This window comes from Camelus bactrianus, chromosome 1 (genome assembly GCF_048773025.1).
Source record: "Camelus bactrianus isolate YW-2024 breed Bactrian camel chromosome 1, ASM4877302v1, whole genome shotgun sequence".
Classification (NCBI taxonomy): domain Eukaryota; kingdom Metazoa; phylum Chordata; class Mammalia; order Artiodactyla; family Camelidae; genus Camelus; species Camelus bactrianus.
The window spans coordinates 78973467-79991347 of record NC_133539.1 but is presented as its reverse complement, the minus strand read 5'-3'; the positions used below and the strand labels follow the sequence as shown (position 1 = coordinate 79991347).

The following is a 1017881-nucleotide window of genomic DNA, read 5'->3' as shown; positions in this document are numbered from 1 at the left end:
CGTTCAGAACTGACTTGAAAGCATAAGAGCATGACCTTCACCTTCTCATTAAATGTGAAGCCATATATTTATCTTGAGTCCTACTGTATTAATATCTTTGTAGCAATGGTATCAATGTTGTACTGTTTGAAGATGAGGCACTTTCCTAAATCACTGATGTTCAAAAATATAACCAACACTCTTTTGATTCAAAGGTTTCTGAATACTATTTTTGCTTCTAGATTAGTTTCAAAATACAAAATACGTTAAGACCAAATAATTATGTAGTATATTTTGTTCCCATTTTTAAGACTCTTTCACCTATCATATTCTATCCTGGAAACAACTCTGTAGGATAAATAGGAATAACGAACACATTTTTCAAAGAAACTAAGAAATAGAGGGGTTAAGTTGCTTATCCCAATTGGCTTTTGGTCATTAACAGAACCTGGATTCCTGTTTCCTCCCTGGGACTTCCACTCACTAACTGTTAGCTTGGGGTACTTCCTCTAAAGCATGCTGTTCTTTAGGATGGCTAATAGGAGACTTACCTCAGAACACAAAGAGAAGAGAAAATGCAAGAAAGAAGGGCTGAGTATGATAATAAGATAACGAAATGAAAGCTAACACTATTCTTTCTTCTCTTTCATTTTTCTACCACAGGGACAGTGCCTGAGTCAAGATAATAAAGTCTTGGGAAGTTTCTCAAAACTTACAATTTTGTGGATGTTGTTGATTATTTTCATTTGTTTGCTTGCAAGACAGGTTTGCCCTAGAAAAACTTTTAAAGACTGTGAAATTTGACCCAGTAATACTTAAGGAAAGTAAAGGAAGAAACAAAACTGTACATGAGTCTAACCTTTGAGGCACTTTCTTCCTCCTACCATTGTATATTTGTGTCATCAGAAAAGGTTTAGGTCAAATGTGGACATAAAAAATCTACTATGCTGACCTATATTATCTCATAAGAAAGATCGAATTCCAGTAATTCCAATAACAGCTATCTTGGATGTTAATTTGCAAAAGTTGAATACCAGAAAAATATTTCCCTAGTGATTTATACTGGTGTATTAGAGTTGTATGTCTATTGGGGGGGGGAACAATACCTCAAAGATTAAAAATGTTTCCAGTTTATGTTATGCTCAGTATTGAAGAAGATAGTCATGACTGGTTATCTTAAGACCCATCAGCACAGCTTTACTTCAGGCAAGACCCTGTTTCCTTTTCCTCTCTTGGATTCATGGTTGGCATCCAATATATCGCTTGGATCACTAAGGTGGCTACTTAGAGTAGTGAGGGAAAAACTGTCTTGACGATCACTCTATCTTATTGTTGCTCTTATGCCACATATGATTTGGTTTGAGTAAAAGTCAGCTTCAGTCTTTGAATTACAATCTCCAGTGGATGGACACTCAAGATATACATCTACACCAATAGGTTTCTTTCAGTAGCAGAGATGCAGAAATGGAATTAGCATAACTTCAACACCCAACATGTATAGTTGAAATTTTGAGTAAAGTGTATGTACCACAGTGGCTAAGTTCCAGATAAAACTTGACTCTTATGAATACTATAGAAATTATATTTATGTCCTCTTTGTCCAATACTATCTGTGAAGCAAAAGAGACGTGAAGCTCTTGAAACTTGTTCAAAGCTCAAAATATCTGATTTTAAGGATCTCTGATTCATATTTGTTCTTACTGTCAACTTCAAAAATATAAACAGGAAATGTGGGTAAGCTGTTTCAAAATTTTCATGGTATCCCCCCTAGATAATTTTTCTAAACTCTCTCTCTGCTTCAAGCACCAGAGGCTAAAACGTGTCAGAATATCTGTAGTTGGTTGTAGTTAGTATCATTCTTAATGTCTACAGCAGCATTACGTCTCTCTTCTGTATTTCTTTTCATATCTCTGGAACACGTAAACTTATCTTCACAACCACTAATTTTGGGACTCTCCCTCACTCCCTCTACTCCGCCCTTTCTCTGCCTATTTTCCCTTCACATTCCCCTACTTCAGTCTTCCTGCCAGTTGTCTGTACCCCCCATCCCAACAGCACACATTTTTCTTTTCAAGAAAGAAAATTTTATTGCTTTTCAGAAACAAGCTTCTGACTGTTTTTTCATTAGCTCTTAAAGCTCTCTGTAGAAATTGTAATTTTGTTCTTCAGTGAAGTTCTTTTTCATAAGAAACAATAATAGAGGGTGAAAAGGTGTACCTGGTGTATAGAGCAATCAGAGGGAAAATATTTGTAAGCAGATGTTTCGTTTTCAAACATCTGGAAGAGCAATTATTCTAAATTTGTCTAAGAAACAGGTAATTCAGGTCCCCTCAGAAAAACCAGAATAAATATTCTGTCTAAAAGTGGCCTAAATGTATAGGCAGAAAAAGCATGGCCAAACCCAACCAATATTTTTTCATGTTGGTTCCAAAGCAGGTGACTTCAGCTTCAGTTTTAGAGCCTGTTCTTAATAAAAAATTCTTGCGTGTCTACAGAAGAGTTATGAAACTGCTCACTTACAGCTTTTAAAAAAAATTATACAACTGCATTTAAATAATACGGAATTTAAGGCCTTTCACCAGCTCGCCCAATGTGTGTTTCCAGACTTATTTAGCACTCCTTCTGTAAACTGCTCTGAAGTCAAGCTGAACCTCTTGTTACTTCCAAAAGATAACTTATTTTCAGTCTGTCTGCTAAGAATTCTCTGTCTTCCTGTTTTCCACCCCATTCTACCTGGCCAGCCCTCGCCAGAGGTTATCCATCTCTCCCTCCTTGGAGCACTGACGGCATTTATAGTCCTTATTTTCTACATTGCAGTTATGCATGAATGACTTATTTTTTCCAATAAGCTTCCTGAAAGCAGAAATATGCTCTACTTATCTTGACATTAGTTCAGTGCTTTGCAGAGTCGACATTCAATAGATGCCGATCAATATGGATACTGTGAATCAAAGGCTAATTTAAACAATTTAAGAGAAACAAAATTGGATTTTTCTAAAGGTATGGCTTTTTTAACTTTGTGAGAGTTGTTTCTGAGGTGTTTTGCTAGATTTTGTTTGGTTTTGTTTTAAATTTGGTCCTGGGTAAAGTACATTTTCTTCTTTGATAGTTCAAGTGAATCATCTACCAACTAGATTTAAACTATCAACCTCTTCAGTTTTTTTTAGTAGTCAAGTTGATTAACATGACATTAGTCAGTGTTCCTGAGGTGCTGAGTTACACTTTAATCATTACTTCAATAAAAATACATTCAGAGAAAACTATTAGACAGTCATTATGTATGACAAAGAGGTATTCACTGATAACATTCTGTAAAAATGCCCAATCTTTAATTTAGAAGACTGTGAAATTGATTTCCTCGTAGAGGCATGCCTTAAAAAAAAAGATCTCCAGCAAATATTGATATAAAACATTAGAACAATCTTGAAGGTTTTATAACAAATGCAGGTAATAGAAACAAAAAGAGGTTAATGTTCAATCATTTCCACAGGGGCAGCCTTTTAAAATTTATTCAGTAGATCTTCAACACACTTATTTTTTTCTGCAAGCATTTTTTATCAAGCATTCTCTTTTATGTGGGAGATTCTGTTGCTTTGTAGATACAATCAGTGGTTTGCATGTCTATTAGTATGACACATTTTTATTAGCATTTTGATGGAAATAGGCAGCTCAAACATGGACAATTCAGAAAAAGAGAATCCTTCAAAATTTGCTCTCTGAAACTTTCAACATCACAGTTGCTATGGTTTTCTTTCTTAAAAAAAAAAAAAGAAAGAAAGAAAAGGATCTAATTTTAACTTGCTGTTAAATGTAACCAGAGAGACATTATGAGGAAAAACATCTTACTTGTTAGTCCATGAGTGCACCTTGATATTTTTGAAAACACACTACAAAATATTTCTTCAATCGAATAATCATTTATTGAACACCTGCCACAAGAAATGTACTGTGTTATGTGTTATAAAGAAAACTAAGGATGACCAAGATAGGGTTCTTGGCATTTTAGAGCTTATAGCTGGGGGTAAGGGTGTGGGGTGGGGAGAGGGATGTATAGATAAATAGCTTTGTACAGAGAAGACATTCTCTTACAAGATAGTGAACTGCTGGAGAGGCAGAAATGCTTTGCAGTCCTTTTTCTATACTGATGGCTAGTTCCTTCAGAGCCTGGAACGTAATGGGCCCTCAGTACACGTTTGTTATTCAAATGAGTGTATGGCTGTGTTGAGGACTATGGTAGGAATAATGAACATGCTTCTGTGGGGACATGGGATTGATGCAGTTTCAAGAGATCTACTTTTTAGAAGAGGCAGAATGAGAGGTGTCCCTATATAAGCAGTTTTTCTTCTCTTTTATCCAAGTATCCATAAGGAATATTTCACCATTATCAGAAGGGAGAATGAATTAGGCTCACAATGCTTATTAAATACAAAATAAAACATACTGTGAAGTATTATATGAATAATAATAAAAGCCAACAGTTACCCCCAGTGTGCAAAGTTATCTCACTGGATTATTCCATTTGTCTCTCACAACAACTCTTTTGCATAAATATTATTACCCTTATTTTACTCATGAGGAAACAAAGAGATTAAACAACTCAAGGGGTCACCATGAGAATTTTACCAGACCTAAGACTTGAACTTGAGACATTCACTGTCAAACTGTGTACTTTTTGGACCATAGGATAATAAATTCCTCTGCACTGCACTGCCATCGATTGGGATTTCTATTTTCCCTTCCTTCAAAAAACATTTTTTAAATTTAATAACTAGGTATTCAACTTTACGGCTGTTTTATTGGGTGGGACTCCTTTTTAAATGTTAACAAAATTAATTGGCAATTTATGGTTAACAAGTTTATGGATTAAATTTGTTCAGAAAGACATTATATTTTAGGTGTTTTTTTTTTTTTATAAGATCTTTAGTTGCAAGTGTAAGGATGATCCTTACATTTCAGAAGTCTAAATTCAAAAGAAATAATGTGTATATAAAACTTCCACATGAGCGGATTCCAGGTATTTCAAACTTGAAATTGCCAAACCATCTACTGATCACTAAGTCACTAAATGGGAATAATGGCATCAAAGCAACTGTACTTCTTTGTGCCTGGTACAATGTGAACATCTGCTACAGTGCATCGGAGAGCACGTTAGAAAGGTGCCTACAACGTGGTATTGCATAGTGGAAAGAGCGTTTAGTTTGGAGTTGCAAGAAATAAGAATGATTGGATACATGAGAATCATGTGAGAATCAAATGAGATAATTTATGTAACAGCACATAAATTAATAGAGGTGAGGTCAGTCACACAAGCAGCCTCCTTGTACATGCCTCCACTCTTTCAAAGCCGAGATCCTTTTGTCTAGATCCCACATCTCCATCCTCTCATCCACTATGCTCCTGCAGTTGTCATATTTCCTTTGCACCTCTTCCTCACCTGATTAATCCTGTTAATGCACACACAGATCTAGCAACCTTTTAAGAAAAACAAGCAAGTAAGCTCCCTTGCCTCCACATTGCCTTCCTGCTGCTCTCCCGTACTGCTGCTCCCCTCCCATGCAAAATGACTGGAAATAATTTTTCTATTCTTTGTCTCCAATTTTTCATTGCATATTCTCTTCCCATTCACTCTTCAGGCTTCAGTCCCTCCTGTTCCATGAAGACTGCTCTAACAAAGATCAGCAGTGACTGTCATGTTGCCACCCCTAGGCTCTCATCTGCCAGACCTGTAGGCAGCATTCTTCACAAGTGATGCTCTCGTTAGTGGAACATTATCTTCTCACCTTCTATGGCATCGTGCTCTTCTTATTTTCCTATTATTTCATTGGCCATTCATTCTCCATCTGCCTCTTCTGTTACACCCAACAGCTGGAGCCACTTCTTTCTCCACCTATATTCTCAGGTTAGGTGATCTTGTCCAGTCCTATAGCTTCAAACACTGTCATGTGCTCTTCACTCCCAGTGTTACAACGCCAGCCCTTATAATACACCCAGAAATTCACAATTGTATACCCCAGTGTCTATGACATCTCTGCTTGGATTACCTAATATGCATCTTAAAATGAACAAGCTCAAAACAGGTCTCTTAAACCTCATCTTATCCTAAATTGCCCATCTCTCAGTCTTCTCCATTCCAGTTGGCCAGGCTAGAACTTTACAAATTATCTTTGGTTCCTTTCTTTTTCTTAATTTCATCCTCCAATCCATCATGAGATCCTACTGACTTTTTCTTTCAAAGGTCTACCTCTTCCTATATCCATAGTGATATCCTCCAGGCCCATGATCTCCTGCCCAGATTATTGCAATTGTTTTCTCACACACAGCAGCCCGAGTCATCCTTTTAAATGAAAATCAGATCCTCCCATGTTCTTGCTTAAAACCTTTAAATGGCTGCCCATAGAACGTAGAATAGAACACAAATCCCTTATGCCTCTGCCCCCTCTGAAAGTTCATCATGTCTTGCCTTCTTTGTCTATTATGTTCCGGCCACCTGGCTTTGATTCTGTTCTGCTAATTTAACAAGTTCGTTCCCGCTTGGGAGCCTTTGCACCAGTTGGCTTAGAATGTTCTCTCTACTGTCTTTCTCACGGTATTCGGCTCATAGCTTAACATGTCTGTTCCTAAGGAAACTTTCTCCTATAATTTAAAGTAACTATCCTCAGTCATGTATCTATTTAAAGTCTATTTGAAACCATACCGCTCATCACAGATAAATTTACATATATGTATTTCATTTGTATCTACCTTTCTCTACCAGAATATAAACTCACTGAGAGAATGAACCATGTATGCCTAATTCACTGTGTTATATCCAGAATGGGCTTGACATACAGTAACTACACAATAATATTTGTTGACTGGACATTTTGGTTGAAAGTTACCTAAATATAAGCTAGCTTTTGCAAGTTGACTTCCCTGCAGAAAACTTCTCCAGATTCTATGGCATCCTTATTCTTTATTTCTTTTTTTTTTTTTCTGTTTTTATTCTTTGCTACTCTAAGTCGACAATATTTATGATGCACCTACCCTGCTCTGTTTTATTTTAGTCTTTGTTAGGGAGTAAATTATTTCTCTGATTCTTTGTTGACATAAAGTGTGGCTCATTCAGAACCAAAAGGGTCAGAAAAATCAGAATTTGGGGGAGAAGTGATAATGATACAGCTTGGTATCTTTACAAGTGTGGTCCATGAGGATACAATGGTACTTCTGTAAAATCCAATCTAATTTGATTGTAAAAAAAATAACTCATGTGGTGTTGGGGGGGAGTATGAGGATAGGGCAAATCGTGTTTCTGTGTACTTCAGAGACCTTTGACTACATTTCTTCTTGAAACATACATGCAATCAGCTTGCCAAATTCATTGGCATCCTGAGAGAAAGTTCTGCATCTTTGCAAACATTGCTTTGTCCTTCTGTAAAGGTAATCCAAGTCTCTGTTTACTTAAGAGGCAGGGACTATGCAGCTGTGTAAAGAAAAAAAAATTTCCCTCTAACTTTGGCCAACTCTTCAATTCTGTTGATATAGTCTTTACTTATTAGACTTTAATATTTTATTTCTTAAATTATAACTCAGAATTGTAGAAGGGCAGAGATGGAGAAGTTTCCCAATAAACTCTAATCTAATCTTCTCAGTTTGCTGATGAAGAAATGGAGTCTCCTGCAGGTGAAATGACCTGCTCATGGTCACACAACACATCAGTGCTTTCAGCCACATCTTGCAGCTTTCCGAATTCTTGCTCTCTCACTCCACTGCCTCCACCATAATGCACAAGGTAAATGGTTATCACAATTGCAATTTCCAAATGAAGAAACATATATTGAGCAGTCTTTAGTGCTTTATTTGCAGAAAGTCATACAATTAATGAACGGTAACCATGAAGATTTCTTATTCTTTGACTTACCCTTTAAATTCTTAAGTGTTCTCAAAAATGTTTTAAAGTTATGTCTTTAAACTCAGAGGTGGGAAATGAATCCTTAAAACAAACCAATGAACTTTTTTTGGCAATAATTTAAAAAATGCAGACCAGTTGTAAGAATATCGAAAATTTTCAATTGCCCTTTACCCATATTTACCAATTTTAAACATTTCCCCCACATTTCTAATTCTCTCCCTAATGTATGTAGTGGAGACAGGTAATAGAGAGGCACACACACATACACATATACATACATTTATATTATTTATTCTTTTCGGAGTCATTTGTCAGCATGTTGCATGCATCATATCTCATCACCTTTTATTACTTCAGTGCACATTTGTTAAGCTCAAGGATATTTCACTTATGTAACACAAAACAGTTATCAAATCTAGGGATGTTAACATTGATACAACACTATTGCCTAATCTACAGTTCCTATTCCAATTTTGTCAGTTGTCTTGATAAGATCCTTTTAGTACTTTTTCCCTCCAGTATAAGATCCAGTCCAGGATAATGTGTTGCATACAGTTGTGACGTCTACTTAGGCTGTTTTACTCTGAAACAGTTCCTCTGGCTTTCTTTGTTTTCCAAGGTGTTGGCTTTTTGAAGAGTATGAGCCAGCTCTTCTGTAGACTCTACCTTGATTTGGTGGGTAATGATACTTCCACAGCTTCGACTCAGGTTAAGCAGCCCTGGTCAGAATACTATAAAATGACGTTGCCTCTTTCTCAGGGTATCACATTCAGAGGCGCACAATGTCATCTGTCTTTCTTTGGTGATGCCAATTTTAATCACCTGGTCAAGCTGTTATCCAGTTTCTCTAGAGAAGGATTTCCCTGATGCACTTTATCAGCAGTCTATGGGGAGACACTTAGAACTTTGAGACCATGCAATTATTCTGCTCCTTATCAAACTTCCCTCTTCGATTTAGCATCCACTGGTGATTCTTGCTTGTACCAGTCTTAGCTATGATGACTGCAAAATGGTGATTTTTTCCCTTTACAATTCACGGGATATTAGAATGCTCAGATGGAGGGTTGGTCACTCCTAAAGTATCTGATACAATCACGTTTAGTCTGTCTTTTTCTGCAGTACTTTGTGGTTTTTGACACTGTGTGTTCCCCCCCCCCCTTTTTTTTAAAGGAAAACCTATACTTTCAAGAAACACAAATTAAGTGAAAGCATACTAAAAAATTTAAATAATAGACATTGCATTATTTTAAAACCGGCATTTTTAAGTATGAAAAATGAATTTTTAGCAATAGAGAGGAATCACAGGGCACATCTACTTCAATTTCTTCATTTTAGAGAGGAGGGCGAGAGAGGACATAGCCCTATTTAGTGGTAACAGCACATATGAAGCTGGTGTAAAGGCTCTAGGTTCCATCATACCCACATTACTTTAAATGTAATCAGAACCAACTTGTTAAAAACATAGTGTCCTCATTAGCTGAAAGCAAAAATTCATAGCATGAAGTGGGCAAATAAGGGTGGATTATACAGTAGTGATATTAATAAATCTACCTTAAGAATTCATCAGTTCATTCAGTCATTCATTCACTGACTGACTATGCAGTGACTCTGTGTCATAACCTGTGTCTGCACTGGCATGCAGTGTTGACCCAGATATCACGTCTGCTCTCAAGGAGTTCACGGTTTGATGGGCGATCCTACGCTAGTACGCATAATGCTCTTCTGAAGGCTCTGAGGTTCCAGGCCCAACAAATTTTGGTTCACTATATATAGGAATGATCATAGAAATCTTCATATTTAATAAGCAGGAGGGCTGTATTAGAAACACAAGAGGTCCAAAGCATTAAAATGGTTACAGTGTATTATATGCACCACCTCCTGACTCTTCCACTCCAACTCCCTAAAACAATACCAAACTATAAAATAGATTTTTTAAAGTTCAACAAGTTTCAGCTATTATGATAATTACCTTTTTGGAAATATTAAATGCTAGATTTTTCCGGAAAATTTTTTTTTGGTAATGCTACTTTGCTGGTGCCCTGAGAGGTCCAAGGTCACTCTACTCCAGGGGAGTCTGACAGAAGTGGTTGCCTGACCATGCTGACACCGAGCCAGTGCATTTGTATACTTTATTTTGCTGCGGTAAAACTGGTACCTGGGCTGGCACCGATGAAACAGTCTGACAGGAAGACAGGCTGCATTAGCTACTGATGCTTAAGGAACACTTTAAGGTCTATATGCTCACCTTCTCAAAAAAAGAAGTTTATAAGAATGTATTATTATTAGACATTCATTCATCCATTTAGTATACAAACACTGGTTGAATTCCTACTGGGTGAAAATGCTGGGTTCTTTCCGGGGGGATTATAAGGATGAATTAAATGGATAGTGCTTCCCAGGAGCCTGGGAGTAAAAGCTCAGAGCTGCTATCCGTCTTTCCTGGGAGGGTGTTCCAAGCTCAAGAACTGAAGTAGCATAATAGACAGGACGTGTGTTTTGGACTTGAAGAGATATGAGTTCAAATCATAACTCTGATTCTTCTTTGCTAAGGAGCTTTCAGTAAGTTAATTTACTTGGACAAATCTCGGTTTTCTCATCCAGTTCATTTCTCATAGGGATGATTGAAGGATTAACAAAAAAAAAAACATTTGTTAGAAACAAATGCATCATCTGGCATACAATAAATTCTCTACAAAGGGTAGCTGTTGTGATGGTAAATATATGATATATACTATGTCATGAACAAGTTATAAACATAACACCTATACATAAAGCATACTAATAGCATTTAATAATTGGTGCTTTGCTTTACATTGTGAAACTTTGTTTATATGCACATGCATGCTCACACGCACAATCATTTTTCTTCTCAAATGTCAACAAATTGGCAACTAAAATTTGCATAAAAATTGAATCTCAGGATATTTGTTCCCTGAGGATTTTGTGTCCTGGAGAACAACTGGCAAAATAGGAGAGCACCCATTGCAAGCAAGGATAGCTGATTCACTTTCCGCTGTTATCACGCATAACCAGTCAAGTAGTGCACAATCCATACAATGGGTGCACCATGGATGATGCATGAACAATTGATATTCATCGCTCTTACCTCACAGGTAGAACCTAAGGCACAAACATGAGAGTGCTCCTAGATTCTTTTTCCCTGAGGCTCACCTGGATATTTATTTTCACCTAAGATCATTATAAATCTCTAAAGTATGTTTTCGGGTGGGGTAGAAACAGGTAGAGGGTGAACATACACATCCCCTAATCTCCAAACATATTGTATAATAGAGTTACCACCGTTGCCATTTTATTATTTTCTAGTATGTTTACAATACATTTTAACTTAATAATTCCTAAGCTGTCTTTTCTTTTAGACGTTGAAGGAAAAGGGTCATTTTTAAGAAACTGTTGGATAAGATTTTTTGTATTATTTGGCTAAGGATTAATGGCACAATGTTGTATGCGCTTACCATGGAACCTGGCAGAGAAGAGAAAGAGAGAGAGGGAGTTAAAAAGAGGCTGAGAGAAAGGATTAGGAGATAAACAATTTATCTTTCTGTGCTTGCCAAGCCATTTTACATCATAAACATCTGAGCCAAAAGTAGGGTTTACCTGATTTTTTACAAGTGTTTTAGTTTGATAATTTACTAAAGATAGTGTAATTATGAAGTACTTTCAAATGGAACTATGTAGATCTTGTGTATACTTGCTTATGTTTTTTTTTCTCACCAATGACTCATATTTAATTTGACTTCATTGCCCCCTTCTTGAAGCCACTGGGCCCAGTTTGTACACCTGTGAGCTATTGTTGGCTGCTGCCCTCCTTCCCAGTGAAATGTGCAAAGCAATAAGCATCATGTATCCTCTCGTCATCCCTCCAATATCCCTCTGCCTCTGGCTCAGGTTGCTCAAAGCACAGATTCTCTCTTACCCCCATCCCCAGTTTTGAAACACATAGCCTCATGCCAAGGCATAGCCAGCTTCCCTCTACTTTCCTCTGGGATGTAAGTGGGTAAGGGGGCAAAGAGAGCACCCCCACCCCTGACCCCGGGTCTCTCCTCCCATCCATGCTACACTGCCCCTTCTCCCTCCATCAAAAATAAAATCAGTAAAGAAAAATAATAATTTAACTTTTACTTCTATAGTTTTTGTACTATTATTTGAAGACTTCTTCTGAATCTTTTTCTAGTATAACTAATGATACTTGTTTTACAGAAATGTGTTTGTCTGTGGGAGAAATTAATTTTGGAATTAAGATAGAGGAGATATCAAAATAGTTTTGAAACATATTTTTTATTTTTTCAATCAGATTTCAATTACCTTTAATGAAGATTTACAGGTTTACAGAGTTGAAAAATATGTAAAACTGATTGTGTAATCACCCACTAATATTTTCCCAGTTGATCTCAGAAAAAGAGAACCATGAAATCAAAGAATTTCTTGGAGAAAAAAAAAGTTTTGATGCATATCAAACTTTAAAACAAAGCCATACTTTTAAAATTACTATTTTGAGAATTTGAACCTGCCAAAATATATCATTCAAACAATTCAGTTACACGTTAGCTTCTGCTTATGGATGGAGTAGAATAGTTTATAGCAGATCAGAATTTCTGTTGCAAACAAGCAGAAAAGCACGATTAAATGCCAAATCATCAGTTTGAGTGTCTTGGAGGGCTAGAAGCCAATGAGAAATGGATAAGGTATAACTTCTTCATGGAAGTGAGCTGACTTTCACAGCCATAGTTATCCTGGGGACATTTGCCAATTCAGTGTGGGGAAAGGGCTGAGAATCTTAGCATTGCATTGAGGGAGAAGCACCTCTGGGTGATGGAGAAACCAGTAGTTTTGAGTAGGTATCTGGGGGGCCCAAGCACAGAGATATTTACTATTCAGAAAAAAAAATGCCAGTTGGGGGCTCCATGGGGTAGGATGCTAAAGACTCAAGTAGAAAGCCTATGAAAAACAATACAAAGTTTTGGCAGTCTTGTGAGACCCCCAGGAGGAATGGCCTTAAAGAAGCATCAGACTTTCAGCTGAAAACTCTTGTGAACCAGAGTGAACTAGAGGTAATCTCTTTCCAGGGCTGCAACCCAGCCTCAACATGGAACAGTCCCCGGTTAAATTAAGATGAACTATTGTGTTGTCTGCCTAGGGAAGGAAAGGATGGATACATTATAGAGGAAGGTACATCATCTGGATCTTCTACAATCTTCTCTGTACAATATTCATCATTTAATAAAAATTATTAAGTATGCCTCAAACCACGCCAAGATAGCACAATCAAAATTGAAAGAAAAAGTAGACAATAAAAACACACTCATAGGTGATCGAGATATAGGATTTAACTAAGGAATTTAAAATATCTCTAATGTATTCAAGGAAATAGAGGGAGAGATGATAAAGAATTTTACCAGAGTAATGGATTCTGTAAAAAAGGATAAAATGAAAATTCTAGGAGTGAGATATATGCTATCTGAAATTAACTCATAAAGTGGATTAAACAACAGATTTAGATGTAGCAGAAGACAAGATTAGTAAACTCAAGAAAGTCAGTAGAAAATATCCTAACTTAAGCAGAGGAGTGAAATAATGGATAATACATGAAAGAACTTTAGAGATCTGCGGAGCACAGAGAAAAGTCCTAACTGAAGTATAGTTGGAACTCTGTAAGCACAGAGTGAGACTAAAGCACAACCAAGAAAGAACTGTGGTGAGGAGTGAGGAAAAATAGTGAAATATGTGAATATACATATAAAATGAATATTGACTGTGAGTTGACTGTTTAAGACAGTAACAGAAGTATGTCTACCAAGTTTAAAATGCATGTAGAGTTAAAAAGAATGGCAACAATGGTATAAAACATGAGAGAGGGTAAGTGGAGTTAAAGTATTCTAATTTTAGAACTAAAATTATTAGAAATTTGATAAAAATAATTATTTGTATTAAATTATAATAAGTCAAGGATTCATCTAATTTCTAGGGTAAAAGTGAGGAATGGTAAGTGAGCATTTAACAACTTAATATAGGGAAAATGAAATATTTATATTAATTCAAAAAAGGCAAGAAATGAAAGAAAAAGGATCAAATAAAAAACAGGTAGCAATATGGCAGATATATACCAAAATATATCAGTAATCATTTTAGATTCAAAAGTACTAAATATTCCAATTAAGAATCTAAGATTATCATACTCAAAGAAACACAAACCCCAACTATATTCTGTTTATGAGAGATACAACTTAAATACTAGGACACAGAAAAGTTGGAAATAAAACTAGGCAGAAAGAAACAGCATGCAAACATCAACCATGAGAAAGGGAGGGCTCTACTTCTATCAGACAGTGTAGACTTTATGGCAAGAAGCTTTCTAGCCATTAAGAAGGTGTGTCAGTTAGTAATTTTTTGTCTCAGCTCCCACAGTATCTGGCGACCTGTAATTATGGAACCAAGTTCTGTAGACTCCATTTCTGTTTTCTAGCCAGCTGGAGTGCCCTGCCCATAGAGGGTACTGGAGAAACACCACAGGCTGTAAGAGGAGGAAGGGATTTTTCCTCTTGGTAGCAGGTGGATAGGTTTGTAGGGATCCAGGCAGTTTTGTAGGGGTCCAGGCAGCGTTTATCTCTGCAGTGGCTGCCCTCATTGTTCAGTGCAGATGTCCTTTGGCAGTTTCTTTATTATCCCAGCTTTGCTGCTCTTCCAGGTCCAAGGCAAGTGAATACAACATTAGTCACCATCTGCTGGCAGTGAGTTCCAGGGATCACCATGCCTTCTCAGAGGTCTGAATCCTAACCTGGAAGGATCTCCTCTAAGGTTCCAGATTCCTTTCTTGTTCATTTTCTCTCAGCCCTAAGGGGCAGAGCTTGCTAGCTGCAGGCTTTAACTCTACAATCCTTAGATTATACTCTTTCTACTCTTTTTAGTAGTCAACCACTTTTTAATCCAGTTAACAATTCTTTGTAGTAAATCTGTTGAATGTAGTTTCTGATCTCCGACTATACCTCAACTGACACAAAAGGATATTTCATAATAAAAAGGGGACTATACAAGGAGAAGACAGCACAATTCTAAATCTGTATTCAGTCAGTAATGGCATTAAAGTACATAAAGCAAAAATTTACAGAAATAAAAGAAATTGACAAATCCTCAATCACAGTGGGAAGTTTAACATACCTCTCTCAATAGCTGATGGAATTTCAGACTCCCCCGTCCCCTTCCCCAGCCAAAAAAGAAAAAAAAAGGAAGAAGACGAATAAACAAAAAAAGAAAAGATAGGAAAAAACCTTTAAGGATATAGAAGCTCTGACCAACACAAGTAACAAATTTGATCTATTAATACATGTAGAATCCTGCACCAAAGAACATCAGAACATACGTTCTTTCTCAAGTGCACTTGGAAGCTTTACCCAGTTTGACCATGATTCAATCATAAGTCAAGCCACATTAAGTTTCACATTTTATATGGAAATACAAAAGGCCAGGAATAGCCAAATTAAACAGGAAGCAGAACAAAGCTGAAGGACTTAATAAGCCAGATAGTGAGAATTATTATAAAGCAATAATAAATAAGCAATATGGCTTTGAATCAAGGGTGAACAATGAGACCTCTTGAACAGAATGAAAAATCCAGAATAGACCCACTCATAAATGGTCAATTATGACAAGAGTGACCCTACCATGGAATGGGGGAAATTATGGTCTTTTTAATAAATGGTGCTTGACTAAGTCAAATGGAAAAACCCAAATTTGTCTCCTACCTTATGTGACACAAAAATAAATTCCAAATGCACTGCAATACTAAATGTAAAAAAATAACATTTCAAGTTTTTAGAAGAAAACATAAAATATTTTCATGACTTTGGAGTTGGCAAAGATTTCTTAGTCAGGACATAAAAACTAAGAAATTGGATTATAAGTAATAATTCTTGTTCATCAAAATCCACCTTGAGGAAAATGAAAAAGCCATTCAGGGAATGGGAAAAATATTTGTAACACATACTTGACATGAAGTCATATCCAAAATATATAAAGGACTTTCTTAAATCAATATGAAAAAGGCAGATAATCCAGTAGAGAAATAGGCCCAAAATTTTAGTAGACATGTCACTGGAAAAATCTCCAAATGGCCAGTAAACTTATGAAAAAGTTATTAGCTTCATTAGTCATCAAGGGAGTGCAAATTGAATTGCCAGGTTAATACAACCACAAATCCACCAGAATTACTAAAATTAAAAAGAGAAACAATATCAAGTGTTGACAGATATATGGCGTAGCTGGAACTCTTACATACTGCTGATAGGGATGCAAATTGATACAACCACTTTGGAAAACTATTTGGCAGCGTCTACTTCCTCCCACGCTATATCTAGACAAATTTTCCCCTATACACTCAGCACAAATGCATATATGTGCTCAACACAATATATGGGCAAGAATATTCTCATCCGGGCTATTCATAAAGATAAAACATTGAAAACATTCCAAATGTCCATCAATCGTAGAAAAGATAAACCAATTGTGTAATATTTATACAATGGAAAAATGTTACAGAGCAGTGGGAATAAGTGAACTGCAAGCAACCACATGGAAGAATATCACAAAACGTTAAGTAAAAAAGTCAGATTCAATAGAATGCATACTGTATGATTTACTTCAATAAAGGTCAAAGGTAGGCAAAACTGATTTGTGGTGTTACACGTCAGAAGAGTGGTTACTCTTGAGAGTAGTATATAGTGGTTACTCTCGGGTAGTGACTGAAATGCACCGAAAGAGTTCCTGGCTTTTTGGTACCACCATATCTTAACCTGAGAGCCAGTCACACAAGTGTGTTCTCTTGATTAAAAAAAACATTGAGCTGTACATTTACAATTTATGTATTCTAAATATACGTTATATATTGATAAAAGGTCTACATTAAGGAAATCACCAGTCAGGACAGTTTGAAGTTTCCCAGTTTTTGAACTTTGAGTTTACCTAAGGTAAACTTTCCCAAACACATGCCCTCTTGCTTCCCCACCTGCGATCTCTCTGTTGCGTGAAAATACAAGTGATGAGGCAGGGAAAGAATCTGACAGTAAGGCAGAAGGTGTTTTTCTACAAAACTCTCCAGGAAGGCAAAACCACACAAGACAAATGAAATGCAGTTCATACGAGTGGCTTGGAAATGATCAGACTGTGTGTACGGTGGGTAGTGTGAGATTCTCTGCCTGTGTTTTCAGAGGCCCTAAAGAACCTGAACAAGCTGCAATGGACATGCAGAAATTATTGGCTGTCGTTACCATAATTTTTAAAAGTTCAGTTATGGTAAGGGGAAAAAAACCCTTCTAGGGTTGCTCTTTTATGACCCAATCTCACTGCAACTGTTTGATACGTTAATTGGTCGATATGATGACCTGATGGCCAGATCAGTGACCCAGGATCAAGTGTCCTTCGGTCAGCACTCAAACCTGGGGAAAGGTGAAAAGAAGGATGTATTGGTAGAAGTCAAGGAGAACCAGAGAAGGCATTGACACAAGGCCCCTTCCCATTCTGGTTGCCGTGAGGATGAGTAGGCTTCCCCTGTCCTCTGCCGTGGGAAGGAGAAAGAAAAGGGTAACTGCTGGAGTTGGAGAGATAGACATGAGAGAATCAAGCTTCAGTTTTATTAAATACTTACCCAAAGAAGCTATTTAAAATCATTACTGAGTTGTCTCTGATTGGTAAATATGAACAGTCCCTCTCTGCATTCCCACTTTCCAGCTTTAGAAGAAGTGAAGACTTAAGAGCTCACTCAATGAATTATGCTACCAGATTTTAAGGACTAGGATTTTTCTCTGCCCTCACTTTACATCTATACCAGCATAGGGCAGCATCTCCTGGTATGAACATCCCGGGAGTGAAGCAGTGTTATCAAGCTTGGAGGAAGAGAAGAATCAGGCTCCTTTGTCAAACTCCACCTCCCTCCCCCCATAACTCATCTCTGTCCCATTATTCTTGTGAGCATATTGTTGATATGAAAGATCTGGAAGAATGAAAAAATATTGAGAATTAGGGAGGTGGAGAGATAAGTGGAAAACAGAGGTAGTCACCTGCTATTGGGAGATAAGACAAAGCCAGATGACCAGTTTAATGTGGGTACTGGCTGAGCAAATTCTTTGACAACAGACAGAATAACATGAAGGTCCGTGGAAGGCAGAATTTCTAGGAGGAAAATGGGAAGAAATGGCAACTGCGTGAGAAGCTTCTATGAACTGCAGATCATACTTCCTTTTCTGTATTCATGGAATTGGCCAATGAATGTTTGAGCCACATCTGAATGGATTCTATTCATAGTCAGCTCGAAATGTTTGAATTAATAGATGTTATGATTTTAAAAGCATATCAAGTCTTGTTCCTCAGTCTGGTAATGACTCATGTTTACCATCATGTTCTTGTCACCATTAACTACATTAGTGAATATCAACGATGAGGAAATTAACTGCGGTCTGAACTTTTGAGAGTCTTTAGTTGAGCCTTGCCCCCAATATCTAAGGAGATTAGATGCCTTCTATGTGTTTCTCCTCTATTATCCTCATTATCCAAGTAGGATCCCATGGACTCCCGACCGACACACACACACACAAAGACACACACAGACACACACACAGATACCCCTCCCTACATTAGACTAGATACATTTGGGAATATATGCTGAGGGCTGACTGTGGAGGCCATGGGACTATTGCAATCGGTTGTTTTTTTTTTTTTTTTTCTACGATTTAAACCTGGGTTTCCAAATGTCTCTTGAACAGATTTGTGAAGTGGTTATTATGTCATAGTTTTGCTCCTTATACCTTCACGTTAACAAATTAGAGCTGATTTCTAACAAGATAAATGCACACTTTTCTTGGAAGGGGGTGACAATACAATGTCTTCTCAGACTATAACTTAGGTGATCTTTAAAGACAGCACTGAGTTCTTCTGCTTGAGTCATGCTGGCTAATAGGAATTTAAGTGATAACTGGTAGGCGTGCATTGAAGCATTCATGCATGTGAAATCAGATGAACACCCAGAATTGGAATTTCCTAAGGAAAGTTATTCTAGCAGAGTAACACGGGCCCGAGTTGAGTGCCAAGAACTTTTAAACTAACATGTGGAACTATCATCCTAATAAGTAACAACTAAAGGTGCCTGAAGAAAAGCAAGACCAGTATTTTCAAATCTGTATTTTCAAACACATTTTAAAAACAGCAGCTCCAACAGAAGTATATCCAAGTCTCTTTCTCTGTTAAAAGGAATTTAATTTTACTGTCTTAATTTTGATTCCATGTAATAATGCTTACTCTTGAAAGGCACACCTACAGATTATTTAAGTAAATCTTAAGTAAGTAAATCTTATTTACTGTAACAAATTGTATTTACTTATTAATAAGATTTAATTAATTTACAAATAATTTAATTACTTTTTTCATGTATTTATTTATTTCAATTTAATAAATCTTATTTAAGTAAATAGCCAGATAGAACAAGTAATTCATCTATGAAAATAATTGAAACCAAGAGCTCTGATTTCTACTGGTAATTTCTATTTGTATTTAGTGATCATAATACTAGTCTTCCTGGAATATTTCCTTTTAAATGATCTACTTAAAACCGTATCAGTTTTCTACTTATCATTCAGTTCTAGATTGTAATGTGACTTCAGCTTTAGCATCTACTTATTAAAGTTAAAGGGACACATTCTAATGCTTATCCTGTGTCAGATCAGCTCTGTTACCTTTCAAAGTTGCCTAAAATCTGTGAAATATTAGTGGTTCAAATGCATGAATCACTAACATTTCATAATAGACATACTTAGGAGTATACAGATGTATATATAACATTATATAAATACATAAGTAAATCTACCCCTTAAGGCTTTCTAAAATGTAGAGATAAAACTGAATCTTTGCACACTTATTTTGCAGCCATTTTTCCCATCACATGGTGAATTTGGAATGATGTTAATATCAGTCGTGGCCATTGTGTTCTATTTTCTTACTTACAAAATGAGGTTATGATAATATTTCCCTCATGTAGTTGTTGAGAAGAATAATAGAAGAAAGTTGCCTGGTAATTGTAAGTGCTTGAAAAATGTCAACTATTATACTATTATTGTAATTTTTTATTATTGTTATTATTGCTCAGCGATTTTTAAAAATTAGACAATCAGGAAAATGTTCTTTCTAGTGGACCCCTCACTCATACTCATTCATCATGTATATTTTGAAATTTAGCCAGAGCTATGATAAGTTATGGTCTCTACTTCACTGATCTTTAAACTAGACTGTTGTAATATTTTATTTTATTAACATCCCTGAAAAAATTCAACAAGGTTCTTCACGGGTGCAAAATGTTACAACTTGAATGTTACCTTTCAGGAAGATGACAGTATATTTTACACCAGTTGAGAGACAGTAATCTGGACTCCCTGGTGTAAAAGGATTCAAATACCCTTGAGCATACGGTATTTGTGTGGCTTTCGTTACAATAGCCTACCATTGTTTGGATACCTGTTCTCCTAGTGTCACACAAAAGGAAAAAAAAAAAACAAAAGAAATTTCAGTCAAATTCTACAGAGATGTGGCTTTAGTCATTGTCTGTCTTAATTAGAAAAAATTCTCCTGCAGGTGGGTTTATGCCTGGGGATTATTTTAAGGTCTTATATATCATGATGATCATTCATGTTCATTTGTTGTTTTGTAAGTTGTAAAAGTTGTAATTAATTTCCAGTGTACTGGTTTCACTGCTCAGAATATGAACTTTATGAATTTAGGGCAGACTCTGTTACAAGTAGTTATTTTCCATTCTGAACTGTGACAAAGAAAAAAAAGAAGGTATTTTTCCTGAATAGCCTCTAAAATCATTTCTCTTTGGAAATATCTTTGAAAATGACCAGATTGAAAGCTTTAGCTATTTGGTTATAATAACACTGAAGAGTAACAGATTGAACAGGGTTGGACAGGTACTTCAATGAAAAGTCCACTTTGGGAACAAAAAACATCACATTTCTATCTTGATTATGTGCTTGTATTACACACCATGACAACTCACCAGTTTAGGTTGGTTCTATACACTTGAAAAAGAGGCATAAAAATTAAAACCTCTCTGAAATCCTATATTACGCAGTCTTGCCTCTGGTTGTATCCCTTTCTGTCAAATCAGAATCAATATTTCATTCCTTATTCAAATGAAGACAATGAAGAAAAATGTGTGCAGAGTTAGGGTTGAAGGATTCTGGCCTATCTCTTGCTTCCAGTGCATCCTTTTTTTCTCTTCTCTTTCTCTTTCTTATTATTTTCCCAGTATTTTTCCAATATTTTTTTTCCTAAAAATTTTCTTCCATTTGGAGGGAAACAGTCCATCCAGCCTGCAATAATAACTAAAAGAAAGCATCTTTACAGCATCCAAGGTCTTACTGGTGAAAATGAAAAGATCCAGAGCCCTTTGATATGTGTAACAACATTATTAGCACACTACATTTAATCATAAGGATTAAACAACAATATTTATCATTACAAATAACGTTTTTATGCATTTATTTCAAGCTAGTGGCTTACTAAAAATGGGAAATATTTTGTTGTTGTTCCAAACTCAGAGACTCTTACTGATACCTATAAAAATTTTATAGACAAACAATGTGAAAAGCAAATTTTAAACAAGCTTGACAGCTATTTTTCATTGCTCGTGCTGAATCTCCTTTGAATGGCAGGCTTCTTGTACAAGACATTCATTCATTCAACCGTTCATTCACTCATTCGTACATCAGACATCTCAGAGCACACATCTTATGCCAGGTAGGATGTTAGAGTACCCAGATGAAGACTTGGTCTGTGTCTTAGAGAGAGCTCAGATGGACTTTCTACCTAAAACCATTCTCAGTTACACTGGACATCTTCAGGCCTCAGCAATATTATGAGGTACAGACACAGCGATACCATGAGTTAGGGAGACACAGCCTACATAGCAAATGATAAATACAATCTGGCCTCTGCAATAGTGATCACCTTTTGCTTGACACAAGGTAGTGTCCTCATAGTATAGACTTTATTAAGGAATACAAGTTAGAACAAAACAAAAATTCAAAGTCTGTTACTCGGAAACCGAATAGGATCTTGGCCTTTCCTTTGTCATCAGAGTGGGGATGGGATAGTGTGTGCTGCGTGAGGGACAGGGAACCAATTTGGTACTCCTTGGCTTCCAACTGCCTGCAGGAAGTGATTTCTTGGCTACTTATTAGGGTTAACTATAGGCAACGTTCCTTGTTCCTCGGGCGAGAAGGAAGAAAGGAACTCCTGTCTTCCCCAACTTTCTCGAGCTTCCTCCTGAAGGCCAGCCCCCTTCCTTCTCACCCAGACAGGGAAGTTGGAAAGATGTAACTGAGCAGACATGAATCGCCTCCTACCTGCGCAGTTGTGGCTCAGCCCGGAGGGGGCAGGGCGAAGCTTTGGACTTCTCCGAGCTGCCGCATCTGACCACGCCCAGATCCAAACGTCCCAGTCCGAGGCCACTTTGGTCTCTGTGCTCGCGGGGACGCCCAGATTTGAAACGTTACTGTCCACGTGACTGCGCCCCGCCCCTTCGCGCGCGGCCCCACCTACGAGCCCTGCCTGGGACACCTACCTGCAAGGCACCTGAGGGTTTTTTTTTTCAATCGTAAAAAATGTTTATATTTTTTCTTTAGGATTCTAAAAGTAATATGATCATTAAAAATATTTGGGAAAATGCAAAAAGATGTACATAAAGTAAAAATTACCTGTAGTCTTATATGAAACACTAGGACCTTTTAAATGTATATCTTTGCAATCTCTTTACCATGAATAGATAAAAAAAAATATATCGTGCTTCCTCTCTACTTCTTTCACACACACACACACACACACACACACACACACACACACACACACAAGGACACAGGTAGGGTATCCATAAATACAGTTTATAAGGTTTTTCAAGCTTTTCTTTTTTAAAGAAAAATACTTAATTTTTTTACTCTGAAATATACATATGTATGAGTTAAAGTTCTATTGTGTATATGAAAAAGTAAATATATTTTTTAAAAAGTAGTCATGTACCTTCCACACATTTTAGTAGAACATTATCAATACATTTGAAGGAACCTAGGTACCCCTAAGGACTGAAGCTTTCTCTTCAGCACTATTATGGATTGTACAACAAAAGCCCCCTTGCTTTTCTTTATAGTTTAGCGAATGATGAATGTATCTTTTTTAAAAAAAATATCATACATGTACAGAAAAGTGATTCCCCAACTACAAGTGTGTTCAGTAAATTATTATAAAGTGAACTGGCTAGGGTAACTGCCACCCAAATAAAAGAATTAAAGCATTCTTGGCACGTCAGAAGACGCTCCTAATCACTATGCCTTTTCTACTCCCCACAGGTAATGACCATCTTGGCTTCTAACACCATAGTTTAGTTTTGCCTGTTTTTGAACTTTATAAAACTAATCTAGTCATTGTTTTACTGCTCTATTCTGCCATTGATTATAGTTATCTTTTATAAAGTACACTCAGCATGATGACTATGTAAATTGCAAGTCTACGTTTGGCCCTCTTTACTCAACACTGTCTAGAGTCATTTTGCATGCCATTTGACATTGTACTAAACGAAAAATTAGTTTTGCATTATGTTCTAGTGAATGGATGTACCATGATTTAATTGGAGGTATAGTTTTTATTAGGGGGGACAGTTTCTCCTAAGCATATGTATTCACTTCCATGTCTTTTTGTGTACACCTCTGAGCTATTTCTGTAAAGTTATTCCTGTAAATGGAATTCCTATGTCAAAGAGCACTAACTTTTTAATGGTCTGGTGTCCTGCTGTCATTTTGCTTTACTAAAAAATGATGCCAATTTATAGTCCTGCTAGTGGTATGTGATGGTGTCTCATTTCAACTTCCCCAAGGTTAATTTTTTTATCTGTTAATTTGATAGCTGAGAAATATTTTCTCCTTGATGTTATATATGTCTCCTACATTTGCACTCCTTTGATTATAGGTGAGGTTGATTATACATGTTTATTACTAGCTTATGCATTTATTTATACAGTTTTATATATGGTTTATTCATACATTTCCCCCCTAGTCTCCTCAAATTTTGACACAGATCTCTCAAGCCTGTTGTGCTTGAGTCCCTTAGGTTAACATTAATGAATTGTGGTCCTTAAGTCAATGATTGGGCTAACTCTCAGAAATATGACAGAAATTCCTTCAGAGTTCTTTAATATCTGTTGAATCCCCTGCCCCCCCCCCAGATGGCCAGATTGTGATGAATAATTTCAATTTCACTATCTCACTGCAGTAACTAAGTGAGGTAAATAAGGTTTCACTACTGTCACATTATAGCTGAAGAAAATGAGGCTAAGTCCATACGTGACTTGTTCAGGTTGCTGAATGGGCCTTTGAACTTGTATCTTCCCACTTAGATCTTTACTTTTGACAGTCTTGAGCTGAAAATTCTTCCTCTGTCATCACAGATCAAGTAGTTGAGTTTCTGTTATGTGTGGTATCTGTGTATTTGATACTCAGGGAAAGAGTTTACAAAGGAGTAAGTAGTTGCTATAGAATGCAAACCACATGAGATTGCCTCTTATACCCCATAATTACAGGGAGATGTGCCATCAAGGAATGATGCCACCATACATGGCCACGCAGGCTGCACATGGCACAGCTCCAGAGGCACCATCCACATCCATTATGACTTGAATGGCATCCCTTGGAATTCTGCAGAGCCACACCTGCATCACTGTACGCAGCAACTTCTCAATATTTGTCTAATATTTATAATCACAAGTGTTTTTCAAGCACAGATCAGTGTAAACTAGAAATAGAATAAGTGATGTTGGATTAGACATTTCATTCTGAAATTTGCTTTTAGTTATCAAAACAATTGATATGAAAATTTGATGTATCAAGGGTCATTTATTGTTCTGGAAAACATAAAATCATACTAAGGGCAAACATTTAAACAAAGGTTATCACTGTAGAAATATAGTTAAAACACTCTCTGTGGGTGTGTATAAAGTCTTCTTATGCGTCAAAAGAGAGTAGGACATGTTCCTACAAATACCAGGCAAACACAATACAGATTCTGTAACAGCAGTTACCTGGTGAGCTGGTGAATAGGAGGGTACTCATATGGGTAAAAGTGACCATGCCCTTGGCAATGAGCCTTTTACAGTGGAAGCCATCTTAGAGACCATCTTGTCTTGTGATTACCCACTGCGGTTACTTGATCTAAGTCGCTGAGCATGAAGTTAGGAGGAAGGATTGGAAACTGCAGACGGCCCTAACTGAAGCCACCATTTGAGGCTCTCTTATGTTGCTGAAGATAGGAGTCAGGATCCAGGCTTCATGGTATTTTGCTTTTGGTTAACCTGCTTGGCCCTCACTCCACCTGAATTGTTAAATATACCACATGGTTTAATATTTTATACCCCTCAGTCAATAGTTATTAAGTAAATTCTTTTCACGGGAACAGTGTATCATAGTCCTAGAAAGAACACTGGATTCAGACCAGAAGATTGGACTTGAGCTTTTCCACTAGCAAATCCTCTGAGTTTCCTCCTTTGTAGTATTTCGGCTTTAAGTTAATTGATTGATAACTAAGATAATTTTTCTGTTCTAAAACTATGTATATAATTTTAAAAGGAAGATTTTCTTGAATTGTGATATAAGAATGAATTTTTAAAAAGAAACATCAAGAAGGTTTTCACATGAGCTCAAAGTAGGAAAGCCAACACACACACACACACACACAAGTATACCATATATTTATTTTTGGTATTATCCCTAGTCATTCTTTTATGTTTCCTGTATAAAATGACCATTATGTTTGCAATAGTAAATAAAATAACTTCTTATCAAAACAAAGAGATAGATGCTCTCCCTTGTACTTACTAGGCAATTTATAATCAGAGTTGTTTTTAAAATTCTTTATCAGAATTGCCAAAACTTTTGGTACAGAAAATCCATGAAATGTATTTCTTTCCTGTTCTTTGGAGTAGGCTTAGCCAGTTACCTCCTGCTTAAGTGTAAGAGCAATTTTCTACTTGTCCATGCAAACACAGATTATATAAGGTTTGTCCTTGTCTTGAAGTTGCAGGAAAAGCAAATTGACCGACAGTTTTGATATTATTGAATAAATTTAGGGGCTACCTCTGGGGATGCAGGTTGATACCTTGTTATTCCATCTGGGGCCTTTACTGCTGTGTGGGTGTCCTGTGGACCCTCTGAAGGCAGCTTTGCAAATTCCAGGTACAGCTCTGCTTGTCAAATAGCTATTAGTTTCTGTTTGGAAGTGGGTGAAGTTTACCTTTACATCCTTCTTGTCTTCTGGGATCTCTGTCCCACTTCCTGCCCCAGCTCTAGCAACATCATTGGGATTATCACGACTAAGGTTTAGAAATAGTACTCTTTAGAGCAGCAAACACAAGATTTCAATTATTTTAAAAAGAAAATTCAGGGGACAAACAAAATAAAAATAAAAGTGTACATGTTTACAGAGCATTGCTTTCTAAATATATTTAAGAGTCACATGTTCTCTTTTCTCTGCTTCAACATAATTGAGATAAATGTCTTAGATTTCTATTCTGAATTAGATTTGGATAGGTAGGGCTTCTATATCTGGGGAAATTATACCAGGCTCCTCTTTCCAATTCCACTTCTGAATCTGTCTCTTCTGCTTCAATGAGCACATCCTCTGGCCCCAGGCCATCTTCTTTGAAGGCATCCTGGGTCTGTCGGTCCTATACTGCCCCCGTTATGTCTCCTCTGCTGGGTTTTAGAGAGCAGGCAGTGCTGTGCTTGCAAACTGGCTCTCAGGAGAACAAACAAACAAACACTGGTTAGTAGCGTTTGTCCATTTCCATGTATAAATATTCCTGCCATGGCCACTTTCAAGCTACCAACATGAGGCCATCGCACATGGCATTGGGGAGAGAGCTACACAGCTGGCTCCCGGAAGCCGGCCAGACCTGGCTCCAGCACACCGTATACGTCTGTCTCTACAAACACCGTCTGAGTTTCAGTCCCACATGTCTCTATGGCTTTTGCCCCTGATCCATTTCTCTCTGTCTTTCTTTAATTGTTATGAATTACATTTATCAGTAGACAGGATCTTCTTTTGGCTTGGCTGGTTAGTTCCAAGCCATTTTCTTTGCGTGGTCCACATAGTCACAGGGTCGCTCTGATTATGCGTGCCGCTTTTCTCTTGTTCCTGTCTACACCACATCACTCCAGCACCAGCACAGTGTAAACCTGTCATTCCTTCTTGTTCCAAGGCACATGGCTCCCTGCTAAATTCCTGATTAAGGAAAGCTGCCTGTTTTCAGCTCACTGGCAGGACAGACAGCCAACAGGTTCTGAGCTTCATGTGTGATGAAGCCTTTCTCTGCTCGGATGATTATTTCCATTGATTTCTTTGATGACTGCATCCTTCAGGAGCCTGGGGGCAAAGGAGTGTGATATTGAGAATCATATGGCTGAGATATTACAATATTAAAAGTATATTAGACCTCAGGAGAACATAACAGATGTCATAGAGATGGATGTTTTATCTGTGGGGGAGTGGAGTGAGAGTTCATGGGAAAAAATAGGCCCACACTTAGCCCCCACAAAGGCATGTGTCTTCAAGCATAAATGTGTTGAGTGCATTCAGATGTACATGTATCATTTTATGCTGGTTGTTTTCTGATGTGCCTTTACATTGATAAGTACCACCTGCCCCACAGCAGCCATCACTGATCTATAAGGGCCCTTGTACAGGCCCGAGGAGAGACCGTCAGGGTCTGCAGGTGCTTCTCTGCTTCCGAGGACGTGTGGACACCTCTAGCTGCTGACCCTCTTTTCTGTGTCCTCTTTCTGCACCTTCAAACCCTTACCCCTGCTATAGCCATTGGTTACCTTAGCGTTATATTGCATACGGTCCAATTAAGTGGATATTGATGTGACCTCTAGACTTTCTGAGAGAGAATTAATAACCATCTCCCACCCAGCCAAGCTTAGCTATCTTTGTTAGTGACATCCTGAAGAAAATGACTGCTTTTGTTTTGTTTTGTTTTTTCTTTTAAACTGTCTGAGACTTTTAGAATACAAGGCTTGTTGCTAACAACAATAACAACAACAACAACAAAACTGGGACCCTTTCCAGCTCTTCTATCTCATTACTGTGTGTGTCTGTTCAAACCACTGAACACTGAATCTCTGTTTCCTCAATGGAAAATGAGGAGGCTGGGCTTGGACTTGGTCCTGTATAGCTAAGCCCTCTCCTGCCTTACTTTTTTTTTTTTTTCAACTGAAGTATAGTCAGTTTATAGTGTGTCAATTCCTGCCTTATCTTTGAATTGTAATTTTCATGATGAGGCTGTTTAGGTGAGGAGATGAAATGGTGGTAAGGCTGGGTGGGATGTGGCTGGCTGGGAAATAGGAGTGGTTTTTTGAGATGATCTCTTCTTGGCTTCAGCCCTCACAGCTAGGATTACCAGATTTAGCAAATAAAATTAGAGGATGCCCAGTAAAATTTGAATTTTATCGATTAATGAATATTTTAGTATAAATATATTACAAATATTGCATGGGACATTACACTTAAAATTATTCATTGTTTATCTGAAATTCAAATTTAACTTTGTGTCCTATATTTTGTCTGGCAGCTCCATATAACAGTAAATAACAACTTCTTCTGTCTCAACAAGTTAACCTGGAAAAGTAGGGCGTTGTAGCAAAAGATAGAACATTAGTTGATGAAAACAGAATCCAGGTAGTTGTTTGATACATATGCAGCATGGGGTGGGAAAGGTGTCATTTTTTTTTCTTTTTTTGCCCAGGTTGTAATACCACTTCTATTAAAAAAGAAAAAAAAAAAAGCTATGTGACATTTTAGTACTGACATAAGAAGTTACCAGGCTAATCTCTGAATAGACTTAAAGACTCTACATGGAGTTATAGGTAGGAGAGGTCTGTGACTGGAAGAAGAGAGAGATGAAAGAAAAGCTATTAGACTTTTTACCGAAAGCAGAAAATACTAAAATCGTGTCTGGCTTAGGAATTGAGTTAAGTAACTTTGTAGTCTGTATATTGAAATGGAGAAAGAAAATTTAGAAGAATTTTGAAGTTTTAGTAAGTGTTAAATAAGGGTAACATTTAATTAACATGCTATGTCAGTATTTTTTCAGTCTTTTAGCTGCTTGCAAAAAATGAGGGTCATGCATTTGTGCAGAAGATTGTTGTATTGCTCTCTTTTATTAACCTATTGTTTAGTTAGTATCTGGAGTCTGTGAACTAGATGGCATGAGACACACGTTAGTATGTTGTGACTGCTGACGTTTTTCTCTTCAGCCCACTGGTTGGTAGGCCTTAATACTGATGGCAAACAAGAGACGCCCAGCTCCTGACCTCCCTGAGTTCAGTGGTCTTAAACCACTTCTAGGTTTCGTATAGACTCTGTCTGCCTCTCATGCTGAGAGATTATCCTATGTTTCGATTCTCTGTTTTAAAATGGATTTACTTATACATCTAAGTGGGACACACATTTTGCCTTCTCTTCCACATTTCTTTGGGAAATTTATCACGTATAAGGTATGTACAGCAGATGTCTGTTGTGAGGTGTCTTAATTTTTCATTCATTCAAAACTGTTTACATAGCAGTTATTCCAGCCTTGCCACAATGGTAGTTGGAGAAAAAAATGATTTAACAGAAAATCATGATGCAGTATACATGTTAATAAAGGACTCTAGCACAGGGTACTGAGGGGTCACTGCAACTAACCTATGGCAGGGAGTGAAGGAGAAAGTGACAACCTCCAAAGAAACACTGGGGAAATAGGAGGAGGAATTACACAGAGGAAGAGGGCAGGCTGAGTGGGGAGATACAGGCATTCTAGACAGAGGTATGGAGATGTGCAAAGACGTGAGAGGAAAGAGAACATGACATTGGCAGGGCATTTCAAGGAGTTCAGATTGATTGGAATATGTTGGGGGACATGGTGGGCTGGTTCGCAGGCGGTAAAAGAATTTACAAAAGACAAAGGATGAGTATAGGAGAGCGTTTCTTAGGTTACGCTGCCGTGGACAATAGCAGGCCACACAGAGAGGTGCCTGGGTGAGCCCTGAGGGTCAGTTGTTGAGGTCTTTTATGGGGAAGGGGTTGGTGAACACATGGGTTGGGAGCTGTGTGTGTGTGCACAAGTCTTTGACTAGAGGTTGGTGAGGTAAGAAGTTGTGGGTCCATGAGGGGAAAGTAGGGTTTATGACATAAGGTGGGCTGAAACAAACCAGCCTGGGCTATTGTGACATTAGGCATTACCTGGGGCTGTTAGTTTGTTAGAGCAAACACGCCTAGTAAACAATGTACTTTATCTTTTGAGGGATCGCAGGCAGACATCTGAGAGCCCAGGAATGGGAGTCACTGGACTTTGAAGGATGCGAGTTGGCCCCACAGGATAGTGCGTGAAGGAGCCAGCAATGACAAGGGATGAGGTGCAGGGTTGATAAGGGACCAGACTGTGATGGTCTTGCTGTCATGCTCAGGTTTGAAATTCCCAAGGATTATGGAAAAGGGATTGGAGAATTTAAAAAGGAAACCTGTGTTTTAAAACCGTCCCTCTGGCTGCAGTGTGCAGTATGTAGGAAGGACCACACAGGAGGCGGAGACGAGCTGGAAGCTGTAACAGTGATCTAGAGGAGGGTTTCCTTAGGTGCCCTCTCTCCCAGTCTCAAATTGGCAATTTCAAACATCCTCCCTCTTCTCACACCTCCTACCGCATCTCCTGATTTGTCATTCTCAACGCAAGACCTCTCCTCTCATTCAAAGAGAGATTTTAGATCTTTCTTGCTGAGCCTTCCCTCCTCTGACGGCTGGCTGGCCCCAGCTGTGTCCTGGACCCCAGATGCCTGGCCTCCGCAGAGAACTTGTGCTTCCCCTCGGTTCTCTCCCTCCTGCTTTTGCAGCATCCCTCTCCTGCTGACAGCTCCTTCCCACCAGCACTAACCCGGCATGATGAGGGTGTGAGTTTGGCAAGCTGCAGTGGGCTTGGGAAGAACGGACAGAGTCAAGGTATATTGAGAAGGAAGAATTACACAGATTTTGTGTTTAAAGTGAAATGATGTTAGAAAAAACTTTTCTGTATATAGCACTCTTAATTTGTACACACATACATACACAGTATATACATACATATGTTTCTGTCTTAAAAAACTGGGAAAGTTTAAGGTATCATTTACTAAGCCAGAGAAATTCAGAGAGCCAGGAGAAGGTGGACGGGTTTTCAGCAGGCCTGCTGAGTGTATGTGATGAGCTATATACTCTGACCATATGCATTTTAAGACTCTCCTGCATGTCCCTTTGGAGATATCTAGCGAGCACGTGTGTCTGTGCGTCTGAGTTTCAGCAGAGAAGGCTGGGCTGTATGTAATTCTGGAAGTTATCAGCAAAGAAATGGCAAATGAGTCCATGGAAGGGGCTTATCAGGGGAACATATTTAACATAAGAAGAGAAGTAGGCTGAGTGAGGGTGGAGCCTTGATACCTGCCTCAAAGGGATAGGCAGAATATTGACTGGAGGACAAGAAACAGCATGGAACACTGGAGGGGGAAAATCAGGATAGTGTAGTGTCATACAAGATGCAAAAAGGAAGCATTTTAGGAAAGAAAGACAATTAAAAAGTATCATATAGACCCAAAAGATCAAGCAAGAGTAGGGTTAAGGGCCATTTATTGAATTGGTAAGAAGAGATCATTGGTGGCTTGGCAGGGGCAGTTTTGGCAGTTTGGCGATGGAGTGAGATGTAAGGAATTGGGAAGAATGTGGGAGGAGAGTAAGTGAAAGTAATAGTATAAGAAAGGTCAAGAAAGTTTATTTTAACATGGATAGGTCTTGGGAGGATTAGTGCTGGTGGGAAGGAGCTGTAAGCAAAGAAGGATGTTGCAGAAGCAGTGAGGAGAGGGCAGATTCTCTGAGAATGTCAGACACCTGGGTTCCAGGACACTTGGTGTGGCCGGCCAGGCTTGGGAGGAGGGACAGCTCAGCCATAAGGAGGATCTAAAAGCTCTCTCTCTCTCTCTGAATAGGAAGAAAAGTCTTGTGTAGAGAACGACATCAGGAGATTTGGTAGGAGGTGTGAGGAGAGGGAGGATGTTTGAAATTGCCAGTGTGGGGCTGGGAGAGAGGGTGACCAGGGAAACACGGAAGGTTTGCCAGGCAGTTGTGAGTGCCCAGTGGATGTGGAAGCCATAAATTGGAATTGGAATCGATCTGAGCCATTGTGTGATTTTCTCCATCAGAGCGCAGAAGCACTCAAGTAGAGGCTGAGGAAGCAGGCAGTGAAATTTATTTAAGGATGGGGTGCGCCAGACAGTGTGACAAATGGCAAAAGTCTCCTCGCCAGAGAGGCAGAACTGAGGAACATGGAGACAAGAAGCTTCACATCTTCAAGTGAAGAGCTGAGGACTGAAGGACATAGAGAAGAATTTCACATCTTCAAATTAAATGCCCACATAGGAAGAATAGTACAGAAGTCTTAGTTGGAGTGTGTAATTGTTCTTATTAAATAATGCATTCTAAGTGGTGTTCAGAAAAATAACTAGAGACTCGACAGGTATTTAAATCTAGCCGCATCCCCAGGACAGGTTACTCAGATTGTGACAGGCTGCTTTTTATTGTTTCACTTGGGTTTTCTGCATATTGCAAGAAAAGTTGCTTTTCATACATTTAGAATATCTTAGGACAATAAATTAAATACATACCTTTGCAATCATTCAATCTATAAATGTAAATCTGGCTGAACCATATTTTAATTCAAATTGCTATTTAATACCACTTGGAACCCCAGCTTTAAAGATGGATGCTGTTCATATCACGTAACTTTGTTTCATAAATACCTTAGTGGTTCCAGTGTTGAACTCCATTAAGGTCAGTTAGAGCCCTACAAATACAGATACGTGCCCAGAAATTATCTTTACGCTGTTTCTAAAAACAAAATAGAAAGTAAATGAAGGATGTGTGCTAGTGGTTGGTGTCTTATTCTGTCAGTAGGGCTGCAGAAAGTTTTACTTTCTCCCCAAGCTCTTGTTTTGCTGTGATGTGTCTTCTGTTCCACATGGTCCACTATCTGCATCATAGCAGCGAATTTTCTGGGATATGCAAAAAGGGGACACTGTCTTTCGGAGCCCACGATTAACTGCTACCAGGAGAGAGGAAGATCTTACCTGCTCCGATAAGCCTTCCTCCCTCTATGCTGTACTACAGGGGTATGTATTTACGGATATGGGACTTCTTCTCCTCTTGGTTAAGTACGGTAAAGGAAGAAGGGGAAAGAAGGGGAGAGGCATTTATATTTCCACTGTAGCAGCAGATGTGCGTGAGAAATAACGAAGAGGGTGAAACATGGGAAATGGAGGAGCCATGAAATCAAATTTGGTCTATTTTACAGTTTTGACTAGAGCCAGCTTCTATCCTTCCATGCATTAGTAACAAAAATGTAAAATCTTGGGGGCCAAACATGACTTCATATTTATGTAAGCTTTGGAGTTTACAAAGGATTTTCTATTGGGCTGCGTGGTAACCTGAATTACAGAGGAAGACCTTACAGCTCAGACTCAGTGACTTACCCAGGTCTCATAGGGCAGTACAGGCATTTGAACTCAAATTTTTTGATCTTAGAACTTACACTCTGTTCTACATGACAACAGTAGTTTAAAATAAAACTTTAAAATAAATGCCTATTCAAGCAGTCCAACTGTAGCAAAAATTATAAATGTTAACTTCATTTAATTCTCCCTTCTCCCTTTCATTTCTTCTTTCTGCTCTCTATATTTGAAGCTTCTCTATCCTGAGATTAATAACATTTTTGCAAGTTCTGACTTTATATTAAGAGAAGGAAAGAGAGAGAGAAAGAGAGAGAGAAGGAACTCTTCTGTGAAACACTTAGAAATTCGTAAGAAAACTTTTTCAGTTACGCAGAGGTTTTTGATTTTTATTTTAAATAAATGTTTTCTAGGGTGTAAAAACCCTTGTTTTATTGTTAGGCTTGCCATGAGTCATTGTCTGCCCTTCGGCACCTCACTTAACACATTGTAACCTAGTAAGGTTTTCCTTTTTTCGAAACTAGATTGTGTTTGCAAAGAGAACACTTTAGTTTTCCTCGTTGTGCTGCTCCTCTGTTTTCTTAAAGTACTCGAGATCCTGGGTGTCCTGCTGTGACTTGTTCAAGCATAATTTGTAACAGACATAAGATTGAAAGTTCTCTGGACTTAGTGTGAAGATCTCTCCAGAAGGCACCTTTAAACTTGGAGTATGGCTAACCTGTCATCTTCCTGTCTATTGCCTTGTGTTAGGGCATCTTATAGCAAGGCAACATGGAACCCATCCACTGCCCATGCTCCTGTGAGGCCGTGACACTGGCTTTCTGTGCCACAAAGAGGACTTGACTGCCAACATTTTAACCTGATCTTTGCTGCATGAGTGGGGATAGGATTGCATTTTGGTTTTCATTTTTAAGGTTGGTTAATCATTTAGAACCCTCCTGCGGCTTTTTTCCTTCGCATGTTCCACGTCCTTTATGACTGGCCCCCTTGTTTTTCCCTTCACACCTTTAGAGGTGTCTGCACTTTGAAAACTTGGCACTCAGAGTTGTGAAAACTAAGATCATGAGGGTTGATCATTAAATTGGATTTTCCTAAGACTTCTTTTTAATTTCATGTAACCTGTAAAACCCAGTCAGCACTGATATTTAGTCATTATTGATTTGAATTTATGTTTTCGTTTTGATACCAACTTTCCATACATTTCAGTACCCAATACAAAATTTTATTTTGTTGGAATGCTGAAAAGACTCATTAATACATTGGGTAGGTAGACCTCAGATGGTTGTAGGTACAAAGTAGATTTAAAAGTGAAAGTTTTCATTTCTTTCTATGTAAGTCAATGTTTCAGATTTTTTGGGGGGGTGAAATCTATATGCTTGGTACACTTTGAATGATATAAGTGTTCTGGAAAACCAACTGCTGCTTTTGAGGTACTAATAATCTAGCTGATGAAACATTATATATTTTACTGATGAAATAGAAAAGATTCATGGAGGGCAATTCAGTTGAGTGACACAGTAACAAGAACTCAAGGAAAAGTGTATCTATAATAGTGGTAAATGATTTGTATAAATACCAAATTTATTCCCTTAAAAATTACGTGTTTTTGTCATCAGGGTAGGCAGCTTATAAAAAGGCCCCCTTCTGCCTTTTAAGCCTTGTGTAACCTCCTCCCTTTGAGTGTGGGCCAAATTTAATGACTCTCTTCCAGTGAGTAGAGTATGACCTAAGTGATGGGACACAGCTTCTGAAGTTAGGTTTGAAGAGACTGTGGCTCCCATCTCATCTCTCCGATTTGCTCTGAGGGAAGCCAGCTGTCAGGGTGTGAAAAAGCCCATGAGGCAAGGGACCGATGACCTTGGCCAACAGCCAGCGAAGAACTCAGTGAGTGAGTGAGCTTGGAAGCCTGTCCTCCTCCTGTCCAGCCTTGAAATGACTGAAGCGCCAGCCATGCCTTGACAGCAGCCTTGTGAGAGAGCCTGAGCCCGAGACACCCAGCTAAATCGTGCTGGGATTCTTGACCCACAGAAACTATCAGCTAAGAAATGTGTATTGTTTTTAGCCACCCAGTTTTGGGGTAAGTTGTTACACAGTGATAGATTTCTAATAAATCATTATAGAATTACTTATTCTTCTACCTCTACTAATACAGCTGACTGAATACTAGAAAGACCCTCCCACTATAACACAAGAAAATTTAAGCTAAAATAGACACTTTTTAATTTATTACTTGAATTGCTAAATTGCTAAAATCCCAGAAAATAAGAGATACTTCCAAGGATGAAGTAAACTAAAAGCTGTGCATGGAAATCTTACCCTAAGATAAATATTGACTTGTTTCTGGGAATAGGAGACCAAGACTGGGCTTCACTGCAAGGCAGGAGGCCAGAAGAGATCCTTAAACGGGGGCTCCTGAGGCTTCAGGGCAACAGTGCCCCTGAGAAGTTTATGCAATTCAGGCTTTTGGGATTATCCCTCCCAAAAGTTAGACTGAAAAATATGAACTCACAATTAAAATAAAATCAATAACAAACAAAAGGCAGCAAGCAACTTGATGTGGAAGGAACATCCAGATACAGATCTCCAAGGACTTTAGTGACTGAAATGATCAGATGAAGCATACAAGTTAAACGTTTATGGAATTTGTAAAGAAATAAAAGATGGAATATAAAGTGAGTGAACAATAAGTAATCATTAAAAACCTGCAGTTGTTCTTAAAAAAGAATGAAAAAGAAATTTTAAAATGTAATCATTGAAATTAAAAATTAAAAAAAGAATTTTAAAATGATTGAGGTTATACAATGAAAATAAAATAGCTCCTTTTCTCTCTTTTCTTACCTAATTGTAGAAAGAATAGACTCTATCTGTTGATTCCCCAGCATTAGTATGGAGACTCGAGTTCACGTAGTCTGCACTTTCTTGTCTCCCTTTGCTCCGTTCCCATATTTCTGCTAGTCATGGTTTTCCTTTCAGGTCTCATTAAATTTAAAGATTCATTTACCTTAGTAAGCCTTTATTATCTGTCAGTGTTAGATAGAATTGCTTGCATTTTCAGGATGTAAACTGAGGGATTTTGTGCCTTTACACATTTCTTCATCTTTTCTTGTTCCCTCCAATTCTCAATTGCCTATTACTACATCTTTATATTTTTGCTGTCAAGGGTATTATTATTTACCTTCTGTTCTGTTACTGTATACCAGTCTTCCTTACTGTGCTCATAGATGAGATCTAAAAATAGAAGCAATGGCCAACATACAGAAAATCAAAATTATGTAAATAGTCACCATAAAACAAAAGTGAAATTGAACCTTTTAAAAGATGGTGTGCTCCTACTTCACAAAACCTGTGTTGCTCAAAAAGAAGCATAGCTAACAGAAATGGGTGGCTGAGGGAGAGGGACAGTGGGAGGGTGCATGTAACTACTTTATAATTACTGTATTTTGTTCATTTGAAAATGAACTTTTTGTTTTTAACATTTGAACACCTCTAAGTTTGGGATGCACCTTATAATCGTTTTTGGCCAGGCAGTGGTGAGTGATCTAGCAGTATTGTCTGCCCATGTGAAAACTTGACCACAGCTGCTCATAGTATCATTTCAATTGAATGATTCACATTGTTGGTACTACATACATTGAGTTTAACTGCCATCTAAAATATTATCGGGAAGACTAAACTACGATTCAGCAATAATACCAAGAGTTATTGTGTACATAGAAAGATGGGAGACAGAGTAGTGGATATGTGCTGAAATGTGTGTATAAATAAATCTTGAAGAATTAATACAATAGGTATAAAATAAAAATTCTAAATAATAAGAAAGCATTGTGGCATAGTTTAATATAATTGGAAATTTTCTTAGGGGTTGTAAGGTAGTAGTACCTCTACTAATCATCTGATTTATAACTTTTTAAAATCCATGAAATATGATATTAAAGTGTATAAGATCTTTCAGTAAAATCTTTCCGCTTCCTTCTTTTAATATTTGTTAGAGGGAATTACTTTCTTCTTGATTTTTGTACAGAACCTTCGAACAGTCTGATCTAATTTGCTTTGCAGGCTTCGATGGCAGAAACAGCAGCTGTTCCACCCCTCCAGTCCCCATCTGTATTACCCCTTTCTAAAGTTACAGTAGTTTTAGCTACTGTTACTGAACACATTTACAGTCTCCCTTGCAGCTATGACAGCGTAACTAGGTTCCGCACACGTGATGCAACAGAAGTTATATATGTAATTTCTGGCTTGTGCATCTAGAATACAAAGAACTTCCTCCCCTTCTCTCCTTACCTTCTTCTTGCTCCCCTTCCTCCCTGAGGCTGGAGTGAGGATATGGTGGGGAGCCATCTTTGACAATGAATCCAAGGATAAAAACATAAGGATGCAAAATAAGATTAAAAAAAAAAAAAGCCATAACACCCCTGAATCATCCTAAAAGGATTGGACCACCTTTGCTTATCAATATATGAGAAAAAATAAAATTTTATTTTATTTAAATCAACATATTAAAAAAAAAAACAGTAAGATTGCTATGTTAGCATGAGGTAGGTTCACAAAAGTTTGGAGGATTCACATTAAGGAACAGATGAGATATACTGAAATCTAACTTCACCTTTTTAAAAATTTTTTCTAGAGAGAGTTACTGAAGATTAATTCCAAAATTATATTACCTGGTACATATTATTGAACTCTAATTTGGGGTATTAGGAAATAATTGTACAAAAATCATAATTCCATATGTGGCTATAGAGACCCAAGAATCATGGGGCAAGAGAAAAGCAGATAGGCACCTGTATTAATTAAGTGCTAGATGTTGTAATAGATATACCCTGAAAACTCAGAAACTTTATAATTGTTCAATTTCTTGCTCATATCAAAATAAATTGTATGCCAGTGGGCTAAGGATTCTCTCTTCTAAGTCCTCTTCGTTGTTTCTGTTCAGCAGGGAAAAAGAAAAAGGAGTGAGGATCACACATGAAAAATTCTGATGGAAATGACACTCATCACTTCTGCTCTTATTATCTTGATCAGAACTCAGAAAAATGATGTTATCAGTCGGAGTCCATCCAAATGGAAAGAAACTATTTTAAGGATCTAAAATAAAGAATTTGTTACAAGAAATTTAATACAGAAAGTTACACAGCATCCGAGAAGCCAAACAGACAATAAGGTACCACAGGGGTTAGCAACAGCAGAAAGCTGTTACCTCCTTTCTTTGGAGGAGGCAGTATTACCAGAATCTAGGTCATGTTACACATTGGAAGCTGAAGTCTTGGTGGGGCTGTCTGGTGGGAGCTGGAGCCATGCATGTCTTTCCCTTCTTCCCATGTTCGAATATTCCTCCAGTATCTCTTATTTTCCAAATTCAGCTTGAAGCCACTACTGCAAGCCTGGGAAAGACAGGCTACAGGATCAGTGCCTTGCAATGCAGAGCTGATAAGAGAAAGGGGAAGGATCTGGGAAAAAATAAGTCACAGATGGACACTTTGGCCTGACTTTACTACAAGGAGACTAGAAAATATAGTCCATGTATCCAGAGGAGAATACTGATGTTGATAAGCCAGGAAAACTCAAATTAAAAGGAGAGATTGGGGACCTCTAAAGTCAGTTGGTGAATCCTATTAGGTACCAAATCACCATTGATAATTTCTATAAACCAGCTTTTTTTGGGTATATATATATATATATATATATTTTTATTGAAGTATAGTCAGTTTACAATATTGTGTCAATTTCTGGTGTACAGCATAAAGCTTCAGTCATACACGAACATACATATATTTGTTTTCATATTCCTTTTCATCATAGATTACTACAAGGTATTGAACATAGTTCCCTGTGCTACACAGTATGAACTTGTTGTTTATCTATTTTATACATATTAGTATCTGCAAATCTCGAACTCCCGATTTATCCCTTCCCACCACCTTCCCCTCCTGGCCATCACAAGTTTGTTTTCTGTATCTGCGAATCTGTTTCTGTTTTGTTAGTAAGTTTGTTTGTTTGTTTTTTTAGATTCCACATGTAAGTGATATCATATGATATTTTTCTTTCTTGTTCTGGCTTACTTCACTTAGAATGACAATCTCCAGGTCCAATCCATGTTGCTGAAAATGGCATTATTTTATTTTTTATGGCAGAGTAGTATTCCACTGTGTAAGTACACCACAATTTCTTTATCCAGTCATCTGTTGATGGACATTTAGGTTGTTTCCATGTCTTGGCTATTCTAAATAGTGCTGCTGTGAACATTGGGTTGCATGTATCTTTTTGAATTAAGATTCCCTCTGGATATATGCCCAGCAGTGGGATTGCTGGATCATATGGTAAGTCTATTTTTAGTCATTTTTTTAAAACTTTTTTTATTGAGTTATAGTCATTTTACAATGTTGTGTCAAATTCCACTGTAGAGCACAATTTTTCAGTTATACATGAACATACATATATTCATTGTCACCTTTTTTTTTTGCTGTGAGCTACCACAAGATCTTGTATATATTTCCCTGTGCTATACAGTATAATCTTGTTTATCTATTCTACATATGCCTGTCAGTATCTACAAATTTTGAACTCCCAGTCTATCCCTTCCCCTCTGTCTTGGCAACCACAAGTTTGTATTCTATGTCTATGAGTCTGTTTCCGCTTTGTATTTATATTCTTTTTTTTTAGATTCCACATTTGAGCATATTTTTAGTCTTTTGAGGAATCTCCATACTGTTTTCTATAACAGCTGCACCAAACTGCTTTCCCACCAGCAGTGTAGGAGGGCTCCCTCTTCTCCACAGCCTCTCCAGCATTTATTGTTTGTGGACTTTTGAATGATGGCCATTCTGACTGGTGTGAGGTGAAACCTCATTGTAGTTTTGATTTGTATTTCTCTGACAAAATTAGTGATATTGAGCATTTTTTCATGTGCCTATTGGCCATTTGTATGTCTTCATTAGAGAATTGCTTGTTTAGGTCTTCTGCCCATTTTTGGATTGGGTTGTTTGTTTTTTTCTTATTAAGTTGTATGAGCATTTATATATTCTGGAAATTAAGCCCTTGTCAGTCTCATCTTTTGCAAATATTTTCTCCCATTCTATAGGTGTCTTTTTGTTTTGCTTATGGTTTTCTTTGCTGTGCAAAAGCTTATGAATTTAGTTAAGTCCCATTTGTTTATTTTTGCTTTTATTTCTATTGCCTGGATAGGCTGCCCTAGGAGAACATTGCTATGAGGAGGCAATGGAGTAATGATAGTCTCTTCAGCAAATGATGTTGGGATAATTGGACAGCTGCATGTAAATTAGTGAAGTTAGAATACTCCCTCACACTATACACAAAAATAAACTCGAAATGTCTTAAAGACTTAAACATAAGACACAACACTATAAACCTCTTAGAAGAAAGCATAGGCAACATATTATCTGACATATTATTTGACATAAATCTTAATATATGACTTAGTTTGCTAAAATTAGAGTTTAATGTTTCGTACATTTTAAATAAATTTGACACATTTTTACTGTATTTTTAATAAGCTTAGTAATTTTGCAGAAAATACTGGTCTATCAAAATAAAAAGGTATATTTGATTTGAATTGATTGTGTTAAGATGCAATCTGTAGTGAGAGCATCAGGAGAAGTCCAGAAATATTCATTTCTCTAATCTTAGTATATTTCAATGTCTTAAGTTTTGGATTCTATGGCCAAAATCTCATTGGTTGTTTATTTTCACCTAACAAAAACTTCTGTTAATATTTGTTAGAGAACCTAAGAAGGGGAATGTCTTAAATCTCTTGCCTGGATGTCCATTGCAACAATTTAAAAAAATATACAGATGGCAGATATATTCTTCCTTCTCTGACTCTGTATCACCCTCATTTGACTTTTCCACCTTGTTTACACAACCACTGCATTTTTATTTAACAATTGTTGGCATCAGTAACTGATCTGCAATAAGAGCTAGTTTCTAGTTGAGAAGGCCAGAGTACTATTATAATCTAGTAAATTGGTCACCTTGGAGACAAAGGAATTTTAGTTTCAAAATGGCAAGGAATTAGATTAGACATGATTCATCAGCTACACAAATAATAATTTTTGTTTCAAAAGTCGGGTTTTCTGTATCAGCAGTACATAATAACATTGTGAATTTGGGGTAGACATATTAGAAGGTCTACTCCAAGGGAGAAGCAGTGCTTAAGAAGTAATTATTAAAAAAAACAAAATTCTTTGATATTGTTAACAAGGATATTTGTTTTGATTTGATTTGATTACAGCTATTGGAAATCTCAGTATCATGTATCATTTTAGGAAACTTGCATGTCTTCTTCTGGTTAGCTAGACGTAGGCAAGTAAAAACACTTTTTGAAAATAATAATGTATCACCCTGCACTTTCAGCCTGTTTTACCAAATGCACTCAGAAAGCATAGCAAATAGTAATTCATTTTAACTCACATGATCTCTGTGTCATTTGAAGCTAGAAGATGCCATGATGGTTTTAGTACTGCACTCCCGACTCCTTGATTTAAATCATAAATATTACTCTCCTCATTTTATAGCTATAGAATCTGGACCAAGCAAGGTCATACTAATGGAAATTCAGAACAAGGATGGCAGATAATTTCACCTCACTATAATGGTAGTGGCTGTCAAAAGTGCTGCGGTGAGAAAAATTCTGTGGCCACACCTGGCTCAGCAGGATGGAGTATGGTAATTAATACTGGTGTTTTCCATAAGCATGGAAAGAAAAGAGATTTGCCATTCCTGTTTCAATAGCTGAGATATCTAAATTTCTATTCTAAATGGAAAATAAGATTAAGTTGGAACAGATTTTCAGTGGGTAGTACTACAAAGTATTGAAATTAGTCAAGAAATTATATATTGAATGTGAATTCAACAGAGTTCTTTCCACTTTTCCAGCTGGGTGTAATGACTTTTCCTTCTTTCCTCACTGCTTCACAAATGATTCTTTCAAAGATTAAATGTGAGAAGGGATAATTTACCATCTATGACGGAGTGTCTGTATGCCTGTTGGTAGGGCCAGTGAAAAATGTATTGGATTGACGCTTTGTGTATTTTCTCCTTTTGATTTCTGAATTATGAAAGAGAGAAATCAACAGATATTGATGCACAAATAATTGTTTGGATGTTTTGCAAAGAGTCATAAAATATATGATGAAAAAGGAAATGGACATAATGGAAACAGTGGAAGTTGAAATTTTGAATGCTGGCAAATACGTGGTTTTAAAACCTTCTGAGAACTAGAATTATCTTTTACCCCATTGTCTCAGTATAGGACCAATACGTCCTAATTTTAGGCTAATGCCCTTTCTGAGCATTTACTGAACACATAATGTGTTTCAGCCACTAGGAATGATAGGACATTCACAAATTCCATATGACTACTGCTCCTATTTTTAATTTTATTATAGTACTGGACATATGAATATGAAAAAGTTGGGGTTTAAGCAAACAGCAAAGACAGTTTTAGAATATTCTAATTGAAAGCTTTTTATTCAGTGGTCATGTTAATCTCTTTCTTCTATAAGAATTATAGTTTCCTATTAATAATAGTAATCTTCCAGAGAAATAATTTATTCATTTATTTTTCTTTTTCCTACAGTGGTATAATTATTATACAATCAAATGCACATATCTTAATTGTTTGCCTCAGTTACCTTGACAATTGGGTTCACCACTGTAACCAACACTGAAAACAAGATACAGAACATTCTCATCACACATAAATTTCCACACATATTTTTCCAGTCAACTCTATCCCCATCTTCCTTTTGCTGATCAGTAATTTTCTGATTTTATTGCCTATAGTTAGTTTTGCTTTCTGGTACTTTTTATAAATGCAAATATTCAATGTGTGTTCTTTTATTTCTGTCTTTTTTTGCCCAATATAGTGGTTTTAAGGTTCATCCATGCTGTTTTATGTATCAGTAGTATATTATTTTTTATTTCTCAGTAGTAATTCGTTATATGGCTATACCAGTGTTTATTCATTCTCTTGTTAGTTTGTTTCCAGTTTTGGGCTATTATAAACAAGGTGGCTGTCAAAATTCTTACAGAAATATTTTGGTTCTCATATATTTTTATTTTTCTTAGCTAATACTTAAGAGTGAAATTTCTGAATCGTAGCTTATATATATTATAAAAAGTGCAAAGCAGTCCCCAATATAGTGGTATCATTTATGTACTGATTAACAAAGAATGACAGTTCCAGTTACTCTCTATATTTGGAAACATTTAATGATGCTGTGGGTTTTTTTGTTTTTTTTTTTGTTTTGTAATTTATTTTGTTTTGGCTTTAGTTTAGCCTCTGTAGAAGCTATAAAATGGCATCCTGTTGTGGTTTTGAGTGCTTCTGCAAGGATTTATTGACCATGTATTTATTTCACTTTAAAAATATATGTTCAGGCCTTCATTTAAAACCTTGAGTTGCTCATCTTTTTGTTGACTTTCCTTTTCTCATTGCATTGGTCTTGCACCCCAGCACCTTCTAGATGTTATTTCCTTTTCTTCTAGCCTCAGTTTCTGCTGAGAAGTCAGCTGTTATTCATATTACTATTCTACTCTGAGTAATGTGTCTGAGATATGTGAACAAAAAGTACTGCAAACCATATCAGTAAACGAAGAATGCTGACACCATCAAGTCATCAGCCACTGCCGCCACCACCCCCGCCCCCCACCGTGAAGACAAGCCTGCAGCCCAGCCCCTGCAGCCACTCACAATGGTGCACCCTGAGGGGACTCAGAATAAGAAAGCACAGGATACTGGCCCTAGATAGCTAAGTGCTTGTCAAAGGAGTGAATTCAGTGAGCCCAAATGTTTGCTTCCTCCCACACATAGAAAAGTGCTAAATTCTTCAACTTGAGATGCCTGGTTTTCTTTAGATAACAAGTAATCTCTTATTGTTTGAACTACCTGGTCTTTGTTGTAAAGCCCCTATATATCCTACCTCCTCCCCTACCTCTTCGGAGCAGTCCCTCAGAGCCATCTGAGAGGCTGTCATCCTGGCTTGAGTCCTCCCACCAAATAAAACATAACTCTCAACTTTTAGGCTGCGCATTTATTTCAGTCGACAGATACTACAATTTATAATAAGAAACATATATTTGGTCTTCATCCTCATTCCTGGCACAGAGCTCCTAAAACTAAACTCTTGGAATTTTCTAAGAACAAGAGGGATAAAGGTCTCTTTTGTTATTTATAACAAACCCCTTTCAGCCACCCTGGAGTTATGCTAATAAGGTGACCACTGGAAAGCCCCTAGGGATGGGGAGTGGCTGCCAGGGGAACTAACCGTGTGATTAGTGGGTTGGAACTTTCAGCCCCTCCTCACACCTCCAGACCTCCGGGGAGAGGAGAGGAGTTGGAGATTGACTCAATAACCGGTAGCCAATGACTTAATCAATTATGCCTATGCAATAAGGCTTCTATTAAAACCCAAAAGATAGAGTTTGGAGAGCTTCCAGATTGGTGAGTACATGGAAGCGGTGGGAGGGTGATGTGCCCAGAGAAGGCATGGAAACTCCACACCCTTTCTTCATACCTTGCCCTGAGCATCTCTTCCATCTGGCTGTTCCTGAATTATGTCCTTTTATAATTAACTGGTAATGTAGTTAGTGAGGGGGTTTTGAGAATGTGTGGTTTTTGGCCAGTTGGTCAAAAGCATAGGTGATTTCACCTGGACATGAGATTGGCATCTGAAGGGGGGTGGGGGTGCAGTCTTGCAGGACTGAGACCTTACCCAGAGGGATCTTATGATACTACAGGCAGACAGTGTCAGAACTGAATTGAATTGTATGACACCCAGCTCATGTCACAGAATTGCTTGATGTGAGAAACGACTCTCGCCTTTGGTCACCAGAGATGTTCTGAAAGTATAGTATGAGAGGAGAGGAGAAACACAGCTGTATTTCCTGCCTTCACTGTGCCTTTGTTCTCTAGATGCTTTAAGACATGCTCTTTTTTCTGTGGTTTTCAAAGATAAATTTGATTATGATGTGCCTAGAGTATTGTTTTGGTTTTTGGTATTTATCCTGCTTACAATTCACTGAGTCACTTCAATCTATAGTTTGGTTTTTTCATCAGTTTTGAAAAACTAAGAGCCATATCTCTTCTAGTAGTTTGTCTGCCCCATTCTTTCTTTTCTTTTCTTTTCTTTTTTGGCAGTTCAGTTACAGATGTATTATGCTGTTTGATATTATCCCTCATATGTTAGATTTCTGGGTTTTTTTAAACTTTATTTTTACTTTTTTTTCCTCGTTATATTGGTTAGGAAGCTTTTTATTGATCTGCCTTCAATACTGTTAACTGCCTTCTGTGTCCAGTTTGCTGTTAAATCCTTTTTTAAATAATACTTTTGACATAACATTTCTGTTTAGATGTATTATGTTTTTGCTGAAACTTGCCATTTCTCCATGCTTGTTTATCTACCATTTTAACTATATTCTTTAAACTTTTAAAAAAAAACTGTGGTCATTTTAAATTCCCTGTTTGATCATTCCAACATTGGAGATGTCTCTGGATCTAATTCTATTCACTATTTCCTCTCTTATCTGTTGTTCATACATTTTGTTTCTGTGTTGTTTTAGAATTTTTCATTGTTTACCAGACATTTTATGTAAAAGAGGAGAAGGAACCGAAGTAAATAATATTTAACTCTAGAAAGTGGCACACTTTAAAATCAGGCTACTAGAGCAGGGACTGAGTCAACATGATGTAGTTAAACTGGGTTTGGCTTTATCTCAACGTTAGTTTAATTTTGTTTCCCACTGTCTTCAAAAGTTTTGAAGATGGAATCACAACTTTCCCTCTGCTAGCCTTGGGATCTGAGGACTGCCAACTGCAAAGATCTGCCTGTGTGTCAAAGCTGAGCTCCCACCTGTTGGAACCGTGGGACATCTCTGCCTAGTTTACAACCTGGTTGCCAGGTTGTTAGGTCTTTGGAGAGTTACCTCTTGTTTTCAGTCCTGCCCCCTGATTTCTGAACCTTTTGGAGATGTTTTTAGACCTGTTATTCCTCTCTCAGCCTTTGGAGGGCTATGGCTCTAAACCCCGTTAAGATGCAGAACACCTCAGGGAGGTTCCTCTTTAACTTTGCTAATTGAAAGCTAAATTGTAATTTTGTGTGTTTGTGTGTGTGTGTGTGTGGTGTGGTGTGTGTGTGTGTGTGTGTGTGTGTGTGTTTCCCTCAGCTCTCTGACCTCTCTCACCTTCCTTAGATAATAAATTTCTCCCTGCTTCTTTCCCCACCTCTGAGGGAGATTTACACCACTCAGGAGTGCCCTTGCACACCTCACCAGGGCCGTCTCTTAGTTCCCAGTCTTTGATACCGCTCCCCGCTGCTTTTCGTATATGGCTCCCTACGCTTGAGCAAGAATTAGCAGATAGGTGCAGATAGGTCTGTGGGTGGGGATCTAATCTAATTCTAATCTGTAGTGCCAGCTTACATGTAACTGTTAACAATTCTTTAAATCTGTATCCAATTTCTACTTATCCCCTCCCAAACAACACCCCAGGTCCCTCTTCCTCAGCAGCCATGGGTCTCTTCTCCATGAAGAACTTGGCCCTTTCTGGATATTAGTTTGTTTAAGTTTCATTGTGTCCTCAACTCGTCAGTGAATTTAAAAACTATGATTATTGTAGCTTATCTGACTTTTTGTTTTTATTATTGTTGGGGTAGGAGAATAGTCTCTTGTAACTCTTTTATCTGACTGGAAAAGAAAGTCTGTTTATTATGTTATTATTACTATCATTTTTATTATTATTAACTTGAAACATCCTCATTATGCATAGAATCTCTGGTATAGGTACAAGTAAGACGAGTAACAGAGTCAAACAATTATAACCCCCATTCTTCCCAGAAAATGCTTACAGGAAATTAGATGTTTTTGTTCTCTTCTGAGTTTAGCAAATTTTGTGGTACTTAAAACATGAGGGAATTCTGGAGCAGGGCATCGCAATGACTCATGCTGTCCTTCTGGTTTCTTGAAATTCACATTTGGAAACATTTAGCAGAAATATTTTGGTGCTCTGAACTGGTGATGGTGTATAGAGGACCCTAATTGTCACTGACTCATTTCACAAAAGATTTTTCCCTCTGGATTCTGTTTCCTACTTCTCTAACTTCCAAGAAATATTTTTGATAATTAAGGAAGACCTGTAATTTCATGTATTGCTCTTCTTTTACTTTACAAATTAAGACATACTCCATATTCATGGCTACAATTTTTTTCAGACATTGCATAATATAATTATGCTATTAATCTTTTTATTTCCAAACTTCATATATTTACTTATTTTAGTCTTTCCTTATACATCAGTGCCTTTATCTGTTTTAAGTGTTTTTACTTTTACTTGAATACAATCCAGATTTTTTATATAAAATTTCTGGTGCACTTATCCAGACATACCCAAACATAGTCATGTACGTGTGTGTGTGTGTATGCATTTATATTAATATATAGAAAATACTAATATACATGCACTCATTTTAACAAAATTTCTGTAATCAACATAAGGCTTTTCATGTTACATTCATATGATCTAGACTCTGAAATAGAATAGACAGTTTTGTAACTTGTTTCTCCCCTTTAATATCTATGTAGTTTTAAATATACAGATACTGATAGCTCATTTTTTTTTCTGTTGTGGGAATTGTCATATTTATAACTTCAATAGATCATCATGGCAATTTGATCAGGCACCTCGCCCTGATTGAATTCTGCCTGGACAAGGATTAAGTAGCAATTTGACACACGTTTGTTTTCCTTTGGTGAATATAAATCTCCCATTCTTGGAATGGAGAATGGGTATCTTTTTTTTTTTTTTTTAACTTATTTTTAAGCATTTGTTTGCAAAATCTTCGGAGTAATTTCCATTCCTAAAATCTCTGTTACTGGTTTTGTATTGATGAGTTTTCTTGGTATAGTGGAAAATAAAATTGCATAGAAGCAATGATGATCAGCTTTCCTTTTTTTATATAATAAATATACTTTAGTCTGATTGTCCCGTGTTGGATGAGACCCAGTGAACACTCTGCTCCACAGCTAATTTACTCTTCTGGGTTAGCTAATTATGGATGGGGTTTGAAATATTACATAGCATTGCCAAACAAATTGGACAAAAGTAAATCATATATGGAATTCCTGATTAGGTTAACTTGAAACAACACAGAAGGACTTTTCCAAGCTTTTGGAATTGCCTGCTTCTTCAATGATGCTCCTTTAACACTGAAAATAACCTATGACCCCTAAACTCTTGATCTGGACAATTAGGGTCACCTTCTTGGGGTCAGCAAGTTAGATATTCCTTATAGCACAAACGTACCCAAAAATACAAAACAAACAAAAAACAAAATTAAAAAAGGATACCTCTGTCACTTGAGATCTGGCACTCGGCACTGTACAACATGGCCTACAGTCCTAAACATCTATTCTTGTGGCCAACTCTATTCAGGCCCCAGGGAATGTCTCCATGTCTGTAGTCTTTTGTCCTAGAAATCATAGGAGACAGCCTCCAAGTGTGGTGAAGGTTTGAGGATTATGCCTTCATGAACATCGAAAATTGACACTTTTATAGTACAGGAAGAATTTGAGAGGCAGAAGTGCTTCATTGGCAGAAAAGACACATCAATTAACTTGTCAAATGCATCTTCCAGATAGCATGACTGCAATAGATTTTGCAGTATAATGAGGTATTGTTTCTCAGTAGTATTGAGAGTCTTTTATTTCGCTTATTTTCCTGTTCTAATTCATGGTTCTGGATGTACTAATGAAATAGTATGAAATTTACAACAGTTGCATATGACTGAGGAATTTTTACGACAAAAAAATCATTGATATTTTCTCTGAAGCTCACAAATATGTAAATTTAGAGGCAATTTAGGTGAAGTATGACACTAGATTTTTACATTGGTGACAAGATAGACATTGAATGCAATAATTGAAATAATTTGAAAATAATTACATTAATTTATTCAAGTCATTTTATCAATAGAACACAAATTCTGTTAAATTACGATCACAATGGTCAAAATCAGTATTTCTGTTGAAGTGAAATCAAGGAAAATATAATTTATATAATAAACAAGTTAATGCATATCTGTAAGTTATTATACATCTAAACAGCTATGGAGTAGTAATAGTCATCTTTTGATTATTTTTTCAACTTCAGTTATATAAAAACCGTAGCTGTATATGTATTTTTCAGGTTGTTATATAAAGATATATTTGTGAAGGCAGGAGAATAAAAATAATATACCCAATAATTTATTAGCTTGATATATAGTTTTATATTATTATTTAGTGGTTAAATATTTAGTATAAAATTTTAAATATTTAATTATGATGTATGAATCTCATTTGGCCTTTGATCCTATAAATGTTAGGGATAGAATGACCCTTAGTCCAAAAATAATTGAGTGTAGGCCAGTTATTATATATTAAAAATTATAATTGATTTCTGTAGGTATTGTAATAGCATTATGCAATTAAATGTCTATATTTTGTAGATATATTTACAGAATTACTTAACAGTTGAAACATATAATGTCAGAAATTTGCTTTAAAATATGACCCAAAATCATTGTAATTTTCCTTGTTTTTTTTTATCTTAATGGAATTCTGTTTGAAAAGAAAAGGAGTAGGCGTATGCTCCATTTGTAGAGTTTGGCAAAAAAAAAAAAAACAACTCTATTGCATTTGCTCAAGAATTTTATTTCCATCTTTACCTCCAAATATATTTTGAATGTCTTGAAAAAACTCCCGGTAGCCTTAGAGAACAGGCGTTAAAACTGTATGTTTTAAAATGAGCCTGACATGGGTTTCAAGTCTACATTTTTACAAGCTTCTTGATTTGTAGGTAAGTTGTTTATCCATCCTAAGTCTCAATTTCCTCATTTGAGAAATGTCAGTAATACTACTTATACTGATCTCATACATAGCATCATAGTGAGAATTAAACAAAATAATGTATTTTGCTTACTACAGTGCTTATACAGAACAAGCATGCAAGATGATAGACAGCATTAGTCAGCATTAGTTTGGGGGTATGAAAAGACTAGATATGAAAATGGTTATTTTTCTTCATTTATGGAAATAGATTATTGGTAATGTTTATAAAGCATTGATTTTTTTTCCCCAGGCACTCAGTTAATTGTAGCTTTAGTTAAAAGTGCATCATTCTTTCTTTTTAGCCTGTTTCTGAAAGGAAAGTGAGTGTTTCTAGTTTGGACGTGGTGAAACTCAGAAATACTGGAGTTGTCAAATTGGGTTTGTGGTTGAGTAGACATCATTGTCTGGTTGAACTGGGGTGGTTGGTAGTGGGAGAAGAAGGCTGAGGTTGGATGGGAAGAGAAGGAAAGAGAGATGAATAAGAGAAGGAATTAAAGAACTAAAGAAAGAAATACTGGTGCCTGTCACTTAAAAATGGCAGACAATACACTATTAAAATAACAGATGTCTTCAAACTACATAATGTGAGTCATTTTTAGTATTAGGACTACATACAAAAGAAATATATATATATATATATATATATATATATATATATATATATATATATATATGTATATATTTACATATATGAAAGCGGAAATTCAGAGAAAATAAGAAAACAGATGTAAAAATTAACAGCCATATCTTTGCTGCTCATCACCTGGAATCAGGGTGGCTGGGAATTTCCCGCAAGTACCACTTAGAGCCAGAGATTGTAGATTTCTGTATATATTCAACAAGTCAACTGATTAACATACTAATTGGTAAGTCAGTAGCTTATATGACTTCTGTCATATGACATAAAATTAACTGAACAAAAACCTGCTCCACATACTCTTAGAAAAATTACACATGGGGTTAAGCTCCTTGTTTTGGATGTCCACTAAGTGACAGTCCTAGACTTCCTACATGTAACACCTCTCCTCAGTTACTGTTAGGGGCTCCCGAGCTCTGGGATGACTAGAATAATATTCAGATAGCTTCTAGGTAGTATAATTTTAATATCATGTGGGCCATGTCCTCTTGGTCTTTCTGACCTAAAATCTTGGAGTAATTTTCAGCACCATTTTCTCAACCTTACATACCAATACGTATAAGATCCTTGCATTACATCCATTTCTTCTCTGCAGTTACTCAGGAAAACAGTAACTTCTTTATTCTCATGCTCACAGTCTTCTCCAGTTCTGAATTCCATTTCAAATAGGAGAAGCAGGAAATGCTACCAAGACAAGAAAGCAAAGTAGTGTATGTTACTCCGCAGACCAGATGCCTGTGAAAGAGGATGAATTCTGTGGCAAGAGTCTGCTGTATATTCTCTGAGGGTGAGGGTACCAGAGACAGAGTTGAAATCTTGTTTGAAGCTAAGCATCTACAGCAGGTTTGCAAATTCAGAAGTAGGAGAGGATGAGTCCTAGGTAAGTAATAAGTAGCTCTTCCCTCTGGGAACAGGAGCTGCCAAGAGACAATTCCCATACTATTTATAGGGAGAAATAAGTCAGGGGACCTAGAGAATTACTCCTGAGGCCCATTTGAGCATGATGGCATCTGTCCCAGTGATCTATATGATCTATAGCTTGTGTGCTATGATGTATTTTTGCTTTGGAAGACCATTGGCTGTGTGTATTGCAAGTGCAAAATGCATCTCCATGCTGGAGGAAAAGGGGAAAGGAAACCTTTGTGAATGCTCTTTTTTTGAAAGGGTGACTTGTGCTTAGGCAGGTTGGAAGAAGGAAGCCAGATAGGCATGGGAACAGAGAAAATCAATGACAGGAGGTTTGTGAATAGAAGCTTGTAACTCCAAGTAAAAAGTGAAAAAGGAAACAGTAACAACGATAAACTGCACACACAGGAAACCTACCCACGATGGAATTTTCAGTCCAGTTAAGAGGATTTTCTTGTTGATGTGTGTGGGGACTGCTTGAAGAAACCGTATCCTCTTCTCATCGATACACAGGAGAATCATGGGCTCCACCAAATGGGAAAAATATTGCTAATAACCCGGGAGGAAAAGACTTAACATGACAGCCATCCCGGGATGGGTTAAGAGGCAGCTGCCGGTGGGCTTGCCATGGCTGTGAAGTCGGCTTTTCATTCCATGTCTAGCACAGGGAAAACCAGAATAAGTGGGGCACAGTTGCTTCCTTCTTGGCATCAGTTCTCAAAACTGCCCACCCCCCATGGCAGACACATAAAAATTCTAATCAGATCCTTCCAGAATTCTAGCTCGCAAATTTCTCCAGTTTCACCTTCCTTTCATAGTCTTTAAAATTTTTCATTCATCAGATAATATTTCGTCAATTCTTGATTCATCAGTTCCTGACCCGCTTAGATGAAGAGATTGATCCCCACCATTTAACTTTATTATGTTTGGATTAAGTCACCCTGCTTCAGATGGTAGACTGTGTACTCATATGAGGGGATGCTTCCGGTAACTGCTTCTTGATTCCCTGGCTGCCAGAAGGGACACAAGGTCCTGAAATTTGGACAGAGTCCTGTTCCCTAGGACATTGCTGGTGGGACCTATAGTTCCATTCAGCTTGCTGTCATCTGACTTCAAGGTGATAGAAGTAAAAACAAAAACCTACTATAAGTAAGTGCGATTACAGAGGTGCAAGCTAAGGGGTGTGGGAACCCAGTGGGTGGAGCAGACGACTGTAGCTTTATTGCCTCTGAAAAATATCTCACCATTTCCAGTGGGTAAGATGAGGAAAAAGTGGGTAAGAAGTTAGGTACTTTTCTCATCTAGTTGGACAGCTATCCCCAGAGTAACTAATCTTGTTGATCAATGAAGTGAATGATGGAGAGAATTCCTGAATCACAGCACTTAATACCAAGCAGACGAAAACAAAAACAAGTGGTGACAATGACAAGGACTAACACTTAGGACAATGACAGCAGGGGCAGCTACCACTTAACCTGAGAGTTGAACTGTACTGGGGCTTTGCAAAGATTATCACAGTTAATTCTCTCAAGACTCTGTGAGTTAGGCCGTTATTCTTATGTAATAGATTCAGGAAGGGAAGGGAACTTGCCCAGATTTGCACAGCTAGTACAAAATAGCCAAGATTTCACCCCAAGTAGGTTCACTTGGGGGGCCCCTTTATTTGTGTTAACTCATTTTATTCTCACAGCAATACAGTGAGCTAGATTTTGTCCTCATCTCCCTTTTACAAATAAGAAAATATTTTTAGGCAGAAAAATAGGTTGCTCTAGCTCCATACTTTGGCTCACTACTAGAACACACAGTTCATTCTTATATACAGGTAAACTCTTGGTCCAATCTAATAGTAAAAGCTTGGTTGGAATAGAAACTAAGGCTTGAAAAAACACATATGATTTATTATTTTGTGGATCAGAAAAGAGAAGACCTGGGTTATAGTTCTATTTTATCATTTATTAGCTATATGCCCTTGGGCAAGTATGTTAAACTCTCTGTACTTCAGTTTCATTATCTATAAAGTATGGAAAATAATACCAGCCTCCATACCTCATAAAGCTTTGGAGGGAGAAAATGAGCCAACGTATGTGAAATTGATTTGAAAGTATGAGTATTATGCAAATCTGTGCTTTTTTATTTTATCATTTTGAAAAGGCAACTGGTAAAAAAAATAGTAATCTGAAAATGGTGCAATAGAAAGTGTTATGCTATGCTTACATGAATTAAAATAATTCAGACACATGATTTTAAAGATCAAGGAGATAGAAGTTTGCCTTTGCAATGAAAATGAAAATGAAACACATTTAAAAGCCAAAACTAATAAGATAACATTCGGGCCTGAGAATAGCTGTCCCCTTAAAATTCCTAGGGCTTTTTACTCCTTCAATTAAAGAAAAGAAAGAAAATGAGTCTTGGTAAACAAGACAACCTGTGGGTAGCCAAAGCACAAAGGAACCCCTCATCAGACAAGTACTCAAGTGTATGTTTTAGAGTGTATTCTTTTGACTCTCTGAAGTGAGCGTAAATCTATTTATTTATGGAAGTGCAAACCCACTTACCAATACTATCATCCAGATATAGTATTTCTAAAAGAGAAACAATTACAGTCAATAAAGTAAAGTTTGTGTCTTCCTCAGGATCAAAGAAAATACAATAAAAGAGAAGTTAATTGAAAACTAATTTAATTCCAGTAGTAAATTAAAAAAAATACAGTTTGAAGTAAAATTTGAATTCTGATTGTGTGGTTTCTTTTCCTTTTAAAACCTGGGGGGGTCTTTCTCCTAGGTTTAAATAATTATATTCCCAAATTATTGGGGGAAAAAAATCAACTTTTCTTTTTTCATTTGCTTTATTCTTTGTCCCTACTGCAGAGAATGACCATGGCTTAATTCTTAGAATTTACTGAAGATCATCTTTTGAGTATTTTTGTCTTTAGAGTTTTTTTAAATTAGGCCCTTCACTCCTATAAAGTAAAGACATTTCCAATATTGGATAGCAAAGAGAAGGTCTGTTGTATTCATAGCTAAAACTAAGGAATCAGAAATCTATGTAAAATTGATTACTTGTGTCATCTTTTGAAGCTGTGACCCAAATGGGTCAATCACAGAGTAATTGCTCCTTCAAAAATGTATAGTCTAAATAAGAATGTCATTGTTTCTTCATTTCTCTAGAAGAATATCAGGAAGGAGCCATGTTTCACAGAAAAACTTATAAAAATCCTAGGTTGCCTCCTATTCTCTAAAACCCTACGTCTCTAAGTTCTTACCTCATAGTGCTTTAAAAAGGAATAAGTAAGCTTTAATGAACTGGCTCATTGTAAGCACCTAATAAACATTCACTAGTTGTAATATTAGCTGAGAGGATATTCTGCTCATTCATGACTTTCTGTCCCTTCCATTTCTCTCCATCCCCCACCCCTAAACACAGACTTCTCCTCTTGACTCCTCTGCAGCCAGCTTGCCCTCATCTTCCACCTTCACCATCACAGCTCACGGTTCCTCTTTCACAGCCACTGTATTTCTTTCCACGGTCTACCAGCAGAGTTATAACCTTCCTATGTTTTGACCTTTCCTTCAATTCTGCAATGCTGAAATCCAAAAAACTGACATGGCAACAGCAGAAACTCCTTTAAAGGGATGGGGAAGACCAAGAACTGAGCAGGCGAAGCCAGGACCCTTTGGCAGACCCAGAAGTCACATAAGGATTGATGAAAACTATAATAGAAAAAACATGATTCACCAGGTTGAATGAAGATGAGTTTCTGTGGCTCTAGTGAGGGTTGAGTTTTCACACTCTGGTATGTGGTCTCTGTAGATAGAAAAGTGACTTTGGATATAGACAGAGGAATAATTATACTCAAAATATAATAATATATTTAAACATAATTATACGTAAAATTATACTTATACTCAAAATATTCCAAAACATTATTTTTTGTTTTTTCACAAGAGGAGCAACAGTATGTAATGGTTAAGAGCCCAGACGAGCCAAACTGCCTGGGTGTGAATCCTGCCATTACCATGAACTAGCTGTGCCTAATTTCCCACCTGTAAAATGGATATGAGAATAATACCTAGCTCGTGGCATTATTATGAAGATTAAATGAGTTAATATTTGTACAGCTGGAACAGTGTTTAACCCATAGTAAGCACTGTATAATATTTTCTTAATTAAATAAAAATCAATCACAAATATATTTGTTGTAAACCTTATTATAATATGTTACAGGCTTATTCCAAATTTATTGTTTTAAACCTAATATCTCAAATATTGGAAACTTTTAGAAGATTTCTTATATTAAAACTTACTATAATTTATTAGAAGAAACTAGTTCTCTATTTTACCCATGCATATAAAATTAAATATTCATGTATATGAAGTAGATGTATCTCTGCATGTACCTTTAAATGATAGTTTTAGTGAAATAAAGTTATGAACAATTTGTCAAAGTAGACACGCTCCCGACAGATTTAAGATAAAAGGTTTTGCACGGAAAGGCAGCATTTATAACTTCAGTGTCAATTTGATTATGGATTTGTTTTGATTCGTTCCTTAATGGTTAAAGTTAAATAGCATTATGAAAGCATGATGACTAAGAATGGACGCTGGGAAAGGAAATTGCTGTGGGATTAAAACTTAATGAAAAGTAGACTTGAACTGGATCCTTAATGGTAACTTTCTAAAACACTGTTAATCTGTCAGCATGGGGGTAGGAGTCTTAGTATTTGCATGCACCTTTACAGGATTCAGGGTCTATATTTTCCACTAAGAAAAAAGACTCTTCCATTAAACAAATCAGAGAAATTGCTGTGACTTCAACAAAAAATATTATTGAGCACATGGAAAATTTCTAAGGCCTATAAGAAAAATTACACACTGTCCCCTTCCTTATTAGGGAGATAAGGCATAAACGTGAGCTAAGCAATTCAGGAAAGGTTAACCTGACGTCTTAAAATAGGAGTCCTAACTGACAAATAAAGACTGATACAAGAAAATGAAAAGTACCTGGAGGTGAAGAAAGGAGGGCTAACTGATGTGGCTGAAGTGGTGTGAAATTCAACCCTTTACAGAGAAAGTGGAATTCAGCAGGTTCTTGAAAGATGGAAACAATTTGAGTTTTCAGAGAAGAAAATTCATGGAGAATAAAATGGGGCAAGTTCTGCTTAAGTAACTACTTTGGTTAAATAAGTAGAAAGACTAGAAAGAAGTCTTCTAGATCTTTTTCAACCAAAGAAAGTGTCCAGGTACACTGAGTTGAGCTGAGGTTTCTCATGGTAGAGCTCTGGAAGTACTGGTATGATCTGTGACGTTGAAGCATGGAATCAAGGGGCATCTGCAAAAACAACACCAAGGACAAAAACAAATGGAAATCAAAGTAGGCAGCCCAGACAACTGTATGTGAAGTACAGGGACTGCCTATAAGGAGAACAGGATGAAAGGAACACATTTAGGTGTGCACATAATAAATAGATGTTGGGGAATTCTCCAGAAGTGCTCCTCTGTGGAGTCAGAGATGCCTGAACAGAGACCTGTGGCCTCATCCATGGTTGGTGATAGAGCTGTGAAGGATACCATGCAGGTTCCGACACAAGTTGGAATGCTAGTTCGGGATCGAAAAATGATCAGAAATCATGAATTTTGGGATAGGCATAAATTTTATTCTGGAGGCAATAATGACCTCCTGGAGGTTTGGGTAGAACTAACTGATGTGAGGAAATAATCAGTTTAAGAGGACCACTTAGGAGGTTATTCGTGTATCCCATGGTAAGGGGTGATAGGCTGTGAACCAGAAAATTACAAATGGGAATGGAAAGAATGCATGCAAGATAAGAATGAACACAATTGAGAAAGAATGTTAAGATTCAATGATTGTTTGGCTTCCAAGAGTGAGATCAAGAAAAAGAAATGAGTCACACATAATCCTCAGGATTTGAGACTAGGTAACCAGGGGGATCTTTTGGGGCTGCTGCTGATGGAGAGGGAAGGTGAAGATTACATGGCTTTCAGTTGAATGGTGTTGAAAATAAACTCTAAGATAAAATTGTTTACTGAATTTAATTAATGAGGAATTCATAGCTAACTCTGTTTCTTAGGCTTTGCTGTTTTAAAAAGGTAAAAGTTCCATATCAATAACTTGATTCTGAGTTCATTTTGATTAGCCTCTGGGTCTCATGGTATTTTTCTTGCAAGCTGACAGACAGTATTTGGTATTTGACTTAGTGTTAATGAGTTAAGCTTGACTCTAAGGGTCTTGATTTGTTTTTTTGGGGATAGATTTATTTTAGTTTTGGTCATCTTAGAGCTAGTTTCGAGGATGAAAATGATCTCATTGAAGCCAAAGTTCACTCTACCACTGAAATTTCTTTAAATTACAGACCAGTCAAGTGAACGTGTTACAGAGTTAGAAGAGACACTAGGAAAGGACACAGCAAGGCAGTGGCCAATGAGGTGGGAGATAGGAGAAGAACAAATGTAATAAGATTGGAGAACAGTGTCTCTGAAACTTTGATGTGTGTATGAGTCACCTGAGGAGGGATTTTGTTAAAAGGCGGGCTTTGATTCAGTAGTTCTAAGGCGAGAGCCAACACTCTGCATTTCTAACATGCTCCTAGAAGATGCTGACGTTACTGATCCCTGGACCACATTTTGAGCAGCAAGACACTAGAAATCGAAAAAGAATTTTTAAACAAAAGAAGGTTTCTGTGCTGCATGCTTTCGGTTTGCCTTTTCAGATCCACTCTCCACCCTTCTCCACCCGGCCCTGTGCCCCAGGAGGCAGACCTTTATAGAGTGTAACCCTGGACTTCTTTGCCTTGGTTTCCTGTTGGTTTGGGTTAGTAAGAGGAATTGGCTAAAACCGGAAGGAAGGATGTGAGTGAGATCTCGGTATGTACGATTAGTTTTGCAGGACATTTGAGGTACTAAAATCACCACACTGTGTAAAATCATGCAATTAAAAACCATAGGGTTATGGGAAAATGGGATTGAGACAGAGCATCAAAATCTTTGTGAATCACACACTCACACATACCCACACAGAAAGATGAGAACCTAATAAAAACTGTAGCACAGTTTTACACCTGTTAAATGATTAAAAATACACATACGTATTACAATAAATACGGCACCTTGCCTTGGAAAGGACCTGCAGTTTGATTGTAGAAGGGGGCACTGGAAAAGATGCAAAATTTGTTGACATAAAGTGGCGGAAGGTGGATTATCTGAAATGGGAAGGAAAGTTGTAACACTAGCTGTGAATGGACGTGGCTTAGAACACATATGGTGAACTGAGGTAGCTGGTAGATATTTGAAGGGTGTGCTGTGTGCTTTTGTGTACTCTTATTCAGCATGGTTCACCTGTGCAGTTTTCTCTTTTTACTTCTCACAGATGAAAGTGTGCATAAGCGCACATCAGATTCAGTTATGCTCAAATTGTTCCCTAATATGTCAATCACATTGGAACAAATTTGCGTTTTCAAAATAAGAGTTTTGCTGCAAGTTGCTGCAGATCGCCTGTAGTTCTGTTTAGAGATGTGGCTCTTGTAGGCATCCTGTTACAGCTACAGACATTCCTTCTGGGTTCTGGTAGCCACCATTCACCTTCCCACTGCTGAGAAAGGGTGGTAACAGCTCCTTGTTATTTCTAACCCTGGGTGATTTCACCACTGACTGTTAGTTTTACTTAACCTTGCTCCAGTCTTTGTAAATAGCCCCTTCAATGCCTGCCCATCAATTACCTATGCTGTGTGAGTTTGCCGTACGTGTCCTTCCGGTCCTGGACAATGTTCAAGTGTGATTAGTGATGTGAAGAGGTAAAGCGGATGAAGGGTTTGTGGAGGACTTTGGATTTAACTTTTATTGGGGTCCACCATCAGATATTTTAATGAAGTGGTTCTGCACACAGCAGCCAGAGACATACTCTAAAATATGTCAGATCAAGTCATTTCCTTTCTCAAAACCTTACGATGGTTTTCCTATGCTCTTAAGAGTAAAAACCATGGTCCTTTCAATGGCTTGTAAGACCCGGTGTGGCCTGGTTTCCTGCTACATCTCCGAATTCATTACTCTCCAGTATCGAGTCTCCGTTTTGCTCTCTGTTCCAGAGAGGCAGGCCTCCTTGTGGTTCTGGGGCACAGCAAGCAGGCAGGCTTTTCAGTAATGTAGGCAGGTGTTTGTGGGGGCATCTTAACTCAAGGCACTTGAAGGCTGTTTTCTGGATTAGGAGTACAATTTGTAATAGTGAATGAGTTTTCTAAATATGAAGGCTTTTCTGGCTGGGTCAGACAATTCATTCATCTGCTGGAAAGCTAAGTGATATTGTTCAAATTAAAATGTTCTCAGATTATGCAGATATGACTGATAAAAAGGGAGGGCTACAGAACTACCGCAGGCTCTTGGAACTCATTCGAGAAGCCCGCTGCTTGACCCATGTCAGGGTCTTACCATTCGGGAAGCTGGTCACCTAGTCATGGCCTGGAAGCATTTCAGGTTCTGCTTTACCTTTCATTTGGATTCAATTATACATCATTTTTGAGTGAAAACCTGTGTGAGTCTTCCTGCCCAACGGCCCCAGCCAGGCACCATGGCAATACAATGCCACACTTTGTTTCGTTAAAATCAGAGATCTCCTTTTGTGGTTAAGGTTCATCCCTAACAAGTTCTGAAACACAACAGTTCTCCCTCATGGTTGTATAGCTCCATCCAGCTTTGCCTGCAGCCAGAACACAGTCAGAATCTTGTCTACTCTTCAAGGTTCATTTATATTTTGATGGAAAATGTTCTATTTTACATTCTTATAACCACGACCAGCATCATAAACTCTTAAATGATATAAGGCAGACAAATGAGGGGGCTTCTTCTAATACAAGAAATTACATTTCATAATTTGCAAGTTTAAAGACTGCCTTATTTTCCTCCCAACATTCTTAGCTTTAGTTAGAATAGATGAATTCTCCAGGGTTGGAGTTTCCATATGTTTATACAAAAGAAAGCCAAGGGATCTGTTTTCTTATATTCCTATCTGAGACTAATTTTTATTGAACTTTCAGATGAGTTTAAGATGAATGTTATTAAATTGAAGTCACTGAATTGGCTATAAGACAGCTGTCCTTTGATTAGGATGCGCTTGATTATATGAAATATTTAAATTACGATTCTGTTTCACTGTTCTTAATTGAATGGCTCAAAACAAAGATGAAAGTAAAACTTTAATATATATACCCAGAACAGTTTTTGTGAATGGCAGTTATATAAATTCTTACAGGGCATTAGTAGAATAATGACATCTAAATAACCACAGTACTCATTCAATCTGTCTTTCATTTATTCGATGTTTATAGACCATTGATTATGTGGAAATACTATAGTAAAACAGCAGAGAAGAGTGGAGTTTTGTACTGTTTCATGTTTTTATATTGAAGGACACATAAGCCTTAAGACTGATAAATGATAGACTCTGGGCAACTAAATTACAGTTTTTACTTCCTTGTAATGAAAAGCTTCCTGATACAGATGTTCAAAGATAAATTGTATTCTCCATTTGTTTACAGTAAATTCATTTATGTCTCACTGACTAGAAGCCAGACACGAGGGTCAGGAATCTCACAGTTCTTCTGTGTTCCTCCAATGTCCAACTGAAGTATAAGTCAGGGAGTGGAAACGAATGTGTTGAGTCAGGTAAAGTAATTCACGTAATCATATGGCTGTTTAGTCACTCGAAATGATAAAACATCTGCAAAACTGAATCTATGCTTCTGTAGATGTTTTAGTTACTCTTTGTATATACTCTTACATTGAAAGAAGCCTTTTTTTATAATCATGTAAATACTAAGTATAGATTGAATTTTAATTACTATTATCAAGTTTTTGCAACAGTTTGACTTGGGGAAATCTTCATCAGGAATTATTTATCTTCAGATGTTGTGTTTTCACTTTCAGAAAAGTCAGATGCCCGGGAAAGACACTAGGGGAAAACTCTTCAAAATAGAGAAGGCAAACAAAAAACAATGTTAAAAAAAAAACAACCCAGTGACAATATTATTAGACAGTTACACTGTAAAATAACATGACAGCCTTTGTACAGTTTGACCAGATAGAAGATGTGTGACATGGAGTGAAATAATTTAGTGTCTTCATGACAGCTGGCTTACAGTGAGGCTGATGAACAGAAAGGTGCATTCCGAGGAAGGCACTGATAGTACCAGCATTAAGTGAAGATCAACAGAGATTCATTTTCCCGGCCAATTTTCTGTTCTTGTGTAGAAACAGAAAACACACAGTGATGGGTGCAACATCTGTCGATTGTTTTTAATGTGCCAGGCTAGAATGGGCTTTTCAGTCTGAGAAACAGGGTTAAAAAAAGAAGTCGGGAGAAAAATGTGGCCCAAAATTAGGAAAGAAAATATTTATGTAAGGAAATCTTTACAAGAAATACTGTAAATTCCTGACTGCAAATAGGTTGACAGGCAGCCTGATGGCATGGCTGAGGGAGAGAGACAAGAGATCCTGGGTTTTCATTTCTTCATACAGTGACAATTAAATGCAGCAGCAATTTGGTACAGTTGGGCTTTCGGGAAGACATAATTTTTGTCACACATGTTTCGTCTGCTTGCTGATTTATGGGGAGACAATGGCATTGAAGGAAAGGAGGATAACAGCTATCTGTCTGGGATGAGGAAGAACTTATATAATGTGGCAATTGTAGGGAGGCGGCAGGAAGCTGACAGAGGGTGGTGACTTCTCATTCTCAAAAGTCAGGGAGGATTTAACATCAAATAGGAGGCTCACCGTAGAGAAATAGGAGCACAGAACATGGATGATGTGATTATAAGAAGCCCAGTGAGGATGCCAAGTGACACAATTTCAGGGCCAAGCTGAGTATAAATGTATATATTAGCCTAGAAATTAATCAAATCTATTCGTTCAATGTTGAATACAGATTATTACCAACAGATAATACCTTGCCTTCCTGTCTAATTTTGTTGGTTAAGACTGACACATAATTAGTTGGGTATATATGCCATTTAACTACTCATCAACTAGTGTCCTTTTACACAGTCGAATGCTGTTGACAGAATCTGGTCCAGTTTCAGGGACAGGTCAGTGAAGAGAACTAGGGTGAATGTGAAGGATAAGCTCCTTGTCAAAGGAATGACCTGTATCTATAGGAAGTGAGGCTAGAAAAAGGATGACTTCTTTATTTCTTGGCCTTTGGAGTCCCTCTTTCCCTTTGGAATAACCCACTACATTCATTATAGACCCTTAAAAGTTCAGTTATAAACAATTATAAAACAGTGGTTTCTCTACAGTCTGCGTCTTGATGTTGCATTTGTCAGGAACTCCAGAGATTTTGAAAGGAAATTTGTCTTATTTCTACGAGTGCCACAGTTTCAGCAGGCACGCTAATTCTGCATTTCAAGTGAAATGTTCTCTGGAAAAAAATAATTTGAAAATATTTTAAGGAGAAAAGAGTAACAGTTTTTAAAAAGCTGCTAGTAATACAAAGAGAAATAGAAGTATATCAGCAATGAAAGGCTTTATTTCACATGTTACTGGCCATGCATAAGCTAAATAACATAATGATAAGGTACATGTAAAAATCAGTGCCCTGAAAACACTGCCTTTTCTCATGCATGTGGATTATTTATAAAAATTACAAAATTAACCCAAGTAAAGTTCCATAACCCACACAGACTAGTTGCCATGGTAAAAACAAAGGAAGTTTCAAAGAGCAAATAATACACATCCATTCACCCTCCATAGCCCCCAGTTCTTAAGACTAAGTAGTGTTAAAAGGATATTCTATGAAATCTTAAAATATATCAAAAAAGAAAAATAATGGTGATCATCTCCATACATTCTGAAATGTATTAGATAACATTTGATATCTAAAATAAGAATCAATGCACACTTCTATAATATGATAAAATATGAACATCTTAACACTGTGATTAGATAGTAATAGATGAATAATTCCACAGTATGTTAAAATTGAAATAGATGAGACTTTCATAGTTGTGGCATAATGTGTTAACCCAAAGCCAGCATCATGCGTTAGCACTACAAGCAGAAACAAGATAAGGATATCAGATACCATTTTTATAATTTTACATTGTTATAGATGTAGTAGCCAATGCTATCAGACAAGAGGTCAAAACAAGAGATACATGTAGAATGTAAAAGGATCATTGCGATCAAAGTGCATGTTTACCTAGAAAACCTAAAAGGATCAATTGAAAAACTATGACAAATGAGAATTTAGTAGTTGATTATATATAAATTTCATAGACTGAAATCAATAAAGTTCAACTATATCACTAAAACTAGTTAGAAACTAGTTAGAAAATCTAATAGAAGAAGCAGTCCATTTACAGAAGCTACACAATGATTACATACCTACAATTAAATAAACCTACACACACATTGGACAGAAGAAGATAAACGAGCAGATTCCTAATCTTAATGGCTCATTTTAACACACACTTTTCTGACAATGAGTGCCTTAGCAGGCAAAAACAATTATTGAGGATATTAAAAATTTAAACAATGTAGGTAATGAGCTGATTTGATGACGAGAACCTGGCATTCATAGAAAATGCTAACTCATTTCCAGTACAAAAGGAACATTTACCAAATCTGAGCAAGCAATAGAACCCAAAATAAGTATCTGCAAAATCATTATAATATAGTTCTTATTTCATAACCTCAAAGCAATGAATTTTGAAATTGGAGAAAAAAGCAAACTAGATTCCTTATATTTGGAATCTGAAACAAACAAAACCTCTCCACCCTTTCTAAGAAATTCATAGTTCAGAAAATAAATAATAATACGAATTTTGAAATAATTCTAATTGAATGACAAAGGAAAATAAAAATTTGTAAAATAACCTAAAGATTTTACATTTAAATTCATATGTTAAAAAAGACAAAGAAATGTAATATTCAGCTTACAGGCTTAGAAAATGAAAAATCATGAGGACCCAAACTGGTAGAAGGCAAGAGATTTAAAAAAAAAAAAAGAGTTAATAAAGTAGACGACAAGGAGACAATGGGAGGTTTTACAAAACCAAATCAGAAAAGACTTGCAATAAAATAAGCAAACAATCTAATAAAATTGATCAAAGAAAAAAAAAACCCAAAGAGCAAAATTAAACATACTAGAAATGGAAAAAGAGACACAACCACAGATTTTAAAAATCTACAGTGACAAAGCAAATTTTTGAAATGGGTAATTTTCAGAATAAAGGTAAATTAACAAAACTGATCATAAAGAAAGAGAAAAATCTAGTACATCTGTAGCCATTAAAGAACTTGAATTAATAGTTTAAAATACAGTCAGTTCTCATTATTCACAGTAGATATGTTCTATAAAGTCACTGTAAACACTGAAATAGGAAACATGAACCATTGTTCTTAGGGGAAAATACAAGGTTAGATTCCTGCAAGCTTCTGGTCACAACATTTGCATCAAGTAATAAATACATAGTCTTGTTTTATGTGTTTTATGTGTGTTTTTTTATAAAGATACCATGTGTAATATACACTGTTGATTCATTAACACTGAACTTATGGCCAGCAGCATTATAACATGCCTGAACAAAGCTTATCTAACACATGTACTTCTTTTAAGGTACATCACTCCTTCTGTGACTTAGGAATGTTAGACAGCACTTAGCACTACACTTGTGGGCTATTTTAAACAGTGAAATCACCACCTAAAAGTACAAAAATGTGGCACTAAATAGACCCAAAAAGGACACTTGTTTACAATATGAGACTTGGAATAAGAAGGCAGAGTGTCATCTGGTTTGACTTCAGGTTGAAACATTCACACTGAGTGACTGAGATTTTCCAAAATTCTGTACATGTCTATGACAACTGTAAAAAAGAGCTGTCAGTATCCAGTTTGAAGTTACAGTACATTTTAGTGATTAGACAAATTCAAAGATAACAGAATCCTCTAACAATGAGGATTGGCTGTCCATTCAAATAATTACAAAGCCCAATTTTTCTTTATAGGAAGATTTTATGGAACTTTCAAGAAATTGATAATCCCTATCTTATGCAAACTATTTGAGAGAAAAGAAAAATGGAAAAGCTTTCCACCTTATTTATAGACTTGATAACAAAACTAGATAGGGAAGAAAAATTATCTGACAATTCACTTAATAACATTAAATTCAAATAAAATATTAGCAAACTCAACTAGAATACTATTCAAGTAACCAGATAGATATGAAAAAGTAGTTTGACAGTAGGAAACAGTAAAATAGTTCACATTGTTAACAGATTACAGAGAAGAACCCAACGATCATCTCAATAAAGGCAGAAATAAACAAAAGGATGGCATAAAACTCAACACCATTTTGTCATTAAAAAATAAAAGAAAACTGCCTTTTATTGCCATAGATCAGTGCTTCTCAAACTTTAGCGCACATCCAAATTATATAGAGGCCTTACTAAAATACAGATTGCTCTGCCCCACTCCCAGCATTTCTGATTCAGTAGATCCCTGGAGTGGGGTCAGAGAATCTCCATTTCTATCAAGTTCCCACATGATGCCGACATTGCTGGTCCAGACAACACCTTGAGAACCACTGCCAAAGAGGATGTAGGTGCAGTACAATCACTGTCCTGATTTTTCAAGAACAATTAGAAATATGAACTTTTATATGAAATATCCAATTTCTTAAAGTGCTAAACACTCTAGATCAATCATATTTTAGGGCAATATCTGATGTGCGTATAGTCTTTAAAAATCTAAGATGGATGTTTTATGGTTTGTAATTTTCCTGCCCATTGATGTCTGCCTTAGTTTATTATAAAGAAGTTTTCCAGAATTATTCTGCCCTTCCTACTTAATCATCAGCTGCATTATGGTCATCAATTTGGTATATGTATCCTTGGTCCCATATCAATGATTCTAGTAGGTTTCCAACACATAAATTGGACCATGCACTATTTTTACATAACTTGCTTTTTTTTCTTCCTTTAAAACAGAACAGGTAATGGTTTTAAACAGGAAAAAATAAGGTTCTTGTGAGATAGATTTTTGCTCAAAGGAGTTAATGCTTCATTTTTAGTCAGAGAAGCAAATAGTACAAATTAGAAGTGGAAAATAACTGAGCATTTAACTAGAATTTTCAATTATTTATGTGAGAAGTTGTGAGCTAGCTTACAAACATGTTAAAATGAGGAAGCTTGATCAGTTCATTAATAATCTTTTTTTCTAAAATTCAGTATACACACATTTTATTGCATGTTCATTACTCCTCGTATCTTTCCATTTTAGACTTGTCCCTGGTATCCAGGAGTAGCATTTAGCATCATATATTTAAGTAGGATAACCCAAGAGAAAACATAAAAGCTTTTTGATCTTAGGCAACACATTAGTTGATTTTTATATAATTATTTTTGTTCTAAAGATATTTGTCATCAATGATAACATTTGATAACATTTTATAATGCTTAAATTAATAATTAAAAGGAAACAATGGTACTTGTAAATCTGTGTCAATTTTTTCACAAATTCAAAATAAGTATTTTACTTTCAGTTTCGTATTTTATTTTTATTTTAAAAGGAGAGAGTACATTTTACTGTACCATTAAGTGATTGATGATTGGCAGAGGATGCCCCCCTCTGTACTTCAGCTTGGGAATGGGGTTAAGTTTATGAACGCACAAAGGACCAGGGGACACACTAGACTGGCTCCAAAATGAGCTTTATGTTGATGAAAACTTTTCCTAAAATGCAGAAATCTTAAAGGATATGATAATATATTTTATTTCTTTATAATACATTATTTTTCCTGTCAATGTGAATAAACCATGAATTCTCAAATTTTTGGTCGTTTCAAGAAAAAGTTGGTTATTGGTCTAAATTGGGGGTGATCTTTTTCACTACTAGGTGCTGAAGAAAAGTATTTTTGATGAAATAAGAATTCATTCTATCCATGAAGAGAAAAATTGAAAGCAGGGGTGAAAAATGGGTTGGATAATACAAGTTACAGTGAAAAGATTTCATTCATTTCCCTTAGCTTTTTTTAAAAATAGGTTTTCAAAATTCAAAGGAAAAAGAGGAATAGATTTTGCATTTTCTATGTAGAATCAATCATTTGCCTCCTCAAAAGATTTACTTTGGTCTCTAGTATTTAAAGTAAATCGTATTGATTCTATGGATCACTGAAAATTCTCAACTGCCATTTCGACTTGTTGTACTTGGGTGGACTTCTTTATTCAAGAAATGCTTTTTAAGTGACTTACATCCATGACTTTAAATCCATTTTTCTCAATTCTCCTTGAAGTTCAGTTTTTATTTTATTTTCCTTCCACCTCCGAGCAAATCTATGCCTTAGTCCCATGTTCTCTTTGTATTCCCTCATTTCTAGGTTTACTGGGAGTTCTTTTTGATATCTTTTGAATTTTCTGCATCACATCAGTTTCATTCTGACAGATGCAGCCTCTAAAATAGGCTGTGTGATGCACTCAAACCTAAAATAAACCATTATTTGAGGGTTAGGTGCGTCATACCTGCAAATAACCTCATTTATCTAGAGAAATGTATTTAATGCTTATTGTATAAATACCAGTGTTTCCACGTGCTGTATAATACCATCTGTCACTTCTTTTCATACAATACATAATTCAATGTATCCCTTATTCTATTTTCTGAGACGCAGAGTTCTTGCAGACAGCTCTACGTACTGTGACAAGAATCCAGGTGTATTATGAAAATTATATCAATGTTATCCAAGACAAAATTTTAATGCATGTTAAATCAAGTGCTTTCTCTGTTGCTAAGATATGCATCAAGGTAAGCTTATGTCATTGGCATCTCTCACAACTTCATGTAAAGTATATTTTAAACACAATGTTCTGGAAAGTAGAAAAGTAACCGCTGTTTCCGTCAGAGGAATCAGTTTGTCTCTGATTATGTCATAGGGGGCGCCTCTGCTAGAGCAGCAGAAGAAAGAAAAACAAAAACATAAAATGGGAACATGTTACTGGGAAATGGGCATGTTATCTCATACCTGCTTGAAATGTAAGAAGATCTTAATAAGACTTATATTCACAGGAATGTTGATCTACAATATATATCACAAAAAGGTTAGATTCACACATGTTGAGTGAACACTAGGTTCCAGACATGAGGCTAGGCTGAGGACTCTGAAACAGACCAGATCCCAGGTGCTCAGGCTCTAGTGGGGAGACTGACACACATAGAGGATGGTTACACAGCGCCAGGGCTCTTGGCTCAATGGAGGAGAGCCTGGGGACCGTGGAGCTGCTGAAAGAGGTGTCTCATTCAGCTGCTAGAAAGAAGGAGGTGCCAGGGAAAGCTTTCCAAGGGAGGTTTTACCTGAGCTTCAATTTGAAGAATGAGTAGGAGTTAATTGTTTAGGTTGTTTTTAGATCATGTATCATCTACACCATTTTAGGAAATAGAAATTCTGAAATTATCTTGTCATGCACAATTCAGTAGGTTGGATCGAAGAAGACAGTTCATACATCTTCTCTTTTGCACCTTCTTACATATGCACACGCACACAAAATTTTTTTATGTGTAGCTTTACTATCAGATATATTGCTTTACAGTTAGAACTGTATGATATATGTGTATGTGTGAGAGTTCATTATAGGAATTACACATTAGATCGTCACTTTAATGTAGCTAAAATTTACCTTCTAAAGCATAATTGCATATTTCTCTTTATACTGACTTTCTCTCTAAACATAAAGAATATGTGTTCTTAATCATTATGCAGAAACACACAATTCTATTGGCTGTGGCCTGCATTTCTTTTGGACGTATTATCTCATTGCTGTGGTAAATTCTTTAATTCAAAATTCCCAAAGATGAAATTAAGGAAATGAACGCATGCTTCCTTCATGGTGGTCCCTTTAATGGGAGGAATAACTTTACATTCCAGTTTGAACACTTTCCATTCCACAGCATTGGGGAGAGGATACTAGATAGCCTAACACAAGTATGTTTTTGTCAACATATTTGCACAATGTGCATGTTGCTGTAAACCAGGTTGGTCTTACATGGAACGGGTGGTACTTTTGGCTATGAATTCAATTTTATTATGGATAGAGGAAAGTATTTTGAGAGATGCTTTCAATCAATATGGTACAGAAACCTAGAGAACGTACCCCTTTGATAAGCTGTTTGGTTGTCTTCTTCAGAGAGGAGCCTCTGGCAGGTTAGTAAGAACAGGCAAAGATTCAAGAATAGTGAATAACATTTTCCCCTATTTATTCCTAAAAGGCTTTTTATTGATTCTTCTATCTTCTAAGCTCTAACAAGGGCAACGTAATTGCTGTAGGACATAATGTTCAATACATTTTGTTCCTTATCTGTTAGATACTTTCATGGTATTTTATTTTGCTTACTTATTTATGATACACCTCACACTTACAAAAAATACAAAAATAATACACCATTCTCCCTTGTATCTACTATGCAGCTTAATAAAGAAAGCATAACAGATACTAATGAAGCTGTTTTATGTATGGCTTCATGATTTCATTGTGTGAGATCAAGCCTAGAAGTGACCACAATCTTAAATTTATAGTTTTACCTTCTGTATGTTTATAATTTTGCCAAATAAGTGTGTAATGTTAAATAATATACATGATCACTTTGCATATTTTTGTATCATATTCTGTATATATCGTGGCAACTTATTTCTTTTATTCAACATTATGTTGTTGATATTTTTCCCATAGGTGACTCTCCTCCATTCATTTTCATTGCTGTATAATATTCCATCGTATGACTTTACCACAATTATTTGGCCATTCTTATGTTGATAGACTTAGATTGTTTTAAAGTATTTGTCTTGTATACAAAGCTACTACGAATGGTTTTGCACTTATCTCCTTGTGTGTAACATTTTTCTAGGTCATATGATATAACAGTGAAACTATGTGCTTTTAAAGCTATAAAATATTAGCAAATTGACCTCCAAACTCTCTTTTACCAATTTGCTCTTCCACCAGCAGTTTGCAAGAACTCTAGATTTAAAGAAAAGTGTATCTCTTTCCACCCAAAATACATGCCTTTTATTCATTGTAAACTGATGTTCATGATGTGAACTGATATCCTTTTCATTTTTCTGAGCTTGAGGGGAACATTCAGTTTTTCAACCCAAAGTGGATATTCGTTATAGAATTTTATAGATGCTCATTATCAGGTTGATGAAACTACTTTCTAATCTTAGTTTCTGAGACTTTATGAAACTGTTTGTTTGCTTATGAGTCACAATTTCTTACTTTCTGGCCTTTCTGGAGTTTTTGTTTGTTTGTTTGTTTTAATTGGCTACTAAACATTGTGATTTTATGTCGCTGTGTGGTTAGATTTTGTTATCTTTTAAAAACTGTTGTGCTTTTTCTGGAAGACAGTTTGATTATTATGGATCAGTTTGATACTTTTGAGGCTTGTTTTTAAAATTTGATAGTGTAGATATCGACTAGTCTTTAGTCTAGGGATAAATTGCTCTCCCTGACTGTCGAGAGACTCCCTCTGCTGTGTGAGCTTTGGGAATTAATCAGTTTACATCACCCTGGTCATTATTGCCTGACCTCAAGGAGTTTTGTTGTATGTTTAGTGTTTAACAACAGACTCAAAGGGATTCCTATACAGATTTCTGAATTTCTTTTTATCAATAGTTTATCTTTGGAACTCCACTTTGCAACTTTTGCTACCTTTGCAACTTCAGTCATTGAACTGGAATATTTTTCTCTTCAATTGGTGATATTTTTCTTCACAGCTTTGTAATTTTCCTCATATATGTTATTTATGCATTTTGTTAGATTTATACCTGAAATATTTCATTTTCGGGGATGCTAATGTACATGGTATTGTGTTTTTAATTTTAAATTCCAATTGTTCATTACTGGTATATAGGCAAGTGATTGACTTTCGTATATTCATCTTGTGTCCTGCAGCCTTACTATAATTATTCATTAATTCCAGGAAGTTTTTGTTGTTGTTGTTGATTCTTTCGGATTTTCTACATAGACAGTCATGGTCATCTGCAAATACATGCTTACTTCTTTCTTCTTAATCTATACATCTTTTATTTTTCTTTCTTATCTTATTGCACTAGCTAGGTTTTCCAGTATGATATTCAAAAATAATAATGAGAGGAGGTATCCTTGCCTTGTTCCTAATCTTAAAGGGAAAACTTCAAGTTCTTCACTATTAAATATAATTTTAGCTGTATGCTTTTTGTAGGTATTTTTGATCAAGTTTGGAAAGTTCCCCTCTATGACTATATTATTGAGAGTTATTGTTACATTTAAGAATCACATTTTATTATTGCTGGAGTATGGAAATTTTATTGAGTTTTGTATACTAACTTTCCATCCAGTATTCTTGCTTAATTCTCCTTGTTAATTGTAATAATTTGCCTGTATACCCCTTCGGTGTTTTTCAGTGATAATTACAGTTTTCATTTTTCTCTCCCAAATCTCATAGATTTTAGCTCTTGTTCTTGTCAGTCTGGACTGACAAGAATAGTCAGCGTGCTGCTAAATAGAAGCAGTAATGGAGGCATCTTTGTCTTGATCTTAATTTTTAAAGGTAATGTTTCTAGAATTTCAACATTAATTATGGAAATCATTGCAGGTTTCTGTCAGATAATCTGGATCTGCCATGGATGTGTTCATTTGTAAGGTGACAGAAAATGTGACAAGAATCGAGTATCTCAAACACAAGAAGTTATCTTTTCTCATACAGAAATAAGCCTCAATGTAGACCTTTTTCTCATGCTTTCAAAATGCCTACTGCAAGTTCAGCTACCTGGGCCAGAACTCTTAGGGCAGATTGAGAAAGTGAGCATTAAGCTTTCCAGCTCATGTAATATCCAGCATTGTTAAAGAAACTGGAATTGTGTATTAGACTAGCCAAGGCTATTGTGTCTGTATAATTCATGTTATTTGGGTTAAGAAAATTCTCTTCTATTTCTGATTTGATAAGTTTTTTATTTTAAATCATAAATTGGAGCTGATTTAACAGAATGTGTTTTTTTTGCATGTGCAAAAATTATGCTATTTGCCCTTTAATCTATTAAGGTGTTATATTTTAGTATTATATATCATTCCTATACTTCTAAGATATAACCAACTTGTTCATTATTTATTTTTTAAATACATAGCAGATTTCAATTTGCAGAGACAAATTTTTAGGAGAGGTTTTTTTTTTTTTTTTGTATATTAGTAATAGGCTATGATCAAGCCTACTGTGGACCCAGTAATGTGATAAAAACACAAAGCATTAATGGCACAAAATTATGGTCAGTTTATTCTAAAATTAATTGCTTTATATATTAGTAGATAGATCCTTGAATGATAATACTGACCCCTCTCCTTTTTCTAAGCATAAATGGAAGAAAATTGGTAACTTAGGCTTCTTTGATGTGGTGGGTTTCTCATCCTGCCCTCTCTTCATTGAAAACAAAACTTAGGAAGCATGTCTCTGAGAAACTAGGCAAGAATTAGGAAGCTGTATCCACTTTCTCTCTTGCATCTTTATCTCACATATTTTGTGTTTCACTTGTTTACTGGTTCAACAGGAAACTGAAATGAAGGTCACCATGTATTAGATTTTAGTCATTCTTGGAAGTCTTTAAACTGAAATCAAGCCTTTTTGTTCTAGCCTCACACTGTATTAAAAGTGAAATTGGCCTATAATTGTTTTTTTCCTATACTGCTCTTTTCTGATTTTGATTCAAACTTATATTAATCTTACAAAATTACTTGATTGTTTTTCTTTTCTTTCTTTTTTTATGTTTTTGTGTTTGTGTGGGTTGACAGTAGATTTTTAATTCAGTGATTTAATTTATTTAATGATCATAGGTGTTTTTAGATTTTTTTCTCTTTCTTCTTAAGTTACTTTTAGTGAGTTTTATCTTCCTAGAAGATTGTTTGGACTGAGTTTTCAAATTTATTGGCTTAAATTTAGTTATAGTGTTATTTTATTTGTATGCCTCTGCTATAATTCTACCTACATATTCCTTATCGATCCTAACATTTTTTATATGAGTCTTCACAAGTGTTTTCTTGATCAATCCTGACAGATACTTGCTCTTTTGTCTTTTCAAGAGCCAGTGTTTTTTTGGTTTATTGATTCTTCTATTGTATCTTTTATTCCTTTAAGTTTTGTCTTCTTTCTTCATTATTTTCTTCCTTCTATATTCTTTGGATTTATTTATCTTTTTCTAGCTTCACAAGGTGGAAGCTATGATGATCATTGATTTACTGCCTCTGAGTTTCAAATTGATGCTTTTTTGTTTTTAAAGGCACTTAGCCTTATAAATATTTCTCTTTTGCTTGCTGGAAAGATCTTAAGGGACATTCCTGCTTCCTAAGTGGCTTGCTCATCAGATTCCTGGAGAATGTGTTTTTGTTTTTTGTTTTTTTGTTTTTTGCACTGTTTAGTCTGCACAGAATCTCTAGTGCTAGATGCCTATAAGGATCAGCTTTCTCCAGCATTTGCGTCTTCTGTGCTTTCTGTAGATCTTGGGTAGCAAAAGCATAGCTAGGAGCCCTTAACAGCAGAGGCTGGTGCCTCAGCCAAGATCCCTGCTCCTCAAGCAAGATCCCTCCCTTCAGTCCTACTGACACCATGCTAGAGGCCTCAGCGGGCCTGCCATTCATGGAACTGCTGCCCAACTTCATCCCTAGCAGCTGGCCCAGAACTACGCAGGCCCATGCTGCTCACAAGAAGAGCACTAAATTCCTGCACAGGGAGGCTTCTCCAGCTCCTGGTTCCAGTGGCAGTGGCAGCGGTGCCCTTTCTTCCACACCCACCAACCACCTCCGCTTCACCACATACCAGTCTCCCAGTGCCTGTCAGCCCACCTTGCTTGTGTCCTGGAGGTTTATTTCTTCCACCCAGCCTGATGTGATAGCAGCACTCCGTTTCTTATGTCCCAACTCCAGCTGCCACCTGCTCATCATCAGCCTCAATTTGTCTGTGTTCCAAAAGGTTGTTCCTTCTTATGTGGACCAGCTCTGGCTCAGCACTGTGGCAGACTTCTTTGTTATCTAATTGGCTGCAACCACATCTTCTTCAACAAGGTTTGAACCACGCTTTGAAATTTGTCCTTCCTTGGACACTCTCCTTTTATGCATAGGATTGATTCCTTTTATGCTTCTCTTTCTATCTGTATCATAACTCTCCAATTACAAGAAATAATTCTTTATCACATGATATTAAATGGCATTAGACTTCCTCATGTTCCTTTCTCCTGATTGGACCCACGTTATACAGATACCAACTAAATTTTAGCATGTTTTCTAAGAAAAATATGTAAAGCTATTAATTCCTCTCTAATAGTGAATTTTTGCATGTGATAGGACTCTTCTGCTGTAAGATTTTCTGTAATAAGAATTAGCTCATATGTGATTGCTAAATAAGAGAATGATGACAGCATAATGCATATGGTGCCTTTTTCATGCATTTGAAAAAAAGCCAACATGTTAATGGTTTTAGTCTTATCAAAAGTAATAGCAGTAAAACAGAAAGTATACTAAAATAGAAAGTGTACTACTGTTGCTGAATGCTACTAGCTCTGGGTGAATATGGTGCTGTAAATGGTACCTATTTTCAAGTGTTTTTTCCTTTTGGTTTAGTTAAATCATGTGCTTCCTCTTGAAATTGCTTATTGTATGATTTTTTCCTCATCTTTATGTGTTGCCCCCTTGCTATAATTCATCTCCCTCAATGCATTCTTCTTATGCTCAATGTATCCCCTTCTTATGCTTACCCATTAAAAAATGAAGTTTTATATTTACTATAGCTTTTATTTAAAACAAAACATGTCTTTTAAACTATGCTATTTATTATTTTATTAGGATTGTTATTCTTTTTATCGGCTTTCTAATTACAAAGTGCATACATTTTAGGTTTTTCACTTCTAGACCTATCTTCTGACAGGTTCTGTTATTTTTAGTGGGTGATTTTGCAGAAATCAAGGTTTTGTAGGAGATAGCTATATCATATTACACACAGAAATCTGTTTCTCAAATATTTCCTAATTTCCTTTGTAATTCATATTTTGATATGTGAGTAATTTAAAAACACGTTATTTAATTTCAAATGTATGGAAACTTTTATTTTAGTTTTCTTTTTCTTACTGGTTTCTAACTTAACTGCACTTCGGTTAGAGAATATGGTATGAATAGTACAAATCTGTTAAATTTATTGAGCATTGCTTAGTGACCTAATGCATTGGATGATTTTTATAACTGTCTTCTGTGTTCTTGTATATTCTCTAATTGCTGGATTAAAAGTTCTACATGTCAAGTGCTAGAGACTGAATTTTGTCCCTCTAAAATTTATATTTTGAAGCCCTAACTCCCAATGTGACTGTATTTGGAGATATAGTTCTTAGGGCTAATTAAGATTAAGTGATGCCATAAGGGTAGGGCCCTAATCCTATAGGACTAGTGGCCTTATATGAAGAGAAGGAGAGCTCTATCTCTCCACGTGTGCACAAAGATGCAGTCATGTGAGCACATAGTGAGATGCTGGCCATCTACAGGCCAAGAAAAGAGGTCTCAGAATGAAACCTTCCTGCTGGCACCTTGATCTTAAACTTCCCAGTCTCCAGAACTGTGAGAAATAAATTTCTATTGTTTAAGCCACCCCGTCTGTGGTATTATGTTATGCCAACTTGAGCAGACTAATATATCAAGCTTCTTAGTTTTTCGTATCTCTCTTGTCTCTTTTTTTCTTGAGCTCTCAGTTACCAAAAAAACAAAACAAACAAACAAAAAAACCCCCAAAAAACTGTGTCAAACTTTTACACATTATTGTGGACATATTTTCTATAAAATTCTATCATTTTGTTTTAATAGTTTTGAGAAATACTATTAAATGCATATGTATTTTGAATTGTAAGAGATTCCTGGTGAAATACATCTTTTAAAATTATGAAGTAAGTATCTATATTCATGAAAACTATTTTGATCTCAGAATCTGTTTTGTGTAAACATTTATAAAGCTACACTAGCTTACTTTTGACTAGTAATTTCCTTGTATATAATTTTCAACAGTTTAATTGCCACCTATTTGCCATTAAGTTTTACATGCACATCTTGTAGGCAATTTAAAAAAATCTGTTCTTGCAGTTTCTGCACATAAGATCAATCCTCGTATATTTTGGGTTTTCCATTTAGCCTTTTTCTGTAAGTTATTCTTCTTTCCTCTCTGCAATTAGATATTTCTAGTTTGTTTTGTTTTCATTTCACTTTCCTCCTTGTACAGGTTTTGAAATTTATATACCTTTTTTATAGTCTTTTAGTAACTGGCTTTAAAATTTTAACACGCATGCATATGATAATTAACAAAATCTAAGGTTAATCAGCATCTCTGTTTATCTCTAAAACCTTATAAAGATCATAAAATAATTTATTTCTGATTTCTCTTCCTGTCTTCCATGTGACCGTTAACCATTTTTCAGTTCCATCTTGGTTCATAACCCTTAAATTAATTATTGTTAATATTGTGGATTCAGTCAAGTTTTTGTGTGTTTATTCATCTTTACCAATTTCTTTCTCATTTTTTAATGTAGTTTCAGTCCTTGATTCAGTTTATTTCTTTCTTAAGTATATTGTCTAGATGTTCCATTTTTGAGCATCTATTGCTGCTACATTTTCTCAAGAATTTTTTCTTTTTCGATCTGAAAAATCCTTATTTTATAATTGTTTGCAAGGCAGTTTCATCAGATAAAAAATTCTAGGTTGATAATATTTTCCCTTAATACTTTCAAGATATTAATCACTTATTTTTTATTTTGTTTTGTTTTTGAATTTGTTTTTGATCCACACATCATTCTTTGTAGGCTTTGTCTTTTAAAAACAGCTAATAGGATCTTCTCTTTCTCTTTGGTATCTGGATGCTTATAAATAATAATCTGTATTTATTTTTACTTACGTTAGTGAAGTATTTTTTGAATAAATGATTTATAACATTTACTATTTCTGGAATAGTGGAGCTCCTTATTTCTTCTATTTTTACCTCTTATCCATTCCCTCTATTCTTCTTCTTTAATATCAGTTAGATGTATGTATATTGGACCTTCTTATTCTGTTTTCTAGATCTCTTACTTTGTTTATTTTTTTCATCCCTTTACTTTTTCTGCTACCTTCTGGTTAACATCCACAGAGCTGCCTTCCAGCCTATTATTTATCTATTCACTTGTTTTTGTTCTTCTGTTTACCTGCTATTTGGGTTTTTATGTTTAATGACAATATTTTTCATTACTGAAATTTTTATTTTGTAGTTTTCTTCAAATATGCTACATATTATTTTTAATGGTATTGTGCTCTTTTGTAATCTTTCCACAACAGTTTTCATTCTTTTTAAATGTACCTACAGTATCTTCTAAACCTGAAAATTCCATTATTTTATATTCTTAGAGGCCTCTTTCAACTGTTTTTCAGTCTGTGAATTGGTTTGTTTCCTCTATGTAATTTCAATAATAGGTTCATATTTGGTGAGACATTATCTATGATAATCCTCTGAGACTTGTTCCAAGGTGTATCTCTTCAGAAATAATATGTATTTTTTCAGGTGCAATTGATTTCTGTCAACATGAAACTTCTTTATGTTATGAAGTTATCTGGATCATGTAAGTAGTCAAAATCAGACCTATACAAGAGGAAACAATCTTTTTCATCTCATGAAGATAGAGAAGGGTTTTTTTTTTTTTCTTTTGATACCCTTGTTGATTTTTCTCCTAGTTCACTCTTTTATAGCCTTTGAAGATTTAAACTCTATGATGGGGCATCAGTTCCAATAACCCAACTTATGTGGATCCCATGTCGTATCTCCTGTCTCTGTGAGACTTTTAAACCAAACCCCCTTGGTTATTGAAATAGACTAACATGCCACTCTGGTTTTCAGCCTCATAATCTCCCCTACCCCCAGTTTTTTTGTTTTTAACTCTTTGAATTCCATTACTTTCTTGTTTGCTCAGTTATGAATTTAAAAGATGCTTGTTATCTTAAGACCAACATTTCTAGACATTTTGCATCAGAAGATCTTTCAGGTTGTTTAGTCCACTATATTGTTTAAGTCAAAGTCCACTATTATTTTTTAAAGGCTTCCACAACAAATTCCCTTTGAAACATGGATTATTTTATCACATTTATTGGAAAGAGATAAAAAAGAACTAATATTTATCGAGTAGCTAAATGTGACAGGCACAGAAGGTGTGCTTCAATTGATATTTTTTCTAAGTTTAAATAACTGACATCTTGTGTCTTTAATAATTAATTATAGTCAGTAAATTTAAAAGAAAAAAAGAGAACCTGTAATTCAGGAGAGTTTCTAGAATATAAAGGGCAATCTTGCTCTATATTTCAGGGACCCTATAAAATAGATAGTGAGTGGAGAAGAGAATATTGAAGACAGCGTTAATTTGTTTCTCAAATAACCTTTAAGATAACCTTATTTGCCACTGGGGCTCAGTTCTCTCCATTTCTTGGAACAGTTTAGCTTTGTTTTTGTTCCCACATCGACTTAATTCTCTGACATGCTTTTTCATTATTGTCACAGAATGGCTGCTGTACTGCCATTGCTTACATTTTTTTCATAACTTTGTGCCTGTTGGAAAATAATCCAAGTCTCTTTAAGTAGTTTTCACTAAAGTCCTGAGATTTGTTGGCTTCACTAGGGTTACATTCTTACCTAATCATAAACATTAAGCAAATGTAATGTCCTGAGTGAATTATAACTAAGTCAGGTGTTTGAACCAGTGAATGGGGGCCGACTTAACTCCATCAGGAGAATATAGACTGAGAGTGACAGAGATTAAAATATAGAAAGTTTTTTGGTATCTAAAAATAATATATTTCCATTGCCTACCTGACCAATTTCCTGTTCCATATTTACTATACTTATCCATCTGTCTTAGTTATGCTCTCAAAATGTTCATGTCTATATTAAATATCCTCACTTTGTCCAAAACAGGAGGCAACTGAAGTCTCATCTAATGATATGTTCAGATCTCTGTGTAATATATAAGTTTTCCAAGTCAATTCTAATTTTAGATCCTCATGATTTTCTAATATCGGTAATTGGTAAATGTATTTATTCTCCAAGTACTATACGTAAAATGATGGAAAAATGAATATAATTACTGCAATAAAAGTGGTAATGAAAAAAAAAAACACAGGCTCATCTCAGATAATGATATAATAGACAGTATCCTTCTAGGAAGGAGTAACAAGGAATCACTGCCCTAGAAAGGATTGAGTTGCTGAATCAGCTAGTTTGGTTCATTGTAAGGACCTTCCCCATCCAGGGTCATCTATGACAACATTGGGGGCAGTTACTGGAGAGCATGTTCTAAGTGGAGAGAGACTTTAACTAGAACTTTAAGAACCATCTTGTAAAGTTTCTGGTACTTCATCTTAGTAGTTCATATGGTTCTTTCCTTTTATTAGACTCTAAACTCTTTGGGGGGCAAGGATACATTTTATCCACATTTTATCTTCAACATGAAGCATTATGATGAGTATAAAATAATGACTTAATGTTTGCTGAAAAAAATAAGTGAATGAATGAATAGAACTAAAAAGTGAATAACAGAGCTAGAAGGGCTCTTAGGAGATGACCTTGTCTTGCTGTATTTTCAGGAAAATAAATGTCTGAGGAAATAGGAGATAAAAATAATGATTTATTTTATGTAATATTAAGTTTGACATGTTTTTGTTTCACATAAAATTAAATTTTCTTCTGGGATAACTATGTTTAATAAATAGCAAGGCCTTACAGAAGAGTCCAAATAAAATTTGTCTTACGTAATAATCTTGAAGATTTCGAATTACTTTTAGGAAATACATTACTTTTTATTTCCAAGTCAATAAAATATCTGATATTATATAAAGATTTAATCATCCACACCTCAATGGGGCTACTATAGAGTTAGCTGGTGTTTTTGAAATTGCCTTTTCCTTGGTTGTAAAGAAATATCTGCAAAGCAATTTCCCATTCATAAGTCTTATATATATACATATGTTATATATGTGTGTGTGTATATCTATATGTATATATTGCTAATTTATTCCTTATTCTTTCCACAGAGGTCATAACAAGTTGAATAAGATTGTCATCTTCATCATTACTTTGATAACTCCTTGTCTGATAGTGGAGGCTGGATGTTAACATGTATTGCCTTTTTGGATGTTGCCACTTTAATCTGATCCTCACTGGGCTTGTTAACAATTACAAAACCCACTGAGATGTCAGTAATATTCTGGAAATTTTTTCTAGTCTTTTGTGTAGATAGTTTTATTATATTTATTACTTTTTGGCTTACTTATTGTCTTTGAAACAAACTTTATTCTAAATCAGTGTTTCCCAAACTTCGGTCATTTATGAACTACTTTTATGATTTTTGCAAAGTGTTGGAAACCACTAATTTTTAGTATTTTTTCTTGAAACCAATTCAAATTTTTACTTACATTTTTACTTACATTTAAGGAATACAAAATTTTACTTATATTTGAGGAATCTTTATCCTATCACTAAAATATAAAAGAAATATGTTTTTCATAGATAGCTTACTGTAACAACAAATTACACAGAAGCAAACAAAAATCATTAAATTCTAGCTAAGTATCATTGTCTGCTAAAGTATGGGAGCTTAAGATAAAATTCTCATGAAAAAATAAAGATTAGCTCAAATTAGAGCGATATTAAATAAATGTTAGCCTTAAACTGAGATTTCTTTCACATTATTAGGTTGAAAGAAAAGGAAGTGAGGTTCCTGCTATCTGAATTAATACTATTTTTACTATGTCCTTTTATCACATATCATGTCCAATGTTACCTAAAACCATGTCTCTACCACCAGTATAGTTTCTGTTCCTCAATTTTGGGAACTACCATTCTAAGAATTCTCCTCAGATATATCACACACAGTTTTAAATTGTGCAGTATGTGTGTGTATGTTGTGTGTGTGTATAAGATGGGTGTGTGCAAGGGAATATGAAATATCAAAAGCTTATAGTTTACATATCCTTACAGAAATAGATGAATACCTTCAAATAAAGTTTTATGTATACTATATTTTGCATAAACATTTTCTTCAACTTTTAAACTTAACTCATTGGTTTTCATTTAAGTAACTGTTTAGTCCCAAATCAGGAGAAATTAAGACTTACCCATTTTTAATAGAGAGGAAAAATGAAAGTTCATTCTGGGATTTTTGTTTTATCGATTTTTGCTCTTGGGTCCCTCTTTTTTTCCTCCCTCTCTTCTCCTGCCCAAGCCCTAATATGTTCCCTACTCAACAGCCCAAATGATCTTTTATGAATCAGGTAGAAATCTGGCTCTGCTGTATAACCTTTTGTGGTTTCCCATGCAGCTGAGAATAAAATTCTGAGTACATGCTTCAGCCTGAAGACCTTCCTTGCCCTGGCCCCTGCTCACCTCCTAGGGTGCTAATCATCCCAGCTCACCAAGTGGAGCCACTCTGGTCTTATTTCTGTTTTCAAAGACTTTTCCTGCTTTAGATCTTTTCCACTTGCTGTTTTGTTTTTTTTTTTTTTTAGTGGAATTCTCTTCCCCTGGGGCTTCAGCGGCTGCTTCTTTTTCTTCCTTAAGTCTCAGGTTAAATGTCTTTCAGACTGTTCCTGTACACCCTTTATAAGTGGATTGTCCTTCATGTAGTATTTTCTGTTTCCTTCTTATGCTTAGCATTTTGGATTCTGTAGCTGTCTCTTTCCTTGTTTATTTTCTTCTTCCATACTAGACACTAAGCTCTATGAAGGCGGAGCTTATGGGTTGGTTTCAGTTGCCATGGCATACGCTGTCCCAATACCATTTTTGGTATATAGAAGCACTAAACATACATTGAGTGAATTAATTCTCTTCAAAGACTTGTTTTATTTGTTTGGTAGCCTACGCTGATAATAATCTCCCTCTTCAATAATTACTTTGTTAACAAAGGAGTGTGTGCTGTGTTCAGTATTCAGAGAGTGAACAGTTGAATAAACAGCTTCCCTTAGTTTGTAATAGTGCTTAAAACTAATTGTAGTGGCTGAGCATAAGGGGCAGCGTAAGCATCAAAGATACATGGCTTTGCAGCTTCAAAGGCAAGGGAGCACTACCACTTTAAATCTTCTTCTAATGATCTCTTTATAATTATGAATCCCTAAGAAGAAATTCTACTGCTTTCTGTGTTTGAAAATCTGCTTAACTATGCTTAATTCTTTTGCTTTGGCTTATCTCCAGACTCTGAAACTTTCTTTGCCTAACTAGAATTGCATTTGGACTATGGAGGAAACAGTTATTGTTATACATTTATAGGTGTGAACACCAGCTGCTTGTGGAAATTTGAATTCATTAAACATATGAGTTCATAAAAAACAATCAAAGAAAACTCTGAGTTCGTGGATTTATACCTGAACCTGAATTTTACTACTGATTTACTGTGGCAAATATAAGCAATTGGTCAAATTTTTGATGTGTCTGTTACTTCATTAATAAAATAAATATATTTATTCACTCTTATCCAATTTCCACAGGGACCTTACCTAACACCTTTGGAAAATAACTGCAAATACTCATAATGAATATTTTTGTAGGACACACACAAATGCACGCATGCACACATTTTTTCATTTTATACCTGTAATTGTGCCAGATACTGCTGGTTGACCACTAACAATGTGTTCATCATGCCCGACTGTGGAGTTGTTGCTGGGTAATGGCTGCCCCTTAAAGGACTATTTCTCAGCCTCTTTCCCTTCCATCCCTGTGACCAATAAATTGTGTGCACCTCCAGGCTGAGAGAGGTAAGCATGAAATATGTGATCCTCAGTGTTCTGTTCTGTGGAGCCAAACAATGAAATCTTGGGTCCTTGAATAGCAGCTAGTAGATGGGCTGCCCAAAGAGCCACACACCAGGAGCATCAGATTTGGACTTCACAGGAGTGAGAAATAAACTTTCATTTTGTTGTGTCACTGAGAGTCAGGGTTGGTCTATTACAATATTTACCCTAATAAATACAATATAAATGTATTATATATATTCTATAAGCATATGTATCTGTATATAATATATACTATATACATTCTGTAAGTATATATATGAAATATATATAGTGTATATATATTCTATATAGTGTGTGTGTGTATATATATACATAAATAAAATGTATGCATACAGTATTACAGAGCTAGTTAAACTCTCATTTCACGAATGAGGGGCCTGAGGAAAAAGAAACTTTGAAGAGCATTGAGCAAACACTCAGGTTACAGAATGCATTTGGTAGCAGCTAAACTAAAGCCAATGCTTCATCCATTATAGTAGGATTCAACCAACTTTGACCTTCAGTTCAAATCAGGCCCATTTCCTGTTTCTTTATAAGTAAGTTTCATTAGAACTCAGTCACACTTACTCATTCACATATTGTCTAAGGCTGCTTTCTCAGTACAATGGCAGAATTGGGTAGTTGTAACAAAGGCCATACGATCTGTAACTGTAAAATATTTACTGTATGGCCTCTTTGCAGAAAAAGTTGGCTAATCTGTGCATTGTACGACTCTCCAGCTGACCCGTTAAGGTAACTCTCGATATAGCATGTGATAAAAAAAAAAAATAGGCTGTAAATTTTATACCCCTCCCATACTTGTGGGAACATAGGAAGATCCTTTAACATCACTTCATGCTTCTTCTCTTTATTTCCTTTCTCTATTTACTTGAAGAACCATCCTAGCTCTTAATGATTATTGGGAAAGAGGTGGATCCAGCTTCTCCTCCTGCTTCTGGTATGATCTAAGGGAAACTTCAAGGAGGCAGGACTTCAGAGTGAAGTGAAAGAATAAGACTTGCTTCCCCATTTCTCCTGCTTCCCCACCCCAGTGCTGAGCCTGGGGACCTGCCGATTAGTGCATTTCCTCAGGCTTTACCTCAAGGTTATCTGGTCAAATGGCCAAGGAAGCAAGGAACCTGGTACTTCTATTAAACTCGGAAGAACTTTTTCTTAGTCTTTTCTGTCTTCGGAGATTCCCTGTTTTCTACAGAGGTGTTTCTTAACGTTTTTCACACGTTGTCACTCAGGACATATGTCCCATGTTGGCATTGATGAAATAGATTGTTGGCACTGTTCAGTTCCCAATTTTCATACATGTGATCCCATTACTTTCTTTCCCACTTTACAAAAATACATCAGACTGCAGGAAAAAGACATTTATTAGAGGACTAACCTTAAATTCATTATAATTTATTTTTAAAAAGTATATAGAAACAGTGATAATTTAATGTCATTCATCATAACTATTTGTTCCATCACTCATAGCTGATTCTGATAAACAAGCTTGCTCTGACACCATGTGTGAAAAGGACTGAGTCTGTATGAAAAGGCAAATACTGAGAAGCTCATAATAGGACTTTGTTTTTGTGTTGTACTTTCAATAAAAATTGATTTGAGTGGACAAAACTTAAAGAAAACAAAACATCTTGGAAAATCCTTTTGAGTTTATTGTAGGAAAAGTCAAATAGGAGAAAAGATTCAAAACCATACTACTGTGTTTCTCAGTGTTCTTGAGGGGGAACAAATTGGAGTCAGAATCCAAAGGCAGTGTTAAGAGCAGTGGCACAGCTTAACCCATCATTGGGGCTGTTTAGAGAAAAAACAAAAAAGATTTGTGGCAAATGGCAATCGGGGTGCTTCCAAGACACCGTAACACCATTAGGCCTCTGTCCTTAGTTAGCAGTGGTCCCTTCCAACTTTTCTTCCTCAACTTCCGCTCCCATAATTCCTGCATCAGCTTAACCTGATAGAGTCTCCGTTCTAACCGCCAGATGGAGCTGGAAGGAAAACTTCTATCCCGCTGCAACAAACATGAGGTGTGTTCCTGGCATTTCTTGAAAAATCAGTATCTGTAGTTTCCAGAGAATTCTTGTTACACATACTTCATAAAATTTGTTCTATAATTCTAGTATATTGTGGATTAAATATATTTCTCTAGTTGAGCTGAGAATGTATCACCTTGGAAGTCACTGTGAGGCTGACAAAATGCATTCAAATAATCACCTACAAAACGTGTTTTAGAACACAACTTAATGGCAAGTTGGAGATTGGTGTACCTTTTGGTTTCATAATAGAAAGTTTGGTTTACGGAGTGGTTAAGACTGGGTGGGTGAGTCTTGGATGCCACCCAAGTTGTATTTATTTAGTGACATAATGACACCTATGATAACAAAAGCCGTTTATAAGTAATTTTGTTTACAATTCAGCTCTGTGGCCTAAGTTATGGCATAAGTGAGGAAAACATTCTCTTTTATCAGTCGTACTATGAATAGGAAAATTTAGAAACATACCTACATCAAAGCAAAACTCATAATTATAAAGCTAGTTGTCTCTGCAGTATCTTTTTCTACTTTATTTTCAGAATGTTTTTCTTAGGTTCATCAAAGACAGCTGAAATTATATGCTGTTACTTATGGTATGATACTGACATTAAATCACTCTTTACTTTTTATCTTTATTTTGACAATTAGTTTTAAGTGTTTGCCACGTGATGACTTTTGCAATTTAAGTGAATAAGTCACATTGAGCTTATTTCATTTGACTCACTTATGATGAAAATGTTAATAGCTTTTTCAGATAGTAGAAAATAAATAAAATTGTATGTTATTATAAAAGAATTCCTAAGTGAATAGTGAAACAAGAGGACAGTTTTAGAAATCTTTATAATGTGATGTGGTGACTAACATACTATTTTTTTTCTTCTTTTTATGTCTGGCTTCAGCCAATATATATCATTTTTATAAGTATTAAATTCACCTTTTTTTTTAAATACATGAAGTTTAGTTCTGGGTAAATAATATTGTCCTTTCCCTTGATATATAATTGCATTTCCTTCAATAATGCAACTTGGTAGAATGCATAGTAAAGGGAGTCAAAGAACTTTTTGGATTAATACAAAGATTATTTCTTTCAGATATCCTTGCTTTTACTATCTGGAAAGTCTCCTCCTTCTCTTTTTCTGTTTTTTTTTTTTTTTTTTTAATTTGATAATATATCCCTCCTATTTCATAGGAATGAATATTTCTCCAGTTTTTCAAGGCCAGTCTTACGATATTTACCTTTTCTTTAATTGAGCAAGGATATAACTTTAAATTTCATTAAAATTTAGCCTAACATTTGAGCAAGCAGTTTTACTTACTAGAAAACTCAATTTGGCCAGTTTGGAGTAATATAGTCATTTCTACATTAATGCTTATCCATCCCCAGATGACAAGACATAAATCTGACTGAATATTTATATAAAAAGGCTGTTTGTCCTGTGATTAGTTCTCTGTTGACATGAGCTGGTAATTAATTCATTGTCTGTTCTCTGGTGCTTTCCCTGTCAACTCTGTCCCTGAGCCCCACCTCATCTGCCACCAGAGGTGGGTTAACATGAGGCTAATAAAATCTCTCACTTCTCAGGCCTGTCTAAGGTTCTGAAGGAGTCCTAGTAATATACTGAATGGTCAAATACTTTTATATGATTTGGAAAAATAAGATAGTCTAACTGCAATCACTGAAGACCACTGTTTCTTTCCATACTGACTTTTCCTCCATCACATCATCCCAGTGTCTGAGTGGCACTGGAGTAGTAGCCAGTGGCATTTTGGAATCAGTTAAGGAGAAGTTGAATTGGGATGCACTTAGTTTGGGTTTAGTTGAATTTGTTTATGTGCTTTCTGTCATTTGGGGTTATTATTATTTCTACCCGTCCTGGTGTAGGAATTGGTTCAGGTCATATTACCACTAAACACTTATCACTGTGGCAATGAATTGCAGAGCCAGACACTGCATCAGGATATGAATGTGCTCTAAAGCACCAGAAATACGTAGGAAATAAAGGAAGAAAAAAAAACTTAGAATTTGATTATAATGTGTCTTGGTGTGATTTTCTGTATTTATCCTTCAATGAACTTCTTGAATATTAATTTGGTGCTTTTCATCAAATGTCGAAATATTTAAGTCACTATTTCTTTAAACATATTTTCTGCCTTATTTTCTTTATTGCATATTTGTTAGATCACTTGATACTGTCCCATAGACTGAGGCTCCATTTTTTTAGCCTTTTTTCCCCTTCAATTTCTACTTAAGTTTGAATTATTTTATTACCTTATTAACAAGTTAACTGATATTTGCTTCTGCATTGTCTAATATGCTATTTCACCCCTCTAGTAAATTTTTCATTTGAGGTATATTCAGCCTTAAAAGTTTCATTTGTTTCTCTTTTATAGGTTGTTTCTTTCATAATCATGTCTGCTTTCCTTTTAATCCTTGACCATATTTATAAAAATTTTTTTGAAGTCATCATCTGCTAGTTCCACCATCTTTGTCATTTCTAGGTCTGTTTCTGTTGATTCATTTTTCTCCTGCTTTTGGATCATACTATCCTGCTTCTTCACGTGTCTAGGAAATGTGTGTTGGATCCTGGATATTGTGAATGTTGGATTATTGACTATCTGGGTTTGGGCTTTTAAAATTTTTTTTCCTGTAAAAAAGTTAAAAAGATTTCAAAAGATTGAAATATTTGTAAGTGAGAGGGTGAACTGAACAGACTTATAAAAAGATTACTCAGGTATGGGTGAGAAATGAGAGGCATGGGGAGTAGTGACAAGCTACTATGATAGTTCAGTTGAGAGTTCTGACATTTAATAAAGGCAGTGGCAGCAGGGATGGAGAGAAGGGGCAGCACTGGGAGATGCCTGAGAGAGAGACTCATGTCTCTGTTCTCTTTTCCATGACTTATTCTTGAACCAGTTTGAACTTTTTGCTATTTCCCAGGCATAACCTAAATGTTCTCACCTCTGTGCTTTGACATTTTTTTCTCTCAGCCTGGAATCTTACTTATCCTTTAAGATTCAGTTCAGATGCCAGATCCTCTTTGAAGTTCTCTCTCCTCTTCCCACTTTCCTAATTGGTATCCTTCTAATGCCAAATACATAGTAACCTCTCAGTGTATAGTGTTGATGGTGGAAGGTGACCTTGGATATTAGTCTCTTGCATAATTTTCTATGAGCCTGATAACAAGGATTTTGGGTGTGGGGAAGAGACTGTGACCTTAGGCATAAACTTTTCTTAAGCAAAGAGGGCACTGCCTATAGGAAGCCCAGCAGCATCCCCTGATTCTTAGAGTCCAGTTACTTCTGCCCCTGTCCTTGGCCCTGTTCATTGTTTTGGAACCAGAACAAATTCACCTGTGATTATGGGTAGAGGACAAATGCTCTTATAGCATTTCGTTTCTGCTACATAGAGATATAGAAAGAGAACTTGAACATAGAAAGAACTGGCTTTACATCCTGTTTTTTTCACTTACTAACTGTTTTACCATGGGAAAAATGTTTGCATTTTATGGTCCCAGTTTTGTCATTTGCAAAATAGTGATAGCATATTCCATTTAATTTATTTTTTGGCATTATTAATTAGGAATATATATCTTAATATCTAAATTCATACCATGCTTCATAGAAATTCAGCGAAAGTTAATTTTCTTCTTGTTTTTCCACTGTTTACCTTTACCGACACATGATTCAGACCACAACATCATCTTGGTAGACTTCTATTTTGTAGGTTACACTGTGTGTTCACATACAGTGTCCTAATTGATCTTCTTACCAATATAATCAGGTTAGCTGAGGAGGTAGAGAGAATATCAATCAAAATGGACACTAGACACACACACACACACACACACTCAAGTTTAGACATAATGGTGTATGCTTATTGAATATTATCCAATATTTATGGTAAAGAAACTAGGGTCCCCAAAATTCAACTTACTCACCAAAGCTGTATGTTACCTCTCTCTGACACCCTTTCCTCTCTTTTGCCTGGCTAACTAATTCCTCTTTGTCCTTTAAGACTCAGTCACATGTCAGTTTCCTCCTTTCCTGTCACCTCCACCCTTGCCAGTCTGGGTTAGGTGTCCCTCTCCTGGGCTCCCATTCTTCCTGTATAGCTCTTTCATAGTCCTGATCACACTGTTATAATTAACTGTCTATTTATCTTCACCACACTATATACTCCTTAAGGACAAAGAACATTACTTATTCATGATCTTACTGCACAGTGTTTTTTATGCAATATGTTAAAATCTATCTGTTGAATGAAAAAATAAAAGTGACTGGGAAATTGAGAAGATTTTTTAGGAGCGTATGTGAGAAAATCTAGGGATTACTTAAATTAGACGGAAAGAACCGGTATCCATTGATTTTCGTTTGTGGGGAAAGGGGAATAAAGGCAAAGACTACTGTTTCATTTTTGATACTAGGGATAATGTCAATTCTTTACAGTACCGCTAGGCTGTTTTGTTTTGGGGTTTTGTTTGTTTATTTATTTACTTACCTGCTTGTTTACTTTCTGATTGATTGATGGTACCTTGGTGCTGGTATAAGATCCTTATACACAGAGTACCTCATGCTGCAATAGACATTGTGAGCTTTGGAGAATAATACAAGTCACAAAAGGACAGGGTGAAAGTTATGCTTGAAAAGGGGAAGAGTTAAACTCATGCTTTTGCTTTGTGATGATGTTTGACAAGAGTGAATCATAGTGACAATAAGATTGACTTATTCTTCCCAATCCAGTGCCAGGAAGGTAGCATTCCTCCTTTTCCCCAAGAAACTCCGCTTCAGAGTGGATAAGAAGGAAGGTGCTCTTTTGTAAGGATATGGGTGACTTTGATATCTAATCTGAATCTGAGTAGGAAGAAGGAAGATAGTAGAAGCTTAAATTCAAATCCAAAGAGCCTCCTTTTCTTTCTTTCTTTCTTTTTTCTTTTTCCCTGATTCTCCACAGACTCTTCTACAGGGAGAGCTGTCTGCTCCGTGGAGAAATTTCTTACCTAAATAATCCGGAGTCCCTCCTCTTGTGGCTGCGTTACGTTGTTGAGAATCGCTGTGGACAACATTTACATCCTGCCAGGAGGCTGCCCTCGGCACCCACCCTAGGACAGCTTTGAATTCACCCACACTTTATAATAAATAGAACATTTGCCCACAGATTTCACTTTGCTCTAGTGTCTTAATGATCATCCCCTAGTGCCTCTGATAGACTTAAACATAATAGAAACCAATTTTGACTCTAATTCAATGTTCTCTGTAGGAGAGGATGACTGAAGTTTAATTACAATTCTTTTATACCAAATGTGTGTGCATTCTCCAGCATTTGATGTGATTCCTCCAAAATTTCCATCTCAAAATCAGCCCATCAGTAGAAAAGTCACATGCAGCCCAGTTAATTATAATGGAATGTGATGGTGTGGGGCTCTATTCCAAACAGAACACCATGGCATTTACAAAAACAAGCTTCTGAAAAACTAATAAGCCAAGGGCTTTTGTGCTATTTCAAATGTTTTTGTTTTATTTTGTTTTTTCCTCCTTATGTAAATATATTGAAAAGGGACTAATAAAAATGTTGGTTATACAGTCTTCTTTCATCTATGCAGGCCGTTTCATCGTTCCTAATCTTCCCTCTCTCCTATGTATAGCTTGGGATAAAACTCATAGTTCCTCTGAGACCCAAAAGTTGAAAACATATTGTAGCACATGGTGGATTTAAAGCATGTCCACTGTTACTTTTGAAGAATAAATTTTCCCCAATATAATTTACTTTTGGAAGAGCACATATGATGGACTATATATTGAAGGCAATAACCAGGTTTTATGTTTATTTTGTGTCTCCTAAATCACAGACCTGAATGAGAGATGCTAGACAGTAAATTATATATTTCATGAATTAAATTGATATTTTTGGATTACTCTGTGTGTTTCATATACACGTATGTGGAATGAGATGGACTGGGTTTGTATTCCCCAAACAACACAACACAGAGTATATAACACAGAAGGCAGTGGAGGTACTGATCTGAATGGTCACTATCAAAAACGTCCTTGGCAACTTCCAAAAGTGTTACAAGTATAGAAACATCCCTGGTGGAAAACTCGTGAAATGGACAAAATCTTTATTTGCTGGAACTGATCTGGTACAGGGAGGATACATACATTTGAGAATATTGTGACAAGCCCCTTGGAGCTGAAGGTCAGATCCCAAGCAGTGTGCTTGAATGACAATAGATTATCAGTAAACTGCCTCTGAAGAAGATGGATCTGGTTAACCAAGGAACTTTTATTTTGCTGAATGATAGTAGAAGAATTTTTCATCGAAACTGAATTTTCCAGGAAAATAAAGGGGAGACTAACCACTAACAAGGCACTCTTTCTGCTCCATCCTTTTCTGTCACAGTGCTATCTTACTTCCAAGTGAATGCCATGCCAAATGAACACTTAAAGCATCCCAGTTTGATAGGATACCAGAGTTTTCTTCTGCCTGAGAGGCTCCCATGTGTCAGTGTACCTAGCCAGTGTGTGTGTAAGAGGTTAGCCTGACTAAGAACTTTGGTTCTAGTTGTAGAAGTAGACACAGAAGCAGATTGTTTCTCCTTTGAATGAGTTTTCTAATAAGGGATCCATAACTTACTATATAGCACAGGGAACTGTATTCAATATCTTGTAATAACCTATAATGGAAAAAATATGAAAAAGAATACATATATGTATATATATGTAACTGAATCACTTTGCTGTACACCTGAAACATTGTAAATCAACTATACTTCAATTTAAAAACCATGTTGGAGAGGTCTGTTCATGGCAGTGTAGATGAGCTGGTCAAATTATATTTTGTAAGTAGGCTCATGACCTTGTACTAATAAAGTAAAATCCAAAATGTGCACTAAGGTTGAATTTTTTTCAAGATTTTACTTTGTGAATTTTTATGCATTTATTAACTTCATAAACTAAAATTATGATAAAAAATCTTAACTGTAGTAAAGGTATAGCAGTGTATTTGTATAGTCCTTTACATTTTGTAGATAATATATATTATATACATATATATGTACAGTAAGAGTCATTTATTACATAAAATTTAAAATGGTACAAACATGATTTTTAAAAAATGTAATGCATTCTAGCAGAAATACATATCTAATTTTGGCCCTAGTTATACAAGGTACTGTAATTTTTTTCAGTAAAAGAGCCATAATTAAATTTAATCTTCTAATCACTATATAGGGAAATAATATATTACTCAAATTAAATGGAATTAGTTGGTTATATTAATGTTATTATGGTAAATGTAAATAGAAATATGTAGATGCATTCTGTTGTACTTTAAATACTTTTTCAGAATGTTCACACTTAGTTTACAGTTTGAACTTTTGCAGTTAATAAAGTAATAAAAATTATATGCAAATTGTTTCACCTTTCCCCCTATTTATAGGGAAGCACAATTGCTTAAGCAATAACTTTGAGGAAGAATATCAAGAAGCATCTTATGTAATTAGTATTTGGCTTTACAGTTTTCCTTATTTGTCTCCTTTGCCTCATTCCCATGTGAGATGAAGGAAAGGATTTCCTTTGAAGAGCATGTGGACATGAGAGCCTGGATGGCTTGTGAGACTAAACTGGGTCCCCCAGTGCTTCACCCCTTGACCTGTCAACTCCATCACTAGAGATTAGTTCCTTTGGGCTTTGAAGATTTAACCAATAAGAGAAAATTATTGAAATGCAAATTTTCCTAGGAGAAGTAACATCTTAAAATGTAGTCCGCTGATGTTTTCTTAGCAATTAGAAGAAATGAGGCACAGGATTAACTTTATCTGTTTATTGAAATTAGTAAAGGAGTTTATTAGATTATGCTGCCATGGACAATGGCATGCCACACAGGTGAGAGGTGCCTGTGTGGGCCAGCATTCACTTTAGAGGTGAAAGGGGAGAACAATAGAAAAAAGAAGTTAGGGGAGCACCAAAGATAAAATATTATACCTAAACTTTACGTAAAGCCATCCATCTTATTTTAAAAGTTTTAGACTTTCCAAATATGGGGAAATAGCAAACTACAAAGGCTAATATATAACTGTGTACATGATGGGACATGGTCCAGGTCCCAGACTGCAGCTAGGTGATATGCACGTCGGATAGATCTGAATAGCACTAGAATGGCTTTATAATTAAACTGATATTGAAACTACAGCCCACAGAAGGGCCTGAACATAACCTGATTAATTGCCTACCAAAATTAATACATCAGCCTTCCTTATATTTGTCAAGATTTAAACAACATAGGGTCAAACTAAATGTTCATAATGTCCAGAATAGTATACAAAGTTACCCAGCCTTTAAAGAATCAGAAATACCTTGGATTACATGAGGAAAGACAGTTAACAGATATCAACTCTAACATGACACAGATACTGAAATAATTTAAGATGTTAAAGTGCCTATTATCAAAATGCTGCAGCAAGCAACTGTGAATACTCTTGAAGGAAGTGGAAAGGTGGAAATCTCAAAAAATAAATTGAAGGTATAGGTAACAAAAAAGTCCTATAACTGTTCAAACAATTAGATTAATGGTTTAAATCCTTCCAAAAAAGAAGTCTCCAGGCCCAAGTCGTTTCACTAGTAAATTCTGTCTGTGACCTAATTGTGGTGGTGGCTTCACAAATCCATGCCAGTGTTCAAGTTCACAAATCTACACATGTTTAAAAACTTACAGAAATGAATATAGTAGCTTCTACACATATTAGAAATTTATTTCTCTAATTTCTTTGCAGGGCATGTAAGCATCTTGTCTTCAGGTTATCCATGGATCCAAATTCTCTCTTCTTGATCTATAGGTCGCTACGACTTTGGAGTGTGGTCATTTTCTGCTAGTCAGGTTTTGGAGACTGAGGATTTGCTTTAGGACTTATTTAAAAATACAAAAGTTTATAAGCTTTTGTAGGACAGACTGTGGTTTCTATGAAAGCGGAATCCCTTTTCTTCTGGTAAGTTCCGTATGAATACTCAAACCAAAGATTTAATCTAGACACTGAATTTTAAGTCTTCCAATCTTCATTCACTTAGTGATCTTGGTGGTCAGCTCAGCTAATCTCCCTTTGACTCTTTCTAATGGTAGTAGTGAAAAACAAAAAAACCAAACCAAACAATAATAACAGTGACAACAAAACATACTTAAGTAAGAAGACAATACCCTTAATCTGATGTTTGGAACTGAGCTGAGTCAAACTGTTTGGCTAACAATTACAATCATCTCCTGCTATTTCAGGTTCAAAAGCAGTTGGTTTTCCCAACTCAGTGAGGCACCAAGCTATTGTCACCGACTTTCCAGCCTACAATGTCTATCTTCTTGGTGTTTATTCCCCAACTAGTTAGCCAATGCTATATATTTCTAGGTTTTATTACAACAGCAACCTGGTTCTAGCCACCGATTTCCGTATTAGTTAGAATACGAGCTAAGCTGCTAGAAGCGACCAGAAATACACTGGCACAATCAAGGTAAAGGTCACTTCCCTAAGTCCAGAAGACAGCTCTCTGCTCATGAGATCCATCTAGGAATTCAGATTTCTTCTTGCTGACTATATCTTTATTCCCTAGTTTGTTGTCTTTGTGTGCATTATTAAAGGTGGATCACCATTACCAAGCCCTTGCACTGCAAGACAGAGAAAGAGTAGAGGGGAAGCCACTCCCTTTTAAAGGATAACACCTAAAAGTGGCAAAAATAAACTCTCGCTTCCCATTCCTTGGTCAAAACATAACATATTTACACCTAACTCTAAGGAAGCTGGTGCACATATTCTCTAGTTAGGTGTTTGCATGTCAGCTATATATGGAGCTTCTAGTGCTGAAGAGAAGAGGAGACAGTTTATATTAGGAGACAGAAGCCTCTGCCAAAGTCCTTTTCTGATTCTTGCATTTCTCTTTACTTGATTGCACTAGGAAGGAAACTGTAAAATCTCAGAAAAGAGTGGCTGCATCTAAGATAGGTTGCCAGGACCAAGGGTTCACAGAGATTCCGGTACCCCGAGCATGGCAAGGGAGCAGCAGAGCCAGAGGACATCAATGCACTGGTCTGGCTTGGACTTTGCGCATTTAACAGCAGACTGTATAGAGTGAATTATGGAGGGCTCTGAGTATAAGACCCTGAAACCCTAGCATGACTAAGATGGGAGTAAATGCGTCAAATGACTGATACTGAAACCCAGCTTGGGTGATGTAATCAAGTCAGGTTGATATAAAGTGAAGGAACAATTACAGGTTTTCTTTCAACTCAGACTTCTTGCATTTCGGTTGCAAATGAATACTCTACAAGGGTCAAGGTTTTTTCTGGGAGGTTGATTATATTGTGCAAATGCTTACATTTGAACACAATGTTCTTGTCAAACGTGCTGTATCCTCTGTGGGTAAATGTGGCTGAAAAGTTGACTTTTGGGCTAACTTTTCTTTGAGTGCTAAAAGAAAAATAATTATGTAAAAGAAAGAAAGAAAGAAATAGCTTCCTTTCAACTGCTAAAATTTTTGCCCTTAGAGAAATGCTAAAAGTTCTGCTCAGTCATCAGCTATCCCTATACTGAATGTTAGATACATGAGTTATAATTCTCTTATTCTATGTCCTGCTTAATTTATTTTACCAAGATTTTCTCTCCATCTCCCTCTCTATATATATCTCTTTTTTAAAAATTTCCTCTTGTATTCACTGTAAAAGATTTTGTAGTCCTAAGGCTCATAAGCTCAGTGGGTTTAGGATGAACCCTGCTTTCTTGGATCATGACGTCCTTCTCAGCCTATCTTAGCCCTGCTCCTGAACCTCTTACTTTTAAGCTTTGATGACTGATAATGTTGCATATGTTCAAAATGTGTTCAGCTCTGGGGAGCTAGGCCTAAGAGGGAGATTCATTTTATAGAAAAATGATGCTGATAGTTTACCGCCTTGAATACAGTAGACCCTTGTAAACATTTGCTGACTGCATAATGGTAGCTACATATGTATATATGAGATTGATTGACAGTTATTTTATATTTCTGGCTTTAATAGTAAGTGCTAACTGAAGGCTTACTGGTACAGGCCCAATTCTATTAATAAGTATTTTGCATTCTTTCATTTATTTAACCTTCAAAACAATCAAATGTAATTGGTCTTATCATTTTCCCCACATTCCTGATGAAGCAGAGAGAGATTAAATAATTAACCTCAGGTCACAAGTGGCAGAGCTGGGATTCAATCTAGGCAGTCTGGCTTCAGACCTTGTATATTTAACCATGAACACATCCATGAAACTCTAGAAACATAAAATCTATACTCTTTTAAGAAAGAAAGAAAGAATTCTACCATATGATATTGTCCAGTGCATTCTCCCATGTCAGTCAAATATTTCAAGATACATTCTATAGGGTGGCATTTGTTAAATAACCACTCTTGCTATAGACTGTTAAGTGTATGTGTTTGTAATGAGGAACATTTGAGGAACTGACTTCTGTGGGGAATCTTTAATCCTTTTGGAAAATCTTTTGTTAAGAGGCCTCTATTTAGTGATAGATTTTGTAATTTGCATGAAGCAGATTTACAAAACAAATCGGTTTAATTTTTTCAGGTGTGAAAACTCTCTGGGAATTGGTAGCTTTTCCTTGATGGAGCAAGTATCTTGATCACAGAGACTAACATCTCAAATAACGTCTCTGCTTTCACAATCAGGGGACTTTATTTTGTAAAGCCAATAAGATGTAATTACATCAGAGGTATTACTGAAAAACAGCAACAACAAAATTAATTTATGTTGCAGAGGGCTATGGAGAATTTCACACTCATGTGTATTAACACACAGAACTTTAAACAGAAATATGAAACAATTCTAAAAGTTGAATACCACCAAAACCTTACAGTATGATGATGAGCAATAGTTCAGCACATATTTTAACAAAACCACAAAGAAAACAATTCACTTTTGACTTTATCATGAATCATTGCAGCTTATCTCCAGATACTGTAGGGGACCTTATGGGATGCATTTAAATTATACATTAGTTTCCTCTTGCTGTTGTAACAGATTATCACAAACTTAGTGGCAACAACAAAATTTGTTGTATAGTTCTGAAAGTCAGAAGTCTCACTTGGACTATAGTCAAGGTATCAGCAGGGCTCATTCCTACGGGAGTTTCTATGGGAATCCATTTCTTCCTTCTTCCAGCTCTTAGAAGCTGCTGGCGTTCTCTGACTTATGGCCCCATCACTCCAACCTCTGCTTTAATCACCTTGCCTTCTTTTACTTTGAGCCTCTCACCCGCCTCTATAAGGACGCTTGTGATTATACTGGGAACACTAGGATAATCCAGATAACCTCTTCATCTCAAGATCTTTAGTTAATCACATCTGCAATATTTGTTCTACTATATAAAGTAACATATTCACAGGTTCAGGGGATTAGAATGTTGACATCTTTGCCAGGCCTTTATTTAGCGTAACACAAATCCTAACTGATTTTTTGTATTTTATTTCACTCCATCCAAACCTTTTCAGTTCTTCATTTTTACCTATTGAATAGTGTTATTGTAAGCAATATAAAAAAGACTTTCTTGAAATGTAAATTAATGACTTAGTTAAATCAGTCCACCCATTTGTTGCATAGTTACTATGGCCCAGTAGGTTTAATAGGCTTCCTGCACTTCTCTGTCTTGTCCTTGTAACTATTTTCTATAGCCAAGAATTGGATGAATAGACCCCTTTTAAAATTTTAAAGTGGTAGAAAATACTTCTCTTTAATTGTTTGGCATCCATCTGTCCTTTCTTAGAGACCTCATGTTTATACATTAATTTTAACAAGATTGCGTCGTTAAAATATCTTGAATGCATGTAAGAAAGTAATATCTTTAAAAGCTCCCAAAGAGAGAAATTATAGCAGAGTTTCAAAGCTAGATAAAAAGTAAACAAAAAATCCAGTCCGACTAATACATGGCCCAAATGACCAAATGGTGGGAAGCCACAGGATGATTGCAGACCTGAGGAGCCAGTCAAGGAAGGGCAAATGACCAAGGCATCGTGACTTAATTCTTCAGTGTTGGGATGAGAGTGACTCTAGGCTCACGTGGCCATCTATATGTCCATTAATGAAACCTTAAGGTACAACTTTTTTTTTTTTCTGCCATAAAACTACGCAGGAAAAGAACAAGTAGTTTTGTTTATTCACAGCAGAACATCCTATGACAATGAGTAATGCTTTACAAAGGGACACTGTGGTACAGAATGGGAGCAGAAAACCTGGTTTTTACCTTGTCAGAAAGAAATTTCTACAAAAATAAAGGGTTTGGCTGTTTTTACATAACTCCAGGTACTGAAGGTGTTTTGATTTGTTTTGGAAGGTGATGATAGTGTTGTGAATTCTAAGGGCTCTTTCTGGGAAGAACAAAAGGATGTGCATATAATTACCAAGGACGTGGGAGAAAAAGGATGCTTGGTAAATTAGTGAGTCCTTTGAGTCCTACTTTCTAACCATTGGCCTGAGAAATGAACAGTTGTAAGAGAGGTTGGGAAAGAGTATGATTTTACTGATATTGATCAAATGTTGAGATGAGGTCTGAAATTATTGCATAATGCACACAATTCTGTGCTGTGTACTTGATGTTTGAACACATAATAGACACCTTCAGTGAAGAGTCCAAGTTTTGATTAAATGAATAACATCTTGGTACTCCCTCATATGTTTTCTCATTATACTTAAAAAATTCAGTCAAAAAGCATTTGTTGAGTGCTTATCATGTGTCAGACACTTTGCCATGCCCCAAGTCGACAAAAACAAACACCTGACTCTCTGGGGCTTGTAGTCCATTAGAGAAAGACAGACATATAAATAAATAAGTACGGTTCTGTGTTAAGAGGTTGCGTTGAAGTTGCATCATAGAATTTCTCCCCTTCTTCAGTACCTTTCTGATTTCATATAAACTCTACTTTAGATTTAGATGCTGAAAAGATTATTGATGTTTTAACAATTTCCTGACACCTCTTTTCCCTACCCCGAATATGTGAAAACCTTGTTTTAGGATTTTAAAAGCAAAGGGAGATATTTCAGTGGATAAATAATAGGACCTGATTCACATTTTAGAATTATTATTCTGGCAGAAATGAGATGATGTCCATGTATTATGGAAATGATATTGGGGCACAAAGCAGGAGATTATTGCACAAGAACACGAGGGCCTGAAATGGAGAAGCCATTTCAGAAATATTTGCTGAACGAATGGATAGACGGAAGAGATCCTAAACTGGGGACAACAGGAAAGGAGCATATTCAGCTACAAGACTGAGTGGTGTATCAAAGAGGCAGGCTACAACGCACACACACTGGATGTTGAGAGGAAGGCAAAGGAGAGAATCTGGGTAATACCTAGGTTTCTGTCTAGGGCCACAGAGCATCATGGTGATGTCTTTTTTTTTTTTTTTTTTTTAAGATCGGTAAATGGAGACGGAAGAGAAGGAAAGGTGATATGTTTTGTTCTGGATAAATTGTTTTTGAGATGAGCAAGGGATATCTGGGTAGAGATGCTCAGTAGGCTTATGAAGAGAATGGAAGAAGCCATCTAGACTGAACAGAAATATCTAGGACTCACCAGAATTGGTGGGGCGGCATGGTAATTGAAGCCAGTTATAGGGAAGGAAATTGCTCAGGGAAAATGTGTAGCAAGAAAAGGAGGAAAGAATACCAAGGAACACCAATTTTAAGGAAAATCAGAGAATGATGATGCAACAAAAGAGACTGAGAAGTCATCATCATCCAGGCAGCATATTCTGTTCCACCCTTTATCCAGTGTGTATTTGTGTACGTGTCTTTTGGAGCTAAGTCCTTTAAGAAAGGGAATCATTTTGTATTTTATTCCAAAAATCTGAAATAGGGCAAATAATAGATGATAAATAAATGTTGCCTCAGGAAATACACGCTTTCATTAGAATGTATATTTTTCATAACTTTATGTAAGTTCTTTCCCTATGTGTTTGGTGGATGTTCATGTTCATAACTTTACTAAAGTTATCCATTTTTGTGTAGCACTTCATTAATAGTAATTATTACCCTTACATAACTGTGCCCAGAGAAACATTAGCCTACCATGGCTGAATTTTAGGAACATTGGCCCAAACAGTAGGGGCAAATAACTTGAGACAGCATGCAGACAATACCAATAATGCTCGCAGATTTTTGCCTGCTTTTGTAAATCACCAGGAAGCCAAGGTATCTCAACAACAACAACTTGACTACAGATGTAAAATTCTCCCTCAGAGAATAGGGAAAAAAAAACCACTTGTCTTCTATAAAGTTACTTATCATTCTGCACCACTCTTATAAATTAATTTGCAGTTGAAGTAATAGCATTTCTACATATGTATTTTGCATTAATGCAAATCTAGATCTAATATTCAGGAAAATCATTTCACATTGTTAATATTATTTCTAGCTATAGCCTGCCTGGCTGACATGATGTGCCTACAAGGGTGATTTCAGAAGCACTTGAAAAGCCCTCTGCCCCCTCAAATGCAGTCGTCATCTGCTCTCTGACTCCCCTGATTTCCTTATCTTATAAAATGGTTATTAGATTTAAGGATGACAACCCAAACACCCATTATAGGGAGGGCATAAGTGACTTAATTCTTCAATGACAAGTTAGGAGTAAATGGAAAATTAGGAAAATAGGACAACTTTACGTTTGAGCATTGTTTTTGGAAGAAATTGTTAGTTTTGTAGCATAATTAACCCATGTCAGTTACAGGAAAATATATTCATTTGATCAATTGTTATAGCCCTTCGCTACTAATTCTCTTAAATCTTAAAAAAAAGAAGTCCTGGCCATTAAATTGTAAGCTTTTCGAGGGTAGAAACTGCCTCTTAATCACCTTTATATTCTGCCCTTGTCACTAGCAGCTAACAGGGACTAGTGTAGAGAAGAAAAAGAGGGAGGTAGATAAATATATATGTCACCACCATGATGGATGTGTTCCAGAGTAGGAAAGGGTAAAGATGGAGCAATCAGGGAACACCAAGAATAAATGACCTACAAAAATATGTGATAACATGAAACAATATGCTTAAGAAAAATAAAAAGGAAGTTTCCTTCCTTTGAGAGATTGTGTCCGGGATTCTTCTGGGGGACGAGGTCCTGGTTACAGGGAGGATGTTACCTCCACAAGGCACAGGAGAGCCAGACAATGAAAGGAGAAGCCCCAGGAGGCCCTTAACCTGATGCTGAATTTATGCATGCTGTTTTAGGCCACAATAACATCTCTTTGGTGTCTTGGCTTTAGAGGAAATTAATAGAACTAGAAGTACATTTGACATTTTCATTACTCAAGGAAATTAATCCATTATGGCAATTAGTGTACTCTTTTGCAAACTAAAGCCTAAATACCAACTGAAGGAAATTATAAAGATAAATAATTTTAGGGAACATTGTGAGGTCTTTTCACAAAGAAAACTGATTTAATAAAAAATAATTTTTAAATTTTATTTTACTATTAAAAAAAAAAAACTTTCCAAAAACTGGAAAGAGAACATTTGAACAAGGCCAGGGTTTGATCTCATCAAAAACTGATTGTATACACCCAAGTTTCACCAAATCTTTTAAAACCACTGTCATTTTTAAAAAAATTTTTTTATTGAGTTATAGTCATTTTACAATGTTGTGTCAAATTCCAGTGTAGAGCACAATTTTTCAGTTATACATGAACATACATTCATTGTCACATTCTCTTTCACTGTTAGCCACTACAAGATCCTGTATATATTTCCCTGTGCTACACAGTACAATCTAGTTTATCTATTCTACAATTTGAAATCCCAGTCTGTCCCTTCCCACTCCCTGTCCCCCTGGCAACCACAAGTTTGTATTCTATGTCTATGAGTTGTTTCTGTTTTATATTTATGTTTATTTATTTATTTTTTTTAGATTCTGCATATGAGCGATCTCATATGGTATTTTTCTTTCTCTTTCTGGCTTACTTCACTTAGAATGACATTCTCCAGGAGCATCCATGTTGCTGCAAATGGCGTTATGTTGTCAGTTTTTATGGCTGAGTAGTATTCCATTGTATAAATATACCACCACTTCTTTATCCAGTCATCCGCTGATGGACATTTAGGCTGTTTCCATGTCTTGGCTATTGTAAATAATGCTGCTATGAACATTGGGGTGCAGGTGTCATCCTGAAGTAGGGTTCCTTCTGGATATAAGCCCAGGAGCAGGATTCCTGGGCCCTATGCTAAGTCTATTCCTAGTCTTTTGAGGAATCTCCATACTGTTTTCCACAGTGGCTGCACCAAACTACATTCCCACGAGCAGTGTAGGAGGGTTCCCTTTTCTCCACAGCCTCTCCAGCATTTGTCATTTGTGAATTTTTAAATGATGGCCATTCTGACTGGTGTGAGGTGATACCTCATTGTAGTTTTGATTTACATTTCTCTGATAATTAGCGATACTGAGCATTTTTTCATGTGTCTATTGATCATTTGTATGTCTGGAGAATGGCTTGTTTAGGTCTTCTGCCCACTTTTGGATTGGGTTGTTTGTTTTTTTCTTATTAAATCATATGAGCTGCTTATATATTCTGGAGATCACGTCTTTGTCGGTTTCATTTGCAAAGATTTTCTCCCATTCCGTAGGTTGTCGTTTTGTTTTACTTACAGTTTCCTTTGCTGTGCAGAAGCTTGTAAGTTTAATTAGGTCCCATTTATTTATTCTTGCTTTTATTTCTATTGCTTGGATAGACTGCCCTAGGAGAAAATTTTTGAGATGTATGTCAGATAATGTTTTGGCTATATTTTCTTCTAGGAGATTTGTTGTATCTTGTCTTATGTTTAAGTCTTTGATCCATTTTCAGTGAAACCACTGTCATTTTTTGCACAGCAGATGTGGATAACAGAAGAGTATGCTTTCCAACTGATAAATAAGCTATCTTAATAAACATCAAGCCATACATATAAAGTAGTGTTTCAAATACATAAAATAGAATTAATGAAGAAATATAGGTAAGGTAGCATTTCATTTGAAGACAAAAATCCAAAAGACTAATATTAAAATGTGAATGTGATTTTATGTCAAGGTATGTGAGTTGTAAAGTAATGCATGTTACAAAATTTATCTTCTTGAAGTTTCACATATTGTATACTTAACATTGGAGTCATCAGTAGGTGGCAATGTATTTGTTTACTATGTACAGATATGGGTTGAAGGGGCAGATGGCAATATTGAATGTAAATATGCAGTGGAGATATAAAAGGCTTTTCTTATACTAATTCAACTTGTTATAAGCAAAATATTAGGATACAGTTATGTAAATTTTAAATTTGCATATTGGAAACAAATAGCAAATGGAACATTTCTCCCCTAGCATAAGGCTATGCTTAAAACATTAACATTTAAATTGCTTGAATTTTAATAATGTCTCTAAACAATGTGTTTTCTGGCATTTATTCAGGAACTGAGTAACATACTAAAACTTCTTTGGACAAAAGCTTTCTGGGAACTCTCTTTTGCCTGTTGTACCTACACTTTCTGAAGGCTGTGGGATAAAGGATCGAAGAATATGTTGAAATTAAGCACTGAATATTAGCACAACCTAATTTCTTTTTTTTCATTTTTCTTTTTTTAGTATATATATATATATATATATTTTTTTTTTTAATTGAAGTATAAACAGTTTAAAATGTTGTGGCAATTTCTGGTGTGCAGCATAATGCTTCAGTCATACACAAGCATACATATATTCCTTTTCATTCCCTTTTTCACCATAAGTTACTATAAGATATTTAATATAGTTCCCTGTGCTATGCAGTATGAATTTGTTGTTTATCTATTTTATACGTATTAGCTAGTATGTGCAAATCTCGAACTCCCAATTTATCCCTTCCCACCACATTTCTCCCCTGGTAACCGTAAGTCTGTTTTCTATATCTGTGAGGCTGATTCTATTTTGTAAATAAGTTTGTCTTTTTTTTTCTTTTTTTTTTTTTTTAAATTACACGCGGGGAATTTTTTTTGTGCTTTCTGGCTTACTTCACTTAGAGTGACAATCTCTAGGTCCATCCATGTTGCTGCAAATGGCATTATTTTATTCTTTTTTATGACTGAGTAGTATTCCATTGTATAAATACACCACAACTTCTTTATCCAGTCATCTGTCGATGGACATTTAGGTTGTTTCCATGTCTTGGCTATTGTAAATAGTGCTGCTATGAACATTGAGGTGCATGTATCTTTTTGAATTAAGGTTCCCTTTGGATATATGCCCAGCAGTGAGATTGCTGAATCATATGGTAAGTCTATCTTTAGTCTTTTGAGGAATCTCCATACTGTTTTCCATAAAGGCTGCACCAAACTACATTCCTACCAATAGAGTAGGAGGGTTCCCTTTTCTCCACACCCTCTCCAGCATTTACTGTTTGTGGACTTTTGTGTGATGGCCATTCTGACTGTGTGAGGTGATGCCTCATTATAGTTTTGATTTGTATTTCTCTGACAATTAGTGATATTGAGCATTTTTTCATGTGCCTGTTGGCCATTTGTATGTCTTCATTAGAGAATTGCTTGTTTAGGTCTTCTGCCCATTTTTGGATTGGGTTGTTTGTTTTTTGTTATTAAATCATATGAGCTGTTTATATATTCTGGAAATTAAGCCTTTATCAGTCTCATCTTATGCAAGTATTTTCTCCCATTCTGTAGATTTTTTGTTTTGCTTATGGTTTCCTTTGCTGTGAAAAAGCTTATAAATTTAATTACATCCCGTTTGTTTATTTTTGCTTTTATTTCTATTGCCTGAGTAGACTGCCCTAGGAGAACATTGCTGCAATTTATGTCAGATAATGTTTTGCCTATGTTTTTTCTTCTAAGAAGTTTATAGTGTCTTCTCTTATGTTTAAATCTTTAAGCCATTTTGAGTTAATTTTTGTGTATGATGTGAAGGTGTATTCTAATTTCATTGATTTACATGCAGCTGTCCAGTTTTCCCAATGCCATTTGTTCAAGAGACTATCTTTTCTCTGTTGTATGTTCTTGCCTCCTTTGTCAAAGATTAACTGACCATAGTTTATGGGTTTATTTCTGGGCTCTCTGTTCTGTTCCATTGATCCATATGTTTTTGTACTAACACCATGCTATTTTGATTACTGTAGCTTTGTAGTATTGTCTGAAGTCTGGGAGTGTTATTCCTCCAGCTTGATTCTTTTTCTTCACTATTGCTTTGGCAATTTGGGGTCTTTTGTGATTCCATATAAATTTTAGGATTAGTTGTTCTAGTTCTGTGAAAAATGCCCTAGGTAGTTTGATAGGGATTGCATTAAATCTATAGATTGCTTTGGGTTGTATGGCCATTTTAACAATATTGATTCTTCCAATCCAAGAACATGGAATATCTTTCCATTTCTTTAAGCTGTGTTTAATTTCCTTTGTCAATGTTTTGTAGTTCTCCATGTATAAGTCTTTCGCTTCTTTGGTCAGATTTATTCCTACATATTTTATTTTTTTGAATGCAATTTTAAAGAGGATTGTTTCTTTACTTTCCTTTTCTGATATTTCATTGTTGGTGTAAAGAAATGCCACTGATTTCTAGCACACTCTAATTTCTTAACTCTTTATTGGATATGCTACACAAATAGAAATGTATACATATAAGTATAGGGTTTAATAAATGTTCACAAACTTAATAAACTGTCAAAGTATACACAGACTAAGCAATAGAAAATTACCAGCACTTTAAAACCTCTCCATGCTTCTCTCTGGCCACTACGCCCCCTGCACCATCACCACCTCCCTCAGGGTAATCTCTATCCTGATTTCTAACAGCATAGTTTAGGTTTTTTTGTTTGTTTGTTTTTATACTCTATATAGAGTTAGCATGTATTCTTTTGTGTTCATCTTCATTTGCTTAACATTATGTTTGTGAGAATCATCCATATTATTATTTCTAATTGTTCACCATTCATTCTTATTGTTAAGCAGTATTCCTCTGTGTGAATATATCATAATTTAGTCAACTATTGATGATCTTTTGTGTAGTTTCCAGTTTAAAGGAGTGATGAACAGTATTATGAATATTCTAAAACACATCCTTTGGTGAACATGTGTATGCATTTGCTCAGTATACACTCTGGAGTGAAATTGCTGGGTCATAGCTTATGTCTCTAGCTTTAGTATAATAGGTACTACCCAAATGCTTTCCACAGTGGTTGTACCCTAGCTAGATTTTTATTTGACCACTAACAAACATGGGCTCTTTCGATTTACTACATTCCTGATTCAACCTGAAACCATAGGTAAACCCCCAATTATTTCAGAGCAAATTCCTTGAGACAGTTCTTTCAGACCAAAGTAAAGTCCTATAGAATAAAGAAATTATTTAATCTACTTTATGTACCTCTGAATGTATGATTCTTGCCTCCTTAGTTTGTTGATGTTTCTTGTCTAAAAAGATGGATTGGATATAACATGTCTGGGGAAATGATGATCACAGCTACTCATAGTGTATGTTACATTTTCTCTGCACTTTTCACAGGGATCTCAGGTATTATTATCCTCATTGTATATGCGAGGAAACTGCATCTCAGAAAGGTTAAGTGACTGCCCAAGCTAGGACAGCTAGTGAGGGGCAGTGCAGGGATCCAACCTAAGTCTTTCTTTATTCCTAAGCCCAGATCTTCCTCTCTGCCAAGTGCATCTCACGGCACTATGCCGCCTAGTGAATCCTTTTCATGTTGCCTGTTTAATACTGGCCCCTCCTGCACACAGAGGGAGTCAAATGTGAACCTCATTGTGGGTTGACCCTTCCATATTAATTCAGAGTAGCTGCTTCCTGATAGATTGTTTCCCATTGACTTTTATCATTAAAGCATATGCAGTATGCAAAATAATTTGAAATGTTATGCAATCTTTTCTCCATATTAATACATATGTAGGGATGTGGTATTCCTGACACAGAAACAGAAACAAAGCTGTTTTGTGTTGTTCTTTGCATTTCTAGTAGGAGTCATAATTTCATATTTGCAAGTATTACAAGTAGAAATGCTAATCTTATGTCTTCATGTGCTCTTTCTTTTTGAAGATATAAGCAAAGGCAGTTGCTATTTGTGACCATGACTCAAAAGGCTGTTTTTCCTTCCTTAATATATTAAGGCTGCATATTGGTTTACAACTCGAGTCACTAATCATTCTATTTCTCCCCTTACAGTTTCATCATTTTGCTCAAAATGTACCATTTCATGAACACTTACCATATTCCAAGCTGCCTGTGCATTTTAAATGTTCCTACTACAAACTGGCTCCACTTCATTTCATCATACAGCTACTGTCTGAATGTCCATTCTTTGCACTCATCAAACTTCTGGAATTTGTTGAAGCAAATAGCATTAGTAGAACTCCAATATCAATACTCTGTCTTCATTCCATGACCTCCAAGTTGGTGATTCTCTCTTGCTATTTAGTGCTAATTATGACTTTAAATTATGTTGGTGAGATGTTCAAGGAATTAGATGTGATTAATATAAAAGATCCAAATCTCTCTTGGACATAAGGTAGATTACACAATATCTTCATTCTACACGTCTTTACTTTGGTCTGAAATAGTTTCTTTTACATTTTCATTTTGACCATAATTAAGAAATTATGCTGAATGGGCCACATTTGCTCTAAGAATGAATAGAATTAAATTACTGTGCTGCCATTCTCCCCGAAGAACAAATCTTTGCCCTTGAAAATGTATCCATTGAGTATCATAATGTTTTGTCCTTGGCCCTGTGCAAGTCACTGTTGTCACCAATGGTTGGACGAAGAGATGAGAGGAATGATTATTAAAGTTTTAGGACACTAGGAAGTATTATAAATTCAGTAAATTAAGATTAAAATTTAAAATTATTCCAGGGGGCTAGAATTCTTCACCAAAACAAGTGGAATAAAATTTAAAATAGAAATGGGGAGAATTATGCATTTCTTAAAGGCTAACTTTGTATGTAAAAGATGTGGGCACTTGCGCAAAAGAAATTCCTATAAAAATTTGGAGGATTTAGTTCACTTGGAATTAAGTTTTAACCAACAATATGATGCCAGTACAATTTGTCTCAATTTTATTTACTATTATCATGTATTACTATGTATCTAGCATTTTAGTTTTACGTGTTACCTGCAGAAGATAAATAAAAGCATTTCAAATGGTAAATCCTGGTATCTTGCTTAAAATTATGAGCATACCACATAGAAGTAATTAACTGAAGATATTTCTTTAAGGAGTTCAAGTAATGTATTCTAGGAACATTCCTTTCTGGGCATCTAATGAATATAAGAGTAAGATAAAGAACCATGAGTATACACTAATTCTTTCTTTGACTATGCCCTCTTAAATTCCATTTGTCCCAGGCATGATTTTAGCAGTCTTAGTTTGTGTCAGCATTTTGGGCACATCTGATTTACCAATTGTTTATATTGTTGAATAAACATTCCTAACAACCTATCTCTATAACATCTGTCTCCATGGTAGGTAAATACATTTATCCGTGGCACATTGGAGAGACTCATTTGACTTTCGCTGGGTCCACCCTTGGTCATGAATGCTGTAGAAGTGACTTGTAATCTTGGATCTCAGATTATACCTCATGAGCCCTTCATTCTCAGAAAGGACAAATTTTGAAGTTTTGGTCCATTTCTGAACACAATTAAATGTAAATTACTTAAGCTCCACCTAATGGCAGTAATAGTTTCCTGATTTCCATTTACATATGTTGATCCAACAAAACATAAATTGAGTCTGTTCACAGATCCAGTGGTATATTTGAGCACTTGAGTGAAAGGGTTTTGTGATGATTATTAAATGTGAAAAAAAGTGAATTCTTAGTATGAGAAACTTAATATTCAGTAAATGTTCTAAGGCATGTCTTGTACTCTTATACAAGGGAATGGGATTTTTCTATGCATCTTAAGAACAGTATGAGGATGTCCCTTAGGGTCCAGGAAGTTTGAACCATCTTTGGACAATTTCTAAGACGCTTTCACAAAGCGACCAAAATTTATTCAGAATTGATTTTCTGCAGTGTAGCATGGACATCTAGGAGCAGTAAGGCTGGAAATAAATTTTTATTGAAGTATATTGCTCTTGATATTTTAAAATTGCATGTGGAAACTGTGTCCCCCTTCTGGGATATATAGGTAAGAAGAATCACAGTTCCTATCTCTTTGGAATCTAAAATGGGTTTCCATAAAGGAGTAGTGAGTGAAAATTAGAGACCATGTAGCCTGAGAGGCTGCAGGTTAGGGATTAAATCCACCTTCGCTCAGGAAACCAGGACAAGCAATAGATAGATGCTGAAGGTGGTGCATGTGCAATTAGACGGAGCCAGGACGGTTTGAGTTGGGGAGCTATGAGAACAGAAGCAGTTCATGAGCTCCTGCACACATGTGGGTATAGGACATTTAAAAAGACTGAGAGCATAGTATTCTTCTGTGAGCAGTTTTCTTTCTCTTCCTATATGAGCTGCAGATTCAAAAAAAATCTTTATATTTCTTGAAAATACTGCCTCATGCCTACTCTAAATTTTAAATTTTGTTCGCTGTTATTTTTTCCTACTTCAAATTCAAATCTTTAAGTTCCTCTTTAAATAAATCTCAGATTAAAAAAAATAAATCTCAGATAAGAAAACAAGGACATTTTTAGTCAGGTAAATTTATACCTATGTTTTAGACTTCTTTCACATTGGAAAAAAATCTGCCTGCAAAATTTACACTATTGAAATTTTTTGGAGTTACGTGTTGAATGGATGCTTTTTCACAGGTACTCAACACTCCTCATTATAAAAACAAATAGTTTTTACTTTCTCTTCACTAATTGTATATTTGGGCGTCCTGCAATCAAGCTCCTTAGGCCTGGAAGGGACATTAAACATTACATAGCTCATTTGCTCTTTTATTACTGAATCGCCAGCCTTTCTGCTAAATGTCTGTGTGGTCTGAATCGATACTTCAGTAAATGGGAACATATTACCTTTTGAGGTGGTCTATTCTTTCTCTGGAGACTCTCACTTATTAGGCAGTTCTTATTATTGAACAAAGTCTCTCTCTGACAAAATTGGGGGCCCAGAATAAAACAACTATGCTTTCTCTTTCTTTCTCTCCAACTGTTTGCATGTTGCCTTCGTGACTCCTATACCTTACCTGTCAAGTCTTTTCTTCTTCATGTCCTTCTGGCATCTACACATCTTTCAGCTGAGTATTGTTTTGAATTCTTTCACCATCTTTGTCACTCTTGTTGATGCATATTATGTCAAGTGTGGCATCTGTGCCTGATCACAATTGTCCTGAACAAAATAGAAAGGAACTGGCACTTTGCTGATTCTATTAGAATAGGCTGAAATACTATTAGACTTCTTGGTGGCCATATTCACTGCTGCCGCTCACTGTGCTTGCTGTATATTACTTACAGTTCCTAAGGCTCAGCTCTTTCCTCTGCTTATTAGGGGCTCAAGCAAAAATCTGTCACAAACTGCTATTCGACACGCAATTTGTAACTATCAAATAATATTTCCTTTCATACACTTCCTTTTGTAAGTTATTGTGTCTGTCTGTAAGTTTGGCGGCACAGAAAAAATAATTCATTTTGTTATTATTTTTTCATTTTTATTCCTCAGATTTTGATTCTCTATAGTGGGCTAGAAACCGTTTTCTAAAAAGCTAAAATGAGGTCAGTGAAATACAAAGAGCTATGTATTTGAAAGGGTACCTTTAGCTAGGTATATATGCCAAGTTTGAACTAAAATTATAGCTTCTTTGACATTTCTATCAAGTGAAAATTTGGGGGAGCCTTAATTCTTATACTTTCTGTGCTTTAGTTTAAGGCTTATAGTAAGATAGTCCTAAAAATAGTGACTATTATGGGGTAAGTGTAACTTTTCAAGTTATATAGTGCTAGCTCTCTCTTGTTCTGGGTCCTAATTAGGTGAGGTATGACATTTTTTAAAATTTGTTTACTTTTGCTATTTCTATAATTAAAGAGCTTGTATTCAAATTCTATACACTTTCTCTTTTATCTGTGCTATTATTTTTATAAGCCCCGAACTAAGGATGATTCTATCACGCACATATATGCTGATTTGGTCTTAATAGGTACAACCAAAATAAAGTTAATATTTTTAAAGTCAGTGGAACAATCAAGTGAAAGGAATTACTTTTGGTGATAATGATCCTTCCAATATTTGTCAGGTAGCTTTAACAACTGAATTTATCTAAAACATTGCCTATATTGGCTCAGAAATACAAGAGGCATTAAACGTACATCAGATACCATGTTCTTGCTCTGGTCCACTGGAATTGATAGCAGCTGGCAGAAATATAGCACATATCAGTCATTAGTGTGAAGGCCAGGTCTGAGAAAAGACTCGGTAAAGAACATGTGTTTACAGAGAACAGTGAGAAATTACAAATAATAGCCAAATGCAAGGGCAGTTTTCTACTAAACTTGACCCTTAAACAACATGGGTTTGAACTGCCTGGGTGCACTTACACACAGATCTTTTTCAGTGGTAAATACTACGGAACTACAGGATCCTGGTTGGTTGACTTTGCAGATGTGGAACCACTGAGACAGAGGAACTGTGAATACGGAGGAACTGTGGATACAGACGGTTGACTCTAAGTTATACAAGAATTTTCGACTCCAGGGAGGGTCAGTACCCCAAGGGGTCAACTATATATGTACCATACACATATCATTCCTTAAAGTCATATGTAGGTAATAAAGAGCACCACTATCAATCCTGAAGTACGTATCTATATTCCTATGGATAAAACACCTAGGAGACATCTCTGAGATACCCAATTTTGTGCTATACTGACATATTTTCTCTTAAACCAGTGATTGACTCATTTAACCAGTGTGCCTTTTTCCAATCCTAAATAAGTCCTTTGACAACTCAAAACATACTTAAATTAGTTTGGAAAATAAGAGGGTAAATATAATCATAATATATGAGCATTCTAACCTTAATGTATACTGTTCTAGTCTGTTAATAACAACTAATGACAACATTCATCATCTGAATGAACAAAATATTGATTGCTTTGTTTTGACAATACAGGTACAAATATTACATCATACATGAATTAAATTTAGACAGAATCAACTATGGTGACTCAGAAAAGGAGAGAGAGAAAGGGATTTAAATAGTGTCAGGACCTGATATTTCACTCAATGAGTGTAAGTTCCGAGGACTGACTCCACTGTAGTTCAAAGGTAGTTTGTATTTAAGTAATGCAGTGTATAAATACATAATTTTCAAGATTCTGTTAATGCATTTTTCTTTTTTGTTGTTGTAGAAAGAAAGAAGGCACTTTACTAGTATCTCATACTTAAATAGCACTATGTGCTAAACACTGTTTCTTATATGTATATGTATGTATGTGGTTCCAAAAATATGATGAATTAAGTGTTATTACTAGCACCCATTTTCAAGATGAAAAACCTGAGGTACAAAAGGATAAGTGTCTTGCCAAAGGCCATAGTATTTATGTAAAAATTGACCACAACTCTAATATATTCCCTCTTAACTACTATACTTATTCAGTACACAAGTACATTCACATGTACATATTTACTATACAGCTGGGGTCTTGGCTTTCTAAAATTTATGTATTTTAGAGGATTTATATGGTCATCTTACTTTGTGTTGCCATAACCGAATACCATAGACTGGGGGTCTTAAACAACAGAAATTTACTTCCTCACATGTATGGAGCCCGGGAAATCAGAGATCAATGTGCCAGCATGATTGGTTTCTTGTAAGGACCTTCTTCCTGGCTTATGGGTGACTACCTTCTTCCTGTGTCCTCAGATGGTGGAGAGAGAGAGAAGTCCTCTGGTGTCTCTTCTTATAAGAATACTAAACCCATCATGAGAGCTCCACCCTCATGATCTCATCTAAACCTAATTATCTCCCAAAGGCCTCCTTTCCAAATACCATCACACTGGAGGTTAGGACTTCAACATCTGAATTTTTGGAGAACACTGTTCTGTTCATAGCAATGGTAGATTGTAAACTTCTGAGTTCATGAACCATGTTTTGTTGATCTTCACATCCCCACGATATGGACTTAATTATATTTCAAAAATTGGCCTTGTTAACAGTTTTGGATAATCCCTGTCAAACCTTGAGGTCATCTACAATCATTTCCTATTTTTTTAATCTATGAAAAAAGTACCAGAATTAGCTTGAGTGGCTCTACCATGTGAGGTCTTAACCTCATAGTTCAGTATATCAGCGTCTGTACCAAACAATGAATAGAAAAGAAGTAAGGGGAAGCAAATGGTGCAACTGCAGTATCTCTTAAGGAATATTCCCGAAAGCTCTCACAAGCTGCTCCTCTTTGCATTCTCATCTCATCACATCTTGTCTCATCACATTAGCCAAACATAGTCACAGTGCTACAACTAATAGCAAAGGAGACTGGGAAATGTGATCGTGATTCAGAGTGGCCATGTGCCCAGCTAAAACTTCTATTAATATGGACAAAGGGAGGAAATGGATATTGGGGGACAAGTGGGAGACTGCAACATGTCATTCCTGTGCTTCATACATACAGACAAATACAGGAAAAGAACGTGGTTATATGCATACTGTGAATTATAAAATAATATTTTTTTTTCTCATTGGACATTGCAAAGCTTCTCACTTTCAAAAAAGAGGCTGGTTGAAATTTACTAAGTACTTTAAAGCAATACTTGAAGAGATAATAATCGTATTTAGAAAGAAACTCTTCCCTTTGTTTAATTTTAGGAACTGATTCCCAATTCCTGTTTTAGGTTTCAAGAATTCTAGGGAGCATCTGTGTGGCAGTGGTTGAGACCATTCTTTGAGAATTTAACATTATTTGGTCCCCCAAAGCACCAAGCATATTGTAAATTTCAAGTGGCAGAGGAAGGTAGAGAGAGAGAGTTCCTTCAAGTTAGGAATGAATAAGAAACCAGAATATTTAATTCACTTATTCATCCATTCAAGGTCATCTTACTGAGTGACAACCTCTTGTTCTCTAGTTTAAAACCATTTATGTCTATGGTGTAGGTCATAGAAGCAACAGAGGGAATCTGAGATGAGTCACTTCAACATTTGAATATGTACACTGCCTGATATAACTGAGTTGTAAAGACAATGGTAACACTTTGACAGTGTGTATTTTTAAAAGCATCTTTTTTACAAAAGTCTCAAAGCACTTTACATTTGAAACATTGAAAGCTCTAAAGAAAAAAGTTAGAAATCTGAAACAGTGGGAAGCATAAATCAATTTGGGAGTAATTACTTTAATTATTTCTAATAAAATCATTTTGTACCAAGTGAAAATAGTCTTAAGTTTTAAACATTCACTGAGGATTAAGAGTGGCAGGCTCAAGCCTTTATCTTCCTATAAAAAAAGAGCCCTATTATTCTATATTGAGTTAATAGACTTCTGTAGGTTTTTTTTGAGATAAAGTAAAGTATATAATTACTTAGAATAATCAAGAGGGACAGCCAAATCCATTTTTCTTAAGTGCAGTCACATTGCAATAATCGGAAACTGAAAATATGAATGACAAATTCCTTCCAATGGTCATAAATTTTGCATATGGTTCCAACCCAATATTTCTCTCCCTGATGTAATAATGTCTACTTTCACTTATTTGAAATTATTCTTAGACTCGCAGTGGTTAAGAACACAGATTCTGGAGCCAATGTCAAATCCCAGCTCAAAAATTATTAAGCTATGTCACCTTGGGTAATTTGCTAAACTTTCTGTCTGTGCCTCAATTTCCATCTCTATAAAATGGGAATGATAACAGTACCTATCTTATTGTGTTGTTGTCAGGATGAGATAAATTAGTATATTTAAAATATATAGAACAATGTCTGTCACATAATTAGTGTTATTTGAGTTTAGCTGGTATTATTAGGTTCCTTCCAGCTCTAATATTTTGATTCTATTATCTCTATAATCTTCTTTATATGGAAGTACAAGCTATTAATAGATGCTTTGTGTTTTAGTGCATTTTATAAACATTGACATCGTGTTGCAAATGATGTAACAGCTTATGATTTGTGATAGTTGTCTTAATAGAGCACCTTCTGAAAAGAGTGCTGCTTAACTAGAAAGCCTATTTTGGGATTGCAAGAGTCAGGTAGGATCCACAAGTGCAAGTATCTGTAACAAATACATCATTTTTCCCCCAACTTTAAATATATATGCGTGTGTGCGTATATACATACATGATGCTCAGTGATGTGTAGATAGAAATTTATAATTCCTCCTCAATGTAGAACTGGTGAAAATCTTTAGTCTGGAAGGAGGGCAGAAGAAATCTCTCTCTTTGAGGACAGCCCCAATACATCTATCTGTCAGAGATTTTCTTCTCTTTGTGGGTAGTTCAGGTTTTCATTAAAATTTTGTATTGCTGCCTAAGGCATTCTTGTGCAGGTGTAAGCTGGGTATCTGTGTACTTGTAGCGAAACATTTAATCCTATATGCAAAAAACTTTTCAGCCACTCAGTCTGACATTGTTGAATATTAAAAATTTAAGGCAGAGACTTATTAATCTTTTTTCTGTTATTCTAGGTATTTCTGTGTTTAGGAAGGTTATCTTTTCCCTCAGGTGTCCTTTGAAATATTGGATGAAATCTGTTTTTTCCTTGGTTAGGATACCTGACTACAGAATATGGTAGTTCTCAGTTTTGATTATGAACCATGCAAGTGTATCACCTATTCAAAAATTTTAATCAATAATTTAAAAATACAAAAAGAGATTAAAAGATATTTTCTAAATGAAGGACTTTGTCTTAATATGTAAGGCAGTTTTAATATAAAAATTAAATGAAGTGTTAATGAAAGTCTTCCCACCAGAGTTTTATTTTTAAATATTTTATTCTCATTTTCCCTGTAGTCCACACTACCATCAGTATATTCCCAAATTTAAAATTTTTAAATTCCATTGTATATGATAAACTTTTCTTCACTTTTATGTACATACTGTCATAAATCAACTGGGTGCTTAGGGTACAGGGTGGAAGCTTAACTTGATCTTCCATTCAGTGGTAGTAAAACTTGAAGGGTGCCAAATTCCCTCACAGTGAAAAATGGATCCCTATGAGGCTGACACAATGTCTGAAAATCTCACCATTAACATTGCTCCTTGAGGGCTTTGTGGAGACAAGCATTTTAATTAGGTTAAGGCATTATATTTCCTGGGTAAATCATTTGCTACCCAAACACAATAGCATGCATTTTTCCATCTTCTTAAAACTTATTAACACACAGCAGAACCCTGAGGAAATGACATGAGACAGAAAAGTGTACGTCTCAGAGAAATAAAGAGGTAGAGAAAGGTCAGATTCATGAGAGTCGCCAGGTCCCAGTGGGCGTTTCTAGACCAAAGGGAGGAAGCACCATGAGATTTCAAGAATCTATTGTAGTTTCTCCTAAGCTCTTTACCATATTATTTGAGTTAGAACTTTTTGTTTGTTTTCCATTTTTGTTTTTTGTTTTGTTGGTCTTAATAACTGACTAAGATAAGAGCCAGCCACATTTGATGTGACCTTTTATTGTCTCTGTGCTGGTTAGCCATGACCTCAAATTGAAATTCTACCTTAGTACTGCTGCAAAAATTTGCTTTTGCTACGCATTTCTGAAAGTTACTGTGGACTATTTACTTAAAAAAACACAAAAACAAAAAAAATACAGTTGGGCAAGATGGTAATGACACAGCAATACATGAAACTCTGAAGATGAATGATAAATCAATTTTTTTTTAATGACTATTAAAACGATACACTCTCACTTTTGGCTAGCTTAGCCATTACGTATCCTAAAAATCCCCCATTTAAAACAAATAAAATAAAGTAAAACCATCAAAAATGTAAGAACTCAAGAAATTAAAGTACAAACAAAAACAAAACACACAAAAACTGCAAAATGGCTGAAATCCAGAGGATTAACTTGATCCTGGAGTTGCAAAAGTCCTGGGGGACTTTTTTAACCTCTGAAATAAGAGATTTGCATTTTATCAACTATGCAGAAATAGGAAACAAGCCCTTGGTTCCATGTAATTTGAGAATTGGGACTGAGCTCTTTATTTAAAGTGAAATTTTTAATGAGTTTCATCCTCCGTAAAGAGTAGACTAGTAAAATCTAACTTACCAACAAAGTAAGAAGACACGGAAACTTCTCTATCTTGCCTTGGGATCTAAGTGGAAAAAGAAAGTTTATCTTGAGAAATGGTGCTTGAAGGCCAACTCTCATGCAGGTTTGGGTTTCAACATTATAGTATTTACATAATACATGTAATACTCTGGCACAGAAAACTCGATGCTGAGAAATTAACAGGAAAGGTACCACACTGGCATTTGGGGTCACTGAGCAGAATAAAATAGGAATTCTTTCTGGAGGAATCACATCAGACTCAATGGGTTTTATCTCATGAATGTAAGATTGGTTGAATTTTGAAAAATCATTCAAGATAATTCACTATATTGAGAAAATTGCATGATCATATCAATTGACAAAGAGATGTCATTTAACAAAATCCAACATCTCTTCATGATGGACACTCTTGGAAAATTAGGAATGGAAAGACACATGATAAACCTCATAAAAAGCATGTACAGAAAAGCTAAAGCTAACAAAATACTTAATGATTTGCATATTTTACTGCCATTGAAATGGACATTTTAAATATTTTTTGTGTATTGGTTTTATTTCTTTAGTAAGTTTTTAATTGAAATACATTTGACATAATGTGTAAAATTAAGATGTATAACATGTTGACTTGATACATTTATATGTTGTAATATGATTGCTGTTATAGTGATAGCATCTCCATCACATCACATAATTATGTTTTTGTGATGGGAATAATTGAGATCTAGTCTCTTAGCAAGTTTGATGATTATAATACAATATCGTTACCTATATTCACTGTAATGTACATTAAATCTCCATGACTTGTCTATTAGTTGCAAGTTTGTGCCCTTAAATATTTTCTCACCTATACCCTCCCCTCCCAACTGCTGGTAAATATAATTTTACTTTTTGTTTTTATGAGTTTGGCTTTTTTAATTTTTAATTTTTATAATTTTTGAGGGGAAGGCAATTTGGCTTATTTATTTATCTATTTTATTTGTTTAATGGAGGTACCAGGGATTGAACCCAGGACCTCTTGAATGCTAGCATGCTAAGCATGTGCTCTATCACTAAGCTATACCCTCCCTCCTCAAGTATGTCTTTTTTAGATTCCATATATAAATGATATCATACAGTGTTTATCTTTCTCTGTCTGATTTAACCTCTCAACATAATGCTCTCAAGTTCTATCCATGGTGTTGCAAATAACAAAATTTCCTCCTTTCTCATGGCTGAATACTATTCCATTGTACGCATATACCATAACATCTTTATCCATTCATCTGCTGACAGGCACTTAGATTGTTTCCATATCTTGGCTATTGTGAATAATGCTGCAGTAAACATGGGAGTCCATATATCTCTTCAATATCTTATTTTCATTTCCTTTGGGTATATATCTAGAAGTGGAATTGATGGATCCTGTGGAAGTTCTACTTTTAATTGTTAAGAAACCTCCATATTGTTTCCATAGTGACTGAACCAGTTTAAATTCCTACCAACAGTGTAGAAGGGTTCCCTATTCTCCACATCTTAGCCAATACTTGTTATCTATTGTCTTCTTGATGGTGGGCAAAGAAACTAAATAGATGCTTTCCATCCAAATGACTAACAGGTACATGAAAAAATGTTCAATATCATTAATCATCAGGGAAATGGATATTAATATGACAATGAGATATCACCTCACACCTATTAGAATGGCTATCAGTGTAAGTTGTTTATTCATAATTTTTCATCCCCTTTTCAATTGGGAATTCCCATTTTTATTGCTTGATAAGAACCCCTTGTATTTATTTATTTACTGTTATATTTTGGAGTAACTGTTATAAGTTTATACATGTCTTCTTTATTATAAATCTTTTCCTCAGTATCTACTTTGCTTTTCAATATTTGCTTTTAGAAGTTTTAGCTGCTAAACTGTAGGTTTTTTAAATCTGTATGGCATTGATCTTTTCTTTATTTCACTTTCTTTTATTTTATCTTTAGAAAAATTGTTTCTCTCATAGAGTGTTTAGGTATTCAATGATTATTTATTCTACAGAGTGGGGAGAGTTAAATCGTATACATTTATATAATACACATAATTTAATATATAATAAATATACATATAAACATATATATTACATATATACATATGATACCTATATTATATATATATATATATTAATTGCTACTCAAGGAAGGAGAAAGAACAAAAGCTTTTGCTCTCTCCCCGTGGTCTTTGTATCTCTTTCTCATATATATATATATATATATATATATATATATATATATATATATATATATATGAGACATATATATTTCCTTCTAAGTGAAAGAGATTTTTACATTGAACTTCAGAATAAATTGAAACTTTTATAATGAGCATTTCTCAAAGAGATAAAATTATATATATATATATGTGTATATATATAATTCACACACTTACAGGTATATACATGTACATACACACAAACATAGGTTCTAACATTATTTTGATTTCAACATCATTTATTTACTGAATAAAAGCACTTTTCATTTATTTGAAATGCTATCTTTATTATTTTGTTTTTCTACAATATATGATCTTTTGAGTATTTTTTGTTCTTTAGATATTTATATACTTAAAGAACATTTAAAGCATCTTCCATATTGAATATACTTAGAAAGACATATGAAAATGAAGCATCATTTAAAGAATATAGAAGAAAGAATGAGAAAAATTATTGTGCCAGAAAACTTGGGCAAAGTTATAGTTGTAGTTTAGTAGAAAAGCTAGATATTCAGATTAGGGCAGGAAAGAAAAAGTGTGGAGTTATATACTTCTCATAGTAAACATAAAAGATAATGTTAATTGAGTGTTCAGTATATGCAAGAGATTGTAAAGACATTACATGTACTATCTCATTGAATTCTAAAAAAAATCCCAGGATCTCCTTTTCACAAATGAGGAAACGGAGACTTAAAAATTTAATTTCCCTTGTCAGAAAAAGTTGGGACTAAGCCTCGATTCCAAATCTGTCTGATTCCCAAGCTATCATCTTTACTGCTGTGCTATACTACTTTTGTTAGATTAAAGAAAACATAAAAGTTTATCTAGTGAGACAAATACTCTCCTGTCCCTAAATCCTAGGTGAAATTTATTGTGTGGATGTTGACTAACAATGATGGATAATGTCTTCAACACATGTTTTACAGAAAATAGAGTAACATTTTGAAAATGGCCATTTCTTGTATCAGCTTTTGATAACAGCTCAGTTCATAACATTGAGTTATAACTTAGTGCAGGCATTTCTATGGACAACAAGGCTGAGACAGCTCAGATATGTTGCTATCTACGATCAGCTTTGTTCAGGAATGTATTTGTCTTAACGCCCATCATAGGGAGGGCCATAGAGAATCAGAAGAGGGGGCTTAATTTTTTCTAAATTACAGGCAAATGGCAGATTCTATTAGAGATGAAAATAAGTCATGCAGAAAAGTCAATGTGAGTTAGCAGTTACCTGTCCTCAAGATAACCAAGATAGTTCCCTAAAGTAAGAATAGAATTGAGAACTGAAGCTGGATTGATTATTTGTCCTCTGCATGTGAAATTTTAAGAGCCATGTGGAGTTAAATTCAGTGGCAAGTCAAAAAATGCCAAGATTGAAGGGCTTCAGAAGCCTGATTTCACCTCTGTAACTGAGCACTCAGGAAGTGCTAGGCATAGAACATATGTTAAATAAATATTTATGCAATAAATAAATGAATAATAACATGAAAGAAGGAATGCGTGATTTCCCAAGTACGTACTTTTTAAAAAAGAACTATGTGTGTATCTTCCCAGTCACTTTTGGGATCATATTTAAAACTTTGACAATATATGAAGATTTGATTTTGATTTAATTTTTGTTAATAACTTTCATTGACAGGAGTTTTTTTCTTCATTTAATAATGTAAATTACATACAGGCACTGTAGTAAATTGTTCTTTGTAAATCATTTCAATAAATCTTCATCAAAACCATTGTTATTTAGATACTATATTTTCCTTTTGCAGATGAAAAAAATTAAGGCTCGGAGAGGTTAAGCATCTTGTCCAAGGTGACACAGCTATGAGCAGCTAGAATTTTTGCCCTATCTTCCCAAGTCTATGCTCCATATGATTCTGTAAAACAAATATGGACCAATATTTTCTCCATTTTATGTCTTTGAGAAATGCTCATTATAAAAATTTAAAATTATCCTAAAGTTTAAAGTAAATCTCTTTCACTTAGTGGGATACATGTATATTTGAGTGAGAGAGAAAGAGATACCAAGGCCAAGGGGAGAGAGCAAGAGATTTCCTTTTGTCCTTTCTCCTCTTCCCTTGAGTAGGAGCTGACTAGCACAGCTCAGAAGACTACATGAACTGAGCTACTTATAGTTTTTAAGGAGTAAATCATACGGCCGAGTAAAAAGGCGTTGCTGTATATATGTGTGATCTCTGATAACAAATGAGCACTCAACCCTACCCAGCATTCTATATTTCTGTATTATGCTCACTCTCTATTCTCAGAAATGTCTCTTTTATTTTTCTCATTTTTCTGATTTGTTCAATCTCTACTCAGGTACCAAGCTATTACTGCCCCCCAGATAAGCTCACATTTTATAGAGGATACAAAGTGATTAGATCCACCACCAAATCTACCAGTGAACTTGGATCTGCTTCCATATTAGTTTTGTTGGGATTTCATGAAGGATGAGCAGGACATTATGGCTTCCTGATTTTAAAATTAGCGAAAACATTTTTGTGGGTCCCTAAAACCATTTGTGAGCCCCTAAAACTGTTCCTACCGTGCTAACGAGTAAGTAGGTGCTGAGAAAGAACCTGTCTCACTATCAAACACTAATCCTTCTTAATGCACTGGATTGCATATCCTCCCACCTGCTCAAAGAGCTTTCTATTTTGGTTCCCTCTTCTCATTATATTAACCATTTTTAAAAATATTAGAATTTTTTGCACCCCACTCCCACTTAAATACTGGATTTTTGCCACCAGTATGAAAACAAATTTTAATGTCTTCTAGTTTCAAAGAACAAATAGAACATTTATTCATTATTTTCCACCTTTTGCTAACCTCTGTCTCTACTCTCATCTAAAGATAAACTTCTCTCACTTCTGTCTTTCTTTGAGATTAATCAAACATTTTTATAATAATTGTTTTCTTCTATTAATTTATAGTAATGCATTGTTCTTTTAATTGTTATCCAAGGGAGTTACACTGCCTGTATAAAGTTGAGTAGAAATGGTGAGAGCAGGCATCCTTGCCTTTTCCACAATCCTAGGGAAAAAGCATTCAATTTTTCACCTTTACAAGTGATGTTAGCTGTAGAATTTTTGGTATATTCCTAGTTTGCTGGGGGGTTTTTTAATAAGAAATTTATGTTACTAGAGCTGATCGAAGAATTCAGCAAGGTAGCAGGTTACAAGATTAACGTTCAAAAATCAGTTGCATTTCTTTACACTAATGATGAATCAACAGAAAAAGAAAGTAGAGAAACAATCCCATTTAAAATAACACCCAAAGTAATAAAATATCTGGGAATAAATCTAACCAAGGAGGTGAAAGAATTATACACAGAAAATTATAAACCACTGATGAAGGAAATTAAAGAAGACTTTAAAAAATGGAAAGATATCCCATGCTCTTGGATTGGAAGACTCAATATTGTTAAAATGGTCACACTGCCCAAGGCAATCTACAGATTTAATGCAATCCCTATCCAATTACCCAGGACATATTTCACAGAACTAGAACAAATCATAATAAAATTTATATGGAACCATCAAAGACCTAGAATTGCCAAAGCATTACTGAAGAGAAAGAAAGAGGCTGGAGGAATAACTCTCCCAGACTTCAGACAATACTATAGAGCTACAGTCATCAAGACAGCATAGTATTGGTACCAAAACAGACATATAGACCGATGGAACAGAATAGAGAGCCCAGAAATGAACCCACAAACTTCTGGTCAACTAATCTTCGACAAAGGAGGCAAGAATATATGATGGAATAAAGACAGTCTCTTCAACAAATGGTGTTGGGAAAACTGGACAGCAGCATGTAAAGCAATGAAGCTAGAACACTCCCTTACACCATACACAAAAATCAACTCAAAATGGATTAAAGACTTAAACATAAGACAAGATACAATAAACCTCCTAGAGGAAAACATAGGCAAAACATTATCTGACATACATTTCAAAAATTTTCTCCTAGAAGAAATAAAAGCAAGAATAAACAAATGGGACCTAATGAAACTTACAAGCTTCCGCACAGCTAAGGAAACCATAAAGTAAAACAAAAAGACAACCTACAGAATGGGAAAAAATTTTTGCAGATGAAACTGACAAAGGCTTGATCTCCAGAATATATAAGCAGCTCATACGACTCAATAAGAAGAAAATAAGCAACCCGATCCAAAAATGGGCAGAAGACCTAAACAAGCAATTCTCCAAGAAAGACATACAAATGATCAATAGGCACATGAAAAAATGCTCAATATCACTAATTATCAGAGAAATGCAAATCAAAACTACAATGAGTTATCACCTCACACCAGTCAGAATGGCCATAATTCAAAAGTCCACAAATGACAAATGCTGGAGAGGCTATGGAGAAAAGGGAACCCTCCTACACTGCTCGTGGGAATGCAGTTTGGTACAGCCACTGTGGAAAACAGTATGGAGATTCCTCAAAAGACTAGGAATAGACTTACCATATGACCCAGGAATCCCACTCCTGGGCTTATATCCAGAAGGAACCCTACTTCAGGATGACACCTGCACCCCAATGTTCATAGCAGCATTATTTACAGTAGCCAAGACATGGAAACAGCCTAAATGTCCATCAACAGATGACTGGATAAAGAAGAGGTGGTATATTTATACAATGGAATACTACTCAGCCATAAAAACTGACAACATAACACCATTTGCAGCAACATGGATGCTCCTGGAGAATGTCATTCTAAGTGAAGTAAGCCAGAAAGAGAAAGAAAAATACCATGTGAGATCGCTCATATGTGGAATCTAAAACAAAACAAAACAAAAACAAGGCATAAATACAGAACAGAAAATAGACTCATAGACATAGAATACAGACTTGTGGTTGCCAAGGGGGTGGGGGGTGGGAAGAGATAGACTGGGATTTCAAAATTGTAGAATACATAAACAAGATTATACTGTATAGCGCAGGGAAATATATACAAGATCTTATGGTAGCTCACAGAGAAAGGAATGTGACAATGAATATATATATGTTCATGTATAACTGAAAAATTGTGCTCTACACTGAAATTTGACACATTGTAAAACGATTATAAATCAATAAAAAATGTTAAAAAAATTTATGTTGAATTTTGTTTTTTGCTTTTTCCACAGTTATTGAGATTATTAAATAGTTTTCTTCTTTAGACTTTTGATATGATGAATTGCATTGACTGATTTTCTCCCATTTTTTATTGTGGTAAAATACACATAACATAAAATTTACAATCTTTAGTTTTAAATGTACACTTAAGTGGCATTAATTACATTCATATCATTGTGAAACCATCACGACAATCCAGCTCCAGAACCCTTTTAATCTTCTAAGACTGAAACTCTATATCCATCTGACAGTAACTTCATTCCCCCTTCTCCCCACCCCTGGAAAGTACCACTGTACTTTCTGTACCTTTGATTTTGACTGTTTTAAGTACGTCATATAAATGAAATCCTATAATATTTATCTTTTTATGATTGGCTTATTTCACTTAGTCTAATATCCTTAAGGCTAATCCATGTTGTAGTACAGTGAAGACTTTTTTTTAAGGCTGAATAGATTCCATTGCATGTATGTGTGTGTGTATCACATTTTGCTTATCCATTCATCCATAGACACGAGTTGCTTCCACATTTTAGCTATTACTTCCACATTTTAGCTATTATGAATAGTACTGCTATGAGTATGGGTGTACAAATATCTCTTTGAGACCCTGCTTTCAATTCTTTTGTGAATATACCCAAAAGTACAATTGTTGGTTCCTATGGTAATTCTGTTTTTTGGAACAACTCCATATTATTTTTCGCAATGGCTGCATCGCTTTACCTTCCCATTAACAGTGCACAAGTGTTCCAATTTCTCCAGATCCTCACTGAAACTTACCATTTTCTGTTGATAGCAGCCATCCTAATGGATATGAGATGGTATCTCATTTTAGTTTTGGTTTGCATTTCCTTAATGATTAGTGATGTTGGGTATCTTTTTATGTGTTTAATGGCCATTTAAATATCTTCTTTGGAGAAATGTCTATGCAAATCCTTTGCCATTTAAAAATTTTCCTTTGCTTTTCTTATTCAAAATTGTTTGGGCTATTCTATGTCATATGTGTTTTTTAAACATTAGGATTAACTTGTTGATCTTTAGGGAAAAAAACCCTGAAATTTCATTGGCATTCCTTTAAATCTATACATCACTTTGGGGAGAATCCATATATTAACATTACTGAGACTTATAATTCATGGAAAGCACGGTATTTCACCATCTACTTAGATCTCTTTAATTTCTCTCAGGAATTTATTGCACATATCTTGTTAAGTATAATCCTAAATATTTCATATTGATGGGACTTACTGTTTTACTTATGTGTCACAATTTCTTGCTTCTTGACCTTGCTAGTTATTTTTGATTGGCTGCTGTATATTGCAATTTTATGCGCTTGGATTTTGTAACCTTTCTTTAAAGATTGTTGTACTTTTTTCCTGGGAGACAGTTTCATTATCATGGATAAGTTTGATCTTTTTGAGATTTGTTTTAAAGTTTGACAGGGTAGATATTGACCACTCTTTACTCTAGGAATGGTTCAGTTCCACCCCTCAGGTATGGCTCTCTGGGGTCTCTACTGACTTACCATCAGGGACTGCCCTCTCCGGTTGGTCAAGCTGAATGACTCCCCTCCCTGTGTGAGCCTTGGGACTTCTGCAGTTTAAAGCACCTTGATCATTTTTTTTTTCCTGGCCTTAAGGAATTTTGCTTTGTGCATGTACGGGTTAACTTTAGCAACAGATTCAAGGGAAAGACTATGCTTCAGATTCCTGAAGCTTTTCTTTTGAAAAAAAAAAATTTTTTTTTTCCTCTGAAACTTTGCCTTTCAGCTTCAAGTTACCATACATTCCCTGAACTGATTTTTTTTTCTTCAGTCAGTGAGATCACCATGCCCTGTTTACGATTATCTCGAACTACCATAGTCCTAATCGTGCATCCAGAAGGACAGCCAGAACACTTGGAGGGCTCACTTCTGTCATTTCCCTTTTTTGAGGGGTCACAGTATATTTCTGTATATATATACTGTATATCTCCCAGTATCTGAAAGAAGATGTTTGATGTATTTTGTCGAGTTTTCTAGTTGTTTCTAGGAAGTTAAGTACAGATTCGGCAACTTCATCATGGCTGGAAGCAATCTTGTTATACTTTTAAAAATAGACCTTTTAATAGAGCAGTTTTAGGTTCACAGCAAAACTCATGAATTGAGAGATTTCCCATATACTCCCTGCCCCAACACATGTATAACCTCCTCCATTATCAACATCCCCCACGATTTGTTACAACTTAAATAACCCACATTAACAATCATTATCCCCCAAAGCCCATAGGTTACAGTAGGGTTTGCTCTTGGTGTCACACACTGTATGAGTTTGGACAAATACGTAATGCCATGTTGGTGTTAGTGATCCAGATTTAGGCTATTTTAATAGGTGTGTGATGGTATCTCACTGTTGTTTTAATTTGCATTTCCTTGATGACAAATGATGTAGCTAGAACATCTCTTCATATGCTTATTTGCCACTTTTATATCTTCTTTGGTGAGGTGTCTGTCAAGGTCTTTGGCCCGGTTTATAAAATTGAGTTGTTTGTTTTCTTATTGTTGAGTTTTAAGAGTTCTTTATATATTTTGGATGGCAGTCCTTTATCAGATAGGCCTTTTGCAAGTATGGGTATTCCCCACTTTTTCAAAATTTTCTTTCCACCACTTCACTTTCATGAAAGGCTGACATTATCACCTGTTTTCCCTCACTGAAAGAAATCTGAAGAGAATTTTTGTTTTCACACAGAAAGCAATACTAACATTCAGCAGTTGTTTTGTAGCAAGCCATTTTGAAGCAGCACGTACACGAGGAGTGACAGTAGTACTGCCAGCCTTCTTCCCCAGGAACTACAGTCAGCATCAAACCCCCATAGCTTTGAACCGTGTCTGCAAGCATCTCTGTTTTATCTTGGTTTGTTTTGTGCATCCCTTAGCAAGATGTGCCCTGAGGTAATTGCTTCTTTGCTTCATGTCATTGTAGGAATGCTTTACTTTTGGATAGCCGGGGAAGCTTGTGTTTTCTCCCAGTTAGTGGCTTGCCTTTTCATTTTCTTGACATTGTCTTTAGCAGAGCAGAGGTTTTTAATTGCAAAAAAGGCCAGCTTCTTTCATGGATCCTGACTTTGGTGTTGAATCTAAAAAGTCATTGCCATACCCCAGGTCATGTAGATTTTCTCCTAGGTCATCTTCTAGGAGTTTTATAGTTTTTCATTTTACACTTAGGTTTATGATCCATTTTGAGTTAATTTTTGTGAAGGGTATAATGTCTGTGTTTAGATTCATTTTTTTACATGTGGATGTCCAATTGTCCCATCAGCATTTGTTGAAAAGACTGTCATTGCTCCATTGTGTTGCCTTTGCTCCTGTGTCAAAGATCAGTTGACTATATTTATGTGGGTCTATTTCTGGGGTCTCTTTTCTTTTCCATTGACCTATTTGTCTATTATTTTGCCAATACCACATTGTTGATTACTGTAGCTTTATAATAAGTTTTAAAGTTGTGTAGTGTCAGTCCTCCAACTCTGTTTCTCTCCTTCAATATTATATTGGCTATTCTAGATCTTTTCCCTCTTCATATAAATTTTAGAATCTGGTTGTTGATATCCACAAAATGACTTGCTGAAATTTTTATTGCATGAATCCTTATATCTAGTAGGGGAGAATTGATATTTGACAACATTTAGTTTCTCTATCTGTAAACATAAAATGTCTCTCCAGTTACTAAGTTCTTTATTATCTTTCATCAGAGTTTTGTAGTTTTTCTTACATAGATCTTGTACATATTTTATTAGATTTATGCTTAAGTATTTCCATTTTGAGAGATGCTAGTGTAAATGGTATTTTGTTTTTAATTTTATATTTAACTTGTTCATTGCTGGCATATAGGAAAATGATTGACTTTTCTGTATTAACTTTGTATCCTGAAACCTTACCATAATAGTTTATTAGTTTCTAGTTTATTACTTTGAGAAGGTCTTTGTTTGTTTGTTTGTTTGTTTATTCATTTGGATTTTGTGGATAGACAGTCATGTCTTCTGTGAACAGAGTTTTATGTCTTCCTTCTCAATCTGTATACCTTTTATTTTGTTTACTTGTCTTATTGCATTAGCTAAAACTTCCAGTATGATGTTTAAAAAGAGTGGTGAGAGAGACATCCTTGGCTTGTAATTTTTCTATGCTTTTAAGACTCACAGAAGTTGACAAAAATACGAGTGGGTAAAGGCTAAAATTCTGGAGTTCCTTTTTCCCTTACGTACTTCTGTGCCATAATAAATATTTCAAATACTTTGATCTGCTGTATTTTTTACTTACATTAAACTTACCAATATATAGGGCATGCTGTAAATATTGCTATAATGTTTAGAAATTGGAAATTCAGGCAGTGAATAGGTATTCAGCAATCTATAAAGAAAAGGCCTATTGCTAAAAAGACTCTTTTATATCTCTTTTGGTATATTGATCCTCTTTAGGGATTAGATCCTACTCTGTCAGTACACAGATTGACTTTTCAAGTCATTAAAGTAAAAGAAAAATTGTCAAGTGTTCATTAAAAATTACATTCAGAAAAAAAATTGCATTTGGAATCTCCTCATTGTACAGCACTATTTATATATGCCAAGTCCTCACATGCCCTTGCATTGTAAATTTTTCTAAAAAGAAAAAAAAAAAAACAACACATAAATCCACTTTGACTCCATCTACTTACTCTAAACAAAAATTCCCCAAACAATACTGCCCCAGGCATCAATGTATAAAAATGAAGCTATATTGTACTGAAAGAGAGGGATCTGCAGTTTGAGATTTTTTTTAATTGGTGAGTAAATTTTTTATAAACTCCATAAACACCTCATCCAGTGCCACTAATTGTTATTTTAACATAATGATACAAGCCAAATAAGTAGATTATTTCATTTATTGACTACACAGCATATCTGAAAATTTTGTTTTTCGTATTCATAGGTGTCAAGATGATATAATTTGCTATTTTCCACAAAAGTAAAAAAATAAAAATAAAGCATGGTGATTATATTATATACTGTATTATATACTTGAAAGTAACTAAAAGAGTAAATCTTAAATATTCTCACCACAAAAAAAGTGGTAATTATGTAAGGTGATGGAGGTATTAACTAATGCTATTATGGTAATCATTTTGTGATATGTGTGTATCACCTCTACACATACACTTTAAATTTATACAGTGTTATACAATAAATGTGGGAAAAAGTCAGCCAAATACTTAATGTCTTTTTTTTCACCCTTTCTTTGCTTTATACCTCTGGATGTCTCAGGACAAAGGCTATAATAAGAACATTCATAATTCATGTGATTAAGTCTTGGGTAACTTCCAATGACAAGTACTTTCAGTGGTCGAAAATTACAAAAGTGAGTTATAGCATTAAAAATCTCTAAATGAATTGATAGAGGAATATTATTAGCAGCAGATATAAAAATACTTCATAATTTACCCATTAACTGAAAGTAAAATGGCTTTTTAAAATCACTCAGACATTGTGTTTCATCACAAACATTTTAAAATCACTATATTCTAGAGTCATAATTTTTCACATTAATAATATTTCAAGAAGCAGTTCCCTGTGGTAAATATATGAGATGTGGTATATCTAATCCTTATGTTTAATGCATTTTAATGAATCTACATTTGTCTATTTCATTTTATTTCTTTCTTAATGGTCATTTGGTTTCCAAGCATATGTTAATTGGATGTCATTAATTTTAAATGTTGAAAAAGAAAACATCCCTAATCTAACCTTCTCTACCTAGTACCTGAAAAAAAGACTAATTTAAATTTTGTGAATAAGGCATATTTATTAGAATTCTTGAAATGGAATTTGATATATTCATTTGGACTGATATTTTTCTAGCCATATCTTTCTTTTTTCAATTCAGTCATTAATTTGATTATTGGCTTTATGGGATCATATTATTCCTTTATACTACTCTGATTGCTTAAGTATTTGTAGCCACATTAAGCTTCTTTCCCAGTGTTTTAATATAAGAATCTTTTTTCTATACCAATCTGATTAGCTGCTCATTTTAACTTTTATGAAATTGTTGTCATGGTATTGTCTATGTAGCATACACTCTAACTTTCTTGGTTTTCCCTTTTTGTTTTCTTTCATTAAAATTTCACCTTAGCAGTGAAGCCTCTTGATGCTAGTTTAGGTTAATAATAATGTCCAACTTTACTGAATCTTCTAACCCAATAAGCCAGTGCTACTTTTCATTAAGAAAACTTCTTTGCTGGCTTATCTGCAAGCCTTAATCAACCACAGGAATTCAAACATATTGCTTGTTGTTAAGATAATACTCTTTTGGCATCTTATGTTAAATATGGGTATAAAATTTTCTTCATTATTTAATACTGGGAAGAAATTTGATAAGCTCCTTATGTTTTCTCTGTTGACTAAAACTGAGCATTTCAACTTTTTCATATCTAAAAAACCTTCCTTGATCAAAATCTTATATGAAACCCTAATATTTGAAAGAAACAAAATTTTAAATTGTTCTGCCTGAAACAGGGATGGTTGCTCTCATTTCAATCTCCTTACCTCTTTCTAAAAGGAATCCAGAGAGAGAGAGAGAGAGAGAATGGGTATGTGTGTTGGCTTCTCTTTGAATAACTATGATGTAGACACAGCTTGTCTGTGTATATATGGAATCACCAATGACCAGCATATTTATGAACATGAATATGTTGTTAATTAAAAAGAACAGTATGGTATGAGGCTGTGCATGCACACAAAAAGCCATCTGCCAGTCTTCCGTTTAGCTCTGTAGCACTAGGCAAATTATGTGTCCTCTCTCTTCCTTGGTTTTCTTACCTATAAAATATGGCTAATAATAGTAACAATCTCATAGAATTGTTGGGAGATTTAAATGAATTATTACATGTAAAGACACAAACTAGAGCCTGGCAGATCTACAAAATTTCTACAAATACTAATTATTATTTTTCTCTCTGCCTTTGCTGTACTTTAATTTCTAATCTTTCTACATTAATATGCATAACTTACATGATATAAAATTAAATGAAATATGAGAAACGCTGAGAGAGTATGTAGAACAAGTAAAAATACTTCCTAAAAATGTAAAAGTTCCTATATTTTTACTAAACCTTAAATGTTATGTTTACAAAATGTTGTGGCTACTATGATATCTTTACAAGAGACTGAAAATTGGGGTTGTTGTTCATGACTCTGAACTAAGAGACTTGTTGCTTTAGATTAACAACCTGATTTTTGATATGAGTTTTAGAAGGTGTTAAGGGTTCTGCTCAGGTGCCCCTGGGTTTGGAGCAGGAAATCAAGAGAGGATGAGTGACTGGGGTCCAAGACACTCCTGCCCTTTTTGAACTTGGGCAACTTCAATTTTATCCATTTTATATAGTAGACTTCTAGAAAAATACTTAAAAACAAGTGTAATGAATCAAGTAGAAAATGTCCCACAAATATTTGAAGCCCATCAACCCAATGAAGATGACTCATTGAACAATGAGAAATAAATGTGCAATGAGCAGAAGAGACTTTTCTTAGAATGAACACTACTTGTCAATTTTATGAGAATGATTAATGAAACCTTTTTAAAAATAAGATCAGATACCATGATGACCTAAGATCCATTAATTATCATAGAAAACTTTTTAATTTTACAGTGATTCTCATCAGTTTTCTGAGTCTATAAACAAAATTTTTTAGTGGATCATCCCTCATACTCTTAGAACTTTGAAATACAAAAAACCCTGAAGTATGCCAGTGCCGGTTTTCACAAAGCAAGTTAATTTTAAAAGAACCTGTAGAATTTGTTGTCCCCAAAGGAGAGGCTTTTCCAGACACGACTCACTGAAACTCATTTGCCAGCTCAAGTTGGAGTCTCAGAGCCTCTTTGTAATGCTGAGATTGTAAACCAGATGCCTCCAATCCAGATCAATTCCAGGAAATGCTGGCCCAGCTTACCCTCAAAAAAAAAAAAAAATGCTCAGAACTTTTTGGATTCCACTCATCTACTCATGGTGAGTTAAAATTAGAAGGAAAGAGAGCTTTCTTTAGAAATCATTCAGTGTTTCTCAAAAATCTCGTGATATCACATGTTTATTTACCCAGGAAAATATGAAGAATTAAAAGTGGATTTACAGAGGTGGTGATTTTGCAGGGTGTCTGATTTCACCTGGAGGCCTTGATAAGTGGCAGGTGCTTTATCATGAAGACTAACAGGCATGTTGCAGAAACTGTGTGTTTTCTCCTGGTATCACATACACTTCTGAGGATACAGCCTGCAAGCTTGTCTCCTCAAATCAGAATGATGGAATTTTCTAAGTGGCAGATAAATAGCCCTTTCTGTCTTTCAAATAATCAATGCAAAAGCAAACCATGGAGAGAAAGGCTCAGATGGAAGTTTTAGGGTCTGTGCATAGAGAAATGCCAACATGGGTAAGTAATGACATTAACAGAAGCAACAGTAGCATGAGCAGAGAGTTCAGGAGAATTAGACAAGAGCAGAACAGTCCAACAGCACAGAGAACAAAAAGGAAGAAAAGTGGAAAGAGAAGGAAACCTAGTAAGAAACAGTTTGCACTAGAAATTCTTGTCTACTTAAAGATGAAGTAACTTGCAGAAGTCTCCCTCTATAAGTTTGCTGCAAACACAATGCTATAAGAGGAGATGGGTAATTTAGTTAGCAAGATCTGTGGCAATGTTAGGCTTAAGACAAGAGTTTGGCCCTCAAAGAGAACAAATAGATGAAGACCAAGGCCTAGCAGTCCCCAGACCAGAAAACTGTTTCCATCTCTCTAGGGTAGAAGGAATGATAGCTAAAAATGGACTCAGTATTGTACAGTTGTCTTTATCTATATCCTTAATGAAATGAACTACATTTGATTTAACTGTTTCATTTGATTACAATTTATCCATACTTCAGCGACTGAGGAATTCTTAAATCACTTATTTTTATCTAGGCCCTTATTTAAGAGTACTAAAGTAAGTGTTTTTAACAGTGCTGTCAAATAGCTGCTAATAACATTTCTATTTATCATAGAAACACATAAATACAGTTGGGTCCAAGTTCTTCCGTATGCTCTGGCATATTGACTATTACATTTTCTAGATGTGACTTCTACCCTATTCTATAGAAGTGACTGGAACATTTTATGTAGACTTTCTTTATCGGTGTCTGGTTCATACTAGACACTCAATAAATGTTTGTTGATAGAATGAAAGACTGATTCTTCTTCAGCCACCTGCAAATTTTCCATATTACATATTAAAAACTGTTGCTTAAGGGATCACCAAAAGATTACCAAATTTAATTAAATGTAGTGATTATGTTTTCCTTCTTGACTGGAGTTTTCTAGTCCAGAAATTTAAACTGGTTTACTCCTGTATGAATTAAATAAACTAAAAAAAAATTATTCTTGCATTTTTATAAATTCAACCTGTATCAAAAATTCACTTTGATTGAATTGACTAGCCCAAGCCAGCCAAAGCTAAGATATGCTTGCTTTAAGAAAATTAAAATGTGGTAAAAATAGCATAATTGATTGTAACTGTAGGCATAGCTGATAGCCACAGGTTTAAGGTCTAAACTCAAATTTACAAATGGTTTAGAAAAAAAGTGGGAAAATCATTTGTTATGTTTTTTAAAGCACTGTAAGTCATGGGATGTTGCCACACCTATCAGTTTATTAGAGAATAATGATCCTGTCACTGTGCTAGCTGTCCAGATAACCTCTGGTAAACATAGCTTCCTATGGTCTGGGGGCCAAGTTGATATAATCATTTCAAAATGTCAATAAAGTTGTATTTCTTAAAGGTAAGCATAAACAAGGCACTCACAAGCCAGGTAGTGCCTTCAATCCAGCCAACTCAATGAGGGAATCTTGCATCTCATTCAGCTGCACCCACAGCAGGTAATTTGCAATCAAAAGTCCTGCCACTTCACCACCAGCACAGCGCTCTTACCTTTCCCCCCGACATATTATTCCATTCTGAAATATCTATATTTATTGGCTCCTCTATTCCTGGACAGAGAACTTCCCTTACAACATGCATTATCACACAAGAACAGGTGTCAGTCAGCAACCACATTGTCAAACTTCCCCCAGTTCCCCATCATGACCCTCTTATGACTCACCCTTCTCAAATATCAGTATCTTACAGATGGAAATGTCTATACTTTGCATGAAGCCAGGGCCTGGCACTGGTGCCTTTGTTAATGCTTTTCCCAGCTTTCAGCACGCATAGCTATTTTAATTAGGGGCACAAATTTAGATGCAGCAAGCTCAGTGCAAAATCGAAACTATCTGGCAGTGTCGCAGCTTTTCCTGCCTAGTGCATTCTCCGCATGGCTCTAAACTGAGCTGGAGGTCTCCATATCCTAGCATGTTGATATTCTATCATTACGTAACATATTGGTATTTTATGATAGCATTAATTCAAGGATAATTCAAATCACATTGTTATGTTTAATTATGACTGGAAGCTCATGAATGCGCTTATAATTTTGTATTAAATAACAAATTAACTCCAGCATATAATATAAATGTAATAGGTTATGCAAGTAATATCATGTCTCCAGTATTAAATTGTCATTGCCAATTTGCTGTGATTTTTATCAAACAATCAGTTGCGGATCATTCCACTAATAGATCTTGGTTTTGAGATTAGTGTTATGGGAAATAGGAAAAATGATTAATATATGAACTCTCTCATCAGGGAACTTACAATCTAGTGGGCAGATGTATCTAATAAACTAACAAAATACAAACATTTAAGAGAGAGACCAAAAAATGGGCATGAGAAGAAGAAATTGTATCTGCCATAAGGTTTCAAGTGTCAGTGACTCAAAGAATTAAGTATTAACAAAAACGGACATGTCAAGAGAAGCTGCTCATTTGGTGGGAGAGGAGGAGAGGACGAGTTTGGTACTGACCATATTAAACATCCAGTGTGAATGATGCATCAAGGTGGAGATATCTAGCTAAAAAACCAGTTATGTTTTTATGAATCAAAAAGTGGCAAAGTTTGAATTGTGCTTTGAAGCAATAGTTATCAAATTTTTTGGCCTCAGAACCCCTTTGACTCTCAAAATTTGTTGAGATCACCAAAGAGGATGCTTCTGTGTATATGAGTTACGTCCATCAATAATTTACGTTAGAAGTTAAAACCAAGAAATTTTAGAAATCAGTATTAAATAATTTAAAACAATAATGAAGTCTTATATATCACCATATTTAATATATTTTATGAAAAAATTAACCACATTTCCAAAAAGTAATTGGTGAGTGGAGAGGTATTGTTTTAATTTTTTGAAAATATCTTTAATGTATGGCTTAATAAAAGAGAGTTGGATTCTCATATCTGCTTCTGCATTCAATCTGTTGGGATATCACACGTTATGTAGATCCTGGAAAACTCCACTATAAATTCGTGAGAAAATGAATGGAAAAAAAGGCAAATAATGCCAAATTATTATGAAAATAGTCTGATCTTGATCAGAAACATTCTTTGTATGACTTGAGTCCTTCAAATATGTTTATGCCTTTTTTATTGCTCAGAATATAGGATGTTTTTGTAAAATTTTCCTATGTACTTGAAAGGAATGTATATTCTGCTGATTTGTGTGAAATTCTCTATAAATGCTAATTAGGTCAACATGGTTGATAGTATTGCTCAAATCTTCTATATCCTTACTGATTTTCTGTGTAATTATTCTATCAATTGTCATGAGAGTGTTGTTGAAATATCTGACTGTAATTGTGGATTTGTGTCTTTTTCCATGCAATTCTATCAGTTTTTGCCATGTACATTTGGAAGCTCTATTATGAAGTGTGTAAGCATTCAGATTTGTTAAGTCTTCTTGAAGAATTTAACCCTTTATCATTATGAAATGACCATTTCCCCTTGCTCTTCTTTGCTTTGGTATTATTATAACCACTCCAGGCTTTTTTAAAAATTAGTGTTAGCAGGGTATATTTTATTTCTATTTTTAAAATTGTAACCTACTTTTCTCATATTTAAAGTGTGTTTCTTGTTGGCAACATATAGTGGGGAATTGCTTTATATTCAAACTGACAATCTCTCTCTTTTATTTGGAGTTATTTAGACCACTTGTCTTGAATGCTGTTAGGTTTGACTGATGCTGTTAGGCTTAAATGTATCATTTGCTATTAGTGTTCTCTTTGTCCCATCTCTTCTTCATCCCCTTTGTCTTCATTTTCCTTTGATAGATTAACTCTATATTCTTATGACTCTATTTTATCTCCTTTGTTGGATTATTAACTATAATTCTTTGTTTTGCATGTGTTAATGGTCATTTTAAGGTTTACAGGATATACGGTTTAATCCATCACAGTATCCCTTCAAGTGACATTATACCACTTATTTTACAGTATTACAATCTTACAGTAGTAGACTTCCATTTCGTCCCCCCGATCTTTATGTAGCTAGCACATATTTGGTTTTACAGATGTTGTAAACCATCCACTACATTATTGTTTTTGTTAAAACAATTTTATTTTAAAGGATTTATGCAAAGTAACATATTTTACATATTTATCCATGTTACCTCTATCAGTGCTTCTCATTCCTTTGTGTGGATCCAGATTCCCACCCGGTATCAGTTTCCTTTATCTCAACACTGCCCTTAGTATTTCCTGCAGTATGAGTCCGCTGGTGATGAAATCTTCAGTTTTAGTAGACCTGAAAAAGCTATTATTCCTTCATTTTTTTCACTGTTTATAAAATTCTAGGCTAATTCTAATATATTTCTTTCCTCTGTAATTTTCTTGCTTTCATTGAGTCCAGCCAGAAATCTGCTGTCTTACTTACCATTTGTTATTCTATACATAATGTGTTATTTTTCTGACTACTTAAGAAATTTTCTTTTTATCACTGGTATTGATTATGATATGCTTTGGTGTAGTTTTCTTCATATTACTTGTTGACATTTGTTGAGATTCCTGTATCTGTGAGTTTTTTTATTTCATTTATATATGAAAAAAGTTAGGTCATTTAAAAAATATGTATTTGTGCTTCTCCCCCCACTTTTCTTCAGGGACTCCAATTACAGTTAAGTAAGTAATTTGAAGTCCTATGACTTAGTTATGCTCCAGTAATTTCTTAAATACTCTTTTCTTTCTCTGTTTTATTTTGGATGGATTCTATTACTTTGTCTTCAGGTTCACTTAATTTTTCTTCTGCAATGTCTAATGTGCCATTGATCCTATAGAGTGTATTTTTAACTTCAGACATTGTGGTTTTCATCTTTAAAAGTTCAATTTAAATTTCCTTTATCTCTTCTATGTCTCTACTTAACATGTTCGATCTTTCCAATAGGTTTGCAAACTTATAGAATATAGTTAAAATAACTATTTAAATATCCTGATCTGCTAATTATTATAATAGTGTCAGATGTGGCTTGGTTTTGTTTAATTTTTCTTCTTTCTGAGTTATATTTTCCTGCTATTCTGCATGACTAATAACTTTTTATTAGATGTCAGATACAGTGATGTTTACCTTGTTGGTCCCTGGATATTTTTATATTACTCTAAATATTCTTTTTCTCCCATTTATTGAGATGTACTTGATGTATAATATTGTATAAATTTATGGTGTACAATGTGATGATTTGAAATGTTTATCACATTATGGTTAGTTAACACAACCTTCATGTCACATTTTGTTGTTTTTGTTATGATAAGAATATTAAAGCTTTACTCTCTCAGCAACTTCCTGGTATGTAATAGAGTATTTTTAACTATAGTCACCACACTGTACATTAGATCCCCAGAACTTATTCATTGTATAACTGAAAGTTTGTATCCTTTGGCCAACATCTCCCCAACGTCAGTTCTGCTCTCTGTTTTTATGTATTTGATTGACTTTTTTTTTTTAGATCCCACATATAAGTGATTCCATGCAGACTTTCTTTGTCTGGCTTATTTTACTTAGCACAATGCCTTCTAGGTCCATTCATGTTATACATATTATATCACATTTTCTTTATCCAGTCATCTGTCAATGGACACTTAGGTTATTTCCCAGTCTTGGCTATTGTGAATAATGCTGAAATGAATGGAGTGCAGATACCTCTTCAAGATAGTTTTTCCACTTCCTTCAGGTATATACCCAGAAGTGGAATTGTCAGATCATATGATAGTTCTATTTTTAATATTTTGAAGAACCTCCATAATGTTTTTCACAGTTGCTGTACCAATCTACATTCCCATCAGGAGTGCACCAAGGCTTTCTTTTCTCCACGTCCTGGGCAGTATTTGTTATCTCTTGTCTTTTTCATAGTAGCCATTCTAACAGGCATGAGGTGATATCTTAGTGTGGTTTTGATTTACCTTTCGCTGATGATTAGGGATGTTGAGCACATTTTGTATATTTATTGGCCATTTGTATGTGTTCTTTGAAAAAAATATGTCTATTCAAGTCATCTGCTCATTTTTTTAATTGGATTTTTTTGGCCATTGAGTTGTATGTGTTTCTTATATATTATAGATAATAACTCCTTATCAGATATATCATCTGTCAATATTTTCCCTCATCCCATAGATTGCCTTTTATTTTGTTGTTTCTTTTGCTATACAAAGGCTTTTTAGTTTGATGTGGTACCATTTGTTGACTTTTGCTTTTGTTGCTTGTGCTTTTGATGTTATGTCCAAAATATCATTGCAAAGATGATATTAAGGAGCTTTTTCCTTAAGTTTTCTGCTAGGAGTTTTATACTTTTAGGTCTTACATTACGTTTTTAATCCATTTCAAGTTACTTTTCGTAAATGGTATAAGATATGGATTTAATTTAATTCTTCTGCACATGTAGATACCCAGTTTTCCCGACACCATTTATTAAAGAGACTATCTTTCCGCCTTAGGACTCTTGGCTCCCTTGTCAAATATTAATTGACCACATATGTGTGGTTTTTCTTCTGGGCTCTCAATTTTGCTCCTTTTGTCTATGTGCCTGTTTTTATAGTATCATACTGTTTTTATTAAAGTAACTTTAAATAGAGTTTGAAATCAGGAGGTGTGATGCCTCCAGCTTTGTTGTTTCTCAAGATTGCTTTGGCATTGAGGTGTATTTTGTAGTTCCATACGAATTTTAGAATTTTTTTTTCTATTTCTGTGAAAAATGCCATTGGAATTTTGATAGAGGTCGCATTGAATCTATAGACAGCTTTGAGTAGTATGGCTATTTTAACAACATTAATTCTTTGGATCTTTAATCCAAAAAACTTTCCATTTTTATTTGTATTCTTTTCAGTTTCTAAATATCTTGATTTTTTTAATGTAATTAAGTTATTTGGAAATTGTTTGATCTTTTTGGGTCTTGCTTTTAAGATTTATTAGGCAGGACTGAGACTGTGCTCAGACTAGAGCTATTTTCTGTTACTGAGACAACGCTGTTCTGAGTACTCCATGCAGTGTCCCGTGAATCATGAGTTCAGTGTGGCTATTGGAACAACCACTACTTCCAGTCCTATGTGGCTGTTGGGCATTGTTACTTTTAAATCTTTTGAGTGTGCCTTCCTTAGTCCTGGTAATTTCCTCATTCATGCACTGATTAATACTCTGCTAAATACTTGCTGGGGATTCTTTGAAAATCTCTGGGGTTCTCTGTTTGTGTAACTCTTTCCTCTCTGGTAGTTTTCCCCAGTAACACTAGCTGTATAATGTCTCCCCAGACTCTCAACTCTATCTCCTCAACTCAGGGAGCCCAAGAGTGTCACTCAGTTCCCTTTCCCAAGGCAACAGTCTGAATATTGCCCCCAAACAGTAAACTGGAACAATTGTCGTGCCCATATTTTTGGGTTTGTTTGGTTTTGTCACCTTGTCGAGGATTACTGTCCTTCATTGCCAGATACCCATTGTCCTGAAAAGTATTGTTTCATATATTGTTTCATTTTACTTTTTATTGTCCTCTGACTTCCCTTTTAACTTAAAGGTAGCTACTCTGAGGTACAAAACGTTTTGGTAGGAAAGCAGCACCCTGAACCCCACTTTTGCTAGCAGCACCATAGAACTTTCTGTAGCAAGACACTCAGCTGGTCTCTTGCTATGCTGCCCCTTTCAATTGCTGCCCCCACTTCTGGTACCAATTATTGTATTGGATAGAAGCCAGGGGCTACAACAGACACTATTTTAGTTTGTTTAAGGAAAAACTGGTTTATTACCAGGTGGTTATGGATATAGTTGAGGCAGCTAGAAAAACAGACTCCAGGGAGCTTCCAGCAACAATTCTTAGGCCGTAGAGTAATATCATTTCTATGTGAGTAGAAAAGCAACTTCTACTGCTGCAAGGAAATACCAAATCTGGAAGTGCTAACTACAGAACCAAACTGCCTTTGCCATAATCCGCCTCAGCAAAACGAATTCCTCATGTCCTCTGTCTTCCGCCCCGCTCATTTCTGGGTCCAACTCATAGGGTCGTTTATTTAATTGAGAGGTGTTTTGACATCACGATTAAGAGCAAGAAACTTAAAGCCAAACTGTCTGGTTTTAAATTCCACCTTCACTATATCGTACCTATCTGTGCCTCAGTCCTGTTATCTGTAAAACAGAGAAAAAATTAGTGCCTATCCCCTCAGATTGTTGTGAGACTAAATATTAAATGCTTAGAACATTTCTGGCACACACACACTCACACACAGATGTTAGACAAGTGTTAGGAATTATTTTATTACTGTTAGCAGCAGCATCAAGGGAGTCTAGCTTAGATCCACAGATAGGATGTCAGACTATCTATCCAGTCCACAGTTTTGGGACTCACAGTTCTAAGTATAAGAACATTATATTCATTGCTGTTAAGCTAGGTTTGATATGAATATAGATATTTATTTCAGTATATTTGGTTTCTGAAACTCAGATAAATTTCTGAAACTAAATCACTGTGCACCTAAACTAGAGTGAATTAACCAAACGATGTCACCATGTGGAGACCTATTCTCTAGGTGGCATTTTCCATATCTTATTTTGTACCTTCCTTTAACCATAATTGTACCTAGGTTTCATAGTAGTAATAAAATAGGATATGGCTGAGAAGAATAGGGACATGAGAGGGACTGTAACCCTGAGTACAAAAAGCAAACTTAGGAGAGGTGAGAAAGTAGGAAAAAAGGACAATAAATCTATATGGTTTTAAACTGTCCAATTGGTGACAGTTTAATAGTGGAAACTAACAAAGAATGTTGATTGCTGTCGTATTATACAAGATGCAATGGGAACAGAGAAGAAATACATTTAACTTTCTGAGGGAGTCAGGGTTAAGTCAACACAAAAGTGACTCTTAAGCAAGGAAGTCATTGGTTTTGAGGATATTAAGAATCTACAGGGTCAAGAAGATACATCATTAATGCTGAATTTATTGAAAAACATATTAAGATAAAAGAAACTTTTTTAAGCAGGAAAAATAAAACAGAAATCAAAGAACATTATAAGGGGCAATAGAATAAATGTCACAGGCAGTGCAGAAATAATTGCTAAAGCAAATAATTATGGTGATTCAAAGAGTATACATGTATAAATGTTATAAATGGTTTGGACTTCTGTTGCATCATTACAGTGATATAATGACAGGCAAGGTGAAACCTAAATAATTAAAAGAAGAACCAGACTAAAGCAATGAATACAGCTTTAGAGCAGAAAAAAAATACTTTAGATATTTTTCTTTTTATGCTTGTCAATTGACCCAAGCTCATTTTATGACAATAACATAAAGCTATTTTTCTTAACCAGCTGCTAAACAACTTTTTCCCCCTTTTTTACACACAAGAAATAGTGAGGATCAGCAGACCTGATAAAAAAAGAATACCAAGATGAGGAATAAACTTAAAGATTGTTCTTAAATCACACAAGATGTGTTTAATCAAACTAAAGGTGTTTTTCTCCTTCTGGGAAGAGTATCATAAATGATGCAAATGAGTGAATTAACATATCTATTCTAGCATAAATAACTGCATAGTGACTTGTGAGGAATGACAAAAAAGAAAAATTTTTTTTACAATAATTATAAACACTAAAATAATTTGAAGATTTATAACATGATAAAGCTTAAAGTAAGGAAAATGGTTCTTTCTCTTTTTCCTTCCGTTGGAATTGAAAGTTTCTTTTCTCAAAGAGCACAGAATTTCAAAGCTGAAGTAGTGTTCACATTGGAGCTAGAATTGGTCAAGGAAGTAGCTATTGGGAACTTCATTATACTTCTGTATACCATAAACTTTCTCATAACACAGCTGTTTCATATTTCTAAATTATCAAGTTAGGTCCCACTCATTATCTACCCTCTACTGCATTTCTTTGAATTCTTACTTATTGTACATAATGACAAGATTTGTTTGTCTTTGCAGTTTTTCTTTTTTACTCTGATGGGCACTTTTATTCATAAAGAGGGGTTATCTCCTACCCACTGTTCTTTATTTCTCCACGTGTCTTCCTTCTCTCTAACACAAATGTTTCACCTTCTCCATGGTTCCCTGCTCTCAAATCACTTCTATCTACATGATTTCTAACATCATCTTGCTTTTCTCAACTTTACTTGAAACATCAACAAGTTGTCATCTTTGAGGTATGATTTATGTAAAATAGTATGGTCAGATTGATGAATTGTATAAACCTGTGCAACTACAACTCCAGAAAAGACAGAGATAATTACACCCCAGGAGCTTCCCTCATGCCCCTTTCTAGCCAGTTTACCACCTTCAAGAGGTAATCAAGTGTCCTAATAATGTGCATTAGTTATGCCTGTTCTTAGCTTTCATGTAAATAAAATCAAATAGCGTATACTCTTTTGTGTCTATATTCTTTCACTAGCTATGGTATTTTTGAGATTTATCCCTATTGTTGAAATTACTGATACTTTGTTTATATTTATTTTTGAAGAGTATTTTATTTTGTGAATATATCGCACTTTGTTTATCTGTATACCTCTTAATGGATATTTGGGTTGTTTCTAGTTTAAGGTATTACCGTTGAAATTGCTATCAATATTTTTATATAAGTCTTAATATATATATATGTATATATATGTGTGTGTGTGTTATGTGTGTGTGTGTGTGTATATATATACACACACATGCATTTTTTTATCTTGGGTGAGTCGAGTTGCTGGATCATAGGGTAGATTTATGTTTAACTTCATGGGAAAATTCCAAACAGTGTTCAAAAGCAGTTGTGTCATTTTACACTCATACCATTAAAAAAATGAGATACAGCCGCTCTATAAATTTGCCAACATTTGTATTATCATTATATTATCATTATTTTTTATAATCTTAGCCATCCTACTGGGTGTAACATGATGTTTCATTATATTTTTAACTTGCATTTTCTTCAAGGTTAAGGATGTAAATACCTTTTCATGTGCCTGTTGACCATTCTGTACCTTTGTGATGAATGTTAAAGTCCTTTGACCATTTTTAATAATCTTTTTTATTTTTGACTTGTAACTTTTGATATTTTCCGGATATAAGTTCTTTCTCTGATATGTATTTTGCAAATGTATTTTTCTTATGTGTAGATTGACTATTCTTTTAACAGTATCTTTTCCCCTACAGCTTTATTGAGGTATAGTTGACAAAATTATAAGATATTTCAGTATATAGCAGAATGATTTGATATACACATACATTGTGAAAAGATTCTTAGTGGTACATTTTGATGTTCAAAATTTTTAATTTTAATAAATTAAAAATTATCAATCCTTTTCTTTTATAGTTTATCAAATTCATGTTTTGTTTTAAAAATCTTTGCCTAGAGAATGATGTCAGAAAGATGGCAGAACATGAGGTCCCCAGCTCATATCCCCCAAAGAAACAATATTTTGGCAGTCTTTCACAGACAAAAATGCCTTATGGCAGCTTTGGGATCCAAGTAGGAGGTTGTAAAACTCTGATGGAGCCCAAGAACAAAAAGGGCCACTTTGGGAAGGCAGGCCGATGCCCGTCTTGAAATAGCTCAGTTTCCCTGTAGACTCAGCTATAGCACTGTTTGGCCTTGGTTCTGACACCATCTGCCAAGTGACAAGGAAGGAACCTATTCATGCCTTGGGCAGTGGGCCTACCAACCTTATTCCTGGCCATGGACCCTGAAGTGGCCTGTGATCCAGCTCCAGGCCAGTACAGGAAGTGGCCTGAAGTGGCCTGTGATTCAGCACAGGCCAGCATTACCCTGACACAAAAGTCGGATAAGGCTACTACAAGAAAACTGTAGACCAATATTTCTGATGAATATAGGTGCAAAAATCCTCAACAAAATGTTAGGAAACCAAATTCAACAGTACATTACAAGGATTATACCATGATCAAGTGGAAGATATCCTTGAGAAACAAAGATGTTTTAACATATGCAAATCAATAAATATGATGCACCACATTAACAGAATAAAGGATAAAAATCATATGATAATCTCAAAAGATGCAGAAAAAAAGCATTTAAGAAAATTTAATATCCTTAAAAAAGAAAAAGAAAATTTAACATCCTTTTATGATAAAAATTCTCAACAAATTAGGTATTCAAGGAAAGTGCTTCAACATATAAAGGCCATGTATGACAAGTCAATTGCTAACATCATACTCAATAGTGCTAAAAGTTTTTCCCCTAAGATCAGAAACAATACACAGTATCACTCTTACCACTATGTTAAATATAGTTCTGTAGGTCCTGGCCAGAGAAATTAGGCAAGAAAAAGAAATAAAATTCGTCCAGATTGGAAAGGAAGATATAAAACTGTTACTATTTTCAGATAACATGATCTTGCATGTAGAAAACTCTAAAGATCCCACCAAGAAACTATTAAAACTATTAAGTAAATTCAGTAAAGTTGTAGGATACAAAATTAACATATAAAAGTCAGTTGCATTTCTATACATTAACAACAAACTATGAAAAAGAAAGCAGAAAAATAATTCCACTTATAATCACATAGACAAGTATAATCAAAAAGAATAAAACAGGAGTAAATTTAATCAAGGAGGTGAAAGATCTCTGCACTGGAATGTACGAGACACTGATGAGAGCAACTGATGAAGACACAAATAGATAAAAAGATATCCTGTGTCCATGGATTGGGAGAATTGATACTGTTAACGTATCTGTAATACCCCATAAAAACCTGCAGATTCAGTGAAGTCCCTATCAAAATTCTGAATTTCACAGAAATAGAAAAAATTCTAATTTTTATGTGAAATCACAAAAAAACCTCAAATAGCTAAAGCAGTCTTGAGTAAGAAGAACAAAGCTGGAGGCACCACACTTCCTGATTTCAAATTACATTACATTAATAATAATGTATTGTGTATTTGAAATATCTGAACAGGGTAGATTCTAAGTATTCTCACCATGAAAAAAAAAAGTAACTATGTGAGGTGATGGATGTTTAATTAGCTTGAATATAGTAATTATTTCACAATATATATGTATATCAAATCATGTTATTCTACATCTTAAACTTAAACCATTTTTATTTCTCAATTATACCTCAATAAAGGTAGAGAAGAAAGAATATATAAGCATAATTGTGTTTATGAGCATAAACCTTAAGCATTACTGCAAACAACTGGAAATTCCATGTGACAAATTTAGTGTTTTATGCATTTCCACAAAAATATTGAAACAAGTCCCAAATTTTATGCATCTTTATAAAACATGACATGAGTGAAAATAATCATTCATACTTAAAAAAAGAAATCTTTACCTACTCCAAGTTCTTGACGATATTGTCCTATGATTTTTATTACAATCTTTATGGTAATCTTTTATATTAGGTCTGTGATTCACCTCAAAAATTTTACATGTAGAATGAAATAGGGATTGAAGTTTATTTCACTTTTCATAGCAATCTCCAATTATTCAAGCATCATTTGTTAAAACAAGACAAAACTCTCTTTTTATAACTGAAAAAAATTTATACCTAGGCAAAATCCAATTTACCATATATGTGTGTGGATTTTACATATATTTTCTGGGCTCTCTATTCTATTAAGTTAACCTTTAGTCTATCTTTACAACAATTTCACACTGTCATACTTACTGTAGCTCTATAAAATGTTTCAATATCAAGATTTGTAAATCTTCCAGAATTTTAATTCTTTATATGATCATTTGGGTTTCTGTATGAATTTCAGAGTGAGTTTGTCAATTTATACAATAAAATTTACTTTTGCATCTTGACATTATATTTGGCAACATACATAATTTTGCTTATTAACTCTACTTGTGTTTTATTTAAAGGAGGGGTTCTATCAGGTTTTCTACATATGGACAACTTTGTTTTCTGTGAATAACAATATTTTTACTTCTAATTTCGTAATAATTACATCACTTACTTATTTTTCTTGCCTTGTTGCAATGCCTAGGATTGCTAATAAGTGCTCAATAGAAATAATATGAAAAAATACTTCCTTTAGTTTTAATTTAGGAAGAAAAAAATTAGTCTTTCAGCATTAAATATAATGCCAGCTAGAAGATTTTGGAGAGGTCCTTCATCAGCCTGACAAATTTTCCTTTTATCTCTAGTTTACTGAGTGTTTTTCTCATGAATGCAGATTGTATTTTGTCAAATGCTTTTTGACTATTTATTGAGACAGTCATATTATTTCCATTATGCTTTTAATGGGATGAATTATATTGATTAATTTTGATGATTAAACCAACCTTTCATTCTGGGATACAACCTTCTTTGTTATGTGGTATTAATTTTCTTCTACACATAATGGATCTTTTTCCCATAGGAATCTTTAAGATTTTCTTTTTACTAATGGTTTTTGGAAGTTATGATGTGTCCTGGTGCACTTTTTTTCATGTTTCTTATGGTTGGGATTTAAGATTTTTGAATTTGTGGTTATCAAGTTTCATGAAATATGGAAAAAATTCCAGCCATTATTTTTTCAAATATTTTGTTTTGTCTTTTACTTTGATGACTTCAGTTACTCATATAATAGGCCACTTGAAGTTGTCACACAGCTTACTGATGCTCTGGTCATTTTTGTTCATTTTTTTCCAGTATTTTTTTAATCCTCTGTTTGTTTTGGATTTTTCTATTGTTGTTTGTTAAGTTCAGCAGCCCTTTCACTATTAGTGTCTAATTTATTTTTAATACTATCTAGTACATTTTTCATCTCAGGCATTATATTTTTTTATCTATGTCAGTTTGTGTGTATATACATACATCTTTTTTGTTCCATATTTGTACCTTACATGACTAGTCTTTTCTACATTCTTGAAAATATGGAAGGTTAGTATAAGAATTCTATTTTAATATTCTTTTCTAATATTTTTATTATCAGGATCCTTTCATGGTCTGTTTCTGTTGCTTGACTATTTTTTATATTGTAGGCTGCATTTTCTTGCTTGGCAGACATTGTGGATTTTACCTTTTTGAGTACCTGATACTTTTGTATTTCTGTAAGTAATCTTGAGTTTTGTTTTGTTTTTCCCCTGTGAGTAGTTAAATTATTAGGATATGGTTTGATCTTTGCTTTTAAGTTTTGTTAGATGAGACCAAAAGAGCCTTTGTTTAAAGTTCGTTTTGTCCCACTACTAAATAAATACCATTTTGAGTACTTTACTTAGTGTCCCCTGAATTCTGAGGCTTTTTACTGTCTGACGGGAACACAAACTATCCCTGGTCTTTGTTAACACCAAAGGTTGTTTGTTCTGCGTGTTCCTTTCTGTGGTTTTTCTTACTCCAAGTGTTAGATAATTTTTTCACACACACTTGCTGATCAACACTTAGTTAAAGACTCCATGGGAACCCTCTGTAGATACCTAGAACTCTCTCACTCTGTGCAGCTCTCTTCCCTAGCTGACCCCTTGGCCTTCCTTATTTGCCACTTACATCTCCTCAACACAGAAAGATCTCCACTTCCTGCACTGCAAGCTGGAAACCCTCTCCTGGCAGTAAACTGGGAGATTTCAGCCTTCCTCTTGTTTGTGTTTTCTCTCTCAGGGTTCATGGTCCTGAATCGCCTGGTGTCCAATAACTGATACTGCATTTTAAAAATATATTAGTATAATTCACTAGTTTTTCTTAGGAGGGAGTTAAATATAATATGTTACTTCATTTTGGCCAGAAGTATAATTTCTCCTGCTTCTTTTTGATCTCCTTCTGGTGCTTTCCATTAGCTGAACTCAAGCCAAAATCACTGGACAAGAGAGCCAGTGGATATATCGAGGTTGGTCTTGTGGAATATATAGCAGGGTGGAGAAGGTCAGAGAGAGGATCTGAAGGGTCAAATAGAGGCTATCCAGCATAAATTACCAATGTGATTTTCATCTTAGCCACTTAAAAAAAGTTACTCTTAGAAATAAACTGGACTAGGTTCTTTGGCCTCATTCTCTATGCTAAGCATCCAGAGGCTCTGCAACGTATGATAAACTCAGCCATTCTGCAACTTCATAGCTCTGAAAATATATGTGTCTTGATTTACACACATTTTATTCCAATACATAATTTTGAATATATAGTCATTTTGGCTATTTGCTCATGCATATGATTTAAAACAGAGGGGAAGTTTTATAATTTCAAAAGTTAAGAGCTCAGTCTCTTATTTTTATTTAGTGGTTTCTCAATATTTAGACTCAAATTCAATATATGTACTCAATATACCCAAATGACAATAGTGGATATGATTTATTAAGGAATGCCTTTGTGCAAGGTACACAGTATACTGTTTACGGGTAATTTTCTTTTCAATCCTCGTAATACCATTATATGGTAATTATTATTTTAGTAATAATTTCTAGATGAGAAAACTGAATTTAAATTGAGTAAGAATATTCACAAGGATCGCGTAACAAGTAAGTAGTAGTGCTTGGATTCAAGCTCTGGGCTTTCTGACTCTAAAACCTGCTTTCTTGTTGTGTCTTTCTGCCTTGATAAAAGAACAAGAAACAAGTAACACAAGTTCAAAGACTACTGTCATTGTTAGAATCCAGGGGAAAAATGAAAAGAAAATTATTCACATTTTCAATTCCAATATGAAGGTTAACCCAAGTGTCCCTTTAGGCAACTTGCCCAGACTCTACTGTTTCTTCTCCATAACTGCTTCTTTCACTCATTTGGCATCTCTCTCATATTGAATGATGAGTCCACTTTCAACATTTTTCTGTTAGCAAAAGACAGAAAGAAAAAGAGAGTATTGAGTTTCAATCCTTTTATTTAGTTACAGTTATTGAACTATTTTCAGGAATAAAGGCTGCAAAAGTGTACTCAAAAAAGGGTTGCTTGGCATTTCAAAATAGTACCGTCTATGTAAAGACAAGAGCATGCTATTTACAAATGTTCCTTAAGACAAATGCATATGATGTTTCAAGGATTCTTTTCATCTTAAAACTGAAATGCTTAAATCTGTTTTCTATCTACTACTATGTTAAAAGTAACAACAACAAAAAAAAAAGTGTGAATCCAGCTTTGACCCATTGTGTTTTGCACAAATGGATAGAAGCCAGCTCCTTCTGTATTAACGTTATATGGCCTTACTGACCTATTTACTGGTGCACAATATTTTCTGTCTATCTGCAGGGAAGAATCTGTAGAGAGCATGTGTGTGTGTGTGTGTGCACGCACTTAAAGCTGAACTCAGAGGGAAATAACAGGGTAGATGTTGAACTGTAGGAAAAAGAGAAAACAGCTTCTTTTTTGGATCTGTCTTCCCAGGGCAAGGAGAGGGACAGAGGCCTTTCATTGTCTTTACAGTAAAGTCCCTAACAGTTATCATCTGCAACTGACATGAAAATAAATGTCTCAAACAAGTCATAGGACCTGATGCCAGCAAATAGACACATAGATGTCATATATTAATGAATTCTTTCTCACAAGAGATGTTCCAGAAGTGAGGCCATTTGGGGGATATATTGATCGTATTATGCCAAAGTAGAGTTTTGATGGACTGCTCAGAGATCCTTTAAAACTGTTATTTTATTATCTTAAGAGTTGTATGGGCTAATAATTCCATCTATATTACTGTGAGTTTGTGATGCTGAAAGAAATTTCTGTCACTAAGGCAACAGTGTAAGTACATAGCATATTTCTGGCCTTTCCATTGCAATTCATAAAGGAAACAAAAATTTATAATTGTGGTATTTAACAATCATAACATTCAACAATTCATCTTGTAGATTAGAAAACAGAGACTCAGAGGAGTGAATTAACTTATTAAAAATCCCAAACTATCTAGTCATAGATGTGATAATTAAACCATGGGGATTTAATCCAGTGCTCTGTCTTCTACATACTAGAAGATAGTTTGTAGTGACAGTATGCAAGAAAGGATTACAAAGTTTACTACTTCTTAGAACATCACTATGTTACATTAGCTATTAATATTGTATATTACTGTATATTGTATACATTTTATTGCTCCATCGATATAATGCTAAACTGACAACTTCTTCCCAGATGTTGTATGAATGTTGCTTCATATTTGTAATTTTGAAATGATCATATGAAAGGTACTCCATATATTTCTATTTTATACATCACGAAAGAGATGAAACAGATAATTTTCAAAAACAAAGAATGGGCTTACAGGAAACTTATTTATCTGGACATTTAATAATAGATTGTTCTAGCCCTAATAGAGTATGAAAAATATACACCCATAATTTAGTTGAATTATTATCTGGTTGCCTCTAAACACTCAGCATCAATAGGTGGTTTCACATGTTTTTGGCTGTAGTATTGGTTACCTGAAACAGGTCTTCCTGATAATTCATGATGATCCTGCAGCTGACAGTCAGCTGAGAGGCCCTCTGCTCCTAGGAGTTCTACATATTGTCTCAAAGCCCTCAACTCAAGTCCATGACCACTGTAAGTCCATAGGTCTCCCCAAGCTTTCTTCAGATTCGCAGAGAGTTCACATTTTCATGATCTCCTCTATCACCCAGCCTTCTGCTTCCACATGCTACTCTCTCCACACACTACACTCTCTTACAAAGTGCAACTCCCTTGCCAATTTCCACCCACAACCACAACAATGATCTATAATATCCACTCCTTACAGTACATTCATGAAACTGACATGATACAGCAGTTTCCTGATGTGCTGAAGAACTTGAGTAATGGGAAAGGGAGAAGTGGTCTCTGCCTATCATGCAGTGAACACTTCAAAGATTGAAATTAGACATCTCTTCTCTGTAGTCCTGTGGGTTCTTCTCCTGGCTCCCTCCCATGTAGCGCTTCTGTCCTTCCCAGGTTCCTTTTTTTATTGTCCCCATTTCCTCCTCATTTTACTTTTTTATTATCTCTCTGAAGGAGAAAAATAATCTTTCCTAGTCCCAAAGACGTTCCATCCTTTGCTTTGAAGTCTTTGGAACACCCTTTAGTTCTCCTACACCAGGGAGTTACGGTATCTTTTTTTGTGTTTTCTAACCTACACAAAGGCAGTCTTCTCCCTAGGAGTTCTAGGGTATGTTTAAAGATAATCATTTATTTGTCACTTTTCTAGTTCCAAAGTAAATGCAGGGAGGCTACAAGGGGGATAGTAACCTGGAATCAGCTTATGAAAGACCTCAAAATTAACAGGAGACTATCCTGGAGCAAATCATGAGCCTCTAGGTCTAAGAGAGAAGAGATAAAGAAGGGTTTACAAATGTCCATTTGCCCCTTTGAATGTTATTCAAAATATAATTTTATTGAGGCTGTTGTGTTTAATAATTTTAACTTAAATGACCATAATAATAAAAGTTGTTACTCTTAAAAGAAAAAGAGCATTTTTATAGTTGCTAAGTTATTTTATATGCATCATTTCACTTGAGTTTCACAGAAACCTTCTAAGACGAATGGGTGAAGAAATATTATTAATTCAGTTTCTCAGAAGCCAAGAGAGTAAGTGATTTTGTACATAAATGGGATTTCAATGTTAGCCCTTCCACATTTAGCTTCTCAACTTTTCAACATCTAAGGCCACTACTTCCTAAATGGTGACCTCCCTCCTGTCCTGAATTTCTCTAATTCAATCTCTCTTTGCAACCAGAAAGATACTTTAAAAATCCAGGTTTGCTGACCTTATATTCTTTATTGAATTTCCTTAATGCCTTCTCATTGCCTGTAAGGTTAAACTCTTAATTTGGCGTATACGGCCTTGCACGCTCCATCTCTGAGTCGCTCTTCATCCTCCCCCCACTTTTCTTAGCATGATAGGCCATGTAAAGCTTTTGTGATTCCTCAGTTATACCACACTTTCCTTGAAGGGCCTTTTTACAAGTTCTCTCTCCCTAGAAAGTGTTCACCTACTAATCTCCTACCTCTTTCTACTAACTTCCTCACCTTTGAAGCTGGGTTAGGTATAGCAAACTATACTTCATCATGGCATCAGACACACTGTAATAAAACTACTTTTTTGTTCATCTTTTTCTGCTGATAAGCTAAGTGTTTTGAGAACTGTGACCATATTGCTTAAAAATGCATATCGAATGAATTAAATCAGTTGTCAGCAAATGACCCCTGTGGGCTAGATCTAGTCCACAAGCTAAAAAGTTTTTAAATTTTAAAGGCTAGAGGTGCGGGGCAAGGAAGAAGGAGGAGGAGGCAGTTATACATGGGCCTTGAAGATTAAAAAAATCAGCTATCTCTTTACAAAAAAAGTTTGTCAAAATTTAAAAACAAATGAATAAATGAAGATATTTTAATTTCGAATCTTGACCCTTGCAACAAACCAGTGTCCTCCTCAAACATCTTCCAAATATCCCTAAAATCTTTTTATGATTATAAGGAAAAAGTCACCACGCCTGCTATATGCACATTCTAAATGTCAGTTCCTGTCATTGATTAATAGCAATAATAAAAACCTCTGATGTGTATTGCCAGGTAACGGGGACTGCTAGTGGCATTAACCAGCTTCATGAGACTGATTCAAAAGAGGTACCTTAAATCTGCCAAAAGTATGATGAGTTTGGCAGACTACACAAAAAGTAGAAGAAAACTGTTTTTGAGAGCAAAATCAACCTGGTAATTTTGACTCTCTTAGGCTTTGTTTCCCAAAATATTTTATACATCAATTGAGAGCCCATATGTGAAAGACAAGAAACAAAGCTTTCATTTTAGTTGGTGGCATAGACTCTGCTGTTTTTACAAGAAGAGTGTGGTCTAGGTAGTTTTCAAAGGAGGAAAAAGATTTTTTTAAATTCTGCTGCTTCTTAATATGTTTTCAAAGTTGTTATTTAAATAGCTGGCATTGTTAGGGTCTATTATGCATTCAACCATGTGCAGTTGTATGTATTTTGTCCTTAGCAACCATACTTTCTTTCTTGTCTGCATCAAAATGAAGATATTTACCCAAGGGTTTTCACTTTATAATTTTTCTCTTTATTTTGCAAGTTTGCTGCATGGTTGCTGATCCCCAAAAATGTTAATTTACAGATAGGGTGATTAAATAAAATGGACTTCTATTGGTAACTGATAACTCAATTTTGAAAACATACTGGCCCTAGTTCTTTTTGCAAAATCATGTAAAGATAATTTAGTGTACATAGGCCTTTCATAACAAAGTTTTATTAGACATTGGACAATACATTATGAAAGTTTTAAATTTTTCTTTATGGTATTTATAAATTTACTTACATGAGTAATGTCATGGGAAAACTATAGCTTGACAATTTTATAATGCAATTACTAAAAATGTATCTTTTTGTTCACTGGGTTACTTGTTGACAGTCTATAAACTTTAGCGTATGATTTATTCTCTGCCAAGCAAGAGTATGACCATTTAAACTGAAGGACAGCTACCCAGTCAAATCTAGGCTGTCGGGATAGTGGGCAGGGTGAGGTATTTGAGCCGATTAAATAGATTAAATAGACTGTGCTGAAAAACCTATTGTTACTACTTATTTTACTTTACTTATTTGCTTATTTTAATTACCACTTTTTATAGTAGGGATGATTAAAATATTGATTGCCTATATATAGTCAACTAATAAGAGAAATGAAATCGGAATTCCTGAGTTTGTTTACTTGTTTAAATGCTCAGTTAATCTCTATATTAACTGGCATGTTAGTCTAGCCTCAAGCCAGGGTCAGCTTCCCTTACAGGTCCTTAACTGAAAACGTCTCAGAAAATGCAGAATCTATTACTGGATTAGTTCAGAGAGCATAAATCATAGATTTATCATTCAGTAATTAGGTGCAGATAGGGCTTGGAATATTTTAACTGACTTTTTAAAAATAATTCTCATTCATTTACTAAGCTGTATAGCATTTTTAATTGCCTAATACATGCAGGATATTTCAAGATAAATAAAACCTGTGTCTTCTCTCAAGAGGCGAAACGTTTAATTGGGGAGAGAAACCTGTAAATACTACCATTGCAAACAGTGTTAGAATAAAGTGTGAAAAATAGTCTGTGAAAATGCAGACCAGGCAGGAACTAAGTCTATCTAATGGATTCCTTATTAGGTTCATATTGGCAAATCACCAAATAACTGTGAGAAAAGGATAGAGAAGAAACATGTTTGAACTTTAAAAAAAACCCCATAATTTTCCAAAGAGAAGAACATTGAGATATTCTAAATATTCCCTTTTTGTTGTATTGTTTTGCACCTACCCAGGTAATTAAATTAAGGGCAAGAAAGATCTGGCAGATGTTGGTATCATAAATTCAACTTATAACTTAAGTTCCTTTGATAAAATGTATTATAGACATGTTTGTTTAGTAATTTATTATTAGGATATAGTGAGTAGTTGTTAATGATTTAGAGCTTTGTGTGAATGAAGTAACTAGTAATAATAATGCTAATCTTATCTAGTTTAATTGAGCTTTATGTTAAACTTTCTGCTGAGTGTTTTACATCTATTTTTTCCTCAATAAATCCTTTCAACAGCATGATGAGTTGTATACTATTATTCTCACTATTTTATAGATGATGAGACTAAAGCATAGTGATGTTAACTTCAAGAGCAGATGAGCAAAGTACTGGTAGATGACAGAGCTGGAATGTAAACCCACGGTTGACTGACTCAAAGATGTGCTTTTACCTACTGTATTTTACAGACGTAAAGGCAAAATAAAGCTCAACATCCTTACATCTGACAAATCAATAACAAAAGGCACAGGTTCAGGTTAATATACCACGACGTGGGCAGAGTCACTCATATATGTTTCTATGGAAATAAAGTTTAAGGTCTTTTGTGTTTTCCCTGAGATTTTTGACTGGCTGAATCCCAGTTGTATGATTTTGCTCTATTTACATACTCATTTGGAACTTGTGTGGAATCAGGAAGTTGAAATTTTATGATACAGTGAGGATGCATTATTTAAGATAAACCAAGAATGGAGATTGAATGACAATAATTAAATGGTAAATATAAAATATTTGTTTGTAGGTTAGATTATATGATGTAAAGTCAAAGATGCTAGCTTATAAATAGTTTTCCCTGCTTCTTAGAAAAATTTGTATATGCTTTGTTGCCAAGAGTCACAAACATGGGTGAATTTTGAAGTTTAACATTCCTTTTTTCATTTCACACATGTCCCTTGAACTACTTTTATGGGACCGTATGTCCTTAGCATCTTGCCTAGTCCCTTATGAACTTTGATTTTAGTATTGCCCTGTGTAGCCCATTATGTCAATGTGATCACTTCAGTATTCCCATTTTTCCTGGACTGCCTGGGGCTCCTCAAGACTCAGAAACCTATTTTACATTTTCACCAAGCCAACATATAATTTATAGTAACTGTGTTAGTTTCCTATTGCTGCAATAACAAACCACCAGACATTTGGTGGCTTAAAAAACTACAAATTTGTTATCTTGAATTTCTGGAGATGAGAAATTTTAAATGGATCTTATGTGGTCAAAATTAAGTTGTCAGAAGAGATGCATTCCTTCTGCAGGCACTAGGGGAGAATTATTGGCTTCTCAGCTTCTAAAGGCTGCCTGCATTCCTTGGCTCATGGCTGCATCACTCCAACTTCTGTTTTATTGTCATATCTGCTTCTCTGATTCCTGCCTGCCTCTTTCCTGTATAAGGACCCTTGTAATTATATTGGACCCATCTGGATAATCCAGGATAATCTCTTCATGCCAAGATCCTTAGTTACATCTGCATAGCCTCATGTAAACTAGCACATTCTGGGGATGGTGATACAGACATCCTTGGAAGGACAATTATCCTATCACTGTATCCTTTTATTTGGGACCATGTGTCTGAAACTGTGTGACAAAGTTTGTAAGAAAATCACTTTTGCAATCTGCAAAATACAAGCAACATTCTTTTCAATTATAATCGGCTCCAAATAATCACCCCAGTTCTGTCTGATTCTTTCTGTTCTCTTTCTTCCTTGTTTCAAATGTTTGGAGTAAAGTAACTGAATACGAGAATACAAGTAACTTTACATAGTAAATTCATTTTTTTCTGTCTTCAGTGATTTTTTTAAATTTTTATCTTTTTAATTTTTTACATGCAATTTATTTATTTTTAATTGAAGTTCAGTCAGTTACAATGTGTCAATTTCTGGTGTACAGCACAATGTCCCAGCCATGCATATATATACATATATTCATTTTCATATTCTTATTAGTGATTTTTTTAATTCACTAATGAATACTGCTTCACAGCCATCATAGCCTAAAAGAGGATGTACCATGACTTGGTTCCAAATTACATGTCCTTGTTACATGTGTCTCAGGAATTACTCCGACATCACGTGCCAATAAATATCATGCAACAATTGCAGGACTGAAGTTTCACCTTGCTTTCTCCATACCTTTTAAAACCTAGTGAAGTCTTGAGCAAGAAATCCATCTGTTCTTGAGCATGACCTTTGAGTGGTCATTTTGGTTCTTCCAAACAACCATCTCAGAGGTTTGTACTGAAGCTGGTGTTTACTGAAGTTCTTAGATCTGTTCAGTTCCTGACCAGAGGTAACTTCAGTCCTTCACCAGATGGTTAATAAAAGAAGATGAATGGGTTCTGTACCCTTGATGAATTCTGCATTATGAAACAGAACTTGAGCTGGAAGATTTCTAGAGTAGGAGTTATCAGAGTAATAAAACCTATGGTGTGGAACAGAGTGCAACTTAAGAAATGACCTGTCCCTTCTCTTTATGCTTCCTGCCTCTTCAAAAATACATTTCTGTGCAGAAAATACAAAACAAAGAGAGCTTGCTTTGGGTTCCTTGGTGCTGCAACATTTGTGTCACTTAAAAGTTTGTACAATGTCACTTCGTTAATCCCTATTTTTATTTTGGTAAGGAATCATTGACATGTAAAAGCCATTTTATTATTTATAAAAACAAGAAATTTTTTATTCTTAAAAAAGAAAGAAATACAGCTTGAAGTAAGTGTATATGTGCTAAATGGAAAAGCTTTAGCATGGACAGGGTCAGCAGGCAAGTGGCCTCATAGGATTGGATGGTATGGGCCAACTGACTAAAGTCCTGAGTGTGTTTGTGTGTTTGTTACTCTTGTAAGTCCACAAACTAAACAGTATCAGTGCACTCAGGGAAGATGATTAACCTCTCAAACAAGGAATTAATAACTAAATTCTGGACACTAATGAGCAAATCACTAAAGATGTTCTTTGGCGTGATCAGAATGTCTGTAATCCCTTTCCACATCGCTCCCCTATCCCGTTATCAAGAGGACCACCAAAGACGTACAGGAACTTATTGTGGGTTACATATTACTCATTTAACTCTCAACATAAGCTTATGAGGCAGAAGGTATTATCCTCATTTTACAGTTAGGGAAAATGAGACATATAGATGTTAAGTAATTTGCATAATTTATGGCTAGGAAATGGAAGAACCAGGAGTTGAACCCACTTTGGTTCTAAAGTTGACACTTATAACTTCTATGCTGTATTGAAGCATCTTTGGAAGAAATTGATTGGAAAATGCTTTCTTTGTATAGGTTATTAGTGAATAAACTGTAATGAACTATTTCAGGGAGACATGTCTCCCCCAGTTATGCATTATTTAAACAGTGTTAACTTTCAGAGGGAACTTTATTTCCCTGTGTCTTATTTCTTGTACCTCCAGATATGCCTTGAGTAAGAAGGAGAATAACAAAGTTGTGAAACAAGTGTTGTAGACAGAAAACAGAGAGATGTCAGTGTGGTTTTAAAGCCGTATCAATAGACACATGCAAATTAATGAATATCTCTTCTCTCTCATTCCAATATAGCTTAAAGCAAAATGCCTCCAAGGGATGGAGGTGATAGCATATATTGATAAGAACATATTTAATTTTCCTCATCTCAGGATGTGTCTGAAAGGTCTCTCCATGCCATCCAGCTCTAAAAATGGGTATGATTCCATAAAGAACCCTTCCATTTCCTTGTATATATAAAGTTTTTGTCTTAATTGCAGAGTTAATATTATTTCCCATTGTAGCTATTAGCATTCATCTCTATGTACAATTTGCGTATCACAGTAAAGCGTGGCTATCTGGAGAGCAGGCATCTAAAACCTCAGGCTTTGGTCCAGATCTGAAGACAACTGGAGAAAACATGCACGCACAGTATCAGCTCCACCCGTTTCTTTTTTATCATGGAGCTCTGTTTCCTGTAGACACTTGAAATAAACAAATGAACAAGGCTGTATGAAATAAAGACCAAAGGTTATAGCCCCACATTGTAACTGATTGGCTCTTCAAGAGGAAAAAAAAGAAAAAAGTCTAGATAAAATGAGATTGTGTGTGTATGTGCGAGAAAGAGTAGCACGCAAAGGGAAACAAACAGATAAGAAGGGAGAAAAGGAGGAAGAGAGCAATGGAAACTAATAACATCTTTTCTCTTACTGGTGATGGGGAAAATGAGGGTGAGGAGGGGGTGGGTCAGTAATTAATTCAGGGAATCTTAATTAAAAACAATATAATAAGGCCAAGGGTGCAAGCTGATCCTAAAAAATCTGCAGTAGAAAAGGTCTAGATGCTGAAGATGAGTGACGGATTAGAAAAAAATGCTTCATCTCCAAGGCTCAGAGGTCAAGATCAAAATCAGTGTGGATACCGGTCTTGGAACCAGAAAGCAAGGTAGCACAGAGGCCAACCAAGTTCTGAGGCAAAGAAAAGAGAAGTTCTGTGTGATAGTTGTAACTCAGCAGCCTTGGGGGTTTGCTTTTGGGTCAGCAGGTGGTTTCTGCAATGGAGGATAAGTAAGTTTTAAAGAGTCAGTGATGAGTTTACCTGCAGCCACAGTGGTGATTATACACTAACAGAGTGTAATGTTTCCAGATAGTTAAGCAGTGGTGAGCAGAGGTACAATCAAAAGGCAATATGATGGAATGCTTCCTAAATCAGAAGTTTCTGTTTCTTAACAGTATAGCATGTTACTTTGTGTGTGTGTTTTAACTACATTCATGAATCTGCACTGCAAACCTTCTGACATCATTGACACTTTTAATACAAGTTGCCTTGAAGATGCTCTCTCTCCATTAAATTGTTGAAACCACCTGTTATGTGTACCACTGACCCAGTGAAGGATGGGATCACTCTTCATTGAAGGGTTCAGTATCTATGGCTTAAGACCACTGCCCTGTTAGTCGTGAAGGGCCACAAGACCTGTCTGACTTTCCACCAGCGACCCCAGGTCATGTCATTAACGATGTTAAATCCCATGGTCAATCATTATACAACTTTCTTGTATACATGCTTCATTCCATTGTATTCTCTCTATCATCCCAAAATAAAACCCCTGGTTAAATGTAACTCTGCCAACGCCATACGTGTCTCTGTACAATTGAATGTGGTTGAAAAAAAAATACATAGCTACACAGTGTTAAATTCATGGCTACAATCTCAAGTAAGCCCTTAATACCACATCATAATACTATTACACTTCCCTAATTTAATTGCTCACTCTTTCTCACTTTCCCACTCTTCCAAAATGAGAGTCATCGAAATCCTCGCTACTCCAAGCATGAGCCGTGCGCCCACGGCTTCCTCACCTGAGAGCACGTTAGAGATGTAAAATCTCAGGCCTCATGCCAGACTTACTGAATCTGATTCTGCATTTAAATAAGATCTCCAGGTCATTCGTATGCACGCTGAAGTTTGAGAGGCACCGATCTTCTGACCTCCCTCTTCCTCACCATGCTCTAACCACCCCGGTTTCTGGCTGTTCCTAAAACATAACCAGCCGTACTCCTGCTTTAGTGTCTTTGCACTGGCTCTTCCCTCTGCCTGGAATGCTCTTCTCCTCGAGTATCCACATGGCTAATCCCATCATCTCCTTCAATTTCTGTTCAGGTATCACTGTCTCATTAAGTCCCATCCTGACCACCCTACATCATTTTAACTCTGCTTGTCATGCGTGACCACCCCTTATGTGCTCTACATCTTTCATTTCCGTTGCACTCATCACTCTCTAACGTGCTATGTTATGTTCTTATTTGTTATGTATAGCTACTTACAACTTTTTTTTTTCTGTTTTACCCCTCCCTCTCGAATATAAACACCATAGGAGAAGTATTCCTTGCCTGTTTAGTTCATCAGTACATTCCAGTCACCTAGATTGGAATAAATATTTGCTGAATAAGTAAAGAGAAGACAATGTGAGGAAAAAAAAAAAAAACTGCCTGGATTTAAGCCCCAGCCTTTAGGCTTTTGGTTGGGGCTACAGCTGAATTTGGTTGGGATGAAGTTTCCTCAATTGTACAAGGGACTAAGAGAGCAAAATCACCACTCCCAACTCTGCTGTTTTTCTCTAGTACAAGTGTCTTTTATTTACCTTTCTTCCTGCAGAAAGCTACAACATGTGTGTCCTTCTGCTCTGACTTAATTTTTCTTTCATTTCCTCCTTTTCCTGAGTCCCTAGAACTCCATAATCAAAACACTCCTTTTATGTTCTGAAACTTTTCAGAATATTCCCTCAACTTTCTTTTCCTCGCTGAAAGTTGGCTGCCCTCTGAAGACAACACGTATTCCACAGAACTCTCACTTGGAAGACATCTCTACTTTCATAACCTTGCTAACCTCAGGTGCTGCTGGTGTCTTCTTTGCTCCCATTAGTTGCTTTCAGACTATTGTTTCTTTTCCTGCCAAACTCCCTGCTTCTGGGCAATCTTCCCTTCCCTCCCCTGCATTGTTATTAACCTCCTGATCATTCCTTCTCATGATTTAATGACTGTGGCAAGGTTCACCATGCAAGTCTAGGCAAAGACTTCAGAGCTCTGGTCTCCACAACCTCCCAATCCTCGGTGGTATTCTCCGTCTCTCCGTCTCAGCCACCCAACTTCCACGGTCACAGGCTTGATTTGTTGTTTTCCCAGATTGTTCCATGGGTGACATCACTAATTCAAACATCTCAGTCTTGGATGATAACTTCCTAACTTCAAATTATCTGTTCATCTACCTCCATTACAAGCTTTCAGGACTTACTAGGATTTCCGGACAGTGGCTCTCTCTACATTCTTCCTGCCAGTCATCTTCTGCTGCCAACTCCATCTGTACCCAGTGTAGAGTCCGTGGTCCATAATCTTAATCACCCTTTTGCCAAAACCCTCCCTTTTGCCACTTACCTGGACACTGCAAACCTGAATGAACCCAATGAAACAGCTTCTTTTCTAGTTTTTTTAATCCTGCTTGTAAAAACCATGCAATTAAGTTTTTTCCTCACTCTGAATTCATCATGAACCAATTCCTCAGTACTGCCTGGGAATTCTATTCTGTTTTATAGTTAGATCACTTGCCATTCCCTGCAACAATTATTTCAATTCTTTGAATACTTCTTCCCTCCCATCTACCTACAACTTGACGCTGCCTCCTAATTCATCTTGAAAAAAGAAGAAACAAGTTTGGCTTTCTCAGGAAGGCTCCTGTGACTCCCTGAGCAGCGTTCTTTTCCCCCGGCCCTGCCTCAGATGAGGTTACTACTGCTATTTTATGATTTCACACCACGCTTTCTTCTCTTTCTCTCTTTCTATACGTATAATTTGTTTTAAAATTGTGTAATTTTTCTTATATCAATGTTCCGTACTAAGTTCTATGAGCTCTAGAATCTAGTAGCATATTTGGCACATATGGTGGGCACTCAGTGAATAAATGGATGATGACCATTCTACAGTTTACTTTAGTTACAATAATTGTCATTCTTTTGTGTAACAGCACCACATGCTCTGTGTACATTACTTCCCAGTAAGCCTAACAGATAGACATTATTGTTCCTGTGTTACGAAGGAGTCAGGTTCTGCAAAGTTAAGCCATGTGTGCACATATGCATGGCAGTGTAGGTATGCACAGAGCCATCTGCTTCTCAAGATATTGTCTTGAAGGCCTTCAGTCTGTCAGACTTGAGCATGTGGAAATAAGAGATTTCCTTCCTTGAAAAACTTATGATCTAGTAGAATAGTCCCTACAATATTATGGTAACATATAGGATAACAACTAAGACACAATTAAAGAAAGCTTGTTAAGGTAGCACACACATGGATGACCCTGTCCAGTGCACTGGACCATGGGGGAATCCTGTTGTGGATGAAGACGCTATGTCTTCAGTAACACACTAAGCCATGAGACATTCTGGGAAGCCTCCCTAGGCTTCATAAAATGCTCTGTTAAGTTAGGTGTCTTGGAGGATTAATTCTGCATCAGCAATTACAAAGGAAAAATAAAGAGCAGACGCAAAAAGATTGTACTAAGTTTGAAACCAAAAAGCAGAAAAACGAAACAAGGGAACAAAATCTGTACCCACTTTTAAAATAATAGTTGTAAAAAACTAATGGCAGGGAGGCGTGGCAGGGAGGCGTGGCAGGGAGGAAGAGCAGGCCTGCCCTTGGAGTCAGACAGAGCTGGTCCCAGTCCCAGTCCTCCAACTTCCTCATCGCATGACTCCTTTAGGATTTCTAAGCTCGCTGTCGAAAAATGGCAACAATAACAGATGCTTTAACAGTAGTACCAACCTCGTAGCGTCGTTGTGAGGATGAAATGATATGTGAACATGTGCTTTGCTTAGCAGGCACTTAATAAATGGGAGCTGCCATTATTAATCACTGAAATGTGCATCTGCCTAACGCAGGTGCTCTTCGTCTAGCTCTAGCTCTCTCGCTCGCTATCAGAAGCGTTTGGAAAGCTTCAGCTCTGAAGATTCTGAGTCAGCGCAGGTCTGGGTGGGGAACAGGCACTCGCATTTTTTAAAAACCTCTACAGTTGATGCTGAGGCCCGGCCTAGTTAAGGTTCCTACTGCAGCCTTCATGTGCTCAGTGATTTCCAGCTTTATGCATAAGGAGCCTCTGTTGAGCTCCTTGGAGGTACAGAATTCCAGGCCCCACTCCACAGCACTTGTGACCTGTGGATCTGGAGTGGGACCTAGGAAATGATATGATATCTCCCGTCCCAGCAGAACTCTCTGTCACTGGTTCTCTGTGAGTGAATTTGAAGGTCTGGCCCAGACTCACTGGAGGGGAGAACCTTTTTATGAGCACATGTTGACTAAACCATGTATTATTTGAAAGTTTACTTTAGTGATTTCAACAGACACAACTCAGAAAGTCAGATTTTGCTCTTCCATATCATCCAGAAGAGTATGGCTCTTAGATTTTGATTTTTTTGTTCTCACAGAAGTCATTTGTCAGTAGCCCACAGACAGTGACCACAAACAGCTGAGCAGTACAACCTGGGACTGGGGCTGGAAACAATATCAGGCATTGCAGTCAGGCAACCGAGATTTCATGTTTTCAGTGCACAGAGGGCGCCTTGGTGAGGCAGGACTCAACCCAGAAGCTCCTGTAAGCTTTTATTGAGCAGAAATGGACCGAACTGCCCTCTTTCTGCCAGAAAGCTTAATAAGCTGTCCTCTTACAGCTGCGGCAGAGTTCAGAGGGGCCCAGAAACAGTCAGCAGGTAGAGAGCAGGGAGCGTAGAGAGCAGGGAGCGTGCAGAGCAGAAAGGCCGTTCCCAGGCAGTAAGTGGCTGTGGCTGGCACTTTTCAGATACTTTTGGAAGAAGAGCAAATCTTCTTAAATCCCAGACTTGCGCAGACAATGGAGTAGCTACAGGTTACAGAAATACCACTGACAAGAGTCTGCATGTAAGGCAGCTCTATGCAGGGAGTGTGAGAATTTTCTGCTACATACTAAAATTAATAACCTCTGCTCTGATCTAATACAGGACTACACGGTGTGGGAAGCCGAAGAGGTCAGCAGGTGGCAGCACTAGGTGATGAAGAGAAGCCAAGTGGCCTGAGACAGAAATAGTTCCCTTGGCCCGCCTGGCAAAGGGTTTCAAGACCTGCAGGCATTTTGAACTTCTTCTCAATAGGAGGGAGGCACTGGGGAGGTAATCACTGGTGCCTGAACTTCCACTCAAAGTCAGATTTAGGGAGAGTCTGGAGAAAAGTGGGGCCTGCTGTCATGTCAGCAGTAGGTTAACACTCTTTTCAGAGAGTGATCAGGGCTTTGGCAGTTCAGGAATGCACTTTTCTTGAAACACTCAACACATTTTGAAACAATGAGGAATATTCGATTTTCATATTCATCACAGAACACATAAAGTTGGATAAGTATGTAGGCTGATAAGGAAGGATGTGATCCCTGTGTCATTGACATTAAAATTTTTGATAATTTAAAAAACAATAATGGTGGTAAAAGCCCAAGGGGTTATATGACAGCTATGAAGAAGGTGATTGTCTGAAGAGGAGGAACAATATCACTCGACAAAATCTGCATGGCCTTTTATTTGATAGCTAAATTTAAGTTATACTGTCCAGGAAATCATTCAGCTTTATGCATTATTATATCTTTATTTCAAAAAAAAAAAGAGCAAAAGCTCTAAAATACGACATTAGAGGAGGAAAAACCTGGTGTGCTGTCAGGCTTGTATCTGGCACCACGTGCAGGGCAGTGCAGAGTAGAATAGAGGGTTCTTTTTCTGTTTGTTTGTTTCCTGTTATGTCCCAGCTGCAGTGGGTCTTCTTCAGCTGTGCTCTGGGGGTGATGGTTTGCTGCCCTTCCTCCAGTGACTGAAGGCTTTTGCCTGCCCCCCCCCCCCCCCGATCTAGGGCCTGGGAGGGGCTTCCTGCTTTTCCTGGGGAAAGACCCTTTTCCTCCAGGCCTGCACTGATGAGAGAGGTTTTCTCCAGTCACCAGTCCTGCCAGTGATCGTTCTCATTAGGACCCACTGGTGGTGCTTAGAGAAGAGTCTGTAAGTGGATGTGGATTCCCCTTGTGTCTCTGGCTCCTAGGAATTCTGTTATCTAAAAAAAATTGCCTTTTAGCTGAAGTCTTCTACGTGCTTCTGTGCACCTGGCATCCATCTCTTCCTCTGCTCACACTTGAGCCCATAGGTGAGGTATGTTCATGCCCTGTCTCTGCTTGCAGGGACCTGTCTTTCCTTGGACTTGAGGCTACTTGGTAGGCCTGCAAATGTAGCTTCTTGATGAGTTCAAGAGAAGCTATGATTTTGCAGTTTATCAGGCTTTTTGTTGTTGTTGTTCTTAATGTAGGAGCAACAGCCTTTCTATATTTCGACATCCTAAGCAGAAGCAGCAGGCTCTGTAACTTCTCTAAAATTTAATATTTACTATCTTCTTTTCCTGCTATGTTTTGAGTGAAGTCCTCAGTACTATTACTGAATTTATCTATTCTGGAGCTGTTTCATTTTTTAGTTATTTTTAGCAATTATAACTTTCTTCCCAGACTACTTATTTTTCATATTTTTCTGTTCTTGAATTATATCTGTGTGTTTTTGACTCTTAGTTTTTATTTTTTCACGGGTATCATTTCTTCCTCTGTCTCACTGACAATATAAAATATACATATTTTAAAGTGATTTTTAGATGGCTCTGTTATTTTCAATTCACTGAGAGTGAATTTGTGTCTCGGAGTGTAATTTTTTATTTGTTTCTTTAAAAATGTATTATTTTTAAAATTGTTATAATTTTTAATTATTATTTTTTATTGGGGATTAAATCTAGGACCTCATGCATGCTAAGCATGCATTCTACCACTGAGCTATATGCACCTTCTAATTTTTGTTAATAGATTTTCTCAGCAATAATTTTTCACTTGTGCTTTAGAATGCTAATTTGTGACCTTTTTTGAGTAGTTGATTTCACTCTCTGTATGCCCATCCCCTCTCTCTAGCAATTTTATTGTCTCTCTCTATCCCTGGATCCCAGGTACAGAGTAAGATCTTGTTTTTATAACATGGAGCTACCGTGTTATCTCGTGTATCTCGTCTCCAAGCCAGTGGGTGGTCTGACCCATGTCCAGCTTGCAGAGCTACCTCTTACCCTGCCCACAGTAGCAGACCTGGGTAGGGGTCATCATTTTTATCACTCCTTATCCCTGAAGCCACAACAGAGCATGGCTCTGGTCATATACAGACATACACATGAGCATATGTGTATATGTGTGCTGTTTTAAATATTGACTGGTCATTTCAAACCTTCAATACCCCCTTTATATTACACACTTACACACATAATTTATAGATGGCCTTGAATCTTATGTCACTAAACAAATAGAAACTATCAGGCAGAATCTCCTTCAGCTTCCCAACAAATCTACCAGTAAACTTATATCTGTGTTTATCTCCTTGTTAGAAGGGCAGTGTCCTTTCTCTTAGCTTTAATTTCTAGGCCCTTTTACATTCTCAGGAACCTTATCAATCTTCCTTCTCTCTGTTATCATTAATTTGACCTTCTCTACTAACTTCTTTTCATCAATATTTCACAATTAATCTCCCAAATAATAAAAACTGAAAAAAACTACCACCTCCTCTGACCCAATTTCCCTGTTCAGCTACAAATCTACTTCTATCTGTCTTTCTCTTTACAGTCAAACTTCTTGAGTGAATTTTGCATCACTGCTGTTTTCATTTCCTCTTCTCTCCCTTGTAAACACATGGCCGTCTGGCTTCTACTCTGAGTGTTCCACAGGAATTTTCACTGAGGCCACCCATGTGCCTGCTGGACACTTTCCAGTTCTCATTCTGGTCCTTCTTACGAGTATTTGATACTTTTTCCTCAGTCTTCCCAGATCCTTTTTTTTAACCTAAACCCTAAAATTCTGCTGTTTCTTTGATTCTACGTCCTGGCTTCTCCCTGTTCTCAGACTGCCCCTCATCATCCGCCCCAGTAACAGACACAGCTTCAGTGACCATGCGTGGACTGACGATCCTGTACATCTATCCACGTTCCTCTCACGTCAGATCCATAATCAAATGCCTGCTTGGTTTTTCTGCTTGAATGTCGCAGGCACTTAAAATTCAACATATACAAATAAAAAGAATTATTTTTCTTCCCCAAGCTGCTATTTCTTCAGAAATCTCTGTCTTAGTAAATGCTACAATCAGCTGCTCTTTTCCTCAAGCAGGAAATCTGGAAAGAATCTTGAATGCTCCCCCCCCCCCCACTGTCTTCTCCATACCCTGCTAATTCTATCTCCTGAATACCTTTCATAGTTTTCTACTTACATCCATTTCCACTGCTGCCACCCTAGTGTGTACCATCATGCTCCTCTGAAGTGTGAGAACACCACTGAATGACTACAGTAACCTCTTCATTGTTTTTCTTTCTAACATATTTATTTTTCACTCATTTTTGTATTCACAGATGTTTGTGAAGTATTTACATGTACAAGATAACCCATGGGCCAGGCACTCTGATAAATATTTTCAGAAAGAAAAAACTTTATAAAACATTTTTCAAATTGGGTAAACGAGAAAGGCATAAAAATCACAATGAGTCAAATAATGACACTTGAAATAAGGATACTATAGATCAGGTGCCAGGGAAGTTCAGAAGAAAAACTGCTACTTCCATCTTGGGGGAAAAGGGAGATGATTTCATAGAAGAGGGGATATTTGAGCTGAACTCTACTGTTTTGGTCTCAAGAGTGTTGGGGGAAAGATAAAGGAAAGGGAGTCATGGAAAGGAAGGAAGAAAGGAGAAAACAGTGAAGTAAGGAAAACCAGAGGGTGCAGGGATGGACATCATAGAATCTGGCTACCAGACAAGGTGCTTGAAGAGGTTTAGTGGAAGATGAGCTGAGAAATACTTAACATAATTGATGGGGGTGCATTGTTTCCACATTCTCTACCCCTCTATACGTTGTATTTTGTTAGGAACTTACAGAGACTGAGAGGGCTATGTATGAAATTCCTAACAAACTGAAAGAGGAAGGAGACCCCCTGGCCGCTGCCAAAATGAGGTATGGCCCAGAATGATGAAATGACCTTTCAGTACACATTACTCATCACGTCTAACAACTTGAGAGTCACATTTTGCCTGGTTCCTCCCTCCGTATGTGATCTTTACAGGAGAAAATTTCTATTAGGAGATCCTTCTAGGCTTCACGTTACCTTGGGACAAGTATCTGCCACCTTCCAGTGATCAAAATATTTTAGTCACATCTCTTAAGTGGCTGCTACATAAATAAACAGGAATCATAGCATATGGGAATATGGGTTTACAGCTTCCTCTTCATAATTATATCGTAATTACTGAGTTCTTCTAATACATTTGCCATCGTGAGAGCACTAGAATAAATATGAAACTGTTACTTTAAGCTTGCAGTCTGGTTCATGAATTTAGAAATTGTAATTATTATTTTAGGTATCAAATACAGTAGTTTTATTTCTCTGAAACAGAAAACGAGAAAGAAATGTGAGAGGGCAATTATCTCCAACCCAAATCCTAAGATACTTAAAATCATCTCTTGTTTCCTTTGCATTAAATATTTGTATTGATTTCCTAATACTGTAAGGGACACATAACACCTCTATTTTTATATAAATGACTGGAAGAACACTTTTATACTTTCAGCTGAAGTAGATTATTAAGAAAGAGGCACTTGATGTTGTACGAGAAACTATTTTGTTACTTTAATGTAGTCCATAAATTATAATTGAGCATATTTAAAACAAAACACAGTTATAAACAGTAAAATCCATTCTGAACTAATCTTTGCCATTTTAAATTTATGGCAGTCATGGAAAGAAAGGCATTTTCCTATAACATATCTTGTTTGTTTTTTTCCTAAATCTATTTAAGAATTTTTTTTTTCCTTAAAAGAGTGACTTTAAAACCCCATTTATTTTTTTGAATCTCATTCTTCTCATCTTTTCTGGACCTAAATCTTACAACTACCCAATTTTTTCTTAGAGAGTTTAGTATATCTCATTTCATATTTCTCTTTTTGAAACAAGCTCAGTTCTCCAAATTAAAAAACAAACAAACAAACAAAAAAATGGAAAGAAAACTTTTCTTGACTCCACTACTTTTTAGAGTTAAAAACCTAATCTCTCTTCCTTTATAGATGATCTAAATTTTATTTGCTTTTTTTTCCATTTACATCAGTTTACTCATTTGTTCATCCATTCATTCAAAACAAATAAATGTGCTGAATTTCAGTCACTTTTAAGAGCCCAAATACTTTCTTCTTCACAAAAATCTTTTCTGAAGTCCATTCTCTCCTCCCCTCTGATGTCTCTGATCCTTTCCTTCTCTGAATTCCCATTACTCTTTTTAATTCACTTGTGTTATTTTGTATCACACTTTGGTTATTTGTATGTTTTCTTTAACCTTCTAATTAAAAGCTCTGAGGGTAGTGACTCTGCCCTGTGTATGTTTTTGTCTCCTGAATGTCTAATGAATTACTTAGACAAGTCCCTCCAATGAACGTTCATTAAGCAGTTAATATATGCAATGCTTTAGCTTCTAAAATGTATATTTCATCAGAAAGAATTAGAGAAGGGCCTCAAAGTAGCATAAACAAATTGAACAAAGACTCAGAGATGGGAAAGCATGAAATGTGGTTTTGCGATATCTACTTCTATGCACTTCTGCTGGGTAGGAGGAACTGGGAAGGAACTAATGGGGGAAAAAATTGGGAGCAGCATGTGGTAAACTGTTATTATGGCTATAATCTAAGTCTTCCGAGAAAGCTTTTTCACCTGTCCTGGTAACCATCCCAGACCTTTCCTACATTGGCCTCCATTGTATGTGTAAGTCTTGGTGGGTTCCCTCACCTGGTGTAGGGGTAGATTGTGTGACCCGGACTTGGTATAGTAAGTTAATTTCATCTCTAGTCACAGAAAAAAGCATGTGATTCAAGCAAACTAAAGTCCTATCCTGCCCCAGATATGAAGAGTCTGCCTGCAAAAAAGCTGAAGCAAGCCAAAGGATGAAAAAAGGGAAAGAGAAAAACCTGATGACCTCAGTTAAGTCTTGAATACAGTCATGTGAGAGCTCATGCACTCTGAACCTCTCAGTTATGTAACCCAGTATACTGCAGTTTTGCTTTTCAGGAATTTGCTTATTTTTACTTAATTGGACTTGAATTAAGTCTCTGTCAGTTGCATGCTCAGGGGAGTGGATGATGTTGATAGTAAATCTGTGTTTTTACTCTAAAGAGGGAATATCATTGAAGATTTTGAGAAAAGTATCAAGTAATCAAAATTATATCAGCTTTCTATCCGTCCATTCTCTGATTAGTCTTCTTAACTCCACTGGTCTTCCCCTATTTCTTCTATTCAAACCTTTTGCCACAAAACGGTTGCTAGATTCAGTGGCTCTTTCTCAGTGTTTATTTTCCTTGATTTCATTATAGTATGTGATGATACTGATAATTTATTCTTTCAATGTAAACTATGGCTAAAAAGAATGGACTTTGTGCTGGATTTTAGCTTGAATCCAGTTTTAGTGTGTTTTAGTTGTGTGATCTTGAACAATTCACATGAACATGGGGCTTCAGTTTCCTCATCTATAAAATGGGGTTAGTAAACCCACCTGATAATTTAGTTGTGAGGATTAAGAAAGATAATAAGTGAGAGTGACTGAAATAGAGTAAATATTCTATGTATGGTAGCTATATGGTATAAAAGGCAAAGAGTATAATTTCTCCCAATGGAAAAATACTGACAGTATTTTGAGTGAATTCTTTTATTTCTTGTTTTTACATTTTGTGCAGTATTTTAATTTTTTAATTAATGAATAATATTCCCAAGAACTAGTTTCTTTCTTTTGAATGTTTCAGATGCATCCTTTCCTTTCCATTCCAATTGCTACCATGTAAAGTGTGACCTGATCACCTGGACAGATTTCTTAGCCCATATTTCTTCCTCTTCTAGCCTTCCATGCATTCTGCTGTTAGATTAGTCCTTCTAAAGCATGGATTATTTTTTCATAAATAAGAACTTGTACTTTTTTTCCTAGTGAAAATTTCACTAAGTACAAATTCTTTTGCTTCATTTCCAAAACCTTCCATAAGACTTCACATTAGCTTTTCAACTGCATACTATTTATTTTTACATAGCTCTATTAGGGTATAATTTACATACAATACATTTCATCTATTATAAGCGTAGAGTTTGATGACTATTAATCATCAAACTGACACAATGGCAATTGTATACAGGTTTAGAACCACAACTACGATGAAGATACAGACCAGTTCCACTGGTCTCAAAAGTTCCTTCATGACCCTTTGCCATTGATTGACAACTCAATCCTGGTCGTAGGCAACCACCCATGTTCGTTCTATTACTACAGTTACGCATATCCTAGAATTTCATGTCAGTGGAGTCGTGCAGCCGGCAGTCTGTTGTGTTGCACTTCTTTCACTTAGCAGAATGGTTTTGCGGTTTGTTTTGTTGTTGTTTTTGTTGCCTTTGTTGCTGAGTAGTAGCCCAAAGTATGGATATAACACAATTTGTTCATCCATTCACCAGTTAATGAACATTTAATGAATATGTTTCCAGAGTCAGGCCATTATGAAAACCTGTTACTCAGAAACTTTGCATACAAATCTTTGCATAGAACTGTATATTCATCTCTTGTGGTAAATACTCATGAGTAGAATTGCAGATCCTAGCATGTCTATTTGTATTGTTATAAGAAAGCCCTAAACCATTTTCCCAAGTGTATGCACCATCTTACATGACAATCAGTAATATATGGGAGTCCCAGCTACTGTCTAGTCTTTAAATATTTTGGGTTTTCCTGCCACATTGACTGCTCCTCGTTCCAGGTTACCAGCTGCAAAAATGAGAACTCATTCTGCACAACTTTCCTTCTCTGTATGTGGATTCCCTACAAGAATCTGCTTGCTTCTCTTTACTATAAAGTCCCATTATGTAACTGCTTTTTTGTATTATGTCCAAGAGTTTATAAATATTACCTTCAGGAAAGTCAATCTAATAAGATCTTACATAGCCATTACCAAAAGCCAGTTCTTCATATTTCTTAAAAATACTAGTGTCAATTTAGAAGATAAATTTATTCAGGACATTAACTCTGTATCCTTTCCTCCACATATTTAAGTCAAATTGTCTCTATAAGATGCGCTAGAAACTCAGTCCTCAATTGACCTTTCTCCAGCTGCAGCTTTGATTGCCTCTCTTTCTCTCTGTGTCTCTGTCTCTGTCTCTCTTTCTCCTCTATGCTTATTGAGGTTTTGGGCAATTCTTGACATCAGATATACTAACTTCTTTTAATTGACAACACAGAACACCTGAACTTTACACATTTGCCAGTGATTTCCAGCTCAAGTGGTTTTTTCCTAAATTCATATTAAATACAAACTTGAACCAACTTATATTTGAAAGCCATTTCCTCATATCTGTTCATTCCTTTTATGTTCAGGAGGATAATTCAGTGTGTAAGTTAATTGAATTTGAAATCAGGGGACATAGTTTCGAATTTAAACTGTTAGGCCAAAGATCTAGTAACTTTACCCCTGAATCTTAGTTTTTCCATCGACGAGACAGGTATACTAAAAATTCCTCTGTCATAAAAATGTGATTGTCCGTACCATTTATCTAGTTGCTCCTGGTCAAAAATAAAAAAATCTTTTAAATTTTTTCTCATGTTCCAATGCTCATCAGTTTCCAAGTTTTTCTTGTGTAACACACTGCTTTTAATTAGTTTCTTCTTTCGTTGTTACTGCGTAAAGCAGACACCTCACCTCTTTTGGGTACTGTTGCAATAATTTCACAACTGGTTCCCCTGCCTTTGGTCTTATCTCTTTTTCCAAATCCATTCCCCATGCTGCTACAGACAGACTTTTCTAAAAGGTATATATGATCACACTACTTTGCTGAATGCCCTCCACTGTCCCTGCCTGAAGGTCAGGTCCAAACTTCATTTTCTGACACACAAGTCTTTTCATTATCTGACCCTGCTTACATACAACCTCAGTTTTTGTTTGTTTGTTTTTGTTTTTTGCTGCTCCTCTATGTGCCTTCCATGCTCCAGCTAAACTGAACTGCTTGCCTGCAGTAACACATTTTGCACCCTTGTGAGCTCATGCCTTTACACATGTTGCTCCTCTGCTCGGAATGTCCTTCCTTTGAAAGTCCTTTTATATCGTGTGTGAAGGCATCATGTTGTCTAGGGATGATCCTACTCAGAGAACTGTAAGTGGGAAGGGACCACATCTCATCTCTTTTGATCCTTCAGTAACGAAATAAGAGGTACAGATAGGCACTCAAAAGATTGGTGAGTGAGAATTCATTTATTGAATAATATAAAGCAGTCTTGACTTACTTAAGAACCAACTACATGGTATATTATAAATGCGATTTTAGGTTTTTATAACTGCTTTTATAAATTTCAAATTTTTTAACAACAACAAAATAATTTTAGAACCTGAGAAAAAGAACCTTACCTACATACACTGTTTAAAATAGTAAAATTCTGGCAAATGAGCAAATGTGAAATCTAAGTTATATGTAGTAAAATATTTTTGGCTCCCAAAGGAACAGAGATCTTTGGAAGTATGGTATCTCTGCTTTGTGAACACGTTTGAGGCTAATAATGCCCATCCTAAACATTATCTCAAAAAAGCAGGGACCTATGTCCTTTTATTATGGCTTAAAGTATTTTCAGTAAGACATACATTTAAAATATATAACTTTCAAGAATACCTGAACACATTCCTATGCTTTTATGTTCAATTCTTGGCTGACGTCAGAGATAGTCTGTAATCATGCCCCCAAAACTGCTGTTAGTGAATCAAGTTGACTGCATTCATTTCATTTGTTCATTCAGCTATTGGCAGACCACCACAATGAGTTAGGCATACTTTTAGGTGCTTGTCTTACAGCAGTAAACAAAACAGACTAAATACCTGATTTCATGGTACTTACCTTCTGGTGAGGAGAAACAAAATAATAAACAATATAATCAGGTTATAATAAGTATTCTGAAGCAAATATAAGAAGTTAAGAAGACAGAATAAATAAGGACAAAAATACTATTTTAGATAGTGGAATAAATGAAGACATCTCTTCAAAGTGACATCTGAGTGAAGACCTCATATGAATAAGGGAGGGGGTCATAGAGCCATTAGGTGGAAGAAAGGCTGGGAAGAGGGGATATTGACTGGAAAGTTCCCTGGGTGAGAGATCGTTTGGTATCCTGTGAACATGCTGAGAGAGACAAGCAATCCAGATGTAATGGTAACACAAGATAGACTGTGCAGTTGCATTATGGGGGGTGCACATTAGTTACATTGAGAGTAAATAAGGGAAAATAATTTCTGACTTAGAGGATCTTTGAGGTAATATTTTTGTAAGTAGGTAGGGATGGTGATTTGGATAGTACAAGAGAAGGAATCATTAGAATTGTCTTTGGAGACCAGCAAGTTATATCTTTTGGAAGACATGTAGAGATTAGAAAGAGAAATAATGGGTCAGAAAGCTGAATAAAGATGTGTAGGATTAAGAGTATGCTAGATTTGGATCTCGGGATAAGATGTTTGTATTTTACTTCATAGAAGATTCAGGTTCAGCATTTTCAAGAATGGTTCTATTTGGTAAAGGCTAGATAAAAAGATGGATTTGACCATGCTATGTGGACTGTTTGGGATGGAGAGGAGGTTTGTGGATACACTAGAGTTGGTGACCAGGTGGACTGTGGCCAAATGGGTACTATACACTATCAGACTATGCTGGTAATTCTAAAAGTCTGGATCTGTCTTTTCTGTATTAATAATATTTTGTCTGTGTTATAATAAAACACTGCCGGAAAACTGAGCAGGTGGTCTACCTTGTAATGTCACAACTTGACAGATTTTGAGGCTCTATCTTTTCTTTCAGAGTTGAAATGTGAATTCTCATTACCCCTATAAACTGTTTGTCAGTATATTATTTATATTTAACCCATTTTAAATTAAATACATACGATTTATGAGAAAGGTTGCAGTAAAATTTCATCTAAACATAATATTTTAGTAATACTTTGTCTTCCCAAGCCCCTTGAAAAAGAAAAAAAAAAAAAAAAAAAAAGAAGTCATGCTAACCTCTTGCTGTGAGTCTTTGGGCTTTTCCAAAAAGATGCGCAATACTCTTGCTTTTTCTTTACTTTAGCCAAGTAAAGGATAAAATGTTTAGGACATGCCATTTATTTTTCTTTATATATAAAATTACTGGGGGGAAAATCTTCCCACTTAATGCCTTTCTGGACTGAAAGCAAACTGAGCCTAAATACTACTGTATTGAGGTATCTGAAAATGCAATATGGTAGTCACCCTCAAGTTTAAATTCTTTTTCCAATATTTTCATTTTTATTTCTGAGAAAAGAAATTTTACCATCACAACAATTAAGTAGTGTGCGTACACTTATGAAGTTGATTCCACCACTCCTCTGGTGATTTTTCCGCTTCTCCCACCCAATAGATTGGCTCTTTTGAACCAATATTTTGAGAAAATGCTAATACTTTACATATGGGTTATTTTAAGATCTCCTTCCAAAGCTACAGATGAGCAGATGTGTTTGGGCAAATTTCACAAGGTTTTTATTTGTAATTGACTTTACAAAGCGTTCTAGTATTTATTCCAAATAGTATCTAACATGGTAAAAGGCCATAAACTCTAGGATGGTTAATGTCACAACCTGGAAGAACATACGAATCTGCGATGTAAATTGAATCCAATTTCCTACATTTTATTGATGCCTCCATCACCTATTCGTGGGTTTAATGTTTTCTTTTCTACCTTATCTACATTTAATATGATCTCTTACACTAAAATTAGGTAATAGAAAACAGATACAGCGTTATAAGGAAAAGAGAAGGCAGGGAGGGCCTAGGAATTCACTAATCACTAATGATTTTCCTGTTATAGTTACCATATATACAACCAAATTTCATGATGTTTTTAACACTAAGCCCAAATGTCACTATATATATGGATGTTTGAATCAGAAGAGGAAACACATAACATTGATACTAAAAATAGAGTGAACCCTGAAAAATTACTTACTCATGTGCCAGATGCTTTACACACATTATTTTGGATAATCCTCACAGCATTCCTCCAAAGTAGGTACTAGTATTATCTGCATTTTGCAGAGGTGGAATTTGAGGTTTAGGGAGATTAGGTAACATGCGCCAGGCAATGACATATTAAGTGCAGATCCAGGATTCAAACCAGGCAGTCAGATTCCAGAGTCTTATCTCTTAATTTCATACCAACAAAAGAAGAAGAAGAAGGAGAAGAAGGAGAAGAGGAGAAGAAGAAGAAGGAGAAGGAGAAGAAAAGCAAAATTTCTTGCCTTTTAACTGCTTGTGGGATCAAATGATATGGTATGGGTTTATTTCCCTCAGGAGGTTTGATTGGGAAAGTGGAGAAAAATTGGCAAGAGGACTTGGTTCATTTGCCTGTATTTACAGATTGTTATAAATGCTGTTTATGTGACAATTCTATTGTGTTAAAATACTTGGGCTTTTTGTGAGACTAACATAAAAATGAGAAAATAGTGCCCAGCTGACAAAGTATAGCTGTGAAAAGAATAATGAAAAAAATGCAATAGAAGTTATTTTAAATTAATCTCATACTATAAATACTAAATATTAAAAATGAAAGAAGTTCAGTCATTACTTTTAGAATTGATACTAACCTCAGCAAATGCATTTAGAATATGGCACCCACAGCCTTGGGAAACAAGAGAGTATACAAAAGTTTACATTCTGTAAATCACAGTGGACAACTTTATCAGATCATCCTTATTCCTTTTTTAAGTTTGGTTCTGCAGTTGTTACAATGATATCCTCAATCAGGTTACCTTAACTATGTAGTCCCATGAACGTTGAAAGGATTCAGATAGGTACTTTCAATTATATTGGAATAGATATTTATTTCTCATCTTTCCTAGGAAATTCCAGAGAACTCTCCAGATTCCAGAGGCCTTTCACAGGATTTAGGATTTAGACAAACAGGACATGGTAGACCTGTCACCAAGAATCAGATTCCTGTTTTAGTTGAATGAAATTTCACTTTCCTGGGAGCAATATTGAAATCTAATATGTCTTCAACACATTACCTAAAGGTTACTTAAAAAAAGAGAGAGAGAGAGAAAATGGCAAAATACACTAAATTCTAAAACTAATGTCAGGAAAATGTACTGGATTCCTTTTAAATAGAAGGAATGATATGCCATCTTTAAGATTATTTTTAGAAATCAGATCGCATATTCTGGAACTTTAGCTTTCTTCTTATTATTAATTAATTAATGAGTGACACTTCAGGGCAATTGCATTCTAAGTGTTGGTTATTTTAAGGTTCCTTTCTTTGACATGAATTTTACAGATTAAAGCATACATGTGAATGAGAAATATGAAGCAAGCTCTTAAATGAGTAAAAACACTTTGAGATCAAGTGTCACTGATTTTTCCTAGCAATTTCCTACTTGTGAATTTTATTATTATTATCATTACATGTTGCAATCAATTAATTCAATAGTTCTGTTGGCAGGGTCCTGTCCCCCAACTCACTTGCATTTAAAACCTACACAGAGAAGCTGGTAAGAGGTGGGTAGGTGTAAACAATGTGGTATAGTGAGTCACAACCATTACAAAAGCCAACACTGATTAGCTATGATGAATTTTTAAAGATCACCTATCCAGCAGCAGATGTGGGTGCAGCCAGCAGGAAGAGGCCAGAGGGGCGATGCATTTATACTGCTCCCACATTCAAGACTACAACCGACACTTCAATTCAGAGCTTACTCTGCCTCTAGCTGGTGGAAACAGGAAACAGGGGCGAGTTTGGTGGCAAGGGGTCTATCAAGGGGGAAGAAAAACTGAAGAGGCACAGTAGAAGGCTGTAGCCTCCAACTCCTCACTCTCAGTCACCAAGATGAAAACGCCTGCAAGGGGAGCACAATGACGCCGAGAACAGAGAAACTCATTGCGTCCGAGGCCTCATGGCTCAGCGGCCGTGCGGGTTCACTCACACTCTCCTCAGAGTGGTTTGGTGAACGTCACACGTGACGCCCGGGGCCCTTAACCCCTCCTGCCGCCGCGGGCGCTGCGGGCGCTGCGGGAGAAGGATGCTTGGTCCGGCGGGAGGAGGGTGGGAGGAGGGCGGAACTTGTAAAGGGAGGGACCAACATCAACATCACGTCTGCCACCGCTGGATCCGCGTCCCCGAAGCCCACCCCTACTGCACTTCTCTGGCCCGGAGGAGGGGGCTTGCCTGAGAAGGAATGCTGTGCAATAAACCCTGCGAAGAGAGGGTGGCAAGGGAGGCAATCGTGCCTCTGAGGGGGCAGGATAGGGTCGGGTGGATGAATCTAGCTTGATTCAGACTCCTGCAGCCGGCAATGCCACGGAGAGACGTGGGAGAGGGAGAGGAGATTGTGCTGTGTGTGTGCGCGCGTGTGTGCGCGTGTGTGTGCGCGTGTCTACAGGTAGCAGCGGCGGCGGCGGCGGGGACCGGAGCAGGGGACGTATCTACAGCCACCTCCCCGCCTGTGATTTTCGGAGGCGATTGCTCACTTAGCTGACGGATCTGTACCTTCGGGAGCTCTCATCCTCTCCATTTCCACGCATCTTAGGCGTCTTCCAGTTTCAAGTGTGTGTTTGGGGTATTTTATTTTTTAATTTTTTTCCTTCTCCCTCTGTATCTTCTCGGGAATTCTGCATATTGAAGCAGGTGGCTCCTGGCATGAAATCTTTGGATACATTTGGCTTGCCAAGTTTTTCTTTTCCTGTCCCCTCCCGCTTTCAAAGGCATCTGTGGCGCTTTTCTTTTTTGGATTTATATGCAGAAAACGCATATATGTTTATATTCCTACCGCGTAATATATAAATACATATACGCTTGCCCAAGCGCTTGGTTTTCGTCTCTCTTCCCAACAAAGCGGAATGTTTTGGAGTCGATGGATAATGAGAACAGTATTAACATTCTTTTAAACCTGTTTTTTAAAAAGGGGAGGGAGAGTGAAGAATTGTTTAACATTCGGCCATCGTTTGGCTGCACACTAAGCATCACGAAATATTTATGGTTGCAGATCAGGTGCAAACGGGGCTTAGAGAGAAAGGTAAGGGAGCTTCCTGCGTCCGCCGAGCTCCGGCGTTTTTCTTAATCCCGGGGATTGCCGAGAATTTCCTATTCCCTGCCTCTCCCTCTTCTTCCCCACCTTCCACCCACCCTGCCCTGCTCTCTCCTCCTTACGCTTAACCCTTTTCCAATTCCGTTGGGTTGAGGCGGAGGGAGGGGGTTGCTGGAGGTGTAATCGTCTGTTAGAGTTTAAATGCTTCTCCGTCTCTCTCTCACTCACTCACTCTGGCCACCCCCCCCATCCAGCCGAGTAACTGAGTTTCCCAATACCCTTCTAGCTATTTTAGGATGCCCATTTTGTCTTTTTTGAAAAAGAAAGCTACCTAGATGGCTGCTTTAAACATTTCTTGGTACCAACCCCTCACCTCTATCCTTTGACAAAAATAAAAGCAATAAAAAATAATGAACTTTAATGAACTGGTTGATTTCTTTAGCACTGGGGTTCATGGAACCTCCTAAACAGTTATTTTCATTTAAAAACCAGCCGATACTTCAGGAGGACTCCACAGTCGAGGAAATTCAGCTTCCGTTTCTGCATACTGCCAATTCATTTACTTGGAGGGTCATTTGCCAGAGTTGAGCGAGATGAAACTGAGCCTAGTCTAGGAAAAACTACACGACACTTAATTCCTTTTTAAATCCACCCTTTACACCATGACCAAACCCTGTTTAACTCCCTGTTCAGGGGACGCGTTTTCAGACTCGACCTTTTGGGGAGAGGTGGGAACTTGCCCTTATTTTCCCTTCTCTCCTCTCAGCCTCCTCCCGCCCCCGCTCCCCAGCTCTCGCCCTGGCAGTTTGTAAATTGCCCGTTTTGCCCACCCCCTCCTGGTGGGTGTTCTCGGCTCTTCTCCGCTCCTGCCCCCTCCGTCCTCTCTTCATTGGCGCTTTCGGAGCAGACGCATCTTCCCTTTCCCTGGGCTCCCTCTCCCGCCGGTCCCCCGCCTCCCGCCGCCTCCCGCTCCCCCCTGCGCTCCCCACCTGCCGCGGCCCGCCTCGCCCCTCCTCCCCGCCTCCCACGGCGCCGTGACCCTTCCGGCCCGAGTCCGAGTCTGCGGGCGGTGGGCGTCGTGTCTGCGCGCCGACGACCCGGCGGACCACGCCGTGCGCGCAGCGCGGGTGTGAGGCGAGACCGCGGGGGGAGGCGAGCCGGAGTCGGGCTGAGAGGCCGGGAGAGCTTGTCCGAGCCGGAGAGACCGGGAGAGAAGGGAGAAAGCGAGTGTGAGGCGCGCACGCCGCCCGGGCTCGGGCCGACGAGTGCAGTCGCCTCCGACGCCTTAGAGCGGCGCCCCAGTCACTGCAGCTTTTCACCCTAGAGCGGTGCCCAGGGACCACAGAGAGCCGGAGCCAAGAAGTCGGCAGAGAGGTACCAAAGCCATAAGGAAAAGATTACGAGAGCGCGGGGAGGGTTTCCTGGCGAAATACGGAGGCTGAGCAGATGGAGAAACAATGCCGCCTCCACGAGAAACCCTTGCCTGAGGCCGGGGCGGAGCGCTGGGGAGCTGCCTTCAGCCTCCTGCTCTGCCCAGGCCCCCCGGCTAGTTCCGGGACTGGTTCCGCCTCGTAGTTTGACAGGGATAATAAAGTTGCTCTTTCCCACAACATTTCCAGCGGAGTGGTTTTCAGGTCTGCGTGGTTCGACTCGAGATGTCCCTCTGTAGATCCCTCGCGATGAGCAGCTAATAGATTATGCATCATGGGGCAGTCAACTCCCTTGGGCAGAGAAGCTAGTCCAAACATTTCAGACGTCTCCGTTGGCTCCTTACGGTCCAGCGCAATGCTTTGTGAGTAGCAATGAAAAGCCGCCTGCAGTGAATATAAAATTATCTGTGTTGAGATTTTAAATTAGAAATGGTTTATTCCAGAAGAGGTTGTTGGAGTGTTATAGAGATGAGGGAAATTACGTGTCTAATATTTGACTCATTTGTGATTACCCTGAATCACTAGCAGTTGGCCTCCACAGAGATACTATACTATTTCTTTTTTCATTTCCAGGACCATGGTGATACACGTAGGACTTAGGAAGCATGAGATCAGATAGCTAACCCTGTATATTCCTCTGCCTTTTTATGGGTACTTAATATACTCATTTTTCTTCTTCTTATATTGAAACTACAGTAGACTATTTTCGCTTAAGTAAATTATCATGCTGTACATGAAAATTACAGTCATAATGCATTTCTCAAAAATTAATTATGCTTCATTATAAATAGGATCAAAGATATAAAAACATTACTAAAGGAAGGTATGGGTACATGTATTTGAGTGTAAAATGTAAAAAATGTCTGGGCATTTCAATCAGCCATTGCAAACTAGCAGAACACCAGCTCTTTGAAATGAGCTCAGAAGCAAGGGCCACCATGCACATACTTAAAATATTAAATGTTAAATACAAAAACATTAAGTTTATTGTGCCCTTGGCAGAGAATGAATCTGTCTACCTTCTCTGCCCAGTGATTGAGTGATTCACAGGGAAAGTGGAAGTTAATCATTACTGAGGCCTTGGTTTGATTAAAAAAAGTAACTGTTTTCTGTAAGCCTGCTGGTTCTATAGTCCTCTTAACATAAGCAGAAACTGAGGGAGTCAGTCTTTCAGCTGACGGTGCCAGAGTTCCTGCAGCGTGGGCTTGAGAAAAGCCCTCTTAAGCAACTCTCCTTTCCATAGTCTCCCTCCTTCCACCCCACGGTACTTTCTGTCAGTCTTTTCTTTCATTCCCTAAGTGGGGGTTAATTTTGTGAAATTTTCTTTTTATATTTAGGCATAAAATGTTTTCAAATATAAATGTCTGAATTGTTTTGAAGTTGAAGGTGGAATATAGACTCACAGAAGGTAGGCTGAGAACTCCTTTTGCTGTAGGTAGTGTTTGAAGTCTTGATGATTCTTAGCATGGTTGGCTGACTTCCCTGATTCTCTAAATTCTCTTCCAACCCTGAAATTCTCATATTTTATTCTACTTTTATTATTTCCATATGGTTATCCAGGGGCAGGATCTATATCTTCTTTCTGATTTCCTTAAATTAGCTACAATTTTTATAGGCTAATTAAGTAGCTATAACTAGAGAATACAGATATAATCTAAGCTTCAGTGTTATTGACAACTTTTTAAGGGGCAATATTGATATAGTAGGTATAATTGATAAAGACCTCTGGGTTTCCATGTGTTGAAATAAACTATTTCTAATATTTTTTTTTAGCAAAGTGAAGTAATGGTTTATTTCTAGAATTTTTTTTTAATTTTTACACAAAGGAATTATTTTATGAATTATCTAACAAATACTAACATAGTTTTTGTAAGTAAAACACAATTGGAATTAACAGTTAACAATGGAAACTGTGACAGTTCAACAGCACACTTTTACCTTATTTTAAAGTATTTTGAAGTGAAGTTTGATGTTTGTTTCCAGCCTATTAGATTAGATTGTAAATAGAAAGATATGATTCCTCAGTTATAGTTTATTTGTAAATGGACTCACGCAAGTCCAGTTACCAAACTTCTTATTTTTTTCTGAAACAGAGGTCTGGTCTTGCAGATCTCTTGTTAATCATGGTCAACGGCTCCTTACAGCTTGGATGCTAATGTCCAGAACTCTGAGGACTTCCAACTCTTTTTACAATTTACTCCCCAACTTACATTTTTAGATTAAAACGCCTTCCACCTGGAACTCCTCCTCACTTTACTCTTCATTCCATTCACGAGACTTTTCCTTATCATTTTCCTTAATACTGCACTGTATTTTAGGCTTCTGTGCTTTGCTTATACTAGTCTTCATAGATTACTTTCCAACTCCCCCAACCTCCCAACACATATACCCCCAACTATAGGATGGGAAAACCTGTTGTTTCCTTGGAGTGGTCTTTCCTCCATCACCCTGCTTTCTTCCTGTATCCGTACTTTGAGCTCCCACGCATGTCATTCATACTAGGAGTAGTCCACCTTTCACACTTGCTGATGGTTGGCTCCCTTGCTGGAGAGTAAGGTCCCAGAGGTCAAAAACCATACCTAATTTATCATTTCATTCAGAATGCTTAGCCCCATGCCTGAACATAAAATAGACAAGTGAATAATAAATGTGTATTTAGAAATACTTTTGGCTATGAGGCAACAGAAAACCTGGCTCACAGCTGAATAAGCAAAAGAGTGGATTATCTCACATAATAAGAAAATCAGGAGAAGACAGTTACTTAAACATTTAAACAAGGGATCAGGCTTCGTCTGTCATCTTGGTGCTTTCCTTCTTGTGGTCGTAAGACCACTGCTCTGCTTCTGCCATCTTGCCTGCTTTCTAGGCCCAAAGGAGGGGGCAGAAAAAGAGAACAAAGGGTACTCTCGCTCAGGATTTCTCACCTTTGGCACTGCTGTCATTTGGGGCTCATAAGGCTTTGTCTTTGTTGTGAGGGGAGTATCTTGTACATCGTAGGATGTTCAGCAACGTCCCTGGCCTCTTCTCACTAGATGGCAGTAGCACACCCCACCCACTCACCCACACAGCTATGACAACCAAGACTATCTCCAGACGTTGCCAAATGTCCCTTAGAGGTAAAATCATCTTGGGCTGAGAACATGAGAATGATTACTCTAGAGTCTGAAGGAAGGAAATTCCCTGTTTCCTCCTTCCCTTTTGCTTTGCAGTGGTGGTGAGGATCTGTTTGGTTTTTGCTGAATAAACAGGAGAGGGCTCTTTATGAGATTAAGAAAAAGAAAAGGAAGGAGAGGAAAGGGCCAGATAAGCCTTCTCCTTGAGCATTTTGTCTTTTTTTTTTTTTTTTTTTTTTTGTGATGTGGACATTCTCCCCGTAGACTTCCATACTTGATAGAATTGTGTCAATTCGCCACTTCTATGTATCTGAGAGGTTGGAAAATGTGTTTTTCGTGTGGCATACCGCTACCTTGGAGAAAATCAGAAATCTGTGAAAAAGGTGGGTAAATGGATTTGGGCTTGGAAACTAAAAGTGTTTGCCACTTTTACAGAATAAATAGATGTGTAAAATTTACCCAAATACTTCAGAAAGGAGAAAAAGTAAAGAAAAAGTGAATAGCTATGTCGAGGGTAGATGTATTTTTTTCACATGCTGAATATTGATAAAATAACTATGATAATACTGTGATTTTATTTTTTCTCTGGATGATAGTTTACTTGGAAGATAACTGGGCAGAATGAAGGCATCTTGCTCATCTTTTTTTTTTTTTTCGGTCAGAGAGCACCCCATCTCCTCCAGTCTATTGAATAAAGCAATAAAGTTTTCTATTCATACTTATAAATTAGGTAGTGGTCAGTCATGTGAGAACTGTTGTCAAAGGAAATAAAGATGCAGATCTTTTGTTTTAATACTCCTTCCTAATGCTTATATAAAGAAAGCACATGCCCATGATGGCATTTGGTAAAATAATGGTTTCTTGTGCAGGTGTGTTAGCATGGATTATAGTAGCTTTCAGTTAGGTTTACCTCAGCATGGTAAAAATAAAAGTACTATTGGACACCATCTTAAGGAAGAATTCTGCCTTACAGAGATACATCAATATTGCTGTGATGACCAATGATCTTATCTGATTGATTACAATTTTTTCTATGCGTTTGTTGAGTGCCAATTTTTGCTCAGGTCTGTGTTGAATATAGAAATATGAAATATGGTGTCTGTTGTGAAACCTTTGTGTGCAAGCAACAGAAAAACCAATTAACAATCTAAATATTAAAGACTTCCATTATCTCTCAGAACAAAGATTCTGAAGGTCTACTGGTCCACAGTTGGCTAACTCAGCAGTTCAGGGATGTCAGGGATCTGGGACTGCTTTGCTGTAATCCTCTTGGCTCTTCATTTTGGAAACAAGATAAACAACATGACTTACCACAGAGCTAAACACCACCCCTTCAGACAGTTCCACCCAAAGCAAAAAGAAGAGAGGAAGTCTTCTCATGGAAATGTCTCTTTTAATAAAAAAGGACATTTTTTCCGCAGATGCTATCAGCAGACTTCCCTTTATGCCTGGTTGACTAAAACTATGACACATTCCACTCCTAAACTAATCACTTGCAAAGAGATAATACATTGCATGACTGGTTTTGATCAATCATGGTCCTTCCCCTGGGGCTGGGGGAGAGGTCTGCTTTCCCTGTGGACATGCAGTGTCACACTTAAACCAAATCAGAGCTCTTGTTAACTGACAGGAAGGAGGCAATAGCTGTAACCTAGGGTACCTAATAGAGTGTGCCATAGACATCATGCCATTTCCACCTCAAAGTTCTTATCATATGGAATGTCTGCATTAGAAGTAAATGCACATAGAAACACACACAAGAATCAAATGGTCTTAGGATCTGTGGATATAAACTGTATACATGTCAGGCTGTGTGCTTCTGATGTAGAATAATTGCTTTCATGATGTTTCTGAGGTTTTTTTTTTTTTTTTTTTTTTAAAACAAGGAAAGCTTTCTTTTCTTTTTCTTTTCTTTTCTTTTTTGGTCTGATATTATGGAAGCTCAAGGCCAGTTTTGTGTTCAGTTGAAAAGGGGTCCTTACTCATCTCCTTTTACTTTGCCTCATTATTTGAACCCATTTTTAAACTTAAACTCTACTTCAAGATTTGATTGTATTTGAGCTTTTTAGCATAAGCTACTTCAAATTATTTTTGGAAGGAGGAAGAATATATATGTACATGTATACATACCTGTACAAAAACTGAATACTGTCATATATCACTCAATAAATTTTTTTTTCTTGGATAAATATATGTTGAAGAATTAGATAGTATTGTGTGAAATAAACTCTGAATTATGCTCCCATCAACATGTGCAGTAGGATTTCAGAGAAAAGAGGTGCCAGTGATGCCTGAATCATTTTGTTGGAGATACACGTCGTAGTTTGCAGACAGGTGGGAAACTAAGTCAGGGCAGGTGGAGAAAGTATAGCTGAAGTCGTTATGTATATTTTGCTCTATGATCAGATAACAGTTGTTTTTCAACTTTTTTACTCTCTATCCTTTGAATTTCAATAACCACACTTCTACCCTGTAAGTTTCTTCCCGATTTAAAGGGGCAATTAAGCATTAACACCAAAGTCATAATGTAAAAGAACCTTGAACTCGAAAAGAATGGATTTGATTTCTCTCTTTGTTTCAAAGCAGATTGTCTGATGGACATTGGCAGCCTTCTCGGTTTAGCTCCAGCATTTCAAGATGTCTGTTGAGTCTCGTCTCCCCGTCGCCAGTGCTCTATTTTCAGGCTCCAAGCCTGAAGCAGTTTGCACCACAGCAGCCTCCCCTGGCCTGGGCTCCTTGCCTCCAGGGGAACTGATGTTTGAATCAAACTTGAAACAATAATTAGTAACTCCCTCTGTGTTTGGGGTCAGAAACAGATGCATCTCCTTTTTGTTTTAAGAAGGCATATTTGAAAGTGGAAACATAGTGAAATTGGGTTTTAAATAGTCCACATTGTAGTGAGCACGTTTGTATCAAGTAAAGACCACCAGGGCAGTATGTGTTCTAGGCATCTACCTGACCTCATCTCCACTGGGCCTGGCAGTATCTTGTACTTCAGCATATCCACTGTGAAATAATTATTGTTCACAATATTGACCCTAAGGTACTACAAGTTCCTGAAGCTTCTCTTAGGGGATACAAAGTTTAATTATATTAAATATTTTAAAGTATTTCATTTAAACTAAGGAACCACTGATTATGGGGCACATAGTTATTTTTCGTATGCCTTAGAGAAAGGGAACACCCCAATTAAATTGTTAAGTGATGCTTTTCAACCACTTAGCACTTTATACTTTAATAAAGAACAATTTAGACTTAAGTAGATGTAGATTTTTCTAATACGTTAATCTTGTGCATGTATAAAAAGTACAGCATTAATAAACACATTGGTTTAAGAATTCAAAAAAATTTGTTCTATTCAGATTTTCACTCTTTTGAATCATTTTTTTTTATTCAGATCCATAATCATATCCATGTTTTTCCTGACAACAGTCTGTGTGTGTTGGTGATGTACCTTTCTTAAGAGTACTTCATGATTGTCTTTAGAATTTCGTTCTAAGCAATTGATATCTTCTGAAAGGTTGGATGCTGGTGTTTTGTTGATCTTACTAGAATGTGACAATGGAAGATTTTCAGACACCAACAAGATCTTATATTCTTCCTTCCTTAAATTGCCCTGAAATGTCAGGAGTGGTGGTTGTCTGGTCATGGCGAGAGAAATACAACCAATTTTCACAAAGTCAATAGCAACCATGCCTCCGCTTCTGCTTGGCTATAAGGAATTGTAAAATGCATCCTGATTTCATAGATGTTATAGGTTGGGAAAAAATGTATCAGAGTCAATGAAATATGGCAACTATAATGATACATAGGTCCTCATTTTTAAAGAAGCTAATGAAATAATGGTAATCAATTAGCCAAACTATTTAATCTCTAAGCTTTGGGATAAGAGAGAATACTACATATTTCTTAGAGAGTATCATTAGAATCTGATTCTACCCTTTTTTAATTCTCTACTTACTCTCTCAGTTTGCAATAAATAAAATGTTGCTAGTCTTCTAGATGGGTAATGATAGGATGAAAAAAGCACAAGAGTAGGAATCAAGAGACCTATGTTTGTGAGCAGACTTCTAATCATTATCTGTGTCACTTCCTGTAATTCACTTCATCTCTCTGGGTCTTGATTTCAGTGTTTAAAATGTATAGCTGGACAAATTGAAATTAAATGTGTCTTTTGGCTCTCAGAACTGTTTTGGGTAAAGATAATAATAAAGAATGTTCAAAATATAAGCTGATATTATACAGATACATAGTGATAGAGATATGTTACTCTAAACTGGTAAACTTTAAGATATATAATATGTATTATATAGCTTTAAGATTTTATAGGTTTTGGGAGGTTTACAAATACATAATCTTATTGGTTCTTTAAAACAGTTGTGAGCAATGCAGAGATTCAAAAGAATAGAGTTAGGATTGAGGACCCTTCTCCTCAAACATACTGGAATGGAAAGATTACCGAATAAATTAAAGCCAAATAAAGGATGTAGAAGTGGGAAGAGGCAAGGAGAAAGTGCGTTTTCCATCAAGAACAAAGAAAACTTCCATGAGGAATTAACTATCACCATATATAAATGTTCTACTTAAAACAAGAGTCATCAGTAAAAAGTAAGAGAAAATTGGCAGGTAAAAATGAAGTTTCTTTCTTTCTTTCTTTCTTTTTCCTTTTTTTTTTTTTATCACTCCTCAACCATATACCACTCATTTGAAAAGAGATGAGAATAGGAAGAAGAGGAGTCTCAGGTTGGATCACTTAGATACTACTATTTGTGGATGTATCTTGACAGTTCTTACTGTGCAATTCCACAGACAACAGTGTTTCCTCTCTGTATTGTATTTGAAAATTGCCACTGCTCTCTAGTGTCCAGAAAGCTGGGCACTTACTTTCTGATGAATAACAAGCTCTACAGAGGTGCGCCCTCTCCTTTCTCTCATTGGTGCTGTGGTCACCACACAGAAAACATGATGCTACCTCTTACCTACTGATTTTGCTGTAAAAGTGGGTAGATTTATACAGCATGAGGAAACCTTTCTTTATTAGTTTTTTTGGCTAGATATCCTCTTTTAATACAATTAGAGTATGGAAATATGTAAGATAGAGATATAATATTGCTGCAGGTTAGTAGATTTTTATTGAATAATTAACTAAATTATTTTAATCCTCTACTTAGGTCCCTTTGTCCATAAGAAAAAAATTCGAGATGCCAGTATTGAAGGTGGAGAGTATTATTTACTGGCTCAGAGTCTTAGATCATAAAATAGGGTGTTGAGATTATATTTACATTACAGTCACCTTTTTAATGACTAAAAGGGAGAAACAGCATAGTTTTTGACTCCAGATGATCTATAAAAAATAATAATTCATTTTTAAAGCTTTCAATAAGTATCCAATGGTATTTCCAGCTGAAGGCCATAATGGGTTTTTCAGACAGTTATAGACCAGCCTCCTCAGATTTCAAGTGACAAAACTGAGGCTGAGGTAAGAAATGGCTTGTTCAATATATACAATGATAGAGGTTGGGCTGGAACATCTCAATCCACATGTGACACTTTCATGCATCAGTTTTACATACAGGGCAGTATACATGTATTACATTACGTACATATATATATGTAATACATATGCCAGCATCATGTATGATGTATATCTGTGATTAAAGAATTATTATTTTAGAAGTACAGGCAATAATTGCCAGAAGATAGAAGGAAGAGAGCTTTAGGAAGGTTCAGTGAAGAAAGTGTTACTTGAAGGAGATTGGGGTATGAATAAACAGAGAAGAGGGAGGAAAGCATTGCTTGAACAAAAGCAATACAAATTAAGACTAGGACATATTACAGAGGGAACTGTTCAATCTAGACTTTTTCAAAAGAAAAAAGGCAAAAGCAAAACCAAAAAAACACCAACCCACACTGAGAAATATTGTGGGAAAGAAAAAAAAGATACTCATTGAAAAAATACGTCTCATTCTATGTACAGTAGTTTGGCTTAGGATCACTGCAGATCAGAAATGCCAATTATATATTTATCCGGAGATAAACAGGTCCGTGGGAAAAACTTTCATATTACTCAGAAGAATAATTTCTTATTACTACCAGGTACTACCAATAATTACTCATTTCTACCAGAAAACAAATTCATTTATTTAAAATGGAAATACAATTTTCTGAGCACATGGTAATGCATATAACTGATTGATACCAAATAAATTTGAAATCATTTGATTGTATGTCATCAAATGAGATTCTTATCATAGCCTGCCCAGATGTTGGTTTCTAACCTGGGTACCTCTCCCCAGGAAGTACTAGAAACACTTTGCCTCCCCAAAAGTACCTTCTTTCCCATGCTTCCTTTCAGTATAATACTCCAGTCAGTCCTTTCAGCTCTGCTGATTACGGGACACTTACTGAAAATGTCCCGTTTGTCTAAGGGAGAGAGTCTCTGGTTGGTAGTAATCTGTCTTTTAACACCTAGCAGTCATCTTCATCATCACTTAAAAAATTGTAACATTTCTAAGGTCTAAGAGGTGCAATTTCAAGTGAGAAATATTCCTCTGTTTCCACTAAATTGCACATGAAATCAACATGTCCCTCCTGACTTTCCTGGAATCCACTCTGTAAAAACAGCAGCTCATTTGGGGAACCGGTGGTTAGAATAACCAGCACCCAGGGAACAGGGAAGGAATCAGTCAGAAGAGCGTGAGCATGTTTTCTGTAGAACTCCATAAACATGGTCATAATTTCTCACGAATCAGTGCATTACGACTCTGCCAGTCTGAAACACACTGGGAATAGTCCTGGTATTCAGCTCAGAATGTCATTCCCTTACCAGTCTTCTCTACAACTCCAAAGAAGCATGAGGCTTCACAGAACTGTCTCTCCTCATGGGGTTCTGTCTGTAGCATGCAAACCTGTAAAGAACAAGAGAGTGAAGTGATGCTGGTGTAGGGCAGAAAGAAGGCCCAGTCACTGGAATGAAGGATATCTGTATCAGGGAGATGTAGAGAATATAAAGAGCGTCTTTAAGTTTGCATTATCCTTTAAATCTCCTGCTCCACCCAAGCTTGCAAAACTGTAATATGTGTGTGTGTCTCTTATCTCCCTATCTGCCTGTCTGATTTAATTGAAAATTGTAGATGAATGCCTGATATCAGAAAGTATAAGAAACAAGTACTTTTCTTAGAAAGATTATTCATATTCCATATAATCGTTTGATGAGAAAGAAGGGAGACACTAGGAAATGTGTTCCTGGCCTCCAGGATTGCTGGATTAACACAAAATTAATTGTGTATTTTAACAAGAAATTAATCCAGCATCCATCTGTCTGTCTATATATGTTTTTCTTCTCCTCAGGAAGGTTATTTCTCCCTCACCATACCCATGACCCATGGCTCCTGACCCCTGTGACCTCTTCCATGGTTCCCTGTCTGTATCTAAAACCAAAACCCAAATTAAAGTTTTCCATTGTACCATGGGACTGTTGCAAAACCTCCTAACTATGAACTAGTACAGATATGTTTGCCTGAATTCCCCTTACCCGCTGCCGTATGTGATACTGGCTAAAATGGAGAAAATAAAAAATAGACAGATATTGATGAGGAAGCCCAGGAAGATCAGTTTAAACCAAGACCATGGCCAGTGAGATGAAGCCACTGTGTTCCTGCCAGGTGCTTACCAGGAGAATGATTTAGGGCGCTCGAGAGAGGCCAAGAGGCAATACTTCGAGAGGGTGGGGGTGTTGAGGAGCTGGGGCATGGGAAGGAGGCTGAAAAAATGGACAAGACTGAGGAAAATAAACTTATTCTGCCTCACTCTTTAGCCACAAAGTGATTCTGTTGCTAAGATTGTACTAAAATGTGTGATTCTGTGTTGTCTTCAACCTTTCTTTGATTTAATGTGTATGTCCAGAAGGGTTGATATTGTCAAATTCATATGGCTGTTGTGGGATTAAATGAAATTATATAGCACATTTGACTGGTACATTAAAAAAAAAAAAGTCCCAAAGTGTTCTTATTACCATGATAACCCTCTACAAGTACACACAACCACATTCTCTGCTGACTCAATAATAGCCATTTTGTCACACTTTTTTTTATGTAGTAGGTCAGGTGCAATGCTGGGCACAGTGAAGAAGGCAAAGAGAAGTCAGATCCTGTCTCAGAGACCTTGGGGGTCTTTCTTTTTGCCCCGGAGCCTTTGAAATGAAACTGCAGAGTGTTCTACATCATTGTTTTGGCTAAGGCAAGGAAGATAGGGCTGTTTTTATTTTACAAGCACATGGAAGAAAGGATAAGCCATTTAGAATTGGTGAAATTGGCAGCTTTAAAAGAATTCAGGGACTCTATCAGCATTAGAATGTGAAAACATTTGAGTCATAGGCTTGCTAGGGAGTGAGTGTTTAATAGGCGCCTTTGTAAGATCTCCAAACTAAGCTATATCATTTTCTATACATGCTTAAATCTCTTAATTACAAAGCAACTTTAATTATACATAAAGTATGCCTCTTCAATCATGTTTTAATCACACATGAAAAAAAATTAAATTTATCCCAAAGTTATTTTCTGCGTTTCAGTTCTGATTTTTAAACTCTGGCATATTCTGTACCAAAAAATTGCATTAAGCTAATGTTTATGCTTGCACATAATCCCACACTTTCAAGGCAACACTTAAAATATTCAGAAGAGCTTCACAAGAGGGAGTAGTTTAATTCTGTTGTTGACTCAGAGCCATTGTTCTTCACAGTTACAGCTCCGCTGGCATAGGCTACATATGGTCACTTGTTTCCTCAGTGTACAGAGTGATAATGCATTCACATTCGGGCTGGTGGTGGAAGCTATCTATGCTGTGCTTTAGAGAAACATATCAAGGAGGATGTGCTACCTCTTGGAGAGAAAGGAGAGCGAGATCAACACCGGCGAGCCCGCAGATTGCAGGTTGCTTTAGACTCATCACTGTGGCTTAACACTGTGGGGCCTGACCTAGGAGCCTAGATTTCAAGCATTGGCTGTCTGTGGGTAGGAATTCTGTTGAGAGAGCAGTTGTTGGAGACAACTCTGGATCTCAGCCATGGAAGGAGATTTTGCCAGCTTCCTCCCTGCTGCCATTCAAAGATGCTCTTCTGGAGTCTTCAGTTGCCTCTTGCAACAGACTATTTATGACTCCCGTGTTTGCTCTGATTACTACTGTGGAGGCCACAGATCAAAGTGGAGTCCAGGGCTGGAGACCAATGGCTGAGTGGAGGTCCATTAGATGTACTTCAGTAGTTTTTTGGGACATGAGCATTTTTAGCAACAAGAATGGGGGACTCTGTCCGGAGTTTAGTGAACATGAATTTTTTTTTTTTTTAAACCTTTTGCAGTTCCCTTTGGTGTATATGAAGTGAAAGAAAAAAGGCAAAGGAAGAAATTGTGTCTATTCCCTTATCATAAGAGATACCACCCTTCATCTAATTTTACTCCAAGTGGAATTGTGTCCTGAGACATTCCTAATAATGCAGGCCTTCGGGGCTATGGCTTACCTTTCCCAGCAGCTAATCTGGTTTACATCCATGGCTGTGAATGAAAAGACAAATACTAGTAGCAGCACCAGAGGGAGCCACTTACACAGTTTTGTCTCAAGCATCAACAAAGCTGACACTAAGGCTTGAAATGCAGACATATTAAGATTTTATTGTATTTTCTAAAAAAGACTGGCAGAAAAGTTGATGATATGTAAAATCTGTTAGCAGCAATTCCAAATTATGGGACTAGTAGCAAACACTTCATTTCTCCCACTTGAAATATTTGCCAATGGTAATTGCCTGGCTGCGGTCCAGAAAGTAAATCATATTTCAAAATGTTAAATTGTATTTGGAGCAAGAGGTGTTCTCTCTGATCCTGCCATTGTCCCCTTGCAGAAAACTATTAGCAAGTTTGTATGTTTGAAACTTACTCCAGTTTACTGTTTTTGTAATGTAAATGATGCTACCAAAAATAAAGATGAAGAATAAAAGTCTAGATGCACATGCCAGTGCTCAAAGGCATCCCCACACCCTCTTTCTCTCTCTCTGTCACACACACACACTCAAACACACACAAACACATGCACACATGTATTTGCGCTAGTGATTTTGTTGCAGAACAGTAGGAACAGTGTTGCTTTGAGGACATCAGGTAAGCTTGTCTTTGAGTGTCATGGTGGGGAAGAGAAGATCAGTACACGGAAAGAAAAACAGAAGCCACGTAACTTTATTAGCACACTGACCTTTTTTATGAAGAAATAGTCAAATGCATACAGTCTTGAGGATAGTGTCTTAAATACCACTCTGACAAAATATTTCAGGAAAATGTATTGATTCCAACTGTCTGCTCTTGGAGGGGAGTTTTCTAGGTCTTCTGTTGTTCTATCTTTGCCAATTCTATCCCAATTCATAAAAACATTGGGAAGGGAGAATTGCTTCAGTTCTTTCAACAAAAGGACTTTATTCTTAATACTCCTCAGATCCCCCTTCTCAGCCCCTCCCCCAGCTTTGACAGCATCAGGTAAATCTCATTATACACAGTCACAAGAAAGAATGATTCTATCAAACAAAGTGACCTCCACTGGCTCATGTAATGGCACTTTCTTGACCTGATTACAATAAAGTCGGCAGCGCATAATGCTGGCGATGAGTGCTTTCTTAGGTTCCTTTCCAGGTAACAGTCATTCTCTTCAAGACAGTACTTGATTGTTTGTGGTTAGTGCTACAGACTGAAAAGGGAAAATGAGAGTGAAGGTTAGTTGCACTCGACTCCCTGGCAGTACTTACCCTTTGTTCTCTGTAGTGGACTTTCATTCTCTTCCTGCATTGCCGCCCTAGCCAAACTGCCCTCCTGATAAATTGCTCGTATTTAGTCTATTTGTGAGGGAAGTGGTTGGGGGAGGGTAGTTGGCGGCATTTAATATGAACTGATCAAATATTCTTCTGCCTGTGGGACTTTAGTTGTACAAATTTGCCTCTGCTACAAAGAAGCTTGTTTTGTTTATTTTTTGGTTGTTTTATCTACCTATCTATCCATCCATGCATCTGTCTATGTCATATTTCATTTTTAAAATAGTACTTCCCAGATTTGAAAGAGAGACCATTACTGAAGAAAGGGTCTACAGAAATTTTGGAACTGTCAGAAGTCTGGCCGGTATCCATTAGTACTTCCTCAAGGAGCCTTGGCCCCCAGACGTCTAGAGAAGTTCTGGGCTGAGGCCTTGGGTCAGGTGGGAAGCCCTGGATCTAAAGCTATCAGATGAGCTGCTCACTCCATGGACAAGAAGGTAGAAAGAGATCTCTTCTCCCTGGGGAGAGGATGAGGGAGAAAGCCGCGGTGGCAGGAGGCCATCGAAGGCAGGGTGTTTGGTGTGAGCTTTACACAGAGAGGGTGCTGCAGAGTGCCTCAGTGGCATTTTTGTACTCAGGTTCCACTGGGATATATCAGAACAGGAAGCCCAGAGAAAGGGGCATGTAGGACCTGAAATGGCCGTCCTCACACCTTGTTGTCCCTGAGCTGTGTCAGGCAGCACTGTGGTAGCTGTACCACTGGCTTAAGAGAAAGGGAGAGGAGTGCCTGAGTATTGATTTCAGTGTGAGAAAGCATGATGTTTATTATATAGTCCTTGTCCCATTCTCTCCGGGCTGCTGTCACAGAAATACCATAGACTGGGTAGGTCAAACAACAGAAAAGTTTTTCCCATACTTCTGGAGACTGGGAAGGCCAAGAACAAGGCACCAGAAGATTCGGTGTCTGGTAAGGGCTTCCTGGTTCATAGACAGCTGTCTCGTGGGGTCTTTTAACTAATTTCATTCCTGCGGGCTCCACTCTCATGACCTAATCACCTCTCAGAGGTTCCATCTCTAGATATCATCACTTTGGTGATTAGGTTTCAACATATGCATTTGGGAGGGACACAAACATTCAGTCTGTAAGTAGACTCTTGTCAATAGCATGCAAAAAACTGGGCAAGGTCAGAGGGCAGGGTGAGTAGAAGACCCAGTCCCTGCTCAGAAATGATTAAATGGTTGTATTTGAATTAGACTGGAGAAGGAGCAATCTTCAGGCAGCTAGGATACCAAAGGACTTAAGGGATCAGCGTTTTTGTTTTTTGTTTTTGCTTTTCTTTTAATCTTCCCAACATTACAGTTATACTTTGTTTAGACGAGGGCACACGGAGGCTTTGGTTTGTCACCTCAGAGGGAAATCAGGAGCTTTAGATAAAAAATTAGAACGACATTGTGTATTGTATTCTCCATGGTTATTTCTATCTTCCCCTATTTGTTTCCCTCTGTGATTAGCAGTTAAGCTCTTGAAAGGAAAAGGAGCTGCACACTTATGTCTTTGGGGAGAGCAAGGAAGGGGGATTTGGGGAGCAGTGTCTCACTTTGAAGTCAGATATGTTGGAGCAGGACCACAAGGGGTGGAGTGAGTGATGTTGAGAAGGCTGAAAATGTAGGGTCTAAAAAAGATAAACGGTAGGAAATAGGAAATCCGACTTGGGAAAGGATTCTGGGAATTAACGGTGGAGAGGCCCTAAGACATCCACATATGAAAAGCTCCATCAAAAAAGTCCACCTGGAACCCCTAAACAAATACACTGAAATAACTCACAGTGAGATGCAGGAGACAAGGGGGACTGAAGGAGGAAACTGCAAAGTGAACAGGACTTTTTCTTGGTCTTTGGTTCAGTGTTTATCAAAGTCAGAATACTTGGAGCATCTTGGAAATCACATTGGTTCTTCAAGCTAATTGTGGTTAAAGGGTGATTTCAAATACTTAGATTTACCATTCCTTCAAATAATTATAGTAACTCAATGGTGTATAGTTAAATTCTGGACCTTCAAGTAATGCTTTCAGCAGAACCTCTTGTCAGGTGCAAAATAGGCAAATTTACTGCTCCCTAGTACATAGGGATTTCTATTTAAATCTAAGGAGATAGCAGGGGTTGGGAGGGGGCAATAATTTAAGGCAATTGACAGGCATTATATCTCTTTCTCTGATCCTTATTTAATTTATTTTTTTAGTCCTTGACAAGTAGTTTAACAGGATGAGGACAAGTTTTGCTTGTTCCTAGAAGCAGTAGGATGAAAAAGAGCTTGATGCAGTGGGCAGTGCACTGGACTTAAAGTTGGATGATAGACATATGTAAGTTCTAACTTTGGTGGGAAGCTGCTTAACCTGGCTGAGTCTCAATGTTTTTACCCATCAAATGGAAAAGACGCCATATCCTTGCCTGTTTTACAGAATAGTTGTAAGGATCACATGAGTCAAGATCTGAAAAGGCATTTTATACACTATTAAGCTCTATATGAATATAGGATACTGTTGAGTATAGCAGAGCAGAAGGCAGCATCCTTTAGTGGAGTCAGGCAGTGGAGTGATTCAAAGCAGAGGCCTCATGGTCAGAGAAATTCACACATTTCAGCTCTACCATCAAGTTACTTAGCCTCCTTATGCCTCAGTTTCACTATTTATAGAGAAAGATAAGGATAGCTCTAGCTTTGGAGCATTTCAAGGTGAAAGAATGTATGTAAAGCACTTGGTGCGGAGCCTGACAAATAAGGGGGCATAACTAAAATAAATATTAGCTGTTACTAGGTGTGACTACTGTGGTTGGCTCTGCTGAGTTTATTTATCCTGGAAATGATAAACCTATGAACTTCACAGAAAGAGATCTTGAAGCCCAAGCATTATGTTTCTGTGTAACACTCACATCAGTTTATATGGTTATGTAGTTTGAAGTATCAAAGGGCTTAAATCTGTATATATTACGGCTAATGATGTACAGGAGGTACGTTTTTTTTTTCACTTGGGGAATTTGGTGACCCAGAATTTAGTGTTGTATTATTGGGATCGATCCATCCGTCCGTCCGTCCATCCGTCCATCCATCTACCCACCCGTCTACCTGGCTTTGTGGGCTGCTGTATCCTTCAGCCGTCGTCTGTTGTGTCACATCATCATCAAGAGGGTGAATGAACATCAGGATGAACGGACAGACTTGTTTGGCCACAATGAAGGGATCCTGAGAACACCCCTTCCCCGTCCTATGGCCCCATTGTTTACTAGAGCTGTGAGGCTGCAAAATCCAGTGGTTCACACATGTTTACACAAGAGAAGGGCAGAGGTGTTTATTTCTTCTCTTTGTTTCTATTTTTCTGTTCTTTGCTATTATCCACCTTTATTTTTCTTTTCTTTCCTTTTCCACCCTTGACTTGGTCCTGTCTACATTCCTCCCATCCTCTTTTTTTTTCTTTATCAATAGCATAGATAATTTTCTTTCAACAACCATTATAAATATTATTTATATATTTTGAATATTTTATAATCTTTTGTCAAGTTGTCAGTTTTTTTTTTCTTACGGTTGCTTATGACTGACAGGTTTGCAAACAAATGCTTAGAGGTATAATGAATGCAGAACATTTTTTACCCTTATCTTTTTGCCCCACCTAATTTCTAGCCTCTGCAGTTCTTCCCCAAAGCTTATGTCGTGGAGCAATAGCTATAGTTAGCGCTATAGCAAGGTACTTCCTTGCTGCCTGAGAGCACAAGGGCATAAAATAGGTTCTTGAAAAGTTCTGGAATTTGGGGATGCACTGCGTTAGTGATAATTTGATTTCTGCTTGGCTTCCCATTCTTATTTTGTTGTTTATCAGTTGGATACCTGCAATGGAGACCTGCCTTGTTAAGGGATACTTTGACAGAGGATGGGCCTCTCAGCCTTATCTGAGACACTGAGGTCCTGCTCCCTTCTCTCAGCACTCCCTCACTCACGCTAACTCTTTGTCTGTATTGTGGCACGTGCTTCTGATTTCCCCATCATCATGTCTGCCCTAACATTGTACGTTTTATTGCCCCTGCTTCCCTTCCTGCCCCGCTCCACGCCCGAGGCTGCACTCTCTAATAGCATTCTGTGCTATTGCAGCCCATTACCATCTGTCTCCCTCACTTTGTCTAGACTCCAAGAAAGGGAAGTGCTGTGGTCAGAATGCTTGCGTCTTCGCAAAATTCATATGTTGAACTCCCAGTGCCCAGTGTGATGGTATTAGATAGCGGGGTATTTGGGAGGTGACTGTCACGAAGGTGGAGCCCTCACGACTGGTATTAGTGCCTTTATGAAAGAGGCCCCGAAGAGCTCCCTTGCCACTTTTGCCTTGTGAGGATACAAGGAGAAGTCTGTGACCTAGAAGAGGGCCCTTACTGAACCAATCTGGCACTCTGAGCTCAGACTTCCAACCTTCAGGCTATGAGAAATTTCCGTCAATAAACAACCTGTTCTGTGATACTTTGTTACAGCAGTCTGAATGAGTAAGACAGGAGGGCATGTGGCGTTTAGCACAGTATTCCTAATATCAAGCAGATTGAGAGCTTAGTCTTTTGGGTTCTCGTGTAAGTTTGAAAAATTGGTGGACCACTCTGATGCCTCTCCCAGTGGCTGGTTGCCATGCTACTCGAAGACTTCTTCCCAACCTGCTGGTAGGTTTGCATAGACAGGATAGTAAATGTTGTCAGTGATGCCGTGACAGAGAGGGGCACCTGAATTCAGTCTCTAAAGAAGAATAGGAGTTTACCAGTTATGGAGGTTTGAAGTAGGTCTTAAAGTATTCAAAGGCATGATACTTTTTTACCTGTCGGTAGTATGGTATGACAGTCCTCTTTAAAAAAAAAAAATTCCCAGTGATCTGTGTCATTTGGCTCCAAAAACTTTTGCTGATTCCAGTGCTCACTCTGAATTGCACGAGTGAGCTTTAGAATCAGATAGAAGTGGTTTCTAATCCACTCTCTGTTTCTGGCCATTCCATGATCCCAGTTAACTAACCTCTTTGAGCATCAATTTGTTGCTAAGTGCCCGATATGTTGATGTAGGATGAGCTCAATAATGGTTCATTTCCTTTCATTCTTAGCTCAGCTTTTTTTGGACAGATACTGACGTGCTTTCCCAGAAAGTTTGTAATACCTTTCACCAGCAGCTTGATAAGCTAAATATTTCCAGTGACTTCAACCCTGTATCTTTATTCTCATTGTCTAAGCTTTTGTAGAGACTTTTTTTCATGATTCAGATATTGAAACATTAATTTCCATGTCATGGGCATACATCTCTATTGAGGATCTTTTGTAAATAACTTTTCTGATTTGTCTTTGCATTTATCCTTCATGCCACTATTTTTTTTCTACCATTTTTCATACTTGATCATTTTCCTTTTGCTGATTTTATTTCTCTTGTCATGTATTCTTATTTTCTGGGAGTAATATAACATGAAGAAATTAGACATCAAGATGGAAATCTCTGGAAAAATGGCTGATTAAAAATTCAGTGGAAGATGAACATAGTTTCACATATGAGTCAGACTGGTTAAGCCATGGCATGATTTTATGAAAATTCCATTGCAACTGAACAAACAGATGTTTATGAAATTTGTGGTAATCAATCTAGAGATATTTAAACTAAAGGTAAAACCCTCTTTAGTGAGAGATGAAGTGTGACTAGATAGAATTCATAGTGAAAATCGACTAGAATCAAAGTTAGATTGATTTGTTCATTCGGCCAAAGATATTTATGATGCTCGGCTCAGTTCTAGGATCTTGGGCTACAGTAGTGAACTAAACAAAAGGAAATCCCTGAGGTCAGAGAGCTCACAGCCAACTTTAGGGGAAACAGACTATACACAAAATGAATGTTATTTATATAGTGTGTTCAAAGATGGTAAATGCCTTGGAGAGAAAATATGTGGGGAATTTTGAGTAGGGAAGGTAGCATTTCAGTTCAGAATCAGATGGTCAGAGTAAGTCTCTCTAAGAAGGTGATAGCTGGAAAAGACTAGAAGGAAGAGCTCTTTGGGTGGAGAGAGTAGTCTGTGCAAAATTCCGACAGTGACAGTGTTAGGTAGTTAAGTAAGTGGGGGCACTGGGCAGGTAGGCAGAGGAGCGGGAGGATGGTCTGGAAGATGGCTTTATGCCCACCTCCAGCATAAAGGGGCTTTACGTCCTCTAAATGAGTGTCAGCAAGAAACTTGTTAGAACCTGATAGCTGCATCTGTGCAGCAGTGAGAAGGACCTCACAAGAAGGACCTAACTGACTATGACCCAGGGCTCATTGCATTGTGGTTTAATCCCCGCCCCGCCCCCCGGCCAACCGCAGCCATGGGTTTTTCTGTATGCATCATGGGTTAAGGACATGTGCAAAGAAGACAAACATGATTAGGCATTCCAGGGGCAAGAGCTGTCCATCAATCAAAAGACCAGCTTTGAGCAAGAGTATAAGAGGAAGGGACAAATAAAGACCGCCACTTTCCCTCCCTTGGATCAGCCTGCCTCCCGTTGTTGGAGGTGTACTTTTCCTTTCCTAAATAAATCCTTTTGTATCTTTCACTGCACAACACACCGTCTCCCATCTGAATTCTTATCTTTTGGGTAAGACAAGAACTGAGGTCTTTTTCCTTCCGCTTTTGGGATAACAACAGTATGCGTGGTATGAAGGTCAAGGAAGCAATTAAGGCAGGAGTTGCCAAAGGGGAGTAAGAGAGAAGAGGTGGGAGATGGAGTCACGGAAGTAAGGGGAGTTGTGCAGGTTGGGCCTTACCAGCCGCTGAAAGGACTTTGCCTTTTACTCTGATTAAGATGAGTTTATTGAAGGGTTGTGATCAGAAGAGTGATGTAATCTGACAATTTAAAGGGATAGCTCTGTTTGTTGGGTTGATGATAAAGTATAGGGAAAGCAAGTGGTTAAGCTGGGAGACCAGTTACAACAGTACTGCAGTAATCTAGGAAAACAGTGATACTGTCTTTTACTAGAATGGTGATATAGAGGTGGTTTAAAAAAATGGCTGGATTCTGGGAATTCTTTGAAAACAGAGCCTGCAGAATTTGTTTGTGGATTGAAAGTAGTTTCTGAGAGAAGAGTTGAGTCCAGGATAACTCTATAAAGTTTTTGGCATGAGAAAATGGAACGATGAAATTGCCATCAACTGTGGTGGAGAAGTCTGAGGGTGGAGAAGGTTTTAAGAAGTGAATGTCAAGAGTTCAATTTTGGACATACTGAATTTGAGTAATCTTTTAGGGATCCAAGTAGAGGTGTCTTTTAGACTGCTGGACAAAAGAATCCGGAGTCCAGTAAGAGGTTCAGGCTTGATACATCTCTCTGTCTCTGTCCCTGTCCCTTCTCTGTCCTTGTCTCTATCTTTGACTCTACTTCTACCTCTATTTCTATCTCTTTCTCTCTCTCTCTATGTATCTATATAATCTACCTATGTCCATATATATTTGGGAGTTATTGGCATACAGATGATATTTAAGCCATGAGACTGGATTAGATCACCAAATGAGTAAGCAGAGATAAATGCCCAAGATATGCATTCCATCTCCCCCCATTCATGAACTATAAAACTTTAGACAGGACTCTTATCCCTCTGAGTCTCTTTTTTCATCTGTAAAATGGAAATAACAGTATTTTCTTCATGGCATAGGAGGATTAAATAAGATTGTTTGTGTAAATACATAACACCTCACTGGGTTGATTTCATTCTGTTCAGTGATAACCCAACCTTCAGAGATGGCATTGAAGGGCCAAATGAAAAACAGGGCGTCAAGGAGCAGCATGATTTTTTTTTTTTCTTTAACTCACATTTCTTTTGATTTCCCAGTTTCTAAATGACTGATTCAGTTCAGAAAATAGTGTCTTTGATCACAAAGCAGACCCCTGTCAAGTACAATCTTGAGACTTTGCCCAGTAAATCCATGCAAAAATTTACATGCCAAACGACGTGTTGATTCCTTACTTGGATGTCATTCCAAAACATGTAGGAATCAAGATTGAAAATGAGAGATAGGGAGATAAACTTGGAAATAAAAATTGTATTCTTTCGAATTCAGTATGATTAAATTGATGCTGGCATGGTTCAAGCATAATTACATCACTTTAAAATAGATAGTTGAAGTGAATCTAATGTATAAGAAAACCCAAGTGTTTATTTTGAAGTCTACAGATACGTTTTTGGAATTTCTTATATGATAAATCCTTTTGTTACCATGGATTGAACTGTAGCATTTCACCTGTATGTTTTAACTGAAATCCAATAATACCAATACATACTTTTCCAATTTTAAAGTTAAAACTTTTCATAAACACAAACTGGTGGCCTTGAGAATCTATTATTTGGAATTAGTACTTTGTGTTATTTGTTTGTTTATAGAAAATGATCTACCTTTTTGTATTAGGTATTGTATTTGGACATATTCTTCCATGTCACAGGGTGTCCCTTGTGTCTGCACAAATTGCATTTGTATGTCATTGATGTAATTGTATTTAAAAATCCTGTTTAAAATTTTAAGTCCAAGAAAATTTGTAGCAGTAGAAAATAAGTTAAAAGAATTTTTCTGATTTTTTTTAGAAAAATGGTATTTTTCCATTTTAAGACTGTAGAATTAGACAATCATTTAAAAGTTTACTAATTAAAATTATTTAAAATAGTTCTTGATATGACACTTCAACTCCATTCTCCAAATAATCTATTTACATTTAAAATGAATGTTTTCCTATTTTACTTAATTATTTGAATCAAGTATAAGCACTTCTAATTAAATGGAACATTCTCTTTATAAAATTAATAATTCATATTCTGTCACTATGTGGATTTAAATTCTTTCTCAGAAAATATGTTTCAAATACCAGTGCTAAATATTTGAGGTTGCTTGGTTTTATGTCCGACACTACACAGATATGTAAAAAATTTATAACATTGCTTGCAACAATGATTTACAATTTTAAAGATAGGATGTCAGATCTCTATCAGTTATACAATTCTGTAACTTAATAGCAGATATTGTATAAAGATATGAATAGAATGCACAACATGAAAAATTAAATTAACTATATTCTTTAGAAATTTATTTCTTCTTTAAAACTTTTTTATAAATTTTCTGCCTCCTTATTAACTCTCTAGTTAAGTTTTCCTCACAACTTTTTATAGCTTTTGTTATTTTTATTAAATAAGAAACACATGCTCATTTTATATTAGAAAAGAAATAGTGCAGATAGAAAGTAAAACTATAGAATTCTACCATCCTGAGATAACTTTTTTAAAAAATCTGTTTCTGTCGTAAGACTCCCCTCTTTTTTTTTTTTTTTTTCTCTTTTTTTTTTTTTCCTAGCAAGGAAGAGGTAATTAGGCTTATTTATTTGCTTTTTGATAGAGGTACTGGGGATTGAACCCAGGACCTTGTGCATGCTAAGCACACACTCTGCCACTGAGCTATAGCCTCCCTCTCCCCCGAGGTGACTTCTTGTACCCATTCAATTTCTCTGTCTTTTACTCTTTAATTCTCTGCTTCTGAGAATTAAAGAGTATAGATACTATACATACGTGAGCACACACAGACACACACAGAGTTTTAAATACAAAAATGACCCATTAATACTCTGTCATACATTTACTTCTTGTATTTATATGTGAAATATTAGGTGACATGATTATTAGTTCGTTATTTAATGGCATAATGTATAACACCTAATTACTTGATTCTTTTCATTGTTTCTATTCTTTTTGTTTTTCCTTTTATCAACAACAAGCATGACGTATGCATCGTACAGTTGTTTGATTATTTCCTTAGGGTAAATTCTTGGTGGGGAATTTTTTGGAATTTTTTGGTTTTCACTCTTTTTAATATATATTCCCAACGTGCTCTCCCTAGTGGTGGTGGCCATATATAATCCCTCTGGCAAAGGTTTAGTGTGCCCTCTTTAATAGTGGACATTACATCCTTTTTGGCATTTGCCAATCCAATAGATGTGATCTTCTTTCTCGTTGCCTAAATTGGAAAAATCAACCACTAATTATTTAAACACCTTAAAATATACTTTTTAGCTGAATGAATTCCATCTTTGAGATTTATCACTTTTTCGAATCTGTTTTCCTTTTATTCTGTTGATGGAAATATTCATCGCCTTTATGGTTTCTTTCTTTGACATCAAGCTTAGATTCTGTGACACAAAATTATATACATATTAACGTATATATTCTTTGGATACTTTTATGATTTGAGTTTTTACAATTAAATTTTTACTTCATATAGAGCTTGCTTTTTTGTGAAGTATGAGATAAGGATCTAAATAGCAGTATTGAAGAGCCCATCTTTCTGTACTAATTTGAAATATGTTTTTTATTATGTACAAAGTACTTACATGTATATACATCTTCTGAACTTTTTCTTCAGTTTTAGTGATCTGTTTATTTGGAAAAATGCTACATTGTCTTAATTTATTGTATATTTCTAATACATTTATAATATTAAATAATACAAGCCCTGTCTCTTAGTCCTCTTCTTTTTAAAATATTTTCTTTATATCTCGTCCAGTCTTTCTTCCAAATGAATTGTAGCATCTTTGTTAGGTTAAAAATAACATTAATAGAATTTTATTAATCAAATAAATTTTAAATAATCTTTATATTATTGAATTTTCAGAATCGGAAACCCAGTCTACCATTAACTCTTTCAAATTATTTTTTATACACTTTTTACTTTTAAACAAGCTTAAACTTACAGAAAAATTGCAAGCAGAGAACAAACCCCTATTTTTCTCCTCAGCCATTAGAAAGTAAGTTGCCCATTTCCCCTTGAAATACATTAGTGTGCATTTCCTAAGAATAAGGACATTCTTCTTCCTAATCACAATACAGCCATCAAAGTCAGGAAATTAACAGTGATAAATTACTTCATCTAATTCTCAGACCCTGTTAGTTTTTGTCAAGTGTTCCAATAATGTTCTTTATAACAAAAGATCCCGTTTAGAGTCATGTTTTGTATTTAGTTGCCATGTCTCTTTAGCCTCATTCAGTCTGATACAGTTTCTCAATCTTTCTTTGACTTCATAACCTTGACACTTTTAAGGATTATAGGGCAGTGGTTTGGTAGTCAGTTAGTTTGATGTTTCCTCATGATTAGCTTTAGGGCATGCATCTTTGGGTGGAATATTACAGAAATAATCCTATGTTCTTCTTCTTCATTGCATCCTCTCAGGTGGCACTTGATTAAAGTGATATCTGCCAGTCTTCCTCTCTGTAAAGTTATGTTTTCCTCCTTTGTAATGAATAATTGTTTTGAAGGAGATGTCTTAACGTTACATAAATATCCTGTTCCCAGCTAACTTTTAATTAATTGACCAACTAATTTTTATTATGATGCACTCATATTTAATTTTATTTAATGGGTGATGGTAAGTTACTCTCATATTTTTTCTTTTTATGCTCAAATTTCCCCATATTTGACCAGTGGGAGCACTTCAGGGTGGATCTTGTGGCCTTTTGGCTTACCTCTGTCTTGCTTGAACCAATAATAAATACCTTAGTTTCTAGCACAGTAAGATGTTCCAGGCTCATATTGTGGTTTCCCTTGTCCGGCCCTGAAACCAGGCATTTCCCTAAGGTGTACTATTTCCTTTTTGTTGTTGTTGTTATTTACACTTCATTTAGTTTCTCTAGGGAAAATAGTAGTTTTGGGCCAGTAGGGAGTCAATATATGTTTTTAGTCAGGCTACTTTTCTTATCAAATCTAGCAAATAGATATAATATACAAAATCTTTATCATATATGATATAAATAAATGATCTCATCTTCATGGCATCCTTAGTGACAATTTTCATTAAATCATTATCTGTACACATTTTTGTTCCCGTTTTGGTAATTAATTTTCTTCTGCATGAATTTTTGGAAATAAAATAGACTTTTATTTTTAGAGCAGTTTTGGGTTCAATACAAAATTGAATGGAAGGTACAGAGACTTCCCATATACCCCTTACCCCCACAGACATATAGTCTCTCTCAGTATAGCCACCTCACCAGAGTGGTAAGTTTGTTAAAATCAAGGAACCTACGATGACAAATTACTGTTCCCTAAAGTCCATATTTACATTAGGATTAATTCTGGGGGTTGTACATTCTACAGGTTTTGACAAATGTGTAATGAGACATATTTACCATTGTAGTGCCATACAGACTAGTTTTACTGCCCTAAAAATCCTCTGTGCACTGCCTGTTTATCCCTCCCTGTCTGCTAACTTGTGACAGACACTGGTCTTTTTACTGTCTCCATAGTTTTGCCTTTTCCAGAATGTCATATAGTTGAAATCATACAGTATGTAGCATTTTCAGAATGGCTTTTTTCACTTAGTAATATGCATTTAAGATTTCCCTATGTTTTGATGACTCATTTCTTTTTAGTGCTGAATAACATTTCATTATCTAAATGTGGCACAGTTTATTTATCTGTTCTTCTACTGAGGGGCATCTTGGTTGCTTCCAAGTTTTGGCAAGTATGAATAAAGCTGCTATAAACATCTGTGTGCAGGTTTTTGTGTGAACATAAGTTTTCAACTTCTTTGGATCAATACCAAGGAGCGTGATTGCTGGATAGAATGGTAAGAGTATGTTTAGTTTTGTAAGAAGCTGCCAAACTGTCTTCCAGAGTGGCTGTATCATTTTGCATTCCCATCAGCAATGAATGAGAGTTCCTGTTGGTCTGCATCCTCAGTAGCATTTAGTGTTGTCAGTGTTCTGATTGTGGCCACTCTAATAGGTGCGTCATGGTATCCCATTGTTGTTTTAATTTATATTTCCCTGATGACATATGATACAGAACATCTCTTCATGAGTTTATTTTCCCTGCGTTCGTCTTCTTTGGTGAGGTGTCTGTTAAGGTCTTTGGCCTATTTTTAAATTAGGTGGTTTGTTTTCTTATTGTTGAGTTTTAAGGGTTCTTTGTATATTTTGGGTCACAGTCCTTTATCAGATGTATATTTTGTAAATATTTTCTCTCAGTCTGTACCTGGTCTTCTCATTGTCTTTTACAGTCTTTCACAGAGCAGATGTTTTTTAATGTTAATGACGTCCAGCTTGTCAGTTATTTCTTTTCATGGATCACACTTCTGGTGTTGCATCTAAAAAGTCATTACTATACCCGAAGTCATCCAGATATTCTCTTACGTTATCTTCTAGGAGTGAGTTTCTTTTGAGAGGAAAATAATATTTAAAAGTCAAGATCTGGGTGCCAGGTATTACTATTGGAGTGTCACCCCCTCCGGAAGCCTCTTTGTAGACTGAGCTGAGGAATATGTATTCACAAACATTTACATACTGTATCTTTCTACCTATGTAAAACAATGAATTTACATTAATACTTCAAATTCTAATCAAACACCATGGAATTCATTCTGGCCTTGTTCCTCTGCATATTTGCAAATTTCTTATCTATTAGTGAGGAACACAGCTTCCAATTCTTAAGATATTACTCATTTGATCAGTTCTCCTGAATGAAACCAACTGCCCGTCACTGCCACTGCTCCTTCTTCTGCACCAACGCCCTCCTCATCCCACTTGGGTTCTGACAGTCCTTGTTGGTCTGCTCTCTGCAGACCCTCCTCATCTCCTCTGGGCACTAACAGCCTGTGTCTGGGCTTGCCCCTCTGTGGATGCTCTCCTCATCCTGCGAACGCTCTGACTCCCCACACTGGGTTGCCTCCTGTGTGAAACCCCTCCTCAACCTGCTAGGGTCTGACACCTTGCTCTGGGCTGTCGGGGATCCATGGCCTTGCTTTACCCAATTACTCTGATTTAATTGTTTAGTAAGGAAAAAATAAGCAGAGGGAAGATAACCAGTTTTTTTATGTCCCTCAGTAAAATTTATGCTTTGTTGTTAGTTTTTTTTGTTAGATTCCTAGCCATCTTATATTTTTGTTTGTATTGTGAACACTTTTTTCTATTTTCGTGTAATTTTTTGTATATAGGAAAGTTTTATTTATATGCTGAGTGTTTATAACCAATCATATTCTTAAGCTCTTCTATATAGATTTAATCATTTTCAATTTGGGAATCATAATTTTATCTTCAAATAGTGATCTTTTTGCTCTTTCCTCATATGTGTTTAATCGGACTTTTCCTAGACCGTAAATTTCTTATCATTTTATGCATAATAGAAGTTTTCTTAAATAGATAGAAGTTCTTTGCAGTTGGAAAACTCTTAGCTTAGGTTGTGTAATTTGTATTTGTAGAAAAAAAGTTATTTAAATGGAAGTGTCCACAAAATTTATTGCTTTAGTATTAAGATAGATTTCTAATTTATATTCTGATTAACATATTAACAGATATACAATTACTAAGAGTGAGGGCCTTTTAAATATATTTAAGAATCAGATATTTAAGCTTAGATTTTTTTTTCCTCTCAGACTGTAGAGGTAGAAAATCCATGATTACACAGAATTCTAGAATCTACTAAATCCAAAATCCTTAAACAGAAGGTGGGGGTCAGGTGGGATGGGGAATTGATGAATTAAAACTATTTATTATGATTGACTCAGACAATTTTAGACTTACTTGAATTACTCAAAATATTCTTTCCTCAAGTTTCCATTAATTTCGTAAAACCGTCCACAAGTATCAAAAGCACAGCAGAGTCGAGTCTGATTTTCATAGTCTTGTTCTGATATAAATACACGAGCTCTTTGCAGCAGTAGTTTCCAGGTTTTAACATGCATATGAATTACCTGTGTTGGGGCTAGGGATTTGCATTTTAATCAAACAGTCCAGCTGACTGCAGGTCCGTGGGCCTCACCTAAGAAACACGGATTTAGAGTGAGACAGTGTTTAAATAAATGTTTCAACGAGTACACTTTTGTTCCAAGTAGAGACAAACAGAAGTTTTTTTTTTTCCAATGAGGATATCAAAACTCACAGAACAGAGGGTATTGTGCAGTTGGAGTCCATTGCTCTCTTCTTTCAGAGTAGTCTGTTGATGTTCATCATCTCTCTGGGACTAAGAGCTAACTAAGTTCCTTGTATGTTCCAATCCTTTTTTTTAGATTTTTAGAAAAATGACACAACATGAAATAGTCTAAAAGGAGTTGCAAAGCGACTCTAGTCTTTAGTTATTTATCCAGTTTTCAGTGTTTCAGAAGCTTTCTTCCAGCCAAGAGTTAAGTTCAGAATTATCTGTGAATAGCTACAAAGTATTGGCTATTGCTTGAAATTTCCTAAGTATAGCCTATGTTTTGAGGGTAATTACTTGGTCATTTAGTCTAATGTAAAACTGAAAAGGTGGTCTGACTTTCGCCCAACAATTTAAAATATGTTAGTGTTCAGTACTGTGTAACTAATGCTCTACTTTCTCTGTTGGTCCCTTTGCTTTCTGTCACTTCTGAGGGCCAGAGCTGTGAAGCTTAAGGCCACTCAGGTTCCAAATTTGAGACAAATCCCCCAGGGCTCACTGGAGTGGCAGTAAGTTCTCACAGTTTGATTTCCTTTCAACCACTGAAGTGTTAGAAAAGCAGCAACAAAGGCTCCCACGGATAACAGCAGTTTCGTTTCCTGACTGTCCACCATAGTGATGACTTACCTCTCTTATTCCATTGATTTTTTTGTTGTTGTTGAATAATTTTAATACTTTTCTTCATATAATACATGGTATGGTTTTCACAAACAGGCACAATCCTTTAACTGTGGTTTGAGTCTAGCCACTTTTTCTCACATTTCCTCCTTTTATCCCCATCATCTGCAGTAGAAAAGTTGATTTTATTTTTAAAGATTTCTTTACCCTTTTAAGCTGTTATTTTCACTTTAAATGTATGGTGTTTTATGTTATAAAGTTAGATCCTCTTTTAATAGTATAGATATGAATAAAAAAACCCCTCTTGTTCACTGGAACATTATTTTGTGATATTTAAGCATCAGTTCAATAAAAGAAAGTCATTTGTAGGGAAAAATGTAGTATAGTTTATGCCATGCATTTGGTCAAGAAAGAAGGCTAACATTTTTAATGAGGGAGGGATATTACAAAGGGGAAATAATAGCCTTCGGGTCAGACAAAAACCCTAGTACCCAGCTGCTCTGCTTTTTTGTAACTCTATTCCAAAACAGACTAACTTACAATGACAAGGACAAACTCAAACAACGTATGATCTCCATTACTAGCAGCATTGTTCTTATTTCTGAATAAGATTAAAACTCCCTTTTAAATCAACTTATGAAATACTAGGTACTTTCTAAACAAAAAGAAATTATTATTATATAGCCTTTGCTAAGAAATTAAGAAATCAGTTTTAAATGACTGACATTAAAAGCAAAGCAATTTGTCATTATCACCATTCAGAGACATTAATAAAGAAACATCTAGAGTATATTTCCCAATATTCAAATTATTTCAGAGTCTTTAGAAACAAACAAAAAACTGCTACTCATCACGTATTTTCTATTTGGTCTGGTTAATGGCTCATTCTTTGGCAAGTAATGCATGGCACACCTAGGAGTTCTGGAACATATTTTAATAACTCTGAATTTCCTACCACTCGCTCATTTCCTACCATCTCTCATAATTTGGGGACCCCATGCAATAGGGAAGCCAAATGGGGAAGACTCTATTTGTGCTGAAGAGAGTTGATTTCTTGGCATGGTTTAACTACACATCCTCTTAGTGCTATAATATATCTACTGGTGATTATCCTTCTGTGACCCTACCCCACCCAGATCTGTCCTGCCCGTCTCTGTCCTGTTCTATTTCCTGGGAGGATGCCCTTGACCTCTTTGAGCTGCATTTAGCCAGGCTCCCTGGACAGCTAGGTTCCTGTTTAAATGCAAGATTCAAGTCAATGGCAAGAGAATAGAGGGCAGTAGGAGAGAAAGTTTGGGTTATTTTTTCCCCAGTCTTTCCCTCTTTGGGCCATGATTTCTAGCATCCTTCCATGACTACACCAAGTTTCTTTTTTCCACCCTCTAGCTCTAACTGTACTCCAGTGACACTATGTATTCCTCTTGCTCCATTTCAGGAAGTGACTTCTTCAGTTGCTATTCTCTGGGTGCTGCAACATTCCTTTTTGGTTCCTTCTACCCTGTCCACACCTCTATAAGCTGTCCTTTATTAAAATCCTCTGAGTTCGATTCTGATTCCTGCATGATCCACATAGCATGTACCAGAAATATGATGCAGTGTATGACACATTTGGTGGTCAAAATTCCATTCTTGGATATAGAAGTAAGGTGGGAAACCTAAGGAAGAATCTCAGAATATAATCTACCTAGAAAGTGCTTATGTTTGAAATAGCTTGACTCTTGCCCCCTACTGCTCCTCAGCACCTGCTTTCTCGGAGACTACCACCAGGTCCTCAGCTCCTGGAGTTACCCACCCCCAACCCCCACTGCCACAGCCCCTCCTGTGGCAGTAACTGCTGCTTTCACCTTCACTGCTGCTGCCAGGACCCACTGCCTACTGTGATCAGAAGTCTTTCCAGGTGGGATGAAGGAAGATTAGGCTTTTTCTGGAACACTGGTAAAACACAGTTGAAGCTGTAATGAAACATGCTTTAGACGTTATCTAGCACCCTTTTGTGCAGCCACTGCACTGCCGTCTGTTGAATCTTGGTGGATATGATGTGGTTTCTGATCCCAGTTGTGCTCTTGGTACTAGGCTGGTAGTTGGTTTTCCCTAGTCTGATCTGACTTTTTATTTGGCTTTTTGGAATTATTCTTTTCTCATTTGTCTACTCATTTTTGATTCTCTTTAAATCCTAACCTGCAGACCATGCTACCCTCTTTGTCTCCTCTATTGCTGTTCCTACCACCATCACTCTTGGTGTAGCCTCTGGGGATGCCTTTACTTTTACCGCCACCAATCCCTGCCCTTCACGTTCCCCTCCACAACCCACCACACACACTTGTGCCGTCATGCTGCTGCTCCTTGGTCCTCCATCGTTGCTCTTCTTGAGTCTGCCTTTGCTACTGTCGGTCACCCTTCAGCTACTGCCACGATTATCTCCACCACCAACTCTTTCTTACACCAACTTTCAATTTAACAGTCTGTTTCCTTCTGCATGGCAGCCCTTAAAGTGACCTCCCAGATACCTAGTTCCCAGAGATTATGGGGTTTTGTATTTTAAATTTTGTTTTTAACACTGCAGACAGTACAAAAAGAGGTTACTTCTCAAGGATTCATTAGCCTGGGATTTATAGCAAGTGCTCAAGAATATATTTTTCTCTTAAGGAAACAGGAATACACCTTTGATCACCTGATTATTTTGACATAAGTTTAATTTTTACAGTGTGTTTTTTTCCCTTCCTTTGGAATCTGTTTCCAGACCAAAACCCTGTTCATTTGACAGTGGAGAAAACCTTATATCCTGGATGCATGAATGTTTTGTACGTTAAAGTTTCAATAATAGAAATTCAATTTCCTGGTTAAAACAGGAGCAGAATTTAAATAAGATGATGAAAAACTGAATCACATACATATTAGCTTTCCTATTAAAATAATATAAAGAAAAAATGGCAGAAATGAAGGCGATAACCAAAAGAAAGAGACCTGCCAACTTTCTTCAGAAAAATTTCCCTAGGTTCTGGGCTATACCACTAGTGTTGGGATTACACATACAGTGTGCAGCCTTCCCTATGCAGTGTATAATATAGCACTTAAAAAAATTAACATGATGTTGTGAAATGAACATGATCCTGGTATCTGTTAATACTTAGGAATCACTGAGAAAAGTTTTTGCTTACTTTTATAATTTCATTTTCAAAGTTTAGGGTTACCATTTTTAAGAAAGCCATGGACAAACTGTAGACGATTTAGGGAACATTAAAAATGACTCAGGAGTTTTAAAATGGGACCTCTGAAGAAGGCTTAAAGGAATTAGAATTATTCAGTAGAGAGAAAGATGAAGGTACCATTGCCTTTGGTGGATTAATGGGCACTGAATGTTCCTTTTTCTTCCTTGAATGTAAGAAGAGGGAACAGTGATATATGTTAGTAAGAAAAGTGAAAAAACAGTTTCTATGTGGACATTTTTAGAATTCTCTTTTCTGAAGTTCTTCAAAAATAGACTTATCGGAAAAAATTTCCAGCATTTCCCAAATTACATTCAGTAGAGACCCTTTTTTTTTTAAAGAAACTCATTTTTCTAAGATTTTCTTGATCAATGATGCTCAGGAAATGTTGCATATCCCATTCTCTTGTTGGAGGTGAGTGATACACGTTAGCTCTGAGAAGTCCTGGAAAGAAAGGAGCTTGTTGGAGTCGAATACTTAGGCAACAATGTTTATTTGCACAAGGAAAAAGAAATTCCCCCATAACACACGTTACATTATTTAGTTTTCTCTTTAACACCTGTTTAGGAAGCATTTAAATAAAGCCTGTAGAATGAATTTCCAGACCTGCTGAGGCTCACTGTTGGCTGTTAAGATTATATTAAGAAATGGTTAAGAACATGTGGAATTTAATAGAAAGGATGGATGGGAGTTAAATAAGAAATAAGTAGGAAACTATACAAAGGAATTACTGGAGGTTTAGTAAATGCTTTATTCTTCTATTCCCATGAAATACGTGTACCAGGATGGAGAACACAAGGAAAAATGTGCTGGTTCCACATATTTGGAGAAGCTCAGGTTTATTTTATACTGTTAAAAGCATTCTCCATGCAACTGCAAAATAATGCATATGACGTGTATGTTAAATTTATTAAGCCACCACGAGGCCCTGATGTAAATGCCTGGATGCCTTCTGCATTAATATAATTTTAGTATTTTGAAATAAACCTATTTTTATTATAGAAAATTTTACTGTAAAAAGTTGAGGTGTGTATTAGCCCTTTCAACTTCAAAATCATGACACTTGCATTTAAATTATGTAAAAATATGTATAAATAGCAATTAGCTTAAAATCGGAGGAAAGAAAGTGTCCTTATAGGTTGGAAAAATGCCAACAACATTTAGGAGCTAATTCTGTCACCTAGTTTCCTTCTTGCAGTGATTTATGTTGAGTACATTGTCAATTTGCTCTTGATTTTAAAATCATTAAATATTGAAAACTGTAATGCTACAAAGAACTAGAAAGGATTTTTCAAAGTATGAAGAGTATTGAGTTACTATAGTTGTATTTAAAATGGGTTGAATGGTTATTTTTCCCCTTTGAAATACTAATTTTATTTTTCATCTAATTCTTTCCAATTATTTTCATTCTAGGATTAGCTTGGTTTAGTCCCTACTTTTAACAAAGGATATCCATATACAAGGATCACATTTCCCTTGTATCCATCTAAAAATAATGTGTAACAAGCAAAGTGTGTAGTATTCTCCAGGGAAGGAGAGACTCCTACAGACTAATTTTTGTAACTTTGCTTTTTACGCCATAAATGACTGTATACAGATGTCTGTGTTAAAGGGTTTAAATTTCATGAGAGTTTTCTTGTATATGTTCAGTAATTAATGAATCTTTACATTAGACTTGAAACAACTGTAGAATATATTTTCATGATTATATTAAAACTTAAATTACATTCTTTTTGAAATGTACTTGATTTATTAAAGTTTTAGAAGATTTCATGACAAGCACTATGAGAGACAATGAGACCTAGGGTTCTTGAATTTAAGAATATTAATAACCTATCTCTTTTTAGTAGTAGTTATAAATCTTTTAAAATTTATACTCTGCCTGATTTTATATATGTGTGTGTGTATATATGCATATACGCTTAATTAAGCCAGCAACCTTCAGTATTAGCAAAATATAATTTTATAACTCTGTATAACCAGTTTAGAGGAAAGACAGAGTGGTTTGAAGCTAGTTGGTGTAATAAAGCATTTACATCACTAATCCTTCTAGGGGATGCAGTTAGTTATGTATTTTAAAGGGGAAACACAAAATTTTAAATTGAATGTCCTGTTTTTATTTTTTCCCTTTGATAACATGTATTCATAAAAGGATAAATTGAAGCTTTTGTGATTAAATTATTGTTTTTTTAAAAAAATGTACCTTACTTCCAATACTGTTTTACACAACTGTACCAATTTCGATTTCTATTGCCTTCAGATTGTTCTAATGAGAAGGGAGAAAGGAGTAAATGACATATGTTTCTATTTGCAGTATCGGTGAGATTTGGCCTCGAGCCTCTGTAGATCACCTGGTTGACTACATAGAAACCCCTGGGTATATGCTGCCCCATAGCAAATCTTTTAAATTTACTTTAAGACTTAGACTTTGAATATCTAATTCTCAACTTATAGCAATATGGACTTTTCTGACAGTTTGTGAATTTCCATTGCTTTAGGAGGAAAAAATTGTAAACACTAATGTTAAGCTGGGAATTTTTTCTAGAGAACAATTTCATTGTATTTTCTCAGTAAAAAGACTTTTATCCAATTAATCCTGTAACCATTAAGTACTGAAAATTGTAATGCTATAAAAACACCAGAAGGGATCAAATTCCTTCAAGGTAACACACTTTTGTTATAGATCATTTACATCTACTCGTACTTACTCATTGACAGCATGTCACTCTGTAAATGTTGACTTACTTAACTGACAGTGAACATACTTTCGTGGCTAATCAGCTGTAAACGATTGAATTGACACTTTGATATTTATATGCTCGTAATTTTTGTTCCACTTTATTTTTGATGATACTGATATATAATTTTAACTTGAAAAAAATCTGCAAAAAATACAGTTTGAAAAACGTAGCCCATACTGGGCATCTTTTAACAGATCTTGGCAACATTACTAGAATACCATACAAAAATTATAGATATTCAAAATTACAGGCCTGTTCATAAAACTCTGACTTAAAACATCTTTTCAGAAAGTTCAGTGTCTGCTTTTTTAAGGTTATTATGAAATCTCTTTCATATTTGATAGTATGTTGTATGCCTAGGTACAACCATTGATAGGTTTCTATGGCTACCTCTCTGTGTAGCAGAAGGAGAGCAGGTAATGCTGCTCATCAGAATGGATAGACTCTAATACCCGTAAAATGGAAGATAAAACTTAGGCTTCTGCTTGAATCAAATGAGCCACTGATGTAATTTCATGCAAGTTCAGGATACATTTATTCCACCTGTATTTTTGCCATTCTCTTCTTCCAGTCTTGACACGGTACCTTTTGCATAGTTGACTGATGATCTAGGTATTAACAACTGTTACTTTATGTACAAATGTGTAGATTTTGATCTTTAAAAACTGCCCGCCCCTGACTCTTTTCATTATATAAAAATAAAATCAAAACCCAGAAATATTTCTTCTTTATTTTACTTTCTTCAACTTAGTTGCCTTGAAGAAAACAGGTAATGATCAAAAAGGTTAATATTTGAAAATGCCCTGATCATATTGGTTTATTTTTTATGATATCTTATAAAATCTTCAAAGGCTAGATATTCACAACCATAGGCTTCAGGATCATACTGAGATAATGAATTTATTTACATACATGTGTATATTATATTTTATAGTTTATTAAAAATTTTTAAATGTTTGGTTTTGTGTTTTGTTCCACTGCTTCAGAAACGCAAATTATAAGGAAATATGTAAAGAAAACTTACTCATGTGAAGAACCATCATGGTTTTCTGTTAATCAGCGCCTTTTCTTTTATTTGATATTATAGTAGAATGATCTGTTCCATATGTATAGCATTTCCAGGTTAATTAAAGCTTAGTTCCCAGGCTCAAAACAACATTTCAGGGAAGACATCCATGTTTCAAATTACAAAAGCAAAACCTGAGACTTGGAGAGATTAGGTATTTTGCCCGTGATCACACAGCTTGTAAATGGCTGAACTGACTCCAGTTTTGAGCTTGTTGCCTTCCCCATGCAGTGAGCTCAGTTGTTACCCTCCGCAGTAATACACTGACGCTTTCAGATCCCGCTGAGGTATGTTGGACAGTTTTCTTATACACTAAATGGCTTCAGATTGCTAAGCCTTTGGAACCATTGTGCTTTTTGTAGATCAGCAGCCTTCTTCTCCATCCTTGGTTGATTCCGCTGGGGTCTGTTTTCTTTGTGTTTGCACCAGGGCAGCTGAGCACTGTTGAAGGAGATCAGAAAACAGAGGAATTTGGGGCCACTTTAAATTCACAGTGACCAACCTTAGCTGAGCTCTCAGCACAGCCTTAGCAATTCTGTGGCCCTTCTCTGGTCTCCTGCTCTGTGCAATGAGGATTTCAGAGCTTTTCCACCTTAAGCAGACATTTGATCTATCCCTCCTCTCTCTTACTGTGAATAGATGACCCCTCTTTCTGCTTTACAAAGAAAATAAAAGCTATCAGATATAAATTCCTGTCAACTTTCTTGCCAGCATTCACATTCAAATTTTCTTACTGCTGCATTAAAATGAAACTCATATTTTTGTTGAAAACTTACAATATATAAACTTTATTCTATGCATTGTGTGTGTAGATATGAACAAGCTAAACTAGTCTCCTGGTCTCATGGAGTTATCATTCTATAGTAGAGACAGAGAGAAGACTCCTATATAAATTAAATGTAAATCACAATTAAAAAGTGGTAAGTTCTAGGAAAACAATAGAGGAGGTATGGGAGAAGGCAGCACTTACTAGAGTGGCAAGGAAAGGTGCTTCTTGGGAAGCAGTATAGCGTGGTGGTTAAGAATATAGACTGAGATCCAAATTCCACCACTTACTGGCTGGGAAACCTTGAGCAAGTTACTTAAACTCTGTTCCTCAATTTCCTCATTTGTAAAGTTGGAGCCTTAACAAGACCTTTATAATAAGGTTATTGTGAAGATTAAATATATGCAATGAGTTTAGAATAGTGCCTGGATTATAGGAACTGTTCAATGATCACAGCTATTGGAGCTGTCAAAGATCAATTAGCACTCAAAAGAGTTCAACTGAGGAGAGTTTAATGAAGTAGGTATTTATAGAGGCATGGACGTAGCTAAGGGAACTAGCAGGATATGGCATATCACCCAGGTGGGAAGCCATTATTCCCTTTAAGCCCAAAGGGACAAAGAGAAGGAATGATGTTATTTACCAGAGCTTGTAGGAAGGAGCAGTAACTATGGTAGAAATTTCCCCCTAACAAGAGCTGACATGATGGAGAAGCTCAGCCACTGTTTGAAGAGTGGCTTGAAAAGAAAATGGTAATATCCTGATCTCTCTCTTCCTACTCTTCAGTCTCCCGGCAATGTTCACTATCAGGGCATCCACCTAGAATTCAGGGACAAGAGAGTTTAGATGCGCCATCATTGGAGGTCATCCTTATAAGACACAGAGCAAGGGAGAGAAGGGTCGAGAATAATTTGGGGAAGACAGTAGACAATCAGCTGTCATCATCATTGTCATCATCATTGCCATCATTATTATTATTTTGCCATTTTAAAATCGACAAATTTTATTTTTTAAAGAAATAATTCAGGTTTTACTTTTCAACTTTTTAAATTAGAAAATCTGCAAAAAATGTATAGAAAGTGCCTATAATCTTCAAACCCAGTTAAATTTATGCCATTTAAAAATTGTCATATTTTGTTATTTGTTTTATTTTTATGATTTGATATGCATATACATTGGGATATCATTGTCATTGTCATAAACTATATTTGAGCTGAGAAGTCAAGCTGTTCAGAGATCAGGAGAAATAGTACCAGAAAGAGAGAGAAGTAGGCGTCAGTGCTCTGAAGTAGGCTTGCTGCATTGGTTGTGCAGATTTTGGAGAGGCTGGTATTCACGGAGGCTATGTTCACAAAGTGGAGGGATGAGTGTGGTTTGAATAAAATAAATGAGGGAGAGACACAACTGAAGAGACAGACAGGGCCAGGTTATCTAGGTTCTTATAAGTCATGTGAAGGAGTTTGAATTCTATTTTAAATGTAATAGGAAGGCCCTGAGATTTTAAATGATGAAGTGGCTTGATCTGGTCTATATTGATAAAAGACAACTTTGTGGTATTTTATTTTATTTTTTTTTTAATTGAAGTATAGTCAGTTTACAATGTTGTGCCAGTTTTCTGGTGTATAGAGTAATATTTCAGTCATACATATATGTATCTTCCTTTTCATATTCTTTTTCATTATAGGTTACCTACAAGATATTGAATATAGTTCCCTGTGCTATACAGTATGAACTTGTTGTTTGTCTGTTTTATATATAGTAGTTCGTATCTGCAAATCTCGCACTCCCAATTTATCCCCTCCCACCCTCTTCCCCCACTGGTAACCGTAAGTTTGTTTTCTATATCTGTGATTCTGTTTCTGTTTTATAAATAAATTCATTTGTGTCTTTTTTTAATATTCCACATATAGGTGATATCATATGGTAGTTTTCCTTCTCTTTCAGGCTTACTTCACTTAGAATGACAACCTCCAGTTCCATCCATGTTGCAGCAAATGACATTATCTTATTTTTTATGTCTGAGTAGTATATATACATATATATATATATACACACACACACACATACACCACAACTTCTTTATCCAGTTATCTGTCGATGGACATTTAGGTTGTTTCCATGTCTTGGCTATTGTAAATAGTGCTGCTGTGAACATTGGGGTGCATGTATCTTTTTAGGTTAGAATTCCCTCCAGATATATTCTATGCATTGTGTGTGTAGTGAGTGGGATTGTGAGTGGGATTGCTGGATCATATGAAGTCTATTTTTAATCTTTTGAGGAATCTCCATACTTTTTTCCATAACAGCTGCACCAAACTGCATTCCTACCAGCAGTGTAGGAGGGCTCCCTCTTCTCCACACCCTCTCCAGCATTTATCGTTCGTGGACTTTTGAATGATGGCCATTCTGACTGGTGTGAGGTGATGACCTCATTATAGTTTTGATTTACATTTCTCTGATAATTAGCAATATTGAGCATTTATCATGTGCCTATTGGCCATTTGTATGTCTTCATTGGAGAATTGTTTGTTTAGGTCTTATCATTTTTAGATTGTGTTGTTTTGTTTTTGTTTATTGTTGTTGTTATTAATTTGTGTGAGCTGTTTATATATTCTGGAAATTAAGCCTTTGTCAGTTGCATCATTTGCAGATATTTTCTCCCATTCCGTAGGTTGTCATTTGTTTTGTTTATAGGTTCCTTTGCTGTGCAAAAGCTTATAAGTTTAATTGGATCCCATTTGTTTATTTTTGCTTTTTTTTCTATTGCCTGGGTAGACTGCCCTAGGAGAATATTGCTAAGATTTATCAGAGAATATTTTGCCTATGTTTTCTTCCAGGAGGTTTATAGTGTCTTGTCTTTTCTGTTTAAGTCTTGAAGCCATTCTGAGTTTATTTCTGCATATGTTGTAAGAGTGTTCTAACTTCGCTGATTTACATGCAGCCGTCCAGCTTTCCCAAACACCACTTGCTGAAGAGACTGGATAAAAGACAACTTTGAATGCTACCTGGAGACTGAATTGTGGGCAGGCAGACCTAGTGGTAGGAAAGTTGTCACAGCGGTCTTGTGAGAGATGATGGTGGCTTGAACTAATGTGGAAGTAATGAGAGATATGTGGACTGAATCCGGTTACATGGGAAGTAAAGCCAATAAGGCTTTATGATTGATTGAATATGGGAAGAGTTGGGGATGATGAAAAAAGAGGAATCAAGGATGATTCCAGGTCTTTGGCTTAAGCAACTAAGTAGATGAGATTGGCATTTACCAAGAATGAAAGCCTGGAAATAGAAGAACTGTCTGTATTTTTCATTCGTGTTTGGGCAGCTGGGGAATGGCAAGAGTGGAGGGAGTGAAATGTGGGAATTGCAGAATCAAAATAGATGTCTCGGAGGCAAACAAGTAGACATACTATATTAGGGAGATAGTCTAGCAGTCAGTGGTGAATGAAGACCTGAAATATACATTTAAAAGTCATCATCGTATGGATGGTACTTAAAGCTGTGAAAAGTACAGTTAAAGAAGAGGACTAAGGATTGAGCCCCTGGCTCTGCCTCATATTGAGAAATCTAAAAAAGGTACAGACAGCATAGGAGAGTGAGAATAAGCTGACAGTGAAGTAGGAGGGAGACCAGGAATGTTTATGACATGAATGTCCAAAAAAGAAAATGTTTTAGGAAAGGAGTGATATCCGGTGTCCCGTGGAGCTGTACATACCATCTCCTTTCAGTTTCAGGAAGCTTTTGCTAAAGTTGATTCTTTTTTCCTCTGTATCATTTGTCTTCTCCTTTGTGTTCGATCCTTCCAATTATCCCTTAAGCATGTTCAGATCTTTTGTCTCTTAAAAACAATAAGCAAACAGAACCAAAAAACACATATCTCTCCCCAAACTCCAGATCCAGCAACTTCACCACGCCTCAGTATTTCAGTCATTTCTAAGAGCAGTCTAAACTCTCTCTTTCCAATTCTTTATCACCCAGACAGTTCTTAATCCACTTAAACTGAGTTGTGATTCTTTTGGAAGTGAGTTGCTAGATGCCCAGCTAAAAGTGACTTAAAAATGAGGATTTATGTTTCTGTGTCAGGAGATTTCTAACCATGTTTAGACATTTTTATGCATGTTTAATTCAACAAACAGTGTTGATGCTCTAGGGTCTTGTCATTCCCCTCATGGTTACAAGGCAGCTAGCTGCAGCAGTTGTAAGGAAGTGTCCTCACATAGGACATGTTTTTATCTATCTCAATGTTTCACATTTCATGGAAGAAAAACCTTTCGAGAAGCCACCAGCAGAGGTCACTTAGATTTCACTGGCCAATACTGGAATACATTTTCTGGCTACAAGGGAGGCATCTTTAGCCTCAGTGGTGGGAGACAGAAAGAAGAGGCAATGACCACTGGGTGGGCAGCAGAATGCTCTCTGCCACATTACTTCAGTGTTGCTTCCAACAGATCCTTCTCCAAAAGAGTTTTCACATTGATTAGTGATAGCAGCTCCATTGTGGTTTTTGGTTTTTACTTCATGTGGTCTCCCTCCTTTTTGGAAAAAAAAAAAAAAAAACCAAGCAAAAAGCTTCTTCCTTTGAATTCACAAACATCATGCTCTTCTATATTTCTTTCTCATTTGTCTGCGTCTTCTCAGTGGCTTCCCATTGTTCTTAGGATAAACCCAAATGCCTACCCTAGCCTACCAGTTCATGTGTGTTTTATGGCTAGATTCCCCTGCTATTCTAACTCTGCCAGAGAGCACACCGCCCGATGGTATCTGCCCTTCAGCTGCACAGATCTCCTTTCAGACACTTGAACCGTGACCCTGTGCCTTAGGGCTTTCCTACATGCTGTTCAGGCTTTTCCCCTGGAGTTCTCCCAATCCCTTTATCTAGTTTATGCCTGTCTGTCTTCCAATTTCAGTTCAAAAGTCACTTCATCAGGGAAGTATTTCCTGATTCCCTCCACCTGACCTGCCTTGTGCTGCCCTCCACTTTCAGTCTTACAGTTTCCTATACTTTTCCTTTGTTGCACTCATCAGTTTCTATATTGATTAGATTACCAACGAATGTCTATTAGACTAAACTCATCTTATTGCGGTTATCTGTTTTGTTCAACATCTTATTCTTAATGAGGTAAGCTCATTGCTTACCTCAGTTAAAATACAGTTGTTTAATTGGTGGATAGATGGATTTTAACGTGTCTTGTCAATTAGCTACACTCACAATTCTGATTTTCTGTTTCCACTTTGCTGGGGATTGAACACATTCCCAAGTCCTTTCAGGTGAGTGTGTGTGTACACGCATGTGGGTGTGTGAATATCATAGCAAACAGGCTTGACAAGAATGACTAACAATTCCCGTGTAACCAATGCACAAACTCTGTGACATTTCTTTGGTTACTCAGAAGCCTTACATGCTAATTTTCTGGTTCTTAAGTTTGTTAAGGTATGCAGAGATTGAAAAAGAGGTGGCATCCAGATAAATGAGATATTATTTCATTTCTTGTTGAAAATAAGATCATGAGAAATTATGGCAAACTTTTCTGTGCTCACATTATTTCCTAATAACTGAAATAATCTGAAGAAATTAATATCTGATTGCACTTATAGAAAAAAATTAAAACTATTACCATAACTTTATTTATGATAATTATATCCTATAATGTTAAGCCATAAACAGACCTGTTCCAAGAGAGTCCTTATAATAGGTTTGAGTGAGAGGTAAGTCTTAAATAATTTGGAGTTAAACACTGTAATAGCACTTTTTGTAAGAGTATCATATACAGATCTTTAGCTTATTTAAAAAAGAAATTATAATCAGGGACCTTATTTATAAAGTTGTTATCCAGGGTTATTGGGAATTTTTTAGCTTTTATTTAAAATAAAAATATTATATGAGATGCAATTATTTTTCTAGCATATGTGGATGAAAACTGGCAATGCCAAATTATATTTTGTAATGAGAATTCTTAGATATATACCCTACATAGCAATTTTAAAAATCAATATTTATTGATTAACATATTAACACCTATTTAGAGAGCTACGAACGTAGGCTAGACACTGTGGTAATAAGAGTTGATGGCAAATTTCAGAGGTGGAATATGTAATTTTCTAAATCATGTAGGAGTTTTTATGTGTCCCTTTGGACTTACAATAGTGTAACTAGGTATTCTTAGTTATTTGTAAAATACTTCTAGAGTAGCTGAAAGCAGGCCAAAAGATAGAAAGAAACAGTATTAAATTTAAAAAGCCAACATGTTTCATAACCAAGACAACCAGCATGGCTTCCAGAAAATTGTAAACCTTGACTATTTTTTTTTCCCCCAAATACTGGCACTCTTTCCTCCTGTAATAGTTCAACTAGCTACGATTCAACTATTAAAATGTTGGATGTTGTGACTCAAATATTACCTCAGAGCTCAAGAACTCAAGGTATGTTTTATTGATCTTTCTTGGGAACTAGTAAGGATAGAAATACCAGTCAGTAGAGTTCAGCAATTGATTGGTTTCTTTGCATTTGTACTGTTTGCCAGAAGTTAGATGTAGTCTATATTGCGGAATTTCTGTTTCCCTGGCCCAGACAAAAGTTGGATCTACAAAGGATAAAGACATTTTAATTTGGTTATAATCAGTTTTTTGGTGTCTATATGACAAGAAAAGAGAGGTTTTTAGGAATAAATTGTCTTTGGGAATAGGCCTTGGTCCCAGGTGACTCTGATGTTCCCACAATGTAAGAAACCATCTAGGAATTATCTTTCCAGACCTAAAGCACAGTTCTGTCCATTGTGCAATCTTACTCAGTTGGGTTTGAAAGGGACTTAGGCTGTTTCCGCAGAGACATCTAGATAGTATCAAACATGAGGACAATCAGAGAGAAAGACAGGAGTATGAAGAGACAGGAATTTACTCTAGAAATAATTGAGTGCCAGAGAGGTCCATTACAAGCAAGTCAGATACATCTCCCAGTCAACTCCAAGCAATTAAAACCTATATGAGCTTTGATGTAAGGAAATCAATCAAACAGATTGAACTGTCTATGCATGGCTGAAATCCTTGATTCTGAATTAAAAGGGTGGTAAAGTACCAAATTCAGTTAGAGCTTTTAGTAGCACTTGGGGAATTTTATACACTAGCCAGCCATATGGTTACCCAGTCCTCTTGGGAAAATAGAGACTCCTGAGTACACTTGTTCTTCTCACCTCATTTATTTCTATTTTTATTTTTGAGCTTTTGCATTCGTTGGGCATTGCACTGAGTTTTACATGGACCACATCATTTAATTCTCAAATGCTCAAGATTCTATTATCCTGACCATTATGTAGATGTGCAAACTGAGGCTCTGTTAGAAAAGTTACTAGAAGGTCACTTCTAAATTCGTATTGCCAAGTCCCTCTTCCTGCCTCTACTGCTTCCTCCCCTATTTTTTGTCTTTCCATAGCCAGTCTCCAGCTTAGATAATTATGTCTTCAGGGTGACTTTAACCTTTAGCCCTGTTACTGAACTCCCAGATTAAGGCAACAGCCTTCTACTGCTCTCTATACTGTCATTTTCTTTCTGTTTCAAATTATTTTGTGTGCAGTGGTTATTATTCACCATTTTAATACCTTCCTATACTTCAGTGATTGCCATTTATTATTTTTTCCTTTCCAGATTTTTTTAGGAGTTGATGACTTAGTATTTCCAAGCAAATTCAAGAAAATATGTTTTTTTTTCTCCTGTGGTTTATTTTAACTCCAACAATAGGTCTTCTAACTAGCTATTCTAATAAAAATCCAAAATCCATCTTTTCTCAGCTTCCTGCATCCATACATCTACCATCATCCCTCACGTCTTCTGTGAAGACTGTTTATAACTCTGGCGATGCCAAATTGTTTTAGATAAGACAGGCACAATCTCCACCTTGTTTGATCTCTCTGGGATATTTTCTTTGCTCAATTCTAGCTCTGTGCAGAAACCTGTTGTTCTCAAACTATGGGCTCAAGATCCTTGAGGAGTGCTAAAATTTCTGCAAGTGATCTGTGTCTCCCTATGTACCTCCAAGCATCGATATTAACTATTCCAAGTAATTAAAACTCCCCTTTCACTTTTAAGAATCATCTTGTTCGAAAACATCAGTGGAACATTATTCATCCAAAACAGTTTGAAAACAAATCAATACAGAATATAAATCCAAGTATACTTATTACCAGTTGCATTCAGAAGTTTTCACATCCCATGTTTCCTCCACCCTTCCACCCCTCCAATTTATCTCCATTTCTTAGTTCTCTTCAGTACAGATCTATGACTCCTACTGGCCTGTTCCCCTCACGGTATTTTACATTGGGTACATTCAGTTACACATTTCAGCTTTCACCACAGGTGTTAACATTGCCTAGCATGTTTCTTTGTAGCTTTTCTGCCTCTTAGTGTTCATTTATTATTGTTGTTGTTATTATTATTACCATTGTCATCTTCATCATCATTGAATTGACTTAATGACTCACTTCCTTCAAGAAACTATGTTGACTAACTTCAGGCAAGCTGTTTTCAAAGTGCAATCTGAGAATCCCTCAAAGTTCCTGATATCCTTTCAACTGCATATGTGTGTGTGGACAGGTGTTCTTCTAATACATCAAGCAAAACAACATATCCCAACAAATTGAATGCAGAAGCAGATGTGACAACCTAGCTGTCTTATGATAACTCCTGCATTAGAAACTTGCAAAAGTGTAAACTAATGCCACGATTCACTTCTCACTGAACAGTTTTAATTTCGACAATATTTTACTTTCATAAAATATACATTGTTAACATTGATACGTAATGCATTCATTATTGTTTTTGAAACAAGAAGCAGTAAATATATATTTTGCGTTTTTTCAAAATTTAATTTATATTATGGTAAATATCCATAGGTTTATATTAAATATACAAAAACTCTTTGGAGTACTTCATAATTTTTAAGAGTCTAAAAAAGTCCAGAAGACCCGAAATTTGAGAACTGTTGTTTGGGCATTAAGAGATAAGGGACAGGGGGGCAGGGTATAGCTCAAGTGTTAGAGCACATGCATAGCATGTTTGAAGTCCTGGGTTCAATCCCCAGTACCTCTTCTAAAAACAAACAAGCAAACAAACCTAAGTACCTTCCCCCACCAAATAAATAAATAAAACATATGCATAAAGAAAATGTTAAAAATTTAAAAAGATAAGGGACATTTTTTATTATTACTTATGAAGCTTATACTCTCTAGCTTCATAAATAATAATAAATATCATTTACTGAACTTCTACTATAGAGAGGCATGTTCTGTACATTATCTCTAATCCACATAAGAACTTTGTAAATTAACTTTCTTATTCCAGTCTTACAGATTGTAAACTGAAGTTTAGAGAAACTAAGGAATCCTCCAGATTCTTCCAGAAATTAAGTGGTAGAGTCAGACGACAGCTTGACCCCAAATCCCTAGTATTTCTCACCGCCTAACACTATCTTTCATAAATGCGTATTAGTCCTGAAACCACCTCCCATGGCATGAATTAAAATTCTATACAGAAGGAGTTAAGGACCAAAATGATTATTGTATAGATGTCGACATTATTCAGAAGACCTTGATGACAAAGGTTAATCTTCAAATAATACGTTAATCTTTACAACTTTTTTTAAAAATTATTTTGAATTCTGGGTTGCCTTCTTAGACAGTGGGATACTGGTTTTACAAATCAATACGTTTCAAAGAATGAACACACTTCATTCAGCTTTTCCTAAGGTAAGCTTCTGAAGCTCAATTCTGTATTAATTCACCTGTAGATGCTTAACTTGATCTGGAAACACTTCATAATTCCATTTCCTGATAATATACTTAGTTGTTTCTCTGCAGAGGAATTAAAAATTTCAAAGCTATCAGTGCACAATTAAGCTTTGTTCAATTAAGTGGCCTGCTGCCATGCTTGCAGGGTGCAGTGTCCTGCAACTCAGAGAACTGAAACAGCATCACAGAGGATGCTGACTTTTGTAGACTGAGCCAACCTTGAAGACTAAATGCTGAAGGAAAAAAAATGAATAATTGGTTTTACTCACTCCTGAGAACTTGGAGGAAGGAGCACTGCAGGAAAACTAACTCATCTTGTAGGAACCTTACAGAAACTTTGTGTCGGGAAAGATCCTAGTAAATGAGATGTACCAGGGCATCAGGGAAAAGAGAAAGAGCCCAACCTAGCATACAGAAACACAGGATAGTACATTTAGTTTTAGTCCAATTTGATGTGAAGGCTAGACTTTCAAATGGAAATGCCGAAGTAGGCAGTTAGAAATCTCTGACTGAGCTTAGGGAAGGAACAAGGGGGGATTTATAAAAGTGAATGTTTTATAAATGTTTTAGAGGTGAGAAATGAAACCATACTTCTTTAGAGTGGAAATCACAAAGAAATAAGCCTAAAGAGATGACTGCTAAACATTGTACAAATCCCATGTTAGACTAAAAGATGAAGAAAAGGACAAGGTAAAAATGACCAAAGTAAAATATGGTAGAACATGCAGTTACAATATACAAGTGCCTTAAAGTTCTAGTGATAAAGAATTTTCAGGAAAGAATATGCCATCAACACTATAAAATGTTGTAGAGGAGGTGGAATTAAGAGAGGAAAAGAATATTGTGTTTGTTAATGAGAAAGTCATTTGGGGCTTGTGAATTGTTGGTGTGAAAGCTAGAACTTGTGTCAGTAAACATGAGACTAGAAATAAGATAACAGAGTGTAGGGGGCATAGCTCAGTGATAGAACGCGTGCTCAGTGCGCACCAGGTCGTGGGTTCAATTCCCAGTGCCTCCATTAAGGGGGAAAATTAAGATAATAGTTTAAGGAAGTAATGGAAGATAACAGTTACAAATAAGGAGATGAAAATAAATAGACAAATTAATTTTTATTGAAGTATATTTGGTTTGTGATATTGTGTTAATTACAGGTGTACAGCAGAGTATACAGCAAAGTGATATAGCAACCTTCATCTCTAGGTTGTCTGATAAACATATTTTCCGATTCTTTTCCATTATAGGTTATTACAAGATACTGAATGCGGTTCCCTGTGCTATACAGTAAATCCTTGTTTTTTTAATCTATTTTATATATGGTAATGTGTATCTGTGAATCCCATACTCCTAATTTACCCCTCCTCTTCTCTTCCTCTTTGGTAATCATAAATTTGTTTTCTATGTCTGTGAGTCTTTTTCTGCTTTATAAATAAGTTCATTTGTACTATTTTTAAAATTTTACATGTAAGTGATATTGCATAGTATTTGTCTTTGCCTGACTTACTTCGCTTAGTATGATCATCTCTAGGTCCATCCATGTTGCTGCAAATGGCAATATTTCATTCTTTGTCATGGCTGAATAGTAGTCCGTGCACATGTTTGTTATCCATTTATTAGTTGATGGACACTTGGGTTGCTTCAATATCTTGACAGTTGTGAGTATTGTTGCTAGGAACATTGGGGTGCATGTATTTTTCCAAATTAATGTTTTCATCTTCTTCAGATATATACCCAGCAGTGGAATTGCTAGGCCATATGGTAGCTCTATTTTTAGTGTTTGAAAAGCCTAAATACTGTTTTCTATAGCGGCTGCACCAGTTTACATTTCCACCAACAGTTTGGGAGGATTTCCTTTTCTTCACACCCTCTCCAGCATTTATTATTTGTAGACTTTTTGATGATGGTTATTCTGACCAGTGTTAGGTGATACTGCATTGTGGTTTGATTTGCATTTCTCTAATAATTAGTGATATTGAGCATGTTTTCGTCTGCCTGATGGTCATCTGCATGTCTTCTTTGGAGAAGTATCTGTTTAGGCCTTCTGCCCATTTTTTTGATTGGATTGTTTGTTTTCATGATATTGAGTTGTATGAACTGTCTGTATATTTTAAAAATTAAGCTCTTGTCAGTAGCATCGTTTGCAAATATTTTCTTCCATTCTGTAGATTGTCTTTTTCTTTTGTTTATAATTTCCTTTGCTGTGCAAAAGCTTCTAAGTTTGATTAGGTTCTATTTGTTTATTTTTGCTTTTATTTCTTTTTCCTTGGGACACTGACCTAAGAAAATATTGCCATGGTTTATATCAGGTAATGTTTTGCCTATGTTCTCATCTAGGAGTTTTATGATTAGACAAGGTTTTGTCCTGTCTAGACACCTGGGCGACTTAAGAGAAAAATTTCTTCATCTCTAGGTTGTCTGATAAACACATAAAACACATACTCTCTGAGCGCCTATGGTATATAGGCACTCTTCTAGGTGCTTGGAATACACCAGTGAATGTTTTAACACCAAATCTCTACGCTGTGAAGCTAGATATTTTTTTTGACTACTTAACAATCTCCTGGCCCTGGGCTAATTAAGCACCGTTACAAGAACCATAATGTTGTGTATACGCAGTGGTGTGCTGGTAAACTGGCTCACTGGGAAAAAAAAAAGATAAAAAAAAAAAAGCCCTGATGTAATATTTAAGGGCTTTCTAGGTATAAATATTACATGAGGGCCAGTTTCTAACTACAACATGATACCACTGACATGAGTTGGAAAAGATGTGCAGAATGGCCTCCTATAAACCAGTACAGCCTGCTCCAGCATGGTGGTGGCATGTATTGCTTTGTGTTCTTGGTATGTTAACATACCTCTGCCTTTACTTGATTCATCTGTACAATTTAGAAAATATTTTGCAGTTATTATGCAGAGGGAGTTTATCATTGAATAGTTTTGGTGGAACCAAATCCAGGAGACGTGCAAGCTATCAAAAAAAGCACCATAAGTTATAGATCTTTATATGTGAAAACAATTTTAAATTTAGATGTGAAAAACAACAGACAATTAAAAAATAAACTCACAGATGGTAGACAACTTTTCGAAATACTGTAATAACACCTCACTTATCTAATATCATCAGGGAATGAGCTGTTTCACATAAGTGAATTTTCCTATTAAATAGAACTTACAGATTTAAGCCCTAGCACTTTTTAATTTTAAACAAGTTTATGGGGAAACTTCAAAAATGGATTAGAAAATTCTTTGCCTTCTGTATTTTAATAACATATGCTGTGGATTCAAAAATAATGTATGATCATTATGTAACATTTTAAAATAGAGACATATAGAGGATAAAATAAAAATCTATTTCTAATCCCATCACCTAGGGATAATTAATATTAACATGTTGGTTTATTTCCTTTCCATCTTCTTAGTTGCATTCATATTTTAACAAGTTGAAATATTTTGTATCTAGCATATGTCACATAAATTTATTTGTAAGCATTTTACCACATTCTTAACTATTCTTGGAATGCATGATCTTTAAGAGGTACATAATATTTCATCAAACAGATATACTAAAATTACTTAAAATATATACATACTGTTAGTAATTTAGGTTGTTTTAATTTTTTCATAATTATAGTGTGCTGCAGTGGAAAATTTTATATATCTCTGTGTACATCTTTGACATTCCTAATAGTAACTCCTGGAAGTAGATTAATGGGTCAAAAGATAAAGTTACTGTTTTATAGACTTTCAGTGAAATTTGTCAAATTTTGGTAAAATTTGGTTAAACCTTGACTTCAGAAAAATTACAAAAATTATTACTCCCACAAGAAGTGTATGAGAGTACCCATCCCTTTGTGTTCTTGTTGTATGCAAGTATTGTCATTTTTGCCATTGTTTTCCAACCACATGCTGCGTGTCATGATGACTCAGACTCACCATCGTTCATGTAAGTGCAATAAATGAGATAATGGCAGGGATAGCACCCAGTATATTCCCTGGATCACAACCACTGTTTAGTAAACAGCGACATAGGTCACAGCTGTGAGTTCACACAACAAAGACTGGTTTCTCATTCACCTTTCAGTAGGGGTCAGTGAGGAGTCTGAGCCATATGGTCATTCAGAGATCCAGGCTTCTTCCATCTATTGACTCCACCATCACTTAGGGTGTCAGAATCCTCCTTTTTCTTTAATTTTTCTAGCTTTATTGGGGTATATTGCCACCTAATGTTGTGTAAGTTTAAGGTGTACAGCATGATGATTTGATACACATATATATTGCACAGTGATAACCATAATAAGGTTAGTTAACACTTTTTTCACCTCACATAATTAGTGTGTGTATGGTGATAAAATTTAAAATTTACTCTCTTAGCAACTTTCAAGAATACAATATAGTATTGTTAACTATAGTTACTGTACTATGTAGTGCACCTATAGTGAGAGAGTTCAATCAATGCAGTTTCATTTATGGTTGAAAAAACTGGAAATAAAACTTGTTTTAAATAAATAACTAAAACTTATCCACTGCAACTGAATTAAAAGTTTGTGTGTAATAGGGAAATACACTATGTATTCTGGAACTTAGGAACTGACCTGATCTGGTGTATGACTAGGGTATGGTACAGAGAGCTACCTCTGGTTCCATAGCTACTGGATGTGTAGTCTTCATCTGGAAGATGTTTTATAGTATCTGTACTATCTCCATTAAGGTTGTTACGCTTAGGTGAGATCAAGTATTTAGAAGAAATAAAAATGTTACCAAAACTTAAAGCAATACTACTATATTAAAGAATATGCTGTTTATACTTTTGTAAAGCATTTAATTTTAATCATATAATTTTCTGATGGTTTGGATATATTTTACACAGAATTACAATAAGTTATTCTTGACATTACAGTAAATAACAAACCTTTAAAATAGTTACTGAAACCTCTCTCCAGAGAAAGCAACTTTGTCAATTTCCAACTAGGCATTTGACCATGGTTAGGCCACTGAAACATAGCACTAGCCTCCCGTGTTGTTAATTAGCTCTCCGACTCCCACTTACAGTGATGGTTGCCTCCTCGTCTCTCATGGCCCCTGGGAAAGCAGTCCCATTGCATAGGCTCTTGTATATTTAGTTGGCTGATCGATATCTCTGTCATTTCAAAATTCTCCTTGGCTTGTAGCACTTGTATTTGTAACCTTCAGAGATTCAAGAGAATATTCCTAGGGTAGCTGGATTGAAACTGGGATTTGGGGAATGTCTGTAAAGCAGAATTAAGTCCTCAAACTGTTGGCATATATGTGTGTGTGTGTGTGTGTGTATAAATATATATATTTTTAAAGTTAAAAAAAATCCAGTGGCATTTAGTACATTTACAATGTTGCACAACCACCACCTCTATCTAGTTCCAAAACATTGTCATTACTCTAAAGTAAAATCCCTTACCTATGAAACAATTTCTCCCCATTCCCCTCCCCCTCAGGCCCTGGCAACCACCATTCTGATTTCTGTGCTTTTAAAAACTTTTATTTAGAAATAATTTCAAATTTATGAAAAGTTGCAAAATAAAAGTACAAAGGACAACTCTATATGCTTTATCCAGATTCACCTGCTGTTAACATTTTACCCCGTTTGCCTCTCTCTTTATGTATGATTATTATAATTATATATTAATTATAGATATAGATATAATTATATATTAATTATATATATTTACTTATAGATATAGTAATTATAGATATATTTACTAAGTATATAGATATATTTACTTATATATAATTGTATCTATGTATATAGATGTAATTATTTTCTGAACCATTTTGAGGGTGACCCTCAGACACCTGTGTGGTCTGGCAACTTTAGAACTGACTTGCCCTCTTCCATAAGCTACCAGGGCTGCATCTAAAGCACAGACATGGCTGTGTATCTCATATGCTCAAAACCCAATGAGAACTCCTTTTTCTGCTATAATCTGCAGACCGCTTTGTAGGGCATTTAGTGTACTCCACACTCTGCCTTCAACCTACTGACCACCTCTTTTGCCACTATTTCCTTATCTTTCATCAGATCCACCCATACTGAATGCTTCTGATTGCCTGTGTCTGGGAATTTCTACTTTCAGATACATCCATCTCTTTATCTCCTTGCCAAATTTATCGGTGGCTCAGCTTAAATGCATATTTTGTTATGGCTTCTCTGACCTCTTTCCCCACCCTCACCCCTGACACACATAGCACTTATGGCATAGGGACTAAGAGCATGGATTTCTTTGGTTGATTCCTGGCTCTGTCACTTTTTAGCCATGTGATTTTGGTAAATTTCCTTGTCTTTTCTCCTGCTGTTTACCTGTTAAAGTGATAATAATAGTACCCACCTCCTAAAGCTGTTAATAGAATTAAATGAGATCATGTTCCTAAGTACCTAAAACAGTATGGAAAATAGTAAGCAGTCAGTAACACGTTAACTACGGTATTTTGCAGAGCACAACTCAGCATATGTTGATTAGTTGTTTATATATCAGTCTCCCATGGAAGATTATGAACTTCATAATGGTTAAATCTTTTGTTTATTCATCTTCATACCTCCAACCCAGCCTTCAGTAGACTTTGGTGATAAATACTGCCGATTTGACAGGTATTGCCCTTCTTCAGACAGAGCAGATTACAAGAAGCATCTTGAAGTGACACAACCTAACACACAGGTGAAGTCTGCGTTGGGGAGTCTTTAGCTCACAACTGCTTTTGTAATCTGTAATGAGCAAATAAGACTTCTATTTTTTTTCTAGGAAAAAAAAAACCAAACAAGTGAAAGAATAAGCTCATCTCCAGGAAAAAAAAAATAAATAAAAGCCCTTGTCATTTCAGCAACTTACTGAAGGAAGACATTACACTTTGGGATACTTCTGTTGGTCCAGCTCAACCTCAAGGCAATAAAGGCAATTTCTGGGAAATGACTCTCATGTAGTGCAGGTGGCAGAAATGTGAAGGAGACAGACTACAAAGAAACACATCTGTTAAAACTTCACAGTAAGACAATAGTACTTCAGAATCAATTACTAAGGTCACAGTTTATCATAGATGTATTAACTAGTGCTGCTGTGACAGGCTGCTGTGACAAACTAGGTGGCTTAAACAACAGGAATTTATTGTTTCACAGTCCCAGAAGTCTGAAATCAAGGTGTCAGCAGGATTGATTCCTTCAGGGAGCTGTGAGGAAGAATCATGCTTCTCATCCAGTTTCTCGTGTTTTGCTGACAATCTTTGGTGTTCCTAGGCTTATAAATGCATCACCCCTATCTCTGTCTTCATGTTCACATGGCATTTTCCTTGTGTGAGTGTCTGTGTTTAAAACTCCCCCGTTTATAAGGACACAAGTCATATTGGATTAGAAGCCCAACCTACTCTAACATGACTTCATCTTAATTATGTCTGCAAAGACCCTATTTCCAATTGAGGTCATGTTATGAGATATTGGGGGTTAGGACTTCAAAATATAAATTTTGGAGGGGCATCATCAACCCATAACAGAAAATTTTAGAGAATGTGTTTAAAATTTATTAAAGGCAGAATTTCAGTGTACATGATTTTGTACTACTGTATGGCATTGTTTTTGATGCTGCTTTTTAAGTGCTAAGAGTAAACACATTGAATGTTTTTCAACTTGTGTCTGTGCACTGGAGAATTTCCTGTCTAAATAGATAGGTTTATGATTGCTTACAGATCATGAACCTGAACTTTGCTGAAGCAGGCAGGTTTGCAAATTTTAGCAGTATTGACATTCCAAGAAAGAAAGTAATGAATTCCAGCTTTCAGAAATTCACATCTGATTATTAATGCAGAAATGTTTGAGGTTAATATAAAACTCACGAGAAGTAAAATATTTAGAAGAACCATAGAGGTATCATAGAATTTAGTGACTTGAGGAACATGCAGTCCTTCTCTTAATAAAATATAATTATATCTGAAATAAAGAACACTGTTTTCTCAGTCCCTAAACACAGAGATTGAATGCTGGTTACATTACAATATAAGATAAATTTGAAAATGCTTAGCTTCTTAGTGTGCCCAGTGGTAGTATCTCTAAAAATTTGACCATAAACCTTAAAATTGTCTCTTTTTTTTCTTCTTCCTTTTTCCCCCCTTTTTTTTCCAACAAAGAAAAAAAAAAACAACTCCCCTATCTTCTCTATTATTTTACCCTTATTTGTAATGTCTTAGGAATGATTTTATTGTTTTACCTCCTTAAATCTTGACCTATTTGGAAAGTGTATATGTGAACCATACAGGACATTATGTTCCTTGCCTAGAAAGGATATTTCAAGAGTAAAACTTGTGGTTAGGAATTATTAACCAGGTAAAATAGAGACTAGCTTCATTTAGCAAATTGTATTTGAGTTAACCTTGAGGAACTCCCAGTATCTAGTGTTGTACCTTGGATAGAAGTTATTTATTAATATTGCCAATCCCTTTGGACTTACTAAAATTATCCTCTTCTCAGTATTTTGACTAAAAATTAATATTTTGCTGTTTTATTGTTATCAGTAAAGGAATAGTCTTACCTGGAATGTGAACATATAAAAAAGTGTCGCAAGGACACAGGTTCTTAGAGGATTTAATTGCTGTGCCTGCAGTATCTTGTTCTTAGCATTTTTTTCGATGATCAACTTTAAAAAACCTGTTATTTACACAGTGTTAGGATATTTTTGTTCAACTCTAGAGTTTCTGACTCAGATAATACTGTGAGTTGTTTTTATCTGTCCTCTCAGGAATCTTTTGGCTTGGTGGGTCTCTCATCATGAATAATTAAACCGTGTTGGGTTGTAAATTCCATCAAGAACATAGTATCTCAGAGATCAGTATTTATTTCACGAAAGACAGATATACCGAGGAAGTAAATCTCCCAATTCTGTATAAAGCTTATTTTCAAGTGTGTGGTCTGAGAAATTTTTCATGTAATGAGACATCAAAACCCCTGATATCCACAGAGTCAGCACACAACAGAAATCCATGAATGATCTATTATCCTTCTTTATATTACGACCTGTGAAACCTTTAAAAGCTGTCTCTATGTTTGTGAATTTAAGCTATTACAAAGTAAAAGAAATACGGAAAAGCTGTACTGATGATTACTGCAAATTGAGAATCTGTACTGTCCCAGCAAGAGTACCTGGGCTTCCTAGAATAATGAAACAAAACTTCAAGGAAGACATTGTTTTCTTTGTTCATTTTGAATATTGGCTACTGGATTAAAAGCAGAGATGAATCCCCTGCTGTGGAAATTGAGCTTTGGAATTCTATAAATGCTGATTTGCAGAAAAGATGTTTAGAATGAATTCAACTTTCTCTGCGTTGACCTTCGAGTATAGACCTTGAATTCCAGAAGGACAAAAATTACAAAGAGGAAGCTTTAGTGAAATAATTGCCACTTAAGGAGTCTGAACCTTGAGTACTGCTGCACTCGGATAGGGACACAACAAGGTCTCTTCCAGAAAACTCTCTCGCTCACCCCTCCCCTTCAGTTTCCCCACTTTCAATGGTCTGTTTGTAAATTGGAGTGTTATATAATAAAATACTGGATTTCTTACTGTGTTGGGCAGTAATCCTTAGTCTGCTTTAATGTTAGCATTCCCTTTTCAGTCCCCAAAGAAATATTCTTAAATCAGCTTCTCAGCATCTTTTTACCGGTCAAGGGGACGCGCCTGCTGTGTGCGCAACAGCTGCCGTGATACTGGCAGGCTGATCACACAGCGCTCCCTTTAAGGAGGTGCAGAACTCTGAGGGTTAAGAATGGTGGTCTCTGTGGTAGTCTGGCTCAGGGCTGCCTCTCCGTTATACAGTTTCTTCTAGTAGCAGCAGAAAGGGCGCCACTGGTAGCCTCAAACCTAGAACAAAGTAAAGAAAGTGAAATGTACTGTGAACCTCGGCCAGGTCTCTAGTGAAGTTTAGAGTCCTGTGTATATTTTTTTCTCCTCCTCCTCTATCACTTTCTTTCTTTGAAGTTTAGTTGTCTTCTTCGGAAGTCTTAAAACCACCCTCAGCTAGTATGAGATGGAATCTTTAGTACTTGATGAACGAATTACCTTTCTTCACTTGAAAACAAACAAAATAGACCTGGATCACTAGCTGATTGAATGAACTGTTTCTGGAATTTGTACGTAGGAAATATGCCATATATCCTGTGGAATGTTGCATCATCCTAAAAAATTTATTCCAATTTATTCCTTAAAAAAATCTGTATATCCATAGATACAGATATGTTCATATAGATATAGACATAGGTGATACATATACATGCATACGTATATATATATAAATGCCTGCACGTAAAAATGTACAGCATTTGAATGACATGTTCTAAGTTATTTGTAAGAACAAGAAAAACATGAGAACATCTTACACATATTTTAGAAGTTATTCTGACATAGTTTGATGTATATATGTATATGTATATGCAACCAAGGAAAAACAACCAAAGAAAATTGGGACATCAGTGTGTGTGTGTGTATGTATATATATGTATGTATATAAAGTTGAATTCATTATAAACATCTTTTCTGCAAATCAGCATTTATAGAACTTCAAAGCTTATTTTCCACAGTGGGGAATCCATCCCTACTTTTAACCCAGTGGCCAATTTCAAAATGAATAGAGAAAGATATGTACACACACACACACACACACACACACACACACACACATACATATATACCGATTGTCCCAATTTTCCTTGATTGCTTTAAAGATAAAATATACATAGTATTTATTGTATGACCTCATGAAATGGCAGAAGTTATGCAGAACAAGTTAATGTCTTTTCTGTTATTTTTATATTATATGTAATCTAAAAATAGTTTTCACAGTATCTTAAGTACAGAATCAAACTTACTAAAATAAAGTTATACCCTGGCTAATAGATTTTCCAAAAATGAATAGAAAATAATGATACTTTTGAAAACTAAGTAATTTAGACTTTCAAGTCACACCTCTGTAATTACTGAAATTTGTGAAAAATGCAATATAGTTGCAAAAGTTATATTATTGCAATAACTTTGTTAGTGTAGTCAATGCTATTTATATATGTAAGAAGTTACATGTGCATAATGCTTTAAACTCTTTCTTAAATAAATTGTTCAGTTTTCTGATTAATAAATAGCCTTGTATGAGATAACCATAATCTCTGTGTGTACATATGTATTTATTACTTAGCATCTGCTTACTCAACTCTCTTACCTGCCTTTAAATATGCAGAGCTGTTTATCATTATTTTTATTGCCAAATTTCAAAAAAAGTTAGGAATTAGAAGCAACTGATCAAAAGCAGAACATCTCATATTATATGCTATTTTTTGCTTACAAGTTTGACTGCATATTAAAATAAACTTTTGGCGAGTGAGTACTACATCTTATCCATCATTGAATCCCCATATCTTTACATGATGATTGATAGATAGTGAGGATTTAACAAATAGTCGTAGAATGCATTAATGAATGATTGATTTACTTAATGAACAACAATTATTGCTGATCATTCTTCAAATGTATGTTTCATCTTTTCTGACTAAGCACATTACTCTGAGCAAGACTTATAAAATTTGAAAGTGATGTAAATGCCTTAATCTTTGCATTTGGAACAGTTTCTAAAAGAGACCAACTGCTCAGTGTTGTTAGAAATCAGTTAATTGGGTCCATTTATTAACTAAACAAGCACTGTGCTTTAAAAGAATTGATGTCCAGTCCAGCTAATGGTATGAAAGGAAGGAAGGGAGTCATTTTCTTCTCTGAGAAATTAGTGAAGTCGGCACGGTGTTATGATATTTTATGACTGTAGTTCTCTGCCTCCAGTGTCTCATAAATATTGATTACTTGAGAGTAGAGTGAGATAAGTTGGAGAATTACCTAAGGAGAAGGCCAAGAAGAGAACAAAAACCCCATGTGGCCGGAAGACATAATTCAACTCAGAAGCAAGCTGATGTCTCCCTTTGACCATCAGAGCGCAGCCTGAGCAGGGACTTTGTCCTCTAGAGATGGTAGTAAGGCTGCAAGTTGAAGATAGGTTTCCAGGAAGGTATTAGGAAAAAGTCAGTATTTTATAATAAGCTACATAAAAATGGTTTTTACTCTTTCAAACTGTATGTGGAAGAAAGGTTTGGATAAGCTTAATATTGTAGCTTTTAGGAGTTAAAACAATCATGTCAGATAACCACATACATAATTATAAATCTATTTATCAACTCTTTGAAAATTGCTCTAAAAATTTGTGGGGTGTTTCTGGTATATGTGAGCCTGTTTGACATTGGATTGGGAGTTCCAGGAGGAATAAACAGACCAGGTAGGTCCCTAGAGGCGTGAGAATGTAGGAAGCAATTAGGGAACTGTGTAAGTAGCTGGCATAGGTTGTGAAGACGGAACTGATGCAGTAAGAAGGGCCTGAAGACTAAAGGTCCTTGTGTGCTAAAATAAAGAATTGGTGCCTTATTCATCATCAAAGTGGAGTGAAAAATTAGAGTTGTGTTTTAAAGAGTCATTCTGATGTCTTAGTGGAGGGTGAGTGGATGGGGTTTTACCACAGATAAAGAGACTATAATAGAATATTTCAGTATGCTGGAAGGGGTAGAAAATTTGTTTATTTGCATATAGAGGGTAGCACTTATTATAAGTATTGATTATGGATTGATTATGAGTTGGAAAAAGAGGTAGGAACTAAGGTGTTCCTTGAATCTACTCTAGGAACCTGATATTGACTAATGAAAGAGGGAAAGCAAAGAGAATGGAAGCATGGAAGCCAAAGAAAAGTAAGTTTCAAGAGGTTACTAATCAATGTCGTGTGTTGGAGATAGGAGAGTGAACATTGGATTTGGAGAGCAGTATGTAATTTTTAACTGTTGCATATTGCTTTTCAACAGAGTAAAAGGGGTTAAAACCAGTTGAGGAAGTGGATGAAACAAGTATAGACAGTTCTGTCAAGAAGCTTACTTGTGAAGGAAGGTAGAAAGAAAAGGTCAAGAGAGCAGGGTATGCCGTGAAAGATGTTTGTGTTTATTTGCAATGGAAAAAATACTTCATAGAAGGGCATGATTTGAAGACACAGAAGATGAAGGCTGTGATGGAATGATATGGTGAAGCAAACTTCCTAAGGTCATGGAGGGAAACCTTGGATAAGAGTGAGGATGAAGGAAGTAAGAAAATAAAGGAGAGAGGCAGAGAGGAAAGGGAAGTGGGAGGAGGTGGAATTGATACACATTTTAAAATACCAGCTCCAAATACCACAACTGAAAAAGGGGATTTATTGGCTCTCACACTTGTGTGGTTCAAGGTAGGAACTGGCTTCATAGAGCTAGATCCAGAGATCCAAGTCATTGCAGCTGTGACAGGCATGGTCCTTCATGGTGCTGGCTTGGTTCTGTGCACAGGCTTTCACTGTGTCATTTGCTTGGTGGTCTCTGAGAGGTCCCGATTGCACTCTTCCCATTTTAGCAAACTCAAGGAAAAGACTCTTCTACTCCCAATGTTGGTGTATCAACCCAACCCATAGAGAAGTTCTCTGCTTGACCTTTCCTAGCCATGTGCCTGCCTCAGATCACAGATAAAAGTGGGAGTGGAGAAGATGGCTGGCAGCCCAGCCAAGACCACAGGGGATGGGAACGCAATGGGGGAGGAGCTATCAAAATCGACTGGGACAGGGGAGAAATACCACCTGTCCTCAGCAAAGAAAAAAATTGATATGATTTGAGAAAGGTCTTAAGACTGAGGGAGTAAACACACAATCATATTTATTTTAATTATTTTTGTGAAGTAGAAAGAAAGGTTATGAAAATGAAAAGGACTGGAATCAAGTAGGAGACTTGCAGACAGTGATGGATATTTGCAACTGTCATTGGGAGAACTGGAAAGGAATCTGACCAGGATATGTAAAGTGATGGACAAATTATAGAGTATTTTTTATATGAGACAGTTGAAAAGCTACTAGATTTGGTTCAGAGGGATTGGAGTGCTGTTACATATTGTTTGTATGAATTTAGGCAACTCTTTTTCTCTCACCCTCTAGTATTTTCTTTTTTCCATTTGTACAAATGAAACGTGCAAAGCATGTGAATCCCAGGGCTGGCCACATCTAGATATTGCATTATAGATTTGCATACTCAGAATCAGATAAATGACATTAAAGCGATATAGGAGACAATGCATGACTTGCTTCTTGGAAAAGAAATGAATAGTGGGTTTCCATTTGAAATTAATATCTAACTTTCACTGAACAGAAAATGTAAAATAAACCAAAGTTCACTTTCCCTTCTACAGTTTTGAGATATTTTAAAAATGAACCTGTTATATTGGTGATACTCTGCACACATACACTCAGATTTGAATACACCAATGGAGAATATAAGAATAATAGGCCCAAGATGTTACCTGTGGGGACTGGATAGATACTAAGACAGATTTATGGCAGTTACTTTCCGTGTCTCATTACATAATTACCCAATCAAGGACATCAACAGGATTTTAGTCTGATTAAATTGGTAGTAAATGTAGTAAATTTTCTAATTTATCAATAGGAAGTCTCTGGATAATTTGGCTAGGTGATAGTTCTTGCTTTTTAATTATTCCACTTAATTAGTCAATCACTTATCTAGGTCTCTAAGCTCTTTCGATAAATGTCACTTGAATTTAGTAACTGTAGTCTTTGAAACTACCTAGACTGTGGACAAACTCCTAACTGTTTAGTTCATTTTAGTTCATTTGTTAATCACAAGAGAAGTAAAATAAGAGCAGTTGGGTATTAAGTAATTAGTGTTTCATGAGCACAAGCTTGCGTGTGTGTGTGTATGTACACACAAGCCCTTATATTGTATTTATTGTATCAAGTACTCTTCTAAGTACTTCACGTATATGAACTCATTGAAATCTTCACAGTCATACCTTGAGATAGATATTAGTGTTACTATTATTAGTCTAGTGGTAGTATTCTGATGTTTCAGGTGAAATTGAGGCATAGAAGGCTGATGTTCAAACCAAGACACTCTTGCTCTAAAACACATGCTCCCAATGATACAATAATTATGCTCTAAATATTTCCTATTTTAGAGAGGCTTTATGTACAAAATTTACTTTTTCCAGAATTGATAAAATGCAGTAGTGATTCGTAACAACTAAAGAAATATTTGTAGTAACTGCTGTTTTAAAAATAACATCAATTTTTTTCCAACTACAACGTAATATGAATCATCATGGAAAACTTAAAAAAGAAGCTAAATGTTACACATAAACTGTCATGCAGAGCTACTAACTGTTACCAGTGTGGTCTGTTTTGTTCTTAGTAAGATATTCATTTTTTTTATTTTACAAAATTTGGATCAAATTTTAAATAAATTTTTATTTTTTGCCTATTTTGTTTAACATTTGATGAGGACTATGTGTATTCTTGAATTCCTACATATTCTTCTAATTAACTATGTTTTTGGATATAACATTTTCATATGGCTGTAGCATGATATATTAAGTAAGTCTTCTGTTGTTGGATACTTTGTGGATCCAGGTATTTTATTATCTTCAATAATAACGTGATGATCATTGTTTTGCATTTTGAAAAAAATTTAAAAGTACCTACTTTGATGTTGAATTTGCTCAGCTAAAATATATGAAGATTTTTAAAGCTCTTGGAAAGACACTCCCAAATTGCTCTCCAGGAACATTATTATGCCAGTTTACGTTCTCACCAGCAGAGTGTGAAAGTACAGATCTTATGACACCCTAATTAGCATGAATATTTTCATTTAAAAAATTTTGGTGCTTTGATAAGTGACAAAATTACATTTCATTGATACTTTAATTTTCACCTCTGACATTAATAAGATGAAACACTTTTATGTTTGTTAGTTTTTTTAATTTCCTTTATGAGTTGTTAATGTCTTTTATTGTTTATCTGTTTCTTATTAAACTACACATAGTGATTCCAGACCGTCTCCACTCTCCCTAAATTGTCATCAGTCTTCCAGTTTTGTCTGTGGTAACATTTGATGATGTTTTCCTTGTACGTAATCAAATCAAGTAGCCCTTTAAATGTTATTTTCAATCTGATGGCACATATAGAAACGTCTTCCTCACTCACAGATTATTCTAATCTGTATACATTTCTAGTGCTTTAATGTTTTCATTTTTTACAATTAAATTTAATATACTTCAATTTCTCTTTTATATAGGGTGTGAGGAGAATCTCACATTTCTTTCCAAAGTACTTTTGAAATTATTGATTTTCACACAATATAAATGTTTTGATGTACTTGCTTTTGTTTTTGGTTTGTTTTTTTTTCCCCCAGATGGAACTATCTATCTCTTTTGGTTTTGGTAATCTTTTATTTCCTAACCACATCCTCATCAAAATTTTTCTGGATATTTGTATAGGTTTTCCTTTCTAAGTAAATTATAGGAATATTTTTCTATTATTTCCTCAAAATATTACATAGGAATTTCAATTTTTAAAAATTGTTAAATCCTTTGGTATTTTGAATGAGCAATGTTGATTTTAATGTTTCTCTTGGAGGTTATTTTAGGTAGAGTGGTCAGGAAAGGTCACCCTTTTCTTCCTCTCTTCCCCCCATCCCTTTTCTCTGGGAGTATTGCCAAGTCTGTCAGATAGATGATCCCTATGGGGAGGGCTTAGCTGAGAGCCTTTCCAGGGAACCAGAGAATGAGGGGTTGTGGGTGACCATGGAGAATAGAGTGAGATCAAAGAACTCAAAGTCATTGAAAATCTGTTTTGCTCTACAGAGTAAATCCTCAGGTCAAGGCTTCACTCTTTGACCCTGAGGAGAAGCCACATTAGGAGGAAACATCTGATCGGGGCCCATGAACGTATGACACAAAATCACATCTTTTATTTTCACTATTATATAACTGGATTTTAGCTTTTGTTTAATGAGTGATACTCATAGTACACATCACAGATGTTTTCAGTGGCAGCTCTCATCAGTGTTTTTGTGCCACTTACAGCTAGAGATATCTCAAATATTCTATTTATTATTATTTTGAAATTACAGTAACTACTAGCCTTATAGCTATCATATTTAATGCTTTATTTTTTTAAAAGCACACATAGTACTATATCATAAATTTTAAAAACATTTTGATGGTTGAATTTCAATTTAATTTCTTTTGTTTGTAATGCTATATTTTATTTGCTGTGTTCATTGATTTTTTTGATGAGACTTACAGGTTTCAGCAGACTATGAAAGGGGTTCATGGCACACAAAAAGCTAGGAACATTAGATCGTGATTATCAGTCTAGAGGTTTGGGGAAAAGAAGTTGTGGATAAAAGACTTCATAAGGCATGTTAGTTCCCCTTCTGTTTTTCATCCTTCTGCATACACAGTGCTCTGTAGCACCCTGAGGTACTTCTTGGATACTGAAGTAGAACTCTGAGTCACTGCAGCTCTTAGAACAGGCATTATTCGGCTCAAGGCAATGGCAGGAGGGAAGCAAGAGTATAATTCTAATTGTTGTTTACTACTTTATTCTGGCTGTCTCCTGCTTAAGATGCATACCTGAGCAAAGCAGTTCTCTTCACTTTTGGAGCTTCTGTTTTCTCAGTTTCTTTTCACGTAATCAGCTTTCACCTGGTTTATTCTATTACAACTAATTTGTGTATTTCATTAATTTGTGTTCAAATATAATTTCTTTCCTTTGAATGATTTCAAATTAATATTTTTTTAAAATTCTAATATTTTAAATTAGAAGTTTAGTCTGTTCTCTTTTAAACTTTGTTTTCTAATATATGCATTTAATCTTATGACTGTTCCTTCAAGTACTGCTGTAGGGGTATCCCAGAAGACATATGTAGTGTTCTCTATCATTTCAGAGCTATATTACCTTACTAATTACCTTTATGATATCATTTTTGATCCATGAATTATTTAAAAGTATATTTATAAATTTTCAAGCCATGATATGGGGATTTGGGTTTAAATTTTTGTTATTTTGTTCTATTTTGTTAAAATGTGGTTTGTGTATCTTTCCTTTGGTGTTTGTTAAGATGTGTGATCAGTTTTTATAGATGTTCTGTGTGTGTTTGAGATAATATTAATTCACTAATTGTTCTGGCTAGCGTCTTGTACTTACTCATCAGGTATTATTTTCTGTCTTTTCTAAGTCCTTCATATCCTACTGTTGTTTTGTTGCCTGTCAAATATTAAGATATCTATGTTAAAATTGCCAAGTTAATTTTTTTTGTTGATTTCTCTGTAGAATTCACTCAAGATTTTTAATGTATTTTATAGCAATATTACTGGGAAGATACAGGTGAAATATTATTATGTCTTCCTAGTGAATTGTTCTGTTTATCACTAGGTAATTAGTCATTTTACCTCTAATATTTCTTTTTGTCACAAAATGTATTTTCTCTGAAGTCCATATAATTACACTAATTTTCCTTTCTGAGTATCTGCCTAATTTCTTCTTTTTCATTATTTTCTTTTATACTTCCTCTCTTACTATGTTTTAGTTGTTTCTTTTTAAACAGTATGCAGCTGTCATTTTTAATACATTTAAAAGTTTATGTCTTATCTAAACTGATGAGTTTATTTCACGTATACTCATTGTGGTTATGAAACATTTTAATTTCTTCTTTTTCATCTTATTATGTGCTTCATAAATACTAGTTTTTTGTTTTATTTTGTTACTTTTTGGGGGTGCTTTTTGTCTTTGTTTTTTGCTTTTGATTCTTCTTTCCTATCTTCTGTTTGATGAATTTTCTTTGTTCTATTTTGTGTTTTATATTCTATTTCTATTTTTCAGTATTCTATTTTTATATAAAATACATAAATAATAACAATATAGTATACATATAAATTTTAAATGTTTTTACCTGACAAAATAGTGCTTAACGTTAAACAATTAATTTTAATCACTACCAGCTCACCATTTTATGGATTATTGTTTCAACCTTTTTTAGGATTTCAACTTGTTTGGGTACTTGTATGCTTCTTATGAGTCAATAAAGCAATATTTGAATGCAGAAAGGAATGAAAGTTATAAATGATAGCATTTTGTTACCTCGGAATTTTCTGTAGATTTGGATGTTTTATAGCTAAGGTTAAAATTAGTGTGCATATATATGGTTCATGTTTCTATTAAAATTATTAAATTTTAAAGAAATTAGTGTGTAGTAATGAATCAGTCATAATTACATAATAAGAAACATAATTGTCAAGGGAAGATATTTTTAAACATATTGGATCAAATTCATTGCAGTACAGTTGGCCCTTCATGTCTGTGGGTTCTGCATCTTTGGATTCAACCAACCTTGGATCAAAAGCACATGAAAAAAAATTCCAGAAAGATCCAAAAAGCAAAACTTGAATTTACTGTGTGCTGGCAACTATTTATATAGCATTTATATTACACTGGACATCATAAGTAATCGAGAGATGATTTCAAGTATGCTGGAGGATTTGTGTGAGTTATATGCAAATACTATGCCATTTTATGTAAGGGACCTGAGCATCCTTGGATTGTGGTCTAGGGAGGTGGCTGAGGAGGATGGTCCTGGAAGCAATTCCCTGTGGATAACAAGAGAGGATTGTAATTCACTGCATCAGAGGGCTGATAGAAAAGTAGAATAGATGGAAGAACATCAAAGGATAAAGGAACCAGTAACCTTTGATTTATTTGCACTGAATTATTAAAGAACATGATAGGTGAATAAATTGGTTTTAAGGCATTGAGCAACTAGGCATCAAGAATGCTATCTCTCTGAATTTGCAGTTGGTAGTAAAATGCACAGACTTTAAAAAAAAATATACTTACTCTTCTCATTTTTAAATTCTGGAGAGGCAGATAAATTACCTGAGAAGGTGATATCAACTCAAAGTAGTAAAATATTTGAACAATATGAATGTAAACTATAGAGTACTATGCATAATCCTTCCATATTTCTTAGGAATTTTTAAATCATATTTCTCTGTCACTTCTTATACAGTCTTATGGTATGTTTTATAAAAATATCGTAGTAAAACATACAAATTCTTCTTATCTGAAAATTTAATTTTGCTAGTGCAACCATCTACTTTGGGCTGAAAATTTGGAATACTGATGTTCTAACAAGGCAGTTAAGAGTGTCTCCCTAAGAGTCCTGGTAGAAAGAACTTTCTGGCTCTTTGAGCCTCTTCTGCAGCTGCAGGTCATTGTCAGCAGTCCCTGAGACATCTTATTATATATCAATAAATATTTCTCAAGTAGTAAAAAAAATAGAGCTCCACTTACTGAGTTTATATTATGCCATACTCTCTGCTAAAGTTTTACATATAGTAAATTTCATTTATTCCTCAATATATGCCTATGGGGTATTATCAACCTCATTTTGCAAATGAAGAAATTGAAGTTCAGCAACATTAAATATCATGCCCCAGGTCACACAGCTGTTGAGTCACTTGTCTGAGAATTCAATCCAGGCATGTTTATGAGGTATGAACCACACTCTCTGCCTTCTGGACATGTGCCATATTTTGCCTAGGTACTGAAGGAATTCATTTTTACATGCTCCCTGGTCCAAAGCATATAAAATGGCTTCATTTCAGCATCTGATAACAGACTACAAGTTGTGTTTATCTGTTAAAACTGCTAATACAAATGGGGAGCAGTTATCAGCAACTTCAGTGTGTACTCTTTGTCTGTTGCAAATACATATGGAGTGGATGATGTCTGTGAGTTAATATATGTAAGTCATAATATAATAACTAACATTTTAAAGTATTTGCCTTCTGCTAGGCCAAATTATAAGTGCTCTCCATGCATAAACTCTTTTAATGCTTACAACAACTATATGAAAATGGTACTCTCATTACACATATTTTATAAATGAGGAGAATGAGGCACAGTGAGGTTAATTATTTTGTCCAAATCCACTCAAACAGTAAGTGGAAACCTGATATTCATGCTTAGTCAGGGAAGCACAAGAATTTAGATCAACCACTACTCTATAAAGCAAATACTCATAGAAAAAAGATTTAACACATGTGTAACGAATGATTTATTTGAGATATATATATATAATTTCCTCGGGTTTATGTTCTTACTTTTAAACTTTTTGAGAGTTTCTGAAGATTTATAAAACTTGAAAGAAAATTACAGTTAACTTCCACATAGTCACTGCCCCATATTCAACAATTACTGCATTTTGCCTTATCGAAATGACTAATCTGTAAAATGTTCTGCAATCCAGACTTGTCTATTTGGCTTTATTTTTCTTTTAACTTGTTTTTCCAGTTTCTTTATGTCTTTGCCAATATTTAGTGTTGCTAGTTTGTGTGTGTGTGTATTTGGTATTCTGTTGTTGATTTGTTTAGTTTTAACCGTTCTACTCACTGTAGAGTTATAGTGGTATCTTATTATTATGATTTTAATTGTCTCCTGACTGAAGATGTTGAACAGTTTTTTACGTGCTAATTGGCCATTTGTAAATCTTCTTAATGAAGTGTTTTTTTTTTCAGATATTTTACTCATTTGTTTTATTTGTTGTCTTTTTATTATTGAATTATAAATATTCTCTCATATATCCCAGATAATACTAGTTCTCAGCCAGATTTATGTTTTACAAATATTTTTCTGAGTTTATTGCTTTCCTGTTCATTTTCTTAATAGTCTTTTTTTCTTTATGGAGCAGAACTTTTTGATTTGATGAAATTATACACACACACAGTTTTTTCTCTTTGGTTTGCTTCCTATGGCCTCCCTAAGAAATTGTGACTGCCCTCCAGTCATGCAAACCAGACATTCTGTGTGTTTCTCCAACAGCCTTTTATTTTAGATTTATGTTTAAATGCTTAATCTGAATTATTTTTATGTCTGATACGAGATAGGGGCTGAAAGTCTTTTTTCCCCCTTTTGAATATCCACTTATTCCAGCACCATTTGCTGAAAAAACTTCCTGCTATCATTTGATTGCTTTTGCATATTTGTCAAATATCACATGATTAAATAAGAGGGAATTTGTTTCTGAGCTTGTTATTTTGTTTCATTGATCTATTTGTCAATTTTTATCCCAGTACCATTTAATCTTGATTACTGGAGCATTATACTAACACTTGAAATCAGATAGCATGAATCCTCTAATGTTATTATTCTTTATTAAATTGCTTTTAATGTTCTGGACATTTCCATATAAGTTTTATAAGCAGCTTGACAGTTGTTTTGTCTGTTCAAAGTCCTTTGTGTATCCGTATACATTTTACAATCTGCTTGTCAATTTTTACAAAAGAAAAGCTGCAGAGATTTTATTAATGATGGTACTGAATCTTTAGATTAATTTGAGAAGATGGGTATCTTTCAATTCATGAACATGGAATATTGCACCATTTAGTTAGAACTTATTTAATTTCTGTTCACAATCTTTTGTTGTTTTTATCATCTTGCATACATCTTCCACATTTTTTGCTTAGTTTATCCCTTAGTGTTTCATATAGTGATGCTATCATAAATAGACTTGCTTTTCATTTTAATATCCAGTTAGTTATTGGTCTGTATAACTTTTTATATTAACCATGTTTTGTGCTAGTTTTAAAAAAATCACCTTCCAGTCTAATAGCTTTTTGATAGGTTCTTTATGGGTTTCTGTGCAGATGATCATGTTATCCACAAATAATATGTTTTTACTTCTTCATTTCTCATATGTCTGGTTGTATTTTTTTTTCTTGCCTTAATTCACTGACCAAAACTTTCAGCACAAACTTGCTTAATGATAAAAGCAGATTATTCTTGATTTGTTTCCAATCTTAAGGGAAAGCATTCAGTTTTTCACAATTAAATAGGTTATTAGCCATATATGTGCGCGCGCGCGCGCGCGCACGTGTGTGTGTGTGTGTGTGTGTGTGTGTGTGTGTATATTTAAGAAGCTTAATCAAGTATGTTTACTGTTTTTACATACGGGTGTTTGGAGGTATGAGTTACTTGCCCTTGTTTGGCTAGTTGACTGTGCCAGAGCTATCAGTTACATTCATTTTCATACTATTTCTCAGAAATCTAAGAGATGTCCCAGGAAGATTTCAGTACACATTTGCTTTTCATCTTGTTTTGAGCTTTTTTGTTTTGAGCTTATTTTGACTTTTTTTTTTTTCATAATAGATGTTCTTTATCAGTTTTAGGAAATTCCCCCTTATTACTAATTTACTGAGACTTTTTTTTAATCATAAAAGAGCATTTTTCTGAATTTTTAAAAAATAGCTATTGAAAAAATGGTATTGTCTTCCTTTTGTAGTCACCATAGTTAGTATGACTGATTGTGCCCTGACTTTCAGTTATTAAACCAACCTTGCATTCCCCAGATAAGCCCTACTTGGTAAAGATGTATCATCATTTTTATATATTGCTGATTTCAATTAATATTTCGCTAAGGATTTTGTGTGTCCAGGTTCATAAGGGATATTAGTCTGTAGATTTTTTTTTTCTTAGAAGGCCTGTTTTTGGTTTTGATATCCCAGTAAAGTTCACTTCGTAAGTTGTCGTTTTCTCTTACTTCCTATTTTCTGAAAGTGCTTTTGGAGGGTTGGTATTATTTCTTCTGTAATTGTTTAGTAGAATTCATGGGTGACAGACATCTGGGACTGGACTTTTATTTATGGGGCTGTTTCTCAATTCAGTTTCAGTTTATTCTTGAGTGGCTTTTATAGATTGTGTCTTTCAAGGAATTTGTCTATTTTATCTAAGTTGTCAACTGTATTGGCATAAAGTTGTTTGTATTATTTATATGAGCATAAATTCATATTATTACCCTTAATGTCTATGACACCTAAGTGATATTCCTTCTAAGTGATATTTCTCATTATTGTTAATTTGTGTTTTCCCTTTCTATTCCCTGATCATACTGGTTATGTGTTTATTGATTGTTTTGAAGTTTTCAAAGAACCAGCTCTATTGCTCTATTTCTTTACCATTTCCTATTTCACAGACTTCTGCTCTTACCTTTATGATTTCCTTCCTTCTACTTACTTTCAGTTCAATTTCTTCTTTTAATTGTTTCCATTTTCTTAAGATGGACTTTTAGATACTTGGTTTAAAACCTTTCTTCTTTTCTTATAAAGGCATTCGATGCTGTAGACTTCTCTCAAAGCACTGCTTTATCTGTTTTTTCCCCCACACATTTTGTATGTTACTTTATCATTCAGTTAAAAATATTTTCTAATGTCCTGTGTGATTTTGTCTTTGACTATAGATTCTTAGAAGTATGTTATTTAATTTCCAAATATTTGTAGTCTTAAAAATCTTACTGTTATGATTTCTAATTCAGTTTTGTTCTGTCAGACCACATTTTTTTTGCATGAGTTCAATGTTTTTTAAAGCATTGTGATCTCAACTTCTAAGGATTTTGTGCTACCAATTATACTTGGATTTTTATATCTTTATGCTTTTTCTTATGCTTCTTTGGGATTCTAGTCCCTCTTCATCACTCAACTTTGAGAATAGAAGCCATGTCTTCATCATCCTATATTCACCAGTCAGTCCTTTACTGAGTACCTGTGTTGTATATTTATTGTTCTGAGAATCTAGAATGCAAAGATGTAGTTCCTGTCTTTGATTATGTAGAATATATACTCTTTCATCTCTCATCTTTACCACTCTCATCAGTCCCTAACTTAACACCTTGTAATAAAAAGATGTATTACTGAACTGAATAGCCACCAATTATGTAGTCTATAATTATATGTACCATCATTTGAACTTTTTTGTTATACTGCATATTCTTTTTAAAGCTGTAGTAAGTGATCACTTAAGCAAAATTTAAGCTTTAGACTAAACTTCCAATTTCTATTGAAATCATAACATTTTATTAATTTTCTTTTCTTATTTAGCCCATAATCATCATTACCTGCAGTCCATCAGTAGTTTTCTTAACCTGGTGATTGAGATAGTTGTAAAATATCTCGGTAATTTCTTATCTATAGTGATGTTCAAAGTTCTTAAAAAATTGGAACCAATAGTGATAGATACTAAATTAAAAATATTTTTAACCAAACATGAGAAAATATGAGGTACATTGAAATCATGAGCAGTGGAGATACTGACTATGTGGATTCTTCTATAAGGGGCACATTAATATTTAGCCTTTCTGATGTTAGCTCATCACAATTGACAGAGATGCTTTGGTTGTGAGTTTGGAATATAAATATAAATGTGGCTGATAGAAAGAATAAAATATTTTTCTTAGTGAGAATACATAAAACTAGATTGGTATAGCTAGTTAATATTTAATCACATGTTCAAACAGAACACATAAAGTAAGATTTAAAGAAATATGACTTGTTGTTTTAACTAGATTTTTAAACTCTTTATTAATTACTAAATCCTTTCTTAATCTCACTCTGAGGTTTTGAAGCCTTTTGTTATTCTACCAGAAGCTTTTTCAGCTGTTCTCAATTCTGTTCTTTAAAATATTTTTAGTAAAGTGTACCAATTACTTCTAAAATGGCAGGAAAAGAAAGTTATGCAGTGGTGTGAGGGTACTGTTCTCCATGAATTATTGTGAATGCGTTTTCTCCAGATGAAGGACTTTTGTTTTCTGATTTTGTCATTATTTCTTCAGAAAGCTTATTTATGTCTTCTCCTAAACGTCTATAGATATCCAGTAAACCAGCAGTATCAACTCACAAGTATTAGACACTTCTTTCTATGAAAATCTTGGGATGAAGATTATTCACATATACATATATACCTTTTTCATATCATAATTTTTAATGTACAGTTAAGTAAAACATAACATGTCTACCAGCATGCTTGTGAATTCCAGTTTTCTTAAACCCTATCCCAAAACTGAGTAGGATTATTCCTTTAAATAGCTTTGTTTTCAGAGGCCTTCTCTAACTCCCCAGTGTTGATTTACCCCCCTTATTACTAGCTCCCATCTCACCCTAGGCTTATATTTACCTAATCACAACACTCAGCACTCAACACTTAGTAGTATCATTTAACCAGTTGTCTCTGTTGCTTGCTGTACTGTGAGTTTCATGAAGGCCTGACTCAGGTTCTTGGTTACTACAACACCAAATACAAAGCTGGTACATGGTAGACACTAAAGAAAATACCTGTGGATTTCAGTGATAATCTAATGTGTGTACCTTCTAAGCCGCCATCCTCCAGGCTTGTTTAGCTCTTCCAGTAAGACAGTTCAGAGTTATGAACAGGAAATCATAAGGCTGAAAGCTTAGCTGTCAGACTTTCACAGACTTCTAGTAATAATTATTTTCTAAGAACTTAGAAAATATTAAAAATAAGCAAACAAGCAAAAATAAAATCCAAAGTCCAAAATTGGAGGGGACTTTTCCTACCTACTTTTCTCGCTTAGCAATTTTCCTTTATCATGCCACAAGTTCTGTTTATAGTTCCCACTATAATTACTGATTTTGAGTGACAGATTTTGTCCAGTTTTGAGAGATGGAGGGAAAAATTTGGAATGAATGACAATTTAAAATGTATTACTATTTTTTATATTCAGTACATGTACAACAATCCTCATTAGTGTAAAGAATAAATACAGTTTATAACATTTTTATCAGAAGAAGGTTGGCTTCTCCCTGGCTTGTTAGTTAAATGGTGAACAATCACTTAAAGAATATTGGTTGGAAGGATTCCAAATGGTTTGCGTACCCAGGGCACCTACACACCTTAGTGCAGGCACGCCCCTCTAATAATAGGACAGCGTGTCTCACTACCCACAGGTTTCAAGTTCATGGCAAATCCCAAAATTGTATCCTCTCACTCGTTCTTGATTTAATAACACCTGTCATGACCTAGACTTTGAGGTTTCTAGACACTTAATGACTTTGTATTTTAACTCACACTGTAATAATTTTTCCACAAATATTTTTGCAAATTTAAACATTTCAAGTGGTAAGCAGTTCATTTTGACAGCAATCAAACACTGTTATCAAGAATGGATTTCTATTCTTAAATGTTCAGAAGTGATTATTAATTTTTTTGGCCATAAACATTAACTCTAGTTCTTGGCAATTTTCCTAGAGACTTGAGAAGAGAGGATCTTACGTCTCAAAATTTCTGAAGTATATAAATAAATCTCCAGGTCTAAAGGAGTAATTTCAATGAAATGTGATACCTTTACTCGTCTGTGAACTCTGAGATGACACAAATTAAGTTGATTTGAGGTTTGTGCCTAGTCAGGTCATGTATTTGATAAATGCTTCCAGAGGATGTGAACTACTACTCTGATGTTGCCACAGTTCTTAGTTTTTCACAAGAGGACTGTATGCTTTCCCAGCTAACGCTTTCTTCGTATGCCCACATGTGTTTCAAGTTCATTTGTGTGTGTGTTTGTTTTACCAAATATTTAAATTTACTCTTTATATTGAAAAATATGTGTAGGGTTTGGGGAATTTTTTCTATGAAATCAGTCACTTGCAGGAGAGGTATTAATATTTTGGTGCAGCATATAAATACTGAGTATAGAACAACTGGGGAAGAGAAATAGCAAATGGCACACATCACTGAATTTAAATCGACATCCTCTCCCCTGGCAGTACTTCTAAGTTCCTGTATGACCTTCGCAAAGGGGCTTCAAGTTAAAACACTTAGAGGAAGCAGTGATCAGGTTGGCAACAGAAGCTAAAAATGTACCTCTGTGTCTTAGAGCCTACTTATATCTGAATTGCTCTTTGTTGTAGTTATATAAACTACAAGAGACTTGTATATGAATTATACTCTATTTATTAATTATATGTGATTTTATAGATCTTTTATAATTTATGAAGTCTTATTGTGTATAGTGTCTCTTTTTTCTGTACAGTTAACGTGCAAGAAGATATGGATGTTTGTGTATATACATTTTGCGTGTATATATATATATAATTATATGTGCATATTGTATTTATAAAATTAACCCTATTTACAAATGAGAGAATTGACACTTAAAGATGTCAAATGACTAACCTGAAGCCTCACAGCTCTTAAGGCCCGTACGCACAACTTGAATACTTAAAATCTTGGTTAAAGCCTACTTAAGTAATACATAAGTACTAAGCAATTTGGCAACAGATAGAATAAATCCATTAGCAAATATTTGCTAAGTGCCTACTGTGTGCAAATTAGTGCAGGAACCTCATTTTCTCATTGCTCAGTGGCACTTTCTAAACTCCTTGGCTATTAGATGGTTGCATTTTCCATCATTATAAAGGCATGACCCTCTCCTGGGCTTCAAGCCAAACACTGAACAGCATGAGATAATGTGCAAAGACTTATTCCTGTCATCTGATAATTTATAAAAGCAAAATTGTCCATGAGAAAGATTTCTATAAATATGCTTTATATAAAACCATGTGTAAAAGCTTTTACCTTTTGAATGAAGCCGTTTGTTTTCACTTATATTTTAAGGTTGTTGATCAGTTTGGCCTACTAAGCTGTTACAGAACCAGACATTCCTAGTGCCTGCCGTTCTCCCTGGGAATGTTTGTCACTTTGTAGGAACCACATTATCTTTTGGAGGCCACCTGGGGATAGTTTTTTTATTAATTTGTTGGTTTACCAGTCTCTAATTATCCTGAAATACTTAATGCTGATTCCAAAGGTGCTACAGAGAACAGCACTGTAGGTCTGATACTTGGTAATTTTCACTTGATGATATCTTTCATGGGAAATTCTGAATGTATATCTAGAAGGGAGCCCTGGCTGGAATTCTTTCTCCTTCACTTATTATTCTCAATGAAGACATTCTGTTTCCTTTGCTCACCGAGGAGGAGAAATAACACACAAGAGTTACTGGCAGCAAAATAGGAAAACAGCAACATCAGAAATATGATAATTAGGTGGCCTCTAATGATGCATATGTCATAAACTGCCAGTTAATCTTGATTATAAGAAGTGAGGTCAACTTCAGTTACCAACAATTCCTCTTCTAGATGATCTTGACAACCATCAGTGGTCAGTGCAGTTTCCAACTTGGCTTCTGTTTCATTGGACCACTATGGGCACACCTTTTTACTTCACTTCAGAATTCTTATCTGGAGACTACAGGGAATGTTGTTTCTAGTTACTGTGTAGAATCCACATATTTGCTTATTTATACATAATACAGAACATATGTATAAAGCATTTGGTGAATTCATGAAGAAACATGTGGAATATATGCCAAGATCTTAAACTGATAGCTCGTAAGTGTGCTTCAGCATTTCCAGAAACAGTCAGTGTTTTGATTTCCTTTACATCAGGTTTATTTCAAACTTTTTTTTTTCATCAGCTTCCATAATTGAAAATACAGCCTAAAAAGACAAAAATGTAGTTTGCAAAGTGCATATCTTGTGGTTCAAATGTTCTGATGGTATGAGGATCCTTGAAATCTGTTGACTTCGCATTCATTCTCCACGCCACTCTGCTGCCATGCGCAGCCCAAGGTTAAAAAAGACCTGTTTATGTCCAAGTTTCCATGTCTTGTTTTCTCATGCACTCTTCAAACCACTCCAATTCAGCTTCACATCAACTGTGCACCAAAATAGATTTTATCAGACATTTTCTTTCAGTCCTCTTGACTGTTGATCTCTCAGCAGCATTTGACCTCACTGGCTACTTCTTCTTTTCCTTATCTTTTTCTCCTTTTCACTCTCATTTCTTCTTTCAGAATTCCCTGCAGGCTTATCCTCTTTTTTTTTTTTTTTTAACATTTTTTATTGATTTATAATCATTTTACAATGTTGTGTCAAATTCCAGTGTTCAGCACAATTTTTCAGTTATTCATGGACATATACACACTCATTGTCTACATTTTTTTCTCTGTGAGTTATCATAACATTTTGTGTATATTTCCCTGTGCTATACAGTGTAGTCTATTCTACAATTTTGAAATCCCAGTCTATCCCTTCCCACCCTCCACCCCCCTGGTAACCACAAGTCTGTATTCTCTGTCTGTGAGTCTATTTCTGTCCTTTATTTACGCTTTGTTTTTGTTTGTTTGTTTGTTTTTGTTTTTGTTTTTTAGATTCCACATATGAGCCATCTCATATGGTATTTTTCTTTCTCTTTCTGGCTTACTTCACTTAGAATGACATTCTCCAGGAGCATCCATGTTGCTGCAAATGGCATTATATTGTCGGTTTTTATGGCTGAGTAGTATTCCATTGTATAAATATACCACCTCTTCTTTATCCAGTCACCTGTTGATGGACATTTAGGCTGTTTCCATGTTTCGGCTATTGTAAATAGTGCTGCTATGAACATTGGGGTGCAGGTGTCATCCTGAAGGTAGGGTTCCTTCTGGATACAAGCCCAGGAGTGGGATTCCTGGGTCATATGGTAAGTCTATTCCTAGTCTTTTGAGGAATCTCCACACTGTTTTCCATAGTGGCTGCACCAAACTGCATTCCCACCAGCAGTGTAGGAGGGTTCCCCTTTCTCCACAGCCTCTCCAGCATTTGTCATTTGTGGATTTTTGAATAACAGCCATTCTGACTGGTGTGAGGTGATACCTCATTGTAGTTTTGATTTGCATTTCTCTGATAATTAGTGATATTGAGCATTTTTTCATGTGCTTTTTGATCATTTGTATGTCTTCCTTGGAGAATGGCTTGTTTAGGTCTTCTGCCCATTTTTGGATTAGGTTGTTTGTTTTTTTCTTATTGAGTCGTATGAGCTGCTTATATATTCTGGAGATCAAGCCTTTGTCGGTTTCACTTGCAAACATTTTCTCCCATTCCGTAGGTTTTCTTCTTGTTTTATTTCTGGTTTCCTTAGCTGTGCAGAAGCTTGTAAGTTTCATTAGGTCCCATTTGTTTATTCTTGCTTTTATTTCTTCTAGGAGAAAATTTTTGAAATGTATGTCAGATAATGTTTTGCCTATGATTTCCTCTAGGAGGTTTATTGTATCTTGTCTTGTGTTTAAGTCTTTAATCCATTTTGAGTTGATTTTTGTATATGGTGTAAGGGAGTGTTCTAGCTTCATTGTTTTACATGCTGCTGTCCAGTTTTCCCAACACCATTTGCTGAAGAGATTGTCTTTATTCCAATGTATATTCTTGCCTCCTTTGTCAAAGATGAGTTGACCAAAAGTTTGTGGGTTCATTTCTGGGCTCTCTATTCTGTTCCATCGGTCTATATGTCTGTTTTGGTACCAATACCATGCTGTCTTGATGACTGTAGCTCTATAGTATTGTCTGAAGTCTGGGAGAGTTATTCCACCAGCCTCTTTCTTTCTCTTCAGTAATGCTTTGGCAATTCTAGGTCTTTGATGGCTCCATATGAATTTTATTATGATTTTTTCTAGTTCTGTGAAATATGTCCTGGGTAATTGGATAGGGATTGCATTAAATCTGTAGATTGCCTTGGGCAGTGTGACCATTTTAACAATATTGATTCTTCCAATCCAAGAGCATGGAATATCTTTCCATTTTTTAAAGTCTTCTTTAATTTCCTTCATCAATGGTTTATAGTTTTCTGTGTATAATTCTTTCACCTCCTTGGTTAGATTTATTCCCAGATATTGTCCTCTTAAACATGACTATTTAGTGTCAGAGTTTCTCAAGGCCAATAACTCCTGGATGTAAATGGGCAAGACCCCAATTCTAAGCAGCAGGCCCTATCTCATAGATGTCTCAAGTTTAACAAGTCTGTAACTAAATAAAATATACCTTTCTTCTCCAACACACACACACAGATACACACACACACACACACACACACACACACTTCATAGCCAGTCTTCTTGTATTCTGTGTCTCAGTAACTGGTATCCCTCTTCACGTGTTGCTTGAATCAGAAAACAGGAAATTTTGCTGGGCATCTATCTCTTTTTCATCCCCTTTATCTAGTTATAAATTTTAATTTCCAAATCCTCCTTTCATTTGTCTACTTCTAGTTCCCACCGTTGTAACCTGAGTTTGAGTTTCTTTCATTTCTTGCCTGGGTTAGGACCTGCAGTGGCAGATTCTTGCTGAGCTCCCTGCATTAATCTAGCCACTGCATTGCGAGCAAAGTGAACTTTCAGACACACAGACCTATCATGTCACCACCTTACTTAAAACTCTATGTTGTTTTAATGTAATGTAACTTAAATGTATCATATTATTCTTAGGACAATGACCAGGTGTTTAATATATCCCATGATGCCCTACAGGATATAGTCCTTGCTACCTCTCCAGATTTATTCTGTGCCATTCTCCTCCTAAGTGCCTTTCAATGTACCAAGCTCCTTTTTGTCCTTTTGGGCATATTTCATTCCCTCCGACTTGAAAGCTCTCTGCACCCATTCAACCCTATTTCATCTCCCTTCACTCAGTAAATAACTACATGTTCTTTAAAGCTCAGTGAAAATGTTATTTCCTCAGGAGCGTTCCCTGACCAGTCAGGATCCTCTTGTTATACAATTTCCTTGGCTATCTGCTTCTTTCTGTTTTTGAATCTAGCACAATTATTAAATAATGGCTTAATTAACTACTTGTTTGAAGTTTTTCTCACCTGCTCTAATATATGCTCCGTGGAATAAAGAACTTTATTTATATTGTTCACTGCTGCCAAAATAGTACCTTGCCATGAAAGTAGTTTCATATATATGTACTTAATGAATGATCAAACAAACAAGTGACATTTTAAATGATAATAACTGATACTAGGTATTTCTAAAGCCACTGGCACATAGTAGGCACTTAATAAGTGTTTATAAATAAATCCATGAATGTAATTTTTAAAAGATACCATATTTTGCTTAGAGAATACTCTTGATAAAATAACTGTACCTTTTATTATCACAGTGATGTTTGTTATCTTTTGCTTTGGCAAAGGAACTTTTCTATCTTAAAAGTGTACTTCTCAGAGGAAAAATGTAGAATGTTTGAATGTCAACATATTGAAGCTGATAGTTACCATTTTATATCTAGGAGGTTTGAATTGAGGATGAATAAAATTTTCTGCAGCTCTTAGGTTTAACTGTTTTTGTCATTATATTATTCCAGAGTTTTTATTGAACCCCCAAGAGTTCCTAGACAAATTCAGTATCCTCTGTGGAATTGTAGCATTTCCTTTAATTATGAATTTAAGCAGTACACACACTAGTACTAACTCCAATTGTGACTTCATTACCTATAGAAATTAGAAGCTTTTCATATATTATAGTTGTTGCAGACATCTCAAATATCATTTTAAGAATCTCTACTTTGAAATTGTGGTAGTTACATTTTGTTACTTAATGTGCTAATAGACACATAAAATGCTGTATTATAAATTTGATTTATTTAGAATTTTTATGACTGTGTATTGGTTCCTTTGAAATTTGATGGGTTTTTAAAATCAATTTTAAAACATTATTCTGGGAAAAGGACTTTAGGTTTTACCAGATTGCCAAGAGTTCCATATCACAAAAACGGTAAAGAATTCCTGCATTATACTATTTTTTTTTAGTTGTGCCATTCATTGAACTTCTTGTTCATTCAGAAAAATTTTTAGGGAGGAGAAGACTGTAGTCTTCGAAAGAATGATCACATGAGAAGAAATGGCCATGTCTTACATTCAAATTCGATTTTAAAACCTTGGTTTTTCAAACTGTTTTGTAAATTCCTTGCTTTAAATACTCAATATGTTTTTTCCGTCCCTATCCTGTTTTGTGCTCAAGCTCTCCTCATTTCAGGTTGAAACTGAGGTTTTGAAGTAGAGTTGGGTCCCTAAACACTTGCTACTTCCCACCTCTCTGCAGGGAAGTAATTCTTCTGGACTAAATTTTTCTCTTGCACTGTAGGGAATAAATACATGTTTGCTGAGGATGAGAAAGAATTAACCTTAGGCTCAGTCTATTCCGGGCCACATAAATCTGTGGTTATGAATGAAAAGAATTTGCAAGAAGCATTCTTATTATTTTGTCACACTGAGGGTGGAGGAATTGGTCGAGGAATTTTCATGGTTGGCAAACGGTAATCAGATACATCCAATTAAAACGAAAAAATGAGAGCACAAGTGCCCTTCTCTTTTTAATTAGATTTTGTTGTTGTTTGAACCGATTCTCTATTTCTTGTGATCATCACTAACCCCCTGATAAGAGATAATGCATTTGAGTTCTGTGATTGCTATTGAAAATATAGTCCCATCCAGTATTTCCACCCTGCTATAATGGCTTTAAACACCCTAGCAATTAACTGTCTGTTTGAGTGAATTTTCTAGGTAGTTGCTGATTATTTTACTAAATATAGAAATTTTGTTTCATATTATTTTTTGATGAAATTATTTCTAAATGCCTTGCTTTCTTAAAGTGTGTGTGTATACACATAAAATACACATCTACACATACATATTTCTTGTCTGCATTGTAAAAATGATTAATTGTGACAATAAAAAGTACATCCTGTTAATTACAGTCCACTTTCCTGACCCTTTCAGTTTACCAGTAATGAGAACAAGTGTTGGTATCCAGAAGGACATTGGCTTTGAAGCAAGATGTGTAGACTTAATTCCTGGCTCTTCTGTTCAACAAGCAGTTTTGTGACCACGGGCAATTTTTTTAGCCACAGCTCAGTTTACTCAACTGTAGAAAGAGGGCGCTAATACTACCTCATTAAATGAATGAAGCAGTAGATGTACATTGACAGGTATGTATCTGGTACCTAATAAATGGCAGTGACAGAATTAGTGTGTTGTAAAATTCTGTCTTCAGGACAGCAGAATACTTTGTGCTTGTTCCTATATGAAAGATCTATTCTGTGTTCTTTTGTCTACTTTTAGTGGCCAGCATATCACTGCTGAAAGTGTACCTTGTAGCTCCTTCCTTATTTTTGCCTTAATTTTTTTCTTCCTCTCTTTGTAATTTTGGCTTATAATCTTTAGTGTTCTGATTAGCAGTTCTTTTATTTTATAGACATTGTTAGCCAGGGCACTTGCTTTTTCTATTTGATCGATGAAGTACTGAATTATATGGTGAAGCATGTGATTTTTCTTTTTTTCTCACAGATCCTGTTGTCTTTTGGATGATTTTATGTTGTTCTGAGGCTTTTTTTTTTTTTTTTCCTGTTTGGTCTCTTTTGAGATTATGGGAACTACTACGAATAAACAAATGTAATCTGGGTCTGCTTTGCTGTGTAATCCTCAGTACCCTCCAGGCTCTGACAGTCCTACATCTAGGGGGCGTCACTGCTCTTACTTTCCCTCCATTCCTGTGGGTGCTAGAGCTCTCAGACATCTGTCCGTCTCCTGAGTTGTACAACCTAATGTTCTTGTCCTGCTCTTTAAAAGAGAAGTCTGCAACTCTTCAGTTTCCTCCCCCAGGAATATAGTTCTCCAGTCATATCAAACTCTCCTCTCCAAGGCAGAGAGCAGCCATAGGGTGAGGCTGAGGGAAGCAGGTTGGGTCCTGGAGGGGCTGAGTCCAGCCTAAACCCTGTGCTTGGATTGACTGCACATTCTGGCACTCCAGTCTTGCTCCTCCAGCTCAACCAGCCCATCTCCGTTAGATGTCTTCTCACTCATTTTCTCACAATTTTCCTTGAGAATTGTGCTGTCTTCCTGAAATCCTCGCCTCATAGTTCCATCATCCCAAGTCCATCAGAAAGATGATGCTTCTGGAATACATACACATTTCTTCCCCACAGGGCCCATACTTAAGAATATTTTGATACAGGAAGTTCATTGAATAGTCTCCAATAGTTAGAAGGTTCCCTTCCCTTTCCTCTCTCCACCACAAACAAACACAAAGTAACATTCTCATATAACCTTCAGCTCTGGCTGATCTAAAACATGTTACAAAAATAAGTTTGACAAATCTGTTATTTTCAACATTTACATATTTTGAAGAAAGATTTTAAAAGTCATTTTCATCCCATGTGAAGCTTTTGCTGTACACTGTTCCTATTACCCTGTCTTTATGGATTTGCATTTTTAAGTCAAATTTTTGTTTTTTATCAAAATGTATTTAAATTATAAACAGTATTTTTTATTCATGGGTTTTTCTTTTCCCTAACAAGTAAAAAGTCAGGATATCATAGCTATGTAATAGCAGTTCTAAAAATTTTAAGTAAATTGTGAACATTAGAAATTATACCTCATGTAAAAATAATAAGGTTCATATGATACTTTTTTGCGTTTAAAAAATACTGTGGTGTAATTTCTTTGAATTTTCTCTGAATTCATAAATTGATTGTATTGATGTGTTTTTCATCAACAAGTTAATCTTAGTCCTGGCTTTAAAAGGATTGTGGTAAATCTAACATCAGTATTCAAAGGACCCATGATGTGAAGGAAGATAAGCATGTGGAAATGTGCTTCAGTGCACAGAACCGAGTTCAGTCATAAGAATAGATTTTGATAGGAATCACATTCGGCTGTGATAGGAACTTACATATGGAGCAATAGAGCAAGATACATTCTTCACTTAAGGGATCAAAATGTAAAGCAGACTTAAATAGCTTCCGGGTGTGCTGCATTATGATTACGATGTTGTTTCATCATCCACTCCTCAGGTTTATTATGTGCTTCTTTGTGAAAGAGAGTTTGTTTTGTTTTGTTTTGTTTTTGTTTTGTTTATTTTGGGGCTATTACTTGTTGTAAACTGTTTATTTCTTCATTAATGTTTCACAATTTCATTCAGCATTTATTTCATGCCAAATCTGGAAGAAGCCCTGTTAGGCTCTATGGAGCAACAGAAATGAATAAGATATGAATTTACACTGTCTCCTAATTTACTAGGGCAAAGAGACGTGCAGACAACAAATTCACACAAAGCAAGAGGAAATTAGAGCAGTGACACATATGCACAGGGACAGTGTTCAGTTGGGTGTGGAGAGCGATGTGTCTTTATTTCATGAGCAGATTCCTGAAAAATTGGGATTTACGGTTGCTTGGACCGTAATTTAATTAATAGTTTGTGAATAATATGGATTGTTATTAGAGATTTTTTTTTTTGTATTCAAGCATGCTAGATGAAAAAAATAATACAAATTTAAAATCTAAAGATTGTGATAGGTGTAAAATGCATGTTAGCATCCACATCACATTTCCTTTTCTTTGAGGAGCAATACAGTGGCAAGTCAGAGAACAGGGAGGTGGCTGTCTCTGAAGGGATCTCCAGGGATCACTAACATAGGAGTTAAAACTAGATAATTACTTCAAATAAATATAGTTGTATCCCAGGGACCGTGCTTAAATCTTAGGATAATCTATCTAGTCAGCAGAAGCATAAAGTTTCACATTGCTAGACACAGCTAAGCACTCCATAATTTCCCTTTCTTGCCACTCTGTTTGCTGTTTTGGACAAAACTGATTAACTAAATCTGAAAGTTGCAGGCTTTTTGTGTGTGTGTGTGTGGGAATAAGTCTTAACAGATCTTGAATGGCTTAGGAAAAGATACTTATTTTTATTACAGAGCTTACTCCTCTGTAAGATGTTCAGCATGCTTTAAGGGCTTATCAGGGGCATATATAGAAGTCAGAGAAAAGGTTTTAACAAAGCCATGTTTCATAGTATTTGTCTAAAGTTCCCACATATCCATTACCTCAATTATCAAAGCTGATGCCGTGTTTTGATGGTGGAACTTTAATAAGTGCCCCCGTTCCCCACTTCTAATCGTTGGTTCTGAGCAAAGTACTAATTGTTTTCATACTAAAAATATTATGCACAAATGATAAGTCATGTGGCTAAATCCAGAAAATAAAGCAACAACAACAACAAAAAAATGAGAATAGACATTCCTTCTTCCTTTCCTTAATATTGCAAAATTTTAGTATTTTTTTTGGTACAAATTTTATAAAGCTACATGCTTTTTTGGAGGCAGGGCTGTCTTTGTCTTCCTTGCAGCAGATACCATGGTCCTTGCATGTAAAAGACGTTTGGTAACTATTAGACCGAACCATATAAATTGTTCTTTGTGTACAATCAGAAATTATCAAACATTAGTAATATCAAATGGTTCAATCTAAATTTGTTGAGTGAATGAAGAAATGAATGAATGAGTTATTCTTCCAATACATAGTCTATGGATTTTTGTCACATTAAACAGAGCTTTCACTGGATAATGCCTATTACTGAGCCTTGTCCCCCTGGGACATTGCTCTCCAAGCTCTTTTGAGCATATGCCCCCATTAATAAAACATGTTTGAGGTGACATATCCAAATATGTGTTCTTATTCTGACTTACATACTTATGTTTTATTACCATACTAAGGTATTCTTGCAATCCTGTGCATCATCTGTCAGTTTTCTGGTATATGCAAACCCCATTTTGGAAAACACCATTCACAATTGAGCTTTCTAATTCTCTCAGAGAACTACAAGTTTATTATGACTGATCTTCAAAATTAACCATTTCTGAATAATTTCATCCAAAAATATAACTTCTGTGTAAAGATTTAATGATGGATTCCAATTAAACTGCAAGGACGGGTGTTTCTCATATACAGACACATTACTTAAACAACAGAGGGAGCCCAGTGCATCCAAGGAAATTCTCCCTTTTGTTAATCTATTTTAATTCAATTAAATACGGCCACTTTTTATTCTAGGTCATATTGTTTTCAATTTGTATCTGTAGAATCTTTCATAAATTGCAATATATTCTGCATGGGATTTATGATTTATACAGTTTATACTGTCCCATAAAATGCCTTTAATACTCTAGCCTACAGTTATTTCTCCTTAAAAATTCTAATAGCATGCATTGTCTAATTCACACAACTGTGGTCATAATCATACACCGTTTTTATTGGGAAATCTAAGGAAGGGACAGAGGCTTGAATTGGATGGTCTGCTAAGTTTGATTCTTAGATTCAGTGCTTCTCAGTTTATGAAGGCTTTTAGGACTTGAGAGTCACCTTCCTCAGTCTAAGCAAGAAGTAACCACACAACCAAAATTATTTTTCTACTTAAAAAAAAAAAAAAGAAAAAGAAAAAAGGTGCTGGAGGATAGCTAGAGAAACTGAGACTCCAGCGCCTCCTTTGAGTATGGCTCCTTTACTTGGTGTGACGGTTGATACCCCTCAACTGTTATTTAACTTGATACTCTACGCTTGGCAAGGATGACTCTCCATTAGGCTCAGTGGGTGATATCATCACTGTCCATATGATTAAATGACACTTAGTAATATGGATTTCCCAAGTTGTGTAGTGTCTTCCTACTATGTCATCACTATCTCCATTTTATAGCCAGAACACAGGCAAATTTGGCTCCGCAGTGAAGGGTTCAGATAGATAAATACAAGAAGGGGAGGTTTTAATTTGTCACTGACATTGTTTAACATTCATAAAAAATTGTTTTACTGCCCAGATGTTGGAAATTTATTAATTATCATTTTGGCTCTTGGGCCTGGTTCTTGCAAGAACTATGGTAGATGCCAGAAGCTAAATAACCTTTTGTCATTCTGCTGAATAAAGGATTGTTTGTGCTCTCCAGTTGATAAATTATCTCTGTGCCTTGTCGTTATAAAAAGAAACTCATCTTGTTCACTGGCCTGGCAGGAGATGAGAAGGCCCTAGAGAGAGCACAGAGAATTCTTCCTTTCTCAAATCATATATAGGATGTATGCTGTGGGTCTGGCCTAGAAATGAATGTGGAAAGAACCCAGGACAAAGCACAAAACTTCCATTGTTACTGATACTTGGTACAAGATAGATTATTACAGATTTACAGGATTAAACATCTGCTCTTACCCATACTTAATTATTTTATACCTAGAAATCAGTTCTAGCTTAGACAAATGTACTTTTGTGTGTGCTTTGAAGTAAAGGGAAAACTTAAAATTCTAATGAAGCTAAGATAATACCAATAATTTTATGTTATTCTACTAGTTTGTGACACAGATTTATGGAAACATTTGATATCATTGTGTATTTTAATTTCTAATTTTTTGTGGGGGGAGATAACTAATTTTATCCATTTATTTATTATTTTTCATGGCGGCACTGGGGATTGAACCCAGGACCATGTGCATGCTAGGCATGCGCTCTGCCACTGAGCTGTACCCTCCCCCCTGATATCATTGTGTATTGAAGGGAAAAAGCTAAGTTATTCCTTAAAACCACCGTATTTCCAGTAAATAAAATGGGTCAAAACCTGCAATTGGATAAATTGCTTTGTTTTTTTAAATTAATGAGTAAACTTTATTTATGTTCACAGTAAAATTGAACACAAGGTGCAGAGGGTTCCTGTATAACCCCTGTCCTCACACATACAGAGCCTCACCCACTATCAATAAAGATTCCAGACCACGTGGTGCATTTGTTATCATGGATGAACCTACACTGATACATCATTATCACTGAAAGTCTGTAGTTTACAGTAGGGTTCACTCATTGTGCTGTGCAGCCTGTGGGTTTGAACAAATGTATAAAGGACATGTATCACCATTATGGTATCACACAGAATAAACTGAACTCTCTGCACTTTGCCTGTTTGTCCCTTCCTCCCTATCCCCAGCCCCTGGCAACCACTAATCTTTTTACTTTCTTCATAGTTTTGCCTTTTCTAGAGTGTCATTTTATTGAAAGCATACAGTATGTTGCCTTTTCAGATTGGATTTTTTCACTTAATGACATGCATTTAAGTGGCCTATGTGGGAAACTCTTTTAAATCTCGATAGCTCGTTTCTCCTTGTCTGGGTGTACCCTAGGTTATTTTTTCTTCTCACCTACTGAAGAACATTTTGGTTGCTTCCAAGTTTTGGCAAGTATGAATAAAGCTGCTATAATATAAACATCCATGTACAGGTTTTTGTCTGGACGTAAGGTTTTAGTTTTGGAGGGTAAATACTATGAAGCATGATTGTGGATCACATAGTAAGAGTATGTTTAGTTTTATAAGAAGCTGCCAGCTGTCTTGCAAAGTGACCATACCATTTTGCATTCCCACCAGCAAGGAATGACAATTCTTGCTCCATATCCTCACCAGCATTTAGTGTTGTCAGTGTTTTCTAGTTAGCCTGTTTAGGGTCTTACCAATTTTTTATCTTTTCAAATAACCAATTTTTGGTTTTGTTGATTTTCTCTATTAACTTCCTTTGATTTCTCTGATTTGTGGCTCTAATTTTTATTATTTATTTTATTTTTGCCCACTTGGACTTAATTTCCTTTTTTTTCCCCTGGGTTTTAAGGGGGAAGCTTAGATGATTACTTTTTAGATCTTTCTTCTTTTTAAATAAATTTTTTCAATTCTGTTCCCTCTAAGCACTGCTTTCACTGTATCCCACAAATTTTGATAAATCATATTTTCATTTTCATTTAGTTCAAAATATTTGAAAATTTCTCTTAAGATTTTTTTCCTTTGGCCCATGTGTTATCTAGAAATATATTGTTTAATCTCCAAGTATTTTGAATTTTCCAGTTATCTTTCTATTACTGATTTCTGATTTGGTTCCATTGTGATCTGAGAGCAGACATTGTATGACTTCTGTTTTTCTAATGTGTGTTAGGGTGTGTTCTGTGGCACAGAATGTTGTCTGTATTGGTGAATGTGCCATGTGATCTTGAGAAGATGTGTAATCTGCTGTTACTAGATGAAGTATTCTATATGTGCCAATTATTTACAAATGGTTGATGATGCCATTGAGGACAACTATGTCTTTACTGATGATCTGCCTTCTGGATCTGTCCATTTATGATAAAGGGGTGTTACAGTCTCCAACTATAATAGTATCTCTATTTCTCCTTGTAGTTCCATCAGTTTTTGCTTCATTAATCTTGATGCTCTGCTGTTAGTCACATACACATAAAGAATTGTATGTCTTCTTGAAATATTGCCCCTTTATTGTTTTGTAGGACCCCCTCTTTATCTTCTATAATTTTTCTTGCTCTGCTGTTGTGAGCTTGTGGACTTGAATGAAGTAATGAGGAAGGAATGCAGGAGTTAGAATAAGAGATTTACAGAGGCCTTATCTGGAGAAAGAAGGAACAAACCCTCCTCACCAGTCTCACATATTCCTCAACCAAATGCAATTATGAATGCTGCACACATAACTCATTTATGAAATTGCTTGCTCCAAATCCAATTAACTAATTTTTAGTCCTTATCTTATTTGTTCCCTCGACCATATTTGACACACACAGACTGCTAGACTACTCTTTTGGTAGTGGGAAATGTGGAAAGGGAATTTTTTTGAATATTCTCTTCCTTTGCCTTCCCTGACACTGCAGTCTCCTTATTCTCTAACTTTTCTTCTACTCTTCTCTGTTTCAGGTATTTCATTCTATCGTATCACGTAAACTGTGGTTCCCTTTGTGACGTTATTTTAAAGGCTCTTCTCTTCTCCCTTTGTGTACTTTCCTGGAACAATCATGTCCACTTCTATGGCTTAAATTTCAACTTTTATAGTTATGACTCCCACATCTATACCTCCAGCTTAGGTCAGTCTCCAGAAGCTACAGACTAGCATATTCAAGTGCTTACCGGACAGCTGCCCTGAGAATCTTTCAGACACTCTGAACTCAATGTATAGAATACTGAATTCAAAGATTTTTCTCCATAACTCCAGTCCTTTTTCTGTTTCTTAACCTAGTGAATATCAATTCATCATACCATGTTGCTCTAGCAGAGAAATTTGGAATAATTCTTAACTTCCCTTTCTCATCTCCAGTATTTAATCGATCACCAAATCTTGTGTATCTGAACTCCTTAAAATCTCTTAAATCTCCTCAATTTCCATCCTTCCAGATTTCTGTTATTATCATATTTGAATGGAACTGCTGCTGTTATGTCCTAATTGGTCTTCCTCTCTCCAGTCTTTCTGCTTTTCGATATCCATTCTTTATCAAACCCTTTATAAGCCTTGTCGAAGCTTCAAGCACTTTAAACCTTCAAAAAGGGCAATGGGTTCTCTCTCTTTTCTCTAAGTGTACACTCATTGTTTCCCTTGGATGGAACTCATTCTTATGACCTCTTCCATTCTACTTACCTTTCTTGTGTAGCTTAAATGTTGCTTTCTCTGCAAATCACTTTATGGACATCCATAGTGTGTGTGAGGTGCCCCGTCTATAAGCTCCCATGCTGTCCTGTATATTCTGTAATGTAAGACTTACCACACTGTTCTTGACTGCCTGATTAGTTGTCTCCTGCATTAGATGGCAAGCTCCTTGGTGCTCCTTGGCCTTTTTCACTATTATGCCTTTGGAATCTAATACAGTGTTTGCCATGGAATAGTAGGTAGTTAAAATATTTTCTTAATGGAAGATTAAAAACTAAGACAGCAGGCGGGAAAAAATATATATAAATAATTGCAGGTATTTTTGTTTGTTTGTTTTCACTTTTGAAGTTCTTACCCATAAAGATTTCTGATATTTGAACAGAGAGAAAGGGCCAGCTACACTTGAAGATGCTTGGAAGGGAAGGAAGGAAGGGAAGCAGCAGGAGGGTGCTCTTTAGGAAACAGGTGGGAAGAAAAGTGCTGGAGGGAAGGGATAGCTCTTACTTTAAATATTTAAAACAGTTTTTTTCTTTCTTTTTCTTTTCTTTTCATGAGTTAATTTATCCCTGTTATACAAATAAATTCAAAAGAACAGGCTGTATACAGAAAAGGTAACTTCCGGTGTCTCCTGCCACCCAACCATCCTTTTCTCCCAGTCTGGGACAATCAATGAGATTAGTTTTCTTTTTGTCCTACATACAGTCTGTGTATGTGATTTTGCATTTGTGTATGTTTATATGCATGTGATTTTAAAAATATATTTTGTAGAATCAGCAGTGTAATATATACTTTTCTGTTCTGCACTTTGCTTCTGCAATTATCTATCTATCTATCTATCTATCTATCTATCTATCTATCTATCTATCTATCTATCATGTGCTCATCCGCATAACATTATTTTTAAGCTTTCATAGAGTTCCGTGACACGGATGTGTCATATCTTATTTAATCTGCTCCACACTATGGACAGCTAGATTGTGCTCTTTCTTGTACAGTAACAAACAGCACCACAATGTATACCCTATACAAGTATCATTTTGCTTACATGAAACACAATACCTAGAAATAGAAATGTCAGATAAAAAGGTACATATATTTTTAATCTTGGAAGATCTTACTGAGGTGGCTTCGTTGGAAGCTGTGTTGGTTACACTCCCACCAGCTGCATCTTCAGCTGCCTTTACAGGCGCTGCCACTAATGCAGTGTGTCGCCAGGCAAGTTTATTTTTGCCAAACTACTGGGTTAAAAAATACCTCATTTCAGTTTTAATTTAAATTTCTGCTAATATGACTAAGAATGCAGTGTCCTTTTCTGTGTTTAAAAGCCATATGTTGATTTTTTTTCTCTTGGTAAACAGTCCATATGCTTTGCTCATTATTTTCTCAGTGGGCTGTAAGTCTTGTGATGGTTTATTTTAAAGTTTCTATTATTACAAGTATATATGTAACATATTTATATTTAAGTATTTGTAACTGTAACTGTAATTATATGTATGTATATACAGTTATAATAATATATATAGTTATAGTTACATATCACGAAGATGTGTGTGTGTGTGTGTGTGTGTGATATGCATTGAAAATATTTCCCCACTTTTATCTTCTGATTTTGCTCATAAAGTTGTTTACCCTTTAGAGAATCTTTTAACTCTGTGTAGTCAGATTTATCGGTTTTGCTTTTACTGCTTCTGAGTTTTATGTAATCTGAGAAGTCATTTCTCATTTTAAATTATGTTTTAAAAATACTCTGCTGATTTATTTGAGAAAGTTAACTAATTTTTATATCTAAGTCTTCAATTCAATAGAATTTTATTTGCTATGAAGATGAGGTTATATCTAACTTTTTTCAGATAGTTTCCCAGATTGTCACAATACTGTTCATTGTATGATACATATTTTCTTCATTGACTTGAAATGTCATTCTTTTTATATATGTCAATGATGATTTGCTCAGTTTTCATATGTGGTTTATTTATAGGGTTTCAATTCAATTCAATTCCTCTCTCTCTCCTTCACCAGAACAACAATCCTTTAATTATTAAAGCTTTAATATATTTTGATATCTAATAGAGATAGTCCTTTCTCATTACTCTTTATTTTTTACTAACTAGCCTTGATTATTTATTATTCTGTGTGGTCTTTAGTTTGTGTAGTTTTTGCAAAACCTGCTGAATGTTATTATTAAAGCATATTAAAATAGATTAACTTGCAGATACTAATGACATAATTTTGTATCTTCCTTGGCAAGACATGGCTTTTATTTGTTTTAGTTTTTTTTTTTTTTTTTTGTCCCTCAGGGGATTTAACATTTTTTCCTTATATAGATTTTGCACATTATTTATTAACTTATTCCTAAATCTTTGATAACTTTTGTTATTTAAATGGAGTATTTTCTTTCATTTTCAGCATGACTGGTTTTTATAAGTGTATATGAAAGCTATTGATTTCTGCATATTAATTTTTCACTCAGTCATTGATATCTTTGGGTTTCCAGATAGAATAATTATACCAGTATCAAATGATATATTTTTTACCTCCCTTCCAATCTGTATTTCTTTTCCCTAATCGTGTTGGATAGTGCCTCCCTACTCGTGACAAAAAACGTTTGTGAGAGTGAATTTTGCTATTCTATTTCTGACATTAATAAGAATATTTCTATTGTAAACTCATTGAACTCATGTTGTGAGATTGTGATTTCAGGTAAATATATTTCATCATATTAATAAAATAACTCTCTATCCCTTCCTTCTAATTAAGAATTATAATCGGTATCAAGAATAGATTTTGATTTATGTAAATGTAGTATACTATAAAATTTAATGTCTCTGTACATAATATAATAATTATATGATTGTTTTCATTTTAGGTGTGTTATTATGGTGATTTATACTAATACATTTCTTAATATTTAGGTTTCCTCCCATTTCTAGGAAAAATCCTACTTGGTTTGTTAATAGCTGCTGAAATCTGTTTGTACTTGGACTGACAGGGATAGACGCAAAATTGTGTTGAGATGGGAGTGAACACGTGTAGGGGATTATTGTTAATAAGCTTGGTCATTTCACTGAAGTAAGAGAAGTGATAATCTATTTAATTACTAAACATTTAAAGAGTCCATGCTAAAAGCAAGGATTGTACTGAACACTGGGGTTAAGAAGATGAGTAGGACATTAGTCCTATTTTTAAATACCAGGACATAGCTACGTGGGTCAGAAAAACATTCAGCAAATCGTAATGCACTGTAGTCACTGCTTTTACAATGATAGTGGACATGGAAATTCAGGGGGCAGGACAATCTGGGATGTTTGGCGGTGTTTTGGGGAGGGCCTCATAGGTGTTGACATATGATCTCGTTTGGAAGGGCAAGTTTAAGTTTTGCTATGGGAAGTGGAAAGAAGGAAATGCAGAGGGTAGCACGTGGACATCCTCAAGTCATAATGATGAACTGGAAACTGAAGTTTGATGTGAGGTATCCTGGGAGCAGCAACACAGATAGTTTCAGGTAACCTGTATGTAGAAAGAAGCGCCAACTTGAATTTAAAGCATATGCTTTTATAGAGCTAAGTTTACAACTAGAATTACTGAATGTAAAGGCTGAAAGGAAACCCAGGACTCATTTCATTTATATGGCTACCTTGGTTGATAGCCTCCTTCTCTAGCCTGAGAGCAGGAATAGAGAGATAGCACTAGAAGCAACCATGTGTAACCAGGTGATAGAAGTCAATATGTGCAGGAGCCTAAGGACATTCTGGGCATAATGATCATTTATCCCAAAGAGGGATAAGAATTACTCCGCTGTGTAAAGAGAGAGGCATTGAGAATAAACACCTTATGATGGTGTGAAACAAAGAAAGAAAGTTAACAACTCCCTGCTGAATGCATGCCGGACACTGAGTATGTAATATTCGCAAACCTCAAAGCACCCCTGAGAGATAGGTGTTTCATAAGTGGAGGGTCAGATACACTGTAGGGTGCGCTCAAGTCACAAAGGTGGTAAAGACAGAGTCAGGATTAGAACCAGTGCCTGCCTGGTTCTGAAGTATAGTGAGAGAACAGCAGCACCATGCACAGCATCACCAACCTGAAGCGATGCCTCGTGGTGTCACGCAAGCCCTGGATATGTCCATGCCAATGTGGGACTTACGTGAAGTCACAGATCAACAAGGCGAAGTGTATAAGATTCCCCTGGGGAACTAGCCTTCCATCTCTACAAACCACCTCTGTGAGACCCCAGTTCTCCTTGTGGTCACCGTGTGCCTACAAGCATTGAACATTCAAATGTCACAATGACTCTAAGAAAAGGTGGTAAAGCCTAGATTCTGGTCTCTTGTTCTTCACTCATTTTTAAGGTCACGAATTCTGGACCCCTGTTCTGATCCCCCTTGGTTGTACTTGCTCTCATAGAAAATTTGACCTCTGTACACTATATAAAATGTCCTATATATTTGGACTTTGTTTTTATTTCCGGAACCCCCCAGCTCACTTATTCTGAGCCTAGAAATAATAAGTGACAGTACATATGTAGCATTTATTATTTGCTTGACACTGTTCTAAGCAGTTTTATATATTTTAACTTATTTAATCCTCATGGCAATAATATGAGGTAGTTACTATATCTTCAGGAATTAAGCCACAGAGCTTCTAATGGCAGAACAGGATTTGGACTCAAATCTTAACAGTGAAATTAACTTATTAAACACTTCCTATGTGCCAAGATGCAACAGGTATTTTATCTTCATTGTTAGTTTCAATTCTCCCAATAATTCTGTGAGGTGGGTATTATTATCCCCAATTTGGTAAATGAGGAAAGTAAGCAACTTGGTGGTAGGTGGATATGGGGTCATTTAAGTGTAGGTCTGTTTGACTCGAAAGCCGAAGCTATTTACTCCATCCATACCTGGAGCCTTCCTCCCGTTCTGAGCTGGCTCCACTCATCCATGTTAGGTCATGAGAGAGGGGAAGGAATAAAGGCCTTGATGGGTTCACTGTGCTGCCATATTGGACTTACAGAGACATAGTGGGAGGAATGAATGGAACAGAAGCTAAACTCACTTAAGAAAGAAATATTCTCTCCTGGACAGTAGTAGATGTGATTCTCGTTCACAAAAGCTATTTGTGAAGGTAATTTCCAGAAGTGAGCTTAGCTGGATTACCTTCAGATATTTAACCATCTGAATAAATTAAGAATTTCCATCATCTTTACTTAATTTAGCACTTTGACTGAGAGCTGTTGGTCTTTTATCAGCAGAAAAAACATTATTAAGTTAATTGTCTCTTAAGGTGTTAATCTGCTGGTTCTTTAATTTCTCACCTTTCTACTCATATATCTGATTTGATGCTAAGCAAATGCCTGCTCTTTTGCTTTAATTCTGAAGATAGAGTCTAAATAATTACTTCATAGACTGTTTCTTTACACTTCATCACTTCTCTTTTGTCAGTTGCTTAGTGTATAATTATATTTAAAATATTCTTTGATTTTAGCTGAAATTCTTTTCACTGCTTGATGCTCTTTTTTAAAAATTAGGTTTCTTGAAGTATTTTTCATTGTCTTGGGTTATTCTTTAATTGACATAACCTTTCAGTTCTCCAGCTTTTTTGAACCTTTCAAAATCTTTTTTTTTTCCTTCCCAAATCCTCGCTGTTGTTTTGGCATTCTGTGACCTATACTGTTCCTCACTTTTAACATAAACTATTACCCTATTAGAAAAACTACATGTTAATCTATTGTGACACTTAATTTTCTTGAAACGAACATAGATTCCATAAATTTTATGTTTAAGAAGAGAATTATTTGATTTTGCCGACATCATTTTTTTAATTGCTGTTATTTTTCCAAACACCTTATGGTCAAGATATATGTGGGAAAATAGATGAGAATATATAGAAATATACTGCTAGAAGATCTTTGAAGTTTTGAAGAATTTTGAAGTTTGTTATAAACAGAAAAATGGTACATAGGCAAAATAATATGGCACTGTGATAAGTATTGCAAAAACTTTTCTGGAATTTCCTTATTGCTTATTCTGCAAGATGTTTAAAAGCACAAGTCTTTTTTTTTTTTTTTTTTCATTGAAATGTAGTTATTTACAATGTGTCAATTTGTGATATACAGCATAATGTTTCAGTCATATACATACATATATTTGTTTTCATATTCTTTTTCATTAAATGTTACTACAAGATACTGAATATAGTTCCCTGTGCTATACAGAAGAAATTTGTTTTTTATCTATTTTTATATATAGTAGCTAATATTTGCAAACTTCAAACTCCCAATTTATCCCTTCTCACCTCCTCTCCCTGCCGGTAACCATAAGATTGTTTACTATGTCCGTGAAAATCTGTTTCTGTTTTGTAGATGAGTTCATTAGTGTCTTCTTTTTTTAAAAAGCACTGGTCTTCATGGTATTCAATTTTAAGAAGAAAAAATCAATTTGTCTTTAATTTTTTTCTTTCTTAAACCATTTCTAGTTCATATGATAGATTTGATTTTGATTCATTTTTATTTTTTGTAAAATTTTAATTTATTTTTTGACAGGTATGAAAATACCCATGCACATTTCTATAGAAATCATGTTATTAGCCAATCACGTTCTCATTTCCTTTATTTCAGCTAAACTTCCAATTACCTATGAATTCCATGCCTCCTTTCATTCAAAGTCAGTGTAACCAATTATTTAAACATGTAATTCTCAGTAGATCAAAGATTTTACCTTTGATTGGCAGCCAATCTAAAGCTCTGCCTTACATTTTATTCCTGTAAGCCTCCAGATAGGGTATTTGATCCTTGTCTAAGTCCTTAGCTCTTTTTTTTGCCCTCATGCCCCTCATCTCCTTATAAAATCCTGCATTTCATTATTAGCTTCACACAGACCCGCAAATGGCTGTTTTCTCTTATTAAGTTTCCCCAGGCTCTTCAGCTAAAATGGAGCTCTATTTTATAGAAATGCATTTCGACTCTTACTGTTACTATATCTTTTCACTCATTGCTTCAATTTCCTCTTCAGTAGATTTCTTTTGAATTTCCTTTAATTTGGTCCCTTAACTCATGAATTCACCAAAGCTATATTTCCAAATGTCGCTAATAATCACTTCTTGTTAAAAATCCAAAGCTTTCACTCTGCTCTTGCAGCTCTTTCACTCTTGATTACTTTAGACACATTTAAAACTCTTCTTATTGCTTGTATTTTTTTCTCAGCTCCAAGACCCTATGGGTTGTAGATGTTTGATGTCATCTCTTTCAGATGTGTCTTTCAAGTTAAAGTCATTTATAGTATTTGATCTCTTGAGAACCACCTGTGGCTATTTCAGGGTATAGCTAAGTCTTCTCTTCTGTTTTCAGGAAGTGGCAAAGTAAAGGATAATTGGGACTACATTTATATTCCTAATTTTTTTGCTTTCTTTGTTCAGTTTTCATACTGCCCAGAAGACATAACCACTAGGATAACCCATTGCCATCTTAAAGCAAACCAGAATCTACCAGCTCTTTCCTATCGCTAAGCCATTTGTCTTAATGTGTTTATGTGTTTCTTGAAGAAATATCAGTGATTAATTAGATGCTGTATATTGTCTGTATCACCATAATAAGCAAAGGCTGCTCTAATACTAGTCATATTTGATAGTAAGCACTTGGAATGTGACTAGTGATTAATTTCACCTATTTCTTTTTTGTCTATAAATGCAAATGATATATTTTGTATCCATAGGGTTAAATAAAATATTAGTAAAATTATTTTCTCCTGTTTCCTTTTACATTTTTAAATGTGGCTACTAGAAAACTTAAAATTACATATGTAGCTTACATTTTATTTTATTGGACAGTGCTGGACTAGGCTGTGCTACAGTTGCAACTCCCAAATCTTAGTGATTCACAGCTACAAAGGTTTCATTCTCCTTCATGCTACATGTCTGTTGCACATTGACTAAAACTTGTGCTCTATGTGCCCTCACTTTAGAACCCAAGTTGATGGAACAGCTGCTGTTTCAAAGTCTGACAGTCAATGGGATAGAGGGAATGAGAACTGTGCGGGTCTTGAACAAACAGTGAAATGCTCTGGCCCTGGAAGTGACTTGCTTTACACCCTTGTTCTTGATACATTGACCAGCAAAGTTTATAAGGTCTGACACAGCTGTAAGATCAGGAAGTATAGCACTACTATGTCCAGAAGATAGAGAACCAAGAGCATATGATAAATAGCATTAATATGCTATGGTCTTTTGGAAAGTTCTTTTTGATTGTTTTTCTCTATTGATTAGTCTCCTTAATACAAAATGGCCTCAGCTGTCGGTTTTTCTCTAGTTGGCTATTTGGAAATGCTGTTTTGGCAATTATACCATTATCTTTATAGAATAATAGAAATTATTAGATTATCTTTAGTGGTATTTTGAATTATTTTCAGTTTCTCATTAGAACTTAGTCATTATTGGACAAGTCATATACAACTGTTAAAGTTCAAATTAAATCTGTATTAGAAAATTTTGAAAGGCAAATAACCTCTTTGTTTATAAATTATATTTTTTTGTGATCATCGAATTAAAGGACCTTGTGTATATTTTTCATATGCTACAGAGATGTATTTCCAGTTTAGAACAGACTTCACAGCAGTTATCAAAGTCATGAACTATAATCATGAGAAGAACAGAAAATACTGAGTTATTTGTTTCCCCATGAGCATGGGGGCAACCATTCTTCCTGTGAGACACTGCTGGTGTTGGTGTCACCTGGTTCTTTTGGAAAATAAAGCCAATAATCTTAATTATTCAAGTTCATCTTAGGCTTCTTTCAGACAGTTGATGTAAAATTCTAGATGAGGAGCTCACCCTCCATGACAACAGCCAAACTACATTTTTTCACACAATCACCAAAAAAGATCCCATAAGATGTAATTATGTAGGGAGGTGAAGGACGATAGTGAAAATGTCACAGGCTTTGGAACACAGACTTTTCAACCAGTAAGCATCTCCATGCCACACCATTTGCTCAGTGACTTTCATTAAAGGATTTAAACTTATTAAGCCTCCTCTGCTCTGGAAAACGGGGCAAGTTCTCACCTTGTAGGATTGTTATGTGCCTGGCAGACTGCTGGCACATACTAATTCCATAGCAAATGCTAGTTGTTATTAGAAGAGCTATAAAGTAGCTTCATATCCTAATTGGTGGCAACATAAAGAGCATATTACTGTTCACAGATGGATTCCTCCTGCAGAAGTGTTCTCATTATCAGTTTCTTCTTGATAGCTTTTTCATTTTATTTTGAAATTGTACAGTCTGTTCCAACGTGTCCTTCAACCCTGAGTCTTGTTCTGCCTTTACTGTGTTCTCACACACCCTAGGTCACCCTTTGTTTAAATCGCTAGAGGCTTTTCCTCAAGCGGGCCCCACAGCTAGTCTCTGGCTTTGGTCATTTCTCTCTGCCCCTTTCCCCACAGCACTTTGCTTAAGCCACTCTCATGGCATTTATTACATACGCCCTTCTACTACAGTCTTGTATATAAGAGTTACTGCTCTGTAAATCTTAGGCTTTTTAAGGAAGGAATATCACGGTAAGGATCAATGACAAGTAAATGGAAAGCACATTCTGTACTAAGTCCTCCAAAGCCCTTATCTCAATTTAAATCTCTAAAGGACAGGAAAAGTCAGATGTTATGTTATTCCTGTTTTATAGATAAGGGAACTTGGGGCTAAGACAGTAAGTACCCAAGGTGATACCAACAGGGAAGATTCAAAGCCCAGTTGGCCTCTATCTAAAGCTCGAGTTCTAAACCACCGCCTCGTGTCCTGCCCCACTTCTGCTCACTCCCGTGGGCCGCTCCCCTCTCCCTCCTCAACACTCAGCAGAATGTCTTGATGCGTGTTTTTACTTGATTAATAAAATAAATTTAAATTTTCTTAACCATCATTGCTTTTATTAGTAGTCAGCTCTTACGTTATTCATAAAACTGAAGGGATCAAAAGCATCAGTAACTTAAGAACCACTGAAAGTAGTACCTCTCTCCTCCATTATTTTAGACAAAGAAGACCAATCCCAGGACGTGCTGAGAGGGCCTGTTTTAACTGGACAGGAGCTAACTGTCCCACAGTCTACAATTTAACAAAATAACAATGAAAAAATAGAGGGGAAAAAAAAAACAAACACAAGAACTAAAGGAAAATAAAGTAGAAAAACCAGATGCCGGGGGCAAGGCTTGTTCACAAGGATATGACTCATACGACCATAGGCAGTGAGTGGGGAAAAACTGCAGATTTGTTGCTGATCTTCACACCAAAGTAAAGTGGAAATGTAATCAAATATGAGGTTTAGTGTTCCTAATACGGAAAGGACTGCTTGCCCAAGGGAAATTTAACATATATAGGCATGTTTTGGTGGAGCAAAAAATATCCTTTATGAAATACAACATTACTTTTTCCATGGCTGCTTGGTAAGTTTTGCTTTGTGACACAGCAGTGCAACAGAACTGACTTTATATTAAGTGATGTGTGTTCTGTCCTCCCACCAAATGCCCATCTTACTCCCTACTACATTTAGACATCAGGCTACAAGAGGCAGGGCTGAGGAGGGCATTATGAATATTAATAATACATAAAATGAAGGGGAAAAATATAAGTTAGATAGTATTTAGGCTACTAAAATTATCAGACTCCAAAACTAGAGTGAGATGATCAAGCCAGTATAAACAATGACCGCACATGTTATCTCAGTTACTTTTGGTGATGATGGACAAGACCTGTTTTTTTCAATAATGATTTCATACATTCTTTTAATACTGACTTCATGCTTCAATGTTGTTTCTTCAGCAACCATTGCTAGCTTTTGGTTTTCTCTTGTCAAAATAAGTAGGGAAAACAGAAGGTCAAATGGGTATGGCATTTTTTTATTTAAAAATAGGTCATGACATTTGAATATAGCCAAGGACATGCACAGGTGAGTTTTGACAGAACTGAGGGTACTTTCACAGCCATCAGGTCAACTGTCATTATCTAAAAATGATTAACTGATTTACAGAGTCATGTGGCAAAAGCAAAGTGCTAGGCAGCAGAAGAAGGTTGAGGAATATATATTAAGTTGCCTCCTGGAGTTCTCTTTTTGAGTGTTGTTGAGGCCTCAAGAAATTTGACTGGCTTGGTGAATCCCTTTCTCTTTGATCCTCTGTCTCTCCTGCATGTGTCTGTGGGGATGGGAAGATGGCCATTGGTCCAGCTGTCATCTTACCAATCACTGGGCTCTCCTGAGAGGTGACCAGGCAGGCCTCTCAGGTTCCCGTTGTTTTAAGCACAGTCAGTTCTTGAGATGGTTAATCTTTCCTGATAATGAGGACTTAATTCTATTTTAATTGTGATTTTTACTGCCTCCCAGTTTCCATTTCTATTACTTTATTCACTGAGGGACAGTTAATCACCCATTGACATTTGAAGGAGAAAGTAAACAATCTTTTGAACTTTAATGTGTAAATAATAAAACTTTAATCCACACCAGAATCTCTTCATGTGCCCATTAAAATGCAAATTTATGGTCCCTCCCACAGACTCAGTGAAGTTTGAGAACCGGTACCTCATATGAAGTAGCATAACAAAAAGTAATTCTTACTTAATCTTCATGGTTTTAATTATTTAAAGATTTACTGTTGTGTAAGAATGCTGAAGAATGGCTAGCAGTCTTTCCATGTGTTACCATACCAGCTCCTTATGGGGGCTACAGGCCAAGCAGTGTTTCTCAACCAGTGTTCCACAAGGAATTAAGCTCTAATGACTTAAGACATCTATTATATGTAATGAATTAGCTTTTCTGTTATGCCTCTAGAATGATACTAGTTATCTACGAATGTCCATAGAGTGGAAAAAATAATCACTTAATTTTCCATGTTCTGATGTTCAGAGAGGAACCTTGTTGAGGCAGAGAATTAAAATCATTTTATTGAGCTGTAATTTGGCATTCTCATCCATTAACAAAAACATATTTCTGTTACTTAGGATGGATTAGAAGCTGGCAATGTTGTTTGATGTTTTAGAGTGTCTTATTATCAAAGTAAATCATGCACATGTTGAAAAAAAATCAAGTAGCATTCTTCCACTAACTTTTGCTGCAGTGAAAAGCAACTCCAAAATTGCAGTGGCTCATAATAGCAAAGGCTTATTTCTAGTTCACACTGCATATTTATCTCAAGTCATCTGGGAGCTAACTCTGAAACGTGTATTCTCATTCTGGGTCCCAGGCCTATGATCAGCCACCAGAGTTTCTGATTTATGTTACAGAGAAAAAGGGAGAGGAGGATGAATTATGCACAGGCTCTTACAGCTTCCACAAGTCATTGGCTGTGACTAGTGACACAGCTCCATTCAAATCGTACCAGGATCAGGAAGTTCAGTCCTGCCATGTTCTCAGGGGGCAGAGGCTGGGAATATTTGGTGAACAATACTAATGATTACAAATTTATTGAAAAACAAGTGTTTACTGTCAGACACTTCCCTTCTCCTAGGCTCAGTTCACAAGTGACAACCACTTCTGTTTCTCTGTGTACCTTTTCTGCATATTTTTAAAGGATGTGTTGATATCTCTTTAAAAGAATTCTGCTCATACATTGTGTATTGATGTCCTGCTATGAAAGAAGAATTCAGTTCATTCACCCCATCAACTTTTTCTCTGCTCCCTGCCCCCAACCCTTCCTTCAACTATTTTGCCTTCTTAGGAAGTTAACTGAAGATGCACCATAGTGAAAAGACAGTTTACCAAGAAAGATGAACACAAGGAAAGAGGAGGCTTAACTTAGAAGCACAGCAACGTGCTGTCCCACGATGATAGCTACACTGCTGGCTTAGGGAACAGCGGGACAAACGGTTTTGGGTGAGCGACTCTGGGAATTTGGAGGAGTCTATAAAATATAAAGAATGATGAACAACTTGTACAAAACTGAGAAAACAGTAAAGGCATTTGGTAGAGGATTAAAAAAGAAGTCATTCTAAATGACACAAAAAGATATTTTCCTTTTTGAAATACAGGGGCTGTTGGACTTATAAGGGATGAAATATAATCATAGGTTGTGACTGACTACGTTTGCAGCATCATTATCATAGGAATGTTACCCCAAAAGGTGAAGACCCCAATTCTTGTCAAACCTGAAAGACAGGTTTACAGTTGGGAGATGGTGTGATGTGTAATGAAAAATTTTAAAAGATTTATTTAAAAAGAAAGGAAAAGTACACCCCAAGAACAGGAGGCAGGCTGATCTACGGGAGGAAAGGCGGCGGTTTTTGTCTCCCCTTTCTCTTTTTTTCCCTCTCTTAGAGGTGGTCTCTTGATTGATTGATGGTTCTTGCCCCTTGAATGCTTAGTCATGTTTGGCCCCTTTGCACATATCCTTAGCCATGGTGTACACAGAAAAACCCATGGAGGGGCCTAAACCACAATGTTAATTATAATGCAGTGAACATGGGTCGTGTCTGGTTAAGTCCTTTCTGCTACCACGCAGTCGCGGCTGTTGGGTTTTAAACAGTTTTTTTGCTGGCACTCATTTAGAAGAAGTAAAGCCCCTTTATGCTGGAGGCAGGCATACCACCACCTTCAGGACCACCCTCCCTTTCCTCCACCTATCTGCCTGGTGCTCCCGCTTACCTAACTACCTAATAGTAGTAATAATGACTAGGTTTGAGAATTTGGAACTAATCTAACTATGTAAGTATAAAAATAAATTTAAGACTGTCAGAGCTTGGGTAGAGCAAAAGAGAGGATAAGGAGCTGGTGGGAGCATTAATGTCCTTTTTCATTCTACAAAACTGAGAGTCAGTGCGTACTGTCTGTGATTCCTGACATTTGAAATGGAGGTTTAGCTGTGCACTTTGAAATGGCAAAGGTATCAGTGAGGGACTGAAGATAGTGATTTAGTTATATGTGGATTGGAAGATTAACTTCCTGAGAAAGGAAGCAGGAATGGTAAGCTGTCTGATACTTTGCATATTGAAAAATGTCTTTATACTACCCTCCTATTCAACTGATACTTTCAATTTACAGTATTTTTTTTTTCATTTGTAGTTCATTATTTTGAAAGTTTTGCTCTGCTGGTTTTTATACTGTATTATGAGAATCCAATCTGATTCTTGTTCTTCTTTGATGACCTATTTTTTTCTCCTTAAAATAATTTGTGATCCTACTCTTGAACTTGGTTAAATTTTACAAAGATATATCAATATGTGGATTTCTTTTTTCATTCTTTTTTACTAGGTACTTGATGAGCCCTTTCAATTGAAAAGTCGTATCCCTCAGCCCTGAGAAATTCTCTTTTCATATTTCTTTGATAATTTTTTCCTTACATTTTCCCCTTTATTCTCTCATTCTTGAACTCTGGTTCATCAGAAAATGGACTTCTTTGTTTGACCTTCTGAATTACGTATTTTCTCTTATTTATTTTATTTTTTCATTTATTTTTACTCTTTCTAGAATATTAGCTTTAATGAGACTTTTATTTCTTCTATTGAACTTTTATTTTGGAAATTTTATTTGCCATTTCAAGAGCTCTTGTTCATTTACTGCTCCATTTTTGTTGAAACCACTTCTTGTTTTATGCATACAACGTCTTACTATATCTTCTTCCCAGATGCTAATGAAAACATTTTTAAGTCTTATTCTGTTCTCTAAATTTTTTCTGTCTCTTTTGGAGTATTGGCTTTTCCATTTGCATAGTTTGGCCATTTTTTTCCACATTGCCTTTTTTCCTTAAATGCTCATTAATTATTGGTTACCTTTAATGGTTAGAAATTAGATAAGTAAATTTTCCAAGCAGCTCTGTAGATATGGACAGAATTGATCATTAGTTTTCTCTTTGTGGTGAATAGGGAAGAAGCTAGCCTTTATACCGGGGGACAGTAAATGCCAGATGCTGAGTTTTCTTATATTTTCTTTAGAGAATCCTCTGTTTTTTGTTTGTTTATTTTATTTTTGACCTGGAGTAGGTGATGGCCTACTGGGTATTTTGCTGGACCAGGACTTCTATAGAGACTTTCATTTAATCCCCTCCTTTTTGAGTCTCATTCCCCAACTTTAGTGTTATTTGTATAGAGTTGTCCTTTATATTTAAATATATTGTTGCTACAGGTGTCAACTATTACTCTGAGTGATTAAAAACACCTGCACATGTCTATTATCCTTTCCATTCTGATAATTATAGAATACATCTTTTTGTCTAAATAGTTATAGCTGGTGTTATTTGTCTCTAGAGTTCTGAATATTTCCTTTAACTTCTCAGCCCCATCGTTTTCAGATGACTTGTCTTCAACTCTCAGTTTGCAGTAGGTGGTCTTGTAGAATGTGCTGAGGAAAACTCAGTATTTACTGCAGCATTTTATCTAGTTCTCTTACTACCCTGGCTTTAGACAACTCAGATGAACACATTACCTAGCTTGATTTTGTCCGATCTCTTAGTTCAGTTTGAAATACCCATTATTGTTTTTTTTTTTTACACTAAAATGTCAGAAACTATGTCTTTGAAATAGAACTCTTCATCCAGAAAAAAAAAATTGTTGCTTATATAGCTTACAGCTAATTTCACAGCATATGTTTAGATTTTCTACTTTTGCCTATTAGCATAGCACTTAACAGTGTTCTACAAAGATAGCAAAAACGGATGTACCACTAATGAAATCTGTCACTTGGATGTAGGGCTTCCCTGGCACAACTTAGTACAGAACTTTGAGCTTCTTCAAGATAATGATTCATTCTTAGCATTATTCTGCCTTTTCAAAGCAGTACATAAACTCCTAATGTATACATATAAGCATATCCATTAGGATAAAACCAGTTCTTGAATAATTGTCTTAAAGGTTTTTTGATGATTTTGATGGTGTCCAGTGAGTGGAAAGTTCATCAGAAGATAGCAAGTATATTCTAATATTATCTACTGTTCTGAAACATGACTAAAATGGATTAAATAAAGTCAGATATCATAAGTAAAATTCTTGTAAAAGTAGCCAAAGAGCCTTGGGTTTCTGAGAATAAGACATCAATAAGACTGATGATGATGATTCACTCATTTATATATGCAATTAAGTGTTTATTGAATTCAAAATCTGTCCTAGTCACTGCATTAGAAGCTAGAAAGAAAATGGTAGAGAAAATAGATGCAGTCCTTTCCCTCATGAAGCTTAGAGATGAGTAAAGAGAAAACTGTAATACAAAGTGATAAGTGCAACAAAATATTATTCGTTGTGGGAACATAGATAGATGACTGACAGTAAACCAAGGCTTGGGTAGAGAGATGGAGGTCAGGGAAGTCTTCGCAGGGGAAATAATATCTTAACTGAAATCTAAATGATGTACAGAAGTTAACCAAGCATATAACAGGTCAAAGGAATGTGTTTTAGAGAAAGAGGATATGGAAATTCTAAAGCATAAGTATAATTGAATAACAGAATAACGTTCTGAGTGACTGAAGTATTGTGTTGAATTGGGTGTGAGAGTGGAATAAGGTGGTAAGTCGTGACAGTGTGCTAAGTCAAAATAAGGACTTTATTATCTTAACATAATAGAAAGCTCTTACTTGATTTTAAGTAGGAAAGTACCATGATTACGTGTGTGTGTTCATTATTCTGGCTGCTATTGGAGAATGGTCTAGAGAGAAGCATCATGGGAGAGTAGGAAGACAGAGGGCTATGCATTCATTTGTGTACAAGGTTAAGAAGTGGCAATGAAAACAGAGAAAGTAGATGTCACAGAATTTGTACATTCTAGTAATTTACTGGATATAATAAATGAGGAATAAAGGACTCAGGCTGCACCATATTTCTAGCTTGGGCAACTAAGTGTTTTGTTTTTAAGAAAGGAATATGTGGAAAGAATTGGGTTTGGAGAAATCCTTGAGACAAGTTTGAGATATATTGAGTTTGAAATACATCCAAATAGAGATATGTAGTAGACAGTTAGAAAAGTAGGTTTAAGAAAAGATTTGACCTAGATACATAGATTTGGAAAATTTCAGTATATAGATGGCGGATTAAACCATAGAGTTCATGACACAATCCAGAAAGAGACTGCAGAATGAAAAGGGAAAAGGTCCATAATGGAAAACTAAGGACCCTCAACACTGAAGAGTAGGAAACCACAACGCCCTAGAGTTGGGAGAAAAACAGCAGGGAGCATTACAACAGAACCAGGGAGAGAAAATGATGTAGGACGGAGGAAGAAGGTAATCAAGAATGTGAAATGATACTAACAAGCCAATATATGATAGAGTGCAAGCCAACTGTCAGATTTAGCTACAAGATGGTCATTGATGACTCTGCAAAATTTTTTTGTCAAAGATGAACTGAAGCCTCAGAAATAGTGTAAAGGCAGAGATAGAAACAAATGTACTTCCCAGAAGACCTATAACTCTCAGAAAGTATGTGAGAATTAGCTTTCTTTGAAGCCCTGTCAAGCAAGAGTAGAGATAGATTAAGCTAGGTAGATAAATAGATTGATTTTAAGTAAAATTTGATGCTTTCTTACATGGGTAGGAATAAAAGAAAAATGCATATAAATTAGATTTCACTAGATCTCGAACGTCCCTTGTTCTTCCCATGCTATAGTGGTATGAGTCTGTTATGCTTCCTCTGTCTGGTAGTCACTGGTATGATAGACCTGACAGTTGGGTTGTGCTATCAAATCTCTGCATTATTGGTTAACTAACAATGAAATGATAACACATGTCCAATATCATTCCTTTATATACACTTTTACTTATGCATATTAATTGAGCACTACACAAAAATCTGCAAACAAAAATAATTATTCAGCATCTTGGATGGAGAAGAAAATAATTAAGTATCTTACTGAATTCCTTAACAAAATGAGCAATACTCTTTTAAAATACTATTTTAAATTAAGACTTTTTTTTTTTTTTAAAGCAAATAGTACAAAACTCAAAAGGTGTGAAATAGAAGTGTAACTTCTTACATTAAGCCCCTGGCCTACGCCTTGGAGGAAACCATCTTTTCAGAGCTTTTCCCTGAATCTATAAGGAAGATACGCATTTTAGGGGAGGCTTATCCACTTGGGGGCGCTTGTTAATTGAATTTGGGGCTAGAGTGACTTGCATCATTTAGATTGTTCTTGGGTTCTGTTACTGTTTTCTCTTGCAACTGTCTCAATGCGTATCAGCCTGAATCTTCCCACATCTTCCTATTTTCATACCGGAAGCCACCATTAACTGTCATTTGAGTTCTCTCTCACTCTGAACCACAGTCTTGTAAATCTTTTATTCACTCAACAGGATTATAGCCCATACTTTGAAAGAAGTACTTCATTCTAATTAGTTCCACAGGTGCCTTTCTTTTAAAAAGGAAATAGTTTCCACACTGTCTCCAGAAGAATGTTTTTTGGGTCATTATCCCTTTGATAAATGAACTCATTGCTGAGCTGGGGTTTCCCTGAAGGGTCTCTGTGATGCACAAAAATGCTGCGTTATAACTTTTGATCCATGATTGCTCTAATTTTCTCAATTTATCCAATATCATATCCAGATATGCAGTCCCAGGTCTCCAATGAACCACGCTGAAACTTCCTTGTTAATTTTATGTACTTATTTTTTTCTCAGGTTGCTACTAAACATAAGTTCTTCTCTTCATGCTAGGTATTATGTGTCAGCTTTTACAGAATTAGATTGTTTATGGCATTGGTATGTGAATAAAGTATTTACAGACAATGGATTAGTGGTTTGAATTCTTCCCATGCTATCAGTAATCAAAAGTTGTTAGTACTCTCTTGGGGTCTATATAAAGTGAAGGTGGTCTGATTACCATTCCAGACCATCAAGAAGGAGTATGATATCTATTACAGAGGGCAGGAACAGAAGTCTTGGTAAAGAGACCAGATGTCTCCTTCAAATGGCTTATAAAAATAAAACCTGAACATGTTTGATTTTTTTTTCCCAGAAGTTATGTCTCTGGAGTAGTGATAAAATGTTTCATTCTCTCTTCTCAACAATTTGCCAATGCTATAGGAATTTATTAATTTATGAACTTACTCATTTACTGCTTTCTGCAACACTCTAAAGGTCAAAAAGTTCTTTGAGATTGTTTCTGTTTTTCTTGTTCTAAACTAACGCCGGCCAAAACAAACATCATTGGCCCTTCACTTAACATCTGCAGCCACCTTATTCCTGATGTTTCACTGCATCTCATGGTTTATCATCTTGTCAATTGGTGGCTGTAAATCTGTCCTGATTCTCTAAGATTAATTGCTGGTCAATAGATCAAGGAAGCTTTATGTACAAGTGACCAAGTTGAAGTAGGATAGTATATATGTGTGTGTATACATAAGATGATTTTTAAATGCTTTCTATTATATCAGCCAGACTTTAAAATTTTGCATGCCTTAATATAATAAAAAGGTGAAAGAGAAAGCATTGAGGAAATCAAACTAGAAACTATGCTTGAAAATGAGAATGCGTACATGAGACCAGCACCTAAACTTTCCTTTCTAGATCATGTGATGCTTCTGAAGTGGTTACAGAAATAATCTAACTTATCTGGAGAACTAATGGTGGTCAGTGAGTTTTAAGACAGTTTTCTGAAGGAGAGTATGGAATATGATTTCCTTTGGTAGTAAAGACTGGGCTTTGATACTGTTATTGAAGCAATTTTCAATTATTTTTTATTTTATATTAGAATCTAGGACACACACACCGTCACATGTGTATATGTGTAAATATATATGTAAATAGATGTGTGTGTGTGTATGATAAGCAGAGACTTCATTTAATTATTCTTACTTTACAATGTGCAGTGCCCTCTAATATATTCCATTCTCTCCTATTCTACTGTGTACCATTAAAAAATAACTGATCACGTCCCATTAGATTGATTTCATGCCCGATTAATGGGTCACACACGGCAGTTTGAAAAACACTGCTCTATTGTAACTCTGAGAATTGTGAATATACATTTCTATATTATATCCTTCCTATGACAATTGCTAATATTTCAGAAAAAGATTTTGTCATAAGATATGTTTATGCATTGGGGATTTTTTTTAACCACTAACTGAATTTCTGTTAGACTAAAGGAACCACATGTTGTGAGTGAGACTACAAATATATTCACTATCATTGTGGATCAAAATAGTCTGTAACTATCCCTCTTTCACACAACTAGATAGTAAATCCAGATAAACTATGTGTTTAAAAGGAGTATCAAGATTTTTCTTTTCACTCATGCTTATCTGTTCTCTGAATAAATGAAAGACTGCTTCCGGAGTATTATTCCAGCATACTTAAAAGCTTTAAATATTCTTCAGCAAAAGACAGGAAAAATGTTTCAAATCTTGGTTAAGCAAAGTGATTATATAGTATCTTTCATGTTATATATCTATTTTAGTATAGTTTCCGTGAGCCATACAGTTTTTTTTCTGTTTACTGGTCCATACTTTTGTGTCAATAAAGAAGTTGCTTATCATTTTATACTGAAATTTACTTTCTCCCTGAATGAAAACAATGCTTCCTCTTTTTTATTAGATTAAATTATTTATAGGAGGGATGCTAAATCATGCAATGATTGTTATAAAAATTGTTTCAGCCAGTTCTTTATGATACTTACATTACTGGAGAAGATGACCGTGCATATTTCTGAACCAAATTTAGCCAGCTGACGATGTTAACCCTTAGGACATGGAGGACAAAGCAGTCTTTTGTGAATTATGTCCATATTTCTTTTGCCTGCAAGTCATCCAACATTGTTCAGTCTACTATAGAAGTCAGTCACACAGTCTCTCCTAAAAGCTAACCCTTCCCAGGGCTGTTATTGGTGACATAACCTTATCTTCTACCTCAGTGATTAATTCCACAGGTCACTGGCAGATGATGGTTTCCAAAATGCAGGAGGTGATGAGGAGATTATGAGGATCTGTGTCGCTCGAGTTAGACTCTGAAAGCCGAAAGGAGTCTTGAATCCTTTATTTTGGCTCAGTCAGGATTTGACTTTCAATATCTCAGTCGAACTTATCCATTTTGTCTTTCTTGTACAGTATTGCAGTTTGTTGTAAATTTCTTTGGCAATCTTGCAGATTTTTTCCAAGTGAAATGTGAATAAAACTGTATTTAGGCAATTAAGATGGAGAACATTTTGTTTTTAATAAATACACACAGAGGTTTAAAGCTAATATCAGCATAAATGTCCTCTTCTGCCCTTGATTGGATATGGGATCCAATTATGTCATGTTTTGATAAGTAGCACATTTAGGCACATGTGCATGGTGTCAGGGAAGGATCTTCTGCTTTTGGTATGTCCTCCGTCAGTCTTCATAAAGGACTAACGTTCGGGGAAAGCAGGAAGAATAAACTAAAGACAAGCACCTAAATGAGTCAATCATTTAGGTTTAGAATAATGTTAGATTTTTATCTTATGTTTTCCTTCAACACATCACACAGAATTTTCAAATAACCTTGGAGTCATTGTATTCATTCTGTGGCCACTTGGTATTAAGTATATTTCTTAAAAATATTGAAAAAGTATTGGAAGTATTTGATAAATTCTCAAACGGCACTTATAACCTGTAAAGTCGTTGGGAGACCATTATGCTACTACTTGGTAAGGTTAATTTTACTAACATAAAGTTTACTGACTCGAACAATAGAACAAAAACTAGGATATCATCATGAAACAGCTTAGACATTGAGAAGTTCTAATTCATTAAAATATGCGCCACAATTTAGTCACTTGTAGCTGTAGCCTATAAAAAGTATTTTTATTTAAATTTCCTGACATTCTTTCAAATTTTTCTCCCTGCATATGACATCTTGTCTTTTCTAATCTCAAACATTTCTATAATCTAATCAGGTTTCTTTACTGCACCATCACTTTATCTGAAAAACTTCATTCTGGTTCTTTCTTCTAATCACCTCCACTTTTGTCTCATCCTTGTTTATAACTTTTGCAGCAGAGAAGTCACAGATTGGTTTGGGCTGGAGCTGCAGACATGAGGTGAGGTGATGACAACAGAAAGTAAAGGAATATCAGTGATGGGCAGTGTAATTTTCAGGTTCTTACCAAAGTTTTTATTAAAAAAAAGAAGTAAAAACTGAAGGAATTGAAATTAAGGATTATTATATTTTGGGGGAAAAAACCCCACAAAGCTAATGAAGCCAGCTCAGTGGTAACAAACTGAACACAGGAGCTGTTAGTTCTGCTAATGTCTACATTATGGACTCATTAAATTGGCTGAATACTCTTTGCCACTTTGTTAATATGTGAGATTTAAATAGCTTAAAGCCTGGAGTAATTTTTTTTTGTGTTTTTAAAAGTATTGTGTTTGATGTAAATTCTTTTTAATGATCTCTGATCCTAAGAAGGGTTATATTTATGCCCTGAGGATCCACGTTTAAAAAAATCCTTTTGTCTTTTACATGTACTTTGGATTTAGTTGATGGAATCAACTAAATTATAATTACTTTCTTCAACAGAAAAGTTTTTATGCATTAATATGAAACCCCTTCCAGAGCCAGGCAGGTTGCATTGTGATCATGGAACCAAAGCCAAACAGCTCCAAATCTCAGCCATTAACTATCCAGGTGACCCCATCCAAGCTATTTCACACCTATGAACGTCTGTTTCTTCATTTATATAATGGTCCAATTATACTACTTATTAGAAATCTGTAAGCATGACCAGTGACAGTACTTAGAGGAGATAGGCAATCAATAAGTGGTAGTAGCTGTTTTGTTACTGTTGTTGTTATTAATAAAAGCTCTGTGTATAATTCCTAGGTACTATAATAAATTAGTTGTAATTATAATTTACATAGTTATAAATTATATTGATTCCAATTAACAAATTATAGAAAACTAAGTAAAACAAATATATCCAAAATGATAGGGAATACTCTGGAAGCCAGTTGTAAAAGATGATGATTGTTAAACAATGGATAATCTTTTCCATAGAGAAAAGAAAATTACTTGTCCTGTATTGAAATAGTCACTGTGGAAAATTCATGCTGTGACACATAAGAAAATTTCTGTAGAATATATGCCTAATACTCTGGATAATAAATTCATTTTCACCTTTGTGAAAACATAGAGAAAGCTTTTTGATGGCAGAAGTGAGAGCTGGCCATGAGGGAGGAAATCAGATTCTTAATTAACAGGTCAGAAAAGTTACACACAAGTTTTGAGCAATCATTGGCCTATAAATAATCCAAGATAATTTGAGAGAATATTTTTTCCTAGCTCAAAGCATTCATGTGTTACATAATAATTATTAGTAGTGGAGAACTAATGTAATAGTCCCTAATTTTTCTTTCCAATTTGAGGGTTTAGTATTAAATAGTATCACTTATTTTTATGTTTATGTGCTATTGTTAATGTTTTGCCTCAGTTACATGTTTGTATAATACAACAGTGTAGAAAAGCATACTATGATTTCTGCGTAAGAAACTCTAGTTAGAACCTGTTATTCAGAATATGTTCTGTGGACTAACAACAAGGAGGCTTGTTCAAAATGCCTTCTCCCAGGTTCTGCCTCAGAAATACCAAGTCAGATATTGTGTTTTAATAAGATTCCAGGTAATTCAGATTTTGAGAAGCACAGGGTTAGATCCCAAAGTGATTCCTGATTTTGGAGGTACTTATATTTCCAAATTATAAAAACTTGGATAATTAGCCTTGCGAATCCAAACTTCCAAAGTGATAGGGATTACCACAGTTAACTAGTTCATTAAGGAATCTTAATACAATAAGAACTAATTACACATAGAAATATGTGAAAAGGACATTGTTTCCCGAAGCTGATACCAAATCCAAAGAAATGACAAGAGGCTCTAAATATAGGAAGGGCTATCCACTGGAACAGGAATTGAAATTACTCCCTGTAGGTGCAGAGATAATTACTAGGATAGGCGAATAGAAGATGCAGGAAAGAGATTTTGATGACTGATAATTGAACTACTCATGTGCATCGCGTTCCCCCACAGGTAGTATCTGTTTATCTCCCTTCCACAAGCAGAGGTTACCCAGTTATCTGTCAGGAACACTGCTGAGAGAACTTGGGTAAGAGGTTTAAACTGAAAGACCTCAGAAGAATGACCTCAGAGGTGCCTCTCAGTTCTAAAACTCTAGGATTTGTCCACTCAGGTACTAAAAATGCCTGTGAATAATTGGATATATGTGACAAGTGAAAAGAGAACTATTTGAATGAGCATAAGTAGTGGTTAGGTTTAACAACTAATAAGAATAATCAGCTACACTGCCTGTGCAGATTTAAGAGGCAAATTACATGTTTAACAAAGCCAGCTAACAGAGGTGCTTTTAGCTATTTTGTGAAGACTTACAAATTCTCTCATTGAGCCCTCTGCTGGCTGATACGCAGGGTGGCACTGATTTTTATTAGGAAAGGAGATTAAACCTCCCCTCTGGGCATCATGCTGGTGTTTGAACATGAAAGAGGTGCAGAGAAAGAGCAGGGATCAGTTGATTAAGATGGTTCATGATGGCTGCAACTTGTTTGGCACTTGGAAATTTATTTTTGATTATCTCTGTAATAGTAATTGATTCAGTTGGTACCATATGGTGACACTAGCAAATAACATCTATTTTTGATATTAAAATCAAGTCTATTTTCAAAAAGTATGCCAAAATTTATAATTATATAAAGCTTTAAAAACATTATTAATTAATGGCAGTTTCCTCAACTAAGAATGAAAGATAATTCAAAATTACTTTTTTTTTTGATACATCACTGGGTAACACCAGGGGTCCATGTATTAACAGAGATGTGCATAGTTCACAGATTTGTCACTGTGAATCTTTGGAGCTGCCCTAGTTCTCTGGTTTTCAACCTTTTCTTTGATTCTTTTTTTTTTTTTTTACTATTTTATATTTTTAATAGAAGTATCTTGTAATAACCTTTAATGACAAATGATACAAAATTACTTTAAAGCAGAAACAAAACTTTTGTCAATACGTTTAGAAGCAGGTTTGTTTAACACTGAATCAACAATGAAGGTAATATACTATTGTTTTCAGGATGTAGTGGTAACGTTGAGGGAGAATCCAAGACATGGGGAAAAAAATACCCTGATGTGGAATATTTCCATCATCCCCAAAAGTCCCTATTGTGCTTTTTTCCAGTCAGTCTCTAACACCTGCACACTCCAGGAAACTACTTGTCTGAATTGAACCACACTTCAATCATCATGGGTTAGTATTGCCTGTTCTTGAACTTTAATAAAGATGATTTGTGATTGGCTTCTTTGAGTCTGAAAGATTCATCCAAGTTGTTGACTCTATCATTAGCTTGTTTCCTTTTAATGATGAATGATATTCCACAATGTATTAGTTCCCCTGATGGTGGGTATGTAGCTTGTTTAAAATTTTTGGCTTATAAATAAAGCTGCTATGCATTTTTTATTTCTCTTTTGTAAACAGGGAGTGGAATTCTTCCTCTTATGCTAAATGTGTAACTATAAAAACTTACGGACTGTTTTTCGTAGTAGTTGAACCTTTCTACATTCCCATTAGCAATGCATGAGAGTTCCAGTTGCTCCACATTCTTGCCAACGCTTTGTATTTTTAGTATTTTAATTTGAAGCCCTTCTAGGGGAATATGACAATGTATCTCATTGTATTTTAACTGGCTTTACTCTAATGATGTTGAACACCTTTTTTTTTAACATTTTTTATTGATTTATAATCATTTTACAATGTTGTGTCAAATTCCAGTTGAACACCTTTTTGTGTGATAATTAATCATTTCATATGTCTTCTTTAGTAAGTGGTCCATTCAAACACTTGTCTATTTTTTATTGCACTGTTTGTCTACGTATTGATGATTGCTAATTCTGGATATAAGTCCTTTATCAGATCAGGAAAAATCCTTGTTATTGTTAGTTTGCTGATACATATTTTTAAATCACAAATGGGTATAGAATTCCATAAAGTTATTTTTCCTCCAACAATTGAGATGCTTACATGATTTTTAACCTATAATTGATGAATTATATTGATTATTCTTGAGTGTTAAGCCTGCCTTGAATTAATGGGAGGCTACATATTGAATCTTTTCTATGTATTCCTGGATTCATTTGCTAATATATTGTTAAGGACTGTTTTTCCCATTTTCAGAAGATGTGTGTGTGTGTATATATATATATGTGTGTATATATATATATGTGTGTGTGTGTGTGTGTGTATATATATATATAGTAATATTGTAGTACTATATACCCAAGTGTTCTTGTCAAGTTTTGGTACCAAGATTATGTAGTGCTCATAAAATGAATTAGGAAGTGTTCCACACTTTTCTATTAACTGAAAGAGTTTTTAAAAGATTGACATTATTTATTCCTTAAATGTTTGGTAAAATTCAACAGAGAAGCCTCTAAGCCTGTAGTTGTTCTGTAGTTTTTAGGTTTTTTTTTTTTAAGATTTTTAATTACTAATTCGATTTTTAAAATAGACATGGGACTGTTCAGATTTTCTGCTTTCTCAATCACTTTTAGTAAGTTGTTTATTTCAAGCAGTTTGTTTATTTTACTTATTGGCATTAATTTCACATTTTAACATCTTTCTTCTATTATCTGAAAGATATTTTTATCGATCTTTCCTCTTTCATTCATGAGATTAGTAATTTATGCCCCCTTATTTTTCTTGATCAGTCTTTCTAGGTGTTTTTCCAATGCTATTAATCTTTAATTAAAAGCAGCTTTTGGTTTTGTTAGTATTTAATTGTTTCTTTGTGTATATATATATACACATATATTTTTGGAGTTTATTTATTCTCTTTTTTCTAACGTTAATTTATGGCTGTCAATTTCTGTCTAAACGTTGTTTTAGCTGCAGCTCACAAATTTTGATATTTTATCACTTTATTATCATTTAGTTAAAATATTTTCAAAATTACCTTGTGATTTGTTCTTTGATCAATGTGTTTTTAAGAGGTTGTTTTTAATTTCCAAATTTATGAATTTTTTAAAGACTTTTTTGCTGTTGATTTCTAAGAATTAATTGTAGTCAGAGAAAGTACTCTTTTTGATTTTCATATTTAAAGATGTTAAAACGTATTTTGTGCCTCAGCATATGTAATATCTTGGTAAATGTTCCATGTGCATTTTTGTTTGAAGAGGTATAAATATCCATTAGTTAAGATGGTTGATATCTTTATTCAGATTTTCCATAGACTTGTTGATTTTTTAGCCTACTTGTTTATTGGTTGTTGAGAAAGTAGTGATAAATTCTCTAAACATAATTGTGAATGCCCTTACTTCTCTCTGAAAAAGATTTTGAAGCCCATTTATTATTTGCATACATACTCAGTTGTTGTATCTTCCTGATTAATTGACTTTTTATCATTATGAAATGTTATTTTTTTGTATCAAAAATTTTTATCTTAGTCCATTTTTATGGTATTACGATAGCCACACCAGCTCTCTTGTAATTGGGATTTGCATGACACATGTATTTCTATCTTTTTATTTTTAACTTATTTGTGTCTTTATATTTGAAGTGTGACTCTTGCACACAGTATATAACTCATCTCACCTTTTTATCTAATTTTATAGTCTGGTCTTTGAATTGTTTAATCCATTTATATTTAATATAATTATATATAGGATTGTGTTGAAGTTTCCTGTTTTTTGCTTACCCTGTCTAATCTTTTTTTTATTTTGTTTCTGCTTTTTATATTCTTTGAATTAATTGAGTGTATTTCAAAATTCCATTTTGTATTTTCTGTTAAAGTATTAGCTAAACTCCTTTTATTTCATTCATTTGGTGATTGCTTTAGAAATTATGACATGAATTATTAACTCATCAAAATCTACCTTAAATTAAGTGTTTGTTACTTACCACTTTACAGAGCCCACTCCTTTGTATTTTGTTCGATTGCTGTCATTTATTTCTGTATTACTAACCCCATGATACTTGGTTATCACTTTGCTTTAATTGTTTTTTGAACAAATTGAGAAATATCTGAAACTGTAACCCAATACCCTCCTACTTCCAATACTATAAGATCAAAAAGGCAGAGGCAGCACTCAGTGGTAGTTGGTATACCCAACTGCAGATAAATTGAATCTAATTAAATGTGGTCAGTTCCGCCTGCAAGGTGGTGAAAGAGTGCTCCATCGCCATAACTACCAGGGGGAGGAAAGAGCTTGCATTTTTAGAAATTTGGGTTTATTTTTGGATTGACCCCTAGCAAAGCCCTAAATCTAAGAGGCTGGGAATACTAGGAGATCCCTCAACTTTCAGCCCCTCCTGCATTGCTGCTTTCTTAGAAAAAGCCAGGAGGGAAGAACTGATGGCCCAAATAATTTGCTCTAGCCTTTGGATCTCTTTCAGCTACATTTACAACCTACACTGTGATCTGAAACATGGCTGACTTGACATTGTCCCTGATAAGTCTGTCTACGGAAGACTTACTCTCTCTGCCCAGATCAAGCACTTAGCTCAGCACAGAAACTGCTAAACTCTTGACTCACCTGTTAAATACTTGTTCTTGTCTGGAATTTGATTCATCAAGACTTCCTAGCATCTACTCTGCTTCACTAACCACACAGAATATTATGATTTTTTATTTGTTCAGTTTTTCTGTATTATTATCATGGTAATGAAGGTGCTTTGCACTCTTCTACATCCTGTTTGGAAGTAGAAGACTCACCAGGAAGTAAATACTTTAAATTCACACACACACACTGTCTCTACGTATAACTAGAGATAGTGATATATAGAGAGATAGAGACTTAGACATAGATTTAAATAAAGGTTTTAGCTTAATATGTTTTATGTTCTATAAATGCTAGAAAGCTTTTTATATATATATTTTATATGGCTAGTTAAATGAGAGATATATATTAGTAGATTTTAAAATAGTATATGAAATATTATTCTTTCTCATGAGGAGAATACATCTGATCATTAATAAAAGACATTAAAGTATATTATTAGTTGACTTCAGTGATAACATTACTTTGTCTAGGTCAACTTTACAGTAAATTTAAGCATTATGACTTTCCTTACAGCCCTAGAAATGTAGAATTATAATAAGGAAATTGAGAAAGAATGAAGGAAAAAGAAACAGGGAGAGAGAGCAAGGAGGAGGAGGAAAGAGGGGAGGGAGAGAAAAGGGAGGACAAACTGATTATTTACTACTGTAAATTTTTAAAAAATCAACAGAATGATTTTTTTCCCCATTGTTCAAATACTCACCAGTTTTAGATCACTGTTAGTTTTTCTGCAGACCTTTACATTTTGGACTAGATTCTTAGGTGCATTCGAACATGTTAAAATTGCAGAGGTTTATAAAACTTCAGAAAGTTTTAGTTAGTTGCATTGACCCCAAGATAAAAAGGCAAAAATTAGAAATGGTGAAATGTCTCAAGATTAACTAAAAATCCATAAAAATAACTTATATATGTGTGTGTATATATACATGCATATATATTTTTTCATCTCTGGAAAATCCTTCACTTTAAGACTGTTTAGTCCTGAATATTCTTGGCTTTCACAAGATAATGCATCTATACTTTCTCATCATTTACATTGGTAATAAGGATAAAATATGTTGAAGAACACAGATTATGTACTGCTGTAAGCCACTTAGCTGAAAAATAAAGATATTAAAATATATAACAATTTATCAGCTATTATCTATACAATAAGGTTTAGTTTTTGTTTTGTTTTTTGTTTGTTTCGTAGTCTTATACCAAAGAAAAGCTTAGACTGTTCCTGCCAAGAGTAGTCTAAAATAGCCCGGAACCAATAAGCACTTCCTTCTGGGCACAGAGTTCAGCCTCTGCAAAAAAGTCTCATTACTTGACAGGAACTTCAGATGGTCTTCCTGACACTCAGCTTAAGGATGACTGCCCTCTAGGAAGGCTGTCGTGGGGTCCTACTCTAGCAGTCAAAACATCAGAAAGTTTCTGTGTGAGGAAGCATTGCCTTCACTTCCAGCCTCTTGTCTCTGCTCAGTGTACGTTGGTTGCTTGTATGATTGTGATGTTGACGTCTAAGATCTGCATTTTTCCCTTCAATGTTTTCCTGCTCTTTGTTTTCAAATCTCATTGCCCCCTGGACCCTAGCTCAAAACTCCACCCAAAAGGTTTATTATCTTCTGGCAGAAACAGGGTATAGGTCCTTACGGTTGTGGACACAACTCTTAACACCAAGATGCCCTGAGGGCCACAAACAGCATAGGCGCTTCTACTTTCAATTTAGAAAACACAATAGCAGGCATTAAATGTGTTTGGCAATAATATAAAATTAATTAAAAAGAGACCAAGTGCTACCTCATAAGATAAATATTAGTTGAAGACTTTTCTCTGCAAAGGAAGTAAGACATTGTTCAAAATAAACATATTTATTACTTTACTCATTAACTGACTCATTGGATTATTAAATAATTCATTGAGTTCATATGACATATTAAGCATTAAATTATAAGTTGTAAAAAATAGAGATTACTTGAGACATTCTATCTGTAAAGAATTAAACTATTTAGTAGGAGAGATGAAACATGTACATTAAAAAATAGAATAAAAGATATCATCTGCTGAGGGCTATAAAACATCATAGGAAAATGCTTTAATGGTCTAGTTTTTTAAAGTGGTGTGGCAAAAGGACTGAAGAAGTTGGGCCATGGAAAATCAGCACAGTTGGACTTTTCAGAGAAGGGGAAGGGTGATGACATTTCAGGCAGCAAAAAGAATATGAGCCACGAAATAAAGGCGAGCCATTAAGAGGTGTGCTCAAAGAGTGAAAGGCATGCAATTTGACCAGATGCTAGTGTATATGGAGAGGGTGCAGCTGGAGATAATCCTAGAGAAGTGGACCGGGATCAGATGTGTATATGTGTGCGTGAATATGTGTCTTGGCAGTGGGGAATGCCGTTAAGTGGACTTAGTTCAACTGCTAAAGATAGGCATAACTAAAATTTCTATAGCAACTTAAAGTTTACAAAATGCATTTATATATGTCATCTTATTTAATCTGCCCAGAAGTGGTCTTCACTCGTCACTCCTTGGTCTCCTTTGCTGGTTACTCCGCTTCACCTAGACATTTTAACACTGGAGTGCTTTGAGGTTCGGTTATTGGTTCTCATCCTGTGTTTACACTCACTCCTATTTCGTTCAGTCTCATGACTGAAAATAGCATCCATGTGCCATAGTTTTTCAAAGCTGCATCTCTATTCCAGGAAGTCCTTCTGAATTCCAGATTTCTATATAGAGACACAAGTCAGTACTGCCTACTGGACATGCCGTCAAGATGCCTAATAAACTTTACCTAAAATATCCAAAGCTCCAACCTTTATCTCTTCACATCCTCCAAAAACAAAAACAAAAACAAAAAGCCTATTCCACCTGCAGCGCTCGCCACCTGAGATAGTGGGGATTCCACAGTTCCAGTCACTCAGGCTTGCAGTGTGATGTGTTGCACTGGTAGCGAAGCCTGCTTCCAGTCTGGGTTATCTGAGGACACGAGCTGGCCCCAGCACAGGCCTGCAGCTTTGCAGTCATCAAACACTGTGCTGTGAGAACACAGTGCGTCTGCCCAGAGTGAATCACTGTTAGATAAAAATTCGAAAACAACATGGGATCATTGACAATTTACGTGCATTTGCTGGTTGAAAAAACATCAACGGTACCTTGTAGACGTACACCAAACTCACCTGAAAACCTACTGCATGAGAAATTCAGAAATAACAAGTACATCTGTAGGAAAAGCTAAGGGAAGTTAAATGTAGGTAAATGTGCACCAAAAGCCAAGGGGTGATTTAAATTTATCTCCTATCAAGAGACGTTTATTTACATCAAGTAGTAAAATTATATTACTGACAAGATAAGAAAAGCAACAGCTTAGTCCAATTCAGAGCCTCTGGCGTTCCCAGGGCTCCTTTTTCTCTCCAGTCTGTTTGTATCTCTTTGCTCTCAGATCTATACTTTACTGAGATCTTTGAAAATGTGATGATGTTATGCCACAAGGTCACAGACCTTAGAGTCATCCTTGAGTAATTTCTTTCTTCCCCATCCTCATATATTCAGGAAATCTTGGATCTACCTTCGAAATAAATGAGAATCCCACGCCTTTCTCATCACCTCCATTTCCCCGTTCCCCGGGTTATCGGTCTCTCCCATTCGAATTTCTGCAATTGGCTTCTCACTGGTCTTCCTGTTTCCACCCTTACCCTTCTACATCCACTTAGCGACAGACTAATTTTTTACAAAATTAATATAGCAACAGACTAATTTTTTACAAAATTAAACTTATTCTTCCACTCCTATGCTCAACATCCTGCAAGGGGGTCCCATTTCTTCCAGCATAATAGCCAAAATCCATACAATGGCAAATAAGATCCTTTGTGATCTGGTCCTCATTACCTGTCTGACTTACCTTCGGTCTCTTTCCTCTTTGTCTCTGCTCCAGCCGCGCTGATCTCATTCCTGCTCCATGAACAAACATACCAGGCACACCAGAAACTTGCTATTCCATCCGTGTAGAATGTTTTTCTCCCCAAAAGAAGTTTATTTCTTCAAACACCTTCCACCTGTTGTAAACATAATTTCTGTTAAATATCTCTGCAGTTTCTCTCTATGCTCTTTATAAACCTGAGTAAAGGGAAAATATAGGGATTTAGGATTAATAATGAAGAATGCAGATTTCTATTCGTCCTCCTTGTTCTAGTAGAAAGACATTACACAGAACTATGGTGGTCCTACTGAGAAATGAATGTTTAAGGATATCGCCCTTTGTTACTAATTGTGTGAAATGTGACTAGTCCTCATCAGCATTTTCAGTTCTCTTCTCCATTCAGGGCCATGAGATTAAACTTCCGTGCCTTCTTGAAGTTTAATTGTCACCGCATAAATTACTTTGGCCATTTGAGAAGCTGTTAATAGATACACTGTTTGTCCATCTAAGAGCCAATGTGCAATTATCCATGCTTTCTTCTCCTTCATGAATTCTGAGCTCATGAAGAGATAGCAGTATCATAAGATGGTTTAACCCTTATTCTCTAAACTCTTCAGTGACTATGAGGACCGGAATCTCTACTGAATCATGTTGGACGCAGCATGCACAAGAAGTCAATCTTTATTGTTATAAATAACAGGGATTTTAAAGTTGTTATTTCAGCCTAACCTATCTTTTTTGAATAAACTGCTATTGTTTAAATTCATTTATCATGTTTACCAGGGTTACAAATGAAGAGTTCAGAAAGCTCACAGGAATTAATGAGGAAAATCTTTCATTCATTTAATAGGTATTAATCACCTCTGTTTTCAGGATACTGGGAATATAGTGAAAAGCAAAATGTCCTGTCTTCATAGAGCTGACAGTCTAGGAAAAGCTGGGGTCAGGTGTTGGGTAGGGAGAATTATGGTCGCAAACATCCTGCCAAAAGGGAAACCCAGCCCAGGGTGATGAGGATGAGGGACACAGGAGTGCAGGGCAAAGTTGGAGGGGATGTCATGCTGGGTTACAATCAGTGTAAGGTGGGGAGGTCAGCAGAGGACCATTTGATCTCAGTCCTGGGAGATGGGGAAGGTGGGCCCTGTGAGGGTGTGGAAGAGGGCAGGCAGCCAGTTGAAGAATACAAGAGAGTAGTCCACTCGAGGCCCCCCTAGTAGACTGAATAGAGGAAGATAGGCTGCCGGCTGCCTTACAGGTGGAGGGTGAGGCGGGCGCGAAGGCGAGAGCGAATCTTCCGCGTTGGTGCGGCGTGGAAGTGGGAGGACAGGCTGCCTGAAAGTGACTGGGATTTGGAAGTGGAGCAGCGAAATTATATTTTCCAAACTAATAAATCTCACCACCTGGGCTGCTGAATTCCCACTTGTTCTGCTTCCCTGAAGCCAGGAAAAGAGCTAGAATGCATTTAGAAAGCTGGAGCCTTCTAACAATTATGATGGGCCTGGGGAAGGGTAGGTACTAAAAGATGGTGGAAGAAACATAGTCAGGTCAGAGGGATAGGTTTATTTTTCCGTTTGCACAGGGAAAAGGAGGGAAATTTTACTGTCACTGCAGAGAAAGGAGGAGCAGTTCCAGAAACATGATTTTGAGACATGACTCTCCAAATTCCAAGTTACGTGTACCATCGCATAAAGATAATCTGATTCATACCGCTGCCAAGGTGCTTTGACAGAAAGACAATTTTAACAAACTTGACAATTTTAAATTCAGCAGAATTAATTGGAGTGAAGATGGAGCAGATGTTGTAGTGAGACTTTTATTAAGACTATGGGTGTATGTATTGAAGAGCATTTCCTTTGAATGAAAGAAAACAATGCCAATTAAAGCTGTTTTATGCATATTAGAATTCAGTGAATTAAACTGATCTTTTCCATTAATTGTGAATAGAGAATTAATCCCTCACTATGTTCATCCTCTTCAAACTCAAAGCAAACAGAATTATTCATAGAGAAAGAAGAGGGGCTGAGAGTAGTGGGTTTATGTAAAGAATGGACCATGAAGAGTGAGGTATAATGGAGAGACCTAAGCCTATAATTAATGGCACTGAGAGTGGCTGATGTCAGGCAGTTGTCACACAATAGTGCTTTATTATTTCAAATTAGTCCAGAGAGAACTTGAAAGTATCCATCAGTGTATCTTGTTATTAAATGGGTTAACTGATCCGCTTTCTGCGTCATGATTTCAATGGGAAATAGCTTCAGGATGGAGATTGAAGCTACGGACTCTAGCTTCTCCCCTAGGCTTTTAATTGTTAGGCATTGTTGCCGACCTTCCCTCACCTCAACTTCAACAGCATTCAGACAAATTAGTTAATGATATGGGTTAGTAGGTCACCAAAACGTGTACAATTGAGTAAACCATATGCAAATCAAGACTAAATTATTTGGGAATTAAATAATGCTTGCAAAATTGGATTCTTTAGTGACAACCATTAACAAAGTTCTGTAACCCTTAAATTTGGGAAAAGAATTTATTTTCTAAAATAGTATCACCCTCTGCCCTATTTTATATCTCATTAACTGCCACTCGACTTCCACACTTAGCCTTTCGGAAGTATTTTCCCCCAACTTTCTCTATATCCCCATCACATACATGATAAAATATTTTCCTGTCTGGGTGCGGTGGACAGCCTCACCGCAGCACTTATCAATTTGACCAAAACCTCTGTATTTACTTGTGGGTCTCCATCCCTAGACTGCAAATCCTTTAAGGATCAACTGTTGCATAGACATCTCTTTAACTCTAGGGCTTGGTGGACCTCCTGGTACATAGTGTGTCTTCAAAATTTTGTTGCTTAAAAAGGAATGAACAAATGAAATGTAAAGAATTAAAATTTTCCTACATTTTGAAAGCTGAAAAAAGAGATCCTTTGTAAGTTAAATGCATACGGAATTATTCTAATGTCATATAGTGTCATGAGGTAGAAGAAAAGGTTGCAATGAGTTTCACTCTGTGCCCCTGTAGAACCTTAGGAAATTCACTCAACCCATTTATCTTTATCTGTTAAAAAAGATGATAATACTTATAATTCCTATTCCTCTTACCCACGCTAACCTTGCTTTGTGTTTAAGAGAATTGAATAATTGTCTGCGTGTGTGTGTTTGTGTGTGTGTAAATTCTGAAAACCATAGTGTGGTAAACATGTAAGTTTCTATCATTACTTTAAAAGTGGTCACCTATAAAATAGGATGAATTAGAAAAGGCAGATTTATCAATTTCAGAACCCTTATTTAATATCAGGGTTGAGGGTATGACTGCATTTTACTATTCTAAACTGAATCAATTCTTTTGCTTTTAGGGGCACTCTTAATCTTTGTAAGTTTGAGATATTGATGGGAGAATAGAAAATTCTGTTGCTTTTTTCTTTTCAAAATTTAGTGTTCTAGGTTTATTAAAATATGTAAAAATAAGGTAAATCCCATTCAAATAAATCAAATTTTTTTATCTTGAAAATGTTTCAAATTCAAATGTTTGTGATTAAATTATAATTGAAATCAGAGCACAAATTTAATTTTGAATACTGTTTCCCTCGCTTACATTGTATCTTGAACATTTTTCCCCACGTTGCTACATAGTTTCCTAGTAATACTTGTCAAGCATATTACCATATTTTACTTAAATATTCCAATTATTCTGGATATTTTGATTTTTGCTTATTTTACTGTTATAAGTTATATTGCAAAGGAACATCTTTCCATTAATAAATTTTCTTTCTTTGGGGTTACTTCTTTAGATTAAATTTCTAAAGAAGAGATAATTAAATTACTGTGCTAAGTTTACTCTAGCAAACACCTGTAGAAGAAAGGGGAAATATTTTACTTCTTAATAAAGAAATCTGTTGAGCATAAAAATCCTGAAGTTAAATTAAACTAATGACAGATAACAATTTGGGATATTCAAGAAAAATCAAAACTATGAAACAACAACAACAATAATAAAAAATAAAAAAATAAATTTGGGAAATGGAGATAGCTTCAGAAGAAAAAAGAGTTTCCAGGACTTATTTCTTCACCACTCTGTGTTCATTTTCTCAGTACTTTTGCCTGAGGTGAAAAATGCAAAAATACAATACAAATGTTATGGGTCTTAAAAAGTGCAGTAAAATTACTCTCCAAAAGGATTTTACACTAATAATTTACTAGCTTATCCTATCAGTTTTGTGAGGACTTTGTGTACTATTGAAAATATGTTTTATTAGACACAATTTTAGTAAAATTATTATATTGTTTACCTTAAAAGCAAAAGAAGTAAAAAAAAAAAAAGGGGGGGGGAAAACCTGGGATTATGACCCTTCATGTAAATGTTTCTTCACAATCTATTATGTATTAGTTCTTAAAAGGGAGGTTTTCACTTCAACTTTCAGTTTATGACTTAATCTGCTTAATCTGTAGCTATGTGCATTTGGTTACTTCATTTCAATATTTAAATTCTATAAAAGCTCTTCATTCTCTTATGGGTATATTTTCAGAGAAGCCTATTTTTGTTTTCTTAAAACGGTAGTCCCTTGAATCTCATTAAGAGTAACAGGTTAAATGAAAAAAAAATTCCTCTGTTTCCTTAAATATGTTTCCCCACAATGGTTTTCCTTCTTTATTTTTTTTCCTATTTATTTATCTCTTCTTCTTCTTCTTCTTTTTTAATGCTATTGATTTTCCTCAAACGCTTGTCGTTTCTGATTTTCTGTTCAAATTTATGAATAAAAGTTTAGACTGTTTAGTATCGGTATCTGGCAAGCTTTTTCTCTCATGGTAATGGAAAGTTTTAGAGCTGTGAATTAGGAGCTGCTGAGGATCATGGCTGCTCTATTTTCTGGCAGTATCAGCAGCATCTGCAGCAAGTTCAAGTGAGACCCACTTCCAGGGAAGTATACCACATTGTCCCAAATTCATGCTTTTCATAAAAAAGTTACTTAGAAAATAGCTTGTATTTATTCTTGCATTTCTTTTTTTCCAACAAAATTTTTATTGTGACATTGAATGGGTTCAAAGTGTTGGTGAATACAGGTAGAAAAAGACAAGATTCTCTCCCTCAAAGAGGAATTAGTACAAGTGCAAGTGTGGTAAGAGAAAAGGAGAAGCAAAGGTGGACTCAAATTTATCCCTAACCCAGTTTGGGAGCAGGACCAGTGAGAGGTGGGATGGGGGTGGGTGGCCATAGTCTCTAGTGCTAACTAAAGTAAGATTTGATGGATTTGTACAGGTAAGAAAGGTGAATTGTTTAGGAAAGAGGGCTTTCAAAGAGAGAACTTTCCAGACAAAAGAAGAAGTCAGTTGCTTAAGAAAGGGCATGGTGGATTTGAAAACCATCAGTAGCTCAGCATGCCTAGAGAAGCAGTGTACAGCAGGTGCGATGCCTGGATAGGAGGACGGGTGACTGATCTAAAGGTGGTAGCTGAGGCTATCAACACCCACGTGATCTAGAAGACATTACACCATAGGGAAGAGGGAATTTGATTAGGAGTCAAGAGGCATGAAGTCACTAACTGAATGAGCTTTTGGACAAATCACTTGATTACTTCATGTCCTCATCTGTGAAGGGAGCAAGTGGTTTTCCAGTGGTGCTCCAAATTGCCCTCCTGGGGGGTGGAGCAGTGTAGTGGGCAGGGCTCTTGGTCCCCTGCAGCTTTTCTTCCACTACATCAGTTCTGTTTTTACCTGAGATATTGGCCTTACCATTTCATGTCATTTTTGTTTAAACTTACCTCCACCAAAAATATTTTGAAAGCTTAAAGACTAAACTACCTTTCTTCAATCATAAAAAAGGACAAATATTATCTGCCTTCTTGTTTCAAAAGGTTTTTATTTCATATGTCAAATAAAATTAGACATGCCAGAGTACTTAATACTTAAAGTACAGTCATCATATACATGATTGATATTTTTAAGGAAAATACCACCTATACCGAAAGGTGTTTCTGTGTACAAGAATATTTTATATTAAAGATAGTCTTGGCATGAAGGATCTGGTTATTTAATGGAAATACCCACCTTCTTATATCACACTGTTCTTGGCTCAAGTTCCCTGACCAAGAAGTGAGATAAAAGTCTATGTACTGGACAGTTTTCTCCATAGCTTTCAAGATGTATCAGAATGACTTTTATTAAAATAAAAATTAATATTACTAAGCATTGTTCATTGGTAAGTGATGGTAATCTTGTATCTCAAGATGTTTCCTTGAGTTATTCATTCCCTCTACAAGTATGTATTAAGTTGAGATACTATATATGAAATAAAATATCTGCTGTTCATACTACATTTTTTACAAAGCTCTGGAGAGTAGGTTTAGGTGTTTGGTTTTTTATTGTTGGTGATGTTATTTTAATAGAGCATTTACAAAATCAACAAACTTTTCTCTTATTAATCATTCCCAGTGACAAAACTTAGACATGTGTTAGGTTAAGAGATCTTTCTCTTTCCACAGTGAATAGAGGAAAGACTGAGGAAAAATCAATAATTCTGTCTTTCCACCAATGTAGCCATTTCAGTACTGCAGATGAAGAAAGAGAAACTCAGCTGGAATAATGTCACTTACAGTGAACCCAGGAATTGAACCTGGATCATTCTGATAGCAAATCCTGAGCACATCTCTCCATGCTAGGAAGGCCCAATTTAAATTTAATGTAGCAAAATATATTTAATAAAGTATACACTTAACATTATATATATTGTATTACATGTGTATTAAAAACAAGAGAAGTAGAAGGGGAGAGAGAAAGAAAATGAGAGAAGGAAGGACTTAGGCTATATTGAGAATTTATTCTTTTTTCTGTTATTGCTATTGTTGTTGTTGCTGCTGCTGCTGCTGCTGCTGCTGTTGTTATTATTATTATTATTATTATTATTATTATTATTATTATTATTATTTTGTTATATTGCTTCCTGGTCTACTTCCTGATGTATTTGGGGAAAGAGAGGATAGAGGAAGCTTTTTTAAAAAATTTGTCAATATTAGGAGTCAAAAAAGAGGAAAAGAATATTGGCATTATATCATAAAATTTCATGTGAAATGTATGCAGCCAAAAGGAAGATTGATGTTTAGTTGTATTTTGATGGATTTGTTTCAGATTTAGATTAATTTTGAAGCTTTTTTAAAAAGTACTCTATTACCCAAAATTCTTTGTAATTGACTTTTGTCAATAAGAAATACTTTTTGATAAATATTAATTAAATAGTGCTCATATTGGTGAGTAAATCAAAAACAAAGGGGCCTTGATTTCCAAACTGCACTAGAAGATAGAGCAACATACTAGATGTCAAAATCTGATTAAATACAATTAAAACTCAATTTGAAATTTAATATTTAAATAATTTATGTCAAACTCCCTATTAATAAATAGTTTGTATTATTGGAAAGCAAATTGTTTTAGACATTCTGTCCATTTAAAGTCTATGACCTAAGGCAGGCTTCTACCAAAGCTTCTCATTCATACCCATCATTAGACTAATTTGCTTAAGGGACAGTCCTGGTTACCAAACAAATTCCTTTAGAAATTTTAATCCACAAAAGAATGGAAGAGGGAAGAGGACATTAAAGAACATTCATTGGATAATACAGAAGAATGATTGTTCATCTTTCAAAGGATCAACTCAACTGTTCCATCATTCAGCCGGTAATTCACAATTTCGTGCAGAGGAAAATTATGAGTGGTTTTCATAAAAGGCCTCAAATGCACTCAAGATAAACAATTCAAACCACATTTTTTTTTCTGCCACCCCAGTTACTCTAATAAAAAGATTTTATTCTGATTTGACATTCACTTAGTGAACACATTTGGTTGTGGGTTCTGTTTGGTTAATGTCAAGAGTCGTAAACTTCAGTTTCTGGAATTCTGTTTGAAAAGCAGGCCAGTTAACAGTTTTCATGGTGTTTTTTTCATGGTGACTCAAAGATAATGGATATTAGTTCCAAGAACACATTTTCAAATATTTTGTTTCCTATTAGGTATCTGATTTAGACCTGGAATCCTAAAGCTAATTTAAATCACCTTTAAGCTTTCTTATCATTTCCTCACCGCCATATTCTTTTCTAGTTTGAATATCATTCTTCTCTGTGGAGAAATCAGGACCTCAGGTTTAATGGTTTGCTCTTCTCTTGGTCATTTGTTCATATTTCCTACTTGACCCCAAGCAATGTCATTCTTATCCCGTCCTTGGTTATCTTCTTGCTCTGAAAATATCAGAGACATTTCTTTTCTGTTATGCTTAGCAATTTTCACAAACATCAGACAGCTCAGTGTCATTAGGTAATCATAGTCTCCTCTCACGTTATTTTGTTGTTCTTCCTTTCCCAGTCTTTCTTTTTAAATACACTTCTCAAGCACAAAGTTATCAGAAAATTGGCTATACAATCATCCTGATTTCTTTAGATTCTTTTATGATTCTTAATCTGGACTGTTATAGATACAAGAATATTAGAGTCATCTATAGAATAATATATGATTTTTTAAAAATTTGTTTCTTATGGTCTGAAGCTGCACTATTCAATATGGTAGTCATTTATATGTGTCTATGGAGCCCTTGAAATGAAATTGGACACCTAGATATCTAATAGAAATATTAGATTTTGAATACTGTAGGTGAAAAAAATTATAAAATATTTCAACAATTTTTGGTAGTGGTTGCAGGTTGAAATACTTTTTTAATAAGCTGAGCTAAGTAAAATTAATGATTGAATTTAATTTCACCTGATTCTACTTCTTTGTAAAAAAAAAAGTATGTTAGAAAATGTAAAATTCCATATGTAGCACACAGTATGTTTCTATTGGGTAGCATTGATTATTCTCAGAGTATTTTTAAAAAATATTTTTAATTAAGTGTGTTATTTTCCTATTGCTGGTATAACAAATTACCACATATCTGATGACTTAAAACAACACCAATCTATTCACTTGCAGCTCAGGAAGTTAGAAGTCTAAAATGGGTTGGCAAGGGCTGTGTTCTTCTGGAGGCTCTAGGGAGGAATCCACTTCTTTGCCTTTTCTAACTTCCAGAGGCCACCTTCATTCCTTAGCTTATGGCTCTTTCCTCCATTTTCTAAGCCAGCAGTGTAGCATCTTCAAATTTCTCCCTTAGTTTACCTCCCGATGATCTCTGCCTCTATTATCACATCTGTTACTCTGACTCTGACTCTTTGCCTTCTTCCAATAAGGACCGTTGTGATTACATCAGGCCCATCCCAAGATCCTCAACTGAATCACACCTGCCAAGTCCCTGTGTGATGTAAGCTAATGTGCTCACAGATTCCAGAGCATAGAATGTGGACATCTTTGGAGGGCCATTGTTCTGCTTACAGTATTAAGTACACCTGATGTTATGTTTTCTTGGCTTGTTTGTTAATTACAGTTTTTAAAATTTGGTTTAAGAACAATGACACTTTAATACCAACAACCAAACATAAGTGGCAACAAGTCCAAAGTGGCATGGTACAATGGCTTCTCATCTGTCAATGCCATCGATCAAGGACTTCAGTGTGACCTTAGTTACATCAGTCATTTGCCTTCTTGGGTTTTTCCTATTTAGCAAGAGGAGATCTTTGGAGTCTATACAAGGACTATAAAACTGTAGTTCTTTGGGTCATAGTCCAAATGTACTCTGCTTGTTTTATTGATTTGTTTGAATCCTGGTAAAACTAATTTCAGCTATGAGATGTTTCCTATATCTTTGATCAGACGTGTGAATGATGAGGATGTGAATTAAGAATTGGTTTAATGTATTACAGATAGCCAAAATTTATACATTTCATCATATAATAGGTAAACTTTGTTATGTAAACTGCCTCCCTAATCTATCAACTTTGTGACTTAAAACAAATCTTGCTTTGAACTTTTTTGACATTATCTTCTCTACGTAATCTACTTAAGCAACTACTTTTTAAAAATTATTGTTTTCTCTCTTATCTTCTCTTCCTCCCTTCTAGTACATCTTAGAAATAAAGGGTCAGGATTTCATTTTTTTTAAATAACAAAACATCATTTATTAACTTGCTTATCTCCAGGAGGTCTGGATAATTTTTAGAGAAAAAGCCAAAATGCTTAAGCTGAAGGTCATGAGTTTTAGAATAGATGGTTGGGAGGTTGAACAACTTCTTATACATTAAGTGTGATATGGTTTTATTGTTCTATTTAATTGTGTCATTTTATTGTTTGTTTACAGGTCTCAGAAATAAATTTTATTCACATACAATAAAAAAGTAAGCTCAAAATTTAAATACATGTGTGATTTTAGAAAAATTCATCACTTTGAAACATTTGTGGCATAATTCCCAGTTTGATGTAAATACTCAAAAATTAACTAAAGAGGCAGCTTAACCTGTTCAGAGATCCTGAGAGGGAAAGACAGACAGACAGAGACAGAGGGAGAGAGGGAGTGAAAGAAAGGGAAAGAAATGGAGATATACACAGAAACACACAGTCATGCGTGTGTGTGCACACACACACGCCCAGAGACAGAAAGATTCATTCCCTTTTAAGATGTCATTTAAAGGTCTCCTTTATTTAATGTTTTAGGGAATTATGGTACTAAATATTTTGGGATAGGTAGATGATGCTCATTAAATCACTAACTGAACAATGATGAAAATCCAGGCTAGTGTTTACTTTTAATTCTGCAATTAGCATAAAATCCTATTCAGAGAAAAAAGAGTAGCCAACCCGTGTCTGTGAAGTCAATGAGATGGCAGTACCACTGGGATATAACTAAAAATTTTCTTTTCCAGCTTGAACTACAGAACATTAATTTTCATGTGGCTTTTCCGTTAATTAGGTCAAGTTTTCTGTAAGTTTTGCTAATACTGGAAATATAGATTCAAATAAGCTAATATTATACAATAAACTTTAATGGATGCTGTGCAATAGGATGGTTTCCTGGTTATATTTATTCAGTAGTAAAGGAATACTTAAGGTCATTTTATATAATTTAACTCATTCTAGAGTACACTGCAATGGATTAGAATCAATCATGGTATGATAGAGTCAAAAGCAGCTAAAATATCAAGAAAACCTGCTACGAGGTTATGAGAGGGTCAGTATAATTATTATTCAATCTTAAAAATATATACAAATCTACATTTTAAGATAAGTCAAATATTCCATGGAATAATACTGTATTAAGCTATTAACAACCAAGATCTTTAAAGTTGAAAATTTATGTATTTTTTATTTAGTTTTTTTTTTGGGGGGGGAGCATAATTAGATTTATTTATTTGTTTATTTTTAGAGGGAGTACTGGGGATTGAACCCAGGACCTCATGCATGCTAAGCATGTGCTCTACCACTTGAGTTATACCCTCCCCCCCGAAAATGTATGTAAAGAATAATTGTACCAATAAAATATAATATAAATTATAGATGTTATAAAAAAAGAGCTCCTTCAAAAAGAAACAGAACCAATTATTCTTAATTATTAGTATAGTGGCACAAATATTTGGGAGTTTTTAACAATTCAAACCAATTTAAGTTTGTTTTGAAAATCTGGTTTTATTTGTGACTTAAGCATCTGAGCTTTAAAAATGTTTCATTATCTCAAACCAGCCTTAATGAAGAAGCCCTACTTCTCTATGTAACAATCTCATCCTAAAATATCTAGTCTTGATCATTCCTTCCTTGGTTCCCGTTACAGGTCTTCAAACCATGAAATATAAAGATGCATCTGGGAAATTTAGCATTCAAGCAGGTGTGTGCTCCCAATACATACCTGCAATATTCAGTATCAGTCAAGTGTTTTAAGTAGTCTCTTCTAATTAAGCAGAATTGTGTGAGCAGACTCTTCCCTGAAGAAAGAACCTCTTTGTAAATAGCCACCTCTGCAGTAGTTAGGCCTTGTAATGTTGCAACACTTTTTATTTTTATGCCTTTCATAATTCCCTGTTGCCATTCATTGAGATTCAAGTCTTGAGCACTTAAAATGAGGTTACATCAGGGGAGTTCTGAAGATGGTTGAGGGATATTTTTTCCCCAAGACTTGCTTTTGAAATCAGCTTTACAATATTTTATGTTATTTATTTATCTTTTCAGACATAGACCAATCTTTCATAACATCCTAAAATGTTTACTACTAGACAGAACTTACTTGATTTGACCTGGTTGTAAAAGTGTGCTTTTGTATCAATTATCAAAAAAAAAAAATCACAACCCTCTTTTTATAATATTCTTCTTGTATTAAAAGCAACAATTAAATATTTCTCATCTATTTGTAAAAGAATGATGCCATTTCTTTACATGTCCCATTTTTTATTAATCATTTTTTATTTATTTACAGTACAGAAATCAAAGTAAGATGTATAATCGTACCTACCAGGGGTTTTAGCACAGCTGAAATATTAGTGACGTAGTCAAACTGGAATCCTATATTCCAATTAGTTCTCAAGTTTGCCATCAATGGCCTTTTATTTCCCATTATTGTTAGTCATAATGATTTTATACTTCCTTCCTCTATTAATTTCATTCTCTGAAGAGAGATTAAAGTCCATCCAATGCAGAGAATAAATTTGTTTTCTTCAGGTGCCAACTGATTTCACTCTTTGATCTATTAAGTTATTCATTCACTAATCATTTGTACTGTGATGGCCACAGCGATTAAGTAAGTTTCTACCATCTTTGTAAAGTAAATCACCAGGGAAAGAAGTGAGTTTTATTCATACTCTCATCCTCCTACTTCTCTTTCTTTCACTCTTTCACTTTCATTGACTCTTTTGACCTGTCAAACCAAGTTGTACTTAAACACACTGAAAATGAACCATTTTATATTAATATCTATGTCTCTTCAATATGCATGGTGAAGTATTAATTCAGAATAATTACTAACCATTTACAATCAACAAGTCAATCATCAATAGCAAACTCACGGTCGTGGTGGTGGTTGATCTCAAAGTTAACTCTTCTGTGATATGCTTTGTACTGTGCCCAGTGTGCAAGAGGTAGGTATTCAGTAAGTGGTTGCAGAAAGAATGTGTCAACCTCTCCAAATTTCAGAAATGTTCTATCTACTTCTGCTCCCTTGTCTGTTCTATCATCAAAGGAAATTAAATTATCTCTCAGTCTTTTTTTTATAACAAAGCTGCTTTGCTTATTGCCCAGGAACTGTTCTAAATGGTTGACAATCTATTGTTTAAAGATTTGTCCATCTTCCCTGAGTTCAGTGAGAGTTGAGAGTATTAACTGGTAAAATACTCATTTTACTTCTAACTTTGGGCTCTAAAAAATTCTTGCCTGATATTTGGTATCCCCTCCTATTTTGCATGAATTATGAAAAATACTGCCTAATGACTTTGGAGTGAGATTTCCAATTCTCGTATTTCACATCAACAAAGCCTCCTTATTTGAATTTACATATATATTTTAAATATTCTGCAAGAATTTTCTTTTGTGTTGTAGTTTGGCTTAGGGTTACTCTGGATTTAAGGTTTCCAGTTAACTGGTCATACCTAAATATGATTGATTGATTGCTTATATCGGAACTTTAGAGGCCCTGTTGCTGTATGTGAAATCAAAGGAAAATACAAAAAAGAAAAAAGAAAAAAGTGCCAGTTGAGGCTTAGTTTTTTTTTTCCCTATTTCAACCACATTTTTCTCATATAGGTGGTGGTTTTTGCTTGCTAGCTGGAAATTTTTATACCCATTATAGAAGTAAATAAACATCTATTCATTTCCAGTTCTTAGAAATATAAGGTACTACAGAATTTAAGGGAAAAAAACTCTATAGATATCTATACAGAGAACACATTATGAAATTCTGAGCTCTCATACATTTTTTCACTTCTATATATACTTACTCTAATTAGAAGTTTTTTTCTAAAACTGTAAGAGTTCATAGAAATCATCTAGTTTAAATATATCATTTTAAGGAAATGGTTCAGACATACAATTTGTATGTAATATTACAAACACCTGTGTAGTCAAGATTCAGCTTGAAATAAAGCACAGAACATTTGATTGAAATTCCCCATGATGTCTTTCTAATTTCATTAACTGCAATTCATCCCAGATGACCTATACCCTGAGCTTCATGTTTATCATGATCATGTATGCTTATATACTTTTGCTACATTGCATAAGCTCAAAAATAACAGATAAAATTATAATTACATATATTAATATGGTAATGTTTTAAAACTTGATATATATATGTATATGTATGATCCCACAAGGATCTTTCTGCAAACTGCTTTTGTTGTTGCTGCTCCACATTGCATTTTTGAGATACATTCATGCTAATTCAAGTAGTTATAGTGCATTCATTTTTCTTCTTACTGCATCTAATATTGCAGTATATGAATGTTCTATAAATTTCTTGTTCACTTGTGTATCCAAAGATGTTTTTCTTTTTTCTCTTTCAAGTAATTCTGCAGTGAATATTTTCTGTACATGCCATAGGGATGTAGAATATAGGAGTCGAGAGGTTGGATTCTGGGACAGGAGAATCTTTATCACTAAACTGCTCTCTGAAATTGCACTATTACATGTTCCTCATGGTTTCTCCGCACCCAATCAATATTTCATATTGCTGGACCTATAAAATTTTGCCAATTTCTTAGTTGTGAAGTGATATTTCATCATTTTAACTTGCATTTCTCTAATAACTAGGGAAATTGAGTATCTTTTTCAGATGTTTATTGGACATTGAGAATCCTCTTCTATCTTTGACTGTTCATCTTGTTGGCTTATTTTTTGTCTTTATAAATTTATAAGAAATCTTTATGCACTTGGATACTAATCCTTCTTTGGTTATACAACCAAAGATATTCCACGGCAAATATCTTTTCTCAGTCTATGCTTTGACTTTTTTGATGTATGTACATTTTTTCATATGCTTAATTTAATGTCTGAATAATTTATCTTTCCTTACTGCCTTCTAAATGCCACCCGGTATTTATCAAATTTCCGTAAGTGTGAGGCTGTATCTCTCAGCCGTCTGTTCTTCTCCCCTGGACTAACTTCTATCTCTGAATCAAAGCTACAATTACTCAATTACCGTCATTGGGTATTAAGCCCTAATAGTCAATGTGGAAATTCCTCACACCTTGTTCTTCAAAATTGTATTGACAAGTTTTGACTGTTTCTTCTTGCAGACATTTTAGAATTAATTTTTCAAGTTCTATGAAAAACTACAGTGGGCTTTTAATAATTAATTTTATAGGTTAATTTACAATATTGAGTCTTCCATCCAGGAATAAGTATATCTGTTAATTTGTTTGAGTTTATTCTCTAATTTTAATAGATAAATTAACCCTGGATCAAAAGTGACTGCTCAAAGTCACATAGCCAATTAATAGCAAAACCAGTGGTAGAATGAAGATCTCTTGTCTCCTTAATAGCTTGTAAACTAAAAAGGTTTAATTATTTAGTCAGTTAAGAAAGAAGATCTTGGAGTCCTTGTAGCTACTGCACCCACCAGCAGGAACTTGGCCCATGATAATCAAAGTGTGGTCAGAGGTCTTGGTAGAAATGCAGAATTTCATCCCTTCCTTGGCCACCCTGAATCAGAATCTTCATTTTTAAAAGATTCCTGGGTTATTGGTAGGCACCAGAAAGTTTATGAAATATTGCTTACCAAACGGAAGCCTGAAATTCATTGCATTGATTCTTTTTCTCTGAAACCTGCCAAAAATGCTGGTAGTAGTCCTGAGGTCATTGAATTGCGAAGGATTCAGGTGAGCAACATTGAGGCCTGTGTAATGATCCTTGGGTCTTGCTCTTCAATCACTGGCTCACAGCAGCCATCATCTGCTCTGCTGACTGAACATCAAAAATACAAAACGAGAATAGATGTTTAAATAAACAAAGAAAGAAAGAAAGAAAGAAAGAAAAAATTCCTTTAAAGGGAAGGACATGTTAAGCTTTTTTCTAAAAACAGTAGAACTCAGGAATACTGAGGCTTCTTTTGATATCTGTAGTTATTTAGGAAACAGATACATTTGCTTTGAAATTACTAGCTGCCCCAAATTGACATTTAAGCTACTCAATGCCATTGGGGAAAATTCTGCAGGAAAAAAAGCTGAAATACTGAGGAGACAGAAGCACTGAAGATTCAGTCTTTAAAGTAAAACAAAGAAGAAAGATCAGACAACTTTTTGAAATAGTCATATAATATTCATCTTAATCTCTATTCAGCCCTCCTCTTGTTTAACTACGTTAGCAGCCAGTTATCTAAAGGAGAGGGGGGAGGGAAAAAAAAAAAGAAGGAAAAAGGTGAGGAGAGGGGATTTAAAAAAATAAAAATAAAAAGTGAGATCCCTGTAATATCACCTCGAGCCACTAGGGGTATCTTTGTACCATTTTTCATCCTGCACCGATTTGGAGTAGAAACCTATATTAGGGGAAAACCAGGGTCCTCGGCATTTTTTTGCGAGCAGTGCACCCAGAATCCAAAAAGATTTTTTTTTTTAAAGAAGAAAGAAAAAGAAAGAATCCACAGTTCTTTTGGTCACCCGAACAGGGCTACGAAATCGCTCTACTGGACATCAGCACCAGGGATTCATTTTTGAGGTCAATTTCCAATCGAGATAAATCTATTGGATTAGTAGGATTATCTGATTGCAGCTGAAAGAAGTAACGTTGTTTGATCATTTGTATTTCTTGCCTGATGGTCGGATTTACATGGAGGTGGCTTTGGGTCCCAAAGATTCCGGATCGTGTTTGCATCTGGAGAGAAAAAAGGATCAATCGATACGTTTTGGAAGTGTCCGTGGGTGAATAAAAAAAAAAAAAAGGAAAGAAAGAAAGGGGGGAGCACAAAACTGGGGTTGCGGCTGCTTAAAGAAGAAAAAAAAAATAAAGGAGGCATCTTCGAATCTGAAGCAAGAATTGCTGGGTGCTCGAGATTCCGAAAAAAAAAAAAGCGTCTAGGAACTGGTAAATACTTTGAGCAATTCAGCTTGCATTTACGGCGAAGTGCTGTAGAAACTGTCTCTTTCAATTATTGGAAGGGGACCTGGGGAAGATGAGGGGCTCCCTCTGTGGATTTATCTTACTGAGGGTAAGTTTGGGGGTCTTTTATTGGGAAGGGGCTGCCTGGGTCTGTGTGCCGCTGCGCGGAAGGTGCTGCGGCCGCGGTGCCTGTGAAATGGGAAGAGAAGGGGGGATGTAAACCACCTCGCGCATCTCTGGTGGATCGCTAGGGAGCTACCTAGATCGAGCTTAAAAACCTTCTTTTGTGGCGTCGGTGGGGAAGCCAAGCAACCCTCTAAGCTCTCAACTTTGCATTGAAAATCTCTCAGCTGGGAGATTCCTCTTGGATCCAGTGCTTTCTCCTGGTGCTACTTTGAGAGGAGGCAGCGATGCCTTGGGAAACCTGCATGTGGAGGGGGACAGCCCAAGCAGAAACCGCTGCCGCCTCGGCGGCGGGTTTTGCTGGCTGTCTTGGCTTCTAGGGGAATTTTGCAGGGGAAATTGGCCGTTTTCGTATTGTCTCCTTCTCCCTCCCTCCTTCTTCCTTCCCCTTCCCGCCTCCCCCTTCTCTCGGCCGAACACTAAAGGGTTACAGGGTCACTGCATCGGATAGAGACAGTAGAAGTGGGTGACCGGCCACACATGTTGTCTTGTAATTCGCTTGCACGACTTTGCATAATACAGTCCGAGGTAACTTTTTTCGAGTTGGACGAGTCCAGGAAGGCATTGCAGCCTTTCTGCCGAGGGCCCAGGCTGGCAAGTGCGCCAGGCAGCTGGCTGCATTTCGGATGCATCCCTACCCTAGCTGCTTCCCCACTTACTGGCTTTTCTTTCCAACTGAGCGGTGCGCGCGTTCCCAGACATTTTCTTGCGGCTGAATTCAGGGGTTTTTGTTTGTTTGTTTGTGTTTGTGTTTGTTTTGTTTTGTTTTTTTAATGTTGTTTCGCAGCTCTCAAGAAAAGCTCATCTTTATTTGCAGAAGGAAAATCAATTTCATCAGATATAATTAAAATTAATCACCCAAATGAGTGAATATTAATTGACTCAGGAAACTAAAAGTTGCTTTGGAATCCAGAAAAGCATATTATTCTGAACCAATTTTGGAGCCCACATAAGTTCAGAACAATTACATATTAAGGACTGATTTATTTAAAATATGCATAGAGATATGCTAAATAAATTAATGCACTCCCTTCCCTTTATAAGCTTATACGTCAGCTCCATAATTTTAGTTGACTTTTCCTATTTAAGGCCAGTTCGTTAAATTTTAAACCTCAGACACTAAACTGCATTAGAATAAAATGGAGCTAAATAAATGGTAAGATATAAAATGATGTATTTACTACATTTTAATCTTTTAAAGAAAAACATCGAATATTTTTCAGTGGTTTCTGTTTACAGATTATGAAATGTATGTAGATATTTCTATGGTTTTAGCACTGAAGTCTTTTTATTAAGTATGAACTAATTGAAAGGCAGCTCTTCAATGTCATCTAAAGCACTCATCGTCTCAGTGCTCATTTCAGGAATTCCAGATACATCAGACATTCTGGTGTTAAAGAGGAGCTTCCCCAAACTTTCTTCCTGGATTTGTGTGTGTATATGTGGTTCTTGAATCTGAATTCTGAAACAAGCACAATGCTGTTTCTTTTTCTTTTTTGAGATTAAATAGCAAAATATGAAACTCCTGTCTCCCAAGAATTCTCCAGTGGAACAGTTGTTTCGTATTTCTTCAGACTTGTGGAGGCTTGTCTAAAGACGATAAAAACAGTAAGAAATTGTTTCTACAAGCCCAACTGTTAGGAACTATCTGAGAGACTAGGTTTGCCACCACCTTCTCCTTCTTCTTCTTCAGCACAGCTCTAAGTCATGTGGTTCATGTGCAACTTGAACTAGAAAAATGGATGTTCTGTGTATTGGTACATTCTAGCCACTGATCCTAGCCACATAATCCAATAATATTTAACATCTTTTTTTTGAAGTTTAAATTTTAAAAAGACAGCTAGCACATAACATACTAGATGATAATAGCAAATAAATAATAAAGGTGAACGGGAGATGGGCTGGAATTCCTCTTTTTAGGCTAGTAGAGAATATAATGTTGATACTATAAAAGTAGATGGAGAATATGAAATATGAAAAAGGAAGTTGTTTTAAAAATTAACCTGAATATTTCACAACCACTGACCCAGTGGTCCTGGCATGTGCCAGGGTGCTAAAGCAGAAGAGGCAGCTTAAGTGCATTTGTCATGGCTGAACAATATTTTTCTCTGTCAAGAATAACCAATACTTTCTAGTCCCTCATTCCATTTTCTTTTGGCAGTGAAATGGAAAGGGGGAAACTTTGGCCCACTCTATGGTTTCTACAGGCAGTTCCTACATAAAACTTTGGTAAATTTTGTAGGTGGTAGATCCACTTTTAGAAGGTTGATAATGATTGAAATAAAAATAAAGAAAACTCCACACTACAAAAAAAATTTGAAGCTGTAGCCAGTAAATGAAGGGCAAGTTACCCAGTTACATAAATATTCTCTACTAATTGAGTGGATGACTCTTAAGAACTACTGAGAAACCTGAAGAGTTCACTTAGAAAATTAATTACATTTGCTCTACCTTATCCAGATACATATTTTTTTTGTCATAATTTTTAAAAAGAACATGGTATCCTTGATCAGCTGTTCCAATTTTGCTACATAGTAACACAAAATTTGGTAGTTTGGGGTAAAGAAATGGAAACCCTCAGTTAGCCCTGAAAGTTGTAAGCACAGTGCCTAATGTGTGTGACAAGAAGTAGCACTGGGTTCCCTAAAGCTCATCGCCATGGAAAAACTGATGTTGCATTCACTAGAGCTTTGCTGCGCCTGTCCCTTGAAAGCCTAACATTCAGGGGGAGCTAATACATTTGTAGCAGATTCTTTCTATGATTTGAAGACATTTAAATAGAGTTAAATGTTATTCTACATTAACCGATTTTTTAAAAAGGAAATGACCTCACACTCTTAATTGAAAGCAAAATGAAAAGGGCAATCCGTTTTTAATGATTTGTTGAAATTTAACACATGGTATTCCCAAATGCAAATTTTCCATCTCTTTTTCTTTATTTATAGAAATTTATAGAAATACAAAAAAAAAAACCTTAAAACTTTTAAAGTTTTAATTTTTAATATTTCCAATTTGCAAAGCCGAGAAAAAAATTTTTAAGAAAATTAACATAGAACACTCATGATGAATCTAGGGTGTCCTCTTTAATGCCTTTAAAAGGTAATTTAAAACATTTTGAGGTAGCTAACCTCTTAATCTTGTAGGATAGCAACATTCTCAGTTGTTCCTAAGAAGAATAACTCCTTAATAGTAACAGGTTTGATTATTTTTGCTTTGTTATTAATGGCATTGCATTGACAATGTCAAATATTGCTATGTTGCTATAAAAGGATATGAATTATTTCTGCCTTGAATATCCCCCCCCCAAAAAAAAACCCCCACCTATTTGGTAGCAAACGTGTGAAAAAAGAAAAACTGCCAACTTGAAGCTTAACTGAAGTCAGGGAAAAATAGTAAATCACTCCAGGCATTTGAAATTATTAGACATTAAACTTTTGGGGGATTTTATATGAATTCTTTTTATAATAGTCAATATAATCTCTTCTGTGCCTATTTCCGTTGCATGTAAGAGAAATTCTAGTCAATGGCAAAACGCTTTACTGCTGCCATTACTGCAGACTTTATAGATCAGAGATGTGTCAGCATGTTAGCTTTAGCAGTAATGCCTCTTTTGTGTGAAACCTTATGGGCCTTGCAAGCACTCTCTCATCCTGACACTCATAAAACGTTCAATCCCCACATTTATTATTTAATATTCTCCCTATATATAGCAGCAGAACACTTCAATATATGAATGTGTAGCCAAAAAATAATGGGCGTGAATGGGACTAATGAGTTTTAATAAATACACATATTAGGGTCAGCTAAAGGAAGTTTAATTAAGACAAACAAGTTGAGCATGAAATTCATTTTGGAACAAATGCAAGTTAAGTTATTGCTACAGATGTAAAATAAAAAAAACCACAGGGATGCTTCTCAGGAAAAAAGTTCCAGGCTGAGATTAGACCTACTTAATGCGGTTGACCTCTTAGGACCTGCCTTTAACTTGATGAGCTTGGGTCTGACTTATGAAGTTGGAGAATATATTCTACTTTTTCACAATGTTTTTACTTTTCTGTAGCAATTTTGGCTTAGTATGTTAACTTTGTATCCAGGCATGCTTTTTGTATTAGTTTCCTTGAGACGGGACTTTCATTTTCCTGTGGTCTACTTTTCTAATACCGCATATACCTGCAGTTAGAGCTACCTGCTAAAACCCACGCCATCCCTTTGTGCTGTGAGTGGTGCTTCAGTAAGAGAACTGCTGATATGGCAGTTACCTGCACCCATAATTCCGTTTAATCTTTGACATAATTTAGAAAAGCTATTTATCTGTTGGCTTGCTTATTTATTTATTTGGTAGTAGCATTGTATATTGGGGCAGAAGTTGGAGAAGAGATAGGGTATAGGGCAAATATTTCCTTAGAATGTGGTTTTCTTAGATTTTGTCTGTATTTAAGTAACATAGGTACATTCTGGAAAGTGTGAAGAAGTCAGGCAATAAAATGAAGGTCTTACATATGCTCCTCAACAACTGCCTTTTGGGAAACATCTGATTGATGTACTAATTTATTCCTTATATAGACCTTTGGCATCACTTCTGTGTAACAGTAGTTTTTTCTTCCTTGAAACACCCAATGAATGTTGAGTCTTCAGAAAAAAAGAGATTAGTTGTAACATTTCAAAGTGAATTGAAAATCTTGTTGTCTTTTTAAAATAATCATGGTGAAGACTTACATATTGTCATATAGAATGTTCACCATGTTTGGAAATTCAACATGGTCACACATTAAATCAGTGAATACTGAATTGATAAAAATTAGCTTGGAATTATCACTAGCTTAAGTTTTTCTCATAGGGCAACCATTCCTCTTATGACAGAACTGACCAGGAAAACAGTGATTACTACGTATCACATTGACCAACATTTGTCACAATATTCACACCTGAAAGTAACACTTAAGCCATTTAATAGTTAACCACAACTCTAAAAGGAATAAAGTTCATTTCAGTAACTGTTACGTTTCAAGTCAATGCATCTGTTACTTTTAATTTAAATTAATATTAGTTAGCTGTCCATAACTTTGCACACAAGTGACATTATCTGTCTTTTCTCTTACCGGTTTAAAAAAAAAAAAGGTTACTAGTTTCATTACCTCTTTAACTGTGCCAAGTGTTCTAATGAGTATGTTGCTTGAGACTGATGCCAAAAGCTTCTATTATTTAGAGCTGTGGTATTTAGTAATAACTCTGAGGGGTTATTTAATATACAAAAGTAAGACATTTTACATGCCCCAATAATACAGTAGTAGTAGTCCATGTAACCTCAGTGACAGCAGGGTTTTTATCTGGCTGTTCAAAGCTATGTGTTTCTCCCCAGCATCTAGAACAGTACTTTGCATATTATCAGTGACCAATAAATATTGTCAAATGAATGAAGATTTGTTCTAGCCTTGGATGTTAACAACTAAATATGTAACCTCTTGCTTAATACCTGGTCTCTTTTTTTTGCTTTTAATTTTTTCTTAACATAAATCAATTATTATTTGAATTGACAGATATTTTAAAGCGATGTGCAAATTCCAAAAGTAGAAATGAATGCATATGAAAGATTGCATTTTAATCAAAGGCAAATAATAATTGAAACATTTTAGTGAAATTTTATATGGTTTATTGACTTTTTAAAATAAATTATTTTATCAAGACTTACAAGTGTAATAGGATTATTTATGTTTATAATTTATCAAAATGTGCATTAGAGCTATTTTCTGCCGTGTAGAAAATGTGGTATCTCAAGGAACTTTGGAAGCATTGAAAATTATTTCAAACATTTAGAACATAAATATTAAGATCTAAAATATAATGACATTTGGCATTTTGGTCATAACTAAGATTTTTGTTTTTTTAAACACTTTATAGTTATAAGTTCCCTATTATTCAAATTTATTTAAGTGGTGAATTCATTTAAATTTGTGTTCCATGTGTATAGTAATTTCTTGTGAATATATATGCTCATTGATGTTTTATTACGCAAATGGCCCATGAATAGAGCGTTGTTTTGAATTTTGTTATTATTAGTACTAATAGAGCTATAATATGAAGGGAAAATAAAAGATGTAGATATCTGAAGAAGATTGCAAATGTAATATTCTTTCCCCTCTGGGGCCCTGGTTTAGCTCGCAGTCAGGTCAAGAGTGATAGGAACCACTGATGTTGTTTGGTACCTTACATGAAAGGAGTTGGCAGTCTTCATCCAGTTTCTAGCAGACAGTGACTCCTTAAACAATGGCAAGTGTAGTATTTGCCAATCCCAGCAGAAGCCTAGGACTGAATGGGCACAAAGGTTTAACTGCCCCCTCTCTGCTAATCATCCTCCAAGAGGTCAAGATTGACTCACCCTGGCACAGGGCCATACTGAGAAACTTAGCACTGCCTCTGCCAAACTTATAGCTATCCTCTGGCAGCAAGGGATGTTTTAAAGAGGACTTTAATTAAGCAGGACACCAGGAATGGCAAGTCTTCACTCTTCCCAGGCACAGCAACTCACCAGAAACAAAACTAGGTTTAAATAGTGAGTTGAGAACGTAGCACTGCTCTTAGGTTGTACTGTTTTCTCCATAAAGATCCTGGCAGGCATAGTTAAGTTGCTTCTGGACAGTATGACTTGCAACCCAAAGGTGGCCCTTTTCAGACAAAAGCATCACTTTAATACCAAGGGAAGCGATCGGTTCTACCTGGCTATCTCTCCTAAGCTCTTGAATGATTATTCATTTTCTTCTGGGGGATCTCAGCATCGTTAATTGGTTTTTAAAATGTGTCCTGCAGTTTCTTACATATACATCAAAACTGTTGCCCACACTTTTGTTTTTTAACAACCTATTTTATCAATTTCTGCCGTTCTCACCCTGTTAACCTTCTTGCTCATTTGGAAGTCAAGACTTCTCATTAGATTTTACATTTAACAGTTGATATTTGGAGATTCTGTCTGAGAATAGGGTCAGAATAAACAGAAAGTAAAACTTATTTTATATAGTTAAATGTTAAATGGATTGTTTCGGCTTCATCCCCAAAACAGAACAAACGAGAAACTCACCATTGTTTAGCCGTTTGTTGTAATGATGGTCTTAGCAGAAGTGTTCAGTTGTAGAAGGAAATGCTGTCACTTTCATCTGTTTTCCATTGTGTTGTCGGAAAGCTGCTGTGACATCTTAGCATCCCATTTTTGGCCAAACAATAATGGAAGTAGCCACCAGTCTTTATGGCCATCCATGTGCACCCCTGCATGAAGAGGAATTTTCATTGTACTTCAGTTTGTTTTCACCTCTTCTCTGTTTTACCCCCTTTTGCTGCAACTATAATTAAGATAATGCCTTCCCAGAGGTCAGGCATCACCAATGAATAAATAAAGTCTGAGGGTGGAGTTAATTGATGAAAAATAATATAATAAATGAATGGGTTATTTATTCCAGAAATATTCTCTGATGACCTACAATGTAATGAGTCGTTCTGGGGATAGTTGTTACAAATCAATGATTCAAATGGCTAATCTGATTGTTATTTTTGTGATTATAATTATTCTCATCATACTTGGGATAAGATCTCACATCCTTAATTTTTTGACCTAGGCGTTCTTGAATTGTCAGTTCCTCTCCAGCCTGATGCCCCACCCTTCTCTGAACACACTGATCTCTTTGTTCATTGAAAGTCCCAAGCTTCACAGCACTTACTTAGGTTTCCTCTTGCTTCTGTCTGACACACTTTCCCCCTGCCAACTTCTGCTCATCTTTCAGATCTCAGTTTACAGATCACTTCTTCAGGAAGACCATCCTTCGCACTCCAGACTCATGAACTCGCCCCTCAGAGCACCCTGTATCGTCATTCTTGGCAAAGCATTTATGACTATATCGTCATCTGTGTGATTGCTTCACATGAAGTTTGTCTTCCCTACTGAACTTCAGTCTCTGTGAGAGTTATCACCATGCCTGTCTGTTCATCTTGGCCTCTCCAGGGCCCGGCACTAAATGATGTAAGAATGTAAGAGTGAAGAAGGAATCTGAGTTTACAAATTACAGAGATAGGAAGTACTGCAGGAAGTTCAGTTACAAGAAAGATAACAAGTGCTTTGGGAGCTGAGGGAAGGGAGTGCTTTTGTGGCTGGGAGGATCTGGAGAGCAGTGCTGACATTTAATCCAGGCCTTGAGGGCTTTCAGCGGGAGTCTTCCAGGCAAAATCTGAGGGGATGGAGTATTCTCCAGGACAGAAGATCTTGGTAAACAAGTTGGACTCAATTCACTGACCACTGCTCCCAGTGCTGTGCTGTGTTTGTTTTTATTAGTATCGTTCACAAAGATAGTTTGCCACCAAGTATAACCTCTGCTGTATACTCATGAATTTTTTCCTTACTGCTCTTTAAAATATTTTGTTGGTCAATTTTTTTCTCCTATTACTGTCGAATTTTAGTTTGCTTTTTCTCCTTGACATTGTTTTCTCTGTTATTTACTTGTATCATGGGAGTTCACTGAGATTGGAAGGAGCCCAAGGAGAGAGAGAGCAAGTAGAACCCCACTTACATTTTCTGCAGAAGAAAGGAAGAGAGATTGGGATGTGACCTGGGTACCCACCGAGTCCTGCCTCCCCTTCCTCCAAGAAGGAGGCCCTGGACAAAGCTGAGGAGGAGGCAGGGTTTTTATTTAGAGTGTATTAATTCTTCTGCCTTATTTCTTTCTATTTGTTGGAACTCACTATGTTCATAAAATTGTGTTCTTGTTTTATTGAAAAATGTTTCAGTGGCTTTGTGTTTCTGATCTTTAGTTTAATTACCTGTTACACAGAGATGATAATTATCTCTACCTCATGGTATTTAGAGACAATTAGATGAAATGATGTAGTTAGCTCACTGGCCCCAGTCCATGTGCCTTAGTGCTAGCATTAATCGTTATTAATTGATTAATGATGGTCAAGGCAGAATATACTTGTCACCACATTTGTTTTTAATAGCTACGTGTTGGTATGGCCACAACATGGGCTATGATAGCCCTTGAACTTCTACATGATTAAGGTCTTGAGCTTTGATAGTCCCATCTTCATGTTGGGTTCTGATTGTTTCTTTTTTTCCTTGTACACTTCTGGTACTGCTTACCTTTCTACCCAAATTTAGTTAATCTATTGAACACTAGAATTACCATTTCTCATAACTTTTGCTTCTTAAAATTCTACCATTCTTGCTTTGCTTATCCCCAGTTCTAACATCTATCATTTACTCTCTGCCCCAGATTATAGGGTATTACTGGAAAAACTCTCAGTACCACATTATTTGGAACTGCTCCAAATTATGCCAATTAATTAACCCCAGCAAACTGACCAACCACCTTCCTGTGTGCCTCCTGTTGATGTCCTGTGTGTTTCACTCTCCACAAAACTCTCAAACTGAGCATGTGACTTTATTGAGCTAGCCTCATTCAGGAGCAAAGCAAAATGTCATGCATCATAAAGGTTCAGGGCATGTTCTTTGCAGTTAGGCAGTCTTTTTTTTTTTTTTTTTTTTAAGCTTTGTGGCCGTAAGAAAGTTATCTAACCACCTAAAGCCTCATTTTCCTCATCTCAGATAAAAATACTTGGCTTATAAGTTTGTTGTGAGGACTGGATGACATGAAATGTATAAAGTGCTTTGGACAGGGCTTGGCAAGTAGTTGGTGATCTATAGTAGTAGCTGTTTGTGATATCATTTTCACAAAAATTTGGATATATTCAGCTATACTTCAAACTGAACATAAAAATAAAATTATTTCTAATTTCTTTCCCACCAATTCATTCACTAAGGTAATGGTTTCCACACCTTTGTGGTCATATCATGCTCTGTTTTTGAAAACCAAATCATAAAAAGTATAAAATATATACTTATGTATTCTTATATAAATACCTCTATCATCAGGTTGCAAAACATACACAAAAATAGACATTAAATGATGAGAAAGATAAAGTGAGTATTTTTTAACATCTTGTAAACTTGATGCCTTCATTCCATCATTTGATAGCTCAAGATGTAGAGGTACTCGGGGCACAGTTCACAGCTACTAAAATGGATATGAATTTGCACTTCAAAGTTATCTTCTTGGTGCTTTCAAACGCTTTTGTCTGCTTGTTGTTGTATATGATCCCATAGCCATTATTTTCAGCCTTGCGCAGTAGCTAAAGGAGAGCTTGTACTGGAAGTAGGAGACGTTTCATTTCTGTTCCTTTCTTGTCCTTATGATCCTAGTACTAGGATTTCCTTTCATCTATATTTATCTTGTGGGAAAAACTTAATTCACTAGTCCATTTTGTGAGGGTTACATTAATTATAACATGATGAAAAATAGATAAATCTGCTTATTCAGTGGTGTTAGCTCTAATACCTCACCAAACAGTGAAAAGGAACAGTAACAATAACAAAATGCCACTCACTGTTGGTAAAGCCACCACAGTGTAGAACCATCACCTTCCCAAGAACATCACAAGCGCTGTGTGCACCACACAGCCATGTAAAGACACTGGCATGAAACCATGTATTCATATAAGCAAAGCTTAATTTCTTTCTCTTTTTTGCTTTACATGAAAAATTATAATACATAGAAAGTCAACAATTTACTTCCCTTCTCTCATCTGGTCCTCTTGTGGTGAGGTATAAACACACTGCTTTAGAGAGCTCTGCTGCACAGTACTGCCAGTTTAATTTTCTTATAAATAGATTTGAGAATACTCTTCCCCTGCTAAGACTATTTAATGGCTTTTCATCATCTAACGAACACAATTCAAACTCTTTAGCCTTTTAAAGAAGGGCTTGCTTGATTTGGCTATAACCTGTCTTTCCAGTCTCACCCAGTGCTCAACCTCTCATTTACTCTGTGTTGTGGCCAGTCTAAACTGTGCCCTCCCCAAATGTGGCTGCCTGTTTCCTTTCTGTCATAGGTCAGGTTTCCAAGAGAAAAAGAAAAAGACTCTGAGATGGAGATTTGCCTGGAAAAAATTTATTGGGACATACCATTAGGAAAAACATCTGGGAGGGAGTCAGAATGACAACCATCTCCTCCCTCTGCCCCTTTCCACATGGAGCTTTGGGACTGGGCTGGCCCTGCAGATTTGGTCTGCAGTGAGGCAAGAAGACCAGACCTTTCTACGCTGGTGTGGACTTGCCACTCGGAATATGGGAGGTTGAGCACCACACTATCCATTACATGTCTTTCCCACTGTTTCTAGAATGTGCCCTCTACCTGGAATTCCTTCTGTGACTATCAGTGTTGGTCTAATTCTTTGAGGACCAGTTCATATTCCTCCTGATTCATGAACTCTTTCCTAATCCACTGACTCGAGGTAAATCTGTCTTTTCTTTTGAAGCCTAACAGCATTTTTTTCCCTGATTGCATTCGTTTATTCTTCTCATTTTTAATTACTTACTGTGTGAATTAATCACACATTAGTTACTTTAAGTGTTCAGTTACTGAAAGGCCTTACAGGACTCAAAATAGTTTATACTCTTTGGACAGCTTTACTATAGGCAAATAATATGATAGAGCAACAGCAGGAGAAAAGTATGCATTGAATGGGGTCTGGAAATCTCAGACTCAGGCTTCTTTGTTCTCCCACTGCTGGGTCCCACCGGTTACCCCTTATCTCCAGGTCTTGAACCACCACCAGTGTGCATGTGAGACATCTTGATAGAGCAAGGCCACAGTCTGCTGGTGGTCAGGTTCACTTATGGTGAGCTGGTCCCATAAGCACATTTCAGTTACATGGCCGGGCTTGGCCACTGAAATGAAAACTGTCACATTCCACTGAAACCAGTTATTAGTAAATGCAGTTATTAAATTGTTATTACTAGGTCCAATTCTCAAATCCCATTACTATTACTAAGTGCTGTTGACAGGCTATGTTCTGACCTCAAAACAGCTGATAGATTTACAGGTACAAAACATTTTTTGTCTTTAGTTGATCAGTCAATCTTCGTTATTCCTGTATCTGAATGTGCAAATTTGCCTATTCAGTAAAATTTATTTGTAACCCCAAAGTCAATACTCACAGAGCCTTTGCAGTCATTCACAGACATAAGCCAAGATGCAAAAAATGTGAGTCACCCCATGAGCACGTTTCCTGCTGAGGTGGAGCAAGGTGATGGTCTGACTTCTTGTTTCAGCTCCACTCAGAGATGGACAGAGGTTGGAGATGGTAGGGAGTGCGATATAGAGCAAGAATCTCCAGCTCTGGGGCCAGTCGGAGTGGGTGTGAGTCCCAGCGCTGGCATCTGTTAGCGAGGTGACCTCAGACACGTCACTAGGCACTTCTGAACTTTGTTTTCTCTTTTTTTAAAATAAAGAAAATGGAGTCTACTAGGATGAATTGCTTTAGGGTTGAAGATTAGAATTTATAGCTATGTGAAATATGTGTATGTATATTTGTGTGTGTGTGCACGCATGTACACATGCACACATGAATGTATGTGTGTGTATGCCTATACCCACATATATACAGGTACATATACATATATACACGTTCATGTGTATGTATACGTACACACACGCATTTCCCTCAGAGCAGTGGATCTGCATTCCCTAATTCGCAGTGACTTTATAGAACATAACTATGATGAATAACAACCATCAATTGTATAGCATTGGCCAAGCTCCATGCAGCTCTGGTGGTAAACGTGCAGTCAATCCAGATCAGCTGAGACTTACCTATGCCTGCTCTATGTAAGGGACTTTCACCTAGATTTTATGATAGATGTAAAGATATTAAAAAAAAATAACAACACAAAATCCTTGCTCCTAAATAAGAAATCAGTAGGGGGAATTGGTTCTGCAATAAAAACAAAGGTAGAAAATATATAGGTAATAATTTTTAAAAAGACACATCAAAAGCTATGTAAAGTTAGAAGTTGGAAACATCCTCCTGGGTCCCACCTCCTTGTACTGCGTATGTATTTATTGAACACATGTCACATTCCAACCTGCAGTAGAGCCATTTTTTATGTGACTTATTTCTTTGCAATATTGTAGTTATTTGGGAGCAGTGACTAGATTGTACCTGTCTTTAAATCCTCATAACATTTAGTGCAACAGCATATACATTGTAGATACCAAATACATGTTTGTTGAGTGAACAAAAGGTTAGTTGGATGTGTCCACCCACTGTGATTATTTAATGTCCCAGAGATTTCTCTCTACTCTCTCCAGCATCATCTTTGATCTGGGTCACTCAGGAACAAACTAGTTGATGGACCAACTGTTATGATGAATTAATGCAAGGAGATAATATATTCCCATTTATGATGTCCTTATAAGTGTTATTTATTATTAATTTATTTATCTCAGTGGGGAGGTACATGCTTTAACCCAAAGGGAGAAAAAACGGGGGAATTTGTGAGCTAGTATCTCCACCTGCTGCAAAGTCAGGAAGCTAGTCCTGTGTGGATTTCTAGGCTCACCTACTTGTCTGAACTGCTGAATAAGGCTTTTCTGACCTCATCATTTTAATGGATATATTATAAATTATTTCAAACATACAGAAAAATACAGATAATTTCATAACTAATATGTGTGTGTGTGTATTACCCAACACTATCAACTCTTAGATTTGTGAAACTTGTTGTAGTTAATTAATTATGATATTTTAAGGTTTCATCACAGATTATCATTCTTAGTTCCAATTAATCAATTAATAACATTAATTACTTGCTAGAACTAATTTCATAGCCTTTCCTCCTTATCCATGGATAACAAATATTCTGTTATTACATATTTATGCATCTGAATAATATGCAGTTTTGTTTTGCATATTTTAAGCTTTACTTAAATGGCATTTTACTGTACCTAATCTTCTGCAGTTTGTTTGCTTTGCTCAAAAATTTTGAGATTTATCTATGGCAATATATTTAGGTCTAAGTTCTTTATTTTCACTGAAGTATAGAATTTTAATTTGTGAATATATCATAATTCATTTATCAATATCTATTAATGGACATTTATGCAATTATGAACTTAGGCTTTTTTTGATTACCTATTATTATTTTAACATGATCTTGCTTAAATACATATGAACACCCAATCACTGCATTCAGTGTAACAAGGTAAAAAAGGTAACAAAATAAAATCTAAAGTTCCAATAAGAACAGAGTAGGCCATTTAAAATTTCTGTTTTTATGAAATTGTCAGAGTATTTACCTAGATTCTATTTTCTGAAGGAACATAAAACACTTTGACAATTCAATTTTAAATGCACTAGGATCAAGTTTTTAAAATGTGTTAATTGTGAAGTGAGAGACTGTATGGTGTGTAGTGATCAAGAGGCTGGCCTTTAAATTAGATGCCAGTGGGCTCCTGGATCTGCTATTGATTCGCTGAGAGACCTGGGCCACGGTACTTAACCTCTTTTAAGTCTCAGTTCCTTGTGAGTAAAAAGGCGATAACTGTTGAACCCAGTTTATAGGGTTGTTGTAAGTGAGGTGTAAATTCATAAAAGCTAAGGGTTTGGCAAATACTAAGGAAACACCAATAGACAGAAAAAGAAAAGCCCTGCCAACAAATTTAAGAGTCTTTATATTTAGGATATATATATAATTCTCCCTATATATAAATTTTCAGCTATTTAAAGAAGCCATAGTTTTACATTAGACTTGGGCAACTGTTGTTATTATAATAGTGACTTCTAAAAAATATTTGGGGTTGATACTGTAGTTCTCCATACAGGGACGCCCATGTATAATGGGGTATTTTTGTAACCTCAAAAAGCTAAACATTATTAGAATTTGAAAATTTACTGTGGTGTGCAGAATTCTAATCCTCCACAAGTTATGTTAAAGTAGCACGTCCGTGGGAAACAGCAACCCTTTTATTTTTAACACAGTTAAAGATTTGTGAGTACAAAAATGAATGTTATTTTGTTAGTAACCAAACAAGTACTTTTTATTATTGATGAGATACCAAGTATGTAAAAAAGAATTTTTGGAAACCACTGTGCTTGATAATTAGGCTGAATAAAATATGATGATAGAGACTTTTAAGGCCTTATCACAAGTTCTCTATTTTAGGTGTCAAAATTGTGCTTTTTAACACCAAAAGGTGACTAGGAAAGACTCAGCCATGCTGTGACCCACCACAATTCTGCGCAAGAATGAACATAATATGCTCTTAACAGGAATTGATTTATGTAGCTAAATCTTCAATATATGCTAGCGTTCTGGGACAGAAATGGGATGGGTCTAAGCCTGTCTTTTGTATGTTAATATGCTTTCACAGCAAAGGTATGCAAATTAACACAGACTGGAGTATTCTCGAGGAAGACATTTATCTCATTGCCTTCTGTGGTGAATTGTGCGGAGCTAAAGGAACTCCAGGCTTGAACCAAATCTCCTGCTGCCCTATATAGTTTTCACAATCTCTTTTTCAATAGCACAAAGTCAGGACAGCCTCACTGCTAGACCAGCACTTCTTCAGGAATCTTCCCATAGTATGACAGGATAGAACCATCTGTAATACAAATCAACACTATTATTTTCAAACTAAGCACTTTAAAAGGTTGCTTGAACAAGAAAAGACAAATTTGCCAAGTTGTGTGCTATTTTGCAGTTCATGTAAGATTACACTCTGAATTGCACTGCACTGAGTGTTTCATTTTTTTCTGATGCATCTTAAGTTGAACTGGGTAAACAGCATTAGATATTTGATTAGTATTAATATGCAAGATGCTATGATTAGGTATGATTGTTCTTTTAAACTACCACACTTTTTTTTTGTAGTGTTCCTTTGATCTCTAACAGATAGTGAAAACATTTGTAATTTAAAGTATATTGACTTTGATTCAGACATTAATTTTCCTGTTGCAAATTTACTGATACCTAAAATATATAGCTAGATGGTAAAAAAAAAAAAAATTCTGCAAAAATGGTGCCAAGTTGTCTCTTTTCAAATTGTGTCTGAAGCCATTTTGTCTTTTAAGTTCTTGAATCTTAATTTATGATGAGGGACCTGTAGCCAGTGATTTTTTGCATACTTTGGAGAAACAGCAAGGAGATTGACCTTATAAGGTAGTTGCATTTAAATGATCATAGTTGAACTAGTACTGGGTTTCTTATCCTGACATTAGCTTTGTTTTTTCTGTATAGCATGGGATTAGGGACCACCTTTTTATTTGTTTGTTTGTGTGATATATAATATATATATATATGAGAGAGAGAGAGTCATTCTTACAGTTTTTTTTTACATTCCACTAAATCCCTACCAATATTTAAAAAAAAAGATTTTCTGCTCTTGAATTCTAATTTTTAGTATGTTTGGTGATTAATAGTGTGGTTCCTTGAAGTGACTGAAGACCTTCAATAAAGGGAAAATTTCACATATAGCCTTCAGTTTTTAAGAAAACCATGTTGTAAAATGCTTCTGAAACTCTGTATTTTGACAAGGCTGGCTTCCACTTTGAATGTGTATAAAGTCAGGAGGCAAGTGTCTCACTCTTCTAATAATCAGTTATTTCACTTGTCATCTCACATCAAACCATGATTTTCCTGTGGTAGTACTTAATTCACCTGACTCCAGCCGCTATGAATGTATTTCTGTAGCTGGTAAAACATCTAGTTATCACTCTTGTCTATTTAGCTTGTTCATACTAATGATTTATTTTCATTTTTTTCTAGGATATAGACCTGAAGCTAACTGGATTTGATTTATAAGAGGGAAATGTACAGTCAATGGCCACTCTCGTCACATTGCTACTGTGGAAAACAGAATGATCAATAGGATATGGTCTGATAAATAGTGATGACTGAAGATACTACTTCAATACGTGTGAAATCAATGGGAGATACTGGCTGCATGAAGAGCTTTCTGAGCTTTTCTTGACAAGCTCACCTTTAAGAAATCGGAGGTGTGTTCTACCATTAGACAATCTGTCTCAAGTGGATACAAATACCTTCGCCTCACTGTAACCAGACAACTACACAACTAATGTGGGACCATGGCACTGCCCAGATGCACGTGGTCAACTTATACGTGGAGAGCAGTAATGGCGTGCTTGGTCCACAGGGGATTGGGTGCCTCATTGACCCTCTGTTTGCTGGGCTGTTTGCTTCAGGCTGCCCATGTGCTCTCACAGAAATTGGATGATGCAGACCCTCTGGTGACTACCAACTTCGGCAAGATAAGAGGGGTTAAGAAAGAACTCAATAATGAAATTTTGGGTCCTGTTATTCAGTTTCTTGGGGTTCCATATGCAGCCCCGCCAACAGGGGAACATCGTTTTCAGCCTCCAGAACCACCATCTCCCTGGTCAGATGTCAGGAATGCTACTCAGTTTGCACCTGTGTGTCCCCAGAATATCATTGATGGCAGATTGCCAGAAGTCATGCTTCCTGTGTGGTTTACTAATAACTTGGATGTGGTTTCATCATACGTACAAGACCAGAGTGAAGATTGCCTGTATTTAAACATATATGTCCCAACTGAGGATGGTGAGTTTACTGAAGGAAAAACAGGGAGATATATTTTCCTTTTCTATTCTAAGTTCTAACAATATTAATTCATGTGTACTGGTAGCATGCATGGCTTTTCCTGTTGGCATGTAGACATATTTTACATGCGTGCATGCCGCTCTTTTTGTTTATGTGTGTTGGTGTATCTGTTCATATTTTTTTTCCTGTGCCTACTCGTTTTCTTTCCTCTGCAGCACGTGTATTCAGGTAGAAATGGGTTCCTAGTTTCCATTTCCTACCGAATGACTTCTGAGAAGGTGCATCAGCATTTCTCCATTGCATGTGCAGGCTCAACGAATTGGGGATCCTCCGCCCTCGGTAAACACAGGAGCGTATCGAGTTAGATAGCGGTGTTGCATGTTCCGGCGGTCTGTGATGGAGCGCCATGTTATTTTCTAGTCTTCTATTCATTTTTCAGTAAAAAGAATATCCAAGGAATGTGCCAGAAAACCCGGCAAGAAAATATGTAGAAAAGGAGGTATGTATAAAAGTGGAAACAAAAAATGGGGGAAACAGCTTGCAGAGGAAGAACAAGATATTCTCCCTGAGGATGATTTGCTGACACTGGGAAGTGAATGGTTAGGCGATACTTGGAATTAATGACGTCCGTCAAAGAGCAGAAAGATGGTCAAGGAGAGCGCTAGCTGAGTAGAGGACATTGACAGAGCTCCTTGGTGGTGCCTTGTGTGCTGGTGCTGGTAGCATTGGCACGAGCTGACGCTCTGCTTTGAGTTTGTGTGTAGAGGAAGAGATACTTAGGCCATTTCTGTTGCCTGCAGGGGACCCAAAGATGCTGCCTTCCCCAGTGGTCAACTTTGATCTCTGAACCCTTTTCTACAGAGAATAGATTCCTATTTCTCTTAAAATTGATCAGTTCAGTCACAAGCCTAGTTTTGTTTGTTTGTTTGTTTCTCCTTAGTTTCTTATGAACACCCTATGAACTTTCTCATGTAAGGGTAAATTTGCCGTAACTATTGGGCAGTTACCATTATTAAGGAACGGTATTCTATTTTCCCAGGCAGTCTTTCCATTTTCAGTCACTCTTTCAGAAGAAAATGAGATTTTGCAGCTTTTTATACTAAATATTTACAGTCTTAAAATTGCCTTAACATTTTTATATTTATGTTAAACAATTTAAAACATAGGGAAGAACATGATTCAGAAGCTACAATTAAATCAACCTTCAAATCATCCTCTAGCCAGATTGAGCAAATGTAGACACTGACAGCTGCAAGCTTGCATCTGAATGTAGTTTGTCCACAATCCATTTTTATATAACATCCAGTAAATCACTCATAGGAGAGTATGATTTTCTATGGCAGTAAATTATCTAAGTGTTATTTTGACCTTATTATAACTTTGTAGAATTTTCAATCTTCATACAGAAGTCATATTAATATTCTAGTGCTGTACATTCTATCTCTTTGTGCACTTCTAATCTCCTGGCTGGACCAAGTCAGATTTCATTACAACATCCTTGTGGGGTGGGAAGTGTCTCAACTGTTCTGTTTTACTACGATTGCTATATGTGGAAGAAGCTTCATGAAACTGAATCCTCAATTGCGAATCAGCAGTATTTGCCTTAAATTGAGTTTTAATTTGTTTTATTTTTGTTCTTGTCTCTTTGGCCATGCTAATAGAATGGGATTCAGCCTTTATTTTATTATTGATGTCATCATTCAGGTTAAAAGAATAGCATGCTTTAGAAGGTGGATGTGGAGGCAATAAGAAGGATACTTTAAATAACTAAAACAAAGTCTCTTATTTTTTTCCCAAATGAGACTAACTGCAGTAATTTACATGCTTTCAACTAATGTACACTACTGCAGTGGTTATTATTATGCAGCTTATCAAGCATGTGTAATTAGCTAAGTGACTTTCGCCTCCTATCATAAAGATGTTGATTCACAAAGTCATAAATAAAGATACTATTGAAGAATGCATAACTAGAGCATAATACATGAAAATATGTACAATCAAAAAAAAAAACCCGATAAGGACATCAAAAGGTAAGCTAGTATGTGAGGAAGTGACCTTTCTTCTCCTACAACTTCAGAGGGAAATGGATTCATTAGAAGATTCTTTTGCATTGTTCTTTGGATTGCTGGTTCCATCTGCTGGTTCCATTGGCAAAGAAGCATGTAGGCTGTGCCTTTGGCAAACTTTGAACTAGTTTATAATTAGCCTGAGGACAAGATCTATAGATGCCTATGTCAGTCTGTGTGGTTTACAGTCCAGATCTATTGTGTTTTTATATCAAGAATTCTAAAGAATTGTTTTACTTTGGTTTTTTGGTATTTAATATATCCCACTATCATTAAATAAGTTCTGCTTTTTTATTAGCTGTTTGTATATTGTCCTAAAATCTAAATAACACAGAATTTAAATGTAATTGTCTATATAAATAGTCTTTTTTTTTTTTAAAGAAACAAAAGTAAAGTTAGAGCTTGACTTTTAAGCAGAAGAGAAGAAAAATTTCCTGACTTTCAGCTTTTTTTGCTGTCATGAAGGGTCCATTCTGGTCACTTCAAGAAATTATATTATCCTGGTTCAAAAAGTATTAGTTATTTCACATTTATGCATGCACTAATATATATTGCATGTGGACTACGAGTTCTTAAACAGAATCCTGGAAGTGTATGAATGATGATTTACGAGCTATAGGAATAGTTGTGCTGCATTTTATCTAGGTGCTAATACAATTCTGGCTCATTATTTATCTCACTGCTTTGGTTGTACGTGGTCATCTGCAGAGGCAGATGGACACCCATCCTTGTACCAAGTACCCTATAATCTGTATTCACTCAAAACTATTTCTTAATTGCCTGTTGTAAGTCATGCACTATTCAAGGGGGTCAATAATGAATGGAACAAAGATCTCTCTTCCCATAGAACTTACATTCAAGTAAATTTACAAAGAAAAAAGTGTTTTCTGTACTTCAGTGTGTATAAAAGGATGAAAATCTCCCTCCTCCAAGTGTCACCTTGCTGTAATTTTTTAAATAGAGCTTTTATAATATTTTCCTGTGTAATAGAAGAAAAAAACATATTTTTACCAACAGGCTGCCTCTCGTTTAAAACAGGTCCCAGTTGCACTTTTTAATCTATCTTTTTATATTTCCCATGATAGTTTTCACCATATGTTAATTACTCTCTAGATATTTCTTCAGGGTTTTATCCTTGCAAAATTGAAAGAAAGGACGAGTCTTTAAAATGAGAAGAGCGTCAACACTCAGCCAAACAGGCAGATAACACGTGGCAGAAACCGGAATTTGGATGTAGAGGACTGACGTGATTTATCACCAGAACTTTGTGACGGGAGAAGATTACTATCCTTATTTTCAGATATGAAAGGAGGTTCTGAGAGTCAGGTGTTCTGACCCAGTTTCTACTGCTAGGAAGTGGTAGAGTCAGGTTTGGCCCTAGTTCCTGCTTATATTAGATGCATTTCTATTATGTTAAAGTACCTCCTGTAGATGATTTCTATAGTAGAGTCTTGTATTTCTCCACCCTCTCACCCTCCCCTTCTTCCTGCCTGCTTTCTGCACATTCATAGTGCAGTTCATAGAATACATAGTGAATTCTTTTTATTCCATCAGTTGACTCTATTTTAGACAGGCTTAATGGTCACCCTAATTGAATTAGGTCAAGCCAGTGTTAGCAGCTGATTTCTAGAAAGCATGCTTAGTACCCATTTTACTGAATACTTTTCAATAATACACGTTTTCTTAGTCCAGGCCAAGATCCTGACATATTCCTCCTGTTGTTAGGAGTAGCTTTAATTTGCTTATATTTCATTTTGCTTCTCCAGTTTGCTCACTTGTGAGAGTTGCCAACCAACAGTAAAGAGGTCAAATGTTAGGCAGTAAACACAGAAAGGAGGAACGAGGGACCCGGAGAATCCCCAACATAGATTGCCTTACAGACACCCTAGAGTGGTTTAGCTTTGTATTTCTCCAGCACTTCGATTGTATTATTTGTACAGCTCTTCCAAGATGAACACAGAATTAATTTTCATTTCTGTTGCAGTTGACTCATTTGTTTTTACTTACCCCAATTTTTATTTATAGATAATTAGATGTCTCCAGTACAATTCTTGACTCCTTGAGAATTTTACTCCTGATTTTCATAAATATTTTATTTTATTTTACATGCTCTGTTTGGTAATCTTTACCTGAGATAATGCTGAATTTAGTCAAGAGCTTTTTCCACAAATTTAGGGTTTATTTGGTGATTTGTTGAACATAGAGACTGACTTTTTCCTCATTAAATATATATAAAAATGACTCCTATCACTGTCAATGTATTTAAGATTTTACAAGGGGATTATATTTGTATTACAGAATGTTCTTTCTTCATTATTATACAGTTCTATCTACTTTATTCATGTAGCAAATGTTCATTGAGTCCTTACTCTGTGTTGATTACATTATTGCTCTTGGCCCCTGAGATGTATCAGTGAAAACAAAAACAAAAATAAAAAATCCTTGCCCTCCTGGAGCTTATATCCTAGTGTGTGGAAACAATATACACAATAAACAACTAAATGTAAAAGGGTAGAAGAAAATGAGAAATAAGTAGTAAGTGCTGGTATGGAGTGTGAAGGTAATTTTAAATAAGATAGTATAGTCTTCTTTTGAGCAAAGACCTGAAGGGAATGAAATGGGTATCTGGGGAAAGAACACAGCAAAGAGCCAGTGCAAAGGCATTAAGGTGAGTCTTCAGTCCTGTGAATTTAAGGAACAGCTAGGAGTATAGTAAATCTGGAAAGGGGAGAGAGAGAGAGGAAATGAGGTTTAGAAAGATCTGACGTTATATTAAAGAGATCATTCTGACTGATGTATCGAGAGTAGATTGCAGGAGAGTATGGAGAAACCATGAGAGCTAAGAAGAGGCTGTTGTAGTTTAAACAAGACGTCAGCCTGTTCCAGGCTCAGACCAGAGTCGTTACCATGGAAGTGGTGGAGCCTTGATACATTACGAAGATGGCATTTCTTGATCATTTGGTATGGGTTGTGGAAGAAAATGAGCATTCAGAGATGATTCCTAGATTTTGGTCTGAATACCTAGAAGGATAGATTTGCCATCAATTAAGGTAGAAAAAAGAAACGCAGAATAGTTTAGAGAGAGGCACAATAGAAAGATGACGTTTAATTTTGGACATGCTAAATTTGAGGTGACTCTTACACATCCAACTGTAGACATCAGGGAACTAGTTTGACATTCAAAAGAGAGGTGTAAATGGAGATTTAAATTTGGGAGTCATTGTGATGTATGTAAGGTAAACTTTTAAAGTCGTGAGGCTGAGTGAGAATAGAGAAAAGAGGACACCAAAGATTAATCCATGAAACGTTCCATCATTGAGAGGTCTCAGAGAGGAGAAGGGAAGGCTTTGGAGACAGAAAGTGTTATGTGTGAGATGGGAGGTAAACCAAGGTATTTTTGTTGTCTTAGAAGCTAAATAAAGAAAATACATCAAAGTAAACAACAGTGATCAACTCTACCGAATGAACTTTTTGTGAGATGGTGAGGGTCTGACACACTGGAGTGGGTCTAAGAGAATGGAAGAAGATTTGGAGTCAGTAAGCACAAATAATTATTTTAAGGGGTTTTGCTATAAAAAGGAACAGAAAAAAAAATGGAAGCTTAAGGACAATAGAGGTTGTTTTGTTGCTGTAGATTAAGATGGAAAACAGAGAAATGTTTGTATATAGTAGGAGGGGAACAGTTGGTGAAAAATACAGAAGAAAGATGGTAGACTGCTAGAATAATATCCTTAGAGAACGATGGGCTGTAGCAAACGATTGGAGGTTTTGGATGAAAAAGAGCATTGGTAGATAATTTAAATTAGCACGTAGCTAGCAGAGTGCATGAGCAGGAGTACATGGGTCGAGGGAGCAGTGTGATTGTACTCTCATCTGATTGTTTCTATTTTAGTTGCTTGCTGTGTGACACTAAGGGAAATGGAGACAGAATTAACATTGGTGAGCTCTTAATATGTTCTAGACATCTAGCCTTGCTAATTTTTTTAATATCACAACAATCCTATGAGATTCTTATTCCCACTTTACAAATGCAGAAATGGAGAACCAAAGAGGTTAAGTATCTTGTTCGAAGATACGTAATTTGTTAGTGGCCAACTGTATTTCCTTTAAGGAGACTATTTTAGAACAGAGGGAATAAAACAACACAACAACAACAACAACAACAATCCTGTTTATGTGGGATCCCAAATCAGACAGAAACATGAAATTGGTAGCCAATTTGGTAGTAGAAAAATCACTACATTCTGGAATAATTAGAACATCTGATTCATTTGGGGTTTGAAGATGAATGGAAACTAGATTAAACCAGAGATTTGGCTTCGTATTTGAATTACTATCCTTGGACAGATGTGGTTAAGTCTTCTAAAAGCTTAACAGTTTAGGTTGGAACTCTGAAATGAAGTAGATCTAGAAGGGTTGTAAAGTTTTAAAAGGACAACATCAATTGTTCCATTGTTTACTGACAGGCAGAGAGAGTCTCCTGAAGCCGATGATTAGAAGACCATTATAGTTGTCCTGCCCAGTTTTTCCAGAGAATAAATACTTTTTTGTCTTATAGAAACTGAGGTTGAAGTTGAAAACATAAGACACATGCCGCCAGCAAAAAGAGCTATGACACAAAATAAATCCTTTATAGAAAATGCTCTCCTTTCTTCTCTGCATTTTTAATGTATTGTTTTCACATGTAGAACATACTGCTAGCTTAATAATTATGATGTAATCTTTAATTAACTTCTACATTCCTTCCCATGACAGGTTTTGTTGATAATCTTTTGGCCTTTAATATTCCTCCTCTTCCTTCTCCCCAGCTCCCCCCACCCCCCCCCCACCCCCATGGCGCTGCATGCTAAAGTAGTTTAGAAAATAACCAACTTCAAAAATCACACCAGCACATAAATTTGTTAGTAACAATCACATCATCTCATTCAGGATTTGATCATCTTACATTCTGGACTAGATATAGAAGCATAATTTCTAACCGTAAGTCCTCACATGGTCCTTTGTAAGTGGACAGAGCACGTGATGTAGCACTCCCTGTGTTAGAGTCCTAGGGCTGCTGTGACAAATTGCCACAAACTGTGTGGCTTTCAACAGCAGGGGTTCATCCTCTTCATAGTTCTCGGAGTTGACAAGCCCAACGCTGAGGAGTTGGCAGGGTTGGTTCCTTCTGGAGGCTCTGGGGGAGAATCTTCCTACCTCTTTCCTAGGTTCTGCTGGTTGCCAGAAGTTGTTGGCATACTTTGGCTTGTATTTGGCTTTGTGTTATGCCAGTCTCTACTTCAGCTGTCGCATGGCTTTCTTCCCTGTGTGTCTCCCACTGTCTCTGTGTCTTCACATGGCCTTCTTATAAGGACACCAGTCGTAAGATTTATGACCCACCCAATCAAGTATGACCTCATCTTAATTACACTTGCTAAGCCCCTATTTCCAAATAAGGTCACTGCTTTGCTAGGGTTGCTGTAAAAAAGTACCACAAAGTGCATGACTAAAACAGCAGAAGATTTTGGTCTCACGATTTTAAAGGCTGGAAGTCTGCGATCAAGGCGTTGGCATGGTTGGTTCTTTCTAAGGGCTGTGTGGAAGATTCGGTCTCTCTCCTTGTCTATAGATGGCTGTCGTCTCCCTGTGTCTCTTCACGTGACATTCTCCCTTTCTCTATTGAGGCATGATTGACATATAACATCATATTGGTTTCAGGTGTACATCATTATGATTATTTATTTATATTGTGAAATGATCAGCACAATAAGTCTAGTTAACATCCATCCCCATACAGAGTTACAAACTTTTTTTTCTTCTGATGAGAACTTTTAAGTTTTACTCTTAGCAACTTTCGAATATGCAATACAGTATTATTAACTATCATTGCCATGCCGTACATTACATCCCCATGACTTATTTATTTTATAACTGGAAGTTTGTACCTTATGATCCTCATTCACCCATTTAGCTCACCACTCACCCCCAGCCTCTGGCAACCACCAGTCTCTTCTGTCTATCTATGAGCTTGTTTTTTTTGTTTGTTTGTTTAATTTTTGAATTCCACATTTAGAAGTGTATACAGTGTAACAGTATAAATACATACTGTATTTGTATTTCTCTGACTTATTTCACTTAGAATATTGCCCTCAGGGTCCATCTATGTTGTCTCACGTGGCAAGATTTCATTCTTTTTTATGGCTTAATAGTATTCTATTATGTGTCCTTTATCCATTTATCCATCAATGGACACTTAGGTTGTTTCCATATCTTGGCTGTTTTAAATAATACTGCAGTGGATATGTGGGTACATGTATCTTTTGGAATTAGTGTTTTTGTTTTCATCAGATAAATCCCAGAAATGGAATTGCCTGATCATATGGTAGTTCTGTATTTTAATTTTTTGAGGAACTTCCACATTCTTTTCCATTGTCGCTGCACCAATTTATATTTCCACCAACATGGCACAAGGGTTCCCTTTTCTCCACCATCCTTGCCAACACTTGTTAGTTGTTGTATTTTGGATAACAGCCGTCCTGAGAGGTGTGAGGTGATAGCTCACTGTGGTTTTGATTTGCGTTTCCCTGATGGTTAGTGATGTTGAGCATGTCTTTATACACCTGTTGGCTGTCTGTATGTCTTCTTTAGAGAAATGTCTATTCAGATCCTCTGCCTGTTTTTTTATTAGAGTTTTGTGGGTTTTTTGTTTTTTCCGCTATTGAATTGTTAAATTATCCCTTTTGATAAGGACATCAGTCCTATTGGGTTAGGGCCCACCCTCAGGACCTCCTCTTAACTGAATACATCTGTGAAGACCTGATTTCTGAAGAAGGTCACATTGTGGGGTGATCAGGGCTAAGACGTCAGCATGTGAATTTTGGGATAACACAGTTTAACCTATGAGATCACATTTTGATGTTCCAGTTGGACGTGAATTCTTGAGGGACACCAAGCACTCTTTCATTTTTTTCATTCAAAATGAATCCCCAGAAAAATCTCGAAATGGTACTGTCATTATAGCCATTTCATAGGTTGAAAAAGTATTGCTTGTTTGGGTTAAATAACTTACCCGAGGTCACAAGGCTGCTACTTACGGGTGCTGAGGCTCCTTTTCAAATCGAAACTCAAACTTCATTTGCTATCCAACCCCTCCAATAGACATGGATTCTCTCTTCCCTACTCAGAAGTCTCTTTAATTTGTTTTTAAGTATTTTTCTAACAAGAGAGTGAACTATGCACTAGTTAGATACTTTTAAATATCTAAGTGTTTGACTTTGTGTAGACAAAATGATTCAGAATTTTTTTAACTTTCCCTGAATTTTAAACATTTTATCCAGATGGTTGCTTATATGCAAACATGGTTTTAGTTAAAATTAAGGTCCTACCAACTTAAAGCTGTAGTTGCATTGATTTTCAGTAGTGGGTTTTTTTTTTTTTTTGTCATATTTAGGCAATTGGACAAAGTTTTTTTTTTTTTTAATTGAGTTATAGTCAGTTTATAATGTTGTGTGAATTTGCAGTGTAGGGCACAATTTTTCAGTTATTCATGAACATACGTATATTCATTGTCACATTCTTTTTCGCTGTGAGCTACCACAATGGACAAAGTTTTTTTTTAAAATAATTTCAAATTTAAGACCTATTTCTTTGTTTACTTTAATCCTATTTATCTGGTATCTATGTAATGATAGCATTAGAGAAATTTAATTATAGCCCATAATTTTCATTTAAGCATAAAAATGTTGCAAAAATTGGTTTTAAACAATGACAAAAAGGAATCTTCATAAGATGGCCTGGGGTCGTTGCAACCCGAGTTATAATTTTTAAAAGTAGAGAATTTGATTAATCGACAGCAGTCTTAGTTTTCTGCTTCTTGTTTCAGAGATGAAGGAAGAAGTCTTCACTCTTTCCTTCATCTCTTTCCTTTAAGGCAAAGACCCTTGGAGCTGTTACACCAAAAAGAAAATGACATATTGTCTCCTAGTTAGGAGGATGATGCAAAAACACCCGCCCCCCTTCTCTTTGGCTCATTTTCTGTTTCCCCAAAAAGTTTCAGGGCTCTACTTTAGAATCTTCCTTCCAGGTCCCTCAAAGTGGAAGCAGAAGGAGGAAGAGAGAGGACAGAGAGAAGTGTTCATAGCACAGGGAGGACACAGGACAGATGCAAGTCTTCTAAGTAGATATGAAGCCTTTGTCAACATAGCTGCTACCAGGAAAGAAAGAGGGGGCCCTGGGTAGAACTGTTAAGAACATATATTCTTCTTCTGATTGGATTCCTAGACCTCTCAGGAATAGATCTGTCTCCGTGAAGGGCTCTCTGGAAAGAGGAATGCCTTTGACCAGTGATACCTCTCCACTCCTGCTAAGTTCCCACTCACCATCTTCCTCAAGCTCACCATCTTTCCAGGTGGGGAGCAGGTCAGGCTTCCATTTGCAGCTCCCAGCTTTGATCAGAGAGGGATTGATATGTCCCTTTGGCACAGCAATTTGCAAGCCAGGCAGATCCTGAGGACGCAAAACTGCCTGTGAGCAATGCCACTGAGTAACCTGCCAGTGCCTCTCTTGACCCAGACCCAGGGCCCCGCCGTCGCACCCTTCCCCGCTCCCACACATCCACGCCCCCGGCAGAACCTGGCTTTCATTCCTCACACACATTGGGACAGACGACCTACAGTGCCAAGATTCTTATTTTAAAAAAGGGGGGGGGGTTCTATTCCCTAAAAAAAATTGTAAGTCACTTATTTAGGGAATTTATTTCAATGAGAACTGAAATATCTATAAATTTTGATTCTGAAGAGAAAATCATTTTTCCTGTAATGACCATTTAAAATATTTTGTATTCCAACTCACTCTGAAAGGCCATGAATGAGGGTTTTTTGTTTTTGTTTTTGTTTCCTGTTTTTATTTATGAGAAATCTTTGGCCACCTGTGCAGTTTAGCAAAGGGCTTTTTGAAGGAAACACACACACACACACACACACACACACACACACACACACACACACACACATAAAACCTTGTAAAATATTTACTGGGGCCTCAGATTGTCATTAGTAGAATCTTTGAATATCAGCGCAGCACTCTTCTGTAGCTAGCTATCTGTCTGTCTGTCTCGCTATCTCTATGTTTATTCATTTATTATTCTTTTTGGTATTGATGTTGCCTTACTCTGTTTTGTGTCCTGCATCCAGAAGGCACTGATTCAGATTTCCTTCATGACTGTTCCCTCTCTGCCTGCCTGAGCCCACTGTGGACAAAGCACTCATGTCCAGGAGGCTTAGCTGGGCAGAGCATATCTGCCCTCGGGGAGCTTACACTGCAAGTAATAAGAAACAGGACATTTTTGCTGATGACCATGTCAATATGACCAAGTAAATGTTAGGCGGATTTGTATCAAAATCTCATAACAAAATGAGGAAGCGGCTGTTTCTGTGGGAAAAAAGAAAAAAAAAAGGTAATGATGCTGGTATTTGGCATTGTGTACCCTATAATAAAACATTTAATTAAATCTTTAAGTGTGTACAGAGCACAAAATATGCACATCAGAATAAAATGCATCAGGCATAACCAAAACTATAATTATGTCAGCCATGTTGTGAGCCCACCTTTGTTGCTCTGCCAAGAAGCAGGGGTTTAAAACTTTCTATCCATCTGTTTGAAAAAAGGAAGCAGCCTATGCTGTACCTGTACAAATCTCTGTAAAGCTTGGGGATGCTTTGGCTACTGATACAACAGCTGCTGTGTTACTGGGCTGCAGGCTGTCTCTTCTGGAGGTAAACTAGCAGCTGCCGCTCCGTGGTTCTTTCCACACTTCTGTTGAGTGTCTGCGAGGCCCTGGAGATGCAGAGATAAATGGGCATTAAAGAGCCATCTTCAAAGCGTTCCCTATCTCGTGGGGGTGGCATATACAGAAGGAGAAAATAACAAGATAGTAAGCACCCTCAGAAAGGGGTCACAGGGCGTCATGGGGACACACAGGAGAAGCATCTGTGGTTTAGAGATGTCTAGTGATGGAAGCTTGTCCCTGATGTGAGCACCCAGGGGTAAGTTTAGTCCCTCGATGCCTTCAAAGGCTGGTGTTGTCTGTGGGACCATTTTACTGAGTAACTCCAGATTTAAATATTTCTGAGTGCTTATTTCAGATGTTTGTTTGCCTGTTTATTTATGTGTGTGGATGTGTACGTATGTCTGTATGTCTCCACTTTCTTTGTGCAGAAGACAGTTGTCTTCTGTTGCTGCTCTCACTTTGCCAGGGTTTAGAAACACTACCTGCTTCCTTCTAAGGTACTGGATCTGGTCTGTCATGGGTTGGAAAACTGAGCAGTCACACACACACACACACACACACACACACACACACACACAAACTTTTGTGAAATGAAAACAAATAAGCTTGAAATGAGTGTTTCCACTCTGAGTAATCGATAGCAACTTAAATATATAGACTTTGTTCAAAAATTTTTTTCTGTTCTATGTTCTAAATAACTGAGGGTATTGAAGAGGTAGCTTCCAGATAAGTGAGGTATTTACTAATTGTGAAGCTGTAGGAGCCAACCCTGTCCTCATGAGGTGACCCCTCAGGGATGTGTGCAGGCATCACTTACTCCTGATATCAGAACGTGACAGATATTGTCCCTCCACCTCAGTGCACCCCTTGCCTCCCTCCTCCTCCACTTCCCTCACCTTAATCTAGAACCCTCATCCTTTTTGTCTAACTACTACCATAGCCTTATAACAGGTCTTTCTATTTCCACTCCTGATCCTGCCTTCCATTTTATGCATAGCGGCCAGTGTGATCTTTAAAGTCTGAAATCAGATTACATCACCCCTTTCTAATCCCCTTAGGGATTTCCTGTTGCTTTTAGAATAAATGTAGGACTCCTGACCACAATAAATGAGATCATACATGATGACTCCTGCCCACCTTTGTAGTCTTCTTCCATGTATGTCCCCCTTGCTCTCTAGATTCTAGCCTTGCTGATCTCCTTTTGGTTACTGGCACAGCCAATCTCTATCCTACCTCAGGACCTTTGCACTTGCTGTTTCTTCTTTGTTGAATGTACAATGTCTATCTCTTTTCCTGTCCAAGTCTTACATAATTCAAGTCTTAGGAAAATTCCACCTTGTCAGAGTACCTTTGCTGAATACACTGTTGAGAAAACCTCACCTCACCCTTTTTCTCCAGTTATTCTTTTATATTCTCTTGGTTATTTCCTTCATTACATTTTTTATCTCTATATGAAATTATCTTGTTCATTTATGTTCTTACATATATACTCTCTGTCTGCCTCAGAGGAACATTTCTTTTCTTCACTGCTATGTTCTCAGTACTCACAAGGGAGTCAATAAATATTCATTGAGAACATAAACAGCCTTAAAAAACAATGTACTTTGTTAGAGAGAGCCTTCATCCCCCACCATCTGCATTTATTTGAGTAATACTACACCTGCTATCATTCCTCACCAGGCAGAGCAAGTAAGAATATATTCTTTTCCTCTCTGCTATGCAATCACTACTTGTTTATGGCTCCCCAAATGAGGAAAATTTCAAAGCCAACACCAGAGTCCTTAACTAAGAAATAACAGTGTTCAGTGGCTCAGTGTCTGACAGATATAACCTGGACTCTGTTGCGGGGGCCCTCGGGCCCGAGTGGCTGCCAGCAGCCGAGGCTCTTGGCTCTCTGCCTGTGCATGTTACTGCCAGCCTTATTGCTTCTGCACTGAATTTATATTTTAATACAGGACGCCAACAACGCATTTGTGTAATAGGAGCACGGAGAATGATTTTCCTTTTCCAGGCCAGAAGCTTCATTTTCCCTTCCCACCTTCTAATTTAATTTTCTTTTCCTCTAACCCAACCCCAATTTCCCTCCTGTGGCAAATATATCTTCTCTTGTAATTACTTTACTTTCTTTGTCCTTGCTCTGCCATCTACCTCTGTGATAGGACTTTTCACCGCCGTATTGAGGCATTTCATTTGGGGTTGCTGAAGAGGCAGAGCCTGTGTACTAGATGATCCAAGAAAAAGTCTAACTGGATTTGTTGTAAGGGATGTTCCATACAGTATGGAATAGCTCCTCCAGTGACCTGTGCCGGAGATCCCCTTCCTGACGATTTAGCCATCATCCGTTCGTATCACCGTCAATATGTGCATGCATCCAGAGGGTTATTTTACTCTCTTCTTCTTTTATTAGATGTTGGCAGCTACTGGCTTTCCTAGGAAAAGCCAGACATTGCTTAAAAAATGGAGCAAACCAGAGAATGAAACCTCCTTGTGTATACAGCACCATAGGCAGAGTTTAGGGAACATGTTTTGTGCCCAATAAATGATTGATACATGAAGGATTATTTTGAGCTTGACAGATAATGGGCAGCTTAGACTCCTGAGATAAATGAAGAGGCTAGTGGCTTTTCTAGTGGATGGTGGAGGCTGGATCTTGGACAGCACCACATATTAGAACACGGGAGACCTAGAATCTTCTGTCCAGTTGAGAGAGACAAAACTGGCAGTAACCTAGACTAAATCTGTGTCTCAGAACATACTGCACAGCTGATAGGAAGAGGGTGTTAGATTTCTGGCAGGGCTGGCTTCATAGGAGGGTGTTCTGTGCAGCCAAACTGATCCCTGTACTCAGAATGCCTTCACACTTAGTTGAATGCTCTACTGTTGCTATCTTGAAATTCATAATAATTTTTGAACAGGGGGTTCTGCATTTTCATTTGGCATTGGGCCTCACAAATTATGCAGCCAGTCCTGCTTCCTGGCTTTGCTGGCATTTCCCCATGCTGCATACCCAGAGATGCTCTTATAATTCTGAGAGATAGTAGAACAGAAACCCTCTGTGCATGGTGGAAAGTTTGATTAAGACTCTCAACTCAGACACTGTGAACACTTGTGTTTGTACCCTTATAGTTCTCTTCACATCTAAGGGGAACAATGAAAAAGGGACATGTTGTAATTTGGGGAAATAAAAGGTCTGTTTTTCACTTATTCCTATTTTTATGCATCTGTTCATTCTTTCGTGAAGCACTTATTGTGTCTAATATGTCCTAGGGAGTATACTAGAAAGTGAGGATAAAAACAACTAGATATGGTGTTTGCCCATAAGGGGCAAGAGAGCAAGGGATAGTAAAAAATAATTATTATAATAGCTACCACTCATACAGTGCCTATTATGGACCAGCCATTGTTTTAAGGGTTTTATGTATTAACTTAATTCTCATGAAAGCCCTGTGGAATTGTGACTATTAGTATCCCCACTTTACTGATGAGAAATGTGAAGCCCAGATAGGGTCCATAAACTGTATGAGATTTCACAGCTAGAGAGTAGGAGAGCCGTCATTCAAAACCAAGCAGCTTAACCCCTTTGTGCCCCTAGCCACGAAGTGTAACAAATGGTAGGGGTGCTGTGAGGGAAGTAAATAAAGGCTATGGATGGAAGGGTGCTGCCCAGAGGAGGTCATGGCCAGTTTTCTCTCAGATGGAAGCTGGTGAGAAAAGGATTTATCATAATCATCTTGCTTGAAATGGACTGTGAAGCATGAGGAAGTGGTCCATCCACTGAGGAAGAGGGTCTCCTGGGATGAGGTGCAGGGGGGCTAGGCTGGGTAGAGAGCAGCACGGAATCAGAGTGTGCTCTGAGAGGTAAGTCTTGCTAAGGCAGCTCCCAGATCTTTGTGACTAAGGACCTTGGAGGTTTTATCTAGATAATGACAAGTCATTAAATGTTGTAAGCAAAGGCTTGACATGATCAGATGAGCACTTTGGAATACTTTCTCTGACAACAATGTGCATGACAGAATCCATGAATGAAAAACCACAGTAGAGATGAGTAGAGGGTTATTGTAAAGATGTGTCAGTGAATATGAGGGCCTTACCAAAGGCAGTATCTAGTGGGTAGAAAGGAGGAAATGAAGGATAAAGGGTGTTTATTGGCAGCTTGGTAGGATTGGGGGGTTGCCTGGTGTTGAGAGGGCTGAGGAACGAGGAGCCCCGTGTGTCTCTGGGATGTCTCTCTGCCCAGTGCCTCCCTTCCTGACCAGTTACCCTTACTTCCGCTAACCAGCCTTCTCTAACACTGCGTCTCCAGCAGGACTCAGGGAGGGAGGACAGGATAGAGAGTGAGTTAGAAAAAAAATGAGGTTTGAGAAAAGGGAAAGTGTCAAAGGCAGAGGAGAAAGAGGAAAGGAGAAAAGGTTCCAGAAAACAAACAAAAGGACAGGCTAGACTATTAAACAAATTGTTAACCTCCCATATGCCAGATGTCAGGTAAACTCCTAAAAGTAATGCCATATACGTAACTGAGTCATCTTTGCCAAATAGAACTCAGGGAGAGAAAAGTATGTCAGAACAAGACAGAGGGAGATGACAGGGAAGTGTGGCAACCAGAAAAAAGGACTTCTAAGTCTGTAACCTACCCTTGCTTGGGGCAAGCTCGAAAATGCTAAGAAAGACATGCGTAGACAGCAAATCGCAAACTGTCAGCTGGAAAGAGAGTAAAATCATTTAGTTAAAAGTGCCATATGACATCATTTATATGAAGAATCTGAAAAATAATCCCATGAATAATAAGGACACAAATGAACTACTTATTATTTTGATTTCTTGAATATATGTAAGCACATTTGACTGTCCTTTATGATTGGATTACCACATTCTGTTGATTCTTATTTTGTAGTTGGCTTTGTTCCTTTGACAACTTTGTAAGTTTAAAAAAAGCTAAAGATCTAATCTGTTCTTAGAAGCAATAATCAGTACATATATGAAAACTAAAAAAATGTGCAGTATACTGTATATATATATTTACATGCAATATAATGTGTATGTGCAGTCAAACTGTAATAATTCTACATAATAAAACTGAAAAAAATTTTTTAAATGTAAGTTGCTAAAAAGAACATACAGGTACATAATTTGTATAGATTTGTATTAATGACTAGGCAAATGAACATAAATTTTCAGAACACTAATAACTCAGAAAATACAGGTTGATTGAATCCAGCATGTATTTTTGGAGCATTCACTCTGTGGTGTGCCTCATGCTAGGTGTTGGAGGATGAATCTAGTATGTACAAATTAATAACACACAGACGTACATGTTATACATGCTGTACTTGAGTGCTTAAAATCTAGTATGAAAGTAAATTATAAACGATCAGGTACATATACTGTAAGACTAAAGAGGTCATTAGGGGAAAGAAATGTTATAGATCCTTATAAGAACACAAGAATTCATCAAGTTGGTTGTGAATGAGAAATGTTCCCTAAAAAAGGTAATATTCTGGACCAGCTTGGAAGGATGCGTAGGCTCTCAGCAGGCAGAGGTATAGGATGTTTGTCCAGCAAAGGGAAAGACATAGCAGTTGACAAAGAATAGGGACAGGAGTGTTCAGTTATTTAGATTGCAGAAAATACTGAATTTTGTGATGAAATGTCAATGTCAGTTGTGAAATATTAGAAGGCCTAGAAGGCTAAGATGTGTGATTTAACTATCCACTAGTGTACATGAATGACCTTTTGGGCAAGGGATTGTGATAACAAGTGTGGTTTTAGAAGAACGTGGATAAAGATGAGGAAGTTTGGAGAATCGATTACAACACAGGAAAGGAGACAGATAGGTGATAATTGTTCTATGATACAAAGAAAAAGTTGCTGGCAGTGGAAGTAAAAAGATGATGGATCTGAGAGGTATTTCAAAGAAGAATTAGCAGAATGAGAAATTGATTGCAAAAATATGGGGCTGGACGGTGAGCAAGGCAGCACTGGAAATGTTAATAGCCAGCTGGAGACAGTATAGCCCTGAGGAAGGGGATGCTGTTAATAAATCGTATTTCCAGGGAGAGGTGAGCTTGTGAAATTTTTAGCAGAATTGATCATGTGAATGAATTTGCCCTCCTTTTCTTTATTCTTATCAAAATAAAGGTACAAGAAAAGCTATTTATGCCATTATAACACATATTAAGCTATTATGTGTTCAAATAAAATATTAACCTCATCAAGGCAAGGTAAGCCTCTGAAAAAAATCCTGCATTCATTTTTTTACCAAAGAGGGGAAAAAAAGATGATGCATCTTCTGCACTAGAATTTCTCTATTATTGTCATTTGTGAGCTGGGTAGGTGTAGGTCTAGATTTCCAAAAAAATAATGAATAAGGTACATAATACCTTGCTCAGAAAAAGACCACCCACTGCCATAGCCTGTGTGAGTATAATTCACTGACAAGCCAAAACTGAGAAACATATACAAGGCCAGTTGCACCTTCTCAGCCTGTTTTTCCAGCTATTTACCTGTTCACATCAAGTGCTGTGTTTACTTGCGTGGAAGTGGAGTGGACCCAGAGAACCTGCAAGTAGCTTAGCGGCATGTCTTGCTGTGAGAAGCGCAGATGGGACCGCTGAGGTTTTCCCTGACACTCACTCACCTAGAGCATTAAAACCACATAAACCTCGGAGAAGGACGGAGAATACAGAAGGTGGGGCACGAAGTGGAAAATTATCGGAAGCAACGCCAGGAACATCCGGCAAGATCAGAGCACGGCAGAATGCCCAAATTGACCTGCTGGATGAAGAGAAACAGTCCCAGGAGAAAGAGACAAAGTAAAGAGTCAAACTTAGTTTGAGATTTTAGGAAAATAAAAGTTCACATTTGTCAAGTGATCATGCTGATCACTTTTAATAATATGATTCACATAAAAAAATCATTATTTGAGGGATTTCTGAAAAATAAAAAGAGAGGACAAATTTAGTAGCCAACCCAATTAGTGAACACAGCAAGTTGCTATCCTTCCTGCCCGATAACATATGCACACCTTAGGGGAGCTGCACACCGCCTTCCAGATCATTGAACAAATGACTTCTTCAGTGCACTAATTATACTGAAAGAGTTAAAAGAGCTTCTAAACGCATTCTACACCCAAGGGAATGTTTAGTCTCAGGGAAGCTCAGGGAAGTTGAATCAAGAAATAAATGATGGCTATTTCTGATGCCCAAATGCCAGCATCCTGTCCCATCACCAATTTACAGCAACGCATTTTGTTTATTCCTCACTGTCCACCTTGTTTGCCATGTCCGAGTTGGTGTCCTTCCACAAAAACCCCAGTGAAGGTTAAATAAATCTTATGCATTTTGTCCTTAAACCCCTCTGGCTTGGAAGTTAACAATATTGATTGAGTGTTGGCAGCAGGGGAGCCTATTGACTGTGTTGTCAAGGAGCTCAATCCAATGGGGGGAGGAAGTAAGGACAGGTATGTATATAATGTAAATGTAAGGGAGTGTGATCATCTTCACACAAGAAAAAGTGAGTCTTTGGAGGCTCAAAAGATAAGGGGAGGTGGGATCTAATTGTGAAGGTGTTTTAGATCAGGTTAGAGAGGGAACAATCAGAAAATGATGGGACTTAAGGTGACCTGCAATAATGCAGAGATTTGACAAGTTAATACGGAAGGTGAGAATGTATACCAGAAAGACAGAATGGCATGAGTGAGGGGAGGCATGGGGGTGGCAAAGAACAAGGACTGTGACCATGTCTGGCTGGAGTTGAGCTGGGAAGGAGGTAAGGAGTACCAGGAAGGAAAGATTGATTGGGACTTTTTGAAGGACTCTGAATGCCAGTGTGATGATGTTACATTTAATTTGGTAGGCAAAGGGGAGCCACCAGATGTTTGTGCACAAGAGAGTGACATGATTAAAACTGTTTTAAGAAGATTAATTTGGCAGTTCTCTTTGATTAGATTGATGTTGCAAGAGGCTAGAACTTGGGGGAAAAAACAGTTAATGGGCTTTTACAATCATATCATCAGTAATTTTAAAAATCTTACGAATATTGAAAACTTCCCTGCAGTCCCATTGATATCCATTTAAAAGTCTCCAAAGGATTATAAGGAGCATTATTAGCTTTTCTTCCTTCCTTCCTTCCTCCCTTCCTTCCTTCCTTCCTTCCTTCCTTCCTTCCTTCCTTCCTTCCTTCCTTCCTTTCTTTCTTTCTTTCTTTCTTTCTTTCTTTCTTTCTTTCTTTCTTTCTTTCTTTCTTCTTTCTCTCTCTCTTTCTTTCCTTTCTTTCTTTGAAAGAAGAAAGAAAGGTTTTCTGGGAAAAGCTATCCATCAGTTGAAAAGTTGTCCTCTGGGAAAGGGCTGAGCCCTCGGGCCTCCTGCTAGCGTATCGGCTGTGGACAGAGCTCTGGCTGGATTCATGGCTTCCTGTTCTGGTTCTGTTACTGTGTTGCTATGTGACTTGGAACAAATCATGTCACCTCTTTGGGCCTCAGTTTTCACTTGTGTGAAATGAGGGTTTAGACTTCATGACCTCTAGAGTTATATCCATATTTCCCACTTACAGGTTTTTTTTTAAATAGGAACAGAGGGAATTGCCATAAATAAAGGGTTAATATCTGTCTACATTTTCTTATGCCTGTTTCACTGACAGAGAATTCTTGAAAGGAGGGTGAGTTGAAGACTTCACTTCATGCATGGATTTAATGTAGCATGAGCTTGTTTCATTTCTTGCAACAGTTTAAATGCCATTTTTAATGTTTTCTTGTCATGTTACTGTTGCTGTTTTTCCCTGTTTCCAAGAAGCTAAACTGTTGCAGATGTCTGTTGCCACTTCCTACAATGAATTAAGGATACATTATAGATGCAGTTTCTTCCTTATATTTAAAAAAACTTAGAATACCAATTTAAATAAATCAGCTGTGGTATAATATATCTTAGTTTTATCTGCTAGCAAATAATTTAAATCAGTGATCTAGCAGTGCAATACTTTAAAAACATCAATGCAAGACAGCTACCACATACAGTTAGAACCAACAGAGCTTTTTCAATTAATTAATTATAATAGAACATAGAGCATATTAGGCAACCAATGGTAGTACTTCCAAGACTAACTTACAGCTTACAGATTAGCTAATTTTTTTTAACTAAAAATGTGATATGGTTGATAATTCTCATATTTTATTCTTTCCTTCTCCTCCCCCCCCCCCCCGGGGACTTCCAGATAATTTTATAAAAGGCTTGTGAGGATAGCATGCTTAATATGTATTTTAGTGAAAACTTTCTTTTACTGTGTAGCAGTTGTTAGAGATTCATCCATGTCAGTTTGGTCAGACAGATGTAGAGAATGGGTAAGTCAGATGTTCTTAACTCTACTCATTTGCTGTTTTCCTCATTTTAATTAAAGTCATCAGCTGTTTCTGGATATACTACTCCATTATGCTGAAACAGGACTTAGCGGACCGAGTTTGAGTCATTGCAGTACTGGGATACCACTGTTAGAAGTATCTATCACTCCCTTTTCTTTAATTTTGCAAAAAATGGACAGATGAACTACAGCTGTGAAGCAGTTGGGTAAATGAATGACTTTATGTATGTTAGGAACAATATCCTCAGTATGGATTTTAGAGAGAAGCTAACATGAACTGTCTTCTGAGGTGCGGACAAGCGTTTGGACACTATAGATAATGGAAAGACTGTGCCTCTTCCCCACTCCCACCATCCCTCAGACACACGTCCCACCATTACTGCCATGCTGGTACTTTTGCTCGGATTGCAAGTTAATAAACAGATTTGGATTTAGTGGTTGCTTTTAGTATGTTTGGTTAAGTGGAGATATGTGTACATTTACTCATGCTTCTACATCTTCTCCCAGGTAATATTTCCAAATGGGTCTTGGTCTTTTCCTTCTCTTTGAGAACACAACAAAGACTGTGTGTAGCAAGCTACAAATCATGAACCATTTATTAAATAACCTGTTACGCACTATTTATGGATTAGCTAATAAATCAACATTTTAATTATCAATCCAATATTAAGAGAAATTGTCAACTAGTAAAATAAAATGGTAATTAAGAAGTATTCATTCAACTTACCTGATCTCTTCACCTAAGTCTGCCTTGAAAATCTTGGAATATTTAATATAATAGAAGAAGTCTTTAAGGAGTCGGCAGATACGAATCAACTGACTTTTAACAGTGTTACCAGTATGAAAAGTTCAGTACAGAATTGAAATGAACTTACTATTAGGACTATCGACTTTGTTTAATATAAAGGGTGATAGAAACATCTTTGAAATTTGGTGTGATTTTTTTTTTCTTGTAGCTTGAAATATAGCTTTGGTAATTGAATTTATATTAGTATCTTTATCACAGTACATTCAAATGTATGAAGTCCCTTCTCTGTTAATAGCCTATAGATCAGTGGTGTCTAATAGAACTTTCTGTAGTCATAGAAATGTTCTGTGTCTGCCCTGATTGGTATGACAACCACTAGCTACATGTGGCTATTAAAAACTCAAGGTATAGCTAATGTGACTGAGAAACTATTTAATTTTATTTAACTTTTATTAATATAAATTAAAATTTAAATAGTTACCTATGATTAATTGCTTCCATTTTGAAAGTGTGGCTAGAGGATGAATATTATTATCATTAGAAGAAAGATAAAGATTGTCTAGGATTTTCAAATATGAGAAAAAACATAGTATCTGTATTTTGATAAGCATTGAATTTAGAAGATAATAGCTAGAAATTGTGACAAGAAAGGATTATTCTAGTTAAATATGTCAAGTATGATTATTTTTTATTTCAGGCATTTTTAGAATAGAACACTATAAAATTTAGTTTAACCAGCTCTTTGCAGATTTTTTTTTTCCCTGAGATTTTACCATCAGTGTTGCAAAATTGAAACAAAAGATATTCAGAACAATGGGTTACATCAAAGTTTATTTTATACAGGGTACTCTTGCTAATGTTTTTTTTCAGAGAGGTATATAGTTAAGAGCTTTTTTGTTATTAAAACTAATGTTTACCATATTTTCTCCCAAGGGTATATACCAGTGTGGGCCACATTCTCCCAGCTATTCTAGAATTGGTCCCAGAAAATGACTTAGTCATTTGGAAATATTTTTATTAGTTGTTTTTAGGATTCTTAGCTTACAAACTTGTCACATGGTCTGTTTTTAGAGAATTAAACTGACCATTATAACTGTTGACTTTTCAAATTATTTTCCTAGGTTTTACTGATGATTCATAATCTATTCTTCATTTGCAAAATCTAGCTGTTGCCAAAAATGGCAAAACAATCCCAGTGGGAGAGAAAGGTAGATTTCCCTTGGGATCTCTTGAAACTCACTGACTGAGAAACAAAAACATTTTCATAAGATTGGCTCGTGAGTAAACCAATGTCATCAAAAGTGATGTCTTCTTTCTCTCCTTTCTTTCTTTACTCAGATTCCCATGGGTTTAAGTCCAACACATTATATGGAAACATTTGCAATTTGTGATTTTCTAGCATATTAACCCGAGAGCCAAAATACTTACTATTTGTATCATGGCATCATCTCACCTAGTATTGTTTTTTGATGTTGTTTGTTTGTAGCAAATTAGTTCATTCTTGCCCTTGGTACAAAACTTCTTGCTTTTAAGGCTATTATTCTTTTACTCATGATTTTCTTAATAGCAGCTTGAGTTTGTTTGTATCTTGAAGAAGACACGTGTCACTTATTTTGCATACTTTGTTCTCACAAGGACTCATGCTGTAAGTTGTTCAAGCAGCTGGGTGTACATTTCATCCAGGTGAGACTTTTTAATCTGTTGGCTCTTCGGCAAAATAAATCATTCCTGAAGATCTGTGCGCGCTGTCAGAATTCTTCTGCTGTGTTCCCGTGAGGCTTTTGTTGATGTTGCTCTTGATTCCAGTGTTTGTCCTTTGAACTGCTCGCTTTTCTATCTCCGTATTTTTTTCTCTTTTATGTAAATGCTCAATTCTTTTCTTGTCAGGTACTGCTCTCATCTTCTATCATTTGCATAGCTGGGAGTTTAGGCAGTGAAAAATAGCTCTTACTGATTTGAGCCTGGCCTGCCTGAGTAAGCAAGCTTCCTGAAGCCCCCCGGTCGCCTGAAAGGGCTTGGATTCCTCCCCTCGGGAATAACCTTTCTCCATAACATGCTCTTCTTAGTGAAGACTGTTTTCTGTTTTTTGTTTATAAATGTGAGGATGTCATTTCACTTTAACCTTAGAGTGAGCTCACCCAGCTGAAGGAAAAAAAAAAAAACCCACAAAAATCTCTTTCTTTTTCTTTCATTATTACTGAGTTTTTCTGTCTGCAATTCATGTGAATTTTTATAAATTTCATGAATTTTAGATTTTGTCTTTTAACAATAGTCATTGAACATCCAAGATGTGTAGAGCAATGTATTGGCCTCGTGATTGGTTAGATATGAAAAAATCTGTCTAAATATGCACATAAAGAAAGGAGTTAGACAGTTATCTTAATGTCATATGAATTTGTATTTCTCTCATTACACCTTAGTTGAAATTTTCATATATTTTTGTATTTTCATGGTGCTGTCTATGAATAATGTATTCATGTCTTTTGCACAATCTATTTTATTCATTGTATTTACTTATTTATCTTTTTTTATTGGAGTATAGTCAGTTTCAATGGGTCAATTTCTCAGGTACTGCATAGTGCCCAGGCATACGTGTGTGTACATATGTTCATCTTCATATTCTTTTTCACTAGAGGTTATTACAGGATATTGAATAAAAATATGGAACAATGCAGAAAAAAAAGGAGTTAGAGGAGATGCCCTGTGAAAGTTTTAAATATATATTCAATCAATATGTAAGATATTAGAAACTGGGAACAATCTTAGATACTGTGAGCTACATCTTTTGTGTGTGTGTTTTGTTTAGAACCTGGGGTAACGTTAAAATTTTGTCCGAAGAAGCTGAATGTAATGTTTTAATTACTTAATGAGGTCAGAGGACTTTGTGGAACATTATATAAATAACTACTATTACTTTGTAAGCAATTTTAGGGTTTCTGTAATCCTTTTTCTTTATTCCTCAATTTAATCACAATGATAAGGGACATATCTGAGTTATAAAATATCTTGTTGCTTTTTTTTTTTTTTTTTTGATAAGTCTTCTAGCTGGGAGGATCATTTAATGATTTCCTTGTACATGGACTATATTCCCAGACTGAGGTTGATCCAGTGTTAATTAGGTTGGCAAACACCATCTCTAAGTTCCTAAAAATTAGACTACAAGAATAGCAAAATGGTCAATAGACAATTACCTTTTTAATTAACAACTACTTCTCAAGTTAAAAAGAATATTCTTTATTCAAAGAATTAGATTCAGTTATCATTAAAAAAGATACCCCAAATAATTTAGGTTTAAAGGAAGAGCTGTATAAAAACAGGCTGTAAAATATCCAGTAGAAGGTTCTTTGAAACTTGGAAATCCTTAGCTAAATGGCTTTTAGCAAGTTGTGTATCAAGTTTCTTATAGATGATTCCATTTGAATCACATTTACACAGCTAATCCTTTTATCTCTAACCCCTTCACATCTTGTTTAATATTGCTGGTTTAAACATCTGCACCTTCATTGCTTTAAAAAAAAAAAAAGGCTTGACTGTGTTAAGACATTGAAGAAATCAATCTCCATTTCAGACTTTTTCAGACTTGTATAATTATAGTTTAAAAAGCCTTCAAAATTCAATAAATTCTTTTTCTAACCTTTATAGAAAAAAGAATTTTAAGTGTGTACCAAAAATTCAAGAGACCTTGGAAAATGCTGAAGGTTAAAGAAGGCAGGAGTTGTTTGAGAGGGTTTTCTTTTTTCCAGACAAAGGAGAAGAGAAAAAAATGCATGTCTTTAGAATAAGCTGTGTTTCTCGATTACTTATGAGGCATGCTTGGGAAAGCGAACAAAGCAGAGCCAGTCAAGTGTAATTGGGAGGCTAGCTATTTCGGAAGGTATTGCCAAGCCTACACGGACAAGGAGAAAAGATCTTGCAGGGAAGCACCTAAACAGCTGACGTTCTCTCTGAATGATGAGCAAGATTTTCAAGGTTTCACACAGAGCTATGTGTTCCCCTATTGGCATCATGAATAGAGAACAGTAATCTTTTTTTTTTTTTTAAGTAATGGATATGAAGTTCTAGAATCCCTGACTGTAATTATTCATCCTCTTTGCTTGATTTTATTTAATTTGGGAGTAGGTCTGCTATATTTTAAGGAGATAGAACCAAAGACAATTTCAAAATAAAGCTAGGTATAATAAGAAAGAAAGAGAGAGAGAGAGAGAAAGAAAGAAAGAAAGAAAGGAAGGAAGGAAGGAAGGAAGGAAGAAAGAAAGAGAAAGAAAGAAAGAAAGAGAAAGAAAGAAAGAAAGAAAGAAAGAAAGAAAGAAAGAAAGAAAGAAAGAAAGAAAGAAAGAAAGAAAGAAAGAAAAAGAAAGAAAGAAAGAAAGAAAGAAAGAAAGAAAGAAAGAAAGAAAGAAAGAAAGAAAGAAAAAGAAAGAAAGAAAGAAAGAAAGAAAGAAAGAAAAAGGAAGGAAGGAAGGAAGAAAAAGGAAGGAAGGAAGGAAGGAAGGAAGGAAGAAAAAAGAGAAAAGGGAAGGGGAGGGAAGGAAAGCAAAGAGAGAGAGAGAGAGATAAAGGAAGGAAGGGAGGAAGGGAGGGAGAAAATGTTATTATAATATGTGTGATGGCTGTGTTCTACATTTCCCCCAGGTCAAAGGGTTCAGTATATTCCTTTTAGGTAGTGTCTACTGACCTTTTATGATCAGACATCCCAGCTCCCATTTTTTGCAGTGATCAGTTTAACAGCTTCTCATTTAATAATACCATCCTTCAGAATTTCTCCTCCTCCACAGAGAGAGGCTCAGTCCTTTGTGAGCTCCGTCTCTGCAGGGACAGCTGTGAGGCAGCAGTGCTCTTTAAAATTCTTTCCTTGCATGTTTCCCTGATGTAGAACAGTGTTCTTCTGACATGCCTTGCTTAAATTTTCTTTCAAGTGTCATAAACCTCTGGACTTTGTCACCCCAATTAATGTTGTATGCAAATAGAGTTATTGGAGGTTGGGGATGAAGACTTTTAGGGGGGGTGAGACTTGAGAGATGTGGTAAGGAAGTGAAAAAGAGGAAACGTGTGGTTTAATTGGAGTTGGTCCAGATGGGGAGCTTCAGAGAAAATTCCAAGATAAGAGCCGGTAGGTAAGTTGCCTTCTCAGGACATCAAGATGTGGTGTGCCAACGTGGCCCTCTGAGTGATCCTTCCAGCTGGCAATTTTGTAGATAGTTTTAGATTTAAATGATTGGAGAGAGACAAATCCATTCTGAAAGTGGTTATTTTAAATCAAATGTCTAGCTCAAATCTTTATTATCAGCAAATATCTATTAAATGGTCACTGAGTAAGGAATATTCTGTTACGGATGCAAGTGGAAGATTCTCACATGTGAAGAATACAGACTCTTTGTTTTGAGAAAGATTGTTTATGAGGTTATTTGTTTTTTCTAAGTGTAGTCTTTTTTTTTTTTTTTTTTTTTTTTAATCTTTGGGACTTAACTTTTCTTTCCCCTGTTTTCTTATTTATTTTGGGATTTAACTTTCCTTTTACTCCTGAACAGCCAAAAACAACAAAAGACTTTGTGCTTAGCACATGTGTCTATGTTTCTGTTTGTGTATGTATGTGTTGGGGGAATAAATATTTGTGTGAAAATACACACACACACATGTGTGTATGTGTGTATAAAAGTGATGCTGCCAAAAGCAAGGGTTTCACTTCTGTCTTCTTACTTCACAAATGTTGGTTTCATCCCAGAGTTATTTTTGAAGTACAGTATCATTTGACAACTCAGTAAGTACAGATATTTGTAATTACCTATAACCATGGTTACAGGAGTAAACTGAGTCCAACTAGGGGTAAAATCTACTCTGGAATGGTAGTTACTTGGGAAGTTATTTCCCAACATGCCTTCAGAATAGGTGAAAATGGGTTTCCATCTCATAAATTCTGGTCATTATGTTTCTTGCATTATACATTAAAATTAAGTTGTGGCACAAAAGCCTGGAAGATTATGTTTTTGTAATTTATAATTTCAAGATGGAGTTTAACAATGTTCTTTATTTCATAATGAACTTTAATACTTTCCTCCTTTCTTAAGCCTAGCAAATTTGACCCAGGAGCAGATTTATTTTTTTTACAGCTGGGGGTATAAACTCTTGGAAGATTTTTTTTTATAATAGAAATGCTGCCATAACTTTAAATCTAGCAGTGCTAGGAGGCAGCCTTCAATCTTCATGATTTGCTGACAACATAGAAGTTTGTTTTCAGATGCATCTGCAATGTCTATCTTAAGCATCCCAGATTGTAGGAAATAAAGTGTCTTCCTCTTAGAGGGAAAAAAAAAAACATTTTGCTGAGGGCAGCATCAGTGGAAATGGGTTTAGTATGCTGGATATGTCACTTAGTGCTTCTTGAATTTTGCTAGATATTTTGGTTACAATGTGGGGCTTCCCAAATGGTGGATGTGCAAACATTTGTTCTGCTTCATTTTTCCCCCCAGAGTGTGTGGAAAATATAGCTGTGAAATTTCTAGGAATAAGGTGAAGAATTTCATCTTGCTTCCCTTTCAAAAATTTTGATACATTCTAGGTTTGTGGAAAATGCCTGAAGTCACTGTGAGATTATTTTATGTGAAGGGATCCTTTCATTGATGGTCTATATATAAACACTCAAAAAAAAAAAAAAAGGCCATAAGCTAAGTGCAGCAGAATAAATGACCTTGGTTCACTTTTAGCTCTGTCATTTTATGCTTTGTGTTCAGATGAAGGTCAGAGAATTCAGTCAATCAATCATTAGATATTTGGGTGCTTGAACACTTGCATGCCCAGAAAAGCTCAAGGAGCAGCATTTCTTACAGCTAACTGGACTCCCACTGTCCATTCTCTCTTGAAATTAAGAGCCATGGAAGACAGCTCCCAGATATTTGTGTTTCTCTAATGTTGTGGGTTCACTAGGTACACAGGTAGGATTTTTGATAAGTACAGAGAGTTTGCCTTGAAGGGGGGTTTCTGTAGTTGTCTTCTAAAGAAGGGTCAGGATGAGATCACTTCAGTTTCTGCTATGAGTCTCATTGCTTTCAGAAAATTTTTTCAATAGCCAAAAGTTTGTAGCTTTTTCTTAAAGTATTTTTAACTTTTGATATTGTATATGTAAAAGGGATTTGTGGGAGCTAAGTCTGACAAATAGGGGGCTGGATCAGAAAAAGCCTTACAGGCTACGTTAAAGACTTTAGCTTTTACTCCAAGATGAGGAGCCTTTAAAAGTCTTCAGCCAAGGATTGCCATGAGCTGACTTTTGCTGACTCCTTTCAATCTCTTCTTAGTACTACAGCCAGAAGTGATATCTTCAGAACGTGACTCTGATTATTTCACCATCTTTTTGGAGACTCCAGTTACAAACCCTCCTATGGTGTTCATTTGCTCTTCTGATACTGTCCTCCATGGTTTGGCCTCTGCCAACTTTTCAAGCTTTGTCTGGTTCCACACTCACCCTTGCCACCTGGACTGGAGTCACTTTGTCCTTTGTTTAATGTTTCTAGTGTGCTCCCCACTAGGCCATTTTCTCTTCTGTATGCTCTTGGCCACGTATGTGTGTATGATTAAGTGACAAGGTGGGTATTTAGCATTGATCTGATAGGAAATGGGAAATTTTGTAAGTTCCTAAAAAGAGAAATTTTGTAGCCCAGGAGCTCACACATGGAAGGAACTCCAGGGGCATCTAGTTCAAACATTTTCATCGTGTCCAAAAATGGCTACATGGGTTCAATGTGGACACCTCCAGTCACAGGCAGAGGATTGCCACCTACAAAGGAAGCCTAGTCCATTGAGCTATTAGAAACAGCTTCTCTGAGAAAGGAATTTCTGGTGAAGTCTATCAGGTGAAGAACATCAGACTTCCAGGGCCACGGCAGAAGAAAGCTTCCTGATTCTCTCCTAGTTCTCATTTAGAAGTACAGTATTTGTAGAACAGAATATATTGGACTGGATTTTTTTTCTCTCTTAACTCTGATCTCCGACAGCTTGTTAAAGCTCTTACATATAATCTACTTATGTTAGCTTATACTAACAACAACACAGCAGGGCACTGTTCTGTTACCCATTTTAATACAATTCTGAGATGGTGTGATAAATGACAACTTGTCTAAATAATTTCCTACTAGAATAAAGGCTGTATCTGCCAATAAAGGTAACCTTGCCTAAATCCATATTTGTAATTAAAAGCGTTATGGGCTTTTAAATTTTTCAAATTAATGGTGAAATACATGTTCTTTGTCTTTTAAAAAAAATGAAACAATATAATATTAGATAAAACAGTAAGTGAAAAACTCTGTTGACCTCTTCCATCTCACCAGATACCTTGTTGACAGAATATATGAAGTAGATGATTAAAAAACAAAAATTAAAGTTAACAAAATGCCCATTATAAAATATATGCCCCATAAATGAAATGAATAAGTAAATGAACTCTTCTTCATGTTCCCCAAGCGCATCCCACAAATAGGACTACAGTGAACACATTCAGAATCCTCTGTTTACATATATTGCTATGACTCATGTCTTATGTTCTTACATATGTATTTCAAGTCTCTATCATATGAGTAAGTATATAATTAACTCATAAAATGGAATGACATAACAGGTGTTATTCAGCAAGTTGCTTGTTTTCAATTAACAATAAATTACAGACCTCCTCCCACGTCTATAATGCATACCATTTATTCCCTAAGTTTCAATACATATGTAATAGGAGGAATGCACCATGATTCATTTAACCATTCCTGTCTTGAAAATTATTTTAAAATTCATACAAAGTATTATTTTATTTAGAGCATTTATAATTCAGCTTACTTACTATTGCTAATGAAAACTGTGCTTTAGGAAGATTGTTCTGTCATCAGTGTACAGGAGGAGTTGGAATTGGGAAAGAAGGTGCACCAGCAGAGCAATAAGATATTTTTCCTTCCTGAAATGATCCCGATCTGAGATGAGAGAGACAGACTGGGGTGGGGCAGAGGAAGGGCTGAGGCTGAGAGATGGAGGATGCCCAGTCAGGGAAGAGCCCTTGGAGTGACAGCAGCACATCTAAGTGGACACGCAGAAGATGAGAGTGCTTTCCTGCACATGTAGGGATGTGATGCCACTGCGGCACCGCATGGATAGATGTTAATTTTGTATCTCTTCTAAACTATAACACACTTAAAAAGATAAAAAACAGACTCACAGACTTAGTAAACAATCTTATGGTTACTGGGGAAAGGGGTTGAGAGGGGATAAATTTGGGAGTTTGACATTTACAAATGTTAGCCACTATATATAAAAATAGATTTAAAAAATAGTCGTTAAGAGTAAAACTCTGCTTTACACTTTAGGGAGTCCATGAACATTTATTTTGCCTAAAAACACTGATAGTTACATAAAACCATCAGTAAGAATAAGAAATATCTACAGGCATTGTATGTTTCCGCCTGCCATTTGCTTCTTATACACATACCATCCACTTTCCACAATCCCCCTGTGAGACAGGCATTGCCTTCACTACTTTATTTTATTTATGTGGCTCAGAGATACTAAGTTACTTAAGTTTATGAGAAGCTATTATCTTATTATAGCTGTGGGGCTGTGTTTCCTATATTAATTCTCATTAGTTTCCTGATAAATATGAAATAAAACATGATGGCAACAGAAGTAGAGTCCTTTCTCTACTTTTGAAATACAAGTACTATTGTTCTACTTTTCTGTTTTGAATTGAAAGTTTGGGTTTATTTTTTCTGTGTGTTAGAAGAGAGAAACAGTCACAAAGTCTATGGTGTCTTGACTGCATTTCTAATAGGAGTATACAAGATTTTTCTGAAGAAGATGATTTCAGAACGCACTTTTCTGGAATGAATGCTACCAGCCCATTCAAGGAACTGACTAAAATTTGAATTCTCTTCCTTTGTTTGGATGCTTTCTGTACTCAGAAATATTTTTTCTTTATTATCTTAATTTTCTCATTACAGTTGTTAATTAGAAGATATTTTATATCAATGAAAAGCTTGAAATTTCATTCATTCTTTCCTCAGAATTATTAGAGACATGTCTGTGGGGAGTTAAGTTAATTATATAAAATATTTTTGAAAGGACTGAGTTTTACATTTAGTAAGATGAGACCCACATTTCTGTGGCATTACTTTACTATTGAGTCTGTCAATGAGTAGATATGGGTGAAGATAGTGATCTAAAACATAAGGCTCCTGACGTGCAGTTCCAAGCAGAGGAGAACTGTGGTTTACTCACTGGCCATGCAGAGACATCAGTGGACGGTGTTTTATTCCCAGCTTCTAAATTATTTAAATATGGTATTGGCAAATGGCCCACCCTCGTTTCTCTATTTCTACTAAAAAGTAAGAGGGGATCTCAACAACAGTACTTATCAATTGGGTGCTTAGTAGAATGTAATTAGTCAGTAAAAGGGGAAAATGTCACGTGTAAATTGCACCTGTGACTCCCTGTACCTCACCCCTGCGTTCCTGAGTTCCAGGAGAGCTCACCCCTGCTGATGTCCAGAATCCCACATTTGATCATTCCCTTTTGATACTCCCACCAGTGCCAAAAGAGAAAAGAAAAGAAAGAGGAAAAAATGTTTTCTATCAACCATCTTTGCACCGTATAATTAATTAAGTAGTAAAGTGTTTCTGCTGCACTTAGGGATGATATAGAGTCCCAGCGAAAAGTAAGACTCAAGGTGCCGGAGTTGGAGGACTGGGCTAAATCCCTAAAAGAAATTACAACCTTGTATAGGATTATGAAACAGAGGCCCAGAAGTTAAAATCTTCCCTGAGGTCACAATTTGTCCATGACATTTCTCTCTCTTTCCTTTTACTTTCCTTCCTTTTATTTGATATTATCTTATTCACCAGAAGTCCCCAAATCTGATTCCTCATCTTTAATGTTATTTTTTTTTTTTGAACTCCAGACTGGGATTTTTTTTTTTTTTTTTTTTTGTCGTAGCTAAAAATTTCTAAGAAAAGAGAATTGAGTTCATGGTCTGGCTTTCAGAACATGATTATTGTAATTTTTTGTTCATTTTTGGGACTAGCTGGAAAATAGTTCTTTGGGGATTTAATGTTAACATGATACAATTTTAAGGATAGATAGGGTATTTGTCTTCCATATAACACAAGGACTCTTAGATTTCTCTTGGATCCATACACTATTGGGGCCATTAATAAATATAATAGAAACAATTATAATAACAAAATTAGAAATCTAAAATAAAGAATAAGGGTAAAAATGACTTCTAGTGAAAAGAGGTCAAAAGAGATCATTTGGGTGTCTTGTGACAGTCCTGTGCCTAAACCAGTGTAAAACATAAATTCTCAGTTGTTACCTTTATGATTCAAAGTATGAATAGATATAAGGCAAATTCCAGGAAAACTTTTTGTCTCCTTATATTAGTCTAACAGTGAATAAGCTAATACAGGTTACTTGGTGATAAGTTCGTAAGAAAAGTGTTACCTTGGCTGAAGGCACTTACTGGGTGGTATGGAACACTCTATTCTCAAGAAGGACTTGGCTCACCTATCTCTCAAATCTGAAGGTCAAAGAAACTAATTAGAGAGGCCAGTGCGACATCTTAGATACTATACATGGAGTGATTAGGTAACTGTATCTAGGAGACAGTTTATTATAAAATATCTTTGGAAATATGCAGTTTAAAATATTGAGACTAATTTTAGTTTCCTCCTGATTTTTCATTTGTTCTGCTATTATAATACAAAAAAGGAAACAGTGATCACAATGTTCCATAATTGGCTTCTGAATAACATTCAAATTGAATGGCCCACACTTGGTGTGAATCAAATAGAAAATTATTTTTCCACTATTCCTTCATATGTAATATTTTTGATATGCTTTTGTTTCAGTTACTATAAAATGGTGAAAGTAACATTTAAAAAACTAGTTAAAAAAACTGTATTCTATGCTTATTTGAAGCTCCTTAATCAGAATTTGATTTTTATAACCCTTATTCCGTTCAACAGGCGTTATTTTGTAGTTGAGAACATTGAGATACTGTGATGTTATGAGGCATGTCTACATGGCACAGATGTTGGTTCTCTGGAAACTGAGCTCAGGAAAGCTTCTAGGATGCCTTAAGATGTAGAGCTAAATTATGGGTGAGAAGACCACAGGGAAATCACATCGTCAGCTGTGCTATTACGCGGAGCCATGAGGATGGTTTCTTTTGTGCCTAGGTCACCATAGGATGTACGTAGGATATAAACTTCAGTGGGTGCTTGTGCTTCTCTGTATCCGTGTTTTGGATTTGGCCCTCTGGGCCCAGATAAAAATCACTAGAAATGCCACTTCATTCCTTACCTTTCAGCATTTGGAAGTGGACAGTTGTGAAACTTTGATGGTAAACGACTCACTATAGTTGAAGATGTATGCTATTCGGTAGATTGGCAGATTTTAGTAGAGAAGTTTGCTTTCCCCAAATCCTCCAGAGATCTACAACTTGAGACTTTTTTTTTTTCAAACTAGGATAAAACTCTGGTTTTATGCCACTTCATGTTCATAAATATGTTTTTTTTTCAATGAATAGATGGGGAATGCATTTGTTAGAATATTTCTTTTTTGTAACCATAAAGGTGAAAAAACCTGGATGTGCCTCTGTTTTGATGTTCCAGGCTGAAAAAGTGTCATTATGACTGTGAAATGAATTAGGTGTAAAATGAGTTTGATGGTTCCATCAACTTCAGTAGACAGATGTTGATTCCAGCCCTTAAAAGGAAAAGGTAATGCAAAAATTTTTATAACATTAAAAGCCCAATAAATTGCAAGTTTTTGAGCATTATTAAAAATAAATATGTATGGAGAATTTTAAAATAAAATTTTATACTATAGTTTTATAAATTTTTTGGTTTTATTTTTTAACATTTCCCTCCCATCATCCCCTAAGTATATGACGTTAAGTCTCTTAATCCCTCTAATATTTTTATTCCTCTTTTGTAAGTTGAAGGTGTTGCCTACAACACAAGGATTCATTAGCAATTAGATAAAAAAATGTAAAAGAGTTTTAACTCTAAGACTCTTTATGTGTAATGGATTGTTTTATCAGAGACGAAAAGTCCATGAAGGAAGTCCTCTTTGTAGAAATATCCTTTTTTAAAATATGATTTATAATCTCATCCTTATATGATCATTTCTTCTGTAAGAACATTGAGAAGTATCCAGAGTAGCTTTGGAAGGAGGCGTTCTTTTGGTGTATTAATTTTCATGTGCTAGTTAAAGGCATTAATTGCTTTCCCAGAAGATAGAATATAAGTACAAAGTATACGAAGGTATTGCCACACACTAAAGGAAGTGTATAAAGTGAAGAAGTATATTCATAATATTAAAAACTCAAGGAATGGAGGATTTAAGGAAAAGTTCAAACTTAGCTCCAGGTTTGATACCACTCTTATTTACAACTTATCACATATTCATATTTACTGTTACCAAAGGTGAATCATTTCACATAAAATATGAATTAAAGGACTTTATTTTTTTAATTAAAAAAATGAAACTTTTGAATGAGTGCTTTTCTTGTCTTTGCATTATTTCGAGGCTGTTTTGTGTGCTGATTGGGAATGGCAAAGGCATCGTGAGGGCTGTAGGCTAGGCAAGTGGCAGTATTGCTGAACTTGATCTCTGATATGAGACCCTTTGCCCAATTAGAATTTGATTTCACTATGTTTGCATTCTGACTCTGCGTGTGAATGGGACAGACCATTAAGAATAAAAATCTAATCAGTAAACAGTTTCCTGGGCAGCATTCTTTTTCTGGCTCAGTTAGGGCTACATCCCAGGGAAATGCTGCCAGTCAGCAATCTCTCCCCTATCTGCCCAATGGAATGAGGGGGTTATTTGGGGTCTTACCGTCCTGAAGGTTCAACTGGGCAGGTGGCTGCTTTGAGTCAAGAAGTGGAGTGAAGGGTGTAGAACTTGGTCTGGCAGCAAGAAACCTGGCAGGCAAACAAGCTGCTGAGGCATCTCTGAGGGCTGGAAGAACCAGGTGGGCCTTCAGTCCTTTGGTCTTGTGAAAACTGATGGAGGCAAGGTGGGTGCCCAGTCATGTGGAATGGTGCCAGGCAGCCTCTCAAAGCATGGCTAGACATGGGAAATTGACACAGGGTGAGGTGCACTTACTAGATCAGTTTATGGTGATCAGAGTAATGTTCACCATGCAACTGTCTACTGGCCTCCTTCCTTTTCTTGTTTGTACCGTCATTTACCTTTCCTTTCTTTCCTCCTCTTCTACCTTTATCCCCCTTTCTTCTCTCTCCCTCACTTTCTCTCTCTTTTTTCTCCTTTCCCTTCCTCCTTCCATGTTTGGGTTTTAGTGATGGTTTAAACAGCAGTGTTTTAATTCATTCTGAAAACAAACAAACAAACAAACAAACAAACAAAAAACTCACGTTTTAATCACTCATCTGCATGATGCTTCTTAATGTGTCATTTTTCAAGAACAACAGAGTGCATAATATGATGCATAATGTAGTAAGCATGTTACATGTAGAGAATGAATTGCAAATTATTTCCAAAATTATCTCAGTAAAATTATTCAATGAAGTGTTTCAGTTTTTATTGAGGATCCAATAAAAATTCATGAATAGTATATTTAGTATGTCTTAATCTAGTTGCCCCACATTCTAACTTTTGTTTTTTGTTTTTCATTACATTGGTGTTTTTCAATGGCCCACTCTAACTCTTGTTCATAATAATCCATATTTAATATTTGTTTGATTATTTTATCATCCTTAGATCAGTTTAAACATTTTTGGCAAGAATGTCACATAGGTGATATTGTTTATATTAGGAGGCAAATAATGTCCAGTTATTCTATTATTGATAATTCTATATATTTGAGGACTTGATTAAGAAAATGCTCATTGTATCTCACCACTGAGATACTGAGGTGACTTTGATCCAACTTGAAAGTGAGTAAACTAAAGCCTGTGGGCCAAATCCAGTCTTCTTCCTGTTTTTGTAGTAACATATTACTGAAACACCTAAGCTCAGTTATCTATTGTTGTTTTTGTTGTTTTCACACAAAGTGGCAGGGCTGAGTAGTTGCAACAACGACCATGTGACCTGCAAGTCCAAAATATGTACTATTTGACTATTTATAGAAAAATAAAAGTAGGTCAAACTCTGATTTAGATGTGTTCAGGGGACTGTTAAGAATATGGTTTTTGTTTTTTTTTTTTTTAATGTCGTAAGTTTTCTTCTCTTCTGGTTATTGCCAAAATGGAATAAGAAAGAGTGCATTTATCTCCTGCCTGAATTAGTCAAAAAATAAAACAGAACAAGCACAGCCAAAGTACATGAAACAAGGGGGTTTGAGACAATGGATGTCAGACAATGAAAACGAAAGAGCAATCCCTGAGAAATCGGAAATGAAGTTAGTCCTGCAACTGTCCCAGCTTACTGCTTTGGAGGAGTTTCTAGACCACAGTATAGAGAAGGAAAATCCAGATGGATTCCAACCAACTTCCCAGAGTTGGAAGAGTCCAAGAGATTAAGGTGGCTATAGAACACAGAGGTGAGAGAGCTGTATGCGGAGAGAAGTCCAGAGGTCTTCAGAGGGCCTCTCTCAAGTATTCAGCACAATGATTAGGGCAAGCATGTGAGGAAATTATCAGATGCCAGGAAAGAATTATCTGGAAGTATTAAAATGAACAATGCATGATGCACACACAGGAGAAGATGAGTGCATGTTCCTACCAGCCAGAAAGGTAAAACTCGTAATTCATGAGACACAGGGTAGAGTACTTATGAAGTTCTTGCTTCAGGAGATGTGGGAAATAATGAGCCATACATTAAGCACTGCTCTGTGCCTACCTAACACTTCTTAAAGCAAGACTCCAAAGCCCAAACCTTTCCATGTAACTTAACAGAAAACCTAGAACAAAGCTCGAGAATATTTATAGGATTGCAAGCGTACCTAGTATCCAACAAGGTAAAATTCAAAATGTTTAGCATTCAGTCAAAGGTTAACAGACATGCAAAGAAGGAAAATATGAATCTTAATGAGGAATATAAGTCAATTGACATAGAACTAAACTGGCAAAGATGTTAGAATTAGCAAGGACAATAAAATTGTTATTATAACTGTATTCCAGATGCTTAAACAAACTTAAAGATACAGAAAATAATTTTTAAAAAGACCCAAATCTAATTTATACATATGAAGACTGTGAAATGTAAGATGAAAAATACACTGATGTGCAATGGCAGATTAGCACTGCAGAACAAAGTCGTGAATTTGAAGGCATAAGAATAGAAATTATTCAAAATAAAACAAGATAATTTTAAAAAGTGAACAGAATATGAATGATACGTGGTTCAACTTCAAGAGGCCAAATGTGCATACAGCTGGAGTCTCTAGAGTAAGAAGAGTGTTACAGAAAGAAAATTTGAAGAAACAATTGTTGAAAAATTTCCAAACGTGATGAAAATTGTAAATCTACAAATCCAAGAAGCTCAGTGATCCCCAATTACAAGAGATATAAACACATGACACCCAGCATATTATAATCAAATTCCTCAAAACCAGTGGTAATAAGAAAATATGAAAGACATCTGCGAAGGAAAAGACACGACATACAGAAAAAAAGAGTGATGACAGCAGAAGTTACATTAGAAACAATGCAAATGAGGAGGCAGTGAGCAAGTGCTCTTTAAAGTAAAAACTACCAGGCAAGAATCATCTACAGCCAACAAAATATATCTCAAAAACTAGTGAAATATGGTGATTTAAAGAACAATCTTCAGTAGACAGGCACTATAAGAAACGATAATGTGTAAATATGATACTTTCTTATTTAAATGTCTTGAAAAGATAACTGACTGAACAAAACATTAAAGGGTTTATAACATATGGGTAAATAAAATGTATGACAACAACAGCATAATGTTCAGAAGGCAAGGAATGAAAGTACACTCTTGGAAGATTCCTATACTACACACACAGTTGTATAATATCACTTGAAAGTAGACTGAGATAAGTTAAAAGATGTTTTCCCTGTGAACTCTAAATCAGTGATTAAAATAACAAAACAAAGAGTTGTATCTAACAGGCCAAGAAAAGATGTAAAACAGAACTATAAAAATATTTACTTAATCCAAAGGTAGGCAGAGAAATGGACAAAGGGCACACAGAACATAAGGGACAGATTGAAAACATGTAGTAAGATAGAGTCAAACCTCACCATATCAATAATCACAATCAAGGTAAGTGGTCTAAACAACTCCATTTACATTTAAAATGCTGGGATTGTCTGACTGAATAAAAAAGAAAAATTCCAATAATTTTGCTGCCTAAAGAAACACACTTTAAAGTAAAAACATAAAAATAACATGAGTGAATCTCAGAATAATTATGCTAAATGGAAGAAACCAGACTCTTCGCTGAAAAGAGTACGTACTGAATAATTCCATTTATATAAGACTTTAGAAAATGCAAACTAATCCATAGTTACAGGAAGAACATGAGTGGCTCCAGGGAGGAGGGGCAAAACCAAGAGATTACAAAGGAGCATGAGAAAACTGTGGGGAGTGATAAATGTGAATGCAGTGTTTATTACAGTGATAGATGATGGGTGCCTGCATATGTGAAAACTTACCAGATGATACATTTAAATATGTGGGGTTATTGTACATCAATTATACCTCAACAAAGCATTTTAAAACAATTGTTGAATTTTCATCACTATCTCAAATTCGGATGCAGTGCCATAGAATTCGTTCTCAACTGCCCGCATTCCATAGTTGTATTTTCCTTCTGTCATGATGAAAAACGGTTCCTAACAAAAACAAAATGCATACTCGTTTTTCTGTCTTACAACACACACACACACACACACACACACACACACACACACACACACACACACACACACACACAATGTTTAGGATCACATCTTATACCACTATTATCAGAGAAAGTCAAAGAAGTAAAGTTCATTTCTTATGTCTCTTGTGCTTGATAAGCAAGAGGTGGTCAATAAATATTTACCAAGTGGATTAATGAATGTAACAATGGCAATCATAAACCTTCATGAGCAGTCTTTGTGAGTTTTCAAAATAAAACAAAATTTCACCTTGAGAAGTTAAAAAAAATTTCTTGCAGTTCTTTTGGCCTTTATGATATGTACGATTAAGGTACACTAAAGTGTGTAATTAGAACACTGTGTTTAATTTACTTGAATTATTTATTTTTCCTTGTATGGTCATGTTAAAAATTTGATATATAGTTATGGTACATTTGTTTATGTTTGGACTGAATTTTATGATAGTCTTTTCATCTTCTTTAATTTAAATTTTGAATATGTAAATTATTTATATGATCCAAAAGATAAAACATATACTCAAATCTTTCTCCCATAATAATTTCCTTCAATCTCTACTTCCACTTACCTGCAGGGAAAGGAAATCATTGTCTTAATTTCTTCTTGCAAAAAGAAACAATGTTTTTTCATATATATATTTTATTTCTCCTTTCTTATTTAAAATGAGGCATATTTACAGTATTGCTTATTTATCTACTCTCTTGACTTTGCTTTTGTTTTTCTTAATAGTACACCTTGGATGTAACACTCTCTATTGACGTCTTCTTCATTCTTTTTTCATCTACATACTTCTCTTTCATCACTCTTCACTCAGATCAGTTTCCTAGGGATAGCATTTCAGTGGTGTCCACTGTTTTGCCATTCCAAATAATGACATAATGAACAATCTTTTGTATATATTGGTTTTTACTTTTGAAAGATTATCTTCAGGATGAATTACTAGAAGTAGAATTGCTTTTATTGTGGTAGATATTGCCTACTTCCCCACCATGTGGTCACATACTTGATACTGTCGCCAGCAATCTATATATAGACTACTCCTTTCCCGACAGTCTTGCCTTTGTGTGTGTTGCCAAACTTTTGAAATCTTACCGGTTTGACAGATTAGGAATGATATCATCTTTTGGGTTGAATTTGGTATTACTGACCACTTGGATTATAATGAGGTTGAGTACTCCTTAATATTTGTTCAAATGCAATTGATATCTCTTTTTCTCTGTGCTGTCTTTTTATCTCTGTCAGTCTATGTCTCTGTTCTTGATTTTTAGAATCTTTTTATATATTGGGGAGATTTTTCTGTGAGATAAATTGCAAATATTTTATTGCAGTTAGTAATTAGTCTTTTGCCTCTGTTTATGGTATGTTTTAGAACATGATGGTTTTTTAAACTTGTAATTGAATTTACCAAACTTTCATTATTTCTGGATATTTAGTTTTAATTAAGAAAGCTTTAGTTATAAATTAGGAACCACACTCAGTTTATAAAGTAATTCATCCACTTATATTTCCTTCTCATGTCAATATGGCTTACTTTTTTTTTTCACTTAAATGTGTTTCATTTGGAATGTATTCTACTGAGTAAATTTAGATACAGAGCCAATTTGATTGTTTTAAAAATGACTATCCAATTGTCTCAACATAATGTATTTAAAACCTCCATCTTTTTCTTATTTATTTAGAATACTCCTTTATCATACATATGTTTCTGGTCTTATATTTTGTTCCATTAGAGCCACAATATGTAGTTTTAATTGTAAAGGCTGTAGAATATATTTTTTAAATGTGGCAGGACTGGTATTCAATTATTATTCTTAGCTAGGGATTTCCTAGCTATTCTTGTATGTTTATTTTGTAAACTTTAGCATTAACTCTTTTAGCTCAAGAAAATGAAAAGCGAGCATTTTTATAGACATCAAGTTAAATTTCTGTGTCGATATGGTTGGTTGAAGATGGCTACAAAGTCATCATACCTGAAGATGTGGAGTCTAACCCCCTTCTTTTGAATCTGGGCTGGCCATAGTGACTTGCTCGTCTGGCAGAATGTAACAGAAGTGTTGTTCTGGGACTTAGAGGCTTGGGCAGAGAAAATGTCACAGAAACTTTCCAGGTCCCTTGGGACCTCTTGGGATCCACACACCATGCTGTGAGGAAGTCCAAGATGCTCCATAGAGGCTGCATGGACAGGAATTAAAGATCCTGGTCACTAATCCTGGCTGAGTCGACAGCCACTATCGACTAGCCAGCCGTGTGAGTGAGTCTTCTTAGAAGACGGGGGACCCAAGACTGGGCTGGGGACCTGACTGAGTTACCCCAGCTGATACTGTGTGGAGCAGAGATGGATCTTCCCAGTAAGCCCTGCTCAGATTGCAGATTTTTGAAGAAAGGGAATAGTTACTAAAGGTTAATGCTATTCTAAGCCACTAATTTTGGTGTCGGCTACCACACAGCAGTAGATTGCCAGACCCGTTACCTTAGAGAGAATTTAAACTAGATAGATAACGCTTTAACTTCCCACTTTTCACTAAGATGCCTTTATAAACTCGTTATACTTTATTCCCCTACCTCATTTTATTAAAAAAATGTTGAGAGGATTGTAGTTTAGTGTATTTAAATAATTTGTTCTACCTTAAACATATCAACAATACTAGTAACATTTTATCAAATATTCATCCCGAATAGCATAGCTTAAGATTTGTCTTAATAGAAAGAATAATTTCTAACAATTAAAAATGATTTGTTTATTACTTTTATCCTATCTGCTTTAAATAAGTATTCAAGGTAATTAAAAATCTATATAAAGGTGAGGTCTTTTTTATAACAAATTAAAAAGGAAAACCCATAAAAAGAAGGGGTTAAATTTTGCATTATTTTCTTAGTTCTAAGTTTCAGCCTTTAGCATTTTAATGCTCTTTATGATTGACAGGTATGTTTGATACAGTTTTTCTCCCTCCCCCAAATACATTATTGTAGCAAAGAAATATCTCACAATTGAGGAAACATGTGTACATCACGAAGAATTTTTGTTTCCAAAATAAAATAAGGACCTATAGATAGATTCTAATATCTGCAAGAAGATTCATCAGGTATTTTGTTTGAAATGGCAAATGTAGGTAGACATATATCCCAATTCGCATAGGAGGTCAGGATCTAGTGCATGACACTATATTTTCTCTAAGGCATTGCCTTTTCAGCCTTAAATATAGCATAGAGGCAGCAGAGTATGCAGTGGTCACGGATGCTGAAACCAGACTGCTTGAAACCCAGATGTGGATTCAGATCCCAGCTCTTCCACAGAAGCTATAAGATTACGGGGAAATTTGCCTACATTATAGTTTGCTCTGAAGCTTAAATGAGCTAATATTTGTAGAGCACACTGGAAATCACCTGTATGTACTAAGCATTGTGCGAGTGCTTATTAAATAAAAGGCAAGGAAGACCTCAGAAAGGGGGAAATAGGTAAATATTTTAAGGGGAGAAAAAGAAAAGAAAAAAACAGGACTACAGCATTTTAATAGGATTTATTTAAACAGCCGCTGTTCATTTTATATCAACTACTGTTCCCTTATATGTAGCATCTCTGTAGCAAGTAGGAGAGGTGCCTTTGAAAAGTTTTCAAGCCTTAAGAAAGTTCCAAGGTCTAAATATATGCGAACCTTTTTGTACTGCAGCAAGTCGTTCTGTTATGTACACACGTTAGTACAGATGGCTATTTTGAGAGAGTGTAAGCAAAACTGATTATAACAAATGAATTTTGTATTCTCAAGATTTGTTTTTCTCTCGGTATATTATCATTTTCAGCTACATTTTTGGAAGCATACATGACAGGTGTACTTACCAACTGTGCCTGAAAGAATTATGTTTTGGAAAAAAAGAAAAAACTAGCACTGCAAATCTCTAGTTCCCTGTCCTTTTTTCATGTTGAAATAATTCCTGCATAAATTTGTTTACTTCATATTTCTCAGGTGTACTTATTTATAATTTATACCCTGCCTACTTCCCAAATGATTTTAAGACAGCTTTTTAAAATTCATGTATAATAAGACAATTAAAATAAAAATAGCTCAAACTCATATGAGTGTATGTGAGGGTGAGGCTCTCAGTAGAAAAGTACATAGGCCTAAAATTTTAGTAATTTATATTAAATTTAGTTTTGAACTTCCTGGTAGGTCGGATAAAAAGGAACACGGATTAAAAAAGGGACTATTCCAAGTTAATTAGAACTGATAACAATTTTCTTTTTCTTGTCTTGAATTCTGAAAAACAGTTTTTGGTGTGTTTTCTACCTATCTAGGAAAAATAACTTTTATAGAGTTTTTAACAAAAGGTGAAGAGACGTTCCTCATATCCCAACCCACCCTTAATAATAGTCAAGGGTATATCTTGATAATATCATTTATTGAAAATTTTAGTTGGCTTTGAGTTTTGGGGTTATCTTATTTGTTTATAGTGAGACTTGTCTCATGTGGCCCAGATTTATTTAGAATATTTAATGAAGTATTTCTCAAAGCGTGGTCTCCCACCACCTGCATTAGAATCACCTGAATAATTTGTTAGTTATTCAGGACCTCACCTCAGTCTTAGAATCTTTGCAACTGTCATTTAAATCAAGCTCTTTAAGGGATTGTTATGAACACCAGTGATGGCAAATCACTTTCTTGGAGAAATAAACCTCTGGGAAGAGATCAAAGGGCAATCTAAGCTACAAGAAATTTTGAGATCAGAAGACCTTGGTTGCCAGTATTCAAGGTTTTACTACTAGTGAGTTGATTAATTTTACCTCAGTTTCTTCCTCACGTAAAAGAGAGGAAGCAATTTTGTCTTACAAAGAAGACAATTGTGGGTTACATTAGGCAATATATGTAAAAATTATTTGGAAACCATGAAATAAAACTAAATGAGAGTCAGTTCTCATTACTATCATGGAAAACATGTGGTTGAATAATCTAACTGTACTGAGGAAGTTGCATGATGTAGGAGTTCGGGGCTCTCATGGTGTGTTTGACACCTGAATTCCACTCACTAAGAGCCTTAAATTCTGGAGGGAATCTGGGGATCCTTCTGCTTCTGAAAAAGCCTTTCAAACAATCCTACTGTTTTTAGACTTGGATTCACCACCCTTCCAACTACTTGTTTGCCAGTTCTTGGAACATGTGGAGTTCTGCAGAGAAACTGAGTTGGTTTTTGACCTTATCTACTGTCACCTTAGAAATCAACTTTCTTAGCTAAGTACTTTGTTTCTTGGGTTTGTTTTTGTTTTTGTGTTTTTGCATTCTAGTTTCCAAAATGATACCATTGTCTCCTTTCTCTTGTTATTGTGAGATTTTTGCCTCTTTCAAAGGATCTGAGTTGTCATTTTAAGGGCTTTTGGGGATAATGAGGGCTGCTAACACAAAAGTTCTGCCTTGAATTCATTCTTTTACAGTGTGAATACTTTCTTTCTAAAATCATTAGTTGGAAACCTGATACACACTCTTGTTTTAGAGTATTTTAAAATGTGGTGCATATATTTTGCCTTCAGCTAAAAACATTAGAATTACCCCACCCACTCCAAAGTCCCAGCTTCACTCACTTCATGCTCAGCAACATTAAATAAGTAAGTAAATAAATAAACAAACACCAAGTCTTCCTGAGAGAGAGAAAATGATGGATACTTGATAGTTTTGAAAAGTACTGGATGACAATGCTTGTTGGCAGTGTTCTTCCTAAAAGTTTCTTATTACTTCATTTTTTTTCTCTCATAAAAGCTGATAAAAGTGACAGCAGATGTATGCCCAGATCTACTGTGGGAGTGAGAAACCCAAGTTTGAAAGTGCATAGACACTTTTACCAAAATTCAATGAAGGGGATTGAAAGAAATTAGGTTGCATCAACCCTACCAATAAAACACAGATAATTAAGGAAGAAAAACGGTATAACTTCTGTATGTAAGTTAAAGTACCTTAACAGGCATGGTGACAGTGTATATATTAGCAGATGCTGTGGCTGTGCATATTTATGCCATAGGTCCAAAATCCCACATCCTACAACGGTTAGCATACAGGAGGAACTTTGATCTCTGTAGACACAAGTCCCACTGCTTCGTATATTCCTTAGGTATAATCTAACGTATAACCTAACTTACTCTTTCATTGATTCTTTATTGGGTATAATTCCATTAATTACTTTATAAAAGAGAGAAATAGCTTGGAACAGATGAGTTTTGATGAGAAATAGGAAGAGTGACCTGGATTCTTAGGGTGGAATCCAGGACAGTGACCTACAAGAATGATAATCTGAATTTTTTACATGCTAGAATAATGCTACTTCTGATTTCGATACTGAAGCATTTTGGCTACTCTCACCTCAATCTGGAAATAGCACAGAACCCTCTTGTTCAAGCCGATGACTTCCAACGTGTCCTCTATCAGTGGTGCATGCTTTTGCAGAGCTGGCAAAAAAATCGGTTAGGGTGAAGAAGTTATCAAAGCTTTCTTGCTATTTTGCTTTTGGTTCAAAGCTAAAGGTGCTGCTACCCTAAGACTCTCTTTGGCTTAATCTTGCTAGTCCATCCCCAGGGCTCTGTTTCAAAGGTACAGAGGTGTAGTGTTGATTCCAGTGCTACTGAACAGTGGTCTCTAAGTGGAGGCCCCCAGTTATCCACTGGGTGTAAAATCTGTGTATGGAATGTGCATTGTAATCTATTCTTACTGGACTGTATCTGTATGATTTATACACATGCATAAAATGGAGGTCCATCCTCAAAATATCTGTAAAACTATCCTATAGAATAAGAAAGGTATTCAAAGAGAATGAATCACTCATGTAGCCTTATTTGGAGCTTCTGTGGAGCTAGGCACACAATTATTGCAATTCTCTCTTCTCCAGCGGAGAAATGTAGCACCAAGAATTTGAGACCTAAGGTTGTCTCATTAGGCAGATGAGTCCCTTAAATTCTATTGTCTCTATTTTTATATTTTAATCAAGGAATCTTGGCTTACCACTAGTGTCACTATGAGCAATAGCCAGGGCAAGTAATAATAAAATAACCAGTGAAAATGAAACACAAATATAGAAGAATTTTAGAGTTCAGAAGGGTGCTAAATTAAAATATATGTATTCTCACATTATATTTAATTGTGATGTATAAACTGTTAAATACAAAGTAGATTAAAGGAAAGGCATTTGTATTGTAATTTTTTCAAATAAGCAAATAGTGACTTCTAAGTCTATTCTTATTTGCTGCCTTCTCTTTTTGCCAAAGTGTCAGCTCTTTGTAACACAGCTGAAATGACAATCCCTGTGTGATGGAACCATCTACCTGGCTTGTACAAGGGTATGTCAGAAATGTTAACCATGTGGGAGTCATCTAAGAGCAAATAAGAAAAACCAGAGTCATTTAGCACTTAGAACCTTCCAGAGCAGCAGTTTGAAAAATAGCCTTGGGCCACAGAGTCTACTTTGCTAGCTAGCATCCTGGTTTATTATATGAAAAGGACACTATGATGCTTTGATCCCTGATTCACACATTTCAGAGCATTGCTAGCTTCAAATCTTGATGTATGTATTGTTGCTGCTTATTTGTGACTCTCTGGGCTTCTTTGTGTGCCTTTATTTCAGTGTGTTATCTTTATTGCTTTCATTATCTGCATGCTTGTGTTTGTTTTTAGCTAGCACTTATATGTGTGTGATTCTATATTTTGTCAAAATTCCTTATCATAACGGGGCTCCATGTCAATATTGATCTTGTTGGCTAAGTGTGATTCCTGAAAATCTTTTGTGTTTTGTTCTGAATTTACTTAACTTCTTGTATTTAATTGATGGTTAGGTAGGTTTTCTTCTTCTTTACTCTGTTGGGTTATGGAGATCTTCTACCCTAAGTATATAGCAAAAGAAAATGAAGTACATGTTCTAATAAAATGAATGCTTATTCTTGCCATTCTGTAGAAAGCTCCATGACATAGAGAGAGTGGAGGCAGGTGAATTATGTTCCACCATGTCAGCCCCAAGCTAAATGGAGCTTTATCTTTTTCACACAGTGAAAGTATCTAGAGAGAATGTAAAGTAGTTTCCATTGTTCAATGAGTCACTCATTAAAGTCAAATGACGTCCATGGAACACTTGTTTCAGACATCACAGCTATTGGGGCAAAAGCTAGTTATCAAAGAAAGGCAGAATACCACACTGGACTGATCATACTTTTGTATTCTTTTCAAGTGAGAAACATACTTTGGAGTAAATTAAAGACATTTGCTACATATATTCATTGAAATTTATGTCCCTCAACTTTCAAGTCTTGTGTTATAGGTTTCTGAATATATTTGCATTTTTATAACCTCTAGAAAGTTATCAAAACTATTAAATTGCCTGAATAATTAAGAGTCAAAACCATCCTAGTCAGTTAGTATGAGAATGCCATTTGAGTGAAGATCTTTGGAACATGATGCTTTATATACTAACTCACCTGTACAACCTGGAGGTAAAACCAAACAGTTTCAAGGGACAAAAGCTCCTTTAATACATGATTCTTTATCTAAAACAGTATTAAAAGGCTAGAACCTTACTACTAGTTTAAAATGAAGAATCAGAATAAAAAATACATGATGTTGTCCACTATAAAGTCTCTTTGGTGACAAAAATACTGATTCATATTTTATCTGAGTCTCCCCAGTATGTCCTCCCTTCACATTACACTTGGAGGTATCACTATGCACTGGAGAGATGTTTGGCTCAATTTTAGACTCAACCATTTACTCTTTGTGTGGCCGCGAGTTAATGAACTTCTCTGGGCTTGAGTTTCTTCAGTTGTAAACCAGAAGAGGATGAGAATGCTTTTAAAACGTTATTTGAAGAGACTGGAGAACAAGCATGGATGATAGTGCCCATTTAAAGGTCTGTTACGATAGGCCACTTGAGAATGATCGTGCCTTTCATGGAAGGTGTAACAGCAGGGATGGAGATAAATGCAGTAATTAAAGAAATATTTAGATGAATAAGATCCAGAGAATTAAAAATAGGAGTTGAAAAATTTTGTAGAGTTTCTCTAGGATTCCAAAAGAAAACATTTGGCTGGTAACTATGATAATTATAGTAGTTAAAGTTTATTAACAGCGTACTACTCAACGTGTGTGTGTCTTAATGAAAGGTGAGTGATGTGGCCACATTTTTCAGCTGGGGAAATTGAAATCAGGAAAGGCATGCGCCTTCCCTGTCATCCCATGGCTGATAAGTGGGAGCATCTGGATTTGAATCTCCATCTGTCTGACTTCAAAGTCCAAGTTCCCATCATTAGGCACCATACCAAACTAGGTGGTAAGAGTACATGGTTAATATTCTACCACATAGTGGTAGTGATGGTATGTACGGAGCACTAACAATTCCCCTTGGGCTACCGAGTTTGCCTTCCACCATTGGAAGAAGAATCTCTTCTTTGATTACATATTTGGCATGTGTGCTTCTAGAACTGTGTATGACCAGACATGTCTTCGTTGTGATTAGAGAACTGTATACTCTTCCTTGTCTTTAGCTATCTCTTAAATGCAGCTACGATTCATGACTATAAATTATCTAGAATCAATTAGTAAATTTTGTAATCCAGCATTTTTGGCCATTTAGTGAAGTTCATTAGAATAGCCATTTCATTGAATGGCATGTTGAATTAACTATATTGAATGAAATGTGATCTACTTATGCCATGTGCGCTGTAAATTTGCAGTGTAGGGCAAATCAGAACAAGAAGCAGTGTGTGCAACAGCATTTGGGATCCTGGCTAATCAGACGACAGCAGTGTTTTAATAATTAAGTTGCTGTGGGTTGATTGCTGAAGACATTGGTCTGTCAGAACTCAAATGACAAGACTCATGCGAGTGTTTGCACATAGTAAATTCCTTAATCATTTCACTCTTCATTGTATGGCTTATAATTCTGTTACCTTCTGCTGAGAGATGAACAAGCTATCTTTCACTGGTTGTTGAACACTTCTTTCGTGTGCATTCGTGACAAAAGATTATTACGCAATCTTAAGAAGAAAAATATTAAGGCTGTTCAATTCCATTGTCAAATAGGCCCTTGTAGGTCCTAGACTTAATCATAAAGAAGGAATAATGAACTGAGACTCAGACAATTTGCTTCTAGGCATAGTACTGCTACTTAAAAAAAATTCAGCTTTAACAAAGTCACTCTATCTCAGTTTCCCTCACATGTGAAATGAGAAGGGTGTACAATTTAAGGTGTTTTTTTTCTGTGATATATAAAATGTAGTCATCTAACTTTAATTTCATAAACTATATTAAAAATTATTGGAATAATCTGTGCAGTTTAAAGTTGATTCGGAAATCCACTTGAGATATACATTGCTTTCAAGATGGCTACATTCTTTCCTATTTTATTCTTTAAAAATATGAGATGTTTGATTCTCTATGAAAAATTGAAATCTTTTTTATTCATCAATATACAGTTGCATTAATTTCTTTTACTTAGTCAGTCGTAGTTCCCAAATGGAGACATTTAGCAGTGTCTGGAGACATTTAGCAGTGTCGGGAGACATTTTTATTGTCACAAATAAGGAAGTACTGCTCTACTGTTGGTAGGGGCTAAGGATCCTACAATGCACAGTACAGACCCCTACCTCCAGTAAAGAATTACCCTGCTGAAGATGTCAACTGTGCCAAGGTTGAGAAATCCTAAGCTGAATATGTCCTTAAGAGTAAAAAGGAACTAGTCTGAGAGTCTTATTTTGTAACATATTATAAAGGTACATTACAGTGAAAAATGTATGTTTATTCATTAAGTATTTTTAAAGCATCAAACAATATTTAGTTATAATTATTTTCAATTTCTCCAGATTCTGGAGTTGGTAGATATGAATTCATATCCTGACTTTGTCACTTGATAGTTACATGACCTTGAACAACTTATTTCTCTTCTTTTGAGTCTCGATTCTCTCATCTGAAAAGGTGTTTAATTATGCCTTCCTTTCATTGTTGTAAGACTTAAAATAGAGCATTAAACGCTTATAACTAAAAGCTGTTTAAAACTGACACATAACAATGATCATGTTAACGATGATTTTAATGAATAGCACGGTTTTATTAATTGATTTACTAAAAAAATTCTATGAGTCAAAAATTTCTTTACATTAGTTGTGTTTTATAGCAGAAAAAGAATACCGAGATATGCTTCTGTTTCTTATTGAAACTAGAGACGAAAATAGTACAAAGCAACTTTTTAAAAACTTTCTTCCATTTATAAATAATATATGGAAAAAATAATTTCGTATGCTGTAAAAAAGAAAGTACTTGCATTTATAGAAACTGGTGCCAAAATAATAAATAGCGTTGGAAAGATACTGTAAAGAGCTGTGCTGAATAAGAGACGCTCCTAAAGATATTAAAACCACCCACAAATGAATCAGAAAAAAACTGCAGTTGAAAGATGACTAGAAATGTGCTGGTGGTTGAGCTGGGAACCATTTTCAACATGCTCCTTTCCTAAACATTCCGTCTTTTCTGCACTAATATGTTCTGTAAGGGTCAGTAACTTTGACCAGAAAACGGTCAAGTGTAGAGCAGTGAATTTACAGACACCTGAAAACCAAGCTCCTTGAAAATGATCCATTGAAAATCTGCAAATCAGTGCTATTCTTTTCCAGCATGAGCAGTCCTTTCCCCAAAGGAATTCTGGCTGATGAGTAGGAGTACATTATTTGAAAGAACTGCAGAAGAACTTCTTAGGTGTTCTTCCCCTTTAGCAAACTGTTGGGAAGATGGAGGAGTGTTCAGCATGAGGTATGCTGTCATTATATTTATTCTAGGGATTTTTCAGCACTGTAATTTATTTCTATGCCAAAACAATATGAATTGTTAAAAAATGTACTTCTTCACAGAATGAAACAGTTGGATTGGGTCCCTATTGAATTATGCACATATCTTAGCTAAGAGGATGGTATTTTCTGAGTAATAAAAATCACATCATTTTGCAAAAACAAAATACTTGAAATCTGTACCAGTACATTTCTAAGGACTACTCTTCCAGGTGGACCTAAAATGAACTTCTGAAAAATTTTAACGGTGCCCTGAAAGCTCACCACGTCTTTAATTAAGAATAGAGTACATCTGCCTTCTCTAGTGTTTTTACTAAGATGCTTCCTCCTGGAAATGAATACATGGAGACTCTTCCAGAGAAAGTATGGCCAGATCATTCCTTTTATGAAAATGTAAAGGGCAGCTTGGGTAAGGGAATAATTAAAAGTCTAAACACTAAACACTTAAGAATTAGCATTTTCCTCCTCCATGATCCTAAGGCAAAGGATATGGAAGTTTTCAGTCACTGAGCACCCACTGTGGATAAAGCATTCTTCTGATGTCTTTACATATGTTCTCATGGAATCTTTCAAGCCACCACGCAGAGTGAGTGGAACTGTGTTGTGTATATTTCATAAATGAGGATACTGAGCTGCAGAGAGGTTAAGCTCATTCAACCAGTGGTAGAAGGTCTGCATCTGAGTCCAAATCAAAGGTCTCTGAAGTTTAATACCCGTCCCTCGAATCACACTGCTTCCATTCTTTATTGTTGTTTTATGTGTTTCTATTTTAAAACTTCCTCAACTGCCTTAAATCTCCCCTGCCAGATGCATTCTTCAGTGTCAGAAGCCCCGGTTTGCACATCTTAGTGCTCATCAAATATTCAGTATTACTGACTGGCATATGTTTGATCCTTATAAATATTTGTTAAAGAGATGCCAAGATTGAAAACATTCACAAAGTGCATCTTCCTCCATTTGTCAAACAAAGGTGGTGGAATGGCATACCTGTCAAAGCATTTAGATATTATGAAGATCAATGTTAAATGAATACGTGGTTATATCCTACTGAGGTGACAAGGTTTACATAGTCGACCCTGAAGACTGTAGCATGTGTAAACACTGCTTAACTTCTGTGTAGTTGAATCTCCTCACCAAAAAAAAAAAAACCCCACAAAAATAAACAAACAACCCCCCCCCACAGTTCTCTAGGTGTATGTTCAGAAATGGTATTTGTCTAGAATAATATGAAAAAAGTAAAAAGATATGTATTTCAAAGGAAAGCATTTACATTTACTGATGTGGTGTCTGCATTTCTTAATGTGCAAAGGGAACAAATGAACTGTAATTAGAAGATCCAAAAGAGTAGTGGCCAAATCCTTTTGATAAATTGTTTTTATAATAGGAAGTTATAATTATTCATGTTTTTTGGATTCTGAATTGGTGTTAGTTTCTAGCCCCAGTTGATATGATAATGGAGTGCTGTCCAAGTACTGTGTTTATATGTCTGACCTCCTCTCATGAACACCTGGTGGGCAGGGACTGGCTGTTCACCTTTGTATCTCTGCAGGTGGTTAGCGGGTGAATTCATACTTTACCAGACTGCTGCATGTGATTGAGGATGCAAATGGTGATATAGTTGGAGAAATCATCCTGTCTGGGCTGGAAGCTCTAGCTCCAAATCTTCTTTATAAATGTCTCTTGACTTTAAGTCCCTAATAAGTAAAATCACAGCATTGCAGGAGTTACGTAAAGCCTTTTCCCCATCAGACAATCGTATTGTATTGACACAGATAAGTACTTGCCTAAGGACCCTCTTCTAAAAAGTTAAGTTCTTTATTAATAAGATACATTCATGCAGTTCTGGACCAAACAATAAGCTCTGACCAAAATGTGTATCATTTTAAATGAAGTATATGCAGTGAGAGTTAAAAGTTATACTATGAAGGGAGTTGTAAGCATACCTGAAGTATTCGTGTTAAAACAATTTATTGTTTTTGAAGGAAAATTACGTTGTTAGTTCTGTTTTAATCAGAGGATGTCAGAGTTTAAGAATCTTTTCTCCTGTGCAGAGATAAGACTAACAAATCAATCATTCTCTAATGGAGACTGTCTTGATGGTGCTATCTTTCTTTGAAAATGATCCCAGTGCTTTCTGAATATGCCATAGCCTTATTGCTATCCTGAGGGTGAAAACTCTGTTCCAGCCACCAAAAAAAAAAAGAAAAAAAGAAAAAAAAAAGCCTACATTTGCTTGAATACTAACTAAAATGACAGACAGGAGTAGCTTTATTTATAATATTATTTTTTAAGATACCTATCACCAAAACATCTTGAAATCCAAGAATAACATAGTTATTAGTTGCCCCATTAGAACTATTGAAAATACATATTAACAAACAGAACACTCATTACCTTGACTCACTTAAAAAGCAAATATTACCATTTTATTATATCTGCATATTGTTCAAGATCAATTTCTTCACACATATTCAGAAACAAGAACTTTTTGGACTTAAAATGCAAAAATTTAAAAATATACAGTTAAAATTATAATTAGGTTGCATTTTATTCTGCTTTTTTTACATGACAGTAGATTACAAACATCTCTGCCTGCCAGTAAATCTCAAGGAATATCATAATTTTCATGGCTGCTTATAGCTTTCTGTGTGAAACATAATTATTTGCTGGGCATTTAGGTTATTTCCATTTTAATTTTTTAGTAATGCCATAATGGAATACGCACACACATGCACACACAACCACGTATGCACACGTATAGCTTTGTGGGCTTTTCTGATTATTTCCTTGAGTAAATTCCTACAGGTAAATTTGTGGAATTAATAGGTATACACACTTCTTTTTTTCCCTACATTTTAAAAAAATAGCTAACTTTAGACTTAGAGAAGTATATCAAAAATAATACGGAGGTTTCCCAACACCCCTCAGCCAGCTTCTTTTAATGTAACATGTAGTGTAATCATAGTATGATTGTCAAAACCAAGACATTACATTGGTATCATCTCAACTACAGACCGTAACTGAATCTCACCAGTTTTCTCTGTAATGTCATTTTTCTGTTCCAGGATCCTATATAAGTTCCCACATGCATTTAGTTGCTATTTCTATTTAGTCTCTGTGACAATTGCCCAGTCTTCTTTTTTCTTTTATGTTCTTGACACTTCTGAAGAATACCAGTTAGTTGTTTTGTAGACTGCCCGTCAATTTAGGTTTGTCTGATGTTTTCCTATGATTGAAATGAGCTTATGCATTGGCGAGAATCGCGTCCTTAACGCAGAGCACTGAGGGTTTTGTAATGTTCCATATGTTTCATCATTGGTGATGTTATCCACCTTGAACGTGTGGATAAGGTGGTGTCTCCTGGATTTCTCCACTGTAAAGCTGCTATATTTCCACCCCCTTGTAATGAATAAGTGTTTCAGAGGAGCTACTTTGAGACTATGCACACATATCCTGTTTCTCCTTAATTTTTGCCCACTGATTTTCAAATCCATGAGTGAATCTTGCCTGCAACAGTCACTACTGTGGCATTTGTCCATTGGTGATTTTTCTATTTTCTTTCCCTCTTCCTTGATGCTACACTTTTTTAAATGAATATTATGGAATATTTCAAAAATGAAATATTCAGAAAACAGTAAAACTGATACCTATACAATTCCCCAACCTGATTCAATCAACTGGTAGCAGTTGGCACATTAACTTTCGATCTCTTACTTTTGCATATGCTTTTTTGTTTTGATATTTCCTTAGAAATAAAATATAACAGGTATCGCTACATTTTCTTCTCCTTACCTTCTACTCCTCCTCCCTCCCTAGGAAGTCGGCATTCATTAATCACATGCATTTTAAATTATATACATGCATCTATATTTGACCATAAATACTATAAAGTATTATCCATTTCAAATTTTGATCTAAACCATATCATACATATATTACTAAATATACTTTCTTGTTTTTTACCTGTCAACATTAACATTTTGTCTTTTAGATTTACCAATATTAATACATATAGATTTAGTGCATTCACTTTAGCTGGTGGATAATATTCCATATGTTCAAGGAACTATGTTTAAGATTCAACATTTATCTACACATTTATTGAGCAACTATACTGTGGGGGCCAGGGGATGTTTTATTATTTGAATTTAGAGAGGATCCATTAAAGAGAAAGAGGATTTACATTTAGTACAAATAATGCAACAGTATTTGTAATAGCAAATATTTGGAACCATGAAAACTTACTAACTTAATACTAAGTTATATTCTCACTGAGAAGAAAAAAAGCAGAATGTGAGGTGATGGATGTGTTAAGTTAATGGGGGTGTCCTTTCACAATGTAGATGTTTATCAAATCATCACATTGTGCATTTTAAGTATCTTACAGTTATATTTGTTGGTTTGCCTCAATAAAGCTGAAAATGTTATATCTCATTCATTCATTTGTGTAATCTATAAATGTGTGTTTATCATCTGTTGTAGGTACTAGAGATTCAATGTCCTTTTCTCAAGAAGCTTACAGTCTAGAGTGAAGATGTAGACCTGTGAACAGTAATATAATTGTCTAAATACTATAACTGGCATTTTTCCAAATTATCATGAATTCATAAAGTTAGGCAGTGATCATCAATTTTTCCTTAAGGAGAACATAACCAGACTTCACAGAAGTGATAGTTGCCAGGTCTTCAATATGAGAAGATAGTTGTCAATTTGGTTGAGCTTTCAAAGGAGAAATTAAAAAAAAAAAAAAAAGGTGTTTGCAGAAATAATGAATAGGGAAACACCTAGCTAAATTAAAAGGCATATAATTTAAAATGGGTGTGTGAGATGGGAGGTGAGGTAGTAGGAGGGGTGTAGTGAAATGAAGCAATAATATTGAAATACAATCCAAATAGAAACCACATCGTGACAAGACTCTCAGTGATTGTAGTTTTCACGTGGTCAGTAACTACATGTGTGCGCTCAGGAAAGAAAGTCTGGGTGGCCCTTCTTTAGTGGTGTGGCTGGGAAATTGATTTCTTCACTGTCTTATTTTTAAAAAATCTTTAGTGTAGGACTACTAATGCTGAATTTGAAGGGATGCTAGGGGCATAGAATAGTTGTCGCTAACCCCATGCCTAGCCCATAGGAGTTTATCGTAACTACTAAAGCAGTCATTGCTATGTTTGCATGCTATGTGCATTTATTTCTTATAATCATTGGAAAGTCATTACAGTCATTTTAAACAGGAGAGTAAATGATTATATTGTTTCATTAAAAATTTGGGATGAGACAATTTTATTTTCATTTTGAGTTTAGTTGAAGAAAATTATTACATTCTCTTTTTTTTTCCTTAATCATTTCATGTATTTATCTTTTTTTGTTTGTGTGAGAACATTTTATTTCTGCTTTCTTAGGCAACTTCAATTATACAATACCATGTTATCAACTATAGTCACCACATTATACAGTGGATCCTCAGACCTTATTCAACTTATAGCTGAAAGTTTGCACCTTTTTACCAACCTTTCTCTAATTCTCGCACCACCAACCCCTGACAACCACTTTACTACTCTCTATTTCTGTGTGTTTGACTTTTTTTTAAGATTCCACTTACAAGTGAAAACCTACAGTATTTGTCTTTCTCTGGCTTATTTCACTTAGCGTAATGCCCTCAAAGTCTATTCATATTGTCAAAAATGGCAGGATTTCCTTCCTTCTCATGGCTGAATAATACCCTGTTGTATCTCTATATGTTACATCTTCCTTATCCTTTCATCTGCTGATGGACACTTACATTGTTTCCTAAATTTCTTGTTTCTTGGCTACTGTGAGTGATGCTGTGATTAACATTGGGATGCAGCTATCTTGCCCATATCCTGTTTTCTTTTCCTTTGGATACATACTCTAAAGTGGGATTGCTGGATCATACGGTAGTTCTGTTTTTATTTTATTTTTTTGAAGAACCTCCATACTGTTTTCTATAGTGGCTGTACCAATTTGCATTCTCAAAATGATTACATTTTTAATTTTAAAAAGAGCAGGGTGATGGCAATTAAAGAATGACTTGAAGGGACTTAAAAGACAGTAAGAACTCTCAGGAAACTGTTACATTTGTGGAGTGTGTAGAGGGCAACGTGGAACGATCTTTTAATATATTGTTTTTATTAGTTTCCTGGGGATGTGGTAGCAAAGTTCCAAAACCTCAGTGGCTTAGAACAACAGAAATTTATTTTCTCACAGTTCTGGAGTTCAGAAGTCTGAAATCAAGGTGTCAGCAAGGCCACATTCCCTCTGAAGGTGGTAAAAAAGAATCTAGCTTCTGGTAGTTTTTTGGTTTGTGTCAGCATAACTCCAGTCTTTTTACATCATTCTCCCTGAGTATGTATCTGTTCTTCACATGGCTTTCTTTTTCTCAAGACACCAATCATATTGGATTAGGGGCCTATCTTGCTCTAGTATGACCTCCTCTTATCTACATGCATCTGCAACTATCCTAGTTCTAAGGTCACATGCTAAGGTACTGGGGGTGAGGACTTCAACATATGAATGGGGGCAGGGGACACACTTCAGCACACATTGTTCTTTCTGACTTTAGGGTATTCCCCAGCCTGTGGTAATGATTACAGAGAGAATTCAAAGCTACTTTATAGATACAATGTCAGTTTTGTAATAGAGCAGATTGCTTCTTCTCATCGGTGCTAATCAAAAGCAAACCTCACCACTCAAATACTGGGCAAATGTGTCTGTAACGTGTCTTTACTTATGCATGCACTTGTGGATCAGGTAGTTTAAAATTGTTAAGTGATATCAGGTTTTAACAAAGTAAAATACAACATTTTGTTTACAATATAATGAAAATTATGTCAGGAATATGCATGTATCTGCATGTCTGAGATTTAATACACTAAAAGAAGTGTTTTATTATGGTGGAAGATTATGAATTTCTTTCAGAGTTGTCTTTAAGTTGATTTTTCCTGTAAATAAGGAGAAAGCAGATAAATCCAAAACATCAGCTGATTTATTAAAACTGCTTTGACTCCTAGGTCTTGATTTTCATGCAGTTGGAAAAACTATCATAATTACTCTGAGCATGCAGAAAAAGCTTAGTAAATGATTGGTGCCTTGATATGATTATTAATACCACAGTTCGGATGTGGCATGGAAAGTGAATAGAATGCTGTATTGTTTTACTGCATCCATTTCATTTTTATTTTAACTGCTGGCCCATTTCTTGATGTTGAGAGAGAGAACATTTAACTCCATCTCATTTTAACTTAGAGTAAGGATGAAAAAGTGATGATCATCTCGTTCATTTACAGGAGGATTATAAAGTATCATGGTAGTTCTTTCTTTTTGGAAAAATAATTTTGGATTCCACATAAAAATGCAGTGTTTTTGAGTGTTATGAGATGAGAAATAGAAAAGTGCCATTTGTTAATTATGAGTTATTGGTGGTTATTTTCAGATATTCTGTAAGTAGCTCAATTTAAAAATAAAAAAATGGATAAAGCATATGAAGTTATTTTGGGAACAAAATGTCATTACTGGAGGTGTACTTTTTCACATGTTGAACTAATAAATAGTTCAGAAAGTCCTTTGCAAATTTATCAGAATGTCATCTTCAGGTACTGGGTTGGAAAATTAGTAACTGCTGGAGCGTGTGACTGTTGAAAGGTGTCACTATATACAGGGGCCTATCAGTTTGTAGCTTCTGGCATAAAGCAAAGATGTTAATCATCAGTATTGAGATTTAAATGTCACAAGTTCTCAGCATAAAAAGTAAAGGTTAAAAGTTAAACGTCTCGGGTAGTGTATATCCCAAAGTACAAAAAGAAAACAGAACACTAAAAAAATACTCAAATAAATTACAATAGCTGAGAATGGCATAAATAGCAAACACCTCTACAGTATAAAAAAGCAGATTCCTTAATTCTATTCTTATAAGATGGTCTGCCTTGGCTTTTAATTTCTTTAGGTGGTCTGAGGGGTGGCTACTATACCCTTTACACATCTACCACTCATTTGTAAATATTTATGTGGCCATTAGTGTTTGGGCAAATATAATTTTGCTTCTTAGCAAGTGGAAGAAGGAAGATAAAACCTGTAATGAAATGATACAGGATTAGATCGTTTTCCTTGAACATGGTTAACCACTTGGAAGAGAGAAGCCCTTGATAGGAAAGGACTCCATGCTTCACTATACCTGGAACAGTATTCCTCCTGCCACTTTATATTTGGCTCTTTGTTCAATTTCCAAACACTTTCATATATACTTTCCTCCTTTGCTCCTCCTCATGAGGCAGATGGAGTCAGTAGGAAATCCCATTTGACAGGTTAGGAAACTGACCCTCTGGTATTTCTAGTATGTGACCCATGGGTAAGCACAGGTCAGTGCTTGAAAGACCTGGGGCTAGAATTTGGGTCTTCTAGAGGTCAGTGGTCCTCTACAAAGTATTGTAGATAAAATGATACTTTAAGTGCAGAATAAGGATTTATACCTCAGCAGAGGAACTGAGGAACGAGAAGGGAATTGTTTATTTGTAATCAGGCAGCTATAAAATCTTTAAGGTTTGAGCAGAGTAACACTTGGGATTTATATGCCACCTTTCTTCCAAAGAAAATACAGGGGGTTTTCAAATGTTATTCATTTAGACTTGTGAGATAGCACACGGTGGCTATTAGAATAGAAAAAGACTAGCCCACATGCTTAAAGGACCTTCATAGGGTCACTGTTTACAGCAGAGTCTGTTCTGACACCGAATGACACTTTGTATAGGTGGAGATTAAATCCTAGTTGAATTCCCAGTGTCTTTGGACAGTTATTAAACCTCTGAGAGCCTCTGTGCTTCATCAGTACAATGGGATTCTGGTAATACCTACTGGATAGAGCTGACCTAAGGAATAAATGGGAGAGCACGTGTGAATTGCCTAATGGAGGCCTGATACATTCAAGAAAACAGAGTTCTTCCCTCTCCCTCTTCTCACCACCTCCTAAGACACTTCTGTATAATTTCAGTCTAGGTTACTTCCATCAAGCCCAGATACTGTTTTCCTCATTAACATATTTCTAGTATTCTCCAGTTTTATTCTCAAGTTTAAGAACCTATTATTGTTATGGAAACGACAGGCCAACCAAGAAACAAGCACCACTTGGAGGGTTGGAGTACTCAGATGTATTATGCCAGTGGGCTCAGAGGGGCTTCTGCTCCGAAGCTCTGAGCACCTCCAAGACGTGCGCATGAGGTTTTATAGGGTAAAGTACAAGCTTGGGGTATTCGGCCAATAGGCATGGAACAGCTTTAGCAGCATCATTATCACAAAAGTGGAGGCAGGGAGGCAGCAAACCAACATTCCAAAGCCAGATATGTATCTTTGAAAATCCAGCTGGCTAGCAAAAAACATGAACAGCAAAACAACACTAATTAACTTAGATTTACAAGTTAGTCCAGCAGAACTCAGATCAGTATTCCGATACTTAGATGTGTGAGTTATCTTGTTAGCCCAGCCCAGCTTTTCCTTCACATTATGGTGTACTTCTTTCAGCTGTATTGTTTTGCTCTCTTTGCTGAAAAATAGAGGTCACTATCACTTTATAATAGCATAAATGATTATGCTCATTATTTGGAAGACATTTTAGAAGGAGACGGACCTTTGGGGACTCACTGTAGATTTTGCTGGTTTAAGCCTTGTCAGTAAGCAATTGATCGCTCAGCGTGAGGGAGTTTTGAATGACTGATTTATGCTTTTCAGAACTGTTATGGTATGACAAGGGAGCTGGTGTGTGGTAAATACAGGTTGATTTTTTTTTCAAGGGCTAAGTGGAGATTTTAGGAAATGTTATGAGTATTCAAAGATTTATATTACTGGTATCATTTTTTCCCTCATGAATAATATGGAAGAACCCTACATGGTCAGAACAGCATTTTCCAATCCTATGACATGTACCCCTGGGTAACTGAGCAAACCAAGTTGCCAAAAAACATAATGAGCCTAATTGTGAAGAATGTTTCCAAGTGCAATGATTTTACTTGAGCATAAATCATTTCTTTTGTTAACTTAAGTCATTTCTTTGTCAGTAATGAGGTTCCACTACTAGTTAACCCCTGGTGCGACCTTTATTTAATGTATAATGATATGGTCATGTCATCCACATAAGGGAAGATAATGTTCCCATTTGCTATAGAATCCTTGTGCACTTAACTCTGAAAGCAGTATCAGAGCATCAGGGAATACCTTCAGAGAAGAGGCTTTAAAATGTGGCCTCCTTTTGAAATGCTGGTCTAGTCTGTCAGAGTAGCATACTTACTATGATTTCAACAGTTAATATTAAAATGCCAATTCTTAAGAAAAAGAAGGGAGTGTCAAGCTTGATACCAAATATCTTATCTACATTATAGCATTTAGTTCTTAGAAAAACCCAACAAGCTTAGTGGTATCACTTCATTTTACACCTGAGAAAACTGGGGCTTGAAGAGGATAAGTATCTTGTTAATGTCACTCAGCTAGCTAGACATCAGAATGCAGTCTCTGATTACAATATCCATTACCTGTTGTTGTTGTTGTTGTTGTTGTTGTTGTTGTTTTTAATTAGATGCAATCACCCAATAATTATTATTAGTGTCTGGAGATCCATGTTAAAGGTCACGAAGGTTTATTTCATTTTCTGGGGTAACAAGAGGTGAATGAAAAGTATACAATATTAAAATTTTCTTCTGGAAGAAAATATAAGAACAATCAACAGTAGAATGGCCTTGTCTGAAATATACTTATTTCATATACGAATTATTAGTCATTGTATTAAGCATATTTATTGAGTCCTTATTGTGTACCAACAGTGAAGCATTCACATTATTATCTCAGTTTTACAGTTGAGGAAACAGGCTGATGGAGTTTAAATAACTTACCCATGGTCACTAGGTCTTAACTGGAAAAGCTAAAATTTGAGCCAGTGTTTAGGTAACTTCAAAGTCTGTGTACTTAATAGCTATGTTTTCTCTTGAGCTGAAGAGGAGACCTTGTAGGGAAAAAAATGTGATACGTTTTGAACACCTTGTTCAAGAAATAAAAGACTATCCTTTCAAAAATGATGTCTGTATTAGAACCCATTACTGAGGAGTTAATTAGGACAATAGTATATTAAGGATTAAAGCTCATTAATTATTAGGGAAGCTTGAAAAATCTCCAGTACAAACATCTTTCCTAATGTTATTTTTTTCTGAAATTAAGGTAAATAAGACATCGTAAAAGAATTGAGAGAGTCCCAGTTGGCATAATAGGTTCATAAACTTGGAGGAAATGATCCAGATTAGGCAGTTTTCTGCCCCCAGGAGTCTGTAATGGCGGTAATAGGAATCTGTGATCAATTTTTATTGTTACAAAAAAACCTAATTGTCCCCATGGTTTTTGCATGATGAGGGTATTCAGGTTCACTACCTTTCTTTGTTTTTTTTACTCAAATTCTACCAACTAGCTTGGCAGCATTATTTTCCCCATGTTGACCAGTTTTGATTGGCAGCTATTTGCCTTTAATTTATAAAACACACTGATTATTAAATAATTATACTTGTTAGTCTTTAAAAATGTGAAGTTTGGTTTTAGTAAAAAGGAGAGGAGCAATAAAAATAAATCTTTGTTGATTAAATATTTGGAGATAATTGTGCTGAAATCTGTGTGGATCTTTTTTAATGAAATATTTTTATCCAAAGATGGATGAATGTCGATAGAATATCTTGTTCTTTTTGGTCTTCAATGTAGTTGATTTTCAAAATGCCAGAATCCCAGGCTCATTTCATTGCACATACATCTTTCAGTTGACCAGCCAGCTCAATCTCCAGAACTGATCTTTTAATGCATTTAGGAGCTTCAAATAGCAGATGTAAATTGAGCAATTCATTTGAACAGATAAACAAAAAAAGCTCTGAGAAGTCCTTACGTAGAAGAATGAACCTGAAAAATCGAACTACATGTATGGAATTTAAGCTCTTTTTACATGTATCTCCATGCATCTTATGTCTCTTTTGTCTGCTTCTGTTGCTTATTTTCATTTCCCTTAACTTATTAATAAATTTATCATTTAAAGTCTTCAAATTTCCTTTAAATTATTGAGGAGAGAAATTGACTTTGACTTCCTTAGAAACATTTTTTTTTAAAACTAGGGCAGTGTTTTTACAGATAGGTAGAAATATTGTTAGCCAAAGACCACTATATAGATCTGATAACTATATAACCAATATATGAAGCTTATGCATTCTAACATGTATTTTTAAAACATTTTAATATAGATAGAAATAGAGATGTAGATATCTAAATATTTAGATCCGTAAAAAAGAACTGCTATAAATGAACTATCTATCAGCCAGACACTGTGTGCTAACCACTTACATAATCGTCCTAACAGTTATTTCTCCGTTGTGTATTAATGTCCACATTCGGTAGGTACAGAAACCAAACTTTGGAAGCATTAATTGATTTACTGAAAGTAATACGAAAATACTTGAAATGGCATTAAATTTGACTCCAGAGCCCCGTTCATTCTGTGACATCAAGAGGCTATTTTCAGGGGGAAAAAAAAAAAGGCCCAGTGTAATATAATTTTATTTTCAGTTGTCTACAGTTTCTGGTGTAATTTAAAAAAATTATGTCCAGTTGGGTAAGTGGGCTTATGTATGTGTAATTTCCTCAGATTGCCCCTTATCTTGCTATACGTAGAAGCACTTACAATATCAGCAGCTGAAATAGTTTCTGAATTGAAATGCAATACATCTAGTCAACCTGAGTGCCCTCAGGCCTTTAACGTGACAAGAGGAGTTCATTCTCACAGGATCTCTGATATAGTCATCCAACAAATACATACTAAATGCCTACAATTTATCAGTACTTGTTCTGCATACTGAGGACATGAAGATGAATATGACATGATTCCAGCTCTTAAGGAACTTACAGATTGGTGGGAGGTATATGGAAGAAATAAGAACAGCTTAGAGTAATTAGCAGTAGACATAAAAGAAAAGGCTACTAGTTGTACAAAGAAGGGAGAGCTTATCTTTGCCTACTCATTATGAAGCCACAGGGAAACCAGGAGAGGCTTCACAAAAGAGATGATGCCTGGCTACTAATTAAAGGAGTAGTAGGAATTATCAGGAGACAAAGCCTGGGATCATTCCAAACAGAAAGATTCATGCCATGAGGTTTCAGGGGCAGTACTGCAATAGTTCACTGTTGCTATAGTGACTATAGAGTAAAAAGTGGAGGAAGTGGCTGAAGATGAGGCTTAGAGAGGTATGCTGGGGGCAGATTTTAAAGGAACTTGACTACCGTACAAGTCAAAGGGTTTAGTCTTCATTCCTGGGATAATGAAAACCATTCACAAGGTAGTTTTTTAATCAGGAGAATGATACAGTCAGGTGTGAATTTCAGAATGATCCCTTTGGCAATAGCATGGAAAAAGTTTTTAAAAAACCCAAAAAACTCTGGAAGCAGAGTACTAGTTAGGGAGTTAGGGGGCCACAGACTAATCTAGATGAGAAATATAGGGGCCTTCAACTAAGGCATTGATTGCAGGAATTGAAAAGAGGGGCAGACTTTAGAGATATTTAGAAGAATGTGTTGCTTTATAGAACATGATGGAGTTAAAGAGTCTGTAAAAGCCAGGTAGGTCCATGAACTGAGATAGAGAATGTAGTAAGTGGAGCAGGGTTTAGTTGGGAATTAAATAAATGTGGTTTAGGTACGTTGTTGTGTTTGAGAATACTCTGGAGACCACCAATTAGTACTGACCTAGTCTGTCAAGACGAAGAATTCCGATCTGAAGTGTTATGCAGCCTAGATGTAAAAAATGTACAATTAGATTTTAATATTTGAAAAAAATTTTTGGAGGGGAAGGTAATTAGATTTATTTATTTGCTTATTTTTAATAGAGGCTCTAGGGATTGAGCCAAGGACCTTGTGTGTGCTAGGCACGTACTCTACCACTGAGCTATACCTTCCCCACCTACAATTAGATTTTAGAAGCAATCTAACATTGATGAAAGACAAGTGGATGAGTTGATTGAGATTTCTGGTGAAAGAAAAATGTGATTCGCTAGGGCTAGTCAAAAAGAATAATTACATGAAGAAACTGATAGATGAGCAGAAAATACATGGATCAAGGACTTAGAGGTTCCAGGATTTCAAACAGAATAAGGGAATGGAAGAGCTGAAAATAGTTTAAAGATTTTACAGGTAGAACAATTCTGAGTCATTTGGTACTCTATAGATTAGGGCTACATGAGTGGGTTGCTGAAATGATTTGGGAATAAATGTTATTATAGAAGAAGAGATTAAAAATTTGAGAAGCTAGAAAGTTGGATAGGGTATCTCCATATAGTGAAATCACTCAGAATCATTACATGAGTCATATTGGAGACAGAGATCATAAGCTAACTTACTTTTTTCTGTGACTATAAGGGAATGATTTGAAGATTAGTAGAAAAAATGAATAGAATGAGGAATAAAGGATAGTAGGAAAAAGACTTTTTCAAGAATGAATTAATTATATTTTTAAAATTGAAGCCAGAAGTCAGGAAAATGCCTGAGGTAGCCCCTGTGTCTGATGAGAAACCAGCTGCACGAGTCCCATGACCAGATGCTGATCATGGATGACTGAGTCCTGGAAACCGGCTCCATGTTCTAAACAGTATGGCATATTTTATGATAAAAGTTCTTTGGAAGGTGCATGCTAAAGGGACAATTAATTATGATTGGGAGAAGTCAGGGAATGTTGTACTAAAGATAAAATATTGCACTAATGCTTGGAAGGTGTATAGGATTCTGGCTGTAGGAAAAAAGAAGACGGCATTGGAGGGACTATTCTGGAATAGCAAATGTTTTGAGGCTACAGTGACAAGATGAGGATAGAAAGACTTTATCCTGTCTTTTACAATTTTTTTTTCTTTCGCAGGAATACATGTTTTGTGCTAATTTATGTGAATACACTGCAGGTTTCTTAGAAATTTTACTTATATATTGTTTATTGATAAAGTGATTTGGAGAAAAGTAACAGCATTAATTTGAAAAAGAAGGTGCTGGTTTGGAGATGATCAGAAAAATGTACTTTTAGTATAAATCACCACTGTCATAGTTCTAGAAATTCCTAAAAGTAAAAAAAATCAAAGCTTCAAAGGTTTGATGTAATCTTTTGATTAATTTTAAATATAATCATTCATTTTTAGAACAATGTTATCTGTGTTATGGGGGTAGTAAATTTTAAAAATTCTGAGCAACTAAATTCATTTTAAATTCAAATTCTCTGAATGTCAAGCAGCAAGATGTATCAAGGTCATGGTCCTTGTGTTTTCTCAATAACATAATTTTATGACGATGATATTCCAGCATACATTTGAAATGTGTTGAGGGCAAATAATTGAAGGAGAGGAAGTTGGTTGACAATCCATTTAGACCTCTGTCAGTACGGGATTTGAAAGGAAATTGAAGTAACCCTGGGGGTTGAATTATATATATATAAATATAAATATAAAATTTATTTCAGTTCTTGGTCCAGACCATTTTTTACCTGATTTCATATATAGATAATGCATATTTAATATGTACTATATGTAGTGTATACATATACTTATATATAACATGTATACTTAATATGTATTATATAAATATACACATATATTAAATATACAGAGTAGATAAATACATTAAATATATATTATATGTATTTATATGATATATATACTTGAAATATATAATATAAGGTTAAAAACTGTTCTAAACCAAGAACTGAAACAAATGCACCCTTTCGGACCCAAATTAAGCAATCTGATACCTTGGAATTGGAATCTGAGACATGGGAAATGGGGTCAGATTTTCTTTCTGCTTCAGGCTACATTAAAAAGAAGGCTAGAACAATTTATCTTAAAGATTGCCCATTTGCTTCATGTTAAAACAATGTTTTTCAAGAAAATAAAGTTTACCAAATTTTAGCTACATTTTTAAATTTGAAATTTGCTCGGCTATCAAATACATGATAACGAGACCGACTGTTAACTTTGTAAATGTTTGGGCTACTTTCTCTTCAAAATATATGAAGCATTTTCTGTCCTATGAGATGAGATAAGCAGAAGTTGTTTTATATGCTGAGCACTATTGTTTTTAACATAGTAAGGAAATAGAAACATGAAATGTTTGCTCCAAGCCAAGGTAACAAAATGACTTTATGGTCAGTGTTTGGATATGAAAGAGGAATAGAAGAAGATTGATGTTTTGATGGATAATAATTGACTCTTAGCTGTTCTCACTCTTCTAAAGGCAAGAATGAATTTGCACTGATGCTTCCTTGCTGTCATTCTAAAGAATGTATTTCTGTGGCTCAAGCTGTTTCCGGTAATTGTAAGTAGGTATTTGTGTGACAGTCAGCCCTCTGGAGCCTGCGTGATGAATCTGTCCTTGGCCTCTTCAGCCCTCCCCTGCTGCTGTACCTGAGGCTTGCATCTCTGCACTCCCTGCTTCTCAGGGCGAGACCTGCACAGTCTTTTGGAGCTGTGTTTTTGCAGAACTCCCTGAGTAAGAAGCATTTGAGTGTTCTGTTTAAGCTCTTGTGCTCTGGACTCAGAAATGCCAGTAACTACCTACTTGATACATGATCAGGCAAGTTACTTGAGCTCTCTGCACCAGATTCCCACACTGAGAATGGGACTGTTGACAGTAACGTACCACACAGGAATGATGTCAATTTCAATGAGCAGACATGGAATGCCCTCAGTACAAAGCTCACATGAGCTCAGTGGATGCTCAGTGCTGTACTTACTGTAATGTTTGGGAATTCATTTAACTACCACCCCCCCAACCCAGTCTCCTTATTTCTAAAAATATTTGTGAAGGATTCTGAGATTGTGAAATGAACTTACTAAGAATTGACAGATGGTGTCAGCCCTACTGAGTAGGAAAATGAACTGCGAAGTTTGTTAGACTTGATTTGGACCTGACTGTGCCATTTACTAGTGCTGTCTGTGAACAGTTTCTTTAAACTCTCTTTGCTCTGTTTTTCATTTTTCAAAATGGTGGTAATAATAGTAATATCCACCTTATAGGGTTTTGAAAGAATTAGATGGGAGAGTGTGTATTCACCACTTCACATAGTGGCTGACGGAATTCAAGAAATGATAACTATTATTATTAATATTATTTTGAAATTTTTCATTAAATTATTCCCTTTATGAAGTCATCTCTGCCCACCTATAAAAACATTAACTATTTTTATATAATCATGATTTTCTGAAAGATGTCTGTATCTTTTAAATTGTTGCCTGAGGTGTCAATGAATTATGTACTAGAAAGTATGGCTGTTGAAACCTGAGGTTCATATCAAATTTAGGTATCTCTTTAGTTGAAGAAATTCACCAAAGCTATTGTAATTTAAGGAGTTTTCTCCAGCGTGAGAGAATATTTAGAGATTTGTATTAAGTTGTCATCCCACGTAAGTTGCTGCTCTTGCAACTGTTGACAGAGATTGAAGCCGTGCTTTTCATTATAGAGCATTCTGTGTACAGCATGTGTTTTTGTGTTTAGTTTTACAAAAATAAATTTAAATGTTGCTTCCTTCCATTTAGTATTAATATGCAGCTGGCATGTATTTATAAATGATGTATAAGTAGCTATTTTTTAACTCCTTTTAAACTACAGAGATTTCATTTGATTCACTTTCCTTTCATTTTTATCCCCGTGTGTTCTCAGTGGAAGAAACCATCATTCCTGCATGTTTCAAGTCCTCCTTCCCTGCCCCCGCCCCTGCTCCCCATGAATTTAACACTGTTTCATGCACTGTGTGTTTGAAAACACCATGTTTAGTGAGAGCTGGTATTATCTTTCTGGAAATAGGGTTGAAATTTCCCCAGATCCCACTTAGCTTTCCTCAGCCTGTCACAATTGAGGATGTGGGATTGACTCCAAATGTGGGGATCTACAGGGACAAACTGATGAGCAGTGCTGAGACATGTAAAAGGTGAAGAATTAGAGAAAAGACTAGATTTGATAACGTAGATGCAGCAACACAAAATATAGTTTCCTTGTCTTCTTTTTCTCACTCTCCACTTTCATGGTAATAAAAAATAATGACTTAATTACAAGTTAATCACTTCCTGTGAGCAAATTATTTGCACTCAACTTCAGATTAAGACACAAGTAATTCCCTTCAGTTGGTTGATAGGATCAAATAAAATAAAGTGTATGAAGGCACAGGATAAACTATAAAGTTGAGAAGGGTGTGTCAAATATTATACTTTGTATTTGGCAAATGTTTTCAAATTTACTTATCCTTTTAACCCTAAGAGATATGTATTATTACCATTTTGCAGATGAAGAAACAGATTCTAAGGATACATGTTAGTAAGTGTCTGTAGGGTTTGATTTTAACCAAGATCCAGCTGATTCCAAAGCTAGTGGTTTTGTTTTCTATTACAATATGCAAACACAAGATATTATTATTATTACTTAATTATATATAACAAGAGTGCCTTATTTTATACAGTGAGTTAAAATTCAAACCTACTAAAACAGAACATAATTCGGAGTGATTGTTAACTTTTCAAAAGAATTCTTTGCTTTGATGACAGAATAGTGTCTCTTTAAATGGAATTATTCTTCCTAGTGCAATTAAGATACAATTTGATATTTAGAGACTTCATTTATATACACATTTCCAGAAACGTGGTTTGGCTAAACTGATGTGTCCTGTTCGTGCCTTTTCACTTTGAGCTCAGGAAGTTGATGAAGCATATTTGACAAGAATAAATGTGGAGGTTAAAAGTCAGAATTGACATTGTGTACTTTCTGTGTCTTCAGGAGAGTGTTAAGTCTGAAGTGTACCTGAGTAATTAAGATATAAAAGATGTTTATTGCTCTGATTTACTTATAGGCCATTAGCTTTCCACACATCTGGACTTTGAAGACCTAGGCCAAAGGAAAATATACTTGTGATGCCCAAAGAACTCAATTTTTAATACATGCTGAAGTGGTCCCATTAGATCTTTGAACTCATGTGATATCCAATATAGAGCATATTGGAAGTGATGGTCACTGAATTGGGTTACTGTTTTCTTCTTTGTTAGTTTGAAAATTATATATGGAGAATTTATATGAAATAAGTTTTTCCTAAAGAAGATATTTAAAATTTGAAAGTTGTATGTAGTTAATTGACTGTATATTCATCTCAATTTGGTATTTTCCTGAATATAACAGTTAAGACCATAACTAAGCTATTCTAAAACTTAATCAAGTGAACACTGGAATGATATTCCCAAAGTTTTAAAGGTAAATAATCCCTGATGACTCATACATCTGATGATTCAGAAGTTATTGTTTTTAATGAAGTTCTTTTTCATTGCAGATAATATATTATTTCATACTGATAGAATTTAATTTGTGTCTCCATTTTAATCCTTTCTGCCCTAGTGTGGCGCCAGATGAGTTTTGCCATGATGTGAGCCTTCATTATTAGACTAAGGGCCTTTCTCTTTAATAATGGAAAGTCATTTAATAATATATGGTTTGTGTTATATAAAAGATAATTGCAGTATATCCAGTGGTTGCTCCAGTTGGAAAATCAATTTAAATAAGTTGCTCCCAATATTACAATAGATACAAAATAAAACTTATTGGTAAGTACTAATTACGAGACAAAATCATTAAGAACCCTGTAGACAGCAAGAGAATAGATCTGAATCTTTTGTTATACATGGTTAATGCATATCCCCAGGTTTTATGAGCTATGTGAGTTGAGGCTACTAACATCTTAAGAAAATTAAGTGCTAAATGCCTTTTAAATGTATCAATAATCTAAAGTGTTCTAAAAACCATGATAAAAATGCTCCCAAGATTCCTACCCAAACTATATTGCTGTGTGTTTTTTGAGGCCTTATATTAATAGATATCACTGCTATTCCTTAATCCTCATATAGAAAATAGACTGCCAGGCAGACTTCAAATGGAAGAAAAGAAGATACTAGGAACTAATTATTAGAGATACATTGAAAGTCAGTGATCGAAGAGGGTGAGCTCTAAGTTGCTAGGGCAGGAAGACAGCTGTGTCAAGTAGGAACCCAAATTCAGGAAATTCAGTAAATCAACCTAAAAGTACCAAAATTGTGTGATTCTGAGTGACTCTGAAGCAGGGACTGTGATTTTCTGTGTACGAAATGTATATCAAAAAGGTAAGCATGATGAGAGGGTTCACTGTGGATGTGACAGATCACTTACTTTTTCTCAGCCTCCGATGTCATCATACTGTTAAAATCAAGTTAATACTCTTCTCACTTGGTTGAGAAGTTCAGGACCTGAAACTCATGAAGTAAGTGTGTGTGTGTGTGTGTGTGTGGAGGAGGAAGGCGGTGGATTGTATCTAGCTATGAAAAAGGTAAAGAGAGGAAGGAGAAAAAGAGATCTAGACACTTCAGTAATCACTGAACATGTCCACTCGTCGAGGTAGCTAATGACTATTAAGTTATTTCTAAACTTGAAAACATTTTATAAGGAAATGCGTTGAGTTAAAACCCACAGTCAGAGCTTGTTCTTTTGGTCACAGTACAAAATTGATTTTTCATAGCATAATTCTGGAGCAATACTGAGGTAACTGTGAAGCCAGACATTTTAACTTATTCTTGAGTTGCTGAATTCAGAGTGTTCTTAATATTGTACGTTGATGAAGAGTCGAACACAAAGTATTTGGATAAAAATAATCAACACAAAATAACCCCAGCGGTTTAATCAATGATTTTTTTTAATGACTTTCTTTTTTTTATTTTCAAATTGCATTTTCCTTTAAGTCAGAATTACTGTATCGTTAAAGTTTTTTAATTCAAATTATGCTCTCTGGGGATTTCCTAAGGATGGTTAATTTTTGTTTTCATCCCTAAGTAAATTTCTGCCAACTTCTAATCATACGTATGCTGCAGCTTCTCAGCCTTCTCCCAGCCATATGGATGAGCTCAGTAACCTCACTCCAATATCGTGCATGTAAATAGACACTCAAGGACCTCATGTTAAATCTTAATGATGTATGTAATATAGTGATGTGTGTCCAGGAAGAGTAATTATCGTGGGTAGGAAAGTGTGTGGCACTGGGACATACTTAACCTATGTATGTTGGATTCTGCTGTGGTTGCAGATAAGCCCAAATGGAATCCACAATCATGTTGTTTTGCTCGGATTTGACATAACCATGTTTGTATAGAACCATGATAGGTTCCCCTGAAACAGTGGCTCGCACTGTGATCAGACCCAGTAACTCGTTTGTATAAAATCTCTTGTAATATCCTTTTAACTATACTGAAATGAAGCTAATAGATGATATTCTCTACCTACATATGCGTTTAAAAACTAATTTTAAAATGATACATACTTTATTACGTAAATGCATGGGTATGGCTTCACTAGAAGATAGATGAGTAGTTAGTCAGATTCTTATGCCTACGCATAGAATTGCTCACATAGAAAGGCTAAAATGCAGGCAGTTACGGGCATGCTGTGTTGGAGACAAAGACATTACAAGCGGCTCTGCTGTCAGTCACCCGATTTTCCAAAATGATAATTGACTCTTGATAATGTTCTGAAAAAGAAAAGACTTCCCTGGATTTACAAATGTATTTGGGGAGAATTCATATTTCCGTAGCACTGTGACAAAAATAAAATTTTTAAATGTTGATATGTAAAAAATGAGTTAAATTATGATCTCATATAACTATATGTAGTTTTTTTCACTTACATATATGTCTGGCAAGGTGTTTGAAAGGTGTGTGAGATGTAGGGTAATTCTTCACTCTACAGGGTTGTTCTTGAAAGCAGATCATCTAGCAAGTAGTGCCCAGCAATCAGTGAGAGAGTCTCCCAAATTAAAAAAACAAAAACAAAGCAGTCTAGAGGACACAACCACTGTACGTGGAAACTATTGCTCTATACTAGTTTTTAAATCTGAATTAAATTTCAGGAAATATTAATTTTCTAAGAGAGGTCTAAAATCAAATCAAATGGTAGGGAATGCAATAAGAAGACATGCTACTGTCCAAAATTTCTAGATCTTATGGGCGTTCTGCAGTTCATACATAGAAATGTATCTATTTGTGTGGGGTGTGGACCTAGACTGAGTCTGAGTGAGATATTGCTGGCTGTTTGCCTTGACTTCTCAAAGCTCTTTTCTTGAAGTTTTAAATGACACTACGTGGCATAGTGTATGTGAACATGCTTTGCAATTCTATTATAGAGATTTCTTTAAATGCTAGCATGAGGATTTGTTAATGGCTTCTAAGAAGGCAATGGAATCCTCTTAATTTATTTACTTCCCTGGGGTAGTAAGTTTAAGTAAGCTTAGGCAAAGTTAATGATTCGTTATTAGGATTTGAATTTTGGCCTCCAAAAACAATACTGTTTTCTTGGGACTTTGTATTCCTCTGAGTGCTACATGGCTGGGAGGCAGAGGGCAACTAAAAGGTCATTTACATTTTCTTTTCAATCTTAGTAATACACTGGAATCAAAGAATCATAGTTGTGTAGAGACCCCTTTAATTGTTTTAGTTGTTGAAATAATGCTGTTTATCAAACAGTAAATATATGCTAGATACTACATTATTAAAGATATTGTAGGCAAGTCTCATGGTTTAAGTCTTACTCTAACTGGATGTATTAGGGAAACTAATGTTGCCTTCATCCACTAGTTAAAAATTCACTAAATTTCCAATCTGTTTTAAATAGTCCTTACAATCAGTATTCAAAATTAGTCTTCAAAACCTCATGGACAGATTGCTAATTTCTGAAACAAACTTTTCTTACTGACTCTTCTCTCCCTGCAGTCATGTCAGGGAGTATTTGAAAAGGTGTTATGTCCGAGACTGGTGAAAGTTGAGTTTCTCCGTTTCAGCACCCTGTTGTCACATTTAGTCCCTGCCCCTTCCACCTGGGTATACCAACTATTTGTGACTGACATCTGCAGCTAGTACAATTTATGCCCTGCTCTGATAGACCTGATCTGCTCTGGCTGGCTGCACTCACCCCATTTGGCTCCAAGAAAGTCAGACCCCGGTTTCTGCCCTGATTCACTTCCAGACTCTTCCTGGGGTTCTTCTACATTGTCCTGGTGGGCTACACAGCAAGTTTGCTGGTTCTCAGCTCAGTATCCCAGTCATGTTGGCTAGTGCTTGCAACATAGCAAAACCAACCCAAGAGCCCTTCTTTGTCTGACTACTTCTGCTTCTCAGGGCGTGAGATTTAGCTGTGTTCCAAGGCTGTGTGGGGTAGCCCAGGAGTCAGCTTCTTCCCAAGATTTAAGAGCCTGAATAGCGTAATGGTGGTGCTTGCAACTAGCACAAGCCCCATTCTGTTCCTAAGGTTACTCCCGTTTACCTGATGTTCCTCCTTATCTCTTGGACAAACCTGGGAAAGTCAGGACACACATCTGCTGGAATAGTCATTTCCACTTCGACTTTTCTTTAGGTTTCCCCAGTATTCTCTGCAGCCAGAAAGGGAAGAGTGGGATTTGGCTGCACAGCCTTTTCCTGTTGGCCCTGCCTAGTCTGACTCTCATTACCCTAAAGGAGGAGCCAAATTAATTTTGACCCTATTTCTCAAAATAATGATACCTGGTTTGAAAGGCTCACACTTGGCAGAAAAATCAGATTTTTGACTCTCAAATCCTGAAATTATCTTCATTTTTTTTTTCTTTTTTGTAATCCATGTTTAAAAAATCCTAATCCTCCCATTCTAACTTCCCCATTCAGTTAGGTGCTTTGGGTGAACTATAATAGAGATCTTGTTCTCAAAAATGCACAACAGGGAAGGACTTTGACAATTTTCGAAATATGTCCCCAGTAAACTGAGAATCCAGGTACAGTGGTGGAGAGGATGGGCGTGATCCCTACCCTCACAGAGTCCACGTTCCACTTGTGGGGAGTGGCTACAAGGTAAGTAAGTATAAATAAAATAAGTCGGAAGTAGTGTTACCCAAAAAGTAAATAGAATGTTAATTGAGAGGTTTGAAGAAATTAGGTGGTTCTGGGTTCTTTTATTTATATTTGAAGAAACTGAGAATTAGAACTTTCAAATATTAATCATTTGGTTACTGAGAGTTAGGATTGGAGACAGAACTCCAGAATCCTTTCTGAACTGAACCCACTTCACAGGTGACACTTAAAAAATAATAATAATAATTCTGTCATGAGTGCAAGTCAGACTGCTCTGTATAAAATACAATGCTATAAAAGATTCACAAGGCCTCTGGTCCAGTTAAACTAGGATGCGCGCCACCCCCATCAGAACTTACACATTCCATACCTTTGTGCGTTTTGTTTTTCATTCCTGGAATGTCATCTCCTCTCACTTCTAGGCATTATAATTTTTTCCCAGCTAGGACCCATCCCTATTCATGAGTCCGGTTCTGAGTACCACATCTAGAAATAAGCTCTCAGCTCCTGCAGTTACCTCATGTGGCCTCTTTCACCTACTGCCTGAATTGCTGTTTGGTTTCCCACTGAGTTGAAATCATTTTGTGGTCCAAATACTGTATACTGTAAATGTGTATAGTGCTTTTGCTCACAGTTATCAGTAAATATTTGGTGAATAAATACATGAAGCATGTCATGAAAACCCATGATTCCAGATTCCATAGAAATTCCTGGTACATAAATGTTTCAAGGACCTCGTAACCTAATTCAGTTAAAGAAGGATATAGTTGCTGCTTCTGTTTACAGCAACATCGAATGCATGCGAGAATAAAAGCACAATGAATCATAAACATAGATACATGACTGACTTTCTAAATAAGGAGATGAGAGCCAGGTGTGGTTAGTGAAGGGATCCAAAGGCAGAAAGACACGAGTTTAAACCATTTTTGAAGTACAGCCTGAACAGATTTTGTGATGCCTTAGAGTAGTGCCTGAGGAGAAGCTTTAGAAATTGCAGAAGTTTTGTCAAGGGTGAACACAGGTTCTATGTAGAGTATATTAAGTTGATAAGCCTGAATGAAGTATTAGCTGGAGAATGTAGAGATTGGGGAGGTGGAAGCTTTGAAGTCTGTGATTATATTCAAAGGATAATTGGGAGCCATTGTTGGCTTCTGAGAAGGGGAACTTGAAATAACATTTAGGGAACACTCCTACTCCTATCCTTTGCTCATGCTGTTTTCCCATCTGGGAGATTTCTTTTCCCTTCTTTCCACCTCTCTTTAGCTCATTTTTCTTCAAAGATCAGTTCAGGCCCCTCCATCTCTGAAGCTTTTCTGATGATTCTAGTCAATATGCATTCTCTCTGTGTCTTTCCTTTTCTCTTTCTCTTTCATTGTCTCTCTCCCCTCCTCCTCCCCCACTACATTCACTACAAAATTACCGCCCTTGTTTACTCTTTCTTCTCAATTTGTAATTGACTCCTTAAAGTATTTTTTAAATTATAGGGTCTTCTTCAGTATTCAGAGGTTCTTGTGTACATAGATGGAAAATAAGGTCTCTGCAGGAAACTACCATATATTGTGTTCTTGTACACTCCGTCTAGGATAGATCTAGGCACATGGATGTTTAATATCTGTCTTCAAGTTGCACTGGGAAGACCTCTGACCCAGTACCAACTCAGAGATAAATGCATTTTAAGGGTTAGCGGGGACTTAGAGTCCTCTCCGAGCTTGTGCCGGGATCAAATATGAAATCAGTACCAGTGGTTTGTATTGTTCTTTTGACCCTCAGTGGTGTTTCCTAGACTGATCACGTGCTACAGTCACTATACTTGGTTCTGAACGATACTGACCTGCCTCCAAAGGAAAACAAAATGAAACAACAGCAGCAAATATTTTTTCTAGGTGAAATGTTTTCACTGTTAAAGATTTTTGAAGAGTTATTGGCTCCTGCGTGGTAACTAATAGACAAGTTAAATTCCCCTTTGCAGAAAGGCTTTAGTCATGTGAAAGCCAAGATTGTCAAGCACAATGCATCATTTTTGTAAATGAATACAAAATTAATTTCATTGCTCTTGGGTACATACAATTCCTTGCATACTGTGTATTTAATATATCAGAAATTAGTAGAAGATTTATTTTTTCTGGTAGTAATAATAAGTAAAATTTAGTGTACAAATAAATTCAATGTACTGACTATTCTGTCAAAATCTAGCATCTTTAAAAATATCTGGTGTCATTATGATTCCCTTTATATTTAGTTTCTAGAGATAAGAAATTTTAATTTGAAATCAACGTTTTGTTAAGCTCACTAGTGTTTAAAGAAAGAAATCATTCTGATACTAACTTGGTAGACATCATTACATCACTTAGGTAGCCACTGTCTTTTTAGGTATAAAAGAAGTAAGCTGTAAACCTTGTTTGTCAGTTACCACTTCTCTGTGCAGGGCAGAAGTGTGTTTTTACTCAATTATTTTTTAAAAAGCAACAATATATTCACATATGTGGCATAAGGATTAACTGATGAGTATCTGTAAGGCCCAAATACCATGTGACTGTTGTGTAATATAACAAGTGATCAGTTATGTCTTTGAAAATATAGAATGCTATATAAATGCAAAATATGACTTTTTTCAACCACATTTTACCAAAGTACAGAGGTAAGATTGGATTTATCAGATATCTGCAGTGGGTATCAAAAATCCTTGGTAACATACTAGTTTAACTTTTATATTATTTTAGAAATGTGTTCGATAGCTGAGATTTGGAAGTGCACAGAAAGCTGCAGAAAGAACCCTGAAGGCAGAGATGAGCTACTTACATTTAATATGAACTAAAATGATAATACCTTATACTTAAAAGCTAACTTTTTTGCAAGATACTCTGAAGTCTTTAGCTGCATTACCTCTAATCCTCAGAATACATCTGTGAAAATGGTCTCTGTGAGCAGGGTTTAATGTATTGGAAAGAACACGGACAGAAATAAGGAGGGGTCACTTCTCCATTAACAGCTACTGTGTAGAGTGAAAAGTACGTGCCTGATTTCAGAAAGAGCTGATTACACAACCATCTTCTCTACAGTGGGACAGGTCAATCAGATCAAATATCCTTGCTGTTTTGCGGTACCAAAATTATACAAATTTGTGGCCTTAGAGAGTTCTGTTACTCTCTAGATTTCCTTGAGAATTACGATGTAAGTAAGGGTAAGAATTAGAGTTATGAGAAGCTGGCTAAGGAATCTTTGAAAGATAATTTTATGGGAAAATAATAAAACAAGTGATTTTTGTCATCTTGAGGCAGTATGAGATGAAATACTGAGGATCTTGCTATATTGGCAGCAGTATTATAGGTGACCAGTGAACCATCTGTAAAGTCAGTCTTGTTAAGGACTGGGAATATGTTTAACCATGAGTTTCAAGGAGGAAGTGAAATAAAATTTACCTATTTACTATGGGACACAAATGCTATTAAAGCAAATTCCTTCATAGGTTGATGGCAGCATAAATATGTAACTTGCTAGAGATAAAAACAAAGGAGAATAATGGACACGTAGGAAAATGAAGAATAAATAATCCACCCACATGTATTCAAATCCAACTTACATTTTACAATTGGGCCAGAAAAACAAACATCTGCAGGCCCAATTTCATGTTGTATGATTTTAGATTGAGCTCTCTGATACGTATGAAAAGGTTTTCCAGAAATACTAAAATGTAATTAGAAAATAACATTCAATGGAGATTCTAAATTGTAAGCTCAAACTTTACCAATACTTTAAACACTACATAAAAAGTTACCTCAATGTTAATATGATATTTATAAGTTAAAGGATTCATTTATTGAAGAAAATGTCCCTAAGCATCACTTTAACAATTTGGTTATATTTGTGTTGTATGGGAACTTTAATTCATATTAACCTTTATTCTCCTGAATTTAGTAACATGAATTGGATAATTTTTTCCTCTAATACTGGCTGTAGGACAGAATAACAGATAAATAATGTTTGGGGTTGAAAACATGGAAAATAATGAACAAAAAGAAAACAGGAAAGTGTGGTTAGGAGGATGAAAAAAGAAGTGAGTTTACCCCCCAAAAAAAAAGTTTTCTTGGCTTATTTTGGGTGTCTAGGGCATCCACAGCAAATATTTTTAGGGTAAGTTGGAGGTCGTGGATTGGAGAACAAGATAAAAATGATTAGAAAACTATTAATATGGAGGTCTTAATTTAATCTATGCTGCAGAATGAAATTTATAAAGGAATGCAAAAGAACACACTCTAAGGACAGCACCATGGCAGCAGTACCAAGATATAGGAAAATAATAGGAAAAAAACAGTCCTTGGAAAGCATGAGGAGAGTCCAGAGGAAATTGAATCCTAAAATATCAATAGAGAGTGCTGTGAGATTGACCGACCCTATTAGTGATTTTGTGAGACATATTGGTTGCTGCTGATTGATAGTGTTGTAAAACTCAGGAGTTTTTCTCTTTGTGCTGTGAATTAAAAAAGATCAATTGTCAGTAATACTTATTCTTCTATATGTTTAAGTCAATGATTCCTTGTAGTCTTCATAGGACAAACTATGACGAGATAAACCACTAAATAAAACTTAACATTGTGTAGAGGCACCAAGCAAGCTGAAAATGATTTGGACACATGAGGGGCAAGAGGTGTGCTGAAAGCTTGTAAGCATTAATGACAAGGTTTCATTTAGTGTCTCAGTGTGTTTGGTGCATTGGGACATATTGAGGGGTACATCATTGAGGGTGTCAACTAAATCAAGATGGGAATTGATTTAACAAGACTTATTTTGCTGTTATGTTGCTGTGCTACAAAAGGAAGCAGCATTGCACAAGCTTTTGTTAATGTTTGTCAGAGTACATGGTTGGATAAATAAGATGTGCTTCTGTGCACAGTTTCTGGTATCCAGAATGAAAGCCTGCCATTGTTGCATAGGCATCATTGAAAACATGACTTGCCTGATGGATTCCCACGTTGACTGTAAATTGCAAAGTAAGATTATTAAGCTAGGGCCCCCAGCATATGCCCCCATATGTATGCAATGCTCCTGATTGGAAAATTACTCACATGTGCAATTTTGTGTTGCCTTTTATTGACTATGACACAACACACTTGGAGCATTTGCACAACCAATTGCTCCAAAGAATATTAATAAGAAATGAACTCCAAAAGTGGAGAATAGAAATATATTCCCCTGCTAGCCCTCTACTGACGTGTAGATAGATAGCTGAGACGTTGAAAATTTGCAGATTTATCAGATTCTACTAATACATTCTACCTATATCTTTATTTGTCCTCCATTTTTTAGTAATGATATTGAGACTTTTAGCTTTGTTATTTGATACTTTTCCAGAGACTTTTAACTACATATGTGAAGGACTTCCAGTTTTTTTAGTCAATTTTTTTTTAAATTATACATTTTATGACCTAAATAAAGTTGCCAATAAATAATGCATTTCAAAATGAATTAACTTTTCAGGAGAAAAAGAGAGAAATATTTACCTTCAGTACCTAAAGTACTTTGAAAATATGATTCTGTAATTTTAAATATTCTATCAAACAGAACATTATTGATACAGTCAGTCCCCAAGTTTCAGAGGAGTTGTTTTCTGACTTTCATTTGCTAGTCAGTTGCTTGGAAGTAAAGAAATGTATATATTTGTATGTAAGAAGTGGTGGTTAGTTTCCCTGGCTCAAAATCCTCCTCAGAACAGTGCCACCCGTGGGGATACATTCATACTTGGGTTTTTATTGCTACCTATTTATTTTTCTGAGTTATTGATAAAGCTTTAATGATAAAACTTGGCCTTGTATTTGAACCTTTTGATCCTATTGTTTTGCAATGCTATTTAAACTGGTGTGCTACCTCTAAAAGTGTTTGGTTTTGTTTGTTTCTTTTACTCAGACATCGGTGAGTAGTCCGTAGATTTTCTCCAGACCAGTATTATAGGAGGCATATCAGCAAGCATAAGTCAACCTTGTCTACCTCACTTCTTGCAGCAAAACCCTGGGCAATTTAATCTCTGACTTTCACTCAGTTTGTCTCTCTATCTATAAAATGCAGAGAACAGTATCTTTATCACAGGATGTCTGCAAACGTTAGAAGGTTTGTGAAGTGCCTGTCACAGTGCCCAGTGTATGCTGAGATACTCAGTATGTGGTAGCCATTTATTTGGGATTCTTTATGGTTCCCGTGAAGAAACTAAGTTCCAACTAACTTGACCAAAATGGGAAATCTATTAGATTATCCATTTCATGAAAAGAGTGCATGATAAAACAGTGGCATTAGACAGGAGCCAATGGCCCTCAGAAATAACCACAACCAAAGATTTAAATGCTGACATTTTCTCTTGACCTTTGGTTTCTGCTTGTTTTTGTGTCTTCACTTCAGTGCCTACCTGAATGCTCTAACTTCTCTGATGGCATCATGCGAAGATGGCTATGTTAGCCCACAATACCTTCTTTTTCATCTCTAGTTCTTTAAATCTAGGGAAAGGACTTTGAGTTGACCCTGTTGATTAAGTGGTCTATTCACTGCTAAACAAATCATCTGTGGCCCAAGAATGGAGTCATTCTGAACTAAAATGAGCATTCATATGGTGACTGTCTGTGAGGAGAAAATAGACTGGAGTTTCTAGAAGATGGGAGATGGTGCTGAGCAAACAACCCTGTTTCCTACACTTCTAGTTCTTTTCTTTCCATCACCTTCCTTCTCTTTCTTTTCCTTTACCTGAGAAGAATATGGCCCACTGACAATTGAAAGAACACCAGTTAGACCTGTTTCCTTGTTTCTTATGATTTTCAGCCACAAAAAAAGTTGCCCTACATACCCCCAAAATTCCAAATTTCTGCAGTCTTATCATACTTCCATCATTACATTATGGTCATGATTCCCCTACAAGTAGTTCTACAAACATTATGGGGTAAACACCTGACAGAGTAATATGTTTCACAGAAGTATTTTTTCCAGATTAGTATATGTTTGTAGTAAAGAAAAAGAAGTCTCTCCCGAAAGCCAACAGTCTACTCTAGCCGTAGAGGAAGCCCAAGTACGTACCCGGCTGTAATTACCGATGTTACTCTTCTCATATAATTTAACGCATATGATCAGAAGTAATATGACCATATTAGTTTTGAACATGGGGAAAATTAAACATTTCTTGCCAGTTTTTATGCTATCCTCCATTCACTAACATATAGATATATATTTTAATTATGGTAAAATTTCATAGCTGTCCATAAAGAAATCTGATGAGAGTCAACATGGCACTGTGTGAGAGGCACAGTTCTGGGAGTGACTAGCACAGGGTTAAGTTTTTTCCTTTTTCTTTCTTTCTTTTTTTTTGGGGGGGGTGTTTTTTAGGGGGTTTTTTGGTCTGTATTTCCAGGTGACCGCAAGCAAGTTATTTTACCTTTCTAAGCCTCAGTTTCTACATCTGGGAAAAAAATGGAGATATGAATACTGCTTACCTCATCAGATCTTTTGTGAGAAGTAAGTAAATAATGCATGCACAGTGTCTAGCACACAGTTTTTTGATATAGATTAGTGATGATAAAATGAATTAGCAATCATTTTTACCTCTTGTTGTCTGGTTTTATGATACTTTTATATGAGGTTGAGAGCAATATACAAATGTCTGTATTGTTTGTTAAAGAGACAGGGAGAAGGAGAAAGATTTTCAATCTAATTTTCATGCCCACTCTTCCTTATAGACTGGACTGTCTCTGTGCTTAGAGGTGAAATTCCTCACCTTTCGGTGTTACATTAATTTTTTTCAGATTACTGGGGCCATTTTGTAAATGGTGCATTGGATGGTAACAAGTGGCCTAAAAGCATTAAGGTAGAGCTTAAGATGTGAGAAAATTTTCTTTCTATATGCTTAATTTCTAGGTAGTTTAACACTATCTGCTTTTTCATATTTTAGTTTATCAAGTCCATAAATTCTTCGGAGAATCATTGCTCTGTTGCAGAAGATTGCTGATTTATGGAGCTTTGTATTCTTCTGCAGCTATTAGGCACCCAGTAAATGCTACTTGATGATAATGGTGGTGTTCTTTCCCCACAAGAAATGGAAATCCAGGAAAGAAAGTCATCACACTGTAATGCTGAATTATCAAATCAAAGATTTTTTTTTCCATATACAAATGAAAACAGAATCAGGGCTCAGGCGTTCTTCTCTTAAATACCGATTCTTCCACTGATGAGAAGTAAGAGACCTTTAAACCATTCCATTAAATAGATTCTGGTCACCTAATGGATTCAAGCACTTTCTAATGGGAGAACAAAATATTCCCCTTTGATATGTAAGGCTTCACCTAGTGATGGCAGGATGACTTAAAATGATAATTGCTTCTCAGATTCAATTGGCCATGATATTTATTCAGTTCTCAGTATACACCTTGTTCTTTACCATGCCCTGTGGTACATACAAAAGAAATATGTCCTCCCAAAGCAATATTTTGCTAGATACGTTTTTTATATTATGAAAAAAAAAATCTGAAATTCTTAACAACAAAAACTAGGACTCTCCATCCCCTAATTATCTCAAAACCATTTCTTGGATTACTAATCTGTTCAGTCATACCCATAAAACATGGTTAAATCTTTGCAATAGCCAATCTTAGGGACATTTATTCATTGTTCTATTGTGTAAAAATGATAAAATTAAGACAAATGCCTGTTCTAAATAACAGTTTTAGATGAACTAATTATACAGTGAGGCTGACACATATATGTTTTCACTCGTATTGTAGAATTACTTCAGCTGTCTTATGTACACTTAGTTTAATAATTATATGAGTTATTAAATCACTTGTCACAATGCTTTTTTTAATGAATTGAAGGGGGGCCAATCTATAATTAATCTAAATTTTCTTTTATTTGGATTAATATCATTACATAGTTTGTAAAACACATAAGACTTCACTCCTATAACCTGTAACATAACTCTTTATTTTTGCTTTTATATTCACCTTTCTAGTCTTTCTACTCTCATTCATAGTTGTAATCAAAATTGATAATGATATGGAAGCGGAAATACATTTCCAATTCGAAAATAGGACATGGCCTTACAAGTATGGGATACCTCATTTAAAAAAAAAACCTTACAAAACCTTACCTCAAAGACAAACAAACATATGACTCTGATTTAAAACTTGATAGCAAATTGTGCATTATAGAGCTGTGCATACATAGTTATTTTCAGTAACTTGATTATTTATTTTTGTATTATGCCCTATTTTTATTTGTTTTTTAGTTCTCTGAACATGAATAAGCCTTTTTCTTTACTTTTCTTAAGGAAAAGAGAGATTTAAAATGTAGGTGCCACCTTCATCTTAATTTTATTCTGCCTTCTACCTACTTTATCTATTTTTTTCCATTTCAGAGCCCAAATTTCATGATGATTCACCAAGCATGAACATAAGATAAAAGAATTCAAGCTAAATGTCACCAATACAGTTAAAAACATGCATCCATAAATTTTAGGACAAATCCAAAATCACCCTGACATTAAATATGTTAGTCCACTCTTGTCAAGCTCTTTTCTTCTTGGTTTGCTTTGACCTAAATTTCCAACCTGATATTCTTATTCAAACGTGTCATGAGGGCAGCCAGATGGCCTGATTTTTCCAGAGCAGAAGTGAAAACGGTTCTGCTTTTTCATGGATTATTTGAAATAAGTTGCTCTTGCAGTGACTATAAATGTAAATTTCCCATCTCAGCTAAGCCGCAGAAAGGGAGGTTTAAAGTCACAGATTCTGAGTCCTTTGTCTTCAATACTGAGTCATCATGTAACCTCTGTGGCCTTGACTTCTTGTTTTTCAATCTTGAAAATGGGAATTATAATAAGATAGAATGTTTTATGTCCTAAGGTTTTGGAGGAAGAATAGTGGAGAAACGTGTAGGAGTAGCAGCAGGTAATTTTTTGAGGACTGGTTAACAGAGACATTGTGAAGTGCCTCAGAGATAATAAGCTCCTCTCCCCCACCCAGTGGGGAGAAAATTGCCCACTATTGGGAGGGTTAGAGGACGATAAGAAAAGAAAAAGAAAAAAGGACCTTGCTGGTCACAGAGGTACCATTTAGTGCACTGGAGCATAATTTATTAAGTGGACCTTTGTGGCTAAAAAGAGCTAATTCACCTACCAAACTGAGCAAATTTACATTCTTCCCATCTGAAGGATGAGACTCTGCATAGCTAGTTATTCATCTTTTGGGAAATAACTTGGTAAGATATGAGCAATGGAGTAAATCAGCAAAATGAAATGTATTCCCCAAAGCCAAAAACCACAGGCTCCTGGGAAATATACTAAAATGTTATTGTTAATTGTATATCTACAAAAATTCTTGTAAATGCACTCATGTTAATCACTACTGCTGAAGTGCTCTATTTCCTTACTTTTTATAATGTTCCATTTCTTGGAAAAATACAAGATAATTTTAAAAGCAATCAAAAGAGCCAGATTAGTTCATTTTAATTAAATCTTACAGAAAACGGCCTTGTTACAAATGTGAATCTTAGTTAGTGACTTTCTCAAGGTGAGAAAAGCTATACCCAGACCTCCCTGTTACTACAGTATACTTTATACTCTACAGGTAGAAACAAATAAATTCCACCATCATTAAGACTATATGCAGAAAGCTGAGCAGTAGTGGTTTATGTTTTCATAATGAGCTTCTGGTGTTACAGAACTTCTGTCATAAATTTTGTGGAGTTTTCATGGCATCTGTACATAATGAAATGCCTGTTTTCTCCTCTCTGATGTATCATCTCTAAGCAGAAACCTGTATTTGTGTTTTTGGTATCTAGCTATTACCTGAATCTAACCTAGTCTCCAAAGACTTCTGTCACATTTATTTTTTGCATGCGAAAGATTTTCCTATAAAAGCTATGACTTATAGATGGAAGGGAAGCCAATTATCAGGAAGCTAAAGGGGAGGGCTAATATGTATATTTGGGAGTGGCTAATAGAAATCTTAAAATCTAAACCTCACAGATGTACCAGAAAATTCTGTTAAAGTTTAAAGTTTTTTTGAATCATGTAGTCAAAATAATGGCCCCAAAGATGTCCATTTTCTAATCTCTGGAATCTATGAATATGTTACCTTATAGGGCAAAAGAGACTTGGCAGATGGAATTAAGTCTCTTGAGGTGAGGAAATTATGCTGGATTATCTGGGTGGATGCGGTGTAATCACAAGCGTGGGGTGATTATGGGGGTCCTTACGGGTGGGAGACCTGAGAGTTAGGGTCAGAGAAGAAGATGTGGGGAAGGCAGAGTGTTGCAGCCTTAAGCCAGGAATGAGGGTTGCCTCTGGAAGCTAGAGAGGACAAGGAAGCAATTCCTGGGAACCTCCAGAAATAATGCAGCCCTGCTGACACCTTCATTGAGCCCAGTGAATCTGGTTTTAGACTTATGACTTCCAGAACCGTCAGAGAGTGAATCTCTGGCATTTTAAGCCAATAAAATATGTGGCAATTTGTTAATAGGAAACTAATACACAGCTGTTAACCTGACTTTTCAACTTTAGAATATAGAAGTTTGAGGTTTAAATTGAAACACAGTGATTCAGACATGACCCTGAGCCATACTCTTTGTCCTTTTCAAATAATATAGCTAGAATATATCTGAGGGCTACCAGCCTGTTGCATTTGAATAACTAAAGCCAGAGGAGATAAATGACCTGCTCGAGGGAACACAGCTCATTGGCATCCAACATGAGGCTAACTTTGGGTTACTTGAGACTCTTAGACCACCGATATGTAATTTTGATCAAACTACCTCTGTTTGATGATATGAAAGCATTTGTCTACAAAAGGTCAGTGTTTAAGAGTGTTTTTAAATGTGATAAGGAATAGGGGTAAAATTGAATGTGAGGGTGATGGGGGAAGGCTGGAGAGGGGTCACTACAGAACAAGAGTTTGTATCTGCCCTGCTAAGTTCCAGACTGGGTAGATAGTCGTGAATGGATTAGCCATGACCCCTGCCCTCTTGGTACCTATGAGTTAGGAAAGCAAACATAAACAAATATAATTATAATTAATTAATAACTTACAAGGAGTAAGATCCTACAAAGAAATATTCAATCACAAAAATAAGGAATTTTTCTCTTAATCTGTATGGTCTTTGAATAAGATGATGACAGAAAAAGAATTTAGTTTCACCCAGAGACCATTATAATTTTGAGCTATTGTCTTTGCTCTGCAAAGATTTAAAATCACCTTTTACTCTGGGGAAGGATGGACATATATGTATTTCAATGTCTTTTGAAACATACTTGTGTGTATTTTAGAAGCTCAGGTTTGTTAATGACACTTCACTGAAATACCATCAGTTTCTATGGAGACACTAACTATTGTGCAGTTAAGAGGGGGAAAAAAAAAGACTCCTCTGCTTCCCTGTGGCTTTAAAACTGTTTTACTTGTTTTCCTAGTCCACACATTCAGAAATAAAATTTAAACAGTTTTCTTTTCAAGCAATATTACTTGAATGCCAATAGGATTCTCTTTAATTTCACAAAGACTATAAATGTTTGCAAATTAAACACAGTCCAACAGAAAATGAGATCTTCCCTGACCGTCCCATTTTAATGGCAAAGATAGTATTTCCTCTGTGTGATTTATAGATCTAGAATTTTTTTGGCATTCTATTATGTAAGTTCCTTTTAAAATAACTTATATGTTAAACACTACCAATAACTTCAACTTTGGACTCTTGCACAGCTGTGGTGTGTAGATAACTTCCATTTATATTAACTGAAGTTACATTTGCATGCTAGTAGGAAAATACCCTTTATACAACCAAATTAGTACAAAGCTATATGAAAGAGCACATCTTTTCTACTTAGAAGAGGCATGGCAATTCTATTTAATAAAGAAATTCACATTAGTGTTTGTTTCCTTGATTCTGATGGGCCCATTCTGTTTTCTTTTGCATCATTCATTTTAAATAAATTTTTTTTAAAAAAGTATTTGGTAAACAACAGATAGGATTCCCTGCTCTGAACTCCCATTTTATACTGGCTTTACTTACTGGGTGAATCTTTTGATTCATTTTGATTCCTCCTTGAAATAGGATTCTCAGCCTTAATAAGAGTTTTTTTTTTTAAGTTCTATGAAATACTGAATCACATACATGTCAGTAAATATTATGGTTGGTGAAGGCTTAAAACCATTCCTAAAAATGGTTGTAAGAAATAAAAAAAAAATTACTCCTGAATTCATACATTCAAATGCACTACAGTATCAAAGTTAAACATTAAGTGTTAGCAGTGAATCCATGGAGATAGTGTCATACTTTGCAGTCTGAGTCCTTTTAAGTAGCACAAGGTCTTCAGCATAATTAGCACAGAATATTGAACCCTGCCAGAAATATGGGGTTCATCATTAAATTTAGAGGCTTCTTTATCTCTCTGAGTCTAATCATGTGTGCAGAAGACTAATTGTTAATAGCATGGTCTTTATTGCTCATAGCTTTCTTTCATTTTAAATGGAATGGTCTGCTTTGTGAGAAATAATTAGGTTTTATAGGCCTACCTGCATAGAGCCTTTTGTTGAATGTCTTATGGTTTTGCCAATTCAGATCCTGAGAGCAATTAGGGGCTGTGGCGGAACTGTTCCTTAAATCACACACATATTGTGTTATTGCCTGCCATTTATTTATTTATTTATTTAACCTGCAGTAGCAGATGCAGACGCTTCAGTTGCTTGCGAGTACACAGGGTAATTGTTAGCCAATGCAAAACCTTGGTTTGGGATACGTAACCCAGGGAGAGGAGCATGTTATGTAAATCTGCCACATGGCAATGTGTCCTGATATCTGACATTGTCCCCACAATTATTATCTTCTGAATTTTAGAAGAACAAGTCTTTAACTCTTCTCTAAAACGTCAGGGAGGTTTCATTGTTTAAAATGATGGTCAGAGTTGGTCAAACAGTAGTCTTTAGAAAGTATGGATTTGTCCAACCAAAATACTTTATTTGCTTTCCATAGTCAGTTAGGAATTATTTGTTGTTCCGTGAGGTCAGTAATGATTGGGGACGCTTTTCAAAAGTGTTCATAGCAGTTGTTACAATCAACATTTCATTTCTGAGAGTTCAATTAATATGATGAGTCAGAGACTCCCCTGGTGAGATCTGATAGAAGCATTGTTAAAAATCTTGTGACGTTTAATAGTATTTTGAGAGAAATTCGTGTTATGGTGGAAAATTTTGCTGAAAAATTTTGGCTACTTTGCCTCTTTACTTTCTCCATGACACAGAAGGACTCAATGAGATGACTGTTAATAATTTAATGATGATGAAAGTCACTGTTGTTTCTATATTAAAATGCCTATAAAAAGTGCATGTTACTTGAAGTTGTCAAGTAGTGGCAGAGTTGGTATTCACTTTCCAAAACTCTCCCGTCAAGTGACAGGAAACTGTGTATACTGTTGCATTTGACTTGAACTTAACAGTGCACTTCTCTGTATCTTCAGTATGTTAGCCAGTCACCATTTCCTCAGGCAACTCTACTCCTGCTACCGTATAATCAATAACAGTCAGGGTACTTTCAATCTTGACAATTTTCTTTAGTGGAAAATGACTTTGCATAGACTTTTTACCATCCCAACTGACAAGCCATCTTTACTGAGATCTATAGTATCAGGCATTGTCAACCTCAAAAAGGCACTGACAGCTTTAGACATATGCATGTACAAATCAATATTATTTTTCAACTAATATGCTTTGGAAACTCTTCTTTAAAAAAAAAACTGAAAGAATAGAAACTAGTTAAATTTGTGACCTAAATCTGGTGGCAAACCTGAAGCTAAGTTTGAAAAACGTCATTTGAAGTTGCAGGATCCACAGTGAAATATACTGACGGGGAGTGGGGTGGGCCTGTCATTTTTTATATAAATAAATAGGTCATTGTGAAAATGTTTTCACAGCAACCAGTGGTACTAAGTTTTTTCTTTTCTTTCTTTCTTTTCTTTTCTTTTCTTTTCTTTTCTTTTCTTTTCTTTTCTTTTCTTTTCTTTTCTTTTCTTTTCCTTCCTTCCTTCCTTCCTTCCTTCCTTCCTTTTCCTTCCTTCCTTCCTTCCTTCCTTCCTTTTCCTTCCTTCCTTCCTTCCTTCCTTCCTTCCTTCCTTCCTTCCTTCCTTCCTTTTCCTTCCTGCCTTCCTTCCTTTTCCTTCCTTCCTTCCTTCCTTCCTTCCTTTTCCTTCCTTCCTTCCTTCCTTCCATCCTTCCTTCCTTCCTTCCTTCCTTCCTTCCTTCCTTCCTTCTTTCTCCTTCCTTCCTTCCCTCTCCCTCTCTCCCCCGCTCTATCCCTCCATCCCTTTCTCCCTACACCTTTGTATTACCTGGCAGATTCCATTTTGAGTAATAGACTCAGACAGGTAAAAATGCATATTGTTGCTTTGACACGTACATAAAATTTTTGAAATTCTAAGAGGGGTTTACAGTTGTATAAGTAATTGGCTAATTAAAATACTGTTGAAAGATTATTTGAGGGAGCATTTCTTTTTGTGGAAAAGAGATGAAGAAAATAGAAAATCCAAGAATAACCTTAGGAGGTATAAAGTTTTATTTGAAATAATTGATATTTTTGGTCTTCAGAACAAATGAAAGTATTATTCTGTCATCAAGCAGGAAACCTAACCTATCCGTCCTTTTTTTTCTTTTGGACATTTTGGCACAAAAAAACCTTGTTTATATTTATGAAAATCAGTTGTTGTAGTGCTGTTTTGTGGTCTTCAGATCAAACATAATTAAGGAAAAATTCTAAATAAGGTTGCGATTATTTGAGTAATTTACCCCTCAGATGCAATAAGGTTGGGGAGAATTATGTATTATGAGTTATGACAACTTATAGTGATTAAACTTACAGTAATTAAACTAGAAATAATTTGCATACTCCTTGCATTCAGTGCTATTGTTAAGTAGAACTTGAAAGTTCCTTGCAGTCCTATATTCAGAGAGAAATACTGTGTATGATTTGGTGCCCACCTTTCCATACTCGTTATGTATACGTACATGTATTTTACCTACTACAGTGCAGACATGCTGTATTTACTGTTCCATCATTTACTCTCTTCATTTAACAATGTAATGTTGATTTCTTAATGCATTTAGATCTACCAGTTTTTAGAAATAGATGTTCCATAATTTATTTTTAAAATTACATGTGATGAAGAGTTGGACTGTTTTCACATTTCCTCCATTATAAATACTACTACTACTATCCTGTGCTACTATAATTAATGTGCTGTTGCGTGTATCTTTGCATACTTGGTCAATTATCTAAGTGTAGGTTCCTGGAATTAGATTTGCTGACTCAAATATTTTACACTCCCACTGTCAACGTATGAAAATATCAATCAACATGTGAAAATTTGGGTTTCCACATCCCTCAGTTACATTGTCCTTTATTATCTTTTTTTCTGTTCTGAGTTCCTCTGATAGGTTAAAGTATATCAGATTGGTTTTTAAATCTGCTGCTCTTTGTTATTAGTAAGCTGTTGTCTCTTCAGCGGTCAGGTTTAGCAGGTATTACCAAACCTGTAGATGTGGATATCTCCCTATAGATATCCCTGTTATATGGTATAGATGTAGCTCTAGACATAGTTATAGATATAGTTATAAACACAGATGTAGCCATAGATATAGAATATGGACGTAGGCAAGGACCCACACACCCCACACACCCACACACCCACACACTCACACACATTTTTTTCCCATTGGAAGCTTTTGCTTATGCTGTTTCATTTACCTAGAAACTTTGATTTCTCCCTGTATACCTTGATTCATCGTAGGAAGCTGAGCTCACATTCTGCTGTCCCTGGTGAGCCATAAGCGTTTTTGATTGCTCTTGTCAGAAGTCTTACCTCCCTCCTTAGAACATCTACGATGCCCTGCACTCCTCCGGGACACTCAGACTTTCTCCTTAGACGCCTATTCTCTTTCATTTGACTTAGGTGTTTCTCAGCTTCAGTATTAGCAGGTAAGCTCCTTGGTTGCAGGAACTATGTCTGATCTATCTTTCATCCTCCCAGACATCTTTTGACTTGGCAATATTTATTGATTTGGGTAAAGTAATGTCAGTGTTGTGTACTTAAGAATTCCCATTGTTGTCTGCCACAAAGTGTGTGATTTTTGAGAAATACGGTGTTTTGGAAAAGAATACAGGATAGGAGTCAGAGATTTTGCCATATAATTGCTATGTGATTTGGGAGATTTTCCTCATCTTCTATGAACCTGTTTAATTCCTCTGTGAAATGAAGATAATGACAATATACTTCAGATAGTAGTAATGAAAAATAAATAAGATAATAGTTTGACAAGTGCTTTGTACGTTTTTCTGTCATAAATATAATACATTGAAGATGTGAGTTTTTATGTCAAGGAAGTAAATAAGAAGACTAAGTTCCCCTCTCCCGAAATGTACCCAATGATGTGAATCTTAAGTCCGTGAATAGATAAAAAGATTCTAGATGTAAATGTTATAACCATATGCATCCATTAGAAATTGTTTAGTAAAAGTCGAAAGAAAAATTAACTCACAAATAGGGTTTTATATACTCTCTTTCCTGTATGATAGAATAGTTAAATTAATGGCCAAATTTAATTAAGAAACTGAAAAATTACAGCATTGCCTGCTGCCAATTCTAAACCCAGTGGACTGTGAGATAGGGATATGGTAACACTCAAAATTACCTCACCATTGTTGAATATTAAGGCAATTTTGCTACCTATCTTCAGAAGTAAAACAGCCCTTGCAATTACATTTTGTAATTTGTTATTGGTTCAAACATTAACGACTTTTACTGTAATAAATGGATCATCACAGGTGAAAAAGCACAGTTTTAATTAACAGTGACACGTAAAACTCCTTACAGTCAGATTGAATTTATATTAGTAATTATATAAGAAATTATATTTTGAACATCGCAGTTTTACATTGAGGTTAAGTGTACTAATTATAGTCTTACCCCTAACATTTTGTGGGGCATAGGGAAATATTTTAAAAATTGTAAAATAAGTTAACGAACTGTTAAGTATGTTCTTTTCTCCTACCTTGATTAAATATACTTTCATCATGACCTAGAGGTGCAGGTTTGAATTCAGAATTCAAACTCTTGGACTTGCGTGTCAGACCTGTGGCCTGATGCTTCACTTTTCCACCCCCTGCTCAGTGCTACAGCACGAGGGATTTTGTGCTCCAGTTCTCATGAACCATATTTCTGAGTCCTTTACCACTACTTCCCAGCCCCCGAAGCACTGTCTTGACCAACCCTCTGGTCTAGAAATACACACATCAGCAGAGTATTCTACCTTCAGGAGGACGGAGCGGGAAAGAGGTCTCCAAGGTCCTGGATTAAGTTTAGGAGCATTAGAGCAGGAGATGCCAGAGTTTTAGGTATCTTGGAGAACGGTCTAGAAAAGGTACCATAAGCTACAGGTGGACACACCCGTTTGGCCCTGCAGGTTCTTTGTCACTTGAGGAGGGCAGAATGCCAGGGGGCTACAGTGAGGCCGTGTAAAACACAGGGCCCAGGGGCCCACCTCCCCTGAGTCCAGAGGTGGTGATGCTTACACGTGGAGCACTGGACTGTATTTCACAGAAATCAACTAGATAATGCCAGAAATATCTCAATGATAATAATGTCTAGTGCACTAATTTTAAACTATACGCACTTCATATAATAAAAGAAGGCTTTATATTTAAACCAATGCATTATTTGGAATTTTAATTTTGTTTTAAAACCAAGGTTTCTGTCTAATGTGATTTCTGTTGAGTTGTAGTATTGTTTCTTTTTTAACATATTTGTACGGCATATAGTTACTGAGAAAATCTTCAAGTCAAAGTCACGAAGCATACCAAATAATTCACAGCTATGGGTGTATGCCCCAGTTAGGAGAGTCTAAGTATTTGTCTAAAAGGACTAATAACTAATTCATATATGCTCGTATACCAATAACACGGTAGACGTGTATATATCTAGAAAAGCATAGGAAGCGTTAGAAGCATAGTGTTCTAACAATCAATCAGATTGTAGACAGTAGTTTCCATGAGGGTGGATTCTACATTTTACAAACTCTTTGTGTTTTTAGTACTTTTATAATATTTTAAAAGCTAAGGCATTGATAGACTTTAAAGACATAAATACCTAATGCAATACGTATATGTTGAATTTTAACTATTTGTCCATCTAAAGTTACTTTTGCTTTTGTAACATGCCAAACTGATGATAGACATGTCTTTATTAAATTTGACATTCAGTAGACACAACAAATTATGGATTTTCAAATATTTAATGAATGAATATATTTTTAATCTGATATTTAATCTGTAAGAAAATTTAAATTAATATACCAAAAGATACAGTAGAAAGTATTAGCCTTACATAAAATAGAAAAGTACCAACACGCTGCCCAGCACGCCCTTCTTGACTTCTTTGGAACCTTGTAGATTCTGGAATCTCACTACTGCCAGGTTTACCATTTCATTAATGCTCTATTATTAGCTGTATTCCTACTCACATTAAAAATAACAAAATCTCTGCATTGATTCCCGAGGATTCATGCATTTCTTTCTTACTTGACTGTCTAGCACAGTCTAATTTTTCAGCATTTAAGTACCTTAAACTAAGTTTTAAAAGCAGTATTTCTGAATTATTTCCAATTATTACCTATTAAAGGTGAGTCATCTTGCTTAAAGGTAATGTAATTTTCTAAAGCTTGAGGTATGTATAGTAGTCTGTAAATCTAGGTCTGCAACACAGACTGCCTCACAGCACACAAATGCAGTGTCTCTGATAGCAGGGCTTTTGTTAAATTAATGAAACCTTAATAATTAAATTTTTAATTGTATCTGTAAATTTTTTGTTAACTGAGGATCTTTTCACAATGAAGTCCCTTTATCCCTGGGACACTTTGGAGGTAATACATACCTTTAGGGGCATCTAATTCAGACTTCGCAAATTCAAAAGCGTAACAAGAACCAGTTAAGTACCATGAGAGAGTAGATTGGGTAGCCCTTAGGAAAACAGAGGCTCGTGGTTTCTGCGGTGACCTGGGAGTGCACATACGTCCTAAAAGCCTCCCATTAGAAATCTTCTACTTATTTATTTTTATTTTTGGTGGGGAGAGGGAGGTAATTAGGTTTATTTATTTATTTATCTTTAATGGAGGTACTGAGGATTGAACCCGGGACCTTGTGCATGCAAGGCACGCACTCCGTCACTGAGCTATACCCTCCCCGCTAGACCTCTTTTAAATTATTAAGGCAGTGAAACTAAACACTCTCATGGGCTATGAGCTTGAGACTCTAGAACTCAGATTCTCACTTATTATACACATTTATTATTCAATATTTACCTACAAAGATAAGAAGTTTGGTAGATGGCTGTATTCTAAATTGAGGAAACAGGAAAAACACAAAATCAAGAGATGCAAACATTCGTAGGAGGAATAATAGTATTGATTTTATGAGAGGCATCTAGTATTGTTGAGCTCATTCAGGCCATCTTTTTAAAATTTAAATGATTCAGGATAATATATCACAGATATCCCAGTTCAGATTTTGTCTGGTTTAGAACCAACAGTGGGCTTATTAGTTTGTTTCTGGTGATGGGGGAGAAAAATTAGTGTGTAACTTGAGTTTCAAGTCAGAGAGGTAAATGGCAATCTCCTAAGTCAAAATATAGAGCATAAAGAAAAGAAGTCCCTCAATGAAACAGACTCTTAAAGCTGCCACTTATTCCATGTCTGTTTTCTTTGCTAATGTATGAAGGCAGCAAGGCTCATTATTTTCATATTTCTAGGTTCAAGTTAACCAAAGGGTTAAATTAAAAATGGAGGCTGAAGAGAACTGTCCTTCGGTGGGGTGGCATCATCTCTATCATTCTTATCTTTTACCTGTTCTTAGGGGTACCCACTAAGTATGATGGCTGCTCTCGTGTGTTACCAAGGTGGAATCCCCTTAAAATGGGAGCCCAGCTACCCAAGGAGGTAAGATGAGGGACAAGAACCTGACTGGCAAGGAGACTGGATGTCACCCAACATATTGAAGAACAGCTCTTTACATTGCCCTGCGGTAGGAACAGCACTCGTTCTAGGTTTGGAGTGGCACTGAGACCGAGGCTGATCACAGAGAGTGAGCAGTGGAAATCTGTGAGGGCACAGAGTAATACAGGTCATTTTACTTTCTAATCTGACATTTGTTAAGAGCCACAGTGTATTATTTGGTTCCTGCATTCAGGCAGCGTTAAAAAGTGAACTGAATGTCGATCTAGAAGTATTGTGTGCATTTCTGTGGCTGTGCTTAATAATAATTTATGGCATGTAGTATATGATAGTGATGTTCTAGTTTTAGTTCTCTTAATTCTTACAGCGAGGTAGGTATTATACCTGGATTTCTAGATGAGAAACCTGAAACGTAGTGAAGGTGAGATGCTTGCCTAAGAACACAGAGCTAGTAAGTGGTGACAGAGAGATTCACACCCATGTTTGATGAATTTCAGAGCCTGAGCTAGCTACGTTTTTGTAGCTATGATTAAGCTAGCTGCACTTAAGATTCTTAACCACTAAGAATTTAGCACAGAGGCTAATATTTGGGCTCTAGGCAAGGCTGCCTGGGTGAACCTTAGGTTTCTTACTGTAAAATGAGGATAATAGTAGAATTCAATTCCTAGGGGCCTCATTAATATGAAATGAACTGATACATGATAAGTGCTTAGACCAAATGGTGCCTAACCCATAGTGAGTGCTCTGTAAACAGTAGCTATTATTACTAGCATTATCATTACTAATCATCAAATACCACCAACCCTACAAGTAAGGACTGAACAGTAGCCTTATAAATAAATGAATGATTTTGTTTTTACCTGGAGGTATTAAAATTCAATTTTTAAAGTTGAAATGAAGAATATACTATATGTTAAATAACAAATTAATTTCAGTACTTCGAAACAGGCTGGCAAGGGTAGAGAGAAATGTAAAACAGCAAGAAAAAATGAGAAGGAGAGAGACAGATATGGAGAAAGAGACAGTGAGACAGCTACACAGCAGCAGCCAGGTTAGAGACAGGGATGGACCTAAGGACAGAGAGACGAATGTACTTTCCGAGAGACTGTTCATCAAGCAATACAATTACCCTGTGGTTCCAAGTGAACTGTTACCTTAAACAAGATCGCATTTTCATAATTCTAAGCAGACATCAGAATATCCTCTCTTTGCATTTATTTAGATGGAGGCTGAAATGAAGCATTCCAAAAAGTAACGGTCACAGTATCATTGGGAACTCATGATAATGTGGAATCAGAATAAAGAACAGAAGATAGGTCCCAAATAAGCAAAACATAAGAAAATGAATACTTTATCAGTGTTCTCTTTACTCAATAAAATATTCCAATTGCTTGGGTTTAAAAATTACAGAGACACATGGTTTCATAACTCAGTTTTCTTTGTTTAAAACTCAACTTCATGTTTGTCTTTATCTGCTAAGTGCTAATGAGTTAGTACAAAACTGTGTGAAACAGTTAAGGGAGGGGAAAGGTGGCACAAATGTTAGCTTTATATTTTCAAATTTGGTGCTTAGACTGCTGATGATTGCTCTCCTTTGGGGGGGGAAAATTATAAATTACTTCCACTTTAAACATTATAACAATCCGGTAATCTGTGGCAAGATTGCCTGGCTTTAAATGTCAACTTCACCACTTAGTATATGACTGACTTTGGACAATTATTTGACCTTTCTATACTCTTTATCTTTAAGCCCAGATTAATAACGGTACAGAATTCTTGTGGGAATTAAGTGGGATAAATATGCAAGTGTTTAGAATAGTGCCTTACACCTATCTGTACTCAACAGATGTTAACTGTCAGCATTAGCTATTATGTGCAGGATTATATTCTTCAGCTTACTTTCCATAAACAAGTTACATATGCACTGGTTAGATATGAAATGTTTCGATGATACTTTATAGCTTTGTTCTTAAAGTTACGCTTTTTATACTTTATTCCCTCCAACCAAGTTAGAGATGGTCAAGGAGAAAATGAAGAAACAAATAAACTAAGGAAAAGAGGGATAAATATTTGAAGTCAAAGAATAATGGGACTATATTTGTAACTCTACATTATTAGAAAATAATGTCTTTTAAGGATATGAACTTGTTAGGATTCAAATTACATTGATTGTAATAATAATTGGTTATAACAACATGTTTTGAAAACACTCGTATTTTTCATCATCACAGCTGAGAATGTCTTGAAAGTAGAAACGCAAGTGTTGATAACCCTAGGGATATAAACTTTCACTCACTCACTTATAAACTCATTGTTAAGTACTTTAAAACAGTGACCTTTAAGAAAATGGGTTCTGGGGTTAAATGACATAGTGCTCAAAATTCATTTTCATCGATAGCTACAACCCTAGTTGACCTCTCCAGCTCTTGATTTTCACATCTGCAGAAAAGGGCCAATGATAAGTCTATCACAAGGGCTGTTGTGAGCTTTATTGGGCTAATGCACATAAAGGGCTAGAACTGTGCTTGACATTCCATAATTTTTGCATTCCATAATTGTGACTATTATGTTAATCCCTAGGCTGGGAGAGACAGTGATCAGAAAGATGCTGTTCTTGGCCTCAAGCAGATTGCAAGTTGATTGGAGGAGACCAAAGAGTAGACGTGTTCTTATAATACAGCATGGTAACCGTTCTGCAATGATTAGAAGTACGTTAGGTTGCTGGTAGAACAAAGAGTCATGAGAACCCATCCATTTTAGGGGATGAAGGGTACCTTTCTGGAGAATGTGGTCTTGTGAACTGGATCATGAGAACATTAGATTTCACCTGAGAAGAGAGTGCAGAAGGGCATCAAAACTTGAGGGAATTGTGTGTGCCCAGGATAGTTTTGGGAAAATTCAGGTAGTCTAGTATTGCTGGAGAAAAATGTGGGAGGGTGGAACAACTGGTAGAAGACGTAAGGAAAGAAGTGAGCAGGGGTCAGGTCTGAAGAGTTTTGGCGTAGGTGTTAAGGAAGTTAGACTGCCAGGGACCCCTCGGAAGAACCGCATGATGAGAATGAAGCTGGTGAAGTTTACCCTTTTCTTCCCTTCAGTACAACACGGAGAGCAGATGGAAGGAAGGCAGTTCCTGGCAAGTCCAGTTGGGAGGTCTTAATAGCACCCGAGAGGGCATGACAGTGGGGAGAGAGAGAAGTGGATGGATTCTATGCAGGTGGAGTCAAGGAGACTTGATATTTCCTCACATCTTTAAATATGAATATAGGCCTTTCCCTAAAATGATTATTTCAAACCCATTTTCACTTTACTTCCTGAGTATAAATCTGGGCATTGTAATTTGTTTTGCCAAAAAGAACTTACAATATTCATGTTTGGCGTCCTTGATATGAACATTGTTCATCCCCAATTCCGTAACTATCGTATAGAATATTTCTGCTTGAAATTTACCCAGTCTACGTTCCAATACCAAGAGAATAATAAGCAAAATAAACATGCCACTTCTTTTTTTCTTGTTCTGCGAATGATAAACAATTTTCTTGCTGTGACCCTCCTTACTTATTGAAGAGCTCCAACATTTGTGGGTCTGGTTTTGCACTATTACAGGATAAAGGTAGCAAAATGGACTAACTGAGCCATTGTTCTTTGTCAAGAGAAAGGTTTTGCCTTTTTCCTAAACTTGGTATCAGTTTTCTCTTCATTTTCTGCCCATTGACCAGTATATAAAAGTCTTCTTGTGCTTCCTGGTACTACCTTGCTGAGAAAATTAAATTACTTAAATGAGTAGCATCCATTGTTCTTGCAGATAGAAAGTTTATTAGTCAAAAATATATAAACTGTTCCACACACTGCATTGGTTGATAGTTTAAACTATCCTTCTTTTTTATCCAAGTCAAAAATAAAATCCTTGTTTCATTCACACTGTCTTTTATGTCATGATGCAAGAAAATGGGTTTCCAGATTTATTTTTTTCTTTATTTCTATTTCATTAATGTTTCAACTCTTGCTGAACAAAAGACATTTAAATAAGACAGCAGAGAGTTGTATTTTAAGTTATTTGGAGGATTTTTTAAATGCCTAATAAATTAACATGTTTACAATAGCCAGAGATACACATCAAACAGTTTTACCATTGATATAAAAAGCTTTGAGTTATTTTACAAAACACAGTTGAGTGAGTCTAAAACTTTATTGGTTTCTTGTTAAAACTGGCTAATACAAGAGCTGGTAGAGACAGTGAATCTGAAGTTTTAGAAAAGGGACTTAAAGGAACTAATGTTTATAGAAATTTTAAATTTCTGAATTTAAAATATTTCACATTTATTGAAAAGATGGGTCACAAATTTTTGTAGATATGTTAATTTTACCTAAATACATGAGTGCTTGTCAATAGGATAATTTTTATTTATGTTTAATAAGTACCTTGTATACATAATGCCTGCATTTCATTTGGAAGTATCGTCAGTATAATCTGGAAGAAAGTGACTCATTAAGCTGCAGTCTCCCTCCTGCAGCAGCCCAAGCACTGCTGATATGCAGGAAGCAAGAGGCAGCAGGCTCTCTGCCTCCAGAAGACCTTGGGATCACAGCCCTTTGGAGCTCATCAGAGCCCATTCAGGCTCATCCCGAGGGGTCACTTGCTGCGCTGCCTGATTCTCCTTCTTCCTGGGAGCTGAACGCACAGCTTCAGTGAGACACCCAACTCCTGCTGGCTTAAGAAAAGAGTTATTTTAATGATGATTATAATGAGCTTTAGTGTTGCTGGGAGCCAAATGTATCCTTAAGTCCAAGAGAGAACGCTGCAATCAGGGCGAAGTATAATGTGGCTTAGATTATTATTTGATAAGTTGGCCTTTTAATTTTTCCCTTCTTCTGTACTCGTTTATTGCCTACTGTTCCAAGGTGAATAATTGCCATGTATCTTTATGGAGATACCATAGCAGCTGAGACAGACTGATGCACTGAAAGGAGGGGACTGCCTCAGACCGCTTATCCTGACACATGAAGCAGTGAAACTGGGCCTTTGATCCCCACACCTGATTTCATTTCTGGTATTTGATTTTGCCTCCAGCAACCATTACAAGTTACTTTTTATTAAGTGACTCCGGCCTTAGCAGATGGCTTTTAACTACTTCTGAGTCCGTCCTTGCACTGCATTGTTATGAGAAGTTGATTAAGGAAACATCTAATAAAAGAAACTTCAGCGAGACAGTTCGATCCGATGATGCCCTGGCAATCCTTAGAGTCAGTGGATGCTGAGTGTGAACTCTGGTCCTTAATAGAGTTTGTTTGATGTCATCTTGTCTGAAATGGTTATGTTTATTTTATCTTCTGCTAGGCTTTATGATGGAAAAATTTATGGAAAAGAGTAAAGTTCAATAGTTTTTATTTTTAAGCTGTTGGGACCTCTTAAGGGAAGTACATTGACTTGATAGCTTCTCATTTCCATTTTCACACAAAAAGGTTTATCACTCCAGATAATATTGGGAATGCATGAGAGACTGGAAACTGGAGGTCTCAGTACCAGCTTGCTACGTAACAGCTCTCCGTCAGTGGCTCCTAAAATGTTTAGGGAGTGAGTCATAGTAAGTACCACACTTTCCAGGGCAACGCAGTATACACTGTGTGTTAAACACTGGAAAAAACAAAAAGTTTCACAGAATAATACCCTTTGTAACAGATGATGGACTCTTATTTTCTATTCTAGTTTATTAAGGAGAGATGCTTGTTTCTCTTCTAAATTGAAGAGATATTTTCTTCAGTTGGTTTCTCACCAAATTGGCTTCACAATCCATGAATGGGTCTCAGTTTGTAAAACACTGCTCTAGACCACAGGTTACACAACCTAGAATAGAGAGGCATAGAGTAAGTTTCTGAAAGTTCCTCTCAACTGTAAACTCTGTGACTCTGACTGAAAATCTACCTCCCGTGGTAGATTCCAGTCAGTGCGAATCCTGAATAGGCCAACAGTTGCATCGCCTGCCTGTGTGACCCGTCCAGTATGTGGCTCTATCTGGTGCCAGTTGTTTTTAAAATAAGTAGCAAAGTGTAAGGATATTTTTAAAGAACACTTTAAAACAATCACACAAAAATACTTACAAAAGTACCTGAAACTTTTCTGTTACCGTACAATATATATTACAATCGGTGAATTGAATGTGCTAAACTTTTCTTGAACCACTACAATAAAATAATTTCTGAATTGCTGAGCCACAGTAATTTATGTAATGAGACCCACTTTTTCTCTGTCCCCAAGGTAGACCAGGCTGGCGTGGAAATTCCGTGAGGACAGGGACCATCGTGTCTTTCAGCCTTATTGACCGTTTTTTTCCCCAAAGCAAGGCCCTATTCCAGGCCCAGTTCCATGGCACTCATTAAATAGTTGTTGATTCTATGAATCTAGATGAATGGATGAGTGGATGGATAAACAAGTTTGTTTTATTAAGACCCTCTAGGTAACTTGGAAATAGCAAACTTTTTATCTCTGGTGTTGCTTTCTTTTAGTCCTTTCTGGACTGACTTACCTTCATGAATGCACATGTTCTGATCTCTTGTTTCCCCTAAACTGCTTCCTTACGAGTGCCTTCTTGCCTGACCACGCTCCTGACTCTCCTCTTTTTACATTTTTTTCTCGCAAAACTGACCTGCCTATTATCTGATTCCTCAGATCATTTAGTTCCACACTAACTAGTGCCCGTTACTTGGTTCTTCTGGCCATTTAGTTACACGCTAATTAATTCATGTGAAGGAATAAAGAAATCTCATTCATTGCTTATCGTGTGACTGCTTCCACAAGAGTCTGTGCCTCGATCTTACATCTCTTCTGGCAGCAGGCATCCTGTTGGGTGGTGGTGCTATTAGCTCTGTCAGGAAGATACGGGAACGCTGAAGGTGCGCATTTTGTCAGTACCCCACAAGGAACCTCGTACAGTTGATGTTTGAATTTTCCTCAGAAAATGCTGACCCTGCACTTGGGACAGAGATTAATTAGAAGTCCTGGAAATATTGACATGTTCATGTAGATGTATTTTGCTTTCTATGGTCTAGGAGAGTTTTTTCAAACTGTGGTTGTGGATTTGGGGGTGTTTCTAAAAAGGGTCAATTTCTGAGTCACAGTCCAGACCTGTTAAATCAGAATTTCTGAATATAAGTAACTAGAAATCTTTATTTGAAAATAAAATATCTCAAATAGTATGCATGCATGCTAAATTGAAGACTCAAATTTTAAATATGTTTTCATGTTGAAAAATGTCTGTGATAACTTATTTGAAGATAAGTTTCGGTGTCCCCTTCTCCAGGGGACTGGCCCAAAGGCCACATTTTCCCTCTTGCATTTTAAATGGTCGTAGTACAAGGTGACATGAAAGCACGGTCTAGTCAGTAGGCACTTACAGGCAATAGTAGACTGCTTATGAAGACTTCTCAGAAGCCTACCTCCGTAACAGACAAAGCCAGCTTTCATTTCATCACAGATTTTTTGCTTAGGAAAGACAAAAGATGGTAAATGAGAGGATAGAAGTAGATGATCTTTTAATCCTGTTTCAGCTCTAGGAAAAAAATATCTTTCATTATACCACACATTATTAGGAAGTTAAATCACTAAGGAGAAACACAATGAAACTAAATGTTTTATTTGTATTTCTATGCAAATGTGTTTTGGATCTTCCAGACCTTTAGATTTTCCATTTTTCTCTACTAGCAAGGGTAACAGAGTTAAATTTATTCTTTAAACAAGTATTACTGACTGCCTACTAGGTAGCAGGCATAATGCTAGAACCTGGAGATGGAAGAAGAAACAAAGACTTGAAACCTGTTCTCATGGAGGTTTTGATATTTCCAAGGAGATAATTATTTGTGAAATTAATTTTTTATGATATCTAAGTACAGTTGCAATGAGAATATGCGAGAGGTAGACCAGGGTACCTGATCCGGCCTTGGGGGTCAAGGAACACTGCCTTGAGGAATGATATTTAATCACAGTCTTGAAGAATGAACAAGAGGTAGTGACCAGGCAAAGGGTCAGGTGGAGCATTTCAGGCAGACACAGCATCACTGAAGAGCCCATCCTTTCATTCTTAGAGATGTTTTTTGAAGTGTTCATATGCAGCACAGCACACATTTTCTAAGTAAACTCTATAGTTTTAGTTTTACACAATCACTTCTTTACTTTCTACTTCAGATGTGTCAGTTCTGGTCACCAAACTCTAAGGTAAAACACAAATGTGTAATAATTTTTTATAATAAGCATGTGTTCAGGGTGCTTACTCTCTGCCAACTACTGCCCTTAGTATATTTATGAATTATCCTGTTTCATCTTTACAACAAAACAAAGGCAAACACACATCATATAAATTTTATTTAATTATTTATACAGATTATTAGAGAAGGCCTGGAGATAGTAGAGAATTTTTAAAGCAAGAAAATATGTCTATTACTGCTAGAAAAATTATAAAATACTTTTGCATCATCTTTGAAATACAGTAACACACTGCATACCCATTTACTCATTTTGAAGGATTGGAAAAGTGACTCCCATTTGGCCAAGATAAAGTAGCAGACATGCATTGGTGCCAAGTAGGAAGCTGCTATGACTTGATGGATATCATGAGTATATGCTGGGCCGAAAAGAGCCCCTATGGGCCAGAGATAAACCTGTATTTAGAGTCTGTTGTATTTTCAGGAGTCTACTATAAAATTATAATTTTTTTAGAATGAAGAAATAATTTTAAGCAATGGCACCTCTGAGGAATTAGCAAAATAACAGAATCAATTGAAAAAAATGCAGAGTTAGTATCTGCAGACTGGATTGGTAGCCTTTGCTGTCTCAGTAACCAGCTCTGTGTAGCTTTGTGAAAGTCATTACCCTGTATAAGCTTTTCTTTTTTTATCTTCATCTTTGGCCTTGGGCTGTACTCATATACTAAGCCATTAGGGACAATACTAAGGGAAGTTTTGTTGTACAGGCATTGTAGTCACACCAAATCCAAGGTCTGACAAATATACTACTGGTGTGATCTTCACAAACTTACTTAAGCTCTCTGTACCTCCCTTTCTTCATCGGTACAAGGAGAATGACAGTGTTTTCACTATCCTTGGTAGTGTTAATACTTATCATAAGACTTTTGTGAAGAACCATTTATTCAACACGTTTTTAAGAGCACCTACTGTGTGCTAGGCACTATGGCACTTTTCAGTGCAGGAAAGAAAAATAGTAAATGAAAGAACAAGATAAGTGGAGAGTATGGAGAAAAATTAATTTAAAAGGGGCAGGAATATTTTAAATAGCATACACAGGGAAGATCTCTCTAATAAAATGGCATTTGAGCATAGACTTGAAAGACATGAGCGAATAAGTCTTACAGGCCCAGAGGGAGTGGGAATGTATCGGTAAAAGGAACAGCACAGGCAGAGGCCTTGACATCAGGGTGCATGACATATTCCTAGAACTGCAAGGAGGCCATTGTGGCTACAGCTCTGTGAGCAAAGGGGAGAATTTTGCAGAAATAAGTTCAGAAAGCTATCAGAAGGGTAAGAGCATGTAAAGGCCTTGTAGAACGTTGTAAGGACTCACTTTTACCATATATCATCAAATTTAAGTGACTCTTGAGTGTTAGTTTCACCATTATTCCAAGTATGACTGAGAAAAAAAATTCCAATCAATACTTTCTAATCAAAAATTTCTTTATTTTGTATTTCTTTAAAGAGCTCATTCAGTCCTATGCAGACAAAGAGTCTTCTCTGTGCCACTCTGATCTCCCACTGTGCCTTTTTGCCTACACAATAACTCTAATTCCAATGTTGACTCATAGTAGAAACTTGCTGAAGACATTAAACTCAAGATGGGTAGTCCCAACAGTACCTGTAATTCAATCAAAGTGATGACACTATGGGCAGCTTTGACCAAGTTTGTTCATGTGTGAGTAGTGACCACTCTATCACAACTGCCAGACACCTTTTGATTTTATATATAAAAAATAAATGTGTATTATTGTCAGTTAAATACGGAGTCTAACTTAGATAGAAAGTCAGAGGAGGGGATATTGATTTACTTCAGAAATCATTCTTGCTCTTGTGAAGAGAAGAGACTGAAATGAGCAAAGGGAGAGGCAGAGAGTGTAGCCAGGAGGTTAATTTTAATTACAGTAATTCAGGTAGATGGTAGTGGTTTGACTCGAAGTGGTAGTTCAGAAATAGTGTAACTTGGTCAGGTTCATCTGTATTTTGAAAGTAGAACTGACAAGGTTGCTGGTAACTGGATATGGGGAATGAGAGAAAGAAAAAAAAGTCACAATGACTCCCAGGTTTTTGTCTTGAGATGGAGAAGACTGTGGGCAGTTGGTTTGGGGTCTGTACAAAAGCTCAGGAGCCTGATTTTAGACATGATACATTTGAATTGCCTGTAACTCATTCAGATCGAAATGTCGGGTAGGCAGTTAGGAAATGAGTCTGGATTTCAAAGAAGTACAGTTGAGAGATATAAAATTGACATAAAATGAATCCATCCTAGGATACGTGCTGTTTAATACCATGAAACAGGATGGCATCCCCTGGGGCAGTGTTTCTCAATATTTTTGACACTGTCTACACTTAAAATAACATTTTGCATCACAAAGATACACAACCTACACACTAGAAAAAAATGTACTGTTCCATGTAACTATATCTTACTTTGTGCAGTACATTTTGGTTTTCTTGTCTCTTCTTTTCTCTTCTTGCTCAAAAACCGAAAGTTACCTGCGTGTTTCTCAGATTGAAAAACAATGGTCTAGAGTACGAATGAAAATAAAGAGATGAGTTCCAAGGACTGACTTGGAGTTTTCCAACATTCAGAAGTTTAATTGATGTAATATATGCAAAGATCTTCAACAATGCTTAACTAAAAAAGTTAAGTTCTCAAAGCATTTTCATGTTCATAATTAGAATGCACTACCTCCCCCAAATATTCCTTGGTTTATTGTCATCAGTTTTACAGTCAGAGGGCTCAGGTTGTAGAATACAGAAAAAGAAGTAGATACTGTGTTAGTTTTCTATGGTATATACCTTATCACCAAAAATTTAGTAAGTGAAAACAACATACATTTATTATGTCAGTTTTGATGACTTAGAAATTGGGATACAGTTTAGCTGAGTTTTCTCTTTCAGGACCCCACGAGGCTACAACCTAGGAGTTAGCCAGGGACGTAGTCTCATCAGGGGCTCAGCTGGGGAATATGCACAAAGCTCCTCAGGTATGAGCAGTGTTCACCTCCTTAAGGTTGCAGGACTGAGGTACTTAGGTTTTTGACTGTCTGCCACTCTCGGCTCCTAGATGCTACCTCCTGTTCCTTGCCGTGTGACCCTTTCCAGAGACAGTTCCAAACCATGCGTCTTACCTCTTCAAGCACAGCAGGTGAATTTCTGAGGCTCCAGTCTGCCAAGTTGGAGTCTTACAAAACATAACATAATCATGAGAATGACAGTCCACCACTTTTGCCATATACCATAACCCAATCAAGGGAGTGAAGTCACTCTTGTCACACTCTGTTGGTCAGAAGCAAATCGCGTGTGCCCACCAAGAGGAGAGGATTGTAAAAGGACCTGACTTACTGGGGGCTCACCTTAGGGCACGTCCCCTTATTCAGGTATTCCCCAGAGCCTGGAACTTGCAGAAACGAGTGCAATTTCTGTTCTTCATCTTGGATATGAAATAGGAGAGCACAGACTAAGGGTTACAAGACCTCAGCTCTACTCTTAGTACTTTTACTTTTAATCATGTGACTATGACAATATAATTAACCTGTCAGAACCTCAGTTTTCCCATCTTTAAAATGGTGATGGCAGTGTCTTTCTAGCATCTTTTATCATAGGACTCTCATGAGTATGATATGAAATAATTTATGTAAAATTGACTTTTAAGCTATAAAGTAGTGACAATATAAAAAGTATAAGATGACAATATTCTCTATGATTATTATACTCTAATTCTCTGATCTTTCATTGGCTATCTGGGAGGATACAACAATATTATAAATGGCTTGTGGCCTTTCACCTTGTTCTAAACCTTGCCCATAGCAAGTCCTCAAATATTTACTGAATGAATAAAGCATATTTCTCTCCATTTGGTTTATAACTGGTTTAGTTTATCTTGGGAGCCATAGATAGTTTTACCTTCCTTTATAAAGTATGTTTGATTTTTAAAACAAACCACAAGTGTTGCACAGTTTGTACTAAAGGACTACTTTATTGCTTTTTTTATTACCTGAAAAATGTAACAAAAGTTTAAAATTAATAACAGTCAGTAACAGGGAATAGGGATAATAAAAGTTATGTTCCTTGCTTCAGAAGCAACTCACTTTCCATTTCCTTATTAAAAAAAAAGATGAGAAAAGTTTCTGGAGGTTTATCCAGGGAGTATTAAAAAAAAAAAAAAGAGTGAGAGAAAGAAATAAGAAACTTCTAAACTTGAAGCTTAACTTCTGTACTCAGCATCATTCAGTTGAGAACAGAATTGGGGATTTGCTTGATTTGGACATTTCCCCAACTCCCAGAAGACCCATATCCATATTTAGGAGGAGAAGGCAACAGTGAAACATTAAGAAGAAAACAGATTAATTAGGGCAGAGCGAATCTGGGTACCATAATTATTTCATGGGAACCTGTCAGTTGGTCAAAGTGAAAAGCTTAAATGACTGTTCCCAGAAATCTTTAATATATAGGGCTGAATTTCCCCAGGAGAGAAGCATATTTTTCTTTGCAGAACAGTATCTATTTTGTATTTGTTAATTTTTAAAAAAATTCCATCAACTACATCTTCCACTGCTCATCATTTAAAATAATAGCATCTTGTCAATATCTTCCATTTACGCCTGTCACTGATCTGTCTAGTGCTGGAGGTTTATGCTTTTTTAGCATCTTAATTGATCTCCTAGAAATGATATTGACATGGTCCAGCCTCGCCTTTTGCCATCTGCTGGGTATTTCCAAATAAATATTCTTACTGAAATTCTCTTTAGCAAAAGCCAGTTTCTAACCTTTCAGCCTAGCTCTTGCCCAGCCCAGTTTATCTCCACAAGGACAAGAGCATCAACATCTGGCGTGTGCTGCGTGCCGCAGTTCCCAACAAATATGTATCTGACCTCTTTATCCATCACCCAGGGAAGACATTCCGGTACAATGACAAATCCTTTCTTGGAAGATTGGTTTATGTTCCTTTTGAGATGAAGGCAGAATTATTCTGATTATTCTGTGCATTTTTGATGTTGCTGAGAAGGAATTCTTGAATTTATTTACTCTTCCAAGCAAAAAGTGAAGGAAGGTAATGGACAGGTGATGTTTCCCATAGAGTTGTAAAATAAAGTATATTTGAGTAGGTGAGTCAGATCAGATCAGAAAAGTCTTTGCCTCTGATCTGAGGTGCTTAGATTCTACCCCCAAAGAACTGGGGAGCCACTGATAGTTTAGTGATTTTGAGAAAATGTGGAAAAAAAAATTAAGAAAGTAGTCTCTACTGGTTGGTCTTATTATACAGATGTCTTGAAGCAGGTGTTGCTTTGATGGTGGTTATTACTCAGGCTGGTGTGAGGTGCTAAGGTTGGGTAAAATTTGAAGTGAGAAAGACAAATAGCTGTGAGAAATGTGTAGTAGAGAAAAATAACTAGAGTTAGTGATGGATGTGAGCGACAAATGGATGACATGTGGCTAGACTGAGTCCTAAGAAAAACACACACAAAAACTTCAGTAGACGCTCTCTTAAAAGCAAGTTTTGGAAAATGGAAAAATAATGTTTTTACACTGCAGGTCTATTTCATTGATGTACAAGAAGACAGTATACAACAGAGGGGACTGTCTCTGTTATACTCCACTGTCTTTTTGGACCTTTCTCTTATTTCGCTTAAAGCCATGTGAGCCTCAGAATTAGTTGGGTATCTGTAGAGGTTTGAATAGTGTGCCCCTCCAGAATTCACGTCCACCAGAGCCTCAAACTATGACCTTATTTGAAAATAAGGTCTTTGTAGATGTAGTTAGTTAAGATGAGTCATGCTGGATGAGGGTGGGCTCTGTGTCCAAAGACTGGTGTCCTTGTAGGACAAGGAGAGGGTACACAGAGATGCACGTGCAGGAGAGAATGCCATGTGAAGGCAGAGACAGACTTTGGAGGGAGGCAGCTACAAGTCAAGGAACGCCATGCATTGTTGAGAGCCACCAGAAGCTAGGAAGCAGCAAGGGAGAATTCCTCCCTGGGCCCTTCAGAAGGAGAACACAGCAGAGTGAAAGTCTCCTGTTTCACGCCACCGCATCTGTGGTAATTTGTTATAAGCTCTGTACTTAGCTGTTCTGTTCAGATGAGTTCACAGAAATCTGTGTTGGAAGGCTTATCATTACATACTTCTTAAAGGAACAAACCAAGGCTTTGAAGGACTTTTGCCCTAGGAATGCGCTGGTAGTAACTGTGAAGCCAGGATCCTTAAAATTACAGTTGGACTCAAGATCCACCAAGCAAATTACCTCTCCTCCATTCCTTTAGCTTTAGAGCGGCTCATAGGAAGCATATTTTAAGGATTAAGGGTCTCTGGAAAACACTTTTTGTTGCGTCATCAGAAGCAGGAATGGGTCAAGGGCTCCTACCCCAGATAAGACATCTTATTCCTGTGTTTAGACTCTGTGGGCCTCCGTGGGTCTCTGAGCCTTCAGGGATGACAACACTTCATTTGTTTCCTCCTCTCTCAATTCTCCAGTCTTTGGTATCTAACAATTCTTATAATCTCTAAATTTTTTTACACAAGGACATAAGTTGTGTGGGTGGTTTAAAATACACACACTTCCATAAACTTGGAGTCACAGTGAAGCAATATGCAAAATATTTAAGCTTTTTTAATGATTCTTCTTAATTTATCATAATGCCTTTGATAGAATGCAAATCTGCCCTTCAGAGTTTCTGCTGTTTATAGAAGATGTAGAATGGCAAGTGAACGTTTTTCCTTTTGAAGGAGAAATATCACCGGTATTGAATAGGAAGCTTTAAAAATATATTTTATAGCTGCATTTGTATATATTGAAGGTAAATGCAATTTTTAAATTCCCAGGTTGCTCATATTATAAATGTATACATTGTCGGATTCATAAATGGGTGGTTTGATAATCTGAGCATTTAAATTTTGATTTATTGCCAGTTTCCATGTTATTGTAAATGCTTCTGAAGTCTCATTTTTAATTGCATGTCTTTCTGTTTCAAACATTTCATTTATGGGACTTAGATTTTCCTAGTGGGGCTGGTTGGCAATTTCACTTCTGTTTGCCATCTACTCTGAATTGTGTTTACTGCTGGAAAAACACATTGATTCAAAGTACAGTCAACAGTTATTTATTGAGTGCCTACTATTGGCCAGACACTATTGTAGACACTGAAAATACAACATTGAAAAGGAGAGTAAAATACGTGTATATGTTTACATGTATGTATGCGTAAGAGAGAATTTTATCAATTCTCTGAGAATACTATGCCAAAAAAGAGACAGTAAAAACAAAATTGTTTTGGGAAATATCTTGTACATAGTATCAGTGACTTTGGATTCAAACTGCCATGCCTCATGCTTCGATTATCTAATAAAGTGCAGTCCCAAAGAAATAGAATGTAAGTTACAAAGTTTACCACATGTAATTTTAAATTTTCTAGCAACGATGCTTTAAAAAAGTGAAGACAAATTGGTGAAATAAATAGTACCTATATCTTATTTAACCTAATATATCCAAATATTATTTCAATAAGTAATCAATGTAAAAATTATTAATGAGATCATACATTCTTTTTTTTTTTTTTTTTTGTATCCAGCACTGAACAGATATTTCACACAAACAATACACGTCAATTTGGACTAACCATCATTCGGGTGCTCAGAGTCACATGTGGCTAGCGGTTGCTGTATGAGACAGTGTCTATCTAATGCCTTGATTTTTTTCCTTGCCTTTTTCATTTAAAATGGGGACATCATAGCTTTCTTTTTCCCTCTTGTTCAACATTCTACCAGTGGAAAGATGGGGGGAAAAAGCAAGGATTTACACTCAATTAGTTTCTCAAGTATTCTAATAGAAAAAGTATAGGATTTATTAAAAGGACATTTTAAATATATAAAGTTAAAAGTGTTCATAGCTTGCTTATAAGAAGATCAAATTTGGATATCGGAAGTAGATAATAAAACCTCTGAAATATTCTTTTTGAAAATAATTCAGCAATTGATATCTTCTAAGTTTAGAAATTTAAAGACATTTGGAAAAGACTTCGGAGAAGCCATGATGTGAGCCTTGAGAGACCCTTGGCCAGCGCCAAGGGATTGATTGTTCTTTCTCTTGGAGCAGCTCCGCGGAGGAATTTTACCATATAACCAACTGTGACTGTTTTCTTTCCAGTATCTACCACACTGAGTCTCAGATGATAATTTTTCTTTTGCTCTGGCAAAATTCAGTATTATTTTATGCATAGTTTAGATTGTGTTATTACTAGACAGCTTTAAGAAGAAATAGATTATTTGCAATTCTTGCTTTCATTTTATTCTTGATGAGTTTATGGTCCTGATGAATTTATGTGTTTGTTAATTTAATTTGACAATGGAACCTAGCACTGGAATCTGGAGAATGAAAAGAGAAATGGAGTTACTTTGTAATTTTGATTCTAATATTTTATAAAATCATTTAAATACAAAATAGACTATGTTCAGTTTTAAGTTTTTACTTCAGAGATGCACAAATGGTATGAAAACTGTATGGGCTTTGGATCCTGGGCCCCATTAGGATTATGAGTCTCCTCATTGTAAAATGGGAGCAATACTGCCTCCACCGCAGAACTGTTGAGAGGGTTAAATGAAATAAATATGTCATCTATAACTTTGTGAGAGTGTTACAGCATGTGTGAGTATTAGTAAAGGTTAGCTACCCTTTCTTCCTTACCCCAAACCCCGCTTATTTTTTTGTTAAAAAAAAAAAAAGTTCTTTCTTCAATCTGAACGATAGCTGGTGAAACATTTTTTTTCTTCTAAAGGAAACTGATAAAAATTAAGATATAATAAACTTGGGTTAAAGGAATAAATGCATCAAGAACAAAATTCTGCTCCTATGATTTACGTAGGAGTATAAATGTTTAATGAAAAGTGCAAAATAACATGTGTTTAGGTTCTTGCATCATGACTGATTGAAGTAGTCAAAATATCAAAAATAAAAATTTTAAAGGAAAATACTGCTTTTTTTCCAACAGATAAATCAAAAGACAAAATCATTTAAGAATTTACTCAATAAAAATCATAAAATAATTATTATAGTTTTAGAATAGCTAATGTGTATATTTTCCAAGAGAAGTACAGACTGAATTATTATTTATATTTATTCTAATACACACCTCCAGTTTGTCAGTGGTGAGGACAGTATTTTAAGCTAGTTAAGATAAAATATTGTCTGTCATTTAAATTGCTTTAAACCCTCTTCACTAGGACCCTAAATGCCCCAGTAGGACATCTCAGCATAACTAGATGTTTCGCGTCTTTTAATTACTATGACTAATTTTTTACAGCTCAGTTACAAACCCTTGAAAATAATGAATATGGTGACACAATCTTAATTATAATGGTGCAAATAGCACCACTCTAATACAGTGTGAGGCTTACATTGAAAAGGAATTTCCCCGGAACTGAAGCTCCTCTGATTGCTTTCCACATCACGTTTTAAACAAACACTGTGGTGCTTTAGCCGTTACTTGGTTGCCTAGGATACACCGTTAATGTAGCCCTAAGATGCTGCAACCAGTCAGGCTTTGAGGCCATGCCTGGCAGTGCTGCACATAGCTGCTATGTTAATAAATTAGAGAAATTAACAGAGACACTTCGGGGGAGGTACATGTTGATTAATGAAATAACCAACTGTTATCTTTTGAGTAGTTACATTGAAAATAGTTATTTTTATTTTATTTTATTTTAATTTTCTATGAGAGAGACTAAAAGTGACTGTTTTTAAAACAAATGCAAAACTGATTCAGTAACCTAATTCTCAGGCCATTCTCCAAGAATATAATTTTTGTTGTTGTTACTGAAGTACTGAAAAAGGTAGCTAGCTAATCACAGGGAGTCTTTTGTATAAGCTTCTTCATTTGATAGCTTCTTTTATTGTTATATTTTTATTTAGTCTGTGTGATAAAAACATAACACAGTTAATTTTTATTAAGACGTTGGAAGGTTCATATATTATAATAAAAATTTTAGTACAATAAAAATAAACATTAGCAAGACAATGTAACCAAGTCACTAACGAAAATATTGATAATAAATCACAGAAATGTACATAAATTTCAACATTATGTGTATAGGTTACTATATCTTTTACATTAACCAGTTATCTTTCACTTCCTGTAATAGTAATTTTAGCTTCACCAACAGTAATTAGTAATTTAGTTTCACTAACACTAGTAATTTTTAATGTTTTATCAAAAGTTGGTTTGTGTTTAATAAATGTGAGCTGGAAATACAAAGCTAGCTTTAAATCTTAGCTAAACTTTGGGCTGTCTGATTTTAAACGTCAGTAGTGGTCTTGCCTTACTCCTATGAAAAATTGAATTGTCTTCTTGACTGATTTGAATGCAAATCAAATTGGAATTGTTGAGTGGGAAAATCCAGTGCTGAACCAGCAGGTGGTGCTTGAGTTATAAGTGCATTTAGAATAGAGATTAAAAAAAAATCGTTTAAAACCTTCAGGAATGGTTACTTTTGTTTCCATTTAGTCTATGGAGATCATTACATTAGAGGAGAAAGTATTATTTAGGGCTTCCAAATTATCACTGGAATTGATAAACTTAACTTTTTTCCATTTTCTCCCTCCTTCCCTCCCTTCTTTTCTCTAATCTTTGTTTCCTGTTCTATGGTGGCTTTCAGCAGCTACTGTCAGGGAGGAAGGATGAACTCTTTTCTCCAAAGCTGAGCACCTGGGTGGTGGGAGTGGTAACATGCTCTTTCCACAGGCAGGTGCACAGGGAGACAGATTTCAGGCATGTTGCCTGCACGTGCATCACTTTCTTATCTGAGAGGGATTCAAGGAGTTTCCTAACTTCACCTTGAAATCTTGTTGTATGTTTATGGCTCCCCTTTCCAAGTTCATTCTTCCGTACCTGCTGTCTGTTTTTGCCTGTGGTTATTAGCATGCAGAGTCCTTTATTGTGACTTCACTTTCTTAAGTCCTCAAAACACATACAGTTATGAAAGGTAACAAAGTTATGTCTTTTCAAATTTGTTACAAGTAGGAGGGATGGTGTTTATGTATTAAATTCTTCAGAAGATAGTTGCCCCTTTGATCATATTCAACAAAAAATCAAAAATCATTGCTTTCGGATAGATTGTGCACTTTTTAATTAGAAGTACTAACTCTAGTGAATGGTACCATAGTACCTAAATAACAAAGGGCGCTATACTGCTGGTTACCTGGTATGTCTTTCCATGAGCGCATCAAGTATACTTTACTATTACATTTTAATTATTAAATATTGAATCTAAAGAAAGTCTTAGATGCTCACTATTTCTACAGAAATAACCAGAGAGCAGTTTATAATTGCATTTTTAACTTTAGAGAATCCCATTATTAGTTGTTTTTATTAAGTAATATTTTGTTTTGTAGTATGGATCATTTTAAGGTGTTAGAGTCTAATTTATTTGGACCATCAGATTTCTGATGCTTTAGCTTAGGTAATAACTAATATATATTCCTAAAGTAACAGATGTGCGGTTTCTCCAACTATTATGCATTATATCAGATAATAATTAAATTATGTGGATAGTTCACTTATTTTAATAAGCAATTTGAATAGATCGTATTTTTTCCTCTCAAAAAAGAAAAGCCTCCTTTCTCCTCTTTTTTTTTCTGTAGGAATTTTTCCTGCCAGAGTTAATATCTTCAACCAATTATTATAATGATTTCTTCTTGAACTCTGATTCAAAGTGCTCAGACCAGCTGGTATTCGCAGTGGCAGAGTAAAGCAAACAAAATAATGGACCTTCCTTCTGTATGATTAACATGACATCACACATCCTTTTCTGCAAAAAAATTTTCTTTGCCCTCTAAGAATTAAATTTAATACACTGTTTGTCAGTTATAGATCAGACTATGCAAATAGAGGTCTGCTAGGTCTCTGATGACAGAAATGAACTTCATTTGGCCTGCATGAGCTCTGTTGGTTTGTGTAGCATATTAATATTCCAGTTTCCAGGTACTTATGGTTAAGAGTTGACATAAGATGTAAAATGTATGGATGATTCACTCAAATTCCAACTCCTATTGAAAAAAAGCAATAACAGAAATCCAAGGTCCTAACAATCTTGGTCCAGGGAGTGAGTATTTTGTTGTTTTTATACATGGGAGCTTATTTTCATGTCCTTTCTCCCTGTGGTTCTTGCACATCAGAACCAGTGACACAAATTTCTTCTTTCCTGGTTCGTCTTTGGCTACTTGATTTTGCTGCAGAGCTAGAGATAAAGAATATAAAATACTAATGAAACAATTCTAGCTTACACTCTGAGTACTGCGAATCAAACTTGAAGAATTAGGAAAAAGACCCTCTTATGGGTTTATAGGGACTAAAATTTCTTACCAGTTCATGAATTATATTTAACTTTTCATTCTTCTGCCACATAGAAAGCTTGCTGTCAGCTGGCTGATTCTTTGCACACCAGGCCAACTTTTCTGTCTCAAATCTGCATAGAGATATGTTTTGAGAGAAGCAGAGTCCCTTTGGGGATGAAATTTGCTTTTGCTATTTTTGTTATTCCTTTTTCACAGGAGGCTGTATAATAATTTTCTGCTCTAGGGTCTTGAAATAACATTAAAGATTGACAATTCGGTTAGGCTCGTCACTCTCAGGGCCAGAGTTGACTCATATTGCACAGGGGAATGGTGAAGTCCACATGACTCTTTAAAAAATACCTTTTATATATAAATATTATTTTTCCAATTACAAATGGCATTTCAAAATGCTTTCTTGTGTTGTGTGTCATTCAGATACATTATATGTATAATATATATTTATATGTATTTGCTTTGCATACCCCTACTCTCCCTTAGGGTGATTTTGGTCTTTGGAGGAGCTCTTAGGAACTTCTTTCTCAGGCAGACACCAAGCAGATGGGAGCACAGAAAAACTGGAAGACTTCATGCTTGGAAGACAGGCACAGACTGAAGGAAGTGGATGCCCTAGGTTAGAGATAAGGTACTAAGATTGTGGAAACAGAGTGAAAATGAACTCAGCTTGATTCAGTTTTAGGCTTTATATTCACTACTTAATACAATGCCTGAAAATGAGAATGCTTTTACCTACCTTACTTACTTCTTTCCCTCTCCTTCTCGTCCATGGAAGTGAAATTGCTTATTAATTTCTGTGGATGAAGAAGGAGGAAATTTGTCCAGTGCCCCACCCTCCTTTCCTGCAAAGCCCTGCAAATGTGATTACTGGGCTTAGAAAAAGCATATAGGTTCATTACGTGTATTTTGTATGCAACGTGCTGGGAAGCAAAACATTCGAGGGACAATTTACAGACAAGTATGCAGAACCAGTATCAAAGGAATGGAGAAGAAATGCAAACACAGAAAGTGACCAGAACGTAGCTATGAGATGTGTTTAAGCCTTCTCCCTGTTGTTTATATTTCTGAACAAAAATGTTTCGTTTGTCACTCCCCCTGTTTAGAAGGCAGACTTAGGATCTTGCAGAAGATTTCAATGTGAGAAAGGAGTCATTAGAGTAAACAAAATGAGTTTTTACTTGAAAATACACGTATCTATACAAGTTCCTTTTTCCCATTCATTTTCTTTATGGTCTTCTTTGCAACACAGAAATTTTTAATTTTAATTTTGGTGGAATCCAATGTATACATTTTGTCCTTTGACGCTTGGGCTTGTGGTGTCACATCTGAAAAGGCTTCGCCTAGCCCAAGGTTGCAAAGATTTACTCCTGTATTTTTTCTAAATGTTTCATAGGCTTTGCTCTTTAAGTCTATGATCCATTTGAGTTAACTTTGTGTATGTGGTATGAGGGGAGAGTCCAACTTCATTCTTTTACATGTGGATACCCAGTTGACCCAGTACCATTTGTTGAAAAAGCTACTCTTTCCCCATTGAGGTGACTTGGAATCCTTGTCAAAATTTAGTTCCTGCAAATGTGAGGGTTTATTTCTGCACTCTTAATTCTATTCCATTGATCTGTTTTTCTATTCTTACATCAATACTACACAATATTCCTTGGTAGGTAGTTTTGAAACTGGGAATTCTGAGTTCTCCAACTTTGTCCTTTTTCAAGATCATTTTGGCCTTTTTGGGTTCCTCAAATTTCCACATACATTTTCGGACCAGCTTGTCAATTTTTGCCATGCAATCAACTGCAGTTTTGATAAGAGTTGTGTTGAATCTGTAGATCAATTTGGAAATTACTGCAATCTTAACATTAAGTATTCTGACCCATGGACATGGGATGTCCTACCTTTATTTAGCTCCCCTTTCATTTCTTTCAATAGTGTTTTGCAGGTTTCAGAGTATAAGTTTTGCACATTTTTGTTAAATTTATTCCTAAATATTTTATAATTATTTTTATACTATTATGAACAAATTGTCTAAATTCACTATCAGATTATTCACTGCTAGTGTATAAAATAGAATTTATTTTTATATTGATCTTACTGAATGCAGAATTACTGAACTCATACTGAACTCATATCACCTGCAAATAGATTTTTTTACTTCTTCTTTTCTAATATGGTGTCTTTCATTTCAATATCTTGCCTAGTTGCCATGGCAGAAATCTCCAGTTCAATGTTGAATAGAAGAATCAAAAGCATTCAGTATTTCACCATAAAAGGGTAAAATTAGCTCTGGGTGTTTTGTAGATGTCCTGTATCAGGTTGAAGATGTTCCTTTCTATTTCTGGTTTATTTAGTGTTTTTCTCATGAAGAGCTTTAAGGTTTTTTGAAAAGCATTTTCTGTATATATGGAAGTAATCAGGTGATTTTTGTTCTTTATTCTGTTGGCATGGTATAGTAAAACCAGCCTCAGATTCTTGGGATAAATCCTACTCAGTCATGGCAGATGATCCTTTCATCTGTTCCTGGGTCTAATTTGCTAGTGCTTAGTTTAGAAGCATCCTCACTTTTACAATGCGAAGCATTCGTGGAAACAGGCTGAAAGACAGATACAGACTGTGCACCCACCTTTGCCTCATTTTTGTTCAACGTATTTGGCATCAGCAGCAAAAATGAGAGATACAGATGAAAGTATTTGGTATTTTTAATGTATTTGTACATTAGTGACATGACTAAAGAAACACACAAAATAGTAAAATAATGCCAATCTTAACCATCAGTCTCTAGCCAGGAAAAACATTTTGAATCTGAAACTAGGTGTCCCAGAAAGAAGATGTTCCTGCCTCCATTGAGAGGCAAGGGAAAAATGTAGCTCTGTACCTATATGTCATCTACCTAGCTTATCTATTTATTTATCATATCTTTATCTAATCATCCTCTCACAAACATTAAGAAATATCTGTCGAGGAATCTCATTTTTTAGGGGTTTCGCCTTTGCTTGGTAGGCAGTTGAGAACTGTTGCTATCTTTTGATGGAGGGTATTCTATAATAGAGGTTGCAAAATTTGGTTGGATGAAAAACACATGTATCTGTAAAGATTTTAACCTACACAAAAGACTACCTACTAAAAGTCCAGGCTCAACAACTAGCCCGGTAGATCTGCTGGAAAACAAAGAGAAACGTTGTTTATCTTGTCAATGTAAGGGGTTTGCTTATATTAATTCACAATTTAATAGCAAGCTAAGCCATAGGGAGCTGCTATCATGATGAAAAACACCACTGGGGTCCTCTGGAAAAGGTACTTCTAATGTAAAAGACCTCAGGGAAAGGTTTCTGGGGAATCCATAATTAAATGTCACATCACGGCAAGGGCAGAGAAAAAAAATGATTCTACTTGGAAAATGATAAAATATGAATGTCTGGTCCAAATATTTTTATACCTTATGAAAAAGGCTGACTCTACCTAGACCTCTGGACTTCCAATCAAGCAGCGTCAGTGAATAAAGTATCTGTTAACAAAAGAAAGATAGTGAACACACTTGAGCATCGTTTATCTTAATAATGCTGATAAAAATTACTAGATTCTGGATGGGATTTCTTTCATTCTGGATTGATGATCACGAGAAAAATGAACAGATTATATACAACAGTGATTTGTTTCCTAACAGACAGTTTAAAATATATTAAGGATGAAATCATCTTAGTTGCTTTCCTCACTTTCTCTAATTTAGTTTGTTTACTAAAAAAAAAACAAAACCTCATTTATTTTTGGTTGTGTAGTCTGAGAAAAGAGTATTGCGGTTCAAAAAGAGTTCATTTCTCCAGATGGGTCAGACTCACTGGGATAAACATATACATCAGGAAGGCAGGTGAATTAACACTCAGTACTACCCCTAGGGACCGCCGTAGAAGCCAAACAATTAAAATTACTGGGCATCAACTGGACTAAGTAGTTGGAATGACTTCAGTGATTTGGGGCTATTCTGGTTTAATCCTACAGTAGGGGTCATTGAAAACTTCTGTTCTTTAAAAAAGTGGATTCCCCCTTTCATGACCTTCTTAGGGAAATTTAACAGTTAAAGAATGGACCATCTTTTGGCATATGGTACAGAATGAATATGGCTCATTAGGAAAAGTCAGATATAAAACCAATATGAAACCAATATCCTGGCCACAGCTTCTCTGTAACCCCTCACCCAGCTCCCTTTTCCCAAGAAATGCTGACAGGAAAGAGAAGAAATGTGTTATATGCCAAAAAAAAAAAAAAAAAAAAAAAAGGAAAAAGAAAGAAAAATCTCATGGATAGAAGTAAAATAAAAAATTCAGTGAAGTTTAGGAAATTAAGAATACAGAAAACAAAAATCATGGTGACAGGCAGCAGCGTCCAAAGTGAAAACACGCCCTTTTTTTTCATACCACAGTTCATAGGCGAGGAGCACACATGTGTTTAATTCTTGGATAATAACAGATTTTGGAATTGAAGGAGAAACTGAATGAATAAATTGTTCTTAAAAACTAGAACTGCTGTACATAAGGTGGAAGAGGTAAGAGCTAAGGACCAGCACTGACTAAGAAGAACCAAATGAGAGCAAATGAGATATGGAGTCAGGAAGAAGTCAGATTATCTTCTGTGACACTTTCAAGGCCTACAGAAAAACAGTTTTGACCTTAGAAAATACACCATGTATTATTAGTTCCAAAAACCTTCTAGTAGCTTTAGAAAAACTCATAGCGTATAGATGTGGAATTAGCTATGAGAATGACTAAATACATGGAAATTTTGACTTAGTCAATGCTTTATAAGCAAATAGAGTCTAATTTAGGTACTTACTAGTACATAAGTATTGCATCTTAAATATGACAAGAGTCAATACAGTAATAGTTCTTACTTGATGCTTGCTTTTCATTAAGTGGCACCAACTGTATTCCTGTGCCTGGCACAATACCTAGCATATAGCAGGAAATCAGTAACTGTTTCTTGAGTTAATATACAGATACATTCTAGCCAGTGCCTTCACAGAGCAAATGATATTGTTAGCCTTCCCCTAGTATTTCTTCCATGTCCATTATGTGCCGAATAAAAGGGGCACACTGATGTTCCAACGGGTTGATAATCTTTGAAATGGCATAAATGAGTTCATAGGTGTTTATTCTATTTACTATGATGTTTAATAACAGCTTTCCAACTCATGGAAACATAGTCATGTTCCAAGACACTAAGGCTGAGAAAAGTAAGAGAGCTTCTGTCCCTGAGAAAGTTGAACGTGTATCCATATCCATACACCACGTTCTTCAATATCATGCTCCCTTCACAGAAGCACCATTCTCATTCCTTCTAGGCCCTCTGATCTCACTTCAGTTCTTACACCAACTGAGTCACAGAGATGCCTGAATTTATCCTGTGATGCTCTCCACCCTTTCTATAATATGATTTGTTTCGCCTATCTCTCTTCCTTTCCAGAACCCTGTTCCACTTCCTACTCTCCAAGAACAACTATATTACCTCTTCTTAGGGGTGGCAGTGATCACTATTTCCCCTTTAAAGTATGCTGACACTTTTAGTGACACTAAAGACTCAAGCAGTCATCAGCAAGGCAGAGGAAGGAGAAGAAGAGGGAGGGGTTAGAAGAACTGAGATATTCTCTTAATACTATGACCGTTGTCACTGAACTAGATAGTAAACATAGAATTTTTCTATTTGTCCTAATTCATTAAACATCATTAATGCCTTTTCTAAAATACTTTGTTTTCATTAATGAAATATTTTCAAGCTCCTACTACATGCCCTACATGTACTACAACATGATACATACATTTTATAAGCAGTGTTTTTTTGTTGCATCAATATGTCATTTTATATACAATAATCTTTTTAAAAGGTAGCTGCTGTATTACCATTTTACAGACCAGGAAACTGAGTGTCAGAAAGATTGAGATTTCCTTAAGGACTCATAACTAGGTATATTATGGATATAGCTCTAAACCCTTATATTTTCTTTCAATAAAACATTATTGACCATATAAGAAAATCAAGATTTCATTTTTTGAATGACATATTGATGCAACAACTTCTACCTGGGTTCAAGCCCACGTTTCTCTTTCACTTTTGATTTTTGCTAGATTCTTTGCAAGAGGGCAAGTTGTGATTTTTTTCTTATGAAAGTGGCTTCTGGTTTCCTTATTTTAGTTGAACTTTTAGGAACCTGTTCCTAAAGGTCATCCCTAATGTAAGAAAAGCAGAAAATAACATTTGATGCTATTTTGGATAAATTATTTGCTTATATTTGAGGGTGGATTGTTTGTGTTATACCTATAAAATTATTTGCACATATTTGAATTTAAATATATTTTCCCCAAAACTTCAATGTAGAGATTGCCTGGCTAGATCTATGCCTTAATAGCACCAACTTTTCTACAGAAGAACAAGACAGGGTGTACTTTGGTGCCCTCAATATGCTGTGTTGACCAAAACTTGTATTATTATTGGGACATTTCTCTAGATGGAGATTTTTCTGCTGTTGACCCTTAAAGACTCATAATAAACTCACACTTCAGCAATATATGGCAACAGTTGAGTTCTGCAGTCTACGTTTAATTTATTTTTGTCATCAATATTTGATAGCAGCTTTAATATTTAAAATCACACAAATATCTAACAAGGAGTGGTGACATGTGCAGAATCTTGAGTAGCTTGTCCTGGAGTGTAGTCTGAATTATGTTCTCTGTGAGGATGATTTCGTAGTGACTAAGCACTCATGAGCTCGAGGGACAAATACACCATTTACTCTACCATGTTATATTTCCTTCTTTGAACAGCTGCTACTTGTTATTCATATTACTTCATGTCAGTGTTTTGTACTGTGAAATATATCATAGCAAGTATCCACATCTTTGCCTCCTTCACATAGAAATTGTGAAGAAATACCGGAGTTTTTTTCTTTACAATTTCTTCTTCACTTTTTTCAGCTTTGGAATAGGATTGCCAACATTCTGTTTTCTGTATCTTATGGGAAAAAATGTTTTATCCTTGATGGGGCGGGCAGGGCTACAGGGATGAAAGAAGGGAAGCAGCAAGCTGCTGGCCTCTCATGGGGCAGTTTGATGGGGAGGGAGTAGAAATTGTTCAAGAACGGACTCTGAGTCTCTGGGTGAGCTTTCTGTTCCCCTTCAGGGTTAACTCCAGCCTGTGCAGTTTCTTCGACTACCTGTAGAATCTGATGTTCAGAGTTAGATGCTCAGATTTCATTTGTCATAAGTTTAATATATAGTAAAACCTGTCATAAGGAGACAGTTGTCAACTATGTCAGATTTCTGGATCCTGGAACATCACCTTTTTTTTTCTTTAAATGTAAAATAAGCCAGTTAGGAATTCAGAGAAATTTCTGTACCATAAAGAGGTAGTAAGGAGTGTTGGAAAAATGCATAGATTTGGGGGCACACTCCTCAAGGTTTATGTCTGTGCTCCATCTATGTTAGTTATAGAACCTAAGACCATTGACTTCATTCTCTGAGATTCAGTGAAATGCAGATAATAGGACTCACCTTGAAGGGTTGTCATGAGAAACATATACCACATCAGGATAATAGATGCTACACAATAGGTGTACAAAAGTGAGGTTTTCCCATTCCTTCCTTTCCTTCCTCTTATTTTAAACAGACATTTTTTGAGCCCTCAGATGCTATGCTTTGGTCTAAGGAGACAGTGATGAGCAAAAGCAGATGTACTGTCTGCTCACAGGAGGGGTACCACTGAGTGGAGAGAACTGCCACAAAGAGACAATCACACCAACAGAGGCACACTCTCACTGGAGCAGGTGCGGCAGAAAGGAGGGACAGGTGAGCGCATATTTCAGAAGACTTATGAGTCTGTCGTAAAGGTCTGGGAAGACATTTGTAAGACGGTGACAGTTGAGCTAAGATCTGAAAGATAAGTAGTAGTTAACTAGTAGGGAGTGAAAAGCCATGATCGTTATCATCATCGTCATCGTCATCACCACTGTCGTCATCAACATTATCATCATCATCATCCCTTCCATCACCATGATACAGCACGAGCCTCTCTTGTTTCCAGAGAAATAAACTCCACCCTAAATTTTGTAATTCATTCAATTTTTCTGTGAACCATATCCTTGTCTTTCCTTCTACCTTTCTTTGTGCATGTCCCTGCCTTTGGTCACTTTGGAGAATGCTGATCAGTGGCAGTACTGAAGAGGCTGTTACTAATCTTTTGGCTTCTTTCTTGCTCTGTCAGGATGAGGCTGATAGATCTCTATTCACTACTGCACATACCTTCCAACAATTAAAAACCTCTCTATTCTTCAGCAGTGTCACATCAATCACTCCTTGTTCGCATCACCAACTCCAGATGTTCCTAGCATTGTTAACAGGCCACCTGTCTTTCCTAGCACTAAACTGAAACTGGGAGGTCCAGTTGGGACGGTGCTGTGCATCCCTAATGGCTCATTCTGGACCTTGGACGATGAGCCCTGAGTGTGGGACAGGCAGACTCTGGCAGACATGCACCATGACCCTTGTTTTCTTCATCTACTGTGAAGTGAATTAGTGAATTGATAATTCATCTCTTACCATATTTTCTGTGTTCAGAAATACCTTGCTTCTGACTAATGTTCTTATTAGAGTTTAAATGAAGAAAAAAGGGAAATGGGGAGCAGATGATTGCTTTCTTTGCCCGTTTTTTTAATCTCCGTGTACTCCTCCAAATATGTTGCCAACATAATTTTTTTAAGTAGTAAATCCTTGGAGAGTCTACCTAGTTTATGCTTAATTGGATTAACATTTAGTAATTGTTTAATTTAATTAAATAAATTAATATTAATTTTTTTTACTTAAGTACATCTGAAGTTCTTTTCTCCCCCACACAGGAAAGATTTGGTTATTTATTTATGTATTTGTTTATTTTAAACAGATTTGAGTTCACGCAAACCTAGAACTGAATGAGTTGTATCAGTGATAAGTATAGGGAGGAAAATAATATGTGTTATTTGGGGACTACAATAGAATTTTAAAAATCATCGAGCCCTCACCTCTTGTTTTATAGATGAGATTATGTGGCCTGCCCTAGATCATAGGACAGGCATTTTTGGGAATCTCCCAGCATCAGGTTAAATGTTCGGATGCAATGTGACATGGCCATTGGATGGCTCAATTACTAGTGCCAAGAAACAGCTGCTTCAGAAAAAAAGGGGCCAGATTTCTGTTTATTTATTTACTTATGACAAAGGCTTATTTGAATCATGGACTGTTAGTTTAAAAGAGATTTCAGGGTAGCTATCAATCAGACACATTCACTTCATAGTTAGGGAAAAATTGAGACTCAGAATATTGTGGTTTCTTATCCAAGTATGTGTAACTTGATTTGCACACAGGGCACCAGACTTCAGTGAAACGCACTTGGTATTCACTGAATGCCGTCTCTAAGGGAGGCATTGGACCGGTCAGTGGATTATGAAGATAGTGATAAGGTTTGCTCCCTGAAGACTGATGTCTTGTTTTCCTGATTCCCAGCCAGCAGAAGGAATGGAAGGTTTACACTCATCCATCAAAAGTTGATCTCAGTTTGAGGGGACCCTTGTAACATCCTTCAGTTTTCTTGTTATTCTCAAGATAAAGTATAAAACCTTTAACCTAGAGCCTACCCAGCCCTCTGTGGCCGGCCATGCCCTTTCTAGCAATTCTGACTCCTCTCCTGATACCTCCCTGCCGCTCACCGGATTCCAGCCACAAAACCCTCACCTCTCGCTCTAGCTCCGATCAGGACTTCTGCATGTTGTTGTCTCTACACTGGCGATTGCTGACTAATTTTCAAGTCTAGATCTAAATCTAAATGCCCTTCAGGAAAACTGTTCCTGAATATCTGTCTACTCTATATTAAATCTCATTTGTCATATGCTCTGATAGAACATTTTATGGGTCCTCTATAGTCACATATCATAACATAGTTATTTATGCAGTTATTTACTTAAGACCTGTCTTTATCACCAGAAAATAAGTAATCTCCGTGAAACACAGATTATGTCTTTTTGTTCAGTATAGCACCTTTAGCACATGGAGCCTGGTACATAGAAGGTGCTCAGAATTATTTGATAAGTGTCTGAATATATGAATGAATCTCTTTTAGAATGACTTACCACTGCTCTGCTTAATTGGCAAGAAAGAATCCCATTCTAATCTCAAATCTAATACTCCCTTCCAAATCCTTTAGGAGGATTTCTTCATATACGCATTCATTCACTGACACACATTTACTTGTTACATGCTGAATAAGACCAGGTATCCAAAACCAAATAGCGCACTTTTTGTTCCAAAGGAATTCACAGTCTTGTTCATTTAGGGAATATTCCGAGGATGTATGCAAACATTGGGATTTGATGGTGGAGGTTATAAAGCAAAATCTTCTTTCTCTTGAAAACATATATTTAAGAGCTTAAAAGCATATTATTTGTTGATATGCTTACCAATCTGGAAATAACAGTATTTTACTTTTGTTGTAAGAGTCAAGAAACATTCCATCTAGAAGGGTGCAAGTCATAGAAAATTTTAAGCACTGAAGAGAGAAAACAGTTTATCCCTTAGACTTACTCTTGTAGCTGACTTCCCTGTTTTCACAGGAAGAGCATTATGTCTGGTCACAGAGGGAAAGTGGAAGTTATAATGGAGAAATTGGTGTCTACCTAGTATGTGCAAAACAATCTTTGACTCCTGGTGACAGCTTCTGGGAAGAAAATGTAATGTTGGGGTGGGTCTCCCTCTGAATTACCCTCCAGTGTGTGTGAAAAGAAGCTGGTTGGATTTTTCATCTCTGTATAAACATTGACTGTTTGCCTTCCCATATCTAAATGGGGGAGAGAGAAAAAGAAAAGGATGGATGTGAGAAATTAGCCTCATGGTGACTAGCTGTATCTACATATTATCACAACATCCAGATACAATTTTTTAAAGCCATTTTCCTATAAGATCTCCCTTTAACTGCTGAAAACTACTTAAGCATAGACTTATGCTCTTTACTTTTCATCTGAAGCTTTCAGCTGTGTAGACACCTACCTGTCTATAAATGTGGCCATTATATCTTAACTCTGAAAAGCATATTTAAAACAGCTATAACACAGCATTGGAATATTGACATAAGGTCTGAGAAGTGATTCTGATGGTGGCTCCAAATTCTTCTCAGGGCAGGTGTCAAAGGCTTTTTCTGTATGAGTCTATCATGGCTAGATAAGCTGCTATTATTTACTAATAATGATATTGCCCATATTTGAATTACCTTTGAAAATTTATCCAGTATTTTTGTATGTTTTCTCATTGACTCTTCACAATGATTCTCTGAAGGTTGTAAAAATATTACCAGAATTTTGTCTTGATTGAGGTAACAAAAGTTAATAAACATTAAAGTAGGGAATCAAATCTAGATTTTCAGATGGCCAGTCTTACTCTCTGGGTATAATAAATTTAAATCATGTCCATTAAATACATAGCTAGATAGTGAATAGTTTCAGAAACTTAGTGTATAAATTCTTAAGACACATTGTACATTCAGGTTCTGCTGTTGTTAAGATTGCTCCTTGTTAACACCCGTATCTGTCTTGTTGAAAATACTGTACCAGTAATAAAGTCTTTAGATAATAGTTTGAAATTAACTTGTTAGTTCTTCATATATATGACAAATTATACCAAATTAAATTACATGAAAATAAATATATATGAAGAAATACATTAAATTAAATTGTATACACAAACTGAATATATATAATACACAAATATAAATATATATTATGTATATTAAATATATGTAATATATTCAGTTTGTGTATACAATTTTTAATATATATATATATATACACACACACATACATACACACACATACATACATATAGTCCTTACTAGGAATTCACATTATTGGCATCAGTATCTGTCAGTCTTTTGGAAATACTTTAAAAATTACTGGTGAAAGGATACTCTAATGATTTTCTATCCAACTGATAAATTTTTTTTTGCCTCCAATATTTAATTTGAAATAATTTTATTAGCATTTAATGCTCATTTTTCAGTTTTAATAAGTTGAAACCATTCTACCTAAAACAAATTTTACTTGGGTATATGTGGGTTACCTGTTTCCAGATTATTATATGTGGGTGTTTAGGGGTGGAGAATTAGCTGAAACATATACTCCTTCCACATAGGTGAAGAGAAATGTGGCAGTTTAACCATACTATCTAAAAATAGTTTGTGGAACAAGATAGAGTCTAAATCCTTAATTACCTTGTTAGCATAAACTATCAGGCGTGGTCCATGGGGCCACCATGAGTCACCTAGAAAAATGGTCAGGTGTGGGAAGAGGGGCACCACAGATGCAAAGACACTCTTCCCACTCAAGAAATTCCAAGGGTTTAAAAAGGAGCCTGGACAACCAGCCCTTTTTGTAGGTGAGGCCCAATTATTTACTACACATATGCAGTAATTCTATTATTTAAAACAGTTTGCATCTCATTATGATAAATGCATTGCTCAATGGTTTATTGGGCCTGAATTCTCACATGGACTCCAAATTAAAGTCTATTACAAATTAGTCTAAGGCATAGATTCTCTCTCCTAAATATTACTGTTTATGAGTACGATCCAGCCTACCTATACAATTCTCATAAAGAAAGGATCAGAATAAACTTTGAAATTCCTAAAAGGAGAAGATTTTGGTAGCAATACAGTTGGAAGAGTGGGAGATTGTGTCCAAGTAACCTCTGAAAGCTGCACTTGTAGATCAAGCCTACCTTTTAACTCTGCTTATTTATTTGGAGAAGTTTTGATTGCAGCTAAGAGAGGCTAGTTGAGAGAATAAGATGGCTACTCCTTTGTGCTGCCTCTAAGTGTAGAGAATCCAGGTTGTTTGTGGCCCTGTGATTGCAAATATGTGAAGTCATGATATGCATATAGCATGATTGAGCTGTTGTGAAACTGAGTTCAAATGCATGCTTTTGTTTTGCTTGCATATATGTGGCATCTTCTGTGTGCCTGATGCCATCATATATGGATGGATAGAATGCCTGGGTATCACTCAGGTGCACTCAGAGGTTCTGGTACAATGATTAAATCACTCTGGCTGCAGCCCCTATTTTGACACCTAATTGGATCTGAGATCATCTTTTCCCGGTCATACTCTTGGGCATGCTTTCTTTACTTTTCCCCCTTTCTTTTATTCATCTACATTCTTTCTGTTTGATTCCTTTCTCTAGGAAACCAAAAATGCGATGGCAGAGAAAGAAAAGCCTTAGGCAGACTATAGTTTATTTTATGCCTAATTTGTTCTAGTTAATCAAAGACAAAAAATTGAAGGTGAAAATATAAGGACCCTGTATTTGAATTAAGTATGCAGCTTGTCTTCAAAACATGTTCCTCTCACTTTTTTTATAACCTAAGCATCTTTTTGCTGTACTTTAGAAAGCAAACTTGGCATAAAGTCATGTAACGTCACAGTGCAAAATAAGAAGCTGATTTACGGCCTGCTAGATTTACAAAGTCATTTTTCTGTATGATCACATAGTTTAGTCAAAAGGCTATTTAACAGGTGTTAGGGGCCATGTTTGGCCCTGAGTGGATCAGTCTGTCTTTCTGGCCTTCTGTGTCCTCATCTGTAAAGTGAGGAGATCGTCCTAGCTGAATGGTCCCTAAGGGCCCCTTCTAATTGTAATGTTACGCATTTTCTATTGGGTTACACAACTTGAGAATTTGGTGTGTTAATGACAAATTTAATTAATGTAGACAAATAATTTAAATGTCAATAAATCAAATCATAACTAATGATTTAATGGACTAGAAGAATCTTCTCTCCAAAATAAAACCTAAACTTTCTAGTTTGAAAGAACACCAGTGATCCTCATTCCACATATAGGACACCATTTCCTTAACCATTATTTCTAGTCTGAAAATCAATTGTGATAGTAACATGTAAATTCAAAACATTTCTCTTACAACAAAAGGTCATTATAACCCACTGAACATTGCTGTCACTGTGCAGTGATAGCCAGTACATAGTAACTAAAAACAGAATGCAGTGTCCATTATCTGGTTTTCTGAGAATAGCAACTTTTGTAACAGGGTAACTATATTGCAGTAAAACCTTCATAAACTGCGTCAAGTTATCTGGACAGGGGAAATGTTCCCAGCTAATTTTGTATACCTTTCATTTATTCATGCTCAGCTGAAGAAAACGGTGCCTAAACTAAGTAAATTTAGTGAAATTTGTCTCCAGTCTTCTGCCCGTGCTTTTCCTCCACGCTGGTTGGAACGTTGTCCAGCTGGAACTATGAAGACCTAGACTGAGCTGATTCTGTCATCCCTTCAGAGGCTTCTTCCAGAATGTGGACACTGGCCTGCCCAGATTTACCCTGTACCAAAGCAATCTTCCTTATCCCCCACCCTTCTTCACAGAAACATAACTATTCTCTTTCCACGCCTTGTAACCCTGCTCATTATTTTGAACTTTCTTCTGAAGCCTATCTCATGTTGTCCAGGCTTTGTGACTTTATTTTGCTCCATATCTAATGAAATTTTATTACCACAGCAACACTTTTCTCACGCTTTAGACCATAACCTTATGTTTCCTGTATTTGTTTTAAATTCAGGTAATGAAGTTTCTGGTAACTGTGTGTCACTGGTTTGCATCACCTCTGCAAATTGTAGGTTGCTGAACTAAGATAGAAAACTCATTTGCTTGGCACAGTCAGGGTATTATATTTTGTACTTAACAAAACTTAACAAAACATTAGCTTACAGGCTGAATGAGACTGGCCAATTTTCTAAGAACTAGAATGCAGTACTGTACAAGTAGTAGTGGATATGTACCAAAATCATTTTACATCTATTGAGAATTCAGAATGCACTCTAGGCCTCAAAGGGATCATTATGCACACTAATTATTGTTGTACACTGCAGAAATAGCAGTTAGTAGAGGTTTCTTTTGATAGAAAGGCAGATAAATCAACTTCCCTGTAGTTAATTCTTTAGATGGTGCATAATCCCTTTATGCAAATACTGGTCTTCCTGCAGCTTACATTGAGTTCTAAACTCCAACAGAGTTATGATAGGTGGAAGAAAATTCAAAGGCAAAGAAGTTCTTTGTAATGTACTTGACCCGGGGATCATTAGAACATTTGAGCACAACTCAGCTGCCTGAAGAAAGAACAGTGCTTTAGACGAAAGTACATTAACTATGATGGCTGGGGCAGAAATCACATTAAGAATAATAGTTCCAGAAGAGTGTATTTCAGAACACAATTGGAAGGCCAGGTCTTCAACCATATGACAAATGGGTTCCTTGGAACTGAATTCCAGTTACAAACTATCAAAGTACAGCTTTGAATTTCAAAATTTGATTTTACTTTGACCAGAGAAGGGGAACACTTATAATAGGACTATACTAGTTATAATAATAATTTTTTGTGCAAAGACATGCCATTTGGTTTTTTGGAAAAAAAAAAAAAACTGACGTGATCCAGTTTCAAATGGCTTAAATATTCTGCATTTCCACTTGTTGCTTGCCAAGGAGGATCATGAAAGCATATGTTTATCAGTTATCGAATATGCATAACAAAGACATGATGGTCGTAACTTGTGGATTTAATCTAACACTTATCAATTTTCTAGTCCTCAACAAAGTAGTCCATTCAGTCCATCTTTATTTACTATATGTTTTCGTAAAAGTACAAGCATGTCAGCCTAACTATCATATCTCCTTAAATTCAGACAGGTTACATCCATTTATCCGATTCATTCACACAGACCTTAACTAAGTTACCTCTGTGAGCGAGAGCCTGCTGTGCTAAGAGTTGGGCGCTGATAAGACAGACTCCTCTGCCAAGGCATCGACAGTCTAGATAAGCAAATCAACAAGTTTGTTGTGTACAGAAAGGAAGAGCATATCCTTAAAAGAGAACTACAGAAACGAAGTCATGGAAGGGTGAAAATTTAAGAGAATCTGGGAATAAACTACAATAATTGTTACTAAGCACTGTTGTAGGTACTATGCTAAGTACTCTATTATCTAATGTTATAATATAATAATCTGTATTACTATCTAATACTGTAATATTAGTATTATCTATTGTGAGTCCTATATCCATCCTTCAAGTTTACTTTCCCTATTTTACGGATAAAAAGCTGAGGATTAAATAACTTGACCAAACTGTCATGTCTAGTAGCTCATGAAGCTGTGATTTGACTCTGGTTCTGACTCCAAGTCCTGTGATGTCAAAACTCTGTGTCTTCGTGTGAGTGGTTTGTCACAGCTGGAGAGAAGGATTCTGGGAAAAGTGGCTGAATCACAGTCTCTTTACATGCGGGTAAAGATCTTATGGACCGTGTACACTGCATTTGAATTTTCCTAATCTCCAAAATTTCATTCCTGAATATTATTTCCAGAATTATGGAGCAGATATCCCTCCAGCCAGACTTCTAAATGGCAAATAAATGTTTCATGGGGTCTTAAAAATATAGATTTGTATTCTTGACTTTTTTAACATGGAAAAAACTTACTAAATTTTTACTGTGAAGAATATTGACCTTCTGAACTCTTCTCCTTTCTTCTTGCCCTTGACCCTATGTCAACCATTCACTCCCTCAGCATACCCTGTATCTTATCATAAACAGAAATTCCTCTACAGTCTTGCTTTCAAGTATTCCACTCTCCAGTCACCAGCTACTTTTTCTCAAGCTTACCCTTGATGCCTCAAAATCATAAAATTCTTCAACCCTATTCATCCATAGAATTGTTGATTCAGCCAACTCTTCCTTGTTTCTCATCCCATTAATATCTTCTTCATCAGGTGTAAACAGCTTATAGAACATCTTTGTTAGCTCTTACAACTATACTTAATTCTCTACCCATCTATTCCTAGACTTTGATTGTCTGCTGGCCACTCTAAATATACTGCCAACTTCAAGTGGCTCTCAGGCTGCCCAGTAATTATATTACAGTTTCCTTGTTTATTCTCCTTCCTTCCTGGTTGACCTCTCCTCCTCTCAAATCTTCAATAGTTCCTCTCAAATCTTCACTCTCAGCTAATTACCTTGCCTCCTATTTCAGTAAAAAAGTAAAAGTAATAAGAAAGGAGTGTTCACAATCCCCCTTTACTTTACCTACTACCTACCCCTAGCTCTACCCTTATACTCCAAGAAAGGCCAAACCCTCGACTTGTGTGCTAGACACCATCTCCTTGTGCTAGACACCATCTCCTTTTGCTAACTGCTGGAAATTGTTCCCAAAACTTCCACCCAGCCCCCATTTTAGCAGCATCCACCTTTGTTCTCTCTATTGGATCATTTCCGTCAGCATGTAAACATGCTACAAGGGCTCGATACTTGAACTCTTCTTCAAAGTTATACTTACCAAGTCTCCTGGCTTTAAATACTATCTATGAATTTATAGTGGTCAAATTTAAGTTTTTGCTCTCCTTCAATACAGATGTGAGTATTTTGCTGCCTATTCTCCATCTGTACTTGGAATAGCAGATGGAATTGGAATAGATGACGTATAACAGTCATCAATCAAACATAACACGTCTGGACAGTTTTTCCTTCCATCCCGGCTTCATGGTCTTCTCTACCTTAGTTAAAACCATCTCTATACCTCCAGAGGCTCCAAGAATCTTGAAATCATCCTTGACTTTCCTCTTCCTAATATGCCAGCGAATTGTGTTGGCTATGCCTTCAAAGTATATCTGGAATCTCATCCCTTCTTACTTATCTACTCTGGACCAAAACAGTCATCTCTCACCTGCATTATAGATTCTCTGTCTCTATCCTTGCCCTTATAGGCCTATTCTCAACAGCCACAGTGACTATGTTCAAACAGAAGTTATATCATATTACTCCTTGCCTCAAAACCCTTAGTGGCTCCTTTTCCATCCAGAATAAAAACCAAAGTCCACACAGTGGCCCACGAAGCCTTACAAAGTCTGGCTCTGGTTACTCCTCTGAGTCACCTACTTTCTGTCTAGTGTCTCACTGTGCTTCAGCTGCATTTGCCTCCTTGCTCCTTATCAAAGCAGGCATGCTCTAGCCTCAGGACCTCGCTTGATGGTCTCTCTGTAAAGAATGCTGTCCCTCAAATATCTGCATGATGTGGTCTCTCAGTTTTTTTAGGTCTTCACTAAAATGTTATAATATTGTAAGGCTTTTTCTAGCTATGCTCTATGAAATTTTCTAGCTATGCTCTTTTCCCTAGCATGCCCATTTTTTTTAATCCACTGTCATATTTTTTCCAGAGGACTTATGACCATCTAAAACACAATATAATGTACTTACTTATATGGTTTATTATAGGGTTTATTATATTATTATATACCTACAAGAGTGGCCCTATTAATGATTTTATCCATGTAAGGATTTTTGTCCATTTGTATAGTTATGTATCCCCTAAGCTTAGTATAGTGCTTAGCATAGTGAAGCTCACAAGAAATATTTGATGAATGAATAAATAAGTCTATAGGAAAATGACTAATAGTTCTGTTATACCTCTAACTAATGCAGGAAAATAAAACTCAAACACATTGTTCAACTCTTAGCCGAAGACAGTACCAAAGTTTCCTAAACACTTTTAAGAATTGTTAAGAAAAAAGTTCTTTACAAAAGAATTCTGTATATAAATTGTAGAATATACTTAAGGGAAAAAAATCAACATTTTTGCAATACCCAACAAGTCACTGATTCAGGCAAAAACATTAATAGACGAAACCATAGGATGAAAGGTTAATGGGGAATCAGATGTCATCTGTTCAGTCTTAGAATCACTAAAAGCAAGACAAAATAACATCAAGTGACATGATATTCATTCTGATAATTTGGCAAACAAACTACACAGAATCACTTACAAAATATTCTTACAGAAAATAAAAAGTTGTACCTGAATCATAAAGTCTTTAGAATTAACTGATACTTTACAAGAAATACAGATGATTTGTGGGCACATTCAATGACATCATAATAAAACATATACATTTAGAATATAGGATGTTCTAACAAAAATTCTGACTCAGTGTTTTAATTAAGCTAAAAAAAGGTAGATGAGAAAAGATAGTTATATTAAAAGAAATTTAAGATGTGTAACAACCAAGGGCAATGTGCAGACATTGTTTTTATCCTGATTCAAGCAAAGCAACAGAAAAATGAGATTTTGGAAACATCAGTGAAATTTGAAAATGGTTGTTAGATTATACCAAGGAATTATTCTTAATTTTATTAGGTGTGGAATGGCCATATGTTTATGTAAATAAAAGCTCATATATTTCAAAATTGCATACTGAGGCTTATAGGTATGAAATGATATGATACCTGAAACTTGCTCTAAGACACTTTTAAAACAAAAGAAGAAATAAGACCTATGATATAAGAGTGCCAAAATCTTTATCAAACTTGAATAGTGAGTGCTATGTCTGTGGACCGAACTGTGTCTCCTTCAAATTCACATGTTGAAGCTCTAACCCTAATGAGACTATGTTTGGAGATGGGGCTTATATGAAATAATTAATATCAAATGAGGTCATAAGGGTAGGATTCTAACCTAATAGAATTGGTAGCCTTATGAGAAGAGGAAGAGAGAGAGCTATCTCTGTGTTTCTTCCCATGCATTCACACACCGAGGACAGGTCATGTGAGGCCACAGCAAAAAGGTGGCCTCCTATAAGCCAGGAGGAGAGCTGTCACTGGAAACAGAATCAGCTGGCACCTTGTTCTGACATTTCCCAGGCTCTAGAACTGTGAGAAAAAAAAATTTCTGTTGTTTAAGCCATCTTGTCTATGTAATTTTGTCATGGCAGCCAAAGCAGACTAAGACAACGGATATAGGGGAATTGATTATATTAGACACTCTAATTTTATGCATTCAGAAAACAAAAAATTCTTCTGCTGAAAGTTTATGACCCATATCAATAAAAATAAAATGTTATTTTAAGTTAAAATTCACATTTTGCTGCTCTGTCCCCTAACCTCAATCCATTTGATCTTGTAGATTTCCTGCTAGTATGTCATTAGCAGTCTGCAGCCTGCAAGACGAAGTCCAAGCTGTTTAACTAGCCAGTCTAAATTCTAAATGAATCTTGCAGCAGTGTCTCCCTCTGCTCTCTATAACACATCTTTGTATTTTACCTAAAGAAACTAAACTTACATTACCAAAAATGCGCTCTCTCCTTTTATATTTGTAATGATTCTCCAAGTTTAGGCCAGTTTTACATTAAAATAAAAAAGATAAGTAAGCAGTTACTATATCCAATTATATGCAGCTAAATAAATGAAGGCTATGTGAGTTCTGATATTCGTCCTGGATTTTTCCTTCCTAGGAAGCTGGTAATAACCTTTAATCAGTGTGGCCAAGGAATTACTTCTGATAGAACTGTAGATCTCTCCTATGGCTCTCATGCTGGGAGCCCCACTGGTGCAGGATGTCTCCAAATTTCAATACCTTTATTGATGAGTTCTGAGTTTTTCACTTACGTACTTGCAGGATGTTCAGCCTGTCATTATTAAGTGTTACTTTTCTTTAACCTTACACATTTTCTTTCCATTTCCCACCACCTTCTTTTTTCACTCCCCCATCTCTGTTTTAATGTGCTCCTTCCATATTCTTTTAATTCATGCAGTTATACACACACACTCGCACACACACATTTCGAGTCTCATTTGGGTTATAAAATGGAAATAGTTCATCTATACATCTTACTCTTACTTAACAGCTCATTACAGAAATCCCTTCACATCAGCTGATGAAGATTTAACTCATTTTTAGAAATAACTTCATGTTTTTCAGCAGAGATAAACCACAATTTACTCAACCTCTTCCCTATCAATAAGCATTCACTTTTCCTTTTCTAGTTTTGCCACTACCACCCTGTGGGAGTGGAATGACTGGGATGTGTGTTTTAATTTGAACACATGCTTTCAAATTGCTTTACAAAAAGTCTGTGAGATTTAACGTTTCCTTAAGCGATGCCTGAGAGTGCCCTAGCACATGGAGGATGTCAGGTCTTACTACGCTTTTGGTCATATGCTGTCCACTGGGGAAAACAGTTGTATCTCAGGGCTACTTTCATTTGCATTTCTCTCAGTTCCCATGGTGGTTCTTCATACTTCCATCTATCTTTGGCCACTTTAATTTGCTTTGTAAATTGTCTATTCTTATTACTTGCCCATTTTTCTACTGAGTCTTTTGTTATCTGTTTTTAAAATATTTAGTATATTAAATATAATAGCTCCTTTTAATTATCTACATTACAAGTATTTCTTTTCCACTCTATTACTTATTAGTGGCTTGAGATACATTTTTCATATATGAATTTTAAATATTTATATGGTAAATATGTTCATCTTATGCTTCGTATAATATAAGGATTTTGTCTTGTATTTAACAAACTCTCAAATATCTAGGTTGTGTATGTAACCTCGCAAATTGTCTTCTAAGGTTTTTTATTGCTTTATAATTACATCTTTAATCAACAGAAATTGGGTGAGACAGGGATCCAATGTATTTCCTTCTAATGTATAGTCAGTTATAACATCCATTTACTAAATTAGACCATCCTTTTCAAATGAATTGAAATACCTCCTTAGTGATCCATTATGTTCCACAATATACAGTGATCTATTGCTAAGCCATGTGTGCCTCTCTACCAGTGGTTTTAAAATTTTACATTCATCTAAAATCTTTTCTCTTACTAGTTGGTATATCTGTGTTGCTCTGGTGTCCCATGTCATTTTAGTTTTACTTCTCTTAAGGCAATTACCACTTCCTACCTCAGATTATAGTTGCTTATACACATCTCCTCTGTTTCACTAAAAAATCCTTAAAAGAGAAAAATCCCCATCTAATTTATCTTTATACTCTCCACAGTTTCTTGAGCCATTTAGAAACTTCTGACATAGTTATTGAATGAATACACTAATGATTAAATACAAATTGTGACACCCGCAATAGTTTCATACAGTTTTAGAAACCTAACATGATGGTGATTCTAGCCAAGATGTGGCAGATTTTTGTTCTTGTTATAATTCAGAAGTTCTTGCTACAGTGAATGGAGTTGAACCAAGAAATTTTATTTATGTAATCTCTTAGTGCTTTGTTCATTGCTACGTATACCCAGACTACCCTTTTTTGCATAATTCAGTACACTATATGAACATTTAATAAGTAATTCAGTTAAATTTAGTATTATTTAGTACCTTTTCCCACTTTTTAAGGCCATGAATGACATAGATGAGTTCATAGGTCTGCAAGATCCAGAAAACTTTGATAATATTAAGCCAAACCAAAGAAAAGCATTTATTACAAAAGGTCGTTTATTCATATTTTCTACTTAACCACAGATTTTTGAAATGCCAATTTTGCTGTAATATAATAACGAACGACAATCACAGCAACTAATATTTTCTAATTCATTAATAAGTTGCCATTACATTAATCATGATATTCAAGTCAGCAGAAAAGAGCAATTAACAGATGTTTACCTGGGGCTACCTAAAATCATGCAGCTTTAACTCTGGGCCTTTCACAGTTTGTAGAGGAGCTGTTTGTGGTAGCCTCTGGGTAAAATAAAATGGGAAATTCTGCTTCGTTTCCAGCCCTTTTGTGCAGTACACTGAGAAATGCTGAAAGCTGACTTAATTTTGCCCTTTTGACAGGTTTTTTTTTTCTCTTTATATTCAGCATATAAACTGAATGTAAGCTAGTGTACAAAAAAATTTTTAACATTCAAATTAGCATGTAATGATAACACTAAGATGCAGTCCTTGTGTTAAAAAAAAAAAAAAACCTAATTTGCTTATTCTGATAGGATGCTCAGAGCCCACTGGAGTGACCCATTAATTTTTCTTTTATTGAAGAGAAAGAGGCTGTCTCCTTGGAGGCTGGCAGGGGTTCAAACCCGGAGAAAAGGCTGGTTAGATATGCTGCACTTAGTGGCGCTGATAGATAGACAGGGAGTGATGGGTAAGATGTCAGGGAGCCAGTGTCCTGGATCAAGTGTGAATCAAAAGTGCAGTTGCACTGGGGCAAAAGCTGAGGGGTCCTGATGAGGCAGAACAATTGGCAAGATTCATGGAACACTGCCACTTTTTAAATATGGTTATTTAGTTCATTTTGGACAGCTCTTTCTGAGATTTTTTTGTTAAACAGATCATCATACTTCTGAGATCAGGGGGTCCTCCATTAATATTTTAATAGACTTCATCTTCTTTAATGACCTTCATTTCCTAAAGAAATATTTCTTCTAACCTGCTAACTCCAAAATTAGCAAAATGAGCAAACAAAGCCTTGGCCCCCATTGTGTGAATTGAATGGATGCTCTGGTATTAATTTTTTTTTTCTCTGATTTAAGCTTCTCCATTAAGAAAACATGGGCTTTTTACCAAGAACACATCTATGACATAAGGCCAGTCAGATAACAGTGAGCCTAGAACCATCAGGTTTATATCAAAGTCTTAGATTAGATCCTTGGAATGGGCCAGCAGAGTCCTATAGTTCTCAGAGTTCACAGGAAAAAAAAAAAAAAAAAATCCCAGAAAGCAGTTGGAGGGTTAGAGGAGGTTGGAGGGGCAAGAATCTTATGGCCTGCTACTAATTTTAGCACTAGTCGGTAATAATGAGGCATTGTTTTGACTCAATCCTGACTCTTTTATTTACTTCTCTAGGACAAGAAATAAGCCGAGGGTGGCTTGGGTGGTCCTAACCTTAGAGGAAAGGCAGAGAAGTGACTTCCTTAGAAAGAAAGGAAATAACAAAAGAATAGTATTAAAGTAGGCCTCCGAGAATGACGTTTTCTGACAAGCAGACATGCTGGATCTAATTTGGCTTCCCTGGTAATGAAGCACTTTTTTGTTGTATGATAAAATGAAAAGCAGTTTGCTCTAACAGTGGGTTGCTAAACATGGGATCCATTATAAATGTGGTGATGCAACAAATATTTGTACCTTTTACAAATAGGAATACGTGAAAAGAAATGAACAACAAAGCATTTGAGTGATTAAAATCTAAATGAGATAAAATATACTATAGGTACATAAAATATGCAAATGATGGGATCTGTTTCTTCATTTACTATGTCTTAATGGTGGGGGAAATAATGTACTTCCAATTGATACTAAAAAGAAACTGTTTTATTATGTTTACTACACAATGAGCCCGCCTAAGGCATTCTCTAGTTATGTTATACATTATTAACTGTTATAAACCATTACTCTGAATAGCACCCAAGAGGCCTGGAAGTTAATGTATCTCTTTAAGTGCTTAGCTCACTACAAGAGAGTAACTTAGACACTGAAAAGTGACTGCTTGCTCATTGACTCTGATTCTGCCAAGATTAGGATAAAATTTGAGATAGGGTCAGAACATGTCAGGAAACATAAAAAGAAGAAGAGAGGAAAGGTTAAATTCATTGAAACAGAAATTCCAAACATGGATTTTGTGATATTCTAGGGTATCTATTTCAATAACCATCACAGAATTCTCCAAACAGCAGGACAATATGCCTCTGATATACCCCCTACCTCCCCGCCACACACACATAGATCCTTGACAGGCAAGAGGCCTGTGGTCTCATGTTTCTCCAGACTGTAACTTTTTTCCTGCTACAATTACTGATAAATAAATGATTAGAGAAATGGTCAGTGGAGAGCTCCCTTCTTTCTCTTCCTCTAACCTGTTAAACTTATTTATCAAAACCTTTGTCTACACTTCCTATACTGCTAAGGATAGAGGAATTAATGGTTGATTATTTAATGAATGTTATCCCAGCACATGATGTAAGGGAAGCCCTCCTTACATTTTTGTTCCAAACTCCACAAGAATTTATAAATTTATATTTCTTTGTATGATTGTATTTATTTCCTCATTCAACAAAAATTTATTTACATATCTACTTTGTGCCAGATAATATGCAAGGGGTAGGAAAAAAAAATGATATATATATCTGTGTCCTTTTGAACTGGAAAACACTTAAGGGAAACTCATGGTTTTGGTTAATTTTTTATATTACAAATACAATTTTGGTTTGATGGGACATTTGTAATTTTTTTGTTTACCTTACTTTATATCTCATTCATTGTGAATTTTCCCTAGGTCTGCCAAGCATTTTTTGACACTATGAAGTTTCTCATTTAATTTGCACACACGATACAGCTCACAGAATTAAGTATTTGCTAACAGGTAATAAAACTCTCCCATGCCTTCCACTAGGCTCTTCCTGACCTTCTTCCTGGTGGGCGCTCCTCTCTTATACCCTAGAGATACAAGAAAAAGGAGAGATATGGGGAAGAAAAAAATTGTGGAGGGAAGACAAAAAAATGGAAGGAAGTGAGATGGAAAGGAGAAAAGGATAGTATGTAAAAAAAGGAATATGAAGACATGATACTGCATGTTGTACATGTAGATGGGGGTGCACGCACACATTTGTGTGGGGGAGGTTGTTCATTTAGGGAGAGAATTTCTTCTGGGTCACAGATTAGAAAGAAAAAATGAGAAATCTGGGGTACCAGAGAAAACTTTAGTAAAAAAAGATATGCAGAAAAATGTGTTTTCAGGATCTGAAACAATGTGAAGGAAAGTTCCGTTGGTTTGATATTAAAAGGTAATTGACCAGATAAACAAGAGCTATTTCTACACTGTGGACTAAGCAGATTAAGAGAAACAATGATAATGTTCCTGGAAAAAATGGTAAAATGATATGCAAAGAAACAAAGAAAAAATGTATCACTAAGACCAAAAAGTGAAAAAGAACTGGAATGCCTTGTCTTCCTAATTTGAAATTTCTCTAGAACCCAAAAGAGTCATCAGGTGTCTGGTAGGAACAGCATCCTGCTCTCGAGGATTGTGCATGCTCTTTTCAAACCTTAGGTTCCACTGGTCCATGGAACTCTGCCCAGTTTCCTTCAATTCCTGATGCCATGCGGAGCCCTACTTTTATATTATGCAGTTAGAGCACCAAGAAAAGGTGTTTCATTCACTTTTACTCTCTGCTTAAATGTGACCTGATTTCCATTTCTTTATAGCACATTTTATTCTAACATATATTTACTTGATCAGAGACCTTCTTCCATCATCTTTGTGTTACTTACTTCTGTTATGTCCTTTGGAGGTAGGTCATGCTCAGGGTTTTGGTGGCGTAGTTAAACTTGGTGGAGGAGAAAATCTATTTTCTAAATCACACTGTACATATTATTATACAGAGGCATATATATACACACAGACAGACACAATTTGTTATGTTTTGTCTTTCCTTTCTCATTTCCTCATACATTTTCTCATTCACCTATTTTCCTTCCCCCTCCTTCTCCTCCTACTTTGATTAGTAGTAGCAATATTAGTAATTATACTAGTAGCAGTAGCAATGGTATTACCTTCTGCTGTTATCTTACATACATGATGTATAACACAAAAATAGTATTTCTCCATTTAACAGGTGTAGAAACAGAGTGGAAAAAAGGTTAATTTGCAAAGTTACTAGAGTAGGATTCTGCACTGAATTATTCTATAAGTCAGGGTAGTGTTGAAGCTAAAAATTAACAATTTGTAAAGTGAGGATAACTGGCCTCAGTGGATGTTGAAAGGAACAAAGGGAAATCTGTTTTACATGTGCGAGTAATAATGCATATTTCCATTTGTATAATTTAGGGACAAGTTTATAAACAAAGGCAGGGTGTGGACAAGAGTTATTTATCATTTAAAAACTCCTGTGTTAATTGAAAAGGATCATTACCAGAGTTTTAGCTAGGTAAATAATGATTTTGAAATTCTGATTAAAAGTTATCTGCTGCATTTCTCCCTAAAATTATCTCCTCCACGGATGCACCATTCTCTAGATCAGTAACGATAAAATAAATAGTAATTACAGTTTATCTTGAGAGGGTACTTTAAAACTTCAACTGTTAGTGGCTGTAAATGTTTAATGTGTAATTACAATGTGGGAATAAATTAATAATCTGGAAAAGCAAAAGAAGGTGATGGCCTGTTTTCCTTCAAAATTGAACATCTGTCTTCTAATAGATACTGAACCGGTAATGTGAAATTGGTACTTAAAGCAATACTGTAAGCTTTCTTACATTCGATGACCAAATTATATTTGGCACATAATTGGCACCAAATACACATGTTGGTGAATAAATGAGTGATGGACATCATAGACTGAAGTTGGCTTGTACTTAGCACAAAAAAATTACTTTCTAGTATGTACAGTTGATGGCCAAAATCTTGGAGGGTACAAAGGTATTTACAAGGGAACAGGCATTTTCACCTGAAAGAAATGAAAAATAATAATACTAGAGAATTATTCAGGCAGTTCCAGATGCTGATTCTTCAAGATCTCTCCATGAGAAATTTATCATTTGATTTAAATTATCCAGCTAATTCGTTAAGTCATTCAGCTTGTTTTATACATATGAGTACACTGTTTACTAAATAAGAACAGTGGACCCAGAATAAACAATGGGCACCCATTCAATCAGGAGGAGTAAGACACACATTAATTGATATTCTAATTGTATATATTTTCAAGTTTTGTACTTTTTCAAATTAAATGATAGCTTCAAGATCTAGAAACTAGTCTAAACAAATCAATTTGTCCAAGTTCAGCAATTAAAAGGATCTTTATATTTGATACAATTGCATCACTAATCATTTTACTTTCTGCTTTGAATAGTAACTTTTCTTGTAATTTAAATTGTAATTTTTAAGTTACCTTTAAACATTTAAAAATGAATTTTATTAAAATTTCTCAGTTTATTTTAACATTACCTAAGTACACTTATTATTCAGAGGCAAGCTACTAACATTGAGTTCTATTTTTTTTTTCCTACCTGAGAACACCTCTCACATGAATTCATGAAATACTTAGGAAATTTATCTCCATTAGAAACTGGAAACTGGGTAGCCAAAATGTATAACAAAATGATTTTATTTTCCAATATCCGAGTTTGGCAAAAAAAAAAAAAAAAAAAAAAGTAGCTGTTCAGAGCACAGTACTTCATTGATTTCACTGATTTTTTAAGAAAATACCCAATTCCTTCTGTGTGAGAGCAGAGTTGTTCTTTGTGGAGCAAGTCTTATCCGATGAAGAACAAGTTTACTCATTAGTTGTCAGTTACTCTAGATGGTTCAATAGGAGGTGATAAACCAAAATTGCTGAGACAATTCATGCAGTAAGTAGTTTACTAAAGAATGAATAGCCCCCTCCCCCAATCCCAGTAAATAATCCTGTGCATATTTGCTTCTTAGGATCTTGAGAAGATTTTCATCTCAAATGTACCTCTTTCAAAGATGCTCCAACTCTTGGAATGGTCACCATTCATCAGCTTAGAGATTATATATTACATATGCCAAGTATGTCCGCAAAGTCACCTTTTAACTCTCTCTCCCTAGGATCTTGTATTAAAAAAACAATTCTTTCCATCAAACTAAATTTATGTTTTAATTAATGTTCTTCCTTTTACCTATCAAATACGTGTAATAGTCAAAAGTACTACATTATTTTTCCAGTCAAAAGCAAAACAACAATGAAACTTACATTTTAATTGACCTAGGTAAGTCTCTACTACTTTGAGACTCTTTATGGCCCAGAAAGTCCAAATTAGGAGGCCTAGTTTTGATTATAGTGATTAATAGTGATTTTTTTTTAGCATTAATAGTATTAATAGTGATTTACTCCCTTTGATCCATCTTCTTCACAACTGCCAGAACATTGTATTTACCATGAAGCTCCTCTGCCAAAATCTTTCAGTGGTTAACTATTCCTGCCAGGAGAAAACCCAAGCTAATTAACATGGTTTACGAGGGCAGCCCTAGCCTGCCCCATTCCTCATCTTCCACCATGGTTTGAGTTACAGTACATGTTCAAGTGTCTCTGAACCATTTGGCTTCCCGACCTGTACTTCACTTCCCAGCATTCTCCCCAAACACACATACTAGTGCCTGTGTTCCCTGCCAGTCATGCTCCTTCTTCTAACCCAACTTTCAGCTCGGAAAACTCTCCGGAACTTTTCAGCATGTGCTGCCTTGGCACTCATGTGTGTCTGGAGAAAACATGCTATACGTGCGGCTGTTTGCCTTTCTAGGTGCTTAGCTCTTTGAGAGGAGGGTGTGTGTCTCAGGAATCATGTGTTGATGGTGATCCATCCAGCTCCTGGCACAGATAATGGCAGGATTGGAGATGGGCTTTAGTCTGGTGAGAGAGACACTGAATGGAAAGATAGAAGAGTATAAAAGGTTGAGTTCATCTACTTAACTTCCTTTAGTCATATGCCAACGAATAAATGAACAGGAGGGGTCTTATTGGTTATGATTTGAGCTACCTAAAAGAGGAGTTCAAAGTCAATTGGCTTTTGCTACACTCTTCCCTCACATCACCCACCCCATTGGTTAAAGGTGGGATTTCTCCTACAGGGCATTAGAAAAATATCCAGTATTATTGCTGTTTATATTTTCTGCATACAAAATATGTACTTTTAAAAGCTCAAGGCAGTTAATGGAGAGGTCTGTAGTTTCTACTGTGTTCCAAAGAGGCCACAAAGTTTGGATGTTCTTTTCCTGGACTTCTGGAAAATGTCATACCCTAACTGAATCCTCAAGCTGTTAGGAACCTTAAGAGATCTAGAGCAATTCCTTATTTTACAGATGAAGAAACATTTGCTCATTTCCATTATCCATTTCATAGTTCAGAAATGCCAGGAAATTGCCAGGTGGTGTGACAAAAATGAGTAAGCATTCACTTATTTGGGGAGTTCATTATCTCATTAGAAATAATGACATGTAATAAGATAATAACACAGGTAGAGCACTTACAGAATTTGGGCTCAAAGAGGTGAGCTGATTTGCCCAAAGCTACAAACACAGATAATTGGTGGTTGATCTAAAGTGTAGGGTACAAGTGAGTTAACTTACGATCTTTGCTCTTTCTAAAGTTAATAGTTTTTAAAAGTTTTGTAAACTATGGAGTGATATATGAATATTCTCATTACTTTATTATTACCCTCTAATAGTTTACTTTTCTGTTGATAAAATATTAAATCAGTTTTTACTACAGTATATCTAAAATTCTCATTCAGTGCTGTTTCTCATGGATTTCTGATTCCTTTGAGAGAAAGTATGGTGTAATGATAAAGAGAAGAGCCTTTATCTTATCAAAGAGTGACAGACACTTGAGTCACAGCTCTAGTCCACCACTTACAAGAAATACAACTTGAGACAAACAAGTTGACTTTTCCGTCTCAGTTTCCTCATCTATGAAATAGAAATGGCAGTGTTCCTCCCACAGAAACCTTTTAGGAGATTTATCATGATACTGCATGTGCTGGAACAAACATATAGTAAGTGCTCAATAAAGTGAAGAAAACAGTTTGCTATGTTTTCATTTTGCCACTTATATACAGTCTTTACAGTGCAGTCTGTGAATCAGAAAACATACTGCCAGTAACATAGCCATTCAGAACTGAACTTGGAGTTCATTCAGTTTACAAAGGAAAACTCATTTGCTCACTCCTTTGTTCAAGCTGATTCCTCAACTTGCAGTGGACTTCCTTGTGTTTCACCTCTCAAAATCCCTAAGATTCTTCAGGTTTCACCTCAATTGCACTTCATCAAAGAAGCCTTCACTTAGACTGCACAGAAATATTGAATCTCCCCTTGCACTTCCTTCCCATAGTAGTTTGCTGTTCTCATTCATTTCAATCATCCTGATTTTAAAATTGTCTCCATGTCTATCTTCCCATAATATGATGAGATCTGTAAGCATATGGAGAATAGTTAGCACAATTTTGTGCATAGTAGGTTCTTCTAAACTGAATAGAAAATGAGGAACTTCATTATCTTTGTGACTCATCTTAATTTTGCAATCATATGCCATCATTTAAAAACAAATCTATAAACTTAAATGCAGTCATGATGATTAGGGTATTTGAGCACATTGAGGCATATCATAATTCTAGAAAACTGTAGAGCAGTTTTTCTTGACTGCAGAGCAATGGTAAATTCACTCATTTCAATTTTTTTATTGAATTATAATTGACAGACAATATCATGTTAGTTTCAGGTGTACAACATAGTGATCTGATATTTTTATACATTACAAAATGTCACCATAAGTGTAATTACCATCTATCACCATACAAAGGTATTACAATATTATTGACTATATTCCCTATGCTGTACATTAAGTTCTTGTAGCTTATTTATTTTATAGGAAGAAGTTTTTTTTTTAACATTTTTTTATTGATTTATAATCATTTTACAGTGTTGTGTAGGAGGAATTTTTTAACTCTTAATCCCCTTCACCTGTTTCACCCATCCCTTGACCCCTCTCTGTTATGGCAACCACCAGTTTGTTCTCTGTATCTATGAGTCTGTACCTGTTTTGTTTTTAGATTTAACATATAAGTAAAATCACACAGTGTTTCTCTTTCTTTGTCTGACTTGTTTCACATAGCATAGTACCACCTAGGTCCATCCATGTTATTGCAAATGGCAAGGTTTCATTATTTTTCATGACTGAATAATACTCCATTATATACATATGTGTGTGTGTGTGTATATATATATATGAATAATCACATCTTTTTCTTTATCAATTCATCTATAACATACACTTAGGTTGTGTCCGTATCTTGAGTATTGTAAGTAATGCTGCTATGAATATAGGGATGCTTATATGTTTTTGAATTAGTATTTTTGTTTTCTTCAGATAAATACCCAGAATTGGAATTGCTAGATCATAGGATAGTTATATTTTTAAATTTTTGAGGAAACTCCATACTGTTTTTCACAGTGGATGTACCAAGTTACATTCCCACCAACGGTGCACAAGGCTTCCCTTTTCTCCACGACCTCACCGACACTTGTTATTTCATATCATTTTGATAATAGCCATTCTAACAGGTGTGAAGTGGTACCTCACTGTGGTTTTGATTTGCATTTCTCTGATAATTAGTGCTGCTAAGCACCTTTTCATATACCTGTTGGCCATCTGCATGTTTTCTTTGAAAAAAAGTCTGTTCAGTTCTTCTGTGCATTTTTAATAGATTGTATTTTTTAATATATTGAGTTGTATATGTTTTTTGTATATTTTGAATATCAATCTCTTATTGACACATGGTTTGCAAATATCTTTTCCCATCCAGAAGGTTTCCTTTCCATTTTGTTGATGGTTTCCTTGGCTGTTTGATGTATTCCTATTTGTTTATTTTTTCTTTTGTTGCCCTTGCCTAAAGAGACATATCCAAAAAATATTTCTAAGACCAATGCCAAAGAGTATACTGCCTAAGTTTTCTTCTAGGTGTTTTATGGTTTCAGGTCTTACATTTAAGTTTTTAATCCATTTTGAGTTTTGTTTGTTTGCTTGTTTGTTATGTGCAAGAAAGTGGTTCAGTTTCATTCTTTTGTAAATAGCTGTCCAGTTTTCTCAACATCACTTATTGAAGAAACTGTCTTTTCCCCTATTGTTTATTCTTGCCTCCTTTATTGTAGATTAATTGACCGTATGTTCCTGGGTTTATTTCTGGGCTGTCTACTCTGTTCCATTTATCTGTGTGTCTGTTTTTGAATGAGTACTGTCCTGTTTTGATTTATATGACTTTGTAGTTTATTTTGAAATCAGGGAGCATGATACCTCCTGCTTTGATCTTCTTTCTCAAGATTGTTCGGGCTATTTGGGGTCTTTCATGGTTTCATAAAATTTTTAGGATTATTTATTCTATTTCTGTGAAAATTGCCATTGGAATTTTATACAGATAACATCATATCTTTAGATTGTTTGGAGACAGTATGGACATTTTAACAATATTAATTCTTGCAATCCATGACCATGGACTGTCTTTCCATTTATTTGTGTCATCTTCAATTTCTTTCATTAATCTCTCATAGTTTTCAGAGTACAGGACTTTCACCTCCTTGGTTAAATTTATCCCTAGGTATTTTATTCTTCTTGATGCAGTTGTAAATGAGACTGTTTTCTTCATTTTTCTTTCTGATGGATTATTGGTGTATAGAAGTGCAACATATTTCTGTATATTAATTTTGTATTCTGAGACTTCACTGAATTTATTTAATGCTTTTTTAGTGTAGTCTTTAGGATTATTTTTAATATATAATATTGTCATCTGCAAATAGTGACAGTTGTACTTTTCCCTTTCCAATTTGAGTATCTTTTCTTTCTTTTTCTGGCTGCTGTGGCTACAACTACTGATATTATGTTGAATCAAAGTGATGAACGTGAGCATCCTTGTCTTATTTCTCATCTTAGAGAACAAACTTTCAGCTTTTCACCACTGAGTATAATAATGTTAGCTGTGGATTTGTCATATATGGCCTTTATTATGTTGAGACATGTTCCCTCTGTACCCATTTGTTGATACATTTTATCATAAATGAATGTAAATTTTGTCAAATGTTTTTTTCTGTACCTATTGAGATGATCATATAATTTTTATCCTTCATTTTGTCAGTATGGGGTATCATGTTGTTTGATTGTAGATGTTAACCATCCTTGCATCCCTGGAATGAATCCCACTTGATCTTGGTGTATGATCTTTTTAAATGTATTATTATATTTTGTTTGCTAATATTTTATTGAGATGTTTGTATTTATGTTCATCAGGGATATTGACCTATCTTTTTTTCTTTTTTCCTTTTTTTTTTTTTCAGTGTCTCAGACTGCTTTTGGTATCAGGGTAATGGCAGCATTGTAAAATTTTGGAAATTTGGAAGTGTTTCTTTTCAATTTTTTGGAATAATTTGAGAAGGATAAGTATTACCTCTTTTTAAAATATTGGATAGATTCACATGTGAAGCCATTTGAACCTGGAATTTTGTTTGTTTGGAGGTTTGTTGTTGTTTGTTTGTTTTTCTACTGAGTCAATTTCATTACTAGTAATTGGTCTGTTAAGATTTTCTATTTCTTCATGATTTAGTCTTGAGGATTATATGTTTCTAGGAATTTATCCATTACTTCTAGGTTGTCTAATTTGTTGAATTATCCTTGTATATAGTTTTCTATTATGTTACTTTGTATTTCTGTGGTGGTATTGGTTATAATTTCTACTATTTCACTTCTAATTTTGATTATTTTGGCTCTCTTTTTTTCTTGATGACTTTGGCTAAAGTTTGTCAATTCTGTTTGTCTTTTCAATAATTAGCTCTTAGGTTTATTGATGTTTTCTTTCTTTTTTGGTTTGATTTTATTTATTTTCACTCTCATGTTTATTATTTCCTTCCTTCTACTAACTTGGGCTTTATATGTTCTTCTTTTTCTAATTCCTTTAAATGTCATTTAGACTTACTTAAGATTTTTCTTGTTTCTTCAGTTAAGCAGGCATTGCTATGAAATTCCTTCTTAGAACTGCTTTTGCTGAACCCCAAATATTTTAATACATTGTGTTTTCACTTTCATTTGTCTTGAAATATTTTCTGATTCCCTCTTTGATTTCTTCATTGACCCACTGGTTGTTTATTGTTGTTTAGTCTCCATGTGTTTGTGCTTTTTTTGGTTTTCTTCTTATAATTGATTTCTGCTTTTATACCATTATGGTAAGAAATGCTTGATATGATTTCAATGTTCTTAAATTTACTGAGTTTTTTTTTGTGTGCATGTGTGGTCTAATTATGTGATCTATTGTGGAAAAATGTCCCATGTGCACTTGAATAGTATTTGTATTTGACTGTTTTGGATGGAATTTTCTGTACACATTAATTTAGTGCATCTGATCTAATGTGTTATTTAAGACCAAGGTTTTTTATTGATTTTCTATATGGTTAAAATATCCATTAATGTAATTGGGTGTCAAAGATCCCTACTATTACTGTATTACTGTCAGTTTCTCCCCTTAATCCTATTAATATTTGCTTTAAATATTTAGGTGCTCCTATGTTGTGTGCAAAAATGTTTACATTTATCATTATGTAATACTCTCTTATCATTATGTAATTCCTTTTTTTTTTGTTAGAGTCTTTGTTTTAAAGTCCATTTCTCTAAGTATTGTTACATCAGCTTTATTTTTGTGTCCATTTGCATGGCATATCTTTTTCCATCCCTTCACTTTCAGCCTGTGAGTGGCTTTGGGTTTAAAGTCAATCTTGTAGGCAGCATACAGAAGGATCTCATTTTCTTATTCATTCAACCATCTTATGTCTTTTGTTTGGAGAGTTTAGTCCATTTACATTTAAAGTAATTATTGATTGATATGTACTTATTGCCATTTTGTAAATTATGCTCTGGCTGTTTTTGTAGTTTCTCTCTGTTTCTTCTCTGTCTCTCTTCTCTTGTCATTTGATCGTCTTCTTTAGTGTTATGTTTAGATTCCTTTCTCATTTTCTTTTGTGTATTTATTCTAATTTTTTCTTTGTGGTTAGCATGAGGTTCATGCAAAATATTTTAAGTACATAGCATCCTTTTTGAGTTAATAATAACTTAATTTTGAACACTTACCAAAGTTTTGTATTTTTACTTCCACTGCCACATTTTTTATGTTTGATAACACATTTTATATATTTTTATTTTATGTACCCTGTAGTAATTATTATCTTACTTAATTTTACTACTTTTCTCTTTTACCTTTCATACTTGCTTTAGAAGTGATTGATCCACTACCTTTATTTTTTATTTACCTTTTTCATTGAAATTTTTACTTTTGTATGCTTTATAAATTATTATTTAGTGTCATTTGTTTTTAGCTTAGAGAAGTCCCTTTAACAGAGTCAGTAAAGCTGATTTATTGATAATAAATTGCTTTAGCTTTTACTTATCTGAGAAATTCTTAATCTCTTCTTCAGTTCTGAATGATGACCTTGCCAGGAGAAAATTCTTGGCTGGCAGTTTTTTCCTTTCAGCACTTTGAATCTGTCATGCTGCTTTCTTCTGGCCTATAAAGTTTCTGCTGTGAAATCTGCGAAAAATGTTATTGGGTTTCCCTTGTACATAATAAATTGATTTTCACTTGCTTATTTTAAGATTCTTTTTTTATTCTTAATTTTACCATTTTAATCATAGTGTTTCTTGATGTGTTTCTCTGTAGGTTTATCTTGTCTTGAACTCTCTGGGCTTCCTGAACCTGGATGTCTGTTTCCTTTCCCTGATTAGGGACATTTTTGGCCACTATTTTGTCAAATAATTTCTCTGGTCCTTTTTCTCTCTCTTCGCTGTCTGGGACCCCTATCATGTAAATGCTATTCCACTTGATGTTGTCTCAGAGTTCCCTTAATGTATCTCCACTTCTTTTCTTTTCTTTTTTTTCATGTTGCTGCTCTGTCTGGGTGTTTTTCCATTGCTTCCTCTTGCAGCTCCATGATTTGTACTTCTACTTCATCCATTTTGCTGTTGAACCCCTCTACTTTATTTTTCACTTCAGTTATAATTTATATTAGTATGTTCTTATATTTTCTGTTTCTTTGTTGAAGTTCTCACTGTGTTCATCCATTTTTCTCTCAAGAATGCTGAGCATTTTTATAACTATTACTTTGAGCTCTTTATAAGATTGGTTGCTTATCTCCATTACATAAAGTCTTCTTCTGGGAATTTGCCTTGTTGTTTGGTTTAAAATGTATTTCTCTGTCTCATTTTGCCTGTCTCTTTGTGTCTGTTTATATGTATTAGCTGAATTGGTGACCGCTCTCAGTCTTGAAGGATTTGTCTATATAGGAGCTGATCTGTGTAGCCCAGAAGAACAATCTGCCCTGGCCACCAGAGCTAGGAACTCTATGGACATCCCTCATGTGGGTTAGATGGATCCACTGGCTGAGAGGGCCATGACTGCTGTGCAGGGAGGCAGGGGCTCAGGGCACTCTCCCAGCCAGATTAGTGGCACAGTCATTGCATCAGGATGGAGTTCAAGTCACTTGTCTGGTTACAGCTAGGTTTTTACATAGGGTAGGCAGGGCTTGGATATTTGCCTGGCCCAGTTGAAGCTCAGCTACTGGGAGGGTAGAGCTCAGGGCACTCATTCTGCCTGGTTGTGATGTGGGATGGGCATAGCTCTCCCTCCAGTGCTAGAAGACTTAGAGAGGGGACACCAACAATGGCAGTTGTAGGCTCCATAACCAGCAAATTAAGATGAGATTGTAAAAATGACATCTATCAGTGCTTTCATCCTCAGATAAAGTCCCTGCTGGTCCCTAATTGTCTGACAGCTGCTTTAAAATTAGTAAGTGTGTCTCTCTCACCTATGGTATAGGAGCTTCTCAGGGCCAGTGGATTTGAACATAAGCCCTTTAACACCAAGATCTCTCTTCCCTATCAGGCTATGATTCTCCTTGTCAAAATCTCTTGATTTTCAAAACCAGACCTTTTGGAAGCTCATCTTTCTAGTCTCAGCTTCTCAGATTTGGGTGTTTCATGTGGGACATAATTCTTTCAGTCCTAGAGGGAGAGTTCTCTATTTTGGGGATCCCTCCTAGTTATGAGGTCACCCCATCTGGGGTGGGGTCTGAGTAAGGGTATGTCTCTGACTCTCCTACCCTTCTTGATGCATATCTTTTGTTTTTCATTGTAGAGGCACTGTTCATTTTCTCCTCAGGTCCTTTTCAGAGAAAAATTATTCTCTTTCAGAGAAAAAATAGGTAGCTATAAATGTGTTGCATCCAAGGGAAGAGGTGAGTTTAAGGTCTTCCTACATGGCCACTTTGAACTCCTTCATTTTCAGTTGATGGGCTAAAGGAATACTCCTTAAATAAATAAGAACTTAAGGGAAAAACTGAGGACTTGAGTTGTACAAGGTTTATGCGTGACATTGTATTTTAAAAATAAAAGCTAGTAATTGGATAATTTGAGCTTCATTCATTTCTCCATTCATGTCTTTCAAATAGTTATTGAGCCTTTTACAGGACTCTAGAATCTGAAATATTATTAATACCTTACCCTACAAGAACTCAATATTGTTTAAAAAAAAGGTAACAACATTAAACTTGTTAGTCTGAATGTTTACACCTGATTTAAATTTTAAAAATAAATTTTGATATTTATGAAACACATTTATTTTGTAGATGCTGTATTGTAAGAATGAGAATCCTTTGAGGAAAAAGATGGGGAAACAAATTTAAATATTATAATTCTATACATATACACACACATACGTATTTATATGCACATCTTTAAATAGCTGAGCATTCAAACGTTAACATGTTATAATTAACTTTCAGTCTTTTCAGTCTTGAATTTTACCAAAAACCAGAAAAGTGTAATCTTATTTCCAAAAATTCTATAGTTCACTTTGACAAATATACCGATCATTACTATTGACCAGAGAGGGAAAAATATCTGTGGTACATTTTTATTAGTCAAATAAATGTGTGCTTCAGAGAAGAGATTCAAAAGATTATTGACTCATTTTAATTTTCCCTTATGTAGATGTCAAAGTTTTGACTAATTTATTTTCACCCTAAGTAGTGTACAGTAGACAATATTTTTAATTTGAAAGAATGCTTTTCATTATAATGAAGTAAAAATCAAATTTGTTCATATCTTCTCATATTGAGTAATAAAATTTTAGAAGGTACTTTGTTTAAAAACAGAATAGAGCAAAGTTATAAATATTGTGCTTTTCAAATTTACACAAAATCAAATTTTCTTATATATTTAAATTCATATTTCTTTTTTATTTTCTCTTTTTTGAGTAAAGGTAGATTTATTCAGAGAGATACATTGAAAGGCAAGAGAAAGGCCACGAGGTGTGGGGGTTGGGTGTTCAGATTAAAAATAGGTACACACTCCATAGACAGAGTGTAGGCTGAATGGAGAGAGAGAGGCAGCCTCGAGGTGCCCTGTGGCTAGTTTTTATGGGCTTAGTGGCTTCATATGCTAATTAAGTGGAAGGACAGGTCTAAGTAGCCCGGGGAAGGGGCTGGGATTCCCAGGAAGTTGGCCATTTCCCACTCTGTGGCCTTTTGTGACTAGCCTTGGGACTTCCCTGGTGCCTGTGGGCGTGTTATTCACCATGTTAATATATTACAATGGGCGTATAATGAAGCTCAAAATCTCTCATCATCCTGAGCCTCAAGGCATTCTGGGGGTTGAACCTTTCACCATTTTGATGTTAATTGCTGTAGCATTCCTTGAATGGCTGTGCCCTGCCCCCTTCCTGTCTTATCCCCCCTCAAAGATTTTACTCCCATAATCTTATGGGGGTGCAGAGGGGCGAAGGTCCATCTTCTGGAGCTGCTTACTGGCTGAGTAGAGGCGTTGACCCTGCCTATCAGGGAGTAAAAAAATCTCTGAATGTCTAATCTAGGGGCCCCAGGGGCAGGCCAGCTTTTTGTTTTTGCATCTGAGGGCTGAGGGTGTGGGCTGGAATCCTCACACAGCCATTATCTGATGTGGGGCTGCTGTAACCCACTGTTTTTATTGACTTTTGATGAATTTTCTTAAAGATGAAGCACCTTTGTAACAGCAGTCTGACAGTCTGTAAAGACAAAAGACTTCAAAGGCGTGGTTAAACATTTGTAATCACCGCCTCAGGATACCTGAGTTCTTGTATTGCCTAGCAAGTGTAGGTCTCTCCTGGCTCCTGTTGGGGTTTATAAATTACAGGTTTTATTCTGGACAGATGTACCCAACTAGCAATTGCTCATAGCTGAACGGCAGTTGGGGTGCTCATTAATACCTGATATAATCCCTTCCATTTTGGCTGCAGCTGGTCTTCAGGGGACCCCTCCTTCCAAGTTTTTAGCAAGATTAAAGTCCCCTTAAATTCATATTTCTTAACAAATCAGTGCATTCAGACATTCAGAACTGTATAATCTCTTTATTCTAGTTTAGCTTTGCAAAATTATAATTACAAAAAAAATGACTATATTGTGATTATAAACATGCAAACTCTAAAGATAAAGTTAGAATCTCCCTAACTCTTATCCAATCTCCATTCCATTCCCAGAAAATACTGTAATCAGTATATCTGCCATCATTTTCTGTTTATTTACATGCCTCCTCAAGGATATTGCAAGAGCATTTTATGTATATTTTAAAACATTTTAAACACATCATTCTGCACCTTTTTCTTTGCTTTTTTTTTTGTTTTTTGTACATTAGTAAGTTAATACCTTTATCTATAATGCATTTAAATATTTTTAAGTGTAGCTTATAGTTTTGGTTACTATTATGAATGGACCCTTTTGTTTATAATATTTTCTGATTGCTCATTATTGTCATACTTGAAAGCTTTTGGTTTTTATGTGTCAAACACATTGAATTCATTCTTACAGTTTGACATTGATTGTATTAAGTCATCTGTGTAAATGCTAATATTTCTTACAGATTTTGAAAATGCTGTTTCTTCCTTTCCTATACATACATATTTTTGGATGGTGTTCTTTTTCGGCATAAAATTCCACTTTACTGAGTAGAATCAGTGATGGAGATAATGACTTATTATATCAATCATAAAGCAACTTCTTTTTTTTCCTACTGTGCCTTTCAGCCCACTTGATGGACTATTTCCTGTTCCTTGGAGGAAATCTCTATTGGGTCACACATAGATTACAAAACATAAGACAAAAAATATATGCTCAGACCATTGTAATTCTGAAAATCCCAAATTTTTTCAAAGTGAAGCTTTCTTCTCCCCCAGCTGCTTCAGGTCAGAAGCCTGCACCAGAGAATGGGGTGTGGTGGCCTTCTTCCTCCCACTCCAGCTCCAATATCCTGTCATTTGTAAACTTAGTCAACAAGTTTTAGGGAGGCACAAAGCTAAATATAAACAATATGACAATGAATGGGATTTATTTAATATGGATTTTATGAAGTGTTTGATAAGATTTAATAAAGGAATAATGACTTTTTAAAAATTGTAACTGCAGCTTTCTTACTTTCTTATTTTAATATTTAACAATATTAGTTATTTGAAGAGATTTAGTTTCCTTACTGTTAATGTAATCAATTGAAATCAATAATAAGGTCTAATCTAGTTTAGTATTGATAACCTAATACAACTGTGATTACTCAAGTAATGTGTATGGGGAAATTGAGTTAGTTAATGATCCCTCAGCAATTGCAATTAACTACACATTTGTAGTTCCTTCCTTCCCCCCTTCCTTCCCCCCTCCTTCCCTCCTTCTCTCTCTTTCTCTCTTTCTCTCTCTCTCTCTTTCTTTCTTCCTTTCTTCCTTTATTTCTACTTTCTTTCAGCAACCTTGGTCCATGTATTTTTTTAGTCAATGTATAGTTGATTTACAATATGATATTACTGTCAGGAATACAACAAATGATTCAATGTTTTTTTTATAGATGATGCTCCACTTAAAGTTATTACAAAATAATGGCTATATTTCCCTGTGCTGTACAATGTATCCTTGTTGCTTATTTATTTTATATATAGTAGTTTGTGTCTCTTTATCTCATATCCCTATGTTGCCAATCCCCTCTTCCGTCTCCCCACTGATAATCATTAGTTTGTTCTCTATATATGAGAGTCTGTTTCTGTTTTGTTATATACATTTGTTTCATTTTTTAGGTCCCACATATAAGTGACAACATACAATATTTGTCTGTCTCTGTCTAACTTACTTCACTAAGCATAATACTGTCTAGGTTCACCTGCATTGTTGCAAATGGCAGAATTTCATTCTTTTTCATGGCTGAGTATTACTATGTGCAACAAATTTCTGTACATTAATTTTGTATCCTGCAACTTTGCTGAATTCATTTGTTAGTTCTAATAGCTTTTGGGGGGAGACTTTTGGGTTTTCTATATATAGTATAATGTCATCTGCAAACAGTGATGGTTTAACTACTTCCCTTCCAGTTTTCCAATTTGGATATCTTTTATTTCCTTTTCTTGTCTGATGCTGTGGCTGGGACTTCCAATACTGAGTTAGACAGAAGTGGCAAGAGTGGGCATTCTTACCGTGTTCCTGAATTTAATGGGAAGTCTTTCAGCTTTTCACCACTGAGGATGATATTAACTGTGGGTTTGTCATAAGTGGTCTTTATTATGGTGAAATATATTCCCTCTATACCAATTTTGATGAGACTTTTTATCATGAATGGATGTTCAATTTTGTCAAATGTTTTTTCTGCATTATTTGAGATATCATGTGATTTGTATCCTTTCTTTTGTTGATGTGGTATATCTCATTGATTGATTTGCAAATACTGAATCATCCTTGGAACCCTGGAATAAATCCCACTCGATCATGGTATATGACCCTTTTTATGTATTGTTGGATAGGATTTGCTCATATTTTGTTGAGGATTTTTGCATCTATCTATATTCACCAGAAATATTGGTCCATAATTTACTTTTTGTAGTGCATTTGTCTGATTTTGGTATCAAGGCAATAGTGGTCTCATAAAATGAATTTGAGAATGTTCCATCTTCTTCAGCTTTTTGGAATATTCTGAAAAGGATAGGCATTAGCTCTTCTTTATATGTTTGATAAAATTCCCCTATGAAGCCATCCAGTCCTGGACTTTTGTTTTCTGGGATTTTTTTAAATTACAAATTCAATTTCAGTATTAATGATTAGTCTGTTTATTGTTCCTTCCTGATTCAGTCTTGGCAGTTTGTGTGTTTCTAGAAATTTGTCCATTTCTTCTATGTTGTGCGATTTGTTGGCATTTAACTGTCCACACAGTTTTCTCTTACGATGTTTTGTATCTCTGGTATCAGTTGTTATTCTCCTCTTTCATTTCTTATTGTGTTTCTTTGGGTCCTCTCCTTGTTTTTCTTGATTGGCTGATTAAAGGTTATAAATTTTGTTTATCTTTTAAAAAAAACCATCTCTTGATTTCATTTATCTTTTCTATTTTTTTTTTGTCTCTATTTTATTTCCTCTCTGGTCTTTATTATTTCCTTCCTTCTGCTGACTTTGAGCTTTAATTTTCTTTTTCTAATTCCTTGGTGGATTTAGGATGTTTATTTGAGACTTTTCTTGTTTCTTGATGAAGGCCTGTATCACTGTAAACTTCCCTCTTAGAACTGCTTTTGCTGCATCCCATAGATTTTGGAAAGTTGTGTTTTTATTTTCATTCGTCTTGAAGTTTTTCTATTTTCCTCTCTAATTTCTTCATCTATACATTTTTTTAAAATTAGCATGTTGTTTAGTCTCCATCTGCTTATTATTTTCTTATATTTCTTTCTGTAATTAATTTCTAGTTTCATACAATTGTGTTTGGAAAATTTGCTTGATATAATTTCTGTCCTCTTAAATTTGCTGAGACTTATTTTGTGGCCTAGCATGGGATCTATCCTGGATAACATTCTACGTGCACTTGAAAAAAATATGTATTCTGCTATTTTTGGAAAGAATGTCTTGTAGATATCTATTAAGTCCAACAGGTTTATTGCATCATTTAAGACTACTGTTGCTCTTACTGATTTTATGGCTGTATGATCTGTCCATTGATGTCAGTGGGGTGTTAAAATCCACTACTATTATTGTATATTGTTAATTTCTCAATTTATATCTGTTAATATTGCTTTATATATTTAGATGCCCCTGTATTGGATGCATATATGTTACTGAGTATAATATCCTCCCTTGTGTTGATCCCTTTATCATTACATCATGCCCTTCTTGGACTTTTATTATAGACTTTGTTTTAAAGCCTATTTTGAATGATATGAATACTGCTATGCTTGCTTTCTTGTAATTTCTGTTTGCGTGATATATATTTTTCTGCTCCCTCACTTTCAGTCTGTGTGTGTCTTTAGATCTTAAGTGACATAGCATATGGTTGGATCTTTTTTTTAATTAAATTAGCCACCTTATAGCTTTTGATTGGAGCATTTAGCCCATGCACATTTAGAGTAATTGTTGATAAGTATGTACTAGTTGCCATTTTATTTGTTTTCTAGTTGTTTTTGGAATTGTTTTCTATCTATTTCTTCTTTTTGTTTTTCTCTTGTGGTTTGATGATTTTCTATAGTGGTGTTGTGTTCCTTTCTTTCTTGTTTTTGTGCATCTATTGTATGTTTTTGACTTGTGGTTACCACAGGGTTCATAAATGTTGAACTATAAACCATGTTTTAAATTTGTAGTCCTTTAAATTAATAAGCATTCTAAAAGATCTGTCTTTTTAACTCCCCTCCCCTACATTTTGTGTTTTTGTTGCTGTATTTTACATCTTCATGTTCATCCTTCCACTGCTTGTTGTAGTTACAGCTGTTTTTACAATATTCTGTTTTTCAACCGTTGTAGTAGCTTATTTAAGTGGTTGATCCTTAGTCCTTGCTCTATATGTCTTTCCTAGTGGGATTTTTTTTTTCTTTCCCATTGTTTCTTATGTCGTGTTATAGCCTTTTCTTTTCCACTTAGAGAAGACCCTTTAAAATTTCTTTTAGGGTAGATTTAGTATTGATGAACTCAGTTTTTTCTTGTCCGAGAAGTTCTTTATCTCTCTTTCAAATCTAAATGATCATCCTGGGTATAGTACCCTAGGTTGAAGATTTTTCCTTTCAGCACTTTGAATATATCATGCCACTCCCTTCTGACCTGCAAAATTTCTGCAGAAAAACCAGTTGATAGCCCTATGAGGGTTCCCTTCTATATAACTGTTTTTCTTTTGCTGACTATAGAATTCTTTGTTTATCCTTAACTTTTACTGTTTTAATTATGATATGTTTTGGTGTAGGTCTGTTTGGGTTTATTTTGTTTGGGACCCTCTGTACTTCTTGTACCTGGACATGTGTTTCCTTCTTCAGATTTAGGAAGTTTTCAGCTATAACTTTATCCAATTTATTTTTGACCCCCCCATTTGTGACCCCTATAAAGTGAATGTTGGTGTCATCCAGAGAGCTCTTTAAACTATTTTCATTTTTCAAAATTTGTTTTTCTTTTTGCTGTTCTGATTGGGTGATTTTCATTATTCTATTTTCCAGATCACTTATGCATTCCTCTATATCACTTAGTTTGTTGTTTATTCTTTCGAGTGTGTTTTATTTCAGTTAATGTATTCTTCAGCTCTGACTAGTTCTTTTTTATATCTTCTAGTTCCTTGTTAAATTTCTCATTTGTTCATTCATTCTTTTATCTGATTCAGTTAGCATTCTTATTACTCATGGTTTGAATTCATCTGGTAAATTGTTTATATCTGTTTTGTTATTTATTTTTTCAGGGATTTTCTCTTGCTCTTTCAGTGGAGAACAATTTCTGTCTTTTCATTTTGCTTAACTTTCTCTATGAATTTAGGTGAAGCCTCTTGCAGTTTTGAAGGGGTGTCCTTATGTAGAAGCATCCCTATTCAGTCTGTATGTACCCGTGCTTTTGGTGGGAGAGCTGGATTTGACATGAACAGAAATCATGTCTTTCTTCATGGTATGCTGACATCTGTTACCTTGTTCAGAGATGGGGTTGGAAATGGAGGTACTAGAGCTGGAGCTAGGTATAAGACAGGGCTTCCCCTATTCTCACTGGTCATCACCTCCATATTGGGGATGGGGTCCAATATGAAATTGATGGAACAGAAGCTGTGAGGGCCACTTCCAAGCTGGCTGTGTTGCCATTAAATGTGTGGTCTCTTCTCTCCCAGCATTGGCAACCTTGTCCCAAACAGGAGCAGTAATGGAGCAAGAGGGGCCCATGCAGGCTCTTGGCTCATGACAGGGAGTGGGCTGCAGCAGGCAGCCACAGACGACATCCAGGCTGCCTCTGATGTGCTGCCTGTGCAGGTGCTGGCAATGACAGCCTCCACTGCGTCAGAGTCTCTGTTCCAGTCACTCCCTCTCTGGCCTCCACTGCCCCCACCCTGATGTGGAGCAAGCGGGGCCACATGGGCGCTCGGTGTGTATCCATGTGCAGCCTGTGACAGTCCAGCCATGTCAGAGATACTGACCACCCCTGCCACACTGCCAGCATAACTGCCAGCAGTGGCAGCCCCACGGTACTTAGACACTGCCCTGGGTCCGAGTCACCTCTGCGTTCCAGGGCCAAGGGCCAAGGGCCAAGGGCCAACGGCCAACCTCTTTCCCCATTTATGGCAGCTTTTGCTCCAGTGCAGAGTTGTGAATTGAAGCAAGCAGAGCTGGAGCATTCACTTGACTCAGGCGGTGGCCCGTGCTGGAATGGTCATGGGAATCTGGACAGTGACTGGAGCAGTCCTCAATTTGCCCTCTCCGTCCTGTCCTGGGAGCAAGCCAATGCTTACACACTTCTCATGAGTGGAGTCCAGGCTTCTCATAGCCCTCTTGTTAATACTAGTGGCCCTCCAGTCAGCCAAAGGGACTTGGTTTTCATGTCGGACCTAGGACTGGGGCACCCAAAATATTGCTCGAACCACTCACTCCCCAGGGCAGATCTCTGCATTTGTAACCTCCGTTTTCCTCTGAGTCCCCTCTCAGGGGCACAGGTCCTAACCTGATCACTTCTTTTCCCTTTCTACCCAATTCCATGTGGATCTTTCTTACAGCCTTGGCTCTACAGGAGTTTTTCAGTGAGAAGTTTTCCACATGTTGGTATATTTTTGATGTGTTCACGGGGGGAGATGAGTACCATGTCCTCGTACTCTGCCATGTAGGTCAACCTTCAGTGCTCTAAATTTAAGAGAAGAAAACCAATTAAGTGAATAAAAGGAAATTCCTTACATTTGATCATCCTCTGATGGCAAATCAGATTTCTTTGGAAGCCGTGTAAATGACTTGGCTATTATATGTTTATTTTCCTCTATACACAAAAATAATGTGTGACCCTAGAGTGATTCTCCAACAAGAGTGACTGATTTTACCAAACTAGAGGCGAATACCTCTCTGATCTTTTTTTATGATTCATTGAAAAATAACTCTTGTAGGGAGGTTTGATAGGTGAGTTTTGGTAGCAATGGTATAGACTTTCATTGGACAATATCAACTGAATACAAATCAAAAAGGTGTGCCCCTGATTTCATTATTGCCATTATCTTTATATCCAAGCCAACAGACAATGTAAACTGTAGACCACACAGAGAGGTGCTGATGAATTCAATTAAAGAAAGGAAAAAAAAAAAAAACTCTGTCAAAATAGAGTGTCTATATAATAAACAATAATAGTGATTAAAATTGCAGGCTCTCTAACACTGCCTTAAATTCAGCTTCTCCACACATTGGGTTGGGCAAGTCACTTAGTCTTTCTAGAGGTATCAGTTTACTCATTTATGAAATGGGAATAATTACAATACCTACCCCATAGGGTTGTTGAGTAGAATTAACGGGGTCATTCATACAAGGTTGTTTCCCAGTGCCCAGAATATAATAGATAATAAAAGCTAGCTTTATTAGGTTTTATTGCAATCATGACACTACTTTGAATATCCAAAGTTGTGTCTTATGGATTCTGTGAGTGAATCTTCATAAATAAGTGGTAGGATCTATCCCTGAACACTGATATGACTGTTTTTGAAGAGCATGTACCATTCTTTTCCAAATCCCATGCTGGTTTGAAAGGGTTTGTGCAACTTTCCCAAGTATCTATTTCATGCATGAAAAATCTTGCACATTTGTGACTAATAATGAGAATAATCATTTTATTAAGCAACCAGTGCTCCAGTGGCTATAGCACACTCCTAAGGAGTATGATGCTATGAAGCATTAATCAAATTCATTTTCCAATTAAGGTGTTAAACTTTTTTTCATGGTCTGTGATCATATGTTTATATTTACAAATATAAACATCTTGTTAATGTGTGTTCACTTTATTTTTCCTAGTTTTATGAATCTCTTGTTTATTTTGGAATTGGACTATAAATTGCCCCAAAGAAGTACCTCAGGGTCCCTGTCATTGTTGAAAAATGGGAAAAGTGAAAAAGACAAGAGCCTTAGAAAATATGCAGTAGACTGTATTAGGCAATGGTTTTAGGAAGCAGAGTGATTTTTTGTGTGTGCCAATGTTTCCATCTTACTACAGATGGCTCTTGCTGGCAGAGGATAAGGGCAGAAGGAAACCAATAAACTTGCCATCTTTTCCTTAAGAAGATATGAATAATATAGCATATTGCTCCTAAAAACAAATTTTTGCCCTAATTCTCTAATATGTGTTTCCTCTTGTTTATCTGCCTTAAGGTTGTTATACAAAGACAATATTTAACCTCCATATTTCTTGTCAAAAATATTATATCACTATTGAGTGTACTTTGTCACTCGGTCTTTCTTTTCTAAACAATGACGTTAGTGTTCCAAAAATGGATGGCAAAAATCGATCTTAACTGGCAGTTAATGATTTTTCAATAAACAACTTAAATCACTTCATGTTCTTTAAATGTAGGAACAAAACTAGAATTTACTTTTTTACAAAAAATAACATGGGTAATTGACTTGATCAAAGATTTTGATATATTATAGTTTAACCAATAATATTTATAATGGTAAAAATTATTCTTATGGAGTAAAATAAATGCAAAATTATATACCTTCATTTGCATATCTGATATATCCCTGGTATAATAAACAATTAGGATGAGTGGGCTAGTATCACATTTAATGTTTTATTCATAAAATATCAAATGTTTTAAGAACATTCATTAAATGAGTTAATTATACTTAATATATTCTATGTAAATATTCTGTGGAAATAAATAATAGAAATTGTAGAATTGTAGAAATACTAAGATTTTGTTAAGCAAGGAATCTTTAAGTTCAGATAGTCTGGTTAATTTGATTTTAGTTCAAAAACTCAGTTTATTTTAATATTTTTCATTAGTTTTCTAGAAAATATTTTCTAGAAAAAATAGAAAACCAATTTTGTCTTAGTGAGTACACTGTATTGAACACAGACTGCATTTCTCTCTTGTTTTTATTTTTCTCTCATATTAGGTGTCTGAAAAGCCTCAGAATAAACATTGTGAATATCAATTAAACTTATAGCATGTGTTATCTGTAACTAACTAGGTAGAAGAGTTTTACTTGACTCTTTAGAAGGCATCCGGTTTAGGTGAAGGGTTACTTTTATTTAAGTCTGTTCTCTTAATATTTCCTACTCCCCTTTTATTTGTTTAACAAACTTTTACCGAGTTCTAAAATGCATCAAGCTTTGGGCAGTAACTTCAGGTATAAAGATGAATTTGACATGCCCTCTCTCCTTCAGATGCTTAGAATCTATTGGAAAAACCAGAGAAGCTTCAAATCAACTGAAAACTGAAAGCAGGGAGGATAATGTGGTTTGAACTAACTATCAAGGAGCATAAGTCTGGATGTTACAAAGTGGTGAAATTAAGCTGATTGTATTTCAGTTGAGTAGATTTTGAAAAGAGTTATCAGCTGCAAATCTAACTATGTAGATCCCATGCACTGGATAACAGATGTGTAGCTGAATAAGGAATCAAATAACAAAAAATGTTCACTAGTTTTTCCTCATTAACTACATTTTTACAAGATTATGTAGAATGTTCACAAATTGATGCTTCATTTTACGACTTCCTTTAACCATTTTTAAAATTTATCAGTCATTTTTTAATTTTTAAAAATTTTTTCTGAAAGCTGCTATCCATTTACCTGCAAGTTCTGTGAATCAGGAAATTAAAATACATGAATAGACTTTCAAAATTGCATGCATAAAAAGCTACACTTTTTCTAGACAGCTGTCCATGGAATGTGTCATTTGTTCTTTGAAAAGTCCACATTTAAACTAAGGTTGACACTTTGTCCTTAATTCACGCTGCAATGCTTCTAACTTCCCTACGTAATAATGTGAGTTAAGGAATGTATTAATCTACAGTTGTTAGTGCTGTCACTTGGTTCGTATATTTAAGAATGACTTGTACATGTTTCTCTCTGTATGATACAAAAACACATGCATCCATGTATATGTATGTGCTTGTTGCGATCATAAATGAGTTCAAATGTTACACTTACGTCCTGAATGTGAATCTCAAATCACACTCAATACTTATAAGCTGAAATAGTTTCTATAGTAAGTGCAAATAGCTGGAAGACTTTAAAGATTTAGAGACTGTTTCATGAAACATACACTTTTGATCGCCCATCTGCGTCTTCAATGTCATGTGCACTGGTAATCAAGATAATAGTGTGTGTCTTCCTAATCCAACCAGAATGTCATTCTGAGTGGCCATTTTATTGATGAGTTTAACATTCAACACATTTAACTCTGTGTAGTTTAAACTCCCCACTAGCGTTATAATTAATTGGTGAAATTAAATATTTATTCAAAGAGTCAATAGAGATTTTGGCACAATAAAAGCATCACAGAGCAAGAAGTAATCCAAGAGAAGCAGATGTTTAAAGATATGCATAGAGTGTTTACTTGATTTGTCCCAGGTTTTACAGCAAGTTAAAAATTATGACCATTATGATATTTTAAGTGATAAAAATAATATATGTTCATGATTTAAAAAATGGAAACATTGAGATGAGAGTGAGTGAAAAAGGGAAAGTTGAACGTCTTTCCCCACATCACATATTATACTTACTCCCTAGAGAAAACAATTTATAATAGTTTTTGGATATCCTTCCAGGGAATGTCTGTGTACATTTAAACATGTGTACTTAATTCTTTTTCTATACAAATGTGATAATGCTTCTCATATTATTCTGAAATTTGCCTTTTCTTCTTAATCATGTGTGTTACATAACTTTAATATTAGAACATGTGGACATATCTAATTCATTTTAAGAAATTCATGGGACTAAGTTGGTTCACTGCTTTGGATGGATGAACTTTGATGGACATTTTAGTTGCCATTTTGTCTTTTTATCATTCCCATTTTTGGATTGACTTAATGACCATGCTGTTATCATGGCCAGTTCATTTCTGGATTGGAGGACAGGTTAGGCTGGTCTCTGTGAAGAGTGTGGATCAAACATGGGTGATAGAGTTGCCGTCACTACCCAGTGATGGAGTTTTAGACAAGTGGAGTAACTTCCCATGCTTCTGTGATTACATTTATAAGATGGATATATTTATAAAGCAGAAACATCAACCCTTGACTTCCAAGGTGGTTAGGAAAATACAGTGAAGTAATATGTGTTGAAGTATTTTGATAAAAGATGAAATCTCTTTTAAACATAAAGTAGATTTAGCATCCAATGCTCTTGATAAGAGTCATAGACTGTTAGCTCAAACCTGGGCAATGTTACATGCCTTGGTCATGGAAAAAGAACTTAAGGTAGTTTTATTTTATTAGACTTCATCTAAGATTTAAGGGAAGTTTGAGATTTCACTGGGCAACACACATGACAGAGTGGATGAATCTGCCTCTCCTTGCTCCTTTGGTTACTGTTATTACAGCTGGTCCTGTGATTCCCACAAATGCAATCTTACCATCGAAGAGGCTTCTGAAATTTTTAGTTATCTTTGTCTACTGTAAGTTGTGGATAGAGACGAGTAAGGCAAATCGGATCTGGAACCTAATTGTGTTGCCCTGTGACAACTGGGGAAGATAGGCCTTTAAATGAGCTAAATACGATAAAGTCCATATAACACAGAGCAAAGTCCCTGACAGACTGATAGGCATTCAGATGTTAATTCCTTGAAATTATATAGATAACCAAATTAATTGAAAGGTAGTAAAGGCAATGGGTAATGGAATTATAGTTTAAAAAAAAAATCTCAGCAAGATACTTTTACTATAAAACCATAAAAATTTATTGTAAAAAGAGTAAAAAAAAAACTGTATATGTGTCTTGGTAAACTAATAACTTAATATGGTAGTTCTGAGCACTGAATGTTTTCAAAATTTCGTTTCCCCTAACGGCTCCTGTTTTATGAACGTTTGCATTTTATAGAGTTTCTCCCTGGGAGTAAATAGTAAAATAACTGTAGGTATTTTTAGCTACTCGTTCCATATCTCAGGCAGCCCCTGGGAGAACAGGAGAGGGAACAGGTGTGGCCAGGCATCTTCTATTGTGTGCTCAAAGCTTGCCTAGTCCCTTTTCTTTGCATTGTTCTTCACCACCCACGAATTAAAGTTGTTATAGAAGTTTTTCAAACTATAGACTTATGTCTTTTTACCACACTTCATCCCCACCTCCTTTGGTTTAAGTATTCACAACTAATTAGATTTATTTTCAAAAAAGCTAAAATCAGTATGCAACTATAAAAAAAAAGATGAAGTTTTTCATAGGCTGATATAGAAAGATTTCTCAGATATAGCATTAATTTAAAAAAGCAAGGGATAAAACAGTGAATTTAGAGTACTATCTTTTATGTAAAAAAGAAGAAATAAAAATACTTATAGTTTATAATTGCTTGTGTCTGTATAAATACTTTCCTTGAATTTGCATGAAGGATATGGAAAGGACACACACAGAGCCAAGCTGTCACCTACAGGACTGGGGATAAGAGGCAGGGACAGGGGAGGTAAAGCTGGATGAGATGGGACTATGACTTTTTGATGTACCTTGATATTTATTGATTTGATTTTTTTCAACTTTGTGAATGAATTATCTATTTAAAAGATACAATTAAGTGACAAAAATTGAAATCCATAGTGGAGCCAGCAAAATGCATTAGAAGCAGTATAGACTATAAATCTAAGGGCCATGGGGTTTTGTAGCATATTTGCCACATTTTTGGAGCCTGTAACTTAGGACAAGCCACTGAGACTCTTAGTCTCCCAGACTCCACGTCCTCACCTGCTCCAGGCGAGGAGGCAGTAGACTATCTCATACCCTACATGCCAATTTAGGCTGTATTTTAATTGATCTAAGATTATGCATAATCTTGAGCCACTGGTTTAGTGCCATGGGCCACTGAAAGCATGGAAACATATGTTCTAATAAATTTTCCATCCAAAAAGAAATAATATTTCTTTGAAGAGTTCCGTTTTATAATTTCTTCTAGCTGTATTTTTTTTTAAGTAGGGAGATTGCATGAAATAACCTCTCTTAAAATATTTGATTGTATAGCAGTTTTCCTTAGAGGAATTCAACTTTTCCATAAAATTTTAGCCTAGAAATGGGCCCTGATAGTTGTGACAAAACTTGTGGAGCACCAGCTATGTTCTAGGTAGTGTGCTAGGAAGTTTACATCTGTAATTTTCACACCAATCCTACAAAAAGGTGCTCTTACCCTAATTTTTCCTCTTGAGGAAATGGGGCTTCGAGATACTTACATCGTGGAATAGATAACTCTAAGTGTAAAACGCGAGTGTCAACAGGATGTATTAGGGAAGGTGAGAAAGATGAATATTAACATCTCTCTGTGGAATGTGTTAGCCTTAGCTGTGTCTAGAGGCAATAAAGGGCTAGATAATTTCCTTGAGTCTTTTCCCTGACAGACTGGATGTGAGAGAGGGTATAGTATATATCATGGGAGCTTCTCTTGTCTACCTGCTCTCCCACAGGCATGCTCAACAGAGAGACATACTGAGAAGAGTGGACACCCCATGAGACCCACTCAGTGATGCCCACATCAATGGGAGCAAACAAGCAAGAAAGACACACACACAAACCGTACAGAAAGAGGGAGAGAGAGATACACACAGGGAAGAATGCAGACACAGAAATCCATGCTATCAAAAACACAAACCCAAAGCTACCCCCCCACCGTAGAGACTGGTGCAGTGAGATGGATCCAGGAGGCTCACAGAGAGAAATACACAAACATACAGATAGAGTGGGACACCGGGTGTCAAAGACATTCAGAAGCAGAAAAAGAGAGACGCATAAATGGAGACACAGAGAAATGTATACAACAGAGAGGGAAAAAGCACGCACCTGGTCAGAGAAAAGCACAGGCAGAATGAAGCAGGCCAATGAGCAGCAAGACACAATGGGGCAGAGTCTCATGCATTCAGAGCCATTTACACATGAAGCGAAGTGCGTAACATGTAACTCCACAAGAATGGAACACGCGCTTAACTAGACAGAAAAATTCACGTTCACACACAAAGAAATACCCAGAGAGACAGGTGTGACATCCACGCACACAAAGACAGACACACACATAAACAGGGAGAGAGACCTATATATCTGTAGCCTGTAGACAAAAAGAATAAAACTTCAGTTCTTAACATAATGATGGTTCAAAAGCTTCCCTGCTTCCCTGGCTCCTCCTGCACTAGGCTGAGGGCCAAGAATTCCCCGTTTCCCAGGCCACAGATGGTGCCACCACCGTTGGATCACTGTGCTATGTTCTTATTGTATTTTTATACTCCTGTTTATTTCATTATGTTCCAGGGAGCAAATTTCTTTCACTCTTTGACATTTATCCCACTTAGGTATTTCCTGATAATTTTCACTTCTTCCTTACATTACATTCCTTAATTTTCTTAAAAGTAGGTTCTGAACTGCTTCAGGTTGGGGTCATTGCTTTGTCTAAAAATGTCTTTTTTTCTATTTAGAATTTCCTATGTAGGATTTCTTCCTATGATCTTTGAGATAGCAAAGTGGATATTCTTGGTAATAGGTCAACCCTCAAAGAATAAAAAATATTGTCAATATTAAATACATTTTAAACCAGTCTGATGCGAAATGTTTTGAGATAAAGATTATTTTTTGACTAGATTATGAAACCAAAAGAATAGAGCTATTTAACACATTTAATGACATATACATATTTACATGAGTTTATATATATGATATGTTTGTATTTATGTGTATAAACACACATTTATCTGTTTATATCTATCTATTTACCTTTCTATCTATTTAAAATATTCCCATGAAATAAAACCTTACTTGGAAGTGGGCAGCTCTTTTCTTCTGGGCATTGTCTTCTCGAAGAGAAGGCACCATTCGACTGGAGCTTGCTGTCACACGGACATTTCTAGCCGGTGTGTGTCATAGCCAAGCTTGTACACAGTGTGGTCAATTTCATATATTTATGTCCAGCTTTTCATTTGAGAGTTATAACTGAAAAAGAGTCAAGATTCCCAAAGTAGGACAAGGGTCTAGAACCCAGATTTTCCTGAAGGTGTGTTTCATGGACCTCATTCATCACTAAATTGCTGAATTCTAGGCTGAACCCTGACCGATCTCAGGGGTAAGGGGTGGTAGGAATTGTCATTGTTGATAAGCTCCCTGGATATTTTTTATGAACACCCACATTGGAAAAGCACTGTCTTGAGAACTAAATTGTACTGATTTTCTTACCAGGATTCATTCTGAAAGGTGTTCAAATACAGAGAAAGGACAGTGTGAGGGAAGTATTCCAGCTGCGAACTTTGTGCATTGAAATTGTCCTGAATATCCCTGTCTATTCAGTTTTCTTTTTTCCTTTTTTTAATGATGAACCATTTTACCCTTTTTTGTACCTTCTCTCTTGTGAGTTTTTCCTCTGCCCTTCTGCTTAAGAAGGAATGTCCAGAACAATTAAGCTGCCTTGCAGAAACAAATTTCTACTCCATTTCAACAAAATAATGTTGAAAATTACTCATTCCCAGTGAAAAGTTATCTTTAAGTGAATCACAGAGGATAAACGAACCCTCGATCTATGCAATTAAAATATTAGATACTATTTCTTAACATGTTTCAAACAGATGAGTTTTAATACTGAATAAATACAGATGTATTCCTATTCAACGGAAAAATACGTAGGAATGGTAACTTAGGAAACACATATTGGAAGATTATTCTCTCTTAAAAGGGATTTATTTATCCAAATAATTCACCACAGGGTGCTCGACATTGCAGCATCTCTTAGTGTATTTAAAATTTACAAACAGTGATTCATGTGCAAATTTTTGAAACACATCTCTTGCCTGAAGTCAACTGCATATTTTTTATTGCTTTAAATTTTAATACAGCTGTTTCAAGCTTTCTATATTAAAACAAAAATTCTGTGATATTCAGGATACGGCTGTTTATTTAAATGTGAAATGTTTTACAAAATCCAATATGATTTCCCTATATTTGAAAAAAATGTGCTTTCTGTTTTCACTGTAAAAATACTGAAGACTAAGTGCAAAAGCATTTGTATTTTTATGGGTAAGATTTTTTTTCCTTCAAAGACAGTCTTGACTGCCAATAGCAATATGTTAGTATGAAATATGTTATCTTTGATAAATATTATTATTCTGGACTATCTTACAAGAAGTAGCTTGATTCGAGGCATTTTAATAGCTTAAAGGGAAGAATGAAAATACAGGGAAGGAGAAATCAATAAAACATGGGGCCTCTTATCCCATATTGATTCTTGTAATCCAGTAACCATTAAATACTTGAGAGATAAGCCTCTTTTAAGATGGCATGTTTATATTTTGAAGATCAAATACCTTAATTTTGCTCATGGGTTTCCCAAAACTCAGTTCATGCACAATTCAGAATGCAAGCTTTCAGTGGCCATGTTTCCTAGTTCAGATATTAAACGAAGTGTCTTGGAGGCACACTGTGACTGGGGTTACCCTCAAGCAGTCACTTCTTACAGCGCTGGTAAACATGATTGCCCTTTAAATGATGCTACGAGTTATGAAAATAAAGCTAGAACATCAAAGTCGGTAATCGAACTAGCAAAAAGTTTTAATATTCAAATAATTTAAAAGTGTCATTTCATTCAGAATATCATTCTTAAAACTTTCCACAAAAATTTTTGGCATTTTAACTGGACAAAGTATTAGAACTGCTGGCTTGTCCAAAACCCGTCAACTCTCTTCTTTGTGCGTATTATTACAATGGAAAGAAAGAATTGCTATAATACTTTGCTTTTAAATTTTCTGTAATTTTTTTTCTAATGCTGCAAACTCAGACCTGATATTTTGCCAGAAAGAGAAAAGGTATTTTTTAATCCTCATTTGCTGGCAATTATTTTCAAATCTATAATGACTAAGTATTAAACGGGTAAGAGTTTTATTAAATACATTTGGAACCTCCACTTTTATAAAGACACCATAAAATACCAATTTTTTCTCCTGCAATTGTTCTAGTATCAATTAATCTAATTTTTTAAATGTTTCACTTAATGAGTTTTAATAATAATTCTTAATATTTAGTGTATCCTTAAAATGTGCCAGAGACTGGCCTAAGAGCTCCACATATATTACCACCTTTAATGTACAAGCTTGTTGTTATTTCTGTCCCCGGTTAACAGATGGATAAATCAAGGACGGGGTTGTCAAGTCACTTGCAAAAAGTCTGACGGCACGTAGGATAGCGGAGCCAAGGTGCAGCATCAGGAAATCTGATTCCAGAACTTGTGTTCTTAACAGGCATATAAGGAAACAAGAGGATTTTAATTTTTAAAAATTGTTTTAAGTATATATGGACTGTTTTCTTTAAGATAATACAGATAACTCTTCTTTTGAATGTGTGATACATTCAGTTCTTTGTGTCACTGCCTTGACCTTTATAATTGGCAGTCCCCACTATTTCCACTTCACTTAATGTCAGTCATACAAAGCTCCACGTTACATGCGAAAAGCTTTTCACAGTGTCTTCATAAACAGCATCTTATCTAGTTCTACAGTAAATTCCTGAAGTGGCTAGAAGGTACTGTCTTTTCCTTTAACAGCTACCGAAATGAAGGCTTGGAGATGTGAAGTGACTTGAACAATGTCACACAGATTAACACGTAGGTAAGTGGCAGAGCTCAAACTAGAACCCAGGCCTTCAGTTACTAATTTTGGGCTCTTTCGCTACAAAACTTGGCAGCTGTCATTTTAAGATGAGCCATTTCATGCCGCTAAGGCCTCTGTGTATTGTGGGAGCAATTGCCTCATGGCTTCAGCATCTGGGCCCCAGCGGGCCTATGGAGTCCACAGCACTGGGACAAAGTCACAGACTCAGGTTCAGGTGTGATGCTCTCCATCTCAGTGGATCATGCTTCCTGCCTTCTTCCAACTGCCTTGCTTGCATGAAGCTAACTTCCTGCTTACTTAGCATCTCTGTTAAGGACAGGAAATCTGTGAGGCTCATTCCTTCTGCAGAGCACAGTACTCACATATGTATGTTTTTTAATCCTGTATATAGTATACAACCTTGTTTCTCTCTCCTCATACCAGAGAAGAGTTACCCAGCACATCTTATCTTCAGCTTCCTCTCATTTGTAATTGTTTCATGTGTTTTCTTCATCATTTCAATGCACCTAATGCCATGTGAAAAATTAGCAGCAGAGTTTACTCTCAGTGGATAGGGAACCTCTCTCTCTATGTATCCCATTGTGACACTCCTGGGTTTCAACTGCTGTTGTATTGATCTCTCTGAAAGCAATTTTATGACGTTTCTCTGATATTCTGTGGGGTCACAGAATAGTCCTGATGGTATGAATCTCAGAATAAAACAGATCTGGCTCCACATCCTGGCTCCCTACTTATTAGATAGAAGATATTGGACAAATCTATCATTTTTCTAAACCCTAGACTCCCTTTCCAACCCACCTATAAATGGAATAATAGTAATTCTGGTATTTGAAACAGTTAGAAGGAGTCAGTGAGATAATCCTTGTGGGGTAGTCAGTATAGAGTCAGTCTTCTTGAACAAGTTCATTAATCTTTACGTCCCAAACTATTAAATGAAGATAATACCACCTACTTCATTATAATAGCTAACATTTGGTTGACCATTTACATTGTATCAAGTAAGCAATTTGGTATATTGACTAATTTAATTCTTTTAACAGCTCCATAGGTAGGTACCATTATTGATAACCCTAATTTACAAATAAGGAAATGAGTCATAGACTTGGAGAAATTAAGATCACAGAGCTTGTAAGTAGCAGAGGCAGGATCTGAAACCAGGTAGCATAGTTCAAGAACCTGTACTTTTAATCACTATACTGTATCGCTTGGCTTAGCCTAACAATTAAAAATCTATGAAAACCCGTTGTGTGTTAGGCACAAAATAAACACTCAGTTGATGACTCATCCTTAAAACTCCTTCTGCCAGATTGTCATTGTCAAAATACGGAGCTATGTGTAGCTAATATGGAAATTGTTCTTGGGCGAAGAAGTACCTTAATGTAATCTTTCTGGATTCTGCTCTGTTCTGTGGGCATTTGCATTTACGGAACTGAGTAATGCAGAGGGTAAGAACATTATAAAGTCACGTAGCTAGTATATGGCTGCGTGGGAATGACCTAACTCTAAGTCTTTTTATTTTAATTCATACTATGATAGAAGGTATATTTGATTTGAGGCAATGGATGGAAAAGAAGTGAAAGACAAACAAAAATTTAACCTTCTCTATGTTAACCCCTTTTCTAGGCGCTCTTAATTATTATAACAATATTTTTAGGAGAGTTAGCATGGGGCAGCTAAATCTCTGTGGAATTAAAAAACATGCCCAAGGTTACACAGCTAGCACATGAAAGAACCAGTATCCAAACCTGTGTATATCTGCCTCCAAGCCCATTACAATACAGGCACAATATCAAGTAGTATTAACACATATTCTAGGAAATACATAGAGTAATGGACTTTTGGGTCTTTGAGATTAATCTGAGGTAATATTAAAAATATAAACTATCTACTTGGAAAGGATATCAGCCTATAACACTGTGGCTGGGTGCTGGGAGCCTCCTGCTAAGCCACGCATCAACTCCTTAGTTTCTTAAACTGGCCGCAGTGAGGATATCGGGGTGGGGGGTGGGGTAGCCTAGATCCAGCGCATCTTAGGTGACAGAGTAGAGGGACTCCAGGCGTTCTGGATAATAGTAATTTGCTAACTTGTACAGGGCATTTCACTATTTCACTGGCTTATATGGCCAAACATTAGCCCTGCTATTCTTGTTCTTCTTTTAAGTCAAGCTGACTACTTAATTTGTCCACACTTAAATTATTCCATAAACAATTCAGTGTAATAACATGCATTACTGGGAAATCATTCCTCTTAACTTGTATTACTGATTTGGTTCAAACTCTATGATCTTTATCTTTCCAAATCTGTTGGCTTGGTTTTAATATTTTTCTATTTTTCCTTTTAAAAGCACTTCTATATTTATTTTTATTTAAATTTTAATTTTAATGATGTTAAGTAAAATGTTGATTAGGGGAGTACTAAAGGTTTTATAGTTGTAATATAATTATGATAGGTTTATTAGTTTGTGGTTTATTTAAAAGAGATCTATACTACATCAGGTACTTCCACACCTGATTTTTCCATTTCTCTGCTTGTCTTTTACTGCCTTGTGACTTACGGTAAAGGAGCTAAATAGACTGGGTGATAGGAAACTAAGGTCTAGACCTACCTCTGCTTTTGACCAGCTTTGGGGCTGGACAAAATCAGTTCACACTCTATTTGTATTTTCTGGATGACCTGTGAAGTCAGAGGGTTTCATAGTTGTGCGGCAGGGTCCTTTTTAGCTCTAGTGTCTGTCCTGTGAATCTGGGCATATAATCACTAGATTCAAAAATGTATCTACAGTATCTATTGTAAGCTTAACATTTGCTGTATCAGGCGAGAAGGAGCACAGAATCGTGTCCCCAGAGGACTCCAGTGTGCGTGGCAAGTCAACCCATGAGGAGTGGAGTACATGGAGTAGAAAGAGACTGCCCCACTGAGGACCACAGATGTTTAACAAGGATGAGCATGTGTGAGCCTGGAAAGTCAAGAAGTCATTTTAGGAAGACACAGTCAGCACTAGTGCAGCTTCCTCAGGACTTCAGCATTAGAGGGCTTGTCTTCACTGGCTTATTTCCTGGTGAGACCCACTCGGATAATAGGATCTTAATAATTACTTGTTCAATGTATTTATCTTACTCGTGAAGATAAAATGCAGTAACGTCCAGGAATTAAGGTATTTTCACAATCAGATCTTGCTGAGCGCTATGGAACTACCTCTAGTTCATATCCTGAAGATAGCAGTTTAGTGCAAAACACGCAGCAGTACTCCTTTTCTCAATGTAAAAACCTTTTGCACATATTCTAGAGGACATGCCCTATGCTCATCCACCTCTTTTCCCCCTCTCTGAGGTGAGTTGATTATAATTAGAACTTTGAAGAATTAACTCTATGGGATAAAACACACACGGTGTGAGTGTGAAGTCACTTTTCTGTGCAATTTACAAGACTCAAAATGGAAAAAATATTTTATTATTTTTTGTTTTGTTTTGTTTTTCCTCCCATTTTTTGGTAAGAACATTTAAGTTCTACTCTCTTAGCAAATTTCAGTTATACAGTGTTATCAACTATAGTCACCATGTAATGTATTAGATCCTCAGACCTTATCTACCTTATGACTGCAGGTTTTTACCCTTTTACGAACCACTTCCTACTTCCCCCAGTTCCCAGACATACCAGTTATTCTTCTACTGGTTCTATAAGTTTGGCTTTTTTTTTTCAAGATTCCACATATCAATTGATACCATGCAGTATTTGTTTATTTGTCTTTCTCTGTCTGGTTTATTTTACTTAGCATAATGCCATCCAGGCTTATCCATGTTACTGTAAATAAGAGTACTTCCTTCTTTCCTAAGGCTGAATAATATTCTATTGTGTATATACACACTACATTTTCTTTATGTATTAATGTACTGTGGACACTTAGGTTGTTTCCATACTTTAGCTATTGTGATAAATGCTGCTATGAACATGGGAGTACAGATATCTCTTTGAGATAATGATTTCATTTCCTTTGGTTATATACTCAGAAGTGGGATTGCTGAATCATGTGGTATTTCTATTTTTAACTACTTGAGAAACCTCCGTACTGTTTCCATAGTGGCTGTACCAGTTTACATTCCCACCAACAGTGTACAGGGTTTTTCATCTACATCCTCACCAGCATGTGTTAGCTCTTGTCTTTTTGATAAGAGATATCCTAAGAGATGTGAAGTGATATCTCATTATAGTTTTGATTTGCATTTCCCTGATGATTAGTGATGCTGAACACCTTTCCCTGTACCTGGTTATCATTTGTAGGTCTTCTTTGGAAAAATGTCTATTCAGATCCTGAATTTTTTATTGTGTTTTTTTGTTTTTTTTCTACTGAGTTGAATGAGTGCTTTATATATTTTAAGATATTAACCCTTTATTGGATATGTGGTTTGCAAATGTTTTCTCTCATTCTATAGGATGCCTTTTGATTTTGTTGATGGTTTCTTTTTTTTTCTGCACAGTTTTACAGTTTGATGTAGTGCCACTTGTTTATTTTTGCTTTTGTTGTCTTGCTTTTGGCATCAAATCTAAAAAATAATTCCTTAGACCAATGTTAAAGAACTCACCCCCTATGTTTTCTTCTAGGAGTTTTAATGTTTCATGTTTAATGTTCAAGTCTTTAATATTTCGAGTTGCTTTTGTGTATGGTGTAAGATGGAGTCCAGTTTCTTTCTTCTGCACATGACTGTCCAGTTTTCCCAACACCATTTATTGAAGAAACTCTCCTTTCCCCATTGTATATTCTTGGCTCCTTTGTTGAAAATGAATTGACCATATATGCATGGGTTTATTTCTGGAGACTTTATTCCGGTCTATTGAGATATGTGTCTGTTTTTAATACCAAATACCATACTGGTTTGATCACTGTAGCTTTGCAATATAGTTTGAAATCAGGAACCGCGATGCTTCCAGCTTTGTTCTTCTTAAAATTGTTTGGGCTATTTGGGATCTTTAGAGTTCCGTACAAATTTTAGGATTGTTTATTTTATTTCTGTGAAAAATGTCACTGGAATTTTGATAGGGATTGCACTGAAACTGTAGATCACTTTGGGTAGTATGGGCATTTTAATAATATTACTTCTTTTAATTTATGGACATGGAATACCTTTCCATTTATCTGTGTCCTCTTTAATTTCAGCAATGCCATAATTTTAAGTGTGCAGGTATTTTGCCTCCTTGGTTAAAGCTATTCTTAAGAATTTTAATCTTTTTGATGGTATTATAAATGAGATTGTTTTCATAAATTTTCTTGCTGATATTTTATTGTTATAGAAACACAGCTGATTTTTTGTATATTGATACTGTATCCTGCAAACTTACTGAAATAGTTTGTTAGTTTTAGTAGGTTTTTGGAATCTTAAAGTTTTCTGTATATAATATCAGATTATCTGCCAATAGAGACAATTTTACTTCTTTCTATCTGATGGAAACCTGTATTTCTTTTCCTTACCTAGTTGTTTTGGATAGGACTTCCAGTACTATGTAGAATAAAAGTGGTGAGAGTGGGCATCCTTGTCTGGTTTCTGGTCACAGAGGAAAAGCTTGCAGCACTTCATCATTGGGTATGATGTTATCTGCACACTTGTCATATATCACTGTTACTGGGTTGAGATACCTTCCCTCTATACACAATTTGTTGAAAGTTTCTTTTTTTAATTATGAAAAGATGTTGATTTTTTCCAAATGCTTTTTCTGTATTTCTGGAGATGTTCCTATGATTTTTATCCCTCATTTTGTTAATGTGGTGCTGTCACATTGATGTGCAAATGTTGAACCACCCTTGAAACCTTGGAATAAATCCCATTCAATCATAATGTATGATTCTCTTAATGTATTGTTGAATTTGGTTTACTAACATTTTGTTGAGGATTTTGCATTTATGTTCATCAGGGATATTGCCTGTAATTTTCTTTTCCTGTAGTGTGTTTGTCTGGCTTTGGTATTGAGAATAATGCTGGCCTTGTAACATGGATCTTGAAGCATTCCCTCCTGTTCTGGTTTTTTTTTTTTTTGGTGGGGGGGAAGAGTTTACAAAGGACTGGTATAGCTCTTCTTTAAATGCTAGAATTCAGAAATGATGTATTTTGGAAAGCAGTGGAATGAAAAGATAAAATCTAGAAAGAATAAGGAGGGTCTTATAGTCAGTCTGGGGCATTTAGTCTAAGATAACAAGGAATAAAGAGATAGTAAAGACTTTTAAACAGAGTAGTGAAACAATGAAAGTGGTGTTTGATGAACACTAATTTGGACTGCATTTTAGAAAAATATTTTACATGATTTGTTTCCATTTTGAATAAAAAATCTTATTTTGCATGAATTTCTAAAACCTCAAAATGAGTGTTAAACTATATTTAGTTTTCATCTGTCTTGTTATAGCTATTTTAAGACTCACAGTACAAGATTGTTGTATATGTTTTTGCATTTCTGTTCCCATGGAGTGCTTGCAGTTTTAGTCTTAGAAGGAGTTGAATGTGCATACATTTTAGCTGATGATAACTATTAAATCTTTTTCTGTTTGAATTCATCACTATCATTATCTACTACTTCAAAACTTACAGGATACGGGAGACTGCTTGGAAGACAGTCTAGAGTCTGGGTGACAATGGGAGCAACCACAAGGCTACTGTAATAATTCAGGCATGTACTAATGGTGGCCACAGACAAAACACTTCGGGGAAAGGGTGAGAGGAGGGAAATTTATCTTGGAAAATTGATAAAATCTGGCTAAGATGAAAGGGAGGAAGACAGAACAGTTAAAGATTATTTCCAGATTTACAGTTTAGAAACAGAGGGAATGGTTAGACCTCTGAAAGCAAAACCTAGGTTGGGAGGTAAAACTGGCTTGAGGTGGACATGCTGAGCATCTCTGTTGTACTAAGAAGGAAGTGAGCTATCCAAGCAGAAAGATCTTGTGGACTATATTTTTCTATGAATATAAGAACAGTTAGGATATTTTAATTCTCAGTATGTTAATTCTTAGGCAAAATAAATCTAAATATGTGTTTAATAGAACAAAATGTTATTGAAGTCTAGTCAGTTTACAATGTTGTGTTAATTTCTGGTGTACAACATAAAGTTTCAATCATACAGGTACATATATATATTCCTTTTCATATGCTTTTAAATATTTATAAATATTTATAAAAATCTGATATACTGGAGTCTTAGATTTTACTTTTTGGTGACATTCACTTTATTTGCAAACAAAAATAGAATAAGATGTTATAGGCTCTTTTTCCTGATCTAATTTCTTGTCATAAAGCTATTCTCATCGGATGAAGACATAATGCAAGGCCTCTGTATAAAATATTCTCTGCCATATTTCTTAGTGACTTTGCCTCTTTCTGATTTTCTGTTTAAGATTCAGATAGGGCAGAGTTTATCAGTCTGCGCTTAAACCTTTCAAATGGCTTGCTATTGCTTTTAGGATTAAGACAAAAGTCCCCAGGCTCGAGGAGCTGCATGCTCTGAATGATGTCTGACTGCTTCTCTGTTCTCATCGCCCACTACTCTCTGTTCTCCCCTGTGCCAGCCACACTGACCTTCAGGCTCCCTCCCATTTTAGCGCTTTTCACGTGCTATTTTTTTCTGGCCAGCCTCCTATTCCCACCCTCCCTACCCACCCCCAGCCTCTCTTCCAGCTTAGTACTCACTTATCCTTCAGTCCTTGCACCGCTTTGCACTTAGTCCATGAAGACTGCCTAGGTTCAGCCAGGTTCCCTTGTATAGCCTCTGGTAGCATCAAGACTTTTTAATCCCTAACACAATTTCTATGTGTTTATGTGTGTGATTATTTGTTAAATGTTTCTTTCTCCAACAAAATTAATTTTCATGATTGCAAGGGTCCTGCTTTACTGGCTCACCATGTATCCCGAGGACCTAGCATAATATATGTGTGTTGAATGACTGAACACTGGCAGCCACGATGAGGGTTAGACTACTGATGCCATCTCAGTCCTTCAGCCTGGCTGAGGGAGTTCTGAGCATCTGGTGGCACTTGTGCCCTTACCATACTCCGGGTGCATCTCTGGCTAATACGTGGAAAGCCAGGGCAGTGGAAAGTGTATCTTTCCAAAGTACTAAAGGATTTATGCAGCATACAGCCATGTGGTTCCAGAGGGGAAGGAAACATTTTTCTGACATTCTTCAAGTTATAAAAATACTGCATCTGCATTTTTTAAAACAATCAAACAAATATAGTATTAAAAATAATGAGCTTATGCAAATTTGGTGATGCTTAGATTAGGGTTAACCTATTTTGCTTCCTTTTTACCTACTTAACATTTTTTCCCCCAGATCTGATCATTTTTATTTTAGACAGGATTGTTTTTGACTTCAAAATGTGGTAATCAAGGTAATTTTAGGAAGAAAAAAACTTTATCATATAAACATAAATGAGCTCTTCTCAGTGTATTGGACTCAAAAAGATTTCTCCTTCCCTCTTTCCTGACTTCAACATCAGATTCTCTTTTTCCCAAAAGTCATGTTTTCAGCTGTGCTCTTCCTCTGAAAAACTGTCTGAGGGAATGTTTTGTGTTCACGTAGGTGTTTTCTTCCAACAAAAAGATAAACATGGAGCATGCCTGCTGCTTTCATACCCTTGGAAGCCAGTCTCTTCCATAGCATGTGTACATATGAGCCACCAGCCTAAGCAGGCAGCTTGCCTAAAAGATACTCAAACATCGTGAATGTCATAATATGCCACCGAAATTTGCACAGATACGGATTCTTTGAAAACCATTAATTGTTCCAAACTTTCAGTATCTTGTCATAGCCGTTTGCATTATTTTATCATAATGCAGATTTATGACATTACTCAAAAATTTCTTAATTAAAAAATTTTCAAGAAAGAAAATTATTTTTCAGCTATGATATTTAAATATAGGTTCATGTAATTGACAGTTTAAGAATTGTGATAACTTTTAGTTACATAATATAGTAATATCAAATTAATGTGAAGTATTCCAAATCAGTTACTTTTACCCATTTCTCTATTTTCACGAGGTGTATATTGCAGTTATAGAAAATCGACTAAATTTCAGTGGGTAAAATTCAATACCTTTGCGTGGACACTAATTGTTGTGACATCTGATTTCTTAAAGTCATTGTATTTTAAGGTTTATTAATTTGGAAAAAAATTAGATATGATAATATACTGCCATTTTTATTTAAAGTGTATTGAATTCTGGCATTGTCCTCTATATGTTCATCAGACATAGAGTTTTACATTCTTGATCCTAGTTTTATAAAGTAAATTTTTCCTAAGAACATCCCTGGAAAAATTTAGCCTGTTTCCAGTCGCTCCAGAACAGTGGCAGCATGCTTGCATTTCCCCATTCTGTGGAAATGGCCTTAGGAATCCTTCAGAGTCCATTTACTGCAAAGGCTGTCAGGTAAAGAGGGCGGGGAAAGAGCACAGCAGTGTCATTAGCCAGGGCTCTCTATCTATCACGGTGGGACTCACTGGAGCCTGGACCTCTAAATAATCCCCAAAATTTCAAAGACGTATTCTCTTAAGAAGGACACATTTCTCATGGAGGCCTTTCTAAGTCAGGAGCTAATGATACCTCAACCTATTTGCCTTTTGCAGATATGCATGACACAAAGTACAGATGATTTCTGCTGAATTGAACCTGTAATGAAGGAATTTATAATCAGTTCTAATGTATTTGAGACCTAAAGTGTATTAGACCTTCATCAAAGGGAATGATAAAAAGCCACGTTAATGTGGGTAGATAGTAATTATTTCAGAGCTCATAATTATTCTCCAGTTAACTACAGGGAAATGCTGATATTTTTATTCCTTTCTTAAAAAATAAAAGGCACTGTGGTCAGATTGATTCTTTTTTTTTTTTAAGATTCTAAAATGTTAGAATGCATTATACATCCTTTGTATAGGCTGATACTTTGAGTTATATTTATGTTAATGGCAAAGGAAGTATTTTGGGTTTAAATGAGTTCAAAGTTCATGGTTAGGAGTACCTTTACACCTTTCTTAGTCCTGTTGTTTCATCACTGACTATTTATTGCCTATGGGAGATATAAAGTATAGTAATTACTCTCACTCCCTTTCAAAAAGACACGAGGTCTGCTTTCTTATTAACTCTGATAAGAGTTATGTGTGAGTTCCTCAAGGAGGACAGACCCTACAGAGTTTCGAGACAGAGTAAATCACTTCTGCACTGAGGTCTTAGAGGACTCATTTGCTTTATGTTTTGGTGATTTAAGAGACCCATTTAAACTGCTGGTACTGAAGATGCACTATTTGTAGTTTAAAAGAAGCATAAGCTGTGCTTGGAATGTTGATAATGATTGTTATTTATGTCTAAGGGTAAGTGTTTTCCCCTTTGGGGAAGTCATGTTGATCAACTTGCAGGAATACATAGTCTCTAAAATGTGGTTGCCTGCTTTTCATAAGAAACGTAATGGCAGTTACCTCTTTCAATGTTTTATTTCTATTAAAAATTTTTTCACATCAGTAATTGCATCAATAGTAACAGATTAAAATATAATTTAAAAAAGCCAAAGTTGTTAATATCCAAAGAAGAAGGGAGATCAAGGCAATGGGTTTTCTTCCCATCTGGGGAATAAGGAATCCGAAGAGCCTGTAGGATCTGTTTCTGTAATCCACAAGCATATGTTCGCCCTGCTGAGGCTTCCTCTGAAAAACCAATGTTGAGTTAGTCAATTTGCAACCCAAAACCTTTCAGATATTTATTCTCAGTGCCTTTAGGCACACAAGATAAAAGAAATCTGTTTTCCTTCTTTTTATAATCTTTTTTATTTTTTTGCAGAAAAACCATTATCATCCCTCTTCTTCCTAGGTAACCTTCAAAAAATCAGATTTCTAAAACAATTCTTGATGTTAAGAAAACCCAGCTATGCTTGACTCACTAAAATACTGCCAGAACTCATACTGTGGGAACAATTTAAGATCGTCCAATAATAAGGTTTTAAATAAAACCTACTGAATAGTATCAATAAGTGAAATTCTTTATTTGGAAGAGTGACTTAATCCTTCTATAGAAAAATGATGTCCTCATCTATTTATGATGCTGAAGCAATATCTGTAGCTGCTTCTGACTCTTCAGATTTGCTACATTAGGACATGTTCCATGTAGTGTATGCATGTGATCATTACCCCACATCAGTTAAGAGGCATGCAGCTTCCTGAGTAGGGAAGATGAGAATAAATAAAGTAGTAAAAAACTAGTTAACCCATTGCCTTCATGGAAAATTTCTCTCAAGTACGCAGTATCATTTCCATGGCTTATCCACTTATGCAGACCCAGAGTCAAATAGCAACTGAGAATTAAGTCCCACATGCAAATAAGTGGGAGATCGTGTTTTAATAAAACATTCTTTTACTGTTACAGCTCATGTAGACCAAGAGCTACCAATTCTGAATGAGTGTAAAGTAGGTAAAGCTATTGTCTCTTGGCTGTAGAACCTGAACTATTTCCCAAAGAAGTCATGTAACTTGCCTTGGGTACCCTAGTGGGGGAAAGAGTCATGTTAATCATCCAAGAGAGATATCTTATAAAGCCCCACATTTAATTTAATTGTAGTAGGTTTTACATTTGTCTCCAAAAATTATTGAACTGAGGATTCAGAAAAAAAAAAATTTGAGCTCACTTTAGGGGTTTCTTAATATAGCCGAGTTAAACAAATTAAGTAATTTAACTAAAATTGGAAAACAGGTGTGGTTTTGTCAGCAATAAATAACTACCACTGCATTTAATCCATGTCGTTAACCAGCAAATAAAACCATAATTTCTATACAGAATCATTGAAAATAGAAATGCAAGAAAATATGTTTGTTGAGGTTTATTTGTTGACTACTTTAGGTAATTATAGAAAAATGAAAAGCTTGAAAATTTTCTAATATTTTACATGATGACTTAAAGTTGGCAATATCTCAAATACAGTTCTGGTATAGCAGTATTTAAATTTAAAATAAAAATATTTCTATTTCAGAAATGGAGCAACATCATTGTACGAACATCAAATAATACTGAGGGTACTTTCTGCATTTAAATGGGGTCATATTAAAGAAATGTAGATTTTTGTGAGCTTGTAACTGAGTGCTAATTAACTTAAACTATTGCTTTCATCTAAGTTTTTTTCTTAATGGAATGATTGCTTGAGGATTGTAAAATATATCATTTAATTTACTGTGTCCAGCTCCTCCGTCTGTATTTGAAATGGTCTTGAAACCATGATCTTACAGTTGAGTAGTCAATGGGTCCCTTAAATTACATCATCAATTTCTCCATTGCCAATTTTTTGATCTTTGCTAGTTATTATTATTTTTCAAGGCTATCTCTCTGAGTTGATGAAACATAACTGCACTATATCTCATTTTTTCCTTCTGTTTTCTGGGATGGTGTTTTTTATTCTTTGAGTTCTGTGGTATTAGGTGTAGTTTTGAATTAAAAACAGAATGCATAGTAATCGCTGAAAAGCCTTGGAAATCTCTCAGAATGTTTAACAATCCTTCCCTATGAAGTGTGCTTAGAGTTAATGCCTGCTTCTTTGCTATTTGTATTATTGAAAGCGACATGTGACTTTCAGTCCTCCTTTTTTTCTTCCTTTTTCTATGAGTGTTATTTTATGCATGACAGAATTCTCTTGCTTACTGTTATGTGGCTGGCTGTCTTTTAACTTAAGTGACCTGTGTTTGTAATGATTGTTTTTTGCATGAGGATTATGAAATGCCATACAAATTAAATGGTTGTGGAAACAAAAAGAAATGTAGGGCTTCAATTGCATTTTTGTGTGCTTAATATGTCAATTATGTGACGCTTAAAATTACTTTCATATGGCCTTTGACTTCCCCTTTGGTGTGCCCCTTTATTCTAGCAAATTAGTATTGTTAAGTATAATAAAACATTTATTAAACATTCACACTATTTTAATACAATTATTATCCTAAAACATGATCCCATTATAAATAACCATACTGGGCATGAAATTGCACTAGGGCCTAATTCTATTATATTTCTAAATTGATTATAAAATGTAAGCCCTGACTCTGTAACTGCCTTAATTGCCAAACACTGACTTCTACCAATGGTACCTTTGCCCTACCAGGTGATAAGATTATCTGTTCATACATCTGTGCAGGTTGCAGATGTCTTAAATACATAACTAGTATTTAATAAAAACACATGGGGAAATATTTGTATAATGACAAGTAATTTTAAAGTCACAGTTTTGAAAAATGTATGATATAAAAATGTGCAAAACCCAGGTGTTAATGTTGTTTAAAAAAAGAAAAGAAAAAAAAAAACTAAAAATGTTCATATCTCTATTTTCCCTAATGCTATTATATTGTCCCAAATTAAAGAATGAGTTTGGCCTACTTTCTTTATTGCTGTCACCAATTCAAATTAGAAAGGACGCTGAATAAATTAAGTTCTTTCAGCTAATAAAACTGTTTGCTTTTTGTATGCAGTGGGTATTTTAAAAAAATCATTTCCTTTGCTTATGGCTTGAGCTTCAAATCATAATGTATTTTTTATGCTGGATATACTCACAAACCAAATCTTCTATGAGATATTTTGGGAAAAGGGATTTTTTTTTTTCCTTAAACAAATCAGATAATCAACTTTGATGTAAGCACTTCCCCACTCTTTTTGGAAATAACCCATGAGAATTTTAGTATTTACATTTATTTTTTTCCCCTCAGTCTTGTTTATTCTTGAATTGTCTTTTTTTTCCCCCTCCATTTCTCCGTTCTCAATCCTAGGTCCCCTTACAAAGAAACAGACAGATGATTTAGGTGATAATGACGGTGCTGAAGATGAAGGTATTTTTTCCACCAAATCTGTTTGCATGACAAGGGCCTCAATCACTTTTTCCACCCCTTTCTATTTTTTTACTTCTTGTCTTTTTTTGAAAAGTTGTTTTTAATTCCCGTTTTTGATGTGTTTTGTCTTCTTGCTTGTTGTTACATATAAATATACATTTTTAATTTTTAAAACAATGAATGTTAAGTTTTGCTTTTGATGCCAACCATTACAACGTTTTAAAAAGAGGGGCTTTTTTTTTGTTTTCTTGAACTGACTTTTGATACGTTTCATCCCACGTTTTGACTGAAATTTGTCCGTATTCTTTGAACTAACAATCCCCCCACCGTAGTCTCTTTGTACCCATTTTGCATGTTTTCTAATCTTTGTAAATATTTTACCCAATATGAAAATATGTTTCATTTTTACATTTGATATTTGTTTAAAAAGAACCCCTCACCAATAAAATGAAGGACAAGGTAAAAGCTGATATAAAGTGTTTCTTGAGCAATATAATTTAGATTTTAAAAATACTGTTTTCTGTTGATTTGCTTAAGTATCATGTAAATAAATGAAATTGTATAGATATAGATACGAAAGGCATTGCAGCTATTTAGATGACTGTAGTAAACACTGTGCAAACATTTAAATACTCTGAGAAGATTAGATGGATATCCTTTAATTTCAAAGGCACGTAATTTTGAGATTGGCAAATGAAAATATACTGGATTTTAAACTGTTGCCACCTATAAGTAATAATGTATTTCCTATTGTACTAATATCAAAAATTTTTTTCTTTCCAACTTTCTTTTGACATACAATTCTGATACACCCTGTAAATGTAAGTACTCACTAGATCGATTTGACGTTTCTCATTCCATTATATACCTTTACCTGGTATTAAATGGAGTGTCTAGAGAGGCCCATTGATTCTTTCAGTTCATTTTGGTTCCAATAGTTTTTTTGGTTTTTTTTTTTTTTTAATGCTACCCTCATTATGATTCTTATGTAGATGACTAATGTAATCTCATGTTTAAAATAATTTCCAGAACCCTAGAAATTAAATTTCATAAAGATATTAATAATATGGTATGAAAAATTTTCTGAAATAAAATAATACACAAGCAGACCAACAGAAGTGCTAGATCCATGGGCTACAGCTATGACTGAAAGCTTCCTTACCAAACAATTTAAATTGTTTTCATTAAGATATATATATGTGTGTGTGTGTATATATATTATATATATATATAGAACTGAGTCACTATGCTATTCACTGGGAACTAACACAACATTGTAAATCAACTAAACTTCAATTAAAAAAAAATTTGTATCGTAAATAAACTACTTCACAGTAGAAAATTAAATTGTAGAGGTGAAGTATGGAAAGCTCGATAATTATATTGGCTGTTAGTATTTTTTATAACATTTAAGAATGATTTTGATTAAATGAAAATTATGACAGTTGATTAAAAGTTCGTTTACCATGAACCACACTGATGGATTTAAGATTAAATACAATATTCAAGTTAATATTTGAAATAAATCCTTAGAGTTGCCCAAAGTTATAATTTTGAATGCTAAATCGCTAAAAATAAACTTACAATGTCAAAATGCAAATTTTAAAAAATCATTTAAAAATGATTTAAAAAAAAGTACTGTTGGAAATCTAAACTATCAAAACATCAAAGGCATTTATTGACGTGAGGACATGTGTTATTGTTCCCAGCGCTAAGAAGAGTGCTTCCATTTGGGGACTTTGGGGCTTGTTGAACCCTCTGAAAATTCTTGACTCTCAGACATTTGTTATCTAAATAATGCCTAGGTATCAAGGGCTTCTTAGTGTGTAGCTTTGTAAACTCCACAATTTCCCAGAGTACTCAAACAGTTAATATACATCATTTTCCTGTTTAAAAAATATTTTGATGGTTGATTTAATATGCTTTTTTTTTTTGGCAAAACATCATCAAGTAAGACAATTACATGTTTACAAATGATACCTCTGAACAACCCTAGTGAGCTAAGCCCTGTAATTGTGAATATATTTCATAGACCTATTTGAAATACATTTAGCATTTTAAAATAGCCATTGAAAATGTCCTAAACACCTTTTTAAATTGGCAGGTAGTATTCAGATTAAGTATTAAGCCAGTTAGTCATAAGAGTTATCAAATCAGTAAGTGTTTTTTAATGCTCAAAAGTGTGGAATATCAAAACAGTCAACTCAAATTCCCTCTGTTCCTCTGTGTTGTTATTTTGGATAATTGTTTAGAAGACAGGAAAGATAAATTTAAATATCCTCCAGGATTAAAAACAAAAATAAAAGCAAAAACCTTCATAGAAAAATCTGAGCATCTTCTACTCAATTCACTTGACAACTATTTTGTAGATGTGAGGATGAATGAAAGTCAAGGCCAATTTTCACATTTAATTTGTTCCAAATCTTAAATCAACATTACTGGAAAAAGCAACAAATAAAAACTACTTGATAAACTACTTTGTTTATTTCAGTCAGAAGTCTAGTTATTTGGTCATTTACATGAAGTTCTCCATTTTTTCCTGATAGCCCATCGCTTTACCTGATTTCTGGTTTTCTCTCAACCACTGCAGTCAGAGGCTACCTGAGACCTTGGCTGCGGCGTGCCCCTCATTCGCTTAAACTAACCCAAAGCTTCTCAGTGGAGCACTATTCTTTACTTGTAATTCTCATTTGTGTTGTTTCCATTCTTCTTATGCCAGTTTTAAGCCAAACACAATGTTATCACTTCTCATTTGTATTTTATAATAATCAAAAGAGCTGCATATTTTGTAGGCTGTTTCCATAGTTTCAGAAAGACTAATCTGAAGTGATAAAAATGGGTCAAAGCAACATCCTAGATTTCTACCAATTTATTTTGGGAATTTAAGAGACTTAAAGTTTATTCAAATGGTGCTGGGAAAAACTTAATATTTCAATATTCAAATGCAATTTTACATCCTACATAGAGCTTTTTAAAAATTGATCTTGTAGATTTTTGTGTTTTTTAACTAAAAATTATACTTTTGATCATGTTAAGTCCAGTTTAACAAGCACAAATTCATCCAACACTTCCATATACATTTGCTGACCCTCCCTACTCATTTGAGGTTCATCCAATGAGTAGGGGGAAGAAAAAAATCTTGAAATATCTTTATAGAAAGATTTAATTAAGGCAATACCACATAATTTAAAAACTATTAAAGCCCCCAAACTACCAAATTAAGGACAATAAAAAATTTCATGAGTCCTTTAAGAAAAAAATAAGCCAGTAAACATGTTCAAAGAGTTATGTGACTAAAAATTATTCACTAGAACCATTAAAGGGAATTGTGATTCCAAACTCTTGATTGTCAGGCAAAAATAAATCCCCATTAACTGCTCAAGAACTATTGATACTTGCTATATTGGCTTAAAATGTTGGTTTATCAGAAAAAGAAAATAGTTACTAAAATTTAAAATCAAGGTTATCTACTCAGATTCCAAGTTTATTATGCTTTAACGTGAAAAACATAAATACTTTCTTACCATAAAAATTTTAGAAGAAAAATAATCATCACTGTAGTATTTCTCTTTTACTTTCCAACTTTTTTCAGAGACCTAGATGCTTAGCAAAGCTTTAAAACATTGCAAATAACAGAAAATATAAACATGCTTTCTGAATATTTATAGTTTTACTGGCCCTGAACTGCTGTTAGTCTCTGAGAGTATCTTTTGATTTTAGTACAGTCAGTAGCAGCTGTTTTGGCAAAGTCAGAAATCCTAGGTGAAATCTACTTTATTTCTAGGGGAAAATGTGAGACAAAGTTTAGAGGGACAATAGGGCTCTAATACATTTATTATAAGTTACTACCTCTAATATATTTGCACAAAGACATAGCGGCTCCCCAAATTTTGTTATTAAAATGATGGCATTAGCAGATAGTATTCAATAGTAGGCTATCTGATGTATCAATTTCATTTATAGAGTCTGGTTCTTTCTAAAACCAAAGTAAATATAGCTGTAATTTGAACTATTTACATTTATTGTAATATATTATTATTATGTTATTATATTTACACAATTTTCTATTTATTTTTATATCAACAAGAACAGTAGACCAAGAAGAAAAGTTAGGTCTAAGACAGACCTTATCAGCAGTATATTTGATAACACGAGGTTGATAAACACTATCAAAAGTAAAGTCTACGGTGGACCACTCTGATAAAACACTATTAAATAATTCCATTTGTTTTGTAATACAAATATGGCATGTCCAAAACTTTATTAACGATATTAAGAGCTGGTATGCATAAAAATTATACCTATTTTGGTAATTAATACTCCATATAGCATTAACTTTAGGATTACTTCAATCAAAAAGAAATACTGTTCAAAACACATTATTAGAATTTTAGAGAACTTTCTGGAAAAGAACTGCTGGATATGTTAAGTTCTTAGAGAAAGTTGAAATCATAGAGAAGTCTGGAAGGACAAATTGGAAATTAAAATCAGCCCAAACGATCAGTAATCCTTTCAAGTTTAATTTTCAAAGGAAAATCAAGATACGATTCAGAATAGTTCCTAGAATCTACTGTCATATTTTCAGTGTTTCCTGACAAAGTCCTCTTCATTCTGTTGGTAGGTATAAAATGTGGCAGTTCTTTTCAGTGTGTGCCTGTATTGTTTTCCAGGTGAACAGAATGGTTCTACCAAGATTTCATTACTGTTCACAGTTGGTACTGTGTAATTCTATGTAATTTTAATTAAAGAAGAATTCTGAAACAGCCTCCCTCTGTGCTACCTCCAAGCATACAATTAGCAGAGTACAGTGTCTGCTGTGAACAATCAGTTAATGACTTCAGTTTAATAATTTATTATTGCTTCTTCAGTGCCAGCATACTAGAAAAATAAGCTAAAACTGTATGCAGCAACCAGGCATTTAAGGAGAGTTTGACAATTTCAGAAGGATTGTTTTCTCTCTGTAAGCCCAACATCTCCACAAGTCCCCAGATCTTAACAAATGAATGAATATCATTTTCCCTCCCAAGGATTTAAAGAGACAATAAATTTAGGTTTTTCCAGTAAATGTAGCTGTGTCTGGTGGATAGTTTTTATGTCAAACTATCCTCCTCTCACCACTTACAAATAAGATACTCTTCTTAAGTACACCCTTCCGGGAGGGGGCAGATTATGATAAATATATACATTGGTATTAAGTATTAAGCAAAATTTAAAGTAGACTTTTAAAAAAGTCCCTAAATTCTGTCATTAGCTATTTTCCATAACTTGAAAATATAGACAAACAAGTTGAGCTGAAATTCTTGATCTTAAAGTGATTTTTCATTGAAAGAAATCACTTTATTATTACAGTAGAAAAATTGAACTATGTACATTAGTCATCTCTTTTTTTGCAGGAAATGTAAAGCAGCCTCTAAATTATCACCAGTTTTTTTTGATGAGTTTGTATCATTTTAATCCATTGTGAAAGCTGAAACCTCAATCATAATGATGTAGGAGATTGGTTTGATAAAAAATGTCAAAAGCAAAGGAACAAAGCCATACTTCTAAATGATACTTTTAATATTGGCATTAAAAAAATAATACACTGGATGTAATTTTGTTTCAATTGTGGGTAGAAGTCATAGACTATTACATAATAGTAATGTTTTATGTATATATATTCATAATCATAGAATATATGTACACATATAATATTTTAGTCTATATAATAGTTAAAACCACATTCATCAATATACAGTTTAGCATTTTTCTCTAGAAATTAGTACATTTTTAATACCAATCAAAATTTTCCTGTTTCTCTTATGTATTATTCCTAGATCCTTGTTGAAAACTACATAATTGAGGTAAGGCATCTTAGAAGAGCAAAATTAAATTTTGCTGATTAAAATCTAGAACTGTAGAAATCACTTCAATGTCACCTTGAACTTTGTCACTTTACACTTGGACTTAGCTATATTCTATTTCATGTCTACATGTCAAACTCTTAGAGCCAAAGTGGGGCTAGAAGTACAATAGTTACACAAAGAGGGTGAAAAATATGTTAGTCTGTCTTCTTTTTCCAACGAGTAAGGATGGTTGGAATGAGCAGATGACCTGGACTTAACTGAAAAATATAATTTATGTGACAGTCCCCTAAATGCAACAAAGACAGAAATATAGATGTGTGGACTCTACTACCTAAATATTCATCTGACAGCACTTGAATAGTTACATGAAACTTCTTGCAACTTCTCTAACACAGTGATGTAATTATGTTCACAAATTGGAACATAAATTATTCAATGTAACTATGATGTATTCAATACAAATCTTCATTAAAAAATAAGAAATGAAAAAGCAGAGTGTTTTATTCACAATAGCAGTGATATCATTGTCCTTAGTTTATGGTTCAATGTGAGATTCATATGACGTCTGTGATACTTGTAAAAAGAAATTTTAAGAATCATTATCGTTGTATTATTTCTTTTCATTCTACTGTCACATCAGGAATCAATAAAAAAGCACTAACATTCACACCTACTTCTAATTTGTCCAAGTTTTGAAATTTAGTTTATAATTTTAACAAAAGTTTAGGTAGAAAGCAGTGATTATCTATTGCTCTCTTCCACAGTAGCTTTTTAATATGAGTTGCTTAAGAAACACTTTAACAAAGGCAGCAATTTAAAGAACTATGTTGAAATCATACCCTTTTGTCCCTAAAATGGAAAATATATTCTCTGCTTCATTATGTTTTTTTTTTTTTTGAGGATAAGAACAATTGCCAACCATTTGTTTTTCAGATATTCGGGACAGTGGGGGTCCCAAACCAGTGATGGTGTATATCCATGGTGGCTCATATATGGAAGGGACTGGAAATTTATATGATGGGAGTGTCTTGGCAAGTTATGGCAATGTGATCGTCATCACAGTCAACTATCGACTTGGAGTACTTGGTAAGAAATTTCTCTTATGTTTCACCATCAATCCATGAAGTATGTGTTAGTTTTGTTTTGAATTGTTTTGCTTTGCTTTCTTTCACTCATTGATCTATGTTTGCTGACTTTGAGCCAAAATTTTTGATATTTTCAATAATTTCTATAAATGTTCATAAATAATTTGATAAAAGTTTTGATTTTAATATTTAAAAGTAAAAGGTAATGAATTGTTCACAGTGTTGAGGAATGCTTCTCTTAGCTTGGCTATGTAGAACTGCAAAAGGCAACAGTGGCAGGGCCTGTTTTAAGAAGAATTAGTCCCTGGGCAGGTTCTCCTCTCTTCTGCTTTTCTTTTTTATGGTGCTATAAAGTTGCCTGAGGTTTGCCATGAATGTAGAAACAAGTGTATATCCTCTTCAGGAATATGTGTATTGACTAGCTTTGGGGAATGATTGTTTGCCATTGCTGTGTAGGTCTGTTTCTTTTTTTTAATTTATCAATTGTAATTAGAAATATTTTGTTTAAATGCATTTTGATTGAATTATTTGGTTTGGAAAACATGCATTGATTTCATAAAGTGTCAAAGAGTTCAGTTTGATAATGTATACACACATAAAACAAAATCAAACTGGAGATCTTTAGTTTTGAAGAGAAGTATAGAGAAATATTATTTAAAATACATTATCAAGTATTCTGAAATAGGTATATTGTTTTCTGTAATAATCAATTTTTAAAAGATAAACTTGCCTTTCTACTTGTATAAGTTTACTTTTTATAATATTTTCACAATTTAGAGTGTGAAATAACTATATAATTTAATCAAACACCAATATCTGTGGCATTTTAGTTAAACGTATTTGCTTAGAGTACAATTTATCACAAAATGCTATTTTTAAATTTTAATTGATCTCAAACTCTTATCCCTTATTATACATTTAAAAAGTAATAATTTATTATGCTGTTTGGGCACAAAGAGACAGCTGACTCGTTCTTTACTCTGAAATATTTTGAAAAGGGAATTCAAATTATATTATCCTTTATAATAATTGTTAATATCTTTTATTTTACCTATTGAGAATCGGTTTATTTCTTCTCAGTATTAGTTATTATTGTTCTAATTTGTTCTATGGAATCATAATCCTGTGTTTATACCAGTCTCAAAATATAAAAGGTAATAATTTCATTAATCAAGTTTGTGTGTCTTGGGGAAGGAGGTATGTTAGCCGTGCAAAGTGAAATCCTGATCTTTTTCTAGTTTGCTCGTTTAAATTTGGAGTATGGTGGACAATACAATAGATGCATTCTCTCAATACAGGTATAAAACATTTCTGTAGCATTATTCAAGTACACATTAGTTTCCCCATCATGTCTAATCATACATTGCTTCAGATGTTCTTATAATTTCAGTGGGTAGAGATGAATGCCTTCCTACTAAAGAATATTCTCTGTGTTGGAAGACGTATAGAGAGATGTTCATAATAATCTTCTTAAATTAATCTTCTTAAATAATGTAGTGTTGTCATTTGTTTCTTAGGCAAGATTTTAATATGAAGACCTTCACTATCTTTAATGCATTTAACTTTAATTATAGCATTTATAGCTATAGCTAAGTTGTTTTTAATGATTATTATTCTCCTATCTTTCTAAATTTCTCAAATGGAAAATCCTGTGACTAGTTTGCCGATTGTAAATTGAAAATTAAATGCCAAATTGTGGTAACAGTGTTTCATCCATTTACTCATATAAATTTGTTTTATTTAAAAAAATCTTTTGGCCACACGTTATGCTGCCTAACTCTGTTCTCGGTTGTACTCACATTAAGTAAGATCTCATAAAATGAACTGTGTTGTTATGTTAGTATAAGGTTTGCACATTAAAAAAACAAAATGTATTCAGAACTGATGGGAACCTGACTCTGATCCAGTTTGAATCCTATTCAAGCTTATATCCTGTCTTTAAATGCCACACTTTAAATGACTGACTTACAGGACAAATGATCAACCAGTTAAAAAATGAAGAACTCAATCAGTGACTTGGTCTCTATAATGGCAGGCAGTGTTGGTGCTGATGATGGATGCATTTTCCAACGTTAAATATTTTTTTCTGGTTCTCCTGCAGTTTAGGATTTGACCTTTAGTTGGTTCCTTTGTTCCTCTTAAACGCTGCTAAATATCAACTGTCCTTTATAGACCTCCTCTCAACTAGAAAAAGTATAAAACTTTGTTCATGAAATGTTTTTAGGTGTGTTTTGGGACCTTAGTTCTAGAAAAGATGTATTTTGGTGACTTGTGAAACATGTGTTGGACCTTGTGACAACGTATTTAAATGAATTAATTCATGAAAAATTAAATTATTAGAACATATGTTTCAGCTCACTTGTCATGTGTGATATACCACAACCAGATCCACAGCTCATCTACCAGGAGAACTACAACATTAAAGACCATAGGGTTTTCGTTGTTAATAATTTGTCTAACAATAACAAGGTAAGCCAAGGTTCTCGGGTGTGAGATCCAAAAGTATTGCTCTTTAGGTGGCACTTGGAAGAATTTTGAACATTAAGTAGAAAACAGTATTTGATCCCATGCTAGAGGAAATCCTGAGCTGTGTTTTGGTCTGGATGTTTTGGCGTTAAGAAAATGAACTTTGGGGTCCAGTATACAAATTTGCTAATTATAAGACTCTTGCCCTCGAATGACTGACAGGAAAAATCAGGATGTCTGAAACAGGTAATGTAATTAGTGTTGATTTGAATTTGTCATCTGGGAAGAAAAATATTACAAACTTTTTGGTTTGTCTGTTTTAGCAATAACTAAAAACATGATAATGTTTTTGTCAAAAAACTCATACAGCTATTGAGTAGCCAAGGTTCCAGTTTAAAGTAGTTCATGTTAAAAAAAATATTTTGTTCATTACAAAGTAGAAGTAGCATAGAAGAAAAAAGCACCTCCTATGGAAGCAATGTTCTGAAGAAGCTGGGAATAGGTTGGAGTTGTTTTCTCAACCAAGACCCTTTTGTGGTTTCCTGTGAAGTGGTAACGTAGACTATCACTATCATTGCGTTGAAGTGGCTATTGATGGTGATAAGGAAAACTGCAATAAGGTCAGGAAAAAAATAAAGGCAAGGGGATACAGGACTCTGCCTGCTAACCTCACTCCCCAGTTTCATCTTAGAGTTCTCTGTAACTGCATCTCAGTCAGCCTTACACTTCTTTTGGTAAACATTTAGGCTTCCTTTCACTTTTGGTTATATACATTCCTTGTCCTCAGCCAGGTTTAACTCTTCATCCTTTGTTATCTAATAGACTGTTAAATAGTCCTTTAAAATATATTTTAAATAATTATTAACAGAGTTATTTTTCATATTCTAGCATAGTTAAAATAAAAATAAAAATAAAAAATTATTGATGGAAACAGTGAGAAATGCTTTGATTATGTGTTCTTAAAAGAGGAAAATAGTATTAAATGTTACGATTGTAAATAGGATAAGCGTGTATACTTACGGACAGGAATTGAAAGGGAATATGAAATAAATTGCTTCCTCTTAAGATGAGATATTATGCAATTAATATTTTTGAAAATTGAACTATCCAAATATGTTTTTAAATCTTAAACATGAAAAAAATTTGGCGTTAAAAATGTGTTTCAGCCATCTCTTTAAATTTAAAATAAATTTATGATTTTTTGTTTTTTAGAGAAAAAGAAAAAAGTATCTCTGTGGAGATCTAACTTAGGGAAACATAAGATTTTTATCTGATAGAAATTTAATAAGCATTTTTATTTTGATATGGATATTTTAGAGGTAATTATGCATTCATAATTCAAGTACATGTGATTTATTTTAGAAAAAATTATTTTAAAGATTTCAGAGCTACTGATATCTCTAGATATTTGGCAACTTTTTAGTGAAGGGTCTAGTTAAATATTTTACTTAGTAACCTAAAGTCTCCACCCCATCCATGGGAAAAAATAATTGAAGTGCTGGTCCATCTACTAGTTGCATTTGAAGAATTACGTTTAGTTAACTTTATAATGCCATGTAAGGCTAAACTTGATCCACTTCCTTTAACATTACTGCATATCAATTTTAAGGAACACCTAAATTTATATTTCCTCTGTTAGAAATGGTTATTGAGACTTGTTAATTCTTACAACTAAATATGTGTGCAATAATGATGCTTCAGGCATCATCAGACAAATGACAGAAATAAATATAACTTCTGTGTAGTTAGTCATCAAATATATAACATTTATTTCCAGCAATATACATCTTCTATGAGGGATAGAAAGTAAGAACCATATAGTCTGTATCTTTAAAGAGTTTTCAGTCTAATTGAGGGTGAAAATAAATACTCTGAAAGAGAATAGTAATTGATATTCTACTTCATGTTTTATAATAATTTGTATTTATAATTGATTTGTGTGTACATGGTCACTTGATATATAAAAAGAAGAATCAGAACAATGCAGAAAGAAAGGAAGCATGGACTATCAGAGGGACTGATATGAATTCAATGATCAAGATTCATATTGGAGTCTAGGCAACCTAGCATCAAGGAGATTTGGCAAAGTCTAGGTAATGGTCATGATTCAAAAAAGAAAGCATATTCATTTCTCAAGTGGCACAATGTTTTGTCATAATTTTTTCTTGTCTTTGCATTGTTTTTATTTCTGTTTGGCTCTAATTCTTAAACAAACTCTAAACATGACCTAATATCTGAAAGTAATATATAATCAAATATTAAATATTATAAGATGATAATATCCTACTATGCATCCAAAAGTGTTCTTGGGTAGTCGAAGAGAGAGACAGTTTGTCCTAGGAGAGTCAAAGATGTCGTCATGGAATTGGTAATATTTGAGCAAAACCATGAAGAATGGATTATCTCTGGGATTAACTGAAGAGAAGAGGGAAGGACATTCTTTTTATTTTTATTTATTCATACTCTTGCTGCTTCAAAAAAGTGCAGGTAATTTGTGACAAATACATATATAAGGTTGCAAAATTCATATTGAATATGAATCCCTATACTATAGAGAAAAGATGCAGAAACGAAGGTTATGAATATATTAACTGCAGTTGAACATAAATGTATACCTCAATTTCCCAGGAGCAAAGTAAAAGGGATAATGTATTGAATTTCATGATTGTTATTATCAAATAAGGAAAACATATATTTCAGAAAAGAATACACAAGGTTTTTTCTCATCCTATATTATAAAGAAATTTATCATGAATTGTTTTTATTTGGAAGACTAAACAATATAGAAATAGTGTGATGATCTTTATAGTTGCCAAAGTATTCTCAGTGTACAATTATATATTAACCCTCTGAAAAGCCAAGAACATAATAATAAATGCCCACAACTTCTACAGTGTCATTTCAGCAAAGAGCTAACCAAATGCAATTCAAGTAAGATATTTGGTGATTTCACTTACAATAGGATAGAGCTAAAAACCAATTTAATGCAATGGATGGTTAACTTGGTCCATAGATTTCTTCTCTCAAATACCAGTTGTGTCAGCTGAGTTTTAATAAGGGCCAGGTGGTAATCAATTTTAGACTGAGTGCTAAAATGAGCTCCCGGAGTGGAGATACTGTTTGTCCTTTGGAAAAAAGAAACTTTAGATAGATAATGATACAGTGCAAAGGGGACTGTTCATTATTTTTATTCTACCTGCTCCCTCCAAAATGCTTTCAGGTGGCTTGCAATAAGAGCAATATTTAGTTATGCCAAAAACTTAGGAAGCCTGAAAGTAAGCATGTCAGTTAGTGTGGGTGTTAGTTAAGAGAAGTTTGTTTCGAAAAAATGTGGTTTAGTTACAGTCATGTAGTGTCATTCATTAATTCATTCGTTTAGCCATTCATTCATTCTATACAAATTGAGCAGTATCAGACATTCGGCTAGCTGTTGAGTGTAGGTGTGATCCTGCTGTCCAGTAGGTTACTAACTGTTAGGGACAATAGGAAACAAATGAATAATTATGGAAGTGATATCCTTTACATAGATAATGATTTAGTGCCAAGTTGAGTTTCTTTACAGTTACCTCTATGATAAGTGCTAGAGAAATGACAAATGCAATGAGGAGGAAGCTAATCTGTTCTAGACACTCAGAAGAGGTTTCCCAGAGGAGGTGACATTCAAGTTTCCATTTCTTACACCTTACTGAGAAAGGCCTTGTCAAGATTCCCAAAGGCTTCAAGACTGTCGATTCCGTTGGTCACTTCTCTGTTCTTACCTTACTTCATCTCTCCACAGCACCAGACACAGTTAACTAGTCCCTTTTTGGCATGCTTGTTTCTTGGCATCAGCCCGGAATTTCCTCCTACCTCACTATCTGCTCCTTCTCTGCCTCCTTTGCTAGCTCCTCCTCTCTTATCCTGATAACTAAATGTCAAACTGCTATTAAGCAGCATTTTGGCTCCCTTCCCTTCTCTCTACAATATCTCCCTAGGGGATTTTATGCATGGCTCTAAATACCATCTGTATAGAAGTGACTTCCAAATTGTATCTTCGTGACTGACTATTCCTCAGAACATCAAACTCGTGTGTACTTCTGCTACCAACACCTCCATGTGGATGACTAATGACTAGCTCGAACTTAATGGCTAATACATGTTGATTTTCTGAGGTCTGCGTATTTCATTGTTCTCCGCATCTAGGTTATACTAATAATTGCCACAATAGTGATAATAATAATAATAACCACATTCATTGAAGATTACAGTCCAAAAGCTGTTTTAAGCAGTTTACATAGGTCTTTTTTTTTTTTTTTTTTTGGCTACTTGTTGGGGAATCCAAGGCTTACATTACTAAATCCCATGATAACCTTATGAGGTAGGGTTGTTACTTCCCCAGTTTTATAAAAACAGAAATAAATGAGTAGAAGGCTAAGTAACTTATTCACAGTCACCCAGGGCAAACAGTGCTAAGTGGCAGAGGTGGGATCCTAACCCGGACAGTCTTCTCTTTAATACAACACTTTTCCTGTGGCATTGGCACTGTCATCCATCTGGATGATCAAGTAAAATCTCTATAAAGTTTCCCCCTGATGTGTCTTTCCTTGATACTGAACATCCAGTTCATCAGCTTCTCCTGCTGAATTGCTCCAGCATCCATCCTGGATCTATCTCCTTTTCATTTCCCCCTTTGCCAAACTAAGCCAAGTTTCCTTGAATCTCTTACGTTATTTCTCTCTCTCACTTTTGCTCCTTACCTATCATCCAGTCTCCATACAGCAAAATCAATTATTTTTTTAAAACACAAATTTTACCAGCTGACTTTCTACTTAATACCTGACACTGGCTTCCCCGTTGTTCACTGAGAATAAAAATCAGACTCCTTCCCTACCCTGCCTGCCACAGCCCTGCATGATTAGGTATCTGTATTTCTTAGTACCTGTACCTCTTTCTAGTACCTGTGTGCCTCAGTTCATCGCAAAATGCTCTTCCTTTCTGCTCCAGCCATTTTTGCTCATGATATATACCAAACTCATTTCCACTTTAGGGATTTTATAATTGCTGTTCCTTCTGCCCTTGATCTTTGTGGGGCCAGTCCCTGATTCTTCTGATTTGGTTTAAATATCTTCTCAGAGAGACTCCCCATGTTCATCCACTCTAAGAAGAGCCACCATGTTACAAGGCATCTACTTTTAAAAATTCTCTGCATTACATTGTTCATACCCAATCATTTCCTATTTACATTTGGATTTTTTGTATTATTATTGTCTGGCTCTCTGAAACTTAACATAGTCCCTAGCACATGGTATTTGCTCAGAAAATATTTATTAAATAAATTTAAAGTGGTTCTGAATAGTCAATAGGTATTGCTCTGATGGGGAGGAGGAGGTCGAGTTTGAGGCAGACAGAAAAGTCTGGGTGAAAGCCAGAGGAAGAGAGAAGCTTGGCATGATAAAAGACATCAGCAAATCCAGCTGCAATGCTCTGAGTAAGGGGTGAGTAGTGTCGCGGAAAGCGGGAAACAGCCAGCAGGCCACGCGGCACCTCATTAAAGATTTAGGACTTCTAGGAACAAAGAGAAACAATGATAGGGCCTTGAACAGATAAGTGACATAATTCCATTTGCGTTTTAAAAAGTGTGTTGAGTAGGCCTAGGCCTTGATCAAAGTTGACATTCTGCTGTGGATACAAAGGAATCATGGCTCGTGCCTCATTCAGGTGAGATGCTTGGTAACATCAGGGAATGAGACAGATACTTTGCTAGTAGAAGATTGGGGGATACTCTAACCATTGCCTGACTCAGGTGAGTGTGGGAATCTGTCTTCTATATGAAGAGCAACACAGGGATTTTGCCAATTTCCCCTTCCTTTTTGAAAATGGAAGGAATTAAGCCAGCATTATGGAGAGCGCTGTTGAATTCTTGCATTGAGGAGTGTAGATCAACATGATCAGTATTATTCCAGAGACTGACCAACATAAGAAATTGTAATAAATGACTGTACTATGATGTGTCCTTATTTGAGTTTCTGTGTTACTAATATAACCTCATGTAAGTTCTGAGTTGTCCTAAAGAAAAAAAAAGATAGTAATTTTTTTAATTAATTCTGGGAGGAACTTGGGAGAATATGGTTTATGATTTCATTAAGATCAGTGATGTTTGGAATAAGACCTCAGAACATGGAAGAAAAATCTTCCTCATTTCTAGTCAAACTGTTTTTCTGGGGCCAGAACTGAATGACTATTTTCAGACTCTCAAAGGACTGCAACTAACTGGTCCATAAACAAAAAGATATTTCATTTCCTTTTCAGAGCAGAGGCCATCATCTTAACTCAGTAATTCACTTATTCATTCATTAATTCCACAAATATTTGATAAGTGCCCATATAGGTTCCTGGTAGTTGGAGGGGTCTGTGTTCACAATGTTTAAAAAAATCAGACTCAGTTCTTCCTTTCTGGACCTGACAGTGGGTAGGAAGATTGGCATTAAATAAATAAATGAAACTACTAGCACAAATTTTGATAAGTTGTATTTCCAAAGAGTACAGGATATTAAGAAAAAGAATATTTGTGGTGACATGTAGACTAACGATTTCAGCAAAGGCCTCTATATACCTCTCATGCTAATGCACTTGTAGTTTTTGGTTTTCCCCATGCATTTACTAAGTTAAATATTAAAAAGACATTAAATATTTTGAAATAATTTTAAAAGTTGTAAGATAATTAAAAGCAAAATAAGTCATTTAAACAAGCAGCTGGGGTAAAAATACAAAAATCCAAACAAACAAACAGACCACCCACAATCAACCAGGCGAAATTCTCCATCAGAATTAAATGAGCTGGTGGGGAGGGTATAGCTCAGTGTAGAGTGCATGCCTCAGGGTTCAATCCTCAGTATCTCCATTAAGTCAATCAATCAATCAATCAATCAATCTAAATACCTCCCCCACCACCCAGCCCCCCAAAAAAAGAATTAAATGAGCAAAACTGGTTTGTGAAATATAAATACATAAGGAAAGAACCCCAGGAGAGGGACTAGCTCTTAGCCCTTGGATGTATAGATTGTGAGCACAACAGTAGTACTTTTCAGACACAGCTGAAGGTCCTCCCGCACCTGCCCTCTGTCCCTGAGACAGCCTATGCAAATGTAGTAAGTTAGTCCCATTACTGATTTTTTTAATGGAGAAGCGAGTCTCCTCTTCAACCAGTGTCAGTTTCTCGTCTTTGTTCCAAACAAACAATGAGGGCTTAGATTTTGCTTTTAGGTTTGGTTTGCTTTCAAATGATCCTTTCCTCCCTCTGACGAATCCCCAATAAGAGACTGAGGCAAGACTCCCCCCACCTTCCCGTGACCTGGTGCCACGACCCTCGGTATCCTCCCCCACTTTCACTGCGTCTCCGTAAGCACATTCTGTCATTTCATTTCACCTGCCAGGATGTCTCATAAGGGCTTTTTTTTTTTTTTCTTTCTAAAGTCTTTCCTTGAACTACTTACTCCATAAGCATTTAAATTCTTCTCCTTTTTCTTGGTTTTTCTATATTTTTAATTTTATTTTTCATTGAAGTGTAGTTGATTTACCATGTTAGTTTTAGATGTACAGCAAAGCAATTCAGTTATACATATACATATAAATATATATATTTTCAGATATTTTTCCATTATATGTTGTTACAGGAAATTCAGTATAGTTCCCTGTGCTATACAGTAGGTCCTTGTCATTGATCTATTTTACATATAGTTATGTTTATCTGTTAATCCCAAGCTCCTGATTTATCCCTTTCTCACCCTTTCCACTTTGGTAATCATGGTTTATTTTCTATGTCTGAATCTATTTTGCATTTGTAAATAAAATGTCATTTTTTTAGATTCCACATATAAGTGATCATATGATATTTGTCTTTCTCTCTGACTTACTTCACTTAATGTAATCATCTCTAGGTTCATCTGTGTTGCTGCAAATGACATTATTTCACTCTTTTTTATGGCTGAGTAATGTTCCTGTGTGTGTGTGTGTGTGTGTGTGTGTGTGTGTGTGTGTGTGTATTGCATCTTTATTCATTCATCTATCGATGAACATTTAGGTTGTTTCCATGTCTTGGCTATTGTAAATAGTGCTGCTATGATCATTGGGGTGCATGTTATTTTTCAAATTATAGTTTTCTCCAAATATATGCCCAGGAGTGAGATTGCTGGGTTATATAGTAAGTCTATTTTTAGTTTTTTAAGGAACCTCCATACTGACCTCCATAGTGGCTGCGCCAATTTCCATTCCCTCCAACAGTGAGGGTTCCTTTTTCTCCACACCCTCTCCAGCATTTTAATTGGCACAGTGTAGTTTTTGAAGTCCCTTATATTTGTTTCCTTCTATTTGTATCACTACTAACTGTTCACCTCGGGTTACCAGGTCTTCCAGCTGCCCTTCCAGCCTCTAGATTCAAATTTATGTGCCATTTCATTCCACACCACAAGCAGGCAGATTACCTTAAAAATATGATAGTTTGTTTAGTTTTCCTCTAGCCTGTATTTCTAAGTGGCTCTCAGCAACTCTGAGCTCCATTCCAGATTTTTCCCTACCATTCCAGGTCTGCTAAAGTATGTTGCTCTTCTTAGCAAACTGTATTTTCTATTAGTTTCTGGAAAATCCCTCCCACACAATCCAGACTAACTTCTTCCCAGACTACAGGATCAATTCCAACCACTTATTTGCCACATTTTGCCCAATCTCCATAGTTCACCTTCCTGCCTACAAAACTAGCCAAGGCCAGATTGATCTGTCTGTTCCTGTTGCTTCCATAGCCTTCACTTTGGCGTGCAGGAAGCCATTCTGCTCTTATTGTCGCCCATATTAACTGCTTAATATAGTAGGTGCCTTGCAACCCAAACTAGAAAAAAACCCTGTATATCATCTGGTTTGCTTTCCTTAAGACTGGCAGAGTACTCTGCATATGTAAATCAAAAATCATCAATAAGCATGTAGATTAATTCACTCTGTCCTCTTCTCAGGATATACATAGTAGGTAGGAAGAGTGGCTGCTGGTGGAGGATATGGGTGGTAAAGAGTACTAACCATGTACACACACAGGCCCCCTGTCTAGTCCCACATAAATGAAGTTAGGTCGTGTTAATGGTACCAATACTTTGCCCCCAATAGCAGTGGCAAGAAAAGCCCCTGGATCCTCTGGAGAAATAGTCTGTATACTGGAACTGTAATATATGAAAGCTGTCATTTATTTTAAACTGATTAGTAGTTTCTGCATTTACTATGCATTTAATATTTGCATTATTCTGTTTCCTGCTTAGCATGTGGTAAGTGAAAAGATTCATGCTCCTGAGCATTAGATAAACTTAAAAATAGTGTTAAAACACCACTCTTTGAATTAAAATATATACAGTATGGTAGAAAAAGAAATAACTACTGACTTTATATGTGTAATGGGCTATGAGATCTAAGTTTGTTCTTTTGTAAAGACAAAGGGAAACAAAAGGAAAACTTTTCTGCAATTTCTTTAAATTTGCCTTTTAATACTTTACCTGTCTTGAAGTGAATTACAGGTGCTCAACTATTGCTACAACAGACAAGGTTGGAGTGAATGATCTTAAACTGACTATTGATCACCCACATCCCCACCCATTTTTTCTAACAATGCAGTTAGGACCATAGATTTAAATGTTATTCTTAGGAAAAAAAAATTCCAAAGACAAGACAAATTGTATTTCTCAACTGATTTATATATTAATAAAGTCACCATTTGGAAACTTTCCTAAAAAGCTGAAGCATATCTCTGAGATGAGACAGATTCAAGAGAAATATTAATTTCTGTTCTGATATGTGCTAGCTTCTTGCATTTGAGCTTTGAAAAGCAGCACCTTTTCTAGAAAAGTCAGTTCACTTAGAGAATAAACAACACACTCAAACAGAAAAAAGTTTTTAAAAGGATTCTTGTGTTAATGTCATCATAATTAGGGACAATCTTTCTGACAGAAAAGAATATATAACTATTCTTATGTTATTTACTTATGCTAGAATTATTTAAGGTTTTTCACTTTGTATGAAAATAAGCTTTAAGAAATATTCATTATTCCTTTTTTAACAAAAATAAAAACATTACTTCACTACATAGTGTTTTCCCTTGAAATATACTGTACTTTTGTCTGTTTAAAAATCATAAAAACATTTGTTTCACAGAGTGTATATTTGACTCTCTGTTGTAGAGCCAATATGTAATATTTACCAAAGCAGATTGTTTATAGTCTACAGTTTACATTTGGGTTAATTTTCTAGAGAACATATTTAGAGGGAACACAGCAAGTATATATAACTGCTCCCTAATTCCAGGCTAGTCTGCATTCAGATGAGTGCCATCCACATACTACCTGAGTGATAGTTCACCATAACTTATACAATATTAATATTTAGAAAGGTAATTTGTATAATCAATGAACATCCATTTTCATCCTTCCATCTTCTAGGAAGTATTTGCGACAGCTTACCAGAGTATATGCAATAAATGTATGGTCATATATAAATAATGAATTGGGTTTAGAGAACATAGAAAACCTGGAAAAGGGGAAAAAGCATAGTCTCAATACATTTCCAGAAATGATGATTTGGACTCTGAGCTGGGACTCTATCAAATTTCATTTATTTCTTAATATCAAAAGAACTGTGAAACATAATTCTTCAAAGAAATCAAAGTTGGTTTTTTTTTTTTTTTAACTGAAATGGGATCTTGGAATTCCCAACTTGTATTTGGTGTAATAATAAAGAAAATACAAAAAAGGTGGTGGTGGGGGCTTGTTTGACACCTTTTGTCCTAAATGGAACCCTTCACCAAAAGAGGTTAGGGACTTCAAGGCAGGTTCTTTCTCCAAAATGAGTAAATGACATCAGTTCTATTACTGAGGTTACAAACCCTTCTGCATTTATAAGTTTTTCAAAAAACACCTTCTCGTGTAATAGTACTTCATCTTTAGAGGACAATTATACAGATAGAATTCTATGATGAAAATGCTTAAAAGTAAACAGCCCAAGCACTTGTTTAAGCTTCTTTGTGCACCATATTTTGCTTTTACCTGCAATTGTCTACCCCGGGGGTTACCTTTCCTCTACCTGTTGCTAGAGTCCAGCGAAAGGAATCTTCCAGATACATACCAGTTGAGAGCAGGGGCTATTGAAAATAAAGCACATAGAGAAATGGATCTCTAAGCTATGTACACATTCTATAGGTAAATTTTCTCTTTTTTTAACGTTTTTTATTGAGTTATAGTCATCTTACAATGTTGTGTCAAATTCCAGTGTAGAGCACAATTTTTCAGTTATACATGAACATACATATATTCATTGTCACATTTTAAATTTTCTAATTGGATATTTGTTTTGTATAAGAAAACTACTGATTATTTTATTTTACTGATCCATTATTATAGGCAGACTGAGTCAGAGAGTTTGGATAAAAAGAGAGCTTCTCTGTGGTTGGCCCACTGCATCTGCTATAATTAAGAGGAAAGAATAATATGCTTAGCTTTTTTTAAAAAAATGGTATCATATGACCAAGAACCCGAACTTGTTGCTTTCTGTTATTCTCTTAAAAAGATCAACTTGCTGTATTATCTTTTTTTTCCTTTTTTCTGTCATTTACTTTTGTTCTAGTCTTTACGTAGAAGTAAAAAAAAAATCTGCCTTTTTACTGAAATAGAATTAAAATTGGATAACTACAATTTAACATCAGGTCAGTTAAATCGACATGATTTCTATATGACCCAGTAGATATCACTGGAAATTCCTAGTTGCATTAAACTGAGTAAATCTCAATTAAAAACATCTTCACATTATTTTAAAGTTGTATGTATATGTACACCTTATACAGGTTAAAAAAAATTGATCTATTAGTTTAGTCTTGAATGTTGCAAAAGTTATGGACCTAATCTTGTAAATATTCCTTTTGTAGAACTCCCAGTCTACCATTTACTGCTTCTGGATCAGATGTCTGATAGAATTATAATGCAATTCATGTATGTACTTTTAAATTTTATAGTAGCCACATTAAAGTACAAAAAGATAATATTAATTTTTAAAATTTTATTTAATTCAGTTTAATAATTTATTGAACCAAAATACTATCATTTCTAGATGGAATCAACATTAAATTCTTAATGGAACATTTTGCATTTTTCTGTTTTACAATAAGGTGTACATTTTATAGTTAACGGAACATCTCAATTCGTATTTCCAACAGATAAAGTAAAATGTAGTCCTACCAAAACAACACAGTTGAGTTGAACAGAAACTATTTGACACTGCTTTGCTTTTAAAATCTAAATCAACTAAAATTAAATAGAATTTTAAAATGTGGTTCTGTAACACAAGCCACATTTTAAGTACTCAGTAGTTACTACATGTGGATAGTGGCTACAATATTGGGTACCATAACTCTAGACTGTTTTTTCTTAACTTTTTTTGATTATACTCACCTGTTAGGATAAAAGTTTTTTGCAAGTACCCTCAATTTATGAATATATTTGTAAATTATATATGTTTACTATGGTACTAATATATTATCTATATTATAAAATACATACAAGACAGATTTTAAAGATGAAATAGCATTTTTAAGTAATAGTTATTTTATCTTACTCGTTTTAAAACACTTTTTAGAAGCTATGTGCTTAAAAAAGTATTGTTATGTTTAAGATAGTAGTTTTACATTTTGTCATCTTGTGATTTAGAAGACTGTTTCTAAGATCAGTCTAGTGTTTATTTTTAATGGCTGTTAGGGCTGAAAAAGATGATTCACAAAGACACCAAAGTACATTTAAGGAGTAGTTCATTATTAATCATAGTACATTTAAATCCATATAATAGTCTTAATAATTCTGAAGGCTAAGTTCTTGTTAGATAGGATTAAATTGTTGTGATTTCAGCTTGGAATGTGGTTGGCTACAAGCTCGCTTTTAACAGCAAAAAAAGTGTCACTTTGTCACTTTTGTGGCTTATTGGTCCTTGTAACACCTTCAATCTGTGGGGTTTTTGCAGGTATCCTTTGGAGCCACTTGCCCCCTGTGAGTGCTAGTTTTATGAAAATTAGATAACATAAACAATAAATCCACTTAGATGAGCTCATGTAATGTGCAATATGCCTTGCACAGCAACATCCTCTCTGTCCTTAGGAGTCCTCATGCCCTGTATATGATATGTGTAGGTGATGTACACTTAAATGGTGTGTTTGATTTGCAGATTTAGGGAAGGCTTCAGTGTCATTCTGTATATTAGAAAAGTTAGATTTCTTTTTTCCTTTATAAAAGATGTGTATAAATATATGGTTTGCTGTTTTCTTCTTCCACTCCTTTGGATCACACTGTGATTCCCTGGGGTTAGCATTACCATTATGAAGACTACTGATCTAAGTTCAAATGTTCTTTATCATAAGGAGTATGATTCAGTGACCTTATGGACTGATATTACAGCTTTAGGATTTTTCTCTTATTGAACATTAGCAATAGTTTTAATATATCTAATATAAGTAACTAGAACTATCTTTCATTGGCTAACAATGAGCACCATGGTATTCTTAAAGCAAACTAGAAACTTTATGTGTGTTCTTTGAGCATTGTGAGTATATAAAAACTCCATCCAGCAACCTCACAGCCTTTAAGTGGGTCCAAATAGCCACTTAAACCTCCCCAAACTGTGCCCAAGAGCAGAGCACAGAACACTGTGCCAGCCAACGAATAAATGCAAGAGTGGAGGAATTAAGATTTCTATTCTAAAATATTCCTCTTTTATTCACTTCTTAAGGATTCAGATTAGGCTTTGTTACCTTTCAGAGTAGGATACTCTGCTGAAAGGGATTGAGAATGTTTTTTAGCAAAAAAACAAACAACAACAACGAGAAAACTTTAATGTTGGTAGTATGATTCATTTTCATTTACTTTTAAAATAAAGTCTAACTATTTTTTTTTGTAAATGCTGTTATGATAATGAGCATTTTAAAGGATCCTTTCTTGTATTTCACAGTGAGAAAAAAAAACTAAGAATATGTCATTTTTAAAAAATTTCAACTTGTGATTTTTATATTCTTTGCTCAGCCTTGTTAGAGTTGTAGTGGCTAAATCAGTAAAATGTATTCTATTATTTAACATTTTCCTTTTCATCCTTTCCCCCCAACAGAACGCCTTTTATTAGTCAAAACTAGTTGGTGTTTATACCCTGCTCTCCAAAGCTCAAGAGCTTTCCAGCCAAATGAGTTGGACGTTCATCTCCATTTAACAGGATCTTTATTTACATGGTGCTTGAAATGCTTTTTCTCACTAACGAGAAGTAGATCTAAGAGGATTAGATCAAAGGAAGGATAAAATTGAAATCACCATATGCCTCATTTTGATTATTCAAATCATCATATTACTTGAATGGTTCTATTATTTCAGATCCTAAAATACTTGAGGTTTCCCAGGTGAAAGATTACCAGCCTTCCACTCTAAAATATTTTCTCCCTGGATAGGTAAGAGAGAACTTAATCCGAAACTGAGATTTCGGTTTATTAGACAGGTCATGTTGTAGAGCAAAATACAGTGCATTTTGAGTCAAGACTCTGATGGAAATAGGCAAAAGTAAGCCACCTCGCTGAAAATGGATCTCATCTCCTAGTTTCCTTATAAACTTGCACCCATAAGACATTAACTCAAAAAGCTGACAACTTCATGCAATTTAATTCCAGAGTATAAATGAAGGATTTTTTTTTTTTTTACAACAAAAAGTGCATGACTATTGACTGTGTGTGTGTGTTTGTGTGTCTACGTAGGTGGATGTTTCTCTATTAGTCAGAATAAGCTGTGTTGCTGAAAAAACAAAAACTTAAAATGTCAGTGGCTTAATACAACAAACTCCTTCTGTCTTTTTCACTCAAATTCTGGAGATATAGACAACTCTCTTGATTATCTGTCCTCCATGTGACGTTTCTGTAACTCAAATTGTCTTGTTCTTGATCTGTCTCTGCCATCTCAATACATGGCCTCCTTGTTTTCAGAGGCAGAGAAAGATCACAGAATTGCACACAGCCTTTTTCTTGCCTCAGTTCAGAATAACTGGTAACATTGGCCAGAACAAGTGCCTCTACCTACCTAATTGCAAGAGGGTGGGTACACCTAGGGAAGCAGTAGGACATGGCATTACTGTTTCAGCCATGATGCGTTAGTCATTTAAGACAACGCTTACACTTTATGTTTCATTTCTCAGAGATTCATCCTTAGATTACATCTAAATACTTTTTTTTAAGCTAGTTTGCAGTGTTTTTAAAATAAGGGCTTCTACTGAGAATATCAATGATGATTCATTCATTTGAAAAATAATGATTAAATGGTTAATTTATCCTAGGCTGGATACTGGGGATACAAAGAGGAGTGAGACATAATCTTTCTGTTCTCAAGAAGCCTACTGATTTGTGAAAAAGATGCTTAAACTTGTATATTTTACTGGTAGATGAATTCTCACATTTATTTAACAACTATTTATCATCTATTAGGTGCCAGGTCCTGTAACAGGATCAGGACAAAGTTTCTGGTTCATAGTGATTATATTCTATATGGGAGTACAGAGAGGTGAATAAAAATTAAAAAAGCATTCAAAAAGTTATAAGTACTGTGAGGAAAGTAAAACATTATGATGCTCAGAGAGGAAGCTAGAAAAGCTACTTTAGATTAGATGATCAGAAAAGACTGCCCAAAGTTGGGGCCACTTCTGCTGAGACCTGAGGAGCCAGCCATTCCAAGATCCAGGGACACAGCATTGCAGGGAAAGACCAGAAAGAACCGAGTTTCTTAAACTGTGATTAGTTGGATTACAGAAAAGAGACCACTGACCCTGGAGCATAATAATACATCAGGAGTAGAGACGTAGGGATTGAATTTGGAGGTGGAGGCAAAATCTAGATTATATAGAGTCTGTAAGATGAGGCTAGCGTTCTATTGAAAAGATGTAAATAAGCATGGGGGATGTAGGGGCACCGAATTGGTCTCATTATTTTACAGCAGGGCAAGGGATTGATGAGAAAGACCGCCTGGGAGAGAGGGTGGCTGAGCTAGGCTTTAAAGAATGAACATGCACCAGCTGGCCCAGAAGAGTAGAGGGTCAGCACGTGCGGGCACCTTGAAGCTGTACATGGTAATTAGAGCTGAAAATGAATGAAAGGTAAAGGTAAAGATATATTGGACTGTGCCAAGAATTTGAAGGCATGAATAGCAAAGGGACAGCACCTTAAGACCCCCAACTTATTTTTGTGGATCCCACAAAAATATCAAACAAACAAAATTGTACCATTTCCCACATTCATACCTTGCTTACCTAAAGAAAATTTAAGGATGTTTTGTAATTTTTATAATCTTGAGTTTGCTAAAATAAGTTATTTCATTCTTGTGTTTGAAACTTCATTATATGTATATATAATGGCATGATTTGAGTTGCTGTCATATTATGTAGACATTTATTTAAACACTTACTGATTTTTGACATTACAGATTTCTTTCTGTAGTGTGAATTTTGTCATTTTTTTTTAGAGCTTAAACTACTTTGTAGGCCCTTCAAAAGCTTATGAAATTTAAAAACTAGACTGAGGGTGTATGTCCAGAAATAGGAGTCCCCTCCTGTGTGATGAAGACAGGTGATTCCCAGGTAGGAATTGTCCTTCAAACTCCATCCAGCTAACGTTCATAGAACACGCTACCATGCTAGAAACTGTCTTAGGTACTAGGGAAACAGCAGAAAGCAAGGGACAGAATTCTTTTCCTTGTTGTGCCTCACATTTGAGTGAGAACAGAAAACCAATGAACAAGACGAATAAGTACACAGCGTGTTAGACAGTGACAGGTGCTGAGGAGAAAAATTTATACACCAGAGAAGGTGGATGGGAAATTTGAAAGAGGAGTGGTGAATTTTCATAGGGTGGCCAGGGAAGGCTTTGAATAAAATCCTGATTGATAGTCTGCACCAATAGACATCTGGGAGAAGAGTGTTTTAGGTAGAGGGAAAAGCAAAGGGAAAGGACCTGAGCTGAGGGAGGAATTACATGTATTCAAGAAACAGCAACTTTGCCCACAGATAAGTCAGGTGCTGGAGACTGGGATGGGATGGACAACGCAGACCTGCCGGTGGAGGGAACTTGCCTCCCCCTGCCCTTTCGCTGAGTAACATGGAAAGGCTTTGAAGAGTTTTGAGCAACACTGCCATGACCTGCATTACATTTTACCTGTCATCCGTTGGCTTCTGTATTGAGAATAGATTAGAGGGGAGTAAGAGTGACAGCAGGGAGGCTACTGCAATACTCCAGGCAAAATATGATGGTGGCTTGGATCAAATTGGTAAGTGTAGAGGCAGCTAGAAGTGGCTGGATTCTGAATGTGTTGAAGATGGAGCTGACAGGACTTGGGGGATGGATTAAGACTGAAGAATGGTTCTAGGCTACTTGCAAGAGGGAGCCTCCATATCCTGAGAAGAAGAAGGTGGCAGGAGGAACAACTTTGTGATGGCAAGGCAGGGGCTCAGTTCTGGATATTGAATGTGAAATGCCTATTCGGTATCAAAGTAGAGGTTTCTATTTGGTAATTGGATATGCAAATCTGGAGTTTAGGGGAGAGGTCCAGCTAGAAAGAAAAATTTGGAAAATTATTGGGTTTTCACAATCCAAATAATCATGACTTTCAGGGTTTGGATTCCCTTGTAGGGCTTACTCAATGTGTATTCTGAAGTTTGTTTCATTCACATTTTCATTTTTTCTTCTGCCTTCTTGTATTCTGACAGTTAACAGTCAGCGCATTTTACTTAATACTTGACCTTGAGCAGTCACATAGCTAATGGTTTTAAAAATCATCTGTGATTTCTTCTTACCTACAGCAAATAGCTAATAGATCCAGGATGCCCTGCTGAATGGCTGTAATATTATTTTCCAGATGAATTTCAGCAGGTTATAGAATACTGGTGTTGGGGTATGTAAATATATGCATTTTTTATTTTTATATATATATATATATATATATATATATACACATACATACATATATATACACACACACACACACATCCATATAATGGATGGATGGATATATATATATATATATATATATATATATATATATATATATATGGATGTGTATATATATGAATATATATTCAGCTTATCAATATGTTTCCATGTGTTTAAATCATGTTTTTATTTTCACTTGGACTTAGCTGAATATGTTGAAGAGATGCCTATTCATTTATTTACCTTTTTGATGTTAGAAATGATGCTTTATTTAATTAATTTATTTCCATTGAAGTATAGTCAGTTTACATACAATGTTGTGTCAATTTTGGGAGTACAGCATAATGTTTCAGGCATACATATATTCCTTTTCAAAGTGTTTTTCATTATAGGTTACTACAAGATATTGAATATAGTTCCCTGTGCTATTCCATAGAAACTTGTTATTTATCTATTTCATATATAAAAGTTAGTACCTGCAAATCAAGAGATAACTATTTAATATAGTAAGCTATGCATACAGCCCAACCTGTCTCATCAAGATTTATAATTCTCTAATTTCATAGGTCAGTTAATAGGATTCCCATTGAGTTCCCAGGCTGTCATAACTTATGACATTCAAGTGTATGTTTTGGTGTAGTTTTAGTCAAGGAAAGTCATGTAGCCACTGGAGCAGAGCGAGGAAAGAAGATTGCCATACTTGAATCTGTACCATCAAAATGACAAAGCAGTCCTGTAATAAACAATAGGTTAGTGCTTGATATGCCTACAGCGTCAGTTGCAATGCACGACAGGCAAGTTATTTATGAAATGAGCCTCTTGAAAATATATGGCTCTTATAATATGAATCTCATTTCTATGTCCCTCCCAACAAAATAGTGTGGCATTATCCATCTATTTAGAACATATGGTTGCTTTATTATTTTTTTAAAATATGATGACACCATATAGCCAAGAAATATCAAAGAAATTCAGCCATGTAACAAATGGAACATAACTATTTTTTTAAAAATCTGTTGTGATATTTAGCTTTTTAAAATTTAGGAAAAAATAAATTTAATTTTCTACAACACAAAACAATCCATGCTAGTGTAATGCATATATTATTTTCATTGTATACAGAGAAAATGCTAATGATGACTTAACTGTCACATGCATGTATTGGCTATAAGTGTTGGTCAGTACAGCGAATACACTGGAGGGAGCATGCGAATAACTAGTGTGTGTTTACTTTGTATTCCAAACAGAGATCTTTATTTTTACTCTTAGTTCTATAAGAGGATTGAAGTTCAGGACTTTTAAGGAGACCAATGCAGAGCAGTAACATCAATGAGAAGTATACTTGACCACCAACCTCCCTCTAATAAGAATAGACAGATCATTTCAGATTTGATCTAGAGTTGTAGTTGTTGACTTGATCAGCCCCAGTATCCCCTTTAAAAAGCAATAGCTTGAAATCACCCATAGCTATCCTAGAAAAAAATAAATTTTAATATTGTATTACCTACCTACACATATGTTTTAAAAATATATCAACCAATTTTTCTATCTGTAAAATAAAAGAGATTAAAAGGAAAGTAACTTATAAAGAAATATGTGTTTCAAAGTGCAAGTTTTGCATCAGGTCCTTGCTGGAAGATGTAGTGAAACAGTCATATGCCTTTCCCTATGGCTAGAACCACGGTGAGCACACAGCCACCAAGGCTGACTGATGGACACCGATGTGTTATTCTGGTGGTTCAGATACCATTAGTGGCAGTTCTGTTGGGTGATGTCATTTTCTGAAATAGTATAAAAGTCTTGATAAAGTTTCAAATAAAACAAAGTACGATGCTTGTATAGTACAAAGTGACTTACTGTTGTTTTTATTTGCCGTGTGGAGAATAAGGAAATTTTTAATTTTGCATAGAAGTCCCATACATTGCTTAGCCGTCTAGTCCACTTTTTATCAGTTAAAAATACACTCACGTATTTGTTAAGCCTTTAAACTGAGTAGCCTTTATGTAGAACTTTTGGGAACTTATTACAGATTCTTGCTGAATGTCATAATGATACATGATTTATTGATAACATACATAATCTAGACAGAAATACTTAGATTTCTTTCTTTTTGTTGTTTCCCTTATTCATTTTAGAGGTTGAATGGCTAACCCATCATTAATTATTAATATTTTTCATACAGCTTCGTTTATATTATACTTTACTTCTTTAAAAAATAATTTCTCCTGACTATAGAGTCACTGAAGTTCTCATGTTTCTTCTAATACATTTACAACATTCTATTAACATTGGAAAACTTTCCTTACATTGTCTTTTCAATTTATTGTTTCTTAAACGTTTTGCTACATCATTCAACCTCAATTCTCTACCACATAGGGTAGGGTTATTATTCTTTATTATGTGCTCCTCTTTAGTTATCCCAAGGCTTGTATTTTTATCCCTTCAAAAAGAAACCTCTCAGTTTGAGACTGATGTTTGCTAGAAAAGTTTATATAAACAGTAAAACCAAAAAGACACGTAGGGAATACTTAACCTCCCTTTAAAGAGCAGAGAGATTATTCATGATATAAAAGATGACTGTTAATCATCAAAGCTAAGATTTTCTTGTGTTATTAAATTTTGTTAGTTTAGAGAAATATGAAAAGTTAACTTCTGGCCCACATTAAAAACATAACTAGATTTTGTTTGAAAAAGTAATACATGTGATGGTAAAAGTAAATAAATAAATAAAGATTAGAAAAGGGATGAAGAAAAATGTCTCCTTTTACCCCAGATTCATAGCCTTCACAGTCTTCAAAGTCTCAGATAAGATTTTAACGTTTTTTTAGTCACATTTATAATTATCCTTCTTCTTTAATGTTCTGTATCTTGCTTCAAAAACCAAGATTCTTTTGTCTTTCAAATCAGTCTAGGATTATCTTTTAAAAATAATCTCTATTTTTTTGACTTATTTTCAATTAAACTTATAATTGTTCTAGGATTTATTTTGGTGTACAGGAAATAAGATTTGCTTTGGTATATGGAAAATAAAGATCAAACTGTTCCCTTCAAAACCACGTTTTCCTCAAATGATGACCCAATGCCATTTTTGATTAATTTACCTATTTCTCACTATAATAAAATGCTAACTTTTTGTATTCCAAATTTGTATTATATTCATATACACATTTTCATATTCTAGATTTTCTGCTCTGTCTCTTAGATTAGCTGTATACTCATATGCCCGTACCAACTTACTCAATGTAGTAGCTTTGTAATACATTTTGATGTTGGGCGTGGCTCATCCCTGTCCCTTCTTACTTTTTTATAATTTTATCATATTTTTATTGGGATTGCATTAAATATTTACCTAAGAAAGAAAGTTTTTTATAATATTGAGTTATTCTATAAATGATAGATATAGTTTTTTAATCTATTCATGTAAAGCTTGTTTGTTTAGTGAACTTTCACATTTATAAATGACCAAAATTTCTTCTAAATTCTGTAATAATGATAATAATAACAACAACAGTGATGATCACTTGGGGAGAAATGTGTTTTCCAGAAACTATGCTGCAAGCTTTACACACATTATCTCATTTAATTCTTGCACTAGGTAATTACGTAAGTGAGAAAATTGAGCATCAGAGAAGTTAAGTATCTTACATGTGTTCATAGTTAGTAGGAAGCAGTACTGATTATCAAACCCAGGCCTAAATGTATTTAAAACACACACTCTCTCTTACTGTACTAAACTGTATTTATTTCTATTAAATCACTCTTAGCAAGGAAAAAAGGAAGGCAAGCAAAAGTGTATCAACAAACTGAGCAGGGGATGTAACAAAGGAGACATTTTGTGGACTTCACATAAGAAAAGGTGCATCTCTGTGCTTTCCATTACACCACAGGCAAACAAGAGTAAAGGTCATTCATTGCTCTGTAGGCAGTGAATGTATGTGGGTTGCCTAATTCTGCCAGTGGATGCTTACCTGAATTTTCTGATAACTAATAATCTCCCTGAATGTGTCAGAGGAAGAAATATTTAATATGTAGACTTTGCCCCTACTATGTCTGTCTCCCTGCACCATTGTAATTACTCTTGAAATTGGTAGCAATTTTTGCAGTTGACTCTGTACATTATAAATATTTTATCAGAAAAATATCGTTTGAAAATGTTCTGCACTTTCATATATGGTTATTTTTTCTTTATGTATCTTGCAGGAGTTGATATGTATTGATAATGCATAGACAAACAAAAAGAGGAGAGGCTTCTCAGTAAAAGATCTTTTAGTTTGCAACTGATAGTCGATAAAATTTTCTTTTCTAAAATTCTGCTGGAATGATAATTTAAATTTGCAGTAGTAACATTTAGAGCTAAAATGTTTTCTTGAAAACACATCTCATTGTCAGTAATCTACGTCAATGGGTTAATTCATTTTAATGGAGATGTAGTATATATTGAATAATACGTGTGTTATTATTACATGTAATAATATAAATAATAATGTATGCAATAATGTATGCAACATAATGTATGCAATATTGTGTTATTATTACATGTAATAAATATAAATAATAATGTATGCAATAATAATGTATGCAATACACACACAAGTACTTTCATCTATGCTTCTTTATTTCCAAGAAGATTTAAAATAGCATTTGGATACAACAGATACATAAAAAGTTTTTAATATTGAATTAAAGTCATGATTCACAATCTAGGAATGCTAGAAGTTTCCTTCCGAGAAGGAAGGGAGAAGTGGTCACCTGTCAAATACTGAAAATGAGAAACTTAGAACAGGAGAATGACTATAGCTCAATAGACTTAAGGAATTTAGAAAAATAATATATCTACATATCACTTTGACATTTGTGAATTGTTTTCACAGTTCTTTCCTCATTTGATCCTCACGAGATCTCAGTAAAGTTGGCAAGGTAAATATTAATAATTCCAGTTTGTATGTGGGACATCTGAGACTCAGTGATGTTAGTAAGGATGGCTCTACTGCTAGGTCTGCATGCCAGAGCTGGAACTTGCAACCAGGTAACCTCATCAGGATAAGAATGTAAATTCAGAATGGTTAAGATAAATCTGTAACATGAGTCTTTGCCATCATGACTATAAGGGGTATTAAAGATACCAGAATGCTTTGGAGTGCAGCCCTAACTTTATAATGCCTCACATACCAAGTCTCAAGCATTATGACAACTCTACAGTAACTTAAGAGTCTTATAAAATTATCGTAACACAAAATATAATTGGAGGTTTAAAGTGTTATTCTTGCTATGAAGTTAATGGTTCTTCGGGATTAGCACCATATTACTACAACTGCTGTTCCTATTGCTATCACAACTGATATTACAGTAGTAATAATCATAACACTACTAACAACAATATTAATGATGGTTTACTGATTTACAGGCCTCACTGTACATTGCAAGGTGGAGGAGTTTATAAATTTATTTTTAAGAGAAAAAAGTATAAAGTCCTGCCAATATATTCTCACCAATGGAACAATGTAAACTTAGGAAAACAATTATGGTTTCATGCAATTTTCTTTAGCAACTTCTTCCAGGCAATTTAAATTTAATTGATTTTGTTAATTCCATACTTTAATGTGGTATTATGATTTATGAAAGAACCTCCTAGACTTCTGAGATTCAACTTACGTCTCCTCCATTACTGAAAAAGGTAAGTTTTCAGACCCTGTTGCTAGGCCTGTATCGTAATGTTTCTACATTCAGACAGTGTAGTGCAATCCCATTGGTAGCATCAAAAGTTAGAATATAGCATTTTCTATAAATTCAAGTTAAAATGAGCATTTCTGTTTTGGATTTTTTTCTAAGGCTGTCAACAAAATGATAATGCTCACATGGAGAAGGAGCTCCTGAATATATAATTACTTGTTAAATTGATCTAAAGGCCCTGTATTGAACTACTGGGTATCATGCTATTTATCTTTGAAAATCACATAATATATGTTACAAAAATCATCAAATATATTTTCATAATAGGTGTTAATATTTCCTTTGAAACTTTTGAATCCCTTTTAATATTAACATGATGGACTAAATAATTTTAAAATTGTATGTTGAGGAAACAATTTTGTTCTTTTTCCCTAAACTATACATAAAAATGATAAGAAATAGGAAATTGAGAGTACTCCATTTTCATTCTTAATTTGCCTTTTTGATAGTTTGTACTGTGGGTATTTTTTTTTCAAGACAAAAAAAGATTTTGTATATTTCTTGATGCATATAAAATTAAGTAAAAGCATACATGTACTTTAGGGTAACATTTCTATTGATTTTTAAAAGTGTTTATATTTAAATGTACTCATCATAGAAATTATACAATAAAGGAAAATCTGCTTTAGGACAGTTAACATAGACTAGTCTTCATTCTTTATGAGACAGTCTGAATTTTAAAAGAATGTCTACTATAAAAGTATCTGAAGATTCTGAAAAGCCTTTTGTTCCATAATGATATTCATTAATGTACGATATGTTGAGCAAAAGGAATAGCTGTCACCTGAAGTAGACTCTTTGGTTATCTGAGTCTTTACACAGAAAAACAAACTTGGTGTCATGCTGAATATTCACATTCAAATTCCACCGTATGAGAAGTTCTACTTGTATCCACATACTGATGGGCTAATTTATTCTTTCTACTGCAGAGTATTTTCCCAGCATATTTAGTAGTATACATTTAGTTTTCTTTTTCACTGCTTCAAGTCAAAAATAAATTAAAAAAATAATTAGCTAAAATGTATGTGTGTGGCTGTGATTAGATTCTGTGCAGAGGAGGGAGGTGGGAAGAGGGCAGACACTATGAGGTTCTAGACAGTGGGTATTTGTCATCTGAAATTTTGTATAATTTCAAGTTGTTAAATAATCAACTTGTATTTTTTAAACAGCTTTACTGAGGTGTAATTGATGTACAAAAAACTGGGCATATTTAATGTATACAGTTTGGTGAGTTTAGACATATTCACGTACCCACAAAACCATCACCACAATCAAGGTATCAATCAGGATATCACTCCATCATATCCATCACCTCCAAAAGTTCCCTTGTGTCTCTTTGTTGTTATTGTTGTTTGTGGTAAGAACACTTAATATGAGATCTACCTTCTTAACAAAATGTCCTCCAGGTTCATCTATGTTGTCACAAATAGTAGGATTTTCTTCTTATTTAAGGCCAAGTAATATTCCATTATATGTATATGCCACATTTCTTTATCCATTCATCTATTATGGACATTCAGATGGTTTCCTTAACTTGGCAATTGTGAATAGTGCTTCACTGAAAACATGTATTTTTGAAAGTTTACAAATGGCATGCTTACAGATGAAAAAAAAGTTATCTAGTCTTACTTTGATTGGACAGAATAGGAAACAGTGCTACAAGGTAAGTGATAAGGAGTGATGGAAGAATTGAGTCTAGAACCAGATTTTTTGATTCCCAAGTCAAGGCTTGTTTCTTTACATAGTGCCTGGCTAACCTTAACATTTTGCTTGCTTTGTGTGAACATTTAAAATTGTGTACCACCTGGTCAACTTGCTATTTTGACCATGGGAAAATGGAAAGACATATTTTGGTAATCAGTTATATAAGAACAACATTTTATTTTTATCTGTTTTAACATCAGATTTGGCCAAATGTATAGTCTTGTAAAATAAGTATGATCTCCAATTTTGAATAATTTGCAATTATCATATTTTGGATAATTTAAATATATCATATTTTGTTTGACCAGCTGCAAATATATGACATTTTATTTGAAAAGTTAACTTTTAGCCTTTATATAGTGATTTGTTCAATTACTGATTTAGGTGATCACATTTTTCAAGTGAAAATTTCCTTAGTGATTTTATCTGCCCTTGAAGAGTTAAGTTCTTTGTTTTATATGATAAATAGCTTGTTACCAACCCCAATCTTAAAGTCACTCCACTAGAATATATGTTTAATGTGAACAGGGGTTTGTCTACCTAATTCAGTGCTGGATTCCCAGCCCTAAATCCCTGCCTGTCACAAAGAGCTTTTCAAGAAGTATTTGTTGAATGAATGAATGATTCATTGCTGCTTTTCTATGGAACTTGTGAAAAAAAAAAGTTAATGATGTCGGTAGAGTTTCAGAATATTTCCTAGAACTTCTGAATTGCTTAGAGAGAGAGAAAAAAATTGGGCCTTATGATTGCTGAGGCAATGGATTCTATACTCATAGAATGAAATTGTCTCTATGTTTGGAATCCTGAGAGTGTGCGGATAAAAACATGATGTGCAAGCAGTCTAGTTTGACTGATGCTTCACATGGAAAGTCTTACTGATATCGAACTATATTTTTCCTCCTGCATATATTCATCCAGTTCAAGATGTTAGAGTGTGTGAGTTATTTTTTATTCAAGAAGCCATTTTTCTTAGTTTAATTTTATATTATCAGGAATCAAATTTTGAAGAGAAAATTAAACCCTCCCACTGTTCTTTCTTTAACCCCTTGAAATGGATGACTACTTTTTCTTTAGAGATTAGGATACAAGGCAGTATGTTATTTCACATTTGGTTAATGTGAGTAAAAAATACATACATATCCATCAAACTTTCTTAATTCATTAAACTTAAGTAAGACAATCGCCATTGCCCTGTTTATCATTTTGTTACTTTTTTTTAAGTTTCAACTTAATTTAGAATATTTACCTGGTTATAAAATTGTCATATTCTTAAACAGTGAGTTTTCACCCAGTGGTAAGGGAGGTCAGATCTTCAGCCACATGAGACCCTGAAGACCCTCTGAGGGACTCTAAAACCTTAAAAAGAAAGGGACTTGTTTTTAATTGTGGTAAGACTATTTAACACAAGATCTACCCTCTTATCAAGTGTTTAAGGCTGTGTGGGTAATCCGTAAATTACCCAAACAATTGTGACAATCAAAGGGGAATAAATTCATATGGGTTGACAAAAGCACTGCATCACATTAGGAAATGTGTTATTATGGCTGAAGCCAACAGCCCTGTTACTATTGTTCCCTCTTAGCTGATAAAGCAACTGAGGCCCAGAAAAATATAAGTAGCCTGAAATATTCACACTCTTAGTAAATGGTTGATGTGCACATCGGAACCCAGAGGCAACCTGAGACAGAGATACCAGCCTAACTATGGTGCTGTTTTACCAATGAAAACCTGGCTTAGGGTATATTTTATACTTAATTTGACAGAAAAAAATGAGCTTGGAAATTTAGTGACTGGTTTTGAGGTAAAAAGACATGCCTGGACTTATGAGTAAGAAAATAATGGTGGATAATAACTAGGCACCTAATGGTGGGAGACTATAAAGAGGATACAAAGTACCTACACAGCAAGGAGGGTCGCACTAAGAATGTGAGCATGGAAAGCAAGCATTGATATGCCTCCCCAGTTTTTAATACTCTTACAACCTGACTACAGCTTACCTGCACAACTTCATTTCTTCCAGCATCTCTGAAGACATTATAGCTGTCACCCTACTCTGAGAATTATAAACATACAGATGATTTTGCACTGTGAGCATAGAAACAACTAGCTTTATAGTGATTATTTCCCACTTTTCCCCCCAAGTGTCTAAGGAATTCTGAAGTTTTTGGAAAATTTTGAAAACTCTACCAAATTATCTTTATATCTATATCTATGTCTATATATTCCCAAACCCATACCAGTCAAATGTTACAAAATTACTTGTTGTTGTAAATGGATCATTAGTTCTAGATTATACATTTTCCCCAAATATAGATCATCTAGCTTGACCTCATCCCACCCCTTGTAAATGAAGTGTACTTATCCATTAAGGCAGGTTTGGGAAAATTTGAATCTAGCACCTGAAGTGGATGAAATTGGAGGATTGTCTTGGTATTTGCAAACTGTACAGGACAGGAGAAAGTTGTTCGGGGGGATGGAGGAGGAGTTCAGTTATTTACGTGTTTACTGAGTTAAGCTGATAATGAGATAGTGAGGTGGCAGTGCCCACTGAGCAGTAGCAAACACGATCTATAGTCCTGGAGAGATCTGTTGTCGGAGGTGTACATTTGGATGGTATGCACTGAGGGCATAGCAAGTGAAGTTACTAAAGGAGAAATATTGGAGAGCAAAATATATTGAAGGTAGAAACTTTGAGAAAGCAGAACTCAGAACAAAGAAGATGGATCAGCATAAGTTAAGAAACACAGAAGTGAAGGGGGAGCCAAAGAATGAAATATGATGGAAAGGAATGGTGAGTCCTCCAAGAAGGCAATGGAAAAATGCTGATGATTCTGAAGGTCATGGGTGACATTGGGAACATAGACTTTATAGAATGATAGGGCCAGAATTCAGATGGCAAATGATTAAGGGACATATGTTTATCAGGGTTGGGGTGGGAGTCCTTGTAGACTGCTCTGTCAAGAAGTTTGGGGAGTGAAGGAAAGTAAGACACGGAGGGTGTTTTGAGGGGAAAACCTAATGGAGGAAAAGTGCTGTACGTATTTCGCTTTCACATATTGGTGGAGTGTATGGGTTTGGTTGTATGTGGCTACGTATGTTTGGAGGAGTGGTCCTGGACGTTTCTAAGGGAAATTAAATATGAAAACAAAACCAGTGGAGAATGAGACCTTGATAAAGGAATGCATATTCGATGTAACAAGTTCCTGAAACACAAGGGAGAGGCCGAAGTATTCAGGCCTGGAATCAAATTTCCTTTTTGGCAAATTTAATAGAAAAGTAAGAAAAGTTTCCAGTGTATTTCATCTGCTTTTACCTATAATTTCTTGAGTTAGGCTGTAATTACTGAAAGGGTGGAACAATGAATAATAGTGTTTTCCATTGTTTCATTACAGGCATTTCTTTAACAGAGTAAGCATAGTTTCAGTCTTATTTGACATGGTAATTCAATGTTCCCACTCATTTAACAGGTTTTTTTAGTCTGCAGTATGGTTTACACACGATATGAGGGGTTAGAAACAGAGTTGCTGCTGAGTTCGAGGAGTTCGGTCTCCTCGTTTAAAATGACCAGCAGCTATAACGCAAAGGAGACTGTGACGTAGGAGTGAAGACATTATCTTATGATCTCTGGAAATTCTTTGTACTGACAAAATGCCATGCATTTAAGGTGATATCTGTAGTGAGGAAGAGAGTTTGGGGAAAAGGCCACTGGATTATGTGAAAAGGAGTTCTTCAGTGATCTTAATGGATAGTTATTTCCATGAAATGGTATCGCACTTTTCATGTTGTTAGCTCCATGCTCTCGCCAATCCTGCTGATATTAGCTGAACAAATTCTAATATATTAGCAGCCTTATATGGCTATTTATGGTAGAGCAAATATATTTTTGAGGTAGTCTTACAATGTGTAAAATGAGTTTGTGCCTTGATGATCAAACCCTACAATTTTATTTTAGCATCAGTACATAATAGGGCATGCTTTATCGGACCTTCAATGGCTTGCGTGTGCTGTGAAGCAAAACGTAAGACCACATTCTATCTACTTCCTACTATAGAACCTCTAGGTTAATGATCCTCTATTAAACAAAAGCAAAGAAACAAATTAAACAGAAAACAAAAAGAAAGAAAGAAAAAACACACACCCTGGAGTATCTTAATGTTATTATAATGAGAAATTTCTACTGTTATATAGAGAAGATTTACTCTTTTCAAATATTACTTTAGGAATCAGTAATATTTATGATAGATAAATAGATAGATAGGTAGGTAGATAGATACATAGATACATAGATCAATCCAGGAGCAGCTTAATAAGAACCATAGAATTTTAGAGCTAGTAGGGATTTAATAGAAATTATGTAGTCCAGCTCCCTTCTTTATAGGTGAAAATTTGAGGTGAGATATTAGAGGAAGAAATAGGGCTGGAATCTAATTCTTTTTACTCTTATATTTTTTTCCATTAATATATATTTCTTAGTTTAAAATAATTGTACATTCAAAATTTTAATTTAAAATATTTTGATATCATAGCATTGAACACCTTGTCCTATAACCATCTCTTTAGTCATCTATTTATCACTCACCTCTAGATTGGTAACTTTCCTGATGGGCAAGAGCTCTGTTTTGCTAGTTTGTGTCCCAGGTACGAGTACAACTCCTACAACATAATAGATAGTTTGAAAATATTAGTAAGAATGAACTAATGAGCCGTCTTAGTTGCACGTTTCTAAATCCTCCACTCAGGGCTCCATCCAGCGTTGCCAGAGGAAGCTTCATTGAACAGAAAAACCTGTCTGCACTCTCTGTTAAATCCTGTGGCGTACTCGGGTGCACCCTCCACAGAGGACAGGTGGCCCCAGGCTCAGTGCTTTCGTGTAAGGTAAACTGGCCCTGGTTTTTCAGGGACATTTCCAAGCCATTTAGAATGGAAGTTAGAAACAGATTTGGAGATTACCTGGAGTGTCTAGGATCAGAGAAGATGGAAGGAGGGTCGGATGGACCCAAGATGTGGAATGTTCATGCAGATTCCACCAAATTGCAAGTTTCTTAATTTTCTTGATGCTACAAACTTAAATATGGGGTAGTAGAGAATCTGATTTCACTGTGTGCCATCTGTGCACATTTCTCTAAATGTCTTGAATTGAACCATTGATCATCTTGTTGGGGAGAGACTGATGATATTTTACTGAGGAGGAAAATGAGACATGAGAAGATTAACTCATTTGCTCAAGAGTGAAATGAATTATGTGGCTCACAGTATTACACCAATCTGATACTTTCCTTTCCACGTATTAATATCACTGAACTCACAGTGATATCACTCACTTCTAGGATGGTAGTTTTCTTGATGGGCAAGAGCAATGCCATCTATGAGTCTATGAGTTACTAAATTAAATGGAAGCTTTTCTTCTAATAACCATGTGAATGGTGGACAAACATTGTCTTCATGTCTAAATGAGTCAAGGAACCACTCTAGTAAATATCTCCTTGGAGCATCAATAGTTTACAAAATTTAAAACCTTCCTTTAGTTAATGTTTTTTTTGGTTTCTACTGCTCCATGAGTGCACAAGAATGGAAAATGTTAAAATTGCCCCTGATGTTTAGTAATATTCCTAAGTAGTTGTCTTAAAAAGTATATTAAAGGTGCCTCTTTTACACATCTTTCTTTATCTGATTAAATGTTTAAAGAACTACTGTTTGAAATGATAAACTTGCAAAAGACAGTTAAATATGTTCTTGTTTAAAAGAGAACACTGCAGTGAAAAGGTTGTTTAAAGGATATCTTGTGACTGCATTCTGAGATGACAACTGAAAAATGGCTTTGTTTTGCTCTTTTTTTTTTTTTGCCAGATTTTTTATACATTACTTAGATCTCTCAATGCATTTTTCTCACATGTTAAAGATAGTAAGATTTTTATATTACTTACCAAATGCAAATTAAACACAAAGGGAAAACATTACATTTTGATCAAGTTCTCAATTCTTCAAATAAATGTTTCCAACAATGACTGCTGCCAGGTCTATTAGAAAAGTTAGCTTTAAAGACAGTGGTTTATTCTGAAGAGTTTTTTAAAAGCAGTATTATTGTATTACCTTAGGCACTCCTAAAAAGTAAATTCATTATAAAGTTATTTTATAAATATGTAAAAAAGATAAAAGTTTATTATGTTATGAAATTCATCCCCTTTCACCTTTTCCCACTTATATCTTTCTGAATTACAGCCTGGGCTGCATGGGAACATTTTAAAAAAATAGCAATAAGTTTCACCATACCAGTTATTCCCCTTAAGGATAATTATTTTCATTCAACCAATAAAGTAATAGAAGAAAAGCTTACATTCAATGCCATTTACTTGCATAATTCAATAAACATTTATTGAAGATTTGAAACAGGTTAGGTGAATATAAAGTCAAAGAGAGGAATAAAAGTTATTTAATAAACAAATGCTTTCTCCTCTTAAGAAGCTTACAGTCTAATGAAAGGAGTAAGTAACAAACAAGTCTATTAGATTCCCCTGTCCTGAGCATTACTCTATGCCAGCGATTTTGTTAGTGACACAGCATGATTTTTCAAGCCCTATTCCTGGATTTAGATTATAGATTCTCCAATTACTAACTATGAGACCTTGAGCATGTTACTTAACCCCTCTTTCCTTTTCTGTAAAATAATAATTGTCGTATCTAATGTAGTTACGGTAATTTAATAAACTGATAAGAGTAGAGATCCCAGAAGAGTGCTTGGCACACAGTAAGCATGAAATCAATATTATCTGTTAATAACTAGAATCCTCCTTCCACATTTATGAGTTAGGTATCATAATCTCTGATAGACAGAGAACCTTGGAGACATCAGATCTTTCCCAAAGTTGTGCACTAGAGGGAACAGAGCCATGAGTTAGACCCATGTCAGCTCACCAGACTCCCCATTACACTGGTCTTCACAATGGCTTTCAAATTCATTTTAATGGCTAGAAATCTTTAAGTCATGTATCTCACAAGGTGGTAATAGTATAAAACTATATTTTTTCTACTGCAGATGTCACCTTTGTGAATGCTAAAATGCCTTACTCTTTCATTGCTTTTAGCATTAAAAATATATGTATATATAATGCTATTTCCCCCTGAACTTCAAAGGAAAGGAAGATTTGAAATAAGTGATAGACCTTCTAGAATATTGGCCTGCATATAGTGAAGTATAGACGGTCACCTTCCAATTTGGAATACTTAGTTGATTTTCTCAGATATTTTTTTCTTCTATTTTTAATAGATAATTCATTTAATCTTTATTGGAATTGTTTTACCTCCTATGGGGGTTTAATGAGTTGTGAACTATTTTATTTTCTAGCTTTTATAGAACTGAATAGTATCTATTGACATTAAAAATTAAACCACTCATAAGGAATTGAAAAGCCATTTCTAGGTAAAAACTGTGTGGTGGGGGTAGGGGGTGGCAAGTTGCAAGTGAGATGAGAAGGCAATTGAACCTCCTAAAACTGCAGTACAGATACAGGATACTTCTAATTATTTTATGTACAGTTTATCATCAACTTTCCTTGGGCTACAGATGATTTTTTAAATTATTACATAAGCTTTGCAATAACTAACATAATTAAAAGATAATTTTTTCCATTGGGAGGAAGGATTATATTTGTTCCTTTGACTTGATATTGTTTTGCTTGAATTATTCTATATGTAGTTCCAGATAAATATGCACTTAAACTCATATTGATAGTCACTTTCCTAAGTCTCTGCTGAACTTTGTAGACATTAAGGGACAAAATGACAGTCACTCTTTAGTTGACTCCATGTGCTGTCACTCAGTCAACCTGAAAAATCATGAGACAAATTAGGCAAAGAGAGACTGCAGGGTGTCAGTGGCTCCTTCATCTGAATAAGTCTGACAACCTACAAACAATAGAAGGATTCACATGTTACTGAAAGCTTCTTTGAAAATTCATACTGTTTTTTAATATAAAATCTGTGGCATGCAGAATGTTAAGTACTTATTAGGATTAGTAATTCAGCTTGATTTAAGTATGAGTTCCATGCTGTCATAAAACACTGCTTTAAGTCAATGCTAATGACTTGTCCTTAGTCAAGCACTAGGGGGCAGCACCGGGAACATGGGAGGGAAGCGGCGTCATAAGGTAAGAAGGGTACCCATCAGGAAATGATCCCTTCTCCGGCTTCAGCCTCTAATGTGGATTTCGGTAACTCATTTCAACTACCTGAGGCTCTTTCTTCATATATAAAACTATGACAGTTAAACCAGACGATTTCTGTATTCCCCTACTGTGATGCAATTCTCAGATCTCATGTCATCGAAAAATCTCTAGTTAATAAATAGATGTGTTCTTTCAGAAGCGTAAGTGACTCAGTTCATTGATACCACCAAGTATATTTGAGCTCAAATGCAAGCAAGTCATATATACTAAAATGAGATATGTTTATCTAAGTGTAATGTTTTCTCTATGCTAATGTATTTGTTTTAATTACATATGTACATATTTCTTCATATAAGTGTAATACCGTGGAAAACTCAAGTAATACAGAAAAAATATAATGAAGTGTGTAAAAAGCCCTGAAGTCTCATTGCTCACAGGCATCCACTGAAAATAGTTTGGTAAACATCTTTCCAAACATCAGTCTTTGCATTAACACATACTAAGGTAATATAAAATTTTATATAAACTGCATTTTATACATACATATCTGTACATGTATATGTGTGTGTATTTCCATTTAACAACATAACCAGGACATCTCTTCATGGTAATGAATTTACTTATTAATGATAAATATGATAATTACCCAAGGTAATCTGGATAGATCCCCACAGGACAAGTTCTCTTTCTTAAAAATCACCATGTTGTAATTTTTGACTTGTGCTTAGATCTTCCTCACGGTATGATTAGAAATACACTACCCTTGCCTTCTTCTACTGCATTCATGAAAATCTGGGGGGAGGATAATATTTAATTCTTAATGCTATCTGGAATTCAGCGTAAAGAGTGAGTTAAAGATACACGTCCCTATTTGACAACCAATTATCCCTGCTCTTTTTTGGTTGAAACATTTTCATTCATGATCTTAAATACTTTCGTGAAGCACACATTAAATTAAGAAATTTTATAGTTACTTGGGTCTATCTTTGGACTCTTTTTTTTTCCTGTTCTATTTGTCTTTTAATCTTTAATGCTGTGTATACCATGGTATTTTCACTTAGCTACATGTATCAGGTTTTATATCTCATGGGTCAAGACCATTTCACACACATTCATTACTTTTTTGTTCATTAGTTTTCTAACTATGTTCAGAAGTTTTTTTTTCTGACAAATTTTAGAATATTTCATCAAATCCAACCTCCTAAAAATTCATGATAAGATTGTCATTAATTCTGTAGTGAATGTGTAAATTAAGTTAATAAAGATAAACACCTTTTACAATGTCAAGTCATTCATTTCCAAGAATAAGGTCTCTCCTATTTTCAAGTCTTTGATGTTTATTTCAGTAGACACATCTATCTAGGTCATATACATTTGTGGTTATATTTAATCCTAGATTTTTCAGGGTTTTGTTAAGGCACATTTGAGACCATTTTTAAAATTAAACTTTACAGGTGGTTACTTTCTGAAGTGATTCATGACCAGCCATCTTAACAAATGATTTTATACTTTCTAATAACAAAATTTGCAAGTAAACAGCCAAAATATTTGAAAATATTAGTAATCTCATCCCTACACAACTATGGAAAATGAGGGCTAGATCCAAGTTTATTTGCTAACAATATTATCCTTTTCTTTACCAACATCGGCCTGTGGAAGATAATAAATAAGTGTTAATGTGTTAAAGATTTGTATCTTGTGGTGCTGGCTTATGACTTAAACAAGCGAGGGCACATCTTCTTATTGTGCCTTATTTCAGGAATGCTTCAAGAATCCTACCTTTAAGCCAAACTCGGTCTTTTGGTCAGAGTCATAGCATACTCATGCTAAAATGCTAAAGAACTACCCATCCACCTCTTATACGTAAGAGTCTTATTAAAAATAGACAACATTTTATCACATGCAGTTTGATACCATTTGACTCTTTTTTATCCCCATACACCTGTTAATATAGTAAACTAGCATGTTTCCAGTTTATATGGGGCCTAAAACTTTTTTAACTGTAAGGACCCTCTTTAAGAAAAGAATATAGAATTATGAGTGCCTGGTTGGGTCTGAAAGTGAATTATTATTTAGAATGTAAAAAGAAAACCTGCCATGGAATAGTCTTCAAGGAGTAAAAATATTTAACCTAATGCTTCATCAAATTCATCTTGTAGTGAATTGTAAAGAATTTCTAATGTTTAAGTAACCTTATATTTCTGAAGTGAACCCTACTTGGTCATGGCATAATTCATTGAATATCTTGCTTGATTCTATTTTTTTAATGTGTTTGAATTTTTTTCATGCATGTACAATTGTTTTCTAGCATCTTTTTTTAAGGATGTATTTGTAAAGTTTTAAATCAGTGACGTTGTTTTTGTAAAAACAAATAAATACCCTTTCCTTTCTTTATATTTTCTGTATTTCAGTGGAATTTAGTATTCATGCTTCAACTTATATATAAATATATCTTTTATATTCTTGAAATTATAAATAACAACTTGACCTATTAGTAGATGTTCATAAATAGAACAATATCATTTTAGTTTGAAAAAAGTCATATTTTTAAGTCATCATGCTGATGTTGATAGAGCATAAAGATAAAAATGTTTCCAGATAGTCTCAAGTGAGTTTATTTTTGGTCATCCAGTCTGCCTATATTATTGCTATTTCAATATGGTTGCTGATTAGGAATTTAGGCAAAATACACCAAGTCTTCTACACCTTTATATCCATATCTTCTTCACCTTGCACACTGTTCTATGTTTAAGACACGGCATAATCACATGTAACCTGCTTCATTAATCAACTCCTTAGACATCCTCCTAGATTTTAGGTGTAGGTTGTCAGTGTGGTGGTACCATCACAGACAGAATAGCAACTAATGACACCTTTATACGATTGGCAGCTAGTAAATTATTTGTGAGGTACAGGAATATCTCTCTCTCGTTAATCTCATTCTTGATGCTTCTGGGACTTAAAGAATTGCATTTATGAACTTCTTATAATAGTTTCAGTACATCTGAAAAGTCAGATAACAAAGTATAAACTGCATTTTATACAGTATTAGTTACATTTTTATATAAGATACTTAATAACTTTTCTTCCAAATCCAGTCCCCCTTTCAGAGGCAGTTCTTTTATATGTAAAGCAGTAGATTTAATATTAGAGCCAATCTAAAAATAAATATAATAAATACACTACAGAGTGTCCAAAAAGTCTAATACAGGGGAAATTGCATATTTACACTACTGCACACTGGGTGGCTGAATTTCGCGAATAGATTGAATTATAAACAGTCACATCAACTGTTTCTTGTATGTGTCAACCAGGTGCGTTTTTACTCTTTGCCTTTATACTGAATACATGTCATTTGACAAACTGATATTATCTTAAAAACTTACATTACTTAATGGAGACAGACTATATTTAAGCTTCATGTTTTCTGCAGATTTTTCTTGTGCATTTTGAAATGTCATAATTTTAAATATTAAAATAAATCAATTCAGTAGCGTGTTAGGAACTTAGGGTAAACAGTAATAATGATAAAACCTCTTTTGAGTTTTACTTAAAATTAATGTGATAATCATTTTACCTGTTAGTTACCAAGATGTATATACTTCTGATAGTGACATACCTTGTTTTATGTAATTGATACATTACCTCCCAAATATTCTTACTTATTACATGTAAAAGTACTATATCCTTAATGTATTTGTAAATGTTAATTTTAAACACTGTAAGAAACCTGAAAAACAAAGTAGAGAAACTTTTATCATTCAAATATCCAAGTTCTCACTTTATCACTTTTATACTGGAGAAGTTTATGTTAGGTTTTTTTAAAAGCAAAATGCACCTTTAATATAGGGGGAAAACTCTGGTCCTAATTCAAATATCCATTTTTCTTTGCAAAGTACATCAGTATAGCTTTTAAAAATGATAACTACTTGGGAACTCATTTTAATTAAAGGAATCAAATTATATTTGCTACCTAAATTAGATGTCCTAAAACCACTCTGCAATTTCAATCTATAAAAAGGGGAACAGTGCAAGAATGCCAACTGAAAGCTTTTTTTTTTCCACTTTGCCCAGGAAGATCATTTCCTATGAATCATATATTAAAATAATAAAAATTATAAAGAAAGAAGAATAGGTTAAGTGAGTATGAATTTGTTCTAACTTTCTGTGTATATATAATGCTCACTTATATCATAACCAGCACTAACTTCTCTTCTTATCTACGAGATAATGAATAGCTCCTGTAACTCTTTTTAAATCAATATTTACATTTATTCTTTCATTATCACGATAACAATCAAAGGAGAAAGTTGCATGGTAAATTCAAAATAAAAAATATGGAAGTACAGTGGGTGGATTACCATTAAAAGTGATATTCGTTAGGGAAAACATTATGGAGGAATTGATACCTGAACTGGAGCTCAAAGGGTGTATAGCCCTGAGGGATGCATGGAGAAAGGTGTCATTACTACTTTGCCAAGGTGAGATTTAGCAAGATTGTTACCTCCTGAGCTATATCTAGTGTCTGGAAGAGTCAAACAAAAAGCTCAGATCTTTGCCAGGCTTTTTTTTTTTTTACCATGTTACAAGATCAAAAATCAGAACAGAAGAGACTAAATGTTTTGTTCAAAATCATGAATAATTATTTTTGGTAGAGCAAAGTGTATCAGTTCTGGTCTTTTATAGATATCAATGCACTATATCATATTTTTCACTATTGGAAGGAATAAAAAGGAAATATGACATAGTCTATTGTTTTAGATGCTTTACCAAACAATATTTGCTGAAATATGGATTAATGCTCTTAAGATCCTTGCATTAACACTGGATGATGGTGTACATAAGAGTGGTGATATTAAAAAATTATATTTTAAAATTTAGTATTATTTGTGTACCACATCACTGACTAAAGTTGACTCTTTTGAAGGATAATTACAACACAATTAATTTGAAAACATTTCTCTACTCAGTTTCTTTCTTCTGGATGTTTGCATGTTGTCATTCAAATGTATATGTCTAAATAAAATAAAATGGGAAGTTAAAATATTCATGAAAATATTTTAAGATTTTAGAAATAATGGAACTCTAAACATTGTCTAGTAAATAACCATTTTGGTAAGTTAACTAGAAGCCAACTAATAGCAAAATACTCTTGATTTTTAAAATTGAGCTGTACTTGGCAAAGAAGTTCTATGCTCTAAGCCCTGCATATTTGAAACATTAATTTTAGATGCCTCTATGGCAACATAATGTATTCTTGCAGTCTTCCAAGATGTGCCACATTTTGTAATCTTAGATTATAAGAGTCACAAACCAAGAGGCATGTCATCAATAAAGTAAAGAATGACCATGACTGTTGAAAGAAAGTTGCCAATACGAACACTTGAAACAAACTTCTATTATTCAATATATATGGTTTGAATGTCAAACAATACTATTTCTCTTTTTAACATGAAATTCTAAATATTTCTAAATATTGCCAATCACCCTCAACAGAGGTAAGGAAACATTCCAATTCAACTCTATAAATATGTCAGATTTATGATTATGGTGGTCAGACTGAAGGTTGGGGACCATACACTACCATGTATCACTATCATCCTTTAAAAAAAAAACCCCTTATTTTCACATTTCCTCATCATATTAGTTACTTGGCAATGAAATAATAGTGCTGTTCAGAGACTTCTCCCCCTGAATCTTCATTACCAGGTCTTATTTTCTCAGTAAGAGCAAAAAAGCAAAGATGCTATTTCCATTGTGTATCTTAGCTGCGCCCAGTATAAGGATACCGAGTCATTCTTCTTGGGGTACTTTCGTCAAGTGTGCAGCCTCTCATTTTAGTGTGTATAGAAGACAAACAAACCAACAGCTGAGTTCTGAATGTTACAGAGACTTCACCTCTAGGGAGTGTAGTTGAAACGTGTTCCGGCTGTTGGCATGGTGGGATTAACTAATCCAAACAGTAGTAGCATTTTTATAGCGCTTTTATATACATTATCTACTTGCTCAGGTTATCTCATTTCATCCTTAAAACAACTGTGTTCTGGAAGTGTTATTCCTATTTTCCAACTGAGCATAATTGAATTTTAAAGAGTGTTTTAAAACTTTGTCAGTCACGTAGTTGAAGTGGTAACCCAAGGCAGATCTCTCTCAGGTGAAAACTGTCTGACGCCAGATCATGAAAACAGCCTTTAGTAACTACTGCCAGAGTCTGAAAAAAAGAAAGAAAGAAAGTAGCAATATATTTCTGTTACCAAAAACTTCTCTTATAGCCAGAAGAGATTGTCCAGCAAAAGCAGCAGCGATGTTATAGATATTATAAGTGTGACAATTTTGTCCAAATTAGATTCAAAACCAGTGCTGCAAAAACAGAGAGGTGGATGATCCTTCCCAGGGTCTATGTGCGTAAATTCATATGCGTGGAGACCGTTCCACAAGGTATCTGAAGAAAATATCATTGTTTTGTGCACGGAGGTCCAGGGAGGAGTAGTAGACTAGAGTGTGAAGCAAATGGCTAGAGATCCACAACAGCACTGGAAAGGCAGAAGTTAACATTCAATTTCATAGCAGGTTCGGCGAGACTTGGTATAAAATGAACTTCAGAGCTCACGTTCAGAGACGAGTACAAATTGCAGGGAATGGTGTCACCATTGTTCCACACAAAACCCAACATTGCTCTGGTTCTTAGGATACTGGGAACTTGGGAACCTGGAAAAGATTCTTTTGGCATTTTCTTGGAGCATTAGTTAAACAAACAAACAAACAAACAAACAAACAAAAAAAACTGAAGAGACAAGATCCCTCATGTGGCTAACGTACTTAAGACTTACTCTTGAGCACAAGAGGAATTTCATGTAAGAATGACTGGCAAACATTCTCAGAACATGTAAGAATAAAAGAATGAAAGCCTTTGAATTGGTTAGCTCTGTGTGGAAGTGCCTTACATCAAGCAGATGGAAGATGGGAGTCATGGTAATTTGTGTTGATCCAAATTTTACTGTTGATCCAACTTGAACCCACTGACTGCTGATGCCTGGCATGTTGGGACTCCCACGCTGTTTGTGATCAAAATCCTAAAAGACTAGACTACTTGATGTCTCTTGTATGCTCTCAACATCCCCAGTACCATGATTTGAAACACACAAGCTTCTCAACCTAAAACTCCCTCCCATGTCAGTCTTGGAGATTTTTATCGCTTATTTTTCAAAACCCAAGTTGACTTCCAATTTTCTTAACTAACCTGTCTGATTTTCTTCCTCTCTCACCTCCCAATTCTACAAAGTGAACACAAAATGAATACTTTTAGAATTTGCAATATTGAATAAGCTTTGGTATTTGACAAGTGAAAAGAAAAATCATGAAAACCATGTTACCACCTTGAAAGGGGAAGAGGGATAAAACACTTAAGGACTGCAGTCTCTGAAATAGATTCCATTTAATGGGCTGTATGGGGCATCTTCAGGATATTACTGTTTTATTTTACTATCCAAGAACTCCAGGATTCGCTTATTCCCTATTCTAGGCACATTTCACAAATTTAAGTTAATAATGACCAAGAGCTAATAATAGAAAGAATATTTTTAAAAAGAATCATTTAAATCCAGCATTGCCCTAGTTACAAAAACATTTCTCTTTGTAAAAAGAAAAAATATATACATATAAAATCTATTTTTTATATATATATATGTATGTATGTATATATCTTACTGTTTCAGTGACCTCATTTTGTAGTTCCCTCTTTGTTACCATCTTCAATTGCACCATAAGCCTGGAAAGAGATTTCCAGCCTTTTCTCTTCCATTTTGAATTCTCAGAGGACAACATTGTGCTGGATTTAAAAGATGCATGAGTGAAGAGAAATGAGCTCTGTCAGACTTCTCTGCCTTGGACTGAGTCATATATTTTCTCTATATCCATCCACCAGACAAAACAGAAGGATAGAATGATTTGTCATTTCCTGTTCTGGGATGTTTAAATTCAGACACCTTTTTCAAAATCTGGGAAAACAGTTACCTTCTGTTTTAAAGTTATAATCTAGTAATCAAGCCTATGTAGGACCTGGGTAAAATACTAAGCACTGCTATTTGGATAGGTTTCCAATTTCTTGAACTCTCTTACTCATCACAGTTGATTCAAATGGGTCATGATTTGCATCACTGGTTATCCCACTGTAAACATGCAACTTTAATATCAAAAGGAGTCGGTACGGTTGATTCCCACGATAATTTCTAACTCGTACATTATTTGATTTCATTTCATTTGGGATGATAGTTTTAAAGTAAGTGAGCCCAGATGAAATTTTTATATGAGACTCCTTATTCATCATTAGGGCTAAATTGCATGTGTAGTTCATACAGGTAGCTCCGGATTTTTCATTACTATAGCATTCCTGTGAAATACTCATTCTAGGTCTGAAAGTGATCCTCAAATCATTTATTCATGTCTTCACAACCATAGAAACCACACTAGTAATGTCAGTGGTTAATTGAAATCATGGATCATGTCTTAGTTTGAAAATCTCTACAGCTTTTGTCTACAATAAAACCTTACATGATTTGGATTGGAGAAAAGCATAATATAAATTAAAGATGTTTCTCTTCTTAATAAAAATATGTGTATTTAATATTATATTTCAGTGGGTTTAACTTCACTTTGTTGTTATTGCAACATTTTGCACAGCAGTGAAGCCTGAAATGCTTCAGAGAAAGAAGAAAATAAAAGGAAAGAAAGGAAATGAAATCTTCCCACTTAAAAGGATTCGGTATTTTATCCAGTTTGACAGTAAAATGTAATGTATTTTGAGCATTTTCCTAATAACTAACACTATGAAAACAATAACATGCTTTCAAAGAGCTTACAACATAATTATACTTTAAAAGCACACACACACACAAAACACTATCTCACAGTGTGTATTCCAGAAACTTTGCATTTGGGCCTCTTTTATTCTTTTCTGCCTCTCAGGCATATACAACTGTGACCTAGCAAAGTTATTTTAGTTTGTTTCTCTATTTTTTTTGTACCAGTAGCAGGCCACACCCTGTATATTCAGAGAGAACCCATGCAGGTGGGAGTCTTGGAAAATATTTTTAAGGGCTGTTATTTTACTCCTTGGGAAATAATACTGTCATGTGATATGGACGAGGGACATGGCAGGAAAAGGGGTGTTTATAGATCTTTCAAAGAGTCAGATTTTGGTATTATTGCCCCTCACTGGTTTTCTTTTTTGTTTTCCTTATCATTAGTTTTATATTATGTTTTTTTTCCTTTTTTTGTTTGGAGTTTACTTTGCTATATTTAAAAATTTTAGTAGAATCTTTATTAATTTTAGTGTTACTTTTAATTTAGCATTAGTAAATATTTCATTTATTATTTGACATTAACTTTTAGATGTATCTCATTTTTTTTTTAAATTGGTAATATTTGACTGTTGTTCAGTTCTAGATATTTAGAAGTTTCCATTGTGATATCTTCTTTGACCAGGCATTATTTAGATACATTTTTTTTTTAAATTTCTAAATTTTTGAGAATTGTTGGCTACTTTTAAATTTCCAATTGTATTGATTTTTCTTATTGCAGTTTGTAGGCTATCACTTATTTTCTATTTGTTCGAATTTTCTTTTGTTTTAAAAAAATCCGTTTCATTCTAGAGATTCAAAAACACTTCCTAGAATAATAAATCAAGGTATAGATATAAATATTATAGCAGGAGGGAAAATGAGTATCGTCAGTAGATAAAGTACATTTAAAAGAGTAAAAGAACTACCCTTGTGAGCAATGTGGTCAGGCTGATCCATTAAAGATTCCAAAAGGCAGGGACATTTGCCCCACCTCTCTGTTCTCTTACAAAGAGAAATGCTCTCTAAAGAGATGAAATGTAAATGATTTTAATTCTTCATAAGATTGTTCTTAAGGAAGAGTCTTCCACGATGTCTGTCTGCCTGCCCTGCTCTGTATCGAAACCTGTTGGCATGACCTGAATGTACATGTACTTCATTGTGAACAGGGACAGGCCTGTGGGACAGAGGCTTACAAGACTGTCAGAGAAATCCCTGTCAGTTGCCTATACTAGTTAACACAACACAGATGGACAGCCGAAGAGTATTAGAGGCCTTCTCTGAGTGGGTGAAGTTTTTACAATATAGGTTTATATATCCTTCTCTATAGTTCACTGTACATGATCAGTACTCTTAATGCCATTAATCTGTTTTTAGGTCTCTTAATTAGCCTATTGTAAAGTCAGAGAAGACTTCATTATATCTCAAAATTTTAAAGTACATGTTTTAAACCTTGAAAACATAAAAATAATAAAGTAGCATATATTGGATGGTGCAAAGGGTATGAGTTTGAAGGAACAGTGAATATTTCCTCTTATCTTTTGTACTGTAGAGTCAATAGATGATGTATAATTTTGGAAAATCAAAAGAAATAAATAAAGGTCTCTAGGAGAGGGGGTATAGCTCAGTGGCAGGGTGTGTGCTTAGCATGCAAGAGGTCCTGAGTTCAATCCCCAGCACCTCCATTAAAATAAATAAGTGAATAAATAAACCTAATTACCCTCCCCCAAACATTAAAAAAACCAAAAATTAATTAATTCATTCATTTAAAAAGATTTTTAAAAATGAAAGTTCTCTAAATCTTAAAATCCTCATGCCAACTAGTAGAAATTTTAAAAAATAGTGATAAAACAAAAGAAATAACCGAATCTAGAGTTGGGAGAGGGAGAGCAAGAGCAGGATAGTGTTTTGTCTCCAAAATTTCTTTTTTCATTCCATTAAGTTACTAGGTATTGTTATGAGTTGATGATTCCAGTAATCGGTATGTGTTTATACAGATGGGCATATACGACTATAGTAATTATAATACTTAACAAATAATAAGGATAAAAATGATTGCCAACAGAACAATTAAAAATCAAACCTTGGATAGTGTAGATGAAGAACTGAAGTGTACGTGTATGTTTATATGTCTCTGTGTGTGTCTCTGAACTTTTAATTTTATACCCCTGTATGTGGTTGAAGATATTTAATCTTGAGTATGACATTACATTCATTTAATATCTTATATTTAGGCAAAGAACACTGTTCAGATAATTAAGTAGCTACATCTGTACATACTGATATGGAAAGAAGACCACAATATATTTATAAGTAAAATAAAAACATAATACATGTAATTGTGTGTATCACATAGTCTGATTATTCAAAAATGATAAAGGTACATATATGTTTCTATTAATCAATGCACAGAAAATATCTGGAAAGAAACTCACCCAACTAGTAACAGCGACTATTCGAGCAGTGCTTGTTTTGTACTCTGTTGTATTATTTAAATAAATGTTTCACTAGAACAATGCATTGATTATACCATAAAATTTTAAAAGTAAAAGTGATTCTAGATACTTAGTTGGCAGGCTGCCTAACTTAGCCTAAGTTATTCTGCACCTCCAACGTTCAGGCTTTCAGCTCTGTGGGTACAGGAATTCTCTGTGCCTTGCTCACTGCTCTAACTCCAGGAGCCAGACCAGGTTAGTCTCCAAACCGATAATAGAAATTCTTTAAACATTTCTGGAATGAAGAAGTGTAATTAGAGTGCTTAATATAATATATGACATACAGTAGGTATGTAATAGATGAAAGCTTTTGCTTTGTTAAATAGCCTATATGAACTAGTAAAAATTAGTAACTTTAATTAAAATTAAAAATTATTCAGATAGCAATGTGAGTGATAGCTGATGGAAAATTTTACTTTTTTAAAATTTTCTTATCTATAGTTTTAAAAGGATCTATTTGTACACACATTTCATTTTTTAAAATAAAAAGTTATTAAGAAGTTAACTCCAGACTGTTTTGGCTCAAGATTAAAATCAGAACATTCTCATTTGTGCCTTTATATTTTTGTCAATGGCATATACCTGCCTTTCTTTGTGGTTTATGTTTAATCTAGATTTCTCTAAAATGGATAATACATTTGCTAAATCTTCTTCATTATCATCCCTTTATATCAGCAAACCAACAGCAGAAATCTTTGCTTACTAATAGGCTTCAGAATTCCGATAAGCAGAGTGATGCTTCTTTCTTGTAAGTCCTATCTACAATAAAATCCTATTGAATACAAGATTATGTAATGGCATTTACTTCCTCAATTTTTTATTGTGAATAGGCTAGAACTTGTGTCAATGAAGTCATTCTGAATATCTTTAATAGACAATAAGCCTCAGTCATGATTAGTGAGAGGAAAGGAGGGAATTGCACATGGGCTAATTTGATGGTTATGGCTTCCAATGAGTTTCCATTTCCCTTCAGGCTTTGGACTAAAGCTGAAAGCAAAAGTAAAATTCTAGATGCTGGAGGTACTTTGCTGCTCTGATTTAGCTTTATGCAAATCAGTTGTGTTGCTGGCAGGACTGGCCCTCCACAGAATGATGGTAATTATAACACAGTAACCTAGAAGATGAGGTCTGGAAGTCTGCAGGCAGAGGAGAACTTGGTCAGTTGTCATGGAGTCTTTGTCTTCTATAAATAAAGGGAAATTGATCAGTCTGTTGCAACAGACGTAGTTAATTTTCCCTTCAAACCCAAAGTACAACCTGACATAGCTGCTTCTGGTATTTGGATAATGGTGGTGAGAGGAAAATTGGCAGAGTAATGATCTGTCTCAAATGGAAAAATTATGATCAGAAAGGAAAATTTTAAACATTTTGCTTTGGTATAAATAAAGTTGTCAATCCGATAACAGACTGTTGGATGGCTTGTTTAAATGCAAGAGTTTAGTATAGTACTCGTGAAATACAGTTATTACACTCCTTAGTTTCACAAGCATAATATGACAGGAAAAATAACCTCTTGTCTCCATTTTAGAAATGAGATATAAGTAACATATTATAAATTTGTCCTAGTTCATGGATGTGACAGCTAATAGATGTGCATATTGGCAATTTGCTTAGTCTTTTATCATTTACTGTCACTTTTTTAATTAGAATGTGATCTTCCAGTGTCTTTAATCTATTTACATCATGGATGACAAATTTATTTCCCTTAAGCAAAATCTTTATTTATTATAAGGCAATTTTACCCAAACTGTTACATAAACAAGGAAGCCATAATAAGAATTGTTTAACTTTCTAATTTTCAGACTACTTGGCATCTGAAAAAAAAAGAAAAATATTTTATTTTTAGTAAAACTATGTGTGATATTTGCACATTTGCTTTCTCTAAGACACTCATATGTTTTGTCTACCTTAAATATGTAGTTATTTTGCCATTAATTTTGTAACCATGCCATGAAAAATTTGAGTAGACTAAGTCATTGTTTATGTACACAACTGAAACTTAAGTGTAAGGTATAGGTAAATACTTCCAGTCAAAAGTCACCTCTATGGTTTTAACTTTGGCACATCCATCTCTTTCACCTCTAAAGGGACTGTTAAAGTAAATAGTTCTACAGGTAAAAGGGGATTATTTGCAGAGGAACTGTGGGAACTTGGGTTGTGGTGGATGGAGAGGGGAAAAATAGAAGAAAAGAGTCTGAACTGTCTTTTGAGGGGAAAAACCATATGGTTTTGACTGGACCTGTAATGCCTATTCACCAGGTTCTATTGGGAGTATAGCAGAAAGTGCGTATAGATGATGTTTAACTAATGAAACTTTGTTTAAGCTACTCTAGATTGGATTGTCAATTTATGGTGTCACTAGCGGGTACTAGTTTAAGAGTGAGATTGTAGGATCAGTATGATACTTGTCAGAAGTAAATGCTACTCTACATTGAGTGACATCTTTAGCTTTATTTTAGAGATGGTAGGAAGTAAATACAACCTCAGTTGAACTGATTCTTCACTTTTATCCTTTGTATAAAAGAATCTTTATCCATTTAAAAAAAATCTCAGTTTTGAAACTCACTCTCAGCCCTTTCATTTCCTAAGGTCTTAACGTCATGATGTATTAGATGATCAAGTACATACTGTTGTTTCAGTGTCTTTAGGAAAGTTGCTTCCTTACCTCCAACATGCTCCAACCTCAATGAATGTGCTTAGTTCTCACGCATACATCATTATAGCCAACATTTTTTGGACATATAATGTGCTGGGAACCATTCTAAGTGCTTTACATACACTAGGTTTATTCCTGAGCACATCCCTCTAAGAGAGGTACTGTTAGATTTGCAGGCTTACAAAGGACAGCCCGAGGCAGAGAGAAATGGAGAAACGTGATCAAGGAAAGCCTGCTGGGACGTGGAGGTTCTGAAGCTGAAATTCAGGTAGCTTGACTCCAGACACTTTGCCCTACATCTGAAACATGGGGCTTTGATATTTTGAAATACAGATGCCTCTTGGAAGGGTGACCCTCAATGTGGTATTAGACATTATGTATGCTTCAAAATGAATGACAGGGTGTAAATTTGAAACTGGAAGAGAGATGGCTCTCTGGGGAGGAAATATGACAAAGAACTGAGATGCTAGAATCTTAGAAATGCAAGACCCTTCTTTCACAATTTTGATTAGAAAAATGAGTGAGAGCTGTCCATGCCGTCAGCCGTGTGTCCTGGAGTCCGAGCAGCGAGGGGCGGGAGGCTCCCTCTTCAGGTGCCTTGTACAGCGGCAGGAGGTCCGCACAGTTGAGAAAACCCCTCTAAAGCAACGAGGCCCCTGTGAATACATCTGCTTCTTTCCCTTGGGCCTGCCATCTGTTCTTTCATTAGGGTAATTTTGTAGCTTAGGAAGACCTGGTTGCAAGAATATTTCTGTGGAATGCTCTGCAAGCAGATAATAAGACAGCTCAATACTTTGAGAGTTTCTGATGGTGGGCAGCAGGCATTTGAAAACAGTAATGACAGTAATTAGATAGATAGTAATTTTTTTACATTATATAATTGATAGGAGCTATTGTTTGTTTCTCTGTATATGAATAAGTGAATGAATGAATGAATAGATAGAGAGGGAGGTTAATGATGGGTATATTTTGAGAAAATGGGCATATGTTTGGTATCATTTATTATGAGTAAAACTATTTTAGAAATTGAATCTTTGATAGTTGACTTACATGGAGTTTATTTTATATTCTCAACTAAGTTTTAGTCAATATCAAATCTGAAACCTCAGCAGCATCCAATTGATTTGTTGGTTTTAGACAAAAAGGAATCTCATGGAAGATGTTGTGCCTGTGTTAACACGTAGCCACTGAAGAGACCACTTTTTCAATAAAGCCATGTTTTCTGATTTAAGAGTATTTGTTTGGATGGCAGTGGAGATTTATATAGCAGTGGTGTTTCTTACACAGCACATGTTTTGGCATAGTTATCCTTCTGTACTTAGATATAATAGGGTTTAAATTATTCCAGAAAGATGTGCAATATTTCTAATGTCTTTATGGGGACACAGGGGTAAAAATGGAGAAGAGTTAAAATTTAGAAAATTACATCCTTCAGAATTGTAAGTTTTGAATGTTTATGGCTGTTTTAGGCACAGTGCTATCTTCCAATAATACAGTCTGTCTGTGCTGCTAGGAAGATCTGAACAGCACATTAAGGATCATTTTGTGATCAATTAAGCACTCTTAAAACTGACTTATATAGAAACTGTCAAATAAAATTTAAAATACAATCCTCTCCTTACCAAAATCCACAGAAATGATATCATATTACAGCACAGCAAGCAGTCAATTGTGTCTCCGAAATTTAGTTTCAACCTAGCGAAAAATGTATTTGTTGTACTGAACCAGAATGTAGAGGCAATTTTGGCCAATAGCTTGAGTTCATACGTCTAATAAAGAGGATGTCTTAGATAAGAAGAAATGTGTATTTTTCTGTATTTGCTAATGTAAATTTTTTTGCACAAGGTCACTGACAGTACCAATCTGTGTCCCTTAGGGAATGGTTTAGACTTTGTCTATCTTTGACAGGTAAACTGATTTTTATGGTAATTTACTTTCTGAATAATTATTTTTCAAATATTACAAATCTACTTTCTAAAAGTTAAGCAAAGTCTACTAGTTTTTAAATAAACAGACAATCTAGGTATATTCTCTTACCTCATGGCTTCTTAGTAAACAAAAATATTAGTTAATATGAATTATCAGGCAACCACTGATAATGAACATTGTGAAAAACAGTATTTTACCATTGCCAGGTGATGGTGGTTGGGAGGATACTTGAATTACTCTTCCAGTTTTAATAATGTAGGCAGATTTGACTCCTAGAAAAAAATCACCTGCAGAGGTAGGGTAATGGAGATACGTGATAGTTTGAAAAGTTTCAACTTCAGTTACCGAGAATACTTTTATGTATATATATTTTTTTCAAGGTGAGGTGGGCCACTGATTCATCTGTTTCAACTGAAAATTGGGCTTGCTTTAGTGATTCCAACCGTAGCCCTGGAGAATGTTCTCATGTGGCTTACTGCCATTTTAATAAAAAGTAACTCACTGTCCAAAGCCTTCATCCCTGCACGGACAAGAATCCAGATCTTCTACGTATCTTAGAATTTTAATGTGGATTGTAAAACTGTAACTTTCTATTATTTTCCAATTACAGTAAAATAAATTCTATCCAAGTCATATCTACAGCTTTCTCTTCACATCAGTGATTGGTAAATGGTTAGTAAAAGTGCCACAATTGGAGAATCCTGAACTTTTTTCCAGCAGTTACAGAATCCTGCGGGTCCAGTCACTGAGTGGAGAGAGAAGTAGGTGGGTGAGTATGGGGAAAGCGGATGTGAGCACGTAAGGAGCCTGGGTAACCAAGAAGTAAAGGGAAGGTACTGAAGGCAGTAATATTTTAAATGTTTTATCTGCATTTGTTCAGTCAAAATTGTGTCTATATTGATATCATTCAGAGGTTGAAAAATACCATGTTTTTGCTACCCAGAGATTCTGGTATGGATGGCCTCATACAGAATTTACTTGGATTGTTGTTTTTAAACAATCAGAATACAGTAAATCACAAACTAAAGTTATACTGACCACTATTCACTTGTTAGTGAATAAAAAGGCACTTGGACCTCTTGTGTCCCTCCTGCCCCTTCTAGTTGTGGTTTTCACATCTTTGAGTGAGAGTAAAATGGCTCCAGTTATGGCAAAAAGAACGATGCAGCCAAAATCAGGCAGAGTCTGACTGCTTAGAAGTTTTACATCAAGAAAGTCTAGAGCAGTGACTCTCAAGTTCCACCAGGCATATCAAACTTTGGTGAAAGTGTGAACTTACCAGGGCCCTATTGCCAAGGAAACTGATTCGGTAGTTCTGGTGGGACATAACACTTGGATCTCACAAGCACCTCAGGTCTTCCATTGACCATATTCCACATCTTACACTACCCTGGCCCTCCATTGGGCTTGAACCCATAATATTTGCATGAGGTGTTTGCAAAGTAGGAAGAGAGAGAAGGAGGGGGGAGGGGAAGAGAGTGATTGAGAGAAAGAGGAGAGAATGAAGAAAACAGAAAGAAAAGAAAAACCTTGGAAACACCCTCAGTTGGACTGAAAGGCAAAAGTTATCAGGATATTCTCAAAGAGCACAAGACACTATCTCTTCTAGACTTAAATGTCATTTTTTCATGTTTTTGAGTGTATTTTTACTGAGTGATATTTCAGACTTTTAAGGAACATAGCAATAGATCAGAAAAAGTTAATTCCAACTGCAGAAGATATCATTTGGCTACACTATTATTTTTTTTTAAGTGCAGATAAATGGTGAGAAGCAGTAAATCTGAACTTTGTAGTTTAAATGGCAGAATCACGCACTGCTATTGAAATTGCTATCAGATTTAGGAGGAAATAAGAGTAGTTCCTTTCAATTAGTAGTTGCTCGTATATGATAAAAATGAGCTATTTTCCCAGCAAAGAAATGAATATATATCTTTAAAACCAGTTCTACAGGTAAAAATGGTACTAGAGAAAATCCTTAAATTTAATGCAAATGATAAGTAATCCTGAACTTTGCGAGATGATCATATTTGGGATTGCATATGTATGCTAACTAATGACCTATGGAAAGGTTGTTTAGTTTTATTCTTGGACACCAGAAACCTGTGACCTTTAATTGTAAGGAAAAATGAAGGTTCTCTTTAAATCCATACCCAGATCTACCATAAGAGGACGCTTTCTATTTTTGGAGTAGGAAATGGATGAAAAAATCTGTAAGAAGTGCGTTTACAGGTGGTCAGTAACCTAACTTGCCCACATCAGTGGAAACACAGCATCCTTGGTGTGGGATGAGGCCCTCAAATCAGCAGTGAGAGAGAGCACGTCTTTTCACTTTCTGCCTTTCATTTTTTGTACTTGCCTCTAGAGAATTAAATATATATATATATATATATATATATGTTTTATATATTGCAAACGAAGCTCTAATTCATTGTCTCTTTGACTAGTGTTTTTGTTTCTGTTTGCATCAGATGCCCGACAGAGGACAAATTACAATTTCAGCCTGTATCGAGAATTCCAGCAGGCAGAGGCATCTCATTCAGATAAATTAAGGACACATTTGAAAGAAAGTCTTTTATTCTAGACACGGCTGACTTCATTGCTAGCTGTGATGTTCAGCAATAGATCTAGAGGCTGGGAGAGAGGAAGTGCTGACCAGTACAAATACATTTCAGCGTGTGTAGCATGCTGGATTATCAGAGAATCTGTTCAGAGCGTCCTCCTAGGTTTTGGCCGAGATCCTTATTTTTGTATCAAAAAATTCTAGTAATTACTGTACACATCACCCTGTGTCTCTTCAGACCTGTTATTAAGTTGTCTAATTATATTTTGCCATTATTTTTATCTTATTTGAAATTCAAATTCTTAAACAAATTTATGTATGTATATTTGATTTCAAAACCCAAAACTATAAATTCCATGAAATTAGGGACCACATCTTCACAAAAACCTAATAAAGTATATCTCACCTGGTTCGTGACTATTTGTCGAAATAATTAATACTTGCTTAATTTGAGGCGACTTGGGAAATTAAAAAGAACTAGAAAAATATATGAGACTTGGATGTTGGTTTTAGATAAGATTTAGTACTTAATTTACCTCAGAGTTTTCTTCCTTTTAAGTTTTTATGTATTTATTGAGGTACAAGTGATATACAACACTGTCTTAGTCTCAGGTGTACAACATAATGATTCGATATTTGTATGTTGCAAAATGTATACAGTCATAAGTCTAGTTCACATCCCTCACCATACATAGCTACAGAATTTATTTATTGTGATGGGGACTTGTAAGATCTACTCTCTTAGCAACTTTCAAATATGCAGTACAGTATTAACTATAGTGTCCATATTGCACATTACTTTCTCATGACTTACCTATTTTATAACTGAAAGCTTGAACCTTTTAACCCTTCATCCATTTGCCTCACCTCCTGAACCCCACTCCCCCACCTATGAGCTTGGGTTTGTTTTTGTTTGTTTGTTGTTAGATTTCACATACAGGTGAGATCATAGATATTTGTCTTTTTCTATCTTAACTCAGAGGTTTCTACAGTTCGATGCAAACGGGGGACTGTTTTAGTCTTGCTCCGACAGTCCATTAAAGGAGTACCCAGGATGAGAGATTTACCTGGCTGTAAACTTTAGAATGTATCAAGCTGGAAGTTAGTTGAAACTACATAGCTTTTAGAAAGGGACAGAAACAATCTTTATGATTCTTGTTTCTTCTATTAGCCCTCAATGAAAAGAAAGAGTGTGAAATTCAGTGTTTACTCAGTGCGGATTTTACATTGTGGAGCCACCAGAGGCAGAAAGATTTTCTTGATTTTTGTTTCCTTAAGATTTAGCAAAAATGCCTGGCGTAGAGGATCTCAGTAAGTGTTGCTTGAATGGAAATATCTCAATCTCAATTAAAAAGCAAGTTGGAGATGGAGCACTGGTTTTAGTTTTCCAAAAGATAGTATAGTTCTACTAGGATCTCAGCATATATATGGTTATCTGAAGCCCAGACCACATGGTGCAGTAGGGGCATGTCTGGACCTCAGTCCTGATAACGTGCCAGGACAAGCTCCCACCTGGGTCAGCCCTGCGTGTTGCTGCTGTTGTTGCTTTTTGTCTGGTAGAGTGCTCTCGATACAGACCACAAGAGCATGCGTGCTTTGCTGCTTCAGGTAATGTGTGAAATGACAACTTACTGTCTTGATTCAGCCAGGAACTTTGGGGACATTGCTTAGGAGATAAAAAAAATAAAATAAAATAAAAGTGGGTGACATTCAAATAAAATATGAGACGCTTGTAAACTGTAGGCCCTTTTATTCTTAAACACTCATGGCAGTTACCTGGAGTTCATGAGAAATAAATTATTGAACGGCATCTCTGGTTTATAACTGAAATAAATGAAGACTGTTGGAGGACGCACCAGGTGAGGCAGGGCTAGCTGCAGCCAGCGCAGCTGGAGAATGACAGGAGAGTGTGAGCACGTGGGCAAAGGCACGGGAAGCTGCCCGCCTCTGGTGGACTGTGTGTAGGGGGGTGTCACCAGGAGAGTCCCCTGGTCCACTGTAAACAGGCAGGGGGATGATTTGATTTGACAGTCTGGCTGACTGGCTGTTTAGTCTAAATTGAATGGTGTGGGCCGTGGAAGGGTCTTTAATATGTCTCCAGGGTGGGCCTGTGCTAATGACTGAGTGAATGTGATTGAGACTGCAGTATAGTCTGAACTAAAATAAAGCCAAAAACCTAGAATTACAAATGGCTTCTGTACTCTCTCTGCCATCTTCCTTTCATCTCTGTGGGCAGGCAGGACCTGAGGGGAGAAGCCTTAAATGACCACTGGATTTGTCCAATGATGTCTTGATGAAACAAAGTTCTTGTTTGTTTGTTTTTAAGGGAATTTGGTTTTCTGCTGCTTTTACTCTGGAAAAGTCCACCTCAGTGTGTGTGTGTGTGTGTGTGTGTGTGTGTGTGTGTGTGTGTGTTAGCCCTCTGAAGCTCGTTAGTTCCCTGATCTTCAGTGTTTGGGGTGAGCCCGAGTGGCTTCAGGGTTACCAGAGTGACTGCTTTTCTTTCCCTCTGAGGCCCTGCAGCTTATTTACGGATTTTAGTATTTAGCTTTTATTTGGCTTCTCTAAAACTAAAATTTTGAAGTGGGTTTTAAAGCTTATAATCTCACTAAGTATCTAGTTTATTTCTCTGCACAAAGGGCTTTCGCTTGAATAACGTCTGGAACTCTCCCTCATTCTTTGGCAGCTTTGTCTTTTGTTCTTTATTGCACAGGGAGACAAAGAGGATGCAGGAAAAGTAGGTGAAAGAGGAGGTGAACCAGATCTTAGAGTCTGAGGACGTGATGTCACCCACATTGTATTACTGTGAAATGTCCCCAAACCCTGAGGTCAGCAGGGCCTGGCATGTGAAGAACTCAGTTATTACTTGCCAGCTACGAAAATGCATGCATTATGGATTTTAAGATATTGTGCCTGTAAGCAAAGTGGATGCTTTAAAACTTTTATCAGTATAATGAAAATGGACTGTTCAAAGTTTTGACAGTAAACAATTTAAAAGACGGAGCCATTTGTAATTCTAGATGTGTGTGTTCCCTATTTATATAAAACAAGGAATTATTTAAAACTCTTTGTTTTTTGTGATTTTTTTTCTCAGTAAAAAATGATACTTACAAATATTGTGCATGTTTTTGAAGTAGTGTTTCACGTCAGTTAGAATGTCCTGGTCATCTGTGAGATCTTAGTCTTTTTAAATTGTCATGACCTGATTTCAAGTATAGCATTTTCTTCCTTCAGCTACACATCCTGTCTCTTGGATGCAGACTTTGGTCAGTGACTATCTTATGATACTGGACGGTCAAGAGACTTCCTAACTTCACCCCCGGAGGGTGACTGGACTGTCAGCCTTTCTCTTTTAGAAGAGATTTCTAACACCTTTTTCAATAAGACTCCTTTGGCAACTGGATGAATCCTGTGGATCCCTTCTCAGAATAATGTTTTGAATGCATCAAATAAAGTAAGATATGTAAAATTATAAAGAAAACCAATTATATGGAAATACAAAATATCACAATATTTTTACTCTAAAGTTTAGGATTAGATGGGCATTCTTATTAACAATCGCTAGCAAGTGAATCTAATAGCAACCATCATTTCAAAGTAGTGATGAGCATAAAAAACATTTTGGCGTGTCTGTAACAATTATAATGTGATGTGAAAATACCTAGGCTTTCTATTGATGACAGAATCACAGGCCTGCTAATAGTACTGTGGTTTATTGTCTGCATTCAAAATGGATCACAATGCAAAATTTCTGTGAGGTTAGTGATGGTAGATGTAATATTTTTCCTCATCCAAGTTCACAGGCCAAAGTTATGAACCCCTGTCACAGAGCAGCAGTAACAGCATGATCGCCACCGTACAAGAAAGTTAGGGACTCCAGACTACCTAATAGGATGTGCATTTTGAGTAATAGATCTGCAAAGATCTATCCCAGCTCTTGATCGTTCTGACTAGTAGAGTGTTTTGAAAGGTGATGGAAGGAGGGACCAACCTGAATCCAGACAGTGAAAACCTAACCCAAGCCCTAAGATGCTGCCCTTTTAGATGAATGGATTTTGAGGTGTTTAGGGAGGATGTGGTCTACAGGCAATGCAGCCAGTCATCTTTAGTCATTTTAGCAGGTCATCAGGCTTTGGGTTTTCAAAGGCAAAGGAGTATTAGAGTATAAATCTTGCCTCTTCAGGTAGTTCTGTAGCAGAGCAAAGAATTTTCACAAGCTTCCTCACTCCCAGTCAGACTTTGCCATCTAGGACATGACCACCACCGCAAGAAAAGCTTAAAAGGTGTGTGGCCACTGATGGAATGTGTGCTTTGGTGGAGCTGTGTTCCAATCTGTATGTGTCCCCACAAAATTCATGTGTTGGAATCCTAACTCCCACCTGAACCTTACTTGCCAGGCAAAATCTATGTCTGGAGACTTCTTTCATAAGATCTATACTCAGTCCTGACTCTGCACTGTCCATTGAATTTCTTTCACCCTTGGTCTATTCATTTATAAAAATCAGTTCTGCCTTCTGAAGAGATTTGCTTAAAGCATCATGTGTAATAATACATGCAAAAACTATTTATTGAAAGTTGTGAAATACAATGCAAATATAGGTAATAACATGACAGTAACAACAAGCATACTGAACATTGTACTACTAGCAAATGAAAATTAATGTAGCAAGACTATTCAAAACAATTTTAAACAAAAAAAGGCATCATTATTTTTAAATGAGAAAGTATTCTGTTTTTAAATCATTAGTCTAAAAATATTCCTAATATTGTCCTACATTTTTACACAGTTATGCTTTTAATTGGTTTTATGATATTAAACAGGATAGAGACCCTGAATGTGAGGGAACTTCTGCCTTTCTAAAATTCTAACAGGAGATCAGCATTTCAATTGAACATTTTATCTAATAGAATGACAGTCTTATTTTCATTTGATTAACAGGCAGAACCTCAGATAGGACTTTGTAAATAAAATCTACCTACCCAGTAAGAATTTAGCAGATGCTTACAGAGAGTAAGGTAGGGGTAGATAAGAGTTTTAAAGCTTAACACATACCTGAAAAGCCTCTCAAAAAATCCCTGAGAAAATTTAAAAACCGAAGTTAGTGATTGATGAATGTGATAACTTTCTAAGTATAGTAACAGTGCTAAAGAGCTGAAACATCAAATTGATTCCCCTGGAAGGCAGGAACATATTAAGAAATGTCAAGTTGGTAGGGGTTCTTAGAGGAAACAAGATGTGTAATTTTTGAGCAGTAGGTTATGACGCCTGTGGATGTGGGTATTTTGACTGCACATTTGTGGTGGTTGTGCATCAGAGCAGGTTAAATCATTTTACAAAATACTTTTTCCTCTTCATTACTGAGTTACCAAATATTTGTATCTCATACGTTTAAACATTTGGGAAGCTTCACTTTAGTTTTAAAAATTAGCAAGAATTAATGTATTCTAAATTTATTAAAATAACGTCCAGGTGTTTGCATGCATAAAATTGAAATACCACCTTTCAGTTTAGAGTAATTAATAAAGGGGCTAAAATTAAACAATAATTGAAGATTTTTTGAGTGATATTGTTGATTTACATCGCTGTGAAAGAAATACAGAGCATTGCTAAAAATAATGTGATTTTTAAAAGCTATTATATGATGCCAGATCTGGAGCAAAGAAAAAAAACTAAGATAAGCCTGGGGCATCTTGGGTTGCCAGAAAATAAAAGGTGCTTTAACAAAAAAATGGGGCGTATCCAAAGACATAGAAGCTAAGCCGAAATAGCTACCAATGGCCAAAGTTAGAAAACTTAACCAACACAATAAGTAGCATAAATAAATACATAAAATAAGTGAATAAATACTTTTTAAATTACACCCAAAACCTTAAATAAATATCTGTGAATCCATACTGACATAAATACGTAAATGGATAAATGTATTATATAAATGGGGTTGAAGTGACAACTTTTCCTAGAGAAGAATTCCAGTGAATAAATGTAGAAAGAATGAGGGAAATAAGAAAATCACCATTATACCCCACAGTAGTAACTGCTTTAGTCAAGATCCATTGATGGATGCTAAAACTGGTGAGTAAAAGTTTAAACAGAAACTGGATATTTGCGTAGTCTCAAAGAATCCCCCTAGCCAAACGTGAAATTCCAAAGGGAAAAATAATAGCATTGCAAGAGAGAATCCTGACAGGTGCTGCATGGACCAAGTGATCAAGGTTCACATCAGCAATACATATTGATAAAATGTACCTCCATTCCATGCACTGAGAAGGGCACATCTCCTCTCTGGTATCTTTCCTAATGACATAGGAAACTGAATCCAATCATGAGAAAATATTAGACTGACCCAAATCCTGAGACAGTCTATGAAATAACTGCCCATTACTCTTCAAAAGTGTCAGGGTCATAAAAGATAAGGAAAGGCTGAGGAATTGTCAGAGATTGGAGGAGACTCAAGAGATGTGACAACGAAATGCAATGCAGGGTTCTGGACTGGATCCTGAAACAGAAAAAAATATGTTAGTAAAACAAATTGGAAAAACTTGTAGTACGGCACCCAGGTTAATTTCTTAGTTTTGATAAATGGCCTGTGGTTATATAAGCTGTTAACATAAAGAGAACCTGGATATATATGGAATATATGGGATATATGGAAACTGCTATTTTTGCAACTCTTCTATTAAGTCTAAAATTATCTCAGCATAAAAAGTTTTTTTAAAAGCTGTTATAATAAGACTGACATATACAATTGTAAGGTAACAACTAAAGCTTATACAGCACTGTTTTAAATGACTTATATATATTAACTGGATAATGTTTACAATATTATCTTGTAACTGCTATTAGCATCACCATTTTAAAGATGGGAAAACTGAGGCAAAGAGAGGATAATTTTTCCTGAGGTCATCCTTCTCGATAATGGTGGAACTGGGACTTCAAACCAAGATTTTATCTCAAGGATATGTACTCTTTAACCATTGTCTAATGGTCTCCAAGATAAGTAACTTACCTGTGGGGAATACAGTTACCATACTGACGTTACCTTTGTTTTAAACACCTTGGGAATTTATTTCAGAGTTTGTAGCACCTTTTAAAAAAAAACCTGTATGCTAGCTAATGTTTGTCCTTTGAGGATGTCTTTGGTCTTTAAAAATTATATAGGGCCATATAAGCTAGGTATTTTAAATTAAAAATAAGTTGTGGTTATTTGATAATGACTCCAGCAGTCTTTTGTCTTATTATGGGTTTTATTTTTAAATTTTACAAAGACAGTTTTAATCACCTTGCTCTATTAAAATACATGACATGTATATATTGTTTCACAACTTGCTTTTTCACTGAACATTATATCATGAATGAATTAGTGATAAATACTTATCTGCGTCACTTTTAATATGAAAAACACTTCTATTAAGTAATTAGACTTCATATAATCAAGTATCTGGATTTGTATATTTGGTAGTTTTTTAGAAACAATACTGCTATGAAAATCCTTGTACATGCAGTTGACTCTTGAGCAATGAGGGGGTTAGGGCACCAACCCTCTGTGTAGTCAAAAGTCCATGTATAACTTACAGTTAGCCCTCTGTATATGGGGTTCCTCTGGACTCAAGGTTCTGTATCTGTGGATTCAACCAACATTGGATGGTATAGTGTTGTATTATTTACTATTGAAACAAATGCGTTTATAAGTGTACCCTCGAGTTCAAACCCAAGTTGTTCAAGGGTCAACTATACCTTCTTGTATCATTTTCCATTTATACATTTATGCATTCATTTATCCTTTTCTTCATTCATTCTTTCGAATTTATGTATTTACTTTTACCTACTAGGTGCCAGACACTGTTCTAGGTGCTAGAAGTTTAGCAGACAACAAAGCAAGTTATCTCTTGCCATTAAAGAGCTCATATTCTTTAGGATAAATTCCTGGAAGTAGAATTGCTGAGTCAGTAGTTATATGGATGGTCACATATTTTGACCCTCTTGCCACATTATTAGAAATGTTTCAGAGCGCCTTGGTAAACTGATTCTCCAATATTTTCTTTTTTATTGTTTAGATTGAATTTCTGTTAATTTGTCCTCAAATTTACTGAATTTTCTGTTGTCTTCATTTAATGTTAACCCCATCTAGTAAAATTTTATTTCAGATACTGTATTTGTCATTTCTAAGGGTTCATTTTTTGATGGTTTATTTCTCAGCTGCATACCTTACTATTGCATTAATGCTGAGCACAGTTTCTTTACATCCTTCAGTATAGTTATAATGACTGTTTAAAATCCTTATCTATTCATTCTGACCCTGGTTCACTTTAGAATCAATCTTCATTAGTTGCCTCTTTAATGAATGTGGATCATGATTTTCTATTCTTTTCATGTCATTTGGATAGTACATCGTGAATGATACATTGTAGAGAATCTAGGTTCTGTTATGTTCTTTCAAAGATATGCATATCTTTGCAGTTGTTGTCCAGTGTCTTCAGATAGTTTTGTGTGATTTATAGTTGGTGGATTTTATGGTTGTCATCTTTAGGACAGTTGTTCCAGTAGGAGCCACTTGGCCATGACCAGAAACATAATTCCATGTAAACTGATTCTTGAATGTATCTATAAAATATATTTTATACTTTATATATATATATATATATATATATATATATATATATATAAAATACTTTGAGCATTAGAATATTATTTTGCAGTCAGACCATCACTAGATATAAATTCTTAAGAATTTGTTTAAATGTCATTACTTTGTAACTATATCCTATAAGTAAATATACTTAAAGACATTTTCGTTCTCATGAAATTATATCAACACCAAAAAATAGTAAATTTATATTGCCTTTATTAAGAATTCTCTGTTCTGTAACCTATAAGAATTCTCTGAGGGATATAGAAATATAAATAGATATTTTAAAATAAGGCAGAAAAAATCAGATAGAAAGGATCAACTTCGATTTATGACTCTGTTTCCTAAAATCTAATTTCTATTTCTGGACATGCTAAACCCACCTGCCCCAGTCTTCAAGTTTCACCCTTATGTGCTTTTTGTAATGAGGCACATTAGAATCTAGATGGCTTCAGATTTATAGCCTGCCCTACATCTGTTCATAGTGATCTTCAAGTGAAAAAATAAATATAACACTTCCTGTACTATCTGCTAATATATTATTAACAGTGAATGATGGAAAGTACTGATTTAGGTTACTTAACAAGGACCTACATACTTTGGAATGAGCTGAATTTTTTATATCCACACATACTCATAAAACAAAAGAGAAAACTAAAAGGAAGTCCTCTACAAATGCATATGCATAAGACCATACACTCTATCTTTATCTGTACACTTATTTTTATCTCATATGAATTAAAATCAGATGAACACATATATAATCTACCAATACAGTAAGATTCAGCTAAATTGTCACAATGTTCATGTATTCTGAGGATCTTCCCTGAGGAATACAGCAAATATTAGTATTTACTTTAGTTGTATAAATATCTCCGTGGTGTTTCAACTCAGGAAATTCCTTGGGGAAAAAGTAGCCTCTTGACTTGACAGTAAGTATAATATGTGTGGGACCAGAAACCGCTGAAACTAATAAAAATGCCCATCACCCCGCTGCATGCTTCTGCAATCATGACACATTATGATTCTCCTCATCCTACAAAGTAGACCAAACATAGAAGAGTTCAAGGAAAATGGATTTTTAAAAATATGACTCCCTTATCTGATTAGATTTCACAGTTTGTTAGACGTAAAATGTCTTTACACTTCTTTGTCACCAGAGTCAGTCTTGAGATGTTAAGCTTCCAGCATGTAAATCAAAATTTGAATAGTCAAAATTCATCATTGCCATTAATATATTTTAAGGCGTAGCTTATTTATCTCCTTGGAGACAAGTGCATTTCTTTATAAACCGTAAACAATACTCTTTGAGAGAGTTTGTAGACACCATTCAGGAGTGGAAATACAAACCTTTCTTATTCTCAGGACTTAATTGTATTTAAGACAATTTAACTGGAGGGACTCTAGTTCTGTTTCTTGAATCACAGTGGTTCTGGAAAACTAGTTCTGAATTCAGATCTCATACCTTCTCTCAATGTTGTTTCCTTGACTTCTTTCACCAGTGAAACTAAATACTTGATTATAAAGACAAAATCCAGTCAAAATATGGACTTCCATTTTTAGTGATCATGGTAAAAGATTTGGTAAACTTTGTCTAAAACATCAAACAAATGGTTTATATTTAGAGCTGGAAGAAATATTAAAAACTGTCATCCAATTCCCATTCTCCACTTTACTAAAGTTTTGAAAACTTTAAGTGACTTGCTGAAGGGCAACAGCTAATTAGAGGCAGAGTTCTGACAGAAAACCCAAGTCTTTCAACGCCTGTTCAGTGCTCTATCCAATATGTTATGTTGCTATTGAGAATAATTTTAATTCTAACTTTCCATGGTTAGTTTAAAAGCACAACCATTTTCTAAATATACTAGTGAACCATTTTTTTTTCTTTCTAAAAATAATCAGCTCACAAAGGGATCTTTCCAAGTTTTATCATTATTTTAATAACTTTTTCTTTAAATTACCAATCTGTATTTGTAAAAATTTCACTACAAAGATGCAAAACAACAGAAATGACATTAAAACAAAAACAAAAACACTTTGACCACTGCCATAATCACCAAAATATGAATTCTTTTCAAGGAAATAATTTGACTTTTTAACTAGAACTTTCTAAGTGACTTTCACATGGTATTCTGACTGTATCCCATTCCTTAAAATAATTCCAATATTTAGCATCAGTAGGAAATGTTTATCGCAAGTGACAGTGGAATACATTGGTGTATATAATTCCCATATATGAAGCAGGGAATAAAATCTTTGTAATACCCTCTTTATTCTATTCCCAGGACTCTCAATTATAAGCATATCTGAATCTCCAGTCCAATAATTGATTTAGTAATAGATATCCTAAAGCAAAATAAGATACTCAAGTGCTTCTGAACTTCACAGATAAACTAAATAATGTCAAGCCTATTTTTGTGTTATGTTCCTTTCAATACAGGCTAATCTTTTAAATGCATAATAAATATATATTATTTTATGGCATCTTATTAATATATATAGTTAATTCCCCAGAACTTCTACCTAAAATAATAAATAGCAAATAGTTGATTTTGAAGTGTGGTTTTCTCTACATTATGTACCTGCATGATTTTTTTTCAAGGTGTTGAAGAGGGCATTGCGATTTGGGGGATTATTTCCAACTCTGCAGTGTCCCAATTAAAACCAAGGCTCAGTTCCTCCTTTTTTTACCTTCTTTGTCATTTGTATGTGGACTATTGACAGCTCATCATCTACAAGACATGCACAAAGACAGGGTTATCATGATTTAGTTGTTAATTAACTGCTTTCACTGGAAACTTTATGTTGTTAGGGTAGAATAGGACATGTCACACCAGCTATAGAAATATTTTGTTTGTATTCACTATTTCCATCTAGAATGATTTTGAAACTAAAATTGAAGGCTTCTAATTTTATGCAGAATGACAGCTATGTATTTCCATAAATGTATGAGCATTTTGATATGAAACTGTGATTTCTCGTCTGAAGTCATAATTGTTCAGTGTGAAAGTAGGACATGGGGATGAGTAATAATAATAATTTGCCTTTTTGGGATCATGGCAATAATAAAGCATGATTTTCAGAGCTGAACACAAGCAAAAGGAGCTTTGCCTGCAGGCAGCACAAGATGGTTACTGGGAGGAGGAGGGCTGTGAATTGCTGGCAGGTGGATTGCCCATCTTTGCAGCCATCTTGCTTCTCTGCTCTTTCTTTCTGCATAACTGTCGCCTCCAGCCAGCTACCTGCCACTGCTTTCCTGGAGACAGTGACAAAAAGAGCAAAATAGAGATTAGTGTAGGAATCCCAAAGGGTTAATACTTTTTATCATAAAGCTTGGTGTGGCAATGACTAGTTAGTTGGGACATGTTGTTTTTTAAGCAATCTATTTCCTTTTAGAAGAATCTATTTCTCTGGGTTGTTAAGAAGTAAAAAATTTTTTGTTGTTAAATGACGTTTTAAAATCCTGTCCAATTTATGTTAAAGAAGGTAGCTAGGATGGTTGAGACTAAAAGACAGTGATACATGAAAAGGAATCAAAGAATATAGCAAACATAAGATCTGGCAACAACCATGATTGTTGTTTGGCTGCCAGTAGCAGTAATAAGGACCAGTTGTACTGGTTGAGAAAGCTGTTTAATTCAGATGCATCCAACAAAATACACATCCTTCAAAACAGATACGGTGCATAAATTCATACTTTGAAAAGCATCATCACCAACTCCAGTCCTGAATGACTTGAGAAAACATTTAAATTCTTAGAGCTCACAGACATAGGAAAGAATCTGTGGAACTGTGGAAATTAGTAGAGATTTTGTGTTCACTGTTTAATAAATAAAATGTTCACTCTTTTTGTGTATGTGCGTGTGCATCTGTGTGTATGTATGTGATTCGGTAAAATTATATGAATTCATCTGGGCTCTGTATCATTTTCTGGTGACCCAGTTATCATTTTTCAGTTACCCCACTTAGCTATAAAGAGTATAGAGTAGGAATCTGCAACCAGAAACTGTCCCCCTTTAATATTCTGTCTGTATTAACCTGGACTGTGAGAGGAAATTAAAAAGTGATGGTATTACCATTCACGCAGGGAATTGTCTCTCATGTCTTCAGACCAAAATACTGGTTCCTGGGACCTATCCCCTCAGTTGTTTCTCAGAGAATGGTGAGAGGTTTGTTCAGAACCACCCACACACACTTGTGTAGTTCCTTGGTGATCAACAGAATGGATTTGTGAAAAGGCTGCCTGCGCCTTTGGTACAGACATTCCCTTCAGTGCAAAATCTAACTGGCCTTTATGGATATTACGTTAGCTTCGTGCACAAAATGTTCAACTTGAACCCTTTTCCCTGACCCCAAACAAATGCTGTCTGGAGATACAAATGTGTGAAAGGTGGTCATTTATATAAATCTGGAGAAATACAAGGAGATAGCATTGGAGGAAAATTGTTATTGCACTCTGATCTTGAAGGAAAATTGATTTATTATTATGAAATAACAAAGTACTCTTAAGGCTAAAACCTTTTCTGCCCTACTTCAACCTGACGAAAGGTTTACTTCCAAGTTATAAACCCATCCAGAGTGTGGCTTCTAATGGAAAATCTGAGAGCTCCTTCACACGTGGCACTAGGAGCCCCTGCGCTGGTAAAAGGCTTCATTAAAATATGGTCGGAATCTGAGTGCTACGGCAATTTTCAGCTACAAATAGAAAAAGAATTGCTTGCACCTATAATGAGAGTTAAAGTAAATGATCTTGGGGAAGAAAAAAACTAGAAGGAAATGAAATATTGAATCCTTCTTCATTGAGTGTTGATCTTGAAGGGAATAATATATGGTCTGGAGGAGGGAATAGTGGGATCAGCAGACATGGTCCCTCCTTTGTTTGTTCTTTTCTACTGAGGACCTGTTCTCCAACCAAAGCCTTTCTTCCTCCATGTCTAGTCCTATGAGACATAGGATGGCACAAGACCACTTGTTCCACAAAGATGTTGGAATGGCTGACAGGCAATGCCAGTAAAGCACTATTAACTCTCCGGACATAACAGTAATATTGAATACTGCTCATTCTTTGAACTATTGATTGGGTAGCAAATACATATGTTGATCTCTCATTCCCAGCTGGGAGCATTGTTGGCTAGTAACATTTCCCTAGATTCTCTTTAACTGGATGTGGTTTTTTTCTTGGATTTTCAAGTTATCTGAAAAATCTGAAAATCATTTAAAATATTTATAGAGCAAAAGACTTTCAAATTCCTGCAGAGTATTGCATTTGGTCAAAGCACAACCCTAAAATAAATTCCCTTTTTCATGTGCATTATGTCCTTTGCCCATACATACATTTTCCCCTGTATGCCTAATATGACCTTTATTTTTTTCCTCTAAAATTCTCCAATCCAAAGTTTCCTAGCTGAAACATCCACAAACCTTGAACAGTAGGGATGATTTATTCCTGGCCAATGTCCAGAGCCATTTGCAAACCTCCCCAGCACAATCCCAAAATTTACCAGGACAGTGGGCATGAGTGGCCCCCATTGAGATGTCCTGGGGTCTCTTCTCAAATCTAACATATTCAAAGTTAGAAAAGTTGGTCCTTAAAACCCAGTGCTCAAATGAAATCTAATTATACTATCCCTAAATAAACCCTTCAGCTCTGCCCTAATCAAGTCACGATCATGCCCACAGTGCAGAAAAGACACAGTTGCTTCTAGCACACTGCCTCGCACCTAGCAGTGAGTAATAAATACTTGGATGAATATGCAGGAAAGTGCACTAAATGGCAAAATGCATATTCTACAACCAAGGTCAGAGCAACTGCATTTTGGAAGCAGGCTTCATAGGGAAGTAGCAGACATCCGCACCGCTGTTCTACTTAATATACGTAAATGAAATAACACTTAAATGAAATGAAATAAATGAGCGAATAAATAAAATAAATGAAATGAATACATGAATGAAACAAATGAAATAAACAAAATGAATGAAATGAAAAAGCACATAAATGAAATGGTTTTGTTTATCATGGAAACTTCATCTATTTTTACTTTATTAGTTCTTCTTTTAAGTATATTTTACATCAGAGGTTTTAACACATGTTTAAATATGTTTTTGCAATTCTCTTATATTTGTGTATTTTCATTATTCCCTTTTTCTGTTTGAGCCTGTGAACAAAGACTACTTTGTAAGTTTCTATTTCATGTCCTCCAATAGTTCCTGCCATCTGTTCTCTGTTGACATTTTATGCAGCTTTTTATTTCAGACAGGATGCATTCTTTCTAAATGTGAGTTGGCAAGATCAAGGGTGAGGGGAAACAAAACATTATTAGGACTTTCCAATACATGTTTGGTATACATCATTTTCTTTTAACGTTCAGAATAGCACCGTTAGGTAACTATTAATAACCCCGGTTTACAGATGAGAAAACTGAGTATCAAAAAGTGTATAATTTCCCGCCAGCTAATGTGTCAGCACAGTATTCAGAACCAGGAAAAGACAAAACAAAACAAAAAAAGAAATGACAGTTAAGAAATGAGAAATAAGAGATTGTATCATAACATCTGTGGATTGAAACACTGGCTATAATTTCCAGTCGCTTTAAATTTGTGGGGCTCCTACCAAGCTCTATATCCCAGTTATGGTTCAAGAACCATGGGGCAGGAAACAGTGAGGTAACAGAGGAAGGTGACTGCCGCAGGTGGAGGGGAGGAGGACGTGAGTGCCAGAGAGGGACTGCCAATCCTGCCAGTCAGATTTTCAGCCGACTCAGAAGATATAGTGTCCTTGACAGCCATTGCAGTAGGTGGCGATATTGTACTACCTTGGAAATTTGGCGACAAATTTTCTTTTTCTTTTTTCTTTCTGTCTTTCTTTCTTTTTTTTTTTTTTTTTTTTTAAATCTCTGAAGTTAATCTGTACTACACCTATGTATTTCCTGGCCTCTGCTTCTGGTATACCTGCTAGTTACAATAATTTTTGACTCAGCCTGAGATTTGGGTAGGAAATAAGTATCTCCCATCACAACTGTCTGAGATACCAGACCCCAAAGTCCAAGAGCCCTTTGGCTTTCCACCTAGATGTCTCCTAGCACCTCAAACCCAGCATGTCCTTAGTTTGCAACCTCAGGCTATTTTTCTCTCTTTTCTGACTTTTGTAATTAGAAATAACCCCTATTCACCCAGTCATCCTAGCCAGTTACCGGGGTGTAAGCCTTGTGGGCAATGACAGTGGTTAAGAGCATAGTTTTTGTAGTAAGTGGGTTCTGAGGGCAGTTGCCATGGTTTGGAATTGGGCTTTGATACTAACAATGTGACTTTGAAAGGTGAATTTCCCTCTTTAAATTGCAATTTTCCATCTTTAAAATGGATGTAACAATCATACCTTTCTCTTAGTATTATTATGTAGGTCACATGATATAATTCAAGTGGAGTGCTTAACATAGTGGCAGCCATATATTGAGACCCAGCAAAGATTATTTATGGTGATGACCTTGATGATTAATGATTATCCTTGAATTTCTCTTCAATCATCCTCACAAAATGTTAACAAATCCTGCACATTCTGAGTACTTTCAAATCTTCACCTTCTGTCTGTCACTTTGCATTAGACCCTGATCTTTTTTGTATAATCATTGTGTGGATTCCTAACCTGTTTCTTTACTTCTTGCTTAACCCACCTCCACTTGTCCTTTATGCTGCCCCAGAAGCATAATACAATTTTGTTTTCCTCTGCTTAAAATTCTGTAGTAGCTTGTCTATTGTTTATAAATCCCAAGCTCCTTTTCATGTCATAGAAAGTCTTGCATGATATGAACCCTGAATACTTGTCTAACAGCATCCTTGGCCTCCTGCCACTTACACCCTTTATCCTTGTTCATGCAGGATGTGAATGAGGAGCCGAAGTCATTTCACCTCTTCATGCCTTTACTTGTGCTCTTACTTCTGCCTGTAATGTCCTATCAATTTATTCTACTTTTAAGCTCCTGTTCACTATTTAAAATCCCATGAAGCACCTCCAACTTCTCTTTCCTACCATTCCCAAATTGGTTTGCTTTCTTTTATAAAGTGCTGGATTTGGTATAGACTTCCATCATGACATTATCACAGAGTATTGCAATAATAGTAATGCAACAATATGATAATGATGGCTATCATTGTGTAGCTAGTCTGGTCCTACTGGATGCCCAAGTCTCGCCCACCAACAGGAACCTGAGTAGGAGCCTTGGGGAGCCAAGGGAGCCTGGTGGCTTACCAAGAGGTAAAAGGAAGACATACAAACTAGGAGCCAGGCATAATTTATCTCCAGAGACTCAAGTTTATAGGAATGGAATAGTCCTTGGTAGTTGGCAAGTTTTCTGACCACTTGGGGTGGGGGAAGGAGTCTCCAAGTCATTCATTATCCTGGAAGATTATATAAATTGACTCTCATTCTTCTTTGATATTCATTAAAGATACACTCTAATAGAGACTTCAGAGTCATATAGGATATTATTTTTTTTATTGCTGCTATACAAATTGCCACAAGCTTAGTGGCTTAAAGTAACATACATTTATTATCTTATAGTTAAGAAATTAGAAAGTCTGATGCAGGTCTCATTGGGCTAAAATCAGGTGTCAGCAGGACTGTGTTGCTTATTGCAGGCTCTAGGGCAAAATCTATTATTTTGATTTTACAGGTTGTTGACAGAATTTAGTTTCTTTCAGTGATAGGACTGGGGTTCAGGTCCTCAATAGGTTGTCAGCTGAGGGTTTTATTCTGCTTCTAGAGGCCTCCATGTTCACTTTGAATCACTCCTGCCTATATTTTCCTCTTGTATCTCTCACAGTTCTTTTTTTTTTTTTAACATTTTTTATTGATTTATAATCATTTTACAATGTTGTGTCAAATTCCAGTGTAGAGCACAATTTTTCAGTTATACATGAACGTATATATATTCATTGTCACATTTTTTTCTCTGTGAGCTACTGTAAGATCTTGTATATATTTCCCTGTGCTATACAGTATAATCTTGTTTATCTATTCTACAATTTTGAAATCCCGGTCTATCCCTTCCTACCTCCCCTCCCCCCAGCCCCCTTGGCAACCACAAGTTTGTATTCTATGTCTATGAGTCTGTTTCTGTTTTGTGTTTATGCTTTGTTTGTTTTAGATTCCACATATGAGCGGTCTTATATGGTATTTTTCTTTCTCTTTCTGGCTTATTTCATTTAGAATGACATTCTCCAGGAGCATCCATGTTGCTGCAAATGGCATTATGTTGTCAGGTTTTATGGCTGAATAGTATTCCATTGTATAAATATACCACCTCTTCTTTATCCAGTCATCTGTTGATGGACATTTAGGCTGTTTCCATGTCTTGGCTATTGTAAATAGTGCTGCTATGAACATTGGGGTGCAGGTGTCATCCTGAAGTAGGGTTCCTCTGTATATATGCCCAGGAGTGGGATTCCTGGGTCATACAGTAAGTCTATTCCTAGTCTTTTGAGGAATCTCCATACTGTTTTCCACAGTGGCTGCACCAAACTGCGTTCCTACCAGCAGTGTAGGAGAGTTCCCTTTTCTCCACATCCTCTCCAGCATTTGTCTTTTGTGGACTTTTGAATGATGGCCATTCTGGCTGGTGTGAGGTGATACCTCATCGTAGTTTTGATTTGCATTTCTCTGATAATTAGTGATATTGAGCATTGTTTCATGTGCCTATTTATCATTTGTATATCTTCCTTGGAGAATTGCTTGTTTAGGTCTTCTGCCCATTTTTGGATTGGGTTGTTTGTTTTTTTCTTATTAAGTTGTATGAGCTGCTTATATATTCTGGAGATCACGTCTTTGTCGGTTTCATTTGCAAAATTTTCTCCCATTCCGTAGGTTGTCTTTTTGTTTTACTTATGGTTTCCTTTGCTGTGCAGAAACTTGTAAGTTTAATTAGATCCCATTTGTTTATTCTTGCTTTTATTTCTATTGCTTGAGTAGACTGTTCTAGGAGAACAATTTTGAGATGTATGTCAGATAATGTTTTGCCTGTATTTTCTTCTAGGAGGTTTATTGTATCTTGTCTTATGTTTAAGTCTTTGATCCATTTTGAGTTTATTTTTGTGTATGGTGTAAGGGAGTGTTCTAGCTTCATTGCTTTACATGCTGCTGTCCAGTTTTCCCAACACCATTTGCTGAAGAGACTGTCTTTATTCCATTGTATATTCTTGTCTCCTTTGTCGAAGATTAGTTGACCAAAAGTTTGTGGGTTCGTTTCTGGGCTCTCTATTCTGTTCCATTGGTCTATATGTCTGTTTTTGTACCAATACCATGCTGTCTTGATGACTGTAGCTCTATAGTGTTGTCTGAAGTCTGGGAGAGTTATTCCACCAGCCTCTTTCTTTCTCTTCAGTAATGCTTTGGCAATTCTAGGTCTTTGACGGTTCCATATAAATTTGATTATGATTTTGAACACAGTCCTTTTAAGAACTAATGTGATTATATTAGGCCCATCTGAATATCACATCTGCAAAGTTCCTTTTGCCATGGAAAGTAGCATATTCACAGGTTCTTAGGATTAGGGCACAGCCATCTTTGGGGAGCATTATTCTGCCTACTGTACACAGAACCCAATAATTATTGTCAGACTGGTCCTTCTGAGAACTAGAGCCTTATGGTATGAAGAATAGAGGTCTCCCCGGTTCTGGGAAATAGGCTATCTCCTTTGAGTCTTCCGTGTGCCCTGTTGTGGAGTATCTGAAGGAACTAGATAGACTTATATCTTCAGTGTAGCAGGGTTTGGAGATTGCTTGTGTGAATTCCCCACACCCTAGGAAGGCACTTTACTTCCCTAGTATTTAGGATCTTATTTGACATATGTCACTTTAATTTACAAAATACAGGCATATGAAGCAAAGTTGGCCCTATTAGGGATTCTCTGATATTACTTCTGCCTTTTCATTATCCTTTTCACTCCGTCCTCTGACTGTAGTTCCCATTCATCCTGTGGACATTGGCATGTATTGTTTTAAGGTGTCTCTTGGCCCTGAAATCTCCAACTCTCTCAATCCAGCCTTCTTAACCAGCATGACTCCCACCCTCTCTCCTCACCTAATTATTTTCTCCCCCAGCAAGGGACATTGACTCTCAATTCTCATTTCACACAAGTAAATACTACTTTCCTTCCCTTCCTCCCTTCTTCGAACTAGACTGTCAATTGGCAATCCCAAGCTGCTTTGATTCCCAAATCTACTAGTAAATACATGCCATAAAATTTTCACAATAAACTCATCTTATGTCTTACCAAATACTGTTTCCAGGGTCGCCAAAGATATTCTTTGTCAGAACCAGTGTCCTTTCTTCCAGAAGCAAGTACCTTACTTCTCTTTTGCATTTATCTACTTCCTTCTTTTTATATATGTATTTTTAATTGAAATATGATCAGTTTATAATGTTGTGTCAATTTCTGGTGTACAGCAAGATACTTCAGCCATATAGGAACATACATATATTCATCTTCATATTCTTTTTCACCATAAGTTACTACAAGATATTGAATATGGTTCTCTGTGCTGTGCAGTATAAACTTGTTGTTTATCTATTTTATATATATATTAGTTAATATCTGCCAATCTCAAACTCCCTATTTATCACTTCCCACCCTCTTCTTTAAACTCTATTCCACTGATCCCACGATTTTTCACTCTTCTGTTTTTTACATATTTTTAAACTCTTACTGTCTTTCTGGACATTTTGCCTCATAATATGATCTCCCAAGATTCAGTTCCACTGCTTTTCCTTCTGGCAGTCCTGGTAGGGATCATCACCTGAGTAGCAATTTGATGCCTTTGTAATAAAATCTTTAAGCACCTACTATCTTCCTAAATTAACCACCACGTTAAATTGAGGGAGTGAGATTTGGTATCTTCCCTCAGAGAGTACTTTTCCATATTTTTGCTGCCCCTTTTAATTCCAACAGATATGTCACTAAATAAACACGTTACTGACACCCACTGTGGCTTTGTAGAACCTAGAAGTTAGGATGCAAATACGAATATCTAAGATTGGGTGAGTTATTGAGCTACTAAGCATAATCTCTGTCACTACAAGGCATGGCTCACCCTAATAAAGAGATTTTGTTTTCAGAGTGTACATCTTAAATCCGGTGAGAAGTTACATGATCTCATTGTGCTACGTTAGGTATGATGTCATACTGATACCCCCATTTACATGTAAAACTCTTAAAGCATTTTTGCTCTAACTAGTGAAGGCAAGATAAACAATAAACATCTTATAAGAGGAAAGTCTTGTTCACTGGACTGGAAAAGCTTTAGGGACTCAGTTCTATAAAGAAGCCATAGATTTCTTCTCTCCTTGCAATGAACAGCTACCACTCATCTTAAAAATCAATATTAATAGAATAGTATGGTATTCTTGCCCCCTGTAGACCACGAGTCATTCCAATCGATTGTATTCGCATTCATAAAAGCCATGGTGTACCGTAAAAAGTTAATATTAGGGGATAAAAGAATTTAAAAGCCACACATAAAAGAAATGCATTTTGAGATTATACTTGATCTGCCATGATTTGAGAGAAAAAAATATCTGATGAAAGGTTCTCTCTTATAAATTAGCTTCCACTGACATAAATGATCATTTTTCTGCTAGATATCCCTTCATTACATGTAACAGTGTTAAACCTTACTAAAGATATGTGTCAAGACTTTTATTTGTAAGTTATCCTGAAGATGTATTCTAAGTCCAATCTTTTGCCGTCTTTTAATCATTTAGAGGATTTTATTTTTATAATTGTGCATTTATAGAATTATATTTCATTGTACATTTTTGGTTTGCATTTTGCTTAAGTAAGTATAGGAAGGAGTTTGCTTTTCAGTTTCTGTTTTAGACATAGGGAGAAAAGTTACTGAAGTTACTTAGTACAGTAGCCAGCAGTGATGTGCTGAAGGTGGCTCATACTGACTTGTAAAAACCAATTATATCCATCTCTTCCCAATTCTGCATTCAAAGATGTCAAATTGGTGGTTTAAAATGGTCCATAGTGAGAATATTCACACTATGGAAATCAGCAAATGCTACAAATCAGGGCTCTTCTCCCCGAAGAACTAGTGTTTTAAGTATTAACCAGAATACCCCTGGTATTAGGTTATTTACATTTCCTATAACAATACAGTTAGCTGCTAGATCTGGGGAGCCAATGAACTGGTTAATTGTTTTTGTTGTTGTGCTTGTGGGTTTTTTTTCTTATTTTTTGTTTTTTCAAGCAGTTAACGATGTATAAAATGATAGTAACAATAAAAACCAAGTTTGACCAATGAGGTAAGGAATTCATTGTTTCCATAAATAATATTATTATGTGAAAATATTAAGTGTTAAAATGATTCAGTTTAGAGAGAGGATGCTAAACATCTATATCTCTGAATCTTTTAGCAAAAAAAAAGATAGATAAGAAGCCAATTCCATTCCTTCTATCTTCTTCATTGCCCCCATTTCAGTCTCCATCAAACCGTGGGTTTTGATTACTTTAGCAGAGTCAAAGAAGGACTTTATAAGCTTCAATAACTTAAAGGATGATCTGAGATAACAAAATTTTGCTGAACTTGATGGAGAGGCAGAATAGAGTCTGCATTAATGATTTTTTTTTGCATTAATGATTTTTGTGATTAAAATTACACATTGAAATTTTTTCCAACTAATTGGTTAAAAATATTTTTTAGAGTGACTTACAGTAGTAGACTACTTTTATTTAACATTTTTACAAAAACATTTTAAGTAAGCCTGAAAGATATAGCCCCTATGAAACTCTTCATTTGGGAACATAAGTGAAACTTGGTCGCTGCTTTACAGCTCCCCATTAAACTAGACCAGCTAGATTCAGTTAGGGCTTACCCACTCTAGCTGGAAGGCCAAAGGTGACCTACCACCTGATTTATACGGTAGCTGAGCTAAGTATGCTTTTTACGCTTTTTAAATGAGAAAATCAAAAGAAAAATATTTTGTGATGTAAAAATTCTATGAAGTTTAAGTTTCCATTAGCAAAGCCTTATTGGAACACAGCCATGCCCCTTCCTTTCCATGTCCTTATGGCTGCTTGCAGGCTGTAACAGCAGAGTTGAGAAGTTATGACAGAGGATATATGCCTTGTAAAGCCTAAAATATTTACTGTACGTTCGCTTATAGAAAAAAAGTTGCTTAAGCAGAGACTAAATTATACTTCTTTTTATGTGATGTTTTAATTCCATTCCTTTACTTGAGTTAAATTAACAAAATCAACAATTTTCTTAAGGATATCAAAGAGCTACATAAGTTAATTATGAAACATGTAAACAAGGAAATAAAATGATGCATATGCAAGCAGCTGAGTTCTTAACAGATTACGCGTTCAGCTTTTTTTTTTTTCCCCTCAGTTGTCTCCAGCCAAAGGCTCTTCTACAGCTGGTAGATCGTCTACTCCTTGTGGTCTCTCCTCACTGAAACACTAAACTGACAGGATAGAAGGGCAGAGCTTTTTGGAAATATTAAAAAGAGGTCAGGAAAGACAATGCTCAAGAGGAAATAAAGAGGATACCTCATAATTATATTGTAGCCTTTTTCAGTAAATGCTAAAAACATTGATTTCTCAAACATATTTTTAAAATATGCCCACGTTTTATTAGCTCTGTTTTGGCGTCACTTCCTTGTTTAATACTAAGAGCATCACATGATTGGGATAATCTGGATCTTCGTCTGACCACAGCTTTGGGTGCGTCTGTTGCACTGTAGATGTGCTATAACCCAGCGTCGTTTGTCCTGCTTATACGCAAGTGCAGGTAACCAACCAGACGAAGAGAAGTAATTATCTCCAAATTAAGCCTGACTAAATGAAGATAAAGATGGATTTTTAAAAAAAATCAGTTTCTCCCCATGAATCACTTTTGAGTACTTTTCATATATTACTAAATGTGGTTTTGAATAACTCTATTTCCATCCCTATCCTGTGTAAGCTTTTTCATAACTATGGAGGGAGGAGAAGAGGGAGTCTAGCTTCTCATTTTTAAGAGGCAAGATTTACTTAGGAATACCTACCCAAACCCCTAACCATCTTGATGTCTTCGGGCTTTCAGAGGAAGGCAGACAGACAAAGCGCAAAGATTCATAGATATCATAGATAGAACTGACACTGAGACAAGGCAATGTTTATTTTGACCAATAAAGTAATCCTAGTAAATCAGTAGAACAATTCAGGTTTAATTATCATTTGCGTAGCATTTTATACTGATAGGGGAAGTGTGATATATTGCCCAGATGGCAGCAGAGAAAACTAGATAATTTTGAAGTGAATATTTCAAAGTCACAAAAGCAATAACTATCAGAGCCCTGTTTTAAGGCTAAATCTTCTGCCTCAAAATTCCTGTCTTTTGCAACTGTTCTTCAAGGAGAACAGTGCAGAGTTCAAGCAGAGCACATAAGAATGCCCTCTTAGGACTTTCTGGCCACCTAATTTTAAAACATTCAGTTATTGCCAATGAGCTTATCAAAAGCTGGAATAGAGATGTATTTCCCCTCACCCTCCAGAAAGACCCTTTTCCAGTTTTCCGCTGGGCGTTGTGACTGGGAACACATTAGGAGTTCATGGGCATGTGCTTTCTATGAGATGTGCACATGTGGTGTGTGGCCCACCACGGTGCGGGCAGTGGGGAAGGAGGAAGCGCAATTAATACAGAGACTTGCTTCTGAACCAACAATTAAAAAGCAGAATCAGAAACAGAATATTTCAAAGCTGGTATGATTTTGTTGTTGTTTGTGTGATTTTTTTTTTAAAGAATATGTTTTCTTTCAGCAGCTTGGCATTTTTCTTTATTGCATGTTAGATTTGAATAATATAAAATCACACTTAAATCTGTTTGCAATCTCATTTTGAGCTTACTCTTTTTGTTAGCTGCCCCCTAAAGAATATTTCTTACTTTGCTTATTCAAGATTTGCATATTTTGTATATAAAACTTAGGTAAATGAGATCCTCATTTCTAAGATTCCCTACAAAGTGATAAAGGATTTTATTTTGCAAAAACTGAAGTATAAAATAGTGGTATCTCTCTTCATGGCACTCAAGACATTTTCATTTGATCATTTTATTTTGGAAACTAAATTGGAAAATGATCTGAATTTACACAAGGGGCTTCATTTCTTTTTCCAGAATAGGCCTTAAAATGCTGTGGAATTGTATTGATTTATTTTGAGAATCTCGGCAAATCACTGCACTGCCCTTCAAGAACTCTGAGCTGGATTCAAAGGACACATTGCAGTTTCTGTATTAGAGATGGAGCCATTTGTCTCACAACATTACACAGTATATATTGAAAGTTCAGATACATTTTACTTGTCTAAAATACAGCCTTTATATTTAAGTCATTTTAATGACAAGCTAGTATAAAAACTAATAATCAGATCTTCTGGTGTAGATTTTATCATGACAGGTCTGCGCTTTGCTTGGCATTCAAAATTTGGTTGCTATCACAGATAGCCCTTGAATAATGTTATTTGATGATCCTAATACATGCTCGTACTTTTTTGAGAAACCTTCCAATTTCCCCTGTTCTGCCATCTCCCGTATCCCAACTTCTTTTAGCTTTGGATACTTTTTCTTTAACTTTTCCAAATCCCACAGTTTTCTTATTCCGCTTGGACAGGGTCCATGAAACAGTCCACTTAGGTGATCTCAGCTCCTGTCCTTGGTGGAGGCCTTCCCATGGGGATGGACATGTGACCAGCCTGTGTCTTCACCGTCCTCCTTGACTGGTGAGGATTTTAGGATTGGCGTAGAAATAGCTGATTCTTGGCACTGAAAGTGTGACTTTTTAAAAAGGGTCTGTGTAAGGATAAAGAAAAATGTAATATCTCAAATTTACAGGTCAACTTGATTTCATATAACCGCACTTTATAATAGTTATATAAACCTGCTTTTCACAAGATGGAATAATTTAAGATTGCATTTATTCTTACACATGACCTTTGAGTAATCTAGGCTACTCAACCCAGTTTTTAAGCTGGCAAGTCTTTAGCAACTGTATTTTACTATTTGACCATTGGTTCTTTCAACAGGCTAGATAGCCTCACTCTTTTTTAATTTGTTTTTCATTGAGGTAAGCTTAGAATAGACATGGAATGGTGCATTCTGGCTGGTTTCAGGGTCAGCTGAGAACGCAATTGTATTAGACTATAACTGTTTTGTGAACTCATAGCATCCAGTCTAAAGATGGTATCAGGAGCATCTATTTAACAAATATGTATCTCATGACTACTGTGTGCCACACAGCATTCTGGTGTTGGAAACAAAACAAAAGTGACTCAGTACTTGTGCTGAAGAGCTTGCATAGGGTAAGATAGATAAATACAAATAATGTACTGTGCAATTAGCGCCATGATGAAAATACTGTAAGAACCCTTGGGTTTGCCACCTAATGTAGCTTTAGTAGATCTGGACATTCTGCCCAGGGTGAATAGCACATGTAAAGGTCTAGAGAAATTTAGCACGGAGAAGAGAGTTGTTCAGTTAACAAAGGTCAGGTCAGGAAGGGCATTGCCTGTTCTAGTAAGAAGTTTATTCTGGGGACAAAGGGACACCACATCGATGGGCTTTTAGGAGGCTCTGACCTGATCAGATCAGATCTGTAACAACCGAGGAGACTGGTGATTAGATCTAAGGGAAAGAGATTCCTACAAAGGAAAAAAGGATGGTTTGGAGAGAGTACAGAGCAGACCAGACTTGGCTACTGACTGAACAAGTGAAGGAAATGGAATAGTGAAGATTAATCATGGCCTGGACAGGTGGTGAAGCTTTTACCTTAGGATACATATGTACTTATGTTTAAAAGCTTCTGCATGATAAGAGATGATTTAACCTTTAGGCTTTGACTATTTAAAAACATGTATAAAATATTTCCATAAAATATAAAAATGTTTCTTCAAATTCTTTAACAAGTAAAACTCTCTACTACTGCATTTTCATATCTCCTTTCTAGAAGGGACAGATGGCAGCTTCAGATTGGGAAGAGGTGATTAAAAAGTAAGAGTTATCTATCGGTGAGGCCAAGCCTTCCTCATCAAGGCAGTTGTGTTTGAGGTACAAGATAGAGGAGAGAAGATGGGACACTATACCTGCGGGCATATACCTTCGGAAACAATGAAGCGGTTGCTGAAAGCTGGGACAGTTTGTCTTTTATTTTAAAGTCTCAAATGAGAGTCAGTGTCAGTCTCAGCCAAATTCCTTGAAATACTGTCATATATTTCAGAGAGCTGTAAGGGGATCTTTTATTATATCCTTTCAAATCCTGATGTGCCTTCTAGAAGTTGGCTTTAAAATACTTGTAGTCTTTTTTTCCTTAGCAGAGACTGAGAAATACTCTCTCTCTCTCTTTTTTTTCCCCCTTTTCCATTTTCAAGTAGCTACAAAGTTTACTTTTGAAGTAGAGATTTACTTTTCCAAGAATTTTTGAAGGTCTTCTATACGACAGTACAATTTGAACTTTAAGAACTTTGTAATATATTCATCTTATGTGACTTTAGACTGACAATTCTATTCTGGTTTTTGAAAAGTCAAACTTTCTGAGGTTTTCAGTCCACATATAAATTCTTGTGGGTTCCTCTAGGCACTACACATTATTTCATTATTGTGTGGCCTTTTTTAAACAAAAAGGTGTGAAAATCTTCCCTTCTCATTTTTTTTTTCTGACTCTCTTCCCTATCTCTCTGTTTTTTCCTGTTCATCTTCAGTCCAACAAATATTTATTCCGGGGCTAATACATTTAAGGCTTTGTGCCAGCCCTGGAGTCACAGAAGGAGTAAGAGGCCATCCCTACTGCAAACGTTTCAAGTTGCTTTCTCTCCTGATTCTCTCTTTTTAACTTTTACCTCTTTTTAAAAATATATATATCTTGCCTAATTTTTCTGCCTTTTTTTCATAAATGGACTATGCTTGTGTATATATGTCAGTAGATAGCATTTTTTTTCATTTAGCTTTCAAGTAGGCAAGCACAAACCCCTGACATATAAGCCCAGTGAGGGTTTCTATCTCAGCAAGGCAGCTGGAGAAAGATGTCGATGACACACCACTTTGTTTCTTCTTCAGGATCACTTCTGCTTCTGGAGGGGATGCTTAGGACCAGATCTGACCACATAAAGACCCACTTGCATTCATGGCTCTGCTTGGTAGTCAGCACAGTGATGGTGATAGGATTTGACAGAACAGTGCCAGCAGATGCAGACAAAAGTGAGCTCCACTCAGGCAGATGAAGGATCAGCTTACCAACGTGGACTGCACAGAGCTGGAGACACCTCAGTGTTCCCAGTGAGAAGGCCAAGCCGCCCTGGCTTTCCTGGTCCCAGAAAGACCCTGATGCTGCCGCTCCCACCATATTCTTGAGATGAGCATCCTACAAGGATTTGGAAAGACCCCCTTTCTAGTCTCATGGGGTTCTGAACCCCCTTGACTCCTCCTGACAATAAGAGCAAGTTCTGGCTACTTGCCTGATACAAGTAATTGGTAACAATTCCAGAATCTCCCTACGTGCTTGCCTCATTGCCTAAGCTCTCTTTCCCAGACAGACCATCTCCACAGCAGGATGAGGCCTCAGGCCTGCTGAGGTCTATTCCTACAGGTTCCAGATTCTATTAATTTTCTACAGATAAATGGCAGCACAAATGTCTTGATATTTCTTTATCCTATTTTTGCACAGTTTGAATTTGCAACTTCAGCCCAATTGTTAAAATGAGTCTAGAGCAAGGAGAGCCAGAGATTTCATATGAACTTCCAGCTCCAATTTGTACTGCCTGCTTAGAGCAATATGTTAAGTAGGATGCCAAGGCTTCAAGCTGGTTCAGTAAGAGAAAGCTCTGGTCCATCAGGGACATATTCCATCCTCAAGGGAGGGCACTGCGTTCCTGACATTTCCTATTCCTGGTCTAGCACTGTCCTAAATCTTTAAGAGAGAGGAAGACAGACCTCTCATGTGGCCCGCCCTGGGGCATACACTGGCCTGTTAGATGCTGGCTGCGAGTTATATTACCAGATCTGCCAGTGACGATGGATACGATATGAAATACCTCACTTGGGACATTTCAAGCGAGCACAGAAATATTTGGTAAAAATAACAGAAGACATAGATCCAGCAGCATTTTCTCTAGCAGATTTGCCTTTATCATTGCAAGGAAGTTTTGGTGCATAGCCTTTCCTTGAAGTAAAATGGACATCACTGACATAGTAGGACTTGGCAGGTTCTGAGAACTCTTGCCTGACGGAAATAAAATCTCATCTATCAGTTTGTGGGTGATCCTTGAAATTAATCAAAGGAATGTATCCCCGTGGTATACTAGGGAAAGTGAGCTCAGCTACATAAGTAAATTGTAGAATTAAGGAACACTTGTAGTGAGAAGGGACACGAGGGCCATTGATTCCAATACTACTGAAGAACCCTAACCAAATGACTCTCTTTAATTTCGAGGGGGAAGGAAACTTGTATTTACTCACTAGCTGCTACCAGGGGTGTTATAGATTAGGAGACCTGAAAGTGGAGAGTTTAAGCAACATGTTTAAGGTTGTGCAACGCGGTGAGTAGCATAGTTAGAATTCGAACCCAGCTTTGACTGGGCCCATAAACACATACGCTTGCTCTTTGAATGAGATCATATTACTGTCTTCTATTATCATTCTTCCCATCTCTTGTCTTCCCTATCCAATTCACTGACTATTTCTTACTCTACTGAAATCTGATCTCTGCTACTTTCAACTTAGTAAGCACCTGGTAAGCTCATTTATGACCTGTGTTGGTAAGACTCAGCGCCTTATAACAATTATCATGTACCTAAGTTGTGATAGCTTCTAGGAATATAAAAGAGGTATGACCCCGCCCTGAAGAATTCCAGACCATTGCTGCACGACCATCTATCAAGACAAACTACTGCTTTTTGTAAACAAATTTGTGATCAAGTTATAACTGTATTTTTCATTATTCCCAACACACAGCCAAAACAGTGGCTGTTTCTTTGGGCTATTTCAAAACTGCTTCTTCTGTAACACTGCATTTCTTTCCCTTTTTTCCCATTCTTTTTATGAAATATTAAGAATGCCCACTTTACCACGTCTCTCTTTGATTAATTAATAACTGCTTGAAAAGGCCTTTGAAAACCTCAAATATTAAGCAAATTGTAAACTATTTTCTCCTATAGCTTTTGGCATTTTTCACCCGTAGGAACAGTTCAAGGTCTCTCCCATCATATGGGCCTAGTCATCATTAAAACCTAAAAAAGAATTGGTGGCATGAAATATCTACTTATTCCTGGCCAGGCTCAGCAGGCAGGAAAGGTTCAGAACCCGCGAAGCCTGTGGCTCTGCTTCATTATAAAGAAGTGCCCCTACCAGCATTTCTCGCTTCACTTTCTGAAAGGGTATTTAAGGGTAAAGGTCCCCCTCCCCCCGCAGCAAGTGCTTGTTATTCAGATTGAAATGTTATGTCAGGTGATACCCTCTGACTTTGAGGCACAATTTAAAATATGTATCGCCCCTTTCAGTTGGTAGGAATCAGTGCATTCATGGTATTTCCAGAGTCCAGGATTCCACAGAGGATTTCTTTGGAGTCAAGGGCAAACACTCTCCTTCTCCATGTGCCTGTATTTCTGCCCTCAAGCTGAATCATTTTCTCTCTTCTTATCCTGTGTGAAGAGTTGAGAGTGACTGGAAGAGCAGAGTATCCTAGGGAAGACGTAACTCACAGTGGTTCAATTATCTTTCACCTTTCAACACACTCTAGAGCTAAAAGGAGAAAACAGCACATTCTGTAGAAATACTGATAACTATATGTCAGTTAAAGCTATGAAAATAAGGGATTGAGGGACTATTTGTAGCTACCAAGTTTTTTTTTTTTTTTTTTAAGTACTTAAATGTTAATACCAAGACTAGTTCGATTGCAGTGAAAGCACCACCCTCATCACCTGGTCGTTTCGAGGGCTGCGCATTATAACACCCCGGGGAAGTTTTGCAGTTTCCAAAGCCAGCCCTCCATCCCCTCCCCAGACCCTTAGGGATGGAGCAAAAAATGCTTTTTGAAAGCAATTTTCATAATATTTGAAGAGCAACAAAATCATAGTCTCACTTGTGGTAAATTATCCTAAAGGAATTATTCAAAATGAAGGAAGAGCTCCTTAAGAAGAATTCAGAGTTATTTATTATACATAAAAATTTAAATAGCTTAAATATTTAATGGACAAGAATAATTTCTGTCCCCATCACTCTACACCCACCAATATAACCCCACCTGCCTGTGTTGAGATTGAAGCCTGTCTAGGGCAGAGTGGGCTCTGGAACCAGGCGGGATGCAGCCTCCTGGTAGCAGATATCTGTGACTCTGGTGGGGCTGGCAAAGCCAGGGACAACTAGGACTGATGTCATTACTGAAATTATATTTAAAACAAAGCAATAAAAAGATGCTGTTTGTAAACGACCAGAAGGAACCAGGGAAAAAATGAAAACATTTTGGCTTGTTGAAAGAATGGAACTGTATGATAATTATTTTTCTTTCATTTTGAATTCTGTTAACAGAATTTTAATGCCTGTACAAACATTTTTAATGGGAACTATTGGCAGGCTAAAGGTATTTTTAGCTTTATTAATGTATCTGAAGGTTAAAATGTAGTAACATCATCTGGCCAGACTCAAGTAGTTTAAACCCAGTGCCTTAAGAGTCACCATTTGTCTCAACTATCACCAAGTATCTCTTCCTATCAGGGGGACAGGGAAGTGGGTCATTCTTCCATTACTGGCACACATTCAGATTAGGACATCGTCCCTCAAAATTAATGTTCTTCATTTTCAAGAAATGACTAGCATATGCATTTTATTACATTAGCGAGTCACTAAGTCAGGAAGTCCTTATGGAATGATTCAAGGCAAGAAAAGTTTGATTGAGGGGAGTGGAGGAGGCTCGTTAAGATATAGAAAAAGGCCAGACACTGGCATTTGGCGCCTGGAAAAGAAAAGCAATGTGAGCTTGATTTTAACCCTGGGCTTGACTCATTATCAAGGGTAGCAAGCTGTTGGTCTTGCTTTCCCTTCTGGGTACTTCTGTTGATAAATGGTTCCCAGGGGCCTATGTTGTGGATCATAGGACTTTCCCAGACAAAACCATTGCATGCTTATGCCCTGGGCCTTTCCCTCAACAAAGTTTACTTCAAAAGAGATTGTGTGTGTGTGTGTGTGTGTTCTATGCTAGGTGTAGTCCCTGGCATCCTAGACCTTACAATCTGTTTTAAGACTCACTTAGTCAGTCTGCAATATTGGGCAGTGGATTCACCTGACAATGCTAATTATTGTTGGTGGATTATATTGTTGTCTCATCTTCCAGGTCTCAATGGGTGAGAAATTTATTAACCTAGAGGCCTCCTAGTTTTAAACCCTAAAGTCATTGCAGTCTTAATCCAGGTACTTTAAACCATTGGGATTGATGTTCAGTTTCTTTCCTCTTTTTCCTGATTGTTGGTAGAAGTTCCAGTAGACACAGTGCTACTTTAAATGTTAAAATCCATATGGATCACCTGAGACTTGGCTAAAATGCAGATTCTGGTTCATTGGAGCTGGGGCGGTACCTCAGAGTTTGCAGTTCCGAAGCCCTCAGGTGATGCAAGTTGTGTTGCTTGTCCATGGACCACACTTTGAGAGGCATGGGCTTGGGAATGAAATAAACCAAGAAAGACAGAGTAGGAGAAAATGCAATTTTTCCTATAACAAACTGAATATCAGCCTTCATTCTCCCCTCCAGTAATTCATGTGATCATTCTAAATCTAAACTTTGAAACTTGCTGTATTTTATTCTGCTTTATAGTGATTCTTTTTTTCCCCTTTCTTCTTTTTTTACCCCACACATAAAAAAATTGGAAAAATAATGGAGATAATTCCTTAATACAGCCCATATTTCTTTGGTATTCTTTTATTTAAATTCTAGATAGGTATACAGATTTACGTGCAACTTCAGCCTACATATTCAACTGGATTTGACATTTTAAAATTACTAAATTTTTATAAATAATACATAAAGCTCTCAGCTAATTGTGTACTATGTAAATACTTATGTGCTTGTTTGGGGAAAAGAGAAACAATTGTTTTGGTAGTGACACAACATAAAAAATTTGTGTTTGGAGTCAAATACTTGATTTTAAGTTTGGGCTGTTTTAATTTCATTGTAACTGATGATTTTCTTCTTATCTTAAATTGTTCTTTATTATCAAAAAATGAGTAGGATAACATTGTCGGGGAGTGTTGAAGATTACAAGAGAAAATTTACGTGAAACACTTTGCAAACTGAAAGCATTTTACATAGTTACTAAATATTGATTATTCATCGTTTTCATGTACCTTGTCTGAAATTACAATATGTTTTATTGCATTGCACATGCCAATATCAATGAATCTCAAAATTGTATAAGAGAAAGAGAAAATTAATAAAAAAAACTCCTTAAACTCACCATACCCCTAGAAAGAAACAGTTACAGTGTCCACACAGAATTTATTAAGGAAGTAATCCTCTAAACAATAAAAATGTGGTAATTCTTGAGAAATAATTATTTAAGCCATTACAAGTGCCAGTGCTTTTATAGCTAACATTTTTTCTTCTAGCTTTGCTGAATCTAGTAGTTTATCTCAGTGACTAAGTGACACTAATATGTAAGTATCCAAGAGGTGAAATAAATTCATATTAACCTTGCGTGGAATGGCTTCTAAAACAATAATCAAACTTCATGAGAATGCAAAAATACTCCTTAAGTGTGACAGTCATTCAGAAACACTGACATAGGTATCTGATGAGTCAAAAATATTAATTTCCACATACTCTCCCTCACTATATGTAAATGTTAGCAAGCCTGCTGAAAAGGTTGAGTCAGAGATTAGCTCAAAACTGTCAAGGAGAATATCAAAATGGCCTTCTAGGGCATGTAGGCAAACCAAATACTTAGTGGAGACAGGCTAATTTATCATAGTGCAGTTGCGATGGCAACAACAGTTCTTGGTGACACGTGACCCAAAGCAGTTTCTGTTGACTGGCTCTAATTGACTGTCAGTTCAGCAAAGGTTCCACTGTTCCCAGTGAAAGGGAAGAGAGAGCATTGATACTTGTTGAAAAGGCATAATAATAATAGTGTATCTCAAACCCTGAAAGCCTCCCTTTGTCTCCTTGATGTTTATTTTTATTCTGGCCAAAGGGACCTCTCTGATTTTTGTTACACAAAGGCCCCTTATATATTCACAGATTAAATATGTGTTTCCCTGTTTACTAAGAATTCCATCTATGCCAGTAGAGTTGCAAACAACAAGGATTTAAATCTGTTATGATAATAATACTGTTTTACTTACAAGGTGCTAAATTTCGAACAGCATTTTTTAGTATTTTTCATAGGATCACAAGAAATCTGGTTGCATGAAATATGAGCTAATAAGTAAATTTCCTTACATATAGTTTTCTCAAATATAAAAAATGGAGCCTGACAGTGCTCCCCTCTTATCTGAAAAAACATGGGATCTTTAGGGAAGGTCGACAATAGGTTTGCACATAATTTTTCTTGTCTCCTTTTCACTGTGAATTTTCATCGATGTGTAAGTAACAAGGACCACAGAGACAGTCACACTCTGATTCCACAATTCCACTCTTGGGATTTTATCTTGAGGAAATTCCACTAATGAAAGAGTTCTCTGACATAGGGGAGAGAGAATGAGATTTGGAGTCAGATAGATATGAATTTTAAATCATGGTTCTGCTGCTTGCTCACTGAGTGCCCTTGGGGAAGCATTTTACTTCTGTGAGCCTCAAGTTTCCTCATTTGTAAAACAGACTGAAGAGTATCCATCCTGAACAGTGGTTGGGAGCCTTATAAATCACATGTGTTAAGTGTCTGGTCTGTGCCTCGTGCATCTGTCAGAGCTCTCCGGATGCTGTCCTTCTCAGTGCAGCATCATCTGTAAAGCAAAAACTTGGAAGCAATCCACATGCCCAGAGTTAGAAATATGAGTTAGTAAATTCTATATTAGTAAATTAGCTATATCCACAGAATTAGATATGATGTCATTATTTAACATTTTAATTAAAAAATAAGACTTATGGAGGAATTTACGACTTAGTACAAAAACCACAGTATTACAAATAGAAGAAGTAGAATTATGGGCTTTATAATACATTGTATATAAAATACACATTTACAAAGAAGGTAGTTTGCCAAATGAAAATAGTTTAGATAGTATGTTTGTAAGTGATTACTTCATTAATTAATATAGAACACCTCCTTTAAGGCACTTTACTATCTTTTCAATTAAAAATACATAATGAAAGGAAAAAATGTAGAGGTTGGAGTGGTGAGGTGAACACCCTCAGTAGCCTGCAGCTGGGTTTCACTTAATAGCACCCATTCACCCAAACTCCATGCCAGGCATTAAACTGGTTCTGCTAACACTTTTGAACATTTCCTCTATGTCCCAAGAGCAGTGCTGCTTCAAGTGAGAAATAGAAAAGAATTTACAAAAATCCATGTGTGAAAGAATTGCAGTTTTTGCACCAGGGAGATGGAGTGAGTGGAAGTGAAAGCAGTTTGCAAGGTTGATTAAAAGGTGTGGTTTGCATTTGGAATGTATTTTCTTTCAAATTTCGGATTTAGACCTTAGATACCCTGGCATATGGGAGGAACAGCTGTAAATCCATGTTCTGATGTTTTTCATAGGAATAAAAGTTCATTATAACCTCAAACTAATGATCACGGGGACTAAGAGACGTGATTTTTCTAGCAGAGTTTTTTTTACGTAGCAGTCAAGCGGTTCATTGAGTGCCAGGTTCAGTGCCGACAGTCCAGGAAGGAGTGAGGAAGACAGATAAGAAGTCATTGACAGAGGCAGCTGGGTAAGTCTCACAGTGAATGCTGACATGCTCTCCTCTCTCAGCAACTGGCGAGTGTCCAGGTACTGTTATCTACTCTGGCAAGGACTGGCCACGTTTCACTTCATGCTAAAAGTATGTCAAGCAGAAGAACTCAGTAATAACCTGAGAAAAGTGCTTGATGCCTTTTTACAGTATTCTTACCAAGACTGCTCTGCTTCTGACAACAAGGTGATTCTTAATTACCTGAAGAGTCTCTTAAATTTTGTTGTTGCTGTTTTAAAACAGAAGATTATATATTGAAAAATATTTAAAAGATAGACTGAAACTCTATCCTGCTGGTCTTAGTGAAAATCCCGTCTCATTCATTGTTAGGGTCCCCTTTGTAGATGAGAATCACACCACACTCCAGTGGACATAGATGATACACTCAAAACAAGGAAATTAAACTTGAATCAAGTGTTGTGTCATTGGCATCCTCACTGACAAGCCTAAGTGGTCTCTTGAAATGTTGTGGCCCTGTGCTCCCTTATGATGCATAGATCACAGTTTTGGACTGTGGTTCTGCCTCCGTAGTTCACCCATGTGTCCCTCATTCATCCATCTCTCTTTGAGATCTCATCTGTCTCTTGAATGTGGCTAAGTTCCCATTGCTCTGTTAACCATAGACTTCTCCTGTCACCCAAATCCCTGGGCAAATCACTTCTGAATCAGAGGAAACCTCTGCTCCACTTCAGCCTGTCCCATTCCCTTTGCCTCTTCTTCAAAAGCAATCCTACTCCTGGGGGCATAGATCTGGAGGGAACTCTAATTCAAAAGAACATTTACCCTGGTGTTTATAGCAGCACTATTTACAATAGCCAACACATGGAAACAATCTAAATGTCCATCAACAGAGGACTGGATAAAGAAGCTGAGGTATATTTATACAATGGAATACTATTCAGCCACAAAAAGATTAAAATAATGCCACTTGCAGCAACATGGATGGATCTGGAGGTCATCATTCTAAGTGAAGTAAGCCAGAAAGAGAAAGAAAAATACCATATGATATCACTCATGTGGAATCTAAAAGAAAAGGAGAAAAGACACCAATGAACTTCAAACAAACTTACGGTTACCCGGGGGGAAAGGAAGTAGGAGGGGATAGATTGGGGGTTCATGATTTGTAAATATTAACTACTAGACATAAAATAGATAAAAACCAAATTTCTTCTCTATAGCACAGGGAACTACATTCAATATCTTATAATAGCCAATAATGAAAAATAATATGAAATGATATTATATATATATGTATATGTATGACTGAAACATTATACTGTACACCAGAAATTGACATATCTATACTTCAATTAAAAAAAAAAGATTTAGGCTTTTGTAAAACAGAAGACTGCAAAATGTATAGGTTCTGCCTGATTTGTGGCCAGCCTTATACATTCCCAGAGGCAATGAAGTGGAGAGGCTACTTGAATAGGGAAAAAAGGTAAAGGAGAAAATACAGAGACGGGGGGAAAAATACTCTTCGTTAAGATGCATACCTTCTCAGTCCGGGACAAGGCACACAATGAAGTTATGTGTGTGTATGTTTGGGGTGTGTGTGTATGTGTGTGTGGTGTTTGTTGCTGTGTGACAGTGAAAGCACAGAGGTGTAGAGACACTGAGACAGGGAAAGACTAAAGCAAACAGGAATCAATAAAGCCAAGATCACCAGGTTGAGTGGAGTAATGATTTGAGTTCCCTGATAGAGGCCCTTCACGCTAATGCTAGGTCATCTCCAGAGATCACTGATTCGTAGATCAATAACTGTTTCAAGTTTATTTGTTTTGACTTTGTTTAAATTAAAAGAGTGCCATACCTTGTGTGTGGTGATGTTCATTAGGTGATGTGCCTGTATTTAAATGTGTCATGAGAATTTACTTTGAGTGACATATAATCTTTGATTATGAGTTTTGAAATAATCAAAAAATTATTAACAGCAGTCTTTGCGACTTTTTAAAAAATCATTTACACCTTAGGTTTGCCTTTGGCCCTTTAGGTTAGCTTGTTTGGACAGCGTATTAGCAGGGCTGAGGTCACAGGCATGAATTTCTTGGGACTTGGCTAACCTGACTTCATTCCATGATTATGGATTGGGTTTCTAACCCCAACCTGCCAGTTTTCAATGCATTCTTCTGGTCTCAAGGGGTGTTTTGTAAAAGCATGTGAACAAATCAATGGAAATCAATTTGCTATTGGAAAAAACTCAAATTTTATGACCTACATCGTATAAATAACCAGCATCTTTGCATATGGAAGACATAATTAATTCATTTCTTTTCAAGCATAGCTGTCTACATGGATGCCAACATAAAACAAATTTACATTAAAAACAGTGCTTACCCTTGACAAATCAGGAGCCTGAAGTCTCTATCTGCAGGCAGGAAATTCATTGCTCTTGAATAATATTCAATTAAGCTTTTCGACATTTTCCAAGAGCATTCAAAAAGGAAAATATATGTACATACTCTCCTGCTAATGATTCTCTTACAAAGAATGAGGTAACTTCTAGAATTATTTTCACCATTGGTAATGCAATCTATTTAAATTAATGAAGTAAGGAAGACCCATTTCATTTGTTAAGCCATGCAGCTACTGTAGTAAATGTGTCAGAAATAGTGATGGCGAACTGTGGTTTTATAAGCTCCAGTCATGTAACTTGTCATCTGCTGCTCCCCTATTCAGGACTTGACTAGCCATTTAATTTTTTTTCAAGAACCATAATGCTTGTGTGTTTGTCTTTTATTTCCAATGTCTGTACAGCTTTTTTCCCCATTAATGCCCACATTTGAAGCGTATCCTAATCTTTCTTACTCTTTTCTCATTTCTTTTTTCTTTTTTTGGATTCATTTATCATTTTAGGCTGAATCAAGATTGTGTGAGAAAGGCAACCAAGTTTAGAAAATGGACATCATGAGCATGATTTTAACTTCTCTGAACCTGTTTTCAAATCTGTAAAATTTAGGTAACAATTCACTCTGTCTTAGGCTTCTTGGAAGAATGAGATCAGATAAGGACACTATTTAAACTAGCACAGAAAACCCAGACTCAGACACTCAGACGTATGCATAGCACATAGGAAAACTTAGTGTGATGATGATTACTTTTTATGATCATCAGACACTGAGGGATCTGAGTCCAGCTGCCTTTTAGCTACCTCACTATGGCTAAGATTAATGAGCAAGCTAGAGAGAACTGTGAAGAGATCTGCTAACCAGATCCATTCATGTTGCAGCACATCACGAAACAGTAACTGCAGTTAAGATCCTATATAAAATGTATTTAAAAGGTTACAAATCCAATACTTTGGGAGATACTAATATTGTATTGAAGATGTTATATCAGTTATATAATGGAACTCCAAACACAATTGGTCAGACACACCTGTGGCATGCTGAAAATATTTTGTTCATTCAACGACTCATTCATGTATTGATCACCATAGTTGGGAACAAGGAAATAATAAACTCCAGCTTAAGGAAATGTATAAGGGATGACATAATTACAATACCATCCAATTATAATGCCAAATAATTAGTACCAAATAATTGGATACATGTATAAGTGCTTTGTAAATGTTATCATAACAATGACAATAAGGGATTTCATAAAAACCATTAGGTATGGTGACCAGTTAATCACCAATGACCTTCAAGATTGCAATTAAGTGGAATGGCTCCTTTGATGCAATTTTTAATTATTGTAAAGCCTAAAGAGATACATATTTTAGTGAAGATTATACAAAATGTATGGGAGACAGAGACGAGGCTACTTTTTCATAAAAGTGCTTGAATTTGACCAGACTGGGATAGAAAAAGAATCTTCTAGTTTATCCATCAAGGATATCCTAGTATTGTGAGGCTGAGAGTTCACTGCCTCCTGGAAAATACTGAGAACAAATCTAAATGCTTTAATTCTAATAATGTTTGAGGATAAGAGCAAATGAAATGTTCTGAGTGGTTTCTGGTGATTGGATCAAACTGTCAAAGGAAGCCAAGAGCAAGAAAGCAGACCTTGCTTTGTATCAGTTTGGGTGTTCTTTTTTTTCCTCCCAACTTCAGACTACAGTTGCAGAATAAGCTGACTTCCAGCATACCAGCTAATTGAGTGAGAATGACTTAGAAAGGGAAGGAGGTACACACCGCGTAAAAACTAGTTCTAGCGAGAAAATCTGAGTAAGTGCACTCCAAAGGGAATTTGGGAATTTACGTATCAGAAACTAGGGCTAAATTTAGAGATGAAAGATCTGATTTGCAGAATCTGATATTGCTTCACTGTATAAGGAGGAAGGTCTTGGATCTTATCACAAAGGAAGATAAAAGGAGATAACAATCTTTTGGATTATTTTATATTTCTCTGGATTGATACTTTATCATGACTGTTAGAGTCAGTCACACCTGGAATTAAATTAAGTAATTTTAGACAAATTTTGTGAGGCTTAGACACTTCTTTTGTAGAAATGGGAACACTAATATGTATAAAATATACTGTGTTATGATGACTGGCATAAGACCAGGTACAAAATCAATATTCATTAAACATTAGTTTAATTTTGCTTCAATTTCTTATATTGATACTGGTGCTTCACCTTTTAAAAAAAAATGGCAAGAATTAGAACATAGTTGAAGACAAAAGCAGCTTTTATGTGAAACATAAAAGGTTGTTGATGTAAACCTAAAATGGCCAGTCCTGAGTTCTCTAGTGATGGTTAGAGCAATTACTCCCAATTAAGGAAGATGTTCAGACTAAAAGTAAGGCAGAAATCCTGGGATGCCTGATGGCAGCCACCTTGTTAGAGAAGACTCATATCTATAACAAGTTGAAATACTGTCATCTGAAGACAGGAAGGAGGCACTTAAATTTTTCTCACAGAGCAACCTCTTATTCTTTCTTACCTCAATTTATTTTTGGTGAATGACATGAAATTTTAAAGCAGCAGTCTGTGATTCACATCCTTTTACTTTATTTTTGTTTGTCCTTTTGCAAGTTAAACATAGATTTAGTTTCTCATCTATAACACTGAAGTATGAACACCTATCTCTAAGGCTTCTTCCAGAATTAAATGAGATAATGTTTGTAGAGTGCTTATCCCATTGAGTCATAGTAAATAGTCAAGTATAGTAATTTTTCTTATTATTTGTTAATATAAATAATGCATCAATTATTACTTACTAATATATTTAAAGTGTGGTATTTGTAACCTTTTTAATATAGTTTCTGTGGGATCTGAAGTGTACTTACTTAATGTTTCATGATTTGTAACAACATGAAATGACCTAGTCACTAAGTGTCATCACAGTTCTCTGCAGTCTGCTCCACATCTCCAAAGGCTCTTAGATACCAGAATGTTAAAACGTTCGTTTATTATCTTTACTAATTGTGTAAGTTTCCTATTCCTGCTGTAACAAATTACCACAAATTTAGAAGCTTTTAAAGCCATGTGATTTTATTATCTTACAGTTCTAGAAATCAGAAGTCACAAAAACCCACAGTGTTGGCAGGATTGCATTTCTATTGGAGGCTCTGGTGAAGAATATATGTCCTTGCCTTTTCCATCTTCTGGGGTTGCCTGTGTTTCTTGGCTTGTAGCCCCTTCTTCCATCTTCAAAACCAGCAGCCCAGCATCTTCAGATTTCCTTTTCATCACATCTTCTCTAATTCTAAATCTCCTGCCTCCTTTCCCCTGCAATGACTCCTGTGACATTGCTGAATCCACCGTAATAATTCAGAATAATCTCCTCATTTCAGGATTCTTAATTTAATCATATCTGAAGGATCTCCTGTGTTATGTACAGTTTTATATTCAAGATTCTGGGGATTCTTAGACCCCCCTCATGGATATCTTTGGGAAGTAATGATTTTATCTACCACAGTGAATTTAAAGGAAAAGCTGTTTATCCCCTCAGGACCATAAAGGGCATATTAAGGGAAATATTCAAGTTTAATGTTGTTCATATTTTTTATAAGTATATATCAAAGAGAATATAGCAGGAAAAGCTTTTGTTGGGTTTTTATATTGGGTTTTTACCATGTGACAAAGTCTGTGCTTGGTAATATACATAATTTTATTAAATGATCTAAGCCACACCCATTTTATTAGGTAGGTTGCTTTACCCCATTTCATGGAAGAGGAAACAGGACTTCTTGTACAAAGTCATTCAGCTAGTGGTAAAATCTGTACACCAGAAATTGACACAACATTGTAAACTGACTATACTTCAATTAAAAAAAAAAAGGAAAGAAAAAAAAGAACTCGAAACAAGCCTAACCAGTTCTAAATTTCACACTCTTAACTAGATCATGCTCTGCCTATAACTCATTGTATCTTTAACTAGAAGAGGTTAAGTGGATTCCTAGACTATAAATAAAAATTTTAAAGATTCTTATATTATCATTCATGGCTAATTATTCATCCATTTTACTAGTGATTTTATCTTTTACTAAACTAAAAATGGAAATAAACTCAAAGACAAAGTATTATTTTATTACATATAGTAATTAAATATGAAGAGTTTTGCTAGAAGAAGACTAATTTTTCTTTCATAACAGGTAATTAATACTTGTTTAAAGATTTACATAAATTTTAAAAGATACACTATCAGTATTAAAAATGTTAATATGGATGCTGAAGATCTTTGTACTTTAATCAAATGAGCATACTGAGTTGCTGTTTATTTTTTAAGTTTTAGTAGAGGGGTCCTCGGTTGCAAACTTCTCTGAGTAGCTGGGATATTTCTCAATGAGACACTGAGAAAAGAGAAGCAAACCTTATATCTTGTGAATGTAATAGTTCCAATATTGATTACCCAATCTGATAGAAAAAAGACTAAATATAATAACTATAAGGCACTGAAATGAAATTTAAATAAAATAAAATTATTACTTACAGTTATCAGGTGTTCTACTCTACCTATGTAATAACCTAGTCTTGATGATCCCCCCCCCCCAAATAATATCACATGAATGACCTTTTGGATTGAGTGATTCATTAATTACCAAAGCAGATGTGTTAGAAAGATAATGGAAATAGGTTATTTTGCCATTGAGAGTGTACATATAATAATGAAAAATATTGTCCATCCAAGTTTGATTTGAAAACTCTCATCTTCTGTTTACTTCAGATTTTGCCTAAATATCATATCTTATTATACAAGAAAAATATGAAACACAGCCTAGCAGAAAGGCTGCCCACTGTGTAACACGTGCAGATTGTTCCTGGTCAGAGGAGCAAGTGCTGCCGCTCACACTGACCAGCCTGCTGATCTGGCGGTTTTCGCCCTTAGCCACCTTCACACTTGTGCCATCTCATTGATTATGACTCTCCCCCAATTTCAATGCAGGAACCATCAGCTCACCTCGCTTTTAAAAGATTTGCCAATCTCTCGCCCAACCTCTAGGTTTTAAACTATTTCACAAATTCATTTAGAACTGACCTAAAGGAAGAAGGAGGGAGTGTTGAGAAAAGGAAGACAAGTGCTCCAAGCATCCCAGGTCCCTACGTTAGTCGGAGCATTTCAGTTCTTAGTTTATTTTGACTAAAAGAGAAAGAGAGAGATGGAAGGGGGGAGAAATGTTTGAAAATCATTGTTCTAGCAGCTCATGCCGTTGACAAATGCATTAAGATATTTTAAATGAACACTTCATAGTTTCAAACTTTTAATTATATATTCAAGGAACATAAATAAAAGTGAATTTGAAGTCAGCATGTATGTTTTAATTTAGGATCCATTGTTGACTTATCTTTTCAACAAACATGCTTTCCTTAAGTTTTGAGAATCAAAATAAGTTAACCTCCCCCCTCCCCCACAAAACCCTCCAAAGCAATTTGGAATTTACAGAGTTCATAGCAACAGATTTTACTATAATTTGATGCTTAATGGATATGTGGTAGAAACAATGCAGTTGACTTTAGTAATCTATTGTTTTGGTTGTAGTGATTTTTTTTCCCTGTGTTCAAGTTCAGTTGATACTAGGAATGCATCTGGAAACAATAAAATGGTTTTCTTCCATCAGTCTAAAGCCTTAGTTTCTTTTGTGTGGATTGTGATCAAATCACATGTATTTTACCCTAAGAAAATAATCATTTCTCAGCAACTCAAATTTAATTGAATTTATAAATACAAATTTTCACTTCACTTAAGAGATTATCAAGGTATTTTTCCAACAGGATTCTATTATCCTCATTGAACGAAGCAATTAAAGTATGTATGAATTCTATGACTTGTCCCAAATTATACAGTAAAATGATTGTCAAAATGAGAAAGGAAACTGATGACTCTTATCAACTAGTATGTATTGTCATCATGGTGTTTCTTCTATATGTAAAAACTCAGACCAGTACCAGAAATTAACACCATGAAGAATTAAGTTGTGTTGATCTTTGCTAACTGTAGTAGTTGCAATTATTTGAATTGCTTCATTGAAACAGACCCCTGAAACATGACTATTCTTACTTGCCACCCATTTTCTGTCCTAAGCAGAACATTTTCTTCTGTGCCATTCTGAATGCACTATACCAAAAGCTGTATAGCAAGGCCAAGTTCAAGGCCTTTAGAAAGCCAAGGTGGTGCTAGCTAGACACTCTAAATCTTATGTAATATCTTGGTGTTGGTGGTGTTCCTTGATTATTTACTAAATACATCACTTACAAAATAATGTTTTAAGGAAACAGCCTCATTGATCCAGGTGAATACAACTAGAAATCTTTACAGAAGAATATAGAAATAGATTTTTTTTCTGACTTGGAATAAAAACCAAGTTGTATAAAAAGGTAACTATTAATATTTTCTATCAATTTTCATTAATAAGTGAATATTTCTCCTTGGACTTCAAATGAGAGGATCAGACAAACAAAGGTTATTTGCCAAGCATGATAGAAGGAAAAAATATATAAATATAGTTCAGGCAATCTGCCTCTAGCTGCATGTTTACTTAAATAAATTCAAAGAGAAATATTTAGTCATTTGTTTGCATGGCACCTTCAAATGAATGATACAAGGTACATGGCCTAAAGGTCTGGAGGAACTGTTTCTTTGACGAATGCAATAGTTTTAGGTTTTGGAGGTGAACTGGGCACTTGGGAGAGGATTTGATGGCTTGTTAGACGTGTATTTCTGAAAGGAACCAAGAATGACTCAGTAATGGGGTAATTATTTTAATTCAACTTATTGTCTTCAGACAAAAAAACAAAACAAAACAAAAGCACTAAATTGTCAACAAGCACTAATCAAATGTACATGAAGTGACCAGCAAATTACAGCAATCTTCTTGATTAATTTAAATCATATTTTAATTTTTGGTCTAATATCATCTCAGATGATGACAGCTCAACATGAGAAAAATAAAAACAAAATCTGTTGTCTAAACTCTTCAAACAATGTAATCAAGATGATAAAATCATTTAAAATAGCAAAATAAAATAATACTTTAATGAATATTTCTAAACAGCCAGTCAACCCTGGGGGTCAGTGGGCTAATGCTTTCCTCAGGCTAGTGGGCCAAAGGTCATAAAGCCCTTGGGCACATGTTTGTATAGTCAACACAGCACCTGTTCTGATTATCCATTGCTGCGTAAGCCAGCCCAAAATGCAGTAGCATAAAGAACAATTTATTTTTGAATTGTCTCATGGAACTGTTGTTGACTGGGCTCAGCTGGGTGGTTCTCGTTTGGGTGTCATGGGTTTTCAGTCAGATAGTCTCTTTGGCTCTAGTCATCTGGAGATTTGAGTGGGCTTAACAGCCAAAGTGGCTCCTTCACTCACACGTCAGATGCCTTTGTGTTCCTCTGTGAGACCACATTTGTAGCAGAGCAGCATAGACTTCTCAGTAAGAGCCAGGAAGCAGAGAGGACGTGTCCTACTCAGGGCTTCACAGATTATATGTAATTTGGGAAGCCCAGCATAAAGGACAAATGCAGGGCCCCAGGTGAAGCATGGGTCCTGTGTGAAGCTGGCATTGGCTCTATTAAAAGCTATGTCTGCTGCTGACCCAGTGTCACTTGTGCCACTTCCCTCTGGGGGAATGTCATGTGCATATAAGGCTTAAAGAATTGGTATCTTGGAGATAAGCTAACATAGTTGTTTAAAAAGAAGTGGAGTCAGTGGACAATATTGAAAACTAGAAGATTGTACATTAAAAAAAAATCCATATTTCTGTCCTCCACCTCGCTCTGGCAACCATTTTCTGCAGCCAACTAACGGCTACCTCTTTCAGACAAAGCACGAAAGTTCCATTTCCCACACTCTGAAGCTATAGCCCACTTCCTATTTATCTTCCTTCCTGGCCACCGTAGTCATTTGGGTTTGAGACCTTTTGGTGTTATTTGCATGAAGTGCTATTTTATTTTTAATCATGTTAAAATAACGATTTTATAACTATTATTTAAAATTCTGGGTACTCTTCTAAATGTTCAAATGTTTTAAAATTTGATTTTATGCATTTATTATTTATCTCTCATTCCTCATTATTTTCCTTTTAAGATAAACTATGGATTTAATTTAGTAAAAATACAATATGATTCACTTTGACAAAACATGAATAAATAGCAAAGCCTTGTACTCCCTAGCAAGAGCTCATTCATTCTTAGCTTCACATAATACATTTTATCATGGTGGCATAGATTTTTATCTAATTATTTTAATTATGACATGGAATCTTCAGTAAATGTCTTATTTATAGATACTAACCTATAACAAAACAATAAAAGAAACAACTGACCAAGAGAAAAAGTTCTGACCAATAAACATCTAACAAACTATTCTACAGATTTTCAGTGCTAGTGGATGCAGTAGGACTATTGAAGGAAACCAGGATTTGGATATATAAACACTAATATTACTATGTTAAATAATCTTTGTTAATGCTAACAGTGATTTACGAAGATTCCATATTATAATTACATAAGCAATTATATTCACTATATATAATAGTAGTTTTGAAATAAAAATGCTATATAAATGCTAAGGAGTTGCATTTTTTGACCATTTAAGAGCTATGAAATGACAATGTTTTCCTTTAGTAACTTTCAACTAATTATATATATATTTTCCCAGCAGAGTCTTACCTAAAAAGCTAAAAGATGAGACAGATGTTCTAATCCAATATTTTCAAACTTTATTTTACTATATTTTAAATTTTTAATTATATGGATCTTAGAAGTGGAGAGAAAAAGAGGCTGGGAGGGAAAAGTCAAGTCACAACCATGGTTGCTCAGGTCTGTGAGAGAGGACAGGGGACAGGCAGGAAGGACTGGACTTTTTAGTAGAGGGTCCTGTTTGATAACTCTGATCTTCAAACTTAACTGACAAATCCTGGAACTTCAAGATTTTCCAAAGGTTTCAGAGTCTACTTCTAAAGGAAAGAGTGTGCATCCGCATCCCAGATGGTGACTCACTCTGCGCTCCAAGGTGTGCTGGTCTGGGAGCGCGACTGCTCGGGAGGCGTGACCCATGCCTCTCTTCTCCTCCTTCTGTAAGTGCACATCATGGAGAACGGCATTCACCCCTTCCTTCCGAAAGTGCATTGGTCCCTGTGGTTTAAAAATCTCAGGGGTAAGTTAAACATCTTCTAAGATGAAGCAATTTTAGGAAATACATTTAAGGCTTTCTGAGTGATACATGATATAATCTCCCTCTCCTAGCTCATGGAATCTTCAGTAAATGTCTGATAAATGAATTTAAACAAAAATCTTCAGAGCCTTAAACAAAGAAAATTTAGAGTATTGGTGATTATGTTGAGAAAGAGAATGGCTGAGTAAAAACTCCTTTTACAAGTCAGTTAATTTCCAGTTCTTTCTTTTCAACAAAATTGAAGGTGATGTTAATTGAGTTGTCAGCTGAGAGATCATTAACAGTAATTTTTTATTACAGATTACTATGTGATTTCTGGCACATAATTTGGAAGGAGTTCAAAAAGTTGAATGACACTTCTGTAATAAAACTCCTTCTATTCTTATTTTCTTATTTATGTGAATTGGTTTTCTCAGGACTGACATATATAAAAATAAAAGCTAACAATAAAAAATATCTTGAATACCACCCTATTAGAGCAATAACAATATTCAGCTATGAATATAAGAACTGATTGGAGAATCAAGGGCGACCCATCTCATTAAAAATTAATTTCCAATACATTTTACCTTTATGTTTAGTAATTACCAAATTTATGTTTATTTGTCTTGATCAAGCATATACTGAAAATAAGTATACTGAAGTTAAATCTAGAAGAAAAATGTTAATGCTTAGATTCTCATGATTATAGGAATTTTTTATTTAAGTTTCTATTTACATACATATTTTTGTAGCAGAAAATTTTAAGAGGATGATCAATAGAGGTCTTTCAAATGTAAAACATTTATTCTGTTAACATTCAACTTTGAAGGAGAGGTAAAATCAAATAAAAGTTCAAGGAGAAAAAGAAACCATGAAAACTATTTTAACTGTTTAAGCAAAGCTTACTGATTTATTTTATTTTGTAATGTGTGATGATGGTTATTAAGTTGATGTGACATTTAGAATCAATTAGATACAAATAAAAGAGTTACAAACATTATTTTAGCCTGCCAGTATTTATGGTGCATTGGGAATTACATATAGTAAATTATTATGTATTAAATTAATAAAAATATAAAATACATAAAACTAATATAATATATTAAATTAATAAAATTAATGTGTTACATTTATGAGGAAACATTTTAGGTGTTTCATGTATGAAAGTACCTAGTTTTAAAAATATTCCTTTAGAAGTTAATATGAGCAAAAGTTCCTAAAAATCACAGACTGGTGAAACCTTTTAAGGAGTCACCAGGCTCTAAGTTTAGATGATTATTTTGAAAATGAAATAATATTTATGTGTATTTAATAACATTTTATTTGAAATCTTATCCAAAATTGCTTAGAAATATTTAGTGTTATGATCTTCCTAGTTTCAATTTTTATCACTTTTTTTGGTGTAGAAATTCTCTTTAGCAACTTGATATTCTTCCTAAAAATTAAAAAAAAAAAAAAATAAGGCCACACACGCAGAAACACTGGATGGGCCAGACCGCTGGGGCTTTTTTGGCAGGAATAGTGGGAGGGAAAGGGGATACCAGGAATGTTCATTAAAGAACTATTTATTGTAATAGAAAATTCCCTCATGTAAATGTTAACAATATAATCCATTTTAAGAACTTAATTAAAAAGTGACATTTTAGAAAGCTGTATGTGGATATGAAAGTAAGCCACTGAGGTTCTTTTGGGGGATTTTGCTATTTTGATGTGAGTTTTGGACTAACAACATTTTGAAGAAAAAAATAGTTCATTAAAAAAATTCAAAGAATAGGAACTCTCTGACTGACCAGCCAGCCCAGTGCAGTCGGGAATGAGGAGAGAAACTTCTGGGGCAGGTGCTTTTTGTTTTACCAAGTCAGAATAATTAAAAAATATCTACCTGGGCAAACAGTAGAGTTGTAACAGCCATTATTGCCCAGATTGCCCATTTGGCTGCCCACCTCACAGAGGCCCCGAGCTGTTTTCTGCTAATGCAGGAGCTGGAGGAATTAGTCCCAATTCTGGAAATGAAACAAAAGAAAGGAAGAGCCTGCCCCCAGAGCAAAGCCCACCTATAGGACAGGGCCAGATAATGATGTTTTTTCCCATGAAAAATGTATTTGTTGACAAATTTTTTTTGTAAATATATTCCAGTTCTATTCTTAAAATTTTTATTTCAAAACATACTATAGATTTAAAAGTTTGAAAAGTATATATTCATAGTTCACATAATAAAAAAAATCAACACCCTGATGAAGAAATAGACATTACCTTTAAAAAAGTTTATTTTTTTAAGGTAACATCTATGTCATTGTTCCAATTTTTCCCACTCCAGTTAGGATGCAAAGATTTTCAAAAATTGTAAGTGTCATTCAAAACTTCTCTAGCTGTCATTCATTCTTATTTTAGTGCTGTCATTTTCATTAGAATCATGGTGTGCTAATAAAAACTCTTAAGATATCACTATAATCTAATTCTGTTTAAAGTAAATATTTTTAAAGTAATCATGCAATAAATACTTCTAAATTTTCAGGCCTTAGGATCATTTTTTAAGTATAATTTTATTCTTTAAATGGTGTTTTTGTTTGTTTTGTTTTCATGTTATCTATGAAAAAACAAATCATAAAAGACTACCTTTCTAGTGACAAAAGAATTATCTCTTGCATTCTGGAAAAGATGATTTAGTTTTACCAATTGTAATTGGAATATGCTATGAAATCTCAAAAAAGTCTGTGTCCCCAATTCTCATTTCCCTAGATAATACTGTTTTATTTCATCATCTTCCCTTTCTAACCATAAAACTCAAAAATCAATTTCTAACTTCCCACAGAGGTTAAAGTTCACCTGAGTCTGCTTTGTAGAGATTCCCATTGTCTGATCCCAACTTTATGTCCCACTTAATTCTGAGAATAATCTGCTTTATACAAACCCATGTGTTTTATGTGTTCATACATCCATCCTTGTCTGCCACCCATCCGGATTCCATCCACATGAAAACAGTTCCCTCTCTGGACTAGTACACAGCGAATTTCATTCCTTTGATCTCATGAGGTTTTTATTACTGGTACTATCTTTGGTACCCATCGTATGTGTGTCTTGTAATGTTCTTTTACTCTATGTGTGTGGCCACATGGTCTGTGAAGGCAGGGAACACATCGATGTTAGAAATTTTGAAAAACTGTGTTTGGTTGGGGAAGGTGGTGGAGGCAGATGCATTATCAGTTCTGACTTTAATATAAGCCTTAACTCAGTGTTACCAAACCTTAAGACAATCCAGTACCTCCCTCAAAATACTGTCACAGCTATATTCCTGTTTTACTGCCTGGGCTGATTTTGGTAAGGTATATGCAGAAAGCCAATTGAGTCTTTCTTCCTACTTTTCCTTTTAATAAGCTCTGGTAAATCATTTTTTCCTCCTCATAATTGAAAATATCCTTATAGTTTTTCTCGACACTTTGTGAATCATTTTCTCATTTTTAATATCTAAATTCTAGTATACTGTCAAAGATGAACTATTTCATCCAATTTGAATTCTTCCCTCTCCTAACTCAGGCTTGACCCAAGCTCAGAAACTCATGGGGACACAATTAGTCTTCTCTATTCTTCTCAGATACTGTAAATCTCTCCCCTTCGCTGCTGGCTCCTCCCAAGTGGGGAAAGGGAGGAAGAACAGGAAAGGACAGGACGTTAGAAGGATCTTTCTTAGAACTGTGAGTGTCTGTGTATTTTTCAAGAGTGGCCTCACTTTTAGATTGGGGGAGACAACGGGACCACTGGGGGGCCCCTGGCCTTCCACTGTCATGTACAGAGAACATCAAAGCTTTTCTTCATCTGAGCCAGGGAGCAGCGGCTGAGGCGTCCTACCCCTTGTCTTCCTGTGCCCTGCCTTTCCAAGAGCCTCATGTGTAAGAACCGTAGAACCCTATTCCGAGTCTCTGAGACTCCTCAACATTCAGGGTCACACACAGACTTCCTGGAATACAAGTGCAGATAGATTGCTACCATTTGTTTTTATTGCCATGATCAAAAATGAGTTGTTCTGAATGACTTTTAATATAAAAATCCAGCACATCTGAGTTATGAGTTATGTATTGTTAACCTTAGGTGGTGGTTAGGGTTCATATTCTCTTATGTGTGGAAACTGAAACTCAGAAAGGTTAATTATTTTGCCAGGGGTCACATACTTGTGACAGAGCTTTCAATCCTCTGTTCTTCAGGGTCACCACATAGCCTCCTTCAGGAAGCCAATTAAATTTTGATAACTTTCCAATTTTCCTTGTGAAGAGTGCTATGAACCCCAGCTGAGTGGTAGGTTGCCTTCTGTGATCATGGACAAATTATTGAATCTTAATGATCTTATCTGTTAAAATAATCTCAATAATATCTATCTCAGAGACTTACTGGAACAATCAAGAGCTACAATACTTGAGGGCAGGAACTATGTCACATAGTGTGTGACACATAAAAGGCACTTAATATTGGCTTAATTGAATGAAGTCTCAAAATAATAAGGCTTTTGCCTTAATTTGCAGTGTATTTGTTTTTTTTTTTTTCTCTTTCTTTATCATGAATGGAGTGGCATTTAGAAGTACTCTCACAATAGATAATGTATAGTTAACTTTTGAGAAGAATAAAATTTAAAAAGAGAAGTTCAATTATTACTGTAAATACCACTCTGATAGACTTCTGTATTAAAGAAAGTCTTAATTTTCTTATGATAATCAGTTTCTATAGACATACCCAATCCAGAGGTTTTATATCAAGTTGGCATATGAGATGCATTCAATTTGATCCAATGTTTCATGGACAAAAATTACATGAAGTTCTTACTTTCCCCTGATTTGAAAGGAGCAAAGTGTTTCTTGCATAATTCAGTGGCTCACAGTGGCTTCAGATGGAAGGAAAACTTGTTACAGTTGCAAGATGATCAGCTATCTTCTTGTCATCAGGGGTTTACAATCTGAGCGCCATATGGTTGGTGTCATTTATTTTGCATCCCTGCATATTCTTTCTTTTTTGCAAATTACCAGCTAAGTTGTATGTTCACCTTAAAGGAATTTAAAGTATATGGCAGTTTGTCACATTTGCCCACACGGGATCAGATGTCAGACTACCCACTGGAAGTTTTAATTGAAGTTACCGTTTTGCTGAGTGGATGGGAATTATGTGATTTTTGATTCTGTAGTTATAATGGGATATTTTATAGATAATCACTGTCATGTACAAAAAGAGAAGAAAAAAAAAAGAGCAACTTAAAGTTTCCCAAATCTTTTCTGGGAGGAACAAATCTCTTCATTAAAGTGTATGTCTATCCAATAAGCTCTTTCAAATTAATTCCTCCCTAGAACTCCCCCTAAAGACACCTAATGGCCAAAGAACTAGTAGGTGCTATTCAAGATAAGGAGAGAATGTCTATCCCAGCATCTACCTGATGTCTTCAGAAATGATGACTGTTTCAGCTGGGAGACGTTACACTTACTGGGAAACTTACACTTTAACGTCATCTATCAAAACTGTAAATTGCATATTACTTGGGGTTGGGGCGATTATTCTAATTATTATTATTTATTATTTTTTAGCACCGTCAGTGTTGCACTGGGTGACGCTGGTGGAAATGTTCCAGTTAGAAGAGGAACTGTTATTTTCATATTTCCTAAGCGACGTCGATTTGTGTGGCTAACATTTTAGCAATAAAAAGCAAAATGTAAAACTGCAGCCTGCTGTGAAAGGAAGTCTACACGTTGAATGAACACTGCAGGGACATACTTATAAATGTTCATTAAACAGGGTTTCATTGAAAGTGAAATTTAAGTACTTAAGGTAACACAACACAAGTAGGTGAAAAGCTCTTCTACATCAGTGAAGGAAACAGGATAGAATAAGATAATCTGGGAAAAGAGGATAGAGTCTAGAGCCTGCCTTATGTACCCAAAACTATAAATTAAGAAGATGGAGAGTTAGTTCAATTGTCATATTTATTGTGGTGCTTCTGATGTCCAATTTTCATAATAAAAGAGAACACAGTGTTTTTTAAACATTGCATCCAACATAATCGGAATTTGGAAGGTGCTTTGAAGGTCTAGAGAGTTCGCTTGGAAGAGGTAATGAAAGGTAGTCTTCTGGACGTGGTGTAGTTCCAGCACTGAAGGTGGCCTGCTTCTTAAATTCTGTGTGGCCTCTAGTAAGTCACTGAGATCTCTGAAGCTGATTCCTACCTGTAAAACGAAAGCCTTGCCTCCTCACCCACATGGTCTTTGTTGGCTGAAATAAAATGCATATCCTGAAAGTTGGGAGTTATGTTTTATTCAGCGGACTTTTTGAGGACTCAAACCCGGGAGGTAGTCTCTCAGATTGCTTGAAGAGACCAGTCAGCCTCGGCAAAGGAGGAGCCAGGATATATAGGAGTTTTTGCAACAGAGACCAGGTAGTCAGAACATCAAAAGATTAAAGAAAACCAGATCTTTCAAGTTAAAGAATTTAGTGCTTTTCTATGTATGGGAAGGTGCAAAGGTCTGGGCTCATTGAAATTGTGAAGGAAAAGCTGGGCTGGTCTAACAAGATAATTCACAGGTCTAGGAATGTGAAGGAGAGGCTATGCTGGGCTAACAAGTCTAAGTATTGGAATACTGATCTGAGTTCTGCTGGACTAACTTGTAAATCTAAGTTAATTAGTGTTGGTTTGCTGTTCATGTTTTTTTGCTAGCCAGCAGGGTTTTCAAAGATACATATCTGGCTTTGGGATGTTGGTTTGCTGCCTCCCCGCCTCCACTTTTGTGATGATAATGCTGCTAAAGCTGTTCCATGCCTATTGGCCGAATACCCCAAGCTTGTACTTTGCCCTATAAAACCTCATGCGCACGTCTTGGAGGTGCTCAGAGCTTCGGAGCAGAAGCCCCTCTGAGCCCGCTGGCGTAATACATCTGAGCACTCCAACCCTCCGAATGGTGCTTGTTTCTTGACTGGCCTGTTGTTTCCGTAACAAAATCATTCCTTTGATGTGCACCCAGCTGTCTAGGGCCAGGATCCTGTTCTTCCACATCCTGAGTCCCCTCAGGGGGCACTGTTGAGGGTGGCTGCAGAGGCTGGTCTGCCTGCTTGTCTGCATCCTGAGTTCCCTCTGCTCACTGTTGAGGGTGACAGTAGCGGCTGATGACTTGATGGCCATAGCATTCTTTGTTTACTAATATGGCTGGCAATGTTTTTCATTCACATCTGGTTAAGGAGAGAGGGAGTGTATGTATGCAAAGGTGTTTTATAAATGATAAAACACCATGAAACTATTTATTGTTATAACTTCCTAGTATTTATTTCAATATACTTGTGGAGCCTGGTTCCAACCGCGATGATTGCTTAGCTATACTGGCCTTTTTACATTCATTGCCTCTATTCTGTTTTCTTGCAATAGATGAATTAATAAATGAATTCAGATAATAAATATTAATTGAGAACCTCTTAAATTATAAGCATCATTCTAGGGGCTCAGGGTAAATCAATAAACCAAACAAACAAAATTTCCCACCTGCATGGAGCCAATGTTTTATTTAGGGAATGTCAGCAAGAATCTAACACAATAATTACACAACAAATTAAGCTTGTTACAGATGAGAAGTGCTTTGGAGGAAAATAAAGCATGAAGGTGGAACAAGGAGTATGGAGGGGAACAGGGGTGTGGGAGGTCTGGATACAGTGTTTTCAACATGAGTTGGTCATGGAAGTCTTCAAAATGTGAATGTTTAAAGACAGATTTTGACGTACATGGGGAAGCAAGTCCTGTGGATATCTAAGAAAGAGCATTTCAGGCAAAGAAAACAGCAAGCACAAAGGCCCTGAGGCAGAAGTATGTCCCTTGTGGTCAGAGAGCATCAGTAACCCTGAGGGACTGGAAAGAAATGAGTGGTCTGAGATGAGTCAGAAATAGGAGGCCAGATACCACTGGGACTTTGAGGTCATTGAAGAGTTTTACCTTTTATTGCACATGAATAGAAGAAATGAAAGCATAGAAAGTTTTGAGGGGACATATTATGATAGGATCTGACCTACTGGTTAACAGGATCATTCTGACTTCTGCATGGAGGACTTAGGTGACCACCTGAGAGACCACTGTAATAATCCAAGTGAGACACGATGGTAGCTTGGCTAGCAGCACTGAAGTGATGAGAAGGGTTAAGATTCTAGACGTCTCTGAAGGTACTGCCTACATAATCTGTTCACAGTTTGGATGAAAGATGTGACAGAAAAACCGGCAGAGTGACCCCAAGGATTTTTCACCTGAGCAAATGGGAGGATTGGGTTTCTGTTAACTGAGGGTACTTTTTGTTTTGTTTTGATTTTTAGTGTGCTTGTGTCTGAGCAAGCATGTGGGTACTTAGGGTAGATGAGTTATTTATTTTTTCACCGGTTACTAGTATGAGTTTTCCTGTTCTTACAGTTACCAAGCAAAAAGTGGTACTAGTTCAAATTGATTTATGTTATTGTGACAATAGGTTAGTCCTTAGTTTTATTTTTAGAGGTTGATTCATAAGAAATAAATTAGGCTATAACTCCTTTTTTCTATGTCACTTTGGTTATTTATTACTAAACTATAGATGTGTTGAAAAATAGCTGGTATGTTATGATCCAGTATACTGAAGAGCGGTGAACTGTGTTCAGTCAGAAGATGAACCCATCCTCTGCTAAGAAATCTGTGGGAGAAAAGGAAGGTTCATATTATTATTTTTTTTTAATGTGATAGTTTTCTGCAAGTAAAATCTGGGAGAAAATATGAAGAAATAAATTGGCTCCAATATTATTGTTCAGGACAAAATTGTTAAGATAGTAACACCATCCATGGTTACTGAAGTTTGGGTGTGTGGACAGATTCTTTGGGGTTGTGGTGGCAGGGGGTGGAGAGGATTAAACTGATGGAATTGCTAAGATAGTTTTTCTTTGTTAACCTTGATTAGAGTCATGGTTTTGTCAAATGTCTTATGGGCTAAAGAAAATGAATGAGTTAGTGCCCCCAAAGGCCACCTGGTAGATTACTGGCTGAAGACCAGGGAATGACTGATGCACCTGCAGGACAAGTCAGGTAGATGTGACTCACCTCAGACACTGACTGGCTCAGGGAGCTGCTGTGTTAAGCTTAGCTCATATGTAAGTGTGAGAGTATCTGCTAAGTTGCCTTTGGTATATACCATCTGAAATCAAAGGAGATTAACAGGAGCATAAATGTGGCTAGTGTGATGGGTAAGAGTGGCATTTATTAGAAGATCCTCAGAGAATCACAGGAAGTCCTACACAACCAAACCTTGAGAAGGACAGACAATGAGGAAGCCTAGGGAATCTTGGGAACAAGAAGGAGAGATACCAGTGATGACCAAAATATGGTGTCTTGGGAGTCGTGGAATGATCGAATGGAAAAAGAAAGGATCAATGGGCAAAGAGATGAGAAGGCAAAAAAAATAAAACATTCAAAGGAATGTTAGAGTCATCCAAGGCACTCTTAGAACTTGGATTAGAAAGGAACATAAATCAGATGCCAAACTTGTTAGTGCCTGATGGTGTTACCCCAAAACGGGGAAGGGAGAAAGCCTGTTCTTGTCTTGCCCAAAAGAGAAGAATTCATGTGGGAGACAACAGCATTGTGCAGTGGAAGATTTTAAAGATTTTTATTAGCAAAGCAAAAGTACACCTCCAAGAGCAGGTGGTGGGCTGATGCAAGAGTGGACAGCAAGGTATAAGTGTCCTTGCCTTATACCCTTGCTTAGCGGTGGTCTCTTGATTGACCAACGGCTCTTGCTGCTGGTGTGCTTGGTCATGCCCATCCCCTTTTGTACGTGCCTTACCTATGATGCACACGGAAAAGCCCACAGGGGATTGTGGGCCTAAACCGCAATGCTAGTTATATTACAATGAGCATTGGGTCGTGTCCAGTTAGGTACTTGTTGTGACCGTGCAGTCGCAGCCATCCAGTCCTGTCTAATTGGTCTCTTGCTGGCACTCGTTTAGAGGAGATAAAGCCCCTTATGCTGAAAGTGTGCACATTGCCATCTTCCGGACCATCCTTCCTGTCTTCCACCTTATCTGCCCAGCGCCCCCACGTATCTAACTGCCTAGCAATGTAGAGACTAGAAGTTCAGTTAATGGCAGGAGAAAGAAGCTTAGACAAGTAGTGGTTTGGAAGCCCCGTGGTGCAGAGAAGGGACATGCTTCCCACCACTGGACTGGCAAGTAAATTAAAATGAACCTCCATTAGCAAAACACTTCACAATAAACCACATTTCAATTATGGTCAGAAGTTAAAAGGAACTGTGGATTAAGGGAATTTGATGACTATAGACGGGGATTTTAAAGACAGTGCATTGGAGAAAGGAAGCAATGAGCAACAGTAGGAAAATGGCTGTCTTGGGAGTTGAATAAAGATAGCAGGCATCGGAGACAGTTTATTTAGTTTGGCACAAAATTGCAAGTGACTCAGACCCACTGGTGCTTGGGAGGACCCCAAGCACTTTAGGAGGAGTCAGATCTGATGTAATTAGTTATTGCTCCTTCTGGCCTTTTCTATTTCCTCTTTCAGAAACATATGATGAGATGATAATTACTATCAGATAAATCAATGGAGCTTTCTTGTGATATTTTATTTACTTTCCCTTAATGTAGACACAAATCCCATTAGGCAATGACTAGGTTATTTCTGAATAACATCAAGCAGACTCTTAGTGTGCTCCATAAATGTTCATCTCATCTATTTTGCCAAATCTCAAAGGCTTGGTTGGTTTTGACAGATTTTCTTAAGATATTTGTCATCCCAGTGTCCTTTTTATAAATGTATATTGTAATTGAGTAAGAATGATTTACTAAATAACAATATAATAAATAAATGCTTCATTCATTGGAGGAGAAACGTTTAACACCTGAACAATACACAACGCTACTATCAGTGTCAAGGGGAGGTGTGGAAGACATTGGATCATTCTCCAAGAATTTATAATATCATTAAAGGAAAAAACATATGCACAAGTTAAACAACTATGTATAAATGAACAGTTTTAAATGCATCTTACAATTTACCAGAGTCGGGGAAAAAAAAAATGAATGGTTTACATTCTGTTGCAGGTAAACCAAAAAATATCTAAGTTGAGCTTTCCACTTTGTTGTTTTATGAAGAGGTTGCAAGAAAATGTAAATAGTAAAGATTTATGTTTGAATTATAAGAATTATATTGTGATAAAACTCAAATAGAGATTTTTTTTTTAAATGAAGGACAAGAATTATTTTGAGTAATGATCCACTTCTTGTTTGACTGCTTAGCTTTCTGGCCCTTTTCTGCAACAGAGATCACATTGTACACTTTATTCCTAGCAGATAAGATTTCCCCTTTATCTTGTATATCCTGGAAAACCACATTCTGTAAATAAGGCATAATTTTCTTGTTTTTGATTAAAAACAAGATTTTTATTCTCAAATTGTTTTCTCAGAAGACCTCTTGATGGATCAGCCTTGATCTGAAAACTAACCTTTGGGCAAGGATCAAATCATAGAGCAGGTTGAGTCCATAGCTTTGCCACCAGCATGTTGTTATTTAAATATCTGGTGAGGTTGATTTTTCAAATGCAGAAATGTCTCTTTAAAGAAATAAGAGATTATGCATGTCTGTGGCAAATAAAAGAGCATTTAGTGACAACTGATGGTCAGTCTTCGTTCTAGGTATTTTATTTTCAGGATTTAATTAGGTGCTCATGGCAATCTTGTGAGATCTTGTTATCTTCATTATATAAATGAAGAAATTGAGGCTAAGTGGTTATGTGGTCTCTTCTAGACCCCTCCATTATTCACAAACCAAGCTAGCTTTTCAGACCAGCCATCACTCTTAAATTCTGTCCTAAGTTCTCTCCTTCTGACAAATTTAACATCTTTTCCTTTTTAATTCCACTGCCTTAATTCAGACCTTCGTCATCTTGCTCAAATCCAGACTAGTTCTGTAGCCTTTCATGATCTTGCTCATATCAGCTTAATTTACAGTTAAACCATCTGAGGCTTAAAGAAGTTAAGAGACTTGCCTAAGCTCATACAGCTAAAAAAATATGTCAGAGATAGGAGGTTAGCTGCATCTTAGTGAATGAGACAACAATTCTTACTTAAAATCTTGGGACTTGAATCAATAATAAAAGCCCAATCTGAAACTTTACTTTTATGCAGTCCAGCATGAAACTATGGATTTTCTACTTGCCCTGAAGGTCAATAGATGCTAGTTTATTGGAACCCAGGAGAAAAGAAAAATCCAATAAAGCTACTCTTCCACAAAGTCAGCCAAGTTCCAGCCCCTTGAAGTTCAGAGTGGCTGGTCCCTCTATTATGAAACCATGGCGTCTACATTGCCTCTCGTTCCCACCCCTCATTTTCCATTAAGGTGATTTTTGTTTTGTTTTCCTTTTTTGTCGTTGTTTTTTGGGTGTTTTTAGTAACCAGGGCACAAACGTTATTAGAATTTGTAAACTAAAATGAAATATTGAGTTATACTATGAGGGAAGATGGTAACCAATACAGATTTTTATGAATTCCAAAGACATAGCAATCCCTATGAACAAAGACTTCAGAAGTGCTATTCTGAGCTAGTTTAAAATTCTTAAATATATTTTCAAAGGTAATACCTAATGGAAAATATTGAGCTAGTTGCCAAAATTTCTTGTAGACATGGATTCTTTTATGCAAAATTATCATTTATTTGTAAAGCTTTTTGGCTCTTTGCATTAATATTAACCCTTTAAAAGGAATAGTTTCCTCTTTTATGTTATTTTTATTTTTTTCCAAACATTTATTATTTTCACTTGCAACTGGCACGAGAATTTTAAGAGCAGGGTCATCTAAGACAAGCGTCAGCAAACTGCAGCCCATAGGTCAAATCCAGTATGCTGCTTATTTGTGTCTGACCCTCAAGCTAAGAATATTTTTTATATTTTAGATGATTGAAAAAAAATCAAATGAAAAATTCTTCAAGACACAAAAATTATGAAATTCAAATTTCAATGTTCATAAACAAACACAGCCCTGTTCACTTATCACTTGTGGCTGCTTTCATGCCACAATGGCCACATTGAGTAGTGGAAACAGAGACCCTATGGCTCTCAAAACTGAAGCATTTAATATCTCGAACTTTGCAGTAAAAATTTGCCAAATCTTGATCTAAGACATTGGTTTTTAACTCTTCCAAAATTACTTTTAACAGAGGAGACATCTATTTCCCTTTTTTCCAAAATATGAACCTCCTTTGATGGACTTTTTTCAGGTTTCTTTTAAGGCTAAACATACTCGTTTGTATCAATAAAACTGGTAACTTCAGCCATCAAGATGATTAAAGACTTAATTGCAAGAAATATTTTCTTGAGAGAACACTTTCTAAACAGAGGGCTGTGTTGAAAGGATGGTTCTGGAAATTTCATTTTTAAAGAAAAAAGTTGTTCTTCTTCAGGCTATATGTTATAATCAAAAGAACATGAATTTTGATTCAAATTCCTGGGTAAGATACTCAATCTGTCTTATACATTGAATGGGGGTAATCACATCAACCTCATAGATTTGTTGTGAAGTATAAATATAGTAAGTTTTATAAGTGAATCAAGTTTTGAGAGTACTGTTCTAACTTGTGATAGATAGTCAGTGCATTTTATTCTTCTCTGTGTCTGCTCAAACACTAGCTGGGCTATCTGACGTCTTAAGGCAAAAACCAGATCTAGAATCCCATGTAACAGCTCTCACAAAATAGGCTAGGAGTGAGTGGTCGGATTTTATATATATATATTTTTATGTTTCAAACACTTATTCTGGTTTTGTAGTTTATAAATCCAGTCTCTACACCTGCTTTCCCCTTAAGGACACCATTTTTCATCCTAAGCATGGCCATATAGGTGTCTACCTCCTACACTTCCTCATAAGTACCATGCATTTCATGTTTATTGCAGTGTGTTTAATTTGCATTATTTCAGGTTCCTACACTATGGGTTTAGACATTTCAAGTTAATAAAAACTATAAAAATTATTTCTCTCATTTATTCTAGCATTATAAGGGTAATTACATCTAAGCAGTGTGACACCATTGTGAATCTGTTTGGATGACCAGAATTACAATGGCAGATGGCAGCCCGCAGACATTATTATTGCAGTTTATTGTTGCGTTTTCACAAATTTTGAATTAAAATTCTCAGCTGACAGGATACCACAAGGCTGAAAGAAAGGACCTTTAATGAAGCAACTTGCATAAGCTTTCATGAATCAGCGAATTGATTCTATCATTCTTTTAAGTCTTATGGTATAAGCCCTGTTTTGTTGTACTACCATGTTTATAACATCATAGCCCAAAAAGGAAGACTTTCCTGCCTTAGTTTTTTACTCTAACATTGGTACCTTTGCTTCACCATCCACTCTCATGTGTTTGGCAGTGAGTAGATTAACAAATTGGAGGACTTTGAAGTGATTCTAGTTTTACTCTTTCTGTCTTGAATTCATATATTTATTTAAATTGTTTAGAAGTGTAAGAGAAATAAAATAATATTTTCCCCTGAAGTAGTGTCGACTGAAATAAAATGTACATCCTAAAAGCTGAGAGTTAATGTTTTATTCGGTGGACATTCTGAGGACTTAAGACCGGGATGACAGCCTCTCAGATTGCTCGGAAGGACTGCTACAAAGTGGCAAGGTAGAAGCCAGGATATATGAGTTTTTGCAACAAAGACCAGGTAGTTGGAATGTCAAAAGATTACTGTTAATTAAAGAAAACCAGATATCTCAAGTTAAAGAATTTACCACTTTTCTATATATGGGAAGGTGCAAAGTTCTGGGCTCACTGAAATCATTCCTTTGATATGCACTTAGCTATCTAGGGCTAGTATACTGTTCGTCCACATCCTGAGCTCCTTCAGAGGGCACTGTGGAGGCTGGCAGCAGAGGCTGGGCTGCCTGATTGTCTGCATCCTGAGTTCCCTTGCTCACCGTTGAGGGTGACAGTAGCGGGTGATGACTTGATGGCCACAACATTCTTTGTTTACTGATATGGCTGACAATATTGTTATTCACAATGTCATGCATAATCATGTAAAATAAAAATCATATGGACACAAAGACATGTACACACATGGAAATATAATACAAGTTTTCTGAATTACCTTGTAAACACAAAATTTCAAATTACGGAACTAGTAACTTTATTCCTTTCCTTTCCCATCTGCTTCCTCTGATTCCATACTGCAGCTCCCAGACCATTTAATGAGCAGCAAGACCATCAAGACTGTAGAAGAATGACCAAATTTAGGATACATTGGCTCTAAGTAAGGGCATGAGCTATTAGTTATGAGCCCATAATCTTCAGTTAATGTCTTCTGTGACTATCTTAGCTGCTCAGTGCCTTTTTTGTTTCTTTCTTAATTGTAAGCTGAGTCTTGTTTACTAAGTTTATGAGATAATTCACCTATCAAATGTGAGGTGTTGTGGTATGTACAAATGAAACAAAGATTCTGGCTCCCTCAGAGGACAAAAATCAATAGACTTCATGAACTTTAGTGGAGGCTCTAATGGGAAGACATGATTTATCACTGAGCCCAGTTCTCAATGATGATTAGCAAACAGCAGGTGTACCTTGATCAGATTTATGTATTACAAGTGACTTATTACTGCTGAGAATTAAATATCCAAAGTTTATAAATTTTTTCATTTAATTAAAAAACAAAGGAAGAGGACAGGGCTAGTATGCAGAAGAAAGCATATAATCTATAACTTCTCTTATCTTTACCATATCACTTAGGAAGCAATTGTTAGACATGACCCGCTAATAGCTGCTATACTCGACAAGTGATTCTATACCACCTGGAGCTATTTATTTATATCTAAAGTGTTGGGGTATTGTCCAAGTGCAATTAGCCTAAGATAGGGCAGTAGAGGCAAATGTCTTCCATTAAAAAATGTAATTGTTCTGTTCAATTATGTAAGAAGGTGTATGTTAGTGTTTATATTTCACAAAGTGAATGCCAGATGCTTTGTTAACATTTCAAAATTTATAAATATGACCCAATAATATAGTTGTTCTGATGTTAAAAATAATACTTCTAGGGTTAATATTAGGTAAATATAACACTAAAACATAAATTGGTCATTACGTTTTCAAATATTTATTGAGTATCTACTGTCAAACACTGGGGATGCAACAATGATTAAGAGAAGGTGCTTATCCTCCAAGAGTGTACTTTCTAGCATGGAAAGCAGAGGAAAAACTGCATCGTGTTTTGAATGTAGCTGAGTGGTCACTAGTGCTACTCACAAGAAATCCAGTTCTCTTTCCAAGCTCAGAGTAGAATTGCCTCCTCGGTCCCTTGAGGGTAGGTGTGGCCATTTGGACAGTTTTAACAGATTAAATGTAAGCAGGTGTTCCTCAAGAGCAGAAAACTTAAGAGCTAAACTATAATTACTACAATCCTATCCATCTTTACGGCCTGCTAAGCACAGGAGCACGTAATTCCCCCAGAACCTCAGTTTGGGTGGCTGAGTTACTAGAACCAGCGGGTCCTTTGCTGGTCTGTGTGGGACATGCACAGCGACCAGCAAACACTTGTTTGCTGTGTTAAACCACTGAGGCTTTGGAGTTCTTTGAGACTGCAGCGTAACAGCCCATTTGACTGATACTGCTGGTAGCTAGTGTGTGTTAAAATGTCAAGGAGACACAAATTAGCAACCTCTGAGTATGCTGTTCCAGGCTGTGACAGATAAGATCAGTGAGTCGTTAGTCATTAGCTCGCCTTCTCCAGTGCTATAGTTTGTCAGGAGGACTAGAACACTTTCCGGATTCGGGGAGCCTCCTACCCCTTTTTCTCTGTTCTGTATCCCATTTGATCAAGTCCTACAGAGAGAGGTATTGAGAAGAAGTGTCATGTCAGGAGCTTCCAGCATTAGTAATTGGTGTCAGATGTCCTATAAAGGACATCATAAGAGCAGGGTTTAGGGATGGTGATCTGCACCCCACACAACTTTCTATCTGATGAAATGAGTAAATCAGTGTTTTGTAAATTTGGCTGATCAACACAATAGCCAGATGAACCCATTTTAAAAGTTGATTTTTTTTTAAGCAATACTAAACACAAAGAAAACTCAAGCCAAACCGAAAAGTTGTTAGATAAACAGAATAAATCTATTCCCTCACCTAGACTCGAAATCTTTTTCCAAGAAAGGATTAATGTAAATAGTTTTTGTATGCGTCCAGAAATATGCAATGTATGTATGTATTTGTGTAGCACATGGAAAAATGTATATATAAATACTTTTAATCTTTTTTTTGCTGAAATAGATTTATTTATGATACTGTTATACATATTGCATTTTCTTCTTAATATATCTCTATCTGAGGACCTTTTAAAAATTCAGATTCCCAGGTCTCCACAGGCTCTGATTGAGTATATCTGGAAGAAACAGCCCAGAAATATTTATATTTGAAAAGCTGACCAGTAATTCCATTGGTCAGTCATATTGAAAACTTTTGCAGTAGGTAATCTATAAGATCTCTTTCAGCTCCAAGAGTTTTAGATTCTATGTCCTCATAAGTGATAAAATTGTGACAGTGTCTTTGGTTCTTCATATAAACACCGTCTATTTAATCTTGACAATTAAGTAACTTTGACCTTAGATCTTTTTTGTGCCTTACTTCACTTTTCTTCAAGTTAGAGAAACATTATGTGGGTTATGCATAATGGGCTTAGAGAAATGAATTATTAGCAGAATATTTTGTAAAAAACATACCTCAAAATGCCAAATATGCACATACTAGAAAAATGACTATCCACGATGTAACTCAAAATTTCAGCTGGAAATATTCATCTAACTGTTCTAAGTAGAGCTCAACTGTGTTGGACTCAACCAGTAACATTGATTTTCCATGTTCTTCTCCTTTCAGCTGAAAAGCATCAAGTTAAATCTGTAGGGAATGAAAACTAAACAGCCCTTAACATGAAGGTCCGTGTCCTATTGCATTTATCTTGTAGGTTAAAATCATTCATTGATCGCTAATCACCTGTGGTTGTTTACACACAACAGGTTCCCTGGATAGCACAAAACCACAAAGAGGATTATACATACCGCAGGAAGCAATCAATAAAAAAGGCTCATAATGATCTTCCTGAGAGGAAACTGAAAGATTTTCCCTTTGTGACAGTCTGTATATGTGTCATAGGATTGTCAAAACAGACATAAGGGTTTACAGCTGACAGAAACATGTTTTTAACATTTGGCTTTCGTATCCACTTGTCTTGTCTCACTATAATGATATTACAAATGAAAAAAAAATTTTTAAATTTATTTCAATAGACTGTGAAATTCTTGCTTTGCATTTTTGCCCAAATAATTATGAAACATGCCATGCGTCACCTTTAAAATATTACTGGGTTATTTTTGGTTTTGGTTTTCATTTTTGCCTTCCTTTTGCCTAAAGCATCCACTCAAGTCCACTTTTGCCATCGGAAAGAAACTGGATGATATTTATCTTAGTGCTCTTAAAAAGTGGTTCAGTGCATCTTCAAGTCAAAAATGATTATTTGATCTTAAACAAAAAGTACATTGTGTATAATCCACTAAAATATATTGAAACCTCTGTTTTGAGCACTGTTTCTAGAAACAGAAAATAAAGTCATGAATAAATTAAAATCACCTTTAACAATTTCACACTCCAATAGTTGTATCTTGTGGATTCTGTTCTACAGTATACATTATACTTCTTATTGGAGGAATCAATGGAAGCCATTAACTCTATCAGCATGAGTTTGTCTTTCCTGAGTTTTGTTCTGAAATTTTTAGCACTTGTATAAAACTGCAGGTTTGACATTCTGAAAAGCTAATCTGAAAAAATTAAATTCCAAATGAATGTTTTACTCCAGCTCTCAACAACAAGAATGAGGGAGACTAACCTATCTAAGATCACCTGTGTATAGGGAGACAATAGCTCATCTGAAATTCTTTGAGATCTTCCCATAATCATATGCTGTTATTTCCTGATTTCATAAAGTAGCCTTATAATTTCTCTCCAGATGATATTTGATAATAACAAAATTCTCATAAAAAGTTAAAGATTATTGAATCTCTGTCTGCATTTGTCAACTGGGTGTTCTTGAAACCAGCTGGCTGCTTATTTATAGTAATAAATATTGACTTCTACTGTATTATTTGAATACTGACTAGAAATTGCTTTAATGATCACCATTTATTTTCACTGCTGCTGAAACTTCACAATCCTTACTCCATTTTCCATAATTATAGAACATTTATTTAAAAGTTTTAAATGTTACACTGGGTACAGTTTGATAAAGGGCTTTTGAGAAGCTTTCAGGGGTTAATTATGGGGAGAAAATAGTGGAAGTTGTCTAGCTGTATAAATGTGTATAGACTTCCAGAGTGAATGTCAATATCTGCGTGCCAGATAGTTTTGCTTGCTGCTCCAATTATGTGAAGATCACAGTATAGAATCATAATTTGCTCCCCAAACTACCCAGGCCTTCCAAAACATTGCCTAAAATTAAATCTTCCGCTTATGCATGGCTTATGAAAAATTGAATGGCAGTTCATTTTCACAACACATGACAAACATAAAAGAAATTATGAATTAATTTTATACTCTGCTTAGTGGAGTCTTATCAAATTGATGGCACCCTTTGTCTCACTGAAGTCAGGCATCAGACTTGATATGCTTAATTAGAATCAGGCATCTCTAAATGTTTTAAAGTGACAGCTTGGATCATCTTATTGGACCCCCCCACTCCCCCCCCCCATGGTTTGAAGCCTAAAACAAAACAATTGGCTTAAAAGGTTGACTGGATATGACTTTCACTTCATGCACTACATTAAGCACATCAAAATGTATTATTATGCTTGATGTTCAAATCAACAAAGTCGAAAAGCTTTTGAGAGCTTGTTTAGATAGATGGATGGATAGAGCTAGCTAGCTAGATAGATTAAAAAAGAATGGTACAGGCTTGTGTGTCCTTGATTCTCAAATGGATTTTCTTTAGTTTCCTTCAAGGGGAAACAAGATGGATTTAGAATTAACTATCCTTCTGTAGCCATCTTTGGGTTATTCAGGAGCTAGCTATACATTTGATTAATTATTTAGACTTTGTCTCTCCCATTTTGGCCATTTCACTATTCATTGGACACCATCATCAGCTTCTAATTGATACTATACCATGAATACATGTGCATTATCCATCTTATGAACAACAAACTACTCATGAACAACAAACATCCACAGATGCTATGGGACACTGGCTCTTTGTTCTTAATCAGATGCCAACAATGACAGAGAAAGCTGCCCACTCCTCCACACTGGTAGCACTTTGATGAGCCTTCTTTATCCACTAAAGTATTTTCTTGGGTTTGGAGTATTTTGTTCCAGGGAAATGTCATAGTCAGGAATATTGGGGGAAATATATATTTATATTTTTATGAGCATATTATATATATACAATTTAGTGTAGCACTGCCTTTTTTTTTGGCAGCTTGTAATGACTGCTATACTGTTTTAGAGCTAAGAGCTACGGTCAGTCAACTTTAGACTCACATCTACTTAATTAACTTATAAAAGTAACTCCAGAAAGAGAATCTTACTCTAATGGTGTTGGTTTGAAACAGGATCAAAAATGTAAACCTGAAGTGTATTATTCAATGGAGACCAGCCTAGTAGCCATTACAGGATGAGGGTGAGTAACCTCAGGTTGGTTCAGATGATCACGATGTAGTTCAGATTTGACTGTATTTCCAGCATATCCCAGTCTCAAAATAACACCAACAATTACTGAAAGTGTGGCATGGGCTTTATAGTTCAAGATTTAGTTTCAAGAGTTTTTTCGTTTTCCATTTGGAGGGGAGAAAATGCTTCCATCCATTCAGAGCAAAATGCAGTCAAAAGAGATGTAACTCGTGCCTATAGGGTAGACCTGTATTTGTTTCCCTTTTCTTTTCATAGTTTATCACAGCTTCAAATATTTCCTTGCACGACTGATTGTTTTCCATTAAAATAGTAATTGTTGTGACAATGATGAAAGATACCGATCTGGGCATTTGTATATTAATTTAATTAAAAATGCAGTTAATTTACTCTCAGTTCTCTTTTTGGACTGACAGTTCAGCATATTCATAGCCCTGAAAGTAATGAAGGACATAAAATATTCTGAAACATTTTTTTCCTTTGGAAGCACTTACATATTAATTACTTTTTAAAAAGAGACCTGTGTACCTCTCTACTCCTTGTAATCCCAGCAAGAGCTTTGCTGAGCCACCTATGCTTTCTGTGGATTTCAGAATCAGTTCTTCAGGTTTCACTGGAGCACCTGTCACTCCCACCAGGAAAACGAGCCAGATCAGGCAAGCACTGAAGGCTAGACGTTAACTTCAGTGAGAGGTCATCCAATCAATTACATTTGAGCTCTTTTTTCTTTCTTAGGTACTTGAAGTATCTGATCCTCCTTGAGTTGGGTAATATTTTTGTCATCTGCTTTGTCAGGGAACTCTAAGAATTGACAGTGAACCAATGATTGAAGCTTTTGAAGGAATTCAACTTCTTAGTTTTGGGGGCTTGTGCTTTTGTTGTTATTTCATAGGCAAATTTCCTTCCCTGCCATCTGATTTTTCACATCTCCTACTATTATTGCCTATAAAAGTGAGAACAGCATGTAGGGGGCCCAGCAAAGCTTCCCAAGTGTGAAGCTGTGACATTTTGTTATTCCAGAACCACTTCAGGAAGCAGCGTTGTATTTCTACTTAACATTTAATGTTTTGCAGCTGCTAAAGAATTATTCACTAAGTACTAAAACAGAGAAAAATCAATCTCTTCCTAACATCATTAGTAATAAATATGTTTGCTTATATTTTCCAAGAGAAGTGACAAGAAACGCAGATAATGAGCAACTATTTGACAGACAAATAAATGTGCCAGTCAATATTAGACAAAGCAAAATACAGAATAAGAAACTGCAACTTTTTATCATTTCTTATAATAAAACCTCATTTTAAATGTCCGGTTAATAGCACCAAAATTTTCGGGGCCCTGTGCAAGGAGAATTAAAATAAATATCCCAGGGAGGAAGCATGACACCCCCATGTTAGAAACAATTAGTCCCTGCAAGAAAATGTATTTTCATATTGTATTTTATGATAATTCCAAACTGAGCTCAATTAAAATGCATCATGAATGATCATATGGAAAAAATACCGCATTAAAAAAACAAAAATGGAGCTGCTGCCAAAAGCTTTGGTTACACAGGCCTGTGAAGTCAGTGGAAGCCTTCCCCACAGCATCTCCCTGATGCTCTCCGCTGGACTGCGGAGAGAAGCCGGGAGGGGGAGCCTCTGGTCCTGCAGAGGCTGACTGGGATGAAATGTTGCCAGTCAGTGATGCCTCTCCTAAACCCAGGGTGCTCACTGTCAGGGGTGGAGTTTGACTGGCAAGATGAGCTGAGAGGGAAGGGAGATGTGATTTGAGCAGAAAGGGGAATTCTCCGAATCAAGACTCACCGATTTTTTCCTGTTATGCAGCTGGAAAATTGTGAGACTCACGTGAAAGTCTGTCTTTCACCTTCTCCTTCATCCCCAGGCTACTGGCTATTTGACTACCCCTTTGCTCCTTTCCGGGGCTTTCTAGCCTGACAGTTTGATGCACTGTACTTTAATTATTTGTTTTGTATTTTTGTTCACCCGCCTATATTGTTAGCTCCTGGAAGGAAATGAACATGCCAAATTCACGTGGGTTGTCCAGAGTTGGTATTCAGTGATCATTATTTGTATCAATGAATATATAATAAAGAGAAGAGTTTTAACCAAAGCTTTATATTTGTTCTGTCTGAGAATTCTACAGGTAACTTTATATTTGACAAACTTTGATAGCAAAGAGAAAATGAGACAGAGGCCACTTTCTGAATAATTTAGGTCCTTAAGCCCCCTTTACCTGGCCTTAAATGGAAATTTGATTGGATTGCTTTCATCCAATCTGGGCTTCATTTGACCTGATTTGAAAGTCAATAACACGGTCTGATAGAAGGACTCTAATATATGCCTCATCTGCTTGATTTCAGGAGGTTTTTTTTTTGGAAATTCTGAAATAGATGGTATTTTCCCGCATCTTGGCTTCCTGCTGAGAGAATGGTGGGACCAGGAACCAGAAATCTCTCTCTGGTGATGCTGGTTGCATCTGTGCAGCTATCAGCATTTCCTCCTACACCTCCACCCTAACAAATACATTTTTTGATGTAGGTGTAAACCTAATTTCCCTGTGCATAATGTCAATGCCTCTGGAGTGTGCAGAGCTGGCTGGAATCTGCACTAAGAGGTCTGGGAATAAGGCTTTCCTTGTCATTATTTGCTCAGTCTGTAGTATTCAGCTGCCAACCCATGCCATATTATTTGTGTGATGCTTGGTGACAGTCTGTGTTGACTCTTAGCTATGCTTCTTGACATAATTTAATGAGCTAGAATGCCATTTTCCCCTGGAAGAAATATGTCCATATTTTCAATGCCAGTGAAAAGTTGTTTATTTTACACATATATTACTTTTCTGGATCCAGGATTTCGACTCTTATAACATATTAACATGATACGTTCATTGTATAAAAATGTCCTATTTTCCCTCTTGCATTTACAAGAGGTTGAGGCTTCAGCATAACTGAGGGAGGAAAATGTACCCACTTGGTTGTACGAGGCTTGCTGCTTTTCTACTCTTCCTAATTAGCTTTTAACAAGCTGTCAGTCTTCCACTGTGCATGTGGCATTGGTAGGGAAAGGACAAGGATGAGTTGCAGTCTCCCTCTGAAAGTAGAATGTGCATCTTACGAGAGGTATCTCCAGGCTGTCAGAGTGGGTCTCAGCACCACAACTTTGAGTCAAATACAGTCTGACTTTTCCTGGTGCTGTAAACTAATGCTGAGCGCATATTTCTGTCTGTGTCATCTGTCTCTTTCCTTAGAGATGCCGTCAGCTTCTTCCACACAGACCTGCTTTCATATAACAAGAAAAAGCCCACTCACTGGCTTTTCTTTTGTTAAATTAGACCTTTAAAAATAACATCTATTTTTATTTTTTCCTAATAGTAAAAGTAATATGCATTCAATCTGAAGAAATGTAAGCAGTTCAAAAAATTATACTGAATAAACAAAAGTAATCTGCTAGTCCACCCCACAGATAATCAATGTAATGTTTTGGTACATTTCTTTAGGGGTTCAGGTAAAAGTTCCTGTACGGTTGTGTGTGTGTGTGTATCTATATACAGATACTTATTGTTTTGTTCACAGAAAAGGTAACATTTTATATTATTTTTGTAGCACCCATTTTATTTAACAATAACTTGTGAACATTTTCCATATCTGTAAGTATTACAGTATGATTTTTAGTATACTCTGTCATGTGGCAGTATGATAATTTACTTAACCTATTGCCTCATTAATGGATATTTAGCTCATTTCTCCATTTTTGCTATGCATAAGTCCTCTCTTTGCACTTTCTGGATCGTATCTTTAGGATGAATTTCCAGACATGGAATGACTGAATCAAGGGCTACGTCCACGTTGGATCTTTTTATATCTGTCATAAATTGCCCTACAGAGAAATTCACTCTTCACATACTTCCACTATCAGCAAATGAAGGACTTTCTCTGCACTGGCCTCTTCTCAATGGGACATTCATAAATCATGGCCAATATGACAAGTGAAACATTCATTCAGATATGAAACATTCATTCAGATATGCATATGACAAAGTGAAGTTTTAAATGGCTATCATATGTTTAATAGTCATTTCACTCAGAAGGAAAACCCAACTTAAGTAGTATCTTAGTGTCATTTTTGAGTGAGGGGTCTTTTGAATCAGATGGCCTGGTCCTCATGTGGCCTCATGTAGTCTTCACTCATCCCTATAATGTCGACAGTAGTGGTAGGTACTTCACTGGTTGGTTGTTAGGATGAATACATTCCCACATATAATAGTAATAGAAAAGATAATAATATTATAAACATCTCTGGTAGTTACTGCATGTTAGGCACTGTCCTTAGTGCTTTATGTATGTTAACCCTTTTATTATATTATTAAGTTATATATAAATTATTTAACACAATGCTTGGTACCCTCAATAAATGTAACTGTTTTTGTAAATATTAAGCTTTTCTTACAGCTTGTGCTGCAAATGGGCAAATGTTATGGATGAGAAGTAATTTTGTCAAAACACTTTCAAATCATCCACATAAAATTGCTTTAAAATATCCAGTACAGAAGTTCACTATTGTGAGTGGCCACTTAAAATTTGGTTGTCACTTAATGTAAGACAAAGTTATGAGAAGGATGGATCTTTGAACAAATAGGTTAGTAAATAATATCACTATTATTTACTATTGACTATTTACTAATTGACATATCAAGTGCCAATATTCAGTGTTCTTACTCATTGCTAGAATTGGAATATTCAGATTACATGGAGTAAAATCAAGCAGATATCTCATGAATTGGAACATTGGAACAGTGGAGGCAATCAATTTGGATAGTCAAAAAAAAAAAAAAGCAATTTCTCCATTTTACTGAATTGTAGTATCTGCCGGTACTCAGAGGTCAAACAACTGACATGTCAAACAGTTAGCTCTATGTTCATTTGCTCCTCGATGCCCTGACATCTGGCTTCCAGTGGAGATGAGTGAGTGTGTTTCAAAGTCTGCATCTCTGTTTAAGGCTCCGTGAGGCAATGAGGAAGGGGGAACAGAGGTGTGGCTGTGAGCACACATTTTGGTATCAGGGAAACCTATCTTCAGACCCCCGGTCTGCCTCTTAGAGGGGCTGGAATGTTACTTAAATTCTCCAGGTTCTAGTTGCTTTATTTACAAAACGAGGCTATTTACCTCCGAAGTTAATGTGAAAATTAAATGAGATAAGGAATCCAAGCATGTAGCACAGGGCCTGGAACATAACTAAACTAAAAGTTAGTTGTTGATTGGATTTTATAATTATTACCATATGGACAATGCTAAGTTATCAGCATGTGATCTGTTGACGTGTCAAGACTTGACTCCGAGGTTTCTGCAGAACGTAAGTGTGAGGATGGCCAGAGGACAAGTAGGTATGGTCCTCTTAAATGCAAAAGAAACACCTGAGTTTGAGAAATCTGTTTGTCATTAGTATATGGGTGAATGAATGGACTGAGATAAATTTCAGGAGAAAGAAAACAGTGGGTGAGAGTAGGGCCTAGGACATAGGAAGAGGATATCTTTTATAGCTAGGAAGAGGGGGGTCCATGCCATAGCAACAGGAGGGAAGGCAAAAGGTGACTGTGGACAGATTCATGAATCTTTATGTATTTGTCTTAAACTGTTCTGAAAATCCAGTACCTGTCCTTATGAATCTTAAAAAGTCATGATTTTTATCCTGATTCTTATTAAAGTTTTATTTTAAAGTGATTCTCTGTCTGGAAGTTTTAGTTTATTACAATATACTCAAATTTAGTGGCAATCCAGAAAACCTCTAGCTAAAATAAAGATTTTGGGAAATTTATAAATGATACATTTTAAAAGACATTTTTTTAATGGAAGATAGTTTATTAAATTTTTAAGAATCATGATTCTATACCTTAGAAAAGTTTTGCCCAATGGAAAGTCACTTCTCTTTATTTTTCAACTATAGTCAACCTATATAATAAATGGCACTTACTCATAATGAGAAACAGTTAAACAATTAATCAGTATAAATTAGCATTTGGAAAAACAACTCCTTGCATATTCTCTCCAGATATACAGTTCCCTTTACATAAAAATAGCATGTTTTTAGATGCCTTTTATTATAGTTGCAAATCCTCAAGGTATAAATATGCTTTGTGAATATATTCTCAATTATTTCAATAATTGGCTGCCAAAGGGGGAACTTTATGTATGATACAGCTTTTAGTCGTTTTTCATTCCTAGCAGAAATGATACATTTAAGAAATATAAGACTTCTTAATCTACAGGGTGGAAAAGAGCAAAACTGTAAATAAAACATAATTAGAAAAATTTATCTTCCTATATGTCTTGAGGCATTTTACAAGTTCTACTTCTGCTTATTTATATTTTCAGAAAACCTCCCCTAATAGCTAATGCTATAAATGTCACTTTATAGATTCCAAGGTAAAAGAGGCATCTGAATTGTGCCTTTGAAACCTTGTCTTTACTACTTTGAGACTAAATTTGATGAATTGCTAAATAATCTTCAGTTGGTAAAACCAAGTCCTAAAAACTGAAGGCATCCAATAAACATTCAGCTTAAAAAACAGTAAAGAATATCTGTATAATATTGTACCAGAAGTGAAGTATGACATTGCAATAATCCTAAAATGAAAATTAAATAAAACTAGAATTTATACTCATTTATTACCGTAGATTTACCAGAGTGTTGCTAGACTTTAAGGTGTCAGGAGAAAATCATTATGTCTTGCCTTGCTGGATCAATTACCTCTGCAGCGTCTAATAAATTTTGTCTTCTGATTTTGATGGATGTTTAACCATCTGCTTCTGGAAAGATTTCCAATTATAGACCTTGAAGGTGCTTCAACAGAGGCTTATTAAGTGTTAGCAGTTGAAAAGTTGCATGGTTTTGTGTGGTAACTGGGGTTTTTATGACCACTTTATATTGAGATTCAGTATCCTTTTGTAACTAAGAAAATGAAATGAATTTAAAGAAATTATTGTTTTTCTTTATTTTATACTCCAAAGAATATTTAATGGAATAATTTATGTTTAATTTTTAAACCATATTTACCAAATGGAACAAACTGGTAAATACTTTGAAAATTTGACCCTGTGAATATAAGACTTTTCATTTGGCTGAGTTTGTTTTGTCTCATTTATAAACATTAGTTAAGCATTTGCTGACTTAAAAATATAATTACTGGGAAATACAAAATACTTTTTCATAGTTACGAAAGAATCTGTAGTTAGAATGTTTAAGTGTGTGCTGTAAATTTAATCATATTAAATATATATGTTTATATGCAAAGGAGAGTTTAGACAAATATATTCAAAACCAAACTTTTTCTGAAGAAGTCCTAAATAATAAAAACAAAAGAGGTTTATATAACTAAATTTTACAAGGAACTATGTCTTTAACTTGGAAAAATAAATATTAAGAAAATTTTCTTTGGAAAATATGTGGTAGATTTTTAGCTTACTAAAATTAGTCTAATAAATTCGTATGTCGTCTAATAAAACCAGACAATGGCTAAGACTTCTACTTGGCATTTTAGACAGTATTGATTAGTATATTATTAATTCTGAAGCCACAACATAGTTGATCTTGTCTCTTCCTATTTGATGTAACCTCTTTAAGAGCAAGTATTACTCTGATGTTTGTAGTCTATATCTTATATGATACCATTTTTGTAAATTGTAATGTATATTTTTATATACTCACATAATTTCACCATGGTTTAATGTTACATCATTTTATGTAATTCTTCCACAGGATAATTCATGCACAGTGCAGTAGAAAGTGTGACCAAGGGCATCCTATGGTGAACTCATAATACCATACCTGTTACTGTTCGTGCTGTAATTTCCCCTTCTCTTTTATAAAAACACTATTTTGGCAGGGGATGTGGGATAAGGGGTGAGGATTCTCTAGGAAAAACACCTCTTTTTCCTCCTATCAGTCCATACACTTTAAGCATGACAACTTCCTTCCTACAGACCCGTAGATGGGCATGTGACCTAGGACTGGCTAATCAGTGTGTTCCACCCTCCCGAGATAGATTTAGAGATGGGCACATGCCCCACTCAGATCAGCGAATCTCAAATCCCAGACTTTGGTCCGACTCTTTTCACTGAGACACTGAGATGAGAAATGTAAGCCTGGAGCTTTTGGCAGCCAAATAGTCCACGATAGGAGATGCCCTGCAAGGAAGACTTTTGTGACATCCTTTGCTTTTGGAATCTTGTCTGGTTTTAAGCTAATACTACCTTGGATTTTTAAACTAATAAATGACCTTATTTTTACTTAAGCCTGTTTAAATTGGACTTATAGCACCTTCAACTGAAATATGCTTGATAAGTAATCTATACTGTGATTATTTCATCTACAAAACAAACGACTGGAATAGATGTCCCTTGATGCCCCTTTCATAAATAAATTATATTTTTATGGCCACATGGACTTGGTAACTGAGCACATATTTTTGTTTGTTTGTTTTGTTGAAGTATAGTTGATTTACAATTTGGGTTAATTTCTGGTATTCAGTATAGTGATTCAGTTATATCTATATATGTATTCTTTTTTATATTCCTTTACTTATAGGTTATTATAAGATATTGAATATAGTTCCCTGTGCTGTGCAGTAGGACTGTGTTGTTTATCTAATTTTTTTAATTGAAGTATATTCAGTTTACAATGTTATGTCAGTTTCTGGTATACAGCATGATAGTTCAGTGATACATATACATACATATATTCCTTTTCATGTTCTTTTTCATTGTAGGTTACTATAAGATATTGAATACATTCACTGTGGTATACAGTATAAACTTGTTTATCAATTTTATATATAGTAGTTTGTATCCACTACTAGAGACAATTTATTCCTTCCCCACCCCTGTTCCCCTTTGGTAACCATAAGTTTGTTTTCTATGTCTAGGGGTCTGTTACTGTTTTGTAAATAAGTTTATTTGTATCATTTTTTAGATTCCACATATATGTGGTATCATATGATATTTGTCTTTCTCTGTGTGACTTACTTCATTAAGTATATCTCTAGGTCTATCCATGTTACTGCAAAAGGCATTATTTCATTCTTTTTTATGGATGAGTAGTATTCCTTTGTATGTGTGTATATACCACAACTTCTTTATCCACTTATCTCTCGATGGACATTTAGATTGCTTCCATGTCTTTGCTACTGTAAATAGTGCTGCTATGAACATTGGGGTGCATGAATCTTTTTGAATTAGAGTTTTTCTGGATATATGCCCAGGAGTGAGATTGCTGCATCATATGGTAACTTTATTTTTATTTTTTAAGTCATCTCCATACTGTTTTCCATAGCGGCTACACCAAATTACATTCCTACCAAAAATGCAGGAGAATTTCCTTTTCTCCACACCTTCTCCAGCATTTGTTGTTTGTGGTCTTCTTAATGATGGCCAGTTTGACCTATGTGAAGGGATGCCTCATTGCAGTTTTGATTTTCATTTATCTGACAATTGGCCACGTTGATCATCTTTGCATGTGCCTTTTGACCATCTACATGTACACATATACACACAAATATAAGAATAGTGGGCTAGCTCACAAATGTAACAATCATCCACTGAATCTGGAAATAATACTGAGTATTGGCAGGATCCATGAGAACTCCTTTAGGTATCAATAGACCATAGTGAAAGATTGGCAGACTTTTCGGTAAAGGGCTAGATAATAAATGTTTTAGCCTTTATGGGCCATATGATCTCAACTGCATCTATTTCATTCTGACATTGTAGCAAACAGACAGCCATATATAAAACGTTAACAATAAGTGTGGCTATGTTCCAATAAAATAATTTTTTTCATGGACATTGAAATTGGATTTTCATATAATTGTCACAAGTAATGAAAAAAAATTCTTTTGAATTGTTTCAATCATTTAAAATGCAAAGCCATTCTGAACTCATAGGCCACAGAAAAACAGGCAAGGGGCTCAGTCTGACCTGGGAGCCATAGTTTACTGACCCCTGTCATAGCGTATTAACACTGTGCCCTGCCAGGAAGAAAATAAAGAATTGTGTGTGGCATTCAACAAACTTTCCCAAAGGTGCTTCAAGATGCATATAATGTGTTGAAAAAGAGGAGCTATATTTATTTTCTTCCTTTAGAAAATACAGACTACAATAGTACTGGAAAAATTCTATATAACAACAGCTTCTAATTGGTTATTACATAAAGAATCTGTGACAAATACACTGCCAAAAAGAATGCTTTCTTATGCAGAGATATGATGTCAGTTTCATGTATAACCAGCCTCCTTGCCAATCAAATAATTCTATAGATAGGTATGACATCATGTCTGGGCATAGTCACAGTTTGACTGATAGGTTGGAATATGGAATATAAACAGGAAACCACAGAATAATTGCTTGACTTAAACTTTAGGTAAAAATAGTTGAGGAAGAACAATATTACTAACATATGAATGTGTTAAGAATTATCCTAAAATTGTTGCTTCTATAACTGTCAAGATATGCTTTAATAATGAAAGAACCTTGGAAGTGTCTGATATCATTTAATTTATTGGTTAGTCAAATAGTTAATTTTGAATGCATTTCCATTATATTGATCATTATTGTTAATAGAATTCAGTTTACTACTTCTTTTAGGCTATTTACATTAATATAAAAAGTTGTATTAGTCTGGAATTTTTTTCTCTTTTTTAATGTTTTGATACCAGATTCATGGTAGTTGCTTTTGAACCTCTTTTGTCCTAAACATTTTTGCCAATTTTTCCAGTTCTGTTCATAATTATTGATATTTTAAGGCTTTTTTCTTTTTTTAGAGAGTGAGGAGGATCAAATTTGGTTAACCACATAAATCTAGAAAATCATACTTATGCTGAGATTCGTATATCAGATTATATAGATTTGTGTATCACATTCTCAAATTGTTTTCTCAGATTTCGGATAGTCTTTTTCATTCTTAAATGATGCTTCTTGGATTTTTTTTCTCTTTTTCTCAGTATTACATAAGGCAGAAATGTGTCTATTGGATTGCCTTTGTCAAATAACTTTCACTGAATTTTTCTGCTTTATTTATTTTTACTATAACACATATCTCTTCCTGCTTCTTAAAATTAAATTGATTTGTTAATTTATTTTTAGTTTTTATTGCTTAATAATGAAAGCATGTGTACATAAAATTTTAATTTCTGATTAAACCTTTGACCATTTCCTCCAATTTGAAACGTAGTATTCTCACTGCCATGTTTCTACTATTATCTAAATGGAATTTTTACCTCTCTTTGGCCTCAACAGTTATTTTGTGGAGTCCTTGTTTAAATTTCAGAGAATTTTGGAAGTTTTGTGATTTTATTTGTAACTTTAATTTTTACAGTATAGTTGTCCCTCTGTATCCATGGAGGATTGGTTCCAGAACCCCTACCCCCCAGCAGATACCAAAATCTGCAGTTGCTCAAGTTTCTTATATAAAATGGTGTAGTATTTGCACATAACCTACACACATCCTCCCCTGTACTTTATCTCTAGATAGCTTATAACACCTAATAAAATGTAATACTATGTAAATAGTTGTAAATACAATGCAAATGCTATGTAAATAGTTATAAATATAGTGTAAAATGCTATGTAAGTAGTTGCTGGTGCAGGACAAATTTAAGTTTTGCTTGTCAAAACTTTCTGTAATTTTTTTTTTTTTTCTGAGTATTTTCCATCTGGATAGTTGAATCTGCAGATGCAAAACTGGGAATACAGAGGGCTGACTGTATTGGGTTTAGAGAATATGGCCTATGGGCCAGGCTATCTACCATTGGAGATTTATTCAGGTTTTTTGGTACTTATGTATGATAATTTTAAAAACACTTTCATAGAGTTTTCAGACAAAGACATAGGATAGATCTTTTTAATTATAAACTATATAAAGATAAATATATTACATATATGTTAATTTTATTTCTTAGATCCTTGGCATCCTTATCTGTTACATATTTAAGTCAAAATAGAGAGACAAGTTACTTTTTCCCCTTCTATTCTAATGTTTCTGCCCATTTTCCGTTGAAATTATAAAAATTCTTCATATGTTTAAATACAATATTACTCATTTTGTGAATGTATGTCTGGTCTATCTTTAACATATATTGTACAGGTGATCAATGTTGTACTATCAATGTCTGAAATGCCACTTAACTGTATACTGTTGTGATTCCTGTCTTCACATCCAATGTAGATGTTATATCCTTATCTGTCCTTTTATTTTTAACTAGCCTATGGCACATTCTTTAGGTATGATTTCATGGGTAGCATTTGGATTTGGTATCGCAAGACAGTTTGATAACCTACTTTCTATTTTTGTGACTCTTTGCCATTTCCTGTATATGGTTTACATCTCCTAGCTGTATGAGCTAGAATATAAATATTGTCTACTTGTCTGCTATTCATAGTTTTCTGTTTTCTGGATTATCTTCTGCCTCTTTCTTTCCTTCTTTTCTCTCTCTTTCTTTCTCTCTTTCCTTCTTTCTTTCTCTTTCTTTCTTTCCTTCTTTCTTTCTCTTTCTCTCTTTCTTTCTTTCTTCCTTTCCTTTCCTTTCCTCTCTCTCTTCCTTTCCTCTCTCTCTTTCTTTCCTTTTCTTTCTTTCCTTTTCTTTCTTTCTTTCTTTCTTTCTTTCTTTCTTTCTTTCTTTCTTTCTTTCTTTCTTTCTCTCTTTCTCTCTTTCTTTCTCTCTTTTCTTTCTTCCTTTCTTTGCTTCTGAGACTTATTAGCTCTGTATGAAAATAGAAATATATCATGTGGAAATAATTGAAAGGAAGCTCAAAAAATGAGTACCTAGAACATATACCAAGGACATGTAGCAGTTCTTGGATTTGGGGACCCCTTTAATCTACTCCCAACTTTATTCATCACAATTTATTATAATTTGATTGCTCTTCCATCCCAGGGCCAATTTAGGAGTTCTATGAAAATATTATTTATGCTTGTGGACTATTTTTTGAGAACATTATAAAGTAGATAAGGCATTTGTAGTAGTTGGAATAGATGTATATCTAGTTCCCTTTGATATACTGCTTCAGATGCAGACAGAGAAGGACATTAAGTACAGATGTTGATTATAAGGTGGATGCAGTTTTTTGTAAAGCTGAAGAAAAACCCTATGGCAAGACAGAGGACTCAGTGCAGCAGAGATGGGGATGGTGCCTCCTATGCAGATGAGGAAGGTTGGACTCTATGCTGAATGGAGAGTCTGGATTCGGGCTACAAAGATTCTTCCTGTCTTTTGAGAGGAAAATTGAGAAAATAACTTCAGACAAACTACCCCACATTAGAGAAGCTTCATCAATCACTCACCCTTAAACTATAACAAAGGCAATCCCTACTGTCTACTCAGTTATCTTGAGCCCCCAAAGTGACTTACAGTTGTTCTGTCACTCTTGAAATTCTTCCTTAAGCTGTCCCTGTCTTCTGCTTAACTTTCTGCTGTCCTGAGTAAAAAGTGACAGAGAGGTAGAAAAGTAGTAATGTTTCTAAAAGCCTTAACTCTTTTTACTCAGTTCATGAACAGTTTTTACTGGGAAGAGAATTTTTAAAAATGAAGGATGGACTTTGAAAATCAAACACAAGACACTGGATCTGCAAACATGATGAAGTTCAGAATATATATATATATATATATATGGGGGTAGAGTTTTATCTTTTGTGTCTTTGGAGGCATTTTGGGGGTAGCTGTAGGAGGAGTCAAACATGAAGCTTCTTAGTCATGTGCCATCTTAAATTGGAAGCCCAGTGCGGAGAGTACTTCATCCTCTCTTTTGTAATACCGTGCATTCCATCAAATATCCTTTTCAGGCTGAGCTTACTCACCCTACATCTATTCTTGGTGAAAGTTCTACCATGAACTGTCACATTTTAGTCAAAACTTTCAACATGGACATTTTATTTGTCCCTTTTACTTGAACATACTCAAAAGTAGTTTTCAATTCTAAAACAGATGCTAGAATGGCTCAAATATTTCCTAAACAGTCATTTTTTTTTTCAAATGGGAAATGTAGTCCAAAGATTAAAGTTCTGGAAGGTTAAAGAATTTACTAGGCAATAAGCTTGGAAATTCTCCATGAATACAAAGGCATGTGTTGGTTCCATTAACTAACAAATATACTCTTGGATGTGAGTCAGTAACTACAAAGTTATCCTTCTGATACAGAATAGCCTAAGGGCGCTTTCTAATTAAAATTTTGAAAGCTGATGCTCAGTATACCATATCTGTCTGCAATTCTAAATTAAGCTGGGATCTCTTATGTTGAGTTAGTCTATAATCTTTACTTTCACTGCTGTGTGGCAGTTGAAAAAATGCTAATTTAGTAAATCAGATCAAGTTCAACTCTAAACTATTATTAGCATAGCAAATAAAGTTAGTGGTAGTTATGGTCGAGTTGCAATTTATGGACCTCATAATCCTACTAGTAATAAAAATAATAATTCCAACAATAATAATAGTCTACCATGTATTGCACTCCTGCTGTGTTCCAGGCTTTTTAAATGTATTATCTCATCTGACTCATGCCACAACTGTGTGAGAGAGTTATCATTCCAATTCTTTAGTTCAATAGCTGAGGTGAGAAAAGAGGATGGCTTTAACTAAGACAGGATGGAAACCATGGAGTTGAGTGGTAGAGTAAAAGGGACAGTTAGAAAAGAGGTTCATTAAAGAACTTTAAAAATCTTCTCAGTTACATTTTTGTAGGTGTATAAATTTCTTTTGTAATGTATGTATGCCTTGGATGATAGTGAAACATAAACAAAAACATGCAAGAAAATTAAAATGGCCAATTCAGTTTCACACATGCTGCACCTAACATGCTTGGGAGCTTTCAGGAGGGACTGCTGGTTAGTTAGATGCAGAAGTCGGAGTTCAAGAAAGGGTTTGGGTTATAGATTTGAAAATCCTCAGTATAGAGTAGAAGTTGAAGTTTCAGGTATGGAGAAGATATTTTCAAAGAACTGTGTAGACTGAGAAGAAAAGAGGACAGAAGACAGGGTAATAGGAAACACTGGTATTTAAAAAGCAGTAAAAATTAGGAGAATTATCCATTCAAACAGGGAGTTATCAGCAAAGCTAACAGAATAGAGATTGTATGATATAGAGAACAGTCAAAAATGTTGAATTCTAGGATCAAGTAAGATAAGGCTTGAAGGTATGTAGTGGGTTTGCCAGTTCGTTAGCAAGTGAGCAGAGAGAAGGTGAGCAGCATTGGGAGCTCAGTGCTCTAGTGTGTTCAGGAGCACGTGATAGGTCACTAGGTGAGGAAGTGAGTGGAAACTTTGTAGAAGCCACAGTGTGCAGAGAAGTAGATTACAAGTCAGTAGCTAGAAATCGAAAGAAGAGTTTTATTAGAGGGACTTAAAGACATTTATCTGTGGAAAGAGAGAATATTGAGACATAAGACAGATAGATGATACCAAAAGGAGACCTTAAAGAAAGTCCAGCCATAAATCTCAACAAGATCTCCCCAGAGTGCTGCCCGGAGTGGAAGAGAGACTGGATGCTGATATCCAGCCTGAGCCTTGTTTGCCAAGCCATGTCAACTGGAGAAGATGGTGCTTTTTTTGTTAACAGTCCTATCAAGTATGGCTTCTTTTTCTATTTAGTCTTCTCAGAAAAGACACCTTTTACAATTCATCTTCCCAGAAGAGACGCCTTTTTTCTATTTTGCGCAAGTATTTGCTGGTAGCAGCCCAAAATTTTGCATGAGGGTGGCACTGTTTTTTGTACTTCTAATTAGTGAGTGACAACACAAAGCTCTGTAGTTTATCCTGTTACCATACTGAAATTACAGAATGTCAGCATTAGAAAGTACCTCAAGGTTATCTACTGCAACCTGGACATGTCACACTTGAGCACATTCAAAAGGGTTTGGGACTTGCCTGGGGTCACGTAGCTAGTCAGTGGCAAAGCCAAGACCAGGATTCACACCTGGATTCATCCCAATTCCATGTTTTTTCCACTATGCCAGGAAACAAAGACGTAAACGTTTGCTTTCTGTGGTAGAATGTTAAAGCACTTCTTCACAGCATCCTGAGTATTGAATTCATGTGGTATGAGGTGGAAGCTTAGAGCACAGTCTTGCTTTCTAAACTTGCCCTACTTATGAAAGTTGTAATTCTGACTTCTAAATTTTAATAATGGTTCTTCCTAAATGGATTTTTTTTAATGCATGGTAAAAAGAAAAAATGGCAGTTTAACTTTTCACGATAGTCTTGTAGATTTATGTCCTTGAATCCAAATAACTTTTTTTTGAAATTTTATACCAGTGTTTTTAAAAAAAATAGGAATGTGTTTGAGTTACATTGAACATTTTCAGGTAGTACATGAGGATGGGATTGGCAACCACAACCACATGGATCAAATTTAGAGAAGATCTTGGATTTTTGTGGTAGCTGTTTACATATGAGATCTGCATGACCGTTCTGAATAAGACCATACACAACCATAAAGAGGTCAGCAGGACAACTCAGAAGAGTGGCATGCTAGCATCTTGGTTTACATTTTCAGCCACTGTTTTACAAATTATGTTTCTTGAGTTATTTATAGGTATTATTTGAATAAATAAGTCTGTGGTCAAATGGTGCTGTATTTCTACTGTGGCCTCTCCCTACCTCTATGTGAAAGTGTATATAGAAGTATTCCACAGTTGGGAGACATTTTTCTTAGGTGCTTTTTTTTTTTTCCTTCCTTCAGAACCTTTCATTAAGTAGCCAAGTTTTTAAGACATTTTTGAACACAAATGCCTGTCTTTTCCTGTAGTAAAATCCACTTGTTTCACTAAAAGAATTGCTAAGCTAAATAGCTAAAAAGAAAACATGACACAATTTGCTGTAGTACATACAAGTGCTACTGATATTAATGCTATAAAAAATAACTTAAGAATATATATATAAATATATATATATATTTATACGCACATGCATGTTTGTGTGTAGATTTGGGGGAAAGGAGCTATCAGTATAGCTATCTGTCTTTAGCCAGGCTTATTCATATCTTAAAGATGCTTCAGTTTTGTACAATTCAGTAGTTTTTACCTTGTGTTCTTTTTGAGAATTAAAGATTTTAACTTTGAGTAGGATGAGCTAATATTTGAGGTTAATTTTATGTCCATCACAATTTGGGTCCTTGTCCCTTTCTGTAACAATGGAACCAATGACCTAAAATCCTTCCTTCCCATGCTTAATACCTGATCTAGTCAAAAGTCTACAGCTCTGCCTTTCAAAGCTCACTTTGGTACATACCCCTTAGAGGTGATAGCATGTTTTCCTAAATCCAAAAAATATATGACATCGGTTAATCTGAAGATGCCAAAAGAAATATACTTTTTGTTTGTTTTGATTTTTTTGTTTATTGTGAAGTAAAAGGTCAATCTTGAAGGAGCTAGCATCAGAAGCAAATATTATTGTGTTATCAAACAAACAATGTAAAGATAATTAAATGATAGACTAAGAAAGTATGTGAATTATTTGGGCAACCCATTTTTGACATTACATGAAAGAATATGGAAACTTATAGATATCAATTTAAGAAGGTCCACATGCCCCAGCTGATTTCTGAAAGTATACATACATCCCATACACTGACTCCATCTGCCGTGTGTTACCAAACTCAACGATAAGCAGACTTTATGAGCTGTGATACTTGCTCAGCAGAATCAACCTTGATAATCGAATAGATTTAAAAAGACAAAAGCTGAATAAAACACTGTGTAAAAATAGATGAAATATTCCCGTAAAATAATGTCAATGTCATGCATGTGACCTTGGTAAACCCCCAGACTGAGAGTGGTTTCATGAACTAGAATACATTTTGCAAGGTGGGTAGACAGAACTACGACATGAACCAAGCAGCTGAGTTCATTCAAAGATAAAAGTCTAGGACTAAATGATGGCAGTCACAAAATTTCTTCAGTAGATGAATTGGAGATGAATATCTGAAAAAAAATCATACACTTTCTGGAACAGTTTTATCCACTTTGCCTACAAGTCATACTTAACATCTAATTGCAAGACAAGGTCAACAACAGCAGGATGCAGGGACCTCAGCATGGAAGTCGAGCTCGCTGAAATTCAGATTTAGCGGACTGGACATGTGTAGAAGATGGATAACAGCGGGGTGGCTAGGCAGCTGATAGACTAGCTGAAACGGAGTGATTGTAAGCACAGTGGGCAGGAGAAGTACTCTAAGGCCTTTAAGCACTGTGGCGGAACCCCTGACTGCTGAGCAGAGATGGCAGCACACAGACCGTGCTGGCGCCCAGCAGTCGGAACCCGTGAGGGGCTGTGCTGTGCGAACTGCAGGACTCTTGCCTGAACTGTGATCAGGTGACTCTGTAGAGATGCGTAATAGTATGCTTTCTCGTAGGAGTAGTTTAAATATAGGTATGTCTTTATTGTATTGATTCGAACACTAGTATTTCCACTAAAAAAGAGTTCTTGTCAAAATCTGTCCTTTGGCATCTTGAGAGGTAATTTTTTTTTTTTTTTTCACTCTTAAGCCATCTGAAACATCCCCTGTAACCTTTGGTTAACTTTTTGTATTACTACACAATTCAGTTTCTCAGAAATGTTTATTTACTTCCTGTCTCCTTCAGCATGCTCCGTATGATCCTTACTGCCTACTTTCAAGGTCTACTATTATTCTCAGTCCTTCTGAAAAGCATTTCATTCTGTTTCCCTCTGCCTTATCCTGTCTGTGAACTTATCCATCTTATGAGACCTTACATTCGTGGAGTTAAGAGAAATAAATGAATAAAGAGGTCCAGTTATTGGACTTTTGCTTTTCAAATATAATTAAAATCTAATTCTTTTAACAATGAATTATGGGATAGCTTTATATATTTCTATACCGATGTATGTCTCTCAAGCAATCATAGCCCTACAGACAATTTCACTAGTTCTGAAAAAAGGGTCAATGACAATTTTTACTTCTTTGACACAGTACTGCCTAAGGCTTTTGGTAAAATGTGTTAACCAGGAAAAAAACAAACAAACAAACAAACTTTATAGCCAGAAGATATACAATGAATGATCTATTGAATCCTAGGCTTTCTGGAAAGTTATCACACAATGAACTTAATGCATTCACTTTCTCTAACACCTTGCAATTACTGAGAAATCATCTTTAGCATGACCATATTGGATAAGACAAGAGTATGTAAGGAACTTAAAGAAGAAAATCTGCTTGTTATGATCAACTTGCTAATAGGTATATATGTATTTTTTATTTTATTTATTTTTATTTCCTACTTATTGTCTAAATGAGAATGATTTCAGCATCAAAATGTGACCAAAGAAAGGGAACCAAAATTTAATGTAAGAAGTTTTAGTTTTCCTGCAGTCAAGGCCATGAGGACAATATGCCATGTGCCACGATTTTAATTATTTGATAAAGGAGTGCAAGCCAGGTCATCTGTATAGGTAAATTATTTCTTAGTACTGAATTTTATATGGATTTTATCATAAGAATCCTTACAAAAGGGTTTTAAAGTAACATAATTGCACTGTATTTTTGCAGAAGAAAGGGAAGATTTCTTCAAATATTCTTATATCACCCATTTATAAAAGGGAAGAATTAAATACCATTAGTAAATACTTCAAGGATTGTCAAAAATTTAGGTAATTTAGATTCTAAATTAATATATGAAAAGTAAAGCTAGAGTTAACCTGACCCTGGAACAGTCTGTCTCAAATATTCTTGATTAAAGTGAGCTTGTTTTAGGATTAAGTTATAGTTAGTTCATGTCTAGATTTTGTGGTGAATATCTGAAGTGCCAATATTCTGTGCTGTTGATTCAATAGCAGGCCATATTCTTTAAACATGAGACGTCTGTGGTAGAACTAACATTTGTCATGAAAATCTTGGAACTTGAGGCATGTATATGGGTAGAATCAAAATTGTTACCAAAACAGAGTTTTGACTCATCCCAAGTAATAGCCCAATAATTTATGTGAAATCTCAGAGTTCTGCCTCATGAAGCATGGAGAGGATATTTGTGCTTAAAAAACTTAACCATAAAATAAAACCTTTTAATGGCTTGTTTTTATTACATCACTATAATATTTTAAATGAGCTATATACAGTTATTTGAATACATTCAATAGATGCATAGCATGTATTGCATTTCTGACAGTTTCTCTTTTTAACTCTCTACATAGATTTTGATACTTAAAATAACAGGAGTAATTAAGATTGTTATTTTCTAAATATGTATCTAAAAGAATGTACTCTAGTCTATTAAGCACCTAGGATAAAGGTAAGCCCAGTCCTTTTTTCTAAAGACCAACCAGGCTGTTTGTGTTTAACGATAGGTGATTCGGGTAAATGTTAGGAAAGACTTGTAATATTCTATGGTAAGTATTATGAAGGAAGATGTTCAGTGTGCTTTGTGAAAACAAAGGAAAGTCACCTCACCAGCCTGAGCCCTGAAGGCCATTTGGTCATTAGTCATTCCAGCTAGAAGGGACAGCATTCTACCGAGAGTTGAATCCAAATGCAAGAAGTTCAGGGTAGCTGCAGTCCAGATGTTTTATGGGTAGGTAGGAAGAGACTTCGAGATTATCTGGCAGGAGCCAGATAATGAAGGGCTTTGCTTACAATGGAAAGAAAGTTGGATTTTATCCGAAGTTATAAGACAGGTAGCAAAACTTGGGCTTTAGAGAAGGGGTAGATTCCAGAGCTATTAGAAGAACACAGCATAGCATAGTGACTAAGAGGACCTGCCCAGATCTGGGTTTAAATCCTGGCCTTGCCAACTAAGAGTTCTGTGACTAGGGCAAGTTACTTAACCTCCAAATATAAGTGTCTTTATCTACAAAATACTTGTCTAGTTTGTAGTCACTCACAGCCTCCTAATAGCAACCGACTCACAATAGTCTTATAAGGTCCATATGGCTCAATGCACCTCAGTCTTTAGAAAGTTTCTGGTATACTGAAAGTGCTCAACAAATGTTAGTTATTATTATTCTGGAAAAATAAAATGCTAAGTATCACCGGAAGACTTGGGAGTTCTGATTAGTCTAATGTCTTATGCTTTGTGACATTTGCCCCATTAGTGGCACAGACTCATTGTTTTAGTCCTTTGTGGCAAGAATCTGAGCCCAGGAGCTGTGTCATTTTTTTTTCCTTTTTTGTGCAATGTCTTTAGCAGCATGAGGCATGTGCTCAGGGACTGTTTGGTGAAAGAAATAGAGGAAGGAGCAAAATAATGTGTGCAGAGCAATGCATATAGAATTAGTCAAACTGTGGGAGTTTTGAACAAAAAATGTGATAACTAATTTTTGAGGAGTAAGATTACGTTTTGAATTTTTAAAAAAACACATTAAGTATTTCTTTGAAGAAATATTGCTAGGAGACCATATCACATGTAATGGTCTGATGAAGGACAGTTTCTGTGTCAGTTAGAGAAACCCTGTTTCCAGTGTATTTGAAAGAAAATGTCAATTTGCATTGATTATTTTTCCACTTACTTAGATCTACATGACTTCATTCTTCAAGTGTTTAATCATGTTTTCCAAGACCCATATCCTTTGATCATAATGTTAGCCACATAGATGACTTCCCAGTAGTTCTGTACTTAGTGATAAAACTTCATTTCAAAATCTCCTATTTGTCTTTTTCTAGTTACCCTCTAATAGGCTGGAAATGTGTAATAAAATACCCTAATGACTTCACCTTGAGAACTAAATCCCATTCTAATTGTTTTGATGCATGGGCTAGCAGGATAATTGATTGACACTAAGACCACTCAGTATACAGCCAGCTAACAGAATTAGATTAATGAAAACATATGGTAATTACAACTGTGCAAAACAACTTGGAATCTGCAATGTAGCCTCAGGGTAAATAATCAAAAATCTGATCAAAGAGCAATTGGAGTTAATAAAAGTCTTATTGTGCGATTAGGATTAAGAGATGCTGAAAGATAAAATTGTAAAGTTTTAGTAGAGTGTTTGATGAAAGATTTACTTCATTACTAAAAACATTTTCGTATACTAGAGTAGTCATTGAATTTTTAAAAGGTAGAATTACCACGTATGTTTTTGCAACATTGTTTATGAAACATTTAAGACTTTTCATACTTCATTGGTGTTTTTATAAAGCACTTGCACTTTCGAATCCTCAAACTTTGACTCATTTATTCATCTGACAAATAACTGGTAAGCACTTATTATATATAAAGCTCTAAATAAAACATTGTTGAAAAGAGGTAAAACAGCCATAAACCCTAACCTTTGAAATTAGACTTTGGTGGAGAATTAAAATTTTTAAATCTATGATTCAAGATGGAGAGAAATAGAAAATCCTTTAGAAAAGGTGTAGATAAAATACTTGCAAAGTTATAAAGAAGTGATTACTTTTGTGGGGATTTCAGATAAAGCTTTAGGTTTGCTTCCTAATTCTTAAAAGTTTGAAGAAAGTATTACACACACTGGTAAAGATAAGAATGTTTTGTTTTACAGCACTCTCCTGGGTGGACCCTATTTTATGTTCTGTCCTTCCATGTGTACTTTTTCATAATTAAAAGTATATACTGGATTCTAGAGTCTCCACTCCCCCAGAATCCCCAAATTGATGAGACAAAAGCTAGATTGTTTTTAGCCTAGGGAATCTGGCAAGAAACAATGGATGTATCTGAAGACACTGAAGGACTGAAGGTGTAAATAGACTCCTCTTTGGAAGTGCGTACAATCCATTTCTATGGTACTCAAGTTTCAGCCCTGGAAATATACAAATCCCACTAGACAGTGTTCTTTCTAGAGAGCTGTGACCGTGGGTCACCACTATATTCTGAGCACATTGAACCTAATAAAAATATTCAAGGTGGCATGTGAGGAGAGTATTATTGGTTCTTGGATCAAAATAAGAGTGGAAAGCCTAATATTTTACTGCTTCTCTATCATTGATAAGCATGCCTTACTATAAGCTAGACTCTCGAATATTCTTATTTTCAGTTAGTTTGTCTAAGCAACAAAGAAGAACATGATTCTACAAGCCAATAATCCTTTCCATGACATGTGCTCTTGAGGAATCTATGCCTTTTCATGTTTCTTAACTGTCCTTTTCTCAAGTTCACATTGACAGTTCTTTTCCTCTTTCCTCGTAAATACTTTTTTAATCTCTTCATAATTTGATTTTTTGACTATTTGACAATTTAAGTACATATATTGTCATTTTACTGATTTATTAACCAGATTCTATACTCAATCTCTGAGTACTACAGTAAAGAAATTTACTCTCTCATTCATTCTTTTATGTATTCTTTCATTTAACAAATATGTATTGAATATCTACCATGTGCCAAGTACTGTGCCAGGGATTATAGATATAACCGTGAGCAAATATAGTCAAAGTCCCTTCTTCATAGTGTTTCCAGACTAGTGAGGTGGAGGGACCACACACACACACACACGCACACACATGCACGCACACACCCAGGATGTATGTGTGATTACAGCTGTGACAGGTGCTATAATAAAAAGATGTCTATTCTGTGTGAACCTGTGATACGGCTATTCGACAGCACTAAGGGAATTTTCCTCTGAGAAAATAACAGTTCATCTGAAATCTGAAGCATGACCAGATGGTAATTAGACAACTAGTGAAGAAAGCATGTTTCAGGTGGTGATACAAGTGAAGGGGTTGCCTGTGATCCAGTGATGGGAGAGATCATGGCAAAGAATGGGCAAAAGAGCAACATAATGGTGCAACCAGAGTGTAAAGAGTGAAGGGGAGCTTTACCTGAGCTGACAAGGTGGGTAGAGATGGGAGTGTGCAAGTCATTTACAGCATGTTAAGGAGTATCTTAACCCTAAAAGAAATGAGTAACCGCTAAAGTTTTTAAGCAAGAATTTAAGTTTTTCACATTAGAAGTTAAAGATACAAAAGATGACTTTAGTGATCTGGTTTGTGTTTCTGAAAGTCTAGCGGTGCTATTTGCTGTGATTAGGAACAACGGAGAGAGCCCAGATTCTGAGAGCGTGAGGGAAGGAAATTCATGCATTCAATTTTCGCCATGTTGAGTTTGAGATGTCTTTGAAATACCCAGGAGAAGATGTAAAGTAGTCAGTTGGTTACACAAATTTGGAACTCAGAAGAGTGTTATAGCCTAGAGATATAATTGTATGAATCAGTTGTGACTAGATGATAATTGAATCTGTGAGCACGGATGAGATCACATAGGGAGAAAATGCCGAGTTAGAAAAGGATAGAGAGTTAAGGAGCAATTTTAGAAGATTGTCAACATCTTGTGGCTTGAAGGAGGATGAGCATGCCAACAAAGTAGAAAGGAGAGGCAAAGAAATAGGAGGAAAGCCAGGAGACAGTTGTCTCAAAGCCAAGGGAAGAGAAAGTGTCAACAGTGTCAGTGTTTATGAGAGACTCAGCAAGGGATAAAAGGTCATGACTCTTGTTTTACAAGTAACAAATAAATGGCATTTGTTGACTCTGGTAATTATAATGTCCAGCACTGGACTGGCTTCATGGAAGCCTCGATCAGGCACAATGCCACCAAGAATCATATATCTCCTCCTGCCTTATGTGGTTTTGGCCCTGTCGTCATCCATGATTGATGGGATGGGTTATATTAAAGATGGATCCTAGCTTCTGGCTTGTGCACCTGACTGTATATTGGCATTATTAACTAAGGTTAATAATACAGAGGAAGAACAGTTTGGGAGGGAAATGTTTAATTCAGTTATGGGCATGTTGAGTTTAAGACAATGTCAGGCACCCAAATACTGTTATTGAATAGGCAGTGAAAATTAAAAGCAAATGGTAAGCAAAGTTATGAGTGTGCATGGAATTACTTACAAAGACATAAAGAAACTGAAAAGGGCCTATCACCCAGCATTGAAGGACTCCAGCATTTAAGGATTAGATGCAGATGAACAGCCAACAAATAAGAACAAAAAGGAGTGGTCAGGAAGAAGGAAAATCAGGAGAATAGGGTGTCATTGAAGCCAAGGGAAAAGGGAATTCCAAGGGGAAAAAAAAAGAGTGGTCAACCGTGTAAAATACTGCTGAGAATCAGATAAAGTGAAAATGAGCAAAATGAAGACCAGAAACACCCGTTACTTAGCAAAGAAGGACGCGGGTGACATCAGGAACTGTTTCACTGGCAAACGGGCCAAGGCAGATGAGGGGGGAGAATTATTCCGATTGGAATGAATTAAGGAGTGAATGGGAAAACAAGAGCTGAGGAAGAATGATAGACTGCAGATGTATTTAGCTCTTCCAGAAGAATGACTTCGAAAGACAAAAGATAAAGCAGTAAGTAAAGGAGAAAGTGAGATCAGAAAGGTGATTTTGTTTGCCTGGTGAGATACACTTGGGAATGTGAAATATAGAGAGATTAATCTAAGAGAAAGGAAGAAATTAAAGATATAATGCAAAATAAAATACAAATAAATAATAAAATACATAAAATTAAAAAAACTACAATAAAAATAAAATACAAAATAAAAGGGAAATCACCAGATGAGAAGGGATGATTCAGAGTATGAAATACAGATTTTACAAGGCGGGTACAAGGTACAAGGTCAGAGGATTATTAAACATGAGAGCTTATTAAAATAATGTCTCATAGAATCTAGGCTAAATAGGAAAGTTGTGAAGATGAGACAGGGTTAATGGGTGAGAATTTTTTAAAGTACCAATGATGTGAGGACCCCAATGAGACAAACAACAGCTCTTCTTAGTGTAATTGAACACCAATAATCTAAAGAGTGTTCTATTGCAACATACTTTATGCTAAGCTTGATACACAGTGAAAAATTTTTCAAGATAACCATGGGGCTGGGAGTCTCCCCAGGGTTACTGGAGGGACACATTACCTTCCTATACAACCATGGTGCTTTGTTTGTGTCCCTATTCTAATCTTTTCACCATGTCCTTTCACTGATTGCTTATGTATCTGTCCAGATAAGTCTAGATTGTGGCCCCCTAGAATACTGCTTTTCTTTCCTCTCTTTAAGCTCATCAAAGATACCTGAATATAAAAATACTCAATACATGTGTTCCATGGATTGAGCTGATGTTCCAATTTGGCATCTTAATGGCTACTGTATATGTACTTTTGAGGTTGATGTTAAGCTCCCAGGTAGTAGCAGTAGCATAAATTTACTTCCATCTCATCTTCTGGGTTAAGCATGGTGTCTTAAGAGTATAAAAGTTTGGGAGTGGTGTGTTGCTGCTCCTCGTTCAAACGTACCTACTCAATAGTAAAATTGCAGTGAGTTGTACTAGTTATGCCTCTTGGCCAAATTTAAATCACTAGACAGTGAAGTTGAAAAATTATTTTGTAGCATTTACATATAAACCCCTCATTTAAAATGTTATCTATTAAATAAGAAGTAATGTATAAAGGATTACATTGAATAAAAATCACATTATCCTAAAATATATGGGTTTTTTGTAAGTTTCATCTTTCATTCTTATTTTCTATTATTTAATCATAGTATCATAAAATGCGCTATTTTATTTCACTTTTCATTATATCGTTAAAGTATTTCATGCTCCTATATAATCTTTTAATGACCGCAAAAAATGCCACTGGGTTGATGCATTATAATTCACTCAGCTATTCCCCTTTTGTTTGACATTTAGTTTACTTCTATTTTTTTTCTCATTATAATACTTTAATGAACATCTTTGGGACTATTGTTGTTCTTTCTTACTGGATTGTTTCCCTAGGATATGTACCTGTGAGTGGGATTGCTAGATCAAAAGATAAAGACATCCATGTAATTGTTGCTATCCTTTTGAAAACAGATTGTAAGTGCCATTCTGTTCCAGACTCATCAGGTACAAAAGAATGTTTTTGTTAGTTTTATATAAAATGACTCCTCTGCTTTAATTTGCCTGGGTGGAGGTGGGAGTTATTTCAAATTAGTGTGAATATCCTTCCAATATTTGAACACTATAATTGGCCCATTTATATTTTGAAGAATATCAGTTATTTATTATCAATTTACCTAAGTTCTTTTTGGAGAAATCAATTTTTATAATTTGATCCGTATATTTTTCCCAGTCCAGACTTTCCCAATTTCTATAGTTCAGTTGTACTTATTACATACAACTCTACATAAAACATCTTATTAAATTAAGCTATATCAAATCTCTACTTGCAGCCTATATTTAAGAATATATTCGTGGCTAAGGCTCTGGGCGTTGTACTCACATGAAACTTGATTTGAAGCCCAGCTCTCAATCTCTCAGTGTCCTACTGGTGACTTAAACCTCCGGTTTCCTCATCTAGGGATATTGATAACTTCAGTATAGCAGTGGTGTGAGGAGTCAACATAAAGTGCCGAAGCGTTGTATTCAACAAATTTCAGCTATTCACTGGTTTAGATAATTAGCCAAGCAAGTCAAGGTAACTATTTTACTTTAGTTCATTTTATCATCCACTGGTAGATTCACCAAGAATGTGAGCTGATAGTTTTGGATAATTTCAAAGCAGAAATGAAAATATAGAATGCTGAAATCTTTAGTGGAAATATTGACCAAATACATTCCCACAGGAAGTCGTTTTAGCTCAAGGTACTTGAGAGTTTAAGTCATTGCTCACGGGTATCACTGAAACACCATTTAATTTTAACTATACGTCACATGAAAGCAGGGATCTCATTTCACTCAATGTATTACATCTGTTTCTCAGTGATTAGTGTCTAGATATGTCTTCTGTTTCTTACATTGCTATGCAAGGGCATGTTTCCATGTGCTGTTTTAATGTTGTTAGCTGTGTCGTTTTCTTAAGATATAGAATTAACATATCTATGTAATAGTGTCTACTCTTTGCATTGTATACCATGGTGCCAAGCATATTTTCTTACATATAATCTAGCAATAATACACATATTTATGTAGCACTTTATAATTTTTGAAGTATTTTACAGGCATTTATTTTCTCTTCAATTAATAAGTGTTGCTTGACTAAAATCTTACACATATTGGATGCCATAATACAGAAATCAACTGCCATGAGGTTTTCTTTTGGTTTCAAGTAAGATGATTTTAACAGTTGAAACTTTTGTACTACACTTACGATTTTCAAAACACCTTTGTCCTAACATTTTTTTTTTGAAAAGTCCATTTTGATATTCACCTTAACATGTCAGGAATAGAGAACATGTATTAGTGTCCTTAATTTACACATGAGAAAATTAAGACTTCAAGGCATTAAATAACATGTTGCATAGTCATATGAATAAAAAGTGAGATAAATAAGTTTAGGACCCAGGTCTCTAGTCAGTAGGCCTGTTCTAATAATTCCCATGTGCCATTCTTGGGTTTGTTATAAATGTAAATTCCAAGAATGAGGTACTCTGGTTTCTGAGGATTAAAAGAAAATAGAAAATTTTGCTGAGAAACATGCCAAGAAGCTTTATTTAAAATAATAAAAAATAAGAAATTGCACAATTTCTATTTTTAATATTTAATTTAATTGTTCCAATTATACTATTTTTTCCTTGAGAAAGAATAAGGCTAATGGGAAAAAAGAAAATGCTCTTAGGAGAAAAAAAAAATTCCAAAAGCCTCTCTATTATTCTAACTCTACCATGTACCTTTAAATGCTTGGTCCATAGAGCTAATGAAAAGCCCACAGAGAAGGATGTCATATGTAGTAAATTTAGAGTAAGAACAGTTTATAAGGTGAAGGATGATTGATCATTCTAGAGAATAAGAAAATTTAGGAATGAAGAGTAGTGAATGAACTGATTGATGGTCATAGCCAGACATACCCTGTATCCACTTCTGACTCAAACTGCTGCCTGTCATATTGGTAAGGTTGACCCCAATTGGTAATAAGAGTGGTTTCATCTCTATTGCTGCCATCAGTGTCAGTGAGGGCAGTGCTGTTATGTACCTGTAACATTTAAGTACCTTATAAATATAAGACGCTATTTTTGAAGTTAAGTTTTGATTGCAGTTTATTTTGAAAAATACATTTTAAATTCTGGCTCATGCGTTACATTCCCTTGCCACCACAAACTTTTCTTTGTTGCCTGGCAACATGATACGGTACAACAGGAACCCATCTTGTAAAAAGTATCAGTCACTAGATAAATGAAAAGTATGTGGACAGTTATCTAAAGATACTAGATAGAGTTATAATAATAGACTTTTGGAGTTCTTCTTTCTCATAAAAACATTTTTATTTCCTATTACCCTTATTCGGAGTTCTTTTCATCATAAAAACATTTCTGTTTCCTATTATCTGTATTTCTCACTACTCATTTCTTTTAATTCATCTTCATATTTGAAGGGCAACGTATCACTTGGACTTACATGGGCATGCCAGGACGTATGTCAATTGGCATGTACTAAAGAAGTGACTAGTAAGTTAATTTACATAAAGCATGACTACAGGGCACCCTGGCCCCAAATCAGTTGTTGACTTATTCCTAATTTGCCCTGAATATATATATGGGCTGTGAGTGGAGAGTATTGTTCTCACTCTGCTCGGTAAAACACTTCTGGAGTTCAGTTTTGAGTTCAATGTATGCTCAAAGTCTTAGTGCACGATTTCCTTAAATGTGTTTCATGGACCTCCTGAATCAGAAACACCTAGATCTTTGTTTGAAATGTAGATCTATCCCACAGTTATTGAATCACAATTCTTGGGGCTGGAGTCCAGGAACCTGATCTCAATGCCCATCTTTCTACCTTCCTCTTGGTTCCTATGCTCCAGCCTCTTTTAGTCTCTGACTCATGCCAAGTATGGCTCCACTAGAAGCCATGCACAGCTCTTCCTCTGCCTGGATCTCTCATTTCCCAACTTTCTTGTGAACGATTCCTTCTGCACATTCAAGTCTCAGTTCAACACTCACTTCCAGAGAACAGAGTTCACTGAGTCCCTAAAGTAAGCCCTTACTCTCACCCAAGATTTTCTTTCTCATTACTATGTCTTATGTGTATCAAAATAGTTAGTAATGTCAGGTATTATTTATTTATTTTTAACATTTAGTCTTTGTCTCTTTCTGCTAAAATTGAAACTTCACTAGCACAGGAATTTTTCTCTGCTTTGCTCACTGCTGTGTTTGCAAAAGGTGCTCCAACAAGTACCTGTAGAATAAATGATATTTTTAAATAAGCTCCTCAGGTCACTGTCACACATCCTCAAAACTGACACCTTAGGGCTAGAGGATGTCTCAGGACTATCATATGTTTCTCAGTTAAAACTAAACAATGTGATGTCTGAGGTGATTCCAGTTCTTCTGCTTAAGCAAACCTTCTCAGAGGTAAGTCAAGTCTAACTGAACCTTCCAGGAGTACTCAGGTATGTCAAGGAGCCCTGTGGCACTGTGAAAGTTCACTGGCTGGGACCGAAGATCCTGGCTTTGGGTCCTGGCTCTGCTGGTTTATTATTGCCTTCATTAGGCCAAATAACCAAAGATTTGTAGACTTTAGGGACTTCACTGTGATGTTTTATCTCTCCCAGTCTAAACTCTGAGTGTGTAAAATGAGAAAATGAGACCAGATTAGTAACTCATACCAGATTCTACAAAATGCTAATTCATTAAAACCTAAATACTGGCTCACTAAAAATAGTGTGAGAAATTGCAAAAGCCATACCATACAAGCTTTGCAATTTCTTGCGTTTTCTGTGGAAAATATACATTGAGAAGACAAAACAAGTTTTAAAAATTTCCCTTTGATTGTTATTGACACAGTATTAACATATTTCAGATGACTTGAATGAATCCGCTCAAAAAAATTTCATGTATCCCTGAAGTCATGCATTTGGTAATAAAATGACTTTAAAAAGATACTGTTATGTTATGGGTTGAATTGTGCCTCCCCCAAGTTCATATGTTGAATTCCAAACCTCAGTACCTCAAAATGTGACCCTATTTGGAAACAGGATCATCACAGCTGGAATTAGTACAAAGTTAAGTTAATAAAGTTACGGTGAGGTCATATAGGAGTAGAGACTAGTGTCCTTATAAAAAAGAGAAATTTGGACATCAGGAGAAGCACACACAGAGGGAAGGCAATGTGAGGAGATGCAGGGGTACGGTGGCCACATACAATCCAAGGAGCGAGTCCTTGTATAAATCCTTCCCTCACGGCCCTCAGAAGCAACCAACTCTGTCAACACTTTGATTTCAGACTTCTGGCTTCCACAAACATGAGACGATAAATTTCTGTTCTTCAGGCCACCCAGTTTGTGACCTTTTGTTTCAGCAGCCCTAGCAAACTAGTACAGAAGGGTCTAAATGTTGAAATCTGGTCTCTTGGTCTATGTGGACGCTTAGGCCATGGCCAGATGAATTCCTCCGGGCAGAATACCAAATGTCTGAGTGGTCCTGAGGCGTGGCAGAGCAACTCAGTGAGCAATCTTCCCCAGACGACTTTCTTTGGTTCTTGTGCCCTAAAATAGCTGGCTTAGCTCAAGTCTTGGAGTAGATCCCAAAATGACATTTCAGTGAACCTTCCTTTACTCTTCTAGTGTATTTTACTTCAACTGAAATAAGCAAAGATTGGAAGAAATTACAAATATTTGGAAAGATAAAAGGCAATGAAATTACTTTGAAACACACTTAGTACAGCCCCATAAGGTTGACCAAACAACATTTTGGGCAAAACTGCCTAGATGTTTAAAGTGGATGTTAGAAGTAGGTAATATAGAAAACTGAAGCGAGTCTTCCCTGAAATTACTGCTACCATTGCCAGTGTTCTTTGAGGATTGGCTTAATGCAACTCCTACCTCTTCAGCCTAACACAGAGGTCAGAGCTTTAAATGGCACTTGTAACAAATGAAAGACTAAAATTGCTCTTGTCACTAATTAGTTCAGATGTTACTTCAAATTGACTTCAGCCCTGTTATTGAATCAAGAAATCCAGATTTGAGGGAATCAACTGTGAGAATGCTACCAGTTCAGAAAATGAGATCACCAGGGTTTTTTTTGCAGTAATAAAAGGAATTAGTGCCCATTTTTAACTTCTATTTAACTCTAATCTCATGATCTACGAGGGTTGACAAAAATACGGAAATAATGATAATAGGAAAAATACTCAAGGCTTAAATCCAAAAGCTTGTAAACATTTCCATGACATTTCCTGTGTTTTGGTTCCCAGTTTGCAATTCCTTTCTGCATCTCTCAGCCCAGTTTACCTTAGTAGAATAATATCATGTATAACTCCATCATGGTCACCACCAACTTCATTTTCACCAATGAAACAGCCATTCAGTGCCTTATTCTCCTGAATCTGTGCAAAGAGTAGTATGCAGACCCCACTCCGCCCTGTAGTTACTTATAATAATGTCCTTATATTGAGAATATACAATGCTGTGATGCTGTTGAACTTAGCAAATGACCTAATAATTCTTTTTGGTTTTATCAACAAAGGGGGTCTTACTTCCAAATTCTCACTTCCTTTGAAAATTAATGAGATTGTCTATTCATCAGGGCTTTACTGCCAAATATTCCAAAATGCCTTTCCTTATCAATACCAGTGTTTGAAAGTGCATTTTCATTTTATTAAAGCTGGTAGTTGCTACTCGGTAATGTGACTAGATCAACAATAAAAATGTACAGCTGCATTTTGGGAAAGCTCACTATTTTTCTACCGCCTACAATAAAAATTAGATACCCAATTACTGAATATGCCCACTTTTGAGTAGCTTCATACGCTCAGTTCTTATTTCATTTCCAAATATATAAGAGACTTGGGGACACAAGCATTGGAGTAAACAGGAACAAGTCCATAAAATATAATCCGTATAGTCTGATGACCCCAGTCCAGGGGCTGGGACCAGAAGTCATTAGAGTTTGCTTCTTTGTGGGAAAAGGGTTACAACAAATGGCAGATCCTAGTTTAAATGTTCTTTATTTGTGTGGAGTGAAAGGTCTGTGTGAGTTAGGGACAAGCTCATTCTCAAAAAAAGAGATGAAGGTGCCGCATGTTTGATTCTCTTTTCTACCATGTTTCTGTCAATTCTTTACAATAACCTGCTGTGTTTTCTTACGAGGTCCCATAGCTGCTATTTTTAGCCAGTTCTAGGATGAATGAAGAAAAAGAGCAGGTTGCTCTGACTCACAGGAAAAAACAGGGTAGAAGGGCTTTACCTTCTTATAAGAACTCTATATATCATGACTTCCAAGGAATACTAATATTTATGCCAATAATTACTAATGTTGCTTCCAGGAAGAAGCTAACCTTTTCTCCTGTATTTTTTGTTCCCTGCTCAGCCTCTCTGAATTCCATATACCAATAGTTCTGTTTTTAAAATTTATCCCTAAATAATTTTTTGTTTAGTACTTTCTTCAGTTGGACTGATCAGTTCTGCACCTCTTTTTTGTTCTTGTCCTTCAGTACCACTGCTCTCTCCTCAGCATCTTCCTACCTTCCCTGCCGTTTCTACCTGTCATCCCTGTCATCTTATTTAATCACCTCTCAACCTTGCTCTCTCTGTCCATCTTTGTTACTCAATCCACTTTTATTTTTTGCACTTAGGATGCTGAAGGAAAGGTAAGGGAGGAGAGACCAGTCAGCTGATTGGCAAGAATCTTCGTGAAGTGGCACTTAATTTGGTGAATGCATCAGGCTTTGGCTCAGCTAACTGCATTCCTTCACATCTCTCCCAGGTTGTCACTCGTTAACTAAGCCCACAGAGCCTGAGGTATAAGGCAGCTGTTATCACAGAATGAGAAAACCCAACACTCACATCAACTGCTATGACAGCATCAGCATGACTTACACATTCCTTACCTTTGGGCAGAATCTGTATGAGAAATCACATGCTGTCCTCAAAACAACCTGAGTCAGTTTTTTTTTTTTTATAAAGAAATGATCCTTGCCCCAAGAGAGCTTGAAAAACTCTTGTCCACTGTAAAGCTACCTTTGACAACAGTATCATAATGCTTCAAGTCTGTTGTCAAAACCCCTCTCCCATGGGCAGTGCTTTGAAGGGGCATTCAAGGTTGATTTTTTTCTCTGATTTTTTTCCCCCATATCTCCACGTCTGAGCATCCTCCTTTAGGATTGATGCTTTAGAAAAAAAATCATGATCCTACATTGAGTCAAGTCATAATCCAACCCAGGAGTCCTCCGTAAGTTTACAATGACTTTGCATTTCTTTAGTCTTACCCCCTATAATGGTTACAACGTGTCCAGCCAAAAGTAACCAAAAATCCCATTCACAGTGGCTAAAAGCTTAAAGACATTTAAAAAGAAGTCTGAGCATTTGCAGTCTCAGGACAAGTATAGGAAGCAGCTCAGTTATGTCATGGAAGACCTTCTTCCTCCACCCTTCCTTTCTTCCATGCACAGTGTTTTTTTGGTTTTGCATCTCATGATTCTCACAGCTTCAAGTACTCATAGAAGAGCATACCATTCAAGAAGGGAGAGGCAGGGCAAAAAGTCTTTCTCACCTTTCACCTCTCTCTTATCAGAACCATTCTTGCACCCCATCTCGTCCAGGCTCCTCCACTGTCTTTACTTCTCTTTGGGCAGACCTGGAGCACCAGCTCAGCTCTAAACAAATTCCTGGCATAGAAGAATAGGACTGGCATAACTCGTTTAGAATCATCATGATCCATCCATGGCAGCTGGGCATACTGCCCAGGATGTGAGCAGGGAATGGATTCTCTTAACCAGCAAGAAGTAGAAATGGCTGTTAAATGGGTAAGAAAGAAAACCAAACCACACCCCACAGGGTGATTATATAGTTATACTCTTAGGAAAATGTGACTTCCTTTATTTTTCAGTTCTTTGGGTGCTAGGCAACGTGACAATTTTCTCCATGTACTGTTTACCTTCCTTTTCGCATCCAGATTCTGCCTGTTAACTATTTTCTCTACTCTCCCTATCTTGGGTAAATACATTAAAAAAAGAGATAGGTCAACAGTACCTTTGTAGAAAGATAGATTTTTGTTTTATGCCAACATACTTAAGATTGCAACTGGTTTGAAAATTTTTGCAAATAAGCATGCAAATGTTTATATGACTTGCATAACAATTCCAGTTAACATTGTTCCATTGCCTTAAAATTTTGTTTTTCAGAATGTCTTAATCTATTTTGAATATTATTTGATGCAGCTAGTATCATGAAAGTTGTTTACTCTATTGGCAACTTGATTGTAATGGCAGTTCAAGCAGTATGTGTCTTCTTGAGATAATGTCATTATAATTTAAAGGGAAAATTAGTAAACAACTCACAGCTGTTTGGTAGGAAAAGTGTGTGTTTAGTTATGAATATTCATAAATATTTTATCCTACTAAAATATATTAATTTCATTTTTCTTAAGAAAAATTCTAAAGTATTTTAGAATATATCTAAAGTTTAGAATTTAGATCTTTTTGAGTCTGTTGTATTTTCTTATTGAAAATAGTTTTTCTAAGCATATCTTGATTTTTAATAGACTTTTTTAGAGCAGTTTTAGGTTCATAGCAAAACTGAGGAAAGTAAGTACAAAGATTTTCCATAAACTCCTAGATCCCACACATACATAGCCTCCCCCATTATCTACAGACTCCATCAAGTAGTACCTTTGTGACAATTGATGAACCTATATTGACACATCATTATCACTCTAAGTCCATTGTTTATATGATGGCTTGTTCTTGGTGGTGTATATTCTGTGGGTTTGGACAGATGTATGATGACGTGTAATTACCCTTATAGCACCATACAGAGTCGTTTTACTGCCCTAAAACTCCTCTGTGCTCTACCTGTTCATCCCTCCCTCTTTCCTATGTACTGATTTTTGAAATGTTAAAAAAACTTAATAATTGATATACTCTGATAGAAAACATTTTTTAAATCAGTAAAAATATATTGTCTCTATGACTTATATGCATTTTAGAAATTGTAGGTGATTCAATACCCTAATATATTCAATGTCAAAACATAGTATGCCAAATTCTACAATTCAGGGCTGTCCACATGAACTTCTGTGATGATAGAAATGCCCTCTGTCTGCACTGTCCAATATAGTGGTTACTAGCACAGGTGTCTATTGAGCACTTGCTATGTAACTAGTGTGACCAGAGAATTGATGTCTCAGTTTTACTAAATTTTAAATTTAAATTTAAATAGCCACATATGGCTCGTGGTTACTGAGTTGACTGTCACAGAGCTAGAAAGAAATATGAAGTATAAGGGAGAATATTTCTATCATATATTATTGAAAGTTCTAGATGTCCCCTCGCAGAATGTGGCAATGGTCTCCAGTACAAGGAACCCCAAATACCAGGATACAGAAGAATTACCTGGAGAACCAGTTTTACATGAAGCTCCTCAACACCAGAGATGCTTCATCAGTAGGTTTGGAACGGGCTCTAGGATCAGGTGACTCTGACACAATGTTCTGAGATCTGCCTGCGTCTCTTGCCCTGCTGGTCCACAAAAACCAGCATCAGCAGCTCTCACTTGTGTAGTGCCATTCAAACATTTCTGCCTTTTTGCCCTCAACTCCTAGTAAGAAATAAATGTATCATTACCCAGAACACACACACCTAGATATGTATGTATGTATGTACATGTTTGTATACTACATATGTATACATATATAATGTGTATGCATACACACAGAAAATACATAAACTTCACAAAACCGTATTTACCTTCATTAGTACGATGAGCTCTGGTCTTTTAAAGTATATTCAGCTTTATTCAGTTTTTAAGAGTCTGGTGGTGACCCATTTAAATGATTTATGACTCAGTAATGTGTCAGGACTCAAATTAAAAAACATTGCGTTGGATAGTCATGAGTCAGACCCTGAAGCTGCACACAGGACCTCAGGGCAGAGCCACAGAGACAGCAAATGGAGAATGGTTTTTTGTTCAACCCTGCACTAAGCCGTGGGCAACACTGCACGGCTAAGAAATTTCTGATTCAACAAATGCACCAGTGGCTCTTTTTCTTTTTTCTTTTAAGTGATTCAGGAATAAACCATATATTAACTGCCATAAAAACCAAGCATAAATGTCTCATGTAAGAATTATTTTCATAAGTAAAATAGGCTTATCTTTTTTTAAATATGATGGTGAATATGTCCCAAAATAGATATAGGGGTGAGTTTTATGCTGAACACTAAATGAGTAGTTTTAATACACTCTCAGGTATGTTACGTTAGTTTTTAATGTATTCTTTCATTTTTATAGACCCAGAAAAAGCTAGAATATGTTAATAGCACACATATAGTCTAAAATTCTGTTCATTCTAAGAACCTAAAAATTTATCATAGATCATTAAGCCAAACAATGTAGCAATGTTTGTGCTTACTTGTTAAAAAAAAATTCCTGGAAGATATTTCTTTTTACAACAATCTTAGTCTGTTTTTTTTTCCTTTCCTGTTGGAATGGATCTTAATTTTATCCATGTGGGTTACAAATCTGCAGCAATTAAAATTAATGATTGTGTGGTATAATAGGACAAGAGGCTATTCAATCCCTGGGGGATAAATGGTTCTTCATTATCATTTATTATTCCTCCTGTTTCTTGTTAAAATATGTAAATAAATAGAACAGGGACATCTTACAGGCATTTTCATTACTTTGATGTCACTGGGACACAGTTTAATACTCTTGTATTGTGGTCTCTACACAGTTGGATCCCATATTCAGTGATACAACATTTTCATAGAAATGTCTTAGATACGCTGTGGGAGCATGTAAACTATCTTAAAATTCAATTCCTCTTGAGTTCACTTGTATATGGCCAAGAAAATTCACCCATTTAGTTATTCATGTTACTACTTGCAGTTTGTAAAAGATACACGATGTGTGCACTAAATGGTCTATTCTGTGCTGACTCTTTTTGCAGCATAATGTCGGATGGAATTTGGATGTATGATTCACTTCCCTTGTTGCAGCAGAGACAAATGATTATAGCATGAGTTGAATAGAGCTACTAGTGGCTAGGGCAAATGTTAAGAAAGGATGTGTGTGTGTGTGTGTGTGTGTTTGTGTGTGTGTGTGTGTGTATCTTTGTGTATCCCTAAGAATGTTACGGTAACTTTTCATCAGTAGATGGAATTGCAGGTCCCAGCCGTGTTTTTTTTTTCCCCTAGTAATACTTTGGCTTTATTCAATACAGAATATATATAGATGCATAGTTCAGCATAGCTAAGTGTAGCGCAAATGTTCCATTCAGTAATTTAATTGTAAAATGTGTGAGTGTGTATTTGTGTATGCATATACACACACATAAGTGCACACAAATCAATTTAAAGCAAACATTTTTTTGTTTCATGCTTTTATAAGTAAATATTTCACATCAGTCAATGTAAGTGGATTGCCATAAGGATTTTGCATGTTTAACTCTTATGGAAAAATTAAAATAAATTAGAAAACGTATGTTTCATATTTTACTTAAAAACTTGTGAAACACAGACAGTATATTGATAGATATTAACTTACTAAGATTTTCTTTTGTGTGACTATTTCCATATTTAACCCTGATAAGAAGCAAAAAAGCCTTAATTAGAAATGCATTAACTCTATTTTAAAACCCATTAGAATTTAGTTTTCTGCCTTACATCTGATGGCAGAATTTTAAGCTTATGCGTGATTCATTCCTCTTTTACAGTGAAACATTTTGTTTAGCAAAGGACCCAGGCAAAATTAGGTGACAGCATTAATCCTTTACTTCTCTCCACCATCATCTAATTCCTTGGCTTTAGGTTAGAATTAGGAACATGTGCTTTGCCTGAAGGGAATGGACTTTTTTTGTTTTTAAAATTCTGAACAATTTTTGGAACACCATGAACATTTTGCAAATGTCAAATAATTATAATAATACAAAGCAGAAGGGCAGACCAACATCAACAGCTTCCTGAGGAAATGTCTGAAACTTTAACCTTACAAAGAGGAAACAGAAGAAGGACGAAAGCTGACAGAATTATGCATCAAACCTTCAAAACTATTAGATATAAAAAAAATTGATTTTAAATGAAAGTCTAATGTTTGTGTTTCTCTTTCATTTTTTACATGCTCACTTCTGTGGATTTTTCTGAACAAAACAATTCATTTTTCCTACTCCTAGGCTCTTAAAAATTATCTGGCAACCAGCCTATGGTTTGCAGCATTTGGTTGCTTGTGAGAAAAACTAAGACTGGCTTAAGCACAAAGGAGATTTTATTAGATTATTCAGGTGTCGTGAAACCCAAAGGCCAGGATGTCCTTGTTCTCAAAGAAGGGACTGCAGTCAGGGACTTGGAGCCTGGTGGAACTTTCTGCTCTCTCTGCGTATGCACTGCATTCTTCCTATAGATCAGACTTCTCTCTTTCAAAGGCACGCGGAGGAAAACTTGCCTATGTCTCAGCTCCTGAATTTGTATGTTTCAAGTCCAACTGCCTAAAGGAAAATGAATGAATTAATCTCTGTAAGTCTCAATCCCAAATTCCTAAAAGGAAGATTCTGAGCTGGAATAGGTCAGGTGCTCATCCTGGTCCAATCAGATGTGTCCAGATGGCATCTTACTGTACAAAATGCTGCAAAGGACTTTCTGCCATGAACGAAGTGAGAAGTAAGGAAAAATTGTTGTGAATTGATAAGACCCTCCAAAATGCAGCTGATGAATGGTAGACTATTTTGTGTTTTGTTTTTAATCATAACAATAACTTTAATTAGTTAGAAAATAACAACTATGTACCAAATGCTCAAGAGGAGTGGAGGATCAGTCTAAGCACTAGTATATTTGCACTGTCATTTTTTAAAAATTGAAAGGAAAGTTTGGAATCACAAATGGTGCCAAGTGGAAAACTCCTATTTCCTGCTTCTATTCAATGGTTGTGGTTCAACATCTACAATTTGCATAGGACTTTCTTGCCATTCCACATGTTTAAAAATTATTTCTATTTCTATTTTTCTTAAAAAATAATAATACTTATTGTATATGTAGCAGCAAAGAAATGCTGTGTTTTGTTTTGTTTTGTTTTGTTTTTTTGACTTGGCACTTCTTAAACATTTCAGTGCATCAGAATCACCTGGAAAGTTTATTTAAAAAGTTTGCTTAGCCTCACGCACAGAGTTTCTGGTTTAGTAAGTCTGGAATAGTGCCCCAAGATTTTCCTCAGCAAAACTATCCTAACAGTGTATAATATAAGCCCTAAATCCATGCAAGGCAGTGTTTTCCAAATAGTGGGTTGTGACATCTCAGTGAGTGGCTAAATCAATTTAGTGGATTTTTTTGGATGAAATAGTATGCAGAATATCAGAGAGCATCTTATACTCAAGGTCATTATTATTACTATGAATAATAGTATCACATAGTTTCACAATACAGGTCATGGTCCTAAAAATTTACTGGAAACTGCATTAAATCATTTTTAGAAGTGGATGAGATACAAATGATAACAGAATCTTGGAATGGGGCTTCAGGGCACTTTTATGCAAAATGATGATGATGAAGAAACAATATTTCCATCCTGTAGCCTACCTAGAGACCTGTTATCCAACAGAGGAGGCATGAGAGAACACATTAATTGAGTAGAATTCTGCCTCTATCAAATGTTTCGAAAGTCATGCACTTTTCATCTGGATGGAACATCAAAAATCATCCAGTACAGTGACTTTTCAATTATATTTCAGAATCTTGAATGTATTAAGTTTGCTAAGAATTGTGAAATTGAGGCCAATATGAGTGGGGCTTTTGGTCCCTAATCCTACTTCAACTAAAGTTCTTAACAAATAAATTCTAGGGTTAATAGTGTTTATTGAATTCTCACTATGTTCCTAGGACCATTCTAAGCACTGTACTTCTTCATAATTATCCTTTGAGGGTGGTCATATTGTCATTACCTCCATTTTCAGTTAGGAATACTGAGGCACAGTTAGGGAAACTTGTCCAAGTTTTCAGATTGTGTTCTCAGGCATTACACTATGACTACCTCTCATAGCCCAACTACACCAGAGTTCCAAACAAATCCATTTTTAAAAGATCCTGATCTAATCTAACCACTTAATTTAAGAAGGAGGCTTTCAAAACTCAACGAAGTAAAATACTAGAACGAAGCTTATAGTTGCAGGAGACCCAGAGATAGAATTGAGGTTCACGGTTGGTTTAGTGCGATTCCCATTAAACAAGGATTCATCCAAGATCTTGCCTGTTGTCAGTACACTTTGACACTAATGTCCTGTAGGCAACACAACACCATCAGTGCAGATTTCTCTATGGATTGAGCCACACTTGAGACTAGCTGAAGGGATGGCTGTGGCTAGCTTTCACAATCTGCAAAACCTCCTGGTACTCGTTTTATACTCATTTTACTGAGGAGGCATAGGTGGGCATTAACACTTTGGGCAACCAGTTTCCAAAGCATTCATTTCTTTCATCTCATTCATTGATATTTCATTTGCCAGGTACTCCAATTTCACATTACTTTTGAATTTGGAATATGCCTACTTCAGAGGCAGCTTTCCTATTCATAGGTAATTTATCCAAGCTTTAGGTGCACTATTACATCTTCAGAAGAAAACATCCATGTGCCTTAAATGTTTAAGTAGAGGAGATAATGTTATGACTTCTCTTTAGCAGATGGCTAAAATATATTAAGATGAAATGGTAAACTGTGATCTCAAAGTCAAGATTCACTTGACTATGTGTATCAAATAAAACTATCACTTTTATTAAAGCCCAAATTATGACAGTTTCATCCCTTCCCTACTCACTAGGGATTAGCCATCTATAGTCCAGGTATCTCACAGAGTCCTCAGAACACTGACATATGTTCAGGATTAAATCTGTTTACACTGTTTTATTCTCAGCAGGAGTTACTTCCTGTCCTATTACTTCTCCCATAGAGAACACCAGTGTTCCTGCTGCTTTCAGTTCTCTTAAAGCTGCCAACCCGTGAGATTCTGGGCTCTGGACAAAGACAAAGGAAGCATCATTCATTATTGCACCCTCCAGCTCCACACCGAACATTATCACCTAGGTCTGAAAGCATTATTACTCAAAACACACTCTCTAAAAGGTCCTTTACAAATAGTTCCTTCTGCTGCTGGTCTTCAGCTCCTAAGCTCCTATGGGAAGTTGGACACACCAACCAAGGAAACATGCTTCCTTCTATAACCTCCAGCAACAGTCTTCACACATAGAGCATGCTTTCTCCTACTGAGATACCTGTCTCTATAGAAACCAGTATCTCCAGAGATGCAATGCAACTCTGGATGCCCCATAAAATAATCTTTGTTCCTTGATGAAACAGTTAACTCTCTAGATAGGCAAGTGATTAGTCATCTCCATTTCAGAAGAAGATGGCTTCTTGCTATTCTCATAATAGAGGGTCTGTTTGATATTTTTCCCAGAACATGAGAGCAGTCAGCCCCCAAAGGGATTTCAAGGAGTTTTGAAGAAAGCTTTTAGATGACATTTTTCCCCCATAATCTATCAGTAAAGTTTTAAAAATTCTAAGACTGAATTTCATTTAAAATACTTGGTCATAGATGACATCAGAGGAGTTCTAAGAGATGATTTTACCTTTGATACCTTTGAATCTATGTTGTAAATAGCCATAGCCAAAAATATAATTTTAACTAAACATCTTATACAAATGGGAAAAAATTACTGAGGGTATGATGCAAATAATAGAAGTTTCATAGAATACATGTGTGAAAAATTGTTAAAAATCACTGGTTAGAAGAATTAATATAATTTTTTCAAGAGTTAGCTAAAGGGTACCTTTATTCTCCTACTGCCACTTTATATTTTTAAATCCTAATAACATTTGGGGAACTTACCTCTTCATTTTCCTTCAAAGCCAATTTATAAGACAAAGAGATTAATTTCCTTTCTAGTTACAACTTGTTTTTGCCCAAAGCTGGTATTAACCAGCATGATCACTATTTTATTCACAAAAGTAGCTTCAATTGACATTTAACTAATTCCAAAGAACTGAATCCATCCTTGAATAATGAAAACATACCACTAATAAGTACACAGGGCAAAGTATTTCAAAGTACAGTGGCAAAAGAATAAAAACTTGTTTTAACCAACGTGGTAATTGCATGTCTTTCCAAATTTATTAATTTGAAGAAGTAACAGTTTTCTTCTCTAACATGACCAGATCTTTAAAAATCCATTAAAGCAGGGACTCAGAATAAAGAGTTGCATGACTACCTTAAACATTTTATTATTCCTAAACATATACATACACATTACTATGCCAATCTTTTGATGTAGGACCAACAACTTTTCCTTGTGTCCTGGTCCATTCATGGGAACTCCTCACATTCATTCTCCTCTATAATACCCTGCCTACAGATCTCCAGCTTCCATTTCTTTAAAGTAGAGTAAAACCTTAAAGAAAACTGATCATTAATATGAGGAAAAAAAGGCTTCTAAATATGTCCTACTTGCCATTATTATACTTCCATACCTAATTTACAGCAGCTCAAATTATTCCAAATCATGTGTTAAGTTTTCATAGCAATGACTTTCTATTCACATTCATTTTCATTGTTAAAACAAATTATTTATTTATTTATACACATAAACAAACTCAACTGGTATAAACCATGTTGGGGACAGTCTTGGGAAGGAGACAACTCTACTAGTGGAAGCAAAAGTAAGTGAGTGTACCCAAGAAAACTATACCGCTCCCCAGATTCTGTAGGTGTTAGGGAGCAGTCCACAGGTTTTACAAAGGCCAGAAAGACTGAGGAAGCCACAGAACTGGTTAAATCAAGATTATTTAAGAAAATTCTAGTACATTGATAGAGAAGTTATCTGTATGCCTTGTTTAAGGTAAAATATGTTAAACATCTAGTGTGAGTGTCACATAATGAGGGCCACAATGCAAAGAGCTCACTGGGTAGAGACAGATAGAGACGAATTCATGAAGTTAGTGGAACTTAAAGGGCAGGTAGATTTAAATACCTGAGGTGAAGGAGGGAAGCCTAAAATCGTCCTGAGAGGGACGATGTGGCAAAATGTGCACGTGCAGCCTCTGTCGGGTGTGTTCAGTGGTGGGCCAGGGTGAGTGTTACTTGGAGGTGGAGGGCGAGGTGGTCACTGGTCTTCCTTTGGGCTCTTCTAAGTGCCAGGAGATCTAAGGAGCCCAGCCAGGGACTGCCTCTGTAGCGTTTGTTCTGTAGAACCTCAGCCTAATGCACACTATGCCCCACCCCGACCCACCCCACCCCCATAGTTCAGTTCTACTTCATCAGGCTTAAATGCAAGCTATAATTGTACCAAGGATTCATTAGCCAAAGACCTTTGTAAAGCATGCTAATCCAACATTTTCCATGGAAGATGAAATTGAAAAAGCAGGTAAGGACAAAATTAAAATGGGCTTTCAAACTGCCAAACTAAAATTTTCAATTTGATCCTTAAAGATTATGAATGATTTGAACTGTTATTTAATGAGTTTTAAAAATCAGGTTTTAGGAAGATTTATCTTTTTTTTTAAGTTGTACCAGTTTACATTGGCACCATCAGCAAGTACAGATGCTATACTCAGTTTTGGAATGCTTCTGCTTTTTTTTTTTCTTTTTTTTCAAGTTTTTTTAAAAAAGAGTCAATGTATTTAAACAAACAAACAAAAAAGAACAATTCACCCATTTCTGCTGCCCCCAAACCTTTGCCTCTGGCAACCACCAATCTGTTCTCTGTATCTATGAGCTTGGTTTAATATATATATATATCATTATAGTCATATAATTATATAATATATAAGATTCCACATGTAAAAGAGATGATTCAGTATTAGGCTTTCTCTGTCTGACTTATTTCACTTAGCATAATGCCCTTGAGTTCCATCCATGTTGTCTCAAGTGATGAGAATTCATTCTTTTTTATGACTGAGTAATATTTCATTGTGTGTGTGTGTATACACATTATATTTATTTATACACACACGCACACACACACACACACACACATTTAAAATGGCACATCTTCTATTTCCATTCATCTGTTGATGGACATTTATGTTGTTTCCACATCTTGGCTATTGTAAATAATGCTACAGTAAACATGAGTGTGCATATATCTTTTCAAATTAGTGTTTTTCTTTTCTTCAGATAAATACCTAGAAGTAGAATTGCTGGATCATATGGTAGTTTTATTTTTAATTTTTTTGAGGAAACTCCATACTACTGTTCATAGTGACTGCACCAATTAGCATTCCTACCATCACAAAGTTTCCCTTTCTTCACAGCCTTGCTAACACTTGTCATTTCTAGGTTTTTTTTTTTTATAATAATCATTTAACAGGTGTGAGATGCTATCTCATGGTTTTGATTTTCATTTCCCTATGATTAATAATGTAGAGCATCTTTTCATGTACCTGTTGGCTATACATATGTCTTCTTGGGAGAAAATGTCTGTTCACATCTTCTGCCCATTTTCAATTGAATTTTTTTCCCATTCAGTTGTGTGAGTTCTTTATATATTTTAGATATTAGCCCCTATCAGATATATGATTTGCAGGTATTTTCTCCTTTTCAGTAGGTTGTTTGTTCCTTCTGCTGATGGTTTCCTTTGCTAGGCAGAAGCTCTTTAGTTTGATGTGGGCCCATTTGTTTATTTTTGCTTTTGCTACTTTTGCAAAATGATTTATCCTTATTCAAAATACAGCATATGTATAAAGGATAAAATATAGGAATGAGGAAGGACTTTTAAAAGACTATTGAAATAGACCATCTGAAAAGGCCTACAGATATTAAATAATTGAGTCAATAATAAGTAATCTTGCACAACAGAAAACACTAGATGGATGGGCTTATTGGTGAATTTTTTAAAATGTCTAAAAAATATATTATTCCAATTATCTACAATCTCTTTCAGAAGATAGAAGCTGAGGGGCTACTTCCTAACTCATTCTGAGAGGCTGACATTACCCTAATACCAAAACCAGACAAAGACAATACAAGAAAAGAAAGCTACAGACCAATGTCTCTTATGAGCATAATGCAAAAATACTCAACCAAATAATAATTTGAAATTAATATTGTATAAAAAGAATTATACACCACAACAAAGTGAAATTTATCCTAGGTTGGTTCAACATTTGAGAATAATGTAATCCAACGTATCAACAAGCTAAAAAAGAAAACTCCCATGATTTTGTCAATAAATGCAGGAAGAGGACTTGACAAAATCCAATACCCATTCATGATAAAAACTTTCAGCAAACTAGGAATAGAGTAGGATGTCTTCAATTTGACAAAAAACATCTACAGCAAACCAACAGCTAACATCATACTTAATGGTGAGAAACTAGAAGATTTGCAAAGAAGACACACGGCAAGTAAGCATATAAAAAAAATATTCAGTGTCATATGTCACTAGAGAATTGCAAATTAAAACAGGGAGATACCACTGCAGACCTATTAGACTGATCAAAGTCTAAACCACCGGCAACACCAAATGCTGACTAGGATGTAAAGCAATAGGAATTCTCATTCATTACAGGTAGGAATGCCAAAATGTTACAGCCACCTTAAAAGACAGTTTGGCCATTTTTTTACAAAACTCAGCATGCTCTTACCATGCAATCCAGCAATCATACTCCTTGGTATTTGCCCAAATTGATTAAAACCTTATGCCCACACAAAAACCTACACACAGATATTTATAGCAGATTTATTTATAATCTTCAAAATTTGGAAGCAGTCAAAATGTTCTTCAGAGGTAAATGGGTAGGTAAACTGTGGTACATTCAGACAATGGATTTTACTCAACACTAAAAAGAAATGACCTATCAAGCTATGAAAAGACATGGAGGACATTTAAAGGCATTTTACTAAGTGAAAGAAGCCAGTCTGAGAAGGCTATATACTGTATAATTACAGCTATGTGACATTCTGGGTAAGGCAAAACTATGGAGACAGTAAAAATATCAATGGTTTTCTGGGCTTAGGGGAGGGGTAAATAGTCAGAGCACAGAGGATTTTTAGGGTAGTGAAATTATTCTGTGTGAAACTATAATGGTGAATACATGTCATTAAACATTTGTCTAAACCCTTAGAATGTACAACACTGAGAGTGATCACATTAGATGTTGGACTTTGGGTGGTTATGAAGGGTCCAATGTAGGTCCATTTTAATAAATGTACCGTGTGGTGGGGGACTGTGGATGGTGAGGAGGTCGTGCATGTGTGGACACGGTGGATATTTCAGAAATCTCTGTACTTCACATTCAATTTTGTTGTGAACCGAAAACTGCTCCAAAAAATGTTTATTAATTTTTTTGAAAGTCTGTTGGAAAGGCCTAGCCCTGAGGTACCTAGGAAAATGATGGGTTTCCAAGACAGACTTAGTACTGAGAGAGTCAGTGAGAGAAAGGGTAAGTGACAACTCAGCACCAGAGGGAGAAACATGAAAATTTGTTTGAAAAATTGAGAAAATTGGGAATGCAAGTAAGCTTTGGATGAAAAAAAAAAAAAACCCCTCATTGTTAGAAACCATTCAACTTGATAAGTATTAATTCAATACCTACTGTGTGTTAGAAATTGAGAATAAATCATTATGTGATAAACTTCCAGCAGGTTATATAGTTAGTCAAAAGGAGATCAACAACTTAAGAGTCTATGATGTAAAATAAAAATACATTGTAGGAGTGAAGAGCTTAGAGCCTAGATTCGGAACCAGACAGATATAAGTTCTTATTCTGCATCCATCAGTTTCCAGGCTGGGGCATCTGGCGGTTTTTTGCACCATCTTTGCATCTCTTGAGCTTTAGTTTCTTCATAAGTAAAGTATATGTTTAATTCATAACCATGTTCTGAGGATTAAATGAGCTAGATAATCTGTGTGTAACAGTCAGCAGAGTTCGAGCATCTAGAAGACAAAAGTTCACGCAGTGGTAGAAATGTGATGATGATGATGATGATGATGATGATGATGATGTAAAGCAGGTTCTAAGCACAGTGTTGCTTACCAGGGGACGTTTGGCAATGTCTGGAGACATTGTTTATGTCAGAACTGGGGGAGTGCCATGGGCATCTACTCACAGAAGCCAGGGTACAGGACAACAAAGAATTCTCCAGTCCCAAATGTCCATACTGCTGGGGTTGAGAAACCCTGATGTAGAAGAAATCTTTAACACGAGTGAAAAGATGCCGTAGAAGTAAAAATGAGGGAGTCTGGAATGAAAGTGGAATAAGTTAAGGTAATAAGTCACCAAAACAGTTTTAAAAAATACCAGTGCCCAGGTCCCACTCAATGTAATGGGACTCTGGGTCCAGGGATCGGCATTTTTTAGGGCTTCCCAAGTGATTCTGATGGCATCTCGGCAATGCTGGCCTAGATTAAATCACCAGTAGGTAGAAGGGTGCATGAAACTGGATCTTGAGTTTTGTTTCCCAGAAGCAGACAAGTGTTAAAGGCCACAGTGAATGTCTAGTGAGATTTTCTGCCCGGCAAGAAAGCCATTCTACACCACTTATTGGAAAGAAGTTTGGAAGAGCAGTGGTGGTATGTTGGTGTTGCCGCCACCTTCTTTCATTCATGGTTCTGTTTGGGTCAGAATCATGACTGTTCATAGCAAGTAGAAGTCTTTTTTATAGGTTAGTGTGCGAAGGTAGGTTAGGGTAAAGTCTTTTGAGTAATTCATTTATCCATAGAATATCAATACTTTAGCAAAAAGGAAACTAGAGAAGTACATAGATGACCTCTGTCTTGGCTCGGGCTGCTATAACAAAATACCATAAACTGGGTGGGATATTACAACAGAAATGTATTTTTTGGAAACTTAAAGTCCAAGATCAGGGAGCAGCAAGGTGAGGTTTTGATGAAGGCCCCCTTCAGGCTTGCAGACTCACACAGCGGAGAGCCGAACAAAGGAAGCAGGCACTACCGTGACTCTTATTAGGGCACTAATCCCATTCATGATGGCTCTGCCCTGATCGCTTCCCAATGGCCCCACTTTCTAACACCATTACCTTGAGGGATAAGGTTTCAACATACAAATTTGGGGGAGGACACAAACATTCAGTCCGTAACAACCTCCAAAGCCTGTGAAAAAGGGTACAGAGTTAAACCAAAAGAAAATAGCAGGGACCTGAGGAGGAGTGAGGCTGGAGTGGCAAGAGACAACTTTGTGAGGGCTTTCCAGGTAAGGGAGGTGCAAAGAAGGCCTTAATGTTTCAAAAGAAGAATAGGGACATTATTCAGAAGAGCATCAGTTGTGCTAAGGGCTGATAAGAACACATTGCAAAGGTTCTTTTGCTTTTTTTGAAAAAAAAATTATTTTATTTTACATGATGTATTTAGTGAGAATTATTTTAGAATAATTGATAGCACCAGTGAAGCACACTTCTTTAAATCCCTGCTAGTCAATGAGTGGTCCATATGGCCAGCAGCATCTATGTCACCTGGGAGCTTGCTAGAAATGAGTAATTTGAGGTTCCATTCCAGATCTGCAGGTGTAGTGTATGCACATTAACATTTGAGAAGCACTGCTCTAAATTATGGAGTTTAGCTTTTGATGAGTAGGTATGCATTAAAATAAAACGATTTTTGGAAACTATTTCATATTCTAAATCCTGCTTAGCCTAAGAACAATTTAAAAAGACTTTTTGACCTAGTAGGCTTTTCCTGCAGGAATACAAAAAGGATATTTTAAAACTCTAACATATCTCTTGATGTAAATTTCAATGTAAAAATAGGGCGTGTTAAAAAAAATACGAAAACCTGGATAGAAAATAAGAGTTTTGAAGAAAAAACATATTTGTCTATCTTACCTATAAAGCCTACATGATTAGGTGCTTTCTCCTGCGTTAGTATGATATGAACTGGTATTGTTTCACTGTTGAACTCATCAAGATAATAATAATTTTGATGCAAACTCAGATTTAAGAAGCACTTATAGTCTACAAAGATTATATGTATACTATTTAATGGGATTTGTCTGATACAAGTACGCTCTGCAATAGTTCATACTTCCCATAGAATCATAGAATTTTAATGCTAGAATCTTATAAATGACCTAAAATAATTCACATTCAATTCTGTAATTCTGTGATTATCTGTGTCACTTAAAACATGTTTCTCAGAATTAAACAAAGCACCAGATCCACAAGCAATGATCACTTTCTATGATCTGGAACCTATACTTCAATGTATGTAACTTAAAGATTCCTGTTAGCTTTATTACTAGAGTTATTAAAATTATTACTGTATCTCTTTTAACTGTATTTAGAGCATCTGTTTAAAATTACAGTTCACCCAAAACTATCAGAACACTTTCTCGTAAATTGTTGCCAACGTTCTCTACCAGGCTAGACTTACTCGACTGATGTTTTGGAAAGTAAAAACAACTGCTGCATTACCAGTCATTTGGGTGTAGAGCTTGTTAGTATTAGTCATGATAAATTTGAATCTTGATTCTGCCCCTTCTCATGTTAGCTGCCCCTCCATGTTTTGTGTCGTCTGCAAATTATAATACCTTTTAATATCCTTATTTAAGCAACTGACCAAAATGTTCAAGCCTATGGGAGTGCGCTGCTAAAATCAAGATATTCTTGATTAAAAATTAAATGAGTTTGAAAGAAGGTCTATCTGAATCTATGCTGGCTCCTTCTGTTCAGTTTGTTACTTTCTGAATACATAGATGCTAATTTATAAGCAGTAGGAAAAACTATTTCTGCTTTGCTTTTAAGATGGAATGAGGGTCATCAAGATTTTAAAATGCAAAAATGTGTTTGGTCGGAGAACAACTCAGTCCAAATATTAGCATCTGTTGTTTAAACAGAGAAAAAGGCCATGTAGAGAGAGAGTGATGTATGGCCAGGTATGGTTACTGTGGGAATCATAACAATATCTTACATTATGTTCATGTTAAATCTCAATCATAACATCATTTTACTGTAATTTTTTTTTATTTAATTAACTTCCGATTTTACAAAATAAAGCTTTATTACTTCTGGAGAATGTGATAAAAGCCTCTAAAGATTATTCGATATATTTAAAATAACAAGTCTGCCTGGGTCAAATCCAATCACTAATATTTCCCTAATGAAAATAAAATGAAGATTCCTTATTATTAAATAGTATTACATGCTATCTTCATTTATTAGTCTTACTTCACCTCTCCAATGCACCTTTTAGTCAAGAATATAATAGTCTGTTACAATTTGATCTCTATTTCATTGATGGACAAACTGGGATATAGAAGTGTAATGACTTTCCTTGAATTGTAGGTCCCATTAATGACAAAGATAGTTTTATTATAATCTATGACCTCTGATATAAAATAGCTAGCTCCATTCTCCATCAAACTGCTGAGGATCCCTTTAAGTGTTAATAGCTGGAAAACCCGTAAGTTCTGGATTTTTTCTCATCATATCTTTAGGTTCCAGCATAAGGGTCAGGGGTGTAGCAGGTGTTCAATAAATATTTACTGAATCAATGTACTTATGAAGTATAATATATGTGACTCTTTCACTTAGGAAATTACACTTATTGCGAAGTCCAAATACATAAACTTCACTTATTCCATTGACTTGCTTTGTTTTATCTCTTATAATGAATACTCAGCATACGCCTGCTGCTACATTTGCCTGATCTCAGGATACACGGCCCCACCACCCACACAAACATATGCCCTGCTCATCCTTGCCCACATGAAATTGTTAATGCTTTTCTTGCCACCTTAAATGAATTTCTTTTTACCATCAAATTAAATTTACATATGTATATATAGAGAGAAAAGAACATATAGATAGATAGAGAATAGATATAGATATATATTCTCTATCTATCTATCTATATATAGAAAAGAACAACAATTAAATAAATATACGTGTACTAGAGTGAGATGCCTGAGGTCAAATCCAGCCTTTTGATTAACCAGCTCTGTAACATTAAATACTGCACTTCGCCTGTGTCTTTATTTTCCCCATCTGTATAATGAGGATTATGATAGCTTCTAGCTCACAGGATGTCATAAAAATTAAATCACCAAATAGTTAACAAAGTTGGCTTTGATGTATTTTCAGTTATGTTTAAGACCTTGTTTTTATACTTCCCTGTGCTGTGCTATCAAGCTTCCTTCTCCAGCTTCCACCTTCATCTCCTCCACAGCCTGTCTCTCCTGGACTATTGGATAAGATTATCGAATTTCCTGATTGCTCAATCTAATGACCTTTCTCAGAATTTGTTCTTGTTTTTGCCATAAACAGTTTTAAAGACCCCAGTGACTTTGTAAATGCTCCCTCCTCTAATTTCATAACTTGCTCCAGGGTCTCTTTCTATCTCTCTAGACTGTATTTCTAATTTCAAAACTTCTGTTTCTATCCGCGTCAAGAGTTTTAACTTTGTGGCCATCAGTATATCGTCATCCAGTCTCAAAAAGAAAATCAGTTATATTTTCATGTAAATGATTCATTCTGTCTCACATTGTTCTCACACGTATCCCCTTCCCTCCAAGTCCACTGGCATTCTGTTTAATCAGGTCCTTGGTTACCTGTATTTGAAAAGATCTGTCCAGTCTCTCTCCTAGTCTGATTTACCTCAGGCACAAACATCATCTATTCAAATCACAGTTCTAATTGTATGTCCCTCTCTCAGTTACAGAGTTGTAGTTCTTTGCAGTTGCCAGTCAGCTTCTACCTTATTGTGTCTATTCACCTTGTTTTGGACTGAACTGTGTCCGCCCTCCCCTCTTCATATGTTGAGACCCTAACCCTCAGTATCTCAGAATGTGTCTCTATTTGGACACAGGGCTTTTAAAGAAGTAGTTAAGTTAAAATGAGGTCTTTAGGGTGGGCCTCATATATGATAGAGCTGGATGCTTTATAAGAAAAGGAGATCAGACACACAAAGAGACACCATGGATGCCTTCCCACAAAAGAAAGACTATGTGAGGACCTGGTGGGAAGGTGGCTGTGGCAAGCCAAGGAGAGAGGCCTAAGGGGAAACCAAACCTACGGACACCTTCATCTGTGACTTCCAGCCCGCAGAACTGCGAGCCAGAAATTGGTGGAGCTGGGGCATGAATCAATCATGATTTCTTTCACCTCTGAGTTGACACTCTTAGCCACTCAGTATACATAGGTTGCTTCCTCAGGAACTTTTATTATCGAGTTGGTAATGAGCAGAAGTAAGGATTTCTAAATATCTAGGTTACATTAAAAATAGCAAAATATAATGTTTGAAAGCTGAATTTCACAGAAGAATAGAGAAAAGCAGGAGAGATGAATTCTAACAGGCAACAGAAGGAGGACATGGGAATCCTTCATCACAAGGTCAGTGGCTCAGCCGAGCATAAAGGATGGATCAGCGTTCCATAGGCGGAGGGCATTTATGGCTTGAGCAAGATCAGAGAGATGTGGCCATGTGGAGAGGGTAGAGAGGACAGGGCACAGATGTGGGTGATGCTACATGAAGAGAAAGCTTAGTGAGGTTAGGAAGGGTTGGGACCACAGAGGACCTAAGTGACTGTACTAGTGGAATTTGGACACTTTAATGGAAGTCAGTCGGGAGGTATGTCCTCTCTTAAATCAGTATCAACTTTTTATGGGTATTCTAGGGAATGTGGAATGACAACTTTAAAGATGGCTTAAAAGCAGGACTTCAAAAATTGTTTTAAGCAAAACGTAATACCTCTGTAGACAAACTCTGTGATGCTTAAGGCCAATTTAGTTTCTGAAGTTCAAATGAGCATGAATGCAATTAGCCATTTGCTCCCTTAAAATGAGGGTGAATCTGTCTAATGTACCTTGTAATTTGCCAATTGCATGTAAATCATGTTCTTCTGAAAATCACTGAAGTTATATAAAGGGGCAGTCCTTTTACACGTGAAACCCAATTATTGACACCGTTTTTTCAATTATTATTTGATTTCCATAAGTTACAACAGAATAATGCAAAGGGATAAAGCTATTTTCAGTTGAATTAAGTGTTATTTAAATGCTTCAGGAGTAATTCTATTAAGTCATCTATACATAGTATTGTCTATTCCATATGTTGTATTTCTCCCTGATTTGATTGTTCTACATATAATCACAATTTTTCTAGTGACAGATTTTATATAACATCCAAATTTCTTATTAGTTAAATGTTTTATGGCAGGTAAAATGTTGAATGAAACACTTGAATTGGTGAATTAAAGTTGGGCTTCATCAAAATTTCTTGTTTCTATATGAAAATTGATGAGTTTGTTGATGATTTATTGTACTTTCCATTTGAAAGCACGTTATTTGGTGCTGTTAGGTTACCATGTAAAACATAAAAGGCTAGAAAATTAATACTACGTCTCTCTCAAATCTGATGATGGGATGAGAAGGTAAAATCTAAATCTCAGTCTTCAAGGTCAAAAAGGGATTTCTTGCCTGATTCAATTACTGCTCAATTTGATAGCAGTAAAGGAGTTAAGAGCATCTCTCCTATAATTTGGCTAGACTTTCATTATAAAAATAGAACACATTAACAGGAAGCCATTAAACACAATTTACGTGTGAATAGCACCCTCAGTGGAAGCTTTGCTTCTGCCACTTACGGGATAAAGTAAAGGTAACTGTTTCACATCAATTACCAGTCACTGTGGACAACATACTTTCATTAACTCCGTGGTCAAAAGCATTCATATTTATATTTTAAGAATGACACAGATCCATTCTTTTTGCTATTAATCTGCGTCCCCCACAATTACTGCCCTGACTGTTGTTGGAGTAATAAATTGGCTTTAGTGTTCGTGGGCTTTCCCCCTCCTTTTGGCCATCCTGCTTTGCTGTAGTGTGTAATGTGCCTTCATTTTTTTTGACAGACTGGAGGGAAAATGATTTCAAGTTCACATTAGTGAATGTGGCCCATTTATTTTAATTTCCTTGGTACCCCTAAGAGGAAAAAGCAAAAGTATCTATATTGCAAGTTTCAATTCAGAACAGTAGCTATCAATACAAAATGCAAACTAGCTTAGGGATTTAAAGCTTCTATTATTGTCAAAGTTTTTGTTCATGTGTCTTGGATCCATAACAATGCAAAAATGGTTGTAGTTGTGTAATTGAAATGAAGAGACCCAGGTTCAAGTCTAGGCTGTGCTTCTCTCTCTGAAACTGGGGGCCCTGGCAGTTCTGTTAGTTTCTTCAAGTTTTAGTTTCTCATCTGTAAAATGAGGATAGTAATAGCTCTTTTCAGAGTTATTGTAAGGATGAGATTAAATGATATATATTCAACAATATTCATTGAGCCTCATATTGTACCAGACACAGGGCTAAGCTCAATTTACATGAGCAAACAAAATCTAGAGAAATCTCTCCTCTCTTGGAACTTTTATTTTGTCATGTCAGAAAACAAACAGCAATTTTATGGTATAGGATAGTTGCTCACTATTTCCAGACCTTTTCAGCCTGTAACTATAAAATGAGATGACATTTCTTTTAAATGCCAAATTTTAATCAATGTAGGACCAGAACTTCTCCCCAAAGCATCCTTCAGTGCTTCCTAGAGCCCACAAGGAGCCCTCTAGTGGAAGCACAGAGGACTCACTCAAGTTCCCACCCTCTCCCCTTCCTCAGCCCACCATGACCCTTAGTCTGTGCTGCTGCACTTGTGGTTGGCACAGCCCAGTGCACCGGGGTGGCCCTCTCCACCTCCCTTCCATACCAACACCCCAGCCTCAGGGAATGCTGAGTCCACATTGCCCTACTGCCCAGCGGACAAATCAAGAATTTACTCCAGCTCCATTGTTGATGAGGCCCATTTCTCTCCTTGTTATTTTCTATCCCTTAATTTGATCTTTTCACTATAAATGACTGGGAAGACTCGCTGGTTTCAGAGGAAATGCCACTTCTCACTCAAAGGGCACATGCCCTTACCCTCAGCTTCTGATGAACAATTAACAGAACAGAACACTCAGTCTCACTCAGTTTTGACTAACACTGTGAGGTACCTTTTGTCCAGTCTGTGTTCTCTACCATCTCTCTTCCAGTGGAGGAGTTCTGTGGTTCCTCCCGCCCTCCTTGACGAAGCTTCTTATTTTGAAGCCAGATACTTGAAGATTTGCAATTCTGTTCCCACCATCAGAGTTTCAAAGAAATCAGGGTCAAATTTTGGTCATAGATCAGCCCTAAGATGATGACAGCAGATGGTCTATTCCTTTTTACAGATCTAACACCAGGAAGACTACACTCTCTTTGTCATGTTTTGTGTGTGTGTGTGTGTGTGTGTGTGTGTGTGTGTGTGTGTGTGTAATATGGTTGAGATTGTAGATACCACTTTCAAGGGATGTAGCAGAGACGCTAGATTTGAATATAACAATTAACCAAGAGCTCCCCTTCACTCCTTTGAGAATTTTTGATATGATGTTATAAGAGGAAAATAATCCTCCCTTTACCCTCTGAGTTCTTAGCTGAGACTCCTATAATAAAAGTCATGTTAACAAGAGAAAAACAAGGACGCTGATTAACAAGTATATATGCATACCTGGGAGATACCCAGGGGAAAGTGAGTAACTCTCTTTGGTGGCTTAGAATTTCAGTTTAGGTCATATCTTCAGCAAAAGACTATATTTGTGAAGAAATGACAGAAAAGGAAAAGCAATTTGTCTTCTAAGGGCAGAGATAAAGGCCAGTTAGTAGAGTGTTTTATATAGATGCCTTTGGTGCCTTCTCCAGACTGACTGGGTCTACAATTGCCCCAGGGGACAAAACTGTCCTTTCTGGTTGAGGGGGGAGGAGAGACTCCTTTGTAAATTTCCGTCTTGCTCTTAGGCAAATGGGGGAGGGCAGCGAACTTTGTAGCTACTTCTTCTCAGTTGCTTTCAATTCAAAATACTCTGTATGCCAAAGTGGCACATTTTGTGATAGCACAGTCTGCTACCCTTCAACACTGTTACCAAAGCAGAGCACAAAGTTTTAGAGTAGTCAAAGTGAGCCAGATAGTGAGGAGGAAACACAGGTGCTTTACTGATATTTACACATGGAAAATACATGCATCAAAATTGTCACCTTTAAATATAGAGAGCAACTTCTGCAAAGATGTGAGGGGATAGTAAATTCAGAAATGAGAATAACTTTGTTACGCACACAACAGGTGAAGTCTTTCAAATAGCTCCTCCAGATTTTACACCAAGTAGTGCATCTTGATGAGTCCAGTTCTTGGTTACGGGTATTGTCAATGAAATAAATGCACAGCCTAAAAGCTGAGTGTTATGTTTTATTTGGTGGAAGGACTCAAGCCGGGATGACTGCTCCAAAGAGGTAGGGGAGGAGCCAGGATATATAGGATCTTTACAACAAAGACCAGGTAGTTGGAACATTAAAAGATTACTTGTTAACTGAAGAAAGTCGGGCATCTCAAGTTAAAGAATTTAGCGTTTTTTCTATGTATGGGAGGGAGCAAACATTTGGGCTCATTGAATTCATTCCTTTGACAAGCACCTAGCTATCCTGTCCTTTCTTTTTCTGAGTCCCCTCAGGGTGCACCATTGTGAGTGGCTGCAGAGGCTGGGCTGCCAGCTTGTCTTCACTAGGGGGTGGCGGCAGCTGCTGATGACTTGATGGCGTCAGCATTCTTTGTTTACTGATGTGGTTTGCAGTATTTTTTGTTCACCGTATTTTCTTGGGACGATAACAAACACTTGGAATTTTCAGTGTTCTTGATTAAACTCTTTATTTCCATCAGTTCTCACACTGTTAATATTTTGTTATAAAGAATTTTGTTGAAAGGCTTTAATGGTGTATGATTTGCAAATAAATGTTTTTTCTCTCAAAATAACAATACAATTCAGTTTAAGACCAATATGCTCACAGTTGGATGAAATCATTTTTAAAAGTGCTAAAATAACAGTATTTTAGTAACCCAGAGGCAATTATGACAGTGAGTGAGAATTTATCCTCAGAAAGATCAAACTTAATACAATGGTGTCTACTTCTAATTAGCTACAAGGTAATATTTTAAAATTATTGGCAATTGAATAGACCTTAACATTTCAGACTAAAAGACAGAACCTAAGCATGTGTGATGCCTCAAATACATTCTTTAAGCCAGAGAAAACATCAGAGAAATCTCCATTTTTCTGTTCTTATTCAAAAGTGGTGTTTTCTAAAGGTACGGTTGATACTGCTACACATTTTCAGTGAAATGAAACTTTATCAAAGATCTTACGAGTGTTGAAAAGTTAACAAGATTGTTAACAGAGGTGCTCAAAATCGTTCAAATTCCTCTCAATGTCTCCGAGGGAGATTTTCTCTCTATGTATTGGGAGGGCGCCTCTCACATGAGGGTTTTATGTCCTTTTTAGGGAAAGATCAGAAAGTCCTTCTCACAGCTTAAAACATTCACTATGCCAGGTTGTCATATTTGGGGATATTGTGTCCTGAACCCTGTCACCAGCTACTCCATTGATAGAGAGAACTTGCACACTGTAGGTATTCATTATTTGAAGGATGAATGTCATTGAATAGATGAAAATCCTAGGTCATGGGTTCACACTGTACATACATTATTTAGCTTGTTTTTCCACCCTTCGTTTGGCTAATGTTAGTTCTAGAGTTGTTTATTCTTGTCATTGTTGTTATGTTTAGAGCTGGTTATTCTTCATCATTGTCTAAAACTCTTTACAGAAGCCTATGGTTGCTTCATGAACCTTTTCATCAAAGTCAGGTTTATGATGCAGATCTGTATACCTTTATTTCTGGGATGTATGTGATAAATCATTTCTTTGACAGCCTGTCAAATTATTCTGGTTAGTTGAGATCCATTCATGTGATTGTCTCTTTAGCGGAATCATTGAGTTGGTACAGTTTGTGGTCATGTTAGAATGGATTTATTGAGAAGGGTCTACGTGACTTTTCAAGCCGTGAGAGTCCTTAGAAACATTTTAAGATAAAATTTAAATTGCCTTTATTGGACATTATATGCAGTGTTCTCCTTTTAAGTCTGTGAAACAGTCGAGTGATGTTGATTGGTTCCCCTAATTTTCCTTCACCTCTCTAACCTCATTTATAGGTTAGAAAGTACAGGATTGAGTACTGCCTTTGATTAAAGTAGCCAAATACTTCTGTGTATAACTTAGATCTCATAAAATGTACATAGTGTGTGTATTTGTGTGTGTGTTCAACTTAAATACCATTAAAAAAAATCGGACCAAACCAATAACAATGCATATATATTTATTTTAGAATATAAAAAAGAAGACCTGAAAAACAGCCCTAAATATAAACAAATATTAACTAAAAGGATGATCACCACAGCATTTGTTTTTATATCAAAAATAGAAACTTCCAAATGTCACAAGAAAGGAGTAATAATTAAATCACATCTTCAAAAACACCAAATACAAGCAGTAGTAAAATATATATATAGTTAAATTTTGGCAAGGAAAAAAATTATATTTATAGATAGATAGAAATGTGATCCCAAATATATTTATATATCATGAAAGTAGATTATAAAATTACATGTACAGTATGATATTGTTTTACTGGAAGTAGACACTTTCAAATATGCAAATATAGCTAGAGACAGGCAAATAGAAAGGCGCCAACATCTTCACAGTGAGTGTCTCTGGATGGTAGAATTACCAGTGATTTTTGTTTTTCTTCTTACTCGTTTAGGTTTTCTGCTAAGGAAATGTATCACTTCATACTAAGAGAATGGAAGAAGTTAATTTTCACAAAGGAAAAAATAAATCCCAAGAGCTTTATTTTCTTTCAGCATTTGGTTTAAACACTTGAAAACATTTGCATAGTTAACGCTCTAAAACAAATGATTGCCTGTGAGTAGAATAATACTACGGAAATAGCAAGCATGATAGACACCATTCAAAGTGTGCCGTGACTCTTGCTGGATGTAAGGCGGCCCTCAGGGTCTGTGTCACACGATTGTGTGATGAGTTTAAAAATGTTCAGTGACCCGCTTCTGACACCTGAAGCAGCAAGCCCCTAGGTCAGAGACTTCCTGCTACTAAATCTTGTGCTCTGATACATTGTGTTATGGTCGCTGGTAGCTTCTGCTTCTCTTGTATTTTAACGCACATGTCTTTTTGACATTTTTGTTAAGAAGGCGAATATCTTGGATAACATCAGTTTGTAGGTCACACATCCATCTGAACCTGTCATTTACCCAAATTGCAAAGCCATTATGTGTAATTTGTCTCAATTAGCAATTTTATAGTTAGTAATTAACTTTACTGTTAATTGATTCTCTCTGTAATAAATGCTTGAGGAAGTGAAATGAATATGTGTGATTTTTTTTGTCAAAGAGAAAAATTTTAACTTGAGGTTTGAGCAAAAGCTGCATTTCCTTCTTGGAAGGACAAATTTTTCCTGCCAAAAATGTCACCAAGAGACTGATGGGAATTTGTATCAACTCTTTTTTGACAGTTGAACATTATGTAGGTAATTTTGATATTGTTTTAGTTTTTAGCTTTTGGACTTTTTTCTCATTAGAAATGCAATTTTACCTAATTTTTTAAACATTGATGTCTAGGTCTTGATGTACTACTCTCCCTAAAAGATGTAATTAAATGCTCTTTCATAAGGAAATCTATTACACTACCCATTTGAGGAAGCCTGTATAAATTTGTAAAGGATTAATTTTATATTATATCTGAGTCATTCACTAATGCAAATGCTAATTTAAAAGCTTGGCTTGCTGTTGAGGGACTGAATATATTTCAACACAGCAGTTTGGGTTATGCTCTTTAGTGCAGGAGGCAAACTTTCAGTTTAAAGACCTCATTATGCTTATGAATATATGGGAGGGGTGGGTAAAATGCAATTAGAAAACAATACCAGCAAATCAGCATGCATATTCTTACATGAATATTTGGAATCCAAGAAGCAATTTTGTCTCCTTTAGTTGGTTCTAAAAGTAAAGATTTAGGGGTGTGGTCTGTGTTTTTATACTGTGTAGCAGATTCAAAAAGAGGAAAGGATTTAAAAATACATAGAGCAGAAAGTGATGAGGTGCTTGTAAGAGGAGGGTCTCTGGCTAGGCCTGAAAATTTAACTGACAAAGGCAGATTAACGAAAGAAAAGCATGCACATTCTTTTAACTTAAGCTTTCTGAGACAGGGGAGCCCTTTTAGGGAAACAAAGACCCAAAGAAGTGGTTAAGCCAGAGCATTTTTATTCCAGATTTAATGATGAGCGGAGACTCATGGAAAACCATGATAGGACACAAGGTGTGAGCTTAGGGAGGTAAGCTGGGGGAAACAGCAAGGCCTGTTTGGATTCCTCTAGGTGGCCCTATAGAAGGAGGGTCTTCTCACCCGCCTCAGGGGAGACAAGGGAGGTTGCAGAGTCCTTCCAGCACCTGCTGTTTTTATAACCTGCTTCGGGGGAGGGGATTTATGACAGTTGAGTTCTTTTGGGAGGCCCTGCTTTTTGGGCAGCTGGGGTATTCAGGTACTCACATTCCTTCAGCTCAAAATAAATCTGATGTCAGAGTGGCCTATTTTGGGGTATCATTTCCTGATTCCCTTCAAGCTTCGCACCTTTCCCATAAATGACTTTACCATTGAATATATCCATTTACCCAATTGTTTTTTCTTTCTTGCTTTACCCCCTTGATTTCTTGCTTTTGATGAACCTATCTTGGCTCTGATCTGTGGTAGATTAATGGATTGAGAAGGGTGGGCAGTGATGAAGAAACTTAAACCAAGATTGTGTGGAGAGAGAAATACATTCCTACTGCATGCAGGGCCCCTAAATATTTGTCTTGTATGTCTTGGTATCGCTGAATGATTTACAAGGACTGGTGCTGCTCAGTGATGATGCATTCATGGGTGAAATGGAAAAAATAAAGCAATAAAGTTTTCCTAAAGCTAAATATATTCAATTTAAAGAACTTCCCTTTATTTTGAGATAGATTATAAAACTCTCTTTTTTTTTTTGAGTGAAAAATATCCCTTTGTTTAATGAAATGATAGTTTTAGTAGAAGAAAGATTGTCTGTTTTGGTTTGAGTTTTTTCTGTCTTTTCTGGGGAAAGCAATTAGATGGAAATTATGTTTTGCTTTCCTAGATATATATATATATTTTTAATTTTAATGTATTATTCTCTGAACACAATCATCTCAGAAGCCAACGTAATAGAAACTAATAGAAGTGAGACAGCTCCTCTCAGCATTCGGGTGAAGACACACACCCGGGAGCCGCCAGCCGCAGTGGTGCTAAGTTTACAGAGAAAACAGATTTGAGAGAATAAATCTTTATGCAGAATCAGAGAAAGATGATGAGAGAGAGACAAGGAGAGAGAGAGAGAGATCCAGAGGTCATCACTTTTCTGTTTCATTATCTGTAAGTCCAGCTCCTCTCTACATTTATTTATGTGAATTAATACATTCCTTTCTTTGCATGAGATACTTTGAGTTGGCTTCAGTCACTTGCACACGTGAGTGTCCAGGTGAAGGAATTTCTGGAAGGGGCAATCTCCAGTTTCCTTTGAGGGACCCTTGACCATTTTCTTTCAAGAGCAATGCCCACAGGCAGACACTGGAGTGAGACTCTTGACCTGGATTCCGGGGTCACATGTCTGAGGGAAGGTCACCATGATGCTCTCTCTCCCTGTCTAGGTTCTGTTGCTCGATGTTCTGCAGATGGCCAGGAGGTGGTGGAGATCTCTGCCACCTTTAGCAAAATTCCGATGCTCCATTTTCTCTCTAGGTTTCTTGGTGCATGCTTGCTTGATTTCTACTTAGAATAAACCTTTTAATGTCGAGCACTTCCTGGCAGTCAGATAGGCAGCCCCAGGGTCTCTCCTCAACCCCAATGAAGCAGCTCACCTTTGTTTATTCAGTTGGCTTTACACAGCCTTTGCTCCAGGGCTGAGTTGAAATTTAACATATGTTTGCTACTTTGACATAAAACAATCTATAAAATCCCAGAATTGCAAGGTGAAAAGAAATACATGAGTGCTTAATTTTCATAAACAGTAAGCACAGAAACAAGGAGATTGGAGGTTCGTATGATTTTCAACACATCATTTTCATATCCTTGTATGAGATCATATCTTGGGAATCCTTTATTAAAATATGGCTAGTATTTATTTCCATTTTTGTGTCTTCCCTTCTTTCTCTTCTAATGACATATAGTTTTCATATTTCTATCATTTTTAAGGCCAAGTAAATAATAAATCTTCCTTAATTCAGATTCAAAGTAATATATAATTTGCAATAAGTCAGAAAGGAAATTTATTGTAAATTTATGAATCTTTACTCTTATAAAGAAGAGTTTTTTTAACAGAAAATTAATAATATAAGCATAGTTATTAAGATAGTAACTAATTTTTGAAGCACTTTAAATCTGCATATGCATGCAAACAATTGATATGCTAATTTTAGAATATACAAACTTATCTTCTGAAGTACCTTCACTTGACAACAAACTGGTAATTAGGTATGTACTGCAGTAATAATTAAAAGTCAAAATTTTCAGTCACTCTCATTGACTATACTTCACATCGAACTGAATAATTAGGGTTATACCAATACGAATTTACACAACATAAAAATATTAGTATTATCTTCACAAATAAATCCTGATGGCTAAAGATTTTTTAATTTTTTTTCCTGAATTATTTAAGAATGTCACAGCAAAACCCATGACTAATGAATACCATTTGGTCAATAGTTATCGCTAGTGGTGAGTTATCTTGCCTCTCGAAGGATGGATTCTCCACCATTTATGGAATTGCTTGTAGGAAGATGCAAGAGAGAGAACGATTTTTAAAACACAGTCTAGAATGTTGACTCCGGAGAGTCAGGAGAGAAATCTCTGGACTGGAAGCCCTGGGATCAATTGTTGAAACACTGCTGTCTGTGAGCAGGGAGGCAGAGTTGGATGCAGGTTGGGTAAATCATGGTTCTATATTTCCTCTTTTAGAAGAACATTCATTTGATATACACAATATCATTCATTCCTTGTACAGAGTTTCTCAAGATCCTTTGAATCTTCTGGGTACATTCTGACTTGCTATCATTTTTCAAAACCTTATAGGACCTTGAAGAGGGGCAAAAAGGGGTTTCTGGGTTTTGGTTACACAGATTTGTTTCCCTTGTAAATGTCGATTAAGCTATAAAGTTAGGATTTGGGCACTTTCTCTGCGTAATGTATACTTAAATCTAATTTTACTTAAAAATGAAGAACACCTAAGTGGATGTTTAAAAAATTACCAAAAATTTATACCCATAAATTACTGGAAGAAGGAGTCATTGAGAGAGATGAAGAGTAAAAGGCAAAAGGCAGAAAAAAAAAAAACAGAAAGAATGAAAAAAGGAAGTAAGAGAGGCAGTATGCTATGGCCACAGTGTGTCTGTATGCCCCTCAGCTCACATTTATCCACCACCTATTGAGAGCCAGAAATATGCTCTGTGTGCTACATATAACACCTCATTTAGTTCTCCCCAAAACCTGATGAGTTAAATATTATCATCTCTATTTTACAGGTTAAACACAACCCTAAAAATTCAGCGAAGATATATTACTCTAGGGTCCCAAACCTGATATCTGCAAGAGCTGGGGTTCTATTTGGAGACAGGCTCCTTCTCCCAGGTTACCTACGATGCTTTTTGGTAGTCATAGGAGCTCCCTCTTCTCATTTCTCAGGCATCCAAAAGGCTGGTGAGGGACGGAATATGGGCAGAAAGGCACAGAATGAGTATCGTGAAATCTCAAGGGGATTAATGCCCATTACTTCCTTTGAGGTGGAAATCCATCATCGCAGTGTGGAGAGGCACTGCTGTTAAATTCTCTGCAAACAACCATCTGTCTGAGATCTCCCTGAAGTGGCTGCTGTCCAGGATGACTGTGTTGCTGCAGTCTTGGAGTGGCTGGAGCACTGTAGTGTCTATGTTAATAGCTGAGAAATAGCAGCAGCCGCCAGACCACTCCAATGGAACAATTCTAATCGGGGTAAGTTTGATTGAGCAAAAAAGTCATGCTGACTGTGTGATGAAGAGGCAGAACTTGTTATAGTGACAGGCCCTGCAGTCAGCAGCTGCGGGTTTTATGTGAAGGGCAGACTGATCTGGAAAATGGGAAGGGTTGGTTGCCAATAACATTTGGGAGGGGGTTGTTCAGTGCATCCCCCATTCCTTATATAACACTCATCACAGAGAGACACTTAGGAAATAAAACACACTTGAAACATCACGAGTTGCAGATGAGTATACACAGTTGCTAGTGTAGAGAGAAGATAAAAGGAGTTTTCATTGCAAAAATCCAAACAGGGCACCAGGGCTTTGTCTGCTACATCCAGAAGTTCATAGCTCCCTGGTGTTCCTACTGCCCCTATATTAATAACATGGACCTGACCATAGTTAAACTTCCACAGTAGAACATAGCTCATCCATAAGTCAGAAAATATTTTTTTGAGTATCTGTTAGGTATAAGGTTTGGAGTGTTAGGTATTTAGGGAATAGAATGAGAGAGGTCCCATGATTCTGCCAGTAACTGTGAGCCTGCTGAATGAGTAATGCATGCAGTGAGGACTACAGGAGTGCGTGTCTCTCTTCAGGAAAACACGTTATCTTCTGGGGGGATCAGTTATATTTTAAAGAATGATTGGGAATACTTTAGGTTTACGGCCCACATATAACATCTCAGAATTATATTTTCTGTATCCCACTGAGAAGAATTTTCTCCTTGTACACAAAACAGTCATTTGTATGTGGCCCTCTGTAGGTCTCCCCAGGGCATTTCTGGAAAAAGAAAATAAAATAATATTTTAAAAACTAGTCATCATTCAAAGCCATGGAAGCCTCTGAAGTCAGAAGCCTTGAAAAAGTCAGATTTCCTACCAAAGGGCCACCATAAATCAAGTCTCTCATAAACACCAATGACTCCTTGGATCCTTTTATCTGCTTGTTGACAATATAAAATCACCACCGCGCTGTCAATCCAGCTGTAGTTAAATCGTTGGCGTTGTAGTAATGCCATTTGGACTTCGTGGCATCTTTCACTTAGATATCTTTAATAAACACATTCCATTTTATCAGCATTCTATTGCACCAGATGAACAAATAAAAATTAAATGCCTACCTTTACACCGCACCCATCGTTTTCCATAAGCCCTCATGGTTCTTTCTTTAGCACTTCCTGACTAATAATTCCTCTTCGAATACTAACAATAATAACTGTGACTGAGTATATGCCTCCTGGGGGCCAAGAGTTAGCGATACTTTACACACACTGTTTTATTTAACTACATTCTCAATTCTGATTAATCATAATATTGTGTAGATTTTTCTAGAAATCCGGTTTTGAAAAACTGATTAACAAGCATGTAGATCAAACTTGGATTTTCCAAATAAGGGCACCGATGCCAAGAATCATTAAGTAACTAGCCTGTAATCCTTCTGACTTAAGGTTACAAAATATGACTTAAACATGACTCAAAAAACACGAACCCAAAATACAAAGCATAAACAGGAAAATTAAGATGTTCTGTTCAATGAGTGATATTATACACAAAACTGAAAGAAAGATCACAGCTTAACAGAAGGTATTTTCAGCCTGTAAAATTGATAAAGGAGCTTATTATCAGAATATACTAGGAATGCCTTTAAATCAACAACAATGTCAGGGACTCCAAGAGAAAATGGACAGAGTATTTAGGAAAGGAGAGATACAGAAGGGGAAGCCCAAGTGGATAATAAGCTTATAAAGCAATGTTTCAACTTATTAGTAAGGAGGGGAAATGCAAATTAAAGCAATGACATGGCATTTTATATCACTCTGACAGGCAAAAAGTAGGAAGGTGGATCTCTTTCAGGATTGCTGAGGATGTGGGAAGCCAGGAACACCTGTGTCCTGTTGACAGGAGTGTCAACTGGATTGGCCTTTATGGAGAAAAAGTTACTGCTGCAGAGAAGCACTGATAAGACTGCCGGGTGACACTGGCTACCCCGGCAGAGCTTAGCTGTGTAAAACTCCTATGTTTAAAAAGTCCCAAATTGGCAACAACTTGTATTTGATGGGAAATATCTTCGTATAACCTAAGAGGGAAAGGAGGCCGTTTTATCAGTATCTTCAAACCTTTTACTAAAAATTTAAAAATAGTAAAAAAAAAAAGTTGAAAATTTTTTCAGATGTAATCTTTTATTTAATCCTCTATTCCCAGAGGCCAAACACAATGCCCTTTATTGTTGTGCCTTGAATGTATTTGATACGAATAAATAGTTTGGGATGACTAAGTGGATAAAAATAATTACTGGAGATGATTTTTAAAAATCCTAATCACCCAACATGTACATAGAGCCATATGGCTAATCTTAAAAATGTTAAGTGAACAAAAGAAAACCCACAACTAAAATGTAGACTATATCACAAACACTACTCATATAAATAAAGAACAGATAAACATAAAACACTACTACATATTTTATCAGCATAACTCAGGACACATATCAAGCATAGTAGAGTAAAAGGTGAGGGGAAGTTGGCTAAAAGAAGTGGTCAGGAATAAAGGGGGAAACAAACAACAAACAAACAAACAATCAGCTTTAGAATACATGACCATGTGCCATGAAATGTTAGGCATAGTTAACCCAATTCTCTGCACTTGAGATCCAAAAAGCAAACAAAACCTCCTCTATTATACAGCTTATTAACAACAAAGGCAGAACTTGGAGCCAAGTTGCTAGACATTCTGTTCCTAACCTTACCTCTTTCCATATTGTGTACTGCTTCTATACTAAAATCTTTCCACAATGCATTCATGCTGTAAGGATCATTATAATTCAATTCAAAGACATTTACTGAGTAGCAGTTGTGTGCAAGAAGCTGACTGTCCTAGGTATTCAAGAAGAATATAGCTAGAAGGGTAAGCCAAATAAAACTTGGCTAAGTTAGAGCCAGTTCCATTAAAAAGAAAGAAAGAAAAAAAACCCTAAACACAGAAATAGGACTTCATGAAGACTTTGAAGCAATATAAGCCTGTGCTGAAGTTGTTGCATAGTGTAGCACCTGGAAGGAATTCCAGAAAATGTCACTTACCCAGCTGTCTGCCCAAAGTCCTAGTCAGCCTGTCAACTGCTCCCTCCGAAGTCTATCTTCTTAGGCTCTCTCAGCAACTCCAACTCTCCTCTCTCACACCGTCCCCTCTAACTTTGTATTTATTTAGTTCTTCTTCCTCATACAGCTTTACTTCTGTTTCTCACGTTGAGCTCAGCAACTCTACTTGTTACCCTAATAAGCAAAACTAAAGGCTAGCAGGTAAGGTTCAGGGGGAAGGTTATAAACATTTACACAGGGCTACAATCCCCTTGGAGCCAGATGTATTTCAGAATTCCAATTTTTGTCAGGTTTTTGGAAGTAATATGGTGCATAAACACCATTAAGGAGACTGTGCTGCACTAATGTAATCATAGTTATATAATTTTTCTGCAACAAACATGTGAATATTCACACTATATAGAATAAAGACTTAACATCAGTTCAGGTCAAGTTTTGCCCTCAAATACATTCAGATCAGGTCAAGTTTTGCAGTTCAAATGAGTTTTTAAAAGCTAGATTTTTATAGCCTTTGATTTATGAAATTGAGGATAAGGGAATGTGGTCCCATCAATTTCAAGAATCATAATTATGAGTTAATTTACATAAAACTCATAGACCTTTGTATAGGTCATGATAAATATATAATGAGTGTTGGCTATCATTATTATTAATAATAGTACACACTTTTATGGCACTGGATAATGCATGCATTATTTTATTTAATCCTTTTAACCTCTCCTTTTTTCTTTTTTTTTTTAATTTAAGTATAATCAGTTTACAATGCTGTATCAATTTCTGGTGTACAGCATAATGCTTTAATCATACAGGTATACACATATATGCTTTTTCATATTCTTTCTCACTATAGGTTACTACAAGATATTGAATATTGTTCCCTGTGCTATACAGAAGAAACTTTTCACTTATCTGTTTTATATATAGTAGTATCTACAAATCTCAAACTCTGATTTTATCCCTTCCCACCTTCTCCTCCCTCCCCCAGTAACCATAGTTTGTTTTCTATGTCTGTGAGTGTGTTTCTGTTTGGTAAATAAGTTCATGTATGTCTTTTTTTTTTTTTAAGATTCCACATATGAAAATACAGTATTTTTCTTTCTCTTTCTGGCTTAATTTACTTAGAATAACAATCTCCAGGTCCATCCATGTTGCAGCAAATGACATTATTTTATTCTTTTTTATGGCTGAGTAGCATTCCATTGTATAAATATACCACAACTTCTTTATCCAGTTATCTTTCAATGGACATTTAGGTTGTCTCCAAGACTTGGCTATAGAAAATAGTGCTGCTGTGAACATTGGAGTATATGTATTTTTTTCGAATTAGAGTTCCCTCCGGATATATGCCCAGGAGTGGGGTTGTTGGATTATATGGTAATTAACACTCTTTAAATTACAGATTCTAATTACCCTCATTGTATAGAGAAGGAAAGTGAGGCTCATTACTGTGCCAGAAGCATCTGGGTAGTTTGTGGGCAAGTTGAATTTCCACGCATGTTGTGTCTCTCACTTCAAGGCATGTGCTTTTAATCACACACTATACTGTGACTGCTGACCTCAAGTGGAATTGGCCTCTGGTCAAAGATGACAGAATAATAACATTTATTTACCTATTCTTCCTCCTGAAACCTCATTAAAATGATAGTAAAGATTATTTTAAAATGCTTATCCCTGGTGGGGAGGAGGTGTGGAGAGAGGAACGGTGGTAGAGGGAAAATAACAGTAACATTCTGGAATCTGGAAACAGACGGACAAATCATAAATGATTAGATACTACCAAGGAAACTAAATCTGAAACCAAGAAGCAACCCCATTTAAAGTGCAGAGTCCACAAAGTCTCAGGAAATTACCAAGTTAGCTACCTCTAGAAGTGAGGATAAAATTGGGATTAAAAAAAAAAAAAGGAATATTGGTTAAAACCCTTCAGACACAGAGAAATGGAACATCTAAGAAAAAATAAAAAGGAAATGCTAGAAGTCAAAGACACTGTAAGAGAAGTGAAGGTTGCCTTTGATGGGCTCATTAGTGGACTTGACATGGCTGAGAAAACAATCAATGAGCCTGAAGGTAGGTAAATAGAAACTTCCTAAAGTGTAATGCAAATTCTCTTGAAGAAAAGAATTTAAAAGGCAGAATGGAATTTCCAAGAACTGTGGGGAAATTTCTAAAGCTATAGCATATGTGTAATTGAAATATCAGAAAGGAAAGATAGAGAGGTTGGAGCAGAAGAAACCCTGGAGGTAATAATGGCCAGGAACTTTGTAAAATCAGTAACACACACCAAACTACATATCCTGGGAAGTCAGAGAACCCCAAGCAGGATAAATACCAAAAATAAAAAACAAGTAAACAACAACCAAAAAAACCAAACAAAATCCCTATAGTTAGCCATATCATACTCAAACTGCAGAAAATCCAAGACAAAGGGAAAATATTGAAAGAAGTCTGAGAAAAACAACTTACCTATAGAGGAATAAGGGTAAACATTACATGAGACTTTTTGTCAGAAACCGCACAAGCAGGAAGAGAGTGGAATGAAATATTTGAAGTGCTGAAAAAAAGAAAAAAATCACTAATCTAGAATTATATATTCAGAAAAATTATTTTTCAAAAGTGAAAGAGAACTTAAAACTTCTGTAGACAAACAAAAACTGAAGGAATTCATTTTCAACAGACTTGCTTTACAAGAAATGTTAAAAGAAGTTCTTCAGACAGAAGGAAAACCCTGTGCATCAGAAATTTGGATCTACATGAAGAAAAAAAGCATCAGAGAAGAAATATATGAAGGCAGAATAAAATATTTTATTTTTCCTATTCTTAATTGACTTAAAAGATAACTATTTAAACCAATAATAGTAACAATGCATTGGGTGATTATAGTGTATAAGTAAAATGCGTTTCACAAGTGATAAGAAGGAGGAATTGACAATCCTCTGTTAGAAATCACCCTGTATTACATGCAAAGTGGCGTAATGTTATCTGAAGGTTGATTTAATTAGTTTGAATAGTGTATTTTAAACTCTAATGCAACTAATAATTTTTTTTTAAAGAAGTATAATTGATACACTAGAAGAGATAAAATAGAATCATATAAAATGCTGTTTGAAACCAGAGACATCATAAAAAGGGAAGGTGGGCAGACAGATACAAACTGCAAAAATAAATAGAAAAGAGTTACAAACGAGGTAGATATTAATCCAACAATGTGAATAAATAATTCAATTTTAAATAGTCTAAACAGACCAATTAAAAGACAGATTTTGAGGGTGGATTAAAAAAACAAGTCTCTAATATATGTATCTATAAGAAACCTATTTTAAATATGAAGGCTCAAATCAAAAGTTAAGGGGTAAAGAAAAATATGCCATGCTAATCGAAAGAATGCTGGAGTAGCAATGTTAACTTCAGAGGTAGATGATTTCAGAATAAGAGAAATTATCAGGGGCTAAGGAAGATATTACAGATTAACCAACTGCTATGTGTTTTCACTTACCATATCTCATTTATTCCTCGTGAAAATCCAGTTGTTGGGAGCACTTACTCTGTCTGAATATAGCGAAATTAATAAAATGCAAAAAAACGGCGTAGCACTGGTTTCTTTTTATTAAGTAAATTCCATTAAAACAGCAAACAGAAAATTGCAGTTGAAAACTACAAACAGGAACTCAACACATCATTATGTTCATTCATCTTGAGTTACATTGGTTACTGTCAGATAAGCCTATTGAAAACTGCTGACACCGTTGCTGTTCCCAGGTAGGCATGAGACCCAGGGGGACGTGTGGTCATCAGAACCTTTCACTCCAGCCTATTGCCATGTGTGGTCCTTGGTGATCTTGTTTCACAGGCTCCCGATGCTGTGCAGCCTCTGACACATGCAGTCTTGGTGGCAGTGTCGACTGCTTCCCGGTGTCTCACAGCTTTGCCACATGGCTTGATGCTGTGTTTGGTTTGTGCTTAGCACATTTCCTCTGCCTTGCCAAGTCTGAGTTTGCTCCACTTAATGCAGCTTCTGCCTCGGTGTCCTGCTACCATTTATCATCCACAAACATCTCACCCTACAGAGCAGAGCTGGAGGGAGTGTGGCTTCAGTGTTGCTGGGCTGGCTGGAATCCAGGGTCTTATTGCCGGTGATCTGCAATTCCGTTTAATAATAAAAAGGGCTGATGGTGTTGCTGGTGAAACTGCCTGAGAAATCCACATGCTGGCAGATCTGCGCCCACAGCCACTGCCCGCTGTACGTCAGTGTTTCAGGCCACTGACCTCACTCATAGATGTATGATCCTCTGTGTCACCAACTTTATACAGTCTGCGTTAAAGAAATAGACAATATATTATTTGGTCTGATGTGGGAAATGGCGTAGTTTTTTATATTGTTAAAATAAAGAGATAGTTGGTGTCTCTTCATCCTTAAGTGTACCTGGTGATTCATTAACTTAAGCAAGAAATTAAAACATTAGTGTTATATTATAAATATTATTCTTTAAAAAAATTGTCAATGAACTAGAGGACCTTAGCTCTTAAAACTCAGATTAGACTTAAAAACAAAATAAAATAAATAAACACATAGTTTAACCTGGATATTAATACCACAGGCCTCCTCTACACTTCCTGGCTTTGGGGGTTTATTTTATACATATTAGTTTTATTTAACATCCTCTTATATCGTGATTATCATATGCCAGGTGGTTTTTTAAGCACTTGACAAATACGACATCATTTAATGCACATAGCAACTGTATGAATTAGGTACTGTTATTATCCCCATTTTATGGATTTGGAAACTGAGGTGCAAGATGCTTAAGTAACATGCTGTAAGTCACACAGTTAGAAAGTGGCAAAGCTGAGAGTCCACCTAGGGAGAGATGCTGCATAAACTAAGACTATAACCACTTCTGTGTTTTATCTTCTGACCCACGATAGCAAATCCCCAGTGCTAAATTTCAGTATAACTCCCAGCCAAGCTCCTACTTCTATGGAAACATATTTTATTATTCTCTCTATAACACAACACGTTAAGGACACCGTAGATGTTTACTGATTGCAGAGGAACTAGACGTGATGTGAAAGCAGTTCATTTTTGACCCAAAACTAACAATTAAGTGAGGCAGTGAAGTTTAGTGAATTGCTCACAGAAGCCAAATAAGATTCACAGCCTTAAAAGGAAAAAAGCTCAGGAGAACTATACTATCCAGCCTCATGCTGACTGGGACTCCTTGGATAAACTGAAAACAACAACAGCGTCAAATGAGTGAGGCCGCCTGGTGTGGGCAAAAGATGGCAAGCTGGGGATCACGAGTGGAAGAGCTCGCGTCCTGGAATAACTGAGTTTCTTCCGGGGAGTCAGAATATAACCCTGTAGTTTCTGGAGTCAGACAAACCCAGCTTTCCTATTTCTGCCCTGGGCATCTTTGGGGGGTAGGTGCATAGCTGCTCACTTTCTTTCCCTTCAGAGCAGACCTGTTTTCTACTTTTTTTTTTTATTCATATTGTCTTACAATATCTAACTGGACAAAGCAGATCTTACTTAAAAGTATTCGTTTATCCTAGACAATGAAATGGTGAATACCTATGTATTAGGTGCTAGGATGTGTAACTAGGTTCAGGGCTATGTTCGGAGAGTACAAAGTGACAGAGACTAGGTTCCTGTCTTCAGAAAGCTCAGTCAAGTGGGAAAGAGATGTTTAAGTGTGCTAAGGTAGAGACAGGTCAAAATTATTAAAGGCTCACAGAGAAAAGTAACTCAGGGAAAGCTTCACAAAGGAGATAATGTTTCAGGGGGGTTGAGAATGAGTGAACTGGGTGGACCAGTAGAGAAATGAATGGGGTCTGAAGACACAGCGCCTGTGGGAGAACACGTGAGAGCAGGAGGTGCTTGGGGGGAAGTACCCATGTTTTAGGGAGGGAGCAGATTATTCCCTGGAAAAGATGAGACTGTCCTCAGGGTGTGGTCTGGGCAGCCTCCGCATCACCTGGGAATTTGTTAGAAATGCAGTTTTTCAGGACCCACGCAGACATACTGAATCAGAAACTCTGGGGATGGGATCCAGAAATATGTGATTTAACAAATTCTCCAAGTGATTCTCATGCAGGCTAAGCCACGGACATAGAGTGAAAAGCAAAGCTCCCAATGACTCCATTTTATATGAACCTTCTTCTCTCACTTTTCAGAGGGCACCTTCGGCAAGTCTGTAGGCTGAGAATTCCTAGGAAGAAATATCAGGGAGCTAAACCAGAATAAATTCTAACTGGTGACCCTAGTATTTACGGAAAGAGGTTTTTATCTGTAATTCACAATATACAGGCATGCTCTCACTGATTTCTGTTCATGTTTCAAAACTGAGTATTGTCAGTGATGTCTTCACCATAAACCTGATTCAGAAACTAGTGCACCACCTTTCTGTCGAGTGGGCTGATCTCCAGGAGCACAACTAAGCTTGAGAAAACGATCTCTTGATCTTAGAGATCACAATGTTGATTAAAACACTAGCGATGTGACATCCTTCAGGGCAAATGCTTAATAACACAGAGCTCTGTGAACAACCCCAGTTGACCCTTGAACAATATGGGTTTAAACTGTGCAGCTCCACTTATAGTCAGATTTTTTTCTATGGTCAATACTATAGTACTTCACCATTCGTGGTTAGTTGAATCCACAGATACCGAGGAACTGTGGATGCAGAGGGCAGACTACAAATTCTACTCAGACTTTTGTGGGTCCATGTGCCTAAGCCCAGCATTATTCAAGGGTCAGCTGTGCATCCACACCATGCCATCACACAAAATACTCTTTACTAATAAGCACAAATAAGGAAATAGGAAGCAAAACTATTTAGATATCAGCTAAGGTTGATAGTTAAGGATGAACTTGATTTTGTAGTGTGTTAATTTATGATAAGTAATATTTTCAAGGCCAAAAATGTCACTAATGCTATTTTGCATGTTTTAGCACTTTTGTTTTCTCTGAAGTAAACTCATGAAAAGAGTAAATAAATAGCCATAGTGGAAGGCAAAGGTAGTGGTTTTGAGCATATTAATTGGGTGGTAATTTCAACAATAAAAAATACAATTGACAATGTGGTGAAAAATTATTAAAGAACGATGCTATGAGAACTGGGAGTTTAATAGGTTGAGAGAGAAACTGTTGGTGCAAAAAGTAAGGGCAGAGATGATGCCTGATATTAATGCCTCCAGTAATAATAAAAATATATTGAATGTATTTTATGACACAAATATATTTGCAAATATGGAAAATTATGTTTCTTATTCAGAGAATGTTATGAGGCATGAAACCTCCTGAAGACTATTAATTACAATAAGGTAGGAAAGAGAGAATGTGGCAGTTGGTGTGAGTCTGGAGAATATAGTTCTCATCAGGTTTTAACTTTCATTTGATTTCTACGATCAAGTCATGGAGCTTTACTACCTCATTGAATTGTTAGGTTTTGGTCAAAACTGAATATTTTTTTTAATTCTTATTTTTTATTGAAGTGTAGTCCACTTACAAGGTTAGTTTCAGGTATATAGCAAAGCGATTCAGTTATGCATATACATACATACATATTTTCAAAAACTGAATTCTTTTTTGATCTAATTCCTAGTTGTTCTATGTATGGCCAATGGGAACATCTTATTCATTGTACCAAGCTGATTCACTGAGGGTCAGGCATTATCTCTCTCACTTGGTTCTCAACTCATTCACCAAATGGACAAGAAATTTAACTCTATCCTTTGCCCTTGTGATATGGGATGTGGACTCCACGTGAAACACCTTTCCATAGAAAGATTCTCAGCAATAAGCCACTTCTGTAACATTCTAAGGATGGTCTTTTCATCACATAAGCACATAATAAAGATGAAGTTTAATGCCAACTTCTATCATCTTTCTTGTACAAGTACTGCTCAGAATGCTCCTGCATCTTATGGAATATTCCCTCTAAGTTTGCTCATTGAGTCCATTGCTGATTTATTTAAGGAAACCCCTTTCTTAACACAAAAACAAAAACAAAAAACCCAAGAAACCAAAAACAGCGACTACAAAAAGTTAAAGTCTTTTGCTTTGGGGAAAAAAAAATGTATGTGTTTAGAGCTGTCCTAAATCTCTTCTGTTTTGTTTCCTGAGTGTCCATGTGACCTTTCATAACCTCGACACATTCTTAAAGTGGTCTTTCTTTCTCCTTTTTGTAGAAATCTTGAAGAACTAAGGAAACATACTCCATCCCCTGACCCCTTTCCTTCTAAACCCACAGTAGCCAGTGATGCTTGATTATTTTGTGTTTTGAAATGTTTAGTTATTTGATGTACATAACTCTTGAGGGAAAGAACATGTGACATTTTCCGTTTATATGCTCCACACAACCTATCATAAACTTGAGCATCAAAAATTGCTCATTGAATGTAAACATAATTCACTTAATGGGCTCTAGTTTCACTTGAAGTTGTTTCACGTAGCATGAGACTCCTCGGTCATTAGAGAACAAGAGAGGCTCCCTTAGAAGCCAGTCATTTACGAAGGAGGTGCCCAGTCTCCAATGTCAGTTCGTACTTTTACCTTCAGATCCAGAAGACAATTTTTTTACCCCCCAAAAGGTTATCTTTCGGGAAAGGCTGTCCAAGATCCCTCAGCTAATTTTTATATTTCCAAAGCCTTTTCATTGGCTCCAAGTGATTTTTTTTTTTCTTCCCCTTGAGAATGAAGCATTCAAAGACATCAGGTAAGAAAGATAAGACTTGGTAAGTTAGTGATGCTATTGGTGCTTACTCCTTGCGAAGGACAAAATAAACATACCTGAAAATGAAAACAGCAATAGGATGAGTTCCAGGACCAACACACACAGTCGGGGGTTCCGGCAGTGAGGGCGCGGTGTGTTTGGGATTGTTTGTGTTCATGATGCCTTTGTAGGGCTGTGACTGCCTGTGCTTAGGGAGATAAGGAATATTGAGAGGAAACAGTTTTCCGCGTAAGAATGTGAGGAACTAAAGTAAAATAGGCAGGACCTTCATGTTGCAGCAACGGTCTCTGAAAGGTTTGTTAAAGTTGAGCTGCTGATAAGCCCAGAATAGAAATAAGGCCAATCCTTCGGTGTTCCGACCACTCTCCTGAAAATGATCTTTCTGAGGTCAATATTCACAGTTCTTACAAGTCTAAGGCATTTTTCTCTGTCCTCATTCTCCTTGACTTTCCGTAGCAGTTGACTCGGGCTCCCCACTATTTGTTATAGTCTCTAATCTGACACCCTGCCTGCTGCATTCTTCTGTCCTCTTTCTTTTTGTCTGCTCCTGTCTTCCCAGAGAAAATGTGCAGGGGGCTAAAAGAGGCTAAATGTCCACCATGGATCTACTTCTGATTAGCTCTGTGTGTTGTGAAGGGAGATGGGGGGTCAGGGGATTCTGTTACTAGGAGGTCAAGGACACCCTTCAGAAGAAACTCTGCACAAGTGACTGACTGCCAGCTATGCAGGGGACGGATGAGGACAGAAAGTTAGGGGAATCTGAGGGGTTCTAGCCTCCTCTGAAAGGAGCTTCCTGTGACCCTGAGGGGAGGCTTGGTGAAGCAAAGGATGAAAGAACCAGCCCTCATTGTAGGTTGACTTTGTGCTGGGCAACACATTCATTCATTATAAAAGGAGAAGTTGATAAATTACATCAAACTTTAAAACGTCTGTTCATGGAAGGACACCATTGAGAAAATGACTAGGTAATCCACAGAGTGGCAAAAAGTCTTTGCAGAACATATACCCGAGGTGTCATTGTCTCATTTTAGCTCAGAAAAATCCTTCAGGAAGGGATGATAATTACCCCTTTCCAGAAGATGAAAAACATCAGAAAATTTTAATTTTTTCAATAACTTTTATGAACATTTTCAAACATCAATGAAGTTGAGGGAATTTTACAGTAAACATGTGTATATCATGTAAATTCAGTCAATAACATTTTTATTCTTATTTTACTACATATTTATCCATCTGTTTATCCCCTATTGATGGATATGTCAGTACATCTTATTTTTCGATATAATTCAAAGTAAATTGCAGACATCAGTATATTTCTCCCCAAATACTTCAGCATGCATATATTAACTGGAGTTCAATATTTGCCTAGCGTCTTTTTTTTATTTTGTTATGAACACACACACAAATGCATACCTCTTAAGTGTTTTTTTTAACAAAGTTTTGACAAATGCGTGCAGACCTGTGTAACAAAACTGTGATCAAGGTACAGAACACCAGTACCACCAGCAGGCTCCATCCCAGTCATCCCCACTTGTCCTCCAAAAGGCAACACTGTTCTGATATTTTTTCACAATAGTTTAATTTTGCAATTTTGCTTGTTTAAAAGTTCTTATAAATGCAACCAAAGAGTATGCACTTTTTCCTGTAAGGCTTCTACTCAGCCTATTTTGGTAACTATCCAAGTCATAGGTATATTAGTATTTTTTCCTTTTCATTGCTGAATAGTATTTCATCTTGTTATTAATATACCACTGTCTGTTTATTCACTCTTTTATTAATGGACTCCGAGGCTGTTTGCAGCTTGAAGATATTACGAATAAAGCTTCCATGAGCATTATTGTACACATCTTTTTATGAGTATCTATTCTTACCTTTCTTGTGTAAATTCCTAGGAATGGAATTGCTGTGAGATGTTTCTCCAAGTGACTGTGCCATTTTGTATATAAACAACATGTGTCAGTTGCATTTGCTCCATGTTGTTACCAACATTGGTGTGGTCAGACTTTCATATTCTCCAGTCTGATAGGGTTTGTGGCATCTCATTGTGGTTTTAATTTTTATTTCCTGGAGACCAGTGGTTTTTACTTTTTATGTGCTAATTGGCCATTTTTCATCTTTTTAATGAAATATTCAAATATTTTGCCCATTTAAAAACTGGATTATTGGACTTTTATTATTAAAATTATTTATGTCCTTGATACTTATTCTTTATCAGATATATGTTTCACAGGTATTTTCTCCCACTCTGTGACTTGCCTAGTCATTTTCTTAATGGTGTCTTTTGATGAGCAGAAATTTTAAATTTTGATGTATTTTATCAATTTTTTAATACTTACTGTTTTCTAACATCTAAGAAAATTTTGTCTAGCTGCAAGACATGCACGTACTATCCTGTATTTTTCTTTAAAAGTGTTAGTGTTTAAGATGTTACCATTGGGCAAATGTTCAAATTAATTTTTGTATATGGTATGAGGTAGTTGTTGAAGTTTATTTTTTTCCATGTGGGTATCTAACTTTCTAGTACCCTTTGCTAAAGAGACTTTTCTTTCTCTGTTGTATTGCTTTGGTTCTTCTCAGAGACTTTTAAATAAATTACTCAAGATTTCACAGCTTGCAGGCCAAGGAACAAAAGTCAAAAAAATCACATTTGACTGAAAAAAGCAAATTCACATTCTTCCTGAAACATATATGGCTAATGAAAATAATGCTAATAAAAATAATGCTAATAAAAATAGCCAAAAATTAATAATAACTGTGCTGTTTCTTAGCATAGATTATTTAATTTTTGAATCAACTCTATTAAAGAAACATTTTTATCATGCCCAGTTAGAAATAAGGAAACAAAATTATAGGGGTAGAATAATTTGTTAAAGTCACACAACGCCTAAGTGACAAAACCAAAACTTGACACAGGTCTATTTGAATCTCTAAACCGCATTCCTAACCAGTTGCTATATTGTCCCGTAGTGAAGATCAATGCACCAGTCATACATTTCCCCTTGTGAGAAAGTGACTTAACATTAACTAAGACTGCTTCCACTACCTAGAAAGCTTGCACAATACCTGGAGAAAACTGAAATTTCAAACCAACATTTTTAAAAAATGGTATCCTGATGTCTTTAATGACACATCTTAACCCTTCATGTTTTACTTACATTGTTTAAATAAAGCTACTGGAAATATAATTTAAAATAGTGTAACAGAGAGCACGTATGGAATGTTAAGCTTTAAAATTTTTTTTCCTTTGTTGAAACAAAACAAATTTTTTATCCTCTGAAATAATTTCTACAACAGGAATTCTGATCTCAAATCAGATTTTCTTAGTTTCAGAAAGTCTGAAAAAAGGCATTATGATTTAGAGTACCACTAGGGTAAAACATTTGTTTGGTCAAATAGTTTGGTCATTATAGTCTTAGTGTTTCAACAATGACCTAAAGAAAAAGGTGTTATCTCAATATATGTGAGATTTATTGCAAGCATATTACTAAGACCTGTACCTACTGTTTTGCAAAAGTATGTGAAAAATTGAGGCTCCATACTATATTTTCTTAAATATAATTTAGCAGTGACTTGAAATTGCTTTTATATATAAAAAGGTGACAATAGTATTTCCTCAAATGGACTCAAACACAAGAGTTTCGTTCTTCAAATAATAATGGAAAATTGAACACTGGCGGAATAACATATTTACCCCGTTTTTGTTTACAGCAGGCACCGCTCGCTGCCTGTAATAGAAGCAAACGGACTTTTTTTTTTTTTTTTTAAACCGTTTCCCTTTGTTTGTTTGTGTGTGTGTTTATGCTTCCTGGAGCTCCACATTAGTGCAGGGAAATGGGGCTGTGCGGAATTTCTGGGCTCTACTAATGATTTTACAGGCACACTCTTCCCAGTGTGATACTTGTTGACTTTGGTTACCTCCTGTTTCTGTTTTGGAGCCCACATTGGTGGGTTCAACAAACACATGCTTTTCTGTGCTTAAATAGAATAAAGAAATCAATCGCAGTGTAGCCTTTTAAGTACCTGTTTCCAAAGGACTGTATCTTAGGAAATATAGATTTATTCCTCTATTCCTTAAGGGGGCTCCCTACATGCATGCTGCTTACTTTATAAAATTGAGGTGAGGACCAAACAAAATTGCTAAATAATTGTTTATTTGTGAAGTATCGGGGAGGTAGATTCCACTGTTAAACAAAAAATTGCTTTCTCATTTCTTAATTTTTATTTAGTGTTGGAATATCCATCCAACAAATTTTATAAGAGCTAATAATGTCTATGAAAAGTATATGGTATGCCTAAAACACTTTTAAAAAGATTTTAAAGAGTTAAAAAGAAAACTACTTTGAATGTAAAATTTAAATTGTTAAAGAAAGTTACCAATGATGAATAGATGGGATTTCTAGAGTTTTAAACATTTCTATCTTCACATCCAAAGAAATGTTAAATAGAAATGTTAAAAAAAATATAAAATAGATGTCATTAAATCAGCAATTGTATTTTTCTCTGCCTTTACTTACTATGTTTCTTATATTTAACTTATCATCAGTGCAAAACAAGCTTGCTATATTCTGAATATTCTGAATGCATTTGAATGTCGTTATGTTGCCCTCATTTTAAATACTGGCTGCATTATAAGTACAGGTACACTTAATTTTGTTGTGCTTTACAGATATTGTATCTTTTACAAATTGAAGGTTTGTGGCAACCCTGTGTTGAGCAAGTCTATTGGTGCCATTTTTCCAAGCATTTGCTTGTGTCCCCATGTCTTATGTTGGTAATTTGGCAATATTTGGTAACATTTCAAACTTTTATATTATTATTATTATATTGGTTGTGGTGATCTGTGGTCAGCAATCTTTGCTTGGTGTTACTGCTGTAATTTTCTAAGGGTGCTACAAACCATGCCTGTACAAGACAGCAGACGATCGATAAATACTGTGTGTGATCTGACTGCTCCACTGACCAGCTGTTCCGCCATCTCTCTCCCTCTCCTTGAGCCTCCCTAATCTCTGAGGCACAACAATATTTAAATTAGGCCACTTAATAACCCTAAAATGGCCTTAATGTGTTCAAGGGAAAGGAAGAGTGACAAATCTCTCACTTTAAATCAAAAGCTAGAAGTGATTAAGCTTAGTGAGGAAGGCATGTCAAAAGCTGAGACAAGAGAAGAACTAGGCTTCTTACACCAAAGAGTTAGCCAAGTTGTGAGTGCAAGGAGGAAGTTCTTGAAGGAAGTTTAAAGTGCTACTCCAGTGAGCACAAGAACGATAAGAAAGAGATGTAGCCATATTGCTGAAATGGAGAAAGCTGGACTGGTCTGGATAGAAGATCAAACCAGCCATAGCATTAAGCCAAAGCCTAATCTAGAGCAATACTTACTCTCTTTAGTTCTATGAGGGCTGAGAGAGGTGAAGAAGCTGCAGAAGAAAAATCTGAAGCTAGCAGAGGTTGGTTCATGAGGTTTAAGGAAAGAAGCCGTCACCATAACATAAAAATGCAAAATGAAGCAGCAAGTACTGATGTAGCAGCTGCAGCAGATTATCCAGAAGATCTAGCTGAGATAATGCATGAAGATTTTTCAGTGTATATGAAAACAACCTTATATTGAAAGAAGATGCCATCTAGGATTTTCATAACTATAGAGGAGAAGTCAATGCCTGGCTTCAAATCTTCAAAGGATAGGCTGACACTCTCGTCAGGGGCTAATACAGCTGATGACTTTAAGTTGAAACCAGTGCTCATTACCATTCTGAAAATCCTAGGACCTTTGAGAATTATGCTAAGTCTGAGGGGGGAGGATATAGCTCAAGTGGTAGTGTGCATGATTAGCATGCACGAGGTCCTGGGTTCAGTCCCCAGCACCTTCTCTAAAAAATGAACAAACCTAATTATCTCACCCACCACCACCAAAATAAATTAATTAAATAATAAATAAGTAAAATATTTTTTAAAAAGAATTATGCTCAATCTACCTGCCTGTGCTCTCTAAATGGAGCAACAAAGCCTGGATGACAGCACATCTGTTTATAATGTGGTTTCCTGAATATTTTAAGTCCACTATTAAGATCTCCTGTTCAGAAAAAAATGATTTACTTCAAAATATCACTGCTCATTGACAATGCATTTGGTCACCCAAGAGCTCTGATGATGATGTATAGTGAGATTAGTGTTGTTTTCATGCCTGTTAATACATCATCCATTCTGTAGCCTGTGGATCAGAGAGTACTTTCAACTTTCAAGTCTTATTATTTAAGAGATACATTTCATAAGGCTGTTGCCTCCATACAGAGTGATTCCACTGATGGATCTGGGCAATTCAAAAACCTTCAGGAAAGGATTCACCATTCTAGATTCCATTAAGAATGACTCATGGGAAGAAGCAAAATAACAACATTAACAGGAGTTTGGAAGAAGTTGATTCCAACCCTCATGAGTGACTTTGAGGGGTCTAAGACTGCAGTGGAGAAAGTAACTGCAGATGTGGTGGAAATAGGAAGAAAACTAGAATTAGAAGGGAAGCCTGAAGCTGTGACTGAGTTGCTCCAGCCTCATAATAAAACTTGAAAGGATGAGGAGTTGCTTCTTATGAATAAGCAAAGAAAGTGGCTTTTGAGATGCAATCTACTTCTAATGGAGATGTGAAGACTATTGAAATGACAACAAAGGATTTAGAGTATGATGTGAACTTAACTGATAAAGCAGCAGCAAGGTTTGAGAGGACTGACTCCACTTTTGAAAGAAGTTCTATTGTGAGTAAAATGCTATCAAACAGCGTTACATGCTAAGAGAAATCATTAGCAAAAGGAAGGGTCAATCGATGCAGCACCTTTCATTGTTGTCTTATTTTAAGAAATTGCCACAGCCACCTCAGCTTTCAGCAATCACCACCTGATCAGTCAGCAGCCATCAACATCAAGGCAAGACCTTCCACCAGCAAAAAGATTACAACTTGCTGAAGGCTCAGATAATGGAATCGAACCCACAGTCTCTATGAAGTATGCGTGTGTATTTTTATAAAGTACAAGTTTTTCATTGCCCTTAAATTAGTGAGTAGACAAGATTCCATTAACAGAAATTTATTTTACAGTAAACCCCAAGATTACATATTTGTTCTGTCAAGTAAAGGATTACACTTTTAGCCATGGTCAGATAGACAATTCTATATATAAGTGAGATGGTGACTGAGAATTGAGATATGAGTTAAGATTTAGCAATTGATTGAGAATCATCCAAACCCATTTATTGAGTGGCTACCATATGCACATACTATTATATTTGCTTGAGAAGATTGCAAAAAAAATTTAAAGACAATTGCTGTCCTTGGGGATTTTACAATCTGATAGGATGGTTATGAAATGAATGAATCTTAAACACACTCATATACCTGCACACAAACACAGACACACAGGTACACATAGCAATATATATCAAGTCAATATAAAGAACAGCCAGACAAGACATGGTGTGCTATTGGGGGGTCTAGAGACCTTGTACCCAATTCTATCTCTATCACTGTTTCATTTGTGTAGTTAAGTATTTTTTTCTGTTTTATTCACAATAGTTAAAAAAATAGATACAATTTACAAGTTATTTCTTTAAGAAAAGATAATTCATGAAATTTATGAAGGAAAAATTTTGGAAGAAAAAGTCATTTGAAACCAAGATGGACACTAGGATTCAAATGTATGCTCTGAGGTCTTAAACATTTGCTATGAGTGGGAAAAAAATTGGAGTATGAGCTTCCTAGAAGACAATAAAAAGGAGATTTGGTCAAGTTTGTCATTTGAAAGGTCTAAATTAAGCAGTTGCACAGGAGAAACTCATTTATTCTCAGAACAGAGCAGGGAGAGAAATGTTTTCTGTCTGTCCTCAAGCAGAGAAGATTGTGGGAGAGCATCAACATCCTCGACACATCATTGCTATACGCACAACAAATTTCAGAGAGTTGTTTCTAAGGCGTCTCTTCAGATGGGCTGCTGGTTAAATACTAATTGGATCTGAAGATCAGTTGTGTTGCGTTGTTTTGGACTAGTCACTTGCCCTTTCTAAATCTTTAATTTTCTTTCATGCACAGTGAGAGAATTAAATTGACTGTATGACTTAGAGAATAAATTTCAGCTTAATATGCCAGAGAGCGATGAAGTCACTGGTGTCAATGATGGCAAAGGAGTGTTGGGGGAAGAGGTGTGAGTCTGGTCACATATATATTGATATCCTTGCAGAAACATTAAGGAAACAGTTGGAAGCAGGGCAACAGAGAGTGATCAGAGCTGGGAAAAAATAAAAAAGAAAGAAAGAAAGGTGTAGGTTATTGTCATGTGTCACAAATTAGAGCCAGGAGAAAAAGAATTTCTTCTGGAGGGGATATATAGGTAAGAAACAAGAACAAATCTATAAGGAAGGATGTGGTAATAAATTCATAAGGAATACCAGAATTAAGAGATGAAACAGGAGCCAACAAAAGTGACAGAGAAAAACAGAGTTCAAGAATTTTAAAAGGATATAATGATAAATGATGTTTTTATGAACTGTAATGAAAAATAATTCTTGAAGAAAAGATATATTGATAAGTATGCTGTAATACAATTAATGGATTCAAATTAAATACATAGAAAATGCTTATTAGATAAGTAATTATAGGTGTAGGTACCACAGAAGGCTTTTAAAAATTACTAGGAAGAGAGTTACTGCTATAAAATGTTTTATAGTGTATAAAAAGTGATGAACTAAAAGAAAAAAAAGGAGAGAGAGAATAAGTTAGCTATCATACAGGCTGAGGGACAAGCACAAATTTCTGCACCTTTGAAAAAGATGGGTTACATCTGGCTAGCAGACACAGAAGGAGCTTCATGGAAGTAGAAAAATTGAATATGATCCCCAAAGAACAAAAGGCAGGACTAGAGCATAGAAGGGGAGACAAGTGTTTTTGAGCATCAGAAACAACATGGGCAAAGACTTGGAAGTGGAAAAGTTTGAGACTTTCGGGGAAGAGCTAATAACTATGCTGGTTATATAGAGTACTAGAGTACATATAAGGCAGTAGTTGATATATTTGAAAAGTTAGGTTGAGACACTCAAATGCTGGTGTGAGAAAAGTTCTATTTAATCTGTTGGACGATCGGAAGCTATTGAAGTTTTTGGCGCTGGTGAGTGGCAGGATCAGAGAATTCTGCAGGACGGCACATCTGGCAGTGACAGGCCGAAGCAGAACAGGATGAGAGCGGGGAGAGTGTGGGATGGGCGGTCTCGGGTGGAAGTCCAGTTACGGCAATAGTGTAGATCGCCTGACTGGGGGGAATGGGAGGAAGGGTAATGAGAGGGCTAGCACACTTGGCCAGGGATTAAAGGTCAATTTGTAGCTACTGGGAAATGACAGCATGACCTAAGGCTAATTCCCCATCTCCACTGCCATCTTTCTTACTTAGTGAAAATGTATTAAAGTGTTTCGCTTCTACCTGTCTCAGAAATGCTGTCAGAATTGATTACACGTATTTCCCCAGAGTAATCTTAAGTGCTTTAATTCCTTGGAACTGGACAGTATGTAAATATGATTATTCATTATGTATAAAAGAGGAATACGGAATGATGGATGTGCCGAGCCTACACAAGAGAACTGTTTAAGAATATTGAGAAAGAAAGAAGCTAATATGTAATCAATATGCTGTTTAATGTGGAGGGCTAAAGACATTGACATGTCAGAGGGATACTGAGTGAAAGGGAAATAGAAGAGGATAATGCATTTGGGAGTTAAGGCTGATGAAAGAGGGTCATGCTACATTAAATCATTTCAAGAGGAAAAGTAAGTATTTTAGATTTTCTGTTAGATATTAAGTAATAAGAAAGAGGTTTAAAGTGAAAATCATTTTAGCGTAGGTCATTTGTAATGTTTATGAAAAGAAGTGAAGAGGGATTAGAACAGTTATGCCTGTAGGTGTACATTCTGAATTTTATACCGAAGGTGAACAACACTTCTATCTTCAACTGTAATTCAGAATCACATTTTATTTCAAAGGCAAGGCGCTGCGGTTGTAGAATTCTAGTGACTAGAGCCAAGCGAGTTGGGTTCAAAAGAATGGGCGCTGCTATTGGCTGCTGCGGTGCTGGCCTCAGGGAGGGGGACTTGGAGCGCCCAGAAAAATCACTTTGAGATCATGTTTTTAGCTGATACCTGTATCAATCACCATGAAAAGAAAGCAATCCAATTCAGTGAGATTGCTACTTTGAAACTTCTTCTTGTTTTGTTTTGTTTTGCATTTTTCTAGCATGACTATGAATCAGATTGACCCGGTATTTATCACAAAGTCTGTAATCAACTGTTAGACAATATTGCATCATTTAACATAAAATAAGCAATGTCACCATTTGACAACTAATGTTGTGACAGGGTGCAGAGAAGAGGCTCTGCTTTAGAGTAAAAGACGAAGTTAATTATACTGTTCTTTTGGGCCTTCCCTCCATCAAAACCTTACCACCCCAGCCACTTGGCCTCTTTTTCATCAAGAGTTTCTCTAAAGCTTTTTCTTCTCTAAGCTGATACTGTCTTTAAAGTGAACTCATGAATGTTGAAGAACATTCTAGAATCACAAGAGCGAGTGGTGAAATGGGGACTAGAGTTATTGCTCGGAGGGTGAGAAGTGTCACTCCTATTTGTCTGACCAGCTGAGCATGAGTCTCCTCACAAACAGAAGGGAGTGCTGGGCTGAGAGGTCAGATCCTGGGCAGAGGCTTGGCTGTCTCTGGAGTCCTACAGTCAGGAAGCATCGTGAAGTGATACGCTTACCAGTGCTTCTAAGGATGTTGTTAGTAGAATTACTCAAAACTGCAGGGGCATTTCATAGGGGGCTGGGTGGGTGTGTGAAATCACTGATTCCACAGTTTTCAAGCGAGTTCTATGTGATTCTAATGTTCTCTGGACTTCCCTCATGGCCAACTGCAGGAGGCAAGAGACCAAGCAGGAAGGTCCCTGGCTCCCTACTTCTGGTTCTGCTGCACCAACTCTGCTTTGATATGTTTTCCTTAATGTGGTTCCAGATACCATTTCATTAGGAAATAAGATTTTACTCTTAAGATAAAGGAACTGGAATTCAAAGAATCAAGTGACTCACCTAAGTTCCCTCTGGTCTCCTATTCCAGGGTGCCACTTACAGTGTTATTAGAGGCTGATTTGTGATTAGGCCCATGTGGGCTCAATTTCATAGCCCCAGTTTAAGAGACAGAGTAAATGAAGATTTGGCATGTCCCTCTGAAGGGTTGCCAGACCTGCAGTTTCACTGATGAGACAGTTCCATTCTCACCTTTGTGAGCTGGTCAGCTGCCACATTCACCAAGGAGAGCTCCCTTTTTGCTTTACGTGAATCGGCTTTTGCTGCAACAGAACTAACTGGCTGCAAGGCAGATTTCTTACAATCGATTTGGAATGGCTCTGACTTTCTCTTACCCTTATGTATGGCAATCAGCTCTACATGGACGCCTGGAGGATGCTTCAGAGATTAGAGGACATGAATGGGACAGAATAGCTTATAAACTAGGGCATGTCACGAAAACTGAAGGAAGAGGGTAATTACAGTACTCAGGGCTATGGGGAGAACTAATGGGATCAAACTAATAAAAGGAAGTGTTGCTCGAGAGCAAGGGGCATTAGCTTGCGTGAGAGCCTCAAAAAGAATGTAGAATTATGCTTTGTGTCATTAAAATCTTGATGCCACTCACCCAAAAGTAAAAAGTCTGGCAGACAGATAAGCTTCATATGTTTTTGCTCTGTCTAGTTTTCTGTTTGTCTGAATAAAGATGCAATGTGATACTATGGGAAGGAGATACAGATTTGTGTGCTTGACAGTTATAGTTCTAGACACTTGGATTCTCTGCCTTTCCAGTGCCAGTAAAGACCTCCCTCCCCTCTGTGGAGAAGTTTAGCTATTCATGTAGCATAATCTGTTTTAACACTTAACTCAAGGCTCACAACCTCTAAGCAATTCTTGAGTGAGATGTTAATTTCTTTTTTTACTTGCAGCCTCACACTCATATTAGGATGTTGCTGGGTTCTTTCCTCTGTGAACCAGTTCATGAATGTGCCAGATGGGAAATGTAAAATGAGGTGTCATTTCAATCTGGGGCAAAGAGAAGATATGTGTTGGGTAGGAGAAAAATTACTCAGGTCTGTAATGCATGTGTGAGAAAGACGCAGACACAGTTCTGGCCTCTTTTGATAGCATGTTCTACTTTTCCTTTTTCTTCATAAGTGTATTGTTTTCTCTGGCGGCTTCATAGAAGAGTTAACAAGAGAAATGATGAGATTTTTAAAAACCGAGCAAAGAATATACTTGAGAAAGCATACTTTTTAATAAGTAGGCATCAACACTTTAAAAAACCATGAAGAAAATTTCATTGGGAACTGCTCATTTTTTAACTTGAATACATTTTAGTGAATAACTGTATTTCTTATTATAGCATAGATTTTAATGTGTTAAGTAGGGTGATATACAAATGTATTTTAACATGGCAATAAAAGTCAAATGGAACCAACCAAATTTATGTGATGGGGAGCCTCGAGGCTAATATTTTACTATATCACTTATCTAAATTCTCGTCATATTCATCATTAATAAGACAAAGGTGGGTAATTGGATGCTTTTATTAGAGGGTATTCGGTATTCGGTATTGTGTCACTGACACAAATGGCAAAATCTGTGAGATTTCCAGTACTGCAAAGTTAACAACAAAATTCACAACCAGTAGACTTCTAGAGAATTCCCAATTTGACTTAATCAGTAGAGATTATTACAGTGCCAACTGCTTGTGAAAGTAGCAGCAATCCTCTACCAAAAATGCTTCTAACAAAATAGATGTGACAATAATGCTTTATGGCTAACTATAATCACTACCTTACCCAGGGAGGAACACTGCAGAATGAGGTTATTTGTACTCCATGCCTAGCCTTGTACTATTCCCCAAGCACATGTATAGGACTTTATAGAATTATTGCATTCTGTCAGAGCAATATTATCTTTTAGGGGGATAGTGGAGTGTGGAAGAAAGTGCCTTGAAATTGACCCTTAAAAAACCAACTTGGGTAAGTCTTTTGCCTTCAAGACTTAATATCATGTAATTAGAGGCCAGTTCCTTGCTATCCCTGAGTCTCAGTCTGCTCATCAACAACGTAGGAGTAAAATTCCTTGTTCCACTCAGGTCTCCATGCTGTGATGATAATTCTGTATGATGATGAAGTTGAAAGTATTTTGCAAACTGTGAGGCAAGAGACAAATGACCATTGTTCTATTTTTAAAATCTATGCATCTGGTGGTCTTATAAAAAAACCATTTTATTAACTCTGAATGCACCATTTGAAATTGACTCTATATTTATATACAGTTCTGGCATCATATTTAGTTGATTGTTCTTTTTTCAGTTGGTTCTACTGAACTTCTGTTAGTTTGAAAACATTCCAAGTAAACCCTGGTATACTCTTGAAATCCGTATTTTGATGGATGAGTGTCTGGAAAAAGACCGATAGTTAGGGTGAGTCTAAATGATCCTTGAGCTCCAGGTACTAACTAATAAATGTTTCCCTTTAGGCTTTGTCCCTTCCTTGCCCTTCTTTCTTTTTCTCTAGAGTCACCCTGTCTCTGCTGTCTTTCCCAACTCCCTAACCCTCTTCCTGCTTTCCCTACATTTACTCTTCAGTTGCTCCTTTGTTTCATTTTGTTACATCTCCTTGGGTGTCTAGTTATTAGAGAAGAAAATCCCCAACGTTGAAGGCTTTAAAATGGTTGCCTTCCTTCACAGTTATGGAAAATGCTGAGCTTTTTCAGTATAGGAAATACTCATGGCAAACTTCTTCAATATTTTTTCTGTAGTCAATTCAAATCCGAACAGGTTCCTAAAACTTAAGTAGTCTTGGGAAGATCACTGGAACTTTTAAGGACATAACAACAGCTTGCCAGACTTTTGTAAAGAACTAATTTGTTCAAAATATTGCTTTATTATAAACTACAGATATGGGCTTTCAAGAGTTTCCACTGAGTTATGAGCAAGTAGACAGCAGGAACTGGCTCAAGTTCATGGCCAGCTCCCCGGTGCCTAGCTCAGCACTCTGAGTAACTAAACAAAATGGAACACTGCAGATTTGGTAAACCAAAGTCAGTGTTTTAAAAACAGCAAAGTGGTTGCACAAACACATGAAGAAAGGTTCAATTAGTACACGAAGACCAACTAGACTCTTTCTATGCAGGATACCACGCACACCCAAATAACTGTACTCAAAAATTATTTGACAGTTGGGAGGAACACAAAGATGTCTGAAATAAAGTCAGTCATTGACAAAGAGTTTATAATCTTGAGAGTACGAATTAAATGAGTTCTGTAATAAAACTGGTTATGGTTGGTCCACATAACCCTTCATGATCTGAGTCTCCATTTCCTCTGTTTCTTAGTTTCTTCCCATCCCTCCTTCCTGGGCTTCAGGTGTTCTAAACTGCTGCTTCTTCAACTGGGTGGAAAGACCAGTTGCTTTTGTTTGTTTGTTTTATTTCTAATTCACATTGGACACATACATGGTCCTAGCACGTGTGACTAGGACACTGCTCATGCCGTGTGTGACTCGCTCGTTCAACAACATGAGAATTAAGCTGTACCATGTGAGGCAATGATGAGTCCCCTGACGCTGTGGTGTCACAGCAGGGTCAAATTTCCATAGAAGTTTCTACATGCTTACTCCCAAATTCTGAACTTAATTTCTTTTGGACAGTCTGCCTGCGAGTTGGTGGATCATGGTTTTAAGTAACACTCTTTTAAATTACATTCAGTTTGCAAACCACGAGGCACCCTCTGCCATTCCACTGGTGGTTTCTCCTTGCTGGAAAAACCCTGACTTTTTCTCCCAGCTAACCCCTGACTAGCTGTCAAAATTCAGCACTTCAAGTCACCTCCTTTAGAAAGCCTTCCGAGACTGTGACTCAAAGCCCCATTACTGTGCTTATCTTCTGCACATATCACAGCCCTTATTTCCTGCTTTGGAGCATGTGGGTTTACTTTTCTGAGTATGAACACTTTAAATGAAATGCCTCTGTTTCTCTCAGTGCCTGAAAGTGCCTGGTAGTCATCACTGATGTTTAATATTTAATTAGTGAATAAATGAGTCACCAAATGAACCAGAGGGCATTAAATGGCTCTGGTAACACAGAATAGGGAGTTATGAATTCTGGTTGAAGGAACTGGAGATTGCGTTGAAGAAACAGTATTTGAATTAGCCCTGGAAGAAGAGGAAATTGGCAGGCACAGGAAGGACAAGGAAAAAAAAAGTTATTGATTATGAATTCATGATCTGATCAAGAAATCATGACTTGTTTTATGGGGCTAGAATATCTAGTTGGGCCTCTGGCAGATTTCTCTAGAGAGAGATCTGGAGAGGGAGCCATTTGGACTTGCCTTGCAGAATGTGTAATTAAAATGAAAGATCTAGGGCATTTTTGGAAAGATTCATTCATGGTTTCAGTCCACAGCTCCTAAGCAGCTGAATGTCATGTATCGTGTTTGGTCCTGCTCCTAAAACATAATCCCCATCTTCAGACAGCTAGTGAAAGAGCCAGACAAGCACCAGTGGAACCTGTCTCCAGATTTTTGGTGAGAATTAAATGATTAACATATAAAACAGATAAGACTGTGCTTGCTGTATTATAAGCAGCCTGTAAATGTTAGCAATAATTATACTCATATATACCTGACTTCTTTTTCCATAATCTTATTATAAATAAATTCACAACATTCTTGACGTCAGGTGCATCTATTCAATTCACCCGGACATTGAGTTTGTTCTGTTTGCCTCTTCGAGAAGTTCATTACAGCCAGTTTTATCTGTTCCAACAGAACCTAGATCTACATTGTGGTTTCCTGTAAGAGCAGATTACATGCCAAGTATTGTGCTCAGGGCTTTGTATGCATTATCTCTACTACTTAATCCTCACGACTCTCTGAGAAAGATACTATTTTCATCCCCCTTTGAAGATGAGGACCCTAAAGCTTAAAGGGGTTAAGTAATTTGCCCAAGGGAATTTGCACAAAGGTCTATCCCCTGAAATCAATCTCCTACCCCTGACATCTTACAGCCTATTTATCCAGAAATACATTTAGATAATTTGCAGTGATGCAATAGGTGTATTGGGTGATTCCTTGTGTCTACATTTTCCCCATAGATCATGCTTCATTCTCTTCCAAATGTGTTTTCTTGTTAAAAGCAGAATAGTTTTTCTTTCTGTCGTTTTTTAGATTCAGGTTCTGGGGCTTCTGAAAGCAGTTCATGTGATGGGAAGAAAGATGGACTGGAAGATCTTTTTTAATCTTTTCCTTCTGAGAATAATTTTTTTTCTCTTTATTGAATTATATGTAATACAGAATTACTATCATTCACATGTCATTTAAACAGTCTTCTTGGGTTTTCTCCTACTAACTCAGGGTTATAATTTTCTTAAAAGAGGAGTAAACCTTAAATCTTCCATTGGAGCAGGTTTTACTTGCAGCACAAAGGAGAATTCAGAGTTCTCACCATAGAAGTTCTCAAAGACTAGTGCACATAATGGGATTTTTATAGTTGCTCCTCAGAGATAAATGGCCATTTCTGTTTCTATTTTCCTGTAATGAACCATTTAATAAAACATTACATTTCTGTATGTCATTTGCTAATAAGCTCAAGTGTTGTATTTCAGACGTAAGAAAACCATTCTCCTCTCAGGCAATTTTAATAAATTGAGAAGACTTGTCATTTATTATGGTAAAATGAACTTGATCAAATTAATAATAAAGGATTTCTAATTCATCTTTGAATGCTTTCCTTCCATTGGGGAATGCAGGTTTTATAATATGACTTTTAAGCCATGTATATATATTTTTTCATTTTTCTACCTTAAAATTAATTACCTGCTGATTGACAGTTTGAGTTGGGCCCTATTTTCCTCCCGCCTAATTACACCCAATCATTTCGTTATCCTTCTGTAATTTCGTGACAACTCTACTGAAAGTATTGTGACTGTAGATTGATGTTCCACAGCGTCTTATATTCTTGTAATTTAGGGCCTATTAATGGCAGACTGGGAAAAAAAAACCCAAGAACTTAATTGGTTTTAAATTGGCCCTAAATTGTAATTAGAGGAGAAGAGAAGTAAGTCATAACTTAGGTGTTTTTTTTGTCACAACAAAATTTAGAGGCATTGATATGTCAGGGCACTGTTTTTGTGGGGGAAGGGAAAGCTTCCTGGTAATTAGACATGTGTTAATGCCGCAGTGCTTCGCAGAAAACGCAGCCAGCCCCTGCAGAGAAGCTGATGAACCTTAATGTGGCATCAGGGACCCCTGGACATCCTGTGCCAACAGTCTAGCCCCAGGTCTGCGGGTGGCCAGGCAGAAAGGTGAACGTATAATTGGATATATGTACGAAACCTTCCACCAAAACACAGGACATGAAAATGAGTTGCTTGGCAACTGGATTTGAGGAATGCCCCTCCGTGAAGTTTTCTAATCTTCCGTATCTATTATCGTTGCCACCAGAAGCCAGCTCCGGATGAAAGTAGCATTGCTCCCGCAGTGGTCTTGGTGTGTCTGGCAGTGGAAGGGCAGTCTAGCTGCCACATCTTTCGCCCGTTGATTCTCCAGAGTTGATTGTGCTCATCTGACTTGCTAAGTGGGGTCCCGTTTTTTTTCCCCTTCACCTGTCCATCTGTATTCCTTGCAAAGCTCAGTCAAAAAGGGATAACCTTCCCATATAGAAAAGAAATCATCCTCAGATAAGGGAATTAGAATTGTTGAATTCCCTGGGTACAATTATAAACCAGCTTGCCTAGGGTAGGGTGGGGTGGGAGTCACTTCCTTTGGTTTGTCAAGTCCTTCTACTTCTTTTACCATAGACAGGAGATAACCTCAGATGCTGAAGAGGAGGCCTCGTGAAGTCAGATATAGAAGAGTAAAATATTTGGATCGGTGTTACCTCAGGGCATTGATTATGATTTTGAGGAAGAGAGACTTGTGGCTAAGATGGCTTCTTTGCATTTGCAATGAAGTGACTGTAGAATGCAGTCGCAGGTGGCAGATGGCAAATGGTAACAAGGCAGGTAAGACTATATTTACCAGTATTTTTTATGTCTCCTTTGTCAAGTGAATGAGTTCAAAGCCTTTTATATCACTTTTCATGCAAAAGCAGTCTGTGCATGGGGAATTAGGCAGAGAGGCCGTTTTTATTTTCACAGTTGACTTTTTAGAATTATGAAAACTTAACTTCTTTAACTCCATTTTGCTTGTAAATCGTTTTGACACATTCCGTAATGAAATTTTATGGCAAAGTAAAGCATTTATACTAGAGAGTACCTGTTTCAGGTAAATGAGATAAAAGCACATGAATTGGACACACTTCCCATTCCACTGCATATAAATCTCACTTTTACAGATGTTGGAAAAATGCATTACGAGTGCCATGTTATAGCGCTAATAAAGAGATTTATGCATTTCGTCTTGCTTCTTTCCTGCCATTTCCCAGGGCCTATCAAATTGCTTGAAACACAATAGGTAAATACTCATATATATTTAAATATTTCTTGAAGAATTCATGAGAAAATAAATGAATACTAATCAAAACTACTTCAGGAATTTTCATCATAAATCAACTTGCATATGTATTTTAAATATTAATACAAATATTAGTAAATCTCCTATTATTAATTTTACCTGACCTACTCTGCCAGAATATGTAAGGATAGTTTAGAGGTAGATATATGCCATCTGCAGTTATTGTAGAAAAATTTATTCCTTACAGTCATCCATACCATTTTTCTAAGATTTTAAAGCAGCAAATCTCTATGCAGGCACATACAAAGCACTGAATTTGTTGATACCGCCTTGTCTATAGATGATTTTTATTGCCAAAGGTTCAGCATATCCTTGGGCAAGATATTGAGAACTCTTAAAGCAAATGCCAGCCTTTCACATTCAACCCTGCAGGCTTGAGGATGAAATGTGAGTAATCTGATCTACAAATATATTCACAAACGTGTATAGCAGCTGTATGTAGAGAGAATACGAACAGTTTCCTGTTGCTGTTTAGTACTTTTCTGAGCTTCCACGATGTGCCTGGTGCTAACTGGGGCACCTCAATTATTCTCCATCTGTGCTCACTACCAAAGCTGCCAGGCATCACACTGTTCGGGCCCTGAAGCCTATGGCGGAGAGCCTGCCAGGGTAAATGGTGCAATCTAGTATTCCTTCCTGGGCTAGCCTAGTTAATCTAGTTAATCTAGTAAAGGGATCACTTTGTCCCCAGCATTGACTTAGACTATGAAATAAAGCCATGGGTTATCATGGCCTCAATGGCAAATTTGCGTGGGAAAGATACTCTATTAGATTCCATATAATAGTATTTTCCAGTGTCAATGGGATAGGATGGCTTAAGAGTGGAACTGCTATAAGTGAAGAGGTTTTTAGCGGAATGTGGAGGAACTTTAGTCATCAGATTGGTAAATAGGATATAAAATGCATCTGCCGCGAATCCCAACTCTACTTCCTATTAAATAGTGTGCTTAACCAAATCAGACAGCCTTTTTCTGCAAAAAGCTTGGGAAAACCATACTTGTTTCTTAAGCTAATCACCATTTTCAATCTTAAGACTCTACTTGGTGAAAATGAACATCTATGACTTCTTGCAATATTTGAATCAGGTCACATGCCTTGTGATGACCCTCTTACCAGTTAGTGAGAATCCATTCAGTGGCAAACTCTGGGCAACAAACTCTATATGGATTATTTTTTCTAATTCTCTTAATAATTACCCAAGTTAGATGCTATGACTAATTGACAGGAAGAAGCTGAGGCACAGAGAAGTTAAGTAGTTATGTTGAATTTGCATGGCTGTCAGGTGTGTAAGCTGGAGATTTGAACCTGGCTGTATATGACAGTATAACTCACATTCTTCTACACACTGCATCTAAGGGCACAAGGCCCTTACGGATTTAGAAACAATTTCTGTGGCTTCTGGATTCTCATCTGTGTCTTCTTTAAAACTGCTGATGAGTGTGTGAGCTGGAGGAGAGGTATCCAAAGAAATTACTTAGCTTGTCTCAGATCATTGACAGTAGTCATTATGGTACCACCAGTGTTGGGCTGGAGGCTTTCAATTCAGAGTCTTTTTTTTTTTTTTTTTTTTTGATTTGTGCTTTCACGTGGTACTCAGTATATACTGTATAACAGAAATTTGAGTTGGAGGATGACTATGGTAGAGGAGCAATGAATGGAATGTTTCCCCTTTTCCAACTAAACCTGAACAGGACACTTCATCTTATATGTTAGCAGATCACACAGCTTCACCATGAGTGACTTGGACTTTTTCAGTTGAAGTGGAAATAGAGAAAGAGGAAAAAAAAAAAAAAGAAAAAAGGAAGGGCAGGAAAAGAGAAAATGGGAAAAAGCCCTGGAACTGATTTAAAACTGCAAAAAGAACTGGAACATGTGTTCTCCTTTACTCTCCTTGAGCAGTAAGGTTTAAAGCAAATAGAACTAAACTTTTCCTTGAGGCTCTTTCCCTTCACTCTCTCCCTCCCCAAGCAAATATTCATTTTTCTTGAAGGAGATTGCTGATCAGAATCAAACTCTCCCTTCCTCTTTCTTGCCACATCCCATCCTGCCCTACAATTCAACTTGCTTACTCCTACGCCTTCAAGATTCCTCCACTTTAGTCAATCAATCATGTGAAGAGCCAAGCTGTAATTTTGTGCTTTTCACATTCTTAACTTACTTTACAATAGGATTTTGAGGTGCTTTTTGCTGGCTCAAGCTGATAAGAAAAAATATATAAGAGTGTTGGCTTCTTGAGCTTACATCAATGTTGTGAATTATATAATGAAACCTGCCTGGGTTGAAATTCTAAAGCTATTATCCTCCTAGCACAGAGATAGAACACCAAAAGAGCCATTTAGATCTCTTAGCCATTTGTAGCTTGAGAAATCAGATTCTTCTCTGCTTAAACAAGGTTTGTTGAGCGTAATTATTCAACTTACCACACTGTCAATATTTTGCATTACCAGCCCTTGGGGAATGCAGTGAATCCTAAGGTATGATTTCTCCATGAGGTTATCCTTCCGTTTAAATAAAATGAGGTCTCGATATCTATTCTGGTGGTGTTTGAAAAGTTTTCACTCGGGATCTTCTGTGACCTTGGTGTTGTGTGCCATTTGTGCATCATTAAAAGGTTGTAATGAAGTTCTGCCGCACACAGATTGTAAAAGGTCAAGCAGAAAGTTGGGAGCCAATGAGGTTGGGAAGAAAAACTGTGCTTGCTGCAGAAGTTGAGGGATTCATTATATTGATGCTGTGGGGTTTTCAGCAGAGTAATAACTGGGTTAGCAATAGAATGTAAATCTTCTCAGCCACTTAGTCTGAATCTGCTTCTTCTTGATTTGTGGGGATATATTTTTAACAGAGTACAAGGAAAGTCATTACACTCAGAGGAAAGCCAGTGGAATTGGTAAATGCACTGTGGATGGGCCAGCCAAAAAGAAGAGCAGAGCTAGAGGAATAAAGCACATCAGCCTTCCTGGTTGCCATGCTAAGAGGTACTGTCAACCCGTAGGAAATAACTCTCTCAGAAGAACTTTGCATAAGTGATTACTTAATTCTTAAAAGGATATACAGTATTATTTTTAGCTTCAGTAGTCTGGAAGTGCAAGTATGGCTAATTAAAATGCTTAAAATAGTTATCAAGAGAATTAATTAAAAGGATTTGAGACAAAAATAACATCAAAATAGCAGCAACATCAAGCCAATTTATTAAGGACCAGCAAGATAAGCTAATGAGGTCTTGCCTACTCTAAAAGGGGAAGAAACTCTAAAGTTACTGGTTATCTACTGAATATTCTCTGGATGCATTTTCTTAAAATGGAATTCTAGAAATTATGTGCAAAAGTGCAGCAGTTGATTGCATGTCTCGCAAGCTTACATATGGAGTGAAATAATTTCTTCTTTAAACAAGCCCCAAACCATCTGTTGACTTAAGTCAACTCTCTGAATTTTACTTGGAAATAATTGGAAGTCTAGATATTCCACAAGACTAGCTCAATGTGTTTCTTTAATTTATTCATGGGCTTTTAGGTATGTGTGTATGAGGGAGAAGGGAGAAGAAATCTTTTTCCCTGGAAGGATAAAGAGTCATTAAGATATGTCATAAAATTAAGACTATTATTAGGCATTTCGACTTGATTCAGACCCATTGATCTAAGTTGAGTGATTAAAAAGTTTTAGAGAAGTGAAAATTACTTTTTTTTTTCCAACCATGATAGAGAGTTTATTAAAAGGAAGGAAAAAAAGAAGTGTTCATTTTTGTTCTTCATTTGTTTTAAGAAATTTGATCAAGTTGCAAGGAGATGTCTAGGCATGGCTATGTATATCCTTGGGCAGGGCTGCCAGGCAGTGAAGGTGACTGGGCAGCATGTGGCTCCTCTCGGCATCATCTGACCCCCGGGCACTGCTGATCACAGCCATTACCAATCAGGCTTCAGTCCTGTGGAAATGTCCCAGCTCTGTCCTAGGGGCTGCCCCCCTTCCCAAAGAGCCCACCAGCCCTATCCCCATGGGCCAGGGGCTGACTTTCCATGCGGACTGCAGGATATGGATGGGCTCTAGGGCCACCTGGCCCTGCAGGCAGGCTCTGAGATGCAGCAACTGATTGAAGCTGGAGGCCGTTGTCATTGTTGCTCTGATTTCTTTTCCTTCTGGAAGTTGAAGCTCATACGTCTGTTGAAAATTACTTTTTAGAAAGCTTTTGAAGTTTGGCAGTGAAGGACAATGGGAAATTTACAGATAATTTTATTCAAAAGCTTGTTTTGTAATTATTAAGTGTTAAGGTATCAAGGTCTATAATTTTAGGTGGAAAAACTACCATAGTTCCGTTTTCAGTAGGTGCCACTCTATTTTGTGTAGAAATTAATTTATTTTCTTCATCAACACTATAAACGACATCCTTGAACCAAGTGGATTTTGAGTATTTCTTGCTATTGTTCACATATAACAATCCCAACAGTTAAAAAAAAAATTTGTTTTCCAAAAATTCTAACTGATTAAGTATCAGCTAAGAAGATAGTGTAAATCAGTGGCTTGAAAGTATTCCTTGAAAGGAAAACAATAACTAGGTGAACAGGAGTGCTATATCACAGTCCGTTAGAGCTAGAATGACCTCTGTGTGTCATTTATCATTCATTAATGTAGTCTCATCGTTTAGAGAGAAGAACTATTTGTACCTAATTTTTTTTCTTCGAAATACAAGTATTACTGAAATCATTGCCTTTGTGATGAACATAGTCACTTATTAATATGTTATTTCTTTATTACTTTACAACTGCCTTTTCTAATAAGATGTATGTACTCAAATACTCTGGTTACTAATTTAGCAATGATTTAAGTATGATAATTATGTATGATAAATATTACATTTGTTATGTTCTCTCCTAAGTATGACATTACATCAGACACTAATAATAGCAACCAGAGTCTTGTCTTGGCAATGGTACTATCTCATTTATTCATTCATTCACTTGTCCAACAAACAGTTTCTTTGCAATTGTTCTATACTAGGCTACAGTAAGTTTCCCCTGAGAGAAGAGCTTATTATCAAGTAGAGAACCAGATATATAAGAAAATAGTTGCAGTCCAATATGGTAATGTATATAGTGGAATTGTACAATTGTGTGTATAGCAAGTAGAATCTTTGTCAAAAGGGTACTTTGCTAAATATAGGAAATCAGGGTGATTGTGAGAAATAAGTGAGATAACTTAAGGGTATGGCATTCAGAAAGTATTCAGGTCTGTTAGAGCTAATTGGTTCATCATATACCAAATATTTATTGAGGATCTTCTGTGTGCCACACACTGTATGAGACTCTTCAGATATAAAAGTTAAAAAGGCAAGCTCCTTGCCCATCAAAGAGCTTACTGCCAAATAAAGGAGACAATAGAAGAAGAGAGTAAATAAAATCATTACAATTCATAATGATATATACTTAAAAAAAACTGCATCATGCTTTTAGAAACCTAGAGGGGAGTGACTAATTAGCTTCCTAAGTGGATTGGGAAGACTTCACTGAAGAGAGAAAGTAGAGGAAGAAGAAGCGGTTTTGATAGATGAATTGGAGTTTGCTGGGCAAGGAAAGTCAATCCAAGGAGCAGGAGTAAAAATTGTATCAGTAAGATGGTCTGAAAGGGAATGACAAGGAAGTCTACTATAAGAGTATGAATTTCAGGGAGATATCTCAGGATGAGTTAAGAGACAGGTAAGGTTGATCACACCAAGAAATTTTTTAACAGATGAGCGTGCAGATTCTTCTGAAAGGCATAGATCTTTCATTTTAATTTGTAACGTTGCAGACTTAAAATGGCAGGGCAAAGTAGAAGATTTTAATACAGTTGACCCTTGAATAACGTGGGCTTGAAATGCCTGGGTTCTCTTATATGCTAGAATTTTTTCTAATAGTAAACACTAGAGTACTTTGCAATCCGTAGTTGGTTGAATCTGCACATGCAGAGAAAATATGGATATGGAGAAACCTCGGGTAATGAGGAACTATGGGTATGGATGGTTGACTGTAAGCTATACATGTATTTTCAACTGTGCAGAGGGTTGGCATCCCTAACCCCCCTGTTTTTCAAAGGTAAAGTGTATATCAATCTCACTCTAAGATAGGACAAGATGAAATAGATATAGAAGAACTAAATAGCATAATCAATAAGGTAGGTAATATAAATATATATTGAATGTACATCATAATAGAACATATAGATTCTTCACAGGTGCACTTGGAGCATTCATAAAATTTGACCATTTATTAAGTTATAAAGAAAATCTTAGTATGTTATAAAGTTTCAATAATGCCAGCATTTTCTTATCAATACACAACAGAACTAGATATTGATTTAAAAAGACTTTTCAACCTGGAAATATCAGAATTCTCTACTAAACAACTCCTGAGGAAACCCTAATATCAGAATTTCCAAAAATTAGTACTAAGGCTTCACATATTTAAATCTATGTGATACAAATAAAGCAATGATAGGAGAAAAATGTATAACCTTAAATATTTATATCAATAAACATGAAAGAATCATATAAAGGAATTAATTTCTCAGCCCATAAAGGTAGAAACAACAACAAATCAAGCTTAAAAAAGCAAAACCACCAGAAGGAAGTAAATAATGAAGAAATGGACTGAAGTTAATTAAATAGAAAAGAGAAAAACAGTAGAAATAAGACACATCAAATGTTGGTGTTTTGACACATCAGTAAATTAAACAAGCCACTGTCTACTGTATCAAGAAAAATAGGGAGAATAAAAAATAGAAGGAAATAAAGTATTATTATACATAAAGAGAAAAAAACTAAAAATTATGAAGCTCTTTGCCTGACTCATTGAAAATAGATTAGAAAATTAGGTAATTCTCTAGGAAACAGGGTGCACAGACTATAATACATTCACACAGTAGAATACTATGTAACACTGGGAAATAATGAGAAGTATTTCAGTTTAAAGATATAGAATAGTTTCTATGACATATTGTGAATTGAAAAAAGTAAAGTTCAACATTGTTTATGTTGACAAATACAAGTTCCCAGCAATAATATCATCCCTAATGTTTAACAGAAAAATTTAAAAATATGTTAGATATGTGAAGAATCAGGAAAGCATGACTCAGTCAACAAAATAGCAGTTAATATAAACAAAGTTTGGGTGATTCACATTTTGAAGCTTGTAGAAAAGGACTTTAAGGCCACTATTATAAATATATTCAAGGATTTAAAAGAAAGAGTGTTCACAGTAAATAAATCTGTGGAGAAATCTCAGCAGAGAATTAGAAACTATAATGAGCCAAATGAAAAATATAGGGCTAAACATTATAATATCTGAAATTTTAAAAATCAATGATAGGCTTAAAAGAAAATTGGAGACTGCACAGGAAAAAGTTAGTGAACTTGAAGACAGACCAATAGAGGGTACTCAATCCAAAGAAAACAGGACACACTTGAAAAAAAGTGAAGCGTCTCAGTAACTTGGGAGACAATGTTAAGTGATTTAGTTACGTGTAATATGAGTCCGGAAAAGAGTAGAGGGAAAAAATGGAGCAGAAATTTTTTTTGAGAAAATAAGTTGAATGCTTACCAGGTTTGTTTAAAGATACTAAGTTATGGATTCAAGAGTTTCAGTCAATACTAGATGGGATAAACAGAAAGAGAAACACATTCAGATAGATCTTCGGCAAGCTGCTAAAATCCAATGTTAAAGAGAAAGCCCTGAAAGCAACCAAAGGAGGTAAAATATCACTACACGGGAAAACGACATGCACCATGGCAGAGTACGGATGAGGATGGAATGGTATCTCAAAAGTGTTGAAAGGAAGGAAAAATTGAACCCAGGATTTTATTTCTAGTGATAACATATTCCAAAAGTATGGGTTAAATAAATACATTTTTACATAAATAACAACAGTCAGAATTCATCATTAGCAGACTTATACTATAAGAAATGAAAAAAAATAAATAAATAAATAAATAAATAAATAAATAAATAAATAAATGGTTTTGATGCTAAGGGAAATGACCCCAGTGGAAACTCTGATCTACAGAAAAGAATGGAGGGTATGGAAATGATAAACTGGGGGGTATATAGAAGAGATAATCACTTTTAGAAGAAATAATCACTTTTTATTTTCTTATTTCTTTAAAAAATTTCTGTCAAAAATAATGTACTGTGGGATTTATTCCATATGTAAGTATAAAATATGTGAGAAAAATAGCACGAAGGATAAGAGAATAAATGAAACTATGTTGTTGTGAGGTTCTACTATTTTAAAAGAAGTAATAAAATTTATTATCAAATAGCTTGGCAAAACAATAATGTGTGCGTGTGCATGAGTGTGTGTGTGAGAGAGAGAGATATTAAGAGAGATTGTGGTAAAAATGTTAATAGTTGGTGAATTTAAGAAATAGGTATTCATTAGTCTTTCAACTTTTCTATAGTTTGAAAAGCTTTAATAATAAAAAGGGAGTAAAGGTAATAGCAGATTCTAAAGTACTAATAACAGGACACATTTTAATGATAAAAAAGTAACAAATAAGGGAAGATCCCAAGAAAAACATTTTGGAAAGACATAAAGACAAGACTTTACTCCTAACACAGTGGTGGAATTTAGTAGGTATAAACTATTTTTAGATACATTAGTTAATGAATAGGTACTTGAGAGATGGGAGATTAGAAAGAAGAAAAGGAAAATAATTCCGAGTATTAACCCACCACCTTAATTTGATGAATGTATAGGATAATAATTAATAACATGAATTCTGGAGCCAGATTCATAGTTAGAGTTTGAATCTTGACTTTCTTACTTACTTACTATGTAATTTTAGACAAATTACTTGACATCTCTATGTCTTAGTTTTGAGCAAGTTTAATTACAATACCTGTCTGTATGGGTGTTATGAGGATATAGATGTATGTGTGCATATGTCCATACATACATCATATATATACATATATATGGACACGTATGTACATATCCACATCATACATACATAAAATACTTAAAGGAGTGATAAGTACTATAAAAATGTTAGCTTTGGTTATATTATATAAAAAGCATTTTAAAGTGTTTTCAAAGAAAGCTGCATATTTAATGAGATATCTGTTTTATTAATAAATACAATATATAGCCCTAGACTTATTTTTTTTAATTTTATGACAAAGTCTTCATTTATTATTTGTCAGTTATTTAATCTTGTCTTCTGAAATATATTTGGAAAATATTCTTAAAATACATAACCAAGCCTTGACTTCTGAAAGAGAGATTTTTCTTGGTGTGGAAGAATGATTCAGGCGTGATTTAAACATTTTAAGACATTACTTTAAATCCCTCTGCATCATATGGTAGGCTTCTTCTGCAGTGGCTTGTGGTGATCCCACGTCCTCATACTCACACTGTGGTGTAACCCCCTCCCCTTGTGTGTGAGCACAATCCCGACTGACTCTCTTCTAGAGAAGAGACTATGGCTACTGTGATGAGGTTATAGAAGACAGTAACTTTTGTCTTCTCCTTATTCTCCTCCACTCAAACGCCCAGCTCTTCTCACTTACTTGGTCTGAGGAAGCCAGCTGCTGTGTTGTGAGCTTCCCTCTGGAGAGGTCGATGAGGTGAAGACCTCGGGCAGCCTTTGACCAATGGCCAGAGAGAAATGAGGCCCTCAGTTCAACAAACCTGGACAAACTGAATCCTGCCAACAACCACATGAATGAGCTGGGAAGCAGACCCAAACCCTAGCTGAGCCTTAAGATGACTGCAGCCCTGGTCCATACCTTGACTGCAGTCTTTTTAAAGACTCTGAGCCAGAGGACCCAGCCAAGCTGCACCAAAATCTGAGACCCATAGAAACAATGAAATAATAAATATTGTTTTAAGCCATGAAGTTTTGGGTTACTTTGTTGCATCATGAAATAACTAATACACTTGGCTTTGTAAAAGTATATTTTTAAAACAAATTTGAATAGCTGGATAGCTTAATGACATTTTTGAGATCTTAAAAGGGCTATTGCAATAGACTTAATGCCAACTTCACCACTATACAAATGATTCTTAGAGTAATTATTCATGGTCTCACTAATACAATTTTGCAGAGGCAGTTTATTCTGTATCTTTTTTTCTTCGTTCCCCTGATTTAGAACAGATGATCTAGTAACTAAAGTAACTTGAAAATAATGGACTTTTTACATTAAAATATTCCAGAATTATCTGGCTCAAAGGAAAAAAGTGAATTTATGTCAAGATAGGGTTTTGACATCCAGTCAATTTATTTTATATATATAAGTAACCTGTCAACTTATTCCAAAGCTGAGTATCCTTTTTAAAAGTGTCTTTTCTTACTTAGTTTTCCCTATTGAGCAAGATGTTCCATCTATCATACAACTAAAAATACAGTTTTTAGATGGATTGTGGAGCAAATCTCTGCGTGTATATGTATGTGCATCTCATAATTTTAGTTGTTTTTAGGTTGCAGACAGTTCTACTATGATGGAGTAACTAGTGTCTTGTCAACAAAGGTGTCTCACACGACCTGGAGGTAGAATCATGATTCTGTGACACCCTTTCTCTTTAAATTCTTTAAGTGCTAACCTTAAATTGGTTCTTGCTGTGAATAAAGTATGTTTTGGCCAGACTTCCTATGTGAATGACTTGTTTGTGTTGGAAATTATGACCCAAACCCAAAAATTCAGAGCCAACAATCTGCTCGAATAACTGGCCTGGTGTTTGATAGAAGAAAGATTTGGCAGAAAGTAAGTTCTTCAAGATTTCTCACTGAAACTAATGTATTTTTCTGATTGTGATAGTCTGGGTGATAAAAATAGTAGTAACATGAAGAAACTTACTTGACACACTTGATCTAAAATCCTTTTCCTTCCCTGTATTCCTGAGTTCTTTGCTTGATGCACCTTTTAGCTGTTTCACTGTTTCACCGAAAGAAGTTGTGTTAAGTAACTCCTTCAGATAAAGGGAAAAAAACCAAAAACATAATCACAAAGGAAAATAGGTAAATAATGATACTATGTTTAAAGTCGTCAGAGTTGGCAGATCTTAATCTTTTTTCTTCTGTTGCTGAGAGACTGAAATAAATATGATAAATTTACCTTCCTACCTCCCAAGCCTCATTAAATTAATCATAGGACAAATGGGAATTAAGTAAAACAAGAATATGTTTTGGGGGTGCATTTTTACTGACTATAGAGGCAGTCTTAACTGTCCTAACTTTTACTTCTACTGAGTATTCAGAAACAATAGATCAATGATTGCAAATTCAATATCTGGAATTGATTTTCTTCTGTTTTAAATTAGAGAAGAGATTTATAATGGTGTTTGTTTAGAAAATGCAACTTTAAAGTCCACATGGAAAGTCAGTGTTACTTTTCTCCGTGGTGACATTACAGAGTTAGATAAAGTTTTAATTGGATTAAAGTAGCAGATCTGAGTAGATTTCTGTGAAAATAATTATTCTCAGGTCTTCCCTGCTCTGGTGGGCACACAATGTTCTACCAGAGGAATTTTGTTTGGCAAATTTGTTACGAATCTGTGCAGACCAGCTCTGTTGCCTAGTTTAAGTCATCTGTTACCCTCTGTGCCAGGGCCCCCACACATCTAAACTTGGACACCCTCTAAGAAATGGGATAATCAAATTCATCTATTTGAAGAAAATAGTTTGGGGCACTTGGGGAAACATTCAAAAGGACATAAATATTAAAGAAAGTAAATGGAGACTGTTCATGTACAGAGAATTGTTTTGAGAATCAGGACGCAGAAGTCCTGAAAAGCACACCCTTGTTCTTTACTTTGAAGCTATCTGGGATTTCCTCTCAGCAGGCTGGCCTGGGGCAGACCTGGGAAGTAGGGGAGGTTGGAATACTTTTTCTTCCTCCTTGCATCATTTCTTTAGCAGTGTATGTGCATTTGCATTTTAACTGGGCTTCCTTGCTTTGACTACTGGAAATTGGCATTTCAGGCACTGTGAAAATAGCTGAGAGGGAAAGGGTTTCTGAGTCGGGTGGCCTTTCAGAGCTTCTCCAGGGTCACTGTGCAGTGGCTGCCTGCTGTGTCTAAGCACTCTAGGGCCCTCGCTTGAGGACAAGTTAGGAAGCACAGTGAAGACGTTGTATGGGATGCAAACGTTATGTGAAATATGTCAACGTCCGTTGGAAATCAAGTCTGTCCCAGCCTGCTACCATGAGCCCGGTCTGCTAAATATTCTGACTTCTTCTTCCTCCCTTTCTAAACCACACATGTACTTGATTTGAACCTGGTAAGTCCATTTCTCACTCAGAATTAGCAAAACAGTAGTTGCTTATCAGAAATGTTCACCTTAGACTGACTGACTTTATTTGCAGGCTTTTAAAGTTTATGCTTATCTAAGATAATATGTGGAGTAAAAATGCATTTTTAATTTTTAATGTAAAAAATCAAACTGAAAGCATTTTGTTGAACAGCAAGTATACTCCACATTAAGGTATGTGGGGATGGAGTGGTACTAGATGTTTAGTTACACCTATAACATGCCAGGTATAGAGAGAAATGAGCTGGTGGGGAGAAGAGAGTTATTGCTGTCCATACGTGTATATGTGTATGTGATTCTGTGTTGAACTGTGGGGTGGAGTTAAGGAGGATAAGTAAGTTTCATAGGAGGGACTCATGTTCGAAGACAAGAGATTTGCACAGGGTTTGGAGAGGTATAAAGAATGGAGTTGAATCTTTCATGAAAAGCTGGAAGAGGCTACATGATATCGAGGCCAGAATAAGTGTGTGTTTGCATAATGCATGGAATAAGTAATATGTTATCTGTAGCAGAACCTCACAGGGAGGTAAGTTAAAATAATTAGGGAGAACTTGATTGCCTTGAATGATCGACTGAAGCACTGAAAGTCTGTCCTGCAGTTTGTGAGCCTGGATGTAGAATGGTCAGAGTGGTGTTTTGGAAACGTAACTGATCACTGGGCACAGGCCAGATTCGAGGGGAAGAGGCCAGATGAGGGAGACAAGTTAGAGGTTATTGCAGTGACCAGACAAATGACGACCATGGAAATGAAGAGGAAGGGAATCTCCTGTGAGATAGTTTGAAGAAGTAATTAATGAGACATCCTGTTTATATAAATGTGGCACATGAAGGAAGCTATCAGACCCCTAAGATACCAACGACATGTGTGTCACACACTTTCTTCCTATATTTGGTAAAAATAAAACTCATGTTATCTAAACATATATTTTCTGGTACCAAGTGAATACATTAAGGTTGGATGAAGGAGAAATGCAATCAACTGAGTTGATAGTAGTGCGTGGAGATGTGAAACTGGACCACACAGCGGACAATGTAGGGAGCTCATTGATTATGCACCTGTCTACATGGTTTTAGGCCTGGAAGTCAAGAGATGATAAAGAAACCATCTCAGTGTGTCAGATGAGCAACCAGAAAGTAGTTTGAAGCTCATTCTTCTTATTTCTGAAAAAGCTGTATACTAGAGTGGCTATTAACACGTGAAGGGGAGGAAAACTTTTCCCTTCTTCCTTTCTAGATTCTTTGGCTGGCCTAATAATTAAATTGACATAAGACACATTGACAGGAGTAAAACAAACTTAATTTTTTACGTGTGGTAACCCTACCAAGATATGAGACTCAAAGAAGTGACCAAAGCAAGTAGTTTTTATACCTTTTAGGCAAAGAAACAATAAATTTGTGCTGAATTGACAAAACAAAATGTTTGGGCTTTGGATAGCTAGTTAGTGAGGAAGTAACAAGGCTCGTCTGTTCAGCCCTCTTGGCCCTGAATTCCCTGTCTCTGGTGATATAGATGTCTCCTTACCTCCTGGTACAGGGAGGGTCCCTTTCACATGGGAGATTTATTTCCTGCTTTCAGGGGGACAAAGGAGGGTCAGAGTGTCCTTCTGGCACCTGCTGTTTCTTAAAGTAACTTTAATTCAAAATAATAAATATGCCAAAGTGGCATGTCTTGGGTGGCATATTTTGCTCCCCTTCACATAGGATTTGGAGACAGAAAGAACAGGTTTTGAGTTCCAGCTCTAAAGCTTACTACTTGTGTGACCTGGGTTGAGAGACTTAAACATCACCAAATGTCCGTATCCTCATTTGTAAAATGGAAACAACAATAGAACCTTCCTGTAGGGTACTTGTGAGGATTAAATGAGACTGCTAATGTACAATACTAAGCTTGGCATTCAGTAATCGATCAGTACATAAATATTAGTTGTTGTTATTATGGTGGTGGTATGATACGGACAAATGAACATAGAATGATGACTTGGGAGGTGGTTAGAAGCAGTGTGGAAGTCTGAGTTTTCTGCAAGTCTAACGGAAAACTAAGACTATGAAAGGTGGAATTAAAGAGAACTTAGACAATTTCTGCCTAAGATTTTTTTGTTAAACTGAAGATAAAAGTACCGTATGCATTGTCATTGGTTATTACTTGCCAGATAATTTATAACATGCACCTCACAATCCCTGGCATTTTAATATAAAAGTTTGTATGTTAAATATCAGGTCATTAATTTGAGAAGTATTTTATTAGAATGTCTGGAATGGCTAAACATATAAACTGATAAATTACTATGAAGTTGATGTACTCATTAAGAGTAAGGGGCATGGCTAAGACCTGCATTTTTCTTTTTAATGAAACTCTAAAATAGGAAAACTTCTGACTTTCTTGGTGACCACATGGGAAAATAACAGGCTTTGAGGCAGCTTTCAGTTTTCTGTTACTGTATCATTTGATTAGAATTTCTTAAAAAGATGGCTGATTATTTGAACCTGAAAACAGTAAAATGTTGGTAGGATATTGAAGGACATGGGTTTGTAGAGAAATGGAACCAATTAGAAAGGAGGTGATGAATGCTTAATTGTAGCCTAATTTACCTAAGAAGATGTCAGATGGACATTTGAAAATGTGAATCTGGCAAGCAGGTAAGAAATATTCTTAGTTCATTCAGTTACTTATTAAGCACATGCCTTTGTTGAGAAACCATGCTAAGAATGTCCAAGAGTATAGAGTTAATTTTCTGCTTTTCAGTATCTTATATATAGGTTAGGTCTGGTTATAGGATCGGGAAAGTTAAACATTCACAACTCGTAAGAATAAAACTACAGAAGTGGTGGGATCGTCAAGAGTGCTGATGCCAGGATAAAGCATTGTGGTTCAGTGGTAGGATCTGAGTTAAAATTAGGCAACAGAAATGTGAGGCTGGTTGGTTCTATAATGCTGTCTAATTGCTTCCCACAGTGTTGGCAGTCCAGGGCAGGAACAGACAAAGCCGACACTGTGGGTGACAGAGGCAAGGGTATCAGTGTGGCTGCTGTAGCATAAAGGAATGAGTTAAGGCTTGGTTTGGGAGCCCCACAGGAAGAACTGACCAGAGAGTCCGAAATGAGTTCATGACCAGAACAGCTATGAAGATGCTAATGGTATATGAGCGACTGGGGAATAGATGAGTGAATCATTACCACTATTAATACACCTGTGTAGTACATGTGAAACATAAATGACCCAAATTGAAGACATTAAGATGTATTGCTGCTCCGAATGTAAGGGGTATAATACTCCCTTCTTAATAAAGTGAGTGGTTATGAATAACACCTGCCTTCTTATATGTAATTTCATCTGTGTCAAATGGTTCCATTGCCTAAATAATTCCTTACGTTATGTTTGTATGATATTAATTTAGAGCATATAACTTAACTATTCAATGAGAGTCTCAAGAGAAAACAAATCAATAAAAAATAAAATTTTCGGTTTAATGAGTTCCAGAAGCATGGATTATTAGAGCTAGGACTAGAAAATGTTTAATCCAACTCCCCACCCTTTTTTCTTTTCAAATGAAGAAATCATATACAATTATATTAGGGATATAGGGGATATTCCTTTAATACCATTTCAATAACAATATTCTAATCAATCATAAATTTTATGTACAACCTATACATATTTTAGCATTTTATTTCATGAAGATTAACTAAGAGTTTTGCTGCATACATTTCAATAAATTTTAAAAGATAGAATTTCAGAGTTCTAAGAAGGCAAGGCCACTTTAGAATATCTGAATAGTGTCAGGATGAACGTTTAAGAGCATATCTTTTGAGCATAGAGCGGACGAGATTTACCTAAAGTCATTTCTTCCACTAGTAGAAAATTCTAAACCTTGAAATAACTTCTTTGGATTAAGACACTGATTCTTTGCTTCAGTTCTCTTCCTTCTAGAAGTCCATATAGGTAGCAGTGAAGCCTAAAAGATTATTTTCAGTATTTTGGAAATCCTCATGAAAACTTTAATTTATTTCTCCACATTTGGTTGAATGTATAGCAGTCTTAATTTCATGCTAATCGGAAACTCAGATGAACTATTACTGGCATCACTGGAATGTGATTGGTGGAACAGACTTACTTACTATATCACATATCTGGTCATCACAGTGGCCATTTGGATCAATTATTTCCACAAAAATACAAAATGATAGTCAAAATCTTCTAAAACATAGGGTCTACAGGGGGAAAAAATGAAGCGATTTTTATTTTTGGTTAAAAAAATGAGAACTGCTATTTTTAGAGCACTTATAATATCCTGAGTTAAAATGTAAATATTGCCTGGAATGACACAGTAAGTAAACTGCTGGCTCCCACCCAGTACAAAAGCAAAGACTGGTTTATCAGATACACTTGCAGAAAGCAGAGACCTATATAATATGCAGAAAAGATGTCAATCAAATTGAATGCAGCAGAAAGGTCAGGAACAGGACTCTTCTGGGAATGTTTGTAACATAAGCTTATTTGGAATTCGGTGTAGAAGGAGCATCTCAAAATAATAGACTTAATTCTGAATAGAGGATTGAGGTAATGATAACATTCATGGGCTTCTGCCTTAAGACTGGCTCTGTTTAAATCCTAGGAAAATAAAGAGAATTAAACAGACTTTGTAAATCACAATTATTGCCCATTTTCTGTTGGCAGAGATGATGATGTGCTAATATTTATGGTTAGGCTTCTATGGTTTAGGTGTTGCTTGTGATTATAATTTCACACTAACTTAAATTATGTTTATTTTAGTAGAAACATAGATATGAAAAAGGAAATATTTAATTCAAAGCTGTTTTTCATACTTATAACCAATTAAAATATGAAAATAGTAAGTTTAATTTCTGAGGTATTACTTATTTTCTTGTTGAAAACATTGAAAATCTGGAGCAAAATGCAAGACGCAGTATTCAGGATTAGACATGGGTTTAACTTCAGCAAATTCCACAAAGTTTACTTCTCTAAAGATTAGAAAGTGTAGCCAGCACAAAGTTGACAGCAGAGAAACCAGCCACATTATCCTGCCACAAATATGATGATGATGTAAGCTTCTGGGATCCCCCAGCGTGGCCTCCCTAGTGGAAACAGTTGTGGATGATCTTAGTGAGTAAGGATCACATCAGACCTTCTGAAGGCTCAACTGCTCCCTTCAGCTCAGCCTTAAAAACACGAGGGTTAAGCAGACTGGGGGACAGCCCTGTCCAGATGTATGCTGATGGCCGCCACATCTGAGCCAGGAGCTTCTAATCAATCTTAGGGTTGTACAATGCACAGTAGGATAGCTAGTCTTTAGTACGTCCCTTGTTCACTTAATTCTGAACAAATGTTTCATTCATCACTCTTGCCCTTCCTAAGATTACCCCACTTGAACCAAGTACATTCCTGAATTTAGTGCTACAGAACCAGAGCAAGGTTTAATTACCTAGATATCTCTTGGAGTGCTGCTAACAGGACCGTGGATGAGCTAGAGGAGCTATTTGACAGAGTGGCATAGAATCTACCATATTTTCATGCCAAATTTCAGTGGCATTAAAAAGAGTTCTTACAAATAGTTTTAACTTAATTTTTAACACATCTGTAGAAAACAATTCCATTAATATTTGAAAAATATATCTTTCCATGTCCTCAGATCTGAGAAATTTAGGATATAATCAATAATTTATTTTAAGGAAGCATACTGTCAAGACAAGTTATTACAGGAAGATAATGGTTTTAAACCATGTAATACTAGTTGATTGTATTCCATAATCAATCAATAAATAGCAAATCAATTTAAATGATAATCAGAGCCCTTAGATTAGAAACTATTTTGATTAAGTGGTCCTTTAAAATAAATGCCAGACATGATTGAAAATGTCACAAAATGAATCAGAATTTATTTCTGACATTCATGTTGGCAGTATAACCTGCCAGGAATTACACATTCTAATTGAGGGCAGAATGGAGCCACAGGGAAGTAGACATTTCTGCAAATTAATATGACTCTTCCTTTAGTCTTTAGCACTAAACCTCATAAGCATTGGTGTATTAAAGAATATCTTAGAGGAAAGATAAAATCTATTTCAAGATACTTATTTTTTTACCTTTAGAACTAAAAAGAAAAATAAAGAGGTCATAGAGTAGTCCCTATGTGGATTATTGATTCTTGTGTATTAGATATGAATCTCCATACAGCTGAAAATAAGCTATTGATATCTTAATTTCATTGCTTTAATTAACTTTACCAGTATCAAATCATGCATAGAAATAGCTAATTTAATACTAAAAATATATACTTTACATTGTTGTATGAAGATTCACTGTGGGTGTAACAATATCTGAGATAGTAATTAAACTAAGCAACAGCACTTTATTTTACTATCTCTGCCCACACTGTATCATTCAATTAGCTTGTAATTGCTAACCCAATTAAATTATAATTTATATTCTATTATCTACAAGATATAACATATTATATGTTATTTGCCCAATGTACATGATAACTTATGTCCAAAATTTAACCAATAAAACACACCAAGATGTTTTATAATTTTAAAAACAAAATTTTTTCAAATAAATTTTGTCCTTTTTGGAAGTGATACAAGCATGTCATAATTCTCAATTTTAGAGTATATTTAAGATCTGATCTCTAACCATTAGACCCAAATTCCTTTATCGGTTTAGCTGTTTTGTGGGCAGACAGAGATAAAGCCTTAGCCTTCCTTCTGTCGCTCTATTCAAACTTCACTGAGGACTCCTGAGCACTCACAGTGGGTCTGGATCTATACAGGTGACAGGGATTCAGGATGGGTCAGAGAAGACCCAGATGGTGCTCCACTGTGTTCAGTCAAAGCTGCTTTCATCTCAACTAAAAATGCTTCTCTATGTTCTCTTGGCTTAACAAACTCCTATACATCTTTCTCAATACAATTTAATTGTCATATCTCCTATGAGACCTTTCTTGAAGCTGCCAGGGAGAGTTAAGTGTTAGTTCCTCCTGCCTCAGAACCATAAAATGTGTGAGTGCTTGTGTGTGTGTGTGTGTGTGTGTGTGTGTGTGTGTGTTAACGTTCACACACTTGGGTGTGTGTTTCTAAAACTGTTGGTGGCTGTGGATTTAAGGTGGGCAACCCGAAGTTTTGTTACTTGTAATATTACTGAAATATGTTTGAATCATCCATAGTCAAAGTAATTTACACGATGTTGACGAAGCTTAAAGTTCAGGACCTCTTATTTGCATAGGCCCCTGTGAGTACTGAGAGTTACTGGAAGGTATACAATGTTCTAGGTTGAGAGGGGATGTCGGTTCATGAACCACTTCTTTGTATTTCTGGTAAAGAGATCTCAAAAGAAAGGTATTTGAATCCTCAAGATTTCAATATTTGTTGTTTCACTGTCTTATTCTAAATAAATATTTATTTTGTACATAAATTAGTGTTTGGGTATTTTTTCTTTTTCTTAAAGAAGTTACCCCCAGATTGTAATCAGATTCAGGCACCACAAAATTTAAATCGCCGTCTTTTGAAACTCCAAAGTAAATGCAGGAGAGCAAATCACTGAACTAGTGAGTAATCTTAGCATTTGTTTTGCACTCATCACTGTACTCAGTAAGGTCTTGCTGAGGTCCCATATGAGAACCATAAAATTCTTTGACCTTCTTTCTTGTTTCCTGTTCATATAATAATTTTTGCAAGATGAAGTTTCTGGAGAGTCAAAAATAAAGACACTGTAGTAGAGAAAGAAGAAACAAACTGAAGTCAGGGAGAGATCAAAATTCAAGGCTCAAGTCCCATGCCTAGCCTTACCTATTGATATAATCATAGTTAATCAGTTTAAAATTTCTGATTCCCTTATTTCTGCATGTGTGAAATGCAGGCAACAGTATCTACCTGGCAGAGTCTGGGGACAAGTAGAGATGACATATTTTAAATCTTTCCTATATCACAGGTAATCAAAAAATGAGGTAACTGCCATTAGGATTGTTTGTGCTCTCAGTAAAAAAATGTTTTGGGAAATGGTTTCTGCCCATTTTTCTTTCATAATTCTAAGTGTAGCCATGAAAGTGTCACAGTTTGGTGCTAACATACCTATAACAGCTTTCTTTAATAGCAGGTAGCTTCTGATCTGATCCAACAAAGAGTTCCATTATCCAAACCTCTGAGTTCCATTTTTAAGAAAAAGACATGGCCTTTCTTAGCTCAAGATATTTACCTTACCCACTGAGAAAATGCCACGGAGAAGGCTGGCAGAGGGCACAGAATATTTTAAACCAAAACAATCAAACATGCAAGTCAAGTAGATTTCTTTTTTAATAGCATTTCTCGGTGAGGATGACTGCACATTTTGGATACAGGAGAAAGCTAATGTTTTCTATCTGTATACCCTCTTTTACTTTTAAAGAGCACCACCACTTGATCAAGGAGGCTGAGATTGTTTGGAACTCTCGGAAATCACTGACAATGGTAACTAAACTCAAATTTCTCTTATCCTAAGCAGCTCTTGGTAGGCCAGCTTGGAAACCATTCACATCTACGGAGTTTTCTGCAGCTGTTTATCAAAGCTGATTTGTTCAAACAACTGGACATTTGAAACTGATTCCCCAAGGAGAGTTTACTTTATGTATCATATGTGCATGTTTTGCTGCTAAATCAGCACTCTGATGGACATATCAAGTGACAAATTACAAAGAAAAATAGATTTCTTTTTCCAAGAAAAAAATATCTGTTCCCACTTTTAAAGTGAGGTTGTGAGAACACATCGTGGGAGGAAATGAAGCGTGGCACTACTTTTAAAGTGTTGCTCCATTAAAATGGGAATATGTCGATTTAGGTAGCCTGACTAATTTTACAGGAGTTTAATGCACAACTACGTCATTGAAATCACAAAACAGCTTCACTAACTTGGCTTTTAAGTGAAACTTGTCTTATTTAAGGGAAGCAGTTTACTTTCTGAAGTTGATAATAGATTAGGTAACATCAGACTAACTGTAGGGATGGTCAGGATGCTCAGAATATAGTCCAATAACATGAAGAATGTTGGCATATTCAATCTTTATTGCTCAAAATTTTGGTTAACAATAATCAGAAAAGGAAGGCACATTTTTATGTAGCTCAAATTATCAAAAATTTGGTCTTAGAGGGAACAAAAGCCAGAAAAATCTCACAGATGTGCAGTTACTCTCTAATGAATTACAAAGATGTTTCCTAATGTCACTGCACTGGGAGTCGGCGATGGAGGAACAAAGCCAAACAGTCAAACATTTAACTATCTATGCTAGATAACCCTTTGCCTACAGAGGAAAAATACTCTGTACTGCTAAAAACTTAAGTAGAATATTTCAAAATGATGTCTTTATTGTATTTTTAGAAGAACTACTATTTAGTAAGGCTTTCAAGGACAGCAGCTTATGTAAAACAGTTCATTTTGCTAATTGATTTATAAAATCTAATGTTGCACAAGGATGACCACCATATGTGTTAGATTCATCCTTTTGGGAGAAAGTTTTGAAAACCCTCCTTTTTGTTACATCCAGGAATCAGCACAGTCTACCCATTGAGGACAACACAGAGGTGTTCAATAGCATTTACTGAAAGTATTAGTAATAATCAGTTGTCCATCTGAAGAGTTCTGGGCAGAAATTTAGACTACGTTGTTTCTAAAGGCTGTTATATCTCTAAAATTCAATGTTGTCTTAATTTTGTTTTCTTGTTCATGTTTATACGGGATTCTTTCTCATAAGAAAGTATGCGGACATTTCAAAAACAAAAACCAGACAAACAAAAAATGGTAATGGCCTTAATGGGAAGAGCTTAACCTCTAGGGTCAGAAGAAAGGTCAGACCTTAAATCCTGACTGCCCCTTCTGACCTGTGTAACACGAGGGTTGTTATCCAATCTTTGAGACCTTGTTCATTTTTTTTCCCGTAAAATGATATTACGGATACAAATTACTTTCCCTATTTTGCATCAGAGTCTTTGAAAAGAAAAGGACTGCCAATTTATTTACTGCTCTTTTACATTATTATCATTATTAGTATCATTGGATGTGTTATTTTAAGAGAAATTTTACTTCATTCGTGCTTTGCAGCTTCCTACTCTGGGAGTATCTTGCATTCTCCTTCCCCACCTACAAATCTAAAGAACATTTCCTTTAAAATTGGCTGGATTTCTGTAAACACAGATTATATTTTCTTTATTATTTTAGTGAAACAAAATACCATGATATAATTATGTGTATGCATATGTGTACTTGTAAAAGTAAGTATATTTTCTCTTCCTTATCTGTCAGATTGCAATGTTATTGCATTTGGCTAAAGACTGTGCATGATCTCCATATATTACCTCTGATTATTTTCACCCTGCTGTCATAATTTCTGTCCGAACTACCATTTCACCAATGCCTACATGCAAATTATACAGGCAATGGGACAGAGATGCTAAATCATAACAAACAGAACAAATTCACCCTTTCCTATCATTCCGGTGGCAATTAAATGTCAGAAGTCTCAGAAGTGGGCTGCTGAGCTTAAGATCATAGTCATCAGTGGGTGAGCTGCATCTCTCTGCTTTGTACTTAGCCATGAGTTGTAACCCGGTCAGGAAAAAATCTGCATTCCTCTATGTTGGTTTGCATCAGAAGGAGAAAGGCATGCATTATATTTATTTATAACTTGGGAAAAGGGGGACACTTAAATTATGGAAACTTAGCTTGAATTATTTAATTAAATTTAAGGATATTTCTACTACCCAGTTTAGTTCATATCAGGTAGCAGTAGGAGTTTCTAATATGAACCATTTAGGCTGCAAGACTGATGCTAAAAAATGTACAATGGCTACAGTATTATTATTATTATTATTATTATTATTATTATTATTATTATTATTATTATTATTTGACTGATGATCTGTATTAAAATGAGAGTCTAAGAAATAAATTTTATTTTTCAAATTATGTTTTTGTACCTGCCTCTCTATTTAAATTAAAAATATTAAGCAATTTTAAAAGAATTTGATTTATAATATTCAATAGCACCCCATATTTTGAGGTCACTTAAAATTTGGAACATAATTAACTGTTTGAAACAGATTTAAAAATATGGATTTTTAAGTCTTTGAATATTTAAAAACTAGATGTCAGAAAGTTCATATGCTAATGCTCATGCAATTTATTCTTTAAAAACTCTCAAATCCTCAGAGATTTTGTTCTTCTTTTGCAACCAGTGCTAATACGCTGATCTCAATTTTATCCCTTATAAGCACAGCAAATAAGGAACAGATGAAAAGATACTGGCCATTAGTGACAGGGTTTCTGACAAGAATGAGGGAATGAGGAGAGAGAGCTGGTAGCTCGAGTGTGAGCACAGGGACAAAACATCTGTGTATTATGGATAAAACAAAAATAAAAACACAACAGCAACAAAGAGCCCAAGAACCATTCATCCTGTGGAGAATTCATTCATCCTGTTTTTCTGGGAGAAAAAATATAACTTTGTATTTTGCAGTACAATGAATACAAAACAGTGATGCTTCTGCTAAATTGTTAGTAAGTTACAATTAGAATTCATATTTTATAAAGTAGAAACTATTTTTCGCATATTTTAGAAGGATTTTTTTTTAATTTAGTACTTCTGTGTGGGAGGGGATATGGGAAGAAATAATTACATGAAATAGCTGATTACTTAACAATTTCTGATAATTAAGTACTAATACAGAAATTCCAAACCCCAGTTGTTGTTGTTTTTATAACTTCTCTCCTTTTCAGTTATTCATGTATTTTTCTAAGGTTGTGCAGGCACTTAAATTACAGCTATAGTCAATTTATTTAACTAACAGTCATTCCTGAAGAAGATTCATTAATAACTAGATTACAATAAAAATCCATGTAACTTCTGATAGCCCCTTTTCTCCAGGTTTTACTTAAAACAAAAACAAAAAAAAAAAATACTCCTTTCTACTCTTTGAAAAGATGGTATTGAGTGAAAAACTGGGACAGGGCCAGGGGGAGAATCAAAAGAGACTGAACATGTAAATTATATTCATATATCCTTTGTTCTCTAAGAATTCAGAAAATGGAAGAATCCAGATAATCAAAATAAGGGTGAGACTATGGTAGTGGTTATCAGAATTCAGAAGTAAAAAATGATGAGAAAGGATTACCTGGCCTAAATAAAGAGTTAGTGATGTCAACCTGTTAATAACTTCCCTGAGAAAATACTGTTTCTGACATTTAATGCTCCAAATTCTCCTTGTAATCTTTGCTCCACTCTTTTATATGCCATAAAAGTCTGTTCTTCTGTAATTCAGTCATGATTCATGTTTTTATACTGGAATCATGAGCTTCAGTCTTGCTGTCTTACTAAAGGTAACTTCAAATATTTAAGCAATATGAACTCTTTTAAAAAAAAACTAAATAGGAAGATTGAACTGTAATTCATCTTTTTTCATCAAAACTAAGACTATATTTCCTCAATTATAAAATATCTTTGATTGTAAGAATCATCACCAAGTTAGAAACAATCCTTGAAAGAAAAACAACACTATCCTATATAAAATACGTATTGGTTGTGAAATGTGATTCAATTTCATACAATTTGCAATTATAAAAATATAAAAAAAATTATTTCTTAAAATTTGCTCCTTAAAAATGGAGGGATGGCACACATGATCAAGCAAGTGTAATTAAGTGTTAGGTATAGTTATATGAATGCTTACTGTTTTCTTTTTCTTTTGCTCTATATTAGAAAATTTTTCAAATAAAATGTTGGGGAAAATATGCTTCTTAGGATGGAATGGTTGAAAACTTCCAGTTCAAATTAAGAAAAATAGCATTTATTAGACCTTCAGTCGCTCTGCTGAATTCTTTCTATTGTCACTCCTTTGTGAATATGTTTTCATGAAGTTGTGCTCTCATAAATCAAGTATGAATCAAATAACTTCTTTGGCAATATAGTTCCCATAAGTGATTTCACTCTTATCCATTGAGTCTTGTTAAAATTTCCTTCTTCCTTGATTTTCAAAAGTCCATGCTGAAGAATTTTCAAAACGCATAGCTCTTCATCTTAAGGTACTTCCCACATTCTACTTGTATTGTAGTCCCTGGGTCTGATCCTTAACACTTTGAGGGAAGATCCTTTGTCTTCTGTCCTTCACAGCAGAGGATTATAGCATGGGGAAGGAGAGCCCGAGGAGGAGGGGAAAGAGGACATTTTTTTAATTCCTCTAATTAAAAATCTGATTGGTAAAATCCTAATTTTTATCTGTTGTTAAATAACTTGTTGAAAGTGCAATAGCTAGTATATCCAGTTTGTTGGCAGCAAACAAATTTAAAAAGATGTCTGGAAAGAAGTTTAACTTTTTAAAGTGAACTTACGTATGCTGTAGTTTTTAACAGTATTTGAGCTCCGACCATAGTCAAGAATCTCAACTACAATAAAGTGAGTGTGATTCCTTTCATAAATATTTGATGAAGCATGTATATGTACAATTTTGAATTTAACGTGACTGGTTAAATAAGTGATTTTTAACTGGGATTTCAAAATGTAGAATAGATAAACAAGATTATACTGTATAGCACGGGGAAATATATACAAGATCTTGTGGTAGCTCACAGCAAAAAAAGTGTGACAATGAATATATGTATGTTCAAGTGTAACTGAAAAATTGTGCTCTGCACTGGAATTTAACACAACATTGTCAAATGACTGTAACTCAATAAAAGTTTAAAAAACGTGATTTTTAACTTTTTCCCCCTGATTTTGAGACATTATTTCAATTGTTAATAACTTTAATATATACTCTTTAAAAAATGATATATGTAAAAATATTCATTACGGCCTTTAAAATGATAGGATAAAAACCTCAGAAATATAGAGGAGTGAATATAGCATAATGTTAAGTGCAGAAAACAGTACAGATTTTATTTTATTTTATATTTTCCTTCTTTTTCATTACAGATTATTATAAGATATTGAATATAGTTCCCTGAGCTATGCAGCAGGACCTTGTTGTTTATCAATTTTATATATAGTAGTTTACATCTGCACATTTTATAATTCTATATTAAGCAGCTATAAAAATCATATACTTACTTAAAATGATTGAGAAGAAAAACTGAATTTTAACAACCTTTATAGCTTTGTGGTAAAATTCATGAAAATTTTTCCTCCTACTTCCCCAATCAATCTCAAAACTTTTCAAAATATTAAAAGTGTTGCTTTATTTGAAAAAAATGTGAAAAATGCAACTTTAAATGATATATAATACAGGAATCCATGTTTTCTTATTATAAATCTAAATATTATAGCAGAATCTCTAAGTTTGTATTTTGTAATGTTGTTTTTAATTTTTCCAGTAATAAATCTCCAAAGACAAAATTCAGCATCTTTTTTAGCATCCAAAGTGCAATTAATCTGGGGATGTAATATAAATTTTTTTCTGAAGGATACTATCATTTTTTCATACACAAACCATTCGTTTTGGGGTTGTTTTTTAACAAGCAGGTAGGAGTTCATTTGAAGCACTCATCTCCTTAAAGCCATTTTGTTTTATATTTAGGATAGTGAGAACAAGCTGATCCGCTTTTCTATAGTAGTTAAGTGTAAAATTACAAAGCTTGCCAATGCATACAGAAATTGCTAAAGGTATAAAATGCATTTATTATCCTGAGCCACAAAGATGGTGTGAAAGAAAAAAAAATGTATACTGTTGCCAAGTTTTAAGTGATTTAACTAACAAATATGGCCCACTCTCTCACTCTCAAAATCCCAGTCCAAATATGAGGTTTAAATCTTTGCATAGACTCTTTCTCTGGGATTTTTCATGACTGTATATCCTGGCCTTTGAACGTAGTGTAAAGTTCTATGCCACAGCTATATCTGTGGCCGCTACAAAATTAATTTTAGTGTGTTCGTGTTTGCCCGTGCTCATATAATGCTCTTCATAATTAATTATAAGGATCCCTCGCCCCATGCTTCTCTCATTTGAATAGTTAGGAGTGAGAATCGTGGTAATGTATGGAATTCTCTTAACCCCAACCTATGTAACAGGGGAAGAAGGCAAATGGGTTCTTTGTCTCAGGAAAGATTTTTTGTTGCCATCTTTTGCTTTATATTCCTGCGGTGTGGAACCATTTGCTGCTCAGGGCAGAGACTTGTAAATCATTATGAATGCAAATGAAGTTTTAATAGATTTTACTATATAATATATACTTAACATTCATTACATTTTGTGTTTTTCCCTGTAATGTCGTGATATAAATAAAGTAATATCATAGAAGGATGGAAAAAAACCCACTTTATTTCAAGATTTGTTTTGTGTTGACATTAATAACCTAAGTCAATGATTAATTTGAAGAAGAACAAACAATTTGTTCTAGGGGCAAACAAAGGTTCAGATACCTTCCTTTAGGAGAGAAGGCAGTAAGATTCAGAGGCCAGGGAAAATTTTTTAAAAAGTGACTATAAGGGAAAATAGATTACTTAAGAGGCCTTGAGAGAATATGAAAATGAAAAACATATTAAAGTGCCCGTGTTGCAACCTCTATTGTCACAGTTGAGGGCCTTGTTTATCAAATTGTCAAAAGAAAGAGAGGAGAAAATAAAGTCATTAATCAAAACAAAATTATTTTTTAGTCTTTAAAATTAAACAAGTATCCAAATTTTTCAAGACGCAGTAAACAAGGTGCCTAAAATGCATCACCAAGTGCTGGACCATCTGCATTGAATACCACTTTATGACAGATCTGAAATAGAAGTTGAGGATACCACAGAATAGGACTACGATCCCTTTTTAAAAAATCAATAGCTTTTAAAACCCCAAACGCTCTCACGGCTGAGATAAATAAAGACCAAGAATCCATCCTGAACACACACAATGACTTCTATTACAAAGGGAAAAATGAAAATGCTGCTGTAACTGACACAGTCAATAGATCCCACCTCAGTGTATACTGTACTTTCTATATTTTTAATTTAAATGCATATAGTTCCAGGGACTGGAGCATGATCAGCATTCATTCACTTCAGAGCATAATAGAAGATGTGGAAGTTTGTCCCATAAATAAACATATAACCTGTCTTGGGTACCATTTGCTTAAAATATTTTCCCTGGAAACTTATCTAGCCATTCTCAGTATGTGGTTCTTCCTCTAACTTGCTCTTTATTACTGCTTTCCTTCTTTCAGCTAGAACTTGAGCAGAATGTCATGAAATTGTGACTTCTGCCTCAGCTTTGAGGCCACATGGTCCAGAGTCCACAAAAACAGCAGCCCCGTTCAAAAAGAAGAGACGATATAAAAATATTTGCATTCAGAGTTTCGTGCGCTTGAAGAAATGCACAATTTATGAGCACATCATCTTTCCCAAGGACCCGAAAATATTTCTTAACCTTTGTGTGTATAAGCCCTTGGGGTAAAAGGGACCTCTACTTAAAAAAAAAAATTAACAAATACTAATCTAAAAGATCTTTCAGCAGCACTTTTATTCTTATTATAAAGGGTGCAGCCACCAATAAATCACTCACGAGAGCTCTGCAGTGTTCTTGGGGAGTGTGCAACAGACCCGTTTAACCCAATTACATTCAAGAGGTGACTCTCTCACTGATAGGCATCCAGAATTTCTAGGGCAAATTCACAAATGCACTCGGAAGGCAAAATACACTATACAGTATTTGCCTTAGAAACTGTATAAACAGACCATTTTTTTTTTAATTTCAAGATAACATGTAGTGGAACCAGGTTTGTGCATTCACTATATCTAGATTTATCATTATTTTTCTTTAACCCATTGACTCTTTATCAGCCAAAAAGCAGTTCAAAAGATAGAGACTTGTTTTTCATTAAGGATCTTCCTCCATTTGTTTCATAACCTAGACATCCACTCAATGCATTAATTTCTGAAGTGAGGAATAAAGAAAACATTTCCGTCTGTATAAGAGGGACAGAGCTGTACAAGGAGAGAGAAATCAACCTGTCTGTTATAAAGAAGCACATGCATTTCTGTGTGTGATCATTTGGTTTCTGTATAAGAATCAACGATATGTTCTATATATATGTAATGCAAATTATTTTGCATCAGAATTTTAAATAGGAAAAAAAATAGAAAGCAACTTAAGAAAAGAATGGTTTATTGCTCTAGAAAGCCTCACAAAGGTATTTCAAGGGGAAAGAACACTTGGATCAATTCATATAGAGTGAGAGAGTTGGCCGTTTGAGAACCAAACTAAAAGGAATTCTCTGTAACCAAACCAGTAGAACTCAGTTTGACTGCAAGGTCACATAAAGATCAAAAGCCTAAGAGGACTGGCAATTTTGGTACATGATCCACAGTGAGATTTAAAAGAACAATTTTTTTTTTCAGAATATCATAACAGTTTTCCAGAAAACCCAAGAATCTTTAGCCACTTTCTGTTCAAAGTGTGATCCTCACACCAGCAGCATAGGCATCATCCGGGGGCTGGTTAGAAAAGCCAATCTCAGGCCCTAAGCTGACACATTCAGGTGATTCTTACTCAGTTGAAAGTTCGAGAAGTGATGTCTCGCCTTCAAAAATATTTGTCTCCTCCTCCAGATTTTCACAACTGTAAATAACGTCGTAACCTCAATGCATTGCTAGACCATAATCTGCTGGTAGCCTGAGGAAGCATAGTGCTGAAGCTGTGAGGCAGAATTTCTCTTTTCCAGACAGCTCTGACCTACCCAGAGCAATGACTGATCTTAAATGACCTGGTGCTTGAAAGAAATTAGCCTGGAGTTGCGAAGCCAAGATGAAATTTGTGGTGATTTCTAATCAATCTGGCAAATGGATGACTCAAGGGCTTCAAGACTGGTCATCTCTACTTAAAGCTTTTAAAACATCTGTTTGTTTTCATAGCTTTCTGTCTTGATTACCAGTGTTTCATGTGGTTTCTGTATTTATTCAACAGTTGTAGCATGTATTTCCACTCAGTGAATCTTTGTTTAATTTCTTAAGGTGATTTATGGATTAGACCTAAGGATGGGAAATACTTTCTAATTACTTAAAATAAAACCCCGAATTAATAATAAGCTTGCTTTCAACCTTTGTCTGTTGCAAGAATATTTTCTTTAGCTAGAATAGTGCAGTATCTAGCCAGGGATCTGGTTAAGTCCAAAGCTAATGTCTGATCTCTCATAGTGTTTTCTTCTTTAAAGCTAACAAAGAAATCATCCTGTGCTTATTGTCATTTTTAATCCAGAAATATCATTCTTTAACACAGTTTGATAAATAATTTATTTTCTTCTTCCCTTAAGAACTGGAAAACATGCTTGTGACCATGTTAAACTCTGGTTTTCTAAAAGTAATAACATTTGTTTTGGGGGGATTTTCTTTTGCATTTAAAATATATTATAAAACCTTATAAAGTCAGTCTAATTCCAGTTAAATTCATGAAGGCAATTTATAATTCATTAATTACTAACCAGTGGTTCCCCTGCCACTTTCTGTCATCTAAACTTTGATAATATCACTACTGTTATAAGGCTTCTCAAATGTGGCCAAGTCCCAAAGTGAAGAGCGAACACATTAATTGAATCTAGTCTAAGAATACTGTGCTAAGGAAATCCTGGAGAAAATGAGTTGAAAAATAAACCTCTGGCTATCTCTGAGGTTTTACATCTCTTAACATACTAAAGAACAGACAAATATATCTAAACTGTAATTACAAAAAAATGCATTGAATTTTTAAAAGTATTAAGAGAAATAAAATTAATATGTTTTGTGCAAAGCATTCCTCAAGTACCTAGTAGCCACATAAATATGTGCTATAACGTGATCTGAGAAGAGACCGAAAACAGGTGACTCCTTAGAGCTTTTTAAGACAGCAGTGGACTGGCAAATGAAAGGAGGTAGCTGGGCTGGGAGAGACACGTAAGGAAAACCAGACGGAAGAGGGTATGCAGAGGATAATATACAAGTATAACAGGAAAAACAGACAGTTAATAATTTCATTAAAAAAGAAGGGCAGTTACCACTGGTATGACAGATAAGATTTTCTTTTTTTCCCCAATTAGAGAAATTTTTGTGGAAGGTAAAATGAGAATTTTGGCATATCAGAAGATTTCGTTTAATCATAAGTACTCTGGGCCGTGTTTACTTATTAAAAACTGTTATCAGAATAAGCGGGCATGTGATAACTGAGAAAAGCTAAACCAAAGTGACACCAATGACAGGGTCCTGTGTTTCACATTTTTGAGAAAAAACCAAAAAGTGATGTTATTGATAACATTTCTTTCTTTCTCAATCTCTCTCTCTCTCTCCACTTCAGAAGGTCTGGAAGTGGGTCTCTGGAGCACAGGTGTGTGGCCACACCAGCACTTGGGTACACATTGGTACATGAGAATTCTGGTCATCTCATGAAGATATAGTTAGTCTAGTCATGGTCCCTAAAGAAAATATGAACGTTCAGCTTTATGGTTATTCAAAAGTTATGGACAACTACCATTTCAAATGTGGCCCATGGCTTCTAACTTCAGTTCGGTCCTCTATCTCCCTTTCCCCAATCTTTAATCCATCAAGTCTTCAAATTTCCTAAGCCGTTATCAAGATGAACTGGATCTGCACCAGCATTCTAGAAGGGAGCAGTCTCACAGCTCATTGTTATTCCCCTGAGCTAGTCAGTTCCAGGGACCATACCTAACAACACGGAACGCAAAAAATAAATCACGCTCTGAGATGGCTTTAAAAAGCTTAGTTTTCTTATGAGAATGAAGCTTTAACCTTGCCTGGCACATCAGGGGTCTAAAGGAATACAATCTTCCATTTATTTGCATTAACCAGAGAGGCATTGTGCCAACACGGAGCCTTATTTTCTGCAAACAGAATTTTGCAGGAGAGAAGGAAAAGGATGAATTGAGATATGTACCTGCAGTAAGTTTAACCAGATACAAAGATCGAGGTATGGCTACATAAGTGCAAGCAATAAAGGTACGTGTTTTCACAATGGTGCTTTTTTAGTAAGTAAGATCCCACACAGCCTGTTAGAGGATGAGGCATCTTAGAGGCACAGCTCCTAGTTAAGCAGGTGTAACACACACCCCAGCTCTACGTGAGATGTTGGTTACAGGAAGGAAATAAAGGCACATCACAGTGTAATTAAGAAAACAAATTAAAACAAAAGTCTGTCTCTCTGAAGCAAACTGATTAATAGTGACACACAAACTCATCAATAATGCTAATACCTAGTAATAGGTTAATGCAGCACGTTAGTCTATTTGATATAAATGAAACCCCCAGAAACATTTCTTTAAGGTGTGAATTTGATTGTGATTGCCTCTTTCCCAAGTTTGAACTTATAATTAAATTGTTCAAACCTCAAATATAATTGTTTTCTGCTAGTTGATATACCTTTAATATTTAGACAATCCTTTTAGCCAATGTCAGAATAATTTAGTTAATATTCACTCTTTATTATAATATAAAGATTGAGCCTCTTTGCTTCTTCTCATTTCCAACATATACCCACTCTAAAGTGTTTCCTAAATCTTTTTTTTTTTTTTTCTCACTAATGGTCTCTGTAGTCTCATATATCTAAAGAGGAAAATATAATAAAATTTAGTATTACGGTTTTGGAATGTAAGTAAGGAAATTCTATTTTCCATTGAAATTAAGTTGAGGAAATTTGTCTTTATTACACAAATGTACAAATCTGAACATTATCCAAGAGAGTAAAGATCAATATCTTAGTGTTCTATAAAGTACAGAATATATTATAAAACTATAGTGACCCAAATCCAAATCTAGGGGTTAGCAAGGTGATTTTACATATTTTCTTAAGTTTTTTAGAATGTTTACATTTTATGAATTGTCTAAAAAGTAATTTATGGATTATATCCTCCAAATAGCATAATGTAGAAACAAATGAAAAGTTAGTTACAACCTTTTGTTTTCCTTCTAAAATGTTTTAAAATTTGTATTTTAAGGACTTACTATCTCTTATAGGGACTGGAAGCTATGAGGTGAAGTCACCATCGTACAGCTTGATCCTTACATGGCTTGTAGCTCAAGCCTTTTGATGTCACTTTGCCTTGGGGTCCCCATGTGCTAAATGGGGCTTATTATTACACCGTATGCTAACAAGAATTAATAGGTAGCCATTGGGTTTCATTTTGATTGGACTCATATTTGATCGTTGCGTTTTCTAATAATCTACAACAAATCTCTGTGAGAAATTCTACTTGAAACTTCCATTGTGAAGCATAATTGTCTCATGGAATAAATGTGGGATTTTAGGAATGTCTGAGTCTTACTTATCTGCTCGTGTAATGCCCTAGGCGGTTTTTCCTCTCTGAGTTTCAGTTTCTTCTTTCATAAAAATAATAGTAGCATCTACTTCACTAGATTGCTGTAAGAAATGCATGTGTTAAAAGCTTTTTGTAAATTGTGAAGTTGTACTGCATATTGAAATTGATATTAATCCTTAATGTCACTCTGAAAATTGCTATTGCTAGGTTTATGTTGTGTTTTAAACAGCAAATGGAATTTTGCATTCACATTTGAAACAGCAGATGTTAAAAATATGCATTCCTTGTTAGATAGTATTTCTAAACACATTGCTTCCCTCTTCTCAATCACAACAAAAGTTCACGTGGACTTCAACTTCCCTGTCTCATAGCGCAGACCCACACTGATGAAAGAGTACTCCTATGCTTTCTTCATTGAACTCCTGCTCTGCTTCATTTTAATGAGATGTTTCAAAATGGGGGAAGGGGTGATGTCAATTAAATGGAAATCAGAACAATGTTTATCTTTTCAAAGGAGTCCTTTGTTCTTAGTAAACATCCTTCCTCTTTCTGGTTACTGGCAAAATTGGCTTCTTATCTGGCACACACTTTAATTTACATCTCCATTTAGAGTTCTTTGTCATTGCAAACTTAGCATGTCCACCAGTTTCATAATGCAGTACAAGGATCTTCAGTTCCTAAAACTGACAAGCTCTTATGGACCTCAGGATCTATATACATGCTGTTCTTTTTGCCTAAAATAATCTTTGAATGCCCCCCTTCTTCTCATTTTTTTGTATCTTGTTATGGAAACGACAGGCCAGCCAAGAAACAAGCACCACTCGGAGGGTTGGAGTACTCAGATGTATTATGCCAGTGGGCTCAGAGGGGCTTCTGCTCCGAAGCTCTGAGCACCTCCAAGACGTGCGCATGAGGTTTTATAGGGTAAAGTACGAGCTTGGAGTATTCGGCCAAAAGGCATGGAACAGCTTTAGCAGCATCATTATCACAAAAGTGGAGGCAGGGAGGCAGCAAACCAACATTCCAAAGCCAGATATATCTCTTTGAAAATCTAGCTGGCTAGCAAAAAACAGGAACAGCAAACCAACACTAATTAACTTAGATTTACAAGTTAGTCCAGCAGAACTCAGATCAGTATTCCGATACTTAGATTTGTGAGTTATCTTGTTAGCCCAGCCCAGCCTCTCCTTCACATTCCTAGACTTGTGAGTTATCTTGTTAGACCAGCCCGGCTTTTCCTTCACAAACTCAGGTTAGATGTCACCTCATTCAAGAAGATGTCTCTGACTTCCAAATCCAAAACATATTCCGCTTATTCTACACTTTTCTTTTCCTTCCTGCATTAATCTCACTGTAATTGTGTATCTGTTTATCTGTTTATTTGTTATGTGCCTCCTCCAGTTTACTGTGTACTCCATGAGAGTAGCTGCTACACAGAAGGCATTCAATAAATACTTGTTGACTAAATGAATAAATTAATAAAGGGAACAGAGAAAATACACAGTGTCTTTGTGAAAGTCAAATTTGTCGAGAGACACCATCACAGAAGACTGGATTGGGTAGCTTTAATTATTGGGTGAACATCTCTTTGTGGATCGTTTGCTAACATTTCAGCTCAGTATGCCTTAAGCTTAATTCGTTATTTCTCTCCTCCCTGTACCCTCCAATACACCTGCTCATCCTATGCGCTGCCTAACTTGTAAGGACTAAATTCACCTTCTAGTCGAAGAGTAAACTTGGGGATCAAATCAAGGTCCTTCATCTTCACTCTAAACATCTGCATAGATTTCCTCCTTTGAAAGTCTCTTATTCATTCTTATGTTCCTTTGTCTCTTATCTGAGAATCTGCATTAACTAGTCTCCATTTCCGCCGTTCTTATTTATGTGCTGATATCTCCTATTAAATTAGAAAAACCTGAAGGGCAGGGATTCTCTTAGTTGTCACAGTTCCTAGCATAGTGACATGCATATGCTCAATCCTGCTTGGCGTTTATTTACTTATCCTAGGATTCAGTGGTTTCCATATGTCTTTGTAGAGCCAAGCGACAATTTGTAAGAATGATGACTTATATTTGCAAAGTTGCTTTTCAACATATCTTCAAATCCTTTTCTCGTAACTTAGTTCTAATTTGGCAATCATTCAAACATTATCCTTTAAAACCTGCAAAGTCTGGTTCTTCTGTCTATTTCAGGCAGTCTGCCCTGAGGGTATAAACAATAGTATCTACTATTTATTTTTTAGAATTCCCTTTGTATACCCTATTAAGCCTTGATAAATATTCTCCCTGTGTGTTAAAGGGAAAACAAATTGCTTTTCTGCTCAACATTCCTTGGCCTGACATACACACAAAAAAAGAGTTGAACATATATTTTCATATAGAAAAGGGAAACCTGGTGAGCCAGTCACAAAGACTTAACTTTTTTCACCTCAGCAGCTCTGGGACTTGGCCAGCAGTGGTCCCACCTTTTGAAAAGTAATAGCCTAATCAGAGTGGAAAGAGGCAGAGGGATCAGGCTGATCAGAGGGAACTTGTCTGTAGCGTCTAGTCATTCCTCTCTTCCCCAGCAAGGCACAGAGAGAGTTCATCAGGCATACAACCATCATATCAAATGTTCTGGACTTCTTTTGGGGGCATTTGTGGATTTACGACTGGAAAAGCCTTTTTCTGCCTCAGCACCCTTGTCATGTTGTTTCTTCACAGGCAACATGACTGAGATAAGATAATGTATGAGGGTAACTTGACAGGGTCTGAAAAATAGACACATAGACCTTGAACCTGCTGAAGAAGTTTCAAAAGTTAAAGTCATGAGGTGCTTGGTGGGAAACAAAAGTAACACAGGTATGGAGCTGTATTTAGTTCAGGAAGAAAAATCGAATTTTAGTAACAAATGGGTAGCCAATGAAAATTAAATTAGGGGCAGTTGTCACACATCTTGTAGCTTACCTTCCTGAAAACTCACTAGCAATTTCAACAATGTATGCTAAATTGCATTGTATACACCTGATAGGGGAGTCACTCTCTTGTGTAAGAGCCTATATATGTATACATATTATGTGTGTATAACATATGCAGAAACTACTATAAGTACTGCATTCAAGGAGTGAATTTTCAAACATTTTTTTAACAGTAGAACTGGTTTTCATATGACATTTTTAATGGACCCTTGTATAAAATAGATCAAATGGAACTACTGTGATTAAAACAGTTATGGGGAAGAACTGGAAACCCCACACACTTGGCCTTCCCACCTGTCTCCCATGGTGACCCCTGAAAGGTCCTCTACACAACTTGGTCCGATTTAATCAAGTACAATCTATATATTCTAATAATATAAAGTTTTCTGAAATACACTTAAATAATATAATTATAGAAGTATTATTTAATAGAGTATTAATTACCTGTGTAAGTTATATGTCTTTCCTTATTTTTGTAGCAACAAATCAGAAAGTAAATAGGTATTTCACAAGTGTTACTGAATTCAGAAAGGCTTTGAGGGAGTTTGGCAAATGACTTTGAAGAAAATGAGGCTCATAGTGACTTTATTCCCATACATTTTCCAGGAGGGCATGGGCAGTAAAGAGCAAATGGTTTCTCTGCATTTGGCATTAGCATTTCATTTCCCAGAACTTGCATAGCAAACATATTCATCCGGTGCTCCTCATCATAAGGGTGGCAAAGACTATCACAGATTTAATAACAGACTTGGTACATTCACAATGACCTTAGCTCAGAGTAGTCTGAAATTAGAAGACCAAATCAGACAACTAGACAATGCTATTTTTCTCAAGCTACTCAGTATATTTAGCTGTATTAAAGCAATTTGCAAATACCCATGTACAGTCCTTTGAAAATTTTAACAAATTAAACTTCTATTAATATTTAAATGTCTAAATGACAAAGCTGGTCTTACACTTTGGACTCTAGAGGGAGGTCAGAAATCATTCTCATCATCTCCAATCCCAAAGAGAAAGAGGGAAATGGATTCCTTCTATTTCTCATGCTCAATGCATAGAAAGGATTTGTGGCCTCAGAAATCAATGTGGTACTAGGGGAAAGGACTCAGAAGTCTTTCTGATAGTTCATTGTTAGTGTACAGGAATGCGACAGATTTCTGTATGTTAATTTTTTTATTCTGCAACTTTTTTGAATTAATTGATGAGCTCTAGTAATTTTTTGGTGGCATCTTTAGGATTTTCTATGTATAGTATCATGCCATCTGCAAACAATGAGTTTCACTTCCTCCTTTCCAGTTTGGATTCTTTTTGTTTCTTTTTCTTATCTGATTGCTGTGGCTAGGACTTCCAACAGTATGTTGAATAAAAGTGGTGAGAGTGGTCATCCTTGTCTTATTCCTGATTTTAGAGGAAACATTTCTAGCTTTTCACTGTTGCATATGATGTTAGCTGTGGTCTTATCATATATGGCCTTTTTTAAATAATGAAGTATGTTCCCTCTATACCCACTTTGTGGAGAGTTTTTAATCATAAATAGATGCTGAATTTTGTTAAAAGCTCTTTCTGCATCTATGAAGATGATCGTACGGTTTTTATTCCTCAGTTTTTTAATATGGTATATCACATTAATTGATTTGTGGATAGTAAACCATCCTTGCATGCCTGGGATAAATCTCACATAATCATGGTGTATGATCTTTTTAGTGTATTGCTGGATTTGGTTTGCTAATATTTTGTAGATGATTTTTGCACCTGTGTTCATCAGTGATACTGGCTTGTCATTTTCTATTTTGTGTGCGATACCTTTGCTTGGTTTTGTTATCAGGGTGATGCTAGCCTTGTAGAATGAATTCAGAAGCTGAACACCAATGATTGTTTTTTGCTTCATAGCACTTAGTATGAGTTTCTATTATATGGAAACTATTTATTTTGGGAAACATAGTTGAAGTGAAAAAAAGTGAAAATAAAACTCTTCTCAAATTGATAAGCATTTGTTCTATTCTGTCTTGACATATTCTTAACCTTTTCTTCTGGCATGGTTACAGCAAGTAACTGGTTGCAGCTTCATTAAGTTGGCTGAAATTCTTCTCTTAACCTCTTCACAGATGCTTGTCATCAGTCAGTTGGTGTTAGACTAACTTCTTTCTTTTTCTGTGTAGATAAGAATTAAGGGAAAATCAGAACATCTGACATAGAACATTAAGGAGCCATTTGAGATTTAGGAACTCTTGGTTTCATATCCTTTCTTCTGCTTTGCTGAGAAATGGCAAAGCAATTGTGGTTATGTATTGAAATCTCATCTGAACACACTAACACAAGGTGCCCTTCCCCTGCCTCCCTCTTTCAACTGAATTCAACTCTCTAATTCCTCTGCCTGTATCAGTGCCTCTCTTTTCTGTTTCTTTATCCCCTAATACTCCATCATAATGCTTTTCAGATGATCCAGGAGCTACGTGAGTGTTGTTCTGGGTCCCAAATGAATCACAAATTCCATGAAGGCAGACATCATGTAAAATTGTCTTTCTAGCCTCAGTACCTATCGTAGCCTCATGTCCATTGGAGGCTCTCAGTTTTCTATTAATACAGAAACATTAATTTTATGAATGGATAAACTCAAATCATGCCAACAAATATCACTCTCAATAAATAAGTATGTAAATTCTTTTTAGAACAAGGTATCACCAGTCCTTTATGCTTCTGCTTTTAATTAGATAACATCTCAAATATTGATGGGAGAACAGGGAAAGTGTTTCCTCATTCTGAACCTGAGAACTAGTCTTAAGAAAGCCAGTTCTCTTATCATTGATCCCTCTACCATCACACTCATTTATGCAGATTCATTTTTTTCTTTTACAATCCATATTCCCAGATGACAGCCAGCTCATCTAGTAAACTAATTCACAATAATTAATACATGTGTTAATATCAACAGAATGGCTTACTACCTAGGTCTCCTATATTCTTGCAGAGGATACATACACTTAAAGATGACCTATAAGGCTTAATCAGAGGGAATAATCCTAACTGGAGTGTTAGGAACCAAAGGGATACAATAAGATTATGACTATATCTCTACTACCAGATTACAAAAGTAGATTGGAGATCCGTTTTAAAATGGAAAATGGATAAATTTTAAATGTAGAAACCCCAAAATAAATCCAAAGATCATTATGTTTGCCTGAAATGGGGTTTCTAGTAGTATTTTATAATTTTTTTTTTTTTTGAGTAACAGAACTTATAACAATGAAAAACCATCTAGTCTCTTTTATATTGTTTAGTTTTTTGTTAGGAGTAATAATTTTTGAGAAAACTTATTGATATATATTATTTCAGTGGGAACTCTCAACATTGCTCTTCTTAATTAAGAATATTTGTTAGAATTTTTTTTAATGTGACTGAATTTGTAGAACTCATGTTAGTGGTATTTAGAAACTCTCTGAGACTTTCATAGATGACCCTAAAAGGCAAGGCAACATGTTTCTGGGAATAATATCCTGGAGTGAATTAAGTATAAACAAACAAACGTGTGTGTGTGTGCACATGTACAGTTTTTTAGCCAATAACTTGTGGCTTTCACCACCCTTGAATATTCAAAGGGCTTCCATTTCTCCACTCTGGGAATGATTTGAGGGTTAATGAGACAATGGGTCTATGAGTACCACTATAGAAAGATGCTAGCTACATATAAATGATTGTAATTATCCAATTCTCTGAATGTTTTCTTAATAAGCAGATGGGAAATTTCCGTTCATGACAAGGAATTTCAAAGGCTTAATCATTTCATTTTTGTAACTATTCAAAATTTCAAGTGGAGCATTGCTTAGAACTCAAATCACTTGTAGAAATCATTCATATTTATTCTTCAGAGCAAAAATTAGTGAATGAATGTGAATAACTTTGGACAGTCTACACACCAAATACTTGGCAGTTGTTCAATTTATTTGATCAGTGTAGATTGTCAAATAGAATATTCATGGCCCAAAAGGGAGCCTTTAAAATTATTTGGATTTAGATCTGCAAAGAATTGTTTTTGTGTATTAATATAATGTGCGTGAGTCGTTTCTAGCAAGTCTGTGTTAAAAACAGATAAAACCTTTTGAATAGTCAATCATTAAATCCAAAATTATTTCAATTGATATGAATATAGGGCACAATTATGTAGTGTTTTGGAGTCAGTGTACCCAGCTGTGAATAAAAACACAGTGTATAATGGAAAAATTTCTGCTCTAGGTTTACAAAGAAAGCAGTTGTAAAGAGGAACTGAAATAGCTCCTGCAGTTTCACAGAGATCAAGTCTTGACGGAAGTGGTCAGAGGTGTGGCCCGGCCTCTAATTAGGGACAAGGATACCTACTCATTATCAGTCACACCAGCCCCACCCCCCCAATAAGGCAGCGGTTCATTGTCAGTGGGTGAGCGGTATGCAGTTACCAGCATAACTACCCACAGGTTAATTGATGTAGCTGTAAGCTTATGTCTGGATTAGCTGTTTTATCTGTCTTTCCTCCAAGTGCTTTCTCTGCAGCATATCACTGAGGTGGTGTTAACATTCATTTGATAAAAATCAAAGCATTTCCCCATAAATGTTGGACCAAAGCAAATGCATTCACAGGAAAAATAAAAAGGAAATTTGAATACAAATCGCATACATAATACTGCTAATTTGTTACTACTTGCAGTAAAGCTCTTAATGAGATTATCCAGGATTGGGCCTGTTTCCACTGAGAGTTTCATTAACCTCCCCGAACATTTTTCCTTCATTTATGGCTATGTACTTAGTCTATTTGATTATCTGTATTTCACATCTTATAATTCAGTCTTTGCAAATGTGTACATTTTGTTTTTATAACAAAAGGAGAAAATTCAGATGTACATGATAAAAATTTTTCTTTGTGTAATATACATATGTCTATGTCTGTTTGCCTGTATACCTACTTAGAAAATTATTTGATGAAAGTAAAAGGAGGAGAACGTTTTTATCAAATTCAGGGAATTTGCTGCCTCAAATGATGTTTCAAGTGCAGAAGATAAGAAGAAAATATATAAAAAAATTGGACATCTGGTAGTTTCAGTTTGTTGCTGTCCTATTCAGGGGCGATACACTAAATAGAGTATAGACTAGTATGTCTCAGATGTTTATATGCATCTAAGTCACTTAGGCATCTTGTTAAAATTCAGATTTTGATTGGTCAGTTCAGGGTGAGGCCTGAGTCTCTGCATTTCTAATCAAATTCCACAAAGGCTTCTGTTCCTTAAATCAATAGCACTTTGAGTAGTAAAAGGATAATCTATTAAACTACTAGTAGGTAGGATCACTTCCAGTTTAAAGAACAGAACATAAGGCAAATGGGTGTTATAACCAAAAACCAAACTGTGAACAATGCCTGAAAAATACATAAGCCATTAGAAAATTCATTTCACTGAAGCCTGGTTATGCATTTATTAGGAATATTAGCTTTGTTAACTTAAATAAGATCTCAATAAATGAGTGAAAATGCCACAAAATGAAGATATCAACCAAGCTGGGCTCCCTGCTGTGAAATTCTGATAGTTACTCATATTAAAGATAAATTGCTTGATTAAAACTGGATATTTCTATTAAAACCAAAAGCAGTCCTTAAAAACAACTGTATAAATCAAGAAGTAAATATTCAAGAGAAAAAAATAGAGGTTTTGAAGCAGATATTTTAGTCCCACTTTTAATGTGGAAACTGCTTTCTTTATCTATAAATTGAAGATGATAAACATCTGGTCCAAATCTCATAAATATGTAATGAGAGCTGAATATGATTATCCACATGTATGCATTTTGAAATCATTTATAGCTTATGCCTAAAACATTTTTTAAATTGCAAATATTACTTCTGCCTGAGATACCTGGCCATGATAAAAGCCATGCTGGTGCATGTGCTAATTTGCAGCATTTAAGTTTGTTTATGATCTCCAGGTTTTAACACATGTAATGGAAAAAGAGGTCAGTTTTATTTGGCAGTACACTTTCAAAAATGTCCTGGTTTCATCTGAAACTGTGCTCAGAGATTCTCTTGGCACAGATTCCATTTAAATGTGTGGTAACATTATTTATTCTCATTGAAGGCCCTCCCTAGAGCTCTGGTATGAAGGGAGAGACTATAGTTCCACATATCTGGGTAAACAGTTACCGAAAGTGATTAAAACTTATTTAGTGGTAGGTAGCAGTGATTATGTTAATTTGCAATATATGTGCCGTCTTCTTAACCATTTAGTACAACATGGTAAAGATGTTGAAAAGGAAGGCCTAATCTAATTAATCTCAGAAGTAAAAAGTTCAAAAGAATCTGCCAGCATGAAATAGGCACCCTTGTGAAATGAAAACTTACTGTTAGTAAACTCAGATATCTCAGAGATCAGCTATGAAAAATCTGTGGAGTTACTTCTCTCAGGCAATGAAGTTTTGTCCTGGAAGTTTCAGTGGTTCTTGAGGTTCGCTTACGGATGGGATGCAGTGCGGGTGTGTTTTGCTGAGTCAGAGATTCCTCATGGCAGCTGTCAGGGCTGAAGCATCAGCTTTAAAGATGTGCCTTAAACTTTGCTGTGACTCGTGGCGACTCTTCGACCTTCCTGTGGATGACAGAAGGCATAATTTAGTTTATTCAGGTTTTGCATTAATGGAGTATGGGGTTTGTGTTCTTTGTGAGCAACAAAATGGAAAGAAAAATCTACCTTGAGTTTTCCAGGATTTTACTTAAAATGAAAATCCGCAATGTAATCTCATGCTTTTATTGCTGCTCCCATTTTGCTATGCCAGACTCTAGACAACTTAGGAATCTTTCTACATGGACTAAAATTTTTTTATGAATCAGCAGGTTCTTGTGTTAGAAGTGTTCGGCTGAAGTTATTCTATCACGTCCACTATGAAGTGAATTATTTTCACTAGTTTAATTTAACGTGCTTTTATTGAGCTCCGCCCCACTGCTGGAATCATTTTCCAAAAGTGTGTGGCTAATCTTGTCTCTCAGTATAAAGTCTGCAATGACTCTGCTTCCCAAAACTTTTGAATAAAGTCAGACCCCCTTAATACGGCATACAAGGCTCCTTGTGATATGACCATGCCTACCCCAATGTACAGTTCAATTTCTTGATCCTGACTTCCAGCCATATTAACTTCTAAGTGTGGTTCCCCCAGTGGGCCATCCTCTCTCAAGCCACCAGGCCTTTATACAGGCCAAGGTTTATATCAAAAAAGTTACTTTGAGTTTTCTCCCAAATCACTCAATTTCAGTTTAAAAGTCACCTCTTGCCAGAAGCTTTTTCAAACCCCTGTAAAGGGCAAGGAAGGTGCCCCTCGGGTAGAGTGACAATTTTTCCTGGTTTCTAGGGGCAGGCAGTCCCAGTTTATGTCTGTGTTCTCAGAATTCCATTTGGTTAGTACCCCCTTTCGCTCTCAATACAGTGTATTGTCCTGGTTTGGGTGGTGTGTTGCATGGCCATCACACTTCTGGGGCCTCCATATTCCCTCGTGCAACAAGAATATGACTGTTTCCAAGTCAATCATATCTGATTTCAAAGCCCTCCCCTTCTGTCAACTGTGCAATGTGAACATAGGCAGTTAACTGACTCTTTTCGGCCTCAATTTCCTCATCCATAAAACTGGGACAATGATAACTAACTTCTGGTAGTTTGTGATTTTAAATTCAATTATGCATGCAAAGCACAGAGTTTAGTGCCTGCTATATTACAGACGCTCAATGAACTACATTTGCCTTTTTTTTTTTAAACTTAGTAATGGTGCTGTGTTTTAATTACATGATATCTCCTTCACTGGACCATGAGCTTCCTAAAGACAGACTTGTGTTTATCTTTTATCTATTTTTCCTTGAGGCCTAGCAAAGTAGCTGCCACATTATATGCATTATAGACTATAAGACAATGGGAGCAGTGAAGAAACTGCACTTGTTTTCCCTGGGGAGATCAGGAGTGCTCACTGAGAAAGGCCACTTGAACAGAACTTCAACAGGTAGAAAGTTGTGAGAAGAAATGATATTCCAAACAAAGGGCCTGATCACTATATTTTCATTGTATGATGACTATCTTAGTAAATGATTTGTACTATCACTTAAAAAAAAAAAAGAGTATTTCTAAAGTTGAATGCAAAAGTTCAGACTTTCAACCCTCTGAAGAGGCCTTTTGGCAGCCATTTTTTCAGTACAGGTATTACTTAGTGTGATTCCTCGTGTGATGATATGCAACTAAAAAAAAAAACACAGTTAGGCTTTTTTTTCCTTCTTGGTTTAACTGTTGAATATTCCTGTGTATGTGTGGTGAGGAAGTGAGATGTTCATTTCTTCCCCCTTTGCTTTTTAATATGATAATCATCTCTTAAAACTACAGTTAAAATTAATAAAGATCTTTTTTCTAAAATTAGAAGGATCTATTTGCTTTGACAAGCTCTAACTGTTTATAGTGTCAGATTATTTTCAAAATATTACAGATGTGGAAAAGGGGTAGAATTAGTTTTGAGTCAAATTATGGCTTGTCGGCAGATAACACAATCAACCTTTCAAAAGCAAACACCTCTTTCCAAGTACAGTTGTTAGGAAATGAAAGCCTTATTCAAATGCTAAATAAGAAAAAATGACGATAGGCATATAAACTCCTCTGGTGAAAAGAAAAATAACAAAGAACAGTATTTCAGGCATGGTTTTGGAAGTGTCCCAACTGCAGGTGCTACCTTGCTGTTGATTGGTTCATTGGATGGCTGTGATGGTGTTGACAGCCCATCAGAGCCGGGAATTCAAATTAATGGACAGCTAATATCATGATTGAATTGTTCCTGATCTATTTGAGGATGGAAAATCAATAGTCTATTAGAGTCATCAAGAAAAGATAGGGAAGGGAAAGCTTGCTGTATTTGCCTTCATCACCACGGCTACCCTAATTAAGCACTGCCTTAAGATGGAGAGGAGCCTGGAGAATTGAACTGGTAATGAGATTCAGGCTTGAAGTAAATGAAGCAACTTCACCATAAGGCACACTGACAGACAATTAGACCTCTTTATCAATGCAGCTTTCATCCAGAAATAAAACCTCATATGGCAGCTATAAAGTAAATGGGAGACTGGGAGGAACTGTAATTCTTTTTCTCAGCTTGCAGTTGTTCTTATAACTTCCACATTGTTTTGACATTTGGGTTTATTTGCATGAGAAGTTAGTCATAGTGAGTAACGTTTCATTTTTCCACATGGAAGTTCCTGGTGTGTCACATTTGTTGAAATGTTTCAAGAAAGGTTTTGATTAAGCATAAAACTGATTAGAGATAAGAAGCAATTTCCTCAAAAATTTCTGGACTGGAAAGGGAATATTCTAACGAGTAATAAATGCTGTTTGCATTTCAAAAATCCTTTCAAAATTATCTCAAAGTAGTTAATTTTATAGATAAAGACTCATTTTGACTTCTCCAAATATCACCTTTTCCTCCAGTTAAAATTCCTCTGTCAGGAAAGACCATCACAAATAGGCAGAGAAGCTTCTCATCTAAATTTTCAGAACTGGAGCAGATTTTATTTTACACACAATGATGGGATAGTGGGTTTTTGTTGGCAGTTAAATGTTCTGGTGAATGGACAAGTATGAAATATGCTATTATAATAGAGGCAAATAATATAACCCATCTGCTTTTTCCAAAAAAGATATGCCTTTAAATCAGAGGCCTTTTGTTATGTTGCAGGGCATTAGTGTTACAGTGAACTGCTGTACATAATATAAAAATATTATTACCTTTGAGAACCACACTGAAGACCAATACTCTGGAGAATAGTTTGTACTAGATGGCATAGCTGTACATTACCTATTAAATTTCTATACATATGTTGTAAGATTTTGAGTGGAAATGGCTAGAACATAATAACACCTTTCCTTTTTTTTTTTCTTTCATTTCTCCCTGATACCGAATACTAGAAACTTCACACAACTGGTATTTATCATTTTCCTTTTCCTACATACAGGGCATTGGTAACATTTCCTGGCTTATCTTCTCTGTAAAAGCAGAAAGCTAAAAACACCTGGCTGTTTTCCCTCATCTCGTAGAGTAATGATATTTCACTTTATCTTTTGTTTACTCTTATATATTTAATACAATTTTTCACTTCCTGGTCTCTCACAATGGCTTCTCATTTCTTCTTTCAGCATTACAAATCATCCTTCTTTAAGCTTTTGTTATTTTCTTATTTCTTCTGCAGTTGTTTGGTTATTTGTTCTTCTATCCATGTTCTATGGGTTGGCCATCTGAGCTCCAAAAATATTATAGTAATGCTTCACTTAAATTGACCATGCAAGCTTTAGAAATATTATAATAATATTTCACTAAAACTATTTTACTCAAATAGCTTTTACTGAGTACTTATTAGATATATCGCACTGGGGTGTATTCATACAGTTAGATGTGTGCAGTTAGTCATTCATTTACTTAAAAAATATCTATCTGTTGAATGTTTATAACTGAGTGTTCTGCATGTAAGTAACCCCATGGAGCACAGCATACTGGGGATTCAGAGATAATCTTACTAGGCATAGATTCAGCCTTTGAGTATTTAAAATACTTATTTTAAAAATTCAACATACAATATAACATATAATATAAGCTAGACATTTTTAAAGTTACATATAATCTAAATAAAAATGAAGAAAGACTATATTAGACATATATTTGATGAGTTGTAATGATACAGAAGATGTTGAGGTTTTTTTGTTTTTGTTCTTCTTTCTCAGGCATTAAAAGGGGTTTCGGGGAGGAAGTAGGATTTGAGTTCAATCTTGCAGGTGAGTAGGATCTTCACGAGTAATGGAGAAGTAGAGAAAGGCCCATAGTCATGGAGGTGTGCCTATCAGCAAGGTTAGAGTTAGTTTCTTTTGGCAGGATCACAGGTTGGGTTGAGATGGGTAGCATGAGGTCAGGGTCCAATCACAGAGGATATAAAGTGCTATGCTTGAGGAGTTTAAACATTATTCTGAAGCCAAATGGGTCAACTGCCCAAGAAGGTGGAGGATCCTTCTTTGCCTCAAATGCTTAAATCCCTGAAAACAGTGCAATCACTACCATTGATTAAGACTTTATATTGTACCCAACTCAGTGATAAGATCTTAACACAAAACATCTCTTTCAACCCTTGGTAGAAATCGTGAGTCTTCTTTTACAGGTAAGTAAAGCGAAGTTCAGAAAGATTAAATCATTTGACCAAAGTCTTAACTACTAGAATCATAGAGGGATGATTTTAACTGCTATTAGAATCTAGTCCTACTTTAAAGTTTATAGATGACATTGTTAACTTTTTGAGATTAAGGAACTTTTTCATATATGCATTTTCTCTAAGAACTTAGTATTATTATATTCTTAGTATATAATACTTTCTCAAAAATTCAAGAGTAGTTACAACTTTCCATTATAAACAGAAGCTAAAGTTTTTCTATTTGATCTTTTCTCTCCATATTTCTGGATCTAGAAGCAAATGTACAAAAATCTATCAGACATCCATACTGAACAGATTCTCTTCTTGTCTTTCATAATGATTTTGGGAATTATTTTACTGCATTTCACTTATTCAAAGTGATTAATGGCCATGAATTTCTGTAACACCATACTTTTTAATTGTATATTTTATTTGAGATGATTGTAGATATACATACAATTGTAAGAAATAACACACAGAGGTCTCATGTTACCTTTACCCAGTTTCTCACAATGGTAATATTTTGCAAAACTGTAGTGCAATATCACAACCAGGATAGTGATATTGACACAGGCAAGATAAAGAATAACTCCTTCACCACAAAGATCTCCCATTTTGCCCTTTTAGAGCCACATCCACTGCCCTCCAGCTCCACCTCCTCCTCCTTCACCCCTTGGCAACCACTAATCTGTTCTTCATTTCTATAATTTTGTCATGTCAAGAACATTATATAAATGTAATCATGTAGTAAGTAAGATTGGAGATTGGTTGGCATTTTTCACTCAGCCTAATTCTCTGGAGATTCATGCAGGTGCTGCATATATATCAATAACTATGTTTTTGCATACTAAAATATAAGTAATGCCTTAAATATTGAGTGAATCTATGTATTTCAGAAATGAGTCTTTGATACGTTTATAGCAAAAAAAGTCTAAGTTTTAATAGAGCTCTGTGTACAGTTGCATACTGAATATTGTAAATAACTTTATGCTGAATTGTCTTATTGTTTGGTTTTTTGCTAAGCTTTTAGAATTAATTGGCTTATTTGGAAGAAGAAATGAAAAACAATTAATAGCATAATATAATCTGAGAACAACTGTCTTCTAATAATTTTAAGTGAATATTACTGTACTTGAGAGTGATTTATCCTTCTGGGAAAACTTGTGAAAATGATAAGCTCCCTTATCTAAATTTCCAAATTTTTTTTCCCCCTCTATTTGCAGCCTTCTGTTGAGCATGTGTTACTTCTTGTCCATCATTTCCTAGTTTGGATTTAACTAGATTTAAAGTCACTGTTACGTGCTGTGGCCATTGTAGCTTTTTGGATTTGCTTCTCAACTTCTTTTCTCTATGCCTAACTTATAAGGACTCCTTCCTCTTGTTTGACCATGCACATTTTATTAAGCCACTTAACTTTCATAAACATTTTACTTGACCTACACTGTCGAAAAAATTCTTTCTTTTCCTTCGATAGTGTTTTTCTTTATTGCTGACCTTATGACTCCATAAAGAAACTAACTTGTTAAAAACATTTCTTTATCCTTCTTTATTTTGACTCAGTTGAATTTTTATCCAGGTTGGAAAAAAGTCTTGGCCATTAATGTGTTGTACCTTATTGGAATATTTATGATCAGCAAAGATGTGAAGATATTTTAAGCATCTAAAGATTCCTTTCAGGGTTACATTTGGTGTTACTCTCTAGGAACAAATCCTTTGAAATTTAAATGTGGATTCGTGTCTGCTGATGTTGTAGCATTTCGTGTCTGAAGGAAAATCAGAAGCTGTCCATAAGTTCCTAAACCATTTCTCGCTTGGTCACCTGAAAAGGGAAACAATGCAAAGGCCTTTTTGTGAATTAAAAGACATGCTAAAGAACTGCAAAAACCTAAAACACTGCTTCGCTTAATTCTGTGAAGTGTCCCACATTTTTTGGTTTTCAGAGCGGTATACACTTGATTTGTCATTTTTAGAAGTGAACACTCTGCTGGTACATACTTCTCCAAAGCTATTAAACCTTGAATCACAGATGTTCGCTTGGGTGGCTTCTCCTTGGCGAACATTTCCCTGATTTGTAGTTAGTTAATTCTCTGTTCTGTCGGGGACTGTGCTACATTTCCCTGTAGATTTGTACTTTCTTTTTCACGTCTCTACCTCCCAGATGAACTAATCACAGCATTCAGTCTGGCTGTTTGCATACTCTGTCTGGAGTTTATTTCTGTCTAGCTATTTTAAAGGGATGTTTATATCGTTGTATTTTTTCAGGTAAAATTAGATATTATTCTTGTTCTTGTTTGGATCCAACATCCAGAAAAAAACAAACCAAAGCATAGAAACCTGAAATCAGTGGAAAACAAGTGTTTTTATTTTTTGCTAATTTACTTTTCAAGTATTGTTTTTTCTTTGGACTTAAGCACATTGTAGAGATGAATGTTTATCAAAAGAGAGCTATTATGACACCAAGCCCCAGGACAATGCCTAGCACCTGGGAAGCACTCAAAAAATATTCCAGTGTGTGAACAAATGAACAAGGGATAAAGAATGTTTGCTTGATGTAGACTGCCAAAATATGTCATTTTGACCAAAGGATCCTAGTCGAGGATGTTGTTTTCCCAATACCATGGCTCTTTGCTTAAATTATCTGGATAAATGCCTCAATTTTTCAATGTATTTTGGCTATATAAACATAGGACCATAGAACATTTTCTTTTAACCTAGGGAGACCCAGGGTGAAACGTAGATGGGTTAAACAAATTTAAAGCACTACACAAGAAATGTATTATTCTAGAGGACAATCCTTTTCTGCCTTCTGGTAAATAGTTACTGCTGCTTTTGAAAGGTCACATTCAGAAACACCCAAGGCAAGTGTTGAGAAATATTTATTGTCAATCCTTCTTATACACGCCTGGGCACCACCTGGCACTAAATGGCAGTAACTTTGTCCTCATGAATCAGCCAGAGCAGATCATTTTTTAAATCATCATTTTAATTTTTTAAAGGTATTTTAAAGAATTGAGATTCTGTGATTTTCTTAACTATTAGCTATTACTTTTGTTAATTACTAATCAGCCAGGCTAAGAGAGGAGGTCTCACCTCATATTCCATACAATGGCCAGGTGAGGTAGTGAAGTTGGCAGGAGGTGGGACTATGAGGCACAGTCCCCAGGGAAAGCCGGAGCTGCTTCTAAGCTCTGATAGATTATATGTAAGAAGGCAGAACCTCCAGATTATACAATTCCAGATGCGTATGCAAGAAAACTCCAGAAAAAGGAAAGCAATGGGATAATGAACACTAGTGATACAGAATGGTGATTATGTTTGCTGGAGGAAGGAAAGGAATGAATTATAAGATACAGGTTATTTTTAAGATCCTGTCTTATGGACTGAATAGAGGGTTCCTGAGTGCTCTTATATTATTAAAAAGAAAATGTGAACGAAATAAATGAGCACATGAACTTACCCATGAATTTACAAGGGAAGTATGTCCTAAAACAAGTATCAAATTCTGTGCATATTTAGTCTAATGTAAAAATGTGTTACACCAAGCTAAACACATGTACTGTTCTATCTACCAGTGAACCTAGTCCTGGAAATACCAATTTTCAGCTTCAGAGAAGAACCCAACTAACAAGATGATTATTATGTAGATGAGGAGTTGATATGTAAGATCAACAGCAGTTGAATGGAATGACTCAAGAAAGGTCACAAAGTAATGTGTGAATAATTCCCAAATTAATACTTAGGCAGTTGGCACTAGCTCAAGAACTGGGTAAATTTCTAATTGCCTAGAAAGATTTCTGTATGAGGTATAAGAACTAAGTCTTAATGTATAGGTAGTTTATATATAAGAACTTCACAAGGTCAACATATCCAGCTGAAAAATAGCCACCTGGATACTGAAATAGATATATAGATAGACATCAATTTAAACTTTCTCTTACTCCATTGTCATATGTGTAAGTTAAAAAAAAAAACTCCCTATGTTTCAGAAGGCTGTTATGAATATAAGAACTAATTCAAAAAACAGAGTTTGAACTTCATGGATACAGTCATTAAAATAAATGTGAGACAGCTCAGTGCTATTACTATTATTATTCTGAACTGATCACTGAAATGCCTATTTCTCTCTCTTTTTCTTTTTTGACTCAGTGCTATTTCCGTGATATTTGTTAATACCACTCTGTTCTGCTCACTGTTCAATAGCTCCACGACACAGATTAACTGCTCAGGTTGGACGTAAAATGTACTGTATATCTTCGATTGTATTGAAAAGTCATTCTAAAATGTCACTCATTACTCCTGGTTCTCTATTCAAATTATGAATTCAAACAGTAGGAGACCAAGTAAATTGATTTAAAAGTCTTTATTTATAAACCAGTAACATCACATTTTTAAAGATATGTTAGGCTAAAATGCAAATGTAATTTAGTCTTTATTTGGGGCCCATTATTGATTAACCTTGAATCTGGCACAGTGATTAGCATGTAAGTAGGTACTCAAAAGTCAGTGATCAAATAAATGAATGGTTTGGCCTTTTTCTTTTTAAATTAATCCTCAGAACAACTTGATACAAGCCACAAACTTTATGACTAAACACAAGCATGCATGTCATTTCTGTAGAATATGTTTATCATAAGCACATATGCCTACATGCACATAGTATCCTCTAAAATGTTTGCTTTTTCATCTTCAAGGAATATTAAAGTTATCATAGAATAGATAGGTTAGTAAGGAAAGGAAAATGAGAATAATCAAAATAGAAATAATCTCACCACTCATACCAGATTTTTAATGTCTATTTTTTTATGTCCTATACTAGTAGTAAATGCTTTGACATTTTTCTTCATTTGAAGGCATCACTCCTAAAAGCATTTCCTTATCAACACTCTATAAGCTCCAAAAGACAGATTTTCACATGCAAGTAGATTAGGATATTAATTTCATACACTTTCAAAAAAATTGATCCTCAAAGAATTCAACAATAAATACAGAGATTTTGCGCTTCTAATGTTTCTGAAGAAAAATGGTAAACTGAAAGCAATTCACAAAGGATATGTTTTATCTTCCAAATAGACAAAGTTTTATGAGACATATTCTTTACTATTTAATTCAAATATATTCTACCCTAGGATTTATTAGGGGAAAGTGTCAGTAAAAAGTGATTTAAAACTTCGTGGTACTATTACTTTCTTATCATTCTTGCCTCCCTTAACTAAATGAATTTAAATCCTCTTTTTGTCCTGAGAACTTTGCAGCAATTATTATTATGAAAACAACAATTGGAGATGCCTTGTGTTTTTTTAGATCTGGTGGTAGGAACTAATGAGCTTAACTTCTACACAGTTAAATAACTGAAGTTAAGAATCCACTTCCCTGGGTTTGCATCATGGCTTTGTAACTTACTAGCTCATTCACCTTGGAATAATCAATTAACTACTCCGAGAATTTAATTATTTAAAATGTGGATGCAAGTAGCCCTTCTGTCATGGAGCTGTTGTACAGATTTAGTAAAATGATTCTTGTAGAGGTCTTAGGTACCTAATATTTAGAAGTATAATAATACTTTAAAATTCTTCTGATATTTGATAAGCCCGCTGTTAAATTTTTATATATCGTTAACTGCACGTGGATGAATCAACTGAAATCTTAAAGGTCGAAAACTTGAAGGGTCTCTATCAGCCCTTTTTATAATCACGCTATAAATCTTTGGAAATCAGGATTTATAACAGCAGCTTAGACAGAATTTAACTACAACACAGCAGAGGTAGGTGCCGCTCTAATAAAGGTAATTTTTCATTTTGCCAGAAGCTCTCTTCTCTAACTTTGTCTCCCCCTCCTTCTCTATTTTTAGATTAAGTGGTACAAAGATTAGCTGGAAATTTTCAATATGTTAAATGGAACTACCCTTGCATAACAGAAATATATTTCTACATCATATTTATTTAGGCTGAGATACTGGTTTTAATTTTTCAGTGTTGTACATGCACAAGCTTTAGTTTTTATGCCAGTGATCCAACCTGCTTGTATTTCCTGGCTGTTTTCACCTTTTGTGGCTTTTAGAGTATTAGAAGTATTTAGGCATTTAAGTTCCCAGAAACACAGCCTGCGGGAACAAACGTACATGGTAAACATTAAGGGGGAGACTTTAGGTAACTTATTAAAATACCAATCTATGAATATCAACTTAAATCCCCCAGTAATATGACTGAAGTTGTAAAAATGATCTCTTCTCTCATTTTGCATAATCCTCTGTTTTAAAATGGCATATAAACAGTTTCAAAGCTCCCAGGAGTGCTCTAAATATTGTAAAGTGGATGTTTCATATGAGTTTATTTGATGCTTCACTCAGTGAGGACTTCAGTTTCAACTAGATCAAGTTACAAAAATAATTACTTTGTCAAAAACAACCCCCAAATATAAACACACTTTCTTTCCTTCAAAATCTGTTTCCTCTTAAAGTGCAAATTTGGTAAACATGAGTTTCCTCACATACTTTCTACTTATGTTTGTCACATTTACGTTATGCCGCAGAGTTTACATGCATTTCTGCATTGTCTGTAAGGTGCTGTTATCCTTGTCCTCCTCACAGATGCACCCAGCAAACACAGGTTTCTGTCTAATACTCAAATTTTTTCTCAGCTAGAAGGTTCTAGCAATGCTTCTAGCTCTCCTCTCTCAGCGAGTAGGATTTCCCCATTCACGGCAATCTCTGACTCTCCAGATTCCTTAATCTCAGTACTGTGCTACAAAATAGTAGGCATCATTATCCATTTGTTAAAGGCAAGGAGACTGCGGTTTAGAGGGATTTGTTCAAGGTTACAAAGCCAACAAAGAGTAAAAGTTGGACAGGAACCTAGGTTTTCCAAACCTTGATACAGACAGCCATGCCACCTGGTTTGCAAAAGACTATCGACTATACTGACTTTTAACATTCCATGATTGTGGACTGTCTCCTTTAAAATTTATTATGATTGTTGGTTTTTCCTACTGCAAATTAAAAATCAAAGCCAGCAGAGTGTGGTCCATGAAGCAGTAAGTACACTGAAGTTAGACTTGGGTTCAGATCCTGGGTGGCTACCTGCTACCACTGTGACCTTGGAAAAGTGTTTTATTTAATCTTCCTGAGTTTACTTATTTGCCAATGAGAGGATTAAATGAGATAACTAAAGTGCTTCGTTAAGACACTGGTGGCACTTAAGCTCAATAAATAATAACCATTATTTTATAAAACTTAAAACCTGTGGGAAAATAGGATTAGATATCAGACAGTGTTTGGGCTCTAGCCCTGGTTCTCCATATAACTACTGTGTGACCTTGAACAAGTCTTACTGTCTGGATATTGTTTTCCTCATCTGTTAAACAGATATGTAAAACCATATTACAGAATCCATATAAAGATAAATGATTCATGGAGAGGTCCTTTAATCAGAGAGTCTGGAGGTCAGGGAGATAACTTTTGAATCCCTGATCCAAGAAATTAAAGGTATAAAAAAGTCTTGGAACAGGTGATAAGGGAAAGGGTGGCAGGGTTAACTTAGAGAGTGGGCAGAGACAAAGGAAGCCTGGGCTGTTCTTACATCTCAGAGGACAGAATAAAAAAGACAAAAGTTTATAGGGTTTAAATTATAATTTGCTAAGAAGTCTTAAGTTGTCATTTAACTTCTCTGATCTTCAAAGCCCTATCTGTTTAATGAAGATGTGGAACAGACTGGCACGTGACTCTGGTCATCTCCAGCGCTATGGTTCTATGTGTCTATCTATTAGATGACAGCATCATAAACATTTATACTTAACACTTAATATTCTCAATATTCTACTGATGTTGTAGGGTCATGGAATGAAATGTTTTTATAGGAAATTCCATATATGCCATCTACCTCTGAAAAGTTTGCAAAAGAAATATTTCTTGGAATATTGAACATCTAAGCCATTCAGCACAAAGGGAAAGCTATTAACCCCTCCATTCCCAAACTTAGTAGCCTCTGGGGAACTTGTATAATCACTTTTATAAATATATGTAAGATAGATAGACAATATAAGAGCTTTGGAAAATAGAATTTTGGTCAAATGTAAGAGATTTTTATCATTATCACCCTCATCACCATTATCACCAACACCACCATCATTAACAACAGCATCAACATTATTATTTTACATTTATGAACATTTTTGGCACTCATAGGCCAAAATAGTATTTGGAAACTTTATGCTCACATAACAGAAAGCTGAATGTTGATTTTGGTCTTCAGTATTAACTTGGTGCATATGTAGAATTCAAATATTCTTAGATAATGGCAATTAAAATAGAAGGCATATGAGCCACATTTCAGTTAAATTTCATTTCAGTCCTGAATGACTTTCACTTAAAATATTTTCTCATTTCTTAGAAGAAGTAGCAGAATGATGTATGTAAAATGATTTCTATTCCATAGAGCGGGAAAGTGCAAACTGATAAGCTGATATTGACAGCCTTATAATTTAATAATACCCAGTGTCCAAAGCACTTTTACATCCATTATTTTATTTGATGTTTGTAACAATCATGAAAACAGGCTTGGAAGATATTATTTCATCCATTTTATGAACAAAGTAAGAATAAAAAAGGTTAAGTCACTTCTTCAAGGGCATAGATAATTTTGAATTTCAGTGATCATTAATTTTTTACCTTTATATCCTAGTTTGTTTTGTTGTCATTCCCTTTAATTGTATTACCGTCTGAAATAGGCATTTATCAAAAAAGCTGGTTCGTGTGAAAGAATGGAAGATTTCAAATAACAGATCGATATTTCTCAAGTTTTGTATATAAAGGAAACCACTGGGATCAATGAGTCAGCCTGCTTATGGCTGGTGAGGAATGGGCCATGAGGGTTGCAAGAGGTCAATGCCTAATACACCTGCTACCTCTGCGACATCCTGTGGTGCTGCTGCCCACCAGCAGGAAAGCTCTGAAACCCATAAAAAGATATGGTTGATTTCACCAAAAATTAGAAGGAAACTCTACTACTCTCATTTTCATAGATTTTTTTTTTGTATTACCCATTACAAATGTCCTTTATTTAACATATAATCTTACCAGATACTCAAGTCCCATACTCTGTTTCGGGATCTGAATCTAATCTGTCTTCATAGAGAACAAAGAAATCCTATAGGTAGGGAATAAATTTGTTTCAAAAGGAAGGGTTTTTTCCTGCTAATTAGGGTGATGTCATTAATACTTATTTTTTGTTGATTTTTCATCAACTTTTAAAATTGCTACTTTTTCTTTTTTAAAATTTATTTTTAATGTAAAAATTCATAACATTTGAGCCATTACCCTTTAGCACTGCTCAGTGTGTTTTGTTGTTGTTGTTGTTGTTGTTGTTGTTTGCTCAGGAGGAGGGAATAGCAAGCGTTTTCTCCAAATTCCTCTCATGACCCTAATAATTTTCTTAGTGGTTTACTTATTTGTATGCATTTAACTCCATGCCTGCATCAAGTTTAGAGCCCTCAGAGAGCTTACTATGTCTTGCATCCTAACTCCGAGACCAAAGCCATCCTTTTTCTGAACACTTAATTGGGCACTGACTGTGAACCCTACCGTATGCAGACTCAGAACTAAACAAATAAATAAATATGTATTTGGCAGTACGTAATTTAGTGATAAGAGCTAATGTTATACAGTTTCATTCAACACATTGTGACAAATGCTGAGGTTCACATTTTTGAAAGTACCACTTACTCATTTATAGTGGAGAAAGAGCGAAATCAGAAAACACTTCGTGAAAGAGTAAAATCCTGAGGTCATTCTTGAAGGATTCTGGGCTGCTCAGTAAAAACATGGGGGTGAGATAAGTTGTCGAAAGAACGACGTTCCTAGCATTTGCCCGCCAACGTGATCTTGAACCCAAATCTAACTTCAATGTACATACTGCTCCATGGACCATACTCTGCTGGCTTTGATTTTTAATTTGCAAATAGGAAAAACCAACAATCATAATAAATTTGAAAGGAGACAGTCCACAGTCTGTAATCTTTTAAAAAGGCAGTAATAATTGATACTCCATTTGTAGGTAAGGCAGAGGAAATAGGAAAAAAGCTACCAGAATATCTTATTTGTTCATGCTTAGAATATGTCTGATTCAATTCAAATAAAATTAATACAGAAGTAACACAGGTTTGTTACTGAAATCTCAATACTAAGGCTATTAGAGTAAAAACTGAGTATCTTTCTTCACTCATAGCTCATCACCCCACAATTCAGCTTCTCAGAAGTAAGCCACCATTGTGCATTTTGTATGTGTGTTTCCAGATCCATTTCTCTGTTTCTAAATGTGCACATTTCTTACCATTATAAATGCAGTCATCATATAATGCACTTTCTTCATTTTGTTTCTTTTTCATTTAATAATATGCCATAGACTTGGGTTTACTGTAACATATTTTTCAATCCCCCTTGTCTTAAAATTTTGTGCAAATTAAAGTAGACAATGTTCTAATTTCACGTGGAACTATGAAAGCTTTGCCATGTATCTAACTTTTCTTTGGACTTGTATTAGCCCATACCATACACTCTAGCTAGGTGCTCTAAAACTGCTTCAACACACGGGTTCCTTCCTGGAAGACCAAAGGTTTACTATATGACTTACTTAGAAGCCAAAACCTCAGCGGGTAGCAAGTTTTTTTTTTTGACTGAGCAAGTGCTCTGGGAGTATTTGCCAAAGAGTTACCACACTAGCATTCATTTATCTAGATCAGAACTTCCCAGACTGTGTTCTGTGGAATCCTAGTCTATCTCAGATGGGTGTTCAACCAAAAGGAATTGCTTTGTCATGTAATATAGTATTGTAGTAGTTTCCCTTGGATATTCACAATGTACCAACTTAAATTAAAGGTCAGAAAGTGCCTATAGTAAAGAAACTTAACTATCTTTGTTTAATATAGGATTCCTTAATATGACGGCTAAACACTTTTTGAAGTAGTAACTGTATCTCACGGAATACTGGTGTTCACAATTTGCAAAGCTCTGGTCCAGATGCCTAGGTAGTCCACAAGAAGTCCATTAACATTAAAAGTAACAAACATTAACAGACTAAATTCCAAATATCATAAAGTAATAGAGGTAGAATTATTAGAAATAGGTGTGAGGTTGTTGATAGATTAAGTGAGATGATCATGTGAAATATCAGGGCGTCAAGCACAGAGCACGTGGTCACAAAATGCGAAGTCTTATCGTAAGTAATTAGTTCCACCTATCTAGTTGTCGTATTGATTCATTTACTAATTTAACTCTCTAGAAAATATTTGCCAGAGGTCTACTATGTCTTCCTAAGGAATTTAAATTTTAGCCTGTGACACTGAGCAACAATTAGAGATTTTAAAGCAGGATATGACATTGGCACATTTGAGTTGTAGAAAAATCTCTCTTTCTCTGCATTGTGGAGGTTACATCGACAGAGGCAAGTTAAACCCCCAAAAGGTAAAGTTTTAAACCTCAAAAATATAGTGTATTGGGCAAGTTATCACATCTTAAAAGTGCTAGAACAAAGACTAAAACTCAGATCTGAAAAATTCAGACTTGAGTCTGAATCCGAGCTTCACTCAACATGACTCTGCTGGCTGTGTTCCCAGCTCTTGGTCAAATAAGGCCCAGCAGTCATTAGTTGACCTGCATATGTCTGAATCTGCAAGGGCCATGGGCCTTGTTATGTTAGCCATTCACTTCAGTAACCTAATAGCCTGCAGCTTTCAAATTCCCCTAACTCATGCACTAGGAAGTACCATACAGCCGTGGAAATTCAAGTTCGACTTGAATGATACCTTTAGAGTCAACTGGGTAGCCTTGCACGTGACCCACAGTTGGTAAAACATCGAGGGTTCAGGCCAAGTGCATAGGCTCATTATTTCTGCTGCTCTGGAGCAGTGACTAGCGACAGCATTTGAAAGAACAAAAGCAGCGGGTTCTGAGAGCCACTTGACCTTTTCGACTCTACTTGACCTCCACTCTGTCCACAGGTCCTCAGCAGAATGAGTGTGCCTGATAGCGCTGTCGTCTGCAGCAGCATTTTATCTGGAGATTCACTGACCGGACAGATTTTTCACCCAGTCAGGTGACCTGTGCTTTGTGTGAAAAGGCTGTGTGTGGAGCACAGGGCAACATCACCACGTTGGTCCACATTTGTATTCTAGGCAAGTTGGCAAGTGTATGCAATTAGCTAATGCAATCAGTGATGGGGACCTGAGCTTCGAGCAGCCCTAGAAAATAGTTCTAAGGTAGGCTCTCAGCACAGGAAGAGAATAAAGGAATAAAAAATAATAATAAAAAAAATTTTTAAAGATTTGCTTCAAAGCTATGGGAGTCAAATTTAGTCTTGAAGAGATTTATTTCTCAATGTTCAAATCTCCAATCCTCACCACTGAATTTTCATCAAATATAAACAATTCATTTTCACTTTTAAACTTCAGCACCTCCAGGATCTTACACCATGAGAACTATATGCGCCCAGGTATTAAAGCACCCATCATTTAAGGTACACGGAATTTTATGGGGATAAAATAATAAACTAGGATGAACCACCAGAACGTAGGTTTCTAATTTCTTTACTTTGTAGAGCTGAACCTCCATGAGCATATAAATACGAGAAACCAAACTCACTATTCTTGCCCTTGTCACTTTCAAGCAGCCGTTTCTGCTTCTAATTTACACCCACGCTCTCCTCTATCTATTCTCTTACTCTGTTTCATATATGTGGGAAATTTCTCCCATCTTTCACAAGTAAAGAGTTTTCTTTCCCCTCTTCCAAATCCCTTTACCCCTGGACTGGCTCTTGATCATGCTGCCTTAGAATGTCCTGTGGAATAAGGAAATAGATGAAAAGAAAAATGAGGAAACATTTTTCCCAAGCCCAGTCACACGGCCCATTTTCAGTCTCCATAAAAACATTGCAAGTTGTGCAATGCTGCCTGCATCTAAATTTTTTTTTTTCTCTCTTTCTGGAGGAAACCTTCTTGAGAGCAACATTTTTTAACCTAGAGTTTTAACTCATTTCAAAAACTGGCTTTCTGCATGTTCCATAGGAGCTTGAGCATGAAGGAAAGGCTTAATAACCATAAGATAAAAACAGCAGGGTCATACAAAGGAAATGTAACCTTGCTGCATTCTTTCTTGCTTTAACTGAAAAAAGGGTTGTGCCCTCTGTTAGCTGAAAATCCACCGGAATCCTTCCGTCTTTTATTATCTTCTACCTAGAAGGGGAGATTATCTTTTTCCCGCCTCTCTGATAACATTTTGAAAATAATCCTTGTTCTATAATAACCTCTTCAGGGAGAAGAAAAGAATGCAATTTATGACATCCTCATGATTATCACGTGGCAAATTTGCCCTTCAGATTCAACAATGTCATTGTTCTTAAGCCAAAACCTGTAGCTAGATCTCCTAAAGCAAAGATTACTAGTTCTGGCTTCTCCCTCACATGGACGATCATTCCTAGCCTCCCTTAGTTTATGGTTTTTAGATAACAGAGAGAAGAGAGATTTCTTTCTCTCTCTCTTTTTTTAATAGCTACTATAACTACACTATTGTGATTTAATAGTCACAGAGGTGCAAAAAATTTTTGTTTCAGCAGTATATTATTTAAAAACAAAGAAAATAAATAGATAAACAAGTAACTAAGTGTCCCATTCTTAAATGGATACGGAGAAAGCTTTTTAAGACAGGAAGCATATATTCAAATATCCATTGGTATTTGAGCATAATTTGGAGCCACCAAGCATGGGGATGCCACATGCTACCAGTCATGCATTTAGGTAGTTGGCAAGTATAACCATAGATGTTTAATCTGAGCTAAATTCACCTAACATGACTCTCTCTGGTGTAGACTCCAACTGTAAGGGAAGACTCTGTTTTTCTTCTCTTTTCTCCATACTTCTGATCCTGGATGTGTGGGGATTTTTTTATATCAAGCAATTCTTTATTTCTCAGCAGACAACAACTGAGTGTCCTACAAAGTTAACTCAATTCTGACACTGTCTACCTGCAGATAGCATCAAATCCCACGGATTAAGGGCTCCGTCCTATAAGAGTGCCCCCACTGCCAGTGCCAGTCTCATTCAGGTTGTCTGACACTTTGGACCAACCAGCTATAAACTAGAGTTCCCACGATCCCCCTCTCGGGTTTGATAATGTACTAGAATGGCTCACAGAACTCAGGGGGGCATTTACTTACACGTGCTGGTTCATTATAAGAGGACACTGCCTAGAAACAGCCAGATGGCAGGTACGCATGGGGCAGGGTGTGGGCGGGAAGGGTTAGGGCTTCCTTGCTATCTCTGGTGCACGCCCTTCTAGCACCTCCACATAGTCACCAACCCAGAAGTTCAACAAATTACTTGTTCAAGAGTTTTTCTAGAGTTCAGTCTCCAGCCTGCTCTGCCCGCCTCCCTTCCTGGAGGTGGTGGGTGGGGCTGAGAATTCTAGCCCTCTAGTCACTGGGTCTTTCTGGTGACCAGCCTCACCCCGAGACACACACTCTCTCTCTCTCTCTACCCCACCCTGTCACCTCATAAGCATAACTCAGGTGTGCGCAGCAGGAGCTTCTTAAGAATAACACCCCTATCCCTAAGGAAATTCCAAAGGTTTCAGAGACTGTTCAGTGAACTAGGAACAAAGACCACCCATATTTATTACACCACACCAACTCACCAGGATTCATAATTGGAGATTTCAAGGCAAAGAGAGAGAGTCACTTGCTGGCAGGTCTAAGGATGAAAACCAGTGGCAAAAGCAGAAAAAGTGATAGTCACCTGAGTAGGCAGAACTTTGGGATTTGTCACTGGTGAATTACAGGAGAAAGAGAGCAGAGAGCCCCTGCAGCTGGTGAGGTGGTCAACGATTTCTGCCAGTGGGCAATCAGTGCTGAGTTTGTTGTCAAGGGGCTGTTCTGTTTTGCTTGCAACTTTGCCTTGAGGTCGGTTCTCAACTTAAAAAAAAATGTCTTCACAGCCTCCTCATTGTTGCAGTTCTTTGTTCGCCTTCTTGCCTCATAGAGTTGTAACTATATTTTGTTCTTCCAAGGTGTAAGTTTGTTTTCTCTTCCTATGAAAATTTTCCTAGAATGACTCTTCCATCTATTCCATTGTCACTGAAGCTCTTGCCTCCATGCCTCCTGCTCAGGTGAATATCATAGCCAGATCCCATCTCACCCATTCTGCCCAGAGCGATTGTATTAATCTTCCTGTGGAACTCTACTTGTCAGGGTTCAATCCCAGGACTCTGCAGTTATTTCTTAATGCCCCTGCACTAATCAACACTTCTGTTGGCTTTTAAAATCTATGAATATATACAGTATACTTCAACTGCCTTCTCCCACATATTTTGGCACATCTTAAGTCTTAACTCTTTTATGAAACATCCTATAAACTGAATTGTATTCACCTAAAATTTGTGTTGCGGACACATGTGATGGGCCAGTGATGTGGAATTCTCTGGTAAACAATTACCAGACACCAAGAAAAGTTTAGGAAATTTTAATAGTTATGCTGCTATTGGCAACAGCAGGCCACACAGGTGAGAGGTACCTGTGTGAACGCCAGGAGCCGTGCAGGGTCCTTTATTGCCCAGGGTCGGGGGGTGGGGTCTGTGCACACAAGGATTATGGGCTGCATGATCAACTTGTGCACTGGTTCCTGATTGGTTGTAGGATCTGTCAGGGACTTCTCTGAATAATAGGTTTTATGACTTTGATAAGGGCAGGATGTGAGACCTGTCACCTAGGGCATTGTGAGAGGGGCTGTCTCCTGGGGTGATGAATTTTGTTAGGGTAAACACACATCAAGAGAAGATGTTTTCATCTGGCAGAAATGCAGGTATGCAGAGGGTCCTGCAGTGGGGAGTTGGGGTTAAGGTGTCATAGGTGCCGGGCACACAGAGAGCTCAGGATTGGAGATTTTACGATTCCAGAGAGTGCCCACTGGTTCTGCAATTTGTATGCCAAGTCCTAACCTTCAGTGTGATTGTATCTGGAGATAAATTCTTTAAAAGGTAATCAAGATTAAATAAGGTCATAAGAGTGGGCCCTCATCCAATAGGATCAGGACCTTGTAAGCAGAGGCAGAGAGAGCTCATTCTCTCTGACATGTGGGACAAAGCAAGAAGGTGGCTCTCTTCAAACCGGGAACCCAACTGACCAGCACTGTGATCTTGAACTTCCCAGTCTCCACAACTGGGAAAAAAATAAATTTCTGTTGTTTAAACCTCCAAGTTTGTGGTATTAGTTATGGTAGTCTTAATAGACTAACATACATTATAACTAGTATCATTGTTGTTGCTCTATTAATAGCTATCATTTGTTGAACATTAATCCACTAAAAATGTTTCTTGAACTCCTATTTTGTATAAGCCCTGTACTGAGTAGGGGGGATATGCTGTCCTATGAAGCAGTCTTCAGGGGGAGATCAAAATGAAATACACACATATATATGTAAAACGAATGCTCTAAGTGTTGGGAGAATAGGTTCTTCCTCGTGCAGGAAAGAATTCAAGAACAAGGCATGGTAAAGTGAAAGCAAGTTTACTTAGAGAGATACATGCTCCATGAACAGAGTGCAGTCTGTCTGTCAGAAGGGAAAATGGCTTAGGAGATACACATTCCATAGGCAGAAATGTGAGCCATCTCAGAAAGGTGAGAGGGAGAGAAGCCGAGAGGTGTGGGATATTTAAAGTAAGAGTAGATACACACTCCACAGGTAGAGTGTGGGCCGTCTCAGAAGGTGAGAGCAACAGAGCAAGAGCTACCACGAGGTGCGGGGTTGTTAGGTTTTATGGGCTCAGTAATTTCACATGCTACTGGGTAGGAGGATGATTCCAACTACTTTGAGGAAGGGGCGAGGATTTCCAGGAAACGCTCCCCTCCACCCACTTTTTGACCTTTTACAGTCAGCCTAGAACTATCATGGCATGGCGCCTGTGGGTGCGCCATGAGGCTCAAGGTCTACCAGAAGTCAAATCTCCCACCATCTTGGTTCTAACTAATCTGTCCTGTCCTCAGTTGCTATGTCATTCCTTCAATGGTTGTGCCCTGTCCCCTGTCCTCCCACTTCATAAGTGCTGGTAAGGAGAAACAGAGTTCTTTGAAAGCATGAAGCAAAAGAACCAAGCTTAATCTGAAGTTTTCTGGAAGGTTTTCTGAAAAGTTAAAGCTAAAACTTGAAATCTGACAAAGAATTTACCAGGCAAAGAGATAGAAAGAACAATAGGAGCAGAAAGTCTGACTCAGGAAGGAACTTGGGGTATTAGAAGAACTCAGCAAAGGATAGTCTGGCTGAAGATTACTGAATGTGATGGAGAATGACCTGAGATGAAGCTGGAGAAACACTTACATGGCAGATTACAATGTGGTACTGTAGTCAGAGGCAAGATTCTTCTTTTTATTCTAAGAGCAATGGAAAACCATTCAAGTGCTTAAAGTAGAGTTATGATATGAGTAGATTTTCAATTGAGTTGGGGAGCTGGTGTGATACAGGGAATTCAGTGTGGACATACTCCCATTGGAAGCTGGTCAAGTAGATAGTCCGTGGAGGTACTGGACAGACAGTGGTATAATCCAGTTTGAGACTCCAAAGAGAGATTGAAGTCTGAAACATCACCTTTGGAGTTGTCAGAACATACATGCATATGTCATGGTTGTACATGAGATTCTATAGAAAGAGTGCACAGTGATAAAAGAAGCAATCTATGATCCAGCAGTGAGCCCTGAAAAAAATCAAGAAATCAAAAAGTATCCAAAGTGATAGGAGGAAAACTTTAAGACTAAAACCTCACATCACAAGGAAGGAGGATGTTTCAAGAGAGTTGTCACTAGTCACCTTGTCAAAAACTACGGAGGTCACGTAACGTGAGGCAGAAAATACCATTGAATTAAATAACACAGAGGTTTTGCTTTGGGGCAGACACTTTGCAGTGTGTTTGACGTCTAGCTTTAATTCTCACAGTGCAGTAGCTATTATTGTCAAGGGGCAGATGAAGAAACTGAGCATCAGAGTTCAAAGTCACAGGTTTAGAAAGGGTAGGGGCAAGTCTGGACTTCAAACAAAGGTTTGTGATGCTGGAGACATAGAGCCCTAAGCTTCTATTCTGCCACTTCAGCCCTTCCCTGAACTGGGTGTGTTGTTTTTTATTGCTGTTGCTGCTTGTGTGTTTATTCTGGCATTAGAACTGAGGCCACAGAACTAGATTCTGTTTATTCTCATGTTGCTTTACGTGTATGTGGTAGCCTTGTCTCTCCCACTGGATTTATGAGTTCGCTAAGGGCAATCACCAGAGCATAGTGTAGGGGAAAGAAAATAGACTTTGCAGTCTGACAGACCTGGGTCATAGTTTAAAAATTATAATGTCCATGAAGTGTCTAGTGGAGTGACAGGTACAGATGAGCCAAGTGTTGAACAGATGAGACTTTCATTATTCCCTTGAATCCCCTTCAGCCCAATGTGCTGTGCGGAGTGAGGTTAAATAAATATCAGATTTAATTCTTAGGGCCTTGGAAGTGACAACAAATTCTTTATCAGTTAATTGTACCCATCATAATTGCTAATATAGTTTAGGAGCCAGTCTACTCCCGAGAATGAAAATTTGCCTTACCCCGAGACTGAGAAGAGAATAGAAAATGAGATACTCTGCCTTTCCTTAAACCTGTGCAAGTGCCACATTGGAAAACTGGACCCCTGAAAAATCATGAACTCCTTGACAACAAGTTCTGTGATTTCTCTGAGCTGCCATTTCCATTGTGCCTAATCTAGCACCAGGCACATGGTATTTACACAGCACTTACTAAAAGAAAATAAGCAAATTGGATGTTGGTGAAGAGGAGATTTCTCAGCCCCTAAAGACATTAAAGGTTTTCTTTTCTGAACTACAAAATGTCAGGTGCTAGCCTGGCCTTCTAACTTTCCAACTACTGCGCTAACCTCTGTTTGTAATATAGTTGTGTACAGTTTATACACGTGCATAATAAGGTGTATCTTAGCATCCTTTCCCCAAAAACGTCATGGGACTAGTATGACTTCACAGGTTATTTTTGACATGAACAAGCTAAAAATGTGTCTGAGACTGAAGCCAAGGCTTAGCAAGTATTTTTCCCGTCATGACTCATCAACCTTAATATGCTGGAGTCCTGGATGACAAACCGTTATCTGAATGGTTCAGTCATGTCCAAGTATGCAGGAATTTATGTGGGTCCCAATGTAGATGTTTAAAAACTCCTCAATCCTCTATTCTCGCCCTTTCAAAGCTTTACAAGTGTAGTAACAACCACATGATCCAACTATGTGCTCATTTTCCACTATTTAGGTATTATAAGAACATAATATTTTAAAACCACTTGGTTCTAGGTTAGCTTTCCGTTATTTTTGGAGGATTTGTTTACCTGTGATAGCTAATTTTCTGGACAGAGTGACAATAGTACCTTCTGGATCATGTGTAGGGCTGTGAAATACTGCTATTCCCTCACTCAGCCCATGCTCCTGCCAAACTGGTCTCTTCAACATTTTCAAACGTGCCAGCTCCACTACCTGCCCCTGAGATGCACACACCTCCCATGCGTCCGACTGCGGCAATCCCCCTCCTTCCAAGGCTCAATTCCGGCTGCCCTCTCCAGGAATGTACATGTAGCAGACACTTGAGAGGCTTGAGTTGAATTTAATAACAGACAGCGATTTTCTTCCTAACTTAATCCCTGATGTACTATTAAGAATGAATAAATTGAGTCCATTAAATATCTCTTTCTAGAACTTGAGTGATTATGTGCAAACTGCAAGTGTATGGCAGGCATCTCAGACACCAATGTTTACAGGGACCAGGCAGTTAAAATAAATGAATGCAGTGGACCTGACAGTCAGAATATAACGTAGGGCTGGCAGGGGCTGTGATAAAACTAAATAGCACATGCTTGTAAATAGAAATAGCCCCTGCCCTTTTTAGCTGATTTTTCCCTCCATACTTTGTCATTTTCTTAATGCCTAGAAATGTGTCTGGCACAGAATAGAACCTCAATAAATATTTGTTGATTGAGCGAGTGACTGACTGACTGAATGAATGCTAAATGAGAGACCATTGCTTCCAAATATCCCACTTTCTCAATAAAGTAGAGAAACCCCAAACTTTCATTGAAAACATGGTGAGTTTTTAATTTAGATGACTAGTCCATTAAAACAAAAATCTGTTTTGATCTAATACACCTACAGACCAAGCTTGACCTGAGAGCCATCATTTTACTACCCATCCTGCCTTTGACTTCTAAGAGGGAATTCATTTCTAATAATTTTGTAAAGGGTAGCAATGCAAATACTATTTCTGGCTTCTCTGTGCTGAAATCATGAAAAGCAGTAAAATAATAATAGAAAAGAATGTGTAGGATAGAGAGGAATTACACTTAACGCTTTCCAAAACATTTTCTTTTGGATTCTCACTTGGTCCTTACAACAGCTCAGTTAAATGGAAAGAAAGTTACTTTCACCTCCATTGAACTGCCTCTAAATACATCCAGTCTCTTCACGGCTGTTCTGATTGAATGGTGATTATTTATTGACCCATTTTAAAAGCAGCCCCAGAGTCAGTGTAGTTCTTGTCTTTGTACATTTAGTCAAACTGACTGACCTGAGAGAACCCAGAGTGCTGGGCTTTTACTTGCTCAGTTGGTAGCTTGTAACTTGTCCATTTTGGGATGAGCTATTTCAGTGGGCTTCATAAAGGAGCCACCTGCCTGGACATTCAGGAAGGCTGGGTTCTTTAGATATGGTGCTGCATAAAGCAGCCCGAAAAGAACATCACAAAGCATGTCCTGATTCTTGCCCTCCTCACTGCCTCATCTGGAAAGTGTGTCTGCCTGCCAAATACAGCAGGCGCAGGAAATCAAAGTAGAAACAGGAAACAAAGGAAATTAAAGATGAATTTATTTTTTAGCGTGTGTCCTTGTCCTGTGAAGAGCAAAAGAACACTGTATCTGAGGATATTACCTTGGCATCCCAGGGAATAATCCTCCATCCAAACAGGTCTGAGCACGTGTGGTTAGCCTGTTGTCCGGTCTGGGGACGAGAGACCTAGTGCAAGCAGGTAAGTATCATACAAAAGTAGATGACTTTTCACTCTTATTAAGCCCTCATTTGATTTCAGAAGTCTCGGTCTGCCCTGGAAATTTTCTATTCTGTACCTTCAAGAGTTAGAAATGATGAGGCCCAAACAATCAATTTTTTGGTTCAGAATTTAAAGAGGTAAGAATCCCAGACAGCTGGTGCAGAATGGGTGAATAAATGTGTTTCAGCACACCACCTGTTCCTCCTGCTCCCCAACCAGGTACGTAAAACGCACACACAGACACACACACACACACACAGATGCACACATTCATGCATTCCATTGTATCTAATAAAAAGTGGGGGTACAAATATTCACAGACCACAACCTGCATACATTCAGGAACAGGTGAGAATTTTTCCAAGTTTCCAAAGGTGGATTTAGTAGTTAAGATGCATATGACACTTGGGTTAAGAAGATCTTATTAGGTTCCTTGAGGACTTTGACATTTTTAAAATTTGTGATGGCCAGACATCAGCGTGAGTTAGGGACCCCAGCCAATAACTGGAGACTATGTCAGTATATACCACTGGGAATGTGAAGAAATATTTATATTTAATAATAATTTTTTAAAGCATGACAAAGACAAAGTAACTAACGTGCTTTATAAAATAAGATACCTAAATGGAAGTTAAAAGGGGTCTAAGTAGAATTTTTCACTGCCTGCTCCAACACATTTGCCATTCAAAGTTTGTGTGTAATTTTCAAGTAAGCAATGTCTTTAGATTTGCCATTGATTGTACTTTGTTGGTCATTGAATCCAGCCCTTCTCTTGTAACCATCGGCATCTGTAGGAGCCTGTCTATTGCTAGCCTAAGGAATGCAGCTGCAGGGCACACCAGGTAAAAGAGAGAATGTCAGGGCAGTGGGCGGGATACCCTGAGGTCAAATCACTGTGTTGCAGATCCACCCACATGCCCCTAAATCTTTTTCCAATTTCCAGACCAAAATATGTTCCTTCCCTGGCAGCTCTAAACCTGAGGACCCTAAGTGGTTCAGATATAATAAATAAAAATGAATATAGGCATTCATTCCCAATCATGAGGACCGATGATGTGTCAGGCAGTGTGGTATGCAGGAGACACAAAGATGAAAGAAAAAGTTGGGAGATGGTGGCTAGGAGAGAGAGAGGGTGTGCCCAGTGGAGCAAGCCACACAGGAAAGGCAAAGGGACAGGACAGTGCATCAGCAAGGCTGCAGTCATTCATGAAGGTGGAAAAACGGAATAAGGGAAAAGAAATGAGAAAAGATAAAGCAAATTGGGTTTAGAAATTTTATTTTTATACTGGAAGTTAAGAGTATGCAGGACATCTTTCAGTCAATAGCAGAGACCACCTATTCTGAAACTACTTGCTGGAAATGGTGTTCTCATAGTGTCTGGCATTAGTTCCTGCCAAATGCTCACTGAGACAGTATTTTTTAAAAAACCGACATGGGGTTAGGCGTACGTTGTATGTAGGCATGTATTATGAAGGATCTTCATGTGATTCTTACTCATCATATCCTCTTGGTAAAAAGAGAAGATAGTATATTGCACATACTGATCCTCCATTTGTTAAGCTCTGCCTCTGTATTAAGCCAGGTCACCAGGAAGCTGCTAAGCACCGTCTTGCACTTTAACTCCTCATGTAGCTCTCATGATGCTTTTGCCTTTCTCTTAGGCAATGCAGGAAATAAATGCCCATGGGAACATCTCTGCATTGCTTAAACCATTATTAACACGTGTATTGTCTATTGCATTGTCTACAATAATTAATAAAAAAGTTTTCACACACATTTCTGTTAGTCCTCTGGGTTCTCGGTTAACCATGGGAAAACTACGTAACCCACTGTGTTTATTCCTTTATTGTGGATGATGGAAGTCCAGAGCAGAATTCTGATTTACAGCCATAAAGTTTTTTTACATATTAGTTGTATGATTTGGAGCAAATTATTTAAACTCTCTGAGATTCAGTTTTCTTATCTGGAAAATGGGAATGGTAATGGTAGTATTAATAACAATGGTGATAAATAATGACACCTGTTATATTATCTGAGAATAATTTTCTTTTTAAAAACTCTAGTATAAGCAGTATAATGTGTGTGTATGTGTGTCTGTTTAAATAAACTATCATCTGTTCCTTAACGCTTGAAGGGCCCTAATTAGGAATTTGCATTCCAAGGTGGCTGTGTAGACACTTTAAATATTGCTAATAAAAATACTGCTAACAGCAGTCAGTTAGTATGAGGAATGTTAGAAATCTATACAGTAAAATGACAGGTGTTTAAAAATTGTCCTTTCCTAGAAAGGTGGTAAGGACATCACTGCCCTTTCCTAAGTATGGTATTAAAATATAAAGAATACCTTCAGAAATGGTTCCCAAGTCTGGGTATCCACTTGGTACCCATTTCATGGAGCAATTTGTTGCCTAACTCATCTTAAGAATTAACTGGCCCCGCCTTTGCTGCATCTGCCTATGATGTGAATGCGAAAGAACTTTTATGCGTAGTTTTTCCCCAGAGTTCCTCAGGACAGAGTGGAGGCTCCCTTGAACTTACAAGAAAAGGATGCATGACAACATTTATGTTTGCTTGCCAATCAACTTGTGTGAAAGAATTCGTTAGGACTTGCTCTCATTGTAATATACCACCTAGTAGCCCGGGGATCTGTAGAGGCTTCATATGCCTCTGATTACTAGAAGATGAAGATATTTACAAAACAAACAGACCATGGAAGGTGATGTCATACCTACTTTTCTGGGACGTTTGTAGAATTTAATATATATATGTAAGAAAATGTTCTAAAAACTAGATTTAGGCAAAATAAGATTAGTCAGATTTAGACAACAGTAAACAGACAGCCAAATATGTCTCAATAAGTAGATTGAAAATGTATTGCCAATACTTGTCTTTAAATGTATATCTTTTGACTTAGCAGTTCTGCATCTGCAAATTTTGTATGGAAATAATAGGGCAATGCACAAAAATTGAAGTATGGGAATGATCACTGCTGTATTGTTCACAACAGTGAAAACTGGTAATGCCTTGCTTCCGTCAACAGATTACTATTTAATAAATTATGGCACGTCTATACAATGTAATAGTTTCCATCATTGCAGTGATAATATGGAACTGTATTACTGACACAAAAGATGTGCATAATATACATTAGCTGAAAAAGCAAATTACAAAAACAATGTAATAGATTATTGTATTTTTGTTAAAATATATAGGTATAGAAAACCATCTTGAATGATACACACTGAAATATTAGAAAAGATTATGTCTGGAAGGCATAGTTAGGAGTGATCCTTGTTTTTCTTTTTAATAATGTCTGCTAATGGCATATCCAATTTTTGTATTCAGAGAAGACAATAAAGGAAAGCTTCATATTTCTATCTTAAATTATAAAACTAAAAATAAGCTTGCAAAATCCCAGGCTGACTAAACCACTGTGTAGCTCTAACTCACAAGTTTGGGTTTGCAGATGAGCTGCACTTCTTCGTGTCTCGAGGAACTCCCATCCCTTTGTACTCATTAATCCTTAATTTGCGTAAAGTGTTAAAATGGTCTGAACTAGAGAAATTAAGGATTTCTTTCCATTCTTGAAGATATCCTTTGGTCTTTCTAATTTAAGGTACTTTAAGGATCTTATTATTCAGACTTCAAAGGTATTTGCTGTTTATGTGATTCTCCCCTCCTATGTTTCTTGTTTCTTGGTAGATGATTCTAATATGCTTGTTATCAAACTATTCCAGATTCTCTTAGAGTAAGTAACCAACAACTGATGAAGACCATCGTAGTGTAAAATGACAAAAAGATTATCCTCTTCAAACTTCCCTAAATCTTTGAACTATTTTTTCAAATATCGGTTCCATAGAAACAAATACGTTCTATTGTGTAGTCAGCATCGTCCATCTGTTCTGCTTATTTTCATGCTGATCTTGAAGCTTCCAAAGGAGTTCAAGACAAAACATTTCTACTAATGGTTTGGCTTCCTCTTTACTCTTCCTCTGGGATATCGCTTGTATCTAAGAAAGTAATAAAAAGTGCTGAGTAATCCCCTGTGAAACAATTGATTCAGAGATGGATCACCAATGGATGCTAAAACCATTATATGAAAGTTAAGAGGTAAAAAAATCATTGCATGGTTTTAAGATATTACTATACAGATTACTTGTTAATTGCAAATGGGAAGACATAACTTTACTATGGAGAAATCTGGTGGAAACCACCTTAACCAGGAGATCAAAAAAAGCCAAGCCCTTTATATAAATACTTGGCATTCTGATTGTATTTGCAAAACGTTATCATAAAGATACGATATTTAGAATTTTCCTTTCATGGTTCTTTTCTTTCAAAACTGCTTCAGAGAAAATAGTTTGAATACTCTTTAAATCTGGCTCTGTCTTGAGGGATTTATGGATTTTTTTTCAGCCTGTTTATAACTTCCTGTAAAGCTTCTGGAACCTTTTGGATGAATCATCAATAAACATTTACTAAGCACTTCCCAGAGTTCAAGGTACTACTAGTCACAGTGGGCTTAAAAGTGTTCAGAGTAGGCTCAGTCACTGTCTCAGGTGTCAGGAAAATGATTTTGTTCTTTATCCAGTAAGGAGATTATTTTAAGTGATCTCAACAAGGAAATTCAATCTCACAAATGATTGATGTGTCCCACGTCTAAGACAGTGCTCTCTGCCCAGGGAGTGGATGAGCTTGCTTAAAGGGCATGGAAGTTCAGAGAACTATAGGGAATGTTGACTAAGTGTGGAATCCAAAAATCTGCTAGAATCACTTCCTCTGGTCACAGATAAGTTAGACTCAAGCCCTAGTCCGTGATTTCTGGAAAGTCCAGCGCCCTCCTCAGGCTTGCTGTGAATTCTTGATGCCACAGATTCTCAAGATCATCTCAGGCTCTACTCACCTACTGCCAATGAATCCACTTTCCTATTCATGTCAGCTCAGTCCCATTCCTTGATTTCCATATGAAAACAAGGATTTTATGATATCAGAATTTTCTGAGAGGTGATGTGGTAAATAACATTAATTGTATGTCAGAAGGGAAGAAATGTAAAACCAAAGAAAAAGCAGCCAAGAAGTTAAAACATTCACAGATCATAGAAGATTCCAGATCTTATCCTGTTTCCATATCTTCAGGTTGAGGCTCTCAAGGAAAACAGTGTTAAATATGCTTAGATGGGGGTAGTTGCCTAGAGAATACATGGCTTAAAGCAAATATTTTTCTAACTCTCTAAATGTTTTAACAATATCTGTTAATAATCCAGATGTACTTTTGAAAAAGCAAGTCTTAATGTTTACTGTAGTTCTAGATAAATGGGTTTAAACTTCTAACAGTATTAACTTTTAAAACTATATTCTATCATCTCCAGATCTTGCACGGAACAGAATGTACACACTTACAGGGTTCAAAATATGGCTTATTAGACACTAGGGAGTACAGGATCCAGTGCTGCAATTATTAGGTTGTTAAGTAAGTGTGGGCACCAGGAAGACAGGTGGAGGAGAGGGAAGGTGGTCCAGAAGACGGTGTTATGTCTGCCTCCAGCATAAAGGGACTTTACTTCTACATGAGTGGCAGCAAGAAACTGTTTAGAACCCAACAGCTGCAACTGCTCTGTAGTGAGAAGGACTTAACTGTGTTGGGGGAGAACAGGTTCTTGCCTCATGCAGGAAAGAATTCAAGAGCAAGTCATGGTAAAGTGAAAGCAAGTTTATTTAGAGAGATTCACACTGCATAGACAGAATGCAGTCTGTTTCATTCAGAAGAGAAAATGGCTTAGGAGATACACACTCCATAGGCAGAATGTGAGCCATCTCAGAAAGGTGAGAGCGAGAGAAGCCAAGAGATGTGGGGTGTTTAGTTTAAAGTAAAAGTAGATACACACTCCATAGACAGAGTGTGAGCCGTCTCAGAAGGTGAGAGCGACAGAGTGAGAGCTACCACGAGGTGTGTGCGGGGTTGTTAGGTTTTATGGGCTCAGTAATTTCATATGCTAATGAGCAGGAGGATGATTCCAACTACTTTGTGTAAGGGGCAGGGATTTCCAGGAAATGCTCCCCTCCACCCACTTTTTGACCTTTTATGGTCAGCCTCAGAACTGTCACGGCACCTATAGATGTGCCATGAGGCTCAAGGTCTACTGGAAGTTGAGTCTTCTACCATCTTGGTTCTAACTAGTTTGTCCTGTCCTCAACTGCTGCGCCATTCCTTCAGTGATTGTGCCCTGCCCCGTTTCCTCCCAGTTTCTTAGATGGCTCACATTCTGCCTATGGATTGTGTATCTCCTAAGCCGTTTTCCCTTCTGAGTGAGGCAGACTGCACTCTGTCTATGGAGTGTGCATCTCTAAATAAACTTACTTTCACTTTACCATGCCTTACTCTTGAATTCTTTCCTGCACGAGGCAAGAATCTATCCTCCTGCCAACAACTGGGAATGACCCAATGCTCATTGTAATATAATTAGCATTGTGGTTTGGGCCCCCCATGGGTTTTTCTAAAGTTTATACCATGGATAAGGACATGCACAAAGGGGCCAAACATGACTAAGCATTCCAGGGGCAAGAACCTCCAATCAATCAAAAGATCCCCTCTAAGCGACGGTATAGGGGAAAGGGCAAAGACCACTGCTATTCCTCCTTCGATCAGCCTGCCTCCTGTTCTTGGAGGTGTCCTTTTCGTTTTCTAAATAAATCCTTTAAGATCTTTAGCTACACAATGCTCTCCATCTCCCAGCTGTAATTTTATCTTTCGGATAAGACAAGAACTAGGGTCTTTTCCCTTGCCCTTTTGGGATAACACAACAATCCCTGAGGTCAACTTAAAATAAAAATTGAAGTTTATCTGTTGCTAAGTATGTAGCATAAAATTTACAGATCAAGAACTATCTTGAATAAGTGATTCTTATTTTAAACTAGCAGCTTCTGAAAAAGCCATTTTTATGATTCAGACCTAGATCAAATCCGGTGAAATAAATAGAAACTACTATTAGCGTATCATTGGAAATGAAAATTCAACAAAGTGAAAAGTGACTATTATTTGCAGACTATTGTTTTTAAATTTTGAATTCTACCCTCCTTTTGTTTTCTCTCCAAACATGGCTTAGGTCCTGTTTTAGTATGCTTAAAGCCATGCACATACATAGAGAGCTTTGGTCTTTGCTTAATCTGAAAATAATTCCAAAATTGCAAGATTGAAATAGTCTTCAATTACTGAATATTTTGCAACTCACAGGATACAGCAGATGTCTGTAAGCTACAAAAATATGTGTCTGATGTATTGGTGAGATGTTCACATTAATATTCAGAAGAGAAAAATAAAAGATACATAGCAATACATATCATATTATTGGCTTTTGTTGCCTGCACTTTTCAGATGCTGTAGGAAGGAACCAAGTCGAATACTCAAGCCTGTTTTCATGAACCCTAATGCTAAACATATGTGTTTCAGAATAATCAAAGTTGGACTTAGGTCATTGAATTCTGAGGCCACAGAGCCAGATAAAATATAGGGAAAACTTTGCACGTATGGGGTAGATAGAGCTACATTGTTCTGATAGTGAAACTTACCCAACTATAATTTTTTAAGAAAAAACATATTGAATACAGAGCCCTTGATTATTAAGAGGAAAGTGGGAAAAGGATTCTACTAGAGGTAGGGAGGAAATACTGTTTTTAAGACATTTTTAACAAGGTTCAAGAGAAACAACTCAGTTTACCATGAATAAACTAGCTCTCTTCATTTGTAAATATGTCTGCTACAGGCAGGTCTGTTGAGAGTAGCTTTGCATGGGACTTTAGGATAGGGAGTTGGATTCCTGTGTTAGGCAGAACCCTCTTAGATCCTTAAATAGCTCTAGAGTCAGATATTACCAAAGAGGGGCCATCACTCATTTGTAGTAGGACCTAGAGGCCATTTTGGCCCTGGCCCAGACTAATCACTAATATAGCCTGCAGTCATCTAATCTTGCAATTGTCTTGCTGTGCAACTTCATGGCAGAGGACTTAACTGGATACACGTTACTGTGTGTTAAGTCACTGCTTTACATCTCTTGGTTAGAGAGCATTTTCCTGAAAACTTATTTAGTGAAAACAAACTATGGGAAGAAAATAGTGGGAGTTTTCAACTGAAGATACTCTTGGCTTTCTGGTCCAGTGAGAAAACTAATCAAATGATACCAAAAAGGGCAGGATTGATTGTACATGCATCCATTCATCCATTCATTCAGCAAATGTCTACCACATGTTAGCCCTCAGCCAAGTTCCAGGAACTGTGTGATGAAGGAAATACAGTCTCTGCCTTCATGGGGGTTAGCGTTCACTGCAACATTCTGCTAAGGATATGAAAAGTGTTACACTCAATGTTTGCGTAGCCACACGCTTTCTATCATGAAGGTGTTCAGTCAATGAGTTGCTCCCCATGCTGTATCATCCCTTGCATTTATCTTACTTAAAAAATATGTGTGAGTATGTGTTTGTGTGTGTGTGTGTGTATAATTCTAGTTTATCTTGTCAACAGTGGGACCAATTTTCCCCTGTTCAAGTGGGGGTTTTGCAGGGAACATGTGATTTCTGCCTCTTCTTTTGGTCTCTAGCAGAGTAGGATGCGTTTGTATTCTCATCTGAAAAGAGGAGAAAGATCTCAAGATGAAATCTCTAATCTTTTTTTTTTCTCATCACTTATTCACTCAGTACAAGGAAGATTATTACAGATTGGTTATAATTTGTTTTTACTTTTAATGCAATAGCATTTTACTCCTAGCAACTCAATAAATGGCTGATAATTGTATTCGTATCAAACTTACCACTGTATGCCCAGCAATTATTAGTAGGAAAGGAGAGAGTGAGCAACATCTAGTCCCCTGCCCTTGGAGTGCTTAAAATGATAATTTAATCACTATATCTAGGGAAGAGTCAAGGCTTTTTACTAGGAAAAAAAGTAAAGTTAAAGAAAAAACTACAAATAATTTACTTTTCATGACATTGTGAAATATTAACGAAGGATTTCACCAACTGTTTTTAAGTCAATGATACACTCATTCATTCCACAAGAAAAAGAGCTGATGATGAAATCAATTTAATACCGGTACACGAAAGATACGTAACGAAGTTAAACAGGTAGCTTTACTGTAGGACTTAGTGCACTGACTGTCCAAAAAGGACTAATATGCTAGATTTCCCAAACTAATTTGACTATAAAGTCTGTGTTTTTCTGGGATATTTATTAACTTCAGTCTCACAGAACACATGTGTCCCATTGAATAGTTTGGGAAACGCTGCTATAAACGATATTTTCTTGAAAAATATCTCCTAGAGTATGTTTCTACGTGACCTAAAAGAAAGTGAAATACACTAATAAGCACAACACAAAAATTCATAATATGAACTATGTAGTTTCCTAAGGCTGTTTAAACAATATACTCTAACACTGAGTGTAAACCACATCATTTTACAGTTAAGAGGATTTGTTTAGAAGTCACTAACTTAGGTTTTAATGTAGACTCTACCTAATTTACTAACCAAATGATGGTGGAAAGCAATGTCAACTCTCTGAACCTCAGTTTTTTCCTCTGTTCCATGAGAATACCAATATCTATTTCGATAGCCTTGCTGAATCATTGAAAATCTCAAATGAGGTCATGGAAATGAAACAACTTTCAAAAATCTCACGTGGAAGGATTATTATTATGTTCCACCAGAAACATTGTGTCACTTAATGTCCTGGGCTAACAAAGACTGTAAATATGTATTGTAACTCAGTACAAACATGTTAATTTTGACATTTATTTGGGCAGAAAATAATACATCTGTATTGTTTCAGCTATTTTATATGTGGGGAAACTTAAATACTGAAAAGTAAAGTCGTTCTGCTTTTATTGGCAGAAAGGAGCAATAATATCTATTCCAGTTCCTGATTTCTAGAAAGAAACAAGAACAGGTTTTATTTGCACATAAGATGTCCATTGTTTTGGAAATCATTTATCTGATAATATTTGGTCAAGTGTCATTATGCTTGTCAACACCATTAGCATAGAAGAAATTGATCACTCCAGCTGCACTGCTAATCCATTTGACTCAAAGCTGGAATTAACATTCTTTTCCAACTATTCTGTTTGTTAATCTATAGGCATCAGTCCAAACACCAGGAAATTTAGGGTTCCCTAAAATCTAACATGATGCTTAAGATAAAATATAAATAACTTGACATTGGGGTGAAGAAAATAGTCTAACAGATAGCAAGTTTGGGCTCAACAGAATTTGTCTTTTTACTATATATATATGGCAGATACTTAAAATTTGGCATAGAAATTTAGTCTCCAATGAATAGAATCTCTTGGTAAGTTGGTTGCAAGAAATGTTGGTTGCAAAAATTTATGGAAACTGTTTTTAATAAGGTCACTTTTTACTTCCTTAAGGCTTAACTCTAATTTGCAATTTAGAATTTCATTATTTTTTATTGAAGTATAGTTGATTTACAATATTGTGTTAGTTTCTTATATACAGTATAGCGCTTTTTTTTGCAAATTATGTTCCACTATAGGTTATTATTGATACCATTATTTTTAAGTTATAATGTATTCTAGATTCACTACTGTTACTAATTCCTACAACTCTTGGCTTAATATTTAGTTTATCCTGCATAGCTGTATAATTCTAAATGTTTTTATAAGATAATGAGTATATCACTTCAATTTTCAATCTTTATTTCCTTAATTTTGGGTGTTCACAAAAATATTAAAAAAGGAGGGTGGGGTATTAAAGTTTAAAAAATGAAATTATGTATTTGATTAATTAAGTCCAAGCAGTAAACTTGAAACACTTTTGTTTGCTTATTTGAATTTAACTTTCTAGTTGTTTATAATCACAGCTAAAGAATATATAAGCCAACAATATTTTTAATACCCAGTTTCAAATTCTGGTGTAGAAAAATTAAGTTCTATACTCTACAACAGTACTGTATATTGCTTAGTCAAGGTCTAGCTACATGCCAGATACTTCTTTTAAAATGAATAGACTTTGTTTTTTCAGAACAGTTTTACGTTCACAACAAAATTAAACAGAAAGTACAGAGAGTTCCCATTAACTCCTGTTACCACACATGTACAACCTCCCCCACTATGGGCATCCTGTACCAGAGCGGTACATTTGTTACAACTGATGAACCTACATTGATGCATCATTATCTCCCAAAGTCCATAGTTTACTCTAGGGTTCGCTCTTGGTGCTGTACATTCTATGGATTTGGACAATATATGGCATGTATTCACCATTGTGGTATCACGCAGAATAGTTTCACGGCCCCCAAGACCCTCTGTGCTCTGCCCCACTAACCCCTGCCAACCACTAACCTTTTTACTGTGTCGTAATTTTGTCTTTTTCAAACTGTCTCATAGTTAAAATCATACAGTGTATATAGTCTTTTAAAATTGACTTCTTTCACTTAGTAATATGCGTTTAAGTTTCCTCCATGTCTTTTCTTGGCTTCATAGCTCATTTATTTTTAGCACTGAAAAATATTTCATTGTCTGAATGTAATGCAGCTTGTTTATCCATTTACCTCCTAAAGGACATCTTGGTTATCCCCAGTTTAGGCAATTAAGAATAAAGCTGCTATAAACATTAGTGTGCAGATTTTTGTGTGGACATAACTTTTAAATTTATTCTGTTAAATATCAAGAAGCACAATTACTGGATTGTATGGTAAGAGTATTTTAGTTTCATAAGAAACTTTGAAACTGTGTTCCAAAGGAGGTACCATTTTGCATGAAAAATGACTCAAAATTTCTATCGCTTTAAGTCATTACCAGCATTTGGTGGTGTTAGTGTTTTAGACTTTGGCCATTCTAATAGGTATGTAATGGTATCTCATTGTTGTTTTAATTTGCAATTCCCTAATCTTTTTATATGCTTCCTTATCATCGATACATCTTTCTTAGTGAGGTGGCTGTTTGGAGCTCCTGCTTATTTTTTAATTGTGTTGTTTATTTTCTTATTGTAGAGTTTTAAGTGTTCTTTTTGTATTTTGGGTAACAATCTTTTATTAGCTATGTCTTTTGCAAATAATTTCTCTTAGTGGCTTGTTTTCTCCTTCTGTTGACCAGATACTTTTCTTCTGTAGAAATATTAGCTATACTTTTATGGTGGTTTGTCATGTATCATTTACTTTACCCAACTTTAAAGATGTTCTGTATTTTGGACAAGCAAAAATTTTTTATAAGACTTTAAACATAGAATTGATATGCGCTTCTTTGCCAGATAAATTTATATGCTAATTTGACTATATCTAATATACTTTCTAAGTTGATTTTAGACATGTTTATTGACTAGAGTTAGGCTTTAATAAATATTTTGTAAGATATCCATCATTTCTTTCACACAGAAGTTGGAGTCAAATAAATTAATAATTACACTTAAAGTTTCATATTTTAGATAAGCAGTAGTACTGCATAGACTAGATGCTGGGGATAGTCCAAGTATTTTATTTGTATTATTTCATTCAACCTTCAAAACTCTATTAGACAGGGACTGTTATTATTATTCCCATTTAATGAATGAAAAAATGAGGCAAAGGAAAGTCACTGTCTGAAGGTCATACAGCAGTGCCTGGCCAGCAAAAGAAGTATTCAGACTCAAGCAATATAGTCCTGAATCCTGAGGTTTAGTTATGACATTTCATTACTATAGGTCATGCTCCTCCCCTCTGGAACATTAAAATTTGTGATTGTTCTTGACTGGTAGGATCTCCTTCAGTATTCTATCATGCAGATTATTCTTTTAAAAAAAATTAGTGATTTTTTTTTTAACAGATTAAATTTTAGAGAAAGAACTGAGGGAAAACATATTACTCCAATTCAGTTACTTTTCCCATGTGTTCATAAATTGTGTAGCCAAAAGTTGAATGGATTTTTTATAACTCTGTGATTGGAAAAAAAATTATATTAGCTAATGACTCAATTCTTGGAATTGATGTTAGGAATTTGTTTTTAATTTCTTCATCAAAGTATTATCATTTATTATTTCAAAAATAATTAAACAGTCAAAGAGTACAATTTGAGGAAAAGCAAAATTTTAAGATATGTATGTTAAATGTTGTTTAATGGCTTCTTAGCTCATTTTATAATTGTTGTTACACTTCACTTAACATTTTTCTGGTCTTCCTTAAGTAATTAAGTACTTCGGGCTTTTCCGTGCCATTTAAGCAGTAGTTTCTACACTGTTTTTCATTAAGAAATTAACAAGAAAAAGACATTTCTTTAATACAAGCAAATTATTTTTCAGGCAGTTAACAGGAATAGGATTACATCCTTCAGGAAATGTGCGAGCAATTTTCCTATCCAGTGATAGAATAGATAAGAGGAGGGTTACTGAAGTGTTTCCTAATCTCTCATCTTGTCACATTAGGATTCATTAAATGCCAAAATTCAAAATGCTTCCTGTGAAGAAAATAAAATCACATGTGTCAATGGTTAGCTATTCAAGGAAGAGCAATGGGTGCAGTAACAGGAAACTCAGTTTGATGAGAAAATGCTGTGACTCACTGAAGATATAAATAAATCCAACTAAAATCTAAGGCCCCTAAGGGAACGATACATAGATGCCTAAAAACATCTCCTTCACAATACTCTCCTCTGTAGTTAATATACCTGTAATACATACCTCCGGGTGATTCCTTAAATCAACAGATAAGTATACTTAGTGCCTACTAAGTGCAAGGTACTCTCTTATTGTGAGCACTGAACCAGAGAGCCCAGGTACTGGTTTTAAGAATCCTGCAATCTGTTGGGCAAAGAGAGAGACAAACACTAAACAGAGCAGCAATAAATGAACATGGTGATTTCAGTTAGTGATCAGTATGAGAAAATGAAACAGGATAAACGCAGAGGGACTGATGGCCAATTATTTTAATTTTAAAACATTAAACACATAAAAATGTTATTACTTATAGTATTTGTTTCATGTGTTTGCCACATAACTAAAACTAAAATGCACAAATTCTTAAAATCTAGCATAAGAAATAGAACATTTGAAGCCTCTGTGTACCCTGCTGATCTCAACTCCCTTACCACCACCTCCAGAATTTGCCACCATTTGTAATTTTGTGTTCATCATTTGCTTAGTTTTCCTGATGCTTTTACCACACACATATATACCTGAAAATATATTGTCTAGTTTTGCAGGCTTAAAATATTACAAAACTGAAATCATAGATTTTCTGTTTGTTTGTTACTAGCTTTTTTAGGCCTACATTTTGTTTCTGATATTCATCCATGTTGATGCATCTTCATTCATTTTCAATGCCTTGTATTCTGTTCCAGTGTGTAAATTCATCACAATGTATTTATCCATTCTGCTCTCTGTTGACATTTGGATTGTTTTCAAGTTGTTTGCTTATTGTTTGCTATTACAGCTAGCTTGGCTCAGGCATTTTTTAAATCATACTTTTAATCTGATTCATATGTGTTTCTCTATGGGCAAGTGCCTAGATGTGGAATTTCTGAATCATGGGGTATTTTCTAGACACAGTTTCTGTTCTTTTCCAGCCATAGTACCTTTGCACACTAGAAATGTGATGATTAAGACACAGAATGTTCTTCACAAAGAGAATACAAGCAAAGGCCATAAGGTGAGATGAGCCTGGTTGTTCTAAGAGAAAGAAGCTGAAAAGCTAAAACACAGCAAGAGGTCTGAAAGTTGGGAAAGGGTTAGGTCAGATAGAGAGCCTTTAGGTCACCTGAAACAGTGATCAGAATGGGAAGCACATGATTGCATGGACAACACCAAATTGGCAGTAACCTTCAAATATATATGCATTCATTTGTATCAATAATATATGTTGATTATAAATGTTAGTGCGTTAAATATATAGTTGTATATTATATAATGTACAATACATGTCATTATATAGTATATAGATGTAAAATAATTTATACTTTATAAAATCACGGAATTATATATAGATATAATTTATAGACTGCTACAGACACAGAGCAAGGAGCCACCTGAAGCCACAGTTAGCCCCTGGCACATTTGTGTTTTATGAAAACTCCAAGTTTTGAAACCAAAGTGAAGAGAACCACAGGAAGCAAATGTGCTACAACTGATGTTTGGGCCTAACTTCGCAATTATTATACTTGCAACATAAGGTGCAATTTCTCCCTCCCCAGATGTCACCTCTAGTAATCTCTCTGCTCCAGACGCCCTCGGTGGTTGGACAGCCTGGCTAAGAAGCAGCCTGCAGAGATTTGTATTAGATTAAAACTTAGCTTTCTCCCTTCAGGGTTGACTTTGTGAGGTGCTGATGGAGATGACTGGGCTCTAAAGCCTCTCCCCACAGCACACCCCATGGCACAACCACAGAGAAACAGTTTAAGTATGAATTTATGGTCACTTATTGTTGGTTCCCAAATTGGCCCCCTTATAGGGAGGGTAGGGAGAAACTGAAGAAAAACGCAGACCACTCCAGATTGGTAGGTGGCAAATTTAATAGGCAAGCGAACTTACTTATAAGGCTTGTCTTGGGTGGCCACAGGAGGAGTAGATTTCTGCACCGTCCAGTATTTTAAAAGTGTATATAGAGGCCATAACTGGATCCAGTCACGTATACCATCTCTCCAGGCTGCGTCCTTGAAAACGGCTCCCCCTGTGGGAACAGAGGGCAAAACGTATATTCCAAGGGCAGGGAGCAGGAAGGGAGCCTCCGATTAATTGCTCAGGTCCAGTTCTCAGAACAAGGCTGTTACGTCCTCTCAGTTACCTCCTCCAATAGTTATATAAAGCTCCAGTGTGTTTATTTTTTCTCCATCAGCCTTGAGTTTAGGGTTTGTTAACAAACTCTTAGCCACAGAAATTAATTACTGATTAAACAACATCTACAGAGCTGAATAAAGCAATGTTGCTTCATTAATTAATGTGTCTACCTTATATTCATAGAAGAACTAAAGCATCCAAGATAAAAATAGTTAAACAAAAAGGCATTGAAGAAACATATTGCACTTTTAAAAAAATGAGTTATCAGTCTTAAATCTCTGACGTTGCTACTTGCATTCTGCAGCACATTGATTCTGGTCTAATAACATTCTCTGTTTTAAAAGACTAGAAAATGCCCTGAAATCTAAGATACTACCATTATTCTTAGTTTGTAAAGTTATAATACATTTTAGTAATTTTTTGCACTCTAATGTTAAAGGACTATAATGTATTTTAAGAGATACTTAAACCCAAACTCCATATCTGCCTAAAATAGTAATACAATTTTACTAAATATATGAGCTGTAATAGGTGGAGACATTATGCTGTAGTCCAGTGACTTCAAACATTTTGATCAAATTTCATAGTAAGAAAAATATTTTACATCACTCTTAGCATGTATGCACACACATGCACACACCTGTCCACACACACACACACAAACCTTATAGCTGCATCAAAAATATGAGAATCAAAAGTTATGACTTGCATATGCAGACGGCAAAATATATCCTATTCTATTAATTTGTTCTACACTATTCCACTCTTATACTCTTTTCTTCCTTCCTCCCCCTCCCTCCCTTACTTCTTTTATTCTTTCTAGTCTTTCTTTCACACCGTTAGTGGTTAAGAACATGACCCTGAACTCAAACAAAAGTGGCCTCAAGACTTGATTTCACTACTTTGAGACCCTAGAGAAGTTATTTAATCTGTAGCTGTAAAATTGGGATAGCTACAGTATATACTTCATACGGATTTTGTGAGATTAAATGAAATAATACATATAGGTAATCAGCACTATTTTATAACCAATAGTAACTACTCAATAAATGTTAGATATGAGTAAAAGTGTTAATAGTTTTCATTTTAAATCAAACCAAATACTTTTAAATGTTTAAATATGATTCAAATAAAATTGTTATACAATAGCTGACATGAATCTGAATTACGAAAAGTGGACCTTTAAAAAAGTAACTTGTAATGTACAGTATATGCTTTACAGAAGACAGGTTTATGAGAGAAAGAAAATTTAGTTCGAGGAAACTGTGCTTTAACAAGGGTAAAAACACCTTTTTAAGTACAATGAAAACTTATTTCTTCAAGATGTTTTATGGATATAGATACCCAGCCAGCCCTCCTGATCGACCTCACCACTCATCCTTGTTACAGAAATAGCATTACAGGTGTAGCCAGTATTTTTGATTCACACCAAACTACAGTTAAAGCCACAGACTATCAAGTTGAACTGGGCTGTGCGTAAGGATGTTGTGAGTAGCGTCTGTGAGTGTTCCCAGCATCTGGAGATCTAGGGAAGCCAAGTCAAGCGTGGCGGGGTTTCCATGGAATCAGAACACAAGGGTGTCTCCTGCAGGTCTCCCGAGCTACAGCAAACTATTGCCATGCAGAAGTGTAGGCTCTGTTGCCAGCTCTTCTGATTATTTTTTTACAAAAGGGACTGCAAATCTAGTTTTTTGTGTAATGACTTGCTATTTCTAAATTCTGAAATAATCTTTAAAAGAATTAAACGCTATGTGGCAAAATAAAACATATTGCTAGCTGGATCTGTGATATAATTCAGCCTGAAGATTTACACTTGCTGAATCCAGAGGAAGGTAGGGTGTGGGAATTAATTAGATTATTGTGAATAAGAGTTTCTTAATATATTTGGAAAAACCTCCACTTCAAACACTGCATATGAATAATACATGATAATGACATGAATATTATTGTACTTTAAACATAAATGTAGCACCACATTAAAATAGCTTCTAAATCCTCCTCTTGTTCTTAGTTGCAGAACAAATTTGCATGCCCCAATTACCAACATTCTGGTGTGCATTTAGCAGAAGAACACTTCTACAAAAGAATGTGTGTCATTCAGTGAAGAACGTGACATAACAGGGTTTCAAGCTACTAAACTGAACAATGAATTTTTAATTTCGTCAGTGACAAACATCAGCTAGTCTCCAGTTTGATTAAAGAGAATGGGTGTTTTCCCACTTCTAGATGTTGCACTCTTTTTCTAACTAAAAAAAAAAGCCTTAGAAAAATGTGTCAGTTATGAATGTACTGTTTTTCTATTCAGTTTCACCAGTTTAGGTTACATTCAAAAGTGACGTCATATGTCCTAGATAATACAATCTTATATCACCTTGAGAAGTGGTAGGGTAAAAGTAATTATTCTGAAATGGTAGATACTTCCCCATGTTTCCAGCTGCATAAATAAATAAATACACAACTTTGTCCCGTAGCTAATTTGGAAGTAAATGACAAATTGCCATGATCCAATGGCTATACTTACATTTGTCTTTCTTTTCCACTCTCTTGCCTATATTCCTTTAAATCCACTTTCAGTAACATAGTATTAATACTCAGCAACATAACCAAATTTACTGCCACTTAGTTGTATCTGCCTACTTAAGTATATAGATCTGTTTGATACAGACACCATCTGTACTTATGCACATAATCTAAGAGGTTTTACATGTTATAAATTCAAGTAGAATTATGAAATAAGAATCAAAGATATGAAGCTATTAAGAATTTAATTAAAGACTCTATAAAAACAGTTGTATTTGTGTGGTTTAATCCCTTAATATAATCATCAAATATTTACTTAGTACTTACTATGTGCCTGACGCAAGTATAAGAGTGAACAATACTACAGTAAAGCTTTTATTACTGATGTTACACATTTCCAAAAGTATATTATTCTGCTATTAAACATCTTCTATATATCTACCCAAGGAAGCACAAGTTGCCACATTGTAGTATTCAAAACCTGTTGCAGTAGTACATAATCTCTTTCTGACATTATTCATGACTTTTCTTCCCTGGGTACTGATGCCCCAGTCACATCTGATCATATCACCAAACAAAACATTTGTATTTGCAAGGACCTGGTGAATAAGGAAGTTCTTAAGATAGAACTTCTTCCAGCAGTCATGCACTCATCTAGCTCTCATACTTTCATGTTGAATAAAGAGGAAAAACTTTCAGAGTAACATTATACCCACCCTTGATTTCCACCAGGGTTTCATTGGCCAGAATTGGATCACAGTCATACCCTAGCCAGAACAATCACCAACAGCGTCTGCTGCAAACACTTACTGTAACCCAGATTTAACATCCTCTCTTAAATGTTCATCTTCCCTCATACTGTTCCTCTGAAGTATCTTCTTCCTCTGACATCTCCACCTGTTTAAAACCTACATTTCAGTAGCTAACTGAAACTTAACCTGAAGCCTTCATACTCCTCTCCTTCCCAAAGAAGAGAACTTTTGTATTTTAAACATTTAGTCTGTCCCTATCTTCTCTGGTTTTTCTGCTTTAATAGTTATTAGTAAGCTTCTCTTCATTTGCATATCAAATTATAAACATCCTTAAACGTAAGGACAGTTAGGTTTTTATTTTTTATAGCCTTCAAACCTTCCGTCACTTTCCTAAAATGATATAAACTCTGAACAAATATTTGATAAACTAAATAAAATTTTAAAAATTTAACCCAAATAATTCTAAAAATATTTGAAGTGATTTGGAAGTCAAAGCCAGAATGACATATGATAGGTAATAAGAAGACAGAATAGAGACTAAAGAAAACAAAATTGAGTACTACAGGAAACCAGGATAAGCAGATCACTGAGGCTGCCTATTAAATTTGTTTGAGCATCTTTGAATAGCTAAGCAGAAAAGGAAACCATATTGAATTACACTGATGTTGCATTCTGTCAGATGTGACCTATAAACTCATGTTTTCCAGTAAATAAACTCGAGACATGGCTTTTCAATACATGAATAACTTCCAACCATTTTTGATGGGTAATCTCTACTAGTTTTCTCTTTTGTCCAGGAAAACTTAAAAGCCTTGTTTTTCCCTATCTTCTTGTACTCTACAATCTAGCAAAATAGTCACAAGAAGGAAGAACACAGCTAGTCACTTGGACCACATGTAGACTGGAAAATCCATCCAACGGAAACTTTCTTATTCCTCTAAAATATTAGAAATCAGACCATACAGTGGACATTGTAAATATCTTAAGTGAAAAAACACCTGCAAAAATTCTGCCCATCTCTCTTCTTTTTATAGAGAGTCATGTGTTTCAGTTGATTGCAAAACAAATACTTCTAGAGCAGGGTTTCTCCTCAATCTGAGCACTGTTGACATCTTGTGGCAAAGTAATTATTCATTATGGGGTCTGTCTTGTGCATTGCAGGATGTTTAGCAGCATTCCTGACTGTACCCTTTCAGTTTTGATAACCAAAAACGTCTCTAGACATTGCTCCTGATTAAGAACCACTGTTCTATAGCCAATCCTGTGTTCCCAGGATAATATTTGGAGCAGGGACTGCTGGTGAGCTAGAATTAGGAAAGTCACACTGCGTAACACAGTATGACACTATACGAATACTGAAGTCTCTTATATAATTGCTACTGAAGCTGGTTAAAGGGCGTGGCCAGGATTTAGCAGAGATTCAGGAGGTGTACATTAAGAAGAGATGGTAAATCACTAGTTTTGTTTGATGTGGAACGTATAGGGACAGAAAGAGTAGAATGTTCCAATATCGGAGAATACGATGGCATGAGGAAAGAGTCAAAGATTACATTCTTGATAATAAAAATTCTGAAACAAAAACTAATTCTGTAGCCTGCTGGCCATTGAATTGTACTAGTTATGCCACCTAACTTAGTTCTCTCAAACTAGCAGGACTTAACTAGCAGGTCATTTCTCTTTAACAGCATTTTTCACATTGCAGGTACACTCCTCTCCCTCTGAATTCCCTGGGCCATAGACATGTTTTCCCCAAGTCTGGAAACATCTCTACTGCTTGCAAAATTCCCCCTTTCTTTTCTATCTACGTGTGTATGTCTAACAGAGCAGAGCTACAGTATCGTATATTGACAAGTAGTGGCCTTTACACATAAAAAAACAGCAAAAACAATCTTCACGTTGAAACACTGAGTTACAGAAAAGAAACTAATTCTGCACTGTCACTAAAAAAAGCTTAGAAAAAGCTATATTTGTATTATAACTTAGAAGAAAGATGTTTATTAACAGAAAGGTTGCTCTCTATCTATTGATTGATCAATCAGTCTATAGTTGTTAATATTTAGAAATTTTGCTTTCTTCCTTCATTACCTCCTGATAACCTCTGCAGGCATTTGAAATAGTTGCTGTCACATTGAACATGCTGATCATGTGCACAATTTTTCAAACATTCTTCTGACATCTTGACCACGGTTTCTGTGTGTTTGCATTTCTCTGAAATGTTGAATTGTCCTCAGGCTTCTCAGAATATATTTCTGTTCCCAAATAAATTTCTCATAAGAACTTATCACGGACAGATTAAGTTCCCATGAATCTCTAGAATATTTGTTCTTTGCAGACCTTTACATAGCCTTCAGAAAATAAGCGCAGCTTGGTACAGATTTCTTCAGATCATTGTGTTATGTTGATGGATTCCTGTGTGAAATCTGGCTCTAAAAAAGATTTTTGCACCAAGCACCTAGTGACTGATTTAGATGAAATATGCCACCTGAACCATTTGTGTACTAAGTTAGATCTAGATATTTCTAAAGTCTTTGAACAATCAGAGACTTTAGAAATAACTCTTCTGTTTTTTAACTACAAATGGACAAAAGATTTATTTCAAAAACCCACTTCCCAGTTAAAAGTTAGCTGAGACAAAAATTATCACATGAACATTTATTAACATTTTGGGGCCTTATAATGGGAAAAGAAAAAAAATGGCTATGAAGGAAAGAACACAGGTTAAAAAAAAAAAAACACCTCTGTATATCAGTTCTCATATCAGAACTTTGAGAAAAGGCTTCAATCACAAATCACATGCAAAAGCAGCCAACCAAAATAGGTCTGATTTTTGTGTTCTTCGAAATTGCAAAATACAGTGGTGGGAAATAAAAATTATTAACTAAAACTCAAAAATATTTAAAGAAAAGTAGAACTAAACTCTTCATCTGGGCCTGTCCCAAAGTTACCATATACAATTCACATAGCAAAATTTACTTATAATATCTCTCTACCTACCCAGCTACCTACCTCTGTCTATATACACAAATATGTCATCTAAACTATATTTAACATACTTAGGATTCTTCACCAGGAGGAAAAGATGTTCTCAATTTCAATGAAACAATAATTTAAAGGTGAATAGTACTTAGCTTATCAAATGTATTCGTTTTAAAGGACGTATCATTTAGGGCTGCAGATAGTATTCATTGAGGATCCAGAGAGCTCTATAATATTATGGGATCACTTTTTAAAATTTCACTCTCAACTAAGAAATCCAGCTAATTAATATAACAATGATCCTAAACCATCTACTGTGTACCACCTGCTACCACTGCTGTTATCCATGCATCTGCCAGTATGGTCATTTTTAAATGTTTATCACATCATTTCACTCATCTGGCTATAGGTCTACAATAACTTTTCATGCATTTAGAATAAAATGCAAATTCCTTGCCAGTCTATATGAGGCCTTGCCTACCTTTCCAGCTTTACTTCATTCCCCGCATCTCCAGGCAGCCTTAAAACTCCAGCTCACGTCTTCTACATGGGCACCTAGGTTCTTCTGCTGGTGACTACTCTATCTTCAAGTCTTAGTTTAAATGGCCCTTCCTGGAAGAGGTTTACCTATAATATGTCACTCTCTTATGTCTTTCGTAGCACTGTATAGAACTTATCACAATTTATAATTTTGACGAATTATGACAGTTGCATTTTCTGGGACAATGGTCAGTGAAATGAGCCTACTTAATGTAAGCAAGGTAATATTTCAAGGACAATTTTAAGCTCAATTTTCCTCTGGTTTGAAAAAAAATGTGTAGGTATGCATGGTGGTATTCACTTTCCCATACATATTTAAAATACCCATAAGTGTGGTTATATGCAGCATTTTGCTTACAGAGCAGATTATACAGAAAATAGCATACAGTCTGGCCAGAGGTCTTACCTTTTTTCTTTATTTTTAATGTCAACTCTACTACTTAATAATTACATTCATATTTATACTTAATTTTCATAATCTTAAAATAGCAAACATCTATAAAATAGTTATGATTCTATTAGATTTAAATTGAGTTAAATCTGGCATAGCATCACAGAATAAAATTGCAATATGTTGTAGTATATTTTTTAGTCACCTGCAATTTGAACCCTGATTTAAAAATTTTAGTTGAATGCTATTTATATTTTTAGTTTATATATTTTTAATTGAGTAACTTTTAAGTTACCAAATTTCAATTACCAAATCATTATTTTTAGGTTTTTTTTTCTTAAACAGTACTAGATTATAATAGCTTACAATATTTAGATACAATCAAATTATCAATATAATTTAGATAAGAAATTATGGATAAATATGAATTTAATCACTTCTGTTATAAATGCAGATAATGTGAATGAATTCATCAGAATTTTTTTCCCCTTAAAGTATCACTAGTTTTCCAAACACTTGCCAATTCAAAAATGGCTATCCATGGATACCTTTGGCATTTACAGAAGAGTGAACCACAGTGTAACCAATATAAAATGTAACTGTGATTCATTTCCATATGTGGTTAATGGCTCATGGCAAAATTTTGAAGGTAACCCATCTTCAATGAATTATATTAGGTTATTAGAGAATGAGAAAGGAGTCTCAAACTATCATTATTCTTTAAGGTGGCATATTTTCTTCTCAAAGTGGAAGTTAGCAGAAGGATCCTGGACAGAAAATGGATCACAAAAGAGATAGTTGATGCTGTACTTTATAAAGGACATCAATATTAAACTGATTTTAAATAGATTTCTTTATTATAGTGATCGTATAAATACATTTTAAGATTCTGTAATGGAAAAATGAGATTGCATTTCTTTGGAATAAGTGGTGATCTTACCAATTTAATCTAGGGCTCTGTCCTCAAATAAATTGTTCTGTAGATGACAGAAAGTAAGAGGTTTGTCCTTTCTAGACAGGATTTTTCAGGTTAAGTTTTTATGAAGGAATATGACTACAAGGAATTTTGCTGAACCAGAAAGTGTAAATGAAGGCTCATTGATGAAATGTGTGGTGAGGAGGGCAAAATGTGAAATGCTACTGAACTAAAATGAACTTTGTTGTGTCTCCAGGGCAGCCACGACTTAATGAAATGCAGCTATGAGCAGAATAAATCAGACTTTGCACAGAAAATTGATGATGAAAGCCCTTAAAAAGAAGCCACAGTGTCCCCAAAATAGAATCTGTATGTGTGTATATGTTTGTGTGTGTGTGCATGTGTGTGTATATAAAAAGATTTTCGTTTTCCTTCCTAAATACATCTGATGTATTTGAAACATTTTTGTTCCTTGGTTATTGAGAGATCAAAAGCCCATCATTTTAACATCAACTAGCATAACTTGGATTTCTTTTTTTATTGAAAAAAAAAACCTTGCCCTTACTATATCTGTTCTCAAAGACAAGACATTGGTGCTCTAGGTGGAGGCTGTTTATGTTTCTTTCCTTCAAGAGACGCTTGACAGCTGCTCCCTGGAGAGGAGCTCGGACTCTTTAAATTTTTATTAGGCTCTGGTATTTGAAATTTGGAGAGTAGACATTAGCCTTTGAGGTGCAGTGTTTGATGGCATGAATCTTTTAAGCTGTAGTACTGTGAGAGAAGATTTTAGAGATTTGCTCCAGACCATTTGTCAGGGGACAATGAAGCATTTGTGAACAATATTCAGTGAAAACATGCTTGCAAACTTTTCATTAGACAATATAGGAAAATCTTACTGGTATGGTTTTCAAGTTTCAATGATAAATCAAATAACATAACCACTAAGGGTGGAATGGATTTTTCTTTTCTCTCCTTTTCTTTTTTTTACCATTTAGTTCTCATTTTCAGACAAAAGAAATGTCTCCCTGGCTAAAATGGCTTTATATTACAGAAGTAGTGTATTGCACAAATTGCAGTGAAAATAAGCAAGAACATGCAAAGTGAATAAAGAAATAGCAAAATGACTCAAAACATAAGGGTGGCAAGAGTTGCAGTGTGTGTGTTCACTTTTTTTTTTTTTTTTTGTAAAGGAAGCCTTGCAGTGTTTCCATATAGCAAAGTAGATCTTAGTGAAATCCATTTTATCAGCTTTATAGCAAAGAAAGAAAGTCATTCCTTTAATTTTATTTCCTTACAAGTGTTTCCGTCTTCATTTGTAATCGACCTACAGTACTTTGAAACATCTTTCCGTGATAACATAAACTGGCAGGAGGCCAAACTCAAGGCACATGTTGATTATTTTAAGCAGCACGGTGCACCGGCTTTCAGAAGAAAATTCACCGGCTTTAACCAGCCAAGACATAAAGAGCAGTGGTAGAGGCTTTGGTGAAAAACAAGTTGTTTTTCTTTAATAAATTGCATCACACTCTGTTTCTCTCCTGCTCAGAAGCCTGTATAGAGTAAAGGCAGCTGAAATGTGCTGTTTGCTGCATAGTGGCTTTAGGAATACCATTTATGCCAGTCAGCTGCCTCAACACTATAGTAAACTTTAAAAGATAATAGCTATTCCCAGAACAGTTCACTTCTCTGGGAAATCTATCCAAGAGATATTTCCATTAGGGTCAGTTGGGCCCTGAGAAATATGTTCACCCTGCTGCCTGGTATCTTAGTCAGCTTGACTGCCATAACCAAATCCTATGAGCTGGGAGGGTTAAACAACAGACTTTGGTTCCTCATACTGCTGGGGGTTGGGAAGTTCAAGATCAAGTTGCCAGCTGATTTGGTTCCCTGGCTAGCTGGCTAGCGGCTGGCCACTTTCTCACTGTGTCACATTGTGGAGGTGTGGGTGGGGCAAAGTGGGAGGAAAAGAAAGAGAGAGAAGGGGGAGAGAGAGAGAGAGAGAGAGAGAGAAAGAGAAAGCTATCTTGTATCTCTTCCTCAGAAAGCGCTACTTCCATCGTGAGTACCGCACCCTCATAACCTCATTTTAGCCTAGTTATCTCTATCTCCAAATACCATCTCTTTAGAGTTAGGACTTCAACATATGAATTGGGGGGAATCAATACAATTTAGTCCATAGCACCCAGTTTTTTTTTTAACCCATTTTGCTTTGTTCTTTTAATGTTCCTAGTTTCCTAAATAAAAAGAAGGTGATCTCATTTGGACAGAATATTTAGAAATTGTTTTATTCCATGACTTTATATAATTAGTCACCTGTCAATGGGAAGAGTGAGGTTTGCCTAGAAAATTACAATGTGGATGATACAATTATGTTATGATCTGTCCCAGAGCTACTGAGTCAGAAGTTTCCTTCTTGCCAAATCCCTGGGTGATTTGTAGGCACATTAAAAGTTTGAGAAACACTTATGTAGAAGAGTGTTTTTTATATGGGTGTATATGTATCTCAAGAGGGGAGAGGCTGGGAAGGTAGCAAGGAGCTGAGGGGAGCCAGGGCAGGATAGATGTACTGTAGTTTGAAAAGCCATTAATCAAAATATCAAGGCTTAGTTAATACAGACATCAGGCCTATCGTACCTGAGCTTCTGAACTCCACCTTATAAACCCACCTCCCTCATTCTTCAGGCCCTTCTGGTCACCTTCTATGTTAATGTAGGCCATGGTAACAGCTGCTCACAACTACTGGATGCTCTTAGCTTTTTTTAGTTTCCTTTTGTAAAATCTTGTTTCTGAAGTCTTCACAATGTACATGAAAGATATAAAAATTTCCTTTCTGCAGGCTAGAGAAGAAGTCTTTACTGAGTAACCACTGAGTCAAGTCAGGAATAGGCAGGTTGATATTCATCCAGTATGCACTGGACACCATTGTATCTGTTGTAAAAGATCTTGACTAGCTCCCTAGGGAATGAATACTTCATAGAAATAAGACTTATTCTTTATCCACAGTTCTCTGAATTTATGACACCCTGAAAACCAAGTATGAAATAAGAGACTTAAGAGATTTCCACCCGTGGTGTCTGTACCTACCCAACCACAGTTAAACTTTGATCCATTTTTAATACTGTTAAGTGCCAGTTTACCACCCACCTACCAACCAACAAATCAATAAGGGGCCAAATCCATAGCCAGTTGAGGACAGTTTTTAATTGAGAGAAACATTCAAAAAATTCAGCCCTAAATATAATATGATAAAGCTCACAATGGATTCGCTAAATGCACCAACTCAATTTTATAATGTCCATTTTGTTCTAATAATTCAGAAAGGACAGATAAGAAAGAGAATCAGGAGCTAGTGAAAAGCTGGGGGAAGAAGAGAGAAGGAAAGCTCAATGAGGAAAGAGATTTTCTAAAAAAGATGGAGAGGCAAGAAATATTTATAAAGAGAAGATCACACAGAAGAGAAAAAATTCAGAGAGGCAGCAAGAGACAAGTTCTCTAGGCTATGAGGTTGATGTGTTAATCAAGTTGGGCTGCTGGTCCGACTCCAGAGTTTATTTGTACTATAGTCATCAAAGTAAGTTATCACCTGTGATCCCTATGCTTTGAAATTCCAATGAGCTTTTCAGCAATTATCCACTCGCCCCTGCTCTTCAACTATTCCTATTATGCTTAACCTTAGGTAGGCATTTAACAAGATGCTATGACAGCCTCCGCGGGGGATTGATTTTATTCTCTTAGATGCAGTTTTACGGCCATAGCAGTATCATTTCGTAAGTAATTTGATTGGGCAAGATGAAATCAATTTCTTATGGGATTTTCTTTTTCATGCAAAATGCGTATTCAGTTTGTTCCCTGATTTTATTGTGGATTCTTTTCCTTTCACCCAGCTCCAGAGCCCAAAAATAGATCTATATACACACACGGGCACAGGTTTTACAAACAGAATCCAGTCCTTGTTTTTCTTTTTTAACTTCTACTTTTAAATAATTTCAAACTTACAGAAGAGTTATAAGAACGATACCAAAAAAAAAAAAAAAAGTCACCAGGACTTTTCAAGGGTTAATATTTTATCACATTGGCATTCTCTTTCTCTCATTAGTTGTAATCTGAGCCATTTGTGAGGATATTATGTAGACCTGTAGATCCTGATAATCTCTTTCCCCTAAATACTTCAGTATTTCCATCCCTCCAAAGAAAAAAGAAAGAAAAAGAATGTTTTTTTTTTACATTTAACTATGGTAATCAGTTATTTAAATATCATTTCCGCTAGTAAAATTGATAGACGTCTTCCATCACTGCATACCTTATTTACAATAAAATCAGAGATTAAAGAACATCTTTTAGATTTAGCATTTTTTTCAACAAGAGGTTTACTTGAGTTGCTGACATCTCATCGCTTCATATGCATTCTTATACTCTGGGGAAGTGTTTTGGAGAAGATGGCTGCAGAATATACAACTCTGAGTGAACATGTTTTTGCTTTTGCTTCTAAATATTTATTCCTGTCTCCTTCCTAAACTTCATGCTTGACCCTACAAATAGTGTGATGCTGTCTCACTTCCAAACAGACCAATATAATATACACCACTAACACTGGCATCTGAAGAACTGAAAATGGTTTATTTTGGTCAGCTACTGTCAAATTGCAGAACAACAATTTTTGCATTTCTAACATCACTGAAGTCACGTCAATGTGGCTGTCTATACATAAGGTTTGTGTAAGGATTAAGTGTGTTAATAAATATGAAGCACTTAAAAAATGTTTGGCAGATAAGTGTCGTATGAGAGCTGCTATTATTTTTTAATATCAAATAATTCTTCAAAACTATCTTTCCTTCTTGTTATTTTCCTAGTCTCTCCATGATTATGTCATATTGTTAGCAACATAGGTTCAGTTTCTTAGAGTGATTATCAACTTTCTCTCTCATCCCCTGCCACTCCATTCCTACTTCTACCCCTCGGCAAATACATCTGATAATTTCTACTTTTATAATTGCATTTGTTCCTGATGTTACTGCCACCAGTCTGGGCCAGACCTTACCATACCATTTGTCTACTGTACTCCAGTTCCAACTCATCCCCCACAGCCAGTCTTTACATTACAGCATTATCCAGATAATCTTCCAAGGTGTCAGAAACAGAGCATCCTGCCTCAGCCTCTTCACACAAAAATTCCTGCTTACTGCAGTGTATTTATATTTTTATCTATCCATCACATGAGAATACGTGTAGAGATACTTTGTAGAATATAAAAAGTCCTATGTGGGATGTTACTGTTATGTTACGTTTTAACTTTAATATCTCTGGTTTTTAATCAGTTGTTAGGAGAAAATTTTATTTAGTGTTATCTATAATTCCATTCGTGAATCAATGTGATGACACCAAAAATGAGGTAGAAGGGGTTCACTTAACTAAATGTCAACTGTAACACTTCCTTTATATTTCTATATATATACACATATATATAAAAAAATATATATATATAAATATATATATATAATATATATATATACTTTGCCACTTTCATTTTTATGAAGAAAATAGTGACCAATTTTCAAGCAACCTGATCATGTAGATTTGTGTTTTCTTTATCTTTCCCTTTTTCTACTCAGTTGAGTAAAGCCTTGTGAAAGCAACTACAAATCTGTGGTGGAAAACTGTATAAGTAATATTTAGGCGAATGGATCATAGCTTAGAAATGCAATCACAACTAAAACAAGTCACCTGAAAACCATTACTCACTGTCAGAATTTCATATGTCAGAAATGCAATATTTACTTTGGGAGGAAAAATTATTTGGGGGATTAAGACTCCACATAGATTTAGGTAGTGTCTACATAAAGCTTCTGGAGGAAATCAAGGAAGGGAAATATTTATTGAGTACCTACTGTGTGCTCAACAAACACATGTTCTCATGTGCGTGTATAAAAATCTATTTCAGAAAGAAGAGATGTTACCACTGATACCACAGAAATACAAAGGATCATAAAAGACTACTATAAACAATTATATGACTACAAATTGGACAACCTAGAAGAAATGGATAAATTCCCAGAAACATACAATTTAACAGACTGAATCATGATAAAATGGAAAATCTGAAGAAAAAAAAAAAAAGACTCAAACAATTGCTAGCAAAGAGGTTGAATCAGTAATCAAAAACCTCAGCAAACAAAAACAGAAATACAGCGAGTAATACTAAAATTTGTATGGAACCACAGGAGACACCAAATAGCTGAAGTAATCTTGAGAAAGAAAAACAAATCTGAAGGCATCACCTTCCCTGATTTCAAATGCTAGTACAAAGCTATAGTAATCAAAGCAGTATGGTATCAGTATAAAACAGACATATAAATTAATGGAACAGAATAGGGACCCCCAAAAGTAAACCTACACATATAGGGTCAATTAATTTATGATGAGGAAGCCAAGAATATACAATGGATAAAGGAAAGTCTCTTAAATAAATGATGTTGGGAAAACTGGACAGCCATACACAAAAGAATGAAACTTGACCATTGTCTTACACTATACACAAAAATTAACTCAAAATGGAGATAAAGAGTTGTGTATAAGACCTGAAACCATAAAGCTCATACAAGAAAACATAGATGGTAAGCTCCTTGACATAGGTCTTAGTGATAATTTTTTAAAATCCGACACCAAAAGCAATAAAGGCAAGAAGAAACAAGTGAGACTACTTCAAACTAAAAAGCTTCTGCACATCCAAGGAAATCATAAACAGAAAGAACAGGCAACCTACTGAATAGGAGAATGTTTGCAAATCATATATTTGAAAAGGGGCTAATATCCAAAATATTTAAAGAACTCATACAACTCAACATAAAAAAAAAACAATTCAGTTAAAAAATTGGCAGAAGGTCTGAATAAACATTTTGCCAAAGAAGACACAGAGATGGCTAACAAGTGCAAGGAAAGATGCTCAACATTATTATTCATCAGGAAACTGCAAATCAAAACCCCAATGAGCTATCACCTCACACCCACTAGACTAACTATTATCAAAAAGACAGGAAATAGTAAGTGTTGGCAAGGGTGTGGAGAAAAGGGAATCCTTGTGCATTGTTAGTGTGAAAGTAAACTGGTGCAGCTACTACAGAAAACAGTATGGAGATCCCTCAAAAAATTAAAAGTAGAGCTACCATATGATCCAGCCATTCTACTTCTGGATATTTATCTGAAGAAAACAGAAACACTATCTTGAAAAAATACATGTACCCTCATGTTCATTGCAGCATAATTTACAATAGGCAAGATATGAAAACAACCTAACTGTCCATCAATAAACAAAAAGATGAAGAAATTGTAGTATATATATTAGAATATCATTCCACCATAAAAAAAGAATGAAATCTTGCCATTTGGGGCAACAAGGATGAAACTCAAAGACGTTACACTAAATGAAATGTTAGAAGACAGAGAAAGACAACTACAATATACCATATACCATATAATCTCTCTTATATATGGAATCTTAAAAAAAAAAAATCTAGGTCATAGATACAGAAAACAGATTGGTTTTTTGTCAGAGTTGAGGGGTGGGGAGTGGAAGAAATGGGTGAACTGTTTTTTGTTTGTTTCGTTTAAATAAATGGAAAAGAAAAGAAGCTAAACTTAGTTTTACCAAAAAGTTCTTTTGGTGGAAAATTGTGAGAGAGCAATGCCAAAAACAAAGTGCAGTGAAGTAACTTTCACTACACTGGCAAATTGATCTAGTGAATATAATCAACGTATATGTTACAGGTTGATTAAGGAGTAATACTGACTTCTAATCAGTATTAGCCAATTTTTATTATATCCACCACTTAATTGGTAAATACTTAACAACTACCTCTCTCTGTACATAATTAATTTTTATTATACTTTTGAAAGTAAAGTATTATAAAGTCAGTTTTTGTTATTGAAGTTACATTATTCAGAATCTAGCAAACTTTGGAAAAAGAGCATATAATCTACTTAAGCTACTTTTTTGTACCTAGGAACTTTTGTGAAAAAAAACTATACAGCTGGATGATAAAGAAATATAATGTTAATTTCAGCACTGCAGCACTATGCATACTGCTTAGAAATTTCAGCTATTTCGATGGTACTTAGATCTCTAGTAAACAGGCTTACTTTTTTATTGAGCAGATTTCCGAACCTGAGGAAGAGACTTTAATTTGGAAGGAAAAAAATGAGGCTTTAAACTTTAATTGTATTTATATTTTTATTATAGTGTATTTTTCTTTACATTCACCAAATGCATGGCTTTAAAATAAGGATCTATTAAGAAGAGCTGATTGCCACTGAATATTTGTACCATTACATAAAATAATTTCGAGGAACATGAGGGCTATGTCAGGCTCAGTTTTCCTCCATATATCATATATCATCAATTCAAAGGCACTTTCCCTCCATATTCTGAGGCTGAATTCTTACAGTTGATGGCATCTTAAAATCACTAAGCACTAGACAGCCATCTTGATGTGACTGTCATTGACTCTGATGTGATTGCGTGGTCATAACTGTTCATATTGTTGTCGTTTCAGTTGAGTTATGTGCTTTATAGGGGATACACAAGTGGACTTTAATTATTATTTAAAAGTCTTCCACAATTAAGAAAAAAAATATTACTCAGTATTTAAAAATAAAGAAAGACCAGAAGTATTAAAAAATGCTGAGTTCTTATTAAGCTATAATGAAAAACAGTGATATCCTACATACCCATACTCTTCAGGGAAATTAAGGACTGACTGATTTTATTGCTTCCCCTCTGAGTATAGACACAGGATGTCGAGTATTCCCCCCACTGCTGAGAGGGTCAGGGTGTTTAATAGTAGCCGCTGACCAAGCTTCACTAGGCGTGTGGAGGGACTTTGAGCACTTAATAGGGAAAATTTCTAAATTTTCTTCATTTTTCTTCTCCATAAAGTTTCTTGAGTATGTTGGTGAATACTAGCACAGTGCAAGTCTGAGACATTTCATTTCTATGGGCTACCTCTTTTGTGTTCCAGTTTCAAATAAAAGAAAGTAATGCTAGAGCACATCAGTTTTTAAAAAGCTCTGAAGAGTTCTCATCATCTTCTTTAATTTTCCTTAAACCTAATAAACCAAGGTCTATAGATTAGACCAGAGGTTCTCAATTTTCTTCTGCCACAGTATAAACAGTGGAAAACACTCCCACGAATATATCAGACTTTGACAAAACACCAAAGATATTTTGTTAATAAAAAAAAGCTGTTTCAGTGTGATCCAAGATTTTCACCATTGTGAACCTTGGTTTCCATCTGCTTCCACAAAATCAGTAATATTAGAGTTGGAAGGGTTTAGAGGACTGATCCAAATCCCCATTCGATACAGGAATCTTACAACATTTAGTTCAGCAATTACAGTTGATAACCTCGGTAGTCATATAAAAAAGCAGCTAAACCAACTTCGGGACAATTCAGCATCTAAATTGAGGAACAGTCTGGCACCCCAGTATCTTGTGCTCATGTGTCCTAGCTATGACTTTTTGAGCAATGTAAACAGGATTACCTCACCCACTAATTGAAATAAGAACTCTCATGTTGTTTTTAGGACTTTATTCCCCCCTTCCCCTGACTCTATTTAATCAAATTCTCTGTGCCTTCCTAACATGAGATGTCTTCCAAACTCTAACATCATCCTTTAGTTTGTCCAAATGAAATATCCAGGTGCACACTGAGTAATCCAGGTATGGATTGAGTTTGATGGAACTACAAACTTTAATCAAAAGCTGTTACCATATTCAATATTCTGTAATAACCTACAATGAAAAAGAATATGAAAAGGAGTACGTATATGTGTATAATTGAAACACTATGCTGTACAGCAGAAATTAACACATTATAAGCCGACTGTCCCTCAATAAAAAAAAGCAATATTTTTAATGCTGTTACCATTTCTTTAACTTCTAGAGTAATTGCTTTGTGATTTTTAATTCAGTAAGAAAGTAATCTTTAAAACCATTATTTTTTGTTCTGCTTTTTAAGATCAACTGCTATCAACTGAATTATGTCTACTTCTGTATTGTGCAATTGGTTTATTGAATTTATTCAAGATTTTATATTCATTCCCCTAAATTTTGCTTCATTATTTTCTAAAGAAACTATTGGGTTGTCCTCACTGAGAAAATGACTATGGATCCTGATTAGGGATTTGCACTAAGAAATGTGACAAGTATAGAGCATTCTTATGGCTCTTCTGCCATCTTGTGAATATGCAAACTCTCCATGCATTGACATCTAGGATGTTATAATAGCCTATAATGCAAGGCAGAGGCATCTGACTAAATGAGGATGAAGGAAAGGAAAGAAAAAATAATCATTTTTATTCTTTGGCTATTCTCTGTCGGGCACAGGACTAGATATATGAATTATCACTTTTTATTGACACTTAATCCTAAGAGGAAGGTGTATACTGATCTTTGTACTCCACTGCCCTGAGTTTAAAGTCCAGAGACGGGTTTACATCCTTTACCCACCATTTGCTAGCCGTGTTATAAGCAAGTCCTTTGAATCTTCATTTTAAAAAAGTGAACAGATGAGATTAAACTTTACAAAGAGAATTCTCAATAAGTGCTGTCCAAATTAAGGTGATTACTAACCACAGGACACTGCTATGAGCTAGACTAGAATGTTTTCCAGGCAGGACTAGGAGGATAATACCATCCTTCTTCTAAAGGTTACGAAGAGTTTTTTTTCTTTTTTCTCCTTTCATGAGATCATCATTCACTATCTCTGCTTATTTCTAATCTCCCTAATAAAATTTATGTTGTTTCTTTAATATATAAATTTCCATATGAACAGAACCTAGAAAACTTTTTCTTTTTTGTGATATCTTTAAGTTTTGTTCAATTTGTCCATCAACATTTCTCACCTCCTACAACCTTTGTTAATAGCTTTTGAAATAAAAAAAAAATCCAAATGATGCTTTTCCAGGAATTTATACTTCTTTCAAAGCTACGTTGCTCTTGTACCCCCGTAATGGGGTACTGACTGGGCACAGCCGCACATGGATGAGCCACTGCTGTCATCCATCGGCAGGGCTCCCTTGCTCCATGATGAATTATTGTATTATGTAATCAGCCCAAAGTCTGACAGGAAAGAAAGTGCTTCAAACAGTGCTTTTATAAATTGTTTTAGTCCTAATGAAAGAAAAAAAGGTTTAAAAGGATGTGAATGAATAGGAAAATGCACCATACCTTTCAGCTGTATACTGAATTATATACATGTGAGAGCAGTCCCCGAATTTTCTTGGTTCACAAGATAGAATTTTCTTTTTATTCTGAAACTCTGATACCAGTTAATATGTATAACAGTGGCCACAGTATTTGGCAACGTTCTAAAGGGTCTTTGGATCATACAAATTAAAGAAAAGATTTAAGTAGTGTCAGAATAGGTTTTATAACGTGCACTTTGGTTCTTCAGTAATGTGTTACTCCCATATGCCATTTCCTCTATTAACTCAAATGTTTAATTAACTACTTCCTGCATTTTGTATCCTTATGAGATAACAGATTCATCACTGGACTTAGATGTACCTGTTTACATATCCACACATGAAAACTGTGAAACAAAAATTTGCATTCTTATTAAGGAAAAGCAATCATGAGCCCTGTTACTCATTTACTCCATATTTGACATTTAAGAGGGTTTTAATAAATTTATAGAAAGAATAGATAGACAAATATATGATTAAATCCCTAAGTTAACTTCTTTCTTTTCCTAAAGAAATCAAGTTGAAATATACAGTAACATGTTTTCAGAGGAATGAGTCAAATGTTTCTGCAAACAGATTACATAAATATCTTTTTTAAATTTAAAATGTTGTATTAGTTTCTGGTGTACAGCATCGTAATTCAATTATATGTGTGTATATACATATTCTTTTTTAATATTCTTTTTCTCCATAAATATCTTATACAACTCTATGAAAAATAATTTAAAACTAGATATCTCTTTTTTTTTCTTTTCTTATTGAAGTATGGTTGATTTACACTGTTGTAAGGTGTCTCTTTTGATTGTCATCAGAGAGTTGTATGAAAAACATAGGCTTTGCAAGATTTAAAGTGTATTTTAATTTGCACACACTGCTCTTCTTTGTTCCTGAATTAAACAGCATCATGAACAAAATGAATTTTGAGACAAAGCCTATTACATCTGTTATCATGAATATGCCCCCTCTGCATTGTTTCCCAATTGTAGGATTTGTTCCTTAAAAATATTATGCTGTACACCAGAAATTAACACAACATTGTAAATTGACTATACTTCAATAAAAATAAAATAATAAAAAATAGCACACTATGCTATGGGCCAAGAGAACTCTGATGTAGAATGTGAACTCAAACTAGTTTCTACCCTTTCCTAGTAACTCATTAAGTGTTTTCAAGAGATCTTTTATCTTGAAAAATTAAATATTAAAGTCTTTAATTTCCCTCTGAGGCCACTAATAGAATTAGGTAGAATGAATTCATAAGCGTTTTTCAGAACTCTCAAATCATATACCAGCATCTCAAATCATATTTTACTTTGGGTTTTGGAATTTTCGGGTATTACATTACTCCCAAATGTGTAGTTACATCAATTGACTTACTCTTTAAGAGTCCCAGGACTCTCCTTGTCACCAATTTTCTCACTTCTCACTCCAAGTTTTGTGACCTGGAAAGCTCATGTTCCACATGTCAGGGTCACCAACCTGAATGACAGTAACCCAATCCTGTCATTCTTCCTCCAAATTTTTATTCCTATGCCAAATTATTAATCATTTTGGTTAATTTAATAACCTCTTTCTAATTTACTTGCTAGGCCCCAAATCCTAATGTAATACTTAGATAGAATTTATACTCAGATTTTTGGATCTTTGGATGGCGAGAGTTTTCCCAAGGCTTTCTCTATCAGGTCAGATACCTTTTCTGAAGTCTTCTGACCTTTAAAATATCCACCCACTGCTTTAGTGGCATGGATATTGCAAGGAAAATTGTCAGTGAAATTCCACCCCCAGAGCCCTATAGCATCATTAACCCCTCCACTTCACCTGTGCAGAGAGCATTAGCATTTACGAAGTGCCTCAATATTTAACTGCTTAATTTGCGAGATACCACAAGTGATTTTCACCATTTTCAGAGTGAGGAAAATGAGACTCAGAGGAGGTTAAAAGAGTTGCCCAAAGCAATGCACTCCCAGGATAATAAAGAGCCACACCATCCTGCTGGCTCCGTGCTAGAGATATCACAATGCCTTCTTAACAGCTCTGCTGCCTTGCTTGCCACTGGCATGATCGCCAGTGAGAACATCTTTGGAATATTTCTCTCCTCCCACCTATGGTGAAAATGTTAGATTACTCTTTCCCATTTGCCACACTGGGCATGTGTTTTCTATATTAAATCCACATCTGTATCCATAAACAGCTAAGGCACACATTATTAGGGGGGTTTTGTACTTAACACACATCCATGAGTTCTGTTTTCAGGTCAAATGTCCTGGCTCTGAAATCAGTTTTTGTTGAATATTGTATTCTACTACGTAGTTTACAAGTCATGTTGGAAAATGGGAACGTGCAATTGTATATTTTTTAGGGCAAAATACCCTTCACACTTTACCTTATGGTACTCCAGTAAAGCCTCATTAAATATATTTGTATCAATTAAATATAGAATGCAGTCAAATAAGAATTTCCCTTATTCTGTTATCTACACATTCAGGATTTTTACAATAAAATTCTTCAAACAATTTTTAAAATTGTACTATCTTTAACTCTAGTCATGCATAGATGTAAATAAAATAAACCACCAGTGGCATTTTAAAAGTTGCAACCATGATGCATGGAAAAACAGAACTTGGCGTTTATAGTGGAGAGCTTTTCTTCAGGCCATCAGCTGTAAGATTTCCTTTCCCTCTTGAGCAAACTGCCCCCTTGGGCAGGAGGAAGTCATCGCAGCTGAGTACTCTGATTTTTTTTTTTTTTTTTTGACAAAGATTATAAATTGTTTTGCGTGTGCCAGTGCAGAACAGTGAAGGAAGGGTGGATAAAGACTGTGATACAGATTGCTGTCCAAAGGGAGCAGAACAGAGGCCAATAACATGATGTTTTCAATTGGACCTAAAAATCAAAAACATGCATCTCTAAATGCAAGTGTGTGCGTGCAATTACACACTCTCACACACTCATAGCTAACATCATTTGGCCATAATTTATACACATACCATATAGACAGAAAGAGTTCCTAGCAATGTGTTTGACTTGCATGGTTTTAACTGTGTAGTGCTAAATTTTATGGAAGACATCAAATAAATAGTTGCCTAGTCAGGCCTAGAGTAGATTTTTATAATCTGACAAGCTATAAATATTTAATTTGAAATGATGCTATTGTGGAACAGAAGTAATTCAGAAAAATATATTATTATAACTGAACTGTGCTCCTATCTGTGTGCTTTACTGAAAATTTGGAAACTGTTTCGGAACTTTTGGCCATATAGACATTCTACTTCAACAACAAATATATTCATGGAAAAAAATCTGGCAGGAAATTTATCAACACATTATTTTTTTCCCAACTGAGGGTATTATGGGTGATTTTTCCCCTCACTTTATACATTTCTTTTCTCCCCAGTTTCCTACATTAAGTACATATTTTATAGTTTTTTGGTTCTTAAAAGCTACTTTAGAAGTAACTAAGTAGAACACAAAATTTTAATATCCACTGAGAAACATTCATTTGTTAATGATTAGAAGCAATGGTCACACTGATAAGTGATAAATTCTATTTGATTCTTTTGTTCATAAGCTCCGTGATTGGTTTTACATATGTTTCACATGTGGTAAATATGAAGAAATAACTAAGTACAAGGCACTATCTTCAGCAAAGGAGAACATTATAGAAATTTATGAAGCACAGTTCTTTTCAGTTTTATAATTAATAGCAGTAATCATTTGGATACCAAGTAAGAGATGGTTTCTTTATTAACAAGTCTCAATATGAAGAAAAATGCAAGATTTTTTATTCAGTTATACTTCCTTACAGTCAAAATATCATTTACTCATGACCTTTCATTGTGTTATAGTCTCAAGAAGTATGAGTAGTCATGACGGTGGAAGTAAAAGCATAGTCACAAATTAACAAAATTCTGATTTATTCTTCATGTTGGAATCAGTATTTAACCATGGCATAAGGACTCTCCGGGTAGTACTGCTCAATGGTGCATTTGGCTCATCATGGGAAATGAGAAGAGAGGATTGAGGAGAACACAGGACGCTCCAGACTCAGGCCCAAGAGGCAGTCTTTGTACTGCCTCTCAGTAGCTTTACGAATTTGCGCCAGTTCTTGAATTTCCCCTTGCCTCAGTTTTCTCATCTGTCAAATAGGTACAAAAAATCGTAAAGGGCTTAACCGTGCCTGACATGGTAGGAAATTCATGATGAGGCTTAACAATTATTATAGTTATTAGTGATTTCTACCAGTTATGGTTGTTGATAAAGGAAGCTCATGCAATACTCGTGGAGTATTCACAAATTATTTACAAAGCGAGCTGTGCATTATTTGTTTTATAGTTGCCACTTTGAGTGCTATCTCTGTACTCACAAGAGTAAGTGAAAAGAAGAGCAAACTAGCTAATGGAGCAGAAGCTTTTCCCCTTGATTTATTCAGATAACTGACCCCAGAAGAGTATGCTTTTTTTAAAAAAAAAAAAAAAACTTGAATTATAGTTACAGTTTTCTCCATTCTCCACACAGTGTGTGTAGTCAGCCTAGGTGTTACTCCATAGACCTGTTCCAACATCGACTCTGATTGATTTATCTGGAAACACCTCCAGGCCAAAACAAGAATGAAAATAAACGGAACAGCTGAAAGCACCCTGCTGCAAGCAAGAGCTGCAAATGGAGGTTAAGAGTAATTGCTTTGGCGTAATTGTTATTTGTAATCTTAGAACAAATGCAAATCTCCCATTAGGAGCAGTAAATCCAGTGCTTAAAGTAGAAGATGAGTATTTCACTGCCTGGCAATGGCAAGTCATGGCTGAATGCTAAATGCAGGGACATAAAAATTCCCTCGGGTCCTTCATTTGAACTAATAATGCAGGGGATGTGGTGGACCCAGGAGCACCTCCCAAAGTGAATATCGAGGTATGATTTATTTCTTCTATGTATTTTTTCCCCAAGACATTTTATAAAAACGTCTTTGTAGTTACAAACTCTTCATGTGCTGGCTCCCATAAATACTTTATATTTATACTGAGTCTGGCTTCCAGGAAGCCTGATGTGCTTTTTATGGTTATGAGTATTCACACCTTCATAACTGAAGTAGATGATAAGGTGAAGTTATTATCTTTATTTTAAAGAGATGACAATAGAAATATTGAGAGGCTCAGTGACTTTCCCAAGGTTATAAAATAGATGCTAGATCTGGGAAGAGCATAAAGAATACATGATCTAAACTCATTTTAACTACCACATTATCGTTGTTCAGATTATTTTTTTAAGCGAGTAGGTTACTATTAGCAGTGAAATTATGATAATCATAGTGATAAACCAAAGGTGGTTGTTAGATTCCTCAAATACCTAACAATTACGGGGCCAAGATTAAACTAAAAGAAGCGCCATATTTATTTTGAATTGCTTGCCTCACAAAAGAATAGTACTTTAAACTATTAAGTTAAAGCTTAGATGGATTAAATTGAGTTCTTGGCTACATAGCAGGCTACCTTGTTGTTTTAATTATGTAGAAACAATGAGATTCCAAGGTCCAGGTCTACCTACAAGAATATTTAGAAATATGAGAAACTGCAGAAAAGACTTGGATCGGAGAAACTGAATATGTGTACTTGAGAAAGTGATGGGGGCAGTGGGAGAGAAAATATATTGCAGTGTTGCAATAGAATAATGAAAAACATCGGTACTCAGACAGTTTCTGATGTATACACTGTCAGGGTCAAATATCAAGCAGATTTTTTTCATCTCCTCAACTGAGATCATGCCACCTTAATATGCTTTGTTAGATGTTGGCAAGAAGGAAGGTTAGTGTGGTATAAGTGTAATTTTAACTTAAAACATTTATTTGTTGATTTTTAAAGAATACCTTATCAACCCTTGAGAGGGAGGGGAACAATGCAGGGTCCATGGCAAAACCAGAGTAGTTACACTGCTTTAGACAAGCGAGTATGTTTGAACTCTAGAGAAATGCAACATTACCCTCAGACTGCTATCCCAATGTGATCTCAGCTTTCTCACAAGGCCCTTATAAGTTTACAAATAGAGTTTTAATTTGAAATCCATTTCTAAGGGGCAACGACCGACCATAAGGCAACCCTCCAGGACATTCTTCTAACTGGTGACCTCCTCCCGTGGAACCCACCTAGTGACAATGCAAAAGGGAGAGTGTCCTTTAGCATACATTAGGGAGATGAGAATCAGATATCAAGGATGCTGAAATCGCGGGCAATCATTTCCTCACAAAAACAAACCACCAATGACCAAGGGAAATTTTGCAGCTTTATCACTCTTTCTTCCACTTTCCTGTCAACCACAATGTGGTGGCAATTTTTGTGTGAATCTGACCTAGCTAAATGATTTGCATTTAGCTAACAAAGAAAATTAACAAGTGCAAATTTATTTTTGAGCTGTTTATAGAGAAATGTCATGCAATTATAGCAAAAGCAGCTGTGGAATTCAGAAATACTTTACAGGGTACAAATGGCTTTAATGAAGGGGCAAAGGTTGCTAATCTGTCCCCCTCTGAAAGCCTAATTCGAAGTTACTAATGATTTATGCATATAAAGCAAATGTGGGGAAAGGCTCAATTTAATTCTATTCCTATAAAGATGGTAAATCTCACCTTCATCCTCAGTTATCTGCTTAGTAATTAAGGATCCAGTTAATTTGTCTGAGATAATACCTCTATTCTGGGAGTGCCTACTTAGTACTAAGTGTGATGTCAATTACAAGATGTTTATAAAAATAAATATGATAATATTCTTTACTTCCTGAAGATACAAGCAAGTAGAAGACTCAGACCATAAGAAAAGGAAAGGGCAGGCTCAAGAATAATGAGAGCCAAAAAAGACTGAAACTGTGGAGAAAGGAGAATGAATATGACTTAGCGTTTAAAAAAAATAGAAGAGGTATTTAAAAAGGCATTTGAAAGATCAGCGGGATTCTAACAAGTGATTGGAGTGCAGAGAAAACAGATTTACATTTGATTTCTTTCATCTCAGGCAAGGAGCAAGGATATAACTAAGTTGCTGTGTTTTCCATGTGAGAGACATGGTTTGCAAGAAATTACTGTGTACCTTGATCTGCCATAACCAGATGAGTGACACTTTATAACATTATTTACCTGTATTTTCGATACAGCAAACCTTCTCTTGACACGGCATCCTGCTGCCACGTGGAGCAACATAAATTTACTGAATAAACCATCTAACTCACCCTCCTAAGCCTTCTCCACATGGTTTCCTTGGTGCCTGGAAACCCGTCCCACCCTCCCTTCTTCTCCACCGAACATATGCACATCTACCTGACTATTTATTAGATTTTAAAGGCCCAGAGGGGAATCCCCTCTTCTGAGAAGTATTTTCTGAAACCACCCATCACAAGTTGAAAGTAAACATTCCTCCTCAGGGCCACACATCCCACTGCTGATACCTGTACCACAGCACTGGCGTCATTCTGTTTCAGTTGTCAGTTTGTTTTTCTGTCTCCTCCATTAGACCGTAAATTCCTTGAGGGCAGAGACCGAATAATATCAGATGAGTCTTTTTATCTATAACACCTGGAAAAGAGCCTGCCTTATCGAAGGCACTAACTCAGTAAATATTTGTTGACTGGGAAAAACAAAAAGAGAAAAATGCAGAAAGAATGTCTCTGAACACATTTGGAATCTCATCTCATCTAAACTTTTGTTTTCCAGTAAAACCAGTAGATGGTTGTATTCACCTCACCTATATGTCCTCTACTTTCTCTCACCTTCACTTTTCAGAACCTACCCATCTTTCCTTCTAAATATTTCTTTTCCATTGCCTCTTCTTTTTTTTTTTTTAATCCCTACTATCATTGCTTTAATGCAGTACCTCATTTTCACCTGTACAATATTGCAATAACCTCTTGACTGGTCTCCCAGTTGCAATAAATGTCTATTAAATTGAAATGGTTGAATTGTTTAAAGCAGCACTCTTATTCTGAAAATAAATCAACCTACAAGTACCTGTTACCCACCCACTATATGCGCTATTATGTGCTTTGGGGGAGTTGGACGAAGCAGAGCATAGAAACTACCACTCTACTCCCAAAACACTATAATGTGGGCATGGAGAACCGCAAAAACATAAGCTTCTCAAAGTGCATCGTACATACAAATCACCTGGGGATCTTACTGAAATACAGATTCAGTAGGTCTTGGGTGACACCTGAGATTTTGCATTTCTAACAGGTTCTAGGATGATGCTGGTGTCCCTGGTCTGTGCACCATCTTTTCAGTAGAAAGATATTAAAACCCATTAAATGCCTTAGAGTGGCCTCATGGTGAAGATTCTCAAGGTGGGCAGTGTTCAGAGGCAGTAGGAGATAGAATGAAACAGTCTCAGGTTGAGAGAAGAATGTAAGCTGGGAAGATGGACATCCACACCCTCCCAACTTCTGGTTCATTCTTAAGAGCTGGCTCACTTCTCATCTCCTCGCTAAAGCCTCCCTGAATCTCCCTGGCACAATCACACTCCCGCTCTTCTTCCCAACTCCCTTCTTATCTGTCTTCTAAACTATACCCAGAAAGCTCTTTCTAAAAGCAACAAGGAATGGGAAGAGAGATATTTATTACTTACACGTTGTCTCTGTTCCCCTGCACACACACACCTGCACAGACACGTGCACATGACATTCATAATTGAAGCTGTCCTAAAAAAAATCCTACCAAATTTGAGCTCATCTCCAGAAATTAGCAGAAAAGGCAGGAAAGTGTGTGAGTACTCCTTCTTTTCAGGTCACTTCATTATTTGCCTGGGTCCTGGAAGTCGTGTCTCAGATATTGGATTGGAGTGAAATGAAAGGTCTCGTGGGGAGAGCAGTCAATGTTCCCTCTATTTACAGATGGCATGGCTGTGCTTATAGACAACATATGTGTATTATTATTTTTCAGCTGAAAGCGAAGCTCAACTTTGAATATCAGGGAGCAATTCAAAGATGATCCTGAATAAAAATAAATCATGCCTCATAGCAACTCCTGAGACAGCGACATGAATGATCATACTGGTAAAAGAGAAAGATATCTTTAGCATCTTTTCTAGACCACCACTCAATAGGAAAATATAAAAGGCAAAAACACTAGACAAAGTGATAAGCAAACATGAAAAATTTTAAAGATTACCAGCCATTTACACTGAATGCATTATATTATCAGAATTATTGTTACACAGAAACCCCACATCGTTAATATAAAAGGAACTGGGCAATGAGTAAAATGATATAAAAATGTTCAGTATATATCACTCCAAACAAAAAGCACTAAAGCAAAAATTAATGTAAATAGATATGTCAGTGGGCAATTATTCATATTTTAAAGAGTAGTGTCACGTTACATAGGAATTAATCTCAGGGCTACCTCAAATCACTCTTGTAAAGAAAATAAATATGTGTAATTTAAGAAATTGAATATGTGTAATTTATTTCTCCCCCTTCCAAAATTATAATAATACTTTTCTATATCATGCTTCATTTTAATCTTTTAATCCCCAGTACTTTAGAGTGCTTATCAGGCTGTTAAGGTCAATATGTTTTGGAGTTGAATGAAGATGATTTATAACTAGTTACCATATCTACCAGTACAATCATCTACCTATATCCTGAGCACTGTGATGAAGGAAATACAAGAAGCAGAGGACATCGACGCTGCCTACCTTCCTGGGCATTAAAGTGTAGATGGAAGATGGTATTAATGGTGAGAACAGTGAGGAACTGTGGGAGCCAGGGTATAAGCTCTGTCAGGTAGTGCAGAATGAAACTGCTGCTGGGATTCAGTGTTGAGAAGTTCTACAATTTGGGCATGGTTTCATGGATTGGGGATGAAAAGATCCAAAAGACTTCAGGAGGAACTAGACATGAAGTAAAGTCCAGAGTCAAGAGATGTGAGATGTGAGATGTGAAGCTCTTCAGGGTCAAGAAAGGTCATGATCATAGAGCTAGAAACAGGGATGAGTATAGTACACAGTCAGGTGGTTGTCGCACAACTAAGAAGTGGGACCCTTTAGAATTGGGACATCCACAACCTGCCCAACTGTATTCAGAGGCCCTGCCTACAGCTCCCTGAACATGCTGTGCTGTTTTAAGCCTCCTTAAACTCACTTGATTCCATCCTTTGAGACCCAAACATTTTAGCCTCTGTGAACCCTTTCGGGTTCAGATCTTCAACATCCCACCACACTCTGTACATCTATTATCAGTTCTCTCCATAAGCCATGATTGTATACAATCCAACCAACTTCTCAGTGATCCTCCCCACATATTCTAAACCAGCACTGTCTGATAGAACTTTCTGTGATGATGAAAATATATCTGCATTTTCCAATACATCAGCCTCTAGCCACAGTGGCTACTGAGCACCTGAAATGTGGCTGTTACAGAGGAAATGAATTCTTTTTATTTTATTGAATTTTAATACAGTAAAATTAAAATTTAACTAACCACATGTGGCTAGTGTCTCCTGTATCAGACAGTACAGTTCCAGACTCTGAGCTTCTTGAGGGAAAGAGCTGAGTATTAGCTATCATCCATAGACCTCAGCATGTTCGGTGGTGGCTTGTATTCAATCAAGTATTCAAGAAAATCTTGTTGAATGAATAAATGAATGAATGGTCAAGTCTGAGTGGATCCCAGTGTGTACTTGATAAAGTAATGAACAGAAATATTAGATCTGTGAAAAAGTTACAAATTTTAATGGCACCTAAAATAAGTGTTGAAAGATGAGAATGGAAAGTAAGGAGGCATGGAGTTTAATTTTAAATAATTATTGGCCATCATTCAAAAATCCACAAATGACAAATGCTGGAGAGGCTGTGGAGAAAGGGGAAACCTCCTACACTGCTGGTGGGAATGCAGTTTGGTGCAGCCACTATGGAAAACAGTGTGGAGATTCCTCAAAAGACTAGGAATAGACTTACCATATGACCCAGGAATCCCACTCCTGGGCTTGTATCCAGAAGGAACCCTACTTCAGGATGACACCTGCACCCCAATGTTCATAGCAGCACTATTTACAATAGCCAAAACATGGAAACAGCCTAAATGTCCATCAACAGGTGACTGGATAAAGAAGAAGTGGTATATTTATACAATGGAATACTACTCAGCCATAAAAACCGACAACATAATGCCATTTGCAGCAACATGGATGCTCTTGGAGAATGTCATTCTAAGTGAAGTAAGCCAGAAAGAGAAAGAAAAATACCATATGAGATGGCTCATATGTGGAATCTAAAAAACAAAAACAAACAAACAAACAAACAAAAACAAAGCATAAATAAAGGACAGAAATAGACTCACAGACAGAGAATACAGACTTGTGGTTACCAAGGTGGTGGAGGGTGGGAAGGGATAGACTGGGATTTCAAAATTGTAGAATAGACTACACTGTATAGCACAGGGAAATATACACAAAATGTTATGATAACTCACAGAGAAAAAAATGTGACAATGAGTGTGTATATGTCCATGAATAACTGAAAAATTGTGCTGAACACTGGAATTTGACACAACATTGTAAAATGATTATAAATCAATAAAAAATGTTAAAAAATAAATAAATAAATAAATAAATAAATAAATAAATAAATAAATAAATAAATATTGGCAATGGTAGCCTAGAATAGAAATTAATGGAAAAATCTGCTGAATTTTTATATTTAGATTTAAACTGCATTTATCCCTTTAGATTATACTTTCTTCTTTATATCTGTCTTCGCACACTAGGTTGAGACCTTCTTGAGAACAGGGACTCATCTCACTGTATCTCCAGCTCCTAACATAAAGCCTAGAACATAGTGGGCACTCCATAAATGTTTATTGGATAAGGGAAATAAACTATATTAATAAAACTAGCAGAATTGATGTTCAAGAAGGAAAGAGCTTTTGCAAAGACCCTAAGAGACTATCATCAATAAAGCATCCTGCAGCTTCTGCTTTATGTGTGCATTTACACCTGGTGCTTGAGAAACCTGCAAGTGTTACTTCAAATCACTTTTCCTGAAACAAAATCACCATTATCTTTTTCTCCCTGTCCCCTACCTGTTGTTCTATATAGTCCCGTTGTTTTCAGTTTTAAATTTCAGCTTCTTTGGCTCTTTTACTACTTTCTTTTAGTATTTTTGTGACCTTAAGAGAATGGAATGGAGTTTCTTTTATTTTCTCATGGTAGGTAGTTAGCATTATGCAGGGCTAAAACATCACCAAGGACTAATCAGAACAAATTGCAGGAGTTTTGCCTAATGCTTGTGCATCAGACCTAAGAGGTTGACTAGCATATCCAATTGATCATTTCTGCTAGATTAGAGTCTGGTTTATGTTCGTCAGTCAGTGCTGCTTCTCGAACATAGCTTTTTACCCTGTCATGTTAGAAGGAATTGTTTTCACTTCTCCCTTGAGAGGTGTCAGGTTTGAACGGGGCTCTAGGAGGAGGTGAGAGAGAGCAGCAGGAGGGATTCTGGTTGAGCCACATTGAGCAGAGGGGTGTGGCTGGAATTTTAGTTCTTCACATCTTCTCAGAGTGCAGACATTCCAATTGCTGTCTCTTGGCCAACTTCTGAGTTTAATACCAGCAAAAATACATACATACATATATACATACATAAAATTTTTTTTTAAAAGAAGTGTCAAATTTGGCTACTATCTTTACTTTTTTTTTTTTCCTTCCTCCAAGTGGTCAGGAATAAATAAGCAAGCAGGTCTTTGATTGTTGATGTTTAAGTTAGACATGGTAATTCCAAAGCTATTTATTGAGCACTTGCTTTGCATGTTCTAAGTGCTTTGAGGGATAGAGAGGTCAATCATGCATGAATCTGAACTCAAAGAATATGGTCTCTTTTGGAACTTAAGATATGTATATCACAGTGGTTTAGGGCACAGACCTGAGGAAGCAGCCTTGGATTTGTACCTTGCCTCCCATATTAGATACTACATGACTTTAAATAAGATACATTAACCTCTCTGAGCTTTATTTTTCTCATCTGCAAAATGAAGACTACTGATTTTTTCTTTGGATTATTGAGCTATAATCTGAATAAAGCCAGACCGTCTGGTGGAGGATGAGAGAGGCCAAGCATGTGTGTACCTTACCATTGTTCTGTCCCCAGCACACATAGCACACACTTAGCCAGTACCTGGCACAAAGCAGGGTGCTTTCTGAATTTAGAAAGATCAAAGTGTTTTTGCTGTATGGATTACCTGAATTTTATCTGAGACAGAAAGATTGATGGGATTTCGATGTAGAAAATTCAAAGGCAAGGTGTAAGGAGAAGGGCATTGACTGTGCACAGTAATTCAAAGGCCGGGAGACTTGGTGTAGATGATTCGTTTTCTTAATAATAATATCTATCTAAATATCGAGTGTCTATACTGTATGAAGCAGCATGGTATGTGCCTTGGGGAAGGATGACACAATTATAAATGATCTCTGTTCTCACAAGAGTAACTAACTAGTAGAGGAAAATATGTACAAACATCATGGTGGGAGGTAAGAAGGAAAGGGGCCACAGGACAAGGACTCAGTGATGCTGAAGTGTGAAAGTAGCATCCTTGATATCTCAAATCCTTCAGGATGCATCCTGCCTTGAACACTGTTCCAGTCCCATGGAAATAGTTGATTATTTTATTCTCATCTAGTAATTAGATCAGGGGCCAAAGAGAACAACTTCAAATCCCATCCTAGTGACGTGCTTATTAGCTCAGATCAGAGGGTTAGGGATGTGTAAGCATAGAGCTGTTTAGGAAACTCGGCAACCATAATAGGGAGTCAACCAAACCCAACCAAGTCCCAAAAAAGCCTGCAGACTTTAGGATGAGGCCTCTAGATGGAGAGCTTCTTGGAAGTCATGAATGATGACATGAACTGTATCTAGCTCCACCTTGACTTGATGGGCTCCTGGGAGAAACGTTCCCTAATCGCTGCCCTCTGCTCACGGTTTTCTCATTAGTTAAAGTAATATTGTGGCTTTGCTGGGAGGATGGGCTCCTAGATGCTAGGGACAGTGCTTCAGTTACCTTTGTATCCTCCACACCAAGCACAGCTCTTAGAGCGTAGTAGATACTCATTACATATTTATGAATGAATCAACACACGTATTATTAAATGAATATGTTCTAGTGCTTATTCAACAGTAAAATTAAAAGACTTGTAAAATAATTTTTAAAAACAGCTATTTGAGTTCTAGAACGTAAACACTTAAATGATGTTTATCAAAGAGAATAAAGTTTTGAAGGCAGAACAAATAGCTGCCGAATGATTTTAATAATAAAAATAACGCTCATAATCACCTCACGGCATGTTTGTATCATACTTTATGCTTTTCTAAAGTTCTTTTGGCTTTTAGTTTTGCATTTTGTCTACTTATATTTGTATATGATATATTTGAATTTGTACATAGTAAGTATCTGTTCACCCAGAATGTTTCAAGAAATGAAAAGGTACAGAATAATAGCCAATCATGGTAAAAATAATAAATAATAGCACCAAAACAGGAGCTACCATTCAGTGAGTAATTGCTCTGTTCCAGCTGGTATAATAAATACCTTTCACGTGCCGTTTTATTTAATCCTCAAAATAATCCTATGAAATAAGAACTATTACAAGCTCCCTGCTACCGTAGAGGGAACTCAGAGTTAGAAATCTTAGAAACAACGTCAAAGTCTCTACAGCAGGGAAGCAGCAAGACCAGGATGAGAACCCAAGTCCGTCTGACCCCCAAGTCCTTGCTCTTAATCACGCACTCCACTGCCTTCTCAGTCGTCGACAACAATAAAAAGAACAGTTAGTACTGATTATTTATAAAGCTCTCATATGGTCCATGTAGTGGGTCTTTGTTGTATTATTTATCCTCGAAACAACAACAGGAAGTGTAGGTTTGGTTATCCTGTTTTCCAGGTGAGAAAACCAAGGCTTAAATAATCTTGGCTCCTTGCCCATGTTTACAAAGCTCGTCAGTGATAGAGAATGGACTCTGGTTTGCTTCAGAGAGCCAGCAGGGCTCTTAATCACCACCTAATCTAAATGGAAATTAAATAATCTGGTTAGAAGAAAATTATTATATTTAGAGAGTGTAAATTTTTACTATAGCTAGAATAAAATAACATACAAGCACTTAACATTAAAGTCGTACCAAATATAATTTCCTCTTTCTACAGTGATTGGAAAAGCACTTCAGAATCTTGAAGGGCCTCATCAGCATGCCCATAATTAGCATATACTAATATTTTTAAATTGCGGGTATTTGAAACTTTGGGCCATTTAGCTTCTGAGTATGTGGGAGTTCGCTTGAAATATTTTCCTTTACTGTAACAGTGTCTGAGTAAATTGTTTTGAAACCCAAGTATGAATGGAAGACACGGAGCAAAGAGTACCTTTAATCCAAGTCCTACACCCTCACATGAGAGAAAAAAATAGCACTTTTCCCTGAGATGGAAGCATTTCGGGGGAAGAGGAGCATAGCTCCAGTGTTTTCAATATTTTAAATTACTCTTCAATACCTATTTCGTTTCATTAGTACTACATTCAACTACCACCCTATTTAAGTGATCATTTTTTGTGTTTTTATTGTTTGTTCATATACTTTGTCCGTTTATCAACCTGAGTGTTAGAATTTTTAATACAATTTTACAATGTATGATTATAAAGGTACTATGAATAGTGAAAAGAGTGTTCAATAATAGTTGGATAATTTTAGAAAATATAAAAATAAATCAGCAATAAAACTTTTATCCATAAACGCACCACACAACGATGAAGTAATTGTTAGTAGCCAGAAGAAGTTTCCCTGTCTTTCAAATCTATTTCATGAAAGTGAAATTTTCCTAGCACTATAATAAAGGAAACAAATTCAAGTTACATAATGTGAAAGTACTTGCCATTTCATCTGAGGTACTGGGATTTAAATTATGTATATGTCCATCATTCTTCAGCGGGTTACAAAGTCTGCTGTGTATTAGCCTTTTTACAACTAATAGAACTCATTACAGTAATAGTCCAGTATTATGTAAATGTATTTTATCCAAATATCTAGTATCCATAAGTAGTTTATTCTCTATATCCCTAATGTAATATATCAAACAATAACTCATTTGTCAAAGGGAGACAGTTCATTAAAATTCGACAACCATTTGGCCAGGATAAAACAGCAACAGTATAAAAATTGATGTTGTGAAACTTAACAAATGAGGGAATAAGGAAAGTGTGAATCAGGAAATTGCAGGTCTGCCCTCTAGGGCCATTTTGGGGTCACTTGTCTGAGTTTTATTATTACAATTGTTTTACAAAAAGTCTCCAAGTTATTAGGCTGCTAGGGAAGCCAATTTACAACTAGGTGACTTGCATATCAGGGGCATTCAATAAATGAGAACATGATGCCACCTGGGACATAAGAGTAGAAAAGAGACAACACTTGAGCACTGTGCTACAACTCGGTTTTTAATAGCAAATTGTTATGTGATTTAGGAAGCACATTTTCTATTTTGCTGAGTTATATTTAAGTAGACTGGTGAATAAGAGTTTTAGGCTTTTTTGTTTATGATGCCAAATGCAATTTTTTGCTCCATATTTTTAAAATGAAAGAAAATATCAAGTGAAGAAATAGCACCTACCAAGATTTTGGATGGTTTAAAAAAGCCAAGACAAAACAAAACTCATCCAATTGTGAAACTTACAGTAATAGAAGAGGTGCCCAATGGTTCATTTTTAAGTTTTAGAAAAAAATGAAAACTTGCAACTTTTTAGGGTACTCAGAGAAGTACATTTTTGTGTGTGTGTGATAGAGCTAAGAAATTAGTTTAAAATTAACAGTAAACGATTTTGTAGTTATAAAAACATCAAACATTTTTATTATAGGTTATATTCACCAAGATTATTTTACTTCAATCATTAGCAGATTCATTTATGCATGTATACACGTTGAAGAAAACATTTCATTATGTTTACATAGAGGCACTGGTTTACGCATGTGTACATGAGTTATTAGTTGGCTGCTTATAACTGTTACCTAAATAAGCTCCCATCTTAGGCTCTCGTTACTTTAATGGTATCTGCGTACTTCCAAAATCCATTCCCTTGTGACCAAACAGGCTCTGCTTTTACAGACAGTCATCAGGAAATGTCATATTTGACTCTTCATAGAGCAAAAGCAACTGATTTTCCAGACATCTATCTTTCCAAAGGCAAGTATTAAAGGTTTGATTAAGGGCAAGAATCTCTGATACTTGAGATGATTTTATTCTAGTCTCTCCTCTTTCTGCTGACAATAATATATACACATATAATTTACATATATCATATATTATATGTAATATAAAAATACATATTTATATAAAATGTATTTTATAGAAATATTTTGCATATTTTATATAAATACATTTAAATAACAGATAGAGTTATATCTGTATAACACTTTCATTTCCCTGCATATTCCCAATATATTATACTTGTTCTTTCGCTTACCAGAAGACTTTGCATGCAGTAAAAATGGCACGCATGGTGTAAGGGAGCCGAAGTTGCCATTCACGGATCAAGTCTTCCTTAGAAATCCACTTTTCTGTTCCCCGTAAGTTTATCGCAAGGAGATTTTCTTATGCAAATAAGCAGACCTATATGGTGATCTCCCTAACACATTTTTGCTTTATCCAAGTTCCATCTGCTGTTAGAAAGGAGCATTTGGTGTCACAATGACTGCTGTGTTATGCATGTGAGAAGTAACAAAGTACAGTATGAACTCGTTTATTAGTACATAGGGGACTGGTACAGCTATGCTTCCTTTTAAGCTGTTAATCAAGTTACGCAGCTAATAAGCAAAAGACAAATAAGCAAAGCTATTTTTGCCTCCCAGTTATGCTCTTGACAAAGATCAAAAAAGAAGACTGGCTTGCAACTCTGACCTGCCGTTATGGGAAAGTATGTCTCCTGCCAAAAATGAAACTACAAATTGCGTGTTGTTTGATGGCGTTCATGTACTTGTTTGAACAGATCACCTTGTTGAAACTCTGACGAAAGTGCTGACAGGCGTTGTCTGCTTAGCAAAATTACAATTGCAATAAAGCATCAAGAAGAGGAATCATTAAGAGTACTCAGACTATCTCCAAGGCTTTGGGGCTTGAACCTACGCTTTCAGATTTAGGGGGTTTGTTTATTTCAGTTTCAACGCTCTCTCTTCAAATAAAATAACCCGAGTATTTGAGCACTGTATCCATCTATAAAATTTACTCCAAGTGGGTTCCTTATTTAATCTTGCACATGAGGTCTATTAGAACTTCTTGTCTATACTGTTGACAGAAATTTATTCAAACAAACATGACTGTGATTTATAATCCTTATACTTCAATTATTCTGTTGTGCCTAAACCCCTGAATTTCATTGTGTGTTGACCATACAGCAGGATACCCAGAGCAAATATACGTTTTGTTCTTGACAGTGTCAGAGGGTGAAAAAATTTGCTTTATTTGAATAGATCATAAAAGATATGCTATAATCAGATTTTTGGAATACATTAGAGAAATTTTATCTTGAAGTCAAAATCTTAAACAGAAAACTTGTTTACTCTCAGTTTAGTTTTAGAAAAAAGTGATTAAATCCTATCAAGTAACCAGGGATTTTTCTCTGCTTATTCTGACTAATAATTTCTTCGGGGAGCATTACCTTTTCAACTAGTTGCTAAGGTGTCCTCTAGCTAAGACGCAATTTAAGAGAAGATTACATCTTTATAGAAATCACTGGTACTGTGCAGATGCAGTAACTCATGAAGTTTGTTCTCAAGTTAACACAGCAAACATTTTTTTAAGTATGCATTCAATATCTGTTTATTCCGTGTCTGCTCTGGGCTTAGCATTGAACTAGGCTCCCAAAGAATTACATAATGTAGACAATGTAGTTCCTGCCATGAGTCCTGTTGCTTGCTTTTTATGTTTTCTTCTTGTCTTCCTCACCGGCCTGTAAGTAAGTCTCAGGAAAAGCTGTATAGTCTTATGTGCTCCCCAAAGTGCTTTCCACAAAGAACCAGATGAGTGAACTTTTTAAACAATTTTCCAATAAGACGCACATGTTACGAACTTCCTTCCTTCACTCGTTTCCTGCCACTCTTTATCCCCAGCAATCCTGTCCACACAGGACTGCTCATTATTCTCCAGAATGACTTGTGTTTCCACATCTCTAGGCCTTTGCTATTGCTAATCTCCTGCTAAAAAAACAAGAGTCCTATGCCCCTTTGTCCACTGTTAATAGCACTTATCTCACTGGTGTAGAATTAGCTGTCTGCTCCTCTCACTAAGCTACTAGAAGTTTGGTATAATTTTTTTTCATCTTTGCATTCACAGTGCCCAGGAGAATGTCTCGTGCTTAAGAGGTATTCAAAACTCGTTAGTTGAATTCAGTCTAATCAGTGAGACACACATAGTTACTCTTCCAGATTTTTGAAAAGCATATCCTAAGCTTTTATTATTTGCCAGCAACTGTAAGGCACATGCAGTTTGATGCCAGGGTCATTTCTAAGCAAAACAAACAAACGAATGAACAAACAAACAAACAAACAAAGTATCTGCCTGTTCAATTTACTGAGTGGTCTGCAAACAGACATTCATATATGATCCCTGGCCCACAGCCCTAGTGCCAGATAGGATGAGAGATGGAATAAGGTTCAAATATAGGGTGAAAATCAGTGCCACGGTTGAGGTTAGTGAGAAAGAGAGAGTAGGGGATGTTATGACCATACAGGATATCTATTGGTAAACTGGTAATTTTACGTTTTGATACATCAAAATTACTATGTCAGAATAACCTGCCACATACAACCATCTATCTATAAGGTGACACAGGACAGTTGGTGCAAAGGAACCGTATTATAGTTAAAGGGAGCTGGGGACATTTCAGGCTTTGTCAAGCATTAGTCATTGCCAACACTGGCTACACTGTCAAACAGGGTGATTCTATCTTGTGGTTGTGTCCAACTGGCCCCCTTTACTTCATACTTCTCTGCTCTTCAGACTCCCCAGAGCGCTTTCCCCACACATCCTCTACTCAGAAGCCTCTCTCGCCCTAAGGTCTTCCTCCCACGGTTGAGAAGGGAATCACTGGTATAAAGATGATACTCTTTCCGGAGTATTTGCATTTCAATGAGAGATAAATTACCTTAAGTCAAAAAGAAGATTTTGAATGGTGAGGTTTCAGGCACCAGCAGAAATAAAGGTAGTAACCATGTTCTCAGAGGCCCAGTAACAACCCCAAACGTCCCCCCACCTCACCAGTCTCACTTCTGTGGTTCCTGATGAGGTTCATGAGAGATGGAGACATTGCTGTTCTATGGGAAGTGATGTACGAGTAAGATTACTCCATCCCACCATGGAAAAGTAGCGTAAATGGGCATGTGGGAAGAGTGAATGAGTAAGTGCTTTGGTAAAGAAAAAGCCAAAAAAAAAAAATCATCCGTCTCTCATTTCTAAAAGCACCACTGTGCCGTCTGGTGTAACATAACTATTTTTAAGTGTTGGTTCAGAAAATATGTATTAAAACATTCTTCTCTGGCGTTATGTCAGAGGTTTTCTCTTTGTTCTATTAATTTATTTTAAAAATTAATATAAAATCCAAAAGTCATGCCATTGCTTAGAAAAGTTTCATTTTATTATTTTTCTTCATTTAGATTTACCCACGGGACTCCATACCATGCTATTATTAAATGATGTTTCTACTCACCGGATCGCGGTGCTCCTCTACTTCTGTTATTAATCTGATTCACTCTCTAAAACTTTCCCCAAAATACCAAAAGCCCAAAATCTTAATCAAAATTTGAGAAACAGTCTCCATTATTCTCTTTTATGTATAGTCCACCTAGCCATTTTCAATGCTTCCAGCTAAAGCAAATTATTGAGATTATAGCCAGAGCTAAAGCTAACTGAAATGTATGTATCTATTTGTAGAGAAAGAATTAAGTTCTTCAAAAAAAAATTAGAGATCTATAGATAGATAGATGACGTAGACATAGATACAGACCCAGACACAAATAGATTTAGCACAACGTTTCATAACTAAAAAGAATCTTGTTGATACTTAAGTATAACCTCTTCACTCAAAAAAATAAAGGACAAAGGCCCAGAAAGACTCAGGGACCTACTCAAGATCATTTTTTTTTTATTCCAGCCAGAGCTGAACCCAAACACAGAAATCTTGACATTTAAACTTCTTTCTTTTCTATCATATATAATAATTCTTGGAATTTTATGTTCAAAACAGAGTAAACAAACAAGATTATGATCTCACTTGTTTGGAAAATGGAGCTTTAAAAATATCATGATGACATTTCAGAGGCATCATTCTTAACTTCAGTTATCACTGCATCAGTAAAACATACGTTTAAAAGCTCCAGTAAATACACATACGAATAACTGAGAGTTTATTATATTAACAAGGAAAGAGACAATCTGAGGAAATAGTTTAATGAACCAGGAAAAGGCACTACAGATATTAGGGGGCCAATTAGTCTATGAGATTTTGCATCCAGCCAAATTCAGAGTCTGAATTTGGACCTGGACTTAGTGGGGACCTCAGAGAAATCTCTAGAGAACCGCTGAGTGTACAGGACAGCACGGGGGTCTGTGCACAAGCAGTCCTCCTCTCCCGACGTACCACATCACCGACGCCACATGTTTCATCTAGGTTAGAAGAGATGTCACTAAAGAACAGTGGGTACAGAAAGCATGGCCCAAGTCTTGGAAACCATCAGTGAAGCAGGCGACAGTTTAGAAAACGTTGGCCGTATCAGGGGAAATGAAGTATACTCAGAGGTCAGAGTGAAATCTACCAGTGTAGGTCAGTCAGACTTCCATTGGGTTGAGGCCAGGCTACAGTTCAGTGGGCTCATTCCAGGTTCACCAAGTGCCAGACCTTGAGAGTAGAACTAACTCCTACGCTCCAGATACTGGAGGCCATTGTCTCCTAATACTCTGCCCAGGTTTGACAAGGATTTACTAGAAAGAAGACAATCCCACTAGGCTGTGTTCAATGAGGACAACATGCCCTTCCTAAAGACACGTGAGCTTCCTGCTGGAAAATGGAAATAGATACGGGCAGTCACAATTCCACAAATGTCCTTGGTTGCAGCCTTCAAAACAATTACCATCATCTTATGTGTGTGTGTTTGTGTATATATTAAAGTCATCTGTTGTAAAAAAAAAACTCCTTTAAAATCATATTTTAAAGTATTTTTTCTCATTATAAAACTAACATATATCCAATACAGAAAATCTGGAAAATACACAAGTCATCTATAATCCCCAGAACTACCTAGTATTAACATTCTAAGGTTTTTCCTTTTTTCTTTCTACAATTATACATATGCACATACATCCATGCACTATATTATAAAAAATTATGATAATTTCTTTAATCTTGCACTGTTTGTCACTCGGTTGATTGTTATCATTTCTATACATTATTGATCTTCAAAAACATGACTCCACTAAATAAATGATTATATGTAAAGCAATCATCCTACACTGCTGTACATTTAGATTAATAGGTATTAATGATAGTAGAGAAAATGAAACTAAGATAGCTAATACTTGTTGAGCACATACTGTGTGTCAGACATTCTTCAGAGTAATTCATTACACAAAACATCATTTTACAAGTGTGGAAGCTGACACTTAGGGAGATAGCCTCCCCCAAAACTCAAAGAACTAGTCACTGTAAAGTTGTGATTTGAACTCAGATGTTTTTTTGAGCCTGGGTCTCAAGTTGCTAGCTATTACTTTGTGCTGGTATTAAATATATTATGATGTATATCCTTACATATAAATATTTTATACAACTTACTTACTTGAGATAAACCCCTCGATGGGGCATCATTCAATCAAAGTGTGTGAAAATTTGCAAAGCCCTTGATATATTTTGCCTCTACAAATATACTAATTTTTACTCCCCCGGTAGACTATGAGAATGTTCATTTCATACCATTATTCCCAACATTGAACATTATTATTTAAATTGCCAAATTTGAGAATTAAAAAATGGGACCTTGTTTTATTTCTGTTTTAAAGTAATAGTTATATTTTCATTAATTTTTTTTGTCTTTATTGTTGTTATTAAGTGACATTCACCAAACCACATTTATCTAATGCTCGCATTTCCCTCCCCTGAGGTGTCATTTAATGACAAAGACAAAATGCATGGAATCTGTCCTGATTTGGTCTGTACTGAACTGCATGTTTTTATGCCCATTTTCTGGAGCCAGCTTGTGGGAGCCCATTTACCCTTGCTATATTGAGCGTACGTAAGGCTGGGACAAGGGATGTAAACCACGGGCTCCTCATCCGTAACGTGATGACAACAAGAAACGTACATACCTCTTAGGTTTGCTTTGAGGATTATATAAAATAAGACACAAAGGGCTTAGGACAATGTGTGCCTCATTCTAAGTGGGTATGAATGTTAGCTGCTACCAGTAGTAGCAGTAACAGTACAAAGAGTGAGAGTGAATATGTGGTCCAGGTTATCTTTTCTTAAGCATGAGAGTGGATGTGTGGTCAAGGCACTATTTTCTAATTCTGGGAGATCTGAACTAACCTGCAGAGGGAAGCCAGTCTGGACAGGGTAGAAGTCTCGTCCTACAACTCAACATCTAGGCGAGTCCCTTTCAGGATGACCCTCTCACTGGGTGGAGGCCTGTGTCAATGAATGAACACAATAATTAGGTGACATTTGTCCTGCAGGTAGGGCCAGAGGTGGAGGAGCTGTCAAATATGTGCTCTGAAAGGCTCATGGAAGGAAAGTGTCCACATTAGCTTTGTGATGCCAGAAATTCCACCATTTGACTTCTGCAGAAATTCGGATTCCAACAGCATTCATTGAGGTGACTACCGTGTGCCAAAGCACTGATCTAGGAGTTTTCCCAGCATCCCATTTCAACCTAACACAGAACATACCCAACAGCTGTGAAGGAACTACTATTATTTGCAGAATAGTAAATTATTTACAGAGGAAGAAGCAAATGCCATAGAAGTTTATTATCTGCCCAAAGCCCACAGTATCATCAAGTTAGTCTTCATTTTTTTTCCCTGCTAATGACCTTTTGTGGACATCCAGACATGGAGACCTCTCCCTGGAAACCAGATTTAACAGGGAAAGTTTTGTAGTTCCCAGTCTGGCCAGCAGGGGGCCTGCGGTCCAATACTAACGCACCAGCAGCTCTGAGTTTCAATTCAGCCCTCCTGCTTCTGCCCTTTGCTCATTTTGTCACCTTGGACAAATTACTTAATTCCCTGTTTCCTCATCTGTAAAATGGAGATGATAACACCTACCTTGCAATGTCAATGCTGGGAGAAAAGGTAACTTGTAAAGCTCCCAGCACATAATAGTAATTTATAGGTATTAATAATAACTCAAGTGCTGACCACTCAACTTCTAAGGCTTGAATACTGTGCTCTTAACTCAACTGTATGAAAATTAGCACAGAACTGAAGTCTTCATAGCCTGACCCAGAAACAGACCTCCTTCCCTGCTTCTATCATTTAAATACCAAATGTAACCCGAGGGCTCACTGTGCACAAGGTTCCATCTAGGTGCTGCGGAAGGCACTCAGATGAATCGGACACAGACCCAGCACTGAATGTCCTTGCAGCCTAGCAGGCACGACTGGGTGTGAATTAGTACACAGAGCAGAAAGTGGCAAATGGTTTCAGTAGAGCAACGTCTCAGAGAAAGTGCTACACACTTTGAGGAAAGATTGATTTCAACTAATAAAGGTCACAAGGTAGTAATATTAACAACCCTTTCCTTTTCTGTGGGCTTTTTTCTGGGACTAAAATCTCACTCCAGCCTCCCTCTCCCAACCACTAAATTGAGCAACTTTATCTTACTCGACCTTAGGCAGACCAGTTAGCCCTCCTCTCACTAGTTATTCTCCTGAGCCATCAGGGCACAAACTCCAGCCTCACGGGGTCCAAAGTGCTGATAACGTTTTTATCTCCCCCTAGAGAAGTAGTGTCCTGAAAATCTGGAAGTGCTTAGGTCCCGAGGGTGGAAACTGGCCCATTTGTTCTCACCTCCCCCAGGGTCTCTTTTTTCTTGGTGGTGCTGCTAAGATTGATTCCAAGTGTCTCGTCTCTTTAGTGCACCGCATCACCCCCCGAGCAACGGCAGGTCGCGGACAGCTTTCTCACCCGTGGATGGGCGGGTTGCAATGCAGCCTGGAGATCCAGGGATTGCAAATTGGGATGGATGAGGTCTAACGAGAAGTAGGGATCAAGATGTCAGAAATCCTCTAGTTCTTCTCAGAGATTAGATGTAGAAGGAGAGAACAACATTGAGAGAGATTTTTCACACCTAAGTATCTCCCACCAGGATTGCCATCCACTCCCAACTAAAGCTTGTACCTAGGCTGTGAGGGAAAGAAACCTCATTGAGACGGACAAGATACTGAGTCTAAGATGATGGTAACATGCGACTGCTCTTACTCCTTTCCATGGTTCTCCTTTACTCAATGTCCCCAGACCTCTTAGGTAAAGTTTCTTGTTGAAGGCAGATTTTTTTGTCCCCTTTGTGTTCTCTTTTTTATTCAGATTTCTTTCCACTCATTTTCTCTCTGTTTCTTATTCTTTGATGATTCTTTCTTTCTTTTTTCTTTATGCTTCTTTTTTTCCCCATTTCTATTTCTTCCCTTCACTTCTTATATTCTCAATCCACTTCTTTTTTTCTGCTTTTACTGTTTTGACAAGTCTTCTCTCTCAATGTCTCCCTACTTTTTTTTTTTTTTAAATAGTATCTCTCTCCTTCGACACATGTATTTTGTACACAAATGGTACTTGAGGAATTTGGGATAAAATGACCTGGATCCAATATAAACCTTCTTGCTCAACTAACCTAAATACAGAGGCTTGTTCCCTGCTCCTCTTGGTCATGTCTATTTCCACATGAAAAGGCTGCTCGCAGGTTCACGGTATAGACGGAACGCAATTACCTACTGTTTGGTGCACAGTGGCCTTTGTGTCTGACAGCCATGCACCAGGTGGTGAAAATAATGTGCCTACTTTATTCCTAAGCATAAAGGTACTTTTCTACCATAAAAAAACAAAGGACTGAAAAAAACCCTGAAAAATAGTTCTGAAGCTCAAAGTATTCTGTCTAAAATGTCAAAGATTCAGTGGAATTCTATTTTTTCCTTGTTATTCAGGTTGCCACTTTTCTGTAATATTAGCCGTGGTGTGTATATGTTTTCAGCCCGGGTTCTTTCTGTTCCCTACTATTAGACTTTGCCTTAAACTCACAATCCTCCCTGCTTTTCAGCATGTTCATTTTTTCCATGGCAACAGAGACACAGATGAAGGATTCCGGCGTTACTGTGGAGAAGAAGTAGAGGAGAACCTGAGTGTGATGCATCTAAAAATCTGTTATTTGAGAATAAACGCCTGCAGCAGGAGTAAGGGAGGCCAGCCCTCACAGGAATCAGTGAGCTGCACAGGAGTGGGGGAGGGCAGGGTTTTCGCCCTCAGTGAATGCTGACACATGTTAGTCAAGTAAATCCCCCGTATTTTTCTGTTAGAAGTTCTGAATTTTTTTTCTTATAAAAAGGAAAACACTTCCTTTACAATTTTTATTTGTCGGACAGATTTGAACGTGTCACTGAACAGATATGTCTGTATGAAGGGCTTGCTTACTGAAGCACACACTTAAGATCTCTTCTCCTATAATTATTAGAACTCTTGGCATGTGTACTCACCATCTCCCGTCCCTGACTAGCAGCGATCCCCTGGTACTGCAATGACCTAGACAACAGAAATAATTTTCTGCCCCTTTGCAGGCTGGCGAAGGTTACTATTCCAATTGCTGCTGAGGATTTTGTTCACTTAGAGGTGTTTAGAGTTCTTGTCGGAAGGTCCTGGGGTAGGCAGAGAGTGACTGGAGTATGCAGGCATTCGGCCCCACAGACGCGTTGTTGCACATTTTTCCTGGGACAGCTAGAGACGGATGTTTCCTGTGTGGTTGTCTCAGGGCTTTCTTCTGTTGCCCAGGGCACTGCTCTTCTATCATCAGCCATGCCGTTTCAGCTGCACAAGGCAGATAGAGATCTGATACATCCGGGGTATCCAGATATGTGAAAAGCGGATGAAAGACCAGAGAACACCCTCCCATCACTTTTCCTCCAGCATCACCAGCCTAGGATGCCATCTCCAGTGAATATAGCCCAGGAGTTGTGGAATTGCTCATGGAGCAAGGTCTTGAAAGAGAAAGATCTTTTATTAAGTGTATTTCTACAGAATTTCTAGATTTGAATGATAAAGCAGTGGCTATTCTGTTATTATTAGAGACTTAATCCAATCATTATTTTTTAAAAAATTTCCATAGCAACACAGACAAAAAACAGATTTCCTGGGTAGGTATTATAATTTGATTCCAACACTATACAACTTCTATTGGAGTCATTATTTTAGAATTATAATGATTGTATAGATGTTTTTCTTAAAGCAATAATATTAAGATTTTTAAGGAAAGGAACTCATCCCCAAAATATGTTTTTTCTATGTCTGTTAAATATAAGAGACAACAGACTCATAGCTACATAAGTAAAATTAAATCAGATGGTAAACATTAATTAAATACAATTTATTTCTCCAAATCTCCAATTTTTTTTTGCAGCAGTAAGGTTTTTTTTTGTTTTGCTTTTTAAAAAATTTATCAAATTAGCATACAATTAGCTCAAGTCTTTAATAACCTCTAACGCCAGAGTAGTTTTGTTCTTTAAGGACATTGAACCAGAATATAGGTTAACATTCCACAACGCCCTAGACTTATTTCCAGAGGGAGAAATATTCTTTGCATATCAAAAAAGTTTTAACTTAAAATTTAATTCAGCAAAAGCATGGATTACTTGTTTTTCCACTGATGTAAAGAAATCTTTATTGAATGTTTCAACTGATCAGTCACTAGGTTAGTTCATAAGATAAACTCATCCATGGATGGTAACTGAAATCCTTGTGGTTTCAGTGGAGTATGTCAGATTCTGTTGGTATTTGCTCCACTAAATACAGGGGTTTTTTTCTCATAAATAATAAAGTTTGGGGTGAAAGTTCTGAGAAAGCCTATGCTCATGAAGAAGCAAAAAGGTAATCTGATTAGCAGGATTCGTATCTCTGCATGGTAAATTATAGAAGATTACGGCATTTCTATGACTAATACCCTAGAAAAGCTTCATAGATGAAGACTTTGGTTGTTAAGGTGGATACTCTTTTATGTCTAAGACAGCTTAGTATATCTTCTACCACAACTTTTCAACTTTTGAATTTCTAGGCAGGTTAAACATTGAAATGCATATTAACTAAACTTCAAACAGGTCTTTTTTTTTTTAATCCTTCTGGATTACCAGCCTCCAGATATCATATCTTAGTCTGCAGGGGTTTATTAAAGAAGGATTTAAATGTGATAGCCAGTAATGAGTTGGCAGAAATGGAATTTATGAGTGAGTCACATGATCATGTGGTCGCAAAGCCTCTACATCCAGAAAGTATGTAATGGTGCTTAACACAAATAGTTAGCAAATTATTGTGGCACTTTTATTAACTTCAATATGATTCAAAATTTTTAAAAAATTTTATATGTTCAACAAATACCTCAAGTGACATGAAATATTGTCATATTCTCTGTTCAGAATACAATTAGCCTGAGGTTGAAGCTAAATATTATATCATTACAGTTTTCAAAAAAGAAATGGAGATGTTTAAAATTCCATTGCTATTTTTCAGCTCTTCTTTTATAGCTAGTCTGTCCAACTCTCCAAATATAACAATAAATACAAATTTTAACTTTAGTTAACATTGAAAAATCAAAGTAACTATTTTTGTTATGAAACTAACCTTTTAATGCTTATGTTATGGCAGTCATTTCTAAAGATTTCAGCTCTTCAGGAGTTTTATGCTTTCGCAGCCATAGTATCTATCTATGTGCAGTCCTTTGGTATTTCTTTGTAAGTTGCTTTAACATAGGCATTTGGAAGTTAAGTTTTACAACAGCAAAATAATGAATTAAACCTCCTGAAGATGTAGGTCCCTCTTTCTAATTTCTATGATTTTGCATTTAAAAAGAAAATACTGAGACGTGACTACACAGTGTATGTATTTTTAATTAAGAAATGCAGTACCACTAACATTCTGATTAGAAAATGTGCATGCTTTTAATTTTAATGTTTCCACCATATGTTGTAGAAAAGGACTCTTTTTTGAAGACTATGTGTCAGAGCCCTTACTTTCATCCTCAGAAGGTTCTTGTGAAGGTTACTGGGTTTCAACACAGTACCTGATACCCAGTGCTCAATAGTCAGTGGCTATGATTATTTTTATTAAATACTTTAATCAACATAGATGAAGTAAATATAGAAATTGTGTGGTTAATTTGATGAGTTTAAAGCCCAAAAAACAAATGGAACAACTGAGCAAACACTCAATTGTTGAAGTCCAAATGAGTCTACCAGAACTCTCTAGCTCTGATGACAGTATTTGATTCAAACTAAAGATAAGAACATATGATTTGATTTCAAATCAATAAAATGCAGTCTGCATTCTCAAAAATAATTGCAGGTCATCTCCTGAGCAGCTACCTCCAAAGGCCTTGAGGGGGCGTTGTTTTCCTTTCCTCGCCTGGTCTCCTCTGTGCCTGCAGTAAGGGCAGAGAACTCAGACGGTGTGTCTGCTCAGGGCTCACATCAGCTTTCAGACACCATGGTCAACGAGGCAGGTCCCGGTCATGGAGGAAATATCAAGCACCACAGATGCAGGGCCCATCCTTGGCAAAACAATGAATTGTGTTTTAGCTAGAACACCCTCCATCTTTCTGGAGAGAGCCCCTCTTTCACCTTACACCACTACCCTTGACTCACAGGCTTCCCCTCAAACCTTTCATTTGCACAAGACCTCTCATCACTGCTCTCCACCGAAGCCCCCACTCCCAGACAAGGGAGGAGTGCCTGGTGTTCTAGACTCATTCCCTCACTGCTCTTTGTCCAAACTGCTTCGGACACCTGTCAGTGCTCTGTAGAAGTTCCCTCCTGGAGTTTCCCAGGCCTTCTGCTCAGCTCCTGGTGGGATAATGCATGCTAAGATCTTTGTGAGAACGGCTTGCCATCTTCACTGGCATTCTGAAGACCTATGGGGAATGGGGAGAAGAGCATTAGAACCCAGCACCCTATGTCCTTATTCTTGTGAAACTGATAGGCTTCAGAAGGCAGAGATGTGCCCTTATTTACCTAGCAAGACCTATACAAGGTCTAGGGGGGAAAATGACACTCATTGGCCATGGGCTTCCTAGATTAGCCAGGAGAACCTATGTGTGGTTGGGAGTGTGAAGTATGATCTTCTGCATCCTTGCCTCATCCTCCCTTTCCCTGGCCCTGGGCTGCTCTCAGAGTCACAGTGGGAACACTCATGTCAGAGACTCACAGTAGGTGCAACAATCCTGCCCAGCACAGCTGCCAGTTCAGCCTTTTGTGGGAAAAGTGAAAGGATGTTAAAAATTCTTTTTTCTCTTTCCTCTTCTTCCAGTACGGAGAGATTTGAAAACTGAATGGTGCTTGTGTTTCGAGGGTTTATACCTCTGGAGAAGTAAGTAGGTCTAAAAAGAGTGAAAAGAACAGGACATGAGAACTGTCTGGGTGCTCAGGCGAGGAGGTTAGTGGTTAGACTTGTAGGGGCCACAGGAGAATGCTACGTTGCTTTGTTCGGCTCCTCCATGATGAAGAGGGTGAGACTTGGGAACAAAACATGCCAAGAATGAATAAAGACAGCATACTTGGCCAGTGTCACCTTCTGTTAAACGTCTCCTGGTGTAATGGCCCTGGCCCGGTCCTGCATTGGATGAGACCCCAACAGGTTCTTAGCCACAGGCACAGGGCTCGGCATGTAGTAGGCGCTTATCTGTCCCATACAGGCACCAGTACAAGGATACAGACGGAAGGCACGCAGTTCTGTTCTCAGCTCATTTAGAAATAACATGAGTATTTCTTTTTATTAGAAAAAAAAATGGATTCACGTTGTCTTGCCAAGCTAAGTGTATAAACAGAATGGATTCTGTTACAGTCCAAATGTCTACAACTCCTATACACAGATGCCACAGGCTATGAGAGATTTCTACTATAAGGATATTTTGTACCCCAGGATAATTTTCTTACCCCATCCCCAAGTAAGACAGTCAGAAATAACTGTTCCAAACGTCATTGGCTTGTACCTTTCATAACTATTAATAACTCTTTGTGTATCTTGCTACCTGACCAAACTATAGTCTCTTTTTCTTCTTTGAACCCCTCATGGTGCCAGGCATAGACATTTGCACATTCTAGCCTTCAGTAAAAGTTGAATTAATATTCTCGTTAGAGACGTATAAATTAATTTCTCTTAATTCAAATGTATGCAAACCAGAAGTGCTTGCCAAGCTTTAATTGGTAAATAATGCAGGCACTGCATGTATTTGCTTTGCTTTCTTTGAATACTGCCTGTATTTTTCAAACCCCCTTGACACATTGTAAAACAAAGCTTTAGCAAAAGGCAAATCAATTTATTTTAACAGGGACTTCTTAAGAATGCCTTTTAGGGACATGAACGAATGATATAAAAAGGGCATCGGCTCACCATTATTTCCAGATCATGAAAATATCATTCATTTCCAATTCTCTGCTTCCCGCATGGCCACTCAAAGGAAAGCAACAGTCTGACTTTGTATTATGATTTCAAACAGAGCATAGTCTGTGGGAGGTGGGCAGATGTGGTTGAATCCAATCGAGTTGAACTCTGTTTCTCTTAGCAAAGCTGGCACTAACTCTATGAAGCAAAGAGGAGGGTGGAGGTGATCCGGTTTGCTACCACAGCTTAACAGTGAGTTTGTTCGGACAAGAAGAAAAAATAAATTGTAGGTCCAGGCAGATGATTCAGCATGACTGTAGCTGACATGACACCCATTTCAAACACCTAATTTAAATCTGATCTGCATTACTTCAGAGAGCAAAGTATGGGACCAGATATAGTCGAGGCCCTTACTGAAAGGCCCCTAATCCTCTCTGATGCTGCTGGCACACGGCTGGCCTTAGGTAGCTTGCATTTAGAAAGCTGGCGGCCAATCCATGTGTTGCCGTCCAAGGCATACCGTTATTACAGAATAATACCATTACCGAGTAAAAGAGAATGATAATTTATCAATCTTGAGAGTCAAGAAAATCAGCACAGTGCCTGGAACCTCAATTCAATCAGCAAAGACCCAAAGGAAATCAGCAGCCAGCCTAAAAGAACTGAAGACTCATTTTTCTTTCTTTGTGTTAATGAAGGTCTTTAGTATATTTGTGGCAGGGAACAATGTGCATCTTAGCTTAGCGATATGGGCAGGTAGTAATTCTATGTTTTTAACTGAGGGGCTGCTACGTTTGTTTTGGTGATTTGTTAAAGCCTTCCTCCCTGCTCCCCTGTGCCTGCACCATTACTCTATTTATTATTGCAATCTTTAGCGTTGAGCATTCTACATACTTCAAATTAGTGTATAGAAGAACATTACAAAGTTTGATGTTACTTAATGTTTGTCACCAAAAAAATAGTATTTATCTTGTATTTCCCAGAAGGTGGCTGCAACACACAGGGGTAGACATATTCCTGCAGGTAAGGCTGAGAGAGGTGGTTAGGGCAGATGAGCTTCGTGTTGACTGGAGCAGGCATATTGTCACCCTGGAGCAGGGTGAGGTTCCCCACACTGGTGCTTCCACTGGCTATTCTGGTGCCTGTCTACCTTCCTGCGCTTCACCTCCTACTCTGCGCACCCAGATCACCATGCCTTACACACCTGGCATCATCTCTCTTTCTAGACCCACCAAGGTCATTCCCATCTTAGGGACTTTCTGTTTCCTCTTCTTGGAATGCTCTTTCCCCAGATCGTCACACAGCAGGCTCCCCATTAACATTTCCATCTAAGCTCATCCATCACTTCCATAAAATTCATGTCATCTAATTTCTCCAGCCTCTTTCTCCCACACTAACACCAGTTTTTATCTGTCACATCTCCTTGTTTGATACTCTTCACTTCACTCATTGCTATCTGAACTCACATTTCTTTTCTTATTTGTTTGCTATGTATTTCTCTCTTCCCCACCATGAAAGAGCTATGAGACCAAGGGCCTTGTCTATCTTGCCCACGGTTGTATCTCCAGCACCTTGAGGAGTCCCCAGTACAAGTAGGTATACGATGCACATTTGTTGAATAAATTAATGTGCCCTTCACAGAGTCCTGTAGACAGGATTAATGAGGTGACTGATGTTAGCAAAGGTGGTCGGGGGAACATTGCTTAATTTCCCTGATGATTAAATTTTCTGAGGCCCTGAAATCTCATAGAATTTAGAAGCTGGAAAGAACTTAAGGTCCAAAGAACACAAGATTCTCAGTCTTTTTTTTTTTTTTTTGGCTAATTATTGGCAAAACTGAGACTAAGTCCAAAGTCTTTGTAGCACCTCTTCCTACCAACACCCACCTTCAGATCTTCAGGCTCTTAACTGTACCACCCTACTAGCTTCATTTCAAACAGCATTTTTAAATATGGAGAAGTTATTTGTTTCCCATGTGTGCTGCAACAAGTTACCTCAAATGTAGTGGTTTAAAACAACACCAAGCTATTATCTTACAATTGTGTATGTCAGAAGCTGACACAGGTCTCTCTGGGCTAAAATTAAAGTGTTAGCAGGATGGCATTCCCTTCTGGAGGCTCAAGTGAGGAGTCCATTTCCTTGGCTTTTCTGGCTTGTAGAAGCCAACCATGTCCCCTTCCTCTAATTTCCAAGGCAGCAACAGCTGATCAAGTTCTTCCAACACTGCATCACTCTGACCTTCTCTTCTGCCTCCCTCGCTACAGTTAAGGACCCTGTGATTACACTGGTCCAGGGTAATGACCTTATTTTAAGGTCAGTGAATTAGCCATCTTAATTCCACTTGCATCCTTCTCCTGTGTAGCGTATTCATACATTCTGGGAAACACACCATGAGTATTTGTGGAGGGTATCCAACAAGAAGAAATATGAAAAAAAAATTGATGTCTCCTTCTTTCAAAATAACTGGTTTACATTTTGGAGTTTTGATGCTAATAAAATTCTGCTGAACTAGTTGCCCACATACAGAGTTAATTTTTCTGTTAAAGTATAATTTTTCAAAAGTTAAAAAAGTCTCATTTAAGTTTAAGATAAACATATGCTAAAGGTTTTATTCATCTTATTGACTAGTAAAGGAACCATAATTATAAGACTGGCTCAAAGGAGTGTAAGAGGAACAGAGATGCTGAATGCTGAATGATTTTGCTAATGTCGAAACAAGACTGTTTAATGTCCTGTATGACCATAAAAGTATAACCTTTGGGGTTATGCTTTTCCACCAAAGAGAAATCCACTAGCTAAGATGTAACTTCACAGTGTCTGCACTGTCATCAAATATCTAGGTGCAGTCTCTTGCGTAGTTTTTAATTCTTGGTTGTTCCTGTTGAAACAATGGCACTGAAAAGAACTGCAGTCGTTCTGCTTTATTTCTAAATTTTGCATAATTTTCATAATATTTTAGAATAAAATTCTTAAAGAATTACTGAGTTAAAAGTTATGCATAATTTTAAGGTCACAATTTACTTTTGAAAACTATTATGTTTGTAGGTAATGATTCATAGATTTTGTCTCCCTTGGATTTAAGATTAAGGATGAAACACTGGCTTTGTGAAACTATTTCACCATCCCTAATTTACAATTATTTGTCTTCAAGGGCTTCTTTTTTTAAAAGGATTAACAAGATGATACATATGAAACACTGATTTGGCACTTTACTAATGAACCATTTAAGACAATGTTACTCAAAAGATTTTGACTTATTCCAGGGTATAGGGGATGTTACCCTAATTTTATTAGCTATAGGTTTATGTTTATTAGAATATTTGTGATTTGTTTTTATCAACACAAACCAGAATCCAGATTATCAGAAGTGAAATTAAGCCATGTCTGTTATATCCTAAGAATTTAAAGATTCCCACTATTTTCATTGCTTCTTCGGAATTGTTATATTTGCCATGTATTGTTTCTAAATTATGCAGTTATCTACCTGGATTTACAGTAGCTATTCTGAAATGCTTAATAAGTTGCTGTGAAACCATCTGATAGAAACAAGACAATTATTAGTGAACTCTTAGTGTTCTTCGCCAACAACAGTGGTCCTTATTAAAAGTGTTAACGAGCACATACTTCTGGGCACATACTGCAGTGTTATCTTTTGAGATAATGCCTATAAATTTAAGAATAGACTCATACTCGCAAGACCTTTTGGCACCCCTTTTGGTTATCAAAGATGACAGATTCCAAAATATTCAGGTACTGAGTTTTTAGAAAGTTTCCCGTTGTTTTTTCTATTTTTATTTTTTAAGTGTAGAGTAACCTGGTAAACAGTTAGAATTAGTCTTAACTATATATAGTATAGAAAACCCAAAATATAGTGGCTCATAAAATGGGTGATCATTTGTTTCTTAAGTAAAAGAAGTTCACAGATGATCAGTAGGGTACAGCTATGATTATCAGCAACTCAGGGTTCTATAATCCTAGTCTGAGTTCCTTCTTAAAGGTCATTTTACAATCCAAGATGGCAACTTCTTAGAAATTGCACCAAATACTTACACTTAAATGCTATTGTCTAAAACTTACTGGGAAATGTAGTATTTTGGTTGGATGCATTGATGCCCAGAATAAAATCAAGAAAAAAGAAAAAAAAACCAAATATTCAGTGGCAATGAGTAGTTTCTGCTATGTTTAATTATTTAAACCGTTAGAATCTGAGGGAATTGGCAGATAGCTCAAATCAAAGTCAAGACTTCTGAATTTCAGGCCCAAATATTATTAATTAGTTCTCCCTGGTTAAATCACCTAAACTTTGAACTTATGTCATCATCTGACTTAACAGTGAATATATCTTGGGTTTCTTCCAGTTCAAAAGTCAGTGATTTTATAATATACTGCCATGTATGTTTTCCTATTTTTAAACATTTTTTCCTTGGCCCAAGAAATAAATTATAGTTGAATTTAACTATTATCACGCAGGCTTCTGCTATGCTCAAGACATACACTAAGAACTTTGGGGAGAAATATTCAAGCATACAGAGCATCACTTGCTGTCCCACTTACAAAAATGTGACATTTCCAGAAGCCTGTGGCTAAGCCTCAAAGCAAAACACCTTTTTAAAATTGTATCTCTTGCCTATGATTGAACCAACACACTGAATGCTTTCCTTCATCTGAAACTTTGAGGACTATTTGCATATTAGGAGTATAAATCTTAGCTAATCCAGCAGGAGGGAGAGTATTTATTTTACACTAAGAAAATTTTGTTTCAGGAGGAGTGAAGATATTTGACTGATGATTGTAATCTTTTATATGCCTTGTAACTGTGATGGATGGCCTTGAGCTTCAGTGATTCATAATGGCATTTGGAGGCATGGGAAAAAAGCAGCTAATTCAAATGAAGGAGTCAGTAAAACATTAGAGCAAATGTAGGTCACAGAAAATCATGGAAATCTAACAGAAGGCCAGTGTGTTGCCAGTGAATATACCAGAAGACAGCAAAAGAAAACTATTTCTACACTCATCACTGGTTCCCCCAAAATGGTGTTTTTATCTTTTCTACTCCAGCTTCCCAGTGTGACAACCTTCCTTCCTCCATTCCTTTCACTCTTCCAGACCCCGTCCCCCCACAGAACCAAATGATTTTATGCTTTCTTCTTAAATAGTCAAATCTCTTTAATATTCAGAGGAGAAAAATGTGACCCAGAAGAGATTCAGGAAAACCCCACGGGGTGAGGTTTTGGCAGTACAGAGATTAGAAATCCAATTTTACTGGATTTCCAATCCACTTTCAATCGCATTGCTGTGTTCTTTAATAATTCCTGTTAAATTGTGGCCTGTCCAGGTCTGGGTAGCTGGTTAGTAGCTGAGCTGAGGCCAGAATCTGGACTCCTCCCACTGACTCCCTGTTCCTCCCTCTGTACATCCCATCATCAGCAAACGGATTTGCATTCTAAGATTTTTTAAATGGCTTTATGGAACCAGTGAGACAGATAAACAGAGGGACATACAGCTCCCTGGCACAGGTGACAGGGGACTCCCTATCATGGGGTTAAGCCGGGTCAGGCTTTCCAGACTGATCATTATTTCATTCATTTTTTCAAATAGTTATTGAATACATGTTACATACCGTGCACTACGCAAGGTGCTGAAAATTCAAAGGGAAAAAAATTCTCTATCCTTCCATCCTCCAGTTACGTTGACCTTGAACAAATGGGTAAAATGGAAATGCCCTTTCCGGAAATGGAGAAGACTCTAAGAAGAGCAAAATCACGGGAGAGTGAGGGTCTACGAAAGCACTTGGTACTTTCGGCTCTTAACCGAGATAACTACCTCCCTTGCCATGTCACTCTCTGTAGCAATATTTAGGAGCCAAAGTTCCACAGGAGAGTCTGGATGTCAGGCTGTGATGCTGAGTCAGCTCAGAGAACCTGATACAGGATCTGTCATGTACAGTTGATAGATGCCACACATCCCTTTCCATCTCAGAATAGCTTTCTCATTGACCTGTCAGGTGCCCGAGTCACATCGTTAGTAGTGCTGCTTCTGCTGCGTCGCTGTCTGCTGAAGGCCTTACTGTCATAGACACATGTGAGTTAATCAGAAATAACATTTTAACAGGTTAGTCTCTGTACTGGTGTCCTACGGCTGCCATAATAAAGTACCACGAGCTTGTTGGTCTTTTGTTTTTTTGTTTTTTCTGTTTTAAGTACCTTATTTTAATTTTTAAATTTTTAAAATTTTTATACGATTTTTAAAGATTACTCTCAATTTACAGTTGTTACAACATATTGACTATATTCCTTGTGTTGTTCAATACATCCTTGGGCCTCTCTTACACCCAATAGTTTTGCCTCCCACTCCCCCATCCTTGCATTGCATCCCTGCACCCTTACCTCCATAACCACTAGTTTGTTTTCTATGTCTGTGAGTCTGCTTCTTTTCAATTATATTCACTAGTTTGTTGTAGCTTTTTGATTCCACATATAAGTGATATCATACAGTATTTATCTTCCTCTGTCTGACTTATTTCACTTAGCACAAGTCCATCTATGTTGCTGCAAATGTCAAAATTTTATTCTTCTTTATGGCTGGGTAGTATTCCATTGTGGTTGTTTAAAATAATAAAAAGTGTATTCTCTCACAGTTCTGGAGGTTAGAACTCTGAAATCAAGGTGTTGGCAAGGTGTAAATAACTAATATGAGGTCATGCTTTATTAGGGTGGGCCATAAATTCAATATGTCTGGGGTCCTTATAAGCAGCAGACGCACGAAGAGAAAACACCATGAGATGTCTGCAGCAGAGACTGGAGTTATGCTGCCACGGGCTGAGGAATCCCTAAGGCTACCAGAAGCTGGAAAAGACAAGGAAGGACCTCGTGCTCACTAGTGACACTTATTTCCAAATAAGGTCATATTCTGAGGTAATGAAGGTTAGGACTTCAGCATGTCTTTTGGAGAGACACAATTTAAACTGTAACAGTTTCTATTAACACATAAAGTATTCCTCAGGTTAGTTAGACCTTAACTAGCAGGAAGCAAGAATCTTGAAAAAATGAAAAGGAAGGCCAAGGAGTTTTTATGAAGTGAGGGGGGAGGGTGAGAGGGCAGGGAAGAAACAGGAAGGAGAACAGAATGAAATCAGTATGGCAGCCCCAAGGGAGGTGTAATGGCGGGCACTCCTTGGTCAACTAGAAGACCACATAAGCATATCAGGCATTGAAGGGGGCGGGGAGGCACTGAAAGATTATGCCAGCTAAAGGAGTGAGGGAGTAAGGAAGACAAACTTTACCCACTTCATAAGTTTGCCTGCGCCAGAAGATAAATGAACTTTAGAAGCAGAGTTTTGCAATTTAAAGTAAATTAAGTCAATGAATAATTTCTTCAGAGGATTGTCTTTGGCCCTCTCACAGCTCTTTTATGGCTTACACCCTTTTTCCTTTTCCCATGGGAAAAATTAATGCGTTAGACAAGTTGAATCCTTACCACTTAAGTTCCCTTTAAATAATCAAGCACAGTTAAAATGAGAATATTCAAGGTAATAGAATCTGCCACCAGAGGAATACAGCTTACCAAGGAAACTATGACTAATGCCATGCTTTGACCACCCCTTACCTTCCTGAGAGTAATAAGGTAAAATTGCAGTAGGGAGGATTTAAGACAGATAATAAAAATGCTCCCAGTACAGTTTTTTGGGTTTTTTTTTTCCCCAGTATTGCTACATCATCTTTCCTTGAGGGAGATTACGGAATAGGAAGGAGATTATCAGAAATGGTTTAAGTACAATGCTGCTTTACTTCAGCCTTATAAATTTTTCTTAGTTTAACCAAAATATTTCCTAGAACAAATAGTCTTTTTCTTTGCCTCTCTGCGCAAACAGAGTTGCTTTTTCAATGAACAGTAATTATGCCCTTGAGAATCTCACCTCAGTATTCTAACAGTATTGCAGCCATGGTCCATGCTGTGGACCTCCTTCAAAATGAGGCATCCTCATCTCTGGAATCCTCTCCTGGATGGGGGCTAATGTGACCCTTCAAAAATAAGATCACTCTGAAGAGAAGTGCATCAGAAGACTGTAGCTGAGGCATTGCTTTATGAGCCTTGTATCAGACAAGTGACTGACATTTCCCAAGCTTTATTTTCCCCCATGGACTTCACCTTAATTTTAGTTTCTTGGTTCTTGACATCCTCTAAGTTTCCCACTCTGCGTGGGGATCCAGCTGACAGTAGCCCTTTTCTGTTGTTTGGAAGCATTTCATCAGCTCCCTAAAGTGGAAGGATTGCCTCTGGACGTTACTGCCATTTACTGAGATTGGGATGATGCTGTAGTTCTGATGGAACAATTCTGTTTTATGTTCAGCTGGTGACTCATTCTGACCTAGATCATTTTCTGCCGTATTTGTTCACACTCAGTCTTCATTCCTTAAAATAAGTATGAAGTATCCAACTTTATTTCAGGTAACTTGTCAAGATATCCACAAGATGGTTCCTTGTTTTCTAAAATGTTGGTAAATGCCTTTGCATTAGTCAGGGTTCCCCGGAGGAACAGAACCAATGAAAGAATATATATCTGTATATTGGTTCATGCAGTTGTGGAGGCTGGGAAGTCCCAAGCTCTACAATCTGTTTGCTGGAGACCCAGGAAAACAGACTTGTAATTCCAGTCCAAAAGCCAGCAGACTCAAGACCCAAGAAGAACCGATGTTCCAGTCCAAGTCCTAAGACCAGAAAAAACCAGCATCCCAGCTAAACAGCCAGGACTTCTTACTCAGCTTTGTTGTTCTATTCAGGTCTTCAGTTGATTGGAGGAGGCTACCCACCTACAGTAGGAAGGGCAACGTGCTTTACTCAGTCTACTGATTCAAATGTTAATCTCATGCAGAAAATGTCGTTCATTTAAACAACATATCCAGAATAACGTTTGGCCAAATGTCTGGGCACCCCATGGCCCAGTCAAATTGACACATAAAATTAACCATCACAGCTTGCTAATGGTGCCGGTTAATGCCGTAATTATACAGATTGCTTGGGAGAACACACTGGAATGGGAACCAGGACCTGTGGGAGACACAGGTAGGAGGCTTTGTGAAGGAGTAGAGTGGAAATGCCAAGGAGTTTAAAACCATATAGATTGGGTTTGGATCTTGCCTTTTCCACTCTTCAGTTGGGAAAGTTACATAACTTTCTACTCCTCAGCATCTCTACATGTAAGCTGGGGATTATTAAACCTGCTTCCTGGACTTGCTGAGAGTATTTCTCAGGAAAGGGTCTTCAAATCATCTACTACATAACCACATAAACTCAGAGGGTGCTTGCCTAGGTAGATTCCTAGACCCTATCCCTGAGGATTCTAATTCAATAAATCCAGAATGCAGCCCAGATCTCTGACATTTTCGCAAACCTCACAGCTGACTACCAAGCCTGCCAAGCCCGGACAAGCACAGCTGTGAGGTTTCAGTGTAAGCCGCCTGGTGCATAGTAGGAGCAGAACAAAGCCGAGCTGTCCTAGACAAACCGTCAGCTCCTGGAAGACAGGGATGGTGTCTGTTGACCCTTGCGTCACCAGCAGCCCAAGGCCATGACACAAAGCAGATGCTCTGAAAATACTGGTTGATGTGGATGGTTAGAAATCACTAGTGAGAGTTGGAAGCAAAGACCAGGAGAGTCAGAGAATGTTAGGTTCAAGCGAAACAGCATAAAAACAAGGCATTGCATCTGAAAATAAGCAGGATTCCTGACTGCAGTTCAGTCTTCCAGTTGTCTGCATTAAGGGGGAAGAGCAGCCACCAGGTATCGGGTAGAAGCCACTGGAAAGACAATGGAAGAAAGAAGTTAGAAAATCTAATGGATACTGTAGCAAGAAGGAACCAGGCAGAGGGATGATGCAAAACTTATTGGCAATCTGGATCAAGGTGTCCACAAAATCAAGGATAAGACGATGCTAGCTGGAGAGGAGAGACTTTGCCCTGAGAGTCTGCAGCAGAAAATTGGGATACCTAGCTGAGTTTGGGAATTTGTGGGTGAATTCTGGCTGGCAAATCATCAGAGGTAGGTGGTTTCAGGGGTGGTACCAGACTAAATCATAACTAAAAGCATACTGAAGGAAAATAGATGCATCACCGGTTGTATGATAAAATCAGACAACTTGAGCAGGCCAGCCTCCTCAATCAAAACTCTGATTGTAAATTGGTGTGGCAATCTTCTGCAGAGATGCACATGTTGGGACCCTATTTCCACACTCTCCATCTCGTACACAATTCATGTTTTATAGCTGGACTAACAGGGTTGTTATTGGGATCATAACCAAGTAATCCCTAAGTACAGAATATCCTGAACAAAAGTATTGTTTGCCTACACACACACAAAGTAGAAGACAAATTTACAGGAAGATAGCATTATTTCAAAAATAATAGTGAATTGACCATGTGAAAAATGATCTTACAGGCTTAAGAAATATACTTGACATATACATACATAAAACTGTATTCCTTTCATTTTGCATTTGATTACCTCAGATATTATGCATAACGGTGTATAGATCTAATTTCCTCATCTTAAAATAATGGTTGTCTGGGGCATCCCTTTGCATATGATCGTTCTTTCTCAGTACCTGCGTCTTCTATCTTATTATGCATATGAAATATTTAGATAGCAATTAGCCCAGCGATTCATTGTATTAATTACTTGCTTTTTAGAAAGTAACATGCCAGCAATCTGCAAAGAAAACCACCAAATAATTCTACGGCCATTCAAGCACTTGCGTGTTTTTACAGATAAATCCATTACATGGAGTCATTCATGGGGAATAAATGGCAAGCAAAAGTAGGATTTATCAGGGTAAAGCCCTGAGGGTTGTAGAAAACACAGGAAAATCCAATTAGAACTGCAGGGAGTTGGTTCAATCTCTTAATCGGCACTGCAGCACAGCAGATTAATATTATTGCCTACTAGTTAAACTTTATTACTCCATTTTTCTGTCTGTGGTCCTCTGCTTTGCCAGCCCACCTTGAAAAGATGGCAGGCAGAACCATATAATACTTTTTATGGCCTTGGCATCAGTCCTGTTTTGTGGCTTGAAAGATAAGTACCATTCTAGAAATGATGAGGTGAGGAAGCCGGTGACACTTAAGCTTGTTTTATAAGCCAGAGTGTGGGGCTGTTTGCACTACATTCTCATCACGAAAACCATCAGCACGAGCACTTTGCCAGCTCCCACTGACTGACAGCAGAATTTACAGGAGCCATTTTTCTCCAGAATTGTCCTCATAAAGTCAGAGGCAGCAAGAGACAGTGACTAGAGCAAAGACTCCAAATAGGTGGTTGTCTTGGGTTCCAATTACAACAAAAACACAGATTTACCAAATGACCTTGGGCAAGTCACTCAACTTCTTGGTATCAGGAACAATCCTTGAAGTTTCTTTAACATCAGTTTCCTGGATAAGCAGTACTTACACAAATACCCATAAATATTTTCTTCTGAAAAAGTCATGCTGTGTGCCTGCCTCTGAGTGTCCCTCTCTTTTCTTCTATTAAGACACTAGTCATTTGGATTTGGGATCCACCCTAATCCAGTATGACCTTATCTTAACTGATTATATTTGCAAAGATTGTATTTCTCGGTAAGTTCACATTCCGAGGTTCTGGGTGGACATAAATTTGGGGGTGACACTATTCAACCCTCTTCAGTAGGCAAATTAAATTTGTAGCCCTAAACCTTTTAATATTTTGGTATGAGTAGACATATAACTATTCAAACGATTTAAATCATAAGTCTTTATTAATGGGTTATTACACACATGCATTAAACACAGATAGTCTGCTTGATTGTATGGTGTGTTAACTTATGCAGCAAGTGTTTATCTTGTTTGAAAACTTTTAGACAGCTAGCTATAACAGAACAAACTGTATAATTCTTTCTTGTACTTATGTTACAAGTACTTCAACTAACAAAAGACTTCCAGGGTTAAGAGTACATTCTTTTGCTCTATATTAGAAACTTGGTTGGCAAAAGTTGACCTGATTCAAAGTTTCGAAAACTAATAAATCAGAGCCTTCTCCCTGCCCCAAATCAATGCACACATTACTTCAAATAGTAAATAGATGTAATATGTGGCTTGCAAAGCAAATAATGTATTATTTCACAACCAATACGATTTTCTCTCACTTAATCATTTTTCAAATAAAAGGTTCCTAGGTTAGGTTTGGGGTCCATTTCGCATTGGCACAAGAGCTCATTAGATTCAGCTCAGTCAATATATCTGGCAAAATAAGATTCCTGTTTGGGCAAGTGAAGTTTTCTTTTCTCTGAGTGTGCAATTTTCTTCCACTTTTCAGGTTCACAAGACACATGTAAATGCAATCTCCCTTCTGCACACGACTGATTCACTTCTTTCTTCCATGTCTCCCCAGGTGTTGATTACACCATCCCACTTGCTGTTTTTGTCTATTTTACCTTATGGAGTTGTTGAATTGATACAAATGGAAGTGTTTATTTGAAAACACAACTCTTTCCCTTATACTTTTACTATTCTAAGGTTGTTACTTTCCTTTTGAAAGTGTACCACTAATAACTTTTCCACATTTTCAAAATCAATTCTCACATTTCATGTAATTTATTTGCTGAGATTCTTACATGGTTTGTGCTGGCCGAGAAGGGAGTAGCCAATCGCGCCTCCTTCAGGGATTTTATAGATCTCTTCCGTAAATCACTGAGAAGATGTTCCCTTCTCCTAACTGGGTTCTCACATTGATCAGAGGAGAGCTGATGATTTCACATTGTTCTTGTCCCTGCAGCACCTCCCACCTCTCCTCCTACCCTTGCCTTCCTAACTGAATATGTCTTCTATCTAGCTTACTCTTTTTTTGTGCCAAATCAGTGTGCCGATTCTGCTTTTTACATTTATCGTTAATTTGGTCAATGTCTGTTTTGGTCCTTGACGATATGTTCCTATGGGGAAGGTTCACATCTGTGTAAGTATCACGCACAATTAAGTTCCTAGCAAGCTTGGTCCTCTTCCCTCACTTTCAGTTTCTTTTCCTGTCTCCTTTTCTTCTGTCAGTCCCTTAATACTGGTATTCTGCAGAGTTTCTTCCTTCTCACTTTAGCTTTACCTAATCATACCCACTCACCTGCCTTCAGCCAACCTGCCCACTGGCAACTCTCAAATCAGCGTGTGCAGTCAGATGTCTCCTGCTGACTTCTAAATCTGTATCCCAGATCCAGAACATGTACTTTGTTGACAACTGAATGTCTCATGCGTACTTTTTAAAGAAATATTTTTCAAACTGTGTTGACTTCTTTTCACAGAAATAAATGCACTTTGTATCTCAAATCACAGAGTATCCCCAGAGACACAAAAGGGCTACATGATTTGGCGGCCCCAGGAACATGACCATAATTCAACAAATTATCATTACCGTCCAAATTGCTCTTCCTTCTGTATTTTCTCTCCTAGTTTATGAGACCCTAGTACAGAAATCCAAAAGTTATTTTGGGCTCTTCTCTTCAACATTTCTTACCAAGTTGGCCACAAAGTCATTAGCTTTCTGCTCCTTAAATCTCTCTCAAGTTGAACCCCAACCCTCTACCCCACTGCATGGACTATGATTGCATGAGATTCCTGGTAGTTCTGCTTGTCTCTTACCTGTCTCGGGAACAGCTAACCCATCTTCCATATTTTCTTTTCCCTTTGTTTGCTTATCTTTCTCCTTCCATATGGCAGCCTTTTTCTAGGTTCCTGAGATGGGTGAGAAATAATGCCTCTCCTGAGTTACTTACAATCCAGTGGAAGAAACAGAACTGTAGGCTGGTAATTACCATACTATATATAAAATGTGTTACCAGTTTGAACAGCTTCAACATTTCAAAAAAGGAATGACATGGAAATGTAAAGAAATCACCTAACGTAACTTAAAGTTGCTGTCTTGAGGAAGTAGATCTATATGCTCACCTGGCATCCACTGCTTCTACCTTCCCCTTTAGGAGATGCAAGAGGCTAACTGAACCTTTTTGCACTAGTCTTTCATCTTTGGAGAGTCACTCAAATACTTTTCTAGAACCCCCAGGATATCACAGAATATGCTTCCAACATCACTGATATAGCCCAGCACATTCTGCTGAGAGATAAGGAATCTGAGGTCAAGAGAGGACAATTGATGTGTCCAAATTCAGAGAACTTCTCAGAGGTTAAATCAAAAGGAAAACCCAAACCTTCTAAGTAACAGCCTGTTTTTATTTTGAGTTTGATGCAGGCTTTTTCCTCATCTCTGCCACCCGTTTATCATCCCCCAGAACAGAAAAAGACAACATCCTAAGTATCTCATTAATTCTATACCTGCGTTGTGCAGTCTGAGATGTTAGTTACAGTATAATAGTCTAAAAAAAAAAAAAAAAAACCCGACAGGAGTTTTTAATCTTGTTTGAAATTTTAATGAAAAACATAGCCTTCTACAGACAAACAAAAGTATGCTTGGAATTTTAACAGTTTTCAGATGCCACTAAACCCTTCCAGGGCTCATGGGCATTCACTTTGAGAAGTGGGCAAGGAGAGAAGAAATTCAGCAACCAGCATCTGGTCCAACCAACTTGTAACATGAATAACCAAAGTGATGCAATATGCCTTGTACTATTGGTTTATCACTATATTATTAGGCTATTCTTGCAAGTCAGAAATATAAGGGTGCAGAAAAATGACGCTTATAATTAGGACCATGAAATATCTTCATATTTTGGGTCCTTTTTTGTTTTCATTTTGTTTTGTATCTACAAAAATTTTTTTGTAGTTTTTAAACTACAATTAAACTCTAGAGTAGCAAGACATATTAAACACATCAAGGAAAATATTTCTAGAGTAGAAATACCAATATGAAATATAGCCAAAGAAGATAAGATCTTATTTCATTAGAAGTTGTGTAGATAGGACCACAAATTTCCATATAGTTTTCTCCTTTATTCTAAATGTCATATTTCCTATATGCAGCAAAATTGCATACTCACTAATGGCCACCAAGACTTAATTATCGCCTGGATCATCAAAATCTGTTCGAAGAGATGATTAAGAGACAGATGGCTAGAATTGTCTCTGCTATGAAGAAAGCATGGAAGTTCTTTATGAGCACAGCTAGGAAATGACTGTAGATGCCAAGAAAGTATATGGCTTATAATTAAAGGCACATACTGTATCAAGGGGGAAGAGATGGACTATTAGCTACTCCCCCTGGTTATTTAGTTGTGTTTGTGACCATCCAGTTCTCATGCAATGCAAGACCTTGGCCCAGCTCAGCATGAAAAACTAAGCAGGTCATGGTGTGGGAGGGATTATCTCCAGAAGTTTCTTTTCCAGGTTCAGTTAGCATGACTCAGAAGTGTTAGTTTTAAGCTCTAGTTTGTATGTGACTTTCCATATTGCTGTAACATTGGGGTGCCATTAAAAGTAACAAATAGGATGTTTTTAGGCTAGATTTTGTTGAGCTCAGCTTTTACCAGACTCATGATGCATTGAATTTTATTGTTACTTCCTCTCCTTTTTAAGTATCTTACAACATAAGAACCAGGTGCTATATGTTTGTTACTCAATTAAAAAGGACTATATACCATCCACGAAAATTTAAAACAACACTAAAATGAAGAAGTGACTTGCTGAAATGTTCCTTTGTGCGTATTCTCCCCATTTCTTGGGCTGCCTGATTATAGCCATTCTACGCAAATTGGCAGTTCAGGGAATTATTCACTTCGAGAGGTGATCACTTCTTCCATTTGTCCCAGCTGCAAAGGAACACCTGTGTTTTAATTAAGTTACATCTTAAAGACCTGGTTATTTATAACTGGCATACAAGAAATGAAAGCAAGTAGAGATAGGATCCTTGGCTTTAAGTGATTCAGATATTAAAAATAATTCTAGGGTAGGTACAGTAAGGTCTATAATAGGCAAATTGTTAACAGTAATGAAGATTAATTGCATAGGATTCACTTGAATGTATAAATGGGGATGAGCAATTGTACTTACCTGCTGGGTTCACATGGATGTTATGTGAAAAACATAAAGTAATGTTTACTCCTGTACAATTAGCTAATTGAACACTTAGATAATTTGAAATACAATAGATTCATTACATTAACCAAATCCCTGTGGAATTGTAAGACTAAAACATAGCCCCCCAAGGGAATACGAACTCTTGCTACTTACTGGGGAAAAAAAATTAAGGATTTTTGCTGTCGTCTCTATTTTAGAGATAAGGAATCTAAAGCTAAGAAAAATTAGTAGTTCACAAAAGTCATTTGAATGATAGCAGAGATTCAAACACAATTGTGTTCAATTCCTTAATCACATGATTTATCTACAGCACACAGTAGTCATACCACTTAATATAATTATTTTCCATTTATTTCCAATTATTTTATAACTTATCAGTGCAGCTGTATTTTTTAAGAGTATAATTTTTATAACAGATAAAGAGTCTCAGAATTCGTATAATTCATCTGGCTCAATCTGTTCATTTTACAGATAAGAAAACTGTGACCAAAAAAGGCAAAGAAAATTTCTTAAAGACTAATAGATGTCTGGTGGAAACACATCAGGTGTTGGAACCTAGATTTCAAACAATCTTCAGAAATATTTAATGAATAGCATTATTCAACTAATTCAAGTGGAATTATATTTCAAGTCAGAGATGGAAAAAGAAATTAATGTTATAATAATCTAATATTTATTTGTCTGATATGAATATGCCAAGGATATTAAAAATATAATTTTGCTAGTTGCCATTAAAGTTGGCCATCATATGAGAGCAAATAACAGGATCAAATCTGACACTATTTGCACATTATATATACTTAAGTGATTTTTAATATATGTTTGTACATATACTTATGGAAGTTCCTATATCCTATTTGGTAGTAGTGAGAAAGCTTCATATTAGCTCAGAATTACTGTGTTTTTTCTCTTACTATTTTCTCACATTGAAATCATTTCTCAATTGGTGCTTCCATAGAGAATTCCTCAGTTAATTATGTAGGAATTTATTAAGATAATTGATTCATGACATTAAGATTACCTTTGTTCATTTGATTTTGGAGGAGCACTACTGTATCAAATAAACAACCTCGTCATTTGCTACTTTTTTCCAGTGAGTGCTCAGGAAAGAAATTAAAATGATACATCATCAGTGTATCTTCCTGTAAAGTCAGATGAAACGACTTTTGCAAATCAAATGGCATGCAGTTCCACCTATCAGAGATTTGGCTCAATTATGAGTCTAATCATGGTTCTATTAACATAATCATTTACCTTCATTCTCAAAGGCCCATATTTGCAGGATACCTACTACATGGTGGGGGCTAAGGAAACAAATCTAAAGACATCGATGTATTTTCTTCACCATGTATATAAGAGGACATAAAATATCTTTTAGAAAACAAGTGTGACATATACGCTATTCAGCATGGGGTAACTACATAGTGGCCATTTTAATTCCATAATAATGCGATCCTTCAAATAAAATTACATTTGCCCTTCATTTACATTACATAAAACGAATTCATTTTAACTGCAGCATGAAATATGCCCTTCCTTTTCACAGCTCTTCTTCAGAGTATGCCCTGCCCCCAATAAGCATTTTTGTACAAATCTAGTGATGAGATAACATGGCTTTTCTAGTCTGCCAGGTTTCTGTGGGAACCAAGAAATAGCACAGATATTCATCATGTTAAGTAGACTATTGTATTATATTGATTATAAAGCAGACATTGATAACTTCCTGGAGGGTGTTACCTTGTAGGAATTAGGCTGTAGTGTCCATTTCCTACTGAAGACAGTAATTCCATCTGTTTCCATGGCGCATCAAGAGGTCGTGCCCGTGTTGTGGTCTAATGTGCAGACTCTAGCCTCAGGCTATTTGGATTTTGATTTCTAGCTCTGCTGCAGATTGTGTGACCTTAAATTCTTTACCACTCTGTGTTTTAATTTCACCACAGTAAAATTATTAAGAAAATTAAATGAGCTACCATTTCTAAAGGACACCATAACAGGACCTGGGAGACAGAAAGTGAAACAGAAAGAAAATGGGCTTTGGTGCCATACAGAAGGAGGTTTTAATTATGAGTCTGCAATGTATTAATTGTGTAATCTTGGGCAAGTTTCTTAAAATTTGTGAGTTTCAGTTTCCTTACTTAAAAACAAGACTGAGATCTGCATCAATCCTGGCTCATGATACACACCCGCCCTATCCCCTCTCCCTTTCTTCTCAAACTCTCAGTTTACAAATTCGTAACAATCAAATTATGTAATTCCCAAATTAATAAAACTGAAATGATAAGTTTGTATTAGTAGCTTTATTTGAGGCATAATATACTTTCTTTCAGGTCTTTGTCTTAGGCAAAATTCTCCTGTCAATGAAGCTGAAAAAAAAAATCTAGCAGGTATATGTATTTGTAGGATTTGCTAATTAATTTAAGGAAGTTTTCAGCAAGAGCAAAGCAAAAGAATATAATACATTTCCACCTTATTGTAATTGTGATTATGTGATATCACTCTTACAAGGTTTTTTTTTTTTTTGGTGGAAAGGTAATTACTGCTTCTTAGGCTGGGTTTACCTAAGCCTGCGATTGTTGTTGCTGATCGCCTGCGTATGGGAACCTATCTCTCTACTCCTGTATGAGCAGAATATAGTTGAGCCTCCAGTTCTTGTGTGATATTAATTTGGCAAGAAACACACTCATCCTAAATTCATGAATTAAAAGAAGTTCAGAAAAGTTCTTAAATTCCTTCTGATCAAAAAAAAATTTTTTCCCATTTCACTATAGTCTTCAGATACTTTTTTCCAGAAAATTTTCCTACAAGTGAAAGCCTCTCATATCCATGGGTGGCAGTGAAGTGAGGTGCAAGTACGGCTCTCACCTTGATAGGTCCTGACACCCACTGTGTGCACACCACCTTCCTCGGTGCCTAAGGAGCTCCCGTCACTGGAGAGGTGTAAAACTAAAAAAATACTGCATTCAACTTCTAAAGCTGACTGAGAATTGAGATGAGTATTTCCCTGGAAAATTTCAATCAGGAAAGCGTCAATGTATTCATGAACAACATGAGAAGATTTGCAGCCTCACTAAAAATCAGAGAAATACAAATTAAAAAAAAATGTGATGCCATTTCCCCCCATGCGGTTATCAGAGATGATTACAAAAATTATAATACCCAGTGCTAAGAGTAATACGATAGGGACCTAACATTCACAATGTCTGGTGTGTAAGGTGATTTAAACTTTCTTGAAACAAATTTCATAATGTATATCCACCTTAAAATATGAATAGAGCTCTTCTCAGTGTTTTCCCTAATAAAAATCTAAAGATGATCAGAATACATAAAAAAAAAACTGATTTATGTCCAAAAATGTTTACCTCAGCACTATTTGTTTTAGTGAAATAATGGCATCAATCTAAATGTTTAAATATAGAGAGATGATTATAAATCATCGTACACCTGTAAGGCAAAGCATTAGCCTGTTATTATGTAACATACTTGGAAGTGACTTTAATGGCATAGGGAATTATTTCTGCTACAATTTTAAGTGAAGAAGTCAAATGAAAGTTGGACATATTGCAGATATAAAGGCAAGAAATTCTCTTATCATTTAACGTAGATACTCAGATGAAGAAATTATGGATAATTTTTTTTTATAGTTTTCTTTTCTCTAATTCTCCAACAATGGCATATACTGCTATTACTGTCACTTAAATGCTTTTTAAAACTATGGAAATGTGATTACAAGCGACATTATGAAACACGGCAAAATATTCTAAAATATTAGCATATGATTGGCTTATGGAAATTAATTTAATTCCTAATCCACATGGCAGGAAGTTTTCTAATACATTCAAAAGGGACAAAATTGTATCCATTGATGCAGAATGTCTTCTGATATTTTCGCCTTTCATTTCAGTGTCAATGTGCTGTCCAGGAGCAGCAGCTCAAAGTTTATGCTGCTCAAGCTCTAAGGAGAGGTTTGCGAAAGCCTCTGCTGTCTCCAACACGGCACAGCTAGGCCAAGGCAATATTCTGCCCCCTTAGCTTTGTCCCTCTGAGGACTCAGAGACGACCGAGGGATGTCCCAAGAAAGAGCAAATGAGAGTCTCAGGAAAGTGTATGGTGTTGAGAAATCACCTCAGTGAAAAATTAGTTGTTACAATAAGTCTGGAAGCTTCTAAATGTTAAGTAGCTTTATATCTGATAGTCATAGCTGGGAAAGTACACATATCTGCCCTTCGCTTTCCAAAAGATCAGGTGGAGTTAGGTTCCTGCAGGGCAGTCCTTAAGAGGTGACCACTTGTATCTTTTGGCATTCTGAGCTGTCTCTTTCCTTTCCACCTCTAAATGACCTGTCAGTCTACTGCTAGTTCCTTAAAACTAATTTAAACAGGTTACCTTGGTTTCTGCCTCCCCTCTAGATATAATTGTTAACAGTGCCCCCCTAGGACTCCAAAAATGTCCAAGTTTAGTGAAGGTACAATCCTTGAAACTATGCCAATACGCCTCGAAGAGGAGCAGATTAAACTGTTGTTTATTTGCAATAAAACATCTGCTGTTTTCCCTTCTCATTATTTTGGCTTTAGTTTTAGGTGACATCATTCCACACTAAGAATAATCCAATAGCCTTTGCAGTGAGCTCCCTCTCTCTAGCCTTACATTTCTCCCGTACACCTTCCATGTCGATGCCAAGTTGGTAGGTTATCCATATAACCCGTCTCCCCTTGCTTGTTAAAGCCCGGCATTGAGCCCTCACGGTGGAAGGTTAGAAGAGAAGCTTTTTAGCGTGGCACGTGTGATCCTTCATAATGTGGCTTCTACCAACTACACAGAAATACTCAATAAATGATAGCTTTTGTTTTTATTATCCTGCAAAAACCAGCTATATCATTTCCTCCAGGAAGACTTCCCTAGGTTTCTTTTTGGCAACTTCACTGTTTTTTTTTTTTACACCTTTCATTGTTATACTTGTCACACTCTATTTTATTAGAGGTCTGTGCTCCTTATTGACCTGCACAGACTGCATCTTATTTGCCTCTGTATTCTCAGAGTACCTAGGTGCTTAAAAATGAATATTTAGTTAAATGGAATTTAATTTTTTGATTGATGTTTATCAGAATCAGCTCACTAAGGATGGATTTACAAAGGGGAATGGTGAAAATTAGGACCTTAGGAGTCTAGGATGTGGATGACTAGCTCACGACAAAAAAAGAGGTACTGATGGTGGAGGGGACACAAATAGTCTGAACAACAGACTCTTCCAAAGTTTCCCAAAGCAGCGTGTCTGCGATGTTCAAGATGGGAGGCTGCCAACCAGGCTGGCATTGGAGGAGCGGTAAAAGGTGGATTTTGCCTTTGGGGAGTTCTAATCTTCTCTGCACAGTATCGTTCTCCCCTAATCCCTGTGTCTCTAGACTCATGATTCCTGATCTCCAGGGCTCTCATACCTTCTGTCATCCCAGAGCCCCAAGCTAGGATGCTGCTTCTAAGTCAAGCTGGCCTCGCGTGCTCCACCCTTGCCCCTTTTGTCATCTTGGCTCCACCTGCAAGGTTCCTCTTCCTGGTGGTTATAGAGAAAAATGGGTTTGCCTTTCTAAGTCTGGGTTAATCTTCTGTAAAATTATGGGATTGCACATTCCTTGGCTTAATGGCATAGTGAAAGCTGAATACTTAGATATGTGTCCTCTTAAGCCAAAGGAGTGATTTGCAAATATGGGAATTTCAACCCAGAAAGAGCCCTGCACTGAAGATGGCGTTTAGTGAATGCCAGATCCCTGAAGAGTGGTCATTATTACCACCCCATCCATTTACTTCTTTAGTAATAATGCAAATTCAGTATTTATTACAATCTGTATTCTATGCTACTTTCTAGCTTATTTTTTTGGTTGTTCCTATGACATGTTGACATATAGTTTCTTTTTCCTTTTATTCTTTATGTGGGCATTTAAACTTTAATTTTCTATATTTCTTTGCAGTAACCTACTTTAAGTTCCATGTGAATAAAAGAATATGAAATTTAGTCCTTCCCCACTAAATCACTCAGTTATGCTTTTAGCACCAAATTAATGCAAAATAAAATTGTGCAGTTTATAACTGCAATTTAAAAATATATAGGGAACTCTTCTCTTCCTAAAATTATCTTATATCTCAAATTTTAAAATAATTACCCTTCATGTTTCTTCCTTTGATGCATATTTTTATAGCCTGTCCTTCTAGACTTTGTAAAAAAATAAAAGGCAATTGCAATCATTGCTCTTACAGTTCTAATGATGGCTAGCTTGTTTGTTTGTTTTGTTTTTTAGTATTAACACATCATCAAACCAACATGCAGAGCATTCAGTCTGAATTTTCTCCACCTTGTCACTGACTTGAGCTGAGAACTCATACAGATTTCATATGCCCTGAAGTTTAAGGATGTCTCCCCTAAATTCATTTTGAAATCTACTCTTAGGAAGATTTAACCCAGTGAAATAGGGGATTAAACAAGAATTGTCCACCTCCCTACCCCTTCTTGGTATATGCAAAGTGTGTAACTCCCACACTTTCCGTCTCCTTCCCCTGAACTTCTCTTCCTCCTGAGACCTCAGTTCTAGGGAGTAGTAATAATTAACTCCAGTGAGGCTGGAGTGAAGCAGGGAACAATGGAGAGCACATACTTCTCAATTCAGTTACTTGTTCACCCTCCAGCACTTCTCTGTGTTTGTTGAGATAACGTGAGTCCAGCTCAGTGGTTTAACAGACCTTTTTTAGTACATGGCATCCAATTATCCTCTTATAATATCCTAGTCAGATGCATCATAAGTGCAGACTCCCAAGACCCAGAAAAAGTGAAATAAGGGATATGTTTTAATTAAAAATGGAAAATCCTCCTTAATAGGCTTGTTATTTTATTGATTTATGTCCTTTGTGATTAAAAATAGGACTTACGGTTGCTACTTGAATGTTAAAAGTGTGGGTTTGTTAAGTTATCCTCTGTATTATGGTCAGACAACTTATGTAAAATTACAAAAGGCTTCACGCCAAATAGAATAGTGTTTTCTTAAAAAGCAGAGCTAAGAATAGCCCAAATTCTCAGGAGGTTTGAGAAAAATGACCCCAAAAAGGCAAGAAAGAAAGCAAACTCTTACCAAATCATCACCCACCCCCCGCATCGTTCCCCTTTACTCTCCTTTATTTTTCTCTCTAGCACTTTTCACTATCTGCTATTCAATATATTTCCTGTTATGAGTTTATTCCTGTCTCCCTCACCCAGAATTAAAGTTCAAGAAGGCAGGGAGTAGGTCTGTGTTGTTCACTGCTGTAACACCAGTGCTTGGAAGAGTGCTAGTACACAGTGGGCCCTCAATAAATAGTAATAAATAGATGATGGAATAAATATTACTGATATGCTTTTTGAAATCTGTAAAGGTCTGAGGGCTAGCATATAATCAATTTTGGTAAATAGGATCTAGGTGCTTGAAATGAACTTGTGTTCTCTATAGGGAGCTTATGGTTCAATACAGGCAAATCAATTCAACCTGTAATCCAAGCAGTTTGTAATTCAGATCGTGTAATTCGAATTCTCTATGTCCATATGTATTTCCTACATAGTCTGTCAAATGCTCAAAGAGTTACATAAAAGTCTTTGAAATAATTGTACTTCTACCCATGCTTCCCTTATTACTTTTAAATTTTCTTTATTTTACATGTTTTAGTGTTGTTCTCTTTGTCATATAAATATTGACAACTATTTTCATTGTTGGTTATAACTCTGATCCAGAATGTGGATTTTCCTTTGGGAAAAAAATAAGTTATTTAATATTTTCTTTCTGAACTTTTACTTTATCTAAATTTAATACTGCCCAATGCTTGCTTTTAGCTTGTTTACCTTGTAATGCTTGTCCGCCCATGGATTTTTAATTTTTTTTTTTTGCATGTTGCTTATGATCAGCATGTATTTGGATTTTGTTCCTTAAACAGTCAGAAATTCTTCATCTTTTAAAGGTAGAATTTATCCGACTTTTATCTACTGCCAATGCCACTCTGCTTGGCTTTACTTATTTTAGCTTTAGTTTTTATTATTCTTTATCTTAGTTATCATGTCTGATAGTTCTCTTTATTTTCTTAGTTTTTATTTTTTGGATTCTGTGGCTTTACTTTTAGTTTTCCAGTGAGTATAGCAATTTCCAAATCTATAAAAGTAAATACACATACACACCATGCTTCTAACTCTGAGGGTAAGTTCATTAATTAATTCATTCAACTAATATATATTGAGCACCTATTACATGAGAGGAAATGTTCTAGGCAGCTGAGGTACATCAGCAATCAAAACACAAAAGACATGGAACTTGAATTCTAGTGAGTTGCTTTTAAGAAATTACAAACAATATTTATGGTTAATTCATGGGTAAAGTCAAAATTAAATCATTTTTGCTTTCCTAATTTAATGTAGAGAATCTCAGATACTTTGTCTTCACCATTATTTACTGTCCTCTCAATTTAAAGGCCTTGTTAATATAATCTACTTGTTTAGACCTAAAAATTTACATTAGTTTTTGTTTATAGCTTATAATGCTTCTATTCCAATGTTTTATGTTTTATCCATTTGTCAGTCTAAAGCTATGATTATTTAGAATAATAATTATATATAGTTAACTCTGTTTAACAATTTTGCATCACACCAGTCCTTTATTGACACAATTTTCCAGTTTTTAAATTCTGAGTTCTAATTCATCATTCAGTAAGCTGGAGTTCTTCTTTAAGTAATATCTGCAAAAAGGACATGATTTCTGAGCCAAGCATACCTGAAACTACTCTGTCTTTTCATGTGTGAATAAATACTCAGTCAGGATAAAACATTTTACGTCATAAATTGATCTGCCCTGAAAACTCTGCAGCACCTTTTCTATTGTCTCCAGCTAGTTCGTGTCTCAAAGTAGTCAGTTGCTAGTCAGACTTTTATTCCTTTGTAGGCAACTTTTTTACCTGTAATGGTTGACAATAGAATGTATTAATTATCCTTGTGATTCAAAAATTTTGTTCTAGTAGGTGTTCATATACTTGTATCTTTTAAATCTAGGCCATTAGAATATTCATTTTTAAACCCAGAGAGATATCATCCTTGTACTTAAATATTTGCATGGCTCATTATTACCTGTGAATTGCTTACTTTGCAACTGCCCTGATGCTATTTTCCTCTAAAATGTGTAACTGTAACTCCAAGGTTACATGGCCATTTTCTCAATCTCTAATTTCTGTTCTTTGTTTTTATATCTTTGTCCTTTTATTCTAAGGGGAGCTTCTTAAGTGTTTTTCCTCCTTACAGATTTCATTTCCAGTTGTCTTATTTTATTTTTATGACTTTGTAATCTAATTTCATATACTGTATATTTTTGTACCCTATGGAGAATGCAAAATAGTATTGTTTATATTTGTTTCCCAATCCCAATGGTAAATAATTTTTAGAGATGAGCACTCACTGTCAGTCATGTAGATAATATTCTCTATCTGTCCCTTTCTCTCTCAGTCTCTCTTTAATTTCCTTTACTTATTCTCAAATGGAATGTCATTTACACTGACTGTATGGTTACTCCTCAATAGGGTGGGTGAAATGGCTTGGCTCTGGTCATTAATAATCTACTTCGGAGCTGGTTACATATCCATTCCATACCTGTAGCTAAAAGGCAGGATGATGTGTTGCCTAAAATGAGAACTTACATCTTTGCGTCTAGCATGTTTATACTGTACTGACCTACGCTTGGCCCCTTGTTTCTAGAACTCATGCAAGAGAGGGGCCTGATGGTAGGGCTTAAACCTTTGGATTCACCTTTGCATGATGCCACTTGACTTTTCAGTTATTTTATTATATGACCCAATAAGTGCCTTTTATTTTGTTGCTTTTTTTTTTTTGCTTGATTCCTTTAAAAATGTTTCCCCTTTCAGAAATTAAAAGAATGCTAGCTAATACAATTGTTATTATTTCTTTATGTGTTTTAGCATTTATTTCTTTGTGTTTTGGTGAGAGAGGCAGACCCTCAATTTGTAGACACTAAAAACCAGGTCATGTAGAGGAACCACCAACCAGCGATCCAGTCTTAGATCTAAGAAGGGAATTTTGCCAGTGGAAAAGTTGACTGAGTAGGACTGAAAACAAATCAAAAGTCGTAATTTGACTTGGATACCATGCTCAAGGAAAGAAGGCAAAAACATCAAAAATAAAAAATATTTTCCTATTTAAAAACATTATCAAGCAAGAGAAAGGTACCCCACACTAAAAGAAAAGCAGCCCTCTGAAAATGGTGCCGAAGCCAGAATATAATTTTAGAAATCTGACATTCTTCCTAGAATGTATAATATATTACCTCTGAACCGGAGGTATAAATCAACTTGAAGAAAATAGATTGAAATAAAAGACATCAGGCTGACCTTAAAAAAATGGGTAGTGAAATAAGGAAGGATATCAAGAGAATTAAATAATAGTGGCAGATTTTAAATCCACAATGATTGACGTTAATAAAGAGTACAATCAATATGGTAGAAAACTGATTCACTGACATGGAGGTCATACTTAAACAGCCCACTCGTAATATAGGGATAAAGAGGAAAACAGAGTAGAAATGAGGGGGTAGAAAATGATAGGTATGCTATTAAAATATAGAAAACTCACTTTAGAATAGTAGAGTTTTCTAAGAAAGATACAAACATTGGAATGGAAAAATTATGAACTGTATTGGGGAAGAATTTTACTGAGTTGAAAAAATGGCTTAAATATCCAAATTGAAAGAGTCTCCTTTACTATAAGCAAAGACTGAAAAGAGATACCCACATTTAGACCAGCCCTAAAAAATTTTTAATTACAAAGATTGAAAAATGCATACTCTCATTTTTTCAACCCCTCCCCCCCATAAAGTCCATAAAGAAAACAACAAAACCAATGCACAATAAGATACCTGGAAAGGAAAAAAAATCACCCTGGCCAGCCCTCTCTCCAGCTTCATTCCAGAAGACAACAGAACAGCAAACATAGAGTTTCAGGCAAAAACAATGTGACCCAAAGATATTACACACAACAAAATTCCTATTCTCAGATATTCAAGGGCTCAGAATTAATACCACGCTTGCATTCATCTTGAAATAATTCAAGAACATTATATATGTAAGAGGATTTATGGTTCTTTCCATACTTTGGTCCCAACTCAGGAACCTAGATGGACAATGTCTCGTCAGGGGAATTCTGCAACCAACCCAGGGGAGATGCTAGATTCTACCTTTTTCCTCAGCTGTTTCTGTTCTGCTCCCACACTTCCACCAGTTTCCAAAATGTATTCTTTGTGCCACATCTTCCACTTTACAACTGAGATGGTGTCTCATGACTTATTTAGTGTCTACTTAAAATAACAAGTTCTGTCCTAGTCTAACAGTTGCTAAAAATGACAAAAGTTAGATTTGAGAGTTCTACACCACTTTGAACACAATCGTTTTTTCTCCTTTATTTTTCTCCTTTATTTTCGTCCTAGAAAAGCAGAGATGAATAAAGTCCTATTATAATCATTTTAACTACTAGGAAATTTAATAACTTTCCATATTGTTTTAAAATTCTTATTTCATAACCTAACTCTTTGTTTTCCTGTCTTTCTAGTAAGAACTGAGTGATTTATTTTTTTCTCCATTTCATGTTTCTATTTTTGTTTTCTTTTTCAGGTTTCACGTTTTCTTTAGTGTACTGCTTTTTTCATTAAAAAAAAAGACAATTAATTTTTTTTAAAAAAAAGGCAGTTCTCATGCTGTAGAGATGAATGTCCAACTAGATGTTGACCTCAGACTTCTGAGCCGGAAGCCAGCATTCAGGCATACACTTACCTGCTAATAAAAAAAAATTTTTTTGAACACTTTCCCGGTACTTAACATATACAAGAACAAAATTATCACAGAGGAGACCTCCAGGATCTTACAGTTTTGGGGGAGATAGGTTCTAAATCAATAAAGCCACCTATACACACATCCTTGCCGATCTGGCTGTGTGCTGGCAGAACACCACAGCTCTGCCCCAGGAAGCAGCCTATAATCTAGTCTTCACAGCAGCAGAGTGTATTGGTTTCGAGCATGGACTTTGGAGTCAGAGCATCTGAGTTCAAATCCAGGCTCTGCTACTAATCAACTGTGATTTTACCTGATATTAACAATGCTGACCTAGTAAGATTAATCAGGATCGAGTGAGTCAACATTTGTAAGTTGCTTAAACTGCCTGGTGGATCATAAATGATTTGTAGGTGTTAAATTAATAAAACCCAGTTTGATCAACTTTATGATCAGTTCCAGGTTCTCCAAGATGCTTGGCAGAGTTTAACTTGATTTTTATCATCATTTAAAGCAATTTATTTTTCTATGTCTTTTCCATTATTTGAGGGAAGTTGAGAGAGGGTGTGTTGGGGTTGTTTAATTAATGTTAATAACACCATTTTTAATCACAAGCCTTGCAAAGCTAAGTGGAAGATCTAAACAGGCCCGAGCCACTGGCATATTTAAATGTTCACTTACAGACATTTCTAATTTCTAGAAAAAGTATGTCCTTTGCCTACTGCTTTGATAACCCTTTGCATCAGAGAAGATGAAGATCATCTTTAAATTCTTCCTTTTAAACATGTCTATCTTCCCGGATCCAGGGCTCACAGAATGACTTAAGTGGCTTTCCAGGCTTGTGTGTGGGAGGCTGAAGACTTAGGCACTATGGCAATCATGGGTTTAAATAAATAAGCAGCGTAAGTTCACTGCTGCCACAAGCAAGACTTCCAAGCCAAACACAGAACCACATTTTAATGACTGTAAGCTCAGAAATTTTTACCTAACATTAAATTAGCTAGGTCCCTGCCCCTGGGCCTTTTTCTTTTTCTTTTAAATTTTTTTAGGGGGTTAGTAATTAGGTTTGTTTGTTTGTTTGTTTGTTTGTTTTTAGAGTGGGTACTGGGGATGGAAGGGCCTTTTCTTTCTTGAAATGCCCCTCTCTATTGCTTTTTCCATCCCAGCTTCTCTTTAAACTTTCCTAATACGTTCTGTGAAGGTCACATTAGGTTGGTGGTGCCACAGGCTCTCACTAATGACAACATAAGTAATTCCTCATTCTTAGAAAAAGAGCCGCCGAATACTTGTTGCAGATAGAAACAAACATTTTAGAAGTTCTTCTGGGGTCCTGTTTGAAAAGTGCCCTACAAAAATGGCAGCTGCCCTGAGCGCACAGAGTCAGCACATGGAATGCAATTTAGCCAGCACAACAGCCTGCTGAGGTACTGGCCGCTTTTCAGAAAACTCACAATGTTCACCAAGATTCGTATCCTTAATACCTGGCAGAACTCCCCTTAGCATCCAGATTTTCTGACTTACCAGGTCCAAGCTCTCTGACACTTAACATCATCCCCGGGAAAAGGGGCAGGTCAACGTGTTTCCCTTATGTTTTTTTGGTCTTTCATCTCTTAGAACAATTACTGACTACTGAAAGTAGACCACTTCTTTTCCTCATAAAATATACATGCAGATTTTCTTTTATGTTTTAGTTTGTTTTTCTTCAGATAATAACTGATGAAGGGAAAGGGAGTAATGGTTTCAATAAAGCTACTTTCAGCCTTTCTCCCCTTTATTTAATGTTTCTTAACCATGTCTTTAGACACTTAAAGAAGACAGTACTGATTTGAGAACAGATAATCAAATGATAATCCTCCTGCTTAATTTGTGGAGAGTTTAAAAAGGTCAAATATTATGCACAAAATTCTCTATAAATCATCATCTACTAAGGCTTAAAACTTGGGATTGGAGAAAACAGTAATTAAGAATCTGCTCCCTACTACAAACACCACGTTTTCTATTGTTGAGAGTTATGTGTGCTCATTGAGGTGGAAATACAACACAGAACAACTGAATAACAATATTATTCTCCTCCCCCCAAAAATGTCTTTTTATTGTTATCTCATTGAAGAAAATGCCCTTTCACACTAAGTAAAACTGGGAGAATCGAAACAAAAGGAAAAAAAAGTGTAGGGAAAATAATAGAAAAATAAGAGATGATTAAAATTGATTACTGCAAAACAATTGCGGTTTAGAGAATTTTTTAAAGGGGATGTCATAGATGTGCAAAACAGGTATATTGAGTCTTTTAAAAGGCAAATTTAGAGTGTTGCTAGTTTCTGACCAGATATTAGGACAAGAGGTGAGAGAGAGACCCCCATTAAAATGCTTGGTGAGCACTCCAGAGGCCGCCTTTGAGTTAATCGGTAATTTTTCACAGAGGACATCTAATCTATGAGTATAAATTACTTTGCACTCTTATTATTCCTTAATTGAAGTGCACCAATGTGAAATTGCCGTAGATGTCGCAGGAATGATTCTAGCCTCAATTAACTTGGGTGGAATTGAAGCCCTTTTTTTCCCTGAACTGGGACTATTGTCTGACATCTTGTATTTATTTAAATTGTTGCTAGAAAATTAGAGGGAGACTGTGTGTGACTAGGTGTTTTATAAGGATGTTCTGGAGCCAAAAGAGCATCTACACCATCTATTTCTATTTTAATCTATACCCTCTGATGCAGCTGTTTTGTGTAACAGATGTGCCACCAGCAGTAGCTTAATCTCCCCGGATTCCATTTGGGAAGTGTAGATTCATAGCACTCATTTCTTCCGAAGTGGCATTTAGAGTCTCTGTGATTTTTAATTCAAGAGGCAACCACCCCTACTTTTTTTTTTAACCAGCTCTCCTACATAGCTGCTGTTGTCTAACAGATGAAACATGACGTAAGCTTTCTGTCGAGATGGTGGGGAGGGCACCATGAGTGAACTCGGTATTAGGCATCCCGTTCTACCAATTCTAAAAACCTTTGGAAGAACATATTGCCAGTTACTGCTGAGTATTAATAGGCAACTGTTTATTAAAGCAGTCTTCTGTTTTAAAACTGTAGTCTTCTGGTTTTTTTCCCAGCCAGTATCATCTGGGAAAATATTACTGGTTTAATAGTTTTCACCTGGAATTAAAAACCATGAAGAAAATAAATATGGTCTCTAAATACACAGTAACTCAATAGATATAGATACAATTATCCTTACAAAGACTATGAAGTAATGATGAAATTGATTCCCAATTCTCAATATCACTAGTAAATATTATCCATATCAAGGATTACAGCTCTAGGTGTCTTCTAAAAGTAAGTTCCGTAAGTTCTCTATATGAACAAATTGATCAATTTATGTTTTGATTCAAATATTCTGCCTAATTATTTTTCACATTCTTAAGACTTACAACCATCTCCGAATATTGTCTCCAAAAGTCTCCTATTACATGAAAATATTACCTAATACAGTAACCTAATATGTTACCTAATTGTAACCTAATTGGCATTACTTGGAGATTAACACCAAAGGTGATTCTGTAACCTTGACAAAATTGGGCCCATTTTTTTATTCAATTCAGGGTATATTTCTTGACTACCTATTATGTGACAAACCCTAGGGATACACATTAAGTGACTCCTAAACACCCAGTAGTCATTCACTCATCAGATTATTTAGCTAGTCCCCAAACAAGTATTTTAGAAGTAAGAATGGCAGTGTTGGCCCTGGTTAGGGCCTGCTGAGGTTAGAAGAAAGCAGAAGGATCTAAAAGAAATGCAGAAGCGGCAGGATTCCCACCACATATTTACTTACCTATTTCGACTAAGTCAAATTTAATGGAAATGAAGTCATTGATCTTTGAGCATATTGGTTGCTCTATATATGATCTTATCTCTAAATCCAACTGGTTATAACTGCAAAACCAGCTTTCCACGTGCAGACAAACTTTTGTGTGAAGAATAGGCAGGCTATGCTTTATGAAAAAACTCACCAGGATAACCTTAGTTCCATTTTTAATAAGAAATTTTTCTGGATTCTAGAGGAATTATACTCATGAATTAATGGGAGGTTAAGTTTGTTGCAGTGGGAAAAATGGCTCTGACAATCAGCAGATGGTCTCACTGATGGACAGAATCAGTACGAACCAAAGAGAGGAAAGTGACAAGTGCGTGGAGCTAATCCAACTTAAGTGCCCATTGATCCTTATCATTGTTATGTTATGGACCAGGTAGGCATACGGAATAGAATAATCCTCAACAACCAGTAGCTCAAGAGCCTATTTAATTGGAGCATTTCCAAATCTGAAGACTGATACATCTTAAGCATTCTCTAAATTACTGTGAATCAATCATGCATTAGGGAAGATTGCCTATACTTCTTTATAATGCCAATAAAATTTATGAGTCGTCTTTGTTTTTAGGCATTACTTAGATACCAACGTCAATGGTGATTCTCTAGTCTTGACAGTTCTGTGCCCATTTTCATTTCAAGTCCATGTATGTTTATCGAGAGCCTATTATATGGTAAGCCCTAGGGATACACATGTCCTAGAAACTGTAAAAATAATCCTTGACCTCAACAGTCTCGCCACTCCCTCATTTGCTTCTTAAGATCAGTTCTTCACTCTTATCTGGCAGAAGGTATGTTCAAGATCTTTGAGAGAAAAGCCCACCTCCATTTCTCCCTTAAGAATCTGTTTCTCAGAACCTTTATGGAGGACTTTGTGGCACATCCTTCTTGTCTTAGCTCTCTCCCACAATTCTACCTCTTATGCAAACTTCTCATCTAAATGATTTTATCAGTGCAGCCGGGAAGTCTCTCCAATCTTTTAACTTTACTTACAGTTATCTATAGTCCCTGGGTAGTAGACAGCTGTCAGCTAGACCAACTTGCATTCATCATTCACCAGTCAAGCAGCCTAGCTCGGAGATGAGATAGAGAGCCTAAGCCAACAGCCATGACAGCTATCACAGGAAGTCACTAACAGCCATCTCAGCGGGAAGCCTCCCACCTGTGAAAGACTAGCGTTTTCAGTCTCCACAGTGATGGCTTCTGCTCTGCTTTGCTCCAATGTCTGACCTCATCTGAAGGAGGACTGAGAGTGTCTATAAGTTTGCCTAAAAATTTGCAGCTGTGTGATATAGGTAAATGACAGATTCTTGAAAAAAGTTATCATCCACAGGACATGTTTTTAGCCTGTGTCTGTACACAAGAAATAAGCAGACCAGTTGTGACTCATTCCTCCATGCTGACTGTGTTAGTGAGTGATGTGGATCACTGCACAATTAGTTCAGCTTCGGAACTGACAGGAGCCCGACTTCCAGCTCCACCTTCACATTTGCAAGTGGAGCTCAGCTAGATCAAGATCCCATTTTGACCAAGGAGAAATGATACCCAAATTCACGCATACATCGTGTCCTCCTATAGATGATGGCCTACCATGTGCTAGAGGCTGGCAGGGGCTATAAAGATGATTTTTTTCCCTCCCCTCAATCTCATTCAAATGTTTATATTCTAATATGGAAAAGAATCATGTACATAATTATTTATAAAGATTATCCACAATAACTATGAATAGCCTCCAATTCAGCAAACGTGTATTGAATACTTATGATTTTTTTAGGATATGTACTGGGGACTTATTGCAAAATAAAGAATTTTAGTATAAAGATGGTATTTCAGATTATAGTGTGGGAGGTTAGAATCAAAAATGGACACAGTCATCCAGTATACAGTCTTGACATTAGAGTTCTTTATATTACTCCCATGCGGTCATTTTCCCCACTCTTGCTTCTCTGCCTTCTACTCTGTGGCTTCTCCATGCCCAAAAGATTTGTGATGGCCCCATATACAACTGAAAGTTTCATATGAAACTTGTGAGGAGCCCTAAAGAGACTATAACAGTCGTATTGGTGCCCACACCTTTGTCTGTTAATGATACAGCCTTAGACTCTGAACGAAATGGAGCACACCTGAAGTTCCTATTTCTCGATGTCAAAACACCTGTTGTATAGTGCCCTTCTCCCGTCTTCAATATTATGTCACTGCTTCCTTTATGAACAGCAGCAAGCTGAGAACTGCATTTCTTCCTTCATTTTTATTATACTGTGATTGTTCTAATCTACGTGTTGCTTTTTTTCCATGCCTCTCTAAACTCAGTGCCCAGTGCTGTGCCTGTCACATGCTCCAGTGCGTTTTCTCTTGAGCTGAACTCTAAGACCTATTCTAATAATTAAGAGAACCCTCCCCCCAAGAACTGCATGGTCCTGTGCAGAAGACATGAAGAACGGAGCACTCAGGGCAGAGATCTAATGCCAATCTCTTTAAGCTGCATGACCAAGGAACATACCCCTCTCCTGAAATAAGACGAGACAGCTCTGTCCCCAGGAGCTCTGACAGCCGGCTCTCTCTGAGATGAGTGCTGATATCAAGTGAAGCTAGTTCACAGTCCCTTTAAAATTAATGTGGAAATGAATAAGGACTTTATCCACTTACCTGCTTTATGAAAAGTGAGTCCTGTTCTACTTAAATGAAGGCTGAAGAAACCACAAGTCATTAGCCTGGAAATACTTTAGATGAAAGACAAATTTTCTGCTGAGTTATGTTTAAAACCAGGGGAGTTTTCTCTCACTTTCCTTTTTCGCTTAGTTATTTTTCTCTTCTCTGATTGTGCCTTTGTCCTGTAAGAAGGAGGCTGCTGTGTTTCATTGTCACAAATGGAGCATGCATTTGTTCCACTGTATGACCTAGGGTAAGGAGAAGATTATATTATCAAGGAATGAAAGGAGGTTATGTAGGTTGGATGATTTGTTAAAGGAGAAAAAAGTTAAGTGTTCAGAAGAGAAATGCTCAGAAGCCCAGGAAAAGTCATCCTTTAGATTGCTATAGCAGAGGAATAGTTTGCTTAAAAAAGATCATACATAAAGGCAAAACTTCATTTTCAAAATATTAAGTGCATGCTTTTTTCCAGGACAAAGCCTTTAAGTCTTACCCTGTCGTTAACTCACTAGGTGACCTCAAACCTTTACCTACTATTTAGGGTTATTATCTAAATAAAATGAAATACAGTATGCAAAGCACTTAACCAGGCACCTAGCATAATGTAAGATTCTCAATAAATTCTAGTTATATTACAGAGGACATAGTTATATTATATAGGAAAATAATTATTATTAATTTCTATATAATAGAATAGGCATTAGTAAAAATCATGTAATTAGTATTCTGGAAAGACCATATATATTATATATTATATATTATATATAACTTTTTATAGTGTATATATTAAAATGTTTTTTAAATTTGAATTTTATTTATTTGGTTTAAATTAGGGATCTGTTTGTGTTCAGGGGAAAGGGTTGTAAAAGAAAAAAATGGTAGCTTGAGGAGTGAGACTGGAGTGCAGAGAAACTTTCAGGTGGCAAATGAAATACAAGTAGAACACGGATGTAGCTGATAGCCTGGAGGAAGACTCTGGGGGAAAAAGGAATAGAAGTCTGACTTGGCTGAATCAAAGAGGCTGGAAAAAAGGGAAGGAGAAGGAGGTTGCACTAGTGGAGCAGGCTTGGTGCTGGGTCTGGAAGCTGAGTTTGAGAAGTTAACATTCTTTGCATCTGATCACAAATAATTTAAGAGGATCTGCAGCCCAGCTCGGGGAAGCGAGGGCTGTGACCTAGGATATATGTAATCAAATACTGATCACCCCTTCTTACCCTCGAAGCCGTGCTTGTTTCTCCGAGTGAAGTTTCCCTGGGTGGAATCTGACATGCTGTTTTTAGTAAGGAAAGGGCTTTTTTTTGTTTTACCATTGAGGATGGAATGACTGTACCAGCTCAGCTAAGTAGGAAGTCAAGGTTTGCTCTTTTGCCAAACTTGCACCTATCACAGGGGCTGCCTGTTTTTCATGAGTCAGCCCATCACACTCACTTTGGTGGAATTTTTCATCTTTGAGGAGTGCAATATTAACCAAGTCTAATTTTAAGAAACAAAATGAAACTATGTACAACAGTTAACAAAATAGAAAACTGCTATTTTTAATAACTCTAAAATATTCACAGAAATTGTTACTAAGAAATGAAAACTTTACAAATTATGTTCACTTAATAGTGGACCGATTTGCAGTGTAAAATATACTATTATTTTTTCTTTGTAAGAAGAGTGGGATGGGGAAAGAGTCTAAGCCTGTTTATACACAAATATAATCCTAAACGATTTGCAGAAGCTTGCTGTGGACCTCTTGGGCCAGCAGCTACGTCAGGCACCTTTGTGTAAATTGGGAGGAGGCGCCCCCTGGAGGCCAACTTCATTGTGCCGTGACAATTTCCTCACTATGAGGGGGCTGGGTTAATGAGCAACCCTATGGCACCTGGCAGAGCTGGTCAAATGCAATATACCAGCGGCCTTTCCCTTATATAAGCTCAAAAAAATTCTTAGCATGCTGCATAATGACTTTTTTCTTGGCTTGGATAACAGGTGAAACACCTAAAGAGTAAATGATTTTCCATGGAATTTATAACATTGCTTTTGTTATAATTGACTTTATTCAAATAAATTGCAAATTAAACTACTATAACTTGGCTCTGATCAACAGATATTCATCTATATCAAGTACTGATACATTTATATAAGAGTTGGGGAATAGATTCCTACAATGTAGACAAAAAAGATTTGGACTATTTTGCCTGAAGGGTAAAGATTTTCCTTGAATATCCTGCCAGAAAAATCTGCCAGATGTTTTCCATCTTCTCTGAGTGCAGAACAAAAGGAAACTGTCTTAATCACATAGCTAATTCGACTCAGAAAAGAATTTCCTAGGAAAGAGAATAATAAAGTTAATTGATAAGAGAAAATTTTTCCCAAGGTACATAGAAATGTAAAAGTAATAGGAAGGATTTTATTGCCCCACATTTTAAAATCCAGCTTTTCCTTTCCTTTGGAACTAGAAGGATAATTTGTAGATAAAAATCAACATTTTTAACTGCAAGAAAAGTTAATAAAGTTGCATAGAATAGACTTTGCACATTCATTTTGTTGTTGTTGTTGTGGGAGAACTGATTTTTGCATGGAAAAATACCCCTGCTTGTCTACAATAGTTCAGGGCAGATGAAAGGTAGTCTTGCAGAGCAGGTCAACAGAGTACGTAGTTTCATAGACCAAACTTTTGCCATCACAGACCTATAACACAAAACACTATTACATGGAAATAGCTGGTTGGTCAAACAAAAAGAAGAGGGGACATATACAATGTTGTGAATAAGTCTGAGTAAAGAAACCCACAGCCTGTTTCTTACCCTTTGCAAACATTTGGCTTAGAAGATAGGAAAATGGGGGAAAATGATGGGAAAATGGGGGTCCTCAACAGCTGCGTGACATCAGGCAATTTACATTCACTCTCTGATCCTCAGTTTTCTCATCTGTAAAACTATGTGATTGCCCTAGTTATTACTAACGTTCTTTCCAGCCCTAATATTTTTGGTAGGAATTCCTTACATTCTTTACCTTTAAGACATCATAGTTCTCAAATTTTAGTGTATGTGGAAATCACCTGGGGACTTGTAGAAAGTGCAGATTTCACCCCCCAGAGATTCTGGACACCTTCCTCAGACATTCTGATTCTAAAGAATCATTTTCACATACTCTCTGTGGGGTGAGATTGCAGGAAGGCCAAGAAATACACTTGAGAAATATTTGAATAAAATCTAACTTTCTGAATAACAGGAGACATGTCTTACTAGACTATATATTGAGCAACTATCAGAGTGTCTGGCAAAAAGGAGGTGCCCAATGAATGTTGATTTAATGAACTAATTTTCATATAAAAATTCTTATTTGTGATATTAATGGGTCTTCATGATTATCTGACTCTTCAAGAGAAAGAAGGGGCATTTCTAACAGAGGGCAGATAGGCTATACATAGGTTCTTTAGAAACTACAAATTGATGTAGATGTGCTTTGTAAGTTAGCAAAGTTTTTAAAAACTCATACCTTGTCTTCAATATAGCTTCCTTCCAACCCTCAAAGTAAAAGGAAAAAAAACTGAATTCTGCACTTGTATGCCTTTTACTAAGTGGCATAATAACAGGATGCTCTTTTTATTCTGAAAAAGGACTAACTCTTTACATTAGAGTGCTAGAAAATCAAGCTGTCACTTCAGCCCACAGCAACTGTCTCTTGCACCACCTCTGCCAAATGTCACCCTGCCTCTCTGGGGTTTGATTCTGCCACTGGATCCGGGGGAGTATGCCTCACTGCACAGCTTGTTACATCAGTCTCTGTGCCTCCAAGTCTCAGATTCTTTCTCATTTCACCTCATGTATATTAATACGGAGATTAGTTTCACTTTTTTTCTTGAATAGCTAATCACTTGGCAGCCAGCATCCTACTGTGGCATTACAGGTCAAAATCAGCCCAAAAGGACAGGGACTTCAAGCTGGAAAGTATAATGCTCCGAGAAAACTGCACCCAGGACCGGACCTCAGCCTTGTCACACAGACATAAAAGATTTATTTTCAATTACCAATCCAAGCTTAATGTGAGGGCACCCTGGGGGAGATTCAGATCATTGCTTCTTCTAAATTGACCTTCTATTTGTTTTAATATTTCCTTCGCTATCGAACAGCATTCCATGACCCTCTGAGCTGGAAATCCACATTAGCTACTGTAGGAACTACTGGGCCGGGAAAACTTTTGAAAAAGTTCTCTAACTGAGGGCTGAGTTCCATGAATAATTTCCCCTGCGATGAGCCTTCACTGGTTAACACAACAGTGGATTTCGGGCTTCAGACAGTATTTCTGATGGGTTGCAGGGGCCAGTGTCACCCTGTTACTTAGGTTTCAGTAGAACCCAAAAGCCAAGAATTATTCCAATTTTCAATATGAGGTGGATTTATTGTTAACATCTAATCAAGACCTATCACATATCCCTTTGGCGCTAGTAAATAAGATTACCCGAGGCTAGCTGCCGGTGTGCTGCCCTGGACGCTGGAATTAGTGGTTTGCCTCCGGATATTTTGGGCCCCTGTTCTAGTGCCTTTATGTAGGCTTAACAGCTGCTCCAAAATGCATGCCATATGGCCCTAATCTAGGGTTCACAAGCTTGTCTTTTAAAAACTACTGATTGAAACTTCCTAGGAAAAGTTAGATTAAAAAAAAAAAGAGGTCTTCATAAGTTGAAATTTGGGAGAGTGAACAATTTGGATTTTCATTCAAATTTAATCAGAGATCTGATTACTGGGAAGTATCTTAGTATAACTGTCTTTATGTTGTAGCCTTCGCTACTTTTAACCTGAGGCTTTTCTCTTTCTCCGTGTGTTTGTAGACCATTTGTTGCAGAATGCTTACACCATTCTTCGTTTTCGCCTTTGAATCTATTATGCTTATAATCATGGATAATTGTATTAGATGAAAGTAAACATATTACCTTCATTAGGTTTATCTTGTTGGTGTTTAGTTTTTCCTTAGTGATTGAGTCTACGTAACATTAGGAATGGTGCTGGATTTTTCTGGTATTTGTAAACCAGAATAGTCCAACTATATACCTATTCAGGCTATACATAAAAAGAAATCATTAACCAGTTCTTTCTTGCCATATGCATTTTTAACTGTTTTTTCTGGAATCAAGGGCACTTAGAAATAGTCACCTTTAACTTCACAAACACTTGCTGTGCACCTCTTATAGGGAAGGCACTGTGCCCCATCTGGGGAGAGGGTCAAACAAATAATTACAATCCACTGTTGGTATATACTTATAAAAGGATGTCCAGAGTAAACCAGGCATTTAGAGGAACGTGGACTGTGTCTAAATTTCTCCCAACAACGATATTTGAACTGAGCCTTCGAGACTGAATAAGAGTTGACCATTTAAACAAGCCAAAGAACAGTGGTACTTTGCAGAGAAGAACCAGTGGATGAGAGTGAAGTGATGGAATCAGAGATAGGTTCTGTCTCATTGCAATGACTGAAGTGTTTTGATGACTTTTGAGATTAAAAGAAAATATTCAAGATTATTATAGTGCTTAGGCTTTTTCTTAAACAGAAAATTTTTATTCCAAAATTACAAAGGAGATTCTAAATGTATTGAACATAGTATATATTAATATTATCCCGTCCCTAGGGTATTTGGACAAGGAAGTGAAAGGCGCTATGCAAATTTTGCTACATTCTCCATCAGGCAAGAGAGCCGCGTGATAGGAGTCCTGCTAGGAAGTTCATTTGTTTGTTATTTATGTATTGATTATTTCATGGAATATTTATTCAGTGGTAATTAAGTTAAGTGTCAGGAACAAAAAGATGTCCTCTGTCTACTCAGGGAAATAGACCAATACACCAGTGATAATATAATTTGGCAAGAGTTCAGATGGAGGTAGCCCAGAGACTGGGTGCTAAATCGTCTTGTCTACATCTTTCCTGTCTCATACGGTTTTCAATGTGCATTTGAAGTGTTCAGTGAAAGAATTGTTCCCTTGTCCTCCTCATGGACTTTATTATATTCTATTGACACCATCTAGGTAATTTAAACTACCATGCTATTTCCATAAACCTCAAACCTCAAACTTTAAGTCACTAAAATTATTTTTAGCTAGGGTGAGTTATAGCTTTGTTATTGCTACCTGTTTGGTTTGATGTGCACATCTGTGTTTGTGTCTGTATTGGGGTGTTGGCACTTCTGTATGTGGTGTTAGTGAGATTATTGTGTTGTTCCAGATTGGCAGTGACCTCATTGTTTGCCACTTTTTCACAGATGAGGTGTCCCTACACTCCAATATTCAGCACACTTCAGTTTCTATTTTTGAAACTACTAAAATATTTTGTGACTTTTGTAATTAGTTTTTGTAATCTTAATATGCTTTACTAAATTACTTTGTAAATTTACTTCATTTTGTAATCACTAAAAATTTTTCATTGCTTTACATATGAAAAGACTATTCCAAAATATTAACCAAAAGGAAGTCAAAGACCCCCAACTATTAGTTAGAGGTTTTTGCAAAAAATGTGCTGAAGAGAAGTAAGAAGGTGCCCAAGGATGACAGGCACATGTCAGAACGACACAGGAGCAGCATGGAGAGGCTCCCACTGGACAAATGTGGGACAATTTCAGCCTCAAAATAAATAATAATAGTAAAAAATTATAACCCTGAGAATAATGTAAGAGCCCATGAGTCTATACTGATATGAATGAATGTACAAATGAATGCAAATCAGAAAGAAAGGCTTTTTCTTACAGCCAGTTCCAACTAATAATAAACAAGTGATGAATTTAATATTTGTTTCAGATAAGAATCATGAACTGATACTAAATTAGCGGTTGAAAGTGTGACAAGAAACAGGATATTCACATTGTCTCTCCCTAACCTGTCAAATTTGTACTTATTAACTGCAAAGGGAAAAATAGTAATATGTTAATCACAGAGAAACCTGGCAACTCACCACATTAACCAAATGATCATGGGAAAAATCAACCAAGTGCCTCCTGTTATGATGCACTGAGATGAAAACATCATTACTTCTGTGGTCTTTCTGCCCAAAATTCATAACCTGAGGAAATATAATCATGAGGGAACATCAGATAAACTCTAACTGAGGGACATTCTATACAATAACTGACCTATATTTCTCAAAAAGTATCAAAGTCAAAAGAAGCATATATGGACCAACAAACTGTTTGAAGTTAAAGAGATTAAAGAGAAAATAAATTCAACATGTGATTTCAGATTTGATAGGAAAGGGACAGGGGTAGGGAAAGATGAAGAGAGAGAAGGAAGGAAGGAAAGAAAATATTAGGAAGTGAGAAACCTGGGTGAAAGGGCGCATGGTAATTTTTTATACTATTTTTGAAATGTTTCTGTAATACTGAAAGTATTCAAAAATAGAAAGCTTCAAAATCATTAAATCAGATTAACTTTTAATAGAAAATAATATAATAAAAACAGCATTTAATTAAAACCAGATTTTACTAATCATACCTTAGAATGACATTCATCTTCTCAAAAAAATCATATGATGGTAGGAATAAAATAAATAAAATAATCTGGCTTGGTCAATATTCATATGAAATTAATTAAGTTGTCACTTTCTTCATTACCCAGACCTATGTCCTATCGTCCCCTTTTTTATTATTCGTGTCCTTCAAAGGGGTCACCTATTGTGAGATTAAACACAACATGCCTCCTCCCCACTCAACTCCCAGCCACATGCAGTGGACGACTGCTGCCTGCTTTGTAATGGTCAAAATTACTCATATCTCACTTTTTTCCTCCATTTTCTCCTACAGTCTAAAATATGTGCAACTAATATGTGTTAGCAATTTTGCTAACTATTCTAAAATAATGAGCGATCAGCAAGTCGAGACACAATGTCTTCTATGTAATCATCATCATGGTATTTTGGCTCACAAAACTGTTCTCATTACAATAAACCCAATTAAATGTTTGAGTTGAATTCTAAGGCACTACCTGCAGTGAATACAAACATCTTCTTTACCCTTAATGGGATTCCTTAAATGGGTGTATGTCATAACAAATACCCTTACTGCCTGAATAAAACTTAGTGGGCAACGTATGCATTTTCAATTGTCTTGCCAACTATAGTCTTTAGAACAAAAGCCTCTGTGGTAAATTTAACCTTGTTGTCTGTATACATATGTTCAACTGTTTTATCATTTTTAACTTTTTTCTTTGAATTCTTTTGAAATTCATATTTCCTTTCAATAAAAATGGAAAAGTGGTTTATTATTTTTTAATGAAACAAATGGTAATGAAGAAAATGTCAAATTTAGTTACTTAAAACCAAAGCATTTTTACCCAGTGTATATTAAGCTCTCTTGTGCTCCATAAACATTATCTCTTTTAATAATGATAACTGAACAGGGTAGTATCATGATTATTAACATTATCTGCTAGGAAACTGAGACTCAGAGGAGCTAACAACCTTGCTCACACAGTAACTTGCTTACACATCCAAGTTGTCCTGCTCAGTCAGGTGGTCTCTATGGACCACTACCTATTGAGGAGAGCCCAAGTGTCTCTCAAACTTATGTCCTTGGGCCAGTATTCCAGGTAGCCTGCGAAGCCGTGTGTCCTATTCCTTCAGGCACGTCTTACCCAGTACTGTCCTATTTTTCTCCCTTTCTACTACAGCCATTCACTTTGTGTCTAAGACTGTTTTCCCCAGAGGTTGGCTGCTGAGAGGGTTATCTGTCTGATTTTCACCTTGTTGCTGCCATCAAAGCAAGACACATAGACCCTTTCATTTGGAAAGTTGAGTTGTTGGTACCAGAATTGTAATGTATTAATGCCTGCCTGCTTTCAAGCAAACAGATATAGCATGGCCATTTGGGGCAGACACAGTGGAACATCCGGTTCAGAAAAAATAAAGAAGATGAACAAATTATAAATACAAACTGTAAATTACAAAGTACACACGCACGTGCGCACACACACACACACACACTACAATGGAGCACATAAGAGAGCCAGATATATGTTAGACAGTTAGATATTTACAAAAATTTTATAGTCCTCTTTGTTCCTGAAGCAATACAGCATAGTTCTCAACTATATACTTCCTGAAAACTTTTCTTTATGTGGTCACCACTGTGGGCCCCTCAATGTCATGCTCTGAAGTAAACTGCATTTAAATCACTAGACACACTCCTGCATAATCAGAATAATTAGAAATGAACAATGTGATTTATTGTCTCTCAGTAGGCCTTTTAGAAAGGAGATCTTTTTCACTTCATTGTGAGAAAGGTTATTCGGAAAACACAGGAATTTTGTCAGTTTTGATACCAGGTTCGTTGTCCAGGTTCAAACAGACAAGAAGTACAGGGAATATTGGATATGCTTTTCTTGACATGCAGCCCTAGGAGAATGAACATTAACAACCTTAGGCTGTCAGGCTGGGGTGGAAATAGAAATGATGGTGTTGGAGCTGGGGTGGAGGGTTACTTTTTCCCCAGCATTCTGAGCCATTCGTGTAATGGGAATAGTTACAAAATTCAGAGATAATCAAGGCATGGCCTTTTCCCCTCCATTACTGTCTATGTTCAGAAGAAACTGATTAAAATAAATACTTTAGTCCGGTATGGGGGAAAGAGTCACAAAATGTTTAAATTGTAATATAGAAGGATCAATCTCACCTGTTTACCTTGGAGATGTTGAAAATACTGGGAATTTGGGGACTGAAATACAGAAATATCTACAGGTGTTTTCTCTCCAGACATCTGTTAGCAATTACCATCTACTTTCCCATTATATTTTTCTATGTTCAGCTATCAGGAGTAAAAGCCTTGGCCAGTAACTCAGTTTTCTCTTCCCAAAGATCGGTTACTAAAAAATAAATTATCTCACAAGAAACAAATAAATAAATAAATGCACTAAATATAAAAGTTTGGAAATACCACAAGTTATATATTAAGATATCAGCTTCATATCAAAGCAAATTTTTTTCAGAGAATACAAAAAGGAAATCCTTTTGACTTTACCCTTTGTTACTTTTTAAGAAGACTTTGGACAGTAGCTCTCGAGAACACAAGAGCAAGGAAGCTAGCTAGAGATGTCAGGTAATTAAATGGCATTGTGTGTGTTCTTCACTACACAGATCCCAAAGTATCCAATTTGAGGAATTTTAAACCATCATATTTTAAAACACCTAGACTCAAAAAAATAAAGGGAAACTATCCAATTATGTCTAAACATGAGGATTTTATTTTGATATAATAGCATCCTCCATTAGAAAAAATATTTTTCAAAATTAAGTTTGGTGACAGAATAGAAGGAAGATTACTTGCTGGAAGTTCGGAGATTGAGTGACTAGTCAGGAGGATTTTATGAGTCTAAGAAGATCTAGAATAAGTCAGTGACTTGCACAGAAAACAGAAGACAGAGACAGAATGCAGAGGAAAGACTGACCAGTCTTGGCAACTGAGAAGATGAGAAAGAGTTAGCACATGGGGTTTCCAGGTGGATTGCTAGCCAAAAATTTTGAAGTATTAATCCCACAGTTTTAAATTCTTTTGTGTTTAAGGAGCAAAATTCTTAATGAGCTAATTTTCTGACCCATACTCTTCAGTCCCTAGAAAGATTCCTCACTACTATTCAAAGTCTCATATCTGAAAGGCTGGCTTTTTAATACTCATTACAGTCTCTATGTTGAAGTACTTATCAATTTGACTCAAGGAGCCAACCACAATTATCTGTAACCAGACAATAGCATTGATAAACACAAAAGATTTCTTTTATACTTCTTTGTAGCATGAATTACATACTGTGGAATCTAAATATATATATTCTATTTAGCATTTTCAGAAATTAAACACAATAAACATAGACATTCAAATTTGCCCCCTCCCAAAGAAACGAAATTATAGACTCACTGACATCTTAAATTTCTGACATTCTAGACGTCAACTAAAATGTAAATAGTCTGCATTTTTTCCTAGTCCCAGGTTCCTCCTGGAATATGCTGGATATATATTTTTTTTCCCACTGAGAAGCACCATGCTTTCCTCCTGTTTTACATTCTGAAGATGTTGCCTGTATGGTTGTATTGTAAGAGCTCTGGATATAGATGGGGTCAACCAGTAAGCTTTAGGGCTGCTGCCAGACAACTTAACTTAGTTCCTTCCTGCTCTTTAGGGTCTTTCTATCAGAGAGCTGTCTGAGTTCACTGTCCGTCAGTAGCCCAAGCCAATACCTTGGCTGCAGTAATCTTTATTTATTTTCCCCTTGCCCAGTTTATTTAGGCCTAAGCTGGTTTTTCTGTTCCAAGGGCCTGCGGACTTATGTGTCCAATTGCATGGTTTCTCTCTAACACCTAGAAAGTAATCCTACTTGCTAGATCAGGTAATCATCAAATTGAGGGCAAATCTGCTCAGTAAATTTAATCAGATTAGTAGTGCTTCCATGAAGGAACAACAGACATTGGAGATTTTTTAAACTTGGAATGAATTTCTAGGTGGGAAAAATGACATTAAATAAATTCTATTTAAACATATAGTTGAATGGCAATTATAGCGGATACATGAGCCAATGATATATCTTTGGTATAATTATAATTATGAATTTTCTAAGTACGTTATAAGTTTAAAAGTAATACTTTTTCAAGGTTTTATATTCATGAGTCAAGCAAATTAAATAGTTGAATTTTTTTTTTTTTTGGAAAATTCTGCTGCTTCCCCCCTCCAAAAAAAGAAGAGCTTATTTTGTAATTATTATTATTCTGTCTAACAAAAAAATGTGTCAGTGTGTTAAGACAAAAATTAGTCTCACATTCTAAGAGCTTACAATTGAAGGCCAAGTAAAATTAGCAACTATCTGTTAAAAATAACTTCAGTGACATTAAGAGAAGAACCTTCTCTAAAGTAATCATAAAGGAGAGCAACGCTTTTAGCTCTTTGAAAAATTGACTTCTCTCATGGCTGGGCTGTAGCTGAGCAGTTCAAGGTAAAGCTCCAGCTGGAGTGATCTGAAATGATTCTGCTGTTAAGAACACAACAGCTACGTTAATTTTAAAAGGAACTTTGAATGAATACTTTGTTCAATAGTAAGGTATAAAGAATACTGCCAATGCACACAACTTGGACAATTAGCAAACTGTGTCTCTTTTGAGTAGCAATTTATTGAACTGTCTTCATTTTGTGCCCTTAGCTGAGCCATAAAGTTTTGTTTGAATGCAGAATTGGAAATCAAGGAATTCATGCAAGCATATAGTATTATTTTAACAGGTCGAAAGAGATACGATTTTATTGGTTGGCTGGCCTTAATAAAGGCAGGAGCTAACTATTTTTTTTTTTCTAATGTAAAACTCGTAGTGGCTCTCTGAATTCACTCTAATGATCAGCTGTTTTCAGTTGGAGAAAGGAGAGAGAAAGAGAGAGAGAGAAGGGCAACATACACATCAAATAGAAATTAAGAGGGAGGGGAATTCAGTTCTGAAGGATGAAAACAGAGCTTGACATTCCAAGCCTAGGACACAAACTTTTACCCAGTGATTTATTCCACTCTTCATGGCTTAACAGGAAACTTTGGAATTGAATTTTATTTAAGTTTTTTTAAGACGCTACAAGATTTCTTTATATATAAAGCAGAGGCTGTTCTCTCTATAAAGAGATATTTGGCATGTTTTTAAAGTATTGTTATATAAACACAAAACTATTTGACCAATCTATCAGAGTGGTTTAAATTGTGCTACTGAAATTGGAATTGTAGAGGGGACACTACATTTAGTTTGTGTAGAGATAATAATCTTATTATCATTGTTCTCTACATGCTACGTATTGAATGATGGCTATTAGTAAGTCAATTTTTCTGTGAATGTAGAGTCATTTCAATGTAGTTGGACTTATTCAATACTATTTCAAGAGGAATTAAATACAAATCCTGGGGTTTGCACCAAGTGGCATAAGCTGTATTCAGAAATCAGTGTCTATCTGAACATATTTATGATGTGCGATTACAGATAATAAACTACCTAGAATATGTTTTCATTCCCTCTCTGTCTTTCTCTGTCTCATGCACGCACACACACACACACACACACACACACACACACATTTCCTTTATCCTTCAAGAGTCCTTTCTATCTAATACACAGTAAGTCCTTCCAGAATGTTGTTTTCAGGGTTCATGCCATCAGCCTATCTTTATAGACCAAAACATTTGTTAACAGATTCCCTCAGGAATTGAAACTAATGGTTCTGTCTTATACCAAAATTCACTTAACAGCAAATAAAGTTAAAAGAGTTCCTTGTCTTGTTTTGTATTTTAATATATTCTCACTTATATGAATATTGCATATTTGCAATATTCTTTTATGTGAGAAGATACCATGAAAATGTATTTAATTGTTATGTAGATTCGATAAAAGTTAAGTAGTATAACCAGAAAGATATGTTTATTTGGAATCTATTTTTAAAAACCTCCATCTCAAGGATGATTTGATATTTCCAGAGACATACACACACACACACGCACACAATAGATTAGATTGTACTTTTGTTTCTTAGCATTTGTGATCTCGTAGGAAAATAAGAACTGATTGTATGCATTTCTTAATATTTTTCAAAATTATTCAGAAAGATTTGATTTCATCTATGACTTTCTACAGTGAGCCTAAAGAATTTCCTGTTCAAAATTTTGTTTTGTGTATAGATTGATTTGCTCAATGGATGGGTACTATTACCACAGTCTGATTTTCACAAATATAACTGACCTCCTGGCTTTTTAAAAATTAATTAGTGGTATAGTTTAAATTGGATAAAATAATTTTTATCACAAACATTGAATCTCTATAATGTGTCTGTATTCAGAAATAAGTATCTATCTGAATATATTTGTGATATTTGCCACCCCAAAATGTGTCTCTTTGATATGAGGATTATTTTGGCTGATTATTTTTAAGAAACAGAAGACTCAGGAAGTCTTCCTTTCACCTCCACCTTAAGCTGCCTGAAGAATTAGATAGAGGAGCCTGTGGCAGGAAGTGAACTATCGCCAGAAATATCTAGGGAGAATATGGGCTCAGTGTGGTAGGGGGACTCAGCAGGTGTGCTGCTCTGTGTCCCATTGCGCCTGCAGGGCACAGCAAATAATTGTTTACCAAACATTTGCTTTTCCATCTTCATGTGAATCTCCTTCCTCCCGTTTGAAGTCTCAAACCACAATACCCAACATCCTCTGTTGTCTTCAGCTGAAAATAACATGTAAGCTGAAGACTTCAGCCATGTTGGTGAATTACTCAGTTTTCCTGGGTCTTTCACATGTACACATGTCATTAAACTTTGTTTTTCTCTAGTTAATCTGTCTCATATCAATTTAATTCTTAGACCAGCCAGAACATAAAAGCATAGAAGAAAGGTTCTTTTCCTCCCCTATGATACCAACTGTAGAAATATATTAGAGTAGATGTTTGTTTTACAAGTTATAGTAAACATTATAAAAGCTATTAAGTCAGCAAGTGAATGAATATGTTTAAAGTATTATTAAAGTAATATCTTTGGCTCTTCTTTCTACAACAACTTCCAAATATAAGAAAGTCACTCAGCTCTTACTGTTACAATATTTTTTCTATTGTTGATCTAAAACAAATAGACTGCCAGTTATTTCTCCAGCAAAAATGAGTTCATTCGCAATCAACAAAGAACTACAATTCAGGGTCAGTAACCATGGAAAGCCACACGCAAGTCCCCCATAGGAAGGAGAGGAGACCTCTTTTAAACAGGGGAAAGGAAGTGGAAAGGGCTATTAAAAAAAAGAAAGAAAGAAAAAGAAAAAGAATCCATTGGAGGAATTGAGAGTTCAAAGCATAATGGCTTTTCATTGGCCAAGTTGTGAGAGTCTCTCATTGGCTGAGCTCTTGCCAGGCATGGGAAGTTTTTCTTCTTCCTGTTGGGCTTGGCTGTTGTCAGAAGGCTTGAGAGCTCCCCCAACTGATCTCTCGGTTCTATTTTAATTGAAGTTTCTGTTTTTTCATTTTTACACCATCCGTCTTCTTTTTTTCAATTGCCTTTTCCACTCTGTCAATTTAGATCTTTGAGACCTCTCCTCTACCTCTACTCTATTACTTAACATGTATTCCTCTTCATTATTAAAATCACTATACAAGAGAGCTTTGAGCATCCTAGAAATATGAATCTTGCTTTTCTAAAATCTTCAATTATTCCACACTGCTTTTTAATTGAGCAACTGTCCTCAATTTAGCACTTAAGGCATTCCAAAATGCAATCTCAAATTACCTCTAGTAGTGATTCTTTCTTAACCATGGACTGTCATTAATAAAAATGTGCATATTCATATACATGCAAAGAGACGCATATAATTTTATGAACAAACTTTAGAAAAATACCCCTTCTCTACACCCTCATATCCAGCCAGTCTGCTACACATACCTTAAATTCCAACCATGTTAGACAATGAACAACTTGAGGACTAATAGTATTTATGCAAAAACATAGTCTCATATACACCCCATGATACTATCCCAAAAATCTCCAAGTAACTTGGCTTCTAGAAGGTCTCCCTTAAAGTCTTCAGAATGTTTTCTTTCTCTTTATCTGCCCCCTGTTACCTGTTGCCTGGATAACCTGGGAAACATTTGGGGAAGATAAATGTCATTTTTCAGATTTTAGTCTCTGTCATTCTTCCTAAAGTAAATTATTTTATTCTGGTGGGAATAATTTTTTACTAAAGAACTTGGATTGTACCCATCTTGATGAACACAGGCTTCAATTGTATTTGAATTTGATGTCTATTTGATGCATGTCAACTCAAAAGGCTGTTCTAAGATTTTTTTTATTTCTGTTTTCCAGGTTTCTTGAGCACAGGGGATCAGGCTGCAAAAGGAAACTATGGACTCCTTGATCTCATACAGGCTTTAAGATGGACTAGTGAGAATATTGGATTCTTTGGTGGTGATCCCTTAAGAATCACTGTTTTTGGATCTGGCGCTGGGGGTTCATGTGTCAATCTGCTGACTTTATCCCATTATTCTGAAGGTAACCGTTGGAGCAATTCAACCAAAGGTATTATGCAGGTTGCAAATTTTGACAATTTTGGTGTCTGCATGCCACCACCATCAGTAGTATGTGATGCTCTGTATATATTTCTCTGTGCAAACTAAGTGTTAGGTTGAACTCAATAACTGTTTAAAACTTTGTTTTTTCAGCTTCTCTATGCATGAAATTTTTGCCAAACTCTTTTCTTTGTCTCCTGCAGAGCTTGGTATGGACGCCCTTTTAAGCACACTTCAGGACAGTTAGCATTACAGTTACTTTTCTTTCCTCCAAAGGGTGATTTTGGGGAAACTCAAAGACGGTCACAGTTGTGTCATCTCTGTTTATTCAGTAATCACAATCAAGGACAAATTTTATTTTTAATTTTTTTAATGCAGGTCTTGTATGCATTCTAATTTTAAGATAATAGACATTTTAAACCCTTTAGTAGTATGAAGATAAGGGAGCAGTTGTAAACTAGTTTGTCTGGAAATGTGATTTTCATTTGTTGTCTGAGTAGAGAATGAATGTTTGATTATTTTGCATGCATGATCCAAAATTGTCAAAGCATGGAGGTCACTAGTAGAGTTTTGACTAAAAAGAAAGATACGTTTGAACTTGTGCCTTTTCTATTTTCAACTGCAAAAGTGTTATTTTTTCCCCCTGAAGACTGACAAAGCAGCATGGAGCACCGAGGCTGCTTAAATCCATGAAATATTGTTCTTGTCTCCATTTTCTGGCCTTGATGTCTTTTTTCCAAAGTGCCCACCCAAAGCTCATCATGTTGGTCTTTATGGACTCCCATTTTACCATGAGTGTAGTCACCCATGCTCATTGCGTTACTCACTGGAAATGTCCACAAGACAGAGGTGTTTTGTTAGCGAAATCTGTAAAAGCACATACTTCCTCTCCATTTTATATACATAATAAGCAGGAAGATGGAGAATATATATCAACATAGACCATCATGTATTTTCTGTTTTTTTATTGTCATTTTATATATATTAAGAAAGTATACACTGTCGATTGTAATTCATGAAGCATCTTCATTTGTAAGACTGAGTTTTATGATATGAACACCAGACACAGAATGTTTGTTTTTGGTATCAAAGACACATTAATGTGAAATTTCAAAAGAACAGTCAGTCATTAAAAGAGTATATATATTTGGAGAATCATATTTTATTATAGACTTAATTTATAGATATAGTAACATCACATTTATACTAGTAGAATTCTGATTCAAGATGACAAAATGACACATATATGAGAACATTTCCAATTGTACAGAGATTTTAGTCTGTAGTGAAAGGGCTTATTTTGAACTAACAAAGTTTGTTGTTGTTGTGTAATAGAACAGATTAGATTGTTCTAGCCTGAGGACTAGCCTAATGCCATGTTATGTTGGTTAACATTAGACAGTCTGTTCGGACTTCTTGGGGTCATTTAGTCTCAAGCTATTTCTGCTGATTTTTTCTAAAATTTTTTCTAAATGTAAAGTGAAAATGGGCACCAAAGCCGTTTTCAGCCAGTATAAAACTAACATTGGATAAAGAGATGAATGAATTAGTTCATCAGCTAGCATTGCTATTCATCAATCTGTGATGTGGGAAACATTGGCAAAAATGGCTGGCTGTGCAAACAACTGAAAATACAGGATTCCATCACAGCCTTCAAGGAAATCTGTCCGTACCTGCCTAGATAAATGGACTCATATTTGGTCTAATCCTAAGTTTATCGCCACTAACAAAGCTACCTAATTTGATCAGAAGATGCTCAGAAGAGGTCTTGAAATCATTGGGTTAATTCGGTCTCCATTGCAGACATAGACTTTAAAGTCTGGCAACTTCCCAGGGCTGCAGCAATCCTCAGGCCTGTATCTACCAGGAGTCAATCACACATAACAAGCACTATCCCTAAGGATAAAATACATTGTTTTCCAAATACCATCTAGATGGCCTGTTTCAGACAATCTTGAACATGATGTGTATTTGCCTTAAAATCTTTTTTGGTATATTTAGTTAATGTCAGTAAGTCCCTAAAATGGGAAAGAATCTTCTAGAAATCACCAAGTTATTTTAGTTGTGAAGTTTTTAATTAGTAAAATAGTTCTCTGAGCAAATGTTGACAAACACATAGCCTATATAAATTTTTTTAATTATCTGTATTTATATTATTTGCTTTGGCAAACTTTGCTCTAGCAAATGAAAAATATGTTCATAAAAATGTCAGAAACGAAAACAAATTTAAATTAGTACTGTTTGACTTTTTGAATATTTTTAGAATTATCTGGGAACATATTACAGACATTTTGAACACATACACACGTTTGGAGAAAAAATGAAAACTTTGCTTCTAATTCAGACATTGCTTTAACACCTTTGTGAAAAGAGTTCTTACGCATTAACACATGTGAATAATTGAGCATGTGTTTGAATAAATGAACTAAAAAGCCATATTTGGAAATTGGTAATAAATGCAATTTTTGAAAAAAGATAAATCATATTTTTAAACAAAAATTTTATTAGAAAATATCTTAATGAGTAAAGTTCATTTATAAATTTGAATGGCATTCAACTCTTATCAAACTGCATATGGGACCATGATTTACAATTCTTAAATGCAATTAAGTGAAAAGCAATGGACCGTGTACTTTTCATCTTTTATGATAAAATATAGCAGTGCACATTCAACAGTGAAGAAATCATCCCCCACTAAATCCTCTGCTGATGGTATTTTCTTTAACCTGGCAAAAACACTTCAAATGTTTTGTCCTCTTCTGAAAGAAAAGTATTCAGCATACTATGTCTGACATGAAGAGCTGGAAAGAGTATGTCTAAAGTGATATTCTGTTTTGTGTGCCATTAGGGCCATCCCCAGGGTATTAGCAAATTCCAGCCCCCAAGTTATGATTTTTCCAAATAAAATCTGATTAAAACAAACATACAGAGCCATTTTGAAGAAAGATGCGTATAGCCAAACTGGAGGAAATATCCTCAAAAGACAATACAAATTCTGATAAAGAGTTAAAAAGGAGAGAGTTGGCCTCATCTGGTTGGCTATAATAATAACATAGGTGTTTACATGATGAGCAAAGAAATATTAGGGGCTTTTTACCACTAGTATTTACACAGTCTCCTTCTCTCCTTTCTTACTGCCTTCTTGAGACACTGCAGATTCGACCTCTTGATCCCTAAAGTAGTTGCTACTCAAAGTAGAAGACTTAGGTTCAACTCTTTAATTCATTATATCCTGGGGATGACCTTATGTACCTTCTCCTAAGCAGAAATGTCTCTATCTCCCTGTTTCTTGAGTCATATCTGGGTTTTTATACACATGTCTAAAATACAAGATTTTATTGTTTTACCATATTATTCAAAGGTCATCTGAAACTTTGTTGTTTTTCCCATAGGTCTTTTTCAACGAGCAATAGCTCAAAGTGGAACAGCCCTTTCCAGCTGGGCTGTTAGTTTCCAACCTGCAAAATACGCTAGAATGTTGGCCACAAAAGTTGGTTGCAATGTTTCAGATACAGTAGAGTTAGTGGAATGCCTACAGAAGAAGCCTTACAAAGAACTTGTTGACCAAGATATTCAACCAGCACGATACCACATAGCCTTCGGACCCGTGATTGACGGTGATGTAATTCCAGATGACCCTCAGATATTGATGGAGCAAGGAGAGTTTCTCAACTATGATATAATGTTAGGAGTTAACCAAGGGGAAGGGTTAAAATTTGTCGAAAATATAGTAGATAGCGATGATGGTATATCAGCTAGTGATTTTGACTTTGCTGTTTCCAATTTTGTTGATAATTTATATGGATATCCTGAAGGCAAAGATGTTTTGAGAGAAACCATTAAATTCATGTATACTGACTGGGCTGACCGTCATAATCCTGAAACCAGAAGGAAGACATTACTGGCTTTGTTTACGGACCATCAGTGGGTGGCACCAGCTGTAGCTACAGCAGATCTTCACTCAAACTTTGGTTCACCTACATACTTCTATGCCTTTTACCATCATTGCCAAACAGATCAGGTTCCAGCTTGGGCTGATGCAGCTCATGGAGATGAGGTTCCCTACGTACTAGGAATTCCCATGATTGGACCTACAGAGTTATTTCCTTGCAATTTCTCCAAAAATGATGTGATGCTGAGTGCAGTCGTAATGACATACTGGACAAATTTTGCTAAAACTGGGTATGTACCTAAGGAACGAATGCTATAATTTAATAAAGGCATCATTTTAAGCACTTAAAAAACACATATTTTGTGCCCAAATGATTTAATTTAATAGATTAATACCAATAATATGTTAAGTTCCTTTATTCAAAATTCTTTATTTGTGGTGTTTCAAAAATCATTGCTTTATTAGTTCTTACTTGGTAAAGTTTATTAAGAAAGGCTTATATCTTTATGGTATTACTCAACAATTAAATTTATCTTGCTTTTTAATTACACAGGACTTATTGTTATTCAATAGTGACAAATATTATTTTATATAGATTTTTATTTTTTAGTACTGAATACCTTTTCATCCTTCCAACTACCTTGTGAATTGTGAGGTAGGCAGGTCAGGTACTATAATCTTATTTTTCAGAAAAGAAACCTTAGGCTTTGAAAGCTTCATATAGATATTCACATGTGTAGGATATAGCATTACCAGGACTCAAATTCTTATCTTCCAATTCCAAATCCCAAGTTTTCCTGTGGCTGTCTCTGCTAGTGGGCCTATGAGACAACTCATATGTATATGAATTTTTAAACCTTTGGCTATATAGCAATCCAAGGGCAGAGAGAATAAGAATGTATAGTTTACTTGCATTACATTATCCACCTGCCTGTGATGGGATTTATATTTCTAAATTGACCCAAGTTGTGTTAAAACACAATTTAAAGCCTTGCTGAGTTACCTCTTCAATTATATGTTCAACTAGTACTATTTTGACTTAAAAGAATAAGACTTTTTTTCCTCATAATTTCTCCTTTCTTTTCTAGTGACCCAAATCAGCCAGTCCCTCAAGACACAAAATTCATCCATACCAAACCCAACCGCTTTGAAGAAGTAGCATGGACCAGATATTCCCAGAAAGACCAACTCTATCTCCATATTGGATTAAAACCGAGAGTTAAAGAACATTACAGAGCCAATAAGGTGAACCTCTGGTTGGAGCTGGTACCTCATCTGCATAATCTCAATGACATTTCTCAGTATACCTCGACAACAACTAAAGTGCCATCAACTGACATCACTTTCAGACCCACAAGAAAAAATTCTGTACCTGTCACATCAGCCTTTCCCACTGCCAAGCAGGATGATCCCAAACAACAACCGAGTCCATTTTCAGTGGATCAAAGGGACTACTCCACAGAGCTGAGCGTCACGATTGCGGTTGGAGCATCACTGCTGTTTCTGAACATCTTGGCCTTTGCAGCCCTGTACTACAAAAAGGATAAGAGGAGACATGATGTTCACAGGAGATGCAGCCCTCAGCGCACGACTACCAATGATCTGACCCATGCACAAGAAGAGGAGATCATGTCCCTCCAAATGAAGCACACTGATTTGGATCATGAATGTGAGTCCATCCATCCACATGAGGTGGTTCTTCGGACCGCCTGTCCCCCAGATTACACACTAGCTATGAGGAGGTCACCTGATGATGTTCCTTTAATGACACCTAACACCATTACAATGATTCCCAACACTATACCAGGGATTCAGCCCTTACACACATTCAATACATTTACTGGAGGACAGAACAATACTCTGCCCCACCCCCACCCTCACCCCCATTCACATTCAACAACCAGGGTATAGCCAGATAAGAGAAACAAACTCTATTTTTTGATGGACTGCAGTAAAAGAGTACTGAAGATTCCTTGGCTTTCAACCTACAAGACTCTTACTATTTAAATAAGGAGGAATATTATGTGAATATACATATCAAGAACTTTGGGGGTTTTGAAAAAATTGAATTGTACATATATACACAAATCAACTTTAAAAACGAATTTCAATTGCTCGAAGCAATTGTTCTGAATGATACTTTTTCATTCACATTCAAGAATTAATTTTTTGAAGATTTATGTTACATAATGGAATTAGGCATGTGGAACATCAAACAGGAAAGAACTATGTCTGAAATATAAAAAATAAAAATAAAAAAACAACCATGAATATGCACAAGGGACACACCAATGGAATGTCAGATAATTTTCACCAGGTTTTATTTGGAGCAGTTTTATTGTGTAGACCATATTTACATATTTGGATAAGTACACAAAGCACCAATGCTGTTAATGGCCTTAGCAGAGGCTCATGCTGAAATTTGCCAGTAAAACAAAAAAGTTTAAAGACTGGCAGGTACAACATTATCACATAAGTGCTGTCAGTATAAAGTTGTGGGGATAAAGGAAACTGGATATTTTTAGCACGATGTGCATGATAATTTATATGCTTGGTGGCTGTGCTGCTGATTAAGCCGTAATTAAAATCCTTCTCATCTCATTGGAGTTTTTAGTAGAAGCTTCCTCCATCAATTGGCAGAACCTAAAGAAGATTTTAAGGGGCAAAAGTAACTACAATAAAATAATTCACCGTAGTATTGATAATAGAAGGAGTTAGTTATTAAAGGTATTTGAAGAAACTATAGGTATAGTGGTGAATACTCGCTGATATGAATCCCAGAAAAAAATTTCCCGTGTTTTTAATGTTCTTTTCATTCCCATCTAAATAATTTAGAGAAATAGAACCCTAATTGGAAATGTGTTACGGGATCTATAATTTGCTGTGGTTTTTGTTACTCTGTGTTTTGTTACTTTTGGTAAGGTGAAGTGTGTCCAAAGAAATTACTTGCAAGTCTTTATTATGATATGAGGATGCCCCAAATTACCACTCTGATTACAGTTCTCAGTTAATTGATTTACTCATGTTGCATGACAAAATGTTTACTACTAAGAATTCAATATAAAGTTATGTCCCTCCTCACATCGCTTATCTTTCTTACTGAGGTTCATTCATTCACTGGAATTTACTCACACAATCTCAGTAGAGTGCAACCTAGATACAGACCTAAAAGGGGAGTCAACATCTGGAGGATTTTAGTCTTACACGTACGTGTGATTTTAAGTGAATATTCTAAGACCACAGGAAACTCTTCATTCCCTTGTTGTTTACCAGTAACAGTATATCACAGACCTTTCCAAATGTTTGTATATGTAATCAGATGTACATTTATATTAAAAAAAATTGAGATGGACTTAAAGAGCACATCCTGATAAATACTTTCTCTCTTACCTGTACTATATTTCTATTAGACTAAAGTTATGTGATTTTTTTTTACATTTTTTCAGATGACTAGCAATTTTGATAGTTTGTAAGATAATGCAAAGAACTTTCTCTGACAAACTAACTGCAGTAACAGAAACCTTTCTTTTCAGTTACTCTTTTTCAAGAATGAAAGCTTATTATACGAAAAAAAAATTGTATACTACTTGATGGAAACAACTTTGTACATCTTGGCCATGTCACTGGTCATTGCGTGAAATAAAGATAATAATGACTATTAGTCCAATGCTAAGAGACATGATCTTTGCTCATTAAAGAGCTAAAATGTTTATTGCTGTTTTGTCTTTTTTTAAAAACACAAACAAACAAAAGGAACATGACTGTCTCAGAGAGTCATTTTTCTAGACCAGTCGGGTTTTTGAAGACATATAGGTTAACTTCTGCAGAAAACACATCCTGTTTTTAAAAGCAAGTCTCATCTAAGATGAAACTGATGAAACTTTAATGTTATGAATTTATAAGCCCAGGGACTCATGGGAAATATTAGCATTGTGTTTTTAAATACCTCTTACATGAAAATGGTGTGGAAATAAAATGTGCCAATTGTTTTCAGTTAGAAATACGGGTTCCAAGTTCCAATTCTGATCATCAAAGAAAAGGTCTATTGAAAATAAATGTGCAGTATATATGAAATCAGAATAGCTAGATTCCAAAAATAAGGCTGATTAAAATATCATAAAGTAGTGGATAAAAAGTTATCCTTCTAAGAACATTTAAAAGTGCTGAGCAAGACATTAAGCTAACACTAAAAAAAATCTCCTATTTCGAAGAATTTATTTACTTACAACTCCCCCTCCCAATTATTAACTGTCAGTAAAACATAGATACTGCTCCTTAACTCCAAATAAGTATCTCTGTTAGAAGCAAAACGTCTTCAAAATCCAGAGTGGTCTACATGCAGTTTTGCCTGATGTGGTTATGCTTTTAGACTGTGAACTGCCAATGTAAACCAATAAAAAGAATTGTCTAGCATCTGAAATATTGTTTAATCAGAAAACTGTCTTTTAGTATATTGATTAAATAAAAGATAAAAACAGAAATAGAAATGAAAACAAAATAAGAAATAAATGAAGCCTTTCATATGCATTAATTCACTTAGCAAAATCATTCTGTCGTATTTTAATGATGGCCATATTTGTATCTATGTACGTATATGTTGCTCTAAATTTATCTATCAATCAATCTACCTATCTAGACCACAACTGACATCTATTTTATATTAATTTAGGGAAATAATTTAGGAAAACAAAGCATAGCCCTATTCTTTTTATTTTAATTAATATAGCATCAACTTTGTGGGAGATAAGGCAGTTCTAAGTTTTATTACTGTTTCCAGTCGTGATAAAGTCATTGCAAATGAATGTTAGTTGCTAGTTTTATAATTATGGCAGCTAGTTTTCTGAATGTAAATTGATGTCCCACAATAAACAGAACATTCAGAATTGTTTTTAAAGCTGAAATATAAATTTTAAATGCAAGAAATATTTTGAGTATTGTTATTAAATTTTACCCTATATGCATTTATTTAGATGAAAATTTTCTTCAGGAAAAAATAGTCCAAAAATTAAACAAATATCTTGTCATTACTTATTAATTCAGATTTTCCTGCCTCAGATGAAATTGCAAATAGTCAACGCTGCTTAGAATTTAAATAAACAGTAAGCCAAAATTGGCTTTATTTCATTGTCTTGCTATTATATAAAAGTATTGCCAAATGTTTGTCAGCAGATTAATGTTGTTTTAGAGCATGGGATTCAGCAATATAAAAGTGACAGATTTCATAGTTTTAAATTTTTACTGAATATGTTGACTGTGAACAAAACCTAGTTGACTGCTACAAATGTTTCGTGAGTTTTATTATTATTAACTTTAGGGATTTGGAAAGTCATTTGCTAAAGCATTAAAAATACCTGATTTGAGTTTGGAGAGATCATGCTAATATTTCAAAGCAGAAAATTTGCGTATAGATTATTTCATTCTTAATTTCAAATTTAAAGGTTGACCATAATGATATTTTAATTCAGTTTCTTTTTAATCTGTACATGTTGCTGAAAACAGCAACAAAATTAAAAAAGAAAAAATCAGCTATATGTAATACAAAAGAGGAAAACAGGATGGCACTAATCTTACAGAAAAGAAATGCTTAAACGTTGTATCTATAATATAGTCTTAGTTATTTCACCAGTTGGCCTACTTATACTGACACATATATTAATGTAATGAAAGGATTGAAAGAATATGGTTTTGCGTTCCAGCTTTAAAGACAGTACTACAGAGAAATTACTGGGATTCTTTTCTTTGGCGAGTTTCATAGAAGTATTTTCACAGGGTGAAATGATGAATGAAATTCTTAGGAAGCTGTCAAATATCATGGCAGTTCTTTGATGCTTGTTTTCTTCTGTGTTATTGGTTCAAAGTACTGGCCTTTCTCTTCATTTCTGGTAATTAGTTGTTATAGACTATCACTTTCTAAATGTGAGTGAAAATTAGATAATTTGGTTATACTTGTGAAAACATGCTCTCAAATAAATTCAATTAATGGGCACTTCCCTGCTGAGATTTTGTTATCATTCATTTAATTAGCTTGTCAAGCTTTATTGTTATGACAGTTGTTTTGGCTTTTTAGTCAATAAACCGAGGCAACTTCTCCGGCAGCCTTATACCTTTCCTGCACTTGATATATAGCATACACTTCAAATTTCCATCAGAAGTCTCTTAAGAAATCTCCTAGCGATGTGAAACATTTGGTAACCAACTTGATTATTTTTCATAAGCATTCTGATTTGATTTTATTCTGGCACTTTACCGTATTTGCATGGGGGCCAGAAATCAATTCCATCTGAAAAGAGTTGTAGCGCCTACAGACGGGAATAAACGTGTGCAGGGCAGGAGTGCCATTCTTCCTGCAGTTATACTTATGAACATTGCCATCTATCTTACATTTGCAAATCCTAAAAACTCAATTTAAAATGTGTAAGATGACCATGTTATACATTTCCAATAAGAAAATTTTATTTAGCAAGGTCTTTTGTTGCATTTAGTTTGATTTTTGTATGTCATCAACTGAGTCCAAATGACTCCTGGAAAAGAGGTGAATTTTTGAAAAGCAACAATTATATAATGGTTTTTAAGTGTAGAAATTTGAATCTCCAACAAACTTTAATTTTTTTTCCAAAAGGTAATTTTAATTTAAAAGAAGTCTGAAGTTATTAGGGACAACTATAAATCAGATAGGTAGATAATTTTTTCTTGTCAACTATTATATGTACCATATAGTATATATATATCCTATGCACTATATTATTCATAGGATATTTTTAATGGCCCTTTCAGACTCATATTTACAAATGACATTGTATACCTCCCTACATATGTACAAATGTGATAGAATTTAGTCCTCTATGGAAAGTCAAGCCAAAGTGCTAGCTGTTTTGTGTTGAAATGAATGATAACAATTATAGCTTTAAAGAAATGTGTAAAGGCATAGTAACAAAACTCAGCAGATGAAATTAAAGCAAAGGGACTATTTTTGAATGCCATTTCCAGAACTGATATCTGTATTAAATGATATGTTTAAAAGGATTTTAGTGTTTTTGATTTATCTTTCTCTGCACTCACGTCATTTAGCAAATAATGGGACATGTGTCATTTTTTTTGTAAAAAAAAAAAAAAAGAAAGAAAGCCATTGGGTTGTCACAGTTCAGCTTGCGTCTGGACAGCCATGGCTTTCATTACAAACAGGTTTATTATCATGAATAAATATCACCATGTTTTCCAAGTTGTGTTGACTATTTTTAAACTCAGAAATAATTTCTTCTCTGTTTGACACAAAAGCATTTCTAAGATAAATGTCCCCTTGCAACTTCTTTGTATTGCCCACACATGTGCTGACAGTTCTGATTTGATGGAAACAATGATATTTTATGGTCTGTTCACCTCTTGGTGAAAGCTGGGAAAGAATCTGGAGAGAAAAGTTTGGGAACTTGGATATAGTTGTTACACAGCTTGTCAGAAAAGACAGAGGAAAAGAGGGAAGAAATGATGGAGAAAAAAGGAAGAAAATTTTGCAGTTTTTAATTAATGACTTCTTGCTTCCATATAGTTTTTTTTTAATTTTTTATTTAAAAAATTTTTGTGGGGGAAGGAAGTAATTAGGTTTATTTATTTTTTAATGGAGGTACTGGGGATTGAACCCAGGACCTCATGCATGCCAAGCATGCACTCTACCACTGAGCTATACACTCCCCCTTCCACATAGTTTTTTAAGCAGAGATGTATGACAGTTATATTAAAAGAGGGCTAAGATATTTAAATAAATCCCTTTAAACCATAATCTATTGTCCTTGGAGAACAAGATTAATAATATTTAGAAAGAGGCAACAAATTTAATCCTTGATCCAAGTCTTAGTCAAATTGTGTCACTAGAAACAAACAAAATTAAAATCTAGAGAGTTATATTTCTAATTTTGTGTACTCTAATCAATAATGATCTTGGTAGAGAAGACTAAGTGAAGTATGAGCATCTGTCATCTGAATATAGCCCCAAATAAAAGTACAGTGAACAGATAGGACATCACAGAATGTCCTTTTACATGGTATGAAGATCAGTATTTCCAAACTGCTAAGCAGAAGAATTGTCATTGTGTTGGTCTCTGTGGCCATATAGAACCATCAGTACCAAATAAACTGTTCAAAAATACCTTCTAAGAATCTCACTTTCCCCAAAAGGATTCTGATGTTCGTAAGATTTGATGTTGTTTTGTAGGATTGCATTTGTTCACCACATTTTTACATTTCCTTATGTTACAGAATGTTATTTTTTGAGTTCAAAAAAAAATCCCAAATATATCTTGTAAATGTTTATTTCTAAGCAATATTCTCTAATGGAGTGCCATAATTTGAAGTACTTTCTACTGCCCACAATCCTGGAGAGTTGCCTTGAATCTCCCCTTAAACATTTCTATTTTTCTCCTAAGAATACTCATCTTCACTCTCAGAGCTGACTCCCTCTGCATTACAGGAGATCTTCCCATCCATTCCTGAACCTTCTATTTCCATGCCTTCTCCCATTATTGTTTAGGCCTTCTTCTTCAAGGGTGTGGAATTTGTGGGGAAAGTCTTAAGGTGATTTAAATAAGTGGTGCTTCAGGCACTTTAGAAGCTTGGGACCATCAATCAAGCAATGAGAGGAATTTTTAGGTAGCCATTCACTCAGCAAGGAGTACCCAAGATGTGCCAGATCACGTGCTGGGTGTTGAACACGAGCCAACTGTACAACTTACTCAGTAACATACAACTATTGCCACGCTAGGAATAGGTTTAAACACTTCAACTACTCAGATCACCTTTTGTGCTATCCATTATACCAAATCACTGTGATGTGTACACTATCTTGTTCTATCCATTTGATACATCTCAAAATAGTAAACATAAAACAACATTTGTTTAGTTTACAGCAATATTAGTTGAATTCTATTGAGCAAGTCTATTAACAAAGGCAAGTCTATATTAATCCTCCCCAATTATAAATATGGCCATACCTGATGTCACTCTACATTAGGCCTAAATAAATCATGGACTATGAAATAATCAGATTAAAGCTCATCTGATCCAACCACTTAACTGATTCCTTAACCCTCTACTACAATCCTAATATGTGGTTGTGAACCCTATTATTGCACAATACCATGGGTCTGAAATTCTAAAGCAGCTGCCTACATTTGGGACCATTTGGAATTTCTTCCTTATGTTGATCTACTGTTCTTTTTTTTTTTTCACCTTAAGGGTCCTAAAATCTCCATCATCTGACTTCCTTTTAAATATTTTAAGACAGCTATTATATCTTCCATAAGTCATTTTCTTCCCAAAGGAAAATTTTCTATTTTCAATACACCGTTCTGAATACTGTTTTCTGAGTATCGTCTGAAACATGCTTTCTTAGGAAACATGATGTCTAGAGTTGAACATAATAAACACTTCAAGTATAGGTTGATCTTTGCTTAATAGAGCACCGCTATTGAATTCCTCATTGTAGAAACTTTTTAAAAATATAATCTACGAGAAGATTGCCTTCTTTGGTGGTCAGTCGTAGCACACAAATAATTCAGATTGAGACCAACTCGCTACTAAAACTCCTTAAAATTTTACACAAATAACCGTTAAGCAAATTCTACCTTCATCCCATCCTTGATAATTTGAGTTTTACTTCATCTTTCAGAAGTTGAACACAAATTCCACCTCATTAGATTCAGCATGTTGTTCTAGGCTATGAAGATCTTTCTATCCATCTGAGAGGAATGAAATCAATTAAAGTGATAAACATCCTTTCTCTCTCTACCCATTAACAAAAAACCCTATGCAGAATCACGGTGAGGACAGAACTCTGAAGTTACAGTAATAGACGTAGTATATAAAGTTCTGAAACCAGCAACACTGGCATTTGTTGAGCACTTACTATATTCCAGATTCTGTATCACACCCCGCAACGAACCACTACATACCACTCTCAAAGAACCTATCAACAGTTGCGGAAATACTTTTTCATTAATTCATTCTTCCCAAGGTACTTATTAAAGATCTATTACATGTGAGTCACTGAGCTCTTTGTAAGGGATAGAAAAGGGACTAAAATATAGCCTTTGTTGATCTATTACTATCAACTAAATGATTAATTCTTCATTTTGTCTACACACATATCTCGAGGCTTTATCAGATAAGTTTGAAGAATCTATTTTCTTTCCTTTAAAATATCTGAATGACATCATAGTCATCTTTAGTTAGAAAATTGGAATAATCACTCCAGACCTTCTATTTAAAGATTTCCAAGTTGCTGGAGCTTATGTTAAATAATGGAAGATATCACAAAAAAAGAATATGGTTCTGTTACTTTCCCCAATTTTTACACTAACCATATGTCATACTTAAAGTGCTGATTTCGGTCGGGCAAGTATACTCTGCAAATAGGATTGCTTAGTAGAAAAAGTAATTCATGGACAAGGTAAAAAGTCCAAATAAGATAAAATATTTTACAGTGAAAAGTAAACATCTCTTTCACTTCAGATCCCAATTCCTTAGCCCCCTTCCCCAGAGACACTGACACTTACTCATTTGTATATGTATATATATATATATTTCTACAAACATTCCATTCACATATGAACATGTGCAAATGTGTATTCTCTATTATGTAAGTGGAGGGCATTGTATGCATATATTCTTAACCCATCTGAAAATTCTCCATGGGAGCACACATGTCTGCTTTACAAGATAATTCGAGTAAATAAAATATGTCTCAATTTATCCATGAATCCAAACTATTCTAATCAAAATTACAGCAGAGTATATTTGGTTGGTTTGTTTGCTTTCAGAATTTAGATGAGTAAAGGTCAAGAATGATCAAGATCATTTTGAAGCAAAAGACGAGCAACTACTTTACCTACCATATTTCAAGAGTTATTATTAAGCTGTTGTAATTAAAACACTGTAGTATCAATTCAGAAAGAGACAAGTGGAGAATAGCCATGAACTCATAAACAGGCCTATGAAAAAGGAGGAATTTGGTGAATACTAGAGTAACATTACACATCAAGAGGAAAGGAAAACTCTTCAGCTAAAACTGGCTAAAAATTTTCCATCTAAATGATAGAAAATTATCTCTATGTCATACTACAAAAATTAATCCCACATAAATTAAAAATATAAACATGAAAAGCAAATTTTAAATGTTTAGAAGAACATGTAAGAAAATACTGTCATGTCTTTGAAGTGGGGAAGAATTTATTAAATAAGAAATAAAACAACATAAACCATAAAAGAAAGGACAAGAAATTTTTTAAAATCTCAGTACATCAGATAATAAGATTTTGTTGATGATGCCAAGTATATCCTGAAAATAAATGTTTATGACACATATAGTAAGAATATGTGTTAAGAATAAAAAAATGACAACACACAAGAAAATGGAGCTGATTAAATATTGTGATTTGAAAACATGCCTTTGTTTCTTCACTCTCAATAATCCTCACAAAAGTATAAGAGAGATTAAAAAATACATAAATCCATTACAACAGAAGAGTAGAAGAGATTACAGATTAGGATTTCTAAAAAGTTTTTAGAAGATAAGAATTAGATATACTAAATGATATTAAGGAAATAATGCAACTTGTAAATGACAACATAAATCAAAATTAGAAAAGTTAAAAGGCACTTTAATAAAACTCGAGAATGATAAATAAAAGAAGCAATGATTTTAAAAGTGAAGATTAAATTGAAAAATACACAAGACCAAAGAATCCTACAAGAAACTTTAAAGATGCCTAAAGAGAAATAAAAGGTATAAAGGAGGAAAAGTCCAAAAGTAAAAAAGATAAAAAGGAAGAAGAAAAAGGACTCAAATGTAAATGAGAAATAAGTAGACAAAGAAGACTCAACAGATGTGTTTCTGGAATCTTCTAAAAAGAAAAACAAACCAGAGAACAAAATAAATACAATGGAAACTATAATTCTAAAAGTTTTCTCAATATAGAAAAAGATTTGAAATTATATTTGAAAGAATCCACTGAGTATCTGACAAAACTGATTTAAAAATGACCAAGAGTAAGACATATTCTCGTAAGATTATTGAATATCAAAGAAAAACACTTCTTAGGTTATTTATACCCAGGCCAAAAGATCAAGTCTTTTATAATGGAGAATCTCATAATATAATTAATCACCACACTTTTTGAAAATAATGCTTTATGCCAGAAAAAAAATCAAGTAGCATATGTAAGATGCTCAAGGAAAGAGAATGGGACTCAGTGATTTTTATATTCAGCCATAAACTAACTTTACTTAAGATACAAATATGAAGGTCATAGACAAAATGTTAATGACATTTGGGAGCTCAGGGAATATTGTTCCCATGAATATTTTCTGAGAAATTTACCAGAAAATGACCTTCAGACAAACAGAAAAATGACACTGATGTAAGGACTGATGATGAACATCATTATATTTACTCAAAGAGCTATGACCAAATGAAGGTTATAAGGTGGAGAGGACATTATACAATGGCTTTGACAATGAAGACATAGCACAAATGTAAAAAATGTGAGGAGAATAGGGAAACATGTAAAACTTTTAATTACTTTCAGTAATCATATTGGTGTTGGTTATAGTGTGATTACTACACTGAAACTTTGCATAATGAGGGATACAGCAAATGAGAAGCACTGTGCTGTGCTAATTCTGTCATCTCCAGTGCTTTAGAGAACCAGCAATATTAATGTAGAAGAAAAGATATTCTGATGCAAGATAGAGGAGGTTAAGTGAAAATCTTGTGGTTTGGATTTTAAAGTGCAAGTATCAGAATATATGCTAAAAAAATTTATGCAAACAATGACCAAGCTAGTAACAATGAGCATCTCCAGGGTTCAGACTGTGGTCTTGAAATAACATTCCCTAGTTTAAAATGCACACCACACATAGAGAGATAGACAGACAGAAAGAGAGAGATAAGGAGAGATCTGGGGAACAACTGTACGAGATGAATTTGGAACATCCTGTCAATGGCAATACATATACCAAAAGGACTCAGGAGGCAAAATGAAGAAGATCTCACTATCTAAAGACGGGACAGCTTGAGGATCAATAAGGATAATTTCAATTGATTGGAACAAATTAAATTAAAATCTGTAAGTCAATAATGCAAAAAAAAAAAAAAAAAAACCTAAAAAACCTCTTCTGTCACTTACGGAGGATAACTGGGTAACTAGAATTCAACTCATTCTTCTGAAAACTGATAAATAAAAAGAAGCATTAGAGAATTTGTCCCACCATTCTCTATGAACTATATAACTAAGTAGCCAAATAGTAGATGAAGGGAATTTACCCTTTATAGAAATATTTTGACTAATAAAAGAAGGAATCATTGAATCAGAATTTCATCCTTCCTCACTTCTGATGAACTAATGAATCTAGTTATTCAGCATCAATGACTGGTATCATAAAAACAGAAACAACCAGTCATTAGGTGCCTCTGGATGGAAATACACACCACCAGCTCTGAAGCAGTCTTGCACCCCAAAATAAACCTGCATCTGATGCAGTCTGTAGGTCCAACTATCAAGAAATACATAGGACAAAGGAGCAGGTTAAAATAAATCATGCAGATAAAATCAGCAAAATTCGTACTACAGGAAATTTTATCAGTTAAATTTCCTGTTTTTTTCAATGAATGCATTGCAAGGAAAAAATATGGTGAGATAATATGTAGATTAAAAGAAACTTACAAAAACTGGGGGAAAAATACTGCTTAGGGAAGTACGCTTGGGTGAAAAAAATTGTAAAGAAAAGCAAGATGGTTAACAAGCACCCAGGATGGTAATAATTTAAAAGAGAGGAAAGATGGTATTGAGAAGGTGCATGTGGAGGACTTTTGGGATGGTTTTCAAAGTTCTATTTCTTAATCTGCTTTTCTCCAGAGTATTTTTCTTGCAATGATGTATGAAACCAAACATTTATTTCGTGAGGTTCTTCTGTACCTGTGTTATAACTTGCAATAAAATTAAAAGAATTGTAATAAAAGAGATTGTACATGAAAATGTTTCAGACTTACTGGATATGAGTTTAGTAAATGAAAGGGCCTACCAACTGCTCAGAATAACAGATGGGAAAAACTTCTTTTCAAGACATACAGTCATGAAATGTCAGGGCACCCAAAGAAAAGAAAAGTTTTTAAAGATTCCAGAGAGAAAGAAAAGGGGTTCTCAATATCCACTCTGGAAACTGGAAGACATTGAATAAATGCCTTCACATTTTTAGGGGAAATGATGATCAACTTAGAATTTTATATCTAAACCAAATATTAGTCCAGTGTATCAGTCCAAGAAGATAGAGATCCAGGAGATGGAGACAGAGAACAGCCCAGACAACTGCTCAGAAGACCAGAGAACAGCTAGTCCCGCTCAGTGTGACACAGGTCACCCAGGTAGAGACATCTCTAAAATAAAATTGAAACTGGTAGAATGTTGATGTGTTTTGTCATGTGAAAAAAAATGTTATTTGTATGGATTTTTTAATTCCTTTGCTGAGTTAGAAGGATGTAGAAAACTAAGCAACAAGCAAAATGATCATTATTAATACAGAGAAAAACAAAATGTACTGTAAGAAATGGAATGTAATCCTTGAACATGTATTTGTGTACATGAATGGAAGTACACTTAAGGGATAATTCTTAAAAGTAGCAAGGTTGGATCAAAAAATATTTTCTCTTTTTTGACTATTTCCTGATTGATTTTCAAAGACGTTATACAAATTTACACTCCCATCAACAGTGTATTAGAGTACATTTTTCTCTCCACTCTGCCGAAAATGTAATTATCACTTTTTTATCTTCTCCATTTTAATACAAATGGAATATCATTATTGAATTAGTTTGCATTTTTAAATTGAAGTAAAGCATCTTTTATGTTTATAAGCCATTGTATTTCTTTTTATATTAAATGTCTTCCTTTGTATATTTTTTCTATTTGTTTATTAACCTCTTCTTGTGGAATTATAAGAGCTCTCCAGATAAATAAAATCCGTACTTTTTGTCATGTGTGTTGTAAATAATTTTGCTCAATTTTCCTTTGAATTTTATGTTATTTTGTGCTGGGCAGAAATGTTTGTGCTTTTTTTTTTTAAATGTATTAGTGTTTACTTTGTTTTCTGGATTTGTGTCTTGCTTAGAAAGATGTTTCCCATTCCAAGATTTTTTAAAATTTGCTCATATTTTCTCTGTATAGACAACCTCATTGTTTAAAGTTAAATTTTTGATCCATCTGAAATTTCTACGGACATGACAAGTAAGGAGGAATTCAGTTTTATTTTTTCCCAGATAAGTCAAGATTTTAATATATTTCAGACCTGAGTAAAATGAATTTTGTTTTATAGTAAAGCTGAGAACTTCTTATTTTCACTCAGTGAAATCTACAAGACCGCAGACAAGAAAGATGCTAACTAAACCACATGTGAATTGTTACTGCCTCTGCCTATCTTCTCACATGCCTATGACTGCAACCGACCTGCTCCCTTAGTATGAGACATCTAGTAGGAAACTCCCAAGGGATTTAAAACTATCCAGCTAGTGAAGGGAAGGTCCTCTGACTTACGATCCAAGTCTGCACGTGGGTTTCTGTCCTGAGGCTTGAGGTTATAAAGTATAATCACATCTACAGACCCTATTTCCTAACTGCCACTCACTATTAAACTACTTTAAAAATAACAAGTTTGCTGAGCCCTATTATCAGAAGAAAATGAACAGTAAGAAAAGAACTATGATGGGTAAGCATTTTGATCTAGGTTGAAGTCAGGAAAGAGCAACAACAAAAGTACACCTTCACCTGCCCCTGGGTTTACAGACCTAACCAAATGCCTGATAGATGCTACCATAGGATGCCAGGGATTTCTACCAAGTAGGGTATTTTAAAGACAATAGTGGTAGTCTTGATAACTTTAAGGTACCCTACTTGATGGTCTTGAGTTTCTTCCTAAATTGTACAGCAATAGAATAGACAGTCCTCTAATCACATTTTCTCCTGCTGCTGAGAAAGATCTAATTTATTTGCTTAATTTTGTTATCCATTGCCCAAGGTGTCTATTCCATCTTTGATTCTCTGGCCATCATTTTTTGAGGTTGATTCTTGGGACGCACACTTGGCTACATGACTTATTACTATGCCTTTTTACTCTATGCTTCAAGGAGCCTAAGAACAGCTATGAAAGAAAGAAAAAGAAAGAAAGAACTAAAAGGAAGTAATAAAAGAAAGGCTCCACATTAATTAGAGCTGGAGAGTATCTAATGGAAGTTACTTTTGTTCAGATTTCCATGAAGGCTTTTAGCAAAGATAAATGAGCCCGTGCCATGAAGCTGTGTATGTTTTAAAAAGTGATAAAAGGTTAATTGGGTACTGTGTGAGCAAGACTATGTATAGAAGAACACTTTAATTGATGGTCAAAGTATAGTTAATATTCACATATCTTATGTCTACAACAGGTTGCCATTCCACACAAAGCTTACACAAAGTTTTGGGAGACAAAACAAAAGAGCTTAGCAATGTGTGCATAGTTTACAATAAAACATTTTGGGGACATTAGATGGGAGAGGGGAAGGGGAAAAAGCTGGGATGCCCAGCAGATGTGAAAAGATGTGTTAAGGAGGGAAAAGTAAAATTGTATTTTTCCTCTAGCAACCAAACGGTTCTTTGAATAATAACCACATGTTTGTTCCAAGGGCTGTAAAACCATGGAGAAAGATTGAGGACCCCAATAATGAGAGCTAGAGCTGAAGGAATCATTATTTACAGAAAAAAAAAAAATCTTAAGAGGGAAGAAGCAGTCATTAAGATAATACTCATCAATAAGAGTCAATCTTATCAATTTCCCCTTGCATTTTCCCCACAGCTTAAATTCTGTGTTACACAATGATTTCTTCCCCTGTCCTAAGTCAGAAACTTCCTTTTACCAAAACCAAGAAATATAAAACTACAGATTTGTATACATTTGACATGGAAGTAACTAATATCATCCACCAGAAAATATTATGTCTTTTCTTTGCTATGTAGACCAGCAAAATAGTAAAGTGGAGAGATGAATTGAGACTCACAAGATTGTTTTTCTCTTGTGAGGATTCAGCCTTGAAAATCTTGGCCAAATCATCAGACTACTCTTCTGTACATTAGATAAAAAGACGCATCAAGTTGCATTTACCCAGCTAAGGTGACTCCATTGCAAAGGCTACCTTCTACCTAGTAGAGCCTCTATACAAAAGAATATCTCATTGCAAATCCTGAGTTTCTTGAGTTCCTCCCTCACTTCTCCCGTCCTCTCTGACCCCCAAACTTTCTTTTATTTGCAAACTTGTTTGTCCTTTCTCCTTGGATGTACAACCTAGTCTTTGTCACTTTGCCTTTACTCCTGAGTATGTTTTCATTACTGTTGCTATAGCAACACATTCATAGAGACCCCTTGTAGTAAAACCTCTTCCAATTACACTATGTTTCCAGGGATCTCCTTTCATGCAGCTCATATCTATCTCATCTGCATTCTCTTTATTAATCCTCAGTGCCATTTTATAGTTCTTATTCTCAATCACTCTGATCTGGATGTTAAAATAGCCTTTTACATGGTATCTAAAACACTGTATGACCCCGCTGTTGTTTGCATCACTAAGTTTCTTTATCGTCTTCCCCAAAAGCCTGAACTTCAACCACAAAGAAATTTCTTTAATTTCCTCAAATGCATTGTGCTCTTGGTCTCTCTTCTCTGGGTCTTTGCACAGACACCTCCATCTCCCTGCTCTTTGCTTGGCCAACTCAAAGTCATCCCCCAGGACTCAGTTCAGATGGCACATCCTCTGGTCTTTGTGACTTCTAGGCTAGGTAAAAACTGGCTCTCTCTTTTATCTCTGCCACAACATGAGTCATACTTTGTCTGGTTCTCTGGATCCTCCTCAAGGCTGTAAACTCCTTGAAGTCAGGGACTATGTTCTTTGCAGTTATACTCCTTGTGATTACTGCTCCTTTCAGATTTGGGGAATGAAAATGACACATACTATCCCTGAAAATGTCTTGACTTTTCTCCTCCATGATTTTTCACATGCTGTTCTTTTTGCCGGAATTTTATCCCTCAAAATCAAGACTCCCTCCAGCCCTCTGCACATGCCTTGGTCTGTTATAATCTTGCTTATTCTTCTAGGTCAGACTCCGATGTTCTGTCTCTCATGAACATTCTCATATCAGACCCACTGACTGATCCAGTTTATATCCTAACTGGATAACATGAATCACACACTGCTTTATAATGAATTCAGCCCCTGTTTTTTCTCTCAAAAGAGATAGATTAAAAATATGGACTATGTCTTATAATATTTGTATTCTCTGTTATCTATCAAAGTGTTCTGCATAGAGTCAGTGCTTAATATGTACTAAATGAATTATTGTACAATAAATTTCCAAAGCTATGAATTTTTCTGTGTTTTCTCTAGAAAATGTTCAGTAGAGGTGCTTTTCCCACTGTGACTTTCTTAATCTTTCCTATTACAACAAGGAAGTATATGATTTATTTCTACATATTTCCCTTACCAGACCACAACAGAAATCCTTCTGAGGACGGTGGGAGCAATAGAAGCACGTGAATAATTCTGTTGGGTACAGGTGAAATTTAGAATTCACACCACTTCAGCTGATGTTTCAAAGGCTCTGAGATCTCCAGTGGAAACTTTTCTCTCTTCTACCTAAAAGCAATGTGGAGTTGTGCTGTTTCTCATGTTTTCTCTCATCACTAACATGACCAAAGCCCAACCACATATCCTTCAATACCACAATTCAAATCAGACATTATTAGTGAAATCTTTTCTGCTTTCTCTAAGTAGGGCACATCCTCTTCCAGCCCTGTACACACAATACTATTTTTGTATCTCTCTTATGACAGTCATCTCTGCCGCATATTTTTGTGAATATTTATACCCAAGTCTTGTATCCCTTTTGAAGTGTGAGTTCCCAGAGAGCAGAATTTGTGCCTGATTTTTGCCATTCCCCTTTGCCCATAGAAAATGCCTTACATGTATATATTGGTTCTGAAGCTTATATTGTCTGTTAAATGGTACATTATACATATATAAAGATTGTGTGTATGAATATGATATGTACATACAGTGCACGTATTTATATCCTTAGAGTAGAACTAATATCTATATTAAGCCAATCTGATCACCACTGTAAAAATGAGAGAATCAGTTAATGTTATTAGAGCCTAAATTACTGTACCAAACATATTTTGATGCCATAATTTTCCCTCTTAAGATGTAAAAAGAATCTCAAATAGAATTTTAATCATATGTATTAGAGGTTATTTCATTCCAAAGACTTCCCTGATCCCCAAAGAAACCTTGGCTTTTTTATTATAATTCCATAGCAGTAATTACAGAATATTGTAACTGCCCACTCATTTAACTGCTTTGTCTTTGATTTCCTTGGGGGCAGGGACTATATCACCATATTGACTTTTGCTCACACTGCTTAGGCTGTGGTGGGCAGAATAATGTTCCCCTTCCCCCAACCTGCCCCTATCAAAGATGTCCATGTCCTAATACCAAGAACCTGTACATATGATACCTAGTACGGCAAAGGTAACTTTGCATGTGTGACTAAGTTATGAATTTGGAAATGCAGAGACTATCCTGGATGATCCAGGAAGGATCTAAATGCAATCCCAAAAGTCCTTATGAATGAAAGCCAGAGCTAGGAAAGTCAGGAGAAGACAGGGCAAAAGAAGCACAGGTTGGGCCAATACAAATGGTAGCTTTGAAGATGGAAGAGTGATACAAGCCAAGGAATACGAGGGGCCTCTAGATGCTGGAAAAGGCAACAAAACAGAGTCCCCCCAGAGCCTCCAGAAAGAACACACCTTGATTTTAGCCCAGTGAGATCCATTTCATACTTCTGATTTCCAGAAGTGTACAATTACGTGTTGGTTTAACCCACCAATTTTGTGGCAATATATTACAGCAGCAATATAAAACATATGCAATAGCCAACACATAGCAGGTGATTCATAAACATTTAGTCACTAAAAGAACCGTAAGATATTAGGCCTGAAAAAATGTCTGCCAGAATTAATGGATGTGGGTAACACAGAGAGAAGGGAAGGTGAGGAAGAATTACCCAATACTAATTAAAGGTGGGCCGATGAGAGAGGTGCTGGGAAATAAAAACAAAAACAAAAAACAACAAATATTCCCCATTTTCTGACTTAGGTAACTAAATGGATAATATTACATATGTAAAGAAAGAAAGGTTATCCTCTTAGTTTTGGACATGTTTGGAATTAGGGTCACCATGGAACAACCAGATGGAGATATCTAGGAGACAATGGAAAATTTGGTCCAGAAACTCAGAGGAGCTCTGATGTAACCCAACAGCCTTGGAATATGAGGTTAGAATAGCAAAATAGCTGGAGACAAAACTAGAAAGGCAGCATGATGTTTCTTAAATGCCAAGGGAAGCCAAGTCCAACTCATTAGGAGGTTGGGATGGGCACTGACGGTATTTGAACTGGGAAATGAAGTAATCAAACTGATGCTTTAGGAAGATTAATGTGGTGGTCTTATGTAAAATAGACAGGTAGAAGGGAAGACTTAAGACAGCAATACCATGTAGACTTTACAGATCACTTTCAAAGATACTTTCTTATTTTATGCTCACAGCAATCTTGTGAGGCAGGTAGGACAAAGCATTATCAAAGGGCAACTTTTTTGTTGTATCATCATAAAACCAGTTGTATCATATTGATGATTATTTCAACCTACTTTTAAAGCTTTCCATATAATTTGCAATATGTTCAATTTCTTACTACTCTAATCAGTGTGTTAGGGTTCTTGGTGAAATTCCTAGCTCCTAATATTCAGAATCCATTCATCACTAAAAAATCAACAGAAATGAATGAATATCATCCATATCAAATATTTTAATTCTTACATAAACCAAATCATCCTGAGGGGGAGGGGGAGAACATTGTATTATTATAAATAGAATAACAAAATATTGCTGTAAAATGAGTTGGATCAGGTGCTTTTATCACAAATAACTGTTGTTATGATAGATCCATCTTGCTCCAAACTTGCTAACCAAATAAAAGCATTTGGATGACCCAACTGCAAGCCTTCTCTAGAAAGTCTCTTGCATGGCACTTCCAGGTTTCAGTTTTGACTCCAATATCCATTTGACGAGGCTTCAAAAATCACATATTGCAATGAAAGAGCCTCTGGGGCTATATTTAGGTGCTGTTAAATCACCAGGAATGATTGGGTCAGAAGAAGAGAAAGATAACTGAGAGAGTGCCCAGGTAAATCAGGTTAGGAGCTCAAAATTTCTCACCATTACAATTCCCAATTCAGTTCTCCTCCTTTGATTTATACAGGGCTGCTCGGAAGCATCCATATGAATAATTCAGCACTTGAGAAACAAGGTAGGTCTATCTTCATAGATTAGAACAGGTTCTAAAGCTGATTTCCCTGAGACTCAAGCCTGTGTCATGATTTGGTTCCACACCATTATTAATCCAGACAAAAAGCACTATCTTCAAAATGCAACTCTTAGCAATTATTTAGGGGATCTCAGTGTTTCAGCAATCCAAAATTGGTCAACATGGTCTAAAGCCTATTGCTCAGTGGATGAGCTACATTAGCACACATGGGAGCTTGTTAGAGAAGGAAAAACTAGAGACCTCCCAGGGACCTACTGAATCAGAACCTGCATTTTCACAAGATCCCCAGGCAATTCATTTCCACCTTACAAATTTGAGAAGCTCTTATCTAAAGCACAAAAATTTCAGAAATTGCTTTTAATTGTATCCCCTAAAATCCTTCCAGCTAACATTTCTATGACATCACAAGAGCTCAAAGACTTTCTAAGTTTCTTATTTATTTTGCTTCTTTTGATCAGTTTCCAGGAAATCATAAATAGCCAATCATCCAAAGGGTTTTCAGCCTCCTTGTACAAGAGTATGGTGATTGAATGCATATGAGGGTTTTTTTCCCACTAAACACACTTCATGCTTGACTCTACACATGCCGCATTTCCTTTTTTTCCATCTTAATTTGTATAAATCTTAGTAAGGGAAGAAGAGGGAGCACAGTTGGCAGAAAATGTGTTGGGATGAAGTGGAATGCATTACAGGTCAATATCTATTTCTCCCTAGTTCCACTTCACAGGTAATAATTTCAATTATTGGATGTATGATTTTAACCAATTTATATTAACTGGATACTCACTCATGGGAAACATTTAAAGCTCTGTGTTTAATAAATTACCAACAATTTTACTATCTGCATTTCCTTACTCAGAGATGGCTTGAGGGTGACATTTCCTCATGAGTAGAGCAGGTGAGCAGAAGTCTTTCTTGCTGTGTTGTGGGTTTTTGGGTTTTTTTTTTTTCTGTTTTTCCAAAACAGCCATCAGCTAGTTCCACAGCAGGGGTAGAGCAGATTGGCTGGTGTGGAATCTCCCCAAGGACACCCTGCCCTGTCTACCTTGATTATCTGCTGGTCCTGATCCTGTTTGTTGCCTTCCATGTCCACCTCAATGACTCCCCACCATCAGGCTCCTCACTGTAATCATTTATCTCATCCATGTGCTGCATGTCCTCATTGTCCTCTGAGTCTTCGCTATCCTCGTCACCTCAGCCACTTCCTCCCTCTTATTATCATGATCCTCTGAGGCTGGGCTTGCCAAGAGATAGCAAGTTTATTTTCTTTCTAGGTGATGCTCTGGAGCCAGGCCTAGTGCTGCTGTTTTTGCAGCTGCCACTGTCTCCTCCACCCAGGGTGCATCCGGATTAATGCACGGTCATACAAGGCAAGAGTGAAGGCAACAAGGTGGACATGGCTCCTGGATAGCTGTTTCACCTTGGCCCAGTCACTTAACCTCTCTGATCTTCAGTCTCCTCATCACATCCCGAAGCAGCAGCCTGCAGTGGTACCTTAGATAATAAAGTATGCGTGGTAGCAGGATGACAGCAAAGGCGAATTGTTTTCAGCTTCCTGCAGGAATGTTCAGTCTCAGCCCAGAGTTTAGGCACAAGGGACAGGTATGTGCATACACATAGACTCAGGAGGCCACGATTACAGTCCTGGCTTGGTTACTATTTGCAGTCCTTTGACAACCACATGGCCTTGGACAATCATTTAGTCCACCTGAGGCTCTATTTCCTAGGGACCATGGCATGGAGGGGAATCTTCACTTACATTCAATGTCAAATATGTATCACACGTCCTTATGCATATACCACACATTCCTCCCAACAATTCTGTAAGACTAACCTTTAGTCTTAATATGAGAAAACTGAGGCTTAGAGAGGATAAAGAAGTTTCCCAAGACCTCATGGCCTGCAAAGAGCTGAGAAGGAATTCAAACTCAGGTCTAGCTGACTCCAAGACCATATAAAAAGACCATGTTTTTTTTTCTTTAGACAATGCAGCCTACCGATATAGTATTTGTGATGTCCAAATGAATTTTTATAAATTAAATAACTTTTTTAAAAAGCAAAACATACAGAAAGATGTGGTTGAAATATTTTAACTAACTTCATTTCTATTGTATTACAAAACATCTCAGCCTCTGCCCCAAAGATGCTGACAGTCTGGCTGTGACAAAGCCTCATAAAACAGATAATGGATATATATACATTCAGTTCGCTGACTTAAGTATATCATAAGTGTGGCTGGGTTTGATTTTGTAAGAGATACAAAGATGAGTAAAATGGGCTCCTTCCCTCCGGGAAAGAATATCATACTATATTGAAGTGAAGCTAATACGCAATAAAGAACTTGTTGCAAAACAGGACAGAATGAAATGAGTGTTGAACAGTGGTCCAAGCAGCGTATCGAGGGAATACAGAGAACAAAACACTGACTGAGCATACCAAGGAGGAGTCTACAGAGCATGTCACTTTTAAGAGTCTGGAAAGATGGGCAGAGAATGTGAGAATGAATTCCAGGATAAGAAAAAAATGATGGGCAAAGGCAGAGAAGCATGAAGGCACACTTGGAAAAATGTTGTGTTGAGATAGTTACATCGGTGGAGGAAATGTTCCTGGAGAGGAAAAATAGAAAGACTTCCCATCTTAACTAAAACTATTTAGTCTTGTTTGAGGTTTTTCCAGTATGCCTGCTCTCCTGGTTTTTCTTTTCAATTTAAATGATGTCATATCTGAAGAAAAAAAAATTTTCACATTATACAATGGGAAAAACTGGACTAAAACTTTCCACTGTGTAATGTGCTAATTACAGGTACCAACAGCAAAACCAAACAGGTTAGGGAAAAGCAGAGAGTGCCCAAAGAAGAAAATTTGTACAAAACAAACAGGGCTTGAGTTGACCTTAAATAATAGGTTGGAGATGGAGAGAGAGAAAGAGAGAGGAGGAAGAATTGAAAGGGAACTTGGATGATTTGTCATTTCAATCATGCCTCCTCGCCTGACCCAGTTTGCCTGAGTGGAATTGTGCAAACAATTGTGGAGCGTCTCTGCCATCGTGAGAACATATCGCTGTGGTTAAGTTTAAAAACCCATGAAATGAAGCATGCTACAAAGAAATAGAGTGTTTTTCAGTTTGGTCTTTAAAGTTCCTCCTTAGCAATTTATATCTTCTCACCAAAAGCTTAGAACAAATTTAAGTTCATGGGGTTTAAGTTCACCTCTTATTTTTCTTTGTCTCTCACGTTTCAGTGTGAATAGTGAGCATATAAGTAGACGTTCCGGGAACCTATATGCGATTTTTTAAGGATATTATTATTGTGGCATCATTGGTTCTTTACAAACACATACAGGCTCTTGATTTAAAAAAAAATAGCAAATAATATTAGAAGAATTGAGTAGAAATATAATGAACCCAAAGTAGTCCATAAGAGGCTGCTTAAAGAGCATACTGGAATACTCACTAAATGATTCAAAAAGAAATAAATGGACATTAGTTAAGTCTATATTAAGTGCTATTGATAGAACATAGTACATTTTTATGCTCGATCAATAATTAAGTTGATAAACTTTTATTGTATTAATAGGCAGTGTTAATTATATTTAACATTAAAATAATGCTTCACTATGTTCAGAAAAAATAAGAAATATATTGGTTTAATTACTTTTAAGTCCTTATTTTTCACTGCGATAATTACATTTGTAAACCTGAATCTAACAGTTTAAAGCGTTGGCATGGTTCTGTGCCTCTCCTAGGAAGCTGGTCAGAGTCTGCATGTGGCCTTACCGTCTGCAGAAGGCAAACCATCTGGATGGAAGAGAAAAGCTGACCTAAGAAAACCAGCTTAGACATTCCAGAGACAGCCTTCTATATGACTGAGCTCTAGGTCTGACCCTGGACACCAGGAGGAGAGGGAGTCTAGTTGTTCATTAGGAGAGAAACCCAGATTCAGGTACTGCTAATGAGCTAGTAGGAGGGAAGGTAGGTACTCTGAGGATTTCTTAAGTACACCTGCTCAAAATGGAGAGACCAAGACATGGCCAAGATGGTGCAGAACATTCACACTCCTGACCTAAGAGCTCAAATGTGGGTGTCCCATAAAAGACATCCTCCCTCCTCAGTGTCCTATTCTCCTAAGACTCTTTTCCAAATCTCCCCACAATTCCAGTGGTATCACCCTCTATCTTTTCCCCTATATCTAGAGGTCCATTCCATGCTGTATCCAACTCTGGCTCCTGGAACCCCAGCAGGGTGTACAGTCCAAGTCAGCCAGATCCAATCAGTAAAACAGCCCCTGACAGGTGGTTCAAAGGGACCTTAAATACAGGGAACTAGTTAAAAGGTGTTGGAAGGGATGCAAAACCAAAAAGGGTAATGAGAGAACCCTTACATCAGCAACAGTAGAAAGCTACTCTTGTCCCCCAGGCTGCAGGGATTTAAAAAAGAATATGAAATTGCTAGACCCCAGGAGTCAGGGATGCCGGATAGAAACCGAGATCACCAGGGGGTAAACTGTATGGTAAGCTGATACCAGTCAAAGAGACACAGCCATCACCATGAACATCGCCTAAGTCAGAGTGTTAGAGGGGGAGTAAAACTCTGGACCCTTGATTTCTCTGGATTCCAATTTTCTGCCAATTCACTGTTGGCCAAATCAAATGAAAACTGTCTGGGTTAACCCCTTGTGATACAGAGCAGGAGAAATCTGGCAGTGGGTCTGAGACCAATCACTACATGACTGACATAGCCCCCTTTTCACCCAGGACTGGAGAGCAGGCGGTTATCTCATATCCCTCTCTCCAGTGGTCTTGAGGAAGACATCTGGGACCTACACATCAGAATACCCTGGAGTAATATCTTTAATGAGCCTCTCTGTCTCCTTAAGTAACTGATTTTTCTCTCTCCATGCAGCAACTGAGAGTTGCTGCAGGGCTTGGCTTGCGGCAGCTGCTGAAGTCTCCCACCCAATTCTGCCAGCCAGGAACCAGGACCTAATCACAGATGTGGGATCTGCTCTCTTGCTGTAGAACTCAGCACCCTTATCCCCCGAGTAACTCTGAGGTCCCTGACTCCATGTAGTGATTCACTGTAGAACTGGGGATCTTCCACAAATGGGGATCTTCCACTTCTTTCTCCAAATCATATTGCATCTAAAGAGGATAACCATTTTCAGCTGCCACAGTAAAGATACCAAATTCTCAGTCATGGTTTAACATAATAAAGGTTTAGTTCTCACTTGCACAAAGACTGATGTGGTTTAGGATTTCTTCATTTTGAAGCAAAGTTGTTTGGATAGCATGGCCTCTGAGGCAGCTCAGCAATGAGTTGCAGCTTCCAACAATCTCTGAAGAGACAGACACGGTCATTCACCAGCTTTGACAAGAGGCAAGATCAGTGATCAGTAAAGCTGCATGGTTCTTGCACCTCAGCCAGGACCAAGAATGGAATAGCAGAGCCGAGAAAGAGGACTGGCAGCCCAGATTCACTTGTGCCAAGAGTCAGAATCATGGTCCAAACCGTGGTCACGTCATCCTAAATCTCTTGTTGAAATTGATGATTGTCCCCACTAATGCATATGTCAGGAGCACGTCAAGTACTTATCCTATCACTCACCCACCACCCAAGCTTCTCAGTGGTCCAGAGCCCACTCTGGCTACCACCCATGACTTATACTTCCTTTTAGGGATCAAGGCTGAGGCCATTTGAAAGTACACTGATACAACTTTAACAACACAGTGAAGTATCTCCAAGATCCCCCTTCTTCCTAGGGAACCTGGTGTTTTTGTTCAACAAATGACAATAAAATAAAAACATAAACAACCAGAATGGTGAGCTCCTTCCCCGTTATAATCATAAAATATGAAGTAACTCTCTGCATTCCTCTAGCCACAATGATCTCTGATGTCTTGAACAAGAACCAGTAGTTAGTAAATTAGTTTTATAGGAGGACCTACAACCTATCCATGAAGCTGAGGGATCGACGATGACTTTTAAGATGTCAGTAAAAGCATCTAGTGACTTTATTTGATCTGGGAAGTGGTCTAAGTCGGTAATCCTTCTTGAATGAATTATCTTGTATTGCTTCTTAAGAAGGACTGAATTGAGCAGCCATAGAGAATGTGGTCACCTCTCCTGACACTCAGGTTCCCTGTACTCCATCTTTGACCTGCTCCCCGACGTGGCTGTCACCCTCTTCCTGGGGTGATTCTATTCTTCTTTGAGATGGTACACTTTTCCCCTTATACACGTAGATAAAACTGTTCTAGCATATTTATCAGTGGGTTTTCTGATTCCATGAAGCATTTGGCAGTCTGATCCCCCAGTTTGCCTGTTTGATTTTTTTCTTTTAAAGTCAGTGTTTAGTTTTTGTCAAAGTATTGCACTCATAGCTTAAAGACTCAAGTAGTACTAAAAGTCGTAAAATGAAAAAAAGCAGTCAGCCACTATGACCGGATTCTTAGCTCCGGAGACAATCAATTTCAACTCTTTTTGACTATTTTATGTGGGTCTTACCGTCATATTTATAAATATACTTGTAGTGTTTCTTTTCACTCTCCAGCTTTTATTTTCAAATTTTCAAAGCCACAGAAGCTTTGAAAGAGTGATCCCTTTCACTGAGATTCACCAGTTGTTAACATTTTACCACATTTGTTTTATCCACCTCCCTCTTCTGACTGAAATATTTGGCTGTAAGTTGCCTATAGTACGACACTTTACAACCAAATACGGAAGCACATACCCTCTATAATCAGGGTATTTTTGTTCCAAATGTCTCTGACTTTTGATGACACTGTTTTAGGAACCCACAGACTATGTGAGCAAATCCCCAGCTCAGAAATCAAACTGGCGCCTTAGTAGGGCAAGTCTTTTGATCACTAGAGAATTTTTATTCCTATACTTCCACTAGCACGTACCTGCGTTTACTTAACACCATAGAATTTGGATATAGCTCCAGCATTCCTCTACCTATACTGTTTTCTTCCATTGAAATTGAGTTTCATTTCCATTGCTTTTCTTCAACCTTCAGTGCCACATCGACTTGTTACATCTGCTAACAGCTTCCAGCCGACTTGTACAACCAGTGACCAAGGAGGAACTCAAATATACTTGCAACTGTACAAAAATGACATTAAGTGGCACCAGGCTTTGGTGTGAAAATGTTCTTTAGACCTTCTTGCAACATCTATACTTACCTTTATCCTAAAAGCATAAGAAACTGAATATGATGGAAGTTATCAGCCTCTATCTTAATAACTCAATTCATCTTCCTCCCCAGGCATATTCTTACCATTGCTCATACATATATGTAGACCTCCGTCTCAAGAGCCCCCTTGAATGATGCAAGAACGATGAGAAGCCACCAAATATTACACAGAAGGTGGTGCTCGTTTGCAATCTGGTATTCCTAGGGCACCAGTAGTCAGAGTCCTTCTGTTTCCACAATTTGGAACACATTTTAGAGGTTGAAAATATTCCACAAAGAAATCTGACTTCTGCTGCATCTGGGAAAGGGTGTGAGGAAGAAGCTTATGAGCTGTCCTGGGAACCCTGAGCTGCTCCTTCCTAGGGCAGAGGTCCTGGGGCCTCCTCAATCCTCCTTCCTCTACATCTTCAGGAAACAGGGCCAGGGGAGCTACAGAAACAGGATCCCAGCATTCTGAAATACAGCCTCACTGAAGGCATGAAGCAGTGACTTATCTGGACCTGATCTGAGGTCAGAGAAAAGACCAAGAAGAACAAAAGATGGGATGTGTACCACTGGGATGTTTAGGAAAATAAGTTGAAAACGTAGGTTTCCAGGGTGAGGTCTCTTTCATTTGGAGTCCAGCATGGGCAGCCAAGACAAGGGCAAATGCTGCTTTATGAGCCTGAAAGCTGATCTTTGATTTTCATTTTTCTTTTGTAATTTTTGGTGACTGTGCATCTCCTCTGGTCAGACCTCCCCTTTTGGACAGTAGAGATCCAAATCCCTTATAAGGATGCTGGCTGAGAGTGTTTTTCAATGTCTGTTTAACTTCCTTGAACAGGTAAAACTTTTGTCTTTCTAGTAAGAACCTCTGCTTACTTACAACTTAGAGCAATCATTAGCTTTTCCGCACAATGATCCAAGAATACTCCAAGAATTTTGGCCAAAGGTTTTAAGCTTGGCTTTTAAGTCCCCCCACTCATCTTTTATCTGTCTGCCTCTTTCTCATGGGTAGAGTCTGAAAGAAGTAGAGCATAGCAAGCATTTCTCTACCAGATGAATGATTTTCTAACTTTGCTTTAACCAATAAGAAGAATGCCTTTTTGTGTTTAGCCAGGTTATTTTTTCCCAAGAGAAACCAAATTCCTCTCTCCCTTCCTGAAGAGTACTTCAGTTGTACAGTTTATAAAATTAAATATTTAATATTTCCCATAGCAAAAAGTATAGACAGGACCAGAAACAACTGCTTCCTAAAGCAAACAGCTCCTAAAAGAAGTGATAAAACTTCGACTTATGTAAGAGTACAACATATAGGTTTCACTTCCATGAAACTTAAAAATCATTTAAGCAGAGAACGAATGTAAACTCATCACAAGGGGAAATGGCAAATAATGTTACACTGATGAGTTCTAAATACTTACAATGGACATAGAGGAAAAACTTCGAATGTAGACTTCAGGTGAAATACTTTACTTTTAACTTCACTGAATTACTTTGAAACTCTAGTATGAATTTCCAGTCATGTTTCTCCAAGTGTGCTCTTCAGATCAACTGTATCAAACTTTCCAGCCTGTGTGTTTAAAATGAACATTCTTGAGCTCTGTCCCCAATGCCTTCCTGACGATGCTCACCCACTAATATTTGAGAATTACTATGAAGGAGAAGAAAAAGTGGAGTCATTATTCAAGAGAAGGGATTTACAAACATAAAACATCAATGGTAACTATGAAAATGACAATAAGCATCCATGTCTTTGGAGATGAGTGCTAAAATGTTCTTTGCTAATGAAATGATGAGGTGTTCAGTACCATTAATCCTGAGATGCTCATTTTTGAAACTGGGTGATGAAAACATGGAGTCATTATTATTTTACTTTTGTATATATTTTAAATTTCCCACATTACAGAGTCTTTTAACATGTTATGCACTGTTCCCAAAATAAGGAAGAGACTCTGGCCATAGGGTGATTTATCTTTTTTTTTTTCCACATGATGAACTAAAAAAGATTAATCCCACGTGCTCTGGTATTTAATCTAATTTCAACTGAGCTGTATCTGATTAAAAACACACAAATTTGTGTTCGAAAGTCTTTTCCTCTTTTGAAAACAATGTTCTAGATTAAAATAGTCATTTAAAATTGTATTTTTTTACTTTCTTGACATTTCTCATTGTGTTTCTAGTTATTAATTATAACTAGAAAGTGACATCACCTTTTATTTTTCTGACCTTTTTCTTTCCCACATGACCCTGTCTCTCTTGAAAAATAAAACTCTTATTTTGGAAAAGCAACTTTAATATCTGGGATCAGCGGAAAGGGTCATGTCTCATTTATTAATGTGTTGGAGTCTTTGTCCCGTTAGTCTTTTTTGATCTGAAGAAAAATAACTTCATTTTTTTCTACTAGCCTCAAATACTCAGAGGCATTGAACTCTTAGCCTTTCTATGCCCTGCAGCTGCTTTTTAAAGCGCTAAACTCTTCTTAGATTGGTTTGTACAAGTAAAACAATTTGAAGTACATCTATAAGTTTTATGAGATCAATAGACTAGTCTACACAGGAGATGGCAGAATGGTGCTAAGAGTTGTCCAAGCCACAACTTTCTTTCAAGCAACTCAACACTCTTCATAGACTTCTGCAAGACTGAACCAGTCAATACATCCCAGCTTCTGCCAGTCACACTGCTGTGTAGAGAAATGGCAGCTGATGAGCTGAATCAAAGTCAAGGCTGGAGCAGTCTACAGCTATGAGTATAGAAACAGCCCATGACTTACAAAAAAAAAAGCTTTATTATGAAACTGTGTTTTGACTTTTACATCCAGGGACATTTTTAAAGGAGCAGGGAGATTAAAAAGAAGAAATCAAGAGGAAAAGAGCTTAAATGGTAGAAAATATTGTTTGAAAATTAACTTCTGGTCAACATAGACGTTGCTAAGCTGTTTGAGGGGAACACACTTTGCATCTCATGCTATCAGTGGAGCATGTTGACTGCGCTTGGTCTGTACTAAGTAGTGATGACCTGGGCTTCTGAACACGCTGATCATTTCTAAACAAAACTATATTGTCTTCATAAACAAGCAGGACTAAATTCTATTGTTCAGGAGTGCAATCTTTGAAGTTAAATTTATAAAACAAAACAAAGAAGTGCTTATTAGAGAAGCTGGATCAGTGGTTACGTCTAAGGAGGGATGGAGGGTGAAATTTGCAGAGGGACACACGGAGGCCTTCAGAGGTGCTGGCAACATTCTCCTACTTGAACTGAGAGGTGGCTACACAGGTATTAGTGTTTACAATAATTCATTAAGCTATATATTAATGTTTTATACCTTTGAAAATGTATATTGTATTTTACAATTTTTTTAAATGTTTAAATTAAACAACTACCCAACAGAGTGTGATTTATACACCTGGTTTGCTAACCATGGTTCTGACCAATCTGGAACAGTAACCAGACCAGAATTTTCAATAGAAATTCCCATTGCTTAAGAATATTATAGAGAGAGAAATATTCTGTATTAATGTATGCATGTATGTAAACACATTTTTTTTGTACATGGTTTTATTTCTTCACTAAAGATGTACTTGAAGTTACATTTCTGCCATCTGGTTAAATCTCGAGGAGCCCAATTTCAGCTAACATTTCAGACTGAACTCTTCTGGTTTGAGAAACATTGGCCTCTAAATCTTCTCTTGGCTTTATCTTTTTTCACAATAGGATCTTACATTTCCTAATTCCCTCCTCTAGGCTGTCTTTTATAAGGTCTTCCAGTCAGATCACCAAGGACACTTGGTGCTCGTCCACTAAACATGAAGGAATACTACTTGTGGATGTTTCTCCAATCCAGAGTAACCAGAGCGTACACTAAAGTTTAAGTGCTTGTGTGGGACTACACAGCTAGGGGTACGTTTTTGATGCCAACAGTAGTATATCATATCACAACCTAAGATAAATCCTATTTGAATATATAATCCGCTCAGTACTAGGCTGTAACCCTTGCTAATAATCAATATCCATAAGGTCAATTCAATAGAATTATAAGAACTCTGAGCACTCTTAAACCTGAGCACAGACACCATCAGGGAAGAGTTATCCCACCAATTGCAAAAAGACGAAAGCAGGAGAGAAAAAAAAAATCGGTGTTTTCTAAAGAATGTTACGTGTGTAGTTGCAGTAGGAGGTTACTAAACCGAAACAGAAGAAGACACGTGTTAGCATGGAGATGGATTAAACTCAGTGAACCAAGTAACCACTTAGCTACTGCTCACCACCTTAGTATCTCCCAAGCATCTAAGTCAAGTCGTCTCCAAGCTTCCCACACCCTCCTCAGTCTAATCTTCCCACATCCCGCCCCCTCTCACTTAGTAAACTTCTCTCAAGTTTGTCCAATTCTATGCCCAAGACTTTTTAAGCCTCTAACTCTTAATATTGTACAGTGTTCTTTCATTCAGAGCTGTTTCTGGACTGAAAAATAAGACCCTTCTGGAGTCTAGATTCAATTCACCCAAAGAAACAGTAAAAATGTGGGGATTCTAAGGTATGGAGTGTGTCCAGGCAAAGGTGTAGGTGGTCACCGCTCTAGCGCCATTATGGAAGTCCTGCCTGCTCTGTGCGTGTGGCTGTGTGGGCTGGCCACGGAGCCAAACCTTGGCACAAGAGAGTCTAGAATTCTTGGAATCCAGACATCCAAGAAGTAGCCATAGAAACCCAAGCCAATTTAAATATTTGAAAAATCCTCTTTTCCCAATGTAAAACCACAGCAAATTATTGTAAACTGTTTACTTGGAAGACAAAATATTTGTCTGAAGTCAGTGGAGAGACAACTTATAAGAGGGGCCCTTGGTGGTGTGAGCTTGGCAACTACTGCTCCAAGGAACAGAGATTTAGGCTGTTTATATTCTACACAGAATCTAACATGTACAAGAACTCTATAAATATTAAACAACTACCATTCAGAAGTGACATTGTGGTGAGTAGCTGATACTCTGAAAGCAATTAACAAGGATTCCAAAAAGAAATTGTTGTTCTTATGCCATTACAGAATACTACCGCAAGTAGACTCTGTATGAGATCAGTTGAAGCATTCTAACACTCATCTGTCACAAGCCGTACAAAATCTGGAAGAAACTGATTTGCATCAATTACTTCAGTGCTGGCAATGAAGTTTGTTTACACATGGATGTACTTGTTTACTGTTGTCAGGGATTGGTTGGTTTGTTCCAGGAAGTAGGGTACTTTTGCTTTTCTTCTCAAGGCTGAATGAGATGTTTCATAACACATGCACTGAACAGATATGTTCCTAGCAGTTGCCTGTAAAACAAGCCCTTGGACGACAAGAGTTCAACTGGCATCTCTGCCACCCCTTTGAGATGAGTGATGTCGGGGATGTTGCTTAATTTCTCTGAACCCCTGACCCATGAAGATAACAGTATGGAGTTGAAGATCACAATACATATGAAAAACATACATGTGAAAGCATTTTGTAAACCGTAAGGGCAAAATTTTGTAAAGGACCAAAAAAAAAAAATTATTTCATATGACTTCACATTTCCTTTTCTAAGCTCTTCCAATCAAACTACCAAGGCCCCTTGGTGCTCTTGTTTTGGTGCTCTATAGAATCATTATTTCCCCCCCTGAACTTCTGTTCTATTATTAGATATGCTATTATTCTGGTCAGGTTCAAGAGAGAGTTATCAGCATGGTTTGTCACCAAAACTGCTTGTGCCAATTACATCAAACAAATCTTAAATTCCTTGAATGTAGTTGGGAATTTCTTACTTGTGATTAGTAGAAATAAAGACTTGCCAAATTAGACATGTAAAAATTAAACATAAGGCAAAAAATATATAGGTAGAAACAAAAGCCTTTCCTAACAACATATAAACCCTTTCATATAAATAAATTTATGATCGTATTAGTATATAAATACTTGATGAAATATGCAAAAACTTAAAAATTTAACATTAAAGCAAATTATCTTTGAAATCTGTTTCATTCAAAAAACAATACCACATATTGGTTTTACAAATTTAAAAGTGCTTTGATTGCTGTAGGCTGAGCAGTATGCAGTGAGCAACTGATACATATAAATTTTCTAGACTTCCTCCCTTTATCTTTTCCTCTGGCTCACTGTCTGCTCCTAAACTTATTCTAAAAATGTTCTAGTCTTTTATTTCACTGAGAGAAACAACAAAACAACAATATACCATTCAGAGAATTAAAGGGTCAGCTACCTGCATTATTTGAACAGAGGCTTATACTCAAATGCACTGTTTCTCTAGAGCACTAAAATTACTAAAATCCATATTGCCCTTGAAGAAGAAAATAAAATAAAGCAGTTGCAAATAGGTTGAAAACTGACAATTCCTGTGTTAGCTGCTCCAGGGATATGGTAGGAAATTGACTTTTGTAATGAAGTGTTATTCGTGCCCTTCAGACACGGATTACTTGTTGTGCCTCCTGGGGTTAAGACATGGATGCCACTTTCTCCTTTCAAAACCTTGTGCTTCTTAAAATCGTGCAAGCTTTCTAAACTTAACATTTATAGCATACAGTTTTCCTGGTGCATATGCTTACTGGTTGGGGATGTTAGGACACAGCTGACCCCATAAATATTTGAATCTATTAATTTATTCACTGATTCAGCAAATATTTACTTACACCCATAAACCACTAAAACACTGAGCTAGGCACTGTGAAGACTAGATGAGAATGTGCCTTTCATGTACTCACATTTCAGGGTGCTGCGTGCAATTGTATAAACAACTATTAGAATGGAATGTAATATGTATAATTATAGAGATGAGCATGGGATCCTGCAGAGAAGAAAGGAGTTGTTAAAGGCCCCGCAGGCATAGAGATTAAAAAAAAATTGTCATGAAAGCCATATACATGCTAAAACATTTATTTAAAAATCTATCGCAAATACATGGAAATTAAACAACATACCCTTAAACAACCAATGGATTAAAAAAAATCAAAAGAGAAATTAGAAAATACCTTAAGGCAAATAAAAGTAAAAATCATACGTACCAAAACCTATGGAATGCAGCAACAGAAGTATGAAGAGGGAAGTTTATAGCAGTAAATATCTACCTTAAAAAAGATGAAAGGAAAAATAAATTTAAAAAAATTTTTAAATAAAAAAGAAGAAAGATCTTAAATAAAGAACCTAACTTTATACCTCAAGGAACTAGAAAAAGAACAGACTAAGCCTCATGTTAACAGAAGGGAGGAAATAATAAAAATCAGAACAGAAATAAATGAAATAGAAAATAGAAAAGCAATAGAAAAAGACCAATAAAACTAAGAGTTGAGGTTTTGAAAAGATAAACAAAATCAACAAACTTTTACCTAGGCTGACTAAGGAAAAAGAAGACTCAAGTAAATAAAGTCAGAAATGAAAGAGGAGACATCACAGCTGATGCCACAGAAATAAAAAGAGTCATAAAAGACAATTATGAACAACACCACCATCAACAAACAGATAAGAAAGAAGCAATGCATAAATTCCTAAAAACACATTCTACCAAGACTGAATCATGAAGAAACAGAAAGGCTGAACGGATCTATAAATGGTATGGATATTGAATTAGTATGGACAGAAACACCAGACGGAAGATAAGTAAGGAAATAGAGGACTTAACACAATAAACCAACTGGATCTAGCAGAATACAGAACACTCTGTCCAACAACAGCAAAAACCTTCTTCTCAAACACACATAGGATGTTTTCCAAGATAGATTATATGTTAGGCCACAAGTTCTCAATTGATTTGAAAATACATCATACAAAACATCTTCTCCAATCACAATTAGGTGAAGTTAAAAAAGAAATTATCTATCAAGTCATGAAAGGACATGGAGAAAATTTAAATGCCTACTGTTAATGAGAGAAGCCAGTCTAAAAAGGCTACATGTTGGATGATTCCAACTACATGACATTCTGAAAAAGAGAAAACCAAAGAGACAGTAGAAAGATCGGTGGTTTCCAGGGGTTAGGGGAAGAAAGGAATGAATAGATGGGACACGGGATTTTTGTGGCAGAGAAACTATTCTCCCTTATGGCAGATGACACTGTAAATGATGGACACATGACATTATGCATTTGTTGAAACTATGGTCTACAGACTATACAACACAAAGAGTATACCTTACTGTAACTGTGGACTTTACTTAATAATAATGTATCAGTATTCGTTCATCAGTGTGACAAATGGACCACACCAATGCAAGAACTTCAAAATAGGGGAAAGCTGGGAGGAGGGGAGGCGTGAAAAACTCCCTGCACTTTCTGGGGAACTTTTTGTAAACCTAAAACTACTCTAAAAAATAAAATCTATTTTAAAAAGAAAGAAAGAAAATGGGTAACTTTAATTTTAATACTATACTCAATATAAAAGCTCCTAAATGTTATTTTAACATGTAATCAATATTTTGAATGTATCAAGAAAAATGTGATACTTTTGTTCATATAAATATTTGTGATCCATTGGCCACATTTCAAAAGCTTATTAGCCATATATCTGGCTAATAGCTACCATAATCGACAGTGCAGATGTAGGTAGATTATGTCTTAATTGTTAGGATAGAGGTGTTTACAGATATAATAAAAGTAGGGCAGGGAAGGCAGCCGGTGGGTCAGGAAAGGCTTCAGAGTGATGAGAGGGCTGAGTTGAGACTTGAAGGAACCAGGGATTATCTGTTAAGCACAAAACACCAGGCAGAGCCAAGGCAAGGGTCAAGGTTAAGCCCTGACTTATTCAGCCAGTAAAGATATAATGAGCCACTGCTAGATCCAGGAAGTTTATTACAAGGACAGTGAAAGAACTAGTAGCTAAAAGTGACAATTCCCTGAGTCTTTGTCCTACACGGCACAAAGGGTGACAGGAAAACAAAAAGGTGCTGGTTGACTGCAGTGTGAGCTGTGGGATACCCCATTGCTGAGGACTCAGTTTTAAACTGTTGCTAAGGGGTTTTATGCAGCTAGACTCTGACGGCGATAAGATGGAAAGCCTCATACTTCATCAGAGGTGATAAGAAACCGTCTCCCAACAGCCTCCCAGGGAAACAGGGAGGCGAGTGAGAGACAACCTCATAGCAGCTCCTCACAAGCCTCAACCTCTCAAGCCCTGGAAGGAGCACAAGGCCTTCTGCCAAGATTCAGGGCCGCTGTGGCTCCAGCTTTTGCCTGCGTGACCTATGCGGGGATGTGCAAGGCCAGGGAGCCATGGCAGAGCTGTTCCCCTACATTATTGAGGAATAGAAAGAAGAGAGGACATCTGAGAAAATAGAACCACATGCAGAAGGGCAAAGGGGTACAGTGTCTGGCTAGAATACGGTGGCATGTGGCAGAAGTGTGGCACAGGAGACTTGAAACAGGGCACAGCTTAGCCTTGAAGGGTCATGTAAATCATAATGAGCGTTTCCTATCTAAAGGAGTTCCAGGAGCCAAGTGTGGAGCCTGCAGGCACTCTCTGGAGTCTTAAAACCCCCACTCCTGAGCTCTCTGCGTGCTGGAGCCTTAACCCCCACTCCCCACTGCGGGACCCTCCGCATACCTGCATTTCTTCAGGATGAAAACATCTTCTCTTGATGTATGTTTACCCTAACAACTCACCGCTCCAGGAGATGGCCCCACTCACAATGCCCTAGGGGACAGGCCTCACATCCTGCCCTCATCCCAGTTGGAAAACCTATTGTTCAGAGAAGTCCCTGACAGATCTTACAACCAATCAGGAACCTGTGCACAAATTGATCACGCAGCCTCTACTCCTTGTGGGCACAGACGCCCCCTCCCCCAGTAAAAGACCCTGCACCGCTCCTGGTGCTCATGCAGTCACCTCTCCCCTGTGTGGCCGGCTATTGCCAATAGCAGCATAACTATTAAACTTTCCTAAACTTTTCTCAGTCTCAGATAATTCTTCTACCAACCCGTGTCACTGGCCATGTGTGCCCACAACACGAAGGACTGGATCACATTTAGATCTTAGAAGAGACCTCCTGACAGCAATATAAAGGAGGAACTGAAATGAACCTGGGTTGGAGGTGAAGCTGGGGCTGCTGGAGTGGAGACGTCTTGGGGACTGGGGAGAGCAACGCATCACCCGCGTGTATAGTCTCCTGTAATGAATGGGAAGAAGTACTCACCAATCCATAGAATATGGTCCTGTAAGTGGGGAAGGCAAAGGGCTCCGTGTCACATGCCCTGTGTCCTGTTTGTCAATAATCCAATTCTGCTGTCTTCCTTTTTGTGTTGCAAATATTGACCTTTTCAAGATTGCTTCCTCCCCACTTGGTACTAATTAATGGAATTCCATCACTTGGTCTTGAAAAATGAAAGTCTGAACGACTGGTAGAAAAGCTCTCAGGAAGACAAGAAGGAAAAACTTGCCTGTTCCCCTAACCTACAGAAAAGCTAGTGTTATTATGTGTCTTGAAAATGTTATTTCTAACCGAAGGGTCTGGCAAGCACCCAGACTCCAAATCTCGGTCTCCCTGCCCATCCCCAGGCCTTTGCTAAAATGTTTTTTTCTCATTTCAACCTTTTTTGACCACTTGATTTAAAATTGTAATCTTCCCGGCCCCCCGGCAACATACTCTATCTCCCTGCAATTCTTCTCCAAGGCAATTACCATCATCTAACAAGTATTTCACTTATTTTATTTTGAGTTCATTTCTATTAAAATATAAGTTCCATGAGCTTCTGAGTACTGTATTCCCAGTACATCTAGAAAAGTACCATCTACATCGTTATTAAATTTAAAAATATATGTATTATACTGGACACCAGAAATTGACACATTGTAACTGACTATACTTCAATTATATATATATGGATATATATAAAGTTCCAAAACAGGAAAAATTATTTAATGATGATAGATGTCAGAATAGAGATTACCTTTGAGGAAGGGGATAATAATGTTGCCGGTAGATGTAGCCGGTGTCCAGGTTCTTGTCCCACCTCAGAAAGAATTCAAAGACACAGAGGTTAAGAAAGTAAAGTGGGGATTTATTAAGGGATAGATAGTAACTCTCAAGGGCAGAGCGGGCAGGCTTAAGTGAGCAGCTGTGCTTTTCTTCGGCAAGTTGGTGGTTACATAGAGTGTAAAAATGAATGGGTGGAATGTTCATTGAGGAGGGAAGGGTTTGGGGTCGTATTCCTTGATTTTTATCCCAACTCCACCTTCCCAAAGGGAGGAGGGATTTTATTTCTGATTTATTCTGGGTTTATTCTGCATGATATGGGTACTTCTAATCTGCAAGGCCAATTTTATTGTAATGAGGGCATAATTAGCAAAAGGTTACATTCGGACACCGGAGATTCCTGCCTTTTCCCCTTTCTTTGTCAGGCTCCAGGCTGCTCATCACCCCATAAGGTGCAACCAGTTATCAGCCCAGAGGTTCCTGCTTTTCTTTCTCTGCTCAGGGACCCCTGGTGCTCACATGATGTATGGTTTCCTGCATTTGGCCCGTGCCCCTCCTTTCCGCCCAGTTCCTCCCATTTGGCCTGCGTCCCCCTTTCTCTGCTCATGTCTAGCTATCCGCCTGCTCTAACAGGTAGAGGGCATGGCAGGGGTTTCTCTGGTGCTAATAATACCTGGATTCAGGTAGTGGTTACACGGATGTGTGCTATATTCTTATGACATCTACTCTTTTCTGTACGTGTTACATTTCAACTAAAAGTTTTATCGGAAGAAGTTGGGAAGAAGGCACATCTGCCTAGCAGCTGCTTTTCTGTCTTCCTGCTTTTCTGTGGTTGCTTGGTTGTCTTTATTGCATCACCTTTTCTACATGGTTGCCGCCCCTCGAGGCATTACTTCTGCATTCCCAGCAGGGAAAGGACCAAAAAATCAAGGGGTGAAGGGCTTTCTCCGGTGTGATTCTGCTTTTCATTATGAAAGAAAGCCCTCCTGGGGACTTCTGCCTACTACCTGTCCGCGGTGAGACAGTTACTCCTGTGATAGGTGTTTACCTCTGCAGCCTCTAAACCAGAGAGATGTTAGAAGTGGATTTTTGAACAGTTGGCTTATATTATCTGCACACATTGAAAAGAAATTTGAGAGCAATATTAATACTAGTATTTGTAATTCAAATGCAACATAAAGGAAGATACCAGGATCCAAAGGACTTCAAACCACTGCCAACTGAAAACTGGCCCTTGTCATCTGCCTCCATAAGGACTGAATCATGTTGGCACTTGCCACCTAACTCTGCTTGAATTAAATCACAAGCAGCTGCAGCCCTGACCTCCAGCACTCCCTGAAAGGAGGTCAGGGTGAAGATCAGGAATGAGGCACTCCGTGCTCTGGGAAAACTGGCAGAACAGACCTTCCGATAGTTATTTTCAGGAGAAGATTTTATGAGCCTAAATTCTTGCGTCTTTTCATGTCGAGAAAAGCACTAAAATCATTAACAGCGACATCTGTTCCTTGTGACTAGCGGCAAGCCCCTGCCTAAATGTGTGCCTGACTGCCCATACCCCCGCCTTCACTGAAATTGTATATAATGCTGACGGTCCCCCCTCTACCTTTCTGGAGCAGTTTCTCAGAGGTATCTGAGACGCAGTCTCCCAGGCTATCATCCTCATTTTGCCTTAAATAAAACTTAACCCACACCTCTCACGTGTGATTTTATTTCAGTTGGCAACCACAAATCATTAACCACCCCCACAGTTACATACATGTTATACCCCAAGCTCCCTCACGCCCTCTGCTTTTAACTGGTGCTTTGGATTGGTATCTCCATCAGATCTCCTCTGATCGAGGGACCTGGACCAGATATGAGCACCTGTGCTTTACGTACAAGATTTAGAGTAAAGACAGGCGAGTGTGACCCTCTTTCCTTTGAGCACACCTAGACTCGTGCATAACTTTGCATGTTCTCCCAGGTCTGTCCTACCATATGCCACAAATGTTAGTGATAGAGATCAAAGAGCATAGTGCAAGAAAGATTCAGGAGACAGCTCAAAGAGGGGTGAAGAGAATGATTAAGTGAATCAATTTAATTTGTTTCTAGATTTGATACGTTTGTCTGTTTCTTACTCCACTTGTTTCAGAAAGTATGCAAGATAGGTTCACAGTTACTTGTACAGTATATCTCTGCCCGCTTGCAAAATTAAGCTCTGAGCCATCGCCCTTGATTTTATGTGATTGAGGGTTCCGTTTTATATTTATCTGTATCTGAATTTCTCTTCCTAATGGCTGAAGTGGCAGGAGTGGGAACACTTCAACTCCCCTTAGGCGTTAAATCTTGTGACCAATCATGTATTCTCCCTTGAGTTAACCCAGTGTATTTATAAGTTTATAGTGTTTTCTGGCTATTGTTTTTCTCTTACAGGATTTTTCCTGAACACTTCTTGCATCTTCATGAGAACTATTTTCAGTTTTTTCTTCCAGCCCCAGAGTCATTTAAAAATGTTCTTTACTGTTGCTCAGAAGCCAGTGAAATGTTTCACGTGACCTCGTCCCACCTTATGTACTAAGTCTAACAGTCACCCCCGGGCTATTCCCAGTTCTCAAAATACTGCTGGCTGTGTTGTCTTACCACACTAATGGCAGCGTGTTCACAGCTAACACTGATTAATTACTATGTGTCAGGCACTATGCTGAGTACTTTGATAGGCATTAATCCATTTGATCCTCACATAACCCTATTTAGTGCATACTACTATTATTCTCATTTTATAGATTAGAAAACACATAGGTTAAGTGACTAGCTCCAGTTAATTCACCCAGAGGGGATTAGAACCCACGCAGCCTGACTCCAACGCAGAAGTGCTTTCCTTGTGCCCTGTCTTTGCCCCAAAGTAACATCATCTCAATCCAAATAATTTACAGTTGTCTAACATTTACTCCATTCCATAAAATGTAAAGCTTCAAACCCTAGCTAAAGTTCAAGCCAGCTAAGTCACCTATTTATTTAAAAACAAACCTAATGTATATTTTTAAATTAGCTAACTGTGTTTAAACACTCCCTCCTGATTTTCTTCCTACTCTGTTGAGTCCCACTCAGAGGGTCAATGACTGGAGTCTGGATTTCTCACTGAGCAGCCACAGCTGGGATTCTCCTCTACAACCTCCAAAATTTCATGACTTCAGCTCCAAGACTTTATCAACCTTCTGTTTTCTAAAGTCAGTCACATAAGACCATGCTAGCACCATACTCACAGACTTCCAAAAATACAGTCTTAGGGAAAAAAAAGTAACAACTTTAACAGCTGTTAATCTATGCAATGTTTCTCTTTACAATAGTATTTCTCATTCAAAAGTTAAGTAATAGAGTCCAATACATTTCTTAATTTTTAGAACAATAATTCTCAATTTTTCAACATCAATACACCCCAAAGGATAATATCTACTTCCATCAGAAAGACGGTTCATTACAACAATGATTTGAGGGTATAGAAATGAGTGAGGGGATAAACAAAGAAAAATCTTTCTTAGAATGTGTATCCCCATGGAAAAGGTGGGGGAAAAAAAGAAAAAGAATTATTTTAAAATGTGTTCTGTTGAAACTTATACTCTCTTTCAAACTGAGAATCACCATCTGAATACGAAATCTGAGAATTAGTGGCTAAGTGAATCAGGGGAGCACACAGCTCGCTAAAGAGATGAGGAAGGCTTCCAGGTCCAAGTTTCGCTTGGTGTCAGGCATTTTGTGTCAGTTCTTCAGAGACTACCACAAGTAAATTTCATAACACTTAGAAGATACATTCCCGAAAGAGACAAATTGTGAAACTAAGATTTTCATAGACTTGGATTAAAAACAACTCTACTTACGGAAACATCCTTCTTTCTCAGAGAATAATCCCTACAAGATTTCTTCATGTAAGAAAAAATCGGAAATTTTCAGAAATGTGCTCTAGTCCTCCGCGCTTTCTTCATGTCTCCTTCCACGACTTTTGTATCTATAGAGAATACCGGGAGCATGATGAAACAAACCGACTTTCAGGAAGTTATGTTAAAAGTGGATGGACCAGATGAGAGATAACCAAAGCCTTCTCAAGGAAACAGAATTGTTCCAGGGTCGGCAATACATGAGTTTAAAACCTTAAAGAGTTGGTCCATCGGCAGAGGGTGTGGTCATGAAGGGTGCATAGGGAAAAGACAAAGCATCCAATACCAACACGAGTGATGTCCCGGGCAGCAGAGCTAGGCACCCCCAACTCCTGTTCTATTAAAGTAGGTGGCAGTAAAAAGGAAACACAATGCAGTGTGGAGGTGAAGCAGACTGACTTTGGGTCCTTCAAACCCAGGTTCAAATTCTGTCTCAACAATTGCTGCTTGTGATACTTCGAGCAGGTTATTCTAGGTCGTTCAATTTTTTTTTACCTTTAAAATACGACGAATAATATCTACTTCATAGGATTTTGTGAAATGAAATCATGAAATAAGGCATGTGAAATGCTTATTGTAATGCTTGCCACGAAGTATACACTCAGAAATTATCCAAGTGTAGTAGACTGAATTGGAAGATGGCCCCAAAGATCCCCTCCTCTCATGTACACACTCTGCATAATCATCAACCTTTGAGTGTGGCGGGAACCAGTGAATGTAATGGAGCATCACTTCCAAAGTTAAGAGTTCTAATCAGCTGACCATAAGTTAATCAAAAGGGAGCTCACCCTCAGTAGGCCAGGCATGATCAGGTGAGTCCTCTGAAATTAGGACCCCTGCTGGCTTCAAAGACTAAAGGAACTGCCATTTCTTGAGAGGAGGTGGCCTCGGGCAAGGACCTAAGGGTGAGCTCTAGTTGCTGAGAAGAGTCTCCAGCTGAAAACCAGCAGGAAATTGGCAACCTTACAGAGCTGCATGGAAATAAATTCCAACAATGATCAGTGAGATTTGGAAGAGGCCCTTGAACCTCAGTGAGTCTATAGCTTTAGCTGATATCTTAATATCATCGTAGTGAGATCCTGACCAGATGACCTAGTTAACCCATAATCAGACTCCTCTTCAATATTTTTTTTAAAGAGGGTACTGGGGATTGAACCCAGGACCTCATATAATCAGACTCCAGACCCATGGAAATAGTAATAGACTTGTGTTGTTTTGAGCCATTAAGCTTGTGGCAATTTGTTGTGCAGCTATAGAAGATTAATACAAGTAGTATCTGTTGCTGTTGTGATATTGTTACTATTACTATAATTAAAATCATAGAACGATACTCCTCCTTCTGAGTCTAGGCTCATCTCAACTTTTCAATAATGTTGGAATCTCCTTCAGCTTGTTTATAAGCACAGAGTGCTAGTCAAGCTAACAATTATAGATTATACTGAGTATTTGCATTTTAAATAAATTTATGAGTAACACCTGGGAGATCATTGCTACTTACAGTAAGGAATAATTAAAATAGTGATCAGTCCATTTTTTTTTAACTTTCTTCTATCCCAGCCAGTGTAATCTCATTCATATACTAGTTAGAGTCTGAAGGCCACTAAGGAGGACTAGTTTTCTTTGTGGTAGACAGTAATGCTCAACAAATATCCCACTTGCTTCTAAAGGGTCATAAGGTTTCTGTGCAATGAAGTGTGATTGAAATGACCCTAATTACTTCTAGACTGAGGCAGTGAAAAATCCTCAAGCAACCTCCATTCTTTATCTTCTCTGGCCAAGCCATCTGAGGAGGCCGTAAGTGTCAGATGATGCAGGGACAAGATGGTGAAGCCACCATCAGCCTAGGTCCCTGAATAACTAAGTGGAGCAATACCCTATATTAATCCTCAATGAATATGCAGCATGAATGAGAAACAAATTTTTGTTACTTGAGTATCTAAGATTTAATTTGTTACTACAGCAAAACCTAGACTATACTGACTACCAGATATGTTAAATCAGTAGAAATGGACTAGGAAGGGTCACTCATTTCAAATTTTCTTTCTTTCTCTGCTCTCTGTGTATCTCTCTTCTCTTCTTCATCTAATGTGGATGGCTAAATAATATTGAGACTGATGGGGCTTCCTGTTTGACTGACTCCTTTCTCACCAGTAGGTAAATCATACAACAGGCTAAGCTGATCTTTCAGATTCATGCACCCTCCATGACAGCATGGCTGAAGCCATAACATACAAGAAAAGTTATCTGACTGGCTATCGTATTTCACAGGTAAAAGCTAAGTGTAAGAAGCAGCAACTCTATCAGCAACTGATGATTGGAAGAGATTAGAAGACTTAGGGATCGTGGCTATATTTTCTTTAGAAATGACAACCAGAAACCATCCTTATCTTGTTCATGATTTTTAAAGGCAATCTTTTAAATTTTTCACCATTAAGTATGACATGAGCTATTGGTCAAAGTAGATATTGTTTATGATTTTAAGTAAGCATTTTTCTTTCTGAGTTTTCTTAGATATATTCTTGGGAAATAACTTCTTTGGACTTGATGGGGATGATCATAAGACTTTTCTTCCTTGACAGTTTGAGGTGATAAATTATATTAATAGCTTTCCTAAGCTTGAATCATCTATACTTTCCTGGAATAAACTCTACTTGGTCATGATAGATGATATTTTTTTAACAGAGTTGAATTTGACATGCTAATATTTTATTTCTAATTTATACATATATATATCTGAATGATACTGACCTAGAGTTTTGTTTTTTGTCAAGTTTGGTATTAAGCTTTTCCAGTTTCCAAAAATAAATTTGGATAGTTTTCTCCTTCTTGCTACAATATGTGACATATTATGTAGTATAAGCATTATATGTCTTTTGAAGTTTTAAATAGTTGGCCAACAAGCCATCTTACTTCAGATATATGTGAGAAGTAATTATTTTATAATGTCAATTTCCCCACGTTTTTCTAATTATATTTTTAAAATCATCCCTGAATCAAATTTGGTAATTTAAACTTTTCTGGAAAGTTATTCATTTCATTAAAGTTTCCAGTGTATTAAAACTTGTTTTCATTGTCTTCTTAATTTTAATTTTGTTGATTTGTTTCCTTAACTAGAGTTGTGAAATAATTCACCTTAGTAGTTAATCTGTCAAGTCAGAGTTAAAACATGCAAACTGTTGCATCTGTGGTAATATGAGAAATGCTCACTAATGTTGTGTAAGTGATTTACAAAAGTATCTCTTGATAACATTTCTAATCCAAACTTTAGTGGTATGGATTTCAAATGTTAATCCAAACTACACAGGTAATAACAAGATGATACCTTAAACTATTAACTTATGAATGATATGACTCATTGTGCTTTCACATAATGTGAAAAGGGAATTATCTGTGGGTTGTTGTGTAGTATGTGGGCCACCAGAAGTCATGCAAATTATAATTTAAATATATGGCAGGAGAGTTCAAGGAACATAATTTACTTATTAACAAAGGCATCTTATTCCATGAGAATGAAATGGAATAGATGTAAACAGAAACATGGCTCCAAATCACAGTGTTCATTTTATAACTTTTTTTTTTAAACACAGACCCGAAAGCAAGATCAACATGTGTCGTGTAGTTATAAAGCCAATGTAAAGTTTTATAGTAATATTATACTCAGCTATAATGCAAAGGGTAAAGTGAGAAATAAAGTCTTGCTAATCTGATTAAAGTATAACATAAATGGACTGGCAACTCAGATGCAGAAAATAATTTATTTTTCCCAGGAGAGCTGTTCATAAGAACACAGTCCTCTACAATGCCTGGCAGAATCATTTATGGAATATTATCTTCTGAATATATTAATAATTTGTAATTTGACCAAGAATGAGCTTCTTAATCTCATCCCAGTCTTTTCCACATCAGAAGGATAGAGACATCGTCCTGTGGGTATTCATGGAACCAAAGCATTATGAAAGCTCATATAGGCTATGAAAGCTATTTTCTGATATTAGGTGAAAACCTCTAAAAGTACACTGGACAAACTAAGAAATCCGGAGATACCTCAGCAAAGACTTAGGCTGTATACTTCCAACAAGTTAAAGGATATTCCAGGGTTTCTGGAAGGTTGATACAGTGAACTAGAAATTGTGGTCTTTGATGTAGACGGTTATATATACATAGATACTAATGTGCTCTAAGTGCTGGAAGAATTTAAAATGGAAAAGAACAACGCTTTTTTAATACATCTAAAGCTTAGACAGATGTTTGGGAACAACCAGGAGTTTGGTCAATGATAGCTTTGAGGCAGGATAAAGAGTGGCATGTATTTCACAGAAGTGAGAATTTTTATACTGGAAGAGGAGGAGGAGTACTTTGTGACAGTCAAGAGCAGGAAAGACTAGGGATGTGACGGGGCTGATAGAGTCCAGGTGGAAGTCTACTGTAATAGTCCCTGCAAAAAAACAATGAGCCCTTAATTCAATCCAACTCAACAAATATTTATTGAACACTGATGATATACCAAGTGCTTTTCTAGGTGCTTAGCTTAAAACTGTAAACAAAACAGTCTAATATTTCTACCCTCTTGTGACTCACATTTTAGCAACTGAGGGCAAAAGCAGTAGAAAAGAAGACTGTGATAGCAACAGATACTGGAAAGACTGAGCTGACAAGACCTTCTTGATACTAATGGTCAAGAAAAGGAAGAATTTCCAGAAAATTCCGTGGCCTTGAACCTAAGTACCAGGTAAAATAGAAAGGCCATTGATAGAGAGGGAGCAACATATTCAGCATATGCTGACTCCTTTCCAGTGTCCAGCACTACGGGCAGGAAGGAGCACCATTCTGGAACTGTGACAGCTGCGATGTTAGTGGCAGTTGTGGACAAGCTGAAATTTTGATTCAGGCAGAACATCCTTATGAAATAGTCAACAAAACAATTGAAAACGCTGTTTTGAAATTCAAGTGAGAGTTTAGAACAATCTGATTAGGAAGTGATTTTTCTAGTTATCATCATATATGAAATCCTCAAGAGAAAGAAAACAGAATAAGAGGCAACACCCAGAGACAAAAGATAGGACACTGATATTTACAAGTACACATTGGAAAAGTAAGCAAAGAAGACCAAGTTAAAATACTGATAGAGATGGATATAAAATAATAAAGAAAAATGCTGGAATGTCATCAAAATGATATTAATCTATGTAAGAGCACTTCCAAAAGGGTGGAGTCATCAATATAAAAATGAGCAGAGATTGAATAGAAAGAGAAAAGATCAGAAGATAAATATTTCAGAAGGAAAGTGGGAGTTCATGAGAGAAGGCAGAATACAAAGGGTTGTTAGTTGATGAGCAGAAATGGAGAAAGTTCATGTTGACTACTTTTCTTAGAAAGCTTAACAGATGAGTAGTCTACAGAGGTAACCTTGGTTCTTTGTGGGAAAACTGATTAATAGAGACTTGAGTGTGTTTATAGGCTGAAGGGTAGCAGAATGTGCCACCCTAAAATATACCCCTTTGGCATCAGGATTATTTTGAAAAAGTGAAGAAACAAAAGAAGCTTTGAAAACAGGAGAAGTTTCCTTTTTGTAGGGGAAATTTACATTAGAAAGGGGGCTGTACCAGGAGTTAAATTTTTGTATTCTCCTGTTAATTTGTTTTTTATTACAGGGTGGGTCTCAGCCAAGAACCTAGAAGGGTAGAGGAAAAATTATTTTCCCTCTCCTACAAAACTAAAGAGAAAAAGTTAGTGGTTAAATTGAAGACCCAGAAGCAAACCAACTGAGCAGTTCCCAGAAGAGATGTGATCATTTGGAACCTGGACCAGAATCAAAGGGATTATCATTAGTATGGCAAGGCATTTCTTCCGTCAAGCAAGCAGAGGATGCTATGTGCGTATACTTTAGGTTGCAGAGAAGAAATCAGAGGGAGTTTATGTATGAAAGCTTAGGTTTCACTTAATAAAGGAGAAGGAAGTTCACATCCATGTCTCCAGGTGATAAAGGTGATGAAAAAGGTGAAGATTATGGAAATTTAAAAAATTAGTACCTTTACTTTCCCCAAAACGTTAGCGAAATTCAAGACCCTAGGAACTTAAACCAAGAAGGAAAAGAGTGAAGGGTACAGGAAGGAAAGAGGACATTTTTCATTGAAGAAAGATCTGAACTTTAGAGAATAAAATCTATCTTTCAATTCTTTGAGGGATGACTTTGGAAACTAAATTAAAAAAAGAAAAAGAAAATTATCTCCTGGAAAAAAATTCACATGAAAATTCAGTGGTTAAAAAGAAAAAACCTGATATATGCTATATTTTCAACCATACCAGCCAAATTATAAAGTGTTCTAGAATTCACTTTGGTAGTCATCATATATTATCTTCACATATATTTTGAAATTGCTCAATTTCAATAACAATATATATGATGCTTAGATATCTAATGGAATTTGGCTATTAAAAAGCTAAGATTTTTATCTGATAGAATTAGCAGGCATGACAATGTGATAAATTAATATTGTACTAGTTTCTGTGAACAGGTTAAGTAAAAGTGAAGCTGGATATTTATATTCATTTATTACCATAATCATTGCTGCTAATAGCAATTGAAAAGACTTATTTGCATTTCACCAGGTAAGCCAAGGTAAGCATTTTATATGGATTACAATTTCTGAAGAGAGCACCTGAATTTGTATTTACTATAGTGTTTTTCAAAAAATGGCATAATCCTGAGGGAAATCTACTGCAAGCCTGACTGCAAATATCTTAGTTGCAATGCACAAATTTCTTCTTTCAAGTGTTTAATATTTTCTAGAGACAAACAGGTTTAATTTAATGATGGGGTGAAAGGACTGAAAAATAAAATACAAATAAACTGAAGTCACTAGAGTTAAGAAAAGATGAAACAATTTATGTTCAGAGTAACTCTAAAAATTTGTCAAAGAAAAAAAGCATTCCTTTTGAGTGTGTTTCCTGTTATGGTGCTATTTTTTATTTTTTATTTCTCATTTCTATCCACAAATCAAGACTATGCCTCTGTATTTAGACTTTGATGATCCCAAAATACAATGTCTATTTCAGCATGAAAGCAGAGGCTACAGCACTTTTTTCATGTTTTGTTCCCTGGTCATCATTATGTATGAGTAAAAGCAAAATGCAGTCAATATTTATGACACTTTATCTCAGTGAAGAATGGCTAAAGTAAATCGAACAAAATATAGCACAGATAAAAAGAAAACATTTTAAATAATGACACTTAGAGAACAGCATTAAAATTCTTTAAGTAATTCCTCAGTTACATACACACACACACATATATATAAGATATGTAGAAGAACATATATATTTATTTTCTGTTTTCTGTTTCTCATCCAAAGTTGCTTTACGTTAATTTGGCATTTTCAGGACTAGATAAAGTGGATCTCAAATTGAGTTCCCAAATATTTTCAGAAATCCCACAGTTGGTTTTCAAGTCTGAACAATGCTGTGTACCCTGGACTATCAGGAGCGGAGGTGGCCACACCAAGACTGCCGGGATCACCACACAGATGCCTTAGTGTTTCTTGAACTGTGTTCTGCTGATTGCATATAGCAGAATCACTGTTAAAATGCATATTTCTGGGTTCTATCTAAGACTTGTTGAGCCAGAATTTCTTAGGATTGACAGTCAGCAATCTGCAAATTCAACATTTTCCCCAGAAGATTCGTGCATACTTAAGTTTCAGAACTACTCTGCCTCATGTGGTGTCAAGAGTTTGGCAATTTTCATGATTGAGGCAGAGGAAGAGCAGTGATAGATAAGTAGAAACAGATTTAAAACTGGAGTGATGATTTATTTGCTTGAATTATAGAGCATTGTAGAGTTATCCACCTACATTCAGGTCAAAGAAGGATACATTCTGATAGGCAGAATTCCCCACCCCACCCCCTTTTCAGTTTTATTAAGTAGAATTATTACAGTTTGACTACACATATACATTATATTGCATGTAAATACATATATACAATATACTGCACTTTTTTTTAGTTTACATATATATACTTACCATTGTTTGTTAAAACAGATTAGTACCAGGGAAAGGGGGTGGGAGGGGATAAATTTGGGAGTTTAATATTTACAAATATTAGCCACTATATATAAAAATAGATTTTAAAAAAAGTTTCTTTTTATAGCACAAGGAACTATGCTCAATATCTTGTAGTAACCTTTAATGGAAAAAAATATGAAAATGAATATATGTATGTATATGCAAGACTGGGACATTGTGCTGTACACCAGAAATTGATACATTATAATTGACTGTACTTCAATTTAAAAAAAGAACAGATTAGAGCTTTAGCTTTTTAAACTTACTTAGTTATCAGAGGAATAAAGCCAACCACAAAAGAAGAATCAACAGAACACGGTAATCCAATCATAAAGGACAGCCAAATATGTGGTAGGCAGAATTCTAAGATGACTCCCAAGATGCCCAGTTCCTGGGGTATATAGCTTGCATAATCCCTGACACTGTGAATATGATGGATTTTTTTCCATCATTAAGTTATATTAGATGGGACAGTTGATTTTAAGAAACAGAGATTATCCTGGGTGAGCCTGATTTAATCAGGTGAGCCCTTAAAGGAGACAACAGGTCTCTTCCTGAACTTTGTGATTCAATACATAAGAGAGACTTGACAAGATTCCTCATCTCTGGATTTGCAGGTAAAAGGGGCCATGTGGCAAGGTATGCTGGCAGTCTCCAGGAGCGAAGAGAAGCCCCTACATGACAGCCAGCAAAGAAACAGGGACTGCAGTCTTACAACCAAAAGGAGCTGAATTCAGCCGATAAGGTTAATGAACATGGAAATGAATTTTCTCCCGGAGTCTCCAACACATCAGTTTCAGCTTTACAAGAGCCTGAACGGAGAATTCAGTCATTCTGTGTCTGAACTTCAGACCTAAAAAACTGTGTGGTAAAAATGGGTCTTATTTTAAGCTGTTAAATTTGTGGTGATTTATTTCACAGCAATAGAAAACTAATCCATACCCAGTTGCACAAAAGTGACCCTGGCTTGTGGTGACAGGTACTATCTGAACCCAGCCACTATTACGCCGCACTCTTTGACTTTCCTGAACCTCGCATGTGAATGAGCTTGCTGTTCTGGACCAGCAGATTCTACATATCAGAGTTAAGTTTATAGAATCACTAAGATTTGTTGTGTCTAGGTTAAACAATTCCATTAAGACATTATTGGTAGGAAGAGCAGAATCCCAAATAGTTCAAAATTCCTCTATCAGAAGTGATTTTTTAAAAACTCTGTTCAAGTTTATATGTTACAATCAACATTATAAGGTAGATTAATGTTTTAATCGCCATTACCAAAGAGGCATAAGAACTTAATTGGAGCCGATAGTCCAAGATTGTGCACTAAAGCTGCCAGTAGAGACCTCATTCTCAGAAAAAATTATTTTCCTCACCAAAGAGAATCTCATGAGTCCTTCTTTTCAGCCAAGATAAATCAATTTTTTTTTCTCTTAATGTGTCCATGAACATCTACTTCCCATTATTTCTTGTGGTCACACAAGCATTTCATGGAATATTTCTATAAATTGTTCCCACATGCCCAAGCCTCCTTTGATGACTTTGCGATTCTAATAAAGTGATTAGAACTCCTTATCCCTGCTGTGGCCTCTGCTAAACGATGTGGAAATACCCCTCCAGCTGGGGTTATCCCGCCAGCAAAATTCAAATGACCCACCAACAAGCACATCTGTCATAGTTTGACTTTCTTTGCCCTTGTTACTTTTTCCTTCTATTCTATAAGATCTTTAATTTTCCCCTTGAGGTTCTAAATTCCTTTTTAATTATATAATTGTGGAAAATCTTGTCTACAGATAAAATCAGTTTGACTGATCTGGTTTTCCTCTATTGGGAGTTTTAACGGTGTTACTTGCTCTCTGAAACTTCACAGCTTCCTAATTAGTAGGTATTTGAACATGATAGGGTCATCCCATTTGCCTTACGTATTTGCTGTGTTCAATTGTTATCTGGGGTCCCAAATATTCTAATTAACATGAGTCTAGTTATGATCTCGCTGGGAAAAACATGGCAGTGAATCTGAAACACGAAGTCAATAAGATTTTGACAAGTAGTTTTGCTAAATTACCAAGAGGTAATTTAGAGTGGCAGAACATTTACACGAAAACAGTTGAACATTTCATCAATCTTCAAGAAATGTTGAAAACAAAACTGGGTTTGGTGGAAAAAAATTTTTTGGACTTTCTGATTTATACGTTTCACACTGATGAATGAAAGAAAACCTGGTCCTTTGCTGATTTTTGCCTTTGGCTTCGTCCTCTGGTGGCAGCACCTTCCCTTCCTCAGGGCAGACAGCCCTTTCCCTCTCTGTGTATGGATCAGACAATGCTGGAACTACTGACTCCACAATCTACTGGTGACCCCTTCCCGGCTACCAGAGGTCACATCAGATCGACCACAGCGGGGAGTGCATTGCCACTGTGGCCAACAATAGTCTGGGGACTTTCATAAAACTCTTGGGAAAGATAAGCTGTCCTTTTCCTCTGGGAATTCCACATGGGCTGAGACACCTCTAAGGCGGCTATTGACTCAACTGGCTCTTAGACAGGAGAACCTGCCTGAGAACGACAGTAACCTAGCAGAGCAGAATGGAGAAGAGACGGAGCACGGCGGCCATTTCATTTTTCCATTCCTTTTGACTCCACACCTAGTCAGGCCTGCCGTTATACCACCCCCAGTCTTTTCAATTACTTTAGCCAATTAATTCCCTTGATAGTTAAGCTCCTTTGGGTTGGGTTTTCAGACTTGCCACTGAAAGAATCCTGCCTTATAGAAAAGGTCTCTCACAAAAGTTAAATTAATTCAAGACTCTACCCTTTAAATTTAGTAAAAATGACATGATAAAGCCAATTTATTGACTTAATGATTTTTGAATGGAATGCATACTCAGACTCCTGAAGTGTACCGTTGGTGGTTATTTTAAAGTCATAACCATTACATAGTTTGAATTTTTCCAGTATTTAAAGGTACTTCAGTGCTATAATCTCATTAATTCTTACAATGTCCTTTTGAACCAGCCAGGGGACAGGTATGCCTGTCTAATAATATAATAGGCCCTTTCTCTCTTGCACGTCATGACACATTTCAGTGAAGGTTGAATAACAAAGCACGAGGTCACCTATGTAAGCACCTAGAGAAAACAGTAATTACTTCCTTAATGGTGTAGGTAGGATATCACTGTGGAAATCACAATAAAGATTACAGCACAAATTTATCACCTGTGAGGAACTATGTGGCCAAAAGAACGTTTAATAACGTAGGTAGAGGGATATAAAATTTACATGATGCATATTATATACACTGTATAGGCATTTAATCAACATATGTTAATGAAAGTCCTTCTACTTGTACTTTGTTGTATGCATATCATGTGTGAGATAATTACATGATTTATAAATATAATAATATATTTATTAAATGATTAATACATGTATGTCCTTGTAAAAGGTACATTTAAAGTATATGAAGGTATACTTTATTTGAAATATGCTAAAAGTAAATTTAAGTGTTCCCCACAGCATTTTTCCTCAACATACAGAAAGTTTGGTTTTTTTTCCTCTGGATAAAATAGCAGCTATTTAGACTCCTGAGTAAAGCCAGATGAGGATAGAAGATATTTCCACATTGCTAAATATTTTTCTTATTAAGATTCAAATTATATTTTAATTCTTTAATTAAAAAATTATCTAAAATATATTACACAACCCTGACAATTTAATTTGCTCTTGATGACTTAGTGGCCTCCTTGTGAGCATCCTCCTGGGTTATAAAATCTTATATGTTTCTGAATCTATTAAAATATGAAGAGTGGTTTAAACCCAAATGCTGTGCTTTATGAATTCATATGCCTGCTTTTGGTAATTTCCTATTTTTTTTGAACTCTGTGGAATTTGTATAGCTTTCAATAAAATCCTTGTTACTTGAGTGAGTTTGAATTTCTATTCCTCATTAGGTGTTTTAGAAGTGTTTATAGGTGGCATTTCAATATGTAGCCTTAAAAAACAACCATATAACCAAGCAACTCTACTCCTGGATAAAATCTCCCATAAGACACATGCAAACATACTCAGAGGAGCACTAACCATGGTAGCCAAAACCTGGGGATAACCCTAATGTCTATCAAAAATGGAACTGATTCATTAATTTTAATATATTCATACAATGAAATATTGCATAGCCATAGAGGATGGATTAACTCCACAGAGTAATACAGATGAAACTTCCAAACAAGAATCTGAGTTGGTGAAGCTGGATGCAAGAGAGCTTGGTGTGTGGAGGTTTGTAGTGACTGGAAGGAACAAGGAGGGGAACTCTGAGGTGCTGGGTGTCAGCAATAATTCTGTTCCTGACTTTGGTCTTGGCTACACAAGCGTGATTACTTTATGAACAGCCATTGAGCTGTGCCATGATGTGTGCATGTTTCTGCACGTGCTTTATAGTTCAATGACAGTTCACTCAAAAAGAAGATAAAAATAAATTATGACCTATGCCTTTATATTTATATTGAACATCACTTTCAGGGCACATGTATTATCTCATTTTATTCATCCACCCCATAATTGTTCATTTGTTTGTTTGCTTATGTATTTTCTGTCATGATCCAGGTAACAGGCAAGGGTCTGAGAATGCAGCACAGATTAAGAGAGACAATTGCCACTTGCATGGAGTTTACAATCAAGTCAGCAGCATGGTTACCCACAGTGTTCACGTGTGGTAGGTAAATGTAGGATCTTTTGAGATTTGTTTGTTTACTTGTTTGTTCATTTGGATGGGAGACAATTAAGCATTCTTGTGTGCTTCAGAGAAGAACTCATCTGAGAGGTAGCAGATGCAGTATGTGAGAAGATAGGAAAGATTTGAAAGTGAGACCCTTAGAAAGACACAAGAAAGGAACCCAGAAGCAGGAGAAAGGAAGAAACACTCCAAACTGGGAATTATCAGAGGTCACGTGCACTTTGTCAGCAGAGCTTGTGCGAGAGCCCAAGAACCTGACTCCACAACCACATCAAATCAAAGTCCTCTTCATCGCTGCTGTTTCTAGAACGCCAACAAATCCCTTTTACACCAGTTGCTTGCATGCACGCACATGTATCTTCATCTGACTTCTGCAGATGTGGTGTTTGGAGATGGAGATTGCTACTTCAGAGAGAGCAATTGTTACAATTGTCTCTGATAGGCAACATCAAGCAATGTCAAGTGAGGCAGTAACGACTTTGATATCTGTGGGAGAGATTTCCAGGCAGAGGGGACAGTCGATGCCAAGGTAATGAGGGGGGAGTACACGTGTCTTACTCTAGGAAGAAAAAGGAAGCCAGGTGAGAAAACAAGAGGGCTACTGTAGAGTGAGCAAGATGGAGAGTAAAAGCAAATGCGGTCAAGGAGTTAGCTGGGGACCAGATCATACACACCTTGGATGCCGTGGGAGAAGCTACAGATTCACTCTGAGTAACGTGGGAAGGCTCTGGAAGCTTGGGGCAGAGGATCGATATATCTGACCCATGTTATTAAAGGAGTCACTTAAAATCTAATGCTTGCCCAGGGTTTTCCTCATCCCCCACTCTCTTATTCTGCACAGATTTCAATCACAAATGCTACAAGGAAGCACAAAAATGAGTGATGTGGTTTTGTTATAAGGAAAACTAAAAAATGCCTGCATTGTGAATAGCCTTGACCCTTGGCCTAAAGGTAGGGCAGGCGGCATGGCCTGTGGTCAGCTGAAGAAAGCGTGTTCCGTCCTAATGCTGACAAACTGTTCACACCCATCTGAGTGTGGCCACTCAGAAAGGCAAGCTTAGTGCTGGAGATCAGTCTGATTTTCTTTTTAAGAAGAGCTAGAAATCTTGATTTTTATATAAAAACACTTAGACAATGATTCAAAAATAAATAAAACTAACAACAACAAAAAATACCAATATGTGGAGAAACACTATGCAGACTAAACAAAAGCCAGTTATGTCTGGGACCCCCAGGTTCAGTTTGTAACCTCTGTTCTGTAAACATCTCTCTGATGATGCAGAACATTACTTAGGATCAGTGGTAACTTGTTTTTTAGACTGCCTGTCTCTTTATCTGTATAGATGTAATAATGGACAGTCACACTTGTCTACCCACGAGAACAGCAAGCTTCATACGTCAAATATTCAATTCAGCTCTCCCCACCACGAAACCTGCCTCTCTCATAGTCTCTTTCTCAAAGAATGTCAAAGTCAGAAATCTGAGAGTCGGCTCAGATTTCTCACTATCCTTAGCATATTTAACCATGTGATACACCCATCCAGTATCTTTAAAGTCTCTCAGATGAGTTCCCCAAATGTCTCAAAAGAATCTCCTTCCCTCCAACCTTATAAATACTGCCTTGATTTACATCCAGTTCTAAGAGCAGCCTTTACATAATAAGCACTAAGTCTCTTTGAAATAAATATGTTATCTCATTTAACCTTCATAGTAAGAGTGTGATAGTATCATAGTTCAGGCTCTAAAATAGAGCATGAGGAAGGTCTTAGGTTAAAAAAGTAGGCAGGAGGGAGGAAAAGCCAGTAGATGGTGCACTGTCATGGTTGCCGCTCCGGGCAACAAGAGCTGGAATATCTGAGAAATGAACAGGAGGCCTCCGAGAAGTGGCCATCTGCAAGGTGAGCATTTGGGGCATTTACTGCAGCTGCCTTCCCCCTTTGTTACAGGATTGGCCCTGGGCCATTTGTGCGTAAATTGAGAGGCTCCTGCAGCCCAGGGTCAGAAGGGGAACAGATGCACACACTTGAGTTGGACTACTACCAGGGCAAAGTGAGTCTGAGCTCACATGGAGCTAGTGAGCACAGTGGCAGCTCAGTCCGAGGTAAGTTAGAGGGAGGTGGCGCCGAGCACCCAAGACACCTGCTTCTGATGAAGATAGTAGAGCTTTGAGAGGTAACACAGATTCAAAAGTAACCAAGCCAGGATGTATATCCAAGTTGGACTCCAAAGCCCCTACTTCTATATCCTATGTGCGAGATGTTTCAGCCAACGTCAAAGTTACAGGGATCAAGCCCTCCAAGATTGGCATAAATATTATATCAAGTGTGGCAGTATGTGTAGGTGTGTGGGGTGGGGAGGGTTCCCAAAGCCACCAGCAGTTTCAGTAATTCATTAAAAGGACTCATAAAACTCACCGTCCAGAGAGTTCTACACATGAGCTTCCTTGGTCTGCTCCCCCTGGATACAGGATGCATTACTTTCCCAGCATCAACATGTGGACATACTCATCAGGCATTGACAGCTTGGGGAGCTCACCCAAGCATCAGAATTCATAGTTTTTCTTGGAAGTCAGATTGAACAGGATTGATTGATTACCCATGGGGTTGATCTCAGCCTCCAGTTTGGCTGATACCACATGACCCCACCCCAAAATCACATGATTGGCCTCTCTGTCATAACCAGCCTTGACCCTAAGATTATCAGATGTGATTGGCCATACCGTAAGATCTGGTACTGGCATCCCCCACTCTGAACAAAGATGCTCCTATCAGGTTTGACATGGATTACCTCCCAGAAGACAAAAGCCAGACCTTTCTTTGGGCAGTGCCAAATTCTTGACTACAGACTATGAAATATGATTCACTATTGAAAATAAATCACATCATTATAAAGCTTTAGTGACTCATCACCTTCAGGGTAAGGTCCATTCCCTTTCAAACAGCATACTAGGCACCTCGAGAGTAGACCTCTGTCTACCTTTCCAGCCTCATATCATGCACTCTTTTCCTTGTATCCTATAGCCCTTCCAAACCACTGGAACTTCTCCTAATGGCCCTTTCCTGTTCTCATCAGCACCCTGACTAGTAAAAATAGGTGATAGCACATAGATGCTTACTTTATAGCAACAACAAGAAAGTTAATTTTCTTTTCTTTCTTTTCTTTTTTCTTTTTCCTTTTTTTTTTTTTTTTTTTTTTTGAGTAAATGGATTAAGACAAGTTTCTGGGGCCCATGGGTGTGTGTAAAGGAAGTGTCCATTGATAAAATGTCATTCGAAGAGGAGAGAAGCTGTGAGAGGATAGGTGAGAAGGAAGATACACACCCTAGTTAGGCAGGTGGGTGGCAGGAGTAGGACTGAGGCTCAACTTCTCTTCCATCATTTGGAGTAGAGACAAAATGTTCAGACTTCCATCAGACTCTCCACTTGTGGCCCCTTATTGCCTCAGAATTTCCAAAGATGCAATAACTCTTCCCCACAGAAAGTAGATGCATATGCACATAGGCACACACAGCTAGGTTTCAAGGCTTCATTCAGAACGTCTTCCCTCACCACTATCCCTTCCCTCTTTCCTCCTCTTTCTCTTTATTGCACAGTACTGCCTGAACAGTTATCAAGGTGTATTATCCCTGTTTATTTGTATATCCTTCCTCTGACTATGAGATTTCTGAGAAAAAAGACCATACTTTTTATCTCTACACCCTTATCATCCAGCACAGGGCCCCATAACATTGGGATAAAAATGTATAGACCGCATGGGCAAATAAGGAAGGAAGAGAGAGAGAGAACGGCAGGAAAGACGAGAGGGAAGAAAAGATGGAAGGGAGGGAGGGAGGGAGTGTTGAAAATTCATTTGGCTTGCAGATAACCAGAGGAGGAGTTAATGTCAAGTTTAATAGAACACTATCCCTTGAAACCCCCAACCCCCAGCCCCAAGCAGCAACCCTGCTTCTGATGGCAGGGTTCAGTCAGCTCAAGGATAACGCAAGACATAAGCTGAATGACATTAAACTGCTCATGGGTTCATGCCCAGACCAATTCCCTCTGCAGGGAGGTAACATTTCTGTAGTCTTCTATGGTACTTTTAAAATCTCTCCAGGCTATGGTGGCAACAGATTTAGTAGACAAGAGGGAACGAGCAGCACATCACATGAACTGAACTGGAAAATGTCCTGGCCAATTAACAGCAAATGTCTGTGGCAATTAACAAACAGCCCAGGAACAAAGACTATATACATTGTTATGCTCAGTCCTGGAATGTTTATTGTCTCTTCTTGTCTTCGGTTTTATAGTTTCAACATTTGAAAGATGTATATTCCGCTCTTCACTAGTTTGTAAGCTCCCTCGAGGACCCAAACCCATCTAATACATCTTTTTATTCGTACAACACCTAGCACAGTGTTTGACTCAAAGTAGGAATGCCATGAATATTTTTGAAATAAATACAAAATTCTACCCCAAACCCGAAGCTATAGTTTAAGTCTCCTGCTACCAGGAATTCACAGCATGGTGTGGGCATATAAATCAAATAGTGGGGCTTAAACATTTCTCCATACTTTTGAGTTGCCTTAGTCAAAATTAAAGCAGATAAAGTTAGGTTTGTATCGGGAAGGACATTTAGAGGTTATTTAATTCAATTCTCCCTTTTCAGATAAGAGACCTCTTAAATTGGTTCATCTAACGTAACAGCGAGAGAAATACAATGGGACTGTAATCAGAAGCCCGTCTCCAGGCTCACGGTCCAGGGCTCCTTCTTGGGCAGTAAGTCTTTTCTCCTTACTTTTTTTTTTTTTTTTACTAATCAAGACACCAGTGTGTTCCTCTAACAATGCTTAAGAAAACATGAAGCCCTTAGGTACATGTTGGTAGTCTTCTCACTAACACACATTAGCCAGCCTTGAATCTTTGGTGGTTTGCATTCAAGAGCCAGTTTTGTTGGTTTGTCATCAAGCTCCCCTCCCGTCTCTGTAAAAGAAGAGAGGCCATCAGCCAGGGTTATTTTTTCCTTCTGATTCCTCCTGATCTATTTCTGATTACTTCTGAGCTGCAAATTGATCCTAATTTCTTCTTGGTTAACCTTAGAGAAAGAAGGGTTCCTTCTCTTTCTCAAGCCTAAGCCTGCCTTTGTGGCACTTGATCTGATTCTTGTCAATACTGAAGAGATCCGTTCTATAGCCCAGCCTCTCCCTCTCCTGAGGTTTAGGTATCTCCCCAGTTACTGGCACCACAAACAGGCTTAAGTTTCTTCCATCTTTAAGCCTCTTTATCCTGACAACTGGAAAACTGGAAAAATTACCTCCAAATTCTCCCCTCCCCTCCTCATTCGAGCACTTTGAAAGAATACACTCAATCTCACTTTGTTAACCGCTTTCATTTCTCGTCTCACTGCAATCTGCCCTCCATCCCCAGAATACTGCTAGACTGGCTCCAAACAAGACCACAAACTGCTTCCTAATTATCAAACACAGGGGAAATTTCCAGTCTCATGTTACCGCCTCATCCTTTTCTTCTCAAAACATCTCCCTATTCTTTCAGTTCCCAAGACTCTGCATTCATTTGATCCCCTCAGCTGTTTTGCATTGTGATCATTTTTGTTTGTTTGTTTTCCGTGTGGGTTCCTCTTCTTCTGCTTACTCTTAAAACATCAGCTTCCTACAAAAAATATAATCATGATTTCAAGTACCAATCTATATACTAATGACCACCAAATCTGTATTTTCATCTCAGTTTTGATATGCAGATATAGGTATTCATATATCTATTTAATGGGTTCCATGTTCATCCATCATAAGCACCACAAAAATTCAATTTGATGTCTTTGATTCTACCCCCTACCTATACAGACAGTAGAACCCCACCAAAATGGTATATGTGGGGTCCAAAGAGTGCTGTATGCTGGCTAAAATTCAAGGTCACAATATTGCAACGTTAATTAAAAAGTCATGCTATAAAATTGTAACAGGCACAAAAGTAAAGACAGTGAAACGTATACTGAATACAGAGGGCCATACACTCCCTGAAAAAGGCTCAGATGATCACAAAGCACTCACTTCCCAACTAGTCCCTGCTGCGTTTCCCTCCCTGCTGTTTTTTCCCTCATGTTGCTTTTCCCTGTTGAAAACTGGAGCTGGGAGGAGGACTGGGAGCAGTCCTAAGTTCCCTTATATCCAAATTCACGTTATGGAGCAGTTTTACTGAATGTTCTATCTTCCCTAGTGGTATCACCATAGCCTAAGTGGTATCACTTAGAATAAAAACTTGGGGCTGATTTTTGTACCCTCTTTTCATTCCTCTCCATATCCAATTAATCAACAAACAGTTCTTGAAAATTGTACTTCTTTAAAATTGCGCTTCTTTGAAAGTCCCTGAATTTGCAGCTTTGTATTTCCACGTTCCCTAATCCATACCATAATCTTTTTCCAGACTACCCAAACAGCCTTCTTTCAGGCCACTCTGCCTCCAGGTTTGTCCCAGTCAAACTTTAGAACTGAGATCTAGAGAAAATTTAAAATCCTAAGGCCCTCTTCGGGCCCTACATCTCACAATCCCACTTGTGATCTCAAAGCATGCCAAGACTTTTCACACCTCAGTAGTTTACAGCTTCTCTGCCTAGAACCCTGTACCACCTCATTGTTTACCTGCACGTTGGTCTAAGACTCTCCTCTGATTGAATCTATGAAGTCATCCCTGTCCTTTCTTCCTTTCTCTGAAGAATATAATTGTCCATGCCCTATTTTTGGTGTCCACGCTATATGTATGCATGTGTCTGTTAAAATACCTATAATATTTCATTATGCTCACTTACGTTTTTCTTTTTCCCACTAAAATTGTAAATTTATTGAGGAATGGGCTGGCTATGATTCAGCACTGGGTGTAGATGATGGATACAGGGTATGTATAATTAGTTTTTAAGCTACATTATGTTTGTGCATTGTATAATATATCTCACAGTTAAAAAAAAAATAATGGGAAAATAAAAGAAGTTGCATAGAGCCACTATAATCACCTGAAAGGCAAAAGTTTGTTTAAAAACAAACAATGGGTAGGAAAAGGGAACGTGATGGGCAGTCCTCCATGAGGAAAGGAGAGAGGCACAGTCTGGGTCTGCTATCTATCTCTTTCCAAATGGTGACCCTGCTTTTGAAACGAATCTTTTGCCTTGTTTCCTATTCTTTGTTCCCAACGAATGAGCGAGAGAAAGTCCCTATTGGCCAGAATCATGCACAAACACTGACCCTCCAACTCAACATACAGAAAAGAGATCAGTAAAAACATGAAGCACAAAGTAAAAGGAAGAATTTCCTCTCAAAATAAGTTTATAAAACCGTCCAAAATTACTTTGAGCAAGTATTACATATCACATATTAATGACCTTACCCATCCTTTCATTTTCTTTCAATAGTCTTTATTCCAGACCTCTTAGGGGACAGACAGAGTTCTGACTTCACCCTTCTGTCATAATTTAAATCATAAATTAGTATAAATAATGAATATCCAGACATTATTTTTCTCATACTTTGCATGTATCTATTTGACAAAGTGGGAAGTTTTTATGGGTGCTAAGTGTTCTAGTGAAAATTATGTAAACAGTGGCAACTTGAAATTTTCCATATAAAAAGGGCTCAGGAGCAGTAATCTGGCTGGAATCAGAGGCTTGGAGACTTATCAGAAAGCTGTGTTGGCCATGCCTGCTGTTTTACTGGATGCATGTTCACGTTGGGGAAAGCTTCAGGAGAAGATCATGAAGGGGCTAAATCTTCTCAAGCCATGCATGTGTGCTGACACTAAGCATCTGGGTTATTGGGATTTTGGTTTCTGTTTTTCACTTTTTGAACACATCAAAAACAACAAAACAACAGATTTAGAATTAAAATATTGGAAAATAAATCTGCGTGTTCATCATTCTTGCAATTTCTGAATGGAAAAAAATTAAAAATATATAAAACAACAAGAGTGGGAATCAGTGCAAAAGTTTCCTTCATACTACATTTAAAGGCTGAGAAAAATTACTAAAAGAGCCCTGCCTCTACCTCCCTCTACATTCAAGCTTTATGTATAAATGATTGGGAGTATCTCTCATTTCCTATCACTTGACTTGAGTGAAGGACGTGATTCCATGTATTGCACGAAGAAATATGAAATTGTGAGATTCAAAGCCCTCCGTTTCACTGAAGGTACAATAGAACGGATGGGACCTCTCACCTGTCTTAGCTTTTATTTGAACAGAATTTGACGTGTGTGCCATCAGAAAAACCACATATTTCCTCCAAACAGTGGTTTTTATCCCCTAAACTCTTTTTAGTTATAGGATGGTATAATGTGACAGTAAGCATCTCTAAGTACCAGTTGAACCAAATTACACTCTTGAGCCTGTGCGTGCTCTGCCCGTTGATGGCAATGCTCCTGTTCTGTTGTCCGTTCTCATCAGTGGTCTTGCTAAAGTGTGCAGTGAGTAATGATTGCAGGGTGGTATTTCATGAAAATGCTACCCATGGCTCAGAGACAAATGTGACCCCTACTATTCTTCTACTATTAAAGAATAATTACCCATTCTCCATGCAATTGTAATTGCAGGTGGCAGAGAACTCAAGCTGCCAATATATGTCAAGAAGTTGAATTTCTCAACATACAAAGTACTAATATTGATGTAAGAATGCATAGGAAGCAAAAAGTCTGGCTCTGGGGAAAACTAAATATAAATAACCTTGCTTCCACTAATTTGGGTGAGAGTTGCAACACCTTTTTAAGCTAGCTTTTATACAGGAGATGAAATGAAGATGCCAAAGATTAATGCTGTCAGTTTCAACGGCCAGCATATATCCAAAAGGCAAACATATAAATCTAAAGCAAATAGAAGTGCATTGCTTAATTTCTGCTTATCATTCATTACACAATTGCCAGGAAGTTAGCCATTACATTTCGCAAATCCATCACATCTTAAATTCATCTTGGAAAAGTTCCTCCTTCCATTATTGTATTGGGCTTTTATGGACCTTTGATGGCTCTCACAGTAATCAGCACTGGAGGATCTACAAGATTAACAAAGGCTAAAGTTCTGAGAGGGAGAAGATGAATATATTCTGCATTGTTCTCTAATTTTTTTTTCAATGCCTCTTAGCTAAGAGCATGAGCTCTTATTAATGTGAGCTAGGATACTTTACTTACAATGACCATAGTTCTAGCAAGGAAAAAATAAGTTTAGGATTTCCAACCACCTGTGCTCAATGTAGACAAAGTAGTAAACAACTTGTAATTTTTCACAATGCCCAAAGACTAATTTTCTTAGCATTGGAAAAATGCTTTAATATCCTTTTGAAAAGTAAATCCATTTTGTAATGAATGTACTTTCTGGTATTTATATGCTTCACATATACTTTCACATGTCTTACTTAACATTCTAGTCAATTCATTAGTTATTCAAGTAATGCCTCCCCCCTACCTCCACCCCCCAGTACTAGGCTAAACAATAGGGCTAAAGAAGAGAAAATAGAAACATTTCTTGCCCTTAAGAAATGTGTATTTTAATAGGCCAGATAAACATAAACTAATATAGACCCCAAAAACCATACATGTAATAGTAGAAGCAGATCTAAGGAAGAGAAGAGATACAATGGAGCAAATGGCCAATTTGAAAAAGGGGGAAGAAGAAGGTACCACATGAACATGGTCCAAAGGCTTCACAGTGGAGATGACTGTCGAGCCATCTTGAAAGATAACAGGTACTTGCTATGTACATATGGTGATCTGAATTCATGTCTACACATCCTTTGACCCTCCTTTCACCAAGAAGTGGAGTCTAATTCCTCTCCTCTTGAACATGGGTTGTCCTCAATGACCCATTTCTAACAAACTGGATGCAACAAAGGTAACACTGTATGACTTTCAAGGTTAGTCATAAAAGATGATCTAGCTTCCACCCGACTCTCTTGCTCTATTGAGGCACGTATGTTTGAAGGCCCAAGAAACCATGTAAGAAGTCTGACTCTCTTGAAGATGCCATGCTGGAGAGACCATTTCAAATGACCACATAGAAAGAAATGCCTAAGGAAGAAGCCAACTGTTCCAGATCCCAGTTGCTTGAGTCCTTCAAGCCCAAGAACCAGACATGTGAGTTAGCAAGTCTGGACAATTCCAGATCCAGCCACCATCTGACTGCATCCACGAGAGAGACCTCACTGAGCAAGAACCACCTCGCTGAGCATCGCTGGCTCCCAGGACCACCACGAGGTGTTGGCAGGATTAATACGTAGCAGGAGATAACTAGAATGGTAGACACTGGGAGCTGCATTTGAAAAAGTGTGGAGGCTTAAAGCATCCTGGTGTTTTCAGGTGAGAACAAGTAACTGAGTATGGCCAAAGGACAGAGTACGAGTCAGGGCAAGGCAAGAGACAAGACTGAAGAGATCAGCAGATGCCAAGTCATAGAGATCCTAGCAATTCATGCCATGGGGTTCGATTTTTATTTTGGGACCAATGGATATTCATCCATATTTTGAAACACATCTATTTATAAAGATTAGTCTATTATTTGTGAAAATGTTATCAGAATATTCTTAATAATTGTGAACATACACACACACACACACACACACTACATCGTCAATATTGTTTAAGAAATAGCACGCTTGGTAAGTATACTTGTTTTGTTGGTATGCGTTCTCTTTAGCCTCTGGAAACCCTGAAGAACTAACTGCTTAGATTAGCATTTCACTCTACTAAAATCGAAGCAACCCATCCTGGATAATGGCTTGTCCAGACGTATTATCAGTTAGGGGTTATTTTCTGGTCAGCAGCTTCGATGGCTCTGGCTTTATTTAGAAGGATTTCAGTGCTTCACTGAAATGGTCCATCTGAGCACTCTGTGCATGGTTAACCTTTTGTGGCTATAAAGATTACTCGGAGTCTTTAATTATAAGAACCTTGAGTGGAAGAGAGGTTAACATATTTGCCAAGCTCACACAGCTGTGTAGTACTAAAGCCAAAAGTAAGACCTACACTTTTTTTCAATTAGTGGTTCTTTGCAGAACACTTTTAACTGGCCAACCAGTGGCCATGTTGGAAAGAAAACAGAATAAAGTGGTAAAGTCTTTAATACTGGATTGCAACTATTTCCACAGAAATATTGCTGGGTTTGGCAAATACTGACATTTTGACACTCTCTAGTTGTAATTCAATATTATATTTGTAGCAAAAAAATATGTATCTCATGTTCATAACAGACAACAGAAGTAGGAAAGTGTTTCACAATGTAAGGTCTGCTCACTTCATATATTATATGTATGTTTATGGTCATATTGGACCTCGAGATTAAAAGGGGGGCATTTGAAAAATAGAAGTAGATCTGACCTTTTTCTTTTTTAATCATTGAAAATTATTTATTAAAATATAAAGCAAACGAAAGTGAAAAATATCCTGATTTTTTTTAACTTTTTGGTGAGAGTAGGGTGAGGATAGCAGAGTTAGGCACAGATAGAGACAGCCCAGAGGGAAAGACAAGTCTATTGCCCCTACAGCTTTCCTGGGCCAGCCATGTTCAAAGCCTCTCAAATTTTGGGAAACAGCATGTTGTAGTGAAAAGACTATTAACTCTAAAAACAATGTAACAGGGTATGAAATGGTGCTTGTCCTATTGCCTCTAAATTTCAGCCAAAGCCCCCAGACAGAGAAAAATGGATGTTAAGTATTTCCTTCAGTCTAAAGAAAGGTGCTAGACCCAACCACGTGGGACTAACTTAAGGCAGCAAAATCAGAGCAGCAATGGACATGTTCTTCCTAGCAATGTAAAAGGACACTAGTTCACCAGAGATGTTAATCAAAGTAAAGAGCTACCAGTCTTGCTGAAGTACGAACCCCCACACTGAGATAAGTGAGAAGAAATAGGAGAATTGGCATAAATATTAAGCGTTGTTTAAAAGGAGACACTGGGGCTCTCATTCCTCAGCTGGCTATTTGGAGAACCTGACATATATTCCCAGGACCTAGACAAACTTGGGGACCGGTCGTGGCCTCTTCCCCAGAGAGCGCTAAACGTGGGAGGATGGTCAAACTGATTTGCATGGCAAGGCAAAGGTAAAGCGGGCTGCAGTGGGAAGCAGACTGCACTTACATTGTTCTGTGAAGCGAGATGTTTTGAGCTTTCTCATGCCAAATGGATTCCTTGGAAGGTAGTTCTCAAAACATATTGATGGAACCCAGCCAAAAGGGCATCCCATAGGAAGAAGCTGGAAATGTGCCTCACTGGAAGGGAAGTGAAGTTTCGAGAAGTCAGCCAGAACGTGAATCCCCTGATCCCCTGAATCCCCAGTATCAGCCAGTATTTGGAAGTTTATCATCAAAGAGGACTCTGAGAGATGAAGTACTAGAGACTCCTAGCAGTGAGACATTGCTTTTTCCTCCTACCCCAGACCCCTCCATCCCCACCCAGGCTACCCTCACCCCCAACACACAGATAAACTGGAGCAGCCAAGTTCCCAATAAATGGAGAGAAAGTGAAAAGCCTACAGCAGATTTATCACTGCCGATCTCCAATCTCCTAGACATTTTGCCTTAATATCTTAACTGATCTGCCAGCTCAGGCCTTAACTAAGGCAGGGGGAGAGCTTTATGTTAGACAGATGTTTGAAGATTTATTTTAGGAAGGATTAGACTTGGTAATACCTGACAACCAAAAGTATCCTTAAGGCACAAGTGACTTGAAAGTTGTGCAATCTCCTGATCAAGTGTTGAGGAGGCTCAAAGGACCTTTTTTGAATGAAAACATGGATTTAAAAAAAGCTCTGTCCTGATTACAACTTATCAGAATATCACTCATGCAATAAGTGGTTATATGCAGAGTAGTCTGAATGTCACTACTGTCACTTCAGATTTGTTTGAACCCAGCTTCATTTCTAAAAATGGGGTAATAAGATCTGTGTCATAGGTTGCTGGGAGAAATAACGGACGTGCTGCGCCTGTAATGTGCAGCACACAACTTACAACAACGTTCTGTTTCCTCTGCGTTCGTCTCTTAGTTGCCATATTTTTTTAAAGAAGAGTTAAGGCAGCCTATAATTAGGTGCCTAATTAGAAGTTAAAAATCAAAATAATAAAAAGGAGTGAGTGACATATAAGCCAACAACATATTAAGAACCAGGTTCATTAACATGATTAAGCATCATCAAATTTGAATTTATTAGAGACGAGAACAAAAGAGTTACAAAATTCTCACTATCTGATTAAAGGAAACTTGCCAGTTCTTCAAGGGAGACACTCTCCTTTGGGGTGCTAAACTCTCTAAAAATAATTTTATTAAATAACACATCCTGGAGACTTTCTTTTTATGTATGCTCTCTAGAAATTCCAAAATGTATAATCCAATTATATTGTAAATATTATTTTTGGTCTATAATTTGAAATTTGGAAAGATGTTATATGCCAGTCCATAAAAATTATTTAAGTCACAATATAGCTAATTTTTATGGTACTGTTGGCACTCCCTGAGTTCTATTTCCTGGTAGAGCAGAGATCTTGAATATAGCCTCTGTGTGTGTGTGTGTGCGTGCGTGTGTGTGTGTGCAATCATATATACCGGCACTCACACAGAAAACAAAGGATACTTAAAAAAAATAAAACCGAAAGGACTATTTTCTTTTAATTCATTAAATCTATCTTCAGTAATCTTTCTGTCCTACAATGTTGCCTACCAGATCCGGTTCACAACAACCAAAGCAGTCTATGTTTTCAAACTATGTGCTTTCTTTCCTCCAAAGATTCATATGGCAAAAGGCCAGCTGTTAGGAGGAAAATAACCTGATTAAATTAATTCATACTACATGTAAATACCTAAAAGCCATCGCTCATTCCAAGAAATGTTTGCAATTTTATTAGAGTATTCTTATTTGAGCCTAAATATTCTAATTATAAGAATTTCAGGGAGCAACGTGAGATAAAAAATAAAAAACAATACCTAGACTCGATAAACACAGCCTGTCCTTTGAAGCTCCAAGTCTCTGCACAGCCCCGACTCACCGACTCCCTGTGCCAGAAGCACGGAGCTACAAGGATAGCAGTCAGTTTATGCACATGCTGTGTGTGACGTGGGCCTTTCTCCTTCACAGACTGACTTCGTTTATTACAAAATCTCATTCAGTATATACTTCTCATCTATATTGTATTTTTAATTAAGTTTTATCATTTACAATATTTGTGAATGTTCCTAAATTGCTAACAATCAAGATAAATGAGAAAAGAAAGTCTGCATAAGAATAATCTCACTGCAAAAATCGACTTGATTTGTCAAATGAGAATGCACTAGGAGTTATCTGGAACCAAGCAGCCTCTTAAAGTGGAGAAGCCCACAAAGCAAAGATACTACATTCTTCAAAGAAAGTGTGTGTCCCTGTTTGTCCCAAGATGTTCGATGTTTTGGAAATTATAATCAGTCTGTTCATAAATGTGTGATGAATGATTTCTGAGCATCTCAGCTCTAAATTTAGAGAATTTTGAAAGGAGCGAATTGTCCCTGCAGCTAACAATGCTGAACAGGCTCCAGGGGGCAGAACAGTAGAAGGAGCAGTGAGACATTTATCTGCCACCCTTGACAATTTACCATTTTCCCTGTGAATAAGGCATTTTGTTTAATAAATGTTGATGTTGACTTGGTTGGGGTAAACTATAGTTAAAGTGATTTTTAAACAGAAAGAACTTCCTTAAATTTCTCTGATTCCTCCTCATTTTTTAGAAGCTGCCTGGTGTAATGGCCCACAAGACAGAAGTCTGTATTCTACTACTATGTTTATTAATAAACCCTTGATATGACTTTTATTTAAACAACGAAGTTCTCTTTTCCCATTATTTCTCTCTTTTAAAAAAAAATTAAAGTATGGTTAATTTACAATTTTTATGTTAGTTTCAGGTGTACAGCAAAGTCATTCAGATATCTATATCTATATCTATATATCTATTTGTATCTCTATATAGTTCAGATTCTTTTTGATTATAGGTTATTACAAGATGTTGAATATAGGTCCCTGTGTCATACAGTAGGTCCTTGTTGTTTGTTTTTTATGTATAGCAGAGTGAATCTGCTAATCCCATGCTTCTAATTTATCCCTCCCCCACTTCCCCTTTGGTAACCATAAGTTTATTTTCTATGTCTGTGAGTGTTTTGTATATAAAATCATTTATATCATTTTTTTCAGATTCCACAAATAAGTGATATATGATATTTGTCTTTCTCTGTCTGACTCACTTCACTTAGTAAGATAATCTATAGGTCCATTCAAGTTGCTGCAAATGGCACTATTTCATTCTTTTTATGACTAAGAAATATTCCATTGTGTGTGTGTGTGTACTACATCTTCTTTATCCAGTCATCTGTCAATGGACATTTAAGTTGCTTCCATGTCTTGGTTCTTGTACATAGTTCTGCTATGAACATTGGGGTGCATGTATCTTTTTTAATTAGTTTTCATCTTTTCCAGATATATGCCCAGGAATGGAATTGCTGGATCATATGGTAACTCCATTTTTAGTTTTTTAAGGAATCTCCATAGTGTTCTACATAGTGGCTGCATCAGTTTACATTCCCACCAATAGTGTAAAAGTGTTCCCTTTCTCCATGCCCTCTTGAGCATTTACTATTTGTAGACTTTTTGATGACAGTCTTATTTTTTAAACCTGAAGAGTTACACTGTGCTCTGTTTGGAACCTGTCACATAACCCTGGCTGTCTCCTCAAGCAGCACTGCATGTCCCACAGGCTATTGCTACCCTACAGAAGCCACTTCTGACTCAGGCAGTTTTTTTTTCAGGCTTTGCTTTCAACATTGATGCTTATGCTCCCCAATGAATAAGCAATGAAGTCCTAGACTTTTCGCCTTAATATCTTAACTCATCTGCCTACTCATCTTATTTTACTGCTTTGAGATGTAGTAACTACATACTTTATGGGTGATTCAGAAATCCGGATGTTTGTCGTTGTTTTCTAGCTCTTCTCTCTGTCCCACAAGCTTCATATCTTGTAATCACAGCAAGAAAATTCCATAGCATGACATTTTCTGTCATTTATTGTGAGCTGCTGGAAGCTATAAGCCAAGCGAAGGAGAGAGAGCATCTCTAAGCTCTAAAATACAATGATGACTTTTTGGTCTTAATGTAGGTAATTCCATTATCGTCTACATTCTCTGAATTCAGTGCCTTGGGTTAATTTTCTTTTATTAATAGAAGAGCCTGTAAATCTACTTTGTGATCAAATGTATTGAGTGTTCTTTCATAATCTGTCTAAAATTATCCTTCCACTTTTATTACCCAGAATGTCCACTTTTTCTCCTTAAAGTAGTCGAACTTTCCCATGTCTGACCCATTTAGATTTTGTGTTCATTAGCACGTTAATGGGAACTGCAGCCCAGGTAATGGGTAAGATCACTCAGCATGAGCACAGATTGAGAAGAAGGCTAGGGAGAGCAGGCCAGTACTTTACGGCCAGGCAATGGCGGAAACATCAAAGAAAGGGGTTCAAAAATAGCACTACAGTAAAAAAAAAAAAGTAAGGAAAAAAATAGAGTGTTATCCAGGAAGCCAAGAGACAGAAGACACTTCAAATAGGAAGTAGGGTTGGGGTGCATATAGGGAACAGAGTTCATGTCAAGACAATTTAAAGAGACCTGACAATACAAAGATAATTAACAATGAATCAAATACAATTGCAAAAGACAGTTTGTAAAGGATTGAAACACAAATGGTAGATAGGTAAAGTTTCACCATGTTTACAGGTGAATGAAAGAAGAGTGATAATACAACAAACAGAAGGAGAATAATCAAAAGAAGTTGTTTTCTAACTTGAGACTATTTAAGAACGTCTGTAGAAGCAATTAGCAGAGAAGAGACAGAAGATATAAGAAAGAGAATAAGGAAGGCAGACTTGCTAAAAGTCAGAGAGAATAAAATATGGAATCAGATAATAATTTAAACCCCCTTAATAATGGAAACTCTATTTTTCCCTAATGATTTTAACATTTTTTTTTAAAAAATCATTTATTTTTCCTAATTGAATTTTCAAAGGTATGCAGCAATTGTTTTCCTTCCAGCCTACATACTCATTGACCCCTTTTACATTTGAAGTTCTGTTCTGCTTAGTCTATACCAAGAGCCAGCCTGTTTCCATTCAAGTATATCAGTGTATCCTAATGTTTAGTATTTCCCATCAATAAAAACTTTAAACAGCCCTGATTTAAATATAAATATTTAGGTTTTACATAAGTACTCAGCTGATTAAGCTGATGTTTTTATTCTGTTCTCTTCAAGTTCCCAGGTAAAAAATAAGAAAAGATGTTCCCAAGTGATAATACACTTTAAAAAGCACAGTTATGTTAGGAGAAATGTATCCCTGTGGACACAAAATACATTATAACAGAGGTTTGATGTAGGAAGGACATTTTTTGAAAAATTCACTTCTCAGTTAAAGTATCTGCTCAAGCTTTGAAAGGGGAATTGCAAAGTCTATCTTAAATTAAGTAATAGCCTACTGACAGACACCAAGAGGGTAACATTCAGTTTGACTGGAGTTTATTTGATACCTGACAAAGTGATTGGCTCTCAGTCATTAAAACCATAGGCTACTAAATTAGACAATGAAGACTGTATAGGTCTTGTGTCTTTTAATACAAGGAAAGGGAGCCTCAGTCAATTTGCCAATCACTTCCTTAAATAGAGTCTTCCATTTTGAATAAAATGTTACAAGTAATAAAAGTGTTGCAAGTTAAGCAGCAGCTCTGTTTACAGAAACAGTACTTGAATGACTAAAACATAATGTGACTTAAATGTAATATCTGATGGAAACAGTTAAACAGGGTACCATTACAAGCATCTGCCTTTGTAGTCTCATTCCAAAACAATTCCAGGTCAGCTTCTGTGGGATGCCCCATGATGAGTTAAATGATAAGAACCCACACAGCCTAGAGCAGGGAGTCTGCAGCACCTCTTCCCCACTTGGAACAAATGAGCCCTCCCAGTTTCAATCCTCATTGGGGGTGAATATAGATTGGTTTTCTATTTAGAACTAATGTTGTGTGAGCCACCCCACCAGAGCGCCTAGCTCTTCCTCTGGAAGTGAACCCTGTGGGACACAAATTGACCATTTCCAGTGCGATCTCACAGCCTTGCTTTACAACTCCAGTAGATTACAAAGTCAAACCAATCTTACTTAGAAAGTTTGTGAATAATACTGCCAGTTGATGAAAACTCCTGCCTTTCAATCTGCAAACAACCTATTCTAAATAGTTCTGGAACCATTCTGGCTTATAGATAAAGCTGTGCAAGCAACTGGAGATAGACAGAGGTTTATGACCAAAATAGGGTGCAATAGTGTAGTAGGAGGGATTAATGTCAATATCTGGAGTCTTGGTTAAGACCATTCCTTAAATGCATATATGTAAAACTCAGGATTGAAACTGGAAATATGTATTTTTAACAAGCCAATTTCTTAATAATCAGGATTATAAAAATAAATAAAATTTGAAGTAATGTTTAAATATTTCAATCTTTACTAGTTTCTGCCACCTATGATTATAAGAATTCAAATAAATAAAAACCTCCTCTTTCAGAAAGTAAAGGTTTTAGATTTTATGTAAGAACAGATTATATAGTATCTAGAAACATTATCTTGTACATGTGCCATCAGGAGTTAAATGTATTAATAATTTGTTTATGGTGAAAATCTTATTAAAACTCCTTATTATACTTAGTGCAAAGATATTATAAAAATGCAAGAAAGAAATGTTTCTTAAATTTCATTTTCAAGAGAAGCTGGCCTTCTCCTGAACAAGTAATTTGACTTTTTCTACGTGCTTGTATTTACTTGGAGTCCTGTAACTTACTTTATTCTCTGCTTTGATTGCTAAGAAACAGAAGAAATATGCCGACCATGTATAGAAGTGTTAGAGAATAGAATCAAATTTTTGTACTAACATTTCCTGGGCTTTATTTTATTTATTCTTCCACCTCAAATTTTTATCTACTTACTGTTTGAAAATTTGTATCAGTATAGTCTTATGGATATTTACTTTATATTTTGGGTTACAATCCAAAATACTTTACATAATTTGGTGCCCCCCTCCCCCATTTTGGCAATTGAGAGCTTATTCAGTTGGTTCTTTTGTCCCATGGACATACCCCTATTATTGTAGATTTTTTTATTGTTCTTTTTAAACATTTCCTCACTTTCTGGCACTGGTAGATTCTCCAGGACCATTTGTATATTTCCTTTTTGTTCCTAGAATCAATCATTTCTCCAAGCAGCCCTGGATCCTTTTATAAAAGAATGGTATTAGAAAGCAGGTTCTGGGCTCTAAGAGTGCCATTGTTTCTAGTTCCTCTCACCTGTCAGAATAAGGACATATATGTGTGCACACTAACATATATGTATATAAATGAATAGCTATAAATATTTCTATATGTAATCATCTGTAACTCTTTTAACTAAATGAGAGTTTATACTAAAGTCTTTAATCCATTACATGAATCATTCTATTCTAGTCTCCCTTACTTTCTTATCTGTAAATTCTTACCATAACAGTGAGACATTTGACTCCCAATATCCATCACTTATTTATTTAATTGTTCAATTCCAGTATACATGTGTAGAATTTTAGAATAAATAACCCAGCCTCTAACGGGAAATTTTTTTATCAACTAGAGTACAGTGCTTATATGTAGTTCCTTTTGAAGTTAGTTTTCCAGATTTCACTTATTTCAAAAATTACTGAGGTCAGCACTTTTCTTCCCCACCCCATTCATTGAAAAGATTTCATACATATGTAATATGATTAATTCTCTTGTCACGGTATGCAGTCCTTCTTGGAAAACTCTAACCTCCTACATTTTTAAAATTTAAATTTATATTCATTAAGTTTCACTTTTTATGCTATAAATTTCTATGGGTTTTGGCAAATGCATAGTGTGGTGTATCCACAATTACAGTCTCATAACAAACATTTTTACCACCTTGAAAACATTTTCTGTGATTCACTTATCCCACTCCTCCACCATACTCCTGGAAACCACTCATAGTTTACTGTCACTAGAGCTTTGCCTCTTCCAAAAATGTCCTGTAATTGGAATAATACAGTATGTAGCCTTTTCAGACAGACTGCTTTAATTGGACGATATGTAGTTATGATTGATCCATGTCTTTTTCTTTGGCTCAATAATTGCTTTCCTTTATTTATTGCTGAGTAATATCCCATTCTATGAATATACCACAAGTTTTCATCCATCCTTCTGTTAAAGGACATCTTATTATTTTTCCAGATTTTAGTAGTTATGCATAAAGCTATTATAAATATTCATGCACAGGTTTTACACGTCTACACTCATCCTCCAGCAATTCATTAAAATTGTCATTTAAATATTCCTACCAGTTTATGGCTTCAGTTGCTTCTGTTACAGATAAGTAGACGTTGGCTGTGACTTTCCGGATTCACCTGTCCCTGCAGGTTAATATTTTTCCTGGATATAGTATAATTCTATCACTTAGAGCCACAG

At 36.0% G+C, this 1017881-nt stretch overlaps 1 protein-coding gene, 1 long non-coding RNA gene, 1 other non-coding gene and 1 pseudogene across 4 annotated transcripts; 1 reads left to right on the top strand and 3 right to left on the bottom strand.

Moving 5' to 3' along the window:
* Window positions 1–181446: 181446 nt before the first annotated feature.
* On the top strand, window positions 181447–944831 carry NLGN1 (neuroligin 1). Of its 2 annotated transcripts, none has more exons than XM_045511267.2 (6): window positions 181447–181865; window positions 337872–338684; window positions 533738–533890; window positions 937025–937237; window positions 940620–941409; window positions 942208–944831. In XM_045511267.2, exons 2-6 carry the CDS (start codon window positions 338192–338194, stop codon window positions 943028–943030), a joined length of 2472 nt encoding a protein of 823 aa, XP_045367223.1. In that variant the 5' UTR covers window positions 181447–181865; window positions 337872–338191; the 3' UTR covers window positions 943031–944831. The 2 variants fall into 2 exon arrangements, with proteins under 2 accessions (XP_045367223.1, XP_010946093.1); XM_010947791.3 differs by lacking the exon at window positions 181447–181865 and adding an exon at window positions 319769–321155.
* On the bottom strand, window positions 921223–942616 carry LOC141578206 (uncharacterized). Its single transcript, XR_012508331.1, has 3 exons — window positions 942492–942616; window positions 928147–928254; window positions 921223–921467 (listed from the first exon to the last, which is right to left on the bottom strand). It is a non-coding gene; the product is annotated as an uncharacterized LOC141578206 (long non-coding RNA).
* A 3901-nt stretch (window positions 944832–948732) lies between the features above and the next one.
* Window positions 948733–948805, bottom strand: TRNAA-GGC (transfer RNA alanine (anticodon GGC)). The gene has a single exon. It is a non-coding gene; the product is annotated as a tRNA-Ala (tRNA).
* A 14731-nt stretch (window positions 948806–963536) lies between these two features.
* On the bottom strand, window positions 963537–963964 carry LOC105063363 (anaphase-promoting complex subunit 15 pseudogene; annotated as a pseudogene).
* Window positions 963965–1017881: the final 53917 nt, after the last annotated feature.

Excerpts from the sequence above, each read along its gene's own strand:
- NLGN1 (XM_045511267.2), top strand. The coding sequence starts at position 338,192 with ATGGCACTGCCCAGATGCACGTGGTCAACTTATACGTGGAGAGCAGTA. Across the intron at positions 533,891-937,024 it reads CTATCGACTTGGAGTACTTG|GTTTCTTGAGCACAGGGGAT; the intron begins GTAAGAAATTTC and ends TCTGTTTTCCAG. Across the intron at positions 937,238-940,619 it reads TTGGAGCAATTCAACCAAAG|GTCTTTTTCAACGAGCAATA; the intron begins GTATTATGCAGG and ends TTTTTCCCATAG.